The following is a 927,786-nucleotide window of genomic DNA, read 5'->3' on the forward strand; positions in this document are numbered from 1 at the left end:
CTGGTGCCTCGTTCTGAGGGGTGACTATTTGAATATGTGGGTCACATGTGAACTGTTTATGCTGTCCTCATTTGCCACTTAATAAGGGCTGTTTACCCCTGTGAACGGCACGGATTCACAGCACCTCTGCCTTCACCAGGCTTACACCCTGTGCTGGAAAACTGTCCCAGCATCTGAAGCATCATAGATGTGGGGGGTCATACGGTACCTAGGTGAGACCTCCTGAGTGGCACATGTGTATAACTGATGCCCATCGTGTGGAGGATGAAATGTATGTACGGATTTGTATCTTATCTCTGCCCTTGCCCTTTCCACCAGACTCCCCCATCACTTCTACTCTTACGGTTTTTCTAATGGAAAAGGTTTTCATTTTCTTGTTGCTTTTAGCAGCCAGAGCAGAGCTCAAATTGTGTCACATCGTGTGGTTGGTTTGGTGTTTTTCTCTTATTAGCTCTGGTCGCATGATTGGTCCTAAGAGCACCTTGGTTAGACATGGACTTGATTGACACTTGAAATCACGTAAATGAAAGATTTTCTCAGACCTCAAACACATTTGCTCTTTCGGGAATTAAATCAGGGTTTTCATTCCTTCTTAATTCTTTCTCAGCCTCTGCTCGGATACCACATGTCTCTCTTACCCAGATGTGACAGTGTCTTTGGCTCACCCTGCTTTTAATAGCACTATGCTAAGCTGCAGCTAATTAACTGTGCTGGGCTAGTCAGGATTGCCTGAGTTCAGCCTGCACAGCAGCCAAGGGAGCCTCTAACCAACGTGGTTCCTGCTCGGGGTGGGTGAGGCTCAGTGCATGGGAGAGTCTGCAGCGGTACCCAGCCAGGCTGCATCCTTCACAACCACCACCCTGCGTTACCTGGCCCGTGTCAGCCAGTGGGGACCAAAGCAGGATGGTTTTCAGCTGAAATGATCAAAGCCTTGACTCACTGTATCCCACAGCACTTGGCAACTCCTGTCACACTGTGTATTGTGACATTGACCCCAGGAGGCCTGCCCTAAGCTCTGTTTGCTAAAACCCAGGTAGCCGATATGCCTTCCCAAGACCAACCAGCAAATTTAGTCAAGACTTGAATTCTTCATAGGTCCTTTCTCTAGGCACCAAATCACATTTGGTGACCTCTTGGTCTTGTGTGTACCCTAAAACTAAAAGGTTCCTCTTGACACAGTGGCTGTATGTCCTTTTTGCATTTGGGGGTGTGGATTATTGGAAAGACTTTTTTTTTTAAGTTATTAAATGATTTTTTGCCCTTTCTGAACCTTTATCTGTGAAAGAGATGTGGGAGAGTAATGCTTGCCTTGCCTGTGTTAGATGGAGGAATGACCTTGAAGGGAAACCGTCCTTCTTTCTCCACCTTTTCTCCTGATCACACCATTTTGCCCTTTCATAGTACTTTATACCTATAATTAACTCATTATTTGTCATCAGATGTTTGACATTTTATGTCACCCTCTTCATACCTCCATCAGGACAGGGCCTGGCATGTGGCAGTGTCCAGATGGCCCCTGGGGGGCTGACCATGTGACAGCAGGTGGGAGGGCACTGCTCTGGGCTCCAGTCCTTCCTTCCTGTCTTCCTCCACACTTCCAGCTGAAAGGAAGAAATGGGATCATTAGACGTGGGTGCTTGAACACATGGTGACGACGTTGTGGTCCTCGGCAAGCTACTCTACTCACTCGCGTCCCGGGATTCAGGCCTGTGGGAGAGACTTCCCAGCCTCTGTTCAGGCACACACAGCCACATTCTTGCCCAGCCTCCTTGCTAGCACTTGGCGCAAGAAACCATCTGGATAGCCAGCTGACCAAGAGCCCAGACCCTTTTCTGTCATCTAAATTACTTAGGGGTGGTTTCATGAACTTCAAACCAGGCTGGAGACCTGCCTTCAAGCAAACCCACATCAGAATCACCCACAAAATAAGAAGTATTCCTTTTTCAAGACCCTTAAAAGAAGTTCCACACTGTCCAATGAGTACTTGGTCTGGTATCTAACACTCTCACCAAGGGAATTCTTTGTGTCGAACTGAAGTTTCCCAGGATGCAGCTTCTGTCCATTTCCTTTCTGTTTTTCCTTAGAGTGGAGCCATCGTCTTTTTAGAGCAGTCACCCTCTATTTTCATGCTTCCATTCAGCAAACACTTTGTGATGACCTCTTGTGTGCCAGGAGCTGTTTAAACCAGGAAGTATAATACATGATCCCTGTCCCCAGGGAACTCACAGTTGGCCTCGGTGATGGCAGGTCTACAAGAACCAGAGTTTACCGTGTGCAATTTGCTACACTTTCTGTGTGTGGTGGGTACTCCTGGGCTCCAGGGAAGATTGATCCTTTCTCTTTGGGAGGCAGGTACCAGAGAAAGCTTCAAAAGAAGTGACATTGGAGATCTTGAAAGATGGAGAGAAAGCACAAGGACAGCAAGGACTGAGGCATGAAGGGGAAAGAGAGAAAGAGAAAGAAAGAGGTGAGTTCACTATGATTGGAACGTGAGGAGATAAGGTCTTTCTGAGAATTGTACCCCTACTCCCTTAGCCTTTAGCCTTCACTATCTTACTAGGTACCAGACACTACTATACATGCCTTAACTCACTGAATCCTCAAAACATGTGAAGGAAATACTATAATTTCATAGATGAGGAAACTGAGGATCAGGGAGGTCACACAACCTAAGAAACTGAAATTCCAACATAGATCTGTCTGCTTCTAGAGCCCATATGCTCTTACTTTTTTTTTTTTAATTTTTCTTTATAGGTATACACGTGATTTTACATAAATGCGTAAACTTTTTTAATTGGGTGGAAGTTTTTCCTTCCATTTTTGACTTGGTTCTTCAGTCCCCCACATTAGCCTCCTCCCTCCTTGGAACTATATCAACCACCTCCTTACGGCCTTTGCAGTAGTGAGCCCTTCAGAAAGTACAGTTTCTGACAAAACAGCTTGGTTTTACAGTGGCTGGAGTAAGAGCAGGCAGTTTTTTGATTAAAAACTTCCTTTTCTCCAAGGAGCCCTTTGCTCCCTCATCTTGGGAGAAAAGCTCCCCGATTCTGGAGCTCTGTGCAGACACCCCTGGTTCTCTGGGCAGCCCCAGGGACTCCAGCTGCAATCTTTGGCCAGTCCCAGCATCCTTGAGGACACAGCAAGGAGGCAGTCCCTGCAGAGGGCTCAGCCATGTTTTTCTGGCTGGCAATATATAATGTGCAAATTTTTAAAAATTTAACAATTTGAAAACGGTCCCTTTCCCCACCCCAATCCAGCTGCCTACAACAGACCTTCAGACTGTTATGGGACTGCCAGAGAAATCCCACAAGCATGTGTCTTCTTGTGGGAGAGCCAGTGTTTCTAGCGTGATCTATTAATGCTCCAAAATAGAGAATTTTGGCATTTTAACCCCCCTCTTGAGCTTCATGAGATCTGAAAAATTCAGAGCTTGAGGAAAGAACATGAGAACTCAAAGCAGACTGTGGGTGGGTGCTTTTAGGACACAGAAAACATCTGACTTCCACCAGGGTCTGCTTATAGAGTGAGGCTCTCACCCAGGTCTTCCCCAGGGAGTGGGGTGGAACTGTTGCATGTCAAGATGACAATGACCTAGTCAGTTTCATTTATGGAGCACTTCCATTATACGAATTGCCTCATGTGCATCATCTAATTTAATCCTCAGATCAATCCTATGAAATAGGTACTGTTGGTACCCTATCCTGCAGAGGAGGAAGCCAAATATTAGGTTGGGTAACCTGTTCAAAGTCACTGAGCTAATGAGTAACAGAGCAGAAATTCAACCCCAGCGGGCAGATGCTTTTAACTCCCACACTGTCCCAACTCTGGGGAAGGTTTCAGGAGCTCCAGCCCTCAAGTGTCCTTCACTTCCCTCACCCTTTGGTGGAAGGAAGGAATCCTTGTTGTTTTTGCCTGTTTGGCAGCCAGTACCCCTTCTTCTGCTAACAGCACCTCAGTTTTTCTTTGCGGAGCCCCGCCCTTAGGTTCCATGGGGTTGGGTGGGCTGCCATCCATCCTTGATTCAGTGGTGAACCTGTGACGCTGGTTGGGGCTATGCGATCACATCACATCCACCCAACCAAAGTGATTGGTTGGTTCAGGAACAGGCCTGGGACCTAGTGAAATCCACAGTGCCAGGGCTTCATCCTGGGACAAGGTATCCAGGTCACAGCAGGTGAATTTGTCATATCAGGGAAGCATGGTAAGTGCAGTCCACCATCCTCAAATGACTTCTTAGCATGAACTCTGTCTGCTACTTCTCTTTAGTTGAGACACCTCATACTTTATGTTGAGTATTTACTTGTTGAGATTTTAGTAGTGCACCTCTTAGAAAAGTTGCTTCAGAAAGCAAGCAGAAGATCTGAAATATTCATTGCAATATAAAATGGGCAAGCACTGCTCTAGTGTGATCACTCCTGGAATGAGTTCAGCAAAAGAGGAGCCTTGATGCCTGAACTCAGCAAGCACAGCTTTTTTTAAAAAAAAAATAATTCTGACATTTGCTCTCCATTCTGGACCAGAAGCAGGCATGACTGCTCATAAGAATAGGGAAGAATCGTGTCGTTCAGAGCCCTCTGCCCGTACACTTCCAACCCCAGTTGATACAAGTCGTCGCTTGACGATTTGGCTCATCCCGGGGGTACATGAATGTTGAGACATTTCACCCTGGAATTCTCGTCAAGGACCCCCAGTCAGTTGTGATAGAGAATGCCCATAAATCACGCCTAATCACGACATGGAATTGCATGGCATCAAGTGCTCCTTGGTTAAGAAAGATGTTCACACACCCTGAGGGCCACACCCAGACCTGTTCAACCATCCCACAAAAGTGAGTCTGAGAAACTCCAGTGTCTTGGAGTTCAGACCTTCACCTTCATCTGGGTGGGACTACGTACTTGGAGGCCCGGAAAGGGTGCGATTGTATCTAATCAGACTCGGATAGCCTCTGCTGCTACTCTTCCCCATGACGTGCTCACAGTTTTCTTGTCTCAAGGACTTTCAGATAAAGGGATTCCTCATCTTACAGGAAAACCTTCACAGGCAAGCGGGGCACTCCTGGCCCACAGGAGATAATGCTCTCACTTAGTATAGCACTTTAAAATTTTCAAGGTTTTTTTTCCTCCTCCAAATTTTGACCATGGCACACCCCTGATCAAGAAACCTTCAGAAGCTCTCATGGTCTGAAAAAAAGCAGCACGGCACACAGGGTGCTTCTCAGTATGGCCCCAGCATCTTTTCTCCAATGTTCCTTTATGTGTCCTATGCCCCAGAGGCCCCCACTCTTCATTATTCTACAACAGTCTGAACCAACATTCATTCATTCATTTATCAATATTTATTGGGCAGCTACTCTGTCCACACCCAAGTGCAAGGTGCTGTCTCCCACTTGTGCCCCCCAGGGTTCTCTCAGGCTCAAATGCTCTTCATCTTTTCCACCCCAAGGGGAATAGCTGTTGTATTTTGCCTGTTTGGCGGCCATTACCCCTTCTTCTGCTAACAGCACCTCAGTTTTTCTCTGGGGAGCCACCCCTCCCTTACTCTCAGGTCCCAGGATTTTGGGTAGACTGACACCAACCTACCCTGGACCCAGTGGTGAACCAGTGACCCTAGCCAGGCCTATGAGATCATCAAATCCACCCAGCCAAAGTAATGGGTTGATCCAGGAATGGGCCCAGGACCTAATGAAGTCTGAGAACCAACTTCTGGATTTCTTAGACTGTCGTGATGAGAGACTTTCTCTTTCTGGATTTGAAGCTGTGAGGACTGCTGGCGGCCCTCTTGTCTCCTTGTTGGGGAAGTCTGCCTATGAATTGGAAAGCCTCGAAGTGGTGCCAAGAGAGACGATACCAGCACTCCCTATTCACAGTAGCCAAGACATGGAGACAACCTAAAGGTCCACGACAGATGAATGGATAAAGATGTGGTACATGTATGCAATGGAATACTACTCAGCCATAAAAAAGAATGAAATAATGCCATCTGCAGCAACATGAATGCAACTAGAGATTATCATACTAAGTGGAGTCAGAAAGAGAAAGACAAATACCATATGATATCACTTATATGTGGGATCTGAAATATCACACAAATGAACCTATCTATGAAACAGAAGCAGACTCACAGGCATAGGGAACAGACTTGTAGTTGCCAAGGGGGAGGGGGGTTGGGAGAGGGATGGAGTGGGAATTTGGGGTTAGCAGATGTAAGCTATTATATATAGAATGGGTAAACAACAAGGTCCTACTGTATAGCACAGGGAACTATATTCAATAGCCTATGATTAACCATGATGGAAAAGAATATTAAAAACAGAAAGAATGTGTATATATATGTATAACTGAATCACTTTGCTGTACAGATGAAATTAGCACAACACTGTAAATCAACTATACTTCAATCAAAAAATAAAAATAAAGTAAAATAAAAAAGAATACCGGCACTCCGTGTCGAGTCCAGACATATCTGAGCTCTTCTGTTACATAAGCCAATAAACTTTCATTTTGCTCCAAAGTTGGAATTGAATTCTTTCACTTACAACTGAAGTCCTGAGCTCTAGACAAAGCTTCAGAGTGGTTTCTGTGCAGTCCTTTCTCCCCCTTGATTGTCTGATCCTTTCCCAGGAGGAAAGAGCACTGGATTTGGAGTCAGAAAACCTGACATGAAGTCTGGTTCTGCCATTTCCAAACAGCTGGACCTTGAGGTAATCACTTATGTTCTCTGAGTATCAGTGTCCTCATCTGTAAAATGGACCTAAGAATGCTTCTAAGGTTGTTTCCATTAAATGAAATGACACTTACTAATGTACTTTATAAAATTTGCCATCCTCAAAAATCAATAATATAATATTACAATATGGATTTCTTCAATACCTTGGAAAAAGTTGGCAGTTTCTAGATGTTTGTTGCATTGTTTCATATTCATTAGTGTGTCCAGTCTACCAGTCTTGGGAAGCACCTAGGGCTGTGTGGGCTCTGCCCATTGCCCCCGTAAGGGACAGCCCTGCATATCATGTGTTTCTCCCCACTTTCGTCTCCAGTCATGGCCAAAATGAACACACCTGGGCAGACACCAAAACCATAACTTGTCAGAATGCAGTGTCCTGTGACTCACATGGCTTGGCTTAAACACATGATGTAGGTCAATTAGATTTTCACTCCTGTAAATTTGATCTCCAAGGGAAGTTGCCCTTAGAAGATGAGAACTCTTGATGTTGATCAGAGTACTTGAGGGATGATGCATTCCCTCTGCTGCCTGCTTCCTGCAGGAGGGAGGAGATGGGAGCCCACCCCAGACTCATTCCCCAAGGGCAGTGAAACTGGCGAATTACCCTTCCCTTGATAACTGCTGTGCGCAAGAGGCAAGGCAGAGGTCAAGTAGCCTAAAGGCTGACTTTGCTGGTATAAAGCCAGCATCTTTGTGAGTCCGCAGGAACAACGCTGGGTCAGAGACCCTAGCATCCGTTTCTACTTTAGTGAGCATCAGGGGTCTCTGGGAAGCTTGCTAAAACTGAAGAATTTTGATTCAATGGATCTGGGACAAGGCCCCAGACTCTGTGTTTGTGTTGTTGTTGTTTTTATAATTTTATTGGAGTATAGCTGGTTTACAATGTTGTGTTAGTTTCAGGTATACAGCAACGTGATTCAGTTACACATATATTCATTCTTTTTCAGATTCTTTTCCCATATAGGTTATTACAGAATATTGGGTACAGTTTCTTGTGCTATACAGTAGTCCTTGTTGGTTATCTATCTTACATATAGCACTGTGTGTATGGCAATCCCAAGCTCCTAATTTATCCCTTCCCCCCACGTTTCCCCTTTGGTAACCATAAGTTTGTTTTCAAAATCTGTAAGTCTGTTTCTGTTTTGTAAATAAGTTCATTTATATCATTTTTTAATTAGATTCCACATATGAGTGATATCATATGATATTTGTCTTTCTCTGTCTGACTTCTCTTAGCATGGTAATCTCTATCTAGGTCTATCCTAGATTTGCTGCAAATGGCATTATTTCATTCTTTTTTATGACTGATTAATATTCCATTGTATATATGTACCACATCTTCTTTAGCCATTCCTCTGTCGATGGACATTTAGGTTCCTTCCATGTCTTGGCTATTGTAAATAATGCTGCAATGAACATTGGGGTGCATGTATCTTTTCGGATTATGGTTTCCTCCAGATATATGCCCAGGAGTGGGGTTGCTGGATCATATGGTAGTTCTATTTTTAGTTTTTTAAGGAACCTCCATACTGTTCTCCACAGAGGCTGTACCAATTTACATTCCCATTAACAGTGTAGGAGGGTTCCCTTTTCTCCACACCCTCTTGAGCATTTATTGTTTGTAGACGTTTTGATGATGGCCATTCTGACTGGTGTGAGGTGATACCTCATGGTAGTTTTGATTTGCATTTCTCTGATAATTAGTGATGTTGAGCATCTTTTCTTGTGCTTTTTGGCCATCTGTTTGTCTTCTTTGGAGAAATGTCTATTTAGATCTTCTGCCCATTTTTTGATTGGGGTGTTTGTTTTTTTGACATAGAGCTACATGAGCTGCTTATATATTTTGGAGATTAATCCCTTGTCAGTCGCTTTGTTTGCAAATATTTTTTCCTATTCTGTAGGCTTTATGGTTTCCTTTGCTGTGAAAAAGCTTTTAAGTTTAATTAGGTCCCCTTTGAAAACAGAGCTGGAAGAATCAGGCTCCCTGACTTCAGACTATGCTACAAAGCTACAGTAATCAAAACAGTATAGTACTGGCAGAAAAACAGAAATATAGATCAATGGCGCAGGATAGAATGCCCAGAAATAAACCCACATACCTGTGGTCAATTAATTTATGACAAGGGAGGTAAGAATATACAATGAAGAAAAGACAGTCTCTCCAACAAGTGGCACTGGGAAAACTGGACAGCTACATGTAAAAGAATGAAATTAGAATATCCTCTAACACCATACACAGAAATAAACTCAAAATGGATCAAAGACCTAAATTTAAGGCTGGACACTAGAAAACTCTTAGAGGAGAACATAGGCAGAACACTCTTTGACATAAATCGCAGCAAGATCTTTTTTGATCCACCTCCTAGGGTAACAGACTCTGTGTTTTTAATGGGCATCTGGGGTGATTGTAAGTCTGGGGGTTTTCAAATCTCATTTTGAGGTCACCTGGGGTCAAAGCTGGGCATGACTGATGCTTTAATACATACATTTCCTTTTCAATTAAATATCAAAAATGTCTGGGTTCTCCTTAGGTAGCTATTAGCAACTCTCCTTGGCCTACAGATTCATGAATGAGAAGTCTCTTCACTGTGCTATGATTAACACAAGCGTAGTAATGGAAAAATCCATATTTACATAGACAATAAATCCAAGGGTGACTATATGATGAACGACCTCACCAAAGTCTTCCTTAAAAACTGGAATGAACACATTCACCTTGAGAGATTAAATTTTTTAGTAACTCAGTTGCCATGAACTTCCAAGAGCACCAAGGATTCTGGCAAGATCTAAATCACCACAACTTCCTAACTTTGGTGCTGATTAGAATCAGGGTAGCTTTTAGCCAAAGCAAAAATAGTTACAAATGCAGGCTATGAGTAAAATAGCCACAGTTTTACCTCCTCTGTCCTGAGTAGAGTTAAATAAGACTAGATGCTTACGGATCCCATCTGCAAAAGGAAAAACAGCTTAAAGGGTCAACGTGGTCTGCTGAAAAACAACATAGGATTTCAAATAGGCCTCCCAATTCTCATCACAGCTTTTGTGACTGATTACTTAACCTCTCTGAGCCTATTTTCCCATCTTAAAATAGGAGGGGAGGGGATAATTCCTATATGGCAGGGACATCAGGAGGATTGGGGGGGAAATTCATATACCTGTATATGTATGTATATATCAAGCATTTGGCATCAAAATTTGGAAACTCCACCAATTAAATATTACAAAAGTTAATCTCTCTGAGTTTCAACTTCTTTGTCTGCAAAATAGGGATAATCATAATCCCCACTACATAGAGTTGCTTTGAGAATTATATGAAATATCTTACATAAAGTACCTGGCAGACATCTGGGACAATTTGAGTGTCAAAAGAAAAGATGGTACTAAAGAATTATAACAAACTGAATAAAGTAAGAATTCACGAGTCCATGCCAATATAAATAAATAAGGCGTACAAGAAAGCTCCTCCTTACAGTTGAGAGCCAACTCATGATGGTAGAAGGAATGACTGAATTAAAATGCCACCATTTGGCAACTGTAACAGTATTTGAGTCAGTCGAGAATCATCAATGGATGATTCATCACAGGATATTTGCCTAGTCTCAGAGTATCTCCTCACAAGAGACCCATTGATCACAAGGATAAAAGAGTGACTTTACAGTGGAGAAAACCAGTGGACACTACCTTTTACTAGGACTAATTGACAGCATGTCTCTTCTGTGCGGCATTGAGAAGAACTCATCATGTCTTCAGTGGAATTCCTTAAAAAAGTACATAACCTGAATCTCACCATGAGGAAGACAAACCAAACGGAGGTGTGTTCCTTTCAAAAATGTCAATGTCATGAAATAGAAGGATTCAGGAATTGTTCCAGATGTCAAGACACGTGAGAAAGGGAATGCAACACCTAATCATGGATTTTCTTGGGCTAAAAAGAACATTACAGGGACACTTGGCGACATCTGAGTAAGGTTTATTGACTAATGTAATGCATCAGAGTTAATATGACTTAGATAATTGCATTGTGGTTTTGAGAGGCAGGATTTGTAGGCAGACTTTTTGGAAACGTACACAAGTACTGAGGGGTAAAGGGCATCGGTTCTATAACATCTTAAATGGTAAAAGAAAAAAATGATTGACAGATAAAGTAAATATAGCAAATGCTAACATTTGAGGTGTGGGGGGAAAGGGTGTCCAGGAATTCTTCGCTATTTTAGCAACATTTTGTAAGTCTGAAATTATGTGGGTTTTAAAAAAAATATCCAGTGCACAAAGTAACTGACAGCTGTTTCTGTTGTTAATCAATTAACAACAATAATGAAACTCTCCATGTAGTCTAAAGAGTTTAGAAGCCAAGAGGAAAATGAGTACAAAACCAACATGAGGATTTGCTAGAGAGTGTGTTTGGGGTTTGCAGTACAAAATGTGACTCTCCTTCTGCCTTCTGTGACTCACTTTGTTTCAGGTCCTCTTGGCAGCTGTGGTCCAAGGATTGGGGTCCCTCTGTGGTCTTATAGGAAATGCAGGTTTTATGAAGTGCATCCTGCATAAGGTAGAGGCCAGTGGGGTTGACTGATGCTATGTCTCAGGCTTATATGCCTGGAAGGGACAGCAGTGTACCAAATCCTGGGTCTCCCTTCCAACCCCAGTGAACTCCATAGGAAGCCACTTCAGGTTAAAAATTTAGTCCTGGCCCTGTCGCTGTCAATTTGGAGGACATAAATATGTGGCAGTGCTTTTAGCAGCACAAAGTGCCATAAAATACATCAATTACACACATATGCAGGGGAGCCTGTGGCTTTGTGGTTAAGAGGGCACCTCTGGAGTCAGACTGCTTCCAAAACTCAGATACACCACTTATCAGATAGACAATTTGAGGTAGGTCATTAAACCTCTATGCCTCCAATTTTCCTCATCCACAAAATGGGGGTAATAACTTTAATACAGAGCCAAACTCGCAGGGATGGTGTTTAGTAAGTGAGATAATGCAAATGACATAGATTTTATGCTCATGCATCCTGACACATCTTCAGGTATAAACTAATGTTATTATGATGTTATTCTGAAATTATCTAGAATCAGAGCCATTCCATTAAAATATGCTGGAACTTCTTTCCTTCTCCTTTACCTGCCCTGGCCAGCCCATCTTCTGATAACACCAATCACCAACTGCGTTTAGTGTTGATTTTCTTCTGACTCCATTTCCTACTGGGCTCCTGGGAATGAGGTGGGGAGTGGGGGAGGGGAGAGAACTTCTTCCTGCCTCTTCCTCTCCCATCTATCTCAAGGTTCCAGTTTGCTAGCTGAGCCCTGGGGTTCTGGGGACTTCTGTGATTCTGCAAGAAATTCATCTTGTGTGAGAAGTTTACCTGGAAAACATGTGGCTGAAGATGGAACTTCAGTGCTAGGCCCCTGGAACAGTGGAATATGTTTTCACTTCCACTCTCTGCCAGGCACGCGAGCCTGTGCAAATTCTGGTCCCCACACAGAGGTAGAGGAAGAAACCTCCCTCGCTCTTAGGACTGGGAGACTCTACACTCAGGATCTCAGAATAGCACTCCCCCCACCAATCTGTCCACAGTGGCCTTAGCCAAACCCCAGGAATGGAGGCTTAACAGGAATGTGTCATAAGAAAGATATTCCTCCGGACTCCTCTCTCCCGGGCTCCACACCCATATTTCTGCCTGCTTGCTGGACATCGCTAGATGACCCGCAGGCACCTCAGCCTCGGCATGTCCAAAATGACACCTCACCCCCCTTTCTCCTATGCCCTCTGTTTTGGGTGATGTCACAAGCCAAGTTGGAAATCTCAAAATCATCCTCCCCTGAGCTGTTACTTTAGGAAGGTCCTGTCCATTCCAAATCCTAAATGGCCCAGACCTGATTCTCCCTCCTCATGTCACATGTTGACTTTCAGGTCTTTATGATCTCTCTCTCCCTTGGACTATTTCAGCAGCCTCCTACCTAGTTTCCCTTCTACTAGGGTCCCACAAGCCTTGTCCTCTCTTCACATTAAGGGCAAAGTTACCTCCGGAGTAGGAAATGTGATGATTCTCCCACCATGGTGAAGCATGTGCTGGTTTCCCCAGAGACTCAAGGATGGAGTGTGGATTCTCGAGTGGGCATGCAAGGCTCAGCCCATCTCTCCAGCTTCATCTTTCCCCAAATCCCCGCCCTCCAGCATACCAGGCTGCTTGCTGGTTCCCTGAATCCTCCTTATTCATTCACTAGTGAGCCTTTGAACGAGGTCTTCCTTCTGTTTGGACTCTCCTTTCTCCTCCATTTTTTAACCCAGAAGATCCCTACTTACCTTTCAAACTCAGCTCAAAAGTCACCTTCTCTGGAAAGGAAGTCTCCTTGTCTCTCCCTCTTCTCTGCTCCCAGAGCATGTTTTCCGCGCCTTTGTTAGTATAACCTGCGAGTCTGCCTTGTCGTTGGTTGTTTCTATGTTTATACTGCATCCTCTTCATGATCAAGGATTCTGCACTGTTGACTTCTGTACTCCCAGCGCTGAACTTGCCTGTCTTGGGGAAAAGACATGTATAACGTGCCTAAAATACCACAGAGCACCACTGTGCCCTAGAAGCATCGGCCTTTTGCTGTAGCTTTATAATCTTGCCTAAGTACTAGAATGTTGGTTCTTATGCAAGGTAGAGTTCAAGGCTCCAAATTCACCTTTATCTCAACCTCTTTCCAGGTGAACTTGTATTCTTTCTTTACCTGTCTTCCTGATCTCCTGCCTTCTCAGCAGATCTCTGAGGGGATGTCTCTGGCCATTAAAAAAAAGAATGTATCCTGGATTTGCTGGCTGGGGTAATTTACTTTCTATGAGATCAGAGAAAGAGCTGATCTTGTTAAAAGGCTTTAGCTATTATCCCTCAGAGATAGAATAATATGTAAACAGCATAAAATGCTGACATGTGAGGTGTCCATTTGCACACATGGTCATGTTTTCCTATGATATTTAGAAGCAGGATTAGACTGACCCTGGCATTCACTTAACAGCCTTCGTTCTAATTTCTTCCACATTGAGTTTTGTTCCAACTTTCTGGTCATTTCTACTTTGGGAGGTGGCCAAGGTCCAGGCAGTACCTGCGGTCATGCCAAGGCTCTGCGCCCCTCCACCCTGGGGTCTTGGTCTGCCTCTTTGAGTGCATGCATTCTGGCAGATGCAGTACATGCAGGGGGCAGACCCCATAGTCTGAGGAGATGGGCGCCTCCTGCACGGGATCTCATTTTTCTCCATCTGCACAACCATTTGGGGCCTTGGGCTTCGTGATTCACACGATGACTATCCACCTGCCCATTTACTCCAGAAAGGAAGAAGCATTTCTTCACATACAGTTGGCCCAGATTCAGACATGAGTTGAGTCATCCTGTCACATATTCTGGAGCCACCTGTCTGACCCATACACTGTAGTAGATCTCCATAATAATAAGGCTTCCCATTACATGAAGATGAGTATTACTTGTGTACTACCCTCTACACTCCCAAACCAAACTGAAATTCACAGCCTGGGCCAGTAATGGGATAGGTCAGGGCTGGCCGATGTTGTAGCTCCCTCTCCTCCGTCCCTCCCTACACCTGGCAGACATGCTAATTGATTGATGAACTCTCCTCTTCTGAGCTTAGTAGGGGCATCGGCATCGTTGTCAAGACAGCACTCCTAGAGACAAACCCTCACAATCGGTCGGACTTAGCACCAGAGATTAAAGCATGTTGATACCTGAAGGTTAGATTGGGAAGACTTGGTTATTTTCTGGGTGAGGAGTGTAGTCTCCTGAAGGCTACTTTTATTTGCTTGTATATATAATGATTTATTGGTGGTTGGGGTGGGGAGCTTGGAGGAACTCGGAAGGTAATAATACATACACACACTGAGTCCAAAATTCAAAAGGTATAAAAGAAAAGTGGAAATTTTATTTCCCACCTCTATTTCCCTCCATGGAGGCAACCCATATCATTGGGCTTTTTGTGTGTGTTTTTGTCCCGCCACACACACACACAGACACACAGACACACACACACACAGAGGATGTATTAGCTTACCAAGGCTGCTGCAGGCTAGAAGTCTAAGAACAAGGTGTTGGTAGAGTAGGTTTCTTCTGAAGTCTGTGAAAGAGAGTATGTCCCATGCCTCTCTACTAGTTTCTGGTGTCTTGCTGGTAATCTTTGACATTCCTTGGCTTGTAGATGCATCACCCCAATCTCTGCCTTTGCGTTCACATGGTATTCTCACTCTGTGCACGTGTGTCCAGATATCACCTTTTTATAGGGATACCAGTCATATTTAATTAGGGTCCAATCTCATGACCTTATCTCATGACCTCTGTAAAGACCTTATCTTCCAAGTAAGATCACATTTGGAGGTACTGGGGGTTAGATCCTCAACATAAGAATTTGGGGATGACGTAATTCAACACATGTAACACGCATTTAGGTATATGCTGATTTTTAAGTAAATGATAGCATGCTCTAAACACTCTTCTGCATCTTGCTTTCTTTAATATTCTTGGGAATATTTCTGTATCAATACATAGAGACCTTCCTTTTTAATGGCTACGTAGGGCTGCATCACATGGGGATGTAGTTATTTATTCAACATCTCTTAGTGATGGACATTAAGTTCCTTTCAATCTTTTGCTATTACAGCAAGTTTTCCCTGAATGTCCTTGAACATGTCCTTTCACACTTTGAATGCAAATGTAGCTGTAATAGAGATTCTTACACAATTCAAAGGGTAAGTGCACTTTGATTTCAATATGCGTGTAAACTGCTCTTAATTGCCAAGAGAAAAGGCAGAGAACAGGGGTTTATCTGATTAGCTAATTGCCACAATGGATCCCTTTCGGGTTAAAATACAGGACTAGAAAGAGCCCACAGAAGGAGGGAGGAGGACCTTTCTAAAACTGGCACTTGTGAACCCCCAACTGGAAATGACATCCTTAGTCTGTGCCATGGACAGGCACTTCTCTGAGTCTGCTGTAAGACTATCTCCTCCCTCTGAGCCCAGAGACTGGAGCTGGGTCCAGGGACTCCTGCCTGCCTGAGTTTTCAGTCCAGGGCTCTCGGGGGGAGGGGTGAGAGGCTTAGGGGACTGGAGGGTGGAGGGTAGAGCCCCAAACACAGAAGATGCTTCAGCTGAAGACCAGGCCTAGTGTGGTCCAATCACCTTTATTCTTTCTCCCTGGTACCCTTCCTGTTCAGCTGCTGTGGCATGCTAAACCTCCAGTTGCATTTTGGCCAGGAATCCCCATTCCGATGAGGGCTCTAACCTTGCTGAGGGTGTGAGGGCATCTGCAGTCAGTCATCCGACAATGGCATGGCACAGCTTTTGAACATAACTGCCAGCTGGAAACTTGTAAGCCCTCCCTCTGTTTTTGCTTATATGTGGGAGCCTGACTCATGGAGGTGAACTTGTCCGGGCTCTTTGTAGCCCTCTCCTCACAGAATCACAGGGTTTTTAGTATTGTCAGGTAATCCAGAAGCTTGTCCTTTTTTGTTGGAGAAGCCGAAGCCCAAAGAAGTGACATGGGTGAGACCCACCCAACACCCACCCACTGGGGCCCAGGCGCAATGCTAAATCCTGGGGTTGCAGGTATGATTAAGACAGACTTGACCCCTCCTCTCTTCACAGCCCTGTAGAGAAGACAGCCACGAACAAATGATTTGCATTAGTCAAATGTGCACAAATAAAGACATGAACAAAAATGAAAGCTGTGAGAGTTGTGAAGGAGACATTCATGGTGCCAGAAGGGTGTATGGGGTCAGGGACAGCTCCAAGCAGGAGGCAACATTTAAGCTGTGACTCAAAGAAGGCTCCATCTGTGAAGAACAGAGCTGCTGAAAGGGCCTTGTCCCATGGTCATCCTGTCGGGACCAGCAAAGTAGGACAGAAAACATTCCTCTCACAGGCCACTGCAGACTTCAACCATAAAGGAGAAAATTCCCTCTGAAGACAGTTGGCTGCTTCCGCTGCGGAAGCCTTCTATAGGGAATTTGCTGGCCTCGGAAGAGTTTGGAAGATTCTTTCAGGATGAATAAAGGATTGTTAGCTGCAGGATGGAGCGCTCATGCCTCCCTTCTGGGAGGGGACTTAGAATACCTTGCCTCTACCTTAATGTTAAGAAAGAAAGCAACCAGGTTTGTGTGGAGGTGGGAGGCCACAGCCAGGCAAAACAGCTGCTAACTCTTCAGGCCCAGCTGATGCTTCCCACTTGACAGATGAGGGCCTGCTGGCCTCCGCCCGGGCCAGGGTGGGAACAGCACTGGAGGGGAGTTTTTCTTTGTGCTCATCAGCCTGACCTTCCTCGGGCCCTGTTTTGTTTTGTGCCAGCCATAATTACCTAATTTATGTATTTCTGGTAAACATGAGTGTAGCTCGGAGCCATTAAAGACATTAGTAAAGGTCTGAGACCCAGGATGTCTGGAGCTGAGCTCGAGCAGGACCGCTGACCAGCTCAACGACCCAGCGAGTGCCCGCCCCACGGGCCTCTGTTGCTGGATTGTATGAGTGTGGAGATGTGAGAAAGGAACTTGGCAGGCAGTAATCTGACCTGGTAACTGTCATCCATGAACACTAAAGAGAGAACCTACTTGACTCCCTTTCACTTTAGCACCCTGTGAAGCTGGGACGATGGGCTCCGTTTTACAGGTGAGAAGACTGAGGCACAGAATGATTCGTCCAAGCTCACAAAGCCTGTAACTGCTGGAGCTGGTGTTTGAACCCAGATCTTCAGACACTGGACCTTGCTTACAAACAGTCGTCTAGGGCCAAATGCCCAACAGAAAATCAATCTAATAACACAGTACTTTTGTCCTTCTCTACCCCTTCTTTCTCGTCAAGGTACTTGTTTCACTGCCCAGCAGGACCAAATTAAGGGTGTAGGCAGAAATGGAGAGAGCAGCCTTTCTGTTTGTTTTACAACTAACCCAGGGTAAGAGTGACTAAAGGGAAAGATGTTTGGGGTGGGGGTGGGGGGATGGGAAAAGCAGTGGGGATTTTATTGTTTCCAAAACAGTCATCTAACTTTGATCAGAGAGGGGCAGGTTTAGGGTCTCAATCTTATCCCTCATCAGCATACATGAAACTATAACTGCTGGTGGACCCCTAATCCAGAGATGTCTGTAAACTGTTTTAGGGACAGTTTCCTAGCTTTTCATCCACAAAAGCCCTTCCGAGAACTCCTGATCTTAAGATGGTGTGCCAGTGTGAGGAGGTACAAGGCATTTGGTGAGATCTCTGCTTTTCCAACCCAGCTCTTCAGCTGTGTTTGAAACAAAGACATGGTCCAAGTGCCAGAATCTCTGCCTGGATAAAAATAGACTAGTCTTTTGAGCTGATGGCTGTGGATGAATCCTTGAGCATGAAAGCAGTAGACTGAAAAAAACTCCCCATTCATACCCACACCTGGTGGATAGCAGAGGGCACGGGAACAGAAATGCCCCAGGCCCACGGATGATTTTTATTTTATGTTGCTCATCTGTTTCATGGGTTACTTGGGCACTCTGCTGCCCCCTCTTAACACTTCTCTGAACCAACGCAAGTCAGACCTTGGCCAAATTTATTCGCTCTCAAAGTCTTAGTTCCTTATTGATAAATGGAGTGATTGAATTAGAGCCTTTCTGAGGTCATACGCATTTCAAAATCTATGATTCCTCTTCATTGACTGTATGGGACCAGGGCAGAGATGGGGAGTGGGGATAGGGTGGCCGGACACAGTGGGAGCAGTGTGCCTGGGGCCACCAATAAGGAGATATGTTGTCTATAGAGAATTCAAACAGCTAAGAGCTGGTGTGCTTTTTTACTGAGCTGGCAATTCTAAACCAGGTCATGATAAAATATTCCTTCCTGCAAGGGGTTCTGTTCATACCACCCTCCTCTTGGTATGCCACTGAATGAGACTTTTTTTTTTTTTTTTAAGATGAACCGGTTTTCAAGGCAGAAATAGAGACACAGATGTAGAGAGCAAACGTATGGACACCAAGGAGGGAAAGCAGGGGGCGGGGGTGGCGGTGGTGTGATGAATTGGGAGATTGGGATTGACATGTATACACTGATGTGTATAAAATAGAGAACTAATTTTAAAGTAGATTTTTTTTTGGATGTGGACCATTTTTAAAGTCTTTATTGAATTTGTTACATTATTGCTTCTGTTTTATGTTTTTGGTGGGTTTTTTTTTTTTTTTTTGCCAAGAGTCATGTGGGATCTTAGCTCCCTGACTAGGGATCAAACCCTCACCCCCCAAATTGGAAGGTGAACTCTTAACCACTAGACTGCCAGGAAAGTCCCTGAATGAGACTCTTTGGTTGGTAGTGATAGAAACCAAACTCAGAATGGCTTAAATAAGAAAGGATTTTGTTGGCCCACATAAGTGAAGAGATCAGGAGATGCAATTGCATTCAGAAATGGTTGTATCCAGATGCTCAATGATGTCATCAGAGAGCTGCCCCCTCCATTTCTTCCCTCAGCTTTATTTCATTTTCAGGCAGGCTTTCTCACATTACCAACATAGCCACCAGTAGCTCCAGCTGGGCATTCTATCAGCTAAAGTATCTCAGAGAGTCCCTCTGTCCCCCAAATTTCAGCAAAACTTCTAGGTTTTACCCTGTACCAACTTGGGTCCCATGACCACCTCTAATCTACTGGGATGGAATGTGCTGACTCATCATCTGCCTACTCAAGCTCAGGGGCAAGGTCAGCACATGAACTGAGAATGATAGAGGGTCCTTTCTCCCAAGGAATATGGAGGGAATGCTACTAGAAGAATGGTAAACAGATGTTCAGCACCAAAGCAGTACTTGTCCATCATATGTTCCTATCCCCAAAGATGGGCTCATATTATTCCTCTGGCATATCCCCCCTCCCCCACCCACTTCCTTTCCTTTCTTCTTCCCAGAGCTGAAGATTCCACCTTCTACTTCAGTGAGGTCTTCCAGCTCACAGTAGCCCATCTTCCTGTCAACTCCAAAGAATTATTGTGCATGCCTGTCACTCTGATACTTAACTAAGATCACCTGTTTATTTGTTGTTCATTGTAAAAGTAATACGTGTCTATTTTAGAAAAATAGAGAAGAAACAAAAATATTATCTGTGGCTTGCCTTCGTAGTGGCAGGGCATCCAGGATGGCATTATCATAGAATAGGACCAGTCGACTTTATATGAGAGCAGCCTGCCTTCTCCCAATTCTTCCAGCTAATAAGAGGACTATTTTAATGCTTTATCAGCCAGAGAACAGGTGCCTTTCCTCTCCTAGTTTCACGTACAGTTTACATGAAAGTAAAGCTGATTTGGGATGGATTTATTGTGAATGGTAATAACGGCTAGCATCCATTAAATATTCAGTATACTGACCATTCACCTAAGTTTTATTATTGAATCCTCACAAAAACATTGTGAGGTAGGAACTGTGGTTTCTTCATTTGGCAGATAAGGAAACAGACGTCCAGAGGTTAAGCAACTTGTCCAAGATGACATACCCAGTAAATGGTAGAGACAGGATTTGAACCCAGGCCTGTCTCCAAATCCTGTGCCCTTAAGCCCAAGTTACACTCCACATACTGCCTGACTCGTACTACTTGATTGGTAATATTAATGGTGGTCTGCCTAATTGCTGATAGCTTTCCAGTGAAGTCATTTTGGGTATACTCAGATGACTGTAATTATATGTAACTCAAATCAAAAGCAGCACCTTCCCGCCCCCGTCCTTCCCCGGAAGAAAAATCCTTCAAAAAGAGCACATATTCCATTATATTATAGATTTAGCCATTCATTACTCCATCCATTCCTTCACCAAATATTCATTCACTGGGTGCTTTGTAATGGACAGTGCGATTGACTCTGAAGCGTCCCTTCCACCCATTAATTAGGCTTTAAGTCAGTCATGATTAGTCAGCTCTCTCTTGCTACTGATTGGTTGAAGGGTAGGCAGGCCCAAGCCAGTTTGGGCCAATGAGAAGTGAGTATGGGCTCTTAAGGCCGTCTGGAAGGAAGCCCTGCCTTTCTGCCACAGGCAAACTGGTGGTCGGCGCCATGTTGCAGCCCGAGGGAGAAACCCATCTTGGCCTAAGGCGGACGTGTGCAGGGGTGAGTGCTGCCAGAAGCCGATTTTGAGCTTCAACATCGTACTCTCTGAGGTTCGGATTTTTTTTTTAGTATTGCTTAAGCTGGTTTGAGTCAGGTTTCTAGCACTTGCGGCCCAGCTTTTGAAGTACCTGCCCAGGTGTGTAGGGTGTCTGTCTCACACTGGCTAGGCAGGCGTTCAGCCGCAGCCGGGCCTGCCCAGTGATAGGTCTGTATAGCCACTTAGGCTGCTCATCTCCTGAGCCTGACTGTACGTTTCCCGAGGGCAGGGACACCCTAATTCTTTTTTTTTTTTTTTTTTTTTTTTTTTGCGGTACGCAGGCCTCTCACTGCTGTGGTCTCTCCCGTCACGGAGCACAGGCTCCGGACGCGCAGGCCCAGTGGCCATGGCTCACGGGCCCAGCCGCTCCGCGGCATGTGGGATCCTCCCGGACCGGGGCACGAACCCGTGTCCCCTGCATCGGCAGGCGGACTCTCAACCACTGCGCCACCAGGGAAGCCCCACCCTAATTCTTTTTGGCATCCTGGATGCACGTGCTGGAAAACTGCCGTGGAAAACCTTTGTGGAGTGTGTGTGTGTGTGTGTGTGTGTGTGTGTGTGTGTGTGTGTGTGTGTCTGTCTGTCTGTCTGTCTGTCTGTCTGTCTGTCTGTGTGTCTGTGTCTGTGTCTACCTCTCATAGCAGTGACAGGTTCAGGGAGGGGATTTACGTTTTTGAGTATCTGCTCTCTGTGCCAGCTGTTTTACATTTACAGAAGCTAATTTCTTCCTTGAGCAAATCCCAAGAGTCAGCAGCGGTGATGATTACGTGTTTTATTGATGAAGAGCCTAAAGCCTAGACGAGTTTTAAGCTCACGTAACTTGTAGGTGGTGGTGAGAGCCTGCTCACGCTACACAGTTATCACAGGATACTGTAGTGCTGCCTATAGAGCCTTCATTATCGGAAAGTGGGTGGTGGCCCCAAACCAGAGGAAACCCTTTTCACTACAGGTATAATCTATTAACGAAACACCTAGGATTTGTCTTCTGCTCTCTCTCTTTTTGTGTTTGTACGGGAGGTCCATTGTAAACACGTGTGGCCAGCTTGTCCCTAGAACCTGAGAACAAATGACTTCACTTTAATCCTATATCATGGGGTCAAAAGAGAATAATCAGGCCGTTCCTGTGGGCAGCCTGGCTAATAAAGTATTTAACTTATCCGAGCTCATCCTTTGCCCCAGATGCAAAAATGATGGTAGACTTCTATTGTACAGTATTTCTTTGTACTTATTTAATTTGCTCTTGGAAGAGTGACTATAGTCAGTATGTGCTTTAAAAGGGAACTTGAAAAATCCCTCTAAAAGTTCTCTTCCTCTACTGCTTTCGTAAGTAGAGATATAAGAGGGATATGTTATATTTTTTTGAATTCCCATTTTCCAGTGGCTTAAGGTCATTATTTTAGATTGGATTTCATCAAATATTAGTTTAAGAAATATTACTAATAAAATGCTAATCACTGTGCTAAGCTCTGGGGGTAGGTGATCAGCACAAATGTAGGCCTTTGCTCTGAAGCACACGTAATCTGTGGTACTACAAGCTTGGTTTGAGTGTCTGTGTTGACTATAAGAGCCCCTGCTAACATCCTACAATTTTGGATTTGGAGTGTAAACACTAAAGGTATAATCCTTTTTCTTAAAAAATGGAGTGCTGAAAGCTGTTGTCAGTGAATTTTAATGTTCTGGTTAATTGGCCCTTTATTGAACCTCATTATAATTGAAGGTCAACCTCTGCTGTAGTCAACAGCTCTTTTCCAGATTATTGAATATCATCAGTAATATTAATTACTATACTTGGGACAAATTTCTTCCCATCTACCCATAAGTGGTAGGGGAAATGGGTCATTTTAGGATCATATTTATTACAGTGCCTTATTCCCACGTTGTAGACACAGAACACAGTTTCTTATAAAGCACTTTACTCAGTCAGGAATTTAGTATATTCTGGAAACATTCATATTCAAGGTAAAAATAATAATGCTGAGATTTTCTTCCTGTGGTTCTGAAGACCAAAAGATGGATCTGGCTAGAGCAAGAAGTGCTTGGGAAAAATATTTTCTCAGCTCTGTACTTAAATGTGTATTTATTGATGAATTCTTGGAACACATCAACCATAAAAGAGGTTTCAGCAAATCCAGTCTTTCAGCTGAATCTCTGGCAGCTTTGTACATGAGAGGTGGTGTCATATCAGCTTTCTGGTTCATGTTTGTGATTTGACAGTGTCTGTCTTTGATTCTTGGCCACAAGAAGGTATGTAATTTGTGATATAACATATTTAACTGGGAAACAGCTAAACTGTTCATGGCCCCCAGGTCACAGAGATTATGCCTTGTTTAATCAGATGTATCACCCTGCTCTGATGCACTGTATCTTTCAAAGTGTACAATTCAGTGATTTTTAGTATATTCACAAAGTTCTGCAATCATTAGCACTAATTCCAGAACATTGTTATCACCTGAAAAAGAAACTTTCAGCCCATTAGCAGTTATTTCCTCTCTCCCTGCTTCCCTTGCTCTGGCAACTGCTAATGTACTCTCTATCTCTATGGATTTGCCTACTCTGGATATCTCTTATAAATGGAATCATACAATATGTGGTCTTATGTGACTGGTTTCTTTTACTTAACATGTATTTAAGGTTTGTCCATGTTGTAGCATGTAACAGTACTTCGTTCTTTTTTTATGGCTGAATAATGCTACACTGTATGCATGTACTACATTTTATTTATCCACTCATCAGTTGATGGATGTTTGGGTGTTTACACCTTTTGGCTGTTGTGAACAATGCTGCTGTGAACATTCGTGTACAAGTTTTTGTGTAAGAATATTTTTTCAATTCTCTTGAATATATACCTAGGAGTGGAATATCGGGGACATACTGTAATTCTAGGTTTAACTATGTTAGGAAGTGCCAAACTGTTTTACACAGTGGGTGCACCATTTTACATTCCCAACAGCAATGTATAGGGTTACCAATTTCTCCACATCCTTGCCAACACTTTTTATTGTCTGTCTTTTTAATTGTAACAATCCTAGAGGATGCTGACACACTGTATTTCAATGGTAGAAAGTATATTTTCACATTTTTAGGATTAGAGGTCTATTCACTACAAAATCAGTATTTTTATCTAAATCTTTGTTTTATTTTTGACCTCCTGAAGGCTGCAATTTGAATAATTCTACTATTGTGTTATTTGCTTTCATGTACAGATTAGTCTTTGAAAATTCTTAATTATAGCTTGAGATTTGCCAGCTCTCTTGTGGACTTTATTGAAAGTACCAACTATACTTGAAAAAGCTCATAATTTAGATAAAAATTATTTTTAGTCTTTTGACTACATTCCCCTGCCCCAGTCTGTTTTTAATGCTCAAGACTGTTAAATAATGTTATTGAAACAACTGCTAAACACAGATTTTCAAAGGCATTACTAAACACATGCAGTAACAAAACTTTCTTCTTTGCTTTATAAGTCACCCTCGCCATTGACATTGAAGGTATTTCCAAATTATTTATTGACATTGTACATTAAGCTCTTTCTTCAAGGAGGGCTCTGTGAGCCAGAAAAATAGTAAATTTTTCCTACCCTCGGAACAAATTTTTAAGTGTACAGTACAATATGGTTAACTGGGCACGGTGTTGTTCAGCACATCTTCATCTTGCGTAACTGAAATTTTATGCCTATTGATTAGCAACCTCCTGACCTTAACCTCCTCCCCCCAGCCCCTGGCAACCAACATTCCACTCTGTGATTCTATGAGTTTGACTAGTTTAGATGTCTCATGTAAGTGGTATCATGCATTATTTATTATTCTATGACTGGCTTATTTCCCTTACCATAATGTCCTCTGGGTTCATCTGTGTTGCATATTGCAGAATTTTCTTCTTTTTAATGCCTAAATAACATTCCATTTTATATGTATATCACATTTTCTTTACCTCTTCATCCCCTGATGGACATTTACATTGTTTCCACGTCTTGGCTGTTGTGAATAGTGGCTGCTGTGAACTTGGGGGTGCAGATATCTCTTCAAGATCACGATTTCCATTCTTTTGGATATATACCCAGAAGTGAGATTGCTGGATCATATTACTTAAATTTTTAATTTTTTGAGGAAGCTCCATGCTGTTTTCCATAGCAGCTCCACCATTTTGCATTCCTACCAACAGTATACAAGGGTTCCTGTTTACCCGTTTACTGTTTTTTTAAATTTATTTTTGGCTGTGTTGGGTCTTCATTGCTGGGCATGGGCTTTCTTTAGTTGGGGCGAGCAGGGGCTACTCTTCATTGTGGTGCATGGGCTTCTCATTGCAGTGGCTTCTTTTGTTGTGGAGCATGGGCTCTAGGCATGCGGGCTCAGTATCTGTGGCTCACGGATTCTAGAGCACAGGCTCAGTAGTTGTGGCTCACGGGCTTAGCTGCTCCGCAGCATGTGAGATCTTCCTGGAGCAGGGCTTGAACCCGTGTCCCCTGCATCGGCAGGCGGACTCTCAACCACTGCGCCACCAGGGAAGCCCCATGTATCTTTTTGATTTATGGTTTTCTCTGGGTATATGCCCAGTAGTGGGATTGTTGGGTCATATGGTAATTCTATTTTCAGGTTTTTAAGGAACCTCCATACTGTTCTCTATAGTGGCTGTATAAATTAACATTACTACCAACAATGCAAGAGGGTTCCCTTCTCTCCACACCCTCTGCAGCATTTATTGTTTGTAGATTGTCTAATGATGACCATTCTAACCAGTGTGAGGTCATACCTCATTGTAGTTCTGATTTGCATTTCTTTAATAATTAGTGATGTTGAGCATCTTTACATGTGTTTTTTGGCCATCTGTATGTCTTCTTTGGAGAAATGTCTATTTACCTCTTCTGCCCATTTCTGGATTGGGTTGTTTGTTTTTTCATATTGAGCTGCATGAGCTGTTTGTATATTTTGGAGATTAATCTTTGACCATTTATTCGTTTGCAAATATTTTCTCCCATTCTGAAGGTTGTCTTTTCATCTTATTTATGGTTTCCTTTGTTGTGCAAAAGCTTTTAAGTTTAGGTCCCATTTGTTTATTTTTGTTTTTATTTCCATTACTCTAGGAGGTGGATCAAAAAAGATTTTGCTGTGATTTATGTCAGAGTATTCTTCCTATGTTTTCCTCTGAGGGTTTTATAGTGTCCAGTCTTACATTTAGGTCTTTAAACCATTTTGAATTTTTTTTTGTGTGTGTATGGTGTTAAGAAATCATCTAATTTCATTTTTCTATATGTAGCTGTCCAATTTCCCCAGCATTGTTTACTGAAGAGACTGTCTTTCCACTGTTGTGTAGTGTTGCCTCCTTTGTCATAGATTAATTGACCATAGGTGTATGGGTTTATTTCTGGGCTTTCTATCCTGTTCCATTGATCTATATTTATTTTTGTGCCATTACCATACTGTTTTGATGACTATGGCTTTGTAGTATAGCCTGAAGTCAGGGAGCCTGATTCCTCCAGCTCCATTTTTCTTTCTCAAGATTGCTTTTGCTGTTGGGGGTCTTTTGTGTCTCCATACAAATTTTAAGATTTTGTAAAATTCATTTTTCTGTGAAAAATGTCATTGGTAATTTGATAGGGATTGCATTTGAATTTGTAGAGTGCCTTGGGTAGTATAATCATTTTGACAATATTGATTCTTCCAATCCACGAACACGGTATATCTTTCCATCTGTTTGTGTCTTCTTTGATTTCTTTCACTAGTGTCTTATAGTTTTCTGAGCACAGGTCTTTTACCTGCTTAGGTAAGTTTATTCCTAGGTATTTTATTCTTTTTGTTGTAGTGATGAATGTGATTGTTTCCTTAATTTCTCTTCCTGATCTTTCATTGTTAGTTTATAGGGAATGCAAGAGATTTCTGTGCGTTCTTATTTCTGCAACCTTACCAAATTCATTGATTAGTTCTAGTAGTTTTCTGGTGGCATGTTTAGGATTTTCTTTGTATAGTATCATGTCATCTGCAAACAGTGCCAGTTTTACTTCTTCTTTTCCAATTTGTTTTCTTTTATTTCTTTTTCTTCTCTGATTGGAAGCTAGGACTTCCAATAACTATGTTGAATGAAAGTGGCGAGAGTGGACATCCTTACCTTGTTCCTGATCTTAGAAGAAATGCTTTCAGCTTTTCACCATTGAGTATGCTGTTAGCTGTAGGTTTGTTGTACATGGACTTTATTATGTTGAGGTTTGTTCCCTCTCTGCCCACTATCTGGAGAGTTTTTATCATAAGTGGGTGTTGAATTTTGTCAAAAGCTTTTTCTGCATCTATTGAGATGATCATATGGTTTTTATTCTTCAGTTTGTTAATGTGTATCACACTGATTGATTTGTGGATATTGCCTGGGATAAATGCCACTTGATTGTGGTGTATGATCCTTTTAATGTGTTGTTGGATTCAGATTGCTAGTATTTTGTTGAGGATTTTTGTGTCTATGTTCAGCAGTGATATTGACTTATAATTTTTTTTTTGTGGTACCTTTGTCTGGTTTTGGTATCAGGGTGATGGTGGCCTCGTAGAATGAGCTTGGGTGTTTTCCTTCCTCTGTGATTTTTTGGAACAGTTTCCGAAGGATAGGGATAGCTCTTCTCTAAATGTTTGATAGAATTCACCTGTGAAGCCATCAGGTTCTGGACTTTTGTTTGTTGGGAGTTTTTAAATCAGTTTCAATTTCAGTGCTTGTGATTAGTCTGTTCATATTTTCTATTTTTTCCTGATTCAGTCTTGGGAGTCTGTAACTTTCTAAGAATTTGTCCATTTCTTTCAGGTTGTCTATTTTATTGGCATACAGTTGCTTGTAGTAGTTCCTTATGATGCTTTGTATTTCTGCGATGTCAGTTGTAACTTCTCCTTTTTCATTTCTAATTTGATTGATTTGAGTCCTCTCCCTTTTTTTCTTGTTGAGTCTGGCTAAAGGTTTATCAATTTTGTTTATCTTTTCAAAGAACCAGCTTTTAGTTTCATTGATCTTTGCTATTGTTTTCTTTGTTTCTATTTCATTTATTTCTGCTCTAATGATTATGATTTCTTTCCTTCTATTTACTTCAGGTTGTTTGTTCTTCTTCCTCTAGTTGCTTTAGATGTAAGGTTAGGTTATTTATTTGAGATTTTTCTTGTTTTCTGAGGTAAGATTGTATTGCTATAAAGTTCCCTTTTAGAACTGCTTTTGCTGCATCCCATAGGTTTTAGATCATTGTGCTTTCATTTTCATTTGTTTCTAGGTATTTTTTGATTTCCTCTTTGCTTTCTTCTGTGATCCATTGGCTGTTTAGTAGCATATTGTTTAGTCTCCACGTGTTTGTGTTTTTTATAGTTTTTTTTCTTCTAGTTTATTTCTAGTCTCATGGAGTTGTGATCAGAAAAGATGCTTGATATGATTTCCATTTTCTTAAATTTACCAAGGCTTGCCTTGTTGCCCAGCATGGGGTCAATCCTGGAGAATGTTCTGTGTGCACTTGAGAAGAATATGTATTCTCCTGCTTTTGGATGGAATGCTCTATAAATATCAGTTAAGTCCTGGTTGATCTGTCCATTGATGAAAGTGGGATGTTAAAGTTCCCCACTATTATTGTGTTACTATCGATTTCTTCCTTTATGGTTCTTAGTATTTGCCTTATATATTGAGGTGCTCCTCTGTTGTGTGCATATATATTTACAATTGTTATATCTTCTTGGAATGATCCCGTGATCATTATGTAATGTCCTTTGTCTCTTATAACAGTCTTTATTTTAATGTCTCTTTTGTCTGTTATGAGTATTGCTACTCCAGCTTGCTTTTGATTTCCATTTTCGTGGAATACCTTCTTCCATCCCCCACAATTTCTAATCTGAGAACCTTTATTTGAACTTTTTCAGTGCCTCATATTCTTTAAGAAATAAGAACATTTAAATCTATGTCTTATTTTTTTAAGAGCAGTTATATTAAGGGTTTTGCTTTTTGAACTTCAAGTTTATCAAGGCATAGTTTACATAATGTTCACCCTATTTAGTGTACAGTTCAGAGTTTTGATGGATGTGTATGGTCATGTAAATATGTAACCACCACCACAATCAAGGTACTACTCCATAAAGTTCCCTCCTTTACCTTTGTGGTCATTTCCCTCCTCTTATCCCCATCCCCTGGCCACCATGATCTGATTTCTGTTCCTATGGATTTGCAGTTACAGAATGACATATAAATGGAGCCATGCAGTACGAATACTTTTGTTTGTGACTTTTTTCACTTAGTGCAATGGTTTTGAGATTCATCTATGTTAATGCATGTGTTAATTATTCATTCATTTTTATTTAGCATTCTCATGGGTGTGTAGTGTTATCTTACTGTGGTTTTATTTTGTATATTCCTAATGACTAATGATGATCATTTTTTATGTGTTTATTTTCCATTCGTATTTCTTCTTTGGTGAAGCATCTATTCAGATATTTTGCCCCCCACTTTTGTTTTTTATTGTTGAGCTCTGAGTGTTCTTTATATACTCTGGGTAACAGTTCTTTATCAGATTTATGCTTTGCAAAGATTTTTCTCTCAATCTGTGCTTTGTCTTTTCATTTTCTTAAAAGTGTGTTTTGAAGAGCAGATGTTTTAAAGTTTGATGAAATCCAGTTTATCAATTTGTTTTTTAATAGAGTGTGCTTCTGGTGCACATCTAAGAAATCTTTGACTAACCCAAGATCACATAGGTTTTCTCCTACATTTATTCCACAGATTTTACAGTTTTAGATTATTCATTTATGTCTATGTTCCATTTTGAGTTAATTTTTGCATATGGTACAAGGTGTGGATCCAAGTTATTTTTAAAACATGCGTGGCCAATTATGCCAGCACATTTGTTGAAGAGCCTCTTTATTGCATTGCCTTTGCACCTTTGTTAAAAAAAAAAAAAAATCAGTGTCTATATAAATGTGAGTTTATATCTGGACTCTGTAGTCTGTTCCATTGATCTGTGTGTCTGTTTATATGCCTATACCATGATGTTTTGATTACTATAGTTTTATAATAATTTTTGAAATCAGGTAGTTAGCTCTCTAACTTTGTTGTTTTATTTCACAGATATTTTGGTTATTCTAGGTCCTTTCATTTCCATATGAATTTTAGAAAGTGCTTGTAAATTTCTACTGAAATTCAGATTATAATTGGATTACATTGAAACTATGGATCAGTTTGAGAAATGACATCTTAATGATACTGTCCTTAATCACATGAACAGATATATTTATTACTCCATTTATATAAATCTGACTTTTCTCAGTGGTATTTTATGGCTTTCAGTGTATAGGTTTGTCACATGTTTATGTCAGGTTTGTCTCTAAGGTTTACACAGTTTTTGAAGCTATTGTAAACAGTATTTTAAAAAATCAATTTCTAGTTGTTTGTTGCTAGTGCATAGAAATACAGTTAATTTTTGTATGTTGATCTGGTATCCCAGGTGTCAGCAAACTTTTTTTCTAAAGGGCCAGATAGTAAATATTGTAGGCTTTGCAGGCTGTATGTCTCTTTCACAATTACTCAGCTCTGCCTTTGCCATATGAAAGCAACATAGACAACCCATAAAATGCGTGTCTCTGTTTCAGAAACTTTTTTTTTTTTTTTTTTTTTAACAAAAATAGACAGTGGGCTGAGTTTGGCTATATGACATAGTTTGCTGACCCCTGTTGTATCCTGCAACCTTGCTAAACTCACTTATTAGTTCTAGTAGCTCTTTTAAAACTAGTAATTTATTGAGATGAAATTAATAAAACATAAAATTAACCATTTAATTCAGTGGCATTCAGTATATTCTCAGTGTTGTGCAACCACCATCTCTGTCTAGTTCCAAAATATTTTAATAACCCCAATGTAAAACCCTTACTCATAAAGTAGTTTCTCCCCATTATTCTCTTCCCCCAGAGCCTGCCAGCCAACAGCCTTCTTTCTATATCAATAGATTTGTCTATCCTAGGTATTTCATGTGAATGAAATTATACAATATATCACCCTTTGTGTCTGGCTTTTTTCACTTAATGTTTTGGAGGTTCATCCACATGGTAGCATGAATTTGTACTTCATTTCTTTTTATGGCCGAATACTATTCCATTGTTTATTCATACTACAATTTATTTAACCATTCACCCATTGATGGTCATGTGTGCTATTTCCCTCTTTTGGCTGTGGTGGATAGTGCTCCTGTTATGAACATGTGTAAATGTATTTGCTTGAGTATGTGTTTTCCATTGTTTTGGGTTTATACCTAGGAGTGGAATTACAGGGTCATGTGGTAATTCTGTGTTGAAGTCTAGTAGCTTTTCTGTAGATTCCCTAGATAGATGATCATGTCGTCTATGAGTAAAGACAGTTTTACTTGTTCCCGCTAATCTCATTGCATCTTATTTCTTTCTTGCCTAATTGTATTGGGTAAAACCTCCAGTACAGTGGTAAATGGAAGTTGTAAGAGTATATACATCCCTGTTTTGTTTTGTTATTTTTTTTACTGAAATTAGGAGGAAAATATTCAGTGTTTTCCCATTAAGTATGATACTAGCAAAAGGTGTTTTGTAAATACCCTTTATAAAGTTGAGGAAGTTTCCTTCTATTCCTAGTTTGCTAAGAGTTTGTTTTAAATTAGGAGTGTATGTTGGGTTTTGTCAAATGCTTTGTCTGTATCTATTTGGATAATCATATGGATTTTTCATTTTCAGTTTTTCACTGTTGTGAATTGCATTGGTTGATTTTGAAATGTGAATCCAATCTTGTATTCCTGGTGTAACCCTTTGATCATGATGTGTCATCCTCGTAATTGACTGTTAAATACTATTTGGTAAAGTTTTGTGTAGAATTTTTCCATTTATGTTCACAGGAGATATTAGTCTGTAGTTTTCTTTTCTTGTAATTTTTGTCTTATTTTGGTATCAGCATAATGGATTAGAGTGAATTGAGAAGTATTCCCTCCTGTGCAGTTTTGTTTTTGGAGGAGTTTCTGTAGAATTGGTATTATTTCTTCCTTAAGTGTTTGGTAGAAATCACCAGTGAAACCATATGGGCCTAGAGTTTTCTTTATGGAAAGGTTTTTAACTACAAATTCAATTTAATAGATATAGGGCTAACTAGGTTATCTATTTCTTTCCTTTTTTATTTTTTAATAAATTTATTTATTTATTTTTGGCTACATTGGGTCTTCGTTGCTGTGTGGGGGCTTTCTCTAGCTGCAACGAGTGGAGGTTGAGTGGGGACTACTCTTTGTTGTGGTGCATGGGCTTCTCATTGCGGTGGCTTCTCTTGTTCCGGAGCACGGGCTCTAGGTGCATGGGCTCAGTAGTTGTGGTGCACGGGCTTAGTTGCTCTGGGGCATGTGGGATCTTCCCGGACCAGGGCTCGAACCCGTGTGCCCTGCATTGGCAGGCTGGCAGGCAGATTCTTAACCACTGTGCCACCAGGGAAGTCCCTCTTTCCTTTTTTTTTAAACATTTTTTTTTTTTTGGCTGTACGTACACAGGCCTCTCACTGCTGTGCTGTGGCCTCTCCTGCTGCGGAGCACAGGTTCCAGACGCACAGGCCCAGCAGCCATGGCTCACGGGACCAGCTGCTCCACGGCATGCGGGATCCTTCCGGACCGGAGCACAAACCCGCATCCCCTGCATTGGCAGGGGGACTCTCAACCACTGCGCCACAAGAGAAGCCCTAAGCATCTTTTTTGAGCTATAATTCAGATACCAAAAAACGTACCCAGTTAAAATGTACAATTCAAGGGCATTTTGTATACTCAGAGTTGTGCAATCATCAATACAAGTTTCTTTTAGAACATTTTCGTTACCTTAAAAAGAAGGTTGGTACCCATTAAGCAGTCACTGTTTAATATCCCCTCCTCCTCCCCCAGCCCCTGGGAAGCTCAAATCTACTTTTTGTCCATAATCCATTTACATTAAATGTCCAGATTTGTTTATTCTGGACATTTAATGTAAATGGGTTTATAAAATATGTGATCTTTTGTGACTGGCTTCTTTTACTTAGCATAGTATTTGCAAAGTTCATGCAAAAAATGCATGTATCAGTATTTCATTTCTTGCATTGCTAAATAATATTTCACTGTATGAATATACCATGTTATTTATCCATTTATCAGTTGATGGACATTTAGATTGTTTCCACTTTTTGGGCATTATGAATAATGGTGCTGTGAATATTTGTGTAGAAGTTTTTTTGTGTGGATATGTTTTCTATTCGCTTGGCTATGTAAAATTTACAACCTTGATTTTTAGCTCAGATTGTCCTCCCTCTCATTAATAACAGTTAATGAAATTTAGTTCATATTTATATGCATCAGTTAGTGATAGATTTGGGAAACTCTCCATGTGGGGTAAGCAGGCCGGTTCCCTTCCTTTGCCAGACTTCTCATTGACCAAGAAAAAATCTGCACAGAAGACTTCGATCAAATCTATAACTTTCCACTTCTCCTTTGATCTTACTGCCTTGGCACTGCTCTTCTCATGCTTTCAGATATGGGTTGGAAATGGAAGACCCTTTCTGAAGGAATGTTGAGTGCCTCTGGATGACCCCTGCCAAGGTCTGGTAGTTGGGAGTGTACAGGATAATGAAAATGCAGGCCAGTAACAGAACAGTGTAGCTTTTATTAATTAGGATATGTGAGGTTGGAAATTTGTATGCAGTTCTGGTGTTCACATCACTCTTCATCTGATTCACCTTGACCCTTTATGTATGTTTTTTTGGGAGAGCATTAAAAACAAAATTCCCCTCTTCTTTTAGATTTCCTTAGATGTCTTAGATTTTTCTTATATTTCCTTGAAATCTAACATGTCTTGAGCACTTGCTGTATGGTAGTAACTGAGCTAAAGCAGCTTAAATATGTCGTATCTCATTTAATTCTCATTCCTTTAAGATGTCGGTATTAGTTCCATTTTTCAGATGTGGAAGTAGGCTTAAAGTGGCTATAGAATTTTCCCAAGATCACAGACTTAATGAAGGACAAAAGTAAGGCTTGAACCCACATTTGTCTCATGAAGTTGTAACTACTAAGGTCTTAAATTATTAACAGTATTTGTGCCACACATTCTTTTGTATTTAAAATGAGCAGTCATGTGTATGCTATGAGTTTTTTTATCTGTCACATTGGCAGTCTGTTTGTGCATGGTTGCTATCTCAGGGTTGAGTACAACATATAAAAGATTGGGAGAGAAATCTATTAATATTAAATGAGTAAGTCCTTGCCTGTGCTGAACTTCAACTCTTCCTTTAGCACCCAGCACAATGAAAACACCTTTTCATAGGCTTTCCTGAAAAACAGTTGCTCCTCTGGTACTTTGTACCAGCCTCTAATACAGTGAATGGCAATTATACTTTGCTTGTCCACTCTTAGATATTTTATCTATATCTATATCTCTCTATATAATTTACATACCATAAAATTTACTCTTTAAATGTACATGTTAATGATTTTTATTAAATTTACTGAGTTGCAAAACCATCATTATAATCCAATTTTAGAACATTTCCATCTTCCCATAAAGTTCCTTCATACCTATTTTCACTTAGGCCCTGATGCCATCCCCAGCCATAGGAAGCCATTGATCTGCTTTCTGACTCTATAGCTTTGCCTTCTCTGGACATCTCATTATAAGTGAAATCAAGCAATATGTGGTCTTTTTTGTATGACTTCCTTAGCATAACATCCATATTATAGCATGTATCATTATCTTTTTTTTATTGCTGTGTAGTATTTTATTGTATGGCTCTGCTACATTTTGTGTATGTGTTCATTCATTAATGTTGTGTTTATGTTGATGGACACTTGAGTTCTTTCCCCCTCTTGGCTATTATGAATAATGGTGCTGTGAATATCTGCATGCAAGTCATCGTATGCCCATGCTTTTTTTCCTTTCGGACACAAAGCAATGGAATTGATGAGCCACGTGTCTCATCTTTGATTCCTTGAGGGCAGGAACATCACGCTGAAGTTTTAGTATTGGCTTAGTGGTCTTTTAATTGGCTCCTCTAGCATGCCTGCCACATAGTTGGTAGGGAAACTGATCAAGAGGTATTTATGATATAGTTTCATGTTCTGTGAATCTTTGGTTTTTGTGCACACTATCCCCTATTACCGCCACTTGGAAAGAGTTTTATTTTTATCTCCTGTGAATCTGTTTCGTTTTTATGCACACTATCCCCTGTTACCGCCACTTGGAAAGAGTTTTATTTTAATCTCCATTCCTTGCAATGCTAGCAAAAAACCCTAATGGTTTTGGATGACCTACATTCTTATTTCCAGCATAATCCCGTGTATATACTCAAAGACAGTACTTTCCAAGACAATGCCACATTAATAGAAAAGCTATGGCTTATTTACATTGTGTACAAATATTATTCTATTGACTATTTACGGTGAGGGTATAGAAGGTGAACAGTATAAACTGTCTTATTCAAGTCGGTTGGATAGAGTTAGGAAAGTTTTTTGGGTTTCTGATGTGGTCTATATCAGCAGTCCCCAACCTTTTTGGCACCAGGGACTGGTTTTGTGGAAGACAATTTTTCCACGGACCTGGCAGGCGGGGAAGGTTCAGGAGGTAGTGCGAGCGATGGGGAGCAATGGGGAGCAGCAGAAGCAGCTTCGCTTGCTCGCCCGCTGTCGCTCACCTCCTGCTGTCCGGTTCCTAACGCGGACTGTAAGTCCACGGCCTGGAGGTTGGGGACCCCTGGTCTGTATGAACTGTTCTGAGATTAGCATGTCTGAAACCGAATAAAGTAAAAAATGTTTCCCTAGCAAAGTACTGTTTCATTTTAACTGGGTAACAGAAGCTTGATAAAAGAAAAGGAGACTGCTATAGTTACTAATGCTCTTAAGAGCCACTTACTGCCAGTTAATAGAGATTAGCTGAAGGTCTAAAAAAATATTCAACTAGTGTAAATGCCTCTGTATTTTCAACACCCCAAATCAGGCTCTTACTTGCCAAACTAAGAATAAATTTTGCATCGGTTTTCATTTATAAACAACTGTCTTCCTCATCTTGAATGTAGCCTATGTGACCTATATAGCTTGAAGAAATGTTTGTGGATTTTCCTTTAGGTGTTAAGTGAGACAGGTTCCTTGTATATTTGACAAACCAAAGGGTATTGTCATCTGTGGGCAGCTGTTTTTACCGTCAACATCCCCAAGGGATAGGACACATGTTTATTTAAAAATAAATTTATTAATGGCTGCGTTGGGTCTTCGTTGCTGCGTGGGTTTTCTCTAGTTGCGGTGAGCGGGCGCTCCTCTTTGTTGCGGTGCACGGGCGGGCTTCTCACTGTGGTGGCTTATCTTTGTTGCGGAGCACGGGCTCTAGGCGCGCAGGCTTCAGTAGTTGTGGCTCGCGGGTTCTAGCGCGCAGGCTCAGTAGTTGTGGCGCACAGGCTTAGTTGCCCCGCGGGATGTGGGATCTTCCAGGACCAGGGCTCAAACCTGTGTCCCCTGCATTGGCAGGTGGATTCTTAACCACTGTGCCACCAGGGAAGCCGAAGACACATGTTTTTAAGAGAAGGAATTATCATTGTTAAATGTCTACGTCAAAATTGATAGGGTAGTAAAAATGATTAGAATAAATGAGATCATGTCAAAAGGCTGATATAGAATGGTCAATATGGGTTCATTTAATCTAGTTAGGAGCTTCGTATTAATAATTTCTCAGTAGTGTTTAAGAACATGGACTTTTTAGCCAGATGCCCAGTGTTTAAAAAAAAAAAAAAAAAAGTACTTAACCACTTCCAAGCTTTGTGACGTAGGCAAGTTAGTTGTTTAAACCAGTCTCCTCATATAAATACAATGAGGTTAATAGTACTTCTTTATAGTAGCACTTTATAGGATTGCTAAGTTTAAATGAGATAATATATTGAAACACGATGCCTGGCACAAAGTAAGTGCTCAGTAAATGTGAAACACTAGCTTAGTTTAACAACAGAAAAGCAACACCAGTTCCCTGGGAGCTTGTAGACTAGAGGCATGTTCTCTGACATGTGATAAATGTGGCCTCATTACAAAGATTTTTCATTCAAACGTCAATAAAATGGGAGTTAGTTAGCAGGTATGAATCAGTTTAAACTCTGAGCTTTTCCCCTTTTTTATAAAATAGAGTTAATATCTTCCTCAGAATTTGTTTTTATTTCATTAATTTATTGGGTAGGCGAGGATTAACTAGTATAATGTATGTGAAAGTGTTCTACAAATGTAAGGCTAATACTTGAAGTGAATGGTAAAGCAATAATGTGTATACATACTGGTGCCATATCATCTGGCATTTCTGCATTGTACCTTAAGACACTGGGAAAGGAGGTTTGTTGTATACACTTTTGCAAGTGACTGAGGGTAGCAATAGTATTTTTCTTGTTCATATTCTAGCTTCAGTATTTATCATATAGTGGGTACATAGCAAATACTTGGTGCACGTATGACAGGTAAGGCAAACTTAGTTTTAAAATCATAATACCCTTTCCTTAGGGATGGAGGTCACTTGTGGAGAGAAGAGTATTGATAGGATGTTAGATCATCCAGTTCATGGATATGACCTGAACACAATATGCTTTTGGAAATACTATATAGATTGTATAGAATAGCTGGCTTACCATTTTACCCCTTCTGCTTTTATTGTCTATAATGTGCAGCATTGCTGTATTTACTAAATGTTTATGTCCTTTTCTGGAGAAAGAGCTGATTTTAAATTAAGATAAGAATTTTGACTAGATAATACATTTATTTACATAAAATATCAATTTTCATGATAAAGAAAGATTGTTACAGTTGGAGAAGGCTTAGGAGTGAGTGAGTTCTTCTTAATAGCCTTTGCAGTAGTTGGTACCTGACCATTTGAGGCATAGATGGGACAGTCTTTGGGGTCTTAGAAGCCAGGGTTAAGCTCATTTTGAATTTCTGCCATATTAGCGTGTAACCATTGCCACATTGACACTTAAATGTCCACTTTAGCATCTTAAGCTTCCTGAAGTGGTAACTCCACCTTCAGTAGAAGAGGGAGGAAAAACACAGGAAAATTGGAACTGTGTGAGTTCTACAAAAGCATGTTGGAGTCATATAATGAAAAAGCAGATTTTTTTTATTATGTTTCTCCATATTTGGCATTGCTATAAATGGCTAACTAACATTTACTGCCAATTCAGTACAAATGTGTGGTTTGGTAATACCAGAACAGCAAATTTAAATGAAAAATAAAAGTTAAAACATTTCCACACAAGATTTTACAGTCTGACATTTCACTGCGTAGGTAAAAAGACACTTTTTTTTAAAACTACAGATTATTATTCAGCATGAATAAAAAACTACAACTTTTATTTTTAAACAGGAGTCACTGGTTTTAATTTTTACACATTTTAAAATTACTGTGATAAAAAATAATGAAAAAGCTTCTTAATAATGCCATACACAGTATAATATAGATTTGTCCCCATTATATAGCATTTGTTTAATATACAAAATAGAATATTGACACACTTGAATCTATGTGTAGTTAAGCAAGTTATTCGAGGAGGGTATTTTCATACAGCCTTTCATCAGAAAATAAAATCCTTCTTTCAGGCATTTTCTAGAGAGAAGGTAATCCTTTCCCCAAAACCTGGTAACTAAATCCTTGGTGGACCAGGCTGACTGAAAACGATGAACTTCCATTCCAAGTGGTTAACATGTCCTCCTTACACTCTTATTTTCTCTTCCAATTCTCAAACCAGGCACAGAAAAACACTTTCTTCTACACCTACAGTCTTTCTTTTGGGTGATCCACCAAGATCAAAATCTCACTGAGGGCTGCCACAGTTCTTGACTTCTATCAAAGTATAATAATATTGTTTATCTCATGGCGATGTAGTTTTAGGATATTTAACAGAGAACTAAAATGATAAGACTTAACGATAATAGGTTGTGTAGATAGATAAGTGAAATTGGAATTGCGCATTCATTCTACCATCCCCCAGTTCTGAAGTGAGGCTGGCTTTCCTTTATATGCATATCCAGAGCTCATCCTATGCTAAATATTCAGCTCTTCATAAACACTAATCATGCTAGTTTTCCTTTTGGGGTGTCTTTTTTTTTTTTTTTTTTTCAGGAGAAGGAAGGTGCTCTTTGAGGGTCCCCTCATAGTTTTAGACAGTTGGGTATACATATCCCAAAGCACTTGTACAGTATCCCATAGCAAGGCCTAAAAATACAGAGAGGGTCACTTTTTTCCACCAGTAATTAAAAACACTTTTCAGGATTTGTTGTGAGTCACCTAGGCACGTCACCTCTCGCTGAAATTACTACAAACGTCAACAGTTTGGGATGGCAAGATACCACATACATAGAAGATGAAGCTGCTTTCAAATAGCACCATAGCTTTCTTCACTTAAATCCATAATTATACTCACACATAATTCAGTAAATTTCTTCTTTCCCACATATCCTAAATTGTCATAGCTTCTTTTTCCATTTAATGTACAGCCTCCTATAGTTTTATGAGTGTCAGTCCATTTTCCTTTTAACCACAAAGTGCACATGTCTTTTATTCACTGAGCTCTATTTTTGGGGAGCCAAGGTCGTTGGGGCTAAAGTCCAGATTCCCGTGTGATGTGCTTTCTGCAGCGTTCTATAAATGAATAATAATTTATCTTTCAGAAGCTCTTTCTGAAACGTAACACTGTCACTGATGATAATATTCAAGCGGTATTTCTTAGGCACCAAAAATTTCACATCCAGCTGGGTTACAAACCATTTTAAAATACTTTGAGATCAATTTAAACAATTACAAAGGAATAGCCCCTTTAGAGAGCATTCAAAAAGCAAATGATTACATTTTTTATTAAATAATTTCTCTAAAATACCGAAAAATAAGAACATTCAAAAAGCATTCAAAGAAAACATAAACATGTCCTCATTTGGAAATGAACTCTTGTAGGAAAGAAAGGAATTAGTGTATTATTGGCAACCTATGAGATTCTGCACTATTTACATATTGCTGGTACCTCTATGCTTATTATTGCCAAACTTCTAAAGCCTCTGGTTTTATTAAACTGTTGGAGAGGCTGTACGTGATGGTGCCTGTAGGTGTGTAAGCATCGCCTTTCTGTCCCCGATTACACACTTTAGCGCAAGGGGAGGTTCAGTAAACTAAACCTGCGTGGACAGACTCACTGTTGGAATGAGAAGGGTGGCCATTCTGGGAGGCAGAGGGTTACTTCCTCTCTGACCTCAATGGGACGGAGCCTTGAGAACCTTCAGCACAGAGGGCCAGTCTCCATTTCCCTCTTCCTCTAGAGCAGACCTGTTTGGTTTCTGGGCCCACTGCTGCCTGTATGAATGCTCGCACACATTATAAATCATAGAGGTTATCCATCAACATTTCTTTGACCCCTACAAAAAATATATAACATGTCATGATAAAACAATCTCATCTAAAAATCATTCTTATTTTACACTATACAAGCTATTTTACAATCATTTTAATAAATTGCATGTAAAGCTGCAGTAGCCCTTCCCTTCCCAGATTAGTGAATACCAATATGATATATATCTGAAACTATAACTAAATATAAAAATATATTAGAAGTTTCATATTTAATGTTAGATTTTCAGTTTTCTATTACACAAATAATTCGGCCACCTTGAATAGAAATCAAATTTCTTGTGGCTTAGTAAATACAAGTTTTGAGTTTACAGAAAGTTGGTAAGGTGCACACAGAAAGGGCTACTACAGCTTCTATCTTGTTTAAAATGATAATTCTCAACAGTGAGGAGGAGAAATTCACATGACTTTTGTTGAATTCCATGGCACACATAAGGATGTGAGGGATGTATAGTTTTACGAACACGGAAATCTGACATATAGTCCTAAATCAGAAAAATCAGTAGCTGAGCTTTCCTGTACCCCCAGGAAAGAAAGACCAATTGGTGACAAATGGGAATGTGAAAATGGGTGTCTAGCCACTTTTGCCATATTACAGATTTGGGGGGAGGGGAGGGCCTAAAGTTTAGTGGGAGGAATTACTTGGACAGATTAAAATCTTCTCAGCTGTGTTTCAGCTGGTTATCCGGAATCATAACTTTTAAGAAGTTACACTAACTACAACAAAAGGTCCTGAAAAACAGTTTACCAACTTTCTTGCCATCTAACCATTGCAGAGATAGGGCATTAGGTACAAACAGGGCCTCTTGGTAGTTTTATTTTTTTTTATTTTTTAGTTTTTAATTTTTTTTAATTAGTCTTTTGTAATCCATGGTTTACCCAGCAGGTCACTGGACTAGGTGCTCTACACCAGTTAGGACGGTTAATTTGCACAATCTATATAATTCTCCACTGAAGCAGATATGTACAAAATATGAGCTTTTTTGACAAGAAAACTGGAGATTTGAGTCAATTTTTGTGGTCTTCTGATAGCTAAGTGCCATCAGGTTAGAAGCACCAACCCATTTTCACACAGAAGATTAATGTTTAGAGTTTATTTAGGAAAGCTATGAACTAGCTGCCCATCTTAAACAGCTGTACAATAACTTGAATACAAAAATTATGTAAGAAAAAATGAGCAAGCATAGTTCACTGAATATAAAGGAAATTGTTAAAACCAGACAGTAATAGCTATAAAAGGCACAACTTCCCTTTTCTGATATACACTTGTAAACTTTTTTCAGGTTTCCATGCATAAATCAAAAAATGCTATCCTAACTATACAGGGGAAAATACAGCAACAAAAAGTCTAGAAAATTTTGTCCAGCCAACTGTGAAAAGTATGAGCAGAAAGTTCATCACGCAGACTTCAGGCACTGGTGGTTTAGGTGCCATCCTTCTCTGAAAGTGGAGCTTACCCCCATGTTATTGTTTCTAATTTCTGGGATCCACCAACTATCACTTTCTACTTTTCCCATCACTGAAAAGTGATGGCTCAACTGCTTCTGTTGCCAAGTCTTGGCCCTCTATAAACCACATGTAGTGCGTATTTAAAACAAAACAAAAACCAAAACCAGACAAAAACAAAAAAGAAAAAACTGCTACAGGACAGACTGACAGTGTGTACAATAAAAGCTATAAATTCAACTTTCTTTAAGGCAACCTTTCTTATTAAGGCAGTCACTTTTGATGAAACAGAAGTTTTTTGATATTTCCACTTGAATATTTTGGTATCTGATTGGTGATGATTTCAGCTAACATCTCTGGGAATTCAATACTCATGGTCTTATCCAAAAATGTTTGGAAGCAATAGTTAAGGAGATTTTCAACCACCTGCAAGAGAATATATAGTAATGAACAGTCTTAAAAAATTAGCAGTAGGGATAGCTCATGCTTGTTGTTGGCCTCTATTTTTTTTTTTTAAAATTTCTGACTTAGAATATACCAATCTCTGCTGGAATTCCCCAGGTGAAAAAGAAGTTCACCTAAATAAAATGAGCACTCAGGTACCAAAAATCTTTGAATTTCTTTAATTGTATATAAAATTATATGGAATTAAGTATTTCGTGAAGAATTGCAGTACCATAGTATATGAAGGACACATTCGAACTTACTGGATAAATTCATACAAAAATAAGGAATTCTACCTTTAAAAAAAAAAAAGTGCTGTTAAATTCTGTACTAGCATCATGATGTTAGATGCACATAACTAGATGAAACAGTATTTCATAACTGGCCTTAGGAGAAATGTGTGCCAAACTGAACTTTATAGGTTGAAATCAGACCATCAGGAAAATCCATAAAAGGGGAAAAAAAAACGAACCCCAACAACTGCTGGTATATAATTATATACACTAATCAGGACATACTTTATGTCTCAGAAAATTCCTTTGATATTTGGATTTCTGTTTGACACTTACATCATGCATGGAGTCCAAGAGTTTTGTCAGTTGGTAAAACCGCTGCCAGTTCTGACTGGAGTTTCCTTCCCTCTTGACAATGGCTTTTCCTAGCTCTTTGATGTAGGTCATTCTAATTTCATCAAATAGCTCTTGACTCTTCAAACCTTCCTTAGGAACTAAAAGGTTAAGATGTAATCAATTAAAGAATTTTCTTGTGATAACTTTTCATTTATGCAAGTAGGGCATTTATTAGTAGCAGCACATTTCATGATTTACATAATCTATCTGTTCTTAATGCACTCCATTAAAACATAAGCATTTTCGAAGGATTATGAAACTACAGCCATGAGAGAATATGGGATAATAGAAAATTGGAGGACTTAACTTTGGGTTTATCACTTTGTTTCACTTTGTTTCTCATCTATGAATGGAGCTGGAAAACACCTTCCTCCCTAGTTCACAAAGCTAATTTGAAGACCAAATGAATAATACATTGATGGTCATCCTGCCCTTGAATTTAATTCTAGTACAGAGGTAGACGGTTTCAACAAAACAGTGTTTATTCTTCCAATTACATCTTGGAATATCTGTGATATCACCAGTCAATTAGGACCTTAAAATCAGCATGCAATATATTTTATTAATCAATGTGTTAACATACTGAGTTGGTATCCAATCTAAAAAGAAACTTGATTTTTTATGTGGCTTATATATATATGCCTTACTGGGGAGCAAATAGCTGCCTTTCCTTACGTACAGAAATATAGAAAATACCTCATGGATCATAAAGTTGGTATAAAATCAATTTTTTACACTACTCTTCAAAAAATGATACCAGTAAGAGGGACTGTGAACAGAGTGTTAACCATGGTTTCACTTAGTCTTGCAGAGATTATGACTTTTGTGGATGCCGCATTTCTTAAAGGGTGCTCCTAGGAACTCTGGTTCTGTGTTAATGATGATTAGGGATAAAAGGATTTGATGGTCAGAATTTAGCAAAACTAAGTGTTTAATACAAAGTTAGGCAGATTTCTGGATTTCAGGACTTCTCAGAGCTAGTTATGCACTCTCCAGGGAGGGGAACACATTGTTTCCCAAACTTAAACTTCATTGCTGCTGACATCTTAGAAAATGCTGGAATAGAGGAAAAGCAGTGGTTTCAGAAGAAGGAAGTCTTTTTCATTCTTACTTGCCCTGTGGACTTGAGTATAACCTCCCAGAGCCCGTTTCCTACTCTTTCTCAGTGAATTAAAAAAAAAATTTTTATTAAAAAAAAATTTAGATATAATTAGTATGTAACATTACATTAATTTCAGGTGTATAACACAATGATTCATTATTTGTATATATTGCAAAATGATCACCACAGTAAGTCTAGGTAACATCCATCACCAAAACTTTTCTTGTGATCAACTTTTTAAGATTTTACCCTTATATACAGTATCATATTATTAACTGTAGGCACTCTGCTGTACATCCCCATGAATTATTTATTTTATAGCTAGAAGTCTGTACTCTCTAAACCCTTCACCCATTTCTCCCATCCCCCAACACACACACAACTCTGGTATCTGCCACTTTGTACTCTGTGTCCATGAGCTTTTGTTTTTAGATTCAACATACAAGTAAGATTATATGGTATTTGTCTTCTCTGACTTATTTCACTTAGCATAATGCCCTCAAGGTCCATCCACGTTGTTGCAAATGATGAGATTTCATTCTTTCTTATGGCTGAGTAATATTCCAGCGAATACATATACCACATTTTCTTTATGCAGTCATCCATCAGTGGACACTTAGGCTGTTTCCATGTCTTGGCTATTATAAATTATTCTGCTGTGAACGTGGGGGTGCACTTCTCTTTTCCATACCTTTTTTTGGTTTCCTATGGTTAAATACCCCAAAGTGGAATTGCTGGATCATACAGTAGTTCTATTTTTAATTTGCCTAAAAACTTCCATACTGTTTTGTATAGTGGCTGCACCAATTTACATTCCCTGAAGAGGGCACGAAGGTCCCCTTTTCCTCCACATCCTCGCCAACACTTGTTAGTTATCTTTGGGCTTTTTGATAATAGTCATTCTAATAGATGTAAGGTGTGGTTCTGATTTGCATGCATTTCCCTGATGACTAATGATGTTAAGCACCTTCTTATGTACTTGTTGACTGTTTGTATGTCTTTGTGAGATGTCTGTTCAGGTCCTTCGCCCATTTTAAAAACCAGGGTATTTGTTTTTTTGCTATTGAGTTGTATGAGTTCTTTATATGTTGTGGATATTAACCCCTAATCAGATATACGATTTGCAAATATTTCCTCTCATTTGGTAGGTTGCCTCTTCCTTCTGTTGATGGTTCCCTTTGCTGTGTAGAAGCTCTTTAGTTTGATATAGTCTCATTTGTTTATTTTACTTTGCTTTTGTTGCCTTGGCTTTTGGTGTCCAATCTGAAAAATCAACCCCAAGACGGACATCAAGGAGCTTATGGCCTATGTTTTCTTCTAGGACTTTTATGATTTCAGGACTCATGTTCAAGTCTGATGTATTTTGAGTTAATTTTTGTGTATGGTGTCAGACAGTGGTCCAGTTTCATTCTTTTGCATGTAGCTGTCCAGTTTTCCCAGCATCTTTACTGAAGAGACTGTCGTTTTCCCATTGTATACTTACTGTTGGCTCCTTTGTCAATATATGTACGGCTGTATTTCTTGGCTCTCAATTATGTTCCATTGATCTATGTGAATGGTTTTATGCCAGTACCATACTGTTTAGTGACTACAGCTTTATAATATAGTTTGAAACCAGCTTTATAATATAGTTTGAAATATAGTGTGATCAGCTTTGTTCTTCTTTCTCAAGATTGCTTTGGCTATTTTGGGTCTTTTATGCTTCCATAAAAATTTTAGGATTGTTTGTTCTGTTTCTGTGACAAATGCCATAGGAATTTTGATAGGGATTGCACTGAATCTGTTCATTGCTTTGAACAGTATGGACATTTTAACAATATTAATTCTTCCAATACATAAGCACAGAATGTCCATTTATTTTTTATTTCCTTCAGTGTCTTTCACTGAAACATCTTAGTTTTCAGCATAAAGTCTTTTACCTCTGTGGTTAAATTTATTCCTGCATTTTTTTGATGCAACTGTAAATGGAATTGTTTTCTTAATTTTTTGTAAATTGAATTTGTATCCTGCAACTTCACTGAATTTATTAGTTCAAAAAGTTTTTTTTTGATGGCATCTTTAGCGTTTTCTATATATAAAATCAGATAATCTGCAAATAGGGTTTTACCTCTCAAAAATTTTTTTCAAATAGTTTTATTGATGACAATTAAACAGGCAGTAATAATTAGACCACCCAGGATGTGCAGACCCCAGTTAGAATTCTACTTCTTCCTTTTTGATTTGGATGCCTTTTATTTCTTTTTCTTGCCTAACTGCTCTGGCTATAACTTCCAGTACGAGGTTGACTAGTAGTGGCTAGAGTGGGCATCCTTGTCTCTCATTACTTATTTCAGAGGAAAAGCTTTCAGCTTTTCACCACTGAGTATGACATTAGCTGTGGGCTTGTCATATATGGCCTTTATTATGTTTAGGTACCCTATCTCTATACTGGCTTTGTTGATAGTTTTTACCATAAATGGATGTTGAATTTTTTTTTTTAACATCTCTATTGGAGTATAATTGCTTTACAATGGCGTGTTAGTTTCTGCTGTGTAACAAAGTGAATCAGCTATACATATATCCCCATATCTCTTCCCTCTTGCGTGTCCCTCCCATGGATGTTGAATTTTGTCAAATGCTTTTTCTACATTTATTGAGATGATCATATGTTTTTATCTTTCTTTAATGTGGTATATCACTCTCATAGGGTTTTGGTTAGGATTAGACCAAAGAATACATATGAAAACCTCTTGATTCCATAAAGCAAAGTCGACACTTCTGAGATGTCAGTATTAGTGTGAAAATGAAGGCCACTTAATCCGGAGTGATACTCTTATCACTGCCATGTTTAAAGTGGGTTAATTTTTACACATTATTATATTACATTACAAATAATCTAGTTATTGCTAATTTTTAAAGTAATGACTGCTTATTTATAATTTTTTTTCCCTGCTGGTTGTCCTCATTCTAAAAATAATTAGGGGAGAAATCCTATTCAGTATTTACATTTAAAAGAATTTCATCCATTCCAAATTACCCCCAATAATCCTTGGGATATTTGCTTTATGTAGTTCAGGGCCATATATTCAGAATTATTTTCCTGGTGAGTAGAATGCTTTATCTAATGAGTATCTTTAAATATAGCACTGTTTTGGGGGGCCTTAGAGTCTATTTTGATAATAATGTAGCTGCTTCAGCTTTCTTTTGGGTAAAGCAGTGGTCAGCAGTGACCCACTACCTGCAGCCTGTTTTTGTAAATAAAGTTTTACACAGCCATACCTGTTCTCCTTAAGTATTGTTGATGACTGTGGTCATGCCACACGGGGCAGTGTTTGAGTACTACTGACAGAGACTGTATGCAAAGCTGAAAACATTTACCATCTGGCCTTTTACAGAAAGTTTGCCACCACTGGGTTACACTATGCCATAGTATATCAGCCACTCAACCTCTTTATTTAGGTATATCTCTTATAAACAGCACAAAGTTGGACTGTATTCTTAATCCAGTCTTGTACTTTCTATATCTTTTTATCTTGGAGCCTTGGAGCATTTAGTCCATCTATATTTAATGAAATTGCTGATAATATTTGAATTTATTTGTACCATCTATTTGTTACTTCCTCTTATCATGCCTTTGTTTATGCTTCCCCACCCAACACCTCTCATTTCTTTTATTCTTTTGGATTGGTTTTTCTTACCATGTTCTCCCCTCAACTCCTCATGGTTTGGTAAGTACTTTGTATACTCTGTACACTCTTTCTATGTCTTGTTGTCGTCCTTGAAATTTAAACACTCATTTTTAACTTATCAAACTTGCCTTTTAAAAAAAAAACGTATTTTATTTATTTATCTTTGGCTGCAGTGGCTCTTTGTTGCTGTGAGAGGGCTTTCTCTAGTTGCGGCGAGTGGGGGCTACTCTTTTGCGGTGCATGGGCTTCTCTTGTTGCGGAGCAGGGGCTCTAGGTGCACGGCCTTCAGTAGTTGTGGCTCACGGGCTCTAGAGCGCAGGCTCAGTAGTTGTGGTGCACAGGCTTAGCTGCTCCACAGCATGTGGGATCTTCCCGGACCAGGGCTCGAACCCGTGTCCCCTGCATTGGCAGGCGGATTCTTCTTTCTCTTCCCTGCACCACCAGGGAAGCCCACCTTCTTGCCTTCTTGCATGTATGTAATTATTGTGTACTTCAGTTCTATTTTTTAACTCCCCAAAGACACTATTACTGTTATTTTATACAGTGTTAGTTTAAATGTATCTAAATATTTACCAGTTTCTTTGTCCTTTTTTCCCTCTTTAAAGATGGGATTACTTTCCTTAGCCTATCCTTTAATATTACTTTACTGAGGATCTGTGGTGGCACATTTTCTTTTGACCTTCATTTAAAAAAAAAATCTGGATTAGTATCTACATGTTTGTGACTGTTTTCTACTTGCTGTTCTTGTTATTTCCTTTTTTCTGCCTTTTCTAGTTTTTATTGTGTTTCATATGATTCTATTTTTCTCTCCTCTCAGTATATCAGTTATTACTTCTTTTTAAAATTGTGTTTGGTGGCTGCCCTAGAGTTTGCAATGTACATTTACAACTAATCTACATCTCCTTTCAAATAGCACTGTACTATTTTATAGGTAGTGCAGGTATCCTTAAAACAGTATTCCCAATTCTTCACCCCCATCCTTTTAACACTGCTAACATTCATTTCACTTATCCATATGTTATAATTATCCCATACACTGTTGCTATTATTTCTTTAAACAGTTATTAGATCAATTAAGAAGAAAAATGAATTTCATTTATTCCTTCTCTAGAGCTCTTCCTTTCTTTAAGTAGATCCGTGTTTCTGAACTAAATTAATCTCCTTTCCTCAGCAGAACTTCTTTTAACATTTTATTCAAGGCAGGTCTTCTAGTGACTAATTCTCCCAGATTTTTGTCTGAGAAAGTCTTCCTTTTGCCTTCACTTATGAAGGGTACTTTCACTGGACACCAAATCTTACATGGGTGATCTTTTTCTTTCTTTCAACACTAAATAGTTCACTACCTTCTTGCTTGCATGGTTTCTAGTGGGAATTCTAATGTAATTTTTATCCTTGTTCCTTTATAAGGAACAAGTAAGCTGTTTTTTTCCTTTGGCCTCTTTCAAGATTTCCTTATTGTCTTTGGTTTTCTGTAATTTGAGTAAAATATGCCTAGGTATAGATTTTTAGCTATTTATTTATCTTTCTGGGTATTTTCCGAGCTTCCTGGATCGATGCTTTAGTGCCTGTCATTAATTTTGGAAATTTATCGGCCTTTAATGCTTCAAATATTTCTTCTGTTCCTTCCTTTCTTTTATTTCTGATATTCCCATTACTTGTATGTTACACCTTTTGTAATTGTCCTCACAGTTCTTGAATGTTTTGTTGCATTTTTTTCATTCCTTTTTCTCTATGCATTTGAGTTTGGGAAGTTTCTACTGAGGTATCTTCAAGCTCAGTGATTCTTTTCCTTGGCTGTGTCAAATCTACTGATGAGCCCAGCATTCTTCATTTTCATTACAGTATTTTTAATTTCTAGCATTTTGTTTTGATTCTTTCTTAGAGTTTCTACCTCTCTGCTTACAAAACCCATATATTCTTGTATGTTTACTTTTTCCATTAGAGGCCTTAATATATTGTTGTTATTTTAAATTCCCTATCTGATAATGATAATATCTGTGTCATGTCTGAGTCTGGTTTTGATGCTTGTCTCTCCAGATTGTAGTTTTAAATTTTTTTGCTGAAAGCTGGATATGACATATCAGAACTGAGATAATTAATTAGGCTTTTAATCTGGCTAGGAGCAGGTTGTGTTTAAGGCTTGCTGAAGCTATAGGTGTTAAGAGGTTTCAGTTTCCTCTAATTTCCTTGTTCTTTTTTTTTCCCCCTGTTGTTTTTGAGTTTCCCTAAGAACACCTTAAATAGCTGTGTTCTGTAGCTCTCGCAGTTGTAATTCTGGATTATACTGGAAGTCTGTTAATATGGTTGTAAGGTGTTGGGTATGTGGAATGTTTTATACTTTTATGGTTAAATCTCAGGTTTTTCTTTTTTCTTTTTTTAAAAATTAATTATAGTAGGCCTGAGTCCCTAGGCTCTGACCTTTAGATGTGCTTCTGAACCTTTTTTCCCTCCTCCTTCTCCTCCCTTACATGAGATACGAAGGCAAAGGGGGCTGGAATTATCTATTTTCCCTTTTCTCCAGGTCAGAAACATGAGGGAGTCTTTCTCTGATCTTCACCTTGAAAACCTGGTGGGGCTTCTGGAGGTAAACCCCAGAAAACTGTGGGAGACAAATCCCCTAAGACTGGGTCCCCAGAGTTTTTAACATGCCAGCTATTCCTCACTTGATCTTCAGAAATTCATCAGAAATACTGTAAGTGTTCCTATGTTACTGGCTCCAGTAGCTTCTGTTTCCAGAAAGCGGATCTTGGCTGAGCTTCTCTGTATTTGCCTGTTTCTCCAGATTTTTGGGTAGTGGTTTGCCCTGTGACCTTACTTCACTGATGGATCTAAAAAAAAGTCATTGACTGTCAGTTTGCTCAGCTTTTACTTGAGGATGGGAGTGATAACTGTTTAACTGTGAGAGCTGAAACTGGAAAGCCACCCTCATTTTTCAGTTTTTTTTTCCTTAGCTTTCTGAAAAAACTTACTCCACTTTCTTCAATTGCTGCTGTTCTGGAAAGTTTTCAGCCATTATATCTTTTCACCTTTCATTTTGGATCTCTGATGATTATAGTAAGACCAGAGCTTTTTTCAACTGGTGTGCTATGAATGGGTTATGAATGTGTTGATAATGTCTGTTATGCTGGTTGCCACTGGTTGCAAGTAGCCTTCATTTACCTCGTGCTATGTATGAATGCTATTTTTTATGTTCATTATGACACGAAAAGAGTTGTGAAGCTTTTTAGACCTTCTCCCTCAATCATGCCTCGTATCGTTCATTTACATACATACATAACACACACATATATAAATATGAATACATGTATACACACATATATATGCATCTTAAAAATTATATTCTGGCTAATTTCTTCAGATATGTATTTCAGTTTAAAGTCTCTTCAAATGTGTCTAATCTGCCTTTAGAGCCATCATTGTTTTTTTGTTTTTTTTTTTAACAATTGCACTTGTCTTTAAACTTACTAAGTATAGTAATTTACCAGGCTTTGCAAATATCCTCCAAGAGAAAGCTAGCTTCAGAATGCAGCTTACCTCTTTCAGTACCTGCCTGCACCAAGTTTTAGTCCAGCATTTTTTAGCAGGAGGTAAGGATACCTATTTCAGTGTTCTATCAGAGTAGAAGTCTAATTATATCTTAAGGTATGTATTTTCATTCTTCTGATTTTATTTTTTTTAAAGAACCAGTGATATATACTGGTTCAATTTACTTTTTCTTATCATCTACAATGAAAAACACAACATATAGCTCAGTAAGTCTGGAATGTATAAAACTTAAAAGCATCATTCTTTTATCAGTAAGGTTAGTCAGTATCTTAGCACTGACCTGTACCTGGATATTACCAATCAAAATGATTCATGATCACAAATTTAACTGTTTCCTCAAACAACATCAAGCTCACTTCTTTAACAAGAGTACTGCTACAGGTAACCTTAAAAATTAGTATTTTTAATGGGTTGTGGAAATTTTTCTTACTTTGACTGAAATATTAGTCCTTAAATTTAGTGCCATTAAACAACCTTTTGTAAAATGAAGATAGTATGAAAGGATTAATATTGATGTGTGCTTTGGAAAAGCTTAAATAGATATAGTCATGTGCAGCATCCATAGCTTACAGTTATTTAGCAACTTTGAAACCACAGTTACTAATGGAATGAAGGCTTTTTTTAAACACTGGAAAGCTACTTATTTGTATATGAAAGAGGTACTCAGCTATCAACTCTGTATTTTATAAACACTAACCTAATCATTTTTACTGGAGTGACCTGAAGTTTATAGTGCTAATTGGTTCACAGACCTTCTTTTATTAGTTGTTGCAAATGCCACATTTTTACTAAGATAGGCAAGATACTTTGTATTTTTCAGAAGTTTTCTAGTATGCCTTTGCTAGCTGAAAGTAGTCTCACTGAAGTTCATATACCAATAACTTCATCCAAACTTTAAAGATTGTTCTATAAACTCTAGATAGAATACCTCTGTCCAGCAGTCCGGCTCCAGTGCTGCATTAACCAACCTTCTAATAGTAATCAAGCACACCTTTTGTAGGTTATATCTTTTTATCCCATAATTTTTTTAAAATTTATTTTTATTGGAGTATAGTTGATTCACAATGTTGTGTTAGTTTCTGCTGTACAGCAAAGTGAAACAGTTATATTGTATATGTACATATACCCACTTTTTTTAGATTCTTTTCCCCCATAGGCCATTACAGAGTATTGAGTAGAGTTCCCTGTGCTATATGGTAGGTTCTTATTAGTTATCTATTTTATATATAGTAGTGTGTATATGTCAATTCCAATCTCCCAATTTATCCCTGCCCCTGCTTCCCCCTTGGCAACCATAAGTTTTTCTACATCTGTGACTCTATTTCTGTTTTGTAAATAAGTTCATTTGTATTTTTTTTTTAAGATTTCACGTATAAGCAATATCATATGATATTTGTCTTTCTCTGTCTTACTTCACTCAGTATGACAATCTCTAGGTCCATCCATGTTGCTGCAAATGACGTTATTTTGTTCTTTTTTATGTCTAATACTCTATTGTGTATTACCATATCTTCTTTATCCATTCCTCTGTCAATGGACATTTAGGTGGCTTCCATGTCTTGGCTATTGTAAATAGTGCTGCAGTGAACACTGGGGTGCATGTATCTTTTCGAATTATGGTTTTCTACAGATATATGTCCTGGAGCAGGATTGCTGGATCATATGGTAGCTCTATTTTTAGTTTTTCAAGAAACTTTTTATACTGTCCTCCATAGTGGGTGTATCAATTTACATTCCCACCAACAGTGCAAGAGGGTTCCCTTTTCTTCACACCCTCTCCAGCATTTACTGTTTGTAGATTTTTGTGGTGATAGCCATTCTGACTGGTGTGAGGTGATATCTCATTCATTGTAATTTTGATTTGCATTTCTCTAATAATCAGTGATGTTGAGCAGCTTCTCATGTGACTCTTGGCCAGTTCTTTGTCAGTATTTCTTCTTTGGAGAAATGTCTATTTAGGTCTTCTGCCCATTTTTGATTGGGTTGTTTGTTTTTATGATATTGAGCTGCATTAACTGTTTGTATATTTTAGAGATTAATCCCTTGTTGGTCACTTTGTTTGCAAATATTTTCTCCCATTCTGTGGATTGTCTTTTCGTTTTGTTTATGGCTTCCTTTGCTGTGCAAAAGCTTTTCAGTTTTATTAGGTCTCATACGTAATTTCTTATACACAGTAGTACTCATTGTATAACTAAAATTTTTCACCAAATAACAGTGTAGTAGAGAAACAAAAATCATTCTTGTTGGCATTCCTTCTGTGTCTTCTATAGTGGCATTGTCAAAGGTTGCAGGAAGGAAGAAGGCTGTAGATATTCCAGATCGGTAGAGACCTCCTCCTCCCTGCCATGTGATTCATATACCTCTCCATTTCTCCATGATACCTATCTATCTTATTAACCTTGGTACCACTGGCTGTACCTCTCTAAAATTTTACATTTATGAAAATCTATGAAAATCTAAGATACCTGACTAGCAGGAAATAGTAGACTTGGTATAATTATTAGTGCTTTGTATACAAATAACCTTTGTTTCTAGACTTCTGTATTTTATGCTTTTGAATACTTAGGTGAATATTAGAAGAGAGTAGGTGTTCTACCAACCTGAAGAGAGAAGCAGTAAGGTTTTCATACAGAGATACTCTTCATAAGATACCTGAAGTCTGTTTAACTCAGAGGAAACATATAGCATATGTTTACATTGGTCATACATGCAGGGTAAAGCCATTCTCTGCCTGTGAAAGACAAATATCAGTGTTTGAGTTAGGAAGAAATAATTCTTGTTCCCCAAAAAAGTACTTTCTTTTGTTCTATTTTGCAAAGCCATGAACTCATCTAACTATTGGAATTAATGCTAATTCTCTCTGGATTAGAATTTTGGAAAACTTTCCTTAACATAGTGGAGAAATTATTTTTCTACATTTGTTTTATTTAAGTACTTTAGAATTTATTTCTACAGAATTTATTACCAGTTATTCATTTAAATAAAGGTTTTATGGTAGTATTTGAATATGTCCAGTTAGACAACACAGTTTTAAATCCTACCCATTTGAAAATCAAATGTTTTTTTTTTTCACAGCATTCCATTCTAAAGACAACTGTATGTGATACTGTTTACAGTTATGTAGAGGGTCAGAATTAGAACTTGACTCTGGGCTTTCTAATACCCAAAATCTGCCTCTGACTGACATTATGCAACTGAATACTCTTCCAACTAAAGGTACCCCAAATGAATTCTCAATTAGGATTCTCAAAAGTTAGTATCATATCACATCTATGATTTTCAAATAGACTCTCAAACTTTTTAAATGACACTAAGAGCCTGAAGCTGAGCCTCATTCATGCTTTTAAAAATACTTAAAGATCTGTTTTTTAAAAAAATTTTCTGACAGAAAGTGATCTTGGACTTAACAGGAAAAAAAAAATGATTGTTATCACAACAGCATAAGGATACAAGAATGGGAAATAAGAATGCCCACTTAAAAGCTATTGTTTCTGTAAGCCATTTATCCTCCAAGAAAGTTGAACACTGAGAAAAAATTTCTGTTAACTCCTGCTTTATGTAAGAAATACCAGGTTATGCTATAAGGTTATGCTATAACTGTTTAAGTCTAAATTTGAGTGCCCCTCAAATAAAAACTCTGAATTACATTAATTTTATAAAAGGTGATATGTTGGTGTTTCATATAAATCCGTTCACAGTTTTAACCCCAATTAAATGACTTCAAATTGCCTTTTAGAAAGTGACTATGAAGAGTAAATATAGTAAACATGTTGTTTTGCTTTAAAGATTTTTTTTTTGACGTGGACCATTTTAAAACTCTTTATTGAATTTGTTACAGCATTGATTCTGTTTTATGTTTTGGATTTTTGCCTGTGAAGTATGTGGGATCTTAGCTCCCCAGCCAGGGATTGAACCTATACCCCCTGCATTGGAAGGTGAAGTCTTAACCACTGCACTGCCAGGGAAGTCCCTGTCAACATGTTTTTAGCTTTTGAAGGAAGCATGGTCAGATTCTGAAATGAGCAAGTACTAAGAAATTTCAAATGTCTTTGAATATACATATTAGCATATTTTTATCAGTTAAATTTGATCAGACAACTTAAAATCTTGTCAAATTGTGATGCAGTGGTTTGAGCAGTCTTTTTCTTTGGCAATAGATATTTGAGGTGACTTCTTTCTTTGAAGTAGATACCTAAGAGTATGTGTGGAGATCTGGTCTGGTGAACCACATGGCAGTGCCTACTAACTGAGGGCAGAGATATGGGCCCTTCTTGGAATACAAAGAGTTATAGTACAGATTTCACATGCCTCTTGTCATGTTTCTTCTCACTCTGAAGACTGGTCTTCTCCTTCAGGTCTCACTCAGCTCAAATGAATGACACCTCCTCCAAGAAGCTATTAGCCACCCTATCTGAAAAAGACCTCTCTCTAGTAAAAACTCCATCACAGTCTGAGATTATTTTATTTATCTGATGGTTATCTGTGTCTCCTCAACTAGAGTGTAAGCAATAAAGGTCAGGAACTTTGTCTTGTTCTAATACTGTACCAGGCACATATTAGGAGTGTGGTAAGTATTTGGCGTTCCCCTGTAATCCATTTTCCATCATGTTTTCCTCTGTTTGAAACCCCCCCTCCCCCACGCACTGGCTTCTTCATGCTCCAAGAATAATATCTAAACTCTATTTGATGGCCTACAAGATGCTGCTTGACTTGGTCCCTGTCCACTTCTCTAAACTCATAGAATATCCTCAGTGGCTTTCTCTCAGTTCCTTACACATGCCAAGGTTGTTTCCAGCCTTTGTACTCACCTTTTCTGACTGAGATGCCCTACCTTTCCTGTAAGCTTGTTCTTTTGTACTATTTAGTGCTCAGCTATTTAGAGAGGCCTTCTATGGTCCCCGAATCTAAAGTAGCCTATACCCCTTCCCTTCCCCTCCCCCCGCCACTATTCTGTCATGGCTCTCTGAAATAATTTTGGTCATTTATTTGATTTTCCTCGTCAGTATGTTAGCAGGGGCCTCATCTATTATAGCTCAAGCTCTTAAACAGTGTCTGGCACTTGGTAAGTACTTGGTAAGTACTCAAATATGATTAAATGAATACTGTGTTGGAAAATAAGTATTACCAATAGAGCAACAACACCAAGTTTAACTTTAACTCAATAATTCAGCCTCTTTTAAAATATTTAGAGCTAGCATCATCCAGTCTCTGTTAAAATAGATACAATAATTGGAGCTTAGTACATAAGGCAAGCCCCCTCCCCTTTAACACTCAGCTCAGCTCAAATAGATGCTTTTCTGTAACTTCTACCTGTTATTTTTGTGCCTGGCATACTCAACAGATAAAACAATATGTTTGCTTTATCTTCACAGGATTTTTAGGCTGTCCTCATGGTTCTCAAGTGTCCTTTTCTCTTTCCTCCATTCATCCTCTGTTCATCAGTTGATGTTAATTTCCAAACTCCTTGCCACTCGGGACATATTTACAATTGTCAATCACTGTTACTTTTAATATGGCATCCTGAACACAAACTACTAATGATGGGTTAACTCACAAAGAATACAACGAGACTGTTATTCTAATAATGTGGTTTAAGATTTCATTAATTTTTTTGGAATCCTTAGTCAGTAGCACCCAGAGCTCACAATTTTAAAATCTCTATCTTTCTTCACATGAACACAAATCTCCTTCATTTTTCACTCTGCGCAGACCAATGGGTATGTATATGTGAGTGTGTGACTCTCCTGTTTGCATTCTAATAAAGGAAATAAGCTGTGAGTACAAAAAGGTAGTAATAAAAGGTAGAAAGTGATAAGAGCTAGGTATGTACAGCAGAGAGGTTTTACATGGTGGTATGAACATCATGAGCTAGGGGTATGTTTGAAGAATAGATCATTCTGAGTGGGAACAAAGAGTATGTGAAGGAGAACAACGAGAGATAAAATGAGGCCAGATTCTGGAAAGCCAGAAACCATGCTGAGTATGCACTGAGTGCTCACTGAAGACACCTGTGTGTTGGGGTGATACATTATATGATCAAACTGCGTTAGGAAGAAAAACTTAGCGTGATGGAGGATAAACTGGAGGCAGAAAACTAGTTAGAAAACAACGGCAATGGGTAAGGAGGAATGGATAATCTGAAGTATTTCACAGGCCTAGAAGAGTAGAGAATAGCTGATTTATCAAATCTTAAAGTGTGGTTGGTTCTCTCCCAAATTTAAAAATAAAATCTTGTTCCCATGTTCTTTCCAAGTCACAGACATTGGGTCAGCCTTGCCATGCAAGGAGATGCCTCTTGTCTCTGGGTCCATACCTGTCATCCCCTCATCCTAGTTGCCCTCATCTGTAATTGTCCCTGGTTCTGAAAGCAAGATCAGTATGAATTGCATCATGCAGTGCAAACACTGCATCTGTTTCCTTTCTGTTTCCTTCCTGAAATAGGGTTATATGATTAAAGCAACGCCACAGTAAGATTCCTTTTTATTTGCTGTAGACTTTACTGACCCAAAGCAATGGTCACTATTTAAAAAAATATCCTTAAATATGTCCTGGTACAGTAATGTACAGTAATAATGCCACATGCAATTTGCTCTGCATTACACTGGGCCTGCCTTAAGCCTTAAGCATTGCTAAACTCTATTTCAAGTTTGCCCAGTTCCAAGATACCTGGTAGGATTGATTCAGTCCTGAACGAATATGAATACAGGGAAAATGACTCACAAATGACTTACTCGTTAATAATCAGATCAGGAGCAAAACACAGCAAGTTTGAACTTGATTGCCTGTATGATCTCCACCCCAGGGCGAATGACATGAGGAACATCCATGAATATTGCAGTAGGGTCATTTGGTCATCCAGATGTAAGTTCCTGAATCCTGAATTAAGACGAATAAAGGTATGAGGAAACATTCTAGTTGCCGAAGAGAAGATCATCTCTCTGGGAACTGCCAAAGATAGTTTTGGAGGACTCTTAACAGATAGAGGAAATGAAGCACAAAGTGGGCACAGTTTTCCTTTGTCATCTGACATGTTAAGACCAAAGCCCTCAGTACTTTTTAATAGCATTCAATGTAAGAAAACTTAAGAGTTGCCGGTTTTTGTCACCTTTTGCCTATGTGAGTAAATATGGACTAAATAGTAAAATGCTATACTAAAATAGTAAAATAGAAAGCCAAGAGTCCCGTCCTGGGATGTTACTCATTCAGTGAATTTAAGTTAAAAAAAATTTCCCCTGATATTTATGCCTCTTTCCCCCTTGATGGAGTGGGGATGGCAGGAGGCCATGGGACCAGCACGATAGAAAGCCCGAATGTTTTATTTAAAAGAGTCTAAGACTTGTGCCTTAGCTGCGTTATCTTTGCATCTTACCTGGTATCGCCTTCGCCCATTTCACCGCTGCGATCACCTGCCGTCCACCCAACATGTTGAGTGTAGTCATGATCCGCCAAGTTGTATCTGGAATGGAGCTGTCGTAGCCCGCATATATCACCTCCGGCTCAATGACCTCCAGCAGTGACACCAGGGTAGGGGTGAGTTGCGGTAACGTTGCAGGGACTATTGTTTTGTTAGCAGAATTTTCAGAAGTTTCTTGTGACACTCCTGTAGTGGCCTGCTGAATTCCTTTTATCTTTTTCTTTGTTTTTCGAGCTGTGGGTATATTAAAAAAAATATACACACAAATCAGCTGTAATGGGAAAATCTGGGCAGCACAGTTTATTAAAGAGGTATTTTAATTTCTGCAACTATTTAATTTGAAAGAGGAGAAATCTTTTATGATAAGAAGAGAAAAACACATTTTTGCCTGAAAGCAAAGGATCAAGAGGAACCTGTTCATTTATTAATTTCCTCTACAGATAAGCCATTCTTCATTATAGTTATACTTTATATCAAATTGTCTTACAGTACTATGTTAAAACAATGTAAACAAATCACTCACCTAGATTCTTCCATAAAGTAATTTCTGTCTCAGTTTCACTCCAAAGTAAAAATTTTCATTAGTTACACAAGCCAAATTACTTTTATTATTAACTGAAAGAAAGAGTCTCAGTTTGTAATCCCAGACTAGTAACTGTGGCTTACGGTTAATCTAATTATGCGTATATGTAATGAAGAGACTGATACTGTTTATACGCTTCTTATCAAGATAGTAAGATGACATAGGAGATCACACACTAAAAACAGTATTAGTTCCAACAGCAGAAAAATCCACTTTTTACCTTTATATGATGGATACTATATGGGACTTAAAAACCTTTGGGGAGATGAAGAGAAAAACTTTAAATTTCTTTACATAAATTACCAGTGGGTAATTTCCCTTTTATAAGAGGTTTATATTCATGACTCTATAAGCCTAAAGTATCCATTTTCATGTAATATATAAAGTAACTAAAACCATGTTTTATTTTTGACATAGTTTGGAACAGTATAGTCAAATTACAGCATGGATTCTACAGATTTTTTAGTATTCATACTCTTGCACTTACTTGTTCTAGTGACAAATAAAAATATTAGGCAAGATTAGTATTCCTAAAGAGAAAGTACTCAGAACTCCAAGGAAGGGCAAGGAATGTAATTTGTATGAAAGAAGAAATGTACCTATCTCAGTTGTCAGGTATGCGAACCATTTTGCTAAGGGAAAAAGTAAATGCTAATCACATTTAAAAATAATTATTAGATTCTCTGTCCCTAAAATGCCAAAGTACTTAGTTTGTGGAGGACAGATGTGGTGGTGAGAACTATGTATCTCAATGTACAGTGTTAGAAAGGAAAAAAACCCTCTTGTTTACATTGACTAGAATGGTCCCATTTCTTATTGTGCTCTGTGCTGAGACATTTAAGAATTTTTAGTTAACATTTCAAAACAGAGAAACAGGATCATGATAGATCTGTTCTAATTTATTTTACCATGCTCTATTGAAGATACAGTATGCCATAGTAGTAGAGAGCATAAATATGAAACCAGCATGTTTGAATATAATCCTGGCTCTGCCACTGAGTAGTTGGGTATCTGTGCAAGTTACTCCCTGGGCCTTAGTTTCCTCTTCTGTAAAATGAGGATAATATTAGTACCTACCTCATAGGGTCGTTGATAATTAAGTCAGTTAAAATATATAAAATGCGTAAAACAGTTCTCGGCACATGTTTAAGTGCTATATAAGAATGATCATTGCCACAACTGGTAGTAAAATACAGTTGTAGAATATTTTGAATTCACATAGTCCAAGAAGCTACAGAAGAGTGATGAAGTCTTAAAAGAGGAAGAGCTCCTACACGTAAGAAAACCCTTTAAACAACCAAAGGTTTCTAGTTGACACCCAGATCTCCAAATCGTGGAATGTACTTTGTTGACAAAGTAAACAAGAACATGCATATCCCCAATCAATACACTGAAACAGTACTGTAAAAACTTCAATTAACCATAACTTAAAATTTGTCTAGAATATGTGTTCCTATACTCCACATTAGAATGAAGAAAGGACAATGACAAACTGGAGGATTTTAAAGTCTTCTCAACGTACAAACTCCTAGAAGAGAACATAGGCAAAACATTCTGATATAAATCGTACCAATGTTTTCTTAAGTCTGTCTCCCAAGGCAACAGAAATGAAAACCAAAATAAACAAATGAGACCTAATCAAACTTACAAGCTTTTGCACAACGAAGGAAACCATTAAAAAAAAAAATGAAGACAATCTACAGACTGGGAGAAAATATTTGTACATGATGTGACTGACAAGGGCTTAATTTCCAAAATACACAAACAGCTCATACAACTTGACAACAAAAAAACAAACAACCCATTTGAAAAATAGGCAGAAGACCTAAATAGGCATTTCTCCAAAGAAATACAGATGGCCAACAGGCACATGAAAAGATGCTCAACATCGCTAATCATTAGAGAAATGCAAATCAAAACTACAATGAGGTACCACCCCATGCCAGTCAGAATGGCCATCATTAAGAAGTCTACAAATAACAAGTGCTGGAGAGGGTGTGGAGAAAAGGGAACCCTCCTGCACTGTTGGTGGGAATTTAAGTTGGTATAACCACTATGGAAAACAGTATGGAGGTTCCTCAGAAAACTAAAAATAGAGTTACCATATGATCCAGCAATCCCACTCCTGGGCACATAGCCACACAAAACTATAATTCAAAAAGATACATGCGGGCTTCCCTGGTGGCGCAGTGGTTGAGAGTCCGCCTGCCGATGCAGGGGACACGGGTTCGTGCCCTGGTCCGGGAAGATCCCACATGCCGCGGAGCAACTAAGCCCGTGAGCCATGGCCGCTGAGCCTGTGCGTCCAGAGTCTGTGCTCCGCAATGGCAGAGGCCACAACAGTGAGAGGCCCGCATACCGCAAAAAAAAAAAAAAAAAAAAAGATACATGCATCCCTATGTTCACAGCAGCACTGTTCACAATAGCCAAGACACGTTAACAACCTAAGTCTCCATCGACAGATGAATGGATAAAGATGCGGTACATGTACTACTCAGACATTAAAAAACCCCAAAATAATGCCATTTGCAGCAACATGGATGCAACTAGAGATTAGCATACTAAGTAAAGTCAGAAAGAGAAAAGACAAATACCATATGATATCACTTATATGTGGAATCTGAAGTAGGACACAAATGAACCTATCTATAAAACAGAAACAGACTCACGGCCACAGAGAATAGACTTGTGGCTGCCAAGGGAGAGTGTGGTGGGAGAGGGCTGGATTGGGAGTTCAGGATTAGCAGATGCGAACTGGTACATAAAGAATGGATAAATAACAAGGCCCTAATATATAGCACAAGGAACTATATTCAATATCCTTTGATAAAGTATGACAGAAAAGAATGCATATATATGTATAACTGAGTCACTCTGCTGTACAGCAGTAATTACCACAACATTGTAATTCAACTATACTTCAATAAAAAATAAATTAAGGGCTTCCCTGGTGGCGCAGTGGTTGAGAGTCTGCCTGCTGATGCAGGGGATGCGGGTTCGTGCCCCGGTCCGGGAAGATCCCACACGCCGTGGAGCGGCTAGGCCCGTGAGCCATGGCCGCTGGGCCTGCGCGTCCAGAGCCTGTGCTCCGCAATGGGAGAGGCCACAGCAGTGAGAGGCCCGCGTACCGCAAAAAATAAATAAATAATAAATTAAGAACGTAAAAAAAAAAATCAAAGGAAAAAAATTTTAAAAATCATCTATACTCAATATATAATCAGTTTAATTTCTTACTGCTTATCTATAGTCCTAAGAGAGAACTGATGCTTCTGAATAAAGCTCAGAAAGGCCTACTGAGCCCAACTGTGTTGTGCTATGTACTATTTTCACATAACTGTGGCAAGGAGTTGTTAATTGAATTAGTTAAGCAATCACTATTTTTAATCACAATTTAGTTAATAATATTTTTCTCTAAATGAAGTTCCTGACCCCTTGGAGCATACAGGAGATTAGTGGTCAATATATGATCTCTACAGATGTGTTCAGGAGTCTGTGACAGCTCCATTTCATTCTTAAGAAAAGTAAAGAAATCTTATTTAGCTTAAAACTTAGCTTAAAAATATTAGTTATGAAATCTGATACCATAAGCCTCCTTGCCTATAAGTTCCACTTGACCCTTATGACAAAAATAAAACTATAATTAGGAATGATTACAATACACCTTAAAATGAAAAAACATTTAGGATCACCATTAAAAAACTTACTGTACTCAAATGCCAGGCACTTTAAGCAGTGAAGAAGGTTGCCTTAAAATAAATCTTGAGAATCACTTGGTATGGAGCAACAGTATCAAAATACAGCACTTGCAGTACTAAATTACATTTATGGAGAGCATTGGGCTCTGAGAGAGTTGACTGCTTCTGCAAAATTACTCTGGGGCTATCGTGAAACTGCTTTGCTTAGGGGAAACATTCCGATGAACAAGAGAACATTTTTAAAGATTGTTTTAAAAAAAACAAAGAACAATGTAGTTCAACCATGTGTTTCACGCTTAAGTACTAAGTATTACTGCCCACCAAATACCTCTGGGGCACACACATACCTAGTCCAAATAAAAGTTTTATATATACTGGAGTAATTAAAAACAAAAGTGAGGCTTTCATACTAAAACCACATATACACAAAAACTCTTATTAGATTTTTTAAAGCCTTTCTTTAAATTTTTCTACAAGTAGAGTTACATTATCAACTGAATGATATGTGCTACCTAACAGCTAATATATTATTAAATAACAAACTAGAACTGTGTAGTGTAAGTGGACATAAGGTTAATCTTGGTCCTACTTGAAGGTGGTTTTAACATGAGGGTCCAAAATAACCTCTTTGAATAGAAGAATGTATATCAAAGACTAGCATGTAGTAGCTCTTGACAAAGGCTAGTTTCCCCTCTATTCTGATATTTTATATGACAACTTATAAAGGCATGCAGTGTGGTTTTTTATTTCAGTGTTTTGAGAAATTGCAGCTTAGTTTAAATGTTATTCATTCAAAAAAGTTGACTTTTCAACGGAAGACCTGATTAGAAATGGCAGTGATGGTATATTTGATAATACAGAGAAAATGAGATGTCACTCGCTGCCTTGGTCTTCTGGTGACGTAAAGGCAAAGGGCACTACAGCTGTTACTAAATTGTAAGGAGGAGGAGAAATGGGACAAACTTACTAACCTGGTCCATCAGAATCATTATTTTATAGGTGATATATCTTATTTCTTTTGAATAAAACAATTCCCTTATACTTGGGATAGTGGAGGAATTGCTCAAAAGAGCATTATATGCTTAAAGCTCCAAAGATCAAAGTTAAGCTTGATGTGTATCTGGGAAAGCATCTAAAATGTTACTGGGTAAGCAGCCACACTATATTAGTGATATGACAGAATTTTATTTGAGCTTGTCCTTTGAGTAAACTTATTTCTAAATATAAAATAGCTGAGATGAAAACATGGGGATTAAAGGAAAGTAGTAAAACTGGGGCTGGAGAAAAAAATATATAAACCAAGGACTAAAACCTGACATGCATTAATATATATTTATTTAAATGGTGAGAGAACAGAAAAATGAAACTAAAATATGCACAAAGATGTGATATGTAAGAAAGTTAGGAATAACTATCTTTTTTTTTTGTAACAAGAAGAAATTATCCTTGTGGCACTGAACGTGAACTTCTACATGAATGTATAATCAATCTCTGTAGCGTTTGTAACACCTACAAGAAGATGGGCATTTATCATTTTCTTTTTCCTTTTTTTAAAAAAAATATTTTTGGCGTTTTGTTTTTTTGGCCACACCGTGCAGCATGCGGGATCTCAGTTCCCCAACAGGGGACTGAATCCATGCCCCCTGCATTGGGAGCACAGAGAACCGCTGGGTTGCCAGAGAAGTCCCAGTAAACATTTTCTTTAAAGCAATGTTTAACATGTTGACACTCTGTAATAAAGTGATTGGTGTGTCATGAAGATCTGTAAACATGGTGAAGAAAAGACTAATTTAATCTGTCTTTTTTGCTATCGAAGTAACATGAAGAACTGAGAAGGTAATGTTGTGTGTTTGGTTTGGGGAATTAGACTATAGTCACACCCATAAATGTACTTTATATTTAAAAACATATACACACAGTGTGTACTAGATAGCACCAACAGTCTCTCTTCTGTCAAAAGAACCACGTGGTTTCCATTCTCCCTCTAATATCACCATATTAGACAAGATTAGTCTTTCCAAAATTCAAGTCTGATCATGTCTCTGCCCTTATTTTCCACCTAACTTCTACTCAACTTCTCTAGATTTAAAATTCAATGTTGCTTCTTCTAGGAAGCTTTCCTTGCCTTTTAGGACAGAATTAGGTGACCTTCCTCTTGCTCCTGTAGCTCTCTATTCCTTTTGTAGTGTGCTGTACCATTTTGTGATTGACTCTGCAACCTAACTAGACAGTAAAGTACTTGAATACAGGCACTATTTTACTGATGCTGAATGCAGACACTGTTTTATTCGTTTTATGTCTAGTGCTTGCCTTGGTGAGTATTTGCTGAATCAAAGTGCACAGGGGTTATTAGATCACCACTACCACCTTCATGGAACTTGCAGTTTCAACTAAGGCAAAAAAATTCCAAACTTTTTTCCAGAGATAAGATTTTAAATGATGAGATCAATTTTAAATATACAGCTTGTTATATAAACCAGGATATGAAACTTATAACTAGTTTCAGATTTCTTCTTTGCTTGAAAAACAAAACAAACAAAACCCATCCAATGCCTCCTTGAGGAGTTTCCCCCCCTGCAGATTTGTAACAAAATATTTATATATACACATATGTGCCAAGTAAAAGGTAAATAACAGAATAATGGACATGTAACTATATCTGGTATAAAAACATTTCTAACCCTAGCAGATAGTTCTGAGGTTGAAAAAAGAAATAAGAAAGATCAAAGTAATGTTTCTTCAAGTCTTGTAAGTTTCATTATTACATAAATTTCTTTCTTAACATATAGTCTGGTTACACTGAATTCAGTGTGTACAGTAAAAGTTGGTGAATAAACTTAAGCAGAAAATGAAATACTCATTAAAAAATCCTGCTTTTAATTATTACATCTGCTTATGTATATTTTAAAAAGTAAAACAATAAATTTTTATATGATGCAGAGACAGTTCATTTTAGATATTTACATTACCTTCCAGGTTCATTCCTGCTTGAAGACATTTTCTATAGCGGCATGCTGGGCAGTTTTTTCTTCGAATTTTATCAATGATGCAATCATTTCTTCCAGCACAAAGATAATTGTGCTGTCCTATATGGAAAATAAAAGCACTGTTAAAATTTCACAGGCTTTAAAGGATATTTTTATTGAGAGGCTATTTGCTGTTGTTTTGGGTGGAACATAGCCAAGGACAAAAGGCATTGATTAAGGAACATATAGTGTACTTTCTTACATTCATTACAAAGTTGAGGGGTCAACTTAAAATAAAGAGCCTTTCGTATTGTTTGACAAACATAGTTCATTAAAAAAAACTTTACTGCAGTATACATATAGAAAAGCTCACAAATCCTAAGTGTACCACCTAACCTAATAAATTTTCATAAGCCAAACACTTTCATGTAATCAGCTCTCATATCAAGAAGCAGAACGGTTTGCCCACAAACCCTCTTCTTGCCCCCTTCCAGTCACTACCTACCAGGGGTAACCTCTTTCTTGATAAATAAAATAATTTAAAGAACAGCTTATTTATTCTATTTATAGAAGATCTCACTGTTTTTTATTTTTATTAATTTTTAAATTTTATTATTATTATTTGTGTGTGTGTGTGTGTGTGGTATGCGGGCGTCTCACTGCTGTGGCCTCTCCCATTGCGGAGCACAGGCTCCGGACACGCAGGCTCAGCGGCCACGGCTCACGGGCCTAGCCGCTCCGCAGCATGTGGGATCTTCCCAGACCGGGGCACGAACCCTTGTCCCCTGCATCGGCAGGCAGACTCTCAACCACTGTGCCACCAGGGAAGCCCGATCTCACTATTTTATTATGACTTCTAACTTAATGCTAAGGAGGACTAGAGAAAGAAGAAATTGGTTTAAAAATACTAATGAGAGTCCCAAAGGGAAAATGAGTTTAATTCAGCATTGCACCACCGCATGCAAATAAAGCGTGCTCCCCTTCCAAATTTTTAAATAAAGTGATAGGTAAACACTTAAATTATGTTAAGGTTGCCAGCAATTAGTTAGGTGTATCACAGACTTAGCAAACTAAGCTACTGTATATAGGACTTAGGGAGATTTGTTCATTATTTCACATGCTTTTTGACTCCAAATACTAAAGATGGTTACTGTCTAAAATCTTCTGCCACCCAGTATTAAATGTGCTAAGAGGTAGAAATGCAGTTTCACCTGTCAAAAATTTTCAAGGACAATTTAAAAGGGAAGGACAGGAACTTCCCTGGTGGTGCAGTGGTTAAGAATCCACCTGCCAAAGCAGGGGACACAGGTTTGAGCCCTGGTCCAGGAAGATCCCACATGCTGCGGAGCAACCAAGCCTGCGGGCCACAGCTACTGAGCCTGTGCGCCTAGAGCCCATGCTCTGCAGCAAGAGAAGCCACTGCGATGAGAAGCCCGCGCACCGCAACAAAGAGTAGCCCCCGCTCGCCGCAACCCATGCGCAGCAACGAAGACCCAGTGCAGCCAAAAATAAATAAATTAAAAAAAAAAAAAAAAGGACAGACAGAAAATCTTCCTACCCTCTCCCTCCACTCAATTGTACCCTCTTTTGTTGAAGAAAACTATCTGAAGATTTGCTAGCCGGGCAAAAACTGAAAGTATCCTCCTACACAAGACCAGCATATCTAAATAGATATACTAGATAATTAAGAGTCTGTGTCTTTTCACTAGAGGGGATGGTCTTCAGAAGACTACAGGATATTTGTCTTCTAAAAAATAAATCATATTCAAAGAAAAGAGAAAAAATCATAATCATCAATTCATTAGGTTGAATATACCTAGTCTAATTTCTGGGAAAAGATACTTTATGCATAGAATAGTCTACTTGACGTGGATGAAGACAAACTATATTCATTTCTTCCTAACATGTTAAATCACAGTACTTGTTAAGCATTAGTTTGGGGTAGATGGTTAACTGTTATCAGGTTCAATTCTTTGTGAGAAATAGGCTACAGAATTGACTAATGGTCTACAATTCAGCTTTGTTCCAGAGTCATTCTCCAATGCCAAATGTCTGTACGAGCTGTTTCAATTCCTTTCTGTATTGTGTAAGTTTGCTAGCTTCTTTACTTGGACATGAAATGGAAGCACTAATGCAATAACTCTATCCTCTATACAATTTAAGTAGGAACAACAGATGCCATCATAATTGAAGCAGTTATAATACAAAGAAGTTCTACCCCATAAGAATATCCCTGAATCACTGTCCTGTAGTGAATTGAAAAAATCACTCACTGCTAAACACAGAAAAAGTTTCAGTGTGTTATTTATATCTAACCAAAAGATGAGAATGTGCATGTTATGCTAATAATGATTTCTTTATCCCAGGCATGTCTTGAGCACAATTAAGAATCTGAGCTACATGATCAGGGGGCATTGTACCTTCATAAGTTCAAATCAGCTCTTTCTGGTTATTAGTGTGAAGTTGGACAAGCCTTTGGGTGTCTTATCTATAAAAAGATGAGTTTCGAATAGTGGTCACTATTTACAAGGCATGGACATGTACCACTAATAGTCACTCCCTGTCAATCATTTTGATAAGACAATAAGACATCTTAGTTTGGAATTCCTGTGTCTTCTACCACTTGGTAAATTCCCTTTCTAACTAAAAAGAGAGAGTAGATGTCAGGAGAAGAGGCTTTGGGCCAGCTGGAATTTCTCAACATTGTTTTGTTTGCATTGTATTTATTTTTATGGTAAAAATCTATTTTTGGCAATTGATTCTATTTCTATTTCTGGTAGGTGTGGTAGCTAGCCTCCAAGATGGCCCCCAGTGGTCTCTGTCTCCTGGTATTCACACTTTTAGATAGTCCCTTCCCAAACTATACCAGCACTGGTCTGTGTGACCAATAAAATACAGCACAAGTGACAAGTATGTCACATCTGAGATTAAGTTATAAAGATATTATGTTCCCATATTCGTCACAGCCTCTTTTGTGGATCATTTGTTCCAGGGGAGGCCAGCTGCTATGTTGAGAGCAGCACTAGAGGAGGCCCACATAATGAGGAACTGAAGCTTCCTGCGAAAAGCAATGTTAATGGGCTGGGAAGTGGATCCTCTAGCCCCACTCAAGCCTTCAAATGACTGCAGCTTCCACCAACAGTCTGAATGTAACTTCTTGAGAGTCCCAGGACTACCTAGCTAATAAGCTGCTCCCAAATTCCTACCTCTCAGAAGCTGCGTGATATAATGAACATCTCTTGTTTTAAGCTACTAATTTTGGGGGATAACTAATACAGTAGGGATAGTAAAGTTGTTTTAAAATAAAGTTATAAAAAAGTGATCCAAGGAGAGGACTGGGGTTGGCGGCATGAACACAACCTGAAGGGGTTAGTGCGTCATGGCTAGCCGGGAGGGAGTCAGGGAAAAGGTCTGGAGCTGCTGAAGAGCCAAGAGACTTTTTCTTGCTTCTTTGTTTCCTGGTATGAGAGGAGAGGGGATTAAGCGCACTGCTTAAAGGAGCTCCAGAATCCAGAAACGGGCGTGAGCTGCGGCTGTCAGCGCAGACACCAGAGACGGGCGTGGGATGCTAGGGCTGCTGCCACTGCCTCCAAGAAGCCTGTGTGCGAGCACAGGTCACTCTCCACACCGCCCCTCCCGGGAGACTGTGCAGCCCGCCAGTGCCGGGATCCCGGGATCCAGGTACAGCTTCCCTGGGAGAAGCACGGTGCGCCTCAGGCTGGTGCAGCGTCACGCTGGCCTCTGCTGCCGTGGGCTCGCTCCGCATCTGTGCCCCTCCCTCCCCCTCCTGAGTGAGCCAGAGCCCCTGAATCAGCTGCTCCTTTAACCCCATCCTGTCTGAGCGAAGAGCAGACGCCCTCAGACGACCTATGTGCAGAGGCGGGGCCAAGGCCAAAGCTGAACCCCAGGAGCTGTGCGAACAAAGAGGAGAGGGGGAGGTCTCTCCCAGCAGCCTCAGAAGCAGTGGATTAAAGCTCCAGAACCAACTTGAAGTGCCCTGCATCTGTGGAATACCTGAATAGACAGCGAATCATCCCAAGTTGAGGAGGTGGACTTTGGGAGCAAGATATATTCTTATTTTCCCCCTTTTCTCTTTTTTTGAGTGTGTATGTGAGTGCTGTTGTGTGAGATTTTGTCTGTATAGCTTTGCTTTCACCATTTGTCCTAGGGTTCTGACTGTCCCTTTTTTTTTAAAATAAAATTTTTCTTCTTAATAATTATTTTTTATTTGAGTAACTTTTTCTGTCTTAATTCCTTTCTTCCTCCCTTTCTTGCTTTCTTCCTTCCTTCCTCCATTTCTTCCATCCTTCCTTCTTTCCTTGCTTCCTTCCTTCTTTCTTTCTTTCCTTTCTATTTTTTCTCCCTTTTATTCTGAGCCATGTGGCTTAAAGGCTGTTGGTGCCCCAGCCAGGCATCAGGGCTGTGTCTCTGAGGTGGGAGAACCAACTTCAGGACACTGGTCCACAACAGACCTCCCAGCTCCACATAATATCAAACGGCAAAAATCTCCCGGAGATCTCCATCTCAACACCAAGATCCAGCTTCACTCAACGACCAGCAACCTACAGTGCTGTACACGCTATGCCCAACCAATAGCAAGACAGGACTACAGCCCCATCAATTAGCAGAGAGGCTGCCTAAAATCATAAGAAGGCTACCGACATCCCAAAACACACCACCAGACGTGGACCTGCCCACCAGAAAGACAAGATCCAGCCTCATCCACCAGAACATAGGCACTAGTCTCCCCCAAACAGGAAACCTACTCAACCCACTGAACCAATCTTAGCCACTGGGGACAGACACCAAAAACAACGGGAACTATGAACCTGCAGCCTGCAAAAAGTAGACCCCAAACACAGTAAGCAAAAGGAAAAGACAGAAAAACACACAGCAGATGAAGGAGCAAGGTAAAAACCCACCAGACCTAACAAATGAAGAGGAAATAGGCAGTCTACCTGAAAAAGAATTCAGAATAATGAGAGTAAAGATGATCCTAAATCTTGGAAATAGAATAGACAAAATGCAAGAAACATTTAACAAGGACCTAGAAGAACTAAAGAGGAAGCAAGCAACGATGAGCAACACAATAAATGAAATTAAAAATACTCTAGATGGGATCAATAGCAGAATAACTGAGGCAGAAGAACGGATAAGTGACGAGGAAGATAAAATCGTGGAAATAACTACAGCAGAGCAGAATAAAGAAAAAAGAATGAAAAGAACTGAGGACAGTCTCAGAGACCTCTGGGACAACATTAAACACACCAACATTTGAATTATAGGGGTACCAGAAGAAGAGAAAAAGAAAGAGACTGAGAAAATATTTGAAGAGACTATAGTTGAAAACTTCCCTAATATGGGAAAGGAAATAGTCAATCAAGTCCAGGAAGCACAGAGAGTCCCATACAGGATAAATCCAAGGAGAAACACGCCAAGACACATTAATCAAACTATCAAAAATTAAATACAAGGAAAAAATATTAAAAGCAGCAAGAGAAAAACAACAAATAACATACAAGGGAATTCCCATAAGGTTAACAGCTGATCTTTCAGCAAAAACTCTACAAGCCAGAAGGGAGTGGCAGGACATATTTAAAGTGATGAAGGAAAAAAACCTACAACCAAGATTACTCTACCCAGCAAGGATCTCATTCAGATTTGATGGAGAAATTAAAACCTTTACAGACAAGCAAAAGCTGAGAGAGTTCAGCACCACCAAACCAGCTTTACAACAAATGCTAAAGGAACTTCTCTAAGCAAGAAACATAAGAGAAGGAAAAGACCTACAAGAATAACCCAAAACAATTAAGTAAATGGTAATAGGAACTTACATATTGATAATTACCTTAAATGTAAATGGATTAAATGCTCCCACCAAAAGACACACACTGGCTGAATGGATACAGAAACAATACCCATATATATGCTGTCTACAAGAGACCCACTTCAGACCTAGGGACACATACAGACTGAAAGGGGATGCAAAAAGATATTCCATGCAAATGGAAATCAGAAGAAAGCTGGAGTAGCAATTCTCATATCAGACAAAATAGACTTTAAAATAAAAACTATTACAAGAGACAAAGAACACTACATAATGATCAAGGGATCGATCCATGAAAAAGATATAACAGTTGTAAATATTTATGCACCCAACATAGGAGCACCTCAATACATAAGGCAAATACTAACAGCTATAAAAGGGGAAGTCAACAGTAACACAATCATAGTAGGGGACTTTAACACCCCACTGTCACCAATGGACAGATCATTCAAATTGAAAATAAATAATGAAACACAAGCTTTAAATGATACATTACAGAAGATGGACTCAAATGATATTTATAGGACATTCCATCCAAAAACAACAGAATACACATTTTTCTCAAGTGCTCATGGAACATTCTCCAGGATAGGTCATATCTTGGGTCACAAATCTAGCCTTGGTAAATTTTAGAAAATTGAAATCATATCAAGTATCTTTTCCAACCACAACACTATGAGACTAGATATCAATTACAGGAGAAGATCTGTAAAAAATATCAAAACATGGAGGCTAAACAATACACTACTTAATAACCAAGTGATCACTAAAGAAATCCAAGAGGAAATCAAAAAATACTTAGAAACAAATGACAGTGGAGACACAACGACCCAAAACCTATGGGATGCAGCAAAAGCAGTTCTAAGAGGAAAGTTTATAGCAATACAATCCTACCTTAATAAACAGGAAACATCTCCAATAAACAACCTAACTTTGTACCTAAAGCAATTAGAGAAAGAAAAACAAAAAACCTCCCCCCAAATTTAGCAGAAGGAAAGAAATCATAAAGATCAGATCAGAAATAAATGAAAAAGCAATGAAGGAAACGATAGCAAAGATCAATAAAACTAAAAGCTGGTTCTTTGAGAAGATAAACAAAATTGATAAACCATTAGCCAGACTCATCAAGAGAAAAAGGGAGAAGACTCATATCAATAGAATTAGAAATGCAAAAGGAGAGGTAACAACTGACACTGCAGAAATACAAAGGATCATGAGAGATTACTACAAACAACTATATGCCAATAAAATGGACAACCTGGAAGAAATGGACAAATTCTTAGAAATGTACAACCTTCCGAGACTGAACCAGGGAGAAATATAAAATATAAAAAGACCAATCACAAGCACTGAAATTGAAACTGTGATTAAAAATCTTCCAACAAACAAAAGCCCAGGACCAGATGGCTTCACAGGAGAATTCTATCAAACATTTAGAGAAGAGCTAACACCTATCCTTCTCAAACTCTTTCAAAATACAGCAGAGGAAGGAACACTCCCAAACTCATTCTACGAGGCCACCATCGCCCTGATACCAAAACCAGAGATGTCACAAAGAAAGAAAACTACAGACCAATATCACTGATTAACATAGATGCAAAAATCCTCAACAAAATACTAGCAAACAGAATCCAACAGCACATTAAAAGGATCATACACCATGATCAAGTGGGGTTTAATCCCAGGAATGCAAGGATTCTTTAATATACGCAAATCAATGTGATACACCATATTAACAAACTGAAGGATAAAAACCATATGATCATCTCAATAGATGCAGAAAAAGCTTTTGACAAAATTCAACACCCATTTATGATAAAAACCCTGCAGAAAGTAGGCATACAGGGAACTTTCCTCAACGTAATAAAGACCATATATGACAAACCCACAGCCAGCATCGTTCTCAATGGTGAAAAACTGAAACCATTTCCACTAAGATCAGGAACAAGACAAGGTTGCCCACCCTCACCACTCTTATTAAACATAGTTTTGGAAGTTCTAGCCACAGCAATCTGAGAAGAAAAAGAAATAAAAGGAATCCAAATAGGAAAAGAAGAAGTAAAGCTGTCACTGTTTGCAGATGACATGGTACTATATACAGAGAATCCTAAGGATGCTACCAGAAAACTACTAGAGCTATTCAATGAATTTGGTAAAATAGCAGGATACAAAATTAATGCACAGAAATCTCTGGCATTCTTATACACTAATGATGAAAAATCTGAGAGTGAAGTCAAGAAAACACTCACATTTACCATTGCAACAAAAAGAATAAAATATCTAGGAATAAACCTACCAAAGGAGACAAAAGACCTGTAAGCAGAAAACTATAAGACACCGATGAAAGAAATTAAAGATGATACAAATAGATGGAGAGATATACCATGTTCTTGGACTGGAAGAATCAACATTGTGAATATGACTCTACTACCCAAAGCAATCTACAGATTCAGTGCAATCCCTATCAAACTACCACTGGCATTTTTTACAGAACTAGAACAAAAAATTTCACAATTTGTATGGAAACACAAAAGACCCCAAATAGCCAAAGCAGTCTTAAGAATGAAAAATGGGGGGCTTCCCTGGTGGCACAGAGGTTGGGAATCTGCCTGCCAATGCAGGGGAAACGGGTTCGAGCCCTGGTCTGGGAAGATCCCACATGCCATGGAGCAACTAAGCCCATGAGCCACAACTACTGAGCCTGTGTGTCTGGAGCCTGTGCTCCGCAACAAGAGAGGCCACGATAGTGAGAGGCCCGCACACCGCGATGAAGAGTGGCCCCCACTCTCCGCAACTGGAGAAAGCCCTCACACAGAAACGAACACCCAACACAACCAAAAATAAATAAATAAATTAAAAAAAAAAAAAAAGAATGAAAAATGGAGCTGGAGGAATCAGGCTCCTGGACTTCAGACTATACTACAAAGCTACAGTAATCAAGACAGTATGGTACTGGCACAAAAACAGAAACATAGATCAGTGGAACAGGACAGAAAGCCCAGAGATAAAACCACACACATATGGTCACCTTATCTTTGATAAAGGAAGCAAGAATATGCAGTGGAGAAAAGACAGCCTCTTCAATAAGTGGTGCTGGGAAAACTGGACAGGTACATGTAAAAGTATGAAATTAGAACACTCCCTAACACCATGCACAAAAATAAACTAAAAATGGGTTAAAGACCTACATGTAAGGCCAGACACTATCAAACTCTCAGAGGAAAACATAGGCAGAACAATCTATGACATAAATCACAGCAAGATCCTTTTTGACCCACCTCCTAGAGAAATGGAAATAAAAACAAAAATAAACAAATGGGACCTAATGAAACTTAAAAGCTTTTGCACAGCAAAGGATACCATAAACAAGACCAAAAGACAACCCTCAGAATGGGAGAAAATATTTGCAAATGAAGCAACTGACAAAGGATTAATCTCCAAGATTTATAAGCAACTCATGCAGCTCAATAACAAAAAAAACAAACAACCCAATCCAAAAATGGGCAGAAGACCTACATAGACATTTCTCCAAAGATATACAGATTGCCAACAAACACATGAAAGAATGCTCAACATCATTAATCATTAGAGAAATGCAAATCAAAACTACAATGAGATATCATCTCACACCGGCCAGATTGGCCATCATCAAAAACTCTAGAAACAATAAATGCTGGAGAGGGTGTGGAGAAAAGGGAACCCTCTTGCACTGTTGGTGGGAATGTAAATTGGTACAGCCACTATGGAGAACAGTATGGAGGTTCATTAGAAAACTACAAATAGAACTACCATATGACCCCACAATCCCACTACTGGGCATATACCCTGAGAAAACCATAATTCAAAAAGAGTCATGTACCAAAATGTTCATTGCAGCTCTATTTACGATAGCCAGGACATGGAAGCAACCTAAGTGTCCATCAACAGATGAATGGATAAAGAAGATGTGGCACATATATACAATGGAATATCACTCAGCCATAAAAAGAAATGAAACTGAGTTATTTGTAATGAGGTGGATAGACCTGGAGTCTGTCATACAGAGTGAAGTAAGTCCGAAGGAGAAAAACAAATACCATATGCTAACATATATATATAGAATCTAAGAAAAAAAATGTCATGAAAAGACTAGGGGTAGGATGGGAATAAAACACAGACCTACTAGAGTATGGACTTGAGGATATGGGGAGGGGGAAGGGTAAGCTGTGACGAAGTGAGAGAGTGGCATGGACATATATACACTACCAGATGTAAAATAGATAGCTAGTGGGAAGCAGCTGCATAGTACAGGGAGATCAGCTCGGTGCTTTGTGACCACCTAGAGGGGTGGGATAGGGAGGGTGGGAGGGAGGCTGACGCAAGAGGGAAGAGATATGGGAACATATGTATATATATAACTGATTCACTTTGTTATAAAGCAGAAACTAACACACCATTGTAAAACGGTTATACTCCAATAAAGATGTTAAAAAAAAAAGTGATCCAAGAAAAATATTAGGTAGTAAATAGAACAGTGATGCTTAGACATGATCAAGATAATGAAAGTGGTATAGGAAATGTGCAACACAGCAAAGGGCATGTCCTAGGGTTTTCTGTAGTTTGTATACCCTCTTGGAAGTATCCAAGTTTCAAATGTGAACTGTGACTGTCAGCTTGAGGATCTTTCTTTACTACTCTCAAAAACAGTGTGGTATAGTGCAAAGCGCACTTGGCAAAGGGCCAGGAAGCCCTTGGTCTGATTTGCAGCTCTACTGCCTAGCTGTGTGATCTCAGTAATGTTTATTAACCTTTCTGAGCACCGTTTCTCCATCTGTAAATTTGGAAAATTAGCACCTACCTTGCTGTGCTTCTGCAAGGTTTAAAGGCAGTTGTGTAGAAGGTTCTTAAAATAGTGCCTAGCACATTGTAAGCACTCAACAAACACTAGCTAGTAAATAATTCCCTTGTTATTGCTTTCATCTCACTATTTAACTAGATTATAAACTGCCAGGAGATGTGATTTTTATTCTTTCAGGAAGTCAGTATAGCATTGAGATTAAGAGCCTGTTTGGAGACAGCTATGTTTGAATCCTAGCTCTGTCAAACTGTGTGAGCTTCAGTTTCCTAGTCTGTCAAATATGGATCATAATAACATCTAAGATCTCAGAGCTGTTAATTAAGTGGTATGATATATAAAACAGTGCTTGGTACATCGTAAATTAAGGGCAGCTGATATCCGTCTCCATTATGACCCACCAACAAAGATTATATGCAATTTGTGCAAAGGGAACATAAGAAAAAGGGACTCAGCGAAAAAAAAAAGTTCAGCTAGTATACATCTAAGGAAATGGAGCTACCCAAATCCTTCTCTGTATGCAAAAAAGCAACTACCAGAATAATGAATAAAACAATTCAAAATATCAATCCTCGATCTGGGTTGTATGGATAATAAATAAGTAAAACTTTTGCAAATTTTCTAAAAATATTTAAATGTTTGGGTATTTACAATACTTTGCCAGTTTGGTAGACAACCTATAATTTCTAGCAGGTGCTAAAAATGGAATGAATGTAGTGTAATGAAAATCATACAAGCTTCATCTTTGAAACTGTTCAAGAAAGTGCTCCAAAATATGTATCTGGACTTAAAAACAGATTTCCATCATGACTAGAAAGGAAAAGTAGAACTGCCATGAGTTAGGTTAGCAAATGATTACAGACCCTGGAGAAAATTTAAGTCCAAGTAAAGGATTTACTTAACACAGTTCACATTTTAACTTTTTCTTATTAATCATGTAATGTAGCTATCATATTTAACTGAAATACTTATATGATATACATTTTGAAATAGTATAGCTAATATTCAATGAAATTTTACCTTAAAACAAGTATAAGAATTTAATTCTAAAGTAGAGATTAAGCCCAGAGGGCATATGGCCTGCAGTGATGTCTTATTTGTAGTACGTTTAGCTTTTTTTTTCTTTTTAAAATTGCATTTGGATGCTTTTAGGTAGGGCATACTTGCACTCTCTAACATAAATAACTGCCCTTCTTTGCACAATTGTATTATATTTGGCCAGAATGACCCACACTCAGTCCCTGTAGGCATTGGAATTAGAATCTGTAGCCCTGTTTTAAGGAATGATTTTAGTTAAAATGAGGACAAATGAAAAAAAATTTTTTTTTAATTCCTGTATTTCTCTTAAGGCTCCATTGTCTCATTCTGAAGTTCACTTTCAGAATTAAAATTTGTCAATATTATTTTGACATACAGGAATACTGTAATACTGTTATCACTGCATTTATATATACCATGGAAAGAACTAATCAGTGAAGAAAGTGCTGAATAAAGTAAGGACAAGAAGAAGCTTCTGTGTGTGGTAAATAACATCTACTTTGTTAGAGACATTGCATTACCTAGGGGTGGGCTTTACTTAATGACTCTACTCAGTAGTTGGATGATACCAAACTGGTCAAAGCCTGCAGCCCTGTGCTCTCTGCAGGATAACACAAGTAATTTTATAGTTTGTTAATATATTAAAAGCAATCCAAGCAAAAGAAAATGACTCATCTAACTCTTAAAGACATGTAAACTCAGCTGAAGCCAGATAATAATAATAATCTTTCTCGTACTGTGAATGAATACGTTAATTTTTTAAAAATACAATTATCTAATCAGAGCTTTAGGTAATCCATTCAGGCCACACTGCCTTCCAAATGCTTTACAAATAACTAAATTACAAAACAGTTTCTTCTAAGAGGATTCACTGGTAATATTAGAAAATTTTAGTGTGACTTCCAATAATTTGTTTATGGAATGAATTTTTCCTTCTTTAAGGAGCTGATGTGCAGGCTGAATCTGTAACAAGGGTAAAATTTATATGACGAATATAATATTTGTCAAGTGAAATCACCTTCTCTAAAACACCTTCTTTCCTGACCTCCTCAGGCAGTTTGTCACTTGCTCCTCTGTATTTATAATCTCTGTACCTTGTAACTGTTAACTCATCTTTCACTTCCAAGTACACTGTGACCTCCCAGAGAGCAGGGATCAGGTCTTAGACCACATTTATATCACAGAACACAGCCCTGGCTTATTGGAAAACAAAACAAAACACTTCTCCCCCTCACCGTTCTCATTATCACTCATTTTTGCCAGACTGGAATAGTTGGTGGCTTTAGAACCAGCGAATTCATGGGAATTAAAGCCCATAATACTAACACAATGAGCATTAGTTACTGCTGAAACCTAACACCATCATTTCACATGATAGCACTTTCTTAGTTGACTTCTGTTCTCTGACCATACTCCCTCCCTTCAGTTTATAGTTTTCTATTTTATTCTAGTTTGTTTTTTAAAGTATCTCTTCCCCACTAGAGCACTTAGGAGCTACCCTCCTCTCCCTGCTTTTACTGACTTCTAGCCTTAATGGGCTTTGCATATAATAGAAATTTCAGAATCCACTCTGAGAAATAGGAACCAAACAGAGAAACAATAAAACTCTTCAAAACACACACTACCTTCCACTGCTCTTTTGAAGAACACTTTACAGCTTCCACAAGTTAAGACCCCATAATGACATCCCGAAGCTTCATCAGAGCACACTAGGCAGAGTTTGGGAGGTGGTCCCGTTGCTGCTGAGGAGCTGGATGGAGGAGAGCTTACATCTGGTCTCATTCCAGGGCTAAAAAAGGAAGAAAGCAGTGTGACAATTTAACTGTCATGACTGTCACAGAAGTATCAAAATACAGTTCTCTTACCTTCTCACTCCACAGTGAGCATGTTCACACTGAACTCTGGCTTCAAGTACTAGCAAGCATTAAAATATCCTACCTAGATATAGTCAAATCATGTTTTATTCTTCTATACAAAATTAAGAGTGAGGGGCTTGCCTGGTGGCGCAGTGGTTGAGAGTCCACCTGCCGATGCAGGGGATACGGGTTCGTGCCCCGGTCCGGGAGGATCCCACATGCCGTGGAGCGGCTGCGCCCGTGAGCCATGGCCGCTGAGCCTGCGCGTCCGGAGCCTGTGCTCCGCAACGGAAGAGGCCACAGCAGTGAGAGGCCCGCGTACCGCAAAAAAACCAAAAAACAAAAAAAACAAGAGTGAGGTAATTTCTTTTAAAGTATTCCCTGGGAGTTCCCTGGCGGTCTGGTGGTTAGGATTTGGTACTTTCATTGCCGTAGTCCAGGTTCAATCCTTGGTCGGGGAACTGAAATCCCATAAGCCATGTGGCGTGGCCAAAAAAAAAAGAAAAGTATCCCTTAAAAAGAATGGACTTAGATATTATAATTTTTAGTTGCTTGGGAGTTGTTTATAATCACCTTTACTAAAGTATCATTTACATACAATAACATTAACCATTTATAAGTGTACAATTGATGAGTTTTGTTAAATGGGTAATTGTGTAACTACCACCATGATCAAGAGATATATATCCATCAACTGCCAAAGATTCCTTAGGAAATCATTTTTTTCTCTCTACTTTTAAGATATTGTATAGGCATAGGACAATTCTTTAATTGCTTAGGACATAATTTTTTTTCTCTAATTTTAAGATATTGTACAGGGATCTAGTTTCATTCAAGTCTCATTACAATTCTACCATTCCTCTACTTGAGTTAAAATTTCTTACAATACACACATAAATTGTTCTACTGTGCTTCACTTTATTGCACTTAACAGATGCTGCAAAACTGTCAGATGGTTAGTATTTTTTACCAACAAAGTATTTTATTTTTTCAATTTTTGAATTTTATTTTATTTTTTATACAGCACGTTCTTATTAGCTATCTATTATCTATATTAGTGTATACATGTCAATCTCAATCTCCCAGTTCATCACACCACCCCAACCACCACTTTCCTCCCTTGGTGCCCATAGGTTTGTTCTCTACATCTGTGTCTCTATTTCAGCCCTGCAAACTGGTTCATCTGTACCATTTTTCTAGGTTCCACATATATGCATTAATATACTATATTTTTCTCTTTCTGACTTGCTTCACTTCGTATGACAGTCTCTAGATCCATCCACATCTCTACAAATGACCCAATTTCGTTCCTTTTTGTGGCTGAGTAATATTCCATTGTATATATGTACCACATTTTCTTTATCCATTTGTGTCGATGGGCATTTAGGTTGCTTCCGTGACCTGGCTATTGTAAATGGTGCTGCAGTGAACATGGGGGTGCATGTGTCTTTCTGAATTATGGTTTTCTCTGGGTATATGTCCAACAAAGTATTTTAAAATTAAGGTAGGTACATTGTTTTTCAGACACACTGCACACTTAACAGACTATAGTATAGTGTAAACATAACTTTTATATGCACTGGAAAGTGACTTGCTTTATTGCAACGTTTTCTTTCTTGCTATGGTCTGGAACCAAACCAGCAGTATCTCTGAGGTATGACTGTATTAAAGTTTGGTCCAGCATCTCTCATTCCCAATGTCATCCTGGCTGAAATGACAGTTTTTTATGACCTAGAAGAGAATGATGCAGAAACATTACCTCCTATAACTTTCTAGTCTGGCTTGCAGCAAGTAAGACTTTTTTCCAGCACTGGGCTTTCAACAGTAAGGACTATGCTGCCCTCCCCACTCTGTGTACATATGCTCTGGAGAAAAAGATGGAAAATGGGAATCTGCTTCTCCTGCTAGGTCTTGTTTTCATTTTGTAGATTTCTCACCACAAAAGATAAATATTCTTTTTCTAATTTGTTGTTTTGAGAATTTTCAAACACTTAAAAGTTGAAAGTATTGTGCAATGGATATATAGCCTTTACTTATACTCACCAATTCTCAACATTTTGCCACATTTGCTTATAAAGATATACTTTTATAAACCAACGAAACAGTGATCCCTTTAATGCCAGAGGAAAAATTAACTATAAAACCTTCATTATAGATGATACAGTGGTTTCCAATGTTGTATATTTCTAAGGAATGTTCATCTTACACGCTAACTTTAGAACCAAAACTGTATTGTGTAACTCAAAAGAGTTCCTAACCTTTCTAACCTTGTGTAACTAAAAAGAGTCCCTGAAAATAGTTTCTAGAGACTGCTAATTCCTTCTCTCGTTATGTATTCTTCAAAAATATGGATGGTAGCAATCTGTTGATTTTGGAACTTTACACATTAAAGTGTACTGTTCATCACCAATATAAGAAATCTCTGAGATTTTCTTTATCTGCCTATTCTCTAAAAGAGATGGCATTTAGGAATAAATTATTCATAAATAATAAATTGTTATTAAATCTCAATGACAAATATGCTTAAACTAAATCACAGAGCAAACTGACTTAAGAAATTGTTTGGGTTATTAACATGGTTAGAAATTATATTTACTAAGTAACATCTTTTTGTTATTCTGTTTTTGGAATAAAAGTTAAAAGTTGGACTTCCCTGGTGGCATAATGGTTAAGCATCTGCCTGCCAATGCAGGGGACATGGGTTCGAGCCCTGGTCCAGGAAGATCCCACATGCCGCGGAGCAACTAAGCCCGTGTGCCACAACTACTGAGCCTGTGCTCTAGAGCCCGTGAGCCACAACTACTGAAGCCCGTGTGCCTAGAGCCCATGCTCTGCAACAACAAGCCACCGCAATGAGAAGCCCGTGCACCGCAACGAAGAGTAGCCCCCGTGCAGCAACGAAGACCCAACACAGCCAAAAATTTTAAATAAATAAATATTTAAAAAGTTAAAAGTTAATTGCAGAATGACAATTTGTTTTGTAAATGTCACTTTAAATAATTAGGTCGATAAACTCCAAAGCTCCCCCTGAATTCTGTCCTCAAACGAAGCTAGCCAACCCTATGTTTAAATAGAGGCTTAGCGAATGACAGCATTCCCGCCACTCCAGTTCTGGGAATAGGCCCCAGGGTTTCATATTGCTCTCTGAACACTGTCAAGGAGAATTTCTGGATGCTTCCATATCACAAGGCATTGATCCCCTGCTAGATATGGGAGAGTGTACTGAGTGCATACTGAAAGCCTACAATGGAAGAGAATAACCTGAAATGACTCTGCTGTAGGTCTGGCACGAACCATCCTTGATTAATGGAAACTTGTGACTAATGTAGCAGAGCTGCTCTCGGCCAGAGTTTTACAGAGAAGTAGGGAGGTCTTGGAGTGACTGAACAGAGCAATGTGTTAGGGAAGCAAAAAATTCCTTGGCTTCTGTTCTGAGGATGCTCCTATTCCTGCTCAGCCAATCTCTGTCATCTGACGTCTATTTTTAGGGACCTACCAGTTGTTTGTATATTTAGTTTATGGAAAATAAGTGCAATATTTATTGATTTGAAAGGTTAACTCTACAGTGTTTCCTCAACTAATTTTATATACACACACAGAGAAATACATATTAAAAATGTTTAAAAAGTACTTTGGTAGTATTTTATAGTTTTAAAACACCTTCATGAATAGAATCTCATCTGACCTCTCAACAACCCTGTGAAAAGGATGCCATCACCTCTAGATGAGGTCACGTAGTTGTCAGAGGTTGATCAGGGAGCCTGTTTTAGTTGTCGGAGGTTGATCAGGGAGCCTGTTTGTGGTCAAACTGACATGTTTCAGATCCCAGTTCTACCATTTCAAAGCTTATGTGACCTTGGATAGGTATCTACTACTTTGAACCTCTGTTTTCTCACAAGTAAACTGGAAGGACATCACCTGTGTGTGTGTTGTGAAAACAAGAGAACACACAGAAAATCTAGCACATAGTTCCTCCCTCTTAGCAGGCACCTGATAAATGTTCATTCTTTTCTCTTTCAGGAAAATGAGATTTTATGAGAAAGCCTGATATAAGTATTATGTAAGTAGTATTAAGTCTAAAATCTAGGACAGTATTCCCAAATTCTCAGTTATAATTAGAGCACATGCAAAACACGTTCAGGCCACTCAACTGTGAGCTAGAGATGGCAAACAAAAGAGAAAGTTAAAACTAAATGAACAGGGCTTCCCTGGTGGCACAGTGGTTGAGTTCTCCTGCCAATGCAGGGGACACAGGTTTGAGCCCTGGTCCGAGAAGACCTCACAAGCCGCGGAGCAACTAAGCCCACGCGCCACAACTGCTGAGCCTGCACTCTAGAGCCCGTGAACCACAACTACTGAAGCCCATGCACCTAGAGCCCGTGCTCTGCAACAAGAGAAGCCACCGCAATGAGAAGCCTGTGCACGGCAATGAAGAGTAGCCCCTGCTCGCCGGAACTAGAGATAGCCCGCGCACAGCAATGAAGACCCAACACAGACATTAAAAAACAAATAAACAGGGCTTCCCTGGTGGCGCAGTGGTTGAGAGTCCGCCTGCCGATGCAGGAGACACGGGTTCGTGCCCCGGTCCGGGAAGATCCCACATGCAGCGGAGCAACTAAGCCCATGAGCCATGGCCGCTGGGCCTGCGCGTCCGGAGCCTGTGCTCCGCAACAGGAGAGGCCACAACAGTGAGAGGCCCGCGTACCGCAAAAACAAAACAAAACAAAACAAATAAACAAACAACTACATGAACAAATGGACTGATCAAACTGCAACTAAGAATCTGGAACTTAAGTCAGGCCTTCGGCATCCCTTCTGGCAGTCATTCTAGGCTACATCAGATAAAAACTAAATACGTGGAAAGCTGCTAAGTGTACCACTGACATCAATGGGAAAAAAATCAGTTTTTGTCACACAAATATGAGCACTATGATGGCCTATAGTGAACACCATTGGGAGAATTGAATGAACACAAAATGTTATTCAATTGCAAATGTGACCCTACGATACTGCTAAAAGGGCGGGGGTTCAACAAAATGGTTAGAACTCAAAGGAAAACCATATGGAATCATCATCTTTTAATAAGGATACATGACAACAAGAAAAAAAAAGCACACCACAATAAGATTGCATATTACACGCCCTTTTGAACGGAAAAGCTGAAATGTCCTGGTCTTTTGCTCAGTGTGTGTTTATAGCTGTGTAAAACAAACATTCTGAAGATGCTAAGAAGTTCTATTATGAACTGACTGTATCCAGAGTTCTTTCTTTTATTTTTTATTTTTTTTGCGGTACGTGGGCCTCTCACTGCTGTGGCCTCTCCCGTTGCAGAGCACAGGCTCTGGACGTGCAGGCCCAGCCGCTCCGCGGCATGTGGGATCCTCCCGGACCGGGGCACGAACCCATGTCCCCTGCATCGGCAGGCGGACTCCCAACCACTGCGCCACCAGGGAAGCCCCAGAGTGCTTTCTTTTAAATGAAGAGTGGAAATAACAAAATGTGTTGTTTCAGGTGAATACTTGAATGCTGTCTCCCACTCAAAATGGAAAGTGTGCTGGACATCAAGTTATTCCTGAGGCTACTGAGTTTACATTAGAGAGAGAAAAGACACATATAAAGCAGGTTTTTCTATTTAATTGTCTTGCAAGAAAGGTAGTTGATGAAAGGAGGATCACGGATGGATGGAAGTTACACACCTTGAGAAAAATGTAAAATGTGCAGGTAAATTACACTCTTTCAGCACATGATTCCTGGCATCTGAATGCCAGGCACTGTGAGGATACAGAGGTTATATCATATATGGAAGTCATATCATACATGAAAATGTGTTACTGAAATGATAGTGGACCTAGCAACTTGGATCTAGGTAGGAGTAGCAGAATATTTTTGGCTGCTTCAGTGTCATGGTAGTACTACTAGGAAGTGATTCAGCTATATATATAGACAAATCTGGATTTACATCCTAGCTCCAGTGCTTTAACAACTGTGTGACAGTGGCTAGCTGATAAACCCTTGACTCTTTTTCCTTATTAGTACCATTTTAGGACTTTCTGTATAGATTATATATTTGAGTTACATAAAGTACTGGCACACACTTGGTGATCATCAAACGGTATGTTTCTCCTTAACCCTCAGGCATTAACTTCTTTTTTCTCCCTCCCCCGAACTTCTCCTTCCTTTCTGGAGGATCGCAAGGAATGAGAAGTGCTTTGAAGAACCTTCTCTGTGAGCCAGGGGAAGGTTAATGGTCCTCCAGAAACTTAAGTTCAGGTAATTGTAGATATTCTTTCTTGATTCTGCACCAAAAATCGACAATTTAGTTTTGTAAAGATTAGTGCTGCAATGAGGAATCTAAAGCCATATCAGTGCACTTTTTTGTATCTATGTTACATTAAAATCCACTGGTCTGTCTTGAACTTTGAATGGATCTTTTACCCTTGCATGATTTTTAACTATCATGCGTTAGTCATTTGGAAAATACTGGTTCACTAATTTATGCAGATCTTCCAAATGTTGACACAGTTCATTATACAATATAAGAGTTGTATTTGTCAAGCTTACAGTGGCAGATACAAGGTTTCCAAAATTCTGAATTTTGTTTGGAAAACTCTAATTTTTATTGATTGGCAACAAGTACTGTCAGTTGTCTTCCTTGAAGTGATAAGCTCACTTCAGTCATTTCTGAGAAAACATTTGCCGAATTCCCAAGGTTGAAAACCTGTAGTTTATCCATTCTATACCATGAAAAAAGTAGTTTGTTCAACTCACAACTCAAAGAAAAGCACATGTAAGACTGTTTGAGACAACCATCAAATACTATATGCAGCATAAGTGCTTTACACAAAATGGATATTAAGAAGACACATATATTAAAGGGTGGAGATTTAAGTGAATTAGTATATTGCTTCCTCAAAGGTATCTTTAAGTGGAACTGGCTTGCTTTCTTCTTTAACTGTGAGTATACTGTGGTTAAATACAATGACTACTGTACCCTGAGACACCAGCAGTTTTACTCATCATTAGTTTTGGTACCATCAGTGCAAATGTCAACCGAGTGAAAAATGCAAATAAAGACTATGTATTATCATGAAAATAGTTTTGAAAGGAATGGGGACTTCCAGGGGTCCATAGATCACATGTTGAGAACTGCTGTTACAGAGGATAGTGAGAACTTTAAGTCAGACAAGCTAGAATTCATAACCTAACTGCAGTGTAGTAGCTTCGTGACCTTTTAATGTCTCTAAATCTCAACTGCCTTATTTCTAAATGGGGACTGTAATGTACTTGGCAAAATGATACAGTATTGCTTACTAAGTGTGAGAAGCTTTCCCCCACAGAGGAGGGAAGAGAGAGGTGATAAACTACTATAAACCCAAATGGTGTGGTTGGCTTAGCCTTCAATTTAAGTGAATTTAATCAACAATTTTTCAATGAAATGCAAGAAATTCATTTTGAAAAAAAGCAAAACTGATATTATCTCAGAGAGCAAATATTAATTAACATGGGACAAACTCCTGGAAATAAAGCTGCTACAACTCGATTAATTTTTACCAACTACAAATGGAATAGGTACATTCTCACTGGCTTACCAGTTTTTGTCCTAATACCATAAAGCAGTGGTTCTCAATTGGGAGCAGTTTTACTCCCCAGGGGACATCTGGCTACCTCTGGAGACATTTTTGGTTGTCACAACTCGGGAAATGCTACTGGTATCTAGTGAGAAGAGGCTACGGTGCTGCTAAACCTCCCACAATGCACAGCAGACAGTCTTCCACAACAAATAATTATCTAGCTTCAATGTCAATAGTACTGAGGTTAAGAAATCCTTGCTATAAATCTTTAAGCAACATAAAGTGGGAAAAAAAAAAAGAAAATTCAACAAGGACCAGAAACTTATTGTAAAACCTTCTAAACTATCTTTTAAAATGGAGCAACTGCCCTACTGAGGTAGCTGTAAATATTCTTTGATTCAAGACAAGTCCAAAAAGAGATTCAAAACAGAGCTGAGGCCAGGGACTATATAAGTTTAGAGATTAGCTTGAGTTAGTAATTTACTTTTATTTTTCCCTCTAGCACTAGCACTAAGAGGTGATTTTTACACATTAAAGTCACCTGCACTTTTCTTATCTTTGTTCATGAGGAAAAAATGTAAATACTCAGCTGCACACACCAGGTGATTATACTTTCTGACTGCCCATTTATCCCTGCATTAGCTAAAGGATTACTGATTTGTTTGATAATAAGCTATGGAATAGTTTTCAAATCAAATAGAAAAATACTCTGGGGGAAGGCTTTCACAATATTTCTGTTAAATGGTTTTAGCAGAGTGCATTTTATCTTATTTAGCAAGCCAAGAAAAAAAAAAGACTGATTAATCTCTCTGCTTTGCATTTGTTTAGAGAGGTTTCTATTGGTTTTAACTTTAGGTGCCTACTAAGACAGTTTCCTCAAACTATGCATCATTTATACTCACTCATCTTAGGGAGGAGGTTAGAGCAACAAAACCTGTACTGTAAACCTGTACTGTAGTGTCCAGGAACATTTTCAGTAAAGGATGACTGTTGGAGGAGATGTCTTTTTTTAGATCTCTGAGACACCAATGGCCTGACATTTAACATCTCTGCACTTAGTTTCCCTGTCTGTAAAATGAAGGTGTTGAATCAATAAACTCCAAAGAAGCTGTCACTATTTCCCAAGGTAGGGGTAGGAAGTAGGCAAGAATATACTTGGGTCTGTGAAAGACTTCTTTGGACCTGTATTTTTATTTATATGAAGAGAGAATACGGTCACCCTATCTATATGCTCCTTTCTTAATAATCTAAAATGTTTTCCTCTCTCTCTGGAAGGATCAGTCCTCAGTCTAGTGATTGTGCCAGGTAACTTAGTTGCTAAGAGATGAAATCTTGTTTCATGTTTTCAGTTCCATTTGCTCAGGCCTGCACTGAGGGACATGAGTTTCAATGAAAGGAGGAGTAATGATGTTCTAGTAACAGAACACTAAGACCAAGAGTAAGTAGCAAGCACAGTGAAGAAAAAACTTTTTTCATTACATGGTTATTTCTAGAATGAAGACCTGATTTTGTTCTATCTGATGCTTTCTTGCTTCTTAAGAGCACACAAGAATAACTGTGATTTAGTACATGCAGAATTATGAATGTGACATCTTCAAATAAGGCAAGAACAGGTTTGAGACAATGTTACACTTACTGCCTTCTTCTAATATATATATTTATATATCTAGGGTTGATGGCTGTGGCGTTGTATTTTTGAGCTTTAATCTCACTTGTGATTAATTTTTAAAAATGTCCTTTCATGACTTTTTTCTCATATACCAATGTATTTGTAGTTTTACTTGGGTTTTATTTTTAGGGAGTGGGGTGGTAATACCTTGTCTTCCTACAGTGCTATTCAGTAGGTAACTTAGGAGTCAAGTTCCATAGATGAATGCCATTGTTATAATTATTTGTAATTCCATTATAAGCTTTAATTGGGGCTTGTACCTGCATCTTTTGTATTTCGTACATTCAGTTATTTGGACTTTCAGAGTCCTCTTTGGTTTTAGTCATGTGTGTCTACTTTGTAGATTTCACCAACTGTGGTCTATTTTGGGTTTGTACTTTAATTTAGGATAGTGTTAAGTTGATGTTTTGTATTTTGTTTCATTTTACATTAGTTTGAAGTAAATTATTTAATTTTTGGATTCTGGAATTTTGATCATTTACTGTAGTTTGTAATATAACTGCTGTGAAATGCTTGACAAGAAAAAAATGCTGTGCATTTCCACCTCAACTACAACCACCACATATTTCTAAATATCTTACTCCGTTCTCAGAGAGACTTGACTTCCTCTCACTATACTTAGTAACCCTTAGTTGCCAATTCCAGCCCTTTTCCACATCCTATTTATTATTCCCTATGATGTACCTTCCCTTTCTGTCCACTCTGCCTCCATCTTAATGCATGTCTTCCCTCACCTCTTGCCGTAACCACTGCAGTGGTTTATACTAAGTAGGCCTCCTGGCTCTGGCTGCTTCTCTTTCCATTATGTCCCCTACAATGCTAAAACTCATTTTTCTCATCATAATTAAAAATCTCTGAGGCTCTTCCATGTAATAAGCACTACAAGCCAACATGGTCCACAATCTGGTTCCCCTTTCTTTCTCCAATTATGTCTTCCCACTCCTCTACGTGAACCATTTGCTTTCTTTATCACCTCAGGGATCCTGTATTCTACAAATATTTATTTTTTATTTAATATTTATTTAATTTATTTATTTGGCTGCTCCAGGTCTTAGTTGTGGCACATGGGATCCTCTTAGTTGCGGCATGAGGGATCTAGTTCCCTGACCACAGATCAAACCCAGGCCCCCTGCACTGGGAGCGCAGAGTCCCATCCACTGGACCACCAGGGAAGTCCCTCTACAAATATTTATGAAGTGACTACTATGTGCCTCATTTCCCTTGAAGCTTGTCCTAAGATCTCTTCTTCCAGCCTGGAGTGTCTGCTGTGGCCTTTCTGATCCAAGACAACCTCTAGACTCCCTTAAAACACTGCCATGTAGCACTTTACACATGATACCTTTTGATTTATATTTCCATCAGTAATTCCTTTTAGGTAGGGTCCATGTCCTAGGCCTCTTATATCACCAGCATCTTGTTACAGTGTCCAGTATATGTTATTTTATTTAGCTTAGTTATATGTTACATCTTATTATGTTCTGCAAAAGAATTTGAGGCAGCTAACATGTTAACTGTATTATGGGTACAAGCTCATAAACATCTATCACTTCACTACTACTAGGAGCTACTCTGCAAGCTCTTTCTTTATATACATTATCCCCTTTAATCCTCTCCACAAACATACGAGGTGGGTACTGTTCTCAGTGTTTTACAGATGAGGAAGCAGATTTACAGAAGCTGACTTGCCTACAGTGACACAGTAACTAGCAAAGTCAGGATTCAAATGCCTATCTTTCTGACACAAAAATCAGCATTCTTAACCAGTATTCCACCTCCCTCACTACAATCAAGTGGCAAAACTAAGAAGACGAGGTAGATCTAGGTCTTCAAACTGAGGAATGAATTGCCTTCTACTTTGAGGGCTGAGGCTTGATGTCTCAGTGATATACAGCAAAAGGAAGCAAATTCCCTGTGCCTGCTTCCAAACATGATCTGCAAAAGATTTTTGCCCAAATAAGGATTGCCAGAGCAGGTCAAATAGGTAAAAACAATTGCCTTAAAATTGTGCGACAGTCTGTGTATCATTTGAAATTTTAGTCAAACTAATGTATATCTCATACTGTACAATTAGCATAATTTCTACTAAGATGTTTATAAAATCAAACAAAATGCAGAACAGCTGTGTCTACATTCATATTTATTTTAGTATAAAGGAAAGAACAAAATCCTCAAAACCAACCTGAACTTGGTCTAAAGCCACATACTCCCACCTTCAGTCAAAAGCCAAGACTTGATCCTTAAATTAGATTAGTCTTAAAATAGTATGAGAACTTCCTTACTTATATACATTTCCCTCAAGTTTTGATGATGATGCTCTCACTTCACACCCTGATTCTTAGATATCTACTGAAACAATTTAAAGGAATAATTTAAAGTACTTATATACAGTGAGAACATTGGTGAACTTGTCCCTAGAAGAGGAAGGAAGAAAGGAATAAGAAATTAGCCTCTGGAATGATGTAAAAGTTACTTATTCCTTTCTTCCTTCCTCTTCTGGGACGTCTGCAATGCAGGCAGTTAAGATGAAAAATTTAAGACTGGGAAGGTTTTCAGGTAGGTGGAACAAAACACTCCCATCATAGTAATAATCATATTGGACACCAATTGGTTGACTTTTAGTTCTACAAATCAAGATCCATGGCTAAGTACTTTAATAAATGTATTATCTCAAATAATCCTTACCACTAGTCCATTTTACAAATGAGAATACAGAAATTAAGCCATGTGTTTGGCCAAAGTCACATTAGCACAATCTGGATTTGAATTCAGGACTGTCTGATTCCAAAATCCAGGCTCCTTACCCTCATCACTGTGTTATCTGGCAGGGACCTGCAGGGTAATATCTGTTCAGCTTGACAGAGTTTTTAAAAGAGTGTGTGAGTCATCAAGTAGATAGTCTTGAGGTAAAGGTAAATATCAAAAATAATTTCTGTTTTTCCCTCTTCTGACTATCCTTGTTATCACAATGAAGTAGAAATCATCTATAATTAAAAAGATACAAAAGTAGGGCTTCCCTGGTGGCGCAGTGGTTGAGAGTCCACCTGCTGATGCAGGGGACAGGGGACACGGGTTTGTGCCCTGGTCCAGGAAGATCCCACATGCCATGGAGCGGCTGGGCCCATGAGCCATGGCCGCTGAGCCTGTGCGTCTGGAGCCTGTGCTCCAGGAAGATGCCACAGCAGTGAGAGGCCTGTGTACTGCAAAAAAAAAAAAAAAAAGATACAAAAGTATCCAAGTCACTTCCATTTTTCCTTTAGATTCTTGTTATACTGACTTAAATCTTAAATTAGCATATTCATATTCTACATTATTAAGACAATGTCACACGAGCCATTAAATACTGAGTTAATAACACGGAGACCTTGTATCAAAAATACAAAAATAGAAATACGAGTGTTTTGCATATTCAAAACACCATTTTTGCCCTTAAAGGAGCTTTGAAGCAGTTATGCCTGACTACCATATTAGACCTTACAATTTTTTTGCAATGCATTTAATTTTTATGAAATATACTGCTCCACCAAAGTATCCAGCTGGGGATATACAATGATGTGAATAATTTCTGTATTATTTTGAAAACTGCATAACACTTAATAGGATACAGCCTTAACTAGAAAGGAGCTATCTAGCCACACTACCAGTTTTATAGATGGAAGATTTACGTCTGTTGACTAGAAGAAAATCATGGACATAAATTAACATGTCCACTGATGTCAAGAAGACTGATAGAGCCAAAAAAAAAAAAAAAACTGTAGTTATTTAATTTAAAGGTGCTAAGGTAGTAGAATTATATATTCAACTGGACTATATAATAACAGCTACCATTTAGCACTTCTCATGTCTTAGGCACCTGAAATACTCTATAATCCTCATTAATATCCTGAAAGCAGATGTTACTAATCCCATTGTATAGTAGCATAAATTGAAACTCAGAACTTAGAAATGAAAGCTCAACTAGTTAGAGAACTGGTCCCAGGACCCTTTATACAAAATCAATACGCAGAAATCTGTTGCATTTCTATACACTAACAATGAAAGATCAGAAAGAAATTTAAGAAGCTGTCTCATTTACCATCACATCGAAAAGAATAAAATACCTAGGAATAAGACCTACCTAAGGAGGCAAAAGCCTTGTACTCGGAAAACCATAAGACGCTGATGAAAGAAATCAAAGATGATGCAGATGGAAAGATACACCATAGTCTTAACCTGGACGAATTAATATTGTCAAAATGACTATACTACCCAAGGCAATCTACAGATTCAGTACAATCCCTATCAAATTACCAATGGCGGTTTTCACAGAACTAGAACAAAAAAACCTTAAAAATTTGTGTGGAGACACAAAAGACCCTGAATAGCCAAAGCACTCTAGAGAAAGATAAACAGAGCTGGAGGAATGAGGCACCCTGACTTCAGACTATACTACAAAGCAACAGTCACCAAAACAGTATGGTACTGGCACAAAAACAGAAATATAGATCAATGGTACAAGATAGAAAGCCCAGAAATAAACCCACACACCTATGGTCAATTGATCTATGACAAAGGAGGCAAGACTATACAATGGAGAAAAGACGGCCTCTTCAATAAGTGGTGCTGGGAAAACTGGACAGCTTACATGTAAAAGAATGAAACTAGAACATTCTTTAACACCATATGCAAAAATAAACTCAAAATGGATTAAAGACCTAAATGTAAGACTGGATACCGTAAAACTCTTAGAGGGAAACATAGGCAGAACAGTCTTTGACATAAATTGCACCAAGATGTTTTTCGATCCATTTCCTACTGTAATGGAAATAACAAAAACAAATAAATGGTCCCTAATTAAAATCAAAAGCTTTTGCACAGCCATAAACAAAATGAAAAGACAACCCACAGAATGAGAGAAAATATTTGAAAATGATGTGACCGACAAGGGATTAATTTCCAAAATTTACAAACAGCTCATGAGGCTCAATATCAAAAAACCAAACATTCCAATTGAAAAATGGGTAGAATACCTAAATAGGCATTTCTCCAAAGAAGACATACAGATGGCCAAGAGGCACATGAAAAGATGCTCAACATCATTAATTATTAGACAAATGCAAATCAAAACTACAATGAGGTTATCACCTCACACCAGTCAAAATGGCTATCATCAAAAAATCCACAAACAATAAATGCTGGAGAGGGTGTGGAGAGAAGGGATCCCTCCTACAATGTTGGTGGGAGAGTAAATTGGTGCAGCCACTATGGAGAACAGTATGGAAGTTCCTTAAAAAACTAAAAATAGAGCTACCATATGACCCTGCAATCCCACTCCTGGGCATATATCCGGAGAAAAACATGGTTCAAAAGGATACAGACACCCTAATATTCATTGCAGCACTATTTACAATAGCCAAGACATGGAAGCCACCTAAATGTCCATTGACAGAGGAATGGTTAAAGAAGATGTGGAACATATATACAATGTCATATTATTCCACTATTAAAAAGAATGAAACAATGCCATGTGCAGCAACATGGATGGACCTAGAGATTATCATATTAAGTGAAGTCAGTCAGTCAGAGAAAGACAAATATCTTATGACATCACTTATATGTGGAATCTAAAAAAAAAAAAAAGATATAAATGAACTTATTTACAAAACAGAAACAGACTCACATACTTAGAAAACGAATTTATGGTTGGGGGCGGTGGGGATAGATTAGGAGTTTGGGATTGACATGTGCACACTGCTATATTTAAAACAGATAAACAACAAGGGCCTACTGTATAGCACAGGGAACTCTGCTGAATACTCTAATAACCCAAATGGGAAAAGAGTTTGAAAAAGAATAGATACATGTATATATATATATATATATATATATATATATATATATATATATATATATATATAACTGAATCACTTTGCTGTACACCCAAAACTGACACAACATTGTTAATCAACTATACTCCAATATAAAATAAAAAATAATACTACTGAGAGGCAAATTCTAAATCTGAATCAAAATTCAAATTAAAAAAATTTATTTAGATGTATTTTCAGTTTATTTGAAAAGTCTGCTTTTTAAATTTTTAGCACATACAGTAATAGACTTCTGCTAACTATATGGTAGGTTAAATTAGTACAACATCATAGTGATAATAGGATGTTAAGAGCTCCTATTTCAGAGAAACTAAGGTCAAGTGATACCCAAAGTAACAGTTACCATAGATCTAGAATTACTACTTTTCACCAATACTCATTTATTATCTATTTACTGTGCATTCTCCACATAGATAAAAAAGACTGAATACATTTTGAAAACACATGTGAATTGTTCTAAAATTCCTTTGCTATATTATATAATTAAATATCAGTTGAAACATACTGAAAATATAATGCACTGTGATTTCAATATGTTTGTCTATGTACAGATTTTCTCAATAAAATTTCATAAATAACAGTGATAAGCAACATAAGCTATCATATAGTTTCACTTTGCTGAACTTAACAACAAGCAAGCTTTAATTTTTCTGTAGATTACTGCAGTTCAATTTAGAATATTAGACAAGTAACTTGTTTCTTCTAAAATGGTGTCTGCTAACATTTCAGAAACCATATGGGAATGGAAAAGAAACTTTGAAAGCAAGTGATGACATGATTTTTGCTTTAAAAAGTTTTGGGGATATTCCTAGGAGTATAAAAATTTCGAGGGCACGAGCAGCACTGTTTTGAGAACAGATAAATGGTAGCTACTGCTGTAGTGGGAAACTTGCAATTTGCAAGCTCTGAATTTGATATGCAATTATGATCAAATAATAGTAATTCTTTTTCTAAAATAACGTGCAGATTTAAAAACAAAATCAATGCTGTATTCTCACAAACTCATCTTAAACACTTCATCAAAAGTATTACAAAAATTGTTTTTAACTAAACCACATCCCTTCCTTAAAAGAATAAGAATGTGAATAGTCAGCCATTAGAGAGTGTTTTAAAATTGAGTTCTTATGTAAGCAGTTAGTTCTGTATGCAGGAAACAAAACGTGCTGAATACCAGTGCAGATCTGACATCCCTGTTTGAAATTTCAATTTTTCTCATAGTCCCCAAAAAGAGTAATATAAAGGAAAATTTTTATTTTTGAAATGTAGTGTAAGCCTGAAAAGAATGAGAAACATTTTATGATACAGAACATGAAAGGCTCACACTTTCTTGCCACTGCAGTGGGTAGCTGAAATGACTCGTTGACTCTATTTGTGGGCTTGAAGGTCTCATTTGGAATAGAAAATTGCTTCTCTCCCTGCAAGCATCATGTGCAGTAGAGTGTTACTTGCTAAGGCGGTTCTAGATGTGGACTTGTCCCATTTTTCATTCATGTGGGAAAGGAAAACTGAATAAACTCAATACAACTATGATCCCCACACTGAGGAAAACTTGTTACTATGTCCATAAAAAGCACAAACTATTTTTTCCTAGTTTATTTCTTTATATCTAATCCATAATCTACTCCAAGATTATTGCTTTACATTCATTTACAAGTAGATACATTAAAAAGTAATTTGCCAAATAAAGCTAAACTGGAAGATACTTTTTAAAATTATAAAAATAATATTTAGTTAAGAAATTTGGACAACACCAAAAAGTTTAAATTAGAAAAAAATGCCATCTTACTTTTGTCAGAGAAAACCCAGCAAACACTTCTATACAAATCCTTCATCTTATTTATTTTGGGGATAACACTATATAGATGGCTCATCGTTTTATATGTGAGACATGGTTCATTTGTTGTTCGTTACTTAGCATTTTGAGAAAACGTCCTGCATGTCAATAGATAATCTTTCACTACATGATTCTCTGATGGTGGCAAAGTTTTAACTTAGCCAGTCCCTCATTATTGGTCATTCTTTGTTTTTTCACTACTATAAATACCACTGCATAAAACTTTCCAAACATCTTTGATTATATGCTTAAGTTAAATACCTAGAAGGGCAAGGAAAGCCAATGGACAATTTAGGGCTTTTCACACATGGTGTTAAACTGCCTACCCTCCCCTTGTTCCAGGAAAGCAGGCACATGCATGTCCCTACATCCACTCCAAATAGAAAATAAATCTGGTCAGCTGTCAAGCGATGATCACTGCCTATTTCTCTACTGGGGTATTTGTCTTCTCTTGATTTATAAGAATGTTTTAGACATTAAGTATTTCAACACTTAGTCCATTGAGAATGTATCTATAAAGCCCTAATTTTAAATCAATTTAAAAATATTTCAAGTCTGATGGTACAGTCTATGATGATCAGAGCCTGTACTATTGTTCACTTGATACTTCTTTTAGCCATATCATTGTTTGAAGTGTCTGTGAGCTTGAAAATAAAATGACCAGCCATCTATAGTTCTGGTTAAAGATGGTATTTTTAATGCAAGCTTTTATTTAAGCTCCCTCTGGAGCCCAGTAAAATGAGAGTAATGATATTTGTTTTAAAAGGCATAAACCTCTAAGAATAAAGATAAGAGAAGTGATTTTTTTTGTCAATTATACCACAATAGCGCTGGGGGTAAAAAGAGAAGAGATAACACCAGCAATATTTTATATTGGATTGGGTGTCCTGGGGTCTGTTAAGTTACCAGTAGGATGACAGAACTTCCAAAAAGCTCAGAAACTTGGGTTAAAGGTAGGGTCAAAATCAGGGAGACTGGTTCAAAGTCTGTTGAGCATTTACAGCTTTCTTTTTTAGAAATGGCAGGCCAGGTTATGGGGCAACTTGCCTGACAAAAACAAAATGCTGGATAAAAAATTTTTTGAAAAACCACCTTAAAAGCACTAGTGAGCTGACAAAATGGTACAGGATTTAGGCTAAAATCTAAGGAAAAGCACCCTAGCCACTTGTCCTCTGAGAATATTTACAAATTTAGGTTTCAAATAAAAGGACAGAAAACCTGCTAGAAAAAATGGACAACATGGACATATATACACTACCAAACGCAGAATAGATAGCTAGTGGGAAGCAGCCGCATAGCACAGGGAGATCAGCTCGGTACTTTGTGACCACCTAGAGGGGTGGGATAGGGAGGGTGGGAGGGAGGGAGATGCAAGAGGGAGAAGATATGGGGATATATGTATATGTATAGCTGATTCACTTTGTTATAAAGCAGAAACTAACACACCACTGTAAAGCAATTATACTCCAATAAATATGTTTAAAAAATGGACAAAAAACTTATACAGATACTTTATAAAATAGGAATTCCAAAATTTTATCAGCCTTGTTAGTAATCAGGGAAATGTAAATTAGAAACACTATGAAATACCATTATACACACACACCAGATTGCCAAAAATTAAACATTTAACAATAAGAAGGAACTGAGTTTAAATGGTACAACACTTTTAAAGGCAGTTTGGCATTACCCAGTAAAGATGAAGACAAGAATATCCTAAGATCCAGCAACTGCACCACCTGACATATACCAAGAAATTAATATTCATCAAGACATTAATGTGCATATATACAGTAAAATGTATACCAATGCTGACAGCAGCATTTTTTGTAATAAACCAAAACTAGAAACTACTCAAATGTTCATAATAATGGAATGGATATATAAACAGTGGTACAATTCTAAACAGCAGTGAACTACAGTTAAATACAGTAACATGGATGAATTATGTAATGTAGAGTAAAAGAAACTAGACACAAAATAATACATGTAATATTCTATTCATTAAAGTTCAAAAAGATGCAAACTAAGATATTGTTTAAGGGTGTATGTATAGGTAGTAAGGAAAGCAAGAAAATAATTATAAGTGTCAGGATAGTGGTTACCTCTAGGGACAGGGAGCAAAATGGGACTGTAATCTTGGAAGCTCACACTGCAGGCTTCCAGGGTACTGGCAATGTTCTTTTTCTTTTCCTGGATGATACTGACACAAGTACTAGCTTTATAATTATTCAATAAATTGTATATACATTTGTTTTTTTTGTTTTTTTTTTTGTGTGTGTGTGGTACGCAGGCCTCTCGCTGTTGTGGCCTCTCCCGTTGCAGAGCACAGGCTCCGGACGCACAGGCTCAGCGGCCATGGCTCACAGACCCAGTGGGATCCTCCAGGACCGGGGCACGAACCCGTGTCCCCTGCATCAGCAGGAGGATTCTCAACCACTGCGCCACCAGGGAAGCCCTATACATGTGTTTTTTTTATTCTTTTTTTTTTTTTAATGTGATGGAACTGCACATTTAAAAAAAAATTTTTATTTTTACTTTTTGGCCGTGCTGGGTCTTCGTTTCTGTGCGTGGGCTTTCTCTAGTTGTGGCGAGCGGGGGCCACTCTTCATCGTGGTGCACGGGCCTCTCACTGTTGCAGCCTCTGTTGTTGCAGAGCACAGGCTCCAGACATGCAAGCTCAGTAGTTGTGGCTCACGGGCCCAATTGCTCTGCAGCATGTGGGATCCTCCCAGACCAGGGCTCAAACCCGTGTCCCCTGCATTGGCAGGCGGATTCTCAACCACTGCGCCACCAGGGAAGCCCTGTTTATTCTTATGTATGCTTTGTTTTATAGTAAATTCTTTTTTAAACTCTAAATAAAATAAATAGGGAAAGGCACAAATAACTTAATCCCTATATTACATCTCCTATTCCAATCCCTGATGATTTCTTTCCTTTTGTTGTCTACATTTTCTCTTTCTGGAACTCTTTGGCCCTCTCATTTTCTCTCCTATTTTCCATTTATTTGTCTCTTTGCTCTTATTTCTGGGTTAATATCCCAATCCTTCTACTGAGCTTTGCATCTATGCTGTCACCTTTTTAATTTCCAAGAGTTTGCTTTTATTCTCCAAAACCCCTTACTCTTATCTGATGAATGCAATATTTTTCTTATCTCTGAGCATATAGATGATAGGTTTTTGGAAAGTCCCTTCTCTCTGCATATTTTCTGTTTCCTCCAAGGTGGATTCCTCTGTTATTTTGATCCCAGTTTTTGAAACTAGAAGCTATCATCCTTCCTTTCACCCTATCTATCCCCTCCTAGACAGAAGATTGAAGACCTTTCTCTGTAAAGAGCAAAATAAAAGGGCTCTGGAATGAAGGATTCCAGACAGCTGAGGGCAAAGGTACCTTACAAAAAACAGGAGGATTAAGTGAACTGTTACATACCCAATATCCATGGAATTTTCATATGGTCTGAAGAACAGAGAGGTAAAAAAGACTTGATGAAAAATTAATAGTACTTAAGGGACCTGAGAGACGATATCAAATGGCCTAACATACATGTAAATTAAGTCTCACAAGTGGAAGACAGTGAGAACGAAGCAGAAAGATATTCAAAGAAGTACTGGCTAAAAAGAAATTGGAATAAATCAACAAATTTAGTATGGTGACAGAGCACAATATATAAACATCAACCCTCTTTCTATATATTGCAACAAACAATTCAAAACTGAAATTTAAAATTAATGTCACTTATGATTACAGCAAAACAAATACATATACACAAAACATAGGAATAAATTGGAAAAAAAGGTAAGAGCTCTAAGGCAAAATTAAAAAACATTGTTGAAAGAAACTAAAGAAGATTTAACTAAGTGAAAGGATATAAAATGTTAGTTATGTGTGTTCTCACCATATTGACTTATAAATTGAATGCAATACCAATCATAATCTCAGCAGGCTTTTTGTGTGTGTATAGAAACCTACAAGCCGACTCTCAAAATTTACATGGAAATGCAAAAATTTAGAAGATCCAAACCTTGGTTCTGCCTTCTGGGAGGGTTAAATATTTTGAAAGATGGTATCATTCATTTACCAAATATTTTTGAGTGCCAGCCATTAAATATACATAATGAAGGCAGCTCATCCATTAAAAATGAAACAATTTTTCAATCTTTGGGTGTATAAAAAACTCTTCTTTCAGATGTTTTATAAGCTCTTGTAGTTTCAAAATATTAACCTATATTACTTGGTTTAGTCAAAAGCCTGAAATATATTAAACAAGTCATTGCTCCAAAGAAAAAAAATCAGCAAAAACTGACAGTGGAATGTTAAAGGAAAGCAAATCAACTTAAAGGAAAGTTCCTTTTGCCAAAGGCTTGGTTGTATGTGTTGACTCCAAATTATAGTTGTTCTTTAACTTATGAGGTTCTCATTTGAGTACTTAAAAAAATTAAAGGTAAGTGCTCTGATGGCTTATAGTAAAAGGAGGTGCTCTACTTAAGCAAAGTCATTAGAACAATAGTGAGTTTGAACAGAAGAATTGAAAACAGAAGTCAATCATTCAGCAACCAGAATGCCAATCACAAAAGTACAAAGAACTACATCCACCAATGGTCTTTTCAGGGATATCTGTATATACTGTTCACAGCTGCCCTAAGGAACATGCCTTTTCAATGCCAGAAGACAAGTCTTCTAACTGCCAAAACTCTTTTAACAGGACATATGCTTCATATCCTTTAGTATTAATATAGTTATTTTGCTTTACAACCAGAAAGTTGAAAGTGAAATGACATTAAATACTTAACATAAACCTGCTCTGAAATATTCTTAGAGAATTATTATTCTTTCATTATTAAAGTAGAATCCTTGGGAAAGAAAAGACCTATTTGAAATAAATTATGACTGAATATAGCATTATTCAATTTACAGCACATAATATACACAAATGCCCTCAATTTGTATTATGAATTGAGCTGAAATGTTCTTACTATGGAACATTTGGGCTTGACATGACTAGAGTTTTGTGGCGAAGAAAACACAGAGAAGGAGGAGAGGAGAAATGAATGTCTTTCATCACACCATGTCCTGGCTCACACCCATTTGATGCTTGTCCAGGATGACGTGATTGATGAGTCATAAGCTCTTCTACTGACGCCACGTTCAAAGTGACAAATTGGTCTCTCAGACCTTCAACAGGAATCCAGGACAGCCACAGTCAAAACAGTATGAATAACAAAGAGGTGCCTTGCAGGTGTTTCACAGAAAAAAAGGCTCTGAAACATGTTCTAACAGAATTTCTTTCCTTTTGGTTACCTCATTTAATCTGTTAATTTGCTAATTTAATCTACAATTAATTATTGTTATTTTCACTTAATATGTGTTAGGCACTGTGCCAAATGCAGCACAGGAATTATCTTGATTATTTTAATCTTGGTGCCATCTTTCAGAATGGGCTCTACTGCTATCCTCACTTTAAGAATAAAGAAACAGGGCTTCCCTGGTGGCACAGTGGTTAAGAATCCTCCTGCCAATGCAGGGGACATGGGTTCAAGCCCTGGTCCACGAAGATCCTGCATTCCATGGAGCAACTAAGCCCATGAGCCACAACTACTGAGCCCACGTGCCACAACTACTGAAGCCTGCACACCTAGAGCCCGTGCTCTGCAACAAGAGAAGCCACTGCAATGAGAAGCCCTTGCACCGCAACAAAGAGTAGCCCCCACTTGCTGCAACTAGAGAAAGCCCGCACGCAGCAACCAAGACCCACCACAGCCAAAAAAAAAAAAAAAAAAAGAAAGAAAGAATAAAGAAACAGGCTGAGAGGGTCAATTGTCCAAGGCCACCAAGGTGGTAGCTCTTTGAGAACTGGAATCTACATTCTCAGACCTCTTGCTGAGGAGTTTCTTTACTGAGTTCTATGCTCCTCTGCATTTTGATGACAGATCAATAACATTTACTATGCATACACATTTGAAGAATCAATTTTTAGGAGAAGTTGGAAAAGCCATCAAAAGGCAGTAAGAGAAAAATGTTAGCAAATCCAAGAGGAGATGCCCCAAAATGTTTTGAGATGGAACCAGAAAGTCCTGAGCAAGGAAGGAAGGATAACCAAATTCTTAACCAGGAGCTATAGGAGACAGGAAACGTGCTATGTACTTAGGATTACAATGAGAAGTTAGATAGACACAAATTCTGTTTTCATGAAGCTTCTATAGCCCACTGTAAGAGACATGCAAGGAGATAGGCAGTTATAATATTCTATGATTCATGCTGCCATGGGAGAATATGGAAGGACCTTTAGGTAGAGAGAGGTGTCAGGGAAGTGTTCCTGGAGGAGATGACATCAATGCTAAAAGCTGAAAAGGTAAGGAGAAGAGGGAGTGAGGTCAAGGGAGAAAAGATAGCATGTGCAGAGGTCTTCTGATATAGAGTATGGCTCGTTTGGGAAGCTCAGATTAAAGACAACAGGACCAAGAAAAATACTAAAGAACAGTAGAAAATACTGTCTAACCAAGGTCCCAAGAGATCTGGAAGCCATGAAGTGTAAACGTTAGATAGCATCTAGGGAAGGGTGGTAAGACAGAAATTTTAGTAACAAATGGTCATAGTGCATTTTCATATTTAGAAAGGCACAGCATTTTAGTGCAAAGCAGATCCCTGTCCCCCTCATTCCCAGAAATGGGCAACCAGAGAAATTCCAGATGTCTAACCACCAACTCACTGAGTGACCATCGAGAACTCAGTTAGCTTCCCTGGAATTTCAAGCTCCCTCTTCTGTGTCTCACAGATAAAGCCACTTATCTTGCAGGTGGCAGGAGCTGGACCTGATACTTTTCTCAGGATTCTTTCAGTTCTAATATCCATGATTCTCTAACTCAGACATATGGAAAACAACCAGAGATGAACAACAACAATAACACTATCTTAGTGAGAACCAGTAATTGCAGGTGTGTATTAAGGACCAAGCAATGTGAGTGAACTCGACTTTCCTTACATTAATCAATCTTCACCACTGCCATATGAGGTAGGTACTATTACTGTCCCCAAACAGACAAGGAAAATGCAAACTCAGAGAAGTTACCTGTCCAAGGTCATGTAACTAGCAGTTAGTGGAGCCAGATTTCTCTTCTAGGCATTCCAGCTACAGAGTCCATGCCCTTAACTAGCAGCATGTGCTCTATGCTGCCTCTCGTTTATGCACTGTTAGTAGCAATAGTCCCAGTACTGTCATCCTGTGTATATTGATAATACTTAACCTTTTCAAAGTATTTTCACATTAGCAATTTGTCTTATTTTCATAGTATTCTTGGAAGGTAAACAGTATTATTACCCCTATTTAGAGATGAGGTAACTGAAGCTCTGCAAGGTCCTGAGGGATTTAGTGATGGCACTAGGACTAAAATCCAGGTTTTATGACCTCCATTTCTGTGCTCTTCCAAATACAGCAAGTAATATAGATTTAAAAAGCCAACATTATAGAGAGATAAATTGCATATGTTCTCACTGAACTGTTTGTGGTTAATTTATAAAGGACAATTAATTAAAAGTATTTATTTTTATAAATCAATTTTAGGCTAGCATTTTTTCTGAATTATAGTTTTATTAATTATGTTCCTGTAAGGTATAACATGGAGCAGTCTTTAAGTTACTTTACTGTGATATAGTACTTAGCATTTAAATATTATATATTACTATATCTAATTTGGGAAATCCAGACTTTAAAAGGACTAGGGTAAATTAGACACGAAAGAGAGAAAAATAGACTCCCAACAGTCTTCCACTACTTATCATCATTGTATAAAAGTTTGCTTTTCTCTAACATGAAGTCAGTTCTTAAACTTTACTTCAGTGTATCCTGTTAGCACACAAGTCAACCAAATAAGAGCCACATCAAAATAATAGCAATGATAACAACTGAGTAATTACTATGTACCAAACACTGGTCTAAGTATTTTATAAATATTAGCTCTTTCCAACCCTTACAAAAACCTTACCTTATTCAATCCTCACTACAACCATATGAGGTAGATACTATTATTATCCCCAAATAGCCAAGGAAAATGCACTCAGAGAAGTTACCTGCCCAAGGTCATATAACTAGCAATTAGTGGCGTCAAATTTCTCATCTTGCACATGCATTATTATTAGCCCCATGATGAAGAAATTTAGGCTCAGAAAGGTTAGGTAATTTTCCCAAAGAAAGTGACACAACTAGAAAATATCTGTATCTGGATCCCAAATGAGGCAGACAACTCCAGATGCCACTCTCTTAACCACTATGCTAAACATACAATGTTATACCTTTAATAAAGGGCAGATTATTAAGAGGCATACATTGCATGCTGTCAGAATCCTAAATCTAGGTTATCAAAGTAAATTACTGAAAAGCTAGAGACAACTGGCAAGCGACTGAGCTGATATCCACTTGGTTAAATGAGACAGTGGCTGTGGTCAGCCAAGGGGCTATGGCAGGGTCACTGTTCCACTGTTTGCTTTTTTCCCCCCCCTTCCTCACAACAAACTTAAAATTTCAGGCATTTGCCATTTTAAGTATGGCACAGTCTCCTAATTTGTTCCCACCTAGGTCCCACCCACAGACCTCAAATCTTCAATCCATACAGAGTGGTCTCCCAAAGAAAAGATGAGACAGGATGGAAAAGGAAAATACGTCTCTATCCAGCTACTTAAAAAGTCAGCATCAGTTTATGATTCTTCCATCTACTATGCCATCAATACATTAAAATAATTTGACAAAAGGCCTAGGGCCTTGAACAATAATATAGGAAACTGGATTTTTGTGTTTCTATAATAAAATTATAAATCTAGGAAATTAAAATTTCCCAAATTTGGATACTCTCAGGATTACAAGGAACAGACTGCCACCAAAATAACTTTCAGATCCCAGGAGTGGTTAAAATGAAACATTCTTAAAAGATGTTAATAAAGTATAGCAGCAAAACTGAAATGACCAGAAACTTCAAAACTTAATTATACTTTTAAAAACTAAAAACGTAGCAAGCAGTTTTTAAATTGAGGGAGAAAAAATGAGAATCAGAAAATCAAATAAGATTCTTTTATAATTAAAAGTTGCTTGGCAGAAACACAGTACATGTTACAAAGGTTACTGAAAACTGGTTTCTAATGTTACCAAAGCAGCAGTAAGAGGGTGACCTTGTATGTGCTCAGTGTCTTATGATTTACAATACAGGCTTCAGTAAAGTAGCACTGTAAAAGACATCCGTTTTCAGAGGAGAAGCTCCTCTTTTTTTTTTTTTTTTTTTGCGGTATGCGGGCCTCACTGTTGTGGCCTCTCCCATTGCGGAGCACAGGCTCCGGACGCGCAGGCTCAGCGGCCATGGCTCACGGGCCCAGCCGCTCCGCGGCATGTGGGATCTTCCCGGACCGGGGCACGAACCCGTGTCCCCTGCATCGGCAGGCGGACTCTCAACCACTGCGCCACCAGGGAAGCCCAGAAGCTCCTCTTAATAAGAAGTCTCTCCTCAATCTTTTCCTGATGCTTAGATGTAACGGTATATAAAATGTATATTTGATACAGAAAATGCCAAATATCCACATATCCATAAATATAAAAACCTTTTGCAATTATCTTTAACTGCAATTTATTCTAATTGTCTTTTATTAAAGTGGTAAGAAAGTAGAGACTAAAATTCAAAATATTCTCATCTGTTACAAAAGGGAATAAAACCTGTAACATTTTTATAAATTGCAGTCACTACCATTTGTAAGAAATGAAACTGGAATTAGTACTTGCATTTCCCCCTTACTTCTATTAAAAAACAAAGAGAAAAAAACTTGAACACGAAAACTTGTAACTTAAGCCAGTGCCACTACCTCTGCGCCCCAAATCTTATGTTAATTATTTTTACAGGGTTATCACACTGTTAAAGAATTAAAGGCCTTTTTCTTCTCTTGTAAATTCCACTTAAATTACATGACATTTCTGATATCTGTCATAGACATGAGAGGGCATACACAATGACTTTTTGGGAAACCCATTTTACTATGCATAGAAATGGAGATTGCCAAGAGCTTAGGTAGGAACTTTTGGTACCCATGAACTTCAGCTCAAAAAGGCCCCCGGGGTTCCCTGGTGGCGCAGTGGTTGAGAGTCCGCCTGCCGATGCAGGGGACACGGGTTTGTGCCCCGGTCTGGGAGGATCCCACACGCCGTGGAGCGGCTAGGCCTGTGAGCCATGGCCGCTGAGCCTGCGCATCCGGAGCCTGTGCTCCGCAACGGGAGAGCCCACAACAGTGAGAGGCCCGCGTACCGCAAAAAAAGGCCACCACCTCTCCCTAGTCAAGAATGTGCAATCGCACTCCCATGGTAGAAACGTAGACCAAACTGTACAAAGAGGAATATCATTTGGTGAAATGACATCGATACTTTCAGGCAGGTAAAAGCTCTATCAACTATATGTCACTAAAATGCAGCTTTTGGGGCTTCCCTGGTGGCGCAGTGGTTAAGAATCCGCCTGCCAAGGCAGGGGACATGGGTTCCAGCCCTGATCCAGGAAGATCCCACATGCTGCGGAGCAAGGAAGCCCGTGCGCCACAACTACTGAGCCTGCACTCTAGAGCCCAAGAGCCGCAACTACTGAAGCCCACACGCCTAGAGCCCGTGCTCCGCAACAAGAGAAGCCACTGCAATAAGCCCGTGCACCGCAACAAAGAGTAGCCACTGCTCGCTGCAACTAGAGAAAGCCCACATGCAGCAACGAAGACCCAATGCAGCCAAAAATAAATAAATTTATTTTTTAAAAATGCAGCTTTTATGCAATCCCTCAAAAGACAATAGCTTTGCTTTGTAGAAGATAGGGGCCAAGTTTCTTCAGTTAGCAAATACAGCTCTCCACAGCCTGTGCCCAGTCTGCCTTTCCAGGTTGAGCTCTTGCTCCTTTAAGTACACACTCCAGTGTCAGCTTTCAAACTGTCCTCTGACCACATTATCTGAATTCCTGTCCATTTGTGTCTTTTTGGTCTGAGGCCTAGACCCTCAAAATACAGGTAGCCTGATAGAGTTACCCTACACACGATAGGACCTCCATGAAGGTTTAAAATTTTTTCCAGCTCAAAGTTATGATGATAGATATCTGTTGATTTTGCCTCACATCCTCAACTCACCTTTTGTATAGCATACTCTGGGACTTCAGTTATAAGATATGAAACGTGACTTCTGATAAAACTACTGAAAATGCCCACTGAAACTATAAGCTACAACATTGACTAAAAATCAGGGCAGGTTCTAAGGTACTGTAAAACTACTTTTAAAAACTGGTTTAGGACTTCCCTGGTGGCGCAGCGGTTGAGAGTCCGCCTGCTGAGGCAGGGGACGTGGGTTTATGTCCTGGTCCGGGAAGATCCCACATGCCGTGGAGCGGCTGGGCCCCTGGGCCATGGCCGCTGAGCCTGTGCGTCCGGAGCCTGTGCTCCGCAATGGCAGAGGCCACAACAGTGAGAGGCCCACGTACCGCCAAAAAAGAAAAACTGATTTAATGATCAGATAAACTGGTATAGGTGATTCTCATTTGCAGCTTCCGTATTTGCAAGTTCTCCTACTTGCTGAAATTTATGTTTAACTCCAAAATCAACTGCTCACAGTGCTTTCCTGGCCTTTTGTGGATAAGCACAGAATGGTGAAAAATTTGAGTGGCTTAATGCACATTTTCCCAGCTGATGTCAAACAGAATGACACTATGAAACACTATGTTTCAGATCTCATACTGTAAACAAGTGTCCTTTTTGTGGTATATTTAATGCCATGTTTTTGCATTTTTGTGTTTTTTGCTGGTGACTTCCCTGTTTAAAATGAACTGTTTAGTATTCCTAAGCACAAGAAGGTTGTGATGTGCCTTAAGAGGAGTGATATAGTATCAGAAAAGCTTTGATCAGGCCTGATTTACAGTGCTATTGGCCATGAGTTAAATGTAAATGAATCAGTGATACTTATTAAATAAGGCATCTTTAAATAGGAACACACATGAAACAAGGTTACATAATGATAGGTTGGCAAAAATATTGGAACAAAGGATCATAGAAACCTAACCCTGTATTTGTCCTAGTAGTATCTGGCTCTCAGTATTTGCTAATTCGAAGTTCATTGAGAGTACTCTGGAACATAACTAGAGTGAATAATGAGAACAGAGAGAGTGTGTGTGTGTGTGTGTGTGTGTGTGTGTGTGTGTGTGTGTGTGTGTGTGTGTGTGTGTGTGTGTGTGTGTGTGTGTGTGTGTGTATGATGAATATCATACACCCACTGAAAAGAATGATTAGATGAAGGGTCAGCAGTTTTTTTCTGTAAAGGGCTAGACAGTAAATATTACATGCTCTGCGGACCATGTGTCACGTACTCTTTGTTTACTTGTTTGTTTTTACAACCTTTAAATATGTAAAAACCATTCTTGGCTCATGGCTTTTGAAGGGTCAGGTTTGGCTTGTGGGCTGTAGGCCTGCCAACCTCTGATGTAGATCTAGATGCATTATCCATACCCATCCATTATCCTTATCATTATGCATATCCATCCATCTATCCATAAATACGTTCATGCATTTATCCACTGAATCACTCCTTCATTCAACACATTATTATATGAATATACATTTTTGTCAGAATATTAATTGCTTTTCCTTCTTAAAAAAATCTAAGGGCTCAATTTAAAGTTTGTATATGAATATAGAAAGAGAATGGGTTTTACTATATTGTAAATATTTTTCCACAAATACTCCTTGGATTGGCAGAGGAAAACATCCAAATAATTACTTTTCTCTCCATGCATGCCATCCTAGTGAAATTTTATACAAATTCCTAATTATTGCTGAGAAACGTGTGGTAAAAACTGAAATAAGGAATGGGTGGAGGGTAGAAGCTTCTTACACTCAGAAGAATTCTTCTCTTCTTAGCCCTCCCAAGTCCCTGAGAAAGGATGGAGAGTCAAAGATGATCATACTGTCTTTTTTTGGTGGTGATGGTTAAAAAATGTTAGCACAATCTTCCTTAGCTGCACTGCTTTACAAAACACCCAAGCTTCCCCGTTGACACCATTTTCCTTACGACACTGTCTGACGACAGCTACTCCTCCTCTCACAGCTTCAATCTGAGATTAAAGGCCAAGAAGAGGAATTAGAAATCTCTTCCTTCCCTCTACCACTGCTGTTACTCTCTTCACCATGACTCAGTAATCCCTTATGTGCGAGAGCTGTACGTGGAATAGGCTTATCTTTCCACCCCCTAATCCTCCTTGCTAGTATTTATCATTGTAGAGGACTTTACTCCTTCTTCTAGGTCTACTTTGGAGCTTGGATATCTTTCCATTCTGTCACCTACCACTACCCATTGTTTGATGATTCTGCCCACACCCAGGCCTCAGGTTTTTGCTTCAGTTACAGTCGTCTAAAACACAGTATTTCCTAAAACAAATCAACTCTTCTACCTCTTATCCTGCTCCTTTCCTACATCTTTCATAGTCTTGTTTCCTTGCCTTCCAACTTCCTCTCTCTTCCTGCTCACTTTTTCACATTTTTTGCATACATATTTTGAATATTTATCTAATATTTATCGAGCACACATCATGTACCAGACACTGGGTATATCACAGTGAAAAAGACAGACAGTCCTCTACTCTCACAGAATTTTAGAGACAGAGATAAGTAAACAGGTAGCTGTAATACAATGGGATAAATGCTAGGACAGAGAAAATGCCTGGTACTAAGGAGGGACATCTAACCCAGATGTGGGGGATCAGGAACGGGCTTGCTTGAGGATGTGAGTTTTAGCTGGCTTTTGGCTACCCAGGAGAAGGAACTGGCTAGCCAGGTGGAAAGCATATGGGGTTAGAGGTGGGGTGATGTATACAGAACAGCATTATGCAAAGGCACAGAGGCAAGAAAGAGGGAAATAATAGCAGTTTGGAAAGGTTACACAATAAAAAGCTTATTGCCAGATCCTAAAAATCCTTGAAATCACAGTAAACTGTTAGACTGTCCTGAAGCAATGAAGACCGTAAGGCATTATAAACCGGGGAGTGATGTGATCATTATCTCTATGTTTCAATGCTCTAGCTGCAGGACAGAGTGTAAGATCAAAGAAGGAAGCAAAAGGAAGCATGGCTTTGGAATATGTTGATGAATTTTGGACATGTTGAGGTTGAGAGGACTATAACTCATCCAAGAAAAGATAGTCAGTAGGTAGTTGGAAATAAGGGTCAGGAGGTCGAGAGAATGCATCTGAGCCGAAGGTACAGAAAATACAGGTGTCCACTGCATATGGACAGGTTGTAGCCAAAGTAACAGAAGAGATAAGATTATTCAGGAAGAGGGAGAAAGTGAGAAGAGCGCCTAGTTCAGAGCTCTGAGAAACTCTAAAAGGAAGAGGAACTTGCAAAGAGGAGGCCAGAGAGGTAGAAGGAGAAAAACTGGAAAGAGTACTGTTACAAAAACCATAGGAAGAAGCCTTTACGAAAAGGATCCTGGTATCTAGCATAGGGCTGGTACACGGTAGGTTCCTGCAAAGTGTCCACTAGATTTAAGAACAAGAAGGTAATTGGTAACTTTGGAAAGATGTCAATAGTGTAAACAAAATCCAGGGATTCTCCAAGGTCAATCGGTTGCCTCATCATATCTTCCAAGTGACTCTCACGTCTGTCCATGTCTTTCCTTCTCCACTGCCACCAATCCAGTTCATGCTTTTGCTACTACTTGCCTGATATTTGTTAATGGCTCATATAACCACCTTTCTATATGGTCTCTCTTCTGCAGCTCTCCCCTCCTCAGATAAAACAAAGCAATATATAACTAATCCTACAGGTGACTGCCAGAGTAATTTTTTTAAGATACAGCTTAGAGCAAATCAATCCTGGGTCAAAAACATAATGGTTCTCTACTGCCTTCAGAATAAAATCCGAACTCCTTAGAGTCACACTGAAAGACTTCCATTATTTTGTACCAATCTGTGTCCAGTCATTTTGCCCACACTCTTAACAGCCCACACTACACACACTTGACTTAGTAAAAAATGATCTTAAAAATTTTTTAACATTTTTTAAAAGTCAAGATTTTAATTATAAGCATGTAGGTGAGAGCATTTTTTTCTTTTATTAAAAAAAAGGGGGATGGTTGGGTCCGGGGCTGTATTTACCCCACGACCATGAACAAAAACATCTATAACAGAGCAGAACTGTCATATAACTCAGATACTCCCTGTTGTGTTATGGCATGAAACATATAGCTTAAAGAGGGGAAATGGTGTTTTATTTTTTTATTATTTTATTTTATTTTTTGGAAATGGTGTTTTAAACACTTTAAAATGAATTTTATAAATACTAAACTGTTTGTAGAAAATATTTCCACCCTCTTATCAGTTCACTCGTTCTACTACATTCTCAGCTAAAGTAAAATGACAAGAAATAATGGCTTTCTTAAAAAAAAAAAAAAAAGAAAGAAAGAAATGGCTTTCTTTTTAAAGGTTTTCCCCCTACCAATCTTGCAGAAACTGCCCAATGGTTTGTAATTGGAAGACAGTAGTTTGTACATACTGCACTAGACCAGCAAGTGTCATAGCTTCATAACTTTCCAGTTATACCACATGCTTATTAGGAAATAATTATATGGGTCAAAAGCCATTTAAGACTTTCAGACCAGTTTTACTCCAAACAGATCAGAGAGGCCTGGGACACATCTAAAAGAGATATTAAAGATTGACCTAACAGGTCAAGTGGGTTTTGTTATGTAATTTTAGGCATAGCCGAATCCCTCACAACATTCCCATTCCCTTAATTTGGGTGGTTTTTTTTGTGGTTTTCTAAGATTTTGCACCATGACGCATGTGGGTAAACACACACTTGATGCAGTACAGTGATGATAAAAATGCTTAGCAAAATGTTGCCCTTTTATAATTTATGCTGCTTGCCTTGGTACTACATTATGTGGTGAATGAAATAAATGATATACAAATATAAATGCATATATATGTTCACATATATATAGATATATAAATGAAATCCTAGGATCAATCAGAAGATTACTGTGTACTTTATAAATTCTATATCCCAAATAATATTTATGAAAAACTTTTTCTTACTGAGATTGGTACAGCAAAAATTTATTATTGTGAACTTAAAATTTCACTTAATAGCATGAATTGATTATCATGGACATATCTTCTTGGTTTATAGAGGAATGCCATGAAGTCTGTTCCCCTTCTGTAATCGTAATTTATCATGTACTCAATTAGAGAAAAAACATTTTCATTCATGTTGCTGAAAATCTCAACATCTGCTATAACGTGTCTTTTTTACATGCTGGGTTAATTTTTCAGTCACAAAATATGGTTAATATCTACGTATGACAGAATACTCCTATAATGGCCACAGCTTATCATGTTACCAGCAATCCTCAGAAGAAATATCTGAAGCAAATTTAGAAGGCTTTATCAATATATACATAACCAATCCTGAGCCCCCAAATTCAAATTTATTAAATCTGCTATTTTCTCGGGAGCCCGAGAGTTTCCCAGGGGATTCTGATTTGGTGAGTAGCTACATTTTTTTTTTTTTTTCCTCAGTACGCGGGTCTCTCACTGTCGCGGCCTCTTCCGTCACGGAGCACAGGCTCCGGACATGCAGGCCCAGCGGCCATGGCTCACGGGCCCAGCCGCTCTGCGGCATGTGGGATCTTCCCGGACCGGGGCATGAACCCGTGTCCCCTGCAACGGCAGGCGGACTCTCGACCACTGCACCACCAGGGAAGCCCGGTGATTAGCTACTTTTTACTCATCACAGTCTTTGCACCAGTTAGAAGTGACAGAACATATAATTTATATGTTACATACTTGGGGCACACAATCAAAATAATTTGTTTGGTGCCTCTGTCATTGCTAATTTCTAGTATAATTCAAATTAAGATAAATGTCTTGACTTCACATTTTTTTGGTAAACTGCCATGGATACTTTTTAAGAGATAACGGCCAATTTCTTAGTATTGTTTACGTCATCAAATATCCTAATTTTTAGCCCATTATTACAATTCAAAATAAGTAAAGCATTATTGTACGAAATGGCAAATGCTAAACCCAGTTCTGAGCTGATTTTTTTTTTTTTTTTTTTTTTTTTTTTGCGGTACGCGGGCCTCTCACTGTTGTGGCCTCTCCCGTTGCGGAGCACAGGCTCCGGACGCGCAGGCTCAGCGGCCGTGGCTCACGGGCTTAGTTGCTCCGCGGCATGTGGGATCTTCCCGGACCAGGGCACGAACCCGTGTCTCCTGCACCGGCAGGCGGATTCTCAACCACTGCGCCACCAGGGAAGCCCTCTGACCTGCTTTTTTAGTTTTCAAGAGGAAAGGAGTTTCACATTATTTGAGTTCCGTAAACTTTGGTAACAACAGAGATGTTCAAACCTAACCCATCTAGATTTTATTCTTTCTGAAATGTTGAGAGAACCATAGGGCTTATTTATTAACTTGAGTTTCATGAATGAGCTTCAGCTAGTTCCAAGAATTTCCTCATTGGTAAAATGATAAAATATTGTATGTATCTGCGTCTCGTGAAGTTTTTCTTTGGGAGCAGGTCAGTTACTTTCATCAGATTCTCAAGAGGGTCTATGACCCAAGAAAACTTAAAAATACTGATTCAGGAAGAACTGAAACATTCACTAAAGTATACTCTATGCTCTAAAAAAACTATTTTCATATTTTAACAATGAAAGAAGGACAGGCTATCTAAAATCAAATGTCCTTCTGTTTACAGCTTTCAATTATATTAGTTTTAAATGCATTGAAAGAACAGACAGGAATTTAAGTGATCTTAGAAAAGGAAACATATGCCACCTCAATAAATGTCTCTTCACCGAAAGAAAACTTACTGATTTGTTTTAACAATCAGGTATTATGCCATGCAGTTAAATCCTACCTGAAAGACTTTCAGGTATGAAAGAGGTTTTAAAGTATTTAAGGGTGAAAGATACAAACTAATGTATTACTTTATTCTTAAATGATAATATTTTACTGTCAAAAGACACGTATTTTTCTTAGATTTCAATGCTCTAATTTTTTCTTAACATCTTTATTGGAGTATACTTGCTTTACAATGTTGTGTTAGTTTCTGCAGTATAACAAAGTGAATCAGCTATATGTATACATATATCCCCATATCCCCTCCCTTTTGCATCTCCCTCCCAACCCTCCCTATCCCACCCCTCTAGGTGGTCACAAAGCATGGAGCTGATCTCCCTGTGCCATGTAGCTGCTTTCCACTAGCTATCTATTTTGCATCTGGTAGTGTAAATATGTCAGTGCTACTCTCCCACTTCGTCCCAGCTTACCCCTACCCCTGCCCATGTCCTCAAGTCCATTATCTAGGTCTGCGTCTTTATTCCTGTCCTGCCCCCTAGGTTCATCAGAACCTTTTTTTTTTAGATTCCATATATATGTGTTAGCATATGGTATTTGTTTTTCGCTTTCTGACTTACTTCACTCCGCATGACAGACTCTCAGGTCCATCCACCTCACTACAAATAACTCAGTTTCATTTCTTTTTATGGCTGAGTAATATTTCATTGTATATATGTGCCACATCTTTTTTATCCATTCATCTGTCAGTGGACACCTAGGTTGCTTCCATGTTGTGGCTATTGTAAATAGTGCTGCAATGAACATTGTGGTACATGACTCCTTATGAATTATGTTTTTTTCAGGGTATATGCCCAGTAGTGGGATTGCTGGGTCATATGGTAGTTCTATTTTTAGTTTTTTAAGGAACTCCCATACTGTTCACAGTGGCTGTATCAATTTACATTCCGAACAACAGTGCAAGAGGGTTCCCTTTTCATACACCCTCTCCAGCATTTACTGTTTGTAGACTTTTTTTTTTTTTTTGGTGGTACACGGGTCACGGGTCTCTCACTGCTGTGGCCTCTCCCGTTGCGGAGCACAAGCTCCGGACACGCAGGCTCAGCAGCCATGGCTCACGGGCCTAGCCGCTCTGCGGCATGTGGGATCTTGTCAGTTGCTTCGTTTGCAAATACTTTCTCCCCTTCTAAGGGTTGTCTTTTCATCTTGTTTATGGTTTCCTTTGCTGTGCAAAAGCTTTTAAGTTTCATTAGGTTTCATTTGTTTATTGTTCTTTTTATTTCCATTTCTCAAGGAGGTGGGTTAAAAAGGATCTTGCTGTGATTTATGTCAAAGAGTGTTCTGCCTATGTTTTTCTCTAAGAGTTTTATGTTGTCTGGCCTTACATTTAGGTATTTAATCCATTTTGAGTTTATTGTTGTGTATGGTGTTAGGGAGTGTTCTAATTTCATTCTTTTACATGTAGCTCTCCAGTTTTCGCAGCACCACTTATTGAAGAGGCTGTCTTTTCTTCATTGTATATTCTTCCCTCCTTTATCAAAGATAAGGTGAACATATGTGCACGGGTTTATCTCTGGGCTTTCTATCCTGTTCCACTGATCTATATTTCTGTTTCTGTGCCAGTACCATACTGTCTTGATTATTGTAGCTATGTAGAATAGTCTGAAGTCAGTGAGCCTGATTCCTCCAGCCCTGTTTTTGTTTCTCAAGATTGCTTTGGCTATTCGGAGTCTTTTGTGTTTCCATACAAATTGTGAAATTTTTTGTTCTCATTCTGTGAAAAATGCCATTTGTAGTTTGATAGGGATTGCACTGAATCTGTAGATTGCTTTGGGTAGTATGGTCATTTTCACAATGTTGATTCTTCCAATCCAAGAACATGGTATATCTCTCCATCTGTTTGTATCATCTTTAATTTCTTTCATCAGTGTCTTAGAGTTTTCTGCATAAAGGTCTTTTGTCTCCTTAGGTAGATTTATTCCTATGTATTTTATTCTTTTTGTTGCAATGATAAATGGGAGTGTTTCCTTAATTTGTCTTTCAGATTTTTCATCATTACTGTATAGGAATGCAAGAGATTTCTGTGCATTAATTTTGTATCCTGCTACTTTACCAAATTCATTGATTAGCTCTAGTAGTTTTCTGGTAGCATCTTTAGGATTCTCTATGTATAGTATTGTCATCTGCAAACAGTGACAGCTTTACTTCCTCTTTTCTGCTTTGGATTCCTTTTATTTCTTTTTCCTTCTCTGATTGCTGTGGCTAAAACTTCCAAAACTATGTTGAATAATAGTGGTGAGAGTGGGCATCCTTGTCTTGTTCCTGATCTTAGAGGAAATGGTTTCACCTTTTCACCATTGAGAATGATGTTGGCTGTGGGTCTGTCATATATGGCCTTTATTATGTTGAGGTAAGTTCCCCCTATGCCTACTTTCTGGAGATTTTTTTTATCATAAAGCGGTGTTGAATTTTGTCAAAAGCTTTTTCTGCATCTGTTGAGATGATCATGTTTTTTATCCTTCAATTTGTTAATATGGTATAACACATTGATTAATTTGCATATATTGAAGAATCCTCGCATTCCTGGGACAAACCCCACTTGGTCATGATGTATGATCCTTTTAATGTGCTGCTGGATTCTGTTTGCTAGTATTTTGGTGAAGATTTTTGCATCTATGTTCATCAGTGATATTGGTCGGTAGTTTTCTTTGTGACATCTTTGTCTGGTTTTGTTATCAGGGTGACGGTGGCCTCTTAGAATGAGTTTGGGAGTGTTCCTCCCTCTGCTATATTATGGAAGAGTTTGAGAAGGATAGGTCTTAGCTCTTCTCTAAATGTTTGTTAGAATTCTCCTGTGAAGCCATCTGGTCGTGGGCTTTTGTTTGTTGGAAGATCTTTAATCACAGTTTCAATTTCAGTGCTTGTGATTGGTCTTTTTATATTTTATATTTCTCCCTGGTTCAGTCTCAGAAGGTTGTACATTTCTAAGAATTTGTCCATTTCTTCCAGGTTGTCCATTTTATTGGCATATAGTTGTTTGTAGTAATCCCTCATGATTCTTTGTATTTCTACAGGGTTAGTTGTTACTTCTCCTTTTTCATTTCTAATTCTCTTGATTTGAGTCTTCTCCCTTTTTTTCTTGATGAGTCTGGCTAGTGGTTTATCAATTTTATCTTCTCAAAGAATCAGCTTTTAGTTTTATTGATCTTTGCTATTATTTCCTTCATTTCTTTTTCATTTATTTCTGATCTGATCTTATGATTTCTTTCCTTCTGCTAACTTTGGGGATTTTTTGCTTCAGGTGTAAGGTTAGGTTGTTTATTTGAGATTTTTCTTGTCTCTTGAGGTAGGACTGCATTGCTATAAACTTTCCTCTAAGCACTCCTTTTGCTGCATCCCATAGGTTTTGGGTTGTTGTGTTTTCATTGTCATTTGTCTCTAGATATTTTTTAATTTCCTCATTGATTTCTTCAGTGATCTCTTGGTTATTTAGTAGTATATTGTTTAGCCTCCCTATGTTTGTATTTTCTAGTTTTTTTTCCTATAATTGATATCTAGTCTCATAGTGTTATGGTTGGAAAAGATATTTGGTACGATTTCAGTTTTCTTTTTCTTTCTTTTTTTTTTTTTTTTTTGCAGTACGCGGGCCTCTCACCATTGTGGCCTCTCCCGTTGCGGAGCACAGGCTCCAGATGCGCAGGCCCAGCAGCCATGGCTCACGGGCCCAGCCGCTCTGCGGCATGTGGGATCCTCCCAGACCAGGGCGCGAACCCGCATCCCCCACATCGGCAGGCGGACTCTCAACCACTGCGCCACCAGGGAAGCCCCCGATTTCAGTTTTCTTAAGTTTACCAAGACTTGATCTGTGACCGAAGATATGATCTATCCTGGAGAATGTTCCATGAGCACTTGAGAAGAAACTGTATTCTGTTGTTTTTGGATGGAATGTCCTATAAATATCAATTAAGTCCATCTTGTTTAATGTGTCATTTAAAGCCTGTGTTTCCTTATATATTTTCATTTTGGATGATCTGTCCATTGGTGAAGTGGGGGTGTTAAAGTCCCCTACTATTATTGGGTTGCTGTTGACTTCCCCTTTTATGGCTGTTAGCATTTGCCTTATGTATTGAGGTGCTATGTTGGGTGCATAAATGTTTACAATTGTTATAACTTCTTCTTGGATTGATCCCTTGATCATTATATAGTGTTCTTCTTTGTCTCTTGTAATAGTCTTTATTTTAAAGTCTATTTTATCTGATATGAGCATTGCTACTCCAGCTTTCTTTTGATTTCCATTTGCATGGAATATCTTTTTCCATGCTCTCACTTTCAGTCTGTATGTGTCCCTAGGTCTGAAGTGGGTGTCTTGTAGACAGCATATATACGGGTCTTGTTTTCGTAACCATTCAGCCAGTCTATGTCTTTTGGTTGGAGCATTTAATCCATTTACATTTAAGGTAATTATTGATATGTATGTTCCTATTACCATGTTCTTAATTGTTTGGGGTTTGTTTTGTAGGTCTTTTCCTTTGCTTGTGTTTCCCACCTAGAAAAGTTCCTTTAGCATTTGCTGTAAATCTGGTTTGGTGGTGCTGAATTCTCTTAACTTTTGCTTGTCTGTAAAGGTTTTAATTTCTCCATGGAATATGAATGAGATCCATGCTGGGTAGAGTGATTTTGGTTGTAGGTTCTTCCCTTTCATCACTTCAATATGTCCTGCCACTCCCTTCTGGCTTGTAGAATTTTTACTGAAAGATCAGCTGTTAACCTTATGGGGATTCCCTTGTATATTGTTGCTTTTCCCTTGCTGCTTTTAATATTTTTTCTTTGTATTTAATTTTTGATAGTTTGATCAATATGTGTCTTGGCATGTTTCTCCTTGGTTTTATCCTTTATGGGACTCTCTGCACTTCCTGGACTTGACTATTTCCTTTCCCATGTTAGGCAAATTTTCAACTATAATCTCTTCAAGTATTTTTCTTAGACCCTTTCTCCCTTCTTCTTCTGGGACCCTTATAATTCTAATGTTGGTGCGTTTAATGTTGTCCCCGAGGTCTCTGAGACTGTCCTCGATTCATTTCATTCTTTTTTGTTTATTCTGCTCTGCAGTAGTTATTTCCACTGTTTTATCTTCCAGGTCACTTATCTGTTCTTCTGCCACACTTATTCTGTTATTGATTCCTTCTAGAGGAAGGAATTTCATTATTTGTGTTGTTCATCATTGTTTGTTTGCTCTTTAGTTCTTCTAGGTGCTTGTTAAATGTTTCTTGTATTTCCTCCATTTTATTTCCAAGATTTTGTATCATCTTTACTATCATTACTCTGAATTCATTTTCAGATAGAATGCCTGTTTACTCTTCATTTGTTTGGTTTGGTGGGTTTTCACCTTGCTCCTTCATCTGCTGCATATTTCTCTGTCTTCCCATTTTATTTACCTTACTGTGTTTGGGGTTTCCTTTTCACAGGCTGCAGGTTTGTAGTTCCCATTGTTACTGGTGTCTGCCCCCAGTGGGTGAGGTTGGTTCAGTGGCTTGTGTAGGCTTCTTGGTGGAGGGGACTGGTACCTGTGTTCTGGTGGATGAGGCTGGATCTTGTCTTTCTGGTGGGCAGGGCTGTGTCTGGTGATGTGTTTTGGGGTGTCTGCGAACTTAGTATGATTTTAGGCAGCCTCTCTGCTAATGGGTGGGGTTGTGTTCCTGTCTTGCTAGTTGTTTGGCATGGGGTGTCTAGCACTGGAGCTTGCTGGCCGCTGGGTGGAGCTGGGTCTTAGTGTTGAGACGGAGATTTCTGGGAGAGCACTCGCCGACTAATATTACATGAGGCTGGGAGGTCTCTGGTGGTCCAATATCCTGCACTTGCCCTCCCACCTCAGAGGCTCAGGCCTGACACCAGCCTGGAGCACCAAGACACTGTCAGCCACATGGCTCAGAAGAAAAGGGAGTAAAAAAGAAAGGAAAAAAAAATTTTTTTAAATAATTAAAATTAAAAAAATAAAAACAATAATTTAAAAGGAGCAAACAAACCAATAAAGAAATCCACTAATGATAAGAAGTGCTAAAAACTATACTATGATAAACATAAAAGTCAGAAACAAGTCAGTTGCAGAAAGCAAACCCCAAGTCTACAGTTGCACCCAAAGTCCACTGCCTCATTTTTGGGTTGATTCATTGTCTATTCAGGTATTCCACAGATGCAGGGTACCTCAAGTTGATTGTGGGGTTTAATCCACTGCTCCTGAGGCTGCACGGAGAGATTTCCCTTTCTCTTCTGTGTTTGCGCAGCTCCTGGGGTTAAATTTTGGTTTTGGCCCCACTTCCTCATGTAGGTTGCCCTCAGACTGCTGTTCCCATCCAGACAGGATGGCGTTAAAGCAGTGGCTGATTAGGAGGCTCTGGCTCACTCAGGCCAGGGGGAGGGAGGGGTACGGTAGTTATAATTGGAATGCGGGACGAGCCTGCGGCGGCAGAGGCCAACATGACATTGCAACAGCCTGAGGTGCGCCATGTGTTCTCCCAGAGAAGCTGTCCCTGGATCACACAACCCTGGCAGTGGCGGGCTTCACAGGCTTTGGGGGTGGGTGTGTGGATAGTGACCTATGCTTGCACACAGGATTCTTGATGGCTGCAGCAGCAGCAATAGCGGTTCATGCCCATCTCTGGTCTCCAAGGTGATAGCCGTGGCTCACACCTGTTTCTGGAGCTTGTTTAGGTGGTACTCTGCCTTCTGTGGGCAGACAGGGAAGGAATCCCCTCTCCTCGTGCACCCCGACACAATGGTCTCTTGCCTCTTAGGCAGGTTCAGAGTTTTTCCTGGACTCCCTCCCGGCTAGCTGTGGCGCACTAGCCCTCTTCAGGCTGTGTTCACGCAGCCAACCCCAGTTCTTTCCCTGGGATCTGACCTCCGAAGCCTGAGCCTCAGCTCCCAGCCCCCGCATGTCACAGTGGGTGAGCAGACAAGCCTCTCGGGCTGGTGAGTGCTGGTCAGCACTGATCCTCTGTGCAGGAATCTCTCTGCTTTGCCTTCTGCACCCCTGTTGCTGCGCTCTCCTCCATGGCTCCAAAGCCTCCTGGCTTCACCACCGCAGTCTCTGCCCGTGAAGGGGCTTCCTAGCATGTGGAAACTTTTCCTCCTTCACAGCTCCCTCCAGAGGTGCAGGTCCCATCCCTATTCTTTTGTCTCTGTTTTTTCTTTCTTCTTTTGCCCTACCCAGGTACGTGGGGATTTTCTTGCCTTTTGGGGAGTCTGAGGTCTTCTGCCAACGTTCAGTAGGCGTTCTGTAGGAGTTGTTCCTCATGTAGATGTATTTTTGATGTATTTGTGGGGAGGAAGGTGATCTCCACGTCTTACTCCTCCGCCATCTTGAAGGTCCCCCCTAATGCTTTAATTTTTAAAATAAACTTTAATTTAGACAAAATGTCCTTCATCCAGTTTCCAAGTAAATAAATCTACAAAAATCTTTTAGAAACCTTCAAATTAATAGTTTGCTTCCACAAAACTGCTCTAACCTTCAGAGAAAGAATAAAACTAACCACAAGCATTTCTTGAATTGTGGATACAATATAATAGTATATTCAAGAAGACCATTAGACCTTGACTAGTTTTTCAATAAAAAATTGCACAGGAGCCTCCACTTTTCATGCAGGGATGACCCTCATTTGGCTTAGGTGGTTAAATGATTCACCAGCTCCAAACAATTGCTTTGGGCATAATACGTCTTTAGAGGAAAGGTAAGTTCTTTCCCTCTTTTCCAAGTTATTTTTTGGGTTTATCTTACATAAGTAAAAAAAATAAAATGAAAAAAACTCAGTTTTTTATATAATACTTTTTTCCCAAAATAGTGTTGGCCAGTAAATTAAATTCTTTGAAACTAGGTCAGAGAAGCTCCCAAATAGAATCCCAAATAGACAAGGTGAGGGCAAGCCAATTCAAAAAATTTCTTTTAATATTTAAAACTGCCTTTCAAAACTTATCATTGTTACGTGAGAGGTATTCAGATCCAGTGAAATAGTACTGGTAACTTCCATGGGATTCCTAAAAGATCTTGTAGGCCTTGAAAGATCTTATGAGGTACTTAAATCAATATAGTTGTGCCTTTTTTCCCTGTTTAAAAGAAGCGGAAATGAATAAGTTAAAAGGCATTTTCCTAACCCTGACTGCAAATCACAAGCTTGAGGCTGCTTGAAGCCAGCTGGCGTGGTGCCCATTTACAGTAAGTTGTTTACTCCTTGTCGACCAATCACGCCACAAAGAATGAATGCCTACAGACAGAGTCAGACTGTCTTTTCAAGACAGAGCAATAGAGAGGTTTATAAGCTTTATTAAATTCTTAGAGGTATTACTTTTAATACTGCTCTAAAATATTATAATCCAGTTTCCATAACCTCAGTGTTTTAAAGTCAAATAATTGCCCCTCAACAGACAATCTTAAAATAATAGTTTATCAGTGGAATGAGTGGTGTCCTCTAATCATTTTAAGTACTTTTTAAGTATAACTTTTAAAGGCTACAATATCTATCTTAAAATGGATTTGAACTTAATTAGACTGAAACCTTTAAATACGCAGTGTTTAGCATGCAGATTGAGAATAGTAAAAGAAACAGAATGTCCAGAGGAGGAGTAAAAAAACAGAAAAAATGAACTCTCATTAACAAGAGAGACGTGGGTAAGAACAACACGATGATTCAAACAAGTGATTCCTGGTCTACCCTCAGAAATCATGTTTGCTACTTGGTACTTGGAGAGCCTCTTCCCACCCACACTGGCTAGTTTAGGGAAAGCCAGGTAGTAATAAACCTTCTTCTTTTGGACCAAACTTGTCTACTATCGCTATTCCCTAAATGTCTCCCCGGGGTTATCTGCCATCATTGTTATCAGCTGCCATTGAAAAGTTCAGAACATATCTTTCACTCAGTGTGTTCAATGAATGTTAAAATGAGTGACAGACATAAAAAGGGAATGTCTCATCAAATAACCCTAGAATCAAGTCACCAACCATTTTGAACAAACCCCAGCTCAAAGGGCCCAAGGAACCAAAAGTACTTTTAAAGCTGCATATCTGGAGCAAAAAGATGACCAAACACAGAAATGATAGATACCTTCAACAGTCTCTGTGGAAAGAGGACAAAGCTAGTAAGACCACAGAAACATCCAAAGCTAACTACTATAAAACAGAAAGCACTATTATGTACGACTTGGCTTCTTCCTTACATGCTTCTTGAGTCAATTTTTCAGTAGGTTTTAGAGACTTACACCTTTTACTATTAGAGGACCCTAAAACAAATCATTTCATGAGACATTTTCTAGTTATCTCAGTAATTTTATCTAATTTACAAGCCCAAATGGCAGAGTGAATCATTTTATTAAATGTAGGATTATTTAGGCCCTCGGAGCTAGTATGGGTTGTTTTTTGTCGTTTGTTTCTCCATGTTCTAAGTCCGTTATGCCCAGTAAATTCGGAGTGCTAGTTCCTGCAACCTTTAGTCCTATGATAATAATTCTTCTGCCACGTCTTTAACTTTTTTGTGTTTCTCAATTTCCATTTCTTTACAAAAATCATGTGTAAATTCTATCAAATAACTTACTAAATTATCCTATATTACTTTCTAAAAAAAATTAGGGGTGGGGGGTTTAGTGTTAATGATCATCATACTTAGGTTAAATCTCTCTTTTAGGAGCCCCAAAAGAGAGAGGATATACACAAAGTACTAGGACTAGTTACAGGTCAGAGTACATGTTATTTCTAAGATCTCACTAGGGTGTGAGGTTTAAATTAGACTTCACTAGGTAAATTAAAGCAAATTCTATCTTTGTTACAATAGTTAATACCTGGAAAGGTGCCAGACTCATGGCCTTGGGAATTATATAGTTTATAAACAGGATTTCAAAGTAATGATGAGGCAAAAGTGGTACTTCCTCACTTCCTCAGTCACTTCTAAACCCAAAGGGCTAACAATCATCAACTATTCATTAAATAGGTTGAAAGTTTTATTTTATATGGGTAATGTATTTCCTAGTACATTTTCTATAGGACAGTAAGTTGGTTTGTCAACACAACAATAAATAGCCTGGTAATAAGATTACGCATAGTACTAACAAAATTCAAATTTAATGGGTTGATAATTAAATATAATTCTTCTATAAGTAGTTCCATTTTTCAGATAAATTTCTAACCTCACTTTCCCTTTCAATTTTAACCAATGAAAAAAACATAAACAAAAAAGTTTTGTTAAACAAAACAACTCTATTCCGCACAAAATTGAGCATCAAAGCATGAGAAAGCTGAGACTGAAGGAAATCAAAAGATGTACATTTTACCTATTAAGTGACAAATAATTCTGTAATTTAAAAAATTTAAATGAATTCTGTAATCCTCATTTTAGAGCTCAATGAAAGAAGGGCAATGTAGGCACTACAAATAGGGTAATGCCATGGGCTTTTTTTCCTCCTTTTCTTCACCTCCCCCACTATTTTTTATATAAGTTTTTCAGAGTAGTACCTTAAAATTAGCATTTTTAACACTCGATAAAAAAGAAAACTCTGTGGTAATATATTAGTTGTTCTCACTGAAATATACATACCTTCTTAATTGTAATTTGTCTCTTATATTAAGGTGGTATGTATTCCTAAGTATCATCTCATCATCGCCCAAGCCTCACCTTCCCTTATATAGTTGTTAGACATCCAGAACTAAAAGTAGTTCTGAAATTTTGGTTAATAGGTAACCAAAAAATCTGAGGTAAACAATAAAAAACTTCAGCAGATATTTTCTTGAATATCTTTTCAAGCCAAATGAACAGTTCTTTCATCTGAAAACAGCCCAGTTAAGATGCCTTGATCTTTAGGTTATTATGTGCTACTGAATAGGAAATTTATTTTCAGTAAAGTGTGTCAGGATTTGGCTGAACAGGGCTGGGCTACAAGGAAATTAAAGTAGACTTCTCTTCGTATCCTCTTACCAGCAGCTCTTCCCATTCCCCACCCCAATAAACAAAACATTTATAGAATTGTTAAGTTTTGTTCTTTTTACTTCTTTATTCATCCTTTCAAATATTTTGCTGCCATTTTCCAAAAGACATTATTATTTAACATTCAGTATACAGAGAATTCTCCATCAGAGATATTTTTTCTTAATCTTATTCAGTGAGACCCATGTTAGTTCAGCAGTGGACAGGTCACAAGAGGACATGAGAAAGGAAGAAAGTCTCTGGGACATCTGCATTAACAGCAAGAATTCCACACAAGTAAATGATGTAATTTTGAAGAGGGGTAGCCTTAATGTCATTTTGATCATGAGTCATGAATATCGTAGCATCCTCTGAACATTTAACCATTACAACCATCTAGTATCTGGTACCATTAAATATTTCTGAAAGGAATTCTACTGTGTAAACGTTACCAAAGAAATCTGAACACAAGAACCTCGTAATTCTGCTCTTTGTCTGTAGTTTTACCTGCTTTAATCCGTTTTCCTAAAACAAGAGTTTTCAAGCCCTTAGCTGCAAAATGCTTAGTTTTAAAAAGTAAACCTTATGCAGAACCCCCAACACATAAAACAGGTAGAAGTGATTTATACTGATAAAGCATATTTTATACAAAATCATAATACTAATCTATATAGGAAGCAATCAGATCAGTGAAGCTGTTTTGCTAAAACCAGTAAAACTGAAATTGGAATGCCAGGCTTACCATCAAACTTGTATTTGTATCAGAGTTTGGAAACCACTGCCCTAAAACCTCACATTGTCTCCATTATCAGCCCCAAGCCTCATTTCCAAACCTCTATCAAACCTCCTTTTCCTTATAAAAATAAAGCCCGAACTTTAACAAGGCCCACCAAAATCTGGACTGTAGCATATCTCTCACCAATTTCTTGCAGGAACTGTCTTCCAGTTAGTATGTTTTCTCAGTGTCCCTCAATATGCCAACTTAAATTCCTTCATTCATTTACTTAATGTATATGTTCTGAGTGCCTATAATGAACCTCTAGATTTTTGCTTATTCTGCCCCTTTTTGCCTTAGAATCTTCCTCAATGATCCTCAACAAAGGCTTTCTCCTCTTATTTCCCAAAGTACTCAGTGACTTCTGCCACTCAGGAATTCTGAAGTGACTGCCTTTATTAATTAATGCACCACATGGTATATAGTCAATACTAATAGAGAAATGTACCAAAGTACACATTTGTTTCCTCGGTCTGGATTTTTAAAAATCAAGCTTTTATTTCTACTAAAGAAAATAAAACCACTTTTGAATTTCAAAATTACAGATTTGAGTTTCATATATTTTATAGGAAAAGGCATACAAGAATGCATAGTTTAAGTGGTATGTGTGGTTTCAAGCATACTCTGTTGAGTAATTAAAAATTTAAAAGCCACAGTGACACTGTGAAAAGCTTACTAGGTTGCAAAAGAAAAGCCACATTTCTCACAAACGTGATTAAAGAATAATTATCCAAGGTATTTTTTATAGCACAATATTTGATCAAAATTTTGGAATATAAAAATTTTTTTTGAAATATTCTAAATGCATGAGTTCTAATCCCTGCCACTAGTTGCCAACTTAGTAAAACTACTTCTAGTGTATTATATATGATTTGGTTTTGAAAATTTTTTTTCTCTGCAATTTTATGTACTATCAAGCTATTTTTTAAAAAATTGGTAAAAGATGACAGCCTTGTTTCAGAGACGACTTGAATCAGCTTTAAAAGATAGGTAAAATTCAAGGTGGTAATTTTAAAGAGGGTGAAGTTTTCAAGCTCATCAATTACAGTTCTATAGGAGTAGCTTACTAGATCACTGTTAAATTATTTAGAAACAAAATATTCAGCATACTCTCAGACTTTTTCTTTGCTGATTAAGACTAATCTAAAATTTACTACTGCCACATAAAACGTGAGTATAAGAATAAAGAGGGCTTCCCTGGTGGCGCAGTGGTTGAGAATCCGCCTGCCGATGCAGGGGACACAGGTTCGTGCCCCGGTCCAGGAAGATCCCACATGCTGCAGAGCGGCTGGGCCCGTGAGCCATGGCCGCTGAGCCTGCGCGTCTGGAGCCTGTGCTCCGCAACGGGAGAGGCCACAACAGTGAGAGGCCCGCGTACCACAAAAAAAAATAAAGAAATAAAATAAAGAAATTTACCCATATTTAATCACATAGTTGCCAAAAGTGGTACTAGGCTGACATTGCTCCACATACTGATGTTTCTTTGGTTTCTTTATCTCATTAAGGGACCCCTGTAAAGCAACTGATAAATTGTAAGTGGAGTGACTTCCAAGTCAAGCACACAGCCTAGCTCTACTGTAAATTGTCTCCACTATAAACTGACAGCTAGACAGCTACTGCCGTACAGCACCTAAAAAGTTTTGTCTAGAGTCTATCCAGTGAAAAATAAAAACAAAGCACACAGAAGTTACAACATACTGATTACAATTTAAAATAAGTTAAATACCCCACAGAAGGAATGGGGATAAAGAAAAATAATCATGTCGCAGAACAATTCTGGATGGAGCATTTTCCTTTCAGCAACTGGAGAGTACTGAATATTTAGGTTGAAAACAGATTAGAGCTGTTTATCTAAACTCAGTCAATAGCTTTCTTTTTTGATTGTTAGATTAAGCTAGTTTTATTGACTATGAGTAGGAAGTACTGCTGAATGACAGAAGACAAACTAGGCAGCAACGATACAGGAATTAATGTCACTGGATTAAGACCTTTGGATTATAGCATAATTAAAAATATTAAATTTTAATAGAATTATAAAAGAAAAGGAAATGAAAGATAAGTTATTGGGCAAAAGTCTTTTATCAGTTATTTCCTAGACGATGGAGAGTCTTTTTTTTTTTTTTTCACTGCCTCTTTGATCAGGTCTTTATTCAAAATCAGCTGTCCAAAATGATTTGACCTTTACAGAATAAACAAATTTAAGTTTATGCAGCAGCCTTCTTTTCCTCTGTGGTGGGTTTCTTTTCTGTGGGCTTCTTTTTAGTGGGCTTCTTTTCAGAGGCTGGTTTCTTGGTCACTGCAGCCTTTTTTTCCCACCAAAGCCTTCTTTGGCTTCTTCGGCTTCTTAATGCAAACAGGCTTCTTTCCTTTCTTTCCCACCACAAGCTTCTTGCCTGGAACCTCCTTCTCATCTGATTTGGCTTCTAGTGCTGCTGCTGCCCTATCCATCTGGATTTTGTGGTTCTTGGCCTGGCGAAGAATGGTGTTCCGGCTCATCGTCTTTGCATATGGGTTTAGCTTCAACATGATTCTCAGGTTTTTCAGTGGATTCTTCTTCAGGACTCTGTGATGAACCTTCTTGCATGGTGCCTGGAGGGCTCTTTGGATCTCTGGGCTTTTCAAGATTCTGCTAAGGTGTGTGTTGAGCATCTTGTGCATGGGGAGGTTGTAGTTACTCTTGAGGAGGCAGCTTTATGCCAAGTGCCATACAGCTCCTCTAACTTGGAGAAAGCACTTTCAGTCCAAATGCAGGAACGTCCCACACGCCCACTAGGAGCAAGTTTCAAAATGTTCAGTTTGCTTATATTAAGCAGAGTAATTCCAGGGATGTTTCTGAAGGCCTTGATGATACCACTGTCCTCATTATAGATGATGCAGGGTCCCCTGTGCTGGATACGGTGACGGTTTCTCATTTTGCCTTTGCCAGCTCTCATTCGCTGTGAGGCATAGAACTTTTTGATATCATTCCAGGCCTTAAGTTCCTTCAGAAGCAAAACAGCCTCCTTGGTCTTCTTGTAGTCTTCAACTTTATCTTCAGCCACCAAAGGAACTTCAGGAACTTCCTCTATACCGTGACTTTTAGACATGACCAGCGCTGGTAAAGCCGAGGCAGCCAACGCAGAGCAGATGGCATATCGCTTCTGCATTGTATTCACTCTGTGGTGCCAACGTTGCCAGGTCTTGGTTGGCGCAAACATGAGGCCCCCATGAGACATACTTCCAAAAGCACCCTGGCCAGAACGGTGAGTGCCGCCACCTCGAACCCTGGTAATTCGAGCCACAGCCCTGCCAGTACCCCAAGACTCAGCACTGGTTTGATGACCTGCTAATTCACTGACAGCATAGGGCTGTCTGTTGTTTTTGTGCAAGTTGGTGTGAACAAAGTTCACAATATCTGGTTGAATGGGAGCCTTGAACACAGCTGGCAAAGTGACATTTTTGCCAGATGACTCCCCCTTTTCAGAGTACACTGATTATCAGTGGACGAGCACGCGCCATGGTGGGGAGAGGAGAAGGCCACGCTCCCCTCAACCCAGCGGCTCCCACAGGAAAAGCCGATGGAGAGTCTTGATTCGGTGATAAATCAAGCATTCCCTGTTTCTATACACAATGCTTTTAAAAAATCATTTGTGATAAGTGAAAAGACACATGTTTTACAAGGGGTATGGGGATGAGGTGGATAATGTCCTATTCCAAGAAAGCTAAAGTATAATACAGAATCCCTAGTTGTACTTCATTCTAAAGATACAATATTCAGTGACATATTTCTATTCTTCACACATGTTCTCTGATTTTTTTCCCCCTTCATTACTGAACAAAAAGTACACCTGATTAAGTGTAAGGAGCACACAGGTAAAGCCAGAGATTGACTATTTGGTGCACAGTCACAATTTCTATCACTGTCCTAATTTTATTAAATATAGAAACCCAACATTTAAATTCCTAAATCAGCACCATAATTTTTTCTATTTTCAATTAATTTCACTAAAATTACATTAAAGTATAATATAACAAATGGCATTTGAAATAAATTTTAAAACCCTAGAACTCTTTCTTCAAAGAAGAGCTTCACTGGAGATAAGATATGTAATAAAACCTGGGTAGATTTCTCTGTGTTAGACCCCATCTCCTGGAGTTACCACTATAGTTCGTGAAAGTTATTCAGAATAGTCTGAAAAACACTACTAAATCAATCAGTTGCTCAAATACCACCATACAGATAAAGATGACACTACTACTGAAACTTTTGGATGGTGGGCAGTACCACCATAGAGTGGCTTGAAATGTTTGTCAGCTGCTATAAGAATTTTCTAGGTTTCCCAAGAAAAGCAGTTTGGTGGAAAAGGCATAAATATGTACTTTTCAAACAACTGCAAATTCTTTACAAAAAAGCTCATTTGTTCCAAAGTTGAACTTGTGACAGTTCAGGACCACTTGTGTAGTAGCCAATATACAAGACGACAGATTATAAAGTTAAGACCAACAGTAAAACAGTTTGCAAGAGTTCTAATGCTGGCTTTTGGCGAATATGAATTCATTTTCCAAACCAAAGGGCCCTGATAGTATTTTCCATTATTCAGAATTGGAGAGACTTCAGAAAAAAAACATTTGGGTTTTACAAAAAGCACTTTTAATATAAGAGAGTGAAATTACCACTCTGTAATGATCTATCTGGAAAAAGAATCTAAAAAAGAGTGGATATATGTGTATGTATAACTTATTCACTTTGCTGTACAGCAGATACTAACACAACGTTGTAAATCAACTACACTCCAATAAAAATTTTAAAAAAGAGAGTGAAATTAGCAAAAATGGAGGAGCAAGGAACTCCAGATTCCACCCCCCATAGGAGCAAAAAATAAAAAGGCACAAACGGTCAGAACCAATGTTTTTGGAACCCTCAAAGACTTGCAGCAACCCAGACAATGCTTATTCCAACACCCCCCCCACCAGCCCCGCCACTGATTCTTGGTTAAGAATAGCAAACTTTGTGGTGTTTTTAACTTACCCAGTCCCATCCCCTACTCTCCAGCTTAGCAGTAGTCACGAAAATAACAGCCCACATTCCTAGTACCAGAGGTAGTAAAATGAACCTTATTTGCAAAGAATTCTAATTATTTGTTCTGACCATTCTACTGGCTCCCTAGAAGACCACCTCAAAAAGAGTGGTTTGTTGGCAATGTTCATGCTAATGTCTTAGTCTGCTGTTGCTTGAGGTGATGGATAACAGTTGGGGGCAAACAATAAACTAACCAGAAAGCTTAGAAGGAAAGCCTGGAGGTTTGAAAAGGTCTGACATATTCTGGAAATCTAGAAGGCCAAATGCATGGCCTCAGGAAAGATCTAAGAAGGCCCTAGGATTTCACCTCCTATTGACCTTGAAGCTCTATGGAAGCTGCAAGTAAAGGCTAAGGCAGAGTTGTAAACTCCAGAAGTTAAAAGTTAAAGGCTCACCCTAACACACACACTGAGCCCCTGGGCAAAGATTGGAAAATTTTGTTTCCAGATATTTAATGAAACCACTGTTCAATCATTAATTGACACTAAGCAAATAGAACAGAGACTTCAGGGTCCACAATGGACAAAGAATACAACTTTTACAGAATTAGTTCAAACAGTCACTAAACAAACAACATCTACAATACACATTGAAAACAACAAACACTGCAAAGGGGGAAGAGGTTCCATATTGTAATATTTGAAATATCCAGTTTTCAAAAAAAATTACAAGGTATGTAAAGAAATAAGAAAGTATGGCACATGCACAGGAGAAAAGAATAGAAGCTGACTGAGGAAGCCTAGATGTTGATCTTTCTAGACAAAGCTATTTTAACTGTGTTCCATGACATAAAGTAAACTATGTCTGAAGAACTTAAAGGAAAGTAAAAACAAAAATGTGTCATTAAATTGAGTAGATTAATAAAGAGATATTATGAACCAAATGGAAATTTTGGCACAAAAAAGAATAATAACTGAAATGAAGAATTCACTATTGGGGCTCAAAAGCAGATGTGAACAGGCAGAAGAATCAGTAAACTTGAAATGGAAAAAAAAACAAACAAAAACACCAAACAGAGGCTCAGAGACCTGTGGGACACCATGAAATACACCAACATATGCATAATGGGAGTCACATGAGGAGGAGAGAAGGGAGCAGCAAGAATATTTAAACAAATAGTGGCCAAAAATATGCCAAATTTTATGAAAAATATCCAAGAAGCCCAACAAACTCCAAAAGAATAGATGGAAAAAGATCCACACATAGGCACATCATAAACTATCAAAAGCTAAAGACAGACTCTTGAAAGCAGCAAGAAAGAAGCAACTCATTATGTTCAAGTGATTCTTAATAAGACTAACAAGTGATTTCTCATCAGAATCTATGCAGGGGCAGGCCAGAAGACAGTAGGATTACATATTCAAAGTGCTATAAGAATTCAGAGTTAGTCAAGAATTCTATATCTGGCAACACAATCCTTCAAAAATGAAGGAGAAATTAATACATTCCCAAATAACAAAAACTAAAGCAGTTCATCATTAGCAAACCTGCCCTCCAACAAATGCTAATGAGAGTTCTTCAGGCTGAAATGAAAAGCCATCACACAGTAACTCAAATACACATGAAGAAATAAAGTACAAGGAAAGGTAACTACATAAGTAAATGCACAAGACAGTGTAAATGTATCTTTTGTTTATAACTCCTTTTCCCTTTCTTATTGAAAAGACAGCTGCATCAACAGTAATTATAAATCTAGGTGGACAGGCACACAATATATAAAGATGAAATCTGTAACAAGAACAGACAATCTAATATAGAGATATATGGAGACAATATGTAATCTCCAGGGCAGCCAGTAAGAAAATAACTCAAAAACTAGAGTAAAAGAAATGACAAGCAAATTAAAATTATCACACTAGAAAACTTTAATACAAAAGAAGATAGTAATGGAGGAACTAAGGAGCAAGAGTCCTCCTTACCAGTAATTATATTAAATATCAACAGATTAAACTCTCAAAAGGCAGAGGACAGCAGAATGGATTTAAGAAAATGATCCAACTATATGCTGTCTACAGAGACTCAGATTTAAAGACAGAAATAAACTGAAAATAAAAAGATGGAAAAAGATATTCCATTCAAACAGCACACATGAGTGGCTATACTAATAACAGATAAAACAGACAACACAAAAATTGTCTCCAGAGACAAAGATGGACAGTGTATAATGATAAAAGTGAGTAACAAATATAAACATATATGCACCAAACAATAATATGAAGCAAAACCTAACAAAAGAGAAATAACCTAGTAATATTAGTTGGAAATTTTAATACCCCCACTTTCAATAATAGAACTAGAAAGAAATTTAGCAAGGAAATAGACACTTGAACACACCCTATAACAATTAAATCTAAGTGACATCTGTAAAACATTCCAAAAGAAAAACACTACAAAAGAATAATATTAATTCTTGTTAAGTGCACATGGAACATTCTCTAGGATAGATAATACATTAGGCCATAAAACAAGTCAAATAAAATTTAAAAGGCTGAAATCATACAAATTATGTTCTCTGACCACAACAGAATGAAGTTAGAAATTAACAGAAGAAAATTTGGAAAATTCACAGATATATATAAATTAAACATTCCAAATAATTAGTGAGTTAAAGAAAGAAAAAAAAATCACAAGAGAAATGAAAAAATACCTTGAGATAAATGAAAACAAAATATAAAACATACCAAAATTTATGGGATGCAGCAAAAGCAGTGCTAAGAGGGAAATTTATAGCTGTAAATGTTTACCTTATAAAGAAGAACTGAAATCAATAGCTTTATCTCCCACCTTAAGAAATTAGAAAACAAAGAAGCATAAATAAAGGAATAATAAAGACTAGAGTGGAAATAAATGAAGTAGAGAATAGAAAAACAATAGAAAAGATCAACAAAACCCAAAGTTGCTTCAATGAAAAATCAATAAAAACTTTATAGCTAGATTGACCAAGAAAAAAAAGAGAAGACTTAAATGACTAGAATCAGAAATGAAAGTGAGAACATTACTACTGACCTTAGAACAATAAAAAGGATTATAAAGGAATACAATGAACAACTGTATACCAAACCAATGAGATAACCTGGATGAAATGGATACATTTCTAGAAACTACCAAAACTGTCTCAAAAAGTAACAGAAAATATCATAGACCTATAATAAGTAAAGAGATTAAGTTAGTAATCAAAAAAATTCCAACAAAGCCCAGATGGCTTAGCTGGTGAATTTAACCAACTGTTTAAGGAAGAATTAAGAACAGGAGAGGAGGGAACACTTCCTAACTTGGTCTGAGGCCAGTATCACAATATCACAGCCAGACAGATATATTACAATGAAACTACAGAACAATATCCCTTACAAAGATAAGTGCAAAATCCTCAACAAAATACTGGCAAACTAAATCTAGATGCATACAAAAACTGTTATAAACCATAACCAAGTGAGAGTAATCCCAGGAACACAAGGTTCGTTCAGTGTATGAAATCAATTAATATAATAAACTATACAAGAGACTGAAAGCAAAACCACATAATCTTCTCAATAGATGCAGAAAAGGTGTTTGACAAAATCCAGCACCCTTTCATGATAAAAATACTTAACAAACTAGAAAAAGAGGGAACTTTTTCAATCTGATACAGGATATCTATGAAAAACCCAAAGCTAACAACATACTGAAACTATAAGTTTTCCCTCTGAGTTCAGGACCAATACAACATGCCCACTTTCACCACTGCTATTTAGCATTACACTGGAGGTTCTAGTTAGGGCAATTAGGCAGGAAACAAGTAAAAATAATCCAGATTGGAAAGGAAGAAACAAAACTATTTCTACTTGGAAATGACAGGATTTTATGTATAGCAAATCTTAAAGAATCTACCCAAAAAACTTGCTAGAGCTAATAAACAAATTCAGCAGTTGCAGGATACAAAATAACACAACATATCAGTTGCATAACTATACTGTAGCAATGAACAATCTGAAAAGAAACTAAAAACAAACACAAAAAACAAATTTACAACAGCTTCAAAAAGAATAAAATACTTAGGAATAAATTTAACCAAAGAAGCACAAGAGTTGTATACTGAAAACTACAAAACACTGTAAAGAAATTAAAAATCTGCACAAATGGAAAGATATCATGTGTTCATGAACTGGAAGACTTTTAATACTGTTAAGATGGCAATATACCCCAAAGTGATCTACAGGTTCAATGCAATCTCTATCAAAATTCCAACTGCCATTTTTAGGAAATGGACAAGCTGATCCTAAAATTCATGTGGATTTGCAAGAAACACAGAATAGCCAAAATAATTTTGAAAAAAGAACAAAGTTGGAGGGCTCATATTCCCAATTTCAAAACTTAGTATGAAAAAATAGTAAAAAAAAACAGTGTAGCACTGGCATAAAATCAGGCATGTAGACTGATGGAATAGAATTGACTGTCCAGAAATAAACCCATACATTTATGGTTGGTCAGTTGATTTCAACCAGGGTATTGAAGTCATTCAATGGAGAGATTAGTTTTTTCAACAAATAGTGGTGGTAGGACAACTAGGTATCCATATGTAAAAGAATAAAGTTTTGATACCTACCTCATACTATATACAAAAATTAACTTAAAACAGATCAAAGAGTTAAATGTAAGTGCTGAAAGTATAAAATTCTTAAAAGGCAACACAGGTGAAAAATCTGTGACCATGGATTAGGCAACTTTATTTTAAAGATATGACAACAAAAGCACAAGCAAAGAAAAAATAAATTGGACTTCATTAAAATGAAAAACATCTGTGACTCAAATAACACGATCAAGAAAATGAAAGGACATTTCTCCCATTCTGAGGGAGACTGAAAGCAAAACCACAGAATGGGAGAAAATATCTGCATATCATGTATCTGATAAGAGTCTAGTATTCAGAACATATAAACAACTCTTATAAACAACAATAAAAAGACAACCCAATTAAAAAACATGCAAATAATTTGAACAGACATTTCTCCAAAGATATACAAATGGCCAAGAAGCACTTGAAAATATGTTCAATTTCATTTGTCATTTGAGAAATGCAAATCAAAGCCCCAATGAGATACACACACCCACTCAGACGGCCCTTATAAAAAAGACAGAGAATAACAAGTATGGGCAAGGATGTGGAGAAATTAGAATTCTAATATGTTGTTTGTGGAACTGGAAAATGGTATAGCCACTGTGCAAAAGTTTGGCAGTTCCTCAAAAGGTTAAACATAGGTATCTATTAATGCCCCTCCTAGGTATCTATGAAAGAGAAATAAAAAACATATGTCCACACAAAAACTTATACACGAATGTTTGTAACAACATTATTCACAATAGTCAGAAAGTGGAAACAGCCTAAATGTCTATCAGCTGATGAGAGGATAAACAAAATGTGGTATAGTCATATAATGGAATATTATTTAGTCATAAAAAGGAATGGAGTACTGTTAAAATGTGACAACACAGATGAACCTTGAAAACATTCTAATTGCAGGAAGGCAGACACAAAAGGCCACTTATTGCATACCATTTATGTGAAATTTCCAGAATAGGCAAATCCATAGAGACAAAAAGATCAATGATTGATCGCCAAGGATGTTGCTACATAGCCTACAGTGAACAGAATGTCCCCCAACAATAAAGAATTACCCAGTTCAAAATGTCAGTAGTGCTGAGGCTGAAAAATCCTGTTCTAATGTGAAGTTTAATCTAATAGGAAAAAATAATCCATCATGTAGAATTATATTAATATTATTTTGAGACAACTACTGCAAACTTACTAGAGCTCTAATTCCTCATACATGTTGACAATATCAAATCAGATGGTGAAGGTGTGTTCAAGTATCAGTTTCAAGTTTCAAGTGTACCTTAAAGGTCACCTATTTTAAGACATCTTTAAAATTTTGCAATTCAAATAGGTTTCTTTTTCTGAGAAGAGTTCAACCATATTGGATATAAAGATTCTGGGAAATTTGAAAGCCATCAGTGTCTTTAGAACTTGTTTTAAGGATGTTTCATCTGTAGAAATCTACCTATTTTACATTTACCTCTCTACTCATTGGAGAAGACGAGATTATGGGTTTTGAGGTTGGGATCCAGGACTTCACATTTGGCTTGGTGAAAAGGTCATCTGGGCATCATGCTGAAGAGGCTCTACACAATAATATGTGTAACTGTAAGAAAGCTGTGAGCACACTGGTACCTGTGCATCTTTTCTAATCAGTTTCCCTGGAACAGGAATCTGACCAGGCACTTATTGGTCAGTCATTTAATGACCAGTCATTTATTCTTCTTTGAAAGATGAGATAAAAGATGTTCACAAAAGCTTTCAAAGGGAGCTCTTTATGGATGAAAGTGTCTGAAAACCAGGAATATGGGCAGAAATGCCTTAATTTACAAAATCAATGCACTTTTGAATGAAAAATATGAGAAGTAAATATTCATGTTATAATTCTGTGAAGCAGAAAGCACTCAAGTATAGTGGGAAAAGGCACAGACTCAGAAGTAATGACCTAGTTTCAAATCGTGGCTCTGCTGAACTAACATCCAAGTCACTTAATCTCTCTGAACCTGTTTTCTTATTCAAAAGAATAGGGATAATTTTATATTTGCTCTAAGTACCTCATCAGATTATGAGGATCAAACAATAATACAATTTGTGAAAGGTGTTATAATAAATGTTTGCCTAATAATATTTCAATGGAGAGGTTTTTTTTTAATGAACAAAGTTAAAAATTCATGGAAAAGGAGATTAAAATGGAATCTTGCTCTTTGGTTTAAGATACTAACTAGTACAATACTAAAGCAGCTCAATGGATCTTCATAATAGTAGTCCCTCCAAACCCTTTTCCCCCAACCCTCAAAAAAGAAGTTTTCTGATATCTATTCAAAAATAATAGCTCTGAAACACATTGCATATGCTATCAACTTAAGTTTACTCTCTTTGGCTGACTTTATGTCATCTTGGGCTGGCAGCTAGGAGCCAATGACAAAATGGTACCATTTGTACAGTCTCCAGGCAGAGGAAGCCTATTGAGTTTTTGTTTTTAAAAGACCTACAAAATGGTAACTCTGAAGTATAATGTGCATTATCATCATCCTTCTCAAAAAGCCACTAATTATAAATATGTCATTATTATTTAGCCAACTTTACTTAAAATGAGGGAATAAGTTAATTTTGAGATTCTCTCTTCTGGGGCAGAATGATAATGAATTTCTTAAGCTGCATATTTACAGAAGGGAGTCTTGAGACATGAAGCCAGTATATTAAGGACACTGGCTACAGATGTGTGTATTACAACACATTGGTCTTCCCAGGCTTTAGCAATGACTGGGCTTTAGCTGAGGTTATACTGGTCTGGCTTCAGGCTGTTATTGGTTGTACCCCTACTCAAACACCTACTCACCTGAACAGTTTCATGACAGATGCAGAAGCCCCAAAGTTCTCACTTAGAAGTTTTTATTGACTCCCAAGAAATCAATAAAATGGCTTGAAGAAAAGAAAACTCAAGTTCAAATACAATGGAATTAGCTCTATATAAAAGCAAATTATCAGGAACTATAACTAGTTAGAAGCTTAGTATCTGAGATTGTGAAGGCAATCTGACACTAACGATGTATCAATTCAGAAAAACTGTTAAAATTTGTTTTTTAAATGTCCATGAATTCTTTAGACCACAGCCAAATGAAAATTATGGAGGGATATTAATAAAAGTATAGAAATATAGGAAACTAAATGTTTTCCATGAGTCCTACTCATAACTAAATGAGTCCTTAACTAACCAAAGACCAGAAAAGGAAAAAACTGTATTTTACATTTGGGTAGTAATCTTTAAAAATGTTTTTGTTTTTTCATTATATGTACATCCGTGTTACATTGCGTGGCTACTTGAAGTTACCAGACAAATTAGTAATACCTTAAATACCAGAATGAAAGTGTTTTTCTTAAAAGAAAACTCAATTAGAATTTTGAAAGTAACTTTAACTTTCAATTTTCACACTTTTTTTTCCATTCTGGAAAGTGCCCTTGATTTCTGATTTACAACTAGAACAGATTTGTACTGCACAGTCTAGCATTTAATTAGAAACCATTTTGATCTCTTCTTGTTACATATCAGTCTTTTTCATCATTCCATTAGACTGTAAGCTCCTGAGCAGGAATTCGGCTTTTTCTTTTTAGTCCTTACCAGGACATCAGAGTGCTCAGAAGACAGAGGAGCAGTGCTTGTTGACAGACATTACCCTCAGGAGAAACTGCAGCTGTGACACTCAGGAGTAAGAAAAGTATGAAGCAAAAGAACTGTGAGCTTGAGAAGAAGAGCCCTGAGGATGCACCACTTCTCTGTCACTTACCCCATGGGTGTCAACTTCTTTCACCTCCCTTACCTTTTGTCTCTTTATCAATAAAGCAGTGGTAAATGATACATTTCTCCTAGCATTATCATTAAATGAGATCAAAAATGGGAATGTTCTGTATATTGTTAAGAATTCCGTGTTACTGTTAACTTACAATTATCTATGCTGATGTTGCTAGGGTAAAATACTAATCACATTTTTCTTTCCTTTCCCAAAGAATTGTTTTGTCTTCCCACAAACTGCTCAACTGATTCTCTCCAACCTTTTTTCCCGCCTCTCTTCCTTAGTCTTCATTTAACACTTGTAGTAAGTTTCAAAATTTTCTGCAGTAGGTGCCTATGTTTTAACACAGCTGGTCACCATTACTCTCATCTAACATGAGTCTTTAAAGCTTGTTGGAACTTTTAGCAACTAAAAGTTGGGGAGGCCGAAAAGGACCCACAGCAAGTGTCCTTAGTACAGTCACTCAGAAACAGCTTACTATCATTCTGTTTAATAAGCACAATTACTGCTCTGACGTCTAAACCATACATGTGTAATTTAACATACTAGTTTTATTCAATGAGGCAGAGTAGCTCCAGAATACCAAAAAGATTTCCTTTTAGACACTTTTGTAAACAATGTTTATTCCAAGTCCTAATCTCAATTTCTGCATTAAAAGGAAACAAAAAAAACCACACTGCCTTGATTTCTAAATATTTTTTAAAACTCTACTTACATGGTACCGTGTAAAACCAAAATGTAAATATATTTCACATACACCAAACTGGCACAGAAGACCAGCACTACCACATGTTGGTGAGCATGTGGGGCAAAAAGAATACTTATAACACTGCTTGGAAACAATCTGGAATTATCTATAAGTTGTGGATGTGTATACCTTTCTGAGTTGTTCCACTTCTAGATATGATTCCCTAGGAAAACACTCTTACAGTATGTACACTAAGAGACATGTTCACAGCAGCATTGTTCGAAATAGTAGAAAACTGGAAACAAACCCAAATGTTCATTAACTGGAGAACAGATAAATGTGCTATATTTATTCAAAGGCATAACATATATCTGTATTAATATACTTAAGATTATATGGATGAACCTTACAATATTGAATTTTAAAAAATATGTTGTAAAGACTCCATTCAACCTGAGTCCATTACATGAAGTTTAAAAAACATCTAAAACAAAATAATGTATCATTTGGGGATACTTAAATAGGTAATAAAATCATAAAGCAAAAGAAAGCAAAAACACAAAATTCAGTATTATAGTTACCAAAGGTTGGGCAGGAGGGTGATATGACTGGGAAGGGGCATGCAGTGAGCCTCAAAGGTAATAGTAATGATCTTTTCCTTATGTTAGGGAGGTGAGTACAAAGAAGTGTTTGCTTTATTATTCCATAAAACATACATATGTTATATACTTTTTTTGATATGTATGAAATAATTCATTTTAAAAGGTACCTATGGGAGCCTGAACCAAGACGGCTGAGTAGAAGGACGTGCTCTCACTCCCTCTTGTGAGAACACAAGAATCACAACTAGCTGCTGGACAGTCATCGACAGGAAGACACTGGAACTCACCAAAAAAGATATCCCACATCCAAACACAAAGGAGAAGCTACAATGAGACAGTAGGAGCGTTGCAATCACAATAAAATCAAATCCCATAACTGCTGAGTGGGTGACTCACAAACTGGAGAACACTCATACCACAGAAGTCCACCCACTGGAGTGAAGGTTCTGAGCCCCACATCAGGCTTCCCAACCTGGGGGTCCAGCAGTGGGAGGAGGAATTCCTAGAGAATCAGGCTTTGAAGGCTAGTGGGATTTGACCACAGGACTTTGACAGGACTGGGGGAAACAGAGATTCCACTCTTGGAGGGCACACACAAAGCAGTGTGCCCATCGGGACCCAGGGGAAGGAGCAGTGACGCCATAGGAGACTGAACCGTACCTACCTGCTAGTGTTGGAGGGTCTCCTCCAGAGGCGGGGGGTGGCTCTGTTTCACTGTGGGGACAAGGACACTGGCAACAGAAGTTCTGGGAAGTACTCCTTGGTGTGAGCCCTCCCAGAGTCTGCCATTAGCCCCACCAAAGAGCCCAGGTAGGCTCCAGTGTTGGGTTACCTCAGGCCAAACAACCAACAGGGAGGGAACCCAGCCCCACCCATCAGCAGTCAAGTGGATTAAAGTTTTAATGAGCTCTGCCCACCAGAGTAACACCCAGCTCTACCCACCACCAGTCCCTCCCATCAGGAAACCTGCAAAAGCCTCTTAGATAGCCTCATCCACCAGAGGGCAGATGGCAGAAGCAAGAACTACAATCCTGCAGCCTGTGGAACAAAAACCACATTCACAGAAAGACAGACAAAATGAAAAGGCAGAGGGCTATGTACCAGATGAAGGAACAAGATAAACCCCAGAAAAACAACTAAATGAAGTGGAGATAGGCAACCTTCCAGAAAAGCAATTCAGAATAATGAAAGTGAAGATGATCCAGGACCTTGGAAAAATAATGGAGGCAAAGATCGAGAAGATGCAAGAAATGTTTAAGAAAGACCTAGAAGAATTAAAGAACAAACAAAGAGAGATGAACAATACAATAACTGAAATGAAAACTACACTAGAAGGAATCAATAGCAGAATAACTGAGGCAGAAGAACAGATAAATGACCTGGAAGACAGAATGGTGGAATTCACTGCTGCAGAACAGAATAAGGAAAAAAGAATGAAAAGAAATGAAGACAGCCTAAGAGACCTCTGGGACAACATTAAACGCAGAACATTCACATTATAGGGGTCCCAGGAGGAGAAGACAGAGAGATAGTACCCGAGAAAATATTTGAAGAGATTAAAGTCAAAAATTTCCTTAACATGGGAAAGGAAATAGCCACCCAAGTTCAGGAAGTGCAAGTCCCATACAGGATAAACCCAAGGAGAAACATGCCAAGACACACAGTAATCAAATTGGCAAAAATTAAAAACAAAGAAATTATTGAAAGCAGCAAGGGAAAAATGACAAATAACATACAAGGGAACTCCCATAAGGTTAACAGGTGATTTCTCAGCAGAAACTCTACAAGCCAGAAGGGAGTGGCATGATATACTTAAAGTGATGAAAGGGAAAAACCAAGATTACTCTACCCAGCAAGGATCTCATTTGGATTTGATGGAGAAATCAAAAGCTTTACAGACAAGCAAAAGCTAAGAGAATTCAGCACCACCAAACCAGCTCTACAACAAATGCTAAAGGAACTTCCCTAAGTGGGAAACACAAGAGAAGAAAAGGACCTACAAAAACAAAAACAAAACAATTAAGAAAATGGTCACAGGAACATACATATCAATAATTACCTTAAACGTGAATGGATTAAATGCTCCAACCAAAAGACACAGGCTTGCTGAATGGATACAAAAAAAAGATCCATCTATATGCTGTCTACAAGAGACCCACTTCAGACCTAGGGACACATACAGACTGAAAGTGAGGGGATGGAAAAAGATATTCCATGCAAATGGAAATCAAAAGAAAGCTGGAGTAGCAATACTCATATCAGATAAAATGGACTATAAACTAAAGAATGTTACAAGAGACAAGGAAGGACAGGACACTACATAATGATCAAGGGATCAATCCAAGAAGAAGACAGAACAATTATAAATATATATGCACCCAACATAGGAGCACCTCAATATATAAAGCAACTGCTAACAGCTGTAAAAGAGGAAATCGACACTAACACAGTAATAGTGGGGGACTTTAACACCTCACTTACACCAATGGACAGATCATCCGAAATGAAAATAAATAAGGAAACAGAAGCTTTAAATGACACAACAGACCAGACAGAATTGATATTTATAGGACATTCCATCCAAAAACAGCAGATTACACTTTCTTCTCAAATGCGCACAGAACATTCTCCAGGATAGATCACATCTTGGGTCAAAAATCAAGCCTCAGTAAATTTAAGAAAATTGAAATCATATCAAGCATCTTTTCTAACCACAATGCTATGGGATTAGAAATGAATTACAGGAGAGAAAAGGTAAAAAACACAAACACATGGAGGCTACACACTACATCACTAAATAACCAAGAGATCCCTGAAGAAATCAAAGAGGAAATTTAAAAATACCTAGAGAAAAATGACAATGAAAACACGATAATCCAAAACCGCTGAGATGCAGCAAAAGCAGTTCTAAGAGGGAAGTTTATAGCTATACAAGCCTACCTCAAGAAACAAGAAAAATCTCAAATAAATAATCTAACCTTACACCTAAAGGATCTAGAGAAAGAAGAACAAACAAAACCCAAAGTTAGCAGAAGGAAAGAAATCATAAAGATCAGAGCAGAAATAAATGAAATAGAAACAAAGAAAACAATAGCAAAGATCAATAAAACTAAAAGCTGGTTCCTTTTTTTTTTTTTTTTTAAAGCTGGTTCTTTGAGAAGATACACAAAATGGATAAACCATTAGCCAGACTCATCAAGAAAAAGAGGAAGAGAACTCAAATCAATAAAATTAGAAATGAAAAAGGAGAACTTACAACAGACACCGCAGAAACACAAACCATCCTAAGAGACTACTACAAGCAACTCTATGCCAACAGAATGGACAACCTGGAAGAAATAGACAAATTCTTAGAAAGGTATAAGCTTCCAAGACTGAACCAGGAAGAAATAGAAAATATGAAAAGACCAATCACAAGTGATGAACTTGAAACTGTGATTAAAAATCTTCTCAACAAACAAAAGTCCAGGACCAGATGGCTTCACAGGTGAATTCTATCAAACATTTAGAGAAGAGCTAACACCCATCCTCTTCCAAAAATTACAGAGGAAGGAACATTCCCAACTCATTCTATGAGGCCACCATCACCCTGATACCAAAACCAGACAAAGATGTCACAAAGAAAGAAAACTACAGACCAATATCACTGATGAATACAGATGCAAAAATCCTCAACAAAATACTAGCAAACAGAATCCAGCAACACATTAAAAGGATCATACACCATGATCAAGTGGGATTTATCCCAGGGATGCAAGGATTCTTCAATATATGCAAATCAATCAATGTGATACACCATATTAACAAACTGAAGAATAAAAACCATATGATCATCTCAATAGATGCAGAAAAAGCTTTTGCCAAAATGCAACACTAATTTATAATAAGAACTCTCCAGAAAGTGGGCATAGAGGGAACCTACCTCAACATAATAAAGGCCATATCTGACAAACCCACAGCAAACATCATTCTCAATGGTGAAAAACTGAAAGCATTTCCTCTAAGATCAGGAACAAGACAAGGTTGTCCACTGTCACCAATATTATTCAACATAGTTTTGGAAGCCTTAGCCACGGCAATCAGAGAAGAAAAAGAAATAAAAGGAATACAAATTGGAAAAGAAGAAGTAAAACTGTCACTGTTTGCAGATGACATGATGCTATACATAGAGAATCCTAAAGATGCCACCAGAAAACTACTAGAGCTAATCAATGAACTTGGTAAAGTTGTAGGATACAAAATTAATGCACAGAAATCTCTTGTATTCCTATACACTAATGATGAAAAATCTGAAAGAGAAATTAAGGAAACACTGCCATTTACCACTGCAACAAAAAGAATAAAATACCTAGGAATAAACCTACCTAAGGAGACAAAAGACCTGTATGCAGAAAACTCTAAGACACTGATGAAAGAAATTAAAGATGATAACAACAGTTGGAGAGATATACCATGTTCTTGGATTAGAAGAATCAGCATTGTGAAAATGACTACACTACCCAAAGTAATCTACAGATTCAATGCAATCCCTATCAAATTACCAATGGCATTTTTTTACAGAACTAGAACAAATCATCTTAAAATTTGTATGGAGACACAAAAGACCCTGAATAGCCAAAGCAGTCTTGAGGGAAAAAAATGGAGCTGGAGGAATCAGACTCCCTGACTTCAGACTATACTACAAAGCTACAGTAATCAAGACAATGTGGTACTGGCAGAAAAACAGAAATATAGATCAATGGAACAGGATAGAAAGCCCAGAGATAAACCCATGCACCTACGGTCAACTAATCTATGACAAAGGAGGCAAGAATATACAATGGAGAAAAGACAGCCTCTTCAATAAGTGGTGCTGGGAAAACTGGACAGCTACATGTAAAAGAATGAAATTAGAACACTCCCTAACACCATACACAAAAATAAACTCAGAATGGATTTGAGATCTAAATGTAAGACCGGACACTATCAAACTCTCAGAGGAAAACATAGGAAGAACAAACTTTGACATAAATCACAGCAAGATCTTTTTTGATCCATCTCCTAGAGTAATGGAAATAAAAACAAAAATAAACAAATGGGACCTAATGAAACTTAAAAGTTTTTGCACAGCAAAGGAAACCATAAACAAGACGAAAAGACAACCCTCAGAATGGGAGAAAATATTTGCAAACGAATCAATGGACAAAGGATTAATCTCCAGAATATATAAACAGCTCATGCAGCCCAATATTAAAGAAACAAACAGCCCAATCCAAAAATAGGCAGAAGACCTAAATAGACATTTCTCCAATGAAGACATACAGATGGCCAAGAAGCACATGAAAAGCCGGTCAACATCACTAATTATTAGAGAAATGCAAATCAAAACTACAATGAAGCATCACCTCACACCAGTTAGAATGGTCAGCATCAGAAAATCTACAATCAACAAATGCTGGAAAGGGTGTGGAGAAAAGGGAACCCTCTTGTACTGTTGGTGGGAATGTAAATTGATACAGCCACTATGGAGAACAGTATGGAGGTTCCTTAAAAAACTAAAAATAGAATTACCAAATGATCCAGCAATCCCACTACTGGGCATATACCCAGAGAAAACTAGAATTCAAAAAGACACATGCACTCCTATGTTCATTGTAGCACTATTTACAATAGCCAGGTCACGGAAGAAACCTACATGCTCATCAACAGATGAATGGATAAAGAAGTTGTGGTACATACATACAGTGGAATATTACTCAGCCATAAAAAGGAATGAAATTGAGTCATTTGTTGAGACATGGATGGATCTAGAGACTGTCATACAGAGTGAAGTAAGTCAGAAAGAGAAAAACCAATATCGTATATTAACGCATATACGTGGAACCTAGAAAAATGTTATAGATGAACTAGTTTGCAGGGCAGAAGTTGAGACACAGATGTAGAGAACAAACGTATGGACACCAAGGGGGGGAAACCGCGGTGGGGTGGGGATGGTGGTGTGCTGAATTGGGCGATTGGGATTGACATATATACACTGATGTGTATAAAATTGATGACAAATAAGAACCTGCAGTATAAAAAAACAAAGAAAACAACTAACACTATACTTTCTTGGTTTATTTGTATGGAAATGTTAATATAAATGTTTCAGACATTACATGAAATTCCTAAAAATCTTATATGTTCTGGTATAATGTTATAAGTCATAATTCTAGTTATTGCTTTAAAATGTATATCTCAGAAATAACTAAATTTCCTTGTCAATTGCATTATTATGAAATTTCATCAAATCTTTAACCGTGGTCATTTTTAAGTCTTTTGTTATTTACAGACAGTTCTGGGTGTACTCTGATGCTTTTTCAAAAATGTTCCTATAAAAGGGTTTCATCTTTAAGAAATTCATGGAAAAGACTCTGACAAGTACAGGTTTCTGGTAACTGACTATACTGCTGAACTGAATGAATAAGCATTTTCAGAACTCTAATGGAAAACTGATGAATTCATAAACGTGCTAACAAAAGATCAAGATGAAAAAAAATTACATGGGACTGAATGAACTGATGAGGATGATTATAATTTTAGTGACTTTCTGTTTGAATAAAAAAAAAATCCCACAAGGACTCAGAGGCAAAAAATGTATAAATCAATTTTCATAGCAAAGTAAAGGAGCTGTTACAGTGGACGATTACTGGACTGAATGTCGATATTATGGCATAGTATGAGTGCGTTTCGTGTTTGGTAATTGCAATCATTGTTGCTTTTGTTGTGGTCATCCATTTACAATGCTTGGTGTCAGTTTATCTCTTGTAAAAATAAAATACAGTGTGTGTGTGTGTGTGTGTGTGTGTGTGTGTGTGTAGAAAAAAAGTGGAGGACCGGAAAGCAAATTATAATCATAAAACTCACTGAAACGGCTGTGAATTTAGGAGTATATGTAATAGACCCGTAATATTAGAAAGGCATAATTGGGCAGGGGCGAGATGCTGAAAGTATTACAGGGTCTGGTCTGCTGGGGAGAATTAAGTCAAAACAAAATCAACTGGACCAAGTATATAATTAGGTAGGCTGCAGGATAACCCTATGATCTGGACTCAAAAGTCAGCAGAGCCTCCAAGGGCCTGAAGCTTTCCTAGAAATTTAAGAAGTGTAATCCCCCCTACCTCTGGGTTTTTCATATGTTTACATCTTTATGTAGAAGTCCAAAGGGTTTGTGAGATGTCTGGAGCTTCACGGGTTCTCTAGAGAGCTTCAGTAGAGTTGATGGCATTTGGAAGACCCCTGAAATTCCCTGGATGCTGGCCAACTTAGAAATGTAGACTAGGTATCTTCAATGCATGTTAACTGTGTACTAGAACAATGTTTCTCAAAGTGTGGACCTCAACCAACAGCAGCAGCAACATCTGGGAACTTAACATAACTGGAGATTCTTAGGCCCCACCCCATGACTCCTAAAGCAGAAACTCAGGGGATGAGTCCCAGCATCTGTGTTTTAACAAACTCTCCAAGTAATTCTGATGCAACTGAAGTTTGAGAACCACTGATCCAGAGCAAAATGGAAATGAAGTTCACTAGCCAGACTCTTGAAACACCCTTTATGATGGTTCACATTATTGATCTATCAGAAGATAATGGAGTTGCTTTTCAGAATAACTCCCAGAAGAGCTTTGGATAACTCCCAACTAAGTTCATGAAGAATTATCATGGCTTTAGTGTAGATTACACTGTTAGCTGGTCCTTTATTCCATAAACAGACTCTATAATTATATGGGAAAAAAATGGATTAGAGACCTAAATCTAAGACCAGACACTATAAAACTCTTAGCAGAACACATAGGAAGAACACTCTGACATAAATCACAGCAAGATCTTTTTTGATCCATCTCCTAGAGTAATGGAAATAAAAACAAAAATAAACAAATGGGACCTAATGAAACTTAAAAGCTTTTGAACAGCAAAGGAAACCATAAACAAGACGAAAAGACAACCCTCAGAATGGGAGAAAATATTTGCAAACAAATCAATGGACAAAGGATTAATCTCCAGAATATATAAACAGCTCATGCAGCTCAATATTAAAAAAACAAACAACCCAATCCAAAAATGGGCAGAAGACCTAAATAGACAGTTCTCCAAAGAAGACATACAGATGGCCAAGAAGCACATGAAAAGCTGGTCAACATCACTAATTATTAGATAAATGCAAATCAAAACTACAATGAGGTATCACCTCACACTAGTTAGAATGGGCATCATCAGAAAATCTACAAACAACAAATGCTGGAGAGGGTGTGGAGAAAAAGGAACCCTCTTGCACTGTTGGTGGGAATGTAAACTGATACAGCCTCCATGGAGAACAGTATGGAGGTTTCTTAAAAAACTAAAAATAGAATTACCAATGATCCAGCAATCCCACTACTGGGCATATACCCAGAGAAAACCACAATTCAAAAAGACACATGCACCCCAATGTTCATTGCACCACTATTTACAATAGCCAGGTCATGGAAGCAACCTAAATGCCCATCGACAGACGAATGGATAAAGAAGATGTGGTACATATATGCAATGGAATATCACTCAGCCATAAAAAGGAACAAAACTGAGTCATTTGTTGAGATGTGGATGGATCTAGAGACTGCCATACAGAGTGAAGTAAGTCAGAAAGAGAAAAATATCGTATATTAACACATATATGTGGAACCTAGAAAAACGGTACAGCTGAACTGGTTTGCAGGGTAGAAATTGAGATACAGATGTAGAGAACAAACGTATGGACGCCAAGGGGGGAAAGCCACGCGGGGGTGGTGGTGGTGGTGTGATGAATTGGGTGATTGGGATTGACATGTATACACTGATGTGTATAAAATTGATGACTAATAACCTGCTGTATAAAAAAATAGAAAAAACCTATTTATTAGGTTTACAGACATGTGCAGTTTAAAAGAAAACACACTACTTTTACCTTGAGAAAAAAAAAAGTACCTGTGGTAAAACAGAAAAATATGTTTTCAAGATATCACGTAGATTCATTTTCTTCTTTCCTGTCTTTCAGCTTCTACAACTGTCTTATTTAAGCCACTCTATTAATATATAAAATATGCCACTGCCTTTATTGTCTTTACCCGACATTTGTTCACTCTTCAATATTTATGTTGTTTAACTTTCCAATATTTGAAATCATTAATAACTTGCCTCAGCCTCCTATCAGCCTGGGGATTGTTTTACAGAGCAGTAGGATTAAAAACTCATGGTGAGGGCTTCCCTGGTGGCGCAGTGGTTGAGAGTCCGCCTGCCAATGCAGGGGACACGGGGCCACGGTCCGGGAAGATCCCACATGCCGCAGAGTGGCTGGGCCCGTGAGCCATGGCCTCTGAGCCTGCATGTCCGGAGCCTATGCCCTGCAACGGGAGAGGCCACAACAGTGAGAGGCCCGCGTACTGTAGAACAAAACAAACCAAAACAAAAAACTCATGGTGAATCAAAAATAAAGACAGAAGAAGGGACTTGAATTCTCAAGTCATGCTTTCATTTAGTATCTAGATTATGCTACTTTTCCTAAGCTCCTTAGGCCTTCATATTCTGCCTCTTTTCAGAGGCCCCATCTTATAGCTTGGGATAGTTATCATGGAGTTATGAAAACCACAAATCTCAGTAATGGGATGTTGGCATGCAGGGAGATGCTAGATTCAACACAGTACCTTGCCAGACTCCAGGCTGACATCAGGTCAGCAGCTATATTTGAACTTATCCAAAATCCTTCTCAGGCCCTCATCCTTTCAGCTAAAAGCCTAGTCATCCCACCTATTCTTTTTTCTTTTTTTTAATTTAATTTATTTATTTTTGGCTGAGTTGGGTCTTTGTTGCTGTGTGCACGGGCTTTCCCTAGTTGCAGTGCGTGGGGGCTACTCTTCATTGCGGTGCTCGGGCTTCTCATTGCGGTGGCTCCTCTTGTTGTGGAGCACGGGCTCTATGCATGTGGCTTCAGGAGTTGTGGTGCATGGGCTTAGTTGCTCTGTGGCATGTGGGATCTTCCCGGACTAGGGCTCAAACCCGTGTCCCATGCCTTGGCAGGAGGATTCTTAACCACTGCGCCACCAGGGAAGCCCCCACCTTTTCTGAAACCAAAGATTTTAGGAATTTTCTGCAGAACATGTTAGTGAAAGCTAATCATTGGAGGACACATAATTTTAAAGAAAAATACAAGAAAGCTACTTAATGCTTATGTTACTTAAGGCAGTTCCAGAACTTTTCCTTTCTGAGACTTAAACCTACAGAAACACTTGAAAGAGTGAGGGTGAAAATATACATATATAAACAAACACAGAGATGAACACTGCAACACTGGTACAGCAACAAATGAGTTAATCTAAATTCCCTTCAGTGGAGATCTGGTTAAATATAGTATATCCATTTAGCTCTTAGAAAGAAAAGCAGATCTACCATATGATCCAGCAATCCCACTCCTGGGCATATATCCAGAGAAAACCATAATTTGAAAAGATACATGCACCCCAATGTTCACTGCAGCACTATTTACAATAGCCAGGACATGGAAGCAACCTAAATGTCCATCAACAGAGAAGTGGATAAAGAAGTGGAGTATTACAATGGAGTATTACTCAGCCATGAAAAAGAATGAAATAATGCCATTTGCCGCAACATGGATGGACCTTGACTGAGTGAAGTCAGACAGAGAAAGACAAATATCATATGATATCGCTTATGTGGAATTGAAAAAGGGTACAAATGAACTTATCTACAAAACAGAAATAGTTACAGATGTAGAAAACAAACTTACCAGGCGGTAAGGGTGGGGTGGAGGGATAAATTGGAAGATTGGGACTGACATATATATACCACTATATATAAAATAGATAACTAATAAGGACCTACTGTGTAGCACAGGAAACTCTACTCAATACTCTGTAATGGCCTATATGGGGAAAGAATGTAAAAAAGAGTGGGTATGTGTGTGTGTGTGTATATATATATATATATATATATATATATATATATATATATATATATAAAACTGATTCACTTTGCTGTACACCTGAAACTAACACAACACTGTAAATCAACTATACTCCAATAAAAATTAAGAAAAAAGAAAGAAGATTTGTTTGACATAGATGTCTATGATACATTTTTAAGAGACAAAATTTATATATATACACACATTTTACAAATTAGAATGTTACTCAAATTTTAAAAATATTTTAAAGAATTGAAGATCATGTACTTTCATTTACAAGCAAATTGTCAACTTCTGGAAAGCACAGAAAATATCAAAAGTAATCAAAAGATCAGCATTTATCATAATAGCACACTGCCACTTAATTTCTGTCCATCTACTTCTCTGAGAACTATCAATTTGCATTACTTGCCCAATTGATTAATGAAAGAGGAATAAAAGAGTTAAATGTAAAGTGCTTTTTTAAAAAACTAAGAAAAAATATCCTTATTTCAAAAAAAGTCATGCTAATTTCTTAATGGTCTCTGGATGAATATTTGAGAGATGCAAAAACAGGGCAGGGTTTGGTATTTTGCAACTTTTCACTCTTTTTCCCCTTTTAAAGGAGGCACAGTGCTCTACCACAGTTTTGGAAACCCTCAGTGTTATTTAGCTTTCAAGTGAGGCTTCCTGAAATTAGGTCTGTGCCGATTAGAAATTTTCTAAGGCAAAATAGGAAAAGTCATTACCCAGTAGAAAGTTGAAAGGTGTAGAGGAAAAAGAGAGTAAACTTAGATGATTACAGGAAGCTGAAAAAGTTCTCATACTCCACGCACAAGTGGGAGAAATAAACTGAAAAACTGAAAGGGGTTAAAGCACAGCCTTTCTATGTCTCACAAATGCAGTAGCAAATTTGATTGCTAAGAGTGGTAAGGAATCTTAGATAAGTTTTCAGATAAGGACTTGAAGGCCCTACAGATCTTTGACATTATGGGAGCCTCCTCTTCTACAGGATTCTTTCTGTCTCACCTTCTCCATCTTGCCCTGGAACACTCTTCAGCACCTATACAGTTCATCATTTCTTAATTACTTTATGGATGGATCTACATCGTGTCTCCCCAGCTATATGGAGGCTCCTTTGAGATCAGGAAGAATATGATTTCTCCACCTTCCCAGAAGCACAAGTGCAACACTGAACAGGTGGAAGGTCCTCAGTAATACACTTAGTGACCCACATGATCAGCAGGTACTAGTGGGGAGAAACACTCTTCTACTGCCATCTCTTTATGACCATCCATTTCTGAGCACTGAACTTTACAAGCCTGACAAAATTTTCTTCTTTCCAAGTAACTGTCCTTCTAAACTAAAGTTCTTTCCTTAGCACAGTCTATTTTTGTTGGTTTGGCAAACATGTACTGACATGAAATTAGCATTAACGTTTTGGGAAAATATCCTGGATCCTAAGTATATTTGGGGAAGCTGGTTTTCCTTGGTTTATGGTTGAAAATGGTCTTTGTAAAGAATGAAAATGGGAAATGATCCAAAAAAAAAAAAAACCGCAAAGATTGAAATCCATAAATACCAGTAGCTTAGTGTTAAAAAAAAAAAAAACTAAGGGCTTCTAAACTAAACACTTTCATTGTCCACACTAAAATATTTTATTTCTCATTAATCAAATAAGTACAGTTGACCCTTGAATAACATGTGGTTTGGCTGCCAACCGCCATCACGCAGTGAAAATCTGAGTATAACTTTACAACTGGCGCTCCATATCCCCTGTGTCCTTGGTTCTGCATCTGTGGATTCAACCAACGGTGGGTTGTGTAGTATAGTAGTGAATACTCAGATTTTTTTCAATAATATAAGTGAACCCTCAAGATTCAAACCTGTATTGTTCAAGGGTCACTATATACCCAAATGTTCTTTTCTTAGAATAATGTGTAATTATTAAGTGTGAAAGGTGGCTGAGGTACAGACAAATCACCTGACTTGTGTTCACACCCTTAGCTAATGCCAGAGGTGGTTCAGTCTCAGTTTTCAGTTTTTGAGAACATGTACCTGGTACCCTCCTAGAAGAGGCAATAAGAACTCTAGCTAACATTTCTGATTGTCTGGATTCTGAAATACCTGGCTCTTTGTGTGAGTTGAGCTAATTTAATTTTACCATACATATGTGTGTTTGTGTTTGTGTGACCTTTTCTATTTCCTCCTAGTAGGATAGAGAGATTTGTGTCTAGCTGCTACCCAATACGACAACTGTTTTCAATACAAGGAAAAGAATTCATGTGATTTTATTTCTAAATTAAAGGCGGCTCCTTTCGTTTTTCAAAAGCAGTCTACTTAGAACTGTTAATGTGGGATGATACTGTTCTTTCCCCTATCTCATGTAATACCTGATTTAGGTATGACAGTTCCCAAATCTGATGTTAAGGCTCCCAGTGTGTCTAATAGGGGCCAGAATTCTTTTTTTTTTTTTTTTTTTGGTATGCGGGCCTCTCTCACTGCTGTGGCCTCTCCCGTTGCGGAGCACAGGCTCCGGACGCGCAGGCTCAGCGGCCATGGCTCACGGGCTTAGTTGCTCCGCGGCATGTGGGATCTTCCCGGACCGGGGCACGAACCCGTGTCTCCTGCATAGGCAGGCGGATTCTCAACCACTGTGCCACCAGGGAAGCCCCAGAATTCTTTTTTTAAAATGTAGATTTGGATTGTGTCTAATGTTACAACTCTCACCCCATGAATCACAGTAAATCCTACCCAAAGAGACCTATGGATTTTTCTCTCTTAACTATGGGTCTCAGCCATTCTTTTCTTATAGGGATATACCCCAGTGAATGGTCACTTCATTTTGAGGCCACAATTAGTCAAATATTCCTCTTCCCTTCCCTAACACGCTTTCCTTCCTTTTTATTCCAAAGAAGTAACTGAGTCTTACACCTTGATTACAGTAAGGGAGCCAGGAATAAAAGCAATTTTTACTTTGCATGAATAAAAGCAATTATTTAAGTACTTAACAGATACCTAACCTAACCCTTTCTTTATAATAAATTACACATAAAGAATATGAAATTCAGGTGAATCAACCATTACTGAGTGCCTACCAGGAAGGTTAAGTAAGTTGTGCAGGACTGCAGAAATAAGTGATAGAGCTGGAATTTGAACCTCAGTCTCTGAATTCCAGGCTTTTATCCTTTTGATCACAATGACTCTTGCCTTTTCCACCCGGGGCAAGTTTCATAAGCAATTAGAATACCACCAACCGAAGGATCACAATTTCAAATCCACCCAATTCCCATAAGTATTGGGACACAACGCAAAAGAGGACCCCTCCCTCTAGTCATGCCCTTTGCAGTGTAACTTTGTGGCTCCTGCACCTCCTGCCTGCATCTTGACCTGGACTTACAACTTGCTTTGACCAATAGAACCTTTGACAATAGGCAGAAATAAGTCTAGGCCTTAAGAAGTTTTGCATGCTTCTGCTGGTTCTTTTGGAGCCCTGCTGGTACACTCTGAATAAGCTTTGGAGAGCCTGTTGGATAATGAGACATGGCTGTCAGCCTTTATCACTACAGCCAACCAGCCAGCTGCCACAGACACACTGAGTGAGCTCAGCTGAGCCTGCCCAGATCAGCAGAACTGCCCAGCTGACCTGAAGACTCATGAGGGAAAAAACATGGTTATTGTTTTAAAGGCATTAAATTTGGGGATGGTTTGTTATAGAGCAAGTACTACCTGATACAGCTACAGCTATCAAACAAATTCACTTTGAGAAAGCAGAGAAAGTGAAACAAAGTTGCTCCTGAAAGATGGCTCCAACACGGAAAAGCTTGTTGAAATATAATAAATTTAGATATCAACATGAACAATTAGGTATTTGAAAATCTACATCCAGAAAGTGAAGTCCTTTTAATTGTGAGACTTAATTCATTTTGAATCATTAAAAAACGATTTTCTTGAAGTCCCTCTTTGAAGAGGTAGAAACTTTATACCGTAATATGACTTTTAGAGAGTTAATATTCTCTTTAAGAAGAAGCTAAAGATACATAAAGAGATCAGATGATAGAAGCAATGAACTTACTTACAAAACCGCAAAAGTTTGTCAAGACATGAGAGGATTGCTCTTCTTCAGACAATTATCCTGATTTACCTTAACGGGCTTCCTAAGAGGTTCAAGTAGTGGAGTAGCGACTCAGAGTAGAGGAACGTGGTGGGGAGGGAGGACGGAGTGGAGACGGAGCCAGAAGGGAAGCACTCTGCACTCATTTTAACAAAACATCCATCACATATGCATTTTTCAGTTCCTCTTCAAACTCACGGCCAAAAAATCTGATAATGGTACCAGAGGTGAAAGTCTCCATTATGTAACTATAATTACTTAGTTTGAAAGTTAAGATCATAATGAAGCTAGTTTAAGAATTACCTTAATTAAAAACAGCTTATGAATAGCATGGTATGGCATAATGGACACAGTTCTCAAGCAGGAACCTTTGGCATTTAAGGAGCTGTCTAATCTTAGCCATGTCACTAAAATTAGCTAACAGTTCACAAGTGCTTTACAACTGCCAGACACTGTGCTATGAGGTTTATACCCATCATCTCATTGTGCCCATTTTAAAGGTGAGGGAACTGAGGGCTTACAGGATTACAAACTTGCTCAAGGTCACACAACTATTAAAGTCATACCCAGAGAATTTGACTGCAGAGTCCTAATTCTTCCCCACAGTACTGTACTAACTGTACCTGGCCTTAGTTTCCCCATATGAAAAGTGAGGACTGGACAGAAAGACTGGCTTCCGCTGAAGTGAATGACAGGAGCACACTCCTTAGTGGTTTGTGTTTTAGGTAGTGACGGGGATTGGCACCCTTCCTGAACAAGGAATGCCCTTGGAGTACATGCTAACATTAACTACTCTGTCTATTCCTTTGCTGCTATACACAGATACAGAAACGGTTAAGCTAGGTTGGGAAACAGGTCTATCACCAACAAGCAGTCACCCTGGTTAGTTTGCTGCCTTCCAGCAAAGGTCTGGCTGCCTTTGGGCTTCCTCTTCAGTGCCTGGCAGAACTGGCACTAAATGTTGAATGAATAGATAAATATTCCACAGCCTTTGCTGGAAAGAGCCTGAAATTGGACACCATTGTTTTAACATTTCCTGCAAATATATATATATATATATATATATATATAAATATATATATTTATATATATTTTTATATAAATATATATATAAAATATATATATATATATTTTGTGGTACGCAGGCCTCTCACTGTTGTGGCCTCTCCCGTTGCGGAGCACAGGCTCCGGACGCGCAGGCTCAGCGGCCATGGCTCACGGGCCCAGCCGCTCCGCGGCATGTGAGATCCTCCCGGACCGGGGCACGAACCTGTGTCCCCTGCATCGGCAGGCGGGCTCCCAACCACCGCGCCACCAGGGAAGCCCCCTACAAATATTTTAAATGTAACATCCATAAGACCATAAGCTTCACAAAGACAGAAACAACACTGGCCTTGCTCGCTGCTGTATCCTTTGCAACTTGACTTGTGCCTTGCATATAGTAACTGCTGAACACAAATGTTGTTACTGTTATTGCTGGTACTGGATTCTTACAGTTCCAATTTGCCCTAAAAGGGATAAAATATATGACTAAAGGTAAAACCACATTATTTGCTCTTCTTCTCTGTGGTTCTTTGTTTAAAAAGCCAACCTAAATTGAGTATCTTAAGTGCTAAGTGCTGTAGCATTAGCTTTGCTTGTCTTAAAAGAATGGATCTAGTTGAAGAGATAAATAAACAGTATTAATCCAACAAATATTTATTGGGCACCTACTCTGTGCTGTATCACTGACTTAGGTATAAAAACCTGTATGGTTAGTAGTTGCCACTGGATACCATCAGATGAAGGAAGAGGTTGCTATGGGCTGGGCTACATAAAGGAAAATGTACAAAGTGAGTGGGCATCAAACTGGTCTAGAAGGTTACACAACGTTAAAAGCAGAGAGGATGAGGCTGAATTCCAGACTGCAGCAGTCCTCAGCTACATCACATGGCACGCTGGTATGCTGTAATCAATTTTAGGATTTGTGGCAAGGAATCTGTTATTAATAATGATTTATGTATTTTCATTATAAAGTAAAAACACTGCCAGCTTAGACTGATTTGCTATAATCCTTGTGAGAAGTAATTTGGAAATACCTGTCAAAAATTTAAGTGTATATACCCTTGACTCAGCAACCCTACTTTGGGGGAATCTATGTTTAGAAACAAAGTTGCTATTTGTAAGGATACACAGAAAAGACTGTTTATTGTAGCCTTGTTTGTAGTGGCAAAAATCATGAAACAACCTGAACGGAACATTGTACAACTAATTAAAAAGAATGGGATCTACATCTGTTGATCTGGAAGGATGTTCAGAGCGTACTGTTAGAAAAGCAAGCTGCAGATAAACTGGTATATATGATGATCCTATTCTTATTTAAAAACAAACAACCCAGAACGCTTTATATGTGCGTGTGTATGCTTATATGATTATACAGAAATGTGGAAGGGGAAACCAGAAAGGAAGGAAGGAAGAAAGAGGAAAGGAGAGACAATGAGGAAAAGTTTATTAAATTTTCTTGGCATAATTTTGCTGAAGGGAATGAACACATTATTTTTGTAAATTTTGAAAAGGCATTTGTGAAAATAGTAATAAACAAAAACAATCTTTAAAAGATCCAATTCACAGACTATTCTCTGATCTCAGTTACACTCAGATGTGCTTTCCTGGATATGATAGATCAGGATACAGCTGCATGAATTGTGCATAACCCACGTTCTCCAAGGGTTCTGGAGTATCCATGTGGCTGTTATTTGGCATACGGGTTGTGGTGGAAAGAAGATGGAGAACCACAATGCTATAAGTAACAGAACCACAGACATTTTTTGATTAGGGGAATAATAGTGAAAGGAGTGTTGCAGTCAATTTGAACTAGGGTATGGCCAGGTTTTTTTTTTTGTTTTTTGTTTTTCTGTTGTGCTGGCTTCTCCGGGAACAGAAACTTAATTCCCTCCTGGTTTCCTGCCTTTGTCTCTTACTCCTAACCCAGTGTAAGGTCTTTGTGGTCTCACATGCATGTTTCTTATTATCCACTTCAATATTTTCATCTAAACTTGAAAGACTGATTAGTATCTCAAACTTAGGGTTTCTTCTTCCTTTCTGAATTTAAATAACTAAATTGAATCTAGTTGTGCTGTTGTTCCATTTAGGATTTCACTGATTTCTCTTTGACTTTTGAGAACATTTATATATTTTAAAGACTGGTTTCAACAACAGCCTCTCATATTTATGATATTCTGTTCTCTCTCTTCTACCCTAGTTGACTTGACAGCATATACTACTCTCTCCTGCCCCAATTTAAAATTGTTGTCTCCTAATTCTCCAGCTATTCATTATCTTTTGTGGCTGCTCTCTTTGGATGCCTTCCAAAGCACTGTCCTTGGTCCTCCCCTTTTTTTCCTGAATACTAAAGCAGTTCATTCTTAAATGACCACATCTGATTTTCTGGCTTTAGCTAATACCTACTTACCTTACATTTTCTCTTTTCTGTGACTGTCTTTACCGTATTAGGTTGAACTCTCCTACCACTCTTTGTAGAAGAGATAACTTACTAACTTTGAATTGCTGCTATATACCATAGATAGAAGAAGTCAAAACTATAGGTAGAATATAAGTCAAATCTAAATAAGCTGAAGAACGATAATTTGGAGGTTCAAGCAAAGATAAGGTACCTACTCTCTTGGAGTATTCAGTCATTATACACACAGTTATCTGAAAAATGGGCAAATTGATTTCTTGCCTGACTTGTCTAGATAAATCAACACAATTGTATACATCAGATGTCTGCAAGCATACCCTCAATTCTTAAACAAGTGAAAAACAAAGATGAAAGCTAAGAAAGGTTACTATCTTAAGCAGGATAAACTTTAAAAAGCCAAACCTCAAACTCTTCATTTCAAAGCTTTGGTTACCCTAATTTGTTCAATGGTAAATGTACCAGAGTTGTTGTAAGACATTGTGAAAAAGCAATTCATTTCAAAGTCTTAAAGCAAACTTAAAGGCTGACAACAATTAAAAATAAAATTCTTTATGTACACTTTGTCTCTGGATACATAAGCACTTATCCATCGTAAAACCTGTTTCCTATCTGGAGAAGATAACCTGGGCTATCATCTCTCTCAGTGATAGTCACTATCTGCTGACATTTCCTTTATCTGGAAAGACAGGAGTGCAATCCATCCTTATACATCTTAGTTTATATGTCAAGTTTGTTTATTCACACATTCAACGTGTATTTATTGAGGTCTTACTATGTGCTAGACACTCTTTGACTTGCTGGGATATAGGAATAAGCAAGGCAGACAATATCACTGCTCTTATGGAACTTAGATTTCAGCAGGTGAGCAGATAAGACACAAACAATTAGGTATATAATGTTGAGGAGAAGGGAAGAGTATGTGAAAGATGCTACTATTTCAGATAAAGCAGTCAGAGAGGTCTCTCTTAGGAGCTGATGTTTAAGTGGAGACCTAAGTAAAGTGAGAGAAAGAGCCATGTAGATATCCAGGAGGAGAATGTTCCCAGGCATAAAATGCATCAGGGGACCAAAAAAAGAGGGTTATGCTTCTTCTAGAGAGTAAGGAGATATTCTTAAGTGACTAGAAGAAAAAGTCTTATACCAAGGGTGCATAACCTGAGGTTATGCACTAAGCGTGCAAATCACGTTTTCTCCTTGTCTTATATCACATAACGTATAGGATGACAACACTGTACATATTTAGTTTCCTCCACAGGTGACGAAGGCTCCCGCTGGCTCATTCCTAACTACTCATTCCTCATCGAATCAGTTCTTTCTTTCCATCTGTCTCAGACTCCTTGTTACCACCTTTTTATTCCAAATAACTGAATCAACTCCCGTTTCCCATGCACCCACACACTCTCCTCCTCCGTGAAGTTTCAGTTATGCCTTCTGGGGTAAGTGGACATTTCAAAAAGCAAAATGGATGTGGAAAGTTGTGGGGTGGGGGTGCAGCGGGAAGCAGGGTGGAACAAGTATGAAGATCTTGAGAAGATCTGTGAAGTCACGGTTGGGGATGTTTCTCTTCTTTATCTCTGGAAGCCCAATGCCTAGCTCAGTAAGTGTTTGCTGCTGCCAGGGCAGTGGGAAGAACCTTTGAGATGTTGTAGTTAACCTCCCACTCCACCCATCTCAAGAATTCCCTTCCTAGGACAGGCCTTTGTGGCTCGTGCACCTATTAACACAGTGTAGCTAGGCTGCTTATATATTTCCCAGTATTCATACAGAAGCACTTAGGCATGAGAAAGATCAGATTCAACCAGACACTGGAACTGGCATTTAGAACTTCCATTTTCTTCTTCCATGGATTTCTTAGTTCTAATTTTTTCTTCTGGCTTCTCTGTTTTCTCTTTCAAATAATGTCTTTGGACATTACTTGCACAGTCTTGTTAAGTGATTATTATCTTGTTAAATGATTATTATCAATTAAAGGATCAGTCATCCCTAATATATTTAGAGATTGTTTCACCTATTTTTCTTACCTTTCCTTTAAGAACATTTCTTCTTCGATTATATTCAAAACCTAGTACCCATAGACTGCCCCTACACCAGCCCATTGTATGTGTTTCTGTACTTGGCTCTTTGTTATCTAGAGATTTATATCTTTGGTTTAATCCACTAAATTTTTCTTAAGTTTTTTTCAACCACTTTATCAGAAAGAAAAAAGTTAGTAAATAAAGTCCAATGAGCTTCATAATTCTCCCAAATTTATGAACTTAGGATAAATTTTGGTATTCATTATAGTCAGAAGCTCTTTTTCTCACAGCTTTTCAAATTAAAGTTTCTTAATGACAAACAATCTTTGCATACTTGATTTTACAAGAATACCAGACAGTAACACAGAAAGGGGGGTATTCTGGCACTTATTTTAAAAAAGATAACAATGTGATTGAAGTTATCAGTATGGCTATTAAATTTAGATGGCATTGAAAAGCTAACAAAAACCCCAAACTGAAAAATATATCAATGTAAAAAAGTGATCTCGGCACTAGAAAGTTTTAAATATATTAGTCCTCATAAAACTGGGATCCATGACCCTTCAGCGATTATACATAGTAGACACTGAAAAAGTCTTAGTGCTTGATAAATAGGAAATACCTACATAGGCACAGATGTCCCAATGTACTTAAGCCAGTGAAGGTCATGCTGGTTTGAGCTCAGTAGACTTTGCAGAGCTTTAAGAATTCCACGTTGAATTTTTATAGTACTTTTTAATTTTCAAAGTAAACAACCATGCACAAATCTCGCAAGCAAGCATGTTGGGTGCTCTCACTATTTTACAGAAGCTGAAACTGTGACAGGGAGCAGTAAGTGACTACACAAATCTATGCAAGACAGCACAGGGGCATGATCCCATTTCTCCTTTATATATTGTTTAAAAATTCACTGATGACAAATAAAAACTATTAATGATCCAAGAGGGATTTCTAATACAATATTAAATATTTCCCTTCAGAACACTAGTAAGTATTCCTATTTTCTTCTCTTTTTCTTTAAATGTCTCAAATTTCCCCACCTATAAAATTAAGGTAAATAACAGCTGCCTTCAATACTACAAAGCTATGGACAGAATCAGTAACAATATATAAACTAGAATTAAAAATCTTCACAGGATTGTTAAGAGGTTTAAACGAGATGAATGCCTAAAAGTCCTTAGCATAGTGGTGCCACAGAATTATATTAAAGATTTTTAATAATCTTTTTTCCTAACATTTTTAAGGTTAAAAATACATAGGAAAGAATATGGATAATATAGTTAACTTCAAATTAACTTTCAAAGAATACCTGCCTAATCTGTATTATGTTTCAGATCTCTACAACTAGAGACTAGATGTTGAGAGAAGCCTGCTGAGGAGCTTAGACTATTGAGAATTAAGTATTCAAAGTGTGATAGGTACCACTAACTAATTCTGTGATCTTTCTCTAGACACTTTCTATAGGTCTCATTTCCTCATCTCAGAAATGAGAGTGTGGGGAGTAGATGAGCTCTCAACTCCCTTGAAGCTCTAATCTAAAATCATTGTACCAAACATAGAAAGCAAGCTTTGAGAACCCAAGAGCCCCACCTCTCTGGCTCTACAAACAACAGTGTTTACATATTATTTTCTATGTACCACCAACTACATTATTTTAAATTATTATTTCATAAAAATACCAAATCGGGGTTCATTCTTATCTTGTACTTCTTGATAATGTACAAAGACCCAGTTTTAGTATATCATTCCCTACTCCAGTTGCCTCCTTCACTAAAACAATAGGTTAAGAAGACTGTAGAATTTTAGGAACAGAAGTACACACACGTTTTGAAAATAATTCATACATAATTGTAAGAAAGTATTTCGACTCTAAAACACCTAATTACTCAAGGTCATAGATTGGTTCAGCTCAGCCTTAGAACTCAAGTCTTCTAATTTTTAGCCTAGTTCCTTCTACTGTTTCTACTATTGAATAACTAAATTGTTTGGAAGAGATTTGAAGATTAAAAAAAAAACACCAAATTTGCAATTTATATCATCTTAAAATTAAGAAAACCCTTATCCCCAATAATTACAAAAGCACAAAAACATTAAAACAACAACAGAGTAAAAGTGTCCATAGCAAACGGTAGAGCTTTAAAGTTCAACATGTGACAATCATAAGGTCATAAGTCATTGCATTGCCCCAACCAGCATGAAATAAAGCATGTACTAAATTAGATGTCATTTCACAATAGCTTTAAAAAATTGGCTATCAACTATACTTTCATAATAGCCACAGCTAAATATTAAGAATAATTATGAAATCAACTAGAATAAAGGTTAATTTTATTATAAACATTTATTGCAACAAACTGTATGTCCTAAACACTGCATACTTAAGTTGAACTCTCAAATTGTTAAAAAAAATAAAAATTCAATGTAAGATAATGTGCTAAACATTTACAACTAATCCTATCATTAAACCTTTCTCTCCCCACAGATATTTTTGGAGCACTAACAGCGTGAATGAAAAAAATTCTAAAGTAAGAGGCTTTCACTAAATTTGTTGTATTATAGACATTTTTAATCTCGCTGAAACTTGCTCAAAAGAAAAAAAGTTTTAAAGCACTCAAAATTAATATTTGAGTTACTCTGGAAAAGTATGTTTAAGCATGCAGCTCTACTAAGATAAGTCATTAATATTTAAACTGGCCCAGAGATAAAATTAGGTGATGACACATTTCCATTCAAAATAATTGGCTTTAAGGACCATATTGCAATATAAATAGTTTAAATGACCATCTGGCAATTGCAGAATCCCATAATTTATTATATATATGTAACATAAATAAGAACTTATGTCCTTAACATTCCAGCAGAAAAATATGCAACCCATAGAAATATATTACTAAAGAAGAGGGCTATACTCCATAGTCAGATGACAGTGTATGTCAAAGTGCACTAGGAAATATAAAGTGGTTATATCAACATAACACATCATCAGTTTCAACTACATGTCAGTAATTAGATTTTTATTGATGAAATAGCAGCCTATAAAAATGGGGAAAATATGAACTTGATCTTAGCTGAAATAATCTAAAAGGAATTAAAATTTCCATTCCATGTTTTTTTTTTTTTTGGTAATAAAGTATAGCAAAAGACAACAATGTAATCCTATAAACATCAGGGTTATATTGCCACAATTAGCTTTAGATTTTTACCTCAAATAAAATAAACTAAATTGTAATCCTGGTTAATGCACTCCTTTGCACATAAACACAGCCCTCAATTTTTCTCTTTTTAGTCCTCTGAATTCATGACAGCTGATCCAAATTGTTGGTTTTCGGAATTGCTCTTGATGTTTCTAAATGTATCTTCCACCTTTCCACATCTCTACTGCTCTTCCCTCTCTTGCCTCCCTTCCCCCAATACCCTTTAATTCACAAACTCCACTGGAAACCCGTATTCAAGGGACATTTGTGATGGCAGTGAGGAATAAAAAGGCCACCTGTCAAAATTAGGTGTTTGAGGGTTGAAATCACTCTCTACAAATAATTTTTGAACCACTGTAAAATTGCTTACTTTCTAAAATATAACTTACTGGGTAAAATCAATACAAAAATTACCATTAAAACTCACACTCTAATCCCCGTTAACATAAAAATGATCATGCACAATTCAAAGAGAGAGGAACACTTAACAGATCTTTTTTTTTCCCTAAATGGAAGTTCCCCATAAGAATATTTTTATTTACTTGAAAATACAAAACACAAGTAGAACAAGCCAGAAGGAAATGAGAGCAGTTGGCTCTCTGAAATTACAGCAATAAGGAGAGCATGGGCTTTTAAACACTTCTATAAAGGTCAATAAGTAGTTTTCAGTTATAGTTTAATTCAACAAAATATTTCTTGAAAATTCTTTTGCAACATGATTTACCAATATACATTTTCCTTGACTCAGAAATATGGAAGCAAGTGCCTATTAATTTGGCAAACACCTGTAAAAACGGCATTACACAATTACCAGGATGTCCTCAGAAGGGTAAATGCTATTAGTCACAAACCTATTTTGTCTCTTTAATTTGCTCAGATAAATAGTAGTACATAATGAGAACTTACAGCTCAGTAAAATTAGGTGTGATCTTAAAAGTAAGAAAAAGTGGGTTTTAAGAAATATGCCCCAGGCTTATTTTAAACCCAACGTAAATTAAGATTTCCTAACAACTAGCCTATTTCAATCACCTGCAGGCCAGAGTGGAATAAGACTTATAATCAACCAATTAATACAGATGCTCTTTCACATTAGCCACTCATACTAAAATAAACCCTTTTGATCCAATCTATCCTTCACTAAAATCTCAAAAAGCCCCTAAAGTGATCTCTACACACATATGAATTTTACTACTATTACAATTTGCATTTAAGCTACATTTATGGAAGCTATGTTTCAGAATAGGTCTTTCATAAAATTTATACAGTCAACATAATATTGAAAGTGGTCAGATTAAAATATCTGTAACATCAATAGATAAAACCAAAACAGCATTATAATACAAATTGTTTTATCAGTTATAAAAATATAATGGAATAGCCAAAGAAACATCACAAGAAGTAATTTCAATAAAATCTGACCACACGTTAATCACACATTTCTGTACTGGAGTCATTCCACACTAAATTGACACACCTGAATACACAATGTGTTTTACCTTTTTTTTTTTTCCTTTTACTAATAATATAGCCATAAAGAAGCACAGGGTTTTTTAAAAAAGGAAAAGATTATCATAAAGCTAAAAATAAACAAATAGCCAAAAGCAAATCTCCTTTAACATTCAGAAATCATTTTATGAGTGAATATCAGAAACATTACGGTTAAAAAAGACACTGATTGAAACACTCACTGCCAGAACCTTTGGAAGGAGAGGAAAAAGGTAGGAAGTAAAGAAAGTATCCATTAAAAAGGGGGGAAATCAATAAAAATCTCTTCTTTATGCCTCCCTTCTCTGAGAAAACATTCAACACGATGTTAATAAGAAAAATGAAAAAGGTACAGAATTTGCTTCACTCATCCTGTGCTTGTACTGGTCTTTATTTGCATTATATTAATAAAATTAGATACAGGTGCAATTAATAATGAGATGTTAAAATCTACATAAATTTTCATAGCTTCATTAAATGGCAACCAACAGAGCCCTAAACTCCACCTAAGACTGAATGTACAAATTCATCTTGCATCATTCTTTCTCTCCAATAATCATACCCTTCAGAAAACGATCAACTTTTTAATACTAAAGTTTTAACATAATCCCAATAAAAGCTCTAATTCCACCTGGAACCAATTACTTCTTTGCCTCTTTTCAGCAGTTTCACCATTAATGCTCAAGTGAAACAAAGCTGAAAATCAAATCATGCAGAAATCTGCCTTCATCAATGTTACAAGTTTATGCTAAATTTACTGAATTTCAGAATTTAAAAAGCATATTAAGGTAGAATGGCTAGTTCGTTTTACTTAAAGAATGTATTTGAGTATCAATAAGGTTTCTCTTGTTTTACTATCAACGAACTTAAACCTTAAAAAAAATACTTTACTATGCTCAATCATGACACTCATAATTTTACAATTTAATGTAATAACTGGATGTTGTGCTATGTTGACCCATCAGAAGGAATTGCCTTCCCTCCCAAAACAAAGTGTAAAGTGTCTTTTTTCAAGCATACTAAGAAAAAGCAATTTTAGGTGACATCTTAAAAAGTCAAATTACAATTTTTGCTTAAAAAAAACTTAAACAGAATGCAAGTTATTAGTGGATTTAGTATATCTAAATTCAGAAAGTCAGTATTCAATATAGTTGTGGTTTCAACATGTTGATTTACCTGCTGATTACTCAGGGTCACTGGTCTTAATGTTTGGCTGGAACCAAAGTAACATACAGAGAAGAGAAAGCAACCAATTTCAGTTATATCAAAGCTATTGTTTGGAAACAACAGGCTAATTCAATGACGGCAAAAAAGAAACATTGTTTCCATTTATTTGGAAGAAGCTCTGTTCTGGATAATCACAGTTCCCAATGTTAATCCCATAAGGTACAAAATTTTCAAACTTACTCAAACTATCCTGTAAAGATATTACACCTTTTCATTAGGACACAAACTACTGATTATAATTCCAAATCACACACTGGCATAAAATAATCATTTCACTGGATACTAAAGAATCTTGAAAGAGCCACATCATCATTGCTTTGTCTACCATCATATGGCTGTTATGAGGCTGACACACTTGAAATGTTATAAACTACTAGAAAAAGTATTAAAATGATCTTTAATGATTTAAGGATAACTATATTCATCTGAGACTTATTCTCCAGATCCTAGATTCTATAGGGCTTAATGAAAGATCATTGTGAATGGAAAATGATAAGTTCTTATTCCATGCCTTTTTTATAGTAAGGAAAATGATAACATTACCATGCTGATTATCAGAACGAAAAGCATTAATAATCACCAAGCTTTTCCTAAGATATATGATTTTTCTTTGTACAATTACATGTTTTATAAATCAATGTAAGTTTCCTACAGAAAGCTTAGTCAAACCAACTGTACTTACTCTTTCAAGACAAACAAGCACATTCAATCATGAATTCCACTGCCAAAAATTTGAGATTGAAAAATTTAAAACACAGCATGTCTTTTAACATTTAAACACAACAGCTTATGCGATAACATCGCAAATCTCCTTACTGAAAACATTTTCAACCTTCAATTCAGAATGATAGCAATAAAAAGTTGAAGTGTTCTTCTAAGTAAAAGATAATTATTATTTTAATAATAGATTAGTAGGTAGTTTACGTTAAGACACACAAGAACCAGGGATTTTTTTTTCTTTTGATAAGAAACATCTAAACCTTTTAAAGGAACAGAACATAGCCTAAATCTAAGTCTAAATTTTCTCCCCAACAAGAAAAGCTTCCTACTTAAAGAGGAAAGAAAAGAGACACCTCAGTATTAGAATATACCTTTAACAGAAATACCATTTTTAAAGAGAGTTTTAAATAAAATCTTCAATGACTAGTTAATGTGAACAGTGACTATCACGAATATTTAAGAACTTACAGTACTTACATACAAAGAAATCACTGTGTCTACTATGCCGTTCCTCCCCACTCAAAAAAACCCACTGACTAATCAATCTTGTGTCTCTACAATTACATTTTTATATTTTCCTTCACACCTAAAATGTGATATACATTTATCTGAACTGGGGGTGGGGGTGTAGGATAGAAAACTTAACCCCTACGAAGATACACCTACATTTAGAACTTTCTCCTGGTAATTACATTTTAACAGACCTTTTTGAGGTCAAATGGAAATGTCAATATACTTATAAATGATAGAGAAAAAAGGAGACAGAGAAACAAAATCAAACATAGCTGAGACTGTAGCTCCACAATGTTGGCCATCAGCTATATACTTGAGAACTTGTAAGAACATTTGAAAGTAAAATCAAGCACCGTGTTGCCACCAGTTCCTTTCTTAAAGAGACCAATCAACAGACACAACTTATCTGCTTTAGGTCAGGAACCCTGTGGGCAAGTCCCACGTCTAATACTCTCATCAGGTACACTGTGCAGTGACTGCATTGCTTTAGCAATCTCAGAACTCAGATTCTTCAAGGTTCAGTTTGAAGAAATGGGTTCATGGTTAGTACTTCTAATTTTTAACCCTTTAATCTCCTCAGGCTAACACTTCACAAATGTACAAATACAGCACAACGTTTGATTACGTGAAGTATTACGGGTGTTTTTCATCGTAGTGTAAGAGCATATTCTAAAACAGCTTAAAAAATATGCACAATAAATATATATTTCTAAACATTATACCCCTTGAATTTACAGAGTTTTTACTAAAGACACCTGTTAATGAGCAGTATTCTTTAAATTTTTTACATAAAAATTTCAATTACTGGCCAATGGGATACTAAATACCATTATTTCAGGGGGAAAAAAAAAACCGGGAAGGGTTTTGTACCGACCAATCACTTAGGTTTTCTACCATGCCTACTTTCAAGAGCCTGCTTAAACTTATTCACATGAAAAAGAACTTGAATTGTTGTCGAAAACATTCAAATAAATGAATATTTAAATCTATCAACTGATCTTAAATATACCATTCTCAAGAAACAGAAAGCATTAATCTTACCTTGAATAGCCATTAGAAAAAACCGTTCGACCGGAGAAGTTCAAAGTCCCCAAGGAAGTCAAGTTATCATCTCCAGATCCTTGGCATCTATTCCAATTTTCTGAACCAACAGGAATTGGTGGAATGACATTAAAAATAGGTTTCTGATCCTGCTGTTGAGAAAGGGATGCTGTATTCATGTCATAGTGGTACATCTGTCCCCCAGAGGTACTCACACCATGAACAGAAATGGCAGACATTTTATTACCAATTATATTTGCTCCAGAAAAGCTGGCCTGACAATAAACTGGGCCCAGTTTCTCCTGCTTAATTACTCCAGGGGTGCAGAGTTCGATAAAATCTTCTTTTTCTGTTTTCACTTGGGGCAGTGGCACACTGTTAGGGCTTGATAAGATCAGATCTCCATTATCCTTAATTTTAGGTTTAGTGTCCGGTAAAACAAGAGGCTTACAGTCCTCTTTTGAGTTTCCTTCCAGAAGGAATGGATCATCCTCTCCTGCCAAAGGAGAAAGCAAACAGTTTTCATCTATCAAGAGGTCTGAGCTCCAAGGACTCTCACTTGTCTCTTTACCTGGGGAACCAGAAGAAAACTCCAAATCCTGGAGTTTTTTCCTCCATATGTCAAAGGTGCTTTGGTCTGTGGTATACAACTTCACATTACCCCCATTAGTGCCCGTCTGGCCCTTCAAATTTTGCTGTTCTGAAGATACATCAGAGTGAGTTTTTGGAAACTCCTTCTCTGTGGGGGCAGCAGCTGATGCTGAATTCTTGGGGTTCTCTGCAACACGGGTCGACCTATTGAGGTTGGCGATGCTTTCTTCCAGAAGCCGAAAGTCTGTTTCCCCAGAGGAAAGGCTCATTTGGCTCTGCTGTGGGAATCCCAGGTCATTTCCCATTACTTTTGTCTCTGTCTCTCCCATATACAGTCCCATTGAGAGTGAAACTGCCTTGGACAGATCTGGCTGCTGCACATTGCTTCCTGAGCCTTTTGGAAAATCAACCAAAAGTCTCTGCTGCTTGGAGTCTGCCTGAGAAGCAGCAGCCAGTGAGGGTGAAGATGCAGAAACCTTCACAGTAGCTCCTCCCCTTAGGGTTTTATAGAAGTCCATCACATTTCCCCTCTCTCGACCAAGCACACTGCTGGGGATTTCTTCTCTACTGGGGGGGTTTAATGATTCCTTGGGGTCCATCAGTGAATATCAGCTACAAAAAAAAAGAGGCGGACATAATAAGCTATAAAATCACATTATCTCTGTGATCCGATTAGTAAGAGCCTGTTAAATGAACCTTTTAGTTAATTCCAAATCTAATTCCTTGTTATCAGAAGAGGAGATTCTGTCTTCCATAATATAAAGGCGTGTCTCCTGCTCCCTTTCAGTGTGCCACATTTAAAAGTACAATGCAGTCCACTTGCACAGCTGAGAACAAAACTGCATCAAACTAAGCTTGGCTATTCATCCTGCCACTCACAAATTGGTAACTTTGTTAATCACAGACATTATAATTCATTACATCTGATTATTCTGAAGGTTCAAGTTGATGTCAAAGTATTTAATTTAAAAAAAGGAAGTATGATCATTGAAATTCCTACCTCTTCTCAACCAGTCAAGGCTGTTGGCTTTTCTGAGAACCAATAAACATAAAATCTGATAAACACTGTGCTAGAATTCTCTACCTCTAATTACTCCCAACTCCTCTCCTACCGTCTGGTCACACATCCAAACCTTTTAGTACAACCTACTAGTGAACCATGCATTTTTACTTGGAAGATAAACAATGATGGTCTGCTCATCTTCCAAAAGGGTAGGAAAAGGCTCCTATTTTTAACCCATATTTCTTACCGAATGTGCCTAATAGTGCCTGCTTTCAAATTCTGGACATATGAGATGAAACACACTGTAAACAGGCTAACTAAAATTTAGATTTAAAAAAGAATGTGTAGTAGCTTCTCATTACAATTTTTAAAATACAGTATAAGAAATATCGCTCTCTCAAACCCTTACAACACAATAAAATCTAGATGAAGCTACATTTTCTTTTGCTTAAGACCCTCAGTATGAAATACTATTATGTCTCTAAATTAAGATTTTTTCCTTTCCAAATATCGAAGTACTGAAAAACAAAGGGGGGAAAAACACCCCAGAACTGTAAAATCATATTCATATAAATCCAAGTAAAATAAAACATAATACAATGCTCAGAATAATACTCCCTGCATTCTAAACCTTCACCTATCCTAATTCTGAGCCTACTCAAGAGGGTGAGGTTGCTAGAAGATTGTTGACAAGATGTTTTAAGAGGCGGGCAGAGACTTTGATGAGCATATTTGCGACAGTATAGCCAAATCCTGTCCAATGAAAGGAAACTTAAAGAAGCATAAACTTCACTGGCCCTCGCTAAAAGTGGAGCGTGATGAAGGTAGACAGAGAGGTGGGGACGTGCCACTACAAATCTTGAGGGTAAACTGCTTATCTCCCCGCCCCTCCGCCGTGTTTAGCTGATAACGATCTCTAAACACGAGGTATCAAATGGAGCCTAATGAATTTCCACGCCACTTTGACAGCTGCCTTCAAACTCGAAACCAAAACAATACTTCATAAAACGAAACGATCCCTCAAAGGATTTTATCCCCCAGTTTAAATTGCAAATAACCCCGTCACAGTAATTGGCCTTAATGAACCATGCCAAGGGGTCTTAAGCGGCATTACAAGGCTGCAATTACCAAGTCTGCAACCTCAAAACGTCCGACTAGCGCTTGTCAAAAATCGCACCACGAAACTATTATGGTTAGGGAGGGTCTTCTTCTAAAAGGGGCCACTTCAAAATGTCAAGAGAGAAGTGATGGCAAGCGCTAAAGAACAAACCCTCGCGGAGCGGGGGGGGTGGGGGGTGGTAGAAAAAAGCGCAACGTTAAAAGAGAAATGTGTCCAGACCTGTTGAGTTCTTTCTCCGACACGCCCACTTCCACCAGATAACACCAGCCCTGGCCGAAGTCTCCGAGTAGCAGCAGGCTCTCAGCCCCCTGCGTGTGTACACGCGCGCACACACACACACTCACACACACTCCTGCGCGCCCGCCAGAAAGGAGACGCGCTGGAGCCTCGACACAAACCCTGCTCGCGCTCGGGCGCCCTAGGGTGGAGCGGACAGAGTCGGGCGAGCAGGATTCAGACGCGGCTCAGCGTTCACCAAAAAAATGGGTGTCTGGGAGGCCCCCTGGGAGGGAAAAGAAAAGGGATTTGGGATAGAAGGAAAAAAAGAGAGAGAGATAGAGACCAAGATTCCTCACCAGGGAACGAGAGCCTGGAAACCCGGACGGCTCGACGAGGCTCCACTCGCAGAGAGCTCGGGTTCCTCCCCCTCGGCCAGGGGACGGCGGTCCAGGGAGAGGAAGAGGCCAGCGCTGTCACCCGCGCGCTGCCCTGTCGTCACCGTCCGCCGGCCCTCGCCAGCCCCCACCCCCACTACCCGAAGCTAATAAAACTTTGCAGGCTCCCGCGGCGCCCCCGAGCCGGCCTCCTGGTCCCCGCCCGCACCTCGGGGAGCGAGCGCCCGTGGGGGCTCAGCCCCCGGCCCTCCCCTCCCCCCTTACCTCTGCCGGCGGCGCCACTCACCCCACACCGTCCGCCGCTCCTACCGCAGCCGAGATAAACAACTTAGCGTGTGAAAGCAGGAGGAGCGGGAGCGAGAGATTTTTTTTCTCTAAAAAAAGGAAGTAAACAGCCGCCCCCTTCTCCATGGGGGGAGGGGAGAGCCCCTATTTGAGAAAGTCTCCCATTTCCCGGCTGACAAGCCAGCTCCCCCACCCGCGCCCGTCTTCGCGGGCCGGGGCTCTCGGGCGCGCGTCCTCCGTGCCGGCGCCCCGCCGCTCCCGCCGCTCCGGCTGCGGCGTCTCTTTCCACCCACTAGAATCCGTCCCCGACGGGCGGGCGGTGACTGGGGCTCCCGTCACAGACTCGAGCTCGCAAAATGGAGGAGGAGGAGGAGAGGAGGCAGCGCGGACACGCGAAAGGGACGCCCGGCCGCTGCAGACTAGCTGGACCGAGCGGGGGGCGGGCGGAGGCGGCGCCGCGGCGCGCACACACTCGCACACACACGCGCTCCCACCCCACCCCCGGCCGCTCCCCGCCCGAGGGGCCGCGCGGCGGCGCGGGGAACGGTGCAACCTGTTGGTGACACTAGGCAACTGCAGGGGCGGCCGCGGCCCCCGCCCCCACACCCTCCGCGCGGGCCCCGCCACCCCGGCCGCGACGGCGCCTGCCCCACCGCGGCCCCCCGGCACGGCCCCCGTCGAGGCTGCCTCCCGGGCGCGCGAGGCTTCTTCTCGCCCCCCACCCCTCACCCCCCCGGAAAAAGGAGAGGAGGCGGCGGCGGGGGCCGACCTGGTCTTTCTGGGGCGGGCTTCGGAAGGAAGCCGAGTTTCTCTAGTTTCTTTTCTGGCTGCTCCTTCCCGCCCCAGCCCAGCTCCGCGACTCCCGACCCACTCCGGAGCTCGCCCGGTCCCTCGGCGGCAACCGTCAGCGCCCTTGCGGGTGACAGCGGGCTGGCTGGGGGAGCCGGGGCGCGGCCCGCAGCAGAGCCGCGAGGGTGGTCCGCGCCGCCGCCCCCGGGCCGAGTTGAGCGAAGTGTGTCACTTCGCACGAGGCTACAGGGTTGCACGGAAACGGTGCAGCGGCGTCTCGGCCCCTCGTAGGGCCGGACGGCCAGACACGCCCTCTGCGGAGGCTTCAGGGAGGGGAGGGCAGGGAAGGGGGTCGGCGCATACATACTCTGGGCCGGGGGTGAGTCGCGTGCCGGCGGGTCCCCCACCCCCGCATCGTCTGGGCGGCCCAGTCTGCAGCCGCCGCCGCGTGCTCGCACCGGGAGAGAAGTTGCAAAGCAGAACCCACCCTCCCCTGCGCCCCGACTGTCCCCCACCCTCTTCTCCGAGCCTGCGAGGCGGCGGCGGCAGAAGGAGGCACCGCCTGCCAAGTTCAACCCCCATCCCTCCCTCCCTCCTAGCGCGCTCACACTTGAAGGAAGTTGCACGCCAAATGCAAAACCTCCAACGAACTGGATTTCTTTGCATTTTTAAATTATTATTTTTAAGGAAAGCGGGAGGTGGCAGGCTTAAAAGCAAGTTGCAAGCGAAACAGTAAGTTGCTTGCACAGTACGTCCTCCTTCCCCCCACCCCAACTCCTGACCTCTCCTTCCACCCCCTTCGGGGCCCACGTCCAAGTTTCCCGCGGAGGCCCCTCCCCCGAATCTTGACATTTGCTGCACTCGCCTCAATGCGTCGCCCACCCCTTAGTGTTCGTGGGACCCCCATCCCTCCAACTAAAACAGAACACACGCAGCTTTAAAATGTCAGCATTAAACTCCTTCCAGCTCTTCCCGTTACGCGCCTCCCCCTCTGTCCGAGGGAAACACGTGGCCTGTCCCCAACGAGAGGGGAGTGGGGCGAGAGGAGTCCGCGCCGGAGGCCCCCGCCCCAGCCCCCTTCCCCAGCTCGCCGCGTCCGGAGGGCTTGGGCGACGCCGGGATCGAGGCTCCTACCTTGGGCGGCACATATTATAATTTGTGTGACTCGGAGAAAGGTTGTGCTGTGTTGCTTTAGGGTTTGGGGAGGTAACTTTTGCGACCCCACAGGTGACAGCGCTTGCCAGCTGCAGCCGGGGGCGGAGAATGCCGCAGCTCCACCTAGCCCTGCCCGGGCGCTCGGCCGCAGCCACTCTCTTCCCCGGCCGCGCTCAGACTGGCGGCAGCTACTCTGCCCTGACATCTTGCAGAGGATTTGGTGGGAGTGCGTGCCGGAAGCCGCCTGCCGCCATCTTGGTAAAGGCAGCTGACACCGCCCGGCCGCGCGTCCACCATCTTGGCCAAGGTTCTCGCTGGCGGGCAGCCTAGGTCGCCCTTTCTCGGTTCTGGGGGTGTAGGCGCTGACCCGTGTGTCGTTCGAGATGACAGGAGAGAACTAGGCTATTAGCGAGCCGCCTGCCCGAAGGCGATCTCGGCGGGCCGCCTCCAGATGATGCCAGGGCCGCCATCTTGGCAAAGGAAGATACGCTGACAGCGTCGGAAGAGAGCAGGGAACCAAGACCTTTGGCAACCCTCAGCCAACCCTGGCTGGTAGAACCCTCAGCCAGGAGAATTTTTATGAAGGGCGCCGAGCAACCCAGTTGTTAACAAAACCCCTCTGGATACAGACGAGATGACTCCTCTTTTCTTTCCCTTGGCCCAAGTCAACTGGAGGGAGGCCCCTGTCTTGGGTGCTCATAGTGGATACTAAATGAGAATTGACTCGAGAACGCTACTTTGCCTACTTGCCAGGTGTCCTACCTTCTGAGTCTCAAATACTAGAATCAGATGTCTTTACTGCATTGGGTCCCCAAACAACCAACAGCTTCATGAAAAAAAATCAAGACTCAAACCTACAATACATAATATGTTACACATGTTTTAAAAATGAGTTAAATGACATACTGAAATGGTCATCCTTGTACATCTGCTTAGAAATTGTAGTAGGAACTATTTATATATGTAGTATATTATATATAATAATTTGTACATATATATGTAAAGGAACCATAACAGATAACCTAATCAAGTACCTCTTCCCATACCATAAACCTATTTCATAGTTGAATCTGTGCTCTAAAAAAAATCCAGCTCATCTCTCTTACCTGTTCACATTGTAGGTGGTGGATACCCTGCTTTTAAACAACATCTGCTTTTATAAGAGTTCCCAATTAACTTTCTCCCCACTCATTTTTTCCTGCAGGTCCAGTGCATCACTTGAAAACGGGAGAGGCCACATCATTTCAAATTAAAAATTGCCTTGAAAACACTTTCAATGGAGCAAAAGTGTGGAATTTTCCTGATTTTTTCTTTTCAGTTGTCTAAATATGCCTGTTAATTTTTTAATTTGATAGAAAAAGCTAATTCTTTAGACTTGCATGTTAATTTGAAAGCATGCACAAACTGTAGATTAGCCCAGTGTTTGCTTTTCAGAGTTAGAATTGTGCTTTATGGCTAACATTTATTGATTAACCCAACATACACATACACACACGTCTGCTGCCCACTTCTGCTGACAACAGCTGAATAGATAGGTACTACTCTAATTTTTCAACATGAGGAAACTGAGGCTTACAGAGCTTGATGTGTATCCAAGATCACACAGCTAATCATGGAGGATAGAAATAGACAATATTAAAGAGATTTTTCTTCACTGATCTTGTAACTTCCATGAAAGAGTATGTAAATTCCATGATAGGCTTGCAATAAATGTGTATGGAATTTAATTCAAGAAATGAAATGCAGTGTACCAGAAAAGACATGAGATTAAGCACTGTAATAATAACAGCAATTCTAACAGTAGGTAACATTTATTGAACTTTTACTATCTGCCAGGCACCACTGAAAGTGTTTTATATATACTATCTTAAATCTGTAGATATGAAAATTACTAATCTGTAATCCTGGGAAGTTATAATTACTAAAGGAGAAGAAATAGGATGAATCCCCATCTGAGGGGGAATATATTTGATTGTCTCAGAAGCAAAGGTGAGAATGAAGGTAATATATCCAAACTCCATCAAGGCAAGAACCTTTTCTGTTTTGTTCATTGCTATATGTCCCACTCCTAGAACAGAGACCAGTACGTAGTTATAATAAAACATTCAGTCAACTAGTCATAATATCACTTTTACTGAATTGTTGTGGAGGCCAAATGTGTTAATGAAATGTGTACAGGTAGTACTCAAGATCCTCATTTTAACTGCCTTATGTTTAAACACCTGAGTACTCCTTCCTAAAACAAAGACCTATTACTGTTTGTTCCTATACTGTCCTGTACTTTACTTTGGTGGCACATTACAGTGATAGTTTGTTATTTCTGGATTCATTTGTTAAATTTCTGTGTCCTCCACTGGAATATAAAAGCTCTGTGGTGGCAGAGCCTGTGTCTGTCTTTTTCATTGCTATATCACTAGCGCATAGTAGGTGCCCAGTGATATTTCTTAAATGAATGAGTGAATGAAGGAAGGAAGGAAGGAATGGAAAGGGTTTGAGACTGTATCCTAAGGTCAATAAAACCTTAAACCTGAATAGTAACCAAACCACTTTTTATATTTATACAGCAGTTGATATATTATCCAAGTGAGTTCTCCCATTTTGTTCATCTCTTGTATCATTTCTATTAAAATAATCCAGGCCTCACTGCCAGATTACTCCTCCAAATCAATTAAATCCTGTCATGCTCCTGCTCAAGTATCTACAGTAAATCCCTATGCCAGTGTACACAGATCTCAACTCCCATTCTGGTATGTATTTAAGACCACCGTTTTCACTTGCCCCTTTGTAGAGGGCAAAACCTTCTCACTGATGGGATTGGACTGGTATTTAATTCAATTAAAAAGTCAGTTAAAAAAAAAGTTAAAGCAAGGGAATCGTAAAAAAAAAAATTATACTTGAAAATTTTAAGCTTTAAAACCTACAACCTGTGACTGAACATTTATTTTCTAATCCTCTAATGAAGGTCTAAAGCTTTGGGGAGCCCACTGACTGGAGTTCCGTGTTTTCATTCATGTATAAACTGTACCCACATGGCATCAGTACATCATAGCTGTTAAGAGCCAGACTGGCTGGCTGGCCTCCACCACCCCTATGAAGAATGTAACCTTGGGCAACCTAACTCTCTGTGCCTCAGTTTCCATCATCTATAAAATGGGGATGATAATAGAACTAATTCAAGTTATTATAAACAGTAAACAAGTTCGATATATGTGAAGTGCTTAGACTAATTCCTGGGGTATATTAAATGTTCAATCATCATTAACTATTATTAATATGTAGTATCACTATTTCCCCAATTTTCTTTAAAGAGCAACACATTAAAATACTTACAAAATGAGTGCAGATTTCTAAATTTTTATGGTTCATCCCCCCTGCCCTTGCCACAATCTTTTAAAGTAGTTTTACATCCACCTATTTTGACAGCAATTATTTATAGGGCGTTTTTCCATTTAGATTTTATACAACAACAACTATTTCTTCTTTTACTCATATTTCATCATTTTACTTAATATTTAATTAAATCGAGTAATTACAAGAATGACACAAATGGAATAAACATATTTTGGGGGGAAAAACACTCCCCAAACACCAGGAAGTGTTGGTAAGCATAGAGCATAACTGGTGGGAACAGCAATGTGTGGAGTACAGGAAGTAATCTTGGCCCCAGTGTTCAGCCTGCCCTGCATCAATCAGTATGTTTTCCAGGGAGAATGGAGAACCTGGATTACTTGACATGAATGTATTCAGTAGTTTCAGTTAAGAGACAGCCTGATGAAGAAAGAGCACAGCATATACCACATTCATTCCCACCTTTACTGTTGTTTATCACACGTATTTCCTTTGACATAAGGAGACCTTGTAACTTATTTTCCTAGAGCCCATGATTCCTTGTCGTGGCTGTAGTTTCCATTTATTCTATCCTCCTATCCCTCCACCCCACTTTAGATCTATGACATTAAATGAAAATTGGAATCAAATAAATTTTTATCATTTTTGTATGTATTAATAATTTTGAATATGATAGTTCATTGAATATGTTAATTTTATATTAAGCCAAAACAAGCATCTTGTGTGGGTTGTCAGAACTTACTTTAAAAAAACTGTCCCTGGAATGTCTCTGTGTGTCTCATGGTTCTGTTCAGAATCAGTTAGGACCCCGTTTGACCAGGACATCTTATTGCTGTGTGGCTGACAGGGTTCTGGTGCTACAGCCAGGTGTCAGGCCTGTGCCTCTGAGGTCGGAGAGCCAAGTTCAGGACATTGGTCCACCAGAGACCTCCCAGCTCCATGTAATATCAAATGGCAAAAGCTCTCCCAAAGATCTCTATCTCAATGCTAAGACCTAGCTCCACTCAACAACCAGCGAACTACAGTGCTGGACACCCTATGCCAAACAACTAGCAAGACAGGAACACAACCCTATCCATTAGCAGAGAGGCTGCCTAAAATTATACTAAGTTCACAGACACCCCAAAACACAACACCAGACGTGGTCCTTCCCAGCAGAAAGACAAGATCCCCAGGCTCATCCACCAGAACAAAGGCACTAGTCCCCTCCTCCAGGAAGCCTACACAACACACTAAACCAACCTTAGCCACTGGGGGCAGACACCAAAAAAACAGGAACTACAAAACTGCAGGCTGCGAAAAGGAGACCCCAAACACAATAAGTTAAGCAAAATGAGAGGACAGAGAAACACAGCAGATGAAGGAGCAAGGTAAAAACCCACCAGACCAAACAAATGAACAGGAAATAGGCAGTCTACCTGAAAAAGAATTCAGAGTAATGATAGTAAAGATGATCCAAAATCTTGGAAATAGAATGGAGAAAATACAAGAAATCTTTAACAAGGACCAAGAAGAACTAACAAGCAAACAAACAATGATGAACAACACAATAAATGATATTAAAAATTCTCTAGAAGGAATCAATAGCAGAATAACTGAGGCAGAAGAACACATAAGTGACCTGGAAGATAAAACAGTAGAAAAAACTACCACAGAGCAGAATAAAAAAAAAAAGAATGATAAGAATTGAGGACAATCTGAGAGACCTCTGGGACAACATTAAATGCACCAACATTCGAATTACAGGGGTCCAGAAGAAGAAGAGAAAAAGAAAGGGACTGAGAAAATATTTGAAGAGATTATAGTTGAAAACTTCCCTAATATGGGAAAGGAAACAGTTGAGCCCAGGAAGCACAGAAAGTCCCATACAGGATAAATCCAAGGAGAAACACAACAAGACACGTATTAATCAAACTATCAAAAATTAAATACAAAGAAAAATATTAAATATTAATAAATATTAATATTAAATATTAATATTATAAATATTAATATTAAATATTCCAGCAAGAGAAAAACAACAAATAACATACAAGGGAATTCCCATAAGGTTAACAGCTGATATTTCAGCAGAAACTCTGCAAGCCAGAAGGGAGTGGCAGGACATATTTAAAGTGATGAAAGGGAAAAACCTACAACCAAGATTACCCAGCAAGTATCTCATTCAGATTTGACAGAGAAATTAAAACCTTAACAGATAAGCAAAAGTTAAGAGAATTCAGCACCATCAAACCAGCTTTACAACAAATGCTAAAGGAACTTCTCTAGGCAGGAAACACAAGAGAAGGAAAAGACCTACAATAACACACCCAAAAGAAGAAAATGGTAAGAGGAACATACATATCGATAATTACCTTAAATGTAAATGGATTAAATGCTCCCACCAAAAGACATAGATGGGCTGAATGGATACAAAAAAAAAAAAAAAAAAGACCTGTATGTATAAATATATACATAAATATATATAAATACATATATAAATACATATAAATATATATGTATAAAATGGACAACCTGGAAGAAATGGACAAATTCTTAGAAAAGCACAACCTTCCAAGACTGAACCAGGAGGAAATAGAAAATATAAACAGACCAATCACAAGCACTGAAATTGAAATTGTGATTAAAAGTCTTCCAAGAAACAAAAGCCCAGGACCAGATAGCTTCACAGGTGAATTCTATCAAATACTTAGAGAAGAGCTAAGACCTATCCTTCTCAAACTCTTCCAAAATAGAGCAGAGGGAGGAACACTCCCAAACTCATTCTATGAGGCCACCATCACCCTGATACCAAAACCAGACAAAGATGTCACAAAGAAAGAAAACTACAGGCCAATATCACTGAAGAACATGAATGCAAGAATCCTCAGCAAAATACTAGCAAACAGAATCCAACAGCATGTTAAAAGGATCATAGACCGTGATCAAGTGGGGTTTATCCCAGGAATGCAAGGATTCTTCAATATATGCAAATCAATCAGTGTGATACACCATATTAACAAACTGAAGGATAAAAACCATATGATCATCTCAATAGATGTAGAAAAAGCTTTTGACAAAATTCAACACCCATTTATGATAAATACTCTACAGAAAGTAGGCATAGAGGGAATCTACTTCAACATAAAAAAGGCCATATATGACAAACCCACAACCAACATAATTCTCAATGGTAAAAAAATGAAACCATTTTCACTAAGATCAGGAACAAGACAAAGTTGTCGACTCTCACCACTATTACTCAACATAGTTTTGGAAGTTTAGGCCACAGCAATCAGAGAAGAAAAAGAAATAAAAGGAAAAAAAACCAGAAAGGAAGAAGTAAAGCTGTCACTGTTTGCAGATGACATGACACTATAAATAGAGAATTCTAAAGATGCTACCAGAAAAGTACTAGAGCTAATCAATGAATTTGGTAAAGTAGCAGGATACAAAATTAATGCACAGAAATCACTTGCATTCCTATACAGTAATGATGAAAAATCTGAAAGACAAATTAAGGAAACACTGCCATTTACCACTGCAACAAAAAGAATAAAATACCTAGGAATAAACCTACCTAAGGAGACAAAAGACCTGTATGCAGAAAACTCTAAGACAATGATGAAGGAAATTAAAGATGATACAAGCAGATGGAGAGATATACCATGTTCTTGGATTGGAAGAATCAACACTATAAAAATGACTATACTACCCAAAGCAATCTACAGATTCAATGCAAGCCCTATCAATCTACCAATGGCATTTTTCACAGAACTAGAACAAAAAAATTCACAATTTGTATGGAAACACAAAAGACCCCGAATAGCCAAAGAAATCTTGAGAATGAAACATGGAGCTGGAGGAATCAGGCTCCTGGACTTCAGACTATACTACAAAGCTACAGTAATTAAGACTGTATGGTACTGGCACAAATACAGAAATATAGATCAGTGGAACAGGATAGAAAGCGCAGAGATAAACCCACACACATATGGTTACCTTATTTTTAATAAAGGGGGCAAGAATATACAATGGATAAAAGACAGCCTCTTCAATAAGTGGTGCTGGGAAAACTGGACAGCTACATGTAAAAGAATGAAATTAGAAAACTCCCTACCACCATACACAAAAATAAACTCAAAATGGATTAAAGACCTACATGTAAGGCCTGACACTATAAAACTCTTAGAGGAAAACATAGGCAGAACACTCTAGGACATAAATCACAGCAAGATCCTTTTTGACCCACCTCCTAGAGAAATGGAAATAAAAACAAAAATTAAAAAAATGGGACCTAATGAAACTTAAAAGCTTTTGCACAGCAAAGGAAACCATAAACAAGACAAAAGGACAAACTTCAGAACTGGAGAAAATATTTGCAAATGAAGCAACTGACAAAGGATTAATCTCCAAAATTTACAAGCATCTCATGCAGCTGAATATCAAAAAAACAACCCAATCCAAAAATGGGCAGAAGACCTAAATAGACATTTCTCCAAGGAAGATATACAGATTGCCAACAAACACATGAAAGAATGTTCAACATCACTAATCATTAGAGAAATGCAAATCAAAACTACAATGAGTTATCACCTCACACCAGTCACAACGGCCATTATCATAAAAGCTAGAAACAATAAATGCTGGAGAGGGTGTGGAGAAAAGGGGACCCTCTTTCACTGTTGGTGGGAATGTAAATTGATACAGCCACTACGGAGAACAGTATGGAGGTTCCTTAAAAAACTACCAATAGAACTACCATACAACCCAGAAATCCCACTACTGGGCATATACCCTGAGAAAACCATAATCCAAAAAGAGTCATGTACCACAATGTTCACTGCAGCTCTATTTACAATAGCCAGGACATGGAAGCAACCTAAGTGTCCATCAACAGATGAATGGATAAAGAAGATGTGGCACATATATATTATGGAATAGTATTCAGCCATAAAAAGAAACGAAACTGAGTTATTTGTAGTGAGGTGGATGGACCTAGAGTCTGTCATACAGAGTGAAGTAAGTCAGAAAGAGAAAAATAAACACCGTATGCTAACACATATATATGGAATCTAAAAAAAAAAAAAAGTTTCTGCAGAATCTAGGGGCAGGACAGGAATAAAGATGCAGATGTAGAGAATGGACTTAAGGACACGGGGAGGGGAAAGGATTAGATGGGACGAAGTGAGAGAGCGGCATGGATTTATAGATACTGTCAAATGTAAAACAGCTAGTGGGAAGCAGCCACATAGCACAGGGAGATCAGCTCGGCGCTTTGTGACCACCTAGAGGGGTGGGATAGGGAGGGTGGGAGGGAGACACAAGAGGGAGGAGATATGGGGATATATGTATATGTATAGCTGATTCACTTTGTTATAAAGCAGAAACTAACACACCATTGTAAAGCAATTATACACCAATAAAGATGTTAAAAAAAAAACCCCACAGAAGTGTTCCTACAGCTATCATAGCTATTAGATGTCTCTTTAAAATAGTATCTTGTCTTTGGGAAACACTGCTGTTTTTGTTTAACTTTAGAAGGTAAGAGGTTCAAGGGAATCCAGCTGAGCTTCGAATGCCCCATCTCTCTCTGCTTCAATTTTTGCATTTTACGCCAGACATGCCTTTTATAAACAATTCACACTTAGAACAGCAAGTTCTTAATCATAATGAATTCCACTTTGGTACTTCTTTTTGTAATTGGAATTAACATTCTCACATGAACTGGGAAATGTTAAATTGTTATCAGCATCCCTGGTGTTTTGCTGCTTCTCATGATGCTTTCAATGATTTCATCATACGCTACCTAAAATATCACAATTTGTACTCGTATGCATGATATGCTTCTGAGTGTCCTGTTAAGTCTATAGTCTTTATGCTGGCAGAACTTAGTCTAAGCAGTAGCTGATTCAAAGTTGAAGTAAATATCAGCAGATAAATGAGATAAATGTTGCAGTGAGCAGGAACGTAACGTTTTTAGTGTTTGGAGATATTAGAGCAAGCACACTGAATCACCGTAACAAGTATTATGTACTTTGTTTTTCATCCGTGGCATTTGTGGCTGGCCATTATGTCATTAGCTTTCTTCCTCTTCTGATTTAATATCCTTTTATATCCCGTGTTCCTTTGAACAATTGAGAGATTGTCTCAATTGGCTCCATTTCTAGGTGGGACCTCAGCTCATTTTTGAAAACCTACATTTTCATTTTAGTGCTTACACCTTATTTATTTATTAGGTCACCCTGGGCTTTTGTTTCGTTTTAAGCTAAGTTAGAAATAGTGGCGTTAAAAGATCAAAACATCCTTGGCATGGGTGGGTGGGGGGGAGTCCCTTAACAGGATATGAATGTACTTTATATCAGACTCCGAAGTGTTAAAAAGGACATTGGTTACAACTTTTAAATTTGATGTCAGTATTAAATTTTCTGTAGCCTCTTGTTTGTCACTATGAGACCTGAATTTGAAATCCAGTTCTGTCACGGGCTTAACTGAATCAGCTGGGGCCAGTCATTCACTTCTCAGTCCTGCTTTTCTATTTGTAAAAGAAGGATAATGATATCTACCCCTGCTACCTCACAGGAATCTGTCAGTTCAAACGTGATGATGCATACAAAGGAGCTTTTAAACACCAAGCTTGGGAAAACAGGGAGGGCTGTGTAGAATTTTTTCATTGTTAATTCATCACAACAAAAGTACTTATTAATTTTATTGAGAATTGTCATTGCCTCTCTTTACTCATTGCCCAGATAATCAGTGCAATGGGTGGCTTGAAAGTTTGAGCGGAGGACAGTTCAGAAGAGTGCTGGAGCCAGCTGTACCAGCTTGGGGAGCTGATTGCTAAATTTTCAGGAATTCTGTAAGTCAGTTGTTCATCATGGCCAAGATTAAAAGTGAAATTATTTAGAAACTTACAATTAAATAAAATACTTTAAAAAGAACGGTAATAAATGCTCAAAACTTCACTTCTTAATTATTTTACTACTATCTATGCTTTAAAGTTATTTCTGTCCATCCTGCATAATGGAGATCCTAAATAATTGGTGTGATACAGCATCTCTTCCCAACTTTGCATTCAGAAATTTTATTTCAGTAGTTTGAAATCAATCATGGTGTAGTAATTACACTACGGAAATTGGAAAACACTGCAAATCAGAGCTTGATTTATTGTGTTGATTGTCTAAACCTAAGAAAGTGATAGGAGAAAATTTTAACAATAAAGATTGAACTTCAACGTGTGTTCCTTTATGAATAACAGAAAAAATTGAGGAAATATTTTTCCAGTACTTGAAAACTATTACCTGATCAGCAAAGAAGCACTCATATTTTTGACAAAGTGTAGTCCAAACGTACATCTTTGTTGTTTCACTTTCATCTCGCCCATTAATGTAAAGAAATCACCAACATTCATGTTTGAACTTCAGTGGCATGAGCGCCTTCTTTGCTGAATTGAATATTAACCAAACATGATCTGCTTTTGCCAAACATAATTGAATTGCAGCTGTAGGTTGACTATGGATACAAGAGTTTGGCAAAAATCATTGAAACCATTCTGTGAAAATCAATGGGTTATATATGGATAGAATTTCCTGTAAAAAAAGTGTTGTATATTTTATTACTTTTTGGTAAATTGTGTGATATGCATTCTTTATATCAGTAAAATGTATCATAGATACATAGATACTCTCTCCCAGCAGCTGTTAAACATTTATCAGCACACTGATTATGGAGGTAATCTAATTTACTACTTGAAAGCTTATTCTGCCTGCAACGTGGAGCCTGGGGTGCAGAAGCTAAGACAGGAAAGCAGGAGTAGCAGCGAGGAGACAGGAGCATTGGTCCAGGGTAAGACACAGGTTTGTACTGGGGTGGTGGCGGCAGAGGTGGGAAGATATGGTTGGACAGGGAAGCATTTTGGAGGCCAAAGGAAGGCGAACCAGTCATTTAGCAGCTCCACGGAAGAGATGGACTTTCAGAAACTGCCCTTGCTGAAGAAAGACTGTCTGGCAAAGACCGAGAAGGCCCAGTGGTTGGAGGAAGTGAGTGCATAGAAAGCTGCACCTGAGAGAAGGAGTCGGCAGCAGCATGTGGAAGGAGGGAAGGAAACAGAGGCAGTGCTAGAGCTCAAGTCCAGATCTTTGAAGCACATGAAGAAAGTTAGGCTTGATTGCTCTGCAGTGGGAAAGGGGAGGGGAAACCCCAAATACCGGTAACATGTCATAACTGGAACTCAAGTACTCAGAAGTTTTCTTACTCATCTCGAAATTTTATTAAGATTTTTGTCCATATAACTGGAGAAAATCATAATTCGAAAAGACACATGCCCCACAGTGTTCATTGCAGCACTATTTACAATAGCCAGGACATGGAAGCAACCTAGATGTCCATCAACAGAGGAATGGATAAACATGGTGTGGTACACATATACAGTGGAATATTACTCAGCCATAAAAAAGAACGAAATAATGCTATTTGCAGCAACATGGATGGACCTAGAGATTATCATACTAGGTGAAGTAAGTCAGACAGAGAGAAAGGGAAATATCATATGTCATTGCTTATATGTGGAATCTAAAAAAAAAAAAGGGTACAAGTGAACTTATCTATAAAACAGAAATAGAGTTACAGATGTAGAAAACAAACTTATGGTTACCAAGGAGAGACGGGTGGGGAAGGGATAAATTGGGCGATTGGGATTGACATATACACACTACTATATATAAAATAGATAACTAATAAGGGCCTACTATATAGCACAGGGAACTCTAGTCAATATTCTGTAATGACTTATATGGGAATAGAATCTAAAAAAAAGAGTGGATATATGCATATGTATAACTGATTCACTTTGCTGTACAGCAGAAGCTGATACAACATTGTAAATCAACTATACTCTAATAAAAATTAATTTTAAAAAGATATTTGCCCACATAGAGGGATTATTTTTTCATCCCAATGCCTTGATCCTATCCCAATCTGTAGTAGATTTTTTTTTTTCAACAGTTCGCCCATATTAATTGTAAAACTCGCTCTCACTCGATCACCCTGTGCTGCACAGATAGTGCTGCCTCTTTTTTTACTTCTCAGTATCTTGTTATTTTTTGCTTTGTCACAGAAGGCCCCTGCTGTAAGCCACCCTACTGGATTGCCTACTAGTTACCAGTAAGCTTCTGGCTACCACTACTCTCTCTGCTTCCACCCTCACAATCTACAACCTATACTCCATGTTATAGGTTGTATGTTTCAGTCTTAGCATTTTGCGAGAGGTTGTTAAATTTTATGGAATTTAAAATATAGCCGATGTTTTGCAAAACAAACAAGCAAACAAAAACAACCACCACCTCCTTCCCATTCACCCAGCTTCTCAATCCTAATGACCAGAGAAAAGACAATTTCTCAACTAAACAGCCACCAACGACTGACAGTTTGAGGATTCAGTTTGGATATATCAGTTTGGTGCACTTTGGTCTTCTGATACTAGTTATTTTATCCACAGTTCCCATTAATCATGGAAGCTTTATTAATAGAAAGGACTTTTCCGACTATTTTTCTCTCCCATTCATTCACTTCTTTAGCAAAATACAATTTCTTCAACAAAATAGCAGCTATTACAGGTTAGGCCCCAGTGTAAGGCTGCAGGGATATAAAAATTATGAAGATACAATCTTTGTTCTGGAGGACATGGAGACAGACACAGTAACAAGTCATTATCAAATAAGGCAGACTGGTAGAAATGTGGTGATAGCTGCATCTGCACTACATATGCATCAAGTCACCTGGGCGTTTAAGGGTAGGGAGGAAGGTGTGGGTATAGAGATGGTAGTCAGGGGGTGTTTCTAGGAGGTGAGCATGACTCGTATGAATTATGAAAGGTCTTCTCCAGTTTATTTGGTTATTTCTCATGGAAATAACACAAAGAAAACGTGCCATTAGTATTTTATCAGGACATTTTTGTGATGGATTTAAAAGAAACCCAACTGTTAAAGCCAAAAGAAAGTTTTTTGATTTACTTAAAAGTCAAAAGGAAGTTTAGTTTTAGGCATGGTTGGACGCAGGGGCTCAAATGATATCAAAAGGACTTGAACTCTCTCTCTTAGCTTTACTTTCCTCTGTTTTGGCTTTATTCCTGGGAAAGTTATCTCCACCTGGTGGCCCACAGCACCTGGATTTAAAACACTCTACCAGCTTAGTGACTTCAGTGGAAAGAAAGTTCTCTTCCAAAAATTTTAGTGGAAGTCCTTGGGAGGAGCTTCATGGGTCTAGTTGGGTCATGTGCTCATCCCTGAAGCAATGGCTATGACCAAGAGATGAAAGGGATGTATACTCTGATTGCCAAAGCCTAGGTCAAGTGCCCACCACTGACATTTAAGAGTAGGGTACAAATGGGAGAGAGCGAGAGAAGGAGAGAAGGACAGAGAGATGCTCCTCCCAGTAACTGGGCTTTTAAATTAAAGTAGGAGAAAAGGCCATGCAGAAAACAACAGATGTCCACTACAACAGCTATTTATCAAAATACTAACAGTGACACAAATATCATATTTTACATTTTAGGGGAATTAGTCATGAACTAAAATGTTTGTCAGCAAAGAATCCTGAAAATTAAGTATAGTTGTTACAAGTACTACTGATTCCTCTTCCCAACGTTAATAGAAGAATAAGGATTTGTACTTTAAAAATTTCAAAGAGTGTACAAACGAATTGACTATTGCTTTGCAGGAATAATACCTCTAGTAATCGGCTCTTTTAAGTTGATGTAGTGATGTTTACAACTTTTAAGCTAGTTTTATAGTCTTTCACAGAAGGAAATGATCTCACTTGCTTGTGATTCCAGTGAACATGATGGGGTATTAGAAGGCTGCTCCGAGCCTCTGCCTGCTTATTTTGCTCCTTCTATCTTGACAAGTTGACTGTCACGCAAATGTCTCCAGCCTGGGCACTGGGCAGGCAGGAAGCCAGAACCAGTAATAGAAGCAGGAGGCACTCCATGAATACTTGCTGATTAATTTTAGCTCCATAGGCCTGATGGGTTTTCCATCTCTATAATTACCATCAGCAAATAGTTATTGAATTATGTCCAGCATATTTTCATTCCTCTTTCATTGGTCCTGATTTTCATTTCCTATTTTACCTCCCTGTGATTTCACATGTGTTTCTGTTCATCAGACCAACAAATCTGTTTCGAATTGCTCAATTTCATTCCACATATGAGATATCTATCTATCTATCTATCTATCTATCCATCCATCCATCCATCCATCTATCCATCTATCTAAATTCAGTTTTATTATAAAGAGTTCAAGTACTCCCTGATATTAGTGAGGAGATAAATTGTGAGGGGGAAAAAGGTTATTGAATGGCTATTCTGTTAGTACATTCCACATATGCCTTACAAGTCCATCTTTTTTATTAGAAATAATGCCTAATAATGCTGTAAGTCTCGACTGGGTCATTCTGTAGAGCAAATGGAGAGCAGTGAGGAGTGAGGGTATGAGTTATGAAAATGATAAGTGGAGAAAGATTTTACAGAGGGAAGATTGGGGGCTCCCTAGAAAAAATGACTATCTGCGTATGGATGGCATTAGAAGAATAAAACATAATTTTAATTTATTTTATTTTTGGCTGCAATGGGTCTTTGTTGCTGCACCCGGGTTTTCTCTAGTTGCGGCGAGTAGGGGCTACTCTTCATTGCGGTGCGGTGGCTTCTCTTGTTGCGGAGCGCCGGCTCTAGAGCGCAGGCTCAGTAGTTGTGGCGCACGGACTTAGTTGTTCCGTGGCATGTGGGATCTTTCCAGACTAGGGCTTGAACCCGTGTCCCCTGCATTGGCAAGCGGATTCTTAACCACTGTACCACCAGGGAAGCCCAAAACATAATTTTAGATATTACTTCTGTCTTAAAAAAAACTTTAAAATATACATGCTAAAATATACATACTTATTTTTAAAAATCCAAACATACAGAAGACAGAAATGCATAAATTAAAAAGTAAAAAGTCTCCCCCATATGATCCCATCTTGCAGGTGTAACAGTTTTAACGAGTTTGTGTGCATTCTTTCAGACCCTTCTTGTCTATGCATGCACACATGGTTTCTTAAGAAAACAAAAATGGGATTTTACATTTTTTCAACTTTATTCATCAAATAAGATGTTTCTGGACATCTTTCCATAAAACATTTTCAGGTAATACCAGCACAGCTTTCTATTGTTTGGCTATAATTTATTTAACCTTTCCTTTATTGACAGATATTTAAGTTGTTCCCAATTTTTCACGACTGTCAGCCATGCTGCAATGGATATCTTTGTATCTATATCTTTAGGCACCATTGTGAAAGTATTTCTGTAGTATAGAATTGGAATTACTAAGGCAAATGTGATTCATAACAACCATTAAGTACCCAAATGTGCCACACTAATGGGCTTATTAAAAAACTGCTTGTGTATTACCAGCACAATTTCTACTTTCATCTTCCTCTAGGCATTCTAGAAAAATTCAGTTAGAGCACTAGTCATGGATGGCTATGCAAAACAAGCTGCCACCTGAAGATCCTTCACATCTTGCTTAGGGATCCAGTTTTGCTGGATGCATCCTTATGTTAATTTATTATAAATTCAAGGGGATTGGTTTACATATGAACTAAGAAGAGTCACCGGCATGGGATCATTTAGGGGCACCACAATGCTTCTGATGCTCAATCTCCATCCTTTGATGGTACCTGGAATGTCTTCTATGATAAACAGATGGGATAGATACTGTTCATGCCTGCCACACATTCACTCTCCGCATATGGTACTAGGACCTCAATTTTCCTTTGGAAAACTATCCTCTTCCCAACTTGAGTCCATGTGTTTGTGGTGGGAGTAACCCCATCCCAAACTCTGTAGATGGGCTGGGACTGGCCTTAGGTCAGAGACGGGCATGTGACAGGCACAAATGAGCCTCCATTCTAAGGCCTTCACGGACTTGCCCTTTTTCAACAGGAGTAGCTAAGCTGATAAGATTCCAGCTTGGAGCAGCTGTATTCTACTACTTAGAACTTCTGTCAGAAAGAAGTTTACAAAAAAATAAGAAAAAGGAAAGGGATCTAGAGATAGATAGATTCTCAATTACATAATATGAATGTCTAGATCCTCAGGTGAGGGCCGCCCCTAGACTTGACAATTACACACTCCGATAAATTCTTTTTTTTTTTTCTCCCTTCTGCCAGTTGGTGTTAGCTCTTTAACACTTGCATCTGAAAGGATCCTGACATAAGAAGTAAAGGTCTCAAACACAGGGCGTTGCTCCTTCTGGAAGAGAGAGGCAGGCTAAGGTTACTAGGCATCTAGGGTGACCCCAAAAGAGAAGCCAGAGAGAGAAGCCAGTTGAATGCCTGAAAATAAACTTTACCTGCTTCATGAGTTTGGCTAGAGTTTCCGGTTAATGATTAACTAGGTGAGATGGTCAATCTCCTTCTTTATTTAAAACACATGTCTATAAATGAGAACATCAACCTGCAGTTAATTCACTCATTCTGGCTACATCTGCCTCATATTTCCATTTTTTTAATTAATATAGAATTGCTTCTCTATTTTAGGTTGTTCTTTAAAAGAAAAAATAAAGCCTGGTAATATTCCAAAAGAAATGTCTTATCTAGTTTTTTTTTAGGGAAGCCTAAATTATTACCCTGCTTTCCATATTGATCCAGCCTTATATTTTACTGCTTTGTTTATAGTAGACTTGATAATATATTAACTTAAATACAGTATCTGTAAATACAGCTGAGTGAAGTATATATTAAAATATTTTTATATCTTCTTCTAATTTGTGTTTTTGAAACTCTAACTTGATAGCTGAAGGAAAACCTCCAATAATATGAAAAACCAATCCTCAGTTGAATTAAATCCACAATACTTATACAAATATTGCTATTGTTTTCCATATGCAAGCTTCATACTTTTCTCTCATCTGTAGCAGGGGAATGAGACGTGGTGGTAGATAGGGATATCATTAATTGGATTCAGTAAACATTTATTTAGTTATTAATAGCTCCAGCTCTCTCTGAAATAAACTTCAGACTGTACCTCTTAGTAGACATGCATCTTTAGGCAAGTTAGCTAACCTCTCTGAGTCTTAGTTTCCTTATCTGAAAAATAAAGGTAATAATAGTATTTGCTTCATAAGTTTCTTACACAGCTTAAACAAGCTATTCTATGTTAAGCATTTAGCACAGTCTCTGACATTTCATAAGTACTGTTATGTTACATGATTATTGTTGTCACCAAGCCCTGTGCTAATGACTGGCAATGTAAGGAAACCAACAAATCATAAGCCCTACAGAAAGCAAGACGGAAACATAGGCATACGCCAATCAGAAAGGACACACACACACACACACACACACACACACACACACACACACACACATGCACGCACTGCACTAGCTTCCTTCAAATTGAACCACTTTCCTCCTTACATCATGGAGTGTGAAGTGAGACTCGTTGAGCACCTACTGGGGATTCTGTAAAAGAAATTCAGCTGGAAAATTTCACTGTATGATTTATCAGGCTCCCCAAAGCTTTGGGGTTCTATAATTGTATGAACTACACAAGTTACAGATCGTTGTGGGATTTTATCCTTCTAAAACCCAAGAGAACCACAGATTTTCCCAATCCAGCTGAGTATGCTCAAATAGAGAAAGACATTTAAAAGCACAGAAGTTGATCACATGCTCTTTAACCAGCAAAATTCCACAGCCAAAAGAAAGAAAAGCACAGAGAAATTGAATGATTTGACCGGAGTCTCACTGATTTGCCAAGGAACCAAAATGAACATGCAAGGCTTCCTAACTCCTGGTCCAGTTCTCTACACAGTAAACATAGTGACATATAATCTTCAGATGTCAATATTTACCTTTTATGAATTTATTGTTGGCCATGTGCCAACCCACAAATTCATTTGTTTACTTATATCAGTGCCATCAAAACCGCTTTCAGGGGCTTCCCTGGTGGCACAGTGGTTAAGAATCCGCCTGTCAATGCAGGGGACACGGGTTCGAGCCCTGGTCCGGGAAGATCCCACATGCCGCTGAGCAACTAAGCCCGTGCGCCAAAACTACTGAGCCTGCGCTCTAGAGCCCACGAGCCACAACTACTGAGCCCGTGCGCCACAACTACTGAAGCCTGAGCGCCTAGAGCCCGTGCTCCGCAAAAAGAGAAGCCACCGCAATGAGAAGCCCGCGCACCGCAACGAAGAGTAGCTCCCGCTCATCACAACTACAGAAAGCCCGCGCAGTAATGAAGACCCAATGCAGCCCCAAATAAACAAACTCACTTCACCATCAATGTCTGTATAACACAGTGGACAAAGCACTGAGCAGGGAGACAGGGACTGGGTTTCGGTTTTGGCTTTGGGGACCGCTTCTTGCCTCACCCTCAACTACATGATCTTGGGAACGTTTCTTTTCCTCTTTTCAACTGCTTTTCTCAGCTCTGGTCCCTGGACTTCTCCTCCCTATCTCTTTCAACCCATGCAGAAGTAATCCTGTTCCTAGCTGCAAAGTTTTTACTGGACAGCCCATATTTATTGGGCTCCTGTATGCCTATATGTAACGCACTGCAGATAGAGATAAATAAGGGAAGCTTCTGACCCTCAAAGCTCTCCCAGTGAAGAGGGGTCAGAAACACAAACAGATTATGTGATACAGTAAATGCAGTAATGAAGATGTGTACAGGGTGTGACAGGAACAAAGGAGGTCAGGGATCAGGGAAGGTTCTGGAGGAGGCATACTGAGACTTAAAGGATGAGCAAGAGTTGGTGTCGAGCAGGGGCAGATAGATATAGTGTGAGCCTCTTGAGAGATGACAAAGTTCATGATGTGAGAGAGAAACTGGCTTGGACTCGGGCAGAACCAGAAAGAACACAGGCTCTGATGCTTCCGATCTGATATGTGATCTTGACTTAGGTACCTCAGTTTCCCAGTCTATTAAATAGGCATAATGATTGGATTCCCTCTTAGGGCTGTTGTGAAGATTCAATGAGATTATTTATGCTAATTTTAGCACAGTACTTGATACTAATAACGGTAGTAGTAATAGTTAATAGTAATAATAATAGTAGTATTACCAATTTACTATCACCAAAAACATGTGTCCCTCTTCCAAGGACACAAACATATTCATATCCTATTAAATGTATTTTGTTTATAAATATTTTTAGGGATAACACCTGAGTATTTGAAGCACTGTGCTTGAAATGTGAACATTTCATGCAAAGTGTGAAGAGATCATGGAGGAGCCATTAATTATAATGGTTTCCCCTAGAGCAGTAGTTGTCAACTGGGGGTAATTTTTGCCCAGTGAACAGTCGGCGATGCCTGTTTATCACAGCTGGAAGGGGGGGAAATCTCACGGGCATCTGATGGGTAGATGCCAGGGATGCTACCAAACGTCCCACAATGCACAGGACAGTCACCACAACAAAGAATTATCCAGCCTAAAATGCCAGTAGTGTGGAGCTTGACAATCCTTGCCCTATAGATGTAACCCACTCACTGCTGGCTTTCAGTCACCATCAGGAAACACAGCAAAGCAATGTTTCTAAAGATCCTAAGGTCAGATGCAAAAGTATATCCTCCAGACATTTTACATGTTTTAATATCTCCAGAGAGAAAAGGGGCTCCTTCAGAGCTCCTGGTAGCACCATTCAAACTTTTCTTGCTACCAAAATAGTGGTAATTAAAAAAAGTCATTTTCCCCTACCTAGATAACTCAGGACAAATACATTCTTTTTTTTTTTTTTTTTGGATGGCTGCTTTAATGAAATTTACCAAAAAGAGACTCAATTAATCCTAATTTGGGAGTCTTAGACACTTGGAACAGTCTTGGCTTGTCTCTACTGCCACAGGAGTCCAAATGACCAGCCACCCACTGTGGCCCCTGTAGTCTCTGGGAGGAAGGAGCTAAGTGCCCTTTGGGCTCCCATGGTCTCCCTAACATTCCTGCCAGAGCTGGGTCAGCAACAGGGGGCCTCAGAAGGGTTTGAGTGTTCACTTCTCTCAAATGAAAATTTGCAACCAAGTTACTTTTTTTTTTGGCCACACACTAAGATCCTACCATGTGGGATCTTAGTTCCCCAGCCAGGGATGGAACCTGCACCCCCGGAATTGAGAGTGCAGAGTCTTAACCACTGGGCCTCCAGGGAAGTCCCTCCAAGTAGCTTTTCTAAATCGCATCATTAATGCCCTCATCCTTCATTCCTTCTTTTTATCTTTCGTCTAGAAGCAGCCTGAGAGTGGGAGCTCTTGTGCAAAAGTTCCTGGGTTTGAATCTGGCTCTGCCATTTGTTACCATGTGACCTTGGCAAGCTTCTTAACCTCTGTGTACCTCAGATTCCTTACCTGTAAAACGAGGGAAGACAATAGTACCTGCCCCATATGATTGTTATGAGAATTAAGTAAGTTCTTATACATAAAGCATCTAGAACATAGCCTGGCACATAATAAGAAGTAAATAAATGTTAGTTCTTTCTCTTACTATTCGTTCTTATTTGCCCTTATGGTTCATTCATTTGCTCATAGGATGCTCTGAACTCCTGTGATTTTAGGTATGATGAGGACTTGGTAGAAGGTACATGTCATTGCAGGATATGCCATACAGTCACAGCCAGGGCCAGCTGGGGGCCAAAGTAGGGGGTGGCTGATGTGTTCATTTCTTGGTCAGTTCTACTTCTTGTTTAGACCACCAGTAGCTTGTGTTTTTCTTTCCCCCTCGTCTTTACTAGTACCCAGTTTTCTCTTGCTTTTCCTGGCGTTTCCTCCCAAGTGTGACATCACAGCAAAATCCTCCTTGCTTTGACCCTCCACTATGTTGTATTTGGCCATTCCTTACAGCATCGGTTTCCAACTGAGTGCTCCACCAAATCACTTGGGAATTTGTTTAAAGTACAGCTATCTGGGCACCACCTCAAACCTACTGGACCAGTCCCTAAAGGGAGCCCAAAGATCTTTATTTTAGTCTTTATTTGAGAGGCAGCCTGGCATAGTATTGAAGAACATGACCAAGGAGCCAGACTGCCTAAGCTACTTGCTAGCTGTGTGACTTTGGACAAATTGTTGAACTCTGTCACTCACGTTCTTTTTAAAAATTAATGAATTAATTTTTGGCTGCGTTGGGTCTCTATTGCTGCACGGGCCTTCTCTAGTTGCGGCAAGCAGACGCTACTCTTCGTTGCAGTGTGCAGGCTTCTCATTGCGGTGGCTTCTCTTGTTGGGGAGCACGGGCTCTAGGTCTGTGGGCTTCAGTAGTTGTGGCATGTGGGCTCAGTAGTTGTGGCTCGTGGGCTCTAGAGTACAGGCTCAGTAGTTGTGGCACACGGGCTTAGTTGCTCCGTGGCATGTGGGATCTTCCCGGACCAGGGCTCGAACCCGTGTCCCCTGCATTGGCAGGTGGATTCTTAACCACTGTGCCACCAGGGAAGCCCTGCCCCTCAGGTTCTCCTCTGTAAAATGGGTATTATAAGAGTACTTATCTCATAGGGTTGCTGTGAGAATGCATGAGATAATGCCTCTTAAAACAATGCCTGGAACATTATAAACATTTAGTAAGTGTTAGCTATTTCTTTTCTCTTTCTCTTTTACTTTGTTCCCCTTCTCAAGTATCCTCCCTTCTTTCATTATTGTCTTCTCTCTTTCCAACAAACACATATCGGCCCTCTACTCAGGACAGGACTTTGGGGATCCAGAGACAAATTAGATGTGATTCTAGTCCTCTATGGGGTTATACAGTCTAATGGGGGGAAATAGACACATAAACAAATAAAAATAATAAAGTGTTCCAGGTGCTGACAGATGTATGTACAGTGTATGAATGAAGAAGTTACTGGTTTTCTTAGAAAGGAGAAAGGGTTGAGGAAAGGCTCAAAAGAAGAAGTGACTTTGGCATTCAGAATTAGATTAGAGATTAAATCAATCCAGTCTATGCAATAAACATTTCTAAAGTAGCATATACCAAGCACAGGTCACAGTGCCTGCTTGAAACTGTCTTTCTTTCGTGAGTTGCAGCTTCATTTTTAACTTGATGTTTTAAAAAGTTATTAACCCAGAATAGCAAAATAATCTTTTGAGAGGAGAATAAAGTTGGAGGACTCATAATTCCTGACCTCAAAACTTCCTACAAGGTCATAGTAATCAAGAAAGTGTGGAATGGCATAAGGATAGACATTTAGATCAGTGGAATAGAACTGAGAGTCCAGGAACCTTTATGTCCATGGACAACTGATTTTTGCTGAGAACGTCAAGACTATTCAATGAAGAAAGAATAATCTTTTCAACAAACGGTGCCAGGACAACTGGATAGCCATATGCAAAAGAATGAAGTTGGATCCTTATCTCATATCATGTACAAAAATTAACTCCAAATGGAACAAAGAACAAAATGTAAGCTAAAACTATAAAACACTTAGAGAAAACACAGGTGTAAATCTCCGTAACCTTGGATTAAGCAATGGTTTCTTAGATATGATACCAAAAGCACAAGCAAACAAGGAAAAAAACTGATAACCTGGACCATATCAAAATAAAAAACTTTTCTGCTTTGAAGAACACAATGAAGAAAATGAAAAGACAACCCACAAGATGGAAGAAATATTTGAAAATCATGTATCTGATAAGAGTCTAGATGCAGAATATATTAATAGCTTTTACAACTCAATAATAAAAAGACAACTTTATGTTTTAAAAAATGGCCAAATGACTTGAATAGACAGTTCTCTAAAGAAGACATACAAATGGTCAATAAAAACATGAAAAGATGCTCAGCATCATTAGTCATTAGGGAAATGCAAATAAAAAACACATGAAGTATGACTTCAAACCCACTAGGATAGCTAGAATTAAAAAATAAAAAAGGAGGGGCTTCCCTGGTGGCGCAGTGGTTGAGAGTCCGCCTACCGATGCAGGGGATGCGGGTTCGTGCCCCGGTCTGGGAAGATCCCACATGCCGCTGAGCGGCTGGGCCCGTGAGCCATGGTCGCTGAGCCTGTGCTTCCGGAGCCTGTGCTCCGCAATGGGAGAGGCCGCAACAGTGAGAGGCCTGCGTACTCCGAAAAATATAAATAAATAAAAAATAAATTTAAAAAAATTTAAAAAATTAAAAAGGAAAATAATAAGTGCTGGTAAGGATGTGGAGAAACTGGAACTCCCAAACATTGCTGATGGGATTACAAAATGGTGCAGCCACTGTGGCAGTTCCTTAAAAAGTTAAACATAGAGTTGCCATATGACCCAGCAATTCTACTCCTGGGTATCTACCTAGGAGAAATAAAGACATATATTCACACAAAAACTTATACATGGCAGTTTATAACAGCATTATTCATAATAGCCAAAAAGTGGAAACAACCTAAATGTCCATCAACTGATGAATGGATAAACAAAATGTGGTGCATCCATTCAACCGAATTTTATTCAGCCATAAGAGGGAATAAGTACTAATTGATATATACTATAACATGGATGAACCTTTAACACATTATGTTAAGTGAAACAAGACAGACACAAAAGGCCATATATTATATGATTCCATTTATGTTAAATGTATGGAATAGGCAGGTCCACAGAGACAGAAAGTTGATTAGTGGTTGCCAGGGGGTTTCAGGAGAAGGGAATTGGGAGAGACTGCTAACAGGTGCAGGTTTTATTGTTGAGGTGATAGAAATGCTCTGGCATTAGATAGTGGGGATGGTTGCACAAAATTAAGACTATACTAAATCCCATTGAATTGCACTTTAAAAAGTGGTGAAGTTTATGTTATGTGAATTATGTCCATAGTAATAATAAAAAAGAAAAATATTATTAAAAACCAAAAACATATGCTTTCTATTTTCTTTGGAATGTTGCTACATTGATACAGATCAGCTAAAAGAATAAAGCACAAGAGTTATTCCATTAATATTTGTTTTGTAAGAAAACATGTGTTCCATTCTAGGTGAGAAGTTAAGGCTCATTTAGATTATGATCAAGAGTAGTTTAGGGGGCAAGGGAGGGCCAAGTTTAAAGGACCTGATTGTTAAGAGTCTGTTGACTAATTTTTTAATTCCCACATGATAATTCATCTGCTCATTAAAGCAGCACTTTGAAAAAACAAAGTTTATTACAACTTTATGGTGCACTAATTCGTGGGTCAAACACTGTCCCAAAGTCACAAGTTCGTCCTTTTGAGAGATGTGTAGGCTCTGGAGGGCACTGAACAGCTGTGTATCTGGGGCTAGCCCATGGGGCCCCGTGATTACTGGCTCCCCCAACATGTTTCACAGTGAAGTACCTCGCTTGTTCTCTGGGTGGTACATCCATGTTAGTAGGTGGAGGATTTGACTTGTTCATGGGGATGTAATTCATAAATCGTACGGACCCCGTTTTGTTTACCGAAGCAGACCTTTTCCTCCATCGCTGCTTTCTTTGAAGGAGTTCAAAAGTTGGATGCTCTCCCCAGTGAACATTTCTAACCCTTGAGTAAGAGCCCTGGTCCACACTGTTAGAGATAAGGATTTTCATTATTTAGTGGGACAAACTGTGTTCTTCTTAAACATCCCACTTCAGATATGGCTGCTTTCTTTCTTTCTTTTTTTTTTTTTTTTTCAACAGGAGGATATAAATAAGAATTCTGAAGCACTTTGCATACTACTAGGAGGTAAGGATGATTAATCATGTTTGGGGACTGCCCTGATGGTGGGGTTGGGGTGGAAGGAATTACCCTCATAGTTTGACTATGAAATTCACTTAAAATAGATGCAAAGTCATCTGAAGGGGCAGAATGGCAGATAAGACCAGATGCAGAGGGAAAAGAGAGTTGGCAAAACAAAACTCAGAACTGCTTTCTTAGGCCCCATCTAGGAGATAACAGGATTTGGGAATTCCTGTTTTAGCAGGAAGGCCATGGCCAGGGTGGAAGTGGGTGGAAGGTTGTAACCAAAGGACTTAGTGAGGTGAGTACCGGCTGGCAATATCACTCTTCTGTGAAACGGTTGCACCTTAAAACTGGATTTTCTGCCTTCCTTTCCCTCATGGATTTAACGTCCCCTAGCAACCTTCTGAGCATATTTGCCTTCTTTGGGACACCATGTTGTAGCAGTTAAGAGCCCCAACTCTAGTTTGTACCATGTGGTTCAGTTCCTGGCTCTACCACCCACTAGATTTGTCACCTTACAAGTTACATTACCTCTGGCTTTCTCTGTAAAGGGGGCTTAACCACAGTTCCTACCTGATAGGCTTGTGGTGAAGATTACACAAGGTAATCAGGCTGGGTGCTTCATACCGTACTCAGCACACGTTAGTAGATGCCAACCATTATGATTATTGTTATGTTATTCCAATGTAGGTATGTAGATGGGGACAGTTCACTGGTGGCAACTACGGTTTTCATGGACAGTTACTAAGCTGGGCTTCTGACTTAACACGTTTATCATTTGGACTTAGTGTAAGTCTGACAGGAAGAAAGAGATGTGGGCTGACAGATTCGGGGTTCCGATACTGCCTTGGATTAATGCTAAAGCCACGGCAAATTCACCAAGGTTATAAATGCTGCCTCATGAGGCGCCTTGGGGTCTGGCTGCTGATACCATCTCAGTCAGAAGCTTGCTCTGAGTTTCCATAGGAGGAGGCACTACAGAGGAAGTAATCAAGGGGGACCAGCGGCTCACATGGTGAATGAAAACTGAAATACTGGTCGACTGAGGGCTTATTCATACCAGATCATACTCTTTCCAAAACCCTATGAAGGCTTCCCTTCTGCTCCTTGGGTAAAAAGAAAACTTCATGCTGGGGTCCACAAGGTCTTTCCTATGGGGCAACTTCTGCCTTTCCAGCCACGTGGTACAACTCTTCCTTTGCCTGCTGTGCTCCAGTCCAGGAGCTGGCAAACTACAGCAAAGTTTCATAAGGTTGCACTGTGATATAGTGCACGCATTTGTCTGCATACTGCCTAGGGCTGCTTTCATGCAGCAGTGGCAGAGGTGGGTGGCTGAGACAGAGACTACAAGGCCCACAATGTCACATGGTAACACCTAACTGCAGGGGACCCAGGACACGGGGTCCACTTGTGGGTCCAAGGAGAAATGGTTTTGTTCATCAGCTAACAATTTTTGCCATGAAAACAAAGCTATGTTCTTGGTGGGGGTGGGTCTTGAAATTCCCATTGCTCTTACCATTCAGTTTAGCACGCTGCTCCCTACCAGGTCCCTGGGGCACACTGCAGAAATGATAACTTCCAGGTGCACATTTTGAAAGACAGTGACTTTACTAATTTGCTTGGGCCTTTTGAATAAAGTTACCTCTGTATTCTGATAACATTTGTAACTGCATGATATAGACATACTCACACCACCAGTGCTTTAAGAACATTCAACGGGAAGCCAGTGACTTCCAAACAGCTTCACCCTGAGTCTAAATCCACTGCTTAATAGTAAGTTACAATGACAATAATAGTAACTAATGCATGCTACATGCTTTAAAAGCATGATCTTACCTAATCCTCACCTATGAGGTGCTTTTGTTACCCATTTGATAGATGAGGAAATGGAGGAAAAGAGAAGTTAAGTAACTTGTCTAAGTTACATAATAATAAGTAATGAACGATGGATCCAGAAATCAAAATCAGCCGTCTGAGGCAGAGCACTGATGAATTCACTTAGCTCTATCAGCACATTATATGGTTAAACGAATGCCTCATCTTGTGTAGGAGTTTACCGTTTACAAAACCAATGAGGTTATCCTTGTTTTCTAGATGAGGAAACTGAGGCAGGTAAGTTAAGTGACTTGACAAGGTAAGGTACCCACTTTAAGACAGAAGAACATTAGGAACTGGGTGTCTGGATTCCTCCCACCAGAACCAAAAGCTGAAGTTGAACCATGTGCTGCTGCCTGTTCTCCAGCCCAGTCACCCACCTAGAACCTGGTACCATATCACAACCGGCTGTTTGCATGGCATTATACCCACAAATGCCAAATATGTATCCCTTGAGAAAGAAGTCCTGCTCCTAAGTATATGTCCTACCTCACCAAGAAGAAGAGACGCATTGTGTGCTAATAAAAAACTAGAAAGCACCCTAATCTCAACCAGTGGGCGAATGGTTAAATAAATTATGTTGCATCCATAAGATAGAATGCTGCCATCATAAATCATGATTTCCCCTTAAAGGAAAATGACATTTTTTCTTCTCAAGCTAGGACAGGTAACGAGAACTAACAAAGGGTCAAAGAGGATTTTTGCATGTGAACATGCAGGTTTTGGTTAACTCTGTATCTATTTAATACAAAGAATATGCTATACCTCAAACACTGTGGTCTATTGTTATTTAATAAACAAACCTATCTAAAAAAAAAAAAACCATGATTTCCTAATTACCTGGGAAAATGCTTACAATAAAATAATAAGTATAGGTATACTTATTGTATTATACTTACTAGTAATACATATTTATATACACATATATATTGGTATGTATAAATTGTGTGTGTATAAAACACATATAATACTGTCTTTTAAAAATATATCTTTACTGGGGCTTCCCTGGTGGTGCAGTGATTAAGAATCCACCTGCCAATGCAGGGGACACGGGTTCAAGCCCTGGCCCAGGAAGATCCCACATGCCACAGAGCAACTAAGTCCGTGCGCCACAACTACTGAGCCTGCGAGCCACAACTACTGAAGCCCGCGCATCCTAGAACCCACATGCCACAACTACTGAAGCCCACGCTCCTAGAGCCCGTGTTCTGCAACAAGAGAAGCCGCCGCAATGAGAAGCCCACGCACCTCAAGGAAGAGTAGCCCCCACTCGCCGCAACTAGAGCAAGCCCGAGCGCAGCAACGAAGACCCAGTGCAGCCAAAAATAAAAATAAATAAAACAAATGAATAAAAAAAAATCTTTATGTATTTCATGCCTTTATATTATATTGTTTTCTAAAATATATTAATTCATGCTAAATAATTTCAAAGGAAATGCATTAAAATATTAACCGTGGTTATCTCTCAGAAGTGGATGATAGTTGATTATTATTTCCTTCTGTAATTTTTCTACTTCCTCCAATAAAGATATATTACTTTTATGAGGAAAATTCAAGTTTCATAACGCATGTTATTTTAAGGAAAGATGTTGGTAGCCTATATTTCACAGCCCGTCTCCTCAACCAGGTTCCACCCTGTTTGGGAGTGTTGAGCATTTACATGCAAACACTAAAAACACATTCCCATTTTGAACTTGCAGATAATTCTGACTTCCACTTAGCAACTCACAGTTAACCATTAGTACCATCTAAACAAGTTCTGAATTCAATCATCTACAATGTTCCTTGAGCAGAGATGTGGGGAGAAGAGAGGAGGTTTTAGTCTTTGTGGCTTCATGGCATGGACTGTTTGTTGTCCTTTCAGGGGAGAAGAGGGAAAAAGTTCAGATGTGGTTTAGGACAACAGAGTCCAGGACTTGGCATAGACTGTGGTTCTGGAGCTTCTAGGAGGGAACTAGTCCACTCCCTCCCCCAATGCATTCATTTGTCTCTACTGATTTTCAACAGAAGGGCTTAGGAACCTCCCGAGCAAAGACTGGAATCCTGCCCACCAATGCACTGCAAACCAACATCTGCAAAATGAGGTGCTCCCAGGTGGAGGACATATTGTAGAGCCTCCAGGGAAGAACGAAACTGGCGCTGCAATTCCAGGAGTAAAGGCTGACAGTAGAGTGGAGAGTGGGGATTACAGGTAGTCTCTTAATTGATCCCAGAACTTGTCCCGGATCTGGGCAGCCTGGGGCATGTTTGCAACCTTGGAGAAAGGCACAGTGGGTGTGACTTGGGAGGATGATTACCCTATAACGGTAGAAACACATTGGCACTCAAGCAACTTTGCAGTGGGCCCTCTAGTTGAGTGTACTACAGCAACGACATCCTCTGACTTTGAATCCCAGTTATCCGGGCTTGGGCACAGAGATGACTCCCCTGATGAGAGCAGCCGCAAAGGTGACAGCAGCAGTGTTGGCCTCGGACACGCAGTGCTCAGGGAGAAATGTCAGCGTATGGGCTGACAGTGCCCTGCTTCGCTCCCCACACCTCCGGTGAGGAAGCCCTACCACGAGCCACTGTGACCTCTGAGGTTGAGCACATGTGTCATGGGACTTTTGGCTGAATGTCACCCTGAGCGTTCTCCTCTTGCTTTGCTGAGCGGGGATGTGACCAGAGCTTCCAGTTTAGGGAACTGGCAGGTGTTCCAAATTCACCAGGATTGCAGGTGGTGGTCACTGTAACAGCCAAGGAGATGGGGACAGAATTCTAGTCCGGAGGAGCATCTTTGGGGAAGCGTCAGAGTCTGAGTCCATGGATTCCCGCCATGGTGGGGACACGCAGCCAAATTATTTCTGATCACATGTCAGTATCCCTGGGCATTTCCAGAAATATTTAGGGGAAAAGAACTCTGTAAAAGGCTGAGGTAATGTAGGGACACTCATAATTAGAGAAGCGTGGGACGCCTGGGGGGAGTTTGTTTAAACAAAGCAAGCCAAAGGGGCTATTAAGGCATGCTACTCTCCATGAATTCAACGTTTTTCTGAAATAGTTTGGTTTCCGTAGTTACTTGTTGCAATTATTTCAAGGAGGTGCCCTTCTAGGACTGCATTATTATTAGATGAGAGAGACACTATGATGTGAGGCAAATCTGGATAATATTTCACAATAGACATAATTTATTTTTGGAGGTTCTCCCTTCAAGGGATCTTCTCAATCTGTCCACAACATACTCAGCAACTCCCCAGCTGTCGCGTTCTCTGTCCCATATTTATTCTTTCCTTCCTCCCATTCAAACTTAAGTCAGCTATAATGGCAGAAAGGCAATCTGATATGTAAATTCACCTAAAATGGCAAAAGACCGACAGTAGCTCGAGTTAGTTTCTGTTTTAAAGGAGTATGTCTGCCGTCCACGATGCCTGAACAGGGAAGAATCAGACTAACTGTGAAATCCTTTCATCATGAGAGGCCATTAGAGGGAGACTTTTGGGCAGGGGAGGTTCCTGGAATCTATTAATGATACCCCAAAGTCAACTCAGCTGACTCATAAAGTTAACTCTGAAGGTGCTTATGACATTAACTAATAATCCCTAAGCCTGAGCTGCCTAAATTCTAGAGTTTTGTTTAACACCTCCTTTTGAAGTAAGAAGAGAGGAAATGACCATTCCTAATTCTCAGCCAAGATACTGAGGACCTGAGAGGGCCCCTCATGTGCCCTAGCCTCTCACCTAGTAATGGGTGGAATCAGGACTAAACAGATAGTTATCTCGTCAGGCTGAAAGGCCGAGCGTCCAGGAGAAGGGTGGGTATTCCTTGGCCCGATGGCTATCCTGGAATATGAGGTTGTAAGGCACTGACAGCACAGCTAAGTTTTCGGATCTGCAAGCCTCTCTTTCTCTCATCCCCCATCCCCCATCCTTCAGCCAACCCTGCGGACTTCACGCTGAGAACCCGCGCGGAAACGACCACCTTCACCAGCCCCTCTGTTCCACCTCCACCCGAGGCTTCACCGTCTCTCATTTACAGGATAATTTTCAGCAACGGCTTCCTGACTGCCTCCCTGCTTCCCCTCACCTCGCTCCAGTCTGTGCACACACCAGCCAGAGGGATCCTGTTCAAACTAAGTCAGCTCATGGCAAGTCCTTGGCTTAAAACCCTCGAGTGCTCCCTTTCTCACTCAGGGTCAAAGCCAGAGTTGAGCCCCTGGCCCCTGGCTGCCTTGCTGGCCGCGTCTCCCCACCACCCCGGGTTCTGTGTGCTCTGGCCACGCTATTGCTCAAATTTGCCAAGCACCTTCCTTTCTAATTGCCGTTCCCCTGCCCCGAGTCCCCCCGATAACCACATAATGAGCTCCTTCCCTTTATTCTGACTTCTGTTCAAACATCTCTTCAGAGAAGCCTCCCACCCACTCCATCTAAAACAGCCCCTTCCCAGCATGCTCTATCCCCTATGTTTTCCTTTTCTTCATAGCACTTTCCACCTGAGGCACCATATATTTTTTTAAAAAATGCCTTGTCTGGCTCTCTTATCTAGCACCATATGAGTTTCGTTATATCCTCATTGCTAGAATAGTGCCTGGCACCTACTTGCTGAATAAATGAAACCGAGAAACTCAGAGAGCAACACATTTCTTTATAGATAAGAATGTTTTTTTTCCTTTTCATTTTAAACTACCCAGCTACATGGCATAGCCTTGTCATCAATGTTTTTTTTTTCTGAAGCTCTGACCTCTGCGTGACCTTTAGCAAGTAATGGGACTTTGTTAGAACTCACTTTACCCAGCTGTAGAATGGGAATGAAAATACCACCTACCTCCCTTCCCTGACACTTGACTGAAGCAGCCTCTGACATGCCTTCTTTGTTCTTTGAGGGAAGGAGCCACACACAAGAAAATTCTCCTCATGAAGTTACAGTTAACAGCCCCAAGAGGGTAGGAGCTGTACTCTGTTTCTCTCCATTCTTACACAAAGTAGGCCTCCATTAAGTGCTTATCAAAGTTAGCATCTGTGGGACATAAATTGCACCTGCTTCTGCAGCCCTGCTCACAGAAGCTGGCCCCTTTCTGGGCTAACACTCAGAAACAGCAGAAGAACGAAATCTAGCTTAGTGGTGATGCAGATTCCTTTTTCCAGAGGAAGTCAACTGCACAGCCCTTGATGGACAAATGGTGACCATTGATGTGTTCTTTGCTTTGAACATGGAGCAGGGAATTTCACAAGATGAGAAAAATTCAGATCAGAGGATTCTTCCTCTCGGCTATAACTTTTTTTTTGGAGTGACCCTGATTAATACCATGATTCTCTTAATTTGGGTGAATTTCCTTGTTCAGCTCAGAGCTACTGATTCAGCAGATACTCCCAGAGTCAGACCCTAGTGGAAGCTAACATGTGACGTCAGGTGCCAGGCACTTCCCCACGCTCAACAAGGATTTGTAGATGAGTGCATGGATATTCACACCACACTGTTTCTGTCTTCACCTCTTTGTCTTTCTTTCTTCTTCTCTTCCCTTTCTGACCCTTTTTTATTCCTTCCCCATTTATGCCCCAGTGCTCCTCTGAGACATGTGGGCATTTTATGGTTTTGTTGGTCTTGACAGATGACTGACCTTCCAAAGCCCAGTGATTTGGTATCAGAAGATCTAAGTTTTTTCCTTTTCTCCACGTTCTAAAGAAGCGTGTTGTAGTTTCCCCAGCAGAAGTGAAAGTGATTAGCGGGCGACTCAGATGTCTGCACAGGCACAAGAAAGAGGGGGAGTGGGGGTAAGACAAGACGAAGAGGGGACTTTGGGAGGGGCTGAGAGCAAATCCACACACACGTTCTGACTACCCAGTGGAAACAAATGAAATCCTGTGTTCCAGGGCAATATTGCCATTGATGATAATTCTCTGTCATCCAGCAGGTGCCAGGAAAAAAACCTTCATTTTGATTTTTATACATTCATTTTAACAACTGGGACTTTCTCATTTGCCTGAGGAGGAGGTATACAAGGGTGCACAATTTATAGTTAATTTGAAGATAATAAAATATTAGCATATCTTTTGTTGCCCCTAAAAACACAATACCTAAATTAGCACAGTGCCCTGATTGCCATCCTGCACACGCATTTAGATTGTAAATGAGCTCCATTGCAAGCACATTTGTAACGGTTGAGGCCATATTGATACTAATGATGGTGACGTCCAGAGAACTGTCCCAGCCTAAGAACACCCACAGTGCAACCAACAATCATGGCTTCAGTCCCAGTCAGACGGTTTTCATTCAGTCCTAATCACAGTGGAATCTGTCAAATAGATTTGTTTCCAGAAAGCTTGCTCGACACAGGTCAAATGGCAGAAGTTGCAAAAATGTCATTGTTTTACATAAAATATCTGCAGAAAGTACACCTAGAAACTGTTGCCCTTTTAACCCATTAACTGGCGTATACAAAGTAACAGCCAGGTCAAATGGTTACCATGGTGGCAACGATCATTTTATGGTACATTTGTAATTGTTCTAAAACAATTAATATGAAATAAAAGTTACCAGAATTAAGAGGTGATGTTTTGCTCAAGAAGGGGAAAAGATGAACACTTCATTAAGAGCCTAAGAAGAAACTGGTTCTAAGAAATGTGTTATTGTATTTGTTGAAAGAATATTGTCAAGGTCTTTATCCATATTATGTGACTCCACAGAACATAGCTTCTTTAGATTTTAGTCTTAGCTTCCACAATACTGCTGGTTTATTTTAACCTTATAGAAACTGTAGGTTTTTATACAGTATCATATTTTCTTCTTTGCTTTGGTTGGTAGGGAGCTCAAAACCAAACTTATAGACTATCTCTAATGACTCCGCAGAACTTCATGTTTGCATTTGTTTTTCTTTCTTTTTCTGAGGGAGGTGAGTGGTTGTGTATTAATTTTATCCTTCACTTTATTTTCTTATCAATATTTTCTCTTCACTCTGTTTCCGTCACTTGTTTCTTTTCTGCTTTTCTATTATATATATTCTTAAAAGCTATCATACAAGGATATGGAGCATGAATATATAAATAAATCTGGTCTCAAGGTGATAAATTTAACACATCCAAGTTATCATCCTGGTGCTACTATTTATCCTATCTTGCTATCTTTTTAGAACAATAAATTTAGAATGCTGTCCTCCTTCTTGACGTTATAAAAACATTTTTCTTAATTAGCATATACTGAACTTAGGTTTTCCTTTTAGGCTTTTAAATTTTGTTCTCTCTTTTTTAATCCTTTGCCTCAAAATAAATTAATATGAACTATTACCTTAAGTTCTATTAGTCATCAGCTTGGGGACATACTGCTGCTATACTGGCTACACTTATTTTTTTTTAATTGTTCCAAGAGGGGTGATGAATCTATCCAGAGCCATCACATTCTTTTACTCTGTCTGCCCAGTGGATGTCTCCTTGCATTTACTTCTTTACTTTCCACCTCAACTTACCTATTTATTATTTGGCCATTTCATATTCTCTCCTTCCCTCTCTCTCTCAACAACCCCCCCCACCCCAACCTTTGTGTAGCTTTTTCCCTTTAGCTTTCTATTTTTTAAAAAATTGAAGTATAGTTGAGTTACAATGTTGTGTTACTTTCAGGTGTACACCAAAGTGATTCAGTTATATATATATATATATATATATATATATATATATATATATATATATATATATTCTTTTTCGGATTCTTTTCACTTATAGGTTATTACAAAATATTGAGTAGAGTTCCCTGTGCTATACAGTATGTCCTTTTTTGTTACCTATTTTATATATAGTAGTGTATATATATTAATCCCAAACTCCTAATTTATCCCTCCCCCCATTCCCCATAATCATAAGTTTGTTTTCTATGTCTGTGGGTCTACTTCTGTTTTGTATATAAGTTTATTTGTATCTTTTTTTTTTTTTTTTTAGATTCCACATATAAGCACTATCATATGACATTTGTCATTCTCTGTCTGGCTTACTTCACTTAGTATGATAATCTCTAGGTCTATCCATGTTGCTGTAAATGGCATTATTTCATTCTTTTTTATGGCTGAGTAATATTCCATTGTATATATGTACCACATCTTCTTGATCTATTCCTTTGTTGATGGACATTTAGTTTGCTTCCTTGTCCTGGCTATTGTAAACAGTGCTGCAATGAACATAGGGGTGCATGTATCTTTTTGAATTATGGTCATACGGTAGTTCTATTTCTAGTTTTTTAAGGAACCTTCATACTTTTCTCCACAGTAGCTGTACCACCCCTTTATCTCTTTCCTCATCCATCTATCCATCTATCCATCCATCCATTCACTCCTCCTTTCCTTCTTCTCTCCCTCCCTCCCAAGTATGCTTCCCCAGTTTAAAAATAACAACAAAAGCTCATATACAATCAGGCCATGAAAACATAAATAAAATTCTAGAAACCACAGGAAAGGAAGAAGAAACATGTATAACAAAAATCTAGTTACAATGACAGTCAAACTCAGTCTGGACTCTGTAAGCTCATATGAAGGGAAAATCAGAATAGATTCTGTAAGGCCTAATGGCAGACAACTTGTATTAACATATTGGCTGTAAATATAACTGGACCTGGGGTGGGTCGAGGTAGAGAAGAAGAGGGTTGCGATGGATGTTGAAGATTTATGTGACTATATAATGGAATGAAGGTAATGAGACCGTATTGAAATCATCCTGACTCCTCTCTCTCTTTTATACCTCCATGCAGTCCATTAACAAGTTCTCTTATTTCTAGTCTCAGTATATCAGAATCTGCCACATACTTCCTTCCCCAGTGCTATCATGACAAAAATCATCACCTCCTGCTTGGAATGGCACTGTCCCTTTTGGTGGGTCTGCCCCTGCCCTTGCCCTTCTTGCTGTTCTCGACCCAGCAGCCACTGTGATAGTGTGAAAATGCGGATCACAGTCCTCTGCTCAAGCATTCCCAGTGTCCTGTCTTTTCATCTCACTCACAGTTAGAGCCAAAGTCCTTCCAATGGCTACTCAGCCCTACAAGCTCTGGGCACCAACCTCTCTGAGCTTTCCCCCTCACTCACAGTGCCTCCGCCACTCAGCCCAAAGGTCTCTCCTCAGTTTTGTTCCCTTTTCCTGAAAGATGCCTCAGATAAAGTCAGCCCTCAGTATCCGCAGGTTCCACATCTGTGGATTCAACCAACTGCCGATGGCAATTTGATCACTTTACATAAGGGACTTGGGCATCCATGGATTTTGGTGTCCACTGGGGATACTAGAACCAAGGGACCGTATACCTGTGTCTCACTCCTTATCTCTTTCAGGTCTTTGCTCAAGTGTTTTCTTATCAGAGAGCCCATCTGCCTCTGCTCCTTATCATCCTACTGAAAATTAAGCTCCTTTACTACCCCAGCCCTTTCTAGCCCCTTGTTTCATTTTCACCGTAGCACTTACTACTTCCTAACACACCATATGTGATCATACCAATTTATTTATGGTCTATCTCTGCCCACCCTCCCACCCGAGTGCCAATACTGTGAGGGCAGAGTATTTAATCTGTGATGTTTATGCTGTATGCCCAACACCTAAAACAGTACCCACTGGGTACTTAGCTCAATACGTATTTGTTGAATGAATGGATGAAACTAAATACTCTGACAGCATTGGCAACAATTCTAAACAGCTAAGATAATATAGCAGAGTGCCATCCAAAATAAATTAATAGAATGAAGCAAGTTCCCCATTGCCAAAGTAAAATAGAAAGTCAAAGCAATGACTGGGTCATTTGTAGAGACATGGATGGACCTAGAGACTGTCATACAGAATGAAGTAAGTCAGAAAGAGAAAAACAAATGTCGTATATTAATGCATATATGTGGAATCTAGAAAAATGGTACAGATGAACCGGTTTGCAAGGCAGAAATAGACATGGGTGTAGAGAACAAATGTATGGACACCAAGGGTGGAATGCAGGGGGCAGGGGGAGGCGGGGTTGTGGTGGGATGAACTGGGAGATTGGGATTGACATATATACACTAATAGGTATAAAACAGAGAACTAATAAGAACCTGCTGTATTAAAAAAATAAAATTAAAAAAAAAAAAACGGGCTTACAGAAAAAATAACTGGTTATTTAGGGCAAAGGGATTTTTTTTTTTTTTTTTTTTTTTTTTACTGTTAGAGGATCATAGAGAATCATAGGAGTGAAAGAAATCTGAGCTCTCACTCAGTCCTGCCTCCTGACAACAAGAATGAGGGGAACATTTACATCAAGTGAAGGGGGATCTTTTCTGTGTTTAAGGGCATTTGGAGAAATACTATGGTTTTCCAGCATTCATAATTTTTCTTTTTGATGTTCAACCATTCACCATCCACTGCCCTTCTTAGGAAACTCATATTTCGAACTTAAATCACACTCACTGAATTGAAAAGCCAACTGCAGTTACATTCACCTCCCGCCTCTCTTTCTATTTAACTATCTGTTCCTAAACAGCAATGGAAAAAAAGCACAATGTTTCTCAAGTATCTAGGGCACAAAATCAAAATTCTACCAAATAGTAATGAAGACTTTGGCCTTTTCCTAAGTTAAGTCATTTCCCTTGAAATACATTTTTCTATTATAGGGTGCAAACAGCTTTCCCTTTTAATATATTTTTTTTAATTAGGAAGGAACTGTTAGCTCATTTGTTTTTTTGGTGTTTACACATTATAGGTTAAATTCTGTTATGACAATGTGTTACAATTTTTAAAAAATCACATGGGGTAAGATTTTCTGGTCTAGCAAAAGGCCCACTTTTGGCTATAATATTATTTATGTTGGAAGTTGTTTGAAGTCAACTCAAACCAATAGCAAGTTTCCAGAGAAACAAAATGTGAGAGAAAGTATATTAGACTGGAAGTCAGGAGACTGGGCTGGAATCTGATTCTCATTTGGTTATGAACATGCTGTGTGAGCTTGAGGGAATTTACTCAACCTTACTGGGCTTCAGTTTTCCTTCCTGCAAAAGGAGAGCTTTAGATTTAAAGGAACTTTGTATTCCCTTTCAACCCTAAGATTTATGATTCTTTTTATAATTGAAATTAATTTAGCCTGAAGTTTTATATTTTGATTTCTCTTTCCTCCCTCCTTGCCCCCCTTCCTTCCTTTCCCACCCATCTAACCATCCATTTACCCATCCATCCATCCATCCTCACTTTTTTTTTTTTTTTTTATTTCCCTGTACGCGGGCCTCTCACTGCTGTGGACTCTCGCGTTGCAGAGCACAGGCTCCAGACGCGCAGGCTCAGCGGCCATGGCTCACGGGCCCAGCCGCTCAGCAGCATGTGGGATCTTCCCGGACTGGGGCACGAACCCGTGTTTCCTGCATTGGCAGGTGGACTCTCAACCACTGCGCCACCAGGGAAGCCCTTTACTTATATTTTGATTCTCTTCTTTCTTTCCTTCTATTCTTTCTCCCTTTTTTACTTTTCCATTTTCTTTCAATAACTTTCTTTTCTACTTCTTTCTTTGTCTTTTTCTTTTCCTATTTCTTTCCTTTTCTTTTATTCTGTCCTTTCCTTTTCTCTTTGTTTATTTTCCCTCTCCCTCCTTTCCAGCTTTCTTTCATTCTTCCCTTTCTTAAATTCTTTCTCTCAGCCGCAAATCACTCAACATTTCAACAAATCCATAAATTAGCAGTAGTTTTATGGGCTGGTGTTAACACCTATTCTGATCAACCAGGCATTGCAAACTGATGTGAGTGCTGATAGTGTGGCTTTCAGTGCTGATAGTGTGGCTCAGACCTTGCATGGAAAGTAGCCAAATCAGCACATGGCTATTGTTTAATGATGCCAGAGACTAATAGGAAGTCTTCTGTAAATTGCCTTACAAATTATACAGTGGTTTCCTGCCTTCTTGTTATTGGCATGAAATAGATTTGTGAAACTAGGCTTAACATTCAAATTCTCTGTTATAGGAAGTATCAAAGCTACCTTTTTAAACATAGAAATGAAAAAATAAATTTTTACAAAAAATGCCATAAACAAAGAAAGTATAAATGACAAACTTGGGAAACACAGTATAATGACAGTCAAAAGGCCTAATTTCCATAATATATAAAATGTTCTTGCAAATTATTTATATATACACACATATGTTTCAATAGAAAATGGCAAATTTTACGGATAATTCACACAGAAAGAAATAAAAATGGCCAACAGACATAGGACGCTCAACCTCAAGAGTTAAAGAAATTGTTTGAAAGGTCATTTTTTTGAAAGAAAATTTATTATTTTTAACAAAGTGTAAGGCTTTAAATTAGCCTAAAGAATATTAGTATACATTTTATCAACTTTTTTTTTAAAGGAATATAAAACTATTTATTGACCACTGTTCACCAGTATTTACAATAGAGTAAACAACATATAGTTGAATAATATTCTGATTACTACAAAGTTATCATTTTTCCTGGCTTCTGCTGAACCAGTAACCCAAAATACTGAGAAGATTGAGCCTACATGTAAGGAATGGGTTGGGGTAAAGTTTGAAAAAACATGAAAGTCAAGTTTCGATTAGAAAAGTTTGTCCACTCATTTATTCCTGCAGATCCTAAATTGCCAACATCTCTAACCATCTGATTAGGTTTCCATTGACAAGGCTGAGACAGTCCATGTATCACAGTCTTTCAGTAAACACAGCACGGGGATTTCAACTTCTTATAAAGAATGGTTTGCCAAAAGGAAGCTTTAAATGTCCATTTAAGTCTTGCTTGGCTAATTAAAACATACCAGAATTTTTCTAGTTTTTTCACTTGGGTTGACAGAGATAAAATTTTCCTTTCAGGGGTTTTACATATAAAACTGCCTTTATATGATGGTAGATATGGATGCAGATTCTGATAGGGCTGCTTTAAAAAAATATCCAATTTAAATTGTTTACATTAATTTGTCTAATAAATTACAAAATTATTTAATTTGAAAGGTTAAGACTTAAATTTTCAATTTAAGTTGAAGTGATTTCTTATATTGCTCAAAATGACAGAATCCCAGAAACATGGGCTTATCCATGTTTGTGAAAGGCTGGTTTTGTTTTGGTAAATGTATTTAAACAATAACCAAAAAAACCCTCCAAGCCGTTTACATATGTATTTTATGTATACACATACAAAAAACCCAGAATGGTCCTTAGGCATATATGAGTTAAATGCAAATTCTAAATTCTGATTAAGTAATGACTATGGAGATTTTCCCCAACATTTAGAAAAGCTGTTCTCTAATGCAGAGGAAATAATATACCGTGGTATCAAATGTTCTTTTCTGCTAAAGGAAGCAACTACAGAAAGCTTTTATTTGTTCAAAGTACCCAGTGCTACAGATGCAAAAAAAGCAAAAACAAAATCTCCCCCAAACCCAACAACTTCCTCAATACTACTTCAAAACGAACATATCCAACTTAATTTTCATTAGAATGTAGTTATTTCTTCACACTAATAAATCAAAAAACCAAGACCCAGATTATATAAATAAATAAATAAATAAATAAATAAATAAATAAATAAAGCAATGCAAACAATTATTGACCTTCATCTTCTGGACAAGAATGCTAAATTAGTCTCTTTCGTAAAAAGCAATTACAATTTGAGGACACTTCATATTTGCGTCTTTTGCCAGCACCAAGTCCTCCTCATCTGAATCTTTCTATTTCATGAGAAACATGAATTCTCCACTGCTGTCTGTGGAACCAGCTATTCGCTCTGGGTCGAGACCTCTGGCTAAACCTCTTGGTTTGTCAGCAGCATCTCTTTTCTTTGATTTGCTATCATCAGATTCACTGTCAGATAAAGATTTCCTTTTTGTTCCATCTTTTTCTTTACCAGCTTTTTGAGAATTAAGAAATGCTTAAATTAACTCTGGACAATCTAAATTTTCTTCGGGTTCCCAAGTATTGCTTGAATCTGTAAATCCTTTCCACTTCAGGAAATACTCCACCTTCCCATTCACTACACGACGGTCCAGTACTTTTTCTACCACAAATGCTTCAGGTTCTGCCTCTACGACTTTTTTACTCTTTCCATTCTGTTTCTTTCCCGTTTTTTGCAATGTAGTTTTATTGGAGGCCATTTTTTATTGCAGACTTGAAGAGCTATTATTCACCGCCTCCGAGCCACTCTGGGTCCCGGGTCTGCCCCGTCTCCGGCCCTGCACGCCTCAAGCTCCAGCCACATCTGAGGGGGAGGGGGCTGAAGAGCTATTTTCCTTAACTTTTAAAATCTTGCCATGCACAACTTTTAAAAAAATATATACATTTATTTATTTATATTTTTGGTTGCGTTGGGTCTTCGTTGCTGTGCACAGGCTTTCTTTAGTTGCAGCGAGTGGGGACTACTTTTCGTTGCAGTATGTGGGCTTCTCACTGAGGTGGCTTCTCTTGTTGCAGAGAATGGGCTCTAGGCGTGTGGGCTTCAGTAGTTGTGGCACGCGGGCTCAGTAGTTGTGGCTCACGGGCTTAGTTGCTCCGTGGCATGTGGGATCTTCCCGGACCAGGGCTCGAACCCATGTTCCCTGCATTGGCAGGTGGATTCTTAACCACTGCGCTACCAGGAAAGTCCCTAGCCACGCACACCTTTAAATGTGACTTATAAAAAATACTGTCTCTCAATAAACAATTTTGCCAAATCGTCTCCCCTTCCTGTTCTCTTAAAAATGTAGGTTCTAAAGAAATGGAGGATGTTTTTCTAAGTAATGTTTTACTTAAGCCCAGTTCTTCAAACTGGGCTGCCAATTATTCTTCCCCATTTCCCACCCCTACTGAAATACTCAGCATATTAGGTATCACTGCCATTTTTCAAATATATGTTTTAAAACTTAATGAAACAGGAAGGAATTGGGTCACCTTTGAGATCCCCTTCATGTTTATCTCTTGCTTAGTCAGTACAACGGCAAGGTAAGGTCACGGGATTTGGAGTTAAATCGAACCTGAGTTTAATCTTTGCTCTGGTATTTAGTTACCTATATCTGATATTTGATATAAGTTTCTTATTCTCTTGAACCTCAACTTTCTCATCTGTAGAATAGGACTAATACTGGCATGTGTTTCACTACTCTAAGAGATACAAGGCATGTGGAGCACTTAGAGTAAACAGAGTAACAGAGGACCAGATAAATACACTGCTGAGACAATGATGGTGATAATGATGAAAGCTTAAGAACGTAAGAGAACTGATCAGAACTTTGAGGAGAACTCCAGGTCATATCTACTCAATTTAGAAGGAACAGACGGAATCTCACCTAAATGCTAAGAAAAGAACTTTGCAACTTATTCAGGGTTTGAATCTAAGTCCCTTGAAATCTCACCAAGTCAGTATAATACAGAATATCTCATTCCGATAAAGAGCCAGGCTTTAAAATCTTTCATCAATTTAAATACAGTAGAATGAGGGAAACAGATGAGAAAAGAGAGTGAGAGTAGTCAGAACAGTAGGGGAGGCAAACACACATCTAGGTCTATGTATAATTTTGACACAATATGGGTCAACATCTAATAATATTTCAAAGATGATGAGGGTAACCTTGACAACTCAGCTGATGCAGGCACTGAAAGAATAAGAGATTCACAGGGAGACCCAGGAGAAAATCTGGGCCATTTTCTTGGTTGACTGATGGCTCATAGCTTTTACTCTGCAGAAAATTTGCTATAACTCGTAAAGCAGTCTTTTTTTACTTAAGCAACAAACATCTATTAAACGTTTGTAACATGCCAAGACACTGTGCTAGGTCTTGGGGATATAGACACATTTCCTGCCCATGAGAAGCTTCTCAAGAAGGACATTCCCCTTTATAGCCAGCTAGAATGCAACCCCGCACTTCAACCCCACCCAGGAACCCTGTAAGTCATGGCTTATTAGTGCCATTTTATCGACCAAGGTAACTGAAGTTCAGAGAAAATACAACTAGAAAGGGCCAAGGCTAACATTTCAACTTCACTCTGCCTGGGCTCGATTCTCAGAAGAGTGACAAAAATGAAGTGATTTATTTTGACTGGGATAATGCTAATAATGAGAATAAAAACAGGCTAGGTTTGTTGCAGGAGCAACAGCAGCAAAAAAAAAGCTTCACACCTCAGTGACTCAACACAATTTCATCTCCCGATCATGCTCTATGTCCATGTAGGCTGGCAAGGGACTCTATGACATGGAGCCACTGAGCTCCACCATCTAGAACCGGCAACCTCCTCAGCTGCAGAGGCAGAGGCAGAGGGCATGGAGGATTGTCCAGTACTGGCTCTTGAGGGTCACTTCCAGGTGCAGCTCACTGGCCAGCCCTCGTCACTTGGCTTTACTCAGGGTTGGGACGAGGCTGAGAGAAGTGAAGCCCTTAGTGTGACATCTAAGGAGGTATGGGCTCTTTGGGTCATGCAAACACAGGACTGGCACTGGTGTGACCCCAAAAGCCAGTGGCTCCTTATATTTTTTACCTTAGGCTATTTACCGGTCTCACCCTAGTCCCAGTCATGGCCCCCACCTAACTGATAGGAGGCTGGGAAATGCAGTGTCTCTCATGTTCGGGAGGGAGAGATAAGGTGGATACTGGTGAGGACTACGAATGTCTAGTAACCTGGGCTTGAAACCTCACCCTCATCTGTGACACTGACTTCTGCTGCTTTTCTCCCTACCTCTCTAATCCAGGCAGTTGCCAAGCTTTGGGATTTTAACCAAATATAGCAAAAGCTGTATGTCAGATGCTTGCTGTGTGTCAGGTATTACACTATCCACACTTATGCTCATCAATGCATTTATTCATTCCTCACAACAGCCCTCTGAAGAAGTTCCTATGGGTGGGATGGGAGGGAGGTCCAAGAGGGAGTGGGATATGTATAGCTGATTCACTTTGATGTATAGCAGAAACTAACACACCATTATAAATCAACTATATCCCAATTTTTAAAAAAATTCAGTTTTTAAATGAGAAAACTGAGGCTTAGAGAAATTGAATAACTTGTCCAGGTCATTTGTATAAAAGGTAAAGTTGAGATTTGGACTCATATCTAACTAGAAAGACTTTTTTCCTCCTCTTTAACCCTATGCCACCCATCCTTGTGGGAGCTTACAATCATGCTGTATTCCTAGTTTATTAAATGAGAGTGTGGTTACATCAGCCCAACCCATGAGATAGCTGGAGAGAAGTATTGACTTGCCACTGGTAGGAAGTATCTGTAACATCATCATCAGTAAAACTAAGCCTATGTCATTGATAAAAGGTGATGGGATTTTGTTGTTGTTGTCTTCTTTTGGTTTTCCACATGAAAATTCAGTGCCATCTGTTATTAGCAGATGTGGAATAGAGAATGAGGGTCAAGATGTCTTTACCAATTAGATGTATGATTGGGGCAACTCCCTCTGTTTTGCCAGCTACCAAAAAAGGGGGCTGAATCAGATTTCCTAAGGTCACCTCCACTATTGACCTTACAAAATTCAGTGTTGATGGCAGAGACAGGTAAGATCATAAGGGTGGAAAATATTTTATTATTATTTTTAAAATTTTATTTTTATTTTTTAAATAGATCTTTATTGGAGTATAATTGCTTCACGATACCGTGTTAGTTTCTGTTGCACAACAAAGCGAATCAGCCATATGCATACACGTGTCCCCGTATCCCCTCCCTCTTGAGCCTCCCTCCCACCCTCCCTATCCCACCCCTCTAGGTGGTCACAAAGCACAGAGCTGATCTCCCTGTGCTATGCTGCTGCTTCCCACCAGCCCACTATTTTACATTCAGTAGTGTACACATGTCAATGCTATTCTCACTTTGCCCCAGCTTCACTCTCCCACCCCATGTCATCAAGTCCATTCTCTATGTCTACCTCTTTATTCCTGCGCTGCAACTAAGTTCATCAGTCAACTTTTTTATTTTTAGATTCCATATGTATGGGTTAGCATATGGTATTTGTTTCTTTTTGATTACTTCACTCTGTATGACTAACTCTAGGTCCATCCACCTCACTACAAATAACTCAACTGCATTTCTTTATATGGCTGAGTAATATTCCATTGTATATACATGCCACATCTTCTTTTTAATTTTTTTTATAATAACTATTTTTAACATCTTTATTAGAGTATAATTGCTTTACAATGGTGTTAGTTTCTGCTGTATAACAAAGTGAATCAGCTCTACATATACATATATCCACATACCTCCTCCCTCTTGTGTCTCCCTCCCACCCTCCCTATCCCACCCCTCTAGGTGGTCACAGAGCATCGAGCTGATCTCCCTGTGCTATGCGGCTGCTTCCCACTAGCTATCTATTTTACATTTGGTAGTGTATATATGTCCATGCCACTCTCTCACTTCATCCCAGCTTACCCTTCCCCCACCCTGTGTCCTCAAGTCAATTCTCTATGTCTGCATCTTTATTGCTGTCCTGCACCTAGGTTCTTCAGAACAACTTTTTTTTTTTTTAGATTCCATATAAATGTGTTAGCATATTTTTGTTTTTATTTCTGTTACTCTAGGAGGTGGGTCAAAAAGATCTTGCTATAGTGTATGTCAAAGAGTGTTTTTCCTGTTTTCCTCTAAAAGTTTTATAGTGCCTGATCTTACATTTAAGTCTTTAATCCATTTGGAATTTATTTTTGTGTAAGGTGTTAGGTAGTGTTCTAATTTCATTCTTTTACATGTAGCTGTCCAGTTTTCCCAGCACCACTTATTGAAGAGGCTGTCTTTTCCCCATTGTATGTTCTTGCCTCCTTTGTTGTAAATTAGGTGCCCATATGTGTGTGGGTTTATCTCTGGGCATTCTATTCTGTACCATTGATCTATATTTCTGTTTTTGTGCCAGTACCATACTGTCTTGATTACTGGAGCTTTGTGGTATAGTCTGAAGTCGGGGAGCCTGATTCCTCCAACTCCGTTTTTTTTTCCTCAAGATTGCTTTGGCTATTCGGGGTCTTTTATGTTTCCATACGAATTGAGAGATTATTTTGTTGTAATTCTGTGAAGGATGCCATTGGTAGTTTGATAGGGATTGTACTGAATCTGTAGATTGCTTTGGGTAGTAGAGTCATTTTCACAATATTTATTCTTCCAATCCAAGAACATGGTATATTTCTCCATCTGTTTATGTCATTTTTGATTTCTTCATCAGTGCTTTATAGTTTTCTGAGTACAAGTCTTTTGCCTCCTTAGGCAGGTTTATTCCGAGGTATTTTATTCTTTTTGTTGCAATGGTAAATGGGACTGTTTCCTTGATTTCTCTTTCTGATTTTTCGTTGTTGCTGTATAGGAATGCCAGAGATTTCTGTGCATTAATTTTGCGTCCTGCAACCTTACCAAATTCATTGATTAGTTCTAGTAGTTTTCTGGTGGCATATTAAGGATTTTCTATATATAGTATCATGTCATCAGCAAACAGTGACAGACTTACTTCTTCTTTTCCAATTTGTATTCCTTTTATTTCTTTTTCTCCTCTGATTGCCATGGCTAGGACTTCCAAAACTATGTTGAATAAGAGTGGCGAGAGTGGACATCCTTGTCTTTTTCCTGATCCTAGTGGAAATGCTTTTCACCACGAGTATGATGCTTGCTGTGGGTTTGTCATATATGGCCTTTATTATGGTGAGGTAGGTTCCCTCTATGCCCATTTTCTGGAGAGTTTTTATCATAAATGGGTGTTGAATTTTGTCAAAAGATTTTCTGCATCTATTGAGATGATCATGTGGTTTTTATCCTTCCATTTGTTAATATGGTGTATCACATTGATTGATTTGTGTATATTGAAGAATCCTTCCATTCCTGGGATAAACCCCACTTGATCATGGTGTATGATCCTTTAATGTGCTGCTGGATTCTGTTTGCTAGTATTTTGTTGAGGATTTTTGCATCTATGGCCATCAGTGATATTGGCCCGTAGTTTTCTTCTTTTGTGACATCTTTGTCTGGTTTTGGTATCAGGGTGATGGTGGCTTCACAGAATGAATTTGGGAGTGTTTCTCCCTCCACAAGTTTTTGGAAGAGTTTGAGAAGGATCGGTGTTAGCTCTTCTCTAAATGTTTGATAGAATTCACATGTGAAGCCATCTGGTCCTGGACTTTTGTTTGTTGGAAGATTTTTAATTATGGTTTCAATTACATTACTTGTGATAGGTCTATTTATATTTTCTAATTCTTCCTGGTTCAGTCTTGGAAAATTGTACATTTCTAAGAATTTGTCCATTTCTTCGTGGTTGTCCATTTTATTGGCATATAGTTGTTTGTAGTAGTCTTTTACAATCCTTTGTATTTCTGTGGTGTCCGTTGTGATTTCTCCTTTTTCATTTCTAATTTTATTGATTTGCATCCTCTTCCTTTTTTTCTTGATTAGTCTGGCTAAGGGTTTATCCATTTTGTTTATCTTCTCAAAGAACCAGCTTTTAGTTTTATTGATCTTTGCTATTGTTTTCTTTATTTCTATTTCATTTATTTCTGCTCTGATCTTTATGATTTCTTTCCTTCTACTGACTGGGTTTTCATTGTTCTTCTTTCTCTAGTTGTTTTAAGTGTAGGGTTAGATTTTTTTTTTTTTTTTTTTTTTTTTTTTTTTTTCGGTATGCGGGCCTCTCACTGTTGTGGCCTCTCCCGTTGCGGAGCACAGGCTCCGGACGCACAGGCTCAGCGGCCATGGCTCACGGGCTTAGTTGCTCCGCGGCATGTGGGATCTTCCTGGACCAGGGCACGAACCCGTGTCTCCTGCATCGGCAGGCGGATTCTCAACCACTGCGCCACCAGGGAAGCCCGGGTTAGATTTTTTATTTGAGATTTTTCTTGTTTCTTGAGGTCAGAATGAATTGATATAAACTTTCCTCTTAGAACTGCTTTTGCTGTGTCCCATAGGTTTTGGGTCTTCGTGTTTTCATTGCCATTTGTTTCTATGTGTTTTTTAATTTCTTCTTTGATTTCTTCAGTGAACTCTTGGTTATTTAGTAGTGCACTGTTTAGCCTTCCTTTGCTGCTTAGCCTCCGTGTATTTATGTCTTTTACAGTTTTTTCCCTGTAATTGATTTCCAATCTCATAGTGTTGTGGTCAGAAAAGATGCTTGATACAATTTCAATTTTCTTAAATTTTCCAAGGCTTGATTTGTGACCCAAGATGTGATCTATCCTGGAGAATGTTCCATGTGCACTTGAGAAGAAAGTGTATTCCGCCACTTTGGGGTGGAATGTTCTAAATATCAATTAGATCTATCTGGTCTGTTGTGTCATTTAAAGCTTGTGTTTCCTTATTTATTTTCTGTTTGGATGATCTGTCCATTGGTGTAAGTGGGGTGTTAAAGTCCCCTACTATTATTGTGTTACTGTCAATTTCTCCTTTCATGGTTGTTAGTATTTTCCTTAGGTATTGAGGTGCTCCTATGTTGGGTGCATAAACATTTATAATTGTTATATCTTCTTCTTGGATTGATCCTTTGATCATAATGTAGTGTACCTCCTTATCTTTTGTAACAATCTTTATTTTAAAGTCTATTTTATCAGATATGAGTATTGCTACTCCAGCTTTCTTCTGATTTCCATTTGCATGGAATATCTTTTTCCATATCTTCACTTTCAGTCAGTATGTGTCCCTAAGTCTGAAGTGGTCTCTTGTAGACAGCATATATATGGGTCTTGTTTTTGTAACCATTCAGCCAGTCTGTGTTTTTTGGTTGGGGCATTTAATCCATTTACATTCAAGATTATTATCAATATATATGTTCCTATTACCATTTTCTTAGTTGTTTTGGGTTTGTTTTTGTAGGTCTTTTTCTTTTCTTGTGCTTCCCGCTTAGATAAGTTTCTTTAGTATTTCTTGTAAAGCTGGTTTGGTGGTGCTGAATTCTGTTAGCTTTTGCTTGTCTGAAAAGCTTTTCACTTCTCCATCGAATCTGAATGAGATCCTTGCTGGATAGAGTAATCTTGGTTGTAGGTTCTTCTCTTTCATCACTTTAAGTATATCCTGCCACTCCCTTCTGGCCTGCAGAGTTTCCACTGAAAAATCAGCCAGTAACTTTATGGGGATTCTTTTGTATGTTATTTTTTGTTTTTCCTTTGCTGATTTTAATATTTTTCTTTCCGTTTAATTTTTGTTAGTTTGATTAATATGTGTCTTGGTGTGTTTTTCCTAGGGTTTATCCTGCATGGGACTCTCTGTGCTTCCTGGACTTGGGTGACTATTTCCTTTCACATGTTAGGGAAGTTTTCCACTATAATCTCTTCAAATATTTTCTCAGACCCTTTCTTTTTCTCTTCCTCTTCTGGGACCCCTATAATGTTGGTGCATTTAGTGTTGTTCCAGAGGTCTCTGAGATTGCCTTCAATTATTTTCATTCTTTTTCTTTCTTCTGCTCCTTGCCAGTTATTTCCACCATTTTGTCTTCCAGCTCACTTATTTATTCTTCTGCCTCAGTTATTCTGTTATCGATTTCTTCTAGTGTATTTTTCATTTCAGTTATTGTGTTGTTCATCTCTGTTTTTTTGTTCTTTAGTTCTTCTAGATGTTTGTTAAACATTTCTTGTATTTTCTCAATCTGTGCTTCCATTCTACTTCCAAGATTTTGAATCATCTTTACTATCATTTCTCTGAATTCTTTTTCAGGTAGACTGCCTATTTCCTCTTCATTTATTTGGTCTTGTAGGTTTTTACCTTGCTCCTTCATCTGTGACATATATTTTTGCCATCTCATTTTTTTTGTTGTTTTTTATGAGTGGGATTGTGTTCCTGTTTTACTGGTTGTTTGGCCTGAGGCTTCCAACACTGGGGTTTGTAGGCTATTGGGAATAGTTGGGTCTTGGTGCTGAGATGAGGAACTCTGTGAAACGCTACTCTGATGAATATTCCCTAGGGTCTGAGGTTCTCTGTTAGTCACGTGGTTCTGACTTGGAGCTCCCACTGCAGGAGCTTCCCCCCAACCCTGGGCTTTCAAATTAAGATCCCACAAGCTATGTGGGGTGGAAAAAAAAAAAAGAGAGAACAATTACAAAGTAAAAAATAAAATTAGAGTGGGAAACTAACCAATATGTTAGAAAGAATGTGAAAATAAAAATATAGATGAATCAACAACCGGAAGGTACATCAGTACTGCAATAGTAAGAAAGAGGAGGAAGGAAAGGGGAAAAAGGCAGGGGGGGGGGGCCTTAGCTGTGGAGAGTGGGGCCTAAGCAAGGGTGAGGTTTGAGGTGGTGGGTGGGGCTAATGCTCAGGACCCACAGGGATGGAAAAGGTGCTGGGAGCTGTGGGGGATGGGCCTTAGGTTCAAGAAACAGAAGGGGCCCAGGCCTGCCCCCCAGCCTGGTCTCAGAGGGCAGGGGACCTCCCCTGGGAACTAGCAGTTTTCCTCGGCTTGAAAGGGCAGGGCAAACGCCCTCCTCTCCTCTTCTGCTCCTCCAGTCTGGGGTCTGGGAGGGCCCCTCCCACCTGCCTCCCCTGATCTCCCCAGCCTCCCTCCTATACCCCCAAGGACTCATGTGGCCTGGAGGGCAGGGGATCGGCCTGGGAGCTCAGCAGGCTCCCCTGGCCCGAGTGGGTGGGGCAATTGGCCTCTGTTCCTCTCCCGCTCCTCCTGGATAGCCCCTCCTGCCTGCCACTCCTGATCTCCCCAGCCTCCTTCCTATGCCCCCAGGACCCACGTGGCCTAGGTGGGGCTTTAGATAGGGAAGGAAGCAGCTTGGGAGCTCAGTAGGCTCCCCTGCCCGAGTGGGCCTGGTGATCACCCTCTGCTCCTCTCCTGCTCTTCCCAGAGAGTCCCTCCCTCCTGCTTCTCCTGATCTCCCCTGCCTCAGGGGAGCTGATTTTCTGGAAAATATTTTAGAATACATAGAAGTATTCTCTAGTAAAGCTGAAAACCTTGCTATCTGAAACAAAATAGAGCCTGACTGCTAATACAGATGCAAACTTATCATAATATTTCAACACAGAGTGTAGAATCATCCTTTAATCAGACAAAACTCTAAGGTTAACTGGAGAGAGAACAGCAATTTTACATGTTAATTTGCAGTGATTGAGTTCTCATCGGTCAAAAAGCTAAAGTGTTTACTCTGGGTTTTAAAAATATAGGATGAGTGTGAGTGAAGCTGTTTGACCCCTCCTGAGGGCACACGGGACAGTCACACATGGCTGAAATGCTGAGAGTTTGTGAAGATGGAGACAATAGATGTTCTCTACACAGGAACTGGAAGAGAACTAATTCATTTAATTAAGGAGGCAGAGCATTTTGAGGCAGTTATTAAGGATGAAGTCATATGCACCAATGCACACAAAAAACTTTGCCTTACACTTTTTTTTGGTGGAAACATCTGGCAAAAATATGTTGAGAAAAGAGAACTTTTGTGCAGCAGGATCTTGCTGTGAAGAGATGAAAACTTGGGCTAATTACAGGATGTCTGTAAAAAGAAAGGGCTAGCTTTATATTTCAGACCCATTTTTCTCCCTGTAGGGTAAACATCTAATGTAAAAGCAGTGGTATGCTGTGGGAAATAAATACGGGGTGAGAAACAATGAATTGCATCTAATATATAATATTGTACCATAAAGGTTATTAAAATAGCATTCAGTTTATACTTGCTTTTATAAGTGTGCCAAGAGAAAACCAGACAAGTCTAAAACCTGTATGATAAAGACCACAAAACTGTACAATTTCTTATATGTAGAATGTTGCAGACTTCTTAATTAAAAATGACCCAGCTAATGTCCTATTTAGAAGTATATAATGTGCAGTTTGGAATTTTGCTTCACATTTATTTTAAAACTATGATGACCCCAAACTCTTTTGAAATCTCCTGTCTCAATATCCTTTAGCTTCTTTTGCCTTTCCCTATAATCCTACCTTCATTCTGTTCCTTATCTAGAGTCCTGTGATGCTTCAGCCTAAAGACCAAAATTTTAGAAAAAGAAAAAGAAAAATTGTTAAAAAGTTGGGTGGTCCTAATCTCTCTTGGAGCATCCCATGTGACTCTGTCAAGACTCTAATCATAGGCATCCAGGAGATTAAGACCAACCCCAGCCATTTAACAAGTCCTATAGACATTAACCATTCTAAAAGCACTAAGATTTAATCTAGCAGAGGGATGCTTAATTCTATTGGCTTCTTCCCACAGGAACAAGATACTTAAAATCACCTGGAGAGGAATTTTCTGACAGTCTTCTCAAGATGATTGAATGAAAAGTTTGGTTTTTTTTTTCCTTCCCCATCTCTATAATTTGGGTGAATGTTAAAATAGATCTTTATAAAGAGGTAGGCCAGTCATTATCGTCCTAGTTGTGCAACATTGCCTACACTGTCAGGTACGTGGCTGAGCCTTGTGGGCTCAGGGACTCAGGGAATATGGCTCCTATAACCCAGTCTTCTGGAGATCATACTGTATCTTACCCATGGCCCTCGCAACTGCCTGCCACCCTCTGTCCATTACAAGCACCCCACTATCGAAAATCAGTTCTCTTCAGACTGACCTGAGCCAGAAATCTCAAAACCATTCGAAGACGGTGCCACCTTTACTGTTCAGTAGTGGCTTTCCTCCAGCGAATCACACTTCTTACCACGCACTACTGTCTCTAAAACTGAGACTATAGTGTCTGCCATTTACTAGCATTTTTATAATGCTGTTTTTTTTTTAAAGTTGAGAATGATTTCTCTATAACTATGTGTCTACCATAAGTGGGAAAATTAAAGAGACCAAAAAGATTGTGTGGCTTTTCTGACATCTGCCTGTTCCCTGTGAATTTTTGATTTGCAGTCTTTGCAATAGGACTCTTGTCTTCATGAGGGCTATGACTGCACCTGTTTTTGCTCATCTTTGTTCCTTCTTCCAGAAGGAACCCTAGAACTGTTTTTGGTACCCAGCAGATGCTTAGAAATTTAACCTGTCACGTGGAGGATTGAACGCATCTACTTTGGCCATGCATTATGCTAGGTGTTTCGAGTATAGATATGAATAAGACACAGTTCTTGCCATCAAAGCCTGACAAAGGACTAATCTTTCCAACGTGACTTTCTGTGCTGTTGGACTTAAGCAAAGCAATTGAAGTGGACATTCCCGTTAAAGCTCTGGTTTAGGGATCCTAAAGGAAACTCTGCTCCCAAACGTCTCTCCCATGAGCCAGACAGCACGTAATATTTTCTGCATTTATTAACAATGGTAACAGTCATGGCAAACATGACTTGTGGGTGCCTCTCCTATGTTGGACACTTGTACGATGTGCCTTGCATATATTCGATAATTCTCACAGTCTCCCCTTTATAGTAGATGTTACGATCATTTTATTGATGAGGAAAGAGAGGCTAAGAGAGGTTATGTGTCCTAGTCGGTATACCAGCTACACAACTGGTAAGATGAGGTAGCTGCTTTCCGCCCTGGCTGTTCAGATTTCAAAGACCAGACCCACAACCACACTCTGTTCTACCTCCCACTGAGAAAGTAATTTTCTCAGGAAAGGGCATTACATTGACGGGTATTACTTGGTCTGACTCTGTCACTTGTGAAAAACAAAATTGGGTACCTTTTGATTTCACTCTTCCAACCATTTTTTGATACGGGGACCAAGTATTGTACCAGTACTTTGTATAGTTGAGGGACTTGGGACTCCCCAGAGGCACATGGGGAACAAGTAGCAGACTGCTGGTCTGACTAGATGCCTTTACAGTATTCTCTCCACTGTATAGGCAGGGAAGCCTCCAGGCATTTCAGAAAGACATTTTCTGTCCCATGTTTTCACCAAGGGATGAGACTCTATGAAGCATTTCAGCATCCAGTCCAAAATGGTTTAAGGAGACCAAACTGGTGATTGGAAAAATATATGACCACAAAGGCCAATGACGGGTCTTGTCTCATCTAGGTCTGCCTTTCTTTCTTTCTTTTTTTTTTTTTTTTTTTTAAGGTCTGCCTTTCTTGAAGGATGAAGAAACAGTCTCTGCCTGCTAGCCTCTCCCACCCTCTAAACCAACGGTTCTCAACAGTGACGATTTTGCCCGCTGGAACATGTGGCAATGCCGGGAAACATTTTTGATTGTTATAACTCTAGCTGGGTGTATGCCACTGGAACTGAGTAGGAGAGGCTAAACATCCTACGATGTACAGAACAGCCCCCCAAAACAAAGAATTGTCAGGTCCAAAACCCCTGCTTCAAAGTAATGTTCTACCTATCCCATAAAAAATCCTTATTCTTTCAAAAAGTATAGAAAACCAAGACAGTTCAACAGCCTGGATATCTAAATTAATCGTATAAAATACGATGCGTAGGACCATTGAAGAGAAGGGAGATGTTTTACTTATTTATTTGAACATGATGTCCTTAAAAAATATTTCTCTCACTCCCAAATAGGAAAGACATGTATAGTATCCTAAATTTAAAAAAAAATCCAGTACTTTGAAAACAAATTATTATATAGCCACTAATAAAAATATCAGTTGGGGTCCTTTTTCTATTTAAATAACTTAGAACAAAACAATGTTGCGGCTATTTTTTTTTAATACAGTCAGTGACGTAAACATCAAACAGATGCACATGGAAAATTAAAACAATTTCCTGTAAATGAAAAGAAAAGTGCAATGAGGTTATTATAAACCTTTAATTCACTGACTCCTTTCTGAGGCTTTGAGAAGCATTATTTTTAGCAATAATTCTGCTTATGTGGCACGTAGTCTGTGCTTCATTCCCTCTGCTATTTGTTTTGGGGACATATGTGGGTAACCAAGAATTCCCCCCTAAGCATCCTGCGGCAGGAACTGGCACCCTAGAGGTGCCGTTGCTAGAGGTCCAGGGCTTCAAACCCAGAGGCTGGGTGGTATCTCTCCAGGGACAGCAACAGCAACCTGTTTTCTTCTTCTTCTTCTTCTTGTTTTAAAAATTGAAGTATACTTTATAATCTTATATTACCTTCAGATGTACAACATAGTAATTCAATACTTTAATAGATCATACTCCCTTTAAAGTTATTACAAAATAATGGCTACATTCCCTGTGCCTTGCAATGTAGTATTCTTGTTGCTTATCTATTTTATACACAGTAGTTTGTATCTTTTAATCCCATATGCCTAGTTTGCGCCTCTCCCCTTCCCCCTCTCCACTGGTAACCACTGGTTTGTCAACATGGGTAATCGTCAGGGAGATGCAAATCAAAACCACGAGATATCACCTCACACCTGTCAGAATGGCTATCATCCAAAAGACTGCAAATAGCAAGTGATGGGTAGGATGTGGAGAAAAGGGAACCACCGTGCACTGTTGGTGGAAATGTAAACTGGTGCCAGGTTCCTCATTTCAGTTTTCTAAGGCTGTGTCCTCTGCAGAGTAAATGCTTCTTCTCGTTAAATATTTCAAGAAACATTTATTTATTTTTTGATGCACACCAGGCACTGTGTGAACACTGAATATGTACAGCAAGAAAATGATGGACGTGACCCCTGCCTTCAGGGAGCTGATAGCCCAGTCAGGGAGAGAGAGAGGCAACTGATAATCTCTTAAATGACTATTCACAAATGTGATTAATGTGATGGGCTAAATACCATACGATTTGATGAGGGCATATACAGGGGACCCCGATCAAGTCTCCATATCTGGGGGTAGGAGTAGGCTAAGGGGGTGATGATAGGGTTGACTAGGGAGGTTTCTTCAGGGAGCTGACGATTAAACTGGAATCCGTCAGATTAATGAGCAGTCTGGGGAGAACGTGTTCCAAGCACAGCGAGCCCCCTCGCAGTTTGTGCTTGCTTATACTTGTGGCTCAAATGTAAATTTACCTTTGCACACAGGTCTCCCTGCCTCTTTACCTGCTGCTACTTCTGCTTATAGCCTTACTAGCAAATAGTTCCGCCTTCATTTCACAAGGCAAGCTGGTGAGGTTGGTTCATCTTTTCACGCTTGGCTTGTAGGACTTCTGAGTTATTCCTATTTCTGCAACTGGAGTCAAATTTCTTCCTGGGCAGAAGCCAGGGTCTTCCGATAACCTTGCTTTGCATACTCTGGAAATCTTCCTGGCCACATGACCATCCCTCTTTCATATGGGCAAAGAGGGAGTTTTGGACTGTGTGGCAATGCAACACTTGGGCTAATCCAATGTCATGTGTAATTTCCTTTGGGACAATGAGAGGTGGAAAGGAGAGCATGAGATACTCTTCTACATCTTTCTATCTTTCTCTGAATAAATCATTTTGGGCACAAAAGAGAGAGAGTCATGTCCTCCCCCTACACTCCACTGAGCTTGGCTATAGATGGACCTCTCTATCTGTGCTTCTGAAAATAGGGTATGATCTTGTTTGGATTTCTCAAACTATTTAAGTAAGATGCCTTACAGTTAGAACCTGAGAAACAGCATGGGTAATATCTTATTATTTCTTAATATTATCTTGAGTAGAAAATAAAAAGTCTTTATTGAAAAACGCTTTTGGATGATTCCCATCCTTGACAGTTCACAATCTTTCACCCAATTACTTAATTTAGGGTTGACAAGGAGAAGGGGATCTCTTAATGTCAGGCCATGAGTTACCCTAAAACACACTAGGATGCCATCTGATACTTCTTTTGTATTCACGACAATGCACAGTAGGGGCTGAACAAAAGGTGATGCCTAAGAAGACTGCCCCATAAATATTCAGTTCAATGAACAAAACAGGGAGAGCATGAAGTCTTAGCCCTGACTAACTCTTTGGAATCTCATTGACATCCTTACCCAGAACATTTTCTCATTCTTCTGTTGTAGCACTTACATTACACAATCATCAGTATTATTATTATTGTCAACATCATTGCCAACACCCATTCTGAGTTGCCTACTAAGGGTTGTTACTGAGGGTGACCTCAGCATGATTGCAGAAGCTTGACTGTCTCAGTCATTCACCTTTCCGTCCATCCGTTCATCCATCCATCTATCCATCCATGCATCCATTCATCCACCTAATCATCCAGCCCTTTAAATAAGAGCGTCTTGGTCCCTAAGTTATTTAAAGTCTGATAGCACCATTTTCACCAAAGACAACTACTTCTTAGTGGTTCAAGTCCTTAAGATACATACAATGGGAGAGTGAGGTAAAGTGGGGGACATGAGAGAATGTGTGTGTGTGTGTGTGTGTGTGTGTGTGTGTGTGTGTGTGTGTGTGTGAATATGAGTACTCATAGTAGCAAGCATGTACAGATTCCCTTATCAGCTACTTTTGAATGAGACCAATAAATATGTAAAACTATTTTAGAGATTTACATGGCTTTCTCTGGGAAAACCCTAAGGTCTTGAACAAAGACCTTATATGAGAAGCCACAAACAATGAAAGCCACCCGTTTAATGAAAGCATGCACAAAGAGGAGAAACTAAATCAAGGGAAATGTTGAGAAACAGGGAAGCATTGAGAAACAAGGAAGAACCTTAGTGAAGAGGAAGTGGGGTGGGAAGGGGGTAAGCAAAACCCATTATGCTTAAAAAAATTAGTGTCACTATTTTACTTCTCTGCCAAAAATAGTCTCAGGCATTGAGGCAGAAAGTGGGACTCCAGGAGGATGAAAGGACCCTGACTCTGGCCCTAAAGAATTCTCTAGAATTTCTCTAGACTCTGTACCCCACCCTGCCACTCAACACCACTAAGCCTGTTTATTTAATCTCTGTGAAGCTGTCCTTGATTTTCCAAGTCAGTATAAGGCATTATCTCATTTCTGCAACCATAACTCCAACCCTATTCATCTTCCTCCTAAGAATTAATTATTTTATTATACTTTATTTACTTGTCTGGACCCCCTCACCTGGCTGTGGACTTGTGGGCAAGAATTCTGCCCAGGTTGTCTTTTGATTTCTAGAGCTTAGTACAGACAACCTGTTGATACTTAATAAATATTTGAGAAAGGGAGGAGAATTAAAGCAGAAGTTAGATGACTCTATTATAGTTACTAGATAAAAAAAACACATTCAGTGAAACTTTAGACATTCATTCATTCATTCATTCACTTGTTCAACCAACCAACAAATACCAGTATTTACTAAATGTCAAACACTGGGATAGGACATGATTCTAGCCCTTGAGGGTTTACTCTCTATTAGGGGATTCACACTTATCAATAGGCAAGTAAAATGCAATGTGATACTAAGAGGTAGGTAGTAGTAATGGTTGCACACATTGTGAATATGATTAATGCCATGGAATTGTATACTAAGTGATGGCTAAAATGGTAAATTTTATATTAAAAACAATATATATATTTGTGTATAACTGAGTCACTTTGCTATACAGTAGAAATTAGAACACTGTAAATCAACTATACTTCAATAAAAAAGAATAAAATTTTTTTAAAAATGGCAAAGTTTACTGGTGATTACATGGGTGTATGCAATTGTCAAAACTCACCAAACTGAGCATTTAAGATCTGTGTTTTTAATTGTGTGTTACATATTTCTCAGTTAAAAAGTAAGGTAAATTTTTAAAAAGGAGATTAGGAGAGGCTTTTATATGAGCAACAGGAAGGGCACCACATCCCCCTAAGTGATGGGGGTCCGAGAAGGCTTCTTTAAGGACAGACACCTAAGTATGTGCAACATCAAAGAGACGTTTACACATTTGAAGGAAGGGAAAAGAGACTCCGAGATGGAAAGTGACATGTTCAAGGTCACACCTGGCTGATGGCAGAGCTGGAAAGAAAACCCAGTGTTTTGATTCCTAACCCAGGGCTCATTCCCTAAACCTGCTGTTCTGGTTATTATCTAAGGTCTTTCAGCCCCAAGCTCACTGCCCCGTGTTCTGCTCTGTGATACTGCATTTCCCAGACACCTGAGTTTCCAAGTTAGGTTCTGGCGGTGGGAAGCAGTGATGGAAATCTGGAAGGCAGGAGACAGGCAGGGAGAGGGCGCAGCGTGAAGCTCTAGTCCATTGTTTCTCGGTGTTCCAAGTACCAGTGACAAACATCCAGCGGAGGTCTGAGCACCAGCCCTGCAGTTTTCCCACAGAGGTTCAAGTACTAGTCACCTAGTGATCCCACTGGGAGGTCCCAGTGCCAAGCCCCTAATCCCAGAGGTATGAGTTCAGGTCTGAACAATGAAATTAAAACCAAACTCATGATCTTTCCCCCACAACCAAGTCTTCTTTTGGTGCTTCCAAGCTTGGGGAGTGACAGGTTATCCAAAGAGTTACTCTTGACACCTGCCTCTCCCTCACTCCCTCTGATCAAAACCAACACCAAGTCCTGGCCATTCTACTTCCTAGAAGCCTCTTAGGTATGTTCACTTCTTCTCCTTGCTCTCACCCTAGGCTAGGCTACCATCATCTCTGGCCTGGGCCTCCATAATCAATTCCTAACTGATCTGGCCTTCACTTTGCCCCTCCTTGTTGACTTTCCATTCTCCCTTGATTTAATGCAGTTTTCGGCCACTGAATCAGGAGACTTGATGTCTAGTCACAGCTCTGTTGGTATCCAGTACAGTCTTGGGCGAGTCACTTAATTTCCCTTACTTCTAGTTTCCCCAAATATAAAATATTGGGGTCTATACATACACCAATGTTTTTATGAAAAAGGAAGGTTTTACAGAGGAAGTAGCACTGGACCTGGACGTTGAAGGATGAGAGGCTTTTGACCTGTGTTTCAGGTGAAAACTATGGCCCAAAGAATGGGTAATGTGTCCTTGTGTGTTTGGAATAGCACAAAGATAGAAAATAGCTGACAACTGTATTACAAAGTTGATTTCCTGGGATATGTGATGAGATGGCCTAGAACAGCGCTCCTTCCCATCTTCCTCATCTTATTAAATGGCACCACCGTCTAGGAACTGCTCAATCCAAACCCTCAATCCAAAGCCATCATCTATGATTCCTCTTATTTTTTCCCCACCAACCCACATTCAATCCATCAGTAAATCTTGCTGACACTGTGGCCAAACCCAGTCAAACTCCTTCCCACCCCCCACTTCTCTCCTCTGCTACCACTCAAGTCCATGTCACCAACTGCAATTGCCTCTTAAGTGCATTCTCTTCTTCCACATTCATCCACTTAAAATATGTACATAAAGCAGCCAGACTACTCCTCAAAAAGGTCAATCAGATCATTTTTCTTACTGTGTAAAACTCTCCTTTGGCATCCTCCTTCACTTGGAATAAAATTAAAATTCTTTACCATGACCTGAAAGGCTTAGAGAGATTTGCTCCTACTGTGTTTTGCTGCCCAGATTCCCTTGCAGGACAAAGGACTTCTCCTCCCAGCTGTTGGCAGTGCTGCCATCTGACAGTCTTCACCTATCAGCACCAGCTGGCAGAGAGCAGCCCAGGCTTACTGACTATTCAACATTGGGACATGAAGGCTGTCCCCCTTGTCCCAACACTGAAGGGCATCCCAGTTCAGAGCTCCCTGCAGAGTCAGCTGAAGTCTTCTTGTGACTGCACCACAGCCCAACTTCTCCGTCCACGTAAGCTTACTCTTTCCTCTTCTCCTCCTAGTCGGTGATCCCAACAGCCAGGGAACCCAACTGACAACAGCCCCTGTTTAGCTTGTATGCCATTTCCCTTCTCCAAGCCAATCACCTCACTCTTCTTTGCTTCCTATATGGCACCATGCTCCTTCTGGCCTTGGGGCCATTTCTCTTCTGGTTTTCTCCCTCTGTCTGCTTTTTGCCTGATTGGTTCCTACTCCATCAATACTCAGTTCCAAAGAGACTTCCTCAGGGAATTCATCCCTGATCTGTCAGACTAGGGCAGGGGTTCCTGTTACAAATTCTCACAACACCCTGTAACTTTTCCTGGCACTTAGCTCTTATGACATGTTTAAGATCAACCTTTCATGCTAGAATATAAGCTTCAGGCAGGTAGTGACTTTGCCTGCTTTCTTCCATCATGTCTGCTTAGCACTGAGCAGGCTGCCTTACATTTAATAGATGCTTAATACATTCATTTGTTGGATGAGAGAATGCGTGAACGATTTAATTCCCTTGTTTTGGCCCATGGTGATAGGCAGAAAAAGGCAATGATAAGGGTCTCTGAGTAACCGTGGCTGACAACTGCTTGTTTTTCCTGCTCATGAGAAAACAAAGCAAAACAAAGAAATGCAACAAAAGAAACAAAAGCGGCAACTTAGAAAAAGTGTCTGGACCACAGCCAGAGTGAGAAACATGAGTTCCCAGTTAGAGCTGCCATCATGTTTCAGCCAACAGGATAATCAAAGTAAAATGTCCCCAGGCAAGATTAGCAAGATTCCTTCTCTGTGTCTAATGTGGAGTTAAGTGGGTCCCCATACATGCAAAATGTGTCAATTAAATTGGACTCAATTCAAGTCAAGAAGCATCTGTCTTTTCTTTTAATACTCCTGAGGTTTCCATTTTTACAGTGAAATCTTCCATCTTTTTGGATTGTTATCTGTTGTACAATGAAACAGCCAAATCAAAAAAAAAAATGAAGGCCTTAATAACTATGACTCAAAATCTAGAAGCCATAAAATAAAAGATTAATAAATTAAAGTATGTAAAAATTAAAACCACTTTGCCTAGCAGAAACCACAAGAGCAAAGAATAAATTCAAAGGACACATCGAGAAATTGCAATTCATAATGAAAAGTATTCACCTCTCTTATATATAAGGAATGACTTGAAACTGAAAAGAAAAAGGCCAACAACTGTAAAGAAAAATGGGCAAGGGATAGGTATAGACAATTCACAAAGAAGGCAAAACAAATGGTATATAGACATATAACAAGAGTCTCAGGTTCCTATAAGAGAAACTACATTGAGACACCATTTTCTACTTATGATTTTGGTACAAATCCCAGTGTTTCATCACTCATTTATTGGCAAGACTGTTGGGAAACAAGCAGTGTCATTCATCGTTTGTGGATATATAAATTGGTAAGCTCCTAGGGAGGACAATTTGACAATATCAGTTAATAATGCATAGATTCTTTACCCCAGAAATTTCACTTTTTTTTTTTTTTTTGCGGTACGCGGGCCTCTCACTGCCGTGGCCTCTCCCGTTGCGGAGCACAGGCTCCGGACGCGCAGGCTCAGCGGCCATGGCTCACGGGCCCAGCCGCTCTGCGGCATGTGGGATCCTCCCGGACCGGGGCACGAACCCGTGTCCCCTGCATCGGCAGGCGGACTCTCAACCACTGCGCCACCAGGGAAGCCCAGAAATTTCACTTTTAAGAATTTATACTACAGTTGTACTGGTACATGTGTGAAAGGCCTGTATAAAAAGTTTTTCACTATAGCATTTTTCTAACAGCAAAAGATTGGAAATAACCTCTAGCACATTAATCGATGGGACATTTTATGATTGATTTCTATGAGTGATTTGCAAAGAGGTTCAAAATATACTGTTAGTTGAAACAAAACAAAATGCACAAGTGTTATGGTAGCTACCTTTTATGTAACGAAGAGGGAAAAATAAGAATACCTATCATATTTTCACAGAGAAGTATGTAGAATTACAGGAGTTTTCTTTTGGTGGTATTGGGGGCATGTGAACCAGACAGAAGAGAGACTGGGAAGAGACTCTTCACTGAATATTTTTATTATTTAAAATTCTTGAACAATGTGAGATTCATCACTGAATATTCCGCCTTAAAATTTTGTATTACCTATTCACAAATTAAATAATAACACGGAGAAACAACTGTGGAATACCACCTGGGTACCTCCTATACTCCCGGGGCGTGGAGATAGCAGAGAGAGTCCTGGTCTCAAGGAGCTTGAGTCTACTGTGGGGATCACACTTAAACACAGGGAAAAGGAGGAGAGGGCTAGAGGGCTCTATCAAAATGTGAGGTGAAGAAACAAAGTACTGAGCAAGAGAAGGATGAAGAACTAAGTGGTGAGGGCTAGAGTTTCAGAGGGTGAGTTCATAGAAAAGCTACAAGGACTAACTAGGTCTTCAAGACCGAGCCTATTTGGGAAGGCAGGAGATCAGGTCAGGCACTGTGCTAAGCCAGTTTCAGGGGCTACATTCTTTAATCTTCCCAACAAACATAATGAGATTGGTATTATCATCATCTCCATTTTTAGATGAGGAATGTAAGTTATGGAAGGGTAAGTAACTGGTTCAAGGTCACTTAGCTAGTAAGCGGTCAAGCCAGGATTCATAGGTACATCTTCCTTCAGCAGCACCCTGTCTCCCCTTTAATAGAAAAGAGATCATTGTTTCTGCTGAGGTAAATTTTACACATGGTGAAATGCAAAGATCCCAAATATTTGTTCAATTTGGTGAGCTTTGACAAACATATAGACTTTTGTAACCAATACTCCAATCAGGATACAGAATGCTTTCATTACCTCATTATTATTTCATTACCTTATTATTACCTTAGAAAGCTCTCTTGTGCCTCCTTCCAATCAATCCTAATCTACTGCAGAAAACCACTGCTCTGATTTCTATCACAATAGTTTTGTCTATGTTGTTGGACATATCAGTACTGTGTTCATTTTTATTGCTGAGTAGTATTCCATTATATGAACGTACCACAGTTTGTTTATCCATTCTCTTGCTGATGGACATTTGCTGACAGGTCTGGATGTCAAATAAAGCTGGTATGGATATTCTTGTATAGGGTTTGTGTAGACATATGTTTTTATTTCTCTTGAATAAATACCTCGGAGTAGAATTGCTGGGTTATAGAATAAGAGTATCTTTAACCTTATAAGGAATTGCCAAACAGATTTACAAAGTGGCTCTCCCATTTTGCAGTCCCACCAAAAACGTATGAGAATGCCAGCTGCACTACATGCTTACCAAAATTTGGTATTGCTTTTTTGATTTTAGCTACTCTAGTGGATATGAAATTGTATCTCATGGTTTTAATTAAAGGTATTGAGCACTTTCATGTGTTACTGGCCCCTCATACATCTTCTTTGTGAGGTATCCAAGTCTTTTTGCTCATCTTTACTGTTTTTTTAATTAATTTGCAATAGTTCTTTATATATCTGGATACAAACCCTTTGTACATAATCTATACATTATAAATATTTTATCCCTCTTTTAATGAGCAGAAGTTTTACATTTTTATGAAGTCTAATTTATCACTTATGATTAGTGCTTTTTGTATCATCTAAGAAATCTTCATTTATCCCAAGCTCATGAAGATACTATCCTAAATTTTTTGGTTTTTTGTTTTTTTTTCCTAGAAGTCTTCATGTTTAGGTCTAAAGTTCAAGCTTTTATGTTTAGCTCTAGGATCCATTTAGAATTAATTTCTGTATATGGTATAAAGTCCTTCCTTCCTTCCTTCCTTCCTTCCTCCCTCCCTCCCTCCCTCCCTTCCTTTTTTCCTGCATAATTATCTAGTTTTTCCAGGACAAATCACTGAAAAGATTTTATTTTCTCCAGTAAATTGCCATGGGTTCTTTGTTGAAAATCAATTGAAAAATACATGTAGGTCTACTTCTGGAGTCTGTATTCAGTTTCATTGATTTATTTGTTTACCCATATACCAATGCCACACTGTCATGATTCCTGTAGTTTCACAGGAAGTCTTTTTTTTTTTTTTTTTTTTTTTTTTTGTGGTATGCGGGCCTCTCACTGCTGTGGCCTCTCCCGCTGCGGAGCACAGGCTCCGGACGCGCAGGCCCAGCGGCCATGGCTCACGGGCCTAGTCGCTCCGCGGCACGTGGGATCCTCCCGGACCAGGGCACGAACCCGTGACCCCTGCATCGGCAGGCGGACTCTCAACCACTGCGCCACCAGGGAAGCCCTACAGGAAGTCTTAAAATAAGGTAGTGTGAGGCCCTCCAAATTAATTTTTCTGGGTCAAGATTGTTTTGGCTGTTTCAGGTTCTTTGCATTTCCATATACATTTTAGAATCATCATATCACTTTCCTCAAAAAGCCCACTTGACTTTTATTGGGATTGCTTTAAATGTCTTTCAAGGAAAGACAAGTTATTTTTAAAGGAATTTGTCCAATTAATCTAAGTTGTCAAGTTTTATTGGTATAAAGCTGTTTATAATATTTTCTTATTACCCTTTAATGTCTGTAGGACTTGTAATGACACGCCTTCTTTCATTACTGACATTTGTAATCTGTATTCTCATCCTTTCTTCGTTAATCAGTCTAGCTATGGGTTTATCAATTTTATTATTTTCAAAAGTAGCCTTTTTGTTTTTTTTAAATTTTTCTATTGTTTGTTTTTCATTTCATCTCATTGAATTTTGCTCTTATATTTATTATTTCTTTCTTTCTATTTACTTTGGTATTGATTTGCTCTTTTCTTTCCAATTTCTTAAGGTGTAAACATAAATCACTGATTTTTGCCCTTTTTCTTCTTTTCTAAATAAGCATTTAAATTTACAAATTGCATTCTAAATTCTGGTTAACCAACATCCCACACATTTTGATATGCTGTATGGTCTTTAGCATTCATTTTGAAATATTTTCTAATTTCTTCTTTGGTCCATGTGTCATTTAAAAATGCATTGTTTAGTTCTAAAATATTTGGAGAGTTTTAAGATATTTTATTGGTATTAAGTTCTAACTTAATTTCATTGTGGTCAGAGAATATGCTTTTATCTTAATCTTGTAAAAGTTATTGAGACTTATTTTATATTTGAGGATATGGGGTATTCTGGTGAGTGTTCCACATGCACTTGGAAATAATGTATATTCTGCAGTGATTTCATATGGTCTATAAATATCATTTAGGTCAAGGTGATTAACAGCATTTGGATATTCTATATACATCACTTGCTCTATCAGTTACTGCCTACTTGTCTACTTGTTTTACCAATTACTGAAAGAAGGAGGTTAAGATCTCCAACTGTAATTGTGATTTTATCTTAATTCTGCCTTTAGTTCTGTCAGCTTTTGCTTCATGTATTTTGAACCTCTGTTTCTAAGTTAATATACATTTATAATTGCTATGTCTTCCTGATGAAATGACTCTTCTATCATTATGAAATGTTTGTCCTTTTCTCTGATGTTACTCCTAAGTCATTTTTTTTTGATATTATGTAGCCACATTAGCTTTCCTATGCTTACAGTTTGCATGATATATTTTCCCATCTTTTTGCTTTTAACCTTACTTGATATTTAAAGTGTGTATCTTACGGACAACAAATAGGTCTTGCTTTTGTTTCCTGTTTAAAAGTCTCTGCCTCTTAACTGGTGGCTTAAGCTATTTATTCTTAATGTAAATATTGATAAGGTTGGGTTTAAGACTACTGTCTTATTATTTGTGTTCTATCCATCCATTCCTCTTCATTCCTCTATTTCTTCTTTCCTATTTCCTGTTAGGCTAATCAGGCATTTAAAAATATTCCATTTAATTCCTTTCTTGGCTTTTTAGTTTTTTCTCTAGGTATTTGAATAGGCATTATCTCTTAATGGCAGTCTATTTAGAATTAATATTTGTACCACTTTCTACAAAATACTTAGAAAAGTATTTTATTATCTCTGTGTCCTTCGTGCTATTCTTGTTTTGCATCTTCCATCTGTCACACAGTAGGAACATGATAAATATGTATTGAATGAATCGATGGCAGGTCAGAGTAAAATATACAAGAGAAGAGAAATGTCTCATTATAACTTTGACCACAGTTAGTCTTGTTGTGTTTCCTAAGTTCAAGGTTAGTGGTATTTGTATGACTTCACTGCGATCATCATTTTCAATTAACTACTTACTGAATATCTACGGGGTGCAGTGGTGACAGAACAGAAAGAGGAGGAAACAGTGTCAGGGGTCTTGTTTTGCAAGTTAAAGAAACCCATGCCAAACTGGTTAAGCTAACAACAAAGGAGAAGGATAGGTATTGATCAGCTTTCATAAATGAGAAGTTTAGGAATGCTTTCTCCAGAGGCTCAAACAATGTCATTAAGCCTCTCTGTGTCTTTCTCTCTCTCCTCACTCCCCTCTTTCTCTGCTTCCCTTTGTTTGTTGGCTGGAGGCAGACTCTCCCTATGTGGCAGAAAAATATTTTCTGGAAACCCCAGGCATGTATTTTTTCAGCTTGTCAGAGTTACAGATTTTGATTGGCTCTGCTTAGGTCACATGGTCTATTCTGACCCCATCACTGTTCACCAAGGAACTTGGTATTGTGATCGACCACCACTGAGTCATGGGCTCTTGTGCTCATTGGTCAGGGAATGACTGATACTCCCAACAGGGTCTTGTGGAATGAGGAATGAGTTCCTCTAAGGAATCTGAAGAAAGCAAATGGGAAAGTCTGTTGGGCAAACAAAAACTGGCCACTGCAGGGTACAATAATTTCCTTTAAAGTCCTGTGTCCACTAGCTTCTCTACGACTTTAGCCAAGTCACTTCCCTTCTCTAGCTCCATTTTCTCATCTGCACAATGATCTCTGATATTTATTTTATCTCTACTTTGGAAGCAATATAAATGTCTCTCAAAAGTGGAATGAATAAATTATAAAATGCTCCTATAATGAAATACAACACAGTAATGAAAATGAATTAACTAAAATTACATATTCCAACACAGATAAATCTTAAAAACATAATGTTGACCACAAATGTAATTTGAAAAAGGCTATGGACCACACTATACCACTTAAATAAAATTTTAAAACACAAGATAAAAATATAAAAGCATGATTAATACAAAATTTGGGACCATAGCCACTGCTATGAAAGGAGGGATGGGAATGGGAGGGGGGAAGAGTACAGAGGGGGCTTCAACTCAGTAACACCTCGAATGTTGTGCTTCTTAAAAAAGATATGAAAAAATATAGCATAATATTATGATTTGATAAAGTTGAGTGGCTGGGGCATGAGTATTTATTACTTTCTGTGCTAAACTTTTCTGTATGCTCAAAATATTTCAAAATGCCAATGCCAATAGCTCTCAATACAATACTATTTATCATGTTCTAGGCATTCATGTAATGACTTTACATAACTCATCTCATTTAATCAATGTATTAGCTATCTATTGGATGGCACACAGCATGACTGGGAAACTCTGAGTGACTGTGCAGGCAGGTAGTTGGAGGCAGGTGTAGAACTGTGGGATGTAGTATAGTGATGGAGGCCAAGAATACCAGCCCAAGGCCTAAGGAAGTCTAGAGAGATAGCAAGGCGGAGAGAGGCACCTCAGAAGTAGGCTTTAGGAAGGACAAGGGCAAACTGGGAGATTAGAGGGAGGAGCCTAAAGTATGGAACCAGCCATGAGGCTATCCAGCGAAGCGGGGGTAACAGAGGTGGTGGCTGACAATTGGACAGGTGGAGATGGGCCAAGAGTGTCCGAGAACTGAACTAAGTGTTTTACAGTTGCTATCTTGTTTAATCTTCACCAAAGCCCCATAGGGTAAGTACTATTACACCCATTTTGTTGATGAGGAAACTGAGTCCCTACTCTCTGAGACCTGGTTCCTGATGGAGAATCCCTCTGCTCTAGAAGGAAAAAAAAAATCTATGACATCTACCTTCTGTCAGCCCTTCCCAAATTGCAGTTTCTGAGAACTTCCCTGCAATGACCTAAAGAAAAAACCACTTCCTTGCTACTAAATATAGACCAGTGAAATTACTCATTATTAGATTGTTCTTGCCTTAAAAAAAAATCTACAGATAGTTTCCTGGAATGGTGGAATAGAGAAGGAAATAGCCTCATTTCTTTAAAAAGTAAATGGGACTGTTAGAAGTGGCTCATGCATTGGAGTTTCACAAGGAGAGTTAACCCCAGGTAAAACTGTGTGCGGCAGGAAGTTTGCTTTGGTAGTGCTGTGCCTCTCTGTCCAGAAACTTTTTTTTTTTTTTTTTTTTGCGGTATGCGGGCCTCTCACTGCTGTGGCCTCTCCCGTTGCGGAGCACAGGCTCCGGACGCGCAGGCCTAGCGGCCATGGCTCACAGGCTTAGTTGCTCCGCGGCATGTGGGATCTTCCCGGACCAGGGCACGAACCCGTGACCCCTGCATCGGCAGGCGGATTCTCAACCACTGCGCCACCAGGGAAGCCCTGTCCAGGAACTTTTAAGAAGAGAGATGGTGCTTCCTAGAAGTTTTTCCCGGCAGTGTCTATTACCAGTTTTAATGAAGACCCACTGCAGGCCAAGCCCTGTGTGTGGATGGGTGGTACAGGACCCTGCCCTCAAGCTGCTGATGAAAGCTTAGCCACAGATAACAGCAGGGCACAGGGCACAGAGAACCTTCACAACTACGCTCATAAAATTAAGTTTGTCAGTTTGCCTGTCATCCCATCCCAGGAAACAGCTGGATAGACTTTCATGTTATCTGGAGGGTACGTTTGGGATAGTCTGACAAAACGTAGGCTCTATGGAGTAGACAAAAATTAACTTTGGATGCCAAGGAGGGCATTTCAAATAGATGGGCAATTACCCTCCAGGGCACCTGAAACTGGATAGAACAAGTCTGTGAGACCAACAACTGGGAGAAGTATGGCGTGGCATAATAACAGTATTAAGAAGAACTAATGTTTGTTGAGTGCTTACTTTGTGTTAAGATGAAGGGGACAGAGTACCAAAACAATGGCTTTATCTATGAGCCTCAAGAGGAAAGTCACTGACAGCAGATGCTCGCAACTGTTGACACTTATTAGCAATGGTCTAGTTGCTCTCACCAGGGAAAATATATACAGTGCTTCGGGATGAGTAGCAGCAGGAATTTATTTATTTCACTATATTTATTAATTCTGAGCAATGTCAGGAGGCCCATCACTTCTTCTACTACCACCATTAATAATAGCTACCATTTGCCATGGGCTTGCTACGTGCCAGGAAATGAACTACGTGCCTTTACGTTAGTTATCTTGTTTATTCCTCGCAACAACCTATGAGGCAGGTACTATAATGATGCCCATATTATAGAGAAGGAAACTGAGGCTGAGTAATGAACCACTAACATGTGCTAGGCCACCACGATTAGGATAAAACCTTCTCAAACCCCAATCAGACCCATGGAACAATGAAACATCTCTGCGTGATTTATGTATTTATAAGAATTTTAACCAATGTATCAAAATTCACATACACTTATTCAATAATGAATCACTTCTATTGAAAATATTAAAATGATATCAAATTAACACTGTCCTTGGAAAGTCTGGGCTGGTGGGTTACTGGTTTGGGGTACAGAGGGGGAAACCATCCCTATCAGAGGGATGCCAATGCCACTTGATTCCTCCCTGTACCACCTCTGCCCTGTTTTGAGCATCTCTGCCCGGACTTCTGTGTTTTCCATGACTCCAGCCTCCTTCCTTTGCCAGTCCTGAAATTCAGATCCAATCGTACTCCTCTTCTGCTAAGAAACTTTTAATGATCCATTATTTTCAGAATCAAATCCAAACTCTTTAACATATCTTCTGGGGCTCTTCATAGTCTTCTCGCAGCCTGCCTAATCAGTCTCTAGGTAGTCTTACACCAAGAATAATTTTAAATATTTAAAAGTAATTTAATAATTTAAATTAAAATTTTTTAAAATAAAAATAATTTTACTGAAATAAAATCATACTTAAATCCCTTTCATATCTGTGGTGTGCAGCAGAGTTTAGAAAGTGCACTCACATACATTAAGCCATTTGATATTCATAACAACAATACCAGGCAGGCAAGCAGGTGAGCATCCCTATTTTTTAAAATAAACTTCTCATTTTATAATAGATTTAGATTTACAGAAAAGTTTAAAGACAGTGCAGAAACTTCCTAATACCCCACAACCAGTTTCCACTATTATTATATTTTGCATTAACGTGGTACATTTGACACATTTATGAACCAGTATTGATCCATTACTATTAGCTGAAGTCCATACTTTCTCCAGATGTCCTTACTTTTTCCTCACTGTCCTTCTTGTGGTCCAGGATCCCATCCAGGAAACTACGTTACATTTAGTTCTTATGTCTTAGGCTTCTCTTGGTTGTGACAGTTTTTCTGACTTTCCTTGTTTTTTATGACCTTTACAGTTTGAGGAGTACTGATCAGGTGTTTTGTAGAATGTCCCTCAATTGGGATTTTTCTAATTTTTTTTCTCATGATTATTCTGAGGTGATGCATTTTTAGGAGGAAGACCCCAGAGAAGAAGCACTTTTCTCATCCCATCGTACTAAGGGTGCATACGTTCAGGATGTGGTACATATATATAATGGAATATTACTCAGCTTTAAAAAGGAAAGAAATTTTGCCATTTGCAGCAACATGGATGGACCTAGAGATTGTCATACCAAGTGACGTAAGTCTAACAGAGAGAGACAAATAGTCCATGATATGACTTATATGTGCAATCTAAAAAAGTAATCCAGATGCATCTATTTACAAAACAGAAACAGACTCACAGACATATTAGAAAACAAACTTGTGGTTATGAAAGGGGAAAGGGAGAGATGAGGGATAAATTAGGAGTATGGGATTAACAGATACACACTACTATATATAAAATAGATAAGCAACAAGGATTTACTATATAGCCCAGGGAACTGTATTCAATATCTTGTAATAACCTATAATGGAAAATAATCTGAAAAAAAACCTGAATCACTTTGCTGTACACCTGAAATTAACACAATATTGTAAATCAACTATACTTCAATAAACAAAAAGATGGCGTATCACTTTTGATGCGAGCTTTGGTCACCTAGCTCAGTCAGTGTTGGTCAGATTTCTCCCCTGTGAAGTGACGCTTTTTCCTTCCTTTTCCACGCTGCACTGTTTGGAGGGAAGTCACTATGCACAGCCCACCTGGCGGTGGGGACTGATCCTTCTTTCTTGAGAATATTTACTTAAGTTATTTGGAATTGTTCTGCATGGCAGATTAGTTCTTTGCCTCCATTTATTTATTCCATCCATCATTTATATCGGTGCGGACTTATGAGTATTTATTTTTTACTTTGGGTTCTAATTCAATACTACTTTATTTCTTCCTCAAATTGTTCCACCTGGGGCCACTGGGAGCTCTTTCAGTGGCTCCTATGCTCCTTGGACAGGCTCATCTTGTAAATTTCCTGCTCCAGTTCTAGGGTTTGTCATTTCTCCAAGCAGCCCTGATTCCCTTCATTGGAGGATGGTATTAGAAACCGAGATCTAGGCATTGGGAGGTAGTTGCTCGCAGGCCTTCTCAGCTAAGGTAGCTATCACCCCTATTTTCTGTTGGAGAACAGTTTTCATTATTTCTTGAAAACACCAAAAAATGTCCTACAGTCTCACCGCCTTTGAACACTTCTGCCTTACTTTTCTGTGCAGTGAATTAGCTTCTGGGGTGCACCTTGTGAGTTTCCTCCTCTGAATGGCCCTCTCCCACTGCACTTGTTAATAGCATCAGCATATGTTAGAATTAGTTAACATCTGCCTGATCAGCTGCTCTGTGTTGCTCATCTAGCATACCTAGTAGGTGCTCAATAAACACTGAATGAACTGTGTTTACAAACACAGATACTATTTGAAAATAACGAATAGGCAGAGGTATGAGGAGGATGCCTTGCAGGATGCCTGAAGTCCCCTGACCTCTGCCCTCCCCACTTCTCACTAAGAATTCTTCCGTTTAGTTAAGATTTATGGCATCATGTGTGGAAGACAGGGCCATAGCACCCTTATAGGTCATCCAGGTAAGGTTTTCTTGGTCTGAGTCCTATAGCAGCTATTCCTAAACATGACTACACATAAGAATCACCTGGGAGCTGTTAGTATACTGAGTCCTTCCCCCAACCTCCACTCCAGAACTGTGGTTTCCGAACGTCTGGAATGGGGACTGGAGAACTGTATTCAACACCCTCTCCCAAAGAAAGCAAGCCAGTAAGGCCAAAGCAGACTGTCTGCAATCTAATAATTTTGGAATGTCTGTGAAATACAGCCTCTCCAATCCAATCTGTAATATTTGAACAGTTAAAAAAATTGCTGCTGGAACCTACATCTCCTCCCATGGTAGACATACAGGGGAAGTAAAATATATCAGCTTAAGTGAGGAGGCTGTCTCAGAGGAGCCTGTTGAAGACTTTTCAGTATTATAACCTTAAAATTCTCTTTACAAGGTTAAACTGGGCCAAAACAAATTTGAAAGGGACAGTTCAGAGTTTGATAACTGGGCTGTCCATCTAGTCTCAATGGTCATGATTTATTTGAAGCTCCCTCATCCTGTGCTGTGGTTTTGAGAAATATTCTGATGGGAACAAAGGACTGAGTTAACAGGGATCTGTCAGTCCTTACAGCTGTTCCAAAGTTGCTTAGGGATGTGGCCTTACTCATCTTCCACAAGCAAAGATGGTTTTACAGTAAACCTGTTTTCTAGCAAGTATCTTCTTTACAAGTAAATTTATAAAAGACTTTTCTTTCCTCCTTTCCCTTTCCTCCTTCCCTCCTTCTATACTCACAAAACTCATTTGTTTGAATTCAGAATAGGGCAAAACCTGAGTTTTAGAATATTTTTAAAAGAATTATAGTTTATAGCTTTCAACTATATTTAGTGAAACAAATGAAGCTGGAAACATTGACAGAAATGTTGATACAATGAGATTTTTCAAAGCTAAGCATTATAGACGAGCACACTTGTAACTAGTTTGAATGCACCATTTCTGGGAAATTGTTTTTTGTAAAAATTAATGTTGTTGATGTCTTAACATTTTTTTAATTATAGAAGTATATACTCTTCCTCTCACAACCTTGCTTATTTTATGATTTTTCTTAACAGGATGAATGTTTTTCATAGTCAGTTAAAGGTAAACACTTCAGTCTGGTCCCAAATGACCACACATTTTACTAATTTTTGTGATGATGATGATTATGATGATAATAATAGAAAGTCAATGATTTCGAGTGCTTGCCTTGTGCCAGGCAGTTTACATGCATTGTTTTATCCAACGCTCATATCAACCCTATGAAGTGGATAGATATTATTATTATTCCCATTCTCAGAGAGGTTAAATAACCCGCCTAAAGTCAAACTGCTAATAAATGGAAGACTTAGCTTGACTCTATAGTACAACAGACCACACTTTGGACCATTACACTATACCATCTTCAATGACTCATACAGGAGCTAGGGCTATACACATTGATATGAAGATGACAACAATGATGATAGAAAAAAATTTATATACAAAATTTTTAAAGTCTTCTCAAGCTTTCACTGAAGAGTGACATCAGCAAAATGGTGGAATCAGAGTTTTCAGCTGTCATCCCACCCACAGAACAGCAATTTTGACAACTTCCATGGATGAAAGTATCATTGTGGGAGTCTGAAAATCCAGCAGAGAAGTTCCAGCACATGACTAAAGAAAAAAATAATCCATGAATACACACAATGAAGAGGGTAAGAAGAACAGTTTCACTTTATCAGCATCACCCTGCTCCCAAGGTGGCATATCCTGATGCCAAGAAAGACCTCCTCAGCCCCAATTTCTCCCACAGGGGAAAGTGAGAATGTGGCCAGTAAGAGCCCAGCTTTCCAGGTGTATGGAATGTAACCCAAGAGGCACACTTGTTTCTCCCTCACCCAAAATACTGAGGGGATCAGCGTGGCTAAATGGCTGGGAGAGACTGGGAGCAGGGAAGAGAAGTGGGGACTCATAGCCACCAGGATTCAGAACTCAACAAAGAGGGCTGTGGGTCCTATTAACTGCTTTACAGACTCCATCAGGAGGTCAGCCTTGCTTGTGGACTCCCCAAATGGCACAGAGGCACCCCCAATTTTCTGGTGCCTCCCCCCAACCATAGCTGGTTCCTATGTGCTCCCCCACCACTAGGTGAGTGTGAGTTTTTGCAGACAGCTCACAAGCAAACCCAGAAAGCTGGCTGTGGTATTGGGAGAAGGCACACAAACTTAAGCATATCCAGGTAGCACCCTGGGGAAAACAAACAGAAGGCTCCTTGTTTGGTCTTGGTGATGATTTGTTGGGTTTGACAGCAAAAGCAAAGGCAACAAAATAAAAAATAAGTGAGATTACATCAAACTAAAAAGCTTCTGCACAGCAAAGGAAACCATCAACAAAATGAAAAGGCAACATACTGAATAGGAGAAAATATTTGCAAATCATATATATGATAAAGGGTTAATATAAAAAATATATAAAGAACTCATGCAACTCAATAGCAAAAAAAACCAATCTGATTAAAAAACGGGCAGAGTATATGAATAATGACATTTTTCCAAAGAAGACATACAGATGGCCAAAAGGTACATGAAAATGTGCTCAACATCACTAATAATCAGGGAAATGCAAATCAAATCCACAATGAGATATCACCTCACACCTGTTGGAACAGCTATCATCAAAAAAACAAGAGATAACAAGTGTTGTCCAGGATGTGGAGAAAAGGGAACGCTTGTGCACTGTAGGTGGGAACATAAATTGGTATAGTCACTATGGACAACAGCATGGCAGATCCTCAACAGATTAAAAGTAGAACTACCGGGCTTCCCTGGTGGCGCAGTGGTTGAGAGTCCGCCTGCCGATGTAGGAGACACGGGTTCGTGCCCTGGTCCGGGAGGATCCCACATGCCGCGGAGCAACTAAGCCCGTGAGCCATGGCCGCTGGGCCTGCGCGTCCGGAGCCTGTGCTCCGCAACGGGAGAGGCCACAACAGTGAGAGGCCCGCATACCGCAAAAAAAAAAAAAAAAAAAAAAAAAAAAGTAGAACTACCATATGATCCAGCAATTCCACTTGTGGGTATTTATCTGAATAAAAAAACACTAAGTCAAAAAAATATCTGTGCCCCAGGGATCGTTGCAGAGTTATTTACAATAGTCAAGACATGGAAACAATCTAAGTGTCCATCAATACACAAATGGATAAAAAATGTGATATATATATCCACAATGGAATATTATCCAGCCATAACAAGAAGGAAATCTTGCCATTTGCAACAACATGGATGGACCTTGAGGGCATTATGCTAAGTGAAATAAATCAGACAGAGAAAGACAAATACCATATTATATCATTCATATGTGGAATAAACAAAAACAAGAACAACAATGAACCCAAGAAAGCCTGAAGCCTGAACTCATAGATACAGAGAACAGATTAGTGGTTGCCAGAGGTGGGGGTTAGGGAGTGGGTGAAACAGGTGAAGGTGGTCAAAAGGTACAAACTTCCAGTTATAAAACAAATCCTGGGGATGTAATGTATAGCAATGGTGACTATAGTTAATAATACTGTATTGTATATTTAAAAGTTGCTAAGAGAGTAGATCTTAAAAGTTTTCATCACAAGAAAAATTATGTAATGATGTGTGGTAATGGATGTTAACTAGACTTAACTGTGGTGGTCATTTTGTAATCTGTACATATATCAAATCGTTGTGTTGTACACCTGAAATTAATATAATTTTATGTAAATTACATCTCAGTTTAAAAAAAAGAAAAAATAAATTGAAGAAGTTGATCTGGTGTGATGATGGGTATGCGTGAAAAGGCATCTTTGACACTCACATATCCCCTTGGTACTTGATAATGCAAGAGGAAAGCATTTCTCAAATAAAAGCAAATCTTCCAACCAAAGCATGGGCAACATTTAGCCTGATTTCTTACAAACCTTATAGACAGGTGTTTTTTAATGCTTCACCACCAGGAGTTGAGAAACCATGTCTGTGGGCCAAATTCTATGTTTTTTTTTGTCGTAAGTAAAATTTTACTGAAACACACACACACACACACACACATTCACACAATGCAACTGACTTGTATGTTGATTTTGCATCCTGAAAACTTGCTGAATTCATTTACTAGTTCTAACAGTTTTTGGATAGAGTCTCCAGGATTTTCTATATACAAGATCATGTCGTCTGCAAACAGGAAAAAATTTACTGTTTTTTTCTGGTTTGGACGCCTTTTATTTTTTTTTCCTGCCTAATTGCTCTGGCTAAGGCTTCTAATACTATGTGGAATAGAAGTGGTGAGAGTGGGCATTCTTTCTTGTTCCTGATCTTAGAGGAAAAGCTTTCAGCTTTCACCACTGAGTATGATGTTCACTGTGGGCTTGTCATATGTGACTTTTATTATGTTGGGTACATTCCTTCTATACCTAATTTGTTGAGTTTTTATCATGGAAGGATGTTAAATTCTGTCAAATGCTTTTTCTCCATCATTGAGATGATCATATGATTTTCATCTTTCATTCTGTTAATGTTGTGTATCATATTTATTTACTTGCATGTGTTGAACTGTCCTAGAAATGCAGTGATAAATCTCACTTGGTCACGGTGTATTATCCTTCTAATATGTTCTTGAAATCAGTTTGCTAGTATTTTGTTGAGTATTTTAGCATCAATGTTCATTATGGATATTGGACTGTAATTTTTCTTTCTTGGAGTGTTCTTGTCAGGCTTTGGTACCAGGGTAATGCTAAACTGGTTCTGGAAGTTGTCACTCTTCTTCAATTTTTTAGAAGAGTTTAAAAAGGATTGGTATTACTTATTTAAATGTTTGGTAGAATTCACCTGTGAAGCTATCTAGTCCTGGGCTTTTCTTTATTGAGAGATTTTTGATTACTGATTCAGTCTCTATAATCATTATTGGGCTATTCAAATTTTCTTTCTTTATGACTTAGTCTTGGTAGGTTGTATGTTTATAGAGACTTAATTATTTCTTCAATTTATTGTCATATAATTGTTCATAGTAGTTTCTTATGATCCTTTGTATTTCTGTGGTATCACTTGTAATGTCTTTTCTTTCAATTCTAATTGTATTTACTTGAGTCCTCTCTCCTTTTTTCTTGGTAAATCTAGCTAAAGGTTTGTCTATTTTGTTTAGCTTTAAAAAAACAACTCTTAGCTTCATAGACCTTTTAAACTGTGTTTTTAGTCTTTATTTCATTTATTTCTGTTTTGTTTTGTTTTTAGAATTTTCAGGATTTGGTAAGTTTTTAAAAAAATATTTATTTATTTATTATGGTTGTGCTGGGTCTTAGCTGCGGCACACAGGATCTTCATTGCAGCATGCAGGCTTCTCAGTTGCAGCATGCAAACTCTTAGTTGTGGCATGTGAACTCTTAGTTGTGGCATGCATGTGGTCTGATCTTTCTTATTTCGTTCCTTCTACTAACTTAGTTTGCTCTTTTTCTAGTACCTTGAGGTATAAAGTTGTGTTGTTTACTTGAGACTTTTTTCCCTTAATGCATGCATTTATCACTATGAACTTCCCTCTTAGAACTGCTTTTTTTGTTTTGTTTTGTTTTATATCCCATAAGTTTTGGTATGTTGTATTTCCATTTTCATTTGTCTTAAGATTTTTTTAACTTCACTTTTTTTTTTTTTTTTTTTTTTTTTTTTTTTTTTTGTGATATGCGGGCCTCTCACTGTTGTGGCCTCTCCCGTTGCGGAGCACAGGATCCGGGCGCGCAGGCTCAGCGGCCATGGCTCACGGGCCCAGCCGCTCCGCGGCATGTGGGATCTTCCCGGACCGGGGCACGAACCCGTGTTCCCTGCATCGGCAGGCGGATTCTCAACAACTGCGCCACCAGGGAAGCCCTTCACTTTTTTTTTAACAGATCTTTATTGGAGTATAATTGCTTCACAATACTGTGTTACTTTCAGTTGTACACCAAAGTGAATCAGCCATATGCAAACATATGTCCTTATATCCCCGCCCTCTTGAGCCTCCCTCCCATCCTCCCTATTCCACCCCTCTAGGTCATCGCAAAGCACCGAGCTGATCTCCCTGTGCTATGCGGCTGCTTCCCACCAGCCAACTATTTTGTATTTGGTAGTGTACATATGTTGATGTTATCTCACTTCTCCTCAGCTTCCCCTTCCCACCCCAAGTCCTCAAGTCCATTCTCTATGTCTACCTCTTTATTCCTGCCCTGCAACTAGGTTCATCAGCCATTTTTTTTAGATTCCATATATATATGTTAGCATACGGTATTTGTTTTTCTCTTTCTGACTTCACTCTGTATGACAGACTCTAGGTCCATCCACCTCACTACAAACTCAATTTTGTTTCCTTTTATGGCTGAGTAATATTCCATTGTATACATGTGCCACATCTTCTTTATCCATTCATCTTTCAATGGACATTTAGGTTGGTTCCATGTCCTGACTATTGTAAATAGTGCTGCAATGAACACCATGGTACATGTCTCTTTTTGAATTATGGTTTTCTCACGGTATATGCCCAGTAGTGGGATTGCTGGGTCATATGGCAGTTCTATTGTTAGCTTTCTAAGGAACCTCTATACTGTTTTCCCTAGTGGTTGTATCAATTTACATTCCCACCAACAGTGCAGGAGGGTTTCCTTTTCACCACACCCTTTCCAGCATTTATTGTTTGTAGATTTTTTGATAATAGCCATTCTGACTGGCTAGAGGTGATACCTCATTGTAGTTCTGATTTGCATTTCTCTAATAATTAGTAATGTTGAGCATCTTTTCATGTGCCTCTTGGCTGTCTGTATGTCTTCCTTGGTGAAATGTCTATTTAGGTCTTCCACCCATTGTTTAATTGGATTGTTTGTTCTTTTGATATTGAGCTCCATGAGCTGTTTGTATATTGTGGAGATTAATCATTTGTCTGTTGCTGCATTTGCAAATATTTTCTCCCATTCTGAGGGTTGTCTTCTTGTCTTGTTTATGGTTTCTTTTGCTGTGCAAAAGCTTTTAAGTTTAGTTAAGTTCCATTTGTTTATTTTTGTTTTTATTTCTTTTACTCTAGGACGTGGGTCAAGAAAGATCTTGTGGTGGTTTATGTCAAAGAGTGTTTTTCTTATGTTTTCCTCTAAGAGTTTTATGGTGTCTGGTCTTACATTTAGTTCTTTAATCCACTTGGAGTTTAATTTTGTGTATGGTGTTAGGTGGTGCTCTAATTTCATTCTTTTACATGTACCTGTCCAGTTTTCCCAGTACCACTTATTGAAGAGGCTGTCCTTTCTCCACTGTATGTTCTTGCCACCCTTGTTGTAAATTAGGTGACCATATGTGCATGGGTTTATCTCTGGGCATTCTATCCTGTACCATTGATCTATATTTCTGTTTTTGTGCCGGTTCCATACTGTCTTGATTACTGTAGCTTTGTGGTATAGTTTGAAGTTGGGGAGCCTGATTACTCCAACTCTGTTTTTCTTTCTCAAGATTGCTTTGGCCATTTGGGGCCTTTTATGGTTCCATACGAATTGTAAAATTTTTTTGTGCTAATTCTGTGAAGAATGCCATTGGTAGTTTGATAGGGATTGCACTGAATCTATAGATTGCTTTGGATAGTATAGTCATTTTCACAATATTGATTCCTCCAATCCAAGAACGTGGTATATTTCTCCATCTGTCCATGTCATCTTTGATTTTTTTCATCAGTGTTTTATAGTTTTCTGAGTACAAGTCTTTTGTCTCCTTAGGCAGGTTTATTCCAAGGCGTTTTATTCTTTTTGTTGCAATGGTAAATGGGACTGTTTCTTTAATTTCTGTTTCTGATTTTTTGTTGTTGTTGTTGCTGCATAGGAATGCCAGAAATTTCTATGCCTTAATTTTGTATCTTGCAAGCTTACCAAATTCATTGATTAGTTCTAGTAGTTTTCTGGTGGCATATTTAGGATTTTCTATGTATAGTATCATGTCATCGGCAAACAGTGACAGACTTACTTCTTCTTTTCCAATTTGTATTCCTTTTATTTCTTTTTCTTCTCTGATTGCCATGTCTAGGACTTCTAAAACTATGTTGAATAAGAGCGATGAAAGTGTACATCCTTGTCTTGTTCCTGATCTTAGAGGAAATGCTTTCAGTTTTTCACCATTGAGTATGATGTTTGCTGTGGGTTTGTCATATATGACATTTATTATGTTGATGTAGGTTCCCTCTATGCCCATTTTCTGGAGAGTTTTTATCATAAATGGGTGATGAATTTTGTCAAAAGCTTTTTCTGCATCTATTGAGATGATTATATGGTATTTATTCATTAATTTGTTTATGTGGTATATGACATTGATTGATTTGTGTATATTGAAGAATCCTTGCATCCCTGGGATAAATCCCACTTGACCATGATGTATGATCCTTTTAATGTGTTGTTGGATTCTGTTTGCTCATATTTTGTCCAGGATTTTTGCATCTATGTTCATCAGTGATACTGGTCTATAAGTTTCCTTTTTTTTGTAATAGCTTTTCCTGGTTTTGATATCAGGGTGATGGTTGCTTCGTAGAATGAATTTGGGAGTGTTTCTCCCTCTGCAATATTTTGGAAGAGTTTGAGAAGGATTGGTGTTAGCTCTTCTCTAAATGTTTGATAGAATTCACATGTGAAGCCATCTGGTCCTGGACTTTTGTTTGTTGGAAGATTTTAAATTATGGTTTCAATTTCATTACTTGTGATAGGTTTATGTTTTCTAATTCTTCCTGGTTCAGTCTTGGAAAATTGTACATTTCCAAGAATTTTCTTCGTGGTTGTCCATTTCATTGGCATATAGTTGTTTGTAGTAGTCTTTTACAATCCTTTGTATTTCTGCCGTGTCAGTTGTGACTTCCCCTTTTTCATTTCTAATTTTATTGATTTGCATCCTTTCCCTTTTTTTCTTGATTAGTCTGGCTAAGGGTTTATCCATTTTGTTTATCTTCTCAGAGAATCAGCTTTTAGTTTTATTGATCTTTGCTATTGTTTTCTTTGTTTCTATTTCATTTATTTCTGCTCTATCTTTATGATTTCTTTCCTTCTATTGACTTTCGGTTTTCTTTGTTCTTCTTTCACTAGTTGTTGTAAGTGTAGGGTTAGATTGTTTATTTGAGACTTTTCTTATTTCTTGAGGTGAGAATGAATTGCTATAAACTTCCCTCTTAGAACTGCTTTTGCTGTGTCCCATAGGTTTTGGGTCATCATGTTTTCATTGTCATTTGTTTCTATGTATTTTTTTATTTCTTCTTTGATTTCTTCAGTGAACTCTTGATTACTTAGTAGTGCACTGTTTAGCCTCAATGTATTTGTGTTTTTTACAGTTTTTTTCCTGTAATTGATTTCCAATCCCATAGTGTTGTGATCAGAAAAGATGCTTGATACAATTTCAATTTTCTTAAATTTCCAAGGCTTGATTTGTGACCCAGGATGTGATCTATCCTGGAGAATGTTCCATGTGCACTTGAGAAGAAAGTGTATTCTGCTACTTTTGGATGGAATGTTCTATAAATATCAATTAGATCTATCTGGTCTATTGTGTCATTTAAAGCTTGTGTTTCCTTATTTATTTTCTGTTTGGATGATCTGTCCATTGGTGTAAGTGGGGTGGTTAAAGTCCCCTACTATTATTGTGTTACTGTTCATTTCTCCTTTCATGGTTGTTAGCATTTTCCTTATGTATTGAGGTGCTCCTATGTTGGGTGCATAAGCATTTACAATTGTTATATCTTCTTCTTGGATTGATCCTTTGATCATTATGCAGTGTCCCTTCTTATCTTTTGTAACAGTCTTTTCAAAATTTCAAAGCTATTTTAGTGAAGTGGAAAAAAATTTAGTCTGGGGACTCATACTTGAGTAAAATATGTTTCTCTTGCTATTTGTCTTCCATACTAGGCCAACTTTAGAGTAATATCAGTAATGGTAGAGTTAATTTTGACAAAAAAATACTTTGCAAACCAATTATTTTTAACCAGTCTTAACTCTGGCACCAATTCCCCTTAAGGCTGTAACCTTCCATTCTGTGAAAAACTTTCTTCCCAAGTTCTGTTTTCAACATTCTTTGAAAGGTTCAGAAAAGTTAGAGACCCAGAAACTTAGTGCAACCTTTTCCCAGCCTGTGTTGACTCAATGGGAAGACAGACTGAAGCAGTCAAGCATCAAGCACCCATGGATTGTTATCTTCCTCTCAGTATCAGCATCTCCTTCCCTACCTCATGGACTCTTTGAAGAATCCACCAATGTGGTCACTTTGCAGAAAAATGTTTTTCCATGTTTGGTTATTGATGTTTCTGGAATGAAAATTGTTTCCATCATTCATTTGGCTTCCTCTTGACCTAAAGCATGTTTCTCTTAATTTTACATTCAAGAGTGGTGAAGGGAGAAAGCTACAGTCTTACAGTAGCATCACATCATAGTTCTTTTCATAGAAGAGAACATATTTACCAAAAAAGTGCCATTCTTAACACCAAGCGGTTATGAGAAAATTTTATAGCATGCCTTTTTCTACATCACGTGTAAGTATCATTCTTTCATCTAACTGGTCAACAATATTTAAGGAGTATTCCCTGTGGAGGTAGTCACTGCTTAGTGAACAAAATAAACAAGATCCTTGCCCTCATGAAGATTATAGTCTTCCCCAGAAGGTGTAAAAACAGAAGAATCATTTTTTCAATTTTCTTTCCTGACACATATTATGATTTTCCTTAAACAAAATAAATAAGAGAATGAATAAAGATTTTTGTTTTGGACCTTGGTAAGGATGGAATGGCTTCCATTTTGGTTTGGGCTAGCTGATTTCACTCGGTTTTTCCATGGTTATTAGAAATAAATCTCTCACCTACCAAACTCTTGCAAAAGTCATTTTATTGATCACAGGGTGCCTGCATAACAGAATGTAGATGGATGAATCTGCCCTTACATTGATACCTAGACCCAGAAGTCAAAATGTGTGTCGTATGGCCTGACTGATAATGCATCCAGATGGCTTATCTATCATCAAATGCCCAGACTGCCTGTTCATGATGCCTCCTGAACACTTGCTAATAAACAGAATTCAGCCTAAATTATATCATGGAGAAATAGATCATCTCTCTATGCCTTTTGGAGTTAAACAGGCTACGAAGTTCAAAAGTGAAGGCAGTCCAATTTAGCATTGGAGAAGGTAACATTTTAGTTTGCCTAATAAAATAATTCCAGTTTTTTATACTGAAACAATAGAACACACTATTCATTTGCTCATTCATTCACTCACTTACTTTTTCTACAAGCACTTTTTACCTGCCTGTAATGGGCCAGAAACTATGCAGGCACTGCCGACAGAAACCTGAATAGTATTTGGTCCATAGCTTGAAGCATCCTGCAAACTGGAGATGGATGAAAACACATAAGCACAGCATGCAATTCAGGTGTTAAATGTGTGGGACCTGAAGCCTGTATAGGGGTTCGATCTGATGTTTAGGGAGGCCTCAGAATATGTACCTTTTTATCCCAGGTGGCGGGAGGGGATTGGGGGTAACTTGAGAAACTGTGAGTGGTTTAGCAAGGCTCAGCATAGCTTGTGTCTGGGGAGATTAGTAGGGAGGGTAGCCAGAGAGTAACTGGTCAGGTGTAAGATGTAGGAAGTAAAGAGGATCCTACAGCATACAAATGATTGTAGAGTTTTGCAAGTTGTTTAAAAGACCTCTTAGAGAGAAACAAGTTCGTGGAAGTCAATTGATTTTCTTCTCTCTCTTTGCATTAGCATCAGGCTGTTTGGGTGCTGTTTTGTTTCCACTTGTACAAACTTTGTACTACATCATAATGCAATCTCATTGCTGTAGTTTTACATTTTTGACTGTAACGTCTCCAAACAGGTCAGAAGTACTATAGCAGGAAAGAAAACATACACAGTCCAGGAACTTTGTACCTCAGATCAGAGAGAAAATTCAGCATGGGAATGCCAAACTGGCAGCTTTCTTGGTGCTGAAATCAGCGTGAATTTGTCGAACTTTTTACAAAGAAATTTAAAAACATCAGAAGTTATGTAACTTGGCTTTGAGAGCCATTTTCTCTTTTTGTGGGGTATTGGGCCTCTCCTCTCTGCCTGGAGTGAAGAAATGTGCTCATCTGAGTTGCTCTCAGAATGGGCCTTGCACGTTCCTCCCGACCCTTCACTCACAGTAGATTTTTCTAATTGATCACAGCCCCCTTCCTTGGTGAGTCAGATATGCCCAATGGAGGAGTGAGGCAGGAAAAGCAGAAACCTCTGCATCTTTTTTTGTCTGAATGTGAGTCACATATAGAAAATTTTCTAGTATCCGCATTAGAACACATCCCTAAAAAGGGACAGGGGAAATTAATTTTAATCATAGATTTTATTTAACCAGATGTATGCAAAATATTATCATTTCAAGATGGAATCAAAGTGAAAAATTAGTCACGAGATTTTTATATCTACATTTTCATAAAGTCTTTGAAATCTAGTGTGCATTTTTATACTAATAACATATCTTAATTTACACATTTCAAGTGTTCAAGAGCCACGTGGGGATAGTAGCTGGTCTGTTGGACAGCTTGAGTCTTGATGTTACCCCAAGTTGCACAGGTGAACCTGAGGGATGGGCTCAGAAACACTTCTCTTCCTTTGGTGGCCAAACCCCTTCTGTGGTGGGGAGGGGTCCCAATTGGGGTGGGACTAGAGAAAGCCCACTGTCACGCTGGCTCCTACAGAGCACGTCCTAGGGCAGGAGGAACCGTCCTCGACAAAGTGGGAAAGTTTTTAGATTGGTAATTGACAGAGTCTGTCAATATTGTTACATATTTCCTACGGATGTTAGAGAGAAAAATTGTGTGATCAAAGTGAAAAACATTCTTTTCATGCAGCTTTTGTTTTCTTTTAAGAATAATTTAAATTTGGAGATCATAAGAGGACTACAAACAGAATGTTGGTATTTAGAGAAGATATTTAGAACAGATCAAAGACTCCAGAATGTTAGAGCTGGAAGAGACTTTTTTTTTTTTTTTTTTTTTTGCGGTACGCGGGCCTCTCACTGTTGTGGCCTCTCCTGTTGCAGAGCACAGGCTCCGGACGCGCAGGCTCAGTGGCCATGGCTCACGGGCCCAGCCGCTCCGCGGCATGTGGGATCTTCCCGGACCGGGGCACGAACCCGTGTCCCCTGCATCGGCAGGTGGACTCTCAACCACTGCGCCAAAAAGGAAGCCCCCTGGAAGAGACTGTGCGTTCAAGTTTACATGTTTGGACACTGAGAGCCACAGAATTTAAGGGGCTTTATCCAATAGCTGGGTGGAGACAATGGTGAGTCTAAAACTCAGTTCTCTTAAATCGTTATCCTAATACAGACACCACGTGTGTGTGTGTGTGTGTGTGTGTGTGTGTGTGTGTGTGTGTGTGTGTGTGTGTTGGGTTGGCCAAAAAGTGCCTTCAGTTTTTAAGTAAAAATAAAAGACACAGTTTTCATTTTCACCACGAACTTTATTGAACAACATATTCACCCCTTTGTTCTACTACCTTCTGACATGTTCCAGGCAACTTCATAATTTCATTTTCCCAAAACTTTTAATCTTTTGGAGCAAAGAACTGTTCCAGGTACCTTTTACAGTCTTCCAGGGAATTGAAATATTTTCCATTAAGAGAATTTTGTAAAGATTTAAATAAATGGAAATCTGAAGGTGCACTGTCTGGTGAATACTGCAGACCAATCAGAACTTCCCAGCTAAGCTGTAACAGTTTTTGCTTGGTCATCAAAGAAACATGTGGTCTTATGTTATCCTGATGGAATATTATGCATTTTCTCTTGACTAATTCTGGACACTTTTCATTGAGTGCTGATTTCAGTTGGTCTAATTGGGCGTAGTACTTGTTAGAATTAATGGTTGGTTTTCCAAAAGGAGCTCATAATAGAGGACTCCTTTTCATTCCCACCATATACACAACATCACCTTCTTTGGATGAAGACCAGCCTTTGGTGTGGTTGATGGTGGTTCATTTCTCTTGCCCCACGATCTCATTTGTTTCACATTATTGTACAGTATCCACTTTTCATCGCCCATCATAATTTGTTTTAAAAACGGAACGTTTTCATTACGTTTAAGTAGAGCGTCTCATGCGGAAATACGGGCAAGAAGGTTTTTTTCTCTTATGTGGAACCCAAACATCAAAGCGATGAACATAACCAAGCTGGTGCAGATGACTTTCAATGCTTGATTTGGATATTTAAAGTATATTGGCTATATCCCGCATGGTATAATGTTGACCGTTCTCAATTAATGTCATGATTTGATCGCTATCAACTTCAACTGGTCTACCTGACCATGGAGCAACGTCCAGCAAGAAATCTCCATCACAAAACTTTGCAAACCATTTTTGATACATTCGATCAGTCACAGCACCTTCTCCATACACTGCCCAAATCCTTTTTTGTGTTTCAGCTGCATTTTTACCCTTCTTGAAATAATAAAGCATAATAAGCCAAAAATGTTGCTTTTTTCCCCTTCCATCTTCAATACTAAAATGGCTACAAAAATTCACCAATTTAGATAATTATTTTTGTTTTAAATGCACGCTGATATGACAGTTGTCACAATACAATCTAACAAAATTGTTTCGAATTAAGTTAAAGACAACTAAGCACCACTAGAGGCGTCTTATGGAAAAAAAGGAACAAACATTTTGGCCAACCCAATACATGAGTGCGCGCGCGCGCGCGCACACACACACACACACACACACACACACACACACACACTGGAATACTATGCAGCAATAAAAAAGAATGACATAATGCCATTTGCAGCAACATGGATGGACTTAGAGATTATCATACTAAGTGATTATCATACTAAGTTCCCTATATCACAGATATAGAGAACAAACTAGTGGTTACCAGTGGGGGGGGGGAGGGGCAATATATAGGTGGGGAAGTGGGAGACACAAACTATGGGGTGTAAGATAGGCTCAAAGGATGTATTATACAACACAGGGAATATAGCCAATATTTTATAATAACTGTAAATAAAAGTAACCTTTAAAAATTGTGTTAAAAAAAGACTGCTTCTACATATCATAAAGTGGAAACCTAGACACCATCTGGCTAACCTCATCTATGAGAGCAAATAAATAAATTGTTAACATGAATTTTATTTTGTGGGTGGAGGTGGAGGTGGATATTGGCTTCCTTTTTCAGATGTGCTTGTTTTTATCCTGGTCAATTTACCAAGCAACAGTTAACTTTGCTCTACATTATGCAGGAAAAGAAAATAAAAAGAGAGAGAGGTGTACACAAAGAAAGTAAAAGAAAGAACAAGGGCAAATATTTGGATAAACGAGGCCAAATAAGACTGTCAAGTGAAGACTGGGGATGAATGACAGCTAGATGGCTGCCTCTCCCACCTACCCCATTTTGTTGGACTTCACACCTTGAGGGTTCCCTTCAACATCAAACGCCCAAGAGTCTTAAGATCTGTTTGACATTGCTTCCTAGAACTAGTGGGGAAAACGGTTCTGTTTCTGAGTGATTTTTAAAGGGAAAAAAATGTAAGCAGATGATTTAATTACCAGCTCTTAAACTGATTTATTTTCAGCAGTAACAATAAAGTCATATAAACCAGTGACACGAGTCAAGTGATTACTCTTTAAATGTGGGCGATAAAGAGGAGAGAGAGAGAGGAAAAAAAGCTCTGACTTCATATGATGGCTTCAAGCCAGACTGCAAAGAAGGAATCTGTGAAATTCAAGGCCTTGGAGTCTATTATTTCTCTTTGCTATTATTTCCGAAACAAGACCTGGGCAAAATCAATTCAGGTTCAGAAAGAATATGACTTTAATTTTCTACATAAAATTTTCAGGAAGTCTGAGCTAGAAGAGGGGAAGAGACAGACAACTATCACCCAAGAAGAAATTAAATGAATAAATTAAATGAAGCACAGTATATTTATATTACCAGAACTCTGGCCATGAGACAAAACAAATCTTCTGGCACAAACTCATAGGGATATAAAAACACTAACCAGCAACAAAGATGATGAGGTAATGTCCCCCCAAATAAACTCTCCCTTGAGTGTTAGAAAATCAGTGCTAGACCAATCAAACAGAATTAATTTTATTTTGATGCAAAAGTCTCCTTAACGCTTTGATTATATTTCATCCTAGAATATGTGATTTTCCTAAAAGTTTAACTTATATTTCCCCCTCCTCAAGCAACTGACATATAATTTTTGAAAAATGGGGAAGCTCTTGGGCAAGTCATTCTGCCTAACAATGATGAAATACTGACTGTTTTGTCCTTCTTTCAGATTAGGTTTTCCATCAACCATAAATTCAATCTGCCTCTCATTCAATCACTACCAGATGTCAAAAGAATAGCAAAGGCCTGAAGAAGTGGGTGATAACACTTAGATGAGCCTTCCCTGCAAATGTTCAAGTCATTCACAGTCTGGTGGGACTATCTTATTGTTATTAAGCTTTCAGCATTTTATGGAGCTTTAGTTTTTATTCTTTAAGTTTTTGTCCTTCCCTCTTGGTTGGCAAAAGCTTTTTCAGAGGTTTTTCGGGCTGAACTACAAGCCTTGTGGGAATCTGTCAGGATAGTCTGTGGCTGTTTTCATAATGTTTGTTTGATGTTTCCTGCACTCTCCCCTTACCAGGTAAATGCCAGTCCATCCTCTGGGTGAAGAAGCAGAAAAAGTTGGGTTTTGGCATTCCATTCAACAAAATTGTTGAGTGCTTACTCTGTGACCAGTGCATGCTAGATGCTGTGTCTGTGGGTGGCCACATGCTCTACGTGGTGAGCTTACATCTGGAGGTAACACAGTTCTATTTTTCATCACTTTGTTTTGGATGCACACTAAACTTATTCCCTCTTAAGTATACAGAATTCATGTGCTGCCCCAGTTTGGGCTGGGATATTGCCTCTTGGTGAGGACTTATTCTGAATCTTTGCCCGCAAATCAAAACTTACTTTCTCTGTGTCTCATTCTCTGCTGATTTTTCTCTCCAGTGACAAGAGCTAGACTGATCCATGACCTTTCAGAGCTGGAAGGAATCTCATAGCTCATACAGTCCAATGTTCTCATTTTAGATAAGGGGGAATGGAGTTCTGAAATGTTCAGTTCAGTAAATATTTAATAAGCATCTCTTTGGGGCCAGTGAGCATGCCAGCACCTGGGGTGGTATATGTAAGGAAGGTGAGATTTCTACCACAATTATTTTGTTGGATTAGAATCACAAGAAGGTAATTAGAAGACTTCAAGTGCTAAGGGAGAGGTATCTTTACGGTACGATGGTGCTCATGGAAGCACAGAGCGGAGGGCTTCTTGGAGATGATGTCTAGGCCAGGTTATCAAGGATGAGATGGAGTTGGCAGCGTAAAAGTTGGGCGAGGAAAGGTGAAGGGCACTGCAGGGAAAGGCAAGAGCAAAGTCATGAATAGATTCAGCTCGGGGTGTGTGTGTGTGTGAGCGAGAGCTACAGGGAACTCAGGTTGCTGGGGTGACAGTGTGAGGCCAAGGGGGATGAGGTAGAAAAGCAGGCAGAGGGTCTTGCATGCTACTGAGGGGCTTTGGACTTGATCCTGCAGGCAGTGGGGCTGGGGTTGGGAGATGGGGGTGGGATGGGTGGCAGTGAAGGATTTTAAGTTGAGGCATGGTTAGATTTGCATTTTAGCTGGATCAGCATAGCAACACCGTGGAGATGGATCTGGGGATAGACAAGAGGCAGGAGAAATAGTGAGTCTAGAACGCTGGTCTCTTCCTTCAGAGCCCAGTGTTCCACCTACTACACCATGTTGCCTCCGTGCACTCACCTGGAAGCAAATGTCTCCAGAAAGCCTTAAGTGATTCCCTTGGGTTTCTGGGCATCTGCTATTTTTGCCTGAGGACATCCATTCCTTTATCTGATGGTAACAACATTTCAATTTCCTTTTTGGGGAACCATTCCCATCCCAAACTCAATCTGAGCTTCCATGGGAGGCTGACCACTCCCCCAGGCTCCAGGGATTGGTACCTGACCCAGATCTAGCTAATCAATATATTCTATCTTCCTAGGAAAGTGACTGGGTCAGTGCTGGACATGTGACCAGGCCAGGACAATGAGACTCAGTACTACCCTAGACTTTTCAGTTATGTGAATCCCTCTTTTGGCTTCAGTTTCATCAGCTATTGTAAGGTTCCTAAGAATTATGTCCAGAAACATTTCCAAATGCTTTCTATATCTCAGGCACTGTTTTAGGATAGACCCCACCTGAAGAGTCCAAGTGCCGTCGCATGCGTGTGGACAAGGATATTTGGGGACTTACATCTAATGATTAACTGTTTTCTACTTTAGCCAATCCTGAAAGCCAGCCCTGATCTCCAGATCCAACTGACTATAGCAATATAAACTTATTAAAACATTAACCCTACAAAATTACTAGCTTCCTTGGCAGGTACAATAGGTGGTAAAACCTCCAAGGGTGAGGCTCATGGGAGCTCAGTGGCTTGGTCTCCTTCTGTGGGTGGTGACCCATTTCTCTCTTCTTATCGGAATCACAGCTCCTGGCACTGAGGGAGCCACTCAGTGATGACTGGTTGATTGAAGAGATTACTGAATGAGCCCTGTCCTTGGTCCCTCTGCATTGCAGTCTGGGATCCTAAGGAGCGGAGTAGTTTGGAAAACCCAGTAAGGCATAAAGAAGAATAAAAACCCAGTAAGCCGGAGTCCCGCTGTGCAGATCTACCTGCAGTTAAGAGTTTTTGTGTACTGACTTCTAGGCTTCTTTTCTATGCAAACATATTCATGCATACTTATAAGTGCATGAGCACATAGAGACACCCAGGGCGTTAGATGCTGCCTCTGTTGCTTTGTCCCTGGCTTTTCCCACTGCACAGTGTAGCTTGGGCATTTTCCTCATATGCGTGGCATTCTTAAGCAGCCTAGTTTAACCTGCAAACAGTTCCAAGATGCCCTTATCTGACTCCCACGTTTCTAAGTGTGTGCCAGCTGCCTGAAAGCAGTTTCTCTTGGCCACTGTTCCAGGGGAACATCTGCCTGTTGCCTCTTTCTCCCTCTGCTGCAGCCAAGTGATCCATCGACCCCAGAAAAATTGCAGGGCCAGGGTCAGGGATAAACCCTGTGGACAGGAAGAGGAGGAAGCATCTTCCTAACTCCAAACATGTATGCAGTGCTAGTCGCAGTAACATCTGCATTATTGTTGGTGTTGATGAGGACTCAAATATAAATCTGATCTCTCCACCCACCCCCTGCTTAAAAATGCTCCTTGGTTGCTCAGTGCTTTTTAGATAACTACCTACATCCCGATCAATGGAGGGGGCTGCTGGGTAGCATGGTCTGGGGACCTCCCTGGCATCATGGCCCCATCTGCCCTTGTGGTCTGGCCTTACTTCCTCATTCTTAGGAGTTAGTCTGCACTCATCATATTTGCAAATGCACATCAGCTGATGTGATTGCTTGCTTGAATCAAATTCCATGAGGGTAGGGATACTGCCTGAGCTGTTCACTGGGTAATCCTTAGTGCCCAGGTCAGTGTGGAGCACGTAGTAAGTTCTCAATAAGTCAATGAAGGAAGGAATAATGCTGTCATTATTGTCATTTGGGTGGGAGGAGAGGAAGGAGGCACACAGAGAGGAATCTGCTTCATGGCTGCCCCTCTCTCTCTTCTTGCCTCTCTTTCCCTGCCACCAACTCTGTTGATTCTTCTAGCAACCCCTCTCTCAAGGCAAACCCCCAGCAAGGACTCCAAATCCCTTTATCTGGCTTCCCTCCTCTATTTCCCTGCTAGGAATGGGAGGCAGGAGGGAGAAGGGTCAGGACCATAGCATTTTGTTTCTAAAACGCACAGATGTGAATCCCTGCTCCCAGCTGCCCTAAGGGCCTTGAGTCTACCAGAGCAAGCAGAGACCTCATACTAGTCAAATTAGACAAGGTCCTGGAGGCAGAGGAGATGAAAGCTCTGCTGTGGGCACCTTCGACATGGTACAGCCCATGCTTATGTAACTCACCAAGTCAGGAATTATAAAAGGACAGTAGTTACTGTTTTCCTGCTTTCTGCCGGGAGCTCTGGTTTTCTACTCTTCTCCTTGGAGGGAGAGGCAGTGGTTATTACTATAATAACAACACCTCTAAATCGGGCCTCCCTTTGAGGGTGGAGAGTTTCCCATCCGTGAGCTCACAGAATGGCGCAACAAATCTGCCCACTCAGAAGAGTGTTTTTGTCCTTTGTTGCTGAATCTCGGCTTGATTTTGTGTTTCGGAAGTGTGCCCCCCACCCAGTTACTGAGAAGGACTGTAACCTCCCACAGCTACCAAGCATCTGTCACGGCATTACATAGTCACTTCTGGGCTCCGAAACCAACGATGGGTCTTTTTTGTTGGAGAGGAAGATTCCAGCTCTTCGCCAGACATCCAAGGCCCTCCTGGCCCAGGCTTCCCCTCCAGGGTCCCCTTCCAGAAGGTGACTAAACAGGAAAGTTCCACTGTGACACACATCGTACCCCAATGGCTACTTTGCTGTTTGGGTTTTAGGTAGTGCTGTTCCCCGGCCCAGAATGCTTGTCCTCCTCCTCTCCATGTCTGGGTACCATCCCCACCCTGCTTCTTGGGATCAGCCCAAGCCCCGACTTCACCACCTCAAGCTAAAGCCAGTAACTCCGTCCATGCCCTCATTTACTTGGCATCTCGGCAGCATTCAATTCCTCTGACCTCTCTTGCTCTCTCTTCTCTGTGATACCCCCCTTCCCTTCCTCTGCCTCCTCTGTGGATACATCTTTTTCTATCCAGCGTTTCTCTAAGTATGGCCCTAGGCTCTCTCTTCTCATTTCTCACCTGTATACAAATGACTCACAGATTTATATCCTATCCTAGATATTTCCTCCGAGCTCTAAACTCTTGCATCCAGCTCTCAGACCCTCAGCCATAACCTCCTCCCCAGTATGGCTAAGACAAATTCACGACTGTTCCCCTGCTCCCTGCTTCCTCTGCTGTCAGTCTTGACCTTTCCAGTGTTTCTTCTCTCAGTGAATGGCTTTACCATCTGTCCAGGCACAGAAGCCAGAGCACTGACTATGGACCAGACTCTGGCTTCCATTCATGTCTGTCATATTGTCTTTGTTCTCTGTACACATGTGACCTCTCTCTCCACTAAGACTACAAGTTACTGGAGAGTAGAGACTCTCTCTCTCATGCATCCTGCCAGTCCTAACTCCCGCACACTGTCACATTCCCAGAAGGCACTCGAGTAGATGTTTACTGACCGCTCAAGTGGCCATATACCAATCTACGATGTGCAAACAAGGTAGATATTCAGAGGGTAAAAGGGGAGTGCTCTTTCATTGTTTAGTGCCGCCCAATACCAGAGGCCTGACTTGAGTAAACATAAAGGATTTTATGGTCTCTTCCTGCTTTAAAATTTTTGATTCTAGGAGAATGTGTGTGTTTTTAAACCAATGGAGAGCCTAATTCCAAGCTTTACTTCTAAGTTTTCAGATGCATGTATGGTAATAGAAGGGCTGGATTCAGAGCAGTAATTTTGTTCCTCATTGAGTAGTGCTGGGATGGGAAGCAAATCTTTCTTCATCTTTTCTCAAGCATTATGGTGTAACATGTTAGGTCATCTGCATGAAAAAAAGGATGAATCCTTTCTGTCATAATGTGAAGGGTTATGTAAATTGAAAAGGCCGTAAGGGAAATGATTTATGAAACTAACCACAGGCATAAGAAAGGGTCAGATTTATGGCATTTGGTGAGCAATCGCAGGCATTTGAATATGAAAATCATCAGATGGACAGATATGAATTTTACACATAATCATGAGGGATTTTTTTTAAAAGTGGGATCTTGGGACTTCCCTGGTGGCACAGTGGTTAAGAATCTCCCTGTCAGTGCAGGGGACTGGGGTTTGATCCCTTGTCTGGGAAGATCCCACTTGCCCCGGAACAACTAAGCCCATGTGCCACAACTACTGAGCCTGTGCTCTTGAGCCCACATGCCACAACTACTGAAGCCCATGCACTCTAGAACCTGCGAACCACAACTACTGAGCCCACGTGCCACAACTACTGAAGCCTGTGTGCTCTAGGGCCTGCATGCTGCAACTACTGAGCCCGCGTGCTGCAACTACTGAAGCCTGCACGCCTTGAGCCCATGCTCTGCAACAAGAGAAGCCACTGCAGTGGGAAGCCCGTGCACTGCAATGAAGAGTAGCTCCCATTCGCCGCAACTAGAGAAAGCCTGCGTGCAGCAATGAAGACCCAACTCAGCCAAGAATAAATTAAAATAGTAATAATAATAATAAAAAGTGGGATCTTGAGTGAACTAAAATGATACAGTGAATTTTATAAAATTTCAGGGAATAGAGAAAGACCTCACTAGTCCAACTCCTTAGCTAATGTTTTATTCCTTATACAATGGGTTTGCTCGGTACTTAATCAGGCTGTTCTTGAATACCTCTAGTGATGGGGTATTCACTACCCTATCTTTGAACATATCTGATTATTAGAAAGTTTTTTCTTATGTTTGAGCCAAGTCTTTCCATGTAGCTTTTACCTAAAATTAGTCTTCCCTTTAGAGCAATACAGAGTAAGTTTGAGGACTTGTCCACACAAAGACCACAGAGGACAGCTCCCAGATTCCTTAGAATTGTGTTTATTGGTTGTTCATTCATTCAATACATCTCTTTATGTGCCAGACAGACTTTAAGAACTGTAAAGACATAATAATATCTCCAGGGCAAGGATCTGTATTTCCAATGCCTTCACAGTGTCTGGCATATACACTAGTGGATGTTAACTGAATGAATGGTGGAAGCCATGACTCAACTAGAGATGCTCATGGTCTGGCAGGGGGAATGAGACATAGAAAGATGTGAAAGATAAGGAAAAGAAAACAAATTCATGGGAAAATGGGTGAATGAGATCAACAGGAAATTAAAGGAAGGGGAAAGCCAAATGGCCAATAAAAATCTGACATAATGCTCAATCATGCTAGTAATCAGGGAAATTAAAGAGACAACACACCATTTCACACTCATGAGATTGGCATAATCTGAGAAGCCTGACAATACCAAGAGTTGGTGAAAATGTGGAGCAATTAGAACAATAATACCCTGTGTTGGATGGCTAACTGATAGATCAGTTTGGTGAGCCATTTGACAATATTTTGTAAAATTAAAAGTTCAGAGAACTTTTGACCCAGCAATTCCACCTCTGGGTATATGCCTCAGAGAAATAATTTCATGTATGCAGAAAGAGGCATGTACTAGAAAATTCACTGCAGCATTCTTACAGTAGCAAAGAATTATAAATAAACTAAATGTCTATCAATGAAGGAATGGATAAACAAATTGTACTATTTTCAACAAATGCTTTTTATACAGCAGTGAAACTGAATGAACTAGACCATATGTATAAACATGAATCATTCTCAAAAATTATAATTAGCTAAGAAAGGAAATTGAAGAGGGCTAAGTTATAGTATTTGCACAAATTTTAAAACAGCCCAAGTGAGATTATGAGAATAACCATATATAGTGAAAATATGTGTGGGAATAATAGATCCCAAATTCAGGATAGTGGTTGGTTATGGGGTCAGGGTAAGGAAATGCAATTGAGATGTATACAGGAGGCTTCAATTGGATTTGTGATTCTTTTTTTATTTTTTAATTTTTTAGCTGAGTATTCTTGCTTGGGTGCACATTACAAACACTTTTTATAGTAATGAAACTTTTGCAGTTGTATCTGTATCTTAGCCATAGCTGATGGGTCAGAGTGGATACCTGACTAAGTAAGACCAATCCGATTCTCTCTTTTACATATACCTGAAATGTTTCTTTTTTTAAAAAAGGAAAGGAAATAATGGCAATCGTGGCAGATAGTAGTGTTTGGCTGAAATATAGCTATTGTAGATCTCATTTTTCCTTGTCACCTTCTAGCAAATACCTCCCCAGCCTCTCTTGCATTAAAGGTGACCATGAGACACAGTTCGCATGAATGAGATATATGAAAATGTCTTCTTTGAGTTTTCTCAGAGAAAGCTTTTGCCTTTCTGATACTGTGGACAGATCTGTGGACAGATCAAGCTAATAGCCCTCTTTCTCCACTTTTTCCTGCTTCGAACATGGATGAGATGTCTGGAGCGCTGACAGCCACCTTGCAACCATGAGGAAAGGTCAATCACATCAACAGAGATGCTAGCCTTAACATCATTGGACCAATGACCCGACGCCAGAAACAATCTTCTGTAGACACTTTCCTATGTAAAAATAAATAAATAAATATATTTCTAACTGTTTAAGACCCTTTGGATTGGAGTTTTTAAACTTTTTTAAATTTTTTGCGGTATGCGGGCCTCTCACTGTTGTGGCCTCTCCCGTTGTGGAGCACAGGCTCCCGACGCACAGGCTCAGCGGCCATGGCTCAAGGGCACAGCCGCTCCGCGGCATGTGGGATCCTCCACAGACCGGGGTATGAACCCGTGTCCCCTGCATAGGTAGGCGTACTCTCAACCACTGCGCCACCAGGGAAGCCCTGGATTGGAGTTTTTTAAAGCTTTTCTAACTTATATGAAGGTATGCTGTAAAGAAGTATTGATATTATTAAATTCTGCCATATCCTGTCTCAGTTTGCCAATCTCTTTTAGTGAGGTGCCTCAAACTCAAGACTCTACTCCACAGGAATCAGATTTTTATCCAATAGAAGAAGGTTGTCATCGCTCTCATTTTAACACATATACTTATATTATTATGATCCAAGATCATGCTTGCTCTTTTGGCAGCCTCATAAGACTTGTGATTCATCTTAAACTTACAGTCAACTCAGGTCCCAAAATCCTTGACTGGCAATTTAAGGTTTACGAGTAGTGATCCTTACAGTAGGAGGTATAATCTATTTTACTGATAAACAGAGGCTCACAGAGGTGAAATTACTTTCCCTGAGGTGACACAAGTCACAGAATTCCTTTAACCCTTCTTTCCTCTGAGAGCATCTCTTCAGTCTGCTCGAGTCGGGTCCATGCACCCATGCTTGCATTCTTGGTCCTAGTTGTTTGGCTCAGGGATGGATACCTGATTGAAGCTAGACTATTTACATTATTTCTGTGGAATACTTTCAGCGTTGGAAACTGGCTCTGATTGTTTAGAATTCACTGCAATAAAATATGAAGTGAGACTCAGAGACCAAATATTATTTTAGGGACATGTTAATCTTATAGAGCTGGTATGCACAGGTAATCAGAGATGGGAATGGAAAATGCCATCTGCAGAAATTGGTGTGCCTCTCTTATTTTGTGCTCACACCTTACCTGACCCAGCCCTGGTGAGCATGTCCAGCCTGGTCCAACACCACTGTGGTTTAGGTACCCCATGCCTTTATCTCTGTCTCCTGTTTCCATCTCTCCACATTCAACCTAACATTCTCCTTCCTTCCTCACTTGAAGCAACTGTGTGCTACCACATCTCTTACCAGGGAGTAAGAAATTAACATTTTTTTTCCTAAGTAATATACACTCATTCTGCCTCTGTATCTACCTATAGGCATATCTACAAAAAGAAAGCAACGGGAAGAAAACATTTTTAATTCCAAGGTAGGGAAAGATTTAACAAATTGACTGTGAGTTATTAGGGATTGATTACATTTTTCCTCCTGTGGTTATTAGGGATTTTAAGGCAGTTTTCACAAAAGGTAGAATTCACGCATTAGAGGGAGAGAGATTTTAGGGCCTCTCTGGCAACACAGGGACAGCACCTAGGGGTTGGCCTTCTCGGCTTGTGCATGGGATTAGCTGTGAGTATAAACCAAAAGTTTATGCAATAACTTGGGTGGATCTTGGACTTTCATTCCTGAGGAGTACAATGAACTTCTTCTCCTGAGAAAGCCTACATTTGAATGACATGTTTTAGATAACAAGAGCCCTCAAATTTCAATTTTAATTAGCTGAACAATCTGACTTTTTTTTGGTGTAGAAGATTTGAAGAATAATAATTATTCTTTGTCTCTGAAACAGTCTTGAGGAAAAACAAAATAGTTAAGGTAATTTCCATAAAGACCCCTGTGCATGGCAGCGAATGCCACTGACAGTTAAACCCACTCAGAGAGACAGGTATGGAATTCAGCTAATATCTTTTTTCTCTGCAGGCAACATTTAAATATCTCCCATACTGCTGACTGTCACTTGGGACTAAGAAAATTTTAGAATGTAAGGGGAAGATAGAAGAGACAGTTTGGAAGCAAATAGGTCAAGATGATCATGCAAGGAGTCCCTGTGGGGTTTGCACTGAGCATAGCTTTACAGAAAATACAGATTGAGACAATTAGTCCCTTCCAATTTTAAGCAAGCAGTAGCAATGGGAAGTATGCCAAGAGGGATGATTAAGGATTAAACAACAGCATGGGCACTTGATCAGTAGTTCCAAAATTTTGTTGCCAGCACCTGATATTTCTACGTCACCACCTCCTTGATTATGAAAGGCGGGGGCCCTTCTCCTGGACCCCACCCCTCAGTCCACTTATTGCTCAAGGGAAAGTTATGGAAGAGAAGGCTTCTGTCTCCACCAACTTTTAAGAGAGAACACAGCCAAGAGAGGCAGGAAGAAGCATGCTCACTTCCAACCTTTTTGGCAAGCTTGAGTGGGAGCAAAAGCCACTGCCAGTTCTATTTTTTAATACAGACTTTAAAAGGGTTGTGTCTACACATGCAAAGGGAAGTGCTCAGTGAGTTGTGTTAAACAGCACAACAATTTTTTTAATTAAAAAAAAAAAAGCCTAAATCTTTGCCTGACTATCCAGGTATTTGTTTTCTGTGTGGTAGGTAGATCTAGTGGACCCTGATGTTAGTGGCACTTTGGTACTTTGAGCTGAACAGCTGTCAAGAGAGAGGAAGATACCAAAGGGAAAAGCAGGGGAGGGATAAATTAGGAGGTTGGGATTAACACATACATACTACTATATATAAAATTAACAACAAGGACCCACTGTATAGCACATGGAACTATATTCGATATTTTGTAATAACCTATATATAAAGGAAAAGAAAATACATGTATATATAAATATGCATATATATATATAAACACACACACAACTGAATCACTGTGCTGGTTGCCTGAAACTAATGTGACATTGTAAATCAACTGTACGTCAATAAAATAAATAAATTAAAATTTAAAAATAAATTAAAAAAAGAAGAGAGAGGAAGAGAATGAGAGGGAGAGAATACACAAGTCCCAATTCTCTCTCATCTAGTCTACGAATATTTCCCACAGCCTATTCCCCAACAATATTTAAAAAGTCAATTTGTACAAAATTAATGCACAGAAATCTGTTGCACTCCTACACACTAATGATGAAAAATCTAAGAGAAAAATTAAGGAAATGCTCCCATTTACCATTGCAACAAAAAGAATAAAATACCTAGGAATAAATCTACCTAAGGAGACAAAAGACGTGTATGCAGAAAACTATAAGACACTGATGAAAGAAATTAAAGATGATACAAACAGACGGAGAGATATATCATGTTCTTGGATTGGAAGAATCAACATTCCAAGATTCAATGCAATCAAGATTCAGCACAATCCCTATCAAACTATCAATGACATTTTTCACAGAACTGGAACAAAAAATTTTACAATTTGTATGGAAACACAAAAGACCCCGAATAGCCAAAGGAATCTTGAGAAAGAAACATGGAGCTGGAGGAATCAGATTCCATGACTTCAGACTCTACTACAAAGCTACAGTAATCAAGACAGTATGGTACTGGCACAAAAACAGACATATAGATCAATGCAACAGGATAGAAAGCCCAGAGATAAACCCACACACATATGGTCACCTTATCTTTGATAAAGGAGGCAAGAATATACAATGGAGAAAAGACAGTCTCTTCAATGAGTGGTGCTGGGAAAACTGGACAGCTACATGTAAAAGAATGAAATTAGAACACTCCCTCATACCATACACAAAAAAACCCCTCAAAATGGATTAAAGACCTAAATGTAAGGCCAGACACTATAAAATTCTTAGAGGGAAACATAGGCAGAACACTCTATGACATCAATCACAGCAAGATCCTTTTTGACTCACCCTCTAGAGAAATGGAAATAAACACAAAAATAAACAAATGGGACCTAATGAAACTTAAAAGCTTTTGCACAGCAAAGGAAATCATAAACAAGACAAAAGGACAACCCTCAGAATGGGAGAAAGTATTTGCAAATGAAGCAACTGACAAAGGGTTAATCTCCAAAATATACAAGCAGCTCATGCAGTTGAATATCAAAAAAACAAACAACCCAATCCAAAAATGGGCAGAAGACCTAAATAGACATTTCTCCAAAGAAGATATACAGATTGCCAACAAACACATGAAAGGATGCTCAACATCACTAATCATTAGAGAAATGAAAATCAAAACTACAATGAGGTATCACCTCACAGCAGTCAGAATGGCCATCATCAAAAAATCTACAAATAATACATTCTGGAGAGGGTGTGGAGAAAAGGGAACCCTCTTGCACTGTTGGTGGGAATGTAAATTGATACACCACTATGGAGGTTCCTTAAAAAACTAAAAACAGAACTACCATATGACCCAGCAATCCCACTACTGGGCATATACCCTGAGAAAACCATAATTCAAAAAGAGTTACGTACCACAATGTTCATTGTAACTCTATTTACAATAGCCAGGATGGAAGCAACCTGAGTGTCTAACGACAGACGAATGGATAAAGAAGATGTGGCACATATATACAATGGAATATTGCTCAGCCATAAAAAGAAACGAAATTGAGTTATTTGTAGTGAGGTGGATGGACCTAGAGTCTGTTATACAGAGTGAAGTAAGTCAGAAGAGAAAAACAAATACTGCATGGTAACGCATATATATGGAATCTAAGACAAAAGTGGTTCTGATGAACCTAGGGGCAGTACAGGAATAAAGATGCAGATGTACAGAATGGACTTGAGGACACGGGGAGGGGGGGAAGGGGAAGCTAGGATGAAGTGAGAGAGTAGCATTGACATATATACACTACCAAATGTACAATAGTTAGCTAGTGGGAAGCAGCACAGGGAGATCAGCTCAGTACTTTGTGACCACCTAGAGGGGTGGGATAGGTTGGGTGGGAGGGAGACACAAGAGGGAGGAGATATGGGGATATATGTATATGTAGAGCTGATTCACTTTGTTATAAAGCAGAAACTAACACACCATTGTAAAGCAGTTAAACTCCAATAAGTACGTTAAAAAAAAAAGAATACATATATATTCAGAGCTGTCCTGATGGATATCCTTAAGATTTCATGTCTATGAAGGGGAATGCTGGGAACAGAGAAGCATGTGACACCAGAGATCTGTTAAATCTTTTAGTCCAGAAATCAACAGAATCACAGGACTACGTATATTTCTTAGACTGGGAATTAAATGGCACTGATTAAGGAAGTTGTAATGACTATAAAAAATTAACCTTCCATCTGAGGAAACCAAAACAGGGGGCTGGAGCTAGTTACATAACATGAACTTGGCTGGGAACAACGGACTGTCAGGCCAGACAATCTGGGGAAATTCTTTCCGATCAAGTAAAGTGTGATATTACAGAAGGGGTAGGTCGGGTTCCTAAACGGTGAGACTGGTTGTTCCAGGTTAAGTCCTTTACATGCATCATCTCATTTAATTCTCACAGCAGCTGACCGAGGCAAATGGGATTATTGTCCCTGTGTGGCCAAGGAGGAAACTGGGCACAAAGAGGTGATGTGCCTTGTCCAGGAGTCTGTGCTCTTACCCATCACAGTTAGCCTGGAGAGGAGGTATAAGTTTGTCCCATAGAGAGCACGGTGAAGATGACATAGATGGGGGTTTGTCCAGGTGGGTAACATTGGGCCACATACCTCATAGCTGCAATCCTCTGTGTTCTCATCTGTAAAATGGGCATAGGCATGGTATCTAACTTATAGGTAGATGCAGTACATAAGGCAATTGATATAGAACACTGAGCACAGTGGCTGGTACATGGTTAGCACCTGAGAAATACATTAAGAACCATAATATACAGATTTCTTCTTTTTTTTTTTTTTTACTGGTATCAAAAATCACAATGATTAAGATTAGGCCCTTATATATAGATTGTAACTATTTTATATTGTAATGAGTATCAAAGTGTCTCTTGCCCAGAATAAATATAGCGTAGACCATACGTCACTAGTTCTAATGAAGCCAAGACGACAGTTATGGATTTACTATTTTTACCAGCAACTTGATGGACTCCATGTGGCTTCAGAATTGTCCTCTGTGGGACTCAACTGTGCCATCCACAGAATAAGGTTCCAACTACAATTTCTAAATTCTTAAGAAAACTGAGAAATCTAAGAAAATTCTAAAAATAATCCCCCTGCACACAGAATAAACCCTTGCTTGGCTCTCACTGATGGAAGAGTTTGTCCTAGGGGTAGAAAGTCTGAGTTACAGATTTTTTTTTTTTTTTTTTTTTGCGGTACGCGGGCCTCTCACTGCTGTGTCCTCACCCGTTGCGGAGCACAGGCTCCGGACGCGCAGGCCCAGCGGCCATGGCTCACGGGCCCAGCCGCTCCGCGGGATGTGGGATCTTCCTGGACCGGGGCATGAGCCCATGTCCCCTTCATCGGCAGGCGGACTCAACCACTGCGCCACCAGGGAAGCCCCAGATTTTTATTTTAAAGAGAAATAGTGTTGCATCATAATATGATGATAATAGTGACTGTTTATGAGCCTTATGACGTGGCCTGGGCCATGTGCCTGATACACATCAGCTTATTTAGTCCTCTCAACAGTTCTGTGAGGTCAATAGTGGTATTTGTTCCTTCTTAATTAATAAAGAAGTTGAGTATCTCAGAGAGAAGATATATCAGCTTCTCTGTTATCCCATTTCTCCCAAACCTTGTCATAACAGATATATGTGTTATGAAGTCCCTGTAAATAGCTGGAATGAAACAGCCAAAAGAGTCCTATAATGGGTTATCTAAAAACTGTTTTACATATAGTTCTAGTTTTTATTGTATGACATGATGACCTGTGGCAAGTAGTTTCCTGGCCTAGTTCAAATCACAGACTTTCACAATTATGTGCTATCAGGAGCTTCAACCATGTAGGCTGTGCTGCTTTTGAAATCCTGAAGCAAAAAGGACAGGGAAACAGACTGGCTGACTCTCTGTGCCCCTAACCCAGCAAGGTTCCCTCCTGTGTGTAGTTGGCCCAGGGCCATTGTCCCCTCCCACAACCTCAGGAAGACCCCTTCAGGGGGGTCCCCTTGTCCTCCTGGTGTTTGTGCCGGCAAGACTGTTCAGCCTCCTGCTTGTAGGCAGCGGGGGATGATGACGAAAACGGCTGTCCTTTAAGTTGTTCAAAGAGAAAGCACTTGGGGAAAGATTAGCCTGGAACTAAGAACCTTTAGTGTGATTCCCAAGTCAAGGTCAGCAGGTTTCAGAGAAGCATGCTTGGAGGGTGCCTCTGAGCCAGAGTCTTAGGACAGGCCTGCTGCAAATAGGAAACAGAATGGCGGGGGGGGGGGGGCGGCGGGGGGAGTCCAGGCTCCTCATGGAAGTCTCCTCGGTGGACCCGCCTTCAGCCTGAGCGGATCAGGCTGCGGACGGCACCAGGTTCACCATGGCCAAAGGCAGCTCCAGAGGGTCACACCAGCTACTCTGGCCTTAAACGGCTTCCATCATGCACAATTACGCACATGATTTTCAGTTTCCTCGCTTCCATTTCCTTGAGCACTTCCCACGCTTGCTGCCCCCTCTGTGAGGAAATGTCTTTCCTCAGCTCCTCCTATTTCAGGTCTCGCCTTCTCAGAGCTCTTCCCTGACCATCTTCTCTGTCAGGTCTTTCCTGCTGACCTCCCTTCACTCTGTTTGCTCCCTTCATGGCACGTGGCGTGAATCTAATTCCAGATCTTTTTATTTGTTCGTCTGTTCAGTGTCTGTTTCTGCCGTCAGTCTGTAAGTCCCAGAAGGGCGTGTCTGGCTGCTCAGTGTTGATTCCAGTGCTGAGTGCAGAGCTGGGGACAGAGTGTGTGTTCAATAAATGTTTGCCAAATAAATAGAGGGAGGAGTGAAGCTCCCAGACACCCACAACATATTTGGAAGAAAATTTCAATACAGCCATGGAATAAGGAATTATTAAGGGCCTTTGGAAAGAGCTTATTCAATTTTTCAAACATCCTCAGAGAAGAATCCCAGGAGGAAAAGACACATAAGTTTGTTTGTGGTATTTTCTGAAACTGTCTTAATGACAGACCTATCTGACATCCAAAACCTGTGGGAATGTTGCCTCTTTCAGAGTCCTTCTCTTCCCAGTCTCATTTCCAACACATTTATCATGATAAAAGTTCTAGAAAACACCAGAAGAGTTAGGTTTTCCATTATCCTGGGATTACATTCATGGATTTGAAGGGCTGTCATACCAATGTTGTCATATTGGCCACTTTACTACTCCTCAGCACGAAAAAATGAATATGAAATCTGGATATTTATTAACAACTTTAGTAAAGATGTGGGAGGAGAGGGTGTAAAAGCTATTGGCCAGACTGAAGTTAATACTAGAACAAAAAAATTCGTTTATTTAGATATCCCTAGGCCCCATGACCGTGGTCTAAGATTGGGAGTATCTGAATCATAAACCCAACTCCAGATTGAGACAGTGATGGCTGGACCTGGGCCTGGTGGAGCCTCACAAGTGGCTGCACTGACCTGCTGGTTGAGGCACTTACCCCCAGCTTCAGGGCCATTATTAGGGCTGCAGAATTAATTTGAGCACAAAGCAGATCTACTCCTTGGAATATGGGCCATGCATTCAGATGGAGAGGAAATGTCAAATCACACTGGCAAGGGAGGAAGGGAATATCCTCTTTCATTCCTAGTATTTATATAGGGGAGGCCCACGTAGGAGTCATTCATTCCCTCACTCATCCAGACACAAAATTATATCTGTGTGAGTGTATGTAGCAACCAAGTACAATGCAGCAGTTCTCACTTTGCACAGTAGCGCAGGACCATAAAAATTACCCTGCAAACTGAAACTTGCAAAGTGATCATCGATTGTAATCAATGGGAGAAGTATGATTTTTCCATGACCTTTAAAAACTCTCTTATTGTTGGTTATAAATGTACAGGGAAATGAAAAAAATAGTAAGACCATTATTTATTTAGTACTCTGCAATTTAAAACACTAGAAACATTGAGAATTAGTATAAAAAACGTATCCAGAGTCATTTGAACAGTGCTTCCCTTCTCTTTTCATCATATAACAACACGGAACAAACGTACTTTCTATGTCTTAGGAAATGATCATATTTCTTTTAAAATTTGGATCAGCTTCTAACATTTTACCCTTTGCTCTTTCTATGTCAGTGTGAAGTATCTCGGAGAGTTCCTTCAATGTGAAATGGTTTGCCAGGATCACTTCTTCTGGGACATCAATCACCCTTTTTGTCATGACCACTTTGCTCATTTATGTCAATAAATTTGCCTTCACCAAGTTCCTCTGGCTTCATATCTAGACCATGTCCAATGGGAAAGATGTCAACATTCCATGGTCAGCTCTTTCTTCTATAACTCCATGTACATTTGATTTAAGTTTGACTTCCAAGGTAATCACTCTTCAATTCTTTGCTGTACTTCAATCTTTTCTGGCTAATTCCCTCTTTCGATTATCCATATTAATAAAATGTCACATGGGTTTATCACTGGAAGACAAGGAGGCAACACAACTACTACCTTCGCTGCCTTAGTGTGAAATGAATAGCGAGAGTGCAGTGACCACTCACCAATAGAATTTTGAAAAAGTGACATAATTTGTTAGTGATCGTGATGTGAATCTGTTCTTCACGAAGTGATTTGTGGACTGAAAAGCCAGCAGTGAAGTTTATATGATTACTCACAGTGCATACACCGTGGTAACTGAAATTTGAACTGTGTTGTTGGAGGACTGATGTTATATAACTCAATCGCGGTAATTGAAGTTCATGCATACCAGAACTACACAAAATGAGGACTGCTCACACATAATAGGGGTAACTAGAGAATGTCATGGCGGGTGTGTAATAGAGATTCCCAGCCTGTGGAGGCAGAGGTTTCTTGGAGAAGGTGACATACAAGCTGAGACTTGATAAATGAATAGAAATTAATCTGATGAAGGAGGAGTGTAGGGAAAATTGTTCCAGGCAGAGATTAGAGTAGGTATAAAGCCCCAAATGTAACAAACTGCATGGGGCTTGGGGTGGCAGCTAGGATTGTTGCAGGCTGATTGTGGATGATAATCCCCTTCCATTATCTTGACTGCAAGCTGTTGTTCCTGGTTACCAGGCAGCACTGGCTGCTGTGATTGGGAATCTGGAATGCTCTGTTTTGGGACAGTCACCTGAAGAAAGTGTTAAAGGACAGTCTTCTGCTTCCCCCAGACCAAGAGGCCCACCTCTGACAGCTAGGAAAGTCACCAGGAAAATGGAACCAAATCAAACAAAGTGACCTTAAAGGCTGGTTTGTTTACATGATCCAGAAAACACTAATGATTCAGATGCAAATGCCCTAAGTACAGGATGGTATAAAGCAGAGAAAATCCCTTTCATAGGTCACAATTCAAAGGTTCAAATCTTTAAATGATAAACTGTATTTCTAGTCAAGCTAAATACAGAGTACAGTATCTTAATCTATTTTGCTAAAATCTGAATGGTTTCAGCCCAGGCAAAGCACTGAAAATAACCTCATGTAATTTCCACCACACCCTTATGAATTAGCTATTATTGTTCCCATTTTACAGATGAGGAAATTGAGGTTAAGTGACCATGGGGGTCACAGAGCTGGGATTCAAATGTAGGACTTACCCTAAAGCCTGTTCCTTTAGCTAATACAACATCAGTATATTTAATCACAATAAATGTAAACAAACACAAATGCCAAATTGAGTTATTATTCGGTATAAGATAAATAGACCAAGATAAATGCTAGTTGAAGAATAGGGCAAGAATGTTCCATCCTTATAGTAACATTGAGACACAGAGAATGCTCAAGAGCAGCAGTTTTAAGAAAAGTTTGGTGCAACTGTGTGGAGTCCCAAGCATGAGAAATGCATTCAAGATTCTATTAGGGAAACAAAACAACGAGATTATCTCAATTATTGAGTTAACCATGAGATTTCACCATCTACATTCTAGCCATGAGTAAGACGTTTGTTTGAATTAGATAAGAAGATATAATGTCATTTGAAGGAGGCCCAGTAAAACTAATAACAGAGATAAATGAAACTGACAATGATCTCACAGTTTATAAATCTAAACATGGGACCAAGATTAGACACAGGGACCCTAGCAGTTGATGAATGAGCTTGAATGCAGCTTTTTACACCACCAATGGGAGACCGGACATGATTTTTTATGTTCCTTTCTTCTAACCAAGGAGATGAAGAAAGAATTAATTCAATTCCCTTTAAACCAAAGCGCAGGAGGAAGAAACAACCTTGAACCTTTCCTCCTCAAATAGCAACTTTGTTGGTAATTTAATCGCTAACTGAGTTGTGTAACTTGCCTATGACAAATGGTAAAACACCTTTCAATGTGGAAATGTGTCAGAGCCATTCCTTCGTAGGAAGGGCAGGGAAAGCCTTAGCTGGCATACATACATTTTCTGTCTCCCCGTCTTTTGCACCCTGCCTTAGTTGCTGAAATTGCTTCTGTATTAGGAGAGAATATGGGAACAAGTCTGGATCTAGCAAGAGAGTGAAGTCACTGAAGCGTTTAGGATATTCTGCTTCCCTCCCCACGCTTCCCCCTCGAGTTCTGTACTTGTCAGCATGTAGCCCCATACCAGGCTCCGTCAGGTTGAAATGGCAGCATTGTGGAGAACAGTATGGATATTTCTTAAGAAACTAAAAACAGAGCTACCATATGATCTTGCAATTCCACTCCTGGGCATATATCCGAGAAAACCATAATTCAAAAGATTCATGCACCCCTATGTTCATAGCAGCACTGTTCATAATAGCCAAGACATGGAAGCAACCTATGTATCTATCGACAGATGAATGGATAAAGAAGATGTGGTACATATATGCAATGGAATACTCCTCAGCCATAAAAAAGAATGAAATAATGCCATTTGCAGCAACATGAATGGACCTAGAGATTATCATACTAAGTGAAGTTAAGTCAGAAAGAGAAAGACAAATATGCTATCACTTATATGTGGAATCTAAAAAAATGATACAAATGAACTTATTTACAAAACAGAAGCAGACTCACAAACATAGAAAACAAACTTATGATTACCCAAGGGAATCGGGGGGGTAGGGAAAAATTAGGAGTTTGGGATTAACATATACACACTACTATATATAAAATAGATAACTAACAAGGACCTACTGTAGAGCACAGGGAACTGTACTCAATGTTTTGTAATACTCTATAAGGGAAAAGAATCTGAAAAAGAATATATATCTATATCTATATCTATATCTATATCTGAATCATTTTGCTGTACACCTGAACTAACACAACATTGTAAATCAACTATACTTCAATTTTTAAAAAAAGTTGAAATGGCAGCAAGGAATGAATGGGAGGTCCTGCATGGTCTGGCTTATTTTTCGTTGTCCAGCCTTATCTCATGCTTCTTTCTCCCTTGCTTGCTCCAACGTTAGGTTTAGGCATGGACATTTGGAATACAATTAATCTGGGCTGTTCTTCCCTTTCCTAATAACTAAGTCTTTTCATTCTTCAGTCTTGGCTTAAGTTTCATTTTCTCTTGGAAGCTTTCCTAGGTCATCTAATTTATATTTGGTCTCTGTGTCACAAAACTTCCATAGCCCCCTGTGCTTCCTAGCATGACACCTGCTTCTTCTATCTTCTCTGCTAGATGAGAGGGTCTGTGACAGCAGGTGCAGCGTCTACCTTGTCACCACATACTCCAGTACCCAGCACCATGCTGCCCTCAGTCAATGTTTGCAGAATGAATGATTGCCTTCTTCACTTTTCTTTTTGAAAAAGGTATTATAAAATATTTAAGACATATATAAATGTGTAAAGAAAAACATCACAACCCCCAGGTATCCATTACATATGCAAGTTTACATCCCTGCTTACCACTCTCTGATCACATTCTGCTCTTTAGAGGCAGCTAGTAGTCTCAATTTGGTAACTATTTCCACACATTTCTTAAAACTTTTACTACACACATATGCAAACTTACGGTATTATTCTGTGTTTTTATAGTTTATATAAGTGTTATAGGTATCCTTCTGGTTTTTGTGATTCACTCACGCTGTTTAATTTAGCTAGTGGTTATTTATTTCACTGCTGTGTAGTATTCCATTGTATGACTACCCCACTATTCATCTGTTTTCTTGTTGATGGATTAGTTTCTAAATTTTTCCTTTAATACATTACCATGAGCATCCTTTCTTGCAATATTTTTCTTTGTTCGGATGTTTTACTTTGTTCTTTTTTCTTTTTCTTAGTTCGGTATCCAATATACTGGGTCTTTTCATTATTTGACCATTAAAACTGACATGGACTGGGTCTCTGAAAGCTATATGAGAGACAGATAACTGGACAACCCAATTAATGTTTGTGTGAAAGTGTGTATCAGTGGATTTTGTGAGAAGCTGTGTGGAATAATGATAACTGTAGAGCGCTGATTTGGGAGTTAAACATGGGTGGGTTCCAGTACCCACTCAACTGCTTAGCCATTGTGCCACATCCAAATACAAAGCCTCAGTTTTCATTCTGTAAAAGTGGAATAATAGTCTCCTATCTGCCTACCTCACAAAATGATCAGATGAAATAATGCTGCTGAAATGATTTTGAAACCTGATGTATTATACAACATTGCAACACCAACAACCAAATTTTATTACCCAAGTGTAATATGACAGAAGAGTTGTAATAAAATAACAAAACCACAAGAATATTAAATAATTTAGCATCACCTATATTTAAATTTCTTATTACCTATAACTTATTATCTCCCATATCTATTTAACTGGGGTGTTCTAGAGATAATACCTTACCCCCAAAGGGCAGACTAGGGGAAAATCAGGCTCTTGAGAGAAATATGTTTAGGTCAATCGGTTTCCACTGCCTATAAAATCCTACCGGGAAGGTTACTGAAATGAGTCAAATTGTTTCCAGAAAGGAATTTACTGCAAAGGTTATTTCTTCATGCTTAGATGTACATTGAGTCATGAGACTTGTAATGGTTATAGGAAGGGTTTTAGAGCTTGAAAGACTTGGGTTCAAACCTTGCTCTACTTTCCTTCTCTTTACTGAGGATAATAAGATAATCATGTCGGACTGTTGGATTAAACGAGTTAATGTATATAACGCAGCATACTCATCCCCTTCAGGATGTGGCTGAAAACCAGCCTTAGATGAAATTTCCCAACGGGTGAGGCAAGGTTGTTGGGCTTTTGTTTCTCCCAGGTGATCTCAGTTACCTCAGTTTAACTCCTATTTATTTATTTATTTATTTATTTATTTATTTATTTTTTACAAACTTATTTCTCACAGTTCTGGAGGCTGGGAAGTCTATGATCCAGGTGCTGAGTGATCTGGTTCCTGGTGAGGGACCTCTTCCTGGCTGGTAGATGAACAACTTCTTACTACATCCCCAGGTTGGGAGAGAGAGATCTCATCTCTCTCACGTCTCTTATTTTTTATTTTTATTTATTTATTTTTTTGGCCGCTCTGCATGGCATGTGGGATCTTAATTCCCCAACCGGGGATCGAACCCATGTACCCTGCAGTGGAAGCATGGAGTCTTAACCACTGGGCCGCCAGGGAGGTCCCCCTCATCACTTTTTTAAAGTGTTGGTCAGGCCATTCTGTCAGGACCTCCAGCTGTCATATGTCTAACTGCCACTTCTGAATATATGACCAAGGCAGCTACAATGTGTTCAGTGCACAAAGAGTGTTGCCACCACTACAGCTTTAGATGTGCCAGGGGCTTCTGACCGGAAATCTTGACTTCTGGTTTTGGAAACTGAGAGAGAGCAGCCTGGTTAATTTGTCTGATTGATTAGCTGGGAACCAAAGAGAGGGCTCCAAATGAGTCAATAAAATCCAATTTTAACCATGCCGTCTTGGTCTCTTGTAAATGCTGGGGACAGATAAGGTTAAAACCCAGTGTCACAACTCTGGGTTTCTGCAGAATTTTCGCTCTCCATATTCTGCTGTACCAGAATCCTGTTTTATTCTTACAGTGATAATGGGTCAAAGAATAGATTTACTTTGTGCATTTACTCACTGATATCTGGGTTCCTGGGAACTGGCTTGCTTTGCAAAGCACACAATTTTCTCTATAAACACATCCCCTGTAAAGGTCTTTCCACGACTAGGAAGGAGGTAAAAGAGCTGGGAGGAGGGACAACAGAACAATGTCCTTTCTGTTCTAGTAATCTGGGGAGGCTTCCTGGAGGGCATATGCCTGGAAAAGATGGGTGGAGGTGAACAGATGGAATTTTGCTGTCGTAGATTTCTTTTGTTGCTCTATATTCTCTCCTTGTTTACTCAAAGAGGTTTATTAAGCTCTTGCTACCAGGCAACATAGTCTAGTGGCTTGGCTGCTAGAATCTTGGGTTTAAATCCCAGTTCTTCCACTTACCAGTTGTGTGACCGTGGGCAAGTTATTTAATCTCTCTGTATCTCAGTGTCCTCATCCATAACATAGGGATAATAATAGTACCTATCTCATAGGGTTGTTGTTGGTAAATTAATTATTTATATCTCTATCTCTATATATTTAAAGAGTGGCTGGGCCATTGTAAAAGTTCAATCATTATTAGCTGTTATTATCACTCCCTGCTAGGGACTGTAATTGGTACTAAAAATAGTAGTCTTGTGAATCTTAAAGATGGAGCTTTTCTGATAGGTTATCAGTTCTTCAGGGTTAAGAAAAGGCTTAAAACAAAACAAAAGCGCTGAGGTTATAATCTTCTTGGCCATGACAAATAACTTAAACTTGGTGGGCTGATGCCTAGAACTGGTTTGGGAGGCAGACACCAAACTATGTTCAATGTTAAAGAAAATAAACGCTATTATATATCTGCTAAATAAGCCATCCTTTCTAAATGGAAAACATCACAGTCATTTCAGTTTGCCATTGAGCTCGGCCAATGCCATTGGAGAGCACAAATGGAAAGTAATATAAAAGTATACACATAATGTACTGTTCTAAATTCAGAGTGCATTTCTCTTACATGGCTGTTCTCTGAAATTTTCAGAGAGATGATGCATAGAATGAGGTGGTTATTAAGCTTAAAAATGAACAACAGTAAAACAGAGGAGAGGTCCCAAGCCCTGAGAGAGTTGAAGGGAAACCATTAAATATTATAGGTAATAGGAATGAAGGGGGATTATAAGAAAATGTGTTTGCCCTCTTACTTTATGAGAAGACGAAACCCACTGTGGTTTGGAGTTCACAGATAAAAATCTTTAAAGAAACAAGATGGGAATAAAGACACAGACCTACTACAGAATGGACTTGAGGAAACGGGGAAGGGTAAGCTGAGACCAAGTGAGAGAGTGGCATGGACATATATCCACTACCAAATGTAAAATAGATAGCTAGTGGGAAGCAGCTGCATAGCACAGGGAGATCAGCTCGGTGCTTTGTGACCACCTAGAGGGGTGGGATAGGGAGGGTGGGAGGGAGATGCAAGAGTGAGGAGATGTGGGGATATATGTATATGTAGAGCTGATTCACTTTGTTATACAGCAGAAACTAACACACTATTATAAAGCAATTATACTCCAATAAACATGTTTAAAAAAAAAAGAAACAAACAAAAAGATGTCCATACATGGAAAACTTACATGTTTGCTCAATAGCCCATTGTTCAACAATGTTCCTAAGAAAATGACTTTTGTGTAACCTAAATTCCTCACGCTGCAGCCAACGTCTGCCTAAAAGATGCTGCTGCAACAATAGAAAAAACCCCACATAGCTAGAATTCTTAGGGAATGGGTTGGTTTTATTGTTGCTGTTTTAGTTGTTCTGCTTAGCTTGGACTAAGAAGAAAATTTATTTCAATCTCTCTGTTCACAGAGTTTTTGGGCTTGGGGGGAGGCTTAGAAAACATTAGAGAGAAAATATTTTAATTTTCTTTGAATAATTCAGGACTCTCTAGGGTTTCAGGGCTCAGTAGGAGGAAGATGATTATGACTGGGCAGGAGAGCAGATGTAGAAAGTTTAGAAGACCTGACCTAATTTTCATTTCTTCCACCTCAGTCTTGGAAGTGGCGTTTTTTTTATGGGAGACGGAGGGGTGGAAAGACACTCAATATCAGAGCCTTTTCTCATGAGTTAAAGGTGCAAAATTTTTTTAAAAATGCAGTTCTACCCTCCTACACTGTTGGTGGGAATGTAAGTTGGTACATCCACTATGGAAAACAGTATGGAGGTTCCTCAGAAAACTAAAAATAGAATTACTATATAATCCAGCAATCCCACTCCTGGCCATATATCCAGACAAAACTCTAATCCAAAAAGATACATGCAACCCAATGTTCATAGCAGCACTATTCACAGTAGCCAAGACATGGAAACAATCTAAGTCTCCATTGACAGAAGAATGGACAAAGAAGATGCGGTACATATACAAAATGGAGTACTACTCAGCCATAAAAAATGAAATAGTGCCATGTGCAGCAACATGGATGCAACTAGAGATTATCATATTAAGTAAAGTAAGTCAGAAAGAGAAAGACTACTACCATATGATATCACTTATATGTGGAATCTAAAATATGACACAAATGAACCTATCTACAAAACAGAAACAGACTCACAGACATAGAGAATGGACTTGTGGTTACCAGTGGGAGGGGGTTGTGGGAGGGATGGAGTGGGAGGTTGGGGGTAGCAGATGTAAGTTATTATATATGGAATAGATAAACAACAAGGTCCTACTGTATAGCACAGGGAACCATATTCAGTATCCTGTGATAAACCATAATGGAAAATAATATTAAAAAAGAATGTATATATAACTGAATCACTTTGCTGTACAGCAGAAATTAACACAACACTGTAAATCAACTATATTTCAGAAAAAGCAGTTCTAGTAAATATGGGGATTATGACAGTACTTCTAGTTCTTATAAGTTTTTTAAAACACCTTTATGGAAGTATAGTTTACATACCATAAAATTCACCCATTTAGAATGCACAACTCAATGGTTTTTAGTATAGGATGTTATAGAAAAACCCTAACGAACTTTTTGGCCAAACCAAATTATTTAGAGTTCTGCAACTGCCACCACAATCTTAGAACATTTTCATTACCCAAGAAAGAAACCCCATACCTATTAGCAGCCACTTCCCATCCCTGTCCCAACCTCGGACAACCACTAATCTACTTTCTACCTCTGTGAATTTGCCTATTCTGGAAAGATCACATAAATGGAATCAACAAAATACTAGCAAACAGAATCCAACAACACATTAAAAGGATCATACACCATGATCAAGTGGGATATATCCCAGAGATGCAAGGATTCTTCAATATATGCAAATCAATCAATGTGATATACCATATAAACAAATTGAAGAATAAAAACCATATGATTATCTCAATAGATGCAGGAAAAGCTTTTGACAAATTCAACACCCATTTATAATAAAAACTCTCCAGAAAGTAGGAATAGAGGGAACCTACCTCAACATAATAAAGGTCATATATGACAAACCCACAGTTTGCTGTGGTTTCATAATTCTCAATGGTGAAAAACTGAAAGCATTTCCTCTAAGATCAGGAGCAAGACAAGGATGTCTACTCTTGTCACTATTATTCAACATAGTTTTGGAAGTCCTAGCCATAGCAATAAGAAAAGCAAAATAAATAAAAGGAGTCCAAACTGGAAAAAAAGAAGTAAAATTGTCACTGTTTGCAGATGACATGATACTTCACATAGAAAATCCTAAAGATGCCACCAGAAAACTACTAGAGCTAATCAATGAATTTGGTAAAGTTTCAGTACACAAAATAAATTGCACAGAAATCTCTTGCATTCCTATACACTAACAATGAAAGATCAGAAAGAGAAATTAAGGAAACAATCCCATTCACCACTGCAACAATAAGAATGAAATACCTAGGAATAAATCTACCTAAGGAAATAAAAGACCTGTATGCAGGAAACTATGAGACACTAATGAAAGAAATCAAAGATGACACAAACAGATGGAGAGATATTCCCTGTCCTTGAATTGGAAGAATCAATATTGTGAAAATGACTATACGACCCAAAGCAATCTACAGATTCAATGCAATCCCTATCAAATTACCAATGGCATTTTTTACAGAACTAGAACAAATCATCTTAAAATTTGTATGGAGACACAAAAGACCCTGAATAGCCAAAGCAATCTTGAGGGAAAAAAATGGAGCTGGAGGAATCAGATTCCATGACTTCAGACTATACTACAAAGCTACAGTAAGCAAGACAATATGGTACTGGCACAAAAACAGAACTATAGACCAATGGAACAAGACAGAAAGCCCAGAGATAAACCCACACACCTATGGTCAACTAATCCATGACAAAGGAGGCAAGGATATACAATGGAGAAAAGACAGTCTCCTCAATAAGTGGTGCTGGGAAAACTGGACAGCTACATGTTAAAGAATGAAATTAGAACACTCCCTCACATCATACACAAAAATAAACTCAAAATGGATTAAAGACCTAAATGTAACACTTGACTATAAAACTCTTAGAGCAAAACATAGGCAGAACACTCTATGACATCAATCACAGCAAGATCTTTTTTTTTTTTTTTGTACGCGGGCCTCTCACTGTTGTGGCCTCCCCCGTTGTGGAGCACAGGCTCCGGACGTGCAGGCTCAGCGGCCATGGCTCACGGGCCCAGCCGCTCCGCGGCATGTGGGATCTTCCCGGACCGGGGCACGAACCCGTGTCCCCTGCATCGGCAGGCGGACTCTCAACCACTGCGCCACCAGGGAAGCCCCCAGCAAGATCTTTTTTGACCCACCTCCTAGAGAAATGGAAATAAACACAAAAATAAACAAATGGGACCTAATGAAACTTAAAAGCTTTTGCACAGCAAAGGAAACCATAAACAAGACAAAAAGACAGCCCTCAGAATGGGAGAAAATATTTGCAAATGAATCAATGGACAAAGGATTAATCTCCAAAATATATAAACAGCTCATACAGCTCAGTATTTTAAAAAAACACAACCCAATAAAAATATGGGCAGAAGACCTAAATAGACATTTCTCCAAAAAAGACATACAGATGGCCAAGAGGCACATGAAAAGATGCTCAACATCACTAATTATTAGAGAAATGCAAATGTAAACTACAATGAGGTAACACCTCACACTGGTTAGAATGGGCATCATCAGAAAATCTACAAACAACAAATGCTGGAGAGGGTGTGGAGAAAAGGGAACCCTCCTGCACTGTTGGTAGGAATGTAAATTGATATGGCCACTATGGAAAACAGTATGGATGTTCCTTAAAAAAGTAAAAATAGAACTACCATATGACCCAGCAATCCCACTACTGAGCATATACCCAGAGAAAACCATAATTCAAAGAGACACATGCACCCTAATGTTCATTGCAGCACTATTTACAATAGCCAGGTCATGGAAGCAACCTAAATGCCCATCTTCAGACAAATGGGTAAAGAAGAAGTGGTACATACATACAATGGAATATTACTCAGCCATACAAAGGAATGAAATTGGGTCATTTGTAGAGACATGGATGGACCTAGAGAGTGTCATACTGAGTGAAGTAAGTCAGAACCAAGGGGGGAAAGCGGGGGTGGGGGCGGGGTGGTGGTGGTGGGATGAACTGGGAGATTGGGCTTGACATATATACACTAATATGTATAAAATAGATAACTAATAAGAACCTGTTGTATAAAAAATAAATTAAAACATTTATAAGAATAATTCTTCTATGAACATCTGTGTACAAGTTTTTATGTAGACATATGTTTTCATTTTTCTTCATTACAGTTGAATTGCTGAGTCATATGGTAGCCCTAGGCTTACCATTTTAAGGAACTGCCAAATTTTTTTCCAAAGTGGCTGCACCATTTTATATTCCCACCAGCAATGTTCGTTCCAGTCCACATCTTTGTCCAACATCTGTTATGTCTTTTTTTATTATGGCCATTCTTATGAATATGAAGTGGCATCTCACTGAGGTTTTGTTTTTCTAGTCCCTAGTGACTAATGATGCTGAGCATCTTTTCATGCACTTTTGGCCATTTGTATATCTTCTTTGGAGAAATGTCTATTTAAATCCTTTGCCCATTTAAAAATTGGGCTATTTCATTTTTAATCATTGAGTTGTAAAACTTCTTTATATATTCTGGATACAAGTCCCTTGTCAGATATATATGATTTGCAAACATTTTCTTCTATTCTCAGGGCTGTTTTTCCAATTTCTTGAGAGCGTTCTTTGAGGCATTGCCATTTTAAATTTTGATGAAATTCAATTTGTGTGTTTTTTTTTTTTGATTGCTTGTGCTTTAGGTGCCATATATAAGAAACTGTTGCTTATTCTAATGTCAAAAAGATTTATATTTATGTTTTCTTCTAAAAGTTTCACAGTTTTAGCTCTTACATTTAAATCTATGATCCATTCTGAGTTAATTTTGTGTATAAGGTAAAGGAGGGGTCTGACTTTATTCTTTTGCATGTGGATATCCAGTTTTCCCACCATCATTAGTTGAAAAGACTATTCTTTCCTCATTAGTTCATATATAGTTGACCCTTGAACAATGTAGGGGGCGGTTAGGGGCACCGACCCTCTGCTCAGTCGAAAATTCTCATATAACTTTACAGTCAACTCTCTGTATCCATAGTTCCATATCTGCAGATTCAACCAACCACAGATCATGTAGTACTGTAGTATCTATTTCCTGAAAAAAATCTGCATGTAGGTGGACCTGCACAGTTCAAACCCATGTTGTTCAAGGGTCCGCTGTACTTTAAAAATTTATAGCTAATTATTAGAAAAATCAGCTACAAAACATATATGGGTGTGATATGAAAAACTGATTTTATGGATTTTTTTCCTCCCTAGCAGAATTGTTTGACTTTGGAGCAAACAGTTTTCATGCACTCGTCCATTTGTTTCATTCATTTATCAGTGATGTGCTGAATGTGTATTTGGCAACAGTGGGCACACAGTGGAGAACGTGACAGTGGGTGGATTTAACTTGAGGCTATTCCCTCTCTTGGTAGAGAAGATGACACAAGAAGGTATAAGAGAAGGGATGAGGACAGTACATTCTTGCATCTTCTGTCCTCTTCCCCTCCAACACACCAGTATTTCTTAATATGTCAGGGTCTTCAACTATACTGTTCCCCTCTCTCTGAAATGCTTTTCCCTTTCTCCTCTCCTGGTTAACTCCTCATGTCAGCTTTCAGCTGAACCATCACTTTCTCAGGGAACATTTCCTGATCCCCCAGGTCAATTCCTCCCGTTCAACACATGCACAGAGTCCTCTACTTCAACCATGTAAATAGTACTTTCCATAATGGTAGGAAATAATTAATTTGGGTAATTAGTCACTGACTGTACATCTCCTCTGTTGTTGTGACAGATTCTATGGGGTGGGTATCATGTCTATCTTTTCATGCACACTATTCCATAGTACTTAAGATAGCACACTCCAGAGTCAACAGACAGACCTGCTGAGAATCCCAGCTATAGTTAACAGCTATGGATTTCTCTTTTCCCATCTATAAAATGGGGATAATAATGGCTCTTGCCTCTCAGGGCTTTTTTGAAAATTAAAGAATAATAGCGCGTGAAATGTCCAGATTGGTGCTTGGCACGTGGCTGTCAGTTGGTTAAGATATACTGAATGAATGAATGCATCAGTCCTGTGGGGCATCTGCCATGCCCAATGGACCTGTGTGGGAATGTGCACTTCCCTTGGTGGCTGGGCAGAGAATGCTGAATGACAGAGCAGCACAATGACTCCTTAATAACATCCTGGAATCACAGGTATTCCCTCAGCATCCTGGGTGGAGGTCAAACCACTCTAAGGGGGGGATGATGGCTTTCTGAAGCATTGTCTATAAAGCCATTAAAAACAATTAGCCAAACTATATATTTTTTTTATTTCCATAGAATTCCAGGCAACCAATTTGGCTAATTTAAAGAAAGAATTTTTATGCCAACATTACTATATCTTAGTGTTTAACCTAGTGCTTAAGAGGGGAAGCTCTGGGGTCCCATTGCATGGGTAACCATTCTAGCTCCTTGACTCAACATCTAGGCAAAGTTACACACTCTTATCGAGCCTCAGTTATCTCATCTGTAAAATGGAATCATGCATCATATCTTCACTGTGGGTTTGTTGAGCAGATTCGGTGGGACAGTGTACACATAGCACTTAGCTCAGTGCCTGGCACATCCCATGGGCTCAGAGAACTTGAGTTCCTTCCAGTTGCTAGTGTTGGAGAGGCTCTGGTTTCTTGTTATGAGAGATTTAAATCTCCAAGTATTAGCTTCATTAAACCCTTGACAATCTTCCAAGGAGAATGGGAAACAAAGGGCATATAAAACACCCATTTAGTGCTATTTTATTGTAAGCTACAGTTAATCAGATTGCCAAATTTTCCATTCATTCCCAAGAAGTCATAATTAGAAAAAACACTGTGTGTGTGTGTGTGTGTGTGTGTGTGTGTATTCGGTGGTGGTTAAAATTCAGCCAACTTATTTTTGTCTGAGTTTATAGAACATGAAACAAGTTAATCTCTTGAGTATTTCCATTGTTCCAAATTAAGGTAAAATGTCAGTGTCCACTCATATTATTCCTGTTCTTCAGGGATATTTCTTTTGCTTTAGGTCTCCCACAGTCATTTTTCCTTCTATCCCTGAAGAAACCTGAGAGCTCTGCCCCTTTTTTCCTCCCTCCCTCCCTTCTGTCCTTCCTTCTTTCGTCTGTTCCCACCCCCCCCCTTTCTTTCCTTTCTTTTCTCTCTCTCCCTAATAACGAGATAATGGCGTCTCGTTATTATTTTAATTATCCCCATTTGACGTAAAGATGCAACGCAAAGTGACAGCGTTGCATCTTCATGTCAAACGGGGACAATTAAAATAATGACGACTTCACAGGACTGTTGTAGAATTAAACGAGGTTTGTTGGTTCCTAAAGCAGGGCCTGGCATGTAGTAAGCCCTTCTACATTTTTTTTTTTTTTTCTGTACGCAGGCCTCTCATGCTGTGGCCTCTCCCGTTGCGGAGCACAGGCTCCGGACAGGCAGGCCCAGCGGCCATGGCTCACGGGCCCAGCCGCTCCGCGGCATGTGGGATCTTCCCGGACCGGGGCACGAACCTGCGTCCCCTGCATCGGCAGGCAGACTCCCAACCACTGCGCCACCAGGGAAGCCCACCTATCTTATTCCTTTCCTCTTGGTTCTTCTGTTTTGTCTTTTCAAACTCCAAGTCTTGGGAACAATTTGCCTGTATTTCTTCCCCTAGTTCTTTCCATTGAGGCCTGCTAGTGGCTGTCAGTAATATGAGTGTCAGAGCTGCTAGTAAATATTTGTGTACGAGATGCCTTAGGAGCCATGCATTTGGCCAGCTGGGATATGCTCAGGGCACGCTTAGTGTCTGCCTAGGGCCTGGTTGCCGCTGTCATGTTCAACCTGTCCCAAGCGTGCAGGGGCTGTGCAGCAGACAGGCAAGGGCAGGCTCACAAGCAACACCTGTTTCCATAGGAACGGGTCAATACCCCCAGGGTCAATTGTGATTGCCTACAGCCTGTGCACCATATTAAGTAGCATCAATGGATCTCTGAAGTTCAGTGTTTTAAATTAATGCATAGAGAGGGCCAAGTTCAATTCTTCATCTTCTGATTGTCAGTTGTTTAGCCTACTGGAGATGTTTCTCTCTTGTCCTAAGGACTGGGCCCATAAGAAAAGTAGGAAAGATACTGGTGTTCTCCTTCTCTTATTCTTCCCCTGTGCCTTATCGTGGGGACAGTGGTCCTTAACTTCAGCTAGCATCTAAATTCCCTTGTGAAAAGCATATTTCCAAGATTCCACCCCCCAAGACTCAGACTCAGTACGTCTTGGGGGAAGACCAGGAAACTGCATCTTGAGAAGAACCCCAGGTTTACCATTTTTGAAATCCTTTCGTTATCTGTGGTCCCTTTTGCCTCCCTCCACCAGTGTAGAAGCTGTTGGAAGACAGGAGCTTGTCTATGTTGTTTACTGCTGTATCCTTAAGGTCTGCCTTCCAGGAAGGGAGGGAAATGCAGTCCAGCATCTCCCAACTTCAATCTGCACACTAATCACCTGCGAGCTAGTGAAAATGCAGATTCTCATTCATTCAGTCTGGAGGAGGGTCCAAGAGCCTGCATTTCTAACTCTCTCCTGGGTGATGATGCAAGGTCACTACTCTGAGTAGGCAGGGGGGCATCTCGAAGAGTACAACTGGTATCAGACCACCTGGATTTGAATCCTGCTTCCACCTCTTGCTAGTTGGGAGGCCCTGGGACATTCTCTTTTCTTGTAAAGTGGGGCAATTACAGCATCTCCCTCACAGGGTCCTTTTGGGGTATTCAGGAGGTAACATATTGGAAGCATTTAGCCCCATATATGGTGAGTGCTCAATTAGTTTTAACTGTTATTACAATTATTATGAAAAATACTAGGAAGTTAAATCTCCATCACAATTTAAGAAACTGGCCTTGTGGTTAGCACACAAAGTTCAGCATCAGACTGCCTTGGTTTACCTACTGGCTCCACTACTTATTAGTTGTATGACCTTGGGCAAGCTTCTTAACCTCGCCATGCCACAGTTTCCTCATCTGTAAAATGGGGCAAATAGTGGCACCTACCTCCTATGGTTGTTGGGAAGTTTGGACAAGTTAATGCATCCAAACTCCTCACTCCAGTACCAGGCCTCTGGGACCCCCTTTTACTCTTACTATTATTATCGGTCAGTGGTAGCTGGAGAACTTTGGTGTGAGGTTGTAAACTACTGGGGCGTCTGAGCTGGCTATTCCAAACTACTGGTCAGGTGCATCGAACACGCTTGACTAGTCCTAAGATGTCAATGCAGGTACCCCTCTTCAGCTATTCCTTTAGAATAATCACAGCTGCATTTATTAGCTGGATGCTTTTGAGAGTTATTTAACATCTGTGTACCTCACTTTCCTGCTCTGTAACTAGGAAAAATAATAGTAGCTGACACACAGTATTATTATATGCATATAAAGCAAAGAATAATCAGAACAGAATTTGGCCCACGGTAAGTGCTCAATAGATGTTAGCTATAATAGCAGTTATTATTATTGTTAGATTATCATTACTTTATAATATAGTGTATAAAGTAGATGTTAGCTATGACAATAATTATAGTATAGTTGTATATTATACAAGGTATATATTATAATAATATCATATGTTAATACTTATAATTAAACTGTAATCATTTGCATTATTTATGTCTGGAAATATTTTTATTTTGCCTTCATTAAAAAAATTTTAAACTGTGGTAAAATACACATAACGTAAAATTTACCATCTTAACCATTTTTAAGTGTAGAGTTCAGTGGTATGGAGTATATTCACAATGCTATGCAATCATCACCACCATCCATCTCCAGGACTCTTTTCATCTTGCAAAACTGAAACTCTATACCCATTAGACAATAACTCCACATTATCCCCTCTTCCTCAGTGCCTGGCAACCACCATCCTGCTTTCTGTCTCTATGAATTTGTCTACTTTAGGTACCTCACATAAGTGGAATCATACAGTATTTGTTTTTTGTGACTGGCTTATTTCACTTAGCATAAGGTCTTCAAGGTTCATCCATGTTGTAGCATGTATCAGAATTTCCTTCTTTTTTAAGGCTAAACAATATTCCACTGCATGCATATACCACATTTTGTTTATCCATTCATCCATCAGTGGACACTTGGGTTGCTTCCACCTTTTGGTTATTGTGAATAATGCTGCTGTGAACGTGGGTGTGCAAAATCTCTTCAAGATGGTATTACTTTTGTGGTCATAGAAGTTGTATCTGTCCTTATAACTTCTGACCCTAGTCAGAGATGTTTCTCTTTTACACTATCATATACCACGTAAAGGAGAAACCCAAGAAACAAATAAGCAACAAAACCTTCTTTCATTTATTTACTCATGCTCTTGTCTATCCATTCCCAATATTTCTTTGATCATCTCCTATGTAGCAAGGTATGTGCTAGGTGCTGTAAGACCCTAACAGTGGCCAGTATTCTAGTTGGCTATTGTATAGTGTGGAAAAGTTATATATACATAGTGACTTTTCTTTTTTCTCACGTGGCTATCTGGAAGCTCCTTCCTCTGGAGGAAGGAGAATTCCAGCCTCAGGCACACTCAGGAACTTTGCCTGAGTTCCAGATGGTACAGCCCTCTCAGATGCGGCAGTTTTTTTTTTCTTTTTTTCCCCAAAGGATTTCAAAATAGTCTCAATCAAGACTGTGCAGGAATTGGGAGTCTGTAGAGGTAAAACTTATGTAAAAATTGGAGAGGTTTTTTTGGGGGGCGGGGGGAACATACAATTTCAATTTAACTTTAGGCAAGCCAAAGACATAAACTTCTACACAGAAGCACTTTCCAATCCCCTGTGTCTTAAAACCCTTGTGGTGAGGTGCCTGCAGTGGCAGGTCCCCGTGCCTGTGGGGAGGCACGATGGCTAAGAGTGTGAGTGTGCACGCCAGACAGCCTGGGTAGAAATCTCAGTTCACTTCCAGGAGGTGACACCTTTGGTTCAGGTTTAATATCACGAATCCTAACCTTGCTGATTCACAGTTTCCCCTTCAGTAACACGAGGTGAACCATGGTCCCTACCTCAGAGCGTTGCTGTGCCGGTTTAGTGAGCTAATACTCATAATGGGTCTGCTTGTCAAAGGCCTGGCACAGAATAAGTGCAGATTAACATTAGCCATCCATCACCAAAATGAATGCACTCCCTACTCCCCGCTGCAGCTGCACAGACTTTTTTTTTTTTTTTGGTACATGGGCCTCTCACTGTTGTGGCCTCTCCCGTTGCTGAGCACAGGCTCTGGACGTGCAGGCCCAGAGGCCATGGCTCACGGGCCCAGCCGCTCCGCGGCATGTGGGATCTTCCCAGACCGGGGCACGAACCCGTGTCCCCTGCATTGGCAGGCAGACACTCAACCACTGCGCCACCAGGGAAGCCCCAGACCATTTTTTAATCCCTCAAATATGCCACACTCTTGCCCCTCATCTGGCCCTTTGCCCATGTGCTCTTTCCTCTCTTCTCCTCCCCCACTCTGCTCCTACCGTCATTCTAACCCTATTCATTCTTCATGTCCCATCCAAGGTGTTTTCTCCAAGAAAACTGGTTACATGTATCTTCCTTGAGCTCCACAAATACCCTGCATGTATCTCTGCCAGGGCACCTATCACCCTGTGCTGTCACTCCAATCTGGTCACACTCTGCCTGAGCTGTGAGCTCCATGAGGCCAGATGGAGGTCTCTGGGGGGTCTCAAGTGAAAGGAGTTAATGAAACATAGACCTGTCGTGGAGTCAGCTTCCACTGGCAGGACTGCTACTTTGGACCCCCAATCTCAGTCACCCTGGAGACCCCCGGTGGAATGTACGTCATGACCCGCCCACACAGTGTGTCTTAGAAAGGGTGTTAGTCAGCTCCCAAGGCACCACTGGTTGGCTACCAAAGTGCCAAGACTGACTTAGCTTCTCAGGACTCTAATTCAGCTCTTGGATGGAGCCATGAAGATTTTCTGATAGATGCTCTTGTTTGGGACCACTGGCTAGAGGTTCTGTCCACAGCACACTAGACTCACTGGTCTTCTTTCTTCCTCAAACCACTGTCTCAGACATTATTAGCCATTCTCCATCCTGATTCCTACAATGGCATATTTGTCCCCCTTTCATTCCAAAAGAACTGTAATTAGCTATTGGCCTTGCTGGGCGGCTGATTTCTCAGAAAGGCTATGTTCTCGGTGATAAGACACTTCTGTGCTATTTCTATTCAATCTATCAACCTTCCTGTCAAACTAATTCCCCTTGGATTAATGTAAGACCCATGGCTATAATAATAAACATTTATTAAGTGTTTCTTTGTGCCAGGCACTTTGCGAGGGCTTTACCTGTGTTATTTCATTTAATTTTTACAACCACCTTGTTAAATAGAAACGGCAAATATCCCCTTTACAGCTGAGGAAATTGAGGCACAGAGATATTAAATAATTAGTTCAAGGCACACAGGAAGAAAGTGACAAAACAGGAACTCAAACTCAGGACTACATAACCTCAAAGGCTGTGCTCTTAACCATGAGTTTCCATCACTGACCTATAATTTTCAGTTATTACAATGTCCTGATTTGAAAGCACCAGGTACACTCAAAAATATACACTTTGTACCCAAAGTGACTTAGCTACTGTGATCTTACTAAACCTGTGCTTTTTGTATTACATCCTACCTTACATTTTGTCTTTTGTTTGAAAAGTAAATGGGACAGAAATATTTCATTTTCTCCTCTACTTCCTTTTGGAATCAGGCACTGTTTTGTTTGTTTTGGATGAATGCAGAAGGTTATAGGATTGTCAATGGTTACCTGGTTAGCTGGTTACCTGGCTAAGCAAGATGAATCTGATGATTGTTTTTATGGGAGGTGGGAGGCACTTTGCTCCTCTTTGATTCCAGAGCTCTGGCATAACCCATACCACCCATTTAGCAAAAAATATTATTGTACATGAGAGGGAACGAAGGGACAGTCTGGATAGCTCTGTGTGCAAATCCTTTTCTGTAACTGAACAAAATAATACGCTTACTAAACTTCCTCTGTTTTTTTGTGTATGTGCGTGCGTGTGCGTGCGTGCGCGCGCGTGTGTGTGTGTGTGTGTATTTCAAGATGAAGAGAGATGGGGAGAGATGAGAGAGACTGAAAATCAGTAACTCCCACCTTTGATTTCAAAGTAAATTCTTCTGATTTACCAAATGCAGAAAATTAAATTTGATACACATAGCAAATTGTTCGTTCTTATTCAAACTGCTTTTATATACAAACTATGACAGTGGAAGAACTTAATACTTCTCGGAAAAAACAATAAGAAATAGTGTTTAAATCTCACATTCATCATTCATTAAACACTTATTGGCCTTCTAACATATACTAGGTACCACGTTCAGCACGGGGCTTGTGGAGGCAAGTCAAAACTCCCACCTTCGCTAAATTTATAGTCTGCATACAAATACTTAGAGGTGATGAACAAGATTAGTAATTTGACAATGGAACATAGAAAGCAAGAACCATCTCACAGGTATTGTTAACACAATGGATGAGACTCTTGGATGGAATAAAGTGGAAGAACTAGTACTCTCTTGCTTTTGGTCTACATAATCTTTTATTAGGAAAGTATTTTCCATATTTTTTTACCTAGCTTGGTATCAATAGAAATCATAGTTAATGTCTATTGCTTTTTATTTTTTCTATATAACGTGACAAGTGCTTGATTTGCTTTGGCTTTATCAGTCAAAAATATGGAAAAAAAAAAAAAACCCACAAGAGGTTCCCACTGTTTTTGCTATGGGTAAAAGTCCACTGATTAGTGATGTGGAAAGGATGAGGGCCTGGGAGAAGGTGACCCTGCCATTAAAGCTAGGTGATTCTAGGCACTCAGCTGTGTGTCCCAGGTTTTGGAGATAATTTTCAAATGACCTGAGCACGATTGTTATGGCAGAAATTCTAAAAGAGATCTAGATCAAGAGATGTAGGTACTAAAGATGATAATCTTGACTGCCTATTTGTGAATAATTCCATTGAAGAGAAAAGGGAATATCTAAATCAGGCACAGTGAATAAATGTGATCTCAAATGTCAACCCAGAATAATTGGTAGCAGGGACTGAAACACTGTTTGAGAAGGATTCTGAATCTTATCTAGAATACCACTGATAAAAGACTAAACACTAAATGCATTGACATTAGATTCAGATGTCCTTGTATATTGTAACTCTTCCTGGGTTAGGATTTCTGAATCCTAACTAATAACTTTAATATACTGAAGCAGTGAATCAAAACCAACAAGATAAAGGCTAATGAGGATAACTATATGTTCCTGTATTTAAATTCAAAATTCAGTGATGGTTTCCATTGTGGCACTGGGGAAACTTGGCTTGATAGCAGTTCAGGAGAAAAGACTTGACCCTAAACTCCATATGCATCAATAGGACGGTGTGGCTAAAGAAAAATACCAGAGCAATTGTGGGCTGCTAGAGTTGAACAGGGTAGCCCAACATCAGCTACTCCACTGGAAATGAATTTCAGTGTCTCTTTTTCCCAGCCTGCTGCTTTGCTTGTAGACTTGAGGATGTGGATAAGCTCCTAGTTTCTGGAGCTGGACATTTTCCCTCTCTGGGGATGGTAAGGAAAGTGCTCATATAGAAACAAAGAGTAAAGGTGCCCAGAAAAGATCAGGAATTCTTTGTCCTTGAAATAGGCTAGATTTTGAACCAGTAAAAAAAAGTGCATCAAATGATTTTTGCAAATGTATGGATTTTTGAAAAGCTTGGAATATGTTTTGCCCCGAGTGCTCTACCCTTAAACACACCCACGTGCATTTCAGGAAAAATTTCATCCATATGGTATATTCATTGGCAGTTAACTCATCAAAATCACTGTTGTGTCAGAACCATTTGATTTTGGATTTGCCATTTAAGTTGTTCAAAAAAAAAAAAGAAAAAAAACCACTCCTGAAAGCTTATTTTCTTGAACTAGGATACGGAGTTTGGTAAAAGGAATAAAGAGAATGTAAATTTCTCAGTTTGAATTTACTTATTTATTTATTTATGAAATAACTTTAATCAAGTTAACAGTAAGCAGTAAAAATACTATTACAGGAAAAGCCCCATATTTTACATGTAAATTGTTTTTCATCGTCTTTTCCTGTATGGTGTTGAAGGTGGGACCCACTCCTGAATCTTCTTTCTAGCGGTGGAATAAGGCACATATCGTTGTGGAGTGTCACTCACGTTGAATTTATGGTTTGTCCAAATGAGTTTACTAGCAGCAGGTGGTTTTGTTGTTGGAGGATCATCAGTCATAGGGTGAAGCCAACGATGCTGTTCAGGGGGGCATCATGCTTCCATCCACACCCCAGAAGGTGTTTTTTAAAATTAATTAATTAATTAATTAATTAACGTATTTATTTATTTTTGGCTGCGTTGGGTCTTCGTTGGTGCACAGACTTTCTCTAGTTGCAGCAAGCGGGGGCTGGCTACCCTTGGTTGTGGTGCGCAGGCTTCTCACTGCAGTGGCTTCTCTTGTTGCAGAGCATGGGCTCTATGTGCATGGGTTTCAGTAGTTGTGGCTTGCGGGCTCTAGAGCGCAGGCTCAGTAGTTGCAGCGCACGGGCTTCGTTGCTCCACGGCATGTGGGATCTTCCCGGACCAGGGATCGAACCCACGTCCACTGCACTGGCAGGCAGATTCTTAACCACTGTGCCACCAGGGTAGTCCCCCAGAATCTGTTTTTTCCATTCATTTCAGTAGTATATATAACCCATCGATGACGGCCAAATAACTGCTTGTTGTCTTTGTAGCATTTGTTTCCATATTTGTGTTTCCCCACTAATGAGCCAACCCTCACATCATTTGCCGTGAGAAAAACCTGTAGATAGCCGTGGAGGCCACTGTGGCCACTGACCTGATGCAGCCAGAGCTTCAGGACCTGCAGCAACTCCATCTTGTCGCACAGGCCCCACCTCTCTGGTGCACTGCCTCAGTTTGAATTTAACACAGAGAGAACATTCAAGAATTTTAAGCTTGCTAGAATCTCTTTTGTTGTTGTTGTTGTTGTTGTTTATACCAGGTTAACCTTGCCACCTTCTTATAAGGATAATGATGATAATGATAATGACTGTGGTTATTCAACTGATTGGGTTTGGATTATTTTCTGATTGTTCCTGGAACAAAATTTTTCCTAATAATTATGCTGTAAAAATAGAACAGGCATAAGAACTGGAAGGGAAAATTAGAAAACGGATAGTCGGGCTAAAAGCAATGGCACACATAAAGGACATTAAGTTTGAAGGCAGAAAATCTAGTCTGTGAATTGACTTTCTAAGTAAAAGGTATCTAATCAGCTTTCACTTAGTCTCCTTGCAGGAAGGCAAGTTCCAAGGTTGGGAAGTTAACAGTTGGGTTGTTAATGCCTATGCAGGGGCCATCTGGTTGACATGCAACTCACAAGAGGGACTCGGGACCTTGCTTAAGCTAAGATCGTAAAATGCAGATGGGAGCACAAGTTTCCAATGGCTGTTTAGTGGACATTTGCGGTTTTTGGATGAATTTTCACATTCTCTTCATCTAATTGTCTTTTCATCAAAGACGTGAAAAAAGACTAGAGGAATAGTCTCTGGCGTCTTGCAAAGTAATTAAAAGTAACCCATGTGTAGACTTGAATCCACAATTTTGGTCTCATTAAGACTTGGTCTAATGATTGGTCAGAGGCCTGTTTTCACCTCAGAGCCCCAGCTGCCTTCTGACTTAACAGATGACAATTGAGAGGGGTAAGCAATTTCACTTTATAGTCTTTTTTTTTTTTTTTGTGGCACGCGGGCCTCTCACTGTTGTGGTCTCTCCCATTGCGGAGCACAGGCTCCGGATGCACAGGCTCAGTGGCCATGGCTCATGGGCCTATCTGCTCTGTGGCATGTGGGATCTTCCCGGACTGGGTCTCCTGCATCGGCAGGCGGACTCGCAACCACTGCGCCACCAGGGAAGCCCTCACTTTATGGTCTTTGAATTCACTTTTCTCAACTGATATTTGAAGAGAAGGCCATGAAGAATTTTACCTAAACTGAGATTCATGATAAAGGTTAGAGAATAGATACCAAATCAGAAGGAAAGGTATAGATGGTTGTAAGTACAGTTGACTTGAACAACACAGATTTAAACTGGGTGATTCCACTTACATGCAGAATTTTTCAACAGTAAATACTAAAGGACTGTACAATCTGCAGTTGGTCGAATCTGTGGATGCTAAGCTGTGGATATGGAGGGACCTCGAATACTGAGGGCCTACTATGAACTATACACAGATTTTCTACTGTGCAGAGCAGAGGGTCAGTACTCCTACCCCTCATGTTGTTCAAGGGTCAACTGCAACGTCAACTTGGGTATTTTGGTGAGTACATAATGAAAGGCCATGGAATAGCAGGTAACTGTTGGATGGTAAGGAATCAAGAGGATTTAGCGTCTCTCATTTTAATTCTAGCATCCTCTGGAAGGTATTATTTGTTACGCACTGTATTATTATTCTATAGGAATAGTTAACTTCAAACAGGCCATGCCTCACCTCCTATGCTTTTTCTAGCCAAGGAACTTCGAACATTTTTAGTGACAAGAAGTCATCACTGTAAGTTGTAAGTTATAATAGACACAAACAAGTTGCAGCTTTATGGCTGCTAGGTGTTCATTTTGCCAAGGCCGTCATAACAAATACATATTTACCCTAGCAACTCTTCATAATATTCTAGTTCTGTGCTCCTCTGTGAGATTCTAATATTTTCTCTAAGGCCAGTGGAACTGTTAAATTTGCTCCAACATTTTATAAAACAGCCAGGGTGGTTTTGATTTTGAAAACAAAAATGTAAATGTACTTGTCCAAGGGAAGAAAACTCACTGTCTTAGGAAGAAACTTCCCAGGAAGCTGGCTAAATCAGACTTACTTCATGAACAATTTCTAAGAACAATTTAGACTCAAACTTTTAAAAAAGCCCGAGTTCTATTTACACATTATAGATTCTCTCATTCTTCCATTGGTTTGGTCATTGATTCCAGCCTCTTTTGGGCAAAGAGTGTTAAGTAAATAAGGGAGAGGGGAAGGCTTTGGTTTACCATTCAACCTAGCCATAGAGAATTGGATTTCAGGGAGCTGGCTTTTCCCATATCATCTAATGAATTCTCTGACCAACATGAATAAATAAAAAGGATTATACTGTTTTTAGGAAACTGCGAATCATATCACAATGGTAGAACTCCATTTTGCAGTGACCAAAAACTATCACTTTCCTTGGCAAGCTCGTTTTTTGTTCTTTTTTAATGTTCAGACAGTTTGTCTTACTTCCCGTTATTTTATTTTCCCCTACTCCTGTCATTTCTAAGCCCAATTAAAAAGAAATCTCATTATATGAATCTCCTGTTTATTACTTATTTTTACTTCTATTAGCGTTAAATCACTCTTTGAAGCACACTTACAGCCACAGAATAGGAAATTATAACACATCCCCTGAGAACAGAGGAAGTTCTCAGTAAAAGTTTATTATATCAAGTAGCCAAAAAATAAGGTCTAATGCAAGAATCTAATTGCCCAGGAATGCTTCATTCATTCATTCGTTTATTAATTTAGCAAACGTACCATGTAGCAGACACTGTTGTGGTTGTTGAGGACTTTGCGGTGGATAAGACAGATAGGGTCTTTGTGCACGTGGAGTTTACTTTGTAGTGGAGGGAGGCACACAGCAAGCAAGCCAACCAAACAAATAAGGAAACTAGCAGGCTGCCATGCATCATTTAATTTTATTAAAGAAGGTGATGAGATAATTGGGTCACCACTTTAGATTGGGTGGTCAGGGAAAACCTCTCTGAGGTATTTAAGCTGAGGTCTTATTTCAGCTACTATGGCTGAACACTGAAGTACCCAGGACCTCGGTGGCTTTAAAACAACAGCTTATAATGTTCATGGATTCTCTGGATCAGGGATTCTCAGAAGGCATAGTGGAGACAGCTTGTCTCTGCCTCATAATATCTGGGGCCAAGCTGAAGGGCTCAAAGTCTGGGGCTTGGAACCATTTCAGAGTTTGCTCAATCACATGTCTGGTGGTTGATACTGGCTGCTGGCTGAGTGCTTAAGTGGGACTGCTGGCCAGCACACCTCCACAGGGCCTCTCCATGTGTCCCGGTCTCCTCACAATGTGGTGGCCGGGTTCCAAGGGTGAGTGTCCTGAGAGAGAGAGTGAGTGAGCCAGGTGGAAGCACTATTATTTCTTGTGACCCAGCCTTGGAAGTCACTTCTGCTGTGCTCTGTTGGTTACGATGATTACAAAGATCCACCAACTTTCGACAGGGAGCAACAGAGACCCCCACCTCTTGGAGTATGAACCTCACATCGCAGGATATATAGCGGTGTGGCCATCTTTGGAAAACCTCATCTGCCACAGGCCTGAATGACAAGAAGGAGTTAGGAACGTGAAAATCAAGGGGAAGAACACTCCAGGCAAAGGCCCTAAGCGAAAGCTAACATATTTGAATCACAGCTGGAAGCCCAGTGTGGTAGGATAAAAAGAACAAGGGAAAGAGTAGTACAAGATAAGTTGGGAAGGGAGGCAGGGCAAGATCATGAAAAACTAAGAAGCACCTCTATCTACTCCAGGCAAAAGGAGAAAGAAGACTGGGTTTGTCTTGGAATTCATTCATGCCTTCTTTGGGTCAGTGTCAATTTAGACCTAAAACTCTTTAGATTCTCACAGTACTCTTCCTAGCAGCGCTCTCATTTGAAATTCTCCCAGCTCTAAATTTTTCCCCTTTCTAGATACTGGACATTGTGGAGTGGGGAATGTAAAGAAGCATTTTATGCCTTCAGCCTTTCAAGTTGCTTTTAATCTAGTTGGAGAGATTGATATGGGCAATGCACATACACAGAGGGTAACTAAAATATGAGTCAGTAAAAGTTAAGTATCAAATATGTGCTAAGAATCATGTGATTCAAGAATTATGAATTCTTGATTCTGATTCAAGAATCACAACATTCTGATTCAAGAATCAGAAGTCACAAAAAAAAGGAAATAATCAAATGTCTAACTAAAATGAATATATTCCAGCAGTTATAAAGGAAAACCACATACATGAAATAATTCTGTATTGTAAAAAATGCCATAGAGAAAGTAAAAAGATAAATAATAAACTAGGAAAAAATATTTTTCTTGAATGCTTTTTTTTCCCTTTTCAGTTCAAAAAAACTTATATACTCCTTAAAAACAGATTTTTCAAACCTTGGTTTTTGACATATCACTCCTGCGAATCCATAAATAGTAAAATTGTACTAAAAAAATGATAGTTCAATGACAATGACAACTATATCAGTTAAGACTGTCCTGATTTAAACAATGTTAACATGTGAAAATATCCTCAAATAAATAGCTGTGTACTAAAAAAAAAAGAAAAAATATATTAGCTGCACACATGAGAAAGCCTATCTTTATATAGAGATAGCTTGTACTATTCACTGTACAAAATAGAAAAATTTAAAAATGAGCAAAGATTACAAAGAAGAGGCTCACAGAAAAAAAAAAGTGACCAATAATCATAAAAAGATGTTCAACCTCATCTTAATGAAAGAAACACAAAGTAAAGCAACACACTTCACTAGATTGACAAAACAGTATCAAACAAAATCTTTTTACTAACTCAACAATAATTACTCTGCTTGATAAAACTCAGTATTGGTGAGGATGCAGGGGAATACTGGCACTTTTATACACCACTAGTATAAGCTTTTTCTGTGGAAACTTGGTAATATTCATCAGTTTAAAACACATATTTTCTTTGCTCTAGCAATTCCACAGTCTGAAAACAATTTCATAAACATACTCACTTCTACATGCAATTACATATATTTGAGCATGTTGATTTCCATATTATTTATAATAGCAAAATAATTAAAATTATTCAGATGCCTATAAGTAGGGGACCAGATTTATAAATTATGGTGTATGGACCTCTGGAATACCATGCAGCTATTTAGAAGAATGTGGAAGATAAAAATGTACTGACTTAGAAAGATGTCCAAAATGTATTAAGTGAAAAAGTGAGGTAGAGACAGTAGGAATAAGAGGATGTTACCTGTTTAAAGGGCTTTTATGCACTGACATTTATACATATATGTCTGTCTACCTTTCTATCTATCTATCTATCTATCTATTGTACACTACCGATTTCTGGAAGGATATATGGCTTATGAAATGTTAATAGTAGCTTAGTAGCTTTTGAAGTGTACAACTCTAGGCTGAAGGAAGTGGAGAGAGAATTTTAGCTCTCATCGTATAGCCTCTGTAACGTTAAAAAATTTTTCTTTATAATCTTGTACATTGATATTAATTTAAAAATAAAGACTAACACTAAAAAGGCCCTTTTCGTAACTAACACTACCAGGCCCTTAGGTAGTGAGGTTAATGGCGGGAATTTCAGGCACCGATATATTGTCATATTTTAGGCCCTTTGGTGTCCCTTCAATTATATCATTTGCCATTCCTGCTGGCTGGGTGTGCCAAAGCATAGACGACAAACAGTACTCTGAGTTGAAAGTAAAAAAGTCATAAACCATTGTTCCTACCTCTTTGACTCCGAATTACCAAATCTTAAAAGTTTCCATCCTTGAGGAAATTATACTCCAGGGTATAATTGCAAAAGTACCCTGCTCTAATTTCAGTGGCACATGCTTACGTCACTATTAGACTCCTTCATTTTAATTTAGAATCACTGTGGAGGTGTTGGGAGTATAAGGGGTGATATGGGTGGGGAGATGGAAAGCACTGTCTTATGTAAGAGATGACAGTGGTCTTTCTTGGTCTCCTTGGGCCTTTAACACCTGTAGATGTCTATCTTTTGTTTTCCCATTTTTAAAAGTTCCACGATATGACACATCATCATAAGACCTCTGTGCCTAGATTTTGCAGGAAACAAGTATCACGAGTAGTGTGCTTACAATTGTTTTATCTACATTTAAAATTTAAGTCTGAGGTTTTAAATGTTCTTGAGTTTAGAAAACCTAGTTGATTACAAATGGGTCACTAATTTCTTGCTGATAAACACCCTACTGCTCTTCAGTGCAAATCTGTCATCTTCTGTGAAAATTCATCATTGTGACATGTATATTCTTTTTTTCTTTTTACTTGGTTTAACAGTATGTGAACTGGCTGTCACTTACCCAATTCTTTCTCACTAAATAAGAGTTCTTTAGTTTCCGTCTTAAATATAATTCAAAGTCATGTTTCAAGCCAATGGTAAACATTCAATGATAATACATGCCTGTCTGACTCACCACGTGTGTGCACACACACAGTCTATAGCAGGTAAGACCAGGATACCAACTTAAGCAGAATACCCAGCAGAGTCTGGAAGGAGACTACAAGGCCCAGAAAGGCAAAAGGCAGTCTTTGGATTGAGAAAAGATCACCATAACTTTAACCTTGACAGTGAATGGGTTTGGGGGGCTGTTGGCATGAAAATAAATCTTGGAGGCTTTTTAAAAGCAGCTAATCACCCACCTCCTTCATCTCCTTTCTGACTTTCTTGAGTCCCTGTAGAGATCCCTTCCCTTGGCCCTCTGGCAAATGAGAGCTCTTTGCTCCAGCTTGGCAGCACCATTTAAAAATAAAAATGTGCCCCGTGAGCCAGCAGTAACATCTCTAGGTATCTACTCTAGTAATCCCTTGATTGTGCCCAGGGGCTCACAGATAAGGATGTTCAGTGCTGGATGGCTTAGAATAGTCCCACAGTGGAAACAATCTCTAGGTCCAACAGAATGGAAATAGAGAAACTACAGCGAAATCATAAGAGGAGATGCCACACGGCACTTGAAAGGAATGACTGGATATGTGTCATTATGATAGATCTCCCAAACACATTTTGCACTGAAAAAAGGAAGTTGCAAGCAGTATGATACCATTACTGTCAAAAAAAAAAAGAATCCAAAACCGTATTATGTATTTTATAAAAATTATGAATATGTGTGTGCACACATGTGCACGGGTATTCTGTGTATGTCGAAGTAGGAGGCAAAACACTCTCATTACCTCTGAGACGTGGGGGATGGGACTGAATGTGAGCATATTGGTCAAAGGGGACGTCAGCTTTATTTGCAACACTCTCATTTTTAAAAGGAGGATTGAGTCATGTGTATTACTTGGGGAATTAAAAATAAGTTTAAATATTTAAAGAATTCTTAACATTCTGCCTTTAAACAAGGCCTGGATAAGGTAAGATAACATTCCCCAAACTGGGTTCTATGGAACATTTGTGCTCTGTTGGGGTCAGTAGGTTTTTATTGAGATTTAGTGTTATTAATCCAACAGAGGTCAGAGACCGAAACAGAATTAGCAGTGAACTCAGAGGGGGCAGAAAACTCTCAAATTTTCCTCCCATCTTTAATCCCTGCCAGGATGGCCCTGACGGCTCCAGCAGCTTCCCTTTCTTTTAACCGCATTAGAATATTTCTGTTAAACAAATACCTCTTTAGAGGTAAGGACTTAACTTCAGGCCTCTGTAAATAAGGGTGAGGGAGGTAAGAATGCATGTTGCCATCTACCTATAAATTGAGGTTTCTGAAACCTAGTAAACGTTCAAATCAGCCTGGCCGTGGCCTGTGTGCAATATTCAAAGAAAGGATGAGGCCTAACAGGACAGGGGCTGCCGTCTCTCTTGGTAAGCTCCGTCTCCTCCTCCCTGACTTCATCATGACCTAGGAAATCACGTCATCATGACAGTGTCGGTTAGGAGTGGTCTGGAACTGCTGGAGGAGATTGTGGGTAGTTGTTTTCATTTTGGATCGTTGTGAAAACCTTTCTGGGTCAGGATGTTCCGGGACTCTCAAGAAGGAGGTGGGGCACCATGAAGTCAATGCAGTTCCTTGATTCCCTGATTCTACTGGCCTTTGCATGCTGTATTTTTCATTTTCTTTCATGACCCCAGAATCCGGGGATGCCATGGCCACTTGGGAGAACGTGGCTTTAGAGCCACACGAACTCCCATCCTCTAGAAGCGAGGATGGGCAACACTGGGGAAAACGAAGTTAATATGTGTCTACACTGCAGGACTCCTCAGAGCTTTTGATAGATCAACTCCTATCATGACTCTCCAAGGGGGGAGGAGCAAATGTAGTGGGTTTCCACCTGCTTTTGACCTTTTCTCTCCTGGTTCCTTGCCTAGCCCTGCAGTGGGGAGCACCTCTGGAACACAGGTTGGTAAAAGGCAGAATCAGGAAGAATGACCTCATCTCAGTGAAAGTAAAGTTCCCAAATCGCCAACTAAAAACTGACGCTTCCTGGACTCAGTGGCTGGCTCTCACACTGATTCTAGCGAGGGAAGAGTTGAGACTGTGTGCCACTGTGCGAATAAGAACTTACAATTCTTCTTGTATAAGAGCCTGCTGTCGGGCTTCCCTGGTGGCGCAGTGGTTGAGAATCCGCCTGCCAATGCAGGGGTCACGGGTTCGAGCCCTGGTCTGGGAGGATCCCACGTGCAGCGGAGCAACTGGGCCCATGCGCCACAACTAATGAGCCTGCGCATCTGGAGCCTGTGCTCCACAACGGGAGAGGCCGCGATAGTGAGAGGCCCGCGCACCGCGATGAAGAGTGGCCCCCACTTGCCGCAACTAGAGAAAGCCCACGCACAGAAACGAAGACCCAACACAGCAAAAATAAATAAATTAATTAATAAACTCCTACCCCCAACATCTTTAACAACAACAAAAAAAGCCTGTTGTCGAGGCCAGCAGAAACGCCATGCCTTTGGTATGCATAGCTGTTGCCAATGTGGCTGGCACATGGCGGGCATGCAACACTGTACTCATAGCCTCTGACAGTGAGGTGAGAAGGTGTGTAAACAAAAGTGAGCAGCTCTGCCCCACTCAGGGGAGCGATTCACGGGTAGATCTAAAATTCAGGTTCGGGGGTTTTGTGGGCTTTGAGCAGAATTCAGTTTCTGCTCTTTCTCCATGTCTTGGAGGACACAGTGTCACCTTAGCCATGACTGGTGTCGGTCTGAGCTGTATGGAAGTCCGTGGTGACACATGACCAAAAAGACTGAGGAAATTACCCCATTACTTTAGGCTGAGCACCTATATTATCTTCAACTCCATAAAAATGGCCTTCTGCTAGCAGTAGAGCTCATCTAGTAACAGGATGGCTGTATAATCAAAAACGGTGATGCAAAGCAGAGGAGGACTGGGTCCTGAAGTCTACATGTGCTTGCTGACAATGAACAGCCCAGATAAAGTGTGACAGGCTGCGATTAACTTAAAGTGTCTAAATACGTCTGAACCCTGCAGAATAAAATACGTAAATCCCAGAATGGCCATCAGGGCAGTGGAAGCTTGTGAAGGGTTTCCAATGTCTGTTTTCTTTTATGGGTACTCTATGTTAGATGAAGTGCAGAGATGTGGTTCTAAGCAAAGGCTCTGCAGTCAGGGGCCTGAGGCCACATCCCAGGCCTGCTGTGTCCTAGCTGTGCATGCTTGGATACTTGGGCAGGAGTTTTGTGTGTACGTGTGTCTGCCTTACAACACAAACCCCCTGGCTTATTGTAAAAATGAAAAGGGTCAGTCTGAGAATCCAAGTACTTGGTACACAGTGCGTGCTCAGTAAATGAAAGATATCATTGCCACTGTGACCACCAACATCATCATCATCACCAAGCATGTCACCATATTTACAAGTAGATGCTTGGACAGGAGTACAAACTATAATGTTTGCTTTCTAGTCTGACAGAACCGTTAAATAGGTGTTCCAAACCTATCTAATCCTAGTCACCTATGGGAAAGCAGCTTTTTCCTTAATATGTTCCAGAAATAGTTTTGTTTTTTTTTAAAGGTTATGGTTTGGTGGTTTAGTTGGGTATGTGGTGGGGAGGACACAATTTTGTATTCACATGAACTCGGGCTTGAATTCCAGCTCTACTCCTAAGCAGGTAAGTGACCTCAGGCAATTGGCTTCACTGCTCTGAGCCTCAGTGGCCTTATCTGCAAAATGGGGATAACAGCTTCTGGGTTTCAGGGAGGATTAAGAGTCAGATAACATTTGAACGGCACCAGGCACATCCACTTTCCATCACTGTTAGTTCCCATTTCCAGGGGGACCTGGATGAGCTCATGGGAATTTTAAGGGAGCATTTTAAACTGCTTTAAAACACAAACACATGGCTCACAGGTGGCTGGATCTAGTATTTCAGCAATGCCAATGACACAACTAAATCATAACTCAGTTGATCCGAGCTGTGGGGGTCCCTTAACCCAGCAGAAAAACCCATAAGAACACAACAGAAACTTCTGAGAACACATAAGTCCTCTGCCCATACAAGGTATTATTATTAGAGGCTCATTCCTAAAACAGGCTAAATCTGTGACTGGGGTCCCTGCCAGAGTTGTTCTCCAGGTCATGGATGAAAACATCTGGGCTACATCCACAGACTGATTGCCTGGGTATTTTTTGCTTCCCTCATCACAGTCAAAATGCCTTCCTGGCACGTTTCCGCTGGTCTTGACTTCATTCCCACTCCAGGCATCATGGCAGCAGCATAACTTCAGGATGACGGTGTCTCAGGGCCTCTGCCTTCAGCATATCAGCTGCCAGCTGGTCTTCCTCGGGGCTCAGAGGGGCTTCTACTCCGGCCTGGCCAGCCTGACAGGGGAGGGATTGAGGAAGAGGGCAGCAAAGTGGAGGTGGCCTGTGGAGGAACCTCCTGTCTGAGGAGGGGTCTGGGGCAAGGGGCAGTTAATGTGCAAAAGGGGAAGGGCAGAACCAGCTGCCTTGAAGGACTGAGGGGGTCAAGGATGCTGCTGCAGCATTTGTAGTAGTAAAAATCTGGACCCAATCAGAATGCTTGTCAATAGGGGAATGGCTCACTAAGGAGGGATGCATCCCTGCTATTGTAGAATATTATCCAGCTCTTAGAGTTAGTGAGAGCTCTATCCCTTTACCCTGAGGAATGTCAGTGCTACAGGGAACACATGGCCCAGAGAAATGTATGTAAAAACAACCTCTGTATATGCACAAATAATGATGGTTTACATTTAGTATCTATTGTATGCCAGGGACCATGCTAAGTGCTTCTCATGTGTTAACTAATTTAAATCTCACAACCAACTCATATAAGTACTACTATTACTCTGATTCTACAGAAGAAAGATTCTAAGGCCTAGAGATGTCTGTGGACATACAGTTGCTAAGAGCGGAGCCAGAATTTTAATCTGGATGGCAGCCAGAGCTCTTGACCTCTTCCTGTACTGTTTCTCATATATGCTTGCGTGAGCAAAGAAAAAGCTAAGGAAGGATTTATATCAGGACCAGGCCATCCGCGGTTAACTGGAGGAGATAAGGAGAACATATTACCCAATAATATGGGAAAACTTTATGATTTTTTTCCTACTTTTATCTATGATTACTGCAAATATGAAAAAAATGGATGTTCACATGCACAAAGTTCAGAAGGGAACATAAACAAATGAAAACTTCTATTTGATAGGAAATCAGGCTATGGCAATTTAAACTTTGGGTTTCATTGATTATTTCAGTTTCGTTCTAGCAATAGAGTAATTTTTAAAGGGAGTAATCTATACGGTTATATTCATGGTATGTAGGCTGGTCATTCCTATTCTCAAAGTGTGGTCTCTGGACCAGCAGCATCAGCTTCAATTGGAAACGTGTGAGAAATGCAGATTCTCCGGGCTCACTCCAGAGCTATCAGAAACCTCAGGGGAGGGGCCCGGCAATCTGTGTTTTCACAAGTCTCCTAGGTGATTTTGATGCACCAAAATTTGTAAACCACTGCGTTAAACAAACAAAAGAACTAGCATACCATTCCAAGGCAGAGGAGGTATTAATGAAGGTGGTGTTTGCAGAAAAGACAGAGGGCTCCTCTTTGCTAGTTTATCCACTTGGCAGAATGTAATTCATTCTTTGGTCATCTCTGAAGGTGCTCAAATCATTTTAGCCAAGTCCAGCCTTTGACCAGGCATGGTCTCAAATGGTTCTGCCATTATTTTAGATGGGTCATTGCACCAAATGCATTGGGAGATTTCACAACATTCCCCTCACCCCCCTTCTGGGGCAGAGTCAAGACTAATAGTCACTGGGACTTCCCTGGTGGTCCAGTGGTTAAGAATCCACCTTCCAATGCAGGGTATGAAGGTTCGATCCCTGGTCGGGGAACTAAGATCCCACGCACTGTGGGGCAACTAGGCCTTCATGCCACAATTAGAGAAGCCCGCAGGCCACAACGAAAACCCGGTGGGGCCAAAAAACCCCCCCAAACCAAAAAAACCCAAAAAACTAATAGCCACTAACTAGTGGTGACCGGTTGTTAGCTGCTGCTGTTTCAGGTCATAGAATTGACTCTGGGGTTTGAATTTTTTAATTTGGTTGACCTCAGTGGTCAAATTAACTAGACACTTGGTCAGTTGATTAATTTCCCTTCCTTACAATGTGGAAATGGCCTTTTGACTGCGTTCTGTCTCCTATTGTGAAAGTAATAGATGCTTACTTTTAAAATTTCGGAAAAATACAAGTTAACTATAAAGAAGAAAAGGAAAGTCACCTGTAATTTTATAACACGGAGGTAACCACACTAACATCAACTCAATATTCAAGATATAGATTTCTAGGCGCTTATCAATGTGCACATATACTTTTAAAATAAAAATTTGATCATACTATCAATTGTCCTCTAACATGATTTTTTTCACATAACACAACACAGACATCTTTCCATGTCAACAAATACTGATCATTTACAATGACTGCAAGGTTATTCCATTGTATGGACAAAGTGTTTTAACTAGTTTCCATATGTATGCAAATCCTAATGTTACTTACATCCAAGATATGATTGTAATTTATATACATGTATTACAAAACACCGGTCTGATTATTTCTTCAGGGTAAATTATTAAAACTGGTGTTTCCAGTCCAAGGGATTTTTAAGGATATTGATATATATTGCTAAGTTGGCCTTCAGAAATGTCCTAATTTACACTCCTAACAAGTATATACAAAAGTGCCTGTTGCTCTAACCCCTTGGTAATATAGGGTGTTATCACTGTTTCCATTTTTGTCCTTCTAATAGGTCAAATGTGTTTCTTCATTGTTTTAACTCCCATTCTTTGATAACTTGTTAGGTAGACAAATTCTTATATTTCCTGGCCATTTATGATTTTATCTCCCTTTCTTTTACTGATTTTTCTATTGTGTCAGTCTTTCCTTCACATAGTACCATATTGATGAGGTGATTTTTCTGAATGACTTCCTTTAAAATGATAATCCACAATAGTATTTACTGACCAGTATGTAAGAAATAGATGCGGTAGTAGTAGTGATAATATCAGCTAGCCTTATTCTAAGTATGCTTAAGATATTAACAATTTAATCCTCACAACAACCTTACAAAAGTAGATGCTATTATTACACCCATCTTACAGCTGAGGAAAGTGAGATCCTGGTTGTAGTCCAGAGCGGGTGTTCCCAGGCGTGCAGCCTGTTCCCACAGACTTTGCCCTGAACCACCACACTTCACTACCAGTCTTTTCCCATCCCCACCTCTGTCCACATCACCGCCGTTGCCGCCTCGGCCGTGACCACCGCCACCACCACCATTTCTACTGCCTGTCATCACTGTCATCCTGTACTATTCACTGGGTACTTACTGGGTCATTCCAGTTTCTAAGTAAATGCTCTTTCTTTTGATTCAGCATTCTTTCAACTAATGTTGCCTTTGTTGAAGGCCTACTGTATCCTTGGCACTATTTTAGCTGCTGGAGATATAAAAGTAAACAAAACCAACAAAGTTCCTTGCCCTGATGAAGCTAACTCTTTTTTTTTTTTTTTTTTTTTTCTGTACGCGGGCCTCTCACTGCTGTGGCCTCTCCCGTTGCGGAGCACAGGCTCCGGACGCGCAGGCACAGTGGCCATGGCTCACGGGCCCAGCCGCTCCGCGGCACGTGGGATTCTCCCGGACCGGGGCACGAACCCGTGTCCCCTGCGTGGGATCCTCCCGGACCGGGGCACGAACTCGTGTCCCCTGCATCGGCAGGCGGACTCCCAACCACTGCGCCACCAAGAAAGCCCTGAAGCTAACTCTTTAGTGGGGAAGAAGGCAACAAAAATTAACTGTATAAAATTTGGTGTCTTAATAGGTGGTCTCAGTCAATCCCTATGGCAACCACATGAGGTGCTGTTATCACCCCCATTTTGTAGATTAGGAAACCTAAGCTAGAGAGATGGAGGATCTTGCCTAAGGTCACTGAGCTAAAAGTTGACTGAGCCTGTGCCTTCAGACTCTTTCTCCATTAACATTCTTGTATATCCATCTAATGGTGACAAGGGCACATCTGCCATGTGCCATGTTCCCAAACCATGCTCTCCTTTTGAAGATGAGGGAAGAGAGTTCTGTGAATGCAAATCATTTTTTGTGGTTTCTAGCCCCTCCCAAATTAATTCACTTCAGGATCATTTAGTCTCCTCTGTCAATCTCAAGAAAAACTACTGAAGCACATAGAATTATTTCAGTATGAATGAAAGACAAAGATGGGGGTACAGGAGGTATCACACACACATATGTATGCATGTGTATATATACCTACATAGACATACGTATATGTATATATACACATACACAGTATATGTATTTAATCTTTAGACACTTCCCTAGAGAACTGAAGACGTTTAATTGAAAGGGGAGGATGGTCAAAATCCCTCCCTACACATATTCTCTCTACCTCTCTCTTTCATTTATTTAAAAATGTATGTGAACTAGATGAACCTGTTTGGCTGTGTCTATTCAATTACTAGATTTAATTTCTGTTGTCCGACAGCTTTTCTTTTTAAAAATTAATTAATTAATTAATTAGGCTGCGTTGGGTCTTCATTGCTGCTCGCGGGCTTTCTCTAGTTGCAGTGAGCGAGGGATACTCTTCGTTGCAGTGCGTGGGCTTCTCATTGTGGTGGCTTCTTTTGTTGCGAAGCACGGGCTCTAAGTGCGAGGACTTCAGTAGTTGTGGCATGTGGGCTCAGTAGTTGTGGCTCGCAGGCTCTAGAGCACAGGCCCAGTAGTTGTGGTGCACGGGCTTCGTTGCTCAGTGGCACGTGGGATCTTCCTGGACCAGGGCTCGAACCCGTGTCCCCTGCATTGGCAGGCGGATTCTTAACCACTGTACCACCAGGGAAGTCTTGACAGCTTTTCAAAAGAAAGTAGCTTCACTGAATCCTCAGGACCCACACACAACACACATTAAAAACCAAATATAGGGGCTTCCCTGGTGGCACAGTGGTTGAGAGTCCGCCTGCTGATGCAGGGGACACGGGTTCGTGCCTCAGTCCGGGAAGATCCCACATGCCTCAGAGCAGCTAGGCCTGTGAGCCATGGCCACTGAGCCTGCATGTCCGGAGCCTGTGCTCCGCAACGGTAGAGGCCACAACGGTGAGAGACCCGCGTACTGCAAAAAAGCCTTTACTCTCCACTCCATAATTGAGTGGAAAGTAAAAGCAGTAAAAAGACAAACAGAATCAACAGTTGTTCCAAGAGTTCAACTACAAATTTAAAAATAATGTACTCATATTGGCTATGTTAAAATGTCCTTTTATATAAAATAAACTGGTTTATACCCAAGAAAGCCAAATAGTGCCTATTAATTGTCATTATTTATAAAATATTGAAAGTGCACAGGGAGACTCAGGGCCATGTAGAGGTTATATGGTCTCCCCATGGAAGTGTTCTACTTGTTTACAGATGAATTTAATGCCTGAGCAAGAAAGTCTGCCTGAGGATTCAACAATGGGGCATGGGTGTTTGAAAATATCAATATTTTCTGAAATTAGGTAAGTTTTATGGATTAATTTCAGTGCAAAGCAGAAATAGCCTAAGTTTTTTCTGATTATATAAAAGAAATATCCTATCCGTGTAAAACATTCAGACTACAATGAAAAGAACATGGAACAAATTAAAACATAGAAACTATCTTTAATCCTACTCTTGGAGATAATTTCTCACATTTTGCTATATTTCTATCCATCATCGTAGTAGGTTTTATGATCAGTTATAGTCTAATAATTTTGATGACCTAGTTAAAATGGATAAATTCCTATATAAATGATGAACTGCCAAAACCGGTACAGAGAAGAACTATAGAATTTGACTACATCAGTGTGTACTGAATAATTTGAAACAATAAACAAAGACTTGTCTTTCTCAAAAAACTTCAGGCCCAGATATATATTTTTTTCCCTTAATACTTAGCTATACTTTATTTTTATTTTTCCTCTTCAAGAAAGAAGAGCTAGTGAGAGCAGAAAGGAGACAAGAGACATTCATTTGGTAATTCAGTCAGACTGAGTTGCTAATGTAAGCCTTATGGAGGACCCTGAAGGAAAGCGTGAAATGAAGGGCACAGAGCAGCTCTGCTTGCACGTACTGTTATCCGCAGTCACTGTCCACTGAAGTGGACCGGCCGGTTAATTTACAGGGAAGGGACTCTTCCATGTGCAGGGTTATAACAGGATTTCAGCTATCAACAGCACTGGATTTAGAATCACAAACCTGAACTTAAACCCTACTCCTGCTATTTACTAGCTCTGTAAACTTATGCAAGCTCTTTTACCTCTGAGTCTGCTTTCTTATCTGGAATGAGAATTTTCCAGGATCTCCTGACTGGAACAGGAATTTTCCTGGGCTTTTAGAGGGATTAGATTGAAATCACAAAAGAAGAAACACTCCAGACAATACCTGATACATGATAGACATTGAATAAATATTAGGCTATTTTCTTCTTTCCCATTTTAATTAATAAAGTATAGCTTTTGAAAAATTCTTTCTGTAAGTTACACTTCTAACTACTTAGAGCATTGGCAGAGACAAAAATCTATTTAAATTACTTTATAACGATTTTCAATGCACTATCAATCACACACTATCCCAGTGAAAAGGGGTCTGACCTTTGCAATCTTCTAATCCAATTCCCTCATTTCACAGACAAGAGAATTGACACAGAGGTGTTAAGTGAGACACACGGGTACAGGGTAGCACAGTCAAGACCTGAAGCCAGGTCTATTGTCTCGAGTCCACAGTCTTCCCTGTTCAGGCCCAGATAGTTTTAATGGAAAGTTCTACAAAATTTTTAAGAAATATTAATTTCTGTCTCATACAAGTCTTTAGAAAATAGAAAAAGGGAAAAATCTATACAGATCACCTTACAAGGCTAGCCTAGCCTTATTCCAAAATTAGATAAGGACAACACATAAAAGAAAATAATAGGCCAATTTTACTTATTAACATGGATTTTAAAACCCTAAATAAAATATTAGCTAACATAACTGTAGTTTAAAAATAATACATTAAGGGGCTTCCCTGGTGGCGCAGTGGTTGAGAGTCCGCCTGCCGATGCAGGGGACATGGGTCCGTGCCCCGGTCCGGGAAGATCCCACATGCTGCGGAGCGGCTAGGCCCGTGAGCCATGGCCACTGAGCCTGCATGTCCGGAGCCTGTGCTCCGCAATGGGAGAGGCCACAACAGTGAGAGGCCTGCGTACCTCAAAAAAAACCCAACAAAACAAAACATTAAGATCAAGTAGAGTTTATCTCAGATATACAAGATGATTCAATAGAGAAAATTTATTTATATATGTTAGTGTATTAACATATTAATGGAGAAAAAATTGTATGATGATATAAATCAAGATAAAAATACGTTTGATAAGATACTATTCAAATGTATGATTAAAACTCTTAGCACTAGGAATAGCAGAAGATTTCCTTAACTTGATAAAGGTTATTTATACTAAGAACCTACAGTAAGTATTATACTAAATGTAGAAACTTAAGATTTATTCTCTTTAAAGAAAAAGTAAGATAAGGATGCTTACTATTATCATTAGAAGTCTTGGCTAAAGAAAAAGAAGCTAAAGACAAAGAAATAATAAGAATGGGTTAGAAAGGGTGGTAGATTATATTCTTGCTCACAATTATTTACTATCCTCTTTTTTTTGTTTGCTTTTTAACATCTTTATTGGAGTATAATTGCTTTACAGTGGTGTGTTAGTTTCTGCTTTACAACAAAGTGAATCACTTATACATATACGTATGTTCCCATATCTCTTCCCTCTTCCGTCTCCCTCCCTCCCACCTTCCCTATCCCACCCCTCTAGGTGGTCACAAACCACCTAGCTGATCTCCCTGTGCCATGCGGCTGCTTCCCACTAGCTATCCACCCTACATTTGGTAGTGTATATATGTCCATGCCACTATCACACTTCGTCACAGCTTACCCTTCCCCCTCCCCATATCCTCAACTCCATGCTCTAGTAGGTCTGTGTTTTATTCCCGTCCTACCCCTAGGCTCTTCATGACATTTTTTTTCCCTTAGATTCCATATATATGTATTAGCATATGGTATTTGTTTTTCTCCTTTTGACCTACTTCACTCTGTATGACAGACTCCAGGTCCATCCACCTCAACACAAATAACTCAGTTTCATTTCTTTTTATGGCTGAGTAATATTCCGTTGTATATATGTGCCACATCTTCTTTATCCATTCATCTGTTGATGGACACTTAGGTTGCTTCCATGCCCTGGCTATTGTAAATATAGCTGCAACGAACATTTTGGTACATGACTCTCTTTGAATTATGGTTTTCTCAGGGTATACGCCCAGTAGTGGGATTGCTGGGTCGTATGGTAGTTCTATTTGTAGTTTTTTAAGGAACCTCCATACTGTTCTCCATAGTGACTGTATCAATTTACAGCCATATAATTTGCCATATTATTCTCAGCCATATAATTTGCAGAGCCTTCCTCTGGAGGAGGAAACTTTAAACCCTGTTGTCATCAGGCTTGACCATGGGATTTATTTTTGCCAATGAATATGAATGGATTTGGCACTATGCCAGTTTTGAGCAGAAGCTTCAACAGTCATCATGTGGATTAACTGGCTACCTTGTGCTTTTCCTCTGCTATAAGAATGGCATGTTGCTGATTAGGGCAGAGCTGTAGCCAACAGCTGTAGAAGTGAGAAATAAATTTTTGCTGTTTTAAGTCATTGAGATTTGGGATTGTTTGTTATCATAGCATAACTTAGTGAGAGCTGACTAACAGACAATGTAAGAGACAGAATTATCTTTATTTGCATATGATATGATCATTTATCCAGAAAAACCAACAGATTCAAAAGACAGACTATTAGAACCAGCAAGAGAATTAAGTAAGATGAGTGACTATGAGATCAATTTTTAGCACTAACAACCAATCAGAAAATATAAAAAATAATAATATATAATTCCCACTATCAAGAAATCTATTAAACATCTAAGACTTAATTATATTAATTAAATAATGTACAAGGTATATACAGAGAAAACAGAAAACTTCAAAATACTAATAAAGTATGTAAAAGATGATCTGAATAAATGAAGAAAATCCTATGCTTTTGGATGAGACAACTTAATATTATACTATACTGACATCAATTCTCCCATTTAAATGATAAATTCAATACAACTCCAAAAAAATTCTACTTAGATTTTTTTGAGGGACATAACGACTTACTTTAAAATTTATTTGGAGGAATAAGAGTTTATGAATAGCTAAGTCAAGCTTGAAGAACATGAATAGAAAGGGAGCTTGCCCTACTAGATATAGAAATACACAACAAAGCCATAGTAACAGAAAGAGTGGTGCATTGGTAAAACAAAAAAATACCAAAACAACCAAAAACAAAAACAAAAGCAAAAACCAGATAAATAGGCCTATAAAATAGGACAGAGAGTTCAGATACTGATATTATGTATATGTGGAAAACTAAATATGATGAAAAGGATATCACAAGTCAGTACCTAGAAGGTTACATTGGGAAAATTGGCTCACTGTAAAGACAGAAATAAAACTGGATCTTTGCTTCATATATCATACAAATGTGGATTTCACATGGATTAAAGATCTAAGAGAAAAAGGTACAACTATAAAGTTAGTGGAGCATAATGTAGAAGAATATCTTGGTGACCTAAGGGCAGGGAAAAGCTTTTCAAAAAATGTTTTCCAAAGCACAAATCATAAGGCAACGTACTGATGACTTTGAGTTCATTTACATTAAGGCTTCCTGTTCAAAGAAGACACCATGGACACATTTATTACACGGAAGGCAATATGAGAAAAATACTCAAAATGTCTAAACCCCACTACATGAATAACACAAGTAACTTCTACAAATTAACAAAGGAAAGGCATCGACCCCAGTAGAAAAGTAAGCAAAGGATTCAAAAAGGCAATGAACAGGAGAGGAAACTTGAATTACTACTACACAAGTGAAGAGAAGTAATGCCTCAAATCATTAGTAATCTGAGAAATTTTAAAGAGATTGCATTGAATCTACAGATGCCTTTGGGTCATATGGACTTTTTAACAATATTAATTCTTCTGGAATATCTTTCCATTTGTTTGCATCTTCTTCAACTTCTTTCATCAAAGTCTAGTAGTTTTCATTGTACAGATTTTTCACTTTGTTGGTTAAATTTATTCCTAAGTATTTTATTGATTTTGATGCTATTGTGAATGGGGTTATTTTCGTTATTTGTTTTACTTTGTATTTCATTGTTAGTATGTAAAAATGCAACTTCTTTGCATATATTGATTTTATTTTTAATTAATTTATTCTTTCTTTCTTTCTTTCATTTTTTTTTTTAATGAAGAGCAAAACCACATTAACACACCAGTGTAATAAATCACCTGCCCTGATTTTCTCTGGGCTGAGTACTTGGATGTCTCTCTCTCTCTCTCTCTCTCTCTTTTTTAATAGATCTTTATTGGAGTATAATTGCTTCACTATACTGTGTTAGTTTCTGTTGCACAACAAAGCAAATCAGACATAGGCATACACATGTCCCCATATCCCCTTCCTCTTGAGCTTCCCTCCCATCATCCCGATCCCACCCCTCTAGGTCATTGCAAAGCACCGAGCTGATCTCCCTGTGCTATGCTGCTGCTTCCCACCAGCCAACTATTTTACATTTGGTAGTGTACATATGTTGATGTTACTCTCACTTCATCTCAGCTTCCCCTTCCCACCCCAAGTCCTCAAGCCCATTCTCTATGTCTACCTCTTTATTCCTGTCCTGCAACTAGGTTCATCAGCCATTTTTTTTTTTAAGATTCCATATATATGTGTTAGCGTACGGTATTTGTTTTTCTCTTTCTGACTTCACTGTATGACAGACTCTAGGTCCATCCACCTCAATACAAATAACTCAATTTCATTTCTTTTTATGGCTGAGTAATATTCCATTGTATACATGTGCCACATCTTCTTTACCCATTCATCGGTCAGTGGACACTTAGGCTGCTTCCATGTCCTGGCTATTATAAATAGTGCTGCAATGAAGATTGGGGTACATGTCTCTTTTTGAATTATGGTTGTCTCCAGGTATATGCCCGGTAGTGGGATTGCTGGGTCATATGGCAGTTCTACTTTTAGTTTTTTAAGGATCCTCCATACTGTTTTCCATAGTGGTTGTATCAATTTACAGTCCCACCAACAGTGCAGGAGCATTCCCTTTCACCACACCCTTTCCAGAATTTATTGTTTCTAGATTTTTTTATAATAGACATTCTGACCAGCTAGAGGTGATACCTCATTGTAGTTCTGATTTGCATTTCTCTAATAATTAGTGATGTTGAGCACCTTTTCATGTGCCTCTTGGCTGTCTGTATGTCTTCCTTGGTGAAATGTCTATTTAGGTCTTCCGCCCATCTTTTAACTGGCTTGTTTGTTTTTTTGATATTGAGCTCCATGAGCTGTTTGTATATTTTGGAGATCAATCATTTGTCTGTTGTTACATTTGCAAATATTTTCTCCCATTCTGAGGGTTATCTTTTTGTCTTGTTTATGATTTCCTTTGCTGTGCAAAAGCTTTTAAGTTTAATTGTCCCAGTTGTTTATTTTTGTTTTTATTTCCATTACTCTAGGAGGTGGGTCAAAAAAGATCTTGCTGTGGTTTATGTCAAAGAGTGTTTTTTCTGTTTTCCTCTAAGAGTTTTATAGTGTCTGAGAAATATTCCATGTTCTTGGACTGGAAGAATCAATACTATGAAAATGACTATACCACCCAATGCAATCTATAGATTCAGTGCAATCCCTATCAAACTACCAATGGCATTCTTCACAGAATTACAACAAAAAATTTTACAGTTCCTATGGAAACACAAAAGACCCTGAACAGCCAAAGCAATCTTGAGAAAGAAAAACAGAGTTGGAGTAATCAGACTCTCTGGTTTCAAACTATACCACAAAGCTACAGTAATCAAGACAGTATGGTACTGGCATAAAAATAGAAATATAGATCAATGGTACAGGACAGAATGCCCAGAGATAAACCCATGCACATATGGGCACCTAATTTATGACAAAGGAGGCAAGAATATACAAAGGAGAAAAGACAGCCTCTTCAATAACTGCTGCTGAAAAAACTGGACAGCAACATGTAAAAGAATGGAATTAGAACATTCTTTAACACCATACACAAAAATAAACTCCAAATGTGCATTTTATATTTTATATTCCACAACTTTATTAAATTCATTGTTTAGTTTTGACAGTTTTTTGGTTGAGTCTTTAGGATTTTCTGTATTTAAGATTATATCATCTTCAACGAAAGACAATTTTATTTCTTCCTTTCCAATTTGGATGCCTTTTATTTCTTTTTCTTGACTGACTGCCCTAACTAGGACTTCCAATACTATGTTGATTAAGAATGAACATAGTGGGCACACTTGTCTATTATTGATCTTAAAAGAAAAAGCTTACAAGCTTTCACCAATGAGTATGATATTAGCTGTGGTTTTGTCATATATGGTCTTTATTATGTTAAGGTGTGTTCCTTCTATACACAATTTGTGGAGAAAAACAAAGCTGGAGGCATCATACATCCTGATTTCAAACTATACTATCAATACAAAGCTATAGTAATCAAAACACTATGGTACTGGCATAAAATTAGGTGCATAGAACAAGAGAATAGAATAGAGAGCCCCAAAATAAACCCCCACATATATGGATAAACTAATATTTGACAAGGGAGGCAAGAATACTCAATGGGAAATTATAGTCTCTTCAATAAATGATGTTGGGAAAACTGGATAACCACATGCAGAAAAATGAAATTAAACACCTTCTTACACACTCACCAAAATTAACTCAAAGTGGATTAAAGACTTAACTATAACTCTTAGAAGAAAATATAGGGTAAAAGCTCCTTGACATTGACCTTGGCAATGATTGTTTTGATATGACACCAAAAACTCAGACAACAAAAGCAAGAATTAACAAGTGGGACTACATCAAAGTAAAAAGCTTCTCTACAGCAAATAAAACAATCAACAAAATGAATAGGTAACCTATAGAAGGGGAGAAAATATTGCAAGCTATATATCTGGCAAGAGATTAATACCCAAAATATAGAAAAAACTCATACAATTCACTAACATAAAAACAAATAAACCGATGAAAAAAATGGGCAGAGGAACTAAACAGACATTTTTCCAAAGAAGACATACAAATGGCCAACAGATACATGGAAAGGTACACAATATCACTAATCATCAGAGAACTGCAAATCAAAACCACAATGAGATATCACCTCACACCTGTTATTATCAAAAAGATAAAGAGAACAAGGTTTGGTGAGGGTGTGGAGAAAAGGGAACCATTGTATAGCTTTGGTGGGAATGTAAATTGGTACAGCCACTGTGGAAAATAGTATGGAGGTTCCTCAAAAAAATTAAAAGTAGAAGTACCATGTGATCTAGTAATCCTACTTCTGGGTATATATGCAAAGGAAATGAAAACAGGATATCAAAAAGATATCTGCACTCCCATGTTTATTGCAGCATTATTCACAGTAGTCAAGATATGGAAACAACCTAGGTGTCCATCAATGGAGGAATGGATAAAAAAGGTATGGTATAAATGTATACACACACACACACAATGGAATATTATTCAGTCATGAGAAAGTAGAAAATCCTGCCATTTGTGACAATCTGCATGGAATTTGAGGGTATTATGCTAAATGAGAGAAGTCAGACAAGAGAAAGACAAATACTGTATATCACTTATATGTGGAATCTGAAAAAGCTGAACTCAGAGAGAGTTGAATGGTGGTTACCAGGGGCTTGGTGTGAGGGAATTGGGAAGATGTTGGTCAAGGGGTATAAAGGTGAATAAATTCTGGAAATCTAATGCATAGTATTGTGATTACAGCTAACCATACTGTATTATGTACTTCAAAGTTGCTAACAGACTAGATCTTAAATGTTCTCACCATAAGAAAGCAATGACACAGGGAGGGGGAAGGGTAAACTGGGACAAAGTGAGAGAGGGGCATGGACATACATACATTACCAAACGTAAAATAGATAGCTAGTGGGAAGCAGCCACATAGCACAGGGAGATCAGCTCAGTGCTTTGTGATCACCTAGAGGGGTGGGATAGGGAGGGTGGGAGGGAGATGCAAGAGGGAGGAGATATGGGGATATATGTATATGTATAGCTGATTCACTTTGTTATAAAGCAGAAACGAACACACTATTGTAAAGCAATTATATCCCAATAAAGATGTTAAAAAGAAAAAGGAATGATAACTATGTGACATGATGGAGGTGTTAGCTAACACTATGATGGTGATCATATTGTAATATAAAGGTAACAAATCCACGTGTTGTATACCTTAAACTTACAGAATGTTATATGTCAATTTAAAAATAGGATAGACTTTTGGATGATACTGAAAGATGCTGAAGGAAGATGATACATTTCACTCATGTGGCTTAATCTTAGCAGTCTAAAAACAACGATGTCTGCAATGAATTTTCTGGGCATGCCTCACAAGAGCTGCTTCTACTCAAGAAGATAACAATAGCTTCAAAGGATATAAGCTCATGAGAAGGGAAATGTTTGACAGCTTGGGCTGGTTACTCTTCGTAATAATGATAGCACATGGCGTTGGAACAGAGCTTTACACTTAAACTGCTAGCACAGCCACTGTCCCATTTGATCCTCACAACAGCCAAATGACAATGGTCAGGGAAGTGACATTATCACCTCCTTAAAAATGAGGAAATTGAGGCTCTAAAGATTTAAGAGATTTCCCCAATTTCACAGCAGTATCTTCCTGGGAACTCCAAGTTCAGGAAGTATGTTGAGTATCTGCTCAATTACCAGTTTGATATTTTGCAAAGGTAGTAGAAATACTTCACTTGCTATATGGTTAAACAGGAGAATGCAGCTGGCCTTCCATTAAAATTGGAGGTACAAAGTACTATCAAAACAGAGGGCAGAAATGGATCACAATGAGGGGCGTGGGAGAGTAGGGAAAGCAATTTGAATTGGAATTTCAGGTCCAGGAAACTGTTAATAGGCAGAGATGGAGGGAAGAGGCGGGATGGGATGGTATGACAGCCCAAGAGGTCAGAGGTGGGGCATCTGAAGGCGTTTTCAGCAAATCCCTGTTGAGCTGGTATCGCTGTGGATAGTAGGGTCCTTTGAATGTCACATACCTTTTCCTATTCCCACTCAGGTTCCCCCTGCTTTGCAAACACGGCTTATTCGCTCTCCCTCCTTGCTATCCTGGAAAATACCTATTCATCCTCAAGAGTAAGCACAGGTGTCTCCCACTTTGAATGCGCCCTTTTCTGATCCTTCCAAACATGATGCATCCTTGTCATTGTATCTAAACACACCTCCGCTGCACTTGTCCCGCAGTATGACATCCATTTGCTTGGGTATCAGTTTCTTCCACCAGCCTGTTGGCAGAGTAGGAGCATCATGTCTTATTAGCCTTTTTATTTCCACTGCCCAGCAGAGTGCCTAGCACACTGTAAGCACTTAATAAAATATCCTTAAATAGATTGCTAATTTTCTAGATAAAGCTTTACACATCCATTGTAGGATTTGTTCCTCAATACCTTACATTTTAGAACCTATTATAGTGGTATCTTTTTAAAAATATAAATTTTCTACCTGCTTATAGCTGGTAACTAGATTTGCAATTGACTTTGGTATATTGATCCTATATCCAGTAATATTGCTAAGCTCTCCATGAACTTCAAGAATTTCTCTGTAGATGTTTTTGTGCTGTCCATGTAGATAATTATATCAGTTGTGAGTTTTATTTCTTATTTTCAGTGCTCATATGTTTTCTTTTTCTCTTCTTGCTATTCTGGCTAGGATCTCCAATATGCTGTTGAACACAAGTGGTGATGGAGGGCATCTTGTCTTGATCCTGATTTTAATAGGAACGCGTGCTGTGTTTCTCAGCTGAATATGACGGTGGCTCCAAGTTTTCTATAGATAGCATTTATCAGGTTAAGATTGCTCCTTCCCATTCCTAGTTTGCTAAGAGAGTTTATCATGTATGGTTGTTGAATTTTCTTAAATCCTTTTTTAAAAAAAATCTATTGCAATGATCACTTTTTTCCTCCTTTCACTGGATGGTGGTGGTGAGCTACATTCATAGATTTTTGTATATTGGAACTAAATTTGCATATTGGGAATAAGCCCCAAACCCAAGTTATGAGTTATGTCTTTTTATACATTGCTTAATTTGGTATCCTAATATATTGCTTAGGATTTTTTTGTATCTATGTTCATGAATGAGATTGAAGGGTAATTTTCCCTTCTATTTTTTATTGTCAGTTTTCTCTATCAAGGTTACATGAGCCTCTAAAATGAATTGGAGTGTCTCCCCTTCCAGCATTTTCTTCCCCCCTATTTTCTGAATAGTTTGTTTATGGTTGAGATGATCCGTTCCTTGAATGTTTGATAGAACTTATCTGTAAAACTGTCTGGATCCTATGTAAACTTCAAGGAAGTTTTGTAACTACTGATTGATTTTAATTAATGGTGATAGCACCATTTAAGTTTTCTACTTTTTCTAGGATTGGTTTGGGCAATTTTCATAGTCCATTTTATATACGTTTTCAAATTTGTTGATATAATGCAGTTTATGATATTTTCTCACCTTGTTTATTTTGAGCATCTTTACAGCTTTGTTGCATAATTTAAATGCAATAAATTCATCCATTTAAAGTGTAAAAGTTCAACAAGGTTTGGTAAATATGTTCAATCATGCAAATGACGCTACAGTATGCTCTAGAATACTTCCATCATCTCAAAAAAATTCTCATACCCTACAGTGTTCAATCCCTGCCCCTATGCAACCATATAACTCTTCTGCCTCTATACTTTTACCCTTTTCAGAATTTAATATAAATGGAATCATATGACATTTAGTCTTTTGTACATTACTTCCTTCAATTAACATAATGTGTTTGAGATTCATCCATGTTATTGTGTCAGTAGTTTATGTCTCTTTACTGTTAAGTAGTATTCCATTGTATGAACATACCACATTTTGTTAAATCCATTCTCCAATTGACAGGCATTTGGGTTGCTTCCACTTTTTGGCTGTTATGTATAATGACTGCTATGAACATTGTGTACAAATCTTTGTGTGAACATATGATTTCATTTCTTTTAGGTAGATATTGAGCAGTGGAATTCCTCGGTCATATAGAAAGTATATGCTTAATTTTTTCAGAAACTTTCAAAGTGTTCTTCAAAGTATCTGTGCCGTTTTGTATTTGCATTAGTAATATATCAGAGTTCCAGTTGCTCCACATACTTCTCAACACTTGGTATCATCAGTTTTGTTTTGTTTTTTTTTTTTTAACAAACTTAAAGAATTTTAGCCATCCTAGTATATGTGTAGGCATATCTCACTGTGGTTTTGATGACCAATGATATTGAGTATAATTACCTATACTTGTTCATGTATCTTCTTTTGCAAGTCTTGTTCAAATGATTTTCCTATTATTTATGCATGTGCCCATTTAAATTTTTTAATAGGTTGTTTGTTTTCTTGTTATTCAATTTAAGAGTCCTTTATATATGTTTCAGATCAAATCTTTTGCCAGACTCTATTATCTTTTTAATGCCTGCACCATATGTTTTTTTGCATTTCTAATATTATTTATATATGCCTTCTTTCATTTTTACCTTGATCTAGCTTGCCAATTATTTATTGTATTGTAAATTTTATTAGTCCTTTCAAAGAGCTAACTTTTGGTCTTGTTTATCTTCTCTATTGCATGTTTTTTATTTTATTGATTTCTACTCACATCGTTATTATTTCCTTCCTTCTACTATACTTTTCAAAATTTTCCTTACAACCAAAGTAGATACTTAGCTAGATCATTTACAACCTTTAAATTTTTCTAATCTAAGCATTACATTTCCCCTTGATTGCTACTTTAACAGTAGCAGCACATATATTATTGCTGTAAAAGATTTTAATTCCATCCTGACTTAAAAACTTTACAAATTAGACAATTTCTCTTTGCTTTCAGTTTTGCAGTGTCCACTATATGTCTAAGCATGCATTATTTCTTTTCGTTTGTTCTTTTTCCTCCTCCTTCATCTTTCTCCCGCTAAATCATGCTTAAAGTTTTTGAAGTTGAGTGTTTCAATAATTCTGGAAAATTCTAAGCCATTTTCCTCATCAAATATTTCCATTATGTCTATGATCTCCTTCTGTAACTCCAATCAAATGTATATATAGATTTTACCACTGTTTCCTTTGTCTCTTATCTTCTTTTTATAGCCCTTTCTCTTTGTGCTTCTTTCTGGAATTATTCTTCTGTTCCATTTTCCAGTTCATTAATTGTCTCTTTAGTTATGTCTAATCTGTTTTTTAATCCCTCCATTGAATTTCTAATTTTAATATTTTCATTTATAGAAAATATGTTTGGTTCCTTTTTTATGTCTGCCTAATCAATTTTGATAGTTTATTATTTCTTTGTTATAACTTCAGTAGTATTTTTGTTTAGATATTTATTCAAATATTTTTATTTCTGTAGCTGATACATTGATTGCAAGTAGACTTTTTGATTTATCTGATTCTGTAATTTGTAATTTTACCATCTTTCACTAATGGTGGCTTACTTCCCATGTATTTATAAACTTTTGATGGGGCTCTCATTTTTTTTTTTTTTTTTTTTTTTTGCAAACTTTATCTGTGAGATATTTTTGGTTCTGTTTTGAAAATATATTATTTGCAAGAAGATTTCTGTTGGCAGAAGCTGGCTTCTGGGGAAACCCCTGACCCCATACCACTTTAAATTTTCTCCTTTTTTTTTGCCACATAGGTTTTATGAATTATGGTCCCAAATCTGTGGGACTGCAGTACTATATTTAGAAATTCTCAGAAGAACTCTATTTTTTCATATGCCACCTAAGGCTTTAACCCAAATTGGCTCCATCTCCACAATCTCCTTCTGGATTCTGGAGATCTTTTTTTAAAATAATGAAGCATCATCTATGAGTCTCATGATCTAGGGTCCTACTCTGCTTACCTCTCGAAATTTGCCTCTATCTTCTAGATTCAAGTCCTTTTAAAATCCAAATTTGAATTCGCCAGGAATTGGCAGATAATCCCATGGCAAATGCCACTCCAGTGCTTACTTTGCCTTCTAGGCTTATATTTTTAGCCTTCAAGGAATTCCTTTACATTTATGCCAGCTCAACATACATTTGTGGGTGTGTGTGTCCATCACCTTTAGATGTCCTGTTACAGGAAGGGGTTACCTAAATATGTAGTCCACCTTTGACTAGAAATGGAAGTTTTCACTTGGATGGTTTTACAGTTGTTTGGGGGTGTTTAATCCAGAGTTCCACCTGATCATGCCTTACTCAAAGGCCTCCAGTGACTTTCCATCATATTTAGAATGGTATCCAAAGTCCTCACCATGGTCTGTGAGGCTTGGCAAAATCCAACTTCTTGCTGCTCCTCCAACCCCATATTCTCTCACTTCCTCCTCATTCAAACATACTGGCTTCCTTACTGCCTTGAGTATGGCCAAGGATGCTCCTGCCACAGGGCCTTTGCCCTTGTTCTCCCATCCACCTGGAACTCTCTCTAGATATTCGTATGCCTTGCACTCTCATTCCATTTTGGTGTCTTACCTAATTACACCTCTTCTGAGATGCCTTCTACTTCTGCATCTCTTATCACTCATTATTCTTTATCCCCTTTCTCTAATTTCTTTTTCTTCACAGTACACGCCATTATATATCTACTTATTTGTGCATCTGCTTTTGCTTTTTTGGAAGTAATCACTATGAAAGTGTGTCTGTGTTGTTCACCACTGACTTCCCAGTGCCTGGAACAGTACTGCACACAAATAGGTACTCAAATATTTGCTGAATCAACAGATGAATATCACTATCATTTTAATAAAAAATTGAGTCGTTCTCTTTTAGAAAGGGAGCTATATTCTGGGGCATGTGGCTTTGAAACTAACACTAAAAGAATATCATGTAACACATGGAATAACATTTTTTTTAAACAGGTCCGTTTGGTTCTTGCAAAATGCACAATTTCCAAGCAGCTGCATAAAGACGAGGCAATTCATTTCCAAGCTGTTTCCTGCAAGTACATTTGATAGTGCTACATATTTATTAAGTGCCTGGGTGCTAAATTAGGTAATGGTGGAGGAGAGTGGCCACATTTCAGTCCAGCTAGTGTGGATCTAGAGAACACAAGAGAGTTGTGGAGTTGGCCTGGCCCCCTTCCTCACAGCCCTCAGGATTCACTCCCCAGATGGGGAGAGGTAGTTTTAGAGAAAGTGGAATTATTGTATGTTGAGTGTTACAGTGGCCTCAAGCATTTCCCAATTCAGTTTCCCTTGTTGCAAAAGTAATTTAGACAAGAAGGTAGGTTGGGACTTTCTTCTGGGCCACCTTGTTGTTCTTGGAATGACTGGGTGCTTCTTAGTAGTAGGAAACTTAAGAATTTCACGGTATAAGCTTGCTATGTATTCCTGAAAATGGGAATTCTACCTGAAATCTGCTCAATAAGGAGCTGTTACATTATGTTCCTGGGACTGTGCTTTAACATGGGCTCTCCTGGTTCCTTTAAATCCTCTGAGTCCTGACTTATAGTGGATCCTAGTTACTTCCAGCTGCAGGTCATCCTCCCAGGCGACAGTGACATTTCCTACATTCTTGATATTGTTGCATAACTTCCATAAATCCCCAATTACCTGCTGAACTTAGCTCTCTGTTTTGTCAACCATTTCCTTAAAAACACATTGAGACTTCATAAACTGGCATTTTAGCAACATGTTCTACCCGCCTTAATTTCTTCCCGGTGAGTCCAGCTCCATTACCTGACCACCTTCGTCAGCCATTGTGGGTCAGAACTGTCCACCAAGACTGAAATGAACAGCAGGAAGAGGCCATTCATATGCACCCACCGGGTCGGACCACACTCAGCTCAAGATGGGGCAGTGGGGCCCCCCTCGTCTGAGAGCGTGGGCTGTGTTGTGCAGTGAAATTTAATGGCTGAAGTGGGAGAGAACTGTTTCCAGTCCTGGCTTGAGTCTAAAAGTGTACATTTTTGGATTGGGTTGTTTGTTTTTTTGTTATTGAGCTGCATGAGCTGCTTGTAAATCTTGGAGATTAATCCTTTGTCAGTTGCTTCATTTGCAAATATTTTCTCCCATTCTGAGGGTTGTCTTTTGGTCTTGTTTATGGTATCCTTTGCTGTGCAAAAGCTTTTAAGTTTCATTAGGTCCCATTTGTTTATTTTTGTTTTTATTTCCATTTCTCTAGGAGGTGGGTCAAAAAGGATCTTGCTGTGATTTATGTCATAGAGTGTTCTGCCTATGTTTTCCTCTAAGAGTTTGATAGTGCCTGGCCTTACATTTAGGTCTTTAATCCATTTTGAGTTTATTTTTGTGTATGGTGTTAGGGAGTGTTCTAATTTCATACTTTTACATGTACCTGTTCAGTTTTCCTAGCACTACTTATTGAAGAGGCTGTCTTTTCTCCACTGTATATTCTTGTCAGAAAGAGAAAAACAAATATCGTAGGCTAACACATATATATGGAATCTAAGGAAAAAGAAAAGGTCATGAAGAACCTAAGGGTAAGACGGGGATAAAGACACAGACCTACTAGAGCATGGACTTGAGGATATGGGGAGGGGGAAGGGTAGGCTGTGACAAAGTGAGAGAGTGGCATGGACATATATACACTACCAAATGTAGGGTGGATAGCTAGTGGGAAGTAGCCGCATGGCACAGGGAGATCAGCTAGGTGGTTTGTGACCACCTAGAGGGGTGGGATAGGGAAGGTGGGAGGGAGGGAGACGAAAGAGGGAAGAGATATGGGAACATATGTATAGGTATAACTGATTCACTTTGTTGTAAAGCAGAAACTAACACCATTGTAAAGCAATTATACTCCAATAAAGATGTTAAAAAATAATAATAAAAATAAAAGTGTACATTAAGTACATATTGTAATAGATCATTTTACCTTTTTATTTAGGAAAATGTTCCAGAGATTTTATTATAAAGAATTGGTACTATGCAGTGTGGCTTTAACCACAGAATGCATATCGTAGCTAGGATTCTACAACATAACTGACTTTAGCTGTGGTCACACACAAATGAGTACTATGGGCTTTTTATAGTTTTTATGTGGGAAGATCCAGGGCATAGCCTGCCCTTTTAGGATATCCATGCACACAGGATATTTATATAATATGTACATGTATGTAAACATGTATTATAGATATGAATAAATTTTGCAGGAATCCAATTTAATTTAGTAAAATTTTACTGAGCACTCACTGTGTGCCAGACAATTTTCTAGAATACAAAGATGGATCAGGAATAGACCCTGCCCTCAAGGAGTTCACTGTGATTAAATAATATATAGACTTATTCCTTCACTCCTTCTTGGCAAGGGTGAGTATAGTTCCCAAGACCCACGAGGGGTTAAACCATTCATTTATTTATTGTTTTAGAGACCACATGGCAAGTTGTTACTTGGCTTGAGTTGGATGGTAAGTTAAGTTTGGCTTTTTCGTATTTTTTTTTTCATAAGCTTTCAGCTAAAAAATATCCAAACCCTGCAGCAAATTTAAATAATTAAGTTATTGCTTCAGATCTCTTCTATTTTGACATATAACATGGATTTTTAAAAACTTTTTATTTTATATTGGAGTATAGTCGATTAACAATATTGTGATAGTTGCAGGTACACAGCAAACGGACTCAGCCATACATATACATGTATCCGTTCTACACCAAACTCCCCTCCCATCCAAGCTGCCATATAACACTGAGCAGAGCTCCCTGTGCTATACAGTAGGTCCTCATTGGTTATCCATTTAAATACAGCAGTGTGTACATGTCGATCCCAAACTCCCTGTCTATCCCTTTCCCCCCATCCTTCCCCCCAGGTAACCGTAAGTTCATTCTATAGGTCTGTGGGTCTGTTTCTGTTTTGTAAATAAGTTCATTTGTATCATTTCTTTTTAGATTCTGCACATAAGGGGTATCACACGATATTTCTCTTTCTCTGCCTGACTTACTTCACTCAGTATGACAACCTCTATTCCATCTATGTTGCTGCAAATGGCATTATTTCATTCTTTTTAATCACTGGGTAATATTCCATTGTATATATTTACCACATCTTCTTTATCCATTCCTCTGTCAATGAACATTTAGGTTGCTGCCATGTCTTGGCTATTGTAAACAGTGCTGCATGAACACTGGAGTGCATGTATCCTTTCGGACCATGTTTTTCTCCAGATATATGCCCAGGAGTGGGATTGCAGGGTCATATGATAGCTCTATTTTTACTTTTTTAAGGAACTTCCGTACTGTTCTCAATAGTGGCTGTACCAATTTACTTTCCCACCAACATTGTAGGAGGGTTCCCTTCTCTCCACACCCTCGTCAGCATTTATTGTTTGTGGATTTTTTGATGATAGCCATTTTGACTGGTGTGAGATGATATCTCATTATAGTTTTGATTTGCATTTCTCTAATAATTAGCGATGTTGAACATCTTTTCATGTGCCTCTTGGCCATCTGTATGTCTTCTTTGGAGAACGTCTATTTAGGTTATCTGCCCATTTTTTGACTGGGTTGTTTGTTTTGATGATGTTAAGCCTCATGAGCTGTGCGCAAATTTTGGAGACTAATCCCTTGTTGGTCACATCATTTGCAAATATTTTCTCCCAGTCTGTGGGTTGTCTTTTCATTTTGTTTATGGTTTCCATTGCTGTGCAAAAGCTTTTGAGTTTAATTAGGACCCATTTGTTTATTTTTGTTTTTATTTCTGTTATTATGGGAGACAGATTGAAAAAGATACTGCTGTGATTTATGTCAGAGAGTATTCTGCCTATGTTTTCCTCTAGGAGTTTTATAGTGTCCAGTCTCACATTTAGGTCTTTAATCCATTTTGAGCTTATTTTTTGTTAAAGAATGATCTAATTTCATTTTTTTTTTACATGTAGCTGTCCAGTTTTCCCAGCACCATTTATTGAAGAGACTGTCGTTCTACCATTGTGTAGTCTTGCCTCCTTTATTGTAGATTAATTGACCATAGGTGCATGGGTTTATTTCTGGACTTTCTATCCTGTTCCACTGATCTATATTTCTATATTTTTGTGCCAGTGCCATACTATTTTTATGACTATACCTTTGTAGTATAGTCTGAAGTCAGGGAGCCTGATTCCCTCAGCTCCATTTTTCTTTCTCAAGATTGCTTTGGTGATTCAGGGTCTTTTGTGTCTCTGTACAAATCTTAAGAGTTTTTTGTTCTAGTTCTGTGAAAAATGCCATTGGTAATTTGATAGGGATTGCAGTGGATCTGTAGATTGCCTTGGGTATTATAGTCATTTTGACAATATTGATTCTTCCAATCCACAAACATGGTATATCTTTCCATCTGTTAGTGTCTTCTTCAATTTCTTTCATCAGCATCTTATAGACTTCAGAGTACAGGTCTTTTGTCTCCTTAGGTAGGTTTATTCCTAGGTATTTTATTCTCTTTGATGCAATGGGAAATGGGATTGCTTCTTGAATTTCTCTTTCTGATCTTTTATAACATGGAAAAATTTTGATTATGTAAAGTGAAAGACCACTTAGTGTTGAATGTTTAAACCAGACTCAACTCAGCTTGGTTCCACTTATCCCATATCACAGATAGTTAAATAAATGAGAAGGATAGGAAAGGAGGAATGAAAACCAAAAAATGGAGGAAAAACAAAGAGTAAATATGTCAATGAGCTGATGATATTTTTCATGTCCTAGAGATAATCTTTGAAGGCAGAACATGAACTGAGGAACACATTTGGTAGAAGCTAATCTCTCTAATCTCTTTCTTCGTATAATGAACTTTCATTCACTCAACAGACAATGAGCGCTGACTATGCTAGGCACTTTGCTAGGCACCCAGGAAATGGAAATAAACCAGTTATAGTCACTGTCTTCAAGGAATACATAATTTAATAGGGGGGACTAATCATATTAACAAATATGTACTAAATGAAAAAGAGAGAAAGAGACAGAGACAGAGAAACAGATTTTCTAAAATTAAAAAATATCCAAAAAATCCTTATGGTTACCAGAAGGTAAGTGGCGGCAAGGGATAAACTGGGATATTGGGATTGACATATACACACTATTGTATATAAAATAGATAACTAATAAGGATGTACTGTGTAGCACAGGGAACTCTACTCAATACTCTGTAATGACCTATATGCGGAAAGAATCCAAAAAAAGAGTGGATATATATGTGTATGTATAACTGATTCATTTTGCTGTACATCTGAAACAAAACACTGTAAATCAACTATACTCCAATAAAAATTTTTTTAAAAAGTATCTATATACAAGGGTAATCTTGATGATGGGTCAGAACTATTCATCTCTTCAGGGACGTAAGGATTTTTTACAACCTGGCTTGTGGCATTTCATACGAGTAATCTACTCCATTTGGTTAAAGAGAGTACATGTCATAGACCTCGATTATGGCCAGAGTTCTTCCAGCTTATGGCTGAGTGGCCTTGGGCTAGTCACATCACCTCTCTGAGCATATTGCCTCATTTGACAAAAATGGAGTTAGCTTTCTACAGGAGGATGTTGACAGGAGAAAGCACTTTGCAAATGAGAAGTACTATAAGGTATGACTACATTCTTCTTAAACAACCTTTTAGCAGTATGATCTCTAATTTTTCCAGTTGCTCATCTTGCATATCCAGTAGACAAAGGGATCTTAACCTAGGTCCACTGATTAATTACTGGCTCCCAAGTTTGGGATACTTGCTAACATCACTTATAAAGTTTTGCATATATATTCATATGCACATTTTACTAGTTCTACAGTTTTCATCAGATTCTCAAAGGGGTCCATGGCTGAAAAAGAGGTTAAGAACTACTGGTATAGATAGAGTGATTGCAGGGGAGGGGTGTGGAGAGGGCACCTTATTTATCTTTGTATTCCAATACCTATGTCACAATGCCCTGTACACAGTAGAGGCTCCTAAATTTGTTGCAAAAATACATATCAAAATGGATACGTGTTATGATGGCAAACATCCACTTTCAAAGTGAGTGTGGCTTTATCCTAGGGATGAAGTATTGATTTTTTTTTTTTTTTTTTTTGGCAGTACGCAGGCCTTTCACTGTTGTGGCCTCTCCCATTGTGGAGTGCAGGCTCCGGACGCGCAGGCTCAGCGGCCATAGCTCATGGGCCTAGCCGCTCTGCGGCATGTGGGATCTTCCCAGACTGGGGCACAAACCCATGTCCCCTGCATTGGCAGGCGGACTCTTAACCACTGCACCACCAGGGAAGCCCTGAAGTATTGAACTTTGATGAAGCCTATAATTGGTTGTCAAGTAGGAAGAGGTGCTAAGTTTTAGAAGACCTGGCAATGGCACATTTTTAAGCAATTGTTTTCAAAAATCTATGTTGCCTATGTTCTCAATCAACTTTGAGAACTCTGAAACTCCATCTTTCCTCTTTGTTGAACTTGCAGGTGGTTTTGTTTGTTTGACTGTGTCAAGGTTGAAGGCTGCTTAGTCATGCAGGCAACCCAAAGACTCTCCTCCAAACACATGAGAAGGACCTGGTGATCATGTGCTCCCTTCAGGAGAAACCACAGCCTAAAAGCAGAGGCAACTTCAGGGGAACTGTAAGGTTCAGGGGAGCTACACCGGAGACTGTAAAGTTTGAACATATGTCTCATACAGAAGAACAACCATACAGGTGAAGCACTTAGCCTGTCAAAATGTATCACAGGTACAAGGCTGTTCATGGCATCATTGCTGTAATATTGAAAAATTGGAAAACAACCTAAATGTCTGGCAACAGGAGACTAGTTAAAATCAGTACCCTATACCCTAGCAATAAAATACTAGTAAAGCATTCAACAGAATGAGGTAATTATAATGTACTGAAGTGGCACTATAACTAGGATACAATTTTTTTAAGTGAAAAGTTTATTGCTTTTTAGAAAACATTTTATTCTGAAATATTTATGGGCTCAAGAGAAGTTGCAAAAATAGGACAGTAAGTCCCATGTACCCTTCACCCAGCCTCCCCCAATGGTACATTTAAAATAGTAGGTTGCAGAATGGTATATATGGTAGGATTCTATTTAAGTAAAAATAAAGGGAATATATCAAATTGTTAGCACTGGATATCTCTGGGGAATGAGATATGATAGGCAGTAGCAGGAGAAGAAAATGAACTTTTAGTTTTTAATTGATAAATATCTGTGCTATTTAATGTATTTATCTATACTATATATCTATACAGATACCTATATATCTGTATATAGATAAATATTTCAATGAGCGTATATTGCTTTTAAAAACACCCAAAACAATAAACTTAGGAGAATGATTTCTATGATTCAAATCCATGCAAATTAATTCAAGCTTTAAAGAATTAGTTATTCTAAGGTTGCCAAATTTTAAAAGACAATGGAAGCTACAACTGAGAATTGTATTACGGGCATTTGTGCCTGTTGCCCCAGAACTCACAACATTCCTCCTAAAATATGTCCTGGAAGAGGGCATTTTTCATGAAACACAAAACCTATTTTTCACAATTCCATGGATGTTGGACCCTTCAGGCATGACTAGATTACATATTTGGAAACCAAGTATTGGGTTGGCCAAAAAGTTCTTTCGGGGGTTTTCCATCAGATATTCTAAAAGGCCTCAGTTTCTATATTTAAAGTAATTTTACCAGCAGAATTATACTACGACCATTTCTCCCTAAGCCAGCTTTTGGATGTGCACGAACCTTTAGGAGCTAAAATTCAAACCTGGCCTTGGTATGCAATTTTGACTATTTTAAGCTCTCTGATTCCTCACGTGCCTTTTCTCAACCTTTCTCCATTCTACAACTATTTAAATTATCCGGTACACAATCAAAAATGCATTCCCAGCTGTATTGTACCAGTCAGTAGAGGGGGATGGGGCCTTCCCATATCATTTCTCTTTAAGCTTCACATACATATTTGGACTCTTCATTCTATCTATTTGGAGCTCTCCCAAATTCCACAGGCTGCTCCACTGTGGGGAGGTGGGGAGGAAAGGGGGAAAAGAAGGGAAGTGACCGCGGCTGAATGTGCAGGGTGTGTAACGTAACACTCAATTGGGCGCTGCTAATGTATTTAAACGTTTGTTTAGTGAGTAATTTATCTCTGGCATGTTAGGAGGTTGTTAATGGTGTTAGAGAGGAGTAATTGCTGTTTTTGTGATTAAGTGGAAATGAACACAGACGCATAGTTAACAAGATGTGGTATTTATATGATATTTGTGAGTCATATAAATAGATTTTTCTTCCTTGAATGCTAACTAGAGGCACATGAATCATTCATGGTGTTTATGTGACTGAATGAATGCTGATTCCGCAAGCAGAATTAGCAAAGAAGTTGATTCATATGAAAAACACTATCATTTCTACTTTTTGTTGATCAGAATAGCCTACATTAAAGAAACCAAAGATGTACTTTGCAAGTTACATTAGCAATATCCCCATTCCTTGACAGACAGACACACACACACACTCATGTGTATCCATCCATCCTTCCAATATGAACTACAAGCCAACAATGTGCCAGGCTCTATTGTACGAGGTTGACGAGCCAATGCTGAGCAAAAATAGATCCAGTCTCTGTTCTCACAGGGCTTACAAATTCTGGGGTGGACACTGCCACTGATAAAGAATTTCCCAAATTGTTATATAATTGCCAACTGAGTCAAGTACTCTGAAGGAAAAAAAAAATAGGTTCTATAAGAATGTATAAGATAAGAACCTAATCTAACATGGGAGGGTCAGGTAGGCTGTCCTGCAGAAATGGTGCTTGAATTAAGAAATGAAGGATGATGAAGAGTTAACTAGGTAGAAGAGGATTAGTGATTGATGAGTGTATGTGGTTGGTAAGTGTACGTGTGTGTGCCCACGTGTATGTGGTGTGAGTTGTCCAGCACTGGGAACTATATGGACAAAGGCTCTGGGATGGGAGGGAAGATGATGGTGTGAAATAATTGAAAAAAAATGACAGGTGGCTGGACCACAGAAAAACTGGGTCAGGAGACTGAGCATGAAATGAGAAAAAGCAGGGTTTAGACCATGCATGGCACTGTAAGCTGTGGCAAGAAACAGGTGCAATGGGAAAACTGTGAAGAGCTCTAAGCATGATAAAAAAAAAATGCTTCCCTTCCCCCATCCCTAATACACATTACACACAAGATAAACAAAAAGAACATATGTGTCCAAAAGCCATTGGGCACTGTGTTATATTTTAGACACCATCCCATTAAAACTGGCTCATATTCTTATTCAAGGTTCTGTGCACAACCATGGCAGAACAATTCCCAAAGAGATTTTTTTTTTTATATAAATGAAACTTTCATTTATTGTTGTGATCTGTCCATCACAGAGCTCCTTTATGCAACTGAGAACATAAATGTATATGACCACCCTGCAGACATCAAGAAGGTAAAAAATTCGCAGCTGGACCCATAAGGCTAGTTAAGTACCTGTTTTGGGCTTTTGTTGTGTTTCTAGAGCTAGTGGAATCTCATCTTTATGGAGACAAATGAGAAAATCAATAGAAACTGGATGTGTTGCAAACTGATTTAGAACAATGGCAATGAGTGTGGGCATTTCTGAGACCCCAAAACAACATCTTTGGTGTCAGAGAGTCCATTGTGTGCTCATTCTATTATTTTACTCCCAAAGAGTTTTGATGATTAAGACGTGTTTTATGTGGCTGCCTCCTTGCGGAACCATTTGGCCTGAGAAGATACCACAGTCTCTCAATTGTTCATAAGAATTGCCCACCATCTAGAGGTGTACACACCCAAGAAAAGTCAACATGCTACAGTCAAAAGAGGAAGGCTGAAGTGGTGGACTCCACATGCTGTTTATGTAGTTATCCTAGCTTTATGACTTGGAAATATCAACAGAGATATGCATCCATCAGTCAAAATGGGAGGGACTCAATAGCCCCCTGTGTTGCAGAAGGACACAGCTTGGATCTAGAGAATGAAGACCTCCTGAAACTTGTGAATAAACCCTCTGTGAGCTCATCCAGAGCATTCATGTCAAAGAAATAGAAATAGCAACTAAAACCCATCACTGGGCAAGCTCAGGAGGGCTGTCTAGCCAAAAAATTCTGAACAAGGAGGTTAGAGGAAGAGGAAAATCTATGCTTCATACATATGTATGAAAATCATCTCTTCTACTAGCTTTGAAATCAAGGTAATAAAATAATAGCAGGTCTTGGAGGACAGTAAGATGAGGGGACTTTTATTCGTAATTTGTAAAACAATCATGTCTGCCTTCAGCAACCAATCGCCAGGGAATCACTTTCAGAGTCCAGAGTGGAAGAACACTTAACTTGAAAATTGCTCCTTATAAACATTAAGCAGATGGTCCACAAAAGTCTATGAGATATGAAAGCTATTTTAATGCAAGTAGGCAAATCAATCGATAGTTGTTCTAAATATCTGTATACCTAGTTCTCTGCTAGGAGCAATGGTGTGTGTGCATGCACGTGTGTGCGTGCATGTGTGTGTGTGTGTGTGTGTGTGTGTGTGTGTATGTCTTGGGGGTGGAGGGTGGGTGCATTCATTCAGGTACAAGAAAGGCTTTTTTTTTCTGACTTTTTTTTTTTTTTTTTTTTTGATAGAATGGGTAAAACTGTTATGGTGTCATGGAAACCTAGCCATGGAAACCTTATAGAAATATCAGGAGATTAAGGGAGGGAGCGTTGAAGAAAGCATCATAGAGACTGCTACCAACTGATTCCTGTAGACACTACAAAAATAACCACTTTTATCTCCCTATTGTCAGTGAATCTCACTATTTAGAAAATCATGCTTGCTGTTCTTCAGCTTTTCTCTACAAATAGCACATAAAACAACTCGGAAAACAGTCACTCATTCCTCTTGAATTGAACTGAATTGAACAGTATGTCTAGGTTGGAGGGCTGAGGAAATGAAGCTCACTTTCCAATCTGTGCCCTTCCTCAGCCTCCATATCAAGTACATCAGCAAGTCCCTTCATCTTATGTCATCAATATGCCTTGAACCCACTTCTCTTCTCTTCTGCCTCCAAGCTACAACCATTATCACCCTCCCCACCCCAATCACAGTCTCCTCCATGCTTTCATGGCCCTCTATGCTCTTTTCTCATAGCACCCACCAACCTTTATGTTTATTTGTGTGATACTTCATTCATTCACTTGTTCTTGTATTCATTCATTCATTTATTCACTCAACAAATATTTATCAAGAGCCTACTCTGGGCAAAATACTGTTCCAGCCACTAGTGACAGAGGAGTGAGAAGAGACAAGGTCCCTACTTCCAGAGAGCTGACACCTGATGGGCACAGACAGGGTTAAGCGAATAAACAGCAAAAAGAATAGTTCCTACTGTCCAGAGGGAAAGACAGGCATTCAATCCATGATTCCCTCAGCACACAGCATGAGCTGTGAATACAAACCAGCTCAGGTCAAGCGCCCACCCAAAATCTTTCAATGGCTTCCCGTTGTACTTAGAATAAAACACAACTCCCCAACATAACCTTACTGTGTTGAGCCACAGAAGACGGTACTTTGATCTGAATATATCATAAGGTGGACAGATAGGGTTTCAGTTCTACTTTATGAAAAGTAAATGAATGCTCGAAAGAATGGGTGTCCTCTCCAACCCCTCATTTTCAATATCTACATGGATGAGCCGATGATGCATTTTGTTTTGTACCAACATGTTTCTTAAGTTTATCTATTTTTTAAAAGATTGGTCTTTTTTTTTCTTTTTTGATTATCAGATCATCTCCTAGAAAACTGCTGTATAATGAGTTATTTATGAACCTTTCCGAGGTTCAGCTTTCTCATCTGTAAAATGGGGATGGTCATATTTTACTTCATGCATTTGCTTTGAGGATCAAATGATCTAAAGGGCAAAACAGCTGCCACAAGAGGAATGTTGAGTTATGTATCCTTTCCTCTGAGCAAATGAAACAGCACGCATCCTTGAAAAGTCACTGAAATACTAGTAACCGTTTAGTAATCGTTTACTTTGCAGCAGGGTAATGGTTGGGGCAAGGAGGCATCTGCAGTCCAGGTCACTGGTAACTTCTCTGAGAGACTGAGTTGACACGAAGCCTTACTCTGAAGCAGGTATTTTTGTGCAGTTAACCTTCTCTGAGCTTGTGATTATGCAACATGTTTGTTCCCAGAGCACACACTGTTCTCATGTGGCTGGCACGGTCACTAAAAATACTACCTACTTTAGAATCTTCCTATTTGCCAATATCAGTCAATGTCACCAAAAAGGCTTACAGGCTGGGCAGAGGAGCTGAAAGAATCCTGAGGTCGAGATGCATCTGCTTCGTGTGTGGTACTTTCTGAGGGAAAGATGTCTTCATCTGTCAGACCTCAACCCAAATGCACGCTCCTGCCCCACCTCCCTGTCACCACCTCTACTACTTTGCTCTTACAAACCCGCTCTTTCAATGTTTTTATAATGTTATCAATTTTTTCTCATCATACAAGTAAAATAGAAACAGAGAGAGATGGGGGGGGAGGGGAAAAGAGAGAGAGAGAGGGAGGGAGGGAGGGAGGGGCAGATAACGAGTAAGAATACAAAATACATGGCAAGAATAAAGTATAGATTGCTAGTCGTTCTACCCTCTCTCTATCTCCAAACAACAATATAACTTTTTAAAAAATTTATTTTATTGAAGTATAGTTGATTTACAATATTGTGTTAATTTCTACTGTATAGCAAAGTGATTCAGTCATACATATACATAGGTTCCTTTTCATATTCTTTTCCATTGTGGTTTATCACAGGATATTGAATATAGTTCCCTGTGCTATAGAGTAGGACCTGGCTGTTTATCCATTCTTTATTTAATAGTTTGCATCTGCTAATCCCAAACTCCCAGTCCTTCCCTCCCCCAGCCCTCTCACTCCTGGCAACCACAAGTCTGTTCTCTATGTCTGTGGGTCTGTTTCTGTTTCGTAGATAAGTTCACTTGTGTCATATTTTAGATTCCACATATAAGTGATATCGGTATTTGTTTTTCTCTTTCTGACGTAGTTCACTTAGTATGATAATCTCTAATTCCATCCATGTTACTGCAAATGGCATTATTTCATTATCTTTTATGGCAGAGTAGTATTCCATTGCATATATGTACCACATCTTCTTTATGCATTCATCTATTGATGGACATTTAGGTTGCTAAACAACAGTGTAACTTTGATTGACATTTGGTTATAGACTTCCAGATATTTTTCTAGTCATCTACATAGATATATTAAGTTGGTAAGAATAAGTTGGTGGAATAAGACCTCCTGGCTTAGAACCCAGGTGTGTCACTTATTAGTGAGGAGGCCTAAAGGACATTATTTTTCATTCTCCTGTCTCAGCTTCCTCATCTATAAAATTGAAATTTCTCCTGGAGTATTGTGAGGATTAATTAGATAATACATGTAAAATGGTTAGAACAGTACCCAGCACATAGTAGGTACTCAATAAATGCTATCTAGATATAAGATAATATATGAAAACTGAGTTGGGAACACTTAACTGTGTGTCTCAGGAAAGAGAAGAAGAATGTCTCTTGTTCACAGCTGAGTCCCCAGAGCACATAGTAGGTGGTTGATAAATGTTTGTTAAATGAGAGAGTGAGGCAATGAATGTATTAATAAGAAGTATATGAGTGGATCAATCATGAGAATGGGTCAATGGAGTATAAATGCAGGCGAACCCAGAGGAAAATTACTAGATGAAGGGAATCTTTGTGTGCTGGTGATTTTTCTAGAAATATTGCTAAAACTTACATTAGGCACTTGAGGCCTTCTTGGGAAGAACAGGATGGCCTGGAATCACTCTAGAAGGCAGAGGGAGGAAGGCAGGTGACTGAGGCTGACGGGGGTCTCCTCATTTGTTACCACATTTCCTCCGGCTGCTCAAATGTCATGCCCACCTTCCTGAGGGGAGCTGCAGGTCTCCGTTCCTGAGTGTGTCTCCTGCTTCTCCACATGCTCAGAAGGAGGCCCCTGACCTGCAAATGCTGGAACCCTCCCCTGACTCAAGGCATCTCCTGCTACTGGGTTGTATTTACTGTCTTGAAGGAATGCAGATATCTAGTCACTTGCCATGAGGCCTCCAGAAAACCTCTACAGAATTTCTCCAAGCAGAGTGCCCCATCTATCCTTCCAACTCAGACCAGGGAAGCCATTGCAGCTGAGGAGCCTCTCTGAGTTCTTGAGGAGAGGCAGTGCCTGGGAATGGCCCCAGCATTTGTCCTTTCAGTCATCGGGCTCTTAGAAGGGCCTGGTCTCAGGGAGGGCTTGGAGAGAGAGTGTGATGAGGTGTGTGTGGCAGAGATGCACGGTAGAGCGGTGAGGGCCTGCCTGGGGCCTGGCAGGACAGAGGGGGCATTTCACACTTCTCACAGTGAGGCCTGTTTGCCACCCCGGTCCAACACCATGACATCACTCTTTTACAGTTACAGGAAATTCAGTGAGTGCCAGCCACAGCAATTCCCTGTGATCCAAAGCAAACACAGCCGCCCCTCCTCAGTCCTGGAGGCTGACGACGTGCAGAGAAAAAGCCAATTCACAGCATCCTTCTGTTGAGCATGAGAGGCTGAGAGCAAATCCACTGGGTGGGAGGGTGGGCAGACAGTGGGCAGCTTTCTGAGGGCATAAATGACCAGGTATTGGGGACACACACTCCTATCTTTTTCTCTTTCTAAAGAAACATTATTTGAATTCCATTTTTCCACTTGACAGACCACCAGGGCTGGCACCCCAGGTCTGCTGTTTTTAACGGTGAGAACCTGGGCAAGTCCCTTGACCTTGCTAAGCCTGTTTCTTCATCTTTAAGCTGGGGCTAATAATAGGACCAATCTTCATGACACATGTGAGAATTAAATGAAGGGCATCCACATAAAGTATGTAGCACAGTGCCTGGCATGTATTACATTCTCAATAAATGTTTTCTGTTACTGTTATCACCAATGAGGATGGTCAGACCATATTATTCACAGATTTTACTGCCTTCTCTCTCCCCAACACAGAAATTATTTTAAAGTAAAGTTTTACTGAGTTAAAAAATCTACACTCAAAGGACCAGAAACCATAAGTGACTCGTTTGATGAATGTTTACAAAGTGAATGCCCCCATATAATCACCATCTAGATCAAGATATGTAACATCACCAGCTCCCAGAAGCTTTCTGTAACCCTTCAAACTCATTATATTCACTATTCTGACTTCTATTGCTATAGATTAGCTTTTTTTTTTTTTTTTTTTTTTTTTTTTTTTTTTGTGGTACGCGGGCCTCTCACTGTTGTGGCCTCTCCCATTGCGGAGCGCAGGCTCCGGACGCGCAGGCTCAGCGGCCATGGCTCACGGGCCCAGCCGCTCTGCGGCATGTGGGATCTTCCCGGACCGGGGCACGAACCCGCGTCCCCTGCATCGGCAGGCGGATTCTCAACCACTGCGCCACCAGGGAAGCCCTAGATTAGCTTTTTAAAAAGTGAAATCATTGTCCTAACCACCACTCAAATAAAAACATAGAACATTTTCAGCCACCCAGATGGATCCCCACTCCACCCAAAGAGAATTTCTCTTTTGACTTCTATTACAATAAATGTTTTTCCTGAATTTATATAAATGGAATTATACAGATTATATAATACAGTGCAGTATGTGCTCTTGGGTTTCTGGCTTCTTTTACTCAGCCATATGCTTACTTGAGAGATTTATCCATGTTGTAGCATGGAGCAGGCATTCACTTCTTCTCATTGCTGTATAGCGTTGCACTGAATGAATATTCCACAATATTTGTCCATTTTATGGTTGATGAGTATTTGTATTGTTCCCAGTTTTTTTCTATTACAAATAATACAGCTGAGGATATTCCATTGTATATATACACCACATCTGCTTTATCCATTCATCTGTCAATGGACATGTGGGTTGCTTCCATGTCTTGACTATCGTAAATAAAGCCCCTATGAGTGTAGGGGTGCAGGTATCTTTTCCAATTAATGTTTTCATTTCCTTTGGAAAACTACCCAGAAGTGGAATTGCTGGGCTGTATAACAGTTCTCTTTTTAATTTTTTGAGGAATCTCCATACTGTTTTCCATAGTGACTGCATTGATTTACATTCCCAGCAACAATGCATGAGGGTTCCCTTTTGTCCACATCCTTACCGACACTTATTTGTCATCTTTTTTGATAACAGCCATTCTGACAGGTGTGAGGTGTTATCTCATTGTAGTTTTGATCTGCACTTCCCTGATTAGTGATGTTGAGCATCTTTTCATGTGTCTGTTGGACATCTGTACGTCTTCCTTGGGAAAATGTCTGTTTAGGTTCTCTGCCCATTTAAAAATCAGATTTTAAAAAAATACTGAGATGTGTGATTTCTTTATATATTTTGGATACTAACCCCTTATCAGACATTATTTGAAAATATATTTTCTCATTCAGTAGGTTGCTTTCTCATTTTGCTGATGGTTTCCTTCACTGTGCAAAAGCTTTTTCATTTGATATAGTCTCTTTTATTTTTGTTTTTGTTGCCCTTGCCTATGGAGAAAGCTGCAGAAAGATATTGCTAAGACCAATGCCAAAGAACATATGGCCTATGTTTTATTTTAGGAGTTTGGTGGTTTTGGGTCTTACATTTAAGCCATTAATCCATTTTGAGTTTATTTTTGTGTATGGTATAAGAAAGTGGTCCAGTTTTAGTCTTTTGCATGTAACTGTCCAGTTTTTCCAAACAATTTACCATAGAGACTATCTTGTTCCCACTGTATATTCTAGGCCCCTTTGTTGTGAATTAGTTGCCTTATATAAGTGTGGACTTATTTCTGGGCTCTCTATGCTGTTCCATTGATCTTTGTGTCTTTTTTTTTTTTTTCCTTTTGTATCAGTACCATATGGTTTTGATTACTACAGCTTTGTAGTATAGTTTAAAATCAGGAAGCATGACACCTCCAGCTTTGCCCTTCTTTCTTGAGGTTGTTTTGGCTTTTCAGGGTCTTTTGTGGTTCCATACAAATTTTAGAATTATTTTCTCCAGTGCTGTTAAAAATGCCATTGGTATTTTCACAGGGATTACATTGAATCTGTAGATTGCTTTGGGTAGTATGAACATTTCAACAATATTAATTCTTTCAAGCCATGACATGGAATAACTTTCCATTTATGTGTGTCATCTTCCAATTTCTTTCATTAATGTCTTACAGTGTTATGAGTACAAGTCTTTCACCTCCTTGGTTAAATTTATTCCTAGGTATTTTATTCTTTTTGATGCAATTGTAAACGGGATTGTTTTCTTAATTTGTTTAGTTTATAGAAATGCAGATTTTGTATCCTGCAACTGACTGATTTTGTATCCTGCAACTTTACTGAATTCATTTGTTAGTTCTGATAGCTTTTTGGTGGAATCTTTTGGGTTTTCTATACACAGTATCATGTCATCTGCAAATAGTGACAGTTTTACTTTTTCCTTTCCATTTTGAATACATTTATCTCCATTATTTTTGTCTGACTGCTGTGGCTAGGACTTTTAGTGCTATGTTGAATAAAAGTGGTGAGAATGGGCATCCTTGTCTTGCTCCTGATATTAGTGTGATGTTAGCTGTGGGTTTGTCATATATGGCCTTCTTATGGTGAGGTATGTTCCCTCTATACCCACTTTATTAAGAGTTTTTAAAAAATCATAAATAGATGTTGGATTTTGTCAAATGATTTTTCTGAATCAATTGAGATGATCATATGATTTTTATCTTTTGTCTTCTTAATGTGGTGTGTCACACTGATTGATTTACAAATGTTGAATCATCCTTGCATTCTGGGATAAATCCCACTTGATCATAGTTTAAGTCAAGTTCAACCACTTGATATGGTTCTTTTAATGTATTGTTGTATTCAGTTTGCTAGTATTTTTTAAGGATATCTGCATCTGTGTTCATTAGGGATACTGACCCGTAATTTTCTTCTTTTTTAATAGTGTCTTTGTCTGGTCTTGGAATCAGGGTAATGGTGACCTTGTAGAACAAATTTAGGAGTGTTCCTTCCTATTCAATTTTTTTGGAGTAGTTTGAAGAGGATAGGTATTAACTCTTTTTTAAATGCTTGGCAGAATTTCCCTGTGGAGCCATCTGATACTGGACTTTTTGTTGGGAGTTTTAAATTACCAATCCAATTTCAATGCTAGCAATCAGTCTATTCAGATTTTCTATTTCTTCTCGATTCAGTCTTGGGAGATTGTGTGTCTCTAGGAATTTACTCATTTCTTCTAGGTTGTCCAATTTGTTGGCATAAAATTGTTTATTGTAATCTCTTATTATCCTTTGTATTTCTGTGGTGTTGGTTTTATCTTCTCTTTTATTTCTTTATTTATTTGTATCCTCTCTCTTTTTTTCTTAGTGAGTCTGGCTAATGGTTTATTAATTTGTTTTATCTTTTCAAAGAACCAGATCTTAGTTGCCCTGATCTTTTCTACTGTGATTTTAGTCTCTATCTTATTTATTTCTGTTATGATCTTTATTATTTCTTTCGCTCTACTAACTTTGGGCTTTGTTTGTTCTTCTTTTTCTAGTTCCTTAAGGTATAATTTAGATTGTTTATCTGAGATTTTCCTTGTTTCTTGAGATAGGCCTGTGTCACTATAAACTTTCCTCTTAAAACTGCTTTTGCTCAAACCCACAGATTTTGGTGTGTTGCCTTTCCATTTTCACTTGTCTCAATGTAATTTTTAATTTCTTCTTTGATTTCTTCATTGACCCACTGGTTGTTTAGTAGCACATTGTTTACCCTCCACATGTTTGTATTTTTTCCATTTTTCTTATTGTAATTGATTTCTAGTTTCAGACCACTGTAGTTAGAAAAGATGTTTGATGTGATTTTGGTCGTTTTAAATGTATGGTTTTGTGGACTGCCATGTGATCTATCTTGGAGAATGTTCCATCTGCATTGGAAAAGAACGTGTATTCTGTTGTTTTTGGATGAAATGTTCTGTACTTATCTATTAAGTTCATCTGGTCTAATCTGTCATTTAAGGCCAGTGTTTCCTTATTGATTTTCTGTCTAGATGAACTATCTACTGATATTATGGAGTATTAAAGTCCTCTATTATTATTGTATTACTGTCTATTTCTCCCTTTATGTCTATTAATATTTGCTTTATATATTTAGGTGCTTCTATGTTGGATGCATAAATATTTAGGAATGCTATATCCTCTTTCTTTTTTTTTTTTTTTTTTAATGGTATGCAGGCCTCTCACTGCCATGGCCTCTCCCGTTGCGGAGCACAGGGTCCAGATGCACAGGCTCAGCGGCCATGGCTCACGGGCCTATCCACTCCGTGGCATGTGGGATCCTCCCAGACCAGGGCACAAACCCATGTCCCCTGCATCAGCAGACGGACTTGCAACCACTGCGCCACCAAGGAAGCCCTTATATCCTCTTTTTAGATTGACCCATTTATCATTATATAATGCCCTTCTTTGTCTTTTATTACAGGCTTTGTTTTAAAGTCTGTTTTGTGTTGCTACCCCAGCTTTCTTTTTGTTTCCATTTGCAGGGAATACATTTTTCCATCTTTTTACTTTCAGTCTATCTGGGTCTTTAGGTTTGATGCGAGTCTCTTATAGGCAGCATATAGAAGGGTTTTGTTTTTTATGCATTCAGCCACCCTATATCTTTTGAATGGAACATACAGTCCATTTACATTTAAAGTGATTATTGATAGGTATGTACTTATTGCCAATTTGTTAACTGTTTTTGTGGTTGTTTCTTTCTTCTTCTTTTAGCCTCCTCACTTGGGGTTGATGATTTTCTTTAATGTTTAGTGTTCCTTTCTCTTTATTTTTTGTATTATCTATTATAGGTTTTTGGTTTGTGATTACCTTGAGGTTTTTATATATCAACTTACATACATATAGCAGATTGTTTTAAGCTGATGATACTTGCTTAAGTTTGAATGCATTCTAAAAGCACTACAATTTTACCCCCCACCCCAAGCTTTGTTTTTTACTTCAGATTTTACATCTTTTTACTTTGTGTATCCTAACTAATTATTGTAGTTGTAGCTGATTTTATGACTTTTGTCTTTTACCTTTCATACTAGCTTTATAACTGGCTGATCTACTGCCTTTACTATGTATTTGCCTTTACCAGTCAGAGTTTTTCTTTCATTTATTTTCTTACTTCTTAATGACCTTTTCTTCTCCACTTAAAGAAGACCCTTTAATATTTCTTATAAGGCTGATTTAATAGTGATAAACTCTTAGTTTTTTCTTACCTGGGAAACTCTTTATCTCTCCTCCAATTCTCAATGATAACCTTACTGGGTAAGGTATTCTTGGTTGTAAGTTTTTTTTCTTTCAGCAATTTAAATGTATTGTGCCATTCCTTTCTGACCTACACATTTTCAGCTGAAAATTCTCTCTAGCCTTATGAGGATTCCATTTTTTGTAACTAGTTGTTTTTCTCTTGCTGCCTTTAAAATTCTCTTTAACTTTTGCCATTTTAATTATGATATGTCTTTTATTATGATATGTGGATCTCTCTGGATTCATCTTTTTTGGGGGCTTTCTGTGCTTTCTGGACCTGGATATCTGTTTCCTTTCCCAGGTTAGGGAAGTTTTCAGCCACTATTCCTTCAAATAATTTTTTTGCCCCTTTCTCTCTCTCTTCTTCTGAGACACCTATAATGCAAGTGATAGGACACTAGATGTTGTCTCAGATGTCTCTTAAACAATCTTCATTAAAACAAAAATCGTTTTCTTTTTCTGCTCAGCTTGAGTGATTTTCACTACTCTCTTTTCCAGATTGCTGATCTAGTCTTCTGTATTATCTAATAGACTGTTGATTCCCTCTAATGTATTTTTCACTTCAGTTATTGTATTCTTTAACTCTAACTTGTTCTTTTTTATATTTTCTAACTCTTTGTTGAAGTTCTCACTGTGTTCATCCATTCTTCTTCTGAGTTCAGTAAGCATTTTTATGATCATTACCTTGAGCTCTACATTGTGTAGACTGCTCACTTCTGTTTTGTTTAGCTCTTGTGCTGAAGTTCTTTGTTTTTTCATTTGCAACATGTTCCTTTGTCTCCTCATTTTGCTTAAATCTCTGTGTCTGTTTCTATATATTAGGTAGGTCCTTTACATCTCTTGATCTTTGATCAGTGGCTTTATGTAGGAGCTGTCCTAGGGGGCCCAGCAGCATGCTCCCCTCTGGCCACCAGAGCCAGATGTTCCCAGGGTGTACCCTATGTGGGCTGCATGTGCCCTTCTGTTGTGGTGAAGCTGACTGCTGTAGTGCCACGGTATAGGTGGGGCTGGTCCCCAGCCTGGCTGATTGTGAGGCCCTATCTTTTACGGTTGCTGGTGGGCATATTGGTGTGCAGGGAAGGCCCCTGGTGCTCTCCCTCTAATAGGCTAGAGGGAGAATTCCAAAATGACACTGGCCAGCGCCAGTGTCAGCATAGTAAAATGAGATCAGACAAACGGCTGCTGCCATTGTCTCAGTCCCTGGGTGGAGTGTCAACTGCCTCCTGACTCTGGGAGGTTCTCTATGATCAACAAGTGGGTCTGACCCAGGATCTTTTCAAACTGCTGCTTCTAAGTTGGGATTTGGAGTGAGTGAGTTTTTGCATGTACCCTTTAAGAGCAGAGTCTTAGTTTCCTGCAGCCCTCCAGCTCTCCTGAACATAAAGCCCCATTGCTTTTCAAAGCCAGATATTTTGAGTGCTCATTTTCCTGGTGCAGGATCTCCAGGCTGGAGAGCCCGATGTGGGGTTTGGACCTCTTGCTCCTTAGAGAGGACTTGCATGATTGTGATACCACTCCTGCTTGCACCATGTTGGGAGTGTTGGTCCTGACTAGACTGCGTCTGCACCCCTCCTACCTGTCTTAGTGTGGTTCTTTCTTTATATCTTTAGTTGTGGAATATCTTTTTCTCAGAGATAGTTGCTCTGTAAGTAGTTGTAATTTTGGTGTGCCCCTGGGAGGAGGTGAGCTCAGGATATTCCTACTCTGCCATCTTGATCCTACCTCCTGAACATTCTTGTACATGTCTTATGTACATATATACATATTTCTGTTTTTTATATATCCAAGAGTAAAACTGGCTATTTCTTAGGGTGCTTATATGTTTAGTTTTAGTAGATAATGCCAAACAGTTTCAAGGTTGTACCAATTTACATGCCAGTAGTACATGAGACTTATAGTTGCTTTACATTCTTACCAGCACTTGCAATTATAAGTTCCTTTAAAGATTTTTTAAGCCATTCTGGTGGGTGTGTAGAGTTATCTCATTGTGGTTTTAATTATCACTTCTTTGATGAGAAAGCCATTGAGCCCTTATATTAGCCATTTTCATATCCTCTTTTGTGCAGCCTACTCAAGTCATTTTGTCCATTTTGCTATTGCACTACCTGTCTTTTTCCCACTGCTTTATGAGAATTTAAAAATATATATATTTTAGATACATGTCCTTTGTTAGTAAGATGCATGCAAATATCTGTTCCCACTCTGCAGCCTTCTTTTTCATTCTCTTGACAATGTCTTTTGATGAGCAGAGATTTTAATTTTAAGATAATCCAATTTATGAAAAATTTCCTTCATAGTTGGTGCTTTTCATGTCCTACTTAAGAAATCATTGCTCATCCCAACGTGTTGGAAGTATTTTCCCATGTTATCTTCCAGAAGATTTTTGTTTATCCTTTCACATCTGAAATTGATTTTTGTAAGTGGTGTGAGGTAGAGGTCATGATTAATTTTGCCCCTATATAATAATGTAATTGACTCAGCATCATTCTTTGTAAAGGTCATTCTTTCCTCATTACAGAGCAATGATAACACTGTCAAAAATATCATGACTGTATATGAGGGAGTCTTCTCTGGATTTTATTCCATTGGTTTATTTGTCTGTTCTTATGCCATTACTGCACTTTCTTAATTACTGTAGTTTTATAATAAATTTTAAGATTTGGTAATGCAAATCTTCTAGGTTTCTTCTTTAAGGTTATCTTCACTAACAACTTGTCATTTTTTCTGGTGTGTGTGTACACACACACACGCACATACAAATCTACTGTGTTTTTGATTCAGACTTCATTGAATCTATAGACCAATTTGGACAGAAAAAGGTTGAGTCTTTTAGTCAATGAACATGGTAAAAGCCCTTTGTTTATTTAGGTATTCTTTAATTTATTTCAGTAATGTTTTGTAGTTTTCATTGTAGAAGTCTTATACATTTTTCACTAGATTTATCCTACTTATTTCATGTTCATTTGATGCTATTATATATGGTATTTAAATTTTTTCGTTTCTAATTGTTGCTGGTGTATAGAAATACAATAGATATTTTGTGTATTGACACTGTATGCACCAATCTTGCTAAATTCGATTATTAATTTTAGTAGTCTATCTGTTAATTTAAAAAATTCTGTGTACACACTCATATCATTTACAAATAATGACAGTTCAAATGAAGTTTTGGGGGACTTAAATTACTTTCCAATTCACAGAATAGACACATCTCCCATCACAACATTTAAAATAAAAACCAAAGTGCTTTTTACCCTCTTAAAAGGTTTAACTTATGATTTCGTAATTATGTTGAATAAATAGACCCATGTCCCCAAAATAACATCTACTTCTGTTCACAAGAAAATTCAGCACTCAAATGAATTCCCAAATTTCTGAAACAATTTTTTCTCTTACATTTTACCATGCTAAGGTGCAAACTAATTTCTGGGGACAGAAGTCCTAAAAAGTAAAACTTGCACATATACCAACAAGTATTCCCCCCATATGATTTCATACAAATGTGTTGTATAAAATGTATCATTGGTATATAGTTTTCAAAATATGTTATTTTCTACCTAAATGTAATTGGAGACTACATTCAAAGTAATTGTCAATATCCACTGAAATTGGAGGACCTAGGGAAGGGATGGTAAATATAAGACACATGGGCACCCATGCCCACATCCTATGATTGTGGCAGACATAGCTAATCAATCATGGCATTCTCTACTCTTTAGCCCAGAAGTGGCCTCAGAATCCTTCTTAATGCAGGATCCCAGGGAATCACTCCCATCAGTCGTTGGAATTGTCAGGTAAAAGGAAACCTATTTTCCACCTTTAATGTAGAATTTCTGGCAGCACTTAACTCCACTGTATCCTTGAAACTTGCTCTTTCCAACATAATCATCCTAATTTTTTCTCTGACTTCTCTAATACTGCATAGTTGTGATTGAATTATACTGTATTTAAGGTGTTAAGAAAGAAGATAACTGGCTGGCTGGCTAGCTGCCTCCAGCAGGCCTGCTCAGGTAGGCAATTCCTTGGTAACATAATCTCAGGACAAGACTTAGCCCTCACCTTTGTAGCTTTAGACACTTTATTCAATCAGCTGTCTCTGAGTTTATCAAGCTCCCAGGCACTGACTCATAAGGAAACTAAATGGACACAGATTTATAAATCAGAAAGCCAACAGAGAGTGACATATAGTGGGAACATAAAACTTTTCAATGGGAAGAATACTGGTTTCACTCCCTCATACTGAGCTACTTGGGAAATTGAATTAGGAATTTGAAGGTTAGTGATTAAGAGCCAAGGCTCTGGAGTGGAATCCTTCATTTCAGTCTAGGTCTTGGTGATCTCAGAAAAGTTGCCTTTAGCTTCTAAATCTCAGTTGTCTCATCTGTATATTGAGGGTCACGGTGGGGAGGGTAATAGTAATTACTTCTGAGGATTCAATGCACCAATGCATATGCATCATTTAACAGTTTAGGACCAGGAACATAGTAAGAAGTCAATAAATGATAAATTATTAGTACAGACTCAGCACAAAAGGAATAGAATACTTTTAAGAGCTGTTTTGCCCAGGCTATGGAAAAGCTTTGAACGGCCCCTTCTTCTCCTTTTTAGGGGCCAAAATCATTAACTTCCTCTGATAAAGTATCTGTCACTTTCTTTTTGTTGGATAGTTCTGGATGATTACTAACAATTCTTAAACACCGAATCTCCATTCTCTAGATTTCATGCCCACTACTATCCTCTTCTGATGACAGTTATCATAAAATTAGATCAAATAAAAAGACTACAACATAACATTTATAATGGTCACATTCTAACCCCAAGGATAGAAGCTGGGCATCTTGATTAGATGACAAACTGAGAGATACTTTAGTCTTTTGACCGGCCCAAGAAGATACCTTGACCTCCTTGACAAAGACTTGGGAGAGGCCAGGAGGAACAGCCAGGTGCAGACGTGTCTATTTTGACTGTGATTTTATTGGAGATGGGGTGAAGAGGAAGAAGGAAATGTTTCTTGCGTGGCTGATGTGTGTCATAATCACTTCACATGCTCTGTTTCAGTCTTTATAATAACCCTATAACTTTGGTCTTTTATTTATGTTTTATGGACAGTGTACAGAAGATGTAAATAACTAGACTAAGACCCCCACAGCTAGCAGGTGGTGGATTTGAACATTTGGTGGACTTGAACCTGGAGCCATCTGATATCAGAGTCCATGTTCTCTCCATCACACCTCACTGACTTTAATTTTAGCTGAATTTTCAGAGGTTGACATTCCTTCTGACCTCATCTCAAAGATGATGGTTTACAGACTCTGTAGCAGTTAGTGTGATCACAAAATCTTTGTCCATTTATATCAGGATTAGAAGACAGAGAGCTGTGAGCAGATCCAGGAGAATGATACCCAGTGAGAGGAAGGAAATTATTTAAATCAGTGGCTCTCAGACTTGAGTGAGCATCAGATTCACCTGGAGGGCTGGCTAAACTATAAATTGCTGGGCCCTACCCAGAGAGAGTTAGTGGGTCTGGAGTGGGACCTGAGAATCTGCATTTCTGATAAATTCACAGGTAGAACTGATGCTGCTGGTCCAGAAATTATACTTTGAGAAGCATTCGGTGATTTAAAAAATGAGAGAAAAGGGAAAAAGAATGGAAGAACACTGGGCCAGAGGGTTAATTACTGCCCAAGGCAATCTACAGATTCAATGTAATCCCTATCAAATTACCAATGGCATTTTTCATAAAACTAGAACAAAAAATTTTAAAATGTGTATGTAGACACAAAAGACCCTGAATAGTAAAAGCAATACTGAGGAAAACAAACAAACAGAGCTGGAGGAATCAGGTGCCCTGACTTCAGACTATACTACCAAACTACAGTAATCAAAACAGTATGGTACTGGCACAAAAATAGAAATATAGGTCAATGGAATAGGATAGAAAACCCAGAAATAAACTCATGCACCTATGGTCAATTAATCTATGACAAAGAAGGCAAGACTATACAATGGAGAAAAGACAGTATCTTCAACGAGTGGTGCTGGGAAAACTGCACAGCTACATGTAAAAGAATGAAATTAGAACATTCTCTAATAGCATACAAAAAAATAACTCAAAGTGGATTAAAGACCTAACTGTAAGACTGGATACTATACAACTCTCAGAGAAAAACATAGACAGAACACTCTTTGACATAAATCACAGCAATATCTTTTTGGATCCACCTCCTAGAATAATGAAAATAAAACCAAAAATAAACAAATAGGACCTAATGAAACTTAAAAGCTTTTGCATAGCAAAGGGAACCATAAGCAAAATGAAAAGACAACATATGGACTGGGAGAACATATTTTCAAAAGAAGCGACTGACAAGGGATTAATCTCCAAAATATACAAACCGCTCATGCAGCTCAATATCAAAAAACAAACAACCCAATCAAAAAATGGGCAGAAGATCTAAACAGCCATTTCTCCAAAAACAACATACAGACGGCCAAGAGGCACATGAAAAGATGCTCAACATCACTAATTACTAGTGAAATGCAAATCAAAATTACAATGAGGTATCACTTCAGACCAGTCAGAATGGCCATCATCAAAAAGTCTACAAACAATAAATGCTGGAGAAGATGTGGAGAAAACGGAACCCTCCATACTCTTGGTGGGAATGTAAATTGGTACAATCACTATGGAGAACAGTATGGAAGTTCCTTAAAAAACTAAAAATAGAACTACCATATGATCCAGCAATCCCACTCCTGAGCATAAATCCAGAGAAAAACCATAATTCAAAAAGATACATGTACCCCAATGTTCACTGCAGCACTATTTATAATAGCCAAGACATGGAAGCAACCATGACATTTAGCCAAGACATTTAGCAACCCTAAATGTCCATCGACAGAGGAATGGATAAAGAAGATGTGGTACATACATACAATGGAATGTTAGCCATAAAAAGAATGAAATAATGCCATTTGCAGCAACATGGATGGACCTAGAGATTGTCATACTAAGTGAAGTAAGTCAGAGAGAGACAAATATCATATAATATCATTTATATGTGGAATCTAAAAGAAATGATACAAGTGAACTTATTTACAAAACAGAAACAGACTCACAGACTTCAAAAACAAACTTATGGTTACCAAAGGGAACAGGTGGGTCAGGGGAGGGATACATTAGAAGTTTGGGATTAACATATACACACTATTATATATAAAATAGATAATATAGAAGGGCCTACTGTGTAGCACAGGGAACTCTACTCAAAAGTCTGTAATCACCTATATGGGAAAAGAATCTGAAAAAAATGGATATATGTATAACTGAATCATTTTGCTGTACACCTGAAACTGACAGAACATTGTAAATCAACTATATTCCAATATAAAATAAAAATTAAATTAAAGTTTTATTCCCTTGCAGCACTCTCTGCTTTGTTTCATTGGATCCATACTCTTGTTGTCTATTCACTTCTAGCACCAGTCCACATGCCTATCAGTTCTGAGAGTGGTGGAGAGGTGACTGAACAGGACAAAGACAAGGAGGGCCAATTAGTAGAGAAGGAAGAGGAGGCCATGAACTTGGTGAATTAGACAGGAGCTCTGTTATGTGCCAGGGTCCAGGCTGCCTTTTCCAGAGAGAGAGAACTGACTTTGGCCTGGCCTTCTGCAAGGAGGCCTGGACCAGATCAGATGATGCTATCAGGCAGCAGATCTTCTTAGACCAGCCAGGCCTCCAACAGGGAAGGCTCAAACCACAGAATTGGCTCTTGAATTGCTAACGCATGTTTCTGTACTGATACGTGAGCCAAACTAAGCCAAAGTTTTCCTACCAAACTGCTCTCCATGTGTCTCCCACCAAATTGCAAAAAAGAACAAAAACCAAGGAGGAGGCTTTTGCCCCCCGCCAACCAGAAGACATGGAAACTCACCTGGGTGGGTGGAGCACGGGAAGAACAGGAGGAAGTTAAACAATTCGCTCTACTACTTACCATTCAATATTGGACTTTGAGTCTGGAATGTGGTTTGAAGAAAAATATTTTCTTCTTAACAGATTGTCCTTGGGCAAAGAAGAATGTCAACAAACCTAAGAAAAAGCTTTATCTGCCATTATCTGCCTCAGCAGAGGTGTTTGTTTTTATATCTCTCTAGCTTCATATATTGCTTTAGGTGAAAATAATAGTGATTAATGTCAGGCCTGTGGACTTTATCTGAACCATGGGTTTGCAAGATTCCTGAGAGGCCTTGTTTTCTTGGCCATAAACGAGAAATGTTGATGCTAGACATTGTGAGTCACTTTGAGAGGGGATGTGATATTAATTTATGTTGGGTGAGAAGTTGTTGAGCACCTGGTGCGTGCTAGGCACTGTCAGGTGCTAGAGGTATCTGTAGTGGAAAGAGCACAGATCCCAAGGTGTTAAGCCCTGGTTTTGAGTCCCAGCTCTACAGCTTACTAGCTGTATGTTACTGAGCTTTTCAGAGCCTTAATTCCATCTGTAAAATGGGTATACACTCGGCATATGGGATTGCTACAAAATGACTTCAGAAATCATAAAAATGTCATACAAGTACAAGCCATACAAGTACAAGAGGATGGCTCCAATGCTCAATGCTCTTGTAGCATTTGAGCCATCCTCTCTTGGCATTATTCACATGGACTTTACTGTGTGGCCTGGGGTCAGCACAGGGCCTGGCACATTCGTGGAAAGAAGGAAAGAAGGGAGGAAGGGCACTATAACTTGCAGATCATTGGTCTTGGCATTTTGGTTTCAGTTCTCCGAGAGCAAAGGTCCGTGATAAGGGTAAACTAACTGGCGAGGTGGGAGCTGATTTATGTCTGTGCTGACTCACTCCAGGCCAGGCCTGAGCACTAATCCACGTTCTCTTGCCTACTGACCACTGACCCTCTGAGATGACCTTGCTTCTGAGCTAAAGTCTCCAAAAAATGAACGTGTATTTCCCATTCTGCCCACCTCACGGGCTGCTTTGAAGATCAAACAAGATAGTAGCCATGTCTGCGATACAAACAAGGTGTTTGCTTATCTCTATTTTTATTTACACCTGACTCTTTTCAATGAAAGGCTTAAAAGGAGGTCTTATACTATTTTGTTGGCTTGCTAGGGTCCTGCTCTCTCATAAACTTGGGGAACTACTTGTGGAAAGATGAAAACAAGAGAAAAATAACCTTCTGAAACCCCTTTAAGGGAAAGACCACGGTAAAAATGATGGGTCGTAAGAGAGGTGAGAAAGAATATTGTTGTGAAAGGGAGAGAAGGGATCTAATGATCAGTAGCCAGCAAGGAAGGCAGGTAGGACAGGCGATGGGTGATCAGGAGTTCTTGGTTGATGGTGGAGATGATCAGAGCAAACTCCGGTTGCTACAGCAACAGACCCATCTTCCCTGGGTGGAGACGGCTGGTCCATCAGAGGGCAGGTCCTCCTCTCTTTCTTCAGCTTTGGCATTTACCAGGCAAGGACTTCTGCTTTGCTAACTGCTACCTGAGCTGCTCCCTGGTCCTGTGTGTGAGCCTCAACAGCAGGGCACTCTTTGTAGATGCACAGGGCCAGGCCAGGTGTGCAAACAAGGGAAGTTTGCAGGCAAAAGAAAGAGGGAGTTTGGGGCACTGGACAAGCTCAAGAACAAATACCTGAGCTAAAAGTAGCAGCTGCTCCAGTTAAATGAAGCCAGTCTGGAATATGTTCCAGTTTTTCTAGATCATCCAACTGATAAAGAAAAGCAAGAAATCTGGATTTCAAAGGTGAGATCTACTGATTTTCAATGTTAGAAATACTGTGTAGGGCCAAGAAGATATCTCTCTGATTTGCCTGTTTGCTATCTCTACCTTAAACCCTCATATGTGTCACAAACACACTTTTATTTATTTGTATGAACTTCTCATAAGAACCAGCAGCATAAGCTCTATGTACCCCCTACTATCTCAGAGCATGCTGACCTCTTCCCTCTTAGAAAAGCCACTGTACATCTGGTTGGCACAGGAGCACTATGGTGCAGTGGTTATGAGCTTGGACTCTGGAACTGGACAGCCCTGGGCTTGAATTCCTGCTTTATCTCCTTCCGGCTGTGTGACCTCAGATTAGACACTTAACCTTTCCGAGCCTTGGGTTTCTAATCTGACATGGAGCTAATTATACTTTGTTCTCCAAAGGGGTATTGTTAGGGTTAAATGAAATATGTATAAACTACCTGGTGCCATGCCTGGCACATCAGTGAACACTGAATAAATGTTAAATATTCTATTGTTAATAATAATAAGCTGTTGAGCAGTTAGTTTTTCCAAGCATTTTTGTTTGTTTGTTTGTTTGTTTTGCGGTACACGGGCCTCTCCGGTTGCAGAGCACAGGCTCCGGACGTGCAGGCTCAGTGGCCATGGCTCACGGCCCCAGCCGCTCCGCGGCATGTGGGATCTTCCCGGACCGGGGCACGAACCCGCGTCCCCTGCATCGGCAGGCGGACTCTCAACCACTGCACCACCAGGGAAGCCCCATTTTTAATTTAATCTAACCAAACATTCTTCTTTGAAGCAGCAATTCTCTCTCCAACTTCTAGTTTATATCCTTCAGAGTCATGGGCCCAGCCCAGGTCCTCAAATGCTGGATGATGATGCTTACTACTACCACCATCACCATCACCATCACTACCATTATCACTCTCAACATCATCACCTCCACCATCATAACTGTCACCATCACCACCATCATCATTACCGCCGTAACTGCCACCATGGTCATCACCATCTCTAGAGCTATTATTTACCACGTACATCATGTCCCATCTCCCGTACTGGTGCTTTCCATATCTATTTGGTTTACAGTCTCACATCAACCCTACTAACTGGGAATTATTCCTCCTCTCTCCCCGCTTTATGAATGAGGATGACTGGGTGCTAAGGAACTAAACATCTAGCTCAGGGTCACCTCCACAGAACATCAGGACAAGATTCAGACCCAGGCCCACGTGACTCCCAAACCTGAGCTGTCTTCCTTACACCAAGCTCTTGATCAATTTGGGAAATGGAGGTGGTGGAAGCTACAGATCACGCAACTGGTCTTGCCTCCCTCGGCATTCTGAGGTGCGTGTCCCTGTGCATTTTGGTACATTGAGATCATTTTGTCTTTTTCAGATGGCTGAGAGCAGTTTATTTATAACTGAGGACTGACTGTCTGTTTATCCAAATTGCCCTTTGAAAGGTTCCAATTATGGTTCCGCCCCATCTCTGAAGACTAGTGGTGGAGATTCAGCTTGACACTATCTGTGCCTGCCTAGGTACAACACACAGCAAAATGCTGTTCTTTGAGAGGAGCCCCAGTTGGGGCTGGGATGGCTACACCCCAGGGCAGGTCAATACCAAACACAGCCTCTAGAATGGATGCTGACCACCTTTCAGCTCATGTCCTCTGTTGTGATTAATTCTCCTGGACAAGGCATGGTATCAAAGATCTAACTAGGAAGTCCTCTGTCTTGTGTGACTTCCAAAAGGTGGGTTTCTTCTCAGCCCTAATTGATAACCTCAGCCATGAGAACATGACCTCCATTCTCACCTCTGCCTCATCATCAAGATAAGCTAGTGAGGTCGCAGTGGACTTGTGGTTGGTCAGTCCACAGCAATAGAGCAGCTTCTGCATCCCAGGTCCTACGCTGAGCACCAGAGAGACACTCAAGACACAGGATTCAGAACCTTGGCTGCTGCTGGGGAAATGAGATGAGATCAGATGTGTAAGCTGGGGCTGGCCTGGGCGTGTGCTTCCTATCAGGATGCTCTGTGTTCAAGTGTGATTCTGCACTTCGAGGGACTGCATGGAAGCAAAAAAACTTGATCAGCAGATGCAGCGTAGCCGAGCGAGCAGCTTATCAGACATCTTTGGCCACAAACTTGCTATGTCAGCTTGGGCTGGCTGCTTCAGCTGGAGTCAGACTGTCTGGGCTTGATTCCCAGCTTTGCCACAGGCTAGCTGTGTGACTCTGGCAGGCTGGTTAATTCCTCTGAGCCTCTGTTTTGTCTTCTGTACAAGAAGGACACTAGTCAATTTCACACAGCGTTGTTAAGAGAATTAAACAGGATAATGCATGTGAAGTGCTTAACATTGTACCTTGCACATAGTTAGAGCTGAAGGAGTGACAGCTAGAAGAATAAGAATTAAAATGAGTAAATATTCTTATTAGTATGTTCCAGGGCTCAGTGCTAAGTTTTGTTCTCCTTTACAGCTCCACTCAGTCTGCAGATGACATCATTCTCTCTTGACTTTAAATACTATCTTCAAATTTATACCTCAAGTCTCAGCGCTCTCCTGATCTTCACCCTCATCACACACACAGATGTATGCATATGTGTATATGTATATATTTGTGTGTATGTATGTGTATATACGTGTGTATATACATACACACATATATATATATACTTTGCATAGAACAATAGACCTTTAAAACTCTGCAAGACCTTCACCTAATTCTTGATTACACCCCTACTCCACCAAACCTTCTCCCAGCTCTGTAATATCAGCCCCACCTTTCTTTCTTTTTCTTTTTTTTTTTTTTCTTTTTTTTTTTTTTTTTGCGGTACATGGCCCTCTCACTGCTGTGGCCTCTCCCGTTGCGGAGCACAGGCTCCAGACGCGCAGGCTCAGTGGCCATGGCTCACGGGCCCAGCCGCTCTGCGGCATGTGGGATCTTCCCGGACCAGGGCACGAACTCGTGTCCCCTGCATCGGCATGCGGACTCTCAACCACTGCACCACCAGGGAAGCCCAGCCCCACCTTTCTTGATGCTTAAGCCAAAAAGCTTGGAGTCATCCTTGATTCTTCTCTCTCACTACCAGTTGTCTCCTACATCAGAAAATTCTGTGGACTCTACATTCAAACCCAGAATTTGACTACTTCTTCATCTCCGCCACATCCACTCCCGTTCCAGCCACCACCCTACCTCCCCTGGATTATTGCAACAGCATCCTCACTGGCCCCCTTGCTTCTGCCCTTGCCCTCCTGCATTCTACTTTCACACAGCAGTTGGAGGGATCTTATTAAGACCCAAGTCAGGTCACGTCACTGCCCTGCTCAATGCTTTCCAATGGGTTCCCATCACCCTGAGAATGAAACAAAGTTCCGTGCAGCCTGCAAAGTTCCTGTGAGCCCTGGCTCACGCCCTCATCTCCCATCACCCTACCCCTTCTCACTGAACTCTGCACCGAGCACACTCCCACTCAGGGCTCCATACTGTCTGTTCCTTCTGCCTGGAACACTCTTGTCCCAGATATCCACATGGCTTCTCCCTGACCCCCTTCCTGTCCCTGCTTAAATGGTGTCAGTCAAAGAGGTCTTCTACATCTACCCTATAAAGGAGAAACCCCATCCCTGTCCTCCTTTACTCTCTCACTCTTTATATTGCCTTATTTTTCTTTATAGCACATATCCCCTTCGGACATACCATATACTATGTTGTTGTTGTTTACTGCTTCTCTCCCCCTAGTAGAACACAGTCTCCATGAGAATAGGATTTTCTTTTGTTCACTGTTGAAGAGTACACAGTAGGCATTCAAATAAATATTTGTCTTATTATGAAGGAAGGAAGGAAGGAACATTAGAAGCTTCATTTTTCCTGTCTCTAAAGAGCAGTGGTTGGGTTAGATACTCTCTAAAAGATCCCTCCAGCTCAAACATTCTGTCACTCTATCAAGTCAGTAGAGGTCAAATCAATGGTTCTCAGCTCATGTATCTTAGAAAGGCCAGCTTAATCAGAAGACCAGAGTCCTGCTTCACAACAAATTAAGACGTTTATCAACACTCCCAGCCCCCAAGTCTCATGAACTGAATCAGATTATCCTTAAAAAAGACAGTCTTGAGCAAACTTCAAACCCGCTCACTCTTAACCCCAGTGCTGGTTATTTTCCACTTGCATCACAACCACCTCTTCTCTGATATCTGCTCCTCCTCCCTTCTCTGTGCCTCGGGAGGCTGGTCCATAGACCGCTCCATCAGGGTTCCCTTGCCTGCTGGCTTGTCTGCTAGGGTTTGGTCCCTGGAAGCAGGAGACGAGGGGCGGGAAGCGAGAGAGGTTGGCATATTTTGCCCCTGCTCCTTATTTTCCCCTCACTGTCTTTTGGCCACACTGCTCTGTGGCTCCAGCACCTGCCAGGCAGCCCTCCCCTGCCAACCCCAGCTCTACTGGGCTCTCACGACAGCTTTTTTTTTTTTTTTTTTTAAGCTTCAGGGGTGGAAATGAAGTCATTTCCTCTTGTTGGTCCCTGAAGCTTTGACATTCTTTTTTGGTCCATTTACCCTACAAATAATGCCTTTATTAAAGTCTCTTCAATTAAAGCCTGTGAGAGGAATTCTGTTTTCTATCTGTCAGGACTTTGACAGCACTGAGTGGCTCTAGTTCCTTTGTACTTTGAAAGGCATGTAAGTTGAGATACATGATGCTTTCTCAGTAAACACTTGAGATGGCGTATGTGTGAGCCATGCAGTGGTTGAGAACCGGACCTAGAGATCTTTCACAATCTGGGAAGAAATCCATGCGTTATTTTTACTTGGTTCAATTCCCAGACCTGTGAAATGAAGATTTCTTGAAGAAATGTCCCTGGATTGACACACAGTGGAAGTTCCACTGATACATACTCCAGGGTGGGGGGTAGAAAAACCTGGCTGAGTATTAGTTAATTTTATATTCTTACTGTTCAAAGGAAAAGCTTGAGTCATCTGCTTTACTGTATAGGTATGAAAAAATCACTCTGCATGCCTTTCTTGGGACAAGAGTTTTGAATTCCTTTCTTTATCTTTATTCAGAACCGTTCTGCACATTCCTGAAGAAACAAGCTTTAAATCCAGAGAGCTGGGTGACAGGACAGTGGCAGAATGCCAGGAAACATAGTATCATGCGCGCTAACCCTGTTTAAGAAAACACATCGTTTTAAACTTAACCAGGTTACATAGAAAAACAAAGTGAAGCATAACCAAGGAGCCCTAGCTGAGAGAATGTAAAATGAGACCATAATACAAACTAACAGAAGAAAAAGAGAAAAAAGGGAAAATATATTGGGGAGGAGCAAAAGAGTGAAAGAAAAAGCCAAGTTAATTATCAAGTAAAATGTTCTATTCTTTTGCCTTTGTACTTTTGCTAGGGATAGGGATATCTCTGAAAATACGTGTGTTTCAAAATAAGATATTCCAGCTAATCTGAGCTATCAAGCCATCACTGCAATAAAGAATGAGGTAGACTTCCCCAACTGGTGAAAGGCATTACATTCACAAACATGGAGCTGTGGGTGGGAAGGTTTTATAAACTGGAAGGTAGCAGTGTCCTGTTATGGTAATTTCACCTCTGCGGGCTGCTGACTACATGTATCCTTCAAAACAGAAAGGATATCTGAGTTCATTAAATAATCAGCCCTCTAATGCCCACTAGAGAGAGGACAAAGAGGAGAGGTTGAAAACTAGAACGAACACCTGATGAGGGGAGAATTGCTTCCTCCCCCAGACCCTGTGATTCACCAGATGCTACGGTACCAGAGCTCTCAAGTGGAGCTCAAAGCTGATCTGTGACTTGGGACACAGCCAGAACATGCACACTTCCCTGTTTCAGTAGAGCTCTGAAAGGACCCTGTATTCCCATAAGAATCCCTTGTCTCCATCTAGTTCTATAAGCAAAAGGCCGTATGAGAATCTTTCTCAACCTTCTGGAACCTACTATCTATGCTACTGCTCACTGGGTCCTTCCTTGACATGAGGGTCCATGCGATACCTTGCACCTACGGCTTAGTGCTAAGAGTTTCCCTTTCCAGGCAAATTGGTAGTCCTCCTTTTCCCAGCAAACAAAAGCTAACTGACACATTATGTTTATTCTTTATTTTCTTCTACAAGTAATGTCAGTCATCATCTTTCTCTTTTTGTCTCAGTGTACAGGAGTTTCAGAGCAAATACAACAATATTCAAAGTATAATTTTTTTAAACAGCAAGGCAACTCCTTCAATGCAAAGCTATAGGAGTCCAAATATAAAACAGACATACGAGGCACTATTCTGAGTGGAGCAGAGACAGAAAAGCCCACAAAAACAGCCTCTTCTCGCCTCTCTCCTTCCTGGGTAGCCTCTAAGTCACCTTAAAGAATCCTCTCAGGGTAGAGAGGGTTTCTCAAACTCAACTCAGAAAGCACACACCACAAAAGAAAAGATCTATACACTTGACTGTGTTTAATCAGTTTCTGCATTTTTTGGAAAAGGCACCCCAAATGAAGTTACATAAGTAAGCAATCAACTGGGAGAAGATATTTGCAATTCTTATAATGAGCAAACGTGTTTCTGGATTATATAATGAATTACAAATGAACCAGAAAGAGATGAACCTTCCAGTTAAAAAAAAATGGACAAAAGTTATAAATAAGTAATTTCTAGAAGAGAGAAACTGGCTAGTAATTAGGACATTACAATTAAAAGGACAGTTTCACACATATCAGATAGGGAAATGTTTTAAAAGTTTGACAATCATTATTTCTGGGGAAATTCTGATGTGCTGCTGGTGGGTGTGTAAATCGGTGTGATCCCTTTGGCAGTGTCAGGAGAAGATGAAGCTGCACAGATGTGCATGGCTTATGTGGCCCGAGTTCTCTCCTAGATGTAAGTTATTTATACACAAAGTCTCCACGTGCAAAAATACATGCACAGGAGAGCTCATTATAGAGGTTTTTGTAGTAGCTAAACTTTGGAAACATGCTCAGTGTCTATCAGTGTGTAAATAAACTGTAGTTTGTTCATTCAGTAGAATGCTATTCAGCAGTTAAAACAAATAACTTAGATCTACATATATCAACATAAACACTGCAGGCATAATATAGAATGGAAAGGGCACACTGCAGGATGAAAGGTACAGTACACTGCCACCTGTGTAAGGCTGACACTAACAATACACTGTGTTACATGGGTAGATGCACGTGTAGAATAAGTATGGAAACTTGGACATAGAGGATTCCCACCACTAAGGAAGAGTGGTTACCTCTAAGGAACAGGAGGGGATGAGAGCTGGCCAGGCACAGAGGACTACAGCATATCTGGGACTTTGGTTTGTTTGTTTTTATCATAAAAAGAAGATCTGAGTAAAATATGGCAAAAGGGGTTACATTAGTGAAACCTGGATGATGGTTAGAGTGATATTTGTCAGAGTCTCTGTTCTATATCTTTGAATTTTTTATAATGAAAATAATATATTTCAATGAAAACTACTACAATTATGGAATCGAGTAACCCCAGCCATGATTTCTGGAACAATTTTCTTTCCCTTTCACGGTCCAACTCTTGACCTTCTGCCCTCATCGTAGAGGTCTTGCAATGTATATGCCCCAGTCTCTGTCTTAAATGAGATGATGTACGTAAAGATCCTAGCATGGTGTGTAACACAAGGCAAGCATGTTGTCACACTGTTACACATCCCAGTCACACCATCCCACTTGAAAGCCTTTCTGCGGCAGCAATATGGCACATTTGAATAATAGCTAGCTGGTTTCCTCCATGTTCTGAGTCACTGGCACATCAATTTACTATCTCGCAGTTTTATCAATCAGAAGTACAATGGGCTTGGCCGTGGGTCACACAAGGTCAGAATCAAGGTGTTGGTCTCCCTGGGGTCTAGGGAAGAATGCACGTCTGGGCTCACTCAGTTTGTCGGCAGAGTTCAACTCCAGGCGGTTACGGGACTAAGGTCCTGTTTCCTTGCTGGTTTTCTGGCCAGGGTTGTTCTCAGCTCCTAGAGGCCTCCCATGTTCCTGGGCTCATTGTCCCTTCATTTTCAAAGCCAGCAACAGTGAGGTGAGTCCCTCTCATGCTTTGTGTCTTTCCTGCCTCTTCTGATTGATTCTTCCACCTCCTCTCCTTCTAAGGGCCCATGTGATTATGTTGGGCCCACCCAGATAATTGAGGATAATTTTTCCACCTCAAGGTCTGTAACCTTAATCATATCTGCAAAGTCCCTTTTTGCCATATAAAGTAACATATTCGCAGGTTTGGGAATTAGGATGGGGACATCTCTGGAGAACCACTATGCTGCCCTCCATATCTCCCATTCAACTATTATGGGACCAAAACCACCACCACCACCAACAACGATTAAAATAGTAATGCCAGTGTTATAGATGACAAAAGATAGGCCCAGGAAATCCTGGTGCCATGATAAGAAATCAGGCAGTCTGACTCCAAAGCCTGTGCCCTTAACCACTATGCCACTGCAAAAGTGCTTGACCTAAAAATTTTGGAATGTGTAGAAACAACAGATTGCTGTTTTAGCTCTGATTTTCATTATGCCTTGCTAATTTCCTTGCAGTACTCCGAAACAGAAATGATGCCTCAGGATGAGGCCTGGAGAGATGGGGCTTGAAAGTCTTTTCCATTTACAGAGAAAATCTGAATTCTTTTACTCACACGATAGTGACAGAGTCATGGAATTAGGGTCTTAAATATGTCACTTATACACGTAGGACTGGACATAGAATCAACTATAAAAGTGTTAATCATAGAAAATGCTCACAATGTAAAAAGTGAAAAGAGTTGATAATGGACTAGGAATCAATGACTATTTATGGAGCACCTGGGAAATACCAGGCACTGCACTAGGCACCTGGATATAAAGTGAATAAAACAGATAAGCTTCCCACCCCATCCTACAGGGACTTACATTCTATGGGTTACTGGGAGACTGACAATAAATAATAGGCATTGAAAATAATATATATATATATATATAAATTATATCTAATACATATATAATATAGTATGTTAGAAAGTGATAAGTGCTTTGGAAAAAAACAGAACAAGGTAAGGAAGACCAGGAGTGATGGGAGGTGGGCAGGTTTCAATTTTAAGTGAGGTGCTCAGATACGATTCATCAAGAGAGTGATACTGCAGCAAGGACTTGCAGCAGGCGAAAGATTTGTCATGCAGATATTAGGGGGAAGAACATTTCAGGCAAGAGCGATCTCCAGTGCAAAGATCCTGAGGCAGAAGCATGCCTGGTGTGCTTGAGGAAGAGCAAGAAGGTCAGGGTGTCTGCAGTGGAATTAAGAAGGGGAACATAATAGGAGAAGAGACAGGAAGTAAAGGGGTCAAATTATGTGGGACCGTGGCTTTGACCCCAAGTAAGCCACTGGCGGACTGTGATCTGATTTGCTCCATGTGGATTGGTGTGGCTGCTGTGTTGAGAGTAGACTACAGCGGGCAAAGCAGAAGCAGGCTGGCTAGTAAACCTGGCAGGTCTAGACCAGGTAGTAATAACTGGAGAGTCTGGACTCTGGTTCTGTTTTCAAGATAATAATATGCTGCTGGATTGCTTAGAGTCTTGAGCGAAAGAGAACTGTGGGCTCCCATCAACTGAGGTGGGGAAGACTGAGGGCAGAACAGGTTTGGTAGGGATGGGAGTGACTGGAGGGAAACATGAGAGTTCATCTTGGACGTGTTGAGTTAGAAAATGCTTATTAGACATTCAAGTTGGGTTGGCTATTGGTTATGAGTCTGAAGTCCAGGAGAGAGTTCTGGGCTGGAGATAGAATTCTTGGAGTTGCCAACAGAAGACTAAAGTCACAAGATGAATGAGATCACCAAGGGAGTAAAATGAGAGTTGATGGGGTCCCTGGGGCACCCCAACTTTGTAGAGAAGAAGGGGAGGAACAAGCAAAGGAGACGGAGGAGCAGAGCCTGGGAAGGTAGGAGGGAAACCAAGTGGCATACTGTAAACTGATGTCAGAGCTGAATATTGACCATTGGATTTAGTGACCAGTGGTCACTGGTGACGTTGAAGAGAGCTCTTTCCATGGGGTGGGGGAGTTGGGGAAACTAGGCTGGACAGGGCCTAAGACTTCATGGGAGGGGAAGAATTAGAGTCTCTAAGTAAAGACAACGGTTTTGAGGAATTTTATTGTCAAGGAGAATAGAGAAATGGGGCGTAGCCTTGGGGGATTTGGAGGTTATTAATATTATTATTATTATTTTTTTTTTTTTTTTTTTTTTTTTTTTTTGCGGTATGCGGGCCTCTCACTGTTGTGGCCTCTCCCGTTGCGGAGCACAGGCTCCGGACGCGCAGGCCTAGCGGCCATGGCTCACGGGCTTAGTTGCTCCGCGGCATGTGGGATCTTCCCGGACCAGGGCATGAACCCGTGTCTCCTGCATCGGCAGGCGGATTCTCAACCACTGCGCCACCAGGGAAGCCCTAATATTATTATTAAAGATAAGAGAAATAATGGCATGTTTGTTGGCTGATGGGAATGATTCAATAAAGACAGGGAGGGAAGAACTGCTGAAGTATTGTCTTTGATTGGCCAGAGGGGATTAGGTCAAGGGCATAGAAAAGGAAGACTGGCTTTAGACAGGAGGACAGGATAAGAATGCTCATCACTGGGGCTGAGGGAAATAAACTCTTGAATGGCTTTTGTATTTCCTGGTCAAAGAGGGTACTTCTCTCCCCATGAGGTCACCACGCCAACAATTGGAACGTTCAGTATCTAGGAGGCTACTAGATTCTTTTGGTGACCTCAATATTCCTTTTGCTAGAACCAAGCTGCCTTAAGGCTTTCTACCTGTTTACTTTTTTGCTTTTGTTTTGCCAGGGAGAGTTCACTTAGCAGGTTAGTATAGCAAAACTTACTGGGCAAAGGTAGCTACCTGATTCCCTTCTGGACCCAGGACTGGATTATTCAAAAGACAGAATACGCATGTACTTAATGTCCCACCAGCAAATGAAGGGCACTAAAAGAGAGATGAAAGAGGGCAGAGGAGAGAAGAATTCAGATTAATTGCATTTATTCAGAATTTTGCCATCTCTGAAGCCAAAATGAAGTTATTCTGATCCCTGAGTGCATGTAAATCTTGTGTTTTACAGTTAAGCACTGCTTTGTTTTCAACTTCAGAGGGCACCATAATTTGTCAATGCTTATGGTTTCTAAATATTACAATCCAGCCCTGTTTAAACCATGTCCCTTTGAGTAGGAAAAGTCCTGATCTATGGTCAGAGATTATAACCCAGACTAAAAAAACAGATCTTTTACAAGTGCATGTCCCAAAGGGGATTGAGAAAAAGCATCTGCAGCTCGGCTTTAACTTATCACCTCTAAGTGAAGAATAATTGGAAATGCACATCCTAAAATAGTGGGCCAGAGTATCATAGCTACATGTGACAAATGGCACATGGTCAGTCTAAATAAAGATTTTATTTTATGAAATCCAATTACATCAAAGCTGTAGGCAGCTCCAGGTCTGCCCCACATTGCTCCACAGCCAAAAGGCACTGAAGTTATGGATGGGTGCCTTTTCTTATAGTGCAGAGGAGACACATAATTCTCTACTTGACTTTCTCAGTGAGGTTACTTCACATGATCAAATAGTCAAGCATTTATGTTCCTTTTTCCCAAATTCTATTCTCCAGAAAAGAAGTGGAAAGGGTGGATGGTGGACTTGTCTTTCCCTAGTGGTGGAACTTTTGAAGAGATGGGAGGCAAGTTTATGGAACAGGAGGGTAAACATCAGGATATTAACAAGAGAGAAAACAGAGAGGGGCAGTTGGGCAGTAAGGGAGAACAGGAGTAAATTCAGTTCCCACTTGTCACATGCTATAACCACAAAGAGAAATAACCCACACTTCCTGCCCTGAGCAGCTGATGGGTTAGAACAGAGGTTCTCAACATCTTGAGTCATATCTATTAGATAGTATTTCACATGCCACGCCCACTCACATTATCAGTTTGGGCACTTCTGGACTGTGATAAGATACTCTGCAAAAGATGCAGAGTTCTGGGCTCAGTAGCCACACATCTTCCCTTTTCTCCACTGCCCTCTGTGTGTTCACTGCAGCCAGCCCTCCCGTCCCTACCTCTCACCTCTCCTAGTGCATAATACTCACGGGGTTAGGTTGATATCGACCCATCCCCAGCTCTAGGACTTAAGCAAACCCTTCATCGTTCTGTTTGGTTCAGGAGAAGGGGTGTGAGCTCTCTTTTCCTGGAGAGAAAACCAGGACTGTAGGGTACTGGTTGAGGGAGGGGGGTAGGGTGAGGAAAACAAGCTCTTCCTCCCACCTGCGGTGCAGTGTGGATGTGGGACCTAGAACTGCTGCTGTCATTTTGCTACCATGAGTGACGTCAGCTGGAGAAGAAGCCAGCAGAGCTGAGAGCATTGCAGCTCAAAGGAGCTAGAGCCAGACACAGACATGCCAAAAGTCTCCATAATGTATCTGTATCTGTGTACACATATCTATTTATTTACGTATTTTAGTTATAGGAGCTAATACATTCCTTTTATTGTTTAACCCAGTCTGAATTGGGTGTTGGGAACTTGCCACCAAAAGCACTGATACACATAACAAGTCTCTCAGCACTGTAGCCAAGAACGTCTGGTCTAGGGTAAGTTCAAATATGTTACTGGTTTGACAAATAAAACAATTATATGCTCATAATAATAACTATTATTGTAATATTATATATGTTACATAGATTATATCATGTCATATGTAAATATATATTATATATAGATATGTAAAATCCAAAAGCAAACAATAGCATTTAGAAAGATGTCCTGGGATCGAGGTGGTGATAGCAGAGCAGTTGTGATATGCAGCTTAAGAGACACAAGACAGAGGATGAAAATGAAAACTCCAGAGGAGGAAATACTTATAATTCTTCATTGGCTCTAAAATACATAGGGTTACCAGAGAGGTCTTCCCATCATGAAGCTCTAAATTCAGGAACAGTAATGGGAGAGGTGTTGCTGGACAAAGAGAAAGCCCCTGTGGATAGGGGGCGGCAGGTCCAGACAGGAAACGCTAAAGCATTATTGGACTAACCAACAAAGCTAAGGCTCAGTGTGGCTGACATATTACAAGCATCTCGGAGGCCTGGGGTATTAATTAATTTATTTATTTTTGCTGTGTTGGGTCTTTGTTTCTGTGCGAGGGCTTTCTCTAGTTGTGGCGAGCAGGGGCCACTCTTCATCACCGTGTGCGGGCCTCTCACTATCGCGGCCTCTCCTGTGGAGGAGCACAGGCTCCAGACGCGCAGGCTCAGTAGTTGTGGCTCACGGGCCTAGTTGCTCTGCGGCATGTGGGATCTTCCCAGACCAGGGCTCGAACCTGTGTCCCCTGCATTGGCAGGCAGGTTCTCAACCACTGCGCCACCAGGGAATCCCAGGCCCGGGGTATTAATGCCACTGTGGTATTAATGGGTAAACATTTGGTCATTAACAGAAAAACAAGTGTCCCAGACACACAAGCAGCTAGCTTGCACAAATGGAGTGTATTTAAACTAGTGTGTTAGAGGGTCCTCCAGAGAACACAGTACCTGAGCATACCTGAGGATCCATCAATTTAGTTGATTCAATGAGACATGCCACCTTTGGCCATGTCCTTTAACTATAGTGTTCACATCCTTCTTTTAAGATCTTTTTCCCTCTCTCCCTCTCAGCTCTCCTTTTATTTTTTCCTTCCTTTTCCTTGTGTGTGGTTGCTTGCCTTTAAGTAGAGCTTCTCCTCTGATACTTGAGATCATTACATGCTGGGGCCTTACATATGATCGTGCAAGTTCAGCCTGAGTGGCTCTAGGCAGTTTCTTGAACTTGATTGCATTTGGGAAATTTTTAATTATTTCCTGGAAATTGCCCAAGTCAGCTCAAGAATCAATGATAAAACATATCCTGTAAGTCCTGTGTACAACAAGTGGGCAGAGAAAAGACAAAGCAATTTTCCAGCTGTCTAAATCATAAGAAGAGGATTCCCTTCAGGGAGTTCCTTTGCGTAGGATAGAAAGTTAAGGCAGGATGGAGTGGGCAGGGAGCTGGGATGAAGTCTGGAAAATGAAGTGGGAAAGAACGCAGTGTGGTCGTGGTCATGGTCGTGGGAAGGCCTCTGAGCACCAAGAGGACAGGTCCTGGGAAAGAGTTAAGACTGGCCTCAAACCAGAAACCCCCCTGATTTTCATTTTTCCAAACACAACTTTGTTGGCATCTAAGAGAGCCGCAGGAAAAGAAAAGAGCAAAGCGTGTTTGGAAAATTCAAAAGGACAAAACATATGTGGCTTTTCTGTCTCACAAATCCTGTATTTTACCTTGCAGTTCTTAGATTACAGATGGGCAGCGTCACTCAATTCAGACGCATGGCTGGGTAATGTTTTTTTTTTTTTTTTTTTTTTTTTTTTTTTTTTTGCGGTATGCGGGCCTCTCACTGTTGTGGCCTGTCCCGCTGCGGAGCACAGGCTCCGGACGCGCAGGCCTGGCGGCCATGGCTCACGGGCTTAGTTGCTCCGCGGCATGTGGGATCTTCCCGGACCAGGGCACGAACCCGTGTCTCCTGCATCGGCAGGCGGACTCTCAACCACTGCGCCACCAGGGAAGCCCTGGGTAATGTTTTAGAAACAAAAGACATTTCCTCTTTGGTTCCAAGTGCTCAGATTTCTCGGGTACAGCAGAAATCTAGTAACCTTGAATCTCTCTACTTCACACAGAGTTTTACTAAATCTCCCTGGGTTTGGGACCCTCAGGGAACCGACTACTTTCTTTGCCCTCCCTTTCTCCCTCCCTCCCTCCTTCCTACCATTCTTTAAAACAACAGCTCAGAGATCACTGATCACTACCAGACAGTATGATAGGTGCTGGGCATACAAAAGTGACTAGACATGGTTTCTGTCCCAGAGGAGGTTATTCTCCAACTGAAGAGCTAAAATATGACTAGATAAGTTATAGTATAGAAAGAAGACTGTTACAAAGAACCACCAACAATAGGAGCCCGAGCTGGCAGTGGGGTGCATTTCTAGCTAAGGTAGGGTAGGGGGCAGCTCACCAAATACCTCCACAGAACTGGGCACCCAAGATATCATCAGCTACCAAGAAGTTCTGACACCAAGAATAACAGCTTAGCTGGCAGAGAAATACTCTCAGGCAGAGGTTTGAGGAGTTGGTGTTACAAAATTGCCACATTTCCTTTCATAGACTCTTGGTTGGAGAGGAAACTGGCATTGTTTTTCATTTGCTCGTTCATTTTTTTCGAGGAGAGAAGTAATCTGGAAGTTTTTCTATCAAAATAAAAATGGACATGGGCCTTTCCTGGTGGCGCAGTGGTTGAGAATCCGCCTGCCAATGCAGGGGACACGGGTTCGTGCCCCAGTCCGGGAAGATCTGCTGGGCCCATGAGCCATGGCCGCTGGGCCTGCGCGCCTGGAGCCTGTGCTCCGCAATGGGAGAGGCCACAGCAGTGAGAGGCCCACATACTGCTAGCTAGCTAGATAGATAGTTAGATAGGTAGATAAATTAATTAATTAATTAAAATGGACATAAAAATACACGTCTTTGACCGTGCAATTCTATTCCTAGGAATCTGCCCTCAGATACATTCTGAAGAATGTAACAGGATAAATGGATAAGTAAGCTCATTGAAACATTGTAATAGTGAAAACTTATAAATGACCTAAATGTCTAATTATAGAGGAATGGGTAAATAAATTACCAAATGCTCTGCAGCACTTTAAAGGAGTAATGTAGAGATCTAAATGGAAAGAGATTGTTGAGTACAGAAAGCATGTTGCAGAATAATTTATATAGTCTAATACCAATTATGATTTTTAAAAACCCTACACACATACACATATATTCTATCTATTTATCTATATATCTACCTAGAAAGAAGCATGGAAAGATGTCCACAAGTTAATAGCAGCTATTTCTAGGGAAGGGAATAAGGTTGAAAGTAGGGATGAGGGTGGGTGGAGGGGATATTCACTTTTCCTTTATCTATTGCTATGTCATTTGAATTTTTTGTTTTACACTCAGCGTGCTTTTGTGTCTTACTCTTACTAAAACATAAAAAAGACATTTCAAATTCCAATGGCATCCAAAATACCACTCTGGGCATGAGGCAGGGACAGAATCTCTAGTGAAGTGGTGAATGGTTGGCAAATTTCAGCTGCACAGAAGTGGCCTCTGACATTCCGAACACACCCGAGAGGGAGAAGGCCTCAGACTTGCTCTTTCACAGTCAAACCTGGGGCTCTAGGGGTCAGCCAAGCTTACATGAACGTGTGAAACCTCTGAGCTGAGCTTCTGGTCCTGTCCATATGGTGCCCCAGGGACAATCGGAAAAGTGGAAAGTTCAGTCAATTTAACTAGTTGCTTCAACTACAAAACTGGGCCCGTCCCTCCCCGATAGGGCTCATTGACAGCATCAGTCAAACCAGTTATACTTCTTGTCATGCAGACAATAAGCCCAGTTATTAGACAGAAACGTTCCCTTTCCCACCAGTAGCGGTCCCTTCTTGCACAGACATAAACAAAAATGTGCATGGTGCTCTCCGGCTATTGACCTTAGTAGTCGGAGTCTCCTTTGTTCAGACAATCTTTGAAGCTGCTTCTTGGCAGGAGTGTGGAGGGGGCCCAAGGACTTCTCAGCGCGTGAGATGAAAGCAATCCAGCTTGCAGGTGGGCAGGGAGGCACAGAGGAAGACTGGCTTTGGAGTCTGACAGATCTAGAGCTGCACCCTGTCTGCCCTCGCCTCGCAGGCTCTGTGACTGTGGGCAAGTTCCTCCACCTGTCTGGGCCTTACTTTCCTCATCTGCAAATGAGCAGCACATTCTGCCATTCAGTTGCTTTTTGCTCTAAGGATTAAATGCACCTTAGCAACGCACCAGCCACGTCATCCCCATGTTATTGTAAGCATATTGAAAAACGTTTGCGTTTGTTTTCCAAGCAGAATATCCTTGAAATTATCATCTGGTCCATAGTTTCCTTTCTCGTTTGCCTTCTTCAACGCAGCAAAGGGCCTCTTTTCTGGCTGGAGAAATGTCTTGGACTTCAGGTTCAAGGCAGTTTGGTTTTCAGGTGGGGTGGGTTCAGTGGTCTGGGGGCATCCTAGTGGGAGTCTGTTTCCTGCAGCTTGCCCATGTCTCCAAAATATCTGGTAAATACTGAAAGCAAATTTCACCGAGCTGGTAATTCCAGGGGAAAGAGGATTTCAGACTGTTTACCAAGAAGACACCCAGGTAGGCACTAAACTATTTGGTCTGATTTTTACCACTGGGAACAATTTTACTTCTTAGTCCTCCCAGTTCTCCTGCCGCTGCAGTGAGAATCCTTTGGGGGTTAGAGCTCTGGCCGTTCTGTGGGCTGCAGCGAGCCCCACCCATTTCTTGGTCCTCTTTAGAAGGCCAGAATAACAGGGGCAGGTATAAAAAGTACATTCAGCTTCTTGTGTCTGGAAGCAGACCAACCTGAAGTATGGGGAGCAGTGGACTGTATTAAAAGCCCAGTTGAGAACACTGCCTTTCTAAGTCCAGAGGGGAGAAATGAACGCTTTATGAACGTGGCTGCATTCCCGCTGAGCTGAGCTCCCCATCAATTAGCACCTGGTCACGTGGCTGGGGCAACCATCAGGGTGAGCAGGAAAGTCATCTCACAGAGCTGCTTGGCAAGGCTGAGGAACGGGTGAGGGGGTCAGAGGAAGACTGGCCCGCTGGTCCACTGAGGAGCTTGGATTTTCATCTTTGCTGTTTGGCCCCCAAGTCTGAGCTCTGAACCTCTGAGGTAATGGAAAGTCCTATGGACCCTGTCACAGTGGACCGACCAGCCGGTGACTTTGAGCAAGTGGTTAAACCTCTCTGCAGCCTCAGTTTCCCCATCAGTAAGAATGGGAATAAGAAGAAGCCCTCTCTCAGAAACCAGGTGTATGGATTCAGTGATTTAATACATCTAGCGTTTATTGCACAAGGTCTGCACACAGTAAGTGCTCACATGTTGTTACTTATGGGTATGGTGTTTATTGTTATTTCTGAATACTGGATGCCTACAGCAGCTCCATCAGATGGTCAGGATGGCCATTTTGCGGTGAGGAAACTGAGGCTCAGAGCTTTTCAGTGACCTACTCAGATGAGTGAGTCGGTTAAGTGGCAGAGCTAGGGCCCTCTGACTCGACGTGTACCAATGCTACAGTTACCCATGCCTGTGTGGAGGTGGGAAGCTGGGCATTAGCAGATGGTGAGGGGTGTGCCCTAGAAATACAAAGCACTGAAGTGAAACATGAAGTGTTGCTTTTTAGCCTAGGGGTGAGCTCTTTATTTCTCCACTCAGGCTCCTGACTGGTGCCCTAACCTCTCTCCCAGGTTCCCAGGCAGTAAGCCCCTGTCAGCAGCCTTCCTCTTCACCCCATTCTCAGTAGAGGCCTGTGAAGAACCAGCCTGTCTCCTTCACACAGGGGAGAGGGCAACTTGGCAGCCAGGGTTGAACCTTCAGAGGCAGGCAGGTTTGAGGGTCTGGACCTTGGCTTCTGCCTGAGAATCAGCAGAGGTGGCCTCCGGCCCTTCTAGACTGTTTGGCTGTGACAGAAAACTAATTCCAGAGTCCCCCACGTGACAGGAAGCTGCCTCTCTGAATCAATCTGTGCTCATGGTGCAGCTGTGTGGATGTTCAGGGCACGAGGAAAGCAGAAACCTCTGTCAGGCAGTTTAGCGGAAAAAATGAAAAGGACAGGAAGAAAAGGCCCTGCAGGAGATTTTTAGGACTTTCTGGTGTTTTATGCACAGGGATGATGTATGCTGCTTTCTGCAATGGACTTAGACAAACAGAATTTTCTAGGTAAAATCTTTTTTGTATAGCAACCTCTGTTAGCTATTTAACAATATTTACTATGTGCCTAATTGATGCTGGGTGCTTGCTGGGTGCCAGGTAGAGCAGGGAACATGATAGACCCCATCCTTGCCCTCAGGGAGCTCATGTTCTAGAAGGGGGACGGGCATTAAACATGTACTTAAAAGAATCATTATATGCACTGTAATAGGAATTAGCATAATGAAGGAAAAGGCAAAGAATGAAGGAATCTGACATAATGGGGTGGATGGTGGACGGTCAGAGAAGACGATATTTAAGCTGAGGTTTGAAGTCTGCAGAGAAGTTTGCCAGGCAATCAGGGTGGAACAGATTCATCATTCATTCATTTATTCAACAATTATTTACTGAATACCTCCTACTGTCAGGCGCTATAGTAGAATATTAGAATACACTAGTGACCAAGTCAGACTCAAACTGCTACGCTTACAGAGTTAAATTCCCAGTTGTTCTGATTATCTATGGTGATGTAACCAACCACCTAAAAACTTAGTGGCTTAAAACAACCGTTTCATCTGACTCACAATTCTGTGTGCCAGGAAATCAGGAAAGGCTTTGCAGGCTCGTTCATCTCCCCATGGCGTCACTGGGGCTTCCTCACTCACGTGACTGGGTTTTGTTTGGGGTGGATGGAGAGTGAGTGATGCTGGCTGATGGCTGGGAGCTCTGCAGGGAATGCCCACTGGCCTGCCCATAAGGCTTGGGCTTTACAGAGTGAGGACTCCAAGAGCCCTGGGAAGAAGCTTCAAGGGTTCTTTTCTTTTGTTCTCTTTTTTGTAAATGATCCCGATTTATGCTTCAAGTCTTCTTATGATCTAGCCTCAGATGTCTCAGAATGTCACTCCTGCCACCGCCTATTGGTCAAGCAAATCACTAAGGCCAACCTAGGTTCAAGATAAAAGGAATTAGATTCCTTCTCTCAACAGGAGGAAGAATAAAGGATTTAGGTCATTGTCAGCCTACCACGTGGAGAGAAATTAATATGTGATATTTTACAGGTCTCCAAGGTCAGTCAAGTGTGGGTAGGACCTCCGACCCTGATTCCAAAGCCAGGTGCAGATTACTGAAGAGTTTGGGAGACTCTTCAGTATTTGTTTAATCGCTTTGGTAACAGCAAACCAGTGAACATGAATCGAGCACCTCTGACATATGCCTATATAGCAGGAGTCAACAAACTGGTCTGCAGACCAAATATAGCCCTCTGCTTGTTTTTATAAATAAAGTTTTATTGGAACACAGCTATGCCCATTTATTTAGTTTTTGACTGTGGCTGCTTTCACACTACAATGAGTAATTGAAGAGTTGAATGTTTGTGACCGAGACTCTCTGGCCCACAAAGCCTAAAATACTCACTATCTGGCTTTTTATAGAAAAAGTTTGCTGACCCTGGCTATATAGCTTCCATTAATTAAATACTTATGATGCATCAGTTACTGGACTAGGACTGAAGATCCTCACAGCAGTTCTTTGAGAAAGGTATCACCCCCATTTTATAGATGGAACATAAAAATTCAAGGAGGTTAAATAACATTTCCAAGATCATAATGAGTTGTGAAACCGAGATTTGAATCCAAGTTGTCTGATATTAGAGACCTTCTTTTAGACTTTGGTGATGGATTTTCAGGATATGAGCCATTTAAACTCACAACTGCAATAAGTGACAAGTGCTGCAGACAAGGTGTCCAAGAGGGCCAATCATGGAGGTAGCCCCTTTCAGGCCATGATGAGGTGCTCATACTGTAGTCAGGAAGCAGTGGGAGGCAAGGAGGAGTTTTGAGTAGGGAAGGACAACAGGAGGGTAGGATCAGGGCAGATTGGTCCTTATACCCAAGGACTCCCCTGGGCCTCAGGCCCCTTGGCTTATGGTCTGGGACCCAGATCTGTCCCCTGGAGAACTCCTATGGGGCCCTCCATACTGGTATTGCTTCCACAGGTTGGGGACTAGAGGCAAAGTTCGGGAAGTAATAGCAGGAATGCAAAGATGGAGATGGACGAGAGAAACTTAAGGAGAGGTGTGGTAGCGGGGACAGTGACTTCCCAAAGATGTCCATGGCCTAATTTCTGGAGTTGATGAATGTGTTAGGTTACATGGCAAAGGGGATTAAGGTTGCAGATGGAATTAAGGGTGCTAATCAGCTAGCATTATAATAGGGAGATAAAAATCTTAGATTATCTAGGTGGGCCCAATGTCATCACAAGGGTCCTTCAGAATGAAGGAAGGAGGCAGAAGGGGAGTCAGAGAGAGATTTGAAGATGCTACACAGCTGGCTTTGAAGACAGAAGAAGGAGCCTCTAGAAGCTGGAAAGATCAAGGTAACAGATTCTCCCCTGAAGCCTCTAGAAGGAATGCAGCTCTGCTGACACCTTGATTTTAGCCCAATGAGACCCATTTCAAACTTCTGAGCTCCAGAACTGTAAGATAAAAAATTGATGTTGTTTTAAGCCACTTAGCTTGCAATAATTTGTTATAACAGCAATAGAGAAAACTAAGACAGGGCACAAGCCACTGCGTCATCATATTGCAAACCCAAGTACTTCAACAAGGGGGGTGGGCAAGGAAGTCCTGATTAAATTAGAAAAGATGCCCTTTGAGGTAAAAATCCCATCAGTTAAACAAAGGCAAAGAGAATGGCCTAAGGCGAACATACTGGGTACAGCCTTAGCTCTTGCTGCCCACAATAACAGCAACATCATTGACCATGACTGAGAGCTTACCACGCTTTAGGCACTCTGCACACATCTCTACTCTGTATAACAAGTTCATGATATAGGTTTGGGGCTCTATTTTTCTATATGAAGAAAGATTCAGAGAGCTTAAGTGACCTACAAGAGGTTACACATGTAGTAAGAGGATTTGAACTCAAGTTTCTCTCCATATGCAACATCGTTGGAATGACTCTACCACGGGTTTGTTTGACACTTCCAAATCATTTGGGGGAGAGGAAAGACAGAAGGTTATATACCCCACCGGGGAGAGATGTTATCTGCCCTGCTTATTACTTAATTCCTCTGCCTAGAACAATACCTGGGGCATAGGAAGTACTCCATGTATATACATTTTTTTCCCAATGAATGAATACATAAACAGATGGATGGAAGGAAATTCTCGTGTAGGAAAATGGAAACCTAAGTTACAGTCAAAGAGCCTTAGAGCTGGAAGTGACCTCAGAAATGGTTTAACCCACTTTACTTTTGTGCATGGCAAGCTGGGTCCCAGTGAGTAGAAGAGAGTGAGCTCATGAGTGAGTTCAAAAAATGCTCTGCTGAGGAGGGGTGGTTTTGGATGAATAAACATTTAAGAAGAGCAGGTTATTGGATTACAAACTGGAACTTCACATGTAAAGGATTCCATTCCAGATATTCTAAGCTGAGCTCTAGAAGATAAAGGCTAATGTGGGTCATTCTACTATCTCACTTTCAGGACTAGTCATCATCTACAGACAGTGGGAGAACAGGGGATGCCCAAGCAGACAAGAGAGAAGGCAAGAGAACAGAGAGACTGACTTTTAAAGCTGATCCTTTTCTTCAGCCCTTGGTAAAGTCGTAGGTACTACCTGACCTTGGAAAACTGTGGAGTTTTCACCGCAGTTCAACAGTATTGTACTTGTTGAAGCATGCAAAACTGAGAGGAGGAGGTTATAGAAGCAGGTGGGCAGGGGAGTAGTTGAAAGTCGTTTTTGTAAAAGGAGAAAGAGAACAGAGCAGGAATGTCTGTTCCCTTCAGGGAAGCTAAGACACCTGGGACACCTGAGACTGGTGAGTATGTAGCTAATAAAGTGAATGCAGTACTGTCTGAGCTCCAGAGACCCTTGTGGGCTTTAGATCAGGTCTGTCCTTTAAAGGCTGGAGGTAATAACAGCAGAGATAGGACTGGGCTATAAAATGATTGTGTAACTTCACCTGTTATGTTAGGCAACATGTGAAGGTCAGTGTTTCAACGGGTTGAATGAAAAGTTCAAAGTTTTCTCTTTATTTGCCGTAAGGAAAATGTACTCGACAATTCAAAGGTGTGCTTTACAGACTGTGGATTTAGGGTGGTATTAGGAGGCTTTTAATTTGGAGAACTGGTTCTTTGCAAAATAGAAAGGATTGATATGATAATATAATCAGGTGCAGACAGATTGATTCATCTTCAAAGGGAGACAGCACAGTAGTGGGCTAAGAACTTGAACTTGGAGTCAAGATGGACTGCCTTTTACTTTCTGCGGACATTGGCTCAAGCTGCTTCATCTATGAAAACAAAGTAATAACGGCAACCCTTTCATAGGATTGTTTTGAGGATGAATTAACACAGATAATGCACGGGGTGCATAGTACGTGCTCACTAAACACATGTTATTTCTAAGCTTCCTGGTGATATTTTTCATCACTCGATATTTTAATGAAGCTACTGCGTGTATATGCATCTCTGCCTCTCTGGTTGATCTTTTAAAATGTTAGATCACATGTGCCCAGAACAAGAGAAGAAAATAACACTCATCCTCCAGCTTTGTAGCCAAATGAGTCCAGGAGAAGAAAAGGACAAAGGAGTCTGTGTGTGGAATGCAGACCTAGACACTTAGGGTGTGGGTAGGGAACTCAAGCCTGCTCCCCCAGCAATCTCGTGCTGAGGACTGGTGCCTCTCTCTGCCTTAACACCTTGTAAATCCGGGGCCATTGTCCTGTGGTCTTCCCTCAACTCAGGCCTCTTACTTATAGAGACAAACACATATACTTTTTATACAGGCACCATGTGGAGCAAGCCCTAGATCTTTCCTCACACGGATTTCAGACAAATGTGGTTTGGTTCCTTGACCAAACACCAGTGTGTGATTTGTTTACAAGTATCTGGCGAGCAAAACCAGGAGAGGTGCTCCATGGAGGCAGGCTGTGTTGACCCCAGGAAAAAAATCCAAAAACCCAGCCTCCCTGGCACCTTCCACACCTTCCTGGTGAGCTGACTGATGTGTGTGCTGATTAAATTCTTAACCCATACCTATTCGGGGCTTACGTCAGTTTTGCGTCTTTGAACCTTAATTTTGCAGTGCTTTGATTCTCAATTTATTGTTTTCTTCAGTAAACTGCATAAATGACTCATCAGCAGGAAATGTGAATAAACAACTTAACTGAAAATACAAATAAACGTATTTCTTGCGTGGGGAGGATTCGCTTAAAGGGGAAAGAACCTTGGGAGGACAGATTGTAGTTCCCAGGGCTTGTGTTCCCAAATCTTCTGCTTTCTGTGGGATTCTAGCCCCTTTCTTTGGGACAGAGATGGCTGGAGCCCAGCTGCTAAGGTGACACCTACCCATGTGGTGAGTTTGGGATTACTGGTTTGGAACTGGCTGTCGTCTCTTTATGGGGAACTTAAGTGAGTTTTTGAAGACTTATCTGATAAGCCTTTGTGTGCGCACACGCGTGCCCACGTGCACTTTCTGTAATCCTTATGAACAATCTTTCTGGTCACTCATACAACTAATAATATAGCCTCATATAAACGGAGGTCTATTATTTTATTTATTTGGTTTTTTTTCACTGTGCTGTGCAGCTTGTGGGGTCTTAGTTCCCTGACCAGGGATTGAACAGCAGTGAAAGTGCCAAGTCCTAACCACTGGACCACCAGGGAATTCCCCAAATGGAGGTCTAATTCTATCAGTCACCAAACAGACAATGACCCTGAGCACTAGTAAACATACCATGAAAAGACTGAATGAGAATTAGCAGCTAGATCGAATCATTCCCATATGGGAACAGTCTTTGGGGACCTAAAGACCGTTTCTTGATTACAATGTCCACATGCCCTTTGATTCTGAAATCTTCTGAATTTCCACGTAAACAACTTTGTTAGCATGGCAATCACAGGGAGCGGTGACAAGAACCTGTCTTGTATCTCTTGACCAAGATGAAAGAGAGGCAAAACAGCGGTGGTGATGAAAGTGTTGCATCAAGAGTGCCTTTCCATATTTCATGTCTGGAGTAAAGCCAAAGCTGCAAAGTTCAGGAGGCCCCCTGAGCCTGCTGGAGAGACTTGACTCATGAGAGGTGGAAATACTTCTCTTCCTTTGTTCAGGCCTTGCCATCAACTCCCTCTGCTTTCCCACCCTTACCTCCTTGTGAGTCCTGAGGTGAGTAATTCCCCATCTTTCCCCACTGTGATGTGCCTAATAGCTTACTGGGACACCACACTGGCAGGAAGGGGGGCACTCCCAGGAGGTTTCTCTCCATTATGACTTTTTCCATTTAATATAGAAAATATGAATCTCCAATTAATTTTCTGATACTGGAGACCTAGAAACTTGGCAAATGAAAAATAAAATTCAAGGCAATAGGTTATCTAGTTACAATGAAACTGAAATGGTTTTGTTGTGTTTTAAAGTGATTAATACTAAAGTTAAAAAAAGTTAAATTTACTTGAAAGGATAAAGAATAATTGTGGTTACCATCACTTCATGATAATACATCAAAAATTGGTAAAAGGCAGAGGGGAATTCAAGACTCTTCCTACAAAACCCCTCAAAACTATATTAAACTCTGAAATATCAGGATGCAGTATCTAGACACCAGCTACACTCAATTAAGTTTCAGGGGAAAGCCAAAATAGACTCTTCTTTCTCTGACTCTGGGAATTCTGACTCAAGAGGAGCATGGAGAGATACAGGAACACTTGCAGGAGAGTCATTTTGGCAGATCTTCTAGGTGCTTCAGTAAACCCCTTAGTGATATGACATGAAAATTCATCTTGGTTATGAGCTTAAAGTATTCCCTCATATTGATACTGCCTTCAATATCTTTCCAATTTTATTAGATGCAGATTTCTGGTTTCGAGAAAATACTACACTACTACTCCTAGTAATCATAGTTGCTAATTCTTGCTTGTGCTGACTACCCTCTTGTAGTTGTAAGCACAGTTCTAAGTGCCATGCAATTATTTTCTCATTTAATACTCACAATACATTCATGAGATGAGTATTCATATTATTCACACTTGACAGGTGTGAAAATGGAGATACTAGAGAGACGCCAAGACCTACCCAAGGTCACGCATCTGGTGGGAGCAAGGGTGGGGCAGGATTTGATCAAAGAAGCATCTTCTCTGGCCATGGGGCACACACACGCAGAGGGCTGAGACAAAGGCTCCAGAGCTCCCTTCGTTCTGAACTGCTCACCATGGCTTGCTTCTCCTAACTTGTAGCACCCTGATGTATTTTTTTCCCTAATAGCTCTCACAACAATCATTAAAAGGTGTTATTTGTTTAGCTTCTCTCTTCTCTCCCCAGTTATAAGTTTCTTGAGGGCAGGGACTATGGGTCCTGCTGAATCACCACGTCCTAGCAGTGACTCAAACTTAGTAGATATAAAATAAAAATTTGCCGAGTCAATGAATTCCCTTCTATGGAGATGTATGATGTTTGGGAGGCATTCATCCACACACCCCTAGAAAGTCAGGACATTCAACCCTTTTCAAGATGTATTTTTAACCTCAAAGATGAATAGCCCTTTCTTTAATATCATAAAAAAATTGGAATAAAGCTCCTCATGGGCCATGGGTAAGGATGAATTTGCTCTTTGAAACAATAGATGTCACAGTATGTGTGTGTATTTTCATTTAATTAAAAGTGGCTGGATCAGTGCAGTGGTTAAGACCTCACAGAAATAAGCCAGATGCCCTGGGCTGTCACTTACCATTTGCAAGACAGTGGGCATGTTATGAACGCACTGTGTCTCAGTTACCCTGTCTATAAAATGGGGACAATAAAAGAACCTATCTTAATAAGATAGTTGTGAGAATTAAATGAGTTAACGTATGCATAATTTCTGAAGTGGTGGCTGGCACAAATTAACTGTTATATAATATTAACTACTATTCTACCCCTAATGTGCTATGGTATCATGTCTATTTTCCTACCATCTTTATTAAGCTAGTTTATCATCACTGAACATTATTTTTATTATTTTTATTATTTCTGTATTTCATATTTTCTGGCCACTTACACCTTGTTCAGTCATTTGCTCATTCATTCATTCATTCTTTCAACAAATTTTTTTTTTTTTTTTTTTTTTTAGTATTTATCATGAGCCAAGAACATAGAACATTTGAATTACTTCTCTTGAGCACATTAAAAAAAAAATTGCTGGCCTTCCTTAGTTGACATTTTGATTTCTTTTTCCTGTAATTACAGACACATTTAATAGTCTGTCTCACTGGCAATGAACCTCACCTTAGCGAACCTCACCAACATTTCTGCCAGAAACTATTTCCTTGGAAATGTTTCTTTGTCAGCACTCAGAAACTATATACGTAGATGTCTACATATTTAAAAAGGAATCAATTTTGTCCTTCTTTCATTTCTTTTCTTTCCTATAATAAATCTTTATTGAGCATATGCTAAATGCCATCCACTTGGCCGAGCCACTTGGCAGGTACAAATGCACCAGTGGGAAGATAGATGTTCAACAGAAAGCACACAAATATATCTGTGATTCCAAATTATTATTAAGTGTTATAAAGAAAAAATTAAAAACGTGATGAGAGAATATTAACGGATGACTGGATTTAGAATGGCAGGGTCAAGGAAGGGTCCCTGAGGAAGTGACATTCAAGGTGAAGAATGGATGAAGGGCCTTCGAGGCACAGGGAAGGACTGTGTGAGGAGCCTGGGGCAGAAGAGCCCCTGCAGCTGTTGCAGGGCCTGAAACAATCCCCTGGTGGAGAGAGGCAATGGGGGCGGGTGAGGGGTGTGGCTGGCAGGGCAGGCTGGTTCAGGGTGCTGTGCTTTGCTGTCACATGCAAGGACTGCCTCTGAAGGACTGCAAGCCATGGAGTTCTGCAAGCAGGTTTACTTTTGGGAAAGATCATCATGTGCTCTGTGAGCTCAGTGGGCTAGAGGATCACTTGGGGACCTTAGCAGCTTTGGGGAGGTGCTAAGCCCACAACGCACCATCACTTGATTGGATCAATGAAGATGATCCAAAGTCCTGTTGATGCCAGCATCTGCTACTCTTACCACTGAGCCCACTATGACTTTAGGGGATGGTGGCTTAATCCAGTGGTCTCCACCATGGGGTGACACACTGTAAAAAGTACAGAAGACAATGCACTGTAGGGTGGCAGGGAAATATTAGGATTTCTATTTTAAAAAATAGCAAATACAAAAATTAAAAACCTCATTCTTTTCAAATTATCCATTTCTTTGTATATTTTATAATGTACAAAATGTAAATACATAAATATATATATACATATGTTCATATACACACATATGTGTGTGTGTGTGTATATATATATATATATATATAATTTATAAGCAAACACATATACAAATATGGGTGGTGCTAAAAAGCTTTTTACTGATTGGGTGGCTTTTCCTCCCATGCTGTGAATCTGTTATCTGTGTCAAAGGCTACTCCGGCTCAACTCCTGAATTATTATTCTAGGATTTTTATTGAGATTTAGAGAAAACTTAGGTCAAAATTTACACCAACAAATAAAAACAACAAGTTAAAACTGAACTTCTGCTCATCTCCCATGCTCAGCCTTTCCAAAACCTAGGACAGTGCCTGACACACAGAAGGTGTTCAATAAATGTTGAATGAATGCGTGGATGAAGAAAGAACTAATTTATTGCATAAAACTAAAATTAATTCTGTGACCTAAAATGTACCTATGAATGATCTTATATTGCTTAAATGCACTAATAAATAGTACTGCTAAATCCTCACTTGTCTGGATACAAACATTACAGACACTTACCTTGTTTTTCTGTATGACTCCCTAGTTCCTTTGTGGGGCTGTTTCAACTTGCACCCTTTCCCCCACTTTGCCCCATCCAGGCTTTGACAGTTTCCGGAAGCTGGCTGGCTCCCCTGCCTGGCAGATCCTCAGTTGTGTGTCGTTCTTAATTTCTTTCCCTCCCATCCTCACTGGCTCCCCTTCCTCAGGGCCATTCACAGTAAACTCCTGGTTCTGGTAGCAGAAGCCAAAGTGAAATGGAAATCCCATCTCAAATGGATCTTATTTTCTCCAACTAGTCTGCGTATTGATTTAGGTTCTTTTCCTCCAAGTGATAGCTGACAGAGCGTGACAAGATAAACAGTGCAGGTTCACATTCTTAGGAGCAGCTCAGTTTCTGGGGTGAGTAGGGAAGCTCAGAGAAGTGTCTGCATTGGCTCAGGTGGCCATAGCTGCTGACCTATCTAAAGCAGAGGTTGCAAGATACAGATGACTCTGGGGGGCTAGCAGTTAACGTCAATGATGAGTAGGTTTCCACAGATGTGGTAGACGAGAATTTAGGCAGCATCCAGAAGGAACAGGTGCTCTTTGATTCTACCCTAATGCTCCCATGCAAAATCTTTTTATAGGAAATACTCTGATTTTTAAATGTTGGCAATTAATTCAATTTAAGAGACCCCACTGTCCTGGCTGAAGAAAACATGGCTGAGGGCCTGAATCAGCCCTAGAGCCACCTTCGCAACTTCTGGTTAGAGCTATTTTCTTCCACAATCTCCCTCGTTCCTTCTTGGCTTGGTGTCACGTTTGTTTCATATCTGTCCGTCCTCTCATCTAAATAGCCTCAAATTAGGCCAGATATTTTTTCTTCATTCCTTACGGAGAAGGAAACAATAGGGATTTAAAAATATATATATAAATAAATGTTTGGAATTTAAAAATTAAAACAACCACAGATTTTCCTTTTACAATGGGACAACAGAGCTGCCTGGCGTAGACTTTGGAGCAAAGGAGCAGGTTAGAAGAAACTTTGGAATAAGAGCCAGGTAGTCTGCTTTCCCTCCTTAGATCTTTACCTGAACCCCATGTCGATCCTTTGTTCCCTAGCAATGCCCTTCCTGCCTTACTGTTTCAAGGGATCTCTCTTCTGGCTGAACCTAGGGCTGGGGCCCTTTGCATCCAGGTTTGGAAGAACCTTAAGTTCTCCAGTCCCTTGTGGTGGATGTGGGTGGGTTTTGCTTAATGACAACTTCATTTTCCTTTGGGAAAACACTCCTCTCCATTGGGATGCACGGGTTGTATCTATCCACATGCCCTTCCCTCTTCTTCCTGGGGACTTGCACTTGGGCTCCCAAGGGAGAAGAGTTTCCCCACAGGAACACTGACAAGTGGGCACCAAAAGAAAAGAGTCCGTTGGCTGGGAAGGCAGAACTAACTGGTGACCACCACACCCAACACTGGGTAATGCGATTTAGGGAAAAGGGTGGTTCCCAGAGAAGCCCTTGCCTAGTTCCTTCATGCTTTGGAAGAGGAAGCTGAAGCTTGGAGATGCTGGCTGACCAGACTGAAGCACAAGAGATGGGACCTGCATTTTGTCATCCACTTCTGATACAGCTTAGGAGATTTGGGCCATATTGGTTTTTCGGTCCTCTACCTCAGTTGCCTTATCTGCAAAGTGATCACAATGGTTTCTGACTCAGATACATTTTTTGAGAATGGATGAGTTCTTATCTTCAAAGTACACTGTGCCTTGAAAGTACAGAAGCGACTAGTAAACAGATTTCCACGGAGGGGTTCACATCCAGTAAAATTAAGTAACACAAAGCCTTGAAGAGAAGGCTTCTCCTTCCATCCCAAATTATCTCAGGGACTGGAGGACCCTAGTCGTACTGATTCTTGACCAAGTCAGATTGCTCTGGAGAAGTTTCCAGCTGTTGATTTCTACCCCAGAGAAGTGGCATAGTGTGGTGGCTAAGAGTGGGCTGAGAGACCCGGGCTCCAATTCTGCGTTTGTCACTTCCTCCTTTGACCTTGGGCAAGTGACCACGATTCTGTGTGTATCAGTTTTCTCATCTGTAAAGGGAATGAATGGTGGTAGCTACCACAATAGTGGTGAAGATGGAAGGCAATCGGAGAGGAAGTGCTTAGGAGGCTAGGGGGTATACATGCAACACTCAGTAAATGCTAGCTAGTGAGGCTGCTGCTGAACTGCTAGTGGTAGTAGTCATGGTGGTGCTGGTCCTGACCAGGTGAGTTCTTGGCTACATACTGATTTTTAGTGAGTGTATGGAAGGATCAAAGGTGAGCATATCACAGATAAGCTGGCTCAAGTGGCCCTCTGCTTTTCCCCTTACTGCCCCAGGCAAGTCCTCCAAGGCCAATTGTTAGAGGCAGTCGGGTCACCCAGACTTGTGAGGCTTGTGCAGAGAAAATGTCCTCCTTTCTAATAGATGGAATGACTATGGAGGGAAAGAGAAGGGAAATGAGGCAGGATTGGCCTGGTGATGGTGGTTCTTTTGTGCCTCACTGTCAACCTAGCACGATGGTTTCTCAGAGAGTCCTTTTCCAAATATCCAGGGTGCATAGGTCTCCCTGTTATAACCTCCTGTGCTTTCTTCCTAGCCCCCATCACAAAATAACTAAATGTTTATTTGTGTAGTTAATTGTTAACCATGTCTCCCCCACCAGACTATGAGCTCTAAGAAATCAGAGACTATTTCTGTCTCATTCACCACTGAACTCTCGCTACCCCTGTCTTTCCATATAGTATGCTCTCAGCAAATATTTGCAGAGTAAATGAAAACATGAATCTGTCATGAGCTTCCTGGTTCTATTTGTATCTGAGAACAAGAAACAGGATGAAGTTTGTGACAAAAGTGCCTGAACTGAACAGGTAGCCCTGGCTGGAATCTTCATTTCTCCTCCAGAAGGAATTCCTACATGAGGTGGAGACCGAGCCCACAGTGACACTTCTTACTGGGAGTAATGCAGCCTCACTCCATCTGGATTAACACTCACGTACTGGCTTTGACCATATCAACCAAGTCAGGCAAGGATTCATTCAACTTGGGCCAGGCCTTGGGAATTCGGTGAGAAGACAGACAGACGAGGTCCCTGGTCCTCAAAGGATTCACCTTCTAATGGAGGAGACCAAATATTTAAAAGTAGAAAAGATAATTTCCAGTAGTGGTGGGAACCATGTTGAAAATAAAAGATGGCTGAGGGATGGGAGGAATCATATAGATGTGGTGCTCAGGGAAGACCTGAGGAGGTGGTGGTTGAACTGAGACCCAAATGACAAAGGGAACCAACCCTATGAAGATCTGGGTGGAGACTATTCCAGGAAGAGGCAAAGGCCCTAAGGTAGGGGATAGGCTTGGTATGTTTGAGGAGCAGAAAGAATGACATGGGAGCACATTGAGTCTCTGTGGAGTAGAATGAGATCAGTCAGACAGGTAAGGAGGACCTGGATCCTGTATGATAAAGCATCTGTACTTTATCCTAAGTGTGATGGGAAGACCTTAGGGGGTTTTACCAGGGGAAAATGGGTTGTCAGGAATCGGCAGCAGAATCAGGCATGTTTTAGCAGTCCAGGTGGGAAACGGAGAAGGCGTGGACTTAGAAGAGCAGTCGTAGACAGGGGAAGATGTAAACCACCTGCCGATGTACCTGATTCAAGGGAAAAAGTGGAATCAATGTTGATTCCTAAGGGTGGGTTTGAGCAACTGGGTGAGCGATGGTTACTATTTACTCATTTGGGGAAAGACAGGCAAGAAGTAGGTTCTTGGGGAAAAACTTCCACAAAGTTCTGTTTTGTTTAAGTGTGAGGCCCTAATGAGATGATCATTTGGAGATGTCAAGGGGCAAGTGACTAGTACACACGCTTCGAGGTCAGTGGAGAGGTCTAGGCCTGGAGGGGCCATGGAGTTATCAGTGTGTGATGGTGCTCAACTCCATGGCTCTGAATAAGTCCACTGATGCAAAGTAATGAGATCATGAATAAGGAGGGGAAGGTCAACACCTTGAATATTTAAGCCTATCATCTATGCTGATTTATTTTATTTTAGGAATCAGCCTGAGAGTTTCTTCAGTTTGGCACCATAGTTTGCCTCTGAAGAGTCACATGTTTTTATCCGTGAGGTATTTGGTATAGAAATGGTTACCGTAAGCTATCCATAATCACATTCTATGTATCAGTTGGCGGGTAACAGATGCACATATGACCAAAGGAAATGCCAGAAACCCACTTCCCATGGTTGTTCCTCTTGCTTGTACACATCTATTTTTAACACTCATGATTGCAAGGCCAAGCCCTAGGCGCTTGAGGGAACTGTGTTTCCCAACAGGGACCCACAGAAACCAGACACAGGGAGTGGTGTGCCCTTGTGTGCCAACATTTACTGCTGCTGATTTGGCAACAGAACTCAAACTGCAAGGAAATTTAAGAATGATCCTTGGTAGCTTTTGTGTGTGTGTGTGTGTGTGTGTGTGCGTGCGCCTGTGTAGGGAGATGGAGTGGTTGCAGAAACCCAATTCTATAGTTCTAAGGGTTTCCTAACGTGTCAAAATTTCTCAGAAAACTTTGCTAATTTAGGGCTTTTTGACTAATGGTCAGAAATATTTACTCCTCTTTCCTAAGAACTCATCCTCAATAAACCCTCAGCTAAACAGATTTTGTTCTTTTCTATCATGTAGCAGGTCTTGACCCAAAAACCTGAGAGGGAAACCTTGAGATTCAAACCCTAACATGTCCCTGCTGATTCCCTGGAGCTGTGTTTCCATGGCTCCCGAATACCCAATTGCAAAGCTAATTATTGCTTAACAAACTGCTTGAACTAGCTACAAATAAATCGTTTGTTTTGGGGGTCAAAATCAGCTATTCCAGTTAAGTAGCTCCGCTTAAAGGTAGCTTTTGTAACCATAAGTTACAAAAAAAAAACCATAAGTTTTGTAACCATAAGCCCTTGGTTTGGATTCAGACTCTAAAACTTACCAGTTCTATTACTGTGGGGAGGTCACCAGATATTTTTGGTCTATTGTTTCATTGTCTATAATGTGTGTGTTATTGTCATAGCTACTCCAGAGTCCTAGAAGGACTGAATTGTGCTTTCTAAATCACTAAGTGCCACATAAACCTTGAGATAGTGGAAAAATCCTTACTATTTCCCCTTTTGTTCAAAAGGTGTTTTGGAAGGGAGTGGAGGGTTAGAGGGAGAATTCCCATCTCCAAGGATCTGCTGAGTTCATGAATTCTCAATCACAGGGGGCCTGGGCTTTAGTTGTCACATCTCAATCTACCAAGCAGGATATGGGTGAATGTGAATATATATCGTGGTGACTCAATATGGTCAATTAAGAGCCCAGTGACCTTTGTTATATCAAATGAGGAAGAATCGAACATCTTTTAGCCTCTGTCATACAAAACCATATTCCCTTTCACACTTCAGTGTTTTGTGCTTCTTCTGACTCACTACTCCACACCCTTTCGGGCCCCACTTACAGGAGGTTTTAATGCCCCTTTCTTCAAAGTTAGACTTATGGAAGGGGAGGTAATTAAATAATATTTATTGACCTGTAGAATGCCTAAATCATGGGCCCCAGCAATTATAATTTAAGAATTTATACTGCAAATAGACTCACAAAATTACTTAAAGATACATGGGCAAGATATTGATGCATTAGTTATAGTACTAGAGAACTAAAAACAACCTAAATCCTAGGGGATTTATTAAATAAATTACAGAATTTCCATATAATGAGATATCCTACAGCCTTTATAAACAAGATAGATCTATATTTTTGGACTTTGGAACATATCCTAGGTGTACCACTCTATAAGAAGCAAGATGCAGAGCATTTATAAAATGATTCCATTTATGTAAATAAGATATAAATACATCTGCCTCTATATTTATAAACACTTTCTTAGGAGATAGATAAGGTAATATTAGGGTTACTGATTTAGGGACCGAAGATACAGGAAAATTTTTACTTTTCATTTCGTATGCCTATGCCATAACCATGGATTAATTTTTACCACATATAAATCAAATTTAGTTAAAGCTAGATTAGCCTAATGGAAGGTTTGGAAGCCATTAATGCCCCTTCCAAGACAACAGAATGAAAATGTATTGCTTATGACATCCTGGTTTCAAGTTACAAAAAAACAACTCAAGCTACACATAAAGGAGTACCTTTTCATAAGAGAGTCTTATTTTATGGCAGGGAGCACAGCCAGTCCTCAGAAACACGTGGAGTAGAAAACCATTGTGAAGTCAGGCCACAGCCTCTCACTAGTTCTTGCCTCTGCCTCCCTCCATATTTCTATCTCATTCTTACTCTCTGAGACCTGCTTCTGCTGCTCCCCAGTTCTCATGGCAGAACCTGGTGGGCCATGGTTCTCAAACCCAAATGTTGGACTACTCATACTAAGTGAAGTAAGTCAGATAGAGAAAGACAAATATCATATGATATCACTCATATGTAGAATCTAATTTTTTAAAAAATGAAACAAGTGATCTTGTTTACAAAACAGAATCAGACTTACAGATACTGAAAACAAACTTATGGTTGCCAAAGGGGAAAAGTAGAGGTGGGGGGAGGGATAAATAAGGAGCTTGGGATGAACATACACACACTGCTATATGTAAGATACATAATCAACAAGGACATACTGTATAACATGGGGAGCTATACGCAATATTCTGGGATAACCTATATGAGAAAAGTAGATGAATATATGTATATATATATAACTGAATCACTTTCCTGTACACCTGAAACTAACACAACATTGTAAATGAACTATACTTCAATAAAATTAAAATTAAAAAAGGAAGATGATCTTAAAACAAAACCAAACAAACGAAAAAAGAAGACTAGTCAAGAGGAGAGACTAAGGAGAGGCTAAGTTTCTTTCCCATGATCCTAATTTAGAGTCTTTGATTAGCTCAGCTTGTGCCCAGTGTCCAGCCCTTGTCCAATCAACAGTGGTCAGTGGATTGGGTTGTGTAGTAACAAATGATTGCCGAGGACCCATTCAGGCTGAGGGCAAGCAAAGTCATCGTGGGAAGGCACTCCAAAAGGTATCTCCAACAAGACTATTTATTAGATGCATTTGGCAAGCTTGAAAGATCCGGTTGCTACATTACAGATGATGCTAGTTTTACTTGCCAAGACACTAATTCACTCTTTTTTGTTGTGCCACTGATTTATTTTGCTAGGAAAGTTCACACTAAGGAACTTGTAGTACAGAAATACTGGTTACAAAAAAGAATATTTTTAGTGCTATAACATACTCACTTTAGATATATTGATATTTAGTAGCTTGAATTTGCTAGTAGCTAACCAATTCACACAGGCTGGAGTCACTTGGTGTCTGAGACAACTCAACTATCATATTGGGCAGTGTCAAAATTATGAGAATGAACACTTTATATCACCAGAAGATATTCTTTCTTCTCAGCCTTTAATCAACTGACATACCAAGAACTGACTGAAGGATTGTTGTTCAAATATATTTTTAAGATACACCAAAATTAAAATGAAAGAATAAAAGTATCCTACATAGAAGTTGTATATTCATATCCATCTATCCATCTAGCTAATATTTATGGAGTACCTACTATAGGTCAAGTGCTTGCAAGGCATCAGGATTAAAGGGTGGTAATAGCTGCTCTCAAGAAATTCAGTCCAGTGGGGGAAACATTCATGCAAATAAAAAATAATGTACTATGTTAAAAGATATGGATATGGGTAGGAAGTTAGAGTTCAGAGGAGAGGTGGAGGGATGAGCCTTGTACAGGGTATGAATCCCTCTACCTTTGAGAATGGGTGAGGAGGAAATGGTGAATTTGGTTTTAGGGAAAGTGAAGGTTTAAAATCTCTTAAACACACCCAAATGAAGAAACAGGCACTACATTTTGGTTTTCTGTACATCCATCTCTCAGCTTCAAGATGACCTGTCCTTTCTACACAAAGGAAAAAAACGGCTAGCTCATTTAATCATTCACTGGACTGAGTCCCATGAGGTCAGAGCCCATGTTCCTCTTGTTTACCACCATGTTCCTTACACCTTCATCATGTCTGGTGCATCATAGGTGCTCAGTAGCTATGTCTAAAATAAAACTGTTTATTGAATGGAAACGTACATACAGGAAAGTGCATAGATCTTAAGTGCACAGCTTGATGAATTTTCATGACATGAACACAACCACCAAGATCAGCAAATATTACTGGCAACCCAGAAGACCCTCAAGCCACCTCCCAGTCGCTACCCCTAAAAGGGTAAACACCATCCTGACTTCAATCACCACAGATGAGTTTTGCCAGATTTTGGACTTTAGAAAATCCAAAAATAGAATTACACAGTATGCATTCATTTGCCTCTGGCTTCTTTTGCTCAATATTATGCTTGAGAGGTTCATCTGTATCCTTACATGTATTAAATCTGTTCATTCTCTTGCTAAGTAGCATTGCATTATATGGATATACCACAATTTATTCATTTTTCTGTTAATGGATATTTGGGTTTTGGGCTCTTAAGAATAATGTTCTTATTAATGTTCTTGATTATGTCTTTTGGTGTAAAAATTTCTGTTGGGAATATTCTTAGAAATGGAATTGCTGGGTTGTGAGTAAATCCCCAGTGCATGCGTTCAACATTTGTTCCCACCAAAGTTTTCAAAGTTTACCAATTTACATTCCTCTCACAAGTATGTGAGCTTCAGTTGCTCCTCATGCTTGCCAGCAACTTGGAATGATCAGTCTTTTAAAATGTAGCCATTCTGGTGGTTCTGTAGTGGTATTTCATTGTGGCTTTAATGTGCATTTCTCTGATAACTAATAATGCTGATCACCTATTCATTTATTTGTGGTAATATGAATATCCTCTTGTGAAGTGCCCTTTAAATCTTTTGCCCATTTTTTTTCTTTTAATTGAGTTATTGGTCCTTTTCCTCTTTGAAGGAGTTCCAAATATATTTTGGATATAATATATACATCCTCTTTTCAGATATAGGTTATCACAAATATATTCTCCCACTCTGTGGCTTGCCTTTTCACTCTCTTAATGGTAGTTTTTGATAAATAGAACTTCTTACTTTAATGTGACCCAATTAATCAATTTTTATGGCACTTTAATGCTTTTTGTGTCCTGTTTAAAAATCTTTGACTACCTCAAGGTCATGAAGATATATTCTCCTATGTTTTCTTATAGGTATTTTATTGTTTTGCCTTTCACACTTAGATCTAAAAATATGATTGTATTGATTCTTGTGAATGGTGGGATCAAAATTCAATGTCTAGCTGTCCCAGCACCATGAAAAGGCCATCTTTTGTTATAATTCAAGTAATTGCATATGGATGGGTCAATTCTTGTACTCTCTATTCTGTTCCACTGTTTATTCTAGTGCCAATACCATAGTGTTTTAATTATTGTAGTTTTACAATGAACCCTGATATCCAACTTTATTCATCTTCAATGATACCTCGGCATTCTTGGCCTTTGCATTTTCATTTAAGTTTTAGAATCTCCTCGTCAATTTCTATGAGAAAAACCTTCCGGAATTTTGGTTGGAATTGCCTACCTCAAAGCCAGCTATTTAATCAATAAATCAACTGATAATATTTATACATTTATGTATTGTATCTTCCAATCACTGAACATGAAATATATTTTCATTTATTTAACATCATCTTTACTTTCTCCTAATAATGTTTTGTAGGTGATTTTGTGTAGGGTTTTGCCTATCTTTTGTTACACTTATACTTATTTGTTGTTTTATTTGCTGCTATTGTAAATGTTATTACTATTTGTTTTAATCTAAGACTATATTTATTGTATTTAGCTTAACAGAATGGTGCAGGGCGTACCATATAGGAGTAGAGCATCTTTAATTTGTTGGAATGCCTGGCAGCTCCCCAGGTACAGTTTCTTTTGTCCCTTCATCCACTTGGAGTGTATATGTATGCTACAGGTGATTTCCCACCATTACATTTTCCCCAGCTTTACTGGGGTACAACTGACAATTAAAAATTATATATATTTAGGATAGATGACCTGATGACCTGATATACGTATACATTTGTGACATATTCACAACATGTTTACAATAGCCAAGATATGAAAACAATCTAAGTGCTCATCTACAGATGAATGGATAAAGAAAATGTGAGATACACACATACACATACACAATGGTATTCAGCCTTAATAAAGGAAATCCTGCCATTTGTGACAACAGGAATGAATGGACCTGGAGGTCATTATGCTAAGTGAAATAAGCCCGTCACGGAAGGTCAAATACTATATAATCTCACTTATGTGAGGAATCTAAAATAGTTAGACTCATAGCAACGGAGAGTAGAAAAGTGACTGTCAGGGCCTGGGGAAGGGGAGAATTGGGGAGACATTGGTCAAGGTGTACAAAGTTCCAGCTATGCAACATGAGTAAGTTCTGGAGAACTGGTGGGCAGCAAAGTGACCCCAGTTGATGATATTGTATTGTGTACTTGAAATTTGCTAAGAGGGTAGATCTTGGTTGTCTCACCACAAAAAAGAACAAACAAGGTAAACATTATTGCTTTTAAAGTTCTCTTTTCTACTTCTTATTGTTGGTTTAGTAAATAATAACATAAATAAAATAAATAATGAAGCAAAACAACTCGTCAATTTAATTGAGAAAAGGTAAAACTAGTTATTTGTTATGACAGACAAAAATGAAGTGGTTAATTTTTTTTCCACTTTAGAACAGAATATGGAAGAGCAAGTACATGAGGTGGATATTGCTCAGAAAGAGAACAGAGGTAGAACTGAGAGCAGAAGACAGGCGCCTTTCTCCTTCCCTCCCTGGTCTAATCACTAAAATCAGGGGTTTCCATCTGTTGAACCACCTGGCCTACAGATGTGATTTGTTTGATTGTCACAATGAATTGTTAAAATAAATTGAGTCAACATGTACAATTGGGAGATTTAAAAAAAAATACAGGTTTCAAGATTTTCTTGAAAAGTTGGAGATCTGACACTCTGGGCTTCAATTTCTGTATGACCGAAGCTGAGCTGAGCAAAGGTGTGCTGGGTCTCCAGTTTCACCACTGTCTTTGTGACTTACTGTCTTCTGAAGTGGACTCCTTTAGTTCCCAGACTAGCTTTATTTTAAAATTTCCCTTTGTATCAAAACTCCTTAAAAGAGTTGTTTAGACATAGTGTTTCTGCTTTCTCACCTCCCAGTTCCCTCCTCATCCTTCTTTAGATGGCTTTTGTCCCCATCCACTCCACTGAATTGGCTCTTTCAATGTCTTTACTGACTGAAATCTTACCAAATCCAGTGGCCAATTCTTTGTCTTCATCGTACTGTGTCTCTTGCTATAGCCATGGCTCAGGTTGATCATGCCTTCCTTCTTAAAGATGAAACCCTTAAAGCTTTATGATGCCAAGCTCCTTTTGTTTCCCTTCTATCCTACAACGGACTCCCGAGTCTCTTTGCCTTGTTTTACTACTGTCAGATTCTAAATGTGCTCCAAAGCTCTGGCCTCAGCTTTCCACTCTTCTTTATCTGTCTTCTCTCTAGATGAGCTTATCCAGGAGGGGAGAATCTTCATCATGTTCACCCCTGTCTTCACTGTCTATAAAAATGCCTAACACAGGATAGGAACTTGACAAACGTTGGTTGTACGAACAAGTGTAAACATTGGGAATGAGGGTTCTCTAGGATTCTTGGTTTCCAGTATTGTCTACCTTTCACCCCTTTCACCCTTAGACTCCCAGTCTCCTTGATGACAAATGAGCTCATTAAATGGGACTGAGGAAGCCTAGCATTAATTCAAAAAATAATTAGTTTAACAAAAATTTATTGGAAATAAAGAAATGCAGACAGTGAAAATTATCTGCTGTTGAGTTTCATATATATGGTCATGCCGGTTTTCAAAATGTAAGAAATATAATATTACAGTGCAAAAAAGGCAAATGGGGTCCTCTTCATTAAATATGACTCAATAACATTCCTAATGGGGTTGGGCTGTCTTTAGAGGATCTTTTATTTATTTATTTATTTATTTATCTCAATCAGATGTCCTTTTCTCCTAACTTTTGAGAAAACACTCGTGATACCTTTGCTTCTCAAATGATCTGATTTTACTATTAATGAAAATTACACTGAAAACCAAATTCAACTTATATTCTTTACCATTGCCAAAGTCTGGAGAAATATCTTTTGATCATTTTTGTAGTTTTAGCTTTACTGTTTATCATGCAGTTTGCTGTGGACCCCAGAATTTTATGCATTTCTGCACCAATGGTCATTGAACTAAATTTTATTTTTGCCAATTGTTCCAATGAGATTCCTTTCCAAAGACAAATTACTATATTAAGGACAAATGTCACAAGAAAGGTATTATCCCTATGTGCCTATATTAAAACACAGAGCAAACTGTGTAGCCTTTATTTCAGGCACAAAGCTATACTTCGTTGTGTATCTTTATTGGTGTTAAAGCTGAGAAGTCAGGGAAATTCTCTTCTTTCTGCTAAGTCTTCCTAGCTGTACCTTCTTACCCATAGGTAGAGATTTTCCTTTCTATTAAATACTTTCTAGAGATTTGAGTACTCACTTGTTAACTACATTTAGATGAGCTGTTTTATCTCAGCCAAGACTTCTTCCCATGTGTGCACGGAGCTTTCTAAACAAGGTTCACATTAACCACTCAAGCATCTTTTAGAGTTGCTCTTAATAAGACAAGGTCAGCTTAGTTTAGGGAGTAGACCACCATGTAAAGGAAAGGCTGTGAGGACCATAAGGAGGTCAGATGGCTACTTGCTGGATATAATCCTCAGAGCTGTTTTATAAAGATGATTATTACAGCACTGCCTAGTCACACGAGTATCAGAGCCCAGCTGTCTGCGAGTGAAAGTGAGAGGGCTGTTAGCTCTTGATGGAACCCGATATCCAGGGCAAGAAATAGTCTCTATCCTTTCCACTCTCATCCCTCCACCTGTGCTTTTGATCCTGGGCTCCTAATAATTCTTGCTCTCCTCTTTGTCAAGATTTCCCACTCCTGGACTCTTTCTCTCTGCTGACAAATGAGCTCAGGTCACCCTTAGGTGGGATTGAGGATATAAGGCATTAATTCAACAGTTAACTAATTTAACAAATATTTATTGAACAACAGTCAAGGACAATTCCAGGCTTTGCAGATACAGACTGTCTTGGACAAGACAACCAAGATTCTGTTCTCAGGGAATTTACTTTCTAGGGTGGAAGTGGGTGATGGTGGGGAAGAGAGTAGACAAATAGATGGACAAGACAATGTTGGATAATGTCAAGCACTAAGTAAAAAAGAAAAAAAGAGTGATGGGATTGATAGAGATTGAAGGGGCTATGGGGGAGACCACCCTAGAATAGCCTGGAGCTTGGGAGGGAAATGTGATGGGATCCACTATGTCTGTTCCCTTTCCTACATCTTCATCTTCTGTAGCATCTCTGTTCATTCAGGACCAAATGTCCAATAAGTGCACCTGGATCTGCTGGGACCTGAATCCCTGATGCCCACTCATTCCTTTACCTTTAACACGCTGAAAGCACGGAAATAACGCCAAGGTGTCTTCACAACTGTTATTTAAGCATGTCCTTTGCACCTAGGCACTGTTCTAAGCTCTATTCTCCCTTAGTTGTCACAACAGCGGAATATCTTTATTTTTCATTTTATATATGAATCCCACAGACATTACATAACTTGCCCAAGACTCACAGCTAATAAGTGTCACAGCCATAGGGACATACTGCCTTTCAAATCTCACCATTTTACAGGCAGTGTAGCCCTGGCACTTACCCAAACTCCCATTGCTATATAACAAACCTTATCTTAAAGCTCTCTCATCCCCTTGACTTTCCTGCCATGACCCTCCCAGACTTTTTCCTACCTGTCTGCCTGACACTCGCCCCAGGGATCTGTCTCCTTTTCTGCACTCATCTCTAACCCTGGCTTCTAAACCCTCCCATGCCCAGAGACTCTCAAACCTCTGTCCAAAGCCTTGGTTTTTCTGATTTGCTATGGTTGGGTAGGATTTCCAGAGACTGATATTCCCAGGTCTTGTAATCGAAAGGATTTGTAAGAATGGTGATTTTTTTCTCAGAATCACACAGGCCAGCTGTACTTCTGGAAGAACTTGGGTTAATGGGTGAAACATTCTTGGGTCTATAAGGCACTGGAACAAACTCAAAATACACAGTCACAACATAACCAAATGTACTGAGTGTGCACTATTCCAGCCCCTGGAATCAGGGACAGGGGATGGGGTGGTGGATGTACTGCTACTCTCCCTTCCCACAACAGCCACAGCTTATCACCCTTACCACTCTGTCCCCAGCGATGGCAGAGACTTCCTCAGAAGCACTGCCATTTGATCAGAATTAATGTAAGAGAAGAAAAACATTTGCAGTGGGATAAGCACCAGGGTTATGCTAGGCACTGGGAACACAGAGATCAGGATGACAGAACCCCTGCCCCTAAGGACCGTCAGGGAGAGACCCAATACAAACAGGTAAGAGCAGTAAAGCGGTATGGATGCGAGGAAAGAACTGTGTGTAGGGAACAGCAGAAGCATAAAGTTGCCAGTTTGACTAGACTGGGGGTTTGGGTCGGGAACACGGGTGGAGGACAACAGAAGAGACTCCATAGAGGGATTATTTTCCACTGTGGGCTAGTTACTTAGTCTCCCAGGGCCTCAGCTTACTATTCGGTGATCTTGGGCAGGCTACTCAATATCTCTGAGCCTCAGTTTCCTCATCTGTAAAACAGGGGTAATAATGATACCTACCGCATAGGGTTGTTGTGAGGATTGAACGGATTAATCCACATAAAGTGTTTAGAAAGTATCCAGTTCACAGGAAGTACTCAAGTGGTAGGTGATGTTACCTCTTAATTCCTTTCAAGGCTGAAAGTGCAAGGGCCTCTGATTTCGTGGGGCTAACATTTTCAATGAGAAACAAAGATTAACTTGGGGACAAGTCACCTTCTCAACCTGGGGCAGGTGGTGTCCCTCTGTGGCTCGCTTGAGTGGCCCTTGCTCTACACACTGACAGCCTTCCTTTCCCTTCCTCTCTGGGGCAGCTGTTAGGCGGACACACTGGTTGTTAGTCATGGTGGGGCCGCAGGAGCTGTGTGTCGAAGGGTACATTCAACTTGTGCGGTTACTTGGGGGATCTGTGGCTGGACCTCAATGCTGGGCAGACTGGGAACAGGAGGCAGCCATGGGGAGCGAGGGACAGGCAACAGGGAAGGAGACAAGATGGAGATATAGATCTGCCAGATAATTTTAATTATTCTATATGTCTTATAGCATAGTACAAACAAGTCTAATTGGAAGGGATCAAAGAAAAGCCAAATCTCTTCATGTAAAAAAAAAAAAAAACCAAAAAACAGTGTCGATTCAAATTCATGATTTCAAACTAGAGAATGACCCAGAATCCCACAAATTAGTTTCCCATTTTCCGGCTGTATTTATACAGAAGCCAGAGAAAATCTATCTTAATTAACTTTTCTTGCACCTAAATCTTCTTTCAGTGAGGGAGAGAAGAGCTAGGAAGGACTTTAAGTAACCAACTAAAGGGCAGTCTTTGATTTTTTTCTGCCACTGGCTCTATGTCCGTCCCCCCCCCCCCCACCGCCGCCAGGAATAAAATGCCTTTTGGGCATTGAACAAAGAACAACTTGGATACTTCTCTTCATCTTTATAGTCTCAGAGAGGCAGCTCTACCATAAAGTTGCAATTCCTAGGTCTGAACATTTCAGAAGCAGCTATGTTTTAATTTTTATTTCTTTTGCTTGAAGTAGATCCTAGAAAAGTTCACTCTTTCGATCAGTTTTTCATTTGACTTAAAGCTAGGCTCCACTTTGATGTATCTCTTTTGCCTTTATTGTTCAGGCGTGGATGGGAATGCAGTCCCACAAATTCTGCTGTTAATCAATTGTTATCCACAAGTAGATACTCCAGGTGCCATGTATACCCATGCTCCTCTAGCCAGAGAGCATGCACTCCTGCATACTCCTCATCCAGCACACGGCAGGAACTTCATAAATGTGCCTGAACAGGACCATTCAAAAAGCGAGTCTCACTCTTTAAAAGAAGAAGAGAGCATAGCATGACTTTTAGTGCTGCGTGTCAAAGGGACTTTTAAGAAATTCTATTAGCTAAACCAACCGTGGTGACTTCCTGTCAGAGCAGGAGGCAAGAGGCATTTCCCAGCATTGACAACAAATTTGGTTTGGTCAGACTGCTTATATGGTGCCCTGACGAAGTGAGCGATAAAACAATGTGTAACATTTCTACCTCAACCAGAGCAGGATCCTAGCTGTCAGGTGTTGGAAACAGATTCTGTCAGTGATAAGTTAAGTTTAAGATGGTTCAAAAGGGCTTCTTCAAGGGCTTTAACATGCCTTAGAAACACGCTACCGTTGACCAAGAGTCAGTCTCTCCTTTCTTCATAATCCTTAGCCCTTAACAGTTAAACTCAAGACCTAAACACTCCATTAGCTTTCAGATGGTGATTTCAGATTTTATGAGTTTTAAAATCTCAGTTTCAGATTATCTTCGATGCTCAGGCCCTTCTTTTCACGTTTCATCTCCTAAGAAAATGGCCATTGAGGCTCTCAGATAGACTGTGCCCTCTCATATGGTAACGGCAAGCCTGGACCACATGGGCTATGATCTCACCCCTCATCCATCTCTTGTGATTTCACCTGCTGTCAAAGTCCAGCTTCCTGGTCCACTCTTTTCTGGCTCCTCTCATCCTCTACGGAAGGACTGGAACATGTATTTGCTTCTTCAAGTCTCCTGGGTTCCTCAACTCCTTTCAAGGAGCTGTTGGAACAAGTGCTCCATTGTGGACTTGATGATGGAAGTCCCTAGTGGATATGCTCTATCTCTTCAGTTATTATCATGGAAAGAGGGTTGTTTGGTTCAACATTTTCTTTTCATTGCTAACTCAATGGACACTCAAATCAATGTGGTCTTCCAGTTCAGCTTTGACCTTCCTATCCATTTAGGAGGGAAAAATACTCCGACCAATCCAAAGTATTAACAATTAATGTAAGTGAGTATTAGTTGAGTGTGGTATGACTGCCTTATTTGGGGAGATTTTGAGATGTGTGAGGATATATCTCATAAGATTGTTAAACAAACATGGTTTAGGTGCTTCTGTCACACTAAATATTTAATCTAATCATGCTTTTCCTTTGTTTAGAACCCATTAGTAGCCTCCCACTGTATTTAGAGTTTAAACTTTGTGCCAATGACCCCCACAACCCTGCAAGATATGGCCTTTTTTCCTAACAACTTTGAGGAAATGTTGAAATATAATAACCTGCATATATTTATAATGATCTGCACATATTTAACATATACAACTCATTCAAATATTAGAGTAAAATATCAGTGCAGGAGAAACTCCATGAATTTTGAAGTCCCCCAAATTCTTTAGAATTTACTTCTTCCTATAAAGGCAAGACAAACACAACAGTGACCTAATGGGATAAGACGTGTTTAAAATATGTACAAGAACTCAAGGGACCTTTTTTAAAAGGCAAATATATAAATAAAAGGAGCAGTCTGCCTAATTTGGATGGATGGTGGCCCTGACTTGGCTCATTGGAGTGAGGGAATAGACCCAGATCTCTTGAAAAGTCTCAGGCAAAACTTGGAATGGAATTCAGAAGAAAATATGCCAGTTGGCAGGCGAAGGGCATACTTCCCCTCTTGCTTTGCTTTTGTATGGAAAGTTTGCCACTCTGACACAGCTGGTCAGACACTTCAGATAAACCATAAAATCCAACAGGATCAGGGAGAGCTGTCGGACTCGTTCAATGGCGGGACTTTACTGTAAGGCTTGGGTCCCTTCAGATTTGCTTAAAAATGTAACTGGGAGAGACTGATGAGTTTTGGAAAAGGGGTCAGTTTTATTTTGCTCTTCGCAAAGGATGTAGAAAACTGAACTAGACAGAAGGATGAGAAGCAGGAGGATGAGTAATCATCTCTACAACCACAACACCTAAGAAAAAGAGAAGCAGGCCACTGAAACTGACAATCCCTTTTTTTAGCCTCAATCCAGAATCAATACAAAAGGGCTTCATCTAATAACTTCAAGAGGATGCACTGTACTTGATGGTAAGGAGGAACAGTGCAAACTGAGGAGCCATAGTAAAGCAGTTCTACGTTTAATCCCTAAAGCCTCTGCTTCCCTGCTCTGTGACCTTGGGTGAGTTAGTCAACCTCTCTGAGATTTGACAGTCTCATCTGCAAAGGCAATAAAATACAAGTATAGATTATGCACGGTAGCTGTGGGGATTACATAGGTCTATATCAGCATGCTAGCACGGTACTAGCCAGGTAGCAGGTACTCTTAAGTTATAACCATCATTATTATTTTATTTTTAGGAGAAATACAAGCAAATAAAGTTACTAATTTGGCCTATGGGGCTTTGGGTTTGAAAAATCGCTTCAACAAATTTGCGCACTTAGCTGATTTAGTGTGGGGAATATGGTGGCAAACAGCACAGAAAAGTCCCCTTTTCCTTCAGAGAGTGACAATCCAGAGAGAAGATACAGACAACAAATAAGTAAACAAATAAACATGGTACTTTTAGGTAAATGTTAGAACTTTGAAGAAATTATAGAAAGAAAACAGGGGCTATGATATGCTTGCACTGTGCATGAGAACAATGGCTGAACCTGTGACATTTGGGGGAAGGATGTCAATCCTGAAGGCTGACGTGAGGTGTATAGAGTTGGCCCAGTGACTTTATATCCCACCGTCATACACTTATGGAGTCTTAATACATCAGGTTCCAGACAAATTGCCTCATTCATTTCAAAGGGATTTATTTCAGGACCCTCATACTTCTTTTGGTCTCAGGCAAGTTAGATTACTCACTAAGTATTTTGGCAGAACCTTCAACATATGTGTATTTTTAGTACTGGGTTTGTGTGTAAGAAAAATACATATGGAGGGGCTGAATGGATAATGGGAGAGGAGAATAAAATAGCAAACTGTTTCTCAAGTGTCAGCTCTGTAGTTATGGAATAGAAGTTATTGGGTGATTTATGGAGTATATGAGGCTAAAAAACAAACATAAGCAAAATACCAAATTGCTCAAAGTCTCAAAAGTGAGGGTGTCAATTATCAAAGAGCTTGAGCTGACAAAGAAGAAGGGCCAGAATGGGGGATGTGGGGAGACAGACACACTGACACAAAATGGTAAGATTTTAGGAGCATGCCCTATTTGAATGTAATGCCCCCAAGAAGGTTTTGAAAGAGTTTGGAAGAACTTTCCTTCCTAGGCCCAGCTGAACAATGTAGCCTCTGAGTAAAGAAGGAAATCGTGGTCTATATCCTTGAATTTTTAGTGTGACCCTGAAAATGTGCACTATGATTTTAGAAAAGGTAAGAAGAGTTTTCAACAACAGAAACAGCTTTTAAACATGATTGTAAAACACTTAGAGGGCTCCATATAAATGCTGGTAAAGAAGATGGCGACCTTTAATAACAGCTCCATCTCATGAAGTTCAAGCTGTTGATTGTATATACTTTACACGCAAAATACTTTAATATAATTTAAGTCATCACTTTGAAACCTAGTCTAGGGAATATATCCCAGATTTGGTTCAGAGTCTTCTTTTCTGTTATCCATAGCTGAGCCCCTGATTCAAGCTAACATCATTTATTTCTTCTGTAGACTCTTTAGCCTTAAATCTACCTTTTATTTTAGTTTATCATTTTTCCTTTCTCTGAAATGTCATCTTCCCAATCCCCTTCCTGGCTTCCTTCTACCTTTCAAGGTTTAGCTCAAACGTCTCTTCTTCAGCGAGCCACTTCTTAAGCAGAATCACCCATACCTTGATTTGGCTTCCTGGAGCATCTTATATATGTTTTTATGATGCTTTTGTTCATCATTGTCACGTCTATCATTTATTATGTGCACGCTCTGTACTGGGTCCTAGGTTAAACATATTACATAAATTCCTTAATTTAATACTTGCTAGAGCCTCATGAGATAAGTATTATCATTCCAATTTACTGATGAGGTTAAGTAACTTGCTTCATTTCATCCAGCTAATAAGAGATGGCAGCAAGATTTGAAGTCAGCCTTCTTATTCTAGAGTCCATGCTTTTGAGTACATGCTGTGTGGCTCTCATCCCAAGTTCCTTGCTTTTGCTGGTGCTGTAGTTTCTGCTCATATCTGTTTCCCTACCTTGATGACAAGCATGTACAAGTCATACCTAATTTGGATGGATGGGTGAATTAGAGGACTACCAAGTTCATCCTTTGGTTCTGTCCATGTTCCAGTAGACAGAAGTATCAGAGGAGTCAAGGTTGATTATTGAGAGGTCACTTGAAGGAAAATGCCTTAGACAGAGCTGGTAGCAAGAAGGGTCAGAGATGAAGAAGCCATTTAGGGCAATGGAACTTACATAGAAAGCAATGAAAAAGCAAGCTCTTGTTCAGGGCAAAATTTAACTGGATACAACGTTTAATTAGACACACAAAAGAAAGGACATTCTTTTTTACTTGGTATCCATAGTGCCCGGCCAACTGTGATAAACTTTTTTGATTTCCTGATTACATAAACTTAAAAAAAAGTCTATACTCTCCAATCATATCAATTCCTTCTCATTTAGGACTTGTACACATTTATAATTCGTATTGCCTTGTACTGTTTAAGAGTTCACACTCCTTGCTGGGCTTAGATCTCTTCAAGAACAGTGCATGTATCTTACTCATCTTTGTGGTCCAATGTTTAGAATCACAATTACTGAACTACAAAAGGCAGGCCAGTGCACAAATAAAATTGAAGCAAGGAAGAACATTTCCTACAACATTTGTGAATTAATTTGACTATATACCCAAATTCTTGATTTCTACAGACAAAACATGCAGTGCTTTTCTAGAGAGATAAGGATTCATTCAACACCAGAGAAATGAAGACAATCACAGAGAATTTCAGAGACAGTAGATCATAACTATGCTTCCCCTCTTCCTCCATTCTTCTGGAATGGTAGAAATACAAATCCTTTCACAGCTTACCATCAAGGCCTTGAAATATTTAGAAGGTAATATTTACTGGAGAATTAGGCAAAATGGGCAAGTTTTCATCCCTGAAATAAGTTTTCTTACTACTAAAAACAGCATCTGGTGATTGAGAGAACAATTGATCATTTATTTGTGGATTGCTTCATTCATGCAATGAACATATATTAAATGCCTTCTGCATGTGAAGCTTTAAGCTAGCTACTAGGGATCTAGCAATGAGCCCAAAGAGATGTGATCACCGCTCTCTTGCTGTTTATTTTCAAGTGAGGGAGACAGTCATCAAGCAATTTTAAAAGAACAAAAATTGCTCCTGTGATTATTGCTACAAAGAGAGATGTACGGGGCAATGAGAGCAAATAGGGGAACGAGAGGCATGGTCTAAGCCCAGTGTGGAGACGTGGGGACAGAGCTATCTTGTTGGGTGTAAGACCACATTAGGGATTCTGGTATTTATCCCAAGAGCAATGGGAGGGTTTTTAAGCACTAAGCTAATGTAATTAGTTTGTGCTTTCAATAGACCACTTTGCTTATAGTGTGGATAATGGGATGGAGTGGGCAAGAGAGGACATAAAGACACCGATTACACGGTTATTACATTGGCCTTAGTGAGAGTAGATAGTAACATGGACCAGGTTTAGGGTCTCTGGAAGCTGAAAACAAATTAGTTTCACTGCTCTGACTTCAAAGAGAAACCAATGACTTTAGCTAAACCTACTGAGGCTACTTGTTAGCAGGTGGAGGGATATGATAGCTGCACCACTTGGAAGAAAAATATCACCTGTTTGCTTCTAGTTCAGATATTTAAACTTAAACATTTGACCTAATCAAGATTCTTTAGCTTGAGGAAAGAAATGGATATTTGAGATAATCAGGGACCAAAATGCGTGATCACAAAGGTACAGGTTTAGAACTTGATTTCTTTCTACCTTCAGCTGTAGTTTATTCACAATTCTTCATTGAAAAGAGTAATACTCCCCACACCCACCCACCCCCAAAAAGGGTTTAAAGACAGTTAACAGATTAAATTAATCTATTTACTCATTCATTTAAAAAAATTTTTTTTTACACCTAAACTTTGCACAAGGCACAGGATTAAACCATGATTTGACCAGGGGCAGGGTCTTATTTAATCTTTGCATCCCCAGTGCCTGCTTTTTTAAACTGAATGTAAAAGGAGAAGAAAGAAAACCTCATTAACTGCAGAGGGACTTCAGATTAGTGGGAAAAAAAAAAAAAAAACAGTAAAAGGACTTAATACCTTAATGCTACACGGGAATGGGAAACTTTGGGTAGACTTTGAATGTTTTCTATTTCAATTTCCAATCTGACTGTCTGATTTGTAATTTACATTTGTTTATAGTTGTCTTTACGCCAAGACTGGCTTCTTTCCATCTGTATGTACAAATGTAATAAATTAAATAGTTATTGGTGCTGTGGTTATCTATGGTATTTCCAGAGGTCTTTAGTGTAACCATGAAAATAAACACTGAACTTTTTCTAAAAATTCTTGCATACTGAGAATTGGATGGTGGATCCCAGGGAAACCTGATACACCAGACTTGTCTTTTCTCTTCTCCCGGTTTTGATTGCACAGGGCGGCACTGCTTGGGGGAAACAGTGGGAGTCCGGGTCATCAACACATATTTTCTGAGTCTAGAGAGCTGGGTGTGCAAGGAAATGAGGGCTCGTAAAGATGCCTATAAAGAGGAAGGGATGACACTGATTAATGTGTACTGGCCAGAATCAATGCTATGAGCCTAGTGGCTCTGGGGAGCTATTCACAAAGGCGGTGCATGTTTTCTTCTGCTTTATAGCTACTGGAAGGCCAAGGTAACTGACTCAAGGTCACAGAGAAAGTAAAACAAGGTTCAAGCTAGTCCTAGACCCATGAGCACCAAACTACTCTTTTCTCTTTATTGGTAAAGCTCTATCCTGAATTATCTTCCTCCTGAAGACTTGCTCCTCTCCTGGGTCAACTCCCTCAGTTAGAGGCACTATCATTCATCCTGTTGGCCAAGCCAAACCCCCTTGTGCTCAATCTCAAAAGCTTTCAGCCTCAGGCAGGTGTCAAAGATACATGAAGTCGACAAAATAAGGCAAATGCACATAGAGAGCCTTTGAACAACTGCAGGCCATCAAATATAAATTAAAAAACACATACGAGTCTGAACTGCTAGCCTGGTCTTAGAGTCATCCTCAACTTCTCCTTTCTCCCTCAGCCATACATCTTAAAGTTTACTCTGCCCAAGTGAGCCTACATTTAACATGACAATTACATCTTGTTACTTTTCTCTCTTCCTAGAGTCACTGCTGTGGTTCAGTGTCTCATCTTCTGTCTCGTCCTACCTGACCTCCCTGACTCCAGTTTAGCTGCTCTACTCTCCCTGTACCTTTCCACTGCATTGTCAACAAAGTCATCCCTTTAAAGTCCAAATGTGACTGTGTTATTCCACTGCTTATGAACTTTGATAGTTTCCCACTACCCATGGGGTAAGGTGAACCTCAGCATGGCTAAACCAATCTAATTTTGAGATGAGAGCAGCCTCATCTTTTCCCATTCCTCCTCTCTTGTCCTCCACTCCAAAACATCAGACTATGTGATAGTCTCTAAATATGCCCCCTAGAGCATCCCTCATTTATGTGGGGTATGAACTCCTGGAAATGGAAATGCCTGAACCAACTGTATGTTTCAGCATGGTCTCCCCAGAGAGGTATGTCTGGCAGCATACACTGGCAACGGCTCTTCAGATTTTCTCAAATCCTCTAAAGTCATGACAACTTTCTGGTCATAGCTTCTTCTAGGTCACGGCTCACACAACTGTCAGTCAATCATTCCAAGCTGCAGCTATACTATGATTGGCCTCATGCCATCGAAGGGATGGATGATCGTTATTGTTTGTACCCTTGACTACTTCATGAAGTGACTCAAGAAGCAAAGCTCACTTTCTTTTTTAAAACACCGAACATGGTACTTTTCCTTCGTCTTCGTGGGACTTTTATAATCCAGGACTAATACTGGCAAGTGTTTCACCAATCGTTATGGGTAAAACCTGTTTCCTAGAATACAACATCAGTGGCAGAAGGAAAGGTCACAGGAGAGAAAACCCAACACATCAAATGAGAAGAGTGTGGTAAGGTGTTCAATGGCTGAGAGTTACATTGGTCACAAGTTTATAGCACAGTTGATTAAATATATAATATCTGCGTATTGTATATATCTATCTACCTACCTGTCTGTCCATCCATCTATGTATGTGTATATATATATTTTTGAATTATTTAGAAAGAGTGTTGCAAAGGACTGCATGAATGGGGATATGCATGTGCACTTGTGCGTGCCATTCCCCCAGCCTTGGGGGCCCTCCTCTCTTCTCTCCACTTGGTGAATTCCTACTCCTGTTTTAGGCCCTGTTTAATTGTTACCTAGACCCTTACTATTCATGGACCAGCAGCACTGGCATCTCCTTGGAGCCCGTTGTAAATGCAGAATTTCAGACCCCATCCCAGATCCACTGAATCAGTATTTGCATTTTAACAATATCCCAGTAAAGCTTGAGAAGCAATGGCCTGGTCTTCCCTGCATCCCTCCAGCAAAGCAAAAGTCTCTACTTACACACTTGGCATTTATTATTTATCACACTGAATCATGATTTGTTGCTTATATGAACCTATAACAGGAGAAGGCCCTTGATGATGTTTCCCGAAACATGTCAAGACTAATTAATGCAGAGGTCTGCTATTTATTAGGACATCTGTAATAATACACTCTAGATTAGTTGACCCAATTTCTTCTCTCCTTCAGAGGTTTAAAAGCTAAAATCCTGATTTTCTAGCTTCCCTTACAGCCAAATATGGCCATACGACAGTGCTGCTAATGAGATGTAAGTAGAAGTTTGCTTTCTCTTCTTTTGCCTGAAACATGGATACAACATTGGAGGTACAGCTCTGTTGCTGCCATGAGACCAAACAGCACAAGCCAAGGATGGTAGACCAAGAAGACAGAAAACTCTGGATTCTTGAGGGCATCCTTCTGATCCCAAACTGCTTCTCTGTAGGTTCCTTATGTGAGACCAAAATGCACCTTTATGTGTTTAAATGACTTCAGTCAGTTGGCTATTAATCGAGCTGAAGGCATTTCTGACTAGTACACTGTCTAATCATTCTGAGAGGCAAAATTGAATTAGCTCTCTTTACTGGTCCTTGCTGAACTTTCTCAAGGTGGAATAGAATCAGGTGTTAGAACAATGGCTTTTTGTTGTTCCCTTTAAAATAAAAAATCTATTTCCCTAAATACCTGATTTAGAATAACATTGACTCGCAATATTTCCCCAGTGGGAAACAGGGACATGGGACATCTAAAATTTACATGACTTGAAATTTTGGTGAATACGTACATCTTGGTCTGTCCAAGAAGTTAAGTTCTCTGGTCAATATTGGAACAGAAACCTCTTTGCCTGTTCTTCTTGATGCCTTGACTGTCACACACATGGGAGGGGGCATGCACATGAGGACTTAAAAAAAATATGGCAATTATGATTGCTTTAACAGGAGCTTTGTGAAAACATCTGTCTCTGAGTTATGTGTATATCCAGCCGTACTGCTCTACTCCCATGGCACGGGGATGCTTTGGGTCATTACCGCCTCTCAATAGCTTTCCTATGTCAGTTAAGCACAGGCTACATTTCACTGGGAAACACTGTGATGGCCAAAGAGAAAAGCACGGTGCTAATAGCCATAATAAATGTAGTGGGATTTTGCGGCATCAGCCTGTGTGGCGTCTTGCTCCCCACACTACCCCATAAACTCTGGGTGGTATTTTGCCCCCATTGCATGGCTCTATCTTTGTTGGAATCTGGCAGCTGCTTCATGGCCCATGACTGTCAAAACTACCCTCAGAATCCAAATCACACAAGCTGAGCAGTCCTGGAAAAGTTATGTGTCTATTTCTTGGTATATCTGGCCTCTGACCCACAATCTGGTGTCTCCCGGAGCCTAGGAGGTTATCCTTTGTTATCCTGTAGTTGGGCCCCATCCTACCTAGAAGAGCCACATTCTCAGACTGTCCCAGATGGGTGCTCTATTTACAAATACCGAGAAAGGACACAGGCACAGCAGCTCAAAGGCATGATAAACATGTCTGAGGTCATCGCCTGAAGCACATTCTTTTTGAACACCCTCAACACGGAAACCTTGGTCCTCTGAGGCTGAATTTGAGTTTGAGAACCTGACAAAAGACATTTAGAGATCGGCCTGGTAATCTAGCTGCATGATGTGGCTTTTTGTAAAAAACCATCCAAATAAGGAAACAGACAAACAAGATCCACTCTGATCCTAGTCTCTGAAGGTACTTTCCAAAGAGAAGGGTTCATCTGCCTAAAGAATGAAGTATGGCTGGAGCAAGTGCTCATGGGAAGCCAGAAGACCATGTTTCTGAGATGGGACATTGTGCTGTCTTCCTTAGGTAATCAGCTTCATTTCTTAGCCCACTGGTTCTCAAAATTCAGTGTGCATTAGACTCGCCTGAGGGGTTTTGTAAAGCTCAGGTAGCTGGGTCCTGCCCTCAGGGTTTCTAATTCAGCCGGGCTTGGTGGTGGGACTTGATAATTTGCATTGCTAATAAATGCCCCAGTGATTCTGATGCTGCTGGTCCAGGACCACGCTTGGAGGACCACTGCTTTCCTCAAACCTCGCACTTGCATCCCATCAAGCCATCTAACGGCTTGACTGTCAATCTCGAGAGTCTTTTCTTTTAAAGCAGTGTGCCCCAGTCACATAGCTTTTATTGTACCCCAACTCTCAATTACCCCAACCTCTCAAATTTTATGATTATGTGGTTCATGATGCTAGATCTCAGACAGTGCATAACCAGGCACACCAAGTGCGAGATCAGGCTAGAGAGAGAGACTTGCTGTCAGAGACCTTAGGGGAGATGGAGGGAGCAGGATGTGGAGGTGTAATAGCCATAAGCAATTATGACAATTACTGCACAGGACGATCACCCATTCTGAATCCTGTCAGTGAGTTCGTGAAAGGATTTCATTTGCTTTCAGCATGTAAAATTTTAGTATTTCTAACTTGTGGAAGGAGCTGCTGTTCCTCTAGTCACAAGTTTGCCACCTTCTCCTGGTTTGTGTGCCCAGGTGTTCGAAATAGGTATTTTCCCCACTTTCATGTTGTCTCCTTCCTGCTCAGGTACACAGCAGCCGAGCGCTTGGTGCACGTTCAAGATTTCTACTCAAGACTCCCTGGTGAGTTTTCAATTCCTTCCCCACTTCTCTTTGCCCAGAAAAGAAATCTCCCACTAACTCCAAAGTACCGGCTAGCTGTGTTAGCAATCCCTGTAGTTTGGGGCCATGGATCAGGATCTTATTTGTCCCTTCAGTAAATGCTTAATTATTCAGACTTTTAATATTCTCTATTTCCTTTTAAAAAATCATGGTGGTGCCCAGAGGAAAGCCAGTGACCTCCAAGAGGCCAGCTGCCCTTTCCCACAGAGCAAGGCCACCTGGCCTCTCTTCCAACCCCACCAGGTGCCCGTCTCCACCTGACTCACATCAGGCAGAGGGCCAGGTCCTATTGTTGAGCAGCAAAGGGGCTGAAGCACATCCTCTGCTCTTAGACAGTTACGTAGTGAAGAAGAACATCCAGTTCTAATTTCAAATCCCTTTTCCTTCCTCTTCTTGCTCCTCCTCCAATCCCTTCTCATGGAAAGCCATGGGGAGAGTCACTGGAAGAGTATCTTTGCATATCCAAAGTCACCTGCCTCCATGAAGAGGACACTTAGGACCAGAAAACAATGCACGTTTGACAGAGATTTACAATCACAAAATGGGGGGAGATTAACCCTTGTCTGACAGTTTGTTTCCTTTTATCCTTGCAGGTCAGGGAACTTCAGAAGCAGGGCTCATTCATCTTGGTTTGGGGACACACCGTGTGTGTTTAGTGCTCTGAAGAGCGCTAAACAACCACAGTATTTCTAAATATTTGCATTCCATAATTGTCCTTGGACAGAATCTGCTGGATTGAGTCAACCTGGGGCCACTTTCCCCCTTTCCCTGGTGAGGAGCTGCTGACTGAGGAACCGGTTTCACTTCCTCCACTTGGTGGCTGATGGGCACTCCTTCAGCCTGGTCACATCTCTCCTTTAAAATGGCACTTCACAGGGTCCCTACCCGTCTGCCTGCCCCTACTGCTGAGACCCGAAGGGCCTGACCTGCCTGAATGAATAAGCCTTGTCATTCCCCACTGCCAGCCGCTTGGGTTCTCTCTCAGTCTCTCCTCTGTTGCTTACTTCTCCTCTCTTTCCCAGGCCAAGATAAACCTAAACCAAATCCTCCGGATAGGGGAGTTTCCTGATGTGTCTGCTGACAGCCAGGGATTGGAGTATTAGGGGATTAGACAAAAAAATATTGAGTGTGGCATTTTAATGGAGTTGTAACTCAGTTTGATGGGACAACTTGGGAACTATAAAGGCACCTGGAAGTGAGGATACTTGAGACTAAGCATCATGATATTTTTTTCTTCCCTTCACAAGCAAAGAAAACAAAGCCGACCATTTTTCACCTATGACACGAGAGGATGGGAGGGTGTTTCTACAAAAAGTTTCCTCTCATTCCAGTTTTGACATTGACTAGTGGGTTTGGCTTCATAAAATTCCAGATGGATAAATTTCCTGGGGGTAAGGAAGTGATTTTCTTTTTAAAGGATGTATTTTGGCTCTTGGCACTACTGACCACACTGAAGGCCAACCCCAGGACCTCAGATGATGATGTTTTACCTTTGGGAGGTACTGTTTTTCCCCCTTCCTGGTTGGGGCCTTCTCTGATACAGCCTCTCACTGAAATGTTCACATGTACAGGGACCAGCTGTGGATGATGGCGTGTGGTTATCAATGTCAGTGTATACTTCAGTGCACAGCTGTGTGCAGGCCTCATCTCTTTACTGTGCTTTATTTCAACTGAAGTCGAATCTCAGTGCCTGTCCTACCAGCCAGCACGGTAGGAAGGCTAAATTCAGTCATGGCTGGAGCCATCCCCTTCTTGGGTAGCATAGGAGGCTAAAATCATGCCCAGTCTTCACTTTGCATGGTTGCTGCTGACATCCTCATCCTCGAGTTCTCTTCAAGACCTGCAGTCTATTTCTGTGTCTCACTCATGGACGGTAACTTTGCCAAGGCTGGAGGACACCTGCCCAGGGTCAGCCCCGTCAGGTGTACCAGGCAGCCTTCCCCTTCCGAGTCCTGCCCCCTGCCAGGGGTGGGGATTACGAGTGGCACTGACATCTGGCTCTTCAATAGCTGTCTGACTTTCCCCTTCCCAGGCACAAAGACTTGTCTCCTTTCTCTCGCCTCACCCTTGAGGGCAATCCTCTGTCTGCCTCCTCTTCCTTTCTGAGGATATTTAGCATCATCTCCTCAGATAGGAAGAGCTCTTGTCTTCAAAAACCTTCTGTTTTTTTCTGTCCTGGAAATCTCTCTGGAGCAAGGAAATAGTAAAAGCCCAGCAACTGGAATAAAATGGTTGGAGGAGGGGCTTTGGAAAGCGTGCAGAGGGCAAAACTGAAGTAAATTGAAGTAGATTCAAAGTAATGCTGGATATATCTAAGAAGATGTAGCCATACACACACACACACACACACACACACACACACACACACACACAAAATAGAATATTACTCAGCCATAAAAAAGAATGAAATTTTGCCATCTGCAACAACATGGATGGACCTAGAGGGTATTATGCTTCAGTAATAGTTCACAGAGAAAGACAAATACTGTATGTTATCTCTTATATGTGGAATCTAAAAAAAAATGAAATGAAGGAATAAATAGAACAAAAAAGAAACAGACTCACAGGCATAGAGAACAAACTAGTGGTTATCAGTGGGGAGAGGGAAGGAGGGAGGGGCAGTAGAGGGGTAGGGGATCAAGAGGTACAAACTACTACATATAAAATGAATAAGCTACAAGGATATATTGCACAGCTCAGGGAATAGTGCCAGTCTTTTATAATAACTATAAATGGAGTATAATCTATAAAAAAATTGAATCACTATGTTGTACACCTAAAACTAATATAATATTGTAAATCAACTATACTTGAGTAAAACAAAAACAAAAACATTTCAGTCAGGGAAGTGAGCATTGTACCTAACCGTGGTTACACCTGCAAAATGATGCTATAATACAAAGGGAATATTTCGTCCTGACGGTGGAGGTGCGTGAAAAAATGGAGAAATCATCACAGTGGGCAGTGTGGTATTGTAAGCAGGAAATGTCAGCAGAAGGTAAACTTCTTCCAGGTCCCTCCTGCACACAGCATCCAGAACAGGAATGAGAAGGATTAGAAGAGAAACAAAAGCAAATTGGCTAGGGATTTGGTTGGTGGAGAGACAATAAAATGAGGAGATGCCATTATTTTTATTTGGGAGGGGATGTTACAAAGGACATTTTGGGTAATTGATAAATGGAAAAATTAGGAAGGATCTAGTGAAACTCAGCAATAAATTACCCTCACAAGTTCATATATAATAGCTCATATTTTGTAAAATGTATACCACTTGACAGGTGCTATCCTAAGTATAAATAGCATTATCCCTAGTTTATAGATGAAGAAACTGAGGCTCCAGAGATACCATATCAGAGAGCTAGAAAGGGATGGGCCTAGATTGGGGCCTGGGCAGCCCAGTGCTCACTGGCCCAAGTGGGTCGAGTGCCCTTTTCATGATTGCCTTTGGGGTGAGATGGATCACAGACCCTCGCTGATCAGGCCTGAGTCTCATACACACTCATTTCTGAATCTGGCAGAGGACAGAGAGTGGTGGATTTCTAGAAGACAATCAGGGTACTCTTACCCCAAAAAGCCGGGGAAATAAGAGCAATCCCCAGCAGAAACCCATTTCATAAAACACAGAGAAGAGAACCTGCTTGATGCTTTGGTTGTAGCAGGGGCCTGCCTGGAGGCACCCAGGATGGTGCACCCCAGCCCTGCACCCCAGCCCCCCCCACCAAAACCCTTTAAGCATCTCTCGAAAGCTTCTATGAACTGAGAAGCATATGTGAAACCACTGGTCTCAAACCTCTAAGGAGAATCCAGAAAGAAGCATAAAAATTCTTTAAGCAATGAAACAGAGGTCACTCACTAAGTTCAGGCAGTGAACTTTGTACATGTGACCAAACAGGGAGTTCCCTCGATCTCACCCAGAAACCATTTTTGGTTTTGTATCAAGTAATTTTAATAAGCTTGGTTATCTGGCTCCCTCATCCCAGCCAACAAAGTAACAAAGGGCATTCCCTGGCCCTTGGGAGGTCATGTCACCTTTTGCTGCCCTACTCTCTCACCTCCAGCCAGTGGGGTGCAGAAAGACTGGAACATGGATCTTAGTTATACAGCTCTGGGACCTTGAAGCCTCCTTCAATGAGTCAAGCACAAATGATTTCACAGTAACAGAGCGGTGTTCCTGGGGATAATTTTCATTCCACTTTAAACTGTCATGGCTTGCGAGAGCAATGAGTATGCTCAGTCATTGTGGCCACACAGTTTGGATATTGTGCTTGGCTCCATTAAACTGGATCAGGGGAGCGCCTGCCAACTTGTGATTTGTAGATGGGTTGGGTAGAGAGCACAGTGTGTAACTCCCTCCCTTCATCTCTCTTTGTCATTGCTCCCAGGCTCACTATCTCTGCTTCAGGGAGGGTATGGCCCAGTGTGAACCTGCCCCCAGCTTGGTTTATGCAAACAAGAGTGGGCTGTCTCTCCACAAACTTACCTACAAAACAGACTCACAGACATAGAGAACAGACTCGTGGTCACCAAGGGGGAAAGGGACTGGGGGAAGGACAGAGTGGAAATTTGGGATTAGCAGATGCCAACTGTTATATATAGGATGGATAAAAAAGAAAGTTCTACTGTATAGCACAGGGAACTATATTCAGTATCCTATGATAAACCATAATGGAAAAGAATATGAAACAGAATGTGTGTATGTATATATATATATATATATATATATATATATATATATATATAACTGAATCACTTTGCTGTACAGCAGAAATTAACACATCGTAAATCAACTATACTTGAATTAAAAAAAAAAAAAAGAGTGGGCTGTATCCTATCCACAGAGATACTTTCTCTCTCTTTCAACATTGTGCCTGACGCCAAGGTAGATCCACATGGACAGAAGTGTTCTTAAGAGAGAACTGGCTTTTCAATAGCAGAAAGAGCCAAAAATCCTCCCACACTTCCTTAGGGAGACTTAGGGGATCCTGTGCATCTTCTGGTACCCAGCAGCAGTGAATGCCAAGGTTGAAAATTGGGGTTTGGGCTTGATTGATTTGGATGCTAATCCCAACTCCCCATGTACTGCCCTGTGCTCTGGGGCAATTTAGTTTTCTCTGGCTATAAAATGGGTATATGATCAGTACCTTACAGCCTAGCATGGCTGTGAGTCTCCAGTAAGATAATATATGCAAAGTGCCTAGCAGTGAGTCAACCCCCAGAATTTCCGGTTATCCCAGAAATGTTAACCTGCATGGTTATTACTACTACAATTGTTATGATTATTAGCAGCTATATAGGTAACTCAAAAGCGTTAAGAATGTTCCTTCTTTGGGGCTTTCCCGGTGGCGCAGTGGTTGAGAATCCACCTGCCGATGCAGGGGACGCGGGTTCGTGCCCCCGTCCGGGAAGATCCCACATGCCGCGGAGCAGCTGGGCCCGTGAGCCATGACCGCTGAGCCTGTGCGTCCGGAGCCTGTGCTCCGCAACGGGAGAGGCCACAACAGTGAGAGGCCCGCGTACCGCAAAAAAAAGAATGTTCCTTCTTTGAACAATGTCAAATTGTTTTGCCAGTGGTTTCTGTTTTCTTTTCTGATGTATGAAGCCAAAAAACCCAAAGACTATCTTTGGAGTTTGACAATCCTGGACTTAAATCTCCATTGGATTGCTTATTAACTGAGTAAGTTAGGAATCATTACATTCAATCAGAAGCCATATCAGGGTAGGCTGAAGGTACTAAACATGGCTGGGGATCATTAGGAACAAGGCAACAACAATCCATTCAATGATGGAGCAGCATTTGTGCAAGCGGTACCCATACTGAGGTCAGTAGGATAAGGCACTTTTTTGGTTGCTAGGCAACAAGGGACCCGCTGTTCTGTAGTCCATCGATATCAACATGAAGCATTAACCAAACAACACTCCTGGTTCCACTTATATGATGGCTGCATTGAAATGCTGGGGAACAGAGAGGATTATGGAATGTGGAAAAAGTGAGAGTTGGCGCTGTACAGCAAGGCTTCATTTCTGAGGCAGGAGTGACTCAATAGCGATCATCGGCTGGTTGTGCTTCCTGCTTAAATTGAAGATCTTAGAAGAAACATACTATGTAGTCCCATGCCAAGTCTGCCCCACAAGGTGAAGCAAAAATTTGGGAATTTTCCGCTAATGTGATCCACATCAACAAAGCAGGCAATTCTTGTTCAAAAGTATAGTTTTAAAGAATGAGTAACTGTTTGGCTCTGAAATCACCAGTTTATCAGGATATTCCTTGTAAGGGTCATTTGTAGCTTTAATTATCCCAATATCCAACTCAAGAATACATTTCACTTAGACCTTATAGAGAAAGGCTTAGCCTCTGAAGTTTCCAAACAGATGTCAACACAGTTACACTTCAGAATATTCTAGATTATAAAGGTACTTGCCCTAGGGACGTCCCTGGTGGTCCAGTGGTAAAGAATCTGCCTTCCAATGCAGGGGATGCAGGTTCAATCCCTGGTTGGGGAACTTAGATCCCACATATCACAGGGCAATTAAGCCCTCGCGCCACAACTATTGAGCTCGTGCACCTCAATGAGAGAGCCAATGTGCCGCAAATTACAGAGCCCATGCGCCCTGGAGCCCGTGCGCCACAACTAGAGAGAAAACCTGCATGCCACAACCAGAGAGAAGCCCACACGCCACAACTAGGGAGAAACCCGAGCAGACTGTGTGCCATAATGAAAAGATCCTGCATGCCTCAACAAAGATCCCGTGTGCTGCAACTAAGACCTGACGCAGCCAAAAAAAATAAGGAAAACAAATAAATATCAAAAAAAATAAAGGTACTTGCCCTAGAATTTATGTGGTTTTCTACCTAGGAAGGAAATAAGCATTGCACTAGGCTATCAAATAACCTATCCATTTATTCCGCAGTATGAATTGCCTCTACGCTAGGTTTAAGTGAGTTGATGATGTGAAAGTCAATAACCTAGTATTTTGATCTGATTTCCTTAAGTATGCTCTTATTTATTAATTCAGGAATAACAAACAATTGGTTATACTTAATTGGAAATAGAATTTTCAACTGGACAGTCAGTATAGTTGAAGTATTATATGTTTGGGTACAAGACCCCCAAGGGTATAGCCTGAAATCAAATAGATACAACTGGCTACAGGAAACACCAAAAGAGGCTAATTAGATAGAAATATGGAACACTGAAAAGGAAAATGGAGACATGTGGAAATTTTTGAGATTTTTGAATCAATTTTGTGACCCTAAGAAAGAAGCTATGGGGAAAGGTTGGGGGAAAATGCAACAGTATACAAGAAACTGAGGGAGTACCAGAGTAACTGCAGGTGAGCAGATTGGTCATAATTAGTCACTGCTCATTTGCAGCATCCATCATCACAGCTGTTTTGACACAAAGTAGCTGTTGGCCATATCTTTGTTCTACCCTTCTGGTTTCCACATGTGACTTTACTTAGAGAACTGGCCCACACACCCAGGCCACAGAACTCTTCCGAGATAAACGGACATGCTCATGGAGCCACTAAAGGACAGGATTTCATTTGCCGTTGCTGAAAGCTAATGAGAAGAGTAAAAAAAAGGCGCCTACAGGAATTATACTGGTGGGGCTCCTGGGTGGCTGCCTGGAACCCTGGCCAGGTAATAGCTCTGACAATTAAACTGTGGCCAGTGAGCCAACACCAGCATCTGCCAGGTCAGCCTCAAGCTCTTCTCTTAGCTCCACATGGGTTTGGTCCAGATCAGACACCCTAGAAGTGCCTCACGCTAATACAAAACAGCTTGTTCTGAAAACTTAGTCTTGCTCATGTCAGAGATGTCTTTGCTGATGTCTGGAAGATTGCACAAGGAGAAAAACATGTCTAGTCGAAACGGGTGAAAGGACCTAAAAAGGCTATGAGTAATCAAAAGATCAGGTGAACACACAAAGAAGTTTTCAAAGGCCCTGGATGGATCCTCACATGACCAACTCGCTGACCTTTAGGCTACTCTCAATCATGGATTCTCTTTCTAGAAGAGATCAGAAGAGTTAAGAGAGAATCACATCAAATGACTCATGGAACCACCCTGATTTTCACAAATATTTACTGAGAATTTCCTCTGCTTCAGACACAGGGCTAGGTATTATGTGCTGGGTATAAAGCACTAAATAAAACAGATATGGCTCTTGCTTGTTCTGAAAACTTGAGATGGCCCTCAACTAAAACATTAGCAAATAGAACCAAGCAGAACATTTACAGCATAATATATCCTAAGAGAATAGGATATATTCAAGTAATGCAAGGATAGCTCAACAACAGTCAATCTATTAATATCATTAACCATACTAATAGATCAAAGGAGAAAAGTCATTTGATCATCATAGGTGCCAAAAATCTATTTGACAGACTTCAGTATCCAGTAAAAATGTTAATAGCTAGCAGATATAACCTGCCACAAGAAAAGCCATTTACAGTCTGATGAATATAAAAGGATCAGACATATCCCATTTATAAAAATAATAAAAATATAAAATATTTGAAATAAATGTAGCAAAAAATGTATAAGATATATAAAGAAAACTTTAAAACACTACTCTCATAAAGAAAACTTGAATAAATAGAAACCATACCATTATCTTGGGTAGAAATATTTAATATTGTAGAGATATTAATTCCACCTAAATTGATCAATTAAAAGTGATTTTTTAAAAGTGATATTAATGACAATAGTAAGGCTCCTCTCTCTGTCTCTCTTTCTTGCTTGCTTGTGCTCTTTTTTTTTTTCTTCCAGAACTTGACTAGCTGGTTTGAAAATACATATGGAAAAGTAAACAAAATCAGATAAAAATTAAATTTAAAAGGGTAAACTATGAAAATCTGAAAAATAGGAGATTCAGGGACTAGACTACCTTATATGGGGATTAAACATAAAAACAATAGCAATTAAACAGTTTTATTCTAGCATAGACAGATAAAACAATAAATATCAAGAGCCTAGAAATAAGCTTAAATATACATGTAGTCTCATATATGCATATGATAAAGAAAGGTTTTTCAAACTAGAGAGGAAAACACAGATTACTCAAATAAATGGTTTTGAAAAAACTGACTAACCATATTAAGAAAATATTAAGGCTGTATTACTCCTTCCATTGGACAGCTCAAAGATTTAAATATATGTATTGAAAGAGTGGAACGGATAAAGTACTAGAAAAACAGAAAAAAATCCAAAATGGTGAAGTTTTTCCTAAGCAAGATACTGAACACAAAAGCTGGACAGGAAATAAATGATAAATTTAAATCCATTTAAAGAAAAAACGAAACAAAACAAAACTTTCACATGGCAGAAACAAGAACTGGGGAAAAAATGTTTCCAATATATATAATAAAAAGTAGCTATTTTTTTTTCTGGACCAGGGCACGAACCCGTGTCCCCTGCATCGGCAGGCGGACTCTCAAGCACTGTGCCACCAGGGAAGCCCAAAAGTAGCTATTTTTAAATGTTAAAAGAGCTCATATAAATCAAGAAGATGAATCAATCATGCAAAGGAAAATGGGACTGGGGAAAGATGAACTTTCAGTTTATAAAAAAAGAAATATAAATGGCTCGTAAACATGAAAAGATATTCAACTTACTCAAAGATAAGACAAAAGAATAAGATACCATTTCTCACTTATCAGATTGGCAAAGATGATAATGTTTAATAATATACAATGCGGTCAAGAGTGCGGAGAAACAGGTTATCTTATACCCTGTTGGTAGAGCTAAAAATAGGTACTAACTCTTCAGAAAGCAGCTTGGAAATAGGTGTCAAATTTTAAATGCACAAATTCCTTGACCTAGCAAAGTAAAATCTGTCTATCTAATACCTATATTTCACGTCAACATTTCGACCTAAACAGAAACAACCTAAATAGGCGTCAATAGGAGATAATAAATATAGCTATAGCTTTAGATGTATTAACACAGAAAGATGCCCGAGGTGTATTATTAAGTATAAGAAGCAGAAATAAATCAGTATTGTTCATTTATTAAAAATTATAATACCAAATTTATGCTTGTATATGCATTCACTATTGCTATAAAAACATATAAGAAACTGTTAACTACAGTTATCACTGATTAAGGGGCTGGGGATTTGGGAGTTATGGAAAGTAGCATTTTACTTTTTATTTTATATCTTTATATATTATTTGACCTTTTTCTTTGCCATGCATACTTATTGCTTTCTTATAAAAAAAAAACTCCTACTTTGCTGCACTGTGTTTCTAAACAAGGATTACACATGTAGTAGAATTGTTTTGGATAAAGGCTGAACTTGCTAAAAACGTTGAATGTGCCATCTAAACTCTCAGTTATCTGAATGAAACAAACTCCAATCTTTGTGAAATATATTTAAGTGGCAAGCTGGTTTTTAAAGACTGAAGTAATCTCTCTTCAAAAGCATTCACTTCCAAAACTTGCAACTGGATACATTCTGAAATACAGATTTTCCCCCATGATAAATGATACTTCTCCAAGCAATATGACTGACATACCTGTATATATGTGTATGTTTTAATTTAAAAGTATACTTTTTTATAATTAAAAAACCCAGTAAAGATCTACAAGTAATAAAGATGGTGTTGCTGTGATAAGCTGAAGCTGATAAAATTTCCATTATGGTATATTACCTGGAAGAGGTTAAGATGTTAAGAATTTATAGGAAACTGAAATAAAAACAAGCACCTGAATATGATGTATCACAGATGGAATTTAATTTAAAGAATAGTCCGTATTTTTTGTACACCATAGCCACTTTCATTACCGTTCAAATGACAGCATTACCTAATTAGCATGTAATTACTCTGTAATCTTTGTTTAAAAATTGCTTGATATTTTAGTATTTTTTCTGTACTTAAAATCCTAGCAAAGCAATTTAAAAATTCAAATGCAAAATAAGTATAGCACCAAAATGCAGTCACCACATTGCTCGATATCTCCTGATTTAAGAGGAGTTTTGAGTTCTTTTTCCGGCATGGAACCTCAATGGAGTCATTACGCCTATAAGACCTCCTAATAATGATCAGATGTTTCAACTTGGACTTAACTAACGAAGAGGGAGAACAGCCAGTCCTCTATTATGCTGTAAAGTCGGATGACAATTGATAATCAAGAACAAAGATTAATAAGCGAACATCAGTTTTTATCTAAAGCATAAAATTAGGAAGTCAAGTATGAAATCTGTAGATGCTGGTCAAATGCTTTTTTAATTCACTGAATTTTTCCTGGGTTAGACAGAGTAATAACTTATTACTGTTTCTAGCATTATTGGACTTTGCATTCTAATACAAATTGAAGTTAGAGATGAACAAAACTATGTCTGTGACAACTTGTTAAATCACTCTTAATGTCTTCAGTTAGAACAAGAAACAATAGCATGTCGAGTTGAATTCATCAATAATCTGGGCCTAATGAGAGAGAATGTATTCAAACCTTCTGAAAGGGAATAAATTCACTGCTTAACTTTTGTCTGCTTTGTTTATCAGTGCTAGTCCAGAGAGGATGTAGGTTTGGGTGAGAAAGCAGCCCATGGTATAACTGAGTACAAAGCATCCCAGACCAGGAAAGAAGGGCTCTGGGTCCCAATTCTGGCTCTGCCAGGAGTGAGCTGGGTTGATTTGGGGGAAACGACTGAATCTCTGGCTCACTCAATTTCTCATTTGAGAAAGGAAGGGATTGAATTAGGCTTCTAAGAGCCCTTTTAGCTCTTGGTCCATAAACAACACTTGTGACTTTTGCCTGGAAAACAACGGTAGAGAATCTGAAGAAATAGGTGGACACTGCGTTGTCACCTATGACTATATCAGTACATCTGGATCAGTGACTTCCCCTAAAACATGTAGGATGATTGACTCATACATGTGTGAGTACTATAAGCACTGTGCTAGGTGCTACAAAATATACTGGTGAATAAAAGACACCTCCCTACCCTTGTGGAGTGTATGTAGTAGTGTTATTAGATGGGGTGAGAGGGCAGTGGAGTGAAACACAAGCAGTTAGAATAAGTTAGATTGTTCATTGAATTATAGTTTCAAATACTTTGGTAAAGTCTTCTAAAAACCAGTATGACAAATATCCAAACTTTGAGACTGATACAATTCACGTTAATGTGACATGGCAAATTCAGTCTGGTATACATGAATAGCTTTTCAAACGAATCCATGTATGTTACTAATATTGCCTTTTCTCTCTTAAAACAAACAAACCAATTTTTGTATTCAGGAGTCATCAGTGGTAATACTGTAACCTTATTTTCTAGTTATTATAGGTATATTATAAAATGAAACAAATAATTACCTTAATGTTAAGGACCTAGAATTTCAGCATAAAAGGAAATACATGCAAGTATAAAATCAACCAAAAAAACATATTATTTGAAAATATCAGTAGGAAATCATGATTTTTTTTTCTCTTCATTTTTATGTCCTGGCTTTGCCTACTGAAAACACACAGAAACAATGATCATCCAGGAGCGATGAGCAATCCTAGCACCCAGATTGTGGTCTCTAAATGCTATGTCTCTCTAAAAGGAACCAGAGTTCTTAGAAAAGGCTGAGTGTAGGTCTGGAACAGGAAATGAATGAGATGAGCCTGGGAAATTGGCTTAAGCCTGGGCTAATAAGCAAGGAAGCCATTAAAGACTAATAGGGAAAATGCCAAAAGATACAGAGCCCAACTATAAGGTGTTTCCACTGTACTAATATAGGGCAACTTGAATATCAAAAAGAATAATTATAACAGATTGAAACCCATCTAACAATAATATTTTAAAAAAACAACACTGTTTCCAGGGCATACCTTATTGCTCTGAAAACTGATAAATAAAGGAAAAGAATCAAGAATTTCTCTTGCCTTTCTTACATTTCAGGGTAACCAAATGGTTGATGAGGTAAATTTCTTCATAGAAGAATTCCAGCTAATTAGGAATGATAGACAGAAATAATCACCATTTTGCAACCTTAATAAAATAATGGATGCAGGCAATGCTAAAGTTATGTGAAATGTTGTTGGGCAAAGTTTATAAAAGAGGGATCAAGCTGAAAGCATATAAATCCACCCCTCAATCCCTAAAAGTGGGGCAAACAGACATTATATGCCTCAGAACATAATATAATAGAAAGTATACAGTGCCACCTGTGAAACATTCTTACCTAAAATATGAACTAGAATCTAATGACGCCTTTAAATCTAGCCACCAATTATAAGAAATATGGATGACAGAAGAACAAGTTAAATAATACCACAGTGAAGCAATCAGACAAATCCAGAATATGTAACAGGACATAGGATGGATGACTCAATTTCTCCAACAAATCAATGGTATAAAAAAGCGGGGGCTGTTATGAAAGAGATCTAGGAGACAAAAAAAAACCAAATGCATCTTGTGGTCATGTTTTAATGATGATTTAGACCAAAGTTTTACAGAGACATCTTTGAAACAACTTGGGAAATTAGGTATTACATGTTTTTAAGGAATGTGTCAATTTTCTATGAGTGATAATAGCATAGTAACTATATAAAATATTCCTTAACATTTAAAAATGCATACGGAAGTATTTGTGTCATTACGGTTGACACCATGTCTAAAACTGGCCTTAAATGCTCTAGCCCCATTCCTCACCCAAATCCTATGAGGCTAGATGAAACAAGACTGGCATAAAGTTGATTATTTTTGAAGGCTGGTGGGTGGGTCTACGAAGATTGTAAACTCACTTTCGCTTTTTTGTGTATGCTGAACAATTTCCATGATAAAACATTTAAAAAGTACACACTTCCAGGGGCTTCCCTGGTGGCACAGTGGTTAAGAATCCGCCTGCCGATGCAGGGGACGCGGGCTTGTGCCCCGGTCCGGGAGGATCCCACATGCTGCGGAGCAGTTGGGCCCGTGAGCCATGGCCACTGAGCCTGCGCGTCCGGAGCCTGTGCTCCGCAACGGGAGAGGCCACAACAGTGAGAGGCCCGCAGACAGCGATGAAGAGTGGCCCCCAGCTCGCCGCAACTGGAGAAGGCCCTTGCACGGAAACAAGGACCCAACACAGCCAAGGGTAGATAAATAAATTAATTAATTTAAAAAAAAAAAAGTACACACTTCCAGAGAAATATTTGCTATTGTACATAGCTATATTCAGCCAGGCTTCACTTGCTCCTAGTAGTTTCTCACTTTTTCTTAGGGACTAGTCACTGTCTTGTTAAATTTCCAGTTTGTATTTCCAGTTTTTATTTCCCAGTTTTCTTTGAAGTCAGCACATGTCTAATTCCACTTGTCTCCTCTTGTTGTCTTCACAGGGCTCTTGAGATGGGATCTTGTAAATATAACGAGTTTCCTGTGCTCGTAGATAACATAAAATCCTGTGTCTATTTTCTCAATCATCTCAGGTTGCCCTTTATTTTTCCTCCTGAGAAACTTTTCAATTTGTGTTGGATTTGTGGTTGAATTTACTGATATATACTTCTTTCTAGGAAAGAACTTCAGGAATTCGAGCTACAGTTTCAATCTTTACATTTAGAACCTCAAACAAACAGATGATTAATATTTAACTCATTTCATACCAGTAAAAACAGAAGGAGAATGTGTTCTACATTATAGAAAGCTGCTTTCTGTTCACAGAACTTCTTCACTCCTCGTAGGCATTGCTGACATAGAAAGATTGTTCACTATTTATTTTTTTTAGAATTCGGTATGCCATGCTGATCATATACAACGTAGCCTTCAAGTGCACATCTCAAAATAGGCCACACAACATTCACACACTAGATTGGTATCAGCTAAAACCGGGTCATGAATCATCATCTATTTACAGGCCTACTGCGAAGAAAGATGTTGATGAGGGAATGTTAGCCCATATTTGCTAAGCACGTACTGTATACAAGGCTCTGTGTTAGGTACTCCACATACACCGTTTCATTAATGATAGTTAATAGTAATAAAAGCGGACGTTATCATTACAAAGATCATTTATTTGGCATCTGCTGTGTTCCACTTGATATATCTCCATTTGAACAGATGAAAGCTCTGAGGTTACTGCAGCTATTCTTAAGTGAGGTTAAGTAAACTCAAGTTTACTCAGTTATTAAGTGGTGAACTCTGACTCCCAGACCTCTGTTGCCTCCACTAGTTTTTTCCATCAGTCATTTGCATATGACTTGCATGATCTTTGCCACCTCACATACCTCTTGTACAATTATTTACATAGTATTTTAAACTTGACATATTTTTCCTTAAGTGTATTTACCCAAAAAGGAAATGAAATATCACTGCCATAAGTGAAAAACTAATATAATTTGCCATGAATAGAAGGTAACCATATAAATAAATACAATGAAATTTTGGCCTCTGCAGCTTGAGACTGGCTCTCACTCTGATGGAGCAGACCGATTCCCCTCCTCGTCTCTCACTACCCCATGGAGCATACCACCTAAGTCATCTTGTGTACCGTTCGTGGTGTGGGTACCATATTCTAGGCAAAGCTTTGTTTAATTTCATCCAATGTGGCTTCAAATAGGTGAATCTATTATGGATCATGGGTCTCTTGCTATAAAATTGAAATCGAGTAAAACCTCACTTACACTTTGGCAAACACACTACTGACATTAGGCATGAAAGCTTGAAAGAAAAGCTTAATTCAAACAACTAGATTAGAAAACAGATATAAATAGAAACTTAATGAATAAATGGGAAATTGTATTTCTTGGCAACAAATTTTGACCATATTCAGTTTTCCGGTGAGACAGAGTATTTTATATGTAGCTATGCAAAAATATGTGTATGCACATTTGTGGGTGTGTATATGTATGTGTATACATATATCCATCCATATATATATATATATATATATATATATATATATATATACACACACACACACACACCTACACATGTATCTCAATATATGTATCATTCCATTTATACTGGGAATGCTTATGCTGTGCATGTGCCTCCTGAGGATTATGTATGCCCAAACTAAAATGGTCCTGTAAGTGATGCTTGTGTATAGGCTACAGTCCTGATTTATGCACAAGAAGCCAATTCATAAGCAACTGTAAGCAGAATGTCAATCACAGCCATTATCTGGCTGAACATTGCACATTCATTAACTAGCCTGAAGATCCCTCCTGACAGCTTTGGGTTTGGCATGTGTGTGGACAGAGGGGTTAAGAATGTCAAATCCATTTAATAAGCAATGGAAAGCTCATTCTTTACCTTTTTTTTTTTTTAGTTCAAAGGTTAAGACCTAAGAACTTTGGTCTAAGATCACAAAGCTCTGTAGGCTGGAGTTGGATGCTTTTGGATATTAAAAAAGTTCAAAAACCTCTCTTTTGTGAGGAAAATTTCCTACTGGAAGGCAAAACAATTTGGTAGAAATAAAAAGTGACTTTGGAGTCAGATAGATCTAAAGTGGAAAGAAATCCCCACTTTATACCTTTAAGCTATAAGACTGTATCTATGCCTTAATTTCCTCGTTCACCAAGTGAGGATAGTAGCTCCTTCAAAGGATTTTCATAAGGTTAAACAAGAAAATATTTGTAAATTATTAAGCCCAGTGCTTGGCCCATTCTATCATCCATTTATTTATTCATCAAACACTGGGTATCGTTATATGCCAGACCCTGTGCTAGGTGGAGACACAGCAGCAAATGAGGCAGCCATGGTGCTCCAGCAGATAAGCCAGATTAAGAAGATGATGAATGTGCTATTAAAGCAATTGGGAAATAAATTAAATGAGATAGACAGTAAGTGGTGGGCATTGTAGTTAGCAAAATTCTCTCTGAGGAAATTTAATCTGGTTAAGCATTTAATCTGAGACCTGACGGTTGAGATTGAGCCAGCCATGGGAGGAAACTGGTGGTACTCGAGGGGGAGGGAGGGTGGTGGGAAAACAGGAGGCCATTACTGTAGTCTGGGTGGAGATAATGGTGACTTAGGTGAGGGCAGCAGCAGTAAAGATGGATCTGAATCTTTTAATTAATATTCATTCTCTTCTCCTAAAATTTCTTCCAAAAGAAAATTATATCACTGAATAATTTCCATGAGTAGAAATTCAAAGGAAGAAAGTAAAAATGCTTCTTATATATAATGCAGGTTCTTAGGATCTCCAAGACTAATGGCCTTCCTTTCTATGAATAATTTTTCTTCTAGACCAGACCTTGAGATTAGACACGTGACTATGACAAATAGGTCTGCTTTAGATTTGATTATTATTTTCATTTAGTATTGCCTGTTCAGAAAACACTACCAATTTATTCTTGGTAATAAAACTTTTCAGAGATAATATATATATATAAAAAGAATGAATGTTCTCTTTTTCCTTTACGGATACTCACTCAGCTGACTCACTGGCAAAGAAATTTAATCATAGAAATTAATTGTCGTGTTGTGGTCCCTCTGCCACCGGTAAAGGCGATTCTTGAGTGGCTTGTTGGGACAGCCACAAAAACCCTAAGTGAAAGGCATGAGATAGGACATGTTCCACAGAGAAAAACAACTCTCAGTTCACATTCTTCCTTTCAGTGCTAATACTGGCTTGATTTGGAGAACAGGCAATGGAGACCCAACACTCGGTCTCTTTCCCCAGACAACTGGCTCAGGGAAGTGTTCTCTCTGTAGGAACTCTGCTGGGTATCCATGTACTTGAAAGCACAGACAACCTACACACCTTCTACTTTTGCAGTTCCTGACTGGAGACCCCCTCCTTCCCTAGCTGCCTTTCTCTTGCATTGGAGTATGGATTTCCAACACTGTGCTAGCCTCGACTTGTCTTGGATGGTTATTTAATTTAAGGAAACCACTTATCAGTGATGAGTGAGCAACATCTTTAAACTTGCAGGTATGATCAGGTAAGGCTTTCTTGCTACTTAACAATCCTAATTGCCTTGGAATGGATTCAGAAGCAACACTGGAGGATAATCACTGAAATGGTCTGAAACAGCTCACCCCTTGCCCTAACTACCTTCCCCTCTCCTTTGGTAATTTTTATGTGGTTGTACATATAACTGCATTTGTGCACAACTTAGCATTGCCTTGTTCATTTCTACAGCTGATGGGTGCTTCAAGACATGTACACATAAACCAGTCAGCTACTTGTTAATGCCCTCCCATGGGTAAAATTAATTGAAGGTGCTCCTATTTTTTTAAAAAAGATTCAACCTCTGATGCATATATCAGAGAAAACATCATCAGTATAGTGAGGTGGGAAAAGCATGGGCTTTGGAATCAGGCTGAACCAGGTTGGGTCAGGGTTCCAGTACACAGTAACTGTGTGATCTCAGGAGTAAAAATAGGGATATATTAATCGCACATACCTCATAGAAATCTTATGAGGATTCGATATCATAGTGTAGTGAAGCAGCTCAAAGTCTGGCACATAATAGGCATTCAATAATCATTTTTGTTAACACTACAAATTGCCACTATTCTTTTGGATTGAATAAAGAGTATAGAAGAATTGCCTCTGGCTGAATATGAGTTTCCCATAAGGATCTAGTAATGACTTTGGTAGAATATCTTCCCTTTTGTATAATTTCTGCCTTGGACCTGCTTCAATACACTGCTAAGTGTTCCTTTATCTCAATGTGGGGGCAGAGAGTGTGCCTCAGTCTTTGTGCATCCTCAGTGTCCTGCAAAGTGTCTGGTGCATGGTATGCACTCAATACATATGTGTTGAAAAAAAGAATCAAACTCAAATAACTTATTTTCTATAATCTTCTGAGCCTCAGATGCTGAAAGGGTTGAAAAATAAGACTTGTTTTAGAATGGAACTAAAAAAAAAGTTCACAAACTTTTACAGCTGTTCAATATGGTATTACTGGACAAATCCTAAGTATTAAAAATATTTTTAAAAATTTTGTAGATTTCAGGCATCTGGATTTAAAAACAATTCCAAATAATCTCCATTTTCTTTAAGCCAATCCATTCTTGATCTGACTTAAAAAAACTTCAGAGACATAATTTTGTAAACAAAAGACTTGGCTAATTTTTCATAGTGAGATGCCCATAGATATAAAAACCAGAATTTAAAAGAATCTACTTAAAATACATTTTTAAACTATACTTAATAATACTGTATTGTACATTTGAAAGTTGCTACGAGAATAGATCTTAAAACGTTTTGATCACAAGAAAAAAACATTTTGTAACTATGAATGGTGATGGACGTTAACTAGACTTACTGGGGTGATCATTTCACAATATGTACAAATATGGAATCATTACATTGTACACCTGAAACTAACATGTTATACGTCAATTATGTCTTTAAAAATGTATTTTCAGTAAACATTTAACAGAGAAGCAACTAATTAACTTACTAAAGAGTAGTAGAGTGATATTATTTCAAGACATTCACGTTTTCTTAGACTTGAATGACAAAACTGTCCAAAAGGAAAGGCTGTGTTCTCTGTCAAGAGATGCTTCTTTAGAGGTTTTTAGGTAAAACTTTTAGGAGGATGTTTTGAGTCAGTGATGGTGGCTGGGATTGGGGGTAAAAACATGACAACTGAAGACAAATGCAAGGTCTACTCTGGGGGGGGATGTCTTTGTAATATCACCCAAATCAAGAAACAACCACACAGCTCTACCCACCACCAATCCCTCCCATCAGGAAACTTCCACAAGCCTCTTAGATAGCCTCATCCACCAGAGGGCAGACAGCAGAAGCAAGAAGAACTACAATCCTGCAGCCTGTGGAACAAAAACCACATTCAAAGAAAGACAGACAAGATGAAAAGGCAGAGGGCTATGGACCAGATGAAGGAACAAGATAAAACCCCAGAAAAACAACTAAATGAAATGCAGATAGGCAATCTTCCAGAAAAAGAATTCAGAATGATGATAGTGAAGATGATCCAGGACCTCGGAAAAAGAATGGAGGCAAAGTTCGAGAAGGTGCAAGAAATGTTTAACAAAGATCTAGAAGAATTAAAGAACAAACAGAGATGAACAATACAATAACTGAAATGAAAAATACACTGGAAGGAATCAATAGCAGAATAACTGAGGCAGAAGAACGGATAAGTGACCTGGAAGACAGAATGGTGGAATTCACTGCTGCAGAACACAATAAAGAAAAAAGAAATGAAGACAGCCTAAGAGACCTCTGGGACAACATTAAATGCAACAACATTAGCATTATAGGGGTCCCAGAAAGAGGAGAGAGAGAGAAAGGACCAGAGAAAATATTTGAAGAGATTACAGTCGAAAACTTCCCTAACACAGGAAAGGAAATAGCCACCGAAGTCCAGGAAGTGCAGAGTCCCACACAGGATAAACCCAAGGAGAAATATGCTGAGACACACAGTAATCAAACTGGCAAAAATTAAACACAAAGAAAAATTGAAAGCAGCAAGGGAAAAACGACAAATAACATACAAGGGAACTCCCATAAGGTTAACACCTGATTTCTCAGCAGAAATTCTACAAGCCAGAAGGGAGTGGCATGATGTACTTAAAGTGATGAAAGGGAAGACCCTACAACCAAGGTTACTCTACCTGGCAAGAAACTCATTCAGATTCGATGGGGAAATCAAAAGCTTTACAGACAAGCAAAAGCTAACAGAATTCAGCACCACCAAACCAGCTCTACAACAAATGCTAAAGGAACTTCTCTAAGTGGGAAACACAAGAGAAGAAAAGGACCTACAAAAACAAACCCAGAATAATTAAGAAAATGGCAATAGGAACATACATATCAATAATTACCTTAAATGTGAATGGATTGAATGCTCCAACCAAAAGACACAGGCTTGCTGAATGGATACAAAAACAAGACCCATCTGTATGCTATCTACAAGAGACCCACTTCAGACCTAGGGACACATACAGACTGAAAGTGAGGGGATGGAAAAAGATATTCCATGCAAATGGAAATCAAAAGAAAGCTGGAGTAGCAATACTCATATCAGATAAAATAGACTTTAAAACAAAGAATGTTACAAGAGACAAGGAAGGACAGGACACTACATAATGATCAAGGGATCAATCCAAGAAGATAGAACAATTATAAATATATATGCACCCAACATAGGAGCACCTCAATATATAAGGCAACTGCTAACAGCTGTAAAAGAGGAAATCACCAGTAACACAATAATAGTGGAGGACTTTAACACCTCATTTACACCAATGGACAGATCATCCAAACAGAAAATTAATAAGAAAACACAAGCTTTAAATGACACAATAGACCAGATAGATTCAATTGATACTTGTAGGACATTCCATCTAAAAACAGCAGATTATACTTTCTTCTCAAGCGCGCACGGAACATTCCCCAAGATAGATCACATCATGGGTCACAAATCAAGCCTCAGTAAATTTAAGAAAATTGAAATCATATCAAGCATCTTTTCTAACCACAACACTATGAGATTAGAAATGAATTACGGGGAAAAAAACGTAAAACACACAAACACATGGAGGTTAAACGTTACTAAATAACAAAGAGATGACTGAAGAAATCAAACAGGAAATCAAAAAATATCTAGAGACAAATGACAATGAAAACACTATGATCCAAAACCTATGGGATGAAGCAAAAGCAGTTCTAAGAGGGCAGTTTATAGCTATAAAAGCCTACCTCAAGAAACAAGAAAAATCTCAAGTAAACAATCTAAACTTACACCTAAAGGAACTAGAGAAAGAAGAACAAACAAAACCCAAAGTTAGCAGAAGGAAAGAAATCATGAAAATCAGAGCAGAAATAAAAGAAATAGAAACAAAGAAAACAATAGCAAAGTTCAATAAAACTAAAAGCTGGTTCTTTGAGAAGATAAACAAAATTGATAAACTATTAGCCAGACTCAAGAAAAAGAGGGAGAGGACTCAAATCAATAAAATTAGAAATGAAAAAGGAGAACTTACAACAGACACCACAGAAATACAAAGCATTCTAAGAGACTACTACAAGCAACTCTATGCCACTAAAATGGACAACCTGGAAGAAATGGACAAATTCTTAGAAAGGTATAAACTTCCAAGACTGAACCAGGAAGAAATAGAAAATATGAATAGACCAATCACAAGTAATGAAATAGAAACTGTGATTAAAAATCTTCCAACAAACAAAAGTCCAGGACCAGATGGCTTCACAGGTGAATCCTATCAAACATTTAGAGAAGAGCTAACATCCATCCTTCTCAAACTATTCCAAAAAGTTGCAGAGGAAGGAACACTCCCAAGCTCATTCTATGAGGCCACCATCACCCTGATACCAAAACCAGACAAATATACTACAAAAAAAAGAAAATTACAGGCCAAAATCACTGATGAATATAGATGCAAAAATCCTCAACAAAATACTAGCAAACAGAATCCAACAACACAATAAAAGGATCATACACCATGATCAAGTGGGACTTATCCCAGGGATGCAAGGATTCTTCAATATACGCAAATCAATCAATGTGATACACCATATTAACAAATTGAATAAAAACCATATGATCATCTCAATAGATGCACAAAAAGCTTTTGACAAAATTCAACAAGAATTTATGATAAAAACTCCCCAGAAAGTGGGCATAGAGGGAACCTACTTCAACACAATAAAGGCCATATATGACAAACACACAGCAAACATCATTCTCAATGGTGAAAAACTGAAAGCATTTCCTCTAAGATCAGGAAGAAGACGCTCTCATCACTATTATTCCACATAGTTTTGGAAGTCGTAGCCATGGCAATCAAAGAAGAAAAAGAAATAAAAGGAATCCAAATTAGAAAAGGAGAAATAAAACTGTCACTGTTTGCAGATGACATGATATTATACATAGAAAATCCTAAAGATGCCATCAGAAAACTACTAGAGCTAATCAATGAATTTGGTAAAGTTACAGGACACAAAATTAATGCACAGAAATCTCTTGCATTCCTATACACTGATAATGAAAAATCTGAAAGAGAAAGTAAGGAAACACTTCCATTTACTATTGCAACAAAAAGAATAAAATACCTAGGAATAAATCTGCCTACGGATACAAAAGACCTGTATGCAGAAAAGTATAAGACACTGATGAAAGAAATTAAAGATGATACAAATAGATGGAGAGATATACCATGTTCTTGGATTGGAAGAATCAATATTGTGAAAATGACTATACGACCCAAAGCAATCTACAGATTCAATGCAATTCCTATCAAATTACTAATGGCATTTTTTACAGAACTAGAACAAAAAAATCTTAAAATTTGTATGGAGACACAAAAGACCCCGAATAGCCAAAGCAGTCTTGAGGGAAAAAAACGGAGCTGGAGGAATCAGACTCCCTGACTTCAGACTCTACTACAAAGCTACAGTAATCAAGACAATATGGTACTGGCACAAAAACAGAAATATAGATCAATGGAACAGGATAGAAAGCCCACAGATAAACCCACGCACCTATGGTCAACTAATCTATGAGAAAGGAGGCAAGGATATACAATGGAGAAAAGGCAGCCTCTTCAATAAGTGGTGCTGGGCAAACTGGACAGCTACATGTAAAAGAATGAAATTAGAACACTCCCTAATACCACACACAAAAATAAACTCAAAATGGATTAGAGACCTAAATGTAAGACCAGGCACTATAAAACTCTTAGAGGAAAACATAGGAAGAACACTCTTAGACATAAATCACAGCAAGATATTTTTTGATCCATCTCCTAGAGTAACGGAAATAAAAACAAAAATAAACAAATGGGACCTAATGAAACTTCAAAGTTTTTGCACAGCAAAGGAAACCATAAACAAGACAGAAAGGGAACCCTCAGAATGGAAGAAAATATTTGCAAATGAATCATCGGACAAAGGATTAATCTTCAAAATATATAAACAGCTCACTATTAAAAAAACAAACAACCCAATCCAAAAATGGGCAGAAGACCTAAATAGACATTTCTCCAAAGAAGACTTACAGATGGCCAAGAAGCACATGAAAAGCTGCTGAACATCACTAATTATTAGAGAAACACAAATCAAAACTACAATGAGGTATCACCTCATACCAGTTAGAATGGGCATCATCAGAAGATCTACAACAACAAATGCTGGAGAGTATGTGGAGAAAAGGGAACCCTCTTGCACTGTTGGTGGGAATGTAAATTGATACAGCCACTATGGAGAACAGTATGGAGGTTCCTTAAAAAACTAAAAATAGAATTACCATATGATCCAGCAATCCCACTACTGGGCATATACCCAGAGAAAACCACAATTCAAAAAGACACATGCACCCCAATGTTTATTGCAGCACTATTTATAGTAGCCAGGTCATGGAAGCAACTTAAATGCCCATTGACAGATGAATGGATAAAGAAGAAGTGGTACATATATACAATGGAATATTACTCAGCCATAAAAAGGAATGAAATTGGGTCATTTGTAGAGAAGTGGATGCATCTAGAGACTGTCATAGAGAGTGAAGTAAGTCAGAAAGAGAAAAACAAATATCGTATATTAATGCATATATGTGTAACCTAAAAAACTGTACAGATGAAGTTGTTTGCAGAGCAGAAATTGAGGCACAAAAGTTGAGAAAAAAAAGTATGGACACAAAGGGGGGAAAGCAGCGGTGGGGGAAGGTGGTGTTGTGATGAATTGGGAGATTGCGAATGACATGTATACGCTGATGTGCATAAAATGGATGACAAATAAGAACCTGCTGTATACAAAAATAAATAAAATTAAATTAAAAAAAAAAAGAAACAACCACAGAAGATAATCAAATTCATGAGGAAAACAATCAGCGATACTACAAGAGTCCTTTCTCTTTGTAGCAATGAACTTTGGTCAATTCTCTAGAAAGACATGTTTTTCCTATTTGTTTATTCTTTAATAACTGCTCTTTCCTTCTCTTATCTGTCCCATCTAGTGAACTCCTACTCACTCTGAAAAGCCCAGCTCCCATGTTTCCTCCTCTTTGGAGCTGTTCTTAATCTTCCTCTTCTCACTGCCAGGCAGAATAGATACCTGCCTTCTCAGCACTGTGACATGTTGTATTGCAACAGCTTTGTCTTTGTCTTTTTTCCCACTAGACCAGGGGTCAACAAACTATGATGCATTGGCCAAACCTGACCTGTTGCCTGTTTCTGTACAGTCTGTAAATTGAGAATGGCTTTTATTAATATATGGCCAAGTGATGGAAAGAAAATCATAAGGAGAATATTTCATGACATGTTAAAATGATATGAGAGTCAATTTGTACTATCTGTGGTTACTTCCATGTTACAATGGCAGAACTGACAGAGACCATATGTTGGGACAGAGACCATATGTAGCCCGCAAAGCATAAGATATTTATTACCCAGCCCTTTACAGAAAAAGTTTGCCACCAACTGCTCTGTGGGCAGGGACCATCATGTCACAGTCATGTAGCTGACATGTCCTGTTACCATATGATGAGCATGATGCTTTATCTTCCTTGATCCAACAACCCTAAGACGGAACTGCTACATCATTTCCATTGTACAGATGAAGTGACTGAGGCACAGAGATGTTGAGAACTTCTCTGAGAGTTATATGAGTAGCAGCTTGTAAATATGGGATTCAAATCTAGGTCTGTCTGCCTCCAGCTGTCAGCAGGCACCCACGTGGTCATCACCACCCAGGCCCCGAGGGCGGTACTTGGCACTGTTTGTGGAATAAATCAGTTACATCCCTCCTTGTTGCCCTCAACTGTATTCCTCTATTTAGAGGAAGGAACTCCAAAACAACTTCCATGAGTTTTTCTGGGTAGAGTGAGCCCACTACTAGTAGACGGGTTAATTAATCTATTAATGGTATGTGTTGACCATATCCCATGGGCCAGGCTCTGTTGCAGGGCTGAGATGCAGAAAAGAAGGAGTGTGCTGTCTAGAGAGGAATCCTGGGCCCTGAATATTGGAATAAGGAGGCAGAAAGCTCTTTCTGGACCCTATCCAGCAGGATAGTTGAGAAGCATATACAAGATTTCATGGAAGCTTCATGGCAAATGTTCTTCTATTGTTTTCATAGGGGAGCCCTCATTGATTTTGTTTAAGTGTTTTCCCCTCATGGGGAAGATCTGGTGATCAGTTTAGATGGCACTGTGCTTGCTACCACAACAGTGAAGGTTTTTTACTTTGCTCACGACTTCATCTCCCCACACTTAGGAAGGAAACAGCTGCCTTTTCCATGTCCCTGTCACTACTTGGGTATTTACTGCAACCCTTGGAGAACAGTGATTCCTTTAATGACCACATACAGCCTGAGGGCCAAAGGGAAGGTGGAGGGGAGCGGAGGGGTGGGGAATGGTGGGGGCATCCACTAATTGGTTGTGTGACCTTGTCACTTAAAATACTTCCTGTGTTTTATTTTCTTTACTTGGAAAATGAGGATAATAACAGTAATTACCTTGTAGGGTTGTTGTGAGGATTAAAAGAGACAAATACAAGGATCTTTTGCACTCTTAAGTTCTCAAATATTAACTGCTGCCTTGACCATTACTCTTACCAGTGTTCTAACTACTGCTATCATAGTATTACTAGGTTCTAGAAATCTAGCCTTGAAAAGAGCAGGCAGAGTCAGGCTAAGGACACATGCCGAGTGTTGTGAAGTGTGCTGAGAAGTAATGGAATCATTATAACAGTTTCATAGAGTGCTATTTGCTGGAATATTTTTCCAGGCAAAATATTTTCTTGAGATCCCTACCTGAAGCCCCTTTGGTGTCCAGTTTTAGAGGGTCTGATTGGAATTCATGTCTTCATTCTTTAAGACCATGGGTCCAAGCTGGCACCTCTAACGCCACATTGCTTATAGTCCCTCAACACCTTGCCAATGCTCTCATCCCCAGCTGGTCATAGGCACCGCCCAGCCATGCACCCACCTCCAAGTTTCATCTTGCTCAGGGCTCTTCCTTCGACACAGAGCCCTCACCTGTGGACTCTGTAAACTCCCAATGGGACTTCAATTGTAAACTTTACTGCACAAAGTGACTGTAGACCAGCAGCATTGGCATTACCTGGGAGCTTGTTAAAAATGCAGAATCTAACAACAACAACAAAAAATGCAGCATCTCCAACTGTTATATCTTCATCTTGGATTGATCCCTTGATCATTATGTACTGTCCTTCTTTGTCTCTTGTAACAGTCTTTATTTTAAAGTCTGTTTCGTAAATATATATGCACCCAACATAGGAGCACCTCAATGTATAAGGCAAATGCTCTATGGCCATACCATTCCACCCTAAATGCACCCGATCTCGTCAATATATGAGGCAAATGCTAACAGCCATAAAAGGAGAAATCAACAGTAACACAATAATAGTGGGTGACTTTAACACCCACTTTCATCAATGGACAGATCACCCAGACAGAAAATCAATAAGGAAACACAGGCCTTGAATGACACACTGGAACGGATAGACTTAATTGATATTTATAGAGAATTCCATCCAAAGGCGGCAGAATACATATTCTTTGAAGTGCACATGGAACATTCTCCAGGATTGATCATATGCTGGGTCACAAAGTGAGCCTCAGTAAATTTAAGAAAATTGAAACCACATCAAGTATCTTTCTGAATGCAACGCTCTGAGATTAGAAATCAACTCAAGAAAAAAACTGTAAAAAACACAAAGATGTGGAGGCTAAACAATATGCTACTAAACAACCAAAGGATCACTGAAGAAGTCAAGAGGAAATAAAAAACTACCTAGAGACAAATGAAAATGAAAGCATGATGGTCCAAAACCTACGGGACACAGAAAAAGCAGATCTAAGAGGGAAGTTTATAGCAATACAATCCTACCTCAGGAAACAAGACAAATCCCAAATAAACAACCTAACCTTACACTGAAAGCAACTAGAGAAAGAATAACAAATGAAACCCAAAAGTTAGTAGAAGGAAAGAAATCATAAAGATCAGAGCAGAAATAAATGAAATAGAGATGAAGAAGGCAATAGAAAAGATCAATGAAACGAAAAGCTGGTTCTTTGAAAAGACAAACAAAATTGATAAAACTTTAGCCAGACTCATCAAGAAAAAAAGGGAGAAGGCTCAAATCAATAAAAATGCAGAATCTCAGCCCCACGCAGACCTATTGAATCAGAATCCATATTTTAAGATGATGCCTGGGTGATTTACATGTACCTTCACGTGTGAGAAGGACTGTTGCAAAGAATAACTCACTTAAGAAGGTGACATCTACCCTCAGGAAACATAGAATATGCGGTAGGATGGAGATGTGAGCATAGCAGAAGGCAGGTCATTCCTCCCATCACTCATTTGAGAGCCATGCTCGTTGCAGGTCAGGCACCACACTTGGCACTGAGGAAACCTCAGGCAGTCCTGGATTCGAATCCGACTTCTAATGCTGCTCACTGTGCATCTGCTCTGAACACCTCCTCCTTCTAAGTATCTCTGCAAAGGCAGGAGACCATTTAACACTCAACATCAGCCTTTTTATAGATCGCTTTTTAGCTTAGTGCTCAAACACACTTTCCCTTGTTGCAATAAACACACAGAAATAAATAGAACGTGGTCCGTCCAACATCTTTGGATTCCCATGAAGAGCAGAGATGAGTTAACAACATACCCTTCTCAGGTTCTTACCACCTTCATTCTGAAGACAGCAGTATCAGTAACAAAACTTCCTCATGTTCTGTGAAGCTTCAATAATTTATGAAGTGCTTTTGGATAGTTCTTTGGGCTCAAACTTAGAGGTGGGCAGGAGGGATTGTTATTACTATGCCAGCTGTACAGTGAGAAAAGGGGTTCAGGGAAGTTATCTGCCAATACATATGATGGACTGATGATGGGCCAGAGCTACACACAGGTATGGACCTCCTGGAGCCTGTCACTGAGCTGTGGCCTCTCTCTTTTCATTGCCTCCACGGGAGAGGCATACCTCATTTGATTGCACTTCACTTTATTGCCCTCCATATTATGCTTTCTTACAAGTTGAAGGTTTGGGGCAACCCTACTTCGAGCAAGTCTGTTGGTGCCATTTTTCCAACAGACACTACTCACTTCATGTCTCTGTCTCATTTTGGTAATTCTTGCAATATTGCAAACTTTTCCACTATTATTACATTTGTTATGGTGATCTTTGATGTTACTACTATGACTCACTGAAGGTTCAGATGACGGTTAGAATTTTTTAGCCGAGAATTATATTTTAATTAAGGTATGTTCTTTTTGTAGACATACTGCTACCGCATGCTTAATAGACTACAGTATAGTGTAAACGTAACTTTTATATGTACTGGGAGACCCCAAAAATTGTGACTTGCCTTACTGTGATATTTTCTTTACTGTGGTGGTCTGGAATCAACAATATCTTTGAGGTGTGCCGGTACTATACATTGGTACTTTTTTACATTTAAAGAAAGAGACTTCTAGCCCATCTGCAAGTGGCCTGTGATCACCAGGGCAAGATGGGCCCAGATGTGTCCAGCTCCAAAGCTCAGGCTCTTAGCTATCATGGAATCTCTTTTTCTGTACATCATCCATGCAAGGGGACTAGGTACTTCCTCATCTACTTTAGAATTGCAAGGTAAAATTATATATGAAGGCAGAACTTTTAGAAGAGAAAATGCCTAATCAAGAATAAGAAACATCCTGTTCTGTTTTTCATTCCCTCCCCTTTACTAGTAAAAGGAAAAGTTCTACCCTTTCCTCTGTTTCTTTTGTGTTTCACATCTCAACCTGACACAGAGTGGGCAACTTGGAGAGAGTTAAGCAAGGGTGATGCCTCAGAGACTGGTCCAGGGTGAGGCTAATAGCACCAGCGATATACAACACAGATAATACTAATTATTATTAATAATAATATAGATGCAATGCCTTTTCCTTGAGTGCTTACCATGTACCAGACACTCATTTATATATTCTATCACACTATGAGGCTGGCATTAATATCCCCATTTCATAGCTGAGAAAACTGAGAATCAGAGAGGTGGAGAAACCTGCCCAAAGCTACAAGGCTGCATTAAGGTGAACACAGATGTGTCTGACTCCACAGCAGAGGCTCACAAGCACCATGTGATGGACATTCAGAGGCCAGTCATGAAGATGGTTGTGCTTTCAACTGCCTCTTAGATTAGTTAAAATAAGGCAATCAGACAGGCCTGAAACTTCTGGGTAAATACAGCTGTAGGGTTCTCGAGCTTAAATGATTCAGACCAGTGGTTCTCAAACTTGCCCATGGTTCAGAATCACCTGGAGGCTCGTTAAAATACATGCCACTGTCCCCCTCCCTTCTCCCTCCTGGTGAGTTTCCGATTCTGTTGGTCTGGCATGAGGCCTGAGAATTTGCATTTCTAATAAGTTTCCAGGAATGGCTGTTTAATTTGCAAGACCCAGAACAAAGTGAAGATACAGGACTCCTTATCCAAAAAGCAGGTAAAAAAAGTGCCATTAATTAAAGTACTAAAAGATAAAACTGTTTCCTTTCTTCCATGGTCCCTTTCAACTAGTCATGGTGTTTTTTTTAATTGCTATTTAATGTTCTGAAGAGAAACTAAAATTATTAGCATGAAGTTTACTGTTCATCTGTAAGTTGCACAATGCCAGTTATAAAGAATTTAACTCCTCTGTGGAATCACCAAAATTATACAACTCTTTTGTAGCTCATATATATACATATATACATATGCATACATACATATACACACATATATTCCTTTCTAACCAGAAGAGTGGAACTGCTGCACAAAAATGAGTCCACTGTTTTAAATTTCATTTCTTCATATATATGCATTCTACAAACTTTTGCTACTTTTGAATTACTGATGGGTAAGGAAGTTCTGAAAAGATGCGGAACCATGTGTTGCCCTGTCTCCTTTGAGTGTAAGTAGTTGGCTAGTTCACAAGTTAGAGAAGATATGATAAGGGTTTCTTGGTGGACTGTTGTTCTTAGAATGCCATTGCTTTTTTTCTGGGTTCAAAGAAAGTTCTGATTCAAATAGAAAGTGTGACCTCTCTGGGCTGTCAGTGCCCCCTCATCTCCCTAACTTCCCCTAGTTGATTCAGTTGCAGACTTAACAGGCTTACCTTATACTTGCTTTGAATCTCAAGGAACTCTCACACATATGCAATACCCTGGAATTCTGTGCTAATGGGGCACTGTGAACGCTGTCTGTGAATGGGGAAATCTACTCATACCAGCACTCTGCTGTCCTCTTTTCCCACTGGACTTTACTTACAAAACAAAGTTAACAATTTCAAGATGAACAGCATCAAACCAAGTATGAGGCCCTTCTTAGTGAGAGGGCCCTGCCCAGGAGATAATGATGATGCTAGTCTGAGGCCCACACTTTGAGAACCCCTGATTCAGAAATTTCTATAATGTTCCAGTTCACTTTCAATGTATACTCTCAAGATCAGGCAAAATTTTGCTTCTCATCCCAACAACAAAGGCTTCCAGAGATTTTCCAAAAGAATCAGATTGCTTCCCAAACAAATGACTCCTACAACATAATATTTTAATGAGCTAAAAGGCGAGAAAATAAGAAACATCCAAATTAAATTTGTTAAAAAATACATATGGTTTTCCAAAAGTAAAGGCTCTAGGCAAAATTTAAATCATATTTTACCGAACCCAAAAGTTTGGGAAAACACTGCAAGATACTCAGCTGGACTCAGGACGCCTGAAGCATTCCCTATTTCTAGAATTTCATTTTGGCAGGTTAGCTCCTGACCTAAGCTTATTCCACCAAAGGGTATAGGATTTCAATAGTGCAGAGGAGAGGCTATTTTCAGAGTTAAAATTTTTCTTATTTGTTATTAATTTTCACTTACTTTTTAAGGTTAATATAATTAGTTCAAGTTATTTCTGTCCTCTTAGCAAGGAAGAGTTGCCCTCCTTCCTCACCCCACATTTATTTTTTTCTTTGCGGGTATGATCCAAGGATAAAATCTTCAAGTTCCAAAGCGAATTCCCTCAATTCTGAAGCGTATCCCTTTCACCTTGACAGAATAATATTTTTACTCCCAGCAAATGTGAACATTTATAACAAATGTACAGAAGCAGAGTTTGTTTGAGAATGAGCTCACAGGTGAAGCCGGCTCTACAGAAGTGCAAAGGATCCCCCAAATCCTCACCATTACTGTGTGGATACCTGGGTACACACACAGCTTTCTGACCCTGTCATTTGGTCCAGCTAAGGACTGAAAATATCTAGTCAGGAGTTTTCACTTTTTTAAGCTCATGGGTGTGAACCATTAGCAAATTTATGCTTGATCAAGTTTCCTCTTTTCTGGGAAAATTGTTTTCCCTCCTCTTTCTGTCTTTTTGGCTTTTGTTCGAATTTGCTAGCATGCTGCTTTAATCTGTTTTCCTACACAGTTCTTTCAACTCTTAGGGCCCCAGGAAAAGAAGAAGAATAGAAAAGATGGCTTCTCAGTATGATCTTGAATAAACAGTATGACTTGCATTACGATGGGGCTTTTATACATCAGAGATTTGGAGCTGACCTGAACTAAGAAGCACAAGCAGCTTTGTCACTAAATTTGTGTGACCTTGCATAAATTGCACCATCTCCAGGCTTCAGTTTTATTATGAATAACATAGGACCACTTATCCTAGAACAAATGTTCTTGAACACCGGAAATATGTGTTAGAATACAGATTCCAGGCTCTAACTTCAGGGTTTGATCAAGTAGCTGTGCCAGAGACACTTCTGTTCACTGAAGCGGCAAGGGCTGTTAGGCAAGGCCAAGAGCAGAAGTGACATGCATTTGCCAAAGCGTTTCAGAGCTGGTGCATGACCATCTAAGTGCCCTTTTCCCTTTGCCAGATGACCCTGCAAGCCATGTGTTCCAGTGGTAAACCTCCAAGACGGAAACAGCCTGGAGCCCTGAATCATTGCTTGGAAGGGAGTCACTAGACCCATGGTAGACTTTGAGTAAAAAATAAACTTTTATATGTTAAGTGACAGGTATTTGGAGGTGGGCTTGTTTCTGCAGCATAAACTAACTTATGACAAATGCAGAACTTGACACCAAAGGTGGAGTGCTGCTTTAGCAAGCCCTAAAATGTACAGCATTCACTCAGCAGTCAGGTGGCAGGCAGTGAAGAAATTGATAACAAAGATTAGAAATGTGGAGATTGTTATTCAGTGACGAAAAATTTTGTTAAAACTGTCATCTGTGATAACTTGGGAAGGAGACCACGTGAGTGCTGAGCTGGCAGCTGTAGGGGAAGAGTTTTAGAAAACAGAACATCAGTAGTGTATATCAGCCACCACTGGTTGCAGTCAGCACATGCTATAAAGAAGAGAAAGAAAGAAAAAAGAAAGTCATGCTCTAGAAAGAATTAGCAGAAATGAAAGGCAACAGAGCCCAGAAATGTGATGCCTTTAAAGGTTGGAAAACCCACTGCAACTGGACCATGAACTGTGGGAAATAAGATATAAAAAGGCTGTGAATAACAAATGTCCAGAAACACACATGATCCAAATGACTCAGGGCAAAGATCAGATTTCATGTGTGGCTGTTCAGTTGGAAGGAACCAACAAAGAAATGAGGCAGTTTTGAAAGCCATGTCTCAAACAAGATGTGGATGGGGTTCCTGGCACATGGAACTGATTGCAAGCGAATGTACTGGAAGTCTGCTGAATCTCTGAGAAAGTTGTATTTGTCTAAAAATCAAGAGACTTAAAATGACCCTTAGCTCTCAAACTCCCTTGATTAGAAAGTCCTTAAGGAGGGCATATGCCACAATATCCATTTTATATGGAGCAAAGGAAAATCAGGGGAGATTAAGAACTTCCCAGATGGTGGAGCCAGGTGCTGCAGAAAGTAACAGACAAGGGACTTGCCCTCTCCTCCCAGAGAACAGAATCAGGGTCTCAATGAGGAACCTTCCCCCACATTTGGGTAGGTAGCCACCATAGCCATTGTCCACGGACATCTCAGAGTGCATCTCAGTGGTGCATCTCCCTTTCTCCCCTTTTCCAAATGGGAGTAGCAATTGCATTTTACCAGGTCCCTGTTCCATCATTCTACATTGGGGTTATCTGTGGGAGAGTGGCAGATAACTTGCCTTTTTGATTCATAGTTCTCTAGCCCAAAAGGAGTAACATCTGAACCAGGTAATGACTATTGGCCACCACCCAGAAATCCTAGATTTTGAGTTCGGTGCATCTATTGGATGGGACTTTGGGTTGTCTTTCTTAGGGAGGGATTCAATATGTTCTCTGTGTAGGAAAAAGGGGCAAAGGATGGAAAGTGCCAGAGACATTTATTGCCCACTCTATGGACTTGTGTTTGCTTGTATTTCCCAGTACCTTGCAGCAGGGTGGGTCCCTGTACTAGTCATGGCAATGGGCTACCAAGCCAAAGTGTAGTAGAGTGGTATGGATTCTCCATGCCCTTTTGTCGAAATAATAGAACCAGAAAATATCAGCAGACTGGATCCTGGGTCACTACTTGGAAAAGAATATTGGGGAAAACCATCAAACCTGCAGCAACCTTTAAGTGAGGGGGAAATGAATCTTGGTTTTGTCTAGTCACTGAGATTTGGAAGTTAACCTAGCCTCCAAATCCTCAAAGACAGGAAACACTGTCTTTGAGGATTGCCATTAGCTAAATTGTCTAAAAGGGCCTTAGAAGAGAGGAATAAAACTAAAATTTATTTTAATCATGGTTTCCAATAAATGAGTACGTTCATTCTTAGAATACTCAGAATACTTCCTGCTTTAATGCATGATGATTGTATTGTAGTTTTTTTCTTTTTTGAAATTTTTATTGGAGTATAGTTGCTTTATAATATTGTGTTAGTTTATGCCATATAGCAAAGTGGATTGTATTGTAGTTTAAGTGGAAACTGGATCTACTGTTCATGCTACTGGTATGAACTACAGACCTCTCAAGTGAGCCAAACAGCAACATAATGAGCACTGGGGACATCACACAATGCACACCTCCTGGGCCATGTTTCCAGGGTGCAAAATCTCAGGTCTCTTCCAGACTGAACAGGCCCAGGGAGTTCACATCTCTCCACTGCCTCCCAGCCAAATTCATGCTCTGAGAGAGGCCAGTCCTCTTGTGAGCAGAAAGAATTACTCTTATTCCTTATCCCCTAATATCCACTCTAGCCAATTTGGAACCCACATACCCTCTGAAATGGGTGAAACTGTACCTTATTCAAGAACCCTTCTGAAATTTATTCCAGCTGGTTCTGATGGATCTCCTTACTTCTGGGTCTATTCCATCCATTGTTAAATATCATTCTTTTTGCGTCTCTTTCCTTAAGCTTAGCAGCTGAAAACTTAGGTTTGATTATTGCACTACTATATATTCACTGAGAAATGTTTGATGAGCTCTTTCTCTCTCCCCTCCCCCACCCCCTCCTGTTCACTCATCCGTGAGGGGAAAATAACAGCGCCTGCACTGGAGGGTCACCATGAGATTTACACGAGACAGTGCACATTAGCACAATGTATGACATACCGTAAGTGGTTAATTAAACTTGGCTATTCACATCAGACTGTATTATTCTCAATCTAATCTTGCATTTTAGCCTTCTTCTGCCATGCTCCAAACTTTGGAGACCAGTAGGTGCCCAATATGTAGTCACTGCCAGACCTCCTGCCTCTCTCAGGTATAAAGGAAGGCTTTCCCAAACACTTTAAACCATCCCATAAACAAGTTCACTTATACTATACTAGAACAAATCTTTTTCTTTTTTAAAAAACTTAAAGTAAACCTTAAATTATGAGTTTGGGATTAACATATACACACTACTATATATAAAATATTCGTATGGCACATGGAACTGTACTCAGTATTCTGTAATAACCTATATGGGAAAAAGAATCTGAAAGAGAATGGATATATGTATATGTATAACTGAATCACTTTGCTGTACACCTGAAACCAACACAACATTGTAAATCAACTATACTCCAATACAAAATAAAAATAAAATTTAAAAAAATAAAGTAAACCTTGACACTGAGCTTGGTGGTAGTTGTAGGCTAACAAGTTAGAAGAGCCTTTTTGGTAAGTGGGGGAAAAAAATGGAACCTTGAAGAGTACATTCTTCCCATCAGAACTGTTGAGAAACTAGCTTGAAAAACAGCCAGCTTACCCTGGGTTTAGAGTTGTGAGCCAGGGGAAAGGATTCTATCTTGGGTTTACATAAGAGGTGTGTATTTCTCCATTCAACCTGCATTTTGTGTCTAAATTAGAGGCATTTCATTGAAGGGGAGGACCTTCCATGTTAATTACCCTAACCATCTACCCAGGATGAGGTCTATTTCATTAATGCTGTCAACACTTTGATAGGGTACCCACTCTTTCAAGAATTATTTCTACCTGTTAGAAAAATGTATTGAGCTTAAACAGGCCTCCCTATAACTCATACCCATTAGCCAAGTCCCGTATCTGTCTCAGCTCCAGTGTCTACCTTAACGAAATTCGAATCTGTCCTTGCTAAGGGGAAGGGCAGTCATGACGAAAGACTACCTTCAGGAGGGGAGCAGTCCCTACCTGAGCCCTTTCTGAAGCTGTGTCCTGATTATTCAAACAGTCCAGCAGTCAAGACAGAATTTCCCAATAGCTCATCTTGGATTCAGGCATTAAAGAAATGTTGCTTAAAATTCTTCCTTTCCTCTATCCTCCTCCCTTGCCCACTGCTGCTGCTTTGGTAACTTGCTCTTCCAAAAAGAAGACAGAAAGATAAACAGAGAGACAAATGAACTCTTCTTGGGGGTGCTAAAGTGAGTAAATCAACAAACAAGCAAAGTAAAAGTTTATTTAAAATGGTGTCCATAATTAGAAATTATGATGTGATCCTATTTATGCACAAGTGTAAGAATTACTGAAAGGGTGGCCCATGAATAAGAAAAAATAAAACAAAAATAATACCATTCATTCCTCAATCCTAGCCTGAGCATCTTTTCAACTTTCTTCCAGTTCTGAATACAAAAGCCCTAAAAATCAGGGAGGGAAGCTCTTTGAAGTTTATCAAGGATGGAGAGAAAATGAGTGGGCAGAACAAGACTCCTTTAGAGTGGGCTGGGGAAGAGTGGGAACACAATTTGTCCATCACATGCAGCACTTAAGAAAAGCGCCATAATCATACTGATGTGACCGCAGCCCTCAGGAGTCTGTGGCAGACATCTGATTTTGTTTCTCAGTTGAACATATTGAGGCAGATGAATATTTCATTCATTCATCCAAATATTTTTGAGTGCTTTTTATGTGCAAGGCACTGCTTCTGTAAGTTAGTCACCAATTACATGGCAGTTCTTCAGATGGTTAATAACACCTTTATCTCTACTGTAAAGATGAGCAGTATAGTCCTACAGGTGTTCAGTACTGTATTTGACATTCTAAGTTTCAAATATATCTGTATCTCTGTATCTCTGTATCTATCTATCTATCTGTCCATCCATCCATCCATCCACCTATCCATCCATCCATCCATCATGACTGGAGGCAATTCAAGAGAAAAAACTTAAGAAACAGAAGTTGGGCCCTGGGGAGTGGTAGATGGACCTGTCATTTCAACAAGAAATAATTAAAAGTGTTTTAAGAATTCTGTTAAGTCTCTATAAAACATAACACAAACCTAGAGCTAAATCTCTGAACCTGCACCAAATGTCCAATTTGTTGGACAGTCACTCTGTTAGGGATTCAAATCTATATATCTTTTATTTTCTTCCTAATCAGCACCTAGCACAATGTCAAACACATAGCAGACTCTTAATTCTATAGAACTCAGAGCTGTAGGTGGCTTTGGAGACCAACAGAGACCAACCCCTGAATTTTTGTAGGTGAGGAAACAGGAACTTGCCTGGACCATTAGAACAGCTTCCTAACTGATTGTTAAGCCTCTAGCTCCCCCAGAGTCTACACAGACATTATCTCTCTTTTAGCTTGGGCAATGGCTGCCTATCTGTCAAGTTCCAGCTGGGTGGCCTCATGTGACCCAATTCCCACTCAACCTCCAAACAAAATTAGTTCTCCCTTCTAATTCTCAAAGCATTTCTTCACCCTCTTCTATAGTTTTCCACTACTTATAATTAGACTTTAATTTCTGTGACTAATTTGAACACATCTATCTCCTAACCAAGCTGTGAGTGCCATACTAGCAAGAACTAGTTAATTCATCACTGTATTCCCAGTACCTAGTATGGTGCTGGCACATCAGAGCCCAATGAATATTTGTTGAATAAACAAATGGTTGGAAGGCATGCACCAGGGCTCTTTTTTGAAGACACAAATCTGATTGTCTTCCTCCTGCCTAAATTCCTTCTTGAGTTCCCCAGTTTTTTACAGTGAAGAAAAAATGTCTTAGCATGCCTGAAAAGAGCCATCACAATTTAAAGAGCTTTTCCCTAAGCTGCTCAGGTCCCTTCAGACCCCGAAGTCTTTGCATACCCTGTTCCCTGTAAGGAATGCCCTGCCTGAAGTTCCTGAACAAGTGGTAAGCACCCACTCATCCTTCCCCTTGTTGGTAAGGTCCAGACTCCCAAAGTGAGGGCTGGTCAGTTGGTTCTTGTTGCTCCCATAGCACTTCTTCTGTCTTCCTATGGGAACAGAAGGGTGACATGGAAAGGGCATGCTTTCTTTCCTCAAACCTGTCCCTGGATTCCCTCTACTGCCCCTAAGGCTGTTGTGAATGATGAAAGGACAGAGGCAACATGCAGCCAGTGGTCCTTCCACCACTTGCCATTGTTTCTCCCACATCTCTGTCTCCTGTTACTTTCCTGGGCTTTCTCCTCACCTCCCTCTGGCTTTGCCAGGGTCCTCATTTTAAAGTTTCACTCCTGGGACTTCCCTGGTGGTGCAGTGGTTAGGAATCCATCTGCCATTGCAGGGGACACAGGTTTGATCCCTGGTCCGGGAAGATCCCACATGCCGCGGAGCAACTGGGCCCGTGTGCCACAACTACAGAGCCTGCACTCTAGAGCCCGTGAGCCACAACTACTGAGCCCACGTGCCACAACTACTGAAGCCTGCGTGCCTAAAGCCTGTGCTCCACAAGAGAATCCACCGCAATGAGAAGCCCACGCACCGCGTTGAAGAGTAGCCCCCACTCGCCGCAACTAGAGAAAGCCTGCGTGCAGCAATGAAGACCTAATGAAGCCACAAATAAGTAAGTAAGTAAATAAATAAATAAATTTCACTCCTGTTATGTCAGGTGTGATGCTGTAGCTCCTCTTTTATTTCTTTGGAAATATGACCCCTGAGAAAGGGGGCAGGGGTTCCCATATCATACTCAAGGAATCCTAGCAAGGTATTTTCCAGAATGAAAAGCTCTCTCTTCTGAGGGAGAGTCTGCCATTCCCTTCCCATGCAAAAAGAGGGCAGTCAAATTTCTGGCTTTATATTGTAACTTTTCCTTCCTCCTGCAGATAACTTCAAACCTAAGCAAAAACAAGGATCTTTTATAAAGCTACTTCACTTGGACATCTCAAATTCTCAGTGGGCTTTGTAACAGTGGCCACCCATTTATCTGTCGGGGGCCCTTTTGAAGCTGACTCTATGAACTCCATGAAGCTCTATGAAGAAAGGCATTGTCAGGAAGGGGCTGTTCTTAGAAATGGCTCTGTAGGGTTTACAGTCCAATTCCTCCTTCTGTGTTCAGACCAACTGTTCTTCAAGTGTTCAATAAAGATGATTGTTTGTTTTATGACTCCCGTACTTGACAACATAGAAAGAAGAAAAGCCCCACTAAGACAAGGCAGCCAGACCTGATGATGCTCCCCTTTCACCTCCCTTGTGTGGTCTCCTCCATGTGTGGAGAGGCCAGAAGCTCAATCAATTTTGGTCCTTAGAGAATAGGGTTTCCCATTTCCCCAGCTGTTTATAGGCAAAAGTGAGACACAGGACTGAAGATTTCAGAGATTTGTTTCCTCCCAATCACCCCTCTGACTCCCAAAGCAGACAACTGGACTACGGCCTCTTTTTATCATCTCCATTCTTTTGTTTGTTAAGTCTAAAGGACATGAAGAAGAAGGAAGAGAGAAGAGGAACAGAGAATAAGCATAGATAGATGTAATTCAGATAAATCCTACTAAACAAACAAAAACCAGATTTTAATTGACTCAATTACATTTAAATCTGGTGCTTTTTTTACTGAAACAAAATCATTCAGAAAATACAACATGACGTTTAGTAAAACTCCTGAACACATTGAAGGCATTAAAAAAAAAACATTAGCAATGGATGATACCACTTTACATTTATGTATCACTCTGCATATTTGAAAACAATTTTCAGTACCAATAAAGGACACTCTCACATTACTTGCGAAAAGAAGGCAGGAAGGATATTTTTATCCCAGTTTATGGATAAGAAAACAGTGTCGGAGTCCGAGATTATATGATAAATCAAATAAAAAGATCCTCTGTGCAGCAACTGGGGTTATAGAAAAAATGGTCAAGAGATTCTAGAGGGTTGTTGTTTTTTTAAACTAGTCTATCTTCAATTCAAACCAGAAAAATAAACGAGGGTAAAGCAAGTCAGTGGAAGAAGATAAAAAGGATGTTTCTTTTTCCTTTGAAACGAATTAAATTTAACTGCAGTCATCAGAATTTGAACATGCAAAATATGAAATTAGTCGATACTATAAACTCCAAGTACCAGTTTGAATTTATAAGACAAACAGTGAAACACACTCTCTGTACTTTTAGATTAATATACTAATTTTGATCTGCATAAACAATAAACGTTTATGTTGCACTTGCACACATAATTTTACAAATATTAACATATAAAATCTCACTTTTTTTGTGGCTGACAAATCAGCTTTCATGAAGAGTCTTTGGGACAGGCAAAAGAAAGAAACGAAGAAACAAAAACCTTAGGATCAGGAGGGGCTCAGATCACAATGGACTCTAATTGCCCAATTAAAGTCACGGGCAAAGTGTATAGAAGGCATACTTAGCTATGAAGACAAAGTGTCCAATGCTATTATAGTCATGCATGATTAGCTAGCTGGTACAAGTCAGGCTCACTTGGTTATAGATAGATAAATGACACGTACCTTTCAACATTCTACATATGACACAGAGATCTATGAGAAATCAATTCCTCAAACATTTAGCATGAAAGAAAGTGACCAACAACTCTAGTTATATCTGTGTTACTCTCTCACACACATTCTACCCACCCCCAACCAAATTAAATTTTGATTTCTCCCCTCAGCATGAACTCTACCTAAAATCCCAACCTATTGAAAGCCTCAGGTAGGAAGTCACCATCCTGACTAAAGAGAAGTTCTCTCTGTGTACACAAATCGTGACAGTTGAAGTCCACTGTGGATCTCTGCGAATGGATCCCCAATTTAGACCCTGGGCAACTGCAGCCAGGCCTTGTTTAACAAGGGGCCCTCAGCTCTGGAATCCCTTGCCTGTCTAGGTCAATCAAAGCTCCACTTGCCAACATTCTGGGCTTCACGCCAGCCTTGTATTTTTAGACTAATCAAGTGGCAATCTGGGGCTAGAGTTTTGATAATGTGATTTTTTTTTTTCTTAAAGAATTGTTTCATTCAGAGCTGGTACTATGTGTTTTCAATCATTTGAATTAATCTTTTATCAACATAAACTATTTGTTTAATGGATTTCTTGAATTTTAAAGTTATGTTCACTGCAACACTCCTGGCCGCAAGTACAGAAAATGAACACATCAATTATAATAAAACATTCAAGGACTGAAACAAATTAAGAGAAAAGACAGTAACACATGGGACTCAACATCTACCATACTTGTATATGCATGGAGTGCCTTTTTCTGTCTAAAATGCATCTCCATATCTTCTACTACCCGCCTGTTGGGCTGTGGCTCTGCTGATGACATTCTGGTGACATCAGAAAAGGAAATGATGGTGTGTGGTCATCTACCCACGTTGTTCTCCTCCCAGCCCTGTGCCATGCTCTGAAATGCCCGTAGCTCACCTCTGAGAACATTTGTAGTTTCGTGCCACAAAGGAGACACACATTAATTATAGGTTGGAAAGGGGGGGCCTGGAATGCTGTGGTGGCACATTCCATTTCAATAGAGAGGATCTGAGTGCATGTGCTTGGAGCGTTTACCCTCATGCATGCCCTGACTCTTGACTGCTCCTTTTCTCCATGTTGTGATTTTGTTTTCTTTACTCTTGCTATTACATTTGATTTACACCACTCTAAGATCTGAAAATCACAATGAGAAAAAACAGTGATATAACATTGTGTGGAAAGAAAGATAGTTAATGAAGAAATTTTAAAATATGTATTTTGTGTGTTAGAGTCTTAATTGTAACCCAATTTGATGAAGCTAGGATCAAACTACTTGATCCACGACTGGACCAGTCAGGTGAATTATCTGGGAAGTCTTGCTTTGGATACAAATGGTAAGTATTTCCCTCTTTCCTTATATGCCTTACTTTCCAGTCTGCTATTTGATCTTGGATATTGCTCTCTGCTATTTCACTTTGTCAAATGCCTTCAAAACAAAACAGACTCACTTTAAACATTATAGAACTCTCCTGTATATAAAATAGATAACCAACAAGGACCTACTGTATAGCACAAGGAACTATACTCAATATCTTGTAATGGACTATACTGGAAAGGAATCTAAAAAAGTACATGTATGTATGTATAACGGAATCACTTCGCTGTATATCTAAGTGCCATGAATTCTCTATGTAAAAGAGAGAGAGGAGATCTGTAAATAATTTTTAATATGGATAGAAATGCAAATTTTATTTGTGTTCCATCATCACATTTGTACCGGACAGAATGACCCATATGCAGATTGGTAATACAGCTTCAAACTTGTTTATGCAAATGCTTCGGTCAAGAATAATCAACATACCCTTTTATAAAAACATTTACAAAAATGGATTAGAGATGATTAAAGATCAAAATGGTAAAATGTGAAGCAAGGTGAAAATACATAAAGAAGAATAGAAGTATAAAGTACTATGCAAAAGAACCATTGCAGAACTGTAAATTTGACCTCTTACCACTTGTTCTCACAACATTAACAATACTGCAACATTTCATATTTTTCAATATGGCTTTTAAAACTTGTGTTCGTGATGCGCTGATGAGATGTTAAAGGCTCTAATTCATTACAGAGGATGTAGTCAAGGCTAATATGAGCAGAGCTTCCCTAGCAACCAAGCATCAGATTTTGTCCCAATATAAGAAGACCAGTCAGTTTTCTACTCCATTGATGTTTGCTATTACAACAATGAAGTAGAGTATGTTTTCTTTGTAACCAGATGACTAAATTGGTTACTGGCTTTCTGTTTCAATTTTATCTTTTATTTAAATTAGTTGAAAATACACTTTCTCTCTTCTTCTTGTACACATTCAGGGTCAGATATAAAAGTAGTTTATTCCAGTTGGCTCCAACATTAATTTGGAAAGGGATTTCTGTCTTGTCATTTTTTCCCCCTACTTTTACAGGCTCATTATTACAGGTAAGATGATCAACTGGGATTCATAGCCTATAATGCTGTCCAGTCCAAAGGGAAATTATAAATATATCTCAAAACTTGCATTTGAATGTGAAATCACATAGATGGACTAAAACTGAGAAATCTTGAGAGAAAAAAAGTCATTTCTTATTGTGCGGGTCCCTTTCTCTTGAGGCCAGATGCTACATTTTAGAGACAGAATTTTCTCATGCCAGTTCATTTTGTGGTAGATGGGATAGTGGAGAACTTCAATACACTTATGCAGATGACATTTTGATTATATGGACTTGAACAGAGTTTTCTGAACATTGGCCTTGTTACTCCCATTAGTTGATGGCTCTTTGAGAACAGAAGCCATATCTTATACTTTTTTGTACGGTAACTAGCAAAGCGCCCTACACAAAATAGATGCACGAGAAATGTCTCTGTGAAATAAAGCATCCAGAGAGGTATAGATGAGAGAAAGGTAGGAGATAAGAGGTTCCAAGGACATATCTCTAAATAGGTACTTACATTTGTTGTGTGCTTTATTTTTTGTCAGAAGTCCCTCTCTGAACCCAAATGGCCATTTACTTGAGTCTACTGGGATGCAACCATTCCCGTTTCTTAGCATAACAGTCCTGCCTTTGAAATCACTAAAGTGCTAAGTCAGGAACGGTCAAGAGGATTCATCCCATAAATCAATCAGTTCTGTTGAATTGGTGGTGATCCCTTAGACTAGTGTATAGGGAAGGGAATTCATACTATACCTGGGCTCAGTGGAAGAAACGTACAAGATGGCCATCTCCGGATTTGATAGTTAAGACAGCCTTCTCTGCCTGGTAGCATGATCCTTCTCCCAGATTCAGCCCTCATTCATCTTTAAAAGCCCATATCAAATTCTACCTCTTCTAAGAGGGATTTGCAGATCCCCAGCCTTCAGCTGGAATTAGTCACCCTTCCATCCCTGCTCACATAGCACATTATTCTGGCTTTTATTCTTGTATTTGTCACTGTCTCATCTATCTATGCATCTCTTTATTTACCTACTGACCTACCTAGTTAGTCATTTATGTCATTTTCACTAAAGCAGTTGCTCTTGGAGGACAGGGACAATCTTTTTCACTTGTCTGACTCCATATGCCCAGTATGGATGGGCTTTACTTAAAAGACATGCTCCATAAATGATGATGAAGGAAAGTGAACAGTAGGCTAATGGACAAAAGGCCACCCAATAGATCACTGCAGGGATTAAGGGACTGATGGTATGTAAGAGGGGTAGAACCTCAGTCACTGCAGACTGATTCAGATCTATGGCTATGGAGGAAACCGTATGGGATACCATAGCCCGTGTCAATGGCACACCATAGCCTGTGTCAATGGCACAAGATCATTCTTAACTTTTTGCCAGTTCAAGAGGAGATTAATAGCAATCTGAGTCATCCAGTGCTATAAACGTCACTCTACCTCGTGCTCTGTCACCAAGAGGGGATGACCTCAGCCGTCATTGAGAAAACAAAACAAGGAAAGTAGACATCAAAGAAAGGGCAATGCTCTGCAATTCACAGCCTGTGACTTGGCCGAGTTACTTCATATCTATAAGTCTTAATTTCTTCTTCCCATACAGAGATAATGGTGTCTATATTCTGGAATTAAGTGAGATAATATATGCAAAGAGCTTAGCATCGTATGCTCAAGTAACATTCATATAATAATGAAGATGATTGGATCCATTATTTTCTTTTACCTTCTTTGCCATTTCATTTCCACTCTTGTGATTTTGTTTTACTGTGTAGGAGTGAAAAACTATATACTGGTAGAAAATAATACGGCCTGAGTTTTTTGTTTTTAACTGTCTGAAGCTAAAACAATTTTCTTTTTAACATCATGGAGCATCACTGAAATAAAAACTGATGTCATGTGACTTATTTAGTTTTCCCAAAAGGACATGTTTACTGGTCTACACACAACTAGAGCAGTTGGCCTTGTTGTTATGAATCACGAGTCCTTCAATTCATTGATGCATGAGTCAGTAAAGTTGGGATAAATGCCTTTAATGTACGTTCCACAGGACCCCCAGACTTTTATGCCCCTTCCCACTCCCTAACTTAATCCTAAAATGTTAGGCATCTAGACAATAGCATAAACCAAAAACTCATTCTTTAGGATCCTTCCCAATCATTTTCACGTGTGATTATCTTTGACTGTAGATATAGCAGCCATCTCTGTCTACAACAAAGAAGTCCCAAAGGTTAAGTAACGTAACCATAGCAACCAAGCTAATCAATGGTCAAGTCAGTACAAAGAATCATTCCAGTTGCTCCAGAGATGAAGGAGATAGCTATTTTCCTCGGAGAGGCACAGGCCTAGCTGTGTTTACCTAGCTGGGCTGATACCCACATAGTCGTAATGAACAGCCTATGGAAAAATAACATATTGAATACTAAAATCCCAGGCACAGTGCCAAGCACTTTACATGAATTATCTCTAATCCTCGTAACAAATGGATATGGTGGGACTCTTATTATCTCCACTTTCTAGATTTAGAAATAAGCTAAGGGATATTAAACAATTTGTCCAAGGTCACCCAAACAACAAGTGGTAGAGGATAAGGCTTAGATGCAGGTCTTTCTGACTCCCAAGTCCAAACTCATAACCAATATGTACACCACTTCTCTAAGCCACTTAACACTATGTCTATTCTATGACTAGATTTTATACTGACTTTGACCCAGCTTTTCGGGGAAATGGGAGTGGGGTGGAGTGGGATGGGGGAGTCAGGGAGAGAAGGAGGTGGGAGGACGGAGGAATGGCTTGTCCACTCAGCCATTGTTTGCCTTCCATGTTTATTCATTCCTACTACATAGTCAGGTACCATGCTAGATGCTCGGTCACAGCTGTGAAGATAAATAACCTTCTGGCTCTCACGAGGCCGAGTGCCCCAGGAATCCTGCATCTACTTCTCCCAGCAAACCGAATGTATATGAACACTTGAGAAGATGTGAGTGCCACACTGTAACATCACCTACAGCTTTCTATAGGTAAGCTGATAAGAGAGAAGAACTGTCTGATGCCTGAAAACACCTAAGAGAACGTTCATGAGAAGATATGACTGTTTCTCTTAAAGCCAGTTCTGAAGCCCGTGTTCTTAGGGTAGGTATGATGTACCATATATTCCCCTTGATGTGAAGTGGATCATATTACAGCCCTGAAGTTATGTGTTACCATAGTGAAGCAGCAGGCATAACACTGCTGTTGGCTGGTGACTGTTTCTAATAACAGATGGGCTGTCTCCATGCAGGGCTCTGAATGCATGGCAGGACACAGCTAGGGGTGTCCTTGTTTTCTGTGACCAAAGGTGGAGCTAGCCCCAAGGCAGCTCACTAGAGCTCTTCTAATGAATCTCCAAGCTGCCCTGAAATTAGTCCTACCCTCTTCCTATCCATGCCAGGGGTGGCTTCCCTGATAGCCAGCTCTGTCAGTCATTAAGAGCTTCAGGACAGGAAAGAATGGGCCAACTATAGATCCGCCAAATGTGTTCAGCAATCATGCCTCACTGCATCATCTGGCACCAAAGAGCAATTTTGCAAATATTTCTCCTCATCATCTCTTTCCATCAAACTAAAATGGCAGATAAAAAAAAGAAAAAGCCCCAAGTAAAGGATGAAAAGTTTCATAATGGGATTTGAAAGCCTGGGCAATCATGTCATTAAAAAAAAAAAAAATGCTGGCTGCCAAACAGCTCTCTCAAATGACACCAGGCACATTGCCTAGTAAACTTCAGATGAATAGGTGTTGGAGTCTGTCTGGGCCTGATTTTTGGAGGCTTCTTAAAGAGAGGAATCTAAGGCAGGCATGCAAACTACAGTAAGACTGAGCCGTGCGTGGTTAGCTTGAAGGAGCTTGGACGGTGGTCTTTACTGGCTTGCCAGAATTTCTGTGTGGAGTCACGCCCACCATTCCTTCTCCCAAAGAGACAGAAAAACAGACACTCCCCTGGTCCGTGCAATATGGTGAACAGATGTCTGCCTCACACAGCTGAAGTGGGTGGGATTTCCTGAGATATAAAGGTAGCAGAAGGTGTCTTGTGAGCAGTGAGGGAAAGAAGCTAATAAACCATGCACCGCTACCATTCCAGGATGGGGACTCAAATATCCTTCTGGGCCATCCATCAGTAGCTCCCTCCAGTTCAAGATCCAGATGCAAGAGCATGTAATTCAAGAAGCAATATCTACCAGGTAGTTCTCAGAGCCTTGGTCACCTTCACCTGGGCTGACAGTGACATCACTGCTACCCTTAACCCTAAGTTTACATTTACACATTCAAACTCTACCCTGACTCACATCCTTTGTTTCCTTCACAGACTTTTTGTCTCCTAGCAACTCTGGGCTAGGAGACATCCACCTCTCCCCGGGATCACCTTTCTCCTGAGTTGACCCCATGGACCTGTGAGACAGCCAAGGGCCTTTGCCTAGCCCTTGAGTCAGCTGAATATACAGATGCCTGTATGTGTACCTGTGCATCTTTATAAACGTGTGGTCTGTCTGCTCTTTGTTTACCAGCTTCTGTACATATGTAAGTTAACTCTGAGTTCTCCCTTGGCAGACATCAGTGCGTAGTGTCTTATGTCACTACTTAGGGTGAATCAAGAACGTTACTTAAAGTGAATCAGGGACATTTTTGTTCATTCTACAGAAACCGGTTTGTCTTTTTAAAAAATGTACCTCATTTTATGAAAGCTTAATATGTGAAAATGCAGATCCAGGTAAGAAAATTAAATTTACACACAGCTTTTCAGGAACTCAGTGGGCTGCCAAAGCAGTGGTTTTCAAGGAGGGGGATACCACCTCCCGAGAAATGTTTTGGCAGTTTGTGGGGGCATTTTTTGCTAGTCCCAGTGATTGAGGTAATGTGGTTGGCATTTAGTGAATGGGGCCCATGGAGGCTAGATTAGACAGTCTTATACAACAAAGCATTGTCCTGACAGACATCGTGGAGCCTAAAACCAACTCTTTTAGACATAATCATGAAATGTTTTTATACAGTTTTAATGCAGTCTGAATTTTCCAGGAATGCAACTACTGTAAAAATCAAAGAAGGAGATTGGCTTTTGATTTCCTTGGAACTTTACCAAGAGGCTGTCATCATTGGGAAGGTGGGAGGGAAGAGCAAAAAAAAAAAAAAATCACAACTCAGATAGCAATACACTAAGTAGTTTTTGAGTCACCAGTGTACACACCTGTATCAAGCTGCACTGTGGTTGCATACATGCTAATACATACTATTAGTATTAGTAATAGCAATATCTATAGTAATACACTGTGTCTTTTAAAAAATCTCTTCTATGGCTGTCACACCTGAGATTTTTACTGATGAAATGTTATGACTTTTATTTCCCTTTTTACATTAAATATATAGGATATTGTATTCTTTTCTAAAATTTTATATGAGTTATCAAATCTATGAATTTCTATTTAGGATGGTCAAGAAGATGTTATTTTTTTTAGAAAAGTGAACTTTGGGTTTGATGGAGACAAGAATCATTGGCATAAAGCAACATGTCTGCAATTCAGACAAACAGAAGAGATTTCCTGCCATACTAGATAAGAACAGTGGAGTGAAGATTTTCTATGTTGAGCAATGTGATAGTCTGAAAAAGGTGTTCTATTTGATTGTACTTTAATTTAGTCAGCCACCTATCAAACAATCCTGTTTATGCTTAGATCATTTTCATTCCAATATTTGAGACACTTCCTGATTACATCACTTTGCCAGATATCATGTGGATTAAGAAATTCAGGGACCTGACCATCTGGAAGCATAGACTGCCTCCTCTTGGAGGGCAATCTGCACTAAGATGAGAGCATTGAACAAATTGGCATTCATAACCTTGACACGCAGGGCATCAAATGATTTCTTTGAATTGAAATTCTGAAATGCCCTGCTGATCCTTTCTTATAACATCACTGAGGTGGTTATAATGCAATGCTGGTGTTCTCAAAATCAGTTTAGGTGTCAGGTGGCCCATAAGGAGTATGTATTATAAAAGAGAAGGAGAACAAATTGATTAAGAGGAGTGGGAGGAGAGATGGGCTTTAGAGTTAGGTAGATCTGGGTCCACACCTTGGTTCTACCACTTACTAGCTTGGGAAAGCTCAATTTCCTCCTCTGTATAATGGGCATAGTATCCACTGCCTCACTGAGCTGATCTGAGGATTAAATAATGAGAAATGTAAATCCCTCCATAGAATGCCTAGCATACAACAGGAGCAAACAAAACGCACAAATCACCATCATCCCATTTTCCTTGGGAACTCTTCAATGAGTCCTAGGAGCTAAGAATTAAAAGCAACCTAGCCAGCAAGCCAAATGCTCCATTAGACTACCTATATAAACCTCTTCTGTAGATGATGAACGAAAAATTCTAGGCCCATATTGTTCCCATATTGTTCCTGTCTTGATCAGTGGTAACTAATTCTATTTTGGTGACCTGAATATCTTAAGAGTCAAAGCAAAATATGAAAGCATATGAAGTTTAATTTATTGAAACTTATAATCAACTTCTCCCCCCACAACCATCTCCCTCCCCCTGCCCAACCAAACTGCTGTGAGTCATAAAAACAGAATGAATTGCCAGCTTAGATATGATATCTATTTTCAAAGATTGCTTTTTAAAAATTTTGGTGCTCAGCATATTAAGGGCCAAACTGCTATACAGAACATCCCCCCATTTTCTATGTACTTGAGCTCAAGATAACAAAGAAATTTATTCTTTGCCATGAATACAAGACCATTTAGGGTAAAATTCTGTTAGGATTACTCAAAGGCCGTCCCAAAGAGATGGGTATTTCATAGTCTTGAATATGTGGGCAGAAGAGGCTTTCAAGATTGGGGTCTTGATAGAGATAATTGTGCCTCCTTCCTGAAAGAGGCCCTGCTTACAGATTACTTCCTCTTCCGTTACTAACAGTTGTGAATTTTGCCCTGTGAAAATAAAATTCATCATAATCAACTAGCATCAGGGGTCTATAGCATTCTTTCACATAAACACATGACCCATAGGTATGTGCTCTGTTTCTGATGTCATTCTACCCATAACCTATCTATTCTCTCCCTGAAACTAGGCGTTCCTCAGTAGTCATCAGTGGAAGAGATTCTTTTAGTCCATTCTAGATAGGCAGCTGAGGTCCACAGACTGGTGTTGGGGCAAGATTCTTTGACCTAATGTTTCTTTGGGAATCATCAATTAATTACTCTCTGCATAGTCAGTCTTCTCCTTTCTAAAAGGGGGGGGGGTCTTACCTTGCCTTTACCATATGTATGTGAAAGTCCACACCACAGTATACCACATAATACTTTTATACTGTAACATTTAAAAAATGTATATAATTGACATATATGACATATAACACTCTTTTCACTTTAGGTATACAACAAAAGGATTTGATATATGCAAATATTGCAAATGATCACAATAAGTCTAGTTAACATCTGTCACCACACATAGTTACAAATTTCCTCTTGTGAGGAGAACTCTTAAGATCTCCTCTCCTAGCAACTATCAAATACAGAATACAGTCTTGCTAACTATAGTCACCATGCTGAACATTACATCCCCAGGACTTACTTATCTGATAACTGGAAGTCTGTGCCTTTGGACCCTCTTCACCCATTTTACCCATTCCTGGCCTCTGGCAACCACCAATATGTTCTCAGTATCTATAAGTTCAGTTTTTTGTTTTTTGTTTTAAGACTCCACATGTGAGTGAGATCTTGTCTTTCTTTGTCTGACTTATTTCACTTAGCAAAATGCCCTCAAGGTCCATCCATATTGTCACAAATGGCAGGATTTCCTTCTTTTTTTAAATGGCTGACTAATATTCCTTTGAGTGTATTTTAATGTATATGCATGTATATACACACACGCACACACATATACACATGCAATTTTGTGTGTACATCTATATATGTCCCTATGTATCACATTTTCTTTACCTGTTCATCCATCCATGGTCACTTAAGTTGTTTTTATGTCTTGGCTATTGTAAATAATGCTGCAATGAACATGGGGATGCATATATCTTTTCAAGATAGTGATTTCATTTCTTTTGGTTAAATACCTAAAAGCGGAATTGCTGGATTATATGGGGGTCCTATTTTTAATTTTTTGAGGAAACTTCATACTGTTTTCCAAAGTGGCTGCACAAGTTTGCATTCCCACCAACAGTGCACAAGGGTCCTCTTTTCTCCAAATCCTCACCAACACTTGTTATTTTATCCTTTTCGAGAACAGGCATTCTAACAGGGGTAAGGTGATTATCTCATTGTGGTTTTGATTTGTATTTCCCTGATGGTTAGTGATGTTGAGGACATTTCATGTATCTGGCCATCTGTATGTCTTCTCTGGAGAAATGTCTATTCAGATCCTCTGCCCAGTTTTTAATAGTGTTGTCTTTCTCTATTGAATTGTATGAGTTCTTTATATATTTTGGATATTAGTCCTTTATCAGATACAATTTGCAAATATTTTCTATCATTCTGTAGTTTGCCTTTTCACTTCATTGATGGCTTCCTTTGCTGTGCAGAACCTTTTTGGTTTGATGTAGTCGCATTGTTTATTTTTGTTTTTGTTGCCTTTATTTGTGGCATCTATAATGTAAAATATAAAGATGACAGAAGGAGGGTGCCATCCTTTGGCCATTCTATGAGTTAGGCTTCACTCATTATTATCATTAATAATAATAATAATTAGTCTAATTCAAGGAATGACTAGAGAATGTCATCAAGAACAGCATAGAGTTCTCATATTTTCCTAACATATGTGCCTTGAATCTATTAGCTTTTCAGCTATATTTCTTTGTATTATTATTTTTTGTGGCTGCCCTAGGGATTACAATATACATCCATAACTATTTACTGTCGATGTGCAGTTAATATTTTACCACTTCAGATAAATTGTAGAAGTGTTGTATCCAGATAGGTCCATATCTACCCTGCTTTCCACTATGCTAAAGGGTTATTTGTATGACATCTACATACATTATAAATCTCACAAGACAATGTTACAATTTTTGCTTTAAATTGTTACATGGTTTGTAAATAAATTGAGGAAAAAGGCAAATGTTTTAAAAGTCATCTGTGTTTACTCAGATCTTTACCATTTTCAGTGCTTTTCATTCTTTTCTGGGGATTTGAGTTTCTATCTTATATCATTTCCTTTCATCCTGGAGAACTTTATTTAGGGTACCCTGAAGTTCAGGTCTACTGGTGATAATTTATTCTAGTTTCATTTTATGTGAAAATTTCATTACTTAGTCTTTATTCTGCAGGGTGATTGCTGGGTAATGAATTCTGGCTTGATGATTTTTATTCTCTTTTATTACTTTAGAGAAGGTGCTCTGCCCTCTTTTGGTCTCCATAGTTTCTGCCATGAAACCATCCAGTAACCAGAGCACTCTTCCCTTGTATGTAATGTATTATTTTTCTCTTGCTGCATTTAAGGTTTGCTTTTTATCTTGGGATGTCTATAGTCTGACTATGATGAGCCTTGGTGAGGGCTGCTTTATGGTTATTCTGCTTGGTTTTCATTGATCATCGTGTATCTTTACATTTGTGTTTCATCAAATTTAGTAATTAGTCATGAATTCTTCAAATATTTTCACTCATTCTCTCCCCCTTCTCTTTATAGGATCCCATTTACACATATATTGGACTATTTGATATTATCTAACAGGTCTCTGTGGCTCATTTTTTGTTGTTTTTCATCTTTTTCTCCATTATTCACATTAGATAATTTTTTACTAAGCTATCTTCAAATTCACTTGCTCTTTTATTTTACATCTCCATTCAACTCTGAAGTCTGTCCAGTTAATTTTTAATTTCAGATATTATATTTTTCAGTTCTAGATTTTCGCCTGGTTCTTTTTTTTCCCATTTGATTCATTTTTATTGTTTCTATTTCTCTGAGGAAATTTCTTATCTTTTCATTCATCCTATGCATCATTTAGGTTATAATAACCATGTTCAAATCCTTGTCATTTAGTTTCAACATCTGGATCATTCTGGGGTCAGACTCAACTGATCTTCTTTTCGCTTGAGAACATGTCCCATTTTCTTGATTCTTTGCATGTTGGATAATTTTGGACTGTATCCTAAACATTGTGAATATTAAGTAGTGGAGATTCTGGATGTTGTTATTTTCCTCCATCAAGTGTTATTTCTTTTGTTTTGGGTGGCAGTTAACTTATGAACTTCAACACCGAACTGTTTCTTAGGTGGCAGCTGCAGTCTCTGTTCATGTCTTCTGTCTTCAGCTTAGTTGCTTTGAGTCTACACCATGCATGATAGCTTAAGAGACAGTCACAGATATGGGTAGACAGAATTTGGGCATTCCCTACGTCCCTCTCTCCAGATCTTTCCTTTCGGCTATTCCTCCATTCTTTTCAGTGTATCTTGGTTCTCCTGGCCAGAAAGACTTTCTTTTTTACACAAGCACCCCTGCTGCCTTGAGTACGTTGTGTCATCTGTCCTTAGCCTAAGCTGTGAACATGGAACTTAATTTATACAGCTCCCCTTCCACCCTCCTGTAAGTGCGTCCTTCCTACTGGAGTGTCTCTTGTTCACTCTCCAGTATCTCCAGCTTTTTACATTGTATCAAAGTTTAAAGTGGTTTTCTGCAGGGATGGCATCCAAGAAGGTCTCATTCCATCATTTCCAGAAGGAGAAGACATATCACCAATTCATTATGAATGTGGAAAGCTGGGAAGCCCCACTATTGAAAAGATACTGAGCATGAACCTAAGAACTGCTTAAAATCTGAGCCATTCTCTTAAAAGAATATCAACTAACATTTTTTCCCTCTTCACTTAGAAATATCACAACCATTTAAAGATGACTTACTCCATCCTTAATTACCATATTCAAAGTTATAAAAGAAGTATTTTAATTTGACAGGATTTGGTTTTCAGAAATTCATCTGGCTATAGATCCATTTCCCCAAATTATCCCTGACTCACTTCAAAGACTGTGGAATAGTTTGAGCCTTCATTTTTTGTCCCCAATAGATGTCCAGCCTATAGTTTCAGAGATATGCATGAAAGAGGGTTTAAACCAGTTCACATTTATGGGGTCAGTTCACATTATGGGGTCAATGCCCTTTTTGATTTCTTCTAATGAGATTTGCAGCAACACTGGAACTTTGTGGCTTAGGTTCTGTCCCTGCTGGTTATTTTCCCTCTAAAGCCACAATCTTTCATGACATTATAATCATTTCCACAGTCACCAACTTTTGTGTCACAAGCTGAGAAGTAATACATTCAGATGAAAAATATGTAATAGGAGGAGAAGGGCTAGTAGGAAATAACCTGTTTTTAATCACATAAATGTCATTTGTAATAAGACACAAAGAATAAGAAATATTAAAAATATAAATTAATAGGAACTTTTCTCTACCAGTTTCCCGTTTGGCTTCTGTATCTCTTTTAATATTATTGACTTGACTTTCCTTTTAAGTACACTATTCGGTGGATTTAAGAGGCCAAAGCATGAAGTCTACCTTATTAGCTTGCCAGCAGCATCAGTATCTAGTTAGATGAGTGCAATGTTAATTATGTAAAAACAGAAAGTATGGAAACAAGATTAGAAGTCTGCTCAGATGTTAACAACAGGCATCTCTGAAAAGATGGGGCTAAAGGAATTGATTCTTTCATCTTTTTACTGGCAGAAAAACATATTTAAGCTCATGATACTTAGACCAGATCTGGGATCAGCACTGTCTAGAAGAAAGGATACTAAATCAGAGTTAGAGTGTACACTCTGGGAAGATGGGTTCACCAGGACCCTGGAGGGCTGGTACAGGAACCCATCAGCACTTATTTATTTTTTCTAGCACCACCCCTCACCTCCACTCCACTCCACTTTTTTTTTTAAATGCATATTACTTTATTATATTTACTTTTTATTTTTTGGATGTACCATGTTGCTTGTGGGATCTTAGTTCCCTGACCAGGGACTGAACCTGAGCCCTCGGCAGTGAGAGCGCAGAGTCCTAACCACTGGACCACCAGGGAAGTCCCTCCACTACACTTTTCTTCTCACCCCTGCTTTCTGTCCTTGCCAATTGATAACTCTTAAAAAATCCTTGTACTGTCATTTAAGCAGGGTTTGAGAAGAGAGAAGAGGCACTACTCTAGGCTCTGAGGACAGAGCAGTGAACAAGACGGAGAAGTTTCCTACTCTCCTGAGTTTATGTTCTAGTGAGGGTTGTTAATATATAAATGTAGATGAGTAGAGACACAGATGACTTCACATAGTATTAAGTCTTAAGAATACAACAATATAGGGGGATGTGACAGAGTGCAACTGGTGAGGGGCTGATTACTTTAGAAAAGGTCATCAAGGAGGTTTATCTGAGGTGGTAACATTTGAGTTAAGAAGAGTTATGACAAGAAGGAGCCAGCCTCATTAAGTTCTAGGAGCACAAATTAAATCAATGGTGTGTTTTTATAATGCATGGGGTCATTGAAGCAAAAACAAAATTATATCTATGTTTAATGTCTTAAGGAAATAAACCAACATATCTACAGTGGTTACATCTGGATATAAATTAGAACCTGGGAATCCATTTGCCACTGCATAGTTTTCCACATTTTTAAGAATGAGAAGAATATTTAAAAGAAGAAGTCAGCATATATCTAGAAGGAGATACAGGGCTCAAAACAAAGGCAAACTTAGATCCCTATAATCAACATTTAACCAGCTCAAAATAATTGTGCATTGGAGAGGGGTTACCATGAGGATCTGAGGGAGTCCCCAAACACAGAGTGTGACAGACAGAACTCTCTAGGGGTTGGAGCAAAGGCAGCAGGGTCAAGCGAGCACAGTGGGACTCCCCTTATATCCAGGCCTCATTCATGCCAGCAGGGACCACAGCACAGGGGCCACCTCTGCAGGGAGCCCTTGGGGTCAAATGCTGCTTTCTGGAGGGAATTCCATTCTCAACACAAAGAGGAGACCGAGTGAGGCACAAGGAGCTGCTAGAGGGAAGCGAGGTGGAGGAAGACGTTTACTGATAAAGAACTTGGTGGCACTTCTAGTTTCATGACATGTGCAGAAATATTTTAACTATAAGTCATTAGTTTAACAAAACTCATTTGTCTTTAACTTAAATCATAGGCTTTTGAAGGAAATTTAATTAATGAAAACACAAACTTTTAACTATCTGAAAGCATATGTTATGCCAACAAGAGATACTCTTGTGTCTTAATTTTTATTTTCTGGGAACCAGGGGCAAAATTTGAAAAATAAAACTTTCATCAGTTTGAGGCTCATGTTTGGCTAGAGCCTAAGGAAAGAAAATGCAAGGGATTTAAGCTGAAGTCTAAGTTTAGACAAAGAAGTCCCACCATTTCTATATAGAGGCAAAAAAATATTCTTAACTCGTAAAAATATGGTTTTATCCCTCCCACTCCAGGCGTGTCAACCATGATAGAAAAGAGACTGAAAATCTCAAATAGTTAACCCCATTTTTATATGCTGCTCTCATGTGCACCAAAGATGGGGAATGAGCAAAGCAGGGAAACTTCTTATAACACACACAACTCAATATCCAAAAAAAAAAAAAATCCATTAAAAATAGGCAGAGGACCACAGATGTTTTTTTCCAAAGAAGATGTACAGACAGCTAACGGACACATGAAAAGATACCCAACATCACTAATCATCAGGGAAATGAAAATCAAAACCACAATGAGATATCACCTCACACTTGTCAGAATGGCTATAATCAATTAAAAAAGCATTGGTCAGGATGTGGAGAAAACGGACCCTTTGTGCTCTGTTGGAAATATAAATTGGTGTAGCCACTATGGAAAACAGTATGGAGATTAGTTCCTCAAAAAATTAAAAATAGAAGTACCATAGAATCCAGCAATTCCACTTCTGGGTATTTAACCAAAGAAAATGAAATCACTAACCTGAAAAAATATACACACCTTACGTTCACTGCAGCATTATTTGCAATAACCAAGATACAGTACAACCTAAGTGTCCATTGACAGATGAATGGATAAAGAAGATGTGGTACATACATACAATGGAATACCACTCAGCCATAAAAAAGAATGAAATCTGGCCACTTGTGACAACATGGATGGACCTAGAGGGCACTATGCCAAGTGAAATAAGTCAGAGAAAAGACAGACACCATATAATTTCACTTACATGTGGAATCTAAACAACAAGACAAACGAACAAACGAAATAAAACAGCAAGAGATTCAGAGACACAGAGAACAAACTGGTGGTTGCCAGAGAAGAGGGGAATGGGGTTGGGTAAGATAGGTGGAGGGGATTAAGAGGTACAAACTTCCAGTTATAAAATAAGTTACAGGGATGTAATGCACAGCACAGGGAATATAGTCAATAATATTGCAATAACTTTGTCTGATGATAGACAGTTTATTAGACTTACCATGGTGATCAGTTTGTAAGGTACAAAATGCCAAATCACTGTGCTGTACCCCTGAAACTAATAACATATTGTAACTCAATTATGCTTCAATTTAAAAATTATGCTTTAATTTACATATTTTTAAGTTAAAAAAGAGAGTAGTTTCTTGGTCATGGTCAAGATGGGAGTAGCAACTCAGAAGCTTTGGCATCTGCAGCTTTGGACTCATACCTTAACATGCTACAAACCCCCCTTCCAACAGGGAGGTTGTGGATGATGCTCTCTGAGGACATCCCAGCTCATAGGTCTCTATATGGACTTATGAGACTGCTTCACAGTGGCCATGGACAGGCAACCCACAGGCCCAATCTAGCCTTGTGGACACACTTGGCTTGGGCCCCCCTCCTTTTTTTTTATTGCTCTAACATTTAGAAATTGGAAGAATAATCCAAGTTTATGGATTTTGGGGGAAAAAATATCAGAAGATCTGGCAACTTTGGGCCTACATTCTTCTGTGGTCATACTTGGCTGGAATTAGCAGTGGCTGCCCCAACTGCATGCAATACCCACCTTGTATTTATGTCATTTTGTACACACTTTTGTTTGCTCTCTCTGCTGCTGCTTGGGCTGGACCAAAACAGTCAGCCTTTTCCACTGTGGCTCACGATGCCTGCCACATAAACACAGGAGAACTGGCTGTGGCCAGTTGAAATGGCCAGCACTCATGCATAGGTTGGCTCCATCTCTACTCCCGGAGCAACAGAGACGGTTCTTGCTTCCACTGGAAATTGAGAGAGCAGACTTTCAAAACACTGGGGAGTGTTTCAGGTGTTTCAGGTGGGTGAATAAGTTTGAGATCAATAAAAAGCAAAGTACTAATGAGAGCTCTGTTCATTTTTTTCCCTTTCTCGAGGACATTTTTCTTCTCTATCGTATCCCTTGGGGGATTTTCAAAGGAGTATTTGGGAGCGAGTTTCATGGGAGAGTCACAGATTTTAATGAGAGGGCTTAGAAAAATTTAGTCAAGTGCCAGGGCTTGTATTTTAACTTGATTTCCTGCTCTGAGAAGGGCCAGCAAGTGGCCCACAGCCAGGCAGGCGATTGTTAAGGGTGGGGATGACTCACTCTGAGGGGTGTGGAGAAGATGACCCAAAACTCTGGAAAATCTAGTCTTAACTCACATTAGGAAACAGCCCCAAACAAATATACTTTCCACCCCTACTTTCCCCTTCCTCTTCCAACTGTGTTACATTCTATCTGTAAGTGTATTGGGGCATTCTAAGTCCTTTATGGGTCAACGGAGTAAAGTAGTCCTTTCATATGGTCAGAGCCCTGGTTGAAAATCATTGTGCAAGATTTTAAAAAGCAAAAAGATCCTTCACACAAGCTTGGACTCTCCTCTCCCTTATTTGTATTATTCAATGAAGCAGATATTTCCTGGCTCCCAAAACACAGCTCAACCTTTGAGTATAATGTGGTCTCAGGTCTTAACCTGGATCTAGGCCACAGCTACCTGCTTTCATTCTTCATGGAAAGAAAGCCCTAATAAGCTCACAATATGACAAACAGGCCATTTTAGTGTTTCCAGAATTATTTGGTAGGTGGAATAAGAAAGTACCCTCCTCCCAACTTTTCTTAACTTCTTGACCCAGAGTGTCAAGTGGTCAGTAATTATTAACATTTCTATTAGTCGTCCAGCTACATGTTTAGAGATAACATACTTTTGCTACTGATAGATAAAACTTTACAGGGAGTCATGTGTGAGCCAGCTTGCAGAGAGCAGTATACTGTAAAACTAGGGAAGCACTGTTTTGTATTAAATATGTGAAAACTTTAAAAAACATTTCCTGGGCTTCCCTGGTGGCGCAGTGGTTGAGAATCTGCCTGCCAATGCAGGGGACATGGGTTCGAGCCCTGGTCTGGGAAGATCCCACATGCTGCGGAGCAACTCGACCCGTCAGCCACAACTACTGAGCCTGCGCATCTGGAGCCTGTGCTCCGCAACAAGAGAGGCCGCGACAGTGAGAGGCCCGCGCACCACGATGAAGAGCGGCACCTGCTCGCCCCAACTAGAGAAGGCCCTCGCACGGAAACGAAGACCTAACACAGCCAAAAATAAATAAATTAATTAAAAAAACAAACAAACAAAAAACCATTTCCTTAAGCCAACAATAGCCCACAAGAGTTTCATTCATGTGGTAATCAACAAATATTTACTTTCTACTTCATTTCTGGACTTGTGGAATTGAGTGGTGACCAAGATCATCACGGGTCTCACCCTTTAGAAACTTGACTTCTAAGGGGTACAGGGGTTGGTGGTGGGGAGATGGACACTGATACAGTCAAAGAAGATGAAGCAGATGATCGACAGGGAAGTGACTAGGGGAAAGTGGGATTCTTGGATTAAGTGCTGAGGAAAATCCTCTTTGAGAAAGTGATATCAGTGTTTACTTCTGAATGATGAGAAAAAAGCTAGCAGAAACAGAGACACAGATGTAGAGAACAAATGTATGGACACCAAGGGGGGTAGGAGGGGTGGGATGAATTGGGAGATTGGGATTGACCTATATACACTTATATGTATAAAATAGATAACTAATGAGAACCTGCTATATAGCACAGGGAACTCCACTTTGCTGTACAGTAGAAACTAACACAACATTGTAAAACAACTATACCCCAATTAAAAAAAATAAAAGCTAATCATGACAAGGGCAAAGCATTCTGGGAAAAGAAAACATCAAATGCAAAGGCCCTGAAATTAGGAGGGTGGTGGGGGGAAAGCTTGGCAGATTAACCACAGTGGCTGGCATCAGGTTAAGAGTGGTACCAAAGTCAGAAAGGTAGGCAATCCCCAGTCATAAAAGGAAGCCATCCGAAGGTTTTTTCATGGTGTCGCAATGCATCTTTTGGGAACTCTAAACCAGGGCTGGCAAACTACACCCTGTAAGCTAAGTCTGGCCCTCTGCATGTTTTGAAAATAAAGTTTTATTGAAGCATAGCCATGTCCAGTCATTTATGTAATGTCTATGGTTGCTTTTGCACTGAAATGGCAGAGTTGTGTAGTTGCAACAGAGACTAAATTGGCCCATAAAGATGAAAAATTTTATTGAGCCACCTGGCCTTTGACAGAGAAAGTATACCAACTTGTACTTTCAAGTATGCATTCTGAATGGTTTTACTGGATGTTGCATTTGGTTTATGCAAAACTGACTACCGTGTTAGCTTCATTTTCTCAAAAGACACTAGATAAAACTGCTAAAGCAGGAATATTTCAGAAAATAAAAATTTGCCTTGAAACAGGGACCAGACTCACTTGTATCACTTTAACAAGTAAATTAGCTAGCCACAGTCTGTTTCGTCACAGCAAGAAACTATCTCACACTGCAAGAAGTCTGTAGGCAAGTCTGACGATTTCCGTGGGAAGACACTGTCATCAAGGATCCAGGGGCTTGCCATCTTTCTGCTGCCTTCAAGGTGTGGGAAAGCTCACTCCTCCTGGTAGTAAGATGGCTACCATGAGCCAAAGACAGTTTAACTATAGGAGTTACTGCAGACAAGATGTGAGCTATCTAGCAACAAAATAGGTTGGATATTTCCTTTCACATGCCTTTTTATTAGGGAAGAAAAATCCTCCCTGACCCACTGCTCATACAGTCTACTTATATCTCATTGGCTAGATCAGGCTGTGTGCACACCAGTGTCCAGCAAGGAGAATGGACTTACCATGATTGGTTCAAGCTACCTAACACTCACCACCTGGGAGCCTACACACATACATGGAGAATGAATGCCCAAACAAGGTCAGGCTTCCACCAGCAAGGAAGGTAGGCAGGAAAGGCTGAGAACTGGGCAGCCAAGGGTACCTGCCACAGGGTGGGATCTTCGTAAAACAATCCTGTGTCCCTGTCTATTCAGAGAATGAATGGGAAAGGTGGAGATCAGCAGAGAAACAGAAACTGAGCAAATCCTCCCATTGGGAGGCAGGTGAGCAGTGGTGGAATACGGTTGATTGCTCGGTTCTTCCATTTAATGTAAATATCACCTATTGTGTCCACAACAGGTTGAGTAATTCATTCCCACATGTGGAAAACTTGCTCTCAAGGCAACGTACACATTTAGCCTCTCTGGTGAGTCATCTTTCTGGACAGCTGTCTTCTGAGCTCAAAGAAACCACAATTGTTTGAATGTGGACTTATTTCAATTGAGTTTTGCAAGTAGGGGCTTAATACCACATTGGGCTTCCCTCCGGTTCCCAAACAGGTTCTTCTCAAACACGTCTCTCCTTATTTGCATTCTTCACCTCTCCAGCTGATTGGAAACCACAGCCTCCTTTAATTGTCTACATCAGGGTTTATTTATTTATTTGGAAAAACTCCCCTCCTGGGAAAAGCTATGTTTGCTTCTTCAGTCTCATGTCTATTCCCTATGTATTTAGGGTGCCTAGTACTTGGCCCTCCGGGAGCTTAAAGTCTGATTCTCAGGAGGCTGAATTAGTTGCTGTGTTAATGGCATTTTCTGTGACGGCTGAGAAGTTATTGTAGAGAAAAATATTAAAGGTCAGGAGAGCTGAAACCCAGCAAAGACAAGACCAGAAAGAACTGCCTTGAGCTGTGCTTTATTAGATGAATTTCTATAATATGTGAGTCTTGGTTTTGTTTGCGTTTGTTTTTAATAGGGGAAATTACAGCAACAGGGAAGTGACTGAAGTTCTGTGATATTTGTGGAGGACTGGCCAAGGCCAAGTCATATCCATTGTGAGACTAACTCACTTGGATTAAACTGAGTTTTGCAAAGTACAGGCTATAGGTTCAACCTCTGAAGAGACTAATTATCTTATTACTATTCTATGGAGAAAGATTATTCTTTTTGGCCTCAGTAGCCATCACTCACACCCTCTTTCTTTCACTCATTTACTTATTTTAAATCAAGAACACCTATTAGGTGTTAAGCACTATATCTGGCACTGAGAAAACAAATGGATAAGACATTTATTAAGCACCTGTTATGAGCCAGGTGGTGGTTAAGGCAGTATCCCTGCTCTTAAGGATCTCCCAGTCTGGTGGGCGAAAGCTGGCATCTAAACCAGTTAACTCCAGCTCAGCGGGATGAATTGTAAAGGGCATAGGCAGGACTGGCTCATAGTTGAGAGCATGAACTTGAGCACCAGATTCTGGACTCACACTGTGCGACTTTGAGTGAGTTACTGAGAGTTCGCAAGCCTCAGTTTCCACATTTGTAAAGTGGGGGCACCACTAGGGTGTGCATCACATCGTTACTGTGAATACTAAAGAGATGTCGGCTTGTGGTGAATGTTTCAGAGTTTGGTTAACTGTCAGCTATTGTTATGTGTCACCGGAAGGGCAGCTCTGCCAGAAGCCTGCTGGTTAAGCACAGAAGTGGCTTGGAAATCAAACTCTACCACTTAGTGTTCTGTGACCTCGGGCAAGTTATTACCCTCCCTATCCCTCAGGTTTTTTTGCTTTGCAAAAGGGAGGTATTATCTAACGCAAAGAATTGTTGTAAGGCTTAAAGATGTGAAACATGTAAAGCTCTTAGCACGATGACTGGCCCATGTAAACTCAATAAATGTCAGCCGGGCTTCCCTGGTGGCGCAGTGGTTGAGAGTCCGCCTGCCGATGCAGGGGTCACGGGTTCGTGCCCTGGTCCGGGAAGATCCCACGTGCCGCGGAGCGACTAGGCCCGTGAGCCATGGCCGCTGGGCCTGCGCGTCCGGAGCCTGTGCTCCGCAACGGGAGAGGCCACAGCAGTGAGAGGCCCGCATACCACAAAAAATAAAAAAAATAAAAAAAATAAATGTCAGCCACACTACTTCAGCTGCTGTGGCTACTGAAACAACAAAGGCAACCACCCATAGAGTCAGAACACATTTTGCAGAGAAGATGACACTCAAAAACGTGTGCTGTTGGTTGCAGCGCAGGGGTCAAAGCCATCTGCCTCCATGGCTGTGAAAACAACACTGCACCTGTTTTCTGGATCACGGATCAGTGGCATCTTGTTTGTGCAGTTTGAACAGAACATTCAATTATGGAAAATTTGAGAGTTGCTGCCTCTGTATTTTCATGGGATAGTACAGGGTGTGACAAGTCCTGACTCTTGCCTACCTTCTTCCTAAATGGCCAAACTTTCCTAGAAGTTTTCTTCTCAAGTTACAGAAAACACCTTCAAAAGCATCGAGGTGAGTATACTATGCTACACTGACCCCTAATGTCCTCCCTTCCATCCCCCAAAGCTCTGCTTGGGCACAGGACTCTAATTTTAGTATGTGGACAGCTCTGTGCACTGGCAAAAGTTCTAGGAAATGGGTGTGAAGGAAGCAAATGACTGGTGAGCAGGAGGACAGGAGAAACCTACAGATGCTTCTGTGCTCTCCAGACTGACATCACCAAGGTGGCGACATATGTCCCTCCTCTTCACTAGTCTCCTTACAATAGTGTTTGGGTATTAAATGTTCTTTTAGAAACAGTATCACTATCTTTTCCTTTTAGGGGATAACGCTTCCTCTATTCACAACACAGTTCAAGTACTGCAGTAGAGTTAACCATACTGCAAGCAGTTCCCTAGGGGTACATGCCTGGCCCAGGCATAAGCCCTCCAGCAAATTCCCTTCTGCCAGCTTTGGTTTAGGAAGGGGCACCAACTCAATTGAGGCCTGCATCTTGCGGAAAGCACCATGGCGCACCCGAGAATGCCACAGATCCCACGCAAGGCCGAGGAGAGAGAAGAAAAACAAGGCCTAGGGACGTTAGTTAAGTCCCTGAAACCTCCCAAACCCTGAACTTTTCATTTATATGCACCTATAAGTTCACCTTTTTGTTTAAGCTGGTTTTATGTTCTGTTTTCTGCCTCTTGCAACCAGCAGAATCCTAATGTCCTCAAGACCAGTGTTTACATCTTGCACAAGGAAACTGGAAAGACTCACACAGTTGAGCTACCATAGTTATACTTCTTGCCCGGCCAAACCTTGCAGAATACAGCAGAAGAATGTCCAAAACCACTTTGGCTCAAGGGGAGAGTACAAAAGAAGCACTAGCAAATACTCTGTTATCAGTTAAAAGCCTGGACCTGAGGCCTGGCAATGGCTTGCTTTTGTGTCCCTGTTTCTATCCTCATCAATCAGAGTACACTCACAGCAGCCCTCCAGGGGATGATTCAGAGAAAGAGGCAATCCAGGGACTTGGGCAGGGTTGGCTCAATCTAGACCCTGTCCCTGGAAAGTAAGTCTCTGCGTAAGACTTTTTACCCAGAAAGCGAACTGTTTTCAAGAACCATATTCTGCTTCCTTTGAAAAATGAACAACTTGCCTTAATTTTTATTCTTGAGGCCAAACTGGGTTATCATTCCCTATTGTGTTTTCTGAAAATGAGAAAACATTGGCTGGCTGTAGGCTTGTTCCTAGGACTGCTATCAGGTTTTATTGTGTTGTTTATTCCAAGTTGTCTTATTAAACTCAGACTGTTTGTTACTCAATTTCTGAGGGTATTTTGTTTGAGGGTGAGGGAGCAATGGCAGCAATAAAACCAGCAGCAGCCATGAACTGAGCAGTTAGCTTTGTACTTCGCTTCTGTCAAGCATGTCAAATGTAGTATGTGCATTCACAAGCAAGGTCCTTAGAACAGGGGTAAGTGTGATTATTATCCCCATTGTATACATGAGAAAACTAAGCCCAAGATAAAAGCTATTATTATTATTATTATTATTATTTTTTTTTTTTTTTTTGCGTTACACGGGCCTCTCACCGTTGTGGCCTCTCCCGTTGCAGAGCACAGGCTCCGGACGCGCAGGCCCAGTGGCCATGGCTCACAGGCCCAGCCGCTCCGCGGCATGTGGGATCTTCCCGGACCGGGGCACGAACCTGTGTCCCCTGCATTGGCAGGCAGACTCTCAACCACTGCGCCACCAGGGAAGCCCCAAAAGCTATTATCTTTGAGAATCAGAGCTTTGACTCAAAGCCCTTCAACATGACCTTACCTTCTTGATATTACCCAAATAAAAATGACCATGATTTAGTTAGCCATAATACTAGCAAACACAGAGGAGTTACATAAACCTGAATTCTCTACCCTGAGAAAAATGTACATTCTAGGGGGATGCCAAGACTCATTGACTCAAGACTCAATTAGAAAAATGACAAAACAGTCTAATTTTTAACCCACATTGTTAAGGGCTATAGAACATCAGAAAAGAGAGCTTTCCTGATGGAGTAGCTGTGGATATGCTGTGGAAGACACTGGGGGTTTTGGATGCTTAGATCACTTTGGATTTTAAAAATTTCTCCAGTCTTTGAAAGCTAAATAAAGAAAGACATAACTATTTATTTTGCTTTCTATAGCCCTTGTTAGGAGCTTGTACAGCCTAATATACACAAAAAAATAAATACTGTTTGGTCCACTTAGATAATTACACGCAATTACGAACTCATGGATCTGAAAGGCTGTTGACTATCAGAAAAAGAGACAACTGCAAGACCAAGCAGATAATGAATTCAAGATTCTGGCTTCTTTTTTCATCCTGTCTTTAAGCGTGAAGATCCCTGGGATAGACTTTAATCAGTCAGCTGAGAATTAACAAGAGCAGCTCATGCATTTTGAATACTGTTCTTGGGACAGAAAATATTAGAAGAAAAACAATTTGGTTTAATGATGATGAGTTACTTCAAAAAAGGGAAACAACTTGCTAAATCTGATTTGCAGCACCAGCCCTGCCCAGCCATCACCTTCCCTTTGACTTAACACGGTAGCAAATGAGTCTTTTGCAGATTTCAATCCCCAAATGACAGTCTTAACACAGAAAAGGCTATCAGGCACCAAAAAATTGAAGGCGGTGAAGTAAAGCTGCAAAAGCAAGCAATATGGGGTGGGCACAGTTAGGCAGTACATGGCTTTATCTCCTTCTCTGAGGGGACATCACAGCATTACTGGAAAGCGGATGGCTGAGCCCTGTGCTGGGAACAAACTCCCACCTCCTCTGTGACTCAGCATGCACATCTCTTTTCTGGTCCTTCTACCTGTTGAGGAGCAGTTTTATCTTCAACTGAAATTCAGAGTCTGAGAGAAGTTTACGTTGTGGTGCAAGCTGTGGAATACGCTTTAAGTGGCATGGCCTCTTGGGAAACACCTGTGGCTAAGCAATGTTTGCTTTGTATGTGCAGGAGCTCACTTATGCGTAGGTATGATGACTTGGTTATACATGCACCATGCACCCCCACAGGGTGATCTTTTAAAGGTAAGTCTCTGAAGGGACAATTTCCTGGTTAATCTTTTCTCTTTCCGTACTGAGCTCTTAAGAATCTCTGACCTGGTGCTCCTATGTTTTCATGCCACGGCTCTCACCTAAACACTTGAAGATCATCATCAACAGCTACTCTTTGTGGCATACCCCCTAAACAATGATTCTGAGATCTGGGTAGATGGGTAGGTAACTCTGCACAAATAATTTTACTAATAGGCTCAGCTTCATTCAAATGACAAAGGGGACTGGGAGGGAAGGTTGGAAAGCAGCAATAGATCATGTCACTTTGAATAAACTACATGCTCCATGAGGACAGAGACCAGAGCTGGCAACATTGGGGATTAGCAGACTATGGCCCATGGGCCATCTGTTTTCATATGGCCTGCAAGCTAAGAATGGTTTCACACTTTAAATGGGTACATTTTACGAGGGTATGTAAGTCCCTACATAATATCCATGATTTTATTTCTTGGCCTACAAAGCCTAAATTTTACTTTTTGACTCTTGAATAAAGTTTTCTGAACCCCTGGTTTAAATCATTTTAACTTCAAAGACTAACACAATGTCTGACATGGGCATTAGGTTAAACTGAATATTTGCTGGTTTGAATTATGTAGAATTCACAGTACTGACTGTGATTCAATACCATGGTCCATGTGCCTCAACTTGGTGAATGACCGACTTGGGCCACTGATACACAGGGAAGTTTTCTAGGGGATTCTGGACAAGAGCTTTCAGATGGAATCATTGTGCATGATGAATGAGAGGCCCAGAACTGCTGTGGATGAAGCCAACTAGAGTGGGTTGCAGCCAAGAGGATCACAGGGAAATGGTGCTCCTTGGATGAAGCAACCTTACCTCTGGCCCTCCTGTCAAATGAACTAATAGGTCTCTATAATACAATAACTATTTACTACTTGCTTATGTGGCAGTCACTGGGTAATTGTTTTATAGACTTTATCACATTTCATCTTTAAAACAACCTGTGAAGAAGATATACTTCCACTGACATATGAGGAAAATGAGGCACAAAGATTTTTTAAAATAAGCTTGTAGCTAGTAAGTGGCAGAGCTATGCTCCACACTCTGGTTCTACTTCAAAGTTGATTCTCTACTCTTAATCACTACTCTATACTGCAGCTTTCAGCTCTATATAACTATGTTACATGCAACACTATATAACATGCTTAGGAGAGGCCCTTTCTTGACAATTTCCACTTGTAAAAGGTGCAAGAAACCCAAACAATTTTCTCAGTGTTCTTACTTACGAGCCTATAATATTAAAATTATTTTCTCATCTCCTCTACGTAGGATCTTTGTTTTTGTTTGGTTTTTAAACGTAAAGATAAAAGAGGTTTTTATTAATAGGTACAGGTGGGGTTATATAGCTCTTAAGGTGTTATGCATCTTTATGCTTTTTGGTAGACTGTAAAACATTTTATTACCATATTACATCGCTTGGACACACATGCTTTCCAAAGATGAAAAAGAATGCTATTTTAAGACAATTTATTAAAAACAATTGTCCCTTTGAAAAGCCTGTTTCTGTGTATTTATTATATCGACTATTAAGGTTACTTTGTTTTCTTGGGCACACAAATAAGAAATGTCACATAGTCAAGTTAATTCCTGGGAAACTCTTTGGCACTTTCATCGTGAATAAGCTCTTTCAAACCAAGAGGGCGGTGTTTGGTAATTTACTGTTGAAGTAGACACCAAGTGGCATTCTTGAATGATGAAAAGGAGGGTTCTCTCCCTGGGAGAATCTAGCTAAGCCAACACATTTTGTAAGCTACTGGAGAGAGGATGAAAAAAAAAATGGCACATCTGAACCAGGTCAAGGGGCAGGGGCAGGGCACTGACATGTGGGAGTGAAGCTGAAAGGGGCAGGAACAGCTTTACACAGGCGGTTCTATCTGGGGGCTACATGGTGGCTATGCATCAGGCAGAGAGCGGCACCAGGAGGGCTGAGTGTAGAGGAGGACAGCGAGGGAAGGAGCATTTAGGAGATGAGGGGACCAGGAAGCGGGTGCAGCTCCTCCTGGGTGAGCACTGTTCAGTGACAACCAACACCAAATACTCTGACTTTCTACAGACTAAATTCAGGTGGAACAGCTAGATCACAAGTCTGCTAGTGAGAGAATTTGTCTTTTGTTTTTGCATTTGAATGAAACTTCCATAGCCTGATGGTACTGCAATGTCATCTGGCATCTCTCTAGATGGCTCTAGGGAGAGTTGATGGTTTTCATCCAGTTCTCAGAGGATAGTACTTCTCATCCCAGCAATGTTCCGAGTTAGACTAAATTTTGCCAAACATAAAATAAGCACTCTTTAGAATCCATTAACATTAAGGCTGAATGAATCAGTCAATAGCATTTATTTGTTGCCCACTGTGTTCAGTCCCAAGGAGGGAGTGGAAAGTCACAATTAAAAGAGAACACATGGGTTGCAGATAGGGAACATTTCACAAGCGAAAATGTCAACTATCAAACTTTAGAGTCTAAAGAGAATTTGGAAAACCATTTTCCAAATTATTTTCTAGGGAACAAAGCTCTATAAGATATGACTAAGTGCTCTGGGGTCAAATAAGTTTAAAAAAGTGCTGTTAACAGGTTTCTTCATGCATGAACCCATGGTGCCTTTAACATGCTAATGTACACGGCAAAGAATCTCCAAGTGTGGACCTATAAGGTGCAGCCTTCTCTATTTGGACCAGATTTGGGAAATTTTGCCTAGAAAGTGTTAGTCAACTTTCAGCACTTTTGATAAAAGAAGAAAAAGAGGTAAAGTGATTTATTCAAGATCACACAGCTAATTATTGGCATACCCAGGAGCAGGACTATAGCATTTTCATTTTGAATCCAGTATTTTCCAGCAGAGGCTGCTGTACAATCCTAGTTTCATAAAATATGTATTTGAGTGATTGCTCCTCATCTAAATTGATTGGTTGTATTATTACATAATCACAGGTTAGGAGAATGAAAGAAGATCAGGGATTTAGGGGATAATGGCTCTGGCCTTGAATCTCCCTCTGCTACCTGGGAAAAGTTTGCAAGCTTACTTATTCTGTTTGAGCTTCAGTTTCTGCATCCACCAGGTGGGAACAGTAACACCTGTCTGGTTGAATTAGTAACACCTGTCTGGTTGAATTGTTGAAGCATCTTATACAGAGGCTGGTGGTAGCCAGATCATCTAGAGTCTGAGCTCTGGCTAGGAGGTCAGTCTCACTCCCAAGGCAATGGAATTCACTGTAGGCAGTGGAATTCACGGGAGGCAATGGAAGAGGAGTTAAGGAGGAGGAGTTAAGAAGGTCAAGGTCATGAATTTGGTCAGACTGGAACCTTTTTGAGGAAAAGGGTTTCCTCTCTTTTCTCACAGTGGCTGCTCTAACACATTGTACTAAATAGATGTTTAATCAACAATAAATGACAACACCACACAAAACATGAATAGAAGCACAAACAGTAACAGCTTTACCATGCTACACATATAAAACTCCACATACGTATATAGAGGAGATACCATTAATGGTTTTTGTACCTTATGAAAAATATGTTTTGAATAGTAAGCCTCCTCTCTTTTGAGTTCTATTTGATACTGGAAAAGGAAACATCAGCATGTTGAAAAATAATGGGTGCTTAAATGGCTGGACCCAGGAGGCTAATTTATAGTACTTCATAGTGTAGTTAAAACTAATTCCATTTTCCTAAGATGGATTGCTTTTCCAGTGCCCTGGCAGGTTACCCATGTCATGGACTTTTAGTCAGAGGCATCAACTTCCCCAGGACTGGATATAGAGTTGCCTTGTTACCTCATTTGAAGGATGGGAAAAATAAATTCCTTTGTCAGGAATTTTGTAGGGTCATTAACTTCACTCTGCCTTTCCAAATAAATACGCCAGCTTTAATTTTTCATGCAGACGGTTCACCTACATCCAAAAATCCAGGTAGCCCTTCTTGGGAGACAAATGTCATAAAGCAGACGGAGCTCGGCTCTGTATGATCCCACAGAGCTGGGTCCCCATCTCTGAGTGGGTGGAAATGCAGATAAAGAGGAAAGGTAACAGAAGAGGGACTTTTATTTACTTTCGTTTCCCTTTAACACAATTTCCACAGGCAGTCATAACCACTGAAAGCTAGAAACGGTAATGACTCTACAACTTCTCTGAACCTTCCAAAATACTCTTACAAATAAAAACAAATGATGTAATAAGTACAATAAGCCTTTGGGGAAACTAATCATAAAGGGCACCGGAGTGCATACAAACATATGTGGTTCTGCCCCACCAGGAACACATTCCTTCTGAAGACTAAACAAGGATCTTACACTTCAACAAGCCAACTGTGACCAACAGGCCTCAGTGTTGTGAGGGCTTTGTTGTTCAACCACAGCCTTTCATTGTCCCTTCAAGACATTCTGAACTATTCTGAACATCTGTAAGATGTGCCACATTAAGCATAACAAAGGAAAAAAAAACATGTTCCCGGAAATAACGTTATTAAAAATAAGTATATTACACAGTGGCTTGCCTAGTTCTAATTAAAGGGAAATACCGGGGACAGGAAATTTTGATTTTGTTTTTTTTTTAAGTTTCAGTGATTTGACCTAACTAGCATATTTGTGTAATTTTGTTAATGCTCTAATTAATGTTATGCTAAAGAGCCAAACACTGAAGTGTTAAGGAAAATGCCACAGAATAATTTTATATGGAGAAGAGGAGCTTAATTAAAAGTGACTTAATTTATATCTTTAGGGAGCCTAAATGCTAGAAGTAATGTCATTGGGAAAGAATATTTTCAGATTAAAAAAAAAACCCACAAATTTTGTTAAGGAGCGCATTTGGGTATTTGATAATACAATAGTATAGTAGGGTTTTTTTGTTTGTTTTTTTTAAAACTTCAGTGCTTTCTTGGAGTTGCAGAGGCCTGCATAAAACTGAATTTATGTTGGCTTAGGTTAGCCACTAATGTTTTTCGTAAAACAACTAAATGTGTACTGATTTGATGACATCATACTTTGTACCCCCTTCGCCACCATGGCAGACAGACTCTAAGGTGGGCCCCAGGACTCTTGTTTCCTAGTGTTCGTGTCATGCTGTAATCCCTTCCAACTGAGTGTGCACAGAAACTTTGACTTACTTCTAACCAATAAAATACGGCAAAGATTTCAGTATAGAAGTGGTTACAATACTTATGATTATAATGTCTGTCTTGCAAGGAGCTCTCTCCCTTGCTGGCTTTGAAGAAGCAAGTTGCTCTATGTTGTGAGCCGCCTGTGGAGAGGGCCACTTGGCAAGGAACTGAGGAAAGCCTCCAGCTGACAGTCAGCAGAGGCCCTCATTCTGACAGTCTGTAAGCAACTGGATTCTGTCACCAACCATGTGAGCTTGGAAATGGATCCTTCCCCAGTTGAACCTCTCATGAAACCTCAGCCCTGGTCCACACCTTGACTGCAGACTTGCAGATGATCCACTTAAGCCTTAGGTCTTTTCTAATGCTGTAGCATGGGGTGTCCATGGGAACCCACTCTGTACGCAATGCACAGACCCAAACCGTAGGGGATTTAATGCCTGTGGAACCACTGTTGAACATTGGGCAATGGAGGATATGGATACATACTTCTCCCCTTTTTCCTTAGGAAATGCATTTCATAAATGTCCTCAAGAGGTCTAATGGATTTGAGCACTCGAAGTCTATAGCAGGTGCCGACTTGACAAAGCTTCCTTGCATTGGCCTTTCCTCTTGTTTCTATCTTATCCTTTTTTCACAGAAACCATGAGATAGTAAATACGTATTGTTTTAAACTGCAAAATTTGTGGTGGTATTGCTAAATAACAATAGATAACTAATATTCTTAACTAATTCTAGATATTAAATGACCCATAGCTCTGCGGAAAAAAAAGAATCAACCAGTATCACTACTTTTGGCAGACAACTATAAGCTATGTTTATGGGAAAACAGACTGGTCTATACCACATTCATTGGTGTTATATGGATGCACGTGATCTGCCTTTCCACCCTTCAAAGCCCTTTGATTAATAACAATAATCAGTCGAATTAATTATAGTTTCTCCAAACAAAAATATATTCTTGTATGATACAGCATAGTTCTGAAAATGGAAGTTTTCGTCAAAAATCAGAATGAAGCATTTCTGACCTGATACATATTAATTTTATGTTTTAAAATAGCAGAAGTCATCAGGGCAGACAGAGTGTGCCCTTACTGTTGCCTTTTTATTTCCCTGTATTAAATTACACGTTAGAATAAAACATCTAAAGGGTTTATCTTATGCCATCTAATATGCCCTTGGGCTGATGGAGAGAGTCACTTTGTATAAGTAGGGCACGGAACGCAGAAGTGGCTGGACTTTCTGTTTACAGAGTACTTTCTGCACCAAATCCCACAGCATCTAATCCCACTGATCCCTGAAGACCCCTTACATATTCTCGTTAGGTGGCGAATACTACCCAGGGAAATGGGGGTAGCAGGAGGCTGGGGAACAGGCCTCATGACAAGGTGGCCCAGTTCTTCCTGCCTCGTCAGGTTGCACTGGTGGGAGGGGGGTGACAACAGAGCCTGTTTGGGCATCTTCCCTTTGTCTGGTTGACTAGGCAGGAACAGACGCTTAAATGGCACAAACATATGAATGTGGGTGTTTAAATGAGGTTATAAGACACGCTTAAGAAAAAGAGCAATTGCAAGTTGTGGAGCTTGGACGCAGAAGCTGGTTAGATCCAGCACCAGATAAAGCTCTAAAAAGTCCTACTCATTTGTTCATTAATCATTTGCCCATTTAAATCTATAGGTCAACTACTATTTGCAAGGAATGAGGCTTGGTGTTGGGGATCAATGGTATACAGGAAAGACATGGTCCCTGTTTGAAAAAGAACAGCATATGCAAAGACCCAGAGGAATACGGTGAACTGTAGGACCAGGCCAGAGGCTCGGAGAGGCGGGAAAGAGAGAACAGGCAGAGCCTGGAAGCCAAGGCAAGGGTGCTTGAAGAAGTACAATTTGTAAACAGTTTCCCTGACTTACTCTTTTGTACTTCTCACTGCCATTCTGTTGCTGGAACCTTTATATTTTGCTTCTGCCAAGTGACCCCATGCCCTTTGCCTTGGCACTCTGAAGAGGCCCAGCCTTTCTTGGTATTCTCTGGACCCCTTCTATCTCATTAAAGCATATTGGGGGTCATAGAGCATAGTAACAAGGGCATGCATGGGCCCTGGTGTCAGACAGTCCTGGCTTAGCACTTCATTTCCACCACTTCAAGTCCAATGACCTTTGGTAAATTGTCCAACCTTTTTAAGAGCATAAGGTTGATGAGAGCGTGTTGAGCTTCTTGCCTAGGAGACAGTGTGTGCTCAAACAATGATAGTCATTATTAATATTTTCTGCTCCTGGAGCATTGGCTAATGCTGATAAATTAATATGCAGTAATGTGTTAAAGGAGTACTCTATAAATACTCTTGGGAGGAGCATTTGTAAATGCCTAAACCCAATGAATTGGTCCTCTAATGCTGGGAATGTCAAATGGCAGGGCAGGCTCACGTGAGAAAGAGCTCCCATTTTTCCTTGTGTACTGTGGACCAGGTAACATGCTAAGTGCTTTGCATGTCTTTTCTAATTTAATCCCCACAACAAATTTATGAAGTAGAGCTACCACTACTTCCTTTCTACAGATGAGATAACTGAGGTTTGGTAAATTACATTATTGGTCAAGTCACGTGACTGTCACTGTCAGTAGGGATTTTTCTATACTCTTCCCAAATGAGGTTTCCAGGGTGAGAGATCCCCTTGAATTATGCTCATGGTATCTGCAAATGTGTGCACTATGGGGCAAACAAACAGGGTACATGGATCCAAATGGAAGTTTCCTTTTTGTTTTTGGAGAGTAGCTAGCTCAGCCCCACACCCTCCTTGAGATATAATGCAGTTTACAGTTTTTTGTGTCCACCGCATTACCTACTTTCCAGTATTCCAGGCCTCTGCTTCCTCACCACCCTGGCCAGACTGTCCCCAAGCCCCTACCCAAAGCCATCCTTTGGACCAAAAAAATGTTTACATGGTCAGTGCTTAAGAATTTAACTAGTCTTGAATTTAGCAAACAGAATTTGAAAAATGTTACCCATGGCTCCAAAGCAAAAACAAAACTAAACTTAAAAAAATCCTGGTTTCCTCCAGGCTCATTGCACCTGGGAAGGGGTACAGGAAGGTGAACAAACAAAGCCACTTTGTCTTGACTTCAAGCACAGAGGATCAAAACTAACAAAAAAGAACAGAGGACCGAGGTGTCCCCCCGTTCAATGGGCTTCGATATGGTGCTGGTACAGAAATGAGGGGCATATCTTAGAACCCAGATGAATTCCTGGGCATGAAATAATGATTCCACAACAACTGGCAAGTCTGCAAGTAACTGAAGACTTCAAGAGGCAAACAAAAAGATGATTTCCCTGTGCTCTTCCAAGCCAGCCAGTGAATTCAGAGGGTAAAAGGAAGACAAACAGCTGAGACTCACGGAGGAGACAGAGATAACCAAGGGAGAGGATGAAGGAGAGAGGAAAAGAAAATATGAATTACAAAGACACTCATTCAGTCAACAAACATTTGGAAGCAGTAGAGTGCCAACAGTTGAATGTGTGGGCTCTTCTGCCTGCCTGTTGGCTGGGAGACTGGGCCTTGCCCTGTACTCCTCAGTCTGTAAAAGGGGGAAAACATAGGGATATGACTAGTATTTACTTCTTAGGGGAGTTGGATAAAGCTCTTGGGGTACTATCTGAGACATAGAGCCCCCTAGCTGTTACTGTTATTATTTGTAATATTATTTACTTGTTCACCATTTGCAAGGCACTTGGGGGGAAGGCATTAAGGTGACAGAGACAAGAACCCAGCTCGGACCTTATAATCTAGTGGAAGATTTAAGAGGAGTGCACTCTCCTGCCTTTGATTGCAGTTTTGAGTCTCATAAGTCACCAAGAATTATGGGATTCAATAAAGTTGCTCATATGAATAGAGTGCCAAAGAGATGCGCAGGCATTGTTGTTTTATGGCCAGATAGCAATACTGGAAATAGAATGCTCAGATGGATTAATTGCCTTCCTGGGTCAGTAGATGAGAGAGAGGGTAGAAGGTCGCAGAAAGGAGTTTACATGCACAACTTTCTACCTTCTGGTCATCTTCCTGCATTATCTAGACTTGTATACAGGTGCTTGTTGTGTTTCTGGAGCTAATTTAAGGTGGAGATAATTAAGTGCATGGATTTAGAATGACAAAAGTTGTCTGTTTTGTGTCTCTGATATTAGGTTTCTAAGCAACAAGATGTCTGGTCAGATAGGTCTTCACAGTATATTAATTCCTCTGTATTATTGCTCAAAGAATTTACAAATGCTATTCAAATTATGTAAGAGGCTGGCCTAGAGATGATCCTTTTCTAGGCCAAAATTCTCAGCTTTTTACGACAGTACCAGCAACCTGAACTTTTAAGAGGAATCAGAGGGTGTTGGGAAGGTTGTTAAAACCCAAATTTGCAATTGGAACGCTTGCTGAAAGCACCTGGTTAGCTCAGCAGTCAATATAAATTACGAGAGGCTTTCGTCCTTATCCCCTCCTGGGGCAAGTGGAGCACAGCCCTAAGGGAACTCCTATTACTCTTTTTTCCAGTGCTCCAGGAGATGTGCACATCTGTTGTTAACACATGTGGAACCTCAGCTCTCCCAGCACCTCTCACACTGTTGGTGTGATCATGATATTTTCAAACCTAAGGAAGGACCTCCAGGCAGAAGGAAGACACACGTGACAGAATTAAAACCAAAACAGTTGGCACGCTGGGATACAGATGAGGAATTTACTGCCTTTCTCTGTACACTCTGAGCTGCTGGATGTTAGTGAAGGGTTAAGCTAAGGACAAAATTAAAGAATTGTATCTGTTTTCTCATTACGTATGAAGAGGGTGCATCACTTGATTTTTCCTTAAAATCTCTGACCATAAAATTGTGACCCTTTCCTAATTTACCTGGGCTACTTCAAGTTTACTTTGGGGAACTCCTTTCCATAGACAGATTGACATTGCCTTTTAGGATCTTGCAATGCATGCTGGTTGAGAATCTTAGCCTGGGAACCACCCAGACCTTGGTTTGATACTTGACTCACCGCCTACTTACTAGCTGGGTGACCTCAGGCAAGTAGCTTCCCCTCAGCAAGCCCATCTCCTTATCTGTAAAGCAGGTGGGACACCCCACTGCCAGCCTGGCAGTATTCTTATGAGGATTCAGAGAGACCTTGGTATCAAGTCTTCCTCTCGGTGACCAACACATAGTTAAGTACTCGATAGTTTCTTTGTTTTTACCATTGTAATTGTTTTACAAATGCACAAGCTGATCTGTAACATAATTGAAAAACTTAAGGCAATGCACATGTATTTTGGCAGTTTAGAAAGTGATAACTGGACAAACGTTTCTTCCTTGTGGAGTGCTCAGCGAAGTCTGCATACTGTGCTACTAGAAATGCCTGTTATAAGGGGAACAGACCTCCACCAGGTTCATAGTATCATTCGAATCTGAAGGCATTCCTTTCTCACAAAAGGAATTGCCATTTGAAAGGACAAGTCCCTATGAGGAGTAGAACAGACAGCAGAAGGTCTTGGCTTTTAGTTGCCTGAGCCATCTCAAATAATTCATCCAGTCTTTTTGACCTCTGCTTCAATCTCTCTGTCCAGAAAAGCAACAGGTATATTGCATGCAAGGAGGTTACTGATTCCTTCAAGTTTGATTTTGGGGTCAGATAGAACTAGCTTCAAATTCTAGCTGCACAGCATGCAAGCTGTGTGGCTCATGATTTTGAGCCCTAGTTTATGCCTCTGGGAGTAGGAGATTAATGGGGTACCTTCCTGATAGGTTTGCTGGGAGGATTAAAAGAGAGCACATTGCCCAAGCTTTGCAAATGGCAGCTAATAAAATAATGAAAAATTTTGCTTTCAGAATTCTATCTTAAATTGAGGACACCAAAGAGCTCCTGTGACTATTATTAATTTTTAATTAAAAGTAAATTAAAATTTATTTTATTACTATGAGAAATGAAATGAGAAACTTTCAAAATATTTGTGTATTAATTTAAAAATCACAGCAAACTCTTTATATGCTAACAAAAAACATTTTTAATGAAAAGTAACTTTTTGAAAAAAAAAGAACAAAAGAGAAGACTTCATTATTGTTTTTTTTTTTTTCAAGTCTCTTTAATGTCTTAGTAGGAAGGAGTGGAATTCTCATATATGCTTCCACTAACTAAAATCTGTTGCAGTATCACACATCACATAGCTTCTGGAAAACTCCACTTTACACCCAAAATGGAATGAAAGTAGAGAAAAGCAAATAATATCTTGGTATTATAAAAATAGCTTTGACCTAATGGACTCCCTGAAAGGGACTCAGGGACCCCCCACGCTTTGAAAACAACTGACTTGGGACAACTGTCTTTCAGACTCTCAAACTGTAGAAGGTGATCCAAAGGCTTATGTAGAAAAAGAATGATACAATGCATAAGAGAAAGAGAAACATCAAGACCAAGAATATAGAATATCTGAGTCCCACTGAAGAATTTACTTTTAGAAATAAGCTTGTACTTAAGGAGGGGGCAGGAGAACAGAGGGAGCCCAAACATATTTACAGAATCAGGCAAGTATCAGGCAAATATATTCTCCAAACAGATTGGACAAACTTCTGTGATGCCAGTAATCCAGACATCACAGATCACTGCTTCTATGTCTCTTTCTCCCTTCTCCACCACTCCAACCCAGCACTGCAGGAAAATATCCATTTGCTCTCTGGATTATTGAATGTTGTAGTTATATCCCACCAGGGCATGGTGACTCAAACCCAGAAAAACTCACGGGTTTTTCAAACACACAGACCTGGGTTCAAATGCTAGACTTGCCACTTAAGAGCTATGTGGTCTTGGAAAAGTTACTTAACTTTACTGAATCTCATGTATATAATGGGGATTGTGATGGACTAAAAATGACCATATTCTCCGCAACTCCTCCCATCAAAAGTGTGGAATGCAATGGAATACTACTCAGCCATAAAAAAGAAATCTTACCATTTGCAATAACATGGATGAATCTAGAGGGCATTATACTAAATAAGTCAGACAAAGACAAATACCATATGTGATCTCACTTATATGCACAATCTAAAAAACTAAACAAAATGAAAACAGATTCATAGATACAGAGAATAAATGGATGGCTGCCAGAGGGGAGGGTGGGTGAAATAGCTGAAGAGGATTAAGAGGTATAAACCTCCAGTTAGAAAATAAATAAGCCCATGGATGGAATGTATAGCACAATAATGGTCAATAATATTGTCATAACTTTGTATGTGGACAGATGGTTACTAGATTTCTCATGTGATCATTTCATAATGTATGCATATATCAAATCTCTATGTAGTACACCTGAAACTAACATAATATTGTATGTCAACTATCTTTCAATAAGATTTTTTTTAATTAATTAAATTTATTTAATACACATAGAGCTAATTCAAGTACTCTCCTTTTTGAGTGAGCTTTGGAATTTTTGTCTTCAAGGAATTTGCCCATTTCAAGAAATTCAAGAAAGTAATCAAACTTTTTTTTTTTTTGTGGTACGCGGGCCTCTCACTGTTGTGGCCTCTCCCGTTGCAGAGCACAGGCTCCGGACGCGCAGGCTCAGCGGCCATGGCTCACGGGCCCAGCCGCTCCGCGGCACGTGGGATCCTCCCGGACCGGGGCACGAACCCGTGTCCCCTGCATCGGCAGGCGGACTCAACCACTGCGCCACCAGGGAAGCCCAGTAATCAAACTTTTTAGCATAAAGTTGTTTATTATATTTTCTTAATCCTTCTAATGATGTAGATCTCTAGTGATATTCTTTTTTCACTCCTTATACATAATGTATATATTCTACCTTTTTTTGAATTTTATTTATTTTTTATACAGCAAATTCTTATTATTCATTTTATACATATTAGTGTATATATGTCAATCCCAATCTCCCAATTCATCAATAATGAATCTTTCAATAAGAGTTTTTGAAAGTTGAAGTCTATTTTCTCATGCCTTGAATTGGGCTGGCGCTGTGTCTTCATCATTCTATGCGGTCGAAGTGGCAATATTTAACTTCTGAGCATGGTTTCAAGAGGCCCTGCAGCTTTCACACTTGCCCTGTGGAACCCTGAGGCCCCCATGCTGTGATGAAAGATTCCATGGAGGAAGAGGGCCAGCCATCTCTGCTGAGGCCCCAGACATCTTATCCCATCCAGCCTCAGCCAAGTAGCCATATGGAGAGTTCCAGTGAAAACAGCAGAACCACCAGCCATTCAGCCCACAGAACTGTGAGAAATGATCATTCTGTTTTAGGCTACTAAATAAATGGGTAGTTTCTAGGGTGACCAATTTGTCCCAGTTTGCCTGGGACTCGCCCATTTTTAGCTGCCAGTCCCACATCCCCAGAAACCCCTTAACCCTAGTTAGTCACCTATTTGTAGCACAATTGCAAATACCTTATACAGGAATAAGAGCATGCAACTCAGTGTTTGAGAGAATTAAGTGAAATGATGAGGTAAAGGCAAAATATAGATAGATCCCATAAAATGAAAGGTTTTGTTTTTCTTGTTTTCAATTTATAAAATAACTTTATAATAATTTATAATTACTCTATCTTTAACAAAATAATAAATATTTCCACAGATAATTAAAATTTGATATTTTATCTTTGTCTATAACTGAACTTCTCATTCAGGGCCCTAATTGCTTTTTTTCTTTTTTTAAATTACTTATTTATTTTTATTTATTTTTGGCTGCGTTGGGTCTTCGTTGCTGCACGTGGCTTTCTCTAGCTGTGGCGAGCGGTGGCTACTCTTTGTTGCTGTGTCGGGCTTCTCATTGTGGTGGCTTCTCTTGTTGCAGAGCATGGGCTCTAGGCACGTGGGCATCAGTAGTTGTGGCACACGGACTCAGTAATTGTGGCTCGTGGGCTCTAGAGCTCAGGCTCAGTAACTGTGGTGCACGGGCTTAGCTGCTCTGCAGCATGTAGGATCTTCCCAGACTAGGGCTCGAACCTGTGTCCCCTGCATTGGCAGGTGGATTCTGAACCACTGCACCACCAGGGAAGTCCCGGGCCCTAATTGCTTTAAATATACCAGAGAGCATTCTCTGCTGGAGAATGCTGCATTTCAAGCTAAGCACAAAGGCAGCAGGCCCCTGGGAAATTATGAACCAAAGAGAGAAAGAAAACATTGGACTTAACTAAATTCAAACTGACTGTGAGTTCTCAAAACAGTATCACTGTTGAAGATGGAAAGCACTTAATATTATGTCATTCTGGGTGGGTCTAGAACAGGACCTTTTTTTGGACAATATTTTTCCCCAGGGTCATGTCTAGTGAAAACATAATCCACAGAGATGATCTGCAGATAAGGTCAATGCCATGTGCCCACAAAAAGGCAGAATCTCGGGGGCCTACTGGGTAAGAGAGTTGAAACCTTTAAAACTCGATTTTAGAGCTGTTCCTTAGGAAGAAAAGTGGGAGGCTGGGGTGGTGGTGTGAGGTGGGTAAAACGCTTGTAAAAGTCTGAAATTCATTAAATGATGGTGTAATCTTTCCCTCATGTCATAATTATTTGACCTAAAAATGTATTTTAAATGACCAAGAGGTAACATATCTTTCTGCCTAACTGAAATTGTTATTCACACAATTAAAATGACTTCCCCACCCTAGTGGCCAAAAGAACTTCATGCTGCCAAGAAAATAACTATCCTGTACATCGCTAAAGAATTCTGACTCTGCAAAAAACACATGTGAAATCATTCAGCAGGCTGAACAACAAAAAATGTCAGCCTCCGAGAATTTAATCAAGAAGGTATTTCCTCCTGCAGACTTCCCATAGCCAGCATGCTGAAAATGGTCCAGACACATCTGTACTGCATGTGTCTTCCATGCACAGAAGGACATATCAAGACACTAAGGAAAGCATTTCTGTGGCTCTGCAAACAAGCTAATACCCAATTCTTGAACAAGATCAAACAAGGATTCGCTCAGCCAAGTATTAACTGCCTTTGCTCCTTAGAGAGAACAAATATACAAAGAACATAGATCTTAACTTTCTAAAGAATGGAAGGTAGCAGGACTCTACATTGTTTAACAGACTTTAAAAGCAAGAGACTGCTCTCCATGGCATGGATCTGTATATTTGACGATACTCATGAATTGATGGATATATGGATATCTGCATCTATCCCCATTTTCTGCATCTCTAACCCTATCTACATCCATCCACCAGGCATGATTATAACTCACTGAACCTGAAGGGATACTGAAGAAACTGAAGACTATAGTCCCTTCACTTTGGAACACTAGAGTATTTACCCCCAAATTTAACAAATTCTTTATTGTGTTGGCAATCAGAAAGCCACTACAACTGTAATTGGAGGTAGACTTAAACACTGAAAAGCAGTGGGTTTAAATACTCATGATTTTCCAAATTAAAGAGTCAGTCAGGAGCCAAGTTTTAGACACATTGGCATAGATTTTCTAGCCATTTTCTAGATGTCTGTAGGAATTTCTAGAATTTCAATTTTCATTCCCTAAAATTAAATACCTCATAGTTTGCTAGTATAAAAATGTATACAAAGCTACATGAACAAAAACCACAAATCAAAAACCTGTTTTTCAAAGGATAAAGCTGTAACAAACACTAAATGAAATAAAAGTATGGCAAGGATTATGCATTCAAGAGAATAATAAAAGGAGACTGGGACACATTTGAAAGATACATATTTCATTGTAAAAGTTTTTCTAAGTAGCCACAAATGCCACCAATATGGTAAAATATCAAAAAGCTTCATTCCTTTTCCATAGCCACCATCCTCTCTTTCATCTGAATGGGGATACAGGCTTCTAATCTGTATCCCTTTTACCTACAATCTATTCTTCACATAGAAATGAGTAGGCTTAAATAAAAAAGATAATTAGTTTCAGCAGCTCCTCTGCTTAACATTTAACAGCTTTGGACTTTTATTCTAAGAGCAATGAAAACTTCTTACCTTGGCTGACAAGGGATTAGGTGACCTGGCCCTTGTCTACCCTCTTGACTTGTTTACAAATTACTCTGTCCCTTGGTCACTGTGTGCCAATTGCATAGGCCTCCTGTTCTGCTTCTTGAGAACATCTGAGTGCATCCTGCTTTCAGGTTTTTAATGTCCCTCTTCCTGTTGCTTGGGATGCCATTTCCCTGGCGCTCAACACGGCTGTCTCGTCTCATCCTTCAAATCTAACCCAACGTCACCTTCCTAGAGAGATTTCCCTGACCACCTTAATTTAAGCAGCCTCCTCCCTGCTTCCCTTACTCCCAATCATCTCATTCTGTTGCACACCTCCATGGCTCTTATCAAAGTCTGAAATCATTATTCACTAGTTTACTCGTCATCTATCTTGAATGTTAGAAGGTAAGTACGTTGGAAGCATGACCTTGACTTGCTCATTTACTTCTGGATTCCCTGTGCTGAGAATGATGCCTGATTTTGGTTTTAGGAAAACTGTTCTGTCTGATACCTAGAGAATTGACTGGAGGAGGGCAAGGCTGGAGTGGGGAGAACGTTTAGGAGGCTGCCATAATCTAGGGGAAGGATGATGGTGGCTGCAACCCAAGTGAGGGTAATGGGGATAGAGAAATGGGGATGGATGAGAGAAATCTTCAGGAGATAGAATCAGCAAGGCTTGATAATTGGTTGGATAAGGGAGATTTAGGGTCAGCATCCAGTTTTCCCCCTTTACACTGAATTTCCCAAACAGGTTTCTTCCTCCTTAAGTTTACATGACTAATAAGATTTTAGTGAAATCAGCCTGCTACTGACTGCAGCTGATTGGTACAGGGAAGGATGTATGCCACATGGTACCCATACGTAGGTCATAAGTAGGAGAGCAAGACATTTCTGTCTTCCCAGGGAAGTCCTGGGCTATTGTTCCTGGATATTATTTGCTCTTCTTAATTTTTTTTTTTTTTTTTTTGGCTGCACCACACAGCATGTGGGATCTTATTTCCCTGACAAGGGATTGAACCTGTACCCCCTGCAATGGAAGCATGGCGTCTTAACCACTGGACTGTCAGAGAAGTCCCTCCTGGATATTAATACTACTGCCTTTCCCTCTCTAAAGTGTCCTGGTTTGAATGATAACTTATATGGTCACACTAGGTGCTTAGGGAAGGTAGCTGCCCCTATAATGGTCTGGTATTAACTCTGCCCAGCAGGAGTGCCCAGTGTTGAATGGTGCCTATGCCGGTAGACTCTAGCTTTTAGGAACACAAATGTTATTTGAACAAAGAGAGAGTGGGTCACAGAAGGTGGTGCCTCTATCTAGGCTGTTGGCTACATATTCCAGAGCTGTATGTCACTGTGAGTGACAGTAAGACTGAGAAATTCTCCCCTCCCTGATTCCTGGCACTCCCTGCAGGTTACTTCCATCACTGAGAATAATTTGAGCTAATCTCTTTCTCACCATTAATGAGCTGAAGTGACCAAATTACCACCCTAAGGCAGCAGGAGCATCAAGTGGGTGGTGCCTACATTTTGTAAGGACTTGCCTTTCATGGATAGAAAGTTGCACTAGGAGATCCATGAAGGCTTCTCAACCTGTAATGGTGAGTTATAGAAGCCAGCAAGACTAAAGACTTGACCTCATGCTAGGTCAAAGAGCTCGGAGCTGGCAACCTTGAAATGAGAAATAAGTTCTCCTCATGATTGTGAGAAGGAATGGAGAACCATCACCAAAACATCTCTTTAACACATCCACAGATCCCAGGATTTGAAGAGGTTTTGAACTTAGAAAATAAAGAGTGATTTTATAAGTGATAATAATTTTAAGGCCTCACGGTTCAATAATGTCTTAGAAATCAACATCAATTTCCATGTTTCTTAATTGTTGGTCTGAGCTTTCAATGGGCCATTGGTCTATAAATTGCAGCAGTTCCTGGACCTTCCCTCTACCCCTATTTTTTTGTTGGGAAAAAAATACTAGTTATGACTCCACCAGGCATTTCCTTAAAACCAAAGACTAGGTGGTACTGTGACCTGATTGATGTTCAAGAAAGCAGTCTAAAGTTTCAAATGCTTTATATGACTCTATACTCCAGCTTGTGGAGATTATTTCATACAGTTAGCTTCCTATAAAATGTTATTGAGGCCCCCTTTCCTCTGTCTACTGGCTATTAGGCACCACCCAGAAAGAGAAACTCCAAATTGGGATGGAAGGTAGGTCTTAGATCAACTGAAAGTGTAGAAGCCTTGACCATAACTTGATTCACTGGGAGGCAGAAAACCTAAATGATAACCAGCAACTTAAAAAACTGCCAGCTCTGCAATGCAATGGTACAGCTTCAGAAATTGAGAAAAGCACTTATATAAATACATTCCAAGCACTGAAGACTTATACAAATTTCTATCCTCCAAAATGTAATAGGTATATATAGAATAACGCAAAAGAAAACAAAAGGAAATAGGGCTACAATAAATGAAAAGGGCCCCCAGATATTTAAGTCCAACAAAAATATCATTACTGGCAAAGTTGACCAAAGTGTCAATGGAAAAAGCAGTACTGACATTTTCTCTTCTTTCTTTCTCCTTGCATTTGTTTCCCTTAAATTAAAACTCACGGCAAAACAAAGCCTCTGGCTGGACTATGAGGAACACTATTCATTTTCTCCCTAACCTGATGAGTCAGAACATCTTTTGAATGATTAGTTTTCAATTTGCACCACTGCCAGAGAGGAAGGCCTCCAAATCAATCATTGCATAGATTGTTTATGTCTCCGAGAGGCACATTAAAAAATTTCAGCAACGCTAAAAGAAATGCTGATCTTCGGCAAGGATTTTATTTAATAGATTTTTTTTAAAATTAAGGGTCTTGGAAACTTGCCAGAACTTGTTTAAAATTCCACTTACAAGTTTGTCTGCCTAGAGAGTCTGAGTGGTGAGGGCTTTGTCCTTAAATTCTGGGAGCCTTGGACCCACCAGTGGAGATCTTGATAGAACTGCAATTCTGGCTCAGATGTAGGGCCCATTTATTAAGGGCTTTCCCTTAATAACAAATGCGGTCCCTCATCACTCCCTCAAGTGTCCCTCCTGGGTGGTTTCTCCTTTCTGCCTTAGCTTTTGGAGCCACACTTAGGAAAAGAAAGAGAAAAGACATTGGTCTGTTTGGTTGGCACAGAGGGATGGGAATTTGCACAGAGCTTTTGTTGGGCAAGTTTTCCTTAGCTCCCTGCCAAGGAAGTTCTAATGCTGTGCCTCAAATGGAGGAAAGTAACAATGGATTAGATGACTATTCCTTCCATCCTACACTGACTCTAAAGAACTGCAACATGTATCTGCCGCAGGGCAAGGACCACACCAGAAGCAAGCTCACTTTCATTATCAACATCTCCCATTTTGAAATTAGCCAATATAATGATGGAGTGGCTTATTCATGACAGCAGCATGCACAAAGTAACAGCTCACTGAGGACTCATGAACAATATTCAGGGATGAGAAGTAGAATCATTTCTGTTCTTGCTGAGATCTGATGACTATGGTTTATGCCATGGAAAATGAGGGTTCATTAGCTATTGAAGTAGTTCCCACTATTTAAAGTGGTACTCAACACTCATTTACCTCAATCCCATCTTATCTCCTAATCCTTTTTATGTGTGTCTTAACCAAGCAGTCATACTCTCCCTCAAATGCCCACATGCTTCTGGGTTAATGCTTTGATCTGGGTTGGCACAGAAGAGAGGTGTCAGTCTTAAATGTCACTTCATTTGAATGAGGTCTGGTGATGGGAAAAGAGATGGTCAAAACCAGGAGCTTGTGGAGCTCTGGTAAAAGGTAGAGGTCAAACTGATTGAGACTTGGTATCTAGCATTTGGAGCCCTACAGCCACCCCTGAAAGCATTCCTGGGCTCAGACTTGCTGTTGGCAGGTCAACAAAGTCAGGACTGGTTCTCCACCTTCCACCTGTATGAAACAACTACTGTTGAAAGTAGCAGGGCTCTGCAGTCATTGCCTACAAACCCCACAACCTTAATACTGATCACATGTTCCATATGAATTATGATGGGGTACCTCCAATTTTTCCCCTACCCAAAGCCACAGCACTATTTATTCATAGCTGAGTGGTGGTATTTCTATTATTGTAGCTTTGACCATGTGGTATGAATACTCATAGGGACCCGATACTTCCTTCCAAACACAACAGAAAAGTTTGACACTCGTCATCCGAGTTTCATGCCTGCTACCGCAACATGCCTGCTACCCTGTTGTTTACTACATTCTACCTAAGAAGGTCATCTCCCATTCTTGGTTCACTTACATAGCTTTGGGGTTTGCCATCTTCTTTATCCAATACATGGAATGGTTTTCTTCTTAATTAGATTGTATTGCTCAGGTCCTTTTACAAATCTTAAGAACAAACTGTTGCATAAAGCTTTCCTGGAATCATTGGCTCCACTTTTCAGGCCACAAATAATAGCCTATGTTTCAGTCAAAAATTCTCTGATTGTATTTCAAGGTAGGACACATCTCCTGGTATACTAAAAGCCTTGAAAACTATCCTTAAAAGATACTTAAGGAAGATGCTGAAAACCAGGGGAGATTGGTTCAAGATGGTGGGGTAGAAGGATGTGTGCTCACTCCCTCTTGCAAGAGCACCAGAATCACAACTAACTGTTGAGCAATCATCGACAGGAACTCACCAAAATAGATACCCCACATCCAAAGACAAAGGAAAAGCCACAGTGACATGGCAGGATGGGCACAATCACAATAAAATCAAATCCCATAACTGCTGGGTGGGTGACTCACAAACTGGAGAACAATTATATCACAGAAATCCACCCACTGGAGTGAAGGTTCTGAGCCCCATGTCAGGCTTCCCAGCCTGTGGGTCCAGCAACGGTAGGGGGAATTCCCAGAGAATCAGACTTTGAAGGCTAGCAGGATTTGATTGCAGGATTTTGACAGGACTGGGGGAAACAGAGACCCCACTCTTGGAGGGCACACACAAAGTAGTGTGCACATCAGGACCCAGGGGAAGGATCAGTGACTCTATAGAACACTAAACCAGACCTACCTGCTAGTGTTGGAGGGTCTCCTGCAGAGATGGGGGGTGCCTGTGGTTTATTGAGGGGACAAGGACACTGACAGCAGAAGTTCTGGGAAGTATTCCTTGGCGTGAGCCCTCCTGGAGTCCACCATTAGCCCCACCAAAAAGCTGGTAGGCTCCAGTGCTGCGTCACCTCAAGTCAAACAAGCAACAGGGAAGGAACTCAGTCCCACCCAACAGCAGACAAGCAGATTAAAGTTTTACTGAGTTCTACTCACCAGAGCAACACCAAACTCTACCCACCACCAGTCCCTCCCATCAGGAAGCTTGCACAAGCCCCTTAGATAGCCTCATCCACCAGAGGGCAGACAGCAGAAACAAGAAGATCTATGATCCTGCAGCCTGTGGAATGAAAACCACATTCACAGAAAGACAGACAAAATGAAAAGGCAGAGGACTGTGTAGGACCAGATGGCTTCACAGGTGAATTCTATCAAACATTTAGAGAAGAGCTAAAACCCATCCTTCTCAAACTCTTCCAAAAAATTGCAGAGGAAGGAAGACTTCCAAACTCATTCTATGAGGCCACCATCACCCCAATACCAAAACCAGACAAAGATACTACAAAAAAAGAAAATTAAAGACCAGTATCACTGATGAATATAGATATAAAAGTCCTCAACCAAGTACTAGCAAACAGAAACCACCAACATATTAAAAGGATCATACACCATGATCAAGTGGGATTTATCCCAGGAATGCAAAGATTCTTCAATATATGCAAATCAGTCAGTGTGATACAGCATATTAACAAATTGAAGAATAAAAACCATATGATCATCTCAATAAATGCAGAAAGAGCTTTTGACAAAATTCAATACCCATTTATGATAAACACTCTCCAGAAAGTGGGTATAGAGGGAACCTACCTCAACATAATAAAGTCCATATATGACAAACCCACAGCAAACCTCTTTCTCAATGGTGAAAAACTGAAAGCATTTCCTCTAAGGTCAGGAACAAGACAAGGATATCCACTCTTGCCACTATTACTGAACACAGTTTTGGAAGTCCTAGTCATGGCAATCAGAGAAGAAAAAGAAATAAAAGGAATACAAGCTGGAAAAGAAGAAGTAAAACTGTCACTGTCTGTAGATGACATGACCTATACGTAGAGAAACCTAAAGATGCCACCAGAAAACTACTAGAGCTAATCAGTGAATCTGGTAAAGTTGCAGGATACAAAATTAATGCACAGAAATCTCTTGCATTCCTATACACTAACAATGAAAGATCAGAGAGAGAAATTTTTTTTTTTTTTTTTTGCAGTATGCGGGCCTCTCACTGTTGTGGCCTCTCCCGTTGCAGAGCACAGGCTCCGGACATGCAGGCTCAGTGGCCATGGCTCACGGGCCCAGCCACTCCATGGCATGTGGGATCTTCCCGGACCGGGGCACGAACCCGTGTGCCCTGCATCGGCAGGCGGACTCTCAACAACTGCGCCACCAGGGAAGCCCCAGAGAGAGAAATTAAGGAAACAATCCAATTCACCATTGCAACAAAGAGAATAAAATATCTGGGAATAAACCTACCTAAGGAGACAAAAGACCTGTACTCTGAAAACTATAAGATGCTGATGAAAGAAATCAAAGATGACACAAACAAGAGGGAGAGATATATTATGTTCTTGGAATGGAAGAATCAATATTGTGAAAATGACTATACTACCCAAAGCAATCTACAGATTCAATGCAATCCCTATCAAATTACCAATGGCATTTTTTACAGAACTAGAACAAAAAAATCTTAAAATTTGTATGGAGACACAAAAGACCCCAAATAGCCAAAGCAGTCTTGAGGGAAAAAAACGGAGATGGAGGAATCAGACTCCCTGACTTGAGACTAAACTACAAAGCTATAGTAATCAAGACAATATGGTACTAGCACAAAAACAGAAATACAGATCAACAGAACAGGATTGAAAGCTCAAGAGATAAACCCATGCACCTATGGTCAACTAATCTATGACAAAGGAGGCAAGGATATACAATGGAGAAAAGACAGCCTCTTCAAGAAGTGGTGCTGGGAAAACTGGACAGCTACATGTAAAAGAATGAAATTAGAACATTCCCTAACACCATATACAAAAATAAACTCAAAATGGATTAAAGACTTAAGTGTAAGACTGGACACTAAAAAAACTCTTAGAGAAAAACATAGGAAGAACACTCTTTGACATAAATCACAGCAAGATATTTTTTGACCCAACTCCTAGAGAAATGGATATAAAAACAAAAAAAACCAAATGGGACCTAATGAAACTTAAAAACTTTCGCACAGCAAAGGAAACCATAAACAAGACAGAAAGGGAACCCTCAGAATGGGAGAAAATATTTCCAAACAAATCAACAAAGGATTAATCTCCAAAATATATAAACAGCTCATGCAGCTCAATATTAAAAAAACAAACAACCCAATCAAAAAATGGGCAGAAGACCTAAATAGACATTTCTCTAAAGAAGACATACAGATGGCCAAGAGTCACATGAAAAGCTGCTCAACATCACTAATTATTAGAGAAATGCAAATCAAAACTACAATGAGGGACTTCCCTGGTGGCACAGTGGTTAAGAATCCGCCTGCCGATGCAAGGGACACAGGTTTGCGCCCTGGCCCGGGAAAAATCCCACATGCTGCAGAGCAACTAAGCCCATGTGCCACAACTACTGAGCCTGTGCTCTAGAGCCCATGAGCCACAACTACTGAGCCCATGTGCCACAACTACTACAGCCCACGTGCCTAGAGCCTGTGCTCCACAACAAAGAGAAGCCACTGCAATAAGAAGCCCACACACTGCAGCAAAGGGTAGCCACTGCTTGCCACCACTAGAGAAATCCCACATGCAGCAATGACCAAAAATAAATAAATTAATTAATTTAAACAACACAAAACTACACTGAGTTATCACCTCACAGTGGTTAGAATGGGCCTCATCAGAAAATCTACAAACAACAAATGCTGAAGAGGGTGTGGAGAAAAGGGAACCCTCTTGCACTGTTGGTAGGAATATAAATTGATACAGCCATTATGGAGAACACTATGAAGGGTTTTAAAAAACTAAAAATAAAATTACCATATGACCCAGCAATCCCACTACTGGGCCTATACCCTGAGAAAACCATAATTCAAAAAGACACATGCACCCCAGTGTTCATTGCAGCACTATTTACAATAGCCAGGTCATGGAAGCAACCTAAATGCCCATCAACAGACGAATGGATAAAGAAGAAGTGGTACATATATACAGTGGAATATTACTCAGTCATAAAAAGGAACGAAATTGGGTTATTTGTAGAGACGTGAATGGACTTAGAGACTGTCATACAGAGTGAAGTAAGTCAGAAATAGAAAAACAAATATCATATATTAACGCATATATGTGGAATCTAGAAAAATGGTAGAGATGAACCGGTTTGCAGGGCAGAAATGGAGACACAGATGTAGAGAACAAACGTATGGACACCAAGGGGGGGATGTGGAAGTGGTGGGGTGGTAGTGGGAAAAACTGCTAGATTGGGATTGACTTATATACACTAATATGTATAAAATAGATAACTGATACGAACCTGGTGTATAAAAAAATAGATAAAATAAAATTCAAAAAAAAAGAGATAAGGTGCCTAGCAATTTATCAAACTGGGTTGGGGGGATAAATGTAGTGGGTTGTGTGAGCAGTTTGCTCTGGTAGCAAAAGTATTTTGTTACTGGCATCGCTGAGAATTACTGTTGCATAGCCATAGTGAAAAGCAGACCAATTTTTAGTTCATTTTATTATTGTTTTAAAATTCTCTACAGACAAGGAACTCCCTTATCCTATGTCACCTTTGGCAGAGTGTCCCCACCCCATCTTTGTACGCCACTGTTAGAGAAAGTCCAAAATGACCGACTTCTATTCAAAGACAAAGCAATTCTTTAAGATCCTCCTTACTGAGGCACCTATTTTAACCAATAGCCAAAGATTTCAAAGACTATAGGAAAAAGAGCCACACACTGTACAACAAGCAATTACTGTTATTCTTATGTAGATTTAAGATTGCAAAAGACACCTGTGTGGACTTTCATGCCTTAGCTTATTCCTTCCGTGTTAATACAAATAAAGTACACCACTTAAGAGTCTATAAAATCTCACACTTCCCTTTAATTTGATAGTTTTGTCTCCACTGTACCCAGCTGAATTTCTTTTGGGGTCTCCTCTTATTTAGGTAAAACTAGTAACTCTTAACAAGACATGACCAAACCAAGTGTATATATATTTTTTCTTACCTTTCTCTGGGGACTTTCCTGAGACTCAAGGCTCCCCACATACAAGATCATGTCCGATAGTTTACCTTCCTGTCACTGAAAACACTTTCAATAACTCTTTCAATGCCTTTCTTCCCTAGTATACCAGTTAGGAAGTTTAAAGTGCACATGAAATTATGTGCAGAGTTAGGTATATGGGAGGGTTTTGGGGCCAGGCCTGGAGTGACACACCTCATTTTTGCTCATTCTCGGTACCACTCATTGCTAGAACTCAGCCATTTGTCACATGCAGCAGCAGTGGAAGCTGCTAAATGTCTGGCCAGGAAGAAGAGGAAATAGATGTTAGTGGCTAATTAGTGTTTGTATTATCCCACCAGATGGTTAGAGCCAGGAAGGCAAGGCATGCTCAATCCTGTCACCGCCAAAAATCTGTGCTCAGTACAGTACCTCATACACGGTCAAGTTTTAGTCAACATTTAGCCACCAGATGGGAAGTAAGCATCTTGTGAACAATAAGGAAAGAATTGGGCCTAGAATAAAATTCAAAGACTTTAACCTTAGAGGTAAGACTTAATCTGCTAAAATCCAAAAGGAGACTCACTAGGCTCCATGAATGCTGATGAATTTCTAACATTTGGTTGCGAATTTTAAAAATCAAGGACAATTTACAGCAATTCACTTTTTTTGTTAACCTTCTAAATAATCAGTTTATACACACACACTAATAATTATATAAGCTACTTGCACGTATAAATGTACAGAAAAGAAAATCTGATTTCATGTGGTTTTCCGAGACCAAAGAGAGAACATGTAAACACTACCATGAGCAAACAGAGTGTAAATTCAGTATCTTGGTACAAGGAACTTTGGAATAAATGGGAAAAAATATTCTGTTTTGAGTTTCCCATGAAGGACTTACTGCATGTCACCCAGAAAGCCTAGCAACAGTTTATAAGTTCTCACAAATCAATCACTGCTAGGCAGTGGCCCACATTGTGTTCCAATTTTAAGAATTGCTACCTTGCGAGAAAGGAACACCGATAAAGAAGCTCTGGAGATGTGGTTAATTCTTTCAGGCACAACATGACAACAATGATGACTAATGGGCTACATTTTTAAGATCATAAGAGAACTGTAGGTTAATAAGCAAAAAATGCTAATTATCCCCAAATAATAGGCATTAGCAAACCAGGATTCTGTGGAGATGGATTGCTCCTGCACACCAAAGAAACTCATGAAATCATTCCCCCTTCTATGCTCCAAGATAAAAAATTAAGTGGCAGATCCCTTTTATTTAGGAGTGTGCTGTTTTTTCCCTTGATAACTGATGATATTATATGAAGGTTATATAGGTAAGTCATACTGCATCAAGTCACTGCTTAAACAGGCTGTTTCTGAACCATTTAACCTATTACTACAGAATGAAACATATAATCAACAGGCACCAAAACAAAGAATGAATAAATAAAAAACCAGAATCGTCCTCCACTTACCTGCAGATGTACCTGGATTTTATTCAGTGACAGCTTTAGTCGACTGTACCTTCACCTTGATTGTGACATCTAGATCACCATATTCCTAGTTGTCGGTCATGGGGCTCATTATACTCGGAAGTGCTCTAGTTTAATACCTATAAATATGAGGAATATAATGTAAGAACATCAGTATTGAAGTACTGCTCAGACCTATTCCCTAGCTAGTGGCTCCAATTAACAGTAAATTTTAAATCAGAGACCCTCAAGCTTTAAGGGGGTCATCAGAATCACCTGGATGCTTTATTAAAACCCACCGAGTTTCTGATTTAGGAGATCAGGGGTGGAGTCTGGGAATTTGCATTTGCAACAAGTTCCCAGGTGATACTGATGTTGTCAGCCTGGGGCCACACTTTGAGAACCAAAGTATTAAACTGATAAACACCTATTTGAAGTCCCTCCATATACCTGGAAATACAGAGTAAATTTTTGCCCTTAAAGAGCCAGAGATGTCACCCAAACCATTGCACTTTCATGTTAGTGTTTGTCATATCAACATTTAAAATCTTTTGTATAAAATAAAAATTTGAATAAAATGCTAGTATTAACAGTAATCTGTAAGAGTTCACAACGTAAAATTTAAAAACAAGAGAAACTGATGATTTAATACCTTTTAAATACACATATTTATGAGAGTAAAAATCAAGTAAATAAATTAGACAAATATGAACATTAAACAGTAAGTAAAATAAACAAATATGAAATTATACAAATATGAACATTAAATTATACAAATATGAACATTCGTTTTTTTCCTTTTTTGCTGGAAAATAAAACTAGGGATACATTTATTGAAAATCTTCACCTTCTTTTCTCGCATCAAAAAAATAACAAGTGACCACCCTTCCCCATATCCTAGCATCAAAAGTTTCTTGGAAGTTTTACCAGAATAATAATACATCTTCCTTAGATAATCTTTTTTCAGCCTCATTACCTCCAGGAAAAATCTCGGCTCCTCGTTGGCCCGGTGTCCTCAGCTTGTCCTTGGGAAGCCCAGCAACTTGCCAGTCATCCTCAGTTGAAGTAACAGGACTGAGATCATCAACTTCTATCGGGTCTCCTCCATCTCCTCCTGATTCTGGCTAGTTCCCAGCAGGCAGTGGACATGTTGATCCCCAATGGTCAACAAACTCTAAACGTTGTGACTATGTGCTGTAAGGCCCCCGAGAGATAGTCTATGTGGAGTCAAATTCAGCTGTAGCTGCGCTCTGTTTGGCTGGTACAGTGCATGGGGAGACCCGCATCGGCAGGCCCTCAGGAGAAGTCTGTCCACCTCAGCGCACTTCCTCCTGACTTGCTTCTGACCGCTCGTTTACATGACTTGCCTGCTCTCACGAGATGGCTGAAATGGAAGCACCTGAACAAACGGGAAAACCATGGCTTGAATAAGTTAAGCAACTTCCCTAGGTAGCTTGTGCCACTTGCTCAGAATGACAACTCAAGGCTCAAGGTCACTTCCTTATGCTTTGCTGTGCCCCCCCCCCCACTTCTGGGGTTTCTGTGGTGTCAACAATAGAACTTAGACAAGAACTTGACCAGCACTGTTTACTGATCCTGCTGAGTCATCCTTAAGGGCACAAATATCACAGTCATCAATCCATCTATCACGTGTGCCATATAGGCCTGATCAACATGGTACCTTCCTCAACTTGGTACCTTCCTCTGGAGTGTTTTGAAACAGGCTGAGACTCCACTTTCCATTTATAGGTTTGTGGAGGAGGAAAATATTATGTAAATCAGTGCAGTGTAAAGAAATAACCTGAGCACTGGCCTTGGAGTCAGAGACAGAAAAGGTGTAGGTTTTCACAAAGGCATTCTTTAAAAACAAAACAAAAAATAAATTGGACTTAAAATGTCCATGGCGCAGTCTGGGTTGGAAAACATGAAAGTCAGGGGAGATAAAGTTTTTCCTTGGCTCTTCCTACTTTGGCTGCCTGAGCTATTCTCCTGGGTTTTTTTTTGTCATCATTGCACACAGAGCATTCATCTGTTCCAATCTGACCTTCTTGTTCTCTTAACTGGCAAGGCAGGGACAGAGGCAGAAGAACCAAAGGCCGTGATTCTCAAAATTAAGCATATATAGCAATCACCTGGGGAACTTGTTGCGGCTGTAGCGTCTTTGACCTTAGCTTCAGAGATTTCTAGTGGGCCTGGAATCTGCATAGTTTACCAGCACCCACAGGCGTTTTTGATGTTGGTGGTACTTGAGTACACTTGCAGAAAACCCATTTGCTTTACAACAGTCCTCAAACTTTACTGTACCCACAAATCTCTGTTAAAATGCAGAGTCTGCTTAAGTAGATCTGGGGTGCGGTCTGAGAGTCTGTATTTCTCGTAAGCTCTTGGGGGATGCTGGTCCAGGAACTGCTCTTTGAGTAGCAAGGGTTTAGGGATCTGACGTAGCAATGAGTCATACTGACTGGGTTCAAAACTCAGCTCTGCACTTGACTAGCTGTGGGTCTGGAAAAGTTACTTAAGCTCTCTGTGCCTCAGTTATTTCATCCTCGAACGGACCACATTGTCGGTACTCACTCCTTATGACTGTAGTGAGGTTTCAATGAGATAAAAAATGTAAAGCTACTAGTTTATAGGGAGGCCTAACAAACGTTAGCTATTATTGTCATTTGGGGATATTATGCTTTGAGTTTTGTTTGACATATACATTCGTCAGTAAGGGCACTTACAGAATTGCAAACTGGTGGCTTGTCTGGGTCACTTGAATTCCAAGCCCCTCTCTCCCAGCCCCTCTTCCTTACGTTCCCCACAAGGAGCACATCCTGAACATGCCCAGGTGGCCATTCCTTCCTCTGAAACCAGAGGTTCCTGAAGGATAGCTAATTAACTGGCAATCTTGGTTGGAGGAGGAGATAAAGAGATAGTACCAAGTTTTCAAGCTGTGCCCAGGCTAACAGATTACAACCTCCTTAAAGAGGTACCATATCTTCCTGGAAAACCAAACTCCAGAATTTTCCACTTAATGCACCTTTTGCAATCACAGGCTCCCAAGAACTCAGTTCTCTTCTGCCACCGCCAGGAGCAATTTCCCTCAGAAATCAGTAAAAATGACTGAGTTCCAGGTTGGCCAGCTGAGAGAAATCCAGACAGCAGCTCATTGGCCACCACAAGTAAGGGTGGTGAACAAGGGACCAAGTTCACTTCTTGGTTCTACTTCCTTGCATAATGTTGAGACCATGTGTCTGCCTCCTTCAGCCTCCGTCTGTAGGAGAGTGACTGCAATGGTTAAACCACAGCCAAGCTGAGTCTTATCTCTTCATTTGAATTGATGATTCTTGCACCTCAGTCTGCTGAAGCATCTTCTGGGAACAATTTTAAAGCATTTTTAAAGCTTGTAGATAACCAGACCACACTTCTCAAGATGCAGATTCAGTAGGACTGAAATGAGCGTTGATGTCTGTGTTTTTACACTGACACGCCAGGTAATTCTGAAGCAGGTGGTCCCTTCTTTGAGAAATAAAGCTTTTTAAAAGTAAGGAATGATGCTTAGATATGGTGCTGGTTTAACAGGAACAGCTGCCTGAAAGTTGGTTAGTGTGAAGTGATCTAATTGTGGTCTTTTGAATGACCCCATAGAAGCTACCGTTCACTGAGTGGGCAGGGACCAAGTGTTAACTATTCCTATTTATTATCCTTAACACCATCTTGTTATTATGACTCATCCTCACAGAGCAGAATAAAGTCATGACTCAGAGAGATTAAGAACCTCGCCCAAAGTTTTACCATGAGTTAGTGTCCATAGTGGACCCTGTCCCATGTCTATTGGACCCTGAGTCAGTCTTTTCTATTATGCTGAGCATCTCACACTTTAGCATACATTAGAATCCCCTGGAGGGCCTGTTAAAACAGATTGTTGGGCCCCACCCCCAGAATTTCTAATTCCGTATGTCTGGGGTGGGACCTGAGAATCTTCATTTCTATCAAGCTCCCAGCTGCTGCTGCTGATGGTGGACTTTGAGAACTACGGCACTAGAGTCAGCTGTGGGGTCTTTTTCTAGAAGTCTGATGCTGTGTGTCTTGAGCAGTCCTAGCTACTCACCCAGGATAATTCAGAAAAGCTTTCTTTTTTCTTCCCCTGTTGCTTAGCCAATAAGTACATGACAAATGGCCAATAAAGTCACTGTTAAGCCAGTCTTTAGGGATTTCAGGTGTTACTTCTTGGGGCGGGGGTTGAAGTTGTAATACATCATCCTCTCAGAAAGGACAGTGGTTCCTTTGTGGTGGGTCTTTCCTAAGAATTCTTCTGCTCTTTTATTTCTTGCTTGAAAACTGCTGAACTGTGTTTCTATTCCAACTAAGCAATGGTCAGTGAAATGCCATCCTAATCACTTCTGTCCCACCAGGTACTAAGGAAATCATCCAGTCCCTGCATCTCCTTCCTCTCAGTTTGGTGATGGAATTCCAACTGGGGTCTGGATAGGCCTTCCCTTTATGTTGATGGCCATGTGGTTCTCTTCCTGGGACTTCTGGGGTTCACTCACCCACAAGGCCTTCACCCTAACCAAGAGCACAGGTGTCTTTGTAAGGAGGGTACATTTCGTCTGCACCTCCTTTTGTTCTTCCACAAAAATTGCATGTATGGCTTGCTAAGCTATCCCTACAGCAAGGTAAGGGAATACCAGGCAGGGTCAAACAAGCAGGATGACCCTGTGAAGTTTCTAAAGGGTGCGATGGCAGTTCTCTTGGGACACCTAAGTTGGCAAGCTCAGAGTCAAAAGTCTCCAGCGACTCTGTCTGTTTTCTCCTGGTGCTTTGTGCACATTGTACAGATCTCTGACTCCCGCAAAAAAGCCACATTTCTGAGGTCCCTTCTTTTGTAGGATTCAAACTGCAGTTTGATTTGATGGATCTCATAACAGCAGTTCAGCTGGCCTTCCGGATGACTCCCCTCCAAGTCAAGCGTCTATCAGCCTGGCTCCTGCTTGGGCAATGACTGGTGGAGAAGAAGACCTGGGTGCCAGACCCCCTGTGCCACTTACAAAAGCCGTGTGACTTGACCACTCTGAAGTCAGCATTTCCAATTGTCAACAGAGATATTTCTACCTACTGCCCTCGATGGAATGGGTTGAGAGGATGGAATGGGATTTTTTTCCCCAAGTGCTTGGAATGTTTAGACCCTCAGAAAATATAAGTAGAATCTGAGCCCCACTAGGCACCTAAGTCCAATGCTCTAATCTTTTTCTCTGGGGAAAAACAACATGTGAAATGATCACAAAGTCTGACCTGGGATTCAGCAAAGTTCAGAGGGCACATCGGTGGAGGCAGTTAAGGCTGTAGGCTAATAACTGTGGCATGAGTCAAGTCCTTGCTTGCCATGCATTAGTGGTGTGACCTGGAGAAGGTGACTCACGGTTTTCGATTTTCAGGTTTGTTTTTTATTGTTACAGAGTTGTAAACATGAAATAATTGTGCATGAAACTTTTAGTAAATACATATTAAACACTCAATAGATGGTAGTTATTTTTACTGTGAGCTATTTTCATATGTATTTATATTCCATATATCTATTTCATGTATGTATAATTACATTTTGCATGTAATTTCAGGGAGTTCATGGATTTCTTTGAAGCCTATCTATGCATATATGGACACTTGGGGCCATATAATTATATATGATATAAAGTGTATGATGTTATTGATTCGCCATCCAGTGAGTTGGGCTTTGCAGTACATATTTTTCCTGTATTCTCAGATGATGGGTGTATATGGACTTTCAAATGTACTTCTGTGACCAACTGAATGTGAAACCCTGATGTAGCCCAGAAGCCCTCTGAATCTGGCAAATCTGGTCAAAATCAGCCTGGACTCCAGTTACGTGGCCTGTGATGGGACAGAACTTCTCCTATGAGTCCTTATGGTGTCACTCTCACCTTTCTCTCTGGTTCCTCTCTGGTCTCTGCTGGCCCCTTGCATACGGTTTCTGTTGTGCTCTGTGACATCCCATACATAGAACTCAGCCCCTTTACTGATTTTTCACGAGAAAGCTACATTGAATACTTTGGGACTCTGGTGAAGGTTCACATTGTGAAGCCTGATTTTTCACCCTATTAGTCGCTCCCTGCCCCCTCCCCTCCTCCTCTCTGGTGCATCAAAAGAACTTCTCCCTTTGCTTCATTCATATGTAGTCCTCAGCCGTATCTAGGCTTGTCAGGGTATCACTTTCTATTCCATCCATTCATCAAGAATGGCTTTTACAAACTAATACCGTTTCTTTCCTGAGAGAATTTTGTGGAAAAGTTTTCTCCCTCTGATTCTGTATGAGTTAATGTCATTTGTTACTGGGCTGTCTTATTCTATGTTCCTAGTGCCTGGGAATTACCCATCGCAGAACAAGATGTTTACCCATTGGATGAGAGAAAGCGGAAGGGAGGGAGAAAGCAAGGAAAAGACAGAAGAGGAAAGAAATCCCCAGACTTGTTCTGGACCCACATCATGATTCCATTAGCCAGCGGAGAGACCACTATCTAAGGTAGTTGTCCCCCTGCTTATTACTGCTGAGTAGGTTTTTGCCCTCTGTTTTTTTCATTCCCAGTATCTCGGTGATTTTTTTCTCAAGTTAATTTCTAGCCTTCCCAATAGAGTTACATGGTAGTTCTTCCATTTTTCCCCCCATAAAGCAAGAGAAGTTCACAAATCACTTCATAATCTCCTCGCAGGTAATTAGTCAACTCAGGGGGCATGCTCAAGAAGCCAGAAGCATGTTGGCTTTAATTTCCCTTTCTGAGATTCTCTTTTCCCTATTAACTTCACCTTTCCTTAGCCAGGGCAAAAATTAATTTATGGGCGGCATTTGTCCCTCCAAAAGTTTTTTTGTTTTTTTCCTAATAGTCATCTCCCTGTAAATTGTAATCCTCCTGGTGTAGCTTTTCCCTTTTCGGAAAGAATATACCTGGAATTGAGTCTGCTTCAATTCAGAATTGAAACAGAAATGTGGGGATCTTTATTTCTTTGGAAGGCCTCCTTGTGGAATTCTGGGAGAGATTAGGGTTGATTCTTACAGACAGGGTTATCCCATTTCGTATTGGGGGTGGTCCAGACTGAGGGAGGGCTGTGAATTAAACAGAGAAAAAGGAAGGCGAGGCTAGAAGAAGCCACGGCAACTTCCTGTTTTTTAGGACGACGGAACTTGATCTCAGCTTCACACAATTACACTCCCTGCTTCAGCCTCAGGTGGCACAGGAAAAGGGAAGGTGGGTCTTTCCCTTGTGAAGCTGGATTGACTCATTCAGAGAGGTAAGCCTGACTTGAGTGACCAGATGGTTAGCCATAATTTAATCACATATACAAGATTTACATCTGCATCCAGCTTGTGTGGTGTGGTGTGGGAGCAGGAGAGACAGTGACTTCTCATTTCTGTATATCAAGTACTTGGGCCAATGCATACTGGAAGTCGGAACTACTCTTGGAGTTGATTTGAACTGGTTAACTGGTTGCTTGAACATATATGGGGCTGAGGATCTCACAGGAGCTCACTAAAGTAAAGAGGAAAGGCTGCCTCCCAAGGTTGAAATATTTGAAAGAGAATCCTCCAAACCTCTGGAAGATATTGGCGGGGAGACTCCTGGTTTAGTTTCTATTTATATCAAACTCTACACCAGATGACAAAGGTTAAGTGGAAAGAAGATTCAGTCCTTGACTTCATAGTCCGGATGGATATTCAGAGAGGTAAATGGATAATTAAAAATACATGATATTCTGTCATACAGAGTGAAGTAAGTCAGAAGGAGAAAAACAAATACCGTATGCTAACACATATATATGGACTCTAAGGAAAAAAAAAATGTCATGAAGAGATTAGTGGTAGGATGGGAATAAAACATAGACCTACTAGAGCATGGACTTGAGGATATGGGAAGGGGGAAGGGTAAGCTGTGACGAAGTGAGAGAGTGGCAGGGACATATATACACTACCAAATGTAAATTAGATAGCTAGTGGGAAGCTACCGCATAGCACAGGGAGATCACCTCTGTGCTTTGTGACCACCTAGAGGGGTGGGATAGGGAAGGTGGGAGGGAGGGTGACGCAAGAGGGAAGAGATATGGGAACATATGTATATGTATAACTGATTCACTTTGTTGTAAAGGAGAAACTAACACACTATTGTAAAACAGTTATACTCCAATAAAGATGTTAAAAAATACATAATAAAATAATATGAATTTCCAGCTGTTGACGAATTAAGAAAAGTTTTCTTAGTGGACTAGCATTAAAATTACACTTGTAAATGTAAACTTGAAAAACACTTATGAGATAATGTTATACTGAAAAGCAAAATAATCATTGTATGTATATATGAAAAAAACTGTATTTTAAAAAAAGTCACTCTTCTAATGAAAACCCTTCAATATTTTCCCACTACCTTCAGGATGAAACTGAACTCCTTCAGGCTGAAGTCCATAAGGCTCGCTGTTACCTGTCCCTGCCGGCCACATCTCCAAAACCCTCTCCCCTTCCGTTTTTCTTCCACCACCTCTCCCCACATCAGACCCACTGCAAACTTCTCCAGAGCCCTGAGAAACAATTCTGTCTCCCCATTAACATTGTTTCAGGGTAAATGTGGAACAATGTTGCACCAAAGAGTCAAATTGTATTTGTATTTTCTCCAATTGTATAAATAATAAAGTCTTCAGGCTTTTTCATTACTTAACCCTGCCTTTGCCTCCTTCATTTACACCACTCTTGATCTAAAACATCCTTAAACTGGAAAAATTTGAGACTAAGTACTTGAAAGAAAATTATCTTCCTTTTTTTCTTGAGCTTTGCTCTATAATGAAATGTCTATCTACAGCTTACATCCAGGTAGAATTAGAAACAGACATGGGTTTTCTCCTTGACTGGCTTCAAGATCAAAGACAAATGGACAAGCTCTGAGGACTGGGGTGAAGTTTGCACACATTTTAATCCACACTCTGCATCGTGAAGCCTTTTGCACAGACAGGTGTGAATGTGGTGAGGGGAACCATACTACAAACAGTAAAGAGAGCAGTGAGGTGATTACTGATCGAGTTGCTAAAATACAGACGTACTTTAAGCTCTAATTGCCACACCAGCTCTCCAGACCCTCTGTGAGCTATAACATGAAGGCATCACCAAGGAACATGCCTCCTATGCCTTTCCTGATCGCCTGAACCCCTAAACCATGCTGCATGAGCAGAGCTGACACTTGACACATCACACTCCTGAACTTCTTAAAGTAACCCTGGAAAAGAATGGTTATACTACTGTCTTTTTTTTTTTTTTTTTTTTTTTTTTTTTTTTGCGGTACGCGGCCCTCTCACTGCTGTGGCCTCTCCTGTTGCAGAGCACAGGCTCCGGACGTGCAGGCTCAGCGGCCATGGCTCACGAGCCCAGCCGCTCCGCAGCACATGGGATCCTCCCAGACCGGGGCACGAACCCGCGTCCCCTGCATCGGCAGGCGGACTCTCAACCACTGCGCCACCAGGGAAGTCCTGTCATTTTTTTTTTTTTCAGATTTTTTGATGTGGACCATTTTTAAAGTCTTTATTGAATTTGTTACAATATTGCTTCTGTTTTATGTTTTTGTTTCTTGGCCCCAGGGCATGTGGGATCTTAGCTCCCTCACCAGGGATCGAACCCTCACCCCCTGCATTGGAAGGCGAAGTCTTAACCACTGGACAGCCAGGGAAGTACCACTGCTGTCATTTTTAACATCAGGAATTCAGTCAAACCACAATGCCCAGTGACGAATCTAGAATGTGAGTCAGGGATGTTGATGTTCTCATCTTTCTGACACTAGCACCAAGCAAAGTATTCAACCTGAAAGAGGTTAATCAATCAGCAAGTCAGCTATATGATTCCCTTTCCAGAAGGAATTTTCTGGACTTTGGAAAGGAGCCTACTTTGATTCAGAATAGAAATGTAAATATGGTGTTCTTGATTTCTTTGGAAGCCCTCTTCATAAGATTCTAGGAGAGATTAGCATTGATCCTTACAGACTGAATGTCAGTGTGGTGCCAGCTAATGGGGTCACCCAAATGGCACTGCAGTGTAACAGTAGGAAGACAATTATACTTTCCCGGATTCCTCTCTGAGTGTCAAGAGTCCACTGTATATATTTGGATGAATATTCTAACGAGCCACTTGAGGATGGAGTGGGTAGGACTCTAAAGGGACATGGGAAGTCACATGATACAATCACCAAATGGCCCTCTAAAAAGTTGGTCCCATTTCTCTGCAGGCCCTCACTTTTTCAGTAGGGAGAGGGCAAGTTTGGGGGCTGGAGTTAAATAGCTCGGAATGTTAGTGGAGAGGTTGAGTGCTGCCACCAAGGTCTTTTTCCCTGCCCAGTCTCTGAGCAGTTTTCCGCCTCTCTGATAAGTAAATGTGGAACAACTATTTGACGGCTATTTAAGTGTACGCTAATGATCAGTTCTTCTGTGGAGCCCACGTGTGTCTCGATGCCATCATGGACCTGGACCGTGATAAGGGGTGCCCTACAAGTGTGCCAGCCAGATGCAAGCAGTGGTTCCCATGCCACTGAAGGAATTACGCTCATTAACTCATTGCCCTCATTTAGAGGGAGGGCAATCAATGAAAAGTTTGAGTTAGAAGAGCCTGAAAGAATTCGGTTTAGGATTTTCAAGTTCCCACCAACAGGAACTGGTTGAAGGGTTTGAGGGGAAGGAAGGGAGAGGGGGGAGAAACCACATTCTCAGAGAACACTGTGAATGTCTTAATAAATAGATAAGAATCTTGTTCACTTGGCATTTTCAATATTAGAACACAAATAGGACCAAAGCAGGGCCTGAGAACTGCATGTTATTCCCTATCAAGAGCAGAGAGATTCTACAAAGCCATGCACCCTCAGACTTCATGATTGGTGTAGGAAAGCATTGAGACTGAGTTGGACAGTGTCACAGAGGAGACTATAAATGATTAAGCTGGTAAACAACAGAGGAGAATCGATTTTCCATCCAGTGCCCTCTACAGTATTGTTTATCTCCAAAATGTTAGAGCTATTTTAATAATAGCTCACTGTCTTATGAATTCCTACTCATCCTTCAAAACCCACTTAGATACCTATATTACTAACCAAGAAAGTGTTCCCTAATCTCTCTGGTCTACATTTTCTGCATGCAGGTATTGTTATTCTTACCACAGTGAATTGTCATGTGTTCATCTACATGTCCTCTACTGGACAGGAGCTACTGGAGTCCAGCCATTGGCTTCAGTTATCTCTGGGTCCTTGTTTTAACCTAGAGTTTGGCTCACTGTAGTGAAGGAAGACACATGGTAAGTACAGTATTTATTCTGCAACTTTTGCTGGCCATGAATAAATATTCAGGTTTTCTTTCTGGATGCAGGTCATGGCTTAGTTACTCTAATCTAATTAAATTATTTCATGGGTGAGATCATTGAAATTAAATAATTCTCCCAAGGTTGTAGGACTTGTTAAATGGCCCAGCCATTTTATTAGTAAGTTTGTGACAAACTCAGTGATTAAAAACTGACCTGCACTGACATTAGGCTATTTATAGTTTTTAATTATCCCATTTACTATGAATAGTCATATATTACATGATACAATATTTGTGCATTTGATTATTGTGTACCGCCTCTTTCTAAAATATGAAATTTCAAAATTATATATTATATCTTGTCCCCGGGATTTCAGATAAGATACTATGAACTTGTACAGTATGATTTCATCAAAAGAACCTGTATCATGTAGTAAGTGTCTTTATATTGTTAGTGTTTATTTCAGCAAAGCAACATCAATCATGTTAAACTGGTGTTAGACATCTGACTTGTGTTGTTTGTGTTATTTTGGTTGCATTTATTTGTCAATGTATTTTGGGTTTAAATGTATTGGAAGCTACATACATTTACTATTAATGTCTAATTTTATGTTTATAATATTTAGGTATATATTTAGGATTATATTTTATAACAAAAGTAATCTAAGTCAATAAAAAATTAAGAAAATCAAGGGAAAAAGTACTTAGCTAAAATTAACTTTAAAACTGCCTTACATAGTCCTGAGGGACAGCATAAATGCTTTTGTGTAGGCTCATATTCATATATATGTATATGTAAATAAATAATGTGTGCTGTAAAAATGATAGGCATTGTATACATTCAGATTAGTCTTCCTCTTCTGTTGACAACCCCACTTCTTTTCCTCTTTTGCCAAAGCCATATCAAGCCCACCCAAGTTAAATAGATTCTAGTGGGTTACTATGAGGCAGTCAGCTAGGAAACCCTGTCTATATCTACAGTCACAGAAATGACTGATTCTTTCACTCAGCTAGTCCTTTGGCTGATCCTACTCCCACCTCACCAGTGACCACATGTATACAGAGGTTTTGGAGAAACTACTACAATCAGCCAGTTGATTTGGAACCACAAAAGTAGAGCCACAAATCAGAACACTTGCGTATTCACTCTCAGCCAGAAGGATGGAAATCTAACAACATTTGTGGGATAGTTTAGGACAGTGGTTGTATATAGGGCCCAGACAGATAAAATAAATAGGTGAGATAGGCAGACAATAAGAAAGAAAACAATGCAAGATGAAGAACGGCAAACTGAAACTATTTTCAGTCTCTGTGAAAATAGGCAAAGGCTGGGACTATAGTAGGGAAATAGGCAGTAATGGGAATTTGTACTTCAACACCAGCTAATTGTTGCCACATTTGGGATTGTAGGCCCAGTGTTGCTATAGCTTTTGTTTTTATTTTTTTTCTCAAGGGGAAAAAAAAAGAAAACCAGAGTTTTATATGAATTCTCCTGCCTTTCCATATTGGCAGATAATTCAATGAAAAAAATAGCATAGATCAAATCAAATACATATGTGGGCCAGATTTGGTCCTTGGACCATCACTTTGCATCCTGTGACTTAGAATCTGACAGCAGTCATTAGCATCCTGAACAAACTTGTCACACATGGCCTCCTATTCCTAACCCTGGATGAAAGGAGACAGAAACTCTTCTCCTGTGGTAAATCATTTTATTTTCATCTGAGGTGATAGCTTTGGCTGTGGCCCAAGGGTTCACTTCTGGAAACCAGAAATCTCTTCCTGCCCTTGTTAATGTTTTTGGCTAGTTGCATTAGAAATTAAACTGGATTGGAGCAAATTTAAATGGATACTCAAGGACCAATTTTAGGGCCTTATAAAACTCCTCCTTTCAAAGTGAATCCTCAACTGAAAATCATCCTCTTTCCATTCCCTTTATCTAGACTTCCCAGAGTTTATATAAGGTGCTGAATGTTCAACACTGCATATTTCATTAGGCCAATAGACCTGCGAAATCAATCTGTTCAGTTAACAAATGACAAATACTTGATGATGGAATGTTTTCCCTCATTTCCTTGAGATCAAAACTGTTTGGCAACATGTTTGCAAAGTTGTTAAAGAAGAGAGTTTTCACATTTGAACCCTAGCTTGTGTTCTGTTCTTTTCTTCTTGCAAAAAATATGCCTTGCATGCCAATAATGTACTGGGGGCTATTTTACAAACTGGGGATACAGCAGAGACTGAAACAAAGCCCCTAAATTCCTGTAAGTACAAATCAAATATGCAATAATACATTTCATGCCATGTCTAATAAATATATTTAAAGCAGAAGTATAAAATATGTGTTATACAGAACCAAATCTAAAATCACAGACTACCCTCTTCTCAAAGGATAGAAGAAACAGTGGTAGCCATCTTGGGAAGAAGAGGAAATAAAGCATAGAGAAGGAAAGAAAAGACAATGAAAAAAGGATAATAGTGAAGATAGTGAAATTAAGACACATACAAAAGCAGATGAGTATAGGCCACTCTCTGGATCAGCTAGCAAAGAGTCTTGGGACTTCATTTATGTATCTCTGGTTCTCAGCTCTATTTCATGAATTAAAAATTGGTAAAAAGAAATGGCTACTTTTGTGAAGTTGAGGCTGCGGTTCACTGTAGCTGCATTAGTAACTGTATTTCCTAGGCAGAGTTTAAAGAAAATCCCTATTGGAATAAATAAGTCAGTAAAAATGTCCAAATAATAATCACAGTTTAATTTTAAGAGGCAATAGGACAGAAAACAAGCCAGTACTGATATAAACAAAGATTAAAGATGGTGCCTGCTTATCGAAATAGCTCAAGCAAAGAAACTCAACAAAGCTGGGTTCTAATGTGTTTTGAGTAACTCTTGATCTGCTTGACTTTACCTTTTATATTACATTTCTGTCCGAATAAAACTCTTGGAAAAAATATCAGTAGATTAGCTGAGATCATCCAAGCAAAATTGTTTTACAAGTCAACTTTCCCTATCTTCTGGTTTTCCCAAGGCAGGTTGTAGCATTTGTATCGATAAACATCAAATTAAACACTTCCTGTGTATTTCTGGAGGCAAAGCCGGAAACTGCCAAAAGCCAATGAGCTAGGAAACCTTATTTTTTAAAAATTGAGAAACATTTCCCCCAGCTTATAAATACATAAATTTGACCATGGATTTTATTAGTCCCCTAAAACTCTGTCTGCTAACAAGGAGAAATAAATGTTAAAAAACAAAAAACAGGGCTTCCCTGGTGGCGCAGTGGTTGAGAATCCGCCTGCCAATGCAGGCGACACGGGTTCGTGCACTGGTCCGGGAAGATCCCACATGCCGCGGAGCGGCTGGGCCCGTGAGCCATGGCCGCGGAGCCTGCGCGTCTGGAGCCTGTGCTCCACAACTGGAGAGGCTACAACAGGAAGAGGCCCGTGTACCGCAAAAAAAACAAAAAAACCCAAACCTTTATCAAGTGTAAGAATTTCTGTTTTTCTGTTTATACATATAATCAAATGAACAGAAACTGAAGGAATTACCCAGATAATCTTATAATATTCACAAATCAATTTCAGTTTATAAATACTTGAGAATGGAGTGCTTTGTATTGTTGGCACAATTCAGGTAATACATCTTTCTTTTTCATGTCATATGTGTGGACCTACTTTATAGATCCTAGAAAAAATAGAATAGGCTTGGGATTCAGGAGAAATGATGACTTCTGAAAATTAAGAAATGGCTTCCTAGTGGTCATTCATTCAGTCATTCAGTGAAATATTTATTGGACACTTACTCTAGGCGGGTGCTATACTCTCAATATTGAAGATAACAGTGATGAATAAAATGGGCATGGTCCTGCCCTCATGAAGCTCATAACCTATGGGGGAGATAGACAGCAAATGGGACAGCACAAAGTGTGATGAGGATTGTGAAGTTCAAGTTCAGCTATAAGGGAAGAGACCCATTCCTGGAGTCAGGGCTATCTGCTTGAAGGAAGTAGCATTTCTGCTGAGAACTGGAGGTTCTATGGAACCTCCAGGAATGAAGGGAGAAGGGAAGAAAGGAGGGAGAGAGTGATGCCATCCTGGATGTTCCTGCCCAGCTCTAAGCTGACTACAGCACATGAGAGAATCAAAGCAAGAAAGATACAAAAGCCATAAAGCCAAGTAAGCCCATGGAATCACGAGCAATAAGGTGGTTGTTCTTGTAAGCCAGTAAATTGGGAGTGTTTATTTTATTTTATTTTATTTTTTTTGCGGTACGCGGGACTCTCACTGTTGTGGCCTCTCCCTTCGCGGAGCACAGGCTCCGGACGCGCGGGCTCAGTGGCCATGGCTCACGGGCCCAGCTGCTTCGCGGCATGTGGGATCTTCCCGGACCGGGGCACAAACCCGTGTCCCCTGCATCGGCAGGCGGACTCTCAACCACTGCGCCACCAGGGAAGCCCTAGGGGTGTTTATTATGCAGCAAAATAAATAAACAAAACACGCTGCCTTCCCTTTCATAAAGAAGAGTGATCTTTCTTTGTGGATCGTGGAGCCGGATGTTGAAGCCTAACCAGGAAACTCAGGGTGTCAGTGTATGTGCCTCCTGGACATCTATTTCATGAGGAGAGAGAGAGTTGGAGAGAACAAGTTTTACTTGTAGGTGCTTGGATACTGGCAAATCCATTGGTGAAGGGAAGGAACCCCGGTGCTTTTTTTTCTAAGGCCTCACAGCATAGGTCTGAGTCCTCACATCTGGGTGCAACCTAGGGCAGGGCTGTGGAGCAGCAGGGACCAGAGGGAATATGGCCACTTTGGGCAGTGTCTGGAAGGTTCTATGGCTTTCGGTGCTCCTGAATGTTGCTCTGTGGGAAGAGGAACAACTTCGGAGAGGAAGAGTTGAGGTATCATGCTCAAGGCAGCCGAAATGGGGAGGAGGCCAGAGTGAAGGATCATGAGTGGGTGTCCCTATGAGTGTGGGCTCCCGGAGGCAGCTGTGGTAGATGGGGCAGGAGGTCAGGGTGCTGTGGTTACAAGTCTGAGAAATGTGAGTCTCTGTGTTCCTGGGCTCTCCATCCCCAGAGCAGCTGTTTGCCTTTCTGTTGCTTTTTTACCTCCTCACTCTTCATTATTCTTCCTTCTAGGAAAAGTAACTATATTTTCTTTATCTTTACAAAAGGGAGAATGACAATATCTACTGTAGGAATTAAGTAAGATGGTGCACGTAAAGCATGTACAGAACTTGGCATATAGTACAGGCTCAATAATCGTTAAATATATTATTAGTCTACTCGGAAAACACTTCTAATCGATTTGAAAGCAATTAGCTAAAAGCTGGCTGTAGTCTGCTTTCAAAGGATAAGGACCATTGGTTAGGCGCAGGATTAATTGATGGAGAAGTGTATTGGTGGGCATATCAATGATTATTCCGTCCTTGTGTAAACCTCCTTAGAAGATGTCTCTGAGAAAGCTAACAGGAGAGACAGAGCACATTAATAGTCAACAAATACTTCCTGAACATCTAACTACGTGCTAAACACTGGAAATACAGTGATGGACAAAACAAACAACATCTTCCTCACAGAACTTGTAAGGAAAGGGGAAAGCAAATAACTAAAGAAATAATTACCCAAATAATTATCAATTGCACAACTGCTAGATACTACAAAACACCCACTGCCTACTTTACCCATTTAGGTACCATTTTGTATCTTCCCAGCAGAACTACTAGCCCAGGAATCAGATTTTGTTTTTCTTAAAAAAAAAAAAACAACTGGGATCCAGGCCACTTATGATCAATATCAAGTAGGCATTTAGTTTCTCTGAGTCTCAGTTTCCTTATAAGTAAAATGGAGATGTTATAATGATTCCAATCTCAAAGGATTATTGGAGGGCTCATTAATTGAGAATGTATGTGAAAGCATCCTCAATGCCTAGCTCATAGTGGGCGCCCAACAAATGTTAAGTTTCCTTTCTTCTACCATTTCAGGCACACATTAAACTTTTGAGTGGGTTACTGTGAGCAATAAAGCTGAAGACAGAGATAAGATGAACAAGCATAATCTACATATGTGAGGTCTGTGTGCTTAATTGAGAGAATTAGGTGCATTAACATTTTTTTTTTTTTTTTTTTTGGTGGTGTTACTGAAACTCCCTCTCCTTTTATATTGTTCTGTATTAATTATATTTTAAGCCAGGCACTGATAAGAACCAAACCCAAACCATTTCTTTTAAGCAGCAGCAGGTTAAAATTTGTCTTAACATCATCCAAGAAAAGGCTATCCCCTAGTGAGGAGGAAGTATTCATGATGTGTATGTATAAGTGTGTGTGGTGAGTAGTGGGGAGCTTGGGGGCAGGGAACGGAAACATTCAGGCGGCAGTTTGATCTCATGGAAGAGCCAAACTGTTTCTTTGTTAAAGAGAAACTCGATGATCATCAAATAATGAAATTGGCAATTTGGGACTTTTTTTCATAACCAGTGGTTTAGTGAGTCAGCATCTTATTGGGAAATGATTTGCTTACCTAATTGTGGAATGGTTCTAGTTGACAATTTCAGGACAAACTGGAAATTTGGTCAATAATGGCAAGGTACTGAATAATGATAGAATATTAGAATTGGAAGGATCCCAAGAAGTCATTTTTTCCAGCTCTTTTTAATACTAGTATTCTTATTTGTAAATATACACACTCACACACACTATTCTAATGTACTTTATTATACTTTACATCAAAGTTATTTTAATAATTTGGATGGCTCTAGGGATCAACTTTTTGATATCTTAAAATATTCCCTTGTTGTTAATTGCAGTAGGCAAGAACAAAAGAGGGGAAAAATCATTTTCTTTAAGTACCTCATTTGCCTCCAGCAATTTCATAGCTTCCATCTTTAACTGAGTGAAATTGGCAACAGAATTCCCTCAAAATGTGTGTTTTTTGTCAATGAGTGTATTGATAGTTACTATAAAGTAGCTATTTTAAGGAAGTTTGCAGACAACTCCATGCTGCAATCATGGACTGTACTCATTTATAGCAGACTAGTATTCAAGATAGTTGGCACAGAAAGGAAGATATGGCTAACACACTGCATTGTTTTTCTCTGGGAAAATAATTTAAGATGATTTTAATAATTGGGCTCATTAATATAGCCTAATATCAAAATAGTCAGTTGTGAAACCAAATAATGTGTGGATTTTATGTTTCTATGTACTTAGGAATATGGATCACAGATGTTGTTTGGAACCAACTGAAACTCAAAGGAGTGTTTTTTAATAGCTAACAGGCTCTAAATATTAGATAAAGTACTTGAGATTTCCTACTCTAATATCACAATATTTAACTAAATTTTTAAATTATTAAAAAAAATAAGTGCTGTGTAGGCTAAACTCAATTTTGCCAGCTGGTGGGATCTCAGATGTTTATAAATTCTCATGTGCAGATTTTCAATCTTCAGAAGAAGACCATTACTTTACCAATTGGCATTTGGAGAGACAGACTTCAAAACAGTAATTTGTTTTATTATTTTATGTTTCCTGCTCTATATCCATGGGTAAACTAAGGCCCAGATTGTTGAGAAAGATTAGTTAGGATTTTTAGTTTACTTTGATAGGACCAAATTTTGGATATTTTACGGCAGTCTTAATTTTTTTAAGTATATTGAATCATATTTCCATAGGGAAAAGTTTTCACTGTAATGCAAATTGAAGAATTCATATTTTCACGGCCATTCAGTCCTTCTTAGAGACTCACTGTTTAATGGATAATAAAATATAATATACTTGTAGCATAAAACAAAACAAAAAGTGAATTTCTTGCATTGAAACATCACCAAAAAAATCCATGACACCAGGCTTGAGAGACTGTGACCTTTTATGCCAAGAAATTGGATTTGGAAACTTCCAACAGCTTGACACTAAGTTGAACCTTCAAACATTCTCAAGGTCTCTTAGGAAACAGCTGCAAAAAATATGTGAGCAGTTGAGTGCCTGAGCATTTGTTAATAACAAACAAATGGGTACATTAGGAAAGGCAAAATAATCTCCCAAGTGCTTCAATATGGAAGGCTCTAAAATTTCTCAAGTAGTTCTTTTTCTTTGTTTGTTAATAATAAGCATTATGGTGTGCCTGATATTATAGCACGTTTTGCCGAAAAGCAGGACTAATTAGTTGATTCTAAAGGTCATTTGGGTGTTTTGAATTTGAAATATTTAAATTTCCGACCACCGTACCAACACACCAGCATGGTTAAAGTAAAGTCTTCCAAATTATAGAAAGATGGTTATATTTTTCTCAGTAGGAAACGCTGCATCATAACTGCTTTAAGTCTCTTGGTACTTCTTAATTAGAAGGGTTTCTGCCAATGTCACTACAGTTGGGATAACTCTATGCTATCACTTTCCAGAAATTAGGGTTTATTTCCCCATAAAGACAGAGCCACTGGGGTTCCCTGTATGGCCATGTAAAAGTGGACCACCTGTTTTAAAGCAGGAGGACATCTTAGGACAAAAATTATATTTGAATTAGGCAAGTTATGTGTCCTCAATTTAATACCAGTTAAATACCAATTAAATACTCTGGTTTTTAGTTCAAACCAGAGATCCCTTGTAGTTTTATGGCCACAGAAGAATGACTTTTCTCTCTGAATTTAGGTCTATGTTTCTTGGGGTGACACCAGTATCTGAGCACTCACTTGGATTCTGCATACAGAATATCTTGCACTGAATTCTCCTTTTTTGGGCACACAATCATACTGTTTAGATGCCAAGTCCCACATCTGCAATGAAAGCCATTTCACTTGGTTGCCCCAAACAACTCTAGGACTTAGCTTCTCTTCATGAGTTATCCTGTCTTTTCATCTGAATCGTTTTCTTCAAGTTTCAAACTTCAATTCGACAAACATTTATTGTGTATCAATCTACACCAGTGACTACATTAGACATATAAAGCTAAATAGAACCCTGCACTCTGTACTTACAGTCCGAGGGGAAATACCATAGATATGAATACCTGCACGACATCATGCATAACTGCTATGATAGCTGATTGAAAGAAGCAAAGTGAAGAACCAGACTTGCATCTTGGGCTCTGTCTCTTACTACCCTTCTGCCTTACACAGGTTATGAAATTTCCCTGAGCTCAGTTACCTCCTCTATAAGACCAGGATAATCTCATCACATGCCTGATAGGATTACTGTGAGGACAAAGGGAGATAATGAAAGGAAGCCTCTTATCATGGTGCTTGGTATGTAGGCATTTGTCATTAATGGTCAACTACTGGCGTTATATTTGTGTAAATACTTGTGATTTACCAAAGTGCGTTTGTGTATTAGGAAATTTTAAAGCTGGTAGGACTGCAGAAATCACGTAGTTCAATAACAGACACCTGTATCAGGGTCCAATGAGGAGACAGAAAACCCACCAGTTATTTGAACAAAAATAATTTAATACGAAGAATTGTTAACCAGGTATAAGGTTGTCAGCGTTGTAACCAAAAATATAAACTTGAAGGTAACAACTGCACAAAGCAGCTATCACCCCCAAGGCTGGAGGAACAAAAGGAAGAGGATGGAATTATTAAAACTGAGGAGCTCGAAGGAGGGGCCCTAGAGCTGAAACCCAGACCTAGTTTCAGAGCCCTCAGTCCTCTCTGAGCTCAGAGGAGAGGAAGCCCCATGGGGCTGGTGTTAGATTCTGAGGAGGAGGTACTGGCTGGCTGGGGCTGGGGCTGACATACTGATGGGGTGCAATGAAGCTGGTTCTATCTAAGTACAAACAGCTGCATGTTGGATTCAGCTACTACTATTGGAAGGCACCACCACCTCTGAGATAGGCAAGAGAATGCTACCTGGCTTCCTAGTTCTGGTTCTTTCAAGAACTGGCTGTATCTTGACCTGAGTTTCAAGTCAACCCCATCCATGCCTTTAATATAAATCCTCCACTCCTATTTAAGCCAACTAGACTCTCTATTACTTGGGGAAAAAGTCTTACCTAAAACAAATATAGTGAATCAGAGAAGCAAAGTAACATCTTGCTTGAATGTGATGTACTTTTTGCCACACCACCAAACTCCACACAACCATGCATCTTAAAACCCCACACTAAATGTTGCACTAAGCTCAGGGAATGGGGTTTTATACAAAGTTTTGCTTGTATAAATTCTGACATGACCCTAGATACTGTCTGTACACTTTACTGGGATTTATTGAAACACATCCATAATTTTGGAACTATTCTCACTGCTTCTTTGAGTGTACCATGCATGTAAAACTATGCAGAATGATCTCAGCAAGTTGCATCCTTTAATTGACAACCTTTAGTTCTGCCTCACCCTTACAAGGCTGACCAAAGGAAATATCTAATTTCTTTTTTTTTTTTGAAATATCTAATTTCTTAAAGAGAATGTCAGCCCTCTCTAAAGTGAGTAGGCTAACAAAATATGTTCGTTTTGCATGCCAAGTTTCGTGGTGTGGTTCATTTCAGTTAACACTTTGGTGCATCTAACGGTCTCAGCGTCATTATTGTCAACTCTCTGTGGTGCCAAAAATGCCTAGAAAAGCCTATTGTAAACACTGTAGTGGTATAAGTCATGAATGTTCATCTGGAAATTGTTTTGAACAGAAAAACACTGGTGTTCCCCTGTCTCATCAAGAACAATTACTTCAGATCTTGTATTAAGCAGGATTTACTGTTCAACACAAAATCCGGCAATAAAAGAGGTAATGGGAAGAGAAACCAGCAAACAATATTAGTGGGGGAAAAAATAAGCAAATTAGCAGCACAGAGTATTAGCTGGACTTCTATTTTCCTTCAGTCAATGCTTTTCTGATAAATACTTGTCTAAATTGTAGGGTAAGCATGGTTGAGGGATGATGGGAGATGTAGAAAAGGAGGTTTAAGCTCAACTGAAATCAAACACTTGATCTGCACACATCAGGATTTGATGACTGATATTTTCACCATCACTTATTGCTCTGTGTGTGTGTGTGTGTGTGCGTGCGTGTGTGTTTCAATTTTGTGCCTCAGCCACATACACCCACTATCAGTTCGGAATATTTTGCAGGCACTTTTGGTTCATGTGGTAGGAAATGCACAGTTCACCATCATATTATGTGTGTGGTGTGGACTCATATCTTACATCTAGGCTCTTCGAGATTTAATCTCACCTGGATATATCCTTGTAAAGTCTTAGTTCATTTGTATAGGCCAAAGTGTTCGTGACCAATTCCTTTTCCTTCTGCGCCCTATTTCGTTTGGCTGTATGACAGCATTTTAAAAAGTATTTAGAGGAAAATGCAGTGATGACAGTAAAAAGCCTTTAGTTGGATATTAAAGGAAGACTCCTGCCATATTGGAAGTTTAAGTTGTATAAGACTAGAAATTGAACAAATAGCATGCCTGGAAGTAAATAATTTGTGCTGTTTGTGTAGGTTTGTACCTGAGCCTGTGAGCTACCAGAACTTCTCTGAGGACTTCACATGTTCCCTTCTGTTTCAACCACCCTAAAAGCCTCAATTCCAGGTGTCGATTTGGTATGTAAACTTAAAGTTAGGTTCTGAGAAGGTGGTTGCTTACAGCTCAGGTTAATGAAGCAGGATTCCTAATTCTCCTTCATAGAGAGATAAAGCTAGGACTTAAGTTATGGGCTGATTCCATTGATTTAGAAAACAATAATGGACCAGACAGAGACACTCAAAATAGAAATCAGTAGCTAATTTCTGTTGAGCATATACAATATGCCAGGCACTACTACAGCTATTTCATATGTATTAGCTCATTTATTCCATTCAAAAACTCTGTGAGGGGGTATTATTATGATGACTTCCTTTGGATGAGGACACTGAGAGTCAGAGAGGTAAGAAAGTTGCCTGAGGTCATGCAATCAGTAAGAACCAGAGACAATTCAAATCAAGGCAGCTGGATCTAAAGCCCACCTTCCTAATCTTGGACTCTACTGCTGCCCAAAGGCCTCTTCAAAGCCCTGGACTATCAATGTGGACTCTTAATTCCTTAGTGCTTAGAAGCCTTCTCCATTCTGCTAGAGCAGATCTGTTAATGCTATTATAGCCCAGTTGTCTCTTACCTTATCGACCTTATTAATTAGATAAATATTACGGTAATTACTTGCTTAATGTGTTTCCCCTGACAGACTATTAGTAGCATTAAGAGGAGAGACCAGATTTGTAAGTTCACTCCTGCATCCCCAGTCCCTAGGTCTAAATCCAACACATTGAAGGCATTCAAGAAATTCTTGTTGAAATTTTAAAAAAAAAGAATGATTGACTATTGTATTAATTATCTAGCACTGCATAAAAAATTACCCTAAACCTTAGTGGCTTTAAACAACAAATACTTATCTTCTCACAGGGTTAGGACTTTGGGAATGGCTTAGCTGGATGCTTCTGGCTCAGGTTCTTTCATAACTTTGCAGGCAAGGTGTCAGGTGGCGCTGCAGTCATATAAGGGCCTGCTGGGGCTGGAGGATCCATTTCCAAGATGGAGTACTCACAGGGTAGCAAGCATCAGTTCCTTGTCTTCATATAGAATTGCTTCATAGAGTGTCCTCACAATACAGTAGTTAGCTTTCTCACAGGAAGCAGGAGGGTGGGGAGAAGCTGCAATGCTTTTTATGACATATAAAAAGTCACACTGTGCCACTTCTGCCATATTCTATTCTTTAGAAGCAAGTCTCTTGGTCCAACCCACATTCAAGAGGAAGGGAATTAGACTCTCCCTCTTGTAGACAGACCTATTAAAGAATTTGTGGACTTATTTTACAACTACCATACCTTCTAACCTTATCTTACATGGGCAATATTCCAGCCTACAGGCATGGGCCTCCAGAAAGAAGAATTTTCTAGGCAGAAAACAAATACAGAGTAAGGACACACAGATAGGGAAACAGGGTTTGTTGGAGAACAGCAGGTATCCTAAATTAGAAGGTAGAGGAAGGATAGAGGAAGAAGAGAAGAGAGGGAAAACAAAATGGGAAGAGGGGGGAGACCTTGATGAGCTTTTTAACTTGCAATGGTGGGCAAAGGAAAGCAGTGGAATGACATGATTAGAAAGAGCATCTCTTCAGGAATATTTATCTGGGAAGATGGAGTCAAGCACTGGAGAATGAAATCCAAAATCATTAGAAGACCGTTCTCTTTGCAATCAGGTTGCAGGGATCTTAACGTGAACAGAATGGTGGGAGTAGAAAGTCAGGGACAGATATTACAGTGCTTGGTAATTAAGTAAATGAGACAGGAACTCAGAAGGAGTTGCCAAAGGTGAAACACCATTTTGGGTCTGGGCAATGGTATGTTATTAATCAAAAGGGAAATAAGGAGCACCGGGGAACAGAGGTATGGCTTTCCTAAGCAGACTCCATAGGATCAGAAATAACCACAGGCCATGACTGTATACTTTGCTAGGAAAATGATGAAATTGGATTGGTTTGTTGACACTGGGTTATGGTAGGACATCCAAGGGGAGATGCTGAGCGGGCAGTCAAATGTGAGTCTAGATGTCAGGGGAGAGGTCAAGTGTAAAGAGCAGCCCTACTGTCCACACAAGTGGACAAACAGGCCATAGACACCCTGGAGCCAACCATGTTACTGGAAAGTGTCAGGAAAGACATTTCTGAGACTTATTCATAACATGAATCCTGCAGATACAAGTGTTTTCATGTTAACGGTATGACTTGTCTTTGAAAACTCATTTTTCTTTGAAGTGTTCCTCTGAAGAAAAAGTGCTCAGGTGGGGATTTCAGTTCTGCCTAGTGAGTCGCTATATCCTATTTCTATTGCTGCTATAACAAAGTACCACAAACCTAGTGGCTGAAAACAATGCCACTTTATTATCATAGTTCCGGAGGTTAGAAGTTCAAAATCTGTTTCTTTGGGCTCAAGTCAAAGTGTCTTCAGGGCTGGCTCATTCTGGAGATTCTGAGAAGAGAATCTGTTTCCTTGACTTTTTCAACTTCTGGCAGCCGCCTAATTTCCTTCGTTTGTACCCTCTTCCTCCATCTTCAGCACATGGATCCAATCTCTCTTCCTTCCTCACATCGTCTTCTCCTCCGACTCTGACTCCTCTAGGGTCTCTCTGACAGGGATGCTGTGTTTACATTGCACCCACAAGGCTAATCCAGGATAACTCTCTATCTCAAAATCCTAAACTTACTCACACATGCAAAGTCCCTTTTGCCATATGAGGTAACATTTCCAGGTTCTGGGAATAGGATATGGACCTATTTGGGAGGCCACTATTCAGCCTACCATGTTCACCCAAGTCCAATTGCATACAAATCCACCCTATGTGCTTCCAAGTCACTGCCGTCCCAGCTGAATACACAGAACCAATGTGAGTCTTTAAATATCACTTCCTCCACCCTCTCAGCTTCATGAGGTTTTATGTTGGTTTTAAAAAAATTTTCAGCAACAATATCATCACCATCATTCTGAAAAGGCCTTTGGTTTCATCACAGAAGTTCATGGTCTAAAGGGACCTCAAGTTTCTTCCAGCCCAGCATCAGTTGAATATTTAATACTATTGGTCTTCAGGTTTGGAGAAGGAAATTGAAGTACTTGAATTTACTTCTCCATTTCTCACTCAATTTGTCTTCCTCACTTACCACTGATTCCCTGGCAACTCACTCTACCCATGGTTTCTCTTTCTTCAGCAAAGAGTAATCCTAGAGAATTTACAACTTGATGTGTTAACATCCTAATAGAGCAGCAGACACAAATCTCCAACTATGATTAGACTATATACAATTTGAAGTCCCTCAGACTCTCAGTTTCTATGATTCTGTTAAACGTTTTCTCAAAGTGATACTGATATTAGCTCCACTGTAATATAAACTTGCATCATTTTTCACTAGAAATAATTTTAAAGAAATGACTGAACTGTAAATAGTTGCATTATTGCTCATGATTGAACTGAGGCTGCTAGAACTTTTTCAAACGTATGTATTACATAGTATGTGAGTAATTTTCAGTGACACATATGTTTAGGTTTGAGGAACATGGTAGAAAGAGCTGTGACTTAGAGTTGAATGAATCAGGATTCAAATTTTAGCAATGCAACCAACATGTAGGTTAATTTATCCAAACTTTTACTCCCTTATTGGAAAAATGGGAATCGTAATACACACACAAGGACTGGGGGGATTGAATGTGACAGTGATGTGAAGTACCGAGCACTGCTTGGCACCTGGTAGATACTCAATAGACACTAATCCCAGTCATTCAACTTGTGTTTATCTTCTACTATGTGTCAGGAACTGGGCTTGACTCCAACTCACTATTGCCTCCTCTTCACACTCATCACCATGTAAAGAATAGAAGTAACATGGCCCTAATTTGACACTCAAGATCCTTAACAAACTGGGTTAAAGTCCAAGAAATAATGATCAGCAAATATATTAATTATTAGCAGATTTATAGTTATAATGTAAAAGATAGTAATTAACTTGAATAATGTTTACTAATGGTAGCTATTACCTAAAACTCTAAGCTGTAAGAAAGAGAAGGGCAGCAATTGTCACAAGTGCCTGGCATATTTAGGCAGGCAATAACAACTATTATAATCAATGAGGTCTTAAGTCAAAGACATGATCATTGTTGAAAGAGCAAACCATTAAATTAAAAATTCATTCAAAAATTAAAATCCATTCCTTCTATATAATTGTAAATAAATTTATTACCATTTTCAGCTACACTATCATCAAGTGTGCCTTCTTTTATTTCTTATGACTGGAGCAAATTAACCAAAAATAGACTTTAAAACATGAGTTTATCTTGTAAGTTTCTTATTTCTTAAATGTAAAAAAAAATATTTTGTGTTCTATATGGGGAGAGAAAGATGGTGTTGTTATGTGGCAAAAGGAGATTGTTGCTCTACACTGGGCCTGAACAATGTAGGTTTTTGGTGAGGAGGTGGAGTTTGAGGTCATCATGCCTCCCCAATACAAGAAGTATATACTGTTTAGATATTTCTCAAGTTTAGCTCTCTCTCCTTAAACTCCATCTTTGTAGTATCTTATATGGAACTGCCGACATAGGTTATAAATTCAGCAGTGATACAAAAGTTAACTTTCCGTCTACTCATTTCTTTGGGTTTTATTTATTTTTTCTCTATTTATGAAATTGCTTTCCCCTTATACCAAAGATACATATATTTGGAAGACAGTGTAAATTTCACTCACTGATTTAAAAAACAAAATAAAACAGGGTGCATTCAGCATCTCCATATACAGCAAAATATCAATACACTGAATATATATTAATGGAGGTGGAACCAAGGGTATGGAGAGTGAGTCTTCATTAATCTAGGATGTTAAAAGTTATTCAACTTGAGTGCTCATTTATTATCCCTTCTGGAATTATGATTCTCAATATCTAAATGAAATTTAAGCCCATGAGACTTATGGGGTAGTTTTATTAGTAAAGAAATTCTGGAAAAATAAAATTCAAACCCAGGAGTTCCATAGGTTAACTGAAGAAGGAATAAAAACTCATTGGAACATTAGTGCAAGCCAAGGAAATTTGTAAGCCTTAAATTCACCTCATTTCAGAAAAGAGCACTTGGAATAGTTTGCTACTTATACTGTGTTTGCTTGTCAAGACCAAAGTGTTTTTCTTAATCCAAACCATAGCTTGCTAGTGACTTCCTATGGCATGTATCTAGCATGGCTATTAATTTGTTATAAATCTTCTCATGAAGATGTTGTTAACCACGAACTACTACTGTAAAGTGTGGCTTAACGCTCTCGGTTACACTAGGTTTTGGGACTGGCCCATGATAAGGATGGAGAGAAAGTATGATGTATTTTATCATTTTTCCTTTTGATAACCTGAATGGCATATATCTTGATTTGAATTTTCCTTGTTGTTATTCTTTCTTTTTTTAAATTGAAGTATAGTTGATTTACAATGTTGTGTTAGTTTCAGGTGTATGGCACAGTGATTCAGTTATATATATGTATATATATATATATATTTTTTTTCAGATTCTTTTCTTGTATAGGTTATTACAAAATATTGAGTATAGTTCCCTGTGCTATACAGTAGGTCCTTGTCAGTTATCTATTTTAAATATAGTAGTATATATATGTTATCCCAAACTCTTAATTTATCCCTCCTTCACCCCCCTCCCCCTTGGCAACCACAAGTCTTTTCTCTCTGTCTGAGTCTGTTTCATTTCATAGATAGGTTCATTTGTGTCATATTTTGCATTCCACGTGTAAGCGGTATCATATGATATTTGTCTTTCTCTGACTTACTTCACTTAGTATGATAATCTCTAGGTTCATCCATGTTGCTAAAACTGGTATTGTTATTCTTAAATTTTAAAAAAGTGTGGTTATCAACATTATGAATGAAACCTTATGTATTGTATTCCCTCATAAAAATTCAGAAATCTAGTTATTTCTCTAACCACCTCAATGTCCCTCTTTAATTCTTTGTATATTCTGGACTTTTGACACAAAAATTTATTATTGTAAATTATTATCTTTCTAGTATTACACATTTTCCCCTTTAAGAATTATTAAATTCTCATGCTGTTTTGTAATAATGTTTAAGACAATTACATGAACAGTTCTGTATTAAAACAGTATTAATCTTCCTTATTAATCATTTTTAAAATAACTTACTCATTCTTAGGTTTTTTGTTTTGATTCATGTCTTTTGGTCCTTAGGACTTTTGTTTTCAGAAGCTTGTGGATTTGTTTTATTATTATTTTAATTTATTATACTATCTTACATGTATTGTTTTAAATATTTTTTTCTTATTATTTGACTTTTAATATTGTATAGAAGGCCTCTGAGGGCAAGCTGATTTTTTTCCTTTACAAGTAATCCTTCTCCCTCCGTAGAACCCAACCCTCTCTGACTCTTTGTAGGAAACAGTCTTTACTTTTGAAGTTCAATTACTTAACCAGGACATGTGTAAGTGCCAAACTCACTTTAACAATTTTGCTTGCTACGTGATAAATTCCTTTGTCCTGCAAATTCAGATCTTCAGCTCAGGAAAGTATTTTTCTATTGTGTCTACCTTTTATTTCAATTTTCATGTGCTTCTCTCCCCTTTTCATTTGTCTTTTAAATCTGGGAGAGTGATTCAATCTTTTCCTTTACGTGACTAATTCAGTTTTCCACAGTAGTAATTCTATTCTTTATTGATTATAATTTAGTTAAAAATTTTAGTTACGGTAATAGTTTCTTAATATTTTTTCACTATCTGCATAGTTCCCTTTCTTTCTTAGTTTGAGACTTTCATCTAATCTTTCTTCTTTGCCTCACAGACAATGTTTTATTGTATTTTATGGTGGAGCACAAAACAGGTGTTATGTGAATTTTATTTTTGCTTTGATGTAGTATTTTTTTCAGATGGGTGTTCTTTTTCTATTTCTTGATTTCAACTTATCCATGTTGAATTTCCAGAATGTTTTTTTTATAGATTCTGTATTGTTTATCCATTCCTGAACAGGAAGAGATTGATTTAGGCCTAGTATTCAGTCCAAAACAGGTGGGCCGGTTCTGCGCGGATCCTCATCATTTACCTAAACCATGTAAGCATATTCTCTGCAATGTTTAAGTTGGAGGCCCAACTGGTATAAGTTTCCATGATTAGTTCAGCGATTCCCCTAGCTCCTTGGGAACACGGAAAGATTTAGGGCTGTGGGTAGATCCAAAGGAACCACTTTATCTCTGAACCATTTCTTCCTGTTTTTGGTGAGGAAGTGGAACCAGCAGTCACCTTTCTATTTTACCACTTTGTCCAGCTTTCACTCCCTATACTTGAGGTGTCTGTTTCTGGTCTCTTTACTGCTCTTCAGTGTCTTGGAAGAGCTGTGTCACATCCAGGAGATGCCAGCCACTTTGGGTTTTTCCGTTAATGGAGTCTTAATTATCCTTAACTTTCCCCAAAGAGCTGCTTGGAAAGCTTTCCATCCGCGGTGGTGGAGCAGTTGCTAATGGAGAGTTCCCTGTTGTCCTGCTTTCTACGTTCGCCTTCAATACCCTCCTCCTCTATTCAGGGGTATAGGTGGGTCCTGTCTATTTATTTAATAAGTATTTGTTAAATTTAATTGTTGTTGAATTGCCTTCCTACAATTTTAAGTAGAAAGACCCCTCCTACCAATAAAAAAAGACCATAGAAAATTCCTAGAAATACAGCTTTCGTAAAATGATACTTGTGATACTCAGTCTAACAACTTTAATGATGACATTGCTTAGGAAACTCTGGCATTCTCATTGTGCAGCAGCAAATTTCAGGTGGAATACCATTTACAGTGGTCACTGTAGCAGGTCAGTGGGTAGCCTCTCTGCCCTTAAGGAAGAAGTTACCAATATAAATGTTAAAAATAGACTATCAGTATCTGGTTACAAACCTTGAGCAATTCTAAGAGCATTAGAAATGTTTGGAGTGGTGATGATGCTAAAATCCTAATCATTTCCTGAGAAACCTCTTCTAGTTAGGTCATAACGGTGTACCCCTGAGATGACACAATTGTCTTCCAAAGCCTTTTCATCAAACCTCTAGGTTCTACCCTTTTCCCCATCATTTATTGGTTCTCCTGAGCACCTTATACCCAGCCCAAGAAACTTCTTTAGATAACTATTGCACAAATTCTTTAGATTAACCTTTGGTGCTCCAAAAAAGGCCTGAGTGAATGAATCTCCATAATTAATCTAAATTAATTGTCAAGGCATGGCAGAGCTTCTAGATGAAACATATGTTTTAAGAAGAAGGATTGCTAAGCAGCCTAGGTAAGAAACTCCTACAAAACAAAAGATAAAGACAAACAACCATACAGAATAATGGGCAGAAGATACAAGTAGAAATTTCACAGAAAAAGAAATCCAAATGGTCAATAAGCATATGAGGAAATGCCCAGTCTTACTAATATTCAGGGAATTAAAATAACCAGATGATATTTCATAATCATAAAATTGGCAGAATTTAAGAAGTTTGCTAACATCAAGTGTTAGTAGGGAAAAGGAAACTCATAATTAGTGGTAGGGGTGTCAACTGGTGTAATTACTTTGGAAAGTGACTTGGCGATACTAAGCATAGTTGAAAATGTTGAAAATGCCCATGGCCTATTACCCTCCATTCCACTTCTGGGTTTATATCCTAGTGAAACGTTTACACATGTGCAACGGGGAGACATGCCAAAGAATGTTCTTTGCAGCAATGTTTTTAATAACAAAAAATTGGAATTGACTCAAATGTCCATCTGTAAGAGGATGGGGATTAATAAATTGTGATATATTGATAAAGATGGAATGCTGGGCAACAGCTAAAATAAATGAGGAATGTCTTCGTATGTCAGCATGGACAGATCTTAAAAACACTGCTGAATGAGAAAAAGCAAATTACATTTTGATGCTGTTTATTTAAATGAAAAATGGTGAGCATGGTAATGCTATATAGCATTTTTGGATATAGGTAGACAGACACACAGTAAAAGTTGAAAAGGCTGGGTTAGACAAATTCCATATTTAGGATGAGAGTTGCTTCTGAGATTGGAACAAGGTAAATACGTTTGACACCTGCAGAGTAGGTGTCAGCTTTCTCTGTAATGTGTGTGTGTTTATTTCTTTAAATAAAAAAGATCTTGAAGTAACTATGGCAAAACATTGCTCATTTTGAGTGGTGGGTGCAGCAGTATTTGTTGTATTAACCTCTGTAAATGTTGTTTTTTTATTAAAAGTATTTCAGAGTTTACCCTCCAGGTACTTGTATCCTGTCACTAAATCCCTTGAGGGGCTTTGGGTGCCAGAGCACCTGGAAGATGAGCTGGGGCTTCCCTCTCCTCTCTGTACCTTGGAAGCTGTTTGATTAGACCTTGACTCAGTCTAGACATGGCTTTTCTGGTAGCATTCTGCTCAGTGTCACAGACCTTAAAAGACAGTGTCAATCCAGCTGCAGCAGGAGAAACTATTTTAAAATTGCAATCCATCTGTGGTGATTTATTATTTTTCATACTTTAGGATAAATGTTAGAATACTCTCTAAACATAAAACAACTCGAGATTATTTCTGTACTCAGACATTATTCCTATTTGTCTCACCTGCCACTTTAGCTGGAATTCTCAGGAGTGTGAAATTCTTAAAGTAGATTGTGATCTCCCTGTTTTAAAACTCAATGACATGGGAGGTAGACACCCATTTCTCTGACTTTCCACATCTAACAATCCTCCTTTTGCACAGCTAAAGCAAGAGACTGAGGGTTATGAAAAATAAAAAAAAATCCAGGGGAAAGAATTGCACTTCTCTGGATTTCACCAGAATGATTTGGAGTGTTTTGAAATATTTTAAAGGGAACTCTGTCTTGCCTAGGGCTGGAGTGAGGGCTGAGAGTGGAGTGGATCAATACAGGAGCCATCCCAGCTCTGCCTGAAGAGCTGTGGTAATTAGAGGAAATGGCTTATCAGGTTTTTTACAATCTGGAAAAGAAACCATTTGTAGAATCAATGGATGCCTGGCAGAGCCCATCAACTGTAGTTCAAAGATATATATCTTCATTACTCGCAGATACCTGAGTCAGATGGAACCTAAATTCCACAGCCCAGTGCATCTTCCCTGGTTAAATGTATCCCACTGGTTATTAGGTATGGCTATCATATGCAATGGGAAGCTAGACATTAATTTGTCTCATAGGGAAACAAATGCTGGTTTTACTTTTATTATCTGGACAGCTTAATAGATTCCTTATAAGAAAATTTAAATCCATCATGACTCACTTGCAAGGACCAGCAGAAAAAGTGAAAGGATACAAAATACAGTCACTCTGGCAATGATGTGTGCAATTGCTTCAGCTGCTGGAATACTTTGGGATATTCAAACAAACTCTGGCATGTGAAGTCAAGAAGGAGAGAACTTTTTCCTGATTAGTGCTGTATAGAGAGTATGGAAAACAGAGCAGAGAAAATGCTTGTAGCCATGTGCTACTGCCTAAGCAGAGCTGACATAAGACTCCCTTTCATTCTGCAAGTTATTTCTGGGCTAGAATGTTTAAATAAGAGCAAGATGGATAGTTCCTCAGGATTTCAGAGCTGGAACAGAGAACCTTTTAGAGGCAGGGTGGAACTGGAGAGGCAGTCACATTCCAAGGAAAAAGTCCTCAACCAGGGAGGTTTGGCTCAGAAGACAGTGGCCAGGCAGCTGGAGTCCTAAGACTTGCACCTTTTAACCAGGAAAGTCTGTATATAGGTCCTTGAAAATTTGGGATCCTTGTGGTCTCGCCTGGCTAGGGAATTGCATCATCATATAAATAAGGCAGACTGAGCTTGAACATTTTTCTTCTAAGTAATTCAAATAGATCCCAAGATATTTATTGGGACTTTGGGGCCCACATAACTAACAGCTCACTTCCTTCTCTGGGTTCAGATCTCATTGAGAAATATATCACTGGAAATGAGATAGTTCGAGGTTAAAATGCCAGCTTTTACTGAAAGTTGAGCTGGGACAGAGCATGGGTCTGCAACCACTAACACTTTTCTCTCTGAATGAAAGAAGCCCTCCAACCCGGCCAGGGTGGAGGGGGACAGCTGCCGGCCTCTTGTCAGACAGTCCCCTCAGCACATGTGTGTGGAGGCGTAGCTGCTCCCTATAGGAAGAATGCTGAGCCCCAGGCCCCCACTCATTCAACTGCTCAGAGAGGAGGAGGGGGAGGGTAGGAAAGGGGGAGGGGGAAGAGAAGGAGGAAGAGGAGGAGGAGGAAGCGAATGGCCCAAGTGCTTCTCCCACATTTTTCCTGACTAGGGAAATGTTTCCCTCTATTGAAATACAAAAAGTATTATATTGTCTGTAATTTTTGACTTTTAAACTCTCCATCCTAGACAATGTGATGGATCTATTCATTTTAATCCACATCCTAGAGGTGTGGTTAGTTAATCTAAATAGAAATACACTCTAGCATTGCCAGGAGCTCTCAAATCTCACCTCTGGCAAGTTATAAGTTAGTAGTTGTTAAGAATCAACAATACCAGCTCAACCTACTCATCACTTACAGATGCAGAATCAGGGGCCTTGAAAGACTGACTTACCCAGGGTCAGAGTTGGCTAACTATGAGCTAGGAAGAGAATGCAGGGCTCCTTCTCAATGGGCCAGTGGCCTCTTCATTTGGACCTGTGCTTACTTTAGTGTTGGGATATTATTAGTTAACATTTTGGGGGGTGCTTATTACATAACAAACATGTTTCCAAGCACAGGTGTTATCCTTACACTCACATTTAATCCTTACACTCACAGTGCGATTGGTCATATTATTATTCCCATTTAACAGATGAGAAAATTGACGCCTAAAGAAGGACTTATCCAATGGCACTCAGCGAGTGAAGGGTAGAGCAAGGACTCAAACCCAGACACTGGAGTCCAGAGTCCAGCCCACTTCACAGTGTCGGGAGGGGCGAGAAAAGTATCTTTAGAGAAGAACCTGCCTAACCCTCCCTTTCCACCACAAGGGAAACAGGTCCAGAAAACAAAGGAAGCATGACTGAATTTACTTTATCAATGTAGCTGATCTTGCCCAAAGATTCTTTCCTGATGGTCTGTTGAGTACTTTCCAAAGAAGTGGATCAATTAGTCTCTTACTCATATTAGTATACAGAGTTGCACATAAGTATTCAATGGTTAACACAACAGAACCTGTGACTTCTCACACTGTTAATGATGACTATCAGACTATTTGGTGGGTTCAGCTAACATACTGCAGTTTCACTCACTGAGATGATTTTCAGTTAAAAAATTATTAACCAAGTACTGAGGTAATAAGATAGACCAAATGCCAAAATATGGCATTCTTTAATTACCCGAAGAAGTCTTTGGAACCAAAGGCTATGTAAAGTATTTTGATCTTTCTATAATGAACAATTAGTCCTATTGGATTCTACTTATTTACAGGAATGCTTGATACCTGAAACACAAGAGATGGAAAATACATAGAATATTTTTTTTGTTCCATAAGATTACTGCAGCTGTAATAGTGAGCTACAGAGGGGACTTCCAAAATTTTTGATACGTCTATATAGAGTCAATGAAATGGACAGTATAGTTCGTTTGATTCATGTGGCTTATCAGGATATGTTGAGCCTCATCTTCTGCCTAATCCCCTCATGCACACACATACAAAGGAGGCTTTGGGGGGTGTAACAGGATTACCTGCAAATAATTAAAGGAAAGAAAGACATCCAGGGCATGGGATTCTTGCAATACCACTGTCCCAGAGGACCATGGGGGAAATTCATCAATAGAGAACAAGAAAATTAGTCTAGAAAATAGGTACTTTTTACCATACTGACATTTTGGCCCCAGATCCTAATGTTGAACTTGATCAACCCAGCTAGGCTGGGTCAAAGGAAGGATTCTTTTCACTGATCCTAGATTGGTTCAAGTGGTCTAAAACTCAGCAGGCTGAAGCTTCACCTTTCTCTCCAAAATTCAAGGCCTTATTTCCTCAATTTTACCATTTCCATGTGGAGTTGGCAGGTCTGAAGCACACCTACCAGTAAGAGAGACCTAGGGAAGCAAGGATTTGCCCAATGGAAGCCCATGGACTGTAGCTGGCTCAAAGATATGTTTTATTTAGCTTCAACAGTGTTTAAAATTTCAACTAATTTTAATATAAAGAGATTTTTACATGAAACAATTAGACTTCTAGCTCTCTTAGAAAGTTAGCAGGTCTAGCCCAGAATGGCCATCATCAAAAGTCCACAAATAATAAATGCTGGAGAGGATATGGAGAAAAGGGGACCCTCCTAACTGTTGGTAGGAGTGTAAGTTAGTGCAGCCACTATGGAGAACAATATGGAGGTTCCTTAAAAAACTAAAAATAGAGTTACCATATGATCCTGCAATCCCACTCCTGGGCATATATCTGGAAAACATGAAAGCTCTAATTGGAAAACATACATGCACCCCAGTGTTCATAGTAGCACTATTTATAATAGCTAAGACATGGAAATCTAAATGTCCCTCTAAATGTCCATCAACAGATGAATGGATAAAGAAGATGTGGTATATATACAAATATATATATATATATATATATATATATATATATATAGAGAGAGAGAGAGAGAGAGAGAGAGAGAAAGAGAAAGAGAGGAGGGAGACACAGAGAGAGATGCAGAGAGAGACACACACACAGAGAGAGAATGGAATACTATTCAGCCATTAAAAAGAATGAAATAGTGCCATTTGCAGCAACATGGATGGACCTAGAGATTATGAAGTATGTAAGTGAGGTAAGCCAGATAGACAAATATATGATATCACTTAAATGTATCATCTAAAAAATGATACAAATGAACTATTTACAAAACAGAAATAGACTCACAGACATAGAAAATAAACCTATGGTCACCAAAGGGGAAAGGGGGTGGGGGAGGGATAAATTAGGAGTTTGGCATTAACAGATACACACTACTATACATAAAATATATAAGCAAGGTCCTACTGTATAGCACAGGGAACTATATTCAATATCTTGTAATAATCTATAATGGAAAAGAATCTGAAAAAGTATATATTCTTTCTCTCTCTCGCTATGTGTGTATATATATATATATATATATATATATACTGTACATGCTGTACATGTATACATACTGTATACATACTGTATACGCTGTACACCTGAACCTAACACAACATTGTAAATTAACTCTACTCCAATAAAAGAATTAAGTTAGCAGATCCAGCTGACTGGGATGCCCACATGCCTCCAGGAGGCTGGAGCCACACCATGGCTGCCCCTCTGATGAATTATGGACTTTCCAGTTTATACAGAGTTCCCCAGCCCAGTCTGTCCACCTCACTACATATATTAATTGACTAGCTCTGTAGTATTTGACTTTGTAACTGCTGTCTGATCTAGATTGCTGGAGAGTCCAGGGAAGTCAAACCAAGCAAAGAGGCAGACTCCTTCCTGTCTTCACTCTGGCAGTCTGTCCTCAAATCTTGGGTTTTGAGCAGCATTGTCTTTCTTTTGTGAAGTAAAATCTGGCAACTATCTTCATAGGAGGGGGAGGAGGAGGGAAGATTGGAAAAGAGTATTGACCCTACTGGAGGCCAACGTGGTGTCTAGAATAGGTGTGAAATAAACTTTCTTTGTCCTTGACTACCCAACACCATACCATCATTCAATCTTGTCAATTCTGCCCAAAATGCAGTCAATTGAGTCGGTGAAAAGTAGATCAGCCAATCCTACTTTTTTGAGCTAATCGACCACTAACCTTCATGCGCACATCTCGTTTAGTGAAAAGGACATCTTTATTTCTGGGATAATTAAGGAAAAGACCTTGCTGGTCTGGTCAATGACTGTAACATGTAGCTTTCTTGCTACAGAATTGCATCAGGTAAGTGAGACGGGGATGCAGGAACTTCTGTGACACAGAAGAAAGCAGACCAGGGATAGCATGGCCCATCATCAGTATTCAGATAGTTAAAAAGCTTGCAAGTAAGTTAACTGCAATTTATTCAGTGTTCCCAGAGTAATTTATTCCCAGTTCCTTCACTTCTGAATAATGAGCTTCATATCTTTTTGAGTGGTTACTGTTTCTAAAACGACCTGATAATTTATTTCACATTGTCTTCTTATAATAATTCCTTTTTGTATTAGAGCTCTAGCTACAAGGGAATAAATAAATGGATAAAATCCTTTGCACCAAATTTCTGTGTTGCAGGATGAGCTCATACATTAAGGAGACCTGGGTCATAGTCTCAACCTTGCCATTACCCACTGGATGATTCAGCAGTCACTTCCCGTCTCTGGGCCCCAATTTTCACAGCAGTAAAGAGAAGATGTGAACTAGATGACCCCTCATATATTTTGCCACTCTTATCTTTTGAGAGGCAAAGACTTGTGGGAAGGGTCCCTAAATTCAAGACAGGCCAGTACCACTGAGTACTAACACTTGATTAGATTTAATTATAGTATGTGGTTCCCTCTTGGTTTCTGTATACAAAGACCTCCTATTGGGGCTTCCCTGGTGGCGCAGTGGTTGAGAATCCGCCTGCCGATGCAGGGGACACGGGTTCGTGCCTCGGTCTGGGAAGATCCCACATGCCGCGGAGCGGCTGGGCCCGTGAGCCATGGCCACTGGGCCTGCGCATCCGGAGCCTGTGCTCTGCAGCGGGAGAGGCCACAACAGTGAGAGGCCCACGTACCGCAAAAAAAAAAAAGACCTCCTATTCAATTTGATCACTTAATTAAATTGAAAAAATATAGTTAAACCAAAAAATCATAATTAATGGTATACAGTAGGCCCTCTGTATCTGTGGGGGAGGAAGTTGCAGATGCAGAACCCATGGATACCAGAGGGCTGACTGTACTACGTCATTTTATGCGAGGGACTTGAGCATCTGCAGATTTTGTATCTGTGAGGGCTCCTGGAACCAATCCCCTGTGGACACCAAGGGACGACTATATCCCTTAAGTATTTTAACTTAGCACACAAAAACGTTCATTGATTTCCCCATTTTTCATAGGGCCAAAGTCTTTTCTTTGATTTTCGGTCTGCTGATTGTATCACCCACTAGGAACTCTCTGTGATCTCCAGTTTTGATTTGCTTAAATTGGAATAAGAACTTAAAATCGCTGAGAAGCAATGCAACTTAAAAACTCCTAGAACTTTATAATTTGGTACCATTTTCTGATTGTCTTCTCACACACACCTAATTTATAACAGCATTTTTAAGTTGCTTAACTTTATCAAGGCTCCAAAGAATTCAACTCATTCTTCACAAGAATAAATACCATTTTTGCCTTTTCATTTCATTAGTTATGTATATTTAATTATGTTACCAAACTGTAACAATATGCATAATTGCCATGAATAGGATGATGCTTGTGAAGTATAGAACTCAAATGCAGTATGTGGATATCCTAGAGTAGGGCATATTAGATATCAGTGATCAGAGTGCTGAGATGCTAGTTAAGTCAGTTAAGTGGAGGTTGATCAGTAAGACTGCCCACTGTATGTTTTATCAATTCAGGTTATTTTCAAGTAACCAAAGGCAATTCTAAAAATTTAGGCAAGAAAAGGAGTTTATTGGAAGGATCTGAGATTGAAGGAAAAGCTAAATAGCCAGTTCTCGGAAAGATGGGAACTAGGGATGCACTGGGTATCTTGGGAGCAGGCATGGATGGACAGTCACTTCGGGGTATATCACTGGAAGACTGGCTCCAACTGTTTTTTCATCTTTGTCTCATTCTGATTGAGATTCAAATTGCCATGAGAGGGACTCTGTTTGGCCTATGGATCACTTGGACTCTCCTCAACCAAGGAACATCAGACACAAGAAAGGACCACCCCCAAGACTGCATGCACTGGGGAGGGGTCATTCTGCAAAGGCCGCCAGACGTGCTTACCAGGGGAGGGGGAATGTGCATGGTGAACCTAGGTCCATAAATGTGGGCAAGAAGCAACGTTAGCTCTGGGGAAATTTAGAACCCTAGAAGTGAGTCCTGATTCTGTCTAGAAGAAGGTGAAGGACAAGGAAACCTTCAGCTGCTGACTGTTGCTTTATGCCTTGACACCCACTTTCCCAGCAGCTCTGAAGGCTTCTACCTTCTGAAACTCTCATTGAAACACTCCAGTTTCCTCAACTATCTACATTGCTCCAGCTGAAAGCAGGTGTGGTGTCTGGATCCGGGCCCCAGCTTGTCACTTATTAGCTGCATGATCTTGGGTAGCCATTGCTTCTACAGACCCCAGACTGTCCATATATAAGATAAAGGTTCCTTCCAGATATAATGTTTTGTCATTTCTCTATCTGGACACATCCCCTTCCTTCATACATTTGACTATAAGTCAGTAAAGCAGATATATCTCTGTAATGTTTATTGAAATTATTTTGCAGGCCAGTAAAAATTAAAGTGAAAGTTTTATTTTAGGTTTGAATGGAGATATATAATATGTAAATATGGTGCTTAGAGAGAAAATTAAAATACCAGTTAAAAGCATTAAAACACATGCTGCCATTCATTCGCACTGTAAACTAGCTAGCTAGCTACTATACTAGATTCCTTATCTCAAGTTGCTTTTCTATTCTTTTATTAAGATAGGCGCACAAGAGATTTCCCCTTCTGCCATGAATTTTTTAAATGGTTCCCCCACCCCTACCATGACAGTGACTTCTAATTTTCCTATTTTACTTTGTTTGCTTGTTTGTTTTTCAGTACTGCTGGGCTTGTTTTGTTTCCTTTCAAAGACTGTTTTAATGAGACGCTCAAGATGGTTTCCTGGAGTATTCTAAGGATAGGAGATGCTCTTGGCTTCTTTCAGAAAACCCCTCCGAGACAACCGCTTAGGATCTTATGCCTACTTAAGGCTTTGGCATTGTGATACCCCCAAACTCTTAGGCTCTACCCCAGATAAAGGGGGGGATATTCTGAATGAAGGTTAAGCTTCTACTACCTGGCAGGATGGGAGCTCAACACTGAAGTTAAATTCAATCATAGAAATATTACTTGTATACTTGAGTTTATGGACTGAGAGATTTATCTTACAGAGATTTGAATTTTATTCAGTAGATGACAGGGAGCTAAGTAAGGCAAATGACAAGTCAAATATTTATTTTAGAGAAGTCACTTTGGCAGCAGTGTAGAAGATAAATTGAAAGGGAGAGACAGAGGATGGGGAGACCAGTTAGGAAGTAGTTGGGAAGTTGAGTCAACAGGCTGGGTTGGAGGGAATGCAGGGGAGGCAAGCTAACTCACCCACTGCCTTTTCACCAGACTCATCTCCTTTCCACTGGTACACCCAACTAGACTACATTTACCAGCCTCCATTGCTGGGTGGGGCACTGTTGTTGAATTTGGACCAGGGGAATGTAGGCAGAACTGAAGTGCATGATGTGCAGCCTCCGATATGAACTTCCATCTGCCCTCCCTTCCTCAGTCCCCCGGCCAGATGTAGATACCAGGGTAACCTGGCAACCATGTGTTGATGGCGGAACCTCCACGGGGCTGGGTCCCTGAATGGAGTACACACATGTGCACACACACACACACACACATCCCCTTCAACGTGTGTGTAAGAAATACATTTCTATTCTATTAAGATGCCAAAATTTCCAAGTTCATCTGTTAGCTGTTAGGACATCTTCACTAACATAATCCCTGAACCTCTCTGGTTAGAGCAGGGCTCAGTCCTTTGTATGCACTGCTGTGTGTCCACTCTGTCCCTATCTACACACTCATTATAAGGAAAACAGAGAAGTTGAAAGAAGAAAACACATTGTCTATCATTTCAACCCTACAGGGATATGCACTCTTAACAATCGGGTATATTTCCTCTCATTCTTTTTTTTTTTTCCTAGAGCATTAAAGGTTATGCTTAGTCTGTTCCGATCGTATATTTCTCATTTCATGACTTATTTATTCATTCATATTCATTATGTGCCTGTGTGTCAGGCACTGTACTCAATGCTAGGGATAAAAGGACAGACATGACACAGTTCCTGTCCTCAAGGAAACTGCAGCTTCGTGAAGGAGAGATGTCTAAGCAGGTAATGACTAAGATAATGACACAGAAAATGTGTCAGCAGAGTGACAGAGAAGGGAATTAAGGCAGCAGAAAGGAAGAGTCTCTAACATATCAAAAAAATGTTTATTGAGTGCTTGCTATGTATCTTGGACTGTTCTAAGCACTTTTCAGATATGAACTAATTTAATTCTCATGACAATCACATGAGATAAACATCACAGTATCTCAATGTTATAGGTGAGAAAAGTAAACCACCAAAAGCTTAAGAACTTGCCCCTTGTCCAGGGTCTCACTGATACTTAGTGTTTCAGGATTCAGCTGTGTGTGTGTGTGTGTGTGTGTGTGTGTGTGTGTGTGTGTGTGTGTGTGTATTCAGAGTTGGTTTCCTAGAAGAGGTTCAAAGAGGAGGGTAGGAAAGCACAGAGTTACAGGTGAGAAACTACAAATGGTTTCCTGGTTAAGCTGAGACAGTACATGTGACTCAGACCTTTGGATCATACTCCATTCCTATTGGAGTCCTGACATGGGAATTTGATGTGAAGATGTGTTTAGGCTCATATGAGGAAGTGAGACCTTAAAGGGTGTCTGACTCAGCTTATACATTCTGCATAGAAGAAGGAAAGCTATTCATCTGTGTATAACTTTTGAAATAATATTGACACCACTAGCTAATAAATGTGGCCCAAGTTCTGGAATCTGGAGAAATTTGTAACCCCTCCTCCCTGGAGCCAGGGGCTGGTGGAAATTCAACAGGGAGTTAGAGGAGAGTGAAAGACCTCCTTCCTCTACAGTGATGACAGCTCAGAGCTCTACCACATCCAGAGGGGACATGCATTTTTCACAGACCCAAAGCCTAAATGTTGAGTAAGAAATAAGGTGCATATTTCACTGATGAATTAGGGAAACTGGTGATACTGGGGAGGGGGTGGATTTTCAGCACAGACCTGTGAGCATACTTGGCCAGAATCCATCCTAAAATCAGCTGTAAGGCAGCCTCACAACCTTGCTGTCCTCATCTAGAAATCATGGAGATAAAAGATGTTGAAAAAACACGCTCATCAAGGCAACCTTCTCTTCCTTTTCTTTCTCATTGCTAAGTTCCACCCCTTGTTTCTTTCACGATTTTCCTGCATGATTCAAATCTGAGCTCTCCCCATCAGAAATTCTCTCCCACTTGTCTGATATTCTTGCCCTTTTTTGTAGGACACCACAAAGGGACCTGCTTTCTGTTCCTGCCCCAAGAATCCTTCTCTAGAGTTAGAACTGCTCCTGTCCCCATACAGACAACGGTTTCCACACACACCAGTGACTCAATGACTACGGTAGAATAAGTGCAACCCCCCCCCCCAAATAGTCACCTCCTAATCCCAGGAACCTGTGAATATATTACCTTACACAGCAAAAGGGACTTTGCGCTTGTGATTAAGGATCTTGATATGGGGACATTTTTCTGGATTAGCCGGGTGGGTTCGATGTAATCACAAAGATCCTTAAGGAGGGTGGGGGAGGGATGGATTAGGAGTTGGGAATAGCGGATGCAAACTATTATATAGAGAGTGGCTAAACAATAACTGTATAGCACAGTGAACAATATTCAATATCCTGTGATAAACCATAATGGAAATAAATATGAAAAAGAATATATATAAATATGTATACCTGAATCCCTGTGCTGTACAGCAGAAACTAACACAACATTATAAATCAACTCTACTTCAATACAATAAATTTAAGAAAATGATCCTTAAAAGTGAAAGAGAGAGGCAGAGGAGGGAGGCAAAGGGAGATGTGACAACAGAAGAGAAGGTCACAGTGATACAACACGAGGAGGACTCAAGTCACCCTTGCTGGCTTTGAAGAGAAGAGGGCTGTGAGCCAAGGAACGCAGGCCATCTCTAGAAGCCAGAAGAGACACCTTCTGAAATCGAGGCCCTACCCTAGAGCCTCCAGAAGGGAACACAGCCCTACTGACATCCAGATTTTAGCCTACTGAGACCCACGTTAGATTTCTAACCTGAAAAATTGTGAGATAAGAAATTTCTGTTGTTTTCAGCGACTAAGGTTGTGGTAAATTGTTACAGCAGTAACAGAAAACCAATACGATGACATATGAAATTTTCTCTCTTTATCAGGCAAGCATAGCTCAAATAAATCTTCTGTAGCACTCGCTTCATTTTGCAGCTTCTCAACCTTGGCTAATTTCCTCATTTATGCTGACCTGTGCTATCCCAACAGTGTTACGACTCTTGCTTTCAAATCATCTTTTGAAGAGTGCTAGCTTTCTATGCTTGGGGAGACCACTTCCTCTTACAGCTGGAATAAATCCCACTGGCTGACATCATGATTTGATTTTGAATCCATGCACAACATATATATTTGAAGGAAGCCACAGACTGGGAGAAGATTTGGCCATTATAATTTTGTTAGAGCACTGCTCACAGTAACTCCCGTCTCTTGACTCTCTTACTCATTCTTCACTGCTCTTGGAAACTTATTTTCACATTTTACTTTTTACTGTAGATATTACATTGAAGACAGGCATTTCATCCACCTTGTCTGGGGATGACCAATGAGCTGTTAAAATCTGCAGAATTTGGGGGTATGAGGAAACTCTAAGAAGTCATAATCACTCAGTGGCTTAATGGGAACCTGGAAGGGTATCCTGGTTCCTCACTTAAGCAGGGTTGGTCTAGAGTCATTGTTGCATCAAGATTAAAAGCAAGTCTGTAGATTTCCAGTTTCAGTTCAAAGTTTATTAAATAAAGTCACCTGATAACAGTTTCTATACTCCTACTATGTTTTTCCTGGTCCAGTGTTTCCCAAAGCATAGGGTGGATGTTTACCACCTGCTGATATATGAGATGGTTTAAAGTGATCCATGGACAGAGTATTTAATAACATTGAATGAATCACATGAAGCAAAAAGGATTCCCTTTTGAATTCTCTTTTTTAATCATTCTTTGTGCTTCAAGGTGAAAGTATCCTCTGCTGGTGTGCCTTTAACACCACTCTAACCCGAGCTAATCTGCCTTATATTAAAGAAAAAACAGCCCTCAGGCAACAGAATATTTTTAACAGCTTTACTGAGAAATAATTGACGTAAAACAAATTGTATACTTAAAGGGTATAATTTGAAAAGATTTGACAAGCATATACACTTATGAGACCATTACCACAGTCAAGATAATATTTCCCTCACCCCAAAAGTTTCCTTGTGACCAGTTGTGATCCCTTCCCTTCGAATCTTCTTGTCCACACCTGACCCCCAGGTAAGCACTGACCTTCTTTCTGTCGCTAGAGATTACTTTGCACTTCTGAGAGGTTTCTATAAATGGAATAATACAGTGTGTACTCTTTTTGCTTGTTTGTTTCTGACTGCTTTCACTTAATATTTATTTTGAGATTCAGCCACATTGTTGTATGTGTCAATAGTGCATTCCTTTTTATAGCTGTGTAGTATTCCATTATATGAATATATCACTGTTTGTTTGTCTCTTCACCTTTGATGGACAGTTGACCTGTTTCCAGTTTTGGGCTATTACAAATAAAGCTACTATGAACACTGATGTTCAAGTTTTTGTATAGACATATGCTTTCTTTCTCTTCAGTAAATATCCTGGTGTGGTATCGCTAATCACATGGCAGGTATATGTTTTTTTTTTTTTTTTTGCGGTATGCGGGCCTCTCACTGTTGTGGCCTCTCCCGTTGCGGAGCACAGGCTCCGGACGCGCAGGCCTAGCGGCCATGGCTCACGGGCTTAGTTGCTCCGCGGCATGTGGGATCTTCCCGGACCAGGGCACGAACCCGTGTCTCCTGCATCGGCAGGCGGATTCTCAACCACTGCGCCACCAGGGAAGCCCCATGGCAGGTATATGTTTAAGGTTACTGTCAAAACATTTCTCAAAGTGGTTGTACCATTTTACATTCATACCAGAGAGTATTAGAGTACTGGTTTTCTCATACCCCCATTAAGACTTCTTATAGCCAGTCTTTTTAATTTTAGCCATTCTGGTAGTATGTAGTCATATCATACCATATTTTAAATTGCATTTCTTTAATGACTAGTGATGTTGAACATATTTTAATATGCTTTAGCTGCCATCTGTTATCTTCTTTGGTGAGATATCTGTTCAAATATTTTGCTAATTTAAAAAATTTGGTTGTTTGTCTTATTATCGAGTTTTCAGAGTTCTTTATCCTGTATGTGAGTACTTTATTCGATAAATGACTTGCAAATATTTTCTCCCAGTCTGTGACTTCTCTTCTCATTACCTTATAGTATTTTTTAAGAGAAAAAGTTTTAACTTTGACAATGTCCAGTTTATCAACTGCTTTTTTTTAATGTATTGTAATTTTTGTGTCTTATTTAAGAAATCATTGCCTAAGTCAAATCACAAAAATTTTCTTCCATGTTTTTTCCTAGAAGTTTTATAACTTTAGGTTTTATATTTAGGCCTATGATCCACTTTGAGTTAATTTTTGTTTATGGCATAAGGTATGAATTTAAGTGTTTCCCTCCTTTCCTTCTGTCCTCCTGCTCACCTTCCCTCCCTTCCTTCCTTTCCTTCTTGCATATGATGTCCAATTGACTCACTACTGTTATTGAAAAGATTACACTTTCTCTACTGAATCACCATTACATCTGTGTCGAAAATTCTTTGTCCATATATATGTGTGGGTCTATTTCTGGACCCTGTTCTATTCCAATGATCTGTATGTCTATCTTTATACCACTACCACACTGTCTTGATTACTGTAGTCTTTTTTTTTTTTTAACATCTTTATTTTAGTATAATTGTTTTACAATAGTGTGTTAGTTTCTCGTTTACAACAAAGTGAATCAGTTATACATATACATATGTTCCCATATCTCTTCCCTCTTACATCACCCTCCCTCCCACCCTCCCTATCCCACCCCTCTAGGTGGTCACAAAGCACCGAGCTGATCTCCCTGTGCTATGCGGCAGCTTCCCACTAGCTATCTAATTTACATTTGGTAGTGTGTATATGTCCCTGCCACTCTCTCACTTCATCACAGCTTACCCTTCTCCCTCCCCATATCCTCAAGGCCATGCTCTAGTAGGTCTGTGTTTTATTCCCGTCCTACCACTAATCTCTTCATGATATATTTTTTTCTTAGATCCCATATATATGTGTTAGCATACGGTATTTGTTTTTCTCCTTCTGACTTACTTCACTCAGCCATAAAAAGAAATGAAACTGAGTTATTTGTAATGAGGTGGATAGACCTGGAGTCTGTCATACTGTAGTCTTATGTTGGTTATTCTAGAGGTTCTTTTCCTTTCCATATAAATTTTAGAATCAGCCTGTCAATTTCAATAAAAAGGCCTGCTGGGATTTTGTTTGGATGCATTTAATCCATAGATCTATTTGAAGAGAACTGACTGCTTAAAAAATATTAAGTCTTCCAACCCATGAGCAGAATATCTTTCTCAATTTGTTTAGGTCATCATTCCAGTTCCAATGCTCTTCACTCCTTTGCACACAGTTCACTTAGTATATTTCTTTTCTTCCTGAAGGACTTCCAATAATATTTCTGGAAGGGCAGGTCTGCTGGTGATAAATTCTTTCAATTTTTGCCTTTATGTTTGAAAATTATTTCCCCTTGTATAGGTTTCTAGGTTAACAATATTTTCAGTACTTTAAAGACGGTTCTCCACTGTCTTCTTGCTTGCAAGGTATACAACGAGAAAGCTGTTGACATTTTTATTTTGGCTCTTCTCCATGTATCATGTCTTTCTTTTTCTTGGCTGCTTAGAATTTTCTTTTTTAATTATTGGTTTTTAGCAATTTGACTATGATGTCAAATTAGTATATTTTCCTTTGAGTTTTTTAGATCTGTGAATTTTTAGTTTTATCAAATTTGGAAAATTTTTGGCCATTATTTCTTAAAATTTTTTTTTCTATCCTCCCCTGTTTCCTTTATGGACTCCAAACACACAAATATTAGGCTGCCTGCAGTTATTCCACAGCTCACAGATGCTCTTTTCATTGAAAGAAAATTCTCTTTGCTTCATTTTGTATTGTTTCTATGCTGTGTCTTTAAGTTCATGAAGCTTCTTTTATTCAAAGTCTAATCTGCCATTATGAGGTATTTTTCATCTAAAACATTGTGTTTTTAATTTCTAAAAGCTCAATGTTCAAAAAATTAGGGTATAGTCTTTTTTATATCTTCTTTGACTCCACTTACTTTTTATGGAAATATAGAATATAGTTATAGTAACTGTTTTAAAATCCTTGTTTGCTAATTGAGGGTTTGTTGTAACTGATTGTTTTTTCTCCTCATCATATGTAGTATTTTCCTGCTTCTTTGCTTGTCTAGTCATTTTTTTTATCCATTGCAAGACATGAATTGTAACTTGGGTGCTGAATATTTTTGTATTCCTGTAAATATTGCTGAGTTTTGTTCTGAATCACAAATGTGGCAACAGTTTGATCCTATTGGGTTTTTTTCTTTTTTTTTTTTTTTTTTTTGGTGCTATGCGGGCCTCTCACTGTTGTGGCCTCTCCCGTTGCAGAGCACAGGCTCCGGACGCGCAGGCTCAGCGGCCATGGCTCACGGGCCCAGCCACTCCGTGGCACGTGGGATCTTCCTGGACCGGGGCACGAACCCGTGTCCCCTGCATCGGCAGGCGGATTCTCAACCACTGCACCAGCAGGGAAGCCCCCTATTGGGTTTTTGCTTTCAGGATTTGTTGGATGACATGAGAGCAGTGATCAGTCTAGAGGTTCACCATTTCTAAGGCAAGATCTTCTGAGTGATCTACCCAATGAATGATGAATCAGGAGGTTTTCCAATCTAGCTGAAAGGAACAGGCACTACCACTTATTTCTGAGAAGACCCAAGGAAACATGAAGGAGCCAGTAGTGCCTCCTTAGTGTTCAGGGGAAGTAGAAGAAGTGAATAAAGGTACACATACCTGACTGAGTTGAAACATGCAAGGCTCCACATGATTTGGTGCCTGTCTACCTTCCTGAACTCACCCCTCCCATTCTTTCTCACCCATACCCCATGCCATCCTTATACACTTGCTAAGCGCCTGGCAGCTACTTCAGCCTCCTTTCTGCTCCTCAAACAAGCCAGCGCCTTCTGCTTTGGGGCATTTGCTCCATCCTCTGCCTGGCAGGCTCTTCCCCGTGTCATCACATAGCCAGCTTCTCTTCATCCTTCAGTGCAGGATCAAATACTGCCTCTTCATAGAGACCTTCCCTGGGCATTTAAGGACATGTTCTATTTTGCTAATTTACCTCTCTGTCTTTCTCTCTAGAATGTAAGACCTAGGAGGGCAGGGGTATCACCTCTACTATACTTAGTTGTATACCGAGTGCTAGCACAGTACTTACCATATAGTAGGTAAAACTCAATAATTATTCTTAAATAAATAAACTAATATCAGACACCATGCTAAGTAATGGTCAATCATTTATAGGTTAAATAATTCTAAAAAAATTGGGGGAGCTATCTGGTTTGCCATGCCACACAAAAAGAAACAGCTGATTTTTTTTTTTTTTTTTTTTTTTTTTTTTGCCGTATGCGGGCCTCTCACTGTTGTGGCCTCTCCCATTGCAGAGCACAGGCTCCGGACGTGCAGGCTCAGCGGCCATGGCTCACAGGCCCAGCTGCTTCACGGCATGTGGGATCCTCCCGGACTGGGGCACGGACCCGTGTCCCCTGCATCGGCAGGCGGACTCTCAACCACTGTGCCACCAGGGAAGCCCACAGCTGATTGGTTTTTAACTTTGTAGTATGATGACAGGTCTCACTAAATAAAACCAGGACTATACACTTTCATTTAAATGGGTGATATACATCAGCTTTTGTTGGCACAAATGCTATCACAGACATGGCAAATAAACCCCTTAGAGACTGGTTCCTCTAATTGATGGAAACAAAAATTGCCATTCTGGTTCGATTGGGATTGAATACGTGGATAAGACCTAAATTTACTTCTAGCCTTGATATAAACTCATCTGCTATTTGCCTGGTACAATTGAAAGTAACATTCTCACAGCCAGCCTGCCCTATAATGATTTATCATACTTGCTGTTCCCGATGTTGTCAGAACTACGTCCCCAAAATAATATGCCAATACCAACTTCTGCAGAAGTCAATAATTACGCAGTTTTATCAGCCTAGAAGGTCAGAATATATTATAGAGTAGACAGTTCTGGCTGATTAGAAATCTCAAACACTGATAGCAACTTGAGTATCTATTATTGTTTAAAACAAAACAAAACAAAAAACCCAGCAGCTCTCTCTCCTGTGATTTATTCCTTGAGGATACAGTCAGAAAGATGATTGCATCAGATTGTCCAGAATCACAGGCTTGCGGCATCGAGCACTTGCCTACTTGCACTTGGATCTTTCATCAGGAAGCGTAAAGGAACACAAAGACTGTGTGGCAAGACAGGAAAGGCAGAGAAAATAAAGAAGCTTTCCTTCGAGGTCTGAGAACTAATGGTAAGGCCAAGGCAGAGAGGGCTGTGGAGACACAGAAACTGGGTTTGAATACGGGCCTGATTACCACTTACTGGCTATGGGACCCAAGGTGGGTTCCCTGACCCCTCCCAGCCTCAGTATTCTGTCTGTAAAGTAAGAAAAAATAATATTTACCTTCCAGGTTATTCTGAGGATTAAATAGTATAATGAATGGGTAACTCTTTAAACTAAAATTTACTGTGGAAATACCAGGCATAAATTACATTCATAGGTATGCCTTTTAAATTTTTTAAATTGGACTTTTGGAAAATGGTAGAAACTTCTGGACATCAAAGGCCTTTGTGCTCTCTGAAATGCCCTGAATTGGGAAGACAACACTGTGGCAGGAGAAGTTGAGGCATCCAAACGACCTGGGTTTGAATCATGCCTCCACTACTTCCTACTGAGGTGACATCAGTAAAATGATTATTGCAAAATTAAATGACATAAATGAGTTAAGCTACACAGTTACTGGAATTATCTGTTCTTAGCCAGAGAAAAGTAGTTTCGTGAATAATGTTAGTCTCTCAGGCATAGAATCACTAAGGATCTGAAATCATCTGAATTTTATAGAGGAAACTGTATGCTCACAAGTAAGGATAGTCTCATGGGATAATTTCAAGTATAATTTGATGTCTCTCTATATTAAGGAAGTCTCACTGCCTACAGCCAACAAGCTTAAAACTAATTCTGTCCACCAGCCGTAATCATTCAACTTATATTATCACCAAGCAAAAAACGTATTTATTGCCTTCATGGAGAAGCAGACCCTTCTGTGTCATCTGTCATCTGTGTGGTCTTTGCAGCCCACACATATTGAACACAAGAGTAAAAACCTGGCTTGAGGTCCCTTTTCAGCAGGGATAACACAATCACTCATTTCCTAAGTTCACAACTGCTCAAATGGCTCAGCCCCTCTTTTCCTTACAACGTCAGGCAGCTATTAAATTTTCACCCTGCGATCAGCCTCCTGTCTCTTTTCCTGAGGACTGGTATGGGAAATTTTCTCCCTTCCCTGTGAATGGTGCTGGGTTCATTATTAAATTTTGTCTGGTGAATGAGGAAATCAAGGAGACATGAGGTGATTTCAAAAGTACATGTTCCCCATTCTTTTTGGCAGGGCCTAGGGGGAGAAAGAACAATGAGATTGTTTTAGGATTTTGTTTTATTAAGAGACAATTAGAGGTGTCTCTAGAAGTATACATATTTGAAAGAAATCCACTTATAGTAATTCAAGTGATTTAAGTAATTAGGAAGTCAGCTCTGTCAACAGTGAAACTATCAGCTGAGACCCTAAGGACCTGGAATTCATAACAGGGGGGTGAAAGGAGGGAACAGGATTAGGTACCAGGTAGATGGAGCTTCATGTCCCTGTAATATATGGCCACTCTACGTCCAATCTTGCAGGAGCAGAAGCAGATTTTCTGCAGGGCCATGACTCACTTTCAATCCCTCTTGTCCCTTGCAACACAGAGCACACATTGTGTTGCTCCCTTGGCTATTTTCAGATCGAGTCCAGCATGGCAGCTTCCTATCACTGTGCTTCAGGCACTGAGCAGAACATTTTACATTCAAAATTCACATAAGCCTCAAAATATCCTTGTGAGGATACACAATTGTTACCCTACTTTACAGAACAAAAATGGAATAGAGGGACATAAAGTAGCATGCTTCCTGTCAACAAGTAGGGAGTGGTGGGGCTGGAATGCAAACCAGGTCTACGCTCTTTAGCGTTACCACGTGAGGCCTCTCTAGAACCATCCTCTAAGACCTGCAACCCTACCCACCCTATGAGGTTCAGCCCGAGTGCTACCTTCTGCAGGCAGTAAATATTTGTTAAACAAATCTCAGATAACTCTCCTTCTTTTAAATAATTGGTAATATGTTACCACCCAACATTCATCTCTATTTCCACAGGATCTGTTTTGTATTTAGATCTCTAATCATCTTTTTGGCGCTTTATCTTAATCAGTTTCATACTTTACTACATAAATTTATCCATCCATACATCCTTTCATTCCTTCAACATCCCTTGCTAAATATAGAGTGGCCACCCATATTCTCTAGGCACTGAGTTACCTATTTGGAATAGGTAATAAACAAAATAGACATGGTTCCTGTCCTCATCAAGCTTACAGTCTAGCAGAAAAGAGACATAAGTTAATCAAATAATCGTGTACATATATAACTACAAATTGAGACAAATCCTATAAATATGGAAGGGCAGGAAGTTATGAATAACAGGTGGTTCTGACATCCTCTGAGGGCAGTGGAGAAGGCCTCCCTGGGGAAGTGCTCTGTGAGCTGGGCGCTGGGGATGAATAACGGCCAGTAAATAATATCCATCACTTATGGAGTGTTCAGTATGTGCTGGGCTTTGTTCTAAGACTTTTCATGTAGTAATTCCTTGACTCCTCAATACAACCCTACCTATTTTTTTCCCAGAACCAGTATTCTTAACCACTCCCCTACCACTTTCCGTGTTGGAGAGGAAGAGGGGGAAGCATTCCACAGAGCGGGAGTAACAGTTGCACGGGAGTTGGAGGCTGACCCACACAAAGCAGAGGAGAGCGCTCTGTGATGAAACCCCAGAGGCAGGGAGAGCTGATGCTGAGGTCTTTGGCCTTAATTCTACGAGTTTTGAGAATATTCTTTTCTTAAACTAGGGAAGTGACATAATTAGATTTGAGAGTTCAGAGATCACTTTGGCTGCTGAGTGGACCTTGGAATGCAGGAGGGCAGGGTGGTGTGAGGAGACCCATTGGGAGACCACTGCTGCCCTCTAGAGGAGGGCTTGGACTAGAGTGGCAGCCCTGGAGACGGAGACAAATGGATGGATTCAAGTATATATGGGTAGCTCTGTATTCAACTCCAGTTATATGTGCAAAATTCCCATAGATTCATATGATAAAATATAGCCTTTAAATGTATATTCACCCTGAGTTGCTCTGGTCTATGTCCCCAGGTCCCGGAGGTTTATGGAGTTCGCTCTTAGTTATCGGTCCTCCTGGTGGGGATAGTTTGAGAGACGCTGTTTCTTATAATCAGATGCCCCAGGGGCGTCAGGGCTTAGGACGCATATAATTAAGCTGCAGACAGCAGTACTAAGGCCCTTGGCAAATTGGTGGATGTTACTTGACATCGAAAATCGGAGTTGAGAAAACCTAAATTCAGCAAACCCATGACTTTTATTGGTTCCGTGCTTTAGTTTGCAGATTAAAAACAAACTGTCATGAATTCCATAAGCTCTGAGTGAAGGTTCAAAGGGCAATTTCAAGAGATTTTTCATAACTAGAAACTAGAAGTTCTACTGTGATAACTTGCCCATAAACATATGAGAACCACATAGACTTAATATTTATTAAGCTACTCCTGAGGTTTTTAAACTAAATGGAAAAGTGCTAAGGGCCAAACGTTCTTGTTTGCAACTATTACAGAAATTCAGAATTTTAAAAAAATCAGATATAGGAGAAAAATGTCCATGGTTTATACTTATAACTATAGTGTGGGTACTCAAACACATATATAAGATGAAGTAGACAATCAAGGCATTCATCTACCTAATTATTACCCTCCAAACTGTCAAATCAGATACTTGACTTCAAACATGGTTTTGATTTGGGGAAGTGTGTCTTGTTTTGTTTAGTTTCAGGGAGGCCACGTCTGAATTTGAGTGACTGAGCAGAAGTATCTTAAATCTATTCAGAGTGACTGAATTGCTCGGGGGCTGAAAGAATATTATTAATACAACATGAAGCTGGAAATGGTGTTTCTGGATTTTTACAGTTGCAAATACAAGGCATGGGGAATTTATATAGGATTGAGCTTCTCATTCAGTTCCATCCCTAAAGCCTTGCCAGGTGCGACCATAGTTCTGAAGAGTCCTGCAGAGTTGCAGCTTCCCAGGAGGGAAGAGCTTCTGTTAGGTCTACAGGAAAGAGCAAAACCCCACGTGAAGCAATGTGTTTATGTGTATAAGTACCTCTGGGAACATGTCTCATTGGATCGTCATACAGCCCTGTAAGGAGAATAGAGCCAGTACCGTGAGCTCCATTTGGGGGCTAGGGATAAAAAAACTGAATGAGCTTTCTAAAGTGGTGAAAGAGATGGAAAAATGGTGAGACTGATCTGCAGTCATTTGGCTTGGACCTCAACTCTGGTGGGTATTTCAAGTGGGTTTGCTAACAAAGACCCACCCTCCTCTTCCCTCTCTCTCTCCCTTTATCCCTTCCTTCCTCCCTCAATGTATATTTATGAAATGCTTCTGTGAACAATACTATGGTAGTCACTGCTGAGAAACCAAGGCAATAAGCCAGATAACCTAAGCCAAAATCAAAACAAAACTGTTCCTGGAAAAACGAACAGTATAATTTCTGAGCCAGACTTTCATAAGGTCAAGCCAAAATTCAGATAATTGGACTAATTATGATATGTTTCGTCTATTTCACTTAATTAGATGACTAATGTCCTCATTTCTAATTGTATCTGGAATACTGGAACCCCAAACTGTAAGATATTCATGCCCTGGGTGATTTGGGACAAGTTGCTTTACCTCTCTGATTCTCAATTACAACATTTTTCTCAATTAATAGATATTTTATATACATTATAAAAGTTTCCTCAAGTAAAAAAATTATAAAAGTGCTTTGAAATGAAACCTGGAACTACTTGGTATATACAGAGCCCTCAGGAAGAACCTGTTATTGTTTTTATTAAGGTGAGACATGAAATGGAACTTACACGAATGCAAGGGAAGGTGGGAAAGGCTTCCAAGGAACTAACATTTGTTAAATGTCTTCTATTTGCCAGTTTATTCACCAAAAAGTGTGTCTTCTCACTCTGTATGTTGGCCATGACACATGTACTTTCCTTGGGCCCCAGGGAGTTGGTAGCTCCCTATAACCAGAGAAAAGGGGTTGCTTTTAGCACCCAGTTGGAACATACTTTTCCTAGGTACTGACAGTCTTTAGATAAGGCATTAAATCTCCTTGACCCATAGAGTGAGGAAGTGATTCCTTTTAAAATTCTTTTCCAGTGCTGATCTCATCAAGCAGAAAGTCTCAGTTTGGAGTTGTTAAATCTTTAACACATCTTTTACACTTCGTACTTTTCATCCTTGACGAGGTCACAAGCTCAGAACCTTAGTCAGACAACTGTCTAGTTACAGTTTAATTTTTAAAATTACTTTTTACAGTGATTTTATATAATTAAAATAATAATATGAAGTTTTCTTTTAAATAACTTTAACTAAAAAGGAGAGGTGACTTAAAAGAATAGTAAGTAAACATTAGCCAACTATGATAAAAACATATGAGGATAATATGAGTTGGTTTGCTGATACAGCAAAAATTAAATTAATTAAATTAAAATGACTGAAGTTTGGGAACTACTGCTCTAGTGAAAAGGGAACCCTGACTGTTCTGTTTGGCCTTATGATCTCAGCCTTATTTTAAACCGTCTAAGGCTCTTTGCCCCAAGAGAATAAAGAGATGATACACTTGGTTGTCTGGATTCACCAAGAGCATGAGAATTGCAGTATTCTTGAATAGACCAGTAAAAGCACATTTATAGAGACCATACACAGTCAGCCAGAAAGAAATCTCTAGGCTGATGACATAGCAAGCAGGGGGAAGAAGGGGGCCTAACCCAACCAGATCAGACCTCCGTTGGGCCCCTTCCATCTATGTTCCAGAGGACTGTCATATCCAGATCTAGGGTGAGTGTGATGCGGGTGCAGAGATGGAATGTCCAAGGAAAACAAGAACAGTAGTCAGATAAGAAGAAACCTTTCCTTGGTATCAATGTACTCTTAATGCGTGCTTCTGTGATCAACCTAATAAATTCCCATTTCTCCTGGAAAATAGTTTAAGCACAGTATTTTGTAAAAAAAAGGATCATTAGTGAACATATTTCAAGAGGAAAGAAACTAAATAGAAAATTCCTATCAAGTGAGAAGGACCCATAAGATCTTTACTTTCATGAACTCAGCTTAGCATATATATATACTAACTTAATACTCATACTTCCAAGTAAGTATGATGATGTTATTCCTCAGATGGGGAAACAGGCTCAAAAGAGTGAAAGAACATCCTAGTTACACAGTTAGTAGAGATGAAGCCAGAGTCCAAACTTAGATCAAACCTCATTTGTTTTTCATGATATGAACTGCAGGGAACAGTGTTTTTGTTTTTTATTCAGGTTCTATATATATGACTTAAAGGTTCTGGGTCCTTTTCTTGGAATCGGAGACACCTTTATCTGCAAGCGATTTTTTAGATGTTCAGTGCAAATTTGGATTCATTTTACTGTTTCGTTTCTTGATGCAGTGGATTATTGATGATGCAATAAATCTATGACCGAGCAGAGAGCTTGGACCCTTTCTATAATGTTTTTCCTGTATACACACAGTTTTTCCACATACTTGTTTTTTTGTTTATTGACTGTTCCATTCATTTGACTGTATTTACCAAATGTTTGCTTTGTGCTTGGCATTGGCCTTCATCCTCTGCATCTATATCTACAAATGAATTTGGAACCATCTGCAACTCACCAACATCATTAACTTTCCTGCATCAGGTGTGTTGCACACACCACCATTATGTTAAATGTGTTCCCACCATGCTTGATCATTTATTATAGCAATGTGGGCAAAAGTTCTCCCCAGGGAAGGTGAGTGAAGATGAGGTAAGAAACAAATGCTTTGATTAGAGAAATGTTTTCTAGAAAACATTTCTTTCTTCCTTTTATCCCCATTTAAAAGGGGAAAAAAGTGAGAGAGAAAAAAACCCACAGGCAAAGGAAATCATTTCTTCAGCATGCTGATGGCCTCCAAAAAATCTTCATAAATATCAAAGCGCATTCACATACTGTTTCTCAACTACTCCTTCCAGCACAGTGTTTAGAACACTCAGGATGTACAGATGGCGTGATGTAGTTCACCAAGAGTCTCACTAGAGTCTGAAGGAGAAGTTAGTAAAATGAGCTTCCTTCTATTTTGCTTCAGGGCTCCTCAATATGACTTTTTCTTGTAGTTTCTATTTAGAAAGCCAATTCAACTTCCTGTCTTGTTTAACCTAAATGGGTTTTTCAACACCTCCACATTCTTGTCTTTTCAGGTCTTTATCATTCTTGGTTTGAATGTAAACCTTCACCTGTACTTGTTTTTCTTTTCAAGAGTGGCTTGCAAGCCTCTCTGTTTTGATGAGCCTTGGATCCACATTATTCTGTTCTTTCAAAAGCAAAGACTGATTTTTTTAGAAAAAGTTTTTTGTTTTTTTCTGATGCCTCCTTGCTTTCTTTGTCCTGAAATACCAAACAGATCTCTGACTCTGTAACATAGGTTTTTATTTTAGATCACGTTCAGGAGTAGATCATGCAAGATATTATAAATTGTGTGTGCCCATTTACTTATTCCCTGGATGAATTTAGTGCATTATTCACTGACTAATTTATTAATGTAAATGTTTATTAAATGCCTACTATATGCAAGACAGTATGTTAAGGTTTGGCGACAAAATGAACAAAGGTACAGGTTGCATCAGACTCTCTGTTTAACAGAAGAGGGTGATTGTACAACCAAATACCAGTTATCTTCAGGAATCATATATCATTGTTTTCCTCTGCTACAAAACCACCATTTGGTTATTGATACCAAGCAGGACCCTGTGGGCTTCTGGGCATCAAAGCCTTTCTGTGTCCCCTTGTCAGAGTTCCAAAGGGCAGGTTCAAACAGTTGCTAATCAGGGAAGGGAGGGGATGCAGAGACAAGGGAGGAGCAGCCAAGAAACAATAGTATAGCCTTCAGGGCAGAGCCCTGGTTCTGCCTCAAGGGAACTTTTGCTCTTCTGTGCAATTAAAACCCCCAGCCAGTGGAAGATCTGATGAAGCACTCTTCATTCCAGAGATCAGCTCACCTATCCTCACCTGACACCAGATGATTTCTGGATGGAAGGAATGCAGGCACTGCAGCACCCTGACCCTTAATCAGCAACACACACACCCACCCCCCAGGCTATAAGACTCCATACATACTGGCCACGTGCCCCCCCCACACACACACAGTTTTGAGGGCATTAGCCCACTGTGGCCCCCTTTGCCTGGCAAAGCAATAAAGCTATTCTTTTCAACTTCACCCAAAACTCTGTCTCTAAGATTTAATTCAGTGTTGGGGTACAGAGGCGGGATTCAGCTTCACTATTACATACAGTTTGTAGCTGTGGATGCAATATAGCAATATTTAGTAAATTTTTGTTGAATGAATGAATAAAGGAATAGGAATACAGAGCTAGAGAAGAAAAGTTTCTGGATAAGATCTAGAATTAGGGATTTGGGTAAATATATAAGTGAGAAAATAAGCACTCAGTAAAGAAAGAGCAAGACTCAGAAGACCCAGGATTGATGTTTTCAAAAACCAAGGGGCCCAGAGGTGAAAAACAAATGTATTTACAGTTGTGGACCTCCAGAACCAGGTCAATTAAATTGCTCAGTGGACAGAAAGTTATTTTCAGAACAAAAAGAAATAGGAAATAATGCTTCATATACCACTTTGTGGATTTATAGCATTTACTCCCCAAGAAGTGATATAAGTTGAAAAAATATAAATTGGTCTATATATTTTAACAGGGAAAAACAAAATCTGACTCCACTTTGGATCTGTTTCTTCTACTTTGACCTTTGCTTTTCTTTTCCATTGCTTTTGTTCTGTCTATAAGCTATAGGCATCCATAACTGCCTGCCTCAGGGAACCCTGCCCCTCTGCCTGAATGTTAAACTAAAGTGCCTTTGTTCAGCTCACAGGGAAACACCCTGACCCAGCCCACCTGTGAATGGCAGCAGAAAAGAATAAATTAACGCATACCCTCTCAGAGGCTGGCCCAAACCAGGAGATATTTTGCAAGACTTTTTACTTTACATCCTCACCTCCTCCCCCTCTCTGTTCTATAAAAGAAACTAGCATCCAGACCCCAGTAAGATGGTACTCTAGGACACTAGTCCGTCATCTTCTCAGATGCCCTGCTTTCTGAATAAAGTCACTATTCCTTGCCTCAGCACCTCATCTCCCGATTATTGGCTGGTCGTGAGGTGAACAGACTGAGCTTGGATTCAGTAACAATATAAGCCATGTTAAGAATGGACCCAAATCAACTTGGTCACTCATAATTTATGTTCTTTATAGAACTGGTAGCCTTAAAAAATGTAGAGATAGTTTACAGTTAAAGATCTCCTCCTCTACAACTTTGCTACTAGGTTTAAATTTTAAAAAGTCTTAAACTAGAACCTTCCACAGATATACAACGTATTAGAAAGCAGGCACCAGACAGTCTAGAACCCATCACTTTAATCCCAATTCTGTCCTTTTAGCATCACAAGTTACATGAAAGTCTCACTGGACATAAACTGATGATATAGTTCATGTATGGAGCAGGATATAGTTAACTCTTGGCTGGCAGTTGTGCAAATGGAGTCCTCCAAATCAGCAACCTAATGGACCCAGCATTTGCTGTCATTTCAAAAGGTACAGATAGGGCCTCCACTTAGAATGGAGTGGTTTATGGCAGCTTAAAATTCCCATCTGAGTGTAACTTAACAAAGCTAGATAAAATTAAAAATAAAATCTGTTTCAAGACATCAGAGAGCTGCAAAAACAATGAAGATGAGATGGGCTAAAATTCCAGGTGGGAACCTCCCTGAGGGGTGATCTAAAGAACTTCAACAGCTTTTTCCCAGTGGGGCATTTGCCAGGTCTGGGTGTGACCAAGAGGCTAAACAGCCTAGTTTGGCTCCAGCAAAGGCCCCTGGTGGGAGGGAGAAAACAGCAAACTGTGGCAGTTGTGCAGCCCTGGGGTAACCAAAACTGGTGATCTGAATGGTCTCCACACACAGCTATTGTTCAGCGTAAGACATTTGCTTAATTCTTTGTTGTTCTTGTTGGCAGTGGCTTGCGTGATCCTAGTTCCCCACCAGGGACCGAACCCACACCCGCGGCAGTGAAAGTGCAGAGTCCTAACCATTAGACCACCAGGGAATTCACTAACATTTGCTGAAATCTGAAGTGGTGCAGCATGAGGCTTAGAAAATAAATTGAAAAATCTCTGAAAAGGAGAGTAGAATTTTCCTTAAGTTCATGGTTTTGAGAAGACTTTGACCTGCTAGGGAGGAGCCCCAGTTACCAGGGCCCTGGAGGCAGTGGTGAGCTGACCTGAGCATTTGCCAATTCCAGGTGTGGCCAGAGCTGAGAATCCAGACTGGTCCAGCAGAGGACCACTGCGAGGGGATAGGAAACCAGAAATGTTGACTTTCATGTGAGACTGGAAGGACAAAATTGGAGAGTTGAAGGGCCTCAAATACACAGCTGGTTTCCCCTCAAGAAATGTGTAGAATTCTAAAGCTTCAAGGAGCAGGAGACAAAAAATCAAAAGCCTCTGAAAAGCAGAGTAGAATTTTCTGTATTTTGTTAGTACTAAGAAGTTAAGGATTTATAGGGGAATGGAGTCCTGGTCAACATGGCAGGCTCTCACTTGAAAGGAGGGTCCCATACTGGTCAAAGAAGCAAACCCAAGAGAGACCCAGCCCAGTCACAGGTTTGGGGTATTTCCTTCAGCCCCAATCTATCCACTCAGCAGAAGAAAGGTTTGACTTTCTGGTGGAAGATAACATTATCTAGAGCTTCCATAAGTTTTTGTACACAGCTTATGTCATTCAATCAAAATGCAAAGACCATTGAGCTCAGAAGATGCTCAGATTCTGTCATGCAAGGATGGTGTATGTTTCTAGACTATTTTAGCCAACTGACATCTTGAACACCCTAATTTCACGAATGAATGCCTTTCTAGCATACATTATGCTAATAAGCAAGCTATTGTTGATCAAAGATAAAGAAAGCTGAAACTCTTGTAGCACCCCAGCTTCCGGGGCGTGGCCCTAATGGTGAAATGCTGGCTGACCACCCTGCAGTGTGCATTTCTGTTTAGGATGTGGTTGAACGCATATGTATCTACAATACATTGTGTATGATGAAGTGCTTTTAAAGTAAATTATAGACCACATAGTAGACCAAAAACTCCTTGAAATCAGCGACTTGTTAAATTCAGCTCTGTGAGCCCAGCTCATTTGGAGCTTAGCACATTATCAGGGATCAATGATACTGGTTGAATGGATTACTAAATTAAATATTTTGGTAAAGTTGTAAATGATGGATGACTCTTGACAACATTCCAATGTTGAAGAGAGTCAGAACAAGGGGTTGTTAGCTACTTTGCACCTATTCTCCCTAAGTCATGACTCTGAAGCCCCTATCATATTCTGTTGTCCCTCTTGCTTCTCATTTCCTGTCTTAGATTGTTGGACTTTTATCCTGATCCTTTTCCATGCATTCCCAGGAAGACAGCTTAGCACAGTGGCCGCTCAGGTGTCAGGCCGCCCTCATCAGGGGCCTTTGAGCTGCACTTTACAACCTGTCAGACCACTGGCAAGTTACTTAGCCTCTGGCTCCCAGTCCTCTACTATAAAATGGGTACAGCAGTAGTAGCTTTCATACAAAGTTAATGTGAGGCTTAAATAAGACAACACGTGTCAAATGCTTACGAGTGTGCCTTGCACATGGTTACAGCGCAATAAAATATTAGCAATTATTGTTTTCCTACTCAAGCTTATGCAATACTCAGTTTGGCTTTTTCAATCCAATACCTCTGGCACTTACATGAAGACTGTGCTCCTCTTAACAAAACAAGGACTCAAGAGACATGAGACTTAAAAGTGATTTGGAATGTATACTTTCAAATTAATATTGCCTTGTTTAAGCAAGTCAACTTGAAAGAGTAACACGCTGGGCTGAGGATATTTAAAAGACAATTTCCCCGTTTGTTAACATTTTTCCAGTCTATATAATGGGATTTCACCAGTTTGGGAGCCCTCCCAAAACCAGCTCATTGCTTTGTAGCCACATCCTTTTTTTCCCCTAAACCAAAATTGGTATTTCCAACAGAATTTTCTTACTTAAACACAAGATTTAGCTCAAAATGACATTTGCTTTTCTGGAAATAAAATCCATCTTTAAGAGATGAAGACTTTGTAGACTCAAAGAGAACAGTGGAAAGAGTGTGCTCCAGATTCTAAATGCCACTCCCAAAGAGAAGTTCTTTTAGGTCAGGACTCATTTATTTGGGGAACGGTAACACATTAGACTGTCTGGCCTCCATTAAATTGAAACAATGGGAGATGCGGACATTTGCTGTTGGATCTAACTATCTCTGCTGTCCAGCTACTGAAAACTATAATGGCTGATACAAGCTCAAGGATCATGGCATAAGGGGAATAAGCAAATAGCCAATCCAGTAGGTGTATATGACAGCCTGGATTAAACATCAGTTGGTTTTCTGATTTCTGAAAGACAAAGCTGATCTTAAATCATTTTCAGTGTGTATAGTATAAGGTACATATAGCCCGAATTACCCTTGACAGTCCCTTAGGAAGACAACAAACTGGATACCTGTAAGCCCAAAACAGTCAGTTTTCCTCCACTGTCCAAAGCCATTCCTGTTTCTTTGGTTTACTTCCAGATGAAGCAGTTGGCTTGTGTTTGGGGGTTGTAGGTTAGGAAATATCTTTATCTTTAAACACTGGTAGCACAGACAGGGTAGAGAGATGCCCATGCTATGAGAGGGGAACTGTGGGAACTGTGGGAACTGGCGTCCAATGAGAGAAGATCATATTCATTCTTCCCATCTCTCCTGCTCTCCAAGCATATGCTAATTGAGAGAGGTGATCAGACAGAATCCCCTGCACTATTTACACTATTTATCATATTTTCTTTTCTCTCATCTTTGGCCTGGGCAAACCCTGTGAACTGTATCAGTTGACTCTATTAAATTAGAAGCATGGAGATGTACTCTATACTACAGTCTTTGAACCAACTAATAGCTAAAATCTACTATGTGCCAGGAACTATACTAAATATGCATTATTTCATATACTCTTGTGTAAAGTTTTATTTTTTAAATCATACAGTAAAATTGACTTTTTGGTATACAGTTCTATAAATTTTAATGCAGGCATAAACTTATGAAATGCCACCACAAGCATGATACAGAACAGCTCCATCACCCCATAAACCTCTCTACTATCTCCTTGTAGTCACACTTTTCCCCTACCCCTAACCCCAAGCAGATCCATTGTAACCACAGGTATGTTCTAGGTCACTAGAGTTTTGTCTTTTCAAGAATGTCAAATAAATGGAATCATACAATAAATAACCTTTGAGACTGGTTTCTTTCACCCAACATAATTCCTTTGAGATTCCTCCAAATGGCTGCATGTATCAATAGTTCATTCCCTTCTATTGCTGAGTAGTATTCCATTGTATGGATATACCACAGCTTATTTACTCATTCACCCACTCTTTTTGGTTATTTCTAGTTTTTGGTAATTATAGATAAAACTCTAAATATTTGCATGCATTTTTTAATGTGAAAATAAGTATTAATTTCACTTGGGTAAATATATCCAAGGATGAGATTGTTCGGTCATATGGTAACTTTATATATAAGAAACTACCAAACTATTTCCCAGAATGTCTGCAACATTTTGCATTCCCACCAGCCACATATGAGAGTCTTAGTTGCTTCACATCCTCATCAGCCCTTGGCATTGTATTTTTAATTTTAGTTATTTAATAGGTATGTAGCATGTAATCTTTTAATGATACTATAAAGTAGGTACTATTACTACCTCAGTTTTATGGAAAAAAACAAGGCTCAGAGGGACAAAGTAAATGACAGGAGGCCTCATATTTTTAAGGGTCAGAGACAAGATTTGAACCCAGGCTGTCTAACCCCAGAATTCTAGAAACTTTTCACACTATGGTACAGAAGCAATGTTTTCGACGAGACATGTGTTTCCACATGTGACTTTTATTCACAAATCATGATGCTTTGTTACACCTTGTTGATGTGCTTCCAAGTTGGGCATACTTCATATAATTGTGACTTTTGGGAAGAAGCTTGAGGATGTCTTCTATTCAAATAATCTTTCCTTTGGGGAGGTAGTAAGAGAGGGCCCAGGAAACAGATTAAAGACAGTGATTTGAATTTTCTCTTGAGTGAAAAAAAATATTCTGAGCAAAAACAAAAAGAACAACAAACAACCAAAAAATGCTCCCTGTGACTTTTACTTCCTTTCTGCTCTTTCTTCCCACAGGGTAATCAATTTTTTTTTGTTTTCTGGACAAGAAAATGGCAGCTTTTAGAGCCATTTTTATAAATTTGAAAATGGACATTTTTTTCCTGCCCTCTTTTCCTTCTCCCAATTTTTTCTTTTTTCTTATACTTGAACCTAAGACCATGTCTTAGGATAATTTCACAGCCTCCCAGCAGATAAGATGGAAAGCCTCAGTAGGGGTAAAGCTGCAGAGGAATGAAAGGCTGACCACTGGGTTCACTTACAAAGAAGAAAACGTCAAATAATACATTGAGTTTCTTACAATATATGTAGATCATAAGCCTGAAAATATTAACCATTTGCCTATAATTTGGTTAGATTATTTCCACAGGTTTTTCTTTGTTTGATAGGCACTCGAATTAACCACAGGCAGCCAATAGTACACTGGAAATAAAAGAATGCTCAAGACTCAGACACTGGACAGGAACCAGTTACCTTTCCCAAATAGGTGAATTTTCATCTCTGAGAGCGAGAAATGACTGACTTTTCTGACATCCAGGCCATCATTGGCACAATCAGTTCTCAACTCTCTGCTTCTGAATGTGGTGGCTTTTCTCCCTCTTGAAGCTTCCTCTCCCCTCACCCACCCACTCTCCCTCCCATTTGGGAAAGTCCTTCTGTTGTGTACAGGGTATATATTTAAAGCCATGTACCAGAATGTCAGTGCAGCTGGGGAATTCCTCCTGAAAGTGGCTTTATTTGTAAGAGAAGAGTATTTAACGCTGGCTTTTTCAGTATTTGATTACACACAACAGATAGCAGGGTGCCTCCTAGGGCAGGTCGGACAGAATCTTTGGGTTCTGCTTCTCTGTCCTTTCCATATGGGTCCCAGATATCTTATTCCCTCACTCTTTTCCCTCTCTCCCACCCTACATCTTCTGTTTCTTTCAGGCACATGGTCCAAAGCTCTCACTGTCTCTGGAGAAAAATAAAACTGGATCACTTTCTAACACCATATTTAGAGGTGGACTCCAGATGTATTTAAATGTAAAAGATAAAATGATAAATGTAATAGAATAAGATGTAGAAGAATACCTTTGTTTCCTAGGGTGGGAAAATAATTTATTGAACAAAACATTAAAAGCATAAAGCCAAAATATTGGTGAATATGATTACTTCAAAAGTAAGAATTTCTGTTCAATGAAAGGCAAAGTTAATAGGCAGATGACAAAACTGGAAAATATACCAGTCACATCTAAAACTGACAAGGGATTTTTATTTACATGGTATAAGAAACTCTTACACACCATAAAGCAAAAGAAACCCCACTATAAGAATGAACAATGAATATGAACAGGCAATCTGTAGAAGAGTACACTAAAAGAACTCACAAACATTGAGGAGATGCTCAAAATCATCTGTAAACAGATAAATGCAAATTGACATAATAATATCACTTGATTGGAAAAGATTAGATAACAGGATAATGTCAGCAGCTGATGGGAATGTGGAGCTGAGAAACCCTTAGGTGTTCTGCTGTTGCTGATGGGGGAACTGTTTTGGGGGTGTAATTTTGGCACTACATTTTATGACCCAACAATCCTGTTCCAAGTGTGTATACCAAATAAATTCTCACACAGACACTTAGGGAGCTATGTAGGAGGATGTGAACTATAATCTGTGGTGGCTAGGTGCTGGAGGCAACCTGGCTGGCCATCGTTGAGAAAGCAGGTGGCTACAGTGTGATGGATGAGACCACACGGCCTTTAGAGGCAAAGGACTAGATGTACATATAGCGACACAGAGAGACCATAAATCGCAGTGACTGAGAAAGAAGAAATGGAATGAGTTATAACGCAGCATCACTTATGTAAATCTAAAGCACATACACAAAATATCATTATATTCATTTTGTAGCTAAAGAAAATTACACGCTTTAAATGCATTCAACTAGACTGATTGGGGAGAGGGGTGTGGAAATGTAAAATGGAAGTGAATGAGAATAAATCAGTACAACAAGAGAGGAGCCTCCCAGGGATCCACAATGGCACCATGCCATGAACCAAAGAGTATTATTTATTTATTTATTAGGTGCGTGGGCTTCAGTAGTTGTGGCTCGTAGGCTCTAGGGCGCAGGCTCAGTCGTTGTGGCGCACAGGCTTAGTTGCTCCACGGCATGTGGGATCCTCCTGGACCAGGGCTCGAACCCGTGTCCCCTGCATTGGCAGGCGGATTCTTTTTTTAATTTAATTTAATTTTTTTTTGCGTTACGCGGGCCTCTCACTGTTGCGGCCTCTCCCATTGCGGAACACAGGCTCCGGACGCGCAGGCTCAGCGGCCATGGCTCACGGGCCCAGCCGCTCCGCGGCATGTGGGATCTTCCCAGACCGGGGCACGAACCCGCATCCCCTGCATCGGCAGGCAGACTCTCAACCACTGCGCCACCAGGGAAGCCCGGCAGGCAGATTCTTAACCACTGTGCCACCAATTAAGTCCCCCAAAGAGTATTATTAACGCAAGCGAGCCTCTGTTTCTGAAAGCCACAGTAAACAAAAACAAAACAAATTTGCTTGGCTGCTATTTCCACACTTTCTCCAAATCAGGCTCTCAAACCTGGGGCATCCTCTCTATCCACAGTAAACCACTCCTTTAGTTCTGAAAAACAGAGAACTTGTCCGAGACTGCTAGAAAATAGCTGACGGCATCCTATTTTCCCCTCAGTGCTGTTAGTGAATTGTCCATAATATTGTGATTCTCAGTATATTTGCCTCTAAGTGATGTAAATCTTTTACTGCCTACTTATATTTGGGTTTCATGATTCTAAGTCCCACATATGGAGGTGTGTCCATGACAAAATGCCCATATTAAATGACACATTTTTGCTGCTCCTCTTTTTTTTCATAATAGTAAATCATTTAGAAACAACCTAAATGTCCACCCACAAGCAACTTGTTAAGTGATTATGGTGAATCCTTCCAATAGATGGACTGTGCAACCACAAAAAGAAACAAAGAAGTTCTTAATGTACCAATATAGATTTATCTTCTAGACATATTTTTAATTGAAAAAAGTAATAATGTGGAAAATACTGTGAATAACATGCTACAATTTATGGTAAGCAGCAAAAGAATATGTAAACATATTTTCTTGTATGTATCAAACATCTGTGAAAGAATGTATAAGAATTGGGTAACAGTGGTTGTCACCTGGGAGGAGAACCAGTGACTGGTGGACAGAGGCAGAAGGAGATTTTCTGCCCTTTTATATCGTTTGAATTTTTGTATCACATGGGTACATTAACTTTTAAATTAATATTTGAATTTAATCAATAAAAATTATAAGTGCATAACAGCCAAGGATTATGTTTTCAGATTTTCACTTTATAGGTATGTAGATAAGTATATTAAAATTATGATAAATATGCTCTTTATCAATAGTTACCAAGTTGCTATGGGATGAAAAATGTGGAGCTAAATTTAGAAAATATCCATGTATGTCAGAACTTATGCACCAATGAAGAATAACCCCTTTAGTTGTCACCTTCTGAAGTAATACACCCATTTAAATGTAGCTGCTATTGTTGAGTCTATTTTGAATTCCTCTAAGATAGGATTTTTAAATTTGGGGTCCATGGGGTCTACGGATAAAATTCAGGGGACCTATATACCTGCATGGGGGAAAATTATATCTTTATTTTTATTAACCTGTTTATGAAATTTAGTATTTCTTTTCATTTTGAAAGCGTTAGCAATTCCTATGACTTTGTTGCCAATAGAAATTAGGTATTCGACCAATTTTTTAGATCTTGTTATTTAATGTGTCAATTAAGTAGCAAATAATATACCACAAGTTTTTATATTTTGATAACTGTATTCAGTATTATTGGTTCCTTTGTAATCCCATGAATTTTATTTTATGCTCTTAAAAACTTTGTTCTGTGATGGAGTGCAAAGGCTTCACCACAGTGCCAAAGGCTCCAATTGCACAGAAAGTTAGGTCCTTGCAAATAGGTCTAACCTTAGGGCAAGAAAACGGCCATAATAATTTATGACCATATGTTCTTCTTCTTCAAAAAAAGTTCTTTAACATTTTGGCTAATTGCAAAAATCAAATGTACTCTCAAAGGATGAAGATATGCCACCAGTGGAAATATTTTGAGAAAGTTTGTTGACAGAGATTGAGTTTTATATACAGAATTATCAGGCCTTCTATTATATCTCGTCTTCTAACATGCAAATAATTCATTTAGCAAATATTTGTTGAGGGTCCATTAGGTACCAGGCACTACTGTTAGCACTGAGCAATGTGTAATAAGCTGGACAGGACACCCATGAAGCTGATGTTACAATGGAAGGAATCACCCACAAAATTGTCAGGAAATATCAACAACTCAGACAACATCAGATATTTATGAGTGCTACGATGAAAATAAAGTGGGGCGATACTCTAAAGAGCAAAAAGAAATAACATAGCGACTAGGAGTTTGGTTCTGGCATCACACTCCCTTGGTTCAAACCCTGCCTTCATGTCTCACTGGTTCTGTGACCTTGATCTAGCTACACAACCTCTCTAATTCCCAATTTTTGTTATCTGTAAAATGGAAATATTAACATTACCAATTTCAAAGTGTTTTTTTCTTTTTAAGAACCTGGCCATTCCTAACATCTCCCCAAGAACCAAGCACAGAATATTGAAGGCTTTAATATTCTTAAATAAGTTTCTTCCTTGGTATTATATAAAAGAGTTATTTAGATTAGAACCTAAGAGTTATTCTGTAATTTTTATCCTAAATCACCCAACAACACTGACTGAAATGAAAAGGAGAGAAGAATTAGTTTCAAAGTCACTGTTGTTTGCTACCATATCCTATGAGAACATGGACCTGGGTGGATGAGAAAAATGAATGAGGGTAATTATCCCAGAGCTGATGGAGGAGGATAGGTAGAATTTCTGGCCAGCAGAGGTATTTCTAAGTAAAAATTTGTGTAGTTAGGAGATAATCTCAAGAAGAGGGGAGATGGGTCTCATGGCGGAGGGAGGTTCTTTATTCAGCATTTATTGAAGGAGTACTACATGCCATGAGGATACAGAGTGAATAAAACTGACACGTTCCCTCTCTCACGGAGCCTCCGTTCCAGTAGGGAAGAAAACCAATAAACAAGTACAAACACACAGAGCAATTGATGAGTAAATAAAGATCATTTCAGGCAGTACTGATTGCTCTGAAGAGAATACACAGGGTAATGGGATAGACAATGACGGTAAAGGAGTTTGGAGGAATTTAAGCAGAGGAGTGAACAATTGCATCTACATTTTTAAAGGTCGTTTTGACTTCTGCCTGGGTAACATCTTGAGCAGGGATAAGAACGGAAGCAGGGACACTCCACTAGCAGGAGGCTACTTCTGGGGGCCCTGTGATGTGGCTTGGAACAAAGCAGTGAGGATGCAGATGAGAGAGGCAGGTGAGAGATGAGCCAGCTGAAACAGGAAAAGCAGGCACAAAGGCAAACAGAACGAAAGGTAACAGCATGGGAGTTTACAGTGGAAAGAACCCTTGGAGATCATTCTGGTCCAACCTCTTATTTTCTGCACATGAGGAAACCACATCCCAAGAGGGTGAAGCCGATTGTCCACCGTCTCAGAACCATGACCAGTCTCTGAGCCTCCTGACCTCACATCCAGCACTCCTTCTGTATACCACGCTGGCCAAACCAGACCTGGAGGAGGAGCAAAGCATGCAGGGAAGAACAAGGGCAAGAAAAGTGAAGGAGTGAGGAAGTGGGAGAAAAGAGAGGGAAAGGGGCAGCAAAGGGTCAAGATGGAAGGCTATCGTGATGGAGTGGGTGAGTCAAAGGATGGGAAGAGGCAGGGGAGGGGGGTGAAGTGGAGGAGGGGACCCTGTTGCTGGGATTATTGAGGGCTGATGGTTTCCAGTTGGGGTTTGGTTTAATAGACCATTTCCTGGCTCACCGCAGCTGGCAGGGCACCGGTGGCAGCGGCTGGAGCAGCTGCCTGAGACATCTGAGCCACAGGAACAATGGCAAGGGAAGTACAGATGGGTGGGAAGTCGCCCTGGGTCAGAGCCAGGCTCGCCTGGATCACGGTGTTCTTACCCACCTCGTGGGATGTTCAGAGTCTTCCCAAGGCAGCCCAGAGACCAGACCATTCTACACCATCACCATCACCACCAGTCAATGCTGTCGCTGTGCTACCACTCCTCTGGGTAAGACAATGTGCACAGGCTTTACTTACATTTCTCTCTTTCATCCTCACAAAAACACTTGAGGGAGGGATTAGTTGCCTGGGTTTGCGGATAAAGAAACTAAGGCTTAAGTAACTTGTATGATGCCATCTCAGAGCCAGGAAGTGGCAGAAAGGCCCTGCTATCTTTTTTTTTTTTTTTTTAAGGAAACATCAAGTGTGGGACAGACTTTGCAAGAGGTGTTTGTACTTTCTCTCTTTCCACAAATGGAGGAGGCTTGGCCTGGGAAGACAGGGCTGATGGGGCCAGATGAAACTTTGTTCCTCCAACCGTCTGTCTGGTCCCACAGCCACCCCCGCCCTGGATGAATGTTGAGTTCCAGTGATACAGGCAGCTTACAAGATGCAAACTGAACCTTCTTTTAGAGTTTTTATGCTGTTTCATTGTTTAAAATGTACAATTACTGACCTTCTCCTTTTCCTTCAAGGCCCTTTCAAATGTCACCCTTTCTATGAAGGTTTCATTTCTCTTCAGGCAAGATAAATCACTCCCTCCTTGGTGCCCTCACAGACTTGCATTTTGGTTTGAGGTACTTGTTTCCCTCCTTCATCACAGCCTGGACTTCTTGAGGAAAGGAACTGTGTTTTAATCATTTCTGCATCCTTGGCACCTAGCACAGTGCCTGGCATAGTGGAAGCAGTCAATACATTTTAACTAAACTGAAAAGCAAAAAATGGAAATGGAATTTATTGAGGCCACTATAAATCAGCTGTTTCCAACTATGCTTCCTTAACTCAGAAACTCATATGTGCTCATTACCATACGCACATCCATATTTTTTCTAACGGTGAAAGATTAAAGAGCATATGGGATTCTTCTGGGAGAATAACTAATGAAAGTATTTTATAAGGATGTGAGTTATAAAACTGACCATTTGTTATTTCCAAATAGTCATTTTGTAAGAAAAAAAGTATATTTATATATATATATATATACACATATATATGTATATATGTGTGTGTATATATGTATGTGTATATACATATATATACACATACATACATGTATTCTTTTTCATTTCAAACTTTTTAATTTCAGACTTTTGCTCCATAGGCAATAGAAATAAGATGACCAATTATAATATTGAAGAATATGTACAGATACAACTCATTTTAGAGGCAAATGTCATATGATACTGACACATTTTTACATGTTACTATGAGTAACATTATTGCAAATTCACTTTACTTCTGATTTGGTCTGTGTAGCTCCTGTTTTATTGTTAACTGAAACTTCATAGACAGTATCATTCTCACTGACATGCACTGAAGACAAAAATAACTATATTTGCCTCATCTATCCTTGCCTTGTTATTTACCAAAAATATAGACATGGACCAAAAAGGAAATGGTGGTAAGCATACTGAAATCACAACTTAGACACATGACAATAATCCATAATCACCACACCTGTCAAGGAATCCTCCATGGTGGGAGCTCACTCAGACTTACAGGACAGGCTGAGGGCTGAGTGTAATTCCCAGCCCACCCTCTCACATTCTACCCCCTTTTTCCCTGCTCAAGATATTGGAATACAAATATGCAAGGATGATCTCATTATAGGGGCAACTTTCAATCTTCCCTAATTACATTTAAACACTTAAAACATTTAACAAACGTTAGTGTAATTAACTATTATCATTAGTATAACCCAAGTCATTTGGTCTCATCTACACGAGGCTACATATAGGGTCATATACATAAAACTTACAATGTCTTTCAGACTCTTACTTTCTCAAAATAGGATTTGCCCTCACTAAAAGAAATCCTCTCAAGTGGTGCTTCATCTATTCCTACAAATCCCTCTGGCTAGTGCTATTACCATGTGGCATCTACCAAGTTTTCTTCTCCTGATCTAGCTCCCATTTTGTTGATGTCTGTTATCTGCTTTCACACCTTCCTGAAGATCACTCAGCTTTGCAGCATAGATGGTGGCAAAAATGTGAATGTTGTTACTGTCTGCTCCTGACCCCAAAGCTGGCAATTTGCAGGATGCCAGTATATGGGGCAGGTTCCATGAACAGAGGGTGACTCTGAACTATACTGTATTAGTTTTCTATGGCTGATATAACAAATGATCACAGACTTAAAGGTTTAAGCCAACACCATTTATCATCTTACAGTTCTGGAGGTTAAAAGTTCAACAGGGGCCTTACTGAGCCAAAACCAAGGTGTTGGCAGGACCACATTTTTCCTTCCTGGACAGCCTAGAGAAGACTCCATTTCCTTGCCTTTTTCAGCTTCTAGATGTTTCATGCATTTCTTGGCTCATAGCCCCATCCTCCATCTTTAAAGCCAACAACACTTCATCTCTCTAATCTTTCTTCTGTGGTTATGTATCCCTCTAGCTCTCCTAGTCCACTTAAAGAACTCTTGATTACATTAGACCTGCTCAAATAGTCCAGAATAATCCCCCTCTGTTAAAGTCAGTGGATTACCTTAATCCTCCTTTGCCATGTAACCTAACATAGTCACAGGTTCTGACGATTACGACATGGACATATTTGAGGGAGTGAAGTTATTCTGCCTACCAAGTATACTTTGTCAATTGAACCCCAAAGTGGGATTTTTCATGTCCAAAGTCTCTCATGTCATTAATCAACACATTTCTAGTATAATAAGGTCACAGAAAAAAAAGTTAATACATAAAAATCAATCATATTTCTATATACTAGTAACACACAATTGGAAAATGAACTTAACATAATATTATTTGCAATAGCATCTAGGAACATCAAATACCCAGAAATATATTAATAAGTGACACACAAAAATTCTACACTGAAAACTATGAAACAGTGCTAAGAGAAATTCAGGAAGACCTTTGAAAAAATGGAGAAGTATATTATGTTTATGGATTAGAAGACTCAGTATTTTTAAGATAGCAATATCCTCAAACTGATCTATAGATTCAATGTGATTCCAATAAAAATACTAGCGAGACTTTTATTAGAAATTGGCAAGCTAATTCTAAAATGTGCAAAGCACTCAAAATAGAACACACTAGTCATTTATGGTCAATATTAATGCAATTCAGTTGAAAAAAATATTGAGCTTCTTTTATGTTCTAATAGGTGTAGTAGAAGAGAGGGCAGCAGCACAATGAAATGACAAGATAGATCTGGGTTCAGATCCCAACTCTGTTACCTACAACTTTCCCACGCTCAGCAGAGCTTCTGGGGAGGGGAAAGGGATGACACATGTGTATAATTTAAAAGGGCACTCAAGGAGGCTTGGATATCACTCACCCTTGCCCCCATCCCCCACCAACCATCAGGATCGAGAAGCATTGTTCTAAATAAATCATTCAAATGATACTATGATATTAGATTTGGAAGGGACCTTAGAGAATATTATACTTACCCACGCTCCCCATGTTCAAAAAGGAAAACAAAGACACAAATGGGGTAAAGTGTCTTGCTCAAAATCGTACAAATATCAAGATAACTGTTATTTATCAAAGTTAGACCACAGCCCAGCCCAAGCCACCCAAATCTGAGTACACATCCCATATCTGCCGCCAACGAGCCATGTAACTCAAGAATGAATGTCTGAAAATCAGATCCCTTACCTGAAAACATGGGGGAAAATAACATCCATTTTTTTAGAGTTACTTTGAGGAGTAATAAGATAATTTTTAAGGTATCTAGCAAATTGCCTGACATATAGAGGGATCTCAATAAATTTTTTTCTTTCTTCTTTCCTTTTCTGTCCTCTATACCTAGCTGATCTCTCCTTAAATATATACTCTAACATGGGCATTAGTTAGAACTTTTGTTTCAAGTAACAGAATTCTATTCGGGTTAACGTAAGTAAAAGTGGGGTATCTGTTACAAGGATAGAGAGGATTATCATGAAGACCCCAAAGTCAAGAACTCAGCCAGGCTTCAGGAAATCACCAGAACCTGAAACGATAAAGACCTCTCTTCTATCTCTTTTCTCTGCTCGCCTTTCTTCATCTGCTTCTCTGTTTGTCTGTCTGTCTGTCTGTCTGTCTCTCTTCTCTATATACATGGTAATAGAAGATGGGAATTTCACAATTCATAACAGATTTCTCCCATTTACCAGCCCAGACTCAATCATATTTTTTAGTCTAAATGCCAAACTTCCTTGGAAAGAGAATCTGGCTGGCCAGTGGTAGAGAGGGCCAGGAGAGACACACAATATAAATTAGTTTCCAGGCACTCACCACTCAAGCTTAAAAGAAGTTATGCGTGTCCTTGTAAGTTGGGCAGAGACAACCTAAAAATCTGGCAACTTGTTGGTAGATAATCTGAGAGGAATCCCCATCATGTTTGAAATTTTCCAGCTTAACATATAGTTTAGAGAGGTATTGCCACAATGGCAATAGCCTATGCATCAGTGTGGGTACATTAAGAATTTAGATTTTATCTATTTCCAAAGCTCCCTGTTGATTTTTTAAATACCCAGAGTCATGACCACAGAACAAATTTTCTCAAATCTCTTTCCTTAACTTAGTCATGAGGAGGGTGGGATTGGATATTCTTGCTCTTAAAACCTGGGCTTATGGAAAAACTGTTCTTAAAAGAATCATTTCATTTCAGATAGGCTTGGCTCTAAAATAAAAGGCCCCTTTCATGCAGTTGCTATGGAAAGCTGCCATGAAATATACTATATCAGGAAAAATATTGGCTTAATGTTTTTCTGCTATTCAATAGTTATTCCCAGCGTCCAGTTATTAGAAACTCTCCAGCTCAGCAGTCTGGTTTTCTGCTTGTATACATAGCTGCCTTTCTAACGAATGAATTACAGGTGAGCTAATTGTAGAAAAAAATTTTTTGGTAGGACTTAGCATGGTCTGTTATTGGCAAAACCAGTTGCCTCTTCAAGTTTTAGATTTCATAATTTTCTCCTTAATTAAAACCACTGATTTTAGTGGAAAATTAAATGAACAACACGCTTTTCTAATGGATGTAAGTTTATGCTATGCAAATACAGAGGAGTCATGCATTGCTCCAACTATGGACCCAGTTTATCACCGTATAAAACAAAAACAAAAACAAAAAAACCCTTAACACAAGTCTCCTTTACTCCAGATGATGTCAGCTCTGCTTTGGGGTTTTGCTAATAATAAGCAGAAAATACTGCTCAGAAGTTTGAAGCTCAATTCTCAAGTGGCCCATTCTTTCCGTAGTCTCTCTTCATGTTTAGATACATTTGAACTGATTAAACTGAAAATTATGTGTATCTGTGGCACAGGTCTTCCCCCACTTATGAATGTTGACACTACTGCGGTCTAGCTGGAAGCCTAGAATTTTCATGTGGATGCATGAGGGTGATGAGCTCATTGTGAAGATGAGTTAAATCAAGGAAGCAGGAAACATGCCCATTGCCTTTTCTCTGTAGAAGAGTCCACGTATGAGCTTGTGTGTCTCTCATTTTTACAAACTGGATCAACCCACTGTGCTCTATGGACTAGCAGCTTCCTTTCCTTTCTGTTAACTCCTCCTCTGAGAGTATCTAGAATCCTATCAAAAAGGGCAGTGACTTCAAGCAAATCCACACTAAGCCGGAGTTACTAATGGTTGGTAAGCACAGGACCCTTCTTCCTAACATACTAATGGGAAACAGGCAGTTAAAGCATTTGTGTAGAGTGATGCAACAGTCAGTATACATCACCTTTTTTTCTCTCCTGTGCCAACCTTTATTTTTAGGAATACAACCTTTAGAAATGTGTCCTAAGGAATGTTTGTTGAGTATATCAGAGTTTTTATTGTGACACTGTTTTTAATTTTTTTGTGTGTGACACTGTTTTTAAAAGGAAGAAAACTTAAGAACAAAGTTAAGTGCCCATAATTGGTACAATAGTTTAAAAAATTATGGTATGTCCACATGATGGAATACTAAGTGGCCAGCAAAAGGAATACCATACAGCCATACATTAGGAATAGGAAAATGTCCATAATACTAGGTTAAATGGAAAAAGCAAAAGAGCACATATATTATGATTTAATTTTTATAAAACAGTATATTTCTATGACCTTGTGTGTGTATATAATGCACACACACACACACACACAAAGATCCAAAGGATACACAACAAACTGTTAACAGCAAGAAATGGGCCTGTAATGGATGGTAAAAGAACTTACACATTTTACTCTATACATTGATATCATTGAATTTCCTACTATTAGAAGACATTACTTTATAATTAAAAAATAAATATGATAGGGTACAGAATTTCAGTTTAGGATGATCAAAGAGTTCTGGAGATGACTGGTGTTGGTGGTTGCATGACGATGTGAATGTGCGAATGCCACTGAACTGGACACTTAAAAATGGTTGAAATGGTAAATTTTATGTTATGTATATTTTACCAGAATAAAAAAATATGGTGTCCTTCACAGGGGCACCCCCATTACATAAGAAATAGGCAGTGGGTGGCCTTAAAGATGAGCCACCTGTTCTCAGGTAAGCTCAGGTAAGTGAGCCTGGACCTATTTGTAAAGTAATGTGATGCCAGTGAATTGGACAGGGTCCCTGGAGTTACAGATTGCTTATCCTTGAGCAATTAGGATAAGATAAAAGTCACCTTCAGCTGTTAGCATCACAGGAGGGTTCGCTTTGGTAAAGTAGATATTTAGGGGCAGGTTCTTCATGATATCTCTTATGTATATCACCATAACCACAGTCTCCTTCCCCACTTCAGTAATGACTATTTTTTCTCTTAAACCTGAGCCTGCCAATAATAATGTAATATGTTACACTTTCGTACACAGCTGCCTAAACTCATTTTATCTTATTAGACCTGTGCTGGAATTCTTTAGAAGTCCATATTATACTTCCTGATCATTTAATTGTATGGAATTACACCTTTCAAGCTTACACATGTCATATTTGACACAAGAAACAGTTATCAGTATCTATAAGATAGACAGAAATGACTGTCTTTAAATTTAAGTGAACCAATCAATAAATATTTATTAATTACCCACTGTATGAGTTAGGTAGGACATACAAAGAAGCATAATACAAATGTCTAAGCTTAAAGGGCTTACACCTTATAATGGAAATATCTAATATACAAGCATTGGATTGAACTGAATTGAATCGAACTGAATTGGATTGGATTAGACTGAATTGTGTTCTTTTTGATTGGATATGACAAACTTTTAATATCCATAAACATATTGCACTGAGCAAGGTAGTATGGATTTGAAGAGGAAGATAAAAACATTAATAAAACATGCACAGATTCACAGCTCAGGAGACAGCAGGAATGAAGTAAGTGAAATACAAGTCATATTACAATAGTGATATAATAGAGTTATAAACCCAAATTGTAAAGAGGATCATCATTCTTTATGCGGTGATCAGAGTAGATCACTGGAATAGACCCGAGGTGCAGGGTGGGTGGTATTCAGGCTGAGAAAACAGCTTGAGTAAAGGCCTGGAGCGGGGGATGTGCCAGAATGTTCAGAAAACAGAGTGGCTCATTTCTTCTAGAGCATAGTGTACAGGATGGGGGACAAGACTCTCTGCATGACATAAATTAGGGGAGGGAGATTGGGACCAGAGCCTCGAGGCACTTGTGAAGAATCACACAGTCCAAGGGCCGCAGAGGTTGAAGGGAACTTAGTGTTCATCTAGAAGAGCTTTTATCCACAGGAAGCTGTCACCTCTCACCCAGGTTACTGCACCAGCTTTCAACCGTTCTTTCCATTCCCACTCTGGCACTCTCTAATCCGCTCCCCACACAGCAGTCAGTGTGGCCTTTTGGAGACTGCAAATCAAATCATGTTACACTTCTTCCCAGTATCTTTCCTTTGTCTCGCTCTCTCTCTAAGTTCAAAATGTTAACATGACCTCGAGGTCCTGCAGGGTAGAAGCCCAGCTGCCTTCATCTTAATAGCAAGACACCCCGTCTCTCTCATAATGCTTCAGTCTACCTGAGCTGCTCCTTCCTGATCCTAGACTGCTTTGCGGTGTCTCTGTGCCAATTGCAATGCTGGAAAAATAGCAAGTGGTCAATACACAGCCGTGGAATAAAGTAGAGCATGCAGGCAGGTATGAATGAATGAATGAATGAATGATATTGACAAAATTCATCTCAAGTACCATTCACCCTTATCATGGAATGCCTACAGGGGCAAGAGACTCTCTATTCTGCCTAGAGAGCAAAAGACAAACGGGCATAGACAGAGAAAGATTCTGAGGAAGGTCAGGAGGATTTTAGAGCAGGAACAAGGCCATCGCTAAACTGACCTTCCATGGAGTCCAGATTGGGCAAGAGACGTCAGAAAGGGGATACAGCCTGAGAGCATAGCAAAGACTGACTAGGATCCAAGGGAGTGTGAGAGACACGTGCTCATGAGACTACCATCACAGAAGGATTTGGAAACAGGATCACAGCAGAGAAGACCTGCTCCAGGTGGCTGGAGTGGAGAAGAAGGTCATAAGAATCAAGGTCAAGAAATTGTTGGACAGAGCACTGAGGTCACCAGGGATAATAGCTCACCACTGGACCCTATTTATGGTACATATAACTGCAATTCCACATTTTTTTGTTGGTTTATTTGCTATCATCTATTATTTTTTTTACCAGCTAGATTACAATCCCCTCAAAGGCAAGGACCAGGTATGTTTCAGTGTGATATCTAGTGTCTATCATAATCAGAGATACTTACTGACTATTTGGAGAATAAATGAATGATTGAAGGGTTAGGGTTAGGGTTACTGAATGTACCTCACTCTCTCATTCATCCTCTTATATTTGAAGGTGACTCTGCTTATAGAAGTCATGTGGCATAAGAGAAAAACATTTGAGAGTTGTATAGACATAGTTTTACCAAGCTATCAAACTCTGGATTATATATGTATTTTTATTATTCCTTAGTTGCTTAATTCATTCTTTCTACTCTGATTGAGGCCAAGAGCCAAATCCTATATGACACTTCATTTCTATCCCGAGAGCACCCAGCGCAGTGCTAGGACATAGTACGTAGATGCATAGCAGCCTTGAAGGGAGGTTTTACAGTTAAACAGACTTTTGTAGTTACACAAAACTGCTTTTTCCACTGATTTTCATGTCATCATAACAGTTTCTGTATCAGCAAAACAGGGGCAAAAACCAGGATATGGATCCCAGGGTTTATATAAAACTTAAATGAGATAGTGTATATAACCATTTATTAGTGCTGGCTATATAGCATTCCATGCATGGTAGCTAAAGATAATAATAATTTTTTATCTGTTGTTTAGACTGTGTGAGATGCAGTTGCAGTAAGGGTTTATCATTTTTTCCAGCAATGATACTCTCATGCTCTTCTTGGTACCTTGGTTGAAAGGAACATTTCCTTTCCTGTTTTGCTTTAGCAGCAGTGATTCCACCCCAGCACCTCTCTTTCCCAGGATGAGTTTGGTCTGCATGCTCTGGCAGAGGGGAGAGGGGGGTGCTGAGGACCTCAGGGGCTGTTCTGGGTGTGCACAGCTCCATGCTGCCCTCTGGTGGTAGTATTTCGGGCTGCCCCTTCTCTGCCTTGAGACTTTTCTCAGTGCTGTGCTGACAGAAAGGTCCAAAGATAAACTATAGAAAGAGCACCAATAAGGAGACTCCCTGAAGATTACAGGGTGGTGATGAGGGGTGCACTGCACCAACTGTTCTATTTGCCTCAGTTCCTCTTAACGCCATATTCCCATCTCTACTCAGGTTACTATGAGAATGTGCCATCTACACCAATGAAAAAGTATCTTCACGAGTTTTAAGGTCTTGGAGCTCAGTGGAAGTGGTTCAGAGGCTCTGAGAGGGGCAGTGTCTAGCCTAAGATCACACACACAGCTAAACAATGACTCTGGCCTCAAGTCCTGAATGACAGCCCCCCTGTAGACCACTTTCCTTCTATATGGAAAAGTCAATGTGCTCAGCATAAAACAGAATTTCCTTCAGCACTGTCTCAGCTGAAATTACTCTAAATGGCCCTAGTAGACCCAGGAGCCATCTTTATTTCTTCCCCTTCCCTCATGCTTCACCTCCAATAAATAGGCAGACTCTGTGTTTCACACGTCATGTACCTGCTCACTGGGCACCACCTCATCTGCTACTAAATAAGTGACACCACTGACTATTTCTTTTGTTTGGATGTGACTACAGCGCTCTCCTCATGACTCCCTTTGCTCTCTCTCTCCTCCTATCTCCTTCACAACTCTCTCTCCTCCCAGCAGCTGGAATGAGCTATCAGATCACAGATCAGTCCTGAAAGTGGCATGGACATATATACACTACCAAATGTAAAATAGATAGCTAGTGGGAAGCAGCCGCATAGCACAGGGAGATCAGCTCCGTGCTTTGTGACCACTTAGAGGGGTGGGATAGGGAGGGTGGGAGGGAGATGCAAGAGGGAGGAGATAAGCGGATATATGTATACGTATAGCTGATTCACTTTGTTATACAGCAGAAACTAACACACCATTGTAAAGCAATTATACTCTAGTAAAGATGTTAAACAAAACAAAACAAAACCCCCGTCTCATTGCACTTGAAAAAACCAACCCACCACCACGTTCTACATGACCCTATGTGACTCCAATCTCATCACATACCTGTTCTTTCTCAGTTGTCCACATTCCAACCAACATGACCCCTCTTCTCTGCCGTCAACAAGGCTAGCCTTTGCCTTTGTACTTGGTGTTCTCTCTTTGTGGAATATTCTTTCTCTTCTTATGACTGATTCTGCCTCCTCCTTCATCTCTTAGAGAGGCCTGCAATAACCAGCCTACCTGAAGTAGCCTCTCTCCTCACCACACTCTCATTATGCTTGATCATGTTTCCCTATTAATTTCCTTCATAGCAGTAATCACTGCTTGTAATTGTGTTCTTTCTTTGCTTAATGACTATCCTCGAGAAGAGGTCTCCCCTTCCCGCTGCTGTACTCTCAGTGTCTGGTACATCATAGATGCTCCAAAAGGTTCTTGTTGTGAGGAGAAACAGCCCTGTAGATCTTGTGGAATTGGATAACCTTCCACCACTTGCAGCTGCCTCCCCTGCCACATCCAACAACATGGAACCATCTTAATCAGACCGTGCTCTTACGTTGGTTGACTGAGTGAATGAACACGTAGAAGGGATCTCATTTCCTCCATAGCATGCCTTGTGTGCGTGTTTACACATGCACAGACCAAATTTTATATATTTACACAAATCACATTTCTGCCTCCCTGTAATTTACGATAGTTAGTGAATTTGTATTCCTTCTCTTATTCTTCACGGCAAGTCACAGTAACAAGATTTTACACTAAATGCCATCCCAGTACATTAATACAAACTTGATATTATGTTTATCTGGTGATTGTTTCTCCCTGAAACTAGGCATTCAGGAATTATATCCAAGAAAAATAACTGAATGGGGAAAGAGACTGTAGTTGCCATTAAAATTAAAACCAGAAATCATTTTTTGTGTGTTATCCTTCTCTGGTTCCACCTACAGCAATGACTGGAAACAGGACCTTAAGGGTGAGTAATACGAATAAAAGTCATAAGAGTCAGAAATAATGAGCCAGTATCTTTAGACACTATAGCATGTGCCACCAAAGAAAGAAGACTGGGTAGGAAAGTATGCCCATGTTAGAAACATAAACATCCCAGTAAAGAAATATGCAGAAGCACATTGATATGTACACGGAGTCATGTCTCCTTTTGAGTCAGCAACAATAATATGGTTACACAAGAGTGATATTTCAGTCAGATCTGGTCCTCAATGTAAAAGGTGCTGAATCACCTGCCGGGGGGAAGCTGCAGACATTTAGCACTTTCACAGACAGCAGCGAGATAACAGAATTAATCTGGCTCACTAAGCACACATCACTTGGCTGTGCCAGCCTCTCTTAAAGCAAACTGCTTTCTCAAATGCAGACCGCAATTTACTCTCCCTGCACCATTTCCCTTGTATCCGTACATCCTTCTCTATGTATGGTATATGCAAAGTGAAAAGAAGGTAAGTTGAGAGGGGGAGGAATGGAATTAATGACAGTCTCCTAGACTTGTTTATCTCATCTACCTCCTTAGCCCACTAATGACACTAGGGTTTTACTTCCTGGGTCTTATCTTCTATTTAGAGTAAAAAGCATTTATTTTGGCTTAGGTGATGGTCAAATACTTTTTTTTTTTGCTTCCAAATAATTTTTACCTTTTCATTTAAACTTCTGCTATTCAATATGTGAGGAATACATGCTTTCTTTAAGTTTTTAAAATTATAGTTGATTTACAATATCGTGTTAATTTCAGGTATACAACACAGTGATTCAGTTTTATATATATATATATATATATATATACAACTGAATATGTATATGTATATATATATTCTTTTTCAGGTTCTTTTCCCTTAGAGATTATTACAGAATATTGACTATAGTTCGCTGTGCTATACAGTAGATCCTTGTTGGTTATCTATTTTATATATAGTAGTGTGTATGTGTTAACCCCAACCTCCTAAAGAGAAATACATGCTTTCTAATTCAAGATTTGAATGCTTTAGGAAAACTTGTTTCAAAGATACATTTGGGAAGGGACACCAGCGACAATGAAAAGTCAAGGTTAGTAATCCCATGATCTAACATGCTAAGTCTAATTCAGAATTTGAAAGAAGGTTTTTATCAAAAGACACATCAAGTAGGCCAGAGACATTTATCTGGTTGACCTAGCTTTCCTCTTCAAGAGTGATTGGTCATAGAAAGTTTATTTGCTGTGGTCTGTGTTTGCTGAAGGGAAGAATCCAAGATGCAAGGGGAGGTTCAGTTTCAGATGACAAAACTCTAGAATGGCTTCGGTTGATGGGTAAAGCTCATGAACTCTGGCCTCAGCAGATCTCAGAGAACAGGCCGATGGGTTGATAGACTCAAAAAACACCCATGTAAAAACAAAACAACAAACAAAACAAAACAAAACACCCATGTAGCAACAAGGTTTCATTCTAAGCTAGAGTTCACACAATAGCTTTGTGAATGCCTTAATCCCACAGTTCAACAATCTGATTCAGAAGAGGTTTCAGCAAGGCCAGGAATGATCTGTTATAAGACCAAGTCATGGAAAAGCAGTGTGTGCAGGGAGTCAGATTTCTTAGAGTCTAAACACTCCTCTGCCTCATGTTACCTTGTAACTTTGGGGAAATTCTTGGATCTGGCTAAGCCTCTGGGTTTTTTTTTTTTTTTTTTTTTTTTTTTTTTTTTTTTTATAAAATGCAGATAAATGATTCTTGCCTGACCTGTTTCTCCACTTGGTAATTGTGAAGTTCAAGTAAAAAAGAAAGTTGCTTGAAAACTATAAAGCACTGAAAAATGTAGGATCCAATGAGTGGGATGATGATGTTGATGATGGCCTGGCAGCTGGCTGGGCATCTAGAGGTACGGATACTCACGTCTCTGCCCAAAACCACATAAAGGAATGGACTGAAGGAGCCAGATACCTCATAACAGTGGAGAACACGCAAGGGGCTTTGGCCACAGGTATAATGCTTAGTAAGTACCCAAGCCCAAGCCCAAAGGAACACGGTCATCTAAGTTTCACAGCCATGATGAAACGTTCAGAATGTGCTACCAAGCAAATGACTTAGCCCTTCTGGGTACCTTGGGTTTAAAGTCTACTTCTGGCTAGTTGTGTGGCCTTGGACAGGTAGCTTCACCTTTAATTTTTGATTTTAAATTATTTAAAATTAATATACAGTGAAATTGACATTTTGGGGGGTACAGTTCTACAAATTTTGACACGTGTATAGATTTATGAAGCCACCACTGCAATTAAGATGTAGAACAGGGCTTCCCTGGTGGCGCAGTGGTTGAGAATCCACCTGCCGATGCAGGGGACACGGGTTTGTGCCCCGGTCCGCGTACCGCAAAAAAAAAAAAAAAAAAAAAAAAAAAGATGTAGAACAATTCTATCACCCCATAAAACTTCTACAAGTTTTCCCTTTGTAATCATATCCTTCCACCATCCATAATCCATGGTGACCACTGAGCTGTTCTCCATTACTAGAAGTTTGTCTTTTCAAAAGTCATATAAATGAATCAGACACTAAGTAGCATTTTGAAACTAGTTTATTTCAGTCAGCATAATGCCTTTGAGAGTCTCTAAGTTGTTGCCTATGTTAATGTTAATAGCTTGCTTCTTTTAAACACAATTCCTTCCAAATATTCCTATTGTATGGTCATAATACAATTTGTTTAGCCATCTATCTGTTGAAGGGCATTTGGGTTGTTTTAAGTTTTGGGTGATTATGAATAGGGCTGTTGTAAAAACACTGTGTACATGTTTTTGGGTGGACATATGTTTTCATTTCTCTAGAGCAGGGGATGGTCTCCTTTTTCTGTATAAGGTCAGACAGTAAATACTTTAACTTTGTGGGCTATGTAGTCTCTGTTGCAACTAGCGTAAAAGCAGCCATAGACAATACATAAAGGAATAAGGATGGCTGCATTCCAGTAAAACCTTATTTACAGAAATAAGCAGAGTACTGGACTTCATGCTCATCACAATATGCCAATCCATGCTCTATTATAAATACCCAGGAGTGGGATTCCTGGGTCATATTATAGGTATACTTTTAACTTTGTGATAAGATGCCACACTGTTGTTTCAGAGTGGCTGTACTATTTTGCATTACCATCAGCATGTATAAGAGTTCTAGTTGTTCCACAACCTTGCCAACACTTGGGATTGTCAGTGTCCTTAACTTTAGCCATTCTGATGGGTACTCACTCAGTGGTATTTCATAGCGGCACTAATTTGCATTTCTCTAATGGCTAATGATGTTCAACATCTTTTCTTATGCTTATTGTCCATCCCTATATTATCTTTGCTGAAGTGTCTGATCAAGTCTTTTGTTCAGTTTTAATTGGGTAGATTGTTTTCTTACTGTTGAATTTTGAAATTTCTTTACATATTCTGGACATAAGTCCTTTCTGAATATATTATTTGGAAATATTTTTCCCAGTCTGCGTCTTGTCTTTTCGTTCTCTTGACAGTTTCTTTTGCAACTAAAAATTTCTAATTTTGACAAACTCCAAATGTTTTCTTTTATAGATACTGTTTTTGGTGTTATTTCTAATATCTCTTGGCCTAACACCAGTTCATGAGGATTTTCTCAAAAGTCCTCTTCTAAAAGTGTTGTGTGTCTACATTTCACATGTAGATCTATGTAAGTGGAGCTATGATTCATTTTAAGTTTTCATATACAGTGTAAGGTTTATTCTTTTATATATGTAAATGCAAATTGTTTAAGCACCATTTATTGGAAAGACTATTCTCTTTCCATTTAAGTGCTTTTGCACTTTTGGCAAAAATGAACTGGCCATTTGAATGTTGTATCCTGGATTAGATCCTGGGACACCAAAAGGATCTTAATAGAAAAACGTTTGTGGAATCAAATAAAGTCTAGAGTTTAGTTAATGGTATTGTACCAATGTCAGTTTCTTAGTTTTGAAAAATGTACCATGGAAATGTAAGATGTTAACATTAAGGGAAACTGGAAGAGGGGTATATGGGAATTCTGTATTATCTTTGCAACTTTTCTACAAATCTAAAATTATTCCAAAATAAAAAGTTTACTTTTAAAAATCAATTGGCTGTATTTGTGTGGGCCTATTTCTGGACTCTCCTTTCTGTTCCATTGATCTATATGCCTGTCCCTTTACTAATACTACACTATCTTGATTACTGTGGTGGTTTCACTGTTACTGAACAATTTACAAATGTTATTTTGTTTGTGAATCTCCCCCACAGACTAGAAGCTCTGCAAGGACAGGCATATATGCAGAAGCTGAGTCCTGGTTTACTACTGAATCCCTAGTACCAGGACTGGTATATGGCAAGCAGTGAATCAATTCTTTTGTCAAATGAGCTGAAAAATGAATCTTAGTAAATAACTAAGATTTTCCTCTGTCATCAGTTCTTTCTGTCCTATGGGGTTTATAATCTTACTACCAAGGAGTTCCAGGTTAAATAAGGCCAAGAGCTCACTAGGAAGATGATACAGGTAAAGCTCTTAGCACAGAACACAAAACATGGTCCATGTTCAGCAAATGATAGGCTTAACTACTATTTTTAATCATTAAAAAATAGATTTGAATGTTTACTTGAACTTCAAATTATTTTATTCATTCATTCATAAAATACTCATCCATTTGACAGGATTTGTAGCCTTTGTACTGCAAGCCATGCATTTTGCTAGGAGCTGGAGACACAGCAGAGAGCAGTGAAGACATGACCCTGCCTGCCAGAGTAAATTATCTGAATAAGCATTCAAACCATTTACCCCATGTGTCCAAACCTAATGCACTGTGAAGACCTTACTCCACATGGGTAAAACTCACCTTTATCCATTTTTTAAAAGAAACCCTGTCTGGATTCTGACAAGGTAGATCTGTGCTCATTTTCAATTAGCTTGTGGTTTCCAGGTATGTGGGAAATACAAAAGAGAAAAGGGCTAATTCTGGAAGACCTGTTGAGGGGAACAAGGAGAAACAGTAGCCTTCAGAGCTTTTTCAGCTCCAGTATGTGACTGCTGTTTTATTTTTTCCCACTTCAGTATAATATGCAGAGTGATTCAGTAATTCTCCCTCTCTCTCTCACACACACGCATCCCTACCAACCATACTTCCTTAATGTAATTAATGATTATGATTTTTATCATTGTCTTTAACTCTCAACCAAAACTGGAAGAAAAGAAGAATATTCAGTGATTCTCTTACCATCTGGGGAAAATTATTTTCCGGTCCAACTTCAGGTAGCTTAAGGAGGTCCCCTTATTTTAAAATCCTTTCTCATTCTGCATCAGACAAACTTTTCCCTACCTGCATCCTTGCTTGAACATATACATTCCTCAGCTTCTGTAACTGTCATTTAATAACCCAAAGAGGCTCTTCAGGCCCCTCCTTCTGATTGAATTAGGCAACAAGTAAACCCATCTGATTTCTGTCTTCTGTTGTCCCCGTTGGCTAGGAAGCAATGGAGTTATGTACTAGAGGAAGCTAACTAGACATTTTCCTCTTTTAAATACGCTTTGCATCCTGAATACTTTGATCTCAGTTAAACTGCATCCTTAGCTAATTAACAGCAAAACAATTAAGAAACTATTGGCTGTTGAAAATAAACAGTTTCCCAGCAAAGCCAACTCATTACACATGGGCAACTACGGTCTTAGAAACCAAAAATTTCCTGCAAAGACTAAGACAAACAGTTTTTTTTCTGAATAGCTGCCTCTAAGATGTAACTAACTCTGTTGACAGTGATAAAATCTTCCCAGTGGACTATCCCTCTGATCCTCTAACCTTACAATGAACATAGCAAGCTGACTGATCTATATCATTCCTGTGAACCAAATCAAAACATTTGGCTTCTCTCATCATCTTCAGGATCAGCATATCCAATAAAACTCGCCATTATCATGGATGTTATACTTCACATAATTCAGATAATTTGAAAAGACATTATGTGTTTTGGGAAGTTTTTTGGGAGCACAGCAATCTTGGCAGCATGGTGCTAATATTTAATAAAGATCTACAGAATAATACTACCAGTTTTGTAGACATTTATCTTCTTTACATCACCCCAGAGAAAAGCTTAACTTGAAGGTAGATATATTTTTGATACTCATTTTTCAGGTGAGGAATACAGCACAGTTAGTTGTCCAAGGTCACACTACTAGTGAGTGGTGGATCTAGGTTTGAACTTGGGCTGTGTGGCTCTACAGCCCACCACACAAACTGTATTCTGGAGAAGGCAGAATGCCAAGTTCCTGTTCTAGGAGACCTTAACATTGATCTGGGAAGCCAACATTTATGAACACAAGATAAACAGAAGGCATTTTCAGAGTCACATGTGCAGAACTGTGGTTTGTAGTTTAAAAGTAGTTCTAAAGGGATGCAGTATAAGGTGTGGTTGGGTGGGACAGGGCAGGTCCTGAAAAATTCCATAGCTTTACAATCAGCAAGAAGGGGTACAGGCTTTGGAATCATTTGGGTTCAAATGCTGCCCTACCACCCACCTCTGTCCCCATCAATAATACAGATGCTGGTACACATCCACTGAGGGTTGTTTGGAAGACCAAACAGAATAATGTATGTAAAGCCTGGTACACAGAAAGCACTAAGTAGATGTTAGATCTTCTTGAGGTGAAAGGTTTTCATGTGGATCTTAGCAATTTTAATGTGTACAGATTGGCAAAGAAAGGGCAAGAGAGTGGGGACAGATGGGCAATACATACAGAGACTCAGAATTAGATAACAGTCAGACATTCTCAAATTCAGCCGACTAAGCTCTTTTCCCCTTCCTCATTCTTGGCCCCTCACAATCATTCTGGATGTGCTGGACCCTAAATCACAAAATTAGACACTTTGTGCTGATAACACACACACAGAGAAACAGGAATACACCCAAACCTGTACTTGAAGGACTTAGAATTTAATACTGACTACGGCAGATTGTGTTTTGCCTAAGCTCATCTCTAGCAGGTAGGTAAGCCCTCATGGAAGCTTGTATTGATATAAAGTGAATTTAGGCATCAGTAATGTTTAGTAATCCACTGACCCATTGTGCTAGTCGGCACCCTCATTTCCAGAAAGAATGAAAACAGATTCCAGTCCAATTAAGCAACCAAACTGAGAGTATTTGTGGAATGTTTACTTCATGCTTAGTACCGTGTTTGGTTCTTTCCTTCTTCCTGGAGAGTAGGTGGACATTGTAAGAATCTGGTTAATTGCCTGTGAATGTGCCATGTGGAATGGTTAATACAGCAAATCCTGTCTGGGACCAGTGAGACAGAACACTTGCTCTCTAAGCACTTATTACAACATAGTATAATAGGTGCAATAGTACCCATATTATAGTCATGCCTTACAAGCAAATGTTTCACCCATGAGACCTGAGTATTTCAAATGGGTGGTATCAATATTTCTTTTTATTTTGTTTTAAAAATATCGTTCACTGGTCTCCAATGCTTAACTTACAGTAGAAGTGGAGCTTATAATTGCTAGACAAAAAGGATGCAAATATCACCTAACTTCAGAGTGGATATTTAGGAAATATTAATGAGAAACATTTGGGATCTACTTAGGTAGATCTACATGCTTTTGCTGGACTCAAGAGAATTGAGTCAGTTTTCTAATGTATTTTCTAGGATCTGGAGTACACTGTTGGGCTGATACCATGTCACACCAACTCAATCGTTTCTCCAATTAACTCCAACTATATAAAAATTACAGTATTTGCTATAAGCAACTCACACTTTTAAATCCAATTTTTAAAGTTGAGACCTCAAATGGAATTAGTTCATGGGGCATTTCAACAAACCATTGTCATTGTGGGACACAATGAACAGAAGACAAATTTTAAGTGAAATGGAAAACAAAGCAGAGGCCCTAGGAGTTGGAAGAAATTTTAGAGGGCATCCAGTCCAACCCTTTATAGTAGCCCTTATGCAATGTCTCTTGTAGCACATTATTCAGTTCCTATTGTCAAAAAGAAGGGGGGAAGTTTTGGTCCTTTCATTTAGTCTCAGAAATTTTGTTTTCACTGAGATATACTGAAGAGTATCTTTGTAACAACTTTTGTCAAGTCTCTTTGGAGTCAGCTCTAGATGATGTTGGAGGCCTTCAGAATAAACATAATTACATTGATGTCAAGCGAAACATAAAATAGTGATGATAATAAATAGTGTTTCGTTACAAACACTATGTCAGATCTTGCACATGATGGAAGCCAGGCATGGTTCCTGTTTGGGAGCATCTAATAAAATGTTATGAGTTCTGCCTCAAAGAGCTTGAGAGTGATGCTATACTGTCAACTCTGGAGTTTTCCAAATGCTTTTTTGATTCTGTGTTGCAAAATTTCAAGTAAATATGTTTGTCTTTGGTTGGTTGTTTACTTGAAGTATTGAACATGGTTGATATATATATATATATATATATATATATATATATATATATATTTTGTGGTACGTGGGCCTCTCATTGTTGTGGCCTCTCCCACTGCGGAGCACAGGATCTGGACGTGCAGGCTCAGCGGCCATGGCTCACGGGCCCAGCCACTCCGCAGCATGTGGGAATCTTCCCAGACCGGGACACGAACCCGTGTCCCCTGCATCGGCAGGTGGACTCTCAACCATTGCGCCACCAGGGAAGCCCAATGGTTGATATTTTTGCCATGTATAAAACTGAGATGAAGCCCCTACCCAGCTTGGTAGCTGTCAGAGTTGCAGTAGGAATGAATGAACACATTTATCCTCAGATTTAAATTCAATTACATTTGAACCATTCCTATTCAAACGCTCTTCAGGTGAAGAACCACTGTGCAGACTGAGGACCCTCCACATTTTCTGGAGAAACCTAGACTGGTTGGCTACAGCAAAGGGCACAATTTCCTTTGCACAGCTCAGAGATACCCATGAGTGTCCAAGACAGAGCCATTCGTAATGAGAAAGGTTTTGAGGTCAGACCCATCTGGGGTTAGGGTACAGTCTCTGGGTGACCTCTCTGCGTCTCATTTTCCTTATCTTTGAGTCACATCTTAGGGAGTAGTGATATCTAAATGCATTCAGATATGCGAAGGGTACATAGTAAGCCACAAAGTACAGTTGGTAGGCATGCAGATAGCTGAAGGCACCCAGACCAAGTTTCTATTCTCAGGTCTGCTGCTTACTAGGTTGTCACCCTAAACTCATTAATTAGGTTCTCTGAGGCTCAGTTTCCTCCTCTGGAAAAGGGGGGTCACACAATAGTAACTCAAAAGTCTAAGGTGAGGATTGAATTGTATTAAGTGGAAAAAGCATGAAAAGTAGGTAAATACTATTTTGTGTGTGCCCAAAGTGCCTTTGCCAAGTGCTCAGTACAGAAATACTTCTTCAGTGATGGACTGACATACTGAATATACCAAGATTCTGGGTTGAGAATTTCCATAGATTTCTCTTCCAAATATACTGGAGGAATGCCAGTGGAAAGACATGACATAGGGTGGGGTGGAGAGATCCTCACTTTTGGGGTTCTTTCTTTGAGGGATGACTGTAGGATGTTGGTGTTAGACTGTGGCTTTAGCATTGATGATAGCCCTTAATGCTATGAACATGTAAAACAAGAGACCTAGTGGCCCATTTTAATATCTGTGATTTCCCCAATTCCATTCAATAATTCCCTCAAGCATCATCCTCCATAGATTAACAACATAGATTTTTAGGGACTTATTTATTTTCTCTGTATATTAGGGGCAATACTTTAAAAAGGAAAAGGGTGATACTGAGTGATAAGCATCTCCTTGTGGTCCCATGCTTCCATTTTCCAAAGTGATCACCTCACCTTGTGATTTCATCAGGAAAGACAAATGATTAATTTCACAATAGTCAGGGACCAGGCATTATAAGGCAGCTTGAGCTCAAGACGGTGGCTCTACATATTAGCATGCTTTGGTTTCCAATCTTAGCCTTGCCACTTCCTAGTGTTTGACTGACCTTAGGCTGGTAGCCACTTAACCTCCTTAGCTTCAGTGTCCTAATCTATAAAATGGGGATACCAGTAGCCACCTCCTGGGATTGTTTTGCAGATTCTCTGAGTGGATGCACATAAGGCTTGACATCGTCAACAAATGTCAGTCATCATTATTATTGTAATAATTACCTACTACCCCAAAGCCACCTTTCTCTTGAGACTGATGAAGTCAAAGGCTGTTGAATGTTACTGTAATAGGATTCTTGCAACCCAATATTTTCCAATTCATCTTTCCTAAGAAAGATCGTCTGTCAGGTCCATCTGGAGATCATAGTGTATTCATGAGAACACAAGGAGCCATTACTTCCTGTTATGCCTGAGCAAAAAAAAAAAAAAACAAAACACACCAACCCCATCCTCACCTGAAAACTGCTCTGGACAAATGTTTCCCAAAGGAGACTCAGTGCAGAGCAGAGCAGAGCAGTAAGAAGCAGGGGTGTGCATTCAGGCAGAAACTCTGCCGTCCACCCCCTGCGGGACTGCACATGAAACTGTCTTATGAGCCCCATCTGGTACTAATCAGCCCATTTCCTGTCTCTTGAGTGCTCATGTACACTACAAGCACTGTATGAATTTATGCTCACATAGTGTTCCTCGCACGAGTCTGCCTTTTTAAAAGAGGGCCTCTTTCTTCCTTATATCCTCACGGAGGTGGAGAGCAACGACTTTGGAGTCAATTAGAACTGGCTTCAAATACTCACTCTACCCCTTACCATCTAGGTTACTGAACTTCTTTGAACTTTGTTTTTCTCATCGGTGAAATAGAGAGTTAACATGTGTAAAGGCTTAATAGAGAGTTGACACATAATAAACACTAAATAAACATTAACTCTGTCCTGAGACCTTGCTTCCTAAACAGTGGTGGTGGGCAAAGACATAGTTATGAGAACGAATTCTCTTTGGGCTGGAAAAGCTACTGTCAGAGAACACCTCCCCCACTATCCTTAGATATGACTGCACTGTATTAGCATCTATGTAGGATAATCCAATTCTAAAACCCCAAAGCCACTTGAGCTCTTTGGAACAATCTCATAATCTCTTAATTTTATGAAATAAGTTTAACTCTTACTTTTAGACAAAACTGAGGAAAACAACTCCAAGCCATCCCTCTAGGTAAAAGAATGCAGGAATGGAGGTAAGCACTCTTTACCACCAGCAAAAGAAACTCAAAAAAGATACTTTAAAACTTTTTCTGTCAACAAAATAATTAAGTGAAATAGATGCCTGGGTATTAGATTCCACATTTTCATGTGTCCCCGCCAACACTCTTTTTTTTCCCCTGAAATGCATTCTTTCTAGACTGTGGGAGAAGTAATAAAATTTTGGTGATAGCCTTTCCTAGCTGCTGAGAAATTTAGTGCTTTGGAAGAAGGCTAGTTACATTCTTCAACGGATGGCCGTATGGCTTTTCCAAAATGTTTAGAAGTCTTATGTGAGTATGAAGGACATACAGTTGAAAGGAATTTCAATTAATGTTCAAATATTTCCTTATCCAGCCTCTTTCTCCTGGGTTCTTTACAGACAGGCTCGGGTGAGGGAGCCAGTTTTGTGAGTAGAGGTTGTCTGGGAATCACAGAAGCTCTGAGTTTCAAGAGATCTCAGAGTCATCTGGACAACCTCTAACAGCTCTAGTGATTGTTAACACTTGGGGTGTTAGGGATTTCTTCATGAGGCTGAAGGAAACTGTGAAATACCTCCCAGAAACATGCATACATGTGTAGGCTCAGACACAGTTTTGCACCAGGTTCCAGGAGAACTCACTGATACATGTCCAAACTTCTAAGTCACAGAGTCTGCAGATGAGTTCCTGCCTAGGGCTTGGTCTCGTATTGTCCAAAGGCCTGACAATGAGGGCCCTGCCAGGCCTGTACTTTATAAACACCCACTCTGGCTCTTTTCTGGCTTTATTTCCACAATGGGATGAAGAGTCCACAGAGCAAGATGATGTGCTTGCCTGGAGCCCAGGTCATGTATCCATTTCTAGGCCATTCTCTGGGGACCCAACTTTTAGAGCATGTTAGAGGCCTCTTCCCAAAGTTTGCCACCTTCAAGGCACACCACATCACAGAGTGCATAACTCTGGGTGGTTGTTTGCCTTGTGATGGGTTAAAAGCTTGAATGTTTAGGATGGGTGTCCACACATAAGCATAAATCCCCTCACAGTACAGAATGGAGGCAGAAAGGAAGAGGGTGGACTTTGGACCTGGACCTTCCATTTGCACTTTTTTTTTTTTTTTTTTTTTTTTTTTTTGCGGTACGCGGGCCTCTCACTGTTGTGGCCTCTCCCATTGCGGAGCACAGGCTCCGGACGCACAGGCTCCGCGGCCATGGCTCATGGGCCCAGCTGCTCCGTGGCATGTGGGATCTTCCCGGACCGGGGCACGAACCCGTATCCCCTGCATCGGCAGGCAGATTCTCAACCACTGCGCCACCAGGGAAGCCCCCATTTGCACTCTTGACCTAGAACCAGCTAAGGGGCAGGCCTGGTCTTTGCACATGCTCTTTACTCCCCTCTCTTGGCTAATTCCTACTCAATCTTTAAGCTACCGCTTAGATGTTCTTTTCCTAGAGAGGCATTCTTGGACACTCAGTCTTAGTTCCCTGGTTAATGGAGAGCATCTTCTACTTCCCCTTCATAGCACTTATTCAAAGGTTATTTGAGTGATTTTTTGAAGTGTCTGTCTTACTTAAAAATTATTTGTGGTTGTTTGTGCACACTCAAGCGTGTTCACTGCTATGTCCTCAGCACCTAGCATCATGCCTGGCACTTAGTTGAGTCTTAGCAAATGTTTGTAGAATGAATAAATACCACCTCTGGGACCTATATTCTCCATGTTCTAAGAAATAACCCTGTTCCAGTCTTTGAAAAGCAGGTTTCTTCCTCCCTACAAGGTTTCTTCTTAACCTTGTAGGACCTACAAGCCAAAATGAACATATAATGGCCCTATAATGTGAGTAAACTGGGGAGACATCTGGCCTGTGGGGCTCTTGGGCCCTGGCTGTGGACTTTGGGGAATGCAGTAAACTATTGGAAAGTGCTGCAGATTAGTGCTTGCAGGGTGCAACAAGCCAATAAGAGTTGAAGAACTCCCATGTAGCATTGTGTATCCTTTGATTCTTGTGATCACTGACTAACACTGTGATGTAATAATCACAGGAATCTACTATGTGAGTGCAAATAAAGACAGTCCAAATCTGGTAGGAAGTGTGAATAACAAGCGGAAACTTCTCACTTCAATATTCCCCTTAAAATGACAGCCTGACCTCGATAAAGTGAATATTCTGATTTCAAGCCATTAGCAATTGGATGATCTACCAGTGACTCAGCTCCCCTTGTTCAGATTGGGAAAATCATTGTCTGTGAGAACTAATATTGTCAATATAAGTAAATATTACCTGGATGTTGTGGTACAAATTAGATTTTCTAAAGATATGGTATTAAGTTCAAGATTTTCTGCTGTGGAATCATGGAGAGAAGGTGAATCACCAAAGTGAATACAGTACATGTGTATTAATAGTCATGGTTATTATATATTGAACATTTACTCTGTGCCTGGATCTCTGCTGGGTGCTTTATGCTCATTGTCTCACTTAAGTTGTATAAAACCCTGAGAAGTAGGAATTATGCTACTTTACAAATAAGGGAATAGAAGCTCTGAAATGTTAGGCACTTTGTCTAAGGTCACATAGCTAATAAGTGGCAAAGTCACATTGTAAACCTACATTTTTAGGACGCCAAAGCTCTGTTCTTAACTATTTTACATTCTACCACATAGTATATTAAAATCTCTTTATAACAGAGATAACTCCCACGTCAGTTTTAGGAACAGGAGAAAAGGGACAGTCTCAAGGGGGTACCTAATCCTGTTTTGTTTCCCACACCAGCCATCAAGGGAGATGTCATTGCAACACTGCCTTGTCCATCCTCCATTATGTCAACCTCAAGAGGCTAAGATTGTGCTCTATCATCTGTTACTACATAATAAACTACCCCCCAAACACAGCGGCTTAAAACAACCAATTTATTTTGCTAATAGCTTTGTGGATCAGGAATTTGGGAAGAGGGCGGTTTCTTTCTTTTTTGAAATTAAAAAAAGTTTTTATTTTCTAAATACATTTTTAATCCCCCCCCCAGCTTTATTGAGGTATAATTGACAAATAAAAGTTGTATATATTTAAAGAGTAAAACATCATGATTTGATATATGTATACACTGTGAAATGATTACCACAATCAAGCTAACACCTCTGTTATCTCACATTGTTAGTATTTTTTTCTTTTGTAATGAGATCACTTAAAATGTATTCTCTTAAGCACCTTCAAACATACAATACAGTATTATTAACTATGATCACTGTACTGTACATTACCCAGGACTTATTCAACTTATAACTGAAAGTTTGTATCCTTTGACCAACATCTCCTCATTTCCCCCAGCCACTGGCAACCACAAATCTATGCTCTGCTTCTGTGAGTTTGACTATTTTAGATACCACATATAAGTGATATCAAATGGTATTTGTCTTTCTGTGTCTGGCTTATTTCACCTGGAAGCATAATGGCTTCCAAGTTGATTCAAGTTGTCACAAATGGTAGCATTTCCCTATTATGACTGCATAATATTCCATTGTGTATGTGTGAGTTTGGGTGTGTGTGTGCATGTATGTATACATATGCACACACACAATTTTCTTTATCCATTTATTTATTGACAGACATTTAGGTTGTCTCCATATCTTGGCTATTGTGAATAATGCTGCAGTGAATATGGCAGTGCAGATATCTCTTCGAAGTACTGTTTCATTTCCTTTGGATATAAACCAAGAAGTGGTATTGCTGGATCATATGGTACTTATATTTTTAAGGAACCTTCATACTGTTTTCCATAGTGGCTGCACCAATTTACTTTCCCACCAAGAGTGTACAAGGGTTCCCTTCTCTCCACATCCTCACCAACACTTTTAATTTGTCTTTTTTTTTTTTTTTTTTTGTGGTACGCGGGCCTCTCACTGTTGTGGGCTCTCCCGTTGCAGAGCACAGGCTCCGGACGCACAGGCTCAGCGGCCATGGCTCACGGGCCCAGCCGCTCCGCGGCATGTGGGATCTTCCCGGACCGGGGCACAAACCCGTGTCCCCTGCGTCGGCAGGCAGACTCTCAACCACTGCGCCACCAGGGAAGCCCTATCTCTTGTCTTTTTGATGATAGCCATCCTAACGGTGTGAGATGATACCTCATTGTGGTTTTGATTTGCATTTCCCTGATGATTAGTGATTTTGAACACCTTTTCATACATCTGTTGGCCAGTTGTATGTCTTCTTTGGGAAAAAAAAAATCTATTCAGATCCTTTGCCCATTTTTTTCGGTTTTTTTTTTTTTTTTTTTTTTTGTGGTACGCGGGCCTCTCACTGTTGTGGCCTCTCCCGTTGCAGGGCACAGGCTCCGGATGCGCAGGCCCAGCGGCCATGGCTTACGGGCCCAGCCGCTCCGTGGCATGTGGGATCTTCCCGGATCGGGGCACGAACCCGTGTCCCCTGCATCGGCAGGCAGATTCTCAACCACTGCGCCACCAGGGAAGCCCCCTTTGCCCATTTAAAAAATTTTTTTTTTTTTTTTGGTGTTGAGCTGTATGATTTCCTTATACGTTTTGGATATTAACCTTAACCCCTTATCAGATATATGGTCTGCAAATATTTTCTCCATAGGTTGCTATGTCATTCTGTTGTTTCTTTTGTTGCACAGAAAATTTTTAGTTTGATGTAGTCCCACTTGTTTACTTTTGCTTTTGTTGTCTGTGCTTTTTGTGTTATATCCAAAAAATCATTGCCAAATCCAATGTTAAGGAGACTTTCCCTTGTTTTCTTCCAGGAATTTCAAGGTTTCAAGTCTTACAGAGTATCAGTTAGGGCAGCTGGGTATGGAGGAGCCACTTCCAAGATGGGTCTTTACTCACATGAGTGGAGTCACCATGCTCCTTGATGTCTCTGCCTCTCTTCACATGTTTCATTTTGTTTCTTATTTTCCTGGGGTTCTCCATGTGACTTGAGTCTCTCACAACACAGTAATTTTGGAATAGATGAATTTATGACCTGGTGTCAACTTTTCCTAGAGGGATTGTTTCAAGAGACCTGGAGGAAGCTACAAGTCTTCACAGAACCTCTTCTTGTAAGAAAATATCACTTCTGCTACATTTTTTTGGTCAAATAAATCACTAAGGGCTAGCTAAGTTCAGAGGGTTGGGGGAGGAATAGATTTTACATTTAGATGGTACAGTGGCATAAAAATATAGGAATATAGAAAAGGACTGATGGTGGCCCTCTTGGAGACAAGTTACCATAGACTGTCTCCTAAGACCATTCCTGCCTTATCAGCCCGAATAAATATTATGAGTCTTTCCCTTTCCCTTGAGAGTACAGCTTAGAATAAATGGCTCTTAGTGGAAATCATAAGAGGTAAATAACATTTAATAATCACTTGCTACATGCCAGACCCTGAGCTAAGTGTTCTACATGTGTGATTTAATCTAATTCTTACAACTCCTGAGGAAGGTCTGATCAGTCACAATATTAGAGAAGTTCAACAATTTACTCAATGGCACACAGTAAGTAGAGGCTTTGAGATTTCAACTCAGGTCTTCTGAATGCCAAAGTTTGTACCTTTAGTACACAAAACAGGTAAGAGTTTGTGCAGAAGGTGAGATCACGGTTGGTGTTAGACGAAGTGGCAGGCAAATTTGAGTAAGTGAGCAGGATAGAGACAAAAAGGCAACAACATGAGTGCAGGTATAGAAGTGGGGACTGGCCTGTTGGATCATCAAAAAGTATGAGGACTGGGGGCTTCCCTGGTGGCACAGTGGTTGAGAATCCGCCTGCCAATGCAGGGGACACGGGTTTGTGCCCCGGTCCGGGAGGATCCCACGTGCCACGGAGCGGCTGGGCCCGTGAGCCATGGCTGCTGAACCTGCACATCCAGAGCCTGTGCTCCTCAACAGGAGAGGCCACAACAGTGAGAGGCCCGTGTACCGCAAAAAAAAAAAAAAAAAAAAATATGAGGACTGGAATTGGACAGATTGGCAGGAGACAAGTTCTGATGGCCATGAAACCCCAGCAGAGGAGCCTGATCCATTGAGACAGGAGTCAGGCAGCCCACTCATTCCAGAGGAAACCCTTATGCCTAACTCAAGAACTCAACTGACAGCTTTGCTTTTCTTTTACTAACAAAGTGTCCACTCTTGGGCATATATCTGGAGGAAACCATAATTTGAAAAGATACATGCACCCCGCTGTTCACTGCAGCACTACTTACAGTAGCCAAGACATGGAAGCAACCTAAATGTCCATCGACAGATGAATGGATAAAGAAGATATGGTATACATATACAATGGAATATTACTCAGCCATAAAAAAAGAATGAAATAATGACATTTGTACCAACATGGATGGATCTAGAGATTATCATCCTAAGCAAAGTAAGCCAGACAAATATCATGTGATATCACTTATATGTGGAATCTAAAAAAAATGATACAAATGAACTTATTTTCGAAACAGAAATAGACCCACAGACCTAGAAAACAAACTTATGGTTACCAAAGGGGAAAGAGGAGGAGGGATAAATTAGGAGTTCAGGATTAACATACACACACTACCATATATAAAATAGATAACCAACAAGGATCTACTGTATAGAACAGGGAACTATACTCAATATTTTGTAATAACCTATAAGGGAAAAGAATCTGGAAAAGAATATATATTTAATAACTGAATCACTCTGCCATACACCTGAAGCTAACACAACATTGTAAATAACTGTACTTCAATAAAAACAAAAGGAATGATAGCTGGAAAAAAACCCCAAAGTTTCAGAATTTGCTTCAGTTATCTCAATTCCCAGCTACAACTCACATTAAGAGTGGAAGAAAGTTCACACAAATCAATGAGTTGGGTCAAACAATGGCCCCATTTCCACTCCAGAGAAGGTTTCCCTTGTGTGTGAAAAACTCTGCTCCTCCTTTTTCTTAGTATTGACTATATTTGGGAGAGGAAAGGGAACTGTTAACTGGTGAGGAAATTTTTAAATCAATACTTCAACTTTGATCCAACTGTAAGACTTCATAAGGCAGTATCTTAGGTAAACATTTGGTCAACTGAGTTTTTGTAAAAGTTGAAGATGAAGTAGTCTTGAAACATGACTTTACAACATAAAGTTTCACTCCTTTAGTAAAAGTACAGTGGCTAAGAATACTGGCTTCAGAGCCAGACTGAACTGGGTTTGTTTCTAGCTCCACCACTTACTAGCTGGGTAACTTTGTATGAATCACTTACCTCTTGGAGCCTTACTTGACATGTTAAAACTGGAAGAAGCACAATACCTAGAGGAGGCAGTGAAGATTTAATGTGATAATACAAAAGGCCTGGCTTGTAGAAAATGCTCAATGCACATTAGTTATCCAAGTTAGGTCTTAGGTTCACTGACACTTAGCCTGACTTCAGGGTCTAGTGCTTGCTCTACTGCTTAAGGCTAGGAATGGGAGTGCTACAGTGGATGCTATGATTATAGTCATGAGACTTAGAGCTGTACAAAAACTCAGTCTCCTCACTGACCAGAAATGGAGGTGAAGGAGGAAGTTGAGTTAAAATCTTGCCCTGTACTGTATTAACATAGTGATTGAAGGTATAACAGTACCTCCCTCATGCGGCTACTTTGAAGGTTAAATCATATAAATCACACAATGCTTGGTAATATTGCCATATAGTAAACAGTCCATGTATTACCTATTATTACTATGCATTCATATATTCATTAAACGGCATCTGTGTGGCAAACACTATCCTTGGAGCTTCTTCAGGACAGACGGGCCTATGCATAGAAGATTGATGCTTGGCAGACATGTTAAGACTTGCTAACTGCCATTTCAGCACTTGAATACAATATTGACGAGGCGCATATTGTCTACACTGTGGTCGAGGCAAACCCAAGGAGTGTGGTGATTCTGTATACCAATGTCAATGTCTAAGCTTCCAGAGGCCACTCCAAGCCAGGGAGGATGCTTATTATACAGCATGTCCAAAACATGACATAGCCAGGGGAGAGTCTCATTGAGGCTGAAGGAAAAAGCAAAAAGATGAAGCCAGGTCAATAGCTCCAGATGCTATGTAAAAGAGAGAAGTGAGAAGTGAGGACATATAGGAAGCAAAGCACAAGCTGGGTCAGGTCAGAATGAAGACCATGGTCAATGTGGATATTTGAGGATGATGTTTATGTGATCATGGAAGCACTGTGCAAGAGTGGGTCTTGTACCTTAAAGTGATGGCGCAGGACCATACTCAAAAGATATTTATACATTTCCATAAATTTTGGGCCTTCCAGTTTTTGGAATGAGGTCCAAGTTCAAGTCTTGGACATTGTAAAAACAGAAGTTTCAAGAAGTAATTGATCACCAAGGTATTTCTGTTTTCAACTGCTTCTGTAGAACAATCAGAGTCTAAACTTGCTGACCTTGAAAGCATACTAGAGGTTAGACATGATTTATGCTAAGAAGCAAATCATAGGACATTGGATGATTTAATTTAGATGCTAATCACAGGTGTGTTTTCATTGGCATGTCTCAAGCACTTTATTTGCTGACGGAGACTGTAAATGGACTAATGAGGTAGATATCTTGCATGATACTGAGGCTGTGTAAGAGCAGCATGGCTGGTCTGTTGGTTCTGCACATTAAACACTAAGTGGAAAAGGTGAAAATGACTGACTTTGAAATGATCTTGAGTTAAATGCTTTTTGTAAGAAAGCAAAGAAAGGAATCTTACTTCAGAGGCATTACTAATATAACGAAAATGAAGGCTTCACCTCGAGGTGACTGGGGAAAACCAGTGCCAAATTTTTAGTTAAACAAGTACTGATAGGATTAAGTAAGAAGATAAGTAAGTGTTCAAGCCAATCACTGTAGAGAAAAGAAAAATCCAAACCAGGTGCATGGCACTGAGCAAGCAAACCTACCATTCTGTGATCCAAGCTTTTGGCTTGTCATCTGATTAAGGTCAGTCCCTTCATATCTGAGAAAATGTATAGGACATAACATGTTGCTCCTTTCCCCACCTCCTGCCCAAAGCCCCTTCTGGCTTCATTTACCATCTTATTTAGTTTTGATTCCATCATCCATCATTATAATAACTCCCTTACAAATCCACTTAGCTTGACTGTCCACCATTCCCTTCTCCAGCTTCTGCTGGAAAAAGCTCAGTCCACATGAACTTCATCTGCCTTCTTTAAGATTACAGCTGAGCACATGAATGGTACGAGATAAATTCACAAACAGAGCTATTTTCACTTTAATTCCTGTTATACCTCCATGAGGTACTTAATGCACTCCAGTAATCCTACTTTTTCTCCAGCAGGTTGGATTCCCTATTTTCTCAGAAGACTATTTCATGCCTCCTCCTATTTCCTCCTATTTCCCACACTCTTTCCTCCACTAATGATGAGCTCCCCTCATGCTGCATCAAGAAATTAGAAGTCACCAGGGAAAACTTCCTTGTCTTTTGACAAACAAAGGACCAAACCAATCTATACTTACAATCTTGAATTCTCTCCTACCTCTCTCTAACCACATTGAAGTCAAGACCTTCTTCCTCTCAAAGGCAGCTCCTCCTCTGTGCTCCAGATTTCATCCCCATTTCCTTCCATTTGTTTCTCTCTTTCCTTTGTTCTGGTTCACTTTTCTCAGCAAACAAACATGCTCCAAGATCTCTCATCATAAAATCAACAAATCACAAAACCAAACTTTCCCTTAACCCCACATATTCTTCTAGACACAGCCCTATTTCTCTGTTCCCTTTTAAATTAAACTTCTCAAAAGAGTTGTTTACATATGTGGAGTCCACTTTCTAACCTTCAACTCACTCTTATTTATCCATAAGCTGGCTTCTTCCCAGTTACTCCACTGAAACTGCTCTTGTCAAGGTTCCTAGTAACTCCCATTTTGCTAATGCAATGTCCTCATCTTAGTGGCTCTTTAGGCAGGATTCAGCGTAATAGTCTGTCCTTTTGAATACACTATCTCCTCTTAGCTTTCAAAGGATACAGCTCAGAAACAGCCAAATGGAAGAGATGCATAGGGCAAGATATGGGGAGGGAGGATGCAGCTCAGGATCAACCAAATGGAACAGAGGAGGCCAAAGTGCAGAGCTTCCATGCCCTCTCCAGGCATGTCATGCTCCTAGCATGTTGATGTGTTCACCAACCCAGAAGCTCACCAACCATTTCATCCAAGAGTTTTGTCAAAGTTTCTTTATATAGGCACAACTGATTAAATCATTAGCCACTGGTGACTGAACTCAATCTCTAGCCCCCACTCCTTCCCAGAGGTCAAGGTGTGGGGTTGAATGTTCCAGTCCTTTAATCACATGCTTGGTCTTTCTGCTGACCAGCTCCTAACTTGAAGTTATTTAGGGGTCCTGCTTTTAGTCACCTCATTAGCATAAATTCAGGTATGGTCAGAAAGGGGGTTGTTATGAATAACAAAAGACTTCTACCACTTAGGAAATTCCAAGAGTTTTAGGAGCTCTGTGCCAGAAACCAGGGCCAAAGATCAAGTATTATGTTTTTATTATACCACAGCAGCAAAACACTTTTGGGGGCTTCCCTGGTGACACAGTGGTTGAGAGTCCACCTGCTGATGCAGGGGACACGGGTTCGTGCCCCGACCCGGGAAGATCCCACATTCCACGGAGCGGATAGGCCCGTGAGCCATGGCCACTGAGCCTGCGCCACAACAGTGAGAGGCCCACGTACCGAAAAAAAAAACCACCCACTTTTGGAATATACATAGAATATGCTGCTGAAGATTGGAAGAAATAACTTCTAGAACAGATGATACATGATAGGAGTTTTATCCTACAGCTAAGATGAAAGTACAGATATTTCTAAAAGTCTTGATGTATGCCATTTGCTAGATTAGGTTTCAATAATAAACAACATGAAGAATTGCCTATTTTTGGTGTGTCACTAAATTAAAGATAACTAGAGAAGATATATTTTCTAGAGTAGATAACTTCTATAATTAAAGCAATGTTTTATGAAGAAATATTTAAGTGTATTCACTGATAGAGTGGCTTCTCTTGAGACAGGAAGGAAGGAGGCAGGGCACAACCATTAAAAGAATGACATCATCATTAAGAAAAACAGGATACTGAAAAAATAGTAGAACCTACTAGGCCCAAGATGGCAGATGATTTGATTTCCAGCAGACCTTTAGCCTCATTATATGCTCATCGTGAATATTAGCATATGATACATGACACACCCACAGGTGCCATGACAGTTCTGAGGCCCACCATAAAAGCAAAAAGTGCGTGGTGCCCCAATTCATAGAAATATCCACCCCTTCTCCAAGATAGTTAGAATATTCCCCCCACTCATTAGCCTGTGAATTTACCCAGCCCGTCAAAAACTAACCACCTCCACACCTGGGGTCTACTCTTGCCTTTTGAGATGGACTGCATTCTGTTATGCAGTGTGTATCTCTCTAAATAAACCTGCTTTCACTTTACTATGGCTCACTCTTAAATTCTTTCCTCTGTGAAGTCAAGGACCCTCACTCAGCGCCCCATCCCAGGGACTCACTGGAACATGACCATCCTCTCATGCCCCATTTTTTCCTACAACACTCTGATTAGACATTTTTTTTAAGTTTCTGGGATAATGTTACATACATAGTACTAAAGCTGAAATTCATTCATCATATCATTCATAAGTAAGCTAATACAGTCAAGAAGTCAAATTCACAAAAGCACAAATGGCTACACCAATGTGATTAATTTTAAAAATTAAAAACTTTCAAAAATCAAGACTTTTAAATTATAGTAGACTTTATACCTACTTTTGTAAAGATAGACTTTTACAAAGGAAATTCTTGTTTTGGATAGAGCATTTGGAAAATAGATATTTGGATATATTTCCATTGCTTTCTGATTCTGTAAACACGATCATGTGCCAACTATAAAAAAAATCTCATATCTGTACACTTAAACAAATTAGAAGCAGGATGTGTTTACCGTTGCTGTACAACAAATTACCAGAAATTTGGCAGCTTAAAACAACACACACATTTGTTATCTCACAGTTTCCCTGGGTCAGGAGTGTGGGCACTGTTTAGGGTTTACTGACTAGGGTTTCACATGCTGCAGTTAAGGTGGCAGCTGAACTGTGTTTGTATCTGGAGACTCAACTGCAGAAGAATCTGCTTCCAAGTTTACTTAGGTTGTTGGCAGAATTCATTTCCTTCTGACTGTTATGACCAAAGATTTTTGCTGGCTGCTAACTAGAGACTGCCTGTAGGTCCTAGAAGCTGTTCACAGGACCTCAGGGTCACCACAGTTTCTTGCTATGTGGGCTTCTCCAGCATGTCCACTCATTTCCTCCAGACCACAAGGAGAGTCTCTCATTTCAGTCTGCTAAGCCAGAATCTAATATAACCAAACATAATCATGAGAGTGACATCAAATCACCATTGTCATATTCTATTGGCTGGAAGCCAGTCACATGTCACACCCATACTCAAGGGAGGGGGATTCTACCAAGGCCTGGACTTCAGGAGGAGGAAACCATGAAGGTTTCTTAGGGCCTGACACACAGAATTTTCCAATGATTTTACAAATCTTCATGGTACAGAGTTTCAGTTGGCTTTGACTCCATTTATTAAAAATGCAAGAATGCAACTAAAAGAACCACTGACTCACATCAGGGAAGTGGAAACGTACATGTTAAATTACAGCAAACACTTTTGCATAATTGGTGGATGGGATGAAAACTTAGTAACATGATTTCAAGCACAACCAATAATTCAATTCTTTAATTTAGATCTATTTCTCTTTGGGGGATATTTTCTTTTTCAGCTTTGACAGCCATTAAAATCAAGAATCAAAATAAACTGAACATAGTGACAGATCTTTGGGTTGCTGAATTTAAAGTATTACAAATGTTAAATCGAGATTTTCAAAGATAATGAGGCTTATTTTATCACATTGTATTTACTAATAATAGTCATATTAGTAAGATAAAATTTTGAAATTAACAGTAAGTGAAAATTTTTAAGATGTGCCTATGAGGAAAAAAAATGAATGTACCTCCCAGAATATATGTATTTTTTTCTTTAGAAATTGCACACATGGGTTATGTTATAAATATATACATTCTAAAACATACAAAAATACAAATCAAATGAGATACAGATTTTTTAAAAAGGTGTTTTTTATGTATTTAGAATATACTCCATGTACACAACTTCTAAAGAAATACACATGCACATGTTGAGATGCATGTTCACTTTTTTCCTAATGGGCATGTATCCTAAAACAAGTTTGGCAGCCACTGCTCTCTCTCTGTGCTGTGCAGTACAGTAGGCACTAGCCACATGTGGCTATTAAGCACTTGCAATGAGGCTGGAGCAAGATTTCTAAGGCTCATCCAAAAGAAAACCTAAACTATCTTTGATTTTTTTTATATTAATAACATTAAAATGATAATATTTTGGATATACTGGGTTAAATAAAATGTATTATCAAAATTAATTTCACCTGTTTCTTTTCATTTTTTTAATTACAATTACACATGTGGTTCACATTATCTATCAGATAACACTATCCTAGAGAACTTGACAGAGTGTTAGAAAAAAACAGAAGGCTGCTTAGTTGTATTTTCTGCACTAAGCAGCAATGGGATTAATCTAAGTGACTTGTAGTTAAGTCCTGGCCTTACCTGAAATAACTTGCTATGCTTCATGCTCTTGTAGCTATTTTTTTCCTCACTCATCAGTAGTGCTTAGTGTGATATTTTAATATCTTTAATGGCTGAAGCAGAGTCTTAAAGAAATGAACTGATTTCCCCTCTGCACTCTACCCTCTGCTCTGTTTGTCATTACCAGATGAACTGATACTATCTCCTCTGATAACACAGCAGTTTAGACTTGCATTTTAGGATTAACAGCTAAGTACCTTCAGGAAAATATCCCAGCTGCATGTGTGTGTTTGTAGAAATGTATCCACTTCAATGCAGTATAGTGAGTTCTCCTTATTAACTATTAAGCTGTGCCAAATACAGACCAAGGTAATAGGAAAATTCTGCCAAGTATTTGAGGTATACTTTTTAAAAACTTGCCTTGTAATATGTTTACATTAAACCACAGTTTTAAATAGCCCAGTCTAATCTCTGATAATTTCCTTTGCAAACTGGCTATTCTGTTAAGAAATATACAACCTTCACTTTTCTTCCCTAAATTTCAGAAAGTATCCTTTCTCTATAGCCTGAGCCTCTTGCAGTAACCATCCTTGAAGGAGAAAATCTTGCCCCCCATTTCCTTTCTCAAAAAGTCTCATGCTTTGAGCTTTTCTCTGACTGGTCTCTCCTCACAGGTATTTTCCCTGCAACTGGCCTCCCTCTGAGCTGTTATTAATCTCTAGGAGCCTGTGATAATGTCCTCCCTGGAGGAATTATAATAAAGGCTGGCTGCTGAAAGTCTTTCTTATGTTGATGCAATGCCTACTTTCCTATAACTACCAATTACTGCTCTTAGGTCTCCCCTCTAGGGATACACAGAACACACTCTTTCTTCGACAGTTAATTCTAATATTTCTTCTAAATCTCTCTTCTGGGATACTCAGTTTCTCTAAGTATTCCTCTTACTCGCTAAATAGATATTTATCAGATGATATATTAGTCTACTAGCGTTGCCATAACAAACTATCACAGACTGGGTATCTTAAACAACAGAATTAATTCTCACAATGCTGGAGGCGGGAAGTCCAAGTTCGAGGTGCTGGGGGGGGGGGCGTTTCCTGAGGCCTCTCTTCGTGGCTTACATATAGCTGCCTTCCTGCCGTGTCCTCACATGGCCTTTCTTTGGGCGTCCATGCTCCTGGTGTCTCTTCCTCTTCTTATAAGGACACCATTTCTTCTGGATTAAGGCCCTGTCTTTATGACCTCATTTAACCTTAATTACCTCCTTAAAGGTCCTATCACAAATACAGTCACGTTGAGGGTTAGGTCTTCAACATCTGAATTTTGGGGGAAACACCATTCAATCTATAAGAGATGCTTACACAAAACAGCAGAGAATAAAACAAATCTCTGATACTTTGGACAGATGACATGATTTCAAATCTTTTAAAAATGTCTTTAAGGGATATGGAAGTTAGAACTGAATCCAATACAAGATATGGAACCTGATCAACATGGAGGGGGACTATCTCCTCTCTCTTTTTGGAATTTATGCTCCTATTTATTTAGCCAAGATAACATTCACTCCTGTGATCTGTGGATTTTTTCACATAAAACAGAGCCCAGCTTTATGCATTTCTTTAAAACCATTGTATCTTTGTTGATGTCTGTGTAACTCTTCCATTTCCAGATAAGATTGAAAGCTGGGTGGAATAGAAGATAATGTCTTTTAAGTCTTTGCATGCCTATATTGTGACAAACACTGTGACCTGCATACAAGGAGTGGTGTTGGCTGATCAGGGCTGGCTTAATGGGAGTGTGATCTGTGTACTTCGTTTAATGCCTGGCTGCGGCTGTCTTAAATTTCTTTTTAAAATTTATTTATTTATTTATTTATTTTTGGCTGAGTTGGGTCTTCGTTGCTGCGCGTGAACTTTCCCTAGTTGAGGTGATGGGGGCTACTCTTTGTTGTGGTGTGCAGGCTTCTCATTGTGGTGGCTTCTCTTGTTGCCGAGCACCGTCTCTAGGCACGTGGGCTTCAGTAGTTGTGGCTCGTGGGCTCTAGAGTGCAGGCTACATAGTTGGGGCGCATGGGTTTAGTTGCTCCGTGGCATGTGGGATCTTCCCGGACAAGGGCTCGATCCTGTGTCCCCTGCATTGGCAGGCGGATTCTTAACCACTGCGCCCCCAGGGAAGCCGTCTTAAGTTTTTGAACAAAGGGATTCACATTTTCCTTTTGCACTGAAGCCCACAAATTGTGTGACTGACTTTAAAAAGGGAAACATTTATGAAAGGTCAACTGGACTAGAAGTCAGAAGACCTGGGTTCTGTCCCAGGTTCTGCCACTAACTAGCTAAATACAAAAATCAATGCTCATTTATCTCCCCACCTAAAAGACTCTCTCTTCTGATTCAAAAGTTTTGCAACCCTGCTTTAGCAAAAGGCTTCTATAGAGGACATCTACTGTTTTTGCCTGCCAAGCATCCAACTCGCCAATTTTCTTCCAGAGCTGTTCCTTCTCCCACTCTGTCTAAGTGATTTCTAGGTTCAGGGGGATGATCTCACTTCTCCTCCAACCCCTGGTCCAGAGTGACCTTGTGGCTCAGTCCTGGCCAATCAGCATGGAACAATCTGAAACTGGTCCAGAAATGGGCCTATGGGCCCAACTAGACCAATGGAATTTGATTATCAGACTTAGGGAGTAGTGGTTCTCTCCCCTGGCACTATCTCTCCAGGTAGGCCTGGAGATGCTGGTAATCACCTTCCTTCTATGAAGGAAACCTGTCTGAAGACAGAGCCAACCCAGAGGAAGGTCAACCAAGAGATGAAGAGAGTGAGACCTAGTCCTGAGCACATGGCATGGGCCCCTGGATGAGCAGCTGTGCCTACAACCTGACATAAATGTCATGAGAGCCAATCAGGCCCTGAGCCTACTGATTTGCGTGTCTGTCTCTTGCAATAATGGGGATTGTTAACCACTAGACCTCAGGTCCATGGCAGGGTGCTGCCACGTAGACACTAAGTTAATGAATGCAAGAGTGCTTTGTCACAGAAGTCACTACAAGATGCAAATCTAAGTGGTGCAAGATAAAGCATTTCTGAAAATATGCAAACAATTTCCTTTGTTTATAGATCTATTTCAGGTCCCAGTGGTCACTAAGAGCTAGGAAACATGGCTCACTGGAAAGTCATTATGCAGAAAATCACTTTTAACGACTGCCAAGTCATCCTAATTGAGCTAATGAAAGCAGAATCTATGACAAACTTCCAGAAAATAGCTTCTGAAATTCATAGTCTCTTTTAAGTCTGGGAATTTGGCTTTAATGTGAATATATGTCCTACTTACTAAATTAAACACACCCTTGTGTGATACATAATGAACGACGTAGCAGTCTTTGCGAAATGAACAGTCAGAGCTAAAGGATGCCTGAAACAGTCTGCCTGTACCTTACCTACTATGTAATCGCAGATGTTGATAGGTAATGGAGTAGTTTAATTAAGTTATTTATCTTTAAAATACTATTATTTCTTTGATATTGCACTATTTTAAATTGTTTCTTTGGTCCCAGCAGAGAAGTAGGTCTGCAAGTCTTCTTCTGGGTCAAGAGCCAACAGCTTTCCCTATGAAGAGGCAGATGACTATATGAAAGAGGCAGGGCACAGAGTCTGTTTCAGTATGAAGGAAACAGGGTAACTGCTACAGCCATGTAACAGTGGAAATGGACATCTCAGAAAGGAATTCTTTAACCTTAGAGGCATTCTAATTGATGATGTGTGATCTCTGCACAGAACACTGGAGAAAGGTAATCGGTAGCTGATGATTGCTTATGTCTCTAATTCTGCAAATCTTGGGAGAAGTCACAGGAAGTTCTTTTTTTTTAATTAATTTTTTAAATTGAAGTATAGTTGATTTACAATGTCATGTTAGTTTCAGGTGTACAGCAAAGTGATTCAGTCATATATATATATTCTTTTTCAGATTCTTTTCCCTTACATGATATTACAAAATATTGAGTATTATTCCCTGTGCTATACAGTAGGTCCTTGTTGGTTATCTGATTTACATATTGTAGTGTGTATATGTTAATCCCATCCTCCTAATTTATCCCTCCCCCACCTTCCCAATGAATGAAAATGAAAACATGACCGTCCAAAACCTATGGAATGCAGCGAAAGCAGTTCTAAAAGAGAAGTTTATAGTGATACAAGCTTACCTCAGGAAACTAGAGAAATCCCAAGTAAACAACCTAATCTTACACCTAAAGCAACTAGAGAAAGAACAAACAAAACCCAAAGTTAGTAGAAGGAAAGAAATCATAAAGATCAGAGCAGAAATAAATGAAATAGAGACTAAAAAAAAAACAACAGAAAAGATCAATGAAGCTAAAAGCGGATTCTCTGAAAAGATAAACAAAATTGACAAACCTTTAGCTGGACTCAACAAGAAAAAAAGGGAGAGGACCCAAATCAATAAAATTAGAAATGGAAAAGCAGAAGTTACAATGAACACCACAGAAATACAAAGGACCATAACATACTACTATAGGCAACTCTATGCCAATAAAATGGACAACCTGGAAGAAATGGACAAATTCTAAGAAAGGTATAGTCTCCCAAGACTGAACCAGGAAGAAATAGAAAAATATGAACAGACCAGTCACAAGCACTGAAATTGAAACTGTGATTTTTAAACTCCCAGCAATAAAAGTGCAGGACCAGATGGTTTCACAGGAAATTCTGATACCCTAAGTTCACAGTTAGATCTACGCACATCATCCTGGGGGCAAACAAAAGAGAGGAGAAATCTGACACATCAGCAGCTCTGAGTCCCTACCAGAGATTACAGTTACTGATCTATCTGTCCAACAACATGTCCACGTCAGCTCTCCTCTTCCCCTCCAGCACCCAGTGGAGCTCTTGGCACCAAGTGAGCACACAATAACTACTTGTTCGATGATTGAAAAAATTAGATAAATAAATGAATACATCCCTCAGAAGTTATCAGCTCAGTTTTTCCTGCATTTATTTTGCTCCATACCTTTTTCATTTAAAAATTAATCACATAACTCCCTGTGGCATATCACATTTTCACCTTGTACTGTATTACTTCACCTCTTATATGTTTATGTCTTAGATTCTACGATGGATCATGAGTCCTCTGAAGCAGATCTTATATTCCTTTATAAGCCTCTCAGTATTCAAACGCTCAAAGCAAGTTAGCATTGTTCAGCAGACTACAAATAGCTGGTGCATGTTTATCTGCCTCCCCTTCATGAAGGTCCCAAAGCCCCGTTGGGGGAAATTACATAGTTCCTCCTCTAAAGCCCAGGATAACAAAAATTCCCAAATTCAGTTGCCCTCTATTCTGTTTCTCAATGTACAGGATCGTTGCCAATATGGCAGACTTTAAAATCAACGCAAATACAGAGGAGTTAGCAGATCATTGGAAGTAAAAGTGATGTTGAAGAACTCAGGGATGGTCTAAGTCAACTCCCTCATTTTGGCCATGTGTTCCATGGCCAACCCCCAAAGTGAAAATGTTTGCTTAAGATCACAGAGAAAAAAAAAACAAACAAACCACAGAGCAACTGCAGGAACTCAGAGATCTTAACTAATGGAACTCTGTTCCTTGTGGACCTTACAATCTCTTGGATGAAGGATATTGCTTCAGTAATGACTTTACTTTTTATTAACTAGATTTAAAATTGTCAAACACTCCTCTTTCAATGCCCCCATCAGGAAACACAAAAGAAGAGGGATTGCTTTGAGTACAAAATGGTCAGGGGATTATGCTTCCCCTTCTGCACAAATCAAAGAGATGAAAGACTGGGTGTCAGGACTTGTACTACACAAGCCTTTTCTGAAGGAACTGAAAGATTTTATTGTGCTCTATGAAAGTTAGTGATTGCATTTCAAAAAGAAAATTAAAATGATGAATATTTCCCCTTGAATTCAAAGACTCCAGCTAAGTTTACTCTTTCATGCTAAACTCCTGATATTAGATTATAAACTCGGTACAGATCAGAACACCATTTACCAGCTGGATCCCAGAGGCTCCTGGAGCCTATACTCAGCATTTGGAACTCATCCTTCAATTACTGCCTTGAATCATAACTAGTGCTGTAGTTTGTCAGCTCCTTGAGGGCAGCAGCTGTGCTTTATTCTTACTTGCTTCCTAAGCATATAAATCCCTTCAGGTCTCTCTTGTACTAACAGCCCTCCAATGACTTCAAAAGTGAACTTAAAATAAATTCAAGCTCCTTACCATGGCCTCCAAGGCACTAAAATAATCTAGCCCAGCCACCCCTTTGGCTTAAGCTTACACTGTTCTTTCCTTACTCAGCTCCAGTCACTGTGGCCTTCTCCCTGGTCCTTGAACATGCCAGGCTTGTTTGGTGTCCGCAGATGCTGCTCCTGTTCTGTGGATGCTGTATGCCAGGGATGCTCTGCTCCAAAATTTTCAAATAATGACCCTCTCTCACCATTAAGGTCTCAGTTCAAATATGTCCTCTCAGAGGTCTTCAAAGCACACTCTATCACCTCCACCCAAATTTACTTTTTTTTTTTCCTTAAGGACAATTCACATTTGTTTGCTGATAATTCTAACTAAATGTACTTCAAATATACAAGAAGTTAAAGAGTCTGTCAGGTAAAGCCATCCCTTGCCAACAGTTAAATGTGGTCCCTGAAGCGTAACTTGAACATCGTCTTCAAGCTGAGGTGGCTCTGACCCTCCCTCTAAATTTAGCAGAAGTTAAGGAGTCTGTCAGGTGAAGCCATTTGTTGCCAATGGCTAGGGATGGTCTGTGAAGAGTAACAAACAGCTGCTGGTGGTTTATTTCTTCTAGAGCACATTTCAATAACTGAAGTTATCTTCTATATTTCTGTTTTTATTTGGTTATTGTCTGTCTTGCTCCTCTGGAATGTAAGCTCTCTGAGAACATAGATCTCATCTTGTTCACCACTATATTCCCAACTCCTAAAAGGAGGCCTGGCATTTAGTGGGTATTCAACAAACAATTAATGCACCTCCCACCTTGCCTTATCTCACAGTGTCATAGGCAGAGAAGCTGAAATCATATGGGAAAGAGAGAGGATGGCCATCTAGTTTATATTTAAGATTCTATAAACATGATGGCATCCAATACTTGGCTGTTGGAAAGACAGGTTATTTAAACAGTTATCTGTGAAGCCCAGATAACTGTCTGAAGGACAGATATCTGGTCCTTAAGCACCATTGCTGTCTTGAAAATGATGGTTGAAAACTTATATGCAGAACTTGAAGAAGTTCCTTTTCAAAAGGTTTTTTTCCTTTTATATTTAGATGTTTCATTGGTTTGAAATAGAAAGAGCACTGGACTAGTCAGAAATAGTAACTAGGTTTATATCATGTGGGTCAATTTGAACTGATAGATTATAGTTCTATCAGTAGGACAGCATCTATCTATAGGACAGCAAACACTGTCCCTGGTGGCACAGTGGTTAAGAATCCGCCTGCCAATGCAGGGGACACAGGTTTGAGCCCTGGTCCAGGAAGATCCCACATGCCACGGACCAACTAAGCCCGTGCGCCACAACTACTGAGCTTACTCTCTAGAGCCCGTGAGCCACAACTATTGAGCCCGTGTGTCACAACTACTGAAGCCCGTGTGCCTAGAGCCTGTGCTCTGCAACAAGAGAAGCCACCACAATGAGAAGCCCATGCACCACAATGAAGAGTAGCCCCTGCTCGCCGCAACTAGAGAAAGCCCACACACAGCAACGAAGACCCAGTGCAGCCATAAATAAATAAATAAATAAAATAAATTTATATTTTAAAAAAAAGAAATTGACATGGCTCCACCATCTTTAGCATGTGACTCTGGACAGCTCATAAACTCTCTAAGCTTCAGTTCTCTCTGCTCTAAATTAGCTCAAATAATTTCAACCTATGTAAGTCATTAAGAGAACTAATAAAAAATAAGTCAAAACCTACTATATAAATGTATAGTTATCTGTGGGAATCTGGAAACCTCCAGGCCATATTTGCTTCCTCTGTGAACTAAATTTTCTTAGCTTTACCCTCTGGCAAATTTGAGGTGCTGCCATATGGCCCCTTATCTCCCCCAGCAAGCACCCATGTCATTTTTAAAATAAATTTATTTATTTATATTTGGCTGCGTTGGGTCTTTGTTGCTGCGCACGGGCTTTCTCTAGCTGCTGCGAGTGGGGGCTGCTCATTGCGGTGGCTCCTCTTGTGGCAGAGCACGGGCTCTAAATGCACGGGCTCAGTAGTTGTGGCACATGGGCTTAGTTGCTCTGCGGCATGTGGGATCTTCCCGGACAGACCAAGGCTCGAACCCATGTCCCCTGCACTGGCAGGCGGATTCTTTAACCACTGAACCACCAGGGAAGTCCCACCCATGTCATTTTAAAGTGGGCTGTAAGCTTTGATGTGCACATAAGCCAAAAGCTCTCAGATGCCTCGATACCACCCAGTCAGTAGATTCCAGGCCTTACTTGGCAAATATCTTGCCTCATCTAGGAATTTGTTTCGGACTACAAATTATTATCTGGGAAGCTGGTAGATTTATTAGCTTAATTAATTCTGGGAAAGTAAACAATAGTTTCTTAGGGATTAAAGTTTTAGGCTTGAGACTCTATTTTGGCGGTGGGTGGGGCAAGGGAGCGGGTCAGATGGTCACTGTGTGTATTCTTCTGTTCCCAAGTTTGTTTGTGTGCCTTTCATCTTTTGGCCAGTGTTCAGACTTGTTGCCAGTTTTTGATAAAACATTCAAAAGGAAAATGAGAAGGAAGGCATCAGGGAAACAGAAACAGAACAAAATGGTAAGAAATTCTTTAAGAAGTCCAAGAGCAGAGAGGGAGCAGGAAGCATAGGCTGTGCTGACTGACAAGAGATGGAAAATCACCCAACCATATTAGACCTCACTTGTATTGACATGTGCTAACTGAAGTGAACAGCTGGGGTAAAGTCACTGAGCATCTTATTTTGGAGTTTGGCAGGGGACCGAACTCTTTGCCAAGCAGACAGCTATGACAGGATTTAACAGGTCTACTGCAAAGCGAAAATGGAGTCAGCTCAGCCCAGCGACTGAAGTATTGCAATGGGTCATTACTTTGGTGAGACACTCTGCTTTTATGGAAGGGACACCCACGGGCTCTCCTTTAATATCACTGTATTTAAAGTAACGTGAGCCTGCCTCTCGATTCCCTTCGCTGTAGTCAGGATGGTAATTTAGCAGCATGTTTGTGCAGGTGATAGACTACATCTGATGCTCTGCCTGCAGAACCTGATCAACAACACAGAAAAGAAGAATTTACATCGCAATGCTCCTTCCAAAAACTCACATGAACTGAAAACTTATTCTGCATCAATCACTGTGCTAAATCCTTTTGTATGGCTTACCTCACAGTAACCCCATGTGGTTGGTACTATTATTATCTTAGTTTTGCAGGTGGGGACAGAGGTTTGGAGACATGAAATCATCTGCCCCGAGGCAGAGTTAGTGGCAGAGACAGAAGTGCACTGAAATGTGTCTGACACTCAAGCCTGGGCTATTCCCCACGAGATCCTACTGTCACCGTTATCTCCACACACCAGTGCCACACGTGGGAATCCCTGCTCTGGATGCTTCACTCTTTGCCTCAGTGTTTAACATCTATCGCATTCCCATTTGTCTCCAAACGTTTTCCTATGATCTTGATGCAGCCCACAGGTTTTTTATCAGCTGGTGCTGGGTTTTTAAGTGAGTCTCCCCTCAGTGGGGGGGCGGGGGGAACAACTGTTGGAAGTAGGGAAAGAGGGAGGGCTGATTTCCACTCCACGTCCTTAGGAGGACAAATGGGCCTGGGCGCCCAAAGGAAAGGCTGGGTTGACGGGGGCTTTGTGCCACACTCCAGCTCTATAAGGAAGTCCCACTGTTTCTGGAGGGAGCATTGACCTCTCTAATTCTGGAGTCCTGTGAATGCAGACGGAAAAAAGATTATAACTTGTTTTCACTTGCCTTACTGCAGTTTAGCATGCCATTCAATTACAGATGCAGACGACAAGTTACAGTAGTGTAAGCAGTACCTATGATTCTGTCACCAACAGAGTTTAGATATTTTCATAGCACACTGTAGATGTTGTAGATAGTGCAGAATATCATTTATGCTGAAAAGGTGAAACCAATGTGTACTGAGTGCCCATTGTGTGGATTCTTTACTGCCAGCTCAGTATTATTCTCTTCCCTCTCTGTGCTCCCTGTATCCCATGGAAAAAGCAGGCGAGTAATACATTCTCCCAAATCCCTTAAAAGGAGGATTCTAGGTAAGATCCTGCTAAAAGGAGGCACAGTATGAGATTTGGAAGGTGAACAAGAGGGGAAGCTATTATCTCCTTGTGATGGCTGTTGGCTGACTTGAGGTTTGCATCAGCTTTGGGGCAGTCTAATGTGATTCATCCACTTAGATGCTTCTGGGAGTTTTGGCTCCTGTTTTGTGAAATTTCTGTAGCACCCTGATCTTAGGAAAGCTAGCAAGGATTCTTCCTGACCTTCCTTCCCAAGTTCTTCTAAAGATTCTGCAAATCACTACACTGAATCCCTTCTAATTTGAAATACCCAGAGGGGTTTCTGTCCTGACTGACCTATACACATGCTATGGGCTGGGAAGAAATTAGTTAATAGCAGGAGATAAATAATAGTATATCAGTTAGGATTCTAAAGAAACAGATGGGGTAATGGAAGAGCGTTTAACAAAGGGACTGTTTACAAAGATATGAGAGAGTTTCAGGGAAACCAAGAATGAATAATAACAGGATGAACAGGAGCAGGTTCTTATCCCCTAACAGCCAGAAGGGGTAAGGGGAGGAAGCAGTTACAGGAGCACAGAGAGAGGTGTAGCTGTAGCAAAAGAGATGTTCCTTTCCACAGGCGTTGTGGCCCATGCAGGGAAGGAACCAGGGGACAAAACACCCCAGCATTTTTCAGTCTTCCAACTCTTTTACCTTCTGCTAATACCCACTGTCTTAGCCAATTGCATCTGAGGGCAGGGGAGTCTGGCTGCTGCGGTGAACAGGGATTTATTTTCTGGGGGCACAGAGTGGGGAAAGGGTAGAAGGGGATGTGGAAGGGAAAGCAGAGACTATCCTGAAAAGTGATGAGAACACACATCACTATAGGGAAACCTTTTTCATGGTTCAGGTTAAAGAAAGAGGAGAAGTAAACTCTGATTACATCATAATGCCATAAATGAACTTTTCCTAGGGTGACCAAAGTTATTCAACTCTTAGTCATATTTCAATTTGTCAATAAAGTAGCTTTATCAGTAAGAAATGAAGCAGAAGAACATGAAGATTTTGAAACAGCTCATGAAACTGTGCTGGTTGCTTGATGTACGTTTTCCCTCTGATGAGTTCTCAGTTTCACCCAAATAGACATTAGGGACATTGACTAGCTCTGTGATCTGTGAAATAAGGAGTTGTCCAAGGATATTCTCAAAGGATGTTTCAGACTCAAACATGTCATCACTCTATGTGCTCTAGAGCTGGTTGCACATGGCTTTATGTGAAGTTCATTGTGATGACCAGTAACCAGTTATTCATATTTTCCTATAGGAAATCAAACACTTTATCTGGTGGCTGTCCTGTTAATGACTGAGGCCCAAAACATTTGGATTTTCTGACTAAGACTGAATAGAATTAGACCAGAGGGGCATTGGAAATAGTCAGGTACTGTATTAAATGAAATATATATATACATATATATATTTTTTATTCTCTACCCAGATTCATGAATTCTCTTTGTAGGAGTATCTTTCCACTGACTTTATCTAGAAAAGAGCACGGAATTATAACATCTTGCCAGTTCTTTTAAAGAAGTCATTGGATGTACTATAATTGACCCTAATCAATTTTTTTCCAAAACAATCCTACTTACTCTCCCACCCATCAATCTCATCCTTGTTTGCTTCCAAGATCCCTAGTCCTTAATTTATACAATGCTATAAAGAGACAGGGCAAGAGTGAGATAGAAATGAGGGCCAGTGGGGAAGAGAGATAAACATCCAAACTTTACATTACATTTTAATGGAATGGAAACCTTATTATTTGGCACATGTGTGCGCATGTGTGTATTCACCTGGCACGCTGGTTTCACATACACATTTGGGAAGTGAAGCCTCTATTTGTTGCAGGTACACTCAAAATTCTCTAATCACAGAAATTTTCTAATCACAGCATTAACAGAAGAAGGAAAAGTCGGTTCTGTGATAACTTTTTAACATTCATTACCACATTTTCTTTATTGTTATAATTGAATCTTTGGCCCATTGGCCCATTTGAATACCTAATGAGAACAATGGGAAGAGATGAATAGTTGTAAAGCCATGTACTTTACAAGCCCCCAAACTGCAGAGGCACTCCCAGGTCTGATGACATCACAAGAGATTTCTGGGGAGAAATTATATGTAGGAAAAAGAGAACTATCAGTGCTACCTCCTTCAGCCCTCAAAGCATGCTGTTTCCTGTCCACCAAAGACCCCAGATCCAGGACCTGTCTTATCCTTTAGGTCTCTGCTTAAAAGTCTTTTCCTCAGAGGGGCCATTTTTGACCACAGTTTAAAGTAACCCCCAGGCACTGTTTAATCCTAATCTTGTTCCATTTTCTTTATAACACTATTTCTTGTGTCACTGGGAATTTGAGTATTATTGCTGTCACCCTGCAGTAGAAAATATACACAATAAGAACAAACATATCACTTGACTTGTAGCCCCATAGCCTAGAATAGTGCCTGGCACAGTTGAATGGATAAATGAGTGGTGGGGAAAATCAAGTCAAGAGGGGAAAGTTGTAAGCTAAAACAGTGTTATACTTGTTAATCTGCTTCTTCTAGAATGCTGAGTCTAAGCTCTTTGAGAAGATATCCTAAATCCAAAGGATATCTTAGTATATGCACATATCTCATTAAATCACGGAGCAACAGTGTTCCTTGAGATACAACAGCTATTTTATGTGAAATGAAAATGCTCTGGAGACACAGGATTTGAGGTTTTGGTCTCACTCCCTGTTACACATCTGCAGAAACCAAAGAAAGAAATCAAGCCATTTTCCTTCTTCTGTGGTTTCACATCTTTCCCTTCTTATCCTTTTTACTGGCGTTTAAATATGTAGATGATTTTCAAATAAATTTACTAAAATAAATTAAAACACTCTCAAATATATATAAAATCCCACATTCTGAATTTATTTTCCTGCTAACTCATACACTAAGATTCTTAAGTATTAATTTGGTTTCATTTCTCCCTTTTTGTTTCTTCCCTTTTTTATGACTCTTTGGTATGTATCCTCGTTATAAAACTGCAGCAGTGAAATTATACAGGCGGGAAGGACAATGAAGAGAGGGGATGCTATGACAGAAGAGGATGTGAGTGAACACATCCCAAAACTAGAAGTTACTACCCATGAGCACTGTATTGACTTAGCAATTCTTAAAAGCCCAAGTCCAATAGATCTACACTTGAAATCCAAATCTACCATTACTATCTATGCAAATTACTTAATCTTGTTGTGCCTCAGATAACTCTTTGTCAAATGGCAATAATAATACCTAGCAAGGCTGTTGTGAGGATTAAGTATTATGTCAAGCTCTTAGGACAGAGGCTGGTATATAATGAATGTTTAAAGAAATCCTCAAATTTGAAAATAAGCACAACATAGAGCTTGGGGTCTCCATTCAGAAAAATGTGGGTGTATCCACAAGGTTGCATGTAGACTGGAAAGAGAGAGTGAAACCAAGGGAAGCCTCGATTAATCTGAGTAAGAAAAACACAGGGCAGGATATTTGTCTTTTCTCCTAAGATGGAGGCAGGTTGGAGTCCAAACGGTGAAAATGAAGAATATTTTAAGAGCAACTGCTTATAGCTCTATAACATCAACATAGTTCACTTCCTGCCTCCATATCTTTGGCTACACACACAAAAGTCTTAGTGAGCTTTTTGTGTACAGGCATGTGCAAATCCAGACATGGAGTCTAGCTCCATGTCTAGATTGTCTAGCTGGGGTCAGCACTGAGGGAAAATAAAAAGCTTTTGCACAGCAAAGGAAACAAAATGAAAAGACAACCCACAGAATGGGAGAAGGTATTTGTAAATGATGGGACTGACAAGGGATTAATCTCGAAAATTTACAAGCAGCTCATGCAGCTCAATATCAAAAAAAACAAACAACCCAATCAAAAAATGGGCAGAAGACCTAAATAGACATTTCTCCAAAGAAGACATACAGATGGCCAAGAGGCACACAAAAAGATGCTCAACATCACTAATTATTAGAAAAATGCAAATCAAAACTACAATGAGGTACCACCTCACACCAGTCAGAATGGTCATAACCAAAAAGTCTACAAACAATAAATGCTGGAGAGGGTATGGAGAAAAGGGAAGCCTCCTACACTGTTGGTGGGAATGTAAATTGGTGCAGCCACTATGGAGAATAGTATGGAGGTTCTTTTAAAAACTAAAAACAGAGCTACCATATGATCTAGCAATCCCACTCCTGGGCATATACCCAGAGAAAACCATGGTTCGAAAGGATACATGCACCTCAATGTTCACTGCAGTGCTGTTTACAATAGCCAAGACATGGAAGCAACCTAATGTCCATCGACAGATGAATGGTTAAAGAAGATGTGGTCGTATATACAATGGAATACTACTCAACCATTAAAAAGAATGAAATAATGCCATTTGCAGCAACATGGATAGACATGGAGATTGTCATATTAAGTGAAGTAAGTCAGACAGAGAAAGACAAATATCATATGATATCACTTATATGTGGAATCTTAAAAAAAATGGTATACATGAACTTATTTACAAAACAGAAACAGACTTACAGACACAGAAAACAAACTATGATTACCAAAGGGGAAAGGCGGGTGGTGGAGGGATAAATTGGGAGTTTGGGATTGACATATACACATTCTATATTTAAAATAGATAACCAGCAAGGATCTACTGTATAGCATAGGGAACTCTACTCAATAGTCTGTAATAACCTAAATGGGAAAAGAATTTGAAAAAGAATAGATATATGTATATGTATAACTGAATCACTTTGCTGTACACCTGAAACTAACAAAACATTGTAAATCAACTATAGTCCAACATAAAATAAAAATTTTTAAAAAAAGAAATGAAAAAGTTTTGGTTTGAACGTAGCTATTTTTTTTTTTTTTTTTTTTTGTGGTACACGGGCCTCTCTCACTGTTGTGGCCTCTCCCATTGCGGAGCATAGGCTCCGGACATGCAGGCTCAGCGGCCATGGCTCATGGGATCCTTCCGGACTGGGGCACGAACCCGTGTCCCCTGCATCGGCAGGCAGACCCTCAACCACTGCGCCACCAGGGAAGCCCTGAATGTAGCTTTGTATGGTTCTAGACTCATGTTCTTAACTCCTAAACTCTGCTGCTTCACTTCCAGCCATGGCCCCTAAAGTCCTAGTTGTAAATTTGCCTCTTTGTAGGATATGATCCTTTGTGGTAAGCCAAAGTCGTATGTGATCAGAGTTAACTTACTAACACCTGAGAATGTAGAGCCAGTTTATCTAAATAATGTTTCTGGAATCTTTTAATTTAAAGGAAAAGGATTATTTCCAAAGAAACCCACCTCAGTACCAAAAAAGGTTAACATCAAAGCTCCTCCTCCCCCACCCCACCTAAAGGAGTGAACAGTTTCATCCTCGTTCAGGGCCAACATCATGCGACAGGACTTGTCTGTTGCATAGGGTCCCACACTAAGAAGGATGCACTTGGTTTAAAACTCTGCTGTCAGTTTTGAAATTCTTAATAACTTAAACTTCGAATTTGTTCTTTGTAAGTGAAGGTCAATGAGACAATGGAGTGTTATTGTGAGCAGAGGAGATAAGTGCAATATGCATGTCCACAATTCATTTTGCACTGGGTCCTGCAAATTTTGTAGCTGGTTCTACACTTTCCCACAATGAAAGGTAGGCTTTCATAAAAAAGAATGAAATCATGCCATTTGCAGCAATATGGATGGACCTAGAGATTATCATACTAACTGAAGTCAGAAAGAGAAAGACAAATACCATATATCACTTATATGTGGAATCTAAAATATGACACAAATGAACTTATCTACAAAACAGAAACAGACTCACAGACATAAAGAACAGACTTGCAGTTGCCAAGGATGGGGGTAAGGTGGGGAAGGGATGGATTAGAAGTTTGGGATTAGCAAGTGCAAACTATTATATATAGGATGTAAACAACAAGGTCCTACTGTACAGCACAGGGAACTATATTTAGTATCCTAGGATAAACCATATTAGAAAAGAATATGAAAAAGAATGTGTGTGTGTGTATATATATATATATATATATATATATATATATATATATAACTGAATCACTTTGCTGAACAGCAGAAATTAACACACCATTGTAAATCAACTATACTTCAATAAAATAAATTTTTTTTAAAAAGGTAGGCTTTAATGCATAACTAGCAACTAAGCATTCTTCTATCTACCTACGCAAATGATTAAAATGGTTTTCCCCTAACCAGGAACCAGAGAACCCTCTTTAAGCAGTATGTGACATGCTGTGGTCAACTGAATATAATGCAAGACCCTGTAGCCCATGTTCCAGAGGTTCTTTAAAACATGGATGATATGTCTTTGGCTCTGAGACAATGTCCTAATTTTTACTATTTGATATGGTTCAACTCAATAAATGTTTATGGTTTTGGCTTCCAAGCTTGTTGGGAAAAAAAAAGAATTAGATTTGAATGACCCTTAGGCCAATGGATGCTCCTACAAAGTTGCTGGACCTTCAGACCTCAAGGAAAGGAATGGCAAAGACCACAGGTATCCTTGGCTATTGATGATTTATACCTTGCTCTGGTTATGTGTGATTCCTTTCTAGTGCTTGTACCAACATTTGCATTTGTCTACAAGGGACAGTTTTAATGATCTGGACTGGACTGGATGTTTAAGGCCATGTTTTTTAATTCCTAGTATCTGCAATTAAAATGATAATCACTTAAAAGGAGAGAAAGCTGAGCTGAAAAATTAAACATATGTAGATGTTTGAGCTACAGGGAATCAATCTCCCATTAGGATGCTAATAAATGCAGAATATCCCCATCCTTAATTAATTAGTTAACTAAACAGAAAGGCTTGGGTGAAAGAGAAGCATGATTATTTAACATGGAAAATCAAGAAGCCTGGATGAATAACAATTACATAATTAACAAATAATAAAGAACATTTGAGTTACAATTAATCCTTATTGGCAGCTCAGTGACATCCACCAGAATCTGTTTCATTTCATTGCAAACTGGGCCTTTCAAGTTTAAACAATTTTAACACTTGGTCTCTAATATAAATCTACTTATTAAAAATGTTCAAGATTAACATGATACATTTAGCTACAAGAGCAAGGCCAATTAAGAAACTAATTTGGTCAAGTAAAGATGTATTATTCTCCATGCTTGAATATAAAAGATTCTATTGCTTGAATTCAGTATGTTACTTTGTAAAAATAGTTATTCTACTCATAAGTCATAATGAAGAAGACAGATGTAGCTGAAGATCAGGGAGGCTGTAGTCCTGTTAAAAGTAGGTAAGCAGCTTGAAAATGAGACTGTATTACTTAGGGTTCTTCAGAGAAAAAGGATCGATAGGATGTACATATATATATACATATGTACAGATAGAGAGTGTATGAGTATGTGTATGTGTGTGTGTGTGTGTGTGTGTGTGTATGTGTATGGTGTGTCTATATGTATCTATCTATATATCTCTATCTATCTATCTATCTATCTATCTATATATAAAGAGTTTGGTTTTAAGGAATTGGCTCATACGATTATGGGGGCTGTCTGAATTCTGCAGGCGAGCAGGTTGGAGAGTCAGGGAAGAGTTGCTATTGCCACTGCAGTCTGGAGGCAGAATCCCTTCTTCCTTGAGGGACCTCAGCCTTTTTTTTTTCAAAGGCCTCCAACTGATTGAATAAGGCCCACTCACATTATGGAGAGTAATCGGCTTTACTAAAAGTCTACTAATTTACACGTTACTCACATCTAAAAAACACCTTCACAACAACAACTACACTAGTGTTTGAACAAAAACTGAATATCGTGGCCTAGACAAGTTGACACATAAAACTAATCTCACAGTGTGTAGACACTAAACTGAAATCCCCAAACCCTGGGGTTCTGATGTAATTGGCCTGGGATCAGACTAGGTATCAGAAACTTTCAACCACCCTCCCCAACTACTCTCCCCAAGCTCCCTCCACACTCTATGCCTACCTGTGATTCTAATATATATCAAAGTTTGAAAACAAAGGACTGGAAGTCTGACAGAGATCCTAAAATTAGGTTTCCTAAAATTAGGAGAGGGAAAAGGAAAGGCAATTATAGAGAATTTTATAAAGTCAAAATAGAGAATTTTAGGGCAAAACTAAACAAAACCCTAGAATTGAAAACAAACAGGGACTTCCATGGGGGTGCAGTGGTTAAGAATCTGCCTGCCAATGCAGGGGACACGGGTTCAATCTCTGGTCCAGGAAGATCCCATATGCCATGAAGCAACTAAGCCCATGCACCACAACTACTGAGCCTGTGCTCTAGAGCCTGTGCGCCACAACTACTGAGCCCGCGTGCCAAAAATACTGAAGCCTGCGCACTTAGAGCCCGTGTTCCGCAACAAGAGAAGCCACCGCAATGAGAAGTCTGCACACCACAGCGAAGAATAGCCCCTGCTCACCACAAGTACAGAAAGCCTGCATGCAGCAGTGAATACCCAATGCAGCCAAAAATAAATAAATAAATTTATTTTTTTTAAAAAAGAAAATGAACAAAAAAATGTCCTATCTAAGCTGAGTCTGGAAATTAACTCCAAATCCAATGTTTTTTTTCCATAATCTTCCTAGATCTAGCTAGATTTTAAATTCTAATGTGCCTGAACCCCCCAAATTAAGTGTCTCTGTCCATCACACTGGGAGATCTAATTACTAGATTTTAAAGAAATTAAACTTTCAAAATGTCATTTGTTAAGATTCCACATTATGGTGATTGAAAAGAAATCTTATGACCTGTGTGCTGGTTCTCCACAAACTTGGAGGGAATGTTGCAGAAGCAATTCTGGAAGGCAACACTTTGGCCAACATTTTCCAGAGTGGATTCTGTGGAACATCAATCCTTGAAGAGTTGCATTTTGAAGGGGGTTTCTTGGACAATTATGTTTGAAAACATTGCACATTAGAGACTCCAATCCCTGGAGAATCATAATTTATTTTTGAAAATAAAATCTTCAGTAAATCCTACTGGAGAGAAACCTGTTCAACTGTGTTTGATTTAGCATTTCTCAAATCCAACATGTACTTCTCTTTCACTTATTAATTAATATTTCACCTATTAATTAATTTCACCTATTAATTAATATTTCATGTACTTCTATTTCACCTATTAATTGGCCATACTAATATCCCCAAAAGAACAATTTAGAAAGCACATTTAAACAATTAAATATGAAAACCAAAGATCTTTAGAATCAAGAAAAATAACTGCATGATTTGCATTGCATTTAGAGAACGGAATAAAACAGTCGTGGGTGGATGATTCCTTAAAGAAGCCTGGGCACATTCCCAACTTGCTGGGTCACTGAGCTAAATCCCTAGTGCTGAGGTCATTACTGCTCCCTTCATCCCACCCCTGGAATGGCACAAATCGGTCATGTAGGTGAACCCACAAACAAAAAGACAAATTGTTTGCTGCCTTTGCTAAAGCAGAAATGGTTTCTTTGGTAAAATTATCACTGGAAAACAATGCTGAGAAAATAATACTTTAACCCTTATACAAAACACTTAACTGGGACTGATTTAAATGTATTGAAAGAGTGAGGATTTGAATCCTTGCCCATATGCTCCATCGTCGTGGAAGACAGCGCTTGGTTTCCCAAGGCACCCCTTTCCCCTTTGCAAGTGGAGCCTAGGTACAGAACGTCACCATCCTTTGCCTGATTTCACCAAACAAGCCTTCTGACAGGTCTCCCATCCTCTAGCTTTCTCCTGGCTTCAGTCCATCTTCTCCAGGTTGACCCAGCCATGTGGCTGACAGGGTCTTGGTGCTGGCCAGATGTCAGGCCTGAGCCTCGGAGGTGGGAGAGCTGAGTTCAGGACATTGGTCCACCAGAGACCTCCCAGCCCCTCGTAATATCTGGGAGAGCGAGAGCTTCTCCCAGAGATCTCCATCTCAACGCTAAGACCTAGCTCCACTCAATGACCAGCAAGCTCCAGTGCTGGACACTCCATGCCAAACAACTAGCAAGACAGGAACACAACCCCACCTGTTAGCAGAGAAGCTGCCTAAAATCATACTAAGTTCACAGACATGTCAAAACACATCACCAGGGCTTCCCTGGTGGCGCAGTGGTTGAGAATCCGCCTGCCGATGCAGGAGACACGGGTTCGTGCCCTGGTCCGGGAAGATCCCACATGCCGCGGAGCGGCTGGGCCCGTGAGCCATGGCCGCTGAGCCTGCGCGTCCACAGCCTGTGCTCCGCAATGGGAGAGGCCACAACAGTGAGAGGCCCGCATAGCGAAAAAAAAAAAAAAACATCACCAGATGTGGTCCTGCCACCAGAAAGACAAGATCCAGCTTCATCAATCACAACACTGGCACCAGTCTCCTCCATCAGGAAGCCTACGCAACCCACTGAACTAACCTTACCCACTGGGGGCATATACCAAAAACAACTATGAACTATGAACCTGCAGGCTGTAAAAAGGAGACCCCAAACACAGTAAGTTAAGCAAAATGAGAAGACAGAGAAACACACAGCAGATGAAGGAGCAAGGTAAAAACTCACCAGACCTAACAAATGAAGAGGAAATAGGCAGTCTACCTGAAAAAGAATTCAGAATAATGATAGTAAAGATGATCCAAAACCTTAGAAATAGAATGGAGAAAATACAAGAAAGTTTTAACAAGGAACTAGAAGAACTAAAGAGCAAACAAACACTGATGAACAACACAATAAATGAAATTTAAAATTCTCTAGAAGGAATTAGCAGCAGAATAACTGAGGCAGAAGAATGGATAAGTGACCTGGAAGATAAAATAGTGGAAATAACTACCACAGAGCAGAATAAAGAAAAAAGAATGAAAAGAATTGAGGACAGCCTCAGAGACCTCTGGGACAACATTAAACAAAACAACATTCGAATTATAGGGGTCCCAGAAGAAGAAGAGAAAAAGAAAGGGACTGAGAAAATATTTGAAGAGAGTATAGTTGAAAACTTCCATAATATGGGAAAGGAAATAGTCAATCAAGTCCAGGAAGTGCAGAGTCCCATACAGAATAAATCCAAGGAGAAAAAACATGACAAGACACATATTAATCAAACAATCAAAAATTAAATACAAATAAAAAATATTAAAAGCAGCAAGTGAAAAACAACAAATAACATACAAGGGAACCCCATAATGTTAACAGCTGATCTTTCGGCAGAACCTTTGCAAGCCAGAAGGGAGTGGCAGGACATATTTAAAGTGATGAAAGGGAAAAACCTACAACCAAGATTACTCTACCTAGCAAGGATCTCATTCAGATTCGATGGAGAAATTAAAACCTTTACAGACATGCAAAAGCTAAGAGAATTCAGCACCACCAAACCAGCCTTACAACAAATGCTAAAGGAACTTCTCTAGGCAGGAAACACAAGAGAAGGAAAAGACATACAATAACAAACCCAAATCAATTAAGAAAATGGTAATAGGAAAATACATATCAATAATTACCTTATATGTAAATGGATTAAATACTTGAGCCAAAAGACATAGACTGGCTGAATGGATACAAAAACAAGACCCATATATATGCTGCCTACAAGAGACTCACTTCAGAACTAGGACACGTACAGACTGAAAGTGAGGGGATGGAAAAATATTCCGTGCAAGTGGAAATCAAAAGAAAGCTGGAGTAGCAATTATCATATAAGACAGAATAGACTTTAAAATAAAGGCTATTACAAGAGACAAAGAAGGACACTACATAATGATCAATGGATCAATCCAAGAAGAAGATATAACGACTGTAAATATTTATACACCCAACATAGGAGCACCTCAATACATAAGGCAAATGTTAACAGCCATAAAAGGGGAAATTGACAGTAACAAAATCATAGTAGGGGAATTTTTTTTTTTTTTTTTTCTTGTGGGATCTTCCCGGACCGGGGCACGAACCTGTGTCCCCTGCATCGGCAGGCGGACTCCCAACCACTGCGCCACCAGGGAAGCCCCCATAGTAGGGGAATTTAACACCCCACTTTCACCAATGGACAGATCATCCAAAATGAAAATAAATAAGGAAAAACAAGCTTTAAATGACACATTAATCAAGATGGACTTAACTGATATTTATAAGACATTCCATCCAAAAACAACAGGATACACTTTCTTCTCAAGTGCTCATGGAACATTCTCCAGGGTAGATCATATCTTGGGTCACAAATCAAGCCTGGGTAAATTTAATAAAATTGAAATTGTATCAAGTATCTTTTCCGACCACAAGGCTGTAAGACTACATATCAATTACAGGAAGAAAACTGTAAAATATACAAACACATGGAGGCTAAACAATACACTACTAAAATAACCAAGAGATCACTGAAGAAATCAAAGAGGAAATCAAAAAATTCCTAGAAACAAATGACAATGAAAACAAGATGACCCAAAACCAATGGAATGCAAAAAAGCAGTTCTAAGAGGGAAGTTTATAGCAATACAATCCTACCTCAAGAAACAAGAAAAATCTCAAATAAGTAACCGAAACTTACACCTAAAGCAATTAGAGAAAGAAGAACAAACCAAAAAAAAAAAACAAACCCACAAAGTTAGCAGAAGGAAATAAATCATAAAGATCAGATCAGAAATAAATGAAAAAGAAATGAAGGAAATGACAGCAAATATCAATAAAACTAAAAGGTGGTTCTTTGAGAAGATAAACAAAATTTATAAACCATTAGCCAGACTCATTATGAGAAAAAGCGAAAAGACTCAAATCAACAGAATTAGAAATAAAAAGGAGAAGTAACAACTGACACTGCAGAAATACAAAGGATAACAAGAGATTACTACAAGCAACTACATGCCAATAAAATGGACAACCTGGAAGAAATGGACAAACTCTTAGAAAAACACAACCTTCTGAGACTGAACCAGGGAGAAATATAAAATATAAACAGACTAATCACAAGCACTGACATTTGAAACCATGATTTAAAAACTTTCCAGCAAACAAAAGCCCAGGAACAGTTGGCTTCATAGGTGAATTCTATCAAACATTTAGAGAAGAGATAACACCTATCCTTCTCAAACTCTTCCAAAATATAGCAGAGGGAGGAACACTCCCAAACTCACTCTACAAGGCAACCATCACCCTGATACCAAAACCAGACAAAGATGTCACAAAAATGAAAACTACAGGACAATATCAGTGATGAACATAGATGCAAAAATCCTCCACAAAATACTAGCAAACAGAATCCAACAGCACATTAAAAGGATCATAAACCATGATCAAGGGGGATTTATCCCAGGAATGATTTAACATAGGAATGTAAGGATTCTTTAATATATGCAAATCATATTAACCATATTAACAAATTGAAGGATAAAAACCATATGATAATCTCAATAGATGCAGAAAAAGCTTTCAACAAAATTCAACACCCATTTATGATAAAAACTCTCCAGAAAGTGGGCATAGAGGGAATCTACCTCAACATAATAAAATCCATATATGAAAACCCACAGCCAACATCGTTCTCAATGGTGAAAAACTGAAACCATTTCCTCTAAGGTCAGGAAGAAGAAAAGGTTGCCCAAACTCACCATTATTATTCAACATAGTTTTGGAAGTTTTAGACACAGGAATCAGAGAATAAAAAGAAGTAAAAGGATTCCAAAGTAGAAGAGAAGAAGTAAGACTGTCACTGTATACAGATGACTTGATACTATACATAATCCAAAAGATGCTACCAGAAAACTACTAGAGCTAATCAAAGAATTTGGTAAAGTAGGAGGACACAATATTAATGCACAGAAATCTCTTGCATTCCTATACACTAATGATGAAATATCTGAGAGAGAAATTAAGGCAACACTCCCATTTACCACTGCACCAAAAAGAATAAAATACCTAGGAATAAACCTACCTAAGGAGACAGAAGACCTGTATGCAGAACATTGTAAGACACTGATGAAAGAAAGGAAAGACAATACAAACAGATGGAGAGTTATACCATGTTCTTGGATTGGAAGAATCAACATTGTGAAAATGACTATACTACCCAAAGCAATCTACAGATTCAATGCAATCCCTATCAAACTACCAATGGCATTTTTCACAGAACTAGAACAAAAAATTTCACAGTTTGTATGGAAACACAAAAGACACCAAATAGCCAAAGCAATCTTGAGAAAGAAAAACGGAGCTGGAGGAATCAGGCTCCCTGACTTCAAACTACACTACAAAGCTACAGTAATCAAGACAGTATGGTACTGGCACAAAAACAGAAATTAGATCAATGAAACAGGATAGAAAGCCCAGAGATAAACCCACACACATATGGTCACCTTATCTTTGATAAAGGAGGCAAGAATATATAATGGAGATAAGACAGCCTCTTCAATAAGTAGTGCTGGGAAAACTGGACAGCTACATGTAAAAGAATGAAATTAGAGCACTCCCTCACACCATACACAAAAATAAACTCAAAATGGCTTAAAGAGCTAAATGTAAGGCCAGACGCTATAAAACTCTTAGAGGAAAACACAGGCAGAACACTCTATGACATAAATCCCAGCAAGATCCTTTTTGACCCACCTCGTAGAGTAATGGAAATAAAAACAAAAATAAACAAATGGGACCTAATGAACTTAAAAGCTTTTGCACAGCAAAGGAAACCATAAACAAGACAAAAAGACAACCTTCATAATGAGAGAAAATATTTGCAAATGAAGCAACTGACAAAGGATTAATCTCGAAAATTTACAAGCAACACATGCAGCTCAGTATGAACAAAACAAACAACCTAATCCAAAAATGGGCAGAAGACCTAAATGGACATTTCTCCAAAGAAGATATACAGATTGCCAACAAACACATGAAAGGATGCTCAACATCACTACTCATTAGAGAAATGCAAATCAAAACTAAAATGCGGTATCACCTCACTCCGGTCAGAATGGCCATCATCAAAAAGTCTACAAACAATAAATGCTGGAATGGGTGTGCAGAAAAGGGAACCCTCTTGCACTGTTGGTGGGACTGTAAATTGATACAGCTACTATGGAGAACAGTATGGAGGTTCCTTAAAAAACTACAAATAGAACTACCATATGACCCAGCAATCCCACTACTAGGCATATACCCTGAGAAAACCGTTAATTCAAAAATAGTCATGTATCACAATGTTCATTGTAGAACTATTTACAATAGCCAGGACATGGAAGCAACCTAAGTGTCCATCAACAGATGAATGGATAAAGAAGATGTGGCACATATATACAATGGAATATTACTCGGCCATAAAATGAAACGAAACTGAGTTATTTGTAGTGAGGTGCATGGAGCTAGAGTCAGTCATACAGAATGAAGTAAGTCACAAAGAGAAATACAAATACTGTATTCTAACACATATATATGGAATCTTAAAAAAAAAAAGTGATTCTGAAGAACCTAGGGGCAGGATAGGAATAAAGACGCAGACGTAGAGAATAGACTTGAGGACACAGGTAGGGGGAAGGATAAGCTGGGATGAAGTGAGAGTGGCATGGACATATATACACTACCAAATGTAAAACAGATAGCTAGTGGGAAGCAGCTACATAGCACAGGGAGATCAGCTCGGTGCTTTGTGACCACCTAGAGGGGTGGGATAGGGAGTGTGGGAGGGAGACGCAAGAGGGAGGGGATATGGGGATATATATATATATATATATATATATATATATATATATATATATATATATATATCTGATTGACTTTGTGATACAGCAGAAAGTAACACACCATTGTAAAGCAATTATACTCCACTAAAGATGTTAAAAACAAAAACAGTAAGGCTTCTTAGTGGTGAACTAGGTCAATCATTTGGACTCTCTGAATTAGAAACTGGAATAGAAAAGCCTATTTAGAGATCACTGTTTTTGGCTATTTCCACGAATCAAGGTGAGCTTTGCACTGGGAGTTCAAGAAATTAGGGGCAAGCTGGCACATTGCCATCTGCTAACACTTTGGGTAGTCTCTGTGCAAACTGCAAAAATGTACTCCTTCTGAGAACACGAATTAGAAAAATGCATCCCTTCCTCTGGGTTCTCAGCAACCTTCTGCCACACCTAGGGCTTGAGACTGTTTTCCCTCTCACTGGCCCCCTGGCTGGGTGCCTTTGTGTGGAGCAGAGTAATGTACCAATATATGTGAGCGTTAGCGGGTAGGGGTGAGTCTAAGCAGAGAGATAAGATATTTAAGACAGAGAAGAAGAGTGTGAAATGTAGCTCAAGCTGGGACGTTCAAACTTGTTTCAGATCTCAAGGGCTTTTGTATAGTGTGGTATACACATGACTAGTAGCAGGTATGGAAACCTTATGGAATGTTTTTTTGAGCTTAAGATAATTCTGGACTTCAGTCTTCCCTGAAAATGGAAACATATTTCTATTATTTTATTTTAGTAGCAGAATGGCTAGGACCAAAAGCCACTGTTGCATGAGCAAATAGATTTCAGGACATTCATTTATTCATTCATTTACCCAGTATTAAACAAATTGAGCAGCTTCAATGAATAGAATGCTGTTCCAGTCTCAGAAGATACTGTGGAAAACAAGTTAAATATTTTTCTTGTCCTTTCTGAGCTTGTACTCTAGCAGAGGAGATGAGAATTAAATAATGACCATAAATGTGGGAGAGTCATGGCAGAGGGAATATGTGGAGGAGAGTAGGGAGACATCTCTCTCCACCCTGATTTGACTTCCTACAGTGAACAGGAGGTGCCCTGAAAAAAGGGACCCCAAGGACCAGTCATAGGCAAAAAAGTAGAGAGAAAAGCTATAGAGAGCTTAGAGAATCCCAGAACAGGGAGAACTACTAAATCATGTGATTGTTGAATAGAAGGCATACATTAAGGATAGATATTTAGACAAAGTAAAACATTTTAAAGGGCTTTTAAAGTTACACTATGGGTTGCAGTGTGATGAATTAGCCAGGAGCAAGACTGGAAACAAGAGAACTGTGAGAGTGGTAATAGGAGTGGAGAAAAGTGATTGGATTGGAGTTCTGTTTAGCAGGTAGAGGCAGCTGGGTTGAATGGACATCTATTAAGAAGGAAGAATTAGGATAGAAGAAGTTGAAGGCAAAGTTTTCAAGGGTGATTTTCAAGTTTCTGGACAAGGGAACTTGGGGAACAACGGTGCCATTCAATGAGATATGGAAGCAATTCTGGAAGAGAAGCTTTTTCGGTTAGAGTTCAGTTTGGTCATATTGGGTCTAAACAGTCTCTGAGACATTCCAGTGGATAGGAACAGTAGGTAGGAACATCTATGTCTGGAGCCATTGGCATGGATGATGAGACCACCCAGAGAGAGGGCACACAGAGAAAGAAGTCAAGGGGCTGCAATGGGCTTGAAAGAAGAGAAGAAGTCTACATAGGAACTATAAGCTGTCAGAGGGAAAAGAGTCAAAACAGGGTTTTGATGGTGCAGAATCCAAAGAAGGGCATAATTCCCTTTCAAGAGGGAATTATGGATTGGAGTCTAAGGTCATAGAGATACTAATAAGGACTGAGAAATGTCCATCATATTTGGCAATTCGGGGGTCATCGATGACTTGAGCAAATAGTGTGTTCAGTGAACATTAGTAGAATCCAGAGATAACTGAATGAGCAGGGGGAACTAGAGAAGTGAGAAGACAACCCCAAAAGAGTCTGGCAGTGAAAAGAAGAATAGGAAGAAAGTTTGGAAGTGTAGCATGGTCAGACCATTTCTTGGTTGGACAAAGGAAAAAAGAGTTGGAGAAAATGAATATGTTGGGGGACTTCCCTGGTGGTCCAATGGTTAAGACTCCATGCTTCCACTGCAGGAGGCACATGTCCAATCCCTGGTCATGGATCTAAGATTCCACATGCTGCGTGGTGCAGCCAAAAATTTAAAAAGAAAGAAAGAGAGAAAGAAAGAGAAAGAAAGGAAGGAAGGGAGGGAGGGAGGGAGGGAGGGAGGGAGGGAGGGGGGGGAGAGAGAGAGAGAGAGAGAGAGAGAGAGAGAGAGAGAGAGAGAGAGAGAGAGAAAGAGAGAAAGAGAGAAAGAGAGAAAGAGAGAAAGAGAGAAAGAAAGAAAAGAAAGAAAGAAAGAAAGAAAGAAAGAAAGAAAGAAAGAAAGAAAGAAAGAAAGAAAGAAAGAAAGAAAGGAAGGAAGGAAGGAAGGAAGGAAGGAAGGAAGGAAGGAAGGGAGTATGTTGGCATTGAATAGAAAAAAAAAAAAAAGGAGGCTAGAAATACAGGAGAATACAGGAAACTGATGGGGCAAAGTCCTTGAAGAAGCCAGAATAGAGTGGACCAAGGAGTTAGCCTTGAATAGAAGGATGGCATCATTTCCCATGGGGCAGAGGGGAAAGAACAAAGTCTGGGTGCGCGTATGAATTGAGACATACCAGTTAGGAAAGCTAAGGTAGTTTCATCCTTGACAGCTTTTATTTTTTCTATCAACAGGCAGGATAATCAGCTAAGACGGATGGGCTCATATATAGTTATTCACTGTACTTAATCTATACTCTTTACTATTCTTCCTTATCCTGATTCTCATTTGTGGTATTGGTTATTGTTTTTTTTTTTAATTTACTTATTTTATTTTCAGCTGCGTTGGGTCTTTGTTGCTGCGTGTGGGCTTTCTCTAGTTGCGGCGAGAGGGGGTTACTCTTCGTTGCAGTGCGTAGGCTTCTCATTGAAGTGGCTTCTCTTGCAGAGTACAGGCTCTAGGTGCATGGGCTGCAGTAGTTGTGGCTCAAGGGCTTAGTTGCTCCGCGGCATGTGGGATCTTCCCGGACCAGGGCTTGAATCCTTGTCCCCTGCATTGGCAGGCAGATTCTTAACCACTGCGCCACCAGGGAAGCCCCTGGTTATTGCTTCAATGTGTCCTCACGTTGAAAGCTAGAAATTTCGGCCAAAGTATGTGTGGCCTTGATGATTGGAGGAAAGTTTTCTATGGAAAAGAGGTATTTTAGATGATGTGATGCATTGTCGTGACCAGAAAGGACATTTTACCTCATGTTATATAGAATAAAATTTTAGAAAAAAAATATTCAAGCATTTCACTAAAAGAATATGAGAAAATTCCACTGCTAAGTGACTGAGCTTTCCTGCCACCACCTCTCCACACCTTTGTTTTTGTCTCATTTCTTTTTGAAGCTCCAGCAGTTGCCAAGTTTGCAATACTGTCTTTCATTCCTGAGCTCAAAAGGTTTTTCTGTTTGTTTTTTCCCTTTTTTTCCTCCAAACACACTTATACAGTAAAACGTATTTTCCCAGTAGTCTTAGGATATTGACAAAATGCCAACTGTTTTTTTTAACTATGCAAAAAACCTTTTTAAAACATGGTTTAAGATAGTAGTTTCTTTCTGCTTATATTTACACCTTCTTTCCCCAGTTAGGTTTATGGATGATGTCCAATATTGGGCCCGGGTGTGAGATCCCAGCTCATTCAGTTAAAGCTTTAAAGCTTCTTGTAGCTATAGAGGGCAGTTAGAAAGAGTGGTTAAGGAGAAGCTTCGGGCTTACCTCTGTACCACGCTCTTCGGAGGTGTCCCTCATTAAGATTACATGTAGGGGCTGCACGATAATACAAAACCAACTTAGATTAGAGTTCCAAATCTCACACCTGAAATGACACTTTGGCGTGAAGAAATCTATAAGTAGTACAAATGCAGCCTCCAGAATGACTTTTGTCAATGGAAGGAGTTTATTATATATCAGGTCTATTTTCTCTTTTCACCCTGCTCTTTCTTCTTCCCTGTCAGTGAAAAGACTTTTGGAGGAGAGCTACGGTTGTGGAATGATAAAATTTGAGTCAAATGTGAATAATTAAAAGATTTTTTTCAGTTTGGCTCCTTTTGTTTGATCACAAAATCTTGTGTCAAACGTTTATACTTACTAGCAAACTTCTTGGAAGTAGAGCCTATAATTGCTGTCTTTACTTTTTCATTTCTCATTCATTCTTTGATCTGGATCTTTTAAAATTATAAAACTAATATAGGGTCAAGTAACAAATAAGTTTTTTTAAAAAATTAATATTCTCTACTGCCTTCTTTTCCAGTACTCTCTTCCTGCCACCAAGGGAGCTGATAATAATATTTTGGGGTGTTTCTCTCTATACCTTTCTCTGCTCTCACGTCTAATCACTCTTCAGACTACTTACTGGTCACTAAAATCAAATATTCATTTCTTTTCAGTCCTTATATTATTTGACGTCTAAAGAACATTGGGCGTTGTTTATTAATCTTTCTCAAGACCCTCTCTTTTCTCGTTTTTCATGACCTTATACTTTTCTCATTTCTCTTCTACTTTTCTGGTCATTCCTTCACAATATTTGTTACTAGCTCTTATTCCTCTGCCTGCCTATTAATTTTAGTGTTCTATTCCATACAGGAATACCATTTCTCAGGAAACTCCATGCATGGACCTAAAGAAAATTTTGGACAAAACAAGAATTTGTCCTATGTCTTCATTTTATTGATAAGGGAATGAAGGCAGAGAGAGGAAAGAAGTAACATATCTAAGGTCATTTCAGAGCCTGAAACTCAAATAATAGCTTGCTGACTTAAAATCCAGATCTTGAAAAAGGTTGGCAACCTACCAGTTTCCTAGTATATTTCTTTTATTTCCTCTTCTTTCTTTCCCCTGCATGGTCATAGCAGAATTGCAAGGTAAACCTAGTCTTGAAAGATGGCCTTTTATGATGGCAGCCATAGTATACTACATAGGAATTCATTTGAGGAAGCCAACAGAAAAAAACTAAAGAGAACAGTTTGATTTGCTTTATTATCCTGAGAACAAAAAGGACTAAACATGCTCCTGTAAAGATTGGGATAAATTATAATTGGCACAGAAAGAGAGCTGACATTACCCGTAATGAGGCTCCTCTCAGAAGCATTTAGGAAGCTATAGGTACTCGAAGCAGCCATAAGTCAAACTCACCTAACAACTCAATTATAGCTTCTAAGGTAAAAGCCACTGAGTCAGCACCACGGGTTTCAGGGTACCATTTATGTGCCCAGACTTATGCTAAGCCCTCTGTATACACTGACCCTATTTTCCAAACTCTAAACCAGGGCATATCAAATGATCACAGAAAAGATCATTTGAAATTTGGGAGTTTCATAACTGTTATGCCATGGAGTATTATAGGATTCAAATCATGGCCTTTACCACCCAAATACTGCAATCCATTTAGTGTAACAAGTTACTGCGTGTAGCTGGATGGTAACATGGAACTCTGTGCATCAGTTTTTAGCTGAGGATCCAAAATCTAAAACAAAAATTATAAATTCACACAAGTTTTAATTAAAGCCCTTCCTCGGAGCAGGCCGAGAAATTCTAAAAACAACTCTAACAACCTTAGGGATCCCTCTCCTCTGGCTCTGAAAGCAGTTGAGGTAGGAGAGGCTGGTGGAAGGAAAGAGAATTTCTCTGAGTTGGTCTCAGCTGCTGAGAATGACCCCATCCAAGGATACCCCTTCCTGGGGCCTATATCCAATGGCTCACTGAGGTGGGGAATGAAGGATGGGCCATCTTTGGATGACTCTGGGGGCTGTTAGAGCTCTACAGCTCCCTGTGGGCTAGGCTGAGGATGCCTCTGGGCCCCATATTTGTTCTACTCCTCTGCTGTGCACCTGCTTCCATCTCTTCCCACCACAGGTATCGATCCCAAAAGCACCTCTTAAGAATCAACCTACACACTAAATTCTATCTCAGAGTCAACTTTCAGAAAATCTAGACCATGACAGGAAATGGGTGGGTGCTTCCCTCTCCCCTTAAGCCTAGACACTGGTGCTCGAGAGGACCACTGGAGAGCTTGATATGTATTTCCTGGATTTAGGAAACAGTATGGATTCAGGACCCTCAGGCCAGAGAAAGCAAAGAACTAGAGGCAGCAATGCTGAGAGAGAGAAAGGGATAAAGGAGGAGAGGGGCTGCTCTGGAATGAGTTGCCTTATGCTGAGGATAGGGCAAGTACAGGAGGAAGACAGATATCAAATGGCATATAGAGCAATGAGGCCCTGCAAGCAATAGGCCAGGAGTGGAGAACAAGACTCAATTCGATGCCAACTCCAAGTAGTTGATAATGAATGCTTGAATATTAGGGTTGAGAGAAGAGGTTTAGTCTGCATCTGAATTTAGCGAGAAAGATGTTAAAACTGATTAGCAATATCTCTCATGGCTTCAGGAAGAGGAGGAATTGTAGTGTATATTTGCCACCTCTAGGATAAATTAATACAGAAGAGAAGCTATATAAATTACTAATTATTTGACATAGAAAATAAGTATAATGTGACTTGCCATCCGTCATGCTAGAGCCAAAAGTAAATTTTCAGAAATACAGACTTGCTCAAATCACCCCTCTGATGGAAAGCCTTTAATGGCTCCACACTTAAGAATGAATGATTCAGAGGCCCTACATGTTTTGCCTCCTATCAAGCTTGCCCTGTGCTCCCTGTACTAGGTCCTCTCCAGCCACTTGGCGCTCACAGAGTGGGTCAGAATTAAATACGATGCTGAAACTCTTGGGCCAAGTGACAGAGAGGAATGTCCATTGGTTTCCATGAAAACTCAGAATCCGAATACCCAGAGGATACTGAATGGATTTCACTATAACTCAGCTTTTGCATAGCTGAGAACTCTTCTAGCATAGACACTAATCCACCGCACTTGGAATTCTTGCTATTTGAAGAAGGAAATCTCACCTGACAGATGGATTAATGTTCAGGCAAACTGTATTTGCACAGCTGCAGAGTCTTTCTCAAATAAGATGTTTGAGCTCTCCTCTCTTTATGTAGGAAATTTGATGACCAGATGAAAATATTAAACCATTTAGACAGAGCCTGGGGAACTGTGGGAAGTACCATGTCCATTAAGGAACATTATTTATAAAAATTCCTTGAAAGGTTTCCCTCTTCTTTCTGGAGTGTGTGTGTGTGTGTGTGTGTGTGTGTGTGTGTGTGTGTGTGTGTGAAAGTTTCTTTGGGTTATAAATAAAGACCTTCAGAATTGACCATTAATCAGGGAAAAATGGCAGCTTGGATGGCCAGGCATCTAGACAACCCATGAGAAGCCTGACCGCATGATGGACTCCATGGCAGTTCTTAAGCTGTCAAAACACTGTCTGGTGGGGTTTCTCCTGGAGTTGTTACTTCAGTTCAGCTTCTCTTTGCCTGCAACCACTTTTCTGAGTGAAGAACTGCAATAATGAAATTCAGGAGAAATAAATTTTGGCCACAACCGCCTAGAGTGCTTATTCAACACAGTGCTCATAGAGGAAATGAATTCACATGCGTAAGTCAGCCAGGGCCACGTGTGACCACAGGACAGACACCAGAAGTCTTCCCTATAAGTGGAAAGGAGCTGTATAATTTATAGAGGTTACCTTACATCCAAGTGAGATTTCTGGGGGCAGCTCTACTGGTTAAGCCTATGGCTTTGAGGCTTTGGGGTTATAGATCCCTCCCTTTGTAGATTCACACGGGAAGGTTCTTAGCTCTTTCAATTACCAAATATGAACTCTTTGAGGTTTAGGATAGTGGGGGAGAGGTCTTGAATAGGCAGGAAAACAGGGTTTTGGGAATTGATGGCACATTAAATTCATACCATCAAACATGCAAGGAGAGTGGAGGTAGCTATGGTGACAGCTAAGGGGTTCCAGTCTTGGGGTCGAAGCTATTTTAAATAACAATTACAACGGAAGGGTAAGTGGGGGAAAAAGGTTAAGCTGTGCTGTACAGTTCTACTTTTAAGGCTTTCCATGGTGTCTAGCACCCTTCTTTGGAACAAGTGAGCTGGTTGAAAAATCAAAGTCAACTGTTAACAAGTAAGATAAAAAGAAGAAAAGGTTGGGCACATGGAGAAAAACTGAAAACATGTCCAAATATTCTGGACAAAAAGTCCATGTGTCCCAGGATCTTTGGGTCTGGTTAAGAGAACAATCTTTGCTTCTAGGTAAACATACTGTCAATCTGTATTCAGTGGCAGAGAGAGAGAGAGAGAGAGAGAGAGAGAGAGAGAATCAAACTCCAGGTCAGAGACCCCAGTGCTCAACATCTGAATAATCCACTGCTGTTATCCTTCGGTAGAAATATCCCAAGAGTTCCAAATTGGTGCAGCTTTAAGAACCAAAAGCAGTATCCTGAAGAGTCCAAACCACACACAGCCCCTGCTAGTCTAGGTACAGAGGAAACCTCTTCCTAAAATATTTTTCTCCAAAGTATTTTTTCATTGTATCACCATAAAACTGTCTATGAAAATCAAGAACAAGAGGCAATATAAGAATGTAATAGAAGGCTTGGAATTCTAAAAAATGGGGAATGAAATAGCTTTAAAAGTCAAAAGAATTCAATCCATAATGAGAGCGACTGCAGATCCCTGATTGAGTTGACTGATCTGGAAATACTGGTTTTGCAGAAATAACCCCTTTCCCCTTCTATCTCCTTACCTTCTTCTCCCTGCTTCCTTCTTCCCTTAGAAAGCACTGTAGTGGATAAAAGTTTTTCTTGGCTCATCATTTTTTTGTGGAACCACCTCTTCCCAACTATCAGTTCATTAAGTTTGAGTATCATGGATCTTACCCAATGGCTTTCAGGCTATGCCCAGCCAGACATGACCAGTCAGAACACTCCATCCCCCTAGTCAATGGTCATGTGCCCAAGCCAAGGCAATGAAAATATCCTGGCAACTTCTGCAGGAACTACTGGCAAAAAAGTAACTCTCTTCGGGGGTTGCTAATCTGAAGAGCCTGCTTGAGAAAAAAGCCAACAGGGAAAAAAGCTGAACTGAACAATGAGGAGGGAGGGTGAGCATGTGGTTGTCTAGTTGGAGGCCCTAGATCTCCCTTAAACTAGAAACATCCTCGGATTTCCAATTAAGTGGGACAATCAATTCCCTTTTTTGCTTAATGTAGTTTGAGTAGGGTTCTGCCATTTGCCAAAAAGAAAAGTCTTACCTAATACAGAAGTACAGAACAGAGCTGGAAGATCTCAGCTTGGAATTCAGACAACCCTAGCTAAGTTAAATGTCAGAAAACAAGGAATACCCGCGACACTGCAGTTACAGTTGACAAAAGGGAAGAACATGATATCAATGATCTGATCAAAGCCCCTTCCAAACAACCCTCAAACTTTTTACAGTGTCATCTTTCATGTCTGCAGGCCTCTGGGTTCTTTCAAGACAGCATGGTGGCTTAGTAGATCGATAACCAGCATCTTTATCCAGTTTTCTCCTTTGCTTCCTCTGAGCCTCATGCCATTCCCTCAGGCACAGGCCACTGCTCCCATCTTTCTTGCTTGGCTTCTCCTTTTTGTTTGCCTTTCTCTAGTGTAATACCCAGGACATTTTCATAGTTTGATGCTTCCTAACCCATCTATCCCACCAGATAGACTGCTCCCCAGACAGCTAGGACTGCCCATATTCATGTGTAAATTCCTGGAACCCAGTACGGAGCCTGCCATACTAAATGTTGCATTGAACTGAATTTGAGGCTCAACTCAGACTTGCTCAGTGCCCAGCCTCTGCCTCCTTAAAACCCTTTAGAGACTTTCCTGCCTGTAATCTCAGTCTGATACTGCTTCCTGCTTGACCTTGTCAGTTATAAAAACTCATGTCTACAAACATGCTTACTTATCTATTGAACACTTAACAAATAAGTACTTTATGTACTTTAAACTCTTCAATCTTCACCATGGCCAGGCCTGAGAGGTTAAGTGACTTGCCCAAGGTCACACAGCTAGTAAGTAGAGTGGCCGGGGATTCAAAACAAGCAGCATGTTTTGAACTGGGGTATTACCAGCTCCTTACAGGCCAAACGTGCTTCATTTATATTGTCAAATTAGCCTCACAACAACCCTATTAGCTATGATTATTAGCCCCATTTTCCAGAAAAGACAATTGAGGCTCAATAAGGTTATTTGCCCAAGGTCGCCTGGCTGCTAAGTAGGAAAGCTGAGATTACATCACAGGGTGTCCAGAACCCACATCCAATAAGCATTGTGCCCAACAACTCTCTATTAACTGATTGTTGATTGTATCAGAAGAAGTTACCAGGTCATCTAAACTTTAATTAGCATTTGTTCTTCTTATTATTGTTTAATAGGTATAACAATATCTACTTTATAAGATTGTCATATGCCCTTCAATCTATGTTTGTAAAGTTCCAAGAGTGTTTGGCATATAGTAAGTGCTCAACAAATGGTAGTTATCATTATTGTTTACTGAGTGCTTCTTGCGCCAGACACTGTACTGAGCACCTTACTTGTAGTATTGTATTTAATTCTACATCAACTTCTTGAGGTAGGTACCAATATGATGCTCATTTTATAGATGCGGAAACTGAAATGGAAATTTCTCCTTGTGTTTCCTCACACTCAGTACAATGATCAAAAGATAAGTAGCCTATTTCCCTAAATTTCACTTTAGAAAAATGTTAAGTTGCAAATTACCTCACTCAGTATTGGCTGGCAAGGATATTGAGGAGTATGTTTATTCATTTACAGATAGTTATATAGGTATATTGTAGTCCTACAATTCAATGTAATTCTGACACTACTCGGAATTAGCACAAATCCCACAGGTTAAGGGCTTAGTCCACAAGACTGCTTTAGACTTCGGCCACAAATAGAGTCCCCAGGCTACTTGCATTCTGCTTGGCTGCCTACAAATTTGAAGGTTCCCATGACCCCCTAAGATTTAATAATTCACTAGAATGGCTCATAGAACTCAGAAAAACATTTAACTTAACACTTGCCATTTTTATCATAAAGGATACAACTCAGAAACAGCCAAATGAAAGAGATGCATAAGGCAAGGTATGGGGTGGGTGTATAGAACCCAGGATCAACCAAATGGAAGAGACGGGGGCAGGATGCAGAGATCCCAGGCCCTCTCCAGGCATGCCACCCTGCTAGGATGGTGATGTGTTCACCAACCCAGAAGCTCTCAGCTTGCTGGTACCCAAGGCTGTACAATTAGATAGTTGTTTGATAGAGTAGCATGGTACTAGCTGTGACTCTCTTACTTACAAAGTTTGGTGAAGAGATCAAGAGCCCAATGATCACTGGGTGGACTGGCCTCTTCTTGGATTCCATTAGCTCCTGGTCTTTTGCTGGTTCCTGAGGCATGGGCCTCGGCTTTGTAAATGAAGAGCTTGCACCTCTACAACTCTGTGGAGTCAAAGGAGAAAGAAAACATATGCCTATTGAGCTTCTACAGTATCTGGGCACCAAGGGCTGGACACATGAAGCTATCCCATCTGACACTGCTCTGCACCTGGCTAGCTGAACTGCTCAACAGCTAAAGGTGCAAACCTCTTCCTTGTCCCTGTTCTTCCTGATGCTGCTCGCGGGAGTGAACTGGCACAAAATGAAGAGAGAGCTGGAAATTTCCTGTTAATTCCAGCCTTGTAAATTATTCAGATTGAAAAAAAAATCTACACTGGGTCAAAAGTATATGGATGGACCAGTTGTCTGCACAGATTAAATAATCTAGTGGCTATGTGAGTTACTGTAGCAGAAAAGAAAGTGGTTTCATCATAGATAGAGTCAATCCAGAAAGTTCAGGGGACAATAGATTTCTTTACCTTGCATGACCCGATTTCTTTGCTTCTTCATTTGGCTGGCTTAATTTTACTGTGCAATTTGCCAAATCTTCACTTTGCTTGGCCTATTTAAATAGTCACAATGTTGCCTTGTTATATAAAAGATTAACAAATAAACAACCAAAATTTGATGGAGGAGAATGACATGTGGAATAAAGGATTAATCAGTTCTGTCACTCTCACTTGGGCAGCAAAATCAAGCCTCTTGTTTGGGGAAACACTGCTGGATGGGATAATTTCCACATTGCCAGGCTGTTTTTCGTTTTAATATCACAGTTGATTTGCTGTGGCAGAGCCTGCTACAAACAGCTGGCACCATCACTGGTTACAAAATGTGTCTGCCAAACCACTCAGGGTAGAGGGAGCCACACGGTATTCTTGGATGGTGGGCTTCTTTGCCAGAGAAAAGACCTGCACAGAAAGAGTCTCATTCATCTTCTCCCCTGCACCTCCTCATGGCCTGAACAAAGTGAATGTATCAGATTGTCTGTGTGGAAAACATTAGTAGGAATTTCTATGCTCCTCTCCATCCAATACTGCTGTTGGGCACTGTCAGCAGATGTTTTAGCCATCAGCTTCCTCTTATCCTTGTCCCTTGGTGCACATGGCAGCAGAACCTCGGGAAAACGCAGATGGCTCACCTCTTCCACCAACGTGTTTGAGAAACACAAATGACAGCAGGTACCAAATGCTTTGGAATCCATTTGGAATCCATCATGAATGGTCAAATGCTCCTGCTAGTTACCTTCTAAGGAGGAAAACTGTAAAATCAGAAGGACCTAGACCAAGTTATAAACTGTAATCCTAGCTCTCACCTGAAAAATCTCAGATCAGTTTACTGTACTCGGTGGGAGATGATTATACTATCTTTTTTTTCCTGTCTCCATTCACAGATGTCAATACATGGTGAGTGGTTTCCAGAAATTTACTTCATTTTCAACTGAAAACAAGAAGGGAAGGCAGTCCAAGCCACACTCTCATACTGACAGCTCAGCACTCTCCACTAAGAGCACAGCTCCATGCCAGTGGACTCCTGGGTGCCAAGGCAAGAAAGCAAGGGCACATGATCTAAGGACACATTTTAAAACAAGAATTAAACTGTCACAGTACTTACATCCTGTCTCTTTCTAAATCCTATTTCAAAGAATCAATCTCTCCCGTTAGGTGAAATAGACAGTGATTCAGAGTTAAAGGTGAATGAAAATGGAATATTTTAATTCACTTCAGACTTGTTTGGGTACTGATATTTTGTTGAGTGTAAAAAAAGAAGAATTTCCTTCTCAAAACTGGCTACTGACATTAGTGAATAACCAGATCAGAAAGGAGGAACTAAGAGTGGGCTGAGTGCTACGGCCGTCCTACATTTTCACTCGCAGTTCTGCAAGTAATTTGGCTCCACTTGTCATTCATTCACACATGCATTCAATGCTGAGAATTCACAGTGGCCTCAGAAATAAAAACCCTAGGCAATTTTTATTGTGCTCTTATCATGAACCAGATACTCTTCAAAATGCTTTACTTGAATTAACGTATTAAATCCTCACGAAATGCTATGAGATAGATACTGTTCTTAACCCCATTTTACAGAGAGAAAATGGAAACATTGAGAGGTTAAGAAATTTGCCCTGGGTAACACAGCTGGTGAGTATGGAGCAAGGGTATGGACTTAGTCTAATTTCAGAGCTGACATTCTAAACAGCCCTCTACTTGACGGCTAGTTGGTGGGCTAATATTAGAACAGGACTTTAGAGCAGCCAGGCAGCTACCCAGTGAGCCATTTCTGCTTCTGAAGGGTTTATTTTTATACCCTACTGCCTTCTTTACAGGGAAGTTTTGGGAATGAACACGGGAAGTGTCCTACTGGCAAGAAGAAACAGACGACTCATGCTGAACAGGGAGGAGGGGAAAAAAATGCTTTTGAGCCACAAGGATACTATTTTTCACACTGGAGGAGGTCACTGAACGCATCACAGTAGAGAAATGGATTTTGAGAAGTCACATGGATAATAGTCCCACCTTTGGGGAGGACACTCTGCTGCCAGAAAGATGATCTAAAAGAATTCTTGCTGCAGCAAGGGGATTGGGCTACTTGTGTTGAACTGTGCCCAGGAGCATATGCTTTATAAAGTTGATCAGATGTCCTGTTTGGTCAGGCCTTTCCAGGTATTTTAATGGCCCTGAAGGGTGTACTACACATCACCTGGAGCAGGCAGATGTAGTTCTGGGTCCCCTGTTGACAAGTTGTAAATGGCTTTAGGTTACTTTGTGTGTTACCAGTTTGTAAACTGTCCAGGTTGCCAAATAAGTCAGAAGCCTTGACAGCTGGCAATAACTCAAAGTTCTATATTCTGTCTTACATTTATTTATTCCAACAATTTTTCCTGAGCGTTTCTTTGGGCCAGTCATTAAGGGTACCCGCACAAACAAAGCATGATCCCTTGCCTCAAGGAGATCACATTGAGGAAATTGAAACCCCATGAGCTCTGAGAGAGAGCTTCCTGTCCTCTGCTCCTTGCCACTCAGGCTGGGCATGATGTGAAATAAATAGGTTTCCACTTTTCTCTTTCTCTGATGCTTTGTCTCCCAGGTCTCATCCCTCCCTCCTACTTGACTGGTTGATAACTTTATACTGATCCAGTGTAAGACAATTTCTAAATACTAATAAAAAATAATAATAGCTCACACTATAAAAGCTCTGCATGTGGCACACATTTCATCCTGTCACAATCCTTTGAAGTAGTTTCTGTTATTGTCCTTATTTTCTACATAAGAGAATTGAGGCACAAGAAGTTAAAAAATGAGCCCAAAGTTAAAATGTTAATCAGTAGTAGAACCAGGCAGTTTCCCTTCAAAGCACATTGTAACAACCACTGCTGTACATTGTCTGTTTGATAATACTGCCATTAAAAAGAATCTTGCAAGAAGAGATAAGAAGCTGATGCAGAGATGGGGAAAAGAGGCTAAGCGAAAAATCATAGCAATAGTCAGCACTCACTGAGTGTATAGAGATGATCTTGAATCCTCAGAGCCTCACTGCTGCATGGATATTATTTTACGTATGAGGAAATGGATATGGCAGAACCAGGATTTGAATCCAGATCAGCTTTCTCTTCTTGTGCTCCTTTTACTGCACCATCCTGCTTCCTGGTGATAAGCAGAATTGCACAGAGCATGAAGACAAATTCTGTCTCCAAATGAGAGACCATTGCTGAGATTCATAAGATGAAACTACAATTTCCTGGAGAATATCAGAATTAGACAATCTTAGAGATCACTCAGCTTAACCATTTGCCTGATCATTTATCCTCCGGCAACATTCCCATAAAGAAGGTGGAGACAAATTTGGGAATTAGAATGTCTGATGCCCTCCCTGCCCCATCAAGAAAACACAGCTAGAGAAAATTTTGCTTGAAAGCCTAGATGTTGATCCAAGCATTGGAAAGACTCTAGAGTATAGAGATGTAATATGTTTCTTCATTCAACGAGGCCTCTGCCTAGGAAATCACTTTGCTGGCTCGACAGTGGCATTTTGCATTGTTTGCCCATGTCAATCAGATCATAATTTTTTCCATCAGGGGAAATTTCTCAGACTCTTGGACCCAGAACTAGTATTGCTGGAGTCTTGCTGCCTCCTTGGTGATGCAAGCTTGTCAAAGTTGTCATTTATTGTCAGAGAGCTAGCTGTGGTTACTAGAAAATAATTTTTCTGGTTATACAGACACACACAGAAACACAAACACACATGCTGTGCGGGGAAACCACAAACTCTGCTCTTATTCTGAGGGTGTTCTATCTGTTCTAAATCTTGCACGGACCTGCCACCACCGTTACATATCATTATTTGAGTTGCTCAGTGTATCTCTTCACTTGTCAGTGAGTTCTTGTCATCCATAATTTTCTTTTTCATTTCTTTTGTGAAAAGTCTTGCCTTAAGAGGATCTGAATGCCTACAGCTCATTCTTTAAAGGCAAGGAAACAAAAGAATAAGAATAGATAATAATAACAATTGATTGCACACACTCCGGCAGACACTGAGCTAAATACTTTGCATGTATTAGCTCATTTAATCCACACAAAAATGCTAATGAGGTAGTTACTATTATTAACCCCATATTATAGGTGATGAAAGGCCTAGGTTATGCAACTTGCCCAAAGCACAGGGACTCAGCTGCGATCAAACTATAGCCTAATGGACGTCAGCCTGCATCCCTGTCTCCCTCTGCTTCTTCAAATTATGCCAGGCTCTGTTTAGTGGAGGGTAAATGCTTTTAATTCCCTTTGAGTTTAGTTATTTTGGAATGGATAAAGAAGGAAATATTTGGTATAATCCTTATTTCGCTATAATTGTAGCATGAGGACTTTGCAATATGATTTAATTTTCCCAGTTACTTAAATATCAGGTTCATAACCTGCCACTCACATTGCTTTGTGTACTTAATGGGAACATTTTGTTTAGAAAAGTATATGTGTAAAAAGAAATGTAGGCTTGAACAGAAGCAAGAAGAACTGCAATCCTGCAGCCTGTGGAATGAAAACCACCATGGAAAGATAAGACAAAATGAAAAGGCAGAGGACTATGCACCAGATGAAGGAAAAAGAAAAAACCCCAGTAAAACAACTAAATGAAGTGGAGATAGGCAACCTTCCAGAAAAAGAATTCAGAATAATGATAGTGAAGATGATCCAGGACCTCGGAAAAAAGAATGGAGGCAAAGATCGAGAAGGTGCAAGAAATGTTTAACAAAGACCTAGAAGAATTAAAGAACAAACAAACAGAGATGAACAATACAATAATTGAAATGAAAACTACACTAGAAGGAATCAATAGCAGAATAACTGAGGCAGAAGAATGGATAAATGACCTGGAAGACAGAATGGTGGAATTCACTGCCGAGAAACAGAATAAAGAAAAAAGAATGAAAAGAAATGAAGACAGCCTGAGACCTCTGGGACAACATTAAATGCAACAATATTCGCATTATAGGGGTCCCAGAAGGAGAAGAGAGAGAGAAAGGACCCGAGAAAATATTTGATGAGATTATAGTCAAAAAATTCCCTAACATGGGAAAGGAAATAGCCATCCAAGTCCAGAAAGCACACAGAATCCCAGGCAGGATAAACCCAAGGAGAAACAGGCCGAGACACATAGTAATCAAATTGACAAAAATTAAAGACAAAAAAAAAATTATTAAAAGCAACAAGGGGAAAAATGACAAATAACATACAAGGGAACTCCTGTAAGGTTAACAGCTGATTTCTCAGTAGAAACTCTACAAGCCAGAAGGGAGTGGCATGATATATCTAAAGTGATGAAAGAGAAAAACCTACAACCAAGATTACTCTACCTGGCAAGGCTCTCATTCAGATTTGATGGAGAAATCAAAAGCTGTTCAGACAAGCAAAAGTTAAGAGAATTCAGCACCACCAAATCAGCTCTACAACAAATGCTAAAGGAACTTCTCTAAGTAGGAAACACAAGAGAAGAAAAGGACCTACAAAAACAAACCAAAAACAATTAAGAAAATGGTAATAGGAACATACATATTGATAATTACCTTAAATGTGAATGGCTTAAATGCCCCAACCAAAAGACACAGGCTTGCTGAATGGATACAAAAATGAGACCCATATATATACTGTCTACAAGAGACCCACTTCAGACCTAGGGACACGTACAGACTGAAAGTGAAGGGATGGAAAAAGATATTCCATGCAAATGGAAATCAAAAGAAAGCTGGAGTAGCAATACTCATATCAGATAAAATAGACTTTAAAACAAAGACTGTTACAAGAGACAAGGAAGGTCACTACATAACGATCAAGGGATCAGTCCAAGAAGATATAACAATTATAAATATATATGCACCCAACATAGGAGCACCTCAATACATAAAGCAAATGCTAACAGCTATAAAAGAGAAAATCGACAGTAATACAATAATAGTGGGGGACTTTAACACCTCACTTACACCAACGGACAGATCATCCAGACAGAAAATTAATAAGGAAACACAAGCTTTAAATGACACAATGGACCAAATAGATTTAATTGATATTTATAGGACATTCCATCCAAAAACAGCAGACTACACTTTCTTCTCAAGTGCACACGGAACATTCTCTGGGATAGATCACATCTTGTGTCACAAATCAAGCCTCGGTAAATTTTTTTAAAATAGATCTTTATTGGAGTATAATTGCTTCACAATACTGTGTTCATTTCTGTTGTATAACAAAGTGAATCAGTCATAAGCATACACATATCTCCATATCCCCTCACTCCCACCCTCCCTATCCCACCACTCTAGGTCATCGCAAAGCACTGAACTTATCTCCCTGTGCTATGATGCTGCTTTCTACTAGCTAACTATTTTACATTTGGTAGTGTATATGAGTCAATGCTACTCTCACTTCGCTCCAGCTCCCCATTCCCTCCCCTCCATGTCCTCAAGTCCATTCTCTATGTCTACTCCTTTATTCCTGCCCTGCCACTAGGTTCTTCAGAATCATTTTTTTTTAAGATTCCATATATATGTGTTAGCATACAGTATTTGTTTTTCTCTTTCTGACTTAATTCACTCTGTATGATAGAACTTAGGTCCATCCACCTCACTAAAAATAGTTCAATTTCATTTCTTTTTATGGCTGAGTAATAGCCCATTGTATATATGTGCCACATCTTCTCTATCCATTCATCTGTCGATGGACATTTAGGTTGTTTCCATGTCCTGGCTATTGTAAATAGTGCTGCAATGAACATTAGGGTGCTGCATGTGTCTTTTTGAATTATGGTGTTCTAAGGGTATATGCCCAGTAGTGGGATTGCTGGGTCATATGGTAGTTCTACTTTTAGTTTTTTAAGGAACCTCCATACTGTTCTCCATAGTGGCTGTATCAATTTACATTCCCACCGACAGTGCAGGAGGGTTCCTTTTTCACCACACCCTTTCCAGCATTTATTGTTTCTAGATTTTTTGATAATGGCCATTCTGACCAGTGTGAGGTGATACCTCATTGTAGTTTTGATTTGCATTTCTCTAATAATTAGTGATGTTTAGGATCTTTTGATGTGCCTCTATGTCTTCTTTGTTGAAATGTCTATTTAGGTCTCCTTTTTTGATATTGAGCTCCATGAGCTCTTTGTATATTTTGGAGATTAATTCTTTGTCCGTTGTTTCATTGGCAAATATTTTCTGCCATTCTGAAGGTTGTCTTTTCAACTTGTTTATGGTTTCCTTTGCTGTGCAAAAGTTTTGAAGTTTAATTAGGTCCTATTTGTTTATTTTTGTTTTTATTTCCATTGCTCTAGGAGGTGGGTCAAAAAAGATCTTGCTCTGGTTTATGCCAAAGAGTGTTTTTCCTATGTTTTCCTCTAAGGGTTTTATAGTGTTTGGTCTTACATATAGCTCTTTAATCCATTTTGAGTTTATTTTTGTGTATGCTGTTAGGGAGTGTCCTAATTTCGTTCTTTTACATGTAGCTGTCCAGTTTTCCCAGCACCATTTATTGAAGAGGCTGTCTTTTCTCCATTATATGTTCTCACCTCCGTTGTTGTAAATTAGGTGACCATATGAGTGTGGATTTATCTCTGGGCTTTCTATCCTGTTCCATTGATCTATATTTCTGTTTTTATGCCAGTACCATGCTGTCTTGATTACTGTAGCTTTGTAGTATAGTTTGAAGTCAGGGAGCCTGATTCCTCCAGCTCTGTTTTACTTTCTCAAGATTGCTTTGGCTATTTGGGGTTTTTTGTGTTTCCATATGAATTGTAAAATTTTTTGTTCTAATTCTGTAAAGAATGCCATGGGTAGTTTGATAGGGATTGCATTGAATCTATAGATTGCTTTGGGTAGTATAGTCATTTCCACAATATTGATTCTTCCAATCCAAGAACATGGTATATTTATCCCTCTGTTTATGTCATCTTTGATTTCTTTCATCAGCGTCTTATAGCTTTCTGAGTACAAGTGTTTTGCCCCATTAGGTAGGTTTATACCTAGGTATTTTATGCTTTTTGTTGCAATGGTAAATGGGATTGTTTCCTTAATTTCTCTTTCAGATTTTTCACCATTAGTGTATAGGAATGCAAGACATTTCTGTGCATTAATTTTGTATCCTGCTACTCTACCAAAGTCACTGATTAGTTCTAGTAGTTTTCTGGTGGCATCTTTAGGATTTTCTATGTACAGTATCATGTCATCTTCAAGCAGTGACAGTTTTAATTCTTCTCTTCTGATTAGGATTCCTTTAATTTCTTTTTCTTTTCTGATCTCTGTAGCTAGGACTTCCAAAACTATGTTGAATAAGAGTGGCGAGAGGGGACATCCTTATCATCTTCCTGATCTTAGGGGAAACGCTTTCAGTTTTTCACCACTGAGAATGATGTCTGCTGTGGGTTTGTCATATATGGCCTTTATTATGTTGAGGCAGGATCCCTCTATGCCCATTTTCTATAGAGTTTTTATGATAAATTGGTGTTGAATTTTGTGAAAAGTTTTTTCTGCCTTTATTGAGATGATCATATGGTTTTTATTCCTTAATTTGTTGGTATGGTGTATCACACTGATTTGCAAATATTGAAGAATCCTTGCATCCCTGGGATAAACCCCACTAGATCATGGTGTATGATCCTTTTTGTATGTTGTTGGATTCTGTTTGCTAGTATTTTGTTCAGGATTTTTGCATCTTGTTCATCAGTGATATTAGTCTATTTTTTTCTTTTTTTATGATATCTTTTCCTGGTTTTGGTATCAGGGTGATGGAGGCTTCATAGAATGAATTTGGGAGTGTTCCTCCCTCTGCAATTTTTTGGAAGAGTTTGAGAAGGATCGGTGTTAACTCTTGTCTAAATATTTGAGAGAATTTGCCTGTGAAGCCAACTGATCCTGGACTTTTGTTTGTTGGAATATTTTTAATGACAGTTTCAATTTCATTACTTGTGATAGGTCTGTTTATATTTTCTAATTCTTCCTGCTTCAGTCTTGGTAAATTATACCTTTCCAAGAATTTGTCCATTTCTTTGTGGTTGTCCATTTTATTGGCATATAGTTGTTTGTAGTAGTCTCTTATAATCCTTTGTATCTCTGCCGTGTCAGTTGCAATTTCTCCTTTTTCATTTCTAATTTCATTGATTTGCATCCTCTCCCTTTTTTTCTTGATGAGTGTGGCTAAGGGTTTACCTATTTTGTTTGTCTTCTCAAAGAACCAGCTTTTAGTTTTATTGATATGTGCTATTGTTTTCTTCATTTCTATTTCATGTATTTCTGCTCTGATCTTTATGATTTCTTTCCTTCTACTGACTTTGGGTTTTGTTTGTTCTGCTTTCTCTAGTTGCTTAAGTGTAGGGTTAGATGGTTTATTTGAGATTTTTCTTGTTTCTTGAGGTGAGATTGATATAAACTTCCCTCTTAGAACTGCTTTTGCTGTGTCCCATAGGCTTCAGGTTGCTGTGTTTTTGTTGTCATTTGTTTCTATGTATTTTTAAATTTCTTCTTGGATTTCTTCAGTGATCTCTTGGTTACTTAGTAGCACACTGTTTAGCTTCTGTAAACAGTGATTTTTTTTCTGTAATTGATTTCCAATCTAATAGCATTTTGGTCAGACAAGATGCTTGATACAATTTCAATTTTCTTAAATTTTCTGAGACTTGATTTGTGACCCAAGATGTGATATATCCTGGAGAATGTTCCATGTGCACTTGAGAAGAAAGTGTATTCTGCCAGAGAAGAAAGTGTATTCTGCCAGCTTGGGTGGAATGATCTCTATCTGGTCTACTGTGTCATTTAATGCTTATGTTTCCTTATTTATTTTCCCTTTGGATGATCTGTCCATTGGTGTAAGTGCGATGTTAAAGTCCCCTACTCTTATTGTGTTACTGTCAATTTCCCCTTTCATGGTTGTTAGCATTTGCCTTATGTATTGAGGTGCTCCTATGTTGCATGAATAAACATTTATAATTGATATATCTTCTTCTTGGATTGATCCCTTGATTGTTATGTAGTGTCCTTCCTTGTCTCTTGTAACATTTTTATATTAAAGTCTATATTATCTGATACAAGTATTGCTACTCTAGCTTTCTTTTGATTTCCATCTGCATGGAATATGTTTTTCCATCCCTTCACTGTGTGTGAATGGATCTGTCCCTTCTGAATGTGTCCCTCGGTCTGAAGTGGGTCTCTTGTAGACAGTATATATGTGAGTCTTGTTTTTGTATCCATTCAGCCAGTCTGTGTCTTTTGGTTGGGGCATTTAATCCATTTACATTCAAGGTTATTATTGATATGTATGTTCCTATTACCATTTTCTTAATTGTTTTGGGTTTGTTTTTGTGCGTCTTTTTCTTCTCTTGTGTTTCCCACCTAGAGAAGTTTCTTTTGCATTTGTTGTACAGCTGGTTTGGTGGTGCTGAATTCTCTTAGCTTTTGCTTGTCTGAAAAGCTTTTGATTTCTCCATCAAATCTGAATGAGATCCTTGCTGGGTAGAATAATTTTGGTTGTAGGTTTCTCTCTTTCATCACTTTAAGTATATCCTGCCACCCACTTCTGGCCTGCAGAGTTTCTGCTGAAAAATCAGGTGATAACCTTATAGGGATTCCCTTTTATGTTATTTTTTGTTTTGCTGCTTTTAATATTTTTTCTTTGAATTTAATTTTTGTTAGTTTGATTAATATGTGTCTTGCTGTGTTTCTCTTAGGGTTTATCTTGTATGGGACTATCTGTGCTTCCTAGACATCTGTGGCTATTTCCTTTCCCATGTTAGGGAAGTTTTCCTCTATATTCTCTTCAAATATTTTCTCAGACCCTTTCTTTTTCTCTTCTTCTTATGGGACCCTTATAATTCAAATGTTGGTGCATTTAGTGTTGTCCCAGAGGTCTCTGAGATTGTCTTCAATTCTTTTCATTCTTTTTTCTTTCTTCTGCTCCTCGGCAGATATTTCCACCATTTTGTCTTCCAGCTCACTTATTCATTCTTCTGCCTCAGTTATTCTGTTATTGATTCCTTCTAGTGTATTTTTCATTTCAGTTGTTGTGCTGTTCATCTCTGTTTGTTTGTTCTTTACTTCTTCTAGATCTTTGTTAAACATTTCTTGTATTTTCTCAATCCGTGCATCCACTGTATTTCCGAGATTCTGGATCATCTTTACTATCATTACTCTGAATTCTTTTTCAGGTAGATTGCTTATTTCCTCTTCATTTATTTGGTTTTGTAGGTTCTTACCTTGCTTCTTCAGCTGTGACATATTTGTTTGCCATCTCATTTTTTTTTTCCTTTTTTTTATGAGTGGTATTGTGTACCTGTCTTACTGGTTGTTTGGCCTGAGGCTTCCAACACTGCAGTTTGTAGGCTGTTGTGTAGAGCTGGGTCTTGGTGCTGAAATGAGGACCTCTGGGAGACCTCACTCTGATGAATATTCCTTGGGGTCTGAGGTTCTCTGTTAGTCCAGTGGTTTGGACTTGGAGCTCCCACCACAGGAGCTTCAGCCCAACCCCCAGCTCATGAACCAAGATCCTGCAAGCCACATAGGGTGGCAAAAATTTTAAAAAGGAGTACAATAACAAAGTAAAAAAATAAAATTAGACTAGGAAACTAACAGCTATGTTAGAAAAAATATATAAGTAAAAATATAGAGGAAACAACAACTGGAAGGTAAAACGGAACCACAATAGAAAAAAAGAGGAAGAGAAAAAACAAAAAGGTGGAAAAGGCCTTGGCTGTGGATGGCAGAGCATAAGCAGGGATAAGTTTTGGGTGGTGGGTGGGGCTTATGCTTAGTACCCACAGGGCTGGAAAAGGTTGGGAAATGGGAGTGTGGGGAGTGGAGTTTAGACTCAACAGAACAGAAGGGGCCCAGGTGTGCCTCCCACCTCTGGTCTCAGAGAGCAGGGCACACCACCTGGGAGCCCAGCAGGCTTCCCTTGGTTCAAGTGAGTGGGCAAACTCCCTCCAACTCTCTCCCAGAGGGCCCCTTCTGTCTGCCTCTCCTGATCTCCCCAGCCTCCCTCCTATGTCCCCAGCACACACAAGGCCCAGAGGGGGCTTTGGAGGGCTTTAGAGTTCAGCAGGCTCCCCAAGCCCGAGTGGGCAGGGCTAACGCCCTCAGCTCCTCTCCCACTCTTCTGGTCCCAGTGGGCCCTTCCAGCTTGCCACTCCTAACCTCCCTGATCTCTATCCTATATCCCCAGGATCCATGCGGCCTGGAGTGGGCTTTGGCAGGAGGAAGAACCACCTGGGAGCTCAGCAGGCTCCCTGGGCCCCAGTGGGCAGGGCAAATGCCCTCTGCTCCTTTCCAGCTCCTCTGGTCCTGTAGGGCTCCTCTGCCTGCCTCTCCTGTTCTCTCCCATCCTCCCTTCTATGCCCCCAGGACCAACCCAGCCTGGTGGGGACCTCTGAGGGCATAGCCCCTGGCCCGAGAAGCAGGCAGACTTCCCTGGCTAATTAGGCAGGGGAAACGCTGGGCCCACTCCCCCTGATCTGAGCCCTTGAGGGTCCCTCCAGGTGTGGAAAACCCTCCCCCCTCTCATCCACCCCTCAGGGGTGCCTGTCCTGTCTGGCCTCCACTTCTCCTCCCACTCAGTCCCCCCACATCCTACCGGTTCGCTTAGGGGTTCTTCCCATCTCCTTGGGCATTGGGGTCCCCAACCAACGTCCGGCAGGCACCCTAGTTGTGGGGAGATGCGAACTCTGCGTCTTCCCACATGGCCATCTTGACTCCTCCCAGAAGCCTTGGTAAATTTAAGAAAATTGAGATCATATCAAGCATCTTTTCCAACCACAACGCTATGAGATTAGAAATCAGTTACAGGGAAAAAATGTAAAAAACACAAACACATGGAGGATAAACAATATGCTACTAACTAACCAAGAGATTCCTGAAGAAATCAAAGAGGAAATCAAAATATACCTAGAGACAAATGACAATGAACACACGATGATCCCAAACCTATGGGATATAGCAAAAGCAGTTCTAAGAGGGAAGTTCATAGCAATACAATCCTACCTCAAGAAACAAGAAAAATCTCAAATAAACAATCTAAACTTACACCTAAAGGAACTAAAGAAAGAACAAACAAAACCCAAAGTTAGTAGAAGGAAAGAAATCATAAAGATCAGAGCACAAATAAATGAAATAGAAATAAAACAATAGCAAATATCAATAAAACGAAAAGCTGGTTCTTTGAGAAGATAAACAAAATTGATAAACCTTTAGCCAGACTCGTCAAGAAAAAGAGGGAGAGGACTCAAATCAATAAAATTAGAAATGAAAAAGGAGAAGTTACAACAGACACTGCAGGAATACAAAGCATCATAAGCAACTACTATAAGCAACTCTATGCCAATAAAATGGACAACCTGGAAAGAATGGACAAATTCTTAGAAAGATATAACCTTCCAAGACTGAACCAGAAAGAAATAGAAAATATGAACAGACCAATCACAAGTAATGAAATTGATTAAAAATTTCCAACAAACAAAAGTCCAGGACCAGATGACTTCACGGGTGAATTCTATCAAACATTTAGGGAAGAGCTAACACCCATCCTTCTCAAACTCTTCCAAAAATTGCAGAGGAAGAAACACTCCCAAAGCCATTCTACAAGGCCACCAGCACCCTGATACCAAAACCAGATAAAAATACTACTAAAAAAGAAAATTACAGACCAATATCACTGATGAACATAAATACAAGAATCCTCAACAAAATACTAGCAAACAGAATCCGAGAACACATTAAAAAGATCATACACCACAATCAAGTGGGATTTATCGCAGGGATGCAAGGATTCTTCAATATACGCAAATCAATCAATGTGAGACACCATATTAACAAATTGAAGAATAAAATCCATATAATCATCTCAATAGATGCTGAAAAAGCTTTTGACAAAATTCAACACCCATTTATGATAAAAACTCTCCAGAAAGTGGACATAGAGGGAACCTACCTCAACATAATAAAGGCCATATACAACACACCCACAGCAGACATCATTTTCAACGGTGAAAAACTGAAACCATTTCCTCTAAGATCAGGAACAAGACAAGGATGTCCACTCTCACCAGTATTATTCAACATAGTTTTGGAAGTCCTAGCCATGGCAATCAGAGAAGAAAAAGAAATAAGAGGAATCCAAATTGGAAAAAAAGAAGTAAAACTGTCACTGTTTGCAGATGACATGATACTATACATAGAAAATCCTAAAGATGCCACCAGAAAACTACTAGAGCCAATCAATGAATTTGGTAAAGTTGGATTGGAAGAATCAATGTTGTGAAAATTACTATTCTTCCCGAAGCAATCTACAGATTCAATGCAATCCCTATCAAATTACCAATGGCATTTTTTTTACAGGACTAGAACAAAAAAATCTTAAACTTTATATATATGGAGACACAAAAGACCCGGAATAGCCAAAGCAATCTTGAGAGAAAAAAACAGAGCTGGAAGAATCAGACTCTCTGACTTCAGACTATACTACAAGGCTACAGTAATCAAGACAGTATGGTACTAGCACAAAAACAGAAATATAGATCAATGGAACAGGATAGAAAGCCCAGAGGTAAACCCACACACCTATGATCAACTAATCTATGACAAAGGAGGCAAGGATATACAATGGAGAAAAGACAGTCTCTTCAATAAGTGATGCTGGGAAAACTGGACAGCTACATGAAATTAGAACACTTCCTAACACCATACACAAGAATAAACTCAAAATGGATTAAAGACCTAAATGTAAGACTGGACACTATAAAACTCTTAGAGGAAAACATAGGAAGAACACTCTGACATAAATCACAGCAAGATCTTTTTTGACCCACCTCCTAGAGCAATGGAAGTAAAAACAAAAATAAACAAATAGGACCTAGTTAAACAAAAGCTTTTGCACAGCAAAGGAAACTATAAACAAGTTGAAAAGAAAACCCTCAGAATAGGAGAAAATATTTGCAAATGAATCAATGGACAAAGGGCTAATCTCCCAAATATATACACAGCTAACGCAGCTCAATATTAAAAAAACAAAAAGCACAATCAAAAAATGGGCAGAAGACCTAAATGGACATTTCTCCAAAGAAGACATACAGTGGGCCAAGAGGCATATGAAAACCTGCTCAATATCACTAATTATTAGAGAAATGCAAATCAAAACTACAATGAGGTATCACCTCACACCAGTTAGAATGGGCATCATCAGAAAATCTACAAACAACAAATGCTGGAGAGGGTGTGGAGAAAAGGGAACCCTCTTGCACTGTTGGAGGGAGTGTAAATTGATACAGCCACTATGGAGAACAGTATGGCGCGGTTCCTTAAGAAACTAAAAATAGAATTATCATATGACCCAGCAATCCCACTACTGGGCATATACCCTGAGAAAACCATAATTCGAAAAGACACATGCAGCACCCCAGTGTTTATTGCAGCACTATGTACAATAGCCAGGTCATGGAAACAACCTAAATGCCCACTGACAGATGAATGGATAAAGAAGATGTGGTACATACATACAATGGAATATTACTCAGCCATAAAAAGGAAGGAAATTGGGTCATTTGTAGAGATGTGGATGGACCTAGAGACTGTCATATAGAGTGAAGTGAGTCAGAAAGAGAAAAACAAGTAACATATATTAACGCATATATGTGGAATCTAGAAAATGGTACAGATGAACCAGTTTGCAAGGCAGAAATAGAGACACAGATGTAGAGAACAAACGTATGGACACCAAGGGGGGAGAGCTGGGGGGCTTGGGGGGTGGGATGAATTGGGACATTGAGATTGATATATATACACTAATATGTATAAAATAGATAACTAATAAGAACCTGCTGTATTAAGAAAAAAAAAGAAAAAAGAAATGTAGGCTCTGTGAGAGAGGGGTATTAACTACTATATCCTCAGAACCAAGAACATGTGCCTGCTCCATGGTAAGTGGTCAGTAAATATTTATTGATTAAATGGATGAATAAGAGGTTTAAAGAGTCACAAAGGTGTCTGTCTCCCTAAAAAGATCACAATAAACTACTTGAGGTCACCACCACTGAAATCTGGAAATAGTGTTATATTTATTGAAAGATCCCCTGACCTTTGGCTGAGAAAAAGTCACATGTGTTTGTGCTTCTGTGTGAAGTATCTATGTCTTTTTGGAAATAATTAGAGGGCCTGATAGAGAGGAAAGGAGGGGGTAGACAGGCAATATTATTTACAGTTGTAACCCTATTAAAGCCATGATCCATGTGGTTCAGTCCATGAGAAACTTGAAATTCAAAGTGCTATCATTCAAATAGGAGTCCTAATAAGGTGTGCATCTTTCAAGTAACATAAATGGGACTAGTATTAAAATCCTCTGTTCTCTCCTATGGGCTCAGAAATATCTGGAACATCTCTTCCTCTCTCCAGAGCCATCTCCCTCATCACCTACTCCACTCAGCCTCTGTAATCCCTCTTGACTGACAACTCTTCCTCATCTCCATGCTTTGCTTTCCCACACAAAGGACTCCCAGTAGGTTATTTCCCTACTGCTTAGGGTCCTCTACAGAATGAGATGTCCTCTGTGCTTTTTTGCTTTTTTCCTTCATCTAGTCTCCTAATTCAGCATCACCAGTGGAAGAGCCCTCTGTGGAGGATGAGGGAGGGGAAGAGTAGGCGAAGTCCAAACCGTTCTGCACACAGACAGGAGGGGAAAGGCTGTGGACATGTATAGAAAGATACTTTCATCCTTTCAGTCATAACTTGACTGTCGCGCCTAACTAGAGTGTTGCTCCCAATTCTACAGTAGTTTTAAGAGTCCACTAAACTCCTATTTTTCAAATAGCATATATCTATCTACAAAAGAACTTTTACTTTCCAGAGAGGAATGGCATTTATAAATCCATAGGCCAAGATTAGAGCAATGTTTCATCACAGCTTAGCTTTCTACATTATTTTTTAGCTTATTTTCTAATTCAAACCAGCATTTAGTCACTTTGTGCAAAATAGATTTAGGACCTAAATCCTTATCTCCAAATAGATTTAGGATCTATGGTCCTTTTTTCCCAGCACAGCCTAATTAGCTGGTACTATATTAAACTGAAAATGCTCACTTGCTGTAGCCACCCTCCTTGTGCACATCAAAACTTCTCATTGTCACACTTCTGCCCAGATATTAATAACATGAGTGGGAAGGAGAATAAATGCATGACGTGCTACTGCTGGGTCTTTTTAAGCCTTTGGAGCTTTCCTCTCCTGCTCTGGCTGAAGATGAGGTGAAGATTAGGCACATTGGAAGCCCAGCTGTCTTAGGGAAAAACCCTAAAGGGAGAACCCATCAATTGAAACAAGTTTTTGGACCCCAAGATGGAAACCTAGATGGAACCAATTTTTACGCTACAGCACTGCCATCAGGACTGGTCACAACAGGATAACAAGAGGCAGATGGTTTTCAGCAAAATGAAAAGTTCGAGGGCACCACACATACAGTCAGTTTCCAAACTTTGAAGGAATTCTGCCCCTGAAAGTATATCTGTTTAATCTCTCCCAAGGCAAAAGGCAAGGAACCCTCAAGGGCATCATATATTTCTTTTAATAAAAAGTTGGCCCTTGTACTTTGTAGATGCAAACATTTATCAGTCTTATGGCCAGAGCAGTGGAAGTTTGCTCCTGGGAAGAGAGAGTTCAGGGAATGATGTTCCATTTATTCAAGGAAGAGGAAGATGCAGATCTAAAAAATGATAGTCCTGGAAATAGATATTCGCAGAGATGACCTAAGGAGACATTGGAACTGCAGGAGTCCAAGGGCTAAGGGCATGTGCTCTAGATCAGAGGTGGCATCAGAAAGGCTGAGACAACCCTCAGCCCACAGATATGATTATTGGGTACTTGAAATGTTTAAAGAAACACATTTGAAATAAATAGATGCTGACATTTTAAAATTAGGAGATTTCACATAAAAAATATTCACATTACTGACTTGAAAAAAAATCGGAAGGCGCACACTTCTACACAGCCTCAAAATAGTGGAACTGAGTAGCCACCCCTGCATGTGCTCTGGCATTTGCCATGACCCCTTCATGGCTTGTTTTACTCATTTGTGTTACCCTCCTTGCCTACAAAGCCATGAACCCCTTTTTCCTGGCCCAGTTCTGGTTTGGCCACTTAAAGTTGTGAATCTCTGTTCATATCACTTAAGGCTTTTGAATCTTTATCTACTTATCTTTACAGTAGAGATAATACTTTACCACAGTGTTGGGAAAGTTAAATAAGATATTGTATGTAAAGTGCTTAGCTCAAGGCCTGGCACATATGTACTTCATACATATTAACCACTATTATCGTGAACGTTGTTCTTATTGAACAAGCCCGTCCAGACCCTTTTATCACTTCTCTTTTTAATATAAATGAGGAAATATGAAAGTGATGGCCATAGATACAAGCTTCCTATTGCTCAAATCTTTTGGGTCACTAGAAGTACTTTGAACAATTAGATTATGTAATTTGCCTAAAGCCATGTATAAACTGGGCAACTGTCTATTTCAATTAATCATCATAGGGAGACAGAGCTGAAAACTAAGGGTTCCATGGAAAAGTGTCATGGTGTGGGTCAGGACAGAAGTGATGCAGAGGTCCATGGCCCCATCTGTTAGTTAGGTAAGGACACTCACTAATCACCCCTGAGAGTGTAGTATAGTGAAAGGACATCACAGCTGGGAGACATTCAAATCACATCTCTATCACCACTAGGTCACTTTGATCATAGAAATACTCTGAGTTTTGAGTTTCATTTTATAATTTGTAAGATGGAGATGGTGACAACCTATCTTGTAGAATTATTGTGAATGTTAATTAAAATAATGAGCATTTAAATGCTTAGCGTACAGTAGCTCAAAACATAGTAATTATAAATAAGAGCCAAAGTATATTATAATAGGTCATCTATTGAAAATAGTTAAAATCTTTATTGAAAAATAATAATCTTCAAGAGTTTAAGAAAATTAAGTGGTGAACTATTGCAAAATGTGATACACACAACCTCAAATTAGTGTCATGTACTTTTTGAGCCCATTATAATTATCATTATTTACTGATCACTACTTCCATTAAGGCCTCATCATTACTGCCAATGCCATTCTTGATAATGCTTCAGGGGGTTTGTTTGGTTTGTATTTAAAATTTGTCTCTTCCTAGTATGTGTAGTATTATGCCTCCTTTTAATTTTAATTTGGATATGAAAATTCTGCTTTAGCCCTCTTCTCTACTTCAGTCTAGTCTTAGCTGATTAGAACTGAGAGTTATGAATTCTATGTGTACATTCTAGTAAAAATACTCTGGCACTCTGATGTTTTGAAGTGACTTGGTCACTGCTTGCGAATGCGTGTGTCTTGGTCCTCAAAGTGGCCAGTGTGTTTGCTCAATCCAGTCTCTTTTCTCTTGAGCAGTCTTACTTCTAAAGCCTCTCTCTCTTTTTAACTTTTGCTATAATGGAGGCTTACGATAGCATTTTATCCACCTGGAATACTACCTGTAGTAACTTAATCAGTCATGGACTCTCCAGCATCACCTGATGGCAGTGAGAAAGTGAATTAACTTATGCAAGGCTGACATTTATATATTTGTATAATGAAGGTGGCAGGGGCCAAATTGCAAGTGTGATTCCCCACACAACCAATTAAGTCTGTGATGAAAACATCCTCCTCTAGTGATCTATGTCATGAATGAGTGCCCTTTATCCTGGGAAGTTGGGTTGGCTATTTCTCTGCTCCTCAGAAAACAGCTCTGAGAATCCTGCTTGTGAGGCTGGTGACTCACCGGCGTCATCTTTGTGTACAAAGGCTCAGCTTTTCCTTTCCTGTACCATTCCCCAGTGTGACCAAGAACACTGTTTAAATGAAAATGATGTATTAAGACAAAGACAAAACTGCTTCAGCATTGGGGGGAGGGGGAGTCGTGGAAATAGAAGTCTTAAAAAAAGAGAAAAGAAAACCTCAAGAAGGAAAATGTAAACCCTGGACACAACATAATCATACTACTATTTCATGAACTGATTTCTTTGTTTTTTCTCTTAAATGTAAGTTGGTCAAAGCTTAATAAGAAGGGGAAAACAAGTTAACATGTTCTCCTCTTGTCTTTCTGAGCTCTTGTAGTTTTTATTAGGTTCCTAAAAGACTGAAAAGAATATATTTTAACTGCTTGTTAAAGCCAAAGTCCCTCTGACGTTTCTTCCCATATCCATAAAGTTTTATGAGATTCCTTATTTTGAAGCCCCGCAAAGTAAGAATACTTGTCTTAAAACAAGACAGTTTTTTATTGCTCCTCTGCAGAGCAAGAACTCCCCAAGGACACTGCCCTACAGACCTCAGGCTTCATTCTCCGGTTTCCTGCAAGGCTGCCAATTGGTCAGACTTAGCCCTGGGCTCCTTTCTGTCGCCTCTTCTCCCCATCCTTCATTTATTCATTCCTTCCTACTTCCCCTCTCCCTTGCTCTTGGTGAATTCCCAAACCCTCTCTTCTTCAGGGGTAATAATACTTACAGCTGGAGTGGGTATCTTTTGATTTTGCTTGTCTATCCTCTCTGTGCTCTGGTAGCAGGACCTCTCTTGTTCCATTTGGTGATCCATCCATGTGATTTTGGTAAAGCTATCAATCAAATGGAAGTGGAGACATGACCCAATCAGGATACCCATGCTTTGGACCTAATAACAGTTCCAGGAGTGGGCACTGATGGAGGCAGGACCAAGAGGGACCTGGGGAAAGAGTTTCAAGCTACTTGGAATCACTAGCTATGGAGATTCATGTGACTGCTGGGGAAGCAGCTCACCTCTTTCACTGGAAACTCGGTGTGAGAATGATAAACCAAAGTTGCTATGACCATATTTATGGTCAGAGTCAAAGTTGCGAGAGGGAAACCTCACTTCATTGGCGTTCTGGACTCAGCCATATCTGGGGCCAACTGCTCATCTTCAACTTCCATGTTCTGGGAACCAACAAAATATCTTTTACTGTAAGCTTGTTTGAGCTGAGTTTCTGTTCCTTACAACCAGAAGAGCTCAGATTCTTTTACTGCTTTAAGAATTTAGCCATCTAGTAAGGAAATGCATCACTACAGAGAAAGGCAGACTGTGAAAAGTGAATGGGAGGGACCTGCAGAAATCACGCAGGGGGCATACAACTCAGAGGATTAATTCCGACTGAGGACACTGAGGAAAAGCTGCAGTGAAGGAAGAGCTGGCCATTGTGGAGTAAGTAGAATTTCCAGTGGTGGCGAGGAGGTGAGCGTGGAAGGAAATAGTAGTGAGAAAGGGCATCATGCTCAGAAGGGACAGTGTGAGTAAAGGCCTGGCATGCTAGAGGATTGATGAGTGGTTCAATGGGGCAGGACCTAATGTATGTGGATGTATGTCTGGACAGGTAGTCAGTAGGCTGGAGTCAGATATTGGTGCCCTTTGGAAACCATTCTAAGGAGTAAAGCTATTATTCTATAAGCAGGGAGGAGCTGCTGATGTTTTCCCTAATAGGATTAACATGATCAGATCTATGTTTCAAGAAGAAAACTCTGCCTCCTTCCCTGGGCTCAGTCATAATTTTCTGGAGGATGGCCTCCCCGGCCTCCCCAATTCAATTTATTGCCTCTATTATCTGTTCCTGGCATCCCCTCCCACTCACGCAAAAGGTGCAAAACCTGAGCAATGCATTTCTGAAACAATTCTGAGACTTAATCAGAGGACAAGGTTAGGGAAGGTGACATACCCTGGTCATCAAGCTTAAGGGCATTGCCACCAGTTGCGTGACTTAGGCACATCACTTGATGTACGGGGCCCTGTTGATGCCTCACCCAGATTCCCTATCTGGTGCATGCATTCCCCCGCTAATGTTGATGAGAATGATGTGGATGATGTGGATGATATTGATGATGACTCTTGGCTGCTACAGCTCACAGCTGCTCTTTTACCAGAGAACTGCCTGAACCCCAACCCCTGCCTGCAACCAATGACTGACTGATGTAGAGTATAAATGTCAAGCCCCCATGCCTTATATCAGTTAAAACTGTGGTATTTATTATTCATGCTCTAGGAATCTCCCAAGATTCCTTGCTTCTATCACTTCCTCAGTAAATCAGTTGCACAAGAAAACCCATCTCAGGTTCTGCTTCTAGGGAACCTGACCTAAGACATTTGACTTGATTTGAAAAATGGGGTTGTTGTAAGGCTTAGACCTTAATGTAAGTAACAAATAAGTAAAAATCAGCTGATATAATTAAGTAAGTAAAATTGAATACATGTCAATATAAGTGAAACACTTAACAATAGTGCCTGACATATATATAGCAGGTGTTAAGTATTTGTTTTTATTAATGTTATAATATTACTTCTCCAAACATCTCATGAAATTCTTTGCTCCTCTTTGATCCCACCACTGCTCTAGGCTAGACTTTCGTTACTTGTTATTTTGATTACAATAGACCTCTTACCATATTTCTCCTCCCTCCCTCCCTCCCTCCCTCTTTTCTTCTCTTCTACAAATATTTGAGTGTTTATTATATACCAGGCACTGTTCTAGGGATAAATTTGGACAAGTTACTGAACTCAGCCTCAGTTTACTCATTTGTAAAATAGGGTTACTGTAAATCTACTATACAGGGTATTGGTGGAATTGAATGAGAAAATGTTCATAAAGCACTTAGCTCATGCCTAGTAAGCACTCTATAACCTTTCTCGTTTTGCTTCTTTCCTGCTTATCATTTTCTGGCATGTAGACAGCAGAGACACCCAAAGGGGTATTGTTTACTGGTTGTGGACTCTATTTGACAGATGTTATTCCTCTATTTAAAGGACCAGTAATAGAACTTCTCTAATAATGATAACCTTGCTTTTCCCAGTTAAAGCACTGTGATCCCTGCATATATTATTGTAGCGTGCATGCTGCAATATATGTCTTGTCAAACCACGAATTGATGTTAAGTGCCATGCTGTGAATTTCCATCAAGGGGTCATCTTGAGCAGGTTAGTGCTCTCCTGCATGTCAAAAGTCCACACCTGGCCCTCTGCAGGCACCGCTCACAGTAATGAGAACATCGCTATGATGAAAGCCTGCATGCTGAAAGCAAGCCCAGATAGCAGGGATGAACTTGAGAGTAAAGCAGAATTTGAACCCTGTTATGTAAATGGCGCTTTCAGTTCCCTTGATCTTTGTGAAAAAATGTTTTTTTCATTCTGCCTCTTTTCAGTGCAAGTTCAGGGTTTCACAGTCTCCTGGGATCCTTTTGAGGTCTGCCATAACTTAAGTGAATAAAACAGAAAAGGAGAGAAATTTTGCCTGGATTCCAGCAGAAAGCAGATAGAAATTAGCACAGGACTGGGTGAATTTGATGTGTTGAGGTTGGGGATCGTATCTTACCCATGGTGAGAGCAGTGTGTGTGTGTGTGTGTGTGTGTGTGTGTGTGTGTGTGTGTGAACTCACACTGAATCACTTCTACACTTTCATTTTATTTTTGCATTTTTCCCCCTCCACATTTAGCTCATTTTATTACTCTTCATTTTGGAAAATGACCACATAGGAGTTACGCCTTATAACATATGTCCTATGACGTTTTTTTAAATGTCAAATACAAGATAGTCAATGGAGTCTAAAATGCACTGTTTTTTTTTTTCTCTTTTAGCCACGACTTTTCAAAGTGATAATGTTAAGACAGCACGTATTTCTTTTGATTTATACAATCCCAAGTAAATGCTATCATCACAGTTATTATGGTGTTTAAATAGTTGGGAAAAAATATGTTTTAACCTGAATTTCTTTCTTAATATTAGAGCTTCTAGCAGTTTTCGATTTTTTCATGTAATTAGGTGGCTTAGTTGAGAACAGGATGCCACCAACTGAACTAAAAAATAAATATGAATACAAGATGGAATGGTTCGAAATTAATAAGGAATTGTCTTGAAATTGTAATAAGTTTTGAAATTCATATTTAATTACTTATAGTATCTGCTCTAAGAACCTATATCTGAGGAGAGTTGAAAGAAAGATCCTAATACTCATTACAATCATGTTTTTATATATTGTCCCTTTCTTCCCAAGCATTACATGTGCTTCAGAGACATTGTAGCTGAATCGATAGGAGGAAAGGAGTGGGTCTGTTTAATGCCTGACTTGAAAGGAAAAAGGGTTAACAGGTTAGTAATGGGGACACAAAAACATGAATAGCACAGGGCCAAGAAGGTGAATTTCTATTATAGCCTTTACAGAAAAATAACTGTCTATTTAATTACATATTCATTAAACATTTTATATATTCATTAAACATACTATAGCATCTGATATGTGCAAATCTCTGAGCCAGGTGCAATGGAGGAAAAAAAATCAGAATCTTTCATGGTCCTTGGTCTTGGGGAGATGAGGGTCTCGTGGTGCTCACACACATCAGACCACAGCCGAGGGCGTGGATGGGCTCTGTGAGAAAAGCTCTGAGGGTGTCTGAATGTGAAATTACCAGCTTCCAGGCTCCACCTATAACTGCTGCATCACAATGCAAATTTAGCCCAGTAACCAAGTCCATGTAAGAGAGTCCTACCTGCTGAGTCTCCATCTGGGAGAGCAGACAGAGGCTCCTCTCAGTATACATTGTTCATCCTTTCATCCCTTCACTAATTCACACGTCCACTTAGCAAATTCTTGTTGGGCATGGTGAGAAGTCGTGTAGTGGGTGTTGGAACTAAATAGGAGTTGTGTGAGGAGCTGAGAACAGAGCAGTGGACCAGAAAGAGTCATGACACTTACATTCTCATGGGGGAAATGGACATTTAGCAACTATCACACAACTCATAAATTGTATCTGTGATAAGGAAGAACAAATCTGACTCCATGTTAGATCTGTTCCTTTTACTTGAACCTTCCTGCTTTGTTGCCAGCGCTTAGTCATGCTGGCTCTGCACTTTTGTAAAAGAATGTTGCCTACAGCCTGAAATATACAGGATATCCTATTCACAGGGCTCTGACCTTTAAGAGTCCATTCGTATAGAGATTAAAAGTTGCAGAACAGAGAATAACATTTGTCTTGTTGGAGGTTTACAGGAACATGGTGACCTGACCTACCTGGACAGCTACAAGAACAAAGAATTCCAAAACCAAGAAGTTTGCAACAATTAACCATGACCCTACCTCACCTTGCCTTTAAAAATGCTTTGCTAAACCCTTCAGGGAGTTGGGGGTTTTTTGGCCATGAGCCACCTGTCTCCTTGCATGGCCCTGCAATAAACCTGTCTCTGCTCTAGACCCTGACATTTAGGTCTGTTTGTGCATCGGGCACACGAACTTGCATTCAGTAAGGTACCTGTGATATCTAGAGCGTCAAAGAAGTATAGATTACAAAGGGGATGGGGGGTGGGGAGGACACTGAATCTGGCCTGAGAGAATCATGAAAACTTTAAAAGGAAGTAAAAATGGCCAAATTGAGGCCTGTAGGAGCTAGCTAGTGAAGAAAAAGTTGAGGTTCAGGGAAGTGGAGGGGATGGACTGTTGAATGCCCTAATGGGGTTTGAGGACCGAAAATATGGGCAGTGTGCCTGTGCCACGTGGGTGAGTGGAGACTCTAGGTGGAAAGGCCTCAGATGAGGAAGGGTCTGGAGGGCCACTTGTGGGAGTTTGAACTTGATCCTTAGAGTAATAAGAGGCCCCTGAGGGGTTTTAAGTCAGGCATTGATTGGATACTCTTTGCATTTTAAATGTTCCCATGGGCTGCACTGTGGAGAATGGATAGAAGGGGTCTGGATCAGGGAGGTGATTGAGATGTAGAGAAGAGGCCTTAGGACACAGACCTGGGAGAGGTTTAGAAAGTAGGATTGCTCGCAGCAGTGAGCACTGCCTCCCCTCCCTCCTCCCACTGTTAGGACAGAGCTCCTGTGCTGCTCTCGCGAACCACTGGCTCAAAGAGGGAGGCAGGGGAGAAAGCCGTTGTGCTTGGGTCCACCCAGCAAAGAAGGTACCCAAACCCCTGGACCAGTTTGGGGGATGCAGAAGCTGGTGTTATTATTACTTATATTTCCATGTAGTGTGAGACCCAGCCATTAAACCGACTTCCTCCCAGATACTCCAAACCAAGAGGCAGGAATAAGTTCATGCATTACATAGTGTGGTTACAACCCATGATGTAGGGATGGATGCATTTTGATGGAGGTTTGATATAGACCACAGAATCAATAAATCCCACAAAATTTGACAATGGAATATAAACGCAGTGTATTTTAGATAACCAGACTGGTCTGTCAAAAGCAGAGGCAGAAAAGATGAGTTTCTACTTCAGGTATCAGATAAAATAAAATATTGTGTGGTCTTTTTCAGTCTAGGACTTCAGGACTGCTGAGACAAAGTTTACTGTTTAAGTTCAGTTCCAAAGTTGGTTTTGAAGTGAAATCACCATTTGGATGATCAAATTCACTAATTTGAGTAGCTGTTTTGGTGCTATTTTGACACAAGTTCTCTAACATTTAAAGACTCATGGGGTTTTCTTTGTTTAAAGACAAGATTCAAAATGGTACAGGGTAGAAGGGGAAAATCCGGGTAAATGATTAACTGACTGGTTTGGTGACCTTGAAATGTGCCCTTGGATCATGGAATTGCATCCCATATTCTGTAACTAAGGAGATTTTGGAAGGTTTGGAGTCTGTGGCATAATAAAAATAATAGCTACCATGGACTGAAGACAGACACTATGCTGTGTACATTATAAGATCCAACTTATTTAATCTTTATATAAAATTTATAACATATATGCTTTTATTACACTAATTTTACCAAGACAAAATGAGAACTAGAAAGAATAACTGATTTGCCTAAGATCACAGCTAATAATTGGCAGGGTCTAGACCTGATTTGGCCTCAGGTCTAGGTCCAGGGTCTGCACCTAAATAACTACCTTTGCCCTGTGCATCTGTGAAAGGCAAAACAAAAATTCAACAAATCATTCCTTAGTATTACCGCCAAAAGTTTTCCTCATTAGTAAAGTGGGGCCAGTTACAGGCAGCAGCTCATATTATTATTTAAATTTTTCCGTTTTATTATACCAGTGGATTTCTTAATGATTTTTTAATTTTAAAAATTTTATATTTTTTAGTTTGTACACTCTTAGGTTAAATAAAAGGTATTTAAACACACTTGGCTTAGTTAAGGACTAACATGTTCTCATAACCATTATGATACAAACAGAAGATACTTGGAGATAGCCTTAACAAAACCCAGAGCCTTTGAGAGACATTAACATGCATCATGTTAGTAGAAGAAATGGGGAGAATTAAAAATTCTGGAGAAATATGTTAATTTAGATGATGCTCTTAAAAGCTCAATTTTCCATTGAAACTTTTAATAAATTATTATTTTACCCCAAATGTTTCTATTATGCCTGAAAAAAAAAGTGACAGGAATAAAAGGAAGAGGAAGCTGATTGACAGGTTCCCTGGAAACAAGTAGAAGGTGTATGTAGGGAGGGAGGGTGACATGCTGAGGAGAGAGAGGTTGACATATTGGAAAAGGCATAGACTTTGGAAGCGACTTAGGTCCCAGATCAAATCTCAGCTCAGCCACTTAAGAATCTTGATCTTGGGCAAGTTTCTTACACTCTCCAAGCTTTAATCTTCTCATGTATAAAATGGGAAAACGATACCTATTTAACAGGACACATGTGAAGGCTTTATGAGATAGCAGTAACATTATTGCTATTTGGTGATATGTTATTACTTATATCAATCATAAAATAAAATGAAAACTGTAAAGTATCTTTATCCCCATTCTATAGATGAGTGAAATGAGGCTTAAAGAGGCTACATTATTTGTTTAAGGTCACAGAGCTATTGAAGAAGGGACCTGTGGTTCACGTATCTGTTGTGACTGCCAAGGCCAGGCTCCTCAATACTGTGTGATAAATTGCTTCAGTGTCACAGTCTGAGCTACCATTTAACAAACATTTTGTATGAGCCTGAGCTGAATGCTCTATGCATATTATTTCTATTAATGACAACTTGACAAGATAGGCTTTATCATCCCCACTTCACAGATTAGTCAGTTTTGAGGCTAGGAAACATCAGTCATTTGCCCAAGGTCACAGTGGTAGGTGGTGAACCTGAGCCTGAATCCAGACTTGTCTGATTTTAAAACTATGCCATTCTGTCTTCCATGACATGTCATTTAGAGCTAGGTAACTGTGGCCATATTGTAGGTGGTACTGGCAGTTTTTATTGAAATTCTTTTGTTATCTCATCAACTTCCAACTCTACAGAATAGCTTGACACTAGTTGCAGTAGAACTGAGAGGGTGAGAAGATTCCTCTGGCTATTCTAGGCCAAAATATCTCAGTTCTATCCTTCATTATTTAGACCCAAAGATTTTCCTTCTGTATCCTTTAAAGGTAGCCCAGCGTTAGGATTAGAATATCTGATTATAAAGAAGCATAAAATGCTGAAAAATCTGGTCAACATTTAGCATTCACAAAGTGTGGAATGAGTGTCAATTTATACATTTTATGATTCTAGGCCCTTGTGGTGGAACCCAAAGGGAAGACCTGATCCTTGCCTTGAAGAAACTTACATGCATTATATTTATTGTCTGCTTGGGCATTCTCCAAAATGATCACCTACGGTGGTACAGGAAAACATTGTTTTCAATAGGATTGATGTGCTAAAGGCCAGGGAGTGACTGTTGTAGAGGTATTTTGATACTTTATGTTATATCATAAAGATGATCTTCTGTTCTGCTGGCTCATTGTATGAGCCTTCATAGGCACCAGGGGTTTAGGAAAGAAAAGCTCCACAGTATGTCATATGCTAAGGGCCATTGTCCTTACCAGGTCACTGTGAAGTGGAAGAGGTGTTGGATTGAGAGAGTGGAGGATTGGGTCTTAGTCCCAGCCTGTCTCTAACCAGCTATGGGAACCTGGACAAATTACTTCCCCTCCTTGGGCTTTCGTTTTGCTGACAGCAAAATCAACTGATGACCCAGATGACTTCTAAGCTCACTTCAGAACTAATAAGGAATGTGAACTTGCTCCTTTCTTTTGTGAAGAGGCTCTTCCTGCCATTCATGTGAGGCTGGATCCCTGCAGAGAGTTGATAGTGAAAATGTTCACATAACCTGAATCTCCTAGCTCTTCCCTCCTACCCAAGTACACCCTCAGTTATTGTCTGCACCAACGTCAATGTGAGTAGGACTCTGCCTGACGTACTTAGTCACATGGGCAGCCTGCTTCAAAAGCAAAGTATATTTGTCTAAATTAAAGTTTATCGGAAATTATGTTCCTCCTCTCTTTCACATAAGGGTCACTGCTCATTTGTGACAAGCAGCAATTGCAAATAGAAGTGAATTTAAGAAGAGAATCGAAGTAGGAATAAGCGAAGTAAAATAACAGAAGCTCTTCTGTATTATCTCTCAAATGAAACCGATATTTTAGAGGTGAGGTAATACAAGCTAATTTAAAATATTACTCGGAAAGAACAGGGAGTGTATAGCAAATCAAAAGCAAAATGAGAAGTTCTTTGGCATTCATAATAATCAAGCTTTGAGTAAGGGAAACAAAAGCCATTCAACAATTTTAAAAGAAGTGTTAAAAAACAGTTTCTTATCACTGAAACATCTTTTTCATAACTCAAAATAACTATAAATACTTTGTATTTTTGACAAATTATTTCCTAAAATCATTTTGATTATCAGTGCCAAACAGGTGGAAGTTCACTGCTGGTCAGGCTCTTTGTCCTGTCATCAGACCCAGAATTCCTTCCATGCAGTATTCCCCATGCTTAATTATTTCTCAAGGACTAATCTACAAAGAGGTCAGACTCCCAACACAAAAGCTCATTTTATTCCCCATTTCCTGTGTCTGGGTTTTGAAATTATGTCATTTCAGCACAGATAGTGTCTATAAGCACTATCTGAGTGGAGTTTGATTTGACCAGCCCACTTAATTGAGAGCATCTTAATAGTTGCTGATGACCACAGGCTTTGATGGATTCAATAATGGATCAATTGATTATACCATGTTAGAGTTTGTTCAAATTGACCTAGATAAGAATATACCACCAATTCAAGCAGCTGAGAGAAGTTCAGCAGATCCTGGTGGGTGACTTGGTTCTGATTCTGCCAGTATTGTAAATGATTTGTAGAGAAGAATCAATGTCTGTTTAAAAAGCCTACAGACACTGTATTGTTAAGATGTCATCAATACTAATGAAGTCAGAGAATAAAATAAAACATGATTTGGAGAGATTGAGAGTACATTGAAACTAAATAAGATTCACCATAGAAAGAAAATGAAAGCTCATAAGCTTGTGGAAAAGAATCACAAACATAAATATTATTGTTTGGAAAAGCTAAGATTCACCAGTATAAATACTACTTTTTAGGAAATATGAGAAGGACTGAATTAAACAAAGATGTTTGGTGTACCAGGATAGGAAACAGAGATAGAGTCTTTTGGTGAGACCAATAGAAGAGAATCGGGCTTCCCTTGTGGCACAGTGGTTAAGAATCCGCCTGCCAATGCAGGGGACACGGGTTCGAGCCCTGGTCCAGGAAGATCCCACATGCTGCAGAGCAACTAAGCCCGTGCACCACAACTACTGAGCCTGCGCTCTAGAGCCCACGAGCCACAACTGCTGAACCCACATGCCACAACTACTGAAGCTCACGTGCCTAAAGCCCCTGCTCCGCAACAAGAGAAGCCACCACAATGAGAAGCCTGCGCAGCTCAACAAAGAGTAGCTCCCACTTGCTGCAAGTAGAGAAAGCCCACACGTAGCAACGAAGACCCAACACAGCCAAAAATAAAAAAAAAAAAAAGAGAGAGAGAGAGAGAATCATATTACCATAGCAAAGACCCTTTTCACACTTGTCTACCTTTAATTGCTAGTTACAATCAAATGAGGCATTTGCAAATAAATGCCTTTACACTGGAATTCTCTGTCCTCTTTGAAGATTAATCTTTGAGACATAATGAAGCATGGGAAATACCACATGGAAAGACTTCTAGGTCCAATACTCTGTGTGTGTGAGTATGAAGTCTAAGAGAGTGAGTTCTAAAGGTTGAGAGAGTATGTTAACATAGCATTTCCTAAAACCTAGATTCAAAGTGGCCATGCCACGCAGCTTGTGGGAACTTAGTTCCCTTACCAGGGATCGAACCTGCACCGTTGGCAGTGAAAGCGCTAAGTCCTAACAACTGGACTGCCGGGGAATTCCTAATAAAATTTTTTTGATCTGATCAACTTAGTTCAGTACAAGCATGTGATAGTCAACAGATGGTAGGTAGACAAAACCTATCCTGAATCATATACCAATGCAGGGATATCATTTCAGATGAAAACATGAATCGTTTAGACTAAAAACCTCACTTTACTGTGGCCAAAGACTCATTTGAATGCAAATATTTTCCTAGGAATTTTGTAAGGTGGATTTAATTTTTTCTTTGAGAAACTAACTCCTAAGTCATATGTGGTTCATTATTTATTCCCCAAGCATTTGTTTTAATCATGCGCATACTCTATGGTCACATCAACCATGAGAAGTTAATAGAAGAACTAAACCCACTGAGACCACATGAGAAGGAGTGGAGTACCCAGAGCCTTTCATAAATATTTATTGAGCATTCAACTGTGAGGCCTGCTTTCAATGATAATACTGATGTGAAGATAAGTACCTCAGTACTCTGTATTAGTCAAATCACATATGGAGAAATGTATACAATGTTATGTTTCTTGCTTTATATGTCTGACCTGGGGGTAAGAGATAAATGTTACCTGGGGGGAAATGAAAGCAATCAGTGATAGTGAGCCTGAAAAAGAAGAGGTGGTGAAAATAAGGTAGTAACCTCAAACCCCATGAGGTCAGGGACCATCTCTGTCTTATTCTCCTATGCATCCTAGCATAAAATAAATATTCAGCAATTACCTGTGGTTTGGAGTTTTGGGGGGAAATGAAGTTAGAAAGGGGTTATCTATATTAAGTACAGCTCAGAAGAGCAGAGGGAGAGGTAAAGACAGAATTATTTAGCTACAAATTCTGTCTTAATATAAGGAAGAACTTTCCAACACTAGTTCATAAGAGTAGAGGCAGCTTATAAAGTTTATTAAAAGTAGAAATAAAGTTCAAATAAATCCTGGTTAGTTATTATAGAGATAATTTCTATTTTGGATGGAAGATTTAACTAAATAAGTGCCAATATTCTATAATAGTCTAATTTAGCTACCTGACAAGTTTTACATCAATTACCTTGATGGTTTATGAGAAAACATATCTGCACCTTTCTTTCAAATTTTCTTTTCAATATATCTATGAAAGTCAAGCCTGAGCACACACACAAAGAATCATGACTAAGACACTTGATTTGTATTTCAGCTGGTTCTCATTCTTAAGGGTGAAAATATGTCTTTGACAAATCCACAACGGAAATCCAGCCTCTACACCTAGCCATAAATACATGGGGTTAGGATGTTTATGCCATGTGGGTAGAAATACCCCTCAAAATTTAGCTAGTGCAGGGAGCTGACTCCCCTCCAAATGTGATTCACTTTTCAATGTTAACCCTCATTCTTATTTTCCACTGCAAGCCTGTATAGATTGACATTCAGAAGGCAAGCCAGGCTATGATGCCTTTTCTGCAACCCCAAGCCAACAGCCGAGTACCTTATGCTGCTCTCAGCCACTTCTGGAGAAGTAAAAAAGGTCCAGTGATGCCACAAGTCAACAAACAAAGGTGCAATTGCCAGCTGGACCTTGAAGAGTGGTGGGTGCAAAACAAGGAAGGAATTTGGTGAAGTGACCAAATTCTACAGTCCTAAATCTGATTGGTTAAGATTATACGGAATCCACCTTATTTTCATGACAGAAAAAAAGAAAAACCAGACCAGTTAATAAACTCACAGTTTCAATACACAGCAATCGAACACCTGCATGTAAGTTATAAAGGCTAAGAAAATCTTTCTTAGAATTATTTTATGATTGTTTTATATCATCAAAAAATTTAAACTAATGACCTAATATTTTTTTTCCATTATGTTTACCTTAATAACTTTAAGCACCAGGAGTTCTTAGTTATATGCTTGGTTATTTTTCTGTTTGAACTTAACATACAGGAATACATACTGGTTCAACCCATATCAATTATTGATATATAGGTAAAAACTCTCTGACTCTAGCCTAAAATATTCTAAGTGGTCCACATTTGAAGGAAACCTCTGACCCCGCAAAGTGAGAATAATAACAATGACAACAACCACCACTGCAAACATATGAGCAATTATTATGAGTTAATGTGTTTTAGTTACCTCAACAGGGTTGGTTTTATTCTTATGCCTGCTCTTAAAATAAGAGAATGAAGACATTGGGAGGTTAAGCAATTGACCTAGGTCCCACAGCTACTAAGTGGGAGAGATGGGCTTTGAACCAACATCATCTGACTCCAGACTCCTTGCTCTTATCCTCTACCATCTCCCACCTGCCTATACTCAGAGAATGAAAGCACCAAGAAGATAATTTAGCATAGCCCTTGAATTATCGAAACAAGGGCCAGACTAAGCCCCAGAGAAAGAATCAGATCACAAACACCCAATGACTACCAATGACAGATCACTTTCAACCTCCTCTAGGAGGAGGCTACTAAGGCCTGGCTACGTGATGTCAAGTATTTAGATGTGTGGGTGCAATGATGGGTGCCTCTTTCCTGCTGTCTCTGACTCTCTGCTCACTAAGACTGGAAATCATCTATACAGCTTACTGTCTATAATGATTAACCTGACTTTACTATTCCACTGTCTTTATCAACATAGTTTTACTATTCCACAAGACTCTTCCCCAGAAGAAAAAGTTGCAACACACTTTGTTGTTCACACCAAGAACTGAAAGACTGATCCATTTTTGAATAGAGAGCATCAAACAACAATTTACATCCCAAAGACTCTTTGAAATCCTTGTCTCAAATTTTTCACCCTGCTGTTTCTTTGGAAACGTGATACTCACCCAATCCTCCCTGTTTCAGAACACCTACCTTCACCCAGACTTGAAACTCTCAGTAAATATCTCATCTTGGTCCATCTCCCTCTGAGATGCTATTAAAGTTCTGTTGAGGGGTGTTTTCCCTCATTGCACCAAGCACTAAACTCCACTTTGTCAACAAGTTGTGTTTTGTGTATTTCATGGGGCCAGCATTCAACACCTTCAAGGAGAAGTTGGTCACTCATTCCAGGAAAATTTCTTTGACACCCCTTCCCCACTCCAAAAGAAACCAGAAGCACTTAGGACTTATTCAGCTGCTGCATATTCACAACATTTTGACATTGTTAGAATACTCACGATTTATCTTGTCATCGCCTAAGTTCAAGCAAAATATTCTTAATACATAAATATCAGAGGATTCATGATGTGTCAACTCATTTTAATGTTAAATGTTTGCTTTTTGTTTAAAATTTCCAGGAGACTTCATTAAAGATCATAGCTTGTTCGCTTAAATGACTTATTGTGGGTAGAAATAGCATATTTGGTGGGGAAAGAAGGGAGAAAAAATTAACATTCTTACCCAGATGTCATCAAGAAGGTTTGATATACAAGGTAAATTGGTATGTTACAGAAAGGTTAACTTCTCAAAAATAATTCACTTTTTTGTTGTTTCCTTTTTCATATGCATGATGCGACAAAGAATATCTGCAATGTGTATGCATAGTTTTAGAAATAATAATACAAGAAGCACCCACGTATTCACTACCCTGGTTAAAATACAGAATGTTACCAGGACAACAAATGGCCCTATTTTATGTTTTTACAATTATCAACGTTTCTAGATATATTTTTAAAAAGCATGTTTCTTAAACTTATCGTGTAATGACTATGTCAACTTTTTCTTCTAGTGGCATCCCTACAGTCTGACTTAGGGTAACATGTTATCTGCTCAGAAAGGAGGTTGACGATAAATGTTCCAGATAAAAAAATCCTAGTAAAAACTAGGCAAAGTCTTGGCAGTTTACTCAATATAAATTTTTCCTTCTTCTTTTCTCCCTTCGCCCACAATGAAATTGTTCTTGAGTGCTTCCTAGCTCCCATGACAATTTGGACTAGTGCCCCCATCCCATTCAGAGTCCTATCTCCTCACTATCATTTACAGACTGGGGGGGAGGGAGGGGTGCTGTGTGTTTGTCCCCAGCACCCCATAGCGCCTTGTACCAAGTATGTGCTCACCACATGTTAATTAAATGTAGGGCTGGCATTCTCAGCAGACAGTAAACCTTGGAGAAATCTTTATTGCTCTTTAACATTCTCTTTCACATCTTCCCTCTCCCCTTAGCTTTTCCTACCCTCTCATTGCCTGTGTCTTACGTCTCTTCCCCGGCATGCACCACAGGCTCTCCTTTCCCCTACTGATAGAGTACAGAATAACAGATGGATAGCCCTGATTTATCATGGCTTCTCTTCATTTTACTCTTCTTTTTTGATCATTTATTTTCTGTCAGGAATTTTCATTAGATTTTTTTAGTTCAAAAAGAAATCATATTATTTGTAAGAAATGAAACGGTTTAAACATATATAAATATCCCTCCTCCAATCCTACCTTCTGAATAACCAATGTTAATAGCTTAGGATATTCCAATCTTTTATCAATGTCCTCAAAACTACATACACATCTCTCTCTCTCTCTCTCTCTCTCTCTCTCTCTCCATAGACACAGAAAAATTTCCCCCAACTTCCCATGCTGCCCTCAGAAGGAACTGTATTATACACGATTCTGAAGAGTTATTTTTTCACTTAACAATAAATCATGAATTGTGGATATGAGTCGAACTTGATTTCTTTAATGGCTACTATTAATAGTCTATAGTATAGATATGCTATAATATATTCAACCATTTTCTAAGTGGACACTGGTTTTCAGTTCTTTGCCATTTCAAATAATGCTGCAATAAATATTCTTGTGCGTGTGCAAACTTGCACACGCAGGCACGTGTATCTGTAAATTTTCTATCATTTGCTCCATAAACTTCCCGAGATAACAGAACTAAGAAATTGTTGGGACACCTTTTCATTGAAGTTCTTTATTCAGGACAAAATAAGATCCCTAATATGGAGATAAGGCATTTCAACTCATTTCTAAGAGAACATGAAAATTTGCTATAATATAAGCTGAAATGAGACTTTAAAGTTTCTAATTTCACCTTGTGGTACTGGGCACACCATAAAAGAAAAGTAATCAAAATAAAAACAAAAGCTTTCTTTTCAAGGAAAATATAAATAGAGACACAGAATGAGTTGGATGGCAACTGTTCCTTGTTGAAAAATATTGTTTTACTACAAAATAAATGAAACATTTAATGTTCCAATTCCATTTGGGAATGATGTATGTTTTAAGGCACAATTCCTCTTGCTAATCACAAACTCAGACTCCTTGGATCTTCATGACATAGGAGGAGAGATTTCAAACTTCCAGCTGCCTAGCAGAAAGTCTATAACTGGAGTGGAAAGAGGGCAGATAATGTATAGCTTTTACTCCATATAAGGAAAGCCCACAGGGAATGCAGAAATTGTTTGTCCTATATTCAAAACGTTTGTGTGACAGAAAGGATTCTTAAAACTTGTTTGGGAACTAAAATTTGAAGCAGCATAATGTATGCTTATGAAAAATACTCATAATGGGAACATTTCCTTTTAGACTATTATAGAATTACACCATTCTATTCCCCCCCCCCATCTTACTTACTCACCATATAAAAACAACGACCTGCACATTTTAACAATTCATTCCTTCAAGTTTCAAAGATGAAGCCTTCTTATAACCCCCATGCTACGGTATATAGCATATATGCAAATATAGTTTCTTCCTACCCTCCGCCTTACCCTGACTTCAGTGAGGAAATAAGGGATTATAATGGAGTGTGGTGAGTGCTGTAATGGGGGAAGTCCAGGGGCCCTGAAAAGAGCTATCTGGCCTTGACTTGGAGTCAGGGAAGACCTTGTGGGCCAGAGACGTCTAAGTGAGGGACAAGTTATAGTTGGATGAAAAATGTTCCAGGCAGAGGATACAGCCTCAAAAATCAAGGAGTAATAAAGAACACAAAGTCATTAAGGCATTAGAAGATGCTTAAATGATGGAGCATGGTAAATGAGGGGTGACGAGGATGAGGGAGATCAGGCTAGGAAGAAAGGACAGGATGGGATTGTTGCTTCTGTAAGACCATGCCTGGTACAGTAAGAGTTGGGCAAGAACAGGAACCTGGAGAAAATTAGGAGGCTGTTGCCAATTTTTCAGGTGAGATGATAATGACCTGCACTAGGGAAATGGTAGTGGAGATGGGGAATAAGAGATGGAATCAATTTTCCAAGCTTAAGCTGGGAGTCTCATTTATTTGGAAGTAGATCACCTGATAGTCTTGGACTTGGTTTGATGACAATTTCTTTTCTGAAAAAGTAGAGGAAGCAAGAAAGGACACTGATTTTTGGATTTAATTTTAACCAACATGGAAGAAACATTTGATGCTATGGTGGCTACTCCTATGCAAAAGTCTAGTGGTTTAGCTGACTAACCAGCCAGCCAAAAAAGCTAGCTGAGACTTAATAAGCATGATTAGAAAACTAACCAGAAATATAGGATTTCCTGTATTATGAAGTAACTTCAGTTCCAGAAGTTTGTGTATATAAGTGTGTTTCTTTTTCTTATGTTCAAAATAAAACTATACATTGCTATTTGTTGTTGGAGCTCAGAAATGAAATTTTTTGTGTGACCTTTTTTCTATACAGGAAGATTAATAAATGCCATTTTGAGGTGCCATTTTTTTTAAAAAAAGGGAAATTGGCCAAATGAAGTGTGTCTGGAACACAGCAATCGTGAACATAAAGCATGCCATCCATTAAAATATTTCTGAGCAAGGCACTATTTTAGGAGATGAAGACATGATGGTAAACAGAGCCAGTTCTGTCCTCAAGGAACCATATGGGGATCAGTTAAAGAAAGTGGAGCCTGGAGAAGAGACAAGCATAGGAGTTGGCTTCATGGAGCTAAAATGCTGTCAGTAGGAACAGGGACCCAATTTATGTTCTTTTTTTTTTTTTTTTTTTTTTTTTTTTTTTCGGTATGCGGGCCTCTCACTGCTGTGGCCTCTCCCGTTGCGGAGCACAGGCTCCGGACGCGCAGGCTCAGCGGCCATGGCTCACGGGCCCAGCCGCTCCGCGGCATGTGGGATCTTCCCGGACCGGGGCACGAACCCGTGTCCCCTGCATCGGCAGGCGGACTCTCAACCACTGCGCCACCAGGGAAGCCCAGGGACCCAATTTATTCTGTAGTACTTAAAAATTAATGCTCTGTAAGTACAAATATTAACCCCATTTTACGTATAAGGCAGCTGAAGGTCAGAAATCCTGCATTTAGAACACAGAAGAACAGCAATATGACTTACTATGCTCCTGTTTATTATGAAGCCCACCACCTCCACATTAATAGAAAGGCTGAAGAGATGGTTGTCAAAAGATTTCTCTAAGACAGGGTGAACTACAGGGATGTAAGGGTCCTCCTAAGCCTCACATTCAAGTATTCTAGATATCTCTAGAATATGAGATAAGGTACGAAAAATATGCTTCAGATGACAAAATTATCGAGAAAGAGAACAGATTAGTAGTTGCCATGGGTCAGGGGATGTGTGGTAGGTGGGTGTGGTTATAAAAAGGATCCTTGTGGGGATGGAACACTTCCGTATCTTGATTATAGTGGTGGTCACAAGCATCTACACATGTGATGAAACTACATAGAACTAAATACACACACAAACACGCATGTGAAACTGACAAATCAAAATGAGGTTGATGGATGTTAATTTCCTAGTTGTGATATTGGGTAATTAAGCAAGAGTTACTATTGAGGGAGACTACACAAGGGGACAGGTGATCACTGTATTATTTCCTGCATGTGAATCTATAATTATCTCAAAATAAAAAGTTAAAAACATATGTGATTCAGTCACATGAAAATGACTATGCCAACGCTGACTGTTGTCCTTCCCCTCCACTCCCTCTCTACCCCATGCTCCTCCAGTGGGGGCAAACCTGGAGTTACTACAGAATGCACTCCCTCTGTATTCCTGGGATCAAGTCTGACTTAAGATATCTATCCCCAAGTTTCTGTGTCCTGAAGACATTAATAATTCCTCATAGTGCTTTTATTTGCATTCCTCCACAACACTCAGGAAAGTGTTCTCTGGAAAATGCATGCTGGAGGATAACAAAAGTTCCCATATTTGTTGATTTTAGTTCATAGAAACAGTGAGGGTAATGGAACTCAGGAGAAAAAATCTGCACGATCAAATGATTAAATTAGATCATTTCAGCATTTTATAACTACAGAATTTGGGTGTATCTTGAATATTATCTCCAAGTAAGATTGACTCTTTCCAAAAAGCATTTGGAGGAATGCTACCTTGTAATTTTAACCCTCTTATTGAAAAGCAATACATCTACATTATTTTTTTAAAAAACAGAAAGTATAAAATCACCTATAATGCCACCACTCAAATATACATATCAATTTTTCTTCAGTGCTCTTGTTCTTCTTAATCAGGACACTTGACTATAAATGGCACTCGCTGAGACCTTGCAAGCTTCAGGTACAACCAGAAATGGGGACTCCAGTGCTGTACTTAGGGCTCATCCTGAGGTTTTCCAACTCTTGGCCCTGTTTGCTTTTATGCTGCTTCCATCTTTAGGCAGGTTTTTCCCTCTTGGTGGCAAAAACAGCTGCAGCAGGTCCTGATTTCTATCTCATGTTTAGGCAATCTTAGATGGAAAGAGAACTTCTCCTTCCTCATGACTCTAATAAAGGTCCCCAAATGGGGTCTAATTAACCTGACTGGGCTAAGAGGCTATTTCTGAACCAATGGCTAACCAAAGAGGTAGATTGTGCTCAGTGCCAGGTCTGGGTCATGGGCATGAAATCAGGGCAGGTGATTAGGGTATGGGATCAGAGTGCATTTACCATTTTAATTCTGTTTTAGTAATCACTAAATCACAGTAATCACTAAATCACCTGTAGATCAAGAGGTATACCCCATTTTCTCGTCTTTTTTGCTCTAATTCCAGTGTGGTAAGAATATCACATTAAATAAAAAGAAAAAAATGCAAATAAATCTAAGATAACTATTGTCAAGCTAATATCTACTTAGTACAATCAATCATTACAGTTGTGGGGATAATATAGCTTCTCACATGCTAAGACTAAGAAACAGCACTGGCTGTTAGTTCTGAGAGTACATAAGACATTAACAAAAAAGGAGATTGAAAAAGACTATATATAAGAGATATGACTGTGCAGCTTCATGTTTTACAAACTTTGCCTCATGATTTATTTGTGGGTCATGAAATCAATTTCAAGCGTCATGACAAATTTAAGAAAAGGAAAGAGGATAGAACATATGAAAGTGCAACACATAAGGTGAAGTTAACTGCTTCGTAAAACTTTGGTTACAACGTATGTGTGTGTGTGCACAGGCATGGACACACTCTGGGTCACAAATCAAAATGTATTTCACCATAGGTCGAGTTAATTGAAATCACCTTGTGACTGGTATAATTGGAGCTGGTATCTAAAATGTTCAAGAGGAAAGTCCATTTAATATCTTTTGCACTGAGCATGAGTCACCACTGAACAAGCATCTCTTCAACATTCAAATCCCATATAGCTTAAGAGGGTCAATGATTTGCATTGTGCTGGGATCACCTGGTTTAGATTAGAACAATTCTCACCGGGCTTAGAATGAATCGTACAGACCTACATGAGTCTTCATTGCCATTTTTGCTAACTGTCCTCGGTAAATATTAGAGTCTCCAAAGAACATTGATCAAGGTATGTCACCTTTCCTTTAAAATAAACACATCTCTATGTCCCTACTAAAAGTAATGTCAACATAACTGAAAAATTCAAGGAAATTTTGAATTGTTCTTATCAAATATTTTACATATTATCTAATATCGTTATGCTCTGATAATTTCTTTCAATGACTTGTTAATTTTATGTCTTTACACAGAAATGTTTATAATTCTAGTGGAGCCTGAGTAGTTTGAACTGTTTAAAAGGACCTCCTTTCTACCCGATCAACGCATATGAAAGTGGCAGCTCCTTAGGAGCCCTCACATAATCATTTCCCCCCCCACTCTAAAAATAAACATCTGTTTTTTCAATCTGTTGTAAACTTCTAAATACACAAGCTTATGACATCACCTTACAACCAGATTCCCATTTGTAACTTGCCTCCCCTTCCTCATAAGGAAACTCTGTAGCAGCCACTCTCATATTTCTTCAGAATCCCAGTGACTCAGCACAGGGTCAGATCTGCCTTTTCTCAATTTCTGGCACCCTTCGAAAGATCTTTCAGGTAACAAATGAAGTTGAAATGGGTCAACATTTCTTCCCCCCATCTGCTCAAGGACAGTGATTTCAAAATCCTTATCGCTAGGTTTTCAAAGGCCAGGCCTGTAACACCAAATTCTCACAAGAGGGTCTCCATTTGAAGTCCCTTAAGTCAAACAAGTCTAAATATAAACTTTTTCTGTCCTCTAGAACTGCAATTTTCTCCTCCTGACTTCCTGTGTCTATTAGAATCCACTGTTTTCCCAATGTACCTGGACTCAAAACTTCAAGATCATCTTGGATTCCTTCTTTAGTCCTCATCGTACATATGCAATCACCATGAAGGTTTAATATCATTCAACCATGTGTAAATCTGCCTTGCTGGGCTCTAACCCTACTCCACAGTTTCATTCTGTCCAGGAAGGCATCCAGAGAGTGTCACTTAATTGACCAATTGATGAGGCCAGAAATAAATGCAGCGTGGCATCATGTTAGGAATAGTATTCTATTTCTAGCTTAAAAGAAACCTAAAATATAATAGGAGGGCTTCCCTGGTGGCGCAGTGGTTGAGAGTCAGCCTGCTGATGCAGGGGACACGGGTTTGTGCCCCGGTCCAGGAGGATCCCACATGCCGCGGAGTGGCTGGGCCCGTGAGCCATGGCTGCTGAGCCTGCGCGTCCGGAGCCTGTGCTCCGCAACGGGAGAGGCCACAGCGGTGAGAGGCCCGCGTACCACAACAAACAAACAAACATAATAGGAGCTTATTGGGAAAGGCAAATGGTTTTATCATTTTCTATTATTTTTTTAAACAAAAATAATCCTCCTTCTTTTCTTACTACCCTAATCATTAAACAGCCATTCCAACATTATATATATATGTGTGTGTATGTATGTATGTGTGTATATATATATAAACTTGTGTATGACTATATTATTTCATTTCACATTTAAGCTCCTTTTGCAATCCTGAATGTTTGGGGGTACTGGATAAAACCAAAGCAGAACCCATAAGTTCCCTTCTATTTCTTTTTGGCCATGCCACGCAGCTTGTGGGGTCTTAGTTTCTTGATCAGGGATCGAACCCGGGTCCTCGGCAGTGAAAGCACGGAGTTCTAACCACTGGACCACCGGGGAATTTCCTATTTTTTTTTTCTAATTCTTCTTTAAATCAGCCACCTTTCATTTCCCTTTTCTACAACTGGAAAAACAACAAATATATTTTATGTCAGTGAGGGCAAACAGGTTTCATTTTCCTCATCAGCTAAGATTGCTAATTGCTACCTGGAGTGTGCTCTGTCAGGAAGGATTGTTGGTCACAACCAGGTTCTGCCAGACAGTGCTGTGGTCAATTAGTGAGGTCTGCTTTTGCTTTGAGAAGGACAGGTGATGACTTGCATGTCATCCTGGATCGAAACAAGAATCAAGGTCAATCTTAAAGCAGACAGAAGAGTTTGGCATCTACATGATATCATTTGAATGGTGGGTTATTAGGGCTTTGGGCACAAAAGTAGCTATTTTGCCATCTTGTCACAATACTGAAATTCCAGGATTAGAAATTCATGAAGACTTTTTGAGAACTTTCACTATTAAAAAAATTGGGGCGAAGGTTGCACTTTCTACTTACTATGTACACACTACATACTACAATTGTTTTCCTTATTCTGGGAAAGAGAATGAGCTTAAGCCATTATCAGTAAACATCTAAGAGGGAATAGTCTATCAGACTGCTTTTCAATAGCAGTGAATGAAAGAAATGGTCTTTTGTATTGAAATATGGGATAAATTTATTAGAAGGAGAGAGAGTCAGGAGGATGAACTGAGTGGGCAGAGAGAAATGAAGGGGAAATCAATTGGTAACAATACTCTTTTCTTGCTTCTTAAAACATAACCCACCACCCCCCAAAAAAGCTTTTTAAAAGTACAAGAAAAAAGGCAAACTAAACAAAATTTTTTGAAGAGAAAGAAAAAAATAACAATCCTGGTAAGACTCATCCCTAATATTCTCTGCAAAGGCTACAACTCCCTCTGCCCTTTTTCCCTTATAGGCAGCAACAGGCGTATCCAAGAAGCACAAACTTGTTGAATTCTATTCTAAGTAGAAATGGTTTTGCATCAGCTAAAAGGCAGCAGGGATTTAGGCCCTTTAGACTGTGGTGGTGACAGCAATAAACATAACGCAACCACCCGTCATGTGTGCCATGTCTCAGCTCTGCACGAACTGTGCACACAGGATCTCGTTTTAGTCCTCACCCAATCCTTGAGGGGTCACTCTTATTATCCCTGATGCACAGCTGGACTTCAGTAAGTCCACTTATAGTCACACAAGGAGTAAATGACAGTGACAGGGCCAGAATTTGAACCCAAGTCTGTCTAAGGTCAAAGCTTATTCCTCCTCCTTCCCTTCCCCATGTCCTTTTCTAGCTCTTTGCAGGGTCTAGGTAACAGTCCATATCAGTTCTGGGGCTCAGACAAGATGATTTACACATGTCTGACATATGAGAAAGAGAGAGAGTTAAAACTCCACAGCATGAAAAGTGATTTTCTTATTGTTTATACTTAAATGAGACCCTCTGGACTAAAATTCTCTCATTTCCGTACTTTGTGTGGCTACATAAATTGTTCCAAAATGGAATTCATGTGACATTTACATAGCAACATTAACTCTGAATCTCTCAGTGGGAAAAACCCTGTAAAGTGATGCTAATATTCACATTGGAAAAGGAAAACATGGACAAACCAAAGAAAATGCTTTCTGGTTTGTATACCTTGTATAAACAGTTGTTTAAAACTTTAGTTTGCCTACCTCTACCACGCATATAAGTGAGAATTAATTAAACTGAAATTCCATAGAAAGCTTCTCAAAGCTCCTAGTTTACTCATGAACTAGGATAAAAACTGTAAATGAATAAAATACAGTGTATTAAACAATTTAAATATAGAGTCTTGGTTCCTTAAATTCAAGAAATACAGTATTCCAGTTGCACCAAGTGACTGAAGTTTTGTTTTTTTTAATTGAAAAAGCAATTAATTAATACAGAAAAGCACATGGTATAAAAACACCCCTGTGTCCTCAAACCAGAATTAACTAATAGTAACATTTAGCCATATGTGCTTCTAAAACTGTTTTTAATAAAGGACAAATAAAGCAATACAGGGAAAGCTGAAGTATGTTGTTGTATCTTTCCACGATTCCACAACCTTCCTTCCTTCTCTGCCTCTCCAGAAACAGCTTCTTTTTGAAACTTTGTGGGTATCCTTCTAACTCACGTTTTTATATTTTACTAGGGAGCCAGAAACCAAATATTATATTACTATTGTTTGTGATTTTAAATTTTACAAAAATGGTCTATTTTACATTGTGTATTCTATTACTTTCATTTTTTAACGTGGTATCTGTCCAGCTTAGTACAAGAAGATCTATTTATGCTAACTGCTATACTATATTCCATCATTTAACTATACCAGAGTTTATGCACTGCTTTATCAATGACATTTACTGCTCCCCACCCCTATTTTTTCTATTACAAATGTGACTTCTTGTGTACATGTACGGGTGTTTTTCTAGTGTATACACCTAGAAGTGAAATTGCTGCATTGTAGGCGTTTGCATTTTCAACCTTACTGGGTAATCGCCAAATTGCTCTCCCAAGTGATTGTACCATTTTACACTCCCACCAGCCGTGTACTAGAGTTCCCATTTCTAATAGACTTACAAACACTTCAAATTGTCTGAGTTTTGAATTAGGAATCCTGATTTTAATTTCTTATTTTGCCAGTCTTTAGGTTGTGTATGGGGTATATCATAGCAGCTGATGGCAGGCATTTTCATTTTTATTAACAAAGAGCACAACATAAGAGCACAGCACTGATGTCTTAAAGTCATATTTGTAGCCGATATGTATTAAATGCATTTGGTTATGACACCATATAATAGAACAAAACAAGTACTTCTTTTTGTAGAGTTTGACTGAATCAAGCAATCACTAGGCAATACGCACAGACTTGGAAAAGTATAATTGGTGTTTTACATTACTATCCTTTGCTTGCAATATCAACCACTTATTTTTTTATCAGCACTTGGCACCACACTGACATTGCCTTATTCCCTTCTATTTGTATTCAGACCATCTTGCTTGGTACAGAGGCATAGCAACTGTTTTATCTAACTACCCCTGAGGGATTGTATTAATGGTATAGTAGTTACTATGTACACAGTCTGGCGAAACTTTTTCTCATGAAGATAAATTGTCAAGCCCACAGAAAGAAAAAGAGGGTAAAAGGATGGGATAGGAAAAGGATGCTATAAAATAGACCTTCCCTCTTTAAATGTAGCATTTCAAATTAATATTTTCCATTACATCTAGTTGTAATGATGAAATATGTAACAACTCAGCTGATAACCAGTGAGTGGCTGATCCATACAAATGTGCTTCTGTGATTTGATACCGGTTCTACCATCCCTTCTCTTTTAGATCTATGAATGGGTCGACAAGTTCATAAAAAGGGGCAAAAACAACTACATAGTGTTTACAGATGTCATTTAAAAGATGAATGCAACACTTAGAAGCTGAAGAAGGAAAAAGAAATATGACTTTTGCTTCCTAACTTTTTCCTTTTTGTGGGTATAAGGATGATGGTAGGCCAAAAAAAACCAAGAATTCATGCACAACAGAATTTTAGAGATTCATGGGCCATTTTCATTTTACAGTTGGAAAATTTGAGGCATTAAAATAACTCATTTAAGGCACACTCTGCACTTCATTACTCTGACTCTTCCTGTTTTCTCCATGGAAGGGAAGATGTCCCTTCTCCTTTCCTAATGAAATGACTGAACTTTGTTAGCTTCGATTACCTGATCTTTGGAGCGTCACACTCAGACTCACCACATCGTTAAATTTTCCTCTGAAATAGCATTAATGGCAGAGGAAAGTGAACATTCTCACGGAGAAGTTTTCAATTCTATCTTAAATTTTGCTCTTCATTTCATGATGCAACTATGCTTGTTTTAACTTAAAAACACATGAATTGGAATTTCATTTCATGATACAATTATGCCTGTTTTAATTTAAAAACACCCCAAATCATTGAGTACAACGTGTGTTCCAGAAAGACACGCCATGTCTGTCCTGTTCTTTTATTTAACAAATATTTATTGAGAACCATTTATCTGCTGAGAAAACAACAGAGGTCACTGCTCCTCTTGGCACATACCGTAGAATCACAAAGCATGTGACTATAAATAATTATACAAAGAATCAGTGGAAGGTGTTGTGGTGTGTCTAAAAAGGAGAACTAACTCAGACCAGGGGATTAGGAAAAGTAATGTTTAAGGTGAAAATTGAGTAGGAGGTAGCTTTCAAGACTGCCTGCCACATAATCATTAAATTAAGAGAATCATCACATAATTTTTCACATTGATCTTTTCTAAAAGATGAGTTATAATACTTTTGTAATACATTAGACTTTGGGGGGTTTTCTGCATATAATTTTACTTCAAACAAAGATCACATTTTTAAAATTATTTGTTGTTCTGGATTTTTTGTACCTTTTCCTCCTCATCAGCCTATTAGTTGCTTAAGTGTGAGCTCAGCAGTCCTGGTGTATGTAAATGTTGAGGGTGATCCTGGATTCTAAGATGGTCAGGGAAATAATCTAGAAGAAAGAATTTCAAAGATGCCCTTGAAAAATTGAATTTAATTGACTAAACAACAAGCTCAAATCTTTGGAATATTGACCTCTGGTTCTAATTCCATTAGGTCCTTTAAAATCCATACTCTGCCCCTGCCCCTCCTTTCCCTCTCTGTAAAATGGGAATGATACAATGAAGTTGACTAGCAATTAATTTTCTTAGGTATATGTTTGGCTGGGCTCTTTTGTCCTGTTCTATTATATAATTAAGGAGGTCAATCTTTCAACTAGTGGTGAAAATTTTTTGTTTACTGAAGGTCCTAGATTTTCATTATTTATAAGAAATGAGTTAAGCGTGATGAATAAACATGGGTGACAATTAGTTGATTCTGTGTTGGGTCCTCACCCAACCAGATGGTCTAGTGATGCATGTAAATAGATCATTTATTTCATTTGGAAATCTGATAGTTGAATAAAAAATTAGACATTTGTTATTAAAGTACATTTACCAATGTTCTAATTTAATATATTGTTAAAACAAATGCAAAGTGAAGTTAAGGGACTTAAATTACTTTGGTCAACTGGGAATAAATTCAAAAGCTGGAATTTACAGCCTGCAATCTAGCTGCTATATACTGAACATTTGTTTCCCCCAAGAATTCATATGTTGAAGCCCTAATTCACATGTGATGGTATTTGGAGGTGGAGCTTTTGGGAAGGTTTTGATAAACTCATGAAAGTGGAGACTCTTTGACTGGATTAGTGTCCTTATACGAACAGGAAGAGAGACCAGAGTTTCTCTCTCTCTCTGCCAGTTGAGGACACAGTGAGAAGGAAGCCATCTTTAAGCCAAGAAGAGAGCTCTTACCAGGAACAAATCTGCTGATACCTTGATCTGGAATTTCCCAGCACCCAGAAAAGTAAGAAAATAAATTTCTGTTGTTTTAAGCCACCCAGTCCATGGTATTTTGTTATAGCAGCCTGAGCTGATTAAAATACTAGCTTATTTATTTATTTTATTTAAAAATTACATTTAAAATACTAATTATAATTAGTAAATATTGATTTGACTTGGCTTTCTGAAAATTTTTGCATGTACAACTGGGGGAAGCAGCATATATTTTATAGGGTTACTTCATGCTTTATGAGAAGTTATAGATTGATTTTACCATTGAAAATGACAGATTTATGCCCCATTGAACATTAAACAGCACTTCCTGATTTTTATACTAACATACTTTGACTTTCTGCATGCTTGGTAAATATGCATAATAATGGTAGAAAGATTTAAACAGGTAATAAAGAGGGAGGATTATCCAACCATGTTCTTCAACAATGGATGATACGGTGCCATGCCAGTGCATTCATTAGAATATTGGATTTGGTACAACAAAGAGAGTTAGAGTTCTTATAAATGATTTTATATTTAAAAAATCTCCCTGAAAACTCTAAGGGTGGGAGTAAATCTCTTATCTCATAGATAGAAGAAATATTTGCACATAAACTATTCAATGTAATGAAGATGAAAATTACAATACCTCAGTGATCTTAGATAAATAATGAAGCACCTCAGCTTTAAATGAGTTGTTCAGAATGCTTTCATAATAACAATAATGCTATTAAAGCAATGATAAAAGGTTTGGAGACACTGTACTTTTGCCATCTTGTTCCTAGGCAAAATCATGGCTCTGATGATACCACTTCCAGATCTAACTTCCTCTAAAGGATGTGAAAAGTCATTATTTAAATATATGAGTAATAATGAAACTCACTTTGCCCATAAGATTGGCAAAAATTTGAAAGATGCTATTTGTTGTTTTTTTTGTGACTCGATCACAGTTCTTAGTTGCACACAATAGAATCTACTATAGCTAATTTAAACAGAAATAAAACATTAAAAATTATTAGATGTTCAGAAAATTAGCATACTTGCAGAAACAGGCTCTAAGCTGTGTTACAGAATAGGTCTCACTGCAAGGCTTCAGAACCGTCCTAATGAAGGAGCTGCTGCCATCCTGGACCTTGAATCACAAGGTCTGCCACCTCCAGCACCAGCAAAAACGATGTCCTGTGCCTAACCACTTCTCTTATGTAATTCTTTTCTGATCCAAGTTTCATGTGACTGACTCTAATTGGTGGTTTCCTAACTGCAGAAGAAACTGGGAAATGTAGTTTTTAAATTCTTTGGAAAGGAAGGATTCAAATATATACATTATCAAAGCACAGAAAAGGTGTCCAAAATTTTTCAATAGCCCCAATTAACTAACGTCCTTCTTGATAAAGATACTGGAATCCTGAGATTAGTATCAACTAGAAAAGGATTTTTGAAAGGCAATTTGGTGTTACCAAAGACAACTTAAAATTCATATTCAGTATGATTAGCTGTTTCATTTCTAGGAATCTATCCTGCAAAAATAATTACATATGTATCAAAAATATGTATAAAGATGTTTGCTAGGGCATTGTTTGTAACATTAAAAATAGTCAACATTTACTAAAGGTCCTGTAACCACTAAGGTTCTGAACTGTAGCCTGTCCTTTGTTGAGAATTGCCCATACTGCCATATAACATGGATGACCAGCAATGGTGACCATGGGGGGATTTCTGATTATACACAGGGTCACTATATTCCACAAGGACCATGGCCTTGGTAAGGAGTGGAACCAGATGCTCACTCATTCCCTTTCATCACCATCTATTTTCATCAGCAAGCCAATGTAGCACATAAGAATCACCTAAGGGGCTTGTGTATAAAACATATTCTTGGACACCCTTCCCTAGAGACTCTAACTCAGTAAGTCTGGGGTGAAGCCCAGGATTTTGCATTATTGATAGGCTTCCACAATGCTGTAGGCAGAATAATGTCCCCCAATCAAAAAGAGGTCTGCATTCTCATTGTAATTTCTTCCAATCTCATGATTGTAAGTACCATCTTTATGCCAAAAATCTGCAAATTTAAACTCTTTGCCAAACCTCTCTTCTGAACTCCAGCCTCACGTATCCAACTGCCTACTCTACATTTCCAATTGGAAGTCTAATATAAACACCTCAAGCTTGACGTGTCCAAAACCAAACTACTAATGTCTCCCCTGCCCCCAAAATCTTCTCCACTCACAAACTTCCCCATCTCAAATGAAGGCATCTAGGTTTTACTCTTTCAGGACAAAAACCATGGAATCATCCTTGGTGACTCTCCCCCCTTTTTTCTCATATCCCGTATTTAATCCAACACCAAATTGTATTGATAAGATTTCCAAAATATCCTGAGAGTCCAACCATTTAAAATCACCCATCCACCACCCTAGCTGAGTCATAAATTGGAATACTGGACCACTGCAACAGCCTCTCCACTGGTCTCCCAGATTCCATTTCACTCTTCATATTCTATTCTCAACTCATAAACCAGAGTAATATACCGAAATACATCAGATCTCTCAACCCTGCTCAAAACTCACCAGTAGCTCCTCATTCCACCTGCAAGTCTACAAGTCCTAAATGATCTGCCCCCATCCTGCCATTACCTCACTGACCTCATCGCCTCCTACTCTCACCTTATTCTCTTTGTATCAGCCACACTGCTCCTGACTTAGGACTGTCCCCTCTCCCTGGAATGCTCTTTCTACAGACATCTACACCTCTGTCATTTCCTGTGTTCAAAGGCCACCCTCTCCATAAAGCCTATCCCAATTAACGTATTGAAAATGCAGCCCTCACCCAGTGCCCATGGCACCCTTCATTCCCTTTTCCTGCTCCATTTCTAATAAACACTACTGTTTACTTATTTATTATCTCTACCCTTTATTATTTATTTCTCCCCACTAGAGTATTAGCTCCATGAGGGCAAGAGTTTTGTCTATTTGGCTTGTTGATATATCTCATGTTCCTATTACAATGCCTACAAGGTTCTAAATAAATAGTTGTTACATTTGTTGAAATAGGACCACAGACCACACTCTGAGAAACAGAATTAAACATCTTCTGAAGAATGTATTTATCACATCATCATGGTGGCATTAGAATAAAATTCATATTAACTTGTTTTATTGAATATCAGAATTGTATTTCTTGAATAATTTGTGACTTTGGGATCACAAAGTCTCCAACCCTTGTACAAATATTCTTTCCTGCTGAAAGGTCTCCTTACTTTTCATGGCTTAATGAAGCATTTTAATGTGTAGCCCACATGGAGCTCTCTCAAGTACTGTCATCAGAACATTTTGTTTCCTGGACCCTGAAACTAGGTTGTGAATATAGGGAAATAAGATGGACTTTATTTTTTTTACTTCGTTTGGAAGAATGACAATGGTATAGAGTTTTACACTGTTTGTTCTTCTACTCACTGAAAGGAACCAAGTGGCAAAGTAATTATTGATCACACAATATTTCTAGGATTACGCTAACGCTAAAGAAAAATGTCCAATTGAGGGAAACTTCCCAGAAAATAGTTTCGAGTATTTTGGTATTCAGTCACCTTGTGTTCCAAATATGTAACTGAATATGTATCTTGATCAATAGAATAACCAAATTATTATTATTTACCAGTTGGGTTTTCTTTTCTAAATAGTCCAGCTCAGTTTTTTCTGACTAAATAAACTAGCAAGATAAAAACAAACTTCCACTTACCCTTGTTCTAGATCTGATTCTTCCTGGGATATTTTAGAGAGTGGCAATTACAAGATAGCAGGAATATTCTGCAGAAAGGGTGATTGAACTTTGCATTCAAGCTTTGCAAAACTACTACTCTGGCATATATTTATTGGGGTCTGTCTTTCCTCAGTATCTTCTTGCACATTCCCTTTTTTTTTCTTTTTGAGTCTGAGCTCAAGAGCCAACATCCTCTACCTTCATCCTCTTATTCTCATCACTTCCTTATCATCCCATATTGTACTCATCTTGGCCTTTACCACTCTATGTTGTAATCCTATGTTGCAATCATCTGTTTTTCCTTGGCTATTCTCTATTAGACCATATCGTTCCTTTCTCTGTCCATTTCTACTAGGGTGTATGGCACACAGTTCTAAATGAGCACTTGGCAGTGAAGTTTTTGGAAGGAATGTGAGCACTGGGAGTTAGGCCATCAGGAGGTAGAGAAATTTTTACAGATACTGATACCTGGACATTAGGTAAGAGAGAGATCCTTGTAAAACTTTATAATAACCAGTGCCTTTTCCATTTCCTTGTCTACCCTCAAATGAGAAATGAGAGAAAAATTAGGCTCAGTGAGATCTTTATTCAAAGAATAATTCATTTTCGCTGGCTTCAAGATGGCGGAGGAGTAAGACGTGGAGATCACCTTCCTCCCCACAAATACATCAAAAATACATCTACATGTGGAACAACCCCTACAGAACACCTACTGAACACTGGCAGAAGACCTCAGACCTCCCAAAAGGCAAGAAACTCCCCACGTACCTGGGTAGGACAAAAGAGAAAAGAAAAACAGAGACAAAAGAATAGGGACAGGACCTGTACCTCTGGGAGGGAGCTGTGAAGGAGGAAAGGTTTCCACACACTAGGAAGCCTCTTCACTGGAGGAGATGGGGGGTCGTGGCGGGGAAGCTTCAGAGCCACGGAGGAGAGCGCAGCAACAGAGGTGCAGAGGGCAAAGCGGAGAGACTCCCACACAGAGGATTGGTGCTGACTAGCACTTACCAGCCTGAGAGGCTTGTCTACTCACCCACCAGGGTGGGGGCTGGGAGCTGAGGCTCAGGCTGTGGAGGTCAGATCCCAGGGAGAGGACTGGGGCTGGCTGCGTGAACACAGCCTGAAGGGGGCTAGTGCACCACAGCTAGCCGTGAGAGAGACCAGGAAAATGTCTGGACCTGATGAAGAGGAAAGAGCTCATTGTTTTGGGGTGCATGAGGAGAGGCGATTCCTTCCCCGTGTGCTCGCATAAGGCAGAATACTGCCTAAGTGAGCTCCAGAGATGGGCGTGAGCCATGACTATCAGCTTGGACCCCACAGACAGGCATGAAATGCTAACGATTCTGCTGCTGCCAACAAGAATCCTGTCTGCAAGCACAGATCACTACTCACACACCGCCACTCACACCCTGGGAGTCTGTGCAGGATGCCACTGCCAGTGTCCCATGATCCAGGGACTACTTCCCCAGGAGAACACATGGTGCACCTCAGCTGTTGCAATGGACTCTGCTGCTGCAGGCTCACCCCACATTCCAATTATGACCAGTGTACCTCTCCCTCCCCCCAGCCTGAGTGAGCAAGAGCCCCTAGTCAGCTGCTGCTTTAACCCCTTCCTGTCTGGGCAGGCAACAGATGCCTGAGGGTGACCTTTATGCAGAGGTGGGGCCAAAACCAAAGCTGAACCCCAGGAGCTGTGCGAACAAAGAAGAGAAAGGGAAATTTCTCCCTGCAGCCTCAGGAGCAGCAGATTAAATCCCCACAATCAACGTGATGTACCCTGCATCTGTGGAATACCTGAATAGACAATGAATCATCCCAAAATTGAGGTGATAGACTTCTGGAGAAACTGTAGACTTGGGGTTTGCTATCGGCAACTGATTTGTTTCTGATTTTTATGTTTATCTTAGTATCGTTTTTAACACTTGTTATCATTGGTGGATTTGTTTATTGGTTTGGTTGCTCTCTTTTTTTATTATTTATTTATTTTTAAATTTTAATAATTTTAAACTTTTTTTCTTAATTTTTATTATTAGTAGCCTTTCTTTCTTTTTTTTTTTTTCTCCTTTTCTTTTGAGCCGTGCGGCTGACAGGGTCTTGGTGCTCTGGCCTGGTGTCAGGCATGAGCCTCCAAGGTGGAAGAGACGAGTTCAGGACATTGGACCACCACAGACCTCCTGGGCCCATGTAATATTAATCAGTAAGAGCTCTCCCAGAGATCTCCTTCTCAATGCTAAGACCCAGTTCCACCCAACGGCCAGCAAGCTCCAGTGCTGGACGCTCCATGCCAAACAACTAGCAAGACAGGAACGCAACCCCATTAGCAGACAGGCTGCCTAAAATCATGCTAAGTTTACAGACACTCCAAAACACACCAGTGGATTCAGCCCTGCCCACCAGAAACACAAGATCCAGCCCCACCTACCAGAGAACAGGCACTAGTCCCTTCCACCAGGAAGCCTACACAAGCCACTGAGCCAACCGCACCCACTGGGGGCGGACACCAAAAACAACAGGAATAACGAACCTGCAGCCTGCTCAAAGGAGACCCCAAACACAGTAAGTTTAAAAAATGAGAAGACAGAGAAATATGCAGCAGATGAAGGAGCAAGGTAAAGACCCACCAGACCATACAAATGAAGAAGAAATAGGCATTCTACCCGAAAATGAATGCACAGTAATGATAGTAAAGATGATACAAAATCTTGGAAAAATAATGGAGAAAATACAAGAAACATTTAACAAGGACCTAGAAGAACTAAAGAGCAAACAATGATGAACAACACAATAAATGAAATTTAAAATTCTCTAGAAGGAATCAGCAGCAGAATAACTGAGGCAGAAGAACGGAAAAGCGACCTGGAAGATAAAACAGTGGAAATAACTACCGCAGAGCAGAATAAAGAAAAAAGAATGAAACGAATTGAGGATAGTCTCAGAGACCTCAGGGACAACATTAAACGCACTGACATTCGAATTATAGGGGTCCCAGAAGAGAAAAAGAAAGGGTCTGAGAAACTATTTGAAGAGATTATAGTTGAAAACTTCCCTAACATGGGAAAGGAAATAGTCAATCAAGTCCAGGAAACGCAGAGAGTCCTATACAGGATAAATCTAAGGAGAAACAAACCAAGACACATATTAATCAAACTATCAAAAATTAAATACAAAGAAAAAATATTAAAAGCCACAAGGGAAAAGCAACAAATAACATACAAGGGAATACCCATAAGGTTAACAGCAGGTCTTTCAGCAGAAACTCTGCAAGGCAGAAGGGAGTGGCAGGACATATTTTAAGTGATGAAAGGGAAAAACCTACAACTAAGATTACTCTATGCAGCAGGAATCTCATTCAGATTCAATGGAGAAATTAAAATCTTTACAGACAGGCAAGTGTGTAGAGAAATCAGCACCACCAAATCAGCTCTGCAACAAATGCTAAAGGAACTTCTCTAGGCAGGAAACACAAGAGAAGGAAAATACCTTCAAAAACAAACCCAAAACAATTAAGAAAATGGTAATAGGAACATACATATCAATAATTACCTTGAATGTAACTTGATTAAATGCTCCAACCAAAAGACACAGACTGGCTGAATGGATACAAAAACAAGACTCACATATATGCTGTCTACAAGAGACCCACTTCAGACCTAGGGACAGATGCACACTGAAAGTGAAGGGATGGAAAAAGATATTTCATGCAAATGTAAATCAAAAGAAGGCTGGAGTAGCAATTCTCATATCCTACAAAATACACTTTACAATAAAGACAATTACAAGAGACAAAGCAGGACAGTATATAATGATCAAGGGATCAATCCAAGAAGAAGATATAACAACTGTAAATATTTATGCACCCAACATAGGAGCACCTCAATACATAAGGCAAATGCTAACAGCCATAAAAGGGGAAATCGACAGTAACACAATCATAGTAGGGGACTTTAACACCCCACTTTCACCAATGGACAGATCATCCAAAAAGAAAATAAATAAGGATATACAAGCTTTAAATGACACATTAGACAAGATGGACTTATAGGACATTCCATCCAAAAACAACAGGATACACATTTTTCTCAAGCGCTCATGGAACATTCACCAGGATAGATCATATACTGGGTCATAAATCAAGCCTTGGTAAATTTAAGAACATTGAAATCATATTAAGTATCTTTTCCAACCACAACACTATGAGACTAGATATCAATTACAGGAAAAAAACTGTAAAAAATACAAACACATGGAGGCTAAACAATACACTACTAAATAACCAAAAGATCACTGAAGAAATCAAAGAGGAAATCAAAAACTAACTAGAAACAAATGACAATGAAAATATGATGACCCAAAACCTATGGGATGCAGAAAATGCAGTTCAAAGAGGGAAGTTTATAGCAATACAATCCTACCTCAAGAAACAAGGCTGTGGAGGTCAGATCCCAGGGAGAGGACTGGGGCTGGCTGCGTGAACACAGCCTGAAGGGGGCTAGTGCACCACAGCTAGCCGTGAGAGAGACCAGGAAAATGTCTGGACCTGCTGAAGAGGCAAGAGCCCATTGTTTTGGGGTGCACGAGGAGAGGGGATTCCTTCCCCGTGTGCTCACATAAGTCAGAGTACTGCCTAAGTGAGCTCCAGAGATGGGAGCTCAGTGCTTTGTGACCACCTAGAGGGGTGGGATAGGGAGGGTGGGAGGGAGACACAAGAGGGAGGGGCTGTTTACAATAGCCAAGACATGGAAGCAACCTAAGTGTCCATCAACAGATGAATGGATAAAGAAGATATGCACACATATACAATGGAATATTACTCAGCCATAAAAGGAAATGAAATTGAGTTATCTGTAGTGAGGTGGATGGACCTAGAGACTGTCATACAGAGTGAAGTAAGTCAGAAAGAGGACAACAAATACTGTATGCTAACACATATATATGGAATCTAAAAAAAAAAAAAAAGTTCTGAAGAACTTAGGGGCAGAACAGGAATAAAGACACAGATGTAGAGAACGGACTTGAGGACATGAGGAGGGGGAAGGGTAAGCAGGGACAAAGAGACAGCAGCAAATGACATACACATACTACCAAATGTAAAATAGAGAGCTAGTGGGAAGCAGCTGCATAGCACAGGGAGATCAGCTCGGTGCTTTGTGACCACCTAGAGGGGTGGGAGAGGGAGGGTGGGAGGGAGACACAAGAGGGAGGGGATATGAGGATATATGTATACATACATAACTGTTTTACTTTGTTATAAAGCAGAAACTAACACAACATTGTAAAGCAATTATACTCCAGTAAAGATGTTATAAAAAAAACTAAAACATGAACAAATAAACAAAATAATAAGGACTGAAAAGAAAAAACAAAGAATAATTCATTTTCTACAAGTAACAACAGAAGCTTAAAGGATTTAGAAATTTTTCGTCACGTACAACTATCAAAGCCCTGGCAAAAGGAGAACAAGACAAGTTTTGACCTAGCAGGCAAGTTTTGACTCCATGCAGGTTGTTCTGCCTTAGGCAGCATTTTTATGGGAAGGTATACCCCAAGAGGGGAATTAGATAGCCCCCACTAATACCCCACCCCAGTCATCTGCTATTGTATGCCAGCCACTCTATCTCCATCATTTCACCTCACTCTGCCAATCCCTTGAAGGAGACCAATGTTCAGAGAGGCAAAGAAATGTACCCTAGGTCACACAGCTACCAACTGGTAGACTTTGAATTTGACCTCAGGTTTTTCTGACTCAAACCTGGGAGAATTCCATAATAACATGCTGCTTCCAATAAATAGAGGAATCACCAAAGTCTTGGCCATAATGTGAATAGCCAGCCTTAAAACACAAGTAGTTTTCTACTAGACGTGAAAAACAAGTGAGGTATGGTACGATCGTGCTAGAAAGCTCAGGATATGGTGACTGCAAAGACCATTGGTTACTTTAGGTTGTAACAATTCCAGCTTATCCATAGAAGTGCTTCTTGTTTCGGAGGGAAAAGTCTCTTTCAGCCTGGGAGGGAATTAATTGAATCTATTTTTCCCTTCACAAGCTCATCACCACTCTTTGTCAATGATATGAAAAGGAGAACCTTCTAGAAGAATAATGATATAACTTTCACTAACTGAGCCCTTACTATGTGTCTGACACAGATTGCTTCATAGCTAGTACCTCACTCAATCCATCCAAAAACTCTTTGAAGTAAATATCTCCATTTTATGAGTGAGGAAACTGAGGGTAAGTTTATTTGCCTAACGTTGCACAGACAGGGAAGACCGATCCTGGGTTTGAATGACCTCACGTGATCCTGAAAAGTGCATCCTTTAAACCACTACACTTTATTGCCTCTACCCTGAAGTAGGCAGCTAATAAACACAGCCGAAAATGAGTGCCCCTTTTAGACAACTGCTGTATTTAAACCAGAGTCTATTAATCTTTAGATAATGTCTTTCTCGAGTGCTTCAGAGAAAAGGTGTATAGGTTGTATGGAGTGTACAGTGGACTTTGTTTTGCAAATTTTGGCAAGAGGAGAAAGTCTTAGCTTCTGTATGTATCTCTCCTGCAAGCCAGAAGTACTCTTCTAGGAAAAGCCATCTTTTTAAGGAGGGAAACACTTAAAAAGAGATCAATCCCCAAACGACAATCAATTGATTTCAGGGTTAGACAAGGCGCAATGGATCATTTCTGGAATTAATGATTTCCCACCCCTCTGGGAACTCAGTGATTTCTCTGGGATGGCCTGGCTTGATTGAATAAACTGATGAGTTCAGTCTATAATCCCAATAGATGGCATCCACTGTTCTCATGCTCCATTGACTCAACCAGAATTTACTGAGCATGTACTTTGTGTCAACACCCTATATTGGGTGCTTAAGAGAAAGGAAAAGAAACCAACAAAATCCCATGGATCCTGCTCTCCTGAAGCTTATAGTCAAGTGAGGGGGGTCCATTATTCATCAAAGAATCACAGTGGTAGGAGTATATTAACAAATTGTGTTGCAGAACTCTGAAGGAAAGGAGCAGAGTGATACGATACCATGTAGGATCATAAATAGGCCTTGACTGGGGTTAGGAAGGCTTTGCAGACGGAGTAAAATTGAGCTGAGATCTGAATGTGATGGAGGTGAGATAACTCCACGCAGAGAGAATGGCACAGGCAAAGACCACATGGCAGGCGGCAGCATGACACATCTAAGGAACACACAGTATGCCATAAGAGGGAGTCAGGCCACCTGGGAAGGCTTGAAGCCTCATCAGGGACCCTGGTCACTGTCCCCACAGCCCTGCATAGGCCTTGATTAAACATAGAGGTCAGGGAGGAATGATATATCTATATCTATATCCATACCTATATCCATCTCTCTCTCTCTCTATCTATCTATCTATCTATCTATATATGTATATATATATATATATATATATATATATATATATATATATACTCCCCCTTATTCTGCAGCCCTCTGGGATTTCATCTCTAAGATGATGGGTAACCTCTGGGTTTTAGCTTGGCCCAGGGAGGGGGCCCTAGAGAAGCTCTCTTTCCATATGATTTAGCTCTCCCTATCCTTTTGGATCTTTTGGGGGCCTAAAGCCAGGGATTTTTTTAAACCACATTCATCAAACCACTTGGGATTCCAGAAATAAAATCAAACAACAATAATAAAAATAAAAACTAACACTTATTGGGGCTTTATTATATTCTGACTGTGCTGTGCTGAGCATTTTGCATGAATTATCTTATTGAATCTGCTCAATAAATTGTAATATAGGAACCCTCAAGGCAGTGTGGGTCTAGGATTCAGAAAGCTGGAACTGTGGCTTGTGGAAACTGACACAAGCAAATTTACATTGTGGGCATTTGAGAAGAGCCCTTAAAGTGTCTGAGCAGTTACTGCAGGAATACTGAGCAGCAGTTGGCTGTTGATGTTAATTATGCTTGTGGAAAGGGATTTCTGAAGCCATTGGAACATCCACCCACAGACCTTTCTCTCTTTGATGTCAGGGGCAGATCCTATCCGACCTCTGGTCTGCACATCCGGGATAATCACAGTGCTCCACATTTGTACAGAACAGGTTGTTTCCAAATGGCTCTGCATTCAGTGGTGAGGTCACCCCCAGGGCCTTCCTCTCCTTGGCAGCATGATTTGCCGCCTCCCTACCATTAGTCAGCCCTCTTAATTCAAAGATAGAAACCCAGCTCAAACTGGCACCGGGTGAAGGGAATTTATTTGGCTATATAACTGAAAAGTTCAAGGGTAGTCAGGTTCCAGGTTCAGCCTGTTCCCAGCTCACTCTCCAGTCTCATCCATAACCCTCCTCCTCTCTCTCTGTGCTCCAGCCCAGCTGAACTTCTCCCAGGTCCTTCAAAAATACTTACTTGTACCTGCCTTTCTACCATCAGAGATGCTGCTTATGCCTCTCCCTCCACATTGATTCCTACTCATTTCTTCCCCCATTACTAAAAATAAAATTATTGAGCACCTAGAGGGACACCTAGACTCTAAAGATGACCTCCCCCAATGAACCACACCTCCAGAGAGTCATACCTTTGTGTGATCCTCTCCCTCACTGAGTCCGGGCTGGCCCTGGGACTCACTCCAACCACCATGATACAGCAATAGTGGCTCCATTCCAGAGTCACACCAAAGCTTTACAAAGTCATGGCAGCTTCTACTTTTGCACTTAGGGGATATCTTAGCTGTTATGTAAGAAGTCCAGTGACCAAGCTGGAAAAATTACATGGAGAGGCCATATGGAGCAGGAGAGCCCCTGGAACTGCACAGACAGAGAGGCCCAGTGGTTCCAACCATCCCTGCTGAGCTCAAGCCTTCCAGCCATCTCTCCCAAGGTACCAAACATTAGAGTGAGCCACCCTGGACATGCCTGCCCATTTGAGCCCCTAGATGACTGCAGCCCAAGCCAATGGCATGTGGAGCAAAATAATCCTCAGTGGAGTCCCACCAACCCATAGAATTATGAAAGAAGAATAAGTTGTTGTCATTTTAGGCTACTAACTTTCAGGGTGGATTGTTACATAGCCATGAAAACCCAAACTGAGTATCTGCCAGGGCCTGTGCTAGTTTGGGGTTTATAATTAAAAATCCAATAGGCATGGTCCACAGCCTCCCACATCTTTCCAGGCTCATCCTTCTCAGAGGGATATCCTGACTTTGTTTACCAAATAAGCTTCCCCTCTAACAAGCTCTAACAAGACTCTTTACTTCTCCACCACAGCCCTTTGTGTACTCAGAAGTAACTCATTTATTTATTTCATATCTGTTTCCCCTGGTAGGATGTAAGCCCTATGAGGGTAGGGTCCACAATGTTGAGCTCAGCACTACATGCTCTGTACCCTGTGCTCCACAGGGACCATGACAGATGCTCAACAGGCATTTGGTGGTTGGCTGACCGGAAGCAGCCTCCCACTAGTCTGCTTTTTTTTTTTATGTTGGAGAAGACACTGGGATGATGACTCCTTCACTTCCTATGGGGCAACCAAGAGAAGACAAGTCACTTTTTAATGGTTTAGAAGCTCAAGTCCTACCAGAGCAGTTTGAACCTGAAAAATATGTTTCCTTTACAATGGGGACCTTTTGCTTATTTTCATTTAGAAATTGTATGCACAGTAGTTGCTTGGAGTTTTTTTTTCTAAATGATTTTCTTCATCTATTTCCCTCAAAAGACATGAACCTACTAGCACATTTTTCTTACCACCCCATGTCTCCAGAGCCTAGCTGTTATGGAGGAGAAAAAAAGAGGAGAAAAGAGTATTTCTGGTAGGTTTTAGAAGAGTAAGAAGGTAAAGTGTTTGATTTTCAGAGGAACATGGTTCATGGTCCTCAGAGTTAGCTAGTGTGGCGCAAAACAAGGACTAGATCCCTTGCTTTCCGTTGTGGGAACTGGGTCCCTCTCTGCCTTACATCAGCAAACTCCTCCAGGGTTGAAAGCACTTCCTGCTAGCTGGCTGTGAATCTGCATTCCTCTAGCCCAGGCTCCCATCTCTCATCTGACTGGAGACTTAAAACAACTTTGCTGAAGCAGTTCTAGCGGTATGCTCAAGAAACAGCCTTATCAGTCAAGGCCATTTACATATGGTTTGGATTTAATGTACTTGCTAGATTTAAAATATATTCTCGGGCTTTCCTGGTGGCGCAGTGGTTGAGAATCCGCCTGCCGATGCAGGAGACACGGGTTCGTGCCCTGGTCCGGGAGGATCCCACATGCCGCGGAGCGGCTGAGCCCGTGAACCATGGCCGCTGGGCCTGCGCGTCCGGAGCCTGTGCTCCGCAACGGGAGAGGCCACAACAGTGAGAGGCCCGCATACAAAAAAAAAAAAAAAAAAAAAAACAAATAAAATATATTCTCTTTACTCACTGATGGATCAGTAAGCCTTCTACTGTATGCTAAAAGCTAAGGTATTTCTCTGTGGATATTTAACTACCGTGGCAACTGACTAATTCACAAACTATGTGACATAATCCAATACCATGGAACCAAGATAAAATTAACAACTTTTCATTTAATAGCAATATGAAAGATATTACATAATTTAATGAAAAAAAATGCAAGGCAGTGATGCAAATACAGCACATTCCAATCAGTATTGTCTTGTACCAGCTGCATGATCTTAGGCAAGTTACTTCTTTTTGATCCTTGATTTCCTTATTTGCAAAATGGAGACAATAATTCCTATCTCATGAACTTCTTGTGAGAATAAGAAAGAGAACACATTCATTCATTATCTATCCATCAACAAATTTATCAATTGCCTACTATGTGACAGGTATTCTAGTCACAAAATCCCTACTCTTGAGGAATCATACATTTGTGTGTGTGTGTGTGTAGAGGCAGACACAGCCAATAAACAAGTAAACAAATTGAGGTGTCCACAGGAAACACATGGCTCAGTCAAGCAGGGTAATTAGATTGGGGAGAGTTTAAGGAAGGGACTGATTGTAAAGGTGCTACAGGATTAAGGGAAACCAACAAGGCATGGTGAAGAACCCTGGGGCTAGCAATAGTAGAGAGCTGCTACCCCTCTAGGCCTCAAGGGTTAAGAGAAGGGAGCAGTCAGTCACAAGAACCGAGACCTGTAGCTGTGGGAGTCCACTGTTCTATAGTAGAAGAAACAGACGCTCCAAAAAGCAGTATGGCAGGAAGGGAGATGGGTGCTACCACTCCAACCTCACCCTCCTCCCATGATGCAGTCTGTGCCAGTGCCCACCATGGGTTGAACCTAACTGGAATCTAGAAGGCCGGGGGCCAGAATGCCCATGTGATGCAGTCCATACTGGTGAGCCTCCCAGGGAACAGAATGGGTGTGGAAGACAAGAGAGTGAATCTGGAGGGGCAAAAAGAAAATCCAGGATAGAAAGTTAGTATGTAATGTCTCAGATGGTGAGAAGTAACATGGAGAAAAGTAAAGCAGGGTAAGAGCGATGGGGGACATGGAGCTGATAGGCATTAACTATGCTATTTTACATAGGACAGTCAGGGAAGAGCTCCCTGAGGAGGTGACATCTGATTGGAGGAAACCTACAGGAAGTAAGAGATTGAGCTGCTGAACAAGAGGAAGAACTTTTCAGGCTGAGGAGACAGCAGGTGCAAAGACCTTGAGATGGGAGCATACTCAACATTTTCAAGGAATTATAAAGAAGCCAGTATGACTGGAGTAGAGTAAGCGAGGGTGGAAGAGAATGTAATCAGAGTCAGATCATATATGGCATTTTGGGCTTTTATGTGCTTTTGATGGAAAATCACTGGAAGGATGATAGGGTAAGCATAGTGTCCCATAAGCCATTGTAAGGACTCTGGCTTTTAATCTGAATGATAATCGTGATCTTGAACAGAGGGATGACATGGTCTGACTTAGGTTCTTAGAGCATCGCATCACTGATGAACTGAGAATAGACCATGAAATTGGGGACAAGGCTGAAAACAGGAAGACCTGTTAAGTACCTATTGTAACCCAGTAATCCAGATGATAATCGCTCAGACCTTAGTGGTAACAATGTAAATAATTAAAAGTGGTCAGCTTCTGGATGAATTTTTAAGGTAAATACAACAGGATTTATGACAAATTATTTGGGGAATCTGAAGAAAGAGTGGAATAAACAAAAACTCCAAACTTTTTGGTCCTAGTAACTAGAAAGATGTAGTTACTGTTAACTAAGAGGGTGAGGTGCCCGTGGGATAGGATTTTGTTGTGGGTGATGAGGATGGCTGAGTTGGGGGGGGGGAATTAGTGATTTAGTTATGACTAAAATCCATGTCAGATTTGAGAAATCTATTAGATCTCTTAATGAAGATCTCTAGAAGGCATCTGGGCATATGAATCTGCGGTTTAGGAGAGAGGTCTAGATGGAGATGTAAGTTTGGAAGTCATTGGCATATAGTTGGAATTTAAAGACATAAGACTAGATGAGCTCACCAAAGCTGTGAGTGTGGATAAAGAAGAAAAAAAAGCAAAACCAAAAGCTGGGCTCTGAGCATTCCAATTGGTAAGAGGTCAGATTGAACAGGAGGAAGCAGCATGCCATATATTTTCCTTCTATTCCCTCAAAGATTTAGCAGGACGCTCAACACACAGCAAGTGCGCAGTACTATATGCTGCTTAATGAGAATTTACTACAGTAGAGATGAGTTCTCCAATAGCCAGACAGAGGAGCTGTACATTTCAAATGACTGACAAAGGGTTCGAATACCAATTTCAACATGTATGTGTGGTGGGTGGTTTTCCCAAGCAATTCCCCGACACTAGCTTGGTATCACACAATTCAACTCAATTCTGACACTATCTACCTGGAGAACAGAAGCAGATCCCATAGGTTAAGGGCTCACTCAGTCTCACAAAACTCCTCGCCAGCTTTCAGATACCAGTCACAAATTGAGGTTGTTACCTGTACTTCTGACTGACTGGCTGTATAAATCAGTGGTTCCTACAATGCCCTCCTTAGGTTCAACTAATTTGACAGAGTGGCTCACAAAACTCAGAGAAACATTTAACTTACAACATAACCAGGAACAGCCAGATGGAAGAGATGCACAGGGCAAGGTATATGGGGAAAGGGGCACAGAGCTCCCATGCTCTCTCTGAGTGTGCCACTCTCCCCAGGTCTCTTCATGTTCACCAACCCAAGAAGCTCTCTGAACCCAGTCCTTTTGAGTTTTTATGGAGGCTTCATTACATAGACATGATTGCTTAAATCATTCACCATTGGAGACTGGTTCAACCTCCAGCCCCTCTCCCCACCTCAGAGGTCAGAGGGTGGGACTAAAACTTCCAACTCACTAATCACATGGTTGGTTCTCTTGGCAACAAGCCCCCATCCTTAGGTGAGGTCCAAAAATCACCTCATTAACATAACAAAATACACCTTATGGCTCTCATCACAGGAAATTCCAACATTTTTTGGAGCTGTATGCCAGAAATGGAGATGAAGATCAAAAATATATTTCTTATTATAAATCACACTATCACAACTGCCTGTCCCTTCATTGCCTTTCTCCACCCTTTCTGGCTCCACCTTAACAAAGAGCATGTTCTTTCAAGGGGTTAGTGAGGATGACACTGATTCCACACTCCTCTTGAACAATATGTACAGATGACCCTTGGACAACACAGTCTGAACTGTGTAGGTTCACTTATACACAGATTTTTTTTCAATAAATACGCACTACAGTACTACATGATACATGGGTAGTTGAATCTTTACTTGAATGTGGAACCGCAGATACAGAGGACATGCTGTAAAGTTGCATGTGGATTTTTGACTGTGTGTGGGTTGACCCCCTACCCCCAAGGTTGCTCAAGGGTCAACTTTACTTCCTAATATTAAAAATATCATGTCTCCCATTCTGCTTCCTATTCCCCATTGGTCATGGTAAGACTTGGGGGAAATCCAAAGTAGTTCCACCTGTAAAAGATTTGGATGGCTTACTCAAAATCACTCCACTTAATTTCCCCACTGGAGGAAAAAAAAGTAATGTGCAAAAGCTCAAATAATAACGCCAGCTATGATTTAATGAGCACTTATCCTATGTCCAGTACCACGCTAAATGCTTTACACGTATTATCTCATTTAATCCTTTCCTCTACCAAATGAAGTAGGAAATATTAGAACAGGAATAGACTTCAGGAATATCTAAAGGAAAATGACCTATCTAATATCACAACAAACACTTAGGAATAGGCTGTGGTTGCCTTACACCCATGATTTGCAACTAGCAGGCAGGCAGACACTATCAAAGCAGAAGAGTCAAGTGGAAGACGTATAAACTTTCATGAGAATGGTAAGAGTATGTGTCATAATTTGCAAAATCTTTTCACTGTGGGGGTGAAATCTTTGGCAACTTTTACAACGTTCAAGAGCTGAAGACCTGCAAAGAGTCAATATCTCCAACTGGGAGCCTACTGCCTCATCTCTGGCTTCATGTAATATGTCCATAATTTTCTATTCCCTTTTCCATAAATAGAGTTTACATCCTTTAAGTGTTTTTGTTGGTATTTGTCCATAAATCACATTCCCATTTTGTGACAATCGTACAAGTTCAATTCTCATTCCTCTATGACAAAATCAAGGTTACAGTACATTAAAAACACTTTCCTGAGATCACACTGGTAGTAAGTGGTAGAGCCAGCTTTGACTCATGTCTGCATGATTTCAGAGACCAAGCTCTGGACCTCAGCTTCATATTTGTCCTCTAAAAATGTTCAGTGAGCTGGTTATATGCTTGGAATTCTTCAGTTTCTGTCATTCTGTTACCAAATGAACAGAAGAATAACACTGAGCTATTTTCACCATCAAGACACAGTGAATTCTCAATGTTATTCTCTGCTCAAAGTACCAGCCATATATGTGCCATAAAGATGAACACGAGTAAGGAACCACTATACTTACTGTTAGGGAAATAAGATGTAGGAGTTGCTATGTCTGTAAGCTGAGATTCCACAAGTCTTTAAACTCAGAAAAGATGGAGGTAGAGTGAGATGGGGATTTCCCCCTTGCAGAATGAAGAACATATGCAGAGGCAGGAAGAATATGTAGTGCAGTCAAAGAAAACAAATGGCCACATATTTATAGGTTATCCTCAAAGAAGCAGACATCTGGTTAGCATGATTGACCCCTTCTTCAAGTGAGGGCCTTGATGCCAATAACAAAAGTAGAAGAACAATGGCATATAGGGCTGAGAGATTGGGGCCATATACCACAGGACCTTGGATGTCAGGCTGAGGAGTATGGACTTTATGAGGCAGGTGACAGGCATTGCTAAGGGACAAAGCATCTGAGTGATATGATCGATGTTGCTCTATAATAATAAAGCATAAAATGAATCGAGGTTGGGTGAGAGAAAGTGATCAGGAAGGCCAGCCAGGAGGTTGTTGCAGTAGATATGGGGTTATAAGCTGCTGGGATAAAAATATGCATAGCAGGTAGCTAGAAAATGTCTGTTAAGGGGATGAAGCACCTTTACGCCTATAAACATAAATGTCCCAAATTGAATATGTTCTAAGAAGACTATGTGATACTCTACAAAGTAGATTATAATGTTATTTAATTAGAAAGCTATAGAATTATAACTTATTTTCTCCATGCCATAGACATAGTGGAATCCTGTCCCGTTTCATCTACTTCAGAATCATGTTGAACACATCACTGGTCCTTTAGGCTGTCACTGTGAAATTTTACTTTATCGGGCTCAGTGTTTCCTCTAAGGTTTAACACTCTTGTTGTAAATTAGTGTCAAATCTCTCCATGCTGTTTACACTAATTGTAGTTTGCTTCCAACATGAATCAATATTTAGAATGTCCCTTGTGCTGGTTGAACCACAAATTGAAATTAACATGTTGCTGGGCATAATTTTTATTTACAAAGTGCTGAAGTTAAGTTTCTTTTATGGAAGATGCAGTAGAAAATTCACAGGTTAGGAAGGCTTTTGACCTGAAATTTAATCTATCATCTAGTTCTCTTTATGTTAAGTTATTGAAGAACACTGAATATGTTTTCCTGGGGAAAAGAAAAGAAAGAGAAGGAAGGGATAAAGGAAGAAAGATTAAGTTTGTTTGAAAAGGAAGAAAAGAAAAACATGAACAAGGCCTGGTGCTTTTAGAAGTCTCAGATTTATTATTTTCCCATTATTGGCTTTGTATAGGCTAATTTCAAACAGCCGTCTTCCTGCCTATGGTACGAGGATGGTGCATTTGTAACATAGCAACAAAATAGACAGGCCTCCCACTATAGGGAGAGGCCAAATGTGCCCTTATTGAAGATCATTTTTTCAGCGACTCTGATGAGAATGACTGCAAAGACTGACTGCTTTGAAAATAGAATTCTGGATGTTTAGTTCATGGTAAAAAAAAAAAAAACTGTTTTAAGCTTAAGAATTTTTAGTGCGTATAGAAGGAGGAAATAATATGTACAATATTTATTTAGGGATCTTATATAAAAGAAAACTCAATTTTTCTGCCTTAAAAAGAATTTCTCAGCAGAATATTTTATTTTGCATTAATCCTGACATTCATAGTTATGTTTACTTTATTGACAAATGAGATCCAACCACTGGATATGAACATATTGTCCCCAAATGTGCTCAATTTAGGGCAATAGTTTGGTGAATATTCAGTTTTCATACAAAACAGAACTAATTCCATAGAGCAATTAAGATAAAATCACATTTCAAGGCTTTTCTTCGTCACTTAAGAACTTAAGAATGCACTGTAATACAGTCTTTCTGAATCTAAACCTATTGAAACATGTCTATATAGATAATTATTAGACTTATTTGGGTGGCCTAAGCCAGAAGGCTGGGAGTCATCTCCCTCTCCTTACCTGTAACATGCCCTTGGACACTAAGGCCTATCTATTTGACTTCAGTGGCAGACAATATTGATTTTCTACTCAACAGGTGTTTCTGGCCTTCCTTTTTTCTGCCGAGAAAATTCCATTTTTGTTCAAGTACTGATCAGCCACGTGTGCATCAGGAAAGACTGGGTGAATTTTGACTAAGCAAAGCCAATAACAGTCTCCCCATTCCCCTTGCAAGTGATTGGTTCAGGAATGGGCGTGTGATGCAATCGTGGCCAATCAAATGAGGAGACATCTGTTATTAATCTGTATAACTGAATCACTTTGCTGTACACCTGAAACTAACACAACAAAAAAAGAAATACATGGAATTAAACAGTTCCTTCTCGCCATTCCTGCCACAGTGTTTATCCTAACATGTAGCAACCTATGTCATTTCCCTAAATTCCAAACTTCACATACTATGCCAGTGTCCCAGCCTCATGTCTCAATATTTCTCTGATTGCACTGTGTTACCTTCATGGAACTGCTCACAATTTCCCAAATGTACCACGTAGGATACCCAAAGCACTTTTATGCCTGCTTTTTTCTCTGCTGAAATGGCATTCTCAATCATCCTGGCAAACACTCATTCATCCTGGCCTCTAAACGTTCTCTCCTTATTAAGGTTCTCATCACTTCCATCATGCTACACTATACACTCTATACCCACTATTGTAATTGTCACAATGCACTGTAATCACTTATTTATATATCTTTCTTCTTTACTTGTCTATGACCTCCTGAGGAACAGCTACTAAGTTTATCATTGCACCCCTAGCACCTAGCATAGATCTTGGCCAGATACTCAATATATGAATATAGAAGAAAGGAACGGAGGAAGGAAGGAAGAGGAAAAGGAGACGATCCATTGAAGGAAAGCTGCCATACATTTAAAAAAATTTGAGCACCTGAAGGCACTGTGTGGGTTGTTTTCTGTGATTATGGAATAGCAACAGAGTGGTAGCAGCAGTATCAACACCAACAGTTAAGCGCAATGCTAAACATTTTATATAATTTATTTTTTTAAATTTCATGACAACACAGTGAAGAAGATACTATTATCATCCTCATATTATAAACAAAGCAACTGAGGCTGAAAGACATTCCTATTACAAAGTAAGTGATGGCAGAGTCAGGATTCAAACTCAGGTCTTACCCCAGAACTTTAATTAACTGTCTGTAAGTATGTTATTCTCCTATTTGTTCTAGATATATGTTGTTCACACCAAACAGAGGGAAAATCTGAGCCTGGAGCCTTTGACTAGTGGTTTTTATGTCACTGTCTCCACCAAAACCCCCTTCAGAGAGAACTGGGATTCCTGAAGGACCAGGTACAGTGAAATAGTTTTGCATCCCGGCAATTTCTTCTGGCTCTCAACATGAAATCCCCTTTCCAATCTGATAGCTCATCAGAGTCAGCTTGGTTAATAACCCCATGAGTCTCTTATACCTCTGCCATCTACCATCCAGGTAACTAATACTATGGGTACAGGTGATTCAGACTGGCCAACCACTACTCTCTGCTAGAGCTTTCCTTAAAAAAGAGTCCAGCAGTTCTGAAAGGCTCCCCCAGAAAGACACACCAGAAAGAATTCAACCTCCTTAGGGAAGGTTGGGCCATTACCCCTACACGGGGACTTCTCCAATACCCTCAGGTTTCTAATGGGCCTTCTACTAGAACCTACCCCCAGCCTGAGATAGAGATTAAAGTTCTGGTTACTCCACAACAAACACAGAGTCTTCCTCAGAAACGCTAGGGACTAGTTATTTATCAATTCTGAGGCAAGTCGCTACCACAGGCAGGCATTGTATAGAGCTAATGCAGACATGGTCCCTATCCTTAAGGGTCTGCAGTCTAGAATACACTTGTAATCTTGATAAAAGTGGAGGAAGCCTCATTTAAAAATTGTCAGCAGTTCTTACTCAGACATGGAAACACTATGGAACTCACTTTGCTTTGGGGAGGCCACCTTATTGGGTACTCAAGTTAACCCAATGAAATTTTACAATTCTTGTAAAAACAAAAACAAAAACTATAAGGTCATTACTGACCTGAATGCAGATGTTTTAGACTGAGATACTGACTCATTTGTTTACTGAGGTAAAATGGATCTACTATAGAAATGTATACTCACATAGTTAAACAAATGTGCAAATTTTTCATAAGTACAGATTGTGATTAGTCTGTTCCTGATAGTTATTATTTATTCTTGGGAAATGTGAGGGTTAAAAAGTTAACTAGAAAAACACCAAAAATATAGTGAGCACTTTATGAGAAGGGCATTTATAACTCTATGGAAATTTAGAGAAAAAAAATAGGTTTTAGCCGGTGGAGTCAATTATAGAATAAATCACAGGGATGCTGACACTTGGACAAGATGAGGTCTTTGACAGATAGAGAACATCATGTGACAGACAGTAAAAATCATACAACATGCAGGTATGAATGTTAGGTAATGTTATAAGAGGTCTACTTGGATTGAGTGTTAGAACCGTCAAGTTGAGGAAGTCTCCCCTAGGATATATTTGGTCAGTAATCATTCACCATGCCTATAAATCCTCCCCATTCCACCATCAGCAGTGGAAGAGAAAATAGCTGAAGTGGTAGAGTGCTCTGGTTTTATTTAGCATCATCTGGCTCTTTTCTGGGTCAGCACTGTACACAATTTGCTCAAGGTTTATGATTTTATAATATACCCACACTACTGTCACTGTTAATGCATTTCCTCCAAACTCCGGTTATTCAATGCCTCTCTGATCTTAAAAATTCTCTTAGCCTCACTCTTCAAATATATATCAGCTCTAAACACATAGTGTAATGTCTCACTCAATGGAAATCTAAATATACTGGGACTGGGAGGGTGTGGATAAGAGCAGGTGAAAGTCAAGATTCCTTTTATATGGTTCTCGAGTAATATGATCTTTCATAAAAAGAGACCACTCTACTCCACTCCTCTCTACTAGCCATTTTCAACTAGCCATTTTCTTTCTGTTGAAAGCATCAATGTTTCTCCCCTTGAAGTAGGTTTTTGCTGTTTTCAGGCCACTTAGAAATCCTTCCCTCTTCCTAACAATGCTTCAGTTTCCATTGGAGATTTGACTCTTCTCCATTGGGTACTGTGGTGAAGCTAAATCCACAGGCTTGCCACCAACAAAAGAAACACCAAGAGGTCTTTGGAAGCCCTTTCTCATGAATTCTTCCTCTCATTACTCTGGTTCAGCCAGGAGACAGCCAGGTGACCAGAGCCCAGCCAAACAGAGCTCCCTCCCAAAGCCAATCAGTGGTGCCTCCCTGGCCAGACTGCTATTCCCTGTTAGAAGACCATTCCTGTACTTCCTGCTCCCTTCCCATTTCCAGGTAAAGGTCTCCAACTTTCCATCAATAGTTGCTTTTTCCCTGTTTCTCGAGCATACTTAAGGACTTTGCACTTGCCCTTCCCTTTATCTGAAATTCTTGTTCCCCAAATCCTTGGGAGTGCATGGTTTAAATAGAAAGTGTTCTCATTTTCCCAGGCAATTACCTAGAATTAGTCTAAGAAGTTAAGTTACTGCAGGCACCAGAAGAATTTCAAAGGTGATAATATAGTACCATTTAAAATATTACATTATAATATTGCATTTTCTAAAAATGTGGAATATCATATACCCCGTTCTCTAGATGTTATTTTCCTGATTCAAACTCAATAATTCCCTACTGTCTACATAAAATGCTATGTGTTCAAGGCCTAAATTATTTTTCTTGTCATATTTCATTCTTTTTTTAAACCTAGTCAAGGTTTCATCTAACTGAACAACATACATATTTCTAGGCTTCCCTGTCCCTGTGCTTCAGATAGATGTTTGCTTCATCCCACATTCTTTCATCTTACTTGTCTTTCCCTCTCATATATATATATATATATATATATATATTTCTAGATTAAAAACTACTTTTTCCAAAAACTTTCCATGACCAGCCACTCAGAAACATTTTCTCTCTGAGTTCCCAATGCACTTTATGTGCACTATTCCTATAGGACTTAATACAAAGTAGGAAGTCTTATTTATATGAATGTTTTATTTCCCCTACCAAACTATAAGCTTCTCATTAAGGGAGCAGAGGAGGGGTTTTGTCGTTACATCACTGACATTTGAAATGCCTGACATTCAAATATTTATTGAGTACCTCTTCTATGCAAGGCTTATTCTAGAAGTTTCAATTACAAAAGTGAATCAAGTAATGCTAGCTATTGTCATAATCTGCACGTAAAATGAGGTGGGTCTGGGGTAGATAATATCTAACATCTTTGGTTTTCTTAAAAAATGTAGAACTCACAGTTCAGCCATAGAAAAATACACATACAGCAAACTAAACAAGAGAAATAGTGAGAGAAAATAAAGATTTAAGAATGGAGGGCTCTTATGTAAGACAATTAATTCTCTAGAGGAGAAGGAGGTTGGGGTAGGCTTCACAGAAGAATCACCATAGTTTAGTCACCATATAATAATTCAGTATATATTTCAGGAGGAGAAAGATATGCATGGACACATTTAACAAATTGTCTTATGTTGAGTTATGTGTTGGAGGAGTGAACAGTACCTTAGATGATGCATAGTCAAAAAATACCTCTCCCCAAATTTACCTTTTGATTTTGAAGTGCACTCCATGATTTACACACCTGACTGTTTCTGGCATAGAATTCTCTGAAATCAAGTCTAATAACTGAGGAACAGACCAAAGGAAGAAAGCAATTCTGGAACTAAAATGTACCATGGAAGATTCATTTAGTGGAATTGGCTACATTTAACTAAATAGAGAAAAAAAGAATATAGAAAATAAGGCTATAAGTAACTCTCAGAGCATTGATACTAGTAAGTGAAACCAAGAGCATCATTTCTTCAACTCCATTCTCCATGAAGACCTCTACTTGCCTTGTCCTTGCAGGTAGTCAATGCTGAAGAAACATACACACTTTTGAGAACTCAGTTATCTACCAGGAAGCCAGTGGATCTGAGGTAGTAGCTCTTTAACCTGAAATGACAAACTCATTCTTTTTTCCCTAATCAGAGATGGATCTATTCCTACCAGGTGTGTCTACCATGTTTCTTTCCAATGATCAATAGTGACACCTGCTGGCTCAGGAAGAAAGACACTTGTTTGTCTGAAATGACTACAAGACTGAATTAACTGTGGGAAATTGTGGCTACAGGCGTCGACCCTAAACACCAGAATAAAAGAACTTCAAGACCAAGCTGATTATTATGGGAAATTCTCAAGATGGTGACAAAAATGAATCAACATTGGGATGTAAGCTTGGTGGTCATAAAGAAACACAGCCCCAGACTCGCATGCTCCAGAGCTTGTGATTTACAAGGGCAAAGGGAGCTACGTACACAGTGGACAGTCTCACAGTAACACCTGCTCAGATGTAGCGGCAAGACCCAAACTCATGATCAGGTAATGCTCTGACAGGCAGAGATGCAGATGCCAAGGATCTGAGCTGACACATTTCACCATGTGGTGCCTGTGGGGTGGCTTGGCAGGTCCGTGGAGTAGGACTCTCTCTCAGGCCCTCCAGCCCTTGTTCCTGTCCTGCTCTCAGCTTTAGTCACTGCTCTGAGTGTCTCCTGTCTGTCTGATCTCCCAGGCTGTGCAGATTCCCTTCACTCCCATACCTCTGCCTCCATGGTCTGTTATTCCTAAGAAGGAGAAGCCCATGCTCTAAAACTACTCCCAGTTTCCATTCAATTTGGTACCTGTTTTTGGTTAGTCATCCCTGGGGAAAAAACAATATCAAAGTTAAGCTAAGTTAAGTAAATTTGCATTTTTAATGAGAAAACCTTGGTAGAGAATATATCTACCCCAAAGTAATGTATCTTTAATGCCCTAATGAGCATTGTGCCAACGAGCAAGAAGGATACTTAGGGTGGTGGGAGGAAACTTTCCTGATGTGCTTGAAATGAATACATACAAATAAAAGCAATAATAACAAGTCATTCTTAATATTTATTAGGTACTCACATATATGAGATATAGTGACATATGTTTGACTTCTCTTACCTTATAGAAGCATCTCAAAAATCTCAATAGGTAGGAATCATTATACCTAGTTTATAGATGTAGATACAAACATTCAGAACATTTAAGGAACTTGTTTAAGATCACAGAGCAAATACATGATGAATCTACAATTCCAATCAAAGTCTTTCTGATTCAGAATTCATCCACTTAACCAATTATGCTCTGTTGTATGTTTCTTCCAAGCCTGGCCCAGAACATCAATGACACCTGACTGCTTAGACTAAGAGAACAAAGGCATAGGCTCCACAAGTAACAGTCCAAAGGAACAATTTTACAAAAGAGCCATGTAAACTGTGAAGCAGTGCATACCTGCTAATTATTATTATAACAGGAAGAATGTGGCGTAAAGTTCTAGCTTTTATGTAATTCTATAGGACACAGAGTGAAAGGGAGGCTCAGCATGACAGGGAGCTGAGAAAAGATCATCTCAGTGAACACAATTAATTCTTCTTTTTGTGGAAACATGTCCATGTGGACATACAGTAATGTGCTGGTTTAGCTCACTTAGCCACACCTGCCCTATTGCTTTACTTGCAATCAGTCAACCTCAGCTTCTGAGCATTTGGTGTCAGCAGCATTGCATTAGGTCCTGCATATGTCTAACACCATAGTCCTTTTGCAAAACAAAAAGCAAAAAAAAATTAAATGAATAGGTAATATATTTACCTGCTTCAAATATCAAGGTGATATAAAAGGTATAACACTGAGAACCTTATTCCTATAGCATCCTCATTCTCTCTGTTCCCCCTCACCTCTACAGATAACTCTTTCATTAATAGTCTCTTACACATCCTTCCAGTGCTTCTTGATACAAGGATAAACAAATATATATATTCTTTTTTTTTCTTTTTTTTGCGGTACGCGGGCCTCTCACTGCTGTGGCCTCTCCCGTTGCAGAGCACAGGCTCCGGACGCACAGGCTCAGCGGCCATGGCTCACGGGCCCAGCCGCTCCGCAGCATGTGGGATCTTCCCAGACTGGGGCACGAACCTGTGTCCCCTGCATCGGCAGGCGGACTCTCAACCACTGCGCCACCAGGGAAGCCCCAAATATATATATTCTTATTCTTACCACTTGTATAGCACAAGAGTTACCACACACAGTACTTCAGACTAATTTTTTCACTTAAACTTACCCTAGATATCTCTTCCCATCTACCTACCTACTATCTATCTGTCTCTGTCTGTCCATTTCTGTCTATCATCAATCTACTGCATAGTAAATTATTTTTAACTTTAACTTATCTAGGAAACATACGGAAAAAAAAACTTTAAACTAGTACCTAGTGTTAAGCGTGATAATATAAATATGATAAGATTTCAGAGAATGGAGACATCACAGATGAGATGGCCATTGGTAAAATGTCTTGAGGGTTGACAGGGAGAGGGGACATTACTCCTCGAAGAAAGAGGTAGCTAAGCTGTCTCACAGCATCTTAATTCACCCACAGGTGAATTTCTTGCTAATGTCAATGATACTCTTAAAATTTTCTCAGTAAGCTTCCTCCAGTCTCCATTTAGATTCAAGCCAAGGAGTAAACACTGTGTTAATTGGAGCATTTTCCTGTAGAAACTAATTACAGCTCCATGCTGTCAAAACAAGGCAAATTGTTAATGATACTTTACCTGACAAAACAGAAATATAACTATTTTGCCATGAAGGAGGATGCTGGGATTGTGTCACAAAAGCCATTTTAATCACAATTATAAAAATGAAGAGGGCTGCTGGAGAGAACCCATCTGGGCCTATCACACTCAACTGGCTCTCCCCGGTGAAGGGAGAGGGGAGAGGGGAAGACAGGAGAGTGTGGAGGGGGGAGCATCTTCTCTTGGCCTAGGCTTAAACATTCCAGATGAGATGCTTATACAGATGACAGTTCCTGTAGTACGTGGGCTGCTCAGGACTCCTCTCTGACTGTTTCCACAGATGTACTTACAGCTATTCTGTAAGCTGTCTGAAAGCCTTTGTTCATTCATCTAACTAATGTTCACTCAGTTTCTATGACATGCCAGGCACTGTTCTAGGTGCTGGGATCACAGCAGGTGATTAAACAGAACAAAAAAATCAAAGCAAAGCAGAACAAACAAAACAAAACAAAACAACAACAAAACCTCTGTCCTGTGTAATTTATATTCTATTATATATAATAAGATAAATAAGCAAAAAATATATCTATATGTCAGATGGCAATAAGTTACATAGAAAAATAGAAAGTCAAGGAGTTAGATAAGGAGTGTAGGGGTACAATTTAAAATAGCATGCTTGGAATAGGACTCTCAGAGAAGGTAGCATTTGAGCAAAGACCTGAAGGTGGTAAGAGATTAAACCTTGTAAGTTTCTAAAAAGGCAGAAAATATAGCAGAGGTGAAGCTGACGTTCATCCAGGAAGGTTAGTAAGGCCAAACAGGTTGTTAAAATACTGAAATATGTCTGCACTATATGGTATAGCCACCTCTCCAGGAAGTAGAAGACTAAAGGTGAACTTCTCACACAGCAGAGGGCTTCTAGGATTAAGCTCCAGCCCTCAGGCCAGCCTTCATTCTGATTGGTTCATGCCTGCATGGTGGTAATATATCAGACTATCACCTCTGGACCAAAGGAACAGCAAGTGCAAATGACCTGAGGCAGAGCACCTGGGTGTTTGAAACAAGGAGGCAGGCAGCCAGGTGTGCTGGGATAGAATTAATTAAAAAGATGAGAAGGAGGGGGGCATGGAGGAAATGTCAGATTCTGTAGAGCCTCAAAGGCCATTGGAAGAACTCTGGGTTTTGCCCTGAGATAAGAAGTCAGATTTGAACCGGGGAGGCACATGATCTTACTTATGCTTTGGAAAGGATTCTCTGGCTGTTGTGTTGAGAATGTATTTAGGAAATGCAGCTGCGAACAGAGTCTAGTTAAGAGGCTATGGCATTTATCCAGGCATAGCGTGATAATGGCTCTCTTGGTTTCCTAGGGCTGCCATAACAAATTACCATAATCTTGGTGGCTTAAAACAATAGAAATTTATTCTTTCCTAGTTCTGAAGCCTACGATTCTGAAATGAAATCAGATTTGGGACAGAGCCATGCTCCCTCTGAAGGCTCCAGGGAAGAATCCCTCCTTGCCTCTTCCAGCATCTGGTGGGTCCAGGCACTCCGTGGTTTCTGGCTGCTTCACTCCAATCTCTGCCTCCATCTTCACATGACTGTCCTCTCCCTCCGTGTCTCTCTGTATCCAAATCACCCTTTCCTTTCTCTTATAAAGACATCAGTTATAGGGCTTCCCTGGTGGCGCAGTGGTTGAGAATCCTCCTGCCGATGCAGGGGGAACGGGTTCGTGCCCCGGTCCGGGAAGATCCCACATGCCGCGGAGCGGTTGGGCCCATGAGCCATGGCCGCTGAGCCTGCGCGTCTGGAAGCTGTGCTCCGCAACGGGAGAGGCCACAACAGTGAGAGGCCCGCATCCAAGTAAGGTCACAGTTACAGACATTGGGAGTTAGGACTCCCCAAAATGTATCTTTTGGGGAGACATAACCCAACCCACTCTAGTAGCTTTGGCCAGGGTAGCAGGAGTGGATATGGAAAGATGCATTCTGATTCTCAGTATATTTTGAAGACAGAGCTAATAACGTCCTCTGAAAGGTTAAATGTGGGATATGTGAGGAAAAGATAAGTCAAATTTGATTCCAAAGTTTTTGTTCTGGGTACCCGGAAAGATGAAGTTGCCATCAAATGGGATGGAGAAGAGCGAAAGGAGGCAGATTTGGGGTAGGGCTCAGGAGTTCAGTTTTGAATATGTTGAGATGTCTATTAGGCATCAGAGTAGAGGATGAATAAGCAGTTAGATTCTGCCTTCTAATATTTATATATTCCTTATAACCTCCCATCGTGAGGCACGGCAGATGCCTTAACAAATGATGTATGTAAAAATGAACGAATCAATGACTATAAGTAGAAAAAACATAGTTAAAACAAGTATGACTTTTTTTAAACTTAGGATGAAAATGATACTTCTTAAGAATAGAAACTAACATTTGTATACCCTTTCCCATTTGCAAATTTCTTTTCACATGCCTTATTTTAACCATTCCTTAAGTAAATGATCTATAAATGCCATAACTATATCTATAGTGAGAAAACCGAGAGCTAGAGAGGTTAGACCACCTCACCAAACTCAACACAGAGAGGAAAAGAAGAATGGGGCTTTAGCGCTAGACTTCTGACCCCAAACCAAGCCCTTCTCACTGCACAGAGTTCTCAGGGATGTACGTTCTGATCAGAAGATCAGAAGTGCTATTCCCACTGATATTCAGAAATTTCTTATATCAGACTCAACACAAGAAAATTAGCTTAGGTTGTAGCAAGTGGTCTTCAGACCACACTTTTAAACTGCTAATCGCTTTTAATTTGAAGTAGGTGACAAAGTTTGGAAGTAACTTTCCTAAATATAGATATTCCACATGTTTTCTGTAAAAATGCTAGAAATAGATAGTGTGTTTCTGCTTTGACATTCAGCAAAGCAGTACTGATTGGAGCACTTATCTACAACAAAGAAATGCTCCCCTTCACTCTCAGCAAGAGGCTTTCTGGAAATCAAGAAATCTGCATTTTTATTCTACCTCTCTCACCAACCCTCTGTAAGGCTTTGAGTGAGCTGTAATTTCTCTGGGCCACAGCTTTGGCAAAAGTAAAATGAGGGATTGAGAGTTGATGGTCTCAAGACAGCAGAGGATGGCTGCACATGGGCTCTGAAGTCAGACAGAAATATCAAGTCTACCACGTACTAGCTGTTAGCTGGGGCAATTACCATCTTTGAGCCTTCATTGTCTCACCACTAAAATGGACATAATTCCTACTTTGCAGTATTGTTGTATGGATTAAATGAGATAATGTATAAAAAGCACTTAGCACAGTGCCTGACATATCATAAGAGGTCAATCTAGTTGGTTATTGCTATCACCATTAGAATGTTGTGCATCCTTCCCCTTCAGAAAATGTGTGGTACCTATAACATTAAGGGAAAACCAGAAAACGCAGTTGAACGAGTGTGAAATAAAAACCATGATGCTTCATTTCTCTAATTTACTGACTCACCCATGACCTGTACTTTTCCTGCTCTGTGCCTTGGTTTACAGATCTTTAAAATGGGCAACGTATCACTTCCTGCTTCCTTTACAAATATGCAAGGTGATTAAAAACTATTATATTATTCATATGCCTTATTTTTCCTGATACTATCAATCACTCCTTGCCTTCACATCATTAGCTAGAATTAGGCGTCTGGAAAAATCTTTCATCTTTTAATTAGGATGAATGAAATAGGAAAAATCAGCTAAATGCTAAATGTAGCAAATTGTGGCATCAGAAAAATAGGCAAAGCTGTTTCCAGCATGGAAACTTAGTTACAACTAAGAACTGCTTAGGAAAGCACAGGCTATTTCCAGTAACACATATAGATACCCTGAGTGGCACCTTAGTTTCTCTTGTAATGAACAGCACTGTTGCTAAAAAAAGAAAAGGCATTTTCTTAATGGAGTGGGAAGCAAGAAGAGAACACCATACACAATAGCTATGTTTAGGCCAACACCTGATTCCAGAGCTGTAGTTGTTTGCCTAATTATGAGTTGAGGATCCAGGGCAAAGGTTTCCCAACAATGGGAAACTACAGGGGAATATGGGTGCTCCTCTCCGTTATTCAGGCAAATCAAATATAGTCTTTTGGCTCCTTCTCACAGTGTCTGCTACTCAGAATTAGGAGAATGTTTCATGCTTATTGCCTTGCCTTGAGTTGTTCTTCAATAAATTTGTTGGGTGATCAAGTGGAAATAATCTAGTTCATTGGCGTTCCACGCTTGATTTGAATCACTAATAAAGCATGACTATGGTTTGCCCTCTATTAGAGCTACTCATGCACGGGCTGTTTTCTATCCATACTGGAGAAAGCAGCAGAGGAGGCTTAGTCATCTTGGAATGCCAAATACCTTTCATGTAGTAGGAGCATAGTACATATTTTTGCAATTGTGTTAGCTCAAATTGCTTTTAAACCCCTTTAGTACGGCCCTAGGGGGAGCTGATGCCCAACCTTTTCTTCTGTTGTCATAAGTGCACCCATGAAGAGTCTCCCTGTGCTCCCTTGTCATTGCTCACACAGAGACTTCCAGAGCACTACTCTCTGCAAGGCAGGGCAACGGATATATACTGAGGACCCAGGCAAGGCTGCTGCCTTCAAGAAGTTCACTGCTTGGTGGGAAGAAGATGGCACACATATAGAGATAAATAGGAGATATAGCAAAATGTGGTCATGTGGTAGCAAAGAGGTAAAACTAAGAGCTAGAGGAGACTGCTATATCAAGGTGAGGTGTCATTTAGAAAAAGTATTTACATTAAACATTTTAAAGATAAACAGGTGAAACTTTCACTTATAAAAAGGGCATAGCCAGCAGTCCCTGATGCAACTTATCCTGACCTCCCACTTTGGTACCTAAGAAGAAAGGAAAAGATGAAAACTAGCCACATTGAAGACTAATACTAAAAGGAAGCCCATGGCTGGTATCTAGGATGACTTTCCACTATACCTAAGATCAATTGAACTGGCTTAGGAAACTCAATCAGGAAGAACTATATCTGTATTTTACCTCTTGAAATAGCCTTTTCAAGTACAGAAAGATGGCAGAAAAAACTATCCTTCTACCACTACCAGTTACCTGGTTCAAAGACCTGGAATCTCCACCAAATGGAAAACTGGTCAGCTTTGAATGCATGGCTACAACTCTTGAAGGTCTTCTTTGCTCCCACTTTTCTGTATCCATTTGGAAACAACTTCTATAAAATAACTGGCTAGAAAGGAGTGGTTGGGACTTTTTTTTTTACATTGCATCCCGGAATATGGTTCCTATAACGAGAGGAAAAACAGGAAAACTGCATGCTAGGAATTTTGGTTTTCCAAATACCGTATTAGTTCAGAATATCAAAGAACCAGATAGTGTATGTGGGGGAAATCATTGTCCCATACAACAGAGCCACACTAGATACACAGCTATTTGACACTGGGGACTGAACTGCAAATTAGAAACAACCACCAGAAGAATTTAGAAAAGAATTTGATGCATACCCAAGGGGAAGATGATAGGGTCAACGGAGATCCAGAGAATCAGTCTATGGACAAATGCCAAGTTCCAAAAGATCTTTCTTTGTTTGAAGATGAATAAAAAGGACCCAAAACACACCCAAGAATCTTATGAAAACATACTGGAAAACAATGGAGAGAAAAAAATCATTCTGAAGTTTTGGAAGAACAGACTTCTAAAAATGATCTGTACAGAACTCAGAAGAAAATTTTAAAGTATCATGTGACATTGTTAGTGGGCTACCACTACTATCATACTACAAGATATGCTCAAAATGAAACAGGAGAAGAAAGTTATTAGGAGAATAAGCTGAGAAGAAGACAGGGTACAGTGTAAAGAGAGTGAGCCAAGATAAAAAAGAAGTTGGATAATATAATTAGGAATTGCCAGGAGACTGTAAAATTGTAATAAGATCATCAAAATCCACATTGGAGGTAGTAAAATCAGGCTTGTCAGTACAGAATATTGAATCAGTAACGTGGAGGACACACTTGGAAATGCTTTCTGAGGATACAGGAGAAAAATATAAAAAGATCAAGAGATGAAAAGAAGCGGGTAAGTAGGCAGAAGAAAGAAAGAACAGAGAGATACACCTGAGAATTAGAGGAATTCTAGAGGAGCAAGCTAGAGCAATTGGAGCATACACGTTACAGTAAGAAATGATTAGGGGTAGAGGAAAAATTTCAGAGATGAGAGAAGAATGGATTAGCATAATAGAAAATAATGGATAATTTGGTAATAATAAAGATTTCTTGACCATTTGTCTAAAAACTTTATTCATATTAATTTAATTAACTCACAACTATAAAAAATTATGGTCTCTACTTTATAGATAAGGCAGCTGACTCACAGAGAGGTTGCTATCCTGCCTAAGGTCACATAAGCATACTGCAAATCAGGGACTCAGTGCCACTTGGTCTGGTTCTAGAGCCAAGGCTTCTAACCACTTCCCTGTAATAATGAAGAGAAGTCCATGTCTAGATAAATCTTGGCGAACATTGGTAGTTACCCAGGTAAAGAAAAAAAAAGTCTGACAAAAATACTCAAGCAAAAATAAACAAAAACAAACAAAAGAAAGGCATCTACCAAGAACAAAAATCCAGCTGACCCAGTATTGCTGAAGTTCCATATATTTAGGTATGTTTAGATATATGTAATATTTAGATATTACAAATGTCTATAACCTATAATAATCTATCTATAAATCTATTTTTATATATTTACATTTACATATAAGATTTATGTAAAAATGACATTTATCAGTGTTATTTATAATAACAAAACTTCAGTGATGTGTCTGACAACTACGATATAGTTAAGTAAATTATGTTTGGTATGTACAATGAAACTATATAGTCATTTAAATTATGTTTTGGAAGACTTTTAATGATGTGGAGAAAGGTCCTGATATAATGTTAAGAGGAAGAGTAAGAAACGGAACCCTACATATCATTTGATCCCAATTTTTATGATAAAAATATGTGTTATCTCTGGGTGGTGAGATTTCAGGTGAATTTTTGTTTTACTTCTAAATTCTTCTGCTTTTTGTAAATGATCAATAGCAAATACCATCCTAAGTAAGTAGAAGACCAATGACAGTAAATAAAGGACCATCGACCCAGAGGGCTTAGTTTACGCACTGGCTCTGCCCTCATTAAGTAGAGGAATTTATGTCTAGTCCTTAAACTTTGTAGAGTTTCCACACCCCAAAAATGGTTTCTCCTTTTAGGAAAATGGGGACTACTGTCATTCTTTCTCAGTATTACTCCTTTCCAAAGGATTAAATGAAAGTAACATGAAAGTATTCGTAATTTGTCAGCTTCACAGATGTGAAGCACTGTATTTGGGAGCCATCTGTTATTATTTGGGGGATTCCAGCACACTTTGAAGTTTCTCTCTCTGTTTAAAGAATTTCCCACCTTTTGAGTCAGCACCTCTCCACTGGAAGGTAGACAGTGGAAATTCACTTTCTCAGTCTGTTCTCTTGCCGTTAGGCTTTGCCAATCAGATGCATCCACACAACACTTGAATTGGAAGCTAAGGGTACAAAGAACCAGCACTGAGAGGAATTCCTTCTGGTATAATAAAGGAGAACAGCTTCCAGGGACATCAGAGGAGGAGGGTCAAGGAGGGGCTCATGGGCCAAACTGGTTGCTAGGAATGTGCCTGGCAGTTACAGCAGTGGGGAGTCCACTGGGGCAGTCAGGGGTTTAATTGAGACTTTTTCCCCTTCTGTGTAGTCTCCATGCCTGTGAGTTACCTAACAGTCTTGACTAAATAAATTGCTTTTCTGTTTAAACTAGTTAGGATGGATTCTGCCTTGGCTCCAGCAAGCCGCTTGGATTTGAGTTCTGCTCCAGCTAGTTATCAAAAGAAGGCATAAACTCTCTCTCAGCCTCAGTTTCTGCATATCATATCTTATTTGATGACCACAATAACCTTATGAGATTGAGTCTGCCTACTTCAAAGACCCCATTCATATTCCACTAAGGCAATACAAATGCCTTCCTCATTCTCAGTTGAAACTCACACTCACTAGACTACGTCTGCCCCTAACCCTTCTATTTGCAAAGATGTGCTAATTTGGGTGAAGAGGATGCAGTGAATCAGAATCCTAGAATCTGGGGGCAGGGTAGGGTTTTAAAGAATTTCTAGCTCAACCACTCATCTGATACATGGGAAGTCAACACTGGGAACTTGTATGTTGATGTTATATTTCCAATCCATCCAAAGATGACCTTATCCTGAGCCTGCTTTTCGCCACAAATGTGCAGCAAAACATGAAATTATTTGTATTTGTCTACATGTCACCTAGTTTGAGCACCCTTGATAAACTGACTGCGGTCATTAGTAGTAGTTCATGTACTGGAAGAGCTCATCCCAAACGCCCATTCCAGAATATGGTAGACATAACAATCTCATGGGGCATTTCCCTGAGAAAAGCTTGCCTGGTGCTTCACTTTTGCCAATCACTGTCACCTTCACTGACAAGAGGATATCTAACAGTTCAAAGAGAACTGGTAAAAGATCCAAGCTTGGTAATAATACAAACTGTATAACCCAAGCTGTTCCAAATGGAACCTTAGGCAATTTCTCCAAAATGAATTATTGACTAACTTGCCTGGAGAAAGCTTCTACGCAAAATTTCTTTTGTATATTTATAATACACACTTCTCTCTGAATTGTTGTCCTTTGCCCTGGGTAGCATTTCACACTAAATGTAACACAGAGGCCATGTCCCTTTTCTTACCTAAGCTTTTTTACTGTGGGCTCTAATTTCCTGGTTGAAGGCTCCCAGTCAGCGACCACATTTGCTTTCCGAGAACCAAGTTATCTTCTTATCTTATGCATGTGGGCTGACACAGATGCCACTTGGCACCATGAGAAGATGCTGAGGGCCAAGAAGGGCTTTGCAGTTGAAGACCACAAGCTGAGCTCAGATTCAGAAACCCTCCAGTACCCAGCTTTCAGTAGCTAGGGATGGCCATCCCATCTATTCTTAGAATCAACATCTCAGAGGATGCCTAAACCGTTGTTTTGAGGCAGACATTCTGGGGATGAGATTTAAGAGTGGACTCTCGCTACCCAGTGAACTATTTGGTTCCATCACAGGTGCTCTGCCATCCCCAGAGAGTGCCTTTTTGTACACACACAAACACACACACACACACACACACACACACACACACACACACACACACACAGATTAATCTGTGCCAGTCTGCTGGTCCACATGTAGACAAATTCGTCCTCAGTGACTCCTCCCCCTGCCTCCTGCATTCTGGCTTGGCCCTCAATTTTAAGTGACACTATTTAAGTAACTTCTCAAGCTCCCCTTTCACTGACCAAACTGAAACTTCCGCTCAGTATTGAAAAATCATTCACACTAAAACTTTGAGACTTGATGCCCCCTACCCCTTCTGTTATCTTCTGAACTTCTTGTAACTCTTTCTCATTCATCAGTGATGGGAACCTAACTCACCTCTCCTTCAGGATTACTTCTGTCATCATGACTGGTGACCTCAGCATACACACAATGTCCCATCCACCATTTTGGCTTCTCAGTTCCTTAGCTCAAGTGATTGTTTCTCCACCTCACCTCAGCCACCCATTCATGTGGTCACTTCTTAGATTTTTTTTAATCATCAGAAACTGTGCCACTTGTAGAATCTCGACTTCAAACTTTGAACTTGCTGTTCATCCTTCCAGTAATTTCATGCTAATATTCTGTCTCCAACAGTTCTTTAACACCACTGAGTTCTCTATCACATTACTATCATTTTTATGAATTGCCACTGCTTTATGTCCTGACTTTCCTCTTTATCCAGCCCAATCCCATGGTGCACCACTCAAATAATTGCCTTTATTATTTTATTTTTTATAATTTCTTCACACTTGCATGCCCACCAAAATCCATTGCAACATGTCAGAATTCATTATGAATGCTGTGTTATGGTTCACTCTATGTTTAAGAATGTTAGGACTTCAGAGCTGAATGAATGATAAATTCTTTTTTAAAAAACATCTTTATTGGACCATAATTGCTTTACAAAAATAATTACCTTTAAAACACCTTAACTTCTTTGCCCCACTCTTTCTGTTACACTAGCCTGGCAAACACCAACCCTAATTACACTCAAATATACTTTAAATGTAAATGGTCTCCTATGCAGATAAATTTTACTGGAGAAAATTAGGCAACTGGACTAACTGGACTCACTTAAAATTTATGACCACAAAACTTAGATGGGCACTCAATACTATAAGACAATCCTATACACTTCTTGAGTAGATTAACTTTCCCACTCTTCAAAACAGCTATTTCATACTTTCTTTTTTCCTCAAATCTCCACCACACCCTTCTCTATACTCTCTGTTGATAACTTTGCCTCAGACTTAAAGAGGAAAAAGATGCAGTAAGATCAGTACAGTCTCATCTTCCCACTATCAGTTCTACCCATTTACCCACATCATATGTTCTAAATCTCTGCCTGTGAAAATGAAAGCAGTATCCCTTCTCCTATCAAAGAAAACACTTCTCCTTGTGCATTGGATCCCATCCCATCTCACCTCCTCAAGTACTTTGAGGCAAATGTCCTCTAATTTGATACAGCTGGGAACCACACTTGAGACATACATCAAAAATGCTAACTAAAGCTGGGTATCATTAAAATAATGATAACTAACGTATACCTATTCATTTATTTGCCAATCTTTTGCAGGACAAAAATTGCAGTTTTGGTTCAGCTTTTGCATACATTGTGTCATCTATGAATATTAGTTTTGTTTCTTTACAATACAGTGAGAACAGAAAGACACTTAAAGATGATCTGAGGTCAATATCCTTGATTGTTACGATTTCCTGCAATCTTTTATAGCTGTGTTGCTCATAACAATAGAACAACATTTTTAGTAACTTACTAAAAAGTCTTTCCAAAGCATTCAGCTAATTTTTCATACAATTTTTTTGCATTATTTCTTCATTTTATATAGTATCTCATTAAATTACATAATTACAGTAATGAGTACAATAGGCTGTACTGGTTGACTAGGGCTGCCATACCAAAATACCATAGACTGGGTGGCTTAAAAAACATAAATTTATTTCTCACACTTCTGGAGGCTAGAAGTCCGTGATTAAGATATTGGCTGATATGGCTTCCCTTGAGGCATATGATAGGATGGGATGATGTCCTCTGGCTTGCAGATAGCCATCTTCTGGCTGTTTTCACACAAGGCCTTTTCCCTCAGTGTGCATGGTCCTGGCATCTCTTCCTCTTCTTATAAGAACACCAGTCCTATTGGATTAGGGCCCCACCCTTAGGACCTCATTTAAAATGTCAGAACATCCTTAAAGGCCCTATCTCCAAATATAATCACATCAGAGGTTAGGACTCCAACATAATGAATTGGGGTGGAGGGCAACATTCAGTCTATAAATTAGGTTTAGCAGGTTTGAAGGTGAACACAATAGCTTCTTTATAAACAATAGATCAAACTGGAAAACACAGTTATTCACGGGTTTCAAAGTGTAAAACACCAGCCATGGGGGTCACTGCTTTACAAAAAAAAAAAAAAAGGAGAAAAACAGCTAATCCAGTCTGAAGTAAAGGTTAATTAAGAGAATTTCAATTGTACCTAGTTTATCTGCATTATCAGTTTCTTCCTCTCCACTAAATGAGCCGCAACTCTGCACAAATATGACTTAAAATAATACTTTTTTAAAGATTTAAAAAATGAACCCTTCCTTGGCCCTGTGTCCTTCTACTACTACTCTATTTCTGTTCTCCTTCCTTCTCTCCCAATCCCTCCCATCTCATCTACTCTCTCTCAAGTCACAAAAGAGCTGCCCACACTCGCTGTCTGCACACCCATTTGCATTTCTCATTCTATGCTATACACTCTAATGGGGCATTTTTTCCCCACTTCTAACTCCACTATACATAATTTTTGGTCCTTTTCAAGGTCACTGATTATTTTCATCTTGCCAAAGTCAATGGCTAATTTTTTGTTCTATGTTGAATTCTCTCTGGATGTCTACAAAGTCAATTGTTCCCCTCTTTTAAAAATGTTTTAGTTGACAGTATCTTTATTTTGGCGGGCCTCTCACTGCCGTGGCCTCTCCCACTGCGGAGCACAGGCTCCAGACGCGCAGGCTCAGTGGCCATGGCTCATGTGGGATCCTCCCGGACCGGGGCACGAACCCACATCCCCTGCATCGGCAGGCGGACTCGGCAACCACTGCGCCACCAGGGGAGCCCTAAAAATGTTTTAATCTCTGGTTCTATGACAACCCTTCTCCTGTTTTCATCCCCTACTATCACATGAGACCTCCAATCTTGAAGTGCCCATGGTTCTTTCCTTGGCTCTCTCATCATCTTTGCTTACATTCAGTCCTCAACATATTAATAATTCTCATCCCATCTTGACTTCAAAAACCACTTCAAGGGGACTTCCCACGTGGTCCAGTGGTTAAGGCTCCGCACTTACAGTGCAGGGGGTGTGGGTTCAATCTCTGGTGGGGAACTAAGATCGCACATGCCGAGTGGCGTGGCCAAAACAAACAAATGAACAAACAAAAAACCACTTTGACATTAATAATTCTCTTATATCTCTGGGCCAGATCTCTTCTCTTATAACCACACTCGTATATCTAACTGCCTATCTAGCATCTCCACTTAGATGCCTAGGAGCTTCTCAAATGTAAAAGGACCAAATTAGAATTCTTGCTCCCCACTCCCACCTTCAGTACAGCAAAACTCTCTTCTTTGCAATCATTTCGTGTTCAGTAATGGGGCCACAATACCACCAGTTACTCAAGCCAATGATGTAGGAGTCACCCAGATTTCCACTTTGCTCCTAACATTCTCCAACCAATTCATCAGGAAGTCCTACCAGTCCTTCTCCAGAATCTATCCTGAATCCCACCTCTTCTTACCATCTCCATGCCACCTCACTTTTTGCAGCTACCTATCTCTCCCCTGGGTCAGTTCATGGCTCTAAGTCATTTTCCTATCCCCATTCTTGCCAGTATACCTCTTATAGTCCATCCTCTACACAGCAGGCTTTCTAAAATGTAAACTGGATCATGCCACTCCCCTACAATAAAATTCTCTAATGGTTTCCATTATTTTTGCATAAAATCTAAATTCCTCCTCTGGACTACAAGGTAATCTGACCTTGACTGACTTTTTGATCTCGTGTTTCTTTATTCTCTCCATTATCTACTAGCTTTCAGCCAAACTGGCCTTCTGTCTGCCCCTCAAACACACCAAACTAGTTCTCTTCTGAGAGCCTTCACATGTGTGGTTTCTTCTTCTTGGAGCATTCTTTCTCCAGATCCTTGCAGAGTGGCCTTCTATTTACTCAGCTGTCAAACACATGCTACTTCCTCAGAAAGGCCACTACAGATCACTCTAAAGCCCAGTTTCTACCTACCACTTTATCTTTTATGTAGTATTTATCAGTACCACCTATTATCATTTTTGTGTATTTATTTATATGTTTTATTTTCTGTCTCCCAACTAGAATGTAATCTCCTTGAGTGCAAGTCTTCTGTACTGCCTTACTCACCGCTATATCCATAGTACCTAGAAGAATGGCTTGCTATAGGAAATACACAGTAAATATTTCTTGTCTGATTGAATAAATGTAAATGACTACTATTACTATCAATAATTGCATCATGTAATGTTTTTTCTAAGAGCAGGCAAAATGTTTAGCCCAATGAATTTAACTTTATGCATGGAATTGAGGGTGCTGGTATGCTGGATGGAGGAGAAAGAGTAGTAGCTTTCTAGGCAGGACCAACCAGATCACATGCACTTTCCTGGTTTTCTTGTTTCTTGCCTTCACTTTCTTGCTTGTGGGAGTTCAGTCCTGCTGAGTAGACGACTGGGACCTCCCATGTCAACCCAGTTCTCCATAATCTTCTGGGAAACCTTTCTACTCGCTATCTTCCTGCCACTCCACAGGACATCTCCTTGGGAATTCTTTTCCCACCAGCCCTCAGAGCCAGCTATGTAATTTGTGGGGCCCAATGCAAAATGAAAATGTGAGGTTCCTTGTTCAAAATTATTAAGAACTTCAAGATGCTGACAACAGAGCATTAAACCGAGGGTGGGTCCCTTCTAAGCACAGGGCCCTGGTCACTGCATAGGTAACGTGCCCTTGAAGTTAATCCTTTAGGCCCATCTTCTCTGCCTACAGGCCCTCCGATGCATCTTCTAACACACCCCCAACCTCCCCCTCCATCCTGACTTTTCTTTCTTGATTCCTATCCCAAATACAACACTAATCCTACGTGTGAAAGGTAAAACACTGAAGTGGAGAGAATAATGAGCAGAGAGAGTTGGAGCTTGAAAAATCAGAGAATGAGGGTGAAACAAAGTCTGGCAGGTAGGAAAATAAAAATGCTTGCTCACATTGTGGCAGGTAACAATCACCCACAGCTTAAAAATCTCTGGATTCTGACATTTTGATGTCTTTACAATCCTCCCAATTAGTTTTTTCATAAAAGGGATTAGACCCATAGTAAGAATGGTGTTTTGTAGTAGTTAATTAGCTTGACATTTATTGTGGTCACGAATTTCATCTTTTTTATGTTGCCTAGAGGAAAAAAAAAATCCATCTTGTTATTCCAAATTCACTGGGTCCATTTTCCTTAATCTGTACACAAGCTGAGCTGTACAAATTTCCACTGTTTCTTTGCCTGTTTCTTTCCACTGGGAGAGATTCATTTCAAAACTTGAGTTCACACATGAGGAATGAAGCCGAGCTCATTGCCAGCAGGCTAGGAATTCGCCTCTTTTCAGTGCATCCAGGACTTGAGTAAAGCTTAGATAAAAAGTAAAATATTGGGGCAATCAGAACAAACTGTGTGGACTCAGAGACTTTTGTGTCAGTGTTTTCCCTTCAATGGCTACCTATATTTGATGGGTCAAATGTAATTTTCTCCTCTTCCTCTCTGGCATTTCTTCAAATGACATGTGTCACCACCGAGAGGCGGTCAGGTCACTGGAGGTAATATTTTCAGTGCTTTAAAGCTTTCAGTGAATCTCATTTTCATATGAAAAAGAAAAAGGCTGCTTCTTCTTTCTTTCTTTTTGGGACATCACAGCTGTCTCTCTCCTTTTCCCCTAACTTCCCAGTAACTTTTTTTTTAAACATAGCTGCCTCTGACCTATTTTGGTGACTTGGATCTCCATGGAGATGCCTGAATTCCTAATTTAAAATATCTTCTGTCCAATTTCAACTACCTATTTACTTGAACAGTGAAAGCTGTCACTGAGAAAATAGTTTTCAGAAGCCAAAAGGCTAAAATGCAAATGATCTGAGGTGACACTGAGAGGGAGCTACTGCCTCTTCGCACCATCTGTTCTTCAATAAACCTTAGTTCTAACCTGGAGGGAAATATGTCATCCTGCTTTCAGCAATAACCTGTGCCTCTCATTCCTTCTGCAGCTGGAGGAATCCTGAACCTAACTTTAAACTGATACCAGGCATCTGAGTTCTTCCTCCAGCCTTCTATGCTGGAGGGTTGGTTCACAGTCTTCAGGTGCCTCCAGGGCCATAAAGAACAATTTGCTGCATGAGTTAAGTATGGTGTCCCCTTAGTCAGTGTAGACTCCATTTGTCCCTAAGCAGAAATAAGTCTGAGCCATGAATCAGCAAATAAGAATAAGCCATTCAAACCAGATAGAGCAGAAGAACATTGCTTTTTTTTTTTCTTTTTTTTTGGCTGGAATATAGTTGATTTACACTGTTGTGTTAGTTTCTGCTGTATAGAACATTTCTTGAAATGTTGTAATAGTAACTCACTGAATCCATGAGTAGGAACTAGGCCTTAGGAGACATGGGGCCAGGCACGAGTTTTCCCCTTCCCCTTTCTCTATCCCTCCCTCTCTTCACCTCTCTCGCTCACTTGCTCAGGTACACAACATCAATATACGTAGTAGGTAAGAGTGTGGACTCTGGAACTAAACTTCCTGGGTTTGAATATTAAATAATCTGTGCCTCGGTGTTCTCTTCTGTAAAATGGTACATAATAACAGTATCTACCGCGTGGTGTTGTAAGGGTTAAATGAGTTACTACACATAAAGTGTTTTGCTCAACACTTTGTATCTGTTAAGCTCCCCTCAAACTAAGCTTTCTCTGTTTATCAGTACTCATGACTTAAGCATGGTGGTGCCCATTCTGTTTTTTATAAGGTCCAGAGCTCTCTGCTAACTGACTCTGCTATACTATTTGACCAAAAAACAACAACAACAACAAAAAAACCCCCAAACCCTGTGCAGCATTAAATCACAATTACATTTTTTTTTACCAATTGAAACTACTCAGAATATACATCTTTTAAAGGAAAAAAAACCTACCAAACCGAATTCTGAAATGACATTATGACTTAAATACTATGAATTCCATATTCCCAGGGAGGTAGCCACTCCTGGTCCAATTATCAGTGGTTAAAAGGGATGGCTTTGGGGTCATATTAGCAGACGCTAACACATCACTGCAAGACAGGTAGTGTTCTAAGAACTAACACTTATTAATTCATATCAACTCCGAAGTAGTCACTATGAATAACCTCACTTATAAAATGAGGGCCTAGGGACTCCCTGTTGGTGCAGTGGATAAGACTCCACGCTTCCAGCGCAGGGGCCCAGGTTCAGTCCCTGGTCAGGGAACTAGATCCCACGTGCATGCCACAACTAAGAGTTTGCACGCCACAACTAAGGAGCCCACATGCCGCAACTAAGGAGCCCACCTGCCTCAACTAAGCCTACACGCTGCAACTAAGGACCTGGTGCAACCAAATAAATATTTTTTTTTTAAATGAGGGCCTATTAGGATGAAGAAATGAAAGTCATGGAAATCATAATGGCAGAACCAAAATTTGAGCACAAGACCCATGGCCTTAACTAGGTCCTCATAGTTTCACTCATAGTTTCAGCATCAGGAAGGATGCTGACTCTCAGAAAGGAAGCAAAGACAGGTTTAATAAGAAGGGGATTGTAGACAGGGAGGAATGACTAGCCTTGCTTATTCAGAAGAACCTTGAGGGAGTACATCTTTGAAGAAAGCAAAGTCTCTGTCTATGTGAACAGATGTTAAGTCCTGATGTGACCTGAAACCCCAAGAAGCAGAATTATCTGACTCTTATGTCACCGTGGACATTGAGTGAGTTGCTAGAATCACAGAGAGTTTCAATACTACTGAGTCACAATGATGAAATTTGCATTTTGTTAAGTTCTTAAATACAATTATCTGTAGGCATTTGTTCTGAATACATATACATGTATTTAGATAAATGCATTTGTATGAATAGATATATATAGTCCTATGTATATATGTTTATAATTTATATGCATAAATGCCTTATGCTGTGAGCTGTGTGGCTGTGTATAGTTCCATGGGAATTCTTGAATCCAAATATCACATAAGGTTAAATTTAAAGGTATTAAGATCTGACACATTTAAATTCTAGTAAAGATAAAAAATAAAATACCCCTCTAGTCATGGGGTTACAGTCTCTGATTTTCAGCTTCAGAATCATCTATTGAGCTGATAAGAATAGAAAGAGAGATCTTTGACTTTTTATAAAGTGACGTATTTCTCTTTTCCTCCCTGGATCTCTAACCATCTTTATTTTTCCTTTCTCCAAAAAAAGAAATCTTATTATAATTCCTTTACCTAACACTTCTCACCCCCACTGGCATCAAACAAATCTCCCACTTCTGAAATGCTTCTTTGTTGCAGACACAAACCTTCTCTGCACACTAAGAATCAAAGACTAGAAATTCATCTATACCTTTTCCAGTTCCCAGAGGATAACTCGAACCCTTCCAAATGTGATCCAGCTATCTCAAAACATCCCAAGAATTTAATGTCTGAAAACAATCCATATTCAGTGAAGAGTTTTCAACTCCTTCAAATTCTATTCGTAAAATGGTAAGTAAAATGACTATGTCCTAAAAGGGTTCAGATTAATTTGTTCCAAAAATATTAGACTGTCACCCATGTTCAAACTGACTTTGGTGTGGAAGGAGAACATAAGGTAAGTAAGACTTATGTCTGCCCCTAAGAGTCTTAAAATTAAGAAGAGGAAGTAAGGTCTGTATACAAAGCGAGAAAGTATTAAGGGTCAGGGCAATTATTCTATATCCTTTAACTGTCATGTCACACATTTGAAAACTAGAATTTTTAATGGCTTGATGAAAAGATTCAAAGTAACACTAAAACTAGTGAGCAGTAATTACAATAACACAGCACAGGAAAAAAATGTTTACCAGTGTACGGGAACCCATTCACAGGACAGCATTACCATTCCTTGTCAACCCTTCAGTTTTTGCTGGTTGATCAGAAAGATTTACTGCCTGATCCTGTCCTTTCTGGCTACTCAGAGGCGAAGTCCTCAGAGGTTCCAGTGAAGAGGCAATCCCTCTTTCATGCCTTGACTTTGTTCTGCCCTCTTTGACTTTGTTCTACCACCTCAATTTCTACCACAATTTTCTTATGTCAAATTGTGCCAAACACTGCCCGTGTCACATGAGGCATTAGTTCAATGTCCCATCAGTGCACAGCACAGTAAGGTGATGTCGCCCCAACTGTAAGGAACTATATCGTATACATTTGCGTCAGCTTGGGCTGTTTTGTTGGCAATGGATAGAGTAACCATCATCCTGGTTTGCCCAGAACTGAGAGGTTTCCTGGGATGCAGGACTTTTAAATGGCAAAACAAGGAAGTCCCTCACAACAGATAGGAAAGTCAACACAAACTGGCTCAATTTTAAAGGAAAATCATGAGCTGGCTTTAATCTCAAATCCCACATGGTAGCATGTAAGCTCCAGGCCGAAAACCTCCCAGATTGGAATGTAGCAAAAGAAAAGGAACGCTTCTCTCTTCTATTCCCAACAGTTTGAACAAGGGCCTAATTTTTATTGGTCCAAGTTGGGTCATGTGCCCATTCTTGAACCAAATCCTGAGCCAAAGGGAAAGAAATGCTGGTTTGCTCAGGCCTAGGTCACATGCCCACTTATACATCTAGGACTGGGGTCAGGCCCACCCATACCAAGGGAACTAAGAAGGAATACATGGCAGGTCCTTGAAAGGAAACCCCAAAGTAGAAAAATGTAGATTCTGGGAAGCCAAAAATATATTAACAATTCATGCAACAAAATTTGGTGGCATCCTTGAATCACTATTACAGAGAACAGATCCACTGAGAACTATTGGTTTAAGAAAGCCTTGTAGTTGGGAGAGGGAATGTTGATTGGGAGGGACAGTTGACTTAAGGGAGATGGATAGCACAGCTGGGCAGAAAGGGTAGGTGCACACCGATTATTCATTAACACTGATGCTACTGATTTTAGGATAGCTTTTTAGATATCTTCTATTGCTTCTACTATGAAAGCGAAATTTTCTGAATTTGTAATTGCTCGTTCTTGTTCCTAGGCAAAGGTATTGTACGCAGCTCAGCCACAGACGTGGAGAAGGCAGATGCTATTAGGTTGTTAGGGAAGGTTTAGATTTGGTTAGTTTCTGGGCCTATATCTACATTGGAATTTGCTCAGATTGCCTCATCTGTTTTTGACTGAAGTTATAATAATAAATGCTTGGCTTTGTCATGAAGTCATAAAATTCATTTCACTCTGATCTTAAAAGAAGCCAACCGAGGCCAGAAATTTAGGAACTGTTAATAAGAATAAAGTCTTGATTAAAAATAAGAGAAATAATTTCAAATCACACTCTCTAGCTGACTTCAAGGATTCTTTGAATGCTTTAATTGCTCAATTTTATAAAAAACAGGTATCATTAAGACTGTACCTTATCTAAGTCGTAGGCAGGGAAGAAAAATGAAATAATCTCTTAAAATGCCTTGGTCCTCCTGGGTATGAAACAACAGCCAAGTCTCAGAGTTCCACAGGTGGCCTATTCATCTTAAGGTTTCTTGGGAATGAAGCATTTCATATTTCTAGCGTTTTTCTGCTTTCCCATACAATGTTCTCATTCAGTTCTCACAATGAACCTGTGAGGTTGGCAGATAATCTGTTCTGTTTTGCAGATAGAGGCAGCTGACATGCAGAGTGGTGAAATAGCTTGGCCAGGGTTACACAACTTGTTCAGAGACTTAGGACTGCCCACCAGGGGTTGTGATTTTTTTTGTTATAACCGCCAAATACCATCCCCAGTAAGCTGGGTAAGCTGGTAGTTTTGCTTCTCCAAAACTGGACCATGGTATGTCCACATATGGAGTAATTTGTTAATTCTTTCATTTATTGAATGCTAACTCTATTCTAAGGACTCTGCTGGGTGATGGAGATATGGAGATGAATAAGGCACACCTCCTGCCTGCAATGAGCTCTCAGCCTTATGTGGTTTCCTTTCCTTATGTGTTACCATGAAAAGTTAAATATAAATGATTTTTGGACTGTGCATCATTTTTTTTGCTATGCATACTTCCATTGTAATTATTATAAATTCAGACAGCAAACATAATAATTTTAACTATTGACTATGTTCCCAAAACTGTGCTAGGTACAAATTTAATTCAGTTTTCAAACCAGATGTGCAGAGCAAATATAGCTTATTCAATTTGTCTCCAACTTATCTGGTGTCCCTTCCAAGGCCTAATGCTTTGCTTAAGAAGAAAAAAATAACAATTCTTGTTCCAATTCCATTTCAAGCTTTACAATTATAGTTTAAATGGTCCCTTAGGTAGTGTTCAGGCAACATCCAGGAAGCAAGTCAAACCTTTCTGAAAAATCATATTTTGAATGTCAGAGGTTAAATATCACCCCTTCTCTCTTTGTATTTTTTCTAAAACAAACGCTAATACATCCTTCCTCACACCTACACCCTCTTACAAGTACTTCCCAAGATAGATGTCCCATGCAACTAAGGAGAAGACCTTGCACTCTGAAAGGCTGAAAGAATCATTTAAAAATATAACTCCTGTGAAGCATATAGTATCCCCCCAAATTTTCACAGAAGCTCTAAGGGAGAGGTGGTATTTACAGATGAGCTAGCTGAGAGATGGAGAGGCTTAATGCCATGTTTAAGACACAAAGCTGTTTATTTTGCTGTGTGCTTAGTGATTCTGCCAAACTGCTACAGCTTCAGGTGTGACCACATAGGCATGGTAAGAAGAATGGTGCTCTGTGTGGCTTCCCCTCCAGCAAAGGGCAGCTTGCTGTCTAATGTGCAGAGAATGCCTCATTTATGTTTGGATTTCTAGAGCCCAACATGGTGCCTGGACATACAGTAGGTGCTCAGCAAATGTTTGCTAAGAGTCAACTGCTTGCAATCACTCTGGGAGGGTTGTGTTTTCTTTTTTTCTCGATGTCCATTTCACAGATGGGGAAACTGGGGCACAAGGACACAGAGCTGGTAGCAGCCAAGCTGGGGTTAGCCCTGGCTCCTGACTCCCAGGCTGACCCTCTTCCCCTGCCCCTCACCTCGCACAAGGCTCTGAAGCATGCCTGAATCCCACAGGAAGCCACATTGAATCAGCATCAGATGGCCTGTTTTGGGCATTTCTGGCAACATCCCTGGGGACGTGCAGGAGTCCTCTCGCTGAACCAGAAGAGAGGCTCAGAGGTTAGTCAGCAAAAATTGTGGACACTACAAGTTCTGCAATGCCTCCCCTCAGAGGAGATATTAACACCCAAACGCAGGCCAAATTCTGGATTTCCAGTCTCGTACACTATCTGGCAGCAAGATAAATTAACCCTGATTTGCCATGTTCTGCAGTGTGTGCCTCATAAATGCTGGTAATACTAGGCATAAGCACTTTACTCATGTTATACTATTCGATGACTACAGCAACCCCTTAGGATAGGTATTATTATCCACATTCTATAGCTGAGACGTTGGGGCTCAGTGTACTTCACTTTTGCAGTGTCACAGACATCTCAGGGCTGTCTGCTTCTGGAACTCTTCTGAGAACTGTGCACTTCTGCCCTCTAATAGAATGACTACTGTTCTATAACCCCAGAATGGCTTAGTCATTAAGCAACTCAAGCAGCTACTTTGGTTCTCAGCAAGGCTTAGACATTTTGTTTTTCTACTTCTAAGAGGCTGCCAGCCACACTGGGGAATGAGTAGGAAATACCGCTACTGAAGTTTGGGCTGGGAGAGGCCAGCTTGATGGCCCCAACAGTGTCACAAGCTCCGTAGGAAGGTGGAATGGAAGGCAGTGTGGCCTTATGATCAGGAGTTGCTGGGAACAGGATTCTCCTCCAGGCTTTATTTATTCTTAGCTCTGTGGCCTTGGTCAAGGTAACTAAACCTCTCTGTGCTTCGTGCCTCTCATTCATAAATTGTGGCTATCATACAGAGATATGGGGAGGATCAAATGAGACAGTCCTTATAAACTATGGAGTCCCACTGCCTGCTATGTGGTAAACACTCAAAATATGTCACCTAAATGGACAAAAAAGGAGATAGAAGAGCTGGCAAAGAGTGGGAGCAGCCACGAGCTGTGCTGAGTTAAGACCCAGAGGCTCGAGAAAGCTGGCATCCCTGGGAAATTATCTTAACACTCTTTTTTTTTTTTTTTTTTTTTTTTTTTTTTTAGCGGTACACGGGCCTCTCACTGCTGTGGCCCCTCCGGTTGCGGAGCACAGGCTCCGGACACGTAGGCTCAGCGGCCACGGCTCACGGGCCCAGCCGCTCCGCGGCATGTGGGATCTTCCCGGACCGGGGCACGAACCCGTGTCCCCTGCATCGGCAGGCGGACTCTCACTGTGCCACCAGGGAAGCCCTTAACACCCTTTTGATTTCTCATGGTTGGATGCTCATCTTTCCCCAGTCCCGTTAACTCTGAGTCTTTGTTAACATTGACCTGTCAATAATAATAGCCAAAATGTATTGAAATACTCACATGTGCCAAGCACTGTGTGAGCTGAAGATGAGTTATGTTAATCTTCTAAACATTTCTGTTCAGTAGGCAGCATCTGATCCCTGTTTTACAGATGAGGAAATGGATCACAGAGACATGGAGCATCTTGTTTACTCTAATGGGGTGGAGCAGGATTTGAGCTCAGCTGGATGTCTCCTGAGGCTTTGCTCTTGCCAGCTCAATGCCTCTTGCTGCTGCTGCTTCTGCTGACCACCACCACCATCACTGTCTCCTCCTCAATATCATCGTCATCCCACCTAAATGTTATTGAGCTAAACACTTACAGGCTCTCAGGATTGTTTTAAGAGTTTTATGTATATGAACGTGTTTAATTCTCACAGTCTTAAGAAGTACGTACACTTAGCATCCCCATTTTACAGACAAAGGAAGGGAGTGCCTTACTCAAGGTCAGGCTGCTGAGTGGTCCAGCCTCAATTTAGAGCCAGGCAGTCTGGCTCTAGAGCCCATCAACTCAATGCTTTGCCAGTATGACGCCTCATGACAGCTTCATGTGCTACCATCTATAAACATTTCTCATATTTTGTGTTTGGAGCCTCACTGCCATCCTTTCAAGTAGGATGCTTCTTCTTATTTAATGAAGGAGGAAGTTGAGCCTCAAAGATGGGACGTGCTCAAGGTCACCCAGCTGATCAGTAGCAAAGCCAAGGCCAAGCAGGTCTGTCTGCCTTCAAGTCCAGTGCTCTTCCTATAATACCACAGCTGCCTGTAACTACCCTGATCCCACCCCATCCTTTTTCTCCTCCCCACTCTACCAGAGATACCCCATAGATACCCTCTGTCACTTATTTCTCTTTGTACTGTCCTTATCCTAGTCAAACGTTTTGAGTGTGTTCTGAGTCTCACACTGGTCTTTAGTTAGAAATCAACCTGAAAAAAACCAACTCATGTGAAGAGTTAAGTGTTAACGTGTCCAGAAAAACAGAATTTAACATGGGATTTAGGCTGAAGAAATAACACTTTAAAGGTAAAACCTTAAGCAAGTTCCAGGCCAGCAGAACAGGTTGGACAAAGTTCTTCCAAAATCTCTATCACCACACCACATGCCTGGTTGACCACAGAGGAAAACCATTCTCTCCCCTCCCTAGCAGGTGCTTGGCTTCAGGAGGAATTTCAAGCCTGATCACCATCTATGCCGCCTGTACCTCCAATCATCTTCAACCCAAGGAGGAAGTGGCAGGCATGGAACCCAGGCACCATGAAAGAGGAGAAGCTTTTCTTCCCTGTCCCATAGCTTCATAGACAAGAGTAGAACAGTTGAGCTGGATGAGACAGCATCTTAGGCTAGGAAATAAAGGCCAGTAAGGACCAATTACTCCTTAAAGTGGAGAGAAAACACAGACCCCAAAAGAGAAGTCTGAGAACCCAACATCCTAAGTCTCCATATAAACCATACTCATGATGAAACCAACAAGGGAGAAAAAAGAATGGAAAATAATCACTCATCCAGTCATTAATATTACTGTATGCCTATAGATTAAATTTTCAAAAGTTATATACTGTTATAGTGATCATCCTCTAGCAAGTATTTTAACTAGATACATTCTTTGGCGAAAGAGACTATATACTACTATTTTTGTACCTCTCATAGTACCTGGCAAATAGGAGAAATATTCAAGAAAATATTTGTTGATATTGAATCATTGATTCAACTGAAGCACTGATTCAATATTGTCATATTATTACATTGATCCTAAACCTGCCAACTTAAACATCTTTCATTTTCATTCACTAATTTGCAAATATCCGCGAGTGCCACTATGTGCCAGATACTGGGATATGCACTTAAAAACACACACAGTTGCTGACCCTTAGGATAATACAGTCCAGAGGGAAGAGTGTCAAGAAATAATTACAGACAAGGTGGGATATATAAAGGGAAACTAGGATTCTACAGGGGTGTAGATAAGGCACACTGACATTGCTTGGTGTTTTCTGGACATATTCTCTAAGCAAAGGAGGTTTCGTCTCAGACCTAAGTGAAATTTACTGAGTCAGAGAGGGAGGGAAGCTGGGATCCATTAATGTGTGAAGCTTTAGATGCCAGAGAAAAAGTGCTGCTTTAGAAGTAAAGAAAGAAGGAAAGAAAGCAAGCATGACAAAAGCAAAAAAAGAGACCAAGGATAGGACCTTGGATGACTTCTAAGCCATGGTAAAGATTTCAGGCTTTTTCCTAAGGGGATTATTTAAAAGATCTCTGGCTGCCCAGAGGAGGACAGACAAACAAGAGTGGATAACAGGAAAAGCCACCATATTGCATATGAGCAACAATGTGACAGGTGACTTCATTCACCAGCAAATAGAAATTGCTCAGATGGGTAACATACAAATTCAGGCAACCTCCAAGCCATGTTTGTGGCATTCTCTCCAGAGGTCTTTAAAATTTGAAAGGGGAAATAATTAAAGCCTAGGGAATAGACAGAAAGATCAGATGTTGAAGGGTAGGTGGGAAAAATTAAACTATTAGTCAGCATATGAGTGCCAAGTGCCTTCTAAGTGACCATGAATATTCAGGTAAATGTGTCTGGCTGGCAGCAGGCTCCCAGTGGACAAAATGTACTCAAGTAAATCTCTAATTACCAGACAACGTGGTATTGACTGATGCCCTGTTAGGTTCTAAGCCTGGGTGTACAGATGGCAGCCAACATCCAGGCAAAAGATTATATATTCAGTGACCATCTGGATAGGCCTTGCCATCACACCAGACATCTGGATCATTGGAAACATCTGGAATATTGACCTGCCTTTCTGCTTTTCCTATGAAAATCCATAGTGTTGCAAGTCCAGCCACAGGGACATGCAGAGGTTACAATTATCCACTGGCCATGGTAGGAGTTCAGAGAAATGTGTTTTCAGGTAATTTGAATGGATTTCAATGTATAAGTTAGCTGCTTCAATGCCCAAGAATCTAGTTTTTCTTTCTTTATTAGGAAAATTTGATCCTATCGTGTTACGGTAAAATACTAATGCCTCTAAGTCAGTTGTCACTCCAAAACACATTCAAACCTCCACTTCCTAAAACATGGTCAGCAAACCTGCTATCTCACAAGGTGAAATGTTAGTGATTCCTGAAATGATCCCTCTTCAGACTGAGATGTCTAAGACAGTCTCAGCTGAAGTCAGGGACTTCGTGTCCTTCAGAGTTAGCTTTGCCTAATTAATTCCTCTTAGATACCACAAACTAGTACTTTCCTACCTGGTCTCCTCCAGTTTGAAGATAGAATTAGAACTAGAATTTTAAGGGCAGTTGCTGAGTCCTGATCAAGAATCTTCCTAGGGACACTGAAAGCTGACTTGGACATGAGCTGTGAAGACTATAGAAATCCCAGGACACTCAGGGTCTCACCATCAAGACTGCATCTGTCTATCCACTGACTATATCTACAGGGTAGTGTAGTTCTGTTTTTGAAGGGAAGTGAGAAAACAAATCAGAGCAACTAACAAAGAGAATGCATTTACATTTTTTTCTTGATTTTTAAAAAGTTATTTATTTATTTATTTTTGGCTGCGTTGGGTCTTCGTTGCTGCACACAGGCTTTCTCTAGTTGTGGTGAGCGGGAGCTACTCTTCGTTGCGGTGTACGGGCTTCTCATTGCGGTGGCTTCTCTTGTAGCAAAGCTCAGGCTCTAGGCATGTGGGCTTCAGTAGTTGTGGCGCGCAGGCTCAGTATTGTGGCGCCTGGGCTTCACTGCTCCGTGGCATGTGGGATCTTCCAGGACCAGGGCTCGAACCCTTGTCCCCTTCATTGGCAGGCGGATTCTTAACCACTGCATCACCAGGGAAGCCCCCCATTTACTTTTTTTCCAAGAATTCTTTTCCAGGTAAATATGTCACTCCTCAGTTTACTGAATACTGAAATGTTTTAACTTAAAGTATGACATCCTCATCAAAATGTTTGGGGATGGCACTCTGTATTGTATTGGCTTTGGATCGTTACAGACATGAGTTTATGTCCTAACTGCCACTTCCTAGCTGTTGGGTCTTTTTAAGACTAAATGTTCTCATTTGTAAAATGTGGCTAATAGAGCATGTATCTCATATGATTATTTTTTTGAGGATTATATATGATAATTAACATAATGACTGACATACTATTTAGCACTCAAGGAAAATCAATTGGTAAATTTTAAATAAAGGGGAACCTATATTGGATCCTTTTGGAAAATAACATATTACCTCTAAGTTATTATTTACATGAATTTTTTATATTCTTGTATAAAGTATACGTAAGGTCATATGCTTCTCTGTCATCTATATAACATTGCTCTTGAGTTCCTTTGTGATTTATTTTGTCTTGTTACCCATGGTCTAGAGTGTTGATATCTTTCCTTGCTTGCCTTTAAGAAGTTTCCTCAAAGAGATAAATATTTGTTAAATAATTTGAGAAAGTTGATTTAATCAAAATAAGATTTAAAAATCTGATAATGTAAATGTCAACTACTACAATTTTTGTCCCTGAGTAGTACTATTGAATTATTGTAAAGAATGGGAAGAGGGGCTTCCCTGGTGGCGCAGTGGTTGAGAATCCACCTGCCGATGCAGGAGACACGGGTTCGTGCCCTGGTCCGGGAAGATCCCACATGCCGCGGAGCAACTGAGCCATGGCCGCTAGGCCTGCGCATCTGGAGCCTGTGCTCCACAACGGGAGAGGCCACAACAGTGAGAGGCCCGCATACCGCAAAAAAAAAAAAAAAAAAAAAAAAAAAAAAAGAATGGGAAGAATATAGAAGGCATAAATAATAAGTTTGCACATAATCACTTCACTGAAAGAGAAATTTCATTAACATTTCCCATCCCTCCCATCCCTCCTCCTGTCTACTTCTGCTGTGACTTTAGTTCAGGCTGTATCCCTTCCAGTAGCATCCCACAACCCCTCCCCCTTGTCCTCTGTGTCCCAGAACAGCTGAGCACAAGGTAGAAGGGAAAACAGAGCAGGATGTGTGCAGGTCTTTTATTTTCACCTTCAGCACATCTGTGGAGGTTCTGAACATGTATCTCAGCTGAGATACATGTTTACAATATATTTTCTTAGTTTCTTGTATCCAGAAATCATGACTCAGTAAGTCTGGTGGAGATCCTGGGAATCTGAATTTTAGCAGCTCTTTAGGTGTACTTGAGATCAAAAAATCACAGAAGTAGAATTTGAGATAGCAAAACCAGAGGAGTAGAATTACGTGACCACGTAATTTTTTTAAAAATTCTCCATTTCCTAAAAATCTTGGAAATCAAAACCTAAATACAGTCCCAAATTGCTGATTTCATTACCTGGTTCTTTTAGTTTAGTTTAGTTTTTAGGTCTTTGAGGTGGGGAATGGGCAGGGCAATTTTAAGAAAAGGTGAATAAGACTTTGGGGACACTGACTCAAAAGCTTATTTCTCATATTTAAAGCAAAATTTCTAAGAAAGTTTTTCTGGAACTTCCATGTTTCCTAAATAGGTAATATCGCCCTCTGTACCCAAAGCTCTAGCCACACTGGATAATTCCCAGCTTGCTCTTTCGGGACAGGTTATCTTTCCCCACAATTGTTTTTTTCTCCTTTCTCCACTTGGAGATTCCCTCCTTACCCTACAAACCAGTTTCAAATGCAGTCCTGGGACACCTTCTGTACATCCTGCAGAATTAATGACTTGTTCATTCATTCAGTCATTCACTGACTTGAGTGATGTACTGAGAACTTACTACATGCCTGGCATTTGGGAGAGCTTGAGAAACAAAACTTTGTTCCTGCCATCAACCTTAAGTTACTCTTCCTCACAACGTTTTGTTATAGCAAATTGTTGGAGCTAAGTTTGCCAAATACCTAGCTTGCTCCAGGCTCTATGCTAAGCATTCTACAGGCATTGAAACCTATATGTTTCATTAGTCCCATTTTATATTTGAGTGAACCGAGGCAGAGAGAGGCTAAATACTTTGCCTAAAATCTCATTGCAAGGTGAAATCACAGAACTGAGATTTGAATGCAGTAGAATGAGTTCAGAGGCTTTGCCTTAATCACTCCATAACATTCCTCCTATATCTTAACCACACTTTCACTGTACAGTATTACAATTAGCTGTTCACCTGGCTGTTTCTCTCATTACATATTGAATAGTTCCAGAGAAAGCACAAAGGGAAAATCAATTTTATATCACATAGCACCTGGAATATAAAAATCATTGGATCCTAGAAACTGAGATGTTTATTTCCAATGGCAAGTAAGCTTTGGTAAGTGAAGCATGACAAGACTGAATTGTTATGTATTTCTGGAACTGGAGATACAATTTAGAATTTGGATGGTGTTCAGTTTTAATCTCGTACTACTTGGCTGGATTCATGTAGTCTGGTTAAAATAGTTTCTTTTATTTTAAGTTTTGTGTTTTTTTTTTAAGAAATGTTCTGTAGTAAAATACTTAGTTTTTGTTGTATGTTAATAGGAATACAATTGTAAATCTTCTCTGATATGATAATAAAAGCTAAAATTTACTAAACATTTACTCTGTGCTTGAAACTATGCCAAGCAGTTTACATTCACGATCTCAGTGGATCTTCCCCCAAAGAACTCTGACACACAAACTATTTTTATTCCCAACTTGGACTTCTGATTCAGCTCCAGTGTGCAAAGAGTTTGTAAGTTATCACTCCTGTCCTTACAACAACAACAAAAATCTGGGCAATCTAAAGATCAATCATTTTCCAGAGAACCAAGGTTGAAGGACAAACAGCCACCCTGAAATATAGAGAGACAAGCACTTAGAGAGAGTCACTGCCAGAACTGCTTACCTGGAGCAGAGGCTACTGGAACCATAAATTGGTTGGAACACTTCAAAAAAACAAAACAATCATCAGAACCAGACTCTAGTATGACACAGATGTTGGGATTACTTAAAATAACTACGATTTAATGTGTTAAGGGCTCTAATGGAAAAAGTAAACACCATGCAAAAACAGATGGGTAATGCAGGCAGGGAGATGAAACCTCTAAGAAAAAATCGAAAGGAAATGCTAGAGATCAAAACCACTGTACCGTAAATGAAGAATGCCTTTGATGGGCTTATCAGTAGACTGAACACAACTGAGGAAAGAATCAGTGGGCTTTAAGCTAGGTCAGTAGAAATTTCCCAAAGAGAGAAATGCAAAGAGAAAAAGAATGGGGAAAGAAAAAAAAAAAAAAAAAAAAAAAAACCAGAACATCCAAGAACTAAGAGATAGTTTCAACATACACATTACTGGAATACGAGAAGGAGAATAGAAGACATGAATTTGACAGCTTTCAAAATTAATGGCAGACACCACATAACATATATAGAAAGCTCAGAGAACACCAAGCAGGAAAAATAAAAAGTACCTTGGCATATCATATTCAAACTGCAGAAAACTAATGACAAAGAGAAAACTTTGGGGAAAGCTGTGGGGTGGAATGGGAAGACCACCTTATCTATAGAGGAGAAAGGATAAGAATTACAGCAAACTTCTCATGAAAAACTATGTAAGGAAGAAGACAATGGAGTGAATTGTTTAAAGTGGTGAACGAAAAAAAAAAGAAAAAAACCCATCAACGTAGAGTCTTAGGCCCAGCAAAATTATCCCTCGAAAGTGAACAGTTGATGGTGTGGTATGCTCTGCATATATAGGCATATTAGTATATGGGAGTCTCTGTACCTTCTGCTCAATTTTGCTAAGGATCTAGAGCTGCTCTAAAGAAGTGTACTAATTTTTTTTAAGAGAAGTGTTCCCAACTTGAAAATGAATAAATGAAGCTTACATGGAGTTCAAACTTTTCTGAGGACACAAGGACAGTAGGCAGTGGAAGCAGGATTCAAATGTGAATCTACCTCAACACTTTTTAGACACTCAATATTACTGTAACCATAAGAAAGAGTTTCTCATCCTAACTACAGAGTTCTGTTAAAAAGGCATTAATGCCCCTCAAATAACTTATGATGACATTTGTTTTCTTTAAGAAAGAAAATGTTAAGCTGTAAGTATGAAGAATGAAGTTAAAACAAAAACAAAAATCCCAGATCATTCAAGCTAGAGAAATTTTCACCTGAAATATTCCAAACACAGAGGCAAGGGTAGGTTTTGGGTAGGTTTTACCTTGCAATTTTTGTTGAAAGCCAGATGTATTGTATTGGGTAGTAGAAACTTTAGGTGGGGATTTATATTTAATCTACCAAGTAGGTTTTTTTAAGAGAGTTGCCTGGAATATTTATTATCTTTACCAATGTCTGAGAATACAAGCAATCCCAATGAAAGCCTGCCAATTTGTTTGTTGAACTGCTACTAGTTAGGGCTAATGAACTACTAAATTTGGATTATGCCATTTAGCTGACAGTCTTAGTACAGAAAAGACAGCCCAGAAAGTTCCATGAGTGCCTACTGGAGGAAGGAAATACACCAAGACTGTCTCTTCTAGGCTCTCACACTTCCAAACCACACCCTGCCCATAGGCACACCAAGCTCAAGGTTAGTGCCAAGCTGACTCAAGTTGCCCAAACACAGCAAGAAAGAGTCTTTTATCTTTAGATAAATTCTCCATTGCCTGAAATTTTTTCCTCCTCCCCTTATTATTCTTCCTTCAATAGCCAGATCACATGTCCCTCCTTTGTGAAAACTTCCAGAATCTTTATCTCTAGACTTCCTCAAGACTCTCATGACAGTGTATTTTTTCCTCTGATAAAACACCACTTTGTCCTGTAACTTACTCTTCACATGTCTGTTTTCTTCACTAGACTGAGAGTTCCTTGAGAGTAGAATGTCTGTTTTATTCATCTTCCCTCCCCAGTACCCAGTAATGCATGGAAAGTGCTCATAGGATACTACAGTGAGACATAATGATGATGATAATAATAGACACTACTTATTGTACATTTTATTCTACACCAGGTTCTCTGCTAAGAATATGTATTATCTCATGGAATCCTCACAATAATCTTTGTAAGATGAATATTCCTCTAATTGCTATAATTTGCATGAGTGAGGAAATTGAGGCTTAGAGAGGTAAAGTAATTGCCCATGGCTCCCAGTAGGGTACAGTTTGAATCCGGATGGCTTTCTTCCAAAGTCCAAGTTCTACGGCACTAAGAAACACTGCCTTATTGTGAATATCCCACTATGAAAAGGCAGACATAATTTCTGAAATGGAAGAATGGTTTTATCCTTATTTAGTATGGACTGATGCCCTGCCAGAGTTCTGTTTTCCTATGCACAAGCTGTATCTCAGAAAGTTTCTTTGGAAGCATTTACTGCCTTTAGGAGAGTAACTTTCCTTTGAGTCACTGAGGGCAGAACTCAAAAAGTGGGTGTATCAGGAGGATGGGCAAACGGCTCCACTGCCAAGGGAAGGCAACAGCATCAGAGCTTTTGTGTTTGAGGATGGAAAAGGAGATTCTGCCCAGTCCCCTGGGAAGGGATTGGGAGAAAGGAAAATTGGTAGAGCTCTTGATCTATGAGATGCAGGAATCCTGAGCTAGTCTGTCTGAGCCCAGCATCTATCAGTAGGCTGGTGGCTTGGTTAACAAGGGCTATTCTGAATGCTAGAAATGAGCATGCACTAGCACCTGTGGCAGAAGCCAGACTAGAAGATGCACAGTGCTACCATGGTCCTCTAGACTGGCTGGAGGTCCCCTCAGCTCCCCTACTGCTTTCCTCTGGGCCAGCTGCCACCCGGCTGCCAGCACCTCTCCTCATGGTCACAGCTGAAGATGACATGTTCTTATTCCATTTCCAGCTACCTAAACTGAGGGGATGTTCTGATGGCAGCAGGAATGAAAATACTGCTGATGCAATCATATTAAAATGGCTTGCTGTATAATCAGCTATTTGGCTGTGTCTATATTTGGTTTTTCTTTCAACCGATTTGACTGATTGAATCTAACAACAGACATGCATAATTTGGGGTATAATTTAGATATACTCAGAGTCATCTGTGAGGGACCATTGAAGTAAATCTAGTAACTGTTGGTGCATGCCATCTATATACCATCTATATGCTTAAGGCAACAGGAGATCAAGGTGTAGTGGGAAGAGCTTTTCCTCCAAGTAAATTTAGGCAAAGATTTGGAAATCCTCATTTTCCATGCTCAGGCTGAAAAGATGTGAGCTCTAGAATTCTGCCATTAGCTCAATTCAAGCTTGACATATAGTGGAGTCACACACACACACACACACACACACACACACACACACACACACACACACACACACTAACAAAAGGGAGCAAAATTAAGTGGGAAAAGAAAAACAGAAAAGCCTCAAAGAATAGAGTCAGCCAGTCTTTGAGCTCTTCTAGGAGCTTCTTACCCCATTCCCCCAATGGCTGATGGTCCATTTCTGGTCATACTGGACTTCAGGGCTGCTTTAACGCCCTACCTTGAACCTTTACTTCTACCATCAGATGATTTGCATCTTACAGGCATGACCAGGGCTGCTTTAACGCCCTACCTTGAACCTTTACTTCTACCATCAGATGATTTGCATCTTACAGGCATGACCTCAGCCTCTGAATATACACTCTTCAAATTGAATCAGAATCAAAATGCTGTTAAAGACAATCTGTATTTCTGAGTTGGTTGTATTCACCATCTTCTTCCTCTGATGAAGACATCTAAAACACAGTTATTCATCTTGCAAATGCATTTTGGTAATTTCAATACCACTGAGGAAGCTGAAAAGCCTCCAGCACACATTCAGATTCTGAATTTGAACTGTGAAGACAAAAAGGACTAAACTGAAAGTATGCAAATAGCCCAGGAGTGCATCATTCCTTTGAAGCTCTACCTCACTAAACATCAGTCAGTGTTCCTAAGGTGGCCTGGACCTTAATGCAATATGGAAATGAAGGGAAATGGACTACAGATTCTTTTATCTATCTACTTCTGGGATACTTAACTTCACACAGGATAGGCTAATGGAAATTTCCAAAGGAAAGTTATAAGGGAACTGGATGGCTCCTGGGGTTTTCAGCAATGGCTCCAGAAATAATGTTGAGCTCAGGGTTTTTCACATCATCCACAGGCACTGATAGATAATCCCGAAAGAGTAGAGATCTGCCTGGTTCATTTCAGCCTCCATAGAATCAACAACAAAAACAAAAAGGTGGCTTTCAATTCAGTAGAGACTAGTTTCCTAGCAACAAAGGCCACAGGAAGTTGAGACCCATTAAGAAAGAGAAGGAAACACAATGCTGTGATTGCTCTGAGACACTGAAATACCTCTTTAGAATGCTGAACTTTCAATTCATCTGTCTTACAAATTAATTACTGCTTTCACTGCAACTGTCTGCATATATGTATAAAAAAAGAAACAAGAAAGAAATCATAGTGCTTTGTCAAAAAGCAGCAGCACTGAAAACTGAATTACACTTTTCATCTGGATTGAAGATTTTGAGAAAGAGCTTCATGCATTTAAATATCTGTTTGAAATGGTAGCCCTCATTTTGATTTGAGAATTTAGAATATTCTTTGCTCTAAACAGGAGAAATTTTAGCATGTCTAATTTTCTCATGAATGGTGAATTAGCAAATAAGATATTTGGGTGTTTAATCTCTAATCTGCATAATAATAACTGCTCTCAAAACAAAATCATCTATTTTATATTCTTAGTGGGAAACTACTTCACACAAATTTTGGAGGAAATGTAATGCTTTGCATCTAGAAGGCCAATATTTACCTTCTAGTTTTTACAGAGCTGTGAATAATAATGAGTCATTCTCCTCCAGATCTAAGCTTTCCCTCTAAATGAATTTAGGCAAAGATTGTGAAACTCTCATTTTCATGCTCATGATGAAAAGATGTGGGCTCTAGAACTTTGACATTAGCTCAATTCAAATCATGTTGGAAGGAGGAGGAGGTGGAGGAGGGAAAAGATCAGAAGAAGAAAGACAGAAAGGAAGAAGTGGAAGAAGAGGAGAGAATGGTTGCTGCCAGAGCTTAATTCAAAGTACTTGTAGACTCATGGGTGCAACTAACAGCAGTTGTTGTGGAATAATACTTACTACAACGGCAACCATTTATTGTGTGCTTAACATGTGGAAACCTCAGGCTAAAAGCTTACACCCATCATCTCATTTAATCCTCACATCAACCCATGAGGTTTATTCTGTTATGACACTTATTCTCTGGAAGATAAAGCAGATGCGCAGGAGGAAGACCTTCAAGATGGCAGAGGAGTAAGATGTGGAGATCACCTTCCTCCCCACAAATATATCAAAAATACATCTACATGTGGAACAACTCCTACAGAACGCCTACTGAACACTGGCAGAAGACCTCAGACCTCCCAAAAGGAACAGATGCCTGAGGGCAACCTACACGCAGAGGTGGGGCCAAATCCAAAGCTGAACCCCAGGAGCTGTGTGAACAAAGAAGAGAAAGGGAAATTTCTCCATGCAGCCTCAGGAGCAACAGATTAAATCTCCACAATCAACTTGATGTACCCTGCATCTGTGGAATACCTGAATAGACAATGAGTCACCCAAATTGAAGCGGTGGACTTTGGGAGCAACTGTAGACTTGGGGTTTGCTATCTGTGACGGATTTGTTTCTGATTTTTATGTTTATCTTAGTATAGTTTTAGCACTTGTTATCATTGGTGGCTTTGTTTATTGGTTTGGTTGCTCTCTTCTTTTTTTTCTTTTTATTATTATTTTTATATTTTAATGATTTTTATTTATTTATTTTAAAAATTTATTTTTCTTTCTTTTTTCTCCCTTTTCTTTTGAGCCATGTGGCTGATGGGGTCTTGGTGCTCCCGCCTAGTGTCAGGCCTGAGCCTCTGAGGTGGGAGAGCCGAGTTCAGGACATTGGACAACCAGAGGTGCCCTGACCCCATGCAGTATCAATAGGCTGTAGTTCTCCCAGAGATCTCTGTCTCAATGCTAAGACCCAGCTCCACCCAAGGGCCAGCAAGCCCCAGTGCTGGACACCCCATGCCAGTCGACGAGCAGGACAGGAGATAAGCAGAGAGGCTACCTGAAATCATACTAAGTTTACAGACACCCCAAAACACACCACCAGAAGTGGTCCTGCCCACTGGAAAGACAAGTGGGGAGCCCCACTTGTCTAGAGCCCCACCCACCAGAACACAGGCACTAGTTCCCTTCACCAGGAAGCCTACAAAAGCCACAGAACCACCTCACCCACTGGCGGCAGACATCAAAAGCAACAGGAACCATAAACCTGCAGCCTGGTAAAAGGAGACACCAAACACAGTTAAGTTAAACAAAATGAGAAGACAGAGAAACACACATCAGATGAATTAGCAAGGTAAAAACCCACCAGACCAAACAAATGAAGAGGAAACAGGCAGTCTACCTGAAAAAGAATTCAGAAAAATGATAGTAAAGGTGATCCAGAATCTTGGAAATAGAATGGAGAAAATACAAGAAACGTTTAACAAGGACCTAGAAGAATTAAAGAGCAAACAAACAATGATGAACAACATAGTAAATGAAATTAAAAATTCTCTAGAAGGAATCAGCAGCAGAATAACTGAGGCAGAAGAACGGATAAGTGACCTGGAAGATAAAATAGTGGAAATAACTAGTGCAGAGCAGAATAAAGAAAAAAGAATGAAAAGAATTGAGGACAGTCTTAGAGACCTCGGGGACAACATTAAATGCACCAACATTCAAATTATAGGGGTCTCAGAAGAATAAGAGAAAAAGAAAGGGACTGAGAAAATATTTGAAGACATTAGAGTTGAAAACTTCCCTAACATGGGAAAGGAAATAATCAAGTCCAGGAAGCACAGGGAGTCCCATACAGGATAAATCCAAGGAGAAACATGCCAAGATACATATTAAACTATCAAAAATTAAATACAAAGAAAAAATATTAAAAACAACAAGGGAGAAGCAACCAATAACATACAAGGGAATCCCCCAAAGGTTAACAGCTGATCTTTCAGCAGAAACTCTGCAAGCCAGAAGGGAGTGACAGGACATATATAAAGTGATGAAAGGGAAAAATCTACAACCAAGATTACTCTACCCAGCAAGGATCTCATTCAGATTCAAAGGAAAAATTAAAACCTTACAGACAAACAAAAGTTAAGAGGATTCAGCACCACCAAACCAGCTTTACAACAAATGCTAAAGGAACTTCTCTAGGCAGGAAACACAAAAGAAGGAAATAACCTATAAAAACAAACCCAAAACAATTAAGAAAATGATAATAGGAACATACATATAGATAATTTCCTTAAATGTAAATGGACTAAATGCTCCAACCAAAAGACATAGACTGGCTGAAAGGATACAAAAACAAACTTTAAATGACACATTAAACAGGATGAACTCAACTGATATTTATAGGACATTCCATCTAAAAACAACAGAATACACTTTTTTCTCAAGTGCTCATGGAACTTTCTCCAGGATATAACATATCTTGGGTCACAAATCAAGCCTTGGTAAATTTAAGAACATTGAAATCATATCAGGTATCTTTTCTGACCACAACACTATGAGACTAGATATCAATTACAGTAAAAAAAAAAAAAAAAAAAAACCTTGTAAAAAATACAAACACATGGAGTCTAAACAATAAGCTACTAAATAACCAAGAGATCACTGTAGAAATCAAAGAGGAAATAAAAAAATACGTAGAACCAAATGACAATGAAAATACAATGACCCAAAACTGATGGGATGCAGCAAAAGCAGTTCTAAGAGGGAATTTTATAGCAATACAATCCTACCTCAAGAAACAAGAAAAATCTCAAATAAATAACCTAACCTTACACCTAAAGCAATTAGAGAAATAGGAACAAAAAACCCAAAGTTAGCAGAAGGAAAGAAATCATAAAGATCAGATCAGAAATAAATGAAAAAGAAATGAAGGAAACAATAGCAGAGATCAATAAAACTAAAAGCTGGTTCTTTGAGAAGAAAAACAAATTAATAAACCATTAGCCAGACTCATCAAGAAAAAAAGGGAAAAGACTCAACACATTTAGAAATGAAAAAGGAGCAGTAACAACTGACACTGAAGAAATACAAAGGGTCATGAGAGATTACTACAAGCAACTATATGCCAATAAAATGGACAACCTGGAAGAAATGGACAAATTCTTAGAAATGCACAACCTGCCGAGACTGAATGAGGAAGAAATAGAAAATATAAACAGACGAATCACAAGCACTGAAATTGAAACTGTGATTAAAAATCTTCCAACAAACAAAAGCCCAGGACCAGATGGCTTCACAGGCGAATTCTATCAAACATATAGAGAAGAGCTAACACGTATCCTTCTCAAACTCTTCCAAAATACAGCAGAGGGAGGAACACTCCCAGACTCATTCTATGAGGCCACCATCACCCTGATATCAAAACCAGACATAGATGTCACAAAAAAAGAAAACTACAGGCCAATATCACTGATGAACACAGATGCAAAAATCCTCAACGAAATACTAGCAAACAAATCAAACAGCACATTAAAAGGATCATACACCATGATCAAGTGGGGTTTATCCCAGGAATGCAAGGATTCTTCAATATATGCAAATCAATGAATGTGATACACCATATTAACAAATTGAAAGATAAAAACCATATAATAAACTCAATAGATGTAGAAAAAGCTTCCCACAAAATTCAACACCCATTTATGATAAAAACTCTCCAGAAAGTAGGCATGGAGGGAAGCTACCTCAACATAATAAAAGCCATATATGACTAACGCACAGCCAAAATCATTCTCAATGGTGAAAAACTAAAACCATTCCTCTAAGATCAAGAACAAGACAAGGTTGCCCACTCTCACCACTATTATTCAACATAGTTTTGGAAGTTTTAGCCACAGAAATCAGAGAAAAAGAAATAAAAGGATTCCAAATCAGAAGAGAAGAAGTAAAACAGTCACTGTTTGCAGATGACATGATACTATGCATAGAAAATCCTAAAGATGCTACCAGAAAACTACTAGAGCTAATCAATGAATTTGGTAAAGTAGCAGGATACAAAATTAATGCACAGAAATCTCTTGCATTCCTGTACACTAACGATGAAAAAATCTGAAAGATAAGTTAAGGAAATACTCCCATTTACCACTGCAACAAAAAGAATAAAATACCTAGGAATAAACTTACCTAAGGAGACAAAAGACCTGTATGCAGAAAACTACAAGACACTGATGAAAGAGATTAAAGGCGATACAAACAGATGGAGCGATATACCATGTTCTTGGATTGGAAGAATCAACATTGTGAAAAGGACTATACTACCCAAAGCAATCTACAGATTCAATGCAATCCCTATCTAACTACCAATGGCATTTTTCACAAAACTGGAACAAAAAATTTCACAGTTTGTATGGAAACACAAAAGACCCCACACAGCCAAAGCAATCTTGAGGAGAAAAATGGAGCTGGAGGAGTCAGGCTCTCTGACTTCAGACTATACTACAAAGCTACAATAATCAAGATAGTATATACTGGCACAAAAACAGAAATATAGATCAATGGAACAGGATAGAAAGCCCAGAGATAAACCCACGCACATATGGTCACCTTATCTTTGATAAAGGAGGCAAGAATATACAAAGGAGAAATGACAAAGGACAGCCTCTTCAATAAGTGGTGCTGGAATAACGGGACAGCTACATGTAAAAGAATGAAATTAGAACACTCCCTCACACCATCTACAAAAATAAACTCAAAATGGATTAACGACCTAAATTTAAGGCCAGGCATTATAAAACGCTTAGAGGAAAACATAGGCAGAACACTGTAACATAAATCACAGCAAGATCCTTTTTAACCCACCTCCTAGAGAAATGGAAATAAAAACAAAAATAAACAAATGGGACCTAATGAAACTTAACAGCTTTTGCACAGCAAAGGAAACCATAAACAAGATGAAAAGACAACACTCAGAATGGCAGAAAATATTTGCAAAGAAGCAACTGACAAAGGATTAATCTCTAAAATCTACAAACAGCTCATGCAGCTCAATATCGAAAAACAAACAACCCAATCCAAAAATGGGCAGAAGACCTAAATAGACAGTTCTCCAAAGATATACAGATTGACAACAAACACATGAAAGGATGCTCAATATTACTAATCATTAGAGAAATGCAAATCAAAACCACAATGAGGTATCACCTCACACCGGTCAGAATAGCCATCATCAAAAAATCTACAAACAATAAATGCTGGAGGGGGTGTGGAGAAAAGGCAAACCTCTTGCACTGTTGGTGAGAATGTAAATTGATATAGCCACTATGGAGAACAGAATGGAGGTTCCTTAAAAATCTGAAAATAGAACTACCATATGACCCAGCAATCTCACTACTGGGCATATACCTTGAGAAAATGATAATTCACAAAGGGACATGTACCACAACGTTCATTGCAGCTCTATTTACAATAGCCAGGACATGGAAGCAACCTAAGTGTCCATCAACCGATGAATGGATAAAGAAGATGTGGCACATATATACAATGGAATATTACTCAGCCATAAAAAGTAAGGAAATTGAACTATTTGTAGTGAGGTGGATGGACCTAGAGTCTGTCATACGAGTGAAGTAAGTTAGAAAGAGAAAAATAAATACCATATGCTAACACATATATATGGAATCTAAAAAAAAAAATTCTGATGAACCTAGGGGCAGGACAGGAATAAAGATGTAGACATAGAGAATGGACTTGAGGACACCTGAAGGGGGAAGGGTAAGCTGGGACTAAGTGAGAGAGTGGCATGGATATATATACACTACCAAATGTAAAATAGATAGCTAGTGGGAAGCAGCTACATAGCACAGGGATATCAGCTCGGTGCTTTTTGACCACCTAGAGGGGTGGGATAGGGAGGGTGTGAGGGAGGGGATATGAGGATATATAAACATATATAGCTGATTCACTTTGTTATGCAGCAGAAACTAACACAACATTGTAAACCAATTATATTCCCATAAAGATGTTTAAAAAAAAAAAAAAGCTGATGTTCAGAGGTTAAATGATGTGCCATAAGTTAACCAGCTGCTAAATGGAAGAGACTAGTTTAGACTCCTAAGCCTGTGTTCAGCCTTCCTAAACAGTTTTTAAAAATGGGTTGCCATCTGTTAGCACTTTGCTGAGTTCGTGCTAATTATGACTATCCTACTGTCCTTCCACTAGGGTCCTCCTCCCAAAAATAGTTTTCAGCTTTGCTTAGGATGCCCTCAGAGCTCCGAGGAAGATGCCTCATAGATTGCATAAACAATGGTATATTTTCAGCCTCTGTCAAAATTTAAACTGCCTGAGGATCCCATTCATTTTTGTTCATTTTAAATAATGAAGTTCCATCTTAGATTTCACTTGAAAAGAAAAAGAATAAACACAGAGCAGGACACTATACCACCATTTAAATGAATGTCTTTCATCTTTCTCGCATGCTGACTCTGCCTACAGGGCTCTTAATCCTCCAGATGAAGCTGAATGTTTCCTTTTATTTATTTATTTTTTGTTTACTTTGTATCCAGATATTTGGGGGAGAATTAAGAATATTTCCTCAAATCTGGCTTCATTTCCTGAATGGCTCAACACCCTTGAAAAGAAAGCAATGAGAAAGCATACCTTTAAAGAATGACTAGACAAGAAAGTAATTGTCAAGTAGGGAATTAAATAATTCTTCCAGGAAATAAGGTATCCTTGTTATGCCTTTTAGTACATGTATGTTCTACATTGATGGCCTCACTCTGAAAAGTTGGGCAAATCTCTTCTGTTTCTGAGACTCTAAGATCTCAATAGGAAAATGGCTATAACACTAACCTTTCAGATGCTGTGATGCTGAATGGGATAAAATATGTCCTGATATAAATTTGCAAGACCAAATTTTGCTGTGCAAAAAATGCTTTTTTTTTTTAGATCAACTTAAATCTTCTCCAGCGTCCACCTAGCAGGCTGGTGTGAAATTCAAGTACAGCCACCTCTAGAGATCTCCCTCCTCTCCTTTCATTATGCTGCACTTGTCAAAGCACCAAAGACCCCTCCAGACATCTGCCCACCCTGGGTGCCAAGAAGACATTCACTGTCTCTGCAGGTCTGGTGGCTGTGCTCTGTCTTGGCACTCTTGGGGCACAGATTGTCAGAGAAACAAAATATTCTGACGCTTGTTATGATGGTAAGGCAGACTTTATTCAGGACTGTTGGGACAGGTGTAGGAATTACTGCAATGGGGTTTTGCAGTAGGGGTGAGAGATTGAGCTCAGCTCCAAATATGATAAAGAAGAGTGGGGATTTATAGCCAAGAAGCAGAGTGGGGAGAGGGGGTTGGTGGATGGAGAATTACTAAGACAGAAGGGTAATTCTTGCTAAAGTGACCTAACTGGATTCTTACTGAAGGCCAGCCAGGGTGCTTAGATATAACCAGCAGGATGATGGCAGATGATGAATTGGGGCAGATACTGAAGGTGATCAGATTTCAAAAGTGGAGGATTCTTGCTAAAATTGGACTCTACAAGGACAGAAACAGTAGCCCAAGTTTGAGCCTAGTCAAGCCGAGGGTTCAGAGGAGCCTGACTAAAATGTGGTCCAGGAGAGAGTCTTTGTCAAGATTACTACAGAGAATTAGAGTCCTGTACATGGGGTCCACCTTCCTATGTGTATTTGGAAGCCATCTCCTGAGACCACCTTCACAGAGGGGGCCACAGTGCTGGGCTCAGACCTAGACCCCTCCCCAGTGTGGAGGTGGGGAGGTGGAGGACAGCCAGCATCATCTTTTAAGTACTGAACTGTTTATAAGAACCGGGAAGAGGTGTTCTTGCTTTTGGCCCTGCCACGAACCCCCTGGGGGTGAAGAGAACGAAACGTGGCTAGACGTGGAGGAAGAGTGGTAAAATTGTACACGACAAAGCACAAAATAGTACCTCAATAAAATCCCCTGCCCCATATGTACCGTATCTAGTTCTGGGTCCATCCCACAGCAGGAGCCCAAGAAGAGCTATGTTCACTCTGCTGTGGGTAGTCAATCTCTCTGGCTACTAATTTTCAGAATTCTGTTTTGTTTTAGGTAGCAACACAGCCTGTCTTCTAAGGAAAGCTTGTAGAGAAGTCCCATTTGTTTGGAAAGAAAGAAAGAACAAAAGGACAGAGTTTCTGCAAGGGTGAGCCCAAGCTCCCTCCTCACAAGAAGCCCTAGAGCTCCTAGGGCACATGTGGAAGCTGCTGCCTTCAGTCAGGGGCTGTTGCATTTCTCCAGCGCCTAGTATGGTATAGAATACCCAGAAAACAGTGCCTTATAAACATCTGCCATCATATTTCACTGGATTTAAGACATATCAATTATAACAGATAATAAAAAACAGTCAAATAAACCATGACACGCCACTGATTATGAAACATATATGTATTTCAGCTCTGTTAAAAAGATATGTGCTTTTTTTTTTTTTTTTTTTTTTTTTTTTTGCGGTACGCAGGCCTCTCACTGCTGTGGCCTCTCCCGTTGCGGAGCACAGGCTCAGAGGCCATGTTACACAGGCCTAGCCGCTCCGCGGCATGTGGGATCCTCCCAGACCGGGGCACGAACCTGCGTCCCCTGCATCGGCAGGCGGACTCTCAACCACTGCGCCACCAGGGAAGCCCAAATATGTGCTTTAGAATGGTTGAAATTCAGTAATGCAATGACTTTTTAAGCAGTAAAGGAAAACACAATCCAAAGCAAGTTAAGTATTTAAGGAATACTGTTTAGATTTTCCTGTTTTAATTGACGATCCTCTCCATGCTTTGATGATCAAATGACAACTTTTTTTTTATAACTGTGTAGAAGAGGGATAAAGTGTGAAGTGTAAAGAGTATATGAGACTGCAGAAAATCTGGAAAATTAATTTGGAAAAGTAGGTGGTCCATTTAAACTGCTAACTCCACCAATTCAAGATGAAAACAATGGAATTATTGTACTAAATTCTTCATAATACATCTAATAATACCCAGATAACTAGAGAACTATACAAATGCAACTCTAGAAAATTAACTATACATTGTTCATTTAATACCTATGTACATTTGAGGAGCAAAATAGTTTGAGAGTAGATATTAGAAAAGCCTCCTTTTTATGAATTAATTTCAAAAACTGAAACATTATTGCATGCATTTACAAAGCTCCATTAAACACAGCCTTAAAATAATAACATTTGTTGTGACTATGTTTTTATATTATTCTGCTTTACATTATGCTTAATCTCTATGACCTGAAAATATAGCATTTTTTTTTCTTTAGACTCAGATTTAGGGACTATGAAAACAGCACAAGGAGAAGAATAAATGTTAGGATCAACTGCTTCTCCCTGAGCATCCACTACAGGCAGAAATTTCCACAAATATAGGATGGGTGTTCAACGGGCACGGAGAAACCACAAAAACATAATAAATGCCCACTACTGAGCAAGACCCAACACTCTGACCCTCTAGCTACACTGCGGGGACCTACAGGCTAACAAAGGCATTGTAAAGGTCCTTTTGAGGCCTCTTAGACGCTTGAAGGTGTCATCTGCCCATCCTTTAAAGAAGCATGTGATTAACCTTTCGTAGAAGGCTTTGCCATAAGCCACGGATAATCTCCTGAGTTAGGGAAATAGACTCAAAACCTTTGATGCCCTTCTTTCTCTGTTCCAGATTTAGTTTCTCTGGGTTTAAGAACAACTGAAATGCATTAGATACCAGATGTTTAAGACCCTATTACAAATTTTTCTCTGTCATGTACTATATATTTCAATTTTCTTACCTTGATTTTCCTCTTGAAATTTATTTTCCACATCTAATTTTATATCTTGCTGCATGATATATAGTCTCTTAGGGGTGCTTCAAATCCTTTTTAGAATAAGAAGTTGCTATGGAAGAAATAAACAAACAAATATGTAATTTGATTCAGCTCAAAACTCCCTTTCTTAAACATGGCTTGAAACTTCAGTGCATACTAATAATGTGCAGAAGTTTCTAGATATCTCAGATATCTGATCATTCTCATCATACCTCAGAGGTGATGTGTTCATCAAACTCTTAATTTTATCTTCCCCAGTTGGGAAGGTAGTGACACTAACTGCCAATTGTGGAACACATCACGCCAGGTGCTGTGCTAAGTGCTTCAGGGAGATTATCTTATTTAATCTTTATAGCAATCCTAAAAGGTAGGTACTAGGAATGTGCCTACTTTGATAATAAGGATGCCAACTGAGGCTCAACGAGGTGAATAACTTCTCCATAGGTTCAGAGACATTAAGTGGCAGTGTGGTGCTTAACCAATCAATAACTGATAATCACAGCAAAACCACCATGATGAGAAGGCCAATGTGAGTGGGAGGGGGAGGAAGAATCAGGGCCTGTGGCCTTTCTGTACATCTGAGCAACTCTCTTCAGCTGCATGGGAACTTTGCACAGAGCACTGAGAATAGTCCATGACACAGAGCTCTCCTGGTTGTTCTTTGTGGTCAAAACACTGCTTCAGGCAGTAAAGGAACATGCTTGATGCTTCAAGGGGAATGTGACAGGAAATAGGAAATCCTCATCCTCATCCAAAAGACAGCATGACTAACACTACCCCAAACATGAGTAGGATGACCATACACCACTCCTCAGCCTATGTAGGCGAAGAGCCTAGAAAACATCAAGGCTGAGTCAGCAACTCCGTACCTTCCTTCTGAAAACCTCAACCTCGACCTCTCACATGGCTCTGCATTTCCAGCAACTCTTTTCTGTTTCACAGTTTAGCGTTTTAGGTGTCTGAACTGTGGAGATCAAAGGGACCTCAAGGGTCATCAAGACCAGGCTTTATATTTTGAAAATTCACTTAGGAAACACTACTTTTAGAGTACTCAGTAGTCTACTGTGCTTCTGGCTATGACAGTGTACCTAGATGCTATCATGTATTTCAATGTTTTTGTATATGTGTTGATGTGCAATAAAGTTTTTGGAATTTTATCTGTGGGAAGTGTTTGAGACCAACGTTGAAGTTAGTTTCTCTATATATGACTTCCATTTGCTTCTTCCAGGCAGCTGGATAGTCTTCCAACCTAGGACCACTTAAATAAACTTCTTGGCCTGAGGTTTTGGGGGGATACAAATACATTGTGAACTCCAGCCCCACATTTATTTGAGGTCAGTGTTAATACTATGAATCCTCAAGAGAGAACATTAACCATTTCCCCTTCCCAACCCCAAACCAAGACTATCTTGGTTTGTGGGCTGTCGCCTTTTCTAGTTCATCCACCAAGGTCAACACTTTTGAGGGGTCCCTGTTTTATGAGAGTAACTCCCCACCTTGTGCAATGTCTAGGCTTTGCCTTCTGCTTCCTATGTAAAGCCAACTAAAACTGAAGCTCTGGGCACCAGAGATTAGTGAATACCCTCAGGAGGTATTCCAGCCATCAACTTGGTTACTTGTCTGGAGCTGCACTTTTCATCAATTTGGCTTTTCTTTATTATCTAGTGAACTAGCTATGCATTTTAAAATATGTTTTTATGTTTCATTCAGCATTTTTATGACCTGTACCTGGAGGTTGATTTGGAAGAAATCTAGTCTGCCATAACACAGGAAGCATTTATATCACCAGGCTGTGTTTTAAAATATAGGTTTTATTACTGTCACTGAAAAGATAGTTTGTTATGCTCACAGATCCCAAGAGGAAGGGGCAGACCACTCCATAGGGGGGAAGTGCCAGGATTGCTCAGGAGGCAGAGGGAGAGGGGAATATTGTGTCAAAGCCTTTATTGTGGTTTCTTCAGGAAGTAATTGGTGAGACTAGGACAGGCTAGTTTGAATAATTCAGCAGGCTCTGTGGTGGAGGGGGTATTCCTGGTTGTTTGGGAGTCAGACCCTGGGATGATTAAGTTAGGGAAATAGGGGCTTGGAGTGGAAGAGCTCAGTAAAGTTGGTGGTTAGAAGTATAAGCTCTGTATTGGTTGGTCTGCATATGAAAGGCACATTCACAGGCAGGTTATTTGCTATCTCTAGGAATTAGCTGACCCTGAGAGAGCCAGTCCCTCCAGGGTTAGCAAGGCTCCAAGATGGCAAAAGCATCAAAAATACAGAATAAAAAGACATGAAAAATAAGGCTAATAAAAATACATTAGTAAATAAGGTGTCATATTTTTTTACTAGTTATCTATATTCATTTCCATTTCATCTTCTGATAGAAAGTTACATATATATATATATTTTCCCTGAGAAATTGAACTTCATTTATGTTCAATTCAATTTATTGAATATTATTTGAGTATAGATTCTACCTCCACTGGAATCATGAGCTACAATTTTAAGAAACTGTTAGCATTGGGACAGTAAAACATTTATGAATCAAATTCATTTCATACTTTCAAATATCTTACTTAACTGCTTCTTAGATGTTCATTTTTTCCCATTAATCTCTCCTGTTCCTTCTATTTTTAAAAGACTCAAATTTAAAATTAAAAAATGAAGTCACAATTAAGACGTCTAATAACATATGGGTCTTTGTTGGGAATTTGTAGGTATAGGTGATTGTAACTTCAAAAGATTCAAATAGTAGAACAAACCAATTTCCTCCTTGGCTTTCTACTTCAATCGAATGACAACTGCTTTTGATTATGAAGTTGAGAAGTTACCTAACATATTCCAGCCACATGTCAGATTTCCCTTCAATTGTATTTCTCCCCAGCAATGTTTTAGAAAAGCATTCTTGGAGGGCATGCTCCTTCTCATGTCTTGATTTGATCCATGCTGAGGATAAAAGCAGTCTCTCCTACAGTTCCATTGATTTTGCAGGGCATTGTGCCAAATTCTCTGACAACACTTAAGCGATCATTATCCACATTTACATGTGGTCTAAGTGTGAGTCCTATTTGAGGAAGGCTTCCATGGAAAGGATGGAGACTGTTTGTGAATCAATATTGAGAGAGAGACATACCTTTAGAAGTGACAAATCAAGACCACCATCCCTATGTTTGCCCAAAGGCTCAATCCCACTAGGATGGGATTTAGCACAAACACCAGGACTGCCAATGTAGTTGAAGTATTCTCTTTCCCTGCTGTGACCTAGTGTCTCTTCAAAGTTATAAACATTAATGTGGGTAAGGGTGGTGCTGGACTTCATGTATGAGATAAATTCTTGGCACTTGACACTTTAAATCGTTTGTACATGATGTGAGCAATCAGCCCCTTTTCCATCAGCAAATGAATATTTCCCAAAGAGAACATCTAACCCTTCCATATTTCAGACAATACTACAAAGCTACAGTAATCAAAGCAGAGTGGTATGGCATGAAAAACCAGACATATGGATCAATGGAACAGAATAGAGAGCCTAGAAATAAACCCACACTCTTATGATCAATTAATCTTTGACATAGGAGGCAAGAATATACAATGGAGAAAAGACAGTCTCTTCAACAAGTGGTGTTGGGAAACCTGGACAGCTACACATAAATCAGTGAAGTTAGAACATTCCCTCACACCATACATAAACTAAACTCAAAATGGCTTAAAGACTTAAATATAAGACATGACACCATAAAACCCCTAGAAGAGAACAGAGGCAAACATTCTGACATAAATCATAGCAAAGTTTTCTTAGGTCAGTCTCCCAAGGCAATAGAAATGAAAGCAAATATAAACAAATGGGACCTAATCAAACTCATAAGCTTTTGCACAGCAAAGAAAACCATAAACAAAATGAAAAGACAACCTACAAACAAAAATGTTTGCAAATGATGCAACCGACAAGGGCTTAATTTCCAAACTATACAAACAGCTCCTACAATTCAACAACAAAAAACAAACAACCCAATCAAAAAATAGGCAGAAGACCTAAATAGACATTCTTCCAAAGAAGGCATACAGATGGTCAAAAGATAGATGAAAAGATTCTCAACATCACTAATTATTAGAGAAATGCAAATTAAAACCACAGTGAGGTATCACCTCATACCAGTCTGAATGGCCATCATCAAAAAGTCTACAAATAATAAATAATGGAAAGGGTGTGGTGAAAAGGGAACCCTCCTGCACTATTGGTGGGAATGTAAATTGGTGCAGCCACTATGGAGAACAGTATGGAGGTTCCTTAAAAAAGTAAACATAGAGTTACCATATGATCCAGCAATCCTACTCCCGGGTATATATCCAGAAAAGACAAAAACTGGAATTTGAAAAGATAATGCACTCCAATATTCATAGCAGCATTATTTACAATAGCCAAGACATGGAAGCAACCTAAATGTCCATTGACAGATGAATGGATAAAGAAGATACGGTGTGTATATATATATATATATATATATATATATATATATATATATATATATATAATGGAATATTAGTCAGCCATAAAAAAGAATGAAATAATGCCATTTGCAACAACATGGATGGACCTAGAGATTGTCATATTAAGTGAAGTCAAAGAAAGACAAATATCATACGATATCACTTATTGTGGAATCTAAAAAATTATACTAATGAAGTTATTTACAAAACAGAAACAGACTCACAGGCATAGAAAACGAACTTACAGTTACCGCCGAAGGCAGGAGGGGGAGGGATAAATTAGGAGTCTGGGATTAGCAGATACAAACTACTATATATAAAATAGATAAAAAACAAGGTCCTACTGTAGAGCACAGAGAACTATATTCAACATCTTGTAATAAACTATAATGGAAAAGAATCTGAAAAAGAATCTATATATATCTATATTTGTATCTATATATCTATATATAACTGAATCACTTTTCTGTACACCAGAAACTAACACAACATTGTAAATCAACTATACTTCAATTTTAAAAAAATGTTTTACACCAAAAAAATCCTCTATTCTTTAGGAATACAGGCTCATCCTGTTCCTTTGTTTAAGGCAACACAGAGAAATTCATGTTTGGAATGACTCTATTTGCTCTCTGGTAGTTTTATTGCTTGCACCCTGTGACAGAGGGAAGCCTTCATCTAAATGACCTCATACACCAGATACTCAGGTACGGCACGGCTATTCAGATACATACAGTTGAAACACCTCCTGAACAAAAGCCAAGGAATATTTTCTCATTTTCCCCTACCAGTAATGACAAGTATGCTACAAGATGCCATAGAAAATGGAAGCAATCAAATGACTTTCCCTGGGTCTGTCTAGTATTATGGGAAGTAGTGGGGCAGGATCAGATCATTTTGAAGGAGGAGAAAGCATAGCTTGAACTAACTATGATAAATTTAGGAACCCCAGAAATCTTTCCAAAATAGTTTTTAGATTGTCAAATGGTTTTCATTGTTTTTACTTGCTGAATGCTAGCTTTTCTTTAAAAAATCCCCAGACAAACTTCCAGTGCGGTACCGCCCTTGCCGCCATTCGCGCCCGGGCGGCTGCAAGGACGTCAGCGAGGCTTCCTCCAATGGTCCGCGCCCACGTCGGGAGAACGCCTCGTGACCGCGCGTCACCGGAGAAAAAGAACTTGATCTGCACCTAGTGACTCATTCGTCTTGTGGCTGCCTCTGGATTTGTGAGTATGGTGCCTAGAAAGAAATAACCAACAAATCAAAGTCTATTTCATTGATGCACATGCTGGCACCCCTTGAAAGATCCGGAAATCCACATGTTGAACATGAATTTAGGGCTGCGGTTGCTGCAAAGGACTGAGCAGAGACCGGTTTGTTTCTCACAGAAGCTGCTGAGGAAATCCCAGGATTGAGGGAGAAGAGTAGACACTATTTTATTGTTGCCTGAGACGGCTTAAAGATGGCGGAAGAGTAAGACGCGGAGATCTCCTTCCTCCTCACAGAGACATCAGAAATACATCTACACGTGGAACTTCTCCTATAGAACACCCACCGAACGCTGGCAGAAGACCTCAGACCTCCAAAAAGGCAAGAAACTCCCCACATATCTGGGTAGGGCAAAAGAAAAAAGAATAAACAGGGACAAAAGAATAGGGACGGGACCTACGCCAGTGGGAGGGAGCCGTGAAGGAGGAAAGATTCCCACACACTAGAGGCCCCTTCGCGGGCGGAGACTGCGGGCGCCGGAGGGGGAAGCTCCGGAGCCGCGGAGGACAGCTCAGCCACAGGGGTGCGGAGGGCAAAGCGGAGAGATTCCCGCAGAGGATCGGTGCCGACCGGCACTCACCAGCCCGAGAGGCTTGTCTGCTCGCCCGCCGGGGCGGGCGGGGCCGGGAGCTGAGGCTCGGGCTTCAGTCGGATCCCAGGGAAAGGTCTGGAGTTGGCAGAGTGAAGACAGCTTGAAGGGGGCTAGTGCGCCACGGCTGGCCGGGAGGGAGTTCGGGAGAAGTCTGGAGCTGCCGAAGAGGCAAGAGACCTTTTCCTCCCTCTTTGCTGCCTGGGCGCGAGGAGAGGGGATTAAGTGCGCCGCTTAAAGGAGCCCCAGAAGCGGGCGCGGAGCTGCCGAAGAGACAAGAGACTCTTTCTTGCCTCTTGGCTTCCTCGGGTGTGAGGTGAGGGGATTAAGAGCACCGCGTAGAGGAGCTCCAGAAACGGGCGCGAGCCGCGGCTGTCGGCACGGACAGTAGAGACGGGTGTCGGACGCTAAGGTTGCTGCTGCCACCACCAAGAGGCCTGTGTGTGAGCACAGGTCACTCTCCACACCGGCCCTCCCGGGAGCCCGTGCAGTCCGCCACTGCCGGGGTCACGGGATCCAGGGACAGCTTCCCCGGGAGAACGCACGGCGCGCCTTGGGCCTGTGCAGCGTCACGTCGGCCTCTGCCGCCGCGGACTCGCCCCGCCCCCGTGCCACTCCCTCCCCCCAGCCTGAGTGAACTGGAGCCCCCGAATCAACTGCTCCTTTAACATCGTCCTGTCTGAGCGAAGGGCAGTCGCCCTCGGACAACCTACACGCAGAGGCGGGACCAAGTCCAAAGCTGAACCCCAGGAGCTGTGCGAACAGAGAGGAGAGGGGGAGGTCTCTCCCAGCAGCCTCAGAAGCGGCGGATTAAAGCTCCACAATCAACTTGAAGTGCCCTGCATCTGTTGAAAACCTGAATAGACAACGAATCATCCCAAGTTGAGGAGGTGGACTTTGGGAGCAAGATATACTATTATTTCCCCCCTTTTTTTTTCTTTTTGTGAGTGTGTATGTGTGTGCTGCTGTGTGACATTTTGTCTGTATAGCTTTGCTTGCACCATTTGTCCTAGGGTTAGACCGACCCATTTTTCTGTTTTTTTTTTTTTTTTAAGGAAATTTTTCTTCTTAATGATTATTTTTTATTTTAATAACTATATTTTATACTACTCTGTCTTCTCCCTTTCTTTCTTCCTTTCTTCCTTCCTTTCTTCCCTCCTTCCCTCCTTCCTTCCCCCCTTCTTTCCTCCCTTCCTCTCTTCCTTCCTCTGCACCTTCCTTCCTTCCTTTCTTGCTTCCTTCCTTCATTTCTTCCTTCCTTTCTTCCTTCCTTCCCTCCCTCCCTCCTTCCTTCCTTTTCTTTCCTCTCTATTTATTCTACCTTTTACTTTGAGCCGTGTGGATTAAAGGTTCTTGGCGCCCCAGCCAGGCACCAGGGCGGTGTCCCTGAGGTGGGAGAACCAACCTCTAGACACTAGTCCACAAGAGACCTCCGAGCTCCACGTAATATCAGACGGCGAAAATCTCCCAGAGACCTCCATCTCAACACCAAGACCCAGCTTCACTCAAGGACCAGCAAAGAACAGTGCTGGACACCCTATCCCCAACAAAGAGCAAGACAGGTCTACAGCCCCATCCATTAGCAGAGAGGCTGCCTAAAATCATAATAAGGTTACCAACATCCCCAAACACACCACCAGACGAGGACCTGCCCACCAGAAGGACAAGATCCAGGCTCATCCACCAGAACAGAGGCACCAGTCCCCCCAACCAGGGAATCTACTCAACCCACTGAACCAACCTTAGCCACTGGGGACAGCCACCAAAAACAACAGGAACTACGAACCTGCAGCGTGCAAAAAGGAGACCTCAAACACAGTAAGATAAGCGAAATGAGAAGACAGAAAAACACACGACAGATGAAGGAGCAAGATAAAAACACACCAGACCTAACAGATGAAGAGGTAATAGCCAATCTACCTGAAAGAGAATTTAGAATAATGATGGTGAAGATGATGCAAAATCTTGGAAATAGAATAGACAATTTGCAAGAAACAGTTAACAGGGACCTAGAAGAAATAAAGAGGAAGCAGGAAACGATGAGCAACACAATAAATGAAATTAAAAATACTCTAGATGGGATCAATAGCAGAATAACTGAGGCAGAAGGACGGATAAGTGACCTGGAAGATAAAATAGTGGAAATAACTACTGCAGAGCAGAAGAAAGAAAAAAGAATGAAAAGAACTGAGGACAGTCTCAGAGACCTCTGGGACAACATTAAACGCACCAACATTCGAATTATAGGGGTCCCAGAAGAAGAAGAGAAAAAGAAAGGGACTGAGAAAATATTTGAAGAGATTATAGTTGAAAACTTCCCTAATATAGGAAAGGAAATAGTCAATCAAGTCCAGGAAGCACAGAGAGTTCCATACAGGATAAACCCAAAGAGAAACACGCCAAGACACATAATAATCAAACTGTCAAAAATTAAATACAAAGAAAACATATTAAAAGCAGCAAGGGAAAAACAACAAATAACACACAAGGGAATCCCCATAAGATTAACATCTGATCTTTCAGCAGAAACTCTACAAGCCAGAAGGGAGTGGCAGGACATATTTAAAGTGATGAAGGAAAAAAACCTACAACCAAGATTACTCTACCCAGCAAGGATCTCATTCAGATTTGATGGAGAAATTAAAACCTTTACAGACAAGCAAAAGCTGAGAGAGTTCAGCACCACCAAACCAGCTCTACAACAAATCCTAAAGGAACTTCTCTAGGCAAGAAACACAAGAGAAGGAAAAGACCTACAAGAACAACCCGAAACAATTAAGTAAATGGTAATAGGAACATACATATCGATAATTAACTTAAATGTAAATGGATTAAATGCTCCCACCAAAAGACACAGACTGGCTGAATGGATACAAAAACAAGACCCATATATATGCTGTCTACAAGAGATCCACTTCAGACCTAGGGACACATACAGACTGAAAGTAAGGGGATGGAAAAAGATATTCCATGCAAATGGAAATCAGAAGAAAGCTGGAGTAGCAATTCTCATATCAGACAAAATAGACTTTAAAATAAAGACTATTACAAGAGACAAAGAAGGACACTACATAATGATCAAGGGACCGATCCATGAAGAAGATATAACAATTGTAAATATTTATGCACCCAACATAGGAGCACCTCAATACATAAGGCAAATACTAACAGCCTTAAAAGGGGAAATCGACAGTAACACAATTATAATGGGGGACTTTAACACCCCACTTTCACCAATGGACAGATCATCCAAAATGAAAATAAATAAGGAAACACAAGCTTTAAATGATACATTACACAAGATGGACTTAATTGATATTTATAGGACATTCCATCCAAAAACAACAGAATACACATTTTTCTCAAGTGCTCATGGAACATTCTCCAGGATTGATCATATATTGGGTCACAAATCTAGCCTTGGCAAATTTAAGAAAATTGAAATCGTATCAAGTATCTTTTCCGACCACAACGCTATGAGACTAGATATCAATTATAGGAAAAGATCTGTAAAAAATACAAACACATGGAGGCTAAACAATACACTACTTAATAACGAAGTGATCACTGAAGAAATCAAAGAGGAAATCAAAAAATACTTAGAAACAAATGACAATGGAGACACGACGACCCAAAACCTACGGGATACAGCAAAAGCAGTTCTAAGAGGCAAGTTTATAGCAATACAATCATACCTTAAGAAACAGGAAACATCTCGAATAAACAACCTAACTTTGCACTTAAAGCAATTAGAGAAAGAAGAACAAAAAACCCCCAAATTTAGCAGAAGGAAAGAAATCATAAAGATCAGATCAGAAATAAATGAAAAAGAAGTGAAGGAAACAATAGCAAAGATCAATAAAACTAAAAGCTGGTTCTTTGAGAACATAAATAAAATTGATAAACCATTAGCCAGACTCATCAAGAATAAAAGGGAGAAGACTCAAATCAATAGAATTAGAAATGAAAAAGGAGATATAACAACTGACACTGCAGAAATACAAAAGATTATTAGAGATTACTACAAGCAACTGTATGCCAATAAAATGGACAACCTGGAAGAAATGGACAAATTCTTAGAAATGCACAACCTGCCGAGACTGAACCAGGAAGAAATAGAAAATATGAACAGACCAATCACAAGCACTGAAATTGAAACTGTGATTAAAAATCTTCCAGCAAACAAAAGCCCAGGACCAGATGGCTTCACAGGCGAATTCTATCAAACATTTAGAGAAGAGCTAACACCTATCCTTCTCAAACTCTTCCAACAGATAGCAGAGGGAGGAACACTCCCAAACTCATTCTATGAGGCCAACATTACCCTGATACCAAAACCAGACAAAGACGTCACAAAGAAAGAAAACTACAGGCCAATATCACTGATGAACATAGATGCAAAAATCCTCAACAAAATATTAGCAAACAGAATCCAACAGCACATTAAAAGGATCATACACCATGATCAAGTGGGGTTTATCTCAGGAATGCAAGGATTCTTCAATATACGCAAATCAATCAATGTGATACACCATATCAACAAACTGAAGGAGAAAAACCATATGATCATCTCAATAGATGCAGAGAAAGCTTTTGACAAAATTCAACACTCATTTATGATAAAAACCTTGCAGAAAGTAGGCATACAGGGAACTTTCCTCAACATAATAAAGGCCATATATGACAAACCCACAGCTAGCATCGTTCTCAATGGTGAAAAACTGAAACCATTTCCACTAAGATCAGGAACAAGACAAGGTTGCCCACTCTCACCACTCTTATTCAACATAGTTTTGGAAGTTCTAGCCACAGCAATCAGAGAAGAAAAAGAAATAAAAGGAATCCAAATAGGAAAAGAAGAAGTAAAGCTGTCACTGTTTGCAGATGACATGATACTATACATAGAGAATCCTAAGGATGCTACCAGAAAACTACTAGAGCTAATCAATGAATTTGGTAAAGTTGCAGGATACAAAATTAATGCACAGAAATCTCTGGCATTCTTATACACTAATGATGAAAAATCTGAAAGTGAAATTAAGAAAACACTCCCATTTACCATTGCAACAAAAAGAATAAAATATCTAGGAATAAACCTACCTAAGGAGACAAAAGACTTGTATGCAGAAAACTATAAGACACTGATGAAAGAAATTAAAGATGATACAAATAGGTGGAGAAACATACCATGTTCTTGGATTGGAAGAATCAACATAGTGAAAATGACTATACTACCCAAAGCAATCTACCGATTCAATGCAATCCCTATCAAATTACCACTGGCATTTTTTACAGAACTAGAACAAAAAATTTCACAATTTGTATGGAAACACAAAAGACCCCGAATAGCCAAAGCAATCTTGAGAACGAGAAATGGAACTGGAGGAATTAGGCTCCCTGACTTCAGACTCTACTACAAGGCTACAGTAATCAAGACAATATGGTACTGGCACACAAACAGAAATATAGATCAATGGAACAGGATAGAGAGCCCAGAGATAAACCCACACACATATGGTCACCTTATCTTTGATAAAGGAGGGAAGGATATACAGTGGAGAAAAGACAGCCTCTTCAATAAGTGGTGCTGGGAAAACTGGACAGCTACATGTAAAAGTATGAAATTAGAACAATCCCTAACACCACACACAAAAATAAACTCAAAATGGGTTAAAGACCTAAATGTAAGGCCAGACACTATCAAACTCTTAGAGGAAAACATAGGCAGAACACTATACGACATAAATCACAGCAAGATCCTTTTTGACCCATCTCCTAGAGAAATGGAAATAAAAACACAAATAAACAAATGGGACCTAATGAAACTTAAAAGCTTTTGCACAGCAAAGGATACCATAAACAAGACCAAAAGACAACCCTCAGAATGGGAGAAAATATTTGCAAATGAAGCAACTGACAAAGGATTAATTTCCAAAATTTATAAGCAACTCATGCAGCTCAATAACAAAAAAACAAACAACCCAATCCAAAAATGGGCAGAAGAACTAAATAGACATTTCTCCAAAGAAGATATACAGATTGCTAACAAACACATGAAAGAATGCTCAACCTCATTAATCATTAGAGAAATGCAAATCAAAACTACAATGAGATATCATCTCACACCGGTCAGATTGGCCATCATCAAAAACTCTAGAAACAATAAATGCTGGAGAGGGTGTGGAGAAAAGGGAACCCTCTTGCACTGCTGGTGGGAATGTAAATTGATACAGCCGCTATGGAGAACAGTATGGAGGTTCCTTAAAAAACTACAAATAGAACTACCATACGACCCAGCAATCCCACTACTGGGAATATACCCTGAGAAAACCATAATTCAGAAAGACTCATGTACCAAAATGTTCATTGCAGCTCTATTTACAATAGCCAGGACATGGAAGCAACCTAAGTGTCCATCAACAGATGAATGGATAAAGAAGATGTGGCACATATATACAATGGAATATTACTCAGCCATAAAAAGAAATGAAACTGAGTTATTTATAATGAGATGGATGGACCTGGAGTCTGTCATACAGAGTGAAGTAAGTCAGAAGGAGAAAAACAAATACCGTATGCTAACACATATATATGGACTCTAAGGGAAAAAAATGTCATGAAGAGATTAGTGGTAGGACGGGAATAAAACACAGACTTACTCGAGCATGGACTTGAGGATATGGGGAGGGGGAGGGGTGGGCTGTGACGAAGTGGGGGAGTGGCAGGGACATATATACACTATCAAATGTAAATTAGATAGCTGGTGGGAAGCTGCTGCATAGCACAGGGAGATCACCTCTGTGCTTTGTGACCGCCTGGGGGGGTGGGATAGGGAGGGTGGGAGAGAGGGTGATGCAAGAGGGAGGAGATGTGGGAGCATGTGTGTATGTATAACTGATTTAGTTTGTTGTAGAGGGAAAACTAACACACTATTGTAAAACAATTATACTCCAATAAAGATGTTAAAAAAATATATATATATAGCTGAAAAAAATAAATAAATTAAAAAAAATTAAAAAAAAAAAAAAAAATCCCCAGACAATATAAATATGTTATCGTTTTGTAGAGTTAACAGTCTCCAAGCTTTTTGCGCTGTGCTTCCCGTTGGTAAAAACTTACTGAATACCCACCTTCAATATATGAATTTATTTATACATTTTCTGAATGGACTACTATTAATATATTGCTTTCATTATATATATATTGCTTTCATTATAAAACATTAAACACTTGAAACTTTCAAAGGATGACATAACGTTAAAATGCCCAGTATTTAAAAATCTCCCTGTGACGGTTTCACACTTTTATTAACCAACTCCTCAAAGAACAAAAATATCAAAATGACAATAAAGCATTTTGGTACATATTTTGTATATTATAAAAGCATGGATATTCACTTTGATATTTTCTTAATTTATATGTTCAAAATTCATAATATAAAAAGTCAGTAAAGCTAAATATTCACCATATTGCAAACAAAAACATAAATATATTAAAAAGCAACAAGTTAAAGCAAATCTATAAAAAGATAAATGAAAACATATTATTCAAACAAAAATTTACAGTTAAAATAAAGCATTATTCAAAACTAACCCAAATATTATATATAAACCAATACAGTATACATTAAGAACATTGAAAGTGGAATATATTTGATTTTTTAGAAGGCAATCCTAAAGTGTTATAATTGTTAGCACAAATTTGTTCCAGCTTCTGGAAAAGTTTTATGATTCTAATTGACAAATACTGAGAAGAGAGATATAACTCTAAATGTTTTCCTTTGACTCTTTCCTCTCCAACTATCCCCTCTACTGTTTTATTATTTTGAGAACATATTAATCTTTTGTTTCAAGAACTGTAATTTTTTAAATGATGGTAAACCATACTTCTTGTTTTAAAGAAAGCACCACTGATTCCTCTTCTGCTAGTTTGATCATATATAGACAGAGATTCCAATGGAGATTAAGTTCCCTGTATCAGTTTTAGTACTGTCAATTTATTTCCCTTTTGTTCAGGAAGTCTTTGAACTAGAAAAAGAATGATTCTTTCAATAGAAACTTTGCTTTTATTCCTCCTCTTGAGGGTTTTGAAGGTACTGAAGAACATTTCCTAAACAGCTGTATCTTTATTTGATTTGAAATTTTAATGTACTTTGTTACTCTCCAGGAATTTCTTAGGACAGATATAATTCAGATTTTAGATATAAAATAATTATATTGGACCCCTCCCCCAAAATACTGATATTTCAACACTTGAGAAAAATACTGTTTACCAGAATATCAGAACACCAAAAACTTGTGTGACAATATACTTAAGGAAAAATTCACCATTAATGTCAGTGAAATATATATTTATAGATGTTTTATCAATAGCATTCAATCATCACTGAATGTGGCTATAAAAGGATTCAGATCAAGAGTAGAAATTGAGAGATGTAGATTTCTTATTTTTGTCTAGACTTTTCATAATATCTTTAATCAAGGGATTCTTTTTTTCTTCCAGTTTTAGTGAGATATAATTGACATACATCACTGTACAAGTTTAAGGTGTACAGCATAATGATTTGATTTGTATAAATCATGAAATGATTATCACAATAAGTTCACTGAACATCCATCATCTCATATACCCACAAAATTAAAGAAATAGAAAAAAATGTTTCCTTGTGATGAGAACTCTTAGGATTTGCTCTCTTAACAACTTTCATATATAATACATATTAGTGTCAATTATATTTATCATGTTGTACACTGCATCCCTAGTACTTGTTTATCTTATAACTGGAAGGTTGTACCTTTTGACTGTCTTCAACCAATTCCCCCTCCCCCCACTCCTATCTCTGGTAACCTCAAATCTAATCTCTTTTTCTATGAGTTTGTTTATTTTTGAAGTATAATTGACCTACAATACTATGTTAGTTCCTGTTACACAACATAGTGATTTGATATTTCTATACATTTCAAAATGATAGATCATAGTCTAGTTATGATATATCACCATACTAAGACATTACATAGTTGTTGACTATATTCCCCACACTGTACATTTCATACCTGTGGCTCATTTATTTTGCAACTGGAAGTTTGTATCTCTTAATCTCCCTCACTTCTTTCTTTTCCTCCCCCCACCCACTTCGCCTATGGCACCACCTGTTTGTTCTCTGTATCCATAACTCTGTTTCTATTTTGTTATGTTTGTTCATTTGTTTTGTTTCTTAGATTCCACATATAAGTGAAATCATAGAGTATTTGCAAGCCAGTAAGAGGGCCTTCACCAAAACTCAACCATGCTGGCACCCTGACATCACACTTCCAGTCTCCAGAACTGTGAGAAATCAATTCCTGTTGTGTAAGCCACCCACTCTATGATATTTGGTTACAGAAGCCTGTGCTGACTAATTCAGAGGGCATCAGTCAACTTCTTCGTGGGTCAAAAATCATCCTCTTCCCTTAGTATTCCTTGAACACGGCAAGTGATAACCCCTGTAGGACAGACAGAATGAACCTATTGAAAAGGACAGGCAACAGACGGCACAGGGACCTAGATCTGGAAAGAGGTTAGGAATCATGTAGATGGGGGTGGGGTGGGACAGGAGCTGGGAACACCGAGGTGGATTAAATTAGGAAGGTGGGATCATACTTTAATGTACTTCAGGCACTCCTGCTGGGCCCATTAACTACACTTTGTATATACACAGGGCCATGGCCCAGCATAGCACTTGGACATTTAATCAAATGTTATTAAATTTAATTGAATGAAAAGAGTTGGAACCATTACATGACTAATTTAAGGCCCCAGGCTGGGGCCTTTCAACAGACAGCCAACATTTGGTGAGGGCTCAATCAGTGCTTGCAGAGGTGGTGGTGCTGCCCCAGTTCAGAGGACTGAAAGCTCCTTATTATTTGAGGGGTGGAGTAGGAGGAGGAAAAGCTAGAAATATCTCCACTGAGGAGTTAGAGTCTAAAATGAACTTTAAAATGGTTAGAGATTTTCTTGTGTCTTTATTTTCTTTTAAATTGGCCTTTTTTAATATAATGACAAATCAAATTAATTATAGCAAATTTAGAAAATGAAATTTAGAAAAATGCTTTCCAAAAAAGAAAAAAGACAGAAAAGGAAAGGAAAGAGAAGAAAAGGAAAGAAAGGAAAAATTTCTCATAATCTCACCAACCAGAGACAACTACAGACCAGAGTTAACATTTCGGTGTATATCTATTCAGTCTTTTCTGTGTGTGTGTTTGTTTGTGGGGGGGGGGGGGGTGAAGAAAACAATTATTCATACACATGAACATCCTCAAAATTCATTCTTCACTACTTCTACCCCAGGATGGGGTAAAGGTAACTTCAGAGTCTTTTGATCATTAACATCATGATATTCAGTACAATGATCAAATAATTGAAGATAACTTTGAGTTGGGAGAGGGGAAATTAGATTGAAGGAGTAAGGGCAGAGCTGAATTGTCTGCACAAGGCTAACATGGGGATTGGGGAGATGGTCCCCTCTAGTGATCACCACGGCTCCCCAAAGGGCACTACTGCTACTGCCCCCAACTCTGTCACAGTTCCGAGGGCCCTGTGGATGTTTCAGTTCCCTGCCCTGCCCATGGCCACCGCTGCTCCTCAGGGTACAGCAGGGCCTCCCTGTGACCACCTCTGCCCCACAGGGCTCCATGGCAAAGGCCCTGGAATGCACTGTGCAGTGTCTCCCGGGAGGTAGAGAGAAAGGCTCTCTCTGCTTTGATTTACTTTCTGCCAGATAGGTGCATACGATGCTCTGGAGCTCCTGATGTTTATACGTTTTACTTATAGCTGCTCTGCTCTTTAGGTCATTTGTATTTCACCCAGGGGAGATATAACAGAAGGATAAATCCAAAGGACAACCCACACTCTAGAAAGTTCTCCACAAAGAGAACTAAGGCTTTGTTGCTGGCTCTAACTGGTGGTGCTGAGGTCCTTCTCCTGTTAGCAGGAATCTTTCCAGAGAAGATCCTCAGTCCACATATATATTTTGTCCATATATATATGTATGTGAATATATAGACACACATATGTATTCACCCAGCAGAGCATACAGCTTTTGCTTTTTTGTTTTCCCTAGGAGGAACCTTAGCTCCTATGCAAATAGTCTTCTAATAGTCCCTCTACACCCACACGTTTGTGCTGGAAACACCCAGACATGTCAGAATTCTCTTAACTTTATTCATTGACTTATTCCTTTCTGACCAAAGCTCAGAAAAAACCCTGAGTCCCAGTATTATAAGCTGCAAAGTGGTATTCCATCTCTGAACCCAAATTTACAGGGTTATATTTTATAACATCTTAGGAAGAGCCATGAATGCCACATTGAAGTGTTTGGACATAGTTACATAGACAATGAATTAGGGGTGTGTGTGTGTGGTGTGTGTGTGTGTGTGTGTGTGTGTGTGTGTGTGTGATGATATGTATGCATGCAAGCACACATTTATTAGTTATTCACCTTTAGAAGCTTGTAATGTTTTTAGTCTGCTATGTATGTCCAGCCAAAGTATCAATGTTCATGGTCAGATTTAGTATTTCTGAGGCTGAAATAACCAGTGGTAGAAGTTTTTTAGAAGGTTTAATAAATAACTTGAATAAAGCAAGAGACCTTTGAACACTACAGTGGTTATGTTCTCAACAGCCCAGCATCCCCTTCTTTGGAGGAGTCAGTCCTTACACATCCCATGTATTTAGGAGTCAAGAACTAGCCCACTTTCTCTTGCTCCTGGCATGTGTCTCAGGCTCAGCCAGTCAGGGTACTACAACCTCTGACACACAGTGATGAGTTCAGGAAAGGGCATGTGATTAAAGCACCATCAATCAAAGTCTTCTGGACTTTTTTTTTTTATACTAGAGACATGGTGGTTTTTATCTCTTATTCTGAATTTAAAGCTGGAAGACTGCTGTGAGCATGGAGCTATCTATTGATAATCTTTTCCTCACTACATAGAAAGAGTCTTTGGAGAATAAAACCAAGCAGGGTCTGAGCTGAGAGATGCAAAGAGAGCAACAGAACTCTGATGATATTATTTGAGCTCCTAGGAGCAACCATGCTTGGCTTCTCAGTTCCATCAGCAAGTAAACCGCTTTTTGCTTCTCTTGTACTTAAGCCAGTTTAGGGTGGTACCTGGCTAACATACTTCATAATACAAAATAAACTCAGGGGAAAAATCAAAATTGATAAATTGATTCAAAAAGTGCTGAAGGAAGATTTGATCTAAGGAAGTACTATCATTCTGTCCTATGATGGATACCAGAATTCAATCAAAGGGAACTTCACAATTTAATCCTCTATACACATGAGAAATTTAGGACTCAGAAGCTTGCCATCTTGGCTGAGGGAACATAGCCAATGAGAGGACAAGTTGTGAATCTGGATTTGTCTCCAAATTCTAGGCATTCTTCATCAGATAGGGAGAAATTATCCACTCTTAGTGAAATTATCCATTTCACTAAGCAAGTATGGGGAAACAAGAAGAGAACAAAATAAACATGTACGTTATTGCAGTAATAATTCAATAAGAATTATGTGATTCATTTTTTTGTTCGACATTGAGAAATTAAGTCTCACAACACACACACCCCCGCCAGCCCCAAATTCTATTCAGGTTAGAACATGTCCTATTTTTTTCCTCTAAGCCAGGAAAATGCCCAATCCACACCAGATATATTTGATGCCCACTACAAAGTGGCTGAGCTCCTATCCTGCTGTAAAGAATGGACTTCCTTCAGTTCTTTCCATGAGCATCTTTAAATATCTCTATTCACCTCTAGTCTATGTCCTTCTTCCCCTTTTTTCTCTGTTCATTTTTGATCAAATTTAACTCATTCTAATTCAACAAATATTCATTGAGAATCTATTATGTGTTAGATGCCATACTGAGCAGATAACCTGGTTGATGAATGGATTGTGGCTTCTTGTCTCAAAAGAATGAGTGATGTTTGCCTTCCTCCTGATCCATTCTCCACCTTCCCATACCCAGTAACCAATCTTTTGTGTACCAGAGATTGGATCTTCTGTTGATAAACAGGAGAAGTAACTTGTTTTTAAATGTCTGGGTTGAAGCCACTGTTATAGGTTGACTTATAATCCCCCCAAATCCATATGTTGAAGTCCTAACCCCCCAGTACCTCAGAATGTAAACTTATTTGGAATTTACAGATATACTTAGTAAAGTTAAGATGAGGTCATGAGGGTAGCTCTAATCCAATGTGACTGGTGTCCTTACAAAGAGGGGGAAATTTGGACATAGACATGCAGAGAGTATAGATGGTGTGAAGATACAGGGAGAACACATGTGATTATGAAGATGACCACCTACGAACCAAGGAGAGGGGCCTGGGAGAGATCCTTCCCTCACAGCCATCAGATATATCCAACCCTACCAACATCTTGATTTCAGACTTGTGGCCTCAAGAACTGTGAGATGATAAATTTCTAGTGTTTAAGCCACCCAATGTGTGGTACTTGGTTATGGCAGCCCTGGCAAACTAATGTAATCACGAACTGGCCACTGTCAGATGTGGTCTATTTGGCCTTCATGATATTTTTATTTTTTAACTGCACCCACATTTTAAAGTCAGGAAATTACACCTGAAAAAGTCTGGATCTCTGCTTATCCTGAAATACTGGAAAACCTACAGTTCTGAACTTTTATTCCCATGTGGCATAAATCACCTGGAACTGAGCAGTAACTCCCTCCTTCAGATGGGCATGTGCTGCTCAGTGGCTCACTACAGAGCTCTCCAGTTCATCTTGCCTTCCCCAGTGCCTAGTGGTGGCTGCCATTTTTCATCATGTTCCAGTCTGCTGTGGCCCCTGGCCTAGGCTTACTGAAAGTTGGAGCTGGCTTGACCCAAAGTGGAAAGTCTTCAAGCTTGGAGGAGGGAGAAATAATGCAAGCAGAGGAGAGAGGCTGGATTCTCAGAGATCTGAAGGGAGAAAAAGGACAAAGAATGACAGGAACCAGGGGCTTCCCTGGTGGCGCAGTGGTTAAGAATCCGCCTGCCAATGCAGAGGACACGGGTTCCAGCCCTCGTCTGGGAAGATCCCACATGCTGCGGAGCAACTTAGCCCGTGCGCCACAACTACTGAGCCTGCACTCTAAAGCCTGAGAGCCACAACTACTGAGCCCATGCGCCTAGAGCCTGAGCTCCACAACAAGAGAAGTCATCGCAATGAGAAACCTGTGCACTGCAACAAAGAGTGGCCCCTGCTCGCTCACTCGTCACAACTAGAGAAAGCTCACGCAGCAACAAAGGCCCAACGCAGACATAAATAAATAAATATAAATTTTTTTAAAAAAGGAATGACAGGAATCTGCAATCACACATGAGAAAAGGTAGAGTGGGAACAGAGCATGGCTAACTGGGTCCTGAACTCATGCTCTGTGGTGTCAGGAGCCATGTTGAAGGTTTCAGGAGCCAGGATGGGTACTGAAGGCATAGATGCCATGAACACAGGAGCTGCTCACTTTGGAATGGCCCACGTGAACAATGAAAATCTCATGGCACCATAGTGGACTGAAGAACACAGCCCCTTCCCCATACTTCAGGACTGCATTAACTCAGCTGGACTGCTGAATGCTGCCCATGCCACTATCCAGTAATAACTGATATTGGATTTCTTGTCAATCCTGACAAAGGAGATTCATTTAGATTGAGAAAAATAATACAGGTGAACTTCCTTACATTCTAATAATGTGGAGGAAAGTTTTAAAAGGAATGATTGGTGGAAGAGTCTACTCTTTTACTTCATACCCACTTTACAGATGAAGCCCAGAGAGGTCAAGTACCTTGCTCAAAGGCACACAGCCAGTAGTTGTTTTGAAAACAAAACCTGTTCCCCATCTCCTCTGTGAGTTCTTCATTAATAAGCTCCCAGCAAGTAGGTCACACGTAGCAGATAATTAAGGTCACTGATGACCTCCTCTTTGCCCTTCTTTTTGTTCCAGAGAGCAGAGTGCCTTGTTTTCCCTAACCAGGGAACACGTGCCCTTTCAAACAGGTCTCCAAGGATCTTTGCTGAACAAACATGAACACCAGCAATCATTCAGAATTGGACAGCAACATAAGTGGTCCCAAATGCCAATGCTTTCATCTACGAAGTGTTTTCCCCAGTGTTAGGGTTGGCATTTTTCATCACTGTGCTTTAGCTGAAATGATACCTGGTAAGCCTTCCTGAGTGCTGAAAATTGCAAAAAGATAGATTTCATAATATATGAAGGAGCGTACCAAGCAACAAGATGCAGATGTTAATAATAATCTTGCCGTAATTCTCTTCTAATTCTGAAAGTCATTATTACTGTGTACAGATTAAGAAGAAGCTAGCTAGCTTGATGAATATTTGGCACATCCTGGAAGAGCAGTCTTTTTGATAGATGGATTACTCTGCCATTCACCAAGGTTCTCTTCAGCTCTCCAAACCCTTAAGAAGTAGGAGGAAATGGGAAGGAAATGACCACCTGGGAAAATAGAGGAGACTCCATTCTCTACTCTGGACCTTCCCCCTCTACCAGCTTTCAAAATGCGTACACACAGTTGTTTCCCTAGAGCTGGCAGCACCTTTTTTATATCTTTCATTTATAACATTTCCAAAGGGAGAGTAAGGAGGATCCTGGGGCCTTTACAAAGCCTGCATTCATTGTACAGATAAGAAAAATGAAGCCTAGAAAAATGGAAGGGTATTCCCAAGATGCTTTGGCTATTTACAGGGCTGGAAGCAGGAACCAAAGTTTTATCCCTTCTTCAAGTATGGATTTTTCATCCTACAGTAAGTTGGCAGTGCAGGGTCTTAGGGTCTCTGTGGCCAAAAAGATCTCATGATAGGCAAACAGTGACAAAGTATTTCAATCAATAGTTTTGGTCTCTGTGACGACATGCCAGCACTTTACTATTTTCTCCAATTGGTTTGTTTGCTTTATAAGAATTTTCAAAAATTCTGTTTTTACTGAAGATGCCAGAAAATTGAAAGGTTTATTTAAAGGGAACTAATACTTACTGAACACTTACTATGTGCCACGCTAGTTCTACACTGTGTTATCTCAGTTAATCCTCACAACAACTTTATGAGGTGGGTTGTATTTGCATCCCCAGTTTACTGATGAGAAAAGAAACTTAAGGAACTTTCCCTGGGTCATACAGATAGCAAGTGGCAGATCCAGAGTAAAACCCATATTTGTCTGATTCCAAAGCCCACGCATTCATTTTCTATTGCTGCATAACAAATTATCACAAATTTAGTGATATAAACAAATCCATTTTTGGATTACAGATCTTACAGTTCTATAGGCCAAGAATCTGGGTGAGTTTGGCTGGGCTGTGCTCAATGTATTTATCACAAGGCCAAAATCAAGTTATAGGATGGCTGGGCTCTTATCTGCAGGCTCTGGGGAGGCATCCACTTCCAAGATCATTCAGATTGTTGGCAGAAACCAGTTGCTTATGATGGTGGCACTGGGGTCCCTGTTTTCCCACTGGCTGTCAGCCAGAGTCTGATCTTTGCTTCTAGAGACCACCTGCATTCTCTTTCACTTGTCCCCTCTATCCTCAAAGCAGCAAGGGCACATCCTGTCCTTCTCGTGCTTGTGCAATTAGATCAGGCAACCTAGGTAACCTCTGTATCTTAAGATCAAGTGACATGGAACTTCACTTACACCTGAAAAATCCCTTCACAGCAGTACCTCGATCGTGTTTTATTGAAACTAAACAAGATGGACAGGAATCTTAAGGAGTGAGGGATGACATAGGCTCAGGGTTAGATGATAAACAGGGTGAGAGACGAGGAAGTAGAGAGGCCTAGGGAGAACCAGCTCCTATGGTGTTCCAACCACAAGGAGCCGTCACTATACAGCTCACTCCATTGCTACCACTTGGGAAAATTAAAGCAGCATTAATAGATCTTCCAATTTTTCAAGGTCAGAAATCTGGATTGTTATGTGAAAGCATTCAATTAGAAAAAGTTTACAACTGCTTTAAAAATAAAACCCACCTAAGGACTTACTGTATAGAACAGGGAACTATACTCAGTATTTTGTAATAACCTATAAGGGAAAAAAATCTGAAAAAGAGTATATATATATATATATAAATATGTATATATTTTTTTACATTTATATATAGAGTATATATTTTTATATATAGTATATTTATATATACTATATATAAATATATAGTATATATTTATGTATACTATATATATAAAAATATATAGTATATATATTTATATATATACTATATATTTTTATATATATAGTATATATGTATTAATATACATATACTATATACATATAACTGAATCACTTTGCTCTACATCTGAAACTAATACAACATTGTAAATCAACTCTACTTCAATTAAAAAAACAGATACATATATGTATAACTGAATCACTTTGCTGTATACCTGAAACTAACACAACACTGTAAATCAACTATACTTCAATTTTAAAAAACTCATCAATTAAAAAAACAAAAAAAAAAACATCTATCCTCAGCTAGGTAGGGGCTTCAGGCCAACAGTTAGAAACTAAACAAATTCTGTGACCATGACTGTTTACTCCCTGATTCCTTAATCCAGCCACTTGAAGTGTCCTCACATCTATAGCCCTGTTTTTGCTCACCAGTCCTGGGCTCTCCATCTTGGTACCATCCACACAGCTGCTCACCACACTCCAAAGGGTTTTCCAAAGACAGATGATCTTCAGAGCTTAACAAAGTCTTTCTTAAGCACCTGGGGTAGGGCTTCTCCAGATGGTCCCGAAGACAAATTCTCTATTCTCTTACAGATAATCTGCACAGACTGACCCCAGAATACCCCTTTCCAGGTTGTTGCTTGTCTGCCTGCCCCACTAGACTGTGAGCTCAAAGAAAGCAGGACCCAACCATGCCTTATTTGAGTTGACATCCCCTTACTTGAAGTAATTGTCTAGACTCACTTAGTAATTATTTCTTGAATGAATAAAAGGCATTCTGCAATGCTGAGCACTATCTATATGCTCCTAAAAGTTTACTGGATACCCTGGGTCTACATTCAGAACTGAAATCACAGGGCAAGAGTGTTTACTTGAGAGTCTAAATACAGAAATTAATCAAACAATGGAGCTACTGTTTAAATGTCTTTTGAATGGGCATTCTTTTTTTTTTTTTTTTTTTTTTTGCGGTACGCGGGCCTCTCACTGTTGTGGCCTCTCCCGTTGCGGAGCACAGGCTCCGGACGCGCAGGCTCAGTGGCCATGGCTCACGGGCCCAGCTGCTCCGCAGCATGTGGGATCCTCCCGGACCGGGGCACGAACCCTTGTCCCCTGCATCGGCAGGCGGACTCTCAACCACTGCGACACCAGGGAAGCCCGACATTCATTTTTTAAAGTTATTATTGATATGATAATTGGAAAAGAATCTCCTGTGGGTAGGACAGAGTGGAGGTGTGCTCTATTGAGCTACAAGGGAGCAGCTAGAGTTGTCACCCAGCCTAGTATGTGGTACAGCCAGGGTGAACAGAGTAGGATGGATCGTAAAAGAGGAATGCTAGTAATGTGATAACTCCAACAGTCCCTGGTTATTTTATATCTCAACAGGTAAAAAACGAGTTTAAAGGCATTGATTTACAATTATGTATATAGACATTCTATACCCTATTCCTTAATCCTTATATTAGAAGAAAACCCTAAGGGGACATCTAGAACATAGTGAGGCCTAGACCATCTGTTTTCTATCACCTTGTTCCTTTGGAGCTAACTCCAGTACTATTGTTAATCCAAAGCAGATCAGACCCTGGACATTCCAGGAAACCAAAATGCTACAGTTCCTTGTCCATGTTTCTGGGACGTCATCTTGTGCCGTGTACATGAACTAGTCTCTCTCCAGTCATGGTCACTGCTATGGAACAAGACCACAGTTTACAGCTGATGGCAACAAATGGCAGTTTACAGCTGCCCCAGGCTTGGCCCTGACAGAGATACTCCATTTCACTCTAAGTAGATACCTGTTCATGCTACCTCCAAATATAGTTGATGTCTATACCTCCCTGTAAAAACAAACACCAGTAGAGCATTCTAGTAGAGAGCTCACTGACCTGGAGTCAAGAGACCTTGTCCAGTTCTATCTCCTATTAGCAAACTCTGTGATCCTGAGGAAATTACCTAATCCCTCTAGGTCTCATTTTATTCATCTGTAAGACAGGGTTCCTTTCAACTATAAACATGTATGTCACCTACTTTTATACTGATAAGAAATGGTCTTATTTATATCAGTACTTCCTTACTTAGACTGTAGGCATGGACTCTTTCTATATGGAGTAATTTTCTTTGTAAAGAACCCAGACTAGGACACACAGAATCCCCACATCTCTGAAGACCAAATAAACCATAGTTGAAACATAAAACTACACGGTTGCTCTATTATTCTACACTGCAAAGGATAGTTTCTTCGGTTATATGGGATTTGCCTTCCATGTTTCTTCTGATTTAAGAAAAAGAAAAGCTACATAATTATGTAAAGAAGAAATCGATTGCTTCTAAAACCTTCAGTCATAAAGAGTGTTTTGTTTTTTTTACAAACAAGCAAAAAACCTTTAATGTTTAAGCTCATGGAGCAAGAAGATAGAGTTTCACTGCAAAAAAATACTAGATAAATTCATCAAACAACACACACACATACACACACACACACACACACACACACACACACACACACACACACACACATTATCATCCATCTGCCAAACTCCATCAATTTCATTCACTCCTCTGATCTCTCCCAGAACATGCTGGAACTCAACTCTCTCCTTTGCTGAACTTTTCATGTGATATGGATAACAAAGAAATTAGACTAACATTGTAAACATGATCTTATAAAACCAGAATCTTGACATATAAACAAAAGTTTATGAAGAGTGAAGAGGAATGTTCTTAATGGAAGGGGCCAACAGTAGGGGTGTAGCCAAGCTGGGACAGGGAAATCTATATTTGAGAAATGAAGTGCCCTCCTCTTTCCCAGGAGAGTAACAGTCTGCTCTAGTGGTCTCCAAACAGGGGAGTGAATGGCTCCAGGGGGTGTGCCATGATGATCCAAAGAGGGTGAGAAGAAAATTCTACAAAATATTAGAACTTCCATTTGCATTTATCTGTATATAAAAATAAAAAGAAATCAAGACCTACTGATATTTATAACACAGATTGACATAAGCATCTTCATTTGGTCAGTCCAATGTCTCACATACAGTGACATTGATCTGGTTAAGGGAATTTTTGAAACTTACTATTAAGTACTTAAACTAAACTGACCTTTACAAAATGGACAAATGACGATTTTGTAAAGAGACAGAACTTGGAAGATCACATCAATAATCCAAGTATATTAATGGCAGAACTGACATTTCTCCTACTTCTGGCATGAGTTATTTTTTAAAAATTTTATTGGGCTTCCCTGGTGGCACAGTGGTTGAGAGTCCGCCTGCCGATTCAGGAGACGTGGGTACGTGCCCCGGTCCGGGAAGATCCCACATGCCATGGAGCGACTGGGCCCGAGAGCCATGGCCACTGAGCCTGCGCGTCCGGAGCCTGTGCTCCGCAACGGGAGAGGCCCCAACAGTGAGAGGCCCGCGTAGCACCAAAAAATAAAAAACATAAAAATAAAAAAATAAAATAAAAAATAAATAAAAATTTAAAAATATTTATTTATTTAGGCTGCATTGGGTCTTCGTTGCTGCACATGGGCTTTCTCTAGTTGTGGCGAGCGGCAGGGGGCTACTCTTTGTTGTGGTGCGTGGGCTTCTCATTGCGGTGGCTTCTCTTGTTGTGAAGCACGGGCTCTAGGAGCACGGGCTTCAGTAGTTGCAGCTCAAGGGCTTAGCTGCTCTGCAGCATGTGGGATCTTCCCAGACCAGGGCTTGAACCCATGTCCCCTGCGTTGGCAGGCAGATTCTTAACCACTGTTCCACCAGGGAAGTCTCTAGCATGAGTTCTTAATGAACCACATATTTAATTTGTTCTTTCAATGTACAATTTGATATTTTAATAACAAGTGAGAAAATAACTGCTTCTCAAAAGAAACTCATGCTAAGGAAAAGAGCATTTTGAAAATAAATATTTGGAAATGTTTTTGTCATTATGTGATTTCTTGCTGAAAATATGTGTGAACATGTCTCCTTTAAAAATTCTCATATCTGTACACTTAAAACTGTTTACTGTTGACATCTGCATGGCCAGTTCTGCCCTGCCTTCTAAACAGAATTTATCTGCTATATTTAAATCTACCCAATACTTTCCCCAAATTCTGTATTCCTAATCTAAGCATTCTATTTCATTCTTGCCATGTTTTTCAAACCTGTTGTAAAAATCTTCCAACTGAAGAATTTATTTCAACAAAACCTTTTTTTATTTAAAAGAATAAATTATTAGCATCAAAGGAGATGGAAATTTGTCAGATTTCAATAAAAATTTTTACATAATTAGTGGGTGGATATGAAAAAATGTATATCACAATTCAATAATACCAGTCAATAATATCTTTACTCCATTTGATTCTACAAATCTTTTGGAGCTATCATTTTCAACTATGATAGGAACTATAGAAAATAGAATTAAATTTAAATCATTCTATTGGTTCACTTTATCACAAATAATTAAACTGAGATCTTAAAAAATAAAATAAATAATGAATCTTGGTCAATGACATTTCTCTCTCTAAAAGTATTATTAATGATATGTTTAGGAAGAGCAAGATGGCTGCTTTTACATTGCTATATTAATATTAAATAGTATTTATTTCATTTTTATCTTGTCCTTATTAATATGTACTTTGTGTACTTTTTCTAAATACATAATATAGTAGTGCCAATATTTTAGAGGTATATACTGTACTATTCTATTATATAGCAGTACCTTAAATAATTTTAATTTATTAGTAAATAAATTTACAGTGATTATGACCTATTTTTTAAAAATTGGTAGATATGTTATCAAAAGAATTTAGAGACCAAAGATCTAGATGACAAGTGTTATATACATGCTCTTAGCCTCTTTCCTGCAATTAAAGCTGCCTTACAGTTTACAGAAAACTGCCTTACAGTTGACCCTGGAACAACACAGATTTGAATTGCAAGGTCCACTTACAAGTGGATTTCTTTCAGTAAATACAAACTGCATGATCCCTGATTGGTTGAATCTGCAAATGTGGAACTGCAGGTACAGAGGGGTGACTAAAAAGTTACATGTGGATTTTCAACTGAGCAGAGAGGTGGTGCTCCTAACTCCCTCATTGTTCAAGGGTCAACTGTGTATTACAGGCCAAGTCCTACCACTGTAACGATGATACCTTCTAGGATGAGGATGTGTATCTACTTTTAGACCAGTTCAAAAACACAGTGGATTTATGACCTTTCAAATATCCTTAGATATTAGTGGAAGTCCAGGCAAAAATGGTTAATAAAGACAGTTCCTTAGAGGTTCTCACAATAAATTCCAAAATACTTTTTGCTCATGTATTCAAGTTTGAGCAGAGCAGATAGTGCTGGGTAGGTTCAAAACTAGGCTCTCAAAAAAAAATGCTCTTTTTGTAGATTCCAGAATAAACTGTTAACAAAGAAGACACCTTTCTTTTGTAGGCTTCAGCAGCACCTCTGCTCCCCTGCTCCAAAAATTTTATTTGAAACATCATTTGACATATCCAACTCAGTGTGCCAATACTAGCATAATGCTTGATCTATCCTTAAGAGTTGCCTCAAGATCCTCCCCTCTCACCCTGAGGGCCACCAACTTCACATCACTGTCATTCTATAATATTAATATTTCTCTACACTTTTTGGAGGCCAGAAGCAGGAAAATGTAGCTTAAAGATCTCACCTTTGAGGTCAGATGTTGCTCAGAGCTCCAGAGACAGTCTGGAGTTTATGTCTGACTATGACATAAACTGACATAGGATTCAGTTTATATGAAACTTTGGAATATACAAAAATATCATATAGTGATAAATAATAGGATTAGTGGTTGTTTCTGTTAGGGGGATTGTCTGGGCAGGTACACACGTAACTTCTGGGTTGATGGAAATGTTCTGTGTCTGGGTAAGGGCACGGTCTTCAGAAGAGTATGCATTTATCAAAACTGATTGGACAGCACACCTAAGATATGAACATTTCACACGTAAATTATACTCCAATAAATAAAATTGTGAGGGCTTATTCTTTAAAGTAATCTGTGATCAGAAGATACACGGGGGTAGTTATGGTGGTGGTATCGGGGGATGCTTTACAAATGGATATACATGTGTGTTAATCACTCTTTGCTGTATCCTTTTCATTGATTTCTCAATGAGGGAGCAGTAATTGCCTCCCGGGTCCTGTGAGTTACAGACCAGAACAAGAGTAGCGAGGCTCAGCCTGTGCCAACAAGACATCAGCAGTACTTACCATGGTTTTCAATTTCATTTCCTGCCCTGATTTAATGCTGCATATTGTAATTTCATAGAGTTTAACAAACAGCAGCAGGAGAGGCTGACATTACCATCAAGGCACAAGCCTCCAAATATAAATGGTGGTGATAAAAATAAATTAAAGGTAAATTAATGCCTAAATAAAGCTTCCAAATACCAGGCTTCTGAGGAATTCGTGGATACAGATTATTACATCATGAGAATACTTGGAAAGTGACGTAATCTGTGGCCTTTGGTCAAGGGAGAAAACGAAACTAGAGCAGTATCATTAATTTATTCTTCAGACATAAGGATTGCGCTGTAAAGAGAGACCAAGTCTATATTACGCCATGTAACCAACTGAAAAATAAAATCAATTATACTGAATACAAATGAGTTATTTTTGTATTTAACAGTATCATATAAATGGGTGGTAAAGTTTTCTTAACTGAGAATGTATTGTACTGGTGAGATAGAGTGAATAGGGCAGTATTATCCACATTTTTGTAAACACAGTCAATTGCATACATAATATTTCTTCCCTTTCCTCAACTTCTTCCTTCCTACTGCATCCCTAATTTTGTTTGGATATCCACCCTCTTTAATAGTGTCACCTGCTTCAAGGCAGAATGGATGCTGACTGGTCAAGTTACTCATGCAGTTGATTTGGATCAGCATGTGAGGCAGGCCAATGAGCCAAGAGCAGAAGTCAGTTAGGGACTTTCTGGGAAATGTTCTTTCTTATTTGAAAATTTTGTAAGTACAAGTTCATTATTAGACATTTTCAGTGTCTGCATGGGACAGATGAAACTGTGCCAATCGTACTGAGACCACAGGCAAGGAATTAGCAGAGGACAAATCAGACAAGCTGAGGAAGAGAACAGAAGAAGGAGGGGCTCTTAATGAGGTCATGAGCCACAGGAGTAATGAACCCTGGAGCTAAGCTCCTTGAGAATTCTTGTTAGCAGAAACGATGCCTTCCTTAGTATTCAAGCCAATTGAAATAGAGGTTTTCTCTAACTTGCAGCCTGACTGGCATGCATCTGATAGTCAAACTACTATTTAGCTATTTTGGGGGTTGCCCCCCAAATACTAACATCAACCCAAAGGGAGAAGGAAGATGCTATGCTCATTTTAGTACACCATCACCAACCATCTAGTGAATATCTATTAATTTCCATTTTCTTGGCATCTTAGGAGCACTTATTGTGTTCTGAGTGCCACTCTCTTGAAGTTGACTGTCCAAGGAGAAGATATTCCTCCACTGTGACAAGTTCTCCTGTCTCTTAATTAATTAAAAGACGTTTAAAGAAAGAGTAGCAAGAGTAGCAAGCCTTTTCACTAGTGTTCAAACTTGACAAAGAAACTAGAGAATACTGACAATTATTTACCAGATAATGAAGGGAAGTCAGAGAAATTCACTATTTTGTTAAATCTTTTACAAAACATTAATGAGGAAATGAGAGAATCCATACTGTGAAGGTCTATTTTTAATCATTAGGCACCTGACAATGTGAAAGTTTCTTACTTGAACTAGCACATATTTTTCTTAAACTTTAAAAATAAGCATATGTGTGTGTGTGTGTGTGTGTGTGTGTGTGTGTGTGTGTGTACAAATATATATATACTGTGAGGCTCTATTTTTAATCATTAGGCACCTTGACAATGTGAAAGTTTCTTACTTGAACTAGCATATATTTTTCTTAATGTGTAATATATATATACACACACACATACAAGCTCCAAATTATATAAAAATGTGAATGCTTAGTGTGTATTATGCACTTGTACACGCACGTATTCTCTCTTACACATGTATACAGAAACATTAAACAGACATGTAGGCATATGTATGTAAACACATGTAGAAAGGTCTGGAAGAATATACAAACTGACTTCTTCTCTGACTGTTAAAGCAGTAGAGATAGATTGAAGAAGACAGATTGATGATCTCTAGTAGTTTGACTGTATACTTTATTAAAAAAAAGCACAGATTTTGTTTGATATATATATAAAATGCTTATAAGTCCAAAGAGCCTTAAAAATGTTCATAATTTTGATTTAATTTCTCCTTTGTGAAGTCATCCTATGAAAATAATCTTAAATGTGGAAAAGACTTACAAAGTTATTTTCTAAAGAATTATTTATAATAGAAAAATATGTAAAACATCTTTATAATCATAGTAGATTCTTATTATGGAATATTTAGCTATTAAAATGGTAGTTATGAAGAATTATTTGACATGCAGAAATACAAGCTAAATAAGGAAAAAATTCAGAATGCAACTCTATATGTACAGCATTATCTTTACCATGTAAGAAGGCTAAAAGTTTTGAAAATATATGCCAAAATTATATTAATATTTATCTCTAGGTTCATAGGGCTTGGATTTTTTTCTTCTTATTTATAATTTTCTGTGTTTTCTACAATGGATCTAATTTTAAATTTTAAAAAGTTATTATAAGAAATATAAGAACTTATATTTGAATTAAACACTACCAAGCTTAAACTAATTAAAAAGTACATATATTAAAATTTGGCCATTCAAAATGAATGTATAGCATTTTAAAATATAGATGAAACACATTTCAAAAACTGATTGTACAATATATGAAACCACAATAACAACCTCAAAAAATTTTAAATACTGAAATACATTTTCCCTGAATATAACACAATAAAATTAGAAATTAATAACAAAGGATAACAAAGAAATTAATAACAAATAATAATCACTTGAAAATTAAAACCAACTTTCAAAATAAGTCTTAAAGATGTAATCTAAATTAAAATTACAAGCTCTTTGGAAACGATTTATAATAAGAACACTTCATGGGCTTCCCTGGTGGCGCAATGGTTGAGGGTCCACCTGCCAATGCAGGGAACACGGGTTTGTGCCCCGGTCCGGGAGGATCCCACGTGCCGCGGAGCGGCTGGTCCCGTGAGCCATGGCCGCTGAGCCTGAGCATCCGGAGCCTGTGCTCCGCAACGGGAGAAGCCACAACAGTGAGAGGCCCGCGTACCCCCCCCCCCAAAAAAAAAAACAAGAACACTTCATGTTAAAACTTGTAGGCTATGGTCTAAGTGGTATTCAGTGGAAAATTTATAGCTTTTTATACATTTATTAGAAAATGAGGAAGAATGAAAATAAATCAGAATTTAGTGCAAGAAAGTAGCAAAAGAACATAAACTCAAAGAAATAAAAGATTAGTTACAAGGGCAGAAGTAGATAATTTTTTTAAAACCTTGAATTTACAAAGTTAGAAGAATTATTCAATAAAATAAAATCTTATCTGACATCAAAATTTTGGCAAATCCAGTTAAGGAAAATTCAAAGACACAAATAAACCACTTTGGAAATGAGATAAAGGATATAATTTCAGATACAGAGATTTTAAAAATTGTATTATCGCATATAAAACTTTTTAAAACATATTTAAAAATTGGGATGAAATGAATATTTTCCAGGAAAAGAAAATGACCCAAATTGGCCACAAAAGAAGTAAAAAACTTGAATAGACAAATAATCATAGAAGAAATCATAGATGAAACTATATATGTATGTATGTATTCTGATAACTTCCTTTTAAAACAAATTCACCAAACTCAAATGGTTTTACAAGAGACTTCTTTCATAACAGATAATTTTCCTTCCTTGAAAAAACTGTTCTCGAGCTTAGAAAAATATGGAAAACTTTCTACATCTGTTTATGGAACTAGCATAGCCGTGAAACCAAAATTTATTTCTGAATATCACATACATAAAAACATTCTATGCCCTTGTCACTTATGAATATACATTTTTTAAAAAGCTAAATAAGCTACTAGCAACTGAAACTGAGAAGTGCATTTAAAGAAAAAGACAGCACCATCTTGTCGAGTTTATACCAAGATAAACAATCCCAAGTATGATTCAATCTAGGAAATGTAAATGTAATGTAATAAAATACAAAAATGTAAATGTAAAAATTTGCTGTACTGTATCTACCAGAAACCTACAAGTGTAAATATCTTATTTAGTAGTCAGGTGGTAGAATTATGTTCTTTAAAGCAAATGAAACATAAGGATGCTTATTATCATCACTGCATTCTGCATTAGAGTGAAGTCAGTAACCAATGTAATAAGATATGTATTTGTAAAAGAAAAGGTGATCCTATAATTATTTCCAGATCTTTTGATCATTTACCTAGAAATGATTAATTGATCTGAATCCCCTTTTAAGAGAGAAACGTCTCCATTTCACCACAGCAAAATCTATAAACTTATCTGTAGAGGTACTCATATTTTCTGTTTTCTCTCAAATTCTGATAGAAGGTATGCCTCTCCTCTTATCAAAGATCACTCCCATTCCACTCAAGCTCTGGGTTTCTTCCCTTCTCTTCTCTCAAAGACTCTGCTCATGCATTTTTTTCCTCCTCCCTCTCCTGCATCTTTGATTTTTTTCCTTCCTTCTGGATTACTTACTCTTTTCAGCAGATAAAGAAGGTCTGATATCTAAAATCTGTTGAACAAGCAAATCATTCTTTGCCTCCCTATGCCCTTCCTGCAACAACTTCATTTATTCACTCCTTTTGCAGGAAAACTTAAGGCGTTAACTGTCCACTCAAGCTGCCTCCACTCCTCATCTCCCATTATTATTCAAATCATTCCAACCTGGCTTTCACCCCAACCTGGCTTTTACCCTCTGGCTTTCACTGAAGTTGTTTTTATTTTTTTATTATTATTTTTTTAAGAATAAATTTATTTATTTATTTTTGGCGGCGTTGGGTCTTCATTGCTGTGCGAGCGCTTTCTCTAGTTGTGGCAAGCGGGGGCTACTCTTCGTTGCGGTGCGCGGGCTTCTCATCGCAGTGGCTTCTCTTGTTGCAGAGCACGGGCTCTAGGCGAGCGGGCTTCAGTAGCTGTGGCACGCGGGCTCAGCAGTTGGGCCCACAGGCTTAGTTGCTCCACAGCATGTGGGATCGTCCCAGACCAGGGCTCGAACCCATGTCCCCTACATTGGCAGGCAGATTCTTAACCACTGTGCCACCAGCGAAGTCCCTGAAGTTGTTTTTAAGGTCATCACCTCTGCTTCTTCTTTCCCAACTTCTTAGCAGCGCTTGATGGCATTCTTGGAGCTCTCTCCTTAAAACTCCATCCTCTCTTGGCCTCTGTGACATCACTCTTTTCTGCAATTCCTCCTTCCTCACTTTCTCAGGTTCCTTTGCTATCTCCTACTCCTATAGTTTTCTATGGGTTGCTGTCCCTTCCTCTCATAACTGACATCTAAATGCCACATTGACTGAGAGCTTGTTCTTCTTTCTTCTCTCCCTACATTATCTCATCTGGTCCTATGTCTTTAAATTCTATCTACATGCTTCCAAATTCCAAGTTTATGTCTCTAGGACTGACTTCCCTTGAGCTCCAGATGAATCCATGCAACCATCTATTTGACATATTCATTTGGATGTCAACTCCATGTTTCAAAGTAAACATTTCCCAAACAGAATCCTTGATCCTCCCTCTCCCTTGACAAAACATTATTCCCCAGTGTTTGTTACCTCAGAAAATGGCACCACAATCCACCCAGTTACTCAAGCCAAAAACCTAATAATCCTCTCCATTAAATGCATCAGTGAGTCTGATTCATTCTACTTCATAATGTATCTTGAATGCAACCATTTCTCTCCATCCACTGCCGGCAAACTAGTCAAGCCACCATCACCTTGTTACTGAAACGCAAGTCCATGTGCCCGATGCACAGTGAGGCCAAACAATACCAGAACACTGGAGACTGGAACAGAGAAAGGTTCTAGTGCAGGGCCATGCAAGAAGATGGGTACTCCTGCCTTAAAAAAAAAACCCAGGGCCTCCCTGGTGGCGCAGTGGTTGAGAGTCCGCCTGCCAATGCAGGGAACACGGGTTCGTGCCCCGGTCCGGGAGGATCCCACATGCTGCAGAGCGGCTGGGCCCATGAGCCATGGCCGCTAAGCCTGCACGTCTGGAGCCTGTGCTCCACAACGGGAGAGGTTGCAACAGTGAGAGGCCCGTGTACCACAAGAAAAACAACAACAACAACAACAAAAAAAAAAAACCCAAACTCCCTGAAAGCTTTCAGCAAAGCCCTTCTATAGCAAAGGTGAGGGAGGGGTGTGGTTACTTGCTGCAAACTTCTTGGTGTCAGATCCTTTGTTCTCAAGGTCAGGTCAAAGTCAGTTAACGGTGTTCCTGTAAATCTCCACCGAACAAATATTACTCTCTGTTCTGACAAGAAAGGGGAAGGTCCCAAGGCACAACTTTCACCCTTCGAGGTCCAGGCCTGGCTGAGAGAAGGGGGTCCCTGTGGGCGTTGGGCGGGGGGTTGGCAGTTACCCTGCGCCGGAGCGTTCATCCAGCACCCAGTCTGGGTCCGCCCGCCACTGTCCAGGCCTGGCTGAAGAGGCAGATCTCAGTTGGTGGCTCCTTCAGGGCTGGGTCCCCAGATCCTGCCAAGCTGTCAACGCTGAGGGAGCCAGGTGCCCAGGACCCAACTGACCCTCAGGCTCCTCAGGCTACCCAAACAGTGGGGGCCAGGTCCTCAACACTGTGTCCCATGCAGACTGCCGCTGCCATTAGGTTGCACAGGCAGGGTTGGGGGAGAGGGTCACCGCCACCTCAGGGCCTGGGCCTGGGCCTGGGCCTGGCCAGTGGGCGGTCTTGGCGAGGGCTCTGGAGCCATGCAGGACACAGCCCCAGCCTGTTCCCTGGGCTCCCCTCACCCCCCCTCACTCGAGGACGGGTGAGCTGGAGGGCCCTGGGGAGAAGGCCGGGATCTACCTCTTACCTCACTCCCTACCTGATGACCGCGGACCCTTGGCTCAGTGCACCTCTAATGACTGCTCATTGACAGCTGCTCACTTGGGGGCGGGGCCCACTGCAGCATCGACTAATGGCTGAAAGGCACACTAATGGTTGGGCCATTTACAACCTCCTCCTACTTCTACTCCTGTTCACTGGAAGCTTTTCCTCCACACAGTCTGAGCAATTGTTTTAAAACTTTTTTTTTTTTTTTTTCAGTAAGCGGGCCTCTCACCGCTGTGGCCTCTTCCCGTTGCAGAGCACAAGCTCCGGACACGCAGGCTCAGCGGCCATGGCTCACGGGCCCAGCCGCTCCGCGGCACGTGGGATCTTCCCGGACCCGGGCACGAACCCGTGTCCGCTGCATCGGCAGGCGGACTCTCAACCACTGCGCCACCAGGGAAGCCCTATTCTGACCTTTTAATAGCTCCAAACTGCACTTATATTTGGACTCCTTGCCCCAGCCTAAAACACCTCATATCTACCTCTCTGAACTCCCACTTTGTCCACTCCCACTCCAGCCACTTGGATTTACTTTCTGTTCCTTGGACTGCCAAGCTCTTTCCAGCTTCAGGGCTTTTGCATTTGCTGTTTACTCTGACTGGAAAGCTCCTGACATGGCTGAGTCTCTGGTCTCCAGCACCATCTCAGAGAAGTGTTCCTTGGTGATACTTAGAGTGTCCTACTCCCTCTCTGTTACATCATTCTCTTTATTTCTTTCATAGCATTACAGTTCTTGTGCTTGTATATTTGTTTCCCTGTTTGTGACTCATAATCCTCCACTAGAATGCAGTCTCTCTGGGCTTAGACCAGCCATATCTCCAACACATAATAAGTGCTCAATAATTATTTTTTTAATGAAACTTAAGATGTTAACTGGCCAATTATTAGAACTGATGAGTTTAAAAAGGTGACCAGATACTATAGCAATAGGTAAACTTTAGTAGTGTTCCTTTTCCCAAGTAATAGCAATTATAAAATATAATAGATTTTTTAAAACTCTCATTCACAATGGCAACAAAACCTTATTAAACCCCTATCAATAAAACTAACAAGAAATACACAAGAATCTATCTGAAGAAAACTATAAAACCTAACTGAAGTATATAAGAGAAAATCTGAGTAAGCAGACTAACATATTGTATTCCTGAGTGGGATTAAAGAAACCAAGTTCTCAAAATAAATTTACAAATTCAACTCAGTCTCAATAACAATCTTAAAAGGATTAAAAAGCCCTTAACAAGTTGTTTCTGAAATTTATCTGGAGAAGAAAAATTGGAATATCTAAGAAAACTTTTTTAAAGGAAAGAATATTGAGGGGAAAGTCTCACTTTTTCTGATATTTTTAAAAGCTAGAATTCGCTTAAAAATTAAAAGTGTTAAAATAGTGTAGAACTAGCATGAGAATAGACAAAATAAATAAAATAGAATCCATGTATGCAAGAGAATTTGTATTAAAATAAATGTAATAGTTCAGGGACTTCCCTGGTGGTCCAGTGGTTAAGAATCCATCTTCCAGGGCTTCCCTGGTGGCGCAGTGGTTGAGAGTCTGCCTGCCGATGCAGGGGACGCGGGTTCGTGCGCCGGTCTGGGAGGATCCCACATGCCGCGGAGCGGCTGGGCCCGTGAGCCATGGCCGTTGAGCCTGTGCGTCCGGAGCCTGTGCTCCGCAACAGGAGAGGCCACGGCAGTTCGAGGCCCGCGTACCACAAAAAAAAAAAAAAAGAATCCACCTTCCAATGCAGGGGACGTGGGTTCGATCCCTGGTCAGGGAACTAAGATCCCACTTGCAGTGGGGCAACTAAGCCCATGCGCCACAACTACTGAGCCCCCGCACTATAGAGCCTGCCCCACAGCTAGAGAGCCTGCATGCCACAACTACTGAGCCTGTGCACTCTGGAGCCCGTGCATCACAGCTAGAGAGAAGCCTGAGCACCGCAACAAAAGATCCCACATGCCACAACTAACCCCTGATGCAGCCAATTAAATAAATAAATAAATAGGTTTTTTTTAATGTAATATTTCAAATCATGGTTAAGGAAATTCTGTTTAATAAATGGTGCTGAGAAAATTAGCTATTGATTTTTTTAAGTAAAGTAAAAATAAATCTCTACCAAGCATTATACACAAACACAAATTCTTTATGGATTCAAGAGCTAAGCATATAATATAAAACTAGAGAAATATTAGAAAAATGTATAGTAATTTTAAAATTTAGGGTTTAGAAAAATATAAAACCTCAGAAACTACTGAATGGCCTGATAGTTTAAATTCTCTTAATGAAAAATAAGTCACAAGAAAACTTTAATAAGAAGTGAAAGACCTGAAGAAATTATTTGCAACATATATAATATATAGAGTATTAATATCCATAACACATAGAGTATCCATAAATTAGTAAAAGACAACATAGTAGACAAATGGACAGAGATTATGAACAGACAAGTCACAGAAAAAATACATCAGGCCAATAAGAACATTAATAGATGCTGAATCTCACAAGAAATTATGGAAATGCAAATTTAAAACACTGATTTTTTTTTTTTTCACCATCATCGTTCTGGCAAGAGACTGAGAAAATGAGCTCATATAACTCAACAGCAATAAAACAAGCTATCCAACTTAAAAAAGGGCAGAGGAACTAAATAGACACTTTTCCAAAGAAGACAAACAGATAGCCAACAGGTACATGAAAAAGTGCTTAACATTACTAATCAACTGGGAAATGCAAACCAAAACCACACATGAGATATCATCTCACAGCTGTTAAAAAGACTATTATGAAAAAGACCAGAAACAACAAGCATTGGAGAGGAAGTGGAAAAAGGCAATCCTTGTACACTGTTGGTGGGAATATAAATCGGTAAAGCCATTGTGCAACAAGTATGGAGGTTCCCAAAAATACTTAAAATGAGAACTACCATATAATCCATTGATCCCACTTCTGGTAGTTCCAGTTGTAATTTTTTGCACCACCAGCTGCACCATTTCACGACCCCACCAAAAGACCAGTTATGATTCTTCTCAGTCTCACCAGGGTGATGGGGGTCAGGCTACAGAACATCTGCTTACTCATACGTCAAATGGGAAGAATAATTTGGCCCTTACATTTATTTTGACAGTAAAATAAAAATAAAAATAAAATAACCACTAGGGCTTCCCTGGTGGCACAGCGGTTGAGAGTCCGCCTGCCGATGCAGAGGACACGGGTTCGTGCCCCGGTCCGGGAAGATGCCACATGCCGCGGAGCGGCTGGGCCCGTGAGCCATGGCCGCTGAGCCTACGCGTCCGGAGCCTGTGCTCTGCAACAGGAGAGGCCACAACGGTGAGAGGCCCGCGTAACGCAAAAAAATAAAAAATAAAAAAGTAAAAAATAAAATAAAATAACAACTAGCTTAGTGCCTTGGCACATAGCATGTTCTCAATAAATGGACAAATTATTGCTGATGATGACAGTCATGGTGATGATGGAGTGGCAACAATGACAGTAGTGACTCACATTTCTTTGGCCAAGGACTCTGCTAAATCCTTTCCATGCATCATCTCATTTTATCTGTGGAATCACCTGAAGTGGCATGTACTATAGTATATATTATAATATCCTGAATTTATAGATGAGGAAACTGAGGTCCAATGAGGTTAAGTAACTACTGGAGATCAGCAGCAGCAAGTAACAGACTCCAGGAGTGGAGCTTAAATTTGACTCCCAAGCTCCCACTCTTAAACACCCTATTGGTTCTTTTTCCTTTGAGCTAGGAGCCAGTAAGAGTGACTTACCTGATACCCAGGGATGCAAATTACCCAGACACATTCTAAATATTGTTTCTTGAAGGGTGCTTGGTGGACTGCTTGCACCAGATTTACCTTCACAACTAGAACCTGAGAATGGAGCCCTGAATCAGTGTTCTCTTTTCTTTTTAAAAATATATTCCCCAGGTGATTCTAATGTACTCTGACTTTTAAGAACCACAGATTCATCAATCAAATTATATGGCAGGAACAGGGAATATACCTTGGCCAAATCTCACCTTCATATGCTTTTTCTTTCTATAAGAATTGCTCACTATCCATTTTCAGGTGTTGTTTTTTTTCCTTACTCTTCCACTGCCAAACATAAATCATAACTTTGTATCATCCTCACTAACTACCAGGACACATTCCTATGGTGACTTGGGGTTACTCTTCCCCCTGACCTTTACATTCCACTGGAAATTTCATCAAGTTGGACTCAGTTTTTCCTTAGTCTGGGTCATTAACAAGTCATAGAGGGCCAGGTCCTCTGGATGAGTTATATAACCCTGTAGGCATATCAATTCTGAGGAGCATGCAAGCTGGCTATGCGCCAAGGAAGAGGGCTGTGTGTCTCCAGCTCTGCTTCCCAGGCTCCATCTCTCTCTCCCTCCCTGCTCCATTTGTTCCTCATCACCCTCCTTTCTTTCCAGGAAAAGACGGAGAGTAAATTTCTTATCTGTTTCCCTTCTCTAGCCATGTCCTTTCAATGTGTGGCACCTCTTAGTTTCTAGGCTATTAGACATTTATTCCTAAACATTTTCTCAACCTGCTAGCCCAGGGGAAAGCAGAATGCTCAAAGTCATTCTCAGAGCCAATACACACGAAGCTCAAACACTTCCTCTGTGGGAAACTGGTCAGGTCTCTTCTTTTGCTGGCTTTCCTCTTGTTGCAGCAATTCAGGATGCTATACATGTTTGGAACCTCCAATGAAACAGACCATCTGTAATTTGCAACAGCATCCCTGTCCTGTAGCTGTACTTGCATATGGGGCATCAGAGCAAGATAACTTTGGCAGCTGCCACCATCCCTGGAGAATTAGGGCTAGCAGAAGCTAGACCTCTCTTCAATGCAGCCAGCTTAGACAAAAAGGGAAACACAGGGCAAACCCTGCTCAGTGCCACTCAGTCTTTGTCATGCTCTGGTCCTAGCTTATACCTATACTTGAGGGTTGCTGATTTAACTTACATTCTTCCTTTTCAAAAATGCATATAGCAGGGTCAGCAGACAATATGAGTTTTTTCCCCCTTTCCCCTCCAGAGTTTCCTGTTTGTGGGCTCTCCACAGATGTTTTTTGTTTGCAGCAGCAAGGCACCAATAACTTACTTCTAACAAAAAAGCACACAGCTTGCCTAATGGCAATGCAGCTCTGATGGAAACTCCCCAGCTAGTCAAGGGGAGAATGTGGTTATTGTAAACATTTATTCATCAGGCAGTAGGCCTCTTTAATCCCCTACCCTGCCAAACCCCCCTGTTGGCCTCTGACCAACCAGCCAGTATTTCAAAAGAAGCATGCTGGGAAAATCATGAGGGCTTTGGAGGGTGCAGCCCCTTTCCCTTGGTTGGACAGGCTGTCTGCCACTGCATTGTGAAGCTTGAGTTCATGCTTAAAGGGTTTGGAGTGAGCCCTTGGACCAAAAACTGGGCTGAAGTTCAATTCAAGGGCAGATAGAAAGGGGGCACACCTCCATGAGGGAGGCAGCTTGAGGATAGGTTTGCCAATCTAGCAAATAAAAAAAAGAACACCCCATTAAATTTGAATTACAAATATTTTTTTTTATTATAAGTATGTCCCATGCAACATTTGAGACATGCTAAGAAGTTATTTGTGCTTTATCAGAAATTCATTTAACTGGGTGTCCTGTATTTTATCTGACTCATTCTCTTGGGGGGTCTTCTCTTTGACGTATCTTGGGCCTTTTCTGGCTTATTGCTTTCAGGGATCATTGTTTCTCCTTGCAGCCTGGCCTGTTGGGATATGTTGTTGGAAACTCTAAAAATGAAATATCCCTTCCCTCTCGCCTTTCTCCTGGGGGTATCCAGGTGCACAGATCCAGTGAAGGCTTTCATTTCACTTTCTGGCAGTGAATTCTCAGCATGGAGCCAGATTCTCCCTGTGGGCAAGTTCTTCTGTGGGAAAGGGAGAGGTAATTCTGAAGTTGTGTTAACTCCTTCAAGCCCCCAGGATTCCACTGAGGAAGAGATATCCTCAAGATAGTAACTCTAAGCAGTGAACAGCTTCGTTCAAGGGCCTCATTTAAGTAATGTGGATGTCTGTGTGGATAAACTCTCAGCTCAGCTCATCACTGATGAACTGTGAACCGCTGTTTTGTTTTATGTATATATCAGATCAGCACTGATGGACAAAGCCGACATTGGTGTTGCCATATTGCCAGAAACAAAAGCCGTGTGCCTGATGATGGACTAACAAGATGGCCTGGGAATGGGCCTGGAAACACCCTGTTCTCCAGGCTCAGACCTCTCATTTGTAGGATGATTTTAAGTTGTGTTGCATAGAGTTCTCAGTGAAGGCTGAGCAGCCTGGATCCAGAGCCCTTTCCATCCCTTGCCAAGGGGGTGGCTTCATTCTTAATGGTTTACTATTTAGGGTTTTATCTCAGACTGTGTTTGAAAGAGAGGTCCTGTAGAGAAAAGCAAGTTTGAAAATGAATGATCTAGGATAAACTCTAATTCTTAGCAATACCTCTGCTGGAAAGGTATCCACATTTCATCAACGCTTTTCCAAAACTCTTCAAGTGGCACTCCAGGCCTTCGAAGCATTGGCACCATGCCCCTCAGGGTTCCCATACCCACCTCCATGTGCCTCCTTCCATTCATTACAGATTGTTCCCTAAATAGCCCACATTCTTTCATTCCTCTATTTCTCAATTTTGAAAAACTCTTCTCATCTTTCCAAGCCCGATTCAAATTGGTCCTCCATGGAGAAGCCCCCAGATTCCACTTCCTTCTCCCAGAGCTAGGAATAGCTCTCCTTCCCCTATACTTCCACAGAGGTTTGTTTGGATCTGCGCTATGAACACACTCTTCGTTGGTTATTTGTCAATGCAACTCTCACACTCGACTTTAGCTTTTGGAGAGTAGAAACTGCTCTGTGTCCCTCCCAAAAGCCAGTGCAGGACTCTGCATGCAGCAGTGCATAATGGACCTTCTTCTTGCCTGGGCTGCTTGTTTTCTCCGTCTTCTGCGCCTAACTCCTCCTCACCTTCGGGACCCAGATGGAAAACTGTTTCCTCCAGGATGCCTTCCCTAACTCTCTCTGTGTCCTCACCAAACACATTATAAGCACTTTTACTATTTTATCACATTCCATTCATAATCATTTATTTAGATGCATGTCTTCCTCCCACAAAGTGAGATCCTTGAGGGCAAAAACTGTCCTATTCATCTCTGTGACAGAGCTTAATATCTCATATTGAGATGATACTTAAATAATGCTTATTGAATACATGAATGAATGACAACTGAAAGAAAGACCACCACTATTTCTTATACACTAACGGTACAATTAGGGAAGCTGTATGGTATAGGAGATTAAGAACATGGGCTCTGGACTCTGCTTGAGTTTGATTCCCAACTTCTCCACTTACCAGATGTGAAATTTACTGGAAGTAAATTAACCATTTTGTGCCTCACTTTTTTCTTGTGTAAAATGAGGATAATTATTCCATTTTCCTCATAGGATGGTTATGAGGCTCAAATGAGACAAAGTCAAGTACTTCTGATACCTGAGTGCTAAATAAATGTCTACTATCATGATGATGATGATAACTATAGTTAATCTAATTAAGACAAAGAAGGCTACTGTTCTTCACCAAACAGACAAACTCCTCAATAATCAGTATGATATCTTAGCAACATGAATCCATTTCCAGCATTTCTATAATATAAACAATTAGCATAGCATGGCTTATCATTAAATGTGTTAGGATAGGAGTTCAGCTCCATCCTGGAACAAAAACAACTGCCTTTACACAAAGGCTATACCAATCCCCAAACCAGGAGCAAGTTAAAAATATCTTTCTTCCCTGACTCCATCACATCCCTGTCCCTGTGGACATGTACTGATCGCCCACAGAAAGGGGCCTGTAGATGGAGCTCCTCCATGCCCTGAGCTGCCCCAGCCCTGCGGTAGGTACTTCAAGTCTGTTCAGGGGGTGTTCTTAGAGTCAATACCTCACACGGCTCACAAAAAGGCAGAGTTGTGAAGGGTCTGTCTTAGTAACAAGACATGGAATCAGTGACAGCTGGGGCAGTTGAATCTCAAGACCCATATTTCTCCACTGGGGTGCCATTTTTTCCTTTTATAGCAATCCTTGTCTGATTGATGAAGTGCCTTAGCTCTGTTGATTCTTATACAGTGGGATTCTTATACAGTTGATTCTTATACAGTGTATCCATGGGTTCTGCATCCATGGAGTCAACCAATGGAAGATTGAAAATATTGGGGAAAAAAATCACAGAGTTGCAAAAAGCAAAGCAAAACTTGAATATGCCACAGTCCAGCAGCTATTTATATAGCATTTACTCTGTATTACGTGCTATAAGTAATCTAGAGATGATTTAAAGCATACAAGAGGATGTGTATAGATGATACACAAATACTATGCCATTTTATATAAGGGACTTGAGCATCCATGGATGTTTGGTACCCAAGGGGGTCTTGGAATCAATCCCCCACTGATACCAAGGGACGACTGCAATTACCCAAGCTTCAGTAGCTCTTGTATCCTTTAGGCATAAGCTTCTGTTTCTTAATAGCTCAGTTCCTGGTCAGTACCTGTGTCTATGAGGCATGGAAATGGGCCTGAGGAAGGAAATACATCAGCTTTGGCCACCAACTGTTTCCTCTTCCAAGCACATTCATGCACTTGTGAATATGTGGTTTGGGCTGGGGTGGGTAGAAACAAGAGAAGACAGGAGAAACTATAACCTACATGGGAAGTCCTCACAATCCCAGAATATGTATAGATTTCACAGAAACCTGGCCAGCCCATGGCCCATCAACCACCCATAGCCAGCAGCTTCCTATTTGGATTATAGCAGGGCCAGATCAGATCTCCTTCCAGGTTCCAGTGTAGAGACTGGTAAAGATCTGGAGCACAGGGTGGCCACCTGTCTAGGAAGGAAATACACGGAATTTAAATTTCATATGTGCTTCATCAGGGAAAAATATTTGGCACACGCTAGGAAGAAAGGATAAAATTCCGCTTATCCTTTATAATCACTGATTATTCTACCTCAAGACACAAGAGAGGAAGGGGATTTAGGGGAAGGAGAGGAACTTGGTTTGTTTTACTTCAGCATTTCACTGCCACATGACGTAGCACTGGGAGAAAGCCTTAGGCTGGAATCCAGCCTCTGGTTCTGGTGTAGCCTCTAAAACTAACTTGCTGGGTCCTCAGACCTTGCCTTAGCACTCCCATCCACAAAGTGAAGGTGCACTAAAGAAAGCACGGGAGCATCTTAAAAGTGCAAATTCTTGGGAATAGGTGCCTATATCTGCATCTTTAACAAGCCTCCCAGATGATCAGGATGTAGGTGATCCTCAGACCACTCTTTGATCTCCCTATGACCTTCAAGATCCCTCCAACTGTAAAGTTCCATGACTCAGCGATTCTATCAATACATGTCGGCAGAGCAGTAAAATGCCATTTCAAGGTTTGGTCACAAGGACACTGATATTCATTTTTCCTGAAGTTTGTTATCTCCATTGAGGATTATTTGCGATTTAAAGCCATCCCCCTTCAAATCCTTTTCTTCCAGGTGAGTTTTCGGTTGCCAATAAAAGGTGGACAGTGAGACTGAGAGATGAATATCTGATAATGTAAAAATATATCACTTTTCAAGTCAGCAAGTGTAAAACTGAGGTTGGGGAGAGATCTGGGGGAGACCTCGACTTGAGGTTGAGCCAGATTAAAAGACATGCTCGGGAATAGTTGTAGACCTACCTCCTCCCAGTTCTTAATAGGGTTACCTCAAAAGACTCAGCATGTAGATCAATACAATAGGTGGAAGTCCACATGACCTGGGGACTGGTCATTCATTTTCTGAATCATTGTTATGAAGGAAATTTAAAGAGAGGTTATTACATCCTACACCAAATATTCACTGGACTACAGGCTCCATGAGGAAAACAGGGACTTTGTCAGCATTTTTCATCTCATATTCTCAAAACCTAATATAATACCTGGCACTTAATAGATGTTCATTAAAAATTTATGGAAGGGAAGAATGATATTATTCTTTAAACAACTTGGTATGAAAAGAAGAATAAAAAAATAAAATATAAAGTTCCGTTTTAAATTGTCCCTTGGTTAGCAATTTCAGAAAGTGCACTTTGTCCTTTAATTTCCAAATTAATGGGCTCCCCATCTCTGCAATGCCTGGAGGTAAATTTGTTCATTAGTTTCTCTATTCAACAAATTGTATTCAGCTATTAAGGGTGCTACAAAGATGAATCAGACATTGCACTCAGGGAGCTGACAATCTGGTATATAATTGCAACCTGTATAAGATCTGAGAGCTTTCAGAAAGCATTTGGTAAAGGTAACATTTAGTTTTATTTAGAAATACATAACAGAACCTCTTAGACCTGAACTTCATTCTCTGCAAAGGAAGAAAAAGCAAAATTTCTTCAAAGCATTTATAAGCCAACAGAGAAACCTTGGATCTCAAAAATAAACCAGCTTACATGCTAGAAAATAACTCAGTTTCCTTTTCTATCTGCATTTCCTCCTGCCCTCCTCGACACCACCATCACCAAATGGCACAACTTTCCAGGGCCTGCTCTCCTTCAAATCAAGCATATTTTTAACTACTGTTTATCGTAGGCAGAGACAGCAAATTCCAACTCAACATACCTGAGAAATAAATAACAAACTTCCCAAATGATTAAACAGTGATAGACACTGATAACATTTCTCATGAGAAATGTTAAAAGTCCTACCTGGGAGCTACTGGTCAGAACTGGAACCCATCCTGTTTCACGAGTCCCTTCCCCATTATAAGCCTCAGAAGTCCTGTAAGAAGGCAGGACTTCCTGTCCACTCGTAGATGGATGCTGGTTGGCTCCAAAAACAGCTGCCTCCAAAAAAAAAAAAAAGTGAGAAACAACTGGGTCTCTGACAAGAATGTCAGAAAAGTGAAGTCTGATCAGGCAGTGGATGGTTGGAGAGGGCATTAGGTGGGCTCTGTCATTTCTCTTAGTTCCCCCAAACAATGGTTTTGACTTTGCCTGCTGTTCTGTACCATCTATGTCTCCCTTTCCCCTCTCTTTTGGGCATCACAAAAGTTGAAACACAAAGTGAGAGTTGAATTTTTCTAAGTTAACTCTAAGGCTACCAGATAAAGCTCCAGATGGCCGTTTCCTTCATAACAGATCTGCGTGTATTTTGCTGCCGTTTAATGAAATTTTTAAGAAATATAATAAAATAAAGCTATTGACAGAAATTTAGGACTCTAGCTCTATGGCAACTCTGGTTACTCTAACACTTTCACAAGGTCAAAGACTTGGGCTAGCACTAAGCAGAGATGGTATAGCTCTTTAAAGGGTGTTTTGGAAATTTCTAGTGGTGTCTCGGTTACACAATGAATGGAGGGCACCGCTTGAATTCAGGGAAGCTGGAGGTTCCAGACATCCTGCTGATTTTGGCAAGTCAGCATAAGGGAGAACTGTCCCAAAATTTGCATGATTTTTCATCTTCTAAAAGGACAATCCTGTAGTTGAGAAATCTACTTATAATTACCTTAGCACAGAATCTTTGTTTTCACATAAAGTTAAAGTGGTTTTTTTTGGTACCGTTTTGATCTAAAGCAATTTTCTAGCAATGCAAATTGAGGGAAGGGCTTTTGTTTTCTGTTTTACTTTCTCCTGAACATTACCAAGAGCTGTTCACCATTTCAGAAAAATCTCATGGTATTTGAGTCAGCAGTACAACTTTCCTGTCACATTCATGATGATTCAATATACAGAGATAAGCACACAACTACTTCCTTATGTCTTCAAGTGAAGATAGGACTGAGCATTTGGCAGATTAAAATACATAGTATTTCAGAGTTTCATAGTAAATTACATTTATTTCTTCTTTATATTGTAGTTAAGACATTTTAATTTTTGGCTATTGTTAATATTATGTGTATAAATAAATTATACTATCTATGAATTTCATTTCAGGATAGAAGGGAAAGAGAATTACAAAGCACTTATTACAAGAAGAGGTAGTAAGAGAATGTATTATATTCTTACTCCTTTTTAAAACCTGCCTGAAGTGAAATGTAACAAACAAAGCAAACACCTGGGTAACCACCATCCAGATCAAACAATAGAATTTTGCCAGCACTACAGAAACCTGCTTCAGGCCCCTCTCAGATATGATTTCCTTCTTCTACGTAAAGGTAACCACTATCTTGGCTTTCATGAAAATCTCTTTATAATTTACCACCTACACATACCTTCCTAAACACCAGTTTAGTTTGTCTTTTTCTCTCTCTCTCTCTCATTTTTTTTTTTTTTTGAAATGACTACAAATGTAATTACAGTAGGGATGATTGTGGTCTCTGGTTTCTTTTTCTAGACATTATGCTATTGAGATTCATTTACACTGTCGAGTCTAGCTAGTGTTCATCTCTGTTCATTGTTGCATAATGCTCCATTGTATGAACATACCACAATTTACTTTTCCATTCTACTGCTGATGGACGTTGGGCCATTTCCAGCTTTTGGTGATTACAAATAATGTCATGAACATTCCTGTCCTGCTTCCTGGTGTGTCTGTGCACACATTTCTGAGGAGTATATTTGGGACTGACAGATGAAATGAAGGACATCTAGTTAAATTTTAATTTCAGATAAACAATAAACATTTTTTTTTACTATAAGTATGTCCAAAATAATGTATGGAGTCTACCTAAAGATTTATTTATTCTTTATCGGAAATCGAAACTTAACTGGCATCCTGCATTTTTATTTTCTAAATCTGGCAACCCTAATTATAAACCTATGAGTGGGAATTGCCAAATTATAGAATATATGTAACTCTGGCTTCACTAGATAATGCTAAACTGTTTTACTAAGAAGCTGAACTACGTTACACCTTCTTTAGGAGTGTATAAGAATTTCATTGTCATAAATCTCACGCCCACATGTATGTGGGCCTTTTTCTGGACTCTATTCTATGGGACTATTAGTTCATTCTGGTGCCCATACCACACTGTAATAATTACATAACAAAAATAAGTCTTGATTTCTGATAAAGTAAGTTCTCCCAACTGTCTTCTTTAAAAGTGTCTTAGATATTTTGGGTCCCTTGAATTTCTATACAAATTTCAAAATCAGCCTGGAAAGTTTTAACAAAAACTTGCTGGGATTTTCATTTTTCATTGAATCTATAGAACAATTATAAAGGACATCTTTATAATATTTTGTCATCTAACCTATGAATACTGTGTATAACTCTACTTAGCCCTCTTTTTTTAATAGTTTTCTTCCTTTCACATAGGTATCAGTTATTTTAAAGTTCCAGTTGACAATTCCAATAATGTAACGATTTCTGGGTCTGATTCTATTGTCTTTTTTCCCTTTTGACCATGGATTACATTTTATTGTTCCATTATGTGTGTCCAATTTTTATATGTTAAAAGACAGTAGAAACAGAAGTAAATACGATTAATTCCTAGAGAAGGCCATATCACTTCTGAGAGGCTGACAGTAATGGGGATTGATCTGTAGGTAAACTGGGTCTAGTTTATTGCCACTTTAATTAAATTCTGCTCAGCACTGATTAAACAGCTCTAAAGGAGGGATTAGGACTTTCCATACAGCAAGGTTTAAGAGCGGACCCTTAGCAGATACCAAAGGTTCTTTTATACTTTAGAGGTGAACCACCATTTTTCTTTTTTTTTTTTTTTTTTTGTGGTACGCAGACCTCTCACGGTTGTGGCCTCTCCCGTTGCGGAGCACAGGCTCCGGACGCGCAGGCTCAGCGGCCATGGCTCACGGGCCCAGCCACTCCGCGGCATGTGGGATCTTCCCGGACCGGGGCACGAACCCGTATCCCCTGCATCGGCAGGCGGACTCTCAACCACTGCGCCACCCGGGAAGCCCACCACCATTTTTCTGAACCATGGGAGATCCTACTTTGCTTTACAGCCTGGCTGCCAGCTTTTAGGGTCACTCAGGAGTTCTTTTTACTTTTCAGTCGAAATTTCAGCTTTCTACATGCCTCAGAATTTCTCTTTACCTCTGTCCTGCTTCCATTCTTTGAAGAATAGTAGGAATGGACTCAGTGAAGGCCCAATATACTGCAACAGGATTTTTCTTAACTACTTTGCCCCTCCCCCAGACTTCAGAAGGCAGCTGCAATACAGTTGATAATTTTTGTTTACTTTTACCTTCTTGCTGCTCAATAGAAATACAATTGATTCTGTATATTGAGCTTGTATCCAGTAACATTTTTCTATTTACTTATTAATTCTAATAGTGCTCTAGATGCTTCTGAGAATCACATACAAGGAAGCTCTTAAGAACCTGGACAGTTAACCTCAGCATGCTCCACTGGTTAAGAGTATGACTTCTTGAGCCTGATTCCTGGGTTTAAATTCCAACTCTGCCACTTGCTAACTATAGGACAGCGGGCAAGTGGTTTTTTTTCAGGTGGTTTTCTTCACCATTTCTTCACCTATAAAATAAGGATAATAATAGCACTTCCCTCACAGGTATGTTGTGTGGATTAAATGAGTTAACACATGCACGGTACTTACACCAGTGCCTGGCACTTAATAAGCACTCTATAGATATCAGCTCCCCCGTCTCCCAGCATCTTCCCAGGCCTCTCTCCCCCTTGCACCCTGTGCTCCAGCCTTAGCAAAGACTTCCCCCATTGCCCTGAACACACTTCTGCCTTCCTTTACGTAGCTAACTCCTTCTTATTCCTTAACTCTCAAGTTATATATTGCTGCCTTGAGAAATGGAACCCTCACCACCACCACCACCACCATCACCACAGGACCATAGCAAGTTCTACAGCCCTCCTACCGCCTCCAAACAGCAAGCAGCAGCAAATATTACATATGCCAAAAAGACAGAATTCTTTATGTAAAGGAGCATTTCAATGTACTCCAACATTTGTACTGCATTAAGCCATTAGACTCTATGAGACTGTATCTTTGGTGAATTCTAAATAGTGTAAGAGAAAGCTTTTTTTCCATATAAAAAGGATTTTAAATTTTTTATAAAAATTGCATGTGCTGTCATAAAATGCAGCTGGAGTTTATTTGCATAATATCAGGTTTCTCAAAGTTTAGTGCAATAATTAGATACTGCTGTCATGATGAGAGTTTGGAGCTCAGCCGGGCATGTTTTTGCAATGCTGTTGCCATCTCAAACTTCACCCTCCCCTTTGGAAGCTCACTATATTTTCCTTTGGTGCCAGTATTTAAAAAAAAAAAAAAAAAACCTATGGAAAAATATCATCATCATCCAAACTCAGAGAAAAGAGATTTGTACTGAGATATGTTGAAACGGTACAGACATTCATCTGTTTGAGAGTTGAGATGTTTTGCCTGGAGGAGGGGGATGGTTGGTGCCTTCCTCATCTTCTTGGGTCTTACGATGTTATACTTCAGTGCCCTGACACCCACTTCCTCTTCCCTGTCACCACCAATTTATTTAGCGATACTGAGAAAATTCTTCAATTTTCTGAGCTTTGAATTAGTACATTTCCACGATGATTTTATACATCAGAGGTCGACAAAGTTTTGCCTTTTTCTTTTACTATAAAAGGCCAGGTAGTAAATCTTTCCAGCTTTACAGGCCATATGATCTTTGCTGTAATTACTCAACTTTGCTGTTGCAGTGTAAAAGCCACCATAGCAATTGATCAATGAATTGGCATGACTATGTTCCAATAAAATTTTATTTTCAAAATTAGGCAGCACCATTTACAATAGCCAGGACATGGAAGCAACCTAAATGTCTATCAATGGAAGAATGGATAAAGAAGACACGGCACATACATACAGTGGAATATTACTCAGCTCAGCCATAAGAAGGAATGAAATTGTGCCATTTGCAGAGATGTGGATGGACCTAGAGACTGTCATACAGGGTGTCGTAAGTCAGAAAGAGAAAAACAAATATTGTATATTAAAGCATATATGTGGAATTTGGAAAAATTGGTACAGATGAACCAATGTGCAGAGCAGAAATAGAGACACAGACGTAGAGAACAAATGTATAGACGCCAAGGGGGAAAAGAGGCGTGGGGATGAACTGGAAAATTGGGATTGACATATAAATGCTATTATGTATAAAATAGGTAACTAATGAGAACCTACTGTATAGCACAGGGACCTCTACTCAGTGCTCTGCGGTGACCTAAATGGGAAGGAAATCCAAAAAGAAGTGGATATATGTATACGTATAGCTGATCCACTTTGCTGTACAGCAGAAACTAATACAACATTATAAAGAAACTATACTCCAATTTAAAAAAAAAAGTAGGTGGCAGGCTGGATTTGGTCTGTGGGATGTAGTTTCTGAGCAATGCTATAGACCATCACCTAATAAATAATAATATCATTTATTCATTTGTTTTTTTTAAATTTACTTATTCAAAGAATATTTATCAAGAGTTACTATGTGTATCAGGCACCATTCAAGGCACTGGAGACAGAGCAGCAAAGCAGACAGGTAAGGACCCTGGTCTCTGAAACTTACTCTCTTGACAAAAGACAAACAACAAATAAGTAAACAAATAATTTTGGATAATCGTAGCTGCTTTGAATATATTAAAGCTGAATGTGTGATGGGCAGTATCTGAGGCCTGCAGGAAAACGTGCCTGGTATTTGGGATATGAGTCCAAGAAAGTGACTTTGCACAGAGGCTATGTGTCTGTGCACTGGTGCCTTATATAACATCATCTTTACCCCTCATGACAACACCACAAGTTGTATTATTACTCTTTTTTTATAGAAGAGGAAAAAAATTCCTAGAGGCTTTGAGAAGAAAGATCACATGCCTATAATTCATAGCTGCTAATGATAGAGCTGGGAGTCAAATCCAGATTCACTTGTCTACAAGGGCCAAGGACTTCCAGTTTCTCCTAGGACCTAGAATCTTTGCTAACGGAGTCCCATGCAATGCCCATACTAGCTTTCAGTAAATTATAGGAAATCAGGATGGGAAAGAAACCGAGAGACACTTTCACTCACTCACCCTTTCATTCAAGTATCATTCACTCCTCTAACAAACGTTTACTGAGCACCTACTATGGACCAGGCACAACTGAGGATGTGGTGATGGGCCAAACAAATAAGGTCTCTGACCACAGGGATGCTGGAAAATGTTGAAAACTGGCTCTGTGGAGATAGAGGAAGCTCTGATTTGTACCATGTGCCGATTTGCATGGTGTAAATACTTCCCCCATGGAGGATTTCAAGCTGCTAGCTTGTTGTGAAATGGCTTGCAAAATTCCTGACAATCTGACAATTGTTTCTCGTGACCAGCTCCGCACAACCCTGGGCTGCGAGCCCTCCATGCTTACCATCTAGTGGGGACACAGATAAATAAACAGACCATTTTAACACAGGGTAAGAAGTATGGTTATAGGGGGGTGAAGGTAGGATGTTTTGGGTGCTGGATTAATGCAAAGAATAGTCATTTAACCCCGATATGAAAACAGAAAGAAAGAATAGAATTGCTGTGATATATTTGACACCAAAGATGGAGATATTTGGAAACATATGTATTTTGATAGATAGAAATCCTCACTTTCTGTAGAAATATTTATCTTGTTGACACACTCCAAATAGTCCTTGGACAAAATTATTTAGATGGTTGTTTTACTTCTCAACTTTACTTGGTAAAAGGGAGCCTGATTTAACTAAAGGTTTGGGGTTCTAGTGTCATTCCTGCTGCTAACTGGTCCTGGGACCATGGGCAAGTGACTTGATTCTCTGTGTACTGGTGTCTAAATGACCCAAGGAATGTCAATGTCAGTGCTTCGCTACTAAACCTCTCCAGTCACGAGAGTTTTATTTAGGTAAAGCGCCTCTTTTCTGCCCCCCTCAGTGGGGCCTCTCAGACAACACGCACAAATGACAAGATGGAATTCTGTTCAGGCATACCACACGCTACTCCCATTTTCCAAACCCTAGAACCATTCAGAGAAGGCCCATCTTAGAACTAAAAATCAAGCAAGGCCCACGTTAAAAAAAAAAAAAAAAAAAAAAAAAAAAAAAAAAAAAAAACTATAAAATCCACATTATTTTAAAACCAAGCTAGGACAGGAACACGAATGCCATGTGGACGGCCTTTTGAAAATGTCAGCAGCTCTAAAATAGCTCACAAACGAAGACAAATCCTGGGACTTAAAGGACTTGAGAGATTTTTCAGTCACATCTGCAGGCATCTGCTTGTTTCTAACACCCACTTTCTTTGTAAAGGAGACAACTAGGACCTGTTAACTGGGACCTGTTCACACATTAGCTAAAAACATCAGGAAACAGTTGTTTCAAGAACACAGATGGGGCTTCCCTGGTGGCGCAGTGGTTGAGAATCCGCCTGCCGATGCAGGGGACACAGGTTCGTGCCCTGGTCCGGGAGGATCCCACATGCCGCGGAGCGACTGAGCCCGTGAGCCATGGCCGCTGGCCCTGCGCGTCCGGAGTCTGTGCTCCGCAACGGGAGAGGCCACAACAGTGAGAGGCCCGCATACCGCAAAAAAAAAAAAAAAAAAAAAAAAGAACACAGATGACCAACACATGGGTCGTCATCCTCACACCCTGGAGTTGTAATTGCCTTTCTAGTGGTACCCACAGCCAGGATCTGTGCTTTCAGGTTGTGTCCCTGGGTTCCCTGATTCCGACGGAGGAGGCTGAGGTCTACAGCTGACTCCGCTGAGGCTCTCTTTCCACAGTCATCCTGATTCCATTCGCCTCTTCTGATATTATCTGTGTGAGCAGGCTGCTCGGACTGCTCCAGCACAAACCACAGCAATTCCAAGTCTTGCCTCACTTCATTTTCAAGTGAGCCTTACCTCCCAGGGATTGGAGATGTGATTAATGAAAGGACCACAGCTGAAACCTGAAAATCTATTTTTTGCGGTTGTTCCAAACATATGCACTGGCTTCATTTGGAATTCATTCCTCTGACTTTAGTTCAAAAGCAACACTTAGTGGTCTTCAGACCATATGGATGGTGGGCTGTGATGAAGACTTTGTCTGTGTCTACAAAGCCCAAATTGGACAGATCGATCGAGAGACTCAGATTCTCCACTCAGACTAAGTTCCTAGAGGTGGTTAATCATACAGTGACCAAATCCATACTTCACTGTGTTCTTTGCAAACCAAACCTCACTCCACATCAAAAAGCTACCAGGTATCTGGGTCTGTGAGGCCCACTGTAATTTTCCATCAGAATATCGGTAATTGCACATTCAACTAGATTGGCTAACAGGCAATAGAGGTCACACAGTTAGTCAGAGGGACCACAGGGAGCGCTGAAGACTGTGACGAAGTGGAAAGCACAGGCCCTATGTACCAGAGGCAGCTTCTACTTTGTTCCCCCAGATTGTTGCCATGTGACAATGTAAGCCAAGTGCTGTAAGATATGCTAACTTTTCAAAGGAATCCTGCAATCTAGATTATGATGTAAAGTCTCTCAATTTTTAATGGTTCACAATTAATTTTTGTTCAAACCCATAGGCCACACACATCTGTGGGTTTGAACCTGGCATGCAGACGACAAGTTTGTAATCTCTGGAATTGACAGAACTACTTTCTACAACCATCCATAATTTTGGAGATTTTGCCACAACTCAGAAATGTGGCCAAATTGAATCTTCCACCCCTGCCATGCACCTTTCTTTTTTAATATATTTTATTTAATTATAGCATGCATTCAGGAAAGTGCATATGTCATAAGTACACAGGCTCACAAACTGAACATATATGTATAACTAATACTCAGTTCTGGAAATAGTATATGATCTGCCTTCTGGAAGCCCCCTTCCAGTCATTACCCACCCCTACAAGATTAACACAATTGCAGACATTTTTCTGTTACCTTTTATCTGAGTAAAGTCAAATTAATGCATCAAATGAATACTGGCTGTTCATGAATTAGTTATAGTAATGCAAACTGCAGATTGCCAAAAGGCAAAGTATATGTATATAATCGCCATGCTAGGAACCTTGGTCTGATATTTCAAACAATGTATCAGCAGGGTTGAAAATAACAGCCTCCACCAAGTTTTCCATTCACTTTGTCCGTACAAGAAAATCTAAGGTAAAGGCTTTGAATTCATAGCCTTTTTGTTACCTAATCCAGGTCATTTGAGCCAAATGCTTCCCTAGCTACATGTGTAGATAAAATCCAAATCTATGTGTAGTTTTCTAGTCTCTATGAAATGAGTATCACCATTTTTTTCATGAAATCAACTCTATGTATAAAATACAGGACTTTGCTGCAATACATGTATTTATCTTACCAAGTTTATGTCAGACCATCAAAAGCCCTGCTCTGCTTTGCCTTCTCAGTATGTTTGTCTTTTCTTCCTTCAGCAGTCATCCTGCAGTTTAAATTTTCTGGTCCTCACATCCTTCGTTTTGAAAGCAACCTGAATCTGGCATCAATTTTTTTTTAAGTGAGGAATAAATAGTCTGTGATATGTTATGGCACATTTGGCACAAGATGCTAAAATAAAAAGACAGGGGTTTGTGGGCTTTGTGTCAAAACACAAACCAGCACTTGGTGAAAGCAGTCCTGGTGAACTTACCATCGACTGCGACGGCTTCTCGATAGCTTCAGCTGCTGCCCATCTGCTCAGGCTGCCCGCTGCCATTCCAAGCGGCTCCTCCTCCACGCCCAGCTGCGGGGCAGAGAATCACCACGTTACACTCCCACTGCATAGCTGCCGGCCCCACTGTCTGTTTGGATCTCTGCATAACGGCATATTGACCATTTCACAAAGTGGGATTTTAAAATCCCACTTCATTAATAGCCTGTGAAACACAATTCAAGCAACACTGAGATGGCTTTTCACCTATCATGTGTAAAGTTTGTTTGCAATTTTCATTGCTCGACTAAGACGACCTATGCTTGAGGAGAATGAGGAAATGGAAATTCTTATACAATGCTGGAGTCAGCATAAACCCATTCTAACGTTCTAGAAGGTAACACATACCGAGTCTGGTAGGCAGGACTTTGGTCTCCGTGGCTTTTGCTCCTAACATGATGAAAAGGACTTTGCAATGTAATTAAGGCTACTAATAAGTTGGCTTTCCCATAGGGAGATACTTCTGTGTTATCAGATGGGCCCAATGTGATTACAGGAGCCCTGAAAATCAGAAGAGGAGACAGAGAGATGCGGACAGTGTGAGAAGGCTTTGCCGCCATCGCTGGTTTTGAAATATGGCAGGTTCCGTGCAGGTACTGGTGAGTGAGCTCTAGGGGCTAAGAGAGGCCCCAGCTGACAGCCATCAAGAATGCAAGGACCTAGTCCTGCAGCTGTGAGGAACTGAATTCTCTCAACAGCACAAAAGAGCCTGGAAACAGATTCTCCTCTGGAGTCTCCAAGAGGGAACATACCCTGCTGACACCTGGTTCTGGCCTTTTGAGACTCAAAACAGAGAAATCAGCCAAACCCATTGGATTTTTTACCTACAGAACTCTGAAATTATAAATGAGTGTTGTTTCAATTCACTAGATTTGCCTTACTTTGTAATGATGGCAGTGTGTTCGTCAGGATTCTCCAGAGAAACAGAACCAACAGGATAGAGATGTATTCAAGAGGAGACTTATTATCGGAATTGGTTCAAGTGTTATGAATGAAGGCTAAGAAGCCCCACGATCTGCCACCTGCAACCTGGAGGCCCAGGAGAGCCAGTAGAATAATCCAGCTGAGTCTCAGACCCTGAGAATCGAGGGACCGCTGGTGTAATTTTCTGAGTCCAAGGCCCGAGAACCAGGAGCTCTGATGTCCGAGGGCAGGAGAAGAAAGAAGTCCCAGATAGAGAAGAAAGAGAGATTCTGGTTCAAGATGGCGACACAGGAGGAGCCTGCGCTCACCTTCTCCCGTGGAAACTGCGAATCTGCAGCTACATCAAATCAAACAGGACAGGCTGGGACACAATCTCGCCAAAAACCCCGTCCCCGGCAAGGCCGCCCACAATCAGGAGGCAACTGAAAACCCAGAGCTTCTCCCTGTGGAGCAAAGAGTTTGAACCCCACATAGGGCACCCCAGCTTTCAAGACCTAGTCCTGAGAGACAGTCCCCCAAAACATCTAGCTTAGAAAACCAACAGGGCTTCTGTCCACGAGACCGCAAGGCTATACCCATCTGGGAAACTGTTAGGGGAAACACTGACCAAATCCTCCCACCCGGGCCAGGCTCGAGGGTAACCACTTGCATGAGTTACCTTACAACAGGAGGTGCCGGTAAGGAACGCGGAACTTGTAAGCTACCACCCACCGAAAGAATTTAGGAAATGTGAAAAGGAGAGAGGAGACGCCAGTCCATATGTCCTACCAACCTCCCAGAATTCTTCTCGCTGGAATCCATCTTGGCTGAGCGATGCGCGCACCACCGGAAGAATCCTGAGTCAGAAATGATTGGCCGGAGACAACCCGGAAACTACCCTCATTAGCATAAAACCCGAGACTGCGAGTCACGTGGCCGAGCAGTTTCTTTCCGTCCCGCTCGCCTCTTCGCAATAAAGGCTCTTGCTTTGTCAGCACATGTGTCTCCTCGGACAATTCATTTCTGTGTTAGACTAGAGCCCACTCTGGGCCCTGGAAGGGGTCCCCCTTCCTGAAACAAAACAGCCTTTAAAGGTTCACACTCAAACTCACCCAGCCTATGGAGAGCAGCCCAGACTTCATGTGAAGGAGGCTCATGTGCTTATCTTAAGGTGTCGGTCTGAGGAACATGAATCTAATTCAGCACACATCTAGGGGCCTGCTGGCTGGCAGGCACCATCTTCAAGCTCTAGGCAGAGGAGGCATCTTTTTAAAAAACGTCTTTTTAAAAAAACGTTACAGGGCTTCCCTGGTGGCGCAGTGGTTGAGAATCCGCCTGCCGATGCAGGGGTCACGGGTTCGTGCCCTGGTCCGGGAAGATCCCACGTGCCGTGGAGCGACTAGGCCCGTGAGCCATGGCCGCTGGGTCTGCGCGTCCGGAGCCTGTGCTCCGCAACGGGAGAGGCCACAGCAGTGAGAGGCCCGCATACCACACACACACACAAAAAAAAAAAAAAAAAAAAAAAGTTACACTTTTTACCTTTTTTTTTTTTCCTGTGGGCACTATGTATATGCTTTCCTTCTGCCTCATCCCAGCTGACAGGTGCCATCTTTGAGCTCTAGCTGGCAGGATCCACTTTTTCTTTCTTTTTTTTTTTGGTTTTCTCTTTCTTTTTCCTCTCTATGTGTGCTTTTTCTTCTGTATGTGTGAATATATTGGCGTATACGTAACACCATGTTGATAGAATGTCCTATCTGGGTTCTGGTTGGGGCCCCCAAGGCCAAGAATAAAACCCTGTGTACTAGGTACTCCACAGAATTTGCAAGGGCAGCCATTGAAAATTAGCCCTTCATCCCCTCCAGGATATAAAGGATGTGAGGTTGAAAAGATTTGGGGAACTTGTTGCTGCTGCAGGGAACATGGGGCCTCTTCTCTTGGCCATTTGTGGAAGAACTGGGGAGGAAGTTGACCTCCATCTTACAACAAATGAAAGAGGGGGACTCCAAGAGGACAGCACAGAGAACTTGTTACCTCCCCTGGAGTTTGGAGGTACAACATGTGTTGGGGTGTGACACATTTTTTAGTAACTCATTGATTCATTCATTCATTCAACCAAAACTGACTGAGCCAACCAGCATATATTATGCATTGTGCTGGGTGCTGGATACTAGGCCTCTTGTTTTTTGTTAAACCTTTTAGTAATCTAATTATTAGAATAAAGGAACTAAAGTGCATCTTCAGTAGACCTCTATTGTTTGCCTTCCCCAAATCCATTCCTGCTTATTCTGGATAAAGCCCCTAATTTGAACTAGGGAATTTCCCTTGCACCCACTTCACAGGACATGCACTTCACTTCTTCAACTGAAGCCAATCAGTGGCTCTTATTCCCATGATCATTGCGATTGATTCAAGAATGAGCACATGAACCTAACAGACCAATGAGATACAATAAAATGTTGGCTGGCAGTCCTTGAGTAGAGACAGTTTCTCTTTTTCACTAGATGTGACTTGAGAATAAGCAGGAGCTGGAGCAGATGCAGCCATATTGCTACTATGAGAAACCTGGGAATTGAGTCACTATAAGAAAGAAAAAGAAAGAAAGAAACAGAGAAAGAAAGAAAGACAGACTGGTGATATTGCTTGAACCCAGAATGAAACCATAACTGAAGCTAGCCTTACCCTTGTATTATTTATATTTATGAACTAATAATTGTCATTTTGCTTAAGTCACCGAATTTATGGGATACCACTTGCAAGAAAAAAATGCCCTCGTATTGATACATCCTCTGTTCTACTTCCTGTTCTAAACTCTAAAATGTTGAAAGCTTGAATTTAAATTCTCAAAATAGAATTTGAGACTCAGAGAGGAAAGATAATATGATCATCTAATAAATTTAATACTATACATACATTTGATTTCAAATATGATAAATATGAGTTTACATCTTCAAAGATGCCTAAACTAGAATTTTAAATCAAAACACCCTTGGGACAAGGAAAGTGTGATAAGGCAATTAAGAATGATGAGAATGCTTCCCATTCTCTTTTAAGCTTCTTTAATTAACCCCCTTGTTACTTTCCAGCTATTCACCTAATCTGACAATAGGGGTCTAGAGCAGAAATGCTTGAAGGGTAACAGAAGAGAAAAAAGTCAGCACTTATTCTGACACTTAAACATCTGTCAGATGCCTCTGATCTGATGAAGGAACTTTGATTTTAGCTAGGATTTTTAATTTTTGCATTCTCTTCAGAGTCTTTGCCTTCAATAACACACTAGAATACATCTTGTCATATACTTAACATCTGGAATGAGGAAAGATTTCCCAAAGGACCCTTGACTGCTGTATGCTCCCCTGGAGGAAATTCCCTGAGAGTTAGGCTGACAGTGTGTTAAATAGGCATCACTCATCTATGTGACAGTTCAGCATCTTACCACATTTGAGAATAAAAGAATGAGGGCCAAAAAGAATGAAATCTTTCCATTTGCAATAACATGAATGGACCATGAAGGCATTATGCTAAGTGAGATAAGTCAGACCAAGAAAGACAAGTACAACCTGATCTCACTTATATGTGGAATTTAAAACAAAAACAAAAACCAACCTCACAGATACAGAGAGCAGACTGGTAGTTGTGGCCAGAGGCAGGGGGATAAGGAGTGAGCAAAATGGGTGAAGAGAGTCAAAAGGTACAAACTTCTAGTTATAAGATAAATAAGCTATGGGGATGTAATGTACAACATGGTGACCATAGTTAACAATACTGTATTGCATATTTGAAAGTTGCTAAAAGAATAGATCTTAAAAGTTCAAAAAAAATTATAACTGTGTAAGGTGACAGATGTTAACTAGACTTACTGTGGTGATCATTTTGCAATGTTTGCAAATATTGAATCATTATGTTATACACATGAAACAAATATAATGTTATATGTCAATTATACCTCAGTTTAATAAATAAGTAATAAACAAAAAAACAAAAAGGAATGAAGGCCCCTGATTTTTGCAGGCTAACCTTGGGGTTACATTACTTGGTGCCAAAACATCCAGATTAACATGAATAATACTTAATCAGCCATCCAGATATTCTCAAGTATACAGATGTTGGACCTCTTATGAGCATATCCTATGATGGCACTAATTGGATAATATAAAAATCCCATTCCTCTTGGTCATTAAGCATTTATTATCATCTACTTATGTGCCAGCCACATAGGAAGGATTGACACATGCCATAGTTCCTGCCCCTCATGAAGTTCACTAACTTAGTGGCACACAAGTTATGCAGCAAACTACAAGAAAATATGATGAATGATGTATCAAATTTCGATACTTTCATTGCAAGGAAGTATTGCATTCAACTCAAAGCAAGACTTCTAGCTGATTCCGTGTTTTTGTGAAAATGAGAACAAGATGCCTCATTCTCTAGGCAAACACAGTCTACATCAGAACACATAACATAGGGAGCAGAGTAGCAGGGCATTATCTGCACAACTATACATGGACTCATATGGCATAAATAATACTTTATAGAAAAAGTCCAATGGTAGGAAATTGTAGGGTTGATTAATTCTGTGGCATGAGAGCTTTATCAAGGACCCACCGTGTGTTTTCCTTCTTTCTGCACTGGCATCATTCGCATGTTGTCTCATATCTTCAGGCTCATCCCCTCATGGCTGCAAAATAGCTCTAAGTATAACTTTTTCATGCAACTCCATCCAAAGCCAAGAAGGCATCTGTTTTGATCAAGGTGGAAAAACCTTTCCCAAAGACCCTTCAGAAAACTTCCCCTTATTTCTCATTAGCCATAACTGGGTCATCAACTTATTTCTAAGTCAATCTTTAATAACAGGGGATGAATTACCAAGTTTGGTTGGGACCAATCAAGATTCTCTCCCTGGTGATAGGGATATCAAATACCCCTCCTTCACAGAATTTTTGTTAGAAAAAAGAAGGATGGAATGGCTTATGGGTTGACAATAAATAGTGCCTGCCACAAAGCCAATGAGAGAGATAATCAAAGTGTTACAAAGAGCAGGAAAAAAAGACAATTAGACAACTTTTCCAATTTCCCAGAAGTCCTGATTTTGGAATTGGCACTTGATATATGAGAATTATTTCTCCAATGAAGAACTGATGGGAATAAATTCTAAAACAAAGAATATGAAAAATTATTAATTTGAAGGTTATGATACCTTATGATGAGACAAATTCTTTGTACATTTCTACAGGTACCCAAGAGAGACATTGTAGGAAAACACTAAAAGAGAACTTTCTCTTTATTTTTTTTCAAAAGTAATATATATTTTTCATTAAAATACACACAGTTTTTTATTTTAAGTACAAAAAAAATTAGAACTTAATAAAAAGGGAAATTATTGGTTCTCATAGTGGGAAGTTGAGACCCAGAAGCTTAAACTATGCTGTGCCCCTCATTGGTGGCTGTATTCTCTCCTTTGCTGACAGGCTTCATCTACATAGCAGGGACAATGGTTTTCAACAACTATAAATCCAGATCTGCAAGCTTAACAATCCCAAAGGAAAGTGCACCTTTCTCTCCCTTTGGTGCATTTTAGTACTAGAGAAGGACACTGATTTGTCCCGTTGAGTCAGTTACTCACTCCTCACCGAATCAGAGTTGCCAGGAGGATGGGAATGCCCATCTAGGTCACTGGTTCTCTCCTATGGCTACCATGCTGGGTAGCACCCTTTCCCCTAGGACACCCCAGAGAAACAAACACAAAAAGCCACATATTATATGATCCCATGTATGTGAATCCTTCAGAATAGACAAATGCATAGAGATAAAAAGTAAATTAGTAGTTGCCGGGGTCTAGGTTGGGTGTGTGGAGTCAAGAAAGAGGAATGACAACTGACGGAGATGGGGTTTCATTTTGGGCTGGTGAAAATTTCTACAAGTAGAAATGTGGTGATGGTTGCACGACTCTGTGAATATGCTAAAGACCACTGAAGTTAACACTTAAAGTAGATACATTTTATGGGATGCGAGCTATATTTCTATAAAATTTTTTTAAAAAAGATTAGCTCTGTGTGTGTGACTTGTAATACTACCACCTAGAGATAATGTTAACATTTTTGTGTATACCCTGCAGACTCTTCTCTTGACATAATGCAAAACGCACACTTTAGTGTATCATATACACACAATATAATTGATTTAACTATTCTTTCCTTAAAGGAGAAAACTTTTCAAAGTGTGTTCACTCCATTTCTGTTTGTTTTTGTATTTTTAAGCTAGGATGAAAGTCTGACTCATGCCTAAGACTTTATAAAACTCATTATAGGGAAAAAAAGAAGTAAAACACAAGCATTAATCTACTTATTTTTAAAACTACTGTTGTCATAACAATTTCATGTTGCCTTGTAGATGGAACTATTTTGTGCTTCATGCTATATTTAGAGCATTAGTTACCATAAGGACAAGATGTAATTCATCATATAGAAGCCCAACACAAGGGACATTCTCTATCAGAAATCTTTCCATTATGTTACACTTATGAAAGGCAGTTCTATAGATGATTAGGTCTTCTGTCTCTGAGAAGGATTGCTCTAAAACTTCCAAAAAGGTGGACTATAAGTTTATTTTATAAAAATGTAAAACAAAGCTTGAGGAATCAAAATCCTACTATCTCATTTCAAAATGTGGTTCAGGATTCTGCAACCAAGGTGGAAATGGCCTAACTTGTAGGTATTCTCCGTGCAATACTCTCTCATTGATTTGATCTTCCCTCAGTATGCCAAAAAATGTGACCCAAATAACCTTTCTTAATTCCAGTCCTTATCAAACATGGCTGGGCTTGATTCCTCAATCGCAAAACATACTAGCAATGTGCCTGTTTGGTCACAAAAGGGAGAATTTTCTTCTATAACATTTTCTTTTCCCTTTATAATTAATACTGGTCATATTTAACCTTTTGGCTCAGCCAGCTCTTTGACACTCTGATGAAACCCAGACCCTCTTTCCAGAAAAATGCACATAATACAAGAAATTTTTTTCAAATGTCAGTGTTTCATGGGTCCTCTGAAGCCTATGCATAGCCTTTTAAGGTTAAGATTCGTGGATTATTGGGAATTCCCTGGTGGTCCAGTGGTTAGGACTCTGTGCTTTCATTGCCAAGGGCCTGGGTTCAATCCCTGTCTGGGGAACTAAGATCCCACAAATCGCATGGCAAAAAAAAAAAAAAAAAAACGTGTGTGTGTGTGTGTGTGTGTGTGTATTCCTAGGTTATAGACTAATACACTTTTCTTCCCATTTTATTCATCAATTCATTCATTCACTCACTCATTTATTCACCCAGCCAAATATGTAGCTCATGATACACCAAACACTGTCCTAAGTCCTCTGCAGTCATGTGAACTTCTTTTGCACCCAAGTGATTTTGTGGGGACCCACAGGCTCTGGAGGGGTGAGTGTCACCCTCTGTGCTCTGGCACAGTGCCATTCTGTGCACTGGGAAAGAGGTTCTCCTTGCTCTGCAGGAAGGTGAGTTACATTGTTTGATGCACTCCTGTACCATTGTTTCCCTCTGGATGGATAGTCCCCTGTAACTCTGTGAGAGCATTTTTCCTAGCAACACAGGGTTTTGGAGAAAACACCAGACTCCAGGTCAGAAGGTTTGAATTTGGCCCCAGCAGTACTGTTCAGCCACACTGACCTGGGCAAGTCACTTAATCTCTCTAACTCAATTTCCTGCTCCGTGAGATGGAGCTAATAAGGACTGCCTCACATCACCTCTTTCTGAGAGGGTGAGTAGAAAAGTAACGGAACAAGAAAACGTATGTGAAAGCATTTAGTAAGCCAGAAAACAAATGATTATTAGTATTATTATTGTCGTTGTTATGCTACTGTTTTTGAAAATCAGACCCGTATCTTCACTTTGGGCTCTATAAAGTGACAGAGAGGGGCAAGAGATCACTCTTAATCTGAATTCCAGGTTTCTATTTGGAATGCAAATTAAGTTGTTGAAACAGAGCAGGTAGCACATTTCCAAAACTGCAGGACCTCTCATGAGGCAATTCTCAGCCTCTTAGTTGTAGCGTACTACATTGGAGTGAATTACATGCACACACCAACATTTGCCCCACGGAAACTTAGATAACTTATAAACTTAGATAATTTGCATTTTAACAATGCAAGTACACTTTAACTGCCTTTCTCGAGAGTATCTTGAAAGACATTTGCCGACAGTATTAGGATTCTTTTGGTGGCAAGTAACAGAAATCAACTCTGCTTGCCTTACCTTCCAGATGAGGATTTATTTTCCAGATACAACAGGGTCTTGTGGATCACACGAGATGGCCTGAGTTGCTTGGTGGTCAGGAGGGGTTGAAGCTGTGAGCCAGAACCCTCAGAACTCCACCTCTCTGTGTGAGGTGCTTCCGTGGATCCTGGCTCTTTCTTATCAGATCATCTTCCTTGGAACCTCTGGTCCCATGGCAGGCAGAATGTGGCTGTACCCAGCTCCTGACTTGACATGTATGCATCCAGCACCCCAGGCAGACCTAAGCTAGCTCTCTGTCCCATTTCCACATCCCCAGAAAAGAGGCTCTGATTGGCCTGAGTTGTATCCTCTAAACAGGAACTAGATGATGGTGAGCTTGCAAGCCTGTAGTCACCTTTTCCCAAATTGAAGGGCAATATTTAAACAGTTCATCACTCAAGGTTCACCTTCTTATCACACATATTCCTCCAATGTGCTTCTTTAGAAAGTAAGGTGGATTCATTGAGAAATACAGTGGGTTTATCTTCAGCTTAGCTTCTCACTCATTAAATTGGTTTGCTTTCTTCTTTGTGGTCCCTTCTGGGCCACAGGAGGAACTAGCAATGCTGTCTTCTTGTTACCTGATAGACTCTCCAAACTTCTTTTCCATATTCTTTTTTTACTAAGTGACAATCATGTGACTAGCCTTGACATGTTTCCCATTCTAAAGGAATTTACCATTGATTTAGCCTTGGGTTGGAATAATTTATGGCCCTCATGTGACCTTGCAAGGCCACTGTAGAACCTAAGAAGTGGATGAATCTGTGTCTCAGTTGGAACTGGGATTATATACTGTTGAATGTTTTCTCTTCAATTTCCATTTCTGTTCTTTCTTTATATATTTTGCTTGTCTTACTGCCTGCAGGCTTTTTCACATAGTAGAAGCATGGCTGTTGATATTCCCCAAGCTTTATGGCTAAGAGCTTCAATTACCTCCAGGAGAAAATGACTTTATTATCTAGTACTCAAGTCCAAAATACCCAAGACTGTTCTGATTGGCTAATGCAAGTCACATGTCTCCTCTGGACAAATCAACTGTGACAGGTGGAATACTTTGAACAATGTATAAGGATATAATGTGGAAATGAGGGGCAGACAAAACAATGTATCTAGCCAATGTATACATATACCACCTCTTCCTTCATGTTTCTGCCATGGTCCCTACCACCTCAATCCTCCATACAGTAGAGAGAAAACACTGACAAAGTAAGACGAAGAAAGTCAGACCCTGCACGTCTGCTAGGAGGCACATCAAAGGCATCTGGGTGAAGTACCCAAATTCTGAGCTTCTTACCCCTGTGTGATTAAAGCTCATTCATGGTATCAGATTCACAACATTTGGAGAATTCCAGTTGGTTCTTTCTTCTCCCTTCCCTTCTCTAAATCTCTGGAGGAAAAAGATACTGCTCACTGTAAGGAAATGAGGAAAAGCTAAGTCTCTGCTGGAATCAGGGTCAGAGAAGAGCTATATTTAAACAACTGCTGTCTTAGTCCCCAAAAACATTCCCTTTCAGGGTATTTTCCATTAAAAAAAGAAAGAAAGACTTTAGACAAAAAGTAAGGGCTTTAGGAAATGAATCTCAAATGGTAGGATTTCAGGTGTCATCAACAGGCAGCGGCGTGGTGATGATTTGGATGAGCAAAAGGCAGAACCCTCCAGTCACTCCTCAGATCACAGCAGGATAGGAAAACTAAGGAGATATTGCATCAGAGCAGGAAGACTAGAGAATATTTAACAGTAACTTTTTTTTTCTTTTGATTTTTATCTCTCTATTTTTTTGATTGAGGTAATATTGGTTTATTTTTTTAAATTTTTATTGGAGGGGCTTCCCTGGTGGTGCAGTGGTTGAGTCCGCCTGCTGATGCAGGGGACACCGGTTCGTGCCCCGGTCCAGGAGGATCCCACATGCCACGGAGCAGCTGGGCCCGTGAGCCATGGCCGCTGAGCCTGCGCGTCCAGAGCCTGTGCTCCGCAACGGGAGAGGCCACAGCAGTGAGAGGCCCGCGTACAAAAAAAAAAAAAAAAAATTTATTGGAGTATAGTTGATTTACGATGTTGTGCTAGTTTCAGGTGTACAGTAAAGTGAATCAGGTATACACATACATATATCCACTCTTTTAGATTCTTTTCCCATATAGGCCATTACAAAGTGTTGAGTAGCATTCCCTGTGCTATACAGTAGGTCGTTATTAGTTATCTATTTTATATATAGTAGTGTGTATATGTCAATCCCAGTATCCCAGTTATCCCTCCCCACTCCCCTTCCCCGCCTCCCCATAACCATTAAATTTGTTCTCTACATCTGTGACTCTATTTCTGTTTTGTAAATAAGTTCATTTGTACCATTTTTTAAATTCCACATATATAACATTATATAAGTTTCATGTGGACAACGTTATACAGTTGACCCTTGAACAACACAGGTTTGAACTATGCAGTCCCACTTGTATGTGGATATTTTTCAAAAAATATGTAATACAATACTACATGATCCATGGTGGGTTAGCACCCCTAGGTCCCACTTTATTCAAGGGTGAACTGTATTTAGACTTCTGTATACACTACAGGGTACTCACCACCAAAAGTTTCGTTTCCATCTGTCACCATACACTTGGTCTCCCTTTCCCATTTTGCCCTCCCCCCATAGTAACTATTTCTGAGGGGGTGGCGCAAGGAGTAATTGTTACTTCATTTCCCAGTACTAAAATATGACATCACATACAAATCGTGGCTTGTATTTTATACCTGAGTATATGTAAGTACTTTAGACTTTCAAGATGAAAGAAATCAGTCAGGCTGATGTGTTCATTTTGCAGATGCAATGAAGGGGTCCACAATGACCTTTTATTTGAGAATCATTTTTTTTTTTTTTAGTTTCTATTTACTGTTGATTAAGAACCAGTCATTTTACAACTCTGTTAAGTTAGAGGTTAACTTACAGAAAACTGATCAAGTGCAATGTTTTTCTCTTCCGTCTGGTAGAAAAGAATAATCCAGAAATCTATGGCTTTATTATCCTAAAGGACACTCACCAGTTTTGTAACCAATTGAGCATTCTTATTCTCAGCCTTACTTATTTTTTTCTGCTCCCTATAAAATCCCAGTTTTTCATACCATCTGTGGAACTTGCTTTGTCATTCTTGTAGTGCTCTCATGAATACATTAAATGTATTCTTGTATTCTCTCATGAATACGTGAAACCTTGACAAGTGCTCACTGTTTGCATTAAAGTAATGTTTTAATATGTTGACAATAATAACTTGGTTTCCCTCTGGGCTCCAATTTCCTATTGGAGATTCAGTGAGATACTGGGGAATAAGTATTTTTAAATGTTCTTCTTGTGATTCTAATACATTACTAAATTGGACTCAATACCTTGATCAATATTAACAGTAATAATAAAACTACTACATTTACTATATTAGATCAGAGTAACAATACCAACTATCGTGCATTTACTGATTATACAGGCTCTGTGCTATTTGCCCTTCATACTCATTTGTGCCATTTATTTTTACCTAATCCCTATCCAAACGCTAGAGATAAAGAAGCCCCTTGGAAAGCTACATTCGTTTTTTAAGGCTACAAGGATACAAAAAGAATGCCTTATAAAGTAAAAATAACACTAGCTGACTTTAATCAAGCCCTTTCTCTTTGCCAAGGTTACTGCTAAGGAAATGACACTTGGGTGCTCATCACTTTGCCCAGACGGAAATTCAATGTTTTTGCATGATCCATCAGTTAATTAATTCATCCAAAGAGCATTTGTCAACTACTGCCATTTTCTAGTTACTGCCCTAGGGACACTCGGGAACAAAGTATCTTATCTTTAAGGACCTTATCCAGCTTACAAGGCCAGGGAATTAGTTTTTATCTAAAAATCAGCCCCTGGCCAACTGGGATATTTTTACCTATACTCCCAACATTTACCTAGGATTGTGATCTCCTAAATTTATGATCTTGGATGATAATGAATGCAGAAGGGTTTGTTGAGACCTGACTACCCCTAAATCTCTTGGACACTTTGTTAAGAGGAAATTATTTTAGGTGATATGATCTCTGCAATGCACCACCCCTCGACCTTCTTCTCTCACATGGAGTCTGGTGGGGGGTTTTGAAAGGTTCAGATGAAATCTTTGGTCAATTGAGAAAGTTAGATGGTACAGGGGTCTGAAGATTTCAAGAGTTCATGGGTAGAATCGAGGAGATCTTTGAACTTGGATGGGAAAAATGATCTTTATTTTCATTAACCTTTAACTAAAATGAATCTTTCTTTAATTATGCATGTAGGTAATAAGCCACAGTACTGTAAACAACCTGTGACTGGTCATCAGTACAAATCAGATTTTTTCGTATTACTTGCTGTAGGCATCTGTTAATATTGTATACACTTATCACCACTTTGATATTATATTTATTAGACTGCTAGATCGTGTTATTTAGTGCATGAGTAAAGAATCACATAATTACTACATCAGAAATTTGTTTTCTAAATATTTTGCTAACTTTATTTCCCTATTTGATTTCCTTTGTAAGCCTGTATTTTTATACATTTTAAAACATTATTCTAAGAAGAGAATCCAAGGCTGTACTCCCCCACCAACCCACACACATTAAGCTATGCAATATAGAGCAATATCAGACACCTGACATCCACAGAAGAAGATATTCCAAAGCTATCGTAATTATCTAAATGTATAAATGCCACTGAGTACAGCAGGTAGGAATCTCAGTACACAAACTCCAGTGAGCAAGAAGTTTAACTATTTTTCCATAACGTGATTCCTACTAAGAGCCTCTTTCCATCATGCAACCCAGGATCAGTCAATTCAGGGTGCACCCCTCCTTTCGAGGGTGGTATCTGTGTTCCTGGGGGAGGGGTAGCGTAACACCCAGGCTTTGTGGAACAGGCTTACCTGCTCCATTTTCCTCTCCTCTGAGACCCTCAGCCCCACATGAACCCAGTCCCTCCGGCCCCAAGGGGCTGCTGGGTGGGCTTGGTCTTGGCCCGGGGCTTCTTCGATGTCTCTATCTGATTGCTGAGCCCTGCCAGGTGCTGGGGAATATCCTGCTCTTCTCAAGCCACGCCTAGAAGCTCTGCCCTTTTCTCTCCTGGGTCCATCTTCCTACAAGTACCATGTAGTTATTTCTTCTCGGGGGTCTCATTCTTTCCCGGAGCAAAACCAGAAGCAGGGCACAGCTCCTCTCTTCTCTTAGATCTCCCAAACCAAGCCGGATTTTTGTCAGCCACTCCTAGAATTTCATCCACCTGGGCATAGGTTGGCAGGGTGGGGTCGAAGGGGAAGAAAGATTAAAGGGCCATTTTTTTTTTCAGATATATCCTTGCGTCTAAGCTTCCTTACTTCACTCTCTTCCTCACCTGCTCTTAATTGGAGCAACTTTCTAGTCTGGAAGGCTAGGAAGCTTTGCTCCTAACTTCTCTATGCCCCCTCAGATCCTACAATCTGAAATGCAAACACACAGTTTTAAAAACTCAAAAGCCTTTGCTGTGTCTCCTTCCTGAGGCAATCTCTCAGCTTGGTGGCCCAGTTTAGGGAAGAGTCAAGGGGTTCACAGGAAATACCAGTGAAAACACAGCAGGCAGTTCCACCACAAAAATATACAAATCTGCATCTCAGATACATGAACTATAGTAGAAAATTTTAACGTATCCATTCTCACCGTCAATGCGAAATTCTGTTAGTGAGCAGGAACTAACAACGACGTGATGAGACATGGGTGCTGGGTGCTTGGACAGGCTCACTGATTAGCCAAATGACTTACTTCTGTGCAACGTGCTCTCAAGTTACAGGGGAGTCAAAATGGTGACTCCATAAAACAAAACTTGTATCCTGTCATCCGGTATTAGGTGCTCTCTAAGCCCCAGGTTGTACGAGTTCGCCTCCCCTATAATGCTCTGGGTAAACATCCATCTTAACTCAGGGAAAATTATACAGAGTAAGGCGCCTAAGACTGAGCAGTAAGTAGGAAGATTTTCCTGCCAAGCAGAGTCTAGGCTCTGTGGGGATGAGGTCTGAGGGAGGGGAAAAGGAGTGGGTCTTCTACAGAAAAAGACAACAAACCTCCTCTGTCAGGGGCAGGAAAGCAGAGTCCCTGTGGTGCTGACTGGCTGCTTCCACCCCGGCTGTGGGCTGGGTCCACACTGGACTGGCTGCAGATGGGCAGCATCTGTCTCAGGAGAGCATCCAGCTGCCCCTGCTGCAGACCTGAGGGGCCAGGTTGGGGTTATGGCTCCCAGTTAGGCCTGCATTTCCAGTGGGCTAAGTGGCCAGGGCAGGGATGACACAACTTACCATATGACTATCTGGTAATCTTTTCGCCTCGTGTGGCTGAGCTTGTGGAGGGCAGAAACCATGGCCTTTCAGCCTGCGCAGGGACCAACCCATAGGAAGTGCCCTGCAGTACTCACTCCCCGGGGTTTGCTGAGCCCTCCCCTTTGTGTGAGTTTCTGGGCTTACCCTTGAAACGCCCTATCCTATTTTCACCCTCACCAAGAGCCTCTGAGGTACAGACAGCAGCACCTCAGAGAAAACAAGCCCGTCACCTCGGGTCACACACCTGGTAAGTGACAGGGCCAAGATCTGTCTGCTGACCTCCAAGGCCTGGCCCCTAAACATCTACAACACTCAAGAGACAGCTGGAGAAGCATTCTAGGACATCCCTGTGCATCAGGAGATGCTGTAAATGCAGGACCCTTTGGGGCCTTCCCGGGACAGACCCCTCCCCCATACCCTCTGCTTTAGCTCCTCTCTGAAGTACATAGATAACGGAATCTGATATACGTTTCCTGGGTTGTAACAGTGACCTGCGGGCATTGTTGCTTGGGGGTATCGACCCCTGCAGCTTCTGAGGAAGAAATCTGGCCCAACTTGGTTAACTTAGTTTTACACAGACTGCACTCCCAGTGACTCAGTGTATACATGCCAGTGGATTTTTCTCCCAGGTCTACCAAAGGACTTATTTGGTGTCTTCATAGAAATACTGTCTCTAGTGGCAGGAATTTGGAGGCACCCATCACTGGGAGAGGGAGGGAGGAAAAGGTGATAAGTCCACAGTCATTATGAGGAGGAGCAAAAAAACACTTTCCACGTAAAGCTTGCAGTTTGGCAGTAACCGGAGTACATTTGAAAGAAATAGGTCTGCAGTTTTAATGCGAGGCCCCGTGTGGAATTTATACAGTAAACTGCTCCTGGGGTACTGCTTTAAATGCTTCACAAATCAGTAGTCTGAACAGATGGAGGCTGGGTGGGTAAGTAGTAAGAGATCAAACTTTGGGATCTGATAAGCCTTGTCTTACTCACAGTGCAACCTCAGCCTGGTGCCTGCTGCCCAATAGCTACTCAATTACATCTGTGGGACAGATAAATGAATGTGACACTTCCTTTAAAAACAGTTTTGAGGGCTTCCCTGGTGGCACAGTGGTTAAGAATCCGCCTGCCAATGCAGGCGACATGGGTTTGAGCCCTGGTCTGGGAAGATCCCACATGCCGTGGAGCAACGAAGCCCATGCACCACAAATACTGAGCCTGCGCTCTAGAGCCCGCGAGCCACAACTACTGAGCCCACGCGCTACAACTACTGAAGCCCGTGCGCCTAGAGCCCTTGCTCTGCAACGAAGAGTAGCCCCCGCTTGCCACAACTAGAGAAAGCCTGCACACAGCAACGAAGACCCGACGCGGCCATTAATAAATAAATGTTAAAAAAAAAAAAAACAATTTTGAATGAAAAGGGCATGATGCAATATGGCTGGTTATACCTCTGCTGTCTCTCTCTCTGTCTCTCTCTCTGTCTCTCTCTCTCTCTCATGCACACATACACACATGCACAGAAGCCAGAGCCATCAAGAGAAGCAAAGTCTGGAAATAAACAGAGGAAATATACCAAAACATTGACAGTGATTATATATATTATGTGGTGGGTCTGTGGGTGTATTTAAACTATAGTTTTTCTTTCTAATTTTCTGTATCTTCTAATACATAATATAGATATATATTTTCTAATATATATTTCTGTTATTTCTAATCTTCTGTCTTTTCATGTAATTTTCCTTAACATAAACTTTTTTTAAATCAAAAGAAGTCATGTACAAAGGGAAGAAAGGAATGCTTTTGATGGCTAATATATATATATGACACAATGGTTTTATATATTATATATAAATATAATGGTTATGTAATATAGATATAGATTTTTCTCATGATGGGGATTTTAGAAATCATTGAGAAAAGCAATGTTTGGGTTTCCATGTTAACTGCTGGTAATAGAGCATCTCCTATGGGCCAGGCCACGTGCTTGGGGTGGGGCTCTGAAAATGAGAGAGACGAGACCTCTGTTTTTGTGCCTTTCATGTTCTAGGGAGGGGGCTAATCACAATAGCTAGTATATATAGCACTTAATATGTGCCCAGCACCATGCTCAGTAATTTACATGCATTAACTCCTTTAATCCTCACAGCAATCCTCTGAGTTCCTTATTTTACTGATGCAAAACATTTTTGAAAACAAAGTTACATAACTTGCATAAGACCCCTTAGCCAGCAAATGATGAGGTTGGGATTAGAACTCATGCAGGTTGCCCCTAGGATTTGCAAGTAAAGGCAATGACAGGCTATAGTGAATGGTAGGAAAGGCATATGCAGAGGATTTTGGTGAGTAACTGGGAAGACTCCACTTTTGACAGATTGGTCCTGGAAGGCCTTTCTTAGGTGGTAATATTTAAATTGAAACTTAAATGAAGAATAGGAGACATTTCTAAATTGAGAAGAATTTTTCTTCATTATCCCCATACACGACAAGTTGGCCATACACAACAGCCTCGACAGTGATGGGGCTTTGAGGTCATGGCCAAAAGATCCTCCATAAAAAAGGGTGACTAAAGTTGCTAGGGATAGAGAGGACACTGACCAGGACTAGACACCAAGCATGCTCCCTTTCCTCAAAAGCATTCTAGGGGAAAGTAACTTTCAAACCAGGAGACCAGGAATGGTATTCACAAGGACAAAATAGACAAGAGCAAACCAGGCAGTGGACACTCAATTACACAGTAGAGACAGGAGCTGAAAGAAAAAGAAGAAGTTGCAATTCCTCCCTCCCCACCCTCCTCAAAGTATCTTTTGCATTATATCCTCAGGTCAGTTTCCTAAGAGGCATTATTACAAACTGGAACAGTATAAAGTAGTACAGAATTAACCAGGTTTTGCTGTGTTCCAAATCCATGCTCACACTATACAATTCACTTTTAGAAAGCAAGAAAATAGGCCTGTTTTTAACAGAGAAGCATGAATAGTAACACTGGCCATTCATGAATGGCTGTTGCTAAGTGGAAAATGATTCTAACACATTTTATTATTCAAAAGTAATCAGGACTAAATAGCTGGTGAGATGAAGCTTCGGCTATTCAAATGAGATCCATTCCAAACTGTTGCCTTGGACTTTGTGACTGAGAAAAAGGCTTTTGGTGGATTTGATGTGTTTGCAGATGCATTTCCCTTGCCACCATCCATGCTGTTTCTGAATGAGTCCCGACACTTGGTGAGTAATGCCTGGTGAAATCTTCTGCTGTCCTTTGCTGCTAGGGAGAAGATGCTCTTAGAGACCTCTGTCCTGCAGAGCCTACAGTCTCCTTCTTCATGTCTCTCCTCTCCCCCTTCTTTATTCCTTCCCTTTGAGCATTCATAGCTCTTTGATGGCTTGAGTTAGATTATACCAATGTGGCTGTATGCTTTCAATTAAAATATTTTCTTGAATCTTTGCAATGATTCATTTGTATTCACCGTCTCTTACGACATTACAAATTACCCTGAGACAGAGTGGCTTAAAACAACAAATATTTATTATCTCAGACTTTCTTTGGCCTTGGGCTCAGGAATTTGGGGGTGGCTCGGCTGAGCTGTTCTGGCTCAGGGTCTTTCATGAGGTTGCAGTCAAGATGTTGGCAGGGGCTTCAGTCATCTGAAGGCTTGACTGTGGCTGAAGGATCTATGTGCCACATGGCTCACTCATGTGGCCGGGGGGGGTAAAAGCCTCACTCCCTCACTGACTGACAGGAGACTTCAGTTCTTCATCACAGGGGCCTCTCCATGGAGCTGCTTGAGTGTCCTCATGAGGAATCCAAGAGAACGTATGGCAGAAGCTACAATGTCTTTTAGGACCTAGCCCCAGAAGTCATACAGCATTTCCACAGTATCTCAGTGGTTACACAAGTCACCCCATTTCAATGTGGGAGGGACTACCAAGGGCATGTAGAATCATGGAGAACATCTTGGAGACCAACTACCACACCAGGGAAGAGTGTGTTATTAGTCTCTGACTTAAAGATACAGAAGCATAGAGAAACCCAACTCTCCTGCCTGAAATGAAAAGCAGATAGCATACTCATTTCTATATAGTGGTATGATTCATTCAGTCTTACTTATCTGTGGATGAATTATCCACTTTGAAAATCATCAGGGTGATTATCAAGATTATCAAGATTTTTATGGTGAATGGTATATTTATTTATAATGTCATTTATTGTATTCTTACCATGTCTCAGACCTTGGCTAGGACTTTACCTACATTTTATCTTCACAATAATCCTATGAGGTTGGTATTATTAGCCCTACTTTACAGATGAAGAAACAGGCCTAGAAAGAGTCTCCAGCTTACAAATGATCTTAGAGATCATGGAGTGTAAACACTTCATAGAAGGAACCTGCAGCCTGGAGAGTTTAATAGACCCTTCTGAAGTCCACAGTGAACCAGTGGCTGTGTTTGGACCAAACACCAGGCCCTGGCCTCCAGAGTCTTGACAAAGCTCTCTTTCAACTACATGGGGCAGCTTTCTTGTGATCTTTTCTCTTAAACAAAAGGTCAGAACTCCCACAAGACATTTAGTCTCTGTGAGCCTGGTAAAATGGGCGTAACAATCAAACTTATCTCATAGAGGGTTGTAAAGATTACATAAGCAAAGGAAGGTAAAGTACCAAGTGCAGTGCTTGACACACACAAGGACTGATCCTATGGTAGCTGCTACTATTGTTGTTGTTATTTGTCTTAGTCTATTTGGGCTGCTATAACAAAATACCACAGACTGGGTGGCTTATAAACAACAGAAATTTATTTCTCACAGTTTGGGAGGCTAGAAGTCTGAGAGCAGGGTGCTGGCATGGTCTGGTTTGGGCCCTCTTCAGGTTGCAGACTTCTTACTGTGTCCTCACATGGTGGAAGGGGTGAACTCTTTTATCAGGTCACTAATCCCTTTCATGAGGATTCCACCCTCATGCCCTAAGCACCTCCCAAAGGTCCAACATCCTAATACCATTGCACTGGGCATTAGGATTTCAGCACATGAATTCTGAGGGAACACAAACATTCAGACCATAGCAATGTAATTAATTTATGAACAGGAAAACTAAACCAAGCTGTCACTGAACACCTGGATGGTAGGAATCATGCCTTAAACTCAGCATTGTGCTGAGCTCCCTATTGCCCTCCTTAATCAAATCAATCCAATGAGCTGGACTCACAGACTAGTCAGCCTCTTCTTTACTCCAATCTTTTAACCAAAAAGATTGCTTAAAAGATCTTTTAACCAAAAGATTCAATCTTTTAACCAAAGTGATGTGTGTATGCTCCTGGTTGAATTTAAGATGATTCCAGAAGGAACACATTTTTATATTTTAATAGTTAATGTACTTATTTTTAGTAAGTATTAGAAAAATATAACTAAGATAAAATCACTGATTTAATGGATAATCTTGCTTAGGATGAAGCTAAAATAGGTTGATTTAAAAGAAACTTAAGCTAATAATAGCAATGGCAGCATGCAATCAATTACAAGGAGAACTGTGAAGATGGAATGCAAATCAGTTTGGGGGAGCCCTAATTTAATATACCTTGAAGATTACAGGGGCTTGACAGTTCAGAATAGCTTTGCTTATTATTATTACCCTTTTTATTTTACCAGTATATTCTCTTCTGAGATAGCTCAGCCTGTCTCCTTTACACGAAACAATCCATGTCCCTCTTCTCACTCTAACTCTCGCTTAGAGATCCTTTTCCACTCTCTTTACTTGGGTAACTCCTGCCCATCCTTTAAATTTTGGATCACACAAGGCTTCATCTGAGAAAAAGTAATCTCTGTTATCTTTCCTCCAGCCTCGAAAAGCATCCTCTTTACACCTCTATTCCTGTACTTAGCACTTGTATGGGAATTAAAGGATTGTGTGTCTCTCTCCCCTACTTTTCTGGGCCTCCTCAAGGGCAGGGACCATGCCTTATTCATCTTTGCATCCCCAGCACTGACCACAGTGTGTGGCATAAAGAAGGCACTCAATTGTTTACCTGAAATAAGAGCTTACAATAGTCTGCAAAAGAAATTAAACCAATGTTTCTTCTTGTTTGACCCTTAAAATCATGAAGAGCTTTGTAGCTATTCTGTTTTACTTAAGAAGGCCATCACTATTAAATATTTCTTAGCTTGTCAAATGTGGGAAAGGAAAAAGGGAATATATTGAAGAAAGAGTATCATGTCTTCAGGCTCTAAAATGTGGAAACTTCTTTTGGTTGGAACTGGTAACCTGGTTTGAACTTGTAACTTTTAATTGGGACAAAACCCTGGAAAAAAATATCTCCTGTATGCAAATGACTCCATCTGTGATCCTGTTAAACATTCGTTAGTTCAGTAGAACCTTGCCAAACTGCCACATTATCTCTTCTTCATGACAATTAACATTTGACAATTAACTGAGAAATGGGGAAATAAACATAGACTATGGACTCATTTTAAATAAAGTGAATATTAAATAAACACAAACCTGCAAGCTCATTAAGGTCCTGAAGAACTTGCCAGGAATTGCTATTCCCTCCAGTGTGATGAATCACTAGACTATGAACTTTCCATCAGGACAGGAGAAAAAAAAAAATACAGAGAAAGTGAAGAAATGTGCGTTCTAGCTCTAATTTTGCTTTCGGGTTGGGCTTTGGGCAAGACAGCAAATTTACTGAGATTTTAGTTTCTTCCTCTATAAATTAGGTTTTTGGACTAGGCTCTCCAAGAATCTTTCCAGATCAAATAAACTACCTTTAATTCATTCATCCACTTAATAAATATTTATTGAGTATCTACTATGTGCTAGACACAGTGTTAGGTCTTTATAGGTAATCATCAGCAAGATTAAATCTTTGTTCTACTGGAACTTTTAGTCTGGTGGCGGAGGTAAGCAACACACAAATGATTATGCAAATAGTGATTCAAGTGTGCTTACACTAAGTGTGGTGAGGAAGGGCAGGGTAGTGTGAGTATATATACTTGGAAGGCATTAGAATAGTCCCAGAGATCAGGGAAGGCTTCTCAGAAGAAGTGATATTTGATAGCTGGTATCTGAAAGATGAGTAGGGGTGGCCCAGGGGAAGAACTGTAGAAAGACTGATCCAAGTACAGGAAAGAAGCTGAGTGCTTGAGAACTAAGAGTAACCAATGAGGGGCTGGGCAGTCATGTGAGCTGAGGCTAGAGAGGTGGGCTGCAGCCAGTCAAGCAGAACATCATAGGCCACGGAGAGGTTAGCCTCCTTCAGTGGTAAAGGGAAGCCATCCATGGCAGCAATCTAATTAGAGGTAAAAGATTCACAGTAATTTTGATTAAGGGAACTTTCTTTTCTCTATCCTCACCTCCAAATTGTGACAGGCCCTAGCTGGCAAGGTCTTAACTTGGATCCTTCTGGATTAACAATTACAAAAGCAATATTATCATCTGAGGCTTCTCTAGGGTTCTTGAATAATTCCACATGGGCCCGTGAACGTCTCACACTTGCAAAAGTTTTTTGCACATTATTTTTTGTGATATTTCAGCAAAGAACATGCTGCCAGAACTTTTTGCAAACCTCACTAATGTGGTTACAACTCCAATGCTCTCAGGCAGTATCATCTTTTATAAGAAGAGCAGTAGACAATGATTTGAAGGAAGTCAGCACCTAGCCTACGATTTGGACTCCATATAGCCTAACTTCCCTATTTCTCTCCTTTTCTTTGTAAAGGATTTAATAGATACCCTTTAGAATTTGAGGTGAATTTAAATTGTGTGTTCTTTCTTCCAGGGGTATGGCATTCTAGATTTAACTCCTATTGTAGACTGAAAGGCTTCATACTCTATTCTAAGAGTCTCAGAAAGCAGTCAATAGGTGGGGAAGAAATTGTGAATGTTTGTGGGGGGGGTGGGAGGTTGGGCTGGGTTGAGAATCTTTTCAAGTGTGCTTGTGTATATTTCAACCGTGTGTCACACTAACCATGAAGGATGTAGGAGCCACTTGGATAATGGCTATGGCTATGATTCCCTAAAAACAATCTAGGCATTTTTTTTCTATTCTACTCTAAACGAAAATATTACATTATTTTTTTCTGTGTTAAAAAAATGCAATCCTTCCACAGTACACTGAAAAATGTTACATATTGTTGGTGTTCTTGATGACTGACCATAAGAAGCCAAAGCAATTTTTGGATCTGAACTTTTCTCTAGGAGTGATTTGGAGTTCACAATCAACGTTATTTGTCACTACACTGTTACTTTAACCATCTGATTTATAGCCAACTGAACAGCTCACATAAAAGAGACTGGGAGAAAAATAGGCAATATGAAGCCTAGGCCCTTTATTTCATAGAAGAGTCATGGAGTTACAGAACTGGGTTACTAACTGATACTGCAGCAAAAAGTCCAGTGTGTCTGATAATCTGCTTCACCATGGAGGTCACCCAGTTAGTGATCAGTCAGGAAGCTCTGCTGGAGATGATGGTAGTGGAAAGCTGCATATTCAGGTAATACAGTGAGAGTAGAGGTCACAGGATCACCAAATTCTGCTGTCTGGGGTCATATTGAAATAGTCTTTAAGAATTATCAGTATAAGGAAGAAATGGTATAGTATAGTAAAGTGTTAGTACATAGATTTTTGGATTCTGGCTTGACCACATCATTGCTGCCTGGCCTTGCATTACCTGTCTATGCTTGAGTTCCCTTACCTGTCAAATAGGGATAATAACTCTAGGGCTGTGGTGAGCTGTACCAGGACATGGGTGAGGTGAGTGAGGCATTCGCCTTGGGCAAAATGGAAGGGGGGGGGCCACAAAACTCAGTAATAGAGATAAATGATATTTTAATGTGATACTTTCTTAAAAATTCAAATTTAGTGTCAAAAATGCACGATGAACAAACTAGCAAAAGGGCTGTTTTTGTGATTAAATACTCTGACCTTTTTGTCTCTCTGAGGTTTTAACAAAAGGTACAGTCACATATTCAGCCTTTTCTCTATACCACTGTTTGGGCAGCTGTTTCTGACTTTTAGTATCTTTTGCCATTTAGAGTGTCTGAGAGTTTTCAAAATCATCCAGTCTTGATATTGACTTACAATTTACTTACTGTATTTTGTTTTATTTCTCCCACGAGAATTTAATCTCTGTGAAGGCATGGATTTTCTAAAAATGTTTATGTTGAAATAATTTTAGATTCATAGAAAAACTGCTAAGCTAGGATAGAGGATTCACGTATACCCTTTACCCAACTTCCCCTAATCTTAACATCTTATGCAAAACCATGGTACATTTATCAAACCTAAGAAGTTAACATCAGCATAATACTATTAACTAAACTACAGACTTTATTTAGATTTCCCCAGTTTTTCCATTAATGTCCTTTTTCTGTTTCAGAATCCACATTGCACTTAGTCATAATGGTTCTTAATCTCCCCCAGTCTGCGACAGTTTCTCTGTCTTTCCTTGTTTCTCATGACCTTAATAGGTTTGAAGGATACTGATAAGATATTTTGTAGAATGTCCCTCAATTGGGGTTTATCAGATATTTTCTCATGATTAAACTGAAGTTATGAATTTTGTGGAAGAATACCAGAGGTAATGAATGCACTTTAATAATTGTATTTTGATCATTGATGTTTCCTCAGCATCTAGAACAGCGCCTAGCACACAGAGACAATAAAATATCTGTCAAATATTTGAGGTGGAATTTACTTGCATCTACCTGATGATGTGGCCAAATATAGACCTACAAAGTTTTTCTAAAGAAAATATTTGTAAAATACTGATGGCTTCTAAAGAAAATTAACTCCCCTGAGAAATCCACTTATCTCCCAAGGCAAGGTGGGAAATCCTGTTTCTAATTAGCTCTAGGTCATTGACTGGCAGAAAACAAACAGGTGACCCCAAAATGTAAGAAAGCCAGCTTTAAGTTCAAGGTACAACATTTGAAAAATACTAGTTTCTTCCCTAAATCACGTAATGTCTTAACCAAGAATTTGTAGAAAGGAAGCAGTTGGGTCCTGTTTTTGCTCTGTATCACTAGCATCCAGCATCTTACTTATAAAGTGGGTGCTTTATAAACATTTGCTTAAACCCAGTCTACACGATCAACAAATTATATAAGGAGATGCATACTGGCCCTTGGCAGCTGCTTCTCCAAATGATAGCGCACCAATTTCACAAATTAATTTTGACTCAGACAAATGTGCATTCAAATTCTAGCTCTAGTGTGGCAAATCTCTGGGGCTCTCTGAGTTCCATTTTCTTCTTGTAGAAAAATGGAAAAAGCCTTTTCACCTTTGCTGTCAAGTACTAAACAAAGTGACTTTTTTAAAGTGCCTAATGGGAGCCCTGACATGTAAGAGTCCTTCTTATCTTTCCTCCTGTATCTTGTCAGCATCTCACCTACTCTGCTGGTGGCGACCGGAGGCTTCTATCACAATAGATCACTGCTCTGCAAAAGGCAGACACTACTGATGGACAGAGCAGCAAAATATACTTGTTAATTTGCCACTTAGAAGCTGCATGATCTTGGATAGTTTATTAACCAAACTGTGCCTTAGTTTTTGTTATTGTATGATTAAGATACCAGTAACTACCTCAAAGGGTCAGGGTGAGGATTAAGTAGTAACATGTACATAAAGTGCTTGGGACTCTGCCTGAAACATATAATAAATACTACTTGTTATAATGGGTTGTTGCATGTGGTGCACAGGGCAGGTGATGGTAAGACATATGTGAGGGAGAAGAGGGAAAATAAAACCTGATTTATTATGAAGGAAATAACGTGCAACGAATACATGTATCATCAGAGAAATTTTGCCTGACTCAATAGCTATGTTAGAGCTAACCCTAAACCTTCCATGATTTTACCTAAATAGTTAAGGAATAGAGGGAGGGAAGAGGACAGTGCTCAATTGTTACAGCATTTCCAAAGGCTTAGAACATGGCTGTTATCCACACCTTTTCGGTAAAGGGCCACCAAGTAAATATTTCAGGCTTTATGGATCACATGCAGGCTCTGTCCATGCTCTTCTGCTTTTGTTTTGTTTTGTCTTTTACAATTCTTTATAAAATGTAAAAACCACTCTTTGGCCCAATGGCCAAGATTTGCTAACCCGTGGTAAAATCAATTACTATACTTTACAGAAATTTGAAGAAAGATGTGACAAATAGCTGAAGTTAAAGGTGAGAGCATAACATATTTGCTGATAAGTGAGAGAGAGAATTGCAGAATGGGTGGTTAGACTCCTTGTCAAAACCACAGAAAAGTGGAAAACCCAGAGTCTAAATCCGAAACCCGGTGAAACCTTCTTTCCACACATAGATGTCTTGGGACTTATTTATCATGAAAGCAGTAGGAAATTTGTTTGGCCAAAGCTGCTTATGACTATTGGAAAATAATTCCCTGTGGGCCTGTTGGGTTTCTGCACATCTTGCAAGCAAGGCCCTCACTGCCCCTTTGTTCCAGACTGTCTTTTGAAGGATATTTGTATAGTGAACAGCCTTGTAAGACAGAGATAGTGTCTCCCTCAAGAGGAAAGAACATGCATGATTACCTCATATTATAAAAGATCTGGCTTCCCTAAGTTCTTCTCCTGTAATGCACCCCACTGCATGAGCAGGTATCACTGACCCTCTTCTTGATGCAAACAAAGGCCATGAGTTAAAAACTGTCCTTCACCTCTTACCCAGCAGTCTCATGTCACCTGTCAACATCCATGAAACTCTGGCAGGTTTACTTCTTAGCTTGCACATAGGGAAACATTTCAGAGTTTTTACAGTTTTTGACAGTGACAGAAATGGAATGCAAATGAGGAACAACAAACTAATCAAGGGAACAATTAAGTAAAAGTTACTCTTAAAAAAAGCATTTAACAGTATCTTAAAATGGTGTATGCACTGAAACGGGAAAGAAGGTGGAAAGAGATGGTGAACAGTGACTTAGTCTGTTTGGGTGATGTGGGTGAATGTAGCACATCTACCCTGGCTCTCTCTACTGAAATTCTACCATTCTTCAAAGTGTTTTCAAATACCACACTACCTGGAAGTGACCTCTTCGTCAAAGCCCAGAAATTTACACTATCTCCATTAATACTAGTGATTTCACAAGCATAGTGTCTTATCTGAAATGACAAATCCACAGCTTGTAGCAGTGTGCTCAATAAATGTGTATGTTTCACTTATTTAGCTATGTATTACGGTTATTTTTGCAGTCTTATGTAGATTGTATGCTCAATGATAGCAATAATCCTTTTTTATTTGTCTTTGCATCCAAGTTAGATGCTTGTTATGGGAGGAATCGTATCCCCTTCAAATTCGTGTGTTGAAACCCTACCTCCCAGTACCTCAGAATGTGACTGTATTTGAAGACAGGATTTTTAAAGCATGAATTATGAGGTCATTTGGGTGGGCCCCAATCCAATATGACTGGCGTCCCTATAAAAAGAAGAAAAGTAGACACAGATAGGTACAGAGGGGAGACCACATGAAGACACAAGGAGAGGATGGCTGTCCAGAAGCCAAGGAGAGAGGCCTCAGAAGAAACCAACCCTGCCAACACCTTTATCTCAGGCTTCTAGCCACCAGACTAAGAGAAAATAAGCAAATAAAAAAGTAAATATCTAGAGTTTAAGCCAAAGTCTGTGGTACTTTGTTACGGCAGCTCTAGTAAATTAATATAGTGCTCAATTCTTAGTTTTTAAATAAATGAACTTCTTAAGGAAGTCATCCCTGCTTCTGGGTTAGCTATCTCTCCTATTTATTGTCATAACAGCTTGTACTAACTTCTATCAGATCACTCACCTACCACATGGCATTGTAGTTATCTCTTTATTGTTTATATTATTACATATATTATATATCATTTATTACATCTGGTGCAAGTGACAGAAAATGTGATTCACATAAGATGAAGCAAAGTGGAAATCTACTGACACTTCAGTAGATCTAGCTTCAGGCATATTTTGATTCAAGGACTCAAATGACATCATCAGGGCCCAATCTCTTTTTATCTCTTAACTCTGCTTTCCTCCACAGTAGCTTCATTCTCAGAGTTCATGTGATGGAAAGGTGGCTGCCAACAGATTCAGGCTTACATACTCCCAGGTTCAAGACCAGGATAAAAGGAGATAAAGCTTGTTTCTCAATAGTCCCAGCAAAATTCCCAGTTTGCATCTCTTTGGATCAGGTGATATGCTTGTCCCTGAACCAATCAGTGTCAGCGGGGATGCAGTGCTCAGGCCAGGAGGGAGTCATATGCTCCACCAGGAAGTCAGAGGTGGAGTCAGATACCTGATACCCACGGGCGGAGGGAGGGAAGAGAGGTGCTCCCAGGGGAAAATTGAGATCCAAGCGAAGGGAGGATGGGTGTTGGGCAAGCAACTTGCTTGTTGCTCCTATATGACTGTTAAACTCTCAAGGACTAGATACCCCAGTATCTCTCTAGCTTCTGGACCCAGCAAGGTTCCCTGCATATAATAATAGGCACCAGTAAGTGTGTGTTAAATAAATGAATGCAGCAGATGTGGAGCCATCAGGTAAAGGAAATTTCCATTCCTGCTGCAACCAGGACAGACTGCCTGGGAGTCCCACTCGTGTTCACATTTAGAAAACAGACTGCAGCCTCACAGCCCGAATCTGGCCTGGTGGAGGAAATGGCCCTCTTCTCTTCCCCAACAGAGCAGCCTAGTGAGATTGTGCATGCTGGCTTTGTGGTCAGATTCTATTTGGACACAAAGGGGTGGGTGAAAATTAAGACAGAAACAAATGCGAAAGGTGTGGGGACAGGATTCTACCCTAATGTTTCCGTTCTTCACTTCAGCCAGCAAGTGGGAATTGCATCAGATAGGTTACAGAACCACCTAGTGGTCAAAGAGCATCGACACCAGTAGCGTAGACCTCAGATGGTGTGTGTTGCAGGGTAATGACCGGCATCCCGGCCTGGGGCGGGTGGTGAACTCTGGTCACTGAAGGGTCTCCTGAGGTACCCTCCGTGGCTTCCACTTTTCTCCTCCTTTTGGGAATGCCACTGAGAGCAGAAATTTGGGATAACATGAGTCAGCTATATCGGCTTTTCATTTCTACTTTTGTCCTGGAGGTATTTGGGAAAGGAAAGGCGTCGAAATGACCAGGAAGACTGCAAAACTGAGTGAAAATGTCAGTGCGGCACTCTCTCCTCACACCTGGTAATCTGTGGGCGCAGAGGTCACACGAGGGACTTTCCATTTCTACCTCATATGCTTTGGTACTGCTTGGTTTATAATATCTATTGCTTCTGTAATAATAATCATAAAAGAGGACATATTTAAACATAAAGAAATTGGATGTCATTTCATCAGGGAGGTTCTCCCGGACATTCTAAGAGCAGAGTGTGTCTACCTGCACTAATCTATTTACAAATCTTCCAAACATGTTTTTCAGAAATACAGCTGGCGTCATGGGCATTGACAGTGGCTTCGGCACTAACTGGAGCTACAGCTTGTTCAGCTGGGAAGTTGATGCATGGGCTTCATTACCCTGAGCACTCCAGTCTTCCCCAGAGTGTCTTGCTTCCGGCAGTACGAGGCTCTAAGCTCCTGCCCCTCATCCCCTGCAGTGTCTGGGAGAAGTGAGGCTGGCAGATAAAGGCGAGATGGTCTTCCATGCTGCTAACGGACATGCAGCCATGATTCTAAATGCAGCTGGGTGGCTTATGATGCTCTACATGAAGAGTCCTAAAGGTTTTAGGTCATAAAATATACAGAACAGACTTACTGATAGTTAAATCCATGATATTCAGAAAAATATTATCCAAATTATATTCGGGAAGGTTAACTTGAGGACAAGCGGATTGGAGTGGAAGAGACACTGGCTTCCAAGATACCAGTTAGGAGAGTGTTGTAAGGGGATAATTGCTATGATTGTTGCCAAGGCAGTTTCTTTCCTAACATCAAATCCTCAGTGTGCCTATTAGAGTGCCTGGCGAGGCATAGGTGACGAATAACCACTGGCTGAGTAAATGCTTGTGTAAACCTGGATGATCAGTTACAGTATTATAGAGAAAGGGGGCAGAGGAGAGGCATGAAAGAATGCAGAAGACTTATCTAGTATATAGATGTAGGAAGCTGGGGAGAGAGGAGATCAAATAATGACTGCAGTTTTGATCATTACTGGAACTGCTGTGAGAGAGAGAGGGAGAGGTGAGGCAGAGACTGAGAGAGAGAGAGACAGAAAGAATGGTGGACTGTGGAGAGGCTGCCTGTCAGAGCAGAGGGGAGAGGAAGGAAGAAGATGAGTTCCATTCATTGTGCATATGTGCAGTTTGAGTTGACAACGGGACATCTTAAAGAAAGGTCCAGCAGGCAGCTGATGAGAGGGATTTGAGAATGGGTGAGAGGTTAGTGTTTGGGATAAAGATCTGGGTAAATCTAACATGGAGGCAAAAGCTGAATCTGTAAGAGCAAATGAACTGCCTTGGAGGGCAGGATGTAAAGACAGAAAATCAAGGGCCCAGATTTGAGTTCTGAGGAATGTTCCCTCTTTCAAAATGTGTTGGGAATATTGAAGAAACTTGCAGGCGATAAGCTTCTCCAATTGCCAATTGAATCCTTATTTACTAAAGGCCTGGTGAAATTACATGACATTTTAAATGTAGACTACAGGGCTTCCCTGGTGGCGCAGTGGTTGAGAATCTGCCTGCTAATGCAGGGGGTACGGGTTCGAGCCCCGGTCTGGGAAGATCCCACATGCCGCGGAGCAACTAGGCCCGTGAGCCACAATTACTGACCCTGCACGTCTTGGAGCCTGTGCTCCACAACAACAGAGGCCGTGATAGTGAGAGGCCCGCGCACCGCAATGAAGAGTGGGCCCCCGCTTGCCACAACTAGAGAAAGCCCTCACACAGAAACGAAGACCCAACACAGCAAAAATAAATTAATTAATTAATAAAACTCCTACCCCCAACATCTTCTAAAAAGAAAAAAATGTAGACTACAGAGAGAGTCATTCAGAGTCGGATATAAAGCAGAAAATCCTTCTGAGACATACAGAGGGAAGAAACGATTTGCCTTTCTCAATTGTTCTCTGTTTTAAAATTCTCGAAAGCACCAAAAATCAAGGTATTTCAGTTAAAAACTTTGAGCTTGGGCTTCCCTGGTGGCGCAGTGGTTGAGAATCCGCCTGCCGATGCAGGGGACGCGGGTTCGTGCCCCGGCCTGGGAAGCTCCCACATGCCGCGGAGCAGCTGGGCCCGTGAGCTATGGCCACTGAGTATGTGCATCCGGAGCCTGTGCTCCGCAACGGGAGAGGCCGCAACAGTGAGAGGCCCGTGTACCACAAAAAGACGAAAACAAAACAAAAAACTTTGAGCTAAAGTTTTCTCTCGTTTTAGCTCATTTGAGTGTACTTTTCCCCCTTCTATTTTTGCTTTGTCTCCACTTTGTAAAGAGGTTGTTTAAACCTGTGCATCAAATTCTCACCAAGCAACCCAGCCACTGAGGGAAAACCAAAAAGCAAGTACAGTGCATTTATAAGAGCTTTGCTAGGAATCAGTGGGAGGGGAAACCAAAGGATGCTGTCCAGATCAGTGACCCCTGCACACTGGGAAAAGTTAATTGGCAAACAGCACAGAAACATAATGGGAGGACCAAGAGTGGCTCGGGCAACATTTTTAGGATGAAAGGAGTATACTTTTGGCAGTGACCATTTTTCACTTCCTTGCTTCCCAGAGGCCTTCTTCTTATACATTAACAAAAACAGTACCTTTCCAGATGTAACCAAACATGTAGCAACAAAAGAGAGACGGGATGGGGGAGCAGCTGAGCACAATCTTTGCCTTGGGTAATGCTGAGGTAACGAATAGCTTGTTGGAGGACATGTTGAAATAAATATATGTTCTTTTACTGATGCCAGAGGGAACTGTTTCTCCATCAAGGATGCATGTTTGTGTGTGTGCAGGCGTGTGTGCGTATGTGTGTTACCAGCATCGATTTGGGTGGGTAAGTGGAAACACGTGATTATCCCATGGTGCTGCAAGAATGATGGAAACAATACACTTTTTAAATAAGCAGATATCGCATGGAGGCAGGACCCAGATGCTTCCTTTCTGAAGGAAACTCCCAACAATACACTGAAATCCACTATCAACAATGAAAACACATTGACAGAAAAGCTTAGAGATTCTCAAATCAAACTCTTTAAGGTTTATAACACTAGATTCAGCTTATTAAACTACTGAAAAGGGGAGAAATTAAAAAGCAATCATTCTAATCATCATGTTTGTATCAAGTTTAGCCAACTGCTACAGTAATATCACTTAGCTTGTTCTACTGTAATTAATCCAATAAGTGTACAAGGCAAACAAATTAGAATTATTTATAGCACTGAAGCTAAGTGGAAATGAGATATTGCCCAAGTGCTATTACAGTAAATATGGGTTGTTTCACACTCCTTCAAATTATGCTTTAGGACTTTCAACCATTTATGTTATTCTTCAACTGTATAAACCTCCATGAAAAAAAGAAAATTCCAATAGTGAATCTCATCAAACTTATGTTCAGATGTGCATATCGAGTTGAGTAACCAGGCACTTGTTTTATTTGAGCCAAATTAAATATATCTCATTAAGGAAATGTTAACTAGTATGCAAACACTGAATGTATTTTTTAAAAAACAGTCTCTGTAATGAGGTACAAACATTATGTGACTTTGTGAATCTGTCCCACAGAGCAAAAACCATGGTCAAGGTTCATATCATTTAAATGGCATAGATTCTCCCCAGGTCCAGTTAACAGTGAATTATATATGTAAATGAAATACAGACCTGGCACAAAAGGAGAAAATCTGTATTAGAGATGACTGTTTTTTTTTTTTTTAAGTAATAACCCCTCACTCAGAAGAAAAAAAAAAAAGAAAATTGTATGCAAGACCACTGGTTCACCATTCAGGCATAATACAAGCAAATTAGGTCCCAAGTAATCCCATTCACAAGTGTAAGAAAAAAATTGTCCTAGTCCCCTCCTCATATTTCTGCATTACTGCTGCTGAGACTACTACTGACCATGGTAAAATATACTACCTACTACCTACGGCCTGCTTTCAGTTTACAAGGCACCAGATTAAGTCCTTAGCATTCTTTTGCCCAGTTAATCCACAGAGCCTCATGAACAGACGCTGTAGTTATCCCTGTCCTGAAGATGAGAAGACCGAGGCTGAGAGGGGACATTTCCACAAGATTCTCAGATTACAAAGCCTGAGCTCTTAACCAATATATTTTCCCCTGACAAATAGGTTTTCAAATGTGGAGAAAAGTTTGTGCGGGATTTTGGATATAGCTGAACTAGCCTACTCTTTGAATTAGTGTGAACAAGGCCCGACCCCTGCTTCAGTCGATCTGGCCTGGGTTCTGGTTTTCCCCCGCCCACAGGATAACCAGCTCCTGAGCTTACAGATATCTAGGTTTGTTCTCTAAAAAGTAGCGCCCTGCATGTGCATAGTGCTTTGAACTCTGTAAAGCCATTTCACAGAAACGGTCTCTTCTGATCTGCCAGTGAATTGAGAAGGGAAACTATTTTTTAATTATTATTATTTTTTTTTTCGGTATGCGGGCCTCTCACTGTTGTGGCGTCTCCCGTTGCGGAGCACAGGCTCCGGACGCGCAGGCTTAGCGGCCATGGCTCACGGGCCCAGCCGCTCCGCGGCATGTGGGATCTTCCGGACCGCGGCACGAACCCGCGTCCCCTGCATCGGCAGGCAAACTCTCAACCACTGCGCCACCAGGGAAGCCGGAGAAATCATTTTTAATCCCCATTTTATAGGCAGTATAAAACAACTTTATTCAAAGTCATATCATGGGTTAGGAGCGGAGCCAGAGGTAGAATCTGATTTTTTGCCCTTCCCGCAAGTAGATTCCTCTTCTGCTTGATCCTCCATGTGAGGGAACGTATATATGTAACTGCATATATAACCTAACTGCCAAGCCCAGAGGAATCCTCCGGGAGCCTGCTAAACAAAGTAACACCTAGTAGGGACAGAGCTTCATGTTCTCACATAATCCAGAATTTAGAACTAGAAGCAGACATCTCTAGCTCATTTCAGACCAAACCAAAAGTCACTAATCCAAACCTCAGAGAGAGCTCAGCTTCTGATTTGTTCCCCCCAAAAAAGCCCTTTGGGAGAAGAGGCAAAACTTATTTAGTTATCAGTTCATACAATGCTGTGTATGTGATATATTTTTTCTAGTTTGTCCGTAGGAATGAAAATTAATTATAAGGCAGTATGGATCTTTTTCAAATATCACCATGTTTTCAAGTTTTCCTAACTACTCTCTAAGTCAAATCATGGCTATGCTCGCTATTAGCTGTATAACATTTGGGCAAATACTTTGAATTTTTAAAATAATCTAAAACAGTGATAATAATAACACCTACCTCATTGAATTGTTGTAATCTTTAAATGAGATATGCATGTGACACATCTGGTGGGGTGCTTGGCAAGTACATTTTATGCATGTGACAAGTACATTTTAGTTGTTGATTTCACTATGCAAAGCATTTAAAAATGCATCTTTGAATCCAAATACCCAAAGAGTAATTATGCTTTTGTCAAGTTGTTTTATCTTGAAGTTAATAAGACTTATCGCCTAATCAAATGCATCATTTAACTGACAATTTATATCATTGATTAAATTGCATCTTAATGAAGGATGTGAGGTGACGGTGACGGAGCTTACCAAGTCTCTCCCCTGCATCAGTTTACTTCGCCTTTCTCTTTACTCTTCAAGTTTGCTTTGTTAGAATTTCACTGGCTTGTGAGCTCCTTGAAGGCAGAGGTAGGTGTTTTCATCTGCATTCTCTCACAGAATCCACCACATGGTTACCACGCAGTAAACAACACTTGTTGAACATTGATTTGATGCCAAGAAACTAAAAAATTCATCCCTTAACAGAATTTATGTTTGCTTTGAGATTCCCACTGTGTTTGGTCAACAAGAGTACCCTGAGTTCTCTGGGATCTTAATTCTACTCTTGGGCAGGCACTGCTTTATTCTATTCTGAGCAGTTCTTATAGCACACACAAAAAAGGGGAGGGAGACAAAAAGAGAAAAAAATAAGGAAAGAAAAATGAAAGGGGGCTAAGAATTTATGTTATGTGCAATGGTTAAGAATCCACCTGCCAATGCAGGGGACACGGGTTCGAGCCCTGGTCCGGGAAGATCCCACATGCCGCGGAGCAACTAAGCCCGTGTGCCACAACTACTGAGCCTGCGCTCTAGAGCCCGCAAGCCACAACTACTGAGCCCGTGTGCCACAACTACTGTAGCCCACGTGCCCAGAGCCCATGCTCTGCCACAACAGAAGCCACCGCAATGAGAAGCCCGCACACTGCAAAGAAGAGTAGCCCACACTCGCCACAACTAGAGAAAGCCCACGTGCAGCAACAAAGACCCAATGCAGTCAAAAATAAATAAATAAAATAAATAAATTTATTTAATAAAAAGAAAAATGAAAGGGAAATAAGGAGAGAGCAAATAGGGCAGGAGAGGAAAAAAATGAATTAATGAATTTCACTTTTTACCTTTCCCCAAATACCCTTCTGTTATTATGTGATCTTTCCTTTTTAATGTCAATTTATCTTTTTTTTAAAATTTAGGTATAGTTTATTTACAACATTGTGTTGTCAATTTATCTTTCAAAATGAAAAAGAAAAATGTATACAGCTGTTAATCTCTATATTAAAATATTTCAATTAAAATGGTAAAATAAATTGAGACCTGATTTGCTAATTACAGCTATTATCCATGTTTTGGAGGTTTCTGGAAGTTTTGAAGTTGCAGAGTAGACGGGAAGGAACATGATTTTGAAATTAGACAGACACAGTCCTACAGCAATGTGTATACCTTGTCCAAGTTACTCAACCCCTTTGCACTTCTATTTCTTCATCTTTAAAATTAATACGTAAATTACTTAATATTAATATAAATACTTAATATTAATCCCCCTCTCAAAATTATATCAGGGTCAAGAGTACAAGCTCTGGAGTTAGGCCCAAATGATGGCTCCGACATTTGCTAACAGGGTAACGTTATATGAACTTCATTTTCCTTATAAATATAATACAGGTATTAATAATATCTACCTCATCAGGTTGTGAGGAGGAATAAATGAGATAATCAGGAATTCTACTCTGCCCCTTAGTAGACTTGCATGATCAAAATATATACTCAATTATTTTTATAATTTTGTTAATACAAATATTGTGGAATTTAATTTTCCCTCTTGCTGTGTATATACATACATATATGTATGTGTATATATATATATAAACACATACATATATGTGTATATATATATAAACATACATATATGGATATATACATATGTGTGTATATATATATATACACATATATATGTGTATATATATACACACATATACACACACACACACACACACACACACACACACACACACACATATATATATATATATATATATATATATATATATATATATATATGATATCCTTGATTTTGCCTGCCTCTTGGCCCACAAAGCCTAAATATCTATTATCCAGCACTTCACAGAAAAAGTAGTTTACTGACCTCTGGCTTAGAAGATAGGAAGTCATACCATCCCAAGGTACTGCTTCCATTAAGTCATATATTTTCTATTAATGAAGCTGATTCCATCTAGGTAAGAGCAGAGAGACATGAGGCTAGAGGAAGGAGGGAAATGTAACAAATTTTAAAGAGAGATTCTTTTCTTTATTGGGAAAAAAAAGGAGGTTCTTTTTTCCCTTCCATTCTTTTTAAGTCTACGTGAGAAGAATGCCTTATGGTTAGCTTACCAGTACCCTTCCTGGACACCTATTAAATAAGTGGTGATGAAACAACTGGTGACGCATATGGAAAAAACAAAATCAGATCCCGACTTCATATACCAGGAGGATTAAAAAGAAAAGTTTTAACGTGAAAAGAAAAGCTTTAAAATTCTTAAAATATTGAGGGTGCTGTTTGGCTTTGGGATAAGACACAAACCATCAAGAAGATGTAGCATTTAAGCCTTATGTAGTCCTAGGAAGACCCTTGCACACACGTATACAAAGAGACACACACAGAACTGTTCACAGACCATTGTTTGTAAAAGCAGGAAACTGGACACAAACTTAATGTCATCAGTAGAAAAAGGGACCGATACATTGTGATATGTTAATGGACTACTACATGCTAGTAAACAGAGCTTCACAAAGTATTCACACAGGTGAATCTCACAAACTTATGAGTGAAAAAAGCAAGTTGAAGATAAGTCAGTATTATGTCATTTATATAAAAGTCAAAAACATGCTGAACAATACTACATTGTTTTAGAATAGACACACACGTAGTAAAAATATAAAGGAATGCTGAGAATGATAAACCTAAATTCAGAATATTAGTAACTTCTGCTGGGAAGACATGGGCTACAATTAGAATATACACAGGGTATTTCAACTATACTTAATGTTTTTACATTTCAACCTAGAAGTACAGTACATAGGTATTTATTATATTATACTTTTAAGCCTTACTACATATATCATGCATCTTATAGCTTATTGCATTATAGTAAATATAAAAATCAAATTATTAAGAAAGAAGCCCTAAAACACCCTTTCCTTTATAGGCATTACCTTTTTAGAGCGCCGTGCTGGTTTTTTCTGTATTTCCTACGTTGCTGAAATGGACATAATTGCTTTCCTCAAGAGTACCACAGCTTATATTTTGTCCAAGACATATTACTTATTGAACTAAGGAAATGGCCACTGGACTTTTTGAGGAGAGTCATGTAATATCCCGGGAGGCCAGCAATAATACAGATGAAAGTCCTTGGTACCTTGAATTAGGTTATTTGTATAAGATTGAGAGGAGCACTGATGAACCAAAAAAAAAAAAAAGTAACTACTCTAATGTTAGAATATCAAACTCTGGCCAGTGGATGATGTGCCTGCTTAATAATATTTTCCAATGCAATTAGATTAGAAGGACAAACTATTTAAAAGCCAAGATTACATTAGGAGTTATTGGGGCAAAATCATATTTTCTTTCTAAGGTATAGTTAAAAATTCCAAGCAATTCAAGAGGTCTGGAAAAGAGCATCTAGTTATCAATTCTCTCAGTTAAATGAAATATTTGTGCCAGGTGACAAATGTGTGTGTATGTATATGCTTATTTTTTAACAAAGAAATCATTCCATACATACTTTCACATAGCCTGATAAAACTAGAATATATATAGTGAACACTTTCATATATATACATGTATACACATATATAGATAACTATACATATTCTTCTGAAATATAATTGAGATTTTATTATTTCAATAACTACATGCATATTTATATATTTTATATATTAATACATAACATTATATATAACATATGCAATATAAATTACGTGTTGTGTGTAAAAGTTATATATATATTTCAGAATTGAAATGTGTCAAAGAATCTAATACAACTTTATTTTGTAGAGAGAAAACTAAAGCTCAAAAATGACAATCAAGGTCTCATCAAATTATTAGCAAGGCTAATGCTAAGATATGTATTTTTCATTCTTAGTTCTCAGTTCAAAATTGTGCAAGAAACATGTCATTCTTAGCCACACAAAAAGTAGTAAATGTGGGTCACTGTTATTTACTTGTCATCAGATACATGAAACATGAGTGTCCCGATCTGGGCTACACAATGAAAGAAAGATGTGAAGAATTTGGAAGGGGTCTAGAGAAGAGTCCAAGGGCAATCAGAAAATCAGTTGAGAGGAAAGCATTAAGGCAGAGAAAACTCCGCTTGTAAGGAGGAAGCCAAAGAAGGATTTTGCTCACAGTAGGCACTTAATGGCTTGGAACTGCATTCAGTGGGGAAAGCTCATTGAACAAGGGTGGGAAACATTCCCCCAGTTATTGAACCAGAAAAACCTCAAAGCAAGGGCCTATTCCTCCCCACACTCCTTGCAAAAAGATATCCCAAATATTTTCCCCATCACTTAGAGATGAAATATTCAGTTCATTTATTTTGTTAAAGAACTGAGAATAGGCAACATAAAACTTTGATATGCACAAAATGCTAAATACATCTCATTTCCATTTCTATGTTAGAGTCAGTTAAAGTTTGAATGAACATAAACTGAAGACTGGGTGAGACGACAAAAGGATAGAGGCAGAGTGGTAAGGATAGAAGCTATACCCTGGGCATTAGCTATATTGTTCCTCTTTAAAATGCTGATAAACTGCCTAATTTCTATAGCTTTTTAATTGTTCGGATTCATAGGTTCTGCTCTGAATCAGAATATTACAATTGCCAACGTGGAAAAAATTATTTTTGGAGCAGTACCAGCAGCCAGAGCGTGCTCAGCCCAGGGAAGAGATGAAATGAAGCCCATTAGAATGGTCTCTCTTCCATGGATACTCTCTTCCAGATCTTGATCAGGGACCACAGCTCCCCAGCTCTAGTCTTAAAAGATGGTGACCTGATCCCATCTCCCATAAAGAGACAAGAAGAAGACCCAAGCTCTAATTGCAGCATGAGCAATTTAAATCAGTGGCTAGAAAAACTTCCCAACCTTAAAGCTGAAATGGATTTCTGAGAGGTTTTGCAAACAATTGAATATCACCAGAATTACCTTGTGTTACGTGAATATTTAAAAACTGCTTTAGAATTGAGTTTCATTATAAAATTGATTTAAAGAATTAACATACCTTTCCACTGTTTGATTTACCTTTTTTGGTACTCACTGCTTTGTTTTTTTTATTTTATTATTTTGGTTTACTGATATATATATATATTTAACATCCTTATTAGAGTATAATTACTTTACAATGGTGTGTTAGTTTCCGCTTTACAACAAAGTGAATCAGCTATACATATACATTTATCCCCATATACCCCCCCCTCTTGCGTCTCCCTCCCACCCACTCTATCCCACCCTTCTAGGTGGACACAGAGCACCAAGCTAAAAATTTCATATTGATGTCTATACGACATAGTATAAGTATTAAAACAAATTCCCTAGCACAAACTCTCCAACCTTTCCCCTGCTGATTCTCTTAAGGCTCCAGACTCCCCTCTATCAACTTCAATTCAGTCTTGACTTTCATACTCTCAATTCCCATTCTGCCTCTAGCTGGGTCCTGGTTAAGACAGAGTTTCCGTGGTTTGTTCATAAATGATTATCTCTTATTTTTGTGATATAATAAAATAAAAAACAGAAAATCAGTGTGACTCAGGTCAAATATTAAATTCTAATTTTGGTTCAAAGTAGATGATCAAAGATAGCCACATTTAAATACCATTCACCTCATTGGAGATGCAGTTCAATCTTTTATTAAACCATAGAAATGACTGAATCTTTTACAGAAAAAGCCAAAGCCATGTTATCCCGCTAGGAAGACTGTGACCTAGACCAGCATCAGAATAGAATATGATCTGAAGAGATGACAAAAATTGAGTCTGGTTAAGCATGACCTTGCGACAGACATAAACATCCAAGGAGTATCTGAACTGGCATTTAAGCTAGGGTATGTTGGTCAACATGAATGCTCATGTAGTAATTTAAATGTACCACATTTAAACAGTACAGAAACAGTGTTTTTTAAAAAATGCATTATTACAGGCATAGAACATTACAAATAGAATGCCAAAGCAAACAAATGCTCTCAAACACACAAAAAAAAAAAAGCAGAAGGAATGCATTTTAAATCGTTTTATTAAGAAATTCAACACTTAAAGCTCAATAAAAATTTATGTAACTGATTTCTGCAGATATCTGAATTGGAGATGTTGATTTTAGGCTTCTTTTTAACTGCTGCTGTGATAAAATTTAATTCTTGAGAATTTAAATAGGAACACATTAGGTAACAAGGCCTAATTTGAGCCACTGTCAGATCATACTATACATTTGCTCTTATCTCAAGGGATGAACATTGAAAAAATTTAAAGCACAGAAGAGTTAAATGTTCAAGGATGTCCTGAAATGACTAAATTCTATAGGCATACAGACCCACCCAAGGTGAAATTTTAAATGGGCACATTTCAAACTTTTTTTTTAAAGCTATATAAAAACACTGACCTAAAAATGCTACTGTTGGAATGACTTCCAAATGGGCAAGAAAAAAAAAAGCATCTCACTTTGAATGAAGTCTTCCATTCTAATGCAGAAATAACTTAAGGTGTGGGTATGACATCATACTTTTAGCAGTATTCATATTCCACTGCTTAAGAGTAGAATAAAAATGTTGAGATAACTGAGAACCAAAGAGCAATGCTTATACAAACATAGATGTGACTTGCATGTTTCAACAAATCACAGAAAATTATATTCACATTAAACAAAACTGTTAGGGAATAAAATTATGGAAATTCTCAGAATTTAAACTCTGAGTTTAAATAATGATCAACCTCAGCACTGTTAAAAGCAAATGTGACACTCCAATGATGAAAGATGCCAATACCAATGCAGCACTACTTACAATTTTTAAAAGAAGGTACAAAGATCCCAATTGTTCAACAGTAGGGAAGTGGTGAAGTAAATTTAACCACTCAAATAATGATATTCAGCTATTAAAAAGAATGAAATTTCAAAGTTCAACATACATAATGATGCCTATAATAGATTGCTTAGTTTAAAAAAAGTTGACTTTGAAAACAATATGCAAAATGAAAGATGCCAGAAGCAAAAGGCCACATTTTATGCTTCTCCTTGTATGAAATGTCCAGAATAAGCAAATCCAGAGAAGGAAAATAAATAGCAGTTGCCAGGGTATGGGAGGTGGGGAATTGAGAGGTATAGGGTTTCTTCTAGGGGTGATGGAAATATTCTGAAATTAGATAGCAATGACACTTGTACAACATTGTGAATATACTAAAGCAACTGAACTGTACACTTTAAATTTGTTAAAATAAATTTTATGTTTTATGAATTTTAATTCTAAAAAACGGCACATGTATGTGTGTATTCATATGTATAGAAGCCACTTGGGGAGAGGGGGAGAGGAAGAAGGAACCTGTGTGTATGGTCTGATAAAATGCACACCAATCTATTTGAAGGGAGTTATGTGGGGAGTGAAATCTGACGGGAGGGCAATTTTACTTCATTTTGTTTTCTCTGGGCAAAAGAACTATATTGTTTTTCCCTCTATTAAAGTCCATCCTAAAACTCTTCTCTTGAACTCTAAAAATACAGATGTTCCAGCAGTTTGTTCTTCCTCCCATTCTCTCCCCATGCTTTAAAAAGAATTTATGGACATAATTTACATATCACAAAATCTACTCATTTTAAGTGTACACGTCAATGATTTTAGTAAACATACAGTTGCACGACCATCATCACTCAAGAAGTTCCATCCTGCCCATTTGGAGTCAATCCCCACTTCACCTCCAGGCAATTACTGATTTATCTCTAGAGATTTGTCTTTCCCAGAAATTCATAAAAATGGAATAATATGATATGTGGTCTTTCACATCTGGGTTTTTTTTTTCCTTAGCATATTTTCAAGGGTCATCCATGTTGAAACATCTTATCAATAATCCATTCCTATTTACTGCTGAAGAGAGATATTACTTTTTACTATAATGATATATAATCATAAAAGGAAATAAAAACATTCCCATTTTGAAAATTAAAATATATAAAATAGGGCTTTTATTTTTTTTTAACATCTTTATTGGAGTATAATTGCTTTACAGTGGTGTGTTAGTTTCTGCAGTATAACAAAGTGAATCAGCTGTACATACACATATATCCCCATATCTCCTCCCTCTTGCATCTCCCTCCCACCCTCCCTATCCCACCCTTCTAGGCGGACAAAAAGCACAGAGCTCATCTCCCTGTGCTATGTGGCTGCTTCCCACTAGCTATCTATTTTACATTTGTAGTGTATATATGTCAATGCTACTCTCCCACTTTGTCCCAGCTTACCCTTCCCCCTCCCTGTGTCAAGTCTATTCTCTATGTCTGCATCTTTATTCCTGTCATGTCCCTAGATTCTTAAAACCATTTTTTTTATTCCATATATATGTGTTAGCATACAGTATTTGTTTTTCTCTTTCTTACTTCACTCTGTATAACAGACTCTAGGTCCATCCACCTCACTACAAATAACTCAATTTCATTTTTTATGGCTGAGTAATATTCCATTGTATATATGTGCCACATCTTCTTTATCCATTCATCTGTCAGTGGACACTCAGGTTGCTTCCAGGTGCTAGCTATTGTAAATAGAGCTGCAATGAACATTGTGGTATATGACTCTTTTTGAACTATGGTTTTCTCAAGGCATATGGTAGTTCTATTTTTAGTTTTTTAAGGAACCTCCATACTGTTCTCCATTGTGGCTGTATCAATTTACATTCCCACCAACAGGGCAAGAGAGTCCCCTTTTTTCCACACCCTCTCCAGCATTTATTGTTTCTAGATTTTTTGATGATGGCCATTCTGACGCTGTGAGGTGATACCTCATTGTGGTTTTGATTTGCATTTCTCTAATGATTACTGGTGTTGAGCATCCTTTCATGTGTTTGTTGGCAATCTGTATATCTTCTTTGGAGAAATATCTATTTAGGTCTTCTGCCCAGTTTTGGAGTGGGTTGTTCGCTTTTTTGATACTGAGCTGCATGAGCTGCTTGTAAATTTTGGAGATTAATCCTTTGTCAGTTGCTTCATTTGCAAATATTTTCTCCCATTCTGAGGGCCATCTTTGGTCTTGTTTATGGTTTCCTTTGCTGTGCAAAGGCTTTTAAGTTTCATTAGGTCCCATTTGTTTATTTTGTTTTTATTTCCATTTCTCTAGGAGGTGGGTCAAAAAGGAGCTTGCTGTGATTTATGTCACAGAGTGTTCTGCCTATGTTTTCCTCTAAGAGTTTTGTAGTGTCTGGCCTTACATTTCGGTCTTAAAAAATATGGAACGCTTCACAAATTTGTGTGTCATCCTGGTGCAGGGGCCACGGTAATCTCTGTATCATTCCAATTTTAGTATATGTGCTGCCAAAGCGAGCACTAAAATAATAGGCCTTTTAGGACCATTGACTGCCTAGAGAAAAGACACTACCAAGTCCTACAGTATTATCAAAAATCACAAAACTGAAACCTACAAGCAAATGTGTCATTAAATTTTACACAGACATTCGTTTGAACTGTATTTACCTGGGGAGAAAAATGAAATAACCATGTTGTTTTCTCTATTTTTAAGAGAATCAGAGTAGGCCAACTAGGTATAGATTTACAAGCATCTTAAATATTTATGAGTACTTCCTTTGTTTTCTCATATTTAAAATTTCTTTTGTGCTGCAAGTGTTGAAAACCGATTATAACGTCTTAATACATAATTAATCACCCTACAAGCTATCACCATATTTAGTGGTAGTTTCAGGAAAAAAAAAATTATATATGCAAGGTAAGTCTAATAAAACTCATGAAAAACGTAATACCCGATTTTTAGAACCTAATGTGCTCAAGGAAGTATTTGTGCTTTTAAATTAGAACAACTCTGTATTTAATTAGCCCTCATTTACATATGTAATCATTTAAATTTATTTGCACAAACACAGGACATTGTGCTCCATCAGCAGGTAATGTTCTTTATTAACTAGACTAGGAACTTCATGCACAGGAAGAAATATTCCTATCTGTGATGCAAAAGTCAGAACTACACACTGTCTTGACTTCATTCTTCAGGTTTTATGGTCACCATTCCAAGATAATAGAATACAATAATATAAAACACTTGACAAAGTAATCTGCCAATCTCTAGAAATCAGTAATTTAATATTTAATGTTTGTTTTTACCTACTGCCCAGTTACAAACTGGGTATTTATTCATGAACAACATAACTTATTGAAATTCAAGTACTAATAATAATGCACTAAAATTCAAACTTCAGTGATTTGGATGGTGGCAGAAGTAGAACTGATTAAAAATCAATGATTTCCTTCATTAGTGGTGTCAAGTAATAACAGCCTAGATTATGGAGACAGTGGTGAGGACAGGCTTTAAGATGTTTGAAAGTCAACACTGTACGCTTGACAAGCTAATGACAGATCATACTTATCTACTCATTAAAGCACATGAACCAATTTTTCCTTAGGGCATTTCCAATAGATCCTGATAATCTTGTTATTGCCACTCCTTCCCCCAAATCCTAAATACATCCTAAAAAGAAAACAAGAAACTCTCATTAACTACTCTGACTAGAAAAGTACTTGTGTTTTTGCCTACTACTAAATGCTTCATTCTTAAAGTTACTTTGAAAACAAGCATATTATTAAGATACAAATTCATTGCTTGAGGAATAACTTAAGCTTTCATTTGCAAATTAATTGAGATTTACAATAATTGAGTTCATCTGGTGACTGGTAATTGGAATTTGACACTACAGAATGAATCAGTGGATACTTTGCAAGGACAGATTTCACTTGGGGCTACTGTTTGGGTAGGAAGCCTGCTCTAGCTAAAGTCTTAAAGGAAGGCCCAGTGCTGTTCTTAGTAAGTATTCTTCATGCGATGATCTATACCGAGTTACGTTTTTTGGGGAAAACTTTTGGCACAACTTTACAACACGCTAAGCACTGTGTCATATGTATTTTTCTTCTCCCACACGGCAAGTTAAGCAAATTGTTCTAGTCATTACATTAGATATGCTCTATATGACAACAGGCAGATCTCCAAATGTCATCTTGATTTCCCATAATTCTTCATGACTGGGTCTGAGTATCCTATAACATTACAGAGATAACTGTCCTCATTTAGTTTTGGAATATATTTGAGTTGAGCAATGCCTATTATAGTTGCAAAATGTCATATGCATAGTACTTAGATCCCACCCCAAGTCAAATCATTAGATACATTTTAAAAAATTCTCTTTGGATGACCAGTATGTAAGGACAGTGTTTAAAGATTTACAGAATTTTTCATTATCTGCATAACTATATCTGGCAAAAGAATGCCTATCTCTATAAGCTTTGTTATACAGATCTTGAAAACACCCATTGGTAAATGTATTACAGCAAAGTTGTAAAATATACATTTATACTATATGTAAAATCAACTGCATGTCTTTGGCATACATGCTTGCATAAACAACACACTCGCTTGAGTGAGGGAACCTGAAAAGTCCACTCACAAAGAGTTTTACTCAGAGACAGTCACTGGGTAAGCTTTTAGTGATGCTGAGAGCATCTCCAGTACTTAAAGGTACATGCATGGTTTTGGTATAAAATGGACCTAAAAGCAAACCATATGCTCTTCCTGGTACTTAGCTGAAGAAGCAGAAATCTATTCCGATGCTAGAGAAAAACATTACCACATCGTATTTCTGAGACACAGTTATGTCTATTTTTAAAGTATGCACGAATATGGCTACATATACTGTATTTTTTTTTTTTTTAACATCTTTATTGGAGTATAATTGTTTTACAATAGTGTGTTAGTTTTCCCTCTACAACAAACTAAATCAGTTATACATACACACATGCTCCCACATCTCCTCCCTCTTGCATCACCCTCTCTCCCACCCTCCCTATCCCACCCCCCCAGGCGGTCACAAAGCACAGAGGTGATCTCCCTGTGCTATGCAGCAGCTTGCCACCAGCTATCTAATTTACATTTGATAGTGTATATATGCCCCTGCCACTCCCCCACTTCGTCACAGCCCACCCCTCTCCCTCCCCATATCCTCAAGTCCATGCTCGAGTAAGTCTGTGTTTTATTCCCGTCCTACCACTAACCTCTTCATGACATTTTTTTCCCTTAGAGTCCATATATATGTGTTAGCATACGGTATTTGTTTTTCTCCTTCTGACTTACTTCACTCTGTATGACAGACTCCAGGTCCATCCACCTCATTATAAATAACTCAGTTTCATTTCTTTTTATGGCTGAGTAATATTCCATTGTATATATGTGCCACATCTTCTTTATCCATTCATCTGTTGATGGACACTTAGGTTGCTTCCATGTCCTGGCTATTGTAAATAGAGCTGCAATGAACATTTTGGTACATGAGTCTTTCTGAATTATAGTTTTCTGAGGGTATATTCCCAGTAGTGGGATTGCTGGGTCGTATGGTAGTTCTATTTGTAGTTTTTTAAGGAACCTCCATACTGTTCTCCATAGCGGCTGTATCAATTTACATTCCCACCAGCAGTGCAAGAGGGTTCCCTTTTCTCCACACCCTCTCCAGCATTTATTGTTTCTAGAGTTTTTGATGATGGCCAATCTGACCGGTGTGAGATGATATCTCATTGTAGTTTTGATTTGCATTTCTCTAATGATTAATGAGGTTGAGCATTCTTTCATGTGTTTGTTGGCAATCTGCATATACTGTATTTTTGATGAGAGAGTTTTATAAAAGGGAAATTTTGGTCATGCATGACTCTTCATGTAAACAAGCAAACTTGAGAACTCAACTACTATATCAAAGGCAACTCCACTGTATACCTCTTTTGACAGAATATAAAATAGTTTTGCAGCTAATCATTTTGGGGTTAAATAAACGACAACTAACAACAAAAATCTCTACATTATTGATTTAAACTAAAAATTATTTTGTTGGGGGTGGAGGCAAAAAAATAAGAAAACAATTTGATCCATTTGGGGAATTTAGCTGAAGATTAATGGTCTTAAGTCTAACCAACAGAGGGAGATTTTAATTCCCAAAGCATCATCTACCCTTTTCATTAGGAATAAATGGATATTAACAGAAGGCACCCATTACATTTACCTTAGGAAGAACTGTTAACACTTATAAAATGAACTGAAAAAGGCAAAAAAGATACTATCCAAGGATTATAATAAAAAATATTCTGAAACAATTTGGTACGTTTAAAAACCCAGCCAATAGCTAAATACTAGTGAGTGCGCTCCTCCAGAAGATTAAATATTAATGAAGGAAAACAAATTTATGTAATTCCAGAGATCAGAAATCATGATCTTCTTGTAAGAAGTATGTTTTATTATTTTAACCTTTTATAGTTGAACACTAGCTCTAAAAACGAACCATGAATATGTCAGCGTGGCATTTTTTAGTCTGAAAGTCTCCTCTTAAAAAAAAAAAAAAAAAAGCAACATTTTCCCTCCCAGTATGGCACCTTTCTCATAACTTAACTGAGCTTTGTCCAAAGTCAGAATCCGGCTCCAGAAAAAGCCAATCATCAATATACAAGATATGGTATTTTCTTACAGATTTTCTGACAAGAGAACATGACAATATTAACCAAATAAATTCAAGACAAGGAAATAATGTTGTAACTCAAAGCAAACTGCTTTTTGTTTAAGCTCATTTTTTGATTCTGTACTAGATGACCACTATTCTTAAAGCTTAAAATAAACTGGGAATACAAGTCAAAACCAGACCCTAGTTAAAGAAAATGGAACACCGAGAACAGTGGGTTAGCAAAAGTAAACTCAACAACACACTTTAAATTAATTGGGAAAATTTTAATTAATAAGCATCAAATGTACTTTACATTGAAACTGCAATACTGAAACTGTGACATTTTAAATATTCTTCACAAAAAAGGTTAGTGATTTTCTTTTTCCTGGGAAACATAGAGATCCAATTATGAGCATTAATGCAGAGTCTAGGTCACTATGGTTTAGTTAATGCTAGTATCTGAAGAGATGTTCACATTTCACGCCTACAATAAGGTAGACTGTGAACTACTTGTATCGCTGAATTTATCTAAAATTCCATGAGATAATTTAGAGGACTGTCAAACTTTTGAAGTGCAAACTCATAAAACTTTACATTGGGATCACTTTTTTGCTTCAACTGCACCTGACTTGAGAATACAGGTAATTTTTATTTCCTAACTCCTTGAAAAAGCATTTCTCCAATAAGTCTTATGTCTTCTTTATTACGGGTTGTTTTTAAGAAAGATTATTATCTCTGTGGTTAGTTTCCCACAGTTGATAAAAATCCATCAAAAACATCATAATATATAATTAGCAAGGAGAAGAGCTGTTTTTCTAAGGCTGCAGGAACACGAAAGAAATAGCACTTCTTATTTGTATTAGCACAAACATTTAAACCTAGTCATACTGCAGGTAAATCCAATATAGTATTCAAAAGTTCTATAAAAATGAACAAAAGATACGTATTTAATTCCACTGCTCCAAGAGTCAAACATCAGATCTGCACGAGAGTTGTACTGTAGCAGTTTGCTGGTCCAATTTAAGAGTTCAAAGTCCTTTTTGCTATTTGGCCCAATGATGTCCACATCCCAGATAAATTCAGTTCAAAAAACAGAAATTAGGGCAAAGACTCCATATAGCAAAGCACAAGGATATGCTACTAGAAGTTGTTGTCCTTCCATGGCTAATGCAGAAATAAAAATTTTGGAAGCAGAAAAACTACACCATCCAATAATTCCAGCAGTGAGAATGATTCCTACCATTCCTCTGTAGCCGACAAGGAAAAACAGGGGGAGGGGAGAGAAACAGCAGATGAGATTAGTTACATAAGTTCAAAAAAAGCACTTAAAAATCCACATGTAGATATCCGCAGAAATAATCAAGATGTTTTCCAAATGCTGAAATGTACCTCACAGTGAATTCCATTATTTCATGTGATATAAAGCTCGTCTATAACACATCTTGCTCCTTAACCTAGCACAATTTCTCAGCCTTGGCAGCATTGACATTTGGGGTGGACGTGCTTTTGCTGTGGGGGTGTTTCTGTCCATCATTAGGAAGTTACGCAGCATCCTGGCCTCCAGCCATAAAATACCAGGAGCACCCACGCCTCCCAATTTTTCACAACTGAAATTGTCTCCAGACATTGCCAAGTGTCCCCTGGCAGTAAAACGAACTCCGGTTGGAAAACGCTGTTTCAGTAGGAAATACTGTGTGTAAAATTTGAATGTAAATATATCAATCTTCACAAATGAGAAGAGTGACGCAGGGACACTATGAGGCCATCATCCTGCCAAATCTCTACTACCAAATAGGTGATATACACTCTTCTCCTAAACCTTCACTTTCATTCTTTAAGTGTAAAAAAGCTCAATCTTTGGCTGTCCAGCACTAGCCACAAGGAGGAGCTTGAACTGTTGGGAGAGCATCTGTGCACTGGCCATGAGAAGCAATTTTATTAGCTGTATTTATACCTTTATTTTTTACCTTACCTAAAATATTATTTTAAAATAACACATATTTAAAGCTGTGTACATCTGAGAACACAGTAGGAATAGTAACAGCCTCTCTTCCATAAAAAGAATGCTCCATTTTTAGTTAAAAAGCTGCTAAAGAGAGAATATGTGTTTATTATTCATCCACTTAGCATATGCTCGATATCTTTAAGAAGTCAGATATGGTCAGAGAGGGTAAGTATAATTCTAAACAACTTGACCTCTTCCATGCAGTATTTAAGTTAACAATCACAACTGTTCAATTTGTTTATGGACACTGCTGAGTATGCAAAAAACTAAATTCTTTATCATAGGTAAAAGCAGAGATGGTATACAAGATTTCTAAACTTATTCTCACTTCCATTATTCATCACTGAGAAATATACAACACAGTCCTCACTTATAAGAGGCACTATCTGATATGTTGTTGAATCAGTGATTTATCTCAAACTGATGGTGAGGTAAATCCTATTACACAGAATTGGTCAATCAACCCCCCAAATAAAGACCAGCACTTACTGCAAAGAAAATATCACTGCAAAGCTGGAAAGCAGGATCATGGGAAGAAGACAATATCCAAGGACACTTGCCACACAACCGAAGGAAACACCAGTCATACTCATTAAGTTTAATAAACAAAACATTCCTAGGCATCCAATTGCACTGATCCCATATACATAGCCAAACTGGATTTTGCCAGCCTATGGGTAAAGAAAAGATTACAGGTTAAGGGCAAAATAGTTATTTTGGGCTTCTTTCACCTGAAATGGCACTCAAAGAAGATATTCAATTTGTGCGCATTAAAATCCACAAAGGTACCTATTCTTTATACGGAGAAGTAAAACAGTGAGCAGACTGGCTTTTACATCCTCCTTAAGAAGTTTAAAATATCCACCTCCCAACACACAGATATTGTTTTTCATATTCTAGTTACCACTTGAGCTTGGCATAGAATTCAACAAAGATAAAATCATGGTATGATCACCTGAAGTAGATTTCTAAAAAGAAATCTGGCTGATTTTAAGCAAATAAACTACAGAGACAAGATGGAAAGCCATTCAGATATTTGGATAGTAGCTAATATCACTTGAAAGTACCCAAATTCCACCAAAATTGCCCTGAAGCAATTTATTCTCATTGGCAGATGTAGCTATAATCTTTTTAACAGCAGAAATAATCTTATTATTCACTTTACATGGGTGTTAGAGGAATTAGGAGAAAGGAAGCCAGGATAAGCAGGAAGCCAGGGTTCTGTGAGGAGGGGAGGAGAAAAGAGAAGTGGTTAATAACTGGGCAAGAGGAATATAATGGATATATTTTCTTCTTTCATTGTTTTTCCAAATTGTTGGTTGCTTCATACAGTTCTCTGACAAACAAACAAACAAACACAAACCTTAAAAATTCTGCTCTTATAAAAGACACCACTGAACAGTCTTAGGGTAGTAAACGTTAGCTTAATTGTAGTTAGTATTCTTAGTCCAGCTATGTGAACAAACATTGTATTCAGGTTATGCTATCACTAAAATCAGTCCACAGAAAAGCCTTTAAAAAGTTCCTGGTTTGTCAGATGTTTGACATATAAAACTCAATGGGGAGAATGTCTCCACAGATTACATTAAACAGGAAAATCCTTGGGATTTTTGTTAGAATCAATATTTGTTTGTAAATACTTGAGTAAGAGTGTAGAAGTTTAAAAGGGCTCAGCTGAGTTCATTAATGCACTCATATAGTAATAATAAAACCTTGTACTTGTACAGTGCTTTAAACTTTTCAAAGTGTTCTCACATAACCTGTCTTGCTTAATCTCCAAAACAATCTTGTTAGGTGGGAAGCATAGTATTACCTCTGAGAGGGAGGTGAAGGATCAAATGACTTTGCTCAAGGGCAGAGTAGGAGCACTGAGTTCATGCCCAGTTTTTCTGACTAAAAAGTCCATCTTTGATCCATTATGTCATTTACCTCTTCTAATTCAGAAATGACATAAAACAAACAGTGATAATTATCTTTGCAACTTTTCATTTTCAGTATGCTTTAACATTCTTAGGGAAATGGGAGATAGGGACTAAAACCTCTTGCCTTTTAATGTTTCAATTCATTAAATTAATACATAGAAGACCAGCATTGCTACAACAAAACACCACCCAATGATGAAATTTTAAAAAACAGCAATAAGCTAAAAATTCTGTCAGTTTTTGAAAGGAAGGAATTTTGATGAGAGACTAAAGCCATACGATATTTATTAATATTTTTCCCTAATAACTGAAGCACTTAGTGGAACAAGAAATGATTTCTAAATACACTACATCTATTATGAATGGAGAAGTAATGAATAGGTACAAATTCAAACAACTCAATACTATTTAAGACACATCAAAGACTTGATTGTATAAGCAGAGTCTTAATAAAGGCTCTTGGTGGAACATTTAATCTCACACTGAGAGTTGCAACTAACATCTTACCAGTAACAATGTGGCTCCAAAAGCAAGGCAAAAAACCATTGGTCCTGCCAAATCAGTCTCATTCATGATGCTGCCATCTGCTACTTTTAATGGGTGTAACACTGTGAGTGTTTTTTGCCAGATGTGATCAAAATTGATACCTAATTCTAAAGAAAAAGAAAATAAGGAAGTCAATCAGGATTTGTGATATACTTTTTTTTTTTGGATGTCTCTGTGATATACTTTTAGTTTACCAGAATCTATGTTGTAACAGGAGGAAAAATGAAACCACCAATAGCAAAAGAGTGATCTAGCAATATCAGATGATACTATTTTGGTTAGTCCTCAATACCAGTCTTTACTGATTATGGTGTTTATTTCACAGATATCCAATTCCTGGTCTGATGTTAGAGACGGGTATGGACATGAAACAGACACTCTGCTATGTGTGCATAGCAAAGAATATATGGACAGTGTTAACAGTAAGGGACTCTATACCTGAGGCTTCAGAACACTGGAGGCCCTGTGAAAATGTATACAAAACTACGTCTCTGCATGTGTGTGCCTTTTTCTGAGGAGAGTATGCATAGCTTTCACTAGACTTTCAAAGCGTATCTGATCAAAAACAAAAAACAAAAAACACTTTAGAACTACTGCTTTTTGTGTTTCGGTATACAATTTGAAAAACATCATACTTTTCAGTGATGTTACTAGCTCTGTCAGCTTATTTCCATGCAGAATAATCAATACCATGCTATTTCCTCTCATTTCTTCCACTGATAGAATTTCAATAATAATCTGAAGTAAAAGTTACTCTGCTCATATACTGACATACTTTATTATCATTTTATAAAGTTCTATTAAAAAATCTGGTCCTCCTAGCTCAATGTGGTTTCATATATACTCTGTTCGAAATGAGTCACTTTAGTAGAAAACTGTTTTCTACAATATTATTCTTTTAAAGAAAAGGGTAACTTCTCCAAACTAAGATTTATTTTCACTGACCAGCTGGGTACTATCGAGTACTATCAAGTGTTGCAACCAATCATACCTTCTAATAAAGGTGGCTCATCCTCAAAGTTGTTTCCATAGAATGGCTGAGGCGTAGCTGGAGTATACGCCTGAGCTGGCTGAAAAATCTGCCCGGTGTACGGCTGTTGTGGCTGCATCATGTCTGGAGGGACAAACCGGCCTTGGTGCGAGTAGTCATAGCCAGCATACTGTCTATAATAAAAGTAAGTTACATTTCTCAGAATTATGTCAAGGCCCCAATCTGATATTCCTGACAGGCAGAAAATCTTAGTCATGCAATTCCCAGGATATCTCTTTGCCAGTTTTTATAAACGGTGGTTGAAATTAATTACTAAGATCAAGCTGATTATCTACAATAAGTTGTCTGTATTTTATAGAGAATTTTCCTGATGATGCTAAAACTCACTTATGCAGTGCTTAAGCATTTCATAAACTATTAAGCTTTTAAACGTCAGGAGGTCAACAAATGAAAACGTAAACGTTGTCTTGTATTTTCCCCTTTAGTGAGCATACATAAAGATAGCTGTGAAATAAAATTTATGCCCAAGACTATGAATAAAAACTCAGGATGACAGACTTTGTACTGCATGTTAATGTTAATATTCCACTGTAACTCAGATCTCTCCATGAGAATGAATGAGTATAAAATCATTCTTCTTTATTCTCTGTAGTGTTATTTTTTGCAAGTGGGTAAATCTCTTTAAGAACCATCAATTTCAAAAAGTGGAAAAAAATCAAGCTTCTTTTTTGTGAAAGCTTTCTGAATATAACAAACATTATTACCACACCTTGCATCTAAATAGTGCTTTTAATTTTTCAAAGTAATTGTATACCTATTGTCTCCTTTGCTATGTACTATAACAAACCTTGCCTTTTAGAAGGAAACCGTACCATGGCTTTTTTAGTGATGAAAACAACAGGGAACAGAAGGATATTAAAGCAATATCTTTTAAAGACCTGTTTTACTATGTTCGAGAAAAATATGACTTATCTATCAATGGTAAGAAATAAAGAAGTAAAGTAATTATTGTAAAAGTAAGATACTTTAAAAATGAGAGCTAAGAAGCCTTAGAGATCTTTTAGTCTAATTATCTTTAAAAATTTATAATTCCCTTTTGAAAAATATAAAAAAATCTAATGACCTCATTATTGAGATTTTAAAATTAAACCTAATTTTGAAATTAACTGAACATCTTGATTAAAAGCAAATCAAAGGTGAAGTTTCAACTACACATAGCTCTCATTCTCATGACTTACCACACTAGTCCAATACATGCTTAAAAAAATACTATTTATTTTTCTAGCTATAAAATGTAGAATTCACTACAGCATTACTTTAATAGAAAAAAGTAGAAACCAAAACAATATAAATAGTTATCAGTAACTACACTGTGATATAGGCACAGACTACTCTGCACCTTTTTAAAGGTGTGAGGCAGTTTTGTCTGTACTCGTAAGAAATGATAATCAAGAAATATTCAGTGGGGAAGAAAAAATCTAATATTCAGAATAGTATATACCATATGCACCCACTGTGACTATGCTTTTTAGAATATGTATGCATATCTATGTGCATGTGGGTATATATATACACATACATTATATACACAATTATACAGGTAAAGGGACCCAGAGACAGGAGAAGTAAAAGACTTAATTTTCAGGTTATAAACTTTTGTACCTTTGCACCTTTAAAAATCCTGTATATTTATTATTTGTTGAAATTCATTAATTCTAAAATGTCATATGTAATATATGGGTATATATTAACTACTGAAAATTTCCAAAAACATAAATAATAACCTTTTGAATATTACTGTATAAAGCACTGTTTTAAGTGTTTAATGTGAATTATCTCACATTATTCTCTCTACAATTCTGTAGGAGGTCAATTTTATCATCCTCTCCATTACAAAAATGTGGAAACATATTTGAGTTAAAATGATTTGTCCATGGTGGTGCCAGGATTCAAAACTAGGGTTTTTAATTCCAATAGCCAGCTCTTATAACAACTGTAGTAAAAAATTACCCTCAAATCCTACCTGACAGAGACAGCCATAATATTTTTCTATACATGCATTTCCCCAGTCATTCTGGTATGCAAGTATCTTGATTACTATTTTCTCTCTCTCACACACACACACACACACACACACACACGCGCGCGCGCGCGCACGCACGGAGTTTCCACAGGGCTAGCTGGTTGAATTAGGACAAGAACTCACATTTTCTGATTTAGTAAAATATGCTATTGTGTTGATCTCTGTTAGGATGCATCACAAATCCACCTTGGAGTATATGAAAGAGCTAGAAAAGCTCCATATGGAGGTTTCTACAATCTGCATAAACAAATTGTATTTTATACTCTCTCTCTCTCCAGAGAGTAAGAGAGAGAATACGAATGTGTATGCAATAGAAAAAACAAGAAGAATGACATAAACCTGTGGTTCTCAAAGTCTTTGATCTTAGAACCCATTATACTCTTAAAATTTATTATTGAGAACTCCTAAAATTTTTTTATGTGGGTTATCTCTATCAATATTTATTATTTTTGAAATTAAAAAAGAAATGTTTAAATACTTATTAATTCATTTAAAGTAACAATAAATCCATTACATGTTAGCATAAACATTTTTATGCAAAAATTATTTTTAAAAATTACTGAGGAAAGTGGCACTGTATTCTATTTTTGACAATCTCATTAATGTCTGGCTTCATATAAGACAGCTGCAAATTCTTGTATCTGCTTCTGCACTCATTCTGTTGTGATATACTGTTTTAGTTGAAGTATTTGAAGAAAATCTAGTGTTGCAGACCTGTAGTTGGAAAAGAGTATTTTAATAACCTTTCCAGATTATCATGAATATTCTTTTTGTTTTACCTTAGTTGTATTTTTGTAATTTCCCCAGTTTATTTGAAAACAATCTTTTCTGATGTATATTCATGTGAATTTTAGATTAGGTACCTCCAAGTGCACAGAAATTACCTATATTTGCTTATAAACTAAGCACTGATAAAAGAATACTTAACATATCAATATTTAAGCATTCTAACATAAAAGGACTTTTTCCCACTTATTATTTTTTCCCACCTAAGCTGATCTATATTTGACATTCAGGTTAATTACATGCATGTAAAAGCAGATGCGGTCCCCAAACTGACCCTAAGGTAAACCAGCACACAAGTGTCTTTCTTCCCGGACATAATTACATTTCCAGAGGCAAAGTGGTTCAAACGGGAACACTTAAGTTGACTTCCTTATGAAATCAACTAGACAGACACAAACTAAGGAGTGAAGGTGCTGAAGATTAATCCCACAAATCTTCCTTCCTGTCTTGTAAATGCACACATGTGCACTCTGCACATATATGAATACTTCTCACCAACATCACTGGACACCAGGCCCTGACATCAAGAGGTAGTGCAGGGCAGGGGCCCCACCCACACAGAGGGAAGAGGTAGTGCAGATTCTTGGAAGTGCCAATGGGCTCAGATGCTGATAGGCCTTACAGTGATGTTTTTCTTCATTATGTCCTATTTTGCTGCTCTACTATTTTGTTTGTTCCACTATTTCTGTAACTGGGGCAAAGTGGGCGGTTCAACTAGTCTAAGAACACTTACCCCATAAACTGTCTGAATCAAAAATTTTTATTTATTCTTCCGCCAAACACAACAACCAATTTCCATCTACAATTATTTTTTAAGGTAAGAAACAGTGAGTCAACTGAAGAAAGGGCTGCAGCCTTGGCTAGGGAATGGTGACACTGTGACTCCTGACTGAGAATGCGGGCCTGTGGGACGAGCCTGGGCCACAGCAAGACTGGACCCGGGTCAGCGAACCTTTTCCAGGAAGGCTCTGCAGCACCGCACACACTGCTGATAGTCTCAAAGTCAGTGTCATTACCATAATAAGGATCTTCAATCATGAGTTGTTTCTGTGGATCATAGCTCCCAAGTAGTTCAATTTTCACTCTGCAGTTTTCAACTTGATTACTTTTCCTATTCAAATCTCTCAGGTTGTTTTCATCCATACATAGTATATAATCAAAAGTGGCAAAGTCTTCTTTGGTAACCTGTCTTGCTTTATGCGCTGTATTAATGCCATGATTTCTTAGGCAGCTCACAGCTCATGGATCTGGTGACCCGCCCAAGTTCCAGTCAGAAACAGCGCCACTGTCAATGACCCAAGTATCTGAAATGCTTTGATCTGTTACAAGTTTCCTGAAGACTGCTTCTGCGATGGGTGATTGACAGATGTTACCCAGACACATGAACAGCACTGACTTGGTCACCTGTTCGGCCATCTTCATCTTCCCGCGTGCATAGAGCGAATATTCTTTTTGATACATCAAAATGCAAAGCAAACTGGTAGTTTTTTAAACTTCACTTGCAACATGGAAATAGAAACAATGCTAATGAACTCTGTTGTATTAGAATAAACTGATCTGTCTTATACTTTAACTAGATCCTTTATTATTCATGTATGATTTTGTAACACCATGCATTGGTCATTTAGAAAATATTAGTATGAATATGCAGCTCTTCCAAATATTGACACACTTAATATAAAATATATATAAATTTTTAAAAATCAGATTTGTAAATATCACCACTGATCTCATCAGAATATGGTAATTATTGGGAAGCTGACAAGTTCACAATGATGGATACAAGTTTTCCAAAATCCTCAATTTTGCCTGAAAACTTGAAATTGCTCATTGGCCACACATACTGTCAATTGTTTTCCTTGAAGTAACAGGTCACTTCACTCATTTTTGAGAAATTATTCAAGTCTGAATAACCATAGTTTATATGTCAGATGTTCTTTCCAATAACAATGGTTTCCACAAAAAAGTGGCTGAATCAAGTTGTGACTCAAATTGCACAGAGGCTTTTCCTAGAGATAATCATTGTACTTCAGTATGAAGCAGAAGTGCTTTAGGACTGTTTCCCATTTTGTCACACAGACTTTTCTAAAAATGTGTGTTGTCAAGATCAGCATTTAATAAAACAATAATTCTTACAGCTTCATCAAGGGCACCCTTAAGTGAAAATGGTTCCCCTCACCCCCCCCAACAAGTGTGTGATGAAGAATACAGTGATTACTATAACAATTTGATGCCATTGTCTCGCCTTATATTTGGATAACAGCAGTTCTACCAGTCATTACTTCTGCAACATCACTGCAAATCTCAACACACCTAAAAAGGTATATAACATCTTAGAATTTTTACAAAAATAGTTTTGTCCTTAAAGTCTTGCTGAAAGGTCTCAAGAACCCTCTGGGTCTGCAGGCCACACTTCAGAAACACTGATACAGACCCATAAATTTCATGTAAGGAAAAGAAACACTGCAAACAAATAAGAACTTTAAAGGTGGCACCATCATTCCTTCTTCAGGATACAAGGTGACAAAGACAACACCGTGGAATTTTACAATTTTTCTTTTCTGGAAAGATCTGCTCAGGAAAATTCCTGACTCACTCCTGTTGGTTTTAAACTAAAACACCTCATGGTAGACATGACCTTTATAGTCTAAATCAACACTTTTATAGCAGGAAAAGCAGCAGATGTAAACCAATACTCTCAGAAGCACTCAGTATCAACAACAAAGACAAAAAGCACCTTAATATACTGGGTTGACTACTTAAGTTCATCAAAATCCTTACATAGTCCATAAAGGTGTTATTAGCTATTTCGGAAGATGAAAAAATACTAGCTTTCAAGACTTTGAATACGTGACTGGTATTACTAAATATTTTATAGGCATGTCTACAATACAATGTGGAACCTGTCCAATATTACAGGTTGAGATCAAACGGTCTTTTACTATTTGAGTTTATTTTTTTGTTGTATGAATGTACAGTACCCATAGTGGAAACTATGCAAAATGTTAACTTCATAGGGCAAATGTAGAACTAGGGACTAATAATAAGTCAAGTCAAATTTGAAGACAGGGGCTTCCCTGGTGGCGCAGTGGTTGAGAATCCGCCTGCCAATGCAGGGGACACGGGTTCGTGCCCCGGTCCAGGAAGATCCCACATGCCACGGAGCAGCTGGGCCCGTGAGCCATGGCCACTGAGCCTGTGCTCTTCAACGGGAGAGGCCACAACAATGAGAGGTCCGCGTACCACAAAAAAAAAAAATTTGAAGACAATCCAAGTCAGATGCTATCTGAACCTAGATTTTCATCAATAGAGATAAAAGTTAGCTGATCCTTGTTACCAAGTTGGCATAACAAACAAAATGTTATTTGATAAACTGACATGGACATAAAAATGTCATTAGGTTGCAGAAACAAAACATATAGGTACATATAAAGGAGTTCAATTTTTTTTTTTTAATGAAGTTCAGAAACCCAGTCATTACTACTAACACACTAGCCTTCTTATTTTCCTAAGCATCATCTATAAACCCACATTCGTTAACTGGCAGTAACGTTTATATAAGCACCTGGAATGAAAATTTTTCACTAGTACAGAAGCAATGCTTACTGGTACATGATTTGGTTGGAATGGAATTGTGAGAATAGTTAGCAAGAGAATATCTTTAGATATTATGCTCTGTGGAGAACTGAAGTGAGATGCTAAGTGTAAAGAAAAGATAAGCCACACCTTTAAGAGATGCAAACATGGACAGAAAGAAAGAAACATAGGAAAGAAAGGCAGAGACAGATAAAGCTAGGACGCTGCAATCTAAATGGAATAATTCTGTTGAGTCCAAACATCAGTATCATTTGGTTAAAAACAGGCCCACATACAGAGACAGGTTTTCCAAACCCCTGTTGCAGCACCCTGACCAATCTTATATTCATCTGCCCTGTCATACACTGAACAATCACAAGAAACAAATATTTAGGTAAATAAATGAGTGGAAATTTCTCAACATGACTTTTCCAATTCTGCCCGATTAACTGATAAAAGAGATAAATCTTCAATGGTATATAACTGAGAATTTAAAAGAAAGAAAAAAAGTGATTCACAGACAGCATTATTTACATGCTCATTCCCATTGTCCAATGTTTTGAATTTTAGCGGCGGGGAGCTTTAGAATGCATCAAAAAAATAAGCAGATTCAAGGAGTTTTGTTTTGTAAAAAGTATAGCCTATTCAAGACAAATGATACTGTGGGGCTGAATGTGATTTTTGCTTTTTTAAATTCTTGGGCACTTTCATTCAGATTAATAATTCACACACATTCTAGTACTAATGTTTCTCTCAGATTGGATATGCACCCTTTCCATGCCCTCACCCTGGGACAGTCTTCATTAGGTTTTAAATTCAGAGTCCATAGATGCACATCAGGTAACACACGAACTGTCTGGACATTATATGTACATTACTATGGGTGTTTGCATGCATATATTTCTCAGAAATAGGCTCACAGTTTTCCTAAGATTCTCAAAGTGGTCCTGGACCATCTAAAAATGGTTAAGTAGGCCTGGTATAGGAAACGCCTTCACTGGATGGCAGGCTGAAAAGATTAACTTTAAGGACCTAAGAAACTAAGAATATGATGTCCTAGAGGAAATCGGTAAAAAGCTTTAAGTTTCTTGCCACAAATACCATGGACTATAACAAGAACAGAGTTTTGTTTTTGTTTTTTCAACAGTTCATGGATGAAAGGTTTTGAGTCCCCCTCACTTCAGTCTGTAACTGGCAATTTGTGTGTACTGACTGATCATAAAGTTTTGGTGTGTGGAGTAATAAAAGTGATTATCAGCTGTTTTATGAAAACCACCTGATGATTCATAGTATGGAGCTTACACTGTTCAATAGTTGTCACTCAGTGCTTTCAGTGCTTTCAGTTAATGGTTGATAAAATCTGAAAGTTGGACTGATTTAGCTACTAAACAAGCTGTCAAAAGATTTTAATATTCAACTCGTCTTGTGACCTAAACAGCCTATCTTCTAGGTACTTAAAACTTCTATCCATATCTTAAATGATGTACAAATACTGTCACTTAGAAAACGTTCTTCAAGAATCTACTTTTCCACTCATGGCACACCTGAAAATTTTGCATAAGATACCAAACCCTAAATAGGGCAATCCCTTCCAACCCAAACAAGTGTCACAGATCTCTCCGGAGATAGAAAGATTATGAAAAGTCACGTTTCTGATACGGAACATGTTCACACATTCACTCTTAGGCAGAACCAAACATTCGGGGTACATGCTTTCAATGCAATCTCGACTAAGTAAATAGGCAAAGTTGAAAAGTTACTTGCTATAAGGTCCTCCACTTCCTCCATAATCATAGGACTGCTGTGATTGGTCATCGATGCTGTAACTTGTCTGGTAGAAATCCGTGTTTAAGTTGTCAAAGCCTGACATTGCAAATGATCTGCAATAAAAAGAAACAGCAAAGACTGCTTATGCCCAAGGTCCTCCTGAATTCGGTCCTGATACTTTACTTAAGCAAATACCCTCGGAAAGCAGCAAATAACTATTCTAAAATTTTGAGAGGCAGCATTTGGAAGATGGGTCGGGGGTGGGGTGTGCTAAAGAAATGTCTAGACTCTAAGTCGAGGCCTGGGAAGACACCTCCACTTCAAGGAGCTGATATGCCTTGCGTTCGGGGAAGCGACGTGGGAGGAGGGGTTCCGAGGGGTCTAAAATATCAACAACAACAAAGATGATTTCTCACCTCTGTACAGCTGACAACACGACAGACTCCTGCAAAATAAGGCCTCTGCCGGCCAGAAAAGCGCAGACTCCTGCAGGGGCCTCGTCAAAGCAAGGCCCGAAAGGGAGGAGAGTCTGAGCGAAAAGGACCGGGGCGCGGTGCCGAGAGGCGGCAACAAGCCGCGCTGCCCAGGTGCGGGGAGAAACCGAACAGTGCGCACGGAACTGGGCACTCACCAAACGCGGAGGCGGAGGCGGAGGCGGCGGCGGCAGAGGCGGTGGCGGCGATAGCTCCGGCAGCCTCTAATAACCCCCCAAACTCAACTGAGGACCCTGTCCTAGCCCCGTTTCTACGTGTCAGCTGGTTAAAGAACTGCTTCCGGGGCACGCCCGCTCGCGCAGGCGTGTTAGTGACTTTGCGCCCGGGGCGGATAATAGAGAGAGTTGGGGGGCGGGGGAAAGAGGGTAAGACATGGAGCATGCGCAGTATCGACCAACTAGTCCAGCATTGGGCCAACGGGAAGAGGAAAAAGCTTCCGGCGGCTTAGTTAGCGGTGGAGGCAGAAAGGCGCAGGCGCAGCAATTATTAGTTGCTGTTTGAGAGCGAGTTACTCAGTAGACCGAGTGCCTGGGTGAAAGCGTGCAAGAGCTTCTCAACACACACATACAAATACCAAACAAGTTAAAATAAAATAAAAAGATAAAAAGAAACACACTTGCCTTCAAACAAAAATAACAGTAGCAAAAGGACATAACCAAAAAACCAAGGAGTGTACTCTACAGAGGAACAAGCAGCGACCCTTTGAGGTTTTCTGCTCCATCAAAGAATTTCTGAAATTGCTCATGCAACTATCTAACTTACCACCTTTTACAAATAATTTTAGAATTTACTGATGTAGGTATAATCTGCAGAATTCTAGGTGGAATGACTGTATCCTGATTTGGTGGGGACAGACCCATTGTCCTATGTTATGCCTGTTTTTTCCAACATAATTATTAATTTTGTCCCCTTTTCATTTTCAAAAATATTCCAGTTTGGCTGATAAATTATATAGTTGTACTCTCTTTAAGCTTCATTACCTAGGAAGCAGAGTTTCTAGTTACCAAATATATGCAGTAACCTATCACTTCATCTACTTAGTGATCTTACTGAAAAAAATTCTAGTATCTCGTTTCTTCTGTTTCCCTTTTTTCCTGTCCAAAAGAGATATTACTCTCAAATTTGAATAGAATACAAGAATATGAGCGTTAAAAATTACTTGCTTAGGGCTTCCCTGGTGGCGCAGTGGTTGAGAGTCCGCCTGCCAATGCAAGGGACACGGGTTTGTGCCCCGGTCCGGGAAGATCCCACATACCGTGGAGCGGCTGGGCCTGCGCGTCCAGAGCCTGTGCTCCGCAACGGGAGAGGCCACAATAGTGTGAGGCCCAAGTACCGAAAAAAAAAAAAAAAAAAAAAAAAAAAAAAAAAAAAAAAAAAAAAAAATTACTTGCTTAGGAATGAATTGTTAAATAAAGATATTACTCAAATTCTGCTTCTGTCCGTGAAAGCAATTACTGTGTTTACTGGATTTTCTTTCCTCTCCAACCCCTGCCCCAAATGAGAAGCCAAGCAAGAAAATTGTTACATGATTAAATTTTCCTTATTGTTTGTTTGGTATCCTGCAGAAGCCCCTTGGGGATTTTGAGAATATCAATTTCATGGCTAGTCAGGTAGGCTTTTCTCTTTCTTTTTTTGTTTTTTGCTGGTATTCGGGCCTCTCACCGCTGCGGCCTCTCCCGCTGCGGAGCACAGGCTCCGGATGCACAGGCCCACCGGCCATGGCTCACGGGCCCAGCCGCCCCATGGCACGTGGGATCCTCCCGGACCGGGGCACGAACCCACGCCCCTTGCATCGGCAGGCGGACTCCCAACCACTGTGCCACCAGGGAAGCCCAGCTTTTCTTTTTGGAAACTTTTTTTTTTGGGGGGTGTTATACCCGCCACCACCACCACCACCACCACCCCCCTGCCCCCGGCCCCCCATGATAGGCTCCAGAAAAGTATATTAAAGGAAACTGAGTACTTGTTAAATGTGCTGACCTCTGTTAAAGTCATTGAGCTGGCTTTATTAGGAGTAGAAAGCCTCAACCAGGTCAAGGGATAATAGAACATAAGTGGGTTTGGAGCAGCTGCCCAGTCCTTCCCTGGGACCTAGTATGTCAGTCACAAAACTTGGAACAAAAAAGGGAAGAACATTCTAATCATGAGCAATATCTCTTAATTAGTTTGACAATCACTCTAGTCTACACACTAACACTTTTACATTCTTCACAAAGGTACAAGAAAACTCTCCTTTTATGATGGCAGTGAAATTGTGCTTTGATATCTTGGAGCTGTCTTCTTTCCCTTCTGTTTTATGCTAAAATAAGTCATAGGGAATTGTGCCAGGAAATTATGGTTTGAGCATAGGTACTTTTTCCCTACTTTCAGCTATGTCCACAAGCACCAAATGAGTGGGGGTTTGGCAGTGGTGTGCTTATCGTGTCAAGTTACGCATAATAACTATGAAACCTGATAACTATGGTAAAAACAATGTAAGTGCCCAAGATCTGTTTTCACTATCCCTGAATATTAATTATATAACCCAAATATGACAATTATATTCCCCCAGATTATCCTTTATCCCTTAGAAAAGAGTTTTCTCATCAAATTCTGCATCTGTTATTTCAATTATTTTACTTTGAACAATAAATTATTGTTTTGTGAAGACATTTACCTGTAACAACACTGGATGCTTTTGGAAAGAACTGATTTTCAAAAGGCAATGAAATTGAACCCTAATGTAATATTTATTCTTGGGACTTTGACTCAATATGCAAGTGCCTCATGGTGCTTTATAAAAAACAGTCTTTTAAAGATAATTTTTAAAGCAACACTGTAAGTATTTCCATCGTAGAGCTCACACATACCCTCTTTTTTAAAAATTATTTACTTATTTATATATTTATTTAGGCTGCGTTGGGTCTTTTTCGTTGCTCTACACGGGCTTTCTCTAGTTGCGGTGAGCGGGGGCTACTCTTCACTGTGATGCACGGGCTTCTCATTGCGATGGCTTCTCTTGTTGCGGAGCACGGGCTCTAGGCACGCAGGCTTCAGTAGTTGTGGCACGTGGGCTCAGTAGTTGTGGCACGTGGACTTCAGTAGTTGTGACACATGGGCTCAGTAGTTGTGGCTCGTGGGCTCTAGAGTGCAGTCTCGGTAGTTGTGACACACAGGCTTAGTTGCTCCGCAGCATGTGAGATCTTCCCGGACCAGGGCTTGAACATGTGTCCCCTGCATTGGCAGGTGGATTCTTAACCACTGTGCCACCAGGGAAGCCCGCCCCCACACATACTCCCTTAAATAGCATTTCTAATGTTAGGTGGATGGATGTTGTGGTCTGGAATAAGAATTTCAGTGATAATAGTAGAAGTTCTATATCTCAAATACCTTAGATGGGAGGGGAAATAATGTAAAAAACAGCATCAGAGGACTGGGCTCTAGTGATGGCAGAGCCCCTCCTGCCAAAGGTGCATTTGAAAAATGTAACAGCTACAACCTATGTATAGTTACTATGTGCCAGGCACTGCTCCAAGCACTTCATACCTTTGAACTCAATTGCTTTTCCTAACAACCTGATGAGATAGGTACTCTCTATTTTTCCCTTGGTAAAACTGAGAACAGGGTGGTAAATAACTTGCAGACCTGAGATTTGAACCCAGACTGTCTGGGTCCTGAGTCCTTGTGCTAAACCACTAGACTGTATTGTCATTGTGTTATAAATATGAGTAGGGAGAAAGGCAATATTTCTAATGAATATACTACTTTGCCTAATGTGTGATTATATATATATGTATATATAATATGCTAAAATTGCAGTTAGACTGTTGATAATTATATGTATATCTCCAAATGTGTATATGTTCAAATTGATAAAAAAAATTTTTTTGTAGTCTTATTGAGCACATGACAAATCACCTAGTGTTCAAGTTTACCGTATATTAGTCATGTAATTTAGTTAATAATGTATAGTGGTAAACGATGCATGTTCTGGAGCCAGACTGCCTGGATTTACATCCTCTACCACTTACTAGCCATGAACCTTTTGTAAGTTAAGGGCTTTGTGCCTCATATTTCTCATGTGTAAGAGCAAGATAATAAGAGTATCTGTTGTATGTGGTTGCTAGGAGGATTGTATAAGATAATGCATGTAAGTATCAATGCCTAAGAACTAAATACTCAGTGAATGTTTGCAGTTATTATCATTGCTGAAACTATATAGCTACAGAAGCAATAGGACTTTGTCAGCAACCGAAATGGACTTTTTAAAAGCTATAATGATTAGGCTTGAACCAACTATGTATTTCTGAGATCAGTTACACACATTCATTCTGATGCCTCCCTACAGATTCTGTATTATTTTATAATTGGCCTTTTGATATTGTGGAATATATTAAAAATATGCTTTCTTCACCTTCTGCCTTGGATTCTCCAAATTAGGCTTGTCTGCATTGTAAATTTTAGTCTCACAAATATCTTTTGATGTCAGACACTATTGGTTTAGGAACCACTCATACATTAGAGCAGTTATGCTTGAAAATTATACTGTGCTATACATATTTGATTTTCTTGACGTGTTTCATGGTATTTCAAACACTAAAGAAAATGTGTTCATCTTTCTGCTTTATATGCCTTTTTCTCTTCTCTTTCCTCAATACATGGAATTTAATTTATAAGGAGGCAGTGCATAAGATGGCTAATGCTGCAGAAAATATGTTTATTTACAAAGAAAGAAAATGGCGGTGTCCTAGCCAAGTAAAACAACTGCCATAAACATCTTAATACATAATGTTTCTTAAAAACATGAAGGGATCAGGTTTTGTTATACTCAATGAGAGAAAAGTTTAGAAATTACTGCAAGTGTAATATATTACACTTCCTTAGGCAGTCCACTTTTTATATTTTTCTGTTACGAGTCTTCCTGACCCTCTCAGTTATAGACACTTCAAGCTACCATGCTTATCATTACAGTTTAACTCTGCTGTTATAACAAATGTCATATTCAACTCTATTTTATTATAAGACAGTATTTCCAGGGCTAGATATTGGTGCTCTGAATGCTTTAAGCCATATAAATTTAAATATAAATTTAAAATGTTCTTGTTTTAACTTTTAACCTTGCCTTTTGGAGTATACATGCCCAAGCTACAAAATACTGATTTTTCATTTTTAATCTGATTTTCACCTTAATGTCTTGATAATAGCAGTCTCTCGCCTGAGTATGAGATAAATCACTGGGCACTAGACAGGTAGCCATGTGGGAGAGCCTCCTGTCTTGAAGCCTATGTGAAGTAGCATACCCTTTTTACCATTATTCTTACTTTCTTCAATTTTTTTCTAAATGTCAGAGAATGCATATTCCTTGAGAAAAGAATGGTTACTATTATGGTCGCTAGAGAGAGCAGTTTACTGTATCTTAACCATATTGTTTTCTTGTACTTAGGTATGATGTTTTGTTCTTAAGACTTCTAATTATAATGCTAATTAAACTCTTTTCCTTAAATGACGATAATTTCATTTTAAAACAAGCAGAGGCATGTGAAATCAAACTTATGATTTTCATTAAATTCTGCACATTTAGATCTGGAAGTCAAAGACAAACACATTTTTGCCTTTTGATTTTACGTTAAGCCATCAAGATGTTTTGACTCTTCCCCTGCAGTCCTAAATCTGCAGAAATTAAATGAAAATCACAAATCCCCTCCTGTCTGAGATAATGAATTTTTCCCCCTGGAAGAAAATATAAATATTTATTGTCTCTTGCTAAGATTTTATTTTAGAAAGATTAACATCATTTAAAATAATTTTTGATTTTAGGTTTATAAATATCTTTTCTTTCCTGGACTCTCTGAAAGCTCTTCCTGTCAATTCCAAAACTGACTTCTGTACTAAATGTTGTAGTATACCCCTCTTCCCATTCCCTGGAAATTAAATGTCTCAGCTTCACATGAAAATTTTGAGAGGGGCCTAGGAGATTAGCCTGAATTCACTGAGATATCTCTAAAATGAACAAAAATAGACTGGTCTTTGCAGACAATCAGGACAGCAAGTGCCTCAGAAAATGACCAAAGCACCTCTGGTTTGACTGGCTTCCCATAATGAGAATTAAAGAGAATTAAAACTAAAAGGAACCTTGATATCATTTGTTCCCTACCCTCTGATTTTACAAGTGAGAATTTGAGGCCAAGAGAAGTGAAGAGATGTATTGTAAGACCTAAATTTCACCTGATGCCTTGACATTTCTGTCCCTGAAGGGGCTCCAAAATCCTAGCCATGAGTTCCTCTGGCCTTGCTAGTTATGCCTCCTACCCAGCAGGAAAGGTTTCACACCTGGCTAGTTCTTCTACCAGCCACACCAGCTAAAACCCACCTGGTCCTCAACCTAATTGGTCAAACAAACCAAGCATATCCCCCCATGGGAACCAGGGATCACCTCACCCTCTTAATACTACAAAGTTTGCCTCCTACAGCCCATGTGGGCTCTCTCTATTCTGAGTGCAATGTCCACATGGACCTGCATGGGTTGTGGTGTCCCTATAGGAACTGTGAGTATATGTGATTAATAAACTGATGCCAGTCTTGTCTGTCCAGTGTCAATCGTCAAAGGAAGGATTACTCCTTTGCCAACAGGGTGAATAGAAGGTGATCAGAACAAGGGATTTGATCAATTTTGTTAACATGGTTAGTGTCAGGTTCATCATTGTATCCTTTCTGTGACTTTCAGATGATAGATGACAAATAAAGATGAGATGGTAAATAAATGAGTAATTATTACCATCTAATTACATCAGAAGCTCTGTTAGGGTAGAGGTCGTATTAAATTTTCTTTGGATCCCAACACTAGGGCATAGAATCATGCTGTGTTTTGGCTATGTATTTATTTATTTGACAAATATGTATTGAGAATCTACCATGTGCCAGTCACTAAAAAAACAAACAGACTCTGTGTTTGCCTCTTGGTGTTTTAAACTTGAACGAGTCCTGTTCTCCCATCTCACCTGCAGGTTAGCTGCAAGCTAGCCCTCCTCAGTCGTCTGCCTTCAGAAATGCTACTGTTCTCCAGTACTTCCAGCTTGATGAAGTCACTACTGAGTTTCCATCCAGCTGAGCTTGCCATTCCTTGTTTGTGAACTGGAAGGTCCATGCCAGGAAAAGTCTCTTATTTGTAGACCTGCTGCTTGGTGGAAAGTTTATAGTAACCTGCCAATGGACGTCAGTGAGAACGACACCCCTAAGTGAGAAGTCTTTATCTCCAAGACTCTCTAGTTCTGAGTATTAGTGCACGTGGGATTAGAAACCAAGGGATTGCGTATCTTGAGAAACTTTTTTTGTTTTTTTCTTTTCAGGTCAGGGTTGTGTAGATCCATACCAATGGGAATCCATAGAATCACTAATCTAATCCCTTGGCAATTTATTTCCTTAAATTCTGTCATATTCCCAAAGACAATTGTCCTGAAAAAAAAAGATAATTGTCCTGTGTTCTGGTTATCTATTGTTTTATATATATGTGTGTGTATAAATATATATATATATATATATATATATATATATATATATATATATATAACTCCAACTTTTGGTAGAAGACTATCAAAGATTTTTTATATGTTTTAAAACTACCACTTCCAATGGCATGCAAGTGGAAAAAAGAATACCATATGTTTTCTTTTGTAATCAGAGAGACTGGTACATATTAGTAGCAATGAAGAAATGAAGTGAAAGAGAATGAAAGAATTCTTAACATGTATTAGATCCTGACATGTAATTAAAGGGCTGCTTCAAGACTGAATATGTGGGTTGGTGTCTTGGTTATGTAGACATGGTCTCATTATGTGCATTTAGCAATGCCGTGCAGTTACTAATGAAGTATTCTGCTTACATGTCATTATTCCTCAGAAAAACATGGTCTCTAAATCAAATACTGTATTCATAGAATAAAGCACATTTGGATAACTATTCTTTAGAGCTCTTTCTCTGCCTACAATGATATACAACATTTGCTGTTTATTTTTTTCATGATGCAAACAAGGATATTTCCTTTTTGTTTTTTGAATTTCACATCAGCAGTATTTATGCTGTGCTCATTTTGCCCCCTAGTGGCTTCTTATGTCCTCATTCCATAGTTATGTTTAATTTTCACATCTTTTGAAATGTAAGAAGGGGAAGTATCCGTCTGTCCCCTCCACCACATGCATCTCATTTTACAGATGAGGAAATTAAGACCCAGACAACTTGTGGGACTTGTCTGATGTCACTCATCCAGCTAGAACTAGAATTCAATATTGCTGTCCCATCCAAGCAGGAATAAGACCCATGAGGGCACAGCAGTCTTGTTCATTGAAGAACAGGAACGGTGCTAGGCAAATGGGAGGTGCCCAGTAAAAATTTGATAAAAGATAAAAATAAATTAATTAATCAATCAAAATTAGGACCAATATCTTTCGATTCCATGCTTTATACTGTTTACTATGTGGTCTGTCTTTTCATCCTCATCATACATTTTTCTCATAGAACTTGATACTCGATTTTATTGTACTCCACAAATATTTCAACTCCTTGAACGACCTTACCCATCATGCATTTTGTCATTAGGTTTATTACATTATCATTCACTTATTCATTCAATTTCAGTGAGTACCAGCTGCATCAGGCACTGTGCTACCTATAGGACTGCAACAAATTACTTACTTTTTTCATTTAAAAATTTAAAATTATAGTAAAATATATGTAACATAAAATTCATCTTAACCATTTTAAAGTATGCAGTTCAATAGTGTTAAATATAGTCATGATGTGTGCAACCAATCTCCAGAAAGTTTTTACCTTGAAAAACTGAAACTCTTTGTCCATTAAAAAACTCCCCACTCCCCCTTCCACCAGCCCCAGCCAGCACCATTCTACTTTCTACTTCTGTACATTTGACTACATTAGATGCCTCATATAAGTGGGATCATACACTATTTATCTTTGTGTAACTAGTTCATATCACTTGGCATCACATTGTCCATGTTGTAAAATATGTCAGAATTTCCTTCCTTTCTAAGGCTGAATAATATTCCATTACATGTATATACCACATTTTGTTAACCAGTCACCATTGGTGGACACTTGAGTTGTTTCCACCATTTAGCTATTGTGAATAATGCTGCTATAACCACGTATCTGCTTGAGACCTGATTTTATTTTTTCGGATATATACAAAGACGTGGAATTGCTGGATCATATGGTAATTCTATTTTTAATTTTTGAGAAAGGGCCACACCTTTTTCCACAGTGGATACATTTTATATTCCCACCAACAGTGTACAAGTGTTCCAATTTCTCCACAACCTTGACAATGCTTGTTATTTTGTTTATTTGATGGTAGCAATTGTCATAGGTGTGATGATATCTCATTGTGGTTTTGATTTGGATTTCCCTAGTGATTAGTGATATTCAGCATGTTTTAATATACTTGCTGGCCGTTAGTATAATTAAAAGAGGCTCTTTTAATTCATTAGTTGCTTCTTCTGTATACAGAAAAATCTCCTGATAACAGCCATTCCCCCCCCTTTTTTTTCTTTGAAATACTATGTCAACATTTACTTAAGATCTGAAGAAAAATGATAAAATAATAACTAAAACTTGCATTACATCTGCACCTGTTACATGCTAGGCATTGCTCTAAGTGCCTTACATATATTAATTTATTTAATCCTCAAAACAGCCCTATAAGGTGAAAACTATTACTATCCTCAGTTTACAGAGGATTACATGGAGGCACAAGGGGGTATATGCCTTGTCCAAAGTCACATGGGTGCTAAACAGTAGAAACAGGATTTGTACCTGGGAAATTGGCTTCAGAGCCTGTGCACTTAACCAGAACATTATTTTGCCTCTCTGATACCCACCCAATCCTTTATATATCACCTTTTTAAATATCACCTACATCTTTTTTGTGATATCTTCCTGGACATCTCTTCTGTATAAGTTTGTATGAGTTTGGATTGCAGATTTAAAAAATAAAGTGCAAACTATTGCATTGTAAGAAAGAGTTCATTACCTCCATGGATGGCAAGTCTAGGGTACAGCTAGCTTCAGATATGTTTGAATCCAGGGGCTCAAACAATTTTATGTCTCCCAATCATATAAAATCCTCAACGAACATCTCTTTGGTTCTGATTGAGCCCCATGCTTGTCGCTGAAATAACCCTGGTGGCAGGGAGTACAAAGTGCTCTGAGTGATCTGCCCAAGTGAGTCACATGCCCACACTTGGAACAATGTTGGCATCAATACCACCGAAACCACAGAAACTTGGAGTTGGGGTGAGGGGTGGTACCCATGCCCAATCACATTTATTGATTTTGTTTTTTGAAGGGAGAGTGGGAGACTGTGTTTCTCCCTCTAGGAACAAATATGTAAGCGAAATTATTGTTTTTAAAAACTTTTTGCTTATAATGGTTTGAATAATTTTAAAAAGTTAACATTAATTTAGTGACTGTAAAAAACACTGTGCTGAGAATTTTACATATATGCTCAATGAATCCTTACAGTTGCTGATGAAAAAACCGAGGTGCAGAAGTGCTTGGGTGTACATGGAACAGAACGCAATAACTGGTCTTCAGAGACTCAGTTTGTAAGTAGAGCAGCCAAGATTCTCACCCAGCTGGGCCAGCTCCAGAACCTCTTCTCCAGTTGCGTCATGAGGGAGAGTGCTTGTCATATATAGAAACTGAAACCCACAAAAGAAACAGAAGAATTCATCCCTTATGTCAATGCCTGATGCACACTCTCAGAAAAGACATCTTTGGCCAACCTAGCTTATGCTTAATAATTAGGACTTACACTAGCACCTAAGTTTATAGATATATAAGAAAAAATATAAATATGTAGTTTATTGTATCAAGTTTGTGTTAGACACTGATGTTTTTTTAAAAGAATGGCCAGTGGTCCCTGTTCAGAGTCTAAGAGAATATGATTAAAAATTTAGAAAAGATGATCCATGCTGTCAGAGCTATTCATCATCATAAGCATTGACTATTTTATTTGTAAGAACTTTAGTAACATTCTAGTTTTGCAGTGGAAAAAAAACACAGCTGCTAAGTCTCTCTGAAAATGTTTTATCTCAAAAAACAAAAAAAAGCAAAAGAAGTTTTTAACCAGTTTGCTTAAGCAAGTACCAAGCTCTGTTCCAAGTGTCCACATTTTCTCTTCAAGGCACTCCCAATAAACAGCCAAAGCATCAAAGGCAATATACCAAACGTACGTTAAATTTTTAGTATCTTGGAAAAAGTGATTAAGATAAGAGGTTTTTTAATATTTCTTTTAGAACTGCCATACTTTAATGTAGTGATGAAAAAAAAATTGCACAAACTGGCAGCTCTCGTTAATGAGTTGGAAGGAGGAAGAGAATCATTCCAGAGCCAATTTTTCCACTAGATGTGTGATATTCAGCTTTTTTTTTTTTTGGCCCCAATTTCCTCAACTGAAAAATGCAGGAAAAAAACTGTAATGGTGAGATATCAGTTCATCCATTCATTCTGTAAGTCTTTATTGGACACCTCTTATGTGTCAGGCACTGTGCCAATGCTGGGGATGTGCTATAGTGCTGATCAAAAGCAGATGTGATTACTGCCCTTGTGGATCATACAGTGTCATTGGGCAAGACAAACCTGGTTCAAATAATCACTCATGAAATAGGCAAAGGACTCCTTAAGACTTTTCACTTCCTGAGTTCCATGTACACATAAACATGAAAGAATAAGACACAAATCATCATATGTGTTTATTGCAGAAATCTGTTGAATCTTCTTTTGTTTTAAATTCATTTTCCCCCCAGACTGTCAGCTACTGATATTACAAATCATTCATGACAATTTTCTACCTGTCAATGACATAATGCATTGACCTGGCTTATTATTGTAATAATAGTTATATGCATATTGAATGCATAATTTCAGATAATATTTCAGTCTTCATTTTCATCTCATTCTTGGAACTAACTTTTTTTTCCTAACAGGGAGAGATTGAAAAATAGTAGATCTTAATCCTGAAGTCCGTTGTGATATCATTTTCTTTCTTCAAATAAAATGTTGAGTTTCAAAGGTAAGAACTAAAGAGACAGGTGGGTTGTTTATTCTTATAGCTATAATAAAATATTCCTTGGGTTCCCCCTTTCTTTCATATCTCAGTTTTGTTGATAGAACACAGATAAAGATGTGAAACGAGATGTGTTTACTGAATCATGAATGACCCGAGGCTAGTGAGAGGTAGACTTTTTAATTACTTATTTGTTTATTACAATTCCTCTTTGGCAGTTCTTCACTGAATCACTTCATAATTAACAACCTCACATCAGGTTGTCAATTAAATCTTTTGTAAAGGTTTTGGTTTTACATGTAAAAACTATCCTTTAGGTTCCATATATCTCTAAGTTGGGCTAAATGGGTGAGAGAAGGAGGGTATATATTGAGCACCAACCAGTAGCCCTGTTTAGAATATATTTGCCAGCAGTTCTTCTGCCTCAGGCTGTGATTTCATGAAAAGATATATTTATGAGTCATTGCTTCTGTAACCACCCCTCCAGACCCACCGGAAGGGGCTGTGGTTGGCTTAGTAGATGGCACTTTTCCCTCTGAGTCTAGCTTATGCGTATAGCTGGGCTGAAAGCTGATGTATCTGGAGTTGTTTTTCACTAAGGTAGACAGGACGCTCTGATAATCAGCAGTCATTATAAGTTGCTGGCTCCTTGTCACAGCAGTGAGGCTGCTTTGATGTAGAAGTTAGGCATATGTTTTGATTGATAACGAACATGTCCAAATATTAAGATTTCTTCTGGGTTTTACTGTTGATGTGATGCCTCTCTGCAAATTTTTATTTGGTACTTCCAGAAGGAAAGCTAATAAATATTTGCCTTGTCTCACTCTTAGATGTACTGTTACTAGCAGTAGGGAATCATTGGGATCAAATTCTCATGTTAGATTTTCTTTTTTCTTGTGCCTCTCAATAGGTCCATGAGAATAACATTAAAGCTGGTTTTAATGATTCGTTTTTCTGGTAGAGTTATGCATCTGGAGGTGGACTTTTTAACCTGAATCTTTCTTAATCCCTAAAGGAGACTTAGCCAAAAGTGGCTGGGCTGATGGTTAGTAGGTAGGACATTTCCACCTCTGACAATTTTGTCATTGGGAAGCATCAGTAAAGGATGGAATAGGGGTAAGGGGTGGCGAAGGGGCAGGTGGGAGAGCACGTAGCTTGAAAACATCAGATGGGTGATGTGATACTGTTCTTTTCAATCAAATATTCTTCCACCCCCGCCCCCCAGTCACACACACAAAGGTTGGGTATCAGTACTGAATTAAAACCTTGAAGAGCTAATCCTCCTACACAGAAATGCCAAAAGGAAGGTAAAAGGGCAACTATGTACAACATAATCAAAGGCAAGCTCTGAGGTCTTGTTAAAGCCTTATATTCATATGTGGTGATCTGATGGCAGCACACATTTGCAAGCATTTCTATAAATATAACGAATACCAATGGCCTAAAAGCATTCACTTAGACTTTTAGGAGATTTTCAATGATGCCAGACACTAGTTATACTTGAATCTATTGGAGTAACAGTTCTGAAAGTATTTAATGCATGGTTCTTGACCTGCTTGCGGAACACATACTATTTTGAAATCTGCGTGAGCATTCTGGCATCTCTAGAAAATGCACAACAGATATATAGTTTTATACACAACTTCATGGGATTCATGAAATTTGTGAAGTCTATGCATGGACCTAGGTTAAGAACTCAATGTTTGAAAGCAAATTGTGCTAGGTAAAGAGGACTTCATGGAATAAAGTTTTCCTGTCTGAGTGATGACATCGTCAGCCACCTGCACGATGCCCAGTGGTCTTGGGGGTTTTCTTGTGGGTTGCCAGCATTCTCTCCCATCTTTCTTCCATTCTAATATGGCACTGGTCTTCTCATTTTAATTCACCTGCTTGTCACGTTCCTCACTGTTTTTTGAGGGTAAATAGATTGCTATCTTATTTTTCTTCCTTCTCCAGAATGGGTCTAAAGACTACATGGCCCTGTGTCAGAACTACTTACTGCACACAGGATGAGGCTGACAAACCACAACCTGTGAAGAGAGAGGGGGAAATCCACCGGAAAGAGGCTTTGGAAGGAACTGCAGGTTCATTGCGGGTAACCAAGCCCACAGAGCTCAATGAATTACATAAACACAAATGAATATGTACACATTTTGATGACCCCCACACACCCACAGTCAGGTACTTAGTCACTCTTTCCCCTGCATCTCCTTAACTCTATAATACCTTGATTACAACTGCTATCATTGCACTGGTATTATTTGTTTATGAGTTTGTCTCTCTTACTAGACTATGAGCAATTCGAAGACACAGCCCCTGACTTATTTATTTCTGTACCCCAATCCAGTGTCTGGGTTAAGAGTGCAGGCTTTGGAGTCAGACTGTCTGCATTCAAATCCATGCTCTGTACATAGGAGGAGGAACATCTGGGCAAGCTACTTAATTTGTCTGAGCCTTGGTTTCTCTTTCTTTCTTTCTTTCTTTCTTTCTTTCTTTCTTTCTTTCTTTCTTTCTTTCTTTCTTTCTTTCTTCTTTCTTTCTTCTTCCTTCCTTCCTTCCTTCCTTCCTTCCTTCCTTCCTTCCTTCCTTCCTTCCTTCCTTTCTTTCTTTCTTTCTTTCTTTCTTTCTTTCTTTCTTTCTTTCTTTCTTTCTTTCTTTCTTTCTCTCCTTCCTTCCTTTCTTTCTTTCTTTCTTTCTTCCTTCCTTTCTTTCTTTTCATTCTTTCTTTCTTTCTTTTTTCTTTCTTTCCTTCATTCCTTCTTCTTTCCCCCCTTCCTTCTTCTTTCCTCAATTCCTTTGCACCTAAGAGTATCACATTAATAAATTGTACTGGTTTATTGTGAAGAGTAAAAGAAATATTGCTTATTACAGTGACAGTCACTATAGACAATAATAGATGGTATCTATTATTACATACATTATTATTACTATTGATTATTGAGTCAATAATAAATTCCCTACTATAGTTCAGCTGCCAGGAAAAAGGCTTTTAAGCTTAAACTACTAAAGAACACATTTTTCTCTCACCTCTTTCCTTGTCCCCTCTGCCGCCTTTGCTACTAATCACCCTTGTCTGCAACACAGTAGTTGGTATCCTCCTCACCCTACTTTATTTTTCACCATTCATTATACTTCTCATCATCTGACATCTGATATGTTTATTGTCTAAAATGCTAGCTCCATGAAGGAAGGGGCTTTGGCTATTTGGGGTTGACTTCCATATCCCTAATGTCTAGAGTGGTTCCTGGTGCATAGAATATGCTCAACCATATTTTTTTAAACTAATTTTTATTGGAGTATAGTTGCTTTACAACGTTGTGTTAGTTTCTACTGTACAGCAAAATGAATCAGCTCTACATACACATATATCCCCTCCTTTTTGGATTTCCTTCCCATTTAGGTCACCACAGAGCATGGAATAGAGTTCCCTGTACTATACAATAGGTTCTCATTAGTTATCTATTTTATACACAGTATAAAATAGTATAGTAGTGTATATATGTCAATCCCAATCTCCCAATTCCTCCCCCACACACCCCTTTCCCCCTTGGTATCCATACATTTGTTCTCTACGTCTGTGTCTCTACTTCTGCTTTGCAAATAAGATCATCAACCATATCTGTTGGATGAATGAAGGAGTAGACACACATGCACACTCCACAACACACAGAAATCATCTTCACTCTCTGCTGTAGGTGAGCCTCATTGATTGTCTCTCAGTGGGTACATTAAATATGTGCATTTCCTTTGCCAAATAATCATAGAACACCTTTTCCCTTAATTTCTCTTTCTTCCATGGTTGGTGTAGGGAGGGAAATATTTTCTAAAAGTATTGTAAAAACGGAATGATTAGAATTTCAATGTCAAAGCCATACCCTACAGTGGGGCTACTGATGGGGATCATTGAGTGGTAGGTCCCAGCTAAGGGAGATGAGAAAGGTGACAGTGGGGAGGAGGGTAGATGAGCTCTTTAGAACCTTGTAAAAATTGCTGTTGTTGAGAACCTTGTTTCTGTCATTCCTGCTCAAAAAGTCTCAATGACGATGCATTGTTTACAGATTTATATCCTAACTCCTCAGAGACTTTCCCACTCTGCTTCTTCACAGGTGTCTTTTGCTCCAGCCAAACTGGATCATTCACTGTTCTTTTCCCAATTCCTACATGCCTCCTTACCCGCACACGCACACATATATATACTTTTTGAACTGATTTTTTCCTTCTGCCTAGTACCTTTAGGTTCTGTTTTTCTAGATCTACTGTCCTTTAAGGTGTGATGACAACATTGTCTAGTCAGGATATTTCCTCTAATTCCTCTCCTATTCCCTCGCCTTAAACTCTGATGACAGCCAGCTGAATTCTTCCTCAGTTTCCTTTAAGAATTTTTACCTCTCTTTTGGGGGCACCTGCCAGCCTTTCCCTGCATAAAGCTGTCTCTAGACTTGTCTGCTAAATTGTCTCAAAGTTTGGAACGCTTTCCTTTCTGGTTTTCTACATACACCAGGCATTCAGTGAATGTTTTTGAGTAAGTTTCTGGGTATATAGTTGAAAGTTGCATATATCTATTTTCCTAGAAGTGCAAAAAATCTTTTGGGTCTGTCTGATGCTAACATGTTAAATGCAGAGTATTTTTCTCCTATGGTCAATGCAGATGAAGTTCTTTTACCATTCATTCTGTAAAAGGCAAAATCATTCATAACTACTGTAAAGATAGAGCTGGGCTCGCATTTCTTGAGACCTCAGAGAGAAGTGGTCATTTTCTGCCAAGAAGATTTGGCAGGACATGGAGGAGTGGTAGACCAAGGTGTGGGCCTCATTGCTAACTTGGTTTGGGGCCTTGAGACTTAGCAAGTGGAAAGAAACAAGCAACTGAAACTGAGACTCTTTGGGATCCTGGGTATGAGCAGTGTTACTCAGAGTAACTTTCATTTTCTCTTCTTCAAGGCCTCACATTGGTGCAGGAGTCTGGTAACACTGCCCCCTTCTGTTTCTCTGAATTGTCAGTACCGTGACTTCTCAACTCTGGTTTGAAGATCCTGACGTGAATTTTCAATTTCCAAGAAATACTTGCTTAAGGCAGAGAGGAAAGGAAATCATATGTTTAACATGAAGCATGATAACTTGACCGTTAGATTTTGCTGTGAGGTATTCGTTCAATTGCATTGTAGCTGGGTATTATATTTCAGGGGAATGGGTGAAGTCAAGGTTCATAACAAAATAAATTAATTTATTTATTTATTTGTGTTCTAAGGAGCTACTACATTTCTTCTAGTTCTTAAAACTTCCCTATTTCTTCCCTTGGAAGCTAAATCACAACCACTGGTTGATGCATTGTGTCTCTTCCATTTAGGACAGATCCTCTCAGATTAAGAGAAGTTAAAGAGTTGTGAATGCTGGTTCTTCACACATCAAAAGCTAGCACCACTCTCTGTGAATAGCACTGTTTGTGAAGGACTTTTGAACTGCTCTGGGACTATTTTATCCTTTCCTTCCAAGCCCTCCTGTATATCTCTCTAAGGTAGTTAAGGCTGTATAGCATAGAACTTTGAATCTACACCAACGACTTTGGACTTTATTTTATAAACAGTGGGGAGCCAATTGAGATATCTGGGCAAAGGATGGCATCTTTAGAAGGATGACACTGTCAGCTTTGTGTTGAATGAACTGAGATGAAAAAGCTTGGAAGGACGGAGAACATTAGCAGGTACGTGTAATAGTACTGCCTCCAGCACCTCGATGATGTGTCCAAAATCCTCACCAGTTTTTCCTCCTTTATCCTCCCGCCACCTTGGTTCGGGCTACCATATCTATTGCCTGGATTCCTGCAATACTGTCTTTATTCTGCCCTACGGCCAATCTTGCTTCCCTACAATTCATTATCTCCAGAGCAGCCAACGTCAACTTTAAAAAACAAGTACACTAGAACACATTGCTTCTAACTTTCAACCTATCAATGACTTCCCATCCTACTTAAAATGAAATCTACATGCTCACTGTAGTACATGATCCCCAGCTCGGTTTGACCCCTGTGTGCTTCTCAGACCTACACTCTCACTTCTGCCCCAACTCACTGGCTTTCTTGGTTCCTCGAACATGCCAAGCTTAGTCTGACTTCAGACATGTGAGCCTTTGTTCTTGCCATTCCATCCACCTAGAATATGCTATTCCCAGAATTTCACACGGCTGGCTTCTTGCCCTAGCTCACGTTATCACCTACGCAGCATCCCATCCTCTTCTCTTTGTCTTCCCAACCCCACCCCGACCAAAGACATTGTTTTCATATCACCACATTCTAATTTATGCATAACATATCACTATTTGAAATGATTTTGCTCATTTATTTACTTGTTTAAGGTGTGAACTGCTTGTGTAGAATGAAGGTTCCATGAGGGCAAGGGCCATTTTTACCTGTTCATCTCTGGGTCCCCAACACATAGAGCTTACAGCTGAATGCTGCACCCAGCCAATGGTAAATCTCAGTAATTATTTGTTGAACAAATGAATTTGGGTAAAAGGTAAAGAACAAGGGTAGAACAAATGGGGATGGAAAAGAAAAGTTACCTGAAAGATTTATAGTAGAGATACAGTGGATAGATTTGATTATTGGGTATCAGGAGCTCATGGAAAGGGAGGAATCAGATAATGGGTTTTCACTTAGAAAGTAGAGAAAGGCCATTGATGCCATTAACTCAGAGAATGTGGTAGAATGTAATGAATGGGAGTGGCAAACAGATATTTGGCTTTGGGCTTGAATGTGAGGTGCTGGTAGGTCTATGTGAAGATGCCCAGTAGGTATATAGAAGCTGGAAACCAAACATTCAGATTTTGAAGTCATTTGCATAGTGGTGATAGTCCACTGAGACTGAATCAAGTCAACAAGGGGGAGGATATAGGGGAGAAAAAAGAGAACTTAAAAAATATGCAGATTTCTGCCCAAACATCCTGTGTACAAGAAACCAGGCTGGGACAAGTGACACGTAATAAATGAGGAGCAAAGGGCTAGAGCTTCAAGGGGCCAGGGATGGTGACACTGATAATTTGGCAAGTAGAGAGTTATTATCCAGGCAAATAACATTATGACACTGCCATATGGTGCCTTTTGACCCACCCCAAACATCTCTCAGTAGGAGGCTCTGGACCCCCAAAGGGGATCTGTGTGACTGCCCTGATTCCTTCCCTCCCAATCTGTAAGGCGCACAGAATGAGGAACCGGCCAACATTAACAATGTGCCTCTACCCTCTGCTCAAGGGAGAGAACCTAAAACAGTTTCGGGGAAAAGATGCATAAAAAAACTCCAGAGCTACATTTGTTGAACACTAACTATGAGCTGGTGATGTACTAAGTACTCAATAGGCATTCTCTTACTTGGTTCTCACAAAATCTCTATAAGGAACTACAATTATTTCCCGTTTTACAGATGTGGAAATCATGACTAGAAAATTAATGTAACTTTCTCAGCTGGTAAATGATGGAGCTGGGAGTTGGTTCCAGAACTGCCTGATCCCAAAGCCCCCACTTTTAACCATAATGCATGAATGCTTCCCTCTGTAGGAAATAATCATTTTTAGTACTTAAGTTTTGTTTTAGTATTTCTTTGTAGGTTTCTTTCCCTTCCCATCCCCAAATTGTGAATATTAGGTTAATAAACCAGGCAACTTTTATTTACAGTAATGCAAGGTGACCAAAATTACTCACAAGGTTGTCCTTTTGTGCTGAACAAAAGGTACTCATGTTCTTGGGCTTCCCTGGTGGCGCAGTGGTTGAGAATCTGCCTGCCAATGCAGGGGACACGGGTTCGAGCCCTGGTCTGGGAAGATCCCACATGCCGCGGAGCAACTAGGCCCGTGAGCCACAACTACTGAGCCTGCGCATCTGGAGCCTGTGCTCCGCAACAAGAGAGGCCGTGATAGTGAGAGGCCCGCGCACCACGATGAAAAGTGGCCTCTGCTTGCTGCAACTGGAGAAAGCCTTCGCACAGAAGCGAAGACCCAACACAGCCAAAAATAAATTTTTTTTTAATTAAAAAAAAAAAGTTACTCATGTTCTTTTATTAGATCTCCTCTGTATTACACAATTGCCTTAAAGAACTGCTATTGCTTACAGAAAGTCAACCTCCCCAAACCCTCAGGATATCCTTAATTACAGGGCTCCTGGGGTATCTGAAATCGAAATAGTGTTTTGGATTGTCCTCCACTTCCACCCCCCAGCCTGAAACTATAGGCATACCCCATTTATTGTGGGAATCTGTTCCTGGATATAATTATGTTAACTAAATGGGTGCTCTATGGGATAATTGCAACGTCCTTGGGGATGTGCTACTGATATCTTACTTTGGCAATTGCTCTTCTTTCTCCTGAAGTCTCCTGAATTTGTGAGATGCCCCTGGCCATAGATTTCTTCTATTTATCCTTCATACTGTTATTGGGCAATCTTTCTAGGCTGCATTGAGGCTTATACTGTCCTTCCAAATGTCGAAGGATTTCCAGCAGCCAACAAATGTCTGTTGATCTGGGTTTCTTAGACTATCTCCTTGAAGGCATTTGGAGCTGTTGCAGTGAAGCCTGCTTTCTACTACCATCCAGTATCTTCCTTGGTCTTTGGTGGAATCCTCAGCACCATCACTTGTATTCCTTTGGTCAGCGGTGTGGAACCCACGCGTTCACTGCCACACAAGCAATGGCAAAAAGAGGGATCTGGTGGAATAAGTAAATGACTGTGGAGGACCACACAAATGGCTCTTAGTCCTTGTTGGTTGAGAACCAAATACAAATTAGCTGTACCGACTAGTGCTGTAATGGGCTTACAAAAATATTTCTGAGAACATCAGGACTCTGATGAATCAGCACGGTTTGGGACAGCTCTAAATGAATTCTAAATGAGTGCCTCTGACTTCATGCCCAGTGAATGTGTAGGGAGGCAAGGTGGCACTTTCTTTAGTCCATCAATAATTTATGAATGGGCACTTTGTGCTAAACATGATGTTCCTTAGAGTTTCAAAAAATGACTTCTTTTTGCTTAGCTCTGTGCCTGTCTCATAGAACTTTCTCCATTTCTTTTCTTTCTTTTTTTTTTTTTTTTTTTTTTTTTTTTTTTGCTGTACGCGGGCCTGCCTCTCACTGTTGCAGCCTCTCCCGTTGCGGAGCAGAGGCTCCGCACGCGCAGGCTCAGCGGCCATGGCTCACCGGCCCAGCCACTTCGCGGCACGTGGGATCTTCCCGGACTGGGGCAGAACCCGTGTCCCCCGCATCGGCAGGCGGACTCTCAACCACTGCACCACCAGGGAAGCCCTCCATTTCTTTTAAGAGCAACTGTCACTCTCCTCTGTGCATCAGTTATGTATCTCCAATTTGAACACAGAATAAGTTGCTTTGCCCTACTGTATTATCAGCTTTTTGAGGGCAACTCTCTTGTCTGATTAATAATTGCATCCTTTGCAGTGTGTAACATAGTTCTTTGTACAGATAGACGTGTAACTATTTCAGTAAATGAATGATGATAAGCAGAAGTGGGATTTCAAAAGCTTTTTTTGGTTGGACTTCAACAAATTTAATTGTCATTAACTAATGGGGTTTCTGGGGAAGGACTCTATCTGGACTCTGATTAGCCAGTGCCTCTGCAGGTGAACTTTTTTGGGAATGGGGGGTTATTATTGTGAAGCACAAAGTGGATGTTCTCAAAGTGGACTCCATCCCATGGGTCACTTTCATTGGACAGTTACTTTCTCTTTCTTTCTTTAGACTTATAGGCACAAATGTCCTTGGGCAAAAGGGCAATAAGAGAAATGCATTTGCTTACAGTCTTTGGTGCAAATTAGAAATCCACCCCTTTTCCATCCCTAGCCCTTTCTCTAATTTTCCACCTTAATTTAAGATTTTATTTAATATCCTATCTAGGGGTAACCTTAGCCTCTGTGTTCAGTATGATGGTACTTCAACAACATAGCTGTATGAATTTCTCTGAAGATCTCATTTACATATATGAAAAATTCAAGGGGTTGGTCAAGAGGCATCAGATTGAATCCAGTTTCTATCAGATACATAAATCTTTTCTCGTGTCACTCCATTTTTCACAGGCATTCTTTTTCCTAATGAATGGGAACCAGATTCATCAGGAAGATATACAGCACTGGCTATATTTCAAACAAGTGCCCGATATCCTCTGGCAGCCATTGGAACCATACATTGCAAACCGGCCTGTCATTTGGATAGACCCTAGGATAACTGGCAGATGTACTTGAGGCTCAGATCACTGTCCATAAAGGTAACATGCAATTTCCTTGGCAGCAGCTGTGCACATCTGCATTTTACAGCAAAAGAGTGATGTTTCCCAACTCACATTTGAACTGTGTGCTTTGGCTTCTTAAATCTTGTGCCCAGTGTGTGTGTCTATATAGGTCAATCATTATCAGGACTTCCAACTCCACACTCCACTTCACACACATTTTTGGAAAGGATGCAGAGTGATTGATGCATAAAATGACTGGATTAGAATTGCCTGGTACCTTGTCAAGATTTTTTTTTAAGTAAATCACATTTTTTTCACCGTCTAAGCACTTTAAAAAAAACGTGGGGTTTTTAGCTTTATCTCCAAAGGAGTTTCTTATTTCTAAAAGCTTCTAAATTCTGGAACATAAACATATAAATCTATAGTACTCAGCCTTGTGGATTCATGAAGGGCCAATTCTTTGATGCTGTTATGAAAAACTTTTAATTTTTCCTCTTTGGAACCCTTTTTCATCTTTGGAATCAGTCTTCCGTTTGGAACCAAAATTTTAGGAGTAAAGACAATTAGACACACCACATGAGATCAGAATCTTGTTTCCAGCTAAAATTTCTGGGCACCATTTGTCCCAGCTGATAGTTTGCTCATTTATTCGCTTTTATATATATATATATATTTTTTTTTAATTAATTAATTAATTAATTAATTTATTTATTTATTTATTTTGGCTGCGTTGGGTCTTTGCTGCTGCTCGCAGGCTTTTCTCTAGCTGTGGTGAGCGGGGGCTACTCTTCGTTGAGGTGCACGGACTTCTCATTGTGGTGGCTTCTCTTGTTGCGGAGCACGGGCTCTAGGCATGCGGGCTTCAGTAGTTGTGGCTTGCAGGCTCTACAGCACAGGCTCAGTAGTTGTGGTGCACGGGTTTAGTTGCTCCACAGCATGTGGAATCTTCCCAGAGCAGGGCTCGAACCCGTGTCCCCTGCATTGGCAGGCGGATTCTTAACCACTGAGCCACAAGGGAAGTCCCTCACACGTTGATTTATTCATTCACTTGTTCATTTTAACAAACCTTTGACAAATCCTTACAGAGTGCTTTCTCTGTGCCAGGCACAGAACTAGGATTGGGGATACAGTGGTGATCTATGCTAGGAATGTGTTGCTGCTCTGTGTGAGCAAATCCAAATATTAGACACAGACTGAGGATATTTAATACAAGGAATTATGCCTAAGTAATTTGGTGTCGTTAAAGGGGGGCTTTGGCATCAGACAAGCTTAGTGTGACCTCTTGCTAATTATTTAACCACTTGGAGGCTCTTTTATCCTCCCCACAATACCAACAGTTCAGGATTGTTGTAGGAATTAAAAGAGATAACGTAGGTGAATATGTCTGGCAGTCAGCATGTTTTATTCGTTAGTTTTGTTAGTTTGTTTGGCCACAAACATGAACATTTTAAGAAACCATGAATATTTTTAAAAACCAGTGTCAATGCAATTTTGAAACTAAAAACTTTGTGGTGTCTTCCTCTTCCAAGGGTGTAAATAGTCTTCCTTTTTTCACTCCATTTGGACTGAGCACTGGGTACTTGGATGACCTCTTTGCAGTGGTGAGTTAAGATGCAGTTAGTTGATTTCTCTGGATCCTGACCAAATGCAAAATTCCCCAGTAGCATCGTGAATGAAAAATGTCGCCTGCCATATCAGTAGACAAAGGATGTTGCAGCCATCAGGCCACTACAGCCGCCCCCATGTAGTGAGACCTGAGAGAACTCAGCCTGGAGACAAACAGGCTGCCCCCCCACCAAGCCCTCAGCCATTGCAGCCGCCCCAAGCTGTGCACCTGGAGGGAATCAGGTTGGAGAAAAGCAGGATTCTGGCCCCAGATAGCTGAGGTGCTTATCAAAGGAATGATTTCAAGGAGCCAGATTTTTGCATCTTCCCATACATAAAAGAAAAGTGCTAAATTCATTAACTTGAGAAGTCTGGTTTTCTTTAATTAACAGTTATCTTTTGAAGTTCTACTACGGTCTTTATTGCAAAAACTCCTATGTATCCTGGCTCCCCCCTTACCTCTTCAGAGCAGTCCCTCAGAACTATCTAAGAGGCTGCGTCCCAGGCTGAAGTGCTCAGTTTTGTCCACCAAACAAAACGTAATTCTCAACTTTTGGGCTGTGTATTTTTTTTTCAGTCGACAGCATGGAGAATTCAATGTTTTGAGAGCTAAACTGAAATCAACTACCAACTAACAGCTCGTTCTGACATGACCCTGTCAGCTTCTTAATATACCACTTTTTGTGCCATTCTGAGAAAACACTCTTGCTCCTGCAATTAAATTCAACAAACATTTATTGAGCACCTTCCAGACACCAGATCCTGTGCTAGCTGCTGGGGGCTATGAAGATGAATGAAAAATGATCCCTGGATTTCTTGTAGATAACTCAAAAGGCAAGGGAAAAAGTGTGCTGGCTATCAATTTCAGAGCATGCCTGAAATTCCCAGCTTTGACTTCTCAAGTCCTCTAATAAAACAATTCAGTTTTGTTCCTTGAGATAAATTTTCCCATTTGTTAATACATTTTTCCATTTGTTATATGGTCTTTGCCCTTCTCTCTTCCTGCTTTCCCTGTGTGCAGAAGCTATTGGTAAGATTCATTTCAACCTACGAGTATGACACGTTTGGATTTAGTTGTGAAAAATGCCTTCTACAAACAATGGCTACACCAAAGTGACTGCTGAATCACCGTAAAATGATGTGAGATATCCTGAATGAGCTTTCCTCTATTCATCATTCTTTGAAAAGTATAGCCCTTTCTAAGGCAGGTGACTATGTTTTTAAATGAACAAATTATCCATCTCCTAGGACAATTGTGCTTAGAGTTCCCAGTATCCCTTTCCTTTATCCTATCCCACTCCTTGCAGGGAGAAGCAGACTTTTAGAAAAGGGATCAGTCACATCACCAGTATGAATAAGTAATGTGGTACCCTCCCACCCACTCATTCACACAGACCCATCGCGTGCAGGCAGAAAGTGGAGGAAGAGGGAGAGGAGGTGATGGAGCCAAGCATAAATATAATCACATTGCCCTTTACCTATTGAACATTTGCTATGTGGCAAACACTTGCGTAATATTATCTCTAATCCTTACATCAATCCCACAAAGTGGATTTTTCTTTTTTTTTTTTAACATCTTTATTGGAGTATAATTGCTTTACAATGGTGTGTTAGTTTCTGCTGTATAACAAAGTGAATCAGTTATATATATACATATGTTCCCATATCTCCTCCCTCTTGCATCTCCCTCCCTCCCACCCTCCCTATCCCACCCCTCTAGATGGTCACAAACCACCAAGCTAATCTCCCTGTGCCATGCGGCTGCTTCCCACTAGCTATCTATTTTACGTTTGGTAGTGTATGTATGTCCATGCCATTCTCTCACTTTGTCACAGCTTACCCTTCCCCCTCCCCATATCCTCAAGTCCATGCTCTGGTAGGTCTGTATCTTTATTCCCGTCTTACCCCTAGGTTCTTCATGACTGTTTTCTTTTTTTTTTTTCTTAGATTCCATATATATGTGTTAGCATACGGTATTTGTTTTTCTCCTTCTGACTTACTTCACTCTGTGTGACAGACTCTAGGTCCATCCACCTCACTACAAATAACTCAATTTCATTTCTTTTTATGGCTGAGTAATATTCCATTATATATATCTGCCACATCTTCTTTATCCATTCATCTGTTGATGGACACTTAGGTTGCTTCCATGTCCTGGCTATTGTAAATAGAGCTGCAATGAACATTGTGGTACATGACTCTTTTTGAATTATGGTTTGAGGCGACTATTCTCAGAGAGGTAAAGTGATTAGCTCATGATCATATAGCTGGTAGGTACCTCTTTCAAACTTTGCTCTGCCTGATTTTAAAACCTGTTCCTTTTCATTATAACTAGGCTTTTCAAACTCCATTTCCCGCAAGTTGTTTCAGGGAGTTCAATAAATATAAAACTATTTAGGAAAACATTAAAATGCACTCTAGAGACCATTAACATATTATTGCAATTTCTGACTGATTGCTTTTAAAATAAATAAGTGTTTTTGAACTTAACACCTAAGCATTTACGGATTTGATATTGCTACTGTCTGTTGCATATTTTGGAAAAATGACAAAGATGTCCTTTGAAAAATGGGTTTCTTGGTAGAAGATAAAAGGTTGACAATTACTAGCTTAGATATTACACTACTCCTTTACCAAGAGATATGTTGCATAATGTGTAGCAAACATAGTAAGGATGGTGCCAATATGCATAACACAACATATACAATGAGCATCACACTGTGAATGATATAGCACGGTTAAGCAGGTTGCTTGGAGTAGGACTGTACAGGTGGCCAGGGTAGACCTCTTTTATTTTTTATGGTTATGCCTAAAATACTGCCTATGTATTTGCTGGAACCAATTGTTTGATAGCTGGGCAGCTATATTCTTCCCCGCCCCAACACACACACACCCATTCTCCAATCCATTTTAAGGACGAGTATATTTCTGTTGGTTAGGTTTCACGCTGATGAGATCACAGTTTCAAAACACATATGTGGACTTGGCTTCACTCAACTTCATGATCAAATGATGCACTCCTATCTTGGACCATTTGTTCCAGAAAAGCTTCCTTGTTTTGAAGATAAAGAAAAGATGTCACCTTCATATGTGAAGAGCAGTCCATACTTGCTTTTCAGATCAGCAAAAAATTTTTTTAAAAACTCAGATCTCAAAATGAGTTCACTTGGAAGAACTTTATTCAGCAGACTTTCCTTTCAGAGTCTCCATGGTGGTACAAACAGCTTTACCTATTATTCGTGTTTTGGGAGTCAAGTTCAAGAGTATTTTCAGGGAGACACCATGAGAGAAGTGATTTGACTGAACGTGTGCTATTACCTCAAACTTTTAGGTGGAGCTGAGGGTGCAGTGGATGATCTTGAAGAGTCTCCTGTTCCAACTTTAAAATTATACAAGTCTAATACCAATTCTTGCTTGTGAGGCTTTATTTTAACAAGAGAGATTGCTGTTTGCTGCCTTCTTCCTCTGTTACGTCCCAGTATGTCTCTGAAGATTTGGCAGCCATATTTTATCTTTCTTTTGCCATCAGTCACAGTAGCTCTACAAGGGGAGACAGCTTCATTTTATAGATATGGAAGCAGAGGCCACCTGAGGTTAAGTGGCTTGTCCAAGTCATATGTGAACTATGTAGGACCCAAAGCTGAATACAGCAGCAGGCATATTTTTCTGCAAATAAGAGGCAGTACTCAAGGATCTAGAACCTTTTAATCTTTGCCTTCCATTGCTATGATTTTGAGTATGAGTGTGTGTTTGTGACTGTTTGCGTTCAGAGATTGTACTGAATTCAGCTTTGTATCTTAAGTACCTAGCACTGTGCTGCATACAACATAGGGACTTAGTAAATCTGTGTGGAATGGATGAAAGGGTACCAGGAATGCAACCTAGTCTGGCAGAAGATAGTGGAATTTCTATTTTTAACCATTGTGGTATTGATTATTTTCAGTTCCCCATTTTACCACCCATCCCCCTCACCAAAGCCTGAAATCCCCCCATTATTAAGAAATACATTTATAACAAGCAATGATCTTTACCTAAAACTGCACAGTGGGAAAATGAATGATTTTGGAAGTAGAAGTGACTTTCAATCTTTGGGCATCTTCTGTAACTTCTTTGTGCCTCAGCTTGA

The 927,786-nt window shown here is 39.6% G+C and overlaps 3 protein-coding genes, 1 long non-coding RNA gene, 1 other non-coding gene and 3 pseudogenes across 24 annotated transcripts; 1 reads left to right on the forward strand and 7 right to left on the reverse strand.

Moving 5' to 3' along the window:
* Positions 1–39,632: 39,632 nt before the first annotated feature.
* Positions 39,633–779,809, reverse strand: NR3C1 (nuclear receptor subfamily 3 group C member 1). Of its 20 annotated transcripts, XM_067031863.1 has the most exons (13): positions 779,704–779,809; positions 661,986–662,134; positions 658,416–658,556; positions 515,136–515,558; positions 514,163–514,299; positions 169,159–170,361; positions 79,019–79,182; positions 65,698–65,814; positions 58,406–58,684; positions 57,768–57,912; positions 53,637–53,767; positions 42,661–42,818; positions 39,633–42,073 (listed from the first exon to the last, which is right to left on the reverse strand). In XM_067031863.1, exons 6-13 carry the CDS (start codon positions 170,346–170,348, stop codon positions 41,921–41,923), a joined length of 2,337 nt encoding a protein of 778 aa, XP_066887964.1. In that variant the 5' UTR covers positions 170,349–170,361; positions 514,163–514,299; positions 515,136–515,558; positions 658,416–658,556; positions 661,986–662,134; positions 779,704–779,809; the 3' UTR covers positions 39,633–41,920. The 20 variants fall into 20 exon arrangements, with proteins under 20 accessions (XP_066887964.1, XP_066887963.1, XP_066887959.1 ...); XM_067031862.1 differs by lacking the exons at positions 661,986–662,134; positions 779,704–779,809 and adding an exon at positions 707,868–708,008; XM_067031865.1 differs by lacking the exons at positions 514,163–514,299; positions 515,136–515,558; positions 658,416–658,556; positions 661,986–662,134; positions 779,704–779,809 and adding an exon at positions 172,448–172,694 and having other exon boundaries at positions 39,991–40,209; positions 41,904–42,073.
* On the reverse strand, positions 127,876–129,259 carry LOC131755607 (large ribosomal subunit protein uL4 pseudogene; annotated as a pseudogene).
* LOC131755611 (chromobox protein homolog 3-like) lies at positions 215,275–215,651 on the reverse strand. Its single transcript, XM_059062255.2, has 2 exons — positions 215,458–215,651; positions 215,275–215,384 (listed from the first exon to the last, which is right to left on the reverse strand). Exons 1-2 carry the CDS (start codon positions 215,621–215,623, stop codon positions 215,275–215,277), a joined length of 276 nt encoding a protein of 91 aa, XP_058918238.1. The 5' UTR covers positions 215,624–215,651.
* Positions 302,859–303,675, reverse strand: LOC136794135 (NADH dehydrogenase [ubiquinone] 1 alpha subcomplex subunit 12 pseudogene; annotated as a pseudogene).
* Positions 462,072–470,565, forward strand: LOC136794171 (uncharacterized). The gene is made up of 3 exons (XR_010840549.1): positions 462,072–462,498; positions 466,422–466,595; positions 467,918–470,565. It is a non-coding gene; the product is annotated as an uncharacterized lncRNA (long non-coding RNA).
* A 101,539-nt stretch (positions 779,810–881,348) lies between the features above and the next one.
* On the reverse strand, positions 881,349–881,452 carry LOC131756454 (U6 spliceosomal RNA). Its single transcript, XR_009335637.1, has one exon. It is a non-coding gene; the product is annotated as a U6 spliceosomal RNA (small nuclear RNA).
* A 3,936-nt stretch (positions 881,453–885,388) lies between these two features.
* YIPF5 (Yip1 domain family member 5) lies at positions 885,389–900,104 on the reverse strand. The gene is made up of 6 exons (XM_059060603.2): positions 899,913–900,104; positions 899,275–899,394; positions 891,070–891,242; positions 890,040–890,185; positions 888,100–888,281; positions 885,389–886,852 (listed from the first exon to the last, which is right to left on the reverse strand). The coding sequence occupies exons 2-6, from the start codon at positions 899,382–899,384 to the stop codon at positions 886,690–886,692; spliced, it is 774 nt and encodes a 257-aa protein (XP_058916586.1). The 5' UTR covers positions 899,385–899,394; positions 899,913–900,104; the 3' UTR covers positions 885,389–886,689.
* Positions 894,882–895,399, reverse strand: LOC136794057 (low molecular weight phosphotyrosine protein phosphatase pseudogene; annotated as a pseudogene).
* Positions 900,105–927,786: the final 27,682 nt, after the last annotated feature.

This window comes from Kogia breviceps, chromosome 4 (assembly GCF_026419965.1).
Source record: "Kogia breviceps isolate mKogBre1 chromosome 4, mKogBre1 haplotype 1, whole genome shotgun sequence".
In the NCBI taxonomy this organism is placed as follows: domain Eukaryota; kingdom Metazoa; phylum Chordata; class Mammalia; order Artiodactyla; family Physeteridae; genus Kogia; species Kogia breviceps.

Bases quoted from the DNA above. Each gene is read 5' to 3' on its own strand.
- YIPF5 (XM_059060603.2), bottom strand. From the start codon at position 899,384: ATGTCAGGCTTTGACAACTTAAACACGGATTTCTACCAGACAAGTTAC. The intron at 888,282-890,039 runs GTAAGATGTTAG...CTTTACCCATAG, and splicing joins TTGGAGCCACATTGTTACTG to GCTGGCAAAATCCAGTTTGG. The intron at 886,853-888,099 runs GTAAGTGCTGGT...TGTCGGCTACAG, and splicing joins GCAGTGATATTTTCTTTGCA to AGGAATGGTAGGAATCATTC.
- NR3C1 (XM_067031858.1), bottom strand. From the start codon at position 170,348: ATGGACCCCAAGGAATCATTAAACCCCCCCAGTAGAGAAGAAATCCCC. The intron at 58,685-65,697 runs GTAATGTAAATA...ATATACCCACAG, and splicing joins AGCAGGAATGAACCTGGAAG to CTCGAAAAACAAAGAAAAAG. The intron at 42,074-42,660 runs GTAAGTGTCAAA...ATTCTCTTGCAG, and splicing joins TCTTGGACTCCATGCATGAT to GTGGTTGAAAATCTCCTTAA.
- LOC131755611 (XM_059062255.2), bottom strand. From the start codon at position 215,623: ATGGCCTCCAATAAAACTACATTGCAAAAAACGGGAAAGAAACAGAAT. The intron at 215,385-215,457 runs ATTCAAGCAATA...TCTTAATTCTCA, and splicing joins GAAGTGGAAAGGATTTACAG to AAAAGCTGGTAAAGAAAAAG.